Source organism: Pan paniscus, chromosome 14 (genome assembly GCF_029289425.2).
Source record: "Pan paniscus chromosome 14, NHGRI_mPanPan1-v2.0_pri, whole genome shotgun sequence".
Lineage (NCBI taxonomy): Eukaryota > Metazoa > Chordata > Mammalia > Primates > Hominidae > Pan > Pan paniscus.
The window spans coordinates 87,327,718-88,481,150 of NC_073263.2; the positions used below are offsets into that span (position 1 = coordinate 87,327,718).

At 34.3% G+C, this 1,153,433-nt stretch overlaps 1 protein-coding gene, 2 long non-coding RNA genes and 1 pseudogene across 4 annotated transcripts; 2 read left to right on the forward strand and 2 right to left on the reverse strand.

Moving 5' to 3' along the window:
• Window positions 1-14,878: 14,878 nt before the first annotated feature.
• On the reverse strand, window positions 14,879-25,863 carry SLITRK6 (SLIT and NTRK like family member 6). The gene is made up of 2 exons (XM_003832015.5): window positions 24,315-25,863; window positions 14,879-21,928 (listed from the first exon to the last, which is right to left on the reverse strand). The coding sequence occupies exon 2, from the start codon at window positions 21,902-21,904 to the stop codon at window positions 19,379-19,381; it is 2,526 nt and encodes an 841-aa protein (XP_003832063.1). The 5' UTR covers window positions 21,905-21,928; window positions 24,315-25,863; the 3' UTR covers window positions 14,879-19,378.
• Window positions 25,864-187,744: 161,881 nt separating this feature from the next.
• On the reverse strand, window positions 187,745-886,221 carry LOC117975628 (uncharacterized). 2 transcript variants are annotated; one of them, XR_010109635.1, is made up of 5 exons: window positions 883,465-886,221; window positions 634,433-634,550; window positions 397,712-397,805; window positions 344,839-344,967; window positions 187,745-190,475 (listed from the first exon to the last, which is right to left on the reverse strand). It is a non-coding gene; the product is annotated as an uncharacterized LOC117975628 (long non-coding RNA). The 2 variants fall into 2 exon arrangements; XR_010109636.1 differs by lacking the exons at window positions 634,433-634,550; window positions 883,465-886,221 and adding an exon at window positions 409,214-409,905.
• Window positions 447,630-452,457, forward strand: LOC100970775 (probable ATP-dependent RNA helicase DDX6; annotated as a pseudogene).
• Window positions 886,222-1,078,288: 192,067 nt separating the features above from the next.
• On the forward strand, window positions 1,078,289-1,105,505 carry LOC130540724 (uncharacterized). The gene is made up of 3 exons (XR_008954717.1): window positions 1,078,289-1,078,298; window positions 1,080,588-1,080,649; window positions 1,105,274-1,105,505. It is a non-coding gene; the product is annotated as an uncharacterized LOC130540724 (long non-coding RNA).
• Window positions 1,105,506-1,153,433: the final 47,928 nt, after the last annotated feature.

Sequence of the window (1,153,433 nt, forward strand, 5' to 3'; positions counted from 1 at the left end):
AAATTTCATTTGTTCATTCATTATGAACATATTCACTTAGCATCTAATATATATTATACTTTGTGTGAAAATAAAATGGTAAGCAAAGAAAATAAATGGCCTGACTTTATGCAGCTCATACTCTGCTGTGGAACTGAGGTTTTAATGCACAAAGAAGTATAAATTTGCAAGTGTTATAAATGCCTGAAAAATGATATGCAGTGGTGCTTGGTTTGGCTGTGTCTCCACCGAAATCTCACCTTGAATTGTAATAATCCCCATGTGTCAAGGGCAGGGCCAGGTGGGGATAACTGAATCATGGGGGCAGTTTCCCCATACTGTTCTCGTGATAGTGAATAAGTCCCATGAGATCTGATGGTTTTATAAAAGGGAGTTCCCCTGCACCCACCCTCTTGCCTGCCACCATGTAAGACATGCCTTTGCTTCTGCTTTGCCTTCCACCATGATTGTGAGGTTTCCCCAGCCATGTGGAACTGTGAGTCTACTAAACCTCTTTCCTTTTTAAATTACCCAGTCTTGGGTATGCATTTATTGCAGCATGAGAACAGACAATTACAGTATATGAGTATCTATATCCAAGAATTTGGTCCAGAATAGGGCATCAGGCAAGGCTGAGTTTAGGACTAATGAATGTAAAGCATTATCCACTCAAAGTGAAGAGAAGAATCATCCCTGGAAGAGAGAACATCATGTGCAAAATACCTGAGGGTTATAGATCAAGATATCTGGTCATAAGGGAGGGGGCTTGGTTTATTTTAACCCATTATACATTGCAAAAAATAATAACTATTAATAACTTTTGGAACTATAGTTGCCAAAGGAAATTTTACAAAAAGTTCATTGTAAATGCTGTATAGACACAATAGTGATACGGATAAAACAATCAGAAGGCTAATGTCATAGTACAGATAAATATCTGAGAGCAAACAATAGAAATCAAGTTTTTTTGAAAAAAATCTAACTGCAGAAAATTCTCCTTGAGATTATTTACCACTACGTATGATAATATTGCAAAGAGACTTCTTCCATTAGTTTAAAGAAAGATTTTAGAGTTTTAAACTGAGAAATTAAAAATAACACTGATTCTGTACCAGAGATTGAAAATAATTCAGATATGTCTTACATATTATTTAATAAATGTATAAACTGCTGCCAAGAAAAAAGGCATATTTTAATCATAAGCAATCATTGATAAATACTGCCTGTTTATGGCACTGTTAGGGGCAGACAGGAATTATCAGTTCAGTTAGCAAGAACATTACAAACCAGGAAAAGCCAAAAAGAAGAAATGCAAATCAACTTGGAGTTAAGTCAAAAAATCTCAAAAATACACCTCCTAAGAGAACACAATTCACAGACAAGAAGCTGCTGCTAAAAAATTTAATTTCCAAAGTTATCCCTGCTTCCCTTCACAGAGTGGTAATGGTATCCCAAGGTCCATGTCAGCACTGTCAGTTTATGATATAATTAATGCAAGTAGCATTTTATTTATAATACCAAGAATGCTCAGTATATATGGTATTTCTATTATGAAATACTTAAGGAAACCAAACAATTCTAAAGGGCAACAGTACTCACCTGGAGAAAAACAACCTGCTAAGGGAGGATAAAATAATGACCATCATATGTATTCAGTACAATTCTTAGCATCTTTCTATATTCACTGACTGGCATTTTTCTAAAGCTCAGTGTTCCAGATACACTTTTTAATCCAGATGATTTTATCAATGGTTTGTATTTTCTTTCTGACAGAGAACATTTGTTGATGATACTTTTCCAAATTAAAAATGAAATGATTACTTAGAAACTGGAAAACAACAATCGAAACAAATAAAAAGAAACTAAATTGTATTCTGCAAAGCAAAATTTGTTAACTAAAAATATATCTTAGGTGCACATTATAATTTATCACTCAGAAATATGAACGTTTGGTCCTAGGTAGAAAATTAAAACATCCTGTATTTTTGTAAAAGCAGATTCAAAACAGGATAAAGTTAGGACGTAATACACCAAGACAAAAAATTATAACCAAATTAACAAAGCTGTTACATAAATATGTTCATATCATGGGTTTTAGAAATTTAATTACCTTTAAATACAGAATATATAAGAAAATGAAAGTAAATAAATACCTAATAATTCGTTTATATTTTGTCATGGTTTTATAATTAAATAGCAAGACAATTCAATGAAAAAAGTATTAATACAATTTTTCTAACATATTAAGTTAGAACAAATTGGTTATATTTTATCTGAAGGCTTAACTCCTTGTAGCTAAAAAATATTTATCATTGTTTCTATTTATTGCTTAGAAATAATTTGAAAAGATATTTTCCCCTTATTTACCTTATTCTCTTCCAACTCTTTGTTATTGCTCTGCTTTTGTCTTCAAATTGTTAAATCTAATCTAATCTAATAATCTGTGCACTCCCACTAATGTGAATCTGAACATGTCGTTAAGTAGCAGTGTAGCAGTGTAAACAATTTCTGGAAATATCTTCCTTTTTTTTTTTTTTTTAAAGACAGAGTTTCGCCCTCGTTGCCCAGGCTGGACTGCAATGAGCAATTCAGCTCACTGCAACCTCCGCCTCCTGGGTTCAAGCGATTCTCCTGCCTCAGCCTCCAGAGTGGCTGGGATTACAGGCAGGTGCCACCATGCCTGGCTAATTTTGTATGTTTAGTAGAGGTGGGGTTTCTCCATGTTGGTCAGGCTGGTCTCGAACTCCCGACCTCAGGGGATCTGCCCGCCTCGGCCTCTCAAAGTGCTGGGATTACAGGCATGAGCCACCGCGCCCAGCTGATTTTTCTTATATTTACTGTTTCTCCACAGAGGGCAGATGTGTCTACCACAGTTGCAGAACACTGAATTAAAGTATGAAACTACTTAATCTGCATTTGTTTATTAACATCTGTGTTAAATTTGTCATATCTGACCAAAGACTTTCAATTATATCACAGTTGTAAAAATTTACTCACACAAGTTTTTGTTTCCCCTTGAGCTATGTCTTTAGATTATGTTTTAATCTTTCCAAAAATAGTTTATAAATAAAACACAATTGTGAATATGTCAAGCACCTGTAAAAACAGTTGAGTGAGGGAGAGATCAAAATAGCAATATAAGGCAATCAATATATACTAGTATATAATTCATATGATTTGGATAATTTTCCCTCCAAATCTCATGTTGAAATGTGACCCCCAATGTTGGAGATGAGGACTGGGGGGAGGTGTTTGAATCCTGGGGTGGATGCCTCATGAATGGCTTGATGCCGTCTCCGTGGTAAGGGATGAATTCTTAGTCTATTAATTCACGTGAGATTTGTTTGTTAAAAAAAATCAGGGACCTATCCCTTTTCTCCTTCCCTACCTCTCTCTCCATGTGACATATCTGCTCTTCCCTCTTGTCTTCTGCCATGAGTAAAAAAGCTTCCCCAGGCCTCAGCAGAAGCTGAAATGGGTGCTGGAACAACGCTTGTACAGCCTGGGTCTACGGGCGCCAGCCACAACGCCCGGCTAATTTTTTTGTATTTTTAGTGGAGATGGGGTTTCACCGTGTTAGCCAGGATGGTCTCGATCTCCTGACCTCGAGATCCTCCTGTCTCGGCCTCCCAAAGTGCTGGGATTACAGGCGTGAGCCACCGTGCCCGGCCGATTTCAGAATTTTAAGAAATGAAGTGAGAGACATATTAAACTGTGTTTATAATAGCAGTTGTTATGGTCAAAATTTCAGTTATTTATAAACTCCCTCCAACTAAGAGGTATTATAGCCTTTAATCTTTTAAAAATATTAAATGATAATGCCTTTTGTTGTTATAAAATATTGTAACAATTTAAAATTTAAGAGAGTTTATTTTGGATTTTATAGAGGTGTAACATACCTCTTATTACAAGTATTTATTCTCCTTGGATTCTGTATACACTTCCCTTTTTTATCACTCAGTATTTCTACCTATTTTTTTCTTAAACTAGCCAGATATCTTAACAAAACTATTTAGAAAAAGGATGATTCATTTGAAAATGTTCACAAACTAATTATCTCTATGTTTATACTTTCTTCTTGCCAACCTCCTTTTATCTTTATAGCACTTTCAATTCTGGATAAGAAATGAAAAGAGAAAAAACACAAAAGTCAATGGCAGTTTTTATTAGCAGCTAAGATTTTTGTCTGTTTATAAAATTGATGCTATGAACTAAAATTAGGTTTGAGAGAACAGTTCACTTAATTTATGTTATTTCTTGTCAAAATAATGAAAGATTGGAAGTTCTTTTATTTCATAGGTCACTTATGATCAATTTATGAGTCTTCTCATACATACTACTTAAATATTCAATAAATTAACCTGGCTCACAATGATAATTTTTGAATATATAATTGAAAAATCTCTAAAATACCATGGATTTGAGTTGTACTGACACTCATCTGCATTTTTTTCTGAGCCCTTTTGTATGATTGAAGGAAGATACACTTGCTTATTCTTTTAGATTTTAGAATCTCCCATCTCTGATTATCATAATCAAAATGAATGAGGAATAAGTATCCACAAGAAGCTGTAACCTCTGAGAATTACATAATATTGCATTTCCCAGGTAAGACACTACACTATATACCTAAATTTTTCTAGCAAATAATTGTTCTCCAAATGAAGTCTACAAATAAGACCCTACCTATCTTCACATAATCAGTTAGTAATTTCTTTCTTATTACTGAGTCACAAAAGTTTGAGTCCTATGTACTTTTATTTTTATTCTTCTGACTTTTTTTTGCTATAAGTATATGTGACTCATGCACTAGAGAGATGGGTAAGGAAAAAAAATGCTTTTGAAAGACCGAATACTCTGTGATGAAACGCTAGCCCCAGATCTATTCTTGCTTCCTTTGAATTTACTACTAATTACACAATTATGTGTCACTGCATTATTTTACTAAATTCCAAAGTTAAAAGACTGATTATCAGAGAAGTTAATTTTGACCTTTCACTTGAAAGGTCAAGGTCATTTGTAATTATTTTCTGTTAGAATTCTCTTCCTCTAGAGGAAAGAAAAAAATGTATTGCAGAGGGGAAAATTCAGCTAAGAAATTGAAATAGGCTATGTTCCTTTATTCTGGAACTTTGCAAAGAAGGGTATTAGGAATACAGAAGAGGCAGTATTAACTTTAACAAAGGCAACAGGAAATTGTTTGCTGAACTATGACCCTGTAGTAAAACTGAAGTCTGATCACGTCCAGATATATGGTAAGATATGGATTTGGACATTACCTCATCCTGAATCTTCTTGGCATCAATAGTAATGTGTTTTGAGACCTATAAACTCATAAATCTAATTTTGGAACTTTATTTTGAGATTATTTTACATGGGATTATACATTAACACATATATGCATGAGCGCTATCGACAGATACTTCATTTTTAATAGGTTGTCCCTAGAAGTGCCGAGACTGACATTTTATCAAATCCTGGTATGACAATTTATTACATTTTTTGTTTTGATAGATGGTGTATTCCATGATTATATAACTCAATACCAGACCTAGGGAGAAAATAATTTTCTTTGATTTAGAAATCAGTTACTTCCAGGTGTTTTTTGTTTGTTTGTTTGTTATTATATGCAGCAACGGCATCTTTTGACACCTTTAGTGTAGGTTTACCTTTTTATTAGGGAGCAAACACATTCCTAACTCACTAAGTGCAGCATTCCTGAAGAGTAATCATTTTTTTTCTCATATTACTCTCATATTCTTCTCATATATTTCTTATATTCCTTGAAAATTTTGTGAATGTTTTATCTGGGTTCCACCTGAATATATACAAAAAAGAGATGGATTATAAAGAAATGTGTTTGCAATATGAACCCAGCTGACACTAAAAAGATGCACATTTTATTTTTTAAAAATTATATAAAAAGCATATACAGTAATTTAAAATCAAGTGATAAATTAAGACATTATATTGCTGCTTTCTTTTGGATAGAAAAAGAAGAACAACATATTTTATTTCAATTTTCTTCCTAGACTTTATACTTACTTTGTATTTTCCTATCTTAATATACAAAAACTATATGCTTCACAAAGAAAAGTTTTATTGACGCTAAACTCAGCTGATGCATAGTGATTTTATTTAAAGATTGCATTACTTAAAAGTGTACATGCTAACTTAAAATCAGATATTATACTAAGAAGTGTTATAGCTTTTAAAATATCATTTGAAAATTCAAAACTAGTCCCTTCGATGATCCTTCAGTATTCTATTTTTTAAAAATTTTTATGTTAGGTTTGAGTGTACACGTGAAGGTTTGTTATGGAGGTAAACATGTGTCACAGGGGTTTGTTGTACATATGATTTAATTACCCAAGTATTAGCCACAGTACCCAATAGTTATCTTTTCTGCTTCAAAGAAATTAGAAGGAAAAATTTACCTTCTGCAAGATTCTTTTTCATTTTCTACATTCAGCTGCTTTATGTTTTCTGTATAAATACATGTAAATCTAGAACTCAATCTACAATAGGAAGGTGATTTTACAGGCAAGATCTTTGAAACTGATGGTTTGAAATATATTAGGAAAAAAACAAAACTGTAAAGCAGTTATATAACCGTTTTAATGAAGGGCAAAGGTAATACTTTATTCTTGTTATTGAAGTGAATAGACCTTATGGTACTTTATTTCTTGTTTCTGAAATGTCTAAGGTTTTGATACATTTAGACATTTATTGAGGTAAATATTATTTATCTATGGAGTGAAGGTATCAGTTATAAAGTCCTCAATTATTTTATTCATGTCACCTGCCTATTCATATAGATAGTACTCATTTATTTAGGGTCTTTATAGAACTTCATTTCTTTCATATCCCCCAACTGATAATTATTAACATCATTTCTGAGCTTTATCACAAAGACTCCCCTGAATATTCCAAACTCTATTCATTTGACCGTACTCTTACTCAATTTTTATTTATTTTTTTTGAAAAAAATACTTAGCTTTTGGTCACTTACTGTCCTATACTAACACTTATTGTTAAATATTTCCATATTTAAACATCTTGTAAGAGAATAGGACCAATATATTGTGGGCCTCCGAGCTAATCTTACTAGATACATTAAAAAGTACTGGTTAATTAATCAATTACGTGATTTATTATGAATTTCTCTGCTTCAAGTATTTTAGAAAACCTAAAGGCAGGAATTGGGGTGATGCAGCTAAAACCCAAGGAACTAAGAATTGACAAAAAGTAATAGAAGCTAGAAGAAGCAAGGAAAGCATTATTTCCTAAAATCTTCAGAGGGAGCATGACCCTGCTAACACCTTGGTTTCCAACTTCTAGCCTCCAGATGTGTGAAAGAAGGAATTACTTTTGTGGTAAGTCACCCAGCTTGCAGCACTTGACTCCAAAAGTACCAGGAAATTAATATAGATTTTGCTGCTGAGCGGTGGAGTGCTGCTATAATAAATACCTGGAAATGTTTTCACTGACATGATTCTTCATGTCCGCGACTTTACCAGAATTAACTAACATTCATATTTCTAGCAACATTCTGTATATGAAGACATGTGTATTACCTTAGATGATATTACTTTTAACGGCAAAAACCGTGGTTACTTTTGCACCAACCTAGTAGAAACATTCTCTACCAACCTCTTCACTTCCTACTAAGCCCTCATCAAAATCACATTTAACATCTATATTTCTACCAACAATCACTTCAAAGGAATCTATGCTTTATCTATCATATGCTTCAAAATCCTTCCAGCCGCTACCCATGACTTACCATGATTTTTGCTATTTGTTACTGCAGCACCCCACTTCTTAGTCAGCAGGACCATGCTCTCTCCGAAGGTTCTAGAAAAGTATTTTTCCTTGCCTCTTTCAGCATCTGGTGTTGCTGGTAATCCTTGAAGCTTCTTGGCTTGTAATCCGTCACTCCAAGTTCTGCCTTTCATATGGTATTTTCCATATGAAAATTCCATATGAAATTTCACATGGTATTTTCCCTACATGTCTTTGTAGGTCTTCTTATAAGAAAATAAGTCGATGGATTTAGGACCTTTTATAATTCAGTGTAAACTCAACTAATTACATCTGCAAGGCCACTACCTCCTTATGGATGTGGAAGTAAAATGTCTGTAAATAAAATACATTTTCATTTGTTCCATATTGTTTATATTCTTCTATATGTTTCGGGGATGGAAATTAGTAGAGCTGAAGTAAATCTGTTTTCTGATTCACCATGCATAAGAAAAAAAAAACTGGCATTTTTACTAGGTAAAAGTTACCGCAAGAGCAAATAAAAAGAGACAAAATGGTCTTCCTTAAGATCTATAATGAGCTATCATAAAGAAGATAAATAATTATGTAATTACAGTACTTTGGGAAAATGAGGTAGCAGGATTGCATGAGCCTATGAATTTAAGGCTGCAGTGAACTATGTTCGAGCCACTGCTCTCCAGCCAGAGTCACAGAATGAGGCCCTTTCTAAAAAAAAAAAAAAAAGAAAAGAAAAATATTAAGGGTAAATTATGTTAGGAAGGAATGTTGGAGTTGAAAACAGAATAGAACTTTCTAACAATTAGTTCTAGTGAGTCCTGAATAGAAGTTAAATTTTGCTGAGTTATTTATAAAATTCATTCACATAGAGTGCCTTGGTGAGTCTTTAATATCATTAAAATATTATTATTATCATTTTACCAACAGCATCCTAAATAAAATTCAGATAATTTAACTACTATTACTAAATGTATTTCTCTTCTCTTTTACAGTAGCACAACTATTTCAAAACTTTCCTAAAAATGCACAAGTAGAGATTATTTTATATATGATAATATACCATAAAATCAACTCTACAAATGTAAGTTATTTCCTTTGTGAAAAAAAACATGACTCATACAGATTTAATAAGCTGATAAGGTCACAATATGGATGAATATATTGATAAGGTCACAATATGGATTTATTTCCTCTCAGTTACCTCCTGCCTCTGAAGCTAATGTTGTGTCCATATAATCCCAGTATCATATAAAATAGTTTTGTAGGGAGAAATGGTTGACTTAAATTGACACTAGACTTGATGATCTTAGAGTACTCATTCACTTAAAGATATTATTTTATGATTACATTACAATTTAGAAATACAGTTACTAGATTGATGAATCATCAGTGATCCAGATACATCTTAAATAAGGTAACTTTTTAGTCTGTTGATGCAAGCAAGAAATAGTACATTGGCTAAAAATTGGTGAAACACTAAAGTACAAGAACAGGATTCAGAAAGCTTTTAAAATTGATGATCCAGTGATCCAAGGTTGGCTCTACTAGGCACATGTTTCCTAACTGAATTATTCTTATCAAAATTATCTCTTGTAGAATTATGTCAAGTAAGATTTGGAGATTGAGTTTATGATATGAGTATAAACAGCCTATGGCTGACTCTTGCCTATGTATTTTCTTTATATTCTGGAAATGGCTTCTTTATTACTTTATCTGAAATGCTACCTATTGAAGCTTCTGATTTTCACTTTTTCAATTACTCAATCTTCTAAAACAGGGGTGTCCAATCTTTTGGCTTCCCTGTGCCATGTTGGAAGAAGAAGGATTGTCTTGGGCCACACATAAAGCACACTAACACTAACATAGCTGATGAGCTAAAAAAATTGCAAAAAATTTTCACAATGTTTTAAGAATTTTACAAATTTGTGTTGGACCTGAGCCTCAAAGCTGTCATGAGCCTCATGTGGCCGGGGGCCACAGGTTGGACAACCTTGTTCTAAAACATTCAGCTTAGTGTGGCTGAAACCAAGATAAAACCAACTTTTGTTCTGTGTTATTATATTTTGTTTGTTTGTTTGGAGATGACCACAACAAGGCTAAGAGTAAGAGTGATTCACTTAAGAGAATAAAGGGTAAGTGCATGGCCCAAGGGACTAGAGAGGTTGATTTCTTGTGGTGCTCTGGCCAGCATTGGCTGTAGAAGGTGAACATGATGCCCAGGGGGAAATAAACACCAAAGAAGCAAAAGGGCCATGAATGCAAGGAAGCAAGAACCAAAAGACCATCTTTATCTCCTCTTAACTGCCAGCTTACCATTCTTTAATTATAACTTCTTACAAGTTGATCTCTACAAATTCTTCCTACTTCATTTTCCTGTGTTTTAATGCCACTTAGAAAATTTTCCATGAGGATTGCTGAGTCTGCCATGGACAAGTAGGTAGATAAGTTTTAGCATTCCTGCCCCTTCAAAGGCAGACAGTAAGTGAAAGATTTCAGCTTACACGAGCGGCAGCATCTACTTTCACACTGTGTGGGAGAGTAATATAAAGGTGGAACCTGCATACCCTTGTGACCAGCAAGTGTATTATGCATGCCATTGGCTGTCACTACACAGCAGCGAAGACAGAGCAGAGCTGTGAGTATTTGTACAGAGTAATGTTAGGGCACACTGAGAAAATGTGACCTCTTTCTTAATGAAAGTATAAGAGCATTGCCTAGAGTAGGCTTTACAGATGTGTCTGTATCAAAAGAAAACAGGCAGCTGATTTAAAATTCCAAAGCATTGGCCGGGCGTGGTGGCTCGTGCCTGTAATCCCAGCACTTTGGGATGCCAAGGCTGGCAGATCTTGAGATCAGGAGTTTGAGACCAGCCTGAACAACATGGTGAAATCCCATCTCTACTAAAAATACAAAAATTAGCCAGGCGTGGAGGCATGCACCTGTAATCCAGCTACCCAGGAGGCTGAGGCAGGAGAATCACTTGAACCCGAGAAGCGTAGGCTGCAGTGAGCTGAGATCGCACCACTGCACTCTAGCCTGGGCAACAGAGTAAGACTCCATCTCAAAAAAAAAAAAAAAAAGTCCAAAGCATTAGGAATTATATGTTGCAAATTAAAGCAAACTTTATGAAGCATACATTATATTGTTAATTTTCAATTGCTTAAATTGATTAATTCAAAATTAGTCAAATGTATTCCTTACTTTGTTTTCATAACTATCGTTAATATGATGTTCCAAGTCTGTGTTTGGATAAAGAGTCATTATTAAAGCACCTCAGTGGTGTCTAAAATGCAAAAGTTTCTCACTAAATATTTATTTCAAATTAAATAAAATCTAAAACATGGATAATTCAGACATGCAAAATATCAAAGATTACTTTTTATAGTGATCATAGGTTTAATACATAATTAGAAGCTAAAATAAACATATCCAAAATTAAAATAATATGATAACTGTGAGGTAAGTGTCCAATGTTTGAAAATGAGAACGTGGTATTTGCTTCGATCAAATAAGTAATATTCAAGTTTTAAAACACTTTCCTAAAATCATTGTGACGTGAAGGCTGATAAGCCAATAGAAGCAAGAATTTTCCAAGTCAGGAAATCTGAGCTTGTCCATTACTATGTGTGTGATTCTGGGCAGTTTAAATTTCTGAGCCTCATTATCTTTATTGGGAATAGCAGTATTACCTGCAGCTTTTATATCAGGATGAAACTAACTATATGCAAACCATCTACTACTGGGTATAGGTGCTTGGTAGGCAAACACTAAGTTTTAGCTTTCTATAAATATCATTAATGGAAACTAGTATATAATGCAGGCCTTAAAAAAAGACCACAGCTAAGAAGGCTCCTACTAGGCTCATTGTTTTACGTTCATACTCCATAGTCTTATAGATAATTCAGGCCCAATGATAGTAATCTTTATCATTTGGCAAAATTCTATCTTACATGTTATGGTCCCTCAAACATGCAGTAATGTGTAGCATTAATGGACATCAAGTATTAAATGTAAAGGCTAAAATGAAATATATTGTAAATAAATACATTATTTTTAAATTGTAGGTGATTTTTAAAAATCTTTCATATATTGTCTTTTCAAGAAACAGTGATGGAACAAGTGGGCATTTACGTGCAAATAAATGATCTAGATACAGACCTTACAACCTTCACAAAAATTAAATCAAAATGGATCATATACCTCAATGTAAAATGCAAAACAAAAATTCTGAGAAGATAACATAGAAAATCTAGATGATCTTGGGCATGGAGATGACTTTATACAGGTACCACCAAAGGCACTATTTTAAAAAAACATTATACACTAGACTTAATTAAAATTAAAAACTTCTGCTCTGTAAATGACACTGTCAAGCAAATGGGAAAACAAGCCATAGACTGGCGTAGAATAAGTACAAAACAAAACAAATCTAATAAAAGATTTTTACCTAAATTATACAAAGAACTCTTAAAATTCAACAAAAAGAAAATGAACATTTGGATAAAAAAGAGGGAAAGACCTAAACAGATAACCTCAGCAAAGAAGGTATATGTATGGCCATAAATATATGGAAAGATGCTCCACATTACATGTCATCAGGGAAATGTAAATTAAGACAACAATGAGATAAAATTAGAATGGTCAAAAGTCAGACAACTGACAACACCAAGAGCTGATGAGGATGTGGAACAACAATTCTTCATTCATTGTTGGTGGGAATGCAAAATTGTACAGTCACTTTGGTAGACGGTTAGTTGCTTAGAAAGCAAAACATAGATTTATTATGATATGCAATCCAGCAATCACATTCCTTGGTATTATTTACCCAAATGTGTTGAAAATGCATATCCATGCAAAAATCTCCACACAAATGCTTATAGCAGCTTTATTTATATTTGTCAAATCTTGGAAGAAACCAAGAATTTCTTTAGTAAGTAAATGGGTAAATAAGTTGTGGTACGTCATGGAATATTATTCAGTGCCCAGGAAGAAATGAGCTGTCAAGAAATGAAAGAACATTGCGGAAACTTTAATGTGTATTACTGAGTGAAAGAAGCCAGTTTGAAAAGGATATATATTATGATTCCAACTCTATGACATTCTAGAAAACACAAAACTATCACAGCAGTAAAAAGATCAATAACTAGACAAAGCTCAGGCAATTTTTAGGACAGTGACACCATTCTACAGAATACTACAATTGTGGGGACGTTGGTCAAAACCCACAGAATATAGAAAAATGAACACTAATGTAAACAGTTCACTTTGGGTGATAATAATGTGTAAAAGTAGGTTCATTAATTATAACAAATGCACCATCTTGTTGCCAGATATTGATAGCTGGGGAGGCTGTGCTTGTGTGGGAACAAGGGATATATGGCAACTCTGTACTTTTTAGTCAACTTTGCTGTGAACCCAAAACTGCTCTAAAAAATAAAGTCCATTTAAAAGGGAACAAAATTCCTCACTATATGGGTGTCTCTTTAGGATTCAAAGGACACATTCATTGAGATAGTAATCTTTAACTTACAAGCTGCACCATGAAAAACAAAGGTTACTGCAGTCAGATATCTTAAAACATTAAAACATGAAAATATCTGTCACCATAATCTTTGCGTATATGATAATTCTAATAACACTTAAATCACATAGTTTATAGAAGTTTTAAATTAATGTGTTATCATTAGAACTGTCTGTATTTTAATGACTTTGTCAATATTTTATTCTATGAAATAAAACATAAATTCCTAAAAGTTGGTATTGATAAATAGTAATTAAGTATTCAGAATTAGAAAAAAGAAACCAAACAATGAGTTTCTGGTTGCCAGATGTACATGTTGTTCAGTCTGATAAATCAGTCAGCATTTGTAAAGCTGTATCTAAAATCTGCTAATATATCATTCTGAATAATCTAGAATTAGGTACTCCATGACTAAAGTTAGTGAAATGTCTCCACTTTTTTCAATAAGATGTTAAAAACTCACAGTGTCCTACCTAAACATAGAAGCAACGTGTGCACAATGGCAAAACGTACGTTTTCTGTGATTTCACATGCCCTGTAAATATGTTTGATTATAACAAGAGTCTGATGAGGACCACTGCCCTGAGAATAAAGCAAAACAATGTAAATTAACAGCATCAATCAAACGGTTCCAATTCTGGCTTGTTACTCTCACTACTTATATAGTGCTAGGCAAACCCCTTAGCTCCTTCATTTTCTAAATGAGAAAGTTAGAATAGATAAAGTTTATGACGTGCTTATATCTAGGAATTGTGTTTGCTGTATCACAGTGCATTGTTTTCTTCAAATATATATTCATTAAACCAAAGTACTTCAGAATGCTAGGAACAGGCCCAAATTGTGTCCATGGAAAACTTACTGGATGAAACCATATGTAGCATTTAAACTGATCTGATTTTTGAGGATCAGAACTCCTTTGAACCCTAATGTTACCTTTCTTCTACTATGTATTGCTATATTAACATATGGCATTATTTATTATGCAAAGACAATAACAGGGGCTTATAAGTCTTTTGATTACTTACAACACCAAGGAAATGGATGAAAATACACTTAACATACATTCGCTAATGGTGATTTCATCACTGATAACAATATGAATTTAAAATAAATCAAGTTCATTTTGGCAAGAATGATTATTTTTGTGTGTAGTGTCTCTTCAAGACTTCTATAAAACCAAATACAATGAAATGCCATTTCAATGCCCAGAAATTTTCTACAAGACAAGCAATTCAAAATACCTTACTCATTATATAATCCATTTTCTCACTGGTAGAACCTAAGAGATGTGAAGAGGCAAATAATTACTTGTGGAAGGTCAGGTCTTCCTGCTCTTCCTGTTTCAAAATTCTAAACCAAAAGTACTCTTTTTAGAAAGTGTACAATTTTAAATAATTTAAATTGGAAATACATGAACCTGTGTGTGTGTAATTTGTTGTTTTGAATTGTTTCCTTTCTTCATTCACTAATTGCTGAAAGACATTTACTAACAGAAGAGTATTTGTCTATTTGATTTTGCTTTCAAAGCAGCTAGAAGAGGATTTTACATCTGGCAGTCTTCTTTATGTTACCTATACATAAGAATTAATGCAAATATAATAAATAAAATTTGCCTTTTAAAAAAAGCTAGTTGTAGGACAGATAATGTCTTTTCCAAAAAATATTTGGTTGTTAAATAATATAATTATCAATGTGATCATTCTTGATGTGGCTGCCAGATATAAGACCACTCCTCCTGAGAAAGTCTTTTAATTGTGTCTTATTTTACAATAAAAGCTTGTCCTTTTATGATACCCCAACTTCTTCTTAGAAGTGCTCTACAGGGAAAAGAAATAGAGAAGAACCCTCAAATTCACTGTAAAACCATTACTTAACTACCAGGAGATTCAGCCTTCCCTTCCCAAATAGTTACCACTTGTATACACATGGGCAATTTTCTTTTTATGTAGAAAACAATCTCCTAAAATAATCTTGCAGAAACTCATATATGGGGAACCTTGGTGAGCTGTCTTTGGATATTTGTGTTGATTTTTATTAAAAAATAAACCGTTTATGGCAAAACAATTATTCAAGTTGGTAGTATTCCTCTTCTTAAAAAGTGCTGTTGATTACATAGTTATTAGCTGTCATAAAATAATGAAAAATGCAAAATAAATTACAGATATATTGAGATGACTTACCACATCTTTATTAGGTCTCTCTCTCTCTCTCTCACCTGTTTTTGTATGTGTGTGTGTGTGTTTGTACATACATATACATATAATATATGGAAGGGCATAAAGGAAGAGAATAAACCATTATTTTTAAAAGTGTCATTTTAATGACAAAGGGATGCTCGTGTCACATTCTTTAATCCTGAATCAAGGATTAAGCATTTTTAATTAATTGGGCAAAGGCATTCAGGCAGCTTAAGGCAGCTTAGATGGTGCTGCAGTTTATTTAATATTATAGCAGCAAGGAAGGCTTTCTCTCCTCCATGATATAAGAGATTCTTTCAAAGAGGGTAACATCACTGATATAATTCTTTCTTATAGAGAGGAAAATTTCCATCCCATTGATGGAGATAAATGAAAGATATCAGAAGAACACTTTTATAAATTTACAGTAAGTAATTTCATGTAATTTAGTAAAAAATGGTTTGTTAAATAAGTATTAATACAACCAATATCAAATAAATTGACTTATATTAAAAAGATTTATCCAGGATGATTATACACTACTACCACTATATTACAAAATTTCATTTTTTGGACATGAGTCATAAATTGCATTGATGTGCAGTGGGCAAAATGTAACTTCTGTTTAAATCAAGAAGCAAAGCTAAGATAATTAAACGTCTACTTTTTTTTTTTTTTTTTTTTTTTTTTTTTTTTTTTATGGCCAGGTTCAGGTGAATAATGCTGAGCATACTGAAAGAGGAATTGGAATTCTGAATCTGTCAATTAGCTGCTGAAAGAGATCAAATTGGTTGCTTAAGTGAACAATCAAACAAGGAGTATAATAAAAGTTATTCTTTAGTGGGAAGGAGAAGAAATTGGAAATTCAGGTCAAATAATCAAAGTTCTGAGAAAGTCTCATAGATCCCAAAGAATTAGAGACCATCATTACCTTTCTCAACTCTCAACAACCAGTAGGAAAACAAATTCCACAAAGAGTCGTGAATGAAACATTTAAACCGTTAAAATCTCTTGTTTTTGGAAACGATTGTAATTTCCATGTCAGTTTTAAGTTATATTCAGAATAAGGATTGTACTTTGATTTTGGGGATATACTTACAAGGCTTCTTAAACAACTTTGTTCTTCTTCGTTATAAGTTAAAGAGTGAACATTATTACTTTAGGCAATTAACGACAAATAAAGATTAAAGAAATATTTCCCCCATCCCAAAGAAAAGAATGTTCTTGAGGGCATGTCTCCGTCTGCATTCATGGATCCATTCCAAGCGTTCTCCAGGCATGGGAATATCTTAAGTCTTCCTAATACCTCTATGTACCTGATCAGAATTAGAAAATATTGGCAGATACTGGACTGAGTAAAAGAAGTGCAATAACATGAATTCTGGCCTTTATTTGTTCTTCTCTTGAGAATGTAATTTTTAAAATAATGTTTTGGAGATTTTACTATTTACCATGCTGAATATTTTTTAGTAGATAAACATCCAGCATTTCATATGCACACACATTTTCCCTTAGAAATTGTTACTTAAAGAATTTCCACCTTTGTGCTTCCAAACTTTGGAAGCTAATGAAGAAATTTTGGTTTTCAATAAACCTTTTAATACATAACTCTTGATTGATTTTCATTAATATATACAATAACTTAAAAAAGCTCATGATATGATTTTACATTACTTATAGTCTTCATACTATGCAGCATAGCCCATATTGTTTTTATCAACAAGAAGGCTTCTTATTAAAAATAAAATAAATAATGTATATTCTGCCATTAGTGCAAAGTTGGATATTAAAAGCCAAAATATTTAATAGATCATTTAGGCATCGCTGAAATATTGTGGAGTAAATTGAAGGCAGTACTTCCTTATGGAAAATGTGTTCCTTCATAGCCCAGTACATGAGTCTGTGTGGTGTTCAGAAAACATTCCCAGATTACCTTGATTAATTTCACTTTGCCTTGTGAAAGTGTGCAGGTATGATTGATTCTATAATTAGAAAGGATAGAAATAAAACATTTCCTTTTACGTTGCATTAGAAAATGATTTGCTTAAAAGGGAAAACTGCTAGACATACTTTAAATTTGGCTCCCTGTTAAGCATACCAAAAATCAAATAGTCTTTTTCACAACATGAACAAGATACTTCTGTGTGTAAACAACAAATAGAAACCTCCTGTAGTGTGTGTGTGTGTCTGTATGTTTGTGTGTATGTGTGTTAATCCTTACTTGATTGCATGACAAGTAAAGCTTGTCGTGCATTTAGCACACGTATGTTTATTGCGGCGTTATTCACAATAGCAAAGACTTGGAACCAACCCAAATGTCCAACAATGATAGACTGGATTAAGAAAATGTGGCACATATACACCATGGAATACTATGCAGCCATAAAAAATGATGAGTTCATGTCCTTTGTAGGGACATGGATGAAATTGGAAACCATCATTCTCAGTAAACTATCGCAAGAACAAAAAAACAAACACCGCATATTCTCACTCATAGGTGGGAATTGAACAATGAGATCACATGGACACAGGAAGGGGAATATCACACTCTGGGGACTGTGGTGGGGAGGGGGGAGGGGGAGGGATAGCATTGGGAGATATACCTAATGCTAGATGACGAGTTAGTGGGTGCAGCAAACCAGCATGGCACATGTATACATATGTATCTAACCTGCACAATGTGCACATGTACCCTAAAACTTAAAGTACAATTAAAAAAAAAAAAGAGTTTTCATTTTAGTTTTATTATAGTGAGTAGTATTTTTAATTTTCTTGAAAGGCACCCAAGAATAATTACTTTTGTGAACCAAAAATATATAAAACTGTACAGAATAAATATTTCATAGAAATCTAACTATGCCTTCTTGTAAAATAAAGCTACATTGTCCCTCTCTTGAGGCAACTTAAACCACTTACCTTTAGAAGTGCCTTTTGCTACTGATTTATGGCATCTATCAATGTACATCAATAAAAATAAAATAATTTTTCCTATTTACAACGGTGAATTACTTGCCACAAGAAATGTATTTCTATTATGGTCATTCAGATTTACAAAGAATTAAGCCTATGAAATAAAGCAAACCCAATAGACTCTTTAGTCATATTTACAGCAGAATCTCAGTAGCATTTTTAAAATATCCCAAGAAGAAGAATTAAACTTTGAGCATAAATGACATACTTTAGTTCACAGCAGCACTGACATTAAAATTATCTACACAAAATGTGTAGAAAACCCAAAAAGTATGCTTATTTATTCCACCTGAACTATTAATCATTTTAACTTTTTATTCTTAGAATGCATGAGAGTGGCATTTGTTTAAGCTCAAATGTTCAAAGTTTTGAGCCACCCATGGCCTATATAATTGCAACCTTTCTATTTTTTCTTCACTATTACTATTTATAATTGTCAAGTTCCAGTTTCTTTTGCATTTATTGCAAGAAAGTTAGGTATGTTTGACAATACACATTTTTGAAGTACATCCTGGTTATAAACAATGTATTCCTTACATATTATAACTACATATACAAGTATGGTTTTTAAATGATGAAATTCAATTGTAATTAATCTATAGGGAAAGCAATTCAAGAAAATTCGGGATACTTAAATGTTCAACCTTTTTAGATGTGCAAGAGGACTCCTATGAGACACTTTTCAGTATATGGAGAAATATTACTATAACCCTTGAATGATTCACATGCAAGGATTTATTTTATTTGGGACAGACTAAATTGCCTGAAGATAATGCCATGGCTTCTCCCAGTGATCCCTGAGTTTCTTTTTCTTCTTCTTTTTTTTCCCCATAGTTTACTGCTGTGCTTAGGTTCTGATTGATGACACACTCACGTAAGGCACTTATTTACAAGGTATGGACTTAAAACAGAATCACAGCATTTCTGCGAAAGCCCTCAAACTCTCCATCTATGTTTGCTGCTCTAGGACTTCTAAATAGTCAGGTTCAGCATGTAAATTAGCTTTAAGTTCAAAATACTCATTTTTCGTCTGTTCCACTAATACCTTCCTTGGACGTGAGTACATTAATGTTTCCATTAATTTCAGCTCTTCGTGGGCTCCAGGATAATGTGCCTCCATATCAGGCTGGAGCTGAGCAATGTTTTTCCTTAGGTATTCTGTGATTCCCAGTTGCTGAAGTTCCCTTTCTTTTTCTAAAATGTTTCTGTACAATGAGCTGGCATCTTGGAAGGATAAAAATTCTGTTGATTGGTTCGTGGTTTTGTATTTCATATTTGACCCTGTGAGTGGTGAATTATTTTCCCGTTCCAAGAGACTTCTTTGGAGATGTTTTGCATCACTTCCTTCTTTCTCATTCCTCTCTTCTTCCTCTTCCAGATGCTTTGGACCAAAGGATGGACTTCTATAGACATGAACCATGGGGCTCACCATGTGCTGTTCATAGAGTGAGGCAGAGGGTCTTTCAGTAGTGTGATGAGTGGTTTTATGGCCATACATGCTGTACTGAAGATGCACAGGACTGTTGTCTCTCATTTGCTCATCTACTTGTTTCTTTTTGTATCTTCTCCTGCGGTGAAGAACAAGAACCACTATCCCTGCAGCACAGAAAACAATAGTGATGAACACAATCAGAAGTCCCAGTATTAGAACAGACAGTGGCACAGCGTCCGTAAGAGATTGTAAAATAGTATCAGCCGTATTTGTTGTTGTTGCAGGAGTGGTGACAATAATGTAACTAGTCTGTGTTGGCATGGATGGGTTATTTACTAAACCTGGACAGAGAATTTCACTATTTAGGGCTTTTAATTCCTTTTTGTCGAGATGCCCGGGGGAAGTGCAGAGGATGTCATCTGTCACTGTGTTCTTGCTTAACTTTTGTATCCATTGCTGCAGTCCAACCAGGTCACAGGAGCAGTCCCAGGGGTTATCCTCAAGGTCAATCTGGGTTAGTAAATCAAGATCATCCAAAATATTACTTACAGGTAGATGGGTAAACTGGTTTGTTTTAAGATTTACCTTCGTTAGAGGAACCCCTGAAAAAATATGTGGTGGTAAAACTTGGAGGAGGTTGTTATTTAAATACAGGACTTTAAGTTTAGGCATTGGATTAAAGGTTCCTGGCAGTATTTCCTTAATGGCATTGTATTCAAGATATAAGTATTCAAGATTATGGAGACCAAGGAACATGCCTTTACTTAATTTGGTCAGGTGGTTACCATTTAGGTAGAGTTTTTGTAATCTCGTTAGGTTCATAAACGATCCTTCTTCAAGAACTTCAATACGATTGTTTCCCAAATGAAGCATTTCCAAAGTGAAATATTCCACTAGATCAGACTTCATTAAACTATGAATAATATTTCCCGCTAGAATGAGCTTTCTAGGATTTTGCGGAGGAGGTCTCAGATCTGATAAGCTTTCAATGTTGCGCTCCTGACAATGTATTAGAAGTCCTGATGGGGATAGGACTTTGCAGTTACAAGGAATAGGGCAGTAAGGTCCTGGAAGTTGAGTGGATGGCTTTGTAATAGAAGGTATCAAACCTGGTGCTTTGGTGGGTAGTTTTAGAATGGACGTGGTCTTAGTTGACATGCGACTATCATTTATTGAAGATGTTGCTGCCAGATGTAATGATCCTGAAGGATCCTCATGTTCTTCATACACTGGTGGAGTAGGGCAAATAGATTCCTTCTTTAGTCTACTGAGTATACTTCCTTTAAAAAATGGAGGGCTGTTGCAGACAACATCACCAACTATAGACTGCGGAGGCATGTTTTCCAACCAAGTTTTTAACTGCAATAAGTCACAATTGCAGGCCCATTTGTTGTCCTCCAACTGAAGATCCAATATTCGGCCAATGTGTTCGAGAAAACCAACATAAGGCAATGTTTGTAATTGATTTCCACGAAGATCTAGATGGGTTAAAGGAACAAATCGGAAGATGTTTGGAGGAAGACTCTCAATAGCATTGTCATTTAAAATTAACACTTTGAGTCTGTTGAGCTTGCTAAAGGCACTTGGTTCAATCACTGTGATAAAATTGTTATCTGCTTGCAGGAATTCCAGGTTTTCCAGTCCATGGAAAGTATCCTCTTTAAGAATTTCTAAAGAATTGTGATTGATATGAAGTTGTTTCAGGAGGCCAAGGCCATTAAATGCACCTATCTCAATATCTGCAATATTGTTAAATCCAAGGTGTATTGAAATAGCATTGGTAAGCCCAGAAAAGTCATTTGTGTGAAGCATCGTCAAGCCATTATTTAATAAGCTTAGCTGGAAAGGTCGTGATGGTGGCACACTTATTTCAGATACCATCTTGATACCTTTTGCTTCACAATTTATTAGCATTGTGCCATCTTTTTCCTCACAATTGCAAAGAGAATCACAAGAGCCTCTGGATGAGAACACTGGAGTTTGGGAGTGTAAAGATATACAGGCAAGGAGAGATGAATAAAAGAGATGAATCCACAGCTTCATGTTGTCATGTGATGAAATCCGATTCTGTAAAATAAAACGCAATAGCAAGGGATTTTAGTGGGCAGAACTGGGGAGGAGATGAAGCTGATATTTTCAAAATGATAGGTTTTTCTCCAAAAAGCAAATGACGGATTACCATGAAAATATGGGTACCTTGCTGCATTTACATCATTTGTTTCTTTTTTTTTTTTTTTTTTTTCCTAATACTCAGACAGGCAAGTCTGGCTGACTTTTAACTTGCATTGTGTTCAAAATATAAAATTTAGGTCAAAGGGAATTTAAAATATTATATCATAAAATTTGTGCTCACATCTGATGAATAACCTGCATTTTAACAGATGAGAGAAATGCTGCCTTAGAGCACTGATACTTCACTGTGATGCAAAGTTATATATTTGAAAATATTTTTTAACCTTATGGTCATACATTTAAGGCTGGAGGATTATAGTAAAAGACAATTACATAGTTATTAGCTGTAAGCATAGAGAACTGTAGGGAATGTAAAAAAAGATAAAAGAATGTATGTGTGCATATGTGTACGTGTGTATGCATGTACGCATGTAGCATGCATTGTCTTTATATTGTTGAACTGGGTGTCACACAATAACATCTAATAACTGTGTCTGTGTTTTAACTTGCTTCGGTTTTGGCTATATATATATATACTAATTTTATTGTTTATTTTGAAAACCTTGAGGAAAATATGACTTTGATCATGTTATAAAGTACAGTACTATAAGAACTCTTTTAACTATTCAATCTAGGGTAGTTTGTATACGTGTAATAGTATCAGATACATACACTTAAGTGTGACCATTCAAATTTCACTTAAATCATTATATTTAATATTGAATTTCTAGAAGCAGTATATTGCTTACTGCTTTTTAATTACGTTATAGATGAGGTGGAAATGATAAAAACTAAAGAGGCAAGATTAATCTTTAACACACATTTCAGTCTGTTGTAAAAGAATAAACAATGCTTCATATAAACTTCTAGCAAATGACTTCCTAATGAGGTCTTGAAACAGTCTTTAGGGCACGGAATGTCATCACATAATTAAGCAGCTTTAAGCCTTTATTATAAGGCTTAAAGTCGCAAACAATGAAATCTGAAACAAACTGTACCATATTAAACTTTTTGATGATATTTCAAATTCGGTAAAAGAAAAAAAAGGATGGTTCAGAATAACATCACATATTCTAATCCTGAAACACATAAGAAATGCATCTGAAACAGCAATTCTTAAAAAGGTTTTGCCCTTTAAATGACAGTTATGCAAGGTAAATATTTATAGCTCTAATGAGATCTAATTTTATTTCCTTCCTTTAAATATTATACTTTAAACTTATATAAATTAAACTGAAATATAAACACATCTTATGACTATTCAACTTTTCAAAATAGTAATCAGTTTTCATTTTTGTTGTTTGAAATATGAACAGTAACTGAATCAAATTAAAATTCACAATCAGGTAAAACATACCAGAACCCAATCAACAATCCTGAAAGTAAACCTGCATTCCCTGAAAACATAGTGTTTTATTGAAAACACATATAGTACAAAGTTCCTGAAAGGCAAAAGGCAACTGAAGAAACAAAACAACATACTGCATCTGTGTAAAGGGAAAGTTAGAAGATTTTATTTTTCTATAGGTAAATAATTTGATTTTAAACAGCTTTGTGTGCTGAGTTTATAAACAAGCAGCTTGTAGTTGGAGTCTTCAACTTGTGGATTAGCTTCCACAATCACTAAAAGTACTTATTCATAAATTACCGAGAAAGAATAAGATTTATTTCACCAGGTATAGCAACAAAGAAAATAGTAAATAATTTTTCAGTGATAAACTCTTGTTATTTTTTAAATCCTATATGAATTTTATGCTCTTCAAAACGTGCTAGGAAACAGTTTCTAATCTTTTCAGAAACACACACAGATGTGAAAAGTGGTTCTCTACTGACAATATCTGATACAGTGGTAAGGAGGTCAAAAGATACTCATTGACATGTTTTCTGAGAATACATATTTTCAAGTCAGAAAATAAGTAGCATACAAAATGCAAAGAATTATTCAATATTCTGCTTATATTTGCAATTCAACATTCGCATTTGGAAGTGATCCTTCCTTCAGAAAGCACACATATTTAGTTTCTAACAACAAACTGCATGTTGCAAAAGAAATAGTGGAATATTATATTTGTTCTTCTCTGTAGCCAGCTGTTAGACTAAATGTCTGCTTCTCAGAGAATACAGGCATCTGCTCCAGTGTTAGTTGTGCCAGTAAGCAAGAATGAAATTGAGTATCCTTTAATGCAAAGTTGTTTATTTAAAGGAAGCGAACATACAAATTCAATCACTTTACTATAATGCAAAAATAAGTATAAGAAAAGCCTGGAAACATTCATCTTACCTGTAAAGCAGAGACTCTTCCTGACGTTATCTGTAATGCACAACTGGAAGAGGTGTTCAAAGTAATTCAATTCCTTTATTAAAAAAAGAAAACACCAACCACTGCGTACTTTCTTCTCAAATATCACTTTTTGTCAAGTCCCATAGCTTCATAAAGTTAAAACCTCTGGTCAAAGATAGAATACTGAACATTTCATTGAAAATATTTCAAGCAGAGTGCATACTAGAGCATCCTGAAGCAATTGTCCCTTTTTCCCTCAATTAAAATTCACAGCATACTTCACAGCTATGCTGACTTTTTTGCATATAGTTAACCATTTGCAAGCTGCTGAATGCAGTAAGTAAACAAGATGTTTAACAGAGCTGGGATTGATCACTCTTGCTTTCTTAGGTTGTAGATCCAAGCTGCAGCAATGTTCTCCTTCCTCCTTTTCTAGTATTTCTTGTTAGCTCAGTTTGTTATTAGTCAGATTGCCAAGGGCTGGGTGGTAGGCGTAAATAAAGAGACTTCTTGGCTTTTGACTCAGCCTTTAAGCCCTTCCCCATCAGAGCGTTTTAATCTGCCAGTGTCATATAACACAAGAGACAGCTCCACCTTGGGACTGCTCAACTCCTCCTCTTTCTGCAAATGGTCTTTCCACTCCTTTCAATACCAAATATAGTGCAAGTGAATTTTGATGGAAATAATAACACGTCGTTTTAAATGCTTAATAGTACATTGTGTTATAGCAAGCTAAATAATACGTTATGTTAAATTCTCAACTAACACTGTTCTGTAGTGTTTGCACACATGTGTGCAGGAAACACAAGAATGCTGCCTATAGAGTAGTTGCCTCTTTTTTTTCTTTTTTTTTTTTAAATCTGGTATTTATAGTTGAAATTGTGCACTAACTAGATTGTAAAATGTTAACACGAACTGCTTCCCTGCAATATTTGTATTTTTGTATTCACCATTTAACTTTTTTAAAGCCTTATGTTAGGGACTCTAAGTTTTTACTTCATTATTTCTTTCCCTAGAGCTAATATTCAATAATTAAACTTAGAAATGAAGATCTTTCGGTTATTTTAATATATTTATTTAGAAGAAAAGCATAATTATTTTAAAATATATTTAAAAATCTTGAAACACAAAATAATTATCATTGATCAAGTTCTGTTTATCACTTTCAAAAATATAACATTATATCTTTACAGATAAAATTAAACAAGTGAAATATGTAGATATTACAATAACCTGATTTGTATAGTGCTAGCTCAGAGAGAATTTATTCTTAATAGGTTATATCTTAAAAGTTGCGTGTTTCTTCAGCTCTTAAAAGTTTCTGAATCATCACCATTATTACTCTTGTGAGATTCCTTATTTCTCAAAAAGCCTGTGGTTTAAAAAGTTATTCTTCTTACCTACCTTCCTGAACTTTTTCACATCCAAAGTGCATATACTAGATGCTGTCTTTTATTTGTTTATTCTGTTTAGAATAAATACAGATTCTAGAGGCCTTCTATGTAATAGTAGGTGTCATTTCAGAAAGTGCTGTTTTTAAAAAGGAGAGTTGATATAGTTTAAATCATCAAAATAGAAGACTATCACATTATTATTTAATGACATACACTCAGATTGATATAGTTTTATTGTCTCAGGGTGGTATATTGGCTCTAAACATATAAGGGCTCTGTGGGAATTTTCAGTATTCTCACTTTACTTTATATTTCCCAGTAATTAAGTTTCTCGTTTATTTTAATGACATTTTGTGCTTTAACATGGAAAAGAGATGATGATACAGAGGAGGGGGTTGGAAAATACAATAAAAATAAAAAAATAAGAGAATGAAGAGTATAAGTGAAGTTAAATATAAATAATTAGTGTTTGGCACAATTTCCTGCTAGCTGCTAGCCAGATTAACTAAATCAAGGTAATTACTTCGATAGATAGTTAGAAATTAGAATTTTAATCAATAAAAAAAGAAGGGGCAAGAATAATTTCCCTCCCAACCCTGTAGTCCTAATTTTTCACATGCATTCCTTTAGGTTTTGCAGTCAAGTGCATAGGAGAAATATTCTAGTAGCATAGTATGTGGAGCAAAATTTTTCAAACCTACATATGGACAAATGAAAGTAATTTCTTTGTAGATTGACACATGTTTCTCTCATGTCCTTCAATTTGATCATGTATCTATTTTATCAGTCATATACACATAGCAGAAATTTGAAGATTTTTATCATGAATTCCTTTCCTACATAATGAATCTTGTCTTTTTAGTGCATAAATTACTGGGCAATTGCAGTAATTACTGGTCAATTCCCCACGATGGTAAGGGAGAGAAATATTGACTAAACACACTTTTTTTAAAAAAAATTTTTCACTTGTTCTATAAGCTTTCATTGGGAATAGAAAACTAAAAAAAAATTATTTGAGGAGCAATCTATAACTTTTAATTTAAAGTGGTAATGTTGATAATGAATTACTCAGCATTATCTCAAACTTAGTTAAAATATACACTAGCACATCTGAAAAGATCGTAGACAAGTCTGCTGTTCTCTAGGTTTTTTTCACTGTAATTCTTCAGTCATTATATCAAATCAGTACTGTAGCCATTTTTTCCAAAATGTTTATTATGGCAGGATATGTGCTAATGATTATTGAACAACATTTATTTTAACAATATTTTTAATTTCCAAGTAATCAATGGGAAAGTACTTTCTTAGTGTAGTTTTAATAATAAATTCATCACATGATTATAATAAACAATGAATTTTATTTATCTTCCCACCTAATCTATGCCTGCTCCCCCGTAACTTCAAATTATTATTATGTATTATTATTATTGTTATTATATAGAGAGACAGGGTCTCACTCTGTTATCCAGGCTGGAGTACAGTGGTGCAATCGTAGCTCACAGTAACCTCCAACTCCTAGGCTCAAGAGATCCTCCCATCTCAGCCTCATAATAAGTACCTGGGACTTGGGGCATGCACTACCATGCCCAGTTGATTCTTTTATTTTTTATAGAGATGGGGGTCTTACCAGGTTTCCCAGGCTGTTCTCAAACTCCTGGCCTCAAGTGACCCTCCCATCTTGGCCTCCCAAAGTGCTAGGATTACACGCTAATTATTAATAATAATAATATTTTTTGAGATGGAGTCTCACTCTGTTGCCCAGGCTGGAGTGTTGGCTCACTGCAACCTCAGTCTCCTGGCTTCAAGCAATTCTCCTGCCTCAGCCTCCCGAGTAGCTGGGATAACAGGTGCCCACCACCATGCCTGGCTAAATTTTTTTTATTAATTATTTTTAATCACAACCTGTAAATTATGTGTTATTGTGACATTTAACAATATCTCTGCTTTCAGAGTGTATATTTCTAAAGGGCCAACATAAAAGTATTATAATTGCATTGAATTATACCAAGCAGTCAGAAGAAATAAACCCATCTCTGTTATTAATTTTAGAGCAGCAGCCTACAATCAGCATATTTTATTGTGCATGAGGACATAGGAAGTGAAGTCCTTCCCTCCCTGCTTTCATGGATGTGGGGAGATCATCTTAATAGCCGATGACCTCAAAGACTATGTGGTAGAATGTTTTATGAAATTTGTTGAACCGATAGTGTGTACGGTACAAATAGAATGAAAAGACCAAGAATGAGCACTGGAAAAAGAAAAGAAAAAAGTAAAACAATGAGATTTATTCATTCTAAATAGGACCAGTTCCACCTTAGAGTGGCTTTCCCCCTTTTTTAGTGTCACATTTAAGAGGTAAAGTGAAGATGTGTGAGATTGAGTTTAATTAAAAAATCTGAAAGCCTTGCAGGGAGAGAACTCTGTACCATCTGTGGTGTAGACAAAGGCATATTTAAATACTCTGAAGTTAGAAAGTATGAAACTTGGTGATTTGGGGGAGATGATAATACTCTAGGGAATTTTAAATATTAGCTAGTCATTTCACTCTTTGAAAAAAAATTAAATAATCTTACTCAGTTTCACTTTTTACATACTTATTTGATTGTTTTAAAAGGAATATTAAACACATTATTGGGAAACATAGTATTGTGGGCTCTGCTTTCTTTGTACTGTCAGGAAATTACACTGAAACTCATGATAATGCTACTAAAATAAAATATTACAAATACTTATAAATAATGCATAAATACACAGTCTCTAGAGACCCTGATACACTAATTTTATAAATATTTAAAAAATTATTTTATTTTGCACCAAAAGTTTTCTTTAAGTTTGAATATACCTTTTGAAAAGTGTCTTTGTTTCACTAAGAAACTTTAAAAATGCAAAATAAATAAGAAAAAATAAAATTCACTAGCAATTCCATAGCTTAAATTTAACTCAAATGTTTATTTTATATTTTCATTCTCTTTATTGTATACACAAGTAATAACTTTTATAAAATGAGAAAATAATATTTAAAAAGAACAATAAGTAAAGTCTACTTAAATACACAATTGACTTATTTACATAAATCCAATTCATAGAATATAATAATAGAAGAATGTTGCCTTTCATCTTTTGAAATTGTATGCTATACAATTTTCAGATTGTGAGCCCAGGGTTTTCTTTCATGTTTCACTGGAAGAGGACAAAAACACTTTCTAAACATTACTTTTTCTGTTGCCTAAGAATAAGAGTTTAATTATTATGGATATCTTGACTTCCGATAACAACATACAATTAAACTAAGAGACTAACTTTTAGATGATGAAGAATAGAAAATGTTCCTAACTTTTGCAATATACACACATCTGTAGATAAGTAGGTCATTGGCACAATGTTCATCATGTATGACTTATCTCAATGAAAGGTCATGTGTCTTAGAGGACATGTATAAGATAGATATAATATTTTATGGATATATAATGGATAAAAAGACTAGAAAAAACACTATGGAAATACAGAGGAAGAAGCGATTAAGTAAGTCACTTTGGGGAATTGGAGGAAGGCCTCACCATGAAGATAACATTGAACTGGATGTATGTTTAGGAAACTTGCCTTTTGCATTGTACCTTTAACTAAAAGTTTAATTTGTTATGTAAGTCTTATGTTTCCTCCATACTTAATTTGATCTGATAGCAAAGGTATAAAACTGATAGAGGGAGTGCTTTATTCTAAGAGAAGTTTTGTAATAAAAACTTCCTCTTGGTGGTTTTAATTCAGTGAACACAAAGGAATTCTCTAATACCCTTGTTTAACCTGGCAAAATCTAAAAGAAAACGAAACAATAACTTTCCTCTGAAAGCTTAAGCTATGACCAGTCTGTCTTCATATAAATCCTATTGAAAAATTTCATAAAAATTCCTACTTCAAATGGAGGACCAAGCAAACTTTAAAAATACCTGAAAAATGAACCAAAAAAATTGTGAATAAATGTTTACACGATGCATAATGAACAACGTGCAAGAGAACAAGATGCATTGGAATAATTCTAGATTGTGAGTTATTTTGACTGTAGGGAGACACTCTAAGGAAGGGCTTATGTCTACTTCATATTTTTTCTCCATAGCACTATAGTATGTGTTGCACATGGAAAACAGTCAAATAAGTTGTGTTTTTGGATGTTCTCACCGTTGTGTAATCTTAGGATAGTTACTTCCTTGTTCTTCAAGAATATATAAAGACAGATTTTTGGCACCCATATAACTAAATGCTATGGATCAAGATTAAAAATTTAAAATAAATAAATTGATCCCCTGTATATTTCCAAATGTTGTTTGGTAATTGTACTAACACAATCTATGCAACTAAATTATTTTATATTCAGATGCTTAATAATAAGAGTAGGCAAATGCCACATAATTAAATATATGTGATAGATCAGATGCTTGGTGAACACCCTGCAGGACATATTAAAATTCCCGGATGTCTTCTATTGTCAATCAAAAATCATACATCACTGCCTCTGCTTATCACCGATTGCTGTGTCATTGAGGGATGCAAACTTATTTTAATAGCTATAATCTTAAAAAATTATAATATACAACCATTTTACAAAAAGTCAATTGCATTTATTTCAACTTACAATAAAGCTGTCAAAACCAAGATTATCCGTATCAAGCATAGCTATACATTTTTTTAAACTATTATTTGAGATCATCTCTCTGGAGATCATCTCCACATAGTTGAGTAAAAGTAATAACTTTTTAATTTTATATGCACAAATAATACTCAAGAAGATGCTGTTCAAAAACTAATTGCTTATTCCACATATTTAATATGAATGTTATTTTTAGACATCAAAAGAGACTTATCTAAAATGATAAAGAATTTAAATAATGCCAATGACAACGTAAGGTTGATTAGTTGTCATGCAAACTTAAATGCCAAACTTTACATTTGTCTGGACAGAAATAAAATACTTTGTTACAACTGCATCTATAGGCTATAAAGAAAGTAATTGGTAAGGTACACATTTGTTGAGAAATAGAAGTGCATAGTTCAACAGATAAATTGGTACATTTTTAAGTTTGTACATTTTGACTTCATAACAATGAAATTAACATAAAAAGACATTTACTGAACTATTACTGCCATCAGTGGGTATTATATTAACCTACATAGTGAATAAATCATTACTGACAGGTTTTACTGAATGATATTGGCTTTTTTGTTAGCAGAAATTTTACTGAAAAATTCCAAAATAATATAAGATATAATACATCTTGGTAAATAACATTTTTAGTGTTACATAACTTAGAAACTAAATATTTGTGCTATAAAGAATTCACTTAGATACCAAGAGAAAGTTATTCGTTTGGAATCAGTCTATAGTCAACACATAGAAATACATTTCACTTCCTACATATACACCTATGTGAAAAATTTAGGCTATAAGGTGAAAAATTTAGGCTACAAGGATAAACAGGGGGATATTTTTGTAAATGTAATTATCTTTTTGACTATTTTACTGTATACATCTTACCTCTGTTAATCTCCACTATCCCTTCTAGAACAATTTTTCTTTAGAACATTTTTCAAAAGTTTGAGTATCCTATAAAATAATACCATGTATATTTTATGTTTAAGAAAATAAGAATAGCATTAGCTATAATTTTCATGTTTCCATATACTGAAATAGGATATAGCTATTATGATATAATAATAATATACAAATACTAATAAAATTATAATAAAACCCAATAAAATCTATTAATCAAATAGCTATATGAAGTTATGCCTGTTTAAATGGACAGATTCTCCTTGATTCTTCATAAGGTAGAGAGGAGAAGTGACCTAGTAATAGTCTGTAGGAGGAAATATCAGATAAAATGTGGATATCTTCTATCAGATTTCCCTGGGCAATATAAATCCAAATTCTATCCTCATAAAATATTCATTTGCACTAAGTAGGATCTCAAATTTCTTTATGCAAAAATACTTTTAAGTTTGACGTCACCTGACTACAGAAAAAAATACTCTTTTTGTGTCATTTTTTGGGGGGGACTAATAAAAATCAGAGAGGTATTTCTAACTAGCAGTCCCTCATTTTTTCTGTAGCTCCCACGTACTGAATTTAAGGAGTTCCACAGTTTCAAACAATTATTTGATGGCAAAATTATATTTAAAACCTAGCATGTCTTTCTTAAGAAATTAATTGATTCAAAATAGCACTTACCTGCTCTTCTTTCCTTTATCTAGAGACACGTCTTCCACAAAATATGACTAATCTTTGATGTTAGTAGAAATTACTTTTTAAGAATCCTAGATTTGGGGGAAGAAGGAAGGAATGAAAACAGGGTTTTCAACCTAAAACCAACCTTGAAAATTTGTATAATATTAATAAGAGTTAAGAGAATCATTCCTAACACCGTCCTTGGTTCAAGGCATTTTTACTCTTCTAGCACCCCCTGGTGGATTTTTAAAGAAATTCTTACCTACTGAAAGAGTTGGATAGTATGCCGCTACTGTTCAAGTTTTACTCTAAATATATAGATTATATGTGTAGTTGTTCTACTGCCGGATCATAATTATTATTCTGGTGTTTTAAAAGTAGATTTTTAAGAAACAATGAACAACCAAATATTAACATGATTAGAAGCAAGGTATTACAGACTGCATTTTTAGGAATCAGTGACCATTTCTTAGCATGTTCTTACAAAGAATTAAAAGTTTATCTAAAAAAATAAGAGAGGGAGATAACATGCTGCAGTTAATAAGCAGAATCAAACTATCCTACATTTTTTTAACCTTAGGTATTTAATTAATAACATTGATAAAAATAAGGCATATGTATGTATGCCTGTGAGCACTCCACATGAATGTAACTACTATAGCTAATCTACACGTAATAACAGTTTTATCCTTAAAAGATACCTATGGGACAACTACTATTACAATGGGAAAATTGGAGCATATAGAGGTAAGGGAATAAATCTATTGGCACAAAATTAAGAGGCAGAATCTATATTCACTGATTCACTTCCCTCTGGCTTCTAAATTTGTTTATTCTGCAGATGACTGATACTCAGAACAATGGTTTTAATAAGTGGATACAATTTATAGAAATATCAGGTTTTGGTTCTATATATAATAGGAACAATTTTTTTTAAACACTTGTGATCATCTTTTTCAATAAAAATACTTTTTGAAAACATATCCCATTCAATATGTAAGCATTAATGTCAATTGTGGGCAAACCATTGCATCAGTTGAAAACACAAAGATGAATCATTTATATTTTTACACACATATTTAGGATTCATATATAGATGGTCTCCAGCTTAGGATGATTCTTATTATTTTTCAACTTTATGGTAATGTGAAAGCCATACACATTCAGTGGAAAGCAGTAGGATACCCTCTTTCTATGCTGAGCAGAGCCAGTGAACAACACCTCCCAGCCAACCACCGTGATCTTGAGGGTAAACAACTGATACACTATAGCAGGGGACCCAAACCCCCGGCCACAGACTCGATCTGTAGCCTATTAGAAACTGGGCTGCACAGCCGGGTGCGGTGGCTTACGCCTGTAATCCCAGCACTTTGGGAGGCTGAGGGGAGCAGATCACGAGGTCAGGAGGTAGGACCAGCCTGGCCAACATAGTGAAATCCTGTCTCTATTAAAAATACAAAAAAATTAGCCAGGCCTGGTGGCAGGCACCTGTAATTCCAGCCACTCGGGAGGCTGAGGCAGGAGAATCACTTGAACCTGGGAGGTGGAGGTTGCAGTGAGCTGAGGTTGCACCAGTGCACTCCACCTGGACGACAGTGTGAGACTCCGTCTCAAAAATAAATAAATAAATAAATAAATAAATAAATAAATAAATAAATAAATAAATAAAATAAAATAAAATAAAAAAGAAACTGGGCTGCACAGCAGGAGGTGAGTGGTGGGTGAGCCAGGGAAGCTTCATCTGTATTTACATCTGCTCCCCACCACTTGCTTTACCACCTGAGCTCCGTCTCCTGTCAGATCAGCTGCAGCATTAGATGTTCATAGGAGCGTGAGCCCTATCATGAACTGTGCATGTGAGGAGTCTAGGTTGCACACTCCTTATGAGAATCTAATGCCTGACGACCTGTCACTGTCTCCCATCACCATCAAATGAGACCATCTAGTTGCAGGAAAACAATCTCAGGACTCTCACTGATTATACATTATGGTGAGTTGTACAATTATTTAATTATATATTACAAGGTAATAACAGAGATAAAGTGCACAATAAATGTAACTTGCTTGAATCATCCAGAAAACGTCACCACTCCCCCACTGGTCCATGGAAAAATTGTCTTCCACAATTTGTCCCTGATGCCAAAAATGTTGAGGACCGCTGCTGTATAGCGGACTATGTTGCCAGATGATTTTGCCCAACTGTAGGCTAATTTAAGTGTTCTGAGTATGCATAAAGTAGGCTATGCTGCATGTTCAGTAGATTAAACTTATTAAATGCATTTCTGACTTGATATTTTCAGCTTATGTAGGTTTATCAGGATGTAACTCCATCTTAAATCAAGGAACACATGTATATTTAAATATAATGAAAGATAATGATAATTTATTGACTGATAAGGTATGCATATAAATGTCAGTTTCCGCATCAGACTACATTATATTAGTCATCTATACTTCTTGTCCTTCTATCTCTGTAGATGAGAATCAAGCTACTGTAAGGACTGACAATAAGAGGAAGTCACTTTATGTAAGCTCCCACTCTGTTTACTTCAGATATGCCTGAGGAAAGATCCTCTAGTGCAATACATAGACGAAAAGCCTTAAGAATCAGATTCATGTTCCATGCTCTGCATCTCAGGAGCTCCTTACTCTTCCTTATCTAGGGTAGGCCTAGATATTTTATAAGATTTTCCAAGTAGATATGTAATCTTTCCTTTATAATAAAAATAACTCCTTCCATCTGTGCCATCTCCTTCCTACTCCACAATAGATACAGGTATGTTTCAGTAACTGAAGGGATGGGCGTGCATTAGTAATGTGGGTGGGTGTGCACCAGACCCCTGCGATATCTGAAGAACAAACAAGGGCAGGATTGAAATAGGAGAGCCTGTGTTCACCAAACATGACAAAGGGCTGTGATGATATCACTTCTTCTTGATCACCCTGCTCTCCCTTCTCACAACACACGTAACAACTTAATACTTCTTATGCTCTCAAGGATTTAATTTTGCTGTCTTTTGTTAAACTCTTAATATATTAAATTTTGTATTTTTCTTGGTATTATGATGAATACTAGTTATTTTACGCTACCCTAATACGGTAGTTAGACCACCTGAATTCCTCACTGGTGATCATGTTGTTATTCTTTCGCTAAATAAACTTAAACTATAGTGTCTCCTCTCCCACGCTGTCAATTTCTATTCTTATTGCTTTCAAAAAACCCACTTATATAATAACTCTTTAAAACAAATGTACAAGTTTGTTAGACATATGTACAGATTGAGAAAATATGTTCTCAACAATATATGCATAATCATTAGGTTATGAAAATTGTGATTTCTAGTTAGTCTTATACTGAAGTCTTTTTAAAAAATTTGATTTTTTTGTACCTCTTCTAGATGGGTAAAGTAGCTTTGTAGCTAAGAAATATATGTAGATTTATGATAACATGAAAATTATTAAAACAATACTATAAATTCAGAATCCTTATGTTAACATCGATAAGTGCAAAAGTACCTGTATATAGACAAATTTGAGGATTCTTTTAAATTGTTATTTGCAATTATTATGGTATATAATAAACAATTTTATAGGGTACATGTGATATTCTTGATACAAGCGTATGATGTATAATGATCAAATCAGTGTAATTGTGGTGTCCATCACCTCAAGAATTTATTATTTCTTTGTGCTGGAAACATTCCAATTCCACTCTTTAGTTATTTTGAAATGCACAACAAATTATTGTTTACTGTAATCACACTATGCACTGATACATACCTAGAAGTGTTTTAGATGTTATTTATCTTACACCACTATTATACATAAAGAAATTAAAATTCAGGAAAAGTGAGTTGTTTGTAATTATCTCATAGCTGAAAAGAGAGTCAGTTTTAACGTGAGCCTTTGATTTTAGGATTCTTTTTATGTGTTGCACTAAACAAAAATGTAAAGAACATTTGGGAACCATAAAATAAGCAATAATATCATTTTCTAACATATAAAATGCTTCATTCTTTTTTGAATATGTTTATATACATTCAAGAATATGTATATCTAGTATATGTATGTGTGTGTATCTATATACACAGACACTCATAATCAGGTATTTTTGTCTCTGTACTCATAATCAGGTAAATTACTATTAGTTTCTCTTTTTGGGGATCATAAAATTCACAGTATTGTCACCACTTTTTTCATGAATATAATTATATGTCATTTGGAAAAGTTCATGGCTAATTTTCACAGCAGTTCTTGCAGGTTGATGTTTCATGACTGATATTGACAGTCTTGTGCATACTGGTATATACAAATAGCATAAGAATAACTATGATAAGTGTAAACATTAAATAACATAGTCAGTTCTTACTATTCACAGATTGTGTATTTGTGAATTTGCCTAATCACTGAAATGTATTTGTTACACCCAAATGAATATTCTCACCCTTTGTAAATTTCTGAAAGTACAGAACAATAAAAAGTTTGAGTCACCTGATGTGCAAGTACTCAGCTGAGGTCAAAGAAGGAAGCAACACTGCCTTCTTGTTTCAGTTCTTATATTATAAACACATATCAATTTCACAATATAGTTAGTGCTACCTTTTTCACATTTTTCCTGCTTATTGGTGATTTCACTGATTAAAATGTAACACAAGCATAGTGCTAAAGTTCTTTCAAATATTCCTAAGCAAAAAAACAAACGAACAAACAAACAAACAGACAAAAATACAAGGATGTGCCTTAAGGAGAAAAACATACGTACTAGAAAAGCTTCATTGAGGCATAAATTGTAGTGCTGTTGGCTATGAGTTCAATGTTAATGAATCAAAAATATACATAAACAAGATGTTTTTAAAAAGAAACACACGTAAAACAAGGTTATGGATTTTAAGGATTGATCAGTTGATGAAAGTACTGTGACCAGAGGCTGGCAGGAACCTAGTCCTCTGTTTCCTCTAGGAGCAATGGCTCAGTATTCACTAATTCAGTGTTCGTGAATGACATTATAAAACATAACTACTGCAAATAATGAGAATCAATTACATGTTGTAATAAACATATATTGGTGTAACAAATTTTAGTAGAATGCCACAAATACCAATCACTCTTGGGCCTTTTCTTCTAGCATGATTAATTTAATAGAGGAATATTGAATATCAAAAATCTTAGAAAATATTTGGAGGCTGGAATTAATTTTCGTGATAATGGTTAGTTGAGTAAGAGTTGTGATACAATTTAAACATCATAAAAATATTAGTTTTATAAGAAATTATTTATTGGGGCTCAAAATTATTAATACATGTGGTCCATCAGTATCCCCGGAGGCAGCATATGCGATCTACAAGTTGTTTAAGTGCTTCTGCAAATGGCCTTGAAAAATCCAAGCAGCTATGTGAGTATATGGAACTACCAAACACTGCCCAGAGCAACCAAGTAAGGGATGTGTTGGAGCAAGTGATGAGAAATTTGACTACTTTGATCAACTCAGCAGCACAAGTTGTCTGAGTTCAGATCATGTATTAGGCACGGACTGTTGAAACTCTAGGACAGTAGACTCACCTGCCCCTTGGCTCTACTAAAAGGCCTCATACCAGGATGAATGAGTGCCACATTAATAGATAATTTGTTGGAAGGGTTTGATTTGGTTCATCATTTTGAATGTTGATTCAGATAAAGCTATAATTTTATTAAAGATCATTGTGTTCTAAACAAATTTTTAAAAATATCCTAAATTATTGGAATATATAATGAACTTTTGTCAGGTGATGTGTTTATTTGGCTCTGTGATGAAAGGCCTTGGCTTCTGCAGGGCACCTTCATTATTCAGGTCAGAGTCAACAAGAACGAACATGGATTTCAGTGTGTCCTTATGGGGTTCAAGCTCATAATGATTTCCAGCTTTCTTGTGATCTTCTTTTCTGACTGCCTGGTCTGTGGACTTCAAACTCCAGCATTAGACACAGAGATAATAGCTTTACAGGACTGCTTCACCAGCTGTCACAATTCTGTAATAACAACTCTATCTTTCTCACAAATCCATCTGTCAATCTCTCTATGCCTCCTAGAGGTTCTGCTTCTCTGGTTGAAACCAGACTGATAGCTTGGTATAACATTTGATGGTGCACAAATTTTAGTTTATCTAGAGATTGAGGAGAATATATTTTATTTATATATTGATTCATATTTTAATTTTATTACCATACATGCATGGCAACTTATCTCACTTAGAAAGCATTTTATATAGGTGGATTTGAGTTTATTTAGGTACGTATTTTATATTAATGTACATTCCCATAACTTCCATAAATATTAAAATACAGTATCCAAATAGACGGTAAACAGTGAATTCCTATTTCTGTCTTAACCTAATATGTATGAACAAAGTAAACAACAAATAGCTTTTTGTATCATTTAAACACGTCTGGGTTTTATAAACATGTATATATTTGATTTTAAATAAACAGTAGATGATTTCATTATAATATGAGCCACAGATGATAAGAGCTGCAGATGATAAGATCAACATAATACATTCACTATAAATGCCCTAGATTTTTAGTTAGTCTAATTTCTTTTAACTAGGAATAATACAAATATCTAACATATTTCAAGTAAATAAATTTGAAAATATATCTTTCTTTTGCTAACTATAATCAGATGTTATAAATTGATAATATTTTAATATATGGGACACTTGAAATAAAAATAGACAAGTCAAACACTACCATTAGGTTTGTAAATAAAATATTGATCCTTACATATGACAATGCATATTATCAGAAACAAATCTGTATCTTCTTCCAGAAGACCAATGTTAAAGAAAACATAGGAAATAAATTTATTAATACTGCTTATGGGGTCATGGGTTATTTGTTATATCCTTATGTATTTGTTTGTTTTTATGTTGCTGATAAAGACATACCCAAGACTGCGAAGAAAAAGAGTTTTAACTGTACTTACAGTTCTACATGGCCGGGGAGGCCTCAAAATCATGGCGGGAGGTGAAAGGCACTTCTTACATGGCAGCAGCAAGAAAAATGATGAAGATGCAAAAGTGGAAACCCCTAATAAAACCATCAAATCTCATGAGACTTGTTCACTACCACAAGAACAGTATGGGGGGAAACTGCCCCCATGATTCAAATTATTTCCCACAACACGTGGGAAATAGGGAATTATGGGGGTACAATTCAAGATGAGATTTGGGTGGGGACACAGCCAAACCATATTCGACTAAAGAACATCTGCTTTACGTTTGGACCAAGGTTTTATATGTATATATATACACACACACACATATAACCTTGGTCCAAACCTATCTATCTGTCTGTCTATTTTTCTATCTATTTATCTATCTGTCTATCTATCTATCTATCTATCTATCTATTTTTTTTGAGGTGGAGTCTCGCCCTGTCACCCATGCTGGAGTGCAATGGCACAGTCTTGGCTCACTGCAACCTCTGCCTCTCAGGTTCAAGCGGTTCTCCTGCCTCAGCCTCCCAAGTAGCTGGGACTACAGGCGCGTGTCATCAGCACACCTGCCTAGTGGCCATATTTTTATAAATTGCAAAATATAATAAGATGTTCCAAAATGTTTTGATTTAAGCCTATCTTCTCTAGCTGTTAATGAAAATTCTCTATATGTGATTCTAAAATGATGAACCTTGGCTTCTGGGTATGATCATTTGACATAAGAAAATTCTTATAGACTAAACTTTATCGGTGCATATTTTCATAAGATAACCTTATCATTTTACCATGGCGTTCAAAGATCTATAGAAAATGTATTAATTCCCTTCACCTCCCCTTTCAGAACATCATTCTCATGGTACTTTGTCTCAGATAATCTCTACATCTTTCTCAAGTGCTCAGGTTTCTCCTGAAAGACTGACTCTCCACTTTTGAACTGTCCTTATCAAGCTCAGAATCATCTGCTAATATTTGGCCAATAAATTCATGACTAGGCTGTTTTACTGATTCAGATTTTTCTTTTTTCTTTTTTTTTTTACTAGTTTGATTCAGTCCAAAATCCAAAAGTCTCCATAAATTGACTCTCAGTTAAATTCTTTTTTTAAAAAATTTTACTTTCAGTCTAAAATACATGTGCTGAATGTGCAGGTTTCCTAGGTATACGTGTGCCATGGTAGTTTGCTGCACCTATCAACCGTCATCTAGGTTTTAAGCCCCGCATGCATTAGGTATTTGTCCTAAAGCTCTCCCTCCTCTTTCCTCCCACCCCAACAGGCCCTGGTGTGTGATGTTCACTTCCGTGTGTCCATGTGTTCTCATTATTCAGCTTACACTTATGAGTGAGAACATGTGGTGTTTGGTTTTCTGTTCCTGTGTTAGTTTGCTGAGGATGATAGTTTCCAGCTTCATCCATGTACCTGCAAAGGACATGAACTCATCCTTTTTATGGCTGCATAGTATTCCATGGTGTATATGTGACACATTTTCTTTATCCAGTCTATCATTGATGAGCATTTGGGTGGGTTCCAAGTCTTTGCTATTGTAAATAGTGCTGCAATAAACATGTGTGTGCATGTGTCTTTATAGTAGAATGATTTACAGTTCTTTGGGTATATATCCAGTAATGAGATTGCTCTGTCAAATGGTATTTCTGGTTCTATATCCTTGAGGAATTGTTAAATTATTATATATTCCTTGTATAGAGATGATATCCTTTCTATTCCTCCATTACTCAAACTGCCTTTGTTTAAACTGTTCCTTTTGCCTGAAATTTATATTATTTGTTGCATATCTTACCTGTTGAAGTGTTATCTGTACTTATAGATCAATTTCAAATCTAGCATCTACCAGGAACAATGATTGATTCTTATGTAACTCCAAAAGTTAAATTAAATGGTAGAAACCTCAGCTGTAGGACCTGCTAAGTGGAAAACAGTTTCACATAATAAAGCTTAGTGGAAACATACCTTACATTATACAGCAGTATAAAATGAATCAGAAAATGAGGTGACATAATTTAACAAGAGCTAAATTTAATTATCCTGCATAGAATAATGTTGGATTGAAATGGAAGATATAGCAATCATCGAATGCTATGAACCCCAAAGAAATCCACAGTTTCTCCTAATTTCAATACAATTAAATTCAATCTTATACTTTCATTCGAAGTTATTAAATAACAGTCTTCCAAGATTATACCTACTTTGTATCAATGTTGTCTTATTCCCCACATTTTATTTCTTTAATCTCATTTAAAAAATATTATATAATTGAGATGGCCTGTGTTCTGATGACATTAACATTTTAAAATAAATAATCAGTTCTTATAATAAAATCAAAAACACGAAAAGGACATTTTATATTACAAGTAAGATTAGGATGATTATCATGTACCAGACAAAATTTAATTGCATGTTTAATGTTATAAATTATGTCATGTATTTTACTCTAGAACACAAAGTATTATAAAGTATGTGTATATCAATATTATTTTATATAATTTAGTTGTATATGATTTATAATTGAAGATTTATATATTTTTATGCATTCACTATTTCTTGAATTCTAAAAATAGTTATCATATCAAGAATATTAATAAATGTATATTGACCATCTTTAATGGAAAATTACTTTGGTAAACACTACATATATATATATATAGAGAGAGAGAGAGAGTCTTTACAACAACCCTTTAAATGATATATTATTATGATCCTTACTTTACAGGTAAAAAGAGTGAAAATTAGAAAAGAAAAATAACTTGCTGAGGGCCACACAACTAGTAAATAACAGAACAGAGGCATCCATTCAGGTCTGGCTGAGTGTAAAAGATCATGCTTTACTGCCCTAGTCAGTTTTAATGAAACATAAAATGCATTAGTTTTGAGTTACTTGACATTTAAAAGTTAGACGTTAAGTAAAATATCAAGTGATATATTAGCATAATGTAAATCCATTAATTTTCAAATTTAAAAACACTATTGGTTGTGGGTTGTTAAACATATCTCAAGAGAAAAATATCTTCATAAAATATGTGTAAGAAAGGTGTTTTTTTCCAAGAAAAGCAAGTTCAAAATCAAATGTCTAACTGGCTATAAATCATTCTGCAAAAGATGTGCATGGTAAAATTGTAATTTATAGTTCAATATCTCCCTCTGCTGTTGGCAAATACTAGTGAAAATCATTTAAGCATGTGCCTATATAAATGATATAATACTTTCATTCTTTTAAAACACTAAACCTCATTAAAATGTTTATAATCTTTTTCTCTGTCTTTGAAAATTGTGAATCCTAGATTATATTTAAGAAAACATTTTATTATTTTGAAATGTATACAAAACTGTTCAAAGTTAATTTATGGTGAATAATTTATGTAATAAATTTACCCTTCCAAAATCAGTCTATTTCATAAAGCTGTTTCAGGTCAACACATGGCCTATTAATTGTCACTGGAATGCTAACACTTTTTTCTGTTATATGATTGAAAATTATTTAAAAATTACTTTAAATTTCGTAGGTTTTCAGGATAGGATAAACTATGACTAAATATATCTTTTTTCAATATCTTTATTAGTAAATTTACAGCTCTAAATTTAGTATTGAATACTATTTCATAATAACAAATAATACAAACCACAAATACAAAAAGTCACATCATAAATGATTTAAATAAAATATTATATTAGCAACATTTTGTTCCCAAGGTAAAAGCAGAGCATAGACACTCAAAGGAATATATCATTATTTTGTATTTGCAAAGAATCTTTTGTGTTTTTAATAAGGTATTTACTAAAATTATATTTATTGTAGTAACATTATGTAGGTATCAATTAATCTTCTCTACTGTTTATGATAATTAAGAGAAAATAGAAACTTAATGAATAAAATATTTGGAAAATTATGTGTTTTAATCACAGGAAACAAAGAAAATTAAGGTTAAATTAATATGTGGAAATCCAGGAAAAGTCATAAAGTGCTTTGCAATCCAGTAAAGTTAATTTAGCAATGGAATTAACTTATTATTTATATGAATATCAAGTTTAATGATTTACACAATGAAAGCTTAAACTTTTATTGTTGGCTCCCCGTTTTTATTTCTACTTTTTTAAAACCTCATATGGATTGCAATGAATTTTTATAATTCAGTTTATCTTAGCTTCATACAATAAAAATGAATCTCTGGCTTGCACATACTCCAATGCGGTTGTTTCTGGCCACTAATCTCTTGTGTGACTTTGCTCCAAGCAGTAATTAGAGTCGTGCCTCTTTACATTTGTGGTGCTCACAGCTTCTAGGGCTGTTAAGTTATTCTAGTTATGGAGACAGAGAAAACGAGAGAGAGAGCCTGAAGAATTGACAAACCGTTCTAGGGCTAGACCTAGAAGTGATCTATGTCATGTCCACTTCATTATATTGGAGCTCTGAATTAACTGGATATTGGTACAAACTAGAAGTCACCACTAGTATCATTTCTTCACTGTATTTGTCTCTGTCTACAATTTGTTTTTAAATTACAGTGGCGTTAGTATTTTATATTTTTCTTAATTTATGAGCAAGATGTAGGTTTTCTTTTGATAAAATGTGAAATGTTCCCATTTCACCTAAAACTGAAAAAGAATATGATTAAATAGAAGCCCCTTCCAGAAAAGAAAAGCTTATGGAAAGCCTCACCTTTGATGTGAAGAAGTAAGAGAAAGAGGAAGAAAAGGATAAAACAAATATGTTAGAAAGATCACAGACTTCTGCTCCCTTCTCAACCCATTTCTTAAACTTGAAGAGGATGATAGTAAATTCCAAATAAGTCCAAATAAAGTAATAATACAGAAAGTACCAGAAACACTGTTCTCCTGATGTGATCTGGTAGAGGTCATAAGTCTTCAAGAGAACTCTTTCATGTAACTATGTCCCACATGTGTTCCACATGAAGTGGACGCCTAAATAAATATTTGTCCGTGCATGTTGCTTGTGGCTTTCAAGAGATACTGAAGTTGTCAGGTGCCCTTTTGAGTTGATTAATACATGTTTGAAGATAAGTTTCAATTTGTCAGTGCCAAAGTTTACATTCTTGCACATGTGTTTTTGTTATTTGAAAAAAACAACTTCCTGTTTTAGTTGTCCTTAAATGTAGCTAGGCACATGCACTTTTCTTGTCTCGAGAGACATTTTCATCAAATTGTCAGCTAATATTTGTGATGGTAATAAATTTAGTATTATAAATTCATTGGAGAATATAAGCATTCTTATAGCCTTTCTTCCCACACTGGGATATGGCATGTGTTTCTATTTATTCATGTCATTGAAAAATTATTCTTTTTCTCTTTTTGAGACAAAGTCTTGCTCTGTCACCAGGCTGGAGTGCAGTGGCATGATCTCAGCTCACTGGGCAACATCCGCTTCCTGGGTTCAAGTGATTCTCCCGCCTCCGCCTCCCAAGTAGCTGGGATTACAGGCACGTGCCTCCATGCCTGGCTAATTTTTATATTTTAGTAGAGACAGAGTTTCACCATGTTGGCCAAGATGGTCTCGATCTCCTGACCTCATGATCCGCCCGCCTCAGCCTCCCAAAGTGCTGGGATTACAGGCATAAGCCACTGTGCCTGGCCCATTAAAACTTTATAATTACATTCATAGATAATCACATATATTCTAGTTTTTTTTAAACATAATTTTTGTAATCATAGAAGGCATTTGGTTTTTAACAGTTTTCTGTTTAATTTAGTGCACTCTTTTTGTGGCTCTTGTTTTTGAAACATTTTTCAGTTTCTTTCTGTATCTTTAATTTCAAAATGTTCCTTTGTATAAAAATAAGCTCAAACTGGAGTTGCTTTGTAGATCATTTTAATCATGTACAAGGTTGCACAAAACATGTAATCATATTCCTTTGGGGTTAAACATGCACTAAAGTATACTATTATAATTGTATCAAAATTAATTATTTAATTGTATGAGTAACTTCTGACCAACTAAATGTTGACTAACTTTCTCATTTATAACCTTTAACATGTCTAGAAATCATTATCAAAGCAACAAAATGGTTGGATAAATGTCAACTGTTTTTATATGTCCTTTAAAAGGCATCTGTGTAACAGACATGCATTATTTGCAGTAATCACAAAGATCAAAGAGATACTTAGTACTCTGCCCCACGCATATGCAAAACAGTCAATTTAGTTTATATAATGAAAAACAGGTTGCCAAAAATATAACACTTGTCCATCTGTTCCTTCACTTTATGTGGAGCTTTATCCCAAAACCTCACGTAGATAAATCTGAGTAATTCTAAGTAATGCTGTCCTAGAGGCTTATTTCTTCACTTGAATGAATTTGCCCATAAGGCAACAATGTTTAAAGCCTTCTCTGTTTAAAAAACATGTACTTCTTGGTAAGCTAAGTGATCTATAATTGAACATTATCTTTGATCTATGTTGCTATTGCAAATAGGAATGACAAATAAACCTAAATAAATATCTTATTTAAGAATTAGTAACACAACAAAAATTTGTAGTTTTGTTTCAAAGTCAGTTTGAAAATCATTCATTGTGAAACGACTCACTGCTGCCCCACCATTAAATGACTACACACACACCTACACACACACACACACACACACTCCTGCCTATATATCTATCCATCTCTATCCCTTTACCTTTGGCATCATTTTGAATTTTGATTTTTGATTTTTTGAAAGCCAGATTTTGATATTCACTACTCTTCTCCTTTCATAGTTTATTTAAATGACAACCATAAATTCATTCATCACTTTATTTAAAAATCTGAGAACTTAATCATTGTCAGAACACTGGATGCTGTATACAGTCAACAAGAAAAAAGAATCCAGAACTTCTAGATTGTACTGTAATCAGAATAGCAATAGGAAAGATATGTACATATATAATATAGTTGGTTAATAACAATTATGAATGATGATAATCTTTTTTTTTGTAATATGGGGACCTAACTGAATTTGAAAATTTAAGCAAGACTCCAAATAGAAGTGACATTTATGCTGAAGCTTCCAGAAAAATTAGTCATAAAAGGGCTCATTGATTGTGTGTGTATTTGCAGGAGAGAGAGTGTTTGTTGAAAAAAGAGACAATATATGTGGGATTCTGGCAGTTTCAGTCCTCATTAGTCAACATTTGGGTGGGAAACTATGAGCTGTACACATTGAAGATTAAAGATTTTCATATACTCTGCTTCCTCTGAACAGCAAGGCCAAATGTGTAACTGCGGATGCCTCTTTATTTTTTTCCCCAGAGCTAAAATAAATAAAAACACACATAATGTATCATGCCATGAAATGTGCATGGTAAACTTTGAAAAATAAATATAAGTGAAAGGAATTTTAATGATGGAAGGCTTTCTGCTCCCAAGTCAACTCTTAAGAAGCCATGAAATAAGGCATAAGTATGGATCTTATAAATCTTATAAACTAATACAAAATTCTGACAATGCCTGGGCAAACAAAGCTTCCATAATATGATATATGTCCAGGCGAAGACAGCTTGTAATAGAAAATATCTGGGTATAGCAGACTAAGTTAAGCAAAAGTTTTTAAATGGCACTCTTGCTTCATTCCATTTTTACTTAGGAGAACTATTCTGTTTTGTTTTGTTTTGTTTTGTTTGAGATGGAGTCTTGCTCTGTGGCTCAGGCTGGAGTACAGTAGGCATGATCTCAGCTCACTGCAACCTCCACCTCCTGGGTTCAAGTGATTCTCCTGTCTCAGCCTCCTGAGCAGCTGAGATTACTGGTGCGTGCCACCATGCCTGGCTAAATTTTGCATTTTTAATAGAGACAGGGTTTTGCCATGTTGGCCAGGCTGGTCCCGAACTCCTGATCTCAGGTGAACTGCCCGCCTTGGCCTCCCAAAGTGCTGGGATTACAGGCGTGAGCCACCACGCCCATCCAGGACACCTATTTCGTACCCATTTTTCCGCAATAGAGAAATTAGCAGCTATAGCCAAGGGTGAGAGGTGTGTGTGGAGGACACAATTCAATAGAAAAGCCATGAAGAGCTACAGAGCTGATGAAAGTACAGGTTGCCTGGCCAGCTGCTATCAGCCCCTTCATATTTTCTGCTTGATTCTTTCAGATGATAGAGAATATTCTCTTTCCAGAATAATCAACTGGTAGATTGGCCATGCATGAGGATTATTGATATGGATCACACAACATGGTTGTGTGGCTACTTCAGGTGCTATCACTTAACAATTCCTAACAGGTCACTTCTAGTCTTATGCCTGCAGGAAGGTTTTGGGGAAAAACAAACAAGCAAGTAAGCAAAAAAACTTCCTATAATGGGTCCGGACCTGCCATTTCCCTCTTGGCATACATCTTGTTCATGACCAACAATTGGTCATCCTTTGCCCAAAAAATTTACAGGAGTTAGTCATTCTTCACAAAGTCTAGTTCCTTAGACTAGACTATCATCAGATACCTAGCCTACAGTCTTTAATTTGTAGCTTTCCTGGTTTGGGTCTAGCCTAAGTGCATCACTCAGAATCAAGAGGCACAGGTTAAGTTCTGAGTGGTCTCCTGGAAGCCCTTCTCACTATAAATGAGAATAAATAACATATTTGTCATCTCCATGTAGATTTAAGAAAATGCCATCAAATCCTAAAATTTTCCAAAGAGATCATCTCTTCTTTCCCAATAACCCCAAACTTATTTATACTCTGAAGGCTTATGGTGACTCTGCCTCTCTAAACAGGTTTATACATATCTTCCTACAAGTCTTGCATACATTAATTACCATCTCATTTTGGATATGGAGATACTTAACCAAATACTGATATATTTTGGTCTTCTGATGCCTCAATCTAAAGCAGTTAGAACAATTTCCATTTTAACAGAGTCTTACAATATTAAACTGAAATGAGAATATGATATCATCTAAGGACTTTCACTCAATTTCCTGCACTTGAGCTCCAATAAAGAAATATCAATTTAATTTGATTTTCATGTTTTTGTAAATATTCTTTTGTAATATCCATTGTGCCATTTAACTCCTGGAAATGGGGTGAAGAAAATTCTACGTCAAAAACAGGGAAGATATAATACATGGCAAAAAAGAGTGGACCAAAAAGATGGACAACCAAAAAAAAAAAAAAATCTGGAAAGGAAGTAGATGCCTAGACAAATGTGCCCTGACTTGCTTCTGTGTCCCCAGGTCATGTAGAAGAATGTACTAAGGAGACTGAATGGAATTCTAAGGGCAAGGGTGTTTTTCTACCATCTCTATTTTGAACTCTGGAAGAAGCCCCTTTCTCATAGTTTTTCCTGTTCAAAAATGTGTGGAGCATTGTGTCTGGAATGTTGACTCAGTGGTGACAGGAGAGGCAGATATTTTGATAAATCTAATATGCCATCCTCCTTTTCACTGGAGAACTTGAATGATCTTGGATGTGAGAAGAGAGCTGGTAGGCTGGTATCAGGACAAAGAAGTCAGGGTATAAAAGAAATTTGTATTACTGCAGCAGCAGATTCCTGCATGGTGTTCCCTATTAGGCCAAATAGAATCTGTATATCTCATTAAAAGCCAGTCTGGAAATAGAATAGATGAGATAATCCGTAGCAAAGACTAATGGGAATCTGAGATTCCATTGACTGGAAAGTTTAACATGTGGTTCTTGGTGTGCCCCTCTCGACCCACACACACAAACATTCACCAATATAGGGACACCCAAAGGGGAGGAAGACTCAAGGAAGAGGAATTAAGTTATAAATTACTTATTGTTTGCCTAACTGAAGTGTAATGGTCGAATGGTTGAATTGTAACCTGTCACATTAGACCAGAATAATAAAACATTTGACAGACTATCATTCAGATTATTAAAAAAATTTATCTAATTTATCATAAATATCCTAAAGAAAATATCTTTATTATTTCTGAATGATTAAAATGACCACGTTAGATAATATGAGAGAAAGTGAATAAAAGATGATTATTTTATTTTCCTGAACACCAAATTGAAAGCCAATAATTAGTTATAATTGTAATGTTCATAGCGCACATTGACTTTCCACAGTACTTGCGTCGGAGACATTTGGACAAGAGCAAATCCATCCTGAACAGGTGCTCGGTAAAATGAGGCTGAGACCTACTGGGCTGTATTCCTAGGAGGATGGGCATTCTTAGTCAACAGGATATTCACAGTTAAGGAAATAGGTTAATAATGTTTACTGAACAGACCCGGGACTTAATAGAGCCAGGGAATGTCCTGATGATATCTTAAGAGCAAAATATTCTTAGTCTAAGAATAAGCTTTGCTTTAAAGATAATAATATAGATTCTTGCAGAAGACAGAATCAGAAGACTCTGCTGATAAAACAGGATGCAGTAAAGAAGCCAGACAAAATGTGCCAAAATTAGAAGGGCAATGAAAGTGGCCTCTGGTCGTCCTCACTGCTCATTATACGCTGATTATAATACATTAACATGCTAAAACACGCTCTCACCAGCGCCATGATAGTTCACAAACGCCATTGCAATGTCTGGGAGTTACCCTATATGGTCTGAAAAGAGGAGGAATCATCAGTTCTGAGAAATCTGCATCCCTTTCCTGGAAAACTCATGAATAATCCACCCCTTGTTTAGCATATAATCAATAAATAACCATATGTATATTCAGTCAAGCAGCCTATGCTGCTACTCTGCCTATGAAGTAGCCACCATTTTATTATTTTATTTTCTTAATAAACTTGCTTTTACTTTCTTCTGTGGCCTCATCCCAATTTATTTCTTGCATGGGATCTAAGAATTCTCTCTTGGGGTCCGAATCAGGACCCCTTTCTGGTAACACGTGCATTCTTTGATAGTAAGTGCCAAAACTCCAGCTTTGTAGAGATGTGATATAATTAAAAGGAATACAGAATTATCTAACATTGAAACTTTAAGTTACCTTGAGTTAATATTTTGTATAATATATGACAGATGTTGAGTATTTCTGTGTTTCATTTGAAAATATAAAATGTCTTATTGCACCCCTAAAAGTTCACTGTGGTACACTCAACACACAGTTTGGGAACCACAGATACAGGATGTATTCAGAGTAAGAAGTAGAATTAAGTAATGTTGATGGAATGGGTTTACTAAATGTATTTAATTTATGTAATGAAAATTCAACTGAAATTTACAAATTGAGGTGAAGCTACCTGATTTTAAAATAGTAATGGTGAAACATTTTTGGTCAATTCTGACTACTTAAATAAAGGTAATTTTACTTATTTCTTTTTAGTAAAACTGAGACAAATGATCTGTATAATAAAGTTTACTTTAATAATTTAGCAGAGCACTTCATTCTAATATGAGTAACACAGTGTAAGTCCAATTTAGGAAAATGTCAAACATTAATAATCACTCTTTTAATATGAAAATTATAAACTCACATATATCTGTTTTAAAACATTTGAGGCCAAGCTGTCAAAAAGTCAATATTGTATTTTTAAAAATCCCGGAACATCCTTATTATTTTCTGCTTACCATTTACTTCATCTATCACAAATGTGAATGCATTAATAAGGGTACAAATTGCACACTTACCCAAAATAGCACATAATGACAAGTATGCTAGATTGTCAGAAAATATGGCCACCAACAAATCTTTCCATCCTTACACACCATCAAGAGGTAGAATTAATGTCCCCATGCTTTGAATCTGAACTAGACTTTAAATGCATTTTCATCATTGGAATTTTGGAAGTTAGTTACAGACTTAGGTTTTAAGAAGCTTGCAGCTTTCACATTTGTTCCACAGGGCTTGGATACTATATAAGCCATTTCATTCTCCTGCTAGAGACCAAGGCCTAACAAGCTGAGATGTTAGACATATAAGCAAAACCGCCTTGAATCTTCCAAGGACAGGAGAGTTTTTGCTAGATTCAGCTGCATGAACAATTCCAGCCAGCAGCATATGTAACAGAATTGCCTAGGTCAGCCCAAACAATCCACAGAACCATGAGCAATAATAAACATTTTTTTTGAAAAATCTCCCTCTTTTAGGATTATTTGTTATGGGCAACACTCAAAGAAAACAAAGTGATACAAAAAATGGGGGTAATTTCATATTATTTTAAAGAAATGATTGACATCCATGTGTCTCTAATGTATATACATGTCTAGACATTAACGATGGATGTCTTCCAGACTATCTTTTCAAGACTGTTCTGACAAATGGATAGCCTTGGAAGATAGAGATGACTCATTGACCTGGAACAGATTTGCTTACATTCTAGGACAGTAAAAATAGAAATATCTCCTTCCCTGTAGCAGATTTGAATGACATTCCAAGGTAATAAAGATAATGTCTTTTCACTGAATGGGAGGATAGGCAAGTTGGCCAAGAGAGCTCAAAGAAGATTGGGCCTTCCATCATGGGTGTTTTATAACAATTCACATTGTGTGCAGGAAATACCTGGTCCTCATTTCATTACCCTGCATGAATTTTGTTTCGGGAAAGGGCAAAATATTTAATCCCGAGTACCGCTCTAGCTATGAGTAGTAAACTGCATTGTTTCTGACCCAGGAGCTTCATAGTTTCTGCTAATATCTGTACGACTATCACAGTCTAATTCATTAGCAAAAAAACAACATACATTCTCAGATGCTTCCTAGTACCTGACAGTGACTTTCTCCCTAGTGGTACTGTTTCAAAGAGTTAGAGAGTGAGAAAACCCCTGCTACTCATACTAATTGTATGGATTTTTATGTACCTGTAATTAAGTAATGATTGATGTGGCAATTTAGGGTAATCAAGAGGAAATATAAACTGACCTATCAACAAAGTGTTCATCTTACATAGAATGAAAATAATTATATTAGCTACTGTGAAATTATACTAACTAGTTTTATGGAGTTATGAAAAAGATTGACTAGGGTCAAGAGATCTTTTAGAGGTCAGCGCTAAATGTGTAAGTTTGTAGGTAGAGTTTTACATAAAGGAATTTAGAATCTTTTGGTTATATCTGTTGAAGCATGACAATTGGAGAACATTTTCAGTTTTGTTTCATGGTAGAGAAAACTTTATGCCCAAGTCAGGATGTATACTGTAACTGATGAGAAAAAGTGATGAAGACAATTGAGTCGTTACGGCACACGGAATGAACCCAAACTCATGTTGCCTTTAGGTTTAATTTTGTGTGTCGGGGGGGTGGGGTGTTAATTGTTGATCTGTGGATAGAGAGATTATAAGCAAATTGTCAAGAAGCTGTCTTCAAGGAGAGCTCGATGATACAAAGTTTTGGGTGGGAAGTTCACAGGTTATACTGATTTGTTTGCTTGTTAATATGTGACAAAGTCTGGAACAAAAGGGAGAAATGTCCATTTTTAAACAGGATACTGAACTCCTCTGGGGCTTAAACAGCAAAGACATAGGCAGCCTCTGGCAATAATGAGATAATCTCAACGTAATAGAGAGGACATTGGCAATCAGAAGCTACAAAAGGAGAGGAGAAGGAGATTGTTTGAGTAACATTAATTGACTGTTTTATAAGCATCAGTGAAACACTAGAAATTAACAGGTACTTGGAGGATGCAGTGGCTTGGGATATGAATAAGACAAAGTGGGTAACTTGTCTTAATTCACATATTAGTTAAGTTTAAGAATATTTAAATTCCAGTATGTATTGTTAGATTTTAGAAGTTTTTAGTCATTGCTCTTTCTTTTGTTTGTTGGTATATATCACTAATATGAAACTTGCAGATACTGGGATGAAATCCTTTTTAGTCAAAGCCAGGAGAAAAAAAGGGGAGGGTTCATGCTTGTATGTTGGAGACAAAGACTGTCTCAAAGACTTTCTAAACTAACCCCAGATTGAAAGAACACCTACCCAATAATGGCATCTCCACCAATGAACTGGTACTAACTCTGTCACTGACTCTGTGAAACCAATGAACTCTGTTTCCAAGCAGTTTATGTGAACTTCACTTTTTGCCAATGAAAGTTTCCCTTTACTCTCCCCTCTTCAGATGCGTTTGTGGCGTGACATAGCTGTGCATCTTATGTTTTAATTCTCACTTCTAAATCCCAGATAAATTCCACATATTTGGAAGAATTTCTGATTTTTTGAGTGACACTAAGAATGCCAAAATAAAGATACTTGCTTCACCCATCTAATTTTCAATATCACATATTTCTAACCAATTGAAATGCTTTTCCTGCAAGCGTATATTAATTTGGAGAGAAGGATACATATATTGAAAAGTCTTATTTTTAGAATTAATAAAATAGAGAAAAATTTTATAGGCATGGGTTCTTAGTTTGATGTTTTCTATTATGTGAAATTTAACATATGTGAAACTATTTCTAAAGGAAATTAGAAGGTTTTACTCAATTGTGGTTAAGTAATATGTACTGATGAATAAATCATTTTATTTAAAATAATTGAAGACATCTAGTTTTAAAATGTCATTCACCAAGCAAATAGTTTTAGTGAGATTTGGAGGTAATCTAAGCTTAATATGCATACCAAGTGATAGGTTCTTTGAAAGTACTACACAAATAAACAATAGGTTATTTTTATTTTAAATACAAAAATATTCTAAACTTGGTGAGCATAACTGGATTTCCTTACTTTCTGTGACTTTATTAGTGCAGATTTTATATTTCTGTCAGTATTTTTTGTCATGGATAATGTGTCTTAAATATTTCAGTAAGTTGCGTTTGCTATATGTTATTTTTATAGGGTTAATAAAATAAACTGTATAAACACATAAGTATTTGTAAATTTATAAATATTGATAGAAATTAAATATGTATTGTTCAAATGAGTTTAATTTTTTCTTAATGTCATAATATTGCAAGTGCTGCCATCTGCTGGATAAGAGCTATCATAGACATGGCAAAGCAAGGCAATATATGGTTCTATGTTCGATAAAAGAGAATGCCTTATAAAACTTCCAAGTTACCCCTAGTGTCTATAAAATCAGGGAATAGACCATTAAGAGATTGGCTAATATTTTTTAAATGTTTCATATATTTGGTTTTTAAATTATATCAATTCATCAATAGTTATTGATTGTGAAACCAATATCACTTCCTTGCAACCTTCAATAAATTGCACTGTGTCTTCTAAAGCATTACAGCAGGCTCAGTTTTGGACATCAAGAGATCAAGGAGTAGATGTTTTATGCATATGCCTGATACCACCAATTTTGCTTGGTTCACAGTCTGCAGGCAATTGAAAATATTATTTTGATTTCATGTTCTCAATTGAAAATACTATTTTAAATTTGTGTTCTCAGTTGAAAAATATTGTTTATCTACATATTCAAATTCATGTAAACATATACATACATACTGCATATATATGTATGTGTGTATTATATATATACATATACTCTTATATATGTGTGTATATGTATGTACACATACCCTCTACAAATTTGATATATGTATGTATCTATCATATAAAAATATAGGTTGCTAATGATTTATGTATGTATGTGATTATTCTCAAATTTTAAAGTCATTATAAAATTTTAAAAATATCCAAATATGAGGCATTTTTCTACTTTGATATTTTAAAATATCATATATATGAAATGATACTTTTACAAAGATTGTAATTAAAAGCTCTACAATAAGCCAGGCACAGCATGATCTCACTTATTGGTGGAATCTAACAAAGTTGGACTCATAGAAATAGAGAGTCGAACAGTGTTTACCAGGAGCTGGGGCAGTGAGGCTGGGGAGATGTTGGTCAAAGGATAGAAAATTTCTTTTAGATAGGAGGAATAAATTCAAGAGATCTATTTTACAACAAGATGACTATAGTTAGTAACAATGAATTGTATTCTTGAAAATTGCTAAGAGAGTAGATTTCAAGTCTTACCAAAAAAATGATAAAGAGGTGAGGTAACGCATGTGCTATTTAGCTCAACTTATCCATTCCACATAGTTCAAAACTTATTGTACATGACAAATATATGTAATTTTTATTTATCAACTGAAAAAAATACATCAGCAACCATAACAAAACAAAAAAAACCCCACTTCTCCACCAGATGGCAATGTTGAGAATCTTAAAAAGAGATTTAAAAATATATTTAAATGGTTATGACAGAAATTAGAAAGTAAATGAAGTTATTTAATAATAACTAGCAAAAATAATAAATTAGTATACATTTTTCTTTAGTTATTAAAAAATCAGTGTGACAATTTTTAATTCTAGGAGTTTTAGCCAATAGGTTTTCATTAAGCACAGACTATAAATCCTATAGCTAAAAGTTGAATAGAGGATTTATTTAATAATGATGCACTTTCTGATGTTTACATATTACACTGAAACCACCTATAAGAAACAGTAGAAACTGAATAGCAACTAAAAGAAAGAAGAAAACTCATCTCTTAAAATTACTAAAATATAGGAAAATAAAACATAATATAAAAGCCACAACAGATCTATAATAAATCATCCAAAAAGGAATTTTAAAATATTGGTATGGAGAGCAATACTGTAATATCATGTAGAAGCAAATGACATAATTTCTTAGTAGATAGCTGGGACTCAGAAAAACTATGTAAAATAATTTGGGCCATTGAAACTAGAAAGTCAATGCAAAATTGTGAATTGCATGAATAATACAATATTCTATAGACAGACATAAGCACTTCGGAAAACAAAAATCAATATTATTTGTTTATCTACTGAGAAATCTTAGCATTTAATGTAACAGTGGCAAAGTTATATAAAATAAATGTTAGAAGAAATTAACTGCCAATAAATTTCAGAGGGAATTTAAAATTATGCAGAGGTGACATGGAAGTCTTCATGGTCCATATAAGCCTAAGGAATATGTAGAAAATTGGTCGGGTGAAGTGGCTCACGCCTGTAATCCCAGCACTTTGGGAGGCCAAGGCGGGTGGATCACGACGTCAGGAGATTGAGACCATCCTGGCCAACATGTGAAACCCCATCTCTACTAAAAATACAAAAATTAGCTGGATGTGGTGGCATGCCCCTGTAATCCCAGCCACTCAGGAGCCTGAGGCAGGAGAATCACTTGAACCCGGGAGGTGGAGGTTGCAGTGAGCCCAGATTGCACCACTGCACTCCAGCCTGGTGACAGAGTGAGACTCTGTCTCAAAAAAAAAAAAAAAAAAGAAAATCAGTAATCAAATATGAGATAAAGAAATCTCTCTCCTCAAAGATGTAGCTCCAGCAAATATGGATAATTAATGTCTCAAACAATTTTAAATATTGGTCACTATGTTTATTTTATGGATCACTTTTTAAATGTAAAAGTATACAAGTTTACTTTCTTGTGGGATATTGGAAACCATAGCGTGGACATGGGGAAATAAAGTTGTATATGATTACTTGGGGTAAAGAGAGATTACAAGAGGTATTACTGGTAATATGAGTTGGTTCCTACTATGAAGGACCTTGAATATGTTTGGATTAATTTAAGCAAATGCTTAGCATTTGAATTTTTATCAGATTTGTGCTGTAACATGGAGATTTTAGCAATTTTGGAAGAGAGAGATTGAAGGCAAGGAGAAGGGTTACAGATTAAGACACTACTTAAGCCTGAAGATAATAAAATTTTAATCATATTGATAGCAATAAAGTAGACTAGAAAAACAGATAAGAGGGATAGCTACCCATGTAGGTATGCATTTCTTTAGAAACCTGTGGAAAAGTAAGCAGAGGGACCATATAAACCATTACATCCATAATCCCTCATGGCTTTAAATCTATGACATATTCTCTTCTTGAAGGTTTTTATTCTATTGGCATGATTCAAAAGATACTCATAATTGAAAAAAAGCATGTGGAAGAAGATACATGTGGATCATGAAGTGTAGAGTTGCACTGACCTCTTCACAGCTCTTAAAATTAGAGAAGGGAGAAGACAGAAGAATTGGGTGAATGTTAAACGTTTTCTGTGTTCTAGGAAAGTATTACAGGGAACCAAATTGGTGAGGAAAAAGGCAGTGCAAGTTTGAATGGAAAATGACCCACTGAAAAAACATGGCCAATAAGAAGGGGAGATATTGGGCACACATCGTCAATGGTTCATGCTGTTTCAGAAAGCCTGAAGGAGATTGATGGGGAAAGACTGAAAGCATCAGTCTGAATTTTGTACAGAAAACAAAAGTCATTAGACATTTAAAGTGGAAAGGGTTTCAATACAGGCAACGAGAGGCTTAAAAATGATTTCAATGACTAAAAGAATGAAAAGCAGGGGCTATCGCCGAAGAGTTGAGTGAAAGTCAAAGTACCACAGTTGTGTCCCTGATTCTGTTATTCTGCAGTAGGAAAGCCTGTGATCAGGCACAGAAATGCTGAGACTGGGTACCACAATTGCTTTTCATTCACCAATGTCTCCACCTCATTTGAGACCAAAACAGCAGTGAGAATATAGCCTCTGTTTTACTTCATCTTCCAAATCTCCTGCCAGTGCATTTCACTGCAAAGGACTTTATATCCAGAATTCTAGTTTCAAAGGAATATAGTTTAGTTTATTATTTTCTGTTGTAGAAACGACACAGAGAAGGAGATACTAGATGACTATTAGCCAAGCCCAAAAATGTGAGTGAGGAAGATGAACTACATGATTTTAACAGTTGAGATAAACATGTCAATGAGGATTTAGGTCCTACATAGTTACAATGCTAGTGTCTCCACCTACTCTTTTGTCTCAAGCAACGCTAATAGTAAATATTATCTCAATACTAAGACAAGAAATAATTGCACATGAGGACAGTTTGAAATTGCTCACGAGCTGCAACTTTTCTTAATACCAAAGGCATACTTTTCAACATTTTATAAATAATAATGATTAGGACATTTCTAATAACCTCAAATATGCTAACTCTGGCCCAAGGAAAAAAATTATTTTTATGAATGTTGGTAATATAGTTCATAAAACAAAAGGAATAATTTTCTTTTCAAAACATTTTTGGCAAAAAGAAAATGTGCCTGGGAAGATTAAACCTTTTCAAGACTTGAAAATCTGAAAATATCCACAAATTATTTCTAAAGCGTTGCTGTTGAGTTAAAGTGATTTCAGAATTCTCTGATAAAAAATTTTATTTTTCAAAAATTAAATCATTATCTGTATAATTGTTGATGTCACTTAATATATGTGAGCCTTGTTTTTTTGAATATGCCCATGATGATAATATTAACTTAAACTTACTGGGTGACAGGCACTATGAAAAGAATTTTGCATGCATTTATTTCATTATTTTCCTGAAATATCTCTAGGTTATATAGAATTTTCTATGATAATTTTACAGAAGAAAACTAAGGCTTAGAAAATTTTTTTCCAAATGTCACAAAAATTAATTTGAAGTCTGGAAGCAAGTCCAGGTCAGTGTGATTTAAGAATTTGCACTGTTTTAATTTCCATGTTACTCTGCCCTCTGTGGAATGACCAACTTGTTTGCCCACGATCATGATGGGTGCTGGCATGTGGGTCTCAGGCAAACCCTGAACAATATAGTTTATAGACATCTGAATAATCAAGGGTGCATAGTACTCTACAGATACAAGATGGCATTGCGCAGTGGTTAAAAGTGGAACTATAAAGTAGTAGTTAAGAGCTACAAATAACTTCATAATTTTTATTCTGAGGTATAACTTAATGTAACTTTGAAATATTAATCACTCTGGCAACTAATCCTGCTTTCTTAGTTATAAATGGAAATAGTATAGTACCTACTTTTTGAATCATTGTGGTGTTCAGTTGGATTTAATTTTAAATGGAGTAACTTTAATCATAATACAGAGCCTGGCATAAGCTCACAATAGATTTTAACTGTTGGTATAAAATACTTATTTTCTGTTAGCATAGAGATATGTCTGTATTAGAAAATAAAATGGACTGGGTAAAACATTATCTCCTACCCACCCCTCACTTTGCCCACCTCAAAAGATTTTGAATTTATCATTTTATTTATCACCAATGGTAAAACCTTGAAATATTCTAATGAAGGCTTTAAATTTTCAGTCATGTGTTCCTGCCAAAGAGAATGTCCAGCTGAGTGAGAGAGCATGTTACGATTAAAATCACACACATATGAACATGACTATGTTTAAATATTAAGGTTGATGTACCTTAATTACATCTAGCATTCTCAGATTTTTCTTCTCTAAAACACACATATTTACTGACCAGAATATTTAATGGGATCATCCATCATGGATTTAAAAAATGCAAAATTTAAAAATTATCTTTTTTCAGGATATCTAATCTAGACATGTTTTTTATAAGTAAACGTCTCAAAGTTACAGCATAGATTTCTGATGGACTCACTCTGAATACTACAAATTCTGATAATCAAAACTTTTTTAACCTTCAGCCTAATGAGGTTCTTCAGGAAGAACCTCAGCTCAGATCACTGGCCCCTTGTGCTACTCTCCACCAAGCTGGAGCTGCTGAAATTCTGATCATTTTCCTGGCTTAGTTATGCCCTGATAGTCCTCCCTTGACAGTAACATCAGCTTTATAAGTTCTTACCAGATACCTTTTTTTTTTTTTAACTTTCTTAGAACTATGATTTTACAGAAGCTTAGAAGTTTGAATTCTTCACTTCAGTGGCAACAGATTATATGACCACATCACAGAGACCATGAGGCATATAGCTTATCTAGTAAGAGGTACTGGAGGCTGAGTGAACAAAGAGATCAGTCTAAAAACAAACTAACAAAGAAACACCAGAATGTTTATCCAGTTGCTAAAAAGACAGTGGATATTCATACACATAATAAAATGCTTTCTTTGACCTATCCAGCTGTGGTTGGGAGGGAGGGGTTGGCGGAAAAAAGTGCCTTGTGGGAGATTAAGTTACAGAGGACCATCAGCGCAAATATTTGTGATCCTGGTATGCCTATGACACTACATTCTTTTAGCTTTTCTTCTAATTATATGGTGCTTTCTCAATTTGCTGATAAGTCCTTAAGTATAGAGTTTACTCAGGATTTTGTGTTCAGATATTTTGAAACACTGGACAATATTTTTTCCTTCTTAAAAGTTTGAAAACATTAGCGTACATCCAATATATTACATTTCAGTCCTTTTCCTTGACATGATGCAAGCAGAAAATGTCTTTATAAACTTAATTAATTGAAGCATCAGAAAAATCTAGTACTGATTTCTAGTTTATATGAAGTAGAAAAAAGGAATAGCTACTTTCATACAGGCATTCACAATTCATTGCCTATTATGAGATTTGGTCTGAAAGAGATTTATCTACTGGATTTTAATCATGACAACTTCTATAGCGTGCCTTTGCTATAAACACACTACGTAGAAAATCTATTAAAGAAAGGGGTGACAGTTTCAACTTGTATTTTTCAGAAGAAATGCAAAACACAAAGTCACATCTGGTCTTTATAGGCCACCATCCGGCAGTTTTAAGGCATTAACCTTAAATATTTTAAAAAGCAGGTTAATAGATAGTTAACGTGTAGAGGAATATTTTAAAATGAAAACATAAAACACAGTCTCATTGGGTAAGGTACTATTTGTGGTTTTAGGCAGCCACTGGGGGCTTGGAACAGATTCCCTGTTGATGAGAGTGCACTACTGTGGTTAGTAAGGAAAAGTTAAAAAAAAAAAAAAAAAAAGGCTGTCTATTTCCTGTGTGTTTGGGTACAGGAGAATAAGCTAAAATGGTACATTTGCTGTCTTCTTAGAACTTGGAGTGTGAAGATACAGTAAAGTTAAAAAAACAAACATGGCCGGGCACCATGGCTCACACCTGTAATCCTAGCACTTTGGGAGGCTTAGGTGGGTGGATCACGAGGTCAGGAGATCGAGACCATCCTGGCTAACATGGTGAAACTGTGTCTCTACTAAAAATACAAAAAAATTAGCTGGGTGTGGTGATGCACGCCTATAGTCCCAGTTACTTGGGAGGCTGAGGCAGGAGAATCGAACCTGGAAGGCAGAGGTTGCAGTGAGCTGAGATCGCGCCACCGCGCTCCAGTGTGGGTGACAGAGTGAGAATCCGTTTCCAAAAACAAAACAAAAAAACAAACATGGCTTCAAAATCCATAGCCCAAAGACTTTTGAAAAAACATTTTCTATGTTTTTTTAATAATTTCTAGCTCTTCTGATTTAGGAAGATGATGCAATATGCCATTAAAGGGCTGTGGTATGATCTCAGGATTATCTATTGTCAGAAATATATGAAGTAAATATTCAAGGGAAAAAAAGAAAAAGAAAAACACTAATTACTATCAAGCTTTGATTTATAACACTGAATAATCAAACATGAATTTGAAGTAATTAACATTTATTTAAATGCAAAAGAATTAAAATTTCCCTACTTTAATGCATAATTTGTTAAATAATAATTATTGATTAAATGTACTAATCTTTCCCAGATACATATGCATTGATAATGCAATTATTTAGCAAAGTCTTGTATCTCTTTAAAATTTCAAACCAAATGACTCTGATTCTAATTATTATACACATTTTAAAAAGCTAATAAAATCAAACATATGCACAGTATTACTGTAAATATAAAACTAAAAGCAAATCTAAAACAAAAATGGTTATTGTAATAAATGTAAATGTATTTTTATATTTCTCATTCTTTTTACACCTTCCATGGGCTTCCATTTCTATATTTTTATAGTTTTGATAATTCTACAAGAATCTAGTTTTGTAGTTTCCCAGCACTTTACTAACCTGAAAGTATTTAAAAGAGAAAAAAGATCTAATGAAACAACTGAAGTTGCACGGTTTGTGATGATCGGCAACTAATTCCTAATTCATATGAATGGGTTTCCCTTTTACAGTAAACTTTGTTATTTTGATCAAACATATGCAACTTTCACATAGGTATAGGTTTATGTAATTTTGGGCCTTCTTCTGAAATTGCTTAAGTTCGTTTATTTCACTAGTACAGTTTTTCTCTGGAGCTGCAACACCATGTCTGTGCAGGTCCAGGTTCCCCAAGGGAGCACATTCGAGTCCAGTTGCTGTATCATGTGTAGACATATGTGAGTATTATATTGCTTTTAGAATGACTATAAAGCACTGATAATTATTTCTCTTTCTTTGTAAGTAGGAAAAGATAGAAATGGGAAATCATAAATAAATTGAAAAAAGTGGGGAAAAAGTAGGCATTGTACTAGGAAGAGGGAGAAATTATGAGCATAATTGAAACCTCACCTGAAGTCCAAGTGTATGTCACAACATAATGAATCATTAAAGCACTCAGAGAAAAGAATATGCTATACATAGATCTAAAATATTAATTTGGAAACCTCTACATCTAAAGAGAAGGCATAATACATTTTAAATGTTAGATATGCAAAAATATTATGGTTCTAATAAGGCTGGTATAATTGGGTAGAGAATGTTATGGAAAATTATTCAAACTGAAAAGAAAATTATTGAATACCTAACACTAAACATAATAAAATAATTGTGTGGGAGGCTCATATATTGCTGGTGGGCGTGTAAAATGATGCAGTATCATTGAAGAACAGTTTGGAAGTTCTTTAAAACTCATTTCCTGTTTAGAAGAAAGTGCAGCTCACTTCCAGTGTTCATTTAAGTTTATATAAACACACGTTTTGAGGCTGAAGCAAATTTGACTGAATTTTAATGTGAAAATAAAAGAGAAAAACTGTTCTTGGAGTTATTTATAAACATAACTTGTCTCTAATCCTTTTGTAACAGAAATGTAGATGATGACTGGTATTTAATTTTTTTTTACACGTGGTAAGTTTCAAAGCGAGGAACAACACAAAGCAGAACATCACATGCTGCACAAAAATATTGCATTTCTCTCCGATCTTCTTGCCACTCTTGTCATTGTGTGGGCAGAAAACTTTGCGGGGACCAGTTGGATTCCGTTTCCCTGAATTTGGTGTTGTGCTCTCAGAGAAATGTCTTCCAGAGAGGCGAAGAGCTGTGACATCATCAGAGCATGGACGACCTCGAAGGCATTGATGTCCTGGCTTGTGATGCTTTTCCAGCATACTTTCAATCAACATCAGTCTGAATTTTACTTGGCTCACTGTGTGCTCAGGATTGTCCTTTTTGAACAGGATGTAGGAGTTCAGCACTGTAATATTTAGAAGGTGGCAAAAGAATTTCTTATATCAAATCTTGTGTGTTATCTCAGGGTAAACGCTGCCTCTGCAAGCGCTACTGGTGACTGTTCTCTAGGCAAATGAAAATGGGTTGAAAACTTAACAGAGTTTAACTTAGACCCATTCCTAGATACATACCCAGGAGAAATGAAGAAGAACACACAAGATTTTGTGCACGAATGCTCATAGCAGCATTATTCCTTATAACCAAAGCATGGAAGCAACTCAAATGCCCACCAACAGATGAATACATTAAAAAAAATATGGTATAGCTGTACAATGGGATATTATTCAGTCACACACACATGAATAAAATATTGGTATATGCTACAATATGGATGAACTTTCAAAATATTATGGTAAGTGGAAAAAATCGACACAACAGGAAAAATATTGTATGATCCAATTTATATAAAGTGTCCAGAGTAGGCAAATTCCTGGAGAAGGTAGTAGACAGAAATAGATAGGAGTTGTAGCCAGGGGCTGGAAGTTGAGAGAATGGGGAATGATTCCTAAAAGATATAGATTTTCTTTTGGGACTGATGAAAATGTCCCGGAACTACGTAATGGTGATGGCTGCACAAATTTGTGAATTACCCAAAGCTGCTGAATTTTATACAATAGAAAGTTGAATTTTATAGCATGTGAATTATATCATAAGAATGATTAAAATGCAATAAAAATGAAATAAAATAATTGTGTAATTATTTATTGAAACCAACCTAGGTATAGGCTTATATAATTTTGTGCCTTCTTCTGAAATTGTTTAAGTTCATTTATTTCGCTAGTACAGTTTTTCTCTGGAGCTGCAACACAATGTTTGTGCAGGTCCAGATTCCCCAAGGCAGCACAGTGGAGCCCAGTTAATAAAGCTACTTAAAGAACAGGGAAGAATGTCTGGAATGATTTAGAACATTTCATGTTTCTGGATTATTGAAACCAATATTACATATTGTCAATTCTTTTGAAATTAATATATGATTTCCATGTAAATATGAATAGGGGAATTGATCATGACATTTAACTAGAGGTGTAAACATGCTAGATTGGCAAATAAATTTGCCAAAAAAAAAAAAAAAAGAAGGAAAAGGAGAAGGGGAAGGGCTAAGCTTACAGATATAAAAATTAAGTGAACACATGAAAAAAACAGAACTAAAAGGTGGGAATAAATAAATTTATGTGAATCTAGAAATAAAAATACCTAATTATTTAATTTAACCTACCAGAGACTATCCTATATATTTTTATATATTAACTAAATTATATAAATAGCACTGACAAGAGTTATTTCTTATACTTTTAATATTTTGATGAGGAAAGAGAAGCACACAAAAGCTAAATAACCAACCAAATTGACTTAGCATATATGTACCAAGGTTTGAGCCTAGGGAACCTGGCTTCAGAATTTGAGCCTATAACCATTGCACTCTATCATTTAGATATAGTGTGTGTGTGTATATATATATATTTATATATGTATATATATATATAGTGTGTGTTAATATATGTTTATGTATATATGTACAATGAAGATTACATTTTTTATTGTTAGGAAAATAACAGAATACTTAACAAATGGTTTGGAAGTACTGTTTAGTCAGTTTTACTAAACTGGAAATAAAAATTGTTAACAAAATGAAATAAAAAGGCTACATTTCTGCTTCAATCATTACCTAATAAAATTTATATGAACTAAAAAGATCAATGTAAAAGCCATTAGAAATTTATCCAGCAAAATAATTTCGTAACTTTATAATCTTAAAATTTTAAGTTGGGTAAGGAATGTTCTATGTAAGGCATAACATTTAAAGCTTTAAGTGACTTAAATTCCTAGGACATAGTAGGTACTTAATGCTAAGTCGTTCAATGACAGTAGAATGAATGAATGAATGAAATAGGATGCTTGCTATGTGACTTTCTACGTATGTTCTTATGGCAGGATGTATTATGTTTTTCTTCATATATGTTCTAATCCTTCTCTAAATGAGGTCGCTAGTAACTAAATCTTTTTCTGCACATAATCCCGGTGACAAAATATGAGAGAGATATTATTTGTTCACAGGATTAGACATTATATTTTGGCTAAGCAAGATAGAGCCAGGTGATAGTCTTAAGTCATAATGGGAGTATATTAGAAGGGCATTCTACATGTTCAACATGGCTGGGAAAAACAAGATCTTGATAGGGAGAGTAGATTTTCTTCTCAGAATGATTGCAAGTATAAGGGAGACTCTGAGACTCTTCATAGGGCTTATAAGTATGGTGGCATCCATTTAGGTTATAATTTTCATGGTAACTAAATTGTAAGTTGTTGTGAGGAGAATTATAGTTTAAACTGATGCCATCTATTGACCTACAGTGTATACAAAGGCTGTCAAGGCAGATGCATTAAGGAGAATATGTGAGGAACTGTTTATTCTGAAGGAATTGTTTAGAATACTCTGAAGATTAGGGGCTGCCAATTAACTTTACATAAATTCTTCACCTATTACAAGTACCTATAAGTACATTCCAGTGAATCCTTTAAGTGTATTGCATAGGCCAAATGACAAAATACTATGCACAGATCTTTGCAATAATAAAAAAAATCTTTGACTTAGTTGTAATTTTTCACACACACACACACACACACACACACCAACACACACACACACCCCTCTAAACTCTGAGACATAGATGGATTGTTTTATCTCAATTGATCATATTTTAACATTGTACAAGAAAAATACTATAATGAACATGGGAAAATTAAAGCAGGATCAATAGAATTAGTCCAATTGAAATAATTTCCTTTATATCATAACATTATATAACCTAAAAAGTCTACAAAATAATCTTTAAAATAAATCTCCAATGACATTCTTATTTTGTTTTTTCTTATTGTAAAAACTAAAAATAGAATATTTTTCTAATATAGTCATCTAGTTTTTCAGCAAATGCTAATGTTGAAACACCCATCAATTATACAATGAGTGAGATTTTACAATTAGTTATTATTTTGGAAGAACAGATACTCAGAATCCTTTACCTTCCTTTTCTTCTCTTCACCTTGTGCTAGTTATCAAGAGAGGAGCATTATTTTATGATTCTACATTGCTTTTTTACTAATTGTTCACCAGCAGCTTTTATAAACCCAGTTTGTTAGGTATATAATTTACTGTCATGTGTTTAATTAAGAATATACTACTATCTTTCCCCATGGCACTTATGTCTAGATGATTTAAAGTATTGTCTTCAGGATTTTTTAACCCAAATCATATTAAGCATTATAAAACACGCTCCTAATCTTTACTTCACATCTTTTTCTGTGTTCAACGTTACGATCTCTAAAACAAAAAGCCTTTCAGCTATTCTTGCCTTAAGGAGACTCTTTAGATGGAACACCTGTGAAATAGAGGAAATTATAGATATCATAAAAAAGGCAAAAAGCAAAATTAAAGTGTGAATAGAATTCAGTTTTACTTTATCTGGCATATTTCTTTTTATAACCACTAGAAATTTTGGATATCCATAATGTGTAATATAGAAATCCATAAAGAAAAGTGGTAGATATATTCCCCATTAAGACTGCTACCTCAAAGGATTGCTAAAACTGTTTGTTTTTGGCAGAAAAACAAAAATAATTAAATGTTACCATTGACTTTAAGAAGCTTTCTTTCTCTTTTCAGTCTAACTTTCTTGCTGTTGGTTCTTGAAATTTCAGTGAAAGCAGCAATGAGGCTATAAGCAAGTATTGTTATAAACAATGACATAAACATATTGACTAAAAAAATTTGCTAAATTATTTCAATGAATATTTCAATGGAAATATTTTTAAATTACTAAGTTAAAATGAAGACAGTCTGTATAAGATATAAAATTAGAAGTATTAGCTTGGATGCTTTTTTCTGCAATTTATCTGCAGACTAGTGAAATAGATTACTCCTCTTTCATAAATCTAAAACTAAAAGCAAATAGTTATCTAAGGTGTTCTCAAAAATAAAATACACAAATATGTCCTTAGCACCTTAGTATCCTCACAGTATCTCTGACCCTCTCTGTTAAGCTTCAGTTTCTTAGAGACATACTTTAGATGAAATACTGCAGTCATTACTGTCTTTCAAAAACCCATAATATCACTACACTTTTATTGTGCAGAAGACATTGACATTTTCTTTCACAATGACACTAGAATTACTGACTAATACCACTCCAGGGCTGTCTGAAACTACACTTCAAAGCAGGTGCTTACCCTTTTCTTATTTTATATCCTTTACAGACTGTCTTCAGTTTAAGAGTTAGTAATTCAAAAATAATTCCGTTGAAATCTTCATTGGAATAATTCAGCAGTATTTTCAGGATCTAGGACATCAAGAGTAACATAAGAAAAGTTGTTGGAAGTTTTTGGGTTTTTTTTAAGATGTTACTAAAAGTGACTTTAATTTTTTTTAAGGCTAAGTACAGAGGAAACTCTATTAGATTAAATATATACCATCAAGTCATATGTGAATCTTAGTACACATATATTTAAAATAATTACAATAAGTATGCATCAAATCTTATCTTCAGCAATTTTATAACATTCTGATATTTTCTCATAGGGAAATTTATCCAAGAAGAGAAAAAATACAACAAATTTGGAAAACACACAGATCTGATATATGACATATTTCTAGAGTTGAGACTGGCTACATGGAATGTCTGTAAATCTAGAAAACTGTGATATGATTTGAAACATACTTGAAAGAGTTATTAGGATTCAGTTAAGCTCTATTTCTACAGAATTCAAATAATCTAATTATTCTTGCTCTGGTGAAGGACAGTATAAAAAGACACTTTCAAATACTTTTTGCCAAAGTCATTTTTTCATTTATTTGGTGAATATTTGTCATTTGTCCATAGGCTACAGATAAAATGCGCCTCAAAATAAATAAAGTTCTCTTCTCAAAGCTCATAGTACAATGGAGATAACATTTTTAAAAAAATCCATAAGGTACAAGAAAAACATCCATTTTTTTTCAGATTAGCAAAAAGAGAATAAGCTCCGTATGTAGAAATAAACAGTGCACTGATACTGTGAAATAACCTATTCCAATAGCAAACAATTTCAGCTTCTTGTTTATTTTAAATGAATATAAATTACGTTGTTCATAAATACCTTTTGCAGTATTATTGTTGGCAAATAATGTGAAGCTTATAGTATAGTGCACTTACTTTACACATAGGCCCATCAGATCCCAAGGTCCAAGATTTCAGTTACAATAAACTGATGCAGGTTTGCTAAATTTTAAATCCAACTTACAAGGGATGTGAAGGACCTCTTCAAGGAGAACTACGAACCATTGCTCAACGAAATAAAAGAGGACACAAACAAATGGAAGAACATTCCATGCTCGTGGGTAGGAAGAATCAATAGCATGAAAATGGCCATACTGCCCAAGGTAATTTATAGATTCAATGCCATCCCCATCAAGCTACCAATGACTTTCTTCACAGAATTGGAAAAAACTACTTTAAAGTTCATATGGAACCAAAAAAGAGACCGCATTGCCAAGTCAATCCTAAGCCGAAAGAACAAAGCTGGAGGCATCATGCTACCTGACTTCAAACTATACTACAAGGCTACAGTAACCAAAACAGCATGGTACTGGTACCAAAACAGAGCTATAGACCAATGGAACAGAACAGAGCCCTCAGAAATAATGCTGCATATCTACAACCATCTGATCTTTGACAAACCTGACAAAAAGAAGAAATGGGGAAAGGATTCCCTATTTAATAAATGGTGCTGGGAAAACTGGCTAGCCATATGTAGAAAGCTGAAACTGAATCCCTTCCTTACACCTTATAGAAAAATTAATTCAAGATAGATTAAAGACTTAAATGTTAGACCTAAAACCATAAAAACCCTGGAAGAAAACCTAGGCAATACCATTCAGGACATAGGCATGGGCAAGGACTTCATGTCTAAAACACCAAAAGCAATGGCAACAAAAGCCAAAATGGACAAATGGGATCTAACTAAACTAAAGAGCTTTGCACAGCAAAAGAAACTACCATCAGAGTGAACAGGCAGCCTACAGAGTGGGAGAAAATTTCTGCAATCTACTCATCTGACAAAGGGCTAATATCCAGAATCTACAAAGAACTCAAACAAATTTACAAGAAAAAAACAAACAACCCCATCAAAAAGTGGGCGAAGGATATGAACAGACACTTCTCAAAAGAAGATATTTATGCAGCCAACAGACACATGAAAAAATGCTCATCATCACTGGCCATCAGAGACATGGCAAATCAAAACCACAATGAGATACCATCTCACACCAGTTAGAATGGCGATCATTAAAAAGTCAGGAAACAACAGGTGCTGGAGAGGATGTGGAGAAACAGGAACACTTTTACACTGTTGGTGGGACTGTAAACTAGTTCAACCATTGTGGAAGTCAGTGTGGCGATTCCTCAGGGATCTAGAACTAGAAATATCATTTGACCCAGCCATCCCATTACTGGGTATATACCCAAAGGATTATAAATCATGCTGCTATAAAGACACATGCATACATATGTTTATTGTGGCACTATTCACAATAGCAAAGACTTGGAACCAACCCAAATGTCCAACAATGATAGACTGGATTAAGAAAATGTGGCACATATACGCCATGGAATATTATGCAGTCAGAAAAAATGATGAATTCATGTCTTTGTAGGCACATGAATGAAGCTGGAAACCATCATTGCCAGCAAACTATCACAAGGACAAAAAACCAAACAGCACATGTTCTCACTCATAGATGGGAACTGAACAATGAGAACACTTGGACACAGGAAGGGGAACATCATATACCGGGGCCTGCTGTGGGGTGGGGGGAGCGGGGAGGGATAGCATTAAGAGATATACCTAACGTAAATGATGAGTTAATGGGTGCAGCACACCAACATGGCACATGTATACATATGTAACCTGCACGTTGTGCACATGTACCCTAGAATTTAAAGTATAATAATAAAAAAAATAATAATAAAAAGTGGAACCTGAGGTCATTATGTCCCTTCTGGAGGACCCCAGAAGTGTTCTTACTTGTTCATTGCTGACTGATGCTCTTCCCTTTGTTCTGGTTATTGCTGTAAATAGAGCAGAGTCACTTAAAATATGCATAAAAAATCAAACTCAACCAATATTTATGAAGTTCCTTATAAATACCAGATATTGTATCAACAATGCTCAATAGATTTTCCACAAGAAAGGTTAATGCTAATTATAGGCTCAGACACAGGCAGTGGACAACTATGTTTTGTATAAGACAATCGTCAACTTTTTTATTCCCTACTCTAATTTGACTTTCAATTTGTTCTAATCATCTGATTAGGCAGCATTTCCTGGAATAGGTTTTTGAAAGTATCAGAAAGGCAGTCATAGACACATAAAATTTAGATGGAAGGGATTATTTCAAAGTCACCTGTTTTTAGTACTCTTTTGCTTATCAAAAGACAGCATTTGCTTTGAATAAATATAATTTCAAAAGAATAAAAAGAATGAATTATACCAGTATTCAGAAAATAAATCATTTATTAACTCATCAAAGTGTCAGCAAGGCAGATATCTAAATATATTACCATGGCATGTCTGGGAAACAGTAGAAATATTAATAGATAAACTGTGTCTCTCTTATCCATATTTCTTTTTTTTTTTTTGAGACGGAGTCTCGATCTGTCACCCAGGCTGGAGTGCAGTGGCACGATCTTGGCTCACTGCAAGCTCCGCTTCCCTGGTTCACGCCATTCTCCTGCCTCAGCCTCCCGAGTAGCTGGGACTACAGGAGCCCGCCACCACGCCCAGCTAATTTTTTGTGTTTAGTAGAGACGGGGTTTCAACGTGTTAGCCAGGGTGGTCTCGATTTCCTGACCTCGTGATCCGCCTGCCTCGGCCTCCCAAAGTGCTAGGATTACAGGCATGAGCCACTGTGCCCGGCACTTATCCACGTTTCTCTTTAACTTCCTCTCCTTTATAGAGTTTCTTTATAGATGTTTCTTTACCTGGCATTGACTCATTACCACCAAGTGATTTTATCACATAGTTCAACCTCTATACTTTTCACTGTTACCCCAATTTTTTCTAAATGTTATTTCCTTCAGTAAAAATTAAATTATGTGAATCTAATTTCCTTTGAACTTAACTATATTATAGGAATTAAGAAATTTTACCATACTAAGTGGAATAAGAATATTAATGGGTTTATAAATTATCCTACCTTTACTCTTTCTCACTCTTATATTAGAAATTAAGTGACTTCATTTAAACACTTTATTTAAAATAAACTGTACTAATCTAAATTGTTCAGGTGATGAGTTTTGGCAAATGTCTGCATCTGGGTATCTACCTGTATTTGCAGAGAATGTGTTTGCATCTATCCTGCTTGGGGTTTCCCGAGCTCTCAATTTTGTAGTGGAAGTCCTTCATCAATTTTTGAAGGCATTCAGCAATTATCTCTTTATTTCTCCTGTCTAATTTTCTCTCTCTTCTCTTTTATTGCCACACAATAACATAGGAGCTAAGTCATTCAATTTGTTTCTTTCTTTTTTCTTTTCTTTCTTTTTTTTTTTTTTTTGAGTTGAGGTCTCACTCTGTTGTCCAGGTTGGAGTGCAGTGGGTAATTATGCCTCTTCAGGCACAATTGTAGTGTGCCAAAGCCTCAAACATTTGTGCTCAAGTGATTCGCCTGCCTCAGCCTCCAGAGTAGCTGAGAATGCAAGTGCACCCAGAGTAGATGAGACTGCAGGTGCCCGGCTTAGGCCATTTCATTTTTTTAAAATGTTTTGTTTTTTTGGTCTTATTTCACTGTTTTCCAGTATAAATATTTTCTATTGACATAAAGTTCATTGTCTTTTTTTTCATTGTTGAGTCCAATCTAATTTTTTTATCAATGAATTCTTTATATATGATCTTATGTTTTTAACGTTTTGTTCTATTTTATTTTTTAAAAATTGGTTTCTATGTCTCTAGTGGAACTCCTCATATTTTCATACATATTGTTCACAATTTTCAGTAGATATTTACATAGCATTTTTATTGTACTTGAAATTCACTTTCTGATAATTTTAGTATCAGAGACATCTTTGCTTCTACTGATGGTTCTTCTTATGATCATGTGTTATATTTTCTTGCTTATTTATGTGTCTTTTAAAATGGAAGTAATATTGTTAAACTTTTTAAAGAACATGCTCTGTCTTGTGCCAGGTTACTTGAGTGGGAAGCTGAATCAATCTTACCTGTATTTGAGTAGAATCTGGGCATTTTCGAAAGTTTAATTTGATTGGGTTTACCATTGGGTTCAAATGTTTTTACAAATAAGATAAAAAAATTCTCTTCTGTGGGACTTTGATTCTGAAGAAAGCTGACACTCCAAAGATCTTTCTATTCTTTACAGCTGAGCCTCCCCTTTCCAGACTGTAGATCTCTCTGTGCTCTATATCCCACCATTAGCTTTGTCTTCAGTGGGGAAATATTTTATTTCTCTTTAGTCTTGACCTATGCTTTCTATGCCTATAGAGAGTTCTTTGATGGAATATGTAAGAAGAATTTCTCTCAGCACTTCTGTCATCTCTCTTTATCTCCTTCTGTGGTGGGTTTGCCTCCTCTCAACAATGCCAATAATGAGAACAAAATTATCTACTCTCGTCTGAAAAGCTGATCACTTTCTGTATATGAGTCCACTTCTGTGTCTTTGCATATTGGTTCTCTGATAGTTTCAGAGAAACTATATTTTAGTGGGTCTGTCTTGTTATGTGGTTAGTATGAAAGTAACATATTGCAACGATCTCCAACACAACAGGAACAGAAGTCTCTCTATCTGTCTCATGAGCAATATATTTTTGCTGGCTTTTTGTTGTTGTTGTTAACTTAAGAAGTTAATTTAATAGCAAGACCTTCCATCCAGTTAACTGAGATGCTTTGAAGCGTGATGGCTGGCTGACTGTGTATATATAGCTCTTACTGCTTCTTTTTAGGCCTGATTGTTTTGAAATAACCTAGTTTTAATATTTTCAGAAGAAATCCATGTTATGATACAGTTATTCAATATTGAATTATTATTGAAATCTGGGCATTTCTCCTTATGTGACCTTTGTTCAGTTAAAGTGTGTTTATTTGTACTTAACTTTTTTCCATATCCTCAAATACCTTTATAGAATTCTCTTAATCATATCCTATTTAAAATATGCTCAAGAGAAAATTTATAATGGTATTTACATTTCATGTGATTTACTATTCTTTTTAGGTACTTTATATAAAATATTTCTAATTTTTATCCATCACATTTTAAACTTGATAGAATTTTTCAGGGTTGCAATGAAACCCATTTTCTGTTTGCTATCCAACAAGAAAGGAAAACGGGAAGAAAAAGTAAGCTATCAAGGTTCAGAAAAATCTGATGTTAAGCCTGGTTATCCGTTATTTTTCTTTTGAGAGTTTCTGTTTTTAAATTATAGAAACAATAATCATTGTGCTTTAAATGCCTGTCAGGTGTAAAATCTAGAATCCATTAACAAACAGAACAGGTTTGAACATGTGCACTTATGAGAATAATTTTAAAAATGTTATATAATTTACAATCATCTCCTCTAAAACTGCCAAAATAACCAAAAATTATTTTACCTATTTATGAAAAATATTATAATCATTTTATCCGTCATCATTCACACAATTGTATTATAATAACTCTTCATTAAGGAAAGCACTTGCTGCTGATTCGCATCAGTTTAGAAAATCTTATACTTGCTACTTTTTTCCTTGACATGGTTTAAATAGCACTTAGCTTGGTGTACTCTGCAATATACTCAGGAGGAATTGCTAAAGTACTAAAATATTCATGTTTTGATGCATTGAACTTATTCCTCAGTGCCTTCTCAGTTTTGTAAGAACAAACCTAAAAGTAGCTATAGAAGTATCAGCAGTATCAGGTCTGTCAAAATAAACTTAATAAATGGAGTGTTTGGGAACATTCTGATGAGTTTGCCAAAAAATACCCTACTGAAACTAACAAACTTGGTAAATATCTTAGACTTATAGAACACATAGAAAAATAAAAGGTTATGATTTTCATAGTTGTAGCCACGTAATAATATATATATTGGGGTACAATGTTTGGAAAATTATTTCTACTTATAAGGTTATTGAAATGTAAGTTATTATACTGTATTCAAGCACCATGTCCATATGACTCTGAAAAACAAAATAAATTAACATGAAAATTAATGGGATTTGGATTACATTTTTCTTTCTTCAATTAGTATACATGTTGATAAAACTTCTTAGATGTTTGGTAATTAAATGTATTTTGTATCAATATGTTAAAAATTTACAGCCAAAAACATACAGAAATCATTTAAGTGGTGAGGATATAAATACACTAGTTCTCTATAACTATAAGGGTTTAGATAATATTAACCATAAGCTACTATATCTAAATTTCATCTAGTCATAGAAAACCTCAAATAGCAGTGTCTTGGAAACTTTTCCAACACTATACTTACAGAAGGGTGATGTTTAAAATTGTTCTAGGAAATTCTGCTTTAATTCACCTTTTGTAACATAATTGTCAAAAACTTTCAGTATTTTTGCTACTTTGAGTGTAGTTATATTTTTAATTAAATACAACACATTCACCCCCACCACAAATACAAACACGATTACTCACTGAGCATATTTTAAGTAGATATAATTTTTCTTTTACCTCATGGTCAGTCACTGAATCTTATAAATATGTGTATTAGTCTGTTCTCATGCTGCTAATAAAAAAACATTCCTGAGACTGTATAATTTATAAAAGAAAGCAGTTTAATTGACTCACAGTTCCACATGGCTGGGGAGACCATGCAATCATGGCAGAAGGCAAATGAAGAGCAAAGTCACATCTTACATGAAGGCAGGCGAGAGAGTGTGCAGGGGAACTCCCCTTATAAAACCATCAGATCCCAGGAGACTTATTCATTTTCACAAGAACAGCCCCTGTGGATCATTACCTCCTACACAGTCCTTCCCATGACATGTGGGAATTATGGGAGCTACAAATCAAAATGAGATTTGTGTGGGGACACAGCCAAACCACATCATTCTTTCCATGGCCCCTCCCAAGTCTCATGTCCTAACACTTCAAAACAAATCATGTCTTCCCAACAGTCCCCCAAAGTCTTAAGTAATTTCAGCATTAATTCAAAAGTCCACAGTCCAAAGTCTCATCTGAGAAAAGGCAAATCCCTTCAACCTATGAGCCTATAAAATCAGAAGCAAGTTTGTTACTTCCTAGATACAATGGAGGTACAGGCATTGGGTAAATAAACCTGTTCCAAGTGGGAGAAATTGGCCAAAATGAAGGGACTACAGGACCCATGCAAATCCAAAATCCAGTGGGGCAGTCAAATCTTAAAGCTCCAAAATGATCTCCTTTGACTCCATGTCTCTCATCCAGGTCATGCTGATGCGAAAGATAGATTCCCATGGTCTTGGACTGCTCCTCCCCTGTGGCTTCGCAGGGTACAGCCCCACTCCTGTCTACTTTCACAGGCTGGTGTTGAGTGTCTGTGGCTTTTCCAGGTGCACAGTTCAATCTGTCAGTGGATCTGCCATTCTGGGTTCTGGAGGATGGTGGCCCTCTTCTCACAGCTCCACTAGGCAGTACCCCAGTGAGGACCTTGTGAGGGGGTCCCACCCACATTTCCCTTCCACACTGCCCTAGCAGAGGTTCTCCATGAGGGCTCCATCCCTTCAGCACACCTCTACCTGGATATCCAGACATTTCTATGCATCCTGTGAAATCTAAGCAGAGGTTCCCAAACCTCAATTCTTGACTTCTGTGTACTCACAGGCTCAACACCACGTGGAAGCTTTCAAGGCTTGGGGCTTGCACCCTCTGAAGCCATGGCCTGAGCTGTACATTGTCTCCTTTTAGCTATGGCTGGGATGCAGGGCACCAAGTCTTGAGACTGCACAAAGCAGCAAGGTCCTGGGTCTGGCCCACAAAACCATTTTTCTCCCCCTAGGCCTCTGGGCCTATGATGGTGGGGCTGCTGTGAAGATCTCTGACATGCCCTGGAGACATTTTCCCCATTGGCTTGGCAATTAACATTTGGCTCCTTGTTACTTATGCAGATTTCTGCAGCAGGCTTGAATTCCTCTTCAGAAAATGAGTTTTTCTTTTCTATTGCATCACCAGACTGCAAATTATCTGAACTTTTATGTTCCACTCCCTTTTTAAACATAAGTGTCTGTTTCAAACCATATCTTTGTGATTATGTAAAACTGAATGCTTTCAACAGCACCCAAATCAACTCTTAAATGCTTTGCTGCTTAGAAATTTCTTCCAGCAGAAACCCTGCATATTCTTTCTCAAGTTCAAAGTTCCAAAGATCTCTAGACAGAGGTAAAGTGCCACCAGTCTCTTTGCTAAAACATAGCAAGAATCACCATTATTCAAGTTCCCAAGAAGTTCCTCATCTCCACCTGAGATGAGTAGCATTTGGTCAAAGTCATCCAATAAGTATCTAGGAAGTTCCAAACTTTATCCCACTTTTCTGTTTTCTTCTGAGCCATCCAAACTCTTCCAATCTCTGTCTGTTACATAGTTCCAAAGTTGCTTCCACATTTTCAGGTATCTTTACAGCAGCGCCCCACTCCTGGCACCAATTGACTGTGTTAGTCTGTACTCACACTGCTAATAAAGATTTACCTGAGGCTACGTAATCTATAAAGGAAAGAGGTTTAATTGACTCACAGTTCCATATGGCAGGGGAGGCCTCACAATCATGGTGGAAGGCAAATGAGGAGCAAAGTCACATCTTATCTGGCAGGAAGCAAGAGAGTGTGTAGGTGAACTCCCCTTTATAAAACCATCAGATCTCATGAGACTTATTCATTATCATAAAAACAGCACAGGAAAGACCTACCCCATGATTCAGTTACCTCCCACATGACATGTGGGAATTATGGGAGCTAAAATCAAGAGGATATTTGGATGGGGACACAGGCAAACCACATCAACATAATTCCTTAATATTGATTTCATCCATTATTTATTCATGTATTAAACTGTTCTTAATTTTTTCTTTTGATATCTTTAGTGAATACTTTGAGCTGATAATTTAAAATATCTTTTAAAAAATTTCACCAATTAGCTTCACAAATTTTATGAATAAATGTTATTACCTCACAAGTTAAAAGGCAATCACTGAGTATAAAGGATGTTTGCATTATATAAGTAGTAAATATTTATATAGTATAACTACTATATATGCATTTATTTATCATCTATTTAGCTACATCAATGTATCTAATGATGTAGTACATCACTGCTATCTTTTTAGATACTTCAGTGACTTTGACGTTTTTATATCCCCAGCAAATTTTTGGCTTTTCTCTTGAACAGTGTTTGTTATTGCCTGTCGTTTGTTACAAGCCATTTTAACTGGGATGAGATGATATATTATTAAAGTTTTGATTTGCATTTATCTGATGTATTAGTCCATTTTCACACTGCTGATAAAGACATATCCTAGACTAGGTAATTTATAAAGGAAAGAGATTTAATTGGCTAACAGTTCCACATGGCTGGGGAGGCCTCACAATCATGGTGGAAGGCAAGAAGGAGCAAAGTTACATCTTACATGGCATCAGGCAAAGAGAGAATGAGAGTCAAGTGAAAGGGAAACCCCTTTTCAAACCGTCAAATCTCATGAGACTTATTGACTACCACAAGAACAGTATGGGGGAAAAACCTCATGATTCAATTATCTCCCACTGGGTAACTCTCACAACACATGGGAATTATGGAAACTATAATTCAAGATGAGATTTGGGTGGGGACACAGAGCCAAACAATATCATCTGATAATCAATGATGTTGAGCACCTTTCATATGCCTGTTTGCCATTTGTATGTCTTCTTTTGAGAAAAATCTTTTCAAATTTTTTGCCCTTTTTAAAAGTCATGTGATTAGATTTTTTCCTATACAGTTGTTTGAGCTCTTTATATATTCTGGTTATTATTCTGTTCTGCAGGAATGTAAAATTAGCTGGGGACTGCTCAAAGATTATTTTTTAAGGATTGCTGAAAAACTATACATGTGGCTCTTGTGAATATTTTATGCGTATTTACAAGTGCAGCATATAAAAATATTACTTGACAAGGTGTTACATTACTGACAAAGGACTCCTGTAATTCAAAGACAATCACCTATAATAAGCTGCTGATATCTAGATTCACCAGTAGTTGAAAATGAGGTAAAGGATCTTTGTTGACTGCAAAAAGGAACAGCATCTATTGTTGATGATAAATCATTGTGTCTGTATGCTTGTGCAAAATATAGTATGTATATATCTTTCATTAAATTTTTGGGACTCCATCATTATTTTCTAAGTTTAGATAGCACTTTTAGAACTTTACTATCATGTGCTTTTTGTTTCTGGTTTTTCTTCTCTCCTCAATACTGTAATATTATGCATTTTTCTTCTCTCTTTTTCCACAATATCAACTGAGTGAAAAAAGTGGGTTAAAGTAAAATCACAGTTGGTAGAAAATAAAGTAAAAATAGAAAATAGAACTGAAATATACAAGCACATATACTCATACAATGGGATATTTTATTTGTATTGGACTGATTACCTTACTGGAAGGGACTGTATTTTGTGGAAGGTTTGATAAACTTGGTGATTGTTTGTACTCTTGCTACAAATCATTGTTGGCAATGTAAGCCCTTCTGAAGCAGCTGCTGGGGAGTCGTCTGCTGCAGCAAGGGGGTGGGGGTGAGTCTGAAGCCATGCGCTACATGGGTCTGGCAGGAGCAGGATACAGGTGACAGCCCCACCCCCTATGAGTTGGCAGGACTCCCCTGTCTCCCAGGTGCAGCTGCAGCAGCCCAGGCATAGATCCAGACCTGGGCGCCCCTGTGCTCTAAGAGGTTTGGGAGGTCCCTGGTCCTGAAGGTTCTGAAGTGCCTACTCCCACTCTCTGGCCTCTCCCCAACCCCAAGTGCCCACTCCTGTGCTGAGCAAAGTTTTGGCCTAGCCCGGGCACTGTCTTGACCTGGTTGGGTGTGTGTGTACTTGGGTCAGTGCTGACACCCCAGCCCCCTACTGCCTCAGCCACCTTCAGACTTTGGACACTAACGAACATGGGAGGGATGCTGGGTAAGGGCTGAGGGCAGCTTGGTGTGGGCCAGCAGGCACCCCTCGGCCTGAACTGCCTGGGCACCTGGACAACATGTTGATGGCAGGAGGCAGACAGGTTCCTGGGTGGAAAGGGGTGGGTCCCTCATGAAATCCAACCTTCAAGACAGGGATGGCCTGAAGCCCGGGGGCCAGGCTGCCAGCTCTGGGTGGAGACCGCAGCTGGGAGTGAGAACTTATGGTGCTTTTTAGGGGCCCACCCATGGGCCAATCAGCATGCACTTCCTCCCTCTGAGCCCATAGAATTGATTCAGCCAGACTCAGAAAGATGTCAGGACTACCAGCTGAGGGTGGAACTACCCACTTCTAGTCTCCTTGACAGTGGGAGACCACTGGTCTCCTCTCCACTGAGAGCTGTACACTCATTGGGATGACCTGCCTGCAGAAAGGAGCTACCTAAAAAGGAGCTACCCACTTTGGGTCTCCTGAGAGCTGTTCTGTCGCTCAATGAAAGCTCCTCTCCACCTTACTCACCTTCCAGTCATCTGCATACCTCATTCTTCCTGGACATGGGACAAGAACTGGGAGACCACTGAATGGCAGGACTGAAAGAGGCGTAACACAAACAGAGCTGAAACACTTCCCCCACTTGTCATGTTGTGGGTGATAAGGAGAGAAGGGCTGTGGCCCTTAGAGAAGCCCAGACCTAGGGAACCTCCAAGCCAGGGCTGTGACACCCTCTTTATGGCTCTGCAGTTCCTGGCCTCTCCAAGCTTCTGGGCACCACCAGGTTTCCTCGTACCCTGTGGAAGACACTTGCGTTACACCTGGTCCAGCTGCAGCCTCGCACAGGGCCAGCATCTGTATTGGTGCTTGGAGCTCCCTGCCCTGTGGCAGACGGCACTCCTGGCTGTGCACAGTGGCCAGACCCTGTGCTCATTCACACTCGCCTTACTGCTCTGTGCCGGCTTGCCCTTGGTAGACATAGGATCTCTGCAGGTAATGCAAGCTAAGTGCAGCCTGTGGGGCTGAGTGGGTGGAATGAGCCTAGCAAGCCCCAACAAAAGCACCCTTGGCCACAGAGTTTTCCAGCCAGAAAAGTGACACCCTAAGGATCCTGTGACATCATTGTGAGAGAAAAGTCCTTAAAATATAGTAATTTTGTGTTTTTTTTTCTCATAAAACAAACCACCACAATAAAAACAGGGCCCCAAATTCAAGAGGAAACTCAAAAACATATTAGTAAACACACACGTAACTCATGCTGCTGCAGCAGTGGATGAAGAAGGAGATTTGCTTCTCTAGGGACTATATAGATGAGATTTTAACACCTGTGCAATGTCAGGAGATGCAGCTCTCTCCTTATGTATGTCCTAGAGCTGGAAAATACTTCCCTGTATAAAAGCAGGGCCACCTTCAAGCTGAGTATACAAACAACAAAAATAGTAAAAGAATATACTGGAAAAAATTAATAATGTCCATGACAGTTGAGAAAAAGAATTTTAAATTTGTCTGAAAGGGATTTTTAAGAAAAGAGAATATAGAATACACAGAGGTACTGTTTTTCAACGCTTTCCAAAAGTTGATCATGACTTTTTAGTTAATTGGAATGCCGTCTTCTCATTGTTGAAGTGAAGAATTTGTAGTCATTTTTAACTTCTCCCTTCCACTCAAATACCTCATCCAATAAGTCAGCAAATCCAGTATGTCAGTATATAGATTTTACTTTTAAAATATATCCAAGATCTCACCACATTTTACTGCTTCCAACTCTAACACCCCAGAATTAGCTCATATCATTTGTCACCAGAAAAATGACCTTCATGCTTCTATCCAATCTCCCTGCACTGTCTCCTCAACAGGGTAGTCAAAATCTCCTCTGTTTAAAATACAGTCATATGTCAATTAACAAAGGGACACTTCCTAAGAAATGCATATTTAAGTAATCACCTGAATTCTATAATCATTGTTTGTGTGAATATCATAGAGTGTACTGACAGAAACCTAGATGGGCTAGCCTACTCCATGCCTAGGCTACATGGTATAGCCTATTGCTTCTAGGCTGCAAACCTGTACAGAATCTTACTGTACAGAATACAGCAGGGAATTATAACACAATGATAAGTATTTGTGTATTTAAGCACACATTAGCATAGAATAGGTATACTAAAAATCTGTTTAAAAAGATTTAAAAATGGTACACTTACCATGAATAAAGCTTGCAGAAAATGGAAGTTGCTCTGTATGAGTTGGTGAGTGAGTGTCTACGAATGTGAAGGCTTAGGATATTACTGTACACTACTGTAGAGTTTATAAACCCTATACCATTCGCTACCCTGAATTTATTTAAAAAGACATTTTTTTCTCCTTCAATAATCAATTAGCCTTAGCTTATTATAACTTTTTTACTTTATAAATTTGAAATAAAAAAAAATTTGACTCTTTGGTAATAATGCAAAACACAAACACATTGTACAGCTGTACAAAATATTTCTTTCTGCATGCCTGTATTCTATAAACATTTTCCTCTTTAGTACAAATTATTTTAATTAAAAACAAAGACATGAACACAGACATTAGCCTAGGCCTACAAGATCATTAATACATTTGTCTACGCTTCCACATCTTGTCTCACTTAAAGGTCTTCAGGGGCAATAACATACATGGTGCTGTCATCTCCATGATAACAATGCCTTCTCCTGGAATATATCCTGAAGGACCTGCCTGTGGCCGTTTTACAGTTAACATTTTTTTAATAAGTAGAAGGAATACAATCTAAAATAATGATAAATGGTATAATATAGTAAGTGCATAAACTAGTGACAGTCATTTATTATCATTACCAAGCATTATGTACTATACAGAATTGTATGTACTATACTTTTCTATGATTGGCAGTGTGGTATATTTGTTTATACCAGTATCACCACAGACATGTGAGTAATGCATTGGGCTACAATGTTAAGACAGCTACGACATCAATAGGCCCTAGGAATTTTTCAGCTTCATGTTAATCTTAAGGGACCACCATCATATGTGCAGTCTGCCCTTTACCAAAACATTGTATGCAGCACGTTGCTGTAAATGCAAAGGATCCCCATGGGTTCTCTAAAATTATTTACAATTGCCAGGAAAAGTCTTTAAAATGGCCAAGGCCTTACCTGACTTGGCTGTTTGTTATTCTCTCTGCATCCTCAATTGTCCTCCTCTCATTCAACTCACTTCCTCTGCAATAGATTCTTTTCTTTTTCTATAACACACAGATATCCTTCTGCCTCAGGGCCTTTGCACCCATTGATACACTAGCATGAGAAAGCCTTACCTCCAGATATCCATCTTGCTTTCTCTTTCATGGTTTAATCAACTTTCTCAAATTTGGCCTTTTCAGGCTACCTGAATGAAAACTTTATTATCTCAACTCCAGGACTCATTATTCTAATTCTCTTTCTCATCTTTTAGCATCTAAATATTCCATGTGAATATGTAAAGTATTTAATTATTTTCTTTATTTCTTGTTTTCCCTCACTATTAAATTTTTGTGGGAAAGAATTTTTGATTTTTCACTTATTTGTGTGCATATGTATATTTTAAAAACTGCTTGGAGCTCAGACCAGAGCCTGACACAGAGTAGATACTCAATGAATTCTTGTTAAAAATTAGTAATCAGACATTTTAGAAGTATTTTTACTCTTCTGTAAAAAAAATTCGGAACCTGGTCAAAAGTAACAGGATAAAATATAGAACAAAATTTCAAAATTTACAGATCTTCTATTCCTAAACTGAAAGCAAAATTTAGAAATTATCAATAAAATGTCTTCCACTTCACAGTTAGTTTTAAAAATTGCTAAATTGATATAACTAGATAAATTGGTAAAATATTATAAAACTTTTTCTTTTACTATATAAAAAATTTAATTTTCAAATAAATAATTGGTATACTTCCCCAAACACTTTAATACTAAAATGCAGCTTAAAACATCGAATCCTGTTGAAAAATAGATCTCATTGCATTTTTATAAACCATGAAAATTTGCTTCAGTGCCTGAGTACAATCTACATACATCACCTATTTTGAAATTAATGAATGTATTAATCACATATAAGAGCGTAGTACTAGAGAAATATATAATCTCATTTTCTTTCATCTATGGGCAAAACGGTTGCCTTATATATTATGAAGTGGGCACTCAATAAAGTGTCTATATGGATAAATCTTTGTAAACAGAAGTTCAGATGACTCCATTTACACGTTCCCAAAGTACCATGTTAGCAAAGACTAGCAGCATTTGGAGACTTTATTTTTAAAGAGACTCCTTGTGCATATCCAAGTGTGTTTGACTCTTGGCATGGCAGACAGGGGTCCTCTCTCTGCAGGAAATGAAAACTTTCTGAAATCTTTGTGCTGAATTGGAATCCTTCTGAGGAGTAATTCAACGCATCTTAGAAAATGAGTTAGGTGAACAGTCATGATCCCCAAACATATGAGTCACAAAAAACAATATGAAATATTTAGAAAATATTTTTAAAATATTTGAATCCAAAAAATTTCTAACTTTCAGAAATCAGTGAAAAGAACATTTGGAGCCTTCAAATTTGTTGTTAGTATAATATTAATTACAATTGGGAGAAATACATCTAATATAGTAGGATAAAATAATTTAAAATTTGACCAATAGAATGAGAAGTAAAATACAGAATGTTACGGCAAGCTTACCAATAATTTCTATTCTTTAAATCTAGTGTATTTTAATAACATTAAAAATTTGGCATATATTCATTCCATTGCACCAAAATAATATATTTTGTAGCAGCCATATTATTATTTTTTATAAAGGATATATTTTAACCCGTAATTTGAAAGTTTACAATTTTGATTCAAGGCCTATGCTCCCTCCCACCCCACAAATGGAGGAAAACAAAAATAGTAATATATATTAAAATTTTTTAAAGTTTTGAGATAATTATATATTTTCATAAGTATAATTTAAGTTAACAAGATATGTTGCAATGATTATTTTTATTCTTTCAACAAATATTGATTGCATACCTACCATTGGAAATAGAATAATGAGAACAATATTTGCTCGAACATAAGATACAGTCTAATAGGGAGAGAGACTGCTCAAATGTGATACATGCCTATGTAGCCTTATAACCTATAATACATATATGTTATAAAAGATAGAAATATGATGCTATGAGAGAATACTGTATAACAGAGAAACTTACCTATAGGATGAAATACAAACTTTCATGACTATATTACAACGGGAATCAGATTTGTAGGTTTATACATGAATTTGGATAGGAAAAGGCCAATAGAATAAATAATCTTTCCTGAGATATAATGTGAGGCATTGTTTGTTACAGGGAACTGAAATTCAGCCAGTATGGCTGGAAATCAGAGGTTAAGGGAGAGCATACAAAGACTCTGAAGGAGTTAGAAAACTAAACAGGAACTTCTGGGTCATATTTAAGAATGTAGTCTTCTCCTTAATTAAAAAGGAAGAGTCATTAAATCTATAAATTATAATGACAAGGCTACATTAGCATTTTAAAGTGACCATTCATGATGTGGTTTGGGAAACATATTGGAGTAGATGGAGTAGATGAGAGTGAACACAATAAGTTAGGATGCTTTTCTGGCTTTGGGTTGATAGTTAATGTTACTTTAGATGACAAGAGTGGCAATAAATATGTAGATATGTGGTCATATATCAAAATATGTAAGATGTAAATTAATGACATAGTAATCAATTGTATATGGGTTGTGAGAAGCAAGATTGTATCATTAATTTATTCAATTAGCAAATACTAAATCTATACTATTTGCTACTTCAGTTATTGCTAATGAGAATAAGTGAATAAGACAAAGTCCATTTCCTCCTTCAAGTTACATTATTTAATGATAATTTTTCTGACCTTTGTAACTATAAGCATAAAGATGCCATTCACCCAAATAGTAATATAGATCTTCTAGGTAAATCTAGGTAAATGTAAATATTTAGTTGAGTTTAGTAGGGAAAATCATGGATCAATGGTGAATTAGAATTGGAGTTGCCTTTACAATATTCAAATACATGGGAAGTTTGATACTTCAGGCTATAATGCATAGAAGGCACATTTGCAAGGAGAAACACAATTTTTGGTCAGTGTTATGTAGAAGGCAATTAAAACTGAGGTTGTAAATGACATTTTCTAGAAAGAGTTATAAAAGACGAGAAATATGACAAGGATGTAATCATGAAGTCCCTGAATATTTCATTGTCAAATAAATAAAGATACTTCTCTGAAAGGAACTGGGATATTTCAGATTAGATAAAAGCTCAATGACTGAGACCTCAGGGATGCTTAGTTTGGTGAATATTATTAAGAAAGAGAAAGCGGTCTAGTGGAATGTTAGGCAAGATGAAGACTGAAAATAAAAATTCTTCACTGGATTTTTGAACATGGAGATCATTGGATTCATTGGTAACTACTGTTTTGTTGAACTAATGAACATAAAAGTCAGATTGGAATAAGATAAGAATAGTGGGAGTTGAGAAATGGAGGTTTGTATGAATAGACCTAAGGCACACAGCTCCATACATAGGGTATTCACATTTCACCGGTGAGGAAGTTGAACCCCAGAGTTGTTAGATACCTTACACATGACGCAAAGAATTGACAACAATCAGATTGGAGTCTTATGTGCTTTATAATACATAATGAAAGAAGACATGTACATAATTTCAATTATTTCCAAATCATGACATCTACTTACTAATTTCTAAAAAATATCTGGCTGATTTATTTCATATTCTATCTCTGGGATAAGTAGTAAAACATAATTATATATATATATATGCATATGCATATTACATGTGTGTGTATATGTGTAGGGGTGTGTATGTGGGTGCAAGGGTATGTGTGTATGGTAAATGTTTAGAGATGGTAAATCCAAAATAAATCATTTCAGCTTGCATGAGGGATTGTCAATATTGCTAGCAGCAGATGCGAGGGAACTTTGCTGTGTTCTCTTTCCCAACAAGGTAACTACTGTATTCTATTTCCTCGGGCAGAGTATGTCCCCTTTGTCCCATTGATAGAAGTCTTGACCATGTGACTTATATCCATCACTGATGCATAAAACATTGATAGTGGTGTGGAAAGAGACACATTGGGCAAAAGGGAAACAGACCTTCATATTTATTTCCTTTCTTTTCCCCTCCTACCATGTGTTTCTTCCGTTCTTCCTCACTTTCATCTAATTTCTATTGTATCAAAATTCTTTCCCATATCATGTAACTGCACTATACTAGCACCTTAGAAGAAAACATTGAATAGGATTTATTCTGACCCTTTATTGACTTATCCTATGTGAAGAGAAGGAGAAAGTAGCTTTGGAGATAAATAAGAGAAAGCTTCTAATGAATGCATTACCTTCTAATGTAAAGGACAGAGATGAACAAAAGATCATTCAAAATAAAACATTTACTTTCATTTTGAGCAACTAAGAAAAGTGGTGATATTCTAGGAGATTTTTATTATCATCTTCCCCAGGTTTATCATAATTTCAATAACGTTAGTATTAGGAAATGCACATATATTGATTTTATTTTTATGCTTCAAATAATTATTCACATTAACTATACATTTTATACCAGATACAAATATCCAACCTACCACAGTAGAATAGAAAATTGAAAGAAAGGCCACTAAGATTTTTATCTCACCCATTGTGCTAGTCCCATTTATTCTCTCATCATGTAGGACTGTCTATAAATATGTTCATGGTTGTTAATTCTATTATCCTTGAAGGTAACTTTAGAGTATGAAGGGGAAATTAATTACTTGTAATGTTTATAAGGATGACAGTGAAGTATTCAGTTTATAACAGTTCTTTTGATCCATTAGCTACTTACAAAAAAGGTTTTCTAATTTACTAGTGTCATAATGAACAATTTCTTTCTAATTTGCAAAAACTAAACAAATAATAACTGATATTTACTGGCACAATTACTTAATAAAAACAAAACAAGTGCAGATAGATTAAAAACTTTAAAGGAATTAGATATTTTATCAGTTTAACTGGTTACTTTATCAGTTTAAGTTTTATGAGAAATTCACTCATCATGTTGAAAGCTTACCTGGCTACTTTAGAAACATGTTAATCCCATTATTTGCTCTCTAAAGGGCAGCAGGTACAATCCAGTGAATTACTGGGAGTCTGGTAACATCTTCTGACCTTTCAATATACGTCTAATAAAGATACAAACTGGTGCAATCAAGTACACTCTTTCATGTTTAATGGGAGAGCATTGACTTATACTTCATGGTATTTCTTTTCAATGGTTCTTGATGTAATTGTGCCCATTTTACGTCATATTATGGAGAAAAATACCTTTTTTAAAAGCTTTATGTTTAATCTTTTAAATTTCTCTGTATTTTAAAATTATTAAAAATTTGAAAAGTAAATTTTTATTTGGCTAAAGCATTTTACTAAGGATTTTAAAATATTTTTTCGATTGCTCTTAAATTGTATTTCCTCTGGTTACATGGCTTTGCAAATATAAATCTGAACTTCACAAAATTAATTGATCTCTTGAAAAGAATTAATTTTTCTTTTGAGTAAAAACAAATCTTTGTTGTTTCCATAACCCCTACCACATTCAATCTAATCCCAAAGTCAATTTTGTCTATTGCCAAAGTATATTCCAAATCCATCTTCACTATCCTCTATCAACAGCCACCACCTTAGTCCAAATCTTCTAAACTATAAGAGCCTTCATTTGGTCTTCTTGCTTCCAAGTCCAAGCTTCAAAAACACCATTCTCCAAAGCAGCAGCCAAGGTGATCTTTCAAAAAATGTGTTGTACTAACCCTCTCCTGCACAACATTTCCCAATAACTTTTTACTGTAATTAGGATAATAAGAAAGCATTTCATGGCCTTCAAGACCATTTAGCTTTTGCAATTTTTCTCTACTACTACTACATTATACTCTTTTCCTTCTTTCTCTCTACACTCTAGACCTTGTAGCTTCTACTTTGTCCTTGCATGTTTTAAGATTAGTTGTATTTTGACGACTTTGATTTGGAATTTTCTCCCATTGTGTATTTACATGCCTATATTATACTCATTCTGTTGCCAACTTGAATTTCTCTAAAGAGCCTTCCTCTGACATTCCTGACTATAATAACGATCTCATAACTCTTCTTAGCTCATTGATTTCATAACAGTTATCGCAATTTATCTTATTAATGTATTTGCTAGCTTTAAAATTCTCTCTATTCAAGAGATAAGATCTTTTATATAGTGTTAAGGGCTAAAATCTCAGTTACTAGGACAATTCATGGTGTATATTGGGCATTCAAATGATTTTTGACTTTTGATCTTTTAATTTTAGGGTATTAAATCATATGGTGTTAAGTTATTAAGCTATTAAATTGTGTAGTATTATTGCAATGTGTGTTGTTTTGTATAGCATCTGTGGAAGTTAGGGTTTATTTTACTGACATAATTAAATTCTAAGACTGTGACCCCCACACTCCAGCTCCCAAATGGCCCATGCCATTGGATAATCAACTACCCAAGAGAAAGGGCAGGACCTGTGTTTATGACAGGATATGACATCCTTGATTAGGTTATGTGGTATGATATGGTAGTGATATGGGGATATTGCAGATGTAAATAAAACTCTAATCTGCTGACTTTTAGTTAATAAAAAGAGCAGACTACATTGCTGGACCAAACCCAGATGAATTTTTTTTTTATTATTATACTTTAAGTTTTAGGGTACATGTGCACAACGTGCAGGTTAGTTACATATGTATACATGTGCCATGTTGGTGTGCTGTACCCATTAACTTGTCATTTAACATTAGGTATATCTCCTAATGCTATCCCTCTCCCCTCCCCCCACCCCACAACAGGCCCTGGGGTGTGATGTTCCCCTTCCTGTGTCCATGTGTTCTCATTGTTCAATTCCCACCTATAAGTGAGAACATGCAGTGTTTGGTTTTTTGTCCTTGCGATAGTTTGCTCAGAATGATGGTTTCCAGATTCATCCATGTCCCTACAAAGGACATGAACTCATCCTTTTTTATGGCTGCATAGTATTCCATGGTGTATATGTGCCACATTTTCTTAATCCAGTCTATCATTGTTGGACATTTGGGTTGGTTCCAAGTCTTTGCTATTGTGAATAGTGCCACGATAAACACGTGTGCATGTGTCTTTATAGCAGCATGATTTATAATCCTTTGGGTATATACCCAGTAATGGGATGGCTGGGTCAAATGATATTTCTAGTTCTAGATCCCTGAGGAATCGCCACACTGACTTCCACAATGGTTGAACTAGTTTACAGTCCCACCAATAGTGTAAAAGTGTTCCTATTTCTCCACATCCTCTCCAGCACCTGTCATTTCCTGACTTGTTAATGATCGCCATTCTAACTGGTGTGAGATGGTATCTCATTGTGGTTTTGATTTGCCATGTCTCTGATGGCCATTGATGATGAGCATTTTTTCATGTGTCTGTTGGCTGCATAAATGTCTTCTTTTGAGAAGTGTCTGTTCATATCCGTCACCCACTTGTTGATGAGGTTGTTTTTTTCCTGTAAATTTGTTTGAGTTCTTTGTAGATTCTGGATATTAGCCCTTTGTCAGATGAGTAGATTGCAAAAATTTTCTCCCACTCTGTAGGCTGCCTGTTTACTCTGATGGTAGTTTCTTTTGCTGTGCAGGAGCTCTTTAGTTTAATTAGATCCCATTTGTCAATTTTGGCTTTTGTTGCCATTGCTTTTGGTGTTTTAGACATGAAGTCCTTGCCCATGCCTATGTCCTGAACGGTACTGCCTAGGTTTTCTTCCAGGGTGTTTATGGTTTCAGGTCTAACATTTAAGTCTTTAATCTATCTTGAATTAATTTTTGTATAAGGTGTAAGGAAGGGATCCAGTTTCAGCTTTCTACATATGGCTAGCCAGTTTTCCAGCACCATTTATTAAATAGGGAATCCTTTCCCCATTTCTTCTTTTTGTCAGGTTTGTCAAAGATCAGATGGTTGTAGATATGCAGCATTATTTCTGAGGGCTCTGTTCTGTTCCAATGGTCTATAGCTCTGTTTTGGTACCAGTACCATGCTATTTTGGTTACTGTAGCCTTGTAGTATAGTTTGAAGTCAGGTAGCGTGATGCCTTCAGCTTTGTTCTTTTGGCTTAGGATTGACTTGGCAATGCGGGCTCTTTTTTGGTTCCATATGAACTTTAAAGTAGATTTTCCAATTCTGTGAAGAAAGTCATTGGTAGCTTGATGGGGATGGCATTGAATCTATAAATTACCTTGGGCAGTATGGCCATTTTCATGCTATTGATTCTTCCTACCCATGAGCATGGAATGTTCTTCCATTCGTTTGTATCCTCTTTTATTTCACTGAGCAGTGGTTTGTAGTTCTCCTTGAAGAGGTCCTTCACGTCCCTTGTAAGTTGGATTCCTAGGTATTTTATTCTCTTTGAAGCAATTGTGAATGGGAGTTCACTCATGATTTGTCTCTCTGTTTGTCTGTTATTGGTGGATAAGAATGCTTGTGATTTTTGCACATTGATTTTGTATCTTTAAAGAAGACTGAAAGCTGTAGCCGAAGAAACTCTCCTGTTGACCTCATAGAAGCCAGCTGCCCTCTTGTGGAGAGAACTATGTTGCAGGAAAGAGCTTGTATTCAAGGATGTGGACAACTCTGAACCCTCATATGCAGCTGATGGGAATATAAAATGGTTTTGGTCACTTTGAAAGACAGGCTGGCACTTCTTCATTAGGTTAAGCATTGAGTTACTGTATGACCCAGAACTTCCATTCTGAGTTATATACTGAAGATAATTGAAAACACAAATCCACACAAAAACTTGCACAGAAATGTTCATGGTAGGGTTACTCATAATTTTAAAAAGTGAAAACAACTCAAATGTGTGTGAACTTATAAATGGATAAATAAAACATGTCTTATCCTACAATGGAATATTATTTGAAAATTAAAGGAAATGAAGTAGTGACAAATGCTACAATGTGGAAGAAACTTAAAAACATAAGTGAATGGGAGGGGTCCTTTCCCCATTGTTTGTTTTTATGGCTTTTGTTGAAGATCAGATGTTGTAGGGGTGCAGCATTATTGCTGGGCTCTCTATTCTGTTCCATTGGATCTATGTGTCTGTTTTTGTACCACTACTATGCTTTTTTGTTGTTGTTGTTACTGTACCCCTGCAGTATAGTTTGAAGTCGGGTAATGTGATGTTTCTCCAGTTTTGTTCTTTCTGCTTAGGAATGTCTTGACTATTTGAGCTCTATTTTGGTTCTATATGAATAAAAACTACCTATTGGGTAATATGCTCATTACCTGATGATTAAATAAGTTGTACATCAAACACCTGCGTCAAACAATTTACCTGTACCGCAAACCTGCACATATACCCCTGATCCTAAACATTAAAAAAAAAAAAGTGAAAGGATCTAATCACAAAATGCCACAAATTTTAAGATTCTATTTATACGATATAGACAGAATAGGCTACTCTGTAGAGACAAAGGGTAGAATAGTGTTTTCCTATGACTAGAGGTGGGGGAAATGTGTGGTGACTGCTAGCAGGTATGAGGTTTCTTTCTGATATGATGAAAATATTTTAAATTTATTGTGATGGTTGCATGAATCTGTGAATATTCTAAAATCATTGAAATATACACTTTAAAGGGATGAATTGTATGGTATACCAATTATCACAATCCATTAAAATAATAAGCCACCAATCAAAATATAGTGGTTTAAAGTGTATAATACCCTATTTCTCTCATGTGCAGTACACGTCTGAGTTTGTGGGGCGGGTCTGCTCCACATAGACCTGCTCTGCTGTTCCTTCCAGGAGACAGGTTTCTTCTACCTTGTTATTTTACCATCCTCAGTGAAATTGTTGTCTTATAAGTGTTCAAACTTCATTTATTGCTACAAGAAGGCACTGGTTAAAGTAAATGACATCTTTTAATATGAAGATGATACAGAAAAAGAGCAAATAGTAGAAATTATCACATAATCGAGCACCTTTTTATACTCAATTAATAAGCTTTAAATGGGATAACAAAGTTAATTTCATATAAAGAAATTTCATTCTCTAAGCTGTGTATCACTGTAAATAGCTGTGAATGCAGAGTATGCATTTAACAAATAAAGCCATATGTTTTTTGCAAGATGGGAATTTGAGATGAATAAAAAGGCTTACATTTGGGTATAACAACTTTTATTATATTAAACTGTTTAGGTATTTGAGTGAAAATCATCTTATTTTAAAGTACTACTTCTTCAATTCAATATTGAATTTAATATTATTTTTTCTAGACAATGAGTACCAAGGATGTTAAATGTCAGTTATATTACTTAGGATTTTTACTGCACTTTTAATTGTGACATTTTTCAGAGTTTATACAGAGCAGAAATCTTTTTAACCTTAGAAAATTTGAGCAATCACCTAATTAAAGATTACCAAACATGTCTTATAATTTTGCAACCCAACTTCTATTTCAGGAATGTTTAAAAGTTCATCTTTCTTACAAGCTTTAACCCAGAGAATAAAAACATTATACTTACCCATAAAATATTTAATTTCTAATACAATAAAAGCTCTTTTCATTTTTCTCTCTTTGGGGAAGCAATATTCTTCCTGATCAGTAGAAGTAAGGATAAAACAGTATAAAATTTGTGTCTGAGTCTTTGGAATAGCAGATTTTTTCCATTCTTATGTTTTTTGGTGGAATGAGTCTATATGAAATTGTATCTCAATTAATACCAGATTATAAAAATAACAGATTATAAAATACCAGGTTATAAATTAATACCAGATTATAAAAACAATATATTTTTAAGTTAAAAATGCATTAGAGCAGAATCTAGACAATAAAAATGGAAGTAGGAGTTAAAGTAAAGTTGGCATTGGATACAATGTAACTTAACCTTTTCCCTGGATTTTCAGAAGTTTTGCTTTATAATTGGGAAAAATGTGAAAATTTGAGACAATATATTTTGTTGTTTTTCTATTTATACTTTAAGAATGTAGTTTTAAAGTACATAAACATTAAGAATATTATTCTAAAGCATTGCATGATTTTAGCAATGTTTGGCCCACACAATATACCTCTGTCTACACCCTACATCACCTAAGAATTGGTCATTTGAAGGACTTTTCAGATTATGTTTCTTACCAACCCATTGGACTGAGATTTAAATGCTAAATATAAATTATAAATATAATTGCCTCCTACTCAAACATACTAGGGTTTATATCACAAACTTTAGTTTTGTAGTTTGGGGCCCTTTCTAGATAGCTGAGTAAGAAGCTGATTATTATAAAAAGAATACATTTTAGATAAATCTCACAATATGAATAAGCTTTTTAATTCCTTTACTGTATTATAGTTATCACGTAAAACTTAGGGGATTCAGCATTATTTTTTCATCGCTAAGTTAAATAGTAGAAAAGTAAACCCCAAAGGTATTATTTACAGTTGCTCATAGCCTTATACCAAGCAAGTAGCAGAATTTTAATTCAAACTCAAATTTTCTGTTACCAAGTTCTATTTGAATAATGGGACTGATATAACTACTGCTCATTATACAACCACAGAAACCTCTTGTAAGAAAGAGTAGAGGAACACAGGCAATATATCTTCCAAAACATTTGCAGATAGGTAGGCTGTGCCAAAAAGGCTTTACAATAAGAAGAATAACTAAAATATTCTGCCTACCTTTACAAGGACAGAGAATAAAGATTCTTCACAAGGAATATTAGCTTCAGAAACTTGGCCTTTCAAATCTCTTAAAAAGCAGTTGCTTAGGGAGAGGATCTTTAAAAATATGTGGATTGTGCTTGACGTAGCCAATTTCTTCTATCTGCAAAAGCCCTTTTCTCACTACCTCATATATCCCCCTTTGATATGGCACCATGTTTGAAATTGGAGCGTACACACATAGTCATTGGATTTACTGGGATTCTCTTTGTGACAAGTAGGAGCCAAGGGGTCATGCAGGGAAGCGAACGTGCCCGATAAGGATTTCCTTGTTGCCAGAGTGTTTAGCAGCTGAGAAGTATGAAGCTGTTTGATGAAAGCTGCATGTGACTAAGGGAACTCAGAGTTTCTGGTCATAAGAGCTTTATGAAAGTTAGAGAGGACTGATGTAGACACAAAGTCACTTTTGGAGCCTGAGGTTTTAAGAGGAACCTCACTTGCATCTGGGTGATCTGGGGCTGAGTATTAGCTCTGGGTGTGTCCACTGCGAATTCATGAGAAACAGCTGTGTCTCTCAATACAGCTAGAAATCACAAACACCTGGTGCTACTGAGGGTCTACCCAGGCATATCACTGGATCTCATGCACCATCAATAAGAATTTCACATAACACCATGCCATTAACTCTCTCTCTCTGTCTCTCTCTCTCTCGGACTCTCGCTCTGTCCCCGAGGCCGAAGTGCAGTGGCGCGATCTTGGCTCACTGCAAGCTCTGCCTCCCGGGTTCACGCCATTCTCCTGCCTCAGCCTCCCGAGGAGCTGAGACTACAGGCGCCCGCCCCAAGCCCGGCTAATTTTTTCTTTTCGTATTTCTAGTAGAGACGGGGTCTCACAATGTTAGCCAGGATGGTCTGTATCTCCTCACCTTGTGATACCCCCACCTCGGCCTCCCCAGGTGTTGGGATTACAAGCGTGAGCCACTACGCCCGGCCACCATGCCATTAACTTTCATACATATCCTAAAATAATTTTCATAAGAATAATCATAGAACTTTTAAAAAGATGATAAAACCATTCTGAGATACATGGATAAATCGAAGTTTTTTTGTTTTTGTTTTTTTTTGAGATAGGATTCTACTCTGTCACCCAGACTGGACTGCAGAGGCATAGTCACCGGTCACTGCAGCCTCAACCGCTCCAGGATCAAGTAATCCTCACACCTCAGCTTCCCAAGTAGCCGGGACTACAGGTGTGCGCCACTACACCTGGCTAATTTTGTAAAGATGGAGTTTCACTATGTTGCCCAGGCTGATCTGTAATGCCTGGGCTCAAGTGATCATCCCGGATCAGCCTCCCAAAGTGCTGGGGTTATAGGAATGGGCCGCTGCCCCTGGCTTCAAGTTCTGAAATACAGAAATTCAGTTTTGTAAACTGTCAATTTAGAAATTAATTTATAATATTAAATTTCATTAAAAAATCCATTATGTTGGGAAGATAATTACATAGTTAATTACAAAATGTTAAAATTCAGCATAGCATCAAAGTTTCGAAAATAAATACAATGCCTGGATAAGTATACTACTACACACACACACACACACACACACATATTTATACACACATAAACACACACATATACACACATACGTATGCACACAAAGGGCTAAAAAAGCATTACAAGCCTAAATGCCACTAAACTTTTTGTGGGGCTGGTCATTTGAAACATAACTAAAGTCAGTCTGGAAAGCTTAATATGAAAACAAAATAATGAAAAACTTACAAAATATGAAGCAGTAGTGGGGAGATTACATTACTAGCAGCCATGACATATTTTAAAGCGGCCAGAATAGAATTTCTACTTGTAGGAATCATGATGTAGTCTGTTTCAGACAACAATCCCTGCTGTTTGAGACTAGCTGCACTATCATCTCTCTATCATCTATCTATATATCTATCTTTCTTTCTATCATCTATCCACCCATCCTTCTGTCTTTCAATCTATTTATCCAAATCTTTATTTCCTCTTTCCCTTTAAGGAATTGCTGACAAAGAAAGGGGTGCTTAAAGAGAAGATGGAAATCTCTGAGATATAAATTTTAGATGAGATTTCAATAATATTGAAATTGCATATTGGGGAAATTGCAATATGAGGGGAAATTGCAATTGGAGTTCAGAGCTAGTAAGAAAGATAAACCTTGGTAAAAACAACCAGTTTCCAGTGAAGTCTGTAGGATAGCAAAATGGTAGAAGTCCCAGTTACTTAGAATACTCTAACAAAATGCTAAAATGAAGCCTCAAAGTAGATCACTACCTGACTGGATTGAAGTTAGCTGCTCCTAATTACATTGCATGCTGGAAAGCAAATGTAAATATTTTCTAGAGACTCAATTTATTTCCTAAATTACTCACATTTAAATTTTAGTATGAAAACAAAAATATCTGTGCACACCAGGAGAAGAAGAAATGTTCAAAGGGAAAAAAAAGAGATAATAGACTTTAGACACAGACCCAAATGTGACCCAGGTACAGAAATTATGGAATGAATGTTTTTGTATATTTTAGAAAGTCAATGACAACAGGAGAAAGTGGAAATACTAGAGCTAAAAAATATTAAAAATAATTTAATAAATTAGTAGATAGGCTATTAGCATATTAGTCTCTTGAGAAGATGAGGGGATTGAGCTGAAGTATTGGTCAATATTAAAATATAGAAAATATACTACTAATGCAAGTGAAATAAGTATTGAAATACATAAAAATGGAGTTACAGAAAGAGAGAATGGAGCAAATATTTGAAGACATAATGTCAGAGTTTTGAAATTGGTAATGATCATGATGTCAATGACTTAAGATGTTCTATGATCACCAATCTTGTTTCAACCCTTTATATATGAATATTTGCTCTCTTCCATGGATCATGGAATCTCAGTCCCTATGTATTGGCAGCCCAGGAGTTGGCAAAATATTCAAGAGGAAATTCCACATAGACTTCTAGGCTTCTGCCACCAATTTCATAGCCTCTTTGTAAGTTCTAAACACTGATCTGCTTCCTTCTTTCAGATAGATCTCCTCATGCTTGGGCTTAGCCTCGCTGTGCTGAAATTATATCCTACAAAACTAAGCCCGAATGGAAGTGGGACAGTCCTCACGTATCTCCCTTTCTAAAAAATTTCAATCCTGCAGTGGTTCCATCTGCAATTACCATTTTATAAATTTTCTTCAGATTTTATATTGTTCTTACCAAGTTCTCCATCATGAATGGAATTAGAAAATTAATGCACGTTAAAAAATATTGCTATAGATGTTGTGTATGGTATTCCCTGTTTTGGGGAAGACTGAAAGCAGAGAAGACAGCTGGTTCATGTATTTTTTTCATGCTTTAGATTTAAGTGTCCACAGACAAGATATTACTGTTCATGAACAGTATTTTTCTATGAAGTTTCTTTTCACAGGTTTTCTCTTGTGACTCACCTACTAAACTCCATCTGGCTCTTACCAATGCCCTTTCCTGACCATTCTTATACTCTTAACCAACTGCTGAATCTCATTTATTTAGAAAAAAAGTTTATTTCTCAAACTTTTCCCTTCATTTTCTTTCTGTAACCAAAGTTTAAATATCTCCTAAAGGCATTCTCCCTGCATATTTTTCCAATACGGGATGCTCTTCTAGTCTGCCCCTCTTGTTAGTGGCTGAAATGTGGCAGAGCAAACCTCCATGTTCCTCACTGCTGCTCTTAAATAAATCTCCATTTCTCCTCTCTAAAAATCCCTATCTTTGAAACTCACATCCTTAGACTCTTCTATCCACTAAATTTTTGTTGGAATTATCAGCTGAAAATCATATTAAGACTCATTTTTGAAGACATTCTTTCTTACTGATTGTTATTTGTCTCCAACACTGCTCCTCTTGTCATCACCGGTGGTTTCGGTATCTACTAATTGACCCTTTCAATAGCCTGGCCTAAATTCCACGATCTCCTTTCTTTAATGATTTCATCTTTCACCTTACTTCAACTTTGTATTTATGTGTCCTTAAAAAAAGAAGGTATCACCACAATAGTCTCAATTTTATGTATCTTACTCTCCATCTACAAACACTTAACATTTACAGTTTGTTTCCCCCAGTGATACTGAAAATTCTCACACCCCACCAGGACTGGTATATCATACATCCTACTACTCTAGTCCACCCCTCACATATACACTAACTTATAATCATCATCATTTGTATACGTCTTTAACTTATTAAACTCACTCTCTTTTCTATATTCATTTTGCATTACTACAAATCTAGCTAATGAGCTCTCCACCGTGGCACCTATGAGTAGTGTCTACTCCTGTGTAGTTGAAGGGAGTTGGAGGAAAAACATGCTGACCGATCTCAATCTTCATTTATTAACTAACTTTAAATGAGATTCTTATGGTGTCTAGCAAGCATATTATTCTGTTCTTATCTATTCATTTTCTCACTGCCCTCTATGATTCTTTCAAACATTTTCATCTCTCTTTAAAGTTTCAAAACCTTCCTCTATTTTCATTCTTGGCTGTAGACATTGACTTGACTTTTTTTTTCCCACATTGTGGTTAAAATATTTTACCGTCCTAAACATTTTGAAATGCACAGTTCATTAGTGTTAAGTATGTTTACATTGTTGTGTAACAGGTCTGAAGAGCTTTTGACATAGACTTTTATATTATCCAGGCAAGAGAAGTAAGTCGAAGTGAACGCTCACTAGCACCACAGTACAACCAGCAAATATTCTCAGATATCTGCATCTTGACCATATACTTAGTTTGTTCACTATGCATGGGCTACTCAAACTCATACAACTAGCTAACACTCTCACTTGTATATTATTGTTCCCTACTCTCTTATTCAAGAGCATTAGATCAGCAGTTGTCCTCTCTTGCTCCCTCCACACTTGATCTTTCGCATCAACATATAGACTTTTTTTTTCTCGTGTTAAACATGACTTTCTTGATCATACTTTCTCTCTCTAACTACTATATTACTCTTCTCCTAGAAGGACTGTACATTTTCTTCCTCTAGTCTTTTCCTTCCTACTCTCTCATGGATTACTAGCAGCGTTTCATGCTAACACTATGCAGGAACTATTTTTGCAATATCACCAATGTTGCTGAATTTAAAACGTGTGTCTCAGTACTTACTTCTGTTAACCTTTCTGGAGCATTTGCTACAGCCCATGAATCTCTCCTCCTAGACGTATGTCTTTTATTGGTTTCCAGAACCCTATGCCTTCTAAAGTTCTTTCTTATTGATTTCCCTTGTCAGTCTATATTGCTAGTTACTTCTAATCTTCCAAATTACTTCAAACTGGGTGCCTTTGGACTCAGTTCTGATATCACCTGTGAACTCCAGACATTATTTATCTACCTAATTGATCTTTATATTTTTGGATATCTAATAGGTATTTTAAAATGTATATGACCAAAGACAAATTTATAACCTAATGCTCTATCCTCAATCTGTTCCTCTATTGTCTTCCCAATTTCAGTTTATAGCAACTCCATTCTCCCTTTACCTTAAGCCAAAACTTTGAGTTTTGCTTGACACCAATCTCGTCTCATGCTTATAAACAATGCATCACATATTCTGTATTCAGATTATATTTTGAATCTAATCACTAGCTCACTTCACCATTGTCCCCTTGGTCTCCCTAATAGCACTAGCTAATAAGAGTTACCTCAGTCATAAAAATGTCCTGTATTTGTATTGCCTGTAGCATAGCCTCTAGGCACATATGGCTATTGAACACTTGAAATGTGCTAATGTCATTGAGAAAACTAATTAATTGTATTTAATTTAAATAGTAACATGACTAAAGGGCACTATATTGTACAAGGCAGGTCTATTCCTCTATGCTAGATAATCCTCAGGCTTTTTATTTTATTTTTTTTTGAGATGGAGTTTCACTCTTGTCACCCAGGCTGGTGTGCAGTGGTGAGATCTCTGCTCACTGCAACCTCCTCCTCCCAGGTTCAAGTGATTCTCCTGCCTCAGCCTTCCTAGTAGCTGGGATTACAGGCATGTGCCACCACGTCCAGCTAATTTTTGTATTTTTAATAGAGACGAGGTTTCACCATGTTGGCCAGGCTGGTCTTGAACTCCTGACCTCAGGTGATCTGCCTGTCTCGGCCTCCCAAAGTGCTGGGATTACAGGCGTGAGCCACCGCACCCGGCCCTCAGGCTTTTTTCAAACACAACTTTCCTGATATACTTTATATATAATGAAATTCATTTGTTTCAAGTGTGCAGTTCACTTTTTATAAATGGTAAATTTATCATCGTAAATGACTTTTAGAACATTTTCATTTTCCAATAAGATAACCTGCAATGAGTATCCCTCATTCCCATTGAGAATTACTCCCTATTCCCAACCCAGCCCCAGGAAACCACTAATCTACTTTCTATATCTGTAAATTTGCCTTTTCTGGGCATTTCATGTAAAATAAGATTGCACCATACCGACTGTTGTGCCTTACTTTTTTCACTTTGCATACGATTTTTGAGGTTCTTCCATGAAATATTATTCATCGGTAGCTCATCCCTTTTCCTAAACAGTACTCCATTGTATGCATATATCACACTTTTTCTGTTAATTCAACAATTGGTGAACAGTAAGGTTCTTTCCACATTTTGGCTACTATAAATACTACTCCTATGAACATCCATGTACACATTGTGTGGACATATGCTTTTTTTTCCTCTTAGGTTCCTACCTAGAATTGGAGCTGCTGGGTTGTATGGTAGTTTCACGTTTAACTCTTTAAGAAACTGAATGTTACAGAAAGTGGCTGCATTGTTTTACATTCCTATCAGCAATGGATGAGGATTCCTTTTTCTTTATATCCATACAACATTTTTTCTGTGTGTCTTATAGACATTCTAGAGCATGTAAAATGGCATCTTACTGTTGTTTTGATTTCTAGTTCCCTGTTGACTAATGATATTGGGTATCTTTTCATGTCATTATTATTTGTTTAAGTTCATTTGTGAGATGTCCCTTTATGTCATTTGCCTATATTTGATTGTACTGTTTATCTTCGTATTGAGGTGTAAGAGGTTTCTGTAAAATATGTTTTATAAATATTTTCTTGTGATCTGCTTTTTTTGTTTGCGTGTTTGATTTTCATTTTATCTTCTAAGTGAGGCTTTGTTTGGCTGTGTTATTTAAAATTGCAGTCACCCTTGTACTGGCTGTTACCATCTGCTTTTACAATTTTCATTCATACTTTATGTCATCATCTAACAAAATACAGGTCTTAATTAGTTTAATGTTTTTGTCTCCCCACCGGCATGCAAAGTCTATGAGAAAACAGTTTTCATGTGTGTGTGTGTGTGTGTTTTTACCTCTCTTATTTACATTCTAGACCTTATAGACAAACATAATTATTTGTCATTTGAATAAAGGGATACTTTAATATATTCATGTGAACTAAATCTCATTATTGTCACTAGCTATTCACTATTATCTATTGTGAAATAATAATATTATCAGTTCTTCATTATTCATTGGAGGTTTTTGAAACTACACTGAGTATTCTAATTAAAATATATAATGTCAAATTTTAAATAAGCATGATGGATTTATAGAAATTTGAAATTTAAAACAATCCATAAGGTCATATTGTTTATCTGTAAAATGATTCCAGTAGTCCGAGTAATGTTATTACATTGCTGCTTTTTAAATTGTCTTTTCACAAATAGATAAAAATTGATCAGTATTCAGGAATGTACAAAAGTCCTATGACCTTTTTCTAAGCTTTACAAAAATTAGTATTATTTTCTTGTTTTTATCTTTCAGTTAATTCTACAGCTGAATCAATCTTGCGTCTGTTTTTAGCTTTCTGCCTGCTTCAATTTAGAGCCAATCTATTATGAGCTGTCTGAGGTTCTTTTTTTTTGATCTTAAAGTAATCTCATCCCTAACACTTTCATACCGTACCTCCTTATTCTTCATAGATTGGAAAGAATAACCGTACTTTACTATTCTAATAATGTTTCTTAGATAAGGATTTTAATGAAGACAGAAATTGGACTATATCATTCAGGCATACCAGAAGTACAACTAAAGAGTTTGGCTTGTATAAAAATTAAATATTTTTTGAATTGCTGATTTTATTTAATGGATAAAAAACATATTCTAAAATATGCTTGTAACAAAAATATGAGAGAAATAACTCATTATTTTCTCTGGGGAGAAGTTAAAGAAAGTCAATGGGATTTTCTTTTCTAGATATATATTTTTAACATCTGATAAATGTTAACACGTCACTGAGACTTGTTGTGTATTAGTCTTTGCACCTAAAAAAATGAGGATATTGGGAAACATATTATTGGGGAAATAAAATGAGTAATGTATGCTTGGTTTGTTATAAGTTATAAAGTGTTGAGCAAATGTATGTTGTATATTGATCTATATTTTATACAAATGTACATTACAGCATATATTTTGCATAATACACACAGGCTAAAACGTATGCTGTCATATGTATTTAGGCATACTAAATCATATTAAATTAGTAAAATATTCAATATATATATTTATAATAGATCAGTGAAATTGTCTAAATGTATTAAGTATTTTGTTGACCTATTATTATAAATATTCATTTAAAATGATGGTTTTATGTTGTAAATATTTTTGGAACACAAATATCTATTTCAATTCTGAAAAGCATAATTTAAAAAATATCTAATCTTTTTTTCTCTGTTTTTGTTCGTGTTTATTTATTTCTAGAAAAGAATAGCTAGCATGATGTATTTCAAGTTTCTGGCATGTCGTTTTCACTGAGACGTCTGAAGACCAGAAAGACTTTGCAGAATTTCAAAACACTTATTAGATGGTTATGAGACTAGCAGATTAATACACATTTGGTTTTTCAATGTACAGCCATAAATGGACATGGAATGACCAAAAAGCTGCATTAAGCTTCATGGAGACCATTCAGTTTTTCACAGTAGTGTTTGGTGTATACAGTAAAGAAGATAGAGAGGAGAGGAAGCTAGTGAGAGGGAGGGGGAGAAAAGAAGGACTTTACTGGGTTGCATAATGATAGTCAAAATAGTTAAAGGAAAGCAACATTTTATAATAAATTAATACATTTAGCCTTTTTTATTTCTCTTAAAATTTTTGTTTAGACCCAGAATAAATTTTTATTTAACTTATATTTCTCAGTGTTGACATAAGGTACAAATTCATTAAATTTTTACCTTTGCCAGAATTACTCTTTTTACCTTTATACACCAATAAAAGGATGATAAAATTTAAGTTTAAAGAGATTACATTTAGGCCAGGCACGGTGGCTCGTGCTTGTAATCCCAGCACTTTGGGAGGCTGAGGCGGGCAGATTACTTGAGGACAAGAGTTCAAGATCAGCCTGGCCAACATGGCGAAACCTGTCTCTACTAAAAATTAGCTGGTGTTGGTGCACTTGCCTCTCGTCCCAGCTACTCGGGAGGCTGAGGCACGAGAATGGTTTGAATTCAGGAGCCAGAGGTTACTGTGTGCTGAGATTGTGCCACTGCATTCCAGCCTGGGCAACAAAGTGACACTGTCTGATAAAACAAACAAACAAAAAGTTTACATTTAAATTTGTATATATTTATAACTCTTTCTCTTTATTTTACCAAGTTCTAAATATAATTTCTCTAATTTATTTGGGTAGATAAGATTAATAATTCAAGACTCGGTTCTAGAAAACATAATCAAATTTGTTAAGTAACCTGAATGTGGATTTTGGTCACTCAAATCTCTTTTCCTTAATGTGTGTCATAAATGCATAACATGACATTATTACTAACAACTGTAAAATACTCCACACATCATAAAGTTGAATGTACAATTCATTGAATTAGTAAAAAATCCATGTTAATTTCATAAATGTTCCTATAGAGAACACACATTTCACTATAGATCTGCAAGTACATTATCTTATATTGTTTGCTTGCTAACTAATTAAAATTATTTTTTCTATAATATTATAGAAGAGGTTTATGGCAATAATCAACCGGTCTCCTAAATCTATGGTTTCCTTGTTATATATTTTGTGGATAAAATTTATTGAATAAATGATATTTCTCATAATCAGTTAAAGGATGGTAAAATGCTTTTTCACAATATTTATTCAAAAGTTGCAAAATGATCAAATTAATTTTCTTGAAATTAAAACTATATATTAACATTAAAAAGTTATCTTAATCAAAATGATACAAAATTAAACCTAGACCTTAAGAGTAATTTATAACCGAATTAAATATGCTACTATATAATTAAATTAAGTATTGTTCTATAAGTTGGCGTTTTAAAAGGCATAAAATGAAATTATTTACCCTTAAATAATTCATAGCTTACTGGAATAAAATCCTTTTGTGAAATTAGCTCATTTGGTTTTTACTCAATACTATGTCCCTCAATTAAACCTTTTGACCAATATATGTTCATTTTAAACAATGAACATATATTTACTCTGATGCCAAAAGTATTTAAATAATTTTATATATTTTCCAAAAACTTTGTCAGAAAATATATCAAGGTATAATTTTAATAATTTACATACATCACATATCTAGCTTCTATAATACAAACTCCATATTAATTTCTATATATCACACTATTAATGATTCACTCAATTCATTCTGATTTTTTCTCAAAAGAGACCTTTGTTTAATGTCTTATATTAAATAAAAGAAAATATTTTAGTTTGCTAACAACAAAATCATTAGAAAAACATTTAAATTAATAAATTGATTTGTATTCATATAGAATTTAAAAAAATTAAAGTTCTATTTATAATTATGAGACTATGTTCAAAGCAGAAAATAATCTGTTGTATATAGAAACACAAACATGTTTTTTAAAACTGATTTCTAGTGAAAATGATTTGAGATCATCTTTAGAGGGCAGCATCTAACTAGGGAAAGAGGTATTTCAGGCTAATATGTTTGAGCCATTACAATGGTTATATCTGGTTGTTGGAAGTTGATAGCCTATTAAAACATCACCGATTTCATAATTCCAATATCAGAAGACACTAAATAACAGCATCTGACATTAGTCTCCATGAATAATCCAGTTGAACGTGCACCTCATTAAATGTCACCTGTTCTTAAAGGCATGTGTATTTTTACAGTAGATATTACAGTATCTCAGAACACATTTATTTTTACTCAAAGCATGGTAATACATAGCAATAGCAATCTAGGCTTTAACCAATATGTATTATAAAAATAAGAGTGGGAGAATGAATTTCCAATATATTTTTTAATCATATCATAGCACAATTTTTTTTTAGTGCTGCAAAGGAAGAAGTAAAATAAATGAGGCTATATATTTTTGTAATCAAATGAGACTAGGACTTTAAAACATGGGTCTAAAGAGTATTTTATTCCATATCCTTTGCCTTAAAATTAGAAAACATAAATGTTAGTTAAAAATTACTGTGAAATATATGAACTAATTAGCTTATTAAACATACATTAATGAAATAACTGTTCATTGTTCTATGATTTTATATGGGAAAATTCTATATGTGCACACAATCACTACTTCTGGAAATCCTTGATATAACAATGCTTTTTAACCCTTCTATAGCTAATGACAATCATTTTGTAGAATAAAGCTTTGCAAACTATTAAGGACCAATTAATGTATTTCAGCAATAGCATAAATTGAACTCAAATTACTTAACATAAGAAACTAAGTATGCTATCACTTGTTTCTTTGAAAATGAATAATTTACACATATAATTAATCAGTTAAACACCTCAGCAGTGCATTATCAAAACCACCATTCAGAGCAAGCCCTTCAGTCATTTATTCACTCAACAAATATTTATTGAACATATCTTTGTGCTAAGCATTCCGAGGAGCTAGGGAGTACATTTATACCAGAAACTATGCAATGCAGCGTTCTTCCCTCATGTAACTTTAATTACCCTTATTATTTGACTTTTACCTTGGATGTGTGTGAATGTATGTTGAGGGCTGGTGATAAATGGGTACAAAAAGCAGTGGATCTGAAGGATTTTTAACCCCATCAAAACATAAAATTAATGTTTCTTTATAACAATCTGATCAACTATACTCACATAGTCTCCTCTAATCTCTAATATTTTAATTAATTTGGGGTAGGCAGGAAAAAAGTTGCTTCTACTTTTTATTCCCCATGATATTATCCATAGAACCATCTAAAAGAACTTAGTGTTAAAAAATTCGAGTGGATTTAAAAGCTATAAATATGTTGATATGATTTGGCTCTGTGTCCCTACCCAAATCTCATCTCAAATTGTAATCCCCATGTGTCAAGGGAGGGACCTAGTGGGAAGTGATTGGATCATGGGGGTAGTTTTCTCCACGCTCTTCTTGTGATAGTGAGTCATTTCTCATGCGATCTGATGGTTTAAAGGTGTGGCACTTCCCTTTCCTCTCTCTGTCTCTCTCTCTCCTGCTGCCATGTAAGATGTGCCTTGCTTTCTCTTTGCCTTCCACCATGATTGTAAGTTTCTTGAGGTCTCCCAAGCCATGTGCAACTGTGAGTCAATGAAACCTCTTTTCTTCATAAATTACCCAGTCTCAGGTAGAATCTTTATAGCAGTGTGAAAACAGACTAATACATAAGTCGGCATGATTCTAAACACAAATCTAACTGCAGGTAACCTTTGAGCAATGCAGGATTTGGGGTGCCAAACCCCCACATAGTAGAAAATTTATGTATAGCTTCAGACACCCTCAAAACTTAACTACTAATGGCCTGTTGTTAATCATAAGCCTTACTGATAACATAGTTGATAACATATTTTGTATGTTATCTCTATTATATGCTGTGTTCTTTCAGTAAATGAAGCTAGAGAAAAGAAAATATTATTGGGAAAATCATGAAGGAGAGAAAATACATTTACTGAACTGTATGGTATTTATCAATACTGTAGGTTTATTTCATCTATTTATAAAATATATGTTCTATCTGAAATGGTGGGCAAAAGCAGCTGCAGACCTCAGTCTACAGTACACATCAAGCAATTCAACTTTTTTTGTGCTTTTTGAGAGCACTTCCAGAATCATTAATGGCATTTTGTCCCATGGTGTTATTCAAGGTTCATGGTATTATACTAAAAATAGTGAAAAATACTTGAAACTGTGAGAGATTGCATTTTACTGCCATACCCAATTTACGGAGGACATGAACTGCTCACGTGGAGATGGTGAGAGTCACACAGCATTTTAAGCAGATACTTGAAACGCTTGAGTTCACCACCGTAGCAACAGGAAGTAGCTATAAAATTATTACAGCAGCACAATACATACTAGAGTTACTTTTATGCAGTTATAATTTAATGCAGAGTTTTTACCTCTGTTTAAATTTCTCTTGTCTGAGAATGGTGCCAAGTACAGTCGGTAAGTGTTTGTGTGCATAAGTTTTGATGAATTTTAACTTTTAATGATAGATTTGTATATGTTTCATTGTAGTAAATCATGAAATAGACTGGAATCTACATATATTTTATGGATTAATAACTACCTTTTATTGTTTTAATATTTTACGTTACATTGTTCAACTGTGAGTTTTTTCCAATTTTTGCAAATCTTCAAAAACTTTTCAAATATATTTATTGAAAAAACTCCATGTGTAAATGGACCCATACAGTTCAAACTCATGTTGTTCAAAGTCAACTGTATTATATACTTTACTCTTACAATAAAGTAAGCTAATAAGAGAAAATGTTATTAAGAAAATCATAAGGAAGAAAAAATATATTTACTAGTCATTAAATAGAAATGTACCATCATAAAGATCTCCATCCTTATCATCCTCACATTTAGAAGGCTGATAAGGAGAAGGAAGAGAAGGGGTTGGTCTTGCTTTGTCAGGGGTGGCAAAGACAGAAGAAAATTTATGTGTAATTGGAACCATGCAGTTCAATCCTGTATTTTTCCAGGGTCAATTATTTATTTTATTTGGGTGTTACAGCTTATTAATAAACTGAAGACATACAATTAGCACAATGAGTTTAAAGACATCTGCATGTAATTCACTATTAATTTTGTTTAGTTCTTTAATTTAATTTTTAAATATATAGTTTCTAGAGCATTATCTAATTATTACTAGTTACAGCAATTAGCAGAGTATCACGAATTAGAAAATCAGACTTTATAGATGCAGTTAAATAATGCAGTTTATATAATGCAGAACTTTGCATTCAAACGGAGTATCAGGCATACATGTAAAATTAAGATGAAGGTGAAAGGGAGTTTTATTAAGACATTTATCTCCCTAAGAAAGGCAAAATCTTGGCCTTGGCAGGTTCTCAAATTTTTATTAAGAGACTATAAAATGTGGACAAGATTTTATGTTGTCAAAATATCAATTTTAATGCTTTGCATGGAAGTTCCACTGTAAAGCTTAAATTTGAATTGCATGATCTACTATCAAATTATGTAAAAAGAGCTAGATATCCTTCAGGTGTATCTGACCCTTACGTTTGATAAATATCTCCCCAAATTTTAATGTAGTTATTTATTTTGGAGGACATACAATAAAATTTCAATCATTTTTGTGTCCTTATGCTTGTCTGCAAAGACAATTTATTTATTGCTATCATATTATTAAATTATAGCAATTACTTTGATTTATTTTGTTATTAAATTTTGAATTGCAACCATTTATACTTTTAGAATCATTTTCTAAAAATGGGTAAATCTTGTTGTAAAATAGCATTTACATAGGGCGAAAAACAAACAAGCTTTTATTTGTTGAAATTAAAATATAAAAGCTATAAATTTACCATGTGACTGTATATTTGTCTTATTTTAAATTTATTCCCATTAGTTTGTTAGTTTTGTGAAGTGCTGGTTTTGTTCCATACTCTGTGTGTGTTATGCCCAGGTAATCAATTCTATCTTAAAGAATATATGTTCAAGGAAGGGTAGAGTCATGAATAATGGAGATAATATTGAAAATATTAAACCCTAGGATTTTGATTTTCATCTTTCTCCCATATCTTATTTATTTCTTTTTCTTTTTAGCAACAATTTTATCATTTGAGGTGTAGAAAAAGTAGAAGAGTAGATGTTAACTCCTGAAAAAGAAAGATAAGGGACAACCTTTACGGAAGGGATAGTGAAAGAAGCCATTTTCTTGAGCAGTAGGGGTAAAAAGGAACAGAGGAGGTCAAGGGTTACAGAAGCAACCAGTGAGATAGATACATATCCTTCCACTCCTGTAATCTACAAAGCACATTTTTAAAAAATTTAAAAAACAGAAACAAAACAACAGCACAAAACAAATCCCTTCAGCTGGTTAGCTATGCACCCTTAACCATTAGCATTCTGATGAAATTGGCAAAAAAGCTTGCAATGTTGGTTGGATAAGCCTCGGTATGTTCCTTTTCTTTCCTAGTCTTCCCTGAATGTTATTTTTATTTTACAAATATTAAAACAAAAACCAAAGATAACTCTTAGGCTTTCTCTTTATTTTTAATCACTTGCTTCTTAGCTTCTCCCCATTCACCTTGGGATAACTCCTGTTCTAATAACTGAAGAAATTTCTCCCAGTCTCCTAAATCCTCTCTCTGGTTTTGAAGTCCCTAAGTTGGGTAGGAAGGTGTTTTGGTCTATCTACCAAATAGTGCCATTAGTATTGATTATAATTCAATCTCTTGTTCCTTCTTAATCCGGAATGAAATATTGGAACTTTGTTTGAATGAGAGAGTTAAGTACAGGGATTTTTAAAGAAGAGGTTGTGGGTTCAAGTACAGACTCACGGGATATGAATATATGTTATCACAGTTAGCACTCCCTAGCCCAAAGTAAATGTATATTTATCCTTTCTCAAATATTTGGTTACACTTTCTGAAAAGTTTATATAGTTATACCTATAAAAAATCAGGGTAACTTACTTGAGAGTAACTAAAATGATTTCTAATTATATTCCTGTTTAGCTTGAATGTTAAAATGTCACAGTCAATTCTATTCAAGATAAAAGAAAATTGAGAGAGTCATTACCATTTTGAAAAAAGACCAGGACATAGATTTATAGCAGAAAAGAAAACCATTAAGTAGATGAGATCAATAGATGTCAAGCGCATGAGGGATTCTTGTGACACCTTAAGAAAAGAAGAGCCTTTAACTATAGACATAAGGATTTATAAATGTAATCTAAAAGGCTTCTCATTTAATTGACAAAATCTAAAAGCCTGGAAAGAGATAAGTATTAGATCATGAATTGCAAAATGCCATATTCTATCTTAAAAAGTGTCTAATTCATAAGTATATTCTTGATTAAACTGAAATTGAATGTCTCTCCAAAAATAGATTATGGTTGTCTTGAAAACTTTCTTCAATTACTTATTCCCTATATAATGTCAGAAAACAATTGCATATTCAATTCCATTTGGGACTATGTATAAGTTTATATAATATATCCTCATAATTAAATTCTTGAAGTAATCTTTAAATATTGACTTAATATTTCTTCCTGATTTTCAGCCGATTTAAATTTGCCTACATGATGCCAGTCCTTTCACCTTTGACTTTGTTTTAAAGTCATTAATTTCTAGTGTGATAAGTTTTAAGAAAACTTAATAATATGATACATTGAATATTAACTAATGTATTCACCCTCTCTAACTTCAATGTCCTAATTAATAAAATGAGGGAGGTGATCTAGATTATACTTAAAATTCCTTCTGTTCCTAAGATTATTAAAGTTCATGAAATGTGCTTGTTTTGAAAAGTTATAAATCAGCAAGGAATTGATTAGATCCTTTTTTCCAGCTCTCTCAATATTCATTGAAAATTAGACCTTAAAAATTATAAAATTTTTAAAACATGAGACGTGTTTTGAAATAATTTTCAGTTTATATTTTACAGAGGTAATAAAGAGTACTTTAATAGAATAATAATAATTTATAAAATGAACTGATACAAAGAAGGATGTTCTCAAATGCTGGTTTATTAAATATGATACAAAATAAATAGTAAGCAAAGAGGCAAATTCCCTATTCCACTCTAATATTGCTGTTAGAGTGAGCTTGTATAGGGAAAAGGAAATTGATCAATGAAGATTGCTCTTGTGGTACTGTGAACTGTACAAAGACAGATTCTCAGGCATATAGATTGAAAGATTTCAGATAGTATGTATCTCATAATTGGATATGTTCATACGTGCGTGTTTACATTGATGAGTTTCACTTGTGACTCATACACCAGTAAATGATAGAAGGGTAATTGTGTAAATTGGATCTTGACTCAATTTATTTCTCTCACTCTACTGATTTCTTTTTTTAAAAAAATTTGGGGCCAGGCGCGGTGGCTCACGCCTGTAATCCTAGCACTTTGGGAGGCCAAGATGGGTGGATCACATGGTCAGGAGATTGAGTCCATCCTGGCTAACACGGAGAAACCCCATCTCTACTTAAAAAAATACAAAAATTAGCCTGGCGTGGTGGCAGGCGCCTGTAGTCCCAGCTACTCGGGAGGCTGAGGCAGGAGAATGGCGTGAACCCGGGAGGCGGAGCTTGTAGTGAGCCGAGATTGCGCCACTGCACTACAGCCTGGGTGACAGAGCAAGACTCCGTCTCAAAAAAAAAAATTAGTTTGTATTTTCTCCCATCCCCTCACCTTTACTGATGCATAATTGACAAATATTATATCTATTTAAGGTGTATTTCATAATAATTTCATGTATGTGTTTGTTGTGAAGTGATTATCACAATCAAATTAATTAACACTTCAACAACTCACATAGTTACCATTTTTTTCTTGTGTTGTAGAGACAGTAAATACCTACTCTCAGCAAATTTCAGGTTACAATAGAGTTTCATTAACTATAGTCAACATGTTGTACATTAAATCCTCAGAACTTATTCATCATGTAACAGAAAGTTGCATCCTTTGACAAACATCTATCCATTTTCTCCATCCCACAATCTTTGATCACCACCATTCTATTCTCTGCTTCTATGAGTCTGACATTTTTAGATTCCACATATAACTGAGATAATGTGGTATTTGTCTTTCTGTGCTTGGTTTATTTCACTTAGCATAAAGTCCTCCTGTTCATTGATGTTGTTGCAAATGACATGATTCTCTTCTTTTTTATGGCTGAGTGATATACTATTGTGTGTGTGTGTGTGTGTGTGTGTGTGTGTAACATTTTCTTTATCCATTCATCCATTGATGGACACTTAGATTAATGCCGTATCTTGGCTACTGTGAATAATGTTACAGTAAATATGGGAGTGCAATTATCTCTTTGAGATTCTGTTTTCAATTCATTTGGATAAATATCCAGAAGTAGGATTGCTAGATCATTTAGCAGTTCTATTTCTAAATTTTGAGAAAGTCCTATATTGTTTTTCATAGTGTCTAGTTATTTTTCACATTAAGTATGCATTTTACAATTCTTATTTATTTCATATTTTTCTACCACAATTTTAGTTATATGTATAGTTTGAAAATCTTCCAGTTTTATGTCTCTTGTCATTTCAGTGATAACACACTTTATTTCACAGGTCATGCAAAGGATGACTGTCTGATTGAGTAGCAATTGCTGCTAGATAATTTTAAGTTGTTTTTTTATCTATGTGTACCTTTAATTTTTTAAAATATATTATCCCACTTGCTTCTATGTGGTTTAATTTTAAAGACACATTTATTTCTCAAATAAAAATCTACTTTGTAGTCCATTTCTTAATTTCAGAAATTCTAAATTTTTTAAAATGGTGTATTAAATGATTTTTAAGCCACTAAGTGATTAAGTAAAATACTAAACAATCTGAGCCAAAACAAGTGTAGAATACTTTTATTTATAACTTCAGGCAGAAATTGATCTATTGACAAGTACATTCTCCAAATAGTACTTGAGTTCGTAATGGCCATATATAAGAACTTTATAATATAAAGAGAAATGTCTCTGTTTTTGATGAAATATTTTTAAGAGACTGATCATGGCTCAGACCTCTCCTTCCAATGGGTAATTCTGATCAGAGTAAGATTTAATTTATAGGCATGTATTTTGAAGAGCTGATATTCATTATTGATGTATCCTGCATTTGTAAACTTTCCTACTTGCTAAAAGTGAATTCTAACCCTAATATTAATAATTAGGACGCTTCAAAATCATTCACAGACATTCACAGAGCTGCCAAAAATTTGAGTTACTTAACATGAATCTTCATAGTTCAGGTAGAACAATGTGGCATTCTGACTTCTGGTTCAAGTCCCATGCTGTATACAAGTGGTTCTTTATGGTTCATTTAGTTTCCCACTATGCACATTGTTCTTTTGTTGGTTATTTCACTCTTCACGATGACCATCCAGCATGGTGTTGAAGAGATGTCTAATGTTTCTAAGATATCTCACAAGAATGCTGTGAGATGTCTTATGGAAAATAAAAGTTTGCTAGATAACATCTGTTCAGGCATGACTTATGCTGTGTTTCAGTTCAGTATTATGAACCAACAATAGAAAACATTCATGAAAGGGAAAAGTTGTCAATCTGTATGTAAGGCTGTTCTGTAAAGTCTGAAGTCACATGTATAATATGTTTTGAAGCTATGTAAAAACTGAAGAAATGGCTACATTTGTGGATTCATGAGAATGATAACCTTTTTTTTTTTTTTTTTTTTAAGTATAGTAAGACCAAAATCCAAAGACATTTGTAGTAATGAGACCTGGAGTCACGAAAAAATGTTGAACACTTTTGAAAGCTGGCTGGCTCACACATCTAGAAAGGGAATAGGGCACAAAAAAAGAGTTAAACTTGCAGGTGCAGATAAGTAGGCTGGGGAGGAATTTTAAAATACCTGCTAAGTGCTATACAGGAAAAATGTATGGAACAGCAGGATTTCCACACTGATGAGACTGGCTTGTTTTAAAAACATATTGGCAATCAAACATATCCTAATGCAAATAACATTTTGTTTGACAAAATGTGACCAGAGGCTTGCAGGGGCCTAATCTTGTATTTTCTCAAGATGCAACAGCTCAGTATTCACAAATCCAGTGTTTGTAGCGATTTTATAAAACATAACTCCTGCAAATAATGAGAATTAGCTACACGTAGCATTACTTTATTCCATAGTAATGAGTAGTAGCCTTTCAATATAAATATCTACTATTGCTCTTGGATAAGTATTTTCTTGTATTTATTAATATATCAGAGACATAATAAGGATATAAATGCACTAGACTTTGAATGACATATATAAAAATTTAAAATATAATAATACATGTATCTTAGATTGCCATAAAATCAAGATTGTACATGTCTTCCCAAAGCAGACATCTTTTATTACTATTTCAGGTAGAATTTCTATAAAAAATTAATGTAGCAATTGATTTTGGAAAGTATATTTGTTATATATATATATTGAAAGTATATATATATATGTTATCGCATCTTTGAATCATTAATTGGATAAAGATTGTGGGAATTTACTTAACATTATTTAACCAGATTTTCAAACATACGACCAAGAAAACTGTTTTGAAACAACATCTACCAAAGAGCAGTAGAAGTCATGTATGTAAAAAAGGAGCAAATCAAAACAATTTTGGGAAAAACAGATTCAATTTTCTTTAACATATAAATTGAGGCATTTGAAACCCTCTTGTTAAATTATCCGTTGCATAATGATTTCTTCATAATGATTATCAATGTATTCTAATTAGTTTTAAGTAAATATTTTTCTCTTATAAGTTACCAAAGCAAACATTTTGTTTATTTTGGGTTTTTAACTTCTGTGTAGAATTTTTAAATTTTTATTTTAATTTTCTCTATGCATAATTATTTTTCAAGTCTTCAGATCGTATAACATTTGTATTTGTATTCTAAAATTATTTCCAGTTATTAGCTATTTAGTTATTAAAGAAATCAGCACTCTAGTTATTAAAGAAATCAGCACAGTAGTACTGTGGGTAGAAGCCTTATTCAGTTATATATTATAATGCTTGCTGTACAATTACAATAAAGAAACCAATAATAAAATTTCAAATTCTTAATCTAGTGGATATTTTATGCTGTTTTCTATTCTAATGCTAAACGTGGCTCTGCTGAATAGATATATAATATATTCCCTAAGAGGTTAAGCATTTGGCTAATCCAGCTATCTGTTTCAGTTTTATGTTTTAAATTGATGCATTGTCCTTTTGACATGAGTGAATTAAAATATGCCATTCAAATGCTTGTCTAGAGTTCAAGCTATAATTATGATCAGCAGTAAGTGTTTCATACATGTGATGACTTTACATTTGAAATATGCTTTATTTTCCATATTTGTTGGCTATGATATCTATAGGATTTTTTGGAGATGTATTTATGATTATCTCAATTTGGGCAATGAAATAAAGCAATCAAATGACAGCATGAAAGTAATGTCAAATGATGAAAATTCAACAGATGAATGCTAATTTCTTTTTTAAAGTATTCGTAAACTTTATTTTCATAGAGCAGTTTTATTGAAAACAAACATTGAAAGGTAAAGAGATAGCCCATTTACCCTGTGCTTCTCATGAGCACATTCCCTCATTAATAACACACCCCACATAGTGGCACATTTGTTGTAACTGAAGAACCTACATTGACAAATCATTATCACCCAAAGTTCATAGTTTACATTACGGTTGATTCTTGGTGTTGCACACTCTATGGGTTTGGAGAAATGAATAATGATATGTATCATCCATGATAATATCACATAGAATGTTTTACATATCATAAAAATAGTCTGTGCTCTGCCTACTCCCCCTTGCCACAATTCCTGGCAAACATTGATTTTTTTTTTTAACCATCTTTGAAGTTTTGTCTTTTCCAGAATGTCATATAGTTTAAATAATACAGCATTCAGCCTTTTCCAGATTAGCTACTTTCATTTAGTACTATGTATTTAAGGTTTCTCCATGTCTTTTCATGGTTTGATAGCTTATTTATTTTTAGCACTGAATGATATTCCATTGTCTAGATGTACTAGAGTTTATTCATTCACCTACTAAAAGAGATCTTGTTTGCTTCCAAGTTTTAGCAGTTATGAATAAGGCTGCATAACAATCTGTGAGAATAATTTTTATGTAAAAATTTTCAACTTCTTTGGGTAAATATTGTGGGGTATAATTGATGTATTGTATGGTAAGAATATGTTTGGTTTTGTAAGAAATTGCAAAACTGTGTTTCTAAAGTGGCTGTATCATTTTACAACCCCAACAGCAGTAAGTGAGAATTCCTGGTGCTCCACATCCTTGCCAGCATCTGGAGTTCTCAGTGTTTTAAATTTTGCCCATTCTAACTGGTGTGTAAATGGTATCTCATTCTTGGTTAGATTCTCATTTCCTTGATGACATATGATCTGAAGCAACTTTTTGTATGCTTATTCAATATTTGTAGATCTTTGGTGAACTGTCTGTTAGTGTTCTGGGCCCATTTTTTTAATCAGGTTTTTTTTGTTGTTGTTTTCTTTTTGTTTAGTATTAAGAGTTCTTTGTATATTTCGAATAAGAGCCCTTCATGTGTCTTTTGCAAATACATTCTCCAAGTTTGTGGCTTTTTTTCCTCATTCTAGTTATTAATTTTTGCAGAGAAGTTTTTAATTTCAATAAAGTCCTGCTTATCAATTATTTCTTTCATTGATCAAACTTTTGTTGTATTTTAAATGGTCTTTGTTGTACCCAAGGTCAACACATTTTTCTCCTTTATAATATTCTAAGAGTTTTGAAGTTTTATATTTTACATTTAGATCTATGATTCATTTTGAGTAAATCCTGGGTAGGCAAAAATAACAGATGTCCACTTCACCTAGACTAAGGAATATGGCCCAAGTTACTCAATAATTAAATCATCTAAAATTTTAAATGCTAAGCAGAGTAATTCAGAATCAAGAGGAAAACTGTTCAATAAAAAAACTATAAAAAATACTAGAGAACAATACATTTTGCCTGAAACAGAAGCTACGCTAGTTTCTGAACTATTTCTAAAATTTATTAACCTGTTCCCAGAAAATGTTGTGTGCAGCCGCTGGGTAACTCTCACAATACATTGTTTTTTGCTTAACTATACATAGTTTATTTTGGTGTCTATAACTCAATAACTAATGAATTATTTTGTGATATGCTGCCTGATATGGTTAGGCTTTTTGCCCCCATTCAAATCTCATCTTGAAATGTAATTCCCAGGTGTTTATGGAGAGAGCTGGTGGGAAGTGACTGGATTATCGGGGCAGTTTTCCCCCACGCTGTTCTCATGATAGTGAATGAATTCTCAGGAGATTTGATGGTTTCATAAATAGTAGTTTTTCCTGCTCTCTCTCACCCCCACCATGTAAGACATGCCTCTTCCCCTTCTGCCATAATTCTAAGTTTCCTGAGGCCTCCCCAGCCTTGTAGAACTGTGAGTCAATTAAACCTCTTTTCTTCATAAACTACTCAGTCTTGGGCAGTTTTTTATAGCAGTGTGAAAACTGACTAATACAGTAAATTGGTACCACAGAGAGTGGGGCACTGCTAAGATACTTGAAAATATTGAAGCAACTTTGGAATTGGGTAATGGGCAGAGGTTAGAACAGTTTAGAGGGCTCAGGATAAGATAGGAAGATGGGAAAGCTTGGAACTTTCTAGAGACATATTAAATAGTTTTGACCAAAATGCTGAGAGTGATGTGAACAATGCAGTCCAGGCTGAGGTGGTCTCAGATGGAGATGAGGAACTTATTGGGAATTGGAGTAAAGGTCACTCATGCTATTCTTTAACAAAGAGACTGGTGGCATTTTTGCCCTTGCCCTAGAAATATGTGGAACGTCGACCTTGAGAGAGGTGATTTAGGGTATCTGGTGAAAGAAATTTCTAAGCAGCAAAGGATTTACCAGGTGACCTGGTTGATTTTCAAAGTCTTCAGTCTTATGCATTCACAAAGAGATGGGTTGAAACTGGAACTTATGTTTAAAAGGGAAACAGAGCATATAAGTTAGGAAAATTTGCAGCCTGACCATGTAGTAGAAAAGAAAAATGCATTTTCTGGGGAGGAATGCAAGCTAGCTGCAGAAATGTTTTTGAGTAATGTGGAGCAGAATGTTAACAGCCAAGACAATGGGAAAAATGTCTCCAGGGCATGTTAAAGACCTTCATGACAGCACCTCCCATCACAAGGCCAAAAGTCTAGGAGGCAAAAATGGTTTCTTGGGCCAGGCCCAGAGCCTCACTACTGCTCTGTGCAGCCTTGGGACTTGGCACCCTGCATCCCAGCCCTGGCTAAAAGGGGCCAGCATAGAACTCAGGCTGTTGCTTCAGAGGGTGTGAGCCCCAATCCCTGGTGGCTTCCATGTGGTGTTGTGCCTGTGGGTGCACAGAAGTCAAGAACTGAGGTTTGGGAACCTCTGCCTGGATTTCAGAGAATGTATGAAAATGCCTAGATATCCAGGCAGAAATTTGCTGCAGGACAGAGCCCTCATGGAGAATCTCTGCTAGGACAGTGCAGAAGGAAAATGCAGGGTCAGTGTTCCCACACAGAGTCCCCACTGGGGCACTGCCTAGTGGAGCTATGAGAAGAGGACCAGCATCCTCCAGACCCCAGAATGGTAGATTCAATAACAGCATGCACTGTGCTCCCAGAAAAGCCACAGACACTCAATGCCAGACTGTGAAAGCAGCTGAGAGGGAGACTGTACCCTGCAAAGCCATAGGAGTGCAGCTGTCCAAGGCTGTGGGAGCCTACCCTTTGCATCAGCATGACCTGCATATAAGACATGGAATCAAAGGTGATTATTTTGGAACTTTCAGATTTTAATGTAACCCCTTTTCTTTGACAGACTAATTTTATTTGGAATGGGAGCATTTATCCAATTCCTGTACCATCATTGTATCTTGGAAGTAACTAACTTGTTTTTGATTTTACAGGCTCATAGGCAAAAGGGACTTGTCTTGTCTCAGATGAGACATTGGACTTTGAAATTAATGCTGAAGCTAGTTGACATGGGAGGAATTTTGGGAAGGCATGATTGATTTTGAAATGTGAGGACATGAGGTTTGGAGGGGCCAGGAGTGGAATGATATGGTTATGCTTTTTTTCCCCACCCAAAACTCAACTTGAATTGTAATGCCCAAGGGTTTAGGAAGAGACCTGGTGGGAAGAGACTGGATTATGGGGGCAGTTTCCCCCATCCCGTTCTCATGATAGTAAGTGAATTCTCACAAGATGTAATGGTTTTATAAATCATAGTTTTTCCTGTGTTTGCACTTGCTCTCGCTTGCCTGCTGCCATGAAAAACATGACTCTTCCTCTTCTGCCATGATTGTATGTTTCCTTAGGCATCCCCAACCATGCAGAACTGTGATTCAATTAAACCTCTTTTCCTTATAAATTACCCACTCTTGGGTAGTTCTTTATAACTATATGAGAATGAACTAATACACTCCCTTATCCTTTACTTGTTAATTTATAATACTTACTTTGATCTTGCTTTATGCTAGATTTTTCTAAGATGTTTGGGCTATGATGTGGACAAATCATTTTAAACAAAGATAAATATTTATTTCCATGAGAAATCTCAGAGTCTTAGAAAAGGTTGTTTGTATGTACATCTTTAAAATATACCTATCTCATATTACACAAAATGAGTAATTTTACTTTTTGGCTGTGGAAAATCTATTCATCTTTTAGAATTCCAGAACACACCAGAATAAATCTTGGACAAAGATGTCTAAACAAAAATATGCTAATGTGTAGATGAGATCTGATGCATTCAGGGTGGAATAGCCATAGACAGAGGTGCTAATGTTTCAAATGAGATCTTAATTATTATTTTAGTGTTGTGTTTTAAAATGACTATAGAGACAGATTTCTTACTATTGATTCACATCCAGATGCAAGTAATAATTCTATACTGGCATATTCTTTCAAAGGAAGAAATACATCCTTTTTGGAAACAAAAAATCTGATGAAGCCTGACAGATCTACAGTTTGGTTGAACAAAAACCTTGATTTTTGGTTTTTCTACTAAAGAAACTTTATAATGTAAAATAAGACAACAAAGAAAATGACAGGTCTTCCTATGCTGTACCACTCCTTTGTTCATGCATTTTATTTTCATAGATAAAGACAGCCTTAAAGAGTGTAGATAACAATTTAAAATGTGGAGAATTAAAATTTACCCAATAGCTTTTTGTTGTATATAAATCTTTAATATTTTAAAAATTATTCTAAATAAACTTGTAGAGAACATCTGTATACTTATGTTAATGTACAGTGGTCAAAATTGGAATCTATAATAACGTGCCATTTTCTATAATTCTTTTAAGTGTTTTTTAATTAGTTTATACATAATACGTTCTATGTACACAATTCTCCTTTTAAGTTTGTTAGTGTTTATAATACCTGATTTTAAATGTGACATTTAAAGCCTTTGAGTATTTGTGTTCTCTCCTAAATTGGCAACATCTTCCGGAATTGTTTTGTTTATGAGAGCACAGCATATGTTTAATTTTCTCCCAGTGTGTTATGTAAACCAGAAGCAAACGTCTATGAGTACCGCTATTTAATTATTGTAATATTTATACTAACTTTTTGCTTTTGAATGCACTGGATGACTTAAAATATTTTTCTAATAAAACTTTATAATAATAAAATAATTTAATAACTTTTGCTCCATACTATTCAAGTAAAAAAATTGAGAAAAGTAAGATAAAACCTTGGATTACTATTTTACTGCTCTCCTTAGTTAACATAATGCCTTAGTTGTAATTACAAGGACCAAAATTTTATTATATAAAAGATATTCCCTTAAAACAAGCTGAGAATGAAACTATTTATTAACAAAATAAAATATTAAAATATTAATTTTTTTCAAGATGGCAGATTAGATGCTTTCCATGTGCCTCAGCCTCTTGGAAATAACAAGATAGCACATAAAAATCCTCTCTGTGAAGTTTAATTTGAGAAGGAAAATGGGAATCAACCAGAATTGTGAAGGATTCCCCAGATCCCGGAGAGAATGTTAACAAACAGCCCCAGTAATGGCATCTGGCTGATAAAAGTGAATAAAGCTTTAGTATGTGAGCAAGGCTAAAAGCCTCCCTCTGTGACTATGATGGTTAATATTGAGTGTCAACTTGATTGGATTGAAGGATGCAAAGTATTATTCCTGGTTGCATCTGTGAGGGTGTTGCCAAAGGAGACTAACATTTGAGTCAGTGGACTGAGAGAGGCAGACCCACCCTCAATCTCGATGGGTACCATCTAATCAGCTGCCAATATGGCTAGGATAAAAGCAGGCAGAGGAATGTGGAAAGAGTAGACTGGCTGATTCTTTTGGCCTTCATCTTTCTTCTGTGCTGGGTTCTTCCTGCCTTTGAACATCAGAGTTCAAGTTCTTCAGCTTTTGAACTCTTAAAATTATACCAGTGGTTTGCCAGGGGCTCTCAGGCCTTTGGCCGAAGACTGAAAGCTGCACTGTTGGCTTCCCTATTTTTGAGGTTTTGGGACTAGGGTTGGCCTCCTTGTTCTTCAGCTTGCAGATGGCCTATTGTAGGACTTCACCTTTGTGATTGTGTGAGTCAATACTCCTTAATAAACTCCCTTTCATATATACATCTATCCTATTAGTCTTGTCCCTCTAGAGAACCTGACTAATAAAAGAACTCACCTTTTCACTGAGCATCTGAGCAACCCAGGCCGGGGGAGAGCGGTTTGTTTATCCCAAGTCCAGGAACTAAGCAGAGAAGAAGCTTTGAGACACTGTGATGAAAATAAACCTGCAGCAAATTCAAACATTTTGCTAGACCCAGGACTGAGAGCAGGATACCATTTTAATTCCAAAGGCATGTAAGTTCAGTCATTCCTTTGCAATCCAGAGTTTGGAGTGCTTGCTCTGGAGAGGGTTATAGGACTCTGCAGGCAGAACTGTGGAAACCACCTCAGCAACAGGGGCTGGAATTGCGCTTTCCCCCTTCACAAGCGTAGGGCAGAAGAAGAGCTCCTACAAGTATAGTTTCTCCTGTGGTGAGATGTGCAGCCATGGCCAGCTTGGTAACCTGGAACTGATCTGTATGTGACTTTCCTGGGTGCCAAATTCTGCTCCCTTGAAATCATGATGCAGTGAGGCCTTCTCTGTTCCACCCCGAGGCAGACATCCAGGCACTCAGAGCAACCATTTACCTGATTCAGCAGCCTGAGCTGCCCAACCTTTCCTGGACATAGACTGATACAGCCAGACTGTCTCTGTTCCACACCCAGGCAGATCTCCAGGCATTTGGAGCACCTGTTTGCCCGGTACAACAACTTGAGTCACTCCAGCCCTCCTTTGCAGAGACCTTGTTGGGGGAGCCCTCTCTGCTCTATGCTCAGGCAGATCTCCAGCATTTGGAGCACTGCTTACCTGGATCAGAAGCCTGAGTCATTCCACTCTTCCTGTGCTGAGATCCTGGTGCAGAAGGGCCCTCTCTGCTACATGTCCAAGCAGATCTCCAGGCATTCGGAGAACCTGCTTGCCTGGTTCAGCAGTCTCAGTTACCCCACTTTCCCTTTGCGGATATCTTGGTGCAGGAGGATCCTCTCTACTAAATGCCCAGGCAGATCTCCAGGCTTCTGGAGAGCCCATTCTCTTAAATTAGAAGTTTAGGTCACCTCTATCCCTGTGCAGAGAACTTAGAGCTGAGGTTTCCCAGCTCCACACCTAGGCAAGTATCTGGGGGCTTGGTGGTGCATACTGGATTCTCCCTTGCTGCTGGTGCCTGTGCCTGCCATCCTGGACATGTAGGTGGAGCTGCCCAATTAGGCACCGCCCTTCATGGCCCCACATAGCCTGGGACTTAGCAGGGAGCTCAGACCACTGTGTGTTCCATGAAGAAGCCCATTACCTGAGGCAACTGAGAGGTTTTGCTGGTTAAAAAGGATGAAGTTTATAACCAGCCACATTGGCTGGAACAGTCCCCTACCAATTAAATGCCATCTACTGGCTTGTAGGTCAAACTGCAGTCAAATATAAAACCTGCCAAAAGAAGTGCATAGGACTATAGAGGAAAAGCCAAGGCTTTACCCAATATTTGCTGCAGTTGCACCCACTAGGGAAGATAAAAGGGATAAATGAAGAAAATAATAATAACATTATACGGAAGGAAGTAGAAACAAAAAAACCTACTCAAATTAAAATAATTTTAAAAAAATTCCAAATGCCAGCATCTCCAGATGAGAAGCAACCAGTACAAATATTCTGAGACCATGAAAAATCTGAATGTAGTGACACCATCAAAAGATCACACTAGCCCTCCAACAATAGTCCCTAACCAAAATGGAAATTTAGAAATGACATTAAAAAATCAAACATGAATTGCAAGGAAGCTTAATAAGATCCCAAACAAGGTTGAAAATCAAGAGGAAGAAACTTCTAAAGCAATCCAGAAAATAAAGGAAGAGATAAATATCTTAAATCATAGTCAATCAGAGCTTCTGGAGTTGAAAAATTCACTTAAGGAATTTCAAAATACAATTAAATGGCTCATCAATAGACTGGACCAAGCAAAACAAACAAGTTCAGACTTTGTAAACTAGTGTTTTGAATCAACACACTCAGACAGAAACAATAAAAATAGAATTTAAAAAAATAAAGTTTTTTCAAAAAATATGGGATAGTGTACAGTGACCAAACCTACAAATTATTGGCATTCCTGATCAGAAAAAGAAAAAGTGAAAAACCTGAAAAATATATTTGAGAGAATTATTCAAAAAGCTTCTCTAATCTTGCTAGGGAGGTAGACATCTAGATACAAGAAATCCAAAGAACACTTGTGAGATACAATAAAAAATGAACATCACCAAGGAGTATAGTCACCAGACCGACCAAGGTCAACACTATTTAAAAAAAAAAATTAAAGTCGGCCAGAGAAAAAGAACAGGTTACACACAAAGGGAACCTCTTCAGGCTAACAGTAGACTTCTCAATAGAAGCCTTACAATCCAGATGAGATTCAGGGCCTATTTTCAGCATTATTAAAAAAAATAAATTCCAACCAAGAATTTCATGTCCAGCCAAACTAGGCTTTATAATCAAGGGGAAAATAAAATATTTTCCAGACAAGTAAGTACTAAAAAAATTTGTTACCACTAGACCAGCCTTACAAGAGCACCTTAAGGGAGTTCTAAACATGGAAACAAAAGAATGATACCTGCTACCACAAAACACAGTTAAATACATAGTCTGGAGATTCTATGAAGCAACCACACAATAGAAATGACAGAGAAACCATCTAATAACTCCATGATAGAACCAAAACTTCACATATCAATATTGACATTGAATGTAAATGGTCTAAATGCCCGCTTAAAAGGTTCACAGTGGCATGTAGAATAAGAAAAAAAAAATACTCATCCATCTGCTATCCTTAAGAAATCCAGCTTACACATAACAACACCCATCGGCTCAAAGTAAACGGTTGAAGAAATATCTATCATGAAAACAGAAAAACAAAAAAGGGCAGGAGTCACTATTTTTATATCAGATAAAACAAACTTTAACCCAACAACAGTAAAAAAGGATAAAGAAGATCATTTCATAATGATAAAGGATTCAATTCAACAAGAGGACATCGCTATCCTAAATATATATGCCCTCAATGTTGGAGTACCCAGATTCATAAAACAAGTACTTCTAGACCTACGAAAAGACATAGACAGCCACACAATTAGAGTGGGAGGCTTCAAAACCCCATTTACAACAATTGACAGATCGTCAAGACAGAAAACTAACAAATAAATTCTGGACTTAAACTCAACACTTCACAAATTGGACCTAGGAGACATCGATGGAATACTCCATCCACCAACCACAGAATATACATTCTTCTCATCTGTACATGGAACATACTCCAAGATTGACCACAGACTTGATCATAAAGCAAGTCTCAATAAATTCTAATACATTGAAATTATACCAACCACACTTTCAAACCATAGTGGAATAAAAATAGAAATCAATACCAAAAAGATCTCTCAAAACAACACAATTACATGGAAATTAAACAACGTATTACTGAAAGACTTTTGGATAAAGAAATTAAAGGCAGAAAACAAACAATTCTTTGAAATAGACGAAAACAGTTACACAATTTTCAAAAATCTCTCGGATGAAGCAAAAGCAATGTTAAGAGGAAAGTTTATAGCACTAAATGCCTACCTCAAAAAGTTACATGATCTCAAATTAACATCACACCTAGAGGAATTAGAAAGACAAATACAAACTAAGCACAAACCTAGCAGAAGAAAATAAATACTAAAATCAGAAAGGAACTGAATAAAATTGAGACCCCAAAATTCATCCAATCAATGAAAAAACAGTTAGTTTTTGAAAGGATACATAAGATTAATAGATCAGTAACCAGATTAACCGGTAAAAAAAAAAAGAGTGAAGATCTAAATAAGCACAATCAGAAATGATGAAAGTGACATTACAACCAATCCCACAGAAATACAAAATATTTTCAGAGACCATTATGGACACCTTTATGCAAACAAAGTAGAAAATCTAGAGGAAATGAATAATTTCCTGGAAACACACAATCTCCCAAGATTGAATCAGGAAGAAATTGAAACATTGAATAGACCCATAATAAGTTTCAAAGGTGAATTAATAAAAAAAAACCTACCACAACCACCACCACCAAAAGGATCCAGACCAGTTGGAGTCTACCAGACATACAAAGAAAAACTGGTACCAATGCTAATGAAACTATTCCAAATACATTGAGAAGCACAGACTTCTCCATGTTAGGGATGAGTTTTTGCTCCTCAATTTTTTGAAATAGTTTCTCCCTGTATTCTGTAAAACAAAAGTAACCCTGATACACAAACTTGGCAAAGATACAATTAAAATATAAGTTACAAACCAATATCTCTGATGAACACAGACACAGAAATCATCAACCAAATACTAGTAAACTGAATTCAAAATGTTAATATTGCTAGCACATCAAAATGTTTATTTGTTATGATCAAATAGGCCTCATTCCTGGGAAGCAAGTTTGGTTAAACATATACTAATAGATAAATGTGGTTCAGCACATAAACATAATTAAAACCAAAAGCCGTATGATGATCTCAATAGATGGTGGAAAAAAAATTTATTTTAGACTTTATGTCATCGATTGAAAAAAATGTATGCCTGATGCATCATTAAAAAGAATAACCCCTGAAAATTAGACTGTGTTTTTCATGAATTGCAAAATGCATTAAGATTTTAGAAGTGTTAAAATGTGAGGTAATTTAGATATTATATCCATGAGATAAGGTATTTCACTTATTTTGTTATACGTATTATCTTTCACAATGGCCTTCGTCCTAACAAATTCAATCTCTCAAAATTCTGTAAGTGGACTTTTAACTGTGACTCTTAACACAGTGCCTCTGGTACATTTTGTACTCGCATACGAGGTAATATTAGCGTAAGTCCTAAAGTCACACACTACCTTGGCAGAGATCCCCACTCACCACTTCTCAGTTATATGGCCTTGGCAAATTACCTAATATCCATAAGCTATTGTTTCTTTATCTATGAATATGGACATAATATTATCTATTTACAGAACTGTTCTGAGGATGAAAAAATGATTGCTAGCTTCAAAATGAGACATATTTGCTCCTCTGATACATGAAAAACTTTTAAATAAGTTTTTGAGTATAGGAAGTATTATTAAATAAATTTCTACAACTTCAAATTCCATATACTCATTCCTAATAGTTATCTGCCAGAGATGCTCCTGTGGGTTCTCCTTTCAAAACTCAGTTGTTGTAAATTGCAGCCTCTACCTGACTTTACTCTCATAGAATTTCTCTCATCTCAATATGCTGACCTGCTCTGTGGAATTAAACTAAAAGAGCTATCAAAATTATTATGTAGATACAGAGAAAAAAACACACTCATGATTGGGTAACAGATTATCTCATAAAAGTTGGGTGGTTTCATTTATTGTTTGTTTCAACACAATTGAATGCATCCTTATTTTGAGTTTTTAATTAATAGGTCAAGAGGCATACACTCTAATAATAAATTACTATATCATTTTTGGCATGTAACTTTGGAGTTCAAAGATTGAATGAGATGGCTATACTCAAACTTCTTCTGTTTCTATTCACTGATATAAATAAGTTTTGCCAGTACTTACACTTAGATAAATGCAAACTAAGAAGAGTATTAATGCTAAACCATGTTTAAATTTAGAGATAGGTAATATCCATCTTAATATTCACAAACTAACCAAAAAAGTTCCATTGTTATTATTTTTAATACAACTTTACTTTTTATGAATAATATTTATAAAATTTATAATGTATGTAGTTTTGAGCTACTTTCACTTATAAGGAATATAGTGATAACTCATATTTAAAAATATTTTTATAGTTTCAAAATCCTTTCTGGAGTCGGACGTGCTATCGTTGCGCCACGAAGCCCTTCAAAATCCTTTCTAACTGTTGCAATAAATTATGTGGGTGTTTACTTGAGCACAAAACGCATAATACATTAGGAATAAACTTTTTGAGGCTAGTGAACTTGAAATATTATATTAAGGGAATAAAGTGATGGGAAATATTTAAGAAAGTTAAAGAAGAGCTTGTTTATTGTTTTAATGATAATGGAGAGTATCAAATTGCTTGGCATTTCATTGACATTACATACCCTTAGTCTCCATTTTTAAAATTTGTAATGCTACCATTTCTAATATGCCAGAAGTTTAAATTTTTTTCTCTATTCACATATATGATAAAAATTTAGATGCCGATTTAAAAAACTAACAAAAAGGAAATATTTTAATAATTTTTTTGGAGTGTATATCAACAAAAATGTGAAGACCACTGATGTAGATAATACCTAACATCTGTTGCATGTTTTTTTTTTCAGTTATTAATTTCAAAAATGTAAACGTTTAGGCCAGGTGAGGTGGCTCGCACCTATAATCCCAGCACTTTGGGAGACTGAGGCAGGAGGATCACCTGAGGTCAGGAGCTCGAGACCAGCCTGAACAACATGGCAAAACCCCGTCTCTACTAAAAATGCAAACATTAGCCAGATATGGTGGTGGGCGCCTGTAATCCCAGCTGCTTGGGAGGTTGAGGCAGGAGAATCGCTTGAATCGGGGAGGCGGAGGTTGCAGTGAGCTGAGACTGTGCCATTGCACTCCAGCCTGGGCAACAAGAGTGAAACTCCATCTTAAAAAAAAAAAAAAAAAAAAAAAAAAAAAAAAAAAACAGAAAGAAAAAAATGTAAATGTTTTATCTCATTTATTTCTTGAAAGAATTTTGTCATTCTCATTTAATAGATGACAAAAGACAGGGGTGAGAAGTGATTTGCCCAAGCCTGTACAGCTAATAAAATGCGTGTATGAATCCAGTACTGGGATTGACTTCAGAGTACTCAGCCTTTGTGATGCTCAACCCTTATGATCTTCAACATTTATGAGGCACTTCCTTCCAGAGGATTTAATTCAGTAAGTACTAAGTAAAAGGCATTCACTATTTCAGTTATCACTAATAGTAATGATAGTTATGAGTGGAAGTGTGATCAATAAAAACTGTTAATTGTAAGATTAATCCTGGCCCAGTGCAGTGTCTCCTGTCTGTTATCTCAACACTTTGAGGGGCCAAGGAGGAAGAATAACTTGAGCCCAGGAGTTCGAGGTCAGCCTGGGCAACATAGTGACATGTCAATTCTACCAAAAAAAAAAAAAAAAAAAGCCAGGCATGTTGGTGCAGGTCTGTTGTCCCAGAACTTTGGGAGACAAGGCAGGTAAATCACTTGAGCACAGGAGTATGAGACCAGTCTGGGCAACATGGTAAAACCCATCTCTACAAAAAATACGAAAAACTAACCAGGCATTGTGGCACATGCCTGTAGTCCCAGCTGCTTGGGAGGCTGTCAGAGAATCACTGAGCCCAGGAGGTTCAGGGGCTGCAGTTAGTTGTGATCGTGCCACTACACTCCAGCCATGGTGAACAAACCTTTCTGGTGTTTAATTTTATATCTATATCTATATCTATATCTATAGATATGTATATATAGGTATGTATATATCTCTCACATATATCATTGTAGATGTTATATATAATAATTACATATATGTATATATAATTGCAGAAGTCTGGGCAATAACAGATAACCCAAATTTATTAGATAAATAATTGAATGGATGAATGCCTTAATAAATAACTCTTAATATGCGTTTTCATTATTATATATCATTTTCCTTCGTATCGTCACAATATGTGCCTTGTGTTCAGGTTACCTTTTTTCACTATCACTTAGATATATGCAAGGGCTGAATGATACAATTTATCCTGCCATCTTCGAAAGTGAGACATGATACAATATATTAATGTGCTTTTTAGGAAAAAATAACCTCGGATTTATTTTTTGTCATTATACTGATGCATTTTTTTTCTACTGGTTCTTTATATTGGCCCATATTCCTTCTGGTATCTAGATACTGAATGAATATCTGGCTTGGCTTTGCATAGTATCTGTGGCTGTAGCTTTGGCAAAGTTAAGGCACAGAGGACAATTCTCTTAACAGTGCTTTATATCTTTTTCCCAGTACTTATTAAAATATTTTCTAAAATTACAAAACTAATGCATATTGTTTTATTAAGATGTTAATTTTTTTCATTAAGACAACAAAGGAAGTTTTGTTTTAATCCAAACCTCCAGTGTGTTTGGAAATTGCATGACCCTGTGTGAATAACAATATATGTGTGTTGGCAATTGAAGAGCTCAGACAATTCCTGTAATAAAGATATGTATTTAAATGTTCTTAAACTGTGTTTCTCAAATTTACTTGATTATACATCACCACTTAGAATTAATCTAATGGGCCGGGCACGGTGGCTCACGCCTGTAATCCCAGCACTTTGGGAGGCCGAGGCGGGCAGGATCACAAGGTCAGGAGATTGAGACCATCCTGGCTAACACGGTGAAACCCCGTCTCTACTAAAAATACAAAAAAATTAGCTGGGCGTGGTGGCGGGTGCCTGTAGTCCCAGCTACTTGGGAGGCTGAGGCAGAATAATGGCATGAACCCAGGAGGCGGAGCTTGCAGTGAGCTGAGATAGCACCACCGCACTCCAGCCTGGGTGACAAAGTGAGACTCTGCCTCAAAAAAAAAAAAAAAAAAAAAAAAAAAAAAAAAAAAAAAGAATCTAATGGACAGAAATTGAGACAAAAATTTTATATTGCTACCAACAATATAAGAGTTTGGAAACTAATTAGAGCTAGCAACCCCATTACTAGGTTTATTTCCAAAGGAATATAAATTGTTCTATCATAAAGTCACATACATCCATATGTTACTCACATCACTGTTCACAATAGAAAAGACATAGAGTCAACTTCTATGCCCATTAATTGTATAATGGATAAAGAAAATGTACACATACACTGTGGAGTACAACACAGCCATAACAAAGAATGGGATTGTGTCTTTTGCATCATCATGGATGGAGCTGGAGGCCATGATTGCAAGTGAACTAATGCAGGAAAAGAAAACCAAATACCACATGTTCTCACTTAGTGGGTGCTAAACAAACATTCAGAACACATGGACACAAAGAAGGGCACAAAAGACACCAGAGCATAATTCAAGGTGGAGAGTAGGAAGAGGGAGAGGATTGAAAAAAACTACCTATCAATATTATGCTTATTATCTGGGTGATGAAATAATGTGTACAGCAAACTCCTGTTATATGCAATTTACCTGTATAACGAGCCTGCACAGGTACCACTTAACCTTAAATAAAAGTTAGAAAAACAGAAATAAAAATAAATAAACATTCCTAAAAATCACTAAATAAAGCTTTTTGGTAAATAGGAAAAAAATGTAATTTGTCTTTATATATAAATCATTCAAATAGCGAATACCTACTGATCATTTGCTATTTGCCAGAGGACTTTTCTAGTTTTTGGAGGTCCAGCAATCAACAAACAAGAATTACTATCTAAAAAACGTTTTAAAAAGGTAAACATTCCGGGCCCGGTGGCTCACACCTGTAATCCCAGCACTTTGTGAGGCTGAGGCGGGCAGATCACTTGAGGTCAGGAGTTTGAGACTAGCATGGCCAACATGGTGAAACCCCATCTCTACTAAAAATACAAAAATTAGCCGGGCATGGTGGTGTGCACCTGTAGTCCCAGCTACTCACGAGGCTGAGGCAGGAGAATCGCTTGAACCTGAGAGGTGGAGGTTGTAGTGAGCCAAGATTGCCCCACTGTACTCCAGCCTGGGCAATGGAGGGAGGCTCTGTCTCAAAAAACAAAACAAAACCAAAACAAAACAAAATGTTAAGCAATCCAGCCAGGGAGCTTCAAAGATGTAAATCATGAATGATGTTCTTTTTCACAAGGAAATAAAATGATATTTTATTACAAATCACATATGTGTTGTTCTGTGACCTTTAGCAGCTTCATTAACATCTCTGGCCTTTGCTTCTACCCCGAAGAGTTGTGCAGCAGAGTAAATGCCAGAATACATAAAAAGAACAGAGAAATGTGTCCTGCACATTGTGAGCCTAAGGAAGTTTTACTATGATCATGATGATTACTGAATTCTGAAATATAATAATCTCTTTTATGTTCCCTTGGAAGCTTGAAAGCACAAAGAACTTATTTAATCCCATGACAATTTATATTTTAAAACATATTCTCTTTTTTATGGAATGTGGCTTCAGCAACAGTGTTTGATATATGTGGAGTAGATGAATTAATATTTTTATAAAGTTTAAAAATGCATCTTCATAACACTGTGCCTGCATGGATATATATGACTTAGCATCTATCTGTCTATCTATCTACCATCTATCTATTTATACATAGATATATCTGTGTATATATCTATCTACCTATCATTAATCTATCCCTATCTATTTGTATGATATAGCTGAGTAAGCCAACTTAAGAATATAGTTCAATATGCTTGTTGAAACACTTTTTGAAGATTCAAGAGAACTATGTGAATTCCCTTTTCTTTGTGTCTGTTCATATTTTAAAATCTGTGAGCTTTTACTTGTTTTTCTGTCATGGAGCTAAATAATAAGCTAGAGACTGCTGTTGTGGGAAACATAATGTCTGCTAAGCCATTTAGCACGGTGAGGAAATCACCTGTGGGTAGTCTGAAGTTTGTTCCTGAAATAGATTGGGATCTGTCATCACCTGCCTGATGTGATAGAGGCCCAACAAATCCTTTTATCTCATCTGTGCTAGTGAGCAAGCCTTTGTTTAACCATGATGAAAAATGGTCCCATGGTAAAAGGGAAATGGGTTTCCTGCAGAATCGAAACATCCAAATGACCATAAAAAGTGTATGCAGGTAAACATCATTTTTACAATATTGCTTTATAGCAGATTATAGGACTCACCTTGTGTGCCATAGACTACATGAGGGAATTAGAAAGAAACAGAGTTTCGGCTTCCAAGGAAGTCCGTCGGAATAACACAGTTAAAACTGTTGCTAGAAGTAATCCCTGAACAGAGCTTGAAATCGCATTGCTTTAAAGAACAACAACAAATATAAACCAGTAAAAAAAAATAGGCACAATTTTCTACAATGTATTTATTTTAGATAATAAAAAATACCTATTTTATATTCCAAGTATGTCTGTATTATAACGCTGTGTTTCTTCAAGGGAATGATAAATCAATTTACTTTTAACAATAGCATATATTAAGGTAACATCTTAAGAAGAAAAATAGAGATGCTAGGTATTTGAGTAACAGTTTTAAACAATCATATTTTACTTATTATGAGATTTATTTTTCATGATTTAACATCACTCTATGTTATTAGAGTATTGATAAATAAAATTTCCGTGTGTGCATATGTGTGTATTTCTAGACTTACAGAGAGTAAAGCCAATAGATGACAGTCAAAATCAAAATTAACAAAAGGGCTTAAATTATGTAGATAAGAAAAAAAGTTGCAATATTATGATAACAGAATAAGAAAGTTAGCACAAGTCATTACATTACCACGTTAGTGTAATTCTAATTAATGAAAATATGCTTTCTTAGACTTTTTTATGCCTTGTATTACTTATTGTTTCCTCCACAATTATTATTATGCAAATAAAGTAATCATTTGATAATATCATCATAGTCACATGTAGACTGAAAAATTAGGCCAGGCATGGTGGCTGGCACCTGTAATCCCAGCACTTTGGGAGCCGAGTTAGGTGGATCACTTGAACCCAGGAGTTTGAGACCAGTCTGGGCAACATGGCAAGACTCTATCTCTTCAAAAAACACAAAATTAGCAAGCTATGGTGATGTAGACCTGTAGTCCCAGCTACTTGAGAGGCTGAGGTGGGAGGATCGCTTGATCCCAGGAGATTAGGCTGCAGTGAGCTATGATCATACCATTGCACTCCAGCCTGGGCTACAGAGTGAGATCCTATCTCAAAATGAAAAAAAAAAAAAAGAAAAGAAAAGAAAAAATTAACATCAAAGAGTCTCCAAAAGAAAGGATATTGTAACAGTTTTTTAATGTATAATTTTTAGCAGCTCATACAGTAATTAGGATTAAATGTTTTACAATATTTGATTTTATAGAAATAGAATTATATTTGCTATCTATAATGCAAAATATAAATTTATAGAAAAAACAATCTTATTTGGAAAATGAGATATAATTCAATTGTAAAGACGATTTTCTTTGCAATAAAACAAATATGATCAGTAATTAAAATGTATTATCAATAAAATTGAATGAAATGAAAACATGCTTTTCTGAAAGTCAAAACATAAGACTGACCTTCTCTATAGTTGTCCTAAGCCAACCTATAGTTGTCCTAAAGTTGACTTAGGTCAACTACAGAGAAATAATGATTCAATTAATATGCAATTAATAAATTATGAACATGTTATTATTTTTATTTATCTTATTTGTTTTCTCAAAGGTCTGTTTCTTAAAATTAAAGGCTGTGTTGGAGCATATGTTCATGAATGGGTCTTGACAAGTGACACATCTTCTTTAGGGCATGAGGCATGGAAACAGCTATTTGTGATACAATATTCATGCACAAAATTAAAGATTTGTTTTGTTCTATTGAACCAATACCCATACAAAAAGGTGTCATTTTCAATATTTCTCTTCTTTTTGCAAAACTAGGGTTAAGAAATAGATCCTGCTAGTTGTGCTGATGTTATCAATTAGGGTTTAACTAGAGAAGCAGAATTTATTTATACATAAAATATTCATAAAATGTATATTCTAAAATATGCTCTTACATTGATTCTATATATATTAGTTAAAAACAAGTTATAGATTATGCCTACATTGAAGGGGAGGAAACTGTTGAAGTGGGTTCCTAGAGTGTATCCACAATATCTGATTACAATATTTGAAAGATGAAGTAACAATTGAAAAATCGTCAGGCATAATTTCTCCTACATCTTAATAGCTACATCTTCAATGAATGATTCATCTCTTCCAAGGTTCTCACTACCACACTACATAATTCAGACCTCCCAACTTACAATCTCCCATGAGTTTTTAATCGATGATTATTTCCACATTAATGACATTCTTCTTGTTTTTCATCCATTTTGTTCCAATATCTAGGTTTTGTGAACTTACTATTCTATTCTCTTTTTTTTGATTTTTAATCTGTATATTTTATTACATACCGTTTATAACTTTTAGATGGGCCCCCTTTGTGGAATTCACATTTACCAGAAATATGGTACTCATTGAAAATGGTGTATAAAATCAGAAAAGATACATCTAATGCATTATTGTCTCTTTCTTATTCTTCCTCTCTTCTATTTCCCCTTTCTCTCCCCCTTCTCTCCCCATCTCTGTCACTTTTACTTTTCTCTTTTTACTCCCTCTTTCACTCTCTTTAAAATCAGAAGCATCCAGGCACAGTCGCTCACGCATGTAATCCCAGCACTTTGAGAGGCTGAGGTGGTGGAAAACCTGAGGTCTGGCATTTGAGACTGGCCTGGCAACCCTGTCTCTACTAAAAATACACAAATTAGGCAGGTGCGGTGGTGAGCGCCTGTAATCCCAGCTATTCTGGAGGCTGAGGTAAGAGAATCGCTTGAACCTGGGAGGCAGAGTTTGCAGTGAGCCCAGATCGTGCCACTGCACTCAGCCTGGGTGACAGAGCAAAACTCCATCTCAAAAATAAATAAATAAATAATATACAAAAAAAATCAAAAGCAACATTTTAAACAAGGAAATCTGCAAAGTAAATCTTGGATATTTGTATTATATATATATAAACTTTAAATAAATAAATACATATATTATATATATATGAAAAGATAGCCATCGATCTACAAACCAAATTATGAATTAATGTTGAAATAATCAATTCTGAGCATTATATCTGAATAGCTATTTAGTTATTTCAGGTAAAATATTAATAATCCTAAGTTTCAATATAAAAAGTTTCTTTTGCCAAAAACTTTTCCACCTCAAACAGAATTACCTATCTTGATAAATGTTACACAGTTTGTTGCTGAAACACTGGGAATTTGGACTAGTTCCCATTGCTCATAGCACAGAAAGTCAATCAATGCGACAGAAAGATGGTCAGGGAAGAAGGCTTTATTTGGATGCCACAGTCAAAGAGAACAGATTCGGTTCAAATTTGTCTCATCAACTGACTAAAATTTGGGGTTTACATGTAATAGCAAAGAAGAAATGTAACTCTGTGTGAGAAAACAGGAATTAGGGAGGAGTAGGGAAGAGAAGTTGGTCCGTAGGAAGCAGGTGATCAGTTAGGCAGTCATAACAGGTGAGGGATCTGGCATCTCATTGTACAGATGAAGTGGTCTGTTAAGTTTCACTTCCTTGATACTATCTGAGAGGCCTGATGATTGATTTCCAGAGAAAGGAACTCGGATAACACAAATGTAAGTTGCTCAAGTTTTAAGACTGGGAAGGTCAATTTCTATCTTCATTTAACAAACTGTACACATTAGTTCTGTGGAACAATTGGCCCAGTTTCAAATTGACAGACTAATCTTCCTATAACACAAATATAAGCATTCCAGCATCTTGTGTAAATTTGTTTAATAGCTCCCATTGCCATTGACATGAAGTTCAAGTGTCTTAAGGAGCACCATAACACCCTTTTTGATCCAACTCCTACCTTCATTTATGTAGCTGAAGCTCCCTTCCTTTCCAAGGTACACAAGATATTACATCCTTTGTTGCTTTCTCTTGCCTCTGGGTTCATAGGCTTGTGATGCTTTTTAACAGGAACAGGCTGACTCTCCATATATCCTTGAAAATATTCATGACCCCAACCCATATAGCTTTTAGAACTCTGCCATAGAACAATTGATAATAATTTTACACTAAACCTTTATAAATACATGTTGAAGGTAAGAGAAAATTATAGTCCCTAATTATTCTGCCCTGCAGAACAAATTATTTCACTATGATAAAATACTATAGAGCAAAAGTTGTATACAATGGCATTAGGATATTTTGTGTGTGTTTGTAAAAAAACAAAAACAGACATCATGCAGGTCGTGTTCCTATAATATATATTTTATCTTTGTTTTATTATAGTATTGAGAGATTCAATATTAAACATTAAAGGGTGTTAGTTGATTTTGAGAAAAGTTATAAGCAGATACAGACTCAGCATGCCCACTTCATTTTTACTGTCTTTTCCCTCCTCTTATTTAGTTTGTAATATTCACTTTTGCCTGACAAAGATAGTTGTTTAGAACACATGGTCAATAACAGGAAGTTCCAGATAAACTGTACCATAACTGTAAGCTTGTCATATTTTCTCATAATTACGTGACCATCCTGCTGAGAAAAGCACTTGCTGGGGAATGCTCGTTACATTTCTTTTCACCAAGGCTACTATTAGACCCTTCCCATCATTGTTGTGCAGGATACCATAAGAGAATCTGATTTCTTACTGCAGATGCTGTTACTAGCTTGAGGGGAAAATATATTTTTTAAGTGTTGCAAATGGTTTGTTTCTAAAGGAATCTAAGAAAAGACATTTGTTTTTCCTAAGCACTCCATATACTTTGTGTATCAGATTTATGGCTGCTAAACATACTTGTTTATTAAGAGTATATGGTTATAGGTATTCACATTAATAAGTTGAGAAATACAATTTATTGAACGATTGTTTTGAACAAAGCATGATTCTGGGCATTAAGGGAATAAAATTCTGCATAATACATAATGTCTTTTATTTAAGAGACCACAATCTATTAAGGATTTGTGTAAACACATCCTCTAAATCGTGAGAACCTCAATGTAAATTGTTAATTGTCTGAGACAAAAATTATTAGAAAAAAATGAATAAAATTAGACAGTATTAACTAAATTTATTATGGTATCAATAGTATTACTACCCCCTTAAGGTCTTTAATATTTTACCGTTCGTACTTTTGTTTATTATGTAATTATAACAGCATATAAATATAATTTTTCTTTTTTATTTTCTTATTATTATACTTTAAGTTTTAGGGTACATGTGCACAACATGCAGGTTAGTTACATATGTATACATGTGCCATGTTAGTGTGCTGCACCCATTAACACATCATTTAGCATTAGGTATGTCTCCTAATGCTATCCCTCCCCCCTTCCCCCACCCCACCACAGTCCCTGGTGTGTGATGTTCCCCTTCCTGTGTCCATGTGTTCTTATTGTTCAATTCCCACCTATGAGTGAGAACATCTGGTGTTTGGTTTTTTGTCCTTGCAATAGTTTGCTGAGAATGATGGTATCCAGCTTCATCCATGTCCCTACAAAGGACATGAACTCATCATTTTTCATGGCTGCATAGTATTCCATGGTGTATATGTGCCACATTTTCTTAATCCAGTCTATCATTGTTGGACATTTGGGTTGGTTCCAAGTTTTTGCTATTGTGAATAGTGCTGCAATAAACATATGTGTGCATGTGTCTTTATAGCAGCATGATTTGTAATCCTTTGGGTATATACCCAGTAACGGGATGGCTGGGTCAAATGGTATTTCTAGTTCTAGATCCCTGAGGAATCGCCACACTGACTTCCACAATGGTTGAACTAGTTTACAGTCCCACCAACAGTGTAAAAGTGTTCCTATTTCTCCACATCCTCTCCAGCACCTGTCATTTCCTGACTTGTTAATGATCGCCATTCTAACTGGTGTGAGATGGTATCTCATTGTGGTTTTGATTTGCATTTCTCTGATGGCCAGTGATGATGAGCATTTTTTCATGTGTCTGTTGGCTGCATAAATATCTTCTTTTGAGAAGTGTCTGTTCATATCCGTCGCCCACTTGTTGATGGGGTTGTTTTTTTTTTTTCTTGTAAATTTGTTTGAGTTCATTGTAGATTCTGGATATTAGCCCTTTGTCAGATGAGTAGCTTGCAAAAATTTTCTCCCATTCTGTAGGTTGCCTGTTCACTCTGATGGTAATTTCTTTTGCTGTGCAGAACCTCTTTAGTTTAATTAGATCCCTTTTGGCTTTTGTTGCCATTGCTTTTGGTGTTTTAGACATGAAGTCCTTGCCCATGCCTATGTCCTGAATGGTATTGCCTAGGTTTTCTTCTAGGGTTTTTATGGTTTTAGGTCTAACATTTAAGTCTTTAATCCATCTTGAATTACTTTTTGTATAAGGTGTAAGGAAGGGATCCAGTTTCAGCTTTCTACATATGGCTAGCCAGTTTTCCCAGCACCATTTATTAAATAGGGAATCCTTTCCCCATTTCTTCTTTTTGTCAGGTTTGTCAAAGACCAGATAGTTGTAGATATGTGGCATTATTTCTCAGTGCTCTGTTCTGTTCCATTGGTGTATAGCTCTGTTTTGGTACCAGTACCATGCTGTTTTGGTTACCGTAGCCTTGTAGTATAGTTTGAAGTCAGGTAGCATGATGCCTTCAGCTTTGTTCTTTTGGCTTAGGATTGACTTGGCAATGCGGGCTCTTTTTTGGTTCCATATGAAATTTAAAGTAGTATTTTCCAATTCTGTAAAGAAAGTCATTGGTAGCTTGATGGGGATGGCATTGAATCTATGAATTACTTTGGGTAGTATGGCCATTTTCACAATATTGATTCTTCCTACCCATGAGCATGGAATGTTCTTCCATTTGTTTGTATCCTCTTTTATTTCCTTGAGCAGTGGTTTGTAGCTCTCCTTGAAGAGGTCCTTCACATCCCTTGTAAGTTGGATTCCTAAGTATTTTATTCTCTTTGAAGCAATTGTGAATGGGAGTTCACTTGTGATTTGGCTCTCTGTTTGTCTGTTAATGGTGTATAAGAATGCTTGTGATTTTTGCACATTGATTTTGTATCCTGAGATTTTGCTGAAGTTGCTTATCAGCTTAAGGAGATTTTGGGCTGAGACGATGGGGTTTTCTAGATATACAATCATGTCTCTGCAAACAGGGACAATTTGACTTCCTCTTTTCCTAATTGAATGCCCTTTATTTCCTTCTCCTGCCTAATTGCCCTGGTCAGAACTTCCAACACTATGTTGAATAGGAGTGGTGAAAGAGGGCATCCCTGTCTTGTGCCAGTTTTCAAAGGGAATGCTTCCAGTTTTTGTCCATTCGGTATGATATTGGCTGTGGGTTTGTCATAGATAGCTCTTATTATATTGAGATACATCCCATCAATACCTATTTTATTGAGAGTTTTTAGCATGAAGGGTTGTTGAATTTTGTCAAAGGCCTTTTCTGCATCTATTGAGATAATCATGTGGTTTTTGTCTTTGATTCTGTTTATATGCTGGATTACGTTTATTGATTTGTGTATGTTGAACCAGCCTTGCATCCCAGGGATGAAGCCCACTTGATCATGGTGGATAAGCTTTTTGATGTGCTGCTGGATTTGGTTTGCCAGTATTTTATTGAGGATTTTTGCATCAATGTTCATCAAGGATATTGGTCTAAAATTCTCTTTTTTTTTGTTGTGTTTCTGCCAGGCTTTGGTATCAGGATGATGCTGGCCTCATAAAATGAGTTAGGGAGGATTCCCTCTTTTTCTATTGATTGCAATAGTTTCAGAAGGAATGGTACCAGCTCCTCCTTGTACCTCTGGTAGAATTCGGCTGTGAATCCATCTGGTCCTGGACTTTTTTTGCTTGGTAAGCTGTTAATTATTGCCTCAATTTCGGAGCCTGTTATTGGTCTATTCAGAGATTCAACTTCTTCCTGGTTTAGTCTTGGGAGGGCATATGTGTCGAGGAATTTATCCATTTCTTCTAGATTTTCTAGTTTATTTGCATAGAGGTGTTTATAGTATTCTCTGATGGTAGTTTGTATTTCTGTGGGATCAGTGGTGATATCCCCTTTGTTATTTTTTATTGCGTCTATTTGATTCTTCTCTCTTTTCTTCTTTATTAGTCTTGCTAGTGGTCTATCAATTTCAATTTTATTGATCTTTTCAAAAAACCAGCTCCTGGATTCATTGATTTTTTGAAGGGTTTTTGTGTCTCTATTTCCTTCAGTTCTGCTCTGATCTTAGTTATTTCTTGCCTTCTGCTAGCTTTTGAATGTGTCTGCTCTTGCTTCTCTAGTTCTTTTAATTGTGATGTTAGGGTGCCAATTTTAGATCTCTCCTGCATTCTCTTGTGGGCATTTAGTGCTATAAATTTCCCTCTACACACTGCTTTGAATGTGTCCCAGAGATTCTGGTATGTTGTGTCTTTGTTCTCATTGGTTTCAAAGAACATCTTTATTTCTGCCTTCATTTCATTATGTACCCAGTAGTCATTCAGGAGCAGGTTGTTCAGTTTCCATGTAGTAGAGCGGTTTTGAGTGAGTTTCTTAATCCTGAGTTCTAGTTTGATTGCACTGTGGTCTGAGAGACAGTTTGTTATAATTTCTGTTCTTTTACATTTGCTGAGGAGTGCTGTACTTCCAACTATGTGGTCAATTTTGGAATAGGTGTGGTGTGGTGCTGAAAAGAATGTATATTCTGTTGATTAGGGGTGGAGAGTTCTGTAGATGTCTATTAGGTCCTCTTGGTGCAGAGCTGAATTCAATTCCTGGATATCCTTGTTAACTTTCTGTCTTGTTGATCTGTCCAATGTTGACAGTGGGGTATTAAAGTCTCCCATTATTATTGTGTGGGAGTCTAAGTCTCTTTGTAGGTCACTAAGGACTTGCTTTATGAATCTGGGTGCTCCTGTATTGGGTGCATATATATTTAGGATAGTTAGCTCTTCTTGTTGAATTGCTCCCTTTACCATTATGTAATGGCCTTCTTTGTCTCTTTTGATCTTTGTTGGTTTAAAATCTGTTTTATCAGAGACTAGGATTGCAACCCCTGCCTTTTTTTGTTTTCCATTTGCTTGGTAGATCTTCCTCCATCCCTTTATTTTGAGCCTATGTGTGTCTCTGCATGTGAGATGGGTTTCCTGAGTACAGCACACTGATGGGTCTTGACTCTTTATCCAATTTTCCAGTCTGTGTCTTTTAATTGGAGCATTTAGCCCATTTACATTTAAGGTTTATATTGTTATGCGTGAATTTGATCCTGTCATTATGATGTTAGCTGGTTATTTTGCTGGTTAGTTGATGCAGTTTTTTCCTAGCCTTGATGGTCTTTACAATTTGGCATGTTTTTGCAGTGGCTGCTACTGGTTGTTCCTTTCCATGTTTAGTGCTTCCTTCAGGAGCTCTTTTAGGGCAGGCCTGGTGGTGACAAAATCTCTCAGCATTTGCTTGTCTGTAAAGTATTTTATTTCTCCTTCACTTATGAAGCTTAGTTTGACTGGGTATGAAATTCTGGGTTGAAAATTCTTTCCTTTAAGAATGTTGACTATTGGCCCCCACTCTCTTCTGGCTTGTAGAGTTTCTGCCAAGAGATCAGCTGTTAGTCTGATGGGCTTCCCTTTGTGGGTAACCCGACCTTTCTCTCTGGCTGCCCTTAACATTTTTTCCTTCATTTCAACTTTGGTGAATCTGACAATTATGTGTCTTGGAGTTGCTCTTCTTGAGGAGTATCTTTGTGGCGTTCTCTGTATTTCCTGAATTTGAATGTTGGCCTGCCTTGCTAGATTGGGGAAGTTCTCCTGGATGATATGCTGCAGATTGTTTTCCAACTTGGTTCCATTCTCCCCGTCACTTTCAGGTACACCAATCAGACATAGATTTGGTCCTTTCACATAGTCCCATATTTCTTGGAGGCTTTGTTAATTTCTTTTTATTCTTTTTTCTCTAAACGTCTCTTCTCTCTTCATTTCATTCATTTTGTCTTCCATCGCTGATACCCTTTCTTCCAGTTGATCACATCGGCTATTGAGGCTTGTGCATTCGTCACGTAGTTCTCGTGCTGTGTTTTTCAGCTCCATCAGGTCCTTTAAGGACTTCTCTGCATTGGTTATTCTAGTTAGCTATTTGTCTAATTATTTTTCAAGGTTTTTAACTTCTTTGCCATGGGTTCGAACTTCCTCCTTTAGCTCAGAGTAGTTTGATCTTTTGAAGCCTCCTTCTCTCAACTCATCAAAGTCATTCTCCATCCAGCTTTGTTCCATTGCTGGTGAGGAGCTGCATTCCTTTGGAGGAGGAGAGGCACTCTGATTTTTAGAGTTTCTGATTTTTCTGCTCTGTTTTTTCCCCATCTTTGTGGTTTTATCTACCTTTGGTCTTTGATGATGGTGACATACAGATGGGTTTTTGGTGTGGATGTCCTTGCTGTTTGTTAGTTTTCCTTCTAACAGTCAGGACCCTCAGCTGCAGGTCTGTTGGAGTTTGCTGGAGGTCCACTCCAGACACTGTTTGCCTGGGTATCAGCAGCGGTGGCTGCAGAACAGCGGATATTGGTGAACCACAAATGCTGCTGCCTGATCCTTCCTCTGGAAGTTTTGTCTCAGAGGAGTACCCGGCTGTGTGAGGTGTCAGTCCGCCCCTACTGGGGGGTGCCTCCCAGTTAGGCTACTCAGGGGTCAGGGACCCCCTTGAGGAGGCAGTCTGCCCATTCTCAGATCTCAGGCTGTGTGCTGGGAGAACCACTATCTTCAATGCTGTCAGATAGGGACATTTAAGTCTGCAGAGGTTACTGCTGCCTTTTGTTTGTCTGTGCCCTGCCCCCAGAGGTGGAGCCTACAGAGGCAGGCTGGCCTCTTTGAGCTGTGGTGGGCTCCACCCAGTTTGAGCTTCCCAGCCACTTTGTTTACCTACTCAAGCCTCAGCAATGGTGGGCACCCCTCCCCCACCCTCGCTGCCACCTTGCAGTTTGATCTCAGACTCCTGTGCTGGCAATGAGCGAGGCTCCGTGGATGTAGGACCCTCTGAGCCAGGTGTGGGATATAATCTCCTGGTGTGCCGTTTGTTAAGCCTGTTGGAAAAGTGCAGTATCAGGGTGGGAGTGACCCGAATTTCCAGGCGCTGTCTGTCACCCCTTTCTTTGACTAGGAAAGGGAATTCCCTGACCCCTTGCACTTCCCGGGTGAGACGATGCCTCGCCCTGCTTCGGCTCACGCACGGTACACTGCACCCACTGTCTGGCACTCCCCAGTGAGATGAACCCAGTACCTCAGTTGGAAATGCAGAAATCACCTGTCTTCTGCATCGCTCACGCTGGGAGCTGTAGACTGGAGCTGTTGCTATTTGGCTATCTTGGCTCCACCCCCTAAACTTCTCTTAAGTGTTAGGCTTGGAGTATGCAAATGCTAGTGGCTCTGAATGTTGGTGCTTTCATCCTGAAAGGATTCAACTGTCTCTTCATGAGAAGATGGATTACAGGCATATCACCTTAATTCAGATGAAACTAGTCTATTGCAAGGATTTCTCTAGCCACAAACTATAACCCTTTTAGAGACTTAACTGAATGCCTGGCATACTTACTAAGTTTTCTCTTTCTTGGCCCCTGAATTCAAGCTTTTTGGTTTTGCAGCATTCCTATGAAAGTGTCAAATACTCTGCTTAACTTTTCAGCTTCTTAAATAGTTGCTTCCTCTTCATTCCCCTTTCTTTCTCTGTCGCTCAAAAATTCAAGGCATGTAACAGAAGCCCCAGGCTTTATTGTGTACAAAATATTGAGCTACTTTTCACTGTTTCTTTTTCTCCAAGATTATAGTAGCCTGGGACTCCAATGTTAGCCTGCTCAGCACAACTAGATCCAGATGATTGTTGTACCCTGTAAGTTATCAGAAAATAGCAGAAGCAAATGCAATGTTCATTTCAATGTCTCCCTTCCCTCCAGATCCTTACCGCTCATGGTCTGTGTTTGTTGCTAGCCATACTAATAAGAGTAGTACATATGAGACATTTAGGGGAGGGATATATGTTTATTTATCTTTATGAGACATTTGTGGTGCTTGGATGTTTAACATAGTATTTAACATTTACATACAGGATGAGGCCTATAGGTGTTCTAATAGTCAAATCAACCAATTTCAATAAGAGGTGATGCAAAAGGATTATACAGTTTATGTATTTAGAATCATTTCTAAAACTAAGAAATAATAAATGTAACTATGGCCATTTATTTTGAGGCTCTGAATCTCTTGTATTTTCACAAGATAATTTTATAACAGAAGTGATATTATTTCCATGGTTACTCAGTATGTTAATGCTTGTGCTGGTTAAAGCTTGTATGTCAGATATCGACTAGATTTTCTATTTATAGAAACAGACACTAGCACAAAATTATTTATGAACTTCCCAAATTTAGCACAAATCATGTAGTTAAATGTAAAATGCAGATTATTTTTTGAGTTCTCATTATCTTTCTGAGGCATCTTTAATTGCTTTCAGTTAAGTGTTCTGAATCTCTATGTTTCATCTATCAGTCTTGGCAACTGATGATATGGCTAGGTTTGCTGTATAGCCTCCATTAAAAAAATGAAGAGACCCAACTGATGCTTTACAGTTTTAGAAAAATGAATGACATTAACTAGAAATGGCCCTAATTATTGCAAATCACATAAGAAAATTATGCTATGACAACCTGTTATGACCTTCATGTTAGATCTTGAACATTTGGTCTTCAAACTATTTTTCTAATATTTGCTGGCTTTTCTCTATTTGTTTTTAGACAGTTTGATAGGCCCTCAGGATATTTAAAGTGCTTAAATATAAAAAATATTTTTTACTTTCCTTTCTTCAGACCTACTGTGCATTATTTTTATATTATTCTAATTAAGTAAGATGTTGTGTTATCTGACTTTAAAAAACAAATTGGTCTTTATTGTAGATCATTTATTTATGAAGATAGAAGAGATTATTATATCAACTTGATGCTTAATTTTGCTTTATTTAACAAAATTTATTTTTTATTTTGCAACTGAAAGACTAATGAGCTCTTGTTCTTGTCTATGTGAAAATGTGAACTAAAAAGTACTATTTTCTGAAAGAAAAGGATCCAGTCATAAATTGTGAATGAGAGACAACAGTGACTATTTTTAACTTATAACATATAAATATTAGCTTAAGCCCACACTGATTTCTCAGTATAAAAAGTATCATATGTGGGAGTGGAGGCAGTTAAATATGAAATACGAGGCTTATATTTTCAAGGAAATATGAAATTTACTCTCAAAGTTATTCTTCTGCAATCTGGGGTCACTGTTAATTCTATATATTGTCAGGAAATAAATACTAAACAGTATTTTTACACACAGTAGAATATAGTAAACAAAATGTATGTCTTGTTGCTACTTGTTAAATATCCATGTCTCTAAATTAGTTTATAATCTTAGTAGGATGTTCCTTTTGCAACTAATTTTTAATAATGGAGATTTTTACATGAGATACACTTATTATCTATTTTAGCAAAAAATAGCTTATTGAACAAATATATTTTAATAAATTGAGTAATTCTTTTGTATATGGAGAGATAGTATAACTAATGATTAAGAGTTCTGTAGAAATTGACTCAAATCCAGAATTGTGTTTATATTTTTGTTTTGCCATTGACCATATTTATAACTTTGAGCAAAAGTCTCGGTATATCTCTGTCCGATATACATCAGTTTAATAATATTACCTATAACACAGGTTCTTTGTGAAGATAAATAAGCCAGTTTTTCTCAACCTTTTCTATCCTTTATTGTCCTACCAAGGAGCTTCTCTAGGCATTTTTCCCAATCCCTCAGCATTAAATTTTATGCCTCATGCACACTATATATCTGTTTATCATCTGTGGTCCTATGGAGGGTCACAAACTATTGTTATAGCTAACACTTTTTTCTTTCTTCCTGCCCCAGAACTAATTTCTGCCCCTTGGGTTCATATTGTCCATGTTGAAAAGATTTGAAATAAACTAAATTCTCATGGAGTGCTTAAACTCTTACCACTCAATATATCAGTACATGTTAGATATTATTACTGTTATTATAATTAATATAGACAGTAGATGCACCTTCATAATACTTGAATATATATTTATATATTGGCATATATAGTTATGAATATATTTTTATTAGTATTTTTTATTGAAGAGGCATATTCCATGTGTATGAAATTAAAATTTCACTGAATTTTTACTGACTCTAATATGGATTTATAGTTTTTTTATTTTAGACGCAATGAGAATATTTTAATCCACATATAGTAACAAATTTATTCGCTATGGAGACATGTAATGGTGCTGTAAATAGAAATATAATATAATTTTAGGGTAACTAAAAGGTTTGGTAGGGAATGAATAAATTCTATGCATTCAGACCAATTCTACTATGGTAATATTTAGGAGCAATCATATCATAGAAACATAAAATCGTAATTCAGAAAAATGTAAAAAGTGAGTAATACAATTATACTTTTCTTAAGTACAGTAAGGGCTGTCAGTCAGCATGGACTGATATGATGCACACCATTTATCAATGTGTCCTGTTACATGGCTGAGTGAGACCCTTTACAAATGAGACTCTAAAAATAACTCTTACAAGTGGAGTAAACTCTGCATTAATCATAATCCAAAAGATAATTCATAAATTTGGATTTAGTATTAAGGATTCTCCTCTCCTTCAGTTGAAGGCAACACAGTGAGATAAAGAATAGGAAATCATAAAAGATAAATAAATAAAGATAAAGAGGCGACATTGAAAGATGTCAATAAAAATGTCATAGGTTATCCTGGATAATAAAATAGCGTGGCAGAGAAACAATATTCAAAATGATGATGACTGAGAATTCTTTAGAAATGAAGTCATAACTCTTCTAAGAAAATGAGATCATGGAGGCTTGGGCAATACAACTGAAGAAATATATGCATATAAATAAAATTACATTTTCATTAAACTGCCAAACATTAAGAATAGTGAGAAAATTGCATATGTACTAGAGAGAATAATAGTATACTTTGAAATAAATTTTAGACCATAATGACACAACTCATTAACAATAAAATAACAACAAAAAGTAGTGAGAAAATTGAGTAGCATGTTTAAACTATCAGAAGAGATGAGAGGGAATTGATCTACAATACTAGAATTTTATGTGCAGACAAATCCACATCTGGAAATCACAGTAAGATATTTTCGGGAGACCAAAACATAAAAATTGCTAGAATAAATTTGCCACGAATGAGTAACTAGACATTAGAAATTGACTACATAGATATAGTAATACTAAAAGTGCTGAAAACAAGCAAACACAACACACACATATTCTCGATTCTTTTTTTTTCTATCAAATATCTTCAACTTTTTAAAAAATTCCACTGGTTGGTATTTCTCAATAAGTTACTGTGGTTGGCATACCATATAGGTGGATTTTAAAGTACCAAAGTAATTAAAACAAAAAGAAAAGCTGTAAGTAATGCTTATGACTTATATTTAAAATGATGAAAAAAAAAAAAAAAAACAGGCCAGGCGTGGTGGTTCACACCTGTAATCCCAGCACTTTGGGAGGCTGAGGCGGGCAGATCACGAGGTCAAGAGTTCAAGACCAGCCTGGCCAATAGGGTGAAATCCTGCCTCTACTAAAAATACAAAATTTGCTTGGCGTGGTGGTGCCCACCTGTAGTCTCAGCTACTCGGGAGGCTGAGGCAGAAGAATCGCTTGAACCCGGGAGGCAGAGGTTGCAGTGAGCTGAGATCATGCCACTGCACTTTAGCCTGGAGACAGAGTGAGACTCCGTCTCAAAAAAAAGAAGAAAAAAAAGATAAAAAACAAAAGTTGTAATGATATTGGAATAAATTTACTTGCATAGCTGTTAGTTTCAGATGGTTAGTCGTATTTCTTCTAACTAATAAGAGCAGAGCATGTGAGTATAGAAGGAAGCACAGCGAATTCATGTTTTTTTATTTTATTAACTAGTGACTCTCACATTGCAGACGTCATTAGTTAATAGAGTAACGATATTATAATTAGAAAACGAATCTTCAGACTTGGGCCTCATATTTCATACCTATAGATTTAGCTGCATCAAAATATCCATGAGTTATCTTTGATAAATAACTACATCATAGTCCTAGCATGATTTTCTGACTATTTTTGTTTCCCTTTATTTAAATAATATAAATTGACTTTCAATATAAACATCTCTACATTGGCATTTCTTGTTTCTTGTGATTTAATTTTCATTAATTCTTAGTCTGGTTTCACTGGTATTTCCTCTTTTATTGCCGAGAGAATACTGATATACAGGTATAACTTGGAGAAATCACGGGTTAGGTTATAAACCACCACAATAAAACAAATATTGAGGCCAGGTGCAGTGGCTCACACTTATAATCCTAGTACTTTGGGAGGCTGAAGCAGGTGGATTGCTTTAGCCCAGGAGTTTGAGACCCCTTATGAACATAGCAAAAATCTGTCTCTATAAAAAATAAATAAACATTTTCTAAAAAGAAATTACTCCTTTATCCATGGGCTGCAGAATGGATATTATGTTAGCAGGCATGAAAACCACATTAGTCTCCTTGTACATCTCTGTCCGAGCTTTTGGATGACAGGTGCTTTGTCTGTGAGCAGTAATATTTTGAAAAGGAATCTTTCTTTCTAAGTCGTAGTTCTCAAGAATGAACTTAAGATATTCAGTAAACCTTACTGGAAACAGATATGTGGTCATCTAAGCTCTGTGCTTATAGAGCACAGACAGGGTAGGTTTTGCATAATTCTTAAGGTCTCTAGAATTTTCAGAATGGTAAATGAGCATTGGCTTCAACTTAAAGTCGCCAGCGGCATTAGCTTTTAACAAGAGAGCAAGGCTGTCATTTGAAGCTTTGAAGCCAGGCACTGACTTCTCTGTCTATGAGAGTCTTGGATATCACCTTCTTCCAATAAAAGGCTCTTCAGTCTACAACAAAAATCTGCTATTTAACGTAGCCATCTTCATCAATTGTCTTAGCGAGATTTTCTGGACAGTTGCTGTGGTTTCTCCATCAGTACTTGCTGCTTCATCTTGCACTTTTATGCTGTGGACATGACTTCTTTTCTTAAACCTCATGAAGCAACCTCCACTAGCCTCAGACTTTTCTTCAGTAGCTTCCTAACCTCTCTCAGCCTTCATAGAATTGGAGAGTTAGGGCCTCACAATGAATTAGGATTCAGTGTAAGGAAATGTTGTGGCTAGTTTGATCTTCTATCCAGACTACTCAAACTTTCTTATATCAGCAACAAGGCTGTCTCTTTTTTATCATTCATGAATTTGTAACTGGCTCAAGTCTGGCTGCTCGCTCCTCAGAGGCTGAAAACACGAGAAGCTAGGTGTGGTGAAACCAAAGCAGCTTTATTGGTCAAATGCTAAAGACGGGAGGATGGACTGGCTCAAGCCTTAAAGAAACCATCTCGACTTTTTGAACTCAGTGAACGGGTTTAAGGAAAACGTGGGAAATATGCAAAGGTGGTGCAGGAGGGTGCAGGTCTGTGTGTCTTATTCCCATGGATATCTTGAGTAATCGCTTGTCCAGAGGTGGGGTTTGTGTCATCCTGAATTCAACCCAGCAATGGTAGGGTACTGTTCATAACTCACCCTAAGCCAGAAGATTCCTCAGCTGGGTCTCTCTGCCTGGTTTGTTCCATCACTGGCCCCTGGCATTTCTAAGAAAACAAGTAATTAGGTAAGCGAGCACTGTTCGTGGAAGTGCCTGGTGAGAAAGGGAGAAACAAAGACTTTCAAAGTGTGTTTCAAAGCTGAAAGCAGGAAAAAAAAAAAAAGATGCAAAATGCATTTTGAGGCTGGCATATTCGGTTACATGTTCACTGGAGAAACACTTTTCATTTCTTTCAAGAACTTTTCCTTTTCATTCACAACTTGGCTAACTGACCCAAGAGGCTTAGTTTGTGACCTCTCTCAGCTTTCAACTTGCCCCCTTCATTAAGTTAAATCATTTGCAGGTTTTGATTTAAAGTATGAGATGTGAATCTTCCTTTCACTTACACTTAGAGGCCATTATGGGGTTACTAACTGGCCTACTTTCAGTATGGTTGTGTCTCAGGAAATAGGCCTGAGGAGAGGGAAAAAAACCAGGAACAGCCTGTTGGTGGAACAGTCAGAGCAAACACAAGGCCGGGCACAGTGGCTCACGCCTGTAATCCCAGCACTTTGGCAGGCAGAGGCAGGAGGATTTTGTGAGCCCTGAAGTTTGAGACCATCCCGGACAACATAAGAAGACCCTGTCTCTACAAAATTATTAAAAATTAGCTGGCCATGGTGGCACGTGCCTGTAGTCCCAGCTACCCAGGAGGCTGAGGTGGGAGAATTGCTTGGGCCCAGGAGGTCGATGCTTCAGTCAGCAGTGATCGTGCCACCACATTCCAGCCTCGGCGACAGGGTGAGATCCTCTCAAAAAAAAAAAAAAAAAAAAAGAACACCCACAAAATTTATAGATTAAGTTTACTATCCCGTTTAGGCAAGGTTTGTGGCACCCCCAAACAATTACAAAAGTAGCATCAAAGATCAATAACAAATCATCATAACAGATATGGTAATAATGACAAAGTTTGAAAAAAATGTGACACAGAGACATTAAGTGAGCACATATTGTTGAAACAATGGCTCCAATAGACTTGCTGGAAGTAGGCTTGCCACACACCATCAACTAGCAAAAAACAAAAATGCAACATCTGCAAAGTACAATGAAGTGAAGTACAATAAAACAAAGTATGCCACTACTAATGTAAATTCTTTTTCATAATGGAATATAAACCTATTTATTTGGGTATCAGTCCTTGGTTTGTTGTCTTATTGTGACTTTTATGATCTATCTCATCTATTTAACAGTTATGGTGAGATATGTACCTTCTGTGGAAATATTCTGCCTGCCATATCTTAAGCTGTATAATATTCCCGAGTATATTTATAGCAAATTTAATTGTGTGGTGATGTTCAGGTGCCTCATTTTAAAAAGAGCTCTCTGCTGTTTGTACCCCACTTTCAGGGATACCTTTTATTTAATCAAGAGAAATTTTATTTTAATTAATAATATATTAATATAATAATATCAGTGTTGCACATAACTTACACACTGTATATAATTTATATTATTTCCATAGTTTTATTATAGGGATGAAGCATATTCCCTCATATACTCAACTAATGAAGCTGGAACTGTAATTCTACAAAAAGTGTTCTTACATGCCATAAAAAACCATTTAAAATTATTGACGGGAGAGAGACATTTACATTTCTAACAGTGAATCTAAAACAGTTTTAAATATGCACAAAAATAAATGTAAAATTGTTTTTAATGCTAAAACCAAGATGCCTGAGGAAATTCACCTGCAGTACCTGGTGAGTTCTCCTCAACCTGGCCTCAGGAACAGATCAGGGTGATAGGCAAGGAGAAGAGGCAATAAACATTTGGCATCCAGGTATGACATCTCACAAAAGACCCAGCTTCATCAGAGATATTCAGAGAGCTGTTTTCTTACAGCCACTGAAATGCTTGAGAGGTCCCAGAGACAAACACGCATTGCATGTCCTAAGATTTATCTCAAAAATAGCTTTTACAGAATGCAATTAATAGGAGAGTGAGTGCCACTGATATTCAGGAAAGGTTAGTAAAAGACATGTTCTCTACACAAGAAGCAGAACTAATGCTAATACCAAGGATGGCATTCTTCCCACTTTCCTTTATGTTAAAAACATTAGGTTAATGTAAATTTTCTAAATCTTTTTGATATCCAGTACTGGCTAATAAAATCAAATGAAAGCTTATAATGTAGTGAATTTTGTTTACAAAAGACATTCCTTTGTCCCCCAACAGATATAAATGTTTTATGGGCTACTTGACTATATTTAAATTAAAAAGCCTAATACATTCTTATATTTGCTGTAAAGTTAAGTAATGTAAGTTAAATTTTCATATAATATTCTACCTAAGAAACACCTAAAAAAACCCTCTAAAGGTAAGAGAAGGCTAATACCTGCAAACACATTTAAAAGAACAAGGGAAAAACTAACATTGCTAACTATTTAAATGTTTAAGAGACATACACACATTATTTATATTGGAAACATATTTCAAATGACGGTATGAGTATACTTTGTATATTTAGGGAGTACAGAATATCTCCCTAATAAAAAATAATTATAGTTGCTTTTTGGGGGCATATTACCTAGTAAATGTTTGGAATATATGCCTTATATACTTTGCTATAATATTCTCATGCATTCTGTTCAAATTAGCAAACAGCCTATTCTAAAGACCATTTCTCTAAATTTGGCTAAAACATAAATTTACCATATTCAAAATATCACCAATCCCACATATTAAATGTGTTCTGTTATGTCTAATAGTGGGACAGAATATGTTTTTATTTGCATTCAACCAAAACAAAGTGTTGCTTTTATGAGAAGTTCATACTGCTGTGTAAATGTGTTTCTGTAATAAAGTGCAGAAAAAGTCATACCATAGAAATATAAAATTTAGAGGTTGAAGTAATACATGCCCAAATGCTATTTATTCATCTACTTCCAAAACCATTGAATAATGTGATTTCATTTTCATAAGTTTAGGAATGTCACATACTCAAAAGACAATTTTGATAAAACACTGATTTCTGTATTCCCTACTTAATTAATTCGGAGTGCCCGATTGTTTTCTAATGAAGTATCTTATTGCACAAGTATTAATTTAGTCACAGTAATTTCCCATATGAAAAAGGCATTTATTTAATATGATATATTCATTTCATTCCAAAGGAAGAGATGCAATGTCATATTAAAATTAATGTATCATTTCATATTATGTTTTCCTATCTTTAATAGAAATAGACACACTTCTGTTATTTAATATTAAAAATTAAATCTGAAAAAATTCACAAAAATAGTGCATTGTAGTAACATTGTCTTCATAACCTTTTTCTATTACATTACTACACAGTACATTAATTATTTTTGACCAACATAAACATTCAATATATTTTTATTTCCTGACAAGAGTAGAGCTAGCGTTCACTTTGAATTATTTTTCTTATGATTTCTAATATTACACATCTCTAAATGTAAGGTAACTTTAAAACGTTTATATATATAATATTTGAATCCATACATGCACATACCCACACACGTATCTATACATGCTGTAGAGTATAACATAATTTTTTCTGAAAATTTTATATTGACATCTAAGATTACTTTTTGTAATATTTCTATCTGTAATAAATGTATTAGTAATTTATATCCATAAACAATTATATTTAACTACATTTGCATCTGGCCAAAAACATGCACCCCAACTTTATTTTTCTGAGAAACACAAGTACATTAATTTAATCAGGCATCTTCTACCAATAAAAGGAAAATTGATTAGGTGAATAAAACAATTATGCATATTGAATGAGTGTATTTTTCAATTGATTTGCCATCCGAGAGTAATTAAAAGAGTTGCTAGCATGTAGCAAACACTACATAAATAATAAAAATCCTTTTTCATGTATTTTTAACTAGAAGAATGGAAATTCTGTTCCAAATTTGGCTGAGCTGTTGTGGGAAGGACAAAGAAAGGCTTATGACATCTATATGTACGTTTTCTCATGTAGGAAAAAACTGTCAATGTTTTAGGCTTAAAGACATATTTCCATGACTTGATTCTGGTTTGTGTTTTATGTTTTCTTTTTTTTTTTTTGTAATATTGTTGTTAACTCGAGCAAATCAGTCACAGGGGATTAAAGTCCACAGAAACTTGCTTGTCAGTGTTTACTGTCTCTTTCACAACTACCAACATACAGGTGTCTCTTCTGCTATTTAAGAAACCCTTCCAGTATTTCTCAAGCTCTGTCTCCTAAGACACACTTGAAATGCTACATCTTCCATAAAACTTCACTATTGCTACTTCCTGTATAAGTTTTCCTCTTTTTCACCTTTTAGGGTATTCATATATTTAACTAAACTCTCTTTTTTGTTTTCTGTAGACTGGCTCTTCTACGTAATAGTTGCCATTCATTTTTTAAAAAAGCAAAAGCGTTTAATGTCAGTCAAATCCTACCTCACTATCAATGTTCATCCACTCACCAGAAATGCACCTTTACTTAAATATTCATATTTGTAGATATTATAGTCACTTCATTATTTTGTTTGTATATATATTTGATCATTTAACTCTTTTACGGTATAGTATGTTGTCTCTTGCTTATAAAAAAGTTGTAGTTTTATTAAATAATTTCACCTGAGTGTTCATCACATAAAAGGAAAAAATTGAGAACTGAGATAGAATTTCTTGTTGTTATATGAATTTATTTGCATTATATTCTCAAATTTTACTTCTTGTTTTACTTCAGACCGATCTTTTTATACCTTACTGCAAAAATTAGTCTTGTATCACAAACCCACCCTTTTCTTCATCTTCCTTACCTCTTCTTTCAAGGTATAAAATGTTTGCATTGTATCCTGAAGTAAAATTGTGTTTTAAATTTTAAAAAGTTGTTTTAAAATTAGAAACTATTTAAAGAACTTTCATTTACTGTAACTATGCAACTAATATTAATTCCAGAAAATTAATTCGCTGCTAGAATTTTATTTTAATTTCTAATTGTCAATTCCATATAGCAAAAGGCTTAAAGAATCAGGATTGAACCAATTGCATCTTTGGCTGGAAATGTTCTGTATTTTATTTTACTTCACCTTGGGACCCCACTTTTATATTTGTTATAAAGATTCTCTAGTTGTCTTTTTTGTTCTAATATACTATGCCTTCCTACATCCTCAGGACAAAAGTAAAGCACAGTCTTCCTGAGAACATTCAGTTTCTTTCCCCCCACTCACTCTAAGCCTCTGTCTCCTTTCTCCAGTCCAGACCAGTAGAATTAAACATACTTCCTAGTAGTCATCTAGGCACTTCCCATCACTGCATTTGAAAAAGTAAATGCAGTGTTTCTATAATCTTATATCCTCCCCAATTTTGGTGGTTATGTCAGTTATGTTGAGGTAAAAGGAGTGGTATATATAAACTGTCTGAGCCCATTAATATAAGAAAAAATGTCTTTATTTTTCCCTTTAATGCATTGATTACTTAACTGAATACAGAGCTCCAGCTCCCAAATCATTTTCACTAAGCACTATGGACACTTTTCTCATGATTTCTAGAAACCGTATTTTCCGTTGAAAGGTTTTATGCCAAGCCTTGGTCACATTTCTTTTCACATTTCTTTTCAAGTCAGTTTCTTTACAACTTCCAATTTTTGAATTTTCCCCTGGCTGTAACTTCATATGGGTGTTCTTACACTAATCATGCTTATCCTTAGAGACTGCTGCACATTTGAAGAAAATCGTGCCTTCCCTGGGTAGAAAATTCGCTTTTATATTTATTTTTTAGTTATCCTCTCCTTAATTTTTTTTCTGATCTCTCTTTCTGGAACTCACATTTGTCTACTGGCTGATGGATTTAACTTCATTATCTCTGACTTCTTCTATCGCATTTTTAGTCTCTGTCTTCTAACTGTAAGGATGTGGAAATTTCACTAACTACAATTTTTCAGCCAAAATTATTTCTGGGGTTTTATGAATAGGCTATTAAATCCACTGAATCCTTTCCCATATGCATCTGTGCTCTGGATTTCATCCACAAATACACTCCAAAATCCTGTGTGCACCTAACATCTGAGAAAGTTTCATCTTTGAGTAGGAAATTCTCCTTGTGCTTTTGTATGTGTTTGGTGGATAAATCTCGTTTGTGGACTTATCTTCACTGGCTTATCTTTTATATATGTGTTGGTTTCTGTTTAGTTCGGCTTTCTCCTCACTTTATATTCTTCTTCATGTTGACTTACATAGTCTCATGTTACTAATAAATGTTTAAATGTTGATGCCAGTTAAACTCTCTCTTTCTCTTTTTTTTTACTTTTAAGTTCACAGATACATGTGCAGGTTTGTTATATAGGTTAACTTGTGTCATGGAGGTTAGTTGTACAGATTTCATCACCAATGTATGAAACCTAGTGCCCATTAGTTACTTTTCCTGATCTCCCTCCTCCCACCCTTCACATTCTGGTAGGCCCCAGTGTCTGTTGTTCACCTCTACGTGTGCATGCGTTCTCATCATTTAGCTCTCACTTGTAAGTTAGAACATGCGGCATTTGGTTTTCTGTTCCTGCCTTAGTTTGCTAAGGATGATGGCCTCCAGCTCCATCCATGTTCCTGCAAAAAACATAGTCTCATTCTCTTTTATGGTTACATAATATTTCATGGTGTACATGTACTACATTTTCTTTATCCAGTCTACCATTGATGGACATTTAGATTGATTCCATGTATTTGATATTGTGAACAGTATGGCAATGAATATACACACGCATGTGTCTTTATATTAAAACATTTAATATTTCTTTGGGTGTATACCCAGTAGTAGGATTGCTGGGTCAAATGATAGTTCTGTTTTTAGGTCTTTGAGGAATCACCACACTGCTTTCCACAATGTTTGAACTAATTTACACCCCCAAGAACATTGTATAGGTATTCCTTTTTTTGTCTCTGCAACCTTGCCAGCACCTGTTACTTTGTGACTTTTTAATTATAGCCATTCAAACTAGTGTGAGATGATATCTCATTGCGGTTTTGATTTGCATTTCTCTAATGATCAGTGAAACTGAGCTTTTTTCATATGCTTGTTTGCTGCATGTATGTCTTCTTTTGTGAAGTGTCTATTCATGTCCCTTGCCAACTTGTTAATGGTTTTTTTTTTTTGTAAATTTAAGTTCTTTATAGATGCTGGATATTAGACCTTTATCAGATGCATAGTTTGCAAACATTTTCTTCCATTCCATAGGTTGTTTGTTTATTCCATTGATAGTTTGTTTTGCTGTGCAGGAGCTCTTTAGTTTAATTATATCCCGTTTGTCAATTTTTGCTTTTGTTGCAATTGCTTTTGTCATCTTTCTCATGAAATCTTTGCCCATTCCTATCAAAAACAATATTGCCTAGGCTGTCTTCCAGGGCGTTCATAGTTTTGAGTTTTACATTTAAGTTTTTAATCCATCTTGAAATGATTCTTGTATATGGTAAAAGGAAAGGATTCAGTTTCAACCTTCTGCATATGACTAACCAGTTATCTCAGCACCATTTATTAAATAGGGAGTCCTTTCCTCATCATTTGCTTTTGTCATTTTTTTTGAAGATCTGGTGGTTGTAGGTATATGGCCTTATTTCTGGGTTCTCTATTTTGTTCCCTTGATCTGTGTGTCTGTTTTTGTACCAGTACCATGTTGTTTTGGTTACTGTAGTCTTGTAGTATAGTTTAAGACCAGGTAGCATGAGGCCTCCAGCTTTGTTCTTTTTGCTTAGGATTGTCTTGGCTATTTGGCATTTTTTTTGGTTCCATATGATTTAATTATTTTTCTAGTTCTGAGGAAATGTCAATGGTATTTTAATAGTAATAACATTGAATCTATAAATTGCTTTTGGCAATATGGCCACTTTAATCATATTGATTTGTTCTATCTATGAGCATGGAATGTTTTTTCATTTGTTTGTATCCCCTCTGATTTCTTTCAGCAGTGGTTTGTGGTTCTCATTGTAGAGACCTTTCACCTCCTTGGTTAGCTGTATTGCTGGGTATTTTATGCTTTTTGTGGCAATTGTGAATGGGATTGCATTCCTAATTTGGCTCTCAGCTTGATAGTTGTTGTATAGGAAAGTGAGTGATTTTTGTATGTCAGTTTCGTATCCTGAGACTTTGCTCAAGTTGCTTATCAGCTTAAGGAGCTTTTGGACTGAGATTGTGAAGTATTCTAGATATAGAATCGTGTCATCTGCTAACAGAAATAGTTTTACTTCCTCTCTTCTTATTTGAGTACCTTTGTTTCCTTCTCTTGCCTGATTGCTCTGGCCAGGATTTTCAGTGAATAGGAGAGGTAAGAGAGAGTATCTTTGTCTTATGCTGGTTTTTAAGGGAAATAACTCCACCTTTTGCCCATACAGTATGATGTTGCTGTGGGTTTGTCATAGATGGCTCTTATTATTTTGTGGTATGCTCCTTCAATACCTATTTTATTGCGAGTTTTTAACATGTAGGAATATTGAATTTTACCAAAAGCTTTTTCTGCATCTATTGAAATAATCATTTTTTTCCCCTTCAATTCTGTTTATGTAATGAAATTCATTTATTGATTCGTGTACATTGAGCCAAATTTGGATCTCAGGGAAAAAGGCTATTTGATTGTGGTGGATGAGCTTATTGATGTTCTGCTGAATTTGGTTTACCAGTATTTTGTTGGGAATTTTTGCATTGATTTCCATCCAGTATATTGGCCTGAAGTTTTCTTTTGGCTGAGTCTCTGCCAGGTTTTTGTATCAGGATGATGCTGGCCTCATAGAATGAGTTAGGGAGGAGTCCCTCCTCCTCAATATTTTGGAGTAGCTTCAGTAGAAATGGTACCAACTCTTCTTAGTACATCTGGTAGAATTCAGCTCTGAATCCATCTGTTCCTGGGCTTTTTTTTTTTTTTTGGTTGGTAGGTCATTTATTACTAATTCAATTTTGGAGCTTGTTTCTGGTTCAGTCTTGGGAGGATGTATGTGTACAGGAATTTATACATTTCTTCTAGGTTTTCTAGTTGAAGTGTATATATGTGTTTATAATATTATCTGATGGTCATTTGTATTTCTGTCAGGTCAGTGGTAACATCCCCTTTGTCATTTCTAATAGTGTTTATTTAAATATTTTCTCCTTTATTCTTTATTAGTCTAGTTGGTGGTCTATCTATTTTATTAATTATTTCAAAAAGCCACTTCTGTATTTGTTGATCTTTTGATAAGGCTCAGAATTGCCTGCCACCACTGCCTGGCTTCTCACTGCTGTCAGCACTGGCCCTGATCTTGGACTAAAGTTGAGCCTAGCCCAGGAGCTATAAACAGTGGGAGGCAGAGACCCAAGTGGAAGGGAGTGGGTAAGGTCCCCCCTTCAAGCCAGGGAGGGCCTGAACGCTGGGGGCTAGGCTGACAGTTCCACCAACCAGAGTTGGAACTGCTGCCTTTTCCAGGCCACCCATGGGCCAATCAGCATGTACTTTCTCTCCTCTGAGGCCCATAAAAAGCCTGGAGATTTTTATGCTCAGCCAGAGTTGAGCAGATAATGAGACAACCAGCATCAGAGAGGAGCTACCCTCTCTGCTAAGAGCTTCAGAGACTGGCAGAGATCTGCAGAGACCACCAAGACCTTTAGAGTCCTGCAGAGATGGCCGAATGTCCTCTGCAGAGAGGAGCTAACCACTCCAGGGCCTCCTCTCTGCTGAGAGCAGTAGACCTTGAGATGACCAGCGAGCATAAAGGAGTTACCCTCTGCAGGGACTCCTCTCTCCTGAGAGCTGAACACTCAATGGACAACTTGCCTGCCCACAGAGGAGAGCTACCCACTGTGGGTCTCCTTCTGAGCTGTTCTGACACTAAAATAAAGCTCCTCTTCATGTTCTTTACCCTTCACTGATCTGCATACCTCATTTTTCCTGGATGCAGGACAAGAACTCAGCACCACCTGAAACAGAGGTTTCGGGGAAAGAAAACTGATACCCCAAAGATCCCATAACATTTTGGGGGCTCATTCAGGATCTGCAGAAGGGTGAATGAAAGTGAATCTGCTCTCTGTCCTTTTTTTTCAGAGTCTCTAAACTCCATAATAGTCAAGATGAAGGAAAAATACTGGGCCTTTGTCAACCAGTTTAAAGTGACTAGTGTGGTTGCCAGACTTAAGACACAGAGGATAGGCTTGCTGGAGAGGGCAATGTCAATCATTCATCACATTCAAGCATTGGGAATGTTGGCTTTGTTCCAACCCAGTTTCCCTTCACAGAGGTCTAGCAATTGCATGAGACTGAAAGGAGGTCCTGGGGCAACTGAGGGTATCTGGCCCAGCCTACACATCGGTGTTATTGAAAGGCTAATACCCTGGATTAACTCCAATCCCTGACCACCCATTAGAGTCTTATCACTAGAACCTCCAGTCATTCTCTCTTTCCTTCCTTCCTTCCTCTCCTCCTTTTCTTTTCCTTCCTTTCCTTTTATTTTCTTTCCTTTCTTTCTTTCTTTCTCCCTTCCTTTCTTTCTTTCATTCTTTCTTTTATTTCTTTATTTCTTCTCTTCTTTTGCAACTCTCATGGTTCTTATTTCTTTATATACAATGTTAAATGTTAAAGATGTTGTTGCAAACCACAGATATTACTAGGTAGAATGAGCATTTGACTTAATTATCAGGAGTAGGAGTGTAAATGAGAACAGTATGGTGTCTATTCTTACAAGCAAGGAGGATACAACAGTTGAGAGTTTTCTTTCCCCCTGTTGAAAGAACCCACATGCAAAGGGCAAGAGGTATTTTCCTCAGGCACTTTCCCCTCCCTTGCACTTAAGTTGTTGTTTTGGGAGGCATCATGTTAAGCCAGGTTCCCAATGTCCAGGACTCTCTTTCTCTCACTTGGTTGAGAAGAACCTGGTCTCACAGCTTCACTTGCTTATGATAGGAAAGCAATGGAGAGGCTGTCCTGTCAGTTGCTGGATGCAATCTGCCAACAGCCACCTGGGACTAATAGAATGGGTCTATACACTCTCCTGAGGCACCTTTTTTTCTGAAGCTTCAGTTTGAGGCCTCAGGGGAAAAAAAAAACACCTAAAAAACTAAATCTGAGGGGTCCAGAGGCAAGACAGTGGAGGTCTAGGGGCACAGCGCAGGTGAGCATGACTAATTCCTGCTGATTTGGCCCTCCCACTTCATGGATGGAGGTCATGCTCACATCCATGGCATAGATAAGGTCTAGGGAACTCAAAGATTACTGACAGTGAAAAGCCTGGGATCTTCTCAGGTGAGTGTGAATATTCCTGCCAGCTATTCCTCCTGCTTCATAAATGACAGTTGCATCTGCACCCATGGTTGGCACTTGCACAGGTCACCAGGACTCAGGGATATAAGGTCAGAAGAAGAGAGATACCTTTTCTTCTTCCATCACATATCCTGGGTATTCACTGGAAAGTAAGAGGAAGAAAGGGACACCTTTTCTTCTCTCCGTCACATTCTCTGGGTATTTGCTGGGAAGAGAGAGGAATAAAGGGACACCTCTTTCCCCTTTTTCAGATGGGTATCCAACCATTTTCAGCCTGCACTTCTCTTAAGTGCATCCTAAATCACTGGGACCCCTTTGACCCTCAGATACTAGAGAGAGAGGGAAAAAGGCTCCTTTCTTTCCTCTGTCCTCTCTTCCAGATGGATCACCAACGATCTTAAGCCTACACTCCTCTGAAGTGCATCCTAAATCACTGGGACTACTTTGACTCTCAGAATCTGGAGAAAAAGTGCCTCACATTCCTTTGCACAAAGGTGTGGCTGAATTATGTTCTGCAGGGAGGAGAAGCTTGGCCTCAGGAAGGAAGAATTAATTTCAGTGCCATCCTGCAACTGGATCTTTTCTGTAAACATGAGGGCAAATATGCAAGCTTTCCTTGCCTAGTGGGGTAACCCACACCTTTGCTGATATTGTAGGATTGATTCAGCTCTCTTAGCAGCCATCTTAGGAGAGGCTGCAAGGGGCAGTCCCAGGGAACTTGGGAAGCAAACCTCACAGGTACCTCCAGTGGGGGAATCAACTCCCTCTGCTCCTCCCTATCCAGGCTCTCCTCCAAGCTTGTCCCATCCTAGAAATCCTCATATTACTCAGGTCCCAGTCTCATTCCTGCCCCATTAAAGTTCCATTAAGGGTGAATATGGCCACATTAAAGTCCATGTCCCCTGTTCTCTACAGGACTTAAAGCAAATTGAGGGAGAACTTGGCAAGTTTTCAGATAACCCTGACAGGTATATAGAGCTTTCCAGAACTTAACCCAAATATTTTAACTCTCCTGGAAAGATGTCATATTACTTTTAAATCAACCCTGACTACTGCTGAAAAGCAAGGCATCCTGAAAGTGGCAGATAATTTTTGGGGATGAGCTTTGTATCTCATATAGGGCCAGGGAAGGGGATGACACCTTCCCAATTGGAAGAATAGCAGTACCATGGGAGAATCCTAAATGGGACCCCAATGATGAAATGGCAGAATGGAGGAGGAAACACTTTCAGGTGTGCATGCTGGAGGGCTTATGAAAAACTAGGACTTAAGCCTCTCTATTACTCCAAGCTATCCATGATAGAGTAGGATTATGAGAACCCCATTGCTTTCCTGGAAAGGCTAAGAGGGACCTTGATAAAACATACCTTTCTATTTCCTGATTCAGTCAAGGGACAACTAATCCAAAAGGATATGTTTATCACACAGACAGCCCCTGACATCAAGAGGAAGCTACAGAAATAGGATATAGGACCAGATAGTACTTTACAGAACCTCCTGAAAGTGGCCACCTTGGTCTTTTACAACAGGGACCAGGAAGAAGTCCAAAAAATGGAAAGAACATAAAGAAAAAAGGCAGAGGCCCTAATAGCTGCCTTTCAGGCTCACAAAACCACACAGTTCTCAAGATGCAACTGCTAACTGCTACAAATGTGGCAAGCCAGGGCACATTAGGAAGGACTGTCCAGATAGCAGGAGAAAACCACCTCAACCCTGTCCAATTTGCAGTGGGGACCCATGGAGGGCAAATTGTCCACAGAGACACCGGTCACTGGGTCCAGAACTAGTCTCCAAATTGTCCAGCAGGACTGATGGGTGCCAGAGCTCCTCCCCGCAGCTCCAGTGGTCCAGACTGCCATTACCATTCAGGAGCCCTGAGTGATTCTGGAAGTTCAAGGGAGGAAGGCGGACTTCCTCCTGGATGCAAGAGCAGGCTTTTCAGTTCTCCTTTCCAATACAGAACCCCTCCTCTCTTAGCATGACTGTGAGGGGCATCTCAGGAAAACATTTACCCTGATATTTTCCCCAAATCCTTAGTTTTCCCAAACCCTTAGTTGTATTTGGGGAGACCTCTTGTTTAATCCTGACTTTTTAAACATGGCTGAAAGCCCTACTCTTCAGCTAGGCAGGAATATCTTGGCTCATATGGGAACCATCATCTTTATGGCTATAGGACAGCCTCTTTGTCTCCCCTTCATGGAGACCGATATTAACCCAGAAGTCTGGGCAACTCAGGGGAAAATTGGCCAAGCCACAACTGCCATACCAGTTGTGATCCACCTTAAGGATCCTACCTCCTTTCCTAACCAGAGACAATATCTCCCCAAACCAGAAGTTAGGAAAGGACTAGGAGCCATCATTGATAACTTAAGGATACAGGGCCTCTTCAAACCCTGCAACAGCCCTTGTAATACTCTGCTACCAGGGGTACCAAAACCCTATGGGGAATGGAGACTGGTCCCGGACCTCAACCTCATTAATCATGAGGCCAAAATCAGAGGCTATTACTACCTGTGCTATTAAGAATAGTACTGATAAGTTTAAATGTGTTTTATGGTCCCTGGATTGTTGAGATAAAGATTAAAAAATTTTTAAATGTGGATGATAAAATTTAAAATAAATCCACTTAAGGATTATAAGTAAAGCTTATGAATTTCAACCTTAGAGAGGAAAAATTTGGTTGAATTTTTTCTCATTATTTTCTTATATCTTTGCATGTCTGGTAAAATTTTATTAAATGCTCAGCATTTTGAATTTTACCTTGCTAGGCATTTGATGTTTTAAAATTCTTATAAATACTTTATCCACTATTCTAGGGTATATTCAGATAACTTGAGAAAATTTTGATTATCTGGAATCATGTTTTTAAGATATGTTAGATGAGACTGGAATAGTGCTCAGTGTACCATCACTAAACAGAAATGAATACTGAGTAATATCTACCATTACCACACTTACCATTAATAAAACAACCCCCTCTGTGTACCCTACCCCGCAAAATTATGAAGCCACTGCAGCTTGTGTGAAAAGGCATTATTCCTGACTTGTTTTAAGAGCTGGAAGTCTTATCTTTTCCTTTTCTGTAGTACTTCCCCTAGTTCCATTAGTAGGTAGCTTCCTCACACATACGCACTTACCTGTGCTCAGCAGAGTGCTTCAAATGGACCATCTTGAATTACCTCTCTCTCTCTCTCTCTTTCTCTCTCTCTCTCTAGCAGCCTGTTCTTCTTCAGTACTCTGTCCTGCATATTCTAGAACCATTTTTTTCTCCTTAGATTCTCAGCCCCCATCTCCTCAGTTTAGGCAGACTTCCTGGCTCTGCCTTGATTTCTCTCCCTGCTTGGAAACTCTTAAAACAGTTAGCTGGTTGTTCAGAGGATTTGATTCCTAAATGCCAGGAGTCACTATCTATTTTTATCTCATGTCTGGGTGTCTTGCTATTTATTGTTTGTATATTTTTACTATTGTTTGTATATTTTTACTATGTTTACGTTGTTTCCAGCAGAAGGGTTAGTTCTAGTCCCTGTCATTAATCCATCTTGGTTGAATATGTGAATCCTTAAGGATTTTAAAATTAATATCATTTATTGTAGGTTGAGTATATACCCAAATACCATTGAAAATAGAGAAAATTTTAATTATTAAATAGATGTAATGGACAAACTCAGAAATCTAGTATCAAATATTAGAGAGTATTCATCTTTTCTATAACACAGGAAATATTTAAAATATTGACTATATATTCCCATAAGGGGAGTCAAAATTAAAATTAAAAATATATATAATTATAACACATTTTTAGAAATAAGTTTTAAAAGTTTAATAAAACTCCATTTATAAATAACATTCATTCCTCTAAATTATTCACAGATCAAACTAGAAATTGTAGTAAAAATGTAAAACCTTTTATAACAATAACAATGACAATAATACCTATTGACACACATATGGAATACAACAACATTCAAATATGTTATAATGTACAATTTAAATTATTATATTAGAAAAATTAAGAAATTCTGAGAATTATTTATTATGTAAAGTATAAGAACCACTAAGTAGACTCAATGTGTGCAGAAGTATTGTGATATTAAATCAGGGATCATAAATCAATAAAGTAGAAAAATGAGACACATGAAAATTACCAATTTAGCCAAAGGAAAATTTTTATAAAATTACAATTCCACAGTAATATTGTGTGTCTGTGTGTGTGTGCATGTCTGTGTGTGTGTGCGAGAGAGAGAGGAGAGAGAGAGAGAGAACATAAAACTGAGAAACAGTGGCTACAATTGTCTACAAGAACAATCTAAAAATAGAATAAGAGGATATTGCTAAATCTATACCAATAAAATTTAAAACTACAACGAATGGATAAATAATTTTAAAAGTACAATGCTCCAAGTCCTTGTCAAAAAGCAATAGCATGGATATGGAATTCTATAGCTATTACAAATATTGAATCATTGGCTAAATCTGTTCCCGCAAGTAACTCCTCAGGCCATGTGATGAATTACCGGCAATTCTAACCAAACTTGCAAGAAAATGCGTATTCCAATTGTACACAAATTTTTACAAGAGCGGAATCAGAGGTCACATTTCTCCACTCATTCTAGGAGGCCAATATGACTTTGATACAAAAATGGAATTTGAGCAGTTCAGGAAAGAAAAACATCATCAGGTTAATAGAAATCATGAGCAGTAGTTCAAATATCTTAAATAAAACAATTGTAACCTCACTCCAGTAGTATTAAAAAAAAATCTCAACGAAGCTGAGTTTATTCTGGTAAAGATGGAGTACCTAATTTTAGGTAAATTGTATAAATAAACTCTATTAAATCCTTAATTAAAGAAAAAATGTTATTTTAATTGATGTAAAATAGAGCCATTTTCTGAATTTCAAAATCTTTTTATTATAAAAAATAAATTAGAGGAAACTAAAATTAAAATGTAAATGTAGTTATGTACAATAAATTGTACTAGGCCCCATTCTTCATTGTGAAATGATAGAAGTTTCCCTGTAAACTTGGGTAGAATACAGTAATATCAGTAATTGCTAATTTTATTCAGCATTATACTGAAAATAATGGTTGACAAATGAAAATACCTATAGTTTTAAGGCAAAAGGATTGTTAAAAATAATCTTGTTAAAATTCAAAAGAGATAGAATTGTCTACATAAAAAAATTTCAAATATACATATAAAACAAGAAAGAATATGAGGGATTGGAGCATTTTCTAATTCAGAAGGTAATTACATATCTGCCAAAGAACAACAAATAGTTGATAATTTAATAAGTTGATTCCACTTTGAAAAGCAGTGACATTTGTAAGAAACAAAGATAAAAGTTCAGTATAAAAAGCATCAAAGAGTGTAAAAAAAAAAACTACCTTACATGGAAGTCTCTAAAAAAGGCTTCAGTGAATTCAGATATTCGATGACCATTACTACAAAATTTCCAAAACCAAAAGTCGACCATTATCCCCTACATGAATATAGATTCACTGAAGCTTTTAAGTCAAGAACTACATTCTTCATGAGGCTGTGCAAGAATGAGAATTGACTGCAATAACTCTCTGTCTTTGGTAGATTACATTTTCAGTTTGATGCAGACACTCTGAACCTGTGAATGCTCCTGAATGGGTTGCACAGGCATGGTAGTTTCCTCCTCCAATGTTACCGAAGTCCTTGTTATAGGCTGTGACTACTGAACACCTACTGGGGCCAGCTAAATTCTAAGTGAGCTCGTTGGCATTACAGAGTTAATATCTTGTATTACAACTGGTGCTGGTGAATTCTAAATTTGTCTAGCATGAGTTGAATCCACTGATCTCAATTTCATGATCTTTATGTGGGCTGCGAGTTGTTGAGATTATTCTGACACCAATCCATAAATGAAATGATTTAATGTCATTTGTTTATTACTATATCTCTGGTCATTGTACAATTATACAAAGAGTATATTATCAAATATTTGTTTAAAGAGTGAATAGGTAAAATTATGCCTAAGTTCCCTCAGTCAAGGTGACTCGAAATGGTTGTCTGACAACATAATATTCTTTAGGCATTTTTACTTTTAGCTAATTAAGTTAGGAGGCTTTGTCTAAATACACAAAACTAGAATTCACATTCAGTTACATTCCCATAACAGGAATAAAGGTCATAATAATGAACAATTTTTTCTACCATATTTTATATACAATGTAAAATTTAATATTTTTGTTCTTAAGTGTACAGTGCTAATATTTGTAGTATGAACAGCAATAAACAAGACCAGAATAAATGGTGAGGGTGGAATAAACAAAGTTTCTTCTGATGAGGTTTTCAACCCTCCATAATAGACATGGATTTTTATAGACAGAGTTTTAGAGGATGTACTTGGGGAATTGCTGTGATTTCTAAACTCATATAACCTTTGCAAAACCTTCTTTCTATGTTAGACTTTATCAAGCATCGCTTAGCCTCACACTGCGGTATTCATGTGGCCAAAAAATCTGTCTAAAAACAGATTTATGACAATTTTATTGTACTGCTGTTACTGCTTTCTACGTCTGCTAACTGCCTTTCCTGAGCACTTAATCAGCGAAGCTCTGTCTGTGATAAGCATTCACATATATTCTGTCATTTAAATTTTAACATTGCATGAGGGACAGACGATGTTATCCCCATCTTACAAATTAGAACGCCAAAGCTAAAATGGTTTAAAAACTTAGTCCAAGGTGACACAGCTAGCAGAGGTGATTTGAATTATTTGAATGGAGATCTATTTGATTGCAAGGCCTATGTCATTAATCATTGTGCTGCATTGACGATTATATGTCCTTCTATATATATAGGGCATCTCTGTTTAACTGTTTCAATTCCCAACTCTATTTTTATAGTAATACTTTTAAATGTTTACATACTGGTTTTGCATTATCTACTACTCAGATGCACACTTCAATACATGTATTTCAGAACAGTACATGAATGGGATATATTCTGAGCCTTTGTTTATCTTAGAATTTACTTTTATTCACTCATACATAAAAATGTTAGTGTTTTTTTTATCAACACTATGATCTCATGAATTTTAGGTTTGCAAAAGAAGATACTGATATGGTCCATTAAAAGTAACAGTAACTACTACAACATACTGTCTACTAGTATTACATAATGAGAATGTTATTTTTGTATGACCACTATTCTTCAATGCTTGTTTTCCTTTCTGGTTGAGATTTTGTTTTGTTGATATTTCTTAACCCTCAAATGACCGTTCAAAGTATTGTTAGGTTATTTCCAAGAGTCAGACTATATTGTTTTTATTTCCTAAAAAATGCAAGTTATTACAATTTGAATGTACATTTCTATCTAAAGCTCAAGAGAAAGCATTTAGTTTTCATATCACTTTGAATCTGCGTTTTTGCTATATTTGTTCTCTTCTCTGCGTCAGGAACACCTACTATTCATTTGCTGAATCATCTAGTATACCTGTAGCTTAAAACTGTTGAATTATTTTACCCCCATTGCAAGTTTATTTGACATTCTGTGTTGATCTATAGAATTTATAACCTATTCTAATTGCCTCTGACTAGATTAGCAGTCATTGTTTAAAAGAGTTTTATTCATATATAATGAAGTCACTTGATCTATCCTCAATCTCATCAAGAGTTATTTTAGTTCCTGTAAATGTATAAATTCCATAATAATCTAGACATGGACTTTTAGATAAACATTCAAAAGATAGAACTAAATAGTAAGATTCAAAGGGAGAATTCTATTTGGAATGTAGTTATTGAAGTCCATATTAAATTCTTAATTTTTATACCACAAGGGGGATGACAGAGTGGAAGAATTGAAAATAAATTAATTAGGCCCTTCCACAATTCTGTCAAACCAACTACGTCAGGATGGTTGGAAACATGGTAAAACTAGTAAATTTCATAAGGATGGGCCTTTTGCCATTCTTCATTTGCTGTGAAGTGGGCTACTTGATCAGGAGCAATGTTGCATGGAATACCATGATAGTGAATAAGGCATTTTTATGAATCCACAAATGGTACTTTTGTCACAAGCATTGCATCAAGGGAAGGCCTATCTATATCCAAAGTGTTTCTCTTCCAGTAAGAATAAAACTCTGCCTCTTCCATGATGGTAAGAGTGCAATGTAGTCAAACTGCCAAAAAGTAGTTAATAATCATGGTAGAGAATATCATTCAGGGCTGGTCTCTGCTACTGGCAGATTTGGCACTCAGCAGTGGCTATAGCCAGATCAGCCTCAATGAGTGGAAGCTCATATTGCTGAGCCTGTGCGTAACCTGTATCCCTGCCACCATCACCGGCCACTTTGTCTATGAGCCCATTGTCCAATGGCAGGTTTGAGTAGGAAAGAGACTGGTATCTAAAGAATGGGTCATTTTATCCACTTGACTGCTATATCTTCTACTGTTGGGGTCACCCCTGTTGAATATTCACATAGAACACAAATGTCTTCATGTTCTTTGCCCATTCAGAAGTCTATCCAGATATCTCTTCCCCAGAACACCTTGTCACCAATTTTTTAATCATGTTCCTTCAAATTCCCTTATCATAGAGCTAAACCATTGGTCATAGCTCATACATCAATATATACTAATATCTCTGGCCATCTTTCTTTCCAGCCAAAATAAGCAACCGAATACATTGCTCAAAACTCTGCCCACTGGAAAGATTTCCCTTTGGCATTCCCCTTTAGGGATATCCTAGGAAGGGGCTGTAGTGCTCAAGTTTTTCACTTCTGGGTGATGCTAGTTTAGTGTTCAGAACTCTCTATAAAGCAGATCTGAGTTTTCTCTTTCTCAGTCTAATAATTGTAAGAAATTGCCCATGAGGCTATAAATATAGTCTGGGGAAGCAAAGGTAATGTAGCAGGCATAGGGACCATTGGTATTGAGGTTATATTTTCATGTATTGTTCCATCAAGGTCTGCTCAAACCTGATCTTGTATATACCACTTCCATTTGATAACAGAGTGCTGTAGTACACACACCACTTTATGACTTGGGAGATCAAACAATTTCTGGCTCATACTGGAAAGCTCAGTTGCATAAAAGCTTCATGGCCCATGGTTAAGTATTCTGTGTCTAATAAGGCCCAGTAGTAGCAAGCCAAAACTCTTTCTTAAAAGCAAATAATTATCCACAGAAGGTGGCATGACTTTGTCAAAATCCTAAGGATATGTACTGTGATTCAAATATCGGAACATGCCAAAGGTTTTAAATAGCATAACTTTCTGTCACTGACACATCAAGCACCATCAGATCTGCTGTATCCTGTGGCCGAAGTGTTACAGCAGCTTGCATGGCAGCCTGGAATTTTGCATACCCTTCTCTTCTGAGGATTACTCAAAATTAGCTGCTTTTTACATCCCTTGTTATATGAGCCAGGATAGCACATCCTAATGAAAAACATGTTGCTCTGGAATTAAAATTAGATGGCTGGATGCTGTACCATTTTTTTTTCGGTTGTAGGAGGTACCAGATGCAATAACTAATATTTCACCTTAGAAGAGCTATCTCAACATACCCTGCATCACTTTACTTCTAAAAATTTCTCTAAGGAAGTCTCATGAATTTTTGTCAGATTGATATTACATCCTCTGACATAGATTTCTTCCCAATACATCTATAAAAATTGCTACTTATTGCTTACTCAGTCCAATAGGCATAACATCAATATTATAGACTAAAGGATTGTCTTATAGAAGGGAGTTTGATTGAGGTCTCTGCAGATGAAATTGTAGTAATCAGGGGAAGAATAGATATAATCTCAAGCTTGGACAGTAAAGGTGTATTGCTGACATTGCCAGCAAAATGCATACAGCTTATGGTAGTCTTTTTCTGACGGGTATTATGAAAAAAAAATCTCCTAGTTCAATAGTTGCATAACAGGTGCCAGATGTTGTGCAAATTTGTTCAAACAATGGAACCACTCCTGAAAAGCAGCTGCAGTTGGTTGAGTTTAAAATAACCTACTGTCATTCCCTGAAACTCATCTTTTTTTTTCACAGACCAAATAGCTGAGTTGAAGGAGACATGGGGGCAGTCACCATCTCTGTATCTTTTTAGTTCTTGATGGTAACACTAATCTCTGCAGTCCTCCAGGAGTGCAGTATTGCTTTCAGTTTACTCTTCTCTTAGGGAGAAGTAATTCTAGTGGCTTTCATTTGGCCATTCAAAACTCATGCTTGAGCCACTGCATAACTAGATTTTTAAAAAAATATTTTGATTATAAATTAACATCATACATAAATATTAACTGAAAATTTATTTTGGGCCTAGAAATAATAGTTGAAATTATAAAAGGCCTAAAAGGAAATAATAAAAATATTTGATAGAAGTTTGGCAAGAACTTATTAGATAGGACACAAAAAATATGAATAGTAAAATAAAAATAGTTCGTTAATATGTGCTTCATGCTAATTTTTAAATTCTCTTCAAAATACACCAATTACAGAAGATAGCAGGCAAGAAGACAAAGACTAGGAGGAAATATTTCAATAAATATACTTAATAAAATTGTTGTAATCAGAAACTTTAAAATTCTCTTAAATTTCAGAGAGAAGACAAGTAGACAATTAAAATTTTGGAGCAAATATTTGAATGTACAATTCCCAGATGTTACAGAAATGATAAATGACCACACTGAAAAATGATTAAAACCTTAGTCACAATAGAAATACGAATTAAGCCATAATGAGTTAGCCATTTCATAAAGGAAAAAAAAAAAAGGACTAATGATAGCAACTGTCGGTAAGAATACATAACACTCAAAATTTTCGAGTGGATTTGTGAAACAGTAAAAACATTTGGACATAGTTTGGCTGTTTCTTATAAAGCTAACTATTCACTTACAATATGGGCTAGCAATTTATTTCTTAAATATTTGACCAAAGGAAGTGGAAACATACATCTACAAAAAGAATCGTACAGAAATATTAAAAAACTCTTTTATTGATAATAAACCCTAATTGTATACATTTCATCAAGAATCAAATGAAGACACACAATTAGACATTGTGGTGTATCTATGTGGTGGATTTCTTTTCGGTATTAAAATGAATGGGCTCTGATAAAATCAATAAGGATGGTTAAAACATTATGCTGAGTAAAGGAAGACAGTTATCAAAGATTCCCACAGACTCTATGGCATATGATACCATTTGTGTATGTCTTGGAAAAGCCAAATCTAACCTATAGAGATAAAGTGTATCATTTGTCACTTGTTATCACCATGTCGGGTGGAGAATGACTGGTAAGAGGCACACAGAAACTTTTGGGGTTACGGAAATATTCTATGCTGTGATTTTGACTGTCGTTTCACGATTGTCCATATATGTTGCAAGAATAAAATTATTTCAGGCCAGGTGCGGTGGCTCACGCCTGTAATCCCAGCACTTTGGGAGTCTGAGGTGGGCAGATCAGGAGGTCAAGAGTTCAAGACCATCTGGGCCAACATGGTGAAACCCCATCTTTACTAAAAATACAAAAATTAGCTGGGTGTGGTGGTGCGTGCCTATAGTCTCAGCTACTCGGGAATCTGAGGCAGGAGAATCACTTGAACCAGGGAGGTGGAAGTTGCAGTGAGCTGAGATTGCGCCACTGCACTCCAGCCTGGCGACAGAGCGAGAGTCAGTCTCAAATACATATATATCGATATATATAATTTCATTAAGTGTAAATTATATCTTATTAAAATTAAAGCAAAGCAACATCAACAACAAAAATGCATCAGAACCTAAAGCAAGGAAATAAAATGATTTATATATAAAAATAATTAAGACCACTTAAATAGATAAGCTAATCCTGCATCCAAACTACAGGAACAGTCTTATATAGCTGTTTTGTCTCTTGAACAAAAAGTGAGAAGAAATAGTAAATGATGATATCTCCACAGTGTGAACAATGTGGACTGAGGTTGGATGGAAGTTAAAGACCCTTACAAAAACCATATTTAGTCTTTGTGAATAAAGAAATTTTCTACCAATAGTATCATTGTGATTCAGGATATCTATATCTATATCTATATCTAGATATAGATATAGATATGTATATATACAGAGAGAGTGAGAAAGAAGGTGAATGTGAAATAAATTTCACCAGCGTTCTGCTGCTGAAGCCTGAGGCCCCTGGCAGAAGTAAGAAAGAAATGTGTGGCACAAAAGGCAGTTCCTGGCCAACGGAGAAAGGACTGCTAAAGGCAGAAAGCCTCCTCAAGAAGCAAGTAGATTTTTTTTTCCAAAAATACTGAAGCAATTTTTATTTTATTTGCATTAGTTTGCTTATTACTTTTTAAATATATAGCAATGAACAGTTAAAACACTCCAAGCCTGATAAAGTACTACTAAGGATACTTGATATAGTGCAGCCCCACCCCATCTTGTTATCACATGTGACAGCATTTCCTCTGAAATCTTCATTTCCAACTTCAATTTTGTGACTGCCCACCCTTATGACTTAGTTAGTATTATAGAACACTCACCTCAATAGATATTACCCACCTGGAACTGCAGAGTCAATGATTATAGTCACTTTCCTCAAAGCACAGTTATACTCTCTTAGTTCTTTTCTGTTCATCTTATAAAACATTAGCTGTCATTATGCCCAATTTTTTTCCCCGTTTGTTTGTTTTCTGAACTCTCATCTTGGCTATTGACCAGTGGTAGAGAAAAGTTACAGAATTTGACAAACTATTTAAATAATAAGATATCAACCACAAATTTTACATGTTTTAAAAATACTCAGAAATGTCACCATATTTTCATTTCTAACTCTCTAGGAGGACAATCTCTGCCTCATCTTGCCCCTGCAGCCTCCTTATTTTACTCAACCACAATTGGTGATTTTTAAAATTATACTTCACTAGGTAAATATAACTTAATGAAATGAAAAATATCTCATCTTCCACCAGAAACACTCATAAACTCATTTATACCCAGCCTGACAGTCGCTATCTTTCCTTCTGTTACAACGGGAGATGTGACCTAATTTTCTGGGTTATGTGATTTCCATTCATCTCAAAAGCCCTTGTTTCTTTCTTTACGCTCAATTCCTTCTGCATCTTTCTTGCCTTTTGATAATTTCCATTAACATATAATCATGGTTTAAATTCCCCCATCTTATAAATAACTAGAAATAATGAAAGTTTTTGTTTCTCAGTATGTAAAATAAATGTTCGAAGAACAAGTTACCTAGTAGGGGTTTGCTAACAACTGCCTGGCAAGTCTCCCAGCTTCATTCTTCCCCTCCTTCAGTCCGTTCTTCACACAAACGGGAGTGATTCTCTTCTATCAAAGCTATTGGCAAGTAAGATACAGAAAGGCAATGATTCTTCTCTGTTTCCTCTCTCATGAGCCCTGGTTCCTAGTAGAAAGCTTAGCATATAGTAGGCAGTTAAAATATATTTATTGAATAACTGAATGTATGGACAGTCAATGTCTAAACCACGTGGCTGCTGGGTGTCACACCCACTCGAAATTCCCCTAGTGTTCTGCTCTCTCACCACGCACAGATCCGTCTCCCTTCCTACTCTGCTCAGTTATGCCAATGGCTTTACAGTCTAGAGACCCTGTGTTTAAGCTTACAGAAGAATATACACCAAGAGAGTTATAGAGGCAAAGCAAGAGGAAAAATGAAAAAAAGGTATTTGGGTTAGGATGAAAAAGATAAAAAGGAATATCCCACTCATTTTAATATTTTTAAACATTAATTTTTCCATTTTATTTTAACATCGACAAACAAAGAATACTCATGACGAAGGTAGGGAAATGAGGTAACTGCATGTTACAAGAGTGAAGCATTTTTATTTTCCCTTAGTCATCTCAAATATAATTACTTAATAAATAACATAGTATATGGAATTCCTTTAAGTGCTCCAAGCAGCTCGTGATATAATATTGTAATTTATTTTAATATGTGAATTTCCTTTGTGATTCTTGGATAATCCATATCACAGAAGTACTATAAATATAGGACACGTATAAAAGATCTCTGAAATTTAGGTGTTTGTGCTTTTTCTTTCTTTTTTTTTTTTTTATAAACAATAGAAATTTATTTCTCACAATTGTGGAGACCGACATGTCCAAGATTAAGGCACTGGCAGATTTGATGTCTGATGAGGGCCTGTTGCCTGGCGCACAGATTGTCGTCTTTCACTGTAACCTCACCATGACTGAACGGGCAAGGGAACTCTCTGTGGCCTCTTGTATAAGGATACTAATCCTATTCATGAAGGCTGCACCTTCATTACCTAATTACCTCCCAAAGGCTCACCTCCAGATACCATCACATTGGGTGTTAAGATTTAACATACAAATTTTGGGGGGACGTGGCCGGGCGCGGTGGCTCATGCCTGTAATCTCAGCACTTTGGAAGGCCGAAGTGGGCGGATCACGAGGTCAGGAGATCGAGACCATCCTGCCTAACATGGTGAAACCCCGTCTCTACTAAAAATACAAAAAATTAGCGGGCGCCTGTAGTACCGGCTACTCGGGAGGCTGAGGGAGGAGAATGGCGTGAACCCGGGAGGCGGAGCTTGCAGTGAGCCGAGATTGTGCCACTGCACTCCAGCCTGGGCGACAAAGTGAGACTCTGCCTAAAAAAAAAAAAAAAAAAAAAATTGAGGGGGACATAAGCATTCAGTCTCTAGCAGGTAATTTTTTAATAATGTGATTTTTCTAGGTATTGTAACTATTAATACTTGGTGGGTTTTTTTGTGGTCACTGCTTTTTTTTATTATTATACTTTAAGTTCTAGGGTACATGTGCACAACGTGCAGGTTTGTTACATATGTATACATGTGCCATGTTGGTGTGCTGCACCCATTAACTCGTCATTTACATTAGGTATATCTCCTAATGCTATCCCTCCCCGCTCCACCCACCCCAGGACAGGCCCCGGTGTGTGATATTCTCCTTCCTGTGTCCAAGTGTTCTCATTGTTCAATAAAATTATTCCACTTTTTGCCCCAATGTTTTTGCTAAGTTTAAAATATTTTTGCAGGCTATCTTATTTATTTGTTTGTTTTCTGTTTTTTCATTTATTGAATAATTCTAAGTGTATTAATATAGCAGTAAGGACTCAAGGTCAGATATTGTTTAGTGGAACTAACTCATAGATAAAAGTTACATACTGTACTTCACTTTTTAGAGTTTATTTGAGATAAAATATACTGTGACAATTGACTGAGTAAAAACAGAAAACTGCATTTTATCAGTTCATTTTTAGTAGAGTGATGGAGAAACTTAAAAAAAATTGATTCTGAAGAGCCAGTTATATTTTATTGGTTTACTATCAAATAAAATTTGTTCCAAATATTTATTTTTTCCAAATTAGACGCTGTCATATATCCCCTCTACTATAAAACAGCACTATTTTTCCTCCTAAATCTCAGACAAAAATGTTAAATTATATAAGCATGTAAGCTTACTGACAGAGTAGTTGAAAAAACAAAATACTTTGAAAAGGATTTTCATCAGTACTGGCAGTAATAACATTTCCTTTCTATTCCTGCACTTTTTGGATTAAAATGATGCCTAGCATTTTCTACCTGACAGTGGTGACAATGCCAAATTCTCAAATACCCTCATATAATACATGTTTGCAATGACGGTTGCTACTATTGTTAATTGCTGAAAAATTTTCATTAATTAACAGTGCAATTTAATTATTTGATTACCTAATTCTACAATAATGTGAATGAATTGTTTTTATTTTATTAAAACATTTGATGATTATAATTTTAAATGTATTTACATCTAAGTCATTTTTTTCATTTGTGTGCCTTTTTCTCTATACAATCTGGTTTCATTTTATGGGAAATGACTTTTATGAGGGTGACATTAATGTTAATTGAGTTGTTTCATCTACTTTATTGTGTATCATGCTGAAAGTGTCACGTTAATGACAAAAGCCATCAAAACAACAAAGTTATTGTGTTGTTAATTAACTCAGATTATTAGTTTTGTTTTCTTAATTTTCAAATATTTGAATGCAACAGTGTTACATGCAAAAAATAGACGGAACATAGAGACCTGTTCCTCACCACTGGGTAAAGTATAATCACTTCAGAAATGAAGTCTGACAGATGCTATTTCTGGTTAGCATCTGGAAATGGCATGTCAATCTCTGAAAGCTTATTACTCAATATCAAAGAGGATTTAGCATTTAAAGGGAAATAATCTAAGTCAGTCAATGAGATCAAATAAATAAATAAATAATTTCATCTAAAAATTTTCCATCTCGTTTGTCTTCTTTCACATTTCTTTCAAATCTGTTAGGATAGGAAGAAAAAACCCTCAGGCATACTTTCTATTCTTCCTTACATACTTTCAAGCATGTATGATGTCTCGTGTGAAATTTTGTAATTGCATATTTAGATGTTAAGATACTGACTATTTGCATTTTGGCATAATACATTTTTGGAAATAAGTGTGTGTTGTGTGGGGTAGAACTCAGTTAAGTAATTAAGCTATGGAAATAAATTTATAAATCAGTTAAGAAGATAATCAAACATTTATAAACACCTGTGTGCATTGTATGATATTCAACACACATAGTGGTTTGTGACTGCTTCAGAATTTTTTTATTAATATGCTGACCAAATAGAGGTAAAAGAACATTTAATTTCTCCAATGGCCTATACTTCAAGGACCCAAGTGTTAGAGACAATATCTATCACTCATATTCATTCGTATATATCTGCTCTGAGAGTTCCAACTTTCTTTTGAATTGCTGCAGAGGACAAGTATGTGTTGCATTTTTTCTGTATTTAGATTATACTCCTAAAGTAAGAGATGGAATCATGAGACAGACACAGATGAGGCTGAAGTATTTTAATCCTCAAAATCCTTGACTCAAACTTGTCCGCACTTCCCAGCAAATTGAAAGAACCAGTCTTTACCTGCTTAGCAGTTGCCTATTGTTGTGTAACAGATTATCCCAAATTTCAAAGCAACAAACATTTTCTTTTTTATCTCACACAGGTTCTGAAGGTCCAAAAACAAATTATGGGTTAACTACGTGGCTCTAGCTAAGCATCTCTTGTGTTTACAGTTGCTTGTGAGTTGAGGTGAAGACATCTGAAGGCTTAACTAGGACTGAAAGATCTGTTTTCACAGAAGTTTACTCACATACCTGTCAGCTGAAGGCCCTAGTCATTGCCATGTCTAAGATAATAAATAGTTGTTGTTTTAAACAACCAAATATCAGCATAATTCCTTATGCCGCAGTAGATAATGAAAACCAATTTCGTTGGTACCAGAATTAAGATATGATCATCACGTATCCCAAAATATAGGAGTGATTCTGTAAATCATCAGTGGGCAGTAGCTAGAACAAAATTTGTGGTGATAGTAGTGAAAGTCAAAATTGCCTTGAACTGACTCTTGGGAGAATTCTGTACGTTGAATAGCCTGCCAGTGAGGGCTTACTGAAAGAGAAAGATGTTATGAGAAACTGGAGGAAAGAAAGGCTTGTTATGTGTCAGAAAGCTTAGCAATTCTTCATATAGAAAGTAGAAATGGTGCCTAATGACTGCATCCCATGGGTAAGATTTCCAGTCTCAACTCTCTTACTCTGTGTCATAACATAATTTGGAGGAACACTGATTATTCCACAGAATATGATATTGATCTATCTGGATGGCACCATGGTATTTATTGGGCCTGATGAGAAATGAGTAACAATAATTGCATATGACATTGTAATATATAAATGTCCTTGGAAATTCAGGTGCTTCAACCTCAGTCAAGTTTTTTTGGATCCACTTGTCATGCACATGTTGGCATATTTCTTGGAAATTTCCTTGCTATTAAACAAGAGGGAAGGTGATACATTTTGGAACTCAAGGTGAAGATCTCATTACAAATAAAGGCTCAAAATGCTTCTTTGTGCTTTCTGATTTGGTTAAGACTTATTTAGACCTATTCCTTCCACACATTAACCAGGTAATTAATGACTGTCAGTTTTGAATTGTAATTAGAAAAAAAGAAAGGTTTTCTAATAGGTATAGGTTGTGATATAAACTACCTTGACATTTTGACCTTATGTCTCAGCAGATCTAATACTACTTACTAGAAATGCCCAGAGGCAGATAAAGATGTATATGGAGACTGCCTCAAGCTTTATAGGAATATCACAGAAAAGACTTCTAGAGGTTTACAAAAAGACTATGTTTCTCTTCTTTCACCGAATATTTTACAATTTAAAAGTTTCATCCACTTTGTTACTAAGCCTTCCTAGGTTAAAATCATGACCATGGGGACACCAGGTGAAAATATTTCTAGAAATGCTTGTCATGAATCTAGTTCACCAAACCATAGTATCAGGCATGAACAATAATTATTCACTGTAGAATGTTACCCCTTTTAAAACTATAGTTGGGCCTTAAACAACATGGGTGATAGAGCACTGACCGCCACACACTCAAAAAGCAACATAACTTTTGACTCTCCAAAACATAACTACTGATAGCCTACTGTTGACCAGAAGCCTTACTCATAACATAAACAACACTTTGCACTTTGTACGTTCTATGTGTTATATACTCTATTCATGCAATAAAGTAAGTCAGATAACAGAAAGTGCTATTATAAAAATCATAAGGAAAAGAAAATATGTTTACTATTCATAAAGTAAAAGTGGACCATAAAGATGTTTATTCTTGTCTATGCATTGGGAAGGCTGAGAAGTAGGAAAAGGAGGGGTAGGTCTTTTTGTCTCAGGATTGGTAGAGGAAGAAGAGGTAAAGGATGTGGAAGAGGAAACAAAAGAGGCAAGCACCCTCAGTGTAAGTTTTATTGAAAAAAAAATCACTAAGTGGACTCACACAGTTCCAACTCATATTGTTCAGGAATCCACTGTAGTCTTTTTTTATTAAACATTTTTTATATTGTTTAGTTTGAATGTGTCATATATTTCTTCTGGGACCCTGATTAATACTCTTCGTAGTGATCAAAGTTATAAATTGTTAGAAAGACCTACTTATTGTATGTGTAATGCAGCAAAAAATAATATTCCAAATTTGTAAATCCTATATTAAAAATTATAAACATAAAGTAGCAGATCTATCATGAGAGGAGCATTTTTTAACACATCTATATGTAATTGATTGTTAATAGAAATGCAGCATATTTTTACAGTGTAATTAATAAACAATACATCTTGGGTTCAAATGTCCTAGTAGGAGAAACACAATAATTTCTCACACTCATAGAAAAAAAATGACAAACTCTCAATGTATCAAGATGCAAATCAAACAATAACAATTACCAAAAATCATAGGACCCTAACTTTTTATTTGCAATTAAATAAATTGTAAATCCAAAAGTATCTTTTATCTACTTGGGTATTTCTTAGTGATTTTGTTTTAAATTTCACCTGTCCATAATTCTTTACTTTGAACTATATATGAGCCTTGGAAATTATTTTAACTAGATAAGATTTCTCTATTCTTTGAACTTCTAAAAAAAAAGTCTTTTCAATCATTCTTCTATGATGTTGTGATTATATAATACTAATAGTTCTGCACATAAATATATGGTTAAATTAATGGATAAATCCTTAATTTTAAATCTCATATGAAATCATTTAATTCATGTGTGCCACCACTATACATTTTACATTTTTCTAAAAATAAATATTGGTGGGTTTCTAATTGTATTTAATTCAAGAATCAACCTGATTTATTTCTTCAGGCATTGGAACAAACAAAATAACATTTCTATTTCCTGCAGCAAATACTGTCACCTCATAGTATATTTTGAAGTTCAGTAATGTGATGCATCCAAGTTTTTTCTTTTTGCTTAGGATTCCTTTGGCTATTCCAGGTCTTTTTTCTTTTTATATGAATTCTAGAATGTTATTTGTGTATAGAAATGCTACTGATTTTTATATGGTGATTTTGTATCCCTAAACTTCAATAAAAATAATTTGATACATTTAAACAATATGTGGTGGGCTACAAGTTGCAACATAAAGTAGTAGTTTAGTGGAGAACAAATCTTAAATGAGGTTTTTACATCCTTGCTTCTTTCTTTGCTCTTGGTACATACAATTAGAATGGTTCAGTGTTAGACATCACTCTTAGGACCATGAACTTTCATACATTGGAAGGGAAAGCTGAAAAGACTCACCTCCTTGCACAACACTGAAGCATTATAAGAATGAAATGGCAAACCAAGGTTTATTGTCCTTACATAGTGTCACTAACTAATAATTTTTAAATGTGCTATCGAACTACCTTCTCTTTCTGTCCTGGCCTTTCCCATATTTTAACCAATTTGAAGCCAGCTGTCATCAAAACTGAGGAGTGATTGATAATTCTACCCATGAAGTTCCAGATATTGTTTCAGACTCTGGTAAAGAGTATAAAAATACATTTAGTTATGTATCAATTTTAAAATATTATTTTCTTATCTAGATCTAGCATAATTAAGCATTCTTTTTGTTTAGTAGTTGATATGGCTTGGCTGTGTCCCCACTCATATCTCTTCTTGAATTCCCATGTGTTGTGGGAGGGACCCAGTGGGAGGTAATTGAATCATGGGAGCAGTTCTTTCCCATGCTGTTTTCATGATAGTGAGTAAGTCTCATGAGATCTGATGGTTTTATGAGGGGGAGCTTCCCTTCAGAAGTTCTTTTTCTGCCTGCTGCCATCCATGTAAGATGTGACTTGCTTCTCCTTGTTTTCCATAATTGTGAGATATTTAAATATAGACATTGATTAGAGTTTAGAAATTTTCTATTATCCCTTTCATTTATTAAGGTAAGATATCTGAGACCCAGAAAGCTCATAGTGTCCTAGATTGAAAAGTAAATTTGCATAAGGGTTTTTGTATATTTACTTTTGTCTAATACATTATTTTAAGCTATCATTCTTTTTTTAAAGGGTGATAAAGATTAAATTGATTTTTTTGATATGCAATAATTAATGTGCATTTCATTAGGTGATAGAAATGTCAAGAAGAATAAAACAAAGTCTCTGACTTTAAAGAAATCATGTTTTAATGACAGAGACAGACATCTCCTAAACAATTACAAGCTGAAAGATCAAGTGTAACCAGTGGCAATAATTTCTGTGAGAGAAGAGGACAAAGTGATTCCACCAAAATATAAGCAGTACCATTCATTGTAATCATTAATACTGTCTCCATTTGTAATTCTTTGCCAAGAGGTATACCTACGTCTACTCTAACTCACAGCAGGAGTTCCCTAACAAAGTGCGCAAAGCAGCTTTCTCTTGGGCAAAATATTATTTAATAAGTTCTTCAGTTCCAAGAAAGCATGTCTCCACCACATTGATGCTGTATATCTATTGTTTCTTGACTTTTTAATAATTGCCATTCTCACTGGTGTGAGGTAGTATCTCCTTGTGATTTTGATTTTCATTTCTCTAATAATCAGTGATGTTGAGCTTTTTATCATATTTGTTGGCTCATGAATATCTTCTCTTGAGAAGTGTCTGTTCATGTCCTTTCACTTTTAAATTGATTTTTTTTTTGTAAATTTGTTTAAGTTTCTTGTAGATTCTGGATATTAGACTTTTTTCAAGTTGATAGATTGCAAGGATTTTCCCCCACTCTGTAGGTTGCCTGTTCGTTCTGTTGATAGTTTCTTTTGCTGTGCAGAAGCTCTTTAGTTTAATTAGGCTCCATTTATCAATAAAAAAGTGATATTTATTTTTTAAGGAATAAGAAGACAAGTCAATAATCAGTTCAATCACCCACTTTTACAAAATTCCATTCTTAATGTGGCACATGCCAATATACATGGGGCATTTTAATATTGGATTTCTGCAAGTGATAGCATGAAACATTATAGAAACATTCTGCATCAAACTTGACTCCTGTTGGACTTCTTGTGCAGATATCATCTAGCTATGTCATTCTACAAGCAGAATGGGTGCGACAGCAATCTCACTTCTTAACCAGGGACATTTTTTTCTTGTAGCTTTAATTTTGTCCACCATTTTTCTCATTAGGGACAGTTTCTGCTTCTTAACTACTCCATTTGCTTAAAAATTGTTATTTCAAAAGCAATAAATAAATAAATAAATAAAAAGGGATTTCGTTTTTCTGACCTTGAGGAAATAAAAATCAACAAGAGGTATGAAACTGTTCTTGGTTTTAACAGGATTCATCATCTAAGTATAAAAGTGACAAACCATAAAAATAAAATAAAATGTGTATTTCCCTTACAAATTAAAGTCTCTTTCAATTGGTTTCAAAAGACTTGTTCCTTGCCTCATAAAATACATATTTTCAACCTTGAAATATAAAAATCATTTTTTCTTCTTTCTGACGGATAAAGCCATTTTACTTTGCTACAAAGGATATAGACTACAATAACTGACAATCATAAATATATACGGCAAATGTCCTTTCTCTATTATACATATATTAAACCTACTTAAAGATAAGGAAAGTAAAACTTCAGTAAATCGTGGTCTGATTTGGGTATGCAGACGATAAAATACTTGAGGCGCAGAGTTTACAGAAATATGTTGTTATAGAATTTGTAATGGCATAAATTCACTTATCTTACTTGAGTCACAGAAGCTTTTTGAGAATCTCATAATAGATATAAGTTCTAACCTAGTAGCTCACTAAATTATAGAGAATGTGATAAAAGACATAAGAACATTAATTATTTAATTTATTAAAATTATTTCAATTTGAAAAATTTCAGCCATAAGCTATTAGTTAGCAGTGATGTCACAGTAAATCAATTTTGTAATATCTTTTTGTTATATTTTATTGTAAAGATTTTTAAAGTAATGCTTAACAGATACTCAAATTGTTAAAGCATTTTATAAATTCAATTCAGTTATCTATATTTAATTTATATTCAGAATTTTAAACTGTACTTTAAACTGTCCTCTAATGTTGGAAGTTTTTAATAATATATAAGTTTAAAGCATCACTAGATCTATTTCTACCTGCTTATGTTTTTCATATTTTGTGATTACTATTATAAGAACATGTATAAATTAGAAAATTAGGAACATCTTTGCCTTCTGCCATTGCCAGGCATTGTCATTGACCCATAATTTTCTATAATAGACTATAATATATCTGCATAGCCCTCACTGTTGTTAATAAAACAGTAGGATTGTTTGTAAGTGATGTGAAGGCTCATGACAAATGATTACCCATATGGTAAGGATAATTTAAATCTACAATTATGAGGCTTATGTTTCAAAGACTATATTACACAGGATCTCTGTTCTTTCATATATCTCTTTATCCACTATTCAATAATTTTAGTGTCTTTTTTGGATAATAATAATTCTAACTTTCAAATTTGACATTTAAACTTTACAAATTTAACAGGTTAATATAACAAAACTATATTTTTAGTAATATTTTATTCCCAGGTTTACTGTTGAAATGTGTCACAGCAACCTCTAGAAATTTATAAAGCATATTCAAAAATCTCCCTAGCCTAATGATTCTTTCAAATAAATATACAAGGTCCTGGACTTAACAATAGTTTGACTAAGAATTTTTTGGTTTTATTATGTGTGTGCTAAAGCAATATGCATTCAGCAGAACTCATACTTTGACCACTCATACAAACATTTGTTTTTCACTTTCAGTAGAGTATTCAATTAATTATATGAGATATTTAACATTATTATAAAATAGCCTTTGTGTGAGGTGATTTTGTCCAACTATAGACTAATGTAAATGTTCTGAGCATGTTTAAGGTAGACCTGGCAACGCTATGATATTCAGTGGGTTACGTGCATTAAGTCATTTCAACTTAAAATATTTTCAGCGTATGATGGTTTACAGGACTTAACCCCATTGCAAGTCAAGGAGCGTCTGTAGTGATTTTTGTAATGCCTGAGACCCTAGGAATACAGGAGAAACCTGCTACCTTAAACATTTTAAAGTTTCTACTGTATTATTTATCTATACATCATCTAGTAATATTTCTTCATTCTCTGCCTCAGTCATTTTTTGGCACATGTGCAATGAGTACCAAAATGTCAGGTGCTCTGTGAGAACATAGCATTCTAATGATGAAAACAAACTTAAGATAACAAACTGATGATATTTCCTACTAAGGTTCATACATAAAGGTCCATAGAAAAGCATATATTTTAAAACATATTCCAAGATTGAATGTGTTGATGTGACATCATGGAATTATAAGATTAATTAGTTTACTTCACTTTAGAATTTTAATATATACCCTAAATAGATATTAAAAATTGAAAGGAAGTAAAAAAGGTATAGGAACTTGATTGAAAGGTAGGTGCTATGGTTTGAATTGTGTCCCCTCCAAATTTCAGGTGTTGTCAATGTGAAAGTATTAATTTGTGAGAAACTTAAGATACGATTATGTGAAAGGACATTTCTTTCATGAATGGGATCCGGTGCCCTTATAAAAGAGCTTGATAGAGGGAGTTTGTCCTTTTTGCCCTTCTACTTTTGTTTATCTGGAGAATCCTGACTAATACACCATTGTTATACACTTGTTAGACTGCATATAAGACAATATTTTAAAATATTTTCAAGGCATTATGAAAAGTATTCTGCAATTTATGCTTTAGAAAGTAAATTTATACCGAAATAAAAAGATTTGATAGCATGAAACCAATTACTGCAAATCGTTTTCTTAACTACATCTTGTTTTTGTTTCCATTTCTACATTTAAAAATATATAAATTAAGAACTCTTGAGAGTTTCAAATATACTCTTTAGAAAGTGAATGCCATACACCTTGTCCAAGTAAGATCAGATGTAATATACATAAGATGTGCTTTCTGAAGGTCTGCCCGTGTACTGAACTTTTGAAAAATGAGATCTAACCAACTATTATAATAAACGAGGCAATTTATAATGATGCAGCTAATTATAATTTCCTCAGCTCTTTTTTCTGTGTTTTCTGCTGTCCTTCAGGACATGATAATTTTCTAAAACATCTCTACTAGATACTTAGTAAGAGAACAAACAATGTATTACTTGTTATTTCATGTAAGGTACTTTCCCAAGAAAAAATAAATACCTAGAGTTAAGAAATCTTATTATTTATAATTCAACATTTCACTCTTTGTTTATGTTAAATGTTAATTTCACAAAGAAAAAAACTTATTTTTTAATATGATGAATAAAATTTCAGATAGGCTTTAATGCAAATGTTGACAGTTTAGTCATCATTAGTAGGGAGACAATTTGTGGGACAATGATGATGATTTACTATAATACCTATTTTGGTTCATAATAGAAAACTTCTATAGGTTTAAAGTTTGTGATAGACTTAGAATAGTAAAGAATCTTGCCCTAAATTTGAATATTTCAATTGTTTCACAGCTTGGGACTTTTCTTCAGGCTGGACCTAAAAGAAATGGAAATATTTGTCCAAATTTATAATATGCATTTATATTTCTTTTAAACATAATTTCCAGAGAGATGCAATTTCTGAACATTAATGTTGATAACTATATATAAAGGTAATAGTTTTCTTTTTTTTTATGTAACAAGCTTTTCATAGAATGGTGCTGAGACCAGCTCGGTCAGGGAAACCCTAATCCAGTGGCGCTAGAGGAATTAAAGACACACACACAGAAATATAGAGGTGTGAAGTGGGAAATCAGGAGTCTCACAGCCTCCAGAGCTGAGAGCCCCGAACAGAGATTTACTCACATATTTATTAATAGCCAACCAGTCATTAGCATTGTTTCTATAGATATTAAATTAACTAAAATATCCCTTATGGGAAACAAACAGATGGGCTGAATTAAAGGAATAGGTTGGGCTAGTTAACTGCAGCAGGAACATGCCTTTAAGGCATAGATTGCTCTTGCTATTGTTTGTGGCTTAAGAATGCCTTTCAGCAGTTTTCCGCCCTGGGCGGGCCAGGTGTTCCTTGCCCTCATTCCCGTAAAGCCACAAACTTCCAGCTTGGGCATTAGGGCCATTATGAACACGTTACAGTGCTGCAGAGATTTTGTTTATGGCCAGTTTTGGGGCCAGTTTATGGCCAGATTTTGGGGGGCCTGCTCCCAACAGAATGGCAATACTACTCCTCCAGGGGCATAAGAAAACAGAGTGTTGGGGTTACTCTTGCAATGAACAATTTAGATATTACAAACATTATAGAGAATTGTAATATTTAATTTATCCTACCTTTTGATTATAGCCTAAAATGAAGAATGTCATTAACTCATTTATAATTTATAATAAAGTGTATTATAATTGGTCATGTCATTGTATATGAGTTCCACAAAAATTAATAATGGTTATTTTATCATATAGCTCTCTACAACATGTTATAATTTGGAATGTTTGCATTTGAGGAAGAGCTAATATAAATAATTAATGCACCTCTTTTGAAATGGAATAGTTTCCTAAACTCACTATTCCACTGTTTCCAGTCATATTGTTGGACACATTTATAGCTCTAATTATATTTATTACAGTGTAATGTGATGAAAACTAATGAGCTAACCATCCACCTCAAGAATCTAGGTAGAATTAAAAAACACGTATTAAACTTAAATAATAAGTTAATAGAATAGAAATTAAAATTAGTAAATTATAAAATAATTCAATGTGAAGAAAAACAAAATGTAATTAGTTCTTTGAAAAGATCAGTGAAATTGATATTCCCTTTGGATTATTAAATTCTTAAAAAGGCATAAATGACTTAGGTAAGAAAAAAGAAGAAATTCCCAAAGATTCTAAAGACATTAAAGATGTGATAAGAGAATACGAATAACTTTATTATAAGTCATTTTATTAACTCAGTTGAAATGGACAAATTCCTAGGGGGAAAAAAGAAAATGATAAAGCATATAAATTATGAATAATCCTACATATATTTATTAGAAATTGAATGTATAATTTTAAGAATTCATCGAGAAACTCCCAGGCCCAGATAACTTTATCATTGGTTTACTTCAAATATTTTAAGAATAGATTACATATATTTAACCTTCTTCCAGAGAAAAAAGAGACATTTCACAGCTCCTTTGGTGGCGTCTGCATAATTCTCACATCAAAACTTGATAAAAATGTTACATGAAAGAAAAATTGCAGGTCATCACTTTTTTGAACATAGACAAAATAATTTTAAATTATTATTGGTAGCTGATTTCTGGAATAAAGTAGTCCCTCCTCATTATTCAACAGTTTTGCTTTTCATGGTTTTTAGTCACCTGTGGTCAATTGTGGTCTGAAAATATTAAACAAAACTTCCAGAAATTAATAGTCTTAAATTTTAAACCATGCACCATTCTGAGTAGCGTGATAAAAACTTCTGCTGTCCCCCTCCTTCTGCTTGGATGGAAATGATCCTTTTGTCCAGTGTTTTCATGTCGTATTCACTGCCTGCCTCTTAGTCACTTAGGAGCTGTCTCAGTTATCAGACCAAAATTCAATATCATCTATAGGGTTTGGTACCATCCACAGTTTTGGGCATCCACTGGGGACCTGGATCTGTATTCCCTGTGGATAAGGGAGGAGTACTTGGCCTATACAGGATAATTCATCACAACTAATGTGTGTTTATTTCAAGTATGGAATACTGCTTTTTACTTAAAAAATGTCTATTCATGAAAACTGGACTCTACTCAGTGGCTTACACCTGTAATCCCAGCACTTTGTGGGGCCGAGGTGGGCGGATTGCCTGAGTTCAGGAGTTGGCCACCAGCCTGGGCAACACGGTGAAACCCTGTCTCTACTAAAATGCAAAAAATTAGCCTGGCATGGTGGCATGCGCCTGTAGTCCTAGCTACTCGGGAGGCTGAGGCAGGGGAACTGTTTGAACCCAGGAGGTGGAAGTTGCAGTGAGCTGAGATCGTGCCACTGCACTCCAGCATGGAGACAGAGTGAGACTCTGTCTCAAAAAAACAAAAAACAAACAAAAAAGTCAATGTCATGAAAATGTGGAGGGATGGAAATGCTCAATGTAAGTTTCAGCAAAGAAAATGTATTAGCAGACACACAGAGAGAAACAGAGACAGAGAGATAGAGACAGAACAAATGTGGCAAAGTCTTCATCTTTGGTGAAAATGAGTAGAAGTTACATAGTTGTTTATTGTACTAGTTTTCTGGATTGATTATTTTCTCAATGAATAATTTGGGGAAAGGGCAATGTGATTTGCCACATCAATAGAAAAAAAGAGAAAATTTTATTTCAATGAATGCAGATAACATTTAATGAAATACAGTCAATATTTACGGCAATTGATAACAATTTTAAATTGTCATAACAAACTACTTGTAGGGGATCACTGTCTTAATCTAGTAATGGGTAATATATGCTGCTATGGGTATAAAATGTAGTAAAACCATTTTGGAAAGATGATTGTATCTCCTAAAATTAAATATACCCACATTATATGACCCTGTAATTATGACCCTGTAATTTTACAAACCCAACATAATTGAATACCACATATCCCAGGATATATGCATTCTTTTCTTAACCTGTGGAATAAAAGAAACATCACAAAAATACTGTGTTCTATTTTTATAGCTTTCAAATGAGGGAAAATGTAAACTAAGCCATATGGGCTTGTTTTAGGAAGTAGGAAAGGGTAGGAATGGATAAAGAAGATGCAGGGGACTTTTGGAATGCTGATAGTGTTGTGGTTTTTAAATGTTGTGTTGGTTACATTTATATTTGCTAAATCTCATCAAGCTGTTCTCATATAATTTGTGCATTTTCTTTTATGCATGCTATGATTTAAAAAAAAGGTTATAGAAGACAAAATGTCATAAAAAGAAGTGATGAAATACAGAATTGATCAAGAAAAATTACCTCAAACCTAATCAGGAGTATAAAAATGAAAACACTTTATAATTTAAAGTGGCAACATTGATGTTGAACATGCAGATATCTTATGCATTGTAAGTTGTGATAGAAACTGATACAACTTTTTACAAATACAATTCATGTTGGATTAAATTTAGTTCATATGGTGACACAGTATTCTCTTGGTGCCACTTTGCCAGCTGGAAATCTCCATGGCTGGAGGTGCTTCTTCTCAGTCTTCACTTGGGCCACTGGGCTTGCTGTGCCCACTCAACCCCATGCAGGCTTCACTTGGCTCACAGTACTGCCCCAGACCCTGCGACCATCACAGCTCTGTGCTCAGCCTGTGGCTGGTCTGGGCACGCCTCAACCAGCTTCTCCACTGGGCACTGGTGTCTGGATGAGGGGGATGCAGTGGCAGTGCCTGAAAACTTGAATATGCCAGCAGCCACCTAGCCCCAAGGGGTGCTACAGCTTCTGCCTGAGCCCCCAGGAAGTGTTACAGCTCTCATTCATCTCCTCCACCTGCAGCTTTGGTGAATGGGGTCGTGTCACAGCTCATTCGGTCCCTCCATCCATGGCTTGGCGAATGGGGTATATGGTGCCCAGCAATTTTTTTCACTCTTGTACCTGGGCGAGCAAGAGCATGTGTTACAGCTCTTTTCACATCCACCATTTGAGAGTTCTGGGTTCTTGTCCTGCAACCAAGAAGAATGACTTACACAGACAATGGAGAGTGAGCAAGGCAGAAAAGAATTTTCCTTAGTGACAGAAACGCTCTGGACAATGAGAGGTGACCTGAAGTGGGTAGCACTCTGTGTCAGAAGGGGCCCAAAAGCAGGTAGCTGTCTTTGAAGCTGAGTCTGGGGGTTTTATGGGCTCAGAATGGGGGTGTGTGTGCTGAGTCGACCATGCACAGGTCTGGAAAAAGCATCATTCCATTGGCTAAAAGGAATTGAGGAAATTTTCACTCCAGTTGTGGACTGCACCCTTAAGTGGCAGCTCACTTTCCAGGCTTCAGGCTGTCTGGGAGTTGAAGGCTGGGTTTCACTGGGACCTGTCCCTGTCTGCCTAGGAATTTGTCTGTTTCCTATTGCTATCAATAGCAGGATATCTGTAAGATAATTTGCAAGGCAACATTATTTGTAGTAAAATAAATAAATGCATTAATTAAATAAAAATAAAACAGGAAATATGTTATTGAGAAAGTCATACAGTTTGGCATTATATATTAATTTTAAATGAACTATGCAAAGATGACTACACATGAACTACAGCATAACATATTACATATTTATAAAGATGAGTTTCCAAAAGTTATTATTATTATTCAATGTTAGTTATTTCATATTCTTATATGTGCATAAAGGTAGAATTGTAAAACCACAATAAATATAATGAAAATATACTGCGTGTGGTGGCTCAACCTGTAATCCCAGTGACTCCAGAGGACCCCTTGAGCCCAGGAGTTTAGAGAAAGAGTGAGCTATGATCACACCACTGCACTCCAGCCTGGGTGATATAGAGACTTGTATCTTAAAAAAAAGAAAAAATGAAAGAAAGTAATTTCTGAAAAATCAAACTCATAGGTTGTATTATTTTCTTTATGAGCATACAAGTAAGATCATAAATTGTAGCTGGGTCTATGTTTGTAGTTGGTGAGGTGAGGGGGCAGCCACTGCACTGTAAACCAGTTGGACCCCAGCTTAGATAAGTGGCCATGTTCCTGTACCAAACTGAGGGTTGGGCTGCTATTTCTTGCGGCCTAATAACGAGATGCAGATGAAATGGGGGAGGAAGAGAGTTTTTATTTCTGTAACCAGTTACAGTGAGAAGGCCTGGAAATTATCTCCAGACCAGCTCAACATTACAGTTTTCCAGAGTTTATATACCTCCTAAGCTATATGTCTACATGTAAGTGTGCATTCATCTAAAAACATAAATGATTAACTTCTTTTAATCTCTAAGTAAGGTCTGAATCTTGAAGACTTTCCTCTGCAGCCTCAATACATTTACTTAATCTAAATGGGTCCAGGTGCTTGGGTGATTACGCTTATCTTGTCTCCTGCTAAATCATGGGAATTCGGGGATTTCCTTCAGGCCTCCAGTAAACTTGTTTGTGGAGGCCTAGGGAGTTTCTTCAGATCCCCAATAAAACTTATTTATTCATAAATGGATCCTGTTAAGAATTCCTTCATTATTTTCTCATGCTTTAAGGCTCAGGAAAGGCCTAGTCAAAACTCTTGGTGGGCTTTTGTTTAATTCCAGCCTTTGTATAAGGGCACTGGCTTTTAATATTTAACTTAACCACTCAGTCAGCACTGAAACAGTTGTTATGGAGGCCTTTGGTGAGACCTGGCCTGCCACAGCCATGTGGGCTTCTGTGGTGCTCTGAGAACAGTCTGCCCCTCCTCTCTCTCCTGAAGAGAGAAGATGAGCTTCCTCTTCAACAGCAGCTCATTTAAAACTTTTAAGAAGAGAAGAATATCCCTGAAATGTTTCCTCACTATAAATTCTTAAAAAATGCAAAGACAACACCAGGAAGTGGAATTTGAGACAAGTTGTTATATTGCCAGAGGGAGAGGGCTTCAGTGAGTGGATCACATGCAACAATGTGGATTTTTCTACCAGAATATTAAGGAATTATCTCCTGGAGCAAGCCGTCCAGTCGTGTCTGCATATCCAAAATATAAATATTATTTGGCAGGTGATATTAACATTAAAAAGCTAATCAAATATACTCTTCTAAAATGCATGCGTTATTTTGATGACTTTGGTTCTAAATCAGCTTGATGATACTCATTTTCCTTCTAAGATTACAATCCCATTTCCCAAAATCTTTGTAACAAAGCCTATTTATTCTCAAGTGTTTGTTTAGGGTTTATACCTGTATTTATCAGCAGCACATTGATTCTGTGATGCAAAAGCAGAGGAAGCCCACTTCAACACTTTCTTAAGTACTTAATTTTCTTTGTTTAAGAGCTCAATCTGACTGATAAGGATGAGTTGACACCTCTTCAGGAATTAATTGAGAAGCTTGGAACAAAGATAAGCATTTCTACTAGGAAAGAGTTTTCCTCTAGCTTCATCTATGGCTGGAGCTATCTCATTACTATCTGCTAAACTAGTGACACAAACTGAGAAAACAGGATAAAAAGACACCCAATATCTATATCTATTGATAAAATTGTCCCAATGGTGGGTAAGCTTAATAGCTTCAGAGTAAGAACTTTAGAGCAAACCAATCTGACTTATTATTATGTGTTATTGCTCCTGTGATTGTGGAATTACACTTTATTGTAGTATGCGATGGCTAATCTGTAGTTTATTAGTTTTGTTATTTTCCTTTTTCTGAAAAAACATGTTTGGCTGTTTCAGGTGACAGCAAAAGGGTAGTAAGAATTATTATAAATAATTTGTTAACATGTTTCCAAAACAAATTTCCTAACAACATAATTAGTCATGTCTTCTTTCACTTCTATTTGGTCAATAGAAAATATACTTTAAAGTTTCTTTAACATTAGAACAACTGTATCACTTTGGATACCTTTATTTGCAGGTTTATATGCCAATGTTTTTATAGAATAAGAATACGTGTGTATAATTTTATAAGATATATGATTTTGATTCAGGTCATCACATGGTAATTATGACAGCAACAAAAGTTGTTTCTGATAAGAATTTTTAAAATATTTTAACAGATTTTGGATTTTATTACCCCATAAATCTTTCAAAATTGTTAGGAAAGTCTATGATTATATATCAAAAATATGTTTTCTTAAGGCTTCTGAGGATGATTTTGCAGATTTTTATTTTAAATGCTCTGTTCATTATTTTTAATACATGCAGTTTTGGGTTAAAGAAGTAAAAATTTTAAAACATGAAAAAGGTAGATCTGAAAGCCATGTTTTTATATATGCTATATTTGAGAGGTCTTGAAATTTTGCATAGGGAAATGAAAAAAAAGTTCTTAGTATTTTGATTATTTTGTATTTAAGTTTACTTTAAAAATTACTTCTATATTTATTTTTATTGTGACTTAATGGGTGAGCTTTTTCTGAATAAACATAACAAAAATACACACTGAAAACCATGAAGGTGAACGAAATTCAAAGTGCACACATACGAAATTAGATATAAAAATAAATATGTACTATTTATTAGTATATATTCCTAATTATTAGTAAATCTTATTTTAATTGCTCACTTAAACTTTTAAGATTACAATAAAGAGTAAAATTATAATTAATGAGCAAAAAATATTAAATGAATAAAATCTATATTGCATAGAATTTGAAAGCTCTGATGAGCAATTACTATATATAAAACCTATTGATAAGCTTTCAAATATATATCTATATGGTGAACTGAAATTGTTAAGCTTTTTAAATAAAATCTTTTGATTCCTGAATTTAATACAAATTCCAGAAGAGGGAGATGTTTACTCTCAAATGAAAAATGTGTTGCTCAGTGTGAATAAACTGGTTTCTATAAAACAAAGAATAAGATTTATATATCATCCTAAAATGTATGGAAATCATAGATTCTAACACTATATTGTGGTTAAAATTTCATCTTTATGATGTATTATAGGTACTTTTCCTATTTGTAGGCAAGTTTTATGTCAATTGATTTTCTTAATTAAAATGTTTCCTGAAAATTTCTTAATTATTCAAAAATATAAAGATTTTTGTTTTCACAGTCATTTTAAATAGAAATTAATATTTAACATTTGAGAAAATATATTTATCACGATACGTTTTTCAGCAATTGTCAATAACTGTTTTGTTAAAATTCTTTAAGAATAATATAGAGGCAATATATCATAATCTGGAAATACTTTTAAATTAACATGTATTATTTCTAAATATGCATTTATGTACTGATATAGAGATAGCTAGCTTTTCAATCAGCTCTTTTGTATTTTAAAGAAAAAATTATTTAATAAGTAAAGGCAAAATATTTTGTTTTTTTTTTATGAGAAAGAAGGAATGACAATAAATATAATGAAATATAGTGGTATTCTTAATTGTGAAGATAATATCACAGCACGGCACATTTTTTATTTACCCAGCTGACTAGCCTATGAGGCTCAGTGTTGGCAGTCTAGATCTTGCAGGGAGGACAAATATACATAAAACCCTATGTTTGGCTTCTCCTTCTAAAGCTATCTTGATAAGAAATGTCTACTTCTGTACTCCTCCTATTTAATTTCTTGTCTCTGATATTAAGTAGAAAGATGTGAAAAGCCAGTGTTAATTTACATGTCATTGGCATTAGCTTAGTCTTTTGCCAAATCTGTGTATTTTCCTGAAGCAATGTGAACATGTACGCTATGTTTTTCACCAGGTCTATTTGAGATTCTCAACATTACTATGAGTAGTAAGTGGGTGCCTAGTTGAAGTGATTTTTATATTGTTTGTATTACCTTTTCCCTCAGCTTCTTATTTAAATAGCTTAGAACTGTCCCCGGTGTGTGATGTTCCCCTTCCTGTGTCCATGTGTTCTCATCGTTCAATTCCCACCTATGAGGGAGAACATGCGGTGTTTGGTGTTTTGTCCTTGCGATAGTTTGCTCAGAATGATGGTTTCCAGCTTCATCCATGTCCCTACAAAGGACATGAACTCATCACTTTTTATGGCTGCATGGTATTCCATGGTGTATATGTGCCACATTTTCTTAATCCAGTCTATCATTGTTGGACATTTGGGTTGGTCCCAAGTCTTTGCTATTGTGAATAGTGCCACAATAAACATACGTGTGCATGTGTCTTTATAGCAGCATGATTTATAATCCTTTGAGTATATACCCAATAATGGGATGGCTGGGTCAAATGATATTTCTAGTTCTAGATCCCTGAGGAATTGCCACACCGACTTCCACAAGGGTTGAACTAGTTTACAGTCCCACCAACAGTGTAAAAGTGTTCCTATTTCTCCACATCCTCTCCCAGCACCTGTTGTTTCCTGACTTTTTAATGATCGTCATTCTAACTGGTGTGAGATGGTATCTCACTGTGGTTTTGATTTGTATTTCTCTGATGGCCAGTGATGGGGGGAGGGGGGAGGGATAGCATTAGGAGATATACCTAATGCTAAATGATGAGTTAATGGGTGCAGCACCCCAACATGGCACATGTATACATATGTAACAAACCTGCACGTTGTGCACATGTCCCCTAAAACTTAAAGTATAATAATAATAAAAAAAATTCACACTGGCCATTTTTCAAAGCTAAGGTTTATTTTCTATGGCTCACATGAAAATATATTTCCAAGTGTAGTGTAGCTAGCCTGCCTGTTTACCAGATTACTATCTATCCAAACATAGGGAAACCTTTAATTCAGAATAAGGAAAAGAATAAAGTGGTTAACAAGAAAATATGGGAGCTGAGAGAAGTAAACGGCAGTATTCTAAATAAAAAACAAACACATCTATTAATTAATACTATTTTCTACTCATTTGACAATGATAAATAAATATTTTTTACATTTCTAAAAAAATAGCTTAGAACTTCAGAAAAATTATGGGCTGAAATATCAATGTCAGAATTGTTGAAAAACATATAAAATATTTTTGTGGAAATATCAAAACTATACTGACAATAAACCTAAACTTACTGTATAAAAAGTGTTTAAGCTCTGTGAATCATCGTCAACAGCACAAAAACTCTGGCACCTGCACCACGTTAAGTGCAAATTATTTGCTAGAATAACGTTTTTGTTAAAGGAAACACAATATTATTTTAGATATGCTTGCTGTTTTTGTAAGAAAGTTTTCACTCACAGTAAAAAATAATTATATGAATAAATTTGCTAATGAACTTAAGCTTGAACTTCTGAGTTGGGCAGTCTCTACAAAATTCATGAAGAAATTGCTATTATAAGTGTTTGTCTTCACCTTCTTTTTTTTATCATCTTTACACTTTTATTTCACAATCTACAAAGAAGTCTCTTTATCCTATCTTAAACATTCTTCAGTGCTGTATGCATATCATGTATATCTTCTAATTGGTTGTTAGCTTTCCAAAGAAGACGTTAAGATTCCTCTTTCCTACTCATTTTGTACACTGACGGTGTCCACAGTCATAATGGAAGAATAATTTAACAATGCTAATTCGATATCCATAATTCCTTGAGATAATGCATAAAAAGAGTATAGGAAAAGAATATTTGGAATACAGAAGCAAAAAAAAAAGAATTATTCATCTTCAAAATGAAAATATCATTCCTCTTATAAAAATCCTTCAAGGACTCTCAAGTGTATTAAAAATAAAATCGAAATGCTTTACAATGACATTAAATGATTTTATCACCTGCTCACTAGCTCTTACCCTTTACTGCGTATTCCATTCCCACAACACCCTTAATGCTCTGAGATCCAATTTTGCCTTCCTGATGACCTTCATCTCTCACACACTGGCATAGCATTCTACCTTTGTAATTGTGTTTACTGCATGAAACTGACACCAATAATTTTGAGATAACATATAGTCATCCAGTAAATCATCTTTTTTTTTATATTACTGGAAGATTTTCTTTTCTTCCTTACTCTGTGTTAGTTCCTGTATGTTGTGTTTTATAGTCCATTTTACTTACTGAACTTTAATGCTTTCATGACCACACTAAAATATTTTTCCTGTATGTTCTCGGTACACAGGGCCTGTACCTCTCCCTTGTATTGTGTCTTGGAGCTTGTACATACTATTTATGCAATAAATAGTTAATTATTATTTGAATTTATGCTAATCACCTTGCCTTTAATGTTCCCCCAACCTAAAATGTCAACCCATGGGACGCATTCATTTTTAAATTATAACCATTTTTCAAGTTCATGCTCACATTTCCTTCTATCACTGACCTTTTCAACTTAACTATTCCAGGTTTTATTGCTTTTTCTCTGCTGTGTTCTTAGATATATTTATTTTAATCATTCTAATGCTTAGTACTCATGTTCTATTGCTTGGTGACCCATGTTGTCCTTGAGATGAAAGTTAGGTTTTGAAAATCAAGGACATGGTATTATGTTTCTAATGAGTCTCTAAAGATTTCTAGGTTAGAACTAGGCTGATAATGTCTGCTCAATAAATATTGATGGGTTTATTAAAATGGCCATGGAGAAGGAAAAGATAATAATACATGACAACTCATTTTTTAAGATGTTTTTACACACTTGGGAACAAAATTTCAGCTGTCTTTTAAAAGTTTCAAATGTTAGGAGATAAAAATAGTGTCCCTGAACATAAGTGACAGACAGCTGGCTGATAATGTGATGATGAATCATTTGACATTCTTTTATATTTCTTCCTTCAGAACTCTTAATAAGAATGTGTGCCGTTAGTCAGCAACAAGGAATCCTGCATAGTTTGTGGGTGGATCACAAAAGAAGTAGCAAAACAATATTTATTGTCAGAATAATCAAATGGTAATATTGTCAATTTATTAAAGGTATAACTCAGTGTAGATGTCTAGGATCCAGAGATGGAACAAAGGAAGGACAATGCACTATAGCTTTCTAGGTTGTCTCTATAAAATGTACTTGTGTGAAGGTAAGACATTCCCTACTCACTACCTGGAATCTTTTCTCCTAGTGCATTTTCACAAAATTGGCTTCTATTTGCCAGTGGGGTTGAAGCTTCAAGACCCCTACATTTTTTTTTTTCTTCCCAGCACTAGCTTTTCAACACTAGCAGAGCTATCAGCCATGTGAGCTGACATAACCACTCCATGCTGAAAGGCTTCTGCATTGCTGGAACAGCTCTCAGGATATGGATTTTTTTAACTTTGTCAAAGCAAGGCTAATGTCTATAGTGATTTTTACAATAATGGACATTCCTACAAAAATAGATGTGCTCGTATTTGCGAATTTCCTTTATCAATTTATGCAAATATATTTATGAGGGATGTAATTTCCTAAATTTTACAACTTGAAAATGAAAATATACCTTACGTTACAGGTTACCTCCATATTGTTTCATGTTTGTAAACTTAGTTTTAATACTAATGACTTACCCCTTCTTTACCATTCCTCTGATCCTCTGCTTCCTTATTCAAATGTTCAAACATCACATGTTTTTTATCATGATTTTTGACCCTATGCTTTTTTATCCTTGTTAATATCATTTTATCCATGTTTAACATAATATTTAATTTTATATTTGAAATTTGATGAGTGTTTTTAAATTCATAATGCCTAAAATTTAAAGGTCTTTTATTATCAGGATGCCACATGGAAGACACACAGTTTGGAACTATCACAGTAATAGCTATCATAGTAATACAACAACTGACTACAGTGTTTACAGTGATATATTCCTACTATTAAATGGAGGGACATTTGTTAGAATGGGTGCCCATGAGGACTTGCCCTGTTACACATCTAGAACACCCTAATTGAAATTGCTCTGACCATAAGCAGAAATGAGATACTTACCAAAATGATGAAAATCCTTAATAATGCTCAGGAGTCCTGCTTACAAACGAATAGATTGCATGTCATTAGAAACAAATGGTTGATGCAGATTAGATAGCTAGGAAAATAGAACACAAAGTTCACGTTTGGAAGATTATAACTAGCATAAAACTTTTTATATTTTTTCTTGCTTTAAGTTAAAACAGACTATATCCTGTGAAAGATTTTACACTTTTCAAAAATACATTAAATACATGGTCCCATTTAATCTTTTAAAAAATGTTACGCTTAGCAAGCAGCAATTTCACGATGGTCAAATTCCTAATATGAGAGAAGTAGAAATAGGAAAAATAGGTCACCCTGATACTTATGTTTTCATTTTGCTTAATATACGTTTGTGTATTTCAATATAACATTAATAGATATCGTGTCCCTTCACAGTTCTAAAGTAGTAAGCAAAATAAATTAATTTAACCTATGCAATTAAAACCAATTTGGTAGAATATTGAGGTAGCACACTGTTACGGGGATTAGTATGACTCAGTAATGCAGTTGAAAGTTAGTGGCTCCTAATCCAGTATGAATCATGGAGATGAGAGAAATTGTTAGATAAAGAGATATTTAAAAGTAGAATATCCCAAAATGATTAAAAAATAAGAAAAAAATCGAGTCTCCTTTGGAATCTGTTGTAGAGATATCAACTTGGCAACTTGGCAGCATAAAGACAGTAAAATGAAAGTCGTGGGTTTTAAGCATATTCACCAAGGGGAGTGTTTAGAATGAGAAGAGAAGATAAACAAGGAAAGTACATTAAGACTTTTTAAGATGCGGAGAAGAGAAATTAAGTACATAGTAAGGATAATTCACACTTTCAGAGGAAAAGAATAAATGTATTTACATAGAAATTTGGTAGAAAGTATTTCAGTGAAGAAAGATCAATGATCAATATAACAAGTACCTACAAATTAGATGCAGAGACTAAAAAAATTATCCACTAGATTGTATTTCCAGACGCTAATTGCAAATTTAGCAATTACGTGTGGAAGGTTGAATAAAACAGAAACCCATAGAATTAGAGAGCATGTGTGCAAGTAGTGATTTCTGAAAATTTTTGAGGAAAAGGAAAGATAACAGGCACTAGAGGGAGACTAATATCAAAATAAGATGTATAATTCGCAGAAAGAAATAAGCTATCTCATTGAAATTATGGTTGTGAAGGATATTAGTGAGAAAAAATAAATTAAGGTCAGGTCTAACAAGCTGGAATGACAAGTAATGCCAAGTGCAGGAGAAAAGATTAAGCAGTAACACTTGTGTTGTTATAGGACCGAGAAAGAGAAGAATCAGTATGTTAGAAGTTGAGATATATTTTTAATTTCACATAAAGTAAGATGTAATGCTAATTATTAAGAGTTTTTGGGGTGATGAGAGAAATCTTGGTTTTGAAGATAATGGAAAGGATTTGAAGTGCTAATTATTTATAAATAGAGAAAATTGACTGTAAGAATTATGGAAGTTGAGGTATAATTTTGATTAATATTTACTGTACGACCAGTATGCCAAACATTGCTCAAACTCCTGACCTGATACAATGATACACAGCATAGAGAAAAGTGTCTCTGAACTTCATAACTACATAAGTCGTGTCCAAGAATATACATAAAGAAATATATATGCTGTGATCTAGGGATTTAAATGACATTTGGTAGAAAAGAAAGTGGCTTTGTGTTTGCATCCGAAAGTCTGCTTTAGTGGTAGAAGATAAGGAGAATTTAACTAGGTGAATCTAGAATATTAGAAAAAGATAGTAGGAGAGTAAAAAGGGGATGGTTAATAAGGACAAAAATACAGTTAGATAGAATAAATAAGGTCTCATATTTGGTAGCACGATGGTGTGATTGTAATGATTTACCGTATGTTTTTAAAATAACTAGAAGAGTGAAATTAGAATGTTCTGAGCACAAAAAAATGATAAATGCTTAAGGTGATGGATAACCCAATTACCCTGATTTTGTCATTACACCTTCTATGCCTATATCAAAACATCACGTGTGCCATACATATGTACAACTATTATATATACCCATAATAGCTATTAATAAAAATACAAAAATAAAAAAGAAGGAACATCATATATGACAACCCAGAGGTGACTGGCATATGTGATGGCCCAGAAGTTCAGCATGATATAAGAATAAAGAGAAAGGGAGGGAGGAAACAAAAGTATTTTGGGACACTGTTGTGATGCATGGCAGAACATGCAAGAAAATACAAGTTTTTACAAATTGTTTCAACTTATGGTTAACTGTATGGATCAATATAAAATCAGTTAGAAACTAGTATTATGGTTTACTATAATAAGTGAAGTTATTGGACTTGATTAAATGCCACCAGAATTGCTTTGGTAAAATGATTAAAATGGAACAAGCCAAAAAGTGAAGAGACTGATCGTGGCATTCTATGGTATTCAAGGTGAGTGATGATGATAGCCTAAATTTTAGAAATGTAGTTATAGAAAAAAAGAGATCTTAACATTTTTGAGATATCTTCAAGAAAACTTTGTGATTTATTGACTTGGGAGTATATAGTAAGATAGCATCAAGGATGAGTCTAACAAATTGTTAGTTACTAGTCAAAAGCTGTTGCCATTCTAACTCAGAGAAACAAGAGCATATTTTGGAAGGCAGTTATGAGTTAAGTTTTTGATCCACTGAGATTGATATTCCATTTGAATATCCAAAAAATTATGGTAAATAATTTTTGGTTGAAACTTTTATTTCATTGTGATGTGTTTTTGCTTTTGTTTGTTTTGTTTTTACCCACTTTTTAAAAATGGAAACAGTTTATTGATATTGTTGAAATATTTTATATTTTCCAATTATTATTATTATTAATATTTTTGAGATGGAGTCTGGCTCTATTGCCCAGGCTGTAGTGCAGTGGCACAATCTCAGCTCACTGCAACCTCCACCTCCCAAGTTCAGGTGATTCTCCTGACTCAGCCTCCTGGGTAGCTGGGACTAAAGGTGCTTGCCTCCATGCCTGGCTAACTTTTTGTATTTTTAGTAGAGACAGGGTTTCACAGTGTTAGCCAGGATGGTCCAATTAAATTTTTAATGTTTCCTGGTATTCTATTTTTTTTAAAAAAATTATTCCTTTTCTCTGTTTTACCATTTATTTTTGCTATAGAGATATATGTCAATAATTAATGCTGTTATATATAAATAGATTATCTAATGTTTCATCTGAAAAGAAAACAACTTTTAACATTTTCAAAATTGTTAATATAATAGGTTATTTCACTGACAGTATCAAATAACTTTCCCTTTGAAAGGTAAAGGCATACTTAAAATTCATATTTATTCCTCTATTTTATCATTATCATTCTCTGGGATTTTACATACCAGCTATTAATAAATTTTACATTTGCTATTTGCTATTTAAAACTAGAATTTCTATTTACATTAAATATCTAACTTATATTACAAATAATATCTACCCAATGCAGCGTTTAAGTTTTTATACTTGAGATTTTTAAAGTCATAGTTACTTCTTCCAATTTATTATTTTAAGATGAAAATAACTCACCACTGAAAATTAAGAAATGTTAACACTAATCATATTTGTATATATGAACCTTGAACAAATGACATTAAGTTAAAAAAGTGAGAAATGAAAGAGATGTATTTTGTGATGCCACTTACATAAAATATCGAGAATTGGTAAATATGATAATTTAGTGGTTGCTTTCAATGACAACATTGGTGTTTGCTGGGTGCTAGAAATCAGAAACGTTTGAAGTGTATATTTATAAAATAAAATGTTTTTATTTCAACAGCATAATTCTCTTTATTTTACATTTCTATTTTTTTTCAAACTTCTTCACTTGGCCACTTTTGCTGTTTACTACTTCAAATACTGTTTTAATTTTCTATTTTAGTTTTCATGAACTCTTGACCTTTTCCTGAATTATAAGTATTTTGTCATTATGTCATTATATCATAGATTTTATATAATGAATTATATATTTTTAATTTTATTGAGAAACAAAAGCTGATGTGGAAGCAGCTTGGAGATTTACCAAAGAACTTAAAACAGAACTATTATCAACATAGCAATCTTATTATGATCACATATATATCCCAAAAATCTAAGTTATTCTACCATAAAGACATACATATGCGTAGGTACATTCATTGCAGCACTATTCACAATAGCAAAGACATGGAATCAACCTAGATGTCCATCAATGGTGGACTGGATAAAGAAAATGTGGTACATATACACCATGGAACACTATGCAGGCATAAAAAAGAACAAAATCATGTCCTTTGCAGAAATATGGATGCTGGAGGACATCATTCTTAGAGAATTAATGCAGGAACAGAAAACCAAACACCACGTGTTCTCATTTATAAGTGGGTGCTAAACATTGAGTACTCATGGACACAGACAAGGAAACAATATACACCAGGTACTTCTTAAGGGTGGAGGATGAGAGGAGCATGATGATTGAAAAGCTGCCTATCAGGTACTGTGACCATTACCTGGGTGATGAAATATCTATATACCAAACCCCTGTGAAATGCAATTTACCCATGTGACAAACCTGCATGGGAACCCCCTGGACCAAAAATAAAGATTGGAGGAGAAAACAAAAAAAGCAGATGTATCATGAGATTGTATTTACTTTTGTTAAGTGTAAACACTTCCTTTTTTTTTTTTTTTACTTTTTTACTTTTGTTAAGTGTAAACACTTCACGAAAGTGTTATGTTTACTTTTGTTAAGTGTAAACACTTCTTTTGTAATATTCTTTTGTAGTATTTTTCAACTACACCAAAAATACTGCTTTCTTTCCTTTTTACTAAGACCACTCATCCCTTTTGTACAAAATAGATATTCCCAGATCTGCTTCGTACCCGATAACATCTTTTAGCATATAACTTATCTTTATATATTACTGCTCTCAGATCTTGATGTAAGGGGCTCATTAGTGTTTACAGACTTATCTGATATGTTTTTATTGTAATGGTGCATGAAATATTCCAAACTTCAGACTATATGATTTACACAATGTTGGAAGATGGGAAACTTTCCTGCTTGGTGATTTCACATTCTAAATATAACATTCTACATCATCTATTACCAAATATCAAAATTATACTTATTGAAAATATAATTCCAGAATGGATGCATAGAAGGATGTAAATGAGAGTAGTGGATCAGAGTGGTAAAAGGGATTGAGACAATTCTGAATTTTTAAAGTAATCAAAACCTCCCTTTAAAGGTAAAACCTCAATACAGATTTAGTTGGCTATTCATAGCGGAGGGAGAACAGAAATATTGTATTTTCTTGTATTACAACTAATCTTCTGTAACAAGACCTTTTCACTTGAATTTGTGTTTATTATTATCAATAAGTCCTTTTGACAAACAGATTACCAAGTAAAATCACTTATTTCAAAAGTTTTGAATAGATTGCCATTGTCTTTAACTCCTAAATATTTAGATGTTGGCAGATGGTGAATTGTGATTTGGTTTGCCTAAAAATGTGAACTCAATACTCGTATGAGTTTTTTATTATAATTTGATTATATATGTCTTCTTATTCTAACAGATGTAATTTTGTCATACTTTTGTTATTGACTTTTAGTAGAAATATCATTTATAACATGCTTCTTAAGACTCATATTGCTTATTCTGTTTCTAGGTTTTACGATGAGAGCTGCAAAAGTGTGCTTTAGAAAATGAGATTTTGATATATTTGCAAATTACATTAAATGTGCTCCTGTCAAGGATAGCTAAGAATTCCTGAAAAGATTATTACTTTGGTCACTTGAGTCTTCTAAACAAACAAAGAGCTTTTAATGTGCCCACTGAAGATAGATTATTTCCTCTGAAGAATTGTTTTTACAATTGCAATGACTTTTAGTTCTTAAACCTGAAAATTAAAACTACCTAGCTGAACAAAATTAAGACATTAAAAAAATAAGCATTATGTCTTACATTATTACAAATAAGCACTAAAATAGTATTGAATAACATAGTATTTAAATACACAAATAAGAAATCTCATGGTCTGCTAAATCTATCTGTATATTTATTTATAATAAAGTATATAATTCCACTTAAAGTAAAATTCCACTGGATATTTCTTAGAATATAGTAATTACAAAGGAGACCATAGAAACCTTGAGAAAATGATGCAGGTATACCTTAGAAATTTATCTATAGAAGCGTGTGAAAACCCACTATATCTTTTTTCAAAGACTTAAGCTTCTGTTCAAGAGTTATTTTCTATTTAAAGACTATAGTCACCAAGGGAAACCAAAACCTGGTATTAAAAGAAAGCTGTTCTATGTTGTGTTTACTGCCAGACTGTTGTTCGGAAACATTTTTGTCTACCAAAATGAGTAACTTCCTTTCAATAAACCACATCAACTCTAACGTAGCTCTTTCCATAAGCATTAGCTATATTGTTTTCAATATTTTAAAGAAGCATACCACTTGATTCACTGTTTTCTCTTTATTTATTACTTGGGTCCCCTTCTTTCCTTCAGTACTCCACCGGCATCCATCACCCAAGCCCCTATTAACACATAAACTACAAGCCTGCCTCAAAAATACTGTGGCTCAGTTTTAAACCACCTCAAAAAAGTGAGTCACATACATTTTTTTTTGGTTTCCCAGTACATATAAAAGTTGTTTACACTATACTGTGTCTATTAAGTGTGCCACAATATTATATCTAAAATGAACAAGGTATATATCTTAATTTTTAAAATACTTCATTACTAAAATAATGCTAACAATTATCAGAGTCTTTAGCAAGTCAGAATCTTTTTGCTGGTGGAGGGTCTTGCCTTGATGTCGATGACTGCTGACTGATGAGGGTAGTGGTTTCTGAGGGCTGGGATGTCTGTGGCAATTTCTTGAAGACAAAAGTGAACTGTGCTATATCAATTGACTCTCATTTTATAAAAGATTTCTCTTAGCATGTAATGCTCTTTGATGCCACTTTCTCCACAGAACTTTTAAAATTATAGTCAGTCCCCTCAATCCCTGTTGCTGCTTTTTCAAGTAAGTTTATATATCATTCTCAATACTTGATTGTCATTATCACAATGTTAACTGCATCTTCATAAGGAGTAAATTTCAAGAATCACTTTATCATCCATAAGAAGCAAATATTCATTGATTCTTCAAATATTATCAAGAGAGTGCAGCAAGGCAGTCACAACTTCAGGATCCATTTTTAATTCCAATTCTCTGGTTATTTTCATTACATCTGCAGTTACTTCCTCCACTGAAGTTCTGAACCATTCAAATTCATCCTTAAGGGTTGAAATTAACTTCATTCAAGCTCCTGTTCATGTTGATATTTTGACCGTCTTCTTTGAACAACAACTGTTCTTAATGGCATCTAGAATGGTGAATACTTTCCAGAAAACTTTCAATTTACTTTGGCCAGATCCATCAGAGGAAGAAGTATTTCTGGTAGCTATGGGCTTAAAAATATATTTCTTAAAAAATGAGACTTGAAAGTTGAAATTACCTCTCATTTCATGGGCTGTAGAATGGATATTATGGTAGCAGATATGAAAAGAAGCTTCTTGTATATCTATTATTAGAGCTCTTGAGTGGTCATGTGCATTGTCAATGATCAGTATATTTTGAGAATACTTCTTTCTGAGCAGTAGGTCTCAATAGCAGGCTTAAAATATTCAGTGAACCATGCTATAAACAGATATGCTGTCATCCAGGCTGTATTGTTCCATTTATAGAACATACGCCAAGTAGATTTAGCATAATTCTTTAGGGCTCTAGAATTTTCAGAATGGTAAATGAGTATTGGCTTTAACTTAAACTCACCAACTGGGTATTTACCCACAGGAAAAAAAAAACAATAACACTATATCAAAGGGATACCAACACTCACAAGTTTACTTTAGCACTATTCACAACAGCAAAGATATGGAATCAACTTAAGCATTCATCAACAGATTAATGGATAAAGAATATATGGAAGATCTAGTCAATGGAATAATATCTAGTCACAAAAAAGAATAAAATCATGTCATTTGCAGCAACATGGAAGGAAATGGAGGTTATTATCTTAAGTGACCTAAGCCAGCCACAAGAAGGCAACTATCTCATGTTCTCTCTTTTACATGGGAGCTCAAGAATGGAATCACATGAAGGTAGAGAGGGGAAACATAGACAACAAAGACTGAGAAGAATGAGTGAGTGGGAGGGGAGAGAATGAACAGAACTGGGTTAAACAGTACAAACATACAGTAAGATAAAATGAATATATTCAATGTTTGATAGCAGACTAGGGTGACTATATGTAACAAAAATGCAATGTACTCCAGTGACAGACATCCTAAATACTCTGACTTGATAACTACACATTATATACATGTGACAGAATTTTTCAAGTATCCCATACATTTGTACAAAAAAATTAAATAATTAAGTCACCAGCTACATTAGCCCTTAACAAGGGAGTCATCCAGTCATTTAAAGAATAGAAGCCAGACATTGATTTCTCCTTTTTAGCTATGAAAGCCCTAAATGACATCTTCTTCCAATAGAAGGCTGTTTTCTCTACATTGAAACCTATTGTATAGTGTAGCCACCTTCATCAATTATCTCAGCTAGATACTCTGGATAATTTGCTGCATCTTCCACATCAACACTTGCTACTTCGCCTTTCATGTTTATGTTATGAAGATGGCCTCTTTCCATAAAACTGATGAGCCAAGTCGGCTAGCTTTGAACTTTTCTTCTGTAGGTTCCTCACCTCTTTCAGGCTTCCAGAATTAAAGAGAATTAGGGCTTTGCTCTCCATTAGGTTTTGACTTAAAGGAATGTTGCAGCTGTTTTGATCTTCTATCCAGACTACTAAAACTTTCTCTATATCAGCAATAAAGCTGTTTTGCTTTCTTACTTTTCTAGAGAAACTTTTCTAATTTTCTAGAAAAACTTTTCTTTCACAATCACAACTTGGCTAACTGGTGCAAGAGACCTAGCTTCCAACTTGTCTTGGCTGTCAATGTGCCTTCACTAAGCTTAATCATTTCTAGCTCTTGATAGGAAGCGAGAGACATATGAATCTTCTTTCCATTTGAACACTTAGATGCCATTGTAGGGTTATTAATTGGCCTAATTTTAATATTTGTGTCTCAGAGAATACGAAGACCTGAGAAGAAGAAGATCAATGTAGGAATGATTGGTTGGTGGAGCCATCAGAACACGCAATATTTATCTATTAAATTTGCCATCTTGTATGAATGCAGTTTGTGCTGACCTAAAATAATTACAATAGGAACATCAAAAACCACTGATCACAGGTCACTGTAAAAGTTAGAATAATGATGAAAAGCTTTGAAATATTGTGAGCATGACCAAAATGTGACACAGAGAAATAAATTGTGCACTCGCTGTTAGAAAAACGGTGCTGATAGATTTGCTGGGTGGAGGGTTTCCTCAAGACTTCAATTTGAAAAAAATACATTATCTGTGAAATGCAACAACATGAAGCAGAATAAAATACTGTATGCCCCCAGGTAGATTTTTGGTTTTTTATTCTTTCACACTTTGGCTTGTGGTCATCTATTATATATATGGAAATGTGTGTCATTACTCATCTCATCAAAAATGTGACAGTTATTATGCACACATTTCTGAATTTATCACTCAATGCTAGGTGTCATTGCTTTAATACATTGGTAATGGTCCAATATATGCTTTGAAATTGTTTTATAAAAGCATTGACCAATTGATATTTTATTATTTGTAGTCCTCTTTTTGTGATTGCAAAGTATGTGAAAATAAACATCTTTGAACTTCTCTTCTCATAAACAAGTGTGTTTTTTACTCTTAGGGATGGGTTCCCAGAAATGGAATTGTTGGAACAAAGTGTACACGCAATTTTAATTTTTGTAGATGTTGCCAGATGGCTTTGTAAGGTTTTTTTTTAAATAATTCACATCTCTTCTAGCATTGTAGGAGAGTACTTTAAGCCTGCATTCCTGTTGACAATAGATGTTATTACTCATTTCAATTTTGTCAGACTGATATGTGTAATGTGATATCTCATTCTTACTTTAACTTGCATTTCCCTGACTAGCAGTACATTTCAGCATATTTTCATATGTATGCTGGTCATTTGAATTTGCTATTATATGACTTGCATTTTCATATTCCTGCCTTTTTTTCTATTATTTTGGGGGGTTAGTCCTTTGTATGTAACACACGTTGTGTTTATATTACAAGTATTTTTAATTTAAATTCAATTGCTTTTCTGTTAATCTTCTCAGTATTTTTCTAAATAAATACAGTCTGCCTTTTAAATTACAGGGGTTTTTTTAGTTCAGAATATACTAAACTCCCCTAAGATTGTAAATGCACATTCAGGAATATTTTTGTAGGGCTTTTATTTTTTAAAGCATCTATTTTTCTATTCTAAGATATATGCCCAGGTTTATACTATCAAACTTTATTTTACAAATTTACTTATCTTGCACCTCTTGCAATCGGCGTTACTATCTTTTAAAATATTTGGTCAGATTGTCTGGTCCTGGAGATAACATTTTTGGAGAGAATTTTAGTTACAGATTCAATTTCCTTAGTAAGAGTGCTTTATAGTTTTATGTTTCATACTGAATAAGTTAATATAGAATATACTTCTCTAGGAAATAATGCCTTTTTACTAAGTTGTCTTATCTATATGTGTAAAGTTTTTTTGTAGTATTCCTTTTTAAATATTTACAATTCATAATTCTCTATTTTATTCTTAGTTAGTATTAGTAATTTGTGTCTTGTCTCTTTTACCTTTGTTAGTCTTCTTAAAGGCTTGTTTTACTGAGTTTTTCAAAGAAGCGGCTTTCTGTTTAATTTTTATTTTCTGATTTTTTTCTATTTTCATTTTTATGATTTTCTTAATTTTACTTGATCTGGGTTTAGTTTGCCCTTTTTTCTAGTTTCTTAAGTTGGAAACTTAATTATTTACTGTAGATTTTTCTAATATAAACATAATGGAGTAAATGTTTTTCTCAGCAATACCATAGTTATAAACCAAAAATCTGTCAACTTAAATATTTATTTTCATTCACTGTTCTTTTTAAATATATTCAAAACTTCCTCTTGGACCAACAGTTTATTAAGAAGTGTGGATTGTTTGGTCTGCCATTAATTTTGACTTGGTAATTATCAATCAAGCATCAATAAACATTTGTGTGGAGCTTTTTGTGTGGCTATAAATTTTCAACTCATTTAGGTAAATATGAGGAGCACAATTCCTTGATCATATGATATGACTATGTTAAGCTTTGTAAGAAACTTTCAAAATGTCTTCCAAAGTGGTTGTTCCATTTTGCATTCCTACCAGTAATTAAAGAGTTCCTGTTGATCAATGTCTTCATAAGCATTTGAAATTGCTAGTGTTTTGGGGTTTAAGTGTAGATAGAGTAAAATTTGTTTTAATTTTTTTAACAACTTCAGAATGATGTGATGTTGAGCATCTTTTCATACACTTATGTCTATTTGTATATCTTTGGTGAAATGAAAGTTCAGAATTGTTGTGCCCCTTTTAAAATTATGTGTTTTGTTTTCTCATTGTTATTGAATTTAAAAGGCTCTTTGCTTATTTTGAGCACACTTTCTTTATCAGATATGTGTCTTGCAAATATTTTCTCCAAGTCAGTGGCTTCTTGTTTTCTTCTATAAATAATGTATTTTGCAAAACAGAATTTTAAAATTTTAATGAAATCTAACTGAAGTTTTTGTTCTTTCATGAGTTATGCTTTTGGTGTTTTTGTTTTATCTAAAAAGTCATCATCATATCCAAGATAATCTATATTTTTTCTTATGCAATCTTCTAAGACATTCTATAGTATTATGGTTTACAAACTCTGTGGTAAATTACTTAAACATATAAAATCTTGCCGGGCATGGTGGCTTACGCCTGTAATCCCAGCACTTTGGGAGACCTAGGTGGGTGGATCATGAGGTCAGGAGTTCGAGACCAGCCTGGCCAATATGGTGAAACCCTGTCTCTACTAAAAATACAAAAAAAAAAAAAATTCGCTGGGAGTGGTGGTGTGTGCCTGTAGTCCCAGCTACTGGGGAGGCTGAGGCAGGAGAATGGTGTGAACCCAGGAGGTGGAGGTTGCAGTGAGCCAAGATCGCACCACTGCACTCCAGCCTGGGCAACAGAGCAAGACTTGCCCCAAATTAAAAAAAAAAAAGGTATAAAATCTGTGCCTAGATTATTTTTTAAAATGTGCCCAATTATTAAAGCAGTTTTTTATGAAAAGATTATATTTTTCTCCATTGGATTGCTCTTTTTTTTGTCAAATATCAGTTTATTCTATTTGTTTATATCTATTGCTGGGCTCTGTTTTCTGTTTTCATTGTTCTGATTGTTTACTATTTCTGCCCATATCACATTTTATAGATTACTGTAGCTATACAGTAAGTCTGGATATCAGGTACTGTCAGCATTCCAATTTGGATTTCTTAAATAGTGTGTTAGTTATTTTGGGTCATTTGGCTTTTCATATACATTTTAGAATCTTTTCTGTTTGTCTGTGTTAAATTTTTTATATCCACAATATAAGTACTTGGGATTTTGATTGGAATTGTTTTAAATCTACTTGTCAATTGAGGAAAATGAACAGCCTTAAGTCTTTCTATGCATGAGTTCGAAAAATCTCTCCAATGATTTAAAACAAATTTGATTTCTTTCCTGAGAGTTTTGTAGTTTTTATCATTTAGATATTGCCCATATTTTTGTTAGATTTATACCCAAATCACCCTCTTGTTTCTTCTTTTTATTTTTTTGGGGAAAGAGTGGGGAAGGTGATGCTAATGTAAATAGTGCTTATTTTTAATTTCAAATTTAAGTTGCTCCTTGCTGGTATAGAAGAAATCACTTGACTTATCTATATTAAACTTGTATCTGCAGTCTTGCTACAGTTGCTTACTTTTAATTAATTTATTTATTTTAATTGCTAAATAAGGTTGAATATATTTATCATATAAAACATTATGTTTTGAAATATATGTACACTGTGGAATGGCTAAATAGATTTATTAACATATGAATTACCTCACATTCTTTCATTTTTTGTGGTGAGAACACTTAAAATCTACTCTCAGTGACTTTTAAGAATACAATACATTGTTTTTAATTACAGTCATCACATTGCACAATAGACCTCTTGAACTTATTTCTCTAATCCGAATGAAATTTTGTATTCTTTGGCCAACATCTCCTCAACCATACTCCCTCCCACAACCGCAGCCTCTGGTGGCCACCATTCAATTCTGTGGTACTGTGAGTTAATATTTTTAGGTTCCACATAAAAGTGAGGTCATGCAGTATTTGTCTTTCTGTGTCTGGCTTATTTCACTTAACATTATGTCCGTAATGTCCTACGGATTCATCTATGTTGTCATAAATGACAGGATTTTTTTCTTTTTAGAAGTTGAATAGTATTTCATTATGTGTGTGTGTGTGCGAGTGATACATATAAATCCAGTGTGATGTAGGATTTTTCTTCTCAGCCACTTTGCAAGCTGGGACTTCTGGCCAGCAACTCCCTGCCCAGGCCTTGCTTAGCTACAGTGGCATGCCCAAACTCAACTGTGTTATAGCTTGTACACATGTTCGACGGTTTCTGAGGTCTTATACCATGCCCAAGAAGAATGAGGATACACTGGACATTAAGTGGTGAGAAGGGCAGAGAATATAAATCCCAAGTTCATTTTCTTTATTCATTTATCCATTGATAACACAGTTTGATTCTATAGCTTAACTATTGTGAATAATACTTCAATGAACATTGGTATGCAGTTCATTCTCTGACATGCTGATTTCATTTCCTTTGGATATATATCCGGGGTGAGATTACTGGATCATAGGGTGACACTATTTTTATTTTTTTGAGAAACATTTTTGCTGTTTTCCATAATGGCAGTATTAATTCATATTCCCGCCAACAGTGTATACAAGGCTTCCCTTTTCTTTATGTGCTCACCAACACTTATCTTTTATCATTTTGATAATAACCCTTTCTAACAGGTTTGAGGTGATATCTCATTCTGGTTTTATATTTCCCTGAGGATTAGTGATGTTGAGTATTTTTTCTCATATACCTGTTGGCTATTTGTGATTCTTATTTTTAGAAATGTTTAATTAGGTACTTTGCTCACTTTTAAATTAGGTTGTTTTCATACTACTGAGTTGTTTAATTTTTTATATGGTTTGGTTATTAGACACATCATATGCATGGTTTGCAAATATATTATCCCATTTCATAGCTGTCTCTTCACTCTGTTTTGTTTTGTTTTGTTTTTTTTTTTTTTTTTTTTGGCTGTGATGTAGGATTTTTCTTCTCAGTCACTTTGCAAGCTGGGGACTTCTGGCCAGCAACCCCTTGCTCAGGCCCCGCTCAGCCACATTGGTGTGCCCAAGCTCACCTGTGTTATAGCTTGTACCCAGATTTTGTGGTTTCTGAGCTCTTATACCATGCCCAAAAAGAATGAGGATATGCTGGACATTGAGTGGTGAGGAGTGCAGAGAAGAATTATATTGAGTAATGAACAAGCTTTCGGTGAAGAGAGAACACAGGGATGGTCCCTGTACTCAAAGGTGGGAAATTCCCAGCATGTGGCTGAGTCTGAGGCCTTTTATGGACTCAGAATGGGGAGTATGTGCTGATTGGTTTGTGAGTATGCAAAAAAGTTAAAGGGAAGACACCACTCCAAGGTGGCCACAACAGTGTAGAAAACCAATTAGGAAAGGATAGGTATATTTAAACTAGGTGAAGTGTGGGGATCAATCAAGGGAAGCATGCCAAACAGGAAGACAAGTTCTCACTCTGGTCCGAGGATTTAACTTTTAGCTTGGCTTTAAGGTTTTAAGCTGTCTTTCGCTCAGAGGTGAGGTTTCATCGGGATCCATCCCTATCTGTCCAGGCATTTGGCTACCTCCTGTAACTATCAGCTGTACAAAAGCTTTTTCACTTGATGTATTCCTATTTGTCTGCTTTTTGCCTTTGTTGCCTAGACTTTTAGGATCATATCCAAAAAATTATTGTCCAGAAAAACGACATGGGGCCCTTCTCCTAATTTTGCTCTTAGTAGTTTTAAAGTTTTGGAACTTACATGTAAGTCTTTAATTCATTTTGAGTTGATTTTTATATGTGGTGTGAGTCGAAGGTCTAATTTTATTCTTCTGTATGTCAATATTGAGTTTCCCATTACCATTTATTAAAGAGACTGTAATTTCCTCATTGTGTATTCTTGATTTATGTAAAAAATTAATTGACCACAAATGCACAGATTTTCTTGTGGGCTGTCTATTTTGTTCCATTGGTCTATGTGTCTGTATGCCAGTACCATACTTTTTTAATTACTAAAACTTTGTGTTATGTTTCAAAATCAGGTAGTCTGATGTCTCCATCCTTTTTCTTTTTGCTTAAGAATGCTTTGGATTTGGGGGTCTTTTATGGATCCATACAAATTTTAGGATTGTTCTTATTTCTGTGAAAAATTTCATTGGAATTTTAGTAAGGATTGCATTGAATATCTGAATCATTTTGGATAGTATGGACATTATAACAATAATGTAGGTAATTCCTCCAATCCATGAACATGTGCTTTCACATTGTTTGTGTCTTCTCCAATTTTTTTCACCAATCTTTTAAAGTTTTCAGGGTACAGAACTTTTGCCTCATTGGTTAAATATTTTCCTATGTATTTTTTGTAGTTATTGTAAATAGAATTTTTAAAATTTATTTCTTTTTGACATAGTTCAGTGTTAGCATGTGGAAACACTAATAATTTTTAATTGTTTATTTTGTATCCTGATACTTTACTGAATTAGTTTATTAGTTATAGTAGTTTTGCGGGAATCTTTAGGGCCTTCTGTACATAAGATCATACTGTCTCCAAACAAGGACATTTTAACTTTCTCCTTTTAAATTTGGATATCTTTTTTTTTCTTTCTCTTGCTAAATTATTCTGGCAAAAACTTTTAGTAGAATGTTAAACAGAAGTGGTAAGAGTCAGCACTTTGTCTTGTTCCTAAACATACAGAAAAAGGTTTTGACTTTTCACTATTTACTATAATGTTAGTTGTGATTTTTGTCACATATGGCCTTTATTGTGTTGATATAACTTCCTTTATACATAAATTATTGAAAGTTTTTATTATAAAAGAATGTTGAATTTTGTCAAATGCCTTTTCTGCAAATATTGACATGCTTATATAGTTTTTGTTCTTAATGCTGTTAATGTTGTCTGTCACATTTATATATTTGAGTGTGTTGAAACATTTTTGTATCCCTGGAACAAATCTCACTTTATCATGGTGAATGTTCCTTCTGATTCATTTTAATTAGCTAGTGTTGTTTTGAAGATTTCTGCATGGGTTTTCATCAGGAAAATTCTGTTCTGGTAGTGCCCTTGTCTATCTTTAGTATCTAGGTAAAACTGGCCTGGTAAAACGAGATGGAAGCATCCCTACTTCTTTATATATTTGAATGTGGTGATAATGATTGGTATTAATTCTTAAATGTTTGGTAGAAATCAGCAGTGAAGCCATTAGGCCCCGGGCATTTTTTTGACAGCAGACTTTTTATTACTGATTCAATTTCCTTAGTTGTTAATGGTCTGTTCAGGTTTCCTATTTCTTCATAATTCAGTCTTAGAAGGTTGTATATATTTAGAAATTTATCCATTTCTTCAAGGTTATGCATTTTGTTGGGGTTTAATTATTCATCCTAGTTTCATGACCCTTTATATTTCTGTAGTATCAATTGTAATGTACCTTCTTTTTTTCTGATTTTAATTACCTGAATTTTCTCTTTTTTTCTCAGTCTACCTACAATTTGTGTATTTTATCGTTTCAGAAAACCAACTCCCTTTTTAAAACTGTTTTCTAGTGTCTGTTTTATTTCTGATCTGATATTTAATGTTTTATTCTTTTTATTTTCTTCGGTCTTAGTTTGTTCTTTTTCTAATTCCTTGAGGTATAACAGTTTGTTTATTTGAAATTTTTATTCCTTATTCATATAGGCATATATTGTTATAAATTTCTCTTCTGGATCTGCTTTTGTTGTGTTTTTAAAATTTTGGTATATGTTCATGTTTATTATAATATTTTTAAATTTTATTTTTAAATTTCCTCTTTGCCCCGTTGGTTGTTTAGAAGCATGATGTTTAATTTACATGTATTTTTAGATTTTCCAAAATTCTTCCTGATACTGATTTCTAGATTCATACCATTATGGTCCAAAAAGATACTTGATTTGGTTTCTATATTCTTAAATATGTTAAGAGCTGTTTTGTGGACTAATATATGATCTATTGTGGAGAATGCTCTCTCTGTGCTTGAGAAGAATGTATATTCTGCTGCTGTTGGATGGAATGTCCTGTATGTCTTTTAGGTCTATTTTGTATCAAGTGTAGTTTATATCCAATGTTTTTGTATTGATTTTCTGTCTCAATACTCTGTTCATTGCTAAAAGTGGGTTATTGAAGTCCCTTAATATTGTCGTATTATAGTGTATGTCTCCCTTCCAATCTACTAGTATTTTACATATTTCAGTGTTTCAATATTGGATGCACGTATATTTACCATTTCTTCCTGGTTAATTGATTTATCATTATATAATGACCTTCTTTGTCCTATTTTATAGTTTTTGAATTAAAGTCTTTTTTTTTTCTGATATAAGTACTGCTCATTTTTTGTTTCCCTTGGTACCTGGCATATCTTTTTCTATTCTTTCACTTTCACTCTATATGTATCCATAGAAGTGAAGTGAGTCTCTTGCAAGAAGTATGTAGTTGGGTCTGGTGTCTTTATCCATTCAGCCATTCTATGCCTTTTGATTAAAGGATATAAGTCATTTAGATTTAAAGTTATTGTTTACTTACTTCTGCTATTTTTAAATTGTTTTCTGTTGTTTTATAAGTCCTTTGTTCTTCTCTTCCTTTTGCTGTTTGCCTTAGTGATTAGATTACTTTCTTTAGTAATGTACTTTTATCCTTTACTTTTTCTCTATTGTGTATCTTACTGAGGCTTACAAAATATCTCATAATTATGACATACATTTTTAAGCTCATAAATTCTTGTCTTTTGGATAAAATACACTACATTTTTACAACAACCCCTGCCCACATTTTAAATTAATGTCACAGTTACATCTTTTTATACCGTGTGTCCCTTGTAAAATTATTGTAGGTATTATTATTGTAATAGTGTTGTCTTTTAAACTTTATTCTAAATTTACAAGTGATTTACACATTATCATTACAGTGTTAGAGTTTTCAAATTTGACTATATACTCACTTTTACCATCTAACTTTTTCTTTTTTAAATGTAGGTCGATGTTTCTGACTCATTTCATTCTCCATGTTTCTGAAGAAGTTATTTAAACTTTTCTTTCAAGGCCGGTGTCCTGGTGACAAATTCATTCAATTTTTGTTCGTCAAGAAAGTCTTTATTTTTTTTTCAATTTTGAAGAACAATTTTACTGAATAAAGAAATATAAGCTGGCGTTTCATTTTGTTTTTCTTTCAACACTTTAAAATGTCACTCTACACTTTTGCTAAAAATGTTTTTGGAGAAGTGCAATGTAATTCTTATCATTGTTTCTCTGGAGGTAAAGTGTTCTTCGTTTCAGGCTTTTTTAAAGATTTTATGTTTGTCTCTGGTTTCGTATACTTTAAATATAATATATCTAGGTGTAGATTTTTTAGTATTTATCTTGGTTGCTGTTCTCTGAGCTTCCATAATCTGTAATTTAGTGTCTGTCCTTAATATTTTTAAAAATCTCAGCCATTATTACTTCAAATTATTCTTCTGTTACTTTTGATCTTTCTTCTCTTTTATTATAATTATGCATATGTTACATATTTTATAATTATCTTACAGTTTTTGACAATCCTGTTTTATAGTTTTGAGAGTTTTCTCCTTGTATCTTAGTTTCAAATCTATGGTTTATCTTCAAGCTTATTGATTTTTTCACTGGCTGTGTACACTCTCTGATAAGCCCATATAGGAGATCCTTCATTTTTGTTACTAGGTTTTTTTTTATTTTTAGCATCTCCTTTTGATTTTTCTTTGTTTCCACATCTCTGCTTATACTATGCATATGTTTGTACATGTTGTCAACCTTTTTCATTATAGCACTTAAAATATTTATCATAGTTATTTTAAATTTCCTTTGTGATAACTTCAAAATCTTTGTCTTACCCTGTTTCTGACGCTTGCTTCCCCTCTTCAGACAGGGCTGGTGTGTTACCTTTAGCATATTTTTTGGTAGAAAGCCAGACAAAATTATTACATAATAGGAACTAAGGTAGATAGGTTTTTAGTGTGATGTTTTATGTTGTTTTGGCAAGAAATTAGGCTGTGTTTACTGCTTTCTGTAGCTATCATGTCAGTGGCTAAAGTTTTTTCTAGTGATCTTGTTTTGTCTCCCTGCTTATGTTTGGATTTTTCAAGAGATATCTTAAATGGATTGAGGCTTGCAGTTCTTTTAGCTGTAATCTGTTACTGTACAGGAACCCTGTCGATGTGGTTGTAAACTGTGTGACAAGGGGAGGTGTACTGTAGACCTAGGTATTAGGTCTTTTGGTAATTAGGTATTAGTCTCGTAGTAATCTTTAGTTGGCTATTCCTCTTCCCCAACATCAGCGGTTAAAGGGGGCTACAGTTGGGAATATCCCTTCTCTCAGATAGGTAAGTCTTTGGTAATCCCCCAATCCGCTTTGATATACAGTTTTACCTAAAAATGAGCCTTGTTAAGGACAACAGGGAGCTCTGAGACTACTTCCAAGTGGTTACTTTTCCCTCCCCCAGCCAGAAACAGGAAAATATTTTCTTCAACAGTTACCCTGAGAACTGGGTAGGTTTCTGCAAGTAAAACTCACAACGGTGTGTCTTCTTGCCCCTTCAGAGCTTTTAACTGTCAAGGTAGGTTACACTGAGCCTTTTGCAATTAATACATTACATTTTCAAGTGCTCTTACCAATACTGGTTCCAGCTGCGGGCTTCTGCTCCAGGGCTGCTGCTGTGAATAACCTATTAATTTCTGTATCTGTCTGTCTGACTAAACAGGTTTTAGGACAGCAGTTTGCCCTGCAACTTTATCTGATGGATCTAAAGATAATCGATTTTTATTTTGCTTTGCTTTTATTTTCCTTATTGTGAAAGTGGGAGTAATGGTTTCCAATGCTCTTATGTGTTAGACTAGAAACTGAAAGGCCCTGGCTGTGTTTGTTTGTTGAAAAAGAAGGTTTTCTTTCTGTTTCAACATTCTCTGCAATTATAATTTTGAATTAATCAAGTTTATGGCAGAAAAAAATACTTTTTAAATTAATAACTTCTCTGTTTATTTTTCTCAAATTATTTTTAGTATAGTTTTATTCCCTTGGAAAAAATGTCCAGCTACACTAATCAATACATTTATTTAACCATTTGTAGTGCATTCCTGAATTATTTTTGTAGAAATATTAAATGGAAACATCCTTAGTATGGAATGTTTCTAAAAGAAGGATCATAAATCACTTCTGAAACTCACCTACTGGTTGTATAACAATAAAATATATGACATGATCGAAATCAGGGGTTGGCAAACTATGACCCATAAACCGAATCTTGCACATCAGTTGTTTTTATAAAGAAAATGTTCTTGTAATACAGCCAACTTATTTGTTTACATATTGCCTATTGCTGCTTCCGCGTTATGGTTTTAGAATTGAATATTTGTGACAGAAATTGAATGTTCCCAAAAGCCTAAATTATTTACTGTTTTCATGTTGAAAGACAGAATCTGTTTGTCCCTTAAATAAATAATAATCATCACTAAGCACATAAAGGTTTCTAAAAGAATTAAACTGAAATTAAAAGTATGTTGTCTTAAGCTTGAGTTGTCACTTCAAACTTTGTTATATCAGTATTTTCAACATTCCTTAGAATATATATTGTGCACATTTAAAAAGCTATAGTAGAGCAAACTGGTTATAAAAAAACTTAAAAATATTACCAATTCAAAATAAAATAAATGTTATATAACATGAAGAATTTTATAAATGTTGACATTCTCAAAGTGTAAATATTTTGTGTGTAATTGTCAGAAATTTAACTACAGTTTCTTCTCTCATTTACATCTGCCAAATTTGCTAAAAATGACTAATCTATTGGTTTATAGTTTATATCACAGCTGCTGAAATTTATTTTTTATAGAATGACTATTTTTCTAGCTTTTGGCACCATTAGTTTTGTAAAACTAACTGAGCTTTAGTGTGACAGCACTTGAAACTTGTCATAGGAAGGTTAAAATCTTAGTTACCATGGCATACAGCATTTCTCACGTGTTTAACATATTCCTATTTTTGATGTTAGATACAAGAAAAACAAGGAAACCAACTAAAACTAGAGCTCTCAAAAAGAAATAGAAAATTACATATTGACTCCACATTTTGAAAATATTCCAAATAGACATTCATTTAAACTCTTGCACCCAAATATTTAACAATACACCAATATTTACTTTAAAATGTCATGAAAAGATAATTCTTTTTTTTTTTTGGGTGCATAGCCTTCATTTATTTTGTAAAGGCTCAAACGATGGTGGCAGGGCTACCTTTATAAACCGGAGAGAAGTTTCCATCGCCCATGGAGGACCCCAGTGTTGGTTCCCATGCTGCATCTTTCTGAAGATATCCGAATGGTTGATAACTTTGTTTTGCAAACAACATTCAGGAAAGAGTAAGTTGCTAGGACTGCACTATGAATCACTAGTGAAGATGCTGGATGTAGAAATCTTTGCTGCCGGTTGAATGCACTACTCATCTGACAATACTTTCTTTCAAATAAAGTCTTCTCCCATGTTTAAAAATTGCACAACTATTAGAGGTAAATAAAATTTAGTACTTTTGCTTCTAGCTTAAAGTGAGAAATGTAGAATTGTGCCAAAAGCTCATAATCTCTTCTTGGCTGGTTCAGTGGGAGTGGTTTAGAAGTAAGGTCTCCAGTCTTTCATAACTAGTTTCTCTTTTATGATTTTCCTGGGAATTTCCAGATCCAGATATTTTTATTTTATTTTATTTTATTATTATTATTTTACTTTAAGTTTTAGGGTACATGTGCACAATGTGCAGGTTAGTTACATATGTATACATGTGCCATGCTGGTGCACTGCACCCATTAACTCGTCATTTAGCATTAGGTATATCTCCTAAAGCTATCCCTCCCCCCTCCCCCCACCCCACAACAGTCCCCAGAGTGTGATGTTCCCCTTCCTGTGTTCATGTGTTCTCATTGTTCAATTCTCACCTATGAGTGAGAATATGTGGTGTTTGGTTTTTTGTTCTTGCGATAGTTTACTGAGAATGATGATTTCTAATTTCATCCATGTCCCTACAAAGGACATGAACTCATCATTTTTTATGGCTGCATAGTATTCCATGGTGTATATGTGCCACAGTTTCTTAATCCAGTCTATCATTGTTGGACATTTGGCTTGGTTCCAAGTCTTTGCTATTGTGAATAGTGCCGCAATAAACATACGTGTGCATGTGTCTTTATAGCAGCATGATTTATAGTCCTTTGGGCATATACCCAGTAATGGGATGGCTGGGTCAAATGGTATTTCTAGTTCTAGATCCCTGAGGAATCACCACACTGACTTCCACAATGGTTGAACTAGCTTACAGTCCCACCAACAGTGTAAAAGTATTCCTATTTCTCCACAGCCTCTCCAGCACCTGTTGCTGTTGTTTCCTGACTTTTTTATGATTGCCATTCTAACTGGTGTGAGATGGTATCTCATTGTGGTTTTGATTTGCATTTCTCTGATAGCCAGTGATGGTGAGCATTTTTTCATGTGTCTTGGCTGCATAAATGTCTTCTTTTGAGAAGTGTCTGTTCATGTCCTTCGCCCACTTTTTGATGGGGTTGTTTGTTTTTTTCTTGTAAATTTGTTTGAGTTCATTGTAGATTCTGGATATTAGCCCTTTGTCAGATGAGTAGGTTGCGAAAATTTTTTCCCATTTTGTAGGTTGCCTGTTCACTCTGATGGCAGTTTCTTTTGCTGTGCAGAAGCTCTTTAGTTTAATTAGATCCCATTTGTCAATTTTGGCTTTTGTTGCCATTGCTTTTGGTGTTTTAGATGTGAAGTCCTTGCCCATGCCTATATCCTGAATGGTAATGCCTAGTTTTTCTTCTAGGGTTTTTATGGTTTTAGGTCTAACGTTTAAGTGTTTAATCCATCTTGAATTAATTTTTGTGTAAGGTGTAAGGAAGGGATCCAGTTTCAGCTTTCTACATATGGCTAGCCAGTTTTCCCAGCATCATTTATTAAATAGGGAATCCTTTCCCCATTGCTTGTTTTTCTTAGGTTTGTCAAAGATCAGATAGATAGTTTATTCATTCAGTATTTGCCAAACATTTTCTAAAGGCTGAGATTATCTAAGATGACAGTAGGTCACAAATTGTTAAAAAATGTATACGTGGTATAGAAATACTTACAAAGTCAGTATAACTAAAAGTAAAATAAATCACTGTAGATTTCAAAATATAACAATACAAAAAATAAATATATTGCTTGGGATAATTTTTAAAAAGTGTTGGAAAGAACCCATTTGATTTATGCATTGAAGAAAAATTCTGGGGTAATATGACCAACATTAGAAAAGTATTGCCTTTTATTCCCCATTATATTTTAGTTATTAATTTTAGTAATGTATGGGATATTGGGGGAGTGTATCATAAACATGTACAATACTTAAAATTGAAACTCTTTAAAATTAAATATATTTGATTCTTAAAATTAAGATAAATTAGAAATAAATTCATTAAAAAATTAGTCTGAAATATGAAAATAATATAAAATCTATCTTCTGTATGCTTTGTAATAAAATTCAAATATATTATTATCCACAGATAACTTTAAAGGTGGTATTTAATTTAGAATTTTTGAGATTATTGGAGCATCTAAATTACTAAATTTTAGTGTTCAAATACCTGCTTTTTAAATGTATTGTTTCCTCAAAACATATTTAAATTTATTGAATATTTATTTGCACACTTATCAAAACAAAAATATTGAATGCACTAATAAATTTTAAATATAATTGTCCCTTTTATCTTTTAATTTATTATTTTACCTATTGGCTATTTGGAACTGTATTAAAATGTTTTCTAGTGAGCTATTTTTAATTGACTTCCAGGTAAATTCTATTGTAAAATACCCAAAACACAGCTACAAAAATGTTTATAGTTGCATTATTTAGAATAGTCTCAAAGTATAATCAATCCAAATATTTAACAATAAAATGGATCAATCAACTGTGATATAATCATGAATGTATTTCTATAAAGAAGCATTTCTTAACAGTTGATCTTTTTGGCTGAATAATTTTTGTTGTAGGAGGCTGTCCAGTATATTGTAGGATTTTTCTACCTACTAGATGACAGTAGCATTACCTTCCCAGTTATTACAACCTGAAATATGTCCAAACATTGTCAAATATTTTATAGGAATCAAAATCCCCTTCAGTTAAGAGCCACTGCTATATGACAACAAAGTAAAGTAATTAAATATATGAAAAACAATGGAGATAATTTTTATAAGTAAGTAAAATATTGAGCAAAAGAAACGGGGCACAGTCAATAACATAGTATGTAATTCCACTTATGGTAACCCTAAAAGCAGTGACATTAATCTATCAACTACAGTCAAGGTCTTGTGTATTACCCTTGTGTTGAGGGCATGCTGCAACTTGAAGGGACATGAGTGGACTCTTATGGAATAGGTAATACTGTGCCTGTTTTTCCCCCCCCAGTTCCTGATTTCATGAGTGTGTTCAATTCCAGAAAATTTAGGTATAATCTGTACTTGTTATTTGTGTGTTTTTCCTTTATATATTTTCTTTAAAAATATTTCCTTCAAAAATATAAAAATTAAAATTAAATTAAATTAAAATGTCTCTGAACTAATTATGGAAAACAGTTTAAGCTGCCTTCTAACCAGTTTTCATCATTTTTCTTAATAGCATATTCGAGTAACTTTGCTTCATGATCAAACATTGCAAAGAATGCTACTCACTGGATTTGGAAAAGTAGTTTTTGGATCTACTTGTTGTACTCTTTGTAGGTTTGAGAATTGAAATCTCAGGTGTTTTCCATTGCTTATCTTAAACACAAGTGTGTGTGTGTGTATATATACATATATATACACAAATGTGTGTGTGTATATATACATATATTCATATATACACGTTACACATGTATAATACATATACATATACATATATAATTATATATTATATATAATTATAAATATATATAATATATACATATATTATATATGTATACATGTATAAATATATATTTATATATGTATATATAATATATAATATATATTATACAGAATTATATATACATTATAATATATGTATTATATACACATACATATATGTATATAATATATACATATAGTATATGTATACAAATATACAAATATATACATATATACATATATCATACACATATTATATAGGTATATAATACAGTGTGTGTATATATATACTGTAAATTGAATAGTATCTGGGATATTCAATTAAAACCACATAAAGTCACATAAATGGATACGATGTTGAATGGCTACCATTTACAGACAAATCGAGGTACTTGGCTATTTTGTAAAGGCAGAAAAAATAATTGATATGAGAAGCATGTTTTAATATGCAGAGCCTCATCAGCTAACCATGACAATGTATGACAGATCACCAAATTTACCAGTGATTCCATGTGTAAGCATCTGCATGTTGGAAAACATCAATAATAATACAGAACTTGCTCCATGCTTATTTTAGAGCACAGTTCTATTAAATCTTTCCACATAATTTTATTAAAAATGTTTTGCAAATGTCATAGTAAATTTGTCAATAAAAAAAGAAACATTTTTTATCATACAGAAATATATATCATGACTTTTTAAATTAATTTTATAACATTCAGTTTGATTTCAATGATATTTAATTATTACAGCTTTTTAGTTTCGTCATAGGAGAGGAGTACTTGGATCTTTATGCAGATTTCCTTGAAGTAAAAGGTTTTATTTATTTTCATTTTTTAAAAATCTCACGAGGTATGTGTGTTTGGTGGTTGGTTTTAGTTTTAAAGAGTAGGATAAATTATTTTCAGTGACTTTTTCAAACCACGTCAAATAATAGATTTTATATTGTTTATTTGTGTTTCCATATTTTCTGCTTTCAAAATCTGTTTTATTTTTATTATGTTCATAAATGTTAACACTCAATTAGAATAAGATAACTTTCAATGTTTGTTTTTACTTTCTCTCTTTTGTTTCTACTAACAAGAACTGCTAGCTAGCTTCCTGAAATTTAAATATCATTTCTGGCTATTACCTATAAGGTCTTTGGCTATTTGCTGTTAGCATTATGAACAGTTTGAGTTCATCTGTGCGTTTTTGACAAATTCTTTTTCTTTTTAAATCTTCTATTAAAATCTAAGCTTAAAACAAACTACTGAATTTAAAGTATCATGTGTATGTATAATTATATATATTATGTATGTATATATTAGTTTCCGATTGCTGTTGAAACAAATTTACGCAAACTTACTCTGCTTGAAGCAACATAAATGTATTATTTTACAGAGCTGCAGGTCCAAACTTTCATTGGGCTTAAAGAAGTAAGGTGTCAGCAGAGTTGCTTTCCTTCTGGAGATTCTAGAAAAGAATCTCTTTCCTTGCATTTTCGAGCCTCTACAGGCTACTTGGCATTCAATGGCTAGTGGCACCTTTCTTTATCTTCAAAGCAAGCAGCATAGCATATTCAAATCTTTCTCTTTGATGTATTCTGACTTATAAGGCCTTTGTTTATTATATTGGGCTCACCCAGATAATATAAGATAATATGCCAATTTAAAAATTCTTCGGTTAGTCACATCTGAAAAGTATCTTTTGCCATGTAAACGAATACATTCACAAATTTCAGGGATTAAAACTTGGTCATTATGAGGTTAATTTTATGTGTCAGCTTAACTGAGCCATGGGATGCCTGGACAGCTGGTTAAACATTATTTCTGAGTGTGTCTATGATGCTGTTTTCAGAAGAGATTAGTGTTCAAATTGGTGGACCAAATAAAGCAGATTGTCCTCCCCAGTGTGGGTGGAGACCATTCAATCCATTGAGAGCCTAAATAGAACAAAAAGGTAGAAAAGGGCTGGATTAATTCTGCCTGACTGATTGGGCAGGGTTATCAATCTTCTCCTGCCACTCCTATTTCTCAGGCCTTCGACACAGACTGGAATCTCTACTATTGTCTTTCCAGGTCTCAGGCTTTGAACGATATGTCACCAGCTCTTCTGGCTTTCCAACTTGCAAAGAGCAAACATGGAACTTTTCAGTCTCCATAATCACAAGAGACAATCTCTTACAATAAGTCTCTCTTTTACTGGAGAGTTCTGAAAAAATACAGATATCTTCTGGGGACAACTATTTTGTCTATCACAATACATATATATTTTAAACATCTCAACCCTGAGAAAAGCATAGAGAAAAATGATTTTATACTCTATAAATATCATCATGTAGGAGATATCAAATCTTTGAAGTAAACCTTGTTTGAAATAATATTAAAAATATTAAAACTGTCAGCTTCTTTCCATTCTATACAATTTTGAAAATACCTACTCTAGGTATAATCCTTTTTCTGAAGCTGATGTGCATATCTCCCATCCAGGCTGCATGTGTTTACTATATATGCACGTACCAATATGAATATTTCTTGGTGTGCTCCAATTCCTGTCCTTTTGCAATTTGTTAAACATTATCTATATAATGATTCTAAAACTTACCAGTGCCATTATTCATAGGTCTAGTTCCTTTAGTATTTAAAAATGTATTATTTTCTAGTTCAACAATATTTCACAGGTTAGTCTATTTCAATTTTGAGGAACATTTTTTTTTCTGAAATTCTTGTCTTTATTAACAACCTTCTACAGAATATCCCTATATAGGCCTTACTTTCATGAGGGCAAAAGTTTTATCTAGGAATTGTAGGTATAAATAAAGTTTCTGCATCATATGTCTATATGATCAAACACAATGTACTTCATCAACGTTGCAAAATATTGCAACATATGTATTTATTGTAGAAATTCATTTTGATTTAAGTAGTTACTATTATCATTTAAAGGGGAGAAGGAAACCTTGGCCTGACTAAAGGGAACGATTGCATGATTGATAGAATCTCAATTATTACTTGAGTGTGTTCTTTTGAAAACACCTCCCAGGTAGGTGTGTGCCAAAAAAAATGTTCACTAACTTGTCTTTAATCTCACTTTTGGTGGGCTCAATAAGGCACAATTTTAAAAAGGTGAAGGAGAATTAATCAAATCAACATCAATTTCACATTAAGATGAAATGTTAAATAATTTATGTGCAGGGTAATCTTTGAAATGTTGGAACTTTATGAAAATATTTTTTCTTCTTATCTGATATATTTTTAAACATGCACTATAAGACTCAATGCCTAAAATAATTACAGATTACCACACACAGATTAATTTAATTTGGGAGCACAATATTAAGAAATAATATGTTAAATATAAATATATGTTCTACAGTTTCTAAAATGCTCCATAAAATAGATCTCTGGCTAGGAGCTTCCTGTATTTATGTAATAACTTATTCATGAAAGTATTTGAGTGTGTGACTGTTGATAATGCAAGTGGGTTCAGAAATCCCTATTGATTATAACATTTAGTCTCTTAGTATGCCACAGAAACTGACTTCCATTCAAAGAATGAATTTCCAGAAAAATAAGGGCAGTGAACTGATATTCATGGGAATCATAAACTAAACTTATATCCCTCCTCACTGAGATGCAGCTGGTCTTTGAGTTTGGAGTGATGTTTTCTTTGTAACTCACTTGTATACCGGTTGGGGACCAACAATATGTGAGATTGGGATCCTGTCCTAAACAATATGTAATATACTCTGTATTGCTAATCAATACATAATATTCTTGGAATAGACAGTAATCTTGTCTGTTGAAGCAAGATGTGGAAAGGCTAGTAAAACCTCTTACTGTGACACCTAATGCCACATTTGCAAAAATCAGCTTTTATGATTTGTCTCTGTTTAGAGTTCTTAGTATTTATAAGTAGAAGGCTTTCTCATAGACAGCATAATACTTTTCTGTCATTCTTTTTTCTGCTACCTGGGTGTTTCAGGCTTCTCATGAGACTAAAGAAATGGGTAGTTAAGTTGTTATTTTTCTTGATTATCTACATAAAAAATAGTACTTCTGTAGCTGGAGAGCTGGAAGCCTATTATATAGCACCTCTTAGTAAAATGTTAATAGAAGACACAAAAGCTTCGTCAAACAGAAGAATACATTTATACCAATTTGTGATGTATGTTAAAATAATCTTGTATTTCCTTGATGTTGTCCTTATTTTCAGAAATACTTAAAGTATGCAATTGAAATATATGTTGCATATGTAGGCAAATAAGATATGAAATTTTTATTTAATAATATATTCTAGGCCGGGCGTGGTGGCTCACGCATGTAATCCCAGCACTTTGGGAGGCCGAGGCGGGCAGATCATGAGGTCAGGAGATCGAGACCATCCTGGTTAATATGGTGAAACCCCGTCTCTACTAAAAAAATACAAAAAAATTAGCGGGGTGGTGGCGGGCACCTGTAGTCCCAGCTACTCGGGAGGCTGAGGCAGGAGAATGGCGTGAGTCCGGGAGGCGGAGCTTGCAGTGAGCCGAGATCGCGCCACTGCACTCCAGCCTGGGGACAGAGCGAGACTCCATCTCAAAAAAAAAAAAAAAAAAAAAATTCTAAATGGAAACACTGTATATCAGTAAGTTCAGTTAATTGAGAGGAACAAAACTGCCACATAAACTGTCAAATCTTTACAAACCATAATGATTCATTTATAATTACATAATAGATCAATATCTGTGAATACATCATTAGGCTTTTCATGGAGATGCTGCAGTTCTGACTTAATATTGCCCCTCTCCGCATTATTTATTCTCCATGGCGTCTTGAGGATTTTGGTAGTAAAAGAACTCTATAGTTTTCTGTTTCACTTGAATCATCAACTCCAAGCAAGCCACTAACGATAGTCATCTCAAATATTCAAAGTTAATGAAAAGTTGTACTTCACACCATTTAATAAACTCTAATTATTAAATCAAAGATTAGGCACAGACTATTTTAAAGTACTAAAAGATGGATGAAATTAAACATAAGAAAAACGTGACACAAATCTAATTGAATTGTCACTTTGGCAATGAGATGTGACCAGCAATACATAGAGAAAGTGGCACGTTTTCAATTTCAGTATAGTTATAATGAAAAAATAGCACAGAAATGAGGAGCTAAAAATATTAGACAAATAGGCTTCCTGGGAATAAACATCTACAAGAGATGACATTGTGTTTACTCATTCTAGAGTATCACTGATAAGCAACCTTTGAGTTTCCTGAGTATGTTGTTTCTTTAAACACATTTAGAACTTAGGAGTAAAATGAAAGATTGCATATAGGCTAATAAAATATTAACTAAATGTTATGTGACTAAATTGAGAATAAATACAATTCCAAATAAATTGGTTATACTGACAAAAGACAAACAGGATATTACTAATACAGAGACATGCATACTTTATGGAAGTTTGTCTTAGAATTTAAGTTTCTTGAAAAAGAAAAATTTAAATAATATTTTGAAAATATGTGGTTGAGAGTCAAACACTACAAGTATATGATAGGAAAGATAAAATGTGCTTAAGTAATGACATATTATTTGAGATAGAATTAGCGATATGGCCTTTGACAAATAGGAATGTGAATACTTTAAAGAACTGGACAAAACCATTTTTATCTTTGATTAGAAGTTGTAATCTTATGACAGAGGCAATTAAGGACCATAGGAGAGTTGAGAGAAGCAGACGCCTTGACATAATCAAACTACCACTTCAGGAAAATTATTCTTGATATTTATAGTACATTTGAGAGGGAGAAACTGGTAAAGATATGACAATTATGCTTCAGGTAACTAAAACATCAGGATAAAAATTTAAATACTGTTAGGATATCCACTATAATATAATATAATGTAATGTAATATAATATAACCATGATTATTAATTTAAATCAATGAGGTTAATAGATAAGATACATAGATGTTTTGTGGGAAACATAATATAAATAGGGTAAAAGGTAGCAGAATGCAGAGATGCAAATACTTACCCAGAGTACTATGTCTCATATTCATTAAAGAAATAGGTATACTTCTCTTGTATTCAGAGACATCACCATGATGGATTAGAAACCTTGTGCCAATTTCAAAAGCTGAAATTTCAGTTGTCTTTAAATGGTTATATTTGTTAATATATGGCAGCTATATTAAGGGAAAAGAAAGAAGAAATTATATTATTCCAAAATAAAGTTAATTAAAAGATGAGATAAATGAATAGTTGCATTCTCCTAGTCCTTTATGAATCATGGAAATCTCCAGTTTCTGTGGAAAATCCTAGTCTTGTCTTCTCTTCCAGTTACTCAGCAGTCATAGGAACACTATTGAGATGACACCTGCCCATTTACAGTTGCCTCAGAAGCTGGTAGGGAATCTGTGCTTCTGTGATCTATCTTGTAGCACCGTGCAGATGATCATAAACATTTTCTTTCAGAGAAAGATGCAGAAACTAAGGGAGAAATATTTTCTGTGAAGCATTTCATATGATCTTCTCTTCTTGAAAATGACTATGTCCCCTTGTACATTGCAAAGCCTTGTAGATAACAATTCACCTACAAATTAGTAGAGCTTTAGAGCTTCTCCACTGCACTCAAGAAGAAGAAAGACTCTTGGTATATTCTTTATAATATAAATGATAGACAAATCCTCCATCAAGTTCCTACTTCAGTAAAATAAATAGAGTAAATGTAATTCTGTAAAGGCCTAAACCATGTCACCCCCAAAGGCTGTTTACATAGATGTTTAAACCAAATATTGGAATGAAAAAATAATTTTTACATACTTTCTTCATATAGATGTTGAAAAATGTAGCATTAATAAGTAGTAAGTTGACAAATTTTGAGGCTTACTAGTCTCTTCATCTATTTCTATCAAAAACCCAACAAATAAAAATTTGACTTGGGGGTGAATAATTATATAAAATGATAATAATATATTTATTATATAGATCAAATTATAAAATTTAAACTGAATGAAAAAAGGCAAAAATTTTTTTAAATTAAAATATATATTTTAAATTATATAAGGGTTACTGAAAGTAGCTTTATTTTTAAACCTGATAAGTATGTAAAATGAATGCATCCTTTGCATTTTTTAGAATGAAAATGTAATTTATCAGAAATAGTGCATAGACATTTCTGAAATAAAATATAAAGAGGAAATATGGTTTTGTTGCAATAGCCTCTTCTACTTGGTTTAGCTGTTTTAAAATACATTGGATTTTAGAACTTGTTTATTATTTAGGCTGAGTAAAGTTTAATTTACATTAGCTTTATGTTCTTGTAGAAGAGTGGGTTATTTGTGACCAAGGAATCCATTCATTACTGATTATACCATTGATTTACCGTGTGTCCCTGAGCAAGGCAATTAACTTCTTTCTGACTCTGTTTCTTAATTTATATGCTACAGGTGACACTATTTTGCAGAAATGGTGAAATAAATTTTAAATTTCCAATGAAGAAGAAACTAAGGGGGACAGAGGGTACAATGTGATAAAAATCTGGTCATCTGTTTTTAAATGTAACTTTTAAAGTCTGTGGTAGCTGCATAACCTAGCCAGATGCTTCAGTCTCTACAATGGTTAATAGCAAGCACTAGATAATTTAAATTGAGTAATATATCTAATTCTTCTTTTCTAACAAGGAAGAAATTCCATTTACTTGTGATGACAGTCATGTCTCATGAACATTAGCTGGCTTCCACAGAGTAGTAAGGATACAATATAAGGCCAATCAGAGCAGAAAATAGGTTAGAAATAATTTGTTCTCTTTGTACCATAGAAAGCTATGAAAAAAGCAATGCTTACTGGTCTTCAGCTTTATAGGGTTCACATTAGATGTGATTTGATATATATTTTGAATAAACGTATCTTCTTCAGAACCGTTCAGATGCCTGAAATTATAATATTAGAAAATTAATTTTGGTATACATTTTATCTAATTTAGCTTAACTTGTGGAACATATTTACAGACTGTCTAAATAAAACATCTATTTATGATTAGATGGAATTAAATCCTAATTAATTTAAAATTGATGTGCTTATTTAAAATATATATTTAAAATCATATTATTTTATACCTAACCATAAAAGGTGTCTATTCTTAATCTGAACTATTTATCTATTCAAAAATACAATGTGGTAGGTACTATTCTACATAGGTGAGAAAAAGAACCACAAGGTCCTTGATTAAATGAATTTATTTTCTAGTAGATTATACACATCATAATAAGTTAAATATTAATATGCATATTTATAAAACAAATGTATGTAATCATTAAAATGTGTTGGGTATATAAAGAAAAAGAGCAGGATGCAAGGGCAGAGAATGTCTGCCCAAGTGGAGAGAGAATCCGAAATAGAAGACATGTTTGTCTTCATGAATGAAGGATCAGGAGTCAGTGAGGGGAACATGGACAAGAGAGTCGTGTTAAAAAGAAGACAATGTGCAAAGGCCTGAGATGAACAAAAGTTGACTGAGTACAATGAACTTAAAGGAGATCACAATGTTAAAAAGAAAGATGCTTAAATAAATGTAGAGAGGTAGAAGGGATGATACCCTAGAAGACTCTGTAGGTTTGAAATAGGGATAACAAAAGGTAGTTGCAGGAGGATAAACAATTCCAGGCTAATTTCACATGACTAGCAAAAAGGAAACGTTGAAATAGCTACATAAGCTAGGGGCCAATAAGACCCTGAAAAACACGACGTGAGCCACGCTGGCTAACACCAATGGACCCAACATGGCACTGCATTTGACCTAGGTTTCACCTAGTACCTCATTATAAACTCAGTAAAATATTAAGCCACATATCTCACAATGCCATGACAGTTCCAGGAACACCCATATTTAGTATAAAAATGGGTAGTACCTGCTGGGCACGGTGGCTTACGCCTGTAATCCTAGCACTTTGGGAGGCCAAGGAAGGCAGATTGCCAGAGCTCAGGAGTTTGCGACCAGCCTAGGCAACATGGTGAAACCTTGTCTCTACCAAAAGAAAAAAATAAAAACCAAAAAAACAAAATTAGGCAGCAAAATGATATGTGCCTGTGGTGCCAGCTCTTTGGGAGGCTGAAGTGGGAGGATCATTGGAGCCTAGGAAGTGGAGGCTGTAGTGAGCCATGATTGCACCATTGCACTCCAGCAGTCTGGTTGACAGAGTTAGACTCTGTCTGAAAAAAAAAAAAAAAAAAAAAAGAAGAAGAAGGAGTGAAGCCTGCTGACTCAATCCCTCATTCATCTCATTTCCTTCTCAACATAGATACTGAAACTCTGTGTAGACTAAATATATTTTTGATCAGAAAAGTTTATATTTATAAAATATTCTTAACAGGATGTTTCTACTTAGGAATACTTAAGATTGCTTTAATAAAAGAATTCAGAATCTGTAGGTATATGGTGAGGTTTCCTGGAAAGTGTCACATAAACTATGGTTAATAACAACAAATAGGCCAGGCATGGTGGTGGCTCACATCTATAAACCCAGCACTTTGGGAGGCCAAGGTGAGTGGATCACCTGAGGACAGGAGTTTCAGATCAGCCTGGCCAACATGGTGAAACCCTGGCTCAACTAAAAAAAAAAAAAATACAAAAATAAGCTGGGCATGGTGGTGCACACCTGTAATCACAGCTACTTGGGAGGCTGAGGCAGGAAAATCGCTTGAACCTGGGAGATGGAGGTTGCAGTGCGCCGAGATTGCACCATAGCACTCCAGCCTGGGCAACAAGAGTGAAACTCCATCTCAAAAAATGAAATAAAATAACCACAAATAAAATGTTTTATAGATGAAATATTTCTATACCACATGGGGCAGCAAATGTCTGAATAAATGTCTGAGAAGAAAAGATGTAGAAAGCTGTCCTTGAGGTTCCAACCAGGCTTTTTTTTTTTTTTTTTTTGTCTCTCCATTGCCTGTATCCTTGAAATTATTAGTGAAGCAAGATCTCTATTTTGTAAAAGTCTTATCAGATAATCCAGTCCTGTGTGTTGATCTTACTAGCATATTTTTTTTCTTTTCATAATGGATTATAACAAGCACTTTTTCACACAAACTGGGGAAAATAGAATGTTTTGTAATTTTTGTTAATCTTCTTATAAAAATATGGGTATATTTGAAATAAAAAGGTGGATGTATAATTCTAAGATATTTCAATATGATTGGTAATTAGCTGGCATCCTGGAGTACAAATTTGTGGGGTCTACATTCAAGGAACCTTAGCATTTTCTGTACGAAATTGATTTGATCAGTTAAATAGGTCATTTTTGATGTGTGAGATTAGCATATTAATCTTCCATTTGGCCATTATTCCCTCCACTTAAAGGATCAAGAGAGCAAACTAAAAAGCAACTAAAATGTTCTTAAAAGAACAAGTACAGATTCTATTGTTCTTTGGGCACACACTCACTGAAGTCAAATCCACTTTAATTGTGATTTCCTTTGACATAATTCTATTATTTCTTTAGATTACTTAGGTAATCTAAACTGATTTTTAAAGACATATTCCAATATTCAGTCAAATTAGTAGCACTTAAAGTATTAGTAACATTAATAATTCCTCAATATATTGTAAATAGTTATAAGTTAAATCCAGATGTTCGATTTTTTTTTGAAACTGATTTATATTGCAACTAATTATAAACAAGACCAGTTATGCAATACATTTATAGAATGAGTTTGGACCTCCATTTCCTGACGTTTAGGAAGTGCGTCTCTGTCAAATAGTCAGAATTACTTTTGACTCATATCTGAAAAGAGTTGCACAAATAATTGAGCCACATACACACAAAAATAATGTGTAGATCTAAATTCTTGTAACATGTTCTATAGCTTGTTTAATTATGAAACCATAGCTCAGTGACAGCTATTTGGAATCCTATTAGCCAGGGGTGTAATTCTCCAACCATGTTAAAAGAAAATAATATAAATTCATCCACAAATCAGCATGCATTGTCTTTACTACTACGTCTGCTCCGATGTGACCGTGACATTTAATGAATGTCCTTCATCTCTGCCTTTGAGGGAGAGAACTTCCACATACTCCTGCCACAGTCTCAAAAAGATGCATCTATTTCTATTTATTGTGAGACACAGTTATTTGTCCAGAGTGTCATTTTGGAATATGAGATAATCTTTGTTTGTTCTATAAAAGGGTTTGGAATTTATGGTAATTTCTGAGTTTCTTGATATGCATAATTAACTCATTTGAAACCTGGATGATGGTTTGCTCAGGTTTAATTAGGCAGACTGACTCATTATGAGACCTAGTTTTAGGATTTCAGTGACAAAATCATTTGAGACAGATTTGAGACTTTCTGTAGCTCATGTTGGCTCTTGTTGATTTCTTCAGGGGCAGACACTCAGGCAGGTTACACTGCAACAGAGCAGAAGTCGCAATCCCAACCTCAAGACAGAAAGGGAATTTTGTTCTGTGTTGTGGCATACACCTATAAACCTGTTGGGAATACCCTGTACAATCATGTATAAAATTCCTGCCAGAGCTAAATTTAGATTTAAAAAAACAAGACAAGAAGAGAGAAAAAAATAAACCCAAAAGTGTGAATTGGAGTTTTAAGGTTGAGATAATAGAACAATCATACTTGAAATTACTTGATAATTGACTTTTTCTTACATGGGACTTTTCTAGTTACAATTACTATTAAGCTGATAATATGACCTAGATAAAAGTTTATTTCTGTGGCATACTAGAAGTACAATCTTCATTTCTTCTTATGTCTATTCATATTACTTAAAAAAGAGCAAAAATAGTACACCTCATTTCAGCTTTAAAACAGAAATAATAATAAAATAATAATAATAATAAAATACTTCTTATCTGATAATAAGAATTATAAGAATGCAGAATGTAAATATCATTGTTTTATTATGTTTTCTTTAATCGACTTAACACCTACAAGGAGATTTGGACTATCTGTATGCCTGAGATTACTCCCCTACAATTTACCTTGTCCAAAATCTAAAATGGTGGCAATGTATTATTTTATGTGAGACAATTTTAAAGTGACTACTGGCCCCAGCACTGGATTTGGGGTTTACATTTTACTCCCACACAGAGACAAGTCTGTTCCAGAGTCTGGGTGATGCCTGTGGTTCCATTAGGAAAATTAAATGTCAGTTCTTCACAGTACTTTATAGATGTATTACACAAAACAATTTTCCACTGCCCCATGAAGATGAAAAATTATTTTTACAATATGTAAGTCATTCTTCAAATAAAATGAGAAGTCCAAAACCAGATTTTAAAATGTACAAAATACCTGTTTTAAAAACTAAAATTGAATATGCATGTGTGTGTTTGTAAGTAACTGTGGGGAATCTTAATGAACTTATGACATTAAGCCTGGGAAACAGACCAACACTCCTTATCAAAAAATATATATGTATATTTGAAGGAATATGAAAATATACAGCATCCAACATAGTAAAATTTGCAATATCTGGCATCTGAGAAATAATAACCAGGTACGTAAATAAGAAGGAAAACATGACTTACAAGATGAAGAAAAAAATAATAAACTCAACTATCCCAAATATAGCCTAGATCATATAAGTAGAAAATACATAAAAATGGTTTTATAACTATGTTCCATATGCTGTAGAAGCTAGAGAAAAGATTGGGCATGTTAAATATAGACAAAATATTTTTAGAAGATTCAGATTCAACTTCTAATGTGAAAACTACAATTTCTGTTATAAGAAAATACAGTGGCTGGGATTAATAACAGATGAGACATTGCAGAAGAAATGATTGTTTGAAGATATAGCAATAGAAAGCAGTAGCAATGGAAAGACGGAGGTGGATTTGGTGCAGAAAACAACTTGAAGGTGTGAGCCCCCAAAATCTGAGACAGGCCTTAGTTAATTTACAAAGTTTATATTGCCAAGATTGAAGGTGAGTGCCCATGACACAGCCTCAGGATGTCCTGACAACATGTGCCCAAGGTGGTAGGGGCACGGCTCGGTTTTATATATTTTAGGGAGACATGAGACATCAATCAATATAAATGTAAGATGTACATTGGTTCAATCCGGAAACGTGGGTCAACTCGAGGCAAAGGCGGGACAACTCGAAGCAGGGAGGGGGCTTCCAGGTCACAGGTAGATAAGAGAAAAATGGTTGCATTCTTTTGAGCTTCTGCTTATCCTCTCCTAAGGAGGCAATCAGATATCCATTTATTTCAGTGAGCAGAGGGGTGACTAAACAGAATGGCAGGCAGTTTTGCCATAACCAGTTCCCAACTTGAGTGATTTTTGGGGCCCCAAGATTTATTTTCCTTTCACAAAGGAATAATGGTAAAACTATTTCAAATTTGATAAAATTCATAGAAACAAAGAGACAGTAAGAAGTTCTATGAACCTAATGCACACAAAGTATGAAGGTGAAGAATCATTGCACTGTTTAAAATGAAAGGTAAATAGAAAATCTAAAATGTAGGCAGAGAAAAAAAGACACATTAAGTGTACAGTAATAAAGAGAAAATATCAGGCAAGATTCTCCTTGGGAACAATGCAAGCAAGAAGACAGTGGACCAAGATCACTGAGTAACTGACACACACACATGCACACAAAAATCATCTCAACATAGAATTTTATAACCAGCAAAAATAGGTTTCAAAACCAAAGGCCAAATGAATACATAGCTACAAAAATTGAAATATTTTCCACTGGTAATTATGCAAAAATAATTCCTTAGGTAGGAGGAAAATGATGTTAATTGGAAATGTGGAGCTTCACAAGTGAATGAAGAGCTCTGGAGGTAGTAACTACATAGATAAATATAATTTTATTACGTAAATATCTCCAGAAGATGATTAATTTTTAAAAGCAAACGTAATAACAATGTCTTATGTGGTTATAAAGACTTAGTCGTAAAATACATGACAAAACTTAAGTAAACCCTTATCTGGAATAAAGGATTATACTGCCGTATGCACAGTATAATGAGAATTTTGTACTGTGTTAATGTTTTTATGTTATATGTGAAGTCGTATAAAACCACTTGAAGGTAGACTGTGATGAGATTAAGGATGTATATTATAAAAGCCAAAGTGGGTTTCTCAACCTTGACACTATTGACATTTTGGGATGGAAATTTCTATGTTGTGGAGGACTGTCCTTGGCATGGTAGGATCTTTAGCAGGATTCCTTGAGTTCACCCACAGTCACACGCCTCAGTGGATCTCAGTCATTGCCAAAAGACCCCTGGGGTCTGGGGAGAAGTTGAACAAGTGAGAGAATTACAGGCCTAAATCAATTAATGCTATATCACAATAAAAAGTCAGAATACCTAATGTCAACAAAGGAGATAAAATAGAATTATAAAAATACAAAATTAATCCACAACTAGACAGAAACATAGGGGAAAGGGAGAACATATAGAGTCAGCATGAATAACAAACAAATAGCTTCATGGTGGATTTAAAGACAACCATATCCATAGTCATAAAATATAATTAAACAAAACTAAAATATAATTAAATAACTGAATTTAAATGCAGGGATTGTCAGATCTGGATATAGAAAGGAATACCAATTATATGCTTCTTGCAAGTGATGTCCTTTAAATAAAAGATGCAAATACCTAAAATTTTAAATGATGGAAATATTTTATTATGTTAATAGTAATAAAAACATTGAATAGTCCATATTTATATCAAAGGAGATTTTTGAGCACAGATTGTTACAAAGTATAAAAATGAGCATTTTCTAATAGTGAAGGAATTTATTAATGAGGACATACAAATCTAAATATTTATGTACCCAATAACACTTCTTCAAAGCACATGCAGCAAAAGCAGAACTTAAGTGACAAAAAGACAAATCAACAATTATTGATGGAGACATCAACAACTTTTTCAATAATCATTAGTAAAAGAGAAAAGAAAACCAGTAAGAATGTAGAAGACTTGAACTACACTTTCAAAAATTTGACCTAATTTTTATTTATAGAATGCATCATTGAACTAGAACAGAACACATATTCTTTCCAATGGAAAAGGAAGAAAGCATGATTGATCACACAGGCCGATTTATGTCCACGTAGAGAAGTAGTAAAATTTGCCACTATCCAAATTCTATTTATTAGAGCCTCAGAATCACGAGGTTATCTGCAACTTTTCCAATTATTTGCAGGGAAGATGATTGAAAATGATAAAATAGGTGGACAAACTTATGAAACTATTGAATAAATTGCATAGTAAAATGAGTTATTTGCACATAAGGGCCATATGCTAACCAACTGTGCCACTGAAGCTCCAAAATAAGTTCTATCACAGGATAGATAACTTGGAATACCTTAAGTATCATAAGTTTTATCTCTTTATCTCTTGGTCACTGTATGTGCTGTCACTTTTCTTTTCTTTTTTCTTTTTTTTTGAGACGAAATCTCGCTCTGCCCACCAGGCTGGAGTGCAGTGGCGCAATCTCGGCTTACTGCAAGCTCCGCCTCCCGGGTTCACGCCATTTTCCTGGCTCAGCCTCCGGAGTAGCTGGGACTACAGGTGCCCGCCACCACGACCGGCTAATTTTTTTGTATTTTTTAGTAGAGACGGGGTTTCACCGTGTTAGCCAGGATGGTCTCGATCTCCTGACCTCGTGATCCACCCGCCTCGGCCTCCCAAAGTGCTGGGATTACAAGCGTGAGCCACCGCGCCCGGCCCATATTTGATTTTTAGAAAGCGTACTGTAAGAGTAGATGAGCAGTCTAATGATAATGGTTCTATGGCAACAGTTAGACTTTGAGAGATGGGAATGTATTTAAGAATTGCTAGAAATTTCTACTACTAGGTCCTTCATTATTTCAAGGAATTAGCTGTTCAATGCTAAAAGGTTTGATACAGATATAGGAAGATATTTTAATGTTTACCTAAACCTGTACACTACAACTTTTGTGTGTTTAGGGTGAGACAAGAAATCTTTGTGTATTAGTTATTTTTACAGCAGCATGGATTTGATGTATTTTTAATAGTGACCCTCTTGTTTCTTAGTAAATATAGGCTGGTAATTCTAGTGGCTCTTCTGCTTGCATATTATAAGGAATGTCTGTTCATAAGTTCACAATCCAGAGATAATAGAGGACCTCTTTTTTAAAATTTGGAAGCCAGTTATTTTATTTGATGAGTCATACTTTCATTATGACTCCCAGGTTGTTTAATTTCTAATGCTCTTTTGAAAATATTCGGCCATGTGTTTGAAATGTCAATTCCCATTCTACATGTTTTCCGTGTCAAGGGCCTATTTCAGGTCAGAGCTCCCTTTCCAAAATGAGGAGAAGCTTTATTTTCTTTCAAGCACTGAGTTTCACTCAGAATTGTTTTTAAAATTTTTCTAAAATCTATTTTTAAAGTCATTTATTAATTCTTCTTTATTACATTTGCAAGTCGGAATTGTTCCTCTGTGTATTCTTAATGGAAGGAATTCTGAAATAGTTTTATACAGCACATACCATACTGTTCAATATATTTATTTGAATTATGAATAACTATGCGTAATTAAAATTTTCTTTCTTTCTTTTTTTGCACTCTACTGCTTTTAAACACATTCCTCTCTAAGGTGCTAACAATTAAGTGAAGTATTTGATTAAATAAGCATTTAACAAAATCCTTAATTCAAAAACAAATTTCTGTCTGTCTTCCTGGAGTTTAAAATAATCTTTAATTATTGACCTCGACTTGGCTGTAGACCAGGGTTTAAATTCAACATGTATAGATCTAACATTTGGTTCAGCAATCTTAGTGGAATATGTGCCTTAAGACTGCTCTTTTCTTTGGGGGCTAGGGGAAGGACTAATGGAAGGATAGCTTATTTACAGAGATCAGAAAAAGGGGTAGAAAAAAAAACAGGAGAGATTGAAGTGAGAGGTAGAAATGAAATGACAGAGGGAGAAAGGCACAGTTTAAGAAATATGGTTTTCATATGGTTTGAGCAAGTGTGATTTTTTTTTTTACTTTTGTTAGAAAGTCTTTAAAATAACACTAGAGTGTATTGAACAGAGGAAATCTTCACTTTATATACTAAGGATGTAAATCAAAGAAAGCTGACCATAGCTCATTTGTATTTATTTCCCTTCTTTTTTAGAGGTTTTAAGAAATGTTTTTATGACATGCAAATCTGTCAAAATTGTTATTCTATGTATTTTTATATGAATAAAATTTTTACATTTATATCAAGGTATGTGAAGAATTTCGACTTTTTTAAAGAGCTTTTATAAAGGATGGGATTTTTTTTTCCCCTGGGAGACGATGATAACATCCCTGTAGATGAAGCCGTAACACACAGGGAGAAAGCCACTAATGTCCAAACTTGTATACTTGTAAAAGGAATCTCCATTTTCTAACTAAGCAGAGGCAAATTGTGATATTAGAATTAAAATCTCAACTGACATTCATCTAACAATACAAACTAACAAAAGTGACTTTTTTGTGGTTAGAGTGTTCTAAAGGTTTGGTGGGGGACCCAAGGCCAAGTTCCACGAATTCCCTTTGTATTAATTAGTCATCAGATTAATAGATTTAAAATATTAGTCTTTTGGGCCAACATAAGAGACTCATCAGATCTATGTCTTTACACACTCTTCATGTAATACACCCTCACAAATTCAACGAAAAAAATTAAATGTTGATCCAAACATTTAAGATTTTTATACAACCAGACAAACAACAAATAGGCATTGGTTGTCCCAGCCACAAATAACCTAGGAATATGTGATGACTAAATTGATTCCTTAGATGAGATTCTGTAACAGAAAATGAAGATTATGTAAAAGCTAAGAAAATTTGAGTAAAGTCTAAATTAGTAATATATCATTATAGGTTCTCTAATTATAACGAATTTACCATATTAGAGTTGCTAATATGTTAATAATAGGGAAAATTGAGTAGGGTGTACATGAAAAGCCTTTGTACTATGTTTTCTGGTGCATTTTCTCTATGAATCAAAAACTATTCTAAAGTAAAAAGTTTATATGACAAAAAGGAAGAATAAAAGTATTAATGAAAATATAAGCAGATGAGTAAAAATATTTACAAATAGTGCTCTTCTGAGCCTAAGATCTAAATAATTTATACAAAAGATTTGCTTATGAATTCTAAGATAACAAAATAAGTTAAGAAAGATAATATTAATGAAAGAAGTCAGTGCTGAAATTGTGTTAGAGAAATTCATCTGAAAGCAGATCTGAAGGATGACTGGGAAACTAAGGAGTTCATGGACACTTTTTCTCCCTGAGACTCCCATGGATAAAATCAAAGTGATGGCCGTTAAAAACATAGTGAAAGCCTCTATTTTTAATGCTCTACTATCTAAAGCAAAAAGCAAAATTTGTTGCTTCTTGTGAAAGGAGAGATGGGCTTGTAAGACAGTCTCTATGAGCAACGCAGAAAGTGCTGATCTTATTTAGGGTTTGAAGAAATATGAAGTTCAGGGATTGGCAGACTTTCAAAAATGAAAGCGTTTAGGAATGGTTGACCTTGAACTGTGGAAGTATGTTTAATGGAGTGTTGCTGTTGCTTATTGGCTGACTTCCAGAAGCCTGGTTACTGAAGTGAATTGTCATTGATTTGTGAAATAAGTGTAAAATCAGTTCCAGTGGTTATGTTTTACCTTGGCAATGAAAAAATCATTCTTTCCTAGAAGACTGGAATCTTGTATTATCACACCAAATAGGATACAGACATTTCATTATTTTACATTTTTATTTGGAAACAAATCTGCTGGCTTGTATAATGCTATCTGAGGCATGTTACATCCTGCAAATTTTCTGTTTGTGCCAAAGCTCTTTCAGAGTTATTCAATCACAGGATGTAAAAAGAAATATATAATAGCTAATAGTGTTTCCTACTAATGTTTATTGCATTTTCTCCTATTTTAATGAAAGGTAGCAATCTTCCAAGAGTGTCTCAGATAATTATGATCCAAAACTGCATTCATGTTGCATTTACTTCCATTCTGTTATAACTATGGATTTCAACAAAGCAATCAATGGAGTCTGCAAACAAATTCTATACTTGGTAAATGATTCTCATTATATTTAAAGACACTGTGAAGTGATAACAATACTATAAAATTTTATGTGTTATTGCCATTTCTTGAGTTTATACTGTGTTTTAAATTTTATGGGAACTATATATCACAATTAATCATGAAAATAATCCTATGAGATAAATAGGAAATGGAATACTGTAACTAGAGGTCTTTTCTTAAAGAGTATAACTACCAAATTAGAAACATGAGGCTAGGATCAGTGACTCATGCTTATAATCCCAACACTTTGGGAGGCAGAGATGGGAGGATTGCTTGAGGCCAGGAGTTCGAGAACAGCCTGAGCCAAACAGTGAGATGCTGTCTATATAACAAATTCTTAAAAAATTACAAGGTGCATGCCTATAGTACCTACTACTTGAGAGGGTGAGGTGGAAGGATCACTTGAGCCCAGAAGTTCAAGATTACAGTGACCTGATTGTGCCACTGCACTCCAACCTGGGTGGCAGAGGGAGACTCTGTCTCTAAAAAGAATATATATATATATATATACATATATATATATATATATGAGTTTTCTTTTAAGAGTTTTAACTAATGTGAAATTGTGAAACATCACTTTATACTTAAATGTGCTCTAATACTGTATTATAAATAACTTCCTCATAGTTTAAAATAAGATGAAAAATAAAGATCATTTAAAATTCAAGTCATTAAGCTGATAGTCAATAGTTGCTAATCTGGATGATGATAGGTTACAGATAATATTAAATCCAAAGAAATTTTGCATTTGGAGATGAATGGGTAATTTTTTTCAGGCCAAGATTTTCACAGAGAACAATTAGGAAAGCTGGACAAAATGCAAACATATTATTTGTTTTAAGCTTTCAGAGATATGAAAGGCAGTGAGAAATTGTGGGGCCAGTATCTGGAAGAAGAAGAAAGTCAAAGAGCTTAATTTGGTCTGTAAGGCTATTTTTCCCCTAAGGCTAAAAAGCCAAGAAGAAAAAGTAACCACTGAGGATGAGAAGGTGATTAGAATTTTCATGTCTCTCACTTATTTGGAGTAAAACAACAGATTTATTTAAAAAAATCAAAGAAATGATATAGAAACAATAACAAATAAATAACATTTAAAAATTATAAATTGAAAGAAATCAACAAAGTCCAGCTCTAGGCTTTTGGACTTGATCTTAATAGCCATTCTCTGTGAGTAATAGAGATGTGGAAATATACACCCCCACAAAAATCAAAACCCAGTATCAAATTATCTTAATACTTATGAGTTCATTATAAAAATCTGTCTTTACTTCATCTGCCTTTCAGCAGTGAAAGTCAATCAACTCAGGAAAATTAACATAATCTAGAGCTATATGTTTCTTTGAATTTTTCATTCACATTATCTGGAATGCTGTATTTTATAAGAGAACATACAAGACAATAAGAATTAATTTTTGTTCAAATATGACCAATAATATAATAGTCAAATATGACCAATAATATTCCAAAATGAGAAATCACAATAAATTACAGTTTCAACAACTATTAAAAAGCTCGAGAGTTTTTTTTCAAAGTGAAGAAAAGTGTGACTAAGTGCAATGTAGAAAATCTGCTAAAAAGTAAAAACAAAAATAAACTCTAATTGGTATCCAAAAGGAAAAAAATGAGAGAGAAACATATTGCTTTCCAATTACTTTCCCTATTTAGACCGGCAACTCAGTTTACAATAGAATAAAATGAAATCTGGATGATAATGAAGACATATCTTCAAAGTTTATTTTGAAACCAACTAACCTAGATTTTTTTAAAATCTGGGTTTTTGACATCTGCATATACCGATGGAAAAAAATAAAATAAAACACCTCAACCAAGGTGCAGTGCTTTCATCGGCTGCAAAATATTTCTATGGCTCTTTGAGGTCTACCCCTCTGTTCCTGACTAACCCCAAGTGACTACTAATCTGCTTCTTTGAATCTCTATATTAGTTTGCTCTTTATGTAAATGGATTCACACAGCATATAGTTGTGTCTGACTTATTTTATTCAGCACAAAAATGCTGTATGTCCTTCATTTTGTTGAACGTATCAAGGCATCTTTTTTTTCTTATTACTGAACATTATTCTAGTGTATGGCTAGACTCCATTTTGTTTGTTCATTCACTTCTTAATGGACATTTGATTGGTTTCCAATTTTGGAATTTTGAGACTAAAACTACTAAGTGCCTTAATATAAAAGTGCTTGCGTGAACATAATATTTTCTTTGTTCAGGTAAATATCTAGAAGTGAATTGTATGTATCTTGACAACTCAGCAGTGTCAAATCTAATTAACGATCACATTATATTTGTTTATTTAGGGTATTTTAATTTATTTAAACATATTTGTAGTTTTCACTGTAGAGGTCTTGAGTGTCTTTTGCTAAATTTATTTCTGGTTTTTTTTTTTGGTATTTTTTTAAAAAGGCTGCTTTCCAAATATGATGTTTTCCTAGATAGCTTTATGTTACTGATTTTTTCAATTAATTCTTTCATGGGTATAGGGCATATTTTATATAATACTCATAAAATTTACTGAATCATACTTGCTGAACTTACCAAATCCAAAAATGTGAAATCTGAAATGCTCCAAAATTCCAAAACTGAAGCCCCTTCCATTCTGTGACAAAAACTGAAAACTTTTTGAATACCAACATAACACTCAAAGGAAGTGCTTATTAGAGCATTTTGGATAATCAGATTAGGGACATTCGACTAGTTAGTATAAATGCAAATATGCCCCAATTTGAAAAATATTCAAAACCTGAAACACTTCTGATTCTAAGCATTTTAGATAAGTGATATTAAATCTGTATTTTATTTTTTGGCATATGGTTTATCTTGGTTATCATTAAGAAGTGATTTGAAACTACAGGAATTTTGTAGCTATGTGTAATGCTCTATAATTTTTTTAAAAATCTCCCACGTATTTAGACAATAACCAGGACAGCTGCAAATGATTTGAGTCAAGATTACTAGTGATAATGAAGTGTTGAAATATTTTAAGTGAATAAGAATAAACATACTACATATCAAATCTTATGCAAAGCGATTAAATCAGTAATTAGTAAAAGTTTATGGCCATAAATTCCCTTAGAAGATAAGAAATACTAAAAATAGTATATCTAATATCCCACTCAAAAAATTAGAACAACACATTTTATTTTAAAAAGTACAAGAAAGTAAATTGATAACAAATACATATTTTAAAATTATAAATTAGAACAAATCAACAAAGTCCAATATTGATGGATTGTTTTTCCAAAACTTAATAAAATTGGTAAGTTCTAAAAGTATCATCATAACTAAAAGGAAGAGGACAAAAGTCATCACTATCAAGAATAAAAACGTTTATCTATATATAGAGAGAGAGACAGAAAAAGATACAGGCATATCTTGGTGATACTGCAGGTACAGTTCCAAAACACTGCAATAAAGCAAACAAAGCAATAAAGCATGTCACAAAAATGTTTGGATTTCCCAGTGCATATAAAATAATTTTCTTTTTTTGTTTTTGCATTTTTTTTTAATTATACTTTAAGTTTTAGGGTACATGTGCACAACGTGCAGGTTAGTTACATATGTATACATGTGCCATGTTGGTGTGCTGCACCCATTAACTGGTCATTTAACATTAGGTATATCTCCTAACGCTATCCCTCCCCCCTCCCCCCACCCCACAACAGGCCCCGGTGTGTGATGTTCCCCTTCCTGTGTCCATGTGTTCTCATTGTTCAATTCCCACCTATGAGTGAGAACATGCGGTGTTTGGTTTTTTGTCCTTGCGATTGTTTGCTGAGAATGATGGTTTCCAGCTTCATCCATGTCCCTACAAAGGACATGAACTCATCATTTTTTATGGCTGCATAGTATTTCATGGTGTATATGCGCCTCATTTTCTTAATCCAGTCTATCATTGTTGGACATTTGACCCAGCAATCCCATTACTAGGTATATACCCAAAGGATTATAAATCATGCTGCTGTAAAGACACATGCACACGTATGTTTATTGCAGCACTATTCACAATAGCACATAAAATAATTTTCACACAATATTGTAGTCTGCCAAATGTGCAATAGCATTATGTCTAAAAGAATATACATAATTAAAAATGCTTATTGCTATAAAATGCTAACAATCATCTGAGACTTCATGAGTCAATGATTTCGCTGGTGGAGGGTCCTGCCTAGATTTGATGGCTGCTGACTCACCAGGTGGGGTGGCTGTGGCAATTTCTTAAAACAACAGTGACATTTACCACATCAACTGAGTCTTCCTTTCATGGAAGCTTTCTATGTGACATGTAATGCTGTTTGATAGGATTTTGCACACTGTAAAACTTATTTTAAAATGAATAATGTAGTTGATTAATTCATTTTAACCAAAACACCTTGTTTAATGGAAACATCATTCCCACTTCCAGGGTTACTTATTTCAGAAAATTCTTGAAACTTTTTTGAAATTTTGACTTTTAAAACATCTTAGATTTTGGCCATCCTCAGAACGAATTAGGATTTAAGATTTTCAAGTTTGTTCCATTATAGGTTAGTCCTTTTTTTCCACATAGTAAGTATAAGTTTTATTAAAATATATGTGCTAAAAATCGAGCTGGTAATATTATTTTTTCCATGGTAGATTGAATTTATTTATACACATATACAAACTCATATACATGCACATATGTACAATATCAATGCAACAGAACATATTATTCAGATCAATTATATTCTTATTTTCTTTGGTCTGTTTTATCCATGAAAATTTAAGAGAAGTGGATGAGCTGTATAAATACATCTGGTTTTCTGCCTTAATGTTCAACATAAATGCTGCTCAGATATAAATACTCACAAACATTCATTTTTTGTTATTAATTTTATGATTATTTTCAATTTTTTACATCCATTAAGGAAATAGACATCAATCTTAAAAATGTACATAATTGTTACATAATTTTATATAAAATAATTTTCAAATATTTAAGTTAATTTGTTTTATTGGTAATTAGCTCATAGTTTAAAAATTTTTTTTTTAATTCCATAGGTTTTTGGAGAATAGTTGGTATTTGCTCACATGAATAAGTTTTTTAGTGGTGCGGTGTTAGATTTTGGTGCACCCATCACCGGAGCAGTATACACTGAAACCAATTTGTAGTCTTTTATCCCTCTCACTGCTCTTACCCTTTCCCCCGAATCCCCGAAGTACGTTTTATCATTCTCATGCCTTTTCATCCTCATAGCTTAGCTCCCACTTATGAGTGAGAACATATGATGTTTGATTATTTTCCATTCCTGCATTACTTCACTCAGAATAATAGTCTCCAGTTCCATCCAGGTTGCTGTGAATGCCGTAGTTCATTCCTTTTTAATGGCTGAGTAGTATTCCATCATATATATATATGATGTTTTAAAAGTCAAAATTTCAAAAAAGTTTCAAGAATTTTCTCAAATAAGTAACCCTGGAAGTGGGAATGATGTCTCTATTAAACAAGGCGTTTTGGTTAAAATGAATGAATCAACTACATTATTCATTTTAAAATAAGTTTTACAATATGCAAAATGCTATCAAACAGCATTACATGCTGCATAGAAAGCTTCCATGAAAGGAAGACTCAGTTGATGCAGTAAATGTCACTGTTGTTTTAAGAAATTGCCACAGCCACCCCAGTCTTTAATAACCACCACCCTGGTCAGTCAGCAGCCATCAAATCTAGGCAGGACCCTCCACCAGCGAAGGGTATATACATATACCACAATTTCTTTATCCACATGTTGACTGATGGGCATTTGGGCTGATTCCCTATATTTGCAATTGTGAATTGTGCTGCTTCTTTTCCTCTGGGTAGATACCCAGTAGTGGGATTGCTGGATCAAATGGTAGTTCTACTTTTAGTTCCCTAAGGAATCTTCATACTGTTTTCCATAATGGCTATGCTAGTTCACATTTTCACCAGCGGTATAGAAGTGTTCCCTTTTTACCGCATCCATGCCAAATATCTATTTTTTTTTTAATTTTTTGATTATGGCCATTCTTGCAGGAGTAAGTTGGTATTGCATTGTGGTTTTGATTTGCATTTCCCTGATCATTAGTGATGTTGAGCATTTTTTTCATATGTTTGTTGACCATTTATATATCTTTTTTGGAGAGTTTTCTATTCATGTAATTAGCCCACTTTTTGAGGGAATTTTTTTCTTGCTAATTTGTTTTGAGTTTCTTGTAGATTCTGGATATTAGTCCTATATCTGGTGGATTGGAAAGATTTTCTCCCACTCTGTGGGTTGTCTGTTTACTCTGCTGATGGTTCCTTTTGCGGTGCAGAAGCTCTTTAGTTTTGCTGTGCAGAAGCTCTTTGGTTTAACTAAGTCCCACCTATTTATCTTTGTTTTTGTTGCATTTGCTTTTGGGTTCTAGGTCATGAAGTCTTTGCCTAAGCCAATGTCTAGAAGGGTTTTTCTGATGTTAACTTCTTTAATTTTTATAGTTTCAAGTCTTAGATTTAAGTCCTTGATCCATCTTGAGTTGAGTTTTGAATAAGGTGAGATATGAGGATCCAGTGCCTTTTAACTTCTACAATTTTATTACTGTGTTTCCTCTCTTGATATTCTAATATTAATGATGTGTGCCCATAAAGCTCATTCTGCATAAGTGGGAATTTAGTAAGGGACAAAATAAGTCTATATTTTTTGTGATTTTTCTTACTGAAATAGAACCCACAGTCTAGATATATATGTGGTGTTTTTTATTGAAATTGCATTAATTTTATAATTATATAACAGAAAATAGCAAATTCATTAAAATGTTAAAACTTATGTTCTAGAAATTTTCCTCACTCAGCATTTGCTCTAGATCTCTACCTCTGTATTATAAAATAGACAGTAGCAAACATTCACAGACAACCAAAATATATAAAAATAATTAAAAATTAAGTACTGGAACATCTGTAACTTCAGTAGGCTTTAATATTATGTTGTTAAACACTTAGGACATGAAGAAAAAGACTGCTTTGTCATTTAAGTACAGACAAATTTTTGTGAGAATAAAGCCAAAAATACAGTGGAGTTAATAGAGATGTGTAAGGATAGAAAGGCATTTCTCAGAGATAGAAGAAAACCACAACTGAAAACAACACACAAATGGAGTACGCTAAAGGATAAATCTCAGTTTTTTGAGAGTATCATTCATATTGTTGACCCAGAATCTGGTTAAAATGGGAAGACAGGCCGGGCGCGGTGGCTCACGCCTGTAATCCCAGCACTTTGGGAGGCCGAGGCGGGCAGATCACGAGGTCACTCCATCCTGGCAAACACGGTGAAACCCCGTCTCTACTAAACATACAAAAAATTAGCCGGGCGTGGTGGCCGGCGCCTGTAGTCCCAGCTACTCGGGAGGCTGAGGCAGGAGAATGGCGTGAACCCGGAAGGCGGAGCTTGCAGTGAGCCGAGATCGCGCCACTGCACTCCAGCCTGGGGACAGAGCGAGACTCCGTTTCAACAACAAAAAAAGGGAAGACAAGGCGTCAGGATCAAAATTCATGGCCTTCATAATGTGGCCTTCATAATGCAGAGGTATTGGAGAGTGATCTTGTAAAGCATGTCTCTAGCTGGTGCTTAATCAAAACGCAGCAATAAACCTGGCCATTTCAAAACATCAGAGCTAACAAAATAAAAATTACCCATAATGCCAGCGCCTTTAAATAACCGCTTTCGCATTTTGTTTTAGTACTTGTTCATCTTTTTTTTAAGCTATGTATTTGTCCCACGATGGGTATCGCTAAGTTTAATCATTTGTTTAAGGTGCTGTCTCTCAGACCTCTTCATTGTTAAACACTTTAAATGTATAATTGATTTTCATACGGCATTCAAACATTGAAATACAAATTTGGGTTTGTATATATTGAACATAAAGTGTTATATTTTCTCAGGAAAATGAATTTGAAAGCATCATGCTTTTTACTATTTTATAGGTTTACTATGGGCTGCTTTCTCATAATTGAAGCAATTTTTCAACAAGTAATGTGTTTTTATTTGTAGGATAAAAACATGTGCACCTGGCCAGGTGCGGTGGCTCACGCTTATAATCCCAGCACTTTGGGAGGCCGAGGCAGGTGGATCACCTGAGGTCAGGATTTCGAGACCAGCCTGGCTAACATGCTGAAACCCCGTCTCTACTAAAATTACAAAAAATTAGCCGGCCTGGCAGCGCACGCCTCTAATCCCAGCTACTCCAGAAGCTGAGGCAGGAGAATCGCTTGAACCCTGGAGATAGAGGTTGCAGTGAGCCAAGACTGCGCCACTGCTCTCCAGCCTGGGTGACAGAGCGAGACTCTGTCTCAAAAAAAAAAAAAAAAAGTACAGTAGAAATGTATTTGTCTTTTTTTATAACATTCCGTGTGTCATCTGTGTGACTTCATCGGCAGGTTACCTCCTATGGGATTGTAATAACTGAGGCGCCTTACTCTGAAATCCCTCCCTACATTTGTGCCCAGGCTTTTCTTCCTATGGATTGCTCCCAGTTAATGACTATACATGAGACTTATTAATTCAGGCCTATATCAGAAACACAGTGGACTCCTGTGAAGGCTTAATTTGCCTAAAGATTCCCTGAAAATCTTGCTGAAACATCTGAAGTTTTATTCTAGATGCTTTCATCCAACTTTTCCTCCCTCTCTCCTTTACTCATGGTAGGATTTATATTGTGTTCTGATGGCTACCCAGCCATATCGTCACCTCATCATTTTCCCTTAAACAGGCATTTTCCGTAATAAAATACGTTTAAGACTTAATACTTTCTTAGAGTGTGCTTCCCAGAGGCAGTGCAGTGATGAATTGGTGACTCTGCCCTCCTCACTTGGATTCCAATCTAGATCCATGTTTCCTACTCCTGCTTTTACCATAATATCTGTGTCCACTCAGGAATCAAAATGAAAGAGTGAAATATATTCCTTTTAAAGCCTTTTAAAGCCACAACATGGAAGTGTCCCACTTCACTTCTGCTCACATACCTTTGCCCCCCCCCCCTTTTTTTTAACTTTTCTTTGTCTTATTGATAATAGATAAAAACAAAGTCAGGGAAAATTTCAAATTATCGGAGAAACAGAGCTCATATTAGTCTCAAACGGGAGAATAGCTAAGGTGGAAAGGACATGTAAACAAAAAGGAAGGAAAAAGAAAACTTCCATCTGAAATAACAATTAAACAAGGAGACAATAAAAGATAAGCCAGGTGCTGTAGCTCACGCCTGTAACCCCAGCACTTTGAGAGGCCGAGGTGGGGAGATCACGAGGTCAAGAGATAGAGACCATCCTGGTCAACATGGTGAAACCCCGTCTCTACTAAAATACAAAAAATTAGCCGGGCCTGGTGGCGCACATCTGTAGTCCCAGCTACTCGGGAGGCTAAGGTAGGGGAATTGCTTGAACCCGGGAGGGGGAGCTTGCAGTGAGCCAAGATCGCGCCACCGCACTCAAGCCTGGCAACAGAGCGAGACTCTGTCTCAAAAAATAAAATAAAACAGGTTTCTCTTTTTAAGTACATCAGGCGAATTGAATAATATGACATTACATATGTGTGATTTATGTACTCTATAGATATTTATTAAAACTAATATATGACTTATAAAATTATTGACATTGGTCCTTAATGAATTGATGGAGGAAATCTCTAAAGCACAATGGGATGTGTTAGAAACCTATAGTGTATAGAAAAAAAGATGTCTTTCTCAATCTTGTTCTAACAGGCACTAACAATTGGGGATATATCTACCTGAGACTATTAGGGGAACCAGTGTATTCTCATAAGCAAGTAAGTCTGACAAAACAATGAATGTAAGCTGAAATATTTAATACTCACATATGTGTGTGAAAGAAAAGGGATAGGCTGCCTATTAGGGGCTATCTAAAAGTCATTAGGCCCTTAGAATGGTTGATTTTGGAAACTGAGTCCTGGAGCGTGAGCTTTTAATTACTGATATTTTGTTATAGATCAACTGCTGTTTAAATTTATTGTTCCTGGCTCAGACCAAATGGCGCCTGAAATAAAAGACCCCTTGACTGAGATATAAGAACCCTTGATTATTACATCCTTAATGTGGAATATTAAATACCCTTACTAAGTGAAACACTGCCTAACCAATCAAATTGCTCTAATCTTGTGTGGGAAATGTTGAACTCCTGTTAAACTTCCCCAGACCTTGCCTATATAAACGACCCTAAAACCAGCCTGATATGCAGCACTGACCTCATCTTTTTGGACTCTGCATATACAGACTCGTGCATATGTATGTATGTATGTATATATAACTATACTATAGAACATTAGCAAATAAAATTTTCTATAATCTGTTTGATGTATTTGTATGATGTAGTTTTTAATTATAAAAAAAGTAGTGCAGAAGTAACAATGCTAGTAGAATCTGTAAAATAAGTCAAACTTACATTCATCTGCTATAAATTATTTTTGTTACAACCATAGTAAAGCTAACAAATAATTAGAAACATAAAATAAATTGATAATGTTGCTTTTATTGACTTAATATGGGTATAATAAAATTTGAAATCCATGTATAATACTCAAACCCAAATTTATATCATTATATAACAGAATACCTAAGAGGATTGAGAGTATTTCAAGTAATACTTGTTTTGGTAATGTATTTTCTTTTTATGTTTGGAAAACTCGAGAATAATAAAGAAAAAAGTCAGAAAATCCAATTTTTTGAATAACGATACCTGGAGTATCAACCACAATAAAATTATGAACAAAACCTCTTAACACATATACATATATAACATTAATAATAAATATGTGGCTATAACTTAACTTATGCATTTTTAGAGATTTATGGATAATGAGTGTATATTTAATTAATGAAATAAGTAATAATATTAACAATTAACAATAGTAATGTGTAATAAAATATAATACTAATTTATTTGTATGTTGATTTTGACAATTATTATTAATTTAACAGATTAAATATAATAATTAATAAATCCCTACAAAGTGATTTCAAATTAATTTATAAAATTGTTGCAATAATTACAGTATCACATATTAACTAAAATTGATTTTCAAAACTTACATAAAGTGGAAGTAGCCAGTTGATTTTTTAAATTCTAATTAAAATAAAAAATTCTAATGATATATATATTTATACAATTGAAAATATTTCTTCTCATTTTTCCTATGCTGTTTCTTTCTTTTCTTAGTTTCTTATGATAGACTGGTGCTGGGTTCAGTCCTTGGTTTCCTTCTATACCTTCACTCTTTTCCTTGGTAGATCATGTGGGTTTTATGGAATTAAATATCACTTATAGGCACAAAAATGTCATATTTAAATGTCTGGTCCAATTATCTTTCATTTACTCCATTTTTAAAATTTAGCTTCATATTCCACATCTCTGTTTTGATTACATAAACTAGACATTTCAAACCTAAAATGTCAAATAAAGCAAATAAAGTTTCTGAACTTTTGACCATTTTCTATTTACAATCTCAGTTGAAAAAAGTCATATTCCTATAATTTTTACTCTTCCTCTCACAGCCCATGTGTTAGCTTCCTTTTGCTACCATACCAACTTACAGCTTAAAACAGCACAAGTCTATGACTTAACACTTCTGGAGGTCAAAAGTTCAAAAGATCAACAAAATTGATAGACCGCTAGCAAGACTAATAAAGAAAAGAGAGAAGAATCAAATAGACACAATAAAAAATGATAAAGGGGATATCACCACCGATCCCACAGAAATACAAACTACCATCAGAGAATACTACAAACACCTCTACGCAAATAAACTAGAAAATCTAGAAGAAATGGATAAATTCCTCGACACATACACTCTCCCAAGACTAAACCAGGAAGAAGTTGAATCTCTGAATAGACCAATAACAGGAGCTGAAATTATGGCAATAATCAATAGTTTACCAACCAAAAAGAGTCCAGGACCAGATGGATTCACAATCGAATTCTACCAGAGGTACAAGGAGGAACTGGTACCATTCCTTCTGAAACTATTCCAATCAATAGAAAAAGAGGGAATCCTCCCTAACTCATTTTATGAGGCCAGCATCATTCTGATACCAAAGCCGGGCAGAGACACAACCAAAAAAGAGAATTTTAGACCAATATCCTTGATGAACATTGATGCAAAAATCCTCAATAAAATACTGGCAAACCGAATCCAGCAGCACATCAAAAAGCTTATCCACCATAATCAAGTGGGCTTCATCCCTGGGATGCAAGGCTGGTTCAATATATGCAAATCAATAAATGTAATCCAGCATATAAACAGAGCCAAAGACAAAAACCACATGATTATCTCAATAGATGCAGAAAAAGCCTTTGACAAAATTCAACAACCCTTCATGCTAAAAACTCTCAATAAATTAGGTATTGATGGGACGTATTTCAAAATAATAAGAGCTATCTATGACAAACCCACAGCCAATATCATACTGAATGGGCAAAAACTGGAAGCATTCCCTTTGAAAACTGGCACAAGACAGGGATGCCCTCTCTCACCACTCCTATTCAACATAGTGTTGGAAGTTCTGGCCAGGGCAATTAGGCAGGAGAAGGAAATAAAGGGTATTCAATTAGGAAAAGAGGAAGTCAAATTGTCCCTGTTTGCAGATGACATGATTGTATATCTAGAAAACCCCATTGTCTCAGCCCAAAATCTCCTTAAGCTGATAAGCAACTTCAGCAAAGTCTCAGGATACAAAATCAATGTACAAAAATCACAAGCATTCTTATACACCAACAACAGACAAACAGAGAGCCAAATCATGAGTGAACTCCCATTCACAATTTCTTCAAAGAGAATAAAATACCTAGGAATCCAACTTACAAGGGATGTGAAGGACCTCTTCAAGGAGAACTACAAACCACTGCTCAAGGAAATAAAAGAGGATACAAACAAATGGAAGAACATTCCATGCTCATGGGTAGGAAGAATCAATATCGTGAAAATGGCCATACTGCCCAAGGTAATTTACAGATTCAATGCCATCCCCATCAAGCTACCAATGACTTTCTTCACAGAATTGGAAAAAACTACTTTAAAGTACATATGGAACCAAAAAAGAGCCCGCATTGCCAAGTCAATCCTAAGCCAAAAGAACAAAGCTGGAGGCATCACACTACCTGAATTCAAACTATACTACAAGGCTACAGTAACTAAAACAGCATGGTACTGGTACCAAAACAGAGATATAGATCAATGGAACAGAACAGAGCCGTCAGAAATAACGCCGCATACCTACAACTATCTGATCTTTGACAAACCTGAGACAAACAAGCAATGGGGAAAGGATTCCCTATTTAATAAATGGTGCTGGGAAAACTGGCTAGCCATATGCAGAAAGCTGAAACTGGATCCCTTCCTTACACCTTATACAAAAATCAATTCAAGATGGATTAAAGATTTAAACGTTAGACCTAAAACCATAAAAAACCTAGAAGAAAACCTAGGCATTACCATTCAGGACATAGGCATGGGCAAGGACTTCATGTCCAAAACACCAAAAGCAATGGCAACAAAAGCCAAAATTGACAAATGGGATCTAATTAAACTAAAGAGCTTCTGCACAGCAAAAGAAACTACCATCAGAGTGAACAGGCAACCTACAAAATGGGAGAAAATTTTCACAACCTACTCATCTGACAAAGGGCTAATATCCAGAATCTACAATGAACTCAAACAAATTTACAAGAAAAAAACAAACAACCCCATCAAAAAGTGGGCGAAGGACATGAACAGACACTTCTCAAAAGAAGACATTTATGCAGCCAAAAAACACATGAAAAAATGCTCATCATCACTGGCCATCAGAGAAATGCAAATCAAAACCACAGTGAGATACCATCTCACACCAGTTAGAATGGCGATCATTAAAAAGTCAGGAAATGACAGGTGCTGGAGAGGATGTGGAGAAATAGGAACACTCTTACACTGTTGGTGGGACTGTAAACTAGTTCAACCATTGTGGAAGTCAGTGTGGTGATTCCTCAGGGATCTAGAACTGGAAATACCATTTGACCCAGCCATCCCATTACTGGGTATATACCCAAATGACTATAAATCATGCTGCTATAAAGACACATGCACACGTATGTTTATTGCGGCATTATTCACAATAGCAAAGACTTGGAACCAACCAAAATGTCCAACAATGATAGACTGGATTAAGAAAATGTGGCACATATACACCATGGAATACTATGCAGCCATAAAAAATGATGAGTTCATGTCCTTTGTAGGGACATGGATGAAATTGGAAATCATCATTCTCAGTAAACTATCGCCAGAACAAAAAACCAAACACCGCATATTCTCACTCATAGGTGGGAATTGAACAATGAGATCACATGGACACAGGAAGGGGAATATCACACTCTGGGGACTGTGGTGGGGTGGGGGGAGGGGGGAGGGATAGCATTGGGAGATATACCTAATGCTAGATGACGAGTTAGTGGGTGCAGTGTACCAGCATGGCACATGTATACATATGTAACTAACCTGCACAATGTGCACATGTATCCTAAAACTTAAAGTATAATAAAAAAAAATAGTTTAAAAAAAAAAAGTTCAAAAGTGAGCCTTATTGGGCAAAATTAACATATCAGCCGACTGCATTCCATCTGGAGGCAGTTGGGAAAGGCTGTTTTCTTTGCCTTTCCCAGCTTCTAGAGGCTGCCTACATTCCTTAGCTTGTGGCCCCTTCCACCATCACCATCTTTCAACCCATCATTGTAATATCTTCAAATCTCTTGTTCTTTTCCTTCATCATATCTCCCTCTCTCACGTTGACCTTTCTACCTCCTTATTATAAGACTTGCTGTGATACATTGTTTTTACCCAAATCATCCAGAAGTAAGTCCCCATCTCAAAATAATTTGGTCACATCTACCAGTCTCTTTTGTCTTGTAAGGTAACAGTCACAGGTTCTGAGGATTAGGAAGTGGACAACTTCGGATGGAGGGACATGATTTCACTTACTACAGCCTGTACTCACTATCTCAGTAAATTCTGTTGGTTCTACCTTAAAAATATGTCCAGATTCTAGAATTAATTTCTCACTGTTTTTTTTACTGCTATTTTTCTGGTGTGAACCACCATGATTTCTCACCTGGATTATTGCAATAGCTTCATAATTAATCTCCTTTGCTCAATTCCACTGCAGTCTAATCTGAACAAAACAGCAAAATCAATTATTTTACAATATATATCAGATTACATTGTTTCTGCGCCCAACAGTTGAAATGGCTTTTAGCAAAAGCTGTATCCTTAAAAAGGCTTACAGACCTGACACAATCTAGCTCTCTTCTGATGCTACCCCACTGTATACTTCACTGTTCTTGTTTCACATTAGCATTAACTTTCTTACCATGCTCAGCGAGGTTAGGTATGCTCACATTTTAATGCCCTTGCTTGGTTACACACTCTGCCTGGCATTCTTTTCCCCAGATATTCCAATGCTAACTCTTGTCACGTTATTCCATGTTTTTGCTCCTAAATTCCCTGATTGATGCTGACTTCATTATCCTTTTAAAATTGCAATTTACCACTCCTATTCTTGCTCTTCCTATCTTGTTCAATATTTAACTTTTTTATAGCTCTTTTTATGATCGAATATGTCACATATTTTATCAATTTGTTATATTTATTTGCTTTCAAATTAATTTTTTGTCTTCCCTAAAGAATATATGATCTACAAATCTAGAGACGTCTGTGTAATGTAATTAAAATAGTGTATGACATTTGGTTGTTTAATAGTAAATAATTGTTCAGTAAGCAATTAAAAAGATGATTAACAGTAGATTAACATACAAAATGTCATATATATTCTTATATATAGTACAATATATAATATTAAATGTGTATGAATATATACTTAACAAACAATTATAAATGGTAAATTATACAAAATGCCAAAAGTAATTAATTGTAACAGGTCTTTTGTTTGGAGTGTAAGTAACTCAAAGCTTGTCTTCTCTAATTGCATTAATTGGCTCATCCTATGCTCCCTAAAGAAAGGAGAAACACAAAATGTTTGTTCTGAATTGAGAGTTCATCGCTCTCAAAAATGTTTCTTTTCAATCAACTATTTTATGTCTTACATCTCTCACACTCCGACAATAATAATAAATAAAATGAGTAAGATTAAAACTTGCTCATTTTTACCAGTGTGTCAAAACCAACAAAGAAAAAATGGAATCTGGATTTCATTTGGATAAATCTATTGCATGGATTGCACACATACTAAAAATTTATATGCCCACCTTTTGATGTAATTCACACCCATCCAGCCTACTACAGTGAAAAAGCACTGTATCTTTGCTTTTGAGAAGTACTATATATTTTGTAGGTTTCAGATTTTGTTACAAAGTCTATACTTACGCTTTCAAAGTTGTATTATGCTTCTGAGTCGCTAGGGGACCTTGTTAAAATGCATATTTGGCTGTAGTAGGTCTGATATGGGGCTTAAATTCTGAATTTCTAAATGCTCCCAAGGTATGCTTATACTGGTGGTCCATGGGCCACAGTTTGAGTATCAAGGTTATATAGTTAATGCCAATTAAGCAAAAAAAAGGAGATATCAAATTGATTTCTAGTTTAGTGTTTTTATTTACATACGCTAATACTGGATTATATATATTAGATGTTTACTTATGTCAGCTCTGGAATTCTGAGGATTCACTGTAACCTACATGAGATAAAAAGGCATTTAAATATTTTAGTAAACTACATAGAAATGTATTAATACAAAAATACGTTTCTTATCCTAATATGACTGTGAATTTATTCAGGAACATTCCAGAATTTATAAGAGAATGATGATGACCCATGTCATATTTTATTCTAAAAGTTTTTAAAGATTAATTCACATTATTGGTTATTCAATTTTTAATCATATACTCACAGCAGGAGGCCAATTTTTGCTTTTCTATTTTCAGAAAGAAATGCATCAGGTTTTTTATGGGGATTTTTTTGTAGTATGCTCAGCATTTCAAAGCAGATTCAACTAATAGACTGATATATAAACTATATTTCAAAGTTACAGGCTGGATATTAGGATAATCAAACTATAGAAGGAAGGTTTCTCTAATGTAAAATTTGAAGAAAGATTGTTTTGCCTATATTGATTTTCTGACATGCAATTTTTTTGTTAGTGTTTACATTGTTTCTTCTAGTCTATTCTATTTAGAGGAAAGACATGAGCTTACTGTGTGTAGATTAAGTGTTGCCAACTCTATTAAAATCAGTAATATTTTCTACCTTATGACAAATGAACTCAAGGTATCATTTTAGTGATATTCTTTCATTATCTGAAAATTAGTAACATACTTAGTCAGAATTTAATAAAAGTAATTTTTCATTTGTGTTTTGAAACTTACAAAGTTCCTTTTTCTATGCTAAAATAACTGTTTTCCAAACTCAAGAAATGGCTTTATTGATTATCATGTGTGTGCAGGTGTTGAAAGACTTTGCCTCAAGCCATGTTAATATTTCTATTAAACAGTTAATTTATAATTTATATTGATTTTTCCAGTTTCTAATTTATAATTAAAAATTGTAAGTGTATAAAAATACAGTGATCTGGATATGATTGAAAGATAAAAATTATTCTTAATATGTATTTTTTCAAAGCTTTCATTTATGTTCATATTTCTTAAATGTTTTTGAAGTTATCAACTTGACTGTCTATGTTCTTATATTTGATTATTTGCAGCTTTATTACTAGTATTTAGCTAAAAATCCATACTTCCTATCTTGATAAACAAAAATATAATCGATATTAGATTTTTTAAATCCCGTTTTTCTTCAATTACTTATACAGCAGTTTGGAAATGCTGTTGCTTATCCCTAGAGTTTCTGCTTAAAACTGTTTTACTTTCCAAATTCAGGTAACTGCAGCTGTTTCTCATGCAGGTGTTTGCCTATGGAAAATTACTGCCAATCAATGTAAGGCACAGCAGTTCTTCTAGCAACAAAAAGTAACCCAAAGGGTTTTTTTCAGGAAAATGAAACTATAGGATATCCACACAAAAAATGCAAATTAAATACCAAGCTTTCAAATTGGAAACAAGGGATGCCAGGAGATTCCCTTGTGTGTACAAATCAAATATACTGGTTTGGGAAAAGTTGAGCAAAAAGTAATAACTGCTGAAGTAATAGTATGGGGATCTATGAGAAGAATGCTTTTTGATAAAGATGAGGAGAAAATAAAATACCGTGGGACGATTTTAAACAATGCACCATTTGGTCACACGTGCCTACTTACTGTGATAAAGCTGAAATGCTGGCCTACATTTCTTTCTATATTTTTAAATAAAAAATGGTAGCATTCCTTTTGTTTTTTAAATACAAAAGCTCACATCAGGGTAATGTATGCATTTTAGTCATGGCGCTACCTCAATATTCACTGAAACTTTGTTTAATGGGGTAGAAATTGTGTTACTAGGATTGGGGAAGGGGAAGAAAAGATAGACTGCATAGAGACATAAAATATTTGGGAAAATACCTATACATTGTGGTGAGCATTTGGAATTAATAGGTTAATTCTCTAATATTTAGGTGATCTGTATGAATAATTTTCAAGGAAGTAACTTCCAAGACGATGCCCTCTACCACATCACATTTCCAGATTACAGTGATCATCTACCTGTTGCAGACACGAAATTATATCTGGTAGAACACAAACGGAAAAGCCTTTGCAAGACATGTTAGTTAAATTCTCATTTGAAGAAAAAAGCTTATATTTCTCGGCATACATACAACTGAGCTGGTGTTAAGTGAACAAAATTGAGATCTCATGTCCTGGCAATAAACCAACTCTTGTTAGCTAAGGATGTGCTGCTTAGTCTTTGCATTTCAATGTCTGTTAAAAAGTGACCATGTGGGCCGGGCGCGGTGCTCACGCCTGTAATCCCAGCACTTTGGGAGGCCGAGGCGGGCAGATCACGAGGTCAGGAGATGGAGACCATCCTGGATAACACGGCGAAACTCCGTCTCTACTAAAAATACAAAAATCATCCTGGCGTGGTGGTGGGCGCCTGTAGTCCCAGCTACTCGGGACGCTGAGGCAGGAGAATGGCATGAACCCGAGAGGTGGAGGTTGCAGTGAGCCGAGACTGCGCCACTGCACTCCAGCCTGGGCAACAGAGCGAGACTCTGTCTCAAAAAATATATAAAAATAAAAAAGTGACCACGTGGCCAGTCATGGTGGCTTGTGCTTGTAACTCAATGGCTCGTGCTTGTAATCCAAGCACCACTAGACAGATAGGTTGCTTTAGCTCAGGACTTAGAGACCAGCCTGGGCAACTGTGAAACCCTGTCTCTACAAAAATTATACAAAAGCCAAGAATGAGAGAAAAGACTTAATATTTAATAGTGATTATTAGATGTAAAATTATTTTACCTCATTTAATATATATTAAATCACTTGCAAGCATAGTAAACATATATTTAAATGGTTTATTTAATGTTCGACTTCATCAAACCTAAATATTTTTATTATTTTTGAGTTTAGATGTAAATAAGTATTTTGGCAATCATTGAGACCATGAAGTGCAATGCAGCAGGCAATGGGTAAATTAGTTCAAATCTACTTATGGATTTATTTCCAAACCTTTGATCTGCTCTCCTGCGGAAATTTTTTTCTATTCAAAAGACTCTAGATTGAATCCATGAATAAGAATTCTTATCTTTTAAAACTTCACATAATTTTATTTAGAAAAGTTATATATGTATATATATGTATATATATGTGTGTATGTATGTATGTAAATGCTGAATATTTACAGATTGTTGGGTCCAATTTGTTAGCAGTCCGTCTAAAACTATCATTCTATTCTTTGGGATTAGAATTTGAAGATCATTTCTTCAGCAGTGATTTACACTTGTTATTTACTTCCCTTTGGATGCCAGAGTGAAAAATAAAACACACAGACAAAAATACAGGCACACCTATTTTGGGCACCAAGCTATGTGAGAGTAGATTAATGGTTAGAAATTTACAAGAAAAAAGGAAAACACAAAAACCAAAAGACAGCAACAAACAATACTCCTGTTCAGTGCAAAGGCCAAAACAGGTGTTTGTCCACATTTTGTAATTGAAAATAGCATTCTATTGTCTAGTGTTGCCAGTGATCCATATTTATAGTTACTTTTTTTAGGTGTCTAGTCTAATTTGAATGTTGAAAATATATATTCTTTTATTTTCAATATAATTTAAATTTACAGAAAAGTTGCAAAAGTAGCACAGAGTTTCTATATACCCTTCTTCAGTTTTACTTATTGCTCATTGTTAAAAACTTACATTATTATATGCTTTTGTTAAAATAATTAAACTGATATCCTACATTACTGTTAAATAAAATTCAGACATTATGTGGATGTCATTAGTTTTTCCATCAAGGTCTTCTTTCTATTCCAGCATTCTATCCAGGCAACCATACTATATTTTGTTACCATTTTTTTTTCTAGTCCTAACTGGTCTATAACAGTTTCTCATTCTTTTCTTTTTTTTTATCATAACCTTGGTAGGCTGGTAGTCGTGGAAAGTACTGGTCAGGTATTCTGTGGAATGATTGCTCATCTCGTGACTAGATTGCACTTATATAAAATAAGTGAAGTGATCTTCTTGTCACATCATATCAGGAGACACATGATGTTATTGGTGATATTAAGTGTTATCATTCAGTGACGGTAGTGTTTTTCACTTTTGTCTTCTGTAAATTTACTTTGTTTTCTTTCCCTATTCTATTTTTGGAAAGAAAATCACTAAAACTATCTCATTGTCAAGGGCATGGGGGACAAGATTTAAGCTCCATCTCCCCATGTCATTTGGAATTCTTCTGGAAAAAAGGTTTGTTTCATGTTCTTTACTTAATTGACTTATTCAATTATTTATTTATAGTGTTATTGACTCATATGTATGTATTTTATACCTTTCATTACAATTCAATACTATTTTGTTGATCAAGCTGTTCTAGCTTTGGCTTGGTTTCTATGTCCTTTTGGTATGCCTGTCTGCCTGCTTGCCTGCCTGCCTGCCTTCCTTCCTTCCTTCCTTCGTTCCTTCCTTCCTTCCTTTCCTCCTTCCTCTGTATTACTTCCTGATGCTTCAAGATATTCCAGGCCCACTTGTCTGTTTCCTTAACCTAGTCATTGAATCAGGCATTGGGCCAAAAAACTCTTATTAAAGAATAGTCTTTTATTAAACAATAGTGTTTAGAAACCAAGATCTGCATGATAGGTATGTTTATTGCTCCTAGGGTTTTATTATTTTGGGCACTCTCAGTGGAGAAAACTAGGAAATATGTGTGCATACGAACCCACATGTACCAGTAGTTTGTTTTTATATTGTCATGTTTATATATTGTAACGGTAATTTTATGTGGCAACTTGAGTGGGCCACAGAGTGCAAGATTAAACACTCTTTTTGTCAGGGTATTTCCAGATGAAATTAGCATTTAAATCAGTGGACTCAGTAAAGTAGATTGCCCTCTTCAATGGTTGAGCATCATCCAATCCACTGAGGGCCTGACCAGAACAAATGGCAAAGCAAGGTGAAATATGTACTTTTTTATCTTTTTCCTGCCTTACTGCAGGGATACCTCATCTCATTTTCTTGTGCATTCAGACTGTGATTTACATCATTGATTTTCCTGGTTGAGGTCTTTGGACTAGGACTGAATTACACCAGTGGCTTTTCTGAATCTCCAGCTTGCAGATTGCAGATCATGAGAATTCTCAGCCTCCATAATTGCGTGAGCCAATTCTCATGATCAGTCTCTTCTTATGTGGATATCCTATTGGTTTTGTTCCTCTTGAGAAACCTGACTAATACATATATATTATGTTAGACATGTTATTTTATTGTGTCTAACTCTAATTCAGTACTAGATGATTCATTCTAGCCTTCCTTTATTAAAACAGCCTTCTCTGACAATAAGAAACCTGAATCCTATCCTCTGACTTTTAAGTTGTTTATTTGCTTTTACACACACATATATGTAAAGCAGGTTCAGAATAGTTAACCAGCACTACTGTGAGGAAAAAATATTACCAACTGGAGTACAGTGTCAACATACAATTTTTTTGGTCTGTAAATATTCGACAAAATATAAGTGAAAATTATGTTTTCTTTATCCTGCTCTACACTTGAAACAAGTGTGCTTACTTTTAATGTGAGGCTTTAGTTTATTCTTTGGTGCTGCAAATTTTTTATTGCTAATTCATCTAATATTGCTTCCCTAGTATGCTCACGTTTTCCTTTCACTCGAACTCTCATTAGATGTAGGCAATAAACTCACAATATATGCTCCATTAGTCTTTGATTTCATTTTTAATACTATTTATCTGTGTAGGAGGTTCTTGGATAATTATTCAACATATGTTTAATCTCACTCATTTTATTTTTTTCTGCAGGTTTATCCAATATTGAAAACTTTTCATGTTCAAAATTTATGATGGATATTTTTCCATAAAGATATTTTATTTAATTAGAGTGAAATTGTTCAATGCCACTACTCTTTATATTTGTTTCATTCCTATTATAATTTCTGTAACTTTGCTTTTCTTTACATTTTACAACTGATTTATAGTAATATTGTTTTGCTTTGTTTTTCATCTTATCATACTCTGGCTTTCGGTAAATTTTCAGCTGCTAGCAACTTTTTACCAGAGCTCTTATAATATTATGGTTTTAATTTTGTTTTCATTTTAAAGAATCTATTGAAAAAAGAGATAGAGATATCAATAAACTATATTTATCTAATACATTTAACATTTTATACTTCTGAACATACGTATTCATAACAGATATCACAGACACAAATACCTACAAAATCAGCCAACTTAACAAAATCAGTGAAAGATGCTTATTGTGGACTATGGCATCTAAAAGCAGGTCTTTCCATATCATTTCCAGGGTCTAGGTCAAGATTAGAAGTTAAATTCCACAAAACATATGTTTGATTATTTACAATTGTAAAATAAATTAAAAATGAAAATAATTTAAGGCTTTAAAATTTAAGAAATACATTGTATTTTTTCTACTTTGCAAATAAACCTTTATAAAAACTCAGAAAGTCTTAGATGTATTAAGCTTTTGGGGTTTCAGATTTTACCTGATCGTGTAATCAATGAGGCTAAGTATTGGAAACTAGCATTCAACCTGCTGCTTAAGCTCTTTACTCTTTCAACAATGATTATTTTTTACCTACACATTTATGAACCTTCTGGGTCTGCTTACATTACACACTGGTCCATGTACACACTAGCTGACTCTATTCTTGGGTCAAGGGATGCTCACATTGGTGGTATAGTGCATTCTCTGGAACATGAAAAATAGGCTTGGGATAATTTGTGCATGGAAATATGAGGTTTTGACTTTTCTGTGAGGTCTACAAGAAAGAAGTATGGAATCTAGGAGAACACACTTGTCTCCTAAGACATCTAGGAGAACCCAGATGTCTCTGGAATTTCTCACCTTGCTTGTAGAGTTATGACTGTATGAAAGAAAGCCAAGTCAGAGGAGAAGAGGTACCTTAAAAATAAGATCCATGAACAACAAACTATTTGAAAAGGAAATTAAGGCAACAATTCATTTAAAAGACTATTAAAAAGATTTAAGAGTAAATTTAACCATGGAACTGAAAAATTTGTATATTAACAACTATAAAACACTGACGAAAGACATGGTAGAAGATACAAATAAATGGAAAGCTATCCCATGCTCATTGATTAGAATAATTAATATTGTTAAAATGTCCATAATACCCAAAGTAATCTACAGATTCAATACAGTCAATATGATATAGTTTGGATCTATGTCCCCACTAAATCTCATGTTGAATTATAATCCCTAGTGTTGAAGATGGGGCCTGGTGGGAGGCTATTGTATAATGAGGACAGAGTTCTCATGAATGGCTTTGCACCTTCCCCTTCTTGCTGTTCTTGTGATGTGAGTGAGTGAGTTATTGTGAGATCTGGTTGTTTAAAAGTGTGTGGCACTCTCCACACTCTCCCACCATGTGAGATGCCTCACTCCCGCTTTGCTTTCCACCATGATTGTAAGTAAGTTTCTTGAGGCCTCCCCAGAAGCTGAGCAGACACCAGCATTATGCTTCCTGTACAGCCTGCAGATCCATGAGCCAATTACATGTCTGTCTTTTCTTTATAAATTATCCAGTATCAGGTATTTCTTTATAGCAGTGCAAGAATGGACTAATATACCATATTCGAATTCTAATGTCATTCTTCACAGAAAATAGAAAAAAAATCTAAAATTTGTATGGATCCAAAAAAGACCTCAAAAAGCCAAAGCCATCTTGAGCAAAAAGAACAAAATGGAAACATCATGCTACCAGATTTCAAAATACCTTACAAAGCATTAGTATTCAAAACAGCACGGTCCTGGCATACAGACAGATACATTGACCAACGGAGTACGATAAGAAGCCTAGAAATAAACCCTTCCATTTATGGTCAATTGATTTTTAACAAGGGTGCTAAGGACATCCAATGAGAAAAGGTGAGTCTGTTCAATAAATGGTCTTTTGAAAACTGGATATCCACTTGTAGAAGAATGAAAATGTAAGGAAGACCCTTATATAAAAGAGAAAGTGTAGAGAAGACCCTTACATAAGAGTCAAGGCCAGGCACGGTGGCTCACGCCCATAATCCTAGCACTTTGGGAGGCTGAGGGGGATGGATCACTTGAGGTCAGGAGTTCAAGACCAGCCTGGCCAACATGGTGAAACCCTGTCTCTACCAAAAATACAAAAATTAGCTGGGCGTGGAGACATGTACCTGTAATCCCAGCCACTTGGGAGGCTGAGGCAGGAGAATTGCTTGAACCCGGGGGGCAGAGGTTGCAGTGAACTGAGATTGTGCCACTTCACTCCAGCCTGGGCAAAAGAGCAAGACTCCATCTCAAAAAATAAATAAATAAATAACCCAAAAGGACTTAAAAACTTAAATTAAGACCTGAAACTGTAAAACTACAAGAAGAAAACGTAGGGGGGAAAGCTCCATAATGTTGGTTTGGGCTGTGATTTCTTGGATATGACCTCAAAAACAAAAGCAAAAATGCACAAATGGGATTTCAGCAAATAAACAGGTTTTTCAAAGCCAAGGAAACAATCAACAGAGGGAAGAGATCACTTAGATATTGGAAGAAAATATTTGCATATTATATATCAGATAAAAGGCTAATATAGAAAATACAAAAGAAAACTACTAGAAAACAAAAAAAGAGACAACCTTATTAAAAAAACAGGCAATGTCACATCAGACTTGTTAGACAGGTTACTATCAACCAGGTGGAAGACAAGAAGTGTTGTCGAGAATGTGGAAAACAGGGAACCCTTGTACATTACAGATGGTGTCTTAAATTAATACACACATTTTGGAAAACATTATGGAGGTTCCTTAGAAAAACAAAATAGAATTACCATATGATCCAGGAATCTCTTTTTTGGATATATATACGACGTAACTGAAATCAATAAGCCAAAGAGATGCCTGCACTCCCACGTTCACTGCAGCATTATTCACAATAGCCAAGATACGGAAACAAGCAAAGTGCCCATCAGTCACTGAATGGATTTTTAAAATGTGGTATATAAACAGAATTCAGCCTTTAAAAAGCAGAACATTCTGTGATTTATTTTGACATAGATGAACCTAAAGGGCATTATACTGAGAGAAATAAGCCAAATATAGACAGACAAATACTATACGATCTCATCTATATGGGGAAACTAAAGCCAAACCTATAGAAATAGAGAGCAGAATAGTGATTACCAGACACTGAGGGCAGGGGTAGATGGGGAAAGGGGAGACATTCATTAAATGGCACAAAGTTTCAAGTCGACAGGAGGTATACATTTTGGTGATTTATTGCACAACATGGTAACTATAGAAACGATGTATTATATATTTAAAAGTAGCTTAAAAAGGGTTTAAAATGTTTTAAACTCAAACAAATGATAAGTATTTAAGGTGCTAGATATGTTAATTAGCCTGATTTGATTATTCCACAATGTACACATATAATCATATTGTACCACATAAATGTACACAACTATTGTTCTGTCAATTAAAATGAAATAAAATAAGAAAAAATTGATCTATTGTAAGGACTCTTTCTGCCTGGAAACAAGGACAGTGACCAATAATGATGCAATTCAATCCAGTTTTTGCATTTCATGAATACAGGCTGAATGCTGATGTTTGCACTTAGGTCAGTTTATTTATATATTAATTTTAATTGCATATATTTTAAATCAGTATAATAATATGTCTACTCTTGAACTTTTTTTTATTATTATACTTGAAGTTCTAGGGTACATGTGCACAACGTGCAGGTTTGTTACATATGTATACATGCTCCATGTTGGTGTGCTGCACCCATTAATGAGAACAACTGGACACAGGAACGGGAACATCACACACTGGGGCCTGTCATGGGCTAGGGGGAGAGGGGAGGGATAGCATTAGGAGATATACCTAATGTAAATGATGAGTTAATGGGTACTTTTGAACTTTATCATCTTCTTCGATAACCTGAAAAAGAAACAGAAGCAAAGTAAAAATGTGGGCTAGGCGTGATGGCTCATGCTTGTAATCCCAGCACTTTGGGAGGCCAAGGCAGGTGGATCACCTGAGGTCAGGAGTTCAAGACAAGCCTGGCCAACATGGTGAAAACCCGTCTCTACTAAAAATAAAAAAATAAGCCAGGTGTGGTGTCATGCGCTTGTAATCCCAGCTACTCGGGAGGCTGAGGCAGGAGAATCGCTTGAACCCGGGAGGAGGAGGTTGCAGTGAGCTGAGATCGCCCCACTGCACTCCAGCCTGGGCAACAAGAGCGAAACTCTGTCTCAAAAAAAAAAAAAAAAAAAGTGGATGAGGCAAACCAACTCCTCTCTCTATGAGCTAATGTTAGACACATTAGTTTGGGTATGAAGATCAAGAAGGCACTAAAGTCAGAGGATCTATGGTAAATGTCATACACTAGACATGTAAATTACTTTGTTGCTATAAATAAATGCTGGATACTGCTAATATTTCTAATAATATGTTTTAGTGTTATTTAATATTTAGACATGACTAATTATAGCGAATAAATCAGAATATGGTTTGTCATCTATTTTTTCCTGTCTTGACCTACTCACTGCAAAAATTGCTTTGCCAGTAGAAAAGACAATGATTCCAAAAACATGTGTTTTATACCACACATAGAAAACACATTATTTGATAGTCTAAATGATATTCCTTTAATTATTAAAAAAAATGACCCTAGGAGTTAAATGGTCCTTTAAATGTGTTCCCAAAGTATATTATGCATCCATAACATATTTGTATTACATAATATAACACTTTATATGTTTTTACATGGAATTTTCATTTTAGGATAATTTATTCTGTTTAATAGACAACTGTATAAGAGAACAGAAAAGTAAAATGTTTTGTTTTTATAGACTATAAAACATTTAGGATACTTCTTAAATATGATATCAATAAAGGCTGCTAATATAAATTATTGTGTATACTTCATTTGAACCCTAAGAATATTACTGATGACACTTTAATTGCCTTTCTAGGGCCATAGAAGTTTTTGGCATAAATCCAGGATAATTAAATGGTGAATTTAATATGGTGTTAAAATACAATAAGATATTTAGCATTTTCCTAATGTTCATTAAAAAAACAAGTTTTTATTGTCAAAGTTAGTTTAGTTATTGTTATTCACTCTGTTGTCTCCAGCAATAGCATGGAGTTTGACTCAATACTCTAAAGCAATTATCATTTAGCTGAAATATTATGACTGGATTAAAAAAATAGTTAACCTACTGTATTTCTTGATTAATGAAAATGTTACTTCCAAATTTTTTTGCATGTAATTTTACTTCATGTCCTTTAGACCTAAAATATATAAAATCTAAATAAGTACCTTTTTACTTGATTATATTTTATTACTTAATATTGAAATATATGTCAAAAGATATATACAATGTCCAGAATAAAAATTAATACATATAAGGCCAGGTGTGATGGCTCACGCCTGTAATCCCAGCACTTTGGGAGGCCAAGGCGAATGGATCACTTGAGGCCAGGAGTTTGAGACCAGCCTGGCCAACATGTTGAAACCCCGTCTCTACTAAAAATACAAAAAAATTAGACAGGCATGGTGGTGAACTCCTGTAGTCCCAGCTACTCAGGAGGCTGAGGCAGAAGAATCACTTCAACCTAGGAGGCAGAGATTGTAGTAAGCCAAGATCACACCACTGCACTCCCGCCTGGTCAACAGAGTGATACTCCGTCTCAAAAAAAAAAAAAAAAATTAATACATATGACTAACATGTATTACCAGTTCATTATTCCTCTTCTAAGATAAAGTTAATGCCCTGAATTTTATGGTAATGGTTCTCTTTCTTTCTTTTAGAATTTTATGTCATGTAGCTATTTCCCAAAATAATGTTCTTCAGCTTTTCTTGTTTTGATCTTTAAAAAACTGCATTCAGAATTCAGGCATTCTGTTCCATGGGTGTATATATACTAACAGTGGCATTTAGACAGAGTTGAATTTCAAAAGAAAACTCACAGGGCCCAAAATGAAAATGCTTAGAAATGTGTAGTTCTTGTCAGAAAAAGAATTCAAAATAGCAACATCATTAAAGGAAGGATATCCATTAGAGACTGCCTCACAGAGAATCTGAGGAAACCAGTCACAAGCTTCAATCAATCATTCTTTCCCTGGAAGCATCATACTGCAGATGCTTTTTCTTGGGAATCATGAACCATGGGTGTCTAAATAGAATACCTGAGAAACAAGGAGAGAAAGTGGAGTCTCTTCCAGTGTTGTTCATATACTGCTTGTCACATAGAGATATTTCTGCTGTGAGTCCTAACAGCAAAGCCCTTCTATTTTTTCATACTACACGCAAATCATCAGTTTTGTTGTTATCAACAAACAATCCTGAAAATGTGGTACAAACTGCCACAATACTCTTTAACCCATGGTTACAAAGCATCATTATTGATCAGAATGTTTTATGCCTTGACCAGAGGTCAGTTCTTTCCTTATGTAAGTAAAACAGCTTAAACTAATTTCAGGCCTGGCAGAATTAACCATTACAGCACATTGCATTTTTCCTTTCCTGTACAAGTGGCAATCTCTGTTTATCTTTTTTATAATCACAATATTTAAGACAACACCAAAAGGTTTTTTTTAGCAGTGAGCTGGTTAGTCTTGATATCTTATCCTTCTATAATCAATTTTAAAATCAGCTTATTAAGTTATATTGCTTCAAAAAGAAAAATAAGCAAAAAGCCAAACAATACTGTTCAGATGTTAGATGAATTGCACTGAAACTATAGGTTAACTTTGGAAAGTTAGCATTTCTACAATCTGGAGTCTTTCTATCAACATTTGTTTAGGTCTTCCTTAATTTTTTCCTTAAAGTCTAAAATTTTTTTCCTACAAGGCAAGAGATATTTTATTGGTTTACAGTTACTTCATATTTCTGTTCCATTAGAATATTTTATATAACACTTAAAATATTGTTATTAAAATATAAAAAATTAATATATATCTATATTGGAAGTCTATTATAAAAACTTGCTAAAACTGCTATTCATTCTAACATTCTACTCTGGGGTTTCTACATAAACAAATAATAATCAAAGCATAATTTTTTTATCTTTTAAAATAATTATTTTAAATTCTTCTTCCCTTACATAACTATATGACATTAAATACTTGCTAGAAGTTTCAGCACAATATTGAAATGAAAATATAAATTAATGATAATGAATATACTCGTTATGTATTAAAGAAAATGCCGTAAGTACTGCATAAGAGTTTAAGTTTTCTCTATTTTTCATATTTAGTTTGGTGCAAAAGTAATTGAGGTTTCTGAAAAAACTAGTTTGTTTAAATAGCCCTGTAAAATTTTAATTATAATAATCTGCACATATTTGAAGTGCAGAATTTGATTAGCTGTGCCATATATGTGTGTGTGTGAAAAACAATACCATATCAACATGATAAATATATCCATCACCCAAAAGAGACTTTACCTGGACCCCTTTGAAATTCTTTTTCCTCTTGCCTCTTACCATTCTACTACATGTCCAGGTAGTCTATTTTATACTAGCTCTAGAGATCAGTAAATCAGTGTGTGACATTTAACTATTTTTTAAATTAGATAACCTATTCTAACACAACACTCTAAGACTAGAAACATTACATACATTATATACTTAGGATAAGACTGTTGGAACAACAATGAGGCAGCTAGTGGCCTGGGCTCCATTTACAAAATTCCACCTCTGAATAAGGGTCTATAATTATGTTGTGTCTTTGGAGATCAATCTCACTTTAGAGCCAGTATTAGTTTTCTTCTGGAAGATATTCATAGATATTCATATACCAACTCTCCAGTTTACATTCACCTTTTTTAGAGAATATGGTGTATTAGTTAGGGTTCTCTTAGAAGGACAGAACTAATAGGAGCCATATATCTATATCTATCTATCTATCTATCTATCTATCTATCTATCTATCTATCATCTATCTATCTATCTATATCTATCTATATCTATCTATCTATCTATCTATCTATCTATCTATCTATCTATCTATCTATCTTTCTATCTATCTGGGGGGAGTTCATTAAGTATTAACTATTAGCTTACATGATCACAATGTCACACGATAGGCTTTCTACAAGCTGAAGAGCAAGGAGAGCCAGTCCAAGCCCTAAAACTGAAGAACTTGGAGTCCGATGTTCAAAGGCAGGAAACATCCAGCAGGGGAGAAAGATGTAGACTGGGAGCTAGGCCCATCTCTCATTTTTCATGTTTTTTTCCTGCCTGCTTGATATTCGCTGGAAGCTAATTAGATTGTGCCCACCAGATTAACGGTGGATCTGCCTCCCCCAGCCCACTGACTCAAATGGTAATCTCTTTTGGCAACACCCACACAGACACACCCAGGATGAATACTTTGTATCCCTCATTCCAATTAAGTTGACACTCAGTATTTACCATCACATATGGCAACATATCTTTCTGGAAAGGACCTAGAGAAACTTTCAAATAATGACTTGTAACTTCTCTACACTGAAGGAATATATACACAATTTGTAATTTAATTTTGAGTGTATATTTGACAAAACTACATGTACTACATATTACCCTTTAATTCAAATTGCCAAACCTCCCTCCAAAAAAAAAAAAAAGGTAACATACTCAAACTTGACCATTGTATGTGTTTAATAAATAAGTTATTTTCTCAAAGATATAAACAAGGCCAGGACACCAATATGGAATAGTAAATCATTTTAGGCGTACTGAAAGCAAGAAGCCATTACTACTCTCTTTAAGGAATAAACAGTTTTTGCAGCTGAATAGCTACTGGAATTCGGTAAGAGCTGGAGCTAAAGGAAAGAGTGTCTGGCAGCAGCTGTGGCCTCCTATAATAGGAGCCAATGCCTCATCATGGATCCGTATGGAAGAGCCCCTAGGATAAGTTGCCTTTTCTTCTACTGGCAACTCTTCTGGAAATAATACAACTTTAAACTAATGTACAGGGGAATCTAAAGTTCCTAAAGTTCAAGCAGTCATTAGAGGTTTTCCTTCAGAAACACAGAGTATGATGGGAAGAATGAATATTAGGGCTTAAGGTACACCAAGTATATTCATCCTAGGAGCATACAAACAAAAAATAAGGTGCATAAATTCAAATTTTTCTTTTATGATAGAAAATAAGATGTTTTGCTAAGTTGTATAATAGCATTAATTATTTAGAAAAAGCTACACGAGGCTGGGCACAGTGACTCACGCCTGTAATCCCAGCACTTTGGGAGGCTGAGACGGGTGGATCACAAGGTCAGGAGATCGAGACCATCCTGGCTAACACGGTGAAACCCCGTCTCTACTAAAAATACAAAAAAGTAGCCGGGCATGGCGGTGGGCGCCTGTAGTCCCAGCTACTCAGGAGGCTGAGGCAGGAGAATGGCGTGAACCCAGGAGGCAGAGCTTGCAGAGAGCTGAGATTGTGCCACTGAACCTGGGCAACAGAGAGAGACTCTGCCTCAAAAAAAAAAAAAAGAAAAGAAAAAGCTACACGAACATTAATGGTATCTATTGTTCATCTTCTATATATATATTTCTCTTATTGCTTAAAATTATATTTTGAAACTGTTTTATTTCCTCGACTGTCCCACTAAATGACCTCAAGAGAAAAGAAAATCTATATGAGTTTTGTTATTTGATACCCCAGGGGATAATTGGATGCATATTTGAAAAAATGAATGTTTTAAAGTAAACTATAACAATTGTTTTCTAAATTTTTTCATTAATAAGATTAATTCTCTATATTTTATTAATCTAAAAATAATAAATATGCAAATATATTCATAGGAAAACATTAATAAGTATTAAGGATTGCAAAACATGCTACTTATAAATTACTCTTAACTATTTTTATTTATTAAGTACAATTTTCCACATTTAATTTACATATGAAATATACAAATTACTAGTTTTCATTAATGTATGCTTCACAATTCACTAATTTGTCACTTCATTTACCTTACTTTGTATCAGTATATTTAAATTTAGAGGGAAAAAATGCCAAATAAGAAGCAAGACTAACTTGCAGCTCCCACTCAGACAGAACAGTGTGTGAAGCCTCATCTTGTGAACTTTTGCTCCAAGAACTACCACAGAAACGTTTGAGAAAAACTGAAAGAATTCACAGACCCTTTGAAAAAAGCTGCTTACTGCTGCAGACTCTGATAGACAACCAAAAAGCAAACAAAGTGTGAGAGGTGGAAAGTCTGCCTCTGAACACACATCCTCACGAGGGAGCCTGAAAAATCCAGATCACATGGGAGGGATTTAACCTTACCTGGAGCTGAAATGAATTTAGAGAGTTGAGCAAAATATAAAAGTAGAAAAATCAGTGGAAAGAGCCCTGGAGGCACTCCCGGTCCCCAGGGAAGCCATTTCTGACTTTATCTTACAGGGGTTTTTGGGGAGAACTGCCAGTAGAATTGGAGAAAGACCACAGGGAAAAGGAAACTTCCAACTGAACTTTGTAATAATTTTGACCAAGCGTGAATTTTCCAGGGCAGAATCTAGGAGTGGGAGGACAAACAGTAAGCATAGATAAAAGCAAAGAAGTCACAGCAGAAAGCAGGTGAAGGCTTGAAAGTCCTCCTTCCTTTCTCAGTGGGGAGGCTTCTAGCCTGGGACAAGTTCCCAGACCTGCTCACCAGCTGCCTGGATATAAACTCTGCTGCTGGGGGAGCACAGCCGAAGTGAGACTGGCCTTTCCAGCTTTGTGGGAGCTGGGTGAGGCCTGTCTCTGCCAGCTTTTCTCCACTTCCTTGGTGACCTGTAGGACATAAAAGAGGCATCCATATTCCCCTGGGAAAAACTCCATCGTCCTGAAAAAGACACCTCCATCCCCCACAGTGGCTGCAACAAGCCCCGCCCAATGAGAGTCTGAGCCCAGACACACCTAAACCTCTCCCACCTGATGGTCTTTCTCTACCTGTGCTGGTAGCCAGAGACAAAAGATAGACTCTCTTGGGAGCTCTAGGGCCCTGCCCAACACCTAATTCTCCTTATACTACTGCAGCTGATGCTCTCTTGAAGGTTCCACCTTTTGGCTAGTGGCCAGCCAACACAAATGATTACAGTGACTCATAATAGAACAACCTGCCCCAAAGAAAGGAGTAAACAACAGCTAACTCCACCGCTTGTAACATTCTGGCTAACAAGAGGTCCTCAGTCTGTCCACATGACAACTTTACTGCCAGCACAACCAGCATTTGAGAAAAACAGCACACTAAGCAAAACTAGAACCAAGGTCCCACACAGAGTTCGCCTCACTCCTCTGCTACCTTCACCAGAGCAGGTGTGCTGGTGTCCATGGCTGAGAGACCTGAAGACAGATCACATCACATGACTCTTTCTAGACACTCCCCAGTACCAGTCCTAAGCCCAGTAGCTCCGTGGGGTGGCTGGACCTGGAAGAGAAATAACAATCACTGCAGTCTGGCTCTCAAAAAGCCCCAGCTTGAAGGGAAGGGGGACAGCATCACATCAAGGTAGCACCCTGAGAGACAAAATAATCTGAACAGCAGCCCTTGAGCCCCAAATCTTTCCTCTGACATAGTCTACCCAAATGAAAAGGAACCAGAAAAACAATTATGGTAGTATGACAAAACAGAGTTCTTTAACACCCCCACAATATCGCACTAGCTTACCAACAATGAATCCAAACCAAGAAGAAATATTTGAAATGCCAGAAAAGGAATTCAGAAGGTTGATTATTAAGCTACTCAAAGAGGCACCAGAGAAAGGTGAATACCAACTGAAAGATATTTTTAAAAATATTACACGATATGGATGGAAAAATCTTCAGCATATATAAAAATAGCATATATGTAAAAAAAATCACAACTTCTGGAAATGAAGGACACACTTAGAGAAATGCAAAACATACTGAAAAGTCTCATCAATAAAATGACACAAGTAGAAGAAAGAATCTCAGAGTTCGAAGACAAGGCTTTTGAATTAACCAAATCCAACAAAGACAGAGACACACACACACACACACAGACACACACAAAGAATTAAAAAAAAGAGCAAAACTTCAAAGGAATTAGGGATTATGTTAAACTATGAAACCTAAGAATAATTGGTGTTTCCGAGGAAGAAGAGACGTCTAAAAGTTTGAAAAATACATTGAGGGAGTAGTTGAAGAAATCTTCCCTGGCCTTGCGAGAGATCTAGGCATCCACATACAAGAAGGTCAAAGAACACCCAAGAAATTCATGTCAAAATGATCATTGCCAAGGCACATAGTCATCAGGTTATCTGAAGTCAAGAAGAAGGAAAGAATCTTAAGAGCTGTGAGGCAAAAGCAGCACAAAACCTATAAAGGAAAATCCATCAGAGTAACAACAGATTTCTCAGCAGAAACACTACAAGCTAGAAGGAGTTGGGGTTTAATCTTTAGCCTCCTTAAACAAAACAATTATCAGCCAATAATTTTTTTTTTTTTTTAGATGGAGTTTCACTCTTGTTGCCCAGTCTGGAATGCAATGGTGTAATCTCAGCTCACCGCAACCTCTACCTCCCAAGTTCAAGTAATTCTCCTGCCTCAGCTTCCCGAGTAGCTGTGATTACAGGCATGCAGCACCAGACCCTGCTAATTATTGTATTTTCAGTAGAGATGGGGTTTCTCCATGTTGGTCAGGCTGGTCTTGAGCTTCCATCCTCAGGTGATCCACCCGCCTTGGCCTCTCAAAGTGCTGGGATTACAGGCGTGAGCCATTTCACTCAGCCTCAGACAATACTTTTTATCCAGTGAAAATCAACTTAATAAAAGAGAAAAGAAGTCTTTTTCAGACAAACAAATACTGAATTTACCACTACCAAGCCAGCTCTACAAGAACTGCTAAAAATAGTTTTAAATCCTGTAACAGAACCTCGAAGTGCACCAAAATGGAACCTTCTTAAAGCATAAATCTCACAAGACCTATAAAACAATAAGACAATGAAAATGACAAAACAAAACAAGATATTCAGGCAACAACTAGTGTGATGAATAGAATAGTACTTTACATGTCAATACTAATGCTGAATGTAAATGGTCTAAATGCTCCATTTAACAGATACAGAATGGCAGAATGGATAAGAATTCACCAATCAAGTATCTACTATCTTCAAGAAACCTACATAACACATAAGGACTCACATAAACTTAAGGTAAAGGGGTGGAAAAATATATTTCATAGAAATGGACACCAAAAGCAAGCAAGAGTAGCTATTATATTAGACAAAATACTTTAAAGCAAAAACAGTTAAAAAACACAAAGGACATTATGTAACCATAAAAGGACTATTCCAACAGGAAAATATCACAATTCTAAATATATATTCACCTAACACTGGACATCCCAAATTTATGAAACAATTAGTACTAGACCTAAAAAATTAGATAAATGGCCACACAATAGTAGTGGAGGACTTCAATACTCCGCTGAAAGCACTAGACAGGTCATTAAGACAGAAAGTCAACAAAGAAACAATGGACTCAAACTATAGCCTAGACAAATGCCCTTAGATATTTAAAGAACATTCTACCCAACAGCACACAGAACATCCTCCAATATAGACAATATGATAGGCCACAAAACAAGTCTCAATAAATATTAAGAAATTGAAATTATATCAAGTACTTTCAGATAACAGTGGAAAAAAATTGGAAATAAACTTCTAAAGGAACCCTCAAAGCTGTTGAAATACATAAGAATTAAATAACCTGCTCCTGAATGATCATTTGGGTTAACAATGAAGTCAAGATGAAAGTTATAAAATTCTTTGAACTGAATGATAATAGTGACACAACCTATCAAAATCTCTGGGATAAAGCAAAGGTGGTGCTAAAAGGAAAGTTCATAGCCTTAAATGCCTACATCAAAAATTCTGAAAGAGCAGAAATAGACAATCTAAGGTCACAACTCAAGGAACTAGAGAAATAGGAGCAAACCAAACCCAAATCCAGCAGAAGAAAAGAAATTACAAAGATCAGAGCACAACTAAATAAAATTGAAAGAAACAAATTAAAAAATACAAAAGATAAATGAAACAAAAACCGGGTTCTTTGAAAAGAGAAACAAAATTGGTAGCAAAATTAACCAATAAAATAAGAGAGAAGATCCAAATAAGCCAATTAGAAACAAAACAGGAGGCATTAGAACTGATACCACAGAAACACAAAAGATTATTCAAGGCTACTATGAATACCTTTATGCACACAAACTAGAAAATCTAGAGGAGTTGGATTAATTCCTGGAATATACAACCCTCCTAGATTAAACCAGAAAGAAAAAGAAACTCTGAAGAGACCAATAACAAGCATCAAGACTGAAATGATAATTAAAGAATTGCCAACAACAAAAAAAAGTTCAGGACCAGATTGATTCACACCTGGATTCTATCAGACATTCAAAGAAGAATTGGTACCAATCTTGTTGACGCTATTCCAAAAGATAGAGAAAGAGGGAATCCTTCCTAAATCATTTTATGAAGCCAGTATCATCCTACTATCAAAATCAGGAAAGGACATTAAAAAAAGAAAACTACAGTCCAATATCCCTGATGAACATAGATGCAAAAAAATCTCAACAAAATACGAGCTAACTGATTCTAACAGCATATCAAAAAAAAAAAATCCAACATGATCAAGTTGGTTTTACACCAGGGATGCAGGGATGGTTTAACCTATGCAAGTCAATAAATGTGATACACAACATAAACAGAATTAACAAAAATCATATGATCATCTCAGTAGATGCAGAAAAAGCATTTTGGAACATCCAGCATCACTTTATGATTAAAACCCTCAGCAAAATCGGCATGGAAGGAACATACCTTAAGGTAATAAAAACCATTTTTGGCAAACCCATAGCCAACATTATACAGAATGGGGAACAGTTGAAAGCATTCCTCTTGAGACCTAGAACAGGACAAGGATACCCACTTTCACTACATCTGTTGACCATAGTACTGGAAGTAATAGCCAGAGCAATCGGACAAGAGAAAGAAATAAAAAGCATTTAAATCAGTAAAAAAGAAGTCAAACTGTCGCTATTCAATGACAATATGAGTGTATACCTAGAAAACCCTAAAGACTAATCCAAAAAGCTCCTAGAACTGATAAATGAACTGACTAAAGTTTCTGTATAAAAAGTAAATGTACACAATCAGTATCACTGGTATATACCAACAGTGACCCTGCTGAGAATCAAATGAAGAAGTTAACTTTTTTTATAATAACTGTAAATGTGAATGTATGTAAATACACACACACGTATACATACACACACACACGCACACTCACATACATACTTAGGGATATATGTAGTGAAGGAAGTATGCCTAATGAAGGAAGTGAAAGACCACTACAAGGAAAACTGCAAAACACTGCTGAAAGAAATCATAGATGATGCAAACAAATGGCAACCCATTCTATGCTCATGAATGGGTAGAATCAATATTGTGAAAATGACCATACTGCCCAAAGCAATCTATAAATTCAATGCAATTCCCATTACAAGTTTCCTGAGGTCTCCCAGGCATGTGGAGCTGTGAGTCAATTAAATCTCTTTTCTTGATAAATTACCCAGTCTTGGATATTTATTCATAACAGCATGAGAATGCACTAATACACCCAGATTTTGCTTCCCATTTTACCTAATAAGTAAGTACAATTCTGAGTTCTAATTCAGTAGAAGACTTAGATTTACTTTCAGGAATTATTATCAGAGATAGTAAGTATACAACTCTGGAAGAAAACAATAAAACAAAACTAAACATCTCAAATATCAGTAACCATCTACCCACTCCCTAATAGATGACAGTTTTTTCCATTCTTTGGGGATTGTTCCTTCCTGACATCAAAGATCATAACCTACAGATACTAAAGCTGTGAATATCCCAGCGCAATCACTCATTTAGATATTTCACAATAGAGAAAATCTTAAAACTTCCAAATAAGAGTAGAAAACTTCTTTATGTATAAAGTTTCAAAAATCAATAGTATTTCAGTCTTTTCAAAAGCAATACTAGAATCTGGACAATATTGGATAAAGTTTGAAGGAGATGATTTCACATTTGTAAGTCTATTCACACCAAAGATATTTATGACATGAGAAAGTAGAGTAAAAATACGGTCACACATAATGGCTTCAAAATAATACATCTAGATGTCCTTTCTCTGTAGCCAATTAACAGATACATTCAACAAAAATGTGGGAATAAAAAAAGAAAAAGAAAGATGTGAAATAAACATATAAGAATTAATAAAAAATTGAAGAGAATTCCAAAAGAATGTGTAAAAGATAAGCAAAGACATTGCTCTGCACTTGCCTTAGAATTCAGTAAGCAGAGACTGAACTAGAAGAATACAAATATCAAGGAAGCAAGGTCATATAATTCAAATAAAAATGATATATTAACTAAAATATTTTGCTAAAGTATTTTGACTGTACTGCAAGATTTATACTGGGGAGACTTTGGCAATGTGTTTTTAACACCTGCTTTGATATCAAAGCAAATGGAAGAGAGAGAAATACAGAAGGGGAAGTAAGGACAGCAGAATAATGCTAGAATAACACAAAATACTTGAATATCAGAAAGAAAGTCCTGGTACTACATGTCTTATACTTGACTACTATTACACAGATTTAATAATATAAACATATCATACCTTTATGATAAAATACTATGTATTATTATTGGTAAATATAAGAAGTGGAGAAGTGTGTAGGTGATTGTTTATGGGCAAGTTGGATGTTTAGGAGTGAAGGGAAAGATGAAATAGAGACTGAAACCTTGTCTTTCTTTGTGGAATTCCAATATATAATGGCTAAAATTCATCAATAAAAGAAAACTAGTATTTATGTGTTCTAAAAAACACGGAGGTATGTAAAAAAGAAATTACTGGAGTAATTGAAAATGATTGTCTATGGAAGAGTAAGCATTGGCAGTTGGCAAAGTAAATGAAACTATTATTTTACTTTAGAGTCTTTTAGAACAACTTTACTTCAAAGGAAATAAAACAATGTATGCAGTAGGTCATATAACTCTTAACAAAATAAATTTTTATCCACTCACCCACGTACCTGATTGTAAAATGATTTTTCCAAAAGAAACCTCTGATTTGATTTTTCCCATTTACTATAAAAATTACATATATCTATATATGAGAATAATTGTACACAGTATTCTACACTCATTTTTCTTTCATTAAAATATTTTAAGATCCTGTTACTTCATTATGTTTGTGCTATTCTTTTAATATTTTATATTATTCTGTGGTCTTTCATTGTGTGTCACATTTCACTAATTTCAAGCAGACTTTTAAAAACATCTCTGAAACTAAATTGTGTCTTATAATTGATAGTGTCTTTCTGATATAATTGGTAGTTTTATGTTTTGTTTTCATTTGTAAGTATATAAAATACTAATGTAATTAACAATAGTATTATACATTAAATAAAATGTTAAATCAGTCTCTAAGACATGTAGGTAATTCTCTGTACTTCAAAGTTAAAAACAATATTGGAATGTTGTGATAGATATATGAAAACCTTTTGGCACAAGTGAAAAATGTCATTAGCATTAAAAATATAGAATGAAATTTCTAGGTCAATGTAAACGCACTTTTAATTTTGATAAAATAAGAGAATTGACTTGTAAGGAGGATATAATTTCTCTATTCTTTTTGAAGCATTGATGATTTTAGGACTACAAAACACCTTTTTAATTTTAGTCATTATTATTGTTGCCAGGCAGATTGGTTGAAATGGTAACACCTTGTATTGTGGTTTTATTCATTTTTTTTTAATTACAAGAAAGTGAGACATACTTAAATGGTTTGTATCACTTATAATTTTATTTAATGTGAAGTACTTCTTCATATAGTTTTCACATTTTCTATTGAGTCATTGGTATCAAAATATTTATGGAAACTCTTCAAATATTAAGCAGCATAATTGTTCCATGATAATTTGTAAATATTATTTAATAAATATTTAGAATTTCTAATAATATAAATAGACAATATATTCTATTTAAGGATAATAATTCACCAGAAAATTATAATTATGTTACTTGTGCTTAATTAATTGGACCAAATGCATGTTTTATTTTTGAGAATTACATTATTCCATTCAAGGATTTATTAAGAGAGAAAGAGAAATAATTATGTGCATTAAAATATTATATTTTTGATAATCACTATTTTCCATATTTGAATCCTGCTTTATCAAAACTATATATGCCTTTGAATAAGTAAAATAAAACCATATATGACTTTCAAAAAGTCAGAATTTTAAATGCAAAACCATTTTAAAATGTTTTGCAAATTATATACATTCTAAGCATTGCCACATAAATATCATATACATTAAGATAACTCTACACTTACCTCCTTTTACCCCATTGGTAAAACATACTTCTAATTATTGCGAATGATATAAATTTGTAATCAGACTGGAAATACACTGGAAAATATTGAAATTGTTCAAACTTGCATCTGAATGACCAGTGTAACCTCACCTAGACAGTGAACATAACTTTATTATATTGTAAACTTTTTTTCTTAGAGATAATATCACTGTGCCACGCAAATATAAAAATAGGAAATTAAACTAGATAAGAGAGTAGCAATGACAGGCAAAGACAGTGTAAGAGAGATACGCTGTATCTACATCTACCAGAATCAGCTGGAGCTCTGTGGCAGCAGGGAGAACTAGCATTCCCAAACCACCTCTGATATCACAGCGATGGTATTCAGGAACTGTCAAAATGAAGCCTTAACTGATCCTAATTTCCAGGATGATATATAGCAGCAGACAGTGCCTCAATGAAACCTTTGTTTACTTACAACTTTAATAACCTAGGCAATAGAAATGGGAAAATTCTATAAACTGCTTTTAAAAGACATTTTATTAACCTTTAGGACAACCTCATTTCAATGTTTAGCATATGCATTCTAATTTGAGACCATGTGGCAAAATGTTCCTAACCTAGACTTGTTGTTTCTTTATCAGCTGTCAGAAGAAAATTCATTTTGACATTAAAGCCATTTATGTTTCACCTCTGTGATAACATATTTTATTCTACAACTTATTGAACATATAATGTAAACAAAGCAACAGTGTCCTCACTATTGGTATTATTTAAAAATAAACTAATAAAGCAGATACTTTACAAGTTTCAAAGTATAATTTGGAATCAAACATTTTACTAACAATTTTACTTGCTATATTTATATTGGAAGGTCCATACTTTTTCTCCATCTAGCATGTTAGCACATTATAGATTTTAATCAAGTATACTTTTCCTAATTACTTCCCTTATTAGATTTAGATGGCATTGAAATACTTTCATGGCTGGATAAGTCAGGCAACATAATCATAAGATTGTCCTGTGTAGGCAAGACCTTCAGCAGCTAGAACTTTTAAATTGTACACTGCACAGAGGACATATTGAATATAAGCAAAGTTTTTGAATTTGTTTCTACCCCCACAGGTCTATACACCTGTGTCTTTCTCAAATTTCTTTGTTCCTGATATTCCAATCTTTCTCTTTCTAACCCCCTAACAAGGCCAACTGTATGTTTGCCAATGCTCAGTAGCCTCTCTCTCACTATATATATTTTTTCACATTATATATATATGTATTCACATATTATATATATGTGTGTGTATATATATATACATACCCAATATATTCACATATTTCATATATATATATATATATATATATATATACCCAATATATTCACGTATTCCTTGATTCTGAACATTCTTTCTGTACAAATGAAATGACCAGGAGCACTTCCCAAAGCACTTCCCACTGGGAGGATTAACCCCCACTGCTGACTTTTAGAGACACCTTTATGTGAGGTTGTAGTGAAGCAGTTCATTTTTAGCTTGCACCTACACTCTGAGCTGACAATGAATGAGCCAAGCTTGTTACTTTTCTCCTTTGTCGGTTGTAAATGATCTCTCCATAGGGCCACAGTTGTCAGCTGAGACAGAGGTGCTGTTGGAATTTTTGGTGGATGACATGACACTCTGCATGTACTAAACATGAATCTTGGTTTTGTCCTTAGACTTTGCACATGCTTGATGCTGAATGCACTACTTTTATCTTTTGATGGATTGCTGCTGAAGACATCAGATCTTTCGATTTCGTGAGTATGACAGGATTCAGCTCCTGAGGAGGTGCTCTAGTATTATGGTCACTTGATGTATTGTGCTCCGAGACAAATAACACATCAGGAACTTTTTAAAAAATGGTGTAACATTCTCTGTTGCGGGTGGCATGGCTTTGATCTAATACCCTTATAGCCTATTTGATGATTCTCCTCTTAGGACTTGTCATAAACGCCCCAAGACATCTTATGCCATCGTAGATTCATATAATATCATAGAGTTGGGCTAATAGATTGCCACCAGCACCAGATCTGTTTACACCATAGCCTGGACTCCCTAAAGAGTCTTTTTCTCCTACAGGTCACGTTCAAATCAAATAGCCCTTTTCCACCTTCATAAATTTATGGAGGCAGGTTTGTCAAAGTGAAGTGTGCTAAGCCCCAAACTTGTGCGTTGTGCATCTTTTTTTATGTTAGGAAGGTAAAGAATGTATAATTCTTTACTTTGGAAGGCATATTTGATTTTACCACTGGCACAAGAAAATTTCACTGATGAGGCAGGTTTGTAACATTTCTTTCCCTTTGCTTCCTACAGTCTGTATCCTCTGTAGATCATTTGTCTTATAAAAGTCTCCTATGTTTTCACACTCTTTGGACATCCACTTTGATAATATAATGTCATTAATATAATGGAATACCATGATAGTATGTAACAAGTCAAGATTTTCCAGGGTTTTTGAACTATCTTATGATGGGGTTAGTGGTAGGGTATAGCTAATTTAGTCCTTAGTGTATGCTTGACTTTCTCACATGAACACACACTGCTCCTCTTGCTTGATAGGAATAGAAAATGTATTTACCATGCACAACATACTAGAGACTGTGTCAATATGCCTAGTATCACAACTGCAAATGGGTCTAGAACTCTTTGAATGTGTGGAATCTCACTGTTCCCCTCTGAATCTGTTAGGTTTATGTGGTTCCAAAGTGATGACCTAAGTGGAGATATGAAGGGGATCACTGCCCTTGTATAAGGTAATTTATGGAGGCTGTGATCATCACCTTCTTCCAAAAATGAAATTATTTTTTATGTTTGTAACCATTGCAAGGGAAGTCCATTTCAGTAATTTCACTAGATCTTTTCTACTCACCCAAAATACCAAAAAAACAAGGTGGCGATTCTGTCGGTCCCAAGTATGCCCATTCCAATTATAAATTTAGGCACTGGAAAAATTATCAAGTGTGCCCATGTATCTGGTGAATTCATCATGCACAAAGACTCAGAATTATATTGCATTTAGTGCTTGGACCTCTGCTATGGTTTGGATATTTGTCCCAACTAAAACTCACATTGATATTTAATCCCTGATGTGCCAAAAATATTTTTGTTTCTTGTAAATTATTCCATTTCAAGTGCTGTGTTTTAAGCAACAGAAAACAGAGTAAGACAGAAAACTGGTATGGAGAGTGGGGTGTTGCTGATAACAAATATATGAAAATGTAGAAGCAGCTTTGAAATTGGGTAATAGAGGCTGAAATAATTTGGAGGAGCAAGCTAGATTCTATTGAGGACATAGGAGACAAGAAGACAAGAGAAAGTTAGGAACTCCTTAGAGATATGTTAATTGGTTATGACCAGAATACTGATAGAAATGTAGACAGGAAAGGCCATTCTGTCAAGGTTTGAAATGGGAATGAGAAAAACATATTTGAAACTGGAGTAAAGGCTATTCTTGTCATAAACTGGCAAATAACCTGGCTGAATTGTGTTCATGCCTGAGGGCATTGTGGAAGATAACTAAAGAGTGATGATCTAGGGAACTGGACAGAAGAAATATGATTCAGGAGCAAATAATTTAAAGACATAATTTATAGTTCAAAGGGAAGCATAGTGGTAAGACTTGGACAACTCTTAACTTGGCCATATTAAGAGTAAAAAAAGCATGCTCAGGTGAGAAAACCAAAGGTGTGGCCCAGCACCTGTTTTCTAGGGAAATTATTAGCAGTTCCAGAAGGGAACTAGGTACTATTCCCAAAGACAATGGTAGAAAGACTCAGAAGGTATTTTAGAAATCTTAGAGGCTACCTCTTCCAATACAGCCCAGAGGCCTAGGAGGGCACAATGGTTTCAGGCCCAGGGCACTCTTCACAGGCCAGCCACCTGAGACTGCCTCAGGACTCTGATCCTTTCACTCTAGCACAGTGCTCAGATGCCACCCTAGCTCAAACATCCCTAGGTGAAGGTACAAGTTGTCAATCTTGGTGGCACCCAAAGCAAGAGCTGTGAAGGCTTGGAAACCTCCTCCCAGATTTTAAAGGATATCATAGAAAACCTAAGGAACCAGGCAAAGATATTTTTTGTGGGTGGAGACAGAGAAGAAAGACCCCATTAGAGCAATACCAAGAAGAAATGTGAGGTTGGGAATGTCACAGCTAATTCCCATTAGGCCCATGCTTAGTGGAACTATGGGAGTAGAACCACCACCAGTACATCAAAACTAAAAAGTCATTGGCATCATGCATCACCTGTCTGAGAAAGCTTCAGGCACTGAACTCTAACCCTATGAGCAGCCACATGCATTGTACCCAGGAAACCTTAGGGGCAAGGCCACCTGTGACCTTGGGAGCCTTACTCCTGGAGGTGCCACATGGATGGAGTCAAGAGAGATTATTCTCTGATTTTAACATTTAATGTTTTCGCTGCTGGGTTCAACTTACTTAGACCCTGTTACTCCTTTCTTTTTGCCTAATGTTCCCTTTTGGAATGGGAAAGTCTGTCTTATGCTTATACCATCATTGAATCTTAGAAGTAGATAACTTATTTTGGTTTTAGGGTCTCACAAGTGAAACTCTGGGCTTTGGACTTTTAAGTTGGTGCTGGAAGGAGTTAACTGATTTGTAAAGAAAAGAGGTTTAATTGGTTTATAGTTCCGCAGGCTATACAAGCATGGCTCTAGCATCTTCCGTTGAGGGCCTCAGGAAGTTTTAATCATGGCAGAAGGCAAAGAGGAGCAGGTGTGCCACATGGCAAGAGCAAGCGCAACAGAGCAAGGCTGGGAAGATCCCAGGCTTTTAAACAACCAGATTTCATGTGAACTGACTGAGGACTAACTCACTTATCACCAAGGGGATGATGCCAAAACATGCATAAGGGATCCTCCTTATGAATCCCTAGTGAGATCCATTACCTCCCACTAGGCCCCACCTCCAACATTGAGAATCACATTTCAACATGAGATTTGGAGGAGACAAACATCCACGTTATATCACAGGGGTCAATGGGTTAATGGATTAATGGGTTATCACGGGGGTGGGACTGATGGCTTTGTAAAAGAGGAAGAGAGGACTGAGCTAGCACACTCAGCCCCCTCATGATGGGATGCCCTGATCTTGGGATTCTGAAGAGTCCCCACCAGCAAGAAGGCTCTCAACAGATATGCCCCCTTTACCTTGGACTTCCCAGACTCCAGAAATGTCAAAAATAGGTTTTATTTCTTATAAATTACCCACTTTCAGGTATTCTGTTATAAGCAATAGAAAACAGATTAAGAGAGCACTCTCCATTTTCACTCTGACATGGGAGCCATGATATTGCTTTGTGTCTTCAGTTATCATTGTCCAGGTGGACACAGTGTACAACAGGTTTTTGTACATTTTTGTATGTTTTAGTACTGCAATTTTCCTGGTATATGTTTACCTGAGTAGAAGTTTATAGATCACTTTGTAGAAAGAATAGCAGAATTATCATTGTGTATATTTGCATCGTGTTCCAGTATCTCTCCTCAGGGCCAGACTTCTCTTTGGTCTATGGGCTTCTGGGCTGAGAACTGGTTCAAATCTGAAAACCAGGTGAGGGGGTTAATTGGGAAGGCTGCTACTGCTTCCTAATCATTCATCCTGGATTTACTGTGGCTGCTACATAAAACAATATCTCTTTTGAGTGACCGTGTCTCTTACCTCTGGGAACTCCATGTTCCATTTAATATCTCCATAGTTCTCTGTGGGTCAAGCCTTTCTAACTGCCAGTTTTAGAGCTCTACTCATTATGATAATTAGATTCACCTGTTTTCATTTGAGTAACCACCACCACCACCTGGTCACTATTAATTCTCTGAATCTTATCTTGTCTATTACTGTTAAGGTAGCCAGTTCTAAAGCAGCATTTCTTCTCATCAGCTTTTGCTTACTAAAGATAGCCACCACTGAGCTCCTTAATAATACTGGTTATTCTCTCACCAGTGTATTCCTGTGTCTTTACCTGTCTGTTCTACGTAAGATCCAGATGAGTCAAGGCAGATGACGGGGGTTATCGTAAACACAGTGATTTTCCCTGACTATTCTACTCTGCTGGATGGGGTGACTTCACTGGAGCAAATCAATGCATATGATAGGCAGCTATTGATTTTATGAGTGTGTTCTTTTAGATACTCAGCAGGGAGAATCAAAAGCAGTTTGTCTTTCATCAAAAGAAAAGGAATTAAAGGGGCAGTGGCTTATCACTATCTAGCTTCAAGATTATTTTAACTATCCTTCTATGACATACAGCAACTTTGATTGTCATGACATTCCACATAGCAACATATAGGTCCTCTAATTTGATGGCATTTCAAATAGTTCTAGTGAAAAAAAATCTGTTGTTACTCAGATGTCCATTAGATATCCTGGACACTCTATAAAGACACATTCCAAGCCAGAGAGTGGAAATAAATCCCTGAACACTCTGTAAAGATATATTCAACACGGGGAGTGAAAATAAACCCCATAACTATTCAGAGAAGTTTTAATACATTGACTTGTTATGGGTCTGTTGTCTTGAGTATTCAAGGGGATTGCTTCTAAGTAAAATTATGAATGGCCTTACCAACCCAGTTTGTATTAGACAGCTACATTACTTTTCAAAAGTTTCATGGTTAGAAAGATTTCCTACTTCTATGCAAAAATGTCAAATTCTTGAAAGCTGCTGCCACTCCCACACAAGAATTAAAATATCATACTAGAAAATCACAAGGCAATCATGGTTTTGTTATTCTAATCTTAAAAGACCTCATTCATAAGCTAATATTGAGCCATGTCAGGGAAACTCAAACCCTCAAAGATGCCTCAGTGTGAAAGCTGCTTCTTTTTGTCAGAAGATTCCATCAACAAAATTATCAGACTCATACACTTGAAGTTCAAAGGAGTCATTAGGGATACACTTCTGTACGTGAAGCCCTTCCTGATCAATATAATTTCTTCCGATACTTATGGGATGGGGAATTACAAGCATATAGCTTATCAATTACTACCACATATTCTCAGGTAGAAGGAATAGCAGATTTTAAATTGGCTCAAAAGGTCCTAGATGCAAGATCATTTTTATCTGTGTTGCTCTGTATGTAATGAGCCTTTTTACTCAGGCTACTTTTAAGATTTTCTCTTTATTACTGGTTTCGAGCAATTTGATTTTAATGTATTGTGGTGTCGTTTTCTTCATATTTCCTAACCTTGGATTTTGTTGAGCTTTTTGGATGTATGAGTCATGAAGTTTTGCTGTCTAGCTGATGGGAATAAGCATTATACCTAGCCCTCTGTGAATGTCTAAAAATATTATCTCTAATCCACTAGAGTGGTTCTAATCAGAGCTTCCAGTAGTTTTTTTCACATGTTCTGATCAGTACTTAATAAATAACAAAAGTAGTGCCTCTGAATATTTGAGTATCTCTCTGTGCACCTCTCTCCTCTCCAATTACAATGTTCTGTGAATTTTAGCTGCCTTGTCCTATCCAGATTCTCTGCTCCATTTTCTCTACTAAAGGTGTCCCGTGGGCTTTTCCTGTTATTCCTTCCAGATAACATCCAGGAAATTCTCTCAAGGTAGCATGTTTGGGTGATTATAGGCCTCACCTCATTGGTTTCCCATGTCTTTAGGATCACTGATCTTCAGGGACTCTGTTACATTTGGTTGTTTCAGGAAGCGAAGTAAATCTGGATCCAGCTATTCCACCTTGGCAAGAAGTAGAAGCAGAGTAAATCTGGGTCTGGCTATTCCATCTTGGCAAGAAGTAGAAGTGTAACAGGATTTCACAGTTGAAATCCTGTTATATTTTAAGTTCCTGACAATTAACTATATTTTATACCCAAGATTGCTGAAACCTTTGTTAATCTTTTGATTTTTTTTTCAATGCATTCTATGGTTAATTCCAACAAGCCTGAAATTAGCCTGAGCTCCTTCATTAAAACGTAATTTGTATCTGAATTCCACTGACCCTTGGTAAAGACATAAAATATGCTGATTAACAGTGTACGTAGTAACCATGGGTCTTAGAAAATTTGGGGTGATATTTACCAGCTTATCTGTATTGTCTGTAGACTACAGTGAGATTGATCGTTTACATCTGTTCTCAGTGAGAACACCCCAGCATTCTGCATTGAAGAGCCATTATACAGTAAGAAGATTCCTTCTAAATAAGCCAGGTATTAGAAATTCTGGATGAGTCTCCATTTTGGGCTCCCTGGTTCTGAGTTGTGCCAGGAATATCAATAGTTCTCCATTCTGGAGGGAAAACTCAGTATGGTCCTTACAAGGAGAGAACAACTGGAATTGTACCTAGCCTCTTCTTATTGCTTAATTTGAAGCAAACTGTGGCTGTTTTGCATACCCTTAATTTAATGTTGTTGTTTATTGTACTGCTTTTGGCAATAAACTGGATATTTGTAAGGACTTTCGTCATATGTCTTACGACTCTTTTTTAGCATTAATCAGTTGCTTTCTGGGAGGCTCACATTGCTGATACTCTGCTTGAGATTAGGCAAAAGCTTTGAGAGGAAATAATATGCAGTGTTTCAGGGTACCTTTCCGAATATGTTTTCTCCTCTTTAAATCCCAGCCTCCATGGAAATCCTGAACCCCTTATTTTGCATCCCCAGCTACTAGAGAGTACTTCAAACTTACTATTTTTTCAGCATCTTATATGTTTTCTTTACCCACGAATCAACAAATGAGCCAAAATTAAACAACAACAACAACAACAACAACAAAACAGAAGGTAAGTGTGAAGTTCTCATTTGTTTGCTACTTTTTTTTCAGGTATTTTTGACTTTCCACCTGCCTGTCCCAGTTGTTCCTCAATGACTTAACACTTTCTGCATGTATTTTCAACTTTGTAGTTTTTGTTTTGTTTTGTTTTTTTGAGACGGAGTCTAGCTCTGTCGCCAGGCTGGAGTGGCTCAATCTCGGCTCACTGTAACCTCCGCCTCCCGGGTTCAAGCAATTCTTCTGCCTCAGCTTCCCACGTAGCTGGGATTACAGGCACACATCACGACGCCCAGATAATTTTTGTATTTTTAGTAGTGACGTGGTTTTGCCATGTTAGCCAGGATCGTCTCGATCGCCTGACCTTGTGATCCGCCCTCCTGAGCCTCCCAAAGTGCGGGGATTACAGGCGTGAGCCACTGCGCCCAGCCAGCTTTGCAGTTTTTATAGTGTAAATGTTAGTATGATATGGTGTATGTTCTAATTACTGATATTGAAATACCTGAGGTACATTTTAACATCTTATATAGTGGACTGAAATTACAAAGCATTCTTACCACTATATTCAAATGTAAGTTTCAATATTTACACTGTCTAATGTGGTGGCTGCTAGACAATGTGGGTATGTATATTTAAATTCATTAAAATTAAAGTACAAATTTTATTACTCAGTTGCATTTGCCGCATCTGGCTAATGGCTACTTTTTGCATAGTGAAAACATAAAAGGTTATTTTGGACAGTTTCAGACAGTTCATACAAGACTTGCCAGAATAATGGCACCAAACTTTTCTTCCAATTTTGGTAATCACACTCAAAGCTAACAAATCATTCAGAGGTAAAATACTGGTAGAAAGAGAATCTTAAGACAAAGGAAGTCATCAGAATGCTGCGAGTACATTATTCCAGCCCTACCACCTATAAGCCAAATGAGATGTGCTTAAAATTATTTGCAGAACTTCTACTAGCTATTTGGATCCCCTGTTGATAACTAAATAACATAATGTTTTTGTGGCTTTACCACAAATCTGTTTGAGTTCTCTTGAAGCCTGCAGCTTTCCATAAGCTAGAAACCCAAATCCTAGGATCAGGGGTAGGTTAAAGTAGCATGTAACCTCCAATTAATGAATTACTCTTGTTCCTCTTCTCACATGGTATACATTTATCTGCTTTTTATATATCTGTTCCATTTATCATTCATAGTAACATATACATTAGAATTTCAGTCCTCCATATTTTTAAATTATTTTTGTTTACTTCATATTTCACTGCTTTTGGCCTGGAGCAAAGTTATTTTTCAGAGCACACACCGATAAGGCGATGTTAATCAAGTGTCTTGTTTACTGCGTAGCTTTGCTATTCTTAGCATGATGATTTTGAACCACAACACAAAAAACTTCAACTCTTTTGTCTTTCTTTTAAGTATATTCCCAATTACCATAACTACTACAGTTTTCAAGAGTTTACCTAATTCTAAAAAGTTTTGATACATATTATTTAAGTTCCTACTGGTTTTTCATATGTTATAGATTCAGCCAGTTTTGCATTTCTGTAATCTCTCTTCATGCTTAACTTAATATGTTACCAAAACACCAGGAGTTTGGCCTAGGTCCTGCTGCTTGCCGCACAGAAGCCAATGACTGAGACAATGAGTATTGCCAAGGAAGAAGGGTTTAATTGGGTGTTGCATGAGGGGATTGGAACTCAGTCTCAAATCAAGAACCCACCAATTCCGGACACATTTGGTTGGCAAGAAGTACTTAATTGAAAAAAAAAGTTTTATGAGTTTGAGTTCTATTATAATAGCAGTTCCCTTATACTTTTAAGTTTTTCAACGTCCATTATTTACATTTAAATACATGTCATTTATAGTTTAGAAGTATGAATATTTTTAAAACACTAATAATTTGCCTTATATAATTTAATTGCTTTATAAGGATGGTTTAAAAAATTGTTAGATTAAATTTTTAAATCTGTATGTGTTACCACAGAATAGCTCACATTGCAAAATGAATCTGATTGATCTGTTGGTAAGCACATTTATTATTGGTTTCTGCACAAAATATTTGGGTGATTGTAAATAATATGCTTTACATATGCCAAAAATTATCTTGGAAGCCATAATTTCTACCCTCTTCTGACTTTTTTAACTTGTGAAATAAGGAAAAGTAGATTTATCTTTCATGAATGCCAAAATTGTGCTCAAGAATGTAAGAATTCTGCTTCAGAGGGTGTGTTACTCACAAATGCTGAACTTTTTTTTTGACCTCAATTAGTATAGAATTCTTCAAATTAAACATTACTACATAATTCTAAAGGCTGTGGATTGAATAAAGACCAAATTAAATTTCTCTTTTAGGTCAATACTGAGTATATGACATCAGTGTATATGTTGTAAAAGGCTCCATGTTATTTTTAAACTCAAAAGATTCCTTTACAATATAATATATGATTTGGGGATCTTAGTACTAAGAAATATTTTCAATAACAAATGCTCAGCTCTAGGTCTGTTTCACAAAATTCCTGTTAATTTTATCCACATTATTCACAATATCATTAGTTAGTTAAAATAACAAAAATTGCATTAGAAGTAAACATTTGTAATACATATTTTCACAGTAATATTGTACTCAAAGTAAAATAATAAAAGAATGAACTGAAAGTAATTACACAATTGGGAATAATTAGAATATAAAGAAACCATTATGTGATTGCTAATAATCCCTTCAAATATTAATGAATCTATTTGCATATGTGCCAAGTTAAATGTAAAAATTAATTTCGCTGACCTATTAATCTTTGCCTTTCATTTGACATTTATTAGTTAAGATTCTCTATGTATGCTGAGAAGTAGAAAAAAGAACTCTTACTTTTTCCAAACTTGCTAACTGAAGTTTCAGTACTCTACAGCTTATTCTATTTCTAAATAGCTTACACATGAACTAACTGATGCTTAAAAATAAAGTTACCCAAATTTACAACATTAAGTTTTTTATTAAAGTGGTAAATGATCAGAAAGATGATTGCAGAATACTACATCTAAACCTAAATGTAAACTCAAAGCTGACATTATCTCCCTGTAATATATTCTTAGGATGAAGTTGTGAGATTTTTCAACCTAAACTATGCTTTGTATTTACAAACAGTGTGGTACTGGTACCAAAAGAGATACATACACCAATGGAACAGAACAGAATCCTCAGAAATAACACCACACATTTACAATCATCTGATCTTTGACAAACCTGACACAAACAAGTAATAGGGAAAGGGTTCCCTATTTAATTTAATAACTGGTGCTAGGAAAACTGGCTAGCCATATGCAGAAAACAGAAACTGGACCCCTTCCTTACACCTTATACAAAAATCAACTCAAGATGGGTTAAAGACTTGAATGTAAAACTTACAGCCATAAAAACCCTAGAAGAAAACCTAGGCAATACCATTCAGGACCTAGGAATGGGCAAAGACATCATGACTAAAACATCAAAAGCAATTGCAACAAAAGCCAAAATTGACAAATGGCATCTAATTAAACTAAAGAACTTCTGCTCATCAAAAGAAACTACATCAAAAGAAACTATCATTAGAGTGAACAGGCAACCTACAGAATGGGAGAAAATTTTTGCAATTTATCTATCTGTAAAGGGCTAATATCCAGAATCTACAAAGAACTTGAACAAATTTACAAGAAAAAAAAACCACATCAAAAAGTAGGTGAAGGATATGAACAGACACTTCTCAAAAGAAGACATTTATGCAGCCAACAAACATGAATAAAAGCTCATCATCATTGGTCATTAGAGAAACGCAAACCAAAACCACAATGAGATACCATCTCACACCAGTTAGAATGGCAATCATTTAAAAGTCAGGAAACAATAGATGCTGGCAAGGATGTGGAGAAATAGGAATGCTTTTACACTGTTGGTGGAAGTTTAAATTAGTTCAACCATTGTGGAAGACAGTGTGGCAATTCCTCGAGGATCCAGAATCAGACATACCATTTGACCCAGCAATCCCATTACTGGGTATATACCCAAAGGACGATAATCATTCTACTATAAAGACACATGTACATGTATGTTTATTGCAGCACTGTTTACAATAGCAAAGACTTGGATCCAACCCAAAAACCCATCAATGATAGACTGGGTAAAGAAAATGTGGCACATGTACACCATGGAATACTATGCAGCAGAATGAGTTCATGTCCTTTGCAGGAACAAGGATGAAGCTAAAGCCATCGTTCTCAGCAAACTAACACGGGAACAGAAAACCAAACGATGCATGTTCTCACTCATAAGTGGGAGTCGAACTATGAGAATACATGGACAGAGGGAGGGGAACATCACACACTGGGGCCTGTCGGGGGTTGGGGGCAAGAGGAGGGAGAGCATTAGGACAAATACCTAACGCATACGGGGCTTAAAACCTAGATGATGGGTTGATAGTTGCAGCAGACCACCATGGCACATGTATACCTGTATAACAAACCTGTGCGTTCAGAACATGCATCTCATAACTTAAAGTAAAATAAATAAATAAATAAATAAATAAAGTAAAATAAAATATTCTGGATGTGTAAATGAACTCTTGACTTGGGGCAAAAATTTTTTTTCATAAATAGGAATGGAAGTTTTCATGCAAGGTGAGTAAAAATGAGTTTAATAAGTTATTTGTAATTTATATTTGGTTAATGCTAAGATAGCTTTCTTTGCAATGATAATATAAATCATCCATTTTTCTGTAAGAGATTAAAAATAGGAAGAGGAGAGTTGAAAGGAAAACTTCTAATTTCAGATTTAGCTCATAGCATATACCATACTGTCTGTGGCATTTGTAAAAATCATGGCAAATTCTTATGCAGCATGTTTGTCTTTTTTTCTCTTATTAATTCCTAAATATTTATTAGCTCCTAAACATTCGCAGGTTATATTTTATATTCCCTACATATTTCATTTGAGGAAGTCTTATTCTTTGATTTTCATTCTGTAAAATATTTCACAGAATGTAAGACTAGGTGCAGCTATCAATAACACAACAAATAACTATGTACTCAACACCCAGTTGAAGAAATAAAATCATGACAACAGAGCTGGCACTTCCTGTGAGTATTACTCTCTAATCACATCCTCCACCTTTGCTACCTACACCCCAGAGAGTATTATATCCTACATTTTATTTTGGCAATAACATGAGCATTTCTTTTACTTTTTATATATGTATATCTTCAAGTGTTAGATTTTGGTTACATATTACATTTTTAATTCTTAAATTCTTCTTTTATTAGCAGAAGTATATAAATGTTTTTATACCTGTATTCTTACATGCATGTGAGAGAGTTCCTTGTAGACTTAGGAGAAAAATCAATGCCCTATGATGTACACAGACCTTCATTAATAGATATTACCAAACTGTTCTTCACACTAGCTGTGACAGTTTACACTTCCTTCAAAAGTACAAAAGAGTTATCATTGTTTTACACCCTCATTATCACTTAAACTAATGACAGGATGTTAAAAATTTCCTAGCCTGGTAAGTATAAAATGTTATCCCTTTGATTTTAATTTGCATGTATCTAATGGCTAGTAAATGTAGTGGCTTGTAATAAATTAATTACCAAACATTTTTCAATTTTAGTTTTTTGTTGCTATTCTTCATAATGTTTAATTTATGTTATGTTTTATTAACCTCATCCCATGAATTTTAAGTAGTATTTAATTAGTATTTTATTGTTCTTCTATTCCAGTTATGTTCTATATTCATCATTATTGATTATTTAATCCAGGTTATTTAAAAATACATGTGATATTTATGTATTTCTTGTGTGTCAGTCTTTTTAATAAGAGCTAACAACCGCTGGGTGTGCATTCAGTGCTAAGCACCGTTCCTGCTAGCAGTGTTAAATTTTATATATTGTATTGCAAAATATATAGCCTCTGTAAGATAAATAGTATTCATATATCCATTTTAAAGCCAAAGAAATTGCATTAGAAAAAAATTAAGCAACAAGCCCTGGCTAATGTGTCAATGAATAAGTAATTTGTTCCTAAGAAGTCTGATTTGAAAATGTACCCTTTATAAAACTTTATGGTATATTATGATTCATAACAAATTTATACAATTAGTCATAAAATTTATTCCAGGCAAACTGTATTGTCAAATAAAATATATACATATGGGGCCATAATCAAGCCAGAACAAACACAAAAGGCATGAAAAATGTTACAGATTTAAGAGACTCACGTTCTTCGGTGCCTAATGTTAAACACTGCTCAACCTTCAACCCACACTTCAAGCAATGGGAAGTTCTTAACAAGGAATTAATCAAGCATAAAGAAAAGCAGATCTTTCCTTACGGAAGCCTGCACGTGATAAGGTGGCAAAACCTGGTGCTATAAGACAGGCACACTCAGGGATCACCTTGAAAGACAGTTAAAGTGAGACGTGCACAACCTAACAGCTTGAGATGTAGGCCTTATTTCCATTTCCAGGAAATAAAGTGTTTCAAGGTCATAATCAACACAATTTATGATCAATTAGAAATTGAATGTTTGGCTGACCATCACAGCCTGAAGACTGACGCTGGATAACTTTCTCTGTTTATCTCCTGTTGGATATATGAGAGGCATGTGTGTTTTCAACTCAACAATTACCAACTTCTTTTGATCAAATCCAATCTGTGTGATACAACCTGAGTACTCAATTAAACTGTAGCAATAAAACATGTTAACACTCAATTATTACACACTTTCAAGGAAACCTAGCCTTTTCCATGTGACAAAAATCATTGTGGATTTGGATGTGCTTTTGCTGTCCTTCCTCTGTCAGACTTCAACAATATGTTATGGCCTTACTCATTGGTGCCTGCATAAAATTGCCTCAGACAAATCATGAATTCTTCACCTAGAAGGCTCTAGCCATATAAAACATAAGAATCACCTACTGCAAAATAATAGGGATTGCCACCTGAAAATCTTCTTGATGTTGGTCTGCTCATCTATTAGATGGGCTCTCTCAAACCAGTATACATGGTCAAAAGAAGAAAAAGGTTTAATAGGAATATATAAATAAATTATATAATTTATTTCAAATTTTTACCTCTTCCTACAAATTTGAGTTCTGCTATTTTAGAGATTTTAGCCCTTGTGCCGGTTCCCCTTCTTCAGTAAGCAGATACTGTGGTAGAATCATGAGAGCAAGAGGCTTTGCAGGAGAGATGCATGTGAAAGAAAGAGAAAGAAGCATAATTGAGCAGGGAGGAACTCACATACAATGCAGATCTGGCACAGTCTTAGACAGTCATATGGGATCTCCAAAGCATAAATGAGGCACTTAGAGGAGTCCCATGTTGGACAGAAATGGTGATGCCTTAGTACCTTTGTGGTGTTCAGTTTACAGCTAGGAGACACTTGGTAAGAAAATGGCCTCAACTCAAACATTGTATGCACATCCCCAGATGCTATTGCTGAGGGCCATCAGATAGATGCACTATTTGCAGCTGAGTGGCACGTTATTTCTTTTTTTTTTTTTTCTTTTTGAGACGGAGTCTCACTTTGTTGCCCTGGCTGGAGTGCAGTGGCGCGATCTCGGCTCACTGCAAGCTCCACCTCCCGGGTTCACGCCATTCTTCTGCCTCAGCCTCCCGAGTAGCTGGGACTACAGGCACCCACCACCACGCCTGGCTAATTTTTTGTATTTTTAGTAGAGATGGGGTTTCACCATGTTAGCTAGGATGGTCTCGATCTCTTGACCTCATGATCTGCCCGCATTGGCCTCCCAAAGTGCTGGGATTATTTCTCAAGAAGAATCTAAGCATAGAACCTCCATGACTGCCACTGACACAAAGATGTAATAAACATTAACTTAGATATATAATTGTGATTGTCATCTTGCCATATTTAGCTTATTCCATTTGTAAAAAGTCATAAATGAGGTTAGAGGATAATTAACATTTATGATACAATATAAATAAAGAACTGCTTTAATAAATGAGGATGGAGAAGGGTGAGCAATTTCTGGAAGCTATCATATCCAGATATGATTAATGGAGACTCTTAAACCCACTAAAAAGAGAGATTCAAAGACTGAGATGCCATCAGAGTGTAAATGTTAGGGTCACTTATCTTGTCAAAAAGCCTTGACCAGCTAAAATAGTAGTTGAATTAGATAGGAGCATAGACATAATTTTGGGGATTGAAGTCATATATATGGTCTATGACTTGAAAAAAAATCCCTCTACATAAACACACACACACATAGACACACACATACATGTTTGCATAAATATTAGCGTTCTTCTACACATGGGTATCTGATGCCTAATTTTTCCAAAAAATGTTTTTAGTATCTTTACTATGTAACAGACTGTGTGAAACAACAAAACTAGAGTGGGGGAAAAGACAAATATGGTCCTTATTCTCATCGTGCTTACAGTTCAAGGGAGAAAAGAGAACTTTGGTGGTATCTCAGCTTATTTGTTTAATAACCATGAGCTCCAACTATGTCTTGAGTAATTAAATCCTAGGCATGAAAACTAAACTTTAGGACAATGAATCTAACGTCACCTTTTCTTGGTTAGTACTTACAGGATGGGTAAACATTTTCAGGGACCCATGGAGTGTCATGATCTTTAAGGGATGCTTGTTGTATGCATTTATAATTTCTTTTTACATTCACTGTTTTCCAAACTGTTTCTTCCTTTGAATTTTCTTTGTCATCCACTCTGTAATAGGTCCTCATTTTGTTAACCTTAGGCAGTTTTAAATCAAACTGCCTAGAGATCAAGTCTACTCTCACTAACTGTGTGATTTTAGTCAAATTACTTACTTTACGTGATCTCTTATCTGTAAAATGAGAATAGTACTATACTGTAATTACTAACAATACTCTCCTAAAAATTAAAGTGGTTAATGTATGGATGTACAAAAACAATACTTGTCACTTAGTAATTCAACATTACCTTTTTTTATTATTAGCTATCACTTAAATTTTGTAATACCTTTTGAAATTCCAACATCTATCATCCATCACAGATTTTTTTTATTTTCTAGAACATGTTGACTTTTTCCATTTCTTTGCTCGAAAACTAAAATAGATCCCCATTACTTGTATGAAATGGCATCTTGTCTCCTAATATTAAAGGTTTTGAACAATGTGACCTCAATCCCTTTCCTTATTGTAGCATCCATAACCTCTATCCCCATCCAGTATAAAAGGAATATAATTGGATATTCCCATCTCTAATCCTTTAGTTATTCTCTCATTTTTTCCAGAAATCCTTTAACTATATATATGCCTATAGAAATCTGAGGCAGTTTTTATCTTTAACTAAAACCCCTCCCCCTTGTGAAATATAATTAGGTTTTTCCTAAAGAAATAAATATAAAATTCATCTGTCTAAGAGACCATGTTTCATAATAGTTTTATGTAAATGTCTTGCTACCCTACTAGATTGTAAATGGCATATTGGGAGGAGCTCTAGGACCTTTGTAATAATGCATTACTAATGAATGATTAAATGGGAGATTTCAACTTGTTATTTCTACTCTCAAGTTTCAATAGAATGCTGTACAACAGATCTCTTCAACTTATCCCTTCTATCTAACTAAAATTTTATAGGCTTTGATCAACATCTCCCCAAGCTCCCCCTCCCACAATTGTCCCAGCCCCTGGTAACTATCATTCTACTCTCTACTTCTATGAGATCAATATTTTTTAGATTTTACATATAAATGAAATTATATAGTATTTATTTTTTGTGTCTGTCTTATTTAACTTAATGTAATGTCTTCCAGGTTCATCTATGTTGTCACAAATGACAGAATTTCTTTCTTATTTTTGAATAGTATTCCAGTATGTATATGTACCACATTTTCTTTACATGTCTTGAATTTAAAATTTTAAAATGTTGGGTTCAGTAATCTCTGCACTATGAATTAGCTGAATCTTCATAACTGGTCAGAAGCATGATCTTATAACTGCTTCCTTCAGCTCCTCATGCTATCAAATTTATCTGTCAACTATGTTTAATGTCTGATAAACAGAAAATTTTCTATGAAAGGTATAAAAGTGGCTTTTTAAAAGAAATCGGTCAAATCATCACCAATATCATATGAATTTTATTAAGGATTAAAAAGCACCTCGTGTTTAGTGTTGTTTAACTTTTGAAACTAATTGTTTATGATTCTTTTTAAGTCACAAAGACACATTTAAAATTCTTAATTGGTAAACAAATTGGATATTATGGAAAGTTGAACAATCAGCAAAAACAACTCATAATAAAATAGTTTTTGTTATGTATGCACATATATGTGTATGTGTATATATATACATATATATACATATATACATATATACATATATATACACATGTATATATATACATATATATACATATATATATACACATGTATATATATACACACACAGTTTTCTACTAACAGGAATACTTTGAAAGTAAGCAATGATGACTAGAATGGGGTAGCGAGAAATAAATAGATGATTTTATAAACCAATGAAACGACCAATAATTGTCTATGAATCTAATTCTATTCCGTATATTAAAAAAACTCTAACATGATAAGAATTTAATTACATGCATTAAATAATATAGAGTTACATTTTCTTGTTTCTTTGAATGTTAATAAAGGAGATGACATATAATAGCATGAGATTTTCTTCTCTTGTTATTTAATGTGCTGAGCTAATGTGTAAAGCCAACATTTCCTGTTTTGTCACATTAGCTATTTGTGTTTCATGATGCAAAATTGAATCAGGTTTTATTACTTTGAAAATATTTTAAAAATATATATCATTTTCTTACTACATTAGTTATTTGTTTCCCTTCATACATAGAATGTCATAGTCTTCTGCCTGTAACACAGTAGCTGCTACAAAGGCCATAGTGATTTTACAGGGAAGCTTTAAAAAAATAAAATCTGAAAAAAGAGAAGTTATGAGACAGATGATATTATAGATAAACCAGAAGGGAAAAAATAAACAAAATCTGGAAGCTTTGCTTTGTTTATGACGTGAAAAAATAACCGTAAATCAGAATGATACTTGACAAAAACACTGCAGTTCAGTTTGTTAATAGTTCTTAAACTGAATTTCAAATTAGATGAACTAAAGTAACAATGTTTGAGGTATGAATTGAAATTATATTCAAAGTGAAGATTGCATGTACTTGACTATTGATGGGCAAATATATAAGGAACATTGTATAAACTACAACAATAAACATATTTTATTTGAAGGTAGAAGCTGAATAAAAATTCATGACAAGAGATTTATTTAGAATTTCAAATTGAATAATATGCCCAATAAGTATGGCAATGTAAATGTAGGAATGTACTTTATGATTAAACAAATTAAAATTGGTCAATAGTCATATAAATTTTTTATAAGTATTCATAGTTACAATTGCAAGTTGCTAGGAACTTGTAAATTCTTCATTTTGTCAAAACAATTTTTTAGGAAATAATTCCTATTAAATACAAATATACTTATAATAAAAATTTCAAAAATCATGAAATATAACAAAATGTGTAGTTTTTGCGTAATTTTTTCCAACAAATGCTGTGTTAAGTGGGTTTAATTTTTGAAACTGGATAGTTAATAAAGTTGGTTTGAAATCTTTGTGTGCACATTTAACATTTGTGCTATACTTTGTTTTGTTTTTGTAAATTATAGCTTTAAAAACATTAATTCATATATTACATGTGTATCTACTTTCATGTCAACCGTCTCCATTCTTTTATTTTTATTTTTATTATTTTTAGATGGAATCTCACTCTGTCACCCAGACTGGAGTGCAGTGGCACAATCTCAGCTCACTGCAACCTCTGCCTCCCCAGTTCAAGCAATTCTCCTGCCTCAGCCTCCTGAGTAGCCTTAATTACAAGTGTGCATCACCACATCTGGCTAATTTTTGTATTTTTAGTAGACACGGGGTTTCACCATGTTGGTCAGGCTGGTCTTGAATTCCTGACCTCGTGATCTGCCTGCCTCAGCCTCCCAAAGTGTTGGGATTACAGGAATGAGACACCATGCCCAGCCAACAGTCTCCACTCTTAATTATGACATAATTACTTATTTGTTTCCTCAGCCATACATGTATTTTCATTATCTGAATATTAACAACAATTGTAGCAACAAAAATATATTTACTTCAGTTTAATATTATTTTTACTGTTTATTTTTTCCACAAGACTTATTTAATTAGGTATATAAGATCAAATTACAATGTTTTAGAGTAACTTGAAATAGTTCCTCTGTCTGTGTTATATAACCAATTAGATATAAAGGTAGGGTAACTTATTTTGCATTCAAATTTAGTTATTTTATTTTAAATTTAATTAAGTTTTATACTTGTATAAAATTTTAATGTGGACCCAAAGTCAATTTTTTTAAAAAGCTATAATTAAAGAAGTCTAGTATCTATTATAGTACCCTCTACCTTACCTTCTCCCATTTTATTTCATGATTCATCTTGCTATATTCTTGTACATAATTGAATTTCTATTTCTAGCCTTCCTTTTGTAAATTAATGTTAGTGAACAATAAAATATTCTTTATTTACACTTTTATTTATTTCACTTAATGAAATATCCTAATGATATTTCATAATAGTATATATAAATACTCCTCCTTGTTTTTGTGGCTGTACTCTGTTGTGAGGGAAGCATCAAAGGCTGTTTGACTCATCTTCTAGTGGTGTGCATTTGGGTTATTGCCACTCTGCAGTCTTTAAAAATACAGTTAATGTCAAAATTAATGTCAATAAAATTAAAATGTTAATGCATTTTACAATTTTGTCACTGTATCTTTGGGATATATTTTTTAGAAGTGAGCTTGCTGAGTAAAAGTGTTTAAGAATAAGTAGTATTTCTAGATGTTGGCAGATTTTATTTCAGGACGATGGAACCATTTAGCCATCCCAGAAATGATGTATATTTACTTTTTTACAGTCCACCAAGAAAGTATGTTGTTGAACTTGGATTTTTGCCATGCAAATAGGCAAGGAACAGTATCTCATATAGTTTTAATTTTTATTCGTTTATTATAAGAGAAGGCATATTATTTTGTTTAGATCCATTTTTTGAACTGTTTAGAAACTTCAATTTTTTGTTGTTAGTAATAAAATGTTACCTTCTAAGGGCATTATTTTTTATGATAAAAGATGGTTAAAAAAGGTTTCTACATGTAGAAATTGTCAGAGTTCAAAAGAGTGGTTTTAACTTATTCTGAAAACAATTATTAGGTTGGTGCCAAAGTGATTAAAAAAAATGGCAAAAACCACAATTACTTTTGCACCAACCTAGTATCATTGATCTTCCATGTGCAAGTCACTCGTCTAGGTACTAGTAACAATGTGATAAGCAAGATATAGTTCTTGCTCTCATGAGCCATGGAATGAGCCATGGTTTGGTGAAAGAAACAGGCAGTCAATAAGTAAAGAAGTGATCAAACAGAAAAAGAAGTGATCAAACAGAAAAATTTCAAATATTGTTAACTACTAGCTTATTAAAAGCAGAGATTGTTGGGGATGGGATAGTGTTTAATAAAGAGCTTTCACTGACGATCTCTTTGAGGAAGTGACTTTGGGATTCAGACAAAAAAGAGAGAGAGAGCTATTTGATGTTCTTAAAGAAAAGCAGAAAGATACAGCAAATGTGAAGACCTGAAATCAGTAAGGCAATGGCCAGTTTGGTGCACACAAAGATGTCCCATTGGCTTTAAATGTCACATGCATTAGAGTGGCATGGATCAAATAAAAAAGGAGAGAGTTGGCCGGGCGCGGTGGCTCACGCCTGTAATCCCAGCACTTTGGGAGGCCGAGGCGGGTGGATCACGAGGTCAGGAGATCGAGACCATCCTGGCTAACATGGTGAAACCCCATCTCTACTAAAAATACAAAAAATTAGCCAGGCATGGTGGCAGGCGCCTATAGTCCCAGCTACTTGGGAGGCTGAGGCAGGAGAATGGCATGAACCCAGGAGGCAGAGCTTGCAGTGAGCCGAGATTGCGCCACTGCACTCCAGACTGGGTGACAGAGCAAGACTCCATCTCAAAGAAAAAAAAAAAAAAAAAAAGAGGGAGGTGCCAGATCATTTACCATTCTGAGATTCTGAGACATATAATTAAGGTGCTCAATTCAATTCTAGGTTTATAGGAAGCTATCAGAGGCTTTTATAAGAGGGGAATTATAATTAATGCCCTTATAAAGATAACTCTGGCAATGATGTAGGGAACACACTGGAACTGCACGGCAATAATGTACACAGAGATGCCAGTAAAAGGCTATTGCAAGAGTTCAGGTAAGAGGTGATGGCTGCATCAGTATTCTTTCAGAAATTCCTGCATTGGTTCTCCAAAATCTCAATAAAATACAGTCCTGCTCCTCAAATTCTTCATGTTTTAAAACTGTTTATCAATAATACTGAGAGCTTATTATATGCTAGGCACAGTTCCAAGATTTTACATGAGTCAATGCATTTAAACCTTCCAGTTTTATGAAGTAGATAATCATATTACAGAAGTAATTGAACTCCAGAAAGGTTAGCTAAATTGTCCAGGTCATACATCTGGAAGCAATGAGCATTTGAATCCAGATTGTCTTCACTCTGGCCTGGAATTTTTGTCGATGTTGCGTAGAAAAACTCTTGCAGTTAAAAAAGTAGGTAGTGTTAAAATATATAATCACATTTAAAAATCACTCTAAGAATATATTTAAGATTGTAAATATATTAGCTCATTTCATTACTGATTTTACCTCTATTATTAGCCAGTTAAATTTAGAAAATATTTTATTATAAAAGTCATATGTCTTGGGAATTGTTAAATGAAAGTTTTTACTTACACTATAATTTATAAATACAGATGCAAAAGAATCAAATATAGACATTTCTGTCTTCAGTGAAAATATAAACATTAGACTATTTTGTTACATTTAAAATAATGTTCACAAAACGTGTTTAAACTAGATTTTTAAAAAGGTTTGGGGAAATGATTAGAATGATGATAAAGTTACAAGCACATTATACTACTTGTAACTATAAAAGATGTAACAAATGATCTAAGTACATCATTTGTAGTTACAGGTAGTATAAGGGGGCAGCCACATTTTCTGCAGCTGGTTAGTTCATGCTAAAGATAAGCATGCTAAACATTTGACTATGAGAGCACGCTGGCTTTAAAGGGAATTGAGACATGCAGGACTTCATGTGCATTTCCTTTTGAGTACAACAGTATCACTCTCCAACACAGACACACATTCACCTTTAAAAAACTGTAAGTTGAAATGGCTAAAATTTTTACTGCTATCATGAAATAATTAGTATATAAACCAATTTTTAGAGCAAACAAATTGTACATATATGAAAAATTATATTTAGTAATAAGTAATAGTCAACATAAGATAAAGTTACTTTCTCTCATTTTCTGATGATTCATCTTTGGAAGCATGTTTGTTTATTTCCCACTTTGGGATTGTTTTTACTCTGAATATTCATTAAGCAGGGTAGTTTTTATTGCAGGACCATCACTGTTTTTCAGAGGACTCTGTTGTTGAAAAATAAATATTGGGTTAAAACCACAATGAGATACCACCTAACACCCACTGGAAGGGCTACCATCAAAACGATGGTAAATAATAAGTGTTGGTGAGAGTGTGGAGAATGTAGGACCCTCCTACATTTCTGGTGGTAATGTAAAATGATATAGCTGCTACAGGAAGCAGTTTGGTAGGTCCTCAAAAAATTAAACACAGAATTGCCATATGGCCCAGAAATTTCACTTCCAGTTATATACCAAAAAGACTTGAAAAACAGGTACTCAATATTTATTCATATTGAATATTCAAATATTTATTCATATTCATATGAATACTTCATGCCAACAGTATTCATAAGAGCCAAAAGTCAAAAAACTTAAACATCCATCAACTGATGAATGAGGAAGCAAAGTGTGGTCTATATGTACAATGGAACATTAGTCAACCATACACAGTGTACAATGTACAATGGAACATTAGCCAACCATAAAAAGTACTACATCAAAACTACTATGTGCTAAAAGTAGGTGAAACTTGAAAACATGCTAAGCAAAAGAAGACTGAAACTAATTATCTTATATTGTGTTATTTCCTTTATATGAAATATTTAGAATTGGCAAGTCCATAGAGATGGAAAACAGATGGGTGGTTGTCAGTGCTGGAGGAAGGAGGGTATAGAGAATGATTGTTGAATGATATGGGGTTTTCTTCTAGGGTAATGGAAATGTTTTAGAACCTCATAGAGATAATGTTCGCACAGTATTGTAAATGTACTAAATGGCAATGAATTATACGCTTTGAAATCATCAATTTTATGTTACATGACTTTCATCTCAAAACCAAAGAAAATATAAAATATATAAAATTTTGTCAATAAATAAATAAGAAAAAATGACAGAGAAAGAAAATAAATACATAAACATTTGGCATACAAATGAAATGTCGTTTCTTAGGCACTAAAGTGTCGTAATTAGAGAGTGTATGAATGGCTCATACCTTCACTTCTAGTAAAGAAACCGTAAACATTTTAATGGGACTCAAAACACTACAATGTGCTGAGACATGATAAAAATAATAAGATGTGATATAAATCAATACTGAAATGGCAGACTGAAGCCATTTTGATCACAGAATTGTGTTTGTGTGAATAAAATCTCTGGATGAAATGTAGCAACAGAAAGTACTACAATCATTTAAAAATAAAAGATAATAATGAAGATGCCTGTGTGTACTAAACGAACAATCGCCATCCTTTTTGGCACCAGGGACTGGTTTCATGGAAGACAATTTTTCCCCAGTTTGGTGGAGAAAATGGTTTCAGGACGAAACTGTTCTACCTCAGATCATCAGGCATTATATTCTCGTAAAGACCTCACAAACTAGATCCCTGGAGTTCGCAGTTCACAGTAGGGATCACAATCCTATGAGAGTCTAATGCCTGCAGATCTGACAGGAGGTGGAACTCAGGCAGTAATGCTCGCTGGCCTGCTGCACACGTCCAGCTGTGTGGACTGTTTCCTAACAGCCCACCAACCCACTAATTCTAGTCCTTCCCATCTGAGTCACATTATTTTTGGTGATAAAGAGTTTTGTTGTGGTGGTGGTTGTTGTTTGAGACAGGGTATCCCTTTGTCACCCAGCCTGAAGCTGGCTACTAATTTTTAAATTTTGTGTAGACATGGAGTCTAGCCATCTTGACCTGGCTAGTCTTGAACTCCTGGCCTCAAGCAATTTTCCTGCTGCAGACTCCCAAAGTGCTGGGATTACAGGCATGAGCCACCATGCCCGACCACAAATGTGTTTCAATTGACTAAAGAGTGCTGGGGTTACAGGTGTGAACCACTGCACCCACTAAGAATTTTTTTGGGAAAACTTTTATTATTTTGAATAAGTCTTTATGCTGCTTTAATTCTTTCAAGTCACTTGTTTATTCCTTAAGTTCCCAGCTAGCATCAATTTTCAAGTATGTCTTAAAGTCCCACAAGTGAATTCAGTGCTGTGATGTGCTGTATTCTCTAGATTTTTTTAAAAAGAAAAAACAAAAATCTAAGCAACTACATCTCTTCTTACAAAACCTAAAGAATTCATGTGCATTATAATTCTTAATCTTAATGATTAAATAAAAAGAAAAAAGATACTGGTATGTACCAAACTGGAGAATATTGAATCAATTTTTTAAAGATAAAGAACAGATAAAATTATTCAGAAAATAAAATTATTAGTATACCATAAAATATTTAATTAAAAAATATCAATGCTTAACATTCACCTTTAAGGTAGGTACCATTATCATCCTAGCTGATAAAATAAAGAAACTCAGGTACAAAAGATACGATATTTTTCAAAAACATATTAGCAAAATAAAGAAATTAATTTGAATCCATGTAATATAGTTCCAGAATAAATAGTGAATCTAGTTGCCTTTTACGAGTATTATAACAGTATATGTATGTGGTAAATCTTATATTTTGCCCAAATTTAAGAAAACAAAGCTTATTACAGATCTATGTAGATATAGATGGTTTTACATGTATGTATATATTTGAAATATTCTGATAAAATTCACCATGCAAGACTCAAAGCAATTCCATTGAAGTGACATAAAAAATAATTTTGGAATATTCTTTTCTGAAATAAATTGTAGACATTGCAATTGATTCAGTGACAGCATGAGGGCATCCTAAGATCATGGATATAGTCATTTAATCATGTATACTGGGCTTCAAATGTATCATGCAGGCATATTTCTTTTATTAATACAAAATCACTTTTAAAACAGTCTGTCATCCTGCAATATCTGACAGATGAAAATGGAAACCTTTACAACAAAATATATATTTGTTAAATTTCATGGAATACCTTATCATAACATTTTTGACTTTTATTTATTTTCATACATTTCCTTATTTTACATTAACATTAATGTCATAGACGCTATTGGAACATTTGTTCCGTCCTTTTGTGAGGATTCCTGATCAAAGTAAAGAGATACTTGCCTGGCACCTATGCTTCCTCTCCATCCCCTATTTTCCCAGCTGATAAAAGTAGAGCAACACTTTATCTATACTTGGGAGTCAGAATCTCTGCACTGATAACTTAATCCAGAAGGTATAGAGACTGGAACCTGCAGACATAGGTGCATTAAAATCTCCTGAGTTCTGCATTACTGAAATAGAAGTAGTTCCTGTAATCTATTTAATACCCTAGAAAACGTCCAACATATTACTTTTTATTTTTTAAACTTTGGTTGTATAACATGTTTTTATTAAAGTGAAAATAAAAATTGACTTAATGGAATGAAACTGATGTTTAAAAAGTAATTGATACTCATTATCAAATAAAATATAACATATTGAAGCAATTACTTTATTGATAGAGAATATTTCACATGTACTGAAAAATATGAATTTTTAAAATAAAATTGATATCTATAAAAGAGCATTTCAGCATACATTTTAAAGTTAGACAAAATTGTACTTGATAAATCATGAAATTTGTGTGTTAGTGTACTAATTTTTAAAGTAAGGTAGTAAAAGCTTATTATGGCATTTTAGTAAAGAATCAAAATATGGAAATTACATACTTTAGTATATGGAACATTAAAAGTTATCAATCAATTTAGTTGTTATTAGTATTTTCAACATGTTTTCCATTTTTACAAGGAATTTATCATTACTTATCCTACATTCTTACTTATGAAGGCAATAATAAATTATTTTAACAGCATAGTTTAGCTTTTCATTTCTAAACAATTATCAGAGCTATATTTCAAACTTTTATATTTGCTTGAAGTAAGAAGCCACTTTATTTTGAAATCTAAGGCAAAATAAAAATGTAAGCTTAGTGTGAAATCTCACATCCTTAAAATTCAGATATCTGACAACTGGAAAATGTTAAAACTATAAAATAATAGCAGGCAAACACTCTAGTAAGCAATAATAAAAGATACAAAGAAATACTGATAGATCACATCTGCTCAGTGAGTAATCTGCTGTGTGTGTGTATCTGTGACACAGAGAGACAGAGAGAGAAAGAAAGAGAGTGATATGATTCATTCTGAAGTAATAGTCATCATGGTAATATCTTGTGCCAAACTGACATATATATATATATATGTTTTGCTCACTTTTCTATTTTCTCACCATCACTAGCTAGGCTTATAGTAAGAACCTAATATAACTAGCTTACATTTTCATCCTTACAACAAGACACCCAGGCTAAGGGTGTATATGAAATGTGTATATGAAAACACATTTAAAAATGAATATGTACAGGGTAATTTCATGCTAACATACACATATTTATACCTCAATACATTTTTGACAAGTCATTTAATTGTGCTCTATAACATGTATATTAACATTGGAATAATAAGTTGAGAGCTAATTCTCTCTAAGTCTCTCATGTTTCTGCATCTCATTTGAGCCTTTGTTACTGCATGACATGCAAGTCTTGGATCCAAACTCTCTTTTCAAGAACAGTTTCATAGCAGTGTACCTTGGAAAACTGACATAGTGTCCCTTTGTGGTGCAAAGGGCAGGCAGGCATGCTTACTGTCCAGTAAAAGAAAAATGTCTCTCTCCTGAACTAAGGTTTGGCATGTTCACTGCCATTATAAAATTTTCAGGTTTTCTAAGCTCAGAGCCCCTGTCCTGTAAAGCAATCTACTCCATATGCAAGCATGCTTTCAGGCCCATATGCAGCAGTCTTATGGGACTATGGGGTGCAAGAAAAATCAATACATTATATTGTTTTTTCAAAAACAGACAAATATATTGATACTTATGTGTGATAAAGTCCTCTGTCTCTGACCCAGGAGTTGTGGGACTTCTGCCAGTATTTATTAAACTGTGCTAGGATAACTTGTTATGTTGTACACAGGATAAAAATCTCAGATCTTTTATATTTCTTGATAGTTTTGATACATGATTCTATAATTAAAGGACATGACTTTCTGGAAGATGAAGGATGGGGGCCTTTTGAGGCAATTAATAGGAACCCAGAGAAGTCCATGGGAATAGATAGTTGAGATGTTAACAAATCATATGGTACACAGGGCAGTAAATGATGCTTCCTATTTTATGCTGTTAATGAGAATAAATTGAGAAGTGGTTCCAAGCCAATTGTTAGAAACAACAGACAATGACAGCGGCCTGAAAAGTACCCTGTTTGTTACTTTCTATTCTTTGAGAGGTGGGGATTAGCAGAATTTAAGAAAAATAGAAGATGGGATGAGGATAGCTTGATGCTGACCTCCAGATTGGTCAGCATCAAGCTATCCTCATCCCATCTTCTATTGCTAATATTCCAGCCCCTTTCAGGAAACAGTTACAAAGATGTGCACAGCATTAGTCCATTCTCACACTGCTAATAAAGACATACCCAAGACTGGGTAATTTATAAAGGAAAGAGGTTTAATTTACTGACACTTCAGCATAGCTGGGGAGGCCTCAGGAAACTTACATTCGTGGTGGAAGGAGAAGCAAACATCCTTCTTCACATGGCGGCAGCAAAGAGAAGCACAGAACAAAGGGAGGGAAAAACCCCTTGTAAAACCATCAGATCTCATGAGAACTCTATTACAAGAACACCATGGAGCTAACCAACCTCATGATTTGATTACCTCCCACTGGATCCCTCCCATGACATGTGGGGATTATGGCAACTACAATTCAAGATGAGATTTGGGTGGAGACTCAGCTAAACCATACCATCCACCTACATTGAATGTGAAAGGAAGAGAATTTCCTCTCTAGGGAAAACACAGGCAAAAACTTGTTACTTTTGATTGTTGGCCTGAGATATTGGGGAAAGGGCAGATCATATGTGTAAAAAAGCAAAGCAAAACAAAACAAAACCAGAAAACAGCAGGGCCATTTTATGGCTCCAAGTCTTCTATGGTCCAACCTTCCAAATTTGGATCTATGGAGATGACAATGAAAGTTATTGGAGTGATGTTTTGTTTTTGTTTTTGTTTTTAAGGTGTGCTTGGTCCTATGAAGTGAGGTCTGGCCTTTGCAAAGACAGTTTTCAGTGACAGAAAAACGCTTGTGTCAAACCATAGATAAAGCAATGAGTCTAGACTACCATTTTAAAAAGGTGATCCACAGTAGAATGAAAAGCTGGCCCAGTGAAATCTAAATAATTCTTACAGTCAGTCTACCACTGTGAAAAATTCCACTACCTCTCATGTTAAAACCAGATGAAAATTTAAGGAATGCCACTTTGATAATGGGGCAGCTAATGCCCCAAAATAGAGTCCTCATAGAAATTCACTGCTCTGTGAGACAGGCCCAAGTAAACCAATGGGTACAAACCCCAAAACCCCAGCCAGAAGATAGTGCATTATGGCTGTTGAGTCAAGGGATTCCCAGAACTGAAACAATCACATCAGTAATGATTACAGTGTTGTTTCACAGATAGGTGGAGTAGACAGAAATCATCAGAAATTAATTTGGATGAACGGTGAGCAGTCCATTTAGCAACAGCATTACATGAACAAATGATTATCCCTGTGGTGGCAATGTTACACTACATGAAGCAAAGCTGTGAAATCAAAGGAGCCCTTGGTTCTCAGAAGTTTCTCTAAAAATCTGGGTCTGATGCACTGTAAGTTTGGCAAAACTGCAATCTGATTGCGTTCATGATGCTGCTGTGGATATTCAACCTTAGGGCCAGTCTGTACACTGATAAATGTATATGATTACTCTCCTCAGTGGGCGAAACCCAAGGTCATTTTTACAGCCCTGGGCATTACCACTTTCATAAAACTTGTAATGTTTTTACTGACTTTTGGACTGTAGATACATTCTCAGCTATTTGTTCTGCCACTTGGGAAAACTACAGACAGCCTGACAGATTAAAGTCACTCCTCTTTGGGATCAGAATTTTATAAACAAATTGTGGCTTCTAATTTAACCATCTGTGACACTCAGATGCATTCCCAAAATAAGAGCCTACTCTCTGATGAATCTGTCTGGAACTCAGTTACAGATTGAGCCTAGAATACTCAGATGGCTACTTTGCTGCTTGGGCCCAACATTGTACAAGGCATGGAAACAGATGCACTGTTATAGACTAGGAACAAATAAAGGACTCCATGTTTCTGATGAAGTGTTTACCACCATATTCACAAGTTATAACTCCTAAGGCTGTGCATAGTGGCTTATGCCTGTAATAAGGGCACAATGGGAGGCCAAGGCAGGAGGATCTCTTGAGGCAAGGAGTTTGAGAATAACCTGGACAACATAGCAAGACCCCATCTCTAAAATAAAATTAAAAAATAATTGTAACTCCAGCTAAAAGTTACTTGTTGGACTCCACCTAATCTTGGGCATTTGCTACTACATCATCATCATAACATTTCTTAAATTTTCATCTAGTTTTAACATAAAATGTAGGAGAGTTTCCCAGAGTGGCAAGCTGAATGTAAGAATTATTAAAATTCCATTGGGTCAGTTTGTCCTTTTCCTGTGGGCCACTTCTTTTTTCCAGAAGTTCCAGAGGCCACATCACCTGGCTTGTGGTTCCTGCCTACTCTTGACAGATAAAATTCCGCAGGACTTTGGCCTCTTCTTGGGGCTTAACACCATAAACTTGTTTTTAGGTTACAGAGTTGCTGTTCTAGTCTGATCAACTAACTCCAGCCACACCATTATTGTTCTTGAAACTAATCAGTCATGTTTTCAGCAATTGGTGTCATTTTCAGTCTGATAATGGTATGCCTTTCATTGCAAAAGTCACTCAACAATGGGCTGATAGTCAAGGTTTTTGAGGAAACTATCACTCTCCTTGTTAACCAAGATCAGCTAAAAAAGATATCTGATTTGAACTCCTTGATCTCTTTCTGGTTCACATATCTAAGGAAGGAAACCATGTCATTTATTTAATTCAGCTGTTTGCATAAAGTAATTTCCTCTAGGCCCACCCCTAGGTAATGATCAAATAAAAGTGGTGGTAAGTAATCTAAATGAATTTTCAAAATTTGGCATCTCACCACGGTCAAACCAGTGGATGAGGCATCATTCTTTTCCTTAACAGCAACTCTAAAATGGCCTCATTACTACATCTCCCTGGTGTCTAAATGGCCAAAAAGGAGCACAGGGCATTAATTCTGGTTTTGCTCTTTCATCCTGTAGTAGGATTGACATGGTCTTTGGTCATGAAGATAACCTCTTGTTTTAGCACGCTGTTCACCAAGTTCCTTTGTCATGGTCATAATGCATCTATGTAACTCTCATAAAAATATCCTTCCCGAAGATTGCAACTTACCCCTCCAGACCGAAGGTCTAGAGGCAAGTTGGGGGTGATTGGAAAAAGGTAAATCTCTAGCTATCTGAGTAAGTTAAGCCAATTTTGTGATTGTGGACTGAGAACAACCACCTTGTCAGGGAAGTAGGCAATACTTCAGACCTTGAAATGTACAAGGCAGAGAAGGGCATCCATGATATTTTCCTTTCAGTATTACCTTTTCCTCATTAAAGAAAACACTCTGGTTTCATGCTTAATGCTTCCAATATGGTTCATGCACCTAAAATTTAATTGGCCACTAAGTTTTTCTTCTTCTGCCATATAGTTTTGATTATGTTTTGATCACCATTTCTCTAAACTTTCCTAAGAAGTCATTCCCAAATCAAAAGTGATGGGTTTAGTTCCTGGATCTCTACCCAGCATACCTGCCAAACCCTCTGGATGTGGTTCCATGGGCTATCATTAACACTCTTAGGTCTATATATCGTATATGGAAACTAGGCATTAAACTTCCTCTCTCCTGAAAACATGGAAACTTGCTTCTTCTTTTTAGAGTGGTCATAAAAGACCTATGTGTTTAAAGAAACATGTCAGTAGACCTTCTGATGACTGGAGATCTCTCCAAAATGTTGCTACTCTTAGTTATGCTATGATGCTTCCTGTAGGGATAACTGGCTCATTTTTATGTGTACACTGCAGGCAGTTACTCTTACCATGGGAATCATTCCTGTTAAAAAAATGTGGTAAGAAATCTGTCCCTTTCTTTGGCTCAAGTGATAAATCATCTCACCTTGGCCATGGAAACCACCGAGGTCAATCTCAATTATATGTTTCTTGTTGTTATGAGTGATAAAATTTCCCTTTGTAGTCAAAAGAAAAGTCTATGCATTGTGAATATATCCTTCTGTGCCTTGATTAATACCTGGGCCAAAGGAAAGATCAATACAAGAACTTAAAAATAAAGCCAAATGGATTTCTAATATAGACCCAGATGTTATATGATTTGTTTAGTTAGTTTGTTTCAGAGACTCTGGGGGTAAGCTCACCAGATAAAACACAGGACGTTTACGTATATTCAAATATCATATAAACAATAAAGAATGTTTTATTACAGGCATGCTGCATGCAATATTAGGAACATACTTATATTTTAAAAAGAGTTTATCTGAAATTCCAGTTAGCTGGATATTCTGTATTTTTATGTGTGAAATCTAGCAACTCTTTGTGAGAGGTATTGTTGAAATCATTATTACAGGATGGCCTTATTCTTTTTCTTGAAGTCCTGTTGATGTTTGCCTTAATTAAATGCTGCATGAGTAAAATCGAATGGGTTTGATCACAAACTCTATTGGACAGATTAATCAAGGTAGCATACTCATGGATAATTTACCTCAATCAAGACATTGTAAGAGGAAGGGATAGATGTTTTTGAAAGACAATTTTCTATTGTCACTTGCATGAAAGCACATTTTTATATATCTGTTTCAGAAAGTGCATTTTGTATATAACTATCTGTATCTAATTAACATATTTTACCCTTTATACATAATTTACAAAGGAGCCAGGAACAATTTCTTTTGTATCCAGCTTATAACGAGTGCTTGTAATACTGTGTCTTCCTAATAAATATTTTCAAATTAAGTTATAACTACATGAATTTAAAAATAAATGAATGAATTACCATAAAAGAATATAATTACTATCACATACATAGAACTTCTGTGTTTTTTCATCAGGACAATGTATTTATAACTTCTGCATATAAACAAGTTTGTCTATTATCATCTAAATATTTAAAATATGACACTGATGTATTATTAAGCATGATGGACTAGAGATGAAATTCAATATAATCTGGATTAATGTAGTGCCACATCCAAGTGGGGTTAGTTAGAAAACTCAAGAAGTAACTTCTAATCAATTGTTGTAGTGGACTTTTATTGAAGTAACATAAGGAGAGTCGATACTACCAAGTATCTGTCCCAGTGTTCTCTGAGAATTCCTGATCAAAACAGGGCTAGATTTCTGCCAACTATGCTTTCACTATATAATTCCTCTATAGGAGTTGTTAAATTATATTGTATTTCTCTCTGTCTTTGTTGTTTTTTAGCATGTGGCTGTGAAGTTAAATGTAGAGTGAGTGCCTTATTATTAAATGATTCTTTCTGAAAAACTCTACCTTGGATGACTGTACTTCATTCCAGACGAGTTTATTAATATTGTAGATGCCATTAAAATGGTTTGAATTCACAAATTAATAGTAAATCAATTTCCTGTTGCCATCTATATTGATTTCAAAAATTATTCCCAAAACCTTTAGTCAAAATTTCAAGTAAAATAATTCTGATGTGTTTATATGGTGCCTTTATTGATTCTTAACAATACAGTATGTGCATCACTGCAAATCATAGCACATTCTCATAATGAATAAAAATTAATTTGTTTGTCATCTCCAATTAGAATTAGAACCAAATTTTATTTAATGAGCATAATTTACCGAAGCAATTGAGGTTAGTCATTCAGCTCAAGTTTTAAAACTCACACAGACCACTTTCTGCTCTGCCTACTTCATAATATTTTTGAGTTCTATCCAAACAGGTCCCATGACTCTATTTCCCACACTTGCCTTAGTCACTCTAACTTCATGACTTGATTTGTACATATTACTTGGAAATTCCATGTCACTCATGATCCGGCTATCTACAAGAGAGATCCCTCAATTGTAGGCTAGTGATACTTCAAACTCTTTTTAATCTGACAATAAATTATTAAAACAAGTAGAACTGGTGTTGTTCCGTGTGAACATAAGTAGAAACACAATGTATGAGGAATGTGTTTTCTGTTTTTATTCTTTAACTAATTAATTTTTTTTTGGTGTGCTTAATCGATTGAAAGGGACTGTATATAGTAGCTTTTGGAAAACCAAAGAGAACTTTAAGTTCCTTTCACTGTATTTCATAATAGTGAGGTTTTCCTCTAGTAACTGTCTTTCATTTTACAGAGATTCCAAGAACAAGCTTTATGTCTGAAAAAGCAGGTTGAAAATCTCAAATATGCAAAAGAGTAGGAAAGGTACAATGTGGTGACCCAGAAGTGCAAATGAAGCTATAAAACCTGCATAAAATATTTAAAATTTAGAAAAATAAGTAAATTAGAAAATTAGAGGCTGGGCGCGGTGGCTCATGCCTGTAATCCCAGCACTTTGGGAGGCCAAGGCGGGTGGATCATGATGTCAGGGGATCAAGACTAGCCTGGCTAACATGGTGAAACCCCATCTCTACTAAAGATACAAAAAAAAAAAAAAAAAAAAAATTAGCCGGGCATAGTGGCACGCGCCTGTAGTCCCAGCTACTCAGGAGACTGAGGCAGGAGAATTGCTTGAACCTGGGAGGTGGAGGTTGCAGGGAGCCGAGATCGCACCACTGCATTCCAGCCTGGACGAAAGAGCGAGACTCTGTCTCAAAAAAAAAAAAAAAAAAAAGGAAGAAAGAAAATTAAGAGAAATTAGTGTCCTTGGATTTCTACCGTATTATTTGCCTCTTAATATATCCTGTGGCTTCGATAATGTGTGAGTATATAATATCTAATAATATAAATTATAAAGTATTAGGAGGATTTTTGTGGGGATCTACAAAAGTGACATTATTTTAGCATGTTTATTTTCAAACATTCAGCTCATAATGGGGAATTCCTTCAACATTGCAGGAAAATGACTGACAGAAGCATTGTTTCATACTCTCTTTGATGCAGTTGGCGTGAGACTTGGAGTTTAAAAAAGGCCTTTGTAAGTAAAAGGTTGAATTGTATGAAAGGCAAGTTTATACGGTCTATAAGTATCCCTAAGGGAGTTTGTTTCTGCTCTTTATAATCTGCCCTTTTGACAAACTAAAATGATTTTAAAAGAAAATGATTACTAACATAGTACATTTCACTATGGAAGAACAGTGAGCTATACGTTGAGATAAAGGTCAACTATGGCTATTGGTTAAATCTGCAGGAGCCAGCAAATGAAAGAGCTGTCACTGCTGAAGGAAAGAAATGTGAAATGAATGTCTCACCAAATCCTTCACAGACCTCTAACGGGAGAGCTCACAACTATCAGGTTGAATGGAAAGTACTAATAATACTCCATTAGTCGCCATTATATGGAAATAGTGGAAAAATTAGGGTAGCATGGTCCTTCAACAACAGGGAGTTCTTTTATAGTCTTTTCTAAAGAGTGTCATAGTGAGTTTTAGAAGTAATTCAGAACTAAAGCTTAGTGATGTCATTTTATGTAGGCCTGTCTTTTGACATTTTTGTTTAAAGAGAATCTTATCTTACAAATTGGGTAAATATATCCCAACTCATTCCAGCATTTTGAACTAGGTAGAGCTTCCATTTTTTTCAATATTTATTTGACTTTACCTCTCTCCAGTTCTTTATGAAGATAAGTTTTTTATTTGTATTCCTAGAGTTGGTTATGGCTCTCACATTAAATCAGTGATTAAAATATCAGTGTCTTGGAAAATTTAGAAATTAGACACATTCTTATAGTATTGTTGGAAGTACACATTGATAATTCTTTCTTGGAAATGCTTTTATAAGATATATATGAAGATCCATAAGAAATTGGCCCATTGATTCTATGTCTAGTTAGGAACTGAAAAAAGGAAACAGACAGAAAGTTAGCCATTTATAGCACAGTGTCTGAGAAGACAACTTTGAACAAAGCCAACAATAAAAGAATGATTAAATAAAATTTGAATACCCCTAAGACAACCATCTCAGGATCACTTTTTCAGAAAGGTTTACCCTTACTACCCTGTCTAAAATTTCTCTCCGCCCTTTTTCTACATCATCTGTTCTTGATATTTCTGTTTGCCCTATGTCTTGTTCCTAAGAAACTGACCTGTCCTTCTCCTGCTGTGCACTATTTCCCAAGATGAATAGTTTTCTCCCATGGTAAACCCAGCTGACTTCTGCCTGAATTTGGTCAATGGGATGCCAACATGGGAAACTGAAGGATATAAGAAGGGAGGAGCCCATGGATTTCTCCCTCTCTCTTTGCCTTTGGTTGCATGTCAAGCTGTAGCTGGGTAAATTCCTGACAAAGGCCTATCACGATTCCAGCTTCTGCAAGTTGTCCTGGCTTCTGGGTTTCTGCAATACTGTATCTTCAATTTGTTCCTCCAAGAGTGGAAGAAGCATTCCACTACTAGGGTCGGTGTTGCTTTATAGACATTGGTTCAGCTTCTTGACCTACCACATCAATAACCAATCCTCTGCATTAAAGTCCCTCTCTTTTGAGTACACAGAGAAATTTATTTCCTGGTTGGACACTTACTGATAAATTAAATTTTTCTATCTAAAATTATCTTAGTAATATATTTTTATAATTTGTTGTATGGGGAGCACTACCATTATTCAATGGGAGTAGTACCATTAGACCCTGTGGTTGCTCTAAGTTTCACTTCCAATGTTCAAAGAGCTTTTTGGAAGTTTCTACCATGTCCTAATTTCAAGATCTTCACTAATGTTAACTAAATCTAGTTGTAATAGCAATATAATAACAGTAAGATAACTTTAAGTACTTTGAAGAAACTACATTAGCCACTGTATGAGAAAATATTGTTTCAATAAGACAGCTTCTTTTCCTTAATAAGAAAATCTTTGTGCATTTTGTTTAAATTATATCTATTTTATTTCATACTACTCAGATAAATCTCAAGTTATGTCTTTATCCAAGGCACATTAATTGAATGGCAAGAATTGTATTTTCATTTTTTCAACATGCAACTGGGCCATGTATATAACTCATTATGAATGAAGCTAAGCAAATGGCATGCCAAACAATCTACCTGTACTTATGAAATTTTAACTATTTCTTTACCTTTTATTTTGAATTTTTCTTAGACCTCTGATTTTTTTTCTGATAACATTCTCATTTATAATCTTTTATTTTACATGTTATTTATTTTACATGTTATTTATTTTACATGTTATTTTTATTTTTCACAATGTGCTTGGTTTATCTTTGGTAAGCGTTCCAAAATTAGATCTGCAAATGAACTGTAATTATTTTTGCATTTATTTAGCATGCTTGTTATGATGGCAGAACTAAATGAAAATCACCTTTTTACAATTGGATCTTCCAGTTTTTTGTTTGTCTGCCAGTACATCAAATTATTTGTTTTTATATTTTAGAATATGTGTACTTACTTTTATCCTCTAATTCAAATTTATATATAAGGCAAAACTAGGGATAATCAGCAGAGAGATAATGTGGTTGACATTTATAATTTTGTTTAATTTAAAGTAGGAGACTGACCTAAATATTTGTCTAAAATAATCTCTCTCAAAAATTTTTATAATTATAGAATTATATTTTTAAAAATCAACTTAGTAACATTGAAATAATTATCTCCAAATAACTTGACATTATTCAAAAATCTCATTTTCTATGTTGTATCTTTCTAGTCAACTAAATTATGAAGATGCAATTCAGGGGTTTTAATGCTGTAAAGAAGAACCAACAAAATAGTTTTCAAGTACTTCTATATTTTGAGCCACAGACCACACTTAGGCAATTAACTGATTATATATTTTAAATTTTTCCTCACTAAAATCATAAATAACAGCCATAATAAAGTTAAATTACTAATGCTATTTAGATATGCACTGAAATGTTTAGATATGTATAACAGGGAGTAACTAATGAACGCAATTTACTAATAATTATTTTAAATCCATTCAAAGATAAACCAAAGTGACTTGTAATACCCACCATTAGATTTAATTTATAATATTTCATGTTTACTTAGAAATCTTTGTTAAAGTTGGTATCTCCCATATCGTGAAGGCATTCTACTGTCACATGTTAAAAGCATGATGCTGAATCTGTATTTTGCTTTATATATACACCATTTTGTTTTGCTTGAAAAGAATTGTAGGTCATTATGATAAGTAGTCGATTTAGGTTTGAAGCATCCAGAAACAATGGTTTCACAAATCAAGCTTAAGCAGTCTTGGCTCAGACTGCTACTCTCTGCAACCCATTCCAATTGATGAACACCACCTGTGGCAACTCCTAATTCACAGCAGCAGGCAATAATTTCCCTTGGATACCCATTACCAGTAATTATTCCCAAGACAGACTATTAGCTATGGCTTGTGAACATCTCTGCTGTAAACTTGAAAAAAATTTATTCTAATATTTCCTTTGAGAGTCATTTGTACCTTGGTGACAACGTAAATTTAAAAAATTCTCTTTAAGAAAAAAAAAGGCATAAGCATAGTTTTGGAAAAGTTACAAAATTATTTTAAATAATATTTTCACATGTTTTGCAGGGTTCTTACAGAAACAGTCGTAAATCCTGTTGACAAGGTAATGTGAAGCAGTTGATATTTAGACTGTTGATTTTTTTCCCTTCATATGAAGTCATTTTCAAAAATTTAACTCTTAGCATAAACATCACTGCTTAAGAAGAAAAGAAAAGAGAAAAGGGAAGCACTGAGTGTAGGAAAAACTCAAACTTTTTCTCTGTTCTCACATCACAACAATCAACATAGAAGACTTCTGTGACCAAATGCATGAGGATTTCTCCCCACCCACAAGCAAGCAATGAATTATGCAGTGAACACCAACTAGATGTCCTCCAATCTAATTCAGTGCTGAAGCTGTGAACCTGGTGATGGCGTCAGACCCCACAGGTTGAGGACTCAGTCCCACAAGGACCCCACTTTAGACATCAGTCACAAGTCCTAACTTAACCTCTGGGACTTCTGACAGACCTGTTTCAAGTTGGAGTTCTCACGACCCTTTCTCTAGGCTCAGTTAATTTGCTAGAATGGCTTACAAAAATCAGAAAAACACTTACTTACATTTACTGATTCATTAAAAAGGGTATTTTAATAAATAAAAATAAACAGCCAGATGAAGAGATACATAAGGGGAGTTCTAGGTGTTTCCCAAGCACAGAAGCTTTTGTTCCCATGGAGTTGAGGTGTACCACTTTCCCGGAACATGGATGAATTCTTGTTCACCTTCCCATAAGCCTTCACGATTTCAGCTGTCCTGAAGCTCTCCATGCCCCATTCTTTTAGGAATTTTACAGAGATTCCTTACATAGGCATCATCTATCTAATCGTGAACAACTGTGTGGAAATGTGATTGGACAACAAGAGTACTGTATAATACTAACAGACTGAGGGTGGAAGTCAGCAAGGCCTGTTTATTCAGATTCTTTTTGGCCTCTATGTGCAGCATTTCTTCCCCCAGGTTAGGACCCCTTCTGAAAATGGGAGTCTTAGGACCCACGCTTATGCAAAATAGGTCAAAGGATTTATTTATGGCCAGCCTTAAGACAGAAAGGTGAGGGAGGGTCATGCCTTTGGGAGAAGAAGGAGCCGATGAAAGAATAGTAGAAGGTCAGAGAAAGATTCTGCTTTCTAAGGCCTGCTTCTTAGGCTTCAGGTGCCCCAACACTATTTAACCTGTGGTGTGTGTGCATGTGTGTGTATACACGTGTATATGTGTATATGTATATATCCTATATATAATATCACAAGCATTAAAACATTTTACATGCAAACTACACTTGGAAACTTGCTTTTACTAAATTTCACAGGAATTTAAAGTGGTTGATTTCAATATTATTTCATAAAAGTATAAACTCATTTGTAAAAATGCAACCTATACTTGCATGCAAGTTTACGATTTCTAAACTTTGTGATATTAAAAATGTTATGGACTTTTCATCTCTTATTTTTATAGAGCACATATATTTGAGTTTTTTCATGCCCTTGTTCATTTTTGCCATTTAGAGGAGTTGTAAAAAATCGACATGTATGTCTATAAAACTTCCAGAGATGTATATTCATAACCTCTGTTAGCCTGCTGCAAAATGCTGGTGTTTGACAGTTCACAATTATCCATTTTTTAGTTTTCTCTGTGAAGGCGAAACTATAGTGGCTAAACATCACAGCCAATATATGTATGTGAATAGGAAGATTAGAAGCAGAGAGAAACGTTACCATGCAAAATATACATAGTGCATTTTTGTTAAGAAAAAAGACAGCAGTATTGCTGTAATGTAAAATGACTGGTTGTTCCATAATCAGAGAAATGTGTAGGTCAAAGCCTGAGTGGATATAGATGCTTAAACAAGATTTCATAGTTGAAGATAGGAACTGAAGTGTTTGGAGACTCTTGGAAAGAAAATTTTATTTTTATTGGTCAAAGCTAGCTAAGATTTAGTGAATTTATTTATAAGATTTTCAGAACAGAACATTAGCATCAAGTATATCCTAGTACAAAATTGGAATTTGATTTTTGTTCTGTTAAAATTTTTTAAATGCTTCTTGGATTATTGTTCTTCTGTGAATAAGAGTTTGAAAAGATTTTTCACTACCTTCTGAGTAATCTGAATAAAAGGCAAAGATTCTACGTCTTATCAGTATAATTTACTATGTTTTATATTGACTTTAATATGTTCTTGATTGTTTAAGAGAGCAGACTTATCGCTTCTAAAAAAGTAGGTTTCTTTTTTATTATGTCACTTCTTATAGTATTTACTTGTACTGTACTTTGTTTCACTTTAGTAGTCAAGTATTGTTTCTTAATAAGCTGGGTCTTATTTAACAAGTTTCAGATCTTTTGACAAATTTTAGTATTTTGCCATTTCAAACTGCATTCTAAGTAATATCTTTAAAACAAAAAACTGTTTTAAAGATTTTCCAGAGGGCTCCTAGATAATCACACATACACAATTTTTTTTAACCTTTTAAAAAGAGTTGCTAGAAATAATTAGGTCTCTAGTGTTACTATTGTTAAGTAGGTTGGTAAGCATCCTCAATTCAGATATGTTATTCACTCTTTCCTGGGTTAAATGTGCATGAGTAAAATGTTACTCATATAAGTATTTCTTAATTTTATGCTATATGAAAAGTTCCTAAAGATATGTCAATGTCCTTATTGTCAATTATGTGTTTTACGTATCAGAGACCTGATGCTGCTTTAACTTATATTAAACAATAATAGCATAGTGTTACCAATTATAAATCCAGTTATTTAAAAAATGTTAACTTAATCACAGCTTTATTATTTAATTTTAATAAAGTATGTTCTAGGCCAGATATTTTCTCTTTTTTACGTAGTAATGATGCATTGTTTATTTCAAAACTGCTTAAAGAGTAGATTTTAAGTGTTTTCGCCACCAAAAAAGGATAAGTATGTGAGGTGATGGAATTGTTAATTAGCCTGATTTAGTCATTCCACATTGTAAACGTATATCAAAACATCACATTGTACCTCAAAACTATATACAAATATTGTCAATTAAAATAAAATTCGAAAAAGAAATAAGATATTGCCTATACATTTAGTCTTCTGTGTGCCTCCTTTTTTTTTCTTTATTTCTTCTAAAAAACAATGAGATACATGTGCAGAACATGCAGGTTTGTTACATAGGTATATGTGTGCCATGGTGGTTTGCTGCACTTATTGACCCATCCTCTAAGTTCCCTCCCCAAACCCCTGACCCTCGAACAGGCCTTGGTGTGTGCTGTTCCCCTCTCTGTTTCCATGTGTTCTCAATGTTTAATTCCCACTTATGAGTGAGAACAGGCGGAGTTTGGTTTTCTCTTCCTGTGTTAGTTTGCCGAGGATGATGGCTTCCAGCTTCATCCATGTTCCTGCAAAGGACATGATTTCATTTATTTTTATGGTTGCATAGTATTCCATGGTGTATATGTATCACATTTTCTTTATCCCGTCTGTCATTGATGTGTATTTGGATTGGTTCCATGTCTTTGTTATTGTAACTAGTGCTGCAATAAACATACATGTGCACATATCTTTATAGTAGAATGATTTATATTCCTTTGGGTATTTAGCCAGTAATGGGATTGTTGGGTCAAATGGTATTTCTGGTTCTAGATCCTTGAGGAATTGCCACACTGTCTTCCAAAATGGTAGAGTTCAATGGGAATGGGAATGAATTTACATTCCCACCAACCATGTAAAAGTGTTTCTATTTCTCCATGGCCTCACCAGCATCTATTGTTTCCTGACTTTTTAATAATCCCCATTTTGACTGCTGTGAGATGGTATCATATTGTGGTTTTGATTTGCATTTCTCTGATGATCAGTGATGTTGAGCTTTTTTTCATGATTTTGGCCACATAAATGTCTTCTTTTGAGAAATGTCTGTTCATATCCTTTGCCGACTTTTTGATGGGGTTGTTTTTTTCTTGTAGATATGTTTAAGTTCCTTGTAAATTCTGGATATTAGACCTTTGTCAGATGGGTACATTGCAAATTTTTTTTTCCATTCTTTAGGCTACCTGTTCACTATGATGATAGTTTCTTTTGCTATGCAGACACTCTTTAGTTTAATTAGATCCCATTTGTCAATTTTCACTTTTGTTGCAATTGCTTTTGGCATTTTTGTCATGAAATCTTTGCCCATGCCTATGCCCTGAATGGTATTGCCCAGGTTTTCTTCTAGGGTTTCTAGAGTTTTGGGTTTTACATTTAAGTCTTTAATCCATCTTGAGTTAATTTTTGTATAAGGTGTAAGTAAGGGGTCCAGTTTCAGTTTTCTGCATATGGCTAGCCAGTTTTCTCAGCACGATTTACTGAATAGGTGATCCTTTCCCCATTCCTTGTTTTTGTCAGGTTTGTCGAAGATCAGATGGTTGTAGATGTGTGGTGTTATTTCTGAGGTCTCTGTTCTGCTCCAATTGGTCTCCATGTCTGTTTTGGTACAAGTACCATGCTGTTTTGGTTACTGTAGCCTTGTAGTACAGTTTGAAGTCAGGTAGCATGATATCTCCAGCTTTGTTCTTTTTTGCTTAGGATTGGCTTCTTTGATTCCATATGAAATTTAAAATATTTTTTTCTAATTCTGTGAAAAATGTCAATAGTAGTTTGATGGAAATAGCATTGAATCTATAAATTACACTGGGCAGTAGAGCCATTTTCACAATACCGTTTCTTCCTATCCATGAAAATGGAATGTTTTTTCATTTGTTTTCTGTCCTCTCTTATTTCCTTTAACAGTGGTTTGTAGTTCTACTTGAAGAGGTCTTTCACATCTCTTGTTAGCTGTATTACTAGGTATTTCATTCTCTATGTAGCGATTGTGAATGGGAATTCATTCATTATTTGGCTCTCTGCCTGCTACTTGTTGGTGTAAAGGAATGCTTGTGATTTTTGCACATTTATTTTACATCCTGATAATTTGCTGAAGTTTCTTATTTGTTCAAGAAGTTTTTGGGTGAGATGATTGTGTTTTCTAAATATAAAATCATGTCATCTGCAAACAGAGACAACTTGACTTCCTACTTGAATACCCATTATTTATTTATCTTACCTGATTGCCCTGGCAAGAAATTTTAATACTATGTTGAATAGGAGTGGTGAGAGAGGGCATCCTTGTCTTGTCCTAGTTATCAAAGGGAATGCTTCTAGATTTGCTCATTCAATGTGATATTGGCTATGGCTTTGTCAAAAATAGCTCTTAATATTTTGAGATATGTTCCATCAATACCTAGTTTATTGAGAGTTTTTTTAACATGAAGGGATGTTGAATTTTATCAAAGGCCTTTTCTGTATCTATTGAGATAATCATGTGTTTTTTGTCTTTGGTTCTGTTTTTGTGATGGATTATGTTTATTGATTTGCATATGTTGAACCAGCCTTGCATCCCAGGGATGAAGCCGATTTGGTCATGTTGGATAAGTTTTTTTATGTACTGCTGGATTTCCTTTGCCAGTATTTTATTGAGAGTTTTTGTATTGATGTTCATCAGGCATATTGGCCTAAAGTTTTCTTTTTTGTTTGAGTCACTTCCCAGTTTTCATATCAGGATGATGCTGGCTTCATAAAATGAGTTAGGGAGTAGTCCCTCCTTTTCAATTGTTTGGAACGGTTTCTGAAGAAATGGTATCAGCTCCTTTTGTATTTCTAGTAGAATTCAGCTGTGACTCTGTCTGGTACTGGGCTTTCTTTGGTTGGTAGGCTAATTACAGCCTCAATTTCAGAGCTTCTTATTGGTCTATTCAGGGATTTCACTTCTTCCTGGTTTAGTCTTTGTAGGGTGTATGCATTCAGGAATTTATCAATTTCCTCTAGATTTTCTAGTTTATTTGTGTAGAGGTGTTTATATTCTCTGATGTACTTTGTATTGCGGGATCAGTGGTGATATTCCCTTTATCATTTTTCATTTTCTGTATTTGATTCTTCTCTCCCTTCTTCATTATTAGTCTAGCTAGCAGTCTATCTCTTTTAATTTTTTCCAAAAAAAAAAAAAAAACAACTCCTGGATTTGTTGATTTTTTGGAGGGTTTTTCGTGTCTCTGTCTCCTTTAATTCTTGTCTGATCTTAGTTATTTCCTGTCTTCTGCTAGCTTTTGGATTAGTTTGCTCTTGCCTCTGTAGCTCTTTTAATTGTGATGTTAGGCTGTCTATTTTAGATCTTTCCCACTTTCTCCTGTGGGCATTTAGTGCTATATATTTCCCTCTTAGCACTGCTTTAGCTGTGTCCCAGAGATTCTGGTTCATTGTCTCTTTGTTCTCTTTGGTTTCAAATAACTTCTTGATTTCTGCCTTAATTTCATTATTTATCCAGGAGTCATTCAGTAGCAAGTTGTTCAATTTCCATGTAATTGTGTGGTTTTGAGTGAGTTTCTTAACTCTGAGTTCTAATTTGATTGCACTATGGTCTGACAGTCTGTTTGTTATGATTTCCATTCTTTTGCATTTGCTGAGGAGTGTTTTACTTCCAATTATGTGGTAGATTTTAGAATAAGTGCCACATGGCACTGAGAAGAAGGCATATTCTGCTGATTTGAAGTAGAGAGTTCTGCAGATGTCTACTAGGTCTACTTGATCCAGACCTAAGTTTAAGTCCTGAATATCCTTGTTAATTTTCTGTCTCATTGATCTGTCTAATACTGACAGTGGAGTGTTAAAGTCTCCCACTGTTATTATGTGGGAGTCTCAGTCTCTTTGTAGTTCTCTAAGAACTCATTTTATGAATGTGGGTGCTCCTGTATTGGATGCATTTATATTTAGACTAGTTAGCTCTTGTTGGTGAATTGTTCCCTTTACCGTTATGTAATGCCCTTCTTTGTCTTTTTTGATCTTGGTTGTTTTAAAGTCTGTTTTATCAGAGACTGGAATTGCAACCCCTGCTTCTTTCTGTTTTCCATGTGTTTGATAAATTTTCCTCCATCCCTTTATTTTGAGCCTATATATGTCTCTCCACATGAGATTGGTCTCTTGAATAGAGATCACCGATGGGTCTTGACTCTTTATACAATTTGCCAGTCTATGTCTTTTAATTGGGGCATTTAGCCCATTTACATTTAAGGTAAATATTGTTATGTGTGAATTTGATCCTGTCATCATGATGCTAGCTTGTTATTTTGCACACTAGTTGATGCAGTTTCTTCATAATGTCATTGCTGTTTACATTTTGGTATGTTTTTCCAGTGGCTGGTACTGGTTTTTCCTTTCCATATTTAGTCCTTCTTTCAGGAGCTCTTGCAGGCAGGCCAGGTGGTAACAAAATCCCTCAGCATTTGCTTGTCTGTAAAAGATTTTATTTCTCATTCGCTTATGAAGCTTAGTTTGGCCGAATATAAAATTCTGGGTTGAAAATTCTTTTCTTTAAGATTGTTGAATATTGGTCCCCACTTTCTTCTGGCTTGTGGGGTTTCTGCTGAGACATCTGCTCTTAGTCTGATGGGCTTCCCTTTGTAGGTGACCAGGACAGATATTTTCAACTGTGGATTCAATTTTTAAACAATTTAAAAACTTAATTTTTAAACATTTCTTAATATACAAATTTTTATAAAAATTATAATTGACAAACAAGTATACATACATTTTTGTGTACAACATGATGTTTGGATATAGGTATACATTGTGAAATGATTAAATTAAGCTATTTGACATATGCATAAACTCACATAAATATTGTGTGTGTGCATTTGTGTGTGGTAAAGCACTTAAAATCTCTCCAAGCAATTTTCAAGGATAAAATATATTTTTATTAACTGTAGTCACCATGATATACAATAGATCTCTTGAACTTATTCCTCCTGCTGGACTAACATTTTGTGTCTTCTGACCAGCATATCCTCCACCCGACCTTCATCTCCCAGCCTTTGGTAACCACTATTTTACTATCTTTTTCCATGAATTTTAGTTTTTCACAATTCACATCTAAGTGAGTACATATATGATGTCTTTCTGTGCCTGGCTTGCTTAACATAATGTCTTCCAGATTCATCCATGTTGTGGCAAAGGAAAGGATTTCCTTCATTTTAGAGGCTAAATATAATTCTATTATGTGTATATATATAACATTTGCATTATCCATTCATCCCTTGATAAATATTTAGGTTGATTCCATACATTGAATGCTGGTGATAATGCTGAAATAAACTTTGGTGTGCAGATATCTCTTTGAGATACCGATTTCATATCCTTTGAATATATACCCAATAGTGAGAACCTGGACAATATGGCATTTCTGTTTTTAATTTTTTGAGTAATATCCATCACTTATCTATCTATCTATCCATCTATCTATCTATCTATCTATCTACCTCTGTCTCTCCCTCTCTAATGTATATATTTACAAATGTTTGCTGATTTGACTCTTTTACCATTGTATGATGGTCTTTGTCTCTTCTTACAGTTCTTGACTTAAAGTTTATTCTATTTGATAGAAGTATAGTCACTCCTGCTCTTTTTTGATTTCCATTTGCTTAGGGATATCTTTTTCCATCACTTCACTTTCAGTCTATGTGTGAAGTGAGTCTCACAGGTAGCATATAGGAGTTTGTGTGTGTGTATATATATTCATATATTTTTTCAGCCATTTTATGTCTATAGATTAGAAACTTTAATACATTTACTGAAATTAAATTATAATATATAAGGATTTATGACTGCCATTTTTTTTTTACTTGTTTTCTGGTTGTTTTATAGATACCTTGTTTCTTTTTTGCTCTCTTTCTGTCTTCATTCCTGATTAAGGGATATGTTTTTTCTAATGGTGTGTTTTGATTCCTATTTTTTTATATTTATTGTCTATCTCCTATAAATTTTGGCTTTGTTGTTACCATAAGACCTAAAAAAAAATCTTGTCATTATAACAGGCTATTTTAAGCTGATAATAATTTAAGTTTTATAGCATAAACTAACTCTACTCATTTATTCCATCCTTGCCAAGATATTATGTTTTGGATGTCACGTTTACATTTTTTTATATTCCATATCCTTTAAAATTATTGTAGCTATTATTTTCAATATTTTTTCTTTTCACCTTTATAATATATATTTTATGAGCACTATTACATTATTAGAATGTTATACATTATATATTTGACTGCTTATATTTTTGTCATGAGTTTTATGCTTTTAGTTTAATTAGCATCTTTTTCTGTCAGTTTAATAAACTCTCCTTAGCATTACTTATGAAACATATCCGGTGGTAATGAATTCCCTCAGATGTGGTTTGTGTGAAAATATCTTTATATCTCTTTTATCTCCAAAGGATGGCTTTCCCAGGTATAGTGGTTTTGGCTGGCAATTTTATTTTTTTCCCCTCTGCATTCTGAATATATCATCCCACTCTCTCCTGGCTTAAAACGTCTCTCTTAAGAAATCTTCTATAACTTTATCAGAACTCCCTTGTATGTGATTTGCTTTCTTTTTTTCTTGCTGCTTTTAGAATTCTCTTTATTTATCTTTGATTTCTGAGAGTTTGATTATAATATGTCTGAGAGTATTTTTTGTCTAGATTAAATCTTTTTGCAGACTTTACCAGTGAGCTTCACTGTAGAAAGACCTTCTCCTATGAGGAAGTGAGAGGTGTGCTTGCTGAGTCGGGTGGATCTGTTCTGAAACCATAATGATGCCAGCTGTGTAGTCTCTGCGATGCTTTGTCAGCTGAGGTCAGTGTTGATGAAGATTGCAGTTTGATGTTTCTGTCCTTGGATATTTACAGCTTTCTCAAAATTTGGCATGTTTTCTGCTACTATTTCTTTAAGTTTTCTGCTTCTTTCTCTATTCTTCTTGAACACCTGTAATTTGAATATTTGATCTTTTGATGCTGTTCTATAAATCCCATATGCTTTCTTCAACCTTTATATTCTTTTTTTTTTTAATCTGGCTGTATGTTTTCAAATAACCTGTCATAGAGTTTACAGATACCCTCTTCTTTTTGATTAATTCTGCTGTTGATGATCTTTATAATATTTTTATTTTACTCATTGTATCTTTCAGCCCATAATTTATTTTTGACTTAAAAAATAATGTTGATCTCTCTGTGAGACTTCCAATTTGAGTCACTGATTATATTCCTGATATCATTGAATTTTTTCTCAGATTTTTTTCTTATTTTGCTGAGCTTTCTAGAAACGATTATTTTGAATTATCAGGCAGTTTCTCTATTTCCATTTCTTTGTGTGATTAGAGTATTCTTTTGATAATATTACCTCCTTGACTTTTTATGTTTCTTGTTGCTTTGCACTGATGTTTGTGCATTTTGTGGAGCAGTCACTTTTTGCAGACTTTACCAGCAAGTTTCACTTTAGAAAGACCTTCTCCTATGAGAAAGTGAGATGTGTGCTTTCTGAGTTGGGTGGATCTGTTCTGAAACCATAATGATGCCAGTTGCATAGTCTCTGTGATGCTTTGTCAACTGAGGTCAGCATTGATGAAGATTACAGAGCTCCTTAGTGGCTAATGAACTGTGGATTTCTGCAATGGTGGTGAGGGTTGATGGAGTTTTCTCAGTTTATGACTGCTAAGGTCCTCCTGATCTCTCTCTCCCACCAGGAAAGTTGAGGCTATCAGGATCCATCTTGTCACTGGGTATGACTTGTAGGCTCACTTGCAGTAGCAATGGTACCAGTGTCTGATGACTGTCCCTTGTGAAATGAGTACTTAATGAGTGCAAAGCTGAGGCTTAATACATAGGCACAGGGGAAAGATTATGGCTCTGGGATTATGGACGGTAATGTTACTGGTGCAGGCATCCCTGCTGCAACATTGGTAATAATACAAAAGGCATGGATGCTAGTGAAGCAGCTGGGGGAGCTGAGAACAAGGACACAGAGCTGCGTGGAGCTAAAGGTTCTGGAGACTGCGTCTAGCTCCCTTCGGTGGCTGAACTAGTGCTCAGAAATTTGGCACACATAGTGAGGGCTTGGTTCTGGGGTCTAAAGTGCAACCTAGCTTCCGATGGTAATGGCTATGGTGTCTGAAATGTGGGCAGGCCCAGTGCTGCTGCAGAGCCTGTATCTGGGCTGTGGCTCACAGAGCGGCAACAGCTCCAGGGTTGGTGCATTTACGGGGTTGGGAAAGGTGGTAGCTCCTTTCCCAAAGTAAATGTGACCAATTCTTGGGGATGGTTGATGTGCAGCTGCATTGTCCTCCCTGTAGATTTACAACAGGAATAGCTGTTCGTTACTTCAGTGGAAGAGATGCCCATGTCCTTTGCAGTGCAGGCCAGTGGACACCACACTGGTTCTCACCATGTGTTTGATATCTATTACCTACATTTTTTTTTTCTCTGTTCCTAGGCATCTCTTTGTGTCTCATGTATGCTGATCTCTCTGGTGATTCTTTCTATTTGTATATTTTCTATTTTCCTGCTCCACTGTGTTATTCCAAATGCTTTAAGGAGTTCTTGAGCCCTCTAAGGGCTATTCTGGTTAGTGAATGCTGCCTGTATTTGGTTTTTGTTTGATTGTTTTTTGGGGGAATTGCTATTTGTTTCCTCCAAAAATCATGTTGAAATATGACTGCCATTGTGGTGGTGTTGGGAAATGGCACCTAATGTAATATGTTTGAGTTATGGCGGTAGATCCCTCATTAGTAGATTAATGCCAGTCATGGGACTGGATTAGTTACTGGGAGAGTAAATTGCGACAAAGTGAGATTCCTCCTCATGTTTGCCTTGTTGCACATGCCACTCACCTTTCTACTTCTCAGCCATGTGTGACACAGCATGTGGCTCCTACCAGAAGTCTAGCAGATGCTGGTGCCATGCTCTTACAGTTTTCAGCCACCAGAATTGAGATCAAAATATGTTTTTTTCTTTATAAATTTTCTAGCCTCAGGTATCCTGTTGTAGCCATATCAAGTGGACTAAGATAGAAATAAAGGCTGATTTCTCCTACACTGCCATCTTAGTATGCATATTTTGATACCTACTTCCAGAAAACTAGGTTTAAAAAATCTCCTTACTTGAAAATATTACTAGATTCTTGGTATATTCTAAGGCACATCCATAGTATATTATAATTCAGGATTATTATATTTTATATCAGAATTTTTTTCTCTGTAAGGCTTACATTTATTCCTTTTAATAAATTGGATACATTATCTACTCTTCTTTAGATACATGGTCAATCATTATATATATAAAATATATAATATACTATATTTTTTGTCTAAAACATTTTGTATTGACTTTTTAAAAATGCCACAGAAATAACCAAATTTTCTTGTCAGTAGCATTATTCTTATACTGAGCTTTCATCAGATCTTTCACTTTTAAAATCATCAGGCATAATTTCATCACAGACATTTTAAGTCCTTTGTTATCCTCCTCTAGATATTTTTTTTAAATTAATGCTCACCTGAATGTGCTTGTAAATCAGGTAGGGGCCAGACTTTTATTTTTAACAAAGAACTATCATAGAGCCTTGTGTAAAAGGAGTATGTCAAGCAATTTTGGGTACAGCCTCTAGTGTCATCACTTAAATAATTTCGAAGCTATACTAGTACACTGAGTCAGGGTTTCCAAGACTTTACGTGAGGAACAGATGGGACTGTAAAATTGATAACCCAAGATTGAATTGAAAAAAATATTAATTACAAAGAAATGAGTGAGCTGATGAGGGAATAACTTTAGCTTTTTTCAGAATATTATTGATGTGATAATATTTTTGTTTTCTGGAGGTAAGAGACGTCTTTCTCTTTTCCCTTAAAGTATTCATAACTCATCATTGTATTAGACTGTGCTTTTATAAATAGAAATAAAACATTCATCTTTTTCTGCCTTACCCATTTCTGTAATTCAAAACCTCTTGTTGAGTATGCTTATTTCCATGGCAACATGGTTGTTTGCATAAGTTCAGTAAAAACCTATCCTCCTTTTTAGTAGTTTATAATTAAAATCATTTATTATACAAGCAGAGCCTTGCCTGGAATGTCATATTTGAACATGATACTCATATAATCAGATACACCCAGCCACTTCTAAGAAGGTTAAGGCATACAAATGCTGTCATTTGAGGCTGAAAGTTATTGGAAAAAAGGCTGATATTTTATCTATTAAGATGGCCTTTTTAAATTATACTTTAAGTTCTAGGATACATCTGCAGAATGTGCAGATTTGTTACATAGGTAAGATGGTCTTTTAAGATATCCAAACAGCTGCTAGGATTCTTGATTTCTTGCCAAAATATAGTCTATGGCTTCCAGATGATTATAAATTCTGGCAAAATTGCAAAGGTCTACTGCACGTTTCAGCCCTCATGTTAAGTAGTTCATCTCAACTTGTCCCATCTGCCAGAAACAAATCCTGGTAAAAATATAAAGGTAGGGCACAGAAAAGTACCAGATCTTCTGGTCCCTTTCTCCATTTGCAAATATATTTCAGTCATTTTCTAAGTATAAGGCAGTATAAAAATGTTCTGACCAAGATGGTCTTCATATTCTCCTTAGCTTTTCTAAACTGTAACCAGGCTTTCTCCTGACTATTGGCCACTGACATCCCTTTCTTTTAAGAGCATTTACTTACAAAAACTTGCAAGTGTAAATTATTTCTCTGCCTCCTTTGATATATTATTTTTCCCCCAGTCCCTTGGCATTTTTGCAACTCAGAAATGCATGTCACAAGGAAGTGGGATACACACCTTGGAAATGTGATGATCAAGAAAGACAGCACTCCTGTCTCCCAGTTTCTGTAGGGGGTAGCAGCCTAACTTTTATAAGCACCAATTAGCAAACACATATTGCCCAATCACGTTGACTAACCTCTCTCCCTCAATATTTCCACTACTTTTTCACTGCCTCACACAGTGCTTAAAACTCTCATGATTTGTTTCAATGGAGATGAGTTTCATATCTCTTTAATATGGTAAAGGTTTTCAATAAAGTATTTCTTGCCTGTTTAACTCTTATGGAAATTTTTGACAGTTCTAACCTTAATGTGCATGTTTTCAGATGGTTGGAAGCTCATCTTCATAAATAGACTCCTATCACTTTAGCTTAACTTAAGCTTCTATTAAAATACTTTTCTCTATTTGAAGGATCTCATCGTTTCTCTTTAGCAATAAAGGAACTTACTTCATTGGTAAGGATATTCAGAACATATAATGGGATTTATACTCTTGTAAAAGCTACACTGCCCTTATCACCTGCAATTATCTGAATAATAAAACAGGCTAATATCATTCTTAAGTGCAAACTCACCAAACTATGAGGAACTCAACTAGTTTTGGCTATAGTCTCACCTTTGGCTTTACCTGATTATACTTGGATCCTCTTTTTCTAGACATAATCAACTATCTTTTTATACAATTGCCAGCAGGCCAATAGGGATCCCACATACCTACTGGACTTTAAAAGACTCTAATCTCACTGTCTCTAATATATCTTGAATACTTCCAAATTCCTATTAAATGCACACATACTTAACACCAATGAGTTCAATCTCTATTTCTCCCATTGCAGCCCTACATGATCTTTAGATAGGGTGCCTAGTTTTCTGAGAACTACAAAACTGCAAAGGCCAATCTTGAACTCAGGTAGAATGGATCTTACACTGTCCTCCTAACCACCAACACCACTGAAAAACTGCAGAGAGCACAATCTTGAACACATGTTTTACAATTAAAAAAAATACAGTCTTTACTCTGAATGAAAATCCACCTGATCTGTGAGTCCCAGGAAGAGATAATAGGAATAAGGAGATGGATATTTTTTCCCCAAGAAGTTTGGAATAAGCAGATGACATTATAAGGGGTCAGTTTCTACCTAAGATGCTGAAAAAACATCATCTAGAATATATATAGTAAGTCTCTACTAAATTTCATCTTTGTCTACACTTTGTCATATTGCTTCTTTTCCAGTGATCTCTCATCCAACTCTCCTACGATAAGGTGACCAAAAGCCTTGCCTTAGGTGCAAAAATTAAAAGTGTACCAAAAGTCATAGCAACCAAAATAAATACTATTCTGATGCAAATGGTTAAAAATCAAAATTAATGTCAAAGTCAATGATGAACAAAATGCCAAGGGTATAAATAAAGACACGGTCATTATTATTGTTTTTACATTTTGGAGAGTGTTCAATGTGTATTAAGGTGGCACACTTCCTGATCCAGTCTCATTGTTATAGTTTCATTACCATTAAGTTTTTGTATTCTGTCTTTTGTATTATTTTTAACCAATTAACTACTCAAATTTATTCAAATTTTAAAGATAATTTTCAAATATGGCTTTCATTTGAGTTTACATAGTTTATGACTTCTAACCTCTAAGTGTGTATTTTCACATTGTTCGTGTTTGTGTAAGTCAAAATCATTAAATTGATTATTATTTTTTTTTTAGACAAAGTGTCACTCTGTCATCCAGGCTGGAGTGCAGTGGTACATTCATGGCTCCCTGTAGCCTTGATCTCCCAAGCTCAAGCAATTCTCTCACCACAGCCTCCAGAGTAGCTAGAACCACAGGCATGCACCACCATGCCCAGCGAATTTGTGAAAAATTTTTGTAGAAATGGATTATCTCTATGTTGCCCAGGGTGGTTTTGAACTCCTGGGCTCAAGCAGTCCTCCCACCTCAGCCTCCCAAAGCGCCAGGATTACAGGTATGAGCCACCACACCCAGCTGATTAAAATATTTTTATTTATATTTATGTTTGCCTACTGGATAATTTATTTTCTCATTTAATTAGAAGAGGTGTGTTGAAATTAATAAGTTGTTAAGATTCTATTCTGTTGAGTATTAAGACGTCAAACCCCACATACAATTGTATAACTTTATAGGTTAAGACTTATTAGGTGAATATATTTAAAGCCACTATAAATGCTTAAATAGTTAAATTATTTCTTATTGTGTGGTAAAATGTATTATCCCAAATAATGTCTAATGGCTTAAAGATTCTTTCCTAATTCAAATTTCTTTTTATTTTTAAATGTGTAGTAAGTATGTTTCCATCTTTCATTATTTTTTTAAAATCCTTTCCCCATTCTGTGTCTCTCAAAAAATATGTATATATACACATACACACACACACACACATATACATGTATACATATATATACGTATATATGTACATATATGTATGTATATACATATATGTATATATATATACGTATATATGTGTGTGTGTATATATGTACTGTTTACCTTTTTCTGATAAGCCCAAATACATATATATAAAGATATATATATATATCTTTTAAAAGTTCAATGATGTCATCTAAGTTTTGAATTCTTTTACCCATATTAACATGTCTCCTCTTTTTTCTTCCTTCTAGTTTCAATGGAGTATTTTGTATGATTATCTGCTATGCATCCTCCTAGCATAGCAAGTTTACTTCCTTTCTTTTAGTTTTATATTTTTTAGGGGTTTCCCTAGAATTTGTAATATACATGTTATACTTTTCAAGTAAATATTCAAATAACACTATACTACTTCATGTGTAGTGCAGGCTCCTTAGAATAGATTATTCCCTATTCCTCCCTTTTATCTCGTATGACATTTCTATCATTTATTTAATATCCTCAATATTCCAGTGCTGATATCATTTAAAATGCTATCTTTTAGATTTAAAAAATACGACAAATGAAATATTTTATTTGGCTTTGTCTCCCTTTTTCAAGTTTCTTACTTTCTTTATCGACATCCCAGTTTATGATCGACATCATTTTACTTCTTTCTGATGAACTTTTAACAGTTCTTGCTAGAATGGTTTGTTAAGGGATAATTTTCTCAGTTTGTTTGTATGGGTATCTTTCCTTACATTTGAATAATATTTGCTGAATACAGAATCCTAGGTTTATGGGTTCTGTTTTTGGTTTTGTTTTAAATGTAATACAACATTTTGCTCCACTCTTTCCTGCCTTGCATGATGCATACTCTAAGTCACATCTTTGTTACTCTATAGATAAAGATGTTCCCATAACCTTGTCTTCTTTTACTTTTTTTAATTTTTAGTTTACACATAATAATTGTACATTATTTACAGAAAACAGAGTGATATTACTATATGCACATACACTGTGTCATCATAAAGTAAGGATAATTAGCATACTCATCACTTCATTTATATATGTTTGTGTTGTGAACATTGAAAATTCTTTCTTCTACCTTGCTGAACATATGCAATAAATAGTTAAACATATTTACTCTATAGTGATGCAGGACAACAGAATTCATTCCTCTTATCTAGCTGTAATTTTGTATCCATTATTCAATTTCTCCCTATATTCCCCTTTTCTTCCCCTTCCCAGCCCCTAATACCCACAATTCTATTCTCCACTGCCATGAGCTGAAACTTTTTTTGCTTACCTCTCACACAGGAGTGACAGCATCCAGTACTTAGTGTTCTGTGCCTGACTTATTTCACATATCATAATGTCCTCCAGGCTCATCCATGTTGTCATTAATGACACTATTTCATTCTTTTTTATTGCATATATATACTACATTCTTTTAATCAGTTTATCTGTGGATGGACATTTGGGGTGATTCTATATCTTAGCTATTGTGAATAGTGTTGCCATAAACATTGGGGTACAGGTATCCCTTTGACATACTGATTTATTTTCCTTTGCATAAATACTCAAGAGTGGGATTGCTGAATCATATGGTAGTTCTATTTTGAGTTTCTGAGAAGCCTCCACACTGTTTTCCCCAATGGCTATATTAATCTACATTCCCACCAACAAGGTATAAGGGGCCCCTTTTCTCCACGTCTTTGCCAGCATTTTTTTTTTTTTTTTGGTCTTTTGTGTAATCACTTTCTCTTTGGTTATTTCTTTTACCTCTGGCCGAGCAAAGATGAGATCTCACTTAGCATTTCATCATGAGAACTTTACTGGGTTCCTGGAAGTAAAAGACATTAAGACTGTGGCTGTCATAAGTTTCTCACTCTTATCTGAGTAGCTTCCAAGGATTCATCAAAACTGTTATTTAAATGTTTGTACCTGTTTATAGCGCCAGTGATTTCTGTTTCAGGTAAGCAGATCTCAACTGTGACTCTCTGGATTTATCTGTCTCACTAGATTAGGAGGTGGCTGTTTACCTTATTTTTCTGATAAGCCCAAATAAAATCATTGATGTTCAGTTTTTTGAGCATTTTCTCATTAAAATGATAGAAGTTGACCATTTCTTAGCACTTCATATGTCACAGCTGAAACTAGAAGATCCCATAGGCTTTTTTGTTTTTTTATTCTTCACTATACTTTCTTTTTTCATTTAATTGACTTTGATAACAGAGGCTTTGGTCTTGACATTTCATATTCACTATTTACATTCTATATGTTTATAATTTATATAATTTATCATTATTTCTTTAAATTTTTACTTTTGAAGTGCCTTCATGCTTATTTAATATTACAAAATATAAATGAAAATATTATCTTAATGTTGTTTCTAAACAACACAAAGATGTTGTAATATTTTAGTGCTCATTTTTACACTCAAAATTTATATGCTAACATGGTTCAATGTTATAATTATTTTCTTTATACCTGCATATGCTAAAATTTATAATCATAACTGCTTTAAGTAGACAGTGACGTTTTTATTTTTAAATATTTTTCTCATTATTTTTTCTTACATCTCAGATCATCTTGTTACAGTAGGTAGTCAGGCAAACAAGAGCTGGGCAGGAAAGGGCTCCCTCAACCCCCACCAGGAATGTCAGGTGACCATCAGGTGATGGTCAAGGGGTTGTTAACTGTCTCTCTAAAAGAATAATTAGTTGCAGCCAGTGCCAGGGAAAAGCAGTCTCCCAATAAATAAAAACATCTTAAACTGGTGATCAGCAGCTTTCTGATATGATCTCAGGAGTTGGGCAAGTGGGCTTGAGCATGCACGCTAAGAGGCAAAATATTAGAGCTTAACTGGTATATGACCTTCCTCTAGAAACAGTCTACTGGTGAGGGAAAAAAATCCCTCAGATGAGCATGTGCACAATTTCAGTAAACACATTGCGCATGCAGCCCCTCCCAAGTGTTGTGCATGCAGACAGCCCACTGCAAGGGACAAATCAGGGGAGAAGTGACACAATGCCCCAGGAGCATGCCAACATATAAAACCCCAAGTCAAAGATTAAATCATGTACGTGAATCTCTCAAGTCATCCACTTGACCCTCTTCCAAGTATATTTTACTTCCTTCTATCGCTACTCTAATACTATTTAATAAACTTTCACTCCTGCTCTAAAACTTGCCTGGGTCTCTCATTCTGTCTTAAACCCATTGGTCAAATTCTTTCATCTGAGGAGGCAAGAATTGAGGTTGCTTCAGATCCGTAAAGATTTGCTGCTACTAACAATCTTACTAGACAAATTTTTTATTCCCCTTAAGTTAGAAACAAGAAATACCTGTAATAAAATTTGATAAAAATGTATTCCTTCATTTTGATTATCTAAACACCTTTACTTCATATATAGGCTTAAAAGGAGAGTCAGAGGACTCATCCCAGAAGGGCAGAAATCTTTAGATGGCTACTAAAAATTAAATAAATAAAATGAAAATCAATGTGGTTATAACACTATTGAAGACTGAGTGGACCAAAGGGAGCCCCTGCTCATTCACCAACAAGGACAGGCCCCAGAGTTTTCTGCTTTTACCCTAGATTGAACACATCTAAGAAATTTAAGAAAAATCAAAAAGCAAAGATTACAATGAAAAAGCTGACATTGGTTGAGGCAACACTGAGGCAAGTTAGGATATTGATTGACAAAAGGGTCTGAGTCCCTAGGCTCAACCCTCCTCTGAGAGCCCAAATACTTTCTCACCAGAGGGTAAAATGGTCAAATGGTCTGGGGGTAGAGAAGAAAAATCTCTCAGACCAGAACACAAAAATGCAAGGGTTGATAGAATTATGAAGTTGGGATGTTTAAAGAAGTTTTATGTAAAGTAGTTATGACTCCTGGTTCCAGTTTCTCTCTCCAGGGGTCTATTACCTCCAAGAGAGCTCAAAACCATGAGTAATCAGTACTTATATGCCTTTCCTGGATGAGCCCTTTTAATTTGTTGGGGAGTTGCCTGTAGAGCCACTGCATATCACATGGGGTCAACTCCCCAGGCACTCCCAGTTGGGCCTCCATCACCCAAGGGCTTTCCTTCTGGAAGAAGCAAAATGCCCTTCTTTTTGAAGCTGAGAATCTCACTCTCTCATTTATCTATGAAAATGACAGTTCCCCATGCAAATGTGCAGACAAGCCAATAGAGATTAATTTTGGGAGATAAAGGTAAAGGAGAAGCCTTTTAGAATGCACCTTCAAACCAAACTTAGGCTCCTAAACTACTTCTTAGGAGCTAAAACAAAACAACACACACAAAACACACCAAAACAAACCAAACCAAACCAAAACAAACCAAAAACCAGCTCAGAATAAACCAAGGACCATCAGGCAAACAGGAGGTGCAGGGCTCAAGAGAACTTACCAGTTCCACGCATAAAGAAGCTGGAAGTCGAAGGGTTTTCAATGGGCCTATGACGGCACCTTACCTCCAGGTTCCAGTGACTCCTTGGCTGGGGGCCAGTACCAGGAGGTTCTAAGTCTTCTCTGAGGCCTAAATGTAAGCATAGGGAATCAATTATTGTTGATGAAAAAGAGTCAAACTCTGTTAAACATTTGAAGGGATTTATTCTGAGCCAAATATGAGTGACCAAGGTCAAAGGCACAGTCTCAAGAGTTTCTGAGAACGTGTGTCCAAGGTGGTTGAATTAAACTTGTTTTTATACATGTTAGAGAGACATAAGACATCAAGGAATACATGAAATGTATGCATTGATTTGGTCCAGAAAGGTGGGACAACTCAAAGTGGGGGCTTAGAGGTCACAGGTAGACTCAAAGATTTTTGATAGGCAATTTATTGAAAAAATTTAAGTTATTAAGTATTATCTGAAATCAAGAGATAGGAGTATCTGGGTATCTGGGTTGAAATAAGGGATTGTGGAGACCAAGATTCTGATCTTGTAGAATAGATGGTAAGTGTCTCTTACTAGTCTTTAAAAGGTGCCAGACTCTTAGTTAAATCTCTCCTGGATCAGGCAAATAGCTGGAAAAGGGAGAGCATTCTCTACAGAATGATTTTCCCCACAAGAGACAGCTTTGCAGGGCCATTTAAAAATATGTCAAAGGAATATATTTCGAGAGAAACTAATTTCTTTCAGGACCTGCCATCTGTCATGTGATGGTAAACTAGAGTCAGGTTGAAATTTGTCATCTCCACTGCTACAGAGTCTGTTTTGTCAGTCTTAAGATCTCTGTTTTAATGTTAATGCTGATCAATTATGCCTGAATTTTGAAGGGATGTGGGTATAATGAGGCATGTTCAACCCCATCTTCCCACTGTGGTCTGAACTAGTTTTTCAGATTTACTTTGGAATGCCCTCAGTCTAGAGAAAGACTATTCAGTGGGTTAGGGGGATTAGAATTTTATTTTTGGTTTACATTACAGAGAGAAGTGAACTTGCTTCCATAATGCCACCTTAGAACCAGCAGTCTTCCCAATTTAGTATTTTTTATCTATTCTGTTCATCATGAACCATTGTATTGTCATTGGCTACCTTCCTCTATGGCTAGAGTTACATTTGATTGGCTCCTCTTTCTTGGCTCTACCACTTGATAAGCTTTGATAAAGTGGATCTTTCCTGCAAATCTAGTTATGGTAATAACTTAAAGCTACTGCTATTTCCTAAGAGCTTTACTTTCCATTTTAGTTTCACTAAATTATGAAATGATGTCTGTAAATATTCAGTTTATTAAATTATCTTTAAATACACCTTTTGATGGTATCATCTGTTTCCTATCAGACCTGCAGGATTAATAAATAGGCTGACTACATTTTCATCAGGATTAAGTCAGACTAACTTAATATTTTATTAATTATATGATGCTGAGTGATTGAAAGAATTTGGGTAAATAGTTGCTGGGATTCTTTTTTTCTACTTGGAATATTAGCAGGAAATATGACAATAAGAGCTGTTCCAGTCACATTCCTCCTTTCTCTTCTTTAGCATTTCAACATGTAATAGGTAAAATTTAAGAGAAGGTAAAATAGTTTGAGTCCTAGAAACAGGTATGAACTGCTGCAGTTGGTTTTACATTAATCACCTTACCATAGAGTTAGAAACAAATAAATTCCTTACACACTGTCCTAATGAAGATATGTGGGTTCTGTACAGCTAAGATATAGTCCAAAAGAGGCTCTTAATGAACATCGTTTTATTATAAATCACATCTATACTGTGCCGGGGGATTGCAGACTTATGAGAATCTTCCACTCTAAGGTCATATGTCAATAAATGGAACACAAGGCACTTATTTCCAGTAGCTGTTAGTTTCCTTTGCACACATAAATACTACAATCCTTTTAAAATTTTTATTACAAAGTCCTAAATTCCATTGTTCAATGAAGTTACTTAGCAAGTGCTTCTGAAGCCCATTGGATAAGACAATGCTAATGATTCATTTCCATTCTACATTTTCAGGAGGAGATATTTGAAGTACATTTTATCTTTAATATGTTGAACACTTAAGACCACAGAAACAGAATTAAGAATAAAGCATTCCCAGTGCTTTATTTTACCAAAACACATTAAAAGTATAGCACTTAGTCTCTGACATAAATCATTATAGGCAAATTACTCATTGTCTCTACCTGGTAATGCATGGTTCTAATGGAATGTAACATAATTTGGTGAATCAGAGAAGTTACAGTGAAATGAAAGCTTAAAGAATTGATTACCAAGATAATGCATTTGTAAAATACATGTGTTTATACTATATACTAAAAGGTGACTAAATTACCATTAAAATAAAATATAATTTCCTCGGGGCCTCAATATTTATAGAGTTATAATACATTAATATTTTCAAATATTCTCAATATAACCTAAGCCAGTCATCTCTTGATTCTTAGGTTGGTGATGGCATTGGTTAATATGCTCTTTTACTTTCATTGTTACTGGGTTAAATGTCATAGTCACAGATGTGTGTTGTCACTTTCTCTAAATAAAATTCAGTAGCAGTAGCAATTATTTCCAAATAATATTGACCACATGCTAGAAATTCAGGAAAGAGGAGAAAAAAGGATGTAGAAAAAAACATGTAGGACAAGGAGAATTAATACAGGAGGCTGTGACACGTATCTCATATTTTTTGACATATACAGCAGTCACATTGGATCTCTGTCCACCGAAACATTGTTTTTCTTATTTTTTTAAAAAGTATTTCAATTTCTCTTTTTTTTAATTAGAGTGGCCTTTTTTGCATATTTCTCTCTCTCTCTGTCTCTGTGTCTCTCTCTCTTATTTTACTTGCATGAAATGTCTTCAAAGCCTTAAGCCCTCTCTCTCAAGCATCTTTGGAGTCTACTAGGCACTGTTCTGACACCTATGCCCAATTTTCTCCTTGATGTTCTTATTTTACAGAGAACGTGGTAGGTGCTCCTGCTCAGATTCACAATTTCCATATTTTAACCCCTTTCCACTTGTTGGTAAAAGCTCTCAAAAATTTGTTCCCACCATAGCCTCCTTTCTGAGAACTTCGTCCTTCTCCAACTTTCTGGGACTCCATCATTATGTCCTTTCTCTCAGATTTCTTCTCTGTGATATCTTAAATAACTGTACCTTTTTTAAAATAAAGTAAAACAACTTTTTTAAAAAAAGTCATCTCTGTTTTTTCGAAACTTGCAATGAGAGCTAGAATAAATTAGGTGTACATACCAGAGACTTTAAAAATGAACAATTGGAAAGTTCCACATATGTGTTCACTGTTCAACATACCAATTATAATTAATTGGTGTATGTAGTAAATCATACTCTTTCCTTTGGGTAGCCAAGACATTTATATAATGCTAGACCAATGGGTCTGAAATAGGAGACTTCAAGGTAGTCAAAGTATCTGATAATTGATTGAATTCTTTAGTAACTACTAAAGACTCATATAGTTTTGTTTTAATGTGCAAATACATCTTCTCTAAAAGGAGAACACTAAATGTATTTTAAAAGACCAGCTATGTTATGAAAGCTAATTTCTGCTTAAGCTTTCATAAATGTGAATACAATTACATATAACCAGGAAGTTCTACAAATTCTTGCATGTCCTCGATTAGTAATTAACATCTTATAATTAGTAATACTAAGTAATGATTTTCCATGATGAAAAACTTCAGAACCTGATATTTTTATCATGTTGGTAAAGGCAAAAAATTTTAAAGACAAGGTACAAGATTTTAATAGTTTAATTATTCGATTTGGCAGAATTTCTTTTTGTTTAGAAAACATTCATTTGACAAAAACATAGGCCATTGGTCATACACATATGCCTCTGCTTTGTTGTTAGAAAATACCTGGCTGTACCATACTGTTCTTGGCATCTTGGCCATTGATCAGAGTGAAGTGGGGTGACAAGGTCTGACTGTGTTAGGATTTAGTTGTATATGAGATGACAGTCATGTTTTCAAATAATAGAGTCTAAAACTGTGAAAGGAGAGAAAGAGTGTGGTGAGATCAAGAAGAGTAATGGCAAATCCATTCTGTGTTCATTATTGAACCTGGTCTTGATGGGGCAGATCTTCTGAGTAACCAGTTGACCGCAAAAGAGTCAAACACAAGTCATGTCCACATAACTGGGGATTAATTCAGGGTGTGTAGCTACCTTCTTGGATTTATCTTAATTCCAGCCCTAACAGGAATTCAGGAGTTAGCATGAAGTTAAAGATATATCTGTTTCTTTATTATCATCAATTTTGTTGATATCCATGACCCCTTGAGAAATGTTCTACATTTAATGATTAATGTGATTTCATGTAATTATTTATATACTTATAAATTATAAATGTACTAAATTGTACATTTCACACCTATAAATGTACTAAATTGTACATTTAACACATTTATAAATATGTTAAAATAAATTTATAGTAAAAGTATTATAAATTTACAAAATTAAATGTTTATTTATATTACTTTTTATTCCCAAATTCAGTGACCATTAAGAACAAGATATTTATTTTTGTTTTAAATCAATGAATTTATTTTTTAATAAGAAGTACAGGATTATAAAAGCATCAGGCTATAAGTAAACTGTTTTAAAAAAAAGAAGTAGCAAATTAATTCAAACTAGCCCCCTAGAAGTCATCGGTAAAATCATTTGACAAGTAGGATTCAAGACACTCATATAGATAAATGGAGAGAAAGAGAGAGAAATTGGCAGATGGCAGAAAAGTTATAATTAATGAGAACAAAATAAATGTATTTAAAAGTTTACATATTAATTTTCTTGATTATCAGAGTAGATAAATAAACAGAAAGAATTCCCAAAATGTATGTAAACATTGCTTCACCAGATAGTCTATCTGGTTCTTAAAATATATTCCACCACCATAATAAAAATTATTAAAAGCATAGATTTTATAATTTTAATATATTTTTTCCATGTTTCTATATTAAATATTTAAAATAGTTCTAAACTCTACTTTTAGAGAGCAATACTTAATTCCAAGGTTGAATGTTTTTATATTATTTTCTTCTTTGATATGGATTAGAAAAAGTGTATTCAAATTCTGCAATAACAAAATCCCATTTTTCAAAACTAGTTTTTGTTGAGATAAATTTTGTGCTCACCAGCAATATAATCATGGTCTCTATATAACTGTTTTGTTTTTATTTAACTTTTCTTCTTATCTATACTACTTTTGATTCATATTTTTCCATAAGGGGCTAGTTGTCAAATGCTCCATGATAGAAGTATTGCCTGTAAAACTGGAAACAGATGGTTTTTATTGCATTTCTTGGTTTTTAAAAGTTGAGTGAAAGTCCAAAGCCAACTAACAGTCTGCTATGGAAGACTAGATATAGACATTTATCTCTTCTATCATAGAAACTTACCGCTATAAACAATAGAAACAATAGAAATATAAAAAATAGAAATAAAAGATCAAGAACCCAAGTAAGTGGAAGATTGCTGAAGAGGTGTCATGAGAATTTTAGAAGCTAGAAAGTGGATATGCAATGTTATCTGATACCAGAGAAAGATATGATCGAAGCTGGCAAGAAGTAAAGAGCCTAGAAAGTGAGGCACTTTAAGCAACAAACAGAGATAATCTCCCCAACCCTCGAGTGTTCTGAACTAACAAGTATCAAGTTCTTATTTATAAAGCTTTGCCTTTGGAGTTGCAATGAAACTAGACAGAATTTTTTTTCACAAGTTTCATTATTAAAACATCATGTTGTACAGCTTAAATACACCTAATAGAAAATAAATTTAAAAGGCTATCTGGGGATAAAATACTTTAATGAAATACTTTAATGAAAGTTGTTACAGTTTTTGAACATTGAAGTTAACATAAAAATACTGCATGTTCATGGATAAATACTATAGCAAAATTGCCATCATTAAATACAATACCAAAGTGATATTAATTCTATCTGGAAGCAATTTACAAATTCAATTTAATTATAATTAATATTCTCATAGGGATTTTTATATGAAAATTATCATAAGGTTTTCTTTTTTCATTTTTGCCTTTCTTCATTTGATTGAAAAATTGAATGAAAATGCAAAGGAAACAAGTTCATCTATGCTTTCCTATTGACCATACATCTTTTTCCCCATGTTTCAGATTCTAAAGCAAATTGTGCAAATTTTCATTTTTTAAATAAATTGTTTAAAAAAAGTTTTAAAAAAGATTGGTTAGATTTCTAATCACTATCCTCTAAACCACTTATCCAAGTGAAAATAAATCTAGCATAATTTAGTGGCTTGTTTTACATAGATTTATGTATACTTGGGGAAGGAATTTATTTGGAGAAATATTAAACAGAAGACACCAGTTGGCAGCCAGGTGTTACGTACTAGACTAGTATTTAGGATTCACTTCTTGAAAAACTGAATTCTTCATGTAAAAAGATATTGGCCAAAATGGGTTTGAGGGCAATTAAAATGCTGTGTAACAATGCCTCTGACAGCATATAAATGCACTATTAATTTTTATAGTGTTTCTGTTGTATTGTATATATAGATGGAGAATCAGAGATGAGTAACTTTGAGATAATAATATCCAACATTAAAGACAGAAAATAATTTTGTTTATGCCTATGATTTAGCAGTTTGATGTAAGGCAATAAAAGAATCAAACAAAATGGAAAACAAACAAAATTTTCATGAAATTTACTGCAGAGAATTTTTAAAAATTTGAGAAAAAGCATTTTGGAAATTGTTTTCCTGAGGCATCTGCAATTTCATAAGGTGCCTGTGTCAGGGTCCAAGAGCTCAGAGGTTTTTATAGTGACGTGAAGCTATGAAACCATTGTTGTTGAGCTACCAGAGAGTAGCCAGTACAGTAAAGCTCAGAGGTGGTCACATTTAGAATGAAGTTCATTAAATAAGAGAAATCTGCTGCCATTTTTAGATTAAGTACTTTAATAACAAAATATAAATCTAAAAAATGCACAAAGAGAAAACCTGCAATAATATAATGTGTTATTAAAATGCCAGAATATCTTAAGATCAAGATCTGTCATTGACTTCAAAAACAATATTTTGATACTTATAGAATAAACTTTTCCTCCAAATTATCCTTTGTGAGAAATGTCATGGTCACACTGTAGAAATGATGTGAGCTGGGAAATATTAGTGTGGCCATCTTCGGAAAATACAGCGTGCCACACAGAACAAAGCCACACTAACAGGCAATATTTCTTGAGAAACACCTCTTGGAAACTAGTGAAAATTAAAACTTGGCCATAAGTTGACAGATGGCAATTGGTTGAATTTGAATTTAGTGAACAAAATAGATTCTTAGCAATCAATCATAAAATCAAGTTTGTGAATAGAACATTATTAAGTAGAATTGATATATTTAGAATCAAGGTCTGAGTAAGTCCCAAAGGCCTGAGTCGTTTGCATTAACAGAGGGCCCACACCTTGTTATGGTATTATGTGTCAATTAAACTAGGCTATAGTACCTACACTTATTCAATCACTACACCAATCTAGGGTTTTGTCATCAAGGTATTTTGTCAAGGTGGTTAACTTCTATAAGCAGTTGACTTTAAGATTATCTTCAATAATGTAGATGAGCTTCATCCAATTAGGTAAGGTCTTACAAGCAAAAAAAAAACAAATGAAGTTTCTGTAGAATAAATTTATTTTAAAGAATGAGCCCATGGAATCATGGGACTAACAAGCTGGAAATTCTTAAGGGAGTCCAGCAGTCCGGGAACTCGGGAATAATTATACATTCTTGAGGTAAAATTCCCTGAGGCTTTTCAACTGATTGGATTGCTTGTGCTTCTCTGCAGAACTCACTGATATACATTTACAGTGTCTCAACTTTTGCAGAAGTATTATACAATGGGAAAGAAATGGTTGAACAGCCATCTAGACTCTCCCCCTTTACGGTGAGACCTCGCCTTGAATAAAAAGCAGGTAGCTTAATAAATCTTGATACAAATAGTTGATACAATTCCTTTCAGAATTCCTAAAGGAAGTTCCTAATCAATAGGGTAAATGTTTTCAGCGGAGTGTGCCTAGGATTACCTTTGCCTAGAATTACATCTGCTAAACAAACATAGAATCTGGTAATTGAAGGGGCAAGAATTATTGGGGAATTTTATGGCCGCAATAAAATAATCTAAGAAAAAATTGAGATAAACAACAAAAATGTGACTTTTTATTCCAACTTGGAAAAGCCAATCTTAATCTAGTTCATGGTGCATCCTAAAACAAGAATAGATTTGGGGAGCATAATTTGCGCTATTTCTCTGTCTCACCTGTGGCTTACAGTTTTTTGTACTCCTAAATAACTGTCAAGAAAGGTTAATATTGCTAAATTATCTGATCCATGTAAGTCTAATTTGACAATCCAGCTCTTTAGACATTAAAAAAATCCAATTATTTAATTCAGAAATTTTGAAATATATGGATATATATGAGAAAATTAAAATTCCCTGTAATTCTATTTTTATGATGCAATTCTGTATTATAATTAATGTTACCTTATTTCTCTTGTTCTTTCAAATACTATACCAATAGCATTATGCAACGGTCAGTATTCTGATAATCAGACATAATCGTTGGAGACAATATGAGACAAGTCTATTACTAAATGCCTTCTAAATTTCAGATTTAAGAAGCAAAATAATTTATAATTTATGATGATTCATCCATTTAAATCCAACATTTTGATGGAGTTATACAATAGTCTCTTCATCTTCTCATGCTTGTTCTATATTCTTTTTTTTGAGACAGAGTTTCGCTCTTTTGCCCAGGTTGGAGTGCAGTGGCCTGATCTCGCCTCACTGCAACCTCCGCCTTCGAGTTTCAAGCGATTCTCCTGCCTCAGACTCCCAAGTAGCTGGGATTACAGGCACCCGCTACCATGCGCAGCTATTTTTATTTTTATTTTTTTCTATTTTTTGTAGACACGGAGTTTCACCCTGCTGGCCTAGGCTGGCCCAAAAATCCTGACCTCAGGCAAGTGCTGGGATTACAGGCGTGAGCCACCCCACCTGGCCCTATATTCTTAAAATGTATGCTAATATTCAGGTCCTCTCTACCCTTGCAACTCATTAATATGTTTAAAATTAATCTAGGTATCAATTAAAATTCATTATTTTTATAAATAATTTTAAGATTAAATACATAATGTGAATTAATTATTTCATTATCCAAGTTTTTCTCATTTATAAACATTATGTATGCCTTTCTGAAATACTCATCGGGCTTTTTTTCTTTTTATTTTCCTTTTGTGGGGCTTGCTTAATAATTAGAAATTAAGAGTAGATACATTTATTTTTCAAAGTTAAACTCATACTAGACATAACAAATACTTTAAAAATGTTTAGTATTTTATAAAATATATTTATGTGTATTTAATGAGAATATATCAAAAATGAATATATATTTAGTCAAAAGCAGGGATGAGAAACAAACTATCACTTGCTGAATATTTTTTCATTTCTATAGAAATTATAAATATAATACCCAATTTTTTGTTGTCCATAAGTAATGTTAGCTGCCTTCGTTATTTGCTTATAGGTCTGCAGACACTTATTAATAGTATATTTAACTAGATATAGATAAAACTGCCAAATAATTATATAAGAAGTAAAAACCAAAATTGAGAAAGAATACTACTTTTTGTTGAACAGCATTTTTCTGAATTCAATGTGGTGACTATATTTTTTATTGCTGTTCATAATTAAGGAAACTATATTGTTTGATATTTTTGCATAAATAATGAGAAAAGCAATGTAGTTTTCTATTCTTAAGCATATGCTCCACATTTTTTCTCTAAACTGATTTCTGAATAGAAGATCCCACTTATACACATGTTATATGTAGCATGTCAGTTTTATTTAAAAAATACATATGGCTCTCATAGCATTGTGAAATGTATATTTTGGATTAGTGAATATTTTAATAAGCCTTGCTATTATTCTACTCACAAAGCAGAATTACTTTTTAAATAAAATTATGTGCAAAATAAGATCTTGAAAACAGGATAGGGCAGTGATATTGATGTTGGAGGTAACTGATCCACTCTACAGTTTACAAAGGTAAAGCAGTCTAAGTGGCAGGACATTTTCATAATAATGCATCATTCTAGGAACACATATTTAGATAATTACTTTACCCAATTTCAGTAATTCACTTTGAAAAAAACAAAGACCAAACAACAAAAAAACTATGTTACTTTTACTTCAAATCAAAAATTGAGGCAGAATCTTTTACATTTGGTCTTGCAAAATAAAGATTTTATCTACCTATGAATGTAACTATTTCTATTTGAATAGTAGTGATTGCATTGTGTACCTTTATGGGACACAGTATATGCATTAACATACGAATTGAAGATCTGCAAATCAACAATACAAATTAGAGAAGATTGCCCAGGATGATTTTGAGGAGAATGTTGTGAATAGTTTAACCCATCTTTTCTTTTATATATAGCCAAAATTTTACATTTTTGCGGCCAGTAATTTGATAGATACAGACCTATAAAAATGACAAGCTCACATGTACCAGTGAGTTGCTTTCCAACAACAGTTTGTCATCTCTTTAAAAAGGAACAAGAAAATAACTCTTCTGAAAAAACATTAAAAATGTAGATTTTGTTACAAGGCAAAAACATTTTTTGCATATATGGAATAACAATTTTAGTTATCTCAAAATCTATTCATGGTTTATAAAAATGTTATGCTTTTTGTGCTTGCTAAGCTATTTGCTGCATATATTCAGTATATGTCATTGCTCTTCAGCTAAAATTAATTATTAATAATTTTATCACTTTGCTCAGTGACATGGGTTGGCTGTGCTCCCACCCAAATATCATCTTGAATTGTAGCTCCCATAATTCCCATGTGTCCTGGGAGGAAGCCAGTTGTCAGTAATTGAATCATGGGGTTGGGTTTTTCCCCTGCTGTTTATGTGGTAGTAAGTCTCACTAGATCTGATGCTTTTATAAAGCTTCCCTGCACATGCTCCCTTTTGCCTGCCACCATCTAAGATGTAATTTTGCTCCTCCTTTGCTTTCCGCCATGATTGTGAGGGCTCCCCAGTCATGTGGAACTATGAGTCAATTCATTCTCTTTCCTTTATAAATTATGCAGTCTTGGGTATGTCTTTATTAGTAGCATGAAAACAAACTAATACACTCAGGTTGTCAAAATATAAAAGTATATTTATAGTTATACCTATTGAGATGATTAAGACATCAGTTAAATACAGGTATGTGTCCATTTAGGTATATTTACCTAAAAAAACTTTTAAAGACAATGTTAACTATTTGCATAAATTATATTCTCATATTGTACTGAGTAATAATGGCTTTTGTCATCTTTTAATGAATACAACAGAAATCATATGTTCGGCTATGTTTTTGCATTGGGAATCACAAATGCCTAAACATTGGCCCTGATCTCTTGTTCCTTCAGGATTTGGCTGCCTTGATTCTTCTCTTTTGCCTAGAGATATCATTTTATTTTCAGTTTTATTCAAGTTTATTTGTGATTCTGAAATGCTATATAATAATGGAATAGAATAGATCCTTTGAAAATGGTCTACACATATATTCATATTTAAGTTACATAGTATATTCCAAACCAGATTTAAAAGATTGGAAATTAAAAAAGATATTCCATGAGATATTACACATCATGTGCTAGACACTATTCTAAGTATTTTTCCTCAAGTAAATCACTTAATCACTGCAACATGTTATTAATTATTATGATTCCAAATTTTTTACAAAAAATTTTTAAATTTTCTTAAATTTTTTTCTTTCCAACTTTTATTTAGGTTTAAGGGGTATATGTGCAGGTTCATTACATGGGTAAATTGCATGTCTCAGGGGTTTGGTGTAGAGATTATTTCATCACGTGGGTAATGAGCACAGTACCCGATAGGTAGTTTTTCAACATTCACCTTCCTCCCATCCTCCACCCTCAAGTAGTCCCAGGTGTCTATTTTGCCCTTCTTTGTGTCCATGTGTATACAACGTTTAGCTCCCACTTGTAAGTGAGAAATTGCAGTATTTGGCTTTCTGTTTCTGTGTTAATCCGCTTAGGATGATGGCTTCCAGCTCCAACCATGTTGCTGCAAAGAATATTATTTTATTCATTTTTTATGGTTTCATAGCATCCCGTTGTGCATTTGAACCCCATTTTGTTTATTCAGTCCACCACTGATGGGCATCTAGGTTGATTCCATGTTTTTGCTATTGTGAATATTGCTGTGATAAACACACAAGTGCAGATATCTATCCAACAAAATGATTTATTTTTCTTTGGGTATATACCCTGTAATGGCATTACTGGATCACATGGTAGTTCTATTTTCAGTTCTTTGAGAAATCTCTATCCTGTTTTCCATAGAGATTATACTAATTTGCACTCCCAACAGCAGTGTATAAGGGTTCCTTTTTCTCTGCATCCTCTCCAACATCTGTTATTTTTTTTACTTTCTAACCATAGGCATTCTGACTGGTGTGAGATAATATCTCATTGTAGTTTTAATTTGCATTTCTGTAATGATTAGAGATTTTGAACATTTTTTCATATGCTTGTTGGCCATGGATGTGTCTTCTTTTGAGAAGTGTCTGTTCATGCTCTTTGCCCATTTTTTTTTTTTTGACGGAGTCTTGCTCTGTTGCCCAGGCTGGAGTGCAGTGGTGTGATCTCTGCTCATTGCAGCCTCCGCCTCCTGGGTTTGAACTATTCTTCTGCCTCAGCCTCCCAAGTAGCTAGGACTACAGTTATGCACCACCACACCTGGCTAATTTTTGTTTTTTTTTTTTTTTTTTTTTTTTTTAGTAGAGACAGTGTTCTGCCATGTTGGCCAGGCTGGTCTCGAACTCCTGACCTCAGGTGATCCACCCACTTTGGCCTCCCAAAGTGAAGGGATTACAGGTGTGAGCCACTGTGCCTGACCTCTTTGCCTATTTAAAAAAACAGGGTTGTTTTTGTGTTTTGCGTGTTTTTTTTTTAAGTTCCTTATAGATTCCAGATATTAGACCTTTATTGAATGCCTAGTTTGCAAATGGTTTCTCCCATTCTGTAGGTTGTCTGTTTACTCTGTTAATAATATATTTTGCTGTGAGGAAGCTCTTTAGTTTAATTAGGTGTAACTTTTCAATTTTTTTTTGTTGCAATTGTTTTTAAAGTCTTTGTCATGAAATCTTTGCCAGGTCCTTTGTACAGAATGGTATTTTCAATTTGTATATTAGAAAACAGAAGCAGAGAGATTTTGTTTTTTCTTCAGTCTCACAAAACTATATAAATCACATATTATGTTAGCAAAGGCAGTCTATCTCTGAAGTATATACATTATAAAGTTAAAAAGAATTCAAATAAAATTAGCATGCGATATTTGTGACTAGGCAAGAGAAAATTTAAACAAGACATAAAAAGCAAAAGAAATAAACTTTGCTAAACTTAGTTACATCAAATTTAATTTTCTAACTCACTATAAACATTGTTAAAAGACAGGCAACAGACTGAGAGAAAACATTTGCCACATGTTTAACATGCAGAGAATTGATATCCTCTGGATATATATATCCAACAATGCAAATGTTGGATATAAATATATCCAACAATGCAAATTAGGAAAATAAAAAGCAACCCAATTACATAATTGGGAAACAATTATGAATGGAAGCCAATTAAATAGGAACAAAAATTGCCAATAAAAAGGTGTATCATCTCATTAATAGAAAGAAATGCAGATTAAAACGTTATTAGCATATTCTAGCCATCATCTTTTAATAATGCCAAATGTTGTGGAGAGTGGAAATTGAGATCACTCCACAGAAAGTACTTTGAAAAAAACTAATACATCGAAATATGCATTTTTAAAATACCTTAGCACTTATTTTCTTTTATTTATTTTCTAATAATTCTTCCTAATGTTCATGATAAAGTATGTACACTAATGCCCAAGGAAACATTTTTTTTCTAATAGTGAAAAAACTAAGAAAGCATAAGTGTACATTATTAGAAAATTATTAAACAAACTTAGGGTATAACCATATTGTGAAATGCAATGCAGAAAGGTCTTCACACATATATAACATATATAATATATATGCAATGTATAGATATATATTTGAAATATTGAATATATTCCAAAAAATATAGACTAAATTTAAAATATAACACCAATTTTGCAAAACAAAGCACACACTTGCACCAGTAGCATGGATTTCTACTCTTAAATATGTGCACATACACACATAAGGTTAAAACATGTGTATATGCATATAAGCAGATAACAGTAATACCTACCTGGAGGAGAAGAGAAAGGCTGTAATTAGAGCTGTCAAAAGAGACTTCAGCTTAAGTGTACCATTTTAATTTCATAATAAATAATCACATTAATGTTATATTCAATATTAACATTGGAGAGAAAATCACTAAAATAAAAACATTCTCCCTCACAATAATATAATTTAATGATTTGAGAAGAAATTGATTTATGAAGTTAAGTAAAAACATCTGTACTGCACAGTTAGATAGTATGACATTCAAACCCATGCCATGTGTTCAAGTTTATGACTCTGACTCTTGAATGCACGTAATATTTCTGGTTTCACAGAGATTCCCAATGAGCTCCTGCATCTCATAAATTATATAATTGTATCATCTCTTAATTCTTCAAAATATTTGACAATACAGTCCATATCTCATCAATTAAGCCAGATAGTCATATAAATAATTGATCCTAATTCCTTCAATGTCTTTCTCAAAGAACAGGATTGATTTTTTTAGGAAAATACTTGCTGGTTGGATGAAAGTATAACATAGTGGCAGTGTCTCCTAAATATATACATAACTAGTAAACAACAAAAATTATATATAATGTTCTTACAGAATATGTGCTCAATTCTCAAGCCATTGAAAAATAGAAGAGTTCAAACTGAAGTCATTTTGCCACATATAGTTTCCTTGCATGATTTCCCTTCCCCTTCCAGTGTTTAGACATAGCCTTCATCACTGTACAAATATAAGAATCACTGGCATTAATTTATCATTTTTTAATCAGTACATATTTTATCCTAAGCTATTAAATTTGTATAATTTATATATTCTTAGTTTTCTTTTTATCTTAAGTAACACTTTAAAGTCAGTTGATCATTTTTGCTTTAAAATAATTCAAGTAAATCTTACATAACTAAAACATACAACAAAAAGAATCCAATTTTTCTACAGAAATCCTTTGTTAGGTCATTCTCTATTAACTTGAGGTGAATACGAATGAAAGAGAACAGGTTGCATTATTAAAAATCAATCCCATTATGGACTACGGCACCATATTTTTTGTAATGCCATCTTGATATTATGACTGAGAAAAAGAAAACTCTAAACAAACCTAAACACATTTTAAGCAGTTGTAGAGTAGTTCGCTGTTGAGTTTACAGGAGAAATAAGTCAAAAATATTATTTAATGCATCATAGTTAGTGTCAATGTATTTACTATTTATTTAAACATGTTGACATTTGTATTTTCTCTAAAATTAAATGTAGTAGGTATTTAGGATGCAATGAATTTAAAACTTGGTGACTCAGAGAAGAGATTACAAAACATGAATATAAAATGTCCATATGTGCCAATGTTTTAATATAAAAGTTGATTAAAATTAAAACAAATACTATAGATCGAGGGCTTTATTCTTTAAAGGAAAGTCTATTTAGAGAATTGCAAGATATTGGTATTAGTTGTTGAGGAAATTGGAACACAGTGTAATATATATAACTGATAAAAAATTTATGATGAAATAAAAGCAGCACAGCCGTTGACATTTTATAAGTGAATGCAAATATTTAGAAAAATGAATACTTTTATATATATCACTTTCTATCTTTTAATATCCAAAACACAACATTCGCTACTCCAACTTTTGGTAAAGAGCACTATTATAATTGATATGATATAGATTAACAATACCAAAAGTACTATCAAACATGTACTTCAGTCGACTTTATAGTATCACATTGATTGTTGGCAATAATAACTACTTATCTACCTACCTAAATTATTTTATTTCTATAAGGATTTTTTTCAATTTGGTACCAATTATTATCATTGGCTAATGTTATTGTCATAGACTTGTAATCAATTTAAACATCCAGATCCCAATTGTTCAGTTTAAATTAATACATTTTGTGAAAAATGACTAAAAACTTCATCTCTTGTTCTTAACCAATTAATTGATCACTTGGGCCCCTACTTAGTATTTTATTAGTAGCTAAATATTCATAAATATATTTTCAAATGACTTAGTACTTAAATTTTAAAGCATTTCTACAACTCTTGTCTTCTAAACAACACTGTGTAATTATTATTATCAGTCCTTTACAAATCATAGTAGACACAATTATTGTTCAGCAAGTAACATTCCTTTCCTCCATCTTCATCTCTGTGGGAGGAGCTCTCTTCCTTCACTGAAGCTGGATTCAGTCATTAATTTGCTTTGACCAAAGAAGGGCCACGGATGTGGTGCAAGCACAGACTTGAAATGCACTCACAGGTTTGGACTTTTCCTTCATTTCTGCTTCCACTGTCATGAGACAAATCTACTTCAAATAGCTTCTGGAGGAAGAATGCTAGACCTCTGGAGCAGACTTGGATCCACCTTCTCTTGGGAACCAAGTCTGGCTGAATGCAGCCTAGATGGACTTAACACAAGCCAACACAGCAATGTAAGTTAAAAATAAATAATGATTGTTTTATGTCACTGAAATGTTGTTGCTTGTACACAACAAAAGCTGACCCAAACAGGTTATACAAATTACTTAAAGGAAGTAACTTTCTTTATATTATACATGTTATTAGAGAGCCAACTCCTTTTTGCTTTTTAAATTAAACTAGAGGCTGTTTTTTGGCATTAGCATTATAAATTACAAGCAAGACTTAAGCATATATTTATCACTGAATATAATACATGAAAATTATAAAGACAAATTTAACTGTTAATACTGTGGATTGGAGTAGACACGTATAGATATATAAAGGGTATCAAATAGAATGAGCATGTAAAACCATGTTTTGGTATTTACGTTTCAATAATTGATACTCTTCACTAACAAATAACTGCGTGCTCACTATTTGCATTTCCCTTGAAGACTATCAGCATAGCTATTTATCTACCAACGTAGATTTCTCTGATCTCATAGCCCATGTACTCAACGACTATGCAATATCACTAATCATATTTTGTAGGAAAGAATATTAGAGAGAACTCACAATTTTCAAAATTTTGCTTCTTCCATATAAATATGCACCTGTAATTTCTTCCATGTCTAATAATTTTGCTTCTATTAGAATCAAAATATCTTGAAATAAGGATTAGATAATAGAGTACTCTCTCTAATAGCCTCTCATTAGTGCCTATTGAATCAACTGCTGAGTTAGTCCTGTGTAATCATATTAAAAGTGCCTAACAGTAACCTGTAATTATCTAAAAGCTGTAGTGAACAAAAAGAAATTAACAATAGTCAGAGATACTTCTGACTGTAAAGAAATACATGACTAAAGGACATTTAGGATATTCAGATGTAATATACATATTGAAGTCAACTCAAAGCAAGTTTTGGCTACTCAGCTTGCAAGGACATCACACATGTAGTTACTTTGAATAGTTTTAATGACCCATGGCTAAAGTCCTTATTCCTAGAAATTAAACAAAAGGTACAACATACTGTTGGCAAAATAAAAAAGGAACAGCAACTAAAAGTGATGAAAATGGTAATTTCCATTTATAATTTAAACAATTTCCTGATTGCATTTTTATGTTTAGGTAAGTGATGACAGTTTCTTTCAGCAAAAGCAACACGGAATATTTTAAACCATGGCACATGCTCTAATTTTCAGAGCATGAGAGAGAATGACTGGGTTTTGTATTTTATACAAATTAATTATTAATAGTCGAGTAACATTTATTATTTTTATGCTCAATAATTAATGTCAAAACTGTTGTTGAAAAAGTATTTCTCAGATTTTTTCCAGTTCATAGGAGGTCACTATCAACACGGATAAGTCTGCCCATTCTTAATGCAAATACTTTGTAAGAATTCCCAAATACCTATCTCCATGAGTAAACTAAGAAGCATTCAAATCAACTTTTTGTGTTTCATGGAAATAGGAATTAAAAATGCTTACATTTTTGCATGCCCTTTACTAAATAATAATTTGAAAATAAAGTTTAAATTAGTAGTGTTTTATATTGTGTTTGCCATTTAGTAAGCCACTTGATAAACTTTGTTTTCTCTTGTTATATCTTCAGGAGCAAACAGCTTCATTGATAAGTATATATTTTAAATGTGAATCGTAGAAATGGAAAGTAATAAAAAAGAGATCACACATAGATAGCTTTAGTCTCTTTTTATTAAATTATCTAAGAAATATGATATTACTCAGAGGACTAAATGTATAAACACGAATGGCTTACCACATCAGCTAGAAGGCAGTTAGACTCATTATGGCCAGAACTATGCTAAACGACTTGCACACATTACACATATGATACTTAAAACAAAGAAGGTTATATTGTAATTACCATGTTAGAAATGAGATGATCTCATGCTGTGAAATTTCACTAAATTTAAATTACTCAACCTCCCCAATTTAAAAATGGCAGCATTTAAATGCAAATATACATTTGTCTAATCCCAAAGCCCATGCATTTAATTACTATGCAATATCAGTAATCATGTTTGGTAGGAAAGAATATTAAAGGAAAACTATTAACTTTGTCAGATTTTATTAGTATAGAATTAAGGGAAAACAAAATGAGTTTTAAATGGTGTGAATTAATGTACCAGTGAAGGGTAGTCAACATTACAGGAGTATGAAAAGCGCATTATAGTTGTGATCAATAAACTAGCAGAGCATTATGTTTACAGGAGCAGTTACATTAGAAAAAGAATAATTCGAAAGTTGTTTATGAAATTTCAGCCTCTCTTCCAGAACAGATGTGATTGCTAAAGGAAATAATATAATCTAATTATATTATTAAGTAATGAATATAGAAGAGTAATCAATAATCACTCTGAATTTACCCAGTTTATCTATGAAATAGATATGATTAAGATACTCATGACAAATACAAATTAATGTTTATACTCTTATAAGTATCTTAAAGAAGGCAAAAACAAAATTCAAGTTATTGAATATGCAATTTTCACACTGAACTAACTATAACTGCTTAGTCCAAGAATGTTCTGTTGGCCCAAGAGAGAGACTTCAGCCTAAACCACTGAATTGAGGAAAATTATCGAACTGAATGTTCTCAGCAAATATTTTCTTCAGGTTTCAACATGCTGGATCTCATTTAATACCTAAATTGTCATTGTTTTCTTTCTATTAGATGTTAAATCATGCAGAAATTTTATTTCATCTTTTTGACACATTTTCCTGCTCCTGCAAGCATAGAAGATTGTTTTCTTTGCCAAAACTTGCCTAACACATGAAAAAATTTTTCAAAGTAGCTAGAGGCATTAAGGCTTATTTGGTTGTTGTGGATTTTTTTTAGTAATCTGATAAGGAATGTAGATATGATTAAATAAAAATTAGTGTATTTTGAGCATAAGAAATTATATCTCATTTTTAAAAATAACAGGGAGACTTAGCTAGGACTCACTGAGCAGATGGAAGCATTGATGATCAAAAATGTAATTTATGTACATAAAACTGCATAATATCCCAGAATAATATCAAATATACATAAAGTTATTTGATGCTTTTATTGAAATGTATTAAAAACAAATGGAGTAGGAAATAAGAAATTGGGTATTTGGGACATCTTCATTGTGTTTTGTCATGTATTTGCCAGTGTTAATTTCCTGTTAATCGATAGTAGAAATTACAACCTTCTATTGCTAGAGGTCTAATTGACCAGATTGATCAATTTATGCACTAAAAATATGTGCTTACTCTTTTACTTTGCAGGTCATACTACATAATACAAATTAGCCATTACTAGTTTCCATGAGAAAGGCTGAATATGTCTATCTTTTTTTTATTAAGATACACTACGCATACTGTAATCATTCCAGTGAACAGTGTGGGTTTTTCTCAGAGACTGATGGGCTTTTTAGCCTTAGCTCTTCCCTGTTTTATAACAGAGGCAGGCAATTTCAAAGGTAAGAAACTTCCATCTCCAAAAATGTAAAAGTGTCCTGTGTCCCCCCAAAATACCAGTTGGATCTTAATCTCTAAAATCAGCATTCAAACAAATACCAGCTCATAACATGATCTCCACATTTACCAAATGAGTCTCTTTGCTGAAGAATTCTTATGAAATAATAATATAATTTTAGAGTATAAAAATGTATTCCATGTATCAAAACAAAAATCAATACAGAACAATAACAATATGGATAAGTGGCATAGATCATGGGGATCTGCTTGGACTGTCTCTGCTAACTGTGCTTTTGAATTACAGGCAATACTGATGTGGCAGCATTGATGTGTTTAATTGCATCGGCAGATTTTCTGGTGTCACACTCTTTTTCTGTTCCTAGCATAATTCTTATTTAATGATAATTGCTTTATATTGTGAGCAAATAATTATTTATAATTAGTGAATATTTATCTTAAATATTTATTTTTATCAACTTCCATAAGTAACATTGATTTACATTATTAAATTCTTCAATAGTCATTATTCAGTTTGGTACCAAGTGTGCATTAAATGAAGGGAACATTATCCAAATTTAAATTTTTCTGGAACAAAATGAACATTTAACATGTTTTAAACAGTAAAAACATACAAATGGAACACATGTTAATGTTTTTGGAGGAGATGCATTGGTGGGTTATTGATGTCATTTTAATTTCTTTGCTGACTATTGATACTCAAGTTTCCTATTTCTTCTTGATCTGTGTTTACATTTTACATGTGCTTTCTTGATAGTGATCCACTGCATCAGAATTTTCAAAATAATTGACATAAATTTGTGCATGATGTATTTGTAAATAAGAATGATTTGTAATATTGTGAGGATTGTCAGTTGTTAAAATATTAAAATACCCCTGTACCTATTCATACATAACTGCTGCCTCAACACTAGAAGAATCCCTTCATTCTGACCCACATCAAGAATGCCTTTTAAAATTCACTGGGTACTACCATTGAACTACCATTTACTTGAAGAAAGGCAGGTTCATACCTGTCAGCCTCCCTTCTCAAATTTAGGTAACATGAGTTGCAGTATGTGAGCATGTAAAGGACCACCTGGCATCCCCAGCCCTCCAGGTGAAACCAGCCAGCTATGGAACATCTCCCATTTTCTCTTACTCTCTGGCCAGAGTGTTTTCTGCTCATGACAGCAGAGTCTGTTCCAATTTGGCCCACTAAAGATGTAGCCACTTGCCTAACTTATCCTCACGTTTCCCTGTGAGAAACATGGTATCTACAGCTCTAGCTTAGAATGAGCTGTTAACAGGAGGAAAAGGCAGACCAGTGGAGAATATTGCTTGCAACAAATATGCAAGCCATGTATTGTGTTCTTGTAGGGCTGCCACACCCATGACATAAGGGAAGCCCCGGGATAAATAGGAAACAGGTGCACGGACAGAACCAGGTATTCCTTGCATCAGACCCCATACTTTACTCTATAGAGGTGAATTGAACCTCTATTTTGTGGGAAGAGTTAGTTAAAATCTATTTAAATAAATAGATGAAATAAATAATTTTATCTGAAAATTAATGTTTAATCCACATATTTCATGTATAAATCTATAGCAGTTGGCTTATTTTTCAGATGACATAGTTACTCATATATCTTCTCTTTTATTCTTAATAAATTTAGGCAGAATTTTGAAACTGATAGTGTTTACATAAAGCACACTGAGTTTATTAATACACCCTACAGTATTTGATTTAGAGTCCATTAAGTCCACTTTGTTATTTATTTTGTTGTATTTATATGGTTTTATTCTTGTCTTTTTCTTTAATGACTACAGTTTATTAATTTTTCTGATGAACTTATTTAAATCTGTATACTTCTGTCTTTGCATTGTACCACATTTTGATTATCCAAATTATTCAGTTCATCGTATCATTCCCTCCTATTTTCTGTTTTTATTCTTGGTATTTTTAATGTTTTATTATTAAATTAATATTTATAGGACACAAATACTTAAATGATAGCAAGGTATTAATTATATTTTAATTTTTCCCAATTTAAAAATTTTAAGCTGGTTACATAATTATCATAATTATCAATATAGTACATTAGAGTTATAAACTCTTCATGTCCCTTGTTTAGCTTTAATGATACTTCTTTTTAGTCCAGTACATGATAGAGTTTAGTATGACATCTATGTTTGTTCAAAATAGAAGTTACATTCTTCCAATTTTGCCTGAAAAGTTTTGTAAGTAGATTGAGTTTACTAATAATTTGTCAATATATTGTTAATAATTCTGCTAGAACAAGAAATGTAGGAATATCTATTTCTTTTTTCTATAATTGCAGAATGACCTTCTGTATATCCATTTTTATTTCATATATTTTAAAATTGTATTATTAGTTAATATCAGTTATCAATTTATACCTTCTAAAGTTTGGTCATTTGAAAATTTTGAATTATTTTACTTTCTTGCTTTTGATGTACATGTGCTCTTACAATTTATTTTGATTAGTATGTATTTCCCTTCTCTTTAGCTTTAGTTGGTTGGTTTCCTTTGTTGATATTTCAGATTTTTGTCAAAAAAATGCTGACTTTCATTTTCAGGAATATGTTGCGTTATATTAGATTAATTTGAAGTACATGTATTTTAACGTGTGTAGTGTTAAGGAAATTGTGAAAGGACAGAGAAAAATAGCAACTCTGTATTATGTAAGGCAAGAGAACACTAAAGCTGATATATTCACTATATGACTTTGTCCAGCCCTTGTAGCGTAGTGACTGCATTTTTATGAGAAGAATACATGCAAAAGAAAAGGCCTATTTTGTGGTTTAAGTGAGATAAAACCCCAAGGACAGTGCTGTTATTAACTGAAGAAATTAAAAGATTGGAGATAATTGACTATTTCAGCCTTAGATCTGATTAAGCATGAATACAATACAATACAATAAAGCTACTGTAATAGCTTTAATACTATAATAATATCAGAAAAAACTAGACTATAAGACGAAGTATGAGAAATAAAGGTGGACATTTTATAATTATAAAGTATAAATTATGTATATAATTATAAAATGTTTTCATTATTCAGGAAAAAGTAATCTCAAACTTGTTTGCAGCTGATATCATAGGTCCAAACATAAAATTAGGAAAAAATAAAAGGGAAAATAAAAAAAATCTATAGACATAATGCAGGATTTTAAGACATACTTATCAGCAGATAGAAGAAAAAATATTTGTTTTTAAGTGTATAGAAGATTCAAACAACAATACTGACGCAATGGATGCAATTGAGTTATATAGAAGGTACCAACAAATACCAAATATTTATTCTATTTTAGTTTATTCTTAAATTTTTTAAAATTTGTTCATATAATAGGACATATGGCAAATCTAAAAAAATTCAAAAAATTGGAAGTATGTAGAGTATGCTCTTTGACCACAATAAAGTCAATTTAAAATTAATAATATTAGATTTGTTTCACAAAACCTTACTGCTAAATGAATAAATGACATTAGGAATTAGAAAATGACTTGCAATGACATATTGAACTTTATGGCAATAAAATAATGCATATTAATAATACATATATGTAGACATTGATCAAGAAAATGTGAAGATACAGATAATTATATGTAAAATCTTTAAAAACATATTTTAGAAGTCACTGCAGAAGACCTAAAGTAATTAATATTAGAAACAGAAAATGTGCTATGACTATGTAAAGGATGCAGACATAAAACATACAGAAGTCCCTTTTTATCTAGGGTTTCGCTTTCCCTGGTTTCAGTTACCAAGGGTCAATTGTCATCCAAAAATGTTACAGACAACAAAATATTTTGGGAGAGAGAAGGTACATTCACATAACTTTATTACTATATGTTTTATAATTGTTTTATTTGATTATGAGTTGTTAATCTCTTCCTGTGTCCAGTCCCCCTATAAATGAAACATTAACATAGGTATGCATGTATAGGAAAAAAACATAGTGTATATAGGGTTTGCTATTATCTGAGGTTTTAGGCATCTACTGGAGGTCTTGGAACATATATCTCATGAATAAAGAGGGCTACTCTAATAAAAAGACTTTAGGAACATATATGGGTTGACCAACCTGGCCAGGGTAATCAGGCAAAAGAAAGAAATAAGGGGTATTCAAATAGGAAGAGAGGAAGTCAAATTGTCTCTGTTTGCAGATGACATGATTATATATTTAGAAGACCCCATCATCTCAGCCCAAAATCTACATAAGCTGATAAGCAACTTCAGCAAAGTCTCATGATTCAAAATCAATGTGCAAAAATCACAAGCATTCCTATACACCAATAATAGACAGAGGGACGAATCATGAGTGAACTCCCATTCCAAATGGTTACAAAGGGAATAAAATATGTAGGAATAAAACTTACAAGGGATGTGAAGGACCTCTTCAAGGAGAACTACAAACCACTGCTCGAGGAAATAAGAGAGGACACAAACAAATGGAAAAATATTCCATGCTCCTGAATAGGAAGAATCAATATTGTGAAAATGGCCATACTGCCCAAATTAATTTATAGATTCAATGCTATCCCTATCAAGCTGCAATTGACTTTATTAACATGATGAGAAAAAACTATTTTAAATTTCATATGGAACCAAAAAGGAGCCCACATAGCCAAGACAATCCTAAGCAAAAAGAACAAAGCTGGAGGCATCATGCTACCTGACTTCAAACACTACTACAAGGCTACAGTAACCAAAACAGCATGGTATTGGTACCAAAACAAATATATAGGCCAATGGAACAGAACAGAGGCCTCAGAAATAACACCACACATCTACAACCATCATATCATTTACAAATCTGACAAAAACGAGCAATGGGGAAATGATTCCCTATTTAATAAATGTTGTAGAGAAAACTGGCTAGCCATATGCAGAAAACTGAAACAGGACCACTTCCTTACACCTTATACAAAAATTAACTCAAGATGGATTAAAGACTTAAACATAAGACCAAAAACCATAAAAACTCTAGAAGAAAAAACAGGCAATACCATTCAGGACACACACATGGCCAAAGACTTCATGACTAAAACACCAAAAGCAATGGCAACAAAGCCAAAATTGACAAATGAGATCTAATTAAACTAAAGAGCCTTCTACATAGCAAAAGAAACTATCATCAGAGTGAACAGGCAACCTACAGAGTGGGAGAAAATTTTTGCAATCTATCCATTTGTCAATGGGCTAATAACCAGAATCTACAAATAACTTAAACAAATTTAAAAGATAAAAACAAACAACCCCATCACAAAGGGGGCAAAGGGTATGAACAGACACTTCTCAAAAGAAGACATTTATGCAGCCAACAAACATATGAAGAAAAGCTCATCATCACTGGTAATTAGAGAAATGCAAATCAAAACCACAGTGAGGTACCATCTCACACCAGTTAGAATGGCGATCATTAAAAAGTCAGGAAACAACAGATGCTGGAGAGGATGTGGAGAAATAGGAACGCTTTTACGTTGTTAGTGGGAGTGTAAATTATTGAACCATTGTAGAAAACAGTGTGGTGATTCCTCAGGGATCTAGAACCAGAAATACCATTTGACCCAGCAATCCCATTACTGGTTATATACCCAAAGGATTAGAAATCATTCTACTATAAAGACACATGCACACATATGTTTATTGCGGCACTGTTCACAATAGCAAAGAATTGGAACCAACCCAAATGCCCATCAGTGATAGACTGGATAAAGAAAAATGTGGCACATGTGCACAATGGAATACGATGCAGCCATAAAAATGATGAGTTCATGTGCTTTGCAGGGAAGTGGATGAAGCTGGAAACCATCACTCTCAGCAAACTAACACAGGAACAGAAAAGCAAACACCTCGTGTTCTCATTCATAAGTGGGAGTTGAACAATGAGAACACGTGGAAACAGGGAGGGGAACATCATACACTGGGGCCTCTTGAGGGATGGGAGATTAGGCAAGGGACAGCATTAGGAGAAATACTTAATGTAGATGATGGGTTCATGGGTGCAGCAAGCCACCATGGCACGTGTATACATATGTAACAAAACTGCATGTTCCACACGTGTATTTCAGAACTTAAAGAATAATAAAAAATTAAACAATTTTTAAACACAATAGATAGCTCCTATTAAGATACAACATGCTAAAACTGACACAGAATAAAATAGAATCTTAGAAATACTGAAGAAACTGTATCTATAGATAGAAACATTCCCACAGCACAGAGAGAGGACCACTACAAATAAACAAACAAAAAGCTGAGACCAGATGGCTATGATGGTGAATTTTCCCTAACCCTTACAATTCCCTAACCTTTAAAAAAATTTTTATACAAATATTGTAAATAATAGAATAAGGAAGAAAATGTTCCACCTGTTTCAAAAAGAAGTCTAACATAATCTATCACTAGGCACAAATATTATGAGAATGAAAGCTGCTACCAGTTAATCTTACTAATGAACTAAATGCAAAGTTTATTTTTTAAATTAGCAAAAAAAATTACAAGGAAATTGAAGCACAGCCAAGTTGAGTCATTCTAGAAATGAAAAATTTGATTTATCACATAAAATTCAGTGTAATCTACCATATTTTTAAAAAATGGATAAAATTACATGATTATTTTAGTAAGTGAAGAGAATTATTTGATAAAATTCAATATAAAATTTTAGTAAATTATAAAAAGAAGAAAGTTTTTTCTTCTGATAAAGATAATCTTCAAAAAAATTATATATATTATATATATATATATAAATTACACACACACACATCTACAGCAAACATCATACCTAATGGTGAATGTCTTTTCTGAGCTGAGGGAAGCATTATGGTTAACAATTTCTATTCAAAATTCTAGCAGAATCCTGTCAAATGCCAAGAGCAAGGAAAATATGTAAATAAAGAAGAAATTCTACCCACATTTACAGGCAATCTGATAATATATGTAGAAAAGAATATACAGAAAATTTATTGGAATTGCTAACTAAAATTTGTAAATTGGCTGGAACAAATTATTTATTTTCAATTATATTTTATATCTCCCTCACAAAACAAAGATTAAATTTTGAAAAATGACCACTTACGTTATAATCAGATAATCAAAAATACCTTAAATTAATTGATAAATTCACCTGTGAGATCCTAACATAGAAAATCATAAAATGTTCTTGAGAGTTTCAGGATACAAAATTAACATACAAAAATCAATAGCATTTCTATATACTAACAACAAATTAGGTGAAAAATAAATTATGAACGGAATTCTATTTATAATAGCTACAAAAAATTACCTAGGATTAGGAATAAATTTAACCAAGGAGGTTAAAGACCTGTACAAGTAAAAGAAGGAAATGCTGATGATAGAAACAAGAGGATACAAACAAATGAAAAGACAGCTCATACTCATGGATAAGAAGTAATATTGTCATAATACTACAGTACTGTACAAAACAATCTACACATTCAACACAATCACTATCAAAATACCAATGCCATTCTTCACATCAATCGAAAACAAATTCTAAAATTTATATGGAACTGTAAAAGACCTCAAATAGCTTTATTGTTCAGGAAAGCAATTCTGAGAAATAAGAACAGAACTGGAGATATCACACTGCCAGACCTCATAATATACTACAAATCTGCAGTAACCAATACAGCATGATACTGGCAATAACAGCAGACAAATAGACCAATGGAACAAAATAGAGAACCTAGAAATTAATCCACATATCTACAGATAATTTTTCACAAAAGTGTCATAAACACTCATTAGGAAAAGGACAATCTCTTTAGTAAATGGGGCTAGGAAACTGGATATCCATGAGCAGAATAAGGGAAGTAGGCCCCCACCTCTCATTCTGTTAAAAAAAAAAAAAATACACAAAGTGAATCAAAGACCTAAAAATGTACGATATAAAGTAATAAAACTGCTAGAAGAAAAGATAGAAGAAATGCTTCAGGATATTGACCTGGGAAAAGATTTTATAAATAAAACCTCAAAAGCACAGGCAACATGAGCAAAAATAAAAAAAGGTGATTATACTAAAATGAAAATCTTCTGCACAGCAAAGAAAACTCAACAACAGAGTGAAAAGACAGCCTACAGAATGGAAGGCTATATTTGCAAACTACTCAACCAACAGTGGATCAACGTCCAGAATATATAAGAAATTCAAACATATCAACAGAAAAAATCATGATGATAAAAAGCAAATGATCTGAAAAGACATTTCTCAAAAGAAATATTTTTTTCTTAAAAAATGTTCATCACCATTAATTATCAGGAAAATATAAATCAAAACCACAATGAGATATCATCTTACCACAGTTAGAATGGTTATCCTCAAATACCCCCACACACACACCCACACACACACACTGCTAGTGAAAATGCAAAGAAAACTCTACTGTTTGTGGGAATGTAAACTAGTAGAACCACTATGGAGAACAGTATGGAGGTTTCTCAAAAAACTACAAACAGAGCTATCCATGTGATCCAGCAATGTCACTACTGGGAATTTATCCAAAGAAATGGAAATTATTATATCAAAGACACATCTGTACTCCCATGTTTACTGCAGCACTATTTACAATTGTAAAGATATGGAATCAACCTAGATGAATTGATTAAAAATGTGGTACATATACACAATGGAGTACTATTTAGCCTTAAAAATAGTAAATATCTGTCATTTGTGGCAAACATGGATGGAACTGGAGGACATTATGTTAAGCAAAATAAGAAACAGAAAATTAAACATCACATTTTCTCACACCTAGGTAGAAGCTAAAAGTATTTATCTAAGAGAAGTAAACAGTAAAACAGAGGATACCAGAGGCTGGGAAGAATAGAGGGAAGGAAAGGAGAGGGAGAGATTTGTTTTGGGAAACAAACTTACAGCTAGATAGGAGGAATAAGTTCTAGTGCTCTAATCACTGTAAGATGACTAAGTTAACAGTAATATACAACTTCGAGTAGCTAGAAAGAGGATGTTGAGCATTGCTAACACAGATAATAAATGATAAATATTTGAGATAAGGGATATGCCAATTAACCTGATCTGATCACTATATGTTGTATGTATTGAAACACCACTACGTTCTCCATGAATACGTACAATTATTGTTTGTCAATTTAAAAAAATTTTAAAGAGAAAGATGATAAGAAATGGAGGAAAAGATTGTATACACAAATTGAATACCTTGGTACCATAAAGATTTTAATTCTTTGGCGTATAGATTCAAAGTAATTTTAACAATACTCTATCATGTAGTATGGGGTAAGTGTATGTGTGTTTGTGTGTGTGTGTGTAAATTATCAACCTGGTTCTTAATAAAATTACATGTCAAACAATAGGTAACAAACATTGGCATGATATTTGATGTTTAAGATCATAATGAAAGGAACTACTCTGTCAAATATCACAATTTCTTATAAAACAACAAAAGTAAGATGATAGCAAGATACTGGACAGAAAAACAGACTGGGCAATAGATTAGGACATAAGGTCTAGAATTACACCTACGAAGATAAAGGCATTTCACATAACACAGAGGTTATACTCCAGACTACGGAAAAATCAACAGTTTTAATAAATGATTTGTAATCAACTAAATATTCATAAAATAGAAAAACATAAATTTTTACCAAAACATACCTAACCTCAAACTGAAACATTTAATAAATTATTTTGTGTACATTAACACTGACAATTTCAAAACAGTTTATAGAGAGAGTAAAAAAAGTCCACAATGAGAGAATTTATATTTGTCTCATATACGACAGATAAAGGTCTTGTATCGAAAGCATCTAGTGAATTCTGGTATGTATAGTTAAGTCAATAAGACAGTAGCATAAATGACATATATAAGCATACCAATTTAAAATGTAAAATAATTGATTAGGCAAGTCACAAAAGGGGATAAGTATGTAAATGTGTGGCCAAACCCTTTAGTTATCAAAATTTTAATTTAAATGCCTAATACAAATTGAAATCAAATGTTGAGGAACATTTTAAGCAAAAGGAAATCTTAAACAATGGTATTGGGAAAACAATCAGGAGCAACTATTTTGCAAGGCCATTTGCAATTACTTCTACTTCAGGTACAAAGATGAAATAAGGACATTTGCAGACATTAAAAAGCTGAATAAATTTATCACAGACAAAACTGAAGTGCAAGAAGTGTTTAAAAATATTATACAGGCACCAAAGAAATCTGGATCTACACAAAGACATAAACACCATGACAGATGGTAAATCTATCAGTATGTATAAAATTCCTTTTAAAAATAACATAATTAAATGTAATTTAATATTTAATGCAAAAATAATAAAATATAGTGTGAGGTTTTTAACTAATAAAGAAGTAAAATATAACAAAATACCATTAAGACTGAGAGAGGAGAAATGAAAGTATAATATGATTTTACTTGAAGGATAATGTAATAAATGAAAGATATACAACATAAACTCTAAAGGAACTGTTATCGTTTTCTTACTCCTTAGTTCATCTAGGTCTGAGTTCTTGTCCCATGACCAAGAAGAATAAGGCATGCAAACATCGGAGAGTGAGTAAGGCAGAGTAGGATTTATTTAGTGACAGAAAAGCTCTCTGTAGTGAGAGGGGACCCAAAGAGGATTGCCAGAAATGGGGCTGAGTTCTGGGTCTTTTATGTGGCAGAGGCAAGGAAGCCTTCTGTGGGTTCCACCCAAGTGGGAGGGGTAAAATTCCCTGCTGGGGGTGTTGCATCTGTGCATGCCTGGGATTGGCCATAGCTACTACATCCTATTATACTACTACTTACCTATTACTCATGAGTGACTAAGCAAATCCCACCAGGGAGGCCAAAACCACAATACTAATAATATTACAATTAGCTCTGGATCAAGGTTAATTTATTGTACTTGGGTATAAGTTGGGACGGTCCCTTCTGAGTAAACATCCTGGCATAAGAGGATGTCCTTAACCGTATTTCTTCCCCCTAGCTACAGGGTGTTACAGGTGTGGTCCCTCTCTATCTGCCAAGCTGGCCTCTAACTGCCTTCTCTCCTAGAACCACTAAGACCAAATAAACAAACAACATATCAAATAAACCAACAAATAACAAAATTTTGGAAAATCCTCAATTAATTCAAAATAAGCCAAAAATGAGTAAAAGTAACAGAACAAAAAGAAAATAAATAACAAAGTATTGGATTTAACACCAACTATGTTGACATTTATATTGGATGTAAATTATGTAAACAATTCAATTATGAAGTTGAGATGGTAAAATTTCAAGTAAAAATAAGTCATATATGCTGCCTAAGGAAATTAATTGATCATTAAAGTAGAGATAAATTAGAAATTAAAAACGGAAAAGAAGACAAACTAGGTTAATACCAAATAACTAGAGCAACTATATTAATATTAGACCAATACATCCCAAAAAATATATTATTAGAAATAGAAGATAATTTAATAATGATAAAGTGGTAAATTTATCAAGGGCATAACAATTCTAAACATTTTTGCCTCTAATAACTTAGTTTTATAGTTTTTTTGCATTTAATAACTTAGTTTTACAGTTTTTAAAACATAAATTGGTTTTTAAAAAGGCAAAAATAGATAAGTCAGCAATTAAAGTAAAATATTTCTACATTTCTCAATAATCAATTTAATAAACAGAAAGACAAAAAGGATATAGAAGACAAATAACACTATTGAAAAATGTGTCCTAAATAGAATTTATAGTACCCTGCACCACATAACAGCACAATATACATGCTATTTGAGTATATTTATAGCATTTATTAAAACAGGTCATGTCCTTGAACATAAAAAAGCCAATAAACTAAAAGTAATTAAAGAATACAAGGTATGCTATTTGACCACAATGAAATTAAATAACAAATTAATAGTAGAAACTTCCTCACAAACTTTTAACGTATTTAACACTTAAAAGAAAAAAAAAAACACTTATAGAAACTATTTGTCAAAAAAAGGGGTCATAAGAAAATATTTGGAACAGTACAAAAATCTCAAAATCTGTGGGATTCAGCTGAAGTTGTGCTGAAAAGAAATTTATGAGACTTAACACCAGTATTAGAAAAGAAAAAAAATCTAAATTGAATGTCTTAAATTTTCACATTATTTTTTAAGTAAACCCAAATTTAAGGAAAAATACAGATAAAAGCAGAAACAACTAAAATAGAAGACATTAAAAAACACCAAAATCTGTATCTTTGAGATAAACATAATTGTTTAATTTCTAGTACACTGATTAGAAAAAAGCCAGATACAAATTACTATTATCACAAATGAGAGAAAGAACACCACTAGCTATCATACAGACATTAAAAAGAAAGTAAGTTGATATTATGTATACTTCTTTCCAAAAATTTGACAACATGAAATGAGTAATTTTTTTTAGCACAACAAGACTCTCATAGCTTTTTCAAGAAAAAAAAAAAATAGATAACCAGAATGTACTCATGCTTTGCTTCACAATAAGGATATGGTCTGAGAAATGTGTTGTTAAACAATTTGTCTGTTGTGCAAACATCACAGACTGTACTTACATAAAGCTATGTGTTAAAGCCTATTACACACCTAGGCTATATGGTACAGCCTATTGCTCCAAGATTACAATCCTGTACAGAATCCTACTCTACTGAACAACGTAGGCAATCAGAACACAATGGTGAGTATTCGTGTATGTTAACACAGAAAAGGTACAGTACAAAATGGTACAAAAGATTAAAAATAGTACACCTGTATAGGGCACTTATGGTGAATGGAACTTGTGAGACTGGAAGTTGCTCTGAGTGAGTCAGTGAGTGAGGGGTGAGTGAATGTGAAGGCCTAGGACATTTCCGTAGACTACTATACACTTTATAAACACTGTAAACTTAGACTGTACTAAATTTACTTAAATTTTTTTTCTTCGAGAAATTAGCTTTAGCTTAATACACCTCTTTTGCTTTATAAACTTTTACTTTATATTTTATTTTACCTTTTTTTGAGACAGGGTCTCTCTCTGTTGCCCAGACTGCAGTGTAGTGGTGTGATCTCGGTTCACTGCAACCTCCACCTCCTGGGTTCAAGTGATTTTACTGTCTCAGCTTCCTAAGTAGCTCGGATTACAGGCACCTGCCACCATCCCTGGCTAATATTTTTATTTTTAATAGATAGGTGGTTTCACCATGCTGGCCAAGTTGTTCTCAAACTCCTGACCTCAAGCAATCCACCCGCCTCAGCCTCCCAAAGTGCTGGGATTACAGGTGTGAGTCACCATGCCCAGCCAACTTTTACTTTTTAAAACATTTTTTACTTTTTTGTAATAACACTCAGCTTAAAACACGTATACATTATACAGCTGTACAAAAGTATTTTCTCTCCGTATCTTTATTATGTAAGGTTTTTCTATTTTAAAATTTGTTTTACATTTTTATACTATTTAAACCTTTTGGTTAAAAACTAACACACATACCCATTAGTTTAGGCCTACACAGGGTCAGGAATATCAATATTACTATTTTCCAGCAGCACATCTTGTCCCACTGGTAGGTTGTCAGGGGCAAGAGCACACATGAGACTGTCATATCCTATGATGACAATGCCTACTTCTGAAATATGGTTTGAAGGACTTGCCTGAGGCTGTTTTAACAGTTAACTGGTTTTTTTTTTAAATAAAGTAGTACATTAGAAAATATTGATAAAAATTATAGTATGGTAAATACATAAACCAGTAACAAAAATAAGTATGATGCATTGTATATAATTCTATGTGCTATGCTTTTATAGGATTGGCAGCACAGTAGGTTTGTTAAACCAGCATCACCACAAACATGTGAGTAATGCATTGCACTGCCACATTATCATGGCCACAGTGTATGTAGGCAATAGAAATTTTTCAGCTCCATTATAATCTTATGGGGCCACCATGTATATGCAATCTATCATTTACCAAACTGTCATTTTGCTGTGCAAGACTGTACTACTAGAGCTGCTAAAGAAAGTATGTAGTTAAAACTTTCTAGCAGGAAAATCTCAAACTGAGATAGTTTCACGGGTGAAATCTGAGAAACACTTAGAAAAGAAAATCTGCAAATTCTATGCAAACATTTTCAGAAAATTGAAGAAGTTTGGATACTTCCCAAATTATTATTTGAAACCAGCATTACCATGATATTACAACCTCTGTAAAGTCATACAAAATAGTAAAATAATGTATCCAAATAGTGCATCAAGACAAGTAAGAATTAACCTGGAGTGAAAAGCTGGTTTAACATTTGAAAATCAAATAAAGTGATTCACAATGTTAACAGAAAAAAACAATAATAATCTCAATAAATGCAATTTATGTGACAAAATCTTACATAAAATTATATTGAAAACTCTTAACATACCAAATAGAAGAAAACTTTTGAACCAGAGAGAGCACCTCAAGAGAATGTAAAACTAATAAAGTATTTTATATGAAAATGAAATGTTTTACCTTAGGATCAGGAACAAAACAGGAACATCTGCTCTTACTACTTGTATTCAAAATCTAACTTTAGGTATTAGTCAAAGCAGTAAGTCAAGAAAAATACCTTTTAAAAAAATTTTGTTTAGAAGGAAAAAGTAAGCCTATGTTTATTCACAAAAAAATTATCTCTGTAGAAAATCTTAAACATCCTACAAAAATTTGTTATAAAATCTAATAAGTGACTATAATAATGTTGCATGACATATGTACGATCAATATAAATAAAATGATTGTATTACTACTAAGTAGAAATAAAATCTCCATGCACTGAAATAAAAAAGCCTTTTAATAAAAATGTAAAGTATTTAATATGCAGAAATATATTTATAAAAGATGTGGGTAATTGGAAAATAAAAATTATAAAATATTACTCAGAAAATAAACTCAATTGGTAGATATAACATATTTATGAATTAAAATGTGTTTTATGGTTAAGATACCAATACTCCACTGATTGTTCACTATACTGAATTCGCATCATAGTTCTCAAGGCTTCCATGAAAAAGTTTTCAAGAATTATAAAATTTATAATTAAATAAATTACAACATTTATAATTATATAAATTATAAGATTTACATGCAAATGCAAAGAATCTAGAAAAAAATGAAAAATAAGAACAAAGAACAAGGACTTATACTGCCCGACATACTATACCTTTTTTTTTTGAGACTGAGTCTCACTCTTTGGCCCAGGCCGGACTGCAGTGGCGCTATCTCTGCTCACTGCAAGCTCTGCCTTCCGGGTTCACACCATTCTCCTGCCTCAGCCTCCTGAGTAGCTGGGACTACAGGCGCCTGCCACTGCACCCGGCTAATTTTTGTATTTTTAGTAGAGACGGGGTTTCACCGTGTTAGCCAAGATGGTCTCGATCCCCTGACATCGTCATCCGCCCGCCTCAGCCTCCTAAAGGGCTGGGATTACAGGCGTGAGCCACCGCGCCCGGCCGACATACTATACATTTACACGAATCAAACAGTTCAGTATTGACAGGAAGATAAGCAAATGAACACAATGTCAAAGAAGAGTTCAGAAATAGATACACATGTATATATGGTCAATTGATTTCTGACAAAAGTGTCAAAGCAATTTATTGGGGAAAAGATGGTCTTGTTAACAAATGACATTAAAACATGCAAAATAATATTGACTCAAATTATGCACTATATAAAAATAGAATGTCAAAATTCTCACGCCTGTAATCCCAGCACTTTGGGTGGCCAAGGCGGGCGGATCACGAGGTCAGGAGATCCAGATCATCCTGGCTAACACGGTGAAACTTCGTCTCTACTAAAAAAAAAAAAAAAAAAAAAAAATTAGCCGGGCGTCATGGCGGGCGCCTGTAGTCCCAGCTACTCGGGAGGCTGAGGCAGGAGAATGGCGTGAACCCGGGAGGCGGAGCTTGCAGTGAGCCGAGATTGCGCCACTGCACTCCAGCCTGGGCGGCAGAGCGAGACTCCATCTCAAAAAGAAAAAGAAAACTTTTAGAATATGACATAGGAAAAATTCTCAGTGACCATGGGTTTGGCAATGATTTCTTAAACACAATGCAAATAGTATAAATAATACGCCAGGTGTGGTTGCTCATGCCTGTAATCCCAGCACTTTGGGAGGTCAAGGCAGTACCTTTAAACACTTTAGGCAAGGAGTTTGAGACCACCCAGTCTCTACTAAAAACACAAAATTAGCTCAGCATGGTGGCCTGCACCTATTGTCCCAGCTATGCAGGAAGCTGAGGCACAAGAATCATTTGAACCTGGGAGGTGGAGGTTGCAGTGAGCTGAGATGACGCCAGTACACTCCAGCTTGGGAGACAGATCAAGACTGTCTCAATAAATAAATAAATAATAGAAAGAAATGTAAATTGTATTTTATCAAAACAGTAAAAATTAAAAATAAACTTTTGCTTTTCAAAGTTAAAAAAAAACAAATTAAACATCACGTTTATTTGTAAAACATGTATCTCACAAAGGACTTCTACCTAAAATACATAAAAACCTCTTCCAATGAATAATAAAATAACCTCATACATAGTGTGCAAAATATTTAAACAGAATCTTCCCAAAATACCATATACAAATGGCAAAGAACTACATAAAATATTGCTCAAAATCATTAGTGATTTGAGAAATGAAGAACTGAACTAGATTGCCATACTACTAGTCTATTAATCATATATTTTCTGTATTTTATAATACTTTGATACTGTAGTCTTGTGGAGCAGAGGAGAACATTCCCCTGCCAAGATTACCTGATTCCTAGAAATAGCAAACAGCTTGCCTGTGATCATACCTTTGATATACGAGCCAACCAATCCCAAATCTATAATCACATCTGCCTCCCTTTATCAAGCTTCTGCCATCTGCCATCTGGAATACTATCCTCCTTCCTTAAAGCACCCAGAGGCCAGAGCCAGGTGCTGGACAACTACAGACCACCGCTATACCCCTATCCAAGCCACATACATTTAGATCACCCATCCTTTCATAGAAACCAGAATAATGCTTTTAATTTTAAAACAACTACCCACAAAACAGAATGGCAAAGTTGAAAAGACTATATAAAGTGTTAGCAAGGATGTGAAGCAACTAGACCTCTTTTATACCACAGGCATTATTATAAAATAGTACAACTACTTTTAAAGTATTTTGACAGTTTCACAAACATGAAAAATAAACTTACTATATTTGCTTCTAAATGTGTATCTAAGAGAAATGAAAGCATATGACCACAATGAGACTCGAACACAAGTGTTCATTTGTAATAGCCAAATGCGGAAACTACCCAAATGTTTCTCAACAAGGGAAACACATAGGGAAATTTAGGTATATCCATACAAAGAAACACTATTCAGTAATATAAATATGTAAACAATTGATTTATATGACTGATGTTTTGCAAAATAGTTCTGCAGAACAAAGAAGCCATGCAAAACTAAAACAAACTGATATAATCTATATACAATTTACAACGTGCAAATTGTTCATAATGTAAGTAATAGATCAGTGGTTGTTGAGTTTTGGGACAGAGAGGAATGTGAGGATCGTCTGCAGAAAGTAATCACAAAGGGGCATGAGACACCTTTTCGGTGTAACGGTCATGTTTATTATCTTGATATTACAAATCAATAGAGGTCTTACATGAAGAAGAAAGAAGAAAGAAAACAGATTTGAATTCTTCATATGTTCCCCAAAGTACCACAGATGTCACTTTTATATTTCATCTGTAATGTTGACTCATGTTGAAGATCAATATTATCAGCTATTACTATAGTTAATATTAATGCAGAAATATTTTTATTTTCATAGAAATAATTTTAAACTAAAGTGCTTTAGCTATTCTTCACATTCAAGGCAAGTCCGCACATGTTTATTTACTAATACAACACTTTATTAGCATTAATTGAAGATAATGTTATGTCAGTCACATTGAGATTTTCTCCCATAGATTTTATTGAATGAACAACAATTAAAATATTATTAAGTAGAACAATCAATATTACATTTAACATTCTCTTCATTCTATTTTTTTATCTGGTAATCTATGGAACTGTTCTATTATCTCTGTTTTTGTAATATTTTTATGTTGATAGCTCATTTTGAAACAGCAGTAAAACAAAGTATCCAAATGTCTAATTAATTTATTAGATTTTATTTTAAGCAACTAATTGCTTTTAAAGAAATGTACTTAATTATATGAACAGCCATTTGAAAGCTTGTATATTTTGGAACTAAAATAACTTTATATTTATTTCAATCTTTTATTCTTTTAACAGTGTATTAGAAATATAATAAATAGGAAAAAATGTTCACACTTAACTGGAAGTTTATATTTAATTAGAATAATTACTCCCCAAAATACAACCTAATTTAACATAAAAATATTTTAAAGGTGGTTTTCAGTCCCAATATCTGTTTTCTTTTTTGAGGATCTAGTTAAATGGTAGAATGCAAGATAACATCACTCTTAAATACTGCTATACTGATTAACTAAATAGTTACTACCATTATACTGTTACTAGCATACTTTCGATTTTTATGAAATATATTTAGTAGCCAATCAGTCATTTAACGAAGCAATCTTCCACTATCATACTAACCATGGAAAATATTAAATTTTTTGGAGTTTTTTCTATTACACAGAATGGTTTTTAAATAATGTGGAACATATAGCAATATTCCCATTAAGGGTGTTTATCTGTGTATTTTTAATAAAGATTTCTAAAACATACATTGTTAAACTAAGTTTGGCCTTAGTATGCTGGTGTACTTTGAATCATAACTTCATGAATTATAACGTAACTAAATATCCAAGCTAACTGAAAGTTAAGAGTATACTTTTGTTACAAATATCTGAGTCTCAGTCATTCACAGCACCTAAGCTTCAATCACAAGTGACCAACTCATCCGACCATGTTCAAATAAGGCAAATGCAAAACCGTGACCATTCAAGCTGTTTCTGTACTTCATTTCCATTTTCTGTTCATAAATGCTGACTGCCCATGTTGCACAGCAAAGTTCTCTGAATTTCTTCTGTCTCTGAGGGCTGCCTGATTTGTTGTTCAATTAAACTCTTTCACATGAAAAGCAAAACATGTCAGAAAAATTAAATTTAACAGAGTTTAATTGAATAACAAATTTAACATTTTAAATATTAAATTTTATATGTTTATATTTTAATAAGTTTATAATATATTTTATATATTTAATATTTAAATCATAAATATTTAAGTATGTATAAAATATTTATGAAGTATAAATATAAATATACTTATGAGTATATAAAGCATATATAGATATTTGTAGGTATAGAAATTATATCTCATTATTGTTTTGACTTGTATTTCCCTGATGATTGTGAAACTGAACATTTTTTCATTTTTTGGTAGTCATTTGTATGTCTGCTTTTGATAAATTTCTATTCAGGTCATTTGCCCATTTATTCATTAGATTGTTTCTATTGATGGGATTTATTTTTGCAGTTGAATTGTTTGAGTTTCTTGTAGATTCTAGATATTAATCGCTTATACAATGAATAGGTTGCAAATATTTTCTTCCATTTTACAATTTGTCTCTTCTTTCTATTGATTGTTTCATAGCTTTTGCTGTGCAGAAGCTTTTAAGTCACAATAGCCAAGATATGAAATAAATCTAAGCTTTCATCAACACATGAATGAATTTTTAAAATGTGGTATATATACATATTAGAATACTCTTCAGCCATAAAAAGTAATAAAATGTTGTCACTGTAGAAACATGGATGAGCCTAGAAAACAGTATGTTAAGTGAAAGAAGCCAGAAACAGAAAAATAAATGCTACATGTTTTCACTCACATGTGAAAGCAAAAAAAAAAGAAAAAAGAAAAAAGTTGATTTAATAGAAGCAAAGAGTAAAAATAGTGGTTATTAGAGGCTAGGGAATATAGGAGACAGGAGAGATATGGAAAGGTTGGTTAATGAATACAAAATTACAGCTAGACAGGAGAAATCTGTCTATATAGTATATAGACTGGTGTTCTATATACTATGGGGTCTGTAGGGTGACTAGAGTTAACAACACTTTATTAAATATTTTCAAATAGCCAGATTTTTAAATGTTTTCAGCATGAAGAAATAATAAGTGTTTGAAAAAAACTGACATGGTAATTACCCTAAATGGATAATTATACATTATACACATTTATCATAATATCACATTGTAGCCCATAAACATGTACAATTACTATGTGTCAACTTAAAACAATTTTTAAAAACCACATTGTACACCATAATTTTATACAATATATACAATTATTATTTTCCAATTAAAATGAAATAAACAAGATACCAAAATAAAGAGAATACCTATAATTATTTGATAGGATTTCTTGGTTTCAAAACAGTTTATAGCATTAGAAAAATGAATCTATGCTACATTATTGTAAAGTAAAAACAAAAAGTACAGTAATAACTTTAAATAATTTTTGAAAATAAGTAAATTTTAAGTATAAAAGTTTTTATTTTACATTCTCTTACTTATAGTAGTGGCTTACCTTTTTGAATAAAAAGATGAAGAAGAAAAAGAAGAAGGAAAAATCCTAATTAAAGAAAACATAAGATTATGGAAGTTTAGAGCTGAATGGGTTTTTCTGGTCTAATTCTACTCTTAGACACCAAGTAACTAAGATAAACTATATCTGTGGATGTTCAACAAGCTGATAGAGAAGTGGACCTAAAGCTAGCTAGAGCATCCTTAGTTTTATCCCAATTAATATGTGTTCATAAGCCTCAGCCCTCATGATAGCATTGTTAACTCTGAGAAGGCAGCAGCTATGTTCAATATATATTTTCCCTGTTTTTTACTTTCTACTTTCTGAAAGTGAATGACAATGCTTTCTTAGTTAATAAAAATGGGTAGTTGTGCAAATATTTTTGATAATGTTGTATTATTTTAAGCCTTTCCTCAATCCCTCACTTAAAGATATTTTTTAAAAATATTATTTTATGTATTAAAATCCAATAGAATATGATGATTTAGCAATAACCACTTTCATATAGTCTTTAATTTCTATCCATTTTTTCTGAGTTTTTAAAAAAAACTTGTTTTGATCTCCTGTGTCTTGTCCTTTCCCCCCTCCCCCCGCCCTCTGGTACACACCTCTGTTTCTATCTTTATGGCTTGCCACTTCTTTAATTTTTTTTTCATATAATGGGTTGGAATGAAAAAACTCAAAGTACTTAATTTTAAAAACTATATAAGGCATGGAAAGGGAAATAAGCAAAAAAAAAAAAGTTTAGTAGCTATTTTTGTAATAAGATTGCTTGTAATATATTCCGTCTCATAATTATTAGTTTCTTTCATTGAAAAATATTTTCCCTTTAAATATATTTCATTTGAGACAGGTGACTTACAAGCCTATGAGATACTTTATTTGTATAATATATACATTCTCTCTATATATATAAAATAAAATCTTCCCATTAAATATATATTCTTTAGTTTACAAAAATGATGAGAAAGACTGAGAGGTGTAGAACAGGTTTAAAATACTGACCTTACCTAAATTATCTCTATTCTGGAAATGAGCCAGCGTCAGAAGGAATAACAACATTCATCAAGTATAAGCATACATTTTTTTCTTCCTGCCTCACAATTCCATTCTTTGCTCCTGTATTTCACTCCTTTTCTTTCATTGTATTCACATGTGAATAAAAACGACTGTTTTGTTTCCTTGGCCTTATACTATGAGCTATTCAATATGTTGATTAGTTAGTCTGACAAAGTAAACACTGTTGAAATATAGATCAGAGAAGAAAATGAATATTCTCCTCATTTTGTAAACTTGAATTTCAATGCTAGACTTTAAGGGCTTTTATCATTAAGATTTAATTACTTGGGAAAGAAAAAAGACACATGAATCAGTTAATGTTACCAAAGCACCAGGGGTTCTATCTAGATCCTGCTGCTCCCCACACAGAAAGCCAATCACTGAGACAACAAGTATTGCCAAGAGAAAAGGCTTTAATCAGGTGCTGCCACTGAAGAGATGGAAGATGAGTCTCAAATCCATCTCATTGACCAACTAAAATTAGAAGCTTACATATCAGGGAAAAAATTATAACTATGTATGGGAAAACAGGAACTGAGGATGGGTAAGGAAGCATTTATGATGAATGAGATGCCTGGTGTCTCATTGTCTGGATGTGATTATATGGTTAAGTTTCAGTTCTTAGAGGCCTCGTGTCTCACTGGCTGGATCTGGTGAGTTTTAGTTATCTGATACTTTTCGAGAAGCCGAGGGGTTCTTTCCTGAGGAAAGAACTCAGATAAAACAAATGGAAGTTTCAACCTTTACGTCCAGAAGGGAACAACAACAACAAAACAGTCTATGGGGCTATTGTATCAGTTTTATTAATTCTTTATCTTTGACTCATTCACTCCTTGCCTGAACATTTAATCAACTGCTATTTAAGCCAGTTTATGGGTTCATAATTGTGTAGAGGACATAAGAATCTATTTACGAAAAAAATTAGAAGCAAGTATTGCAAACATATGACATAATTTCTCAATAAAATTATATATAGGGAACTCAAAGTTCTTGAAGATTTTGACCATTATTTTTAAATGTTAGGAGTTGAAATTTATCCGAGAATCTGAAGTCAAAGCTGTTAACTAAGGGAAACTTTCCTGTATTTATGTAAAACAAAATGAGTTACAAATGTTGTGGTAGAAGAGCCAGGGTGTGGAGTAGACACAGTTGATATCATGGTACATTAGGATGAACCAGAAAATAGTGTGAAATATAAAATTAAAAAAACAAAACATTTTGGCCATAAAGTTGTTGTATGCCACAATAATTACATTAAAATTTACTTCAAGAACAAGGAAACATTATTGAAATGTTCACGCATGGGAGTCTTATAAAAATGCTTCTTTGGAAATGTATCTCTAGTAGAATGCCCTAGGATTTCAGGATACCAGTGGCACAGCGAACTAAGATAAGTAATAAAATTTGGTGAATTTAACAGACAAAGTAAAAGATACAAAGTAAACAGAATAGATTAAGTCAAGTGATTGTTCACAGGAGAGGATAAGGGGAATGGGATGAAATAAGGCTATCAAAGTCTTCTAGTTGATAAAAAATTGTCAAGGTATTCTGTATATTTTACCAAAGAAAGAAAACAAAAAAGGATCTGATGTCACCAGAAGTAAGTTTAAGGGTGGTTTGGACCTTTTCAAAGTCACTATATTGAGGACAATCTCTTTTTTTAAACTTGATTCAAGAAGAAAATAAATTAGAAAAAATGTCATTGCTGTTGTTTTAGTTATTTAACCCAGCCTGATTTGTAACCAAGTTTTTATATTTGTTATTTTATAAAATGCCAGGAATGTAAAAGAGTAGATTAAATAGTAAATATATGTATGTATAAGAAACTATTCAATAACCAAGCCTTTTTATAATTAATTAAAATTATTGTCACTTCTGATATTTGACATTTTCATAAGAAAAATACTGTCTTAATCTTTGTAAAACATTACTTCTATTAATAAATGTGATATTGTATTGGTCAAATTTGCAGCTGTAGATTTATTTCATATTTTACATTGAGATAAAAAAGAAACAGCCAACTTAAAATAGCAAAGACTTCTAATGTCATAGTTGAAATTAAAATAAAAATGATCACCCCTTTATAGCATTATGTGAACTTCAACATCTGATTAAAATCATTATTGTGGTTTCCATGAAGGATTGTAAAGTTTTAGTAGTAATTAAATAATACAGAAACAAAATTATTTTTAAAAACTGCATTCATTTTAATTTTCAAAAGTAATCAATGATTAATTTCAATATTAAAAAACTTACATGTTTGTGTGTATATACACATACATATGTATTACAAATAAGTCTATTCATGAAGATACTTTTATATACAGGCACTGAGGAGATCAAGATATGCATTAAAGGTCTATGACAGAAGAATGGCCTTCAGTGTGCACAGCCTATCTTAATAGAAAAAAAGAATATTTTTTAAAAATATGTATGAAGCTGTAAGCAGACAATTTTCCATAATTTATCTTCCTAAATGCAAGCTATCATTATGTCTTTCTGAATAAAGAGATCAGAACGAATTATGTAAATGCTTGATTGTGTTATCAAGCACTCTTGTACCTTGGTAATCACTGCTTGATTCTTTGCAATTTGGAAATAATGACTTCTAGAATGCTGACAACCCATTTGTAATCTGTTCAAGGAATCAATACAAAGACTGCTTTATATGATTAAAGAGTATTCGCTAATTAAAGAATGACAACAAGATGTTGAGAAGCAGAAATAATTAATTGTGCTTTATATGATTCTTTGAGAAAATAGACATTATTTGAATCAAATTTGAACATAAACTCCCTAGCATTATGTAAAATAGCCATAGTATTATTTTTATTGACCTTGGTAAGATTTATGCATTCTTTTAATTCTTTTTATGTAATATGAAATCATAGAATGTTCCAATTTTTATTAAGTGAAAATCAATTTATATAGAACATATTACATCAGAGCATTACAGGTGAAAAACTTCATAAATCACATAAACTTGCTGAAAGTATGAACTTTCTTATGTTTATTTTTTATATTACAATTAGACTTTAACATTTGTGACTTATCCTATACATTTTTTGTAATAAATGCATCACAAAATCCATTAATGTGCTGTCCACATACTCTTAGAGACTACATTCTGGAGAACCTGTAAAGTTTCTACTAAGTGCTATCTCCACAATGAACTTATATTAACACTCTTAGTATATACCCACTGTAAAATAACAAAGCAAGTCCCAAATGAAACAAAAGCTCTATTGTCTCATAAGGATCAAATTTATCACCTGTCATTTTAAACAAGTAATATAACAGTATTGTCTAATAACAATTCTTGAACTTGAACATCCTAGGGCAGTTTTTCCACATGAGCAAATCTATGCAAATACAGTATTGCAAAGCTTACACAAAATGTATCCATAGTAAATCCCTGTAATTAAAATTCTTGAACTGTTATATACATACATATGTATGGGTATATGTGTGTGCATATGTGTGTATATATATACATATATATAAGGTATTTGTATATATATAAAATAAAGTGCATATATATAATAAAGGTATACATATATATTAAAGGTTGATGTGAAAAGTAGATGCAAACAAATTAAAAAGTAAAACAATAAATATAACTTTTTAATTTAGAAGTCATTTGAACTATATAAGAAAAGGTTAGAAAACTCCCTCAGAGTTAAAACTTTTAAAATCTTTTGTAATAAAGGTTCAAAAAATTCACTCGTTCATTCATTTGAACTTGATCTTAACTGAGATCTCTTTTATTTTAAAAGTCACAAAATAAGATTGATAATAGGAAGAACAGATAAAACAGAAAAATCAGAGACGTGGAGAAAGAAGGAGAGAAGAGAGGGTGACTGGGAGGGAGAAGACACAGAGATAGAGAAAAATAAATCAGATGAGGGTAAACACTAGCATAGCAATAGTGATCTAGTTTCTAAATAAGAAAACATTGTATAATTTAAAATTTAAACTAGGTATCTTAGTCTTTTTGTGTTGCTGTAAATATCTGAGACTGAGTAAGTTATAAAGAAATGAGGTTTATTTGGCTCATTGTTCTGCAGGCTGTACAAGAAGCATGTTGCCAGCATCTGTGTTTGGCGAGAGCTTCAGGCTACTTCCACTCAAGGCAGATGGTGAAGGGGAGCCAGTGTGTTAAACTCACATGAGGAGAGAGGGAGTGAGAGAGCAGAGGAGGTGCCAGGTGCATTTCAACAGCCGGTGTTTTTGGGGAACTAACAGTGAGGACTCACTCATATCCAGAAGACTGGCACCAAACCATTTATGAGGGATCTGCCTCCATGATCCATACACCTCCCACTAGGCCCAACCTCCAGCACTGGAGACTAAATTTCATCATGAGACTTGGAGGGGCCAAACAAACCATATGCAAACCATACATAGCACTGAGGTATGGCTGGAATAACAAACAATGCAAAAGTATTTCTATCACATTTGTTAAACTTACAAGTGCTAGCAGTTTTTCTGTAGATGCAGTACACTTTTGTTCACAGAAAATAAAAACACTTTTAATTTTTTCTGGATGGCTTATCTTCCTCGCCCTCTCCCTCTCCTTCTTCTTCTTTTTTTGCCTTATCACACTGGCTAGAACAACCATAAAAATAATGAGAATCAACACCCTTGGCATGTTACCTATCCTAGAGGAAAAGTCGTCCTTCACCACTGAATATAATGGTAGCCTCAAGATCAAGATTCCTTTTTATGAGATTGAGAAATTCATCTTTTATTCATAAGTTGCTAAGAGCTTTTATCAAAAACAAATTTTCTTTTTTCTGATAGATGTATACAAAGGCATATAATGTATTATTTATTTACGTATAATCATTTTTTCTTAATGAATGTCAGTTATTTTATTTTCTTTTTGTAAACCTGGTTTTGCATTTTTTTTATTATACTTTAAGTTTTAGGGTACATGTGCACAACGTGCAGGCTTGTTACATATGTATACATGTGCCATGTTGGTGTGCTGCACCCAGTAACTTGTCATTTAACATTAGGTATATCTCCTAATGCTATCCCTCCCCCCTCCCCCCACCCCACAACAGGCCTTGGTGTGTGATGTTCCCCTTCCTGTGTCCATGTGTTTTCATTTTTCAATTCCCACCATGAGTGAGAACATGCGGTGTTTGGTTTTTTGTCCTTGCGATAGTTTGCTGAGAATGATGGTTTCCAGCTTCATCCATGTCCCTACAAAGGACATGAACTCATCACTTTTTATGGCTGCATAGTATTCCTTGGTGTATATGTGCCACATTTTCTTAATCCAGTCTATCATTGTTGGACATCTGGGTTGGTTCTAAGTCTTTGCTATTGTGAATAGTGCCACAATAAACATAAGTGTGCATGTGTCTTTATAGCAGCATGATTTATAATCCTTTGGGTATATACCCAGTAATGGGATGGCTGGGTCAAATGGTATTTCTAGTTCTAGATCCCTGAGGAATCACCACACTGACTTCCACAATGGTTGAACTAGTTTACAGTCCCACCAACAGTGTAAAAGTGTTCCTATTTCTCCACAACCTCTCCAGCACCTGTTGTTTCCTGACTTTTTAATGATCGCCATTCTAACTGGTGTGAGATGGTATCTCATTGTGGTTTTGATTTGCATTTCTCTGATGGCCAGTGATGATGAGCATTTTTTCATGTGTCTTTTGGCTGCATAAATGTCTTCTTTTGAGAAGTGTCTGTTCCTATCCTTCACCCATTTGTTGATGGGGTTGTTTGTTTTTTTCTTGTAAATTTGTTTGTGTTCATTGTAGATTCTGGATACTAGCCCTTTGTCGGATGAGTAGATTGCAAAAATTTTCTCCCATTCTGTAGGTTCCCTGTTCACTCTCATGGTAGTTTCTTTTGCTGTGCAGAAGCTCTTTAGTTTAATCAGATCCCATTTGTCCATTTTGGCTTTTGTTGCCATTGCTTTTGGTGTTTTAGACATGAAGTCCTTGCCCATGCCTATGTCCTGAATGGTATTGCCTAGATTTTCTTCTAGGGTTTTTATGGTTTTAGGTCTAACATTTAAGTCTTTAATCCATCTAGAATTAATTTTTGTATAAGGTGTAAGGAAAGGATCCAGTTTCAGCTTTCTACATATGGCTAGCCAGTTTTCCCAGCACCATTTATTAAATAGGGAATCCTTTCCCCATTTCTTGTTTTTGTCAGGTTTTTCAAAGATCGGATAGCTGTATATATGCGGCATTATTTCTGAGGGCTCTGTTCTGTTCCATTGCTCTATATCTCTGTTTTGGTACAAGTACCATGCTGTTTTGGTTACTGTAGACTTGTAGTATAGTTTGAAGTCAGGTAGCGTGATGCCTCCAGCTTTGTTCTTTTGGCTTAGGATTGACTTGGCAATGTGGGCTCTTTTTTGGTTCCATATGAAATTTAAAGTAGTTTTTTCCAATTCTGTGAAGAAAGTCATTGGTAGCTTGATGGGGATGGCATTGAATCTATAAATTACCTTGGGCAGTATGGCCATTTTCATGATATTGATTCTTCCTACTCATGAGCATGGAATGTTCTTCCATTTGTTTGTATCCTCTTTTATTTCATTGAGCAGTGGTTTGTAGTTTTCCTTGAAGAGGTCCTTCACATCCCTTGTAAGTTGGATTCCTAGGTATTTTATTCTCTTTGAAGCAATTGTGAATGGGAGTTCACTCATGATTTGGCTCTCTGTTTGTCTGTTATTGGTATATAAGAATGCTTGTGATTTTTGCACATTGATTTTGTATCCTGAGACTTTGCTGAAGTTGCTTATCAGCTTAAGGAGATTTTGGGCTGAGACGATGGGGTTTTCTAGATATACAATCATATCGTCTGCAAACAGGGACAATTTGACTTCCTCTTTTCCTAATTGAATACCCTTTATTTCTTTCTCCTGCCTGATTGCCCTGGCCAGAACTTCCAACACTATGTTGAATAGGAGTGGTGAGAGAGGGCATCCCTGTCTTGTGCCAGTTTTCAAAGGGAATGCTTCCAGTTTTTGGCCATTCAGTATGATATTGGCTGTGGGTTTGTCATAGATAGCTCTTATTATTTTGAGATATGTCCCATCAATACCTAATTTATTGAGAGTTTTTAGCATGAAGAGTTGTTGAATTTTGTCAAAGGCCTTTTCTGCACCTATTGAGATAATCATGTGGTTAGACCTTTTCTGCATCTATTGAGATCATCATGTGGTTTTTGTCATTGGTTCTGTTTATGTGCTGGATTATGTTTATTGATTTGCATATGTTGAACCAGCCTTGCATCCCAGGGATGAAGCCCACTTGGTCATTTCAATATTGTCAAATGCTTTTTCTGCATTATGATCACCTTTCATTTATATTATTATGAATTACTGATATCAATATTGAAATGTTAAACTTTGTGATAAATGATTATTATTTTTTGAGATGGAGCCTCGCTCTGTTGCCCACGCTGGAGTGCAGTGGCGTGATCTCAGTTCACTGCAACCTCTGCCTCCCTGGTTCAAGCAATATCCCTACCTCAGCCTCTCGAGTAGCTGGAATTACTGGTGACTGCCACCATGCCCAGCTATTTTTTTTTTTTTTTGTATTTTTAGTAGAGATGAGGTTTCACCATGTTGAGAAAGCTGGTCCTGAACTCCTGACCTGAGGCAATCTGCCCCCCTACGCCCCCCAAAGTGCTGGGATTACAGGAGTCAGCCACCACGCCTGGCCAATAAATTATTTTTAAAATATATTGTTGGATTTGATTTGCACCTTTTAAAAGTTAACAACGTCTTTTTTTTTTTTTTTTTTTAATAGAGTCTCGCTTTGTTGCCCAGGCTGGTGTGCAGTGGCACAACCTCGGCTCACTGCAACCTCCACCTCCTGGGTTCAAGTGATTCTCCTGCCTCAGCCTTCCAAGTAGCTGGGATTACAGGCATCTGCCACCATGCTTGGCTAATTTTTGCATTTTTAGTAGAGATAGTATTTCATCATGTTGGCCAGGCTGGTCTCAAACTCCTGACATCAGGTGATCTGCCCGCCTCGGCCTCCAAAAGTGCTGAGATTACAGATGTGAGCCACCATACAAGGCCCCAACAAGATCTTGTTAAAGAATAATTTTAGATTTACAGAAAAGTTGCAGAGTACAAAGAGTTTCTATATACCCCTCACTCAGTTTTTCCTTCTGTCACCTCAATTAAATACTCTAGTAATCAGGAGATTGTACACATCCTTTCTGCTAACAACTGTTAGGCCAGAGCTAGTCACATAGTACTACCTCACCAGAATATGGCAAGTAAGAGAATCTAAACATCCACTGGAATACAGAGAGCCAGAAATTACCTCAGAATTCTAATTCACCAGGGCTGCAAATGGGGAGCCATAAGAGGCTGAGTTTCTCCAAAAACATTTTATTTCAATAGCACTATGTCATAAAACTTTTAGAAGACAGAGCAGGGTTTGCACTTTTGCATATGGTAATATTATAATCATTAGCTACTGCTGTACAGCAGTTCTCCTCTACAACAGTTTGCTCTTTCTTAGAGGAAAAATTTAACTTCAAGCCTTTGAGCTGTTACATCCAAGTCTCATTAAAGGGAAGAATGAGGATTTAAGAGAGAAGGATAATAATTTTCTCGTATTTGTATACACTTTATATTTTCAAAGTATCATACAAATATTGGCCTTTCTCAGACTAAACTGATATTGAATAGCTGATAGAGAAGGCAGTGTAATAGATTTCCTGCATCTATCACTTCCATCTGTATGTTTCATACATTCTGAAAGTCTTTTATCTAATTATGTCTCTGTACTTTCATTTCTTAGCTTTCAAGTTATGTCTTTGTGTCCATCCTGCTTCCAAATTACATTGGTAAGTAGAAATCCTTTTTTAGCTCATTGCTTATAATATAAAATAAATTTGATTTTAAAAGGCATCATTAAAATATTCTGTATTAAGTTGAAGCCACATTTTCAGGAGAAAATACTCGATTTCATTTCTTTGAACTATCATTTTAAATGTTTGTATTTTACATTAATCTGTCAAATATGTATATTCATATATGTTTATATATTTTATGATATAAAAACTTATACCATAAAATATCAAATACCAAAAACTTACCTGTAGAAATGGATGATTACCACACTTCTTAATATTTTACATTCACTTTGAGCAACAGAAGGTTTGTAAAGTAGGGTTACATTTCCCTCTTAATGTTTTATTGACTCTATATGATTTCTTCGGTCAATAATATTAAACAGTCCAACATGTAAGAGTGATTTATTGTACTGTATATTAACAAGTCATAAAATTAAGATAATTATGGAGAATAAATAAGGAAATGTGATTAAAATATATCAATTGGCTCTCACCCCAAATTTTCATTGTTTTTCATTTTTTCAAAGGCTTTTATTCACGATGGAACAATACTTTTTAAGTCAGAAATAACAAAAAATGAAATAAAATTTTTAACTCTGTATTCTAAAATAGGTTTTTGAAAGCCAACACTTCGGAAAAGCTAGAACTATTTTAAAAATGTAAAATGCTATTTTCCATAAGAATAAGCAAGGTTATTCCATAAATAGACTGGGAAGATAAATATAGCACCTTTACAATGATATACATTTTTCTGGTGAAGGAAAAAATTTAGAAGCATAAATGAAACCTAAAGAGAGGTATATTACTCTGGCTTAAGTCTCAGCTAAGTATTAAAGTGGGATAATAAAATTATGATAACATTTGGAAACTCCAGGACAGATCAGTGTGCACTTTGGTTTGTGGGTGAAGCTCAGAGGTGACAAGCCTCACTGAGGAATCTTTCAGTTAACAGCATGGTGTTCAGCCTTTGAGTAGAAAGGGTAGCATGCTGCATTTATATACAGAGGTCCAGAGCAAATGGGGTGACTTATACACATAGAGAATGTAGAATGTGTAGTAGGAGGTTAGAACAGGTGACATGCCTGCTGTGTTTACACACAGAGATATAGAGTCAACTTATTCTGAAATGTAAACCTGCAGGAAACACCAAAAAAGCACACATGAGCGAGAAGGTACAAAGAAGGACGTGGATAAAGTTTGGTTCTGCAGAAGACCTTTAAAGTAGATAGATGACAAGAAGCAGAGGGTTTGCCTTTTTTTTCCGGGATAAAACTGAAGCCCTCTCCCACCCTGCATTCCACCAGTATAAAATTAAATCAGTATTTGAGAAGATATGAAAGGAAGCAGTCTGAAAAACATGACAAAAACACTAAATGATCTAAAACAAAATGACAGAACTTCCCTTAATTTTGTAAAACATAATAGTGAATAGTCAGTATAAGGGTTTCATATATGTTTAAAAATATATCCAATGATTGTGAAGGAGACCAGAGGAATTACTGTATGCCTTTTCAGTGTCATGGTAAGCCTTATGTGGCAACACACACTCTCCATCCCTACTCAGCATTTTCTGGTCCAGGGGTTTCAGTGTACTGTTTTGTATTTTTATACCTTATTATTGATTAGGGTATTTTACATTTTGGTAATTAAGCCTGTTAACTAGTAAAAGTATGATGGAGATGCACATGAACTATGTAAGCTAGAATTGCAGTTAAGCTTTGTCTCTAAGAAAATCCCCAAATTTAAAGTTTTCCTGTCCTACTGAACATTAATTTTGTATCTAAGTCATTGTATTCAAGCATTCTTTCTTTCAATCACTATAAATGCTTCATACTCTCACTTTTTCACTGAATCAGTCTTATTATCATGATAGTGCCTCCATTAATGAGCTAAGGTGTGTTTTTTTCTCTCTCTCATTATGGTTTCAGAATTTTAAAAATCAAATTATTGAAAACTATTTGTAGTTGCTATAAAATTTCCAGGGGAAAATTTAATACCACATAAAGTGCACAGCTAAATTAATACAGTATGTTTAGTTGGTGATTTGCTCTTGTTTTTACAACCTATTTCAGAAAAGAGATAATATGGTGCTTTTGAGTGGGAGAAGTTGAGGGACTTTGGAAATTAGTCCATAAATTATCAAAACTACAAAAACAAAACAAACGAAATATTTAATTCAACTCACGCCAAATGTTGTTGCCTTGAACACAAGCTTCAGCTCTTGCCCAACTGCTTTTGTATAATCCCCTGTCATCTCGGCCTAAATTCCAGCATATTTCCTGGAAATGGACAATATGTCAAATGATTAAGTTCATGCCAGAAGCCACATGGTGCCAGAACTTTCATGTAATTTGAGATTGCATTTTAAATATGTCCATTATCTCATATATATTATAGATCTATTCTTGAAAAGCATGCAGGCTTTGTGTTTAAGTAATTTGAAAATCTATGAAAATGGCGGGATGCTAAATGAGTATATGCAAAGGCAGAATAGTTTATAATTCTGCCTGTTAAGCTGCAGCAGGTATGCTGGACCAGGAAAAAATGTTGTAAAAGACAGTGAAGAAAAAACAAATCAAGATTTTTTTTAGCATGCAGCAGTAATATCTGTTCTTAAATAATTCCACATGGGAGTTCTTATCACCCCCCCCCTTGCACAATCCTTGCTGATATTAATATAAGCAAGGACTGATACACCATTAAAATAGTTGTCCTTCATTTGTTTTCATTATTCACATATACATACACAATCTACCCTAACTCTAACTCTAACCCTTACAGCTACATGTGCAATACACCACGAAATTGAAGGATACTAGGACATCTGCATATCCGTGGAACCGTTATCATTTATCAAAATCATTGGACAAACTTTTTACTTTATATATTTATGTCAAACAAAAATAGAAACTAGCTTTAGCACAGTTTAAACATTAGCAGTCAGAAGTAACATAAATATGACGTAGCAGATTGTATTCATAATTATGAAAGAATAAAACTATAAGAGTGAAGATTAGTTATCTACTTATCACAGTTATGAATATTGACTATTTTCAAGTATATATGCCAGATAAAGCACAGCACACTGTTAAACACATAGTATGCATTCAGTAACTACCTTGTAAAAGACATGTATACACTGTAAAATTTTTTAAAAAGTGATTCCAGGTATTTTTGTGTATCTTTGTCTAGCTGTCATGTAGTGATGATGTTATTTAAAATAAAATCAAGATTCCTTAAAATCTGTTACATTACTAATGGAAGACAATTTGGAACAAGACATATAATAATATAAAAGTGAAAAAACCCTACAATTTTATAAAATTGCATAGTGTGAATCTAATCTGTAACATAGGAATTTTTTTATACTGGAAGAGATAAATGTTGGTTAAGATACAATCTAAAATCTATTTTACCTATATGGGAAAAAATATCTGTGCATGCATAACACTCAATGACTCAATAATTTGAGAAATTATTATTAAAATATTGCTTTAATAAAGATTAATGTCCATTCACATCACATTAGCAGGTTTTTAAGTAATCTGACATTCATAATAATCTCCAGTTGAGAGAGAAATCACCACAAAGTTACACACTCTGATTCTCATTTCAGGACATACTGGTGTATGACATGGTGTGTACATTAACAGATATATATGGCTAACTCAAATTAGCAATAAGAAATAGGTGTGAAGATTAAGAAAGCTTCTTGCAGCTACATCAAGGGGAAAGCCACAGAAAATGTTATTGATAGGCAACTAACATAGCATGAGGAAATGCTAAAATGTACAAACACCCAGAGGCTAAAGTGTGGTGGAAGATTCTGCAAGAAGGAGAATACAAACCTCTTGATGTGTGAACATCTTGCCATTCATGAAACTGACCATAGGATAACCAGTGGTGAGAGATGCTGTTTTGCTCCTGAGTGAGGCAGCAAACACCAAGAAGTCACTTTTCTTAAATCAAAATCAATCAAGAAGATAATTCTCTAGGCATACTATGGAGCTCTTTACTGGGCTGCTGAGGATCATCAAATAAACAGTGAATTGGAGGATAACATAGAATAAGGCACTTAATCCTTCTGCATATTTTGATAATGATTAAAGTGTCAAGGGCTGTACATTTTTCACTTCACTACAATACAAAGGAAATTTGAAGTGGAAAATATAAAACAAATTGAAAAAAGAGGAAAGTGGGAGAGAAAATAAATAACAACTTCATTCCATGAATACTACCTGTCCTTACAGTGCTTTTTGGTAAATGCCACAGCCAAATGAAAAAGAGGCAGCACCAGTGTCTAGGGATGTAGTGCCAAGTAACACGTCAAGAATTTTACTTAGGGCAAAATAATGGATCCTATAGGTCATGGATTTCAGGTTCTCTTTGGATATCACTGAAATGGGCTTTGATTCTGCCTCTTCTGGAGTTAGAAAGGCTTTTGGTGGAATGACCCTAATTTACTACATTACCTAGGATGTTCTCTATTTCAATATCATATTACAAAACAATTTCTAATTGTGCCCACTTTAACTCTTGCAAGTGTCTCAATTTGGAAGACAAATTATAGGGTTAGCCAAGCTGTGGGGCTTGTAGTGGTTTCATATGTGCCCAATGTCTTGAAAGAACAGGTGCGGTAAAATGACAGGCCAATGAATTAAGGCATTTTGTTATAGGAGCAAGATTATAGTAAGACATAGCCAATGTCAAAAATGAGAAATATGACATTACTACTAATACTATAGACATTACTGAATTATAAGAAAACATCATGAAACTTTATATCAATGGATTCGAATTCAATAAAATAAAGCCAAGTGTAGTGGCACATGCCTGTAATTTCAGCCATTTGGAATGCTGAGATGGGAGTATTGCTTGAGCCCAAGAGTTCAAGCCAACCTGGGCAACATAAATAATAATGTTTATGATATAATAATGTCCAAATAAAGAAATAAATGAGTAAATAAATTCAATGAAATTAAATGTAATAAATTACTAAAAAGGTATAAATTACTAAGAAGGGGAAAATTAAGCAATCTAAATAGCCTTATATCTCACCAAAAGATTGACTTGTAATTAAAAACCTTTCAAGAAGAAAACTACAGGCACAGATGGTTTCAATAATAAATTTTATAAAACACTCTGGATTAAAAAATCAAGTCTAGGCTGGGTGCGGTGGCTCACACCTGTAATCCCAGCACTTTGGGAGGCCGAGGTGGGTGGCTTATGAGGTCAGGAGATCAAGACCATCCTGGCCAAGATGGTGAAAACCCATCTCTACTAAAAGTATAAAAATTAGCAGGGCGTGGTGGTGCACATCTGTAGTCCCAGCTACTCAGGAGGCTGAGGCAGGAGAATCACTTGAACCCAGAAGGCGGAGGCTGCAGTGAGCAGAGATCACACTACTGCACTCCAGCCTGGGTGACAGAGCGAGACTCTATCTCAATAAATAAATAAATAAATAAATAAATAAATAAAGTCTATAAATATTATCCCAGAAAATAGAATTAAAATAAATTCTTTTCAATGCATTTCCTGAGGACAGATGTTACTGAGAGTAAAACTTAACAATGACATGACACAAGAAAATAAAATATCAATGGGCTGCAGGTCGTTGGAAAACAAATTAAAAAAAAAAAGAAAAAATATAGACAAATACCTCTCTTTCCTATTCTTGCAAAGCAACATTTTAGCACATTGTCTTACATTATATTACACAAATAATATATTTTAAAAAGTGTGCTTTATCCCACTAATGCAAAGTTAGCTTAATATTCAAAATTAACCAACACTGAATTAGCTTTAAAACAATTATTTTTATGCTATATAAATTTTAGCTTAAGAAAGAAATTTAATGAATCTTATCATATAAACTAAGAATAACAGTTACAATGACATATATCTAATGTAGGGAAAACATTTCAAAACTTCAACATTCATTTCTGATAAAAATTCTCAGCAAGAAAAGAACAGAAAAGAACATTCTCACCCCAATAAAGAGATTCTATGAAGTTCCTTCACATAATAACTTATTTATATAGTTATATAATATAGTTACTTGTGAAAAATTGAATGTTTTTGCCTAGCTTAGAGAACAAGCATTGTAGACATGGCTTTTCAATACTGTACTTGAGGTCCTACAACCATATGATATGACAAAAGTTAAATAAAAAGATTCAAGTTAGAACCAGAAAAGTAAAAGATACATTATTTGCAAATTGCATCATCATCTATATAGAAAAATATAGGTGTAAATATAAATAAAAATTCAGCCAAATATATAAGGTTGGCAAGATTAGAGAATAAAAGGTAAATAAATCCTCATACCGTCTTCCTTCAGTATCTGTGAAGAATTTTTTTCAGGATCCCCCACAGACACCAAAATTTATGAATGCTTAAGTCCCTCACCTAAAATGGTGTAATATTTGCATATAACCTACACCTCTCTTCCTATATACTCTAAATTATCTCTAGATTACTTATACCGCCTAAAAAATGTAAATGCTATGGAAATAGTTATTATATGTTTTACAATATTTTATTTGTATTATTTTCACTGCTGTTACTTTTATTGGATTTTTTGAATGTATTTTTTATCTGTGGTTGGTTGTAGCTGCATATGTGGAAGCTGTGGATATGGAGGGCCACTGGATTTCTTTGTTCTTGCCACAAAAACTATCATAAATTAAAACTTAGAAAACAGTGAAAGTAACAGTAGAATGTATGAAATAAACAATGAAATATGCTCAAGAATTGTACTTTGAAGACTAAAAATATCAGTGAGAAAAATTAAAGAAGACCTGAATAAATAAGATATAAATTATGTGCATTTAGTGGGGAGACTAAAAATTGGTAAAATATTAATTCCCCCTAATTGAAAAGCACTTGGAATCAAATTCTCAGCAGGCAGTTCTATAAAACTTTTCAAGGTGATTGCAAAATGAATATAGAAATTTCTATCACCTAGAATAGCCAACACAAGCTTGAAAATAAAGAAAAAATATTCCATTGATTTTATTATCTGATATTAAGGCTTATTATAAAGTTGCTGTAAGCACCAACACAAAATAGATTTCATAAATAGGCTCCATATATAATTAACTATTATTAAATGAAGATTACAAGGTAATTCAATGGAAAAAGGATACTCTTTTCAAGAAATGGTATTGGGCCAATGGCATAACCATGTGCGAAAACAGGTACCTTTGCCTCTTCACTCCACACATTAAAATTAGCATACAATGAATCAGAGGATTTCATCCCTAGTTACTATTCTCACTTGAGGTAGATTTTTCCACTCCTCTCCCTATTCCCAGGGGACATTTGACCATGTCTGGAAACATATTTTGGTTGTCAAAATTGGGAGGGTGTATTAGTCCATTTTTGCATTGTCATAAACAAATATCTGAGACTGAGTAATTTCTAAAGAGGTTTAATTGGCTCATGGTTCTACAGGCTGCACAGGAAGCATGATGCTGGCACCTGCTCAGCTCCTGGGGAGGCAGCAAAAAAACTTACAATCACTGTGGAAGGTAAATGGGAGCAGGCACGTCACATGGCCAGAGCAGGAGCAAGAGGTACCACATACTTTTAAAGGACCAGATCTCAGGAGAACTCACTAAGGCAACTCACTAAGGCAAGGACAGCACCGAAGAGATTGTATTAAACCCTTCATGAGAAATCTGCCCCCATGATCCAATCACCTCCCACCAGGCCCCACCTCCAACATTGAGGATTACATTCCAACATGATATTTAGATGGGGACACACATCCAAACTATATCAGAGTGGTTGCTACTAGCATTTAGTGGTTAAAGTTAGAGCTATGAAACAAACAATGAATAGGAAAGATTCCATTACAAAGAATTATCCAGCAAAATATCAATTGTGCTGAGATTGAGAACCTCTGACCTAGAGGAAAGAAAGGCAACTATTAAACTTCTAGGAAATAAGATTATAAGACAAAATCTTGGCTACCCTGTGTTAGGCAATGGTATCCTAAAAGAATGATAGACATAAACAATTTAAGAGAAAAAGCCTTGGACTTTATAAAATATGAAAATGTTTGATATTCAATATTCATTGCTAAGAAAATGAAAAGGGGCATCATGAGTTTATAGACAAAATTTTAAAGTGGCTACCTGGCCAAGAAATTGCATGGAAAATATATAAAGAACACTTACAGCACACAAATATGGAGAAAAACTACACAATTAAAATCAAAGCAAATGATTTAAATAGCTCAACCAAAGAGATATATGCTCAATGTTAGTATCAGAGAAATGAAAATTAACAATAGAATATTACTGTGGGTAACTCAAAGATTGAACGTACCTAGTGTCAGTAAGGAAGTGAGTTAACTAGGACTCTTATGCACTGCTGCTGGAAATTTAAATAGGCACAAACGTTTTGTATAAAATCTGGCAGTTTCTTGAAAGGTTAAACATATACCTGCCATGTAACCCATTCATTGCAGTACTAGTTGTGTAATAGAATAGTCAAAACACATTGCTACACAAAGACATAAACATAAATGTTCATGGAGCTATATTTTTATAGCCATAAACTGGAAACAACTGAAGCATTCATCCATAGGTGATTCTGTACTGCCATGGAGTACTACTCATTACCCAAAAGAAAAAAATGTTGTTACATTTAACAACATAAATAAGTTTCAAAATAATTGCAATGAGTGAAAAGAGACTGGCAACACTAGTGCATAGTTTTAAATTCAATTCTTATTAAATATTGAAACTAAATAAAGATAAGTCCATTTCTACTAAAGTGAGAGAAATCAGACCAGTGGTCACCCAGGGATCTTGCAGCTAAAGGCATTTATAAACTGAAGAATATACTTTGAAGAATGGTAACATCTTCACAATATGTTATCCTGCAATGCCAGTCACATAAAAGTAGAGCACTTACAATGATGTACAGTACATAATACCTGGTAATGTTAATAAATGACTATATTACTGGTTTATGTACTTTTTATGGTATATATTTCATTGTTATTTCAGAATGTATTCCTCTTTATATGTAAAAAAATTACTGTAAAACTTCCCTGGGCAGGTGTTTCAAACTGTATTTCAGAAGTAGGTATTGTTACCATAGGAGATGTCACCCTCATGGGTGTTATGGCTCTTGAATATCTCCCAGTAGGGTAAGATGTGGAGGGGGAAGACAGTGATATTGATGATCCTGACACCATGTAGGACTAAGTTAACATGTGTGCTCATGTCTGAAGTTTTTAAGAAAAAGGTTTAAAAAGTTAAAAACTAAAAATATAGAATAGTACATATTTGAATAACAAAATCGCTTAGTGATGCATTTCTCAGAATGTATTCCCAACATTGAGCAATGCAGGGCTCTGTGTGTGTGTGTGTGTGTATAATTACCTTTTTCCGTCTTATAAATAGGCAAGTTTACCATATCACTACATTCTAGGGAAATGTATACTTATGTGCCCTAGAATATATGAGTGTGTATATGTGTGTGTGTGTGTGTATACATATACATATATTATATGTCCTAAAACATATATATAAATTCTAGGGAGTTCTAGGGAATACCTATATATTTTATATATAATCATATACCATAAAATACCATTTTTTTATGGTACAAAACGCAACGTGTCCTTTGTCTTTTTTCATGTTGGGAAAATGTCTTCATTGTGGAAGCTTTTTTTTCCTCATCCCTCCTGAAGATCCAAATTAACTTACATGCTTCTTGTAGCCAGTACAAGTTTAAATTTCTATGTATCACAAATTCATTTTACATTACCATGTGAAAACTTTACAAATGGAACTAACCTTAGACACAGTAACGTTAATAGGGTCAAATGTTTCTAGATTTGTTATAGAGCTGTTATTATTTACAGCGTTCGTCATTGCCTTTTTTTTTTTTAATCAGAGACCTCTTTACTTGTGATAGGTTGGTGATACTCAAAAAATATACAAATATAACTTCCATGTGTATTACATGGAAGTCCTGAGTCCTTGCACATTTTGAAACTTATTTCATTATTTACTTAGAATTAATCCATGGTTTGGTTGGGTATAGAGTTGTAGGTTCAATATACTTTTTTAAAAAGTATTTACCTAGTTTGTGTATTTGTTTTGTTTTGTTTTCTGTGAACATTTTAGAATATTGTTTTTTTCTTTTTAAAATTTGAGTTTTCTCCAGTATGGATTATTATAGGTGCCATAAATACTTTGCATTTTTTGACATTTTGATAGTATTTCTTTATCTGAACATAAGCAACTTTCAGTACCTTTTCTTTAAAAAGAAGAAAGATCTCAAACAAATAGCCTGACATTACACTTCAAGGAGTTAAAAAAAAACTCAATCTAAATTTAGCAGGAAAAGAAGAATAAAAACCAGAGCAGAAATAAATCAAATAGAGAATAGAAAACACAGAAAGAAAATCAATGGAACTAAGGTAGTTTTTTTAAAAGAATAAAGAAATTACAAAGAATTTACAAACCCTCAGCTAGACTAAGAAAAAAAGAGAGAAGACCTAAATATATAAAATCAAAAATGAGAATGGAGACATTACAACAGATGCTTCAGTAATTAAAACAGGGGATTGTAATGGACTATTATAAACAATTATATGCCAATAATTGGATTAACTTAGAGGGAATGGATAAATTCCTAGACTACTACAAGCTACCAAGGTTGAATAAAAAAGAAATAAAAAGTCTGAACAGACCAAAACCTAACAGAGATATTGAAGTAATAATTGGAAACCTTCCAGGAGAAGGCAGAGCAAGATGGCTAAATAGAAGCCTCCACAGACCATCCTTCCCCACAGGAACACCAAACTTAACAACTATTTACACATCAAAAGCACTTTATAAAAACCAAAAATCAGGTAGATGACAACAGTATCTGGTTGTAACTTTATATTGCTGAAAAAGGCACTGAATAGGGTAGAAAAAAACAGACTTCAATTGCCTATGTCACTTCTCTCCCTTGAACCTTCCGAATGACATGGAGAGTCTGTGTATTGGGGGAGAAAGACTGCAGCAATTGTGAGACTTTGCATTGAACTTAGTGCTGAAAACACTGGGCAGAACTCAGCTAAGGCTCACAAAATGAGCATTTATGTGACCCTAGCCATAGGGGAATCGCCCATCCCAGTGGTCAGAATTTGAGTTTCCGCAAGCCTCAGTACTGTGAGCTAAAGTGCTCTGGGGTCCTAAATAAACTTAAAAAACAGTCTAGGACACAAGAACTGCAACTTTTTGGCAAGTCCTAATGCTATGCTGGGCTCAGAGCTAGTGGACTTTGGGAATATGCAATTGAGTGAAACAGCAGCCAGGGCAGCTAAGGGAGTGTTTGTTCTACCCCTCCTCTAACCGTAGGCAGCACAGCTTGCAGCTGCAAAAGAGACTCCTTCCTTCTGCTTAATAAGAAGAGAGGGAAGAGCAAAAAGGACTTTGTCTTGCAACTTAGATACCAGCTCAGACACTCAGTAAGACAGAGCATGAGTGATAATTTTGAGGCCCCCATTCCAGGCTCTAGCTTCTGGATGATACTTCTGACACATCCTAGGCCAGAAGGCAACCTGCTGCTTAGAAGGAAAGGACCCACCCCTGGTAGGGATCATCATTTGCTGACTAAAGGGCCTTTTGACCCTCAATAATCAGCAGTGGTAACCAGGTAGTAAACGCCATGGGCCTTGAGTGAGACTCTGAGATATGCTGGCTTCAAGTGTAACTTAGCACATTCACAATGGATGGCTATAAGGAGAGACTCCTTCTGCTTGAAAAAAGTAGAGGAAGTGAAGGGGACTTTGAATTACAGCTTAGCTACCACCTTGGCCACAGTGGGGTAGAGCACCAAGAAGGCTCTTGGGGTCCCCATTTCCAGGCCTTGGCCCTTGGACAACATGTCTGGACCTTACTGGAGCCAGAGGGGAGTCCACTGCCCTGCAGGGTGAGTCCCAGGCCTGGCAGCATTCACCAGAATCTGACTGAAGAGCCCTCAGGCCTTAGGTGAACATCAATTATAGCCTGACAGTATTATCTGTGGGCCTGTGGAAGTGGGGAGAGACTCGTCTGCCTGGGGTAAGAGGAGGGAAGAGTGGGAAGGAATTTGTCTTACGGTTTGGGTGCCAGCTCAGCTGCAGTAGAATAGAGCACCAGATAGATCTTAAGTTTTCTGACTCTAGGCCCTGGCTCCCAGACAGCATCTCTGGACTCACTCAGGGGCCAGGGGCACTTGTCACAGTAAAGGCAGGACACAAGTCTGGTTGGTTTTGCCACTGGTTGATTATAGAGCCAAAGGTCCTTGAGTAAACATAGGTGGTAGCACAGTAGTGGTTTACAATGGGTCTAGGGTGAGACCCAGTGTTGTATTGGCTTCGGATCGGACCAAGCACGATCTCGGTGGTGGTGGCCACAGGGGTGCTTTTGCCACATCGCAGCCAGCTGCAGGCAGCTCAGCACAGAGAGAAACTGTATGTTTGAGAGATAGTAAGGGAAAAGGACAAGTTTCTGCCTGTTAATCCATAGAATTCTTGCAGAGTTTATCCAAGACAATCAAAATGGTAGCTCTATGAGTCTCCAAGAACCACAGCATCATTGGGCTTGGGGTGTCCACTAATGCAGATAAAGCTGCAATGCCCACAAATTTATATCACAACACCCAAGTCTCTTTGAATACTTGGAAAGCCTTCCTAAGAAGATAGGTACAAACAAGCCTAGACTGTGAAGATTCCAATAAATACCTCGTGCTTCAATGCCCAAACACTGAGAACATCCACAAGGATCAAGGTCATCCAGGAAAACTTGACCTTAGCAAATGAACTAAAGGCACCAAGGACCAATCACAGAGAGACAGAGTTATACGAACTTTCTGACAGATAATTCAAAATAGCTGACTTGAGGAAACTCAAAGAAATTTAAGATAACAAAGAGAGAGAATTCAGAGTTCTATCAGATAAATTTAATAAAGAGATTTAAATAATTAAAAATAAATTCTAAAGATGAAAAGTGCAATTGACATGCTGGAGAGTGCCTGAGAGTCTCTTAATAGCAGAACTGATCAAACAGAAGAAAGAATTTGGGAGCTTGAAGACAGGTTATTTGAAAATACATAGTCACAAAGACAAAATATGTAAGAATAAAGCACGTCTATAAAATTTAGTTTAACTCAAATAAGACTACCTCAAAAAATTTTATAAACTTCCAAAAGTCAAGGATAAATAAATGATTCTACAAGCAGCAAGAGAAAAGAAACAAATAACATACAATGAAGCTACACTGTCTGGCTAAAAAATTTTCAGTGGAAACCTTACAGCCAGGAGAGACTGACATAACATACTTAAAGTGCTGTAGGAAAAAAAAAAGACTTAGAATAATATATTCAGTGAAAAGATCCTTCAAACATGAAAGATAAATGAAATCTTTTCCAGACAAACAAAAGCTGATGGTGTTCATCAACGTCAGAAACAACAAAAAGTTACAAGGCAGAGGCATGACATTAAAATGAGTTTTTATTAGTTTTCTTTTACTTGTTTCTGAGTTTGTTTATGCAATCATTGGGAAGTTGTCATCAGTTTAAAATAATGAATTATAAGATAGTATTAAATATTTGCATGCCTCATGGTAACCTCAAGTCTAAAAACATACAATGAACACACACAAAAAATAAAAAAGAAGAGACTAAAACATACCACTGATATAGGAGTGCTGGAAAGAGAAGAGCTTGGTCCCTTTAAATGATACAGAAGGGGAGAAGAGAAGTGCTGGGGAGAGGACGGCGTGGTCTCTTGCTAGGGCTCCACCCCTGCAGCCCTGGGTGAAGACAGTCACTCCTGCCTTCACACCCAAATGTTGCATTTTCCAAGACCACCTTGGCTCGCCATGCTCCCAACCTGGGCCTATAAAAACCCGAGACTCTAGCAGGCAGACATACAGAAGCAGCTGGACATCATGAGGAATACATTGGCAGAAGAAGACACAAGGAGCTGGTCATCAACACACCAGTGGAAGAGCAAGGCTGATAAGCACTGGCAAGCTGGCAGGCCATCAACTGGCAAAACAACGCAGAGTTTAACTGAGAGGCTCAACTCCAGGGGAAAACCATCTCCCTTCTGGCTCCCCCATCTGCTGACACCTACTCCTACTCAAGAAAACCTTGCACTGATTCTCCAAGCCCACGTGTGATCCGATTCTCCCAGTACACCAAGGCAAGAGACTCCAGGATACATCCTTTGATTTAGGATCCTATCCCTATGATAAGGAGGCAGGTATAATTGAGTTGGTTGACACAAGCTGCCTATAGACCCTGTAACACATGCCCACTGGGGCTTCAGCTGAAACACCCCTAGACACTGCCATGGGGTCCGAGCCCCACAGCCTGCCTATCTGTGTGCTCCCTTAGAGGTGTGAGCAGCAGAGCACTGAAGAAGCCAGCCACACTCCTGTGAGGGGGACAAGGGAACCTGTCCTGTTTCAACTGGGGGCTCATCTGGGATTGCAGAAGATGAGTGTGAGTGAATTTGAAACTGTTGGGTCTGCCTCTCTTCCAAAACCCTGCCATCTCTCTCTCTTTTCTGAGAGCAAGAGGCTCTGTTTCCCCTCACAGAGTTTTCAACCGCCCTAACCTGCCAGTCAAAACCCCTAGACTTTGTCTCTTTTTCTCTCTCACATGGTTTAAAATGGCTCTTATCTCTTTCTTTATAACGTTAAGTTTTGCTACAGGCTGAGGCAATGTTACTAAGCAAAGAGAGCATTAGGCTCAGCCACCAAAGGTGCACATCAGACCAATTGTTCATAGAGGTGCCATGTATGCCTCCATCTTGACAGCCGCAGGCATGCAGGGCTCAGGACATCTCCTGCTACCCCTTCCCCTCCTAGCTTGGGTGCCTGGGTGGGCCCTCAGGACAAAGGCAGAGCCCAACAGCCATGAGGAGGGGGTGGGAGAAAGCTGTGGTGGTAGTCACGACCCCACAGGGCCAACAGATAAGCACTTCTTGCCTGCCAGTCCAGTGGAACATTTCCTCCTCTGGTCAAGGAATTCAACCCGGTCTGAACTGGGGAAAGATGTAAGGATTAGGGGGCCCCTTAAAGTGTTTTCTCCTTTTTCCTTTGCTCTGTGAGAGGCCTCCCCGCTGCTCTGTTTCTGATAGGGAAGTTAACAGAGGAATGGCCCCTGTTGGCTGAGAACTGCAAATTCAGCAGGGTGCATTTGAGATACTCTCTACGGATACAAACAGTCTTGAAAATACCTTTTCAGTCCCAAACTTGATTCCAAGCTTCAGGCTGGGGCCCTAGAAAAACAAAACAAAACAAAACACAACAAAAACAAGTCTGAGGGATCCAAAGCCAGGCAACAGGCACAATGTAAATGGGCTGGACCAATTCTCGCTAACTGAACCCCCCACCCCACGGAAGGAGGCCACGCCTCATGGCATAAACAGGCCCAGGGAACTCAAAGTTTGCTAACAGCAGGGAGAAACGGAGGTGTAGGTGAGGGCGGTTAATTCCTACCTTCCAGGTTTTCCCTGCTTCATGGGTACATACCATATTTGTACCTATGACTGACACCTGCCAAGATCACCAGGGCTCAGTCATAAGGGGTGGAGAGTGAAATGAGGACGTTCACTTTCTCTCTCCATCACAACGGGAGTTTTTGCTGAATGAATGAAGGAAGGGAATGAGGGACGCCTTTATTCCCTGTCTTTCAGAATGGGCAACCAGTTCTCCTCACCACTGCCAGCTTATACTCCTCTGGAGTGTATCCTGAACCACTGGGACTTCTTTGACACTCAGAATCTGGAAGAAAAGTGCTTCATAGCCCACTGCACCAAGGTTTGGCCAAATTATAATTTACAGGAAGGACTAGCTTGGCCTCAGGAAGGAACCAATCTGATATCAGATTGTATCAACCATTTTGATACAATCTGGCAGTTGGAAGTTTTCTGTAGACCTGAGGACAGATGGTCTGAGGTGGCGTATGTACAGGCTTTCTATACCTTGCAAGGCAATACAGACCTTTACTGACAATGTAGGATTGATTCAGCCCTCCTGTTGCTGTCTCAGGGAAGGCTGCAAGGGGCAAGCACAGGGAAGTAAAGATAAGAGTCCCAAAGGCACCCCCAGGAGAGGAGCCAGCTCCCTCCAGCCCTGCTCCTCCAGGTACACCCAGACCTCCCTATCCAGCTTGAGCCTCTCACTTGCCCCCTCCTAGAAATCCTTGCTCTAAACAAGCCCCAGTCTCACTCCTGCCCCTCCAGCAGATGCCCAGTGAATTTTGGCCCAGTAAGGTCCAGGTCCCCTTCTCCCTACAGTACTTAAAGCAAATTAAGGGAGATCTTCGAAAGTTTTCAGATGACCCTGATATATATAGAGAGGCTTCCAATAATTTGACCCAAATATTTGAACTCTCCTGGAGAGACATTATGTTACTTTTGAGTCAGACCCTGATGGACACTGAGAAACAGGCTGCTCCACAAGCAGCAGAGAGAATTGGGGATGACCGTTGCATCACATATAGTGTCAGGGAAGGGTGCAAATATTATCCAACTGGAAGAGAAGCAGTACCAGTGAATGACCCTAAATGGGATCCCAGTGATGAGGTGGAAGATTAGAAGAGGAGTCACTTTCAGGCATGCATAATGGAAGGCCTACATAGAACTAGGACCAAGCATCTCAATTATACTAAGCTGCCCATGATTGACCAGGAAGTTGATGAAAATCCCACTGCCTTCCTGGAAAGGCTGAGAGGGGCCTTGTTAAAGCACCTCTCTATCTCCTGATTCAGTCGAGGGACAACTAATCCTAGAGGATACATTTATTACTCAGGCACTCCCTGATATCAGGAGGAAGTTACAAAGATGGGCCCTGGGACCAAATAGTACATTAAAGGACCTCCTGAAAGTGGCTATGTCAATCTTTTCTAATAGAGACAGGGAGGCCCGGGAAAGAGAGCAAACACAGGAAAGAGATGGAAGTTTTAATGGCCACCAGGCAAGCCCACAAATCCAGGAATTCCCATGTTGCGCCAATTAGCTGCTAAAAGAGAGGGCAAGAATAGTTATCTCTCTTCGAAAGTTGAACCGCTCCCATACAAAGTTTAATTTCTTTCACCAGGGTGAAACAGCTAAGGGTACAATGCTGTTGTTAGTATATTGTACTTCATGTCAATGTAATCTTTGGCATTAAATTATTTCCTTGTATAATACATATGTTTAACCCATGCATACTTAACCTTATAAAACTTGCTTTTTTCTCTCGCACCTAGAAGCCGTCGAACTCCAAATGATCAGGCGACCAGACCGTTGGACAATGGTTCTCCTTTGCTAGGAACCCTTAGGCAGACTCTGGAAGGAATCTGGCTGCTATTTTCCCCAAAACAATGCCCTTGTCAGCAGGAAGCAGCTAAGACTTGCCATTCTACATATTCTAATGTCAGTTTGATGCACCTCTTCAGAGGGGGGAAATGATACGGGAGTGCTGGGAAGGGAAGACAATGGTCCCTTTAAGTGATATGGAAAAGGGGGAAGGGAAGTGCATGGAGGGCATGGTCCCTGGCTAGGGCCCCACCCCCACAGACCTAGGTGAGGACAGACACTCCTGCTTCCGAGCCCAAATGTTGCATTTTCCAAGACCACCCTGGCATGCCATGTCCCCATCCTGGGCCTATAAAAACCTGAGACCCTAGCGGGTACACACACTATCTGCTGGACATCATGAGAAACACATCGGCGGAAGAAGACACAAGGAGCTGGTCATCAAGAACACACTGCTGGAAGAGCATGTCGAAAGGCACAGGCAGTCTAGCAGTCCATCAATTGCAGAAGGATGCGGAGTTTGTCTGGAGTGGTCGAAAAAGTGTTGGGCCGCTGAGCAGCCCAACTCCAGAGGAAAACCATCTCCCTTCTGGCTCCCCCATTGGCTGAGAGCTACTTCCACTCAATAAAACCTTGCACTCATTCTCCAAGCCCATGTGTGATCCAATTCTTCTGGTACACCAAGACAAGAAACCCCAGGATACAGAAATTTCTCCTTCTGAAAAGGAAAGGGGTCTAACTGAGCTATTGAGCTGGTTAACACAAACCGCCTATAGACAGCAAACTAAAAAAACACCCTGTAATACACGCCCACTGGGGCTTCAGCTGTAAACACTCACCCCTAGACACTGCCGGAGGTTAGGGGCAGGTCAGAGCCCCCCAGCAAGGAATGAAGAAGACAAAACCATGAAACAACAACAAAACAAAGAACAAAATGACAGCTATTTTTTGTATTTTTAGTAGAGATGGGATTTCTCTATATTGCGCAGGCTGGTCATGAACTCCTGACCTCAGGTGATCAGCCTGCCTCAGTCTCCCAAAATGCTGGGATTATAGGCATGAGCCACCGCGCCTGGCCTGCTTTTTAACTTTTTGTTGTTTCTATTGTATCTTATTGTACTATTTTTTGAAAAGTTTTGTAGCTATTATTTTTTATCAGTTCGTCTTTTTGTCTTTCTACTTAAGATGTGAGTAGTTGGCTGGGTGCAGTGGCTCATCCCTGTAATCCTAGCACTTTGAGATGCTGAGGCGTGCAGATTGCCTGAGCTCAGGAGGTCAAGAACAGCCTGGGCAACATGGTAGTCTCTACTAAAACACACACACACAAAAAAAAAAATTAGCTGAGCATAGTGGTGGCTGCCTGTAGTCCCAGCTACTCAGGAGGCTGAGGCAGGAGAATTGCTTGAACCTGGGAGGCGGAAGTTGTAGTGAGCAGAGACTGAGCCACTGCACTCCTGCCTGGATCCATATATTAAAAATAAATAAATAAATAAAAGTCAGTAGTTTACATGTGACTAACAGTATTATAATATTTCGTGTTTGTCTGTGTATTTACAATTACTCATTAACATCCTTTTCTTTCTGCTTGAAAAACTCCCTTTAGCTTTTCTGTAGGAGAGGTCTGACGCCGATGAACTCCCTCAGCTTTTGTTTGTCTGGGAAGGTTTTTATTTCTCTTTCATGTTTGAAGGATCTTTTCACCGGACATACTATTCCAGGGTAAAAAAAATAATTTAAGCACTTTAAATATGTCATGCCAGTCTCTCCTACCCTGTACGATTTCCACTGAAAAGCCTGTGGCCAGAAATATTGGAGCTTTATTGTATGTTAATTATTTTTAAATGTCTCGAGGTAGTCTCATTTGAGTTAGATCTGCTTGGTGTTCTATAACCTTGTACTTGAATACTGATATTTTTCTGTAAGTTTAGAAAGTTATTTGTTATTATTCCTTTGAATAAACTTTCTACCTCTATCTCTCCCTTGAGTGATACCCTACAAGAACAAGCAACCAAAGCAAAAATAAACAAATGGAATCATATCAAGGTGAAAAGCTTCTGCACAGCAAAGGCAACAATTAACAAAGTGAAGAGACAACCCACAGAATGGGAGAAATATTTGCAAACTGCCTATCTAACCAGAGATCAATAACCAGAATATTTAAAGAGCTCAAACAACTATATAGGAAAGAATCTACTAATCTTATTTATAAATGGGCAAACAGCTGAACAGACATTTCTCAAAACAAGACATACAAATGGCAAACAGGCGTATGAAAAGGTGCTCAACATCATTGCTCATCAGAGAAATGCAAATCAAAACTACAATTCAGTATTATCTCAGCCTAGTTAAAATGGCTTTTATCCAAAAGACAGGCAATAACAAGTGCTGACAAGGATGTGAAGAAAAGCAAACCCTCGTACACTGTTGGTGGGAATGTAAATTAGCAAAACCACTATGGAGAACAATTTGGCCATTCCCCAAAAAGCTAAGAACAGAGCTACCATATGACCCAGCAATCCTACTGCTAGGCATATATCCCAAATAAAGGAAATCAGTATATTGAAGAGATATCTGCACTCATGTTTTTTGCAGCAACATTCACAAAAGCCAAAATTTGGAAATAATTTGAATGTCCATCAACAGACAAATGGATAGAAAACATTTGTTATGTATACCTAATGGAGTACTAGTCAGCCAGTATAAACAATGAAATTCTGTCATTTGCAACAACATGAATGAGACTGGAGGTCATTATGTTAAGTAAAATAAACCAGTCACAGAAAGGCAAACTTCACATGTTTCACTTATTTGTGGGAGACAAAGATGGAAACAATTGAACTCATGAAGATAGAGAGCAGAAGGATGGTTATCAGAGGCTGGGAAAGGTAGTGGAGGTTGGGGGAAATGGGAATGTTTAATGTGTACAAAAACTAGGATGAATAAGATCTAGCATTTGATCACACAACAGGGTGACTGTAGTCAATAATAATTTAATTGTACATCTCAAAAGAACTAAAAAGGTATAATTGAATTGTTTATAACACAAAGGTTAAATTATTGAGGTCATAGATACCCCATTTACCTTGATGTGATTATTACACATTGTATGTTTGTTTCAAAATATCTCATATGTAAATATATACACTTACCATGCACCCACACAAAAAAGTAAAAAGGAAAAACAAACAAGCTAAGAACAAAGAAACTTTCCAACAAAGAGAAGTCCAAGACCGGATGGCTTCATGGCTAAATTCTAGCAAACTTTGAAAGACAAATGTCAATACTTCTTAAACTCTTCAAAAAACAAAGGGGGAGGGATTACCTTGTGACATATTTTATGAGGCTAGCCTCAGCTTTCTACCTAAGCCAGAAAAACATATCACAAGAAAAGAAAACTACAGGCTAGTATCTCTAGTAAAACTTGATACAAAAATTCCTTTTTTTTTTTTTTTTGAGACGGAGTCTCCCTCTGTCGCCCAGGCTGGAGTGCAGTGGCGCGATCTCGGCTCACTGCAAGCTCCGCCTCCCGGGTTCACGCCATTCTCCTGCCTCAGCCTCCCGAGTAGCTGGGACTACAGGCGCCCGCTACCACGCCCGGCTAATTTTTTTTTTGTATTTTTAGTAGAGACGGGGTTTCACCGTGTTAGCCAGATATTAGTAAATAAAATTTAAAACACAACAAAATGATTATACATCAAGATCAAGTGGAATTTATCTGTGGAATTCAAGGCTGCTTTAACATATATCAGTTAAGCAATATGATGCATACATTGACAGACTGAAGGACAAAAAAAAATAATGTGATCATCTAAATTGACACTGAAAAGTATTCTACAAAGTTCATCCTTTTTTGATAAAAACGCTCAACAATTTAGATGTAGAAGAAAAATATCTCATCATAATGAAAGTCATTTATTAAAAACTCACGCATCACTACATCATAATCAATGGAAGGAAACTGAAAACTTTTCCTCTAAAATGTGGTTTAAGGCAAGGACACACACTCTTCCCACTTCTATTGTACTAGAAGTATCAGCAAGAAAAATCAGACAAGAAAAAGTAATACAAGGAATTCAAATAGAAAAGAAAGATAGAAAATTATCTCTATTTGACAATTTCATCATTTTAACATTTTCTTTCTTGTTTATTCCTACTCTCACCTCATTCTTAATTTATGTTTTTGTTTTTCTGGAAATCAATAAAATTAATGTAGGACATACAGTTTCTCACATTTTTGTACTTTATATTTTTTATCAAGTATAAAAATCAATTTATCTTTTATTTATATTATTTCTGTTCTTCAGCAATTTTTAAGTATAAAATATCTTTTAAAAAATGTTTAGTAATACATTTTTTAACTTTTCCTTTGCAGAAGTGACTTTTGTGTTTGATCATGCAAAATTACTCTGAAAAATTTTGGAGGTTCATAATTTCTGAAGTTCTCTTTTTGTATCTCAGATTTTATTTTTTTAATTGAATTATATTTTTTTCTGTTTTAAAACTTTTTTATTTACCACTGATGATAAATTATACATTATATTAGAGATATAGATGAATAAAATTCTTAAGTTTTTTGTAAAGATTGATCAGCAGGAAAGGCAGTTCTCATAAACATCACCACATTTGCCAGTATTTTTAGGAGACATCATGAAAATTAGTGGGTTTGCAAGTATTTTATATATTGCATAATTAAATATTCAAAAGTATGTATAAAATCATTACTCTTCTATACATTAAATGAAATTATCAGGAGAATTTGACAAGAAAAGGCAGGTAGCTAATAAAATTTTTTTAAAAAGCAGCAGTCTAAGTGCATAAATAAGAGAGTTTTGCCCTGGATTTTTTTGGTCTGTTTAAAAATAGTTTGATTTCAGAAGAACTGACTGAAATATGGTATCCATAACAAAGTCTAGACATGCACTGCTCCAATATTGACCCCAGTCTAGCCTTCACTAAAGTATTTGATTTTGCCACCAAATCTTATTACTAACAATTAAAGTGCACAAAGTTTCCATTACCTCATTTATCTGTTCCAGTCTGCCTTTCCTTAAGCACTAGCTATTTTGTTTGCAATGTTTTCCAAAAATCAAAAAATCAAAATGCTACATAATTTTTAGAGAAGCAAAATTATTTTAAAATTATGTAATATTTGAGTCAAAGTTTTGGTATTTCTTCAAAAATCACTTTACTTTTGCATACTATTACATTTTCCTTCTTTATATAGATAAATAAAGGCCTTAAGGCAGACTCAGCCATAATACTTGCAAGAAGGTTGGGTACAAATGGCAGCCCACATACCATATGTCTAGAGACTTAAAAGTTACCAGATTGTGAAATAAAGTATAATCTATGCTTCTACTTTGTCGAATGTACCTTTATAAACTCTTGAAAATCCAAGTTTGAATTTGAAAATATTGAACTCCCTTTATTGCCAGGGTGAAATATAGCACCATGGACAGTGCCAGTCCTGGCCTCCCTCTCACAATTGCCTCCCTCCCTGACTCTGCACTACAGGGATCTGGAGAGCATGCAGGTGAACACAGCTGCCCACATGGTCAAGTTTTGTTTATCCATATTGTAAAAAAGTCATCTTGGCCTCTATCTACAGGGACAGAACTAGAGTAAGAGCCCATGCAGACACTGATATTGGTCTCAGAACAATTGTGACTCAGAATTTCATTCTCAGGCACCCACAGCCTGATCTACAAAGTGGAGGCATGAACTCTAAGTGGGAGCATTTTCTTGGCCCATGGGGAGAGGTATATATGAAAATGGGATCCAGTAAAGCTTCAGAAAAAAGTGGCCCAATATATTTGACCCTTTTGCCAGGTTTTAAGGGCATCAGTGCCTGATCATGTGGGGAATTAGCTTAATGAAGTGGTAACCTCCAAGTACAATACCAGGTGAACTATATCTCAGATGTCATGGAACCGAATCACTCACAAACCAATTTAAGGTGGTTGAAACACACAGCTTAACAAATTAAATTGAAATGCATTAAGAGAAGCAGGAGAAAGATGCTATAGAGGGAAATATACTTATGATAAGGCACACATTTATGGAAGGATCACACCACTTGAATCCCGAGTTATGCAACACTCATATGTAATTTCTCTATTTCCTATCTATCTATCTGTTTCTTCCCTCCCCTTTACCCTCACTGTACCATTCTCCACAGATGGCTTGGTTATAAGGACCAGAGTCAAGGTTTGATCACAGGAACTCCAACAGATGGAAAATGTGTAGGCCAATGATACACACACATCTTATATTAGAATGATACATTAAAATATGCTTTGCCAATAGCTGTAGCTTGCCAATTATCCTGCTGAACAGCTACAAGTTTTATCTGTATTTTTTGGGCTGAGCACATATGGGCAGAGTGGGACCATACTGAGCGTCATCAATGGGTGGCCAATTTAGGAGAAATATAGCTGTCAGCCCAGAAATGCCATAATCATAATGTTTTCATGTATTTCTATCTAAAAGTGATACTCTTGTTTATTTCATCAAATTATCTATATACTGTTACTATCTTTATTGTTTCCTACATCTAACTTACTTTACATTTAGCCTATCTTAGGGTATCTAAATCTTTCATGTTATTTACTCATCCTTTATGTATACCTAATGTATCCTATTAATGTATCAATAGTCTATGAACAAATAGGTTATTTATTATCTGTGTTTAACTTGTCTTATGAATTTTATCTTTCCTATTTTTTCTTATTCTTTATAACAAAATTAAATATTTCCAAAAGGTACAGCAAACTCACATTATGTCTTAAAGTTTCCATCTCCTTTTCTGTTTCATCTCCTTTGCTGTTACTGGTCTAAATGAAAAAATCATTCATTTTGTCATATGAGTAAATTAATAAGCTATTTTCTTTTGAAAACACCCCATAGCAGATATCACAAGTTAACGTGAAACAGAATCTAAAAGTGCTTTAAAAGTAGGGATTAAATATTTTCTTCTTCCTCATTCTACTTCTGCCAATCCTTTGACTTTTCCATATATTCTGAAATGTTCCACTGAGAAAATATAAATTTAAAAAAGGAAGAACAAGGCCGGGCACAGTGGCTCATGCCTGTAATCCCAGCACTTTGGGAGGCCGAGGTGGGCAGATCATGAGGTCAGGAGATCAAGACCATCCTGGCTAACATGGTGAAACCCCGTCTCTACTAAAAATACAAAAAATTAGCTGGGCATGGTGGCGGGCACCTGTAGTCCCAGCTGCTCAGGAGGCTGAGGGAGGAGAATCACTTGAACCTGGGACCACAGGTTTCAGTGAGCTGAGATCGCGCCACTGCACTCCAGCCTGGGCTACAGAGCGAGACTCTGTCTCAAAAAAAAAAGAAAAAGAAAAAAGAAAAAAATATATATCAAGCTTAGATCTGTTGCTATGTGTTAGCAAAGGTCAAATTTCAGCAGATAAGAAAGGTTTCCAATCAATGAGTCAAGGTAGATTTTATATGAAATGTGTTTACTGTTCCCTTTGTCCATCAATTGGGATAAGGAGAATTTTATGTTCAATTTATCAGTGGTTAGCGTTTCCATGGTTGTAATATAATTTGTGACATGCTTTTATTCTAAATACTTGTCAGAGTCTATTAAACATCGTTCCTTTCAGCTTTACCTTTCAACTAGATGTGAACAAATATCTTTTGAATATTTAGCAGCTTCTGTTTTCCAAAAGATCCTTATTATTCCATATTTAGCTAAAGCTGTTCACGCAATGAATGTCTGCAATTTAGAGCTAGACACCCAGCAACAAAATGCTACATGAACTTCCTCCATTTTTTGCTGCAAGAAATTAATTTTAAGAAGAGTTTTGCAATTATTCTTATACAGTTTTATACAATTAATTGGTCTGAATAATTTACATACAGGTGACTCTTCATTAGATTCTGATTTGCATTAATTTACACCCATATATGTTCACATGCAAATAAGCTATTGTATAATTATTCATGTGGTAGGAAATGGCAATATCAAGTTTCATTAGTATAATTAGAATCAATTCAATAGCAGATGTTAGTGCCTTCCTTCCTTATTTAGTTTATTTCTTTTCTATGTATTTCTAGGGTAGAGAATTACTAAACTAATTCTACTCCACATTTTATAGCCCATCATCAGCTTTGGGTCTTTAAAGCCTAATCTTTTGTTTTGTTGGAAAAGTATATGTTATGGGTCCTGGAAATACAGCAGTGACAAAACCACCATATTCCTTGTGGTGATTTTAGTGAACACGAGAGAATCACGTACGTGAATTTTAACCTATGCCAGTCATCAATAAGCACTACAGAGGAAACCAAACAGGGTAAGGGGATCCAAAATGCTGGGGCAGGGAAAAAGTGAATTGTGGTCAGGAAATGACTCATGATAAGCTAAGATATGTAGAATAGAGAGTGCCAAAAACATGAGGATATGTGGAAAGAGTGAGAATTAAAATAACAGTAATAACGTTAAAGGAGAGAACCTGATTGGTATCCAGCAAAGAGGCTAGTGTGGTTGACATATCAACTATCAAGGTAGAGTGTTAGAAGATGAATCCATAAAAATGAGGGTAAGGATCATGGAGAAACATTAGCCCCTTTAACTACTGTGGATTTTATTTCCATTCAAAGGGGGAAATATTGTAGGAATTCAAACAGAGAGAAGACATGATCTGACCTGAGGTTTTCAGTGGATCATTTGGCTGCATTGTGATGAAAAGACCATAGGTAAGGCAGGACAGCAGCAAATATACTAGTTGGGCACATTGACAAAAATCTAGGTGAGGTGCTGCAGTATTTGGAGCAGCATTACAGCAGTAGAGAAGCAGTTTGGGACTTACTATGTACATGGAATATGGCCTCAGATGACCTGGCTTCTAAATCTGGTTCATGAGCACAGTGATATGATATTGAAAAATTTATGTAATCTCTCTTAGGCTCAGTAACTTCATCCATAAGTGAGGCCTATATATGTAAACATGAGGTAATCACAGTAAAGTGCAAGACACAATACTGAGTGTAGAATAAAATTTGAATAATGTATTAAGTTTATTTAATGTCAGATAGAGAAAATAGATTAAAATGGTGAGAAAGGAAATATAATAAATGTACTAAAAATGCTGGATTGCAAATTTTTAAGAGGGCACGTTTTGTGGTATAAAAATTGTTCAATAATAAAAGGAAACAAAAATGAACCACAGTAATTTTCTGAATATACATTTTTGTATACATCTTTTGGAGTTATATTAATGTTTTACATACTTATGTAAATCATAAAAGCAAAAGAAAACTCTAAATGGAATATAAACAGAAACAAATTACCATATTTTAAATAAATAACATAACTACACCACCCAGAACTAGGGAAAAGGAATTAATTTAGAAATTTTGGAATATAGCATTTTGGCCATCCAAACTCAGGCTAATGCCAAAAGGAATATAAACAAATGTAGTTCAATTAGTACATTTGTTACTCAGAGTGTGTTATCTAATAATTTTGAAACTATTTGTATATTCTAGGATTGAATGAATAATTAAATATACCAGGGCTAAGTAAATATTAAATATGTTGGAGGTATCATTATGCAATCTTGTTAAGACAAGCAAAATAGATTTAAATGTATAAACGTGTATTAAGAGGATATCAGAATTAAGCAATAGATTATTTTAACTATTAGTCTTATGTTTTCAGTTATATTTTATTTTTCATGACCTATATCTGTCCCATTCCTCTTAAAATTCAGCTGTAATTTTTATAACATAAAATCACATAACAATAACATGTTTGATGACTATTCTGCCACAAGTCTCTTTGTTATATAACTCAATTTTTCATTTCTATTCACTCCAAAACATAAGCAATCTTGATAATATATAACAAGATAGCAAATATGAAGTAGATTTCAGCTTTAAATTTTGTACTGTGAATCACGTGAAGAAATACTGATCCAATCATAATAATCCACACAAGTTTTCAAAAATTAACTTTTATGAAATTATAGTTTTATGGGTTTTATTCATTGTGTAAATAATAAATCATACACAAAGAATATATTATGATCTGTGATTTAAGGGACTATATCATGAAGTCAAAATAATTAAAGACATATAAAAAATTAAATATCCAAATTATAAAAACAAACATCAACGTTCAAGAGCTATAGAAACTGCTACCTCATAGAACTTTCTGTCTTCTTCCTGGGTCTCAGTATAAATAGTGCTTTGACATAAAATATTTCCTGATCTGTCTATATGACATAGGCATTCTTAAACAAGTCACTCTCTACTTTTAATATTTAAATTAATGACATTTACCATGGTATTTTGGGAAAAATAGGAGGGGACAGTAAAATATACTGGTATTTGCATATTATTGCAAAAATAAATCACATAGGATAAAGTATAGCCTAACAAGCTTGGTTATCTAGAGAAAATGGAAAGAAATGGGGTGAAAATGATAAAAGTAATGGGAAGAAACGTCACTTTTCTGACTGACCCTTTTTATATAATTCTGAACTAACTTTGACTTGGTTACCTGTCAAATACAAGCAATTGGGTATTTGTGTCCCCCCAAAATTTGTATGTTGAATTTGTCATTTCAATATGATGGTATTTGGTGGTGGGGCTTTTGAGTGTAATTAAGTCATGAGGGTGGAGCCCTTAGGATTGGGATTTGTACCCTTATAAGAATAAGCTATATGAAGTCCTAGCTACTCAGAAGGCCGAGGCGGGAGAATTCTTGAGTCTAGGAGTTTGGCTGGACAACATAGCAAGTCCCTTCTCAAAGAAAAAGGAAAATAAATAAAAGGCCACAGAACTAGGTAGCTCTCTTTTTACCATTATAAGACACAACTGGAAATCAGCATTCTGCAGTTCAGAAAAGGGTCCTCATCAGAACCTTACAGTGCTGCCACCTTAATCTCGGACTTCCAGCTTCCAGAACTTTGATAAATAATGCTGCTTATAAGCCACCCAATCCATGGTACATTGTGTGGCACCTGAACTAAGACAGTAACATTTCAAATACTCAAATAAAGAAAATAACTGTAATAAACAAGAATGGGGAAACAATCCTTAAAATCATATTGTAAGTGAGTTACATAACATCAATTATGGACAGATGAAATAAAGCATAATATTGAATTATTAACTATATATATAGTTAAATAAACACATAACATAACTACACCACACAAAAGTGGGGAAAACGAATTAACTTAGAAATTTGGGAATATAGCATTTTGGCCATCCAAATATATATTGGCCATATTGATATATATTATATATAATATTCCTGAGGATATCAGCACTCTAATTGATAGGCTTTTGTTAAGTTTTCACAGACTCATCATTTATAGAATTTAAAACTATGATATGTATATTCAAGGACAGACAAGTAAATATATATTGGATAATTTTTTTATTAACAAAGAAAATAAATATAGATATGGAAAAGAAGAAAGGATGAATTCTGCCATTTTGTCTGAAATAAGATCATAGTGAAATCATGATTTTAAATGTAGAAATCTCTACTCTGTGTGTTTGCATATGTGCATATGTGTATGAGTGTGAGTGTGCACACATACATACACGTGCACGTAGGTATGAATGGCTGTGAATGCATGCCTCTGTTTCCTATCTCTGTCCATTAAGATGCCCAAGAAGTAATGCCACCCCGAAAGCAATGAGCACAATTAGCACACAGCCTTGGGTTTAAATATTATTCTTTTTTTTTTACCCCCAAGACAGAGTCTTGCTCTCTCACCCAGGCTGGAGTGCAGTGGTGCGATCTGGGCTCACTCCAACCTCCGCCTCCCGGGTTCAAGCAATTCTCCTGCCTCAGCCTCCTGAGTAGCTGGGATTACAGGCACCTGCCACCATACCCGGCTAATTTTTGTATTTTTAGAAGAAGTTGGGTTTCACCATACTGGCCAGGCCGGTCTCAAACTCCTGACCTCGTGATCCGCCCACCTCAGCCTCCCAAAGTGCTGAGATTAAAGGTGATAGCCACCGTGCCAGGCCTAATTATCATTCTTTACAAAGAGAAACCAGTGTCCTTGGAGAAACAATTGCTTCCATTGCTGGGAAATATATGTACAAAATGAACCTGAAACATCTTGTGGTGGTAGACAACAGAGATGTACTCAAAGAACAATGGAGACATGTATAAAAGAAAATGAGCCGTCTTAAAGGGACTACCAATAATAGAAAAAGGTTATGACCTAGTGAATGAAATAAGAAACTATTAAACACACTGATATAAAAAAAGAAATGCATACATAGATATATTAATACTGAAATAAATGGTGCAACAGGAATAGTACTCTCTTATGACAGAAAAGCTCTCTAATCCATGTAGAAGTAATATGGGATTAGAAAGAAAGTGTCAAAGAATAGTTACACAAATTATTGCATCTAAAATCATTAATAAGTTCTAAAACTTTACACATTCTTTGTGGTTTCTCCTTTATCATATGTCAATTTAATATACACATATAAATAAATAACATTTATATATACACATGCTAAATATGTGTTTAAGCTATCCTTGCTTATAAAATCTTTTGGTCATGAACCACAGACTATTTTTTATTACTTCTGCTTTGGTTACATTAATATCTGTAAGGATGAGTACACTTTTTTAATCCTTTCATTTATTTCTCTTTATCTCTTCCTCTCTCATTTTTTTCTTTCTCAAATTATCTTCAAATTTCTTTCTGATTTTTTAAGCACATGTATGATATATAAAATTTCTAAGAACTTATTTACTTACAGTATTTTTATAGAATTCTATTCTTTTCTTGCACATGCCCAATATTTGTGGATATTAAGTATACAGTGAATTAAGTTTTTAAAGTTTTCACCTCATTTCTGAATTTGCTTTGCTTTCTTTATTCTTTCATGTTTTTTATTCTTTTGTTTTTTGAGTGTATATTTTTTCCAGCTTTCTTATGTTAAATAATTAATTTTGATGATTCATTGCATGAATAAGAAATAATAGTTTATTTATACAATCAGACTATCTTCCCAAAATGTAATTATTAATTCAAAATAATAATTACTGTACAATGAGGAAACCCAGTGGGTCATCATATTATCCAGGTAATCAAAATAAACATGATGGAGCAAATCAGTAACTTTTGCCTGAGAAGACCACACATTTCTGCAGTAAACCTGCCAACTTGAATAGCCTGATTTTAGTTATGATAAAATATCAAATTGAGGAGTGTTCTGTGAAATGTCTTCAGAGAAAAATAATATAAGATGGAAGAGTGAACTTGTAGACAATATCTAAAAAGCATAAATAATAAAAAAATGAGTGAACTATTGTGAAATTAAACTATTCTGATTGACAAAAAACTCTATAGACAAAATTAACCAATTTAGGATAGTTTAAAGATTATATCTAGATAATCTTATACTGGGAGTTAATATTTGAAATATTCAGCAAATTACTGACTGTAAGAATGAATATACGGAAGCCTGTTAGAAAAATTATCTAAGCATAACAATAAGTAGATTATAGACAAAATAGGCTGGTCCCTGAAAGGTATATACAAATGTATTTGAACTGACATTGTAGGACTGACTTCCTAGTGTAATTCTAACACATTTCATTAGTAGATAGCCACTTTTCATACTCAATAGTTGAGGTCCTCTAAATACCTATCATTAGATGATTGCAGGTGCAAAATGTAGTTTGTATATACTGTGGACAAACAATGCAACAGTCAGAAACAACCCATTAGATGTAGTTACAGGTACACAGAGAGTTCTTATAAACAAATGGTTGGCTGGAAATATATATCTATATATTTATATATAGATATATAGATATATATTTATATATTTATATGTAGATATATATTTATATATTTATATATAGATATATATTTATATGTAGATATATAGATATATATTGATATATAGATATATAGATATATATTGATATATAGATATATAGATATATAGATATATAGATATATAGATATATATTTATATTTATATATAGATATATATTTATATTTATATACAGATATAGATTTATATTTATATACAGATATAGATTTATATTTATATATAGATATAGATTTATATTTATATACAGACATATATTTATATTTATATATAGATATATATTTATATTTATATATAGATATATATTTATATTTATATATAGATATATATTTATATTTATATATAGATATATATTTATATTTATATATAGATATATATTTATATTTATTTATATATTCATATATAGATATATATTTATATATTATATATTCATATATAGACATATATTTATATATTACATATTCATATATAGATATATATTTATATATTATATATTCATATATATCTAGATATATTTATATATTATATATATTCATACATATTTATATATTTATATATTAGATATATTTATATATCTATATATTTATATATAGATATATTTATATATCTATATATTTATATATTATATATTTATATGTACATATATTTATATATATTATATATTTATATATCTATATATTTATATATTACATATATCTATATATCTATGTATATATAATATATATTATATATCTATATATTTATATATTATATATTTATATCTATATATTTATCTATAGATATAAATATATACCTATATATTTATATATTATATATATTTATATATCTATATATTTATATATATTTATATATATTATATATTTATATTTATATATATTTATATATTTTTTTATATATCAACATATATTTATATATTTATATATCTATATTTATATATATTTATATATCTATATATTTATTTTATATATATCTATATATTTATATATCTATATATTTATTTTATATATATCTATATATGTATATATTTATATATCTATATATCTATATATTTATATATTTATATATCTATATATCTATATATTTATATATTTATATATCTATATATTTATATATCTACATATATTTATATATTTATATATCTACATATATTTATATATTTATATATCTACATATATTTATATATTTATATATCTACATATATTTGTATATTTATATATCTACATATATTTATATATTTATATATCTACATATATTTATATATTTATATATCTATATATATTTATATATTTATATATCTATATATTTATATATATCTTTATATATTTATATATTTATATATTTATATATCTATATATCTATATATATTTATATATTTATATATATTTATCTATTTATATATTTATATATCTATCTATATATCTATATATTTATATATCTATCTATATATCTATGTATCTATATATATTTATATATATCTATCTATCTTTATATCTATCTATCTATATTTATATATATCTATCTATATTTATATATCTATCTATATTTAGATATTTATATATCTTTATATATCTCTATATACATTTATATATATTTGTATACATCTATATATTGATATATATCTATATATTTATATATATTTGTATATATATCTATATATTGATATATATCTCTATATATTTATATATCTATATATTTATATATATATTTATATATATATTTATATATATCTATATATTTATATATCTATATATCTATTTATATATCTATATATTTATATATCTATATATTTATATATGTATATATCTATATATATCTATATATTTATATATCTATATATCTATATATTTATATATATCTATATATTTATATATCTATGTATTTATACATCTATATGTTTATATATATCTATATATTTATATATCTATACATTTATATATCTATATATATCTATATATTTATATATATCTATATATATCCATATATTTATATATATCTATATATCTATATATTTATATATATCTATATATCTATATATTTATATATATCTATCTATATCTATATATTTATATATATCTATATATTTATATATCTATATATGTATATATCTATATATATTTATATATCTATATATGTATATATCTATATATTTATATATCTATATATGTATATATCTATATATATTTATATATCTATATATGTATATATATCTATATATTTATATATCGATATATTTTATATATCTATATATTTATATATCTATATATTTATATATACATATATGCATATATATATATATATATATATAAAAAACAAAGTGTCATTTATGTAAAACAGAGTCATGGGTCTATGAAAACACAAAGTCCCTATAAGGGAAGGCAATAAGAATTGGAAAAGAGAGTAAAGCTTGTAAGAAAAAAAGAGTAGATCCCTCTCACTGCTTGCTGCTAATAATCCTTGTGGAGCTGAGGATTATGATAAATTAACATTGTACACTTGATATCTATTTAAAACTTATCCACCACCAAAAGAAACTAGCATCAATAATTTCGTGTTTTAACAAAATTATTACACCAATTTTTTCTTATTGTTACAACAGGATTGCATTTGATAATTGTATGTACTCGATGGTGTCTAATAGTATTTATTGCCTAATGATTATTAGAGAGGAGCCACTTAAAGTATTTTGTGTTTTAAAGAAAAAAACACCTCTTTAAAGCATTTGTGGCATGAGACACAATTGTGATAAGAAAAATACTTCCTAGCACTGCACATTTTAAACTTCATTTTTTTCCAAAATAAATAGTATTAAATGATATCTTTTATGCCTGATGTGTGTTTACTAGTGATTAAAAACAGAGGCATCTTATGTAGATTTGATAACTTTAAATGAATTAAAATATTTCTCTCAGACTCCTAAAGCTTCATGGAAAGTATGGTCAAAATTTCAAGCTTTAATTTTATCAACCAATTAGGTTTACATAAAGTAAAATTTCCCAAAATGTGAAAACAAGGAGCAGAGATGCTCTCTGAAAATAAGTATTCCATCGATATCCAAATACTCTGGGGAAAATTAAATAGTACAGCAAGTTTTAAATATTTAAAATTATTATAAAATATGTTAAATATTATATTAAAAACCTATTTACATTTTGTAATGCATCATTTTCCAGATGCATTTGATCTGGAATCAAATGCAACCAGTTGCATTTGGTTGCATTTATGTTTATTCACGCCGATTACTATTTTGTATTATCCCAGTATTTTGTGTATTACATCTACGAAATGTTTTGAAATATACAAAAGTAATAACTAGAATTTTAAATATTAATGACAGTAGCCCATAGATACACTGAGTAAAAAATATCATACCTAGATAATGTAAAACACAACTGTCTGTTTTGCAGAAATAACTCAGTGCTTTAATTCAAGGTATGTCAGGAATGTCACCTTCATATACAATGGTTAGCATATTTTATTTGCAGTGGTTCTCCCCAATGTAATTTTGACTTCCTAGTTTCAAAGAAGAATTCATATGTGCTGTAAATCAGAGTTTTAGTAAATGACTAAATTTCATCTGCAGATTTATGAGATAAATATATGATCATTAGTCATATACACTCAAGATATAGATTTTTTCATCTAGGTATCTCAACCAAATTACCTTCGAAGTTTAAATAAATCACTTTGAAAAATTTGCTGCATTTTATTTAAAAAAAAACTTTGTGTTAAAACCTTAAGAATGATATCGTATTTTAACTGATCCAAAATTTGAACAAACTACAGTGTACTTACTATATATTACAACTTGATTAAAGGCAATATTTAATAATTAAGAATACAGTCAAGTGAAACTTTAAGATAGTTTTCTATTTTTACAAAAATGTTTAGATTACAAATGTCATGCAAAGAGTGTATACTTTTACCACTCAAATACATTGTTTTAAAATATTTTCTGACATTGATTAGTTTTTAATCAAAGCATGGATTCCCATGTTATGATTATTGAAAATTAATATTATATACATATATAAAGGTCTCAATTGTACTCTATAATCTTAACTTATTAAATTAGTAGTTATACAATATCTCATATAATAAATGAAAGAAAATTTCTTTAATCAATGCAATAATGAAGCTACTGAGAAGTCACAGACAAGTTTAAAATATATCAATTAGGCATTTTATAATTATTTCCTTCTTATAAAGAATATTCAGTAAATATTCTAAAGTTTATTGATAAATCACTTACTCCTGAAATAATAAAAAACTGTCTCATATTACATCCAAAACAACAGTAGGTATTTTAGCTGATAGTCCTGGCTATATTACTTACCTATTTTTTCCATGTTAGAAATCTTACAAAAAGAAATATTCGAAATTTAATGTGAGTTTCAGTATAACATTTTCTCATCTTGAGGACATTTTGCCAAGCTGGTTTAGCTGTGCTTTCTCTTTGTACATGCTGTTGGTAATACTTGACGAGATTTGATGGTTTTATAAGAGGCTTCCACTTTTGCTTGGCACTCATTCGGTCCTGCTGTCCTGTGAAGAAGGTGCCTGCTTCTCCTTTGTCTTCCACCATGATTGTAAGTTTCCTGAGGCATCTCCAGCAATGTGGAATGGTGAGTCAATTAAACTTTTTTCCTTAAAAAATTACCCATTCTCGGGTATTTCTTCAAAGCAGTGTGTGAACACATTAATACACCCACATTATGTGTTTACCTTTGTCAGAATGAAACACTGGCTCAATTCATTGGAGTCTAATATAATCAGTTATTATTTCTTTAAAGAAAGATGCCTTCTCAGGGACTCAGTATTGGTCTCCATTGCTGGCTAGTCATTCAGCAGTGGTTGTAGCTAAATCAGCCTTGGGACTTTCACCTCCGCCATCATGGCCTCTTTGCTCATGTGCCTATCATATTAGCACGGGATTGACTGAGGACAGAGGCTGACTGATGTCAACTAGCTGAGCAATTGTGCATATTTTTTTGTTTAGGTCATCTTCTTTGTTGTATACTATATAATGGATGTTCATATTTGATAGTAATCTTCACCCTTCATATCCATTTCCATAGATCAATCTATACATCTCTAGCATAGAATTTCTTGTTCTAAATCCTTCAATCTTTTTCCTTCCAGACCCCTGACTCATCCAAGACATCTGTCACTGCCCATGTGTCACTTTATTTTCTAATGATGAATGACTTCTCTTTCTACAGATTATAGATGGCTAATTGCTCAAGCAAAACACTACAGTGTTTTGTACAGAAAAACTTTACATCATTACTCTCTTTCAAGGCCACACTAAAATAACTTCAGGTTTTTTCCCCTGCTTGTAAAGATTCTACTCACAGCCATAGGTATAATGATGGATGAGGCACTGGTACAGCAGTAGTGCATGATGACCTGAACTTCTGGGATTATTTCTCATGCAACTTGCTTGTGACCTGTGTTCCCACTTCTGCTATATCCTGGATGAGCCCACATTATCATGTAGACAGGGCGCCTCTAAAATACTCAACCCATGATGGACAATTGTGATGGGGTCATCTCATAAACAGGTATTTTCTATCAGGACCAAGTAGCTAATAAACAGGTATTTTCTATCAGGACCAAGTAGCTTTCCAGCAGTCCAGTAGACTTTTCTGCGGTTTTTTGTTTGTTTGTTTGTTTTTCCTCAAAAGGTATATCATCTTCCATGGCAAAGACTATGACCTTGCTCCAAATACCAGAGTGGGGTGCTATCTTGTAATTCTCCCACTGGGACTTTCTATAAACACTACAGTCATCATATGTTCTCTTTTTCAGCTCTAGCAATGATAACACATACGGAAAATGATTGCAAGTGGGTCTACTATTGTTTTTTTTAATTTGCAGTAGTCTACAAAGATTTTTGAGGATGCATCTGGTTTTGGCAAGTCCCAGACTTGTGAATTAGATGGTGATATTTCAGGCCACACTATCCCTGTTTGTTTGTTCGTTTTTGAGATGGAATTTCAGTCCTGTCGTCCAGTCTGGAGTGCAATAGTGCAATCTTGGCTTACCGCAACCTCCGCCTCTCAGGTTCAAGCGATTCTCCTGCCTCAGCCTCCCAAGTAGCTGGAATTACAGGCGACTGCCACCATGCCCGACCAATTTTTTGTATTTTTAATAGAGACAGGGTTTCACTATGTTGGCCAGGCTGGTCTTGAACTCCTGACCTTGTCATCCGCCCACCTCAGCATTGCAAAGTGCTGGGATTACAGGCATGAGCCATCGTGCCCAGCCAAATCCTTCAGTTTTAAAAATGGCACCAGTTTCTGCTAAACTCCCTAAAATATCTTGTTTTTAAACAATATGAATATAAATGTAAATATAAATATAATATAAAATGTACTGTTTTTGATATGCTATCTCAGCCAAAGTATGAGGACAGTTTCAGAGTAGTCCACTTGGCCTTGTGCACTAGGCCTATTAGAAAAGGGCTTATATCAACAACTGTGTATGTTTACTGCAATATAACCAGTAAAAAATAACCAGAGTGAATCTTCAAATGTAGAGGACACTCTGAGAGTTGGATTTTGGCCAGATCTGCATTTATTACCCAATACGCCCGAGCTCCAATTTACCACAAGACCCTGATAATGGCCTGGGTTCCTGGGATCAATGTAGACTTGAAACTTCAGTTCAATTTTTCTCACAGTGTTCAAATCTATTTTCCTAGTTGAAAGGCCCCTGAAAAATGTCTATAGGTCCCTCTGTGGACTGGCTAGGGGAATCAATATGATTAAATTGACAGAATAGAGAACACAGAAGTAAGGTCACATATCTATATCCAACAGATCTTTGACAAACCTGACAAAAGCATACACCGGAGAAATGATATCCTTTTCAATAAATGGTGCCAGGAAAATTGGATTGCCATGTGCAGAAGAATGAAACTGGACCCCTATCTCTCATCATATGCAAAAAATCAACTCAAGATTAATTAAAGATTTAAATATAAGACCTGAAACTATACAAATGCTAAAATAATACCTAGAGGAAACTCTTCTGGACGTTGGTATAGGCAAAGAATTTGTGAGTAAGACTTCAGAAGCACAAACAAACAAAGAAATGGCACTTAGCTTTTGCATAGCAAAAACAAACAAACAAACACCAGAGTGAACAGACAATCTGCAGAATGGGAGAAAATATCTGCAAATTATGCATCCAACAGGGGACTAATACCCAGAATTTACAAGAAATTCGAACAATTCAGTAACAACAGCAACAAAAATAAAAACAAATAACCCCTTTAAAAAGTGAGCAAAGGACATGAATAGACATTTTTCAAAAGAAGACGTGCAAATAGTCAAATAGCAAGTGGGAAAATGCTCAGCATCACTAATCAAAAAAGAAATGCAAATTAAAACCATAATGAGGTGTCATCTTACACCAGTCAGAATGACTATTATTAAAAATACAAAAAGTAGATGGTGAGAATACAGGGAAAAGGGAACACTTATACACTGTTAGTGGGAATGTAAATTGGTACAATTTCTATGGAAAACAGTACAGAGATTTCCCAAAGTACTAAAAATAGAGCTACCACCATATGATCTAGCAATGCCACTACTGGGTATCTACCAATGGAAATATTAAAAAGAAAATCTGCTCTCTTGCATTTATCACAGCACTATGTAATACAATACAATAGCCAAGATATGGAATCAACCTGCGTGTCCATAAACTCAATAAAGAAAATGGTATCTATACAATGGAATACTATTTAGCAATAAAAAAGAATGAAATCAAATATTTTGCAGCAACATGGATGGAACTGAAGCCCATTATCTTAAGTGAAATAACTCAGAAATAGAAAGTTAAACAACATGTTCTCACTTGTAAGTGGGAGCTAAACAATTTGTACACATACATGGACATAGAAAGTTAAATAACAGACGGAGACCTGGAAAGGTTGGAGAGTGGAAGGGAGGTGAGAGATTTAAAAAATACTTAATGGGTACAATGTGCAATATTCAGGTGATAAATACACTAAAAGCCCCGACTTAGGCATTATGTAATATGTTCATGTGAAACAACTTCCTTTGTGCTCCTTAAACTGATACCAAACGAAGCTTAAAAAATACATTTACATTTACTGTCACATTACAAGGTCCTTCATCTGGGAGACCTGGATTTTAATTCAGTCAGTATTTTTGAGCCCAAAAACTGGATCAGGTCCAAAATTTTGATAGTATGCAAATCAATTAACAACTTTGTTGACTGCCCATATATACTATCTGTTTAACTAAATATATGCAGTATATATAGTTACATATAAATTATATATAACTACATATAATATATGTTATATATAATTTATATGTAACTATATAAAATATATATTGTTATATATAATATCTATGATATATAATATATAAATATATATAATATATAATATAATCTATAAATATATATAATATATAATATATAAATCTATAATATATAATATATAGTTATATACAATATATATTATATATGGTTATATATAATATATAACCATATATAATTATATATACTTATTATATATAATACATAACTATATATAATTATATATAGTTATATATAATTATAATATACATAATATGTATTATATATATTAAAATATGTAATAGCTATATACAACTATATGTTATTTATGTTTATATATACAACTATATACAACTATATATGTATATGTATATATACAACTATATATAATTATATATATTATATATATAATTATATATATAATATATATAGTTATATATATTATAGATAGTTATATATAATATAGCTATATATGTAACTATATATTATATATTATATATAGCTATATATATTATATTATATATAACTATATATAATTATATATTATATATAACTATATAAAATATAATTATATAACTATATATAACATAATTATATATTATATATAGCTATATATAATTATATATTATATATAGCTATATATAATTATATATTATATATAGCTATATATTATATATAGCTATATATAATATTATATATAGCTATATATAATTATATATAATATATTATTATATATAACTATATATAATATATATGTTATATATAGCTATATATAATATATAATATATAGCTATATATAATATATATGTTATATATAGCTATATATAATATATAATATATAGCTATATATAATATATATTTTATATATAGCTATATATAATATATAATATTATATTATATATAGCTATTTTTATATATATGTATTTATATATGTATTTATATATATATAAAACTATATATATATATTCCTTGTTTCTCTTTTCTTGACTTACTGTGGGATGCTTGAACATGATTTACGATTTCTCCTTGATTTATGTATAGTGCATTTTTAAGTTATTGCTTTGTATGGTTTTCTTCATTGTTCTAAGTATTAAAATATACATAAGCATTTTAACACAGTCTACTAATATTGCTGCTTTCTCTCCAAGTAGAATTAATGTAAAAATCTTCTAATTATATCCATTTACCCTCCCCAATTTGTGTCATAATTAAGAATTCGCTTGTCATGTACTGTACACAATGTATTTTATAATTTTTACTTCAACAAACTGATGTAATTCAATAAATTTATAAGAACAGTATATTACATTTACCTTTATTTCTATTAATTTCAATGTTCTTTCTTTTCTGAAGTTCCAAAACTTCATTTAGCTGTTTTTTTAAGGTTAGTGAAAATTTGTCTTAGTTTTCCTTCATCTGGTGATGTTTTATTTTGTCTTTATTTCTGACGGATAGTTTTGTCACATATAGAACTTGCACTTGATGATTCTTTTAGTGCTTGAAACATGTGATACTATTTCTTTTTTACCTACATTGTTTCAGAGGAAAAATCTACTGTTTTAGAAATTTTTTTCTCTATAATTTGTTATTTCTCTATGAATGCTTCCAAGATTTTTCTTTATAATTAGTTTTTTGAGAGTTAATTATCATTTGTCTTAGCTTTTTTTTTTTAGGTTTATCTTATTTGAGATTCAGATTCTTAAATCTGTAGATTTATGTCTTTCACTAGACTTGGGGAGTTTTCATCCACATTTCCTTTGAATATTTTCTCAGACCCACATTCTTTCTCTGAGATTCTGTACTTTTTTTTTAGTCTATTTACTTCCGTATTACTCAGATTTGATAAATTAAATTGATCTGACCTCTAGTTCACAGAGTCTGTACTGTTATCTCCACTCTACTATTAAGTCCATCCAGATGTTTTGTTTTGTTTTTTTGTCATTGCATTGTTTAGCTCTATAATTTGCATATAGTTATTTTCTGTAACTTTTATATCTTTATCACATTTTTTTAATTTGATTCAACAGATTCATCATCTTGCTAAAGCAATTTTGTGATGACTGATTCCAAATCTTAGTTAGATAAATCTAACCTCTGAATCATTAATTGGATGTAGGCAAGGTGGAGTGAATGCTCAACTCCCCATTCATCACTGCTGAAATTATGGGGGCATGAAGAGAATGGTTTTCTGAGGTTGTTTGACTGGAGTATAGTTTGTGTTATGAAAAATGTTTCCTGTTTTTTTAGGCCAATTTTTTTCTCAGTCCTATGGCTACAGAGTCAGGTTTTGTGTGTGTGTACTTTTATTTGTCATTGCCTGTTGGTGTTTCTGGCTTGTAGACTTCTGCAACGTCTTGTCTGAGATATATGAAAGCCAGTAAGGAAACCAAGGACCCATTGCTGAGTCATTCCTCAAAGCACAAGGTCTTTTAGTAGTCTGCCAACTTCTTTCCAACTTTTCCAGTTTTTCCTATGCTTGTTTTTTGTTTTGGCTCAGTATATTTTAGTAGCAAGAGGAAAGACCTAGGAGGAATGAGGCTATCCATCTTGGCCAGCTCTTAACTGTTGTTATAAATCTCTGAGGATCAGGTCTCCCTGTGATAGTCTGACCTTGCTACTTGCCACTTATTACAGTAATTGCATCCACCTGGACTCTATTATTTTGGAGCCCTGCCATGCACACTGATTATTTAGATAGAGTCCAGCATGGGTCCCTTGCACTCCTACACATACTGTTGGATTTGTCAAGATTGCAAGACTGTAACTACTCATTCATTCTGGACTTTTCTCAGGATTGTTTATGCAGCTACTAGTTCTGAAAAATCAGGTCATATTTTCTTCCAGACAAAAAGCCACCTTGCTTCTGCTTGCCAGTAACTTTAATATTACTCTGACTATGGCTATTGCTCTAAGTACAAATTTGTCTCTGATCCAGGAGAATCTTGTCCTTTGCTAGTATCCATGAAATTTTGGCAGACCAAAGTATTACCTTCCATTAAGAGTAAAATCAATACCTTCATAGCCATCATCAAGCTTATGTCCTTAATAATTTCCTATATTATCATTCCTTATCTATGGAAGACAGATACCATGTTTTCTTTCCAGTGCATTCCTTTTTGTCTTAGTGAGACACGTATCCCGTTTCTTCTAATAGAGCATAATTATTTGTTGTATATGTCAGTTTTACATAATTATTTGTTGTATATGTATATGTCAGAATAGATAACATATCTATTCTATCTTGTTTATTTATCTGGGCATTTTAAATACTTCTTCTATGGTCTGTCACAATAATTCTGATGTACTAACTATATTTAGTATTAGATATAACTTTTACAATACATCTAGGAGCCATTGTAGTGGCAACTTTGCACAGTCTCATGTGGCCCTTTACAGAATTTTAAGTCATGTATCCAGAAATGTGTTCCTAATTTGATTGTATTCTGACTCCTGCTGGTACATACCAGCTAAACCTTACAGCTGCCTTAGAGATTTAGTCATTTTTTCTTATCAGAGCCAGAACATCACTGATGAGGTTATACTGTTGCTTAATTTTAGCAATAGACATCCTTCCAAGAAGAAGGTCTAAGAGCAGAATTGGGGTAGGAAAACATGGTATATTTTAGGAGAGAAGAAACTTCTGCATCAGCTCCAAGCAAGGAGAAAACACTAGATCTCAAAAAGGAGGACAAGGCCACTTTTCCATGCTCATCAGGTTCAAGAAAACATGCTGATTCACAGTCTGATTATTATCAACCCAGACGCTGTTTGCCTCATATTATGTGTCAATGTTTTATGCTTTTGTAACTGGTTTATGAACTTGGCCAAACAGATCTGCCCTGTTTGGGAATTTAATACTCTTTGGAGCTTGGCTATTCTTTTGATTAAATCCCAGATCTGGTCCCCAGATTTTTTTTTCTCCCTTTTATTTTAGGAAAACAGTGTAAACTACCCAGAGGACATCTAGTTACACATTTAGCATTCAGTTAGCAATTCATCTGGCTCAGACTTACATTATATTCTTCCAGAGCTCTGTTGCTCTTATCGATAGCCATCAAGTACATTATTTTATGTCCCCCATATATCTAAAATGCTTGATGTATCCCAAGTTAATGAATTATTTCCATCAGTATATGTCATTATATATGCCACTAGTGTAAGTGCTAGTAGTTGTACTGCCCCTTTTGCAAGACGTGCTGCCATAGATGGGACCCTCATTGTTAGGCTGACAGTGAGGTATTCCATATTACAGCTTTCTTTTTAAGATTGTCACATATTGGTTTCTGTAAAAAGCCATTTCCTAGGTGAATTTTTACATGCAGGTTTCTATTCTTTATTGTGCAGATGTTTTTTGGATAAACACTTCTGGAAGAAGAGGGAGGGAAACAGGAGTGGAAAGAGGAAGAAATCAGCCTGCATTGAAGGCCCAACAAGTCTCAGTCTTTTTTTTTTTTTTCTTTTGAGACAGTCTCACTCTGTCGCTCAGGCTGGAGTACAATGGCACGATCTTCGTTCACCGTAACCTCTGCCTCCTGGGTTCAAGCGATTCTCTTGCCTCAGCCTCCCGAGTAGCTGGGATTACAGGCGTGTGCCATGATGCCTGGCTAAGTTTTGTATTTTTAGTAGAGACGGGGTTTCACCAGGTTGGCCAGGCTGTTCTTGAACCCCTGACCTCAGGTGATCTGCCTGCCTCAGCCTCCCAAAGTGTTGGGATTACAGGTGTGAGCCACCCCACCCAGCCTAGACAGAGTTTTACTTCAGACCTGTCTCAAAGTGAGTGGGTCCAGTTGGTCCCTAAACTCATCTTGTGGTTATTTTTTCAATTCCAGAATGCATAATCGAAATAGATATACTTAGCAGCGTGGAGAATTTCCATATTGGTTTCCTGATATGTGGTATGAGGGCTCTTATGATGGGAAAGCCTAACTGGAAGCCATTAGAGCTGCCTCTACCTAAGAAAATAGCAAATAACGACCAATATTGCATACTTACATGGCTGGCAGAGATCAGTATCACCATCAAAAACTTTAAAGATGTAAGTATGTTGATTACCACCACATTCTCATTCAACTTGCCTACTTAAGCCTTGTGCAGAAAACAGATGAACCTCTGAAAGAATTGTGGATTATTGTAAACCTGACCAAGTGGAAACTCAAGTTGCAGCTGCTGTAGCAGATGTGGTTTCATTTCATAAAAGTAAAACACATCCTGATACCTGTATGCAGCTATTGATCTGGCAAATGGCTTTTTCCCATCCTTATTCATAAGAAATAATAGAGACAGTTTGCTTTCATCTGATAAGGCCAGCAATACACCTTTACTGTCTTACCTCACAGGTTCATCAGCTTTTCAGCTTGATGTCATCATTTAGTTTACAGAGATCTTGATGTCTTTTTCCTTTCACAGATGAATTACATTGGCCCATTACATTGATTAAATTATTCTGATTGAACACTTGTGTGCAAGAAGCAGCCACTATTTATTACTTATTAGTAAAACTTTTGTGTGTCAAAGGGTAGAAAATACATCTGATAAAAATTCAGGGGGCATCGGGGGGTCCTACTTCAGTGGAAATTCTAGGAGTTCAGTGGTGTGGGGCATGTTGAAATATCCCTTCTAAGGTGAGGGAAAAGTTGTTGCATCTGGCACCTCCTACAACCAAAAAAGAAACACACAATAGGCCTAGTGAGCCTATTTGGATTTTTAAGACAATATGTTCCTTATTTGGCTCTGTTACTCCAGCCCACTTACCCTGTGACTGCAAAACTACTCGTTTTGTATGAGGCCCAGAGGAAGAGAAGGCTCTGCAACCAGGCTAAGCTGTTGTGCAAGCAATCCAGCAGACCTGCTTAAAGATTAGATTACTGCATATTGGAAAAGATGAGAACAGTTTCAAAAAATATTGTATTTGGGAAAAATACAAAACGTGAGGTGTATTTTGACATGCACAGAATACATTTCTAGAGGTGGAAAAACACAAAAATAGTAAATTAAGAAAATTTTGATATATTTAGAGAAGACTAGTAGACTAATGTGAGAAAAAATACACTAATAGTTCAAAACAAAAATTAAAAAATATATAATTTGAGACTAAGGTATGTGTAAGGTACATGGGTGTACTTTGGTCAACAATAGGCTGACGCAGACATCTGAGCCAGAGTGACTCAGCGAGTTTGGAGTGCAGGTGTATAACTCCACTTGTTATATAACCTGTTTGTGTAAGCTCATACATGGCTTGGAGCCACTATTGTTTGAAAAAGATATAACTGCCCTGCTGACACTGTACAGGCACTCTTGCAGCCAGAGAAAGAGAGAGTGCTAAAGCTGTCCATCTTGTAGACGGACAGGGGGAAGCTAGGGCATGGCACAGCTCGTCTCACACACACCCAGAGAGAGAATATTGCTACTGACCCCTGTAAAGGAGAGCCAGTCACCTTGAAGGCCAGCAGGGGGGATCCAGGAACCAGCTTGTGCCCAGAGGGAAAGAGTTAAGCTGCTGACTCTGACAGAGCTGGCCTTGCAGGCCAGGGAGTACAGCTTCAGGCATGGGGGTGGCAGGAGCCACAGAGCTGGCTGCTGATATGAGACACAGCTGGAGCAGAAAGCTGAGTTAAAGGCGGACAGCATGAGACAGCTAGCGTGAGTAAGCTGCTAATGAGAGAGCTGCTGAATAAAACTACATCTCACCTGCCTACCCCTGAAATGGGGTAAAATTATATGAATTATTAAATTAAGTTTAGCCTAAAGCTGTGTCCTTACATATTTTAAGTTCAGTAAAGGTTTTTCTGTGCATAGTGAACAGTATCTTAACTGGATGTGTAAACAGACTGCAACCTACTCTTGTACTAATCACCAAGTTTCAGCCAATTAAAGGTGGCCAACTGTTCAAACCATACTCAAATAAGGCAAACGCTGAGCTGGAACCAATCCAGCAGTTTCTATACCTCACTTCTGTTTTCTGCATGTCACTTTCCTTTTCCTGTTCATAGACGCTCTATGACCATGGGACAGTGCTGGAGTATCTCTGAATCTAATCTTGTTTGAAGGCTGCCTGGTTTGTGAATTGTCCTTTGCTCAATTAAACTCTGTAAAATTTAACTGTAGAAAGGTTTTTTTCTCTTAACATTATTAATCTGAAACAGGATGGCAGGGTTTAAAGATGGTGGTGGTGATGGTGGCAATGAGGATGATGACTGCTATTATATTGATTGTAATTGCTTACATGTGTGTGAGTATGTGTGCATGCCTATGTCTGTGTAGTTGTGTGCAGGTAGGAAGAGAGAAAGAATGGGGAAAGGAAAAGGAAAGAGGAGAGACATAATTTAACAAATGTCTTGTTTTCCAACTGAAGAAAGAAAAACAAGCATTGCTGAGAATGCTAGCAATGATGGGATTTCTCCTTCCTATTTGCTTGGTGTCTCTGCCTCATATTTCTCAATCTTCCCTTTTCAGGGGAATACAAACAGCCAAGATCTGTGGAATTTACATATGTAGTTACACTCTTCTCTCATTTCTAGTCCTACAATTACAACACTAATTCATATTCTTAGTTTTATCTCACCGGGACGGTTGCAATAGTGTCTTAAATAGTCTCATGTTCAGTCTGTTTTCTCAAAAGCAACACATATGCTGTGTTTTTATTTACTTTGGCTGCTTAAAAGTTTCCCATTCTTCAATGACAGGTGCTTAGGCATTTGAGGAACTCCATTGACTAGCTTATGTGGTTCCAATTGTCATTTATTGCTATTTTACACATACTTTGTGTCACTGATTATTTTTGCCACTGACACTGGAATTTTCAGACTATTACTTTTCTTAAATTTCTCATTTCGGCCCATAAAATCTCTTCCTTTACCACTATCTAGTAAAAATTATTACAATCACTTATATTTTCAAACACTGTTTCTCCATCTAGTCTGTGTGAATCTGAACTTATAATTGTTTCTTCAGATCATAGTTTTATGCAACTAATAATAAGGTAACCTACATAATAACTATATGTGTGCTTATTACCTGCCTTAGTCTGATAAGTTACAGTTTAAGAGTAGATAAATTTAAAGCCTTTTAAAATTATTTTATTAGCCTTTAATGTTGGTAAGGAATAATTGTAAATGTCAGTTTGATCAACTTTTGCAGATTCATTAAATTTTTAAAAATCTTGTGGATTTTAAAGCAAGTGCTAATTTATGCAACTCTCAAGTAATTGTTTTATTTGAGGGGACATGACATATTCTTCATTTCTTAAATTTTATATACACATTTTGATAACTTTGGAACCTATAAAAAGCAAAATATCAAGTAAGTCCTGAAACTACAGCATATTATTACTGTAGAATATAGTTTTACTGTGAAAAATGAACAGAAAGTACTAAAAACACAGAGTAACTTAAAAGAATGCTAATATAAATGTATTTACAACCTACAAGTTGTAATCCCTTTTGATTACATTTGAATATGGTTTGAACACAGCAACTTAAAAGAATGGTAATATAAATTTATTTACAACCTATAGACTAATCCAATAAAACAGGTAAAAATATTTAAACATAGCCTTATCTAGTTTTGTTTTTTTGTAAATGCCAAAGGCTTAGTGTTTCAAATGATCTGCATTTTCAAAGATCAATATTGCTATTTTCAATTTTTTATATTTATCTAAGTTCTAACTATAGTATATAACATTTACATGTGTGGCAAACACTATTTTAGAAGTTGGAACTTTAAATATTAACTCTGTTATTTTATATATTAGCAGCAACTAATTCTAGAAGTCCCAAAACTTTTGGAAACTTATTTAGAGATGCATTTATATTTGAAAAAAAAATTAGAAAGTTTTAATAAAAGCAAAGATTAGTCTTTTATCTTTTAAAGGATTCACAATATATAAATTTTATACCCCTTCAATATTATCTTCATTCTCATAAGAACCCAGGAAATAAAGTATATCATTTGTGAATATATTGACATAATCATAATGATAAAAAACTAATATTAATTCATAATTTAATATATACCAGCAATTTTACTATGCTTATGACATGAATAACTTATTTAAAACACTCCCATTTTACAGTTGAAACCATGAATGGTTCAGAAACATGCCTGACTTAAGAGAGTGGAACTTGGCTGGAATTCCAGGTTTGACCTTCTCCACTGCCAGGGTTTTAAGACCTACTGGTGCTTCACAGACCTGCAATTACTTTTTATTAAATTGCTAAGTCCATGCCTATGTCTTTGCATTTTGATCTGCATTTTATTATTATTTATCATTTATTTTCGGGGAGTTCAAAGTGTAAAGCGCTTATTTTAGGCCCTGCAGTGGGAAGGAGACATGCAGGTTAATTTTTCCTGCCACATTTATCCTACACATTTCTGAGAGACAGAGCAAAAACTGTGAAGGGGGATCCAAAGTGTCAGGAAACAAAAGCTTACATCAACACTAAAGACAAAGAACAATAAACTATGAATGTAGGTTTATTCAATACATTCGCCTGACAGATTTAATTTCTGCTCGTTAGAATTGTATTTATGATGGTAAAATACGACTTTGCAATATATTTTTTATAAGGTAAAATGCACAAAAATTTTATAGTAGATATTTTTGTTCTCTTCTAGGACTCATGCTGTTTATGAATTTATAAACTATTAAAAATATTAAAACATGTTTAGTAATTCATATTCTATGTTATTGTAATTTTAAGTATTTTGGATAAGAATTAAAAACATTCATTTGTTAAGCAATGACTTATTTCTGTTTGCAAAGTTTTAATAAAATGCAAAACTGTATTCAGGAAAGATGGTTTAAAATTTTGCAGACACTTATCACGTGATGGTGCAGAGATGCTATTACTGTAACTGTGATTGCATCCTCTACACAATTTCACCAAATTCTGATTGTTAAGTCTATTTGTGTCTTTTTTATTTCTTCCTTACAACAGGTAAGCTAATCATGCCATCTCTTTGTCCTTTGCCTACGAGAATGTTTGGAGTCTCTCAAATTGAATCCAGTTACTTCGTAGCAGGTCCAGCCTTGTCAATGCCAATAAACATGGTCCAACAAAAAGGAAATAAGTAATACAGTCAGTCTAAAAAAGAAAACTGGCAGGATTGCCATGCATTTTATGCTGACCACTGCGCTTCTACTCATTTAGACTAAAGTCACATGAACTACTTCGGCATTTACGTCAAAATGTTAAGTCATTGATGTTTGTGTCAACTGAAGTCCATAAGAATTTTTGTTTTAATATAATCTGCTGTTATGGCCATTTGGTTCTTTGAAATTAATTTCATGGCTTTCACTTGCAGTTATTAGAGGTCACTTGTCAGATGTGGTCTATTTTTCTAGTCTGTCAAAATCATCTTTGTGTCACAATTTTCTTCTCTAATGTTGCATGTTAACAAAAATATAATATCTATATGCTATCTATATGCTAAAATTAAGCCAATGATAAATATATTCAATAAACAAAGGTCAAGTTTAAAATACAATTTATTATTATTTTGAATACCCTTATTCAAAAATTATATCCACAGTTTAAAGATATTTTATTACTGCAGAGCAAGCACCATGTTAAGCATGATTTCCCCTTGAAATTAAATAGCCTTATTCAGAAAACATATATATATATATACACATATTCATTTATAGTGTATGTATAGTTCTTGTTCTATCATATATTTAGATAGTTTCAGTATTTCCCAAATAGGCTTACAAAATATTAGGTTTATTCCTTCATTTTTGTCATAAAATCCTTTTAAAATATTTAAGAATGTATCAATTTTAACACTGTCTGATAATGAAACCATTATTAGTTACACAAAAACTTCATGAAGATAGCTAAACAGACAAACTCTCCCTAACTGAAGTAAAAACTAACATACAAATTGATGCTAAAGTCATGAAAGAAAAAGAGATGACCTATGCAAAGGAAATTGATGCTCAAGATTTCTGTAAGTCTGTCAGGTCAGAAAATAGAACATGCAGCAAACACGAAAATGAACCCCTCTTTTACCTTTTATAGAATATGTTAGTTCACTGATGTTGAAAGAACAATATATTTAAATTAGTAACATCAATACTAAATAAAAAATTCTGTTGATTATTTTATTTTTTAAATTAAAATGTTGATTAAAAGCATCAATTATTTAAAATAATAGTAAAATTAGTAGACAACCCATACAACATATTTTACAATTGTTACATATCTTATTTAATAGATAGGCATGGGCAAGGACTTCATGTCTAAAACACCAAAAGCAATGGCAACAAAAGCCAAAATTGACAAATGGGATCTGATTAAACTAAAGAGCTTCTGCACAGCAAAAGAAACTACCATCAGAGTGAACAGGCAACCTACAGAGTGGGAGAAAATTGTTGCAACCTACTCATCTGACAAAGGGCTAATATCCAGAATCTACAATTAACTCAAACAAATTTACAAGAAAAAAACAAACAACCCCATCAAAAAGTGGGTGAAGGATATGAACAGACACTTCTCAAAAGAAGACATTTATGCAGTCAAAAGACACATGAAAAAATGCTCGTCATCACTGGCCATCAGAGAAATGCAAATCAAAACCACAATGAGATACCATCTCACACCAGTTAGAATGGCAATCATTAAAAAGTCGGGAAACAACTGGTGCTGGAGAGGATGTGGAGAAATAGGAACACTTTTACACTGTTGGTGGGACTGTAAACTAGTTCAACCATTGTGGAAGTCAGTGTGGCGATTCCTCAGGGATCTAGAACTAGAAATACCATTTGACCCAGCCATCCCTTTACTGGGTATATACCCAAAGGATTATAAATCATGCTGCTATAAAGACACATGCACACATATGTTTATTGCAGCACTATTCACAGTAGCAAAGACTTGGAACCAACCCAAATGTCCAACAATGATAGAATGGATTAAGAAAATGGGGCACATATACACCATGGAATACTATACAGCTACATAAAAGGATGAGTTCATGTCCTTTGTAGGGACATGGATGAAACTGGAAACCATCATTCCCAGCAAACTATCGCAAGGACAAAAAACCAGACACCACACCTTCTCACTCATAGGTGGGAATTGAACAATGAGAACACATGGACACAGCAAGGGGAACATCACACACCGGGGACTGTTGTGGGGTGGGGGGAGGGGGAGGGACAGCATTAGGAGATATACCTAATGCTAAATGACGAGTTAATGGGTGCAGCACACCAACATGGCACATGTATACATATGTAACAAACCTGCACATTGTGCACATGTACCCTAAAACTTAAAGTATAATAATAATAAACTTTAAAAAAAATAAATAAATTTATACGTAATTTACCATACTAAAGAATGCAGCGCTAAGTGAGAAGCAACTGAAAGAACTAAGATCAAATGTGATAGTTAAGACTAAATATAGATTTGGGGAGGTTCAAGTCAACAATAAAGGACCAAGGGTTCCGAGCTGCCTCGTTAATTGACGTGAGCGAATTCAGATGTAACTCAAGCTTCATAGAGGGCTTTTCAAAAATAAAAAGCTGATTCCGTGCAAGAGAGCAAAGTTGCTGCTTACTGTTCAGAGACTTACAGGTGCTTGCCTGCATTGCAACAGGGACTCATTTATTCAGCAAGACTTATATTTTTCTCTTCGTTTTGGAGAGCCTAATAAACTGTTATTAGAATTTCTCGACTGACTTTCAAAATTTTGATGTTTGAAAGACAGCTTTGCAACTAAAACAGCATGAGCACGGCCAGAACAGAGAACCTTGTTATAATGGGCCTGTCCAGTCAAAATGGTCAGCGGAGGGGCCCTGTGAAACCCAGTGGTGGCCCTGGAGGAGGGGGCACACAGACACAGCAACAGATGAACCAGCTGAAAAACACTAGCACAATCAATAATGGCACCCAGTAGCAAGCACAGTGTATGACCACCACTATTAGGCCTGGTGACGACTGGAAAAAGACTTTAAAACTCCCTCCGAAGGATCTAAGAATCAAAACTTCGGAAGTGCCCTCCACACTCCAAACAAGAAAATGAGTTTGAAGATTATTGTTTGAAACGGGAGTTACTGAAGGGAATTTTTGAAATGGGCTGGGAAAAGCCACCTCCTATTCAGGAGGAGAGCATTCCCATTGCTTTATCTGGTAGGCATATCTTAGCTAGAGCAAAACATGGAACAGGCAAGAGCAGAACCTACCTCATTCCCTTACTTGAACGGCGAGATCTGAAGAAGCACAATATACAAGCAGTGGTGCTTGTTCCGACTAGAGAGCTTGCTCTACAGGTCAGTCAAATTTGCATCCAGGTCAGGAAACACATGGGAGGGGCCAAAGTGATGGCAACCACAGGAGGAACCAATTTACGAGATGACATAATTAGGCTTGATGATACAATGCACGTAGTGATTGCTGCCCCTAGGAGAATCCTGGATGTTACTAAGAAAAGAGTAGCCCGGGCGTGGTGGCTCACACCTGTAATCCTAGCACTTTGGGAGGCTCAGGTGGGCAGATCACGAAGTCAAGAGATCCAGACCATCTTGGCCCATGTGGCGAAACCCTGTCTCTACTAAAAATACAAAAATTAGCTAGGCTTGGTGGCGTGCGACTGTAGTCCCATTTGCTTAGGAGGCTGAGGCAGCAGAATCGCTTGAACCTGGGGAGGCGGAGGTTGCAGTGAGCTGAGATCATACCATTGCACTCCAGCTTGAGCAGCAGAGGGAGACTCCATCTCAAAACAAGAAGAAGAAGAAAAAAGAGTAGCAAAGGTTGATCATGTCCAGATGATAGTATTGCATGAGCAGACAGATAAGTTGCTGTCACAGGATTTTGTGCAGATAATGGAGGATATTATTATCATGCTACCTAAAAACAGTAAGATTTTACTACATTCTGCTACTTTCCCTCTTAGTGTACAGAAGTTCATGAATTCCCACTTGCAGAAACCCTGTGAGATTAACCTGATGGAGGAACTAACTCTAAAGGGAGTAACCCAGTACTATGCATGTGTAACTGAGCTTCAAAAAGTACACTGCCTCAACGCACTTTTCTCCAGGCTTCAGATAAACCAGTCGATCATTTTCTGTAACTCCTCTCAGCAAGTTGAATTGCTAGCCAAGACTTCTCAACTAGGTTATTCTTGCTTCTATATTCATGCTAAAAAGAGGCAGGAACATCAAAATCGTGTATTTCATGATTTCTGAAATGGCTTATGATGCAATCTTGTTTACACTGATCTGTTTACCCGAGGTATTGATATACAAGGTGTGAATGTGTTAATAAACTTTGATTTCCCAAAGCTGGCAGAGACCTATCTCCATCGTATTGGAAGATCAGGTCGCTTTGGTCATCCTGGCTTAGCCATCAACTTGATCACATATGATGATCGCTTCAACCTGAAAAGTATTGAGGAGCAGCTGGGAACAGAAATTAAACCTATTCCAAGCAACATTGACAAGAGCCTGTGTGTGGCAGAATACCACAGCGAGCCTGTAGAAGATGAGAAGCCTTAACAAGCATGCTTTGACAAACTACAGACGGCTCGTTTGGATCTGTGACACATCGTTTTGAGGGGAATGCTCTTCTCTTTGTGGGTTTTTCATCTTTTATTTTGGAACTATGAAGACTTAAAAGAGCTGAGACATTTTTTCTTTTTTAACTGGTGATGAGAAAAAGGCTGAGAAGAAGGAATATACCTTTTTGGTTCCACTTGTTTGCACTATGTGCTGACTGAACATTAGTTGCACTAACTACTGGTTTTTAAAAAATGTTTTCTGGGGAAATGGGACAAGGAAGGAAAAGGAAGGAAAAGAAAGGAGAGAAGGAGAGAAACCCTAAAAAGAGAAGAATCTTAATAAGCACACAAGTTTGTCTATGATTTCAAAATTCTCCAACAGCTGACTCTCGAGTGCATTTCAACTTCTCCTGATTACTCATCCATTTTGTAAACCTGAAGAGCTTATTACTTATTTGTGCGAAGTGCCTTATGCTGTGAGACCATTCAGAATATCATCTTTCAGACATAGCCCAAGGAATCAACAATAGTAACTCTTTCCTTTTTTCTTTCTTTTTCTTTGAAAATATTTTGTCTTTTCATTTTAGTTTCAAGTTGAAGCCTCTTCCCTTTCTACCCAATACTCAAGCCCAGGGCTGGAAGATAAAACTCATTAGTAATTTTAGACACCATTTTTTTTTCTTTATGTGGAGGAGCTGATATACAACTGCAGTTCATCCACACTGTAAATACATGTATTTTAAAAAAACAATCCTGGCTGGGCGCGGTGGCTCACGCCTGTAATCCCAGCATTTTGGGAGGCCAAGGCCGGTGGATTGCCTGACCTTCGGAGTTCACAGCCAGCCTGGCCAACATGGTGAAACCCTATCTCTACTAAAATACAAAAAATTAGCCAGGCGTGGCAGCATGCACCTGTAGTCCCAGCTACTTGGGAGGCTGAGGCAGGAGAATTGCTTGAACCTGGGAGGCGGAGGTTGCAGTGAGTGGAGATTGCACCACTGTACTCCAGCCTGGGCAACAGACCGAGACTCCATCTCAAAAAAAAAAAAAAAAAAAAAAAAATCCCAAGTACAAAGTTCTTCTGGGCTGAGTAGATAAAACATCATCACTCCCAAAGCAAAGAGCAATCTATCATTGCAGGAGCCATATGACAAGACTTTGTGCTCTACAGCAGACACTAAAGACTGGTGTACACACGCCTCCCATAGCAGTATGGCGCTTGATGTGTAGACATGTCAGAGCCTTGACCCCCTTTCCTCTGTGGCAAAGCGTGTCCTGTAGAAAATTCGGTGTGTATACTTGTATAGACTTCGTAAATAAGTTTTTTTCTTCTGGGTTTAGATAGATAGATAGATAGATAGATAGATAGATAGATAGATAGATAGATATTTTGGATGAAGGTTGCTGGGATTAAGGAGATTAGAGTGATTATAGGAACAGCTAAAGATGAGAGGGGCTCAGTGTTATGCAACACAAATTCTAGAAAGTACTTTGGCCTCTTGCTGTAGAGAGCAGATTTCTATGGTACCCTGTGTTAGTAAAGGGCCCCAGAAATCTGGGATGTACTCTTTGCTGCCACACTGTCTCATCTAGTACCTTTGGAGTAGATTTACCAGAGAGAGCAAGGAAGCTTCAAAACAATGATAATTCAAGATTTTTTTTTTTTTGAGAAGCTCTGATTTTGCTTCTTCCCACTTTCTAAAAGTTTGAGGAATATGTGAAGCTCTGCAAACGGGGGCAAAGATTAATCTGCCTTGCAGTATGGGAATTCTGTTGAATGGCAGTGTCATTGAGCAATATATATATAAACCGCAGATTTGCATTTCAGAATATTAGCCAGTACCAGCTTTGGTAACGTTAGCAGTTCTGGAGCGTAATTTTCTGTAGATCATTTCCTCTAGTGTGTAAATGTGTTGCCCTCTGCCCACCTTGATACATACTCTTTTGCAGGAATGGGCAACCTGAGAGCTGTTAACTTGTTAACTTTCATGCTACAGAAAGCTGCTTGTCATTCTCTTGCATTGTAATAAGAATTGTCTGTCATTTTGTACTGTAAATTGCTGGTAAATGCTTTACAATCAACAGTGTTGCTTTAAATTGTGCCCCTCCCAACATGCTTGATGTTTGGCCTGATCTCCAGGCAAAAGGAGTGAGATGAATGAAAACCAGTAAACTGTTTTGTTTTTTTTTTTTAATGTTTTAGTTCCTTTTAACCCAGTGTACTAGGTCAATCAGGAGGCATTGGGAAAGGGGTAATAGTAACAATGCTCCCTATTATGAGGGACCAAAAAAGAAAAAAAAATAAGAGTCCAGGCTTTCACCTAGTCCTTAGAGCATCTTTCCATTTAACAATTCCTATTAAAGAGTCAAGCACCAAAACTAGACTGCTGCCTCTACAGGACCGTGTCCAGTAGTGGTATCCCAGATAGTTCAGATGCCACTCCTCATTAGAGGTTTTACTTCAGTAATACTTTCAATTTTGGTACTTGGTTTAATTTTTTAATTTTTTGGTTTTTCTGGGTTTTCTTTAGTAGATGTGGGAGAGAGGGTGCTTTGCCCCAAAAGGGAGGGTGTCTGCACTAAGAATTTAGAAACACCTTGGAAGCTCAAAACCTCATCAGAAACTGCCTTTAGCCACACTCCTGACCTTCTAGATAAGAAACAAACAATGAAATAAGTTATTAGGAATTAAGCCATGTTATTTTAATTTGCTATTTTTTCAACATTCTAGGTATCTGTAAATTTGTTATTGTGGAATCATTTTCTTACCAAATACCTTTATCAAAATTATTGGCCTCATGACAGCTGAAGTAAGTCAGCTTTTTGGTGAACTTTAGCAGACTTCTGTGGAATTGTAGTTGTACTTTATATCTCTAAAGATAGTTTTTTAAAACTCCTAAAGAAAATTTACTCTACTTTCTGATCTAAAAACTCATCTTTCAGGTAAAGAGTTAAGTGTCCAAAGGTTGTCACAATTCATGGGGTCAGAGGGAGCTAGACTGGCACCTGGACTCTGCCCCTCCACAGCTGATAGATTACAAGAGAAGTGCATTTAAATTCTCCAGTAGACAATACTGGGCAAGGGAGGGAGTAGGGCTGGGTTATTAAGACACAGGCTGCTGTATTTTAACCATTGGTTGTGGGGGATGGGGTGCCTGGAGAAAACAGTCACTGTTCCCTTTTTGGAAATAAAGGAAAAAAATTATTTTTTGTTCAGTAAAAATGGTAGAGAATTCCAGTGTCTCTAGCCACAAGGGACCAGTTCTACTAAGAAGTGAACAGTGGGAACTCAAAATTTCAGAAACATTGGGGAAGGGAAAATTGGCTTTTTGTTAATTGGCAGATGTTCCATTGGCGCTCAGTTTTTGTTGGGATGTGTTATGTTGTATGTACACATATATGGACCAGAGTCTGCTGAATTTATAAGGTTTAAAAATTATGGTAACATCTTGATTTTTGTTAATTTATCTCAATAAAAGCCCACTGGAACTCCAAAAAGAGAGAATAAATATAAATAACATTACATAATAAACCGACAATAAATGGCACAGCTTTTTTTAGAGTGAAAATATAAAATATTGTATTTTTATTGGTGAAAAAAATAAACCAGTAATTTCAATGTTAGTATGAACCTGATTCAGTAAGGCCAGAATATTAAAAAAAAAAAAAACACAAAACAATATCAATGTTATTTTGAACAGAAAGATGTATTAGGGAAGTGAATTTAAATGGAATAATGAAGTTTACAGTAAAGGGCATAATTTATAATGAATTTATGAGTTCTGATTTTTTATAAATTTGAACAGATGGATCAAAAAATTTTCAACAAACATACTATAAATTATTGGAATAAACAAATATAACAACAAACTGTATTAGGTCCATTGAATAATAGAGAACATGATAAAATTTAACCAATTTAGTTTAAAACATTGGTTTTATGTACATGTCTAGTTATATATTTACACATGAACTATATACATATATACATATGACATTTGGCATGTAAAATTATTTTGTATTTGGTTCAACAAGTACCAATATTATGACTGCATTATCTGTTCATATTGAAATATGAATGTTTAATAATAAAATGTTAACATCATCTCCTTAAAAAAATGCAACCATGTGAAGATAAAGGCAATATCCAAAATAATTATTGCATTAATCAAGGGCTTATATATCCAAAAAGCAAACAGAAAGATAGCAAAGCAGTACTTAGAGGAAATTTATATTATTTTTTAATAAAATTAAGTTAAAAACAATAAGCGCTGAAATACTAAAGCTAAAACATAATAAATAAATATTAGTTCCATAGAAAGAAGGAGATAATACAAATAAAGAGGGACAAATTAGCTAAAAACTCAGAAGAGAAAAACAGATTTTTAAATCCAGGGAAATAATATTTTAAAATATTTCAATGGGAAAAATTTCAATAAGAATGATCAAAGAAAACTAAGAAATGATAAGTGTTGACATTAGAAAGGAAAAATGAATACAGTCAGAAATATATAGTGTATTTAAACATTTAGAAAATATTGTCAATATCAGTATGCTAATAATTGTAGTGCCTTTATAATTAAACATATTTTAGAAAAATAGAAATATAGATATGTACCTCCCAAAAATATGAATAACTAAATGTATTCAAGACAGTTTCAAGAAATTCAAACCTCTCGAAATGTCACACTCTTTTCTGTTATTGTCTCCCAAATACCAAGTTCTGTGTGTGAGAGTTAATATATCTATTAGAATTTTTATTTGCCTTTGGCTTTTTTTACTCTTTCTCTTTCTGTCATTTAATATTATAACCTATATGAATGCTAGGCTTCTTCTTTTTTGTTATTACTCATCTGAAAATCATGGATATTTTTCCTAAATGTATTATCATCTATTCAATGCATTTTGCCTATTTCTGTAATGTCCCACATTAGTATACATACTAAAAGCATTTTATGTTAACTTATATTTTGAAATCTGCTGGAATATGAATTTTCTATACCAGGATATCTTATAAATTTCATCTATCTTGTATATTTTTCTCCTTCTACAGTATAATTACACATTCTCAAATATTAAATGTACACAACACTAATGCAGATCAGGAAGAGACGTGATGAATAAGAATAGAAAGCCTGATGCAAAAAGGTATAAATGTAGGTAACCTTTTAAAATTTGTTAAATAAAACATGTGATAGTCCTTATGAATAAAAATCACTATGGTCATCCCTGGAGAGTATCATGTAAGCTAAATAATTCTCTAAGATATAAAAAAGATATGTTTCATAACTTAAATGCTCTGAACAGAGTGATACGAAATAAACCACAAATGCCCACTTACAGGACTTATCTATTATTCTGGTCCAGAAAGCATGACTTTGATGTGGCGAGAAAGGATGTAGGCAGTCATGCAGCATGTCCCAGACCTCAGGAAGTTTTACTCACTTGTGTACTTTTTGTTTTACTGGTAAAGTTTGACTCTGGGAAATTAAAACAAAACAAAACAAAACTACTATTCATCCTATTCAAACCCAGTGGCTTACTATAGGCTTTTCTGGGGGAAGAAAGCCATTTCTAATGAGTATTTCACACAAAAATACTTTCCCCATGTATTCATTCAAATTCTAAGACTGAATTTATGATTAAAATTAAAAAAAAACAAAACGCCAAACCCTGTATGACTTTGGTTCCATATACTTGTGGCAGGAAAAATTAAAATTACTAAAATCATTTTATCTTTTTATTTAGAAAACATTTTATTAAGAAATGTTGTTCACGTGTTAAATAAAATTTTGGATTTAGTTTAAAAAAGCTAGATACCCAGGATTTTGAAAATGCTTCACTGATGCGAATTGTAAAATAAGACCTCAGCTAGAGTCAGTCATCCGATTGAGACATTTTTCACAAATATATACATACTATTTTATGGTCATTACATAAGCAGGTTGTTTTATCTTCTATTGCAGCTTCATTTTGCCCTAGGGAACGCAGCTGCCAGAAAATGTGTTATGATTACATGCATGTCAAAAAAGATAGTACACACTTCACTAAAATGTACTCATTCAAAACATTCATTTGGCAACCTCCAGCTGCTCCATATTTAATACAACCTTGAAATTACCTGCTGTATTGGAAATTGAGAGCAAGATTTATTTCAGTGGAAATATACAACTAATTGGATAATACAATTTTCTGTTTATTATTTTAAATTTTAATAACAAACCACTTTTAGATAGGTTATTTCCTCTAAAAAGGAATTTACTACAGTCAATTAGAATACTGTGATGTAGCCATAGTGATTTAAAACCATGAATACTTACATTTGGAAAAAACAAGACATATATTGATTCTTTCAGTAATACTTTACGCATGACTAAAAAAAATTGTTATGAAAGTATAATGAATTTCCTTTTTATTCATTTTTGTTATTTTGACCAATCATTTGTTCATGAGTAAGCTCTAGAAAGCTTTTCTTTTTGTCAAGATGCATTCAAATAATTCCAGAAATCATCATCTAGCCATTAAAAATTTATATAATACATCAACAATAAAATATATCTATTCATTTCAAATCTCTTCTTGACGGTTATGCTAAAAAAGTAAAATATACGGCCGGGCGTGTTGGCTCACACTTGTAATCCCAGCACTTTAGGAGGCCGAGGAGGGCAGATCACCTGAGGTCGGGAGTTTGAGACCAGCCTGACCAACATGGAGAAACCCCGTCTCTATTACAAAAAAAAAAAAAAAAAAATTGGCCGGGCACGACGGTGGGCGCCTGTAGTCCCAGCTACTAGGGAGGCTGAGGCAAGAGAATCGCTTGAATCCGAGAGGCGGAGTTAGCAGTGAGCCAAGATCACAAACTTATTTGCACACTGATTAAGCAATTTATGGTTGCAAATTCTCCCAGAACTTTTAGGTAATTTTTCTACATATTTTTAAATGATCACTCCACAGTGGTTTTATATCAATATTTGCTATCACTATTGGAGAGATCATTTGTCCTTATTCTGCAAAGCTGAATCCTGTATGCCAAATGCCAGCATCCTACACATTAATTTAGGCAATTTTAATACACATTTTAAAAAAGAAAATTATATTTACATCAACATTATACATCTTCCACTATTTCATAAAAATATCACATATAAGTAGAAAACTGTCCAATATTCTTCTCTCTAGAAAAAACAGTGAAAGATCTGGACTAAAAATTCAATATCTAGCCTCCTCATAAGTTAATACATTAGCTGAGGAAAGATACTACATTGATTTAGCTTGAACTTTCCTTCCTCTGTCAGGCACTTTAGGGATTAACTATTTTATCATTCGGTCTGGGTTTTCCAATTTTTTCTTTCAATATCATCACACTTCATGGCGCTTTGTTGACAGTGGTTTATTCTGAACCACTTTTTGAATTCCCTTTGATTCAACATTTGACTCCCAAGGTTTCTAATACTATTCACCTATCACATACCACTTTGCCCTGATCTGTTCTAATAGGTCCATAAGATAATTTTCAAAGAAATCAGATGCTATTCTTGAAATGGACTTCTGCCTTTCCTATTTGTGAACAGTTAACATGATTCCACATATAAATTCAAAAGCACATTTGGAAATAATATTCTTTTAATTAGATGTTCTGCTTACATGTATGCACCTTCATGAGCTATTAAAACGTAGAAAATCCAAATCTGAGACAATAGCATGCAAATAAATGGTAGCAGAATACAAGTGACATAATATAGTCAAGCAATGGTCATAGTATAATTTAGCCTAGGTATAGCTTGACATCATTTATTTGAATTTTCTAAGCAATTAAAATATTTATTTATTGCTGGATTATTTCATTAAGGGCCCATATTACCACAAATAACATTTGTTTAAAGCATACTCTATGTAAATCCTTGATTAAAGATTTAGAGAAAATAGGATGGCTTTTGTATTTCACAAAAGATCTGATCTAAAGTGATCATAACACATATTCAGAAACAAGTACAAAATATTACCATTGCCAAAATAAAAGGTTTGCTGAATTATAGCATGGATTTCTGAGATGTCATTCCATGGAGAAATATCTTTGAAGATATAAGTAGAAGCAGGCTCTTTATCTGGGCCATGAAAAATGGATGACATAGAAAATCATATTATGTTATTGTTTTGGTGGGATTTAAAGGTCAGTATGGTTCAAAAGTTCATTTGTTTCCTGACTCTATCCTTTAACATGTCCACCGTTGTCCCTTCCATCAATTTCTTTGAAGATATTTATTTGAATGAATCACAACTTCATACCTACTAAGTCAGCCAACTTTAGCTGTAGAGATTTTGTAATAGAATAGTTTCTGTGGAATCTATCTCTTTGTACACTATATATGTTATTATAAATTTTAATCATGTAATACATACAGAAGGTTTTGAAATGAATGTTTAAATTCTCCAAAGATATACGTTCATGAGGAGAAAAGAGTTATACACATATACATAAACTTACAAACCAATTTACACACATGTACAATGTAGATGTGTTGCTGAAATGACATATATACTCCCATAGTATTCAGATCATAATTCTTCAGGAACTGTATTACTCACATATTTATAGAGCAAATAAATCCAATCCTTTCATATTTATTTTTAAAATAGATATACAAAATAATAGACTCTATTCTGAATGTTGTCAGATTTCAAGATTTTAATATATTCTGAGCCTAGAAGAAAACTGCATATGAGACTATCCATGCATTATTGTTATTTATAATAGTTGTGATGTCCATATACTTGACATTTAAGTAGATTTATTGCTTATACTTTTTCCCTAAATATTTTAAACAGGAGTATTTAATAATTTGCTAAAACATCATTACTAAGAGTCCCTTAGATTCTATTGAAACTCAAGTCAGTGATTTACTCAGGAGCTCTAACTGGCTCTGATTTTATGAAAGAATCATATTTCTTGAAAAATTCTTCTTCATAGATAAAACTGATGATATATTTACACTATTGGTTTATTTACAGAAAACTGAATTTTCACATGAAAATTTATGTAAGAGAATATTACATTTAAAATTTATTTTATCTGATTATTTATTTATTTATTTTTTAGACGGAGTCTTACTCAGTCACCCTGGCAGGAGTCCAGTGGTGCGATCTCGGCTCACTGCAACCTCCATCTCCCAGGTTCAAGCAATTATCCTGCCTCAGCCTCCAGAGTAGCTGGGATTACGGCACCCAACAACATGCCCAGCTAATTTTTGTATTTGTAGTAGAGACGGGGTTTCACCATGTTGGCCAGGCTGGTCTCGAACTCCTGACCTCAAGCGATCCGCCCACCTAGGCCTCCCAAAGTGCTAGGATTACAGCTGTGGGCCACTGTGCCTGGCCTCATCTGATTTTCAGTACAATATCTGAAAGATAGACAAGTACATTCATTTTTAACAAAACACGGCAAGTCCTCATGCATGTCTTTGATTGGTTCTTGGAAACTGTGACTTTAAGCAAACAACGTGTAATGAAATCAGTTTTACCACGAGCTAATTGATTTAAACAAAAGGTAAGTTCCTATGGCACATTTCTGATCACAAAACATCAACTATTTTCTAAATGAAGACCAAGATAATTATAATATTAAAATTAAAATACATGTGATTCATATATGCACTTAAGAAAGATTAATAAAAACAAGTAAGACAATTATTAACTCCATTATTTCAGTAAGGATCATGGGTGACCAGAGGCTATCCTGGGAATTCAGGGCACAGGTGGGAACCAACAGTGGACAGGATGCCATCTCATTGCAGGGCACGCACACACACACACACACACACACACACACACACACACACACTCATTCAGAATGGGACAATGTAGAAATGCCAATGAACCTAATGTGCACAGCTTTGGGATACTGAAGGAAACTTCAGTACCCAGGAAAAACCCCACAGACATGGGGAGGACATGCAAACTTCACACTGACAGTGGCCCCCGCCAGGAACCATTTTTTTTTCCTCATCAGGTTTATAACAAAAGATGGTGAACAAAATGTTATTTGAAGACCTGCTATATTTATTACTTACCTACTCAATAAATAGTATTCTGCTGAACTGGGCTATAAAAATGATTAAACCACAGTCTCTATCTGGGAAGAGTTCAATATAATTGAAAGTATTTAAAGTGATTGGGATATAGTACAGACTACATAAATTTAGTCTGTATAGTTTGTAAAGTTGAAGAGGCTGAATTTAATATATATTTTGTCTTAAAAAATGTTTTAGGAAATTACAGTCACACTTGGCTTAAATAACAAGAGAGAGAATTTCCTAGAAGAATGTCACGAATCAATTGCTTATTGAAATTCAGTAGATTTTTAACAGCTAGAGATGAAGACTATTTTAAACCCCTATTCTTCTTCACCCTAGATTTAGGAAACATGAGTATAGTAAGCATTTGGCAAAGTCCCCTGATGAAAGTAGGAGCTCAATATTCATTTGCGTTATGAATAAATGAATTGCACCTGTTTAGGATACTTGGATCTGTTCACCTAGAAGCAAACAAATAAAAAGTAATTGAGAAAAACATAGTCAGAAATGTTTATATTTCTGAAAAAAATTACTGTGCATACATTTCTAAATGAAAGTCTTTAATTAATTTAATATTACCTATAAAGGTTAATAAATAAGTCTCTTTCCCAATAGCTATAAGTAATTTAATTTTAACAATTTTCTGTGAGATTTTTTATTGTCTTTAGTAAGCCACATCCATGAAAAGCATATGATTATATTAAGGAAACTGAAATACTACCCCTTTCACCGCATGATAGCCACATTACACCCATGCTGCAAAACACTTAGAGGACGCAAACACGCTTTGGAAACTTGGTTTGGAAAACTAAACCAAAGAGTGAAAATGTAGGCTACATATTCAATTAATGCTTACAATAATGACAGCCTTCAAAATAAGTGTTACTTAAGTATTATTTAAATATTTTATTCTGGCTGGGGGTGGTGGCTCACACCTGTAATCCCAGCACTTTGGGAGGCTGAGGCAGGCAGATCATTAGATGTCAGGAGTTCAAGACCAGCCTGGCCAACATGGTGAAACCCTATCTGTACTAAAAATACAAAAATCAGCTGGGCATGGTGGCGCACACCTATAATCTCAGCTACTCGGGAGGCTGAGGCAGAAGAATCACTTGAACCTGGAAGGTGGAGGTTGCAGTGAGCTGAGATCGTGCCACTGCACTCCGGCCTGATTGTGCCACTGCACTCCAGCCTGGGCAACAGAGCGAGACTTCATCTCAAAACAAACAAACAAACAAAATATATATATATATTTGATGATATAACTATGATATCAAAAAAGAATGCTAGTGCAAACATAGGTGTCATATATATATGTATGTATATATTTGTTTGTTTCTTTTCCAGAGGTAAACAAAAAAAGACAACATTTGGAAACTTTATTAGGAAGAATAACGACTGATAACTACTTAACGTGATGAAATAATGCTGTTCTCAGATGAAAACTTAGGTGTACTTTGCAATTTAGTTGCGCTTTGCAAGTTTATATTGGTTATCTCATGAAAAATATTAAATAAGTATTGAGGAGGCAGGTTATGATGATACTGAAATGCAGGGAAGAGTTCAGGAACACCTGGGCACTGACTGATCAGCATACGATGTTGTCAGGGTTAAACACCTAATCGACAAGAAGATATCGATGTTTGAAGCAGTTCCGTTAAAGGGACTACACAAATTGTTGGTCGAATTTATCCAGATTGATGATATAACTATGACATCAAAAAAGAATGCTAGTGCAAACATAGATGTCCTAACTTACTGAAGAACTTGATACATTGATTGCCCAATTACTCTACTTGTAATTCCTAACATATGATACTTTATTCTTTTGTAATGTTCCCTCTTTTTAATTTTTATTTCTATAGATTAATGAGGTATATTTGCAGGTTTGTTACATGGCTATATTGCACAGTGGTGAGGTCTGAGCTTTTAGTATACCTATCATCTGAATAGTGAACATTGTATTGAATAGGTAACTCTTCAACCCTCACCTCTCTCATCCTCTCCTCTTTTAAAGTTCCCAGTGTTGATCACTCCACTCTGTATGTCCATGTCTGCCCATTATTTAGCTCCCACTTATAAGTGAGAACATAAAGTATTTCATTTCCTGGTTCTAAGTTATTACACTTAAGATAATCGCCTCCGGCTCCATCCTTGTTTTGGCAAAGGACATGATTTAATTCATTTTTATGGCTGCATAGTGTTCCATGGTGTATATATACCATATTTTCTTTATCCAGTCATCTGTTGATGAGCACTTAGGTTGATTCCATGACTTTGCTATCTTGAATAGTGCTGCAATAAACATATCAGTGCAGTGTCTTTTGATATAACAATTTATTTTCCTTTGGGTAGATACCCAGTAGTGGGATTGCTGGGTGATACTTCATTCTTGATTTACTGCTGGCCAGGCACCCAAACCTTCCATAAAACAATCAAACACTCTGCTCTTTCCCACCTTAGAACTTTGCATAAACTGTGTCATTTTCTTTTTTTCCTTTGATTTTCTTTCTTTCTATACATATATATATATATATATATATATATATATAATACTTTAAGTTCTAGGGTACATGTGCACAACGTGCAGGTTTATTACATATATATATACATGTGCCATGTTGGTGTGCTGCTCCCATTAACTCGTCATTTACATTAGGTATATCTCCTAATGCCATCCCTCCCCCTACCCCCCACCCCACAACAGGCCCTGGTGTGTGATGTTCCCCACCCTGTGTCCAAGTGTTCTCATTGTTCAATTCCCAACTATGAGTAAGAACATGCGGTGTCTGGTTTTTTGTCCTTGTGATAGTTTGCTGAGAATGATGGTTTCCAGCTTCATTCATGTCCCTACAAAGGACATGAACTCATCATTTTTTATGGTTGCATAGTATTCCATGGTGTATATGTGCCACATTTTCTTAATTCAGTCTATCATTGTTGGACATTTGGGTTGGTTCCAAGTCTTTGCTATTGTGATTAGTGCTGCAATAAACATACGTGTGCATGTGTCTTTATAACAGCATGATTTATATTCTTTTGGCTATATACCCAAAAATGGGATGGCTAGGTCAAATGGTATTTCTAGTTCTAGATCCCTGAGGAATTTCCACACTGTCTTCCGCAATGGTTGAACTAGTTTACAGTCCCACCAACAGTGTAAAAGCGTTCCTATTTCTCCACATCCTCTCCAGCACCTGTTCTTTTCCTGACTTTTTAATGATCACCATTCTAACTGGTGTGAGATGGTATCTCACTGTGGTTTTGATTTGCATTTCTCTGATGGCCAGTGATGATGAGTATTTTTTCATGTGTCTTTGGCTGCATAAATGTCTTCTTCTGAGAAGTGTCTGTTCATATCCTTTGGCTACTTTTTGATGGGGTTGTTTGTTTTTTTCTTGTAAATTTGTTTGAGTTCTTTGTAGATTCTGGATATTAGCCCTTTGTCAGATGAGTAGATGCAAAAATTTTCTCCCATTCCGTAGGTTGCCTGTTCACTCTGATTGTAGTTTCTTTTGCTGTGCAGAAGCTCTTTAGTTTAATTAGATCCCATTTGTCAAATAAGCACTCCTCCTTTCACTATTGATTTGGTGATTGTTCCAATAATAGGCTATATTTTAAATGTTTTATCCTCAAAGGGTTCTTGCTTGAAAACCGTGTTTAAATAGATCATTATATGATTCTATTGCAACATCTGATTAATGTATATTAAATGCTAACATACCATCTTGATACAGTATAGATCTGTGTTCCCACCCAAATCTCATGTCAATTGTAATCCCCAGTGTTGGAAGTGGGGCCTGGTCAAAGGTGATTGGATGATGGGGGTGGATTTCCCCCTTGGTGCTGTGCTCATGTTAGTGAGTGAGTTTTCATGAGATCTGGTCATTTAAAAGTGTGTGGCATTTTCTCCACCCTCTTACTCCTCCTACAGCCATGTAAAAAGTTCCTGCTTCCCTTTCCATCTTACGCCATGATTGTAAGTTTCTCGAGACTTCCCCAGAAGCCAAGCAGAAGCCTTGATGCTTCCTGTACTGCCTGCAGAACCGTGAGCCAATTAAACCTCTTTTGTTTATAAATGACCCCATCTCAAGTATTTGTTTATAGCAGCGTGAGAACAGACTAATACACATATATTACACAGTAAATTATCATTGTCATCGCTAAGGTCTATAAAGTTATCACAAATACAGAATTTGTCAACTAACTTACTTTGCACGTTTGTATGCCCTCTAGAAACTCTGACTGAGTTCAAATAAAGACAAACCCTAATAATGAAGGTTTTAGAGCTTCCAGACAGTAAATTGGTGACACTTTTATGGCCAGAAAGCTTTGGGAGAGATTCAAACTCATTCTTCCCATTTCAGTGGTTTCAAAGCTGCTTATTTCTCAGCTACTATTACGGTAAAGTTGTTGGTTTTCAAGACTATTTTGGATTTGAGAAGAATGATTGGTAATCCGATAAGTGTAAATATCAAAAAATCACTGCTGTTTCAGAGGTTAAGACTCTTTTTTCTTGGTTAAACACCCCTGGATTCTTGCAAGACTTTGCTAATTGTCAGAAATGTGAAAAAGTTGATTCCGATAATTTTTGCCGATATTCTCATCACTTACAGAGTAATGCAGATTTTTATGATCCTTGCATTTCTATACATAAAGTATTTTCTTGCTTTCAAAATAAGAAAATCTAATGTACACTTCTAAAAGATTTTATTTAACTTGTATATTAAGAATGGAATCTTGATATGGTAAGTTGGTTCCAAGAACATTGAAGAAAGTTATACTGTTTATCAGAAAAGTATTCAGGTATATTTGTATACACTTTTTTAATATACAGGAATATTTGAATAAGATTTCTAGGTTAGATACAAATCTTGTTAATCTCCTAAAAGGCAATTAAAAAAAAAAAAAAACAGAGTAACTGACTTTTGGGTAATCTTTTCCTTGGAAGAATTTTACCTTGCAACAAATTAAGTTTGTAACTTGTAACTTAACTGTACTGCACTGTAAAAAAATAATAAATAGAGGCAAACACATACATGGTCTACTGGAAAATTAAAAATAATTCTTAAATTAGCCTCTTAAACCTCTATATTTTTAGCCTACTATTTGGTCCCTTTTTCTATTTCTTTCCCTCTGTTTTCTGATTCTGAACAAGAGTTAATTTTCCAGTCTCACTAATAATCTTTAGTAGATTCACACTTACATTATGCAACCTAAATTCATTTGGAAGAAGCAATATGCATAAAAAATATTGGCATTCATACAATAAGATTATATCCTTACTTAATTAAAATCATTTTTAATATATTGTAATAAGTAAAATTTATGACACCATAATGTATGATAAGATTTCCTTATTTATAGTTCACTTATAATGTCATTATTATATGAACATTTTTTTAAGTGACAAGAGAAATTTGTATTTTTTTCTTTCTTCTGAGACGGAGTTTCCTCTTGTTGCCCAGGCTGTAGTGCAGTGGTGCAGTTTTGGCTCACTGCAACTTCTGCCTCCTGGGTTTAAGCGATTCTCCTGACTCAGCCTCCTTAGTAGCTTGGATTACAGGCACCCACCACCACGCCCGGCTAAGTTTTGTATTTTTAGTAGAGACAGGGTTTCACCATGTTGGCCAGGCTGGTCTTGAACTCCTGACCTCAAGTGATCCACCCACCTTGGCCTCCCAAAGTGCTGGGATTACAGGCATAAGCCACCACGCCCGGCCTACAAGAGTAATTTTTAATATATGTCACTAAGTGTTTTAAGTGTGGTGATAATGAATTAAATCACTAGTCATTCTATGCATTTCTATTTTACTTGAAATCTACAGTATAAAAAAGATCTCTGTGATTTTAAAGTGTATCTTAAATGAAATGTAAGCAACTCAATACTTGAAATAATTGTATTAAATCCAGTTTTAAACTCTGATTTGTAGCATAATAAGGTACTAACTAGAAAGTAATCATTTTTGTTTTAAAAATTCTTCAAGTTGTAAAAGGTTTTGCACTAAAACATAAAATATATAACTAACATTACATGGAAATAATAATTGTAAGATGAATTACCACTAACTGACACATTCAAGTACATTTTATTTTATTTTTTCAAAAGGGTTAATTCTGCTCTTCTCTCTCTGTCCAGATCTAACTGCATCCCCAGGCAGGTATGTTCCTGTATACTGATTAGTTGCCCCAAGGTCTCTATTAAACTTTGACTATATCTCCAGAGCTGTCAGATGAATTAACAACTAGGACTGCATTTTACATATAAAGGAATGTAACCTACTTTTCAAAACTTATTCATTCTGATATTAGTGCTGATGGACCACTTTAAAAAAAAAACTTATGTAAATTTCTTCAAATGAAGAAACATTTAGCTATCTACTGTTTCAAGGTGTAAACAACAAGCACACTAACGTACATTTACTTGTCATAAATACCATGTGAACTTGTTGAATCTATAAATTTATTTTCCTGTCTAACCTTTTAAAAATAGATCTGAGATTAAATATCATATCTTACATTGTTTGGCATATTAGCAGATATAGACATTTTGAAAAATCAGTATCCCAGACACTACTAGGAAGTAGTATGCTCTTATGCATGGAATCTCATGTCTTATGGCTCTTTCCCTGTTTCAGGTATTATTAATCCAAACTCGAAAAAGTATTCAAGATTTTACCGGTAACATTACATGATCCCAGGAGTGGCATTATAATATACCCTTATTGTGGGTTTATAATACTTTCGGCAACATATGACTGAAACTTCTAAAAAAATTAACGCTTCAGGATGTTCTTACATTTAAAACTGTACACTAGATAATTTAATAGGCATAAATTGTTGAGAGGAAAAGATTGATAGATCTTTGGGAAAATAAATAGAGTGAAAATAAAAGTACTATGGAAGAAAAGCCATGTTTCAATTGTGTATTAGGAACTATAACTCTATCCAATAAAAACTTACAGCAATGAAAAGAAGAGTGTTGAAGAGAAAAAAGTAGAGCAATAAGAATTAATTGAAAATAAACCATATGGCACTAGATTAAAGTTGGAGACATTACTATAAACTCATGTTTAGATATATGTTTAGATATATAGGCTATATGTATGTGTGTGTGTGTATACACATATGGCAACACACACACACACACACACACACATAGGCCTAGTGACACACCAATAAGAGCAATCACATCCTGTGCTCAAACCTCGTGTCTAAATGCCATTTTCTGATAAAAATGCCATTCTCTGATCTTCAGGGATACCTAGAGAAACAGTTTATTCTAGAGCTACAGCTCTAGCAAAATGCAAGGAAAAATACAAATTAAGTTTGGAACATCTTAGAGTGCCAGAAAGTAATGAAGTGCTCAAAAAATAAATGTTAGAATCATATGAAACAAACAAATAACACCACCAGCAACAAAAGGAGGCAAACTGAAAGAATTCCCAATGGGAAAAACTGGAACAATTTAAAAAACAAAAATTAATATCTTAATATTAGCTTATAACCCAAAGAATAAAATAAATATCCATGAGCCATACTGATATAAATAAAATATTGTATAATAAATAAATGCTGAAGAAGGGAGAAATCTTTCAAGGAAATGCCAACAAATTTATAATTTACTCAGAGACTCCCTTGCTGGGAGTCCACTCTCGAGTGTACACTGATCTAACTGATTAGGTTTCAAAGAGAAATGGATAAAAAGAGAAATGTAACTCGACAATAGAGAACTTTAGCAGACACTACCTTATTGAAGTAATTAAGGTTAATAGCTGTATCACCTGACCTGATATAAAGAAAAAATTACTTAATCTCTGTGACATTCATTTGAAAATCTCATACCCTATAATCATTAGGAAAATATCAGCCAAATTCATGTATAGAGACATCCAGCAAAATACCTGGCAGGTATTCCCCAAAATCTTCAAGGTCATGAAAGGCAATGAGCAATGGTCACAGGACACAGCAGACTAAGGAGGCACAGTGATTAAACACAATTTTGTATACTAAATTAGATCCTGAGATGGAAGAATGGAATTACTGGAAAAACTGAAGAAATCTGAATAAAATTTAGAATTTAGTTAATAGTGATGTGTTTTTATTGAACCACAACAATAAGATTTTGTTTTTAAAAAAGGCTTTGTAACCTTGTAGATGGGTATTCATGAAAGCTATGAAAAAGTTGTTGGATGTTGGAAAGAATGGAACTCTAGGGACAAAGACGAATGGTTGAGGTTGAACTTGATAAGGCATATGCACAAAAATTGAAAACCAAAACTCCAAAGTTACAACTCAGGAAGCTTGAAGAAATTACAATAATGTCAACAGCATGAATCTGAAAAGCTTACAACATCTTTGTAAACAGAGAAGGGCAGGTTCAGAATAGGAATAGGTGACAAGAGCAACATTTTGTTTGGGACAGGGATAGAAGTATGAGTGAGCAATATTTTGTTTGGTTTTCTTGTGTTTTAAGACATCGTATCTAGTCATGGTTTTTAAAGTACGAAAATACTTCTTCCATTTGAAGTACAATCTCTAAAATGTGAAAGAAAAACAAATGGAGAGATGATGGCATCCTTGACTAAAACTAAAAATAAGGCAGTTTAACCAGTAATAATTTAATATTCTGGTTGGAGAGATTAAGAATAAAATATAGGAAAATTCAGGAAGGTACTTCTTGCCAAGCTGAGGAATTTCTATATTGTGCTAAAGCAAATCAAGAACACTGTAATTCCATACCTTCTGATCAATAATTAGAATCGTATTTTAAAGACTAAAGCAGGAAAGTGTAAAAGACTGATAAAATACAGAATGAATTTATGGATGTGAACTAACAGGGATAATAGAAACGCAGAGAAGCAAATCCATTTGAGAGTAATCGAATAAATAAAACCAAGCCAATGTTTTCTATAATTATATGTTTATATACAGAAAAGGGATAACTCAAGATTTTCTCTGATTTCAAAGCCAACGAGAAGAGTGAATAATCTCAAGAGGTGAGAAGGGGTCTAGTATTTAGGGAAAAAGATGTTTTGGGTAGGTCCTTGGGTAGACAGTGTAAAGACACACCCAGTCAAATTATTTCCCAAACAACTTCTTCTTTGCCTTTTACTTCAGGGAATCTAAAACCTGAAGAGGCAGTTGTGGTAGTGTTACAGTCAGTGACATGCAGGTTGAATTTTCATGGAGAGCTTCTCTTCACAATTAAGGAGGAAAATTTTCACTGAAGAATGCATGCATGTCTCTTTTCCTTTTTCCATGTGAAATACTGACAGATGGCTGCACTGGCTCAGCCATTTTATGAAAATGAGGTGGGAAGCATGAGGAAAATTACAAGATACCTTGTCAGACTACGCAACCAATGCAGCAGCTGCCTAGCTCCAAAATTATTGTAATATTTAAGCAATGGTATATTGGAAAATCTTTATCATGCAGTCAAAATGTATTCTATTTTAGAAGAGATACCAAACACAGAAAAAAATAAATGACCATCAAATCATTTGCAAGTAGATAAAGATATACACAAATTCATAAGATGGAAAAATATTACAGGAAAGAAAAAGTACTTTCTGGTGGCAAATGAGGAACTCTCATACAATTGAGTTATTTTTGTCTTGGTGCCATTTCAGAATCAAGATATTATTCTGAGTATTAAATATACACAGTGAAACTGGCTAAGTCATATATGATCTTTATTAAATTGCTTTAGGTTGTATTTTCTCCAAATCTCCACAAATTGGATATCATTTTCAAATTGTATAAAAGTTACTTTGTTTGCCAAATCACATAGACAAAATGAAAGTATAACAAAAGCTAAAACAGGAAAAGGTTTAAAATATGGTTCTTTAATAAATATGTTTCTATGAAGAGATACAGTAAGAATACTGAAACTTCAAGTGCTTCAAGGTTTCTATAGAAAATAGTTTAAAAACCTAAATTCCAGCCTAGGTTTTCTACAGATAAATGAGACACTTCATCACAACATCATTAGTGGCAATAAACATAAATTAAAAATAGAAAAATAAGATAGCCAGTAACTCAGAGAGGAGAGGCAAGTTGAAATTTCATAAAGTTCCTATAACTATAAATTTTAATTGTTGCTCTAGTAAAATGTAATGTACATTTTCATCATTATAACATTATTCTTACTTTTCATGATTTAATAAAAGCACCTCCATGCATTTGAGCACTTGAAGAATAGCGATGATAGCCACCCCCGGCCCCAAATTTTCTGTTTCTTTAAGTCAGGTGAAAGGAAAACATTTAAAGTTTTCATATGTCCTGCAAACATTACCTCCTTGTTATAAAAATGACAAAAACATTTGTACAGGGGGATGGAAACTTTAAACCCCTTTCTCCACCAGGGATGAACTCACACTACTCCTTGCTAGTGTTACATACTAGGTATAAAGCAGGATGTTTATCTGATAGATACAAAATAAGTAATTGGCCCACAGTGACTACTGGGCATTGCTTCATTTACCTTAACAGAAGTGAAGTAGAAAGTAGCTTTGAAAAATGTTCTGAACCCCATTTATAGCAGAACCCTGTAATTTTAAACTTCATACTTTGTTTTTCTTAGTACTTAACACTAGTCTACAAACATTGTGAAAGCTCCCAGAAAAATAATTGGGGATAAATGCAATATGTTGAAGAATATATGTTATAGGATAACAATTTTCCACATAAAGATATGCTATTATTTTCCTATTATATTAATATCGCTTTAATTATAAGTATCTTTTTTTCTGTGTAGAAATCATGCATATGGTCTTAATATCGCATGTAATTTTAATGTTGTTATATCCACATATTCTGTAGAGAATTTGAAGTTACTTTGAGGTGGATATTTAAAGCTGCATTATCAAAATAGAGAGCAGTGGAGAATAATTTTTACAATTAGTCTATGCTTCTATTGTTAAATGTTTAAGCACTTCATTCAATTCTAAGCTTCCTGCAAGCCAAAGACAAAATGAAAATATGACACAGTAAATGTGTCTCATTTTATGAAAAATATAACATTATTAAATCAAGAGCTAACATTGTTCAACTGAGAAATGTATGTGTGTGTGTGTTTTGTGCATTCAAACAAAATATTAAATACAATGGACTGAGTCTTCAAAAGGCATATTACGAATATATAAAATCATTCAACTTGAGAGTATTCCTTGGACCCTCAAGAAACAGGTAAAACATTATTAAAAAAAAGATAGTCATTACTCCTTAGGTATCTGTACTGGTATTTGTGAATATTATCTTCATATACTAATTGTAAAAGAAATTAGAGATGAATATTTTGTGGCATGGCTATGTCTAGTGTTATAAGATTTGATTTTAAGCACTACACATTTATTTTTATGATGACAGAATTAAATGTGAGCAGCAGAATATTTGAGCCTACTTTTCATTCCACTTGAACACTGATCTGTGAAAAAGCTGTAGCAGCAATGTTAATCAATGCACAAAGCTAGCACTACCATTCCATAATTCACCCAGATAGAGACAAGAAATGGTGGACCCAGCGTTAATATGTGGCTGCACTCATCTGGATTGCAGTCAGTTTAATTTAAGCAGAAGCTGAGTAGATCATTTATCAGGATTGAATGTATTACTGTAATTCATTGCAGTGATTGTAGGGAAACAGCAGTAGTATAGATGCGTGGCTGTAACTCATGATGACACAACCTGGCTGGCTGCTCTGTATAGTGCTGTTTTCAGCTACAGCAGCCTTTCTCTCAGAAATTTTAGCACGCCGTTGACTTATTCAAAAAATAAGTTCAGATAAACAAAGCATCATCTCCCAGAACATATTGAGAAAGATCAAAAGTCTGTCAATTTATTTCAAAATAAAAGAAGTACTTGTAAGATAAATACTTTATGGTGATTACTGATCCTCCCAGTTTTTCCAAAACCATTATGTTCTCCAGTCCAGGATGAAAAACTCTGGCCTCATATGCTTCTTGGTATTTTTACAGCTTCTTGGAGAATTTAAACTTTTTGATCCGGGTGTGCCCATGCTAGTTACATTTAAATCCTGAACACTCCTAGTTAATTTCCTTTTCCTACATCACACTGAGTGTCTCCTATCAGTTAAAATGCAAATGATTCAGTTATACAATATGTTTCTTCTTAATCTTAGTTGCTTAAAATAAAATTATAAATTACGTAAACCTATTGCAAAACCTTGTAAGTATGCCCAAGCATGCCCTGAAAGTTATTATTTTTTTATACTTTGGTAATAAAACAAAAAAACAAATACAGACACTTTAGTAGGTTTAACTTAATATGTGTTTTTAAATCATTTTCGTTTTACTGACTCACACTTTTTTAATAAAAAAACTTATTTAGAAGTTACCTCATGCAAGTATGTTTTTTTAATTGCAGTACAATAGACACAACATAAAATTTATCATTTTAACCAGTTTTACGTGCAAAGTTCAACTTTATTAAGTACATTCATATTGTTGGGCCACTTTAAGTGCATTTGAAATAGTAATCAATTTCCAATCTATTTATCTTTTTCTGATCTTTTAAAAATTTTCTTTGTTATGAATCTACAGCCTTCTCCTCATTTTACTACTCCAGACCCCTAGCAGCCTAATGTTTGCAACACGTTTCTTTTCCTATGACTACAGCTTTGCTATAGACACTCTACCAATAAATGTTGTTTTTTAAAAAAGCAAATTACATTACAATTCTATTTTAAATTTTTCATCAACACATTCATTCTCAGAAACCTAAAACTTAAGTTCTACATTTAAGTGGCCATCAGTGATTTTTCTGTTTCATCTTTCATCTCTCTCGCACTCAAATCTCACTTCTCATCCTGACCGATCCCCACTTGTTATTGTACCTCAGTGTTTTAGAACTCCCTAAATTTGCAAAGGCTGTTAGTTTTGTGGAAAGAACCATCTACCCTTTTTAAACCTTGATTCATCTTTAAATTCTTCCCCTATTGTCTTTATTGTGAGTATTTCTCTGAAATAAACCCTCTTACCTCTCAAGTACAATTCTAGAGTATACATATACATAGCAGTGGATCTCTCTTGCAGTATATTTGTAATTACATATTTCCATGTCTATCCCACTAAACTCAATTTATTTAATTTACCTATTTATATATGATCTCACAATCCCTTCATATATGGCAATTTTAAAAGACAAGTTTTAAGGGTAGTGTTATAATAACAAAGATAGAAAGCATATCCTTTTCCTTTCAGGAGTTTCAAGTTTATTACTATGTGCATGCATGTCTAACACATGATATAGTTTAGTTTTAGGTCAATATAAGTTGAATGAGTACATGGGTTAATAATTTTAATCTTCTATATATTGGATATCAATAATGTCAGCAAACTTCTATCTTAGCTGTGTCTTAATCATCACATAATTATATATATATATATATCTATTTCCTGATTGCTTATTCTTTTTATACATATATATTTTTTAATTATTTTTCCAACTGGACAAAATAATTTAGCATAACAAGGGAACTTGCATTTGAAAGAATGACTAAGATAATAATTTGAAGATTTTATCTATATAATATAGGTTGAAAATATATAATTTATAAATTCAAACTGTAAATTATGATATAAATAGAATAATTTTAGACTCAGAATCAAATAAAGATTTGTGGGCAGTAATAGTTTTTTGGAAGATATATAACATGCTTTTCTTTTATTTATGAATATAGCGAAAAAGATAACGGTATAAGTTAGATATTTGATAAGCTGCTTATAAAACAGGATAAAATAAGAGTACATTTTAGTACTAAAGTATATAGTTCAAGAAATGTCTCAAATGGAGTAAACAATTGTTTCCTTTTATTTATCTATTTTTTGTATTTTCATTGTTCGTATTTCTGCATCAATACATACGGCTTAGAGAAATTGTAAGAATAAGCATTCTATTGAATTAAAAACAAGTTAAAAGAGAAAAAATTATATTGAATCTAAACTTTTCATGAAAATATGGGATTAAACTTTTTTTATTTTTTCAAATTAAAAAATATATTTCTTATACATTAAATATGACCCTAAGAATTTTGCCAGTAATGTAGCTGCTCTAGTATATTTTAAAAATATATAATGTGAATTATTACATAAGCTAAATATAATATTAGAGATTTCTGGAATATTGATAAAAATAATACATTAGATATGTTAATAATTGCTCTATGGCATATCCTATCGAATTGCTTTTTTAAGTTTTTATTTCTTAATTTGGGAATTATTAAGTCTCCATGGTGTCTCTGTAAAATAACTATAAGGCAATGATATCAACAAGGGGTTATTAAATGTCCAATATGATTCCATCTCCGACTAGGACCTATTCATATATATGCGTGTGTGTGTGCAGGTGTGTGTGTGTGTGTATTCTATTTTATTTAATTCTTACAAGCATACAAGCATACAAATTTTCTTAATTTGCAGGTAAGGATAGCATGTCTCATAACGGTTATAATGTTTACTAAGGGTCACACCCAAAGGGGATAGAATGGAGCCAAACTTTATATCTATATTAATATATTTAGTATGCTGTAGTTAATTCATTATGTCAATCTTAATTCCTATTTTAAATTCTCTAGGCTCTGGTTCCTCGTTTTTAGTCACCCATCCTTTTTCCTAAAAATGTACTCTGTGCATTTGCAGAGTAGTTTTTATCAGACTGCCTGATGCCAGTAATATTTGGGGTTCCAACAACTCCCTTCTATTTTGTATTGTAACTGTTTATTCAAAGCTAAACAGTGTTTCTGCTGATACAATTTTCTCAAGAAATTCGCACATCTTTCCTGGATTTCATAAGTATTCACTCCCATAGTTTGTTGAACAGTTTGTTCAAGACAATGAAGATTTTGATAAACATATTCTACATTTTTATCAAAAATTGTTTACCCTCTACCACTGCCCTATTCAAAAACCTTTCCTATATTTTAGCTATTTCTTTCAAAAGCACTCCACTTCCAAGTGGCAAAATCTGTATTTATTTTCTATTGCTGTGCAGCATTATTATGACAAATTTGACAGATTAATACAACACTATTAGGTTACAATTTCCACGTATAAGCATTCTAGCATAGCATGGCCTGGTTCCCTGCTCCGTTTCTCATAAGGCTGAAATCAAGGCTGTTAGCTGGATTACATTTCTACCTGGAGGCTCTGGTGAAGAATCAGATTCCAAGCTCCTTCAGTTGGTTGGTCATACTCAGTTACTTGCAGTTGTAGCACTGAGGTCCTCATTTCTTTGCTAGCTATCAGATAGGGGCTGCTGTCAACCCTAAATAACTCCAGCATTCCTTTTTATGCCACCCCTTCCATTTTAAAAGCTAGAAAGAGAATTTTCTTCTCATTGAATTTTTTTCACACTTTGAAATTCTGACTTCTGACTATGACCTCTACAGTCAATTTAAAGATTCAGAGTTGTTAGCTTAGGATCACTCAAATAATTTTATATTTTAAAATCAGATCTGATACTTTAATTACATTTGCACAGTTCCTTCCAAACTATACCAAGATTAGCTTTTAAAAAATTAAGAGAAGATGTGTATATATCATGACCCAGGAATCTTGGCAACCCATCTTAGAATTCCACCTATTACAACTGCTGTCAATATTTTAAACCTGATTATAGCCCTGATTTTGCAATAGAGTAAATTAATTTTTAAGTCTCTTCTAATAAAATCTTGGAAAGTAATTAATAAAATAATGTAGGTTTGCCAAGAAATTTTTAAAATCCTAAAGGACATTTGTTTTGAAGATGACAGACTATTGTTTTAACATAATACATTATTAATTATACCTTATAACATATATTTACTAGGAAATTTTTAATTATTAATATATGTATCCTACATAACATGCACATTTCAGTATGTAAATAAGAACACCACTCTGTTTCTGTATTATACTAAATAGATTATACTAATAGATTACACATGACTACATTAATATTTTCTTTACAAAATAGTGTGGAAGCTTTTATATCAGAATAATGCTGAAGGTTACATTCCTCAAAAAGAAGTCGCAAACTCAGTATATAATTTTTCAATTTCACATAAACAATATTGGTATGATAGCTTTCTCTTGGAATGAAATATCTAACTGCCATTGTGTCATTATTATGAAGACAATCTGTTATTTGATGAGGCTTTACTGTTAAGGAGCCTTTCTTTATTTCTATACAATGTGACAAGCTCCCATCCATTAACAACATGCATGAAGGACACTAATTTTATGAGGTGAGCATCGGCAATTTGATATGTGTATTTTCTAGTTTAATTTATACTTTCATTAATTACCATACTCTAGAATCTACACCCCATAGGTGGTTAAATTGCATTCTAATCTGAAACGCAGATCTCCAAATGCAGATGCTAAGAAGTCTTTATTTTGCTTATTGAATGTTAGAATTGTCAGAATAATCTTGTTTGTAAAGTTAGTGGCTGTTGATTGGAATTATGGATCGTAGAAGCACCTTTTTAATGAAAAAGTTAGTGGCATGTTAGGTAGATTTTATATATTATATTATATTATATATTATATTATATTATATTATATTATATTATATTATATTATTATATTATTAATTTAAGACAGAGTCTCAGTCTGTTGCCCAGGCTGGAATGCAATGGTGCAATCACAGCTCAGTATAACCTCAAACTCCTAGATACAAGCAATCCCAGCTCGGACTACAATATTTCACCATCACACCCAGCTAAATTTTTTTGTATTTTTTGTTTTTGTAGAGATGGAAGTCTTGCTGTGTTGCCCAGGCTAGTCTGGAACTCCTGACCTCAAGGAATCCTCTCATCTTGGCCTCCCAATAAATATACCTCAAATTGTGGGGTGCATTGTTCTCATGCTGAAATTACAGGCATTGGCTCATAATGCCTGTAGTTGGCCTGTAATTCCAGCATGAGACAATGTGCCCACAATTTTAAGTATATTTATTGAGTAACATATTTTAGAGACATTCTCTGCCCTCAGAAAACAAGGTGAAAGAATCCATTCAACTCTTGTTTTCTATTTCCTTAAAAGTGGCTCCTTACTCAGAGATTAAAGGCTTTGGTAGGTGGAAATAAATTTAGAATACTCACTATCTGATCCAGTCTGTAAGTTTAACTGGGTTATATCCCTGATATAATGATGCCTTTATTCTGAAAGAACTTTTCATACAAAATGTAATAGGGAGAGATAGCTCAATCATTGGCCTTTAAAGAAATGTGTGCATGACTTTATGTCACTACTTGCTAATTAATTTTAGCACACTTTCTATCGTAGATGTTGTATTATTTTAAGTTTTGGTAAAGTTAAGAAAGAATTGTTATATTTAACTTATCAATAATCATTGTCATTGACTTATCAAATACTTCTTCATGACTAAATCAGCATGCCTTTTACCAACACTCATACTGTTATACTAGACAGTTGTTTTCTTATTTTATGATTTTTCTAAGAAAAACATTCATTTTCTGAAATAGAATTAATAGTTAACATATACAGATTACATTCAATACAAATAATTTGTTTAATTAATTCATTTCATTGTGCTTCCAAAATCTGTATAACGTTAATTGTATAGAAAGAGTAGTTCTGAGTTTAGAGAAATAAAAAAAAAAATACTAATTTGTGATTTTGGGTGCATAGTTATTTCTTTCATTTATTTATTGGAAAGACACTTATTGGTTACCAGGTACTGAGGATGCAAAAGTGTTCACACCATAATCAGGCAGAAAATTATTAAAAGAAAAATGATGAGGCAATGTGCTAAGCATTCTGACAGAGGTTTAAGAAGAGTTCTGTGCCAAGAGAGGTAGCTCATGCCTGTAATTTCAGCACTTTGGGAGGCTGAAGTGGGCAGATTGCTTGAGCACACAAGTTGGAAACCATCCTGGTCAACATGGCAAAACTCTGTCTCTACCAAAAAATACAAAAGTTATCCTGGTGTGGTGGCACACATTTGTAGTCTCAGCTACTTGGGAGGCTGAGGTGGGAGAATCGCTTGAACCTGCTGAGGTCAAGGTTGTAGTGAGCTATGATGGCACCACTGCACTCCAGCCTGAGTGACAGAGCAAAACCCTCTCTAAAAAAAAAAAAAAAAAAAAAGAGTTCTGAAATAGTAATGTGGAGAGAGGAATTAGGTCTGTTTGAGAGATCACAGACAAATTCATAGGAAAGGAAACATATGAGTTAGGCTTCAAAAAAGTAGTGGTTGTGTTGCTAGAGAGAAAGAGTCAAAGGGAAAAAATACAGGAGTAAATTTATAGAAGTTAACCACACAGGTACATTTGAGCATGTTTAGAAATCCATATAATCCTGGTGAATTGGTGTTCTACTGTGCAATGTGGATTTTGTCATTTCCCTTCGAATCCAGAGAAAGCTAAGAGTACAAGAATCATGTGACTGCCCAGGCTTTTTCAGTTCAGGCTTCTTTTTTTTTGAGACTTATTATTATCTCAAAACTTTAGTAGGATTCTTTTATTTAATTTGATTGCTGTCAACTCTTCATGACAGTAATCACAACCATACTTTGTCTTGACACATTTCCCCGGTCAGCTACTTTTTTGCATCTTTGCCCTTTTCAAAGTGTATTTGGGGACTGAAATGGCTTGTTGGTAGATATTCACTCTTTATCTGTTATTTGCTATGTGGCCCTCTGGTTAATTGAGAGGTGTTAACAATAGCTGTGAAAGACATGCTCTTAATCTGATCATTGTTGCAGACTAAATTGAAATTAAAATTTGCACTTTAAGATTTTTTTTTCAACTTTAAAAGCTGTCAGCTTTTTAAATATAGCAAGAACATGAATTTCTGGAACTTTTCTATTACCATTCTCTTCTTTTTCCCAAACCAGTTTGTTATTTTTTGAGAACATGTCTTTTTCATTATATCTTGTGAAGTATAGTCAATAACAACCAATATATATCACAAAATATTCTATATTTGAATTTATTCCCTTGGGCCCCCAAGTTAGGTGTGTGATTAACCTACAATTACACCTCTTAAATTATATTACTGATTAAAATGTAGCTTATATTTACTTGAAATTGTGATTAATATAAAACTTTTTTTGTTTTTTTTCTTTAAATTTTGGGATACATGTGCAGAACGTGTAGGTTTGTTACATAGGTATACATACGTCATGGTGGTTTGCTGCACCTATCAACCTGTCATCTAGGTGTTAAGCCCCACATGCATTAGGTATTTGTCCTAATGCTTTCCCTCCCCTTATCCCCCACCCCCTGACAGGCCCCGGTATGTGTTGTTCCCTTCCCTGTGTCCATGTGTTCTCATTGTTCACTCCCACTTATGAGTGAGAACATGTGGTGTTTGTTTTTCTGTTCCTGTGTTAGTTTGCTGAGAATGGCTTCCAGCTTCATCCATGTACCTGCAAAGGACATGAACTCATTCTTTTTTATGGCTCCATAGTATTCCATGGTGTATATGTGCCACATTTTCTTTATCCAGTCTATCATTGATGGGCATTTGGGTTGGTTCCAAGTCTCTGCTATTGTAAATAGTGCTGCAATAAACATATGTGTGCATGTGTCTTTATAGTAGAATGATTTATAAGCCTTTGGGTATATACCCAGTAATGGGATTGCTGGGTCAAATGGTATTTCTGATTCTGGATCCTTCAGGAATCGCCACATGGTCCTTCCAAAATGGTTGAACTAATTTACACTCCCAGCAACAGTGTAAAAGTGTTCCTATTTCTCCACAGCCTTGCCAGCATGTTGTTTCCTGACTTTTTAAATAATCATCATTATAACTGGCGTGAGATGGTATCTCATTGTGGTTTTGATTTGCATTTAAAAATATATAATTTAAATGTCAAATTTTTCAGCTTAAATAATTCATCAGTTTTTTCCACATAGATGAATTCTGCTGGCTTCCATGGCAAGAGAACTGTAACATAACATTCCTAGTTATTGAAGCAGAAATTCTTACATCTAGAGAGTCTCTGATGAAATGTTCAATTAAGGGCTTGAGTGTTAATAAATGTGTGTATTTAGTGGGTCAGGGTCAGAGACTATAAAATCAAAATGTCTAACAACATGATAAAGGGGTCCAATCTGTGGATGAGACTTTAGACTCTAGATGAATTTGGAAAAGGCCTATCAAAAAGCCCTGCTAGGGATATAAGAATGTCAAACAGGAAAGCAATGCAGGATTACCTGAATGGGATCTTAGAGACTTTGATGGGAGGACCTTGCTTTTCTTCTGAAATTGATACTATGAGAGTGTAGATACATTTAAAACAAGATCCAGAGTTGTAATGATAATTTTAAGAAATATATGACATGACGGTTTCAAAACTAAACTGCTCAACAGATGCATGGAGGAATCACCAAAGATAATGACAAGGACTTGTGGTTGTTTATTTTATGTGTGAATTTGGCAACCCATGGTACCCAGCTGGTCAAACAGTAGTCTATATGTTACTATGAAGATATGTTTAAATGCAGTTAATATTGAACTCAACTGACTTTGCATAAAGCAGATTACCCTTCATAATGTGGGTGGGCCTCATCCAATCAACTGAAGTTCTGAAGAGCAAAGACAGATTTCCTGAAGAACGACTTTGGTCTCAAGACTGAACCACGAAAGCCATACTTGAATTTACAGCTGGCCTGCCCCTGCACTGTGGATTGTGGATCAGGACGTGACATCCACTCTTACCTGAATTTCCAGCCTGCCAACTTGCCATAAAGATTTTGGATTTGACAGCCCCCTCAATTTTGTGGGCCAGTTCCTTAAAAGCAATGTTTCTCTGGATAATCCTGAGTAATACAGAGTTCATTTACAAAATAAATAAATGACAATCTTTCACAAGACCTACTTCTTGAAGAAAACACACCATTTTCAAATTATGTACCCTTACATAATTTGACATGTAATGGCCAATTTTCATATAGATTCAAAATCTGTAACAAATTACATAAATTGAAATTTCCAGAAGTGCCCCATTATATAGTTCCTAGTCAGTTTGCCTGCCTCTTGTTTTTTTTTTTTTTTTTTTTTTTTCCTTAAAAAAAAAAAAAACTGTGGCTGGGCTCAGTGGCTCATACCTGTAATCCCAGCATTTTGGGAGACTGAGGGGGGTGGATCACCTGAGGTCAGGAGTTTAAGAAAAACCTGTCCAACATAGTGAAACCTCGTCTCTATTAAAAATACAAAAATTAGCTGGGTGTGGTGGTGCATGCCTGTGATCCCAGCTACTGGGGAGGCTGAGGCAGGAGAATGGCTTGAATCCAGGAGGTGGAGGTTGCAGTGAGCCAAGATGGTGACACTGCACTTAAGCCTGGGCGGCAGAGTGATACTCTGTCTGAAAAAAAAAAAAAAGAAAACAGAAAAAAAAAAAACAAGCTGTGGATAGCAAATATTTTATAAAATGCATTAATTTCTTACTTGAGTTTAGAGTGCTTTTAGCTTAATTTTTATAATTAACTCTTCAGTAAAAGGTTACAAAGATCATAGATCAAGGCTAAAATAAATCAGTTTCAGCCTAGACCTTGAGCCCACTTCCTCCTTCTTGAATTCTGCTTCAAATGGGTGTGAACAAATAAAGGGCTCAAGCTGTGAAGTTAGTATTATTTTGAAAGGAGGTAATGGCCATTAGACCGAAATTTAATTCATTTTATTAATGTAACATTTTAGGAACCATTAGATAACTATATTTTGTTAAGTGCAATAAATATGTAATAAATAATACTGAAATTTCAGTTAATGCAATGAAATTATAAATATAAATGTAGGCCGGGTGCGGTGGCTCATGCCTGTAATCCCAGCACTTTGGGAGGCCGAGGCGGGAGGATCACGAGTTCAGGAGATCAAGACCATCCTGGCTAACACGGTGAAACGCCGTCTCTACTAAAAATACAAAAAATTAGCTGGATGTGGTGGTGGGCGCCTTTAGGCTCAGCTACTCAGGAGGTTGAGGCAGGAGAATGGCGTGAACCTGGGAGGCAGAGCTTGCAGTGAGCCGAGATCATGCCACTGCACTCCAGCCTGGGCGACAGAGCCAGAAAAAAAAAAAAAAAATTAAAAATAAATAAATAAATAAATATAAAGGTATAGTTAATTTAAACAGGGGATAAAATAATGTGGTGAGATTGGAGAGAATATAAAAGGATTAGGAAGTGACACTGAATAGAAATGAAGATAAATAAACCAAGTACAACAAAAAGTAAAAGATATCAATGATACAGTGAAATATAAAGAAATATTAATGCTAAAATTTACTGACAGAAATGGAGTGAACTGTATAGATTTTTAAAATTGACTCCCCGTTAATTCTTCCATCAGAAATTAATTCACGTCAATAGACAGAAATAATTTGAATTTATGTTTATGTAAAAATAAACTACATAAAATAAACCTATTTTGTATATTTTGAAAAAGCACAACCACAAAAGGAAAAAAAGGGAAGGTGATGTCAATTTAGTGTCTATTAGAGGACTAAAATGTATTACTTGAAAGCAAATATTACAGTGCGTTTATGTGAATCTAGAAAATAAATCTCTATCTTAAAGAAAATACTGAATATTTCCATAAGTATTATTTATAGTAGTAGGCCTCTAAATGAAATCATGCATAGAACAAAAATGAAAGATGCTCTAAATCTGCCATCTTTTGATTTATCACTCTGAAATCTGATCATATACAAATTAATGCTTTTAATTGCTTCCCTACCCAGTTGAACTTGAAATATGCTGTGGCAGATATATTAATCTTGTGAGACTAACTACAGCTCTTTATTGCCTTTACTTCTTAGACAAATTTATCTCTTTGATGTGAAATTAACAAATAGTCTACAGCAAAAAGGAGAGTTTTACACTGATGTAGTTATGACATACATTGGTAACAATGAATCATCACATCCTAACATCTTTTTTTTTTTTTTCACACCTGAACCTGAATTGTTAGTGAGTGGAGCAGAACTGGTAAACTTGAGGGAAGAAAGGGTCTTAATTATAGTCTGTCTCAGCAGGTATATATGGCTGCAGATAGACTACTTTTAGATCATCAGGAATACAGCTGGTGGCAAAAAGGAATCCTAATGTTTATTATATTTTCTTATTGGGGTAAAAGTAAATGCAAAAAAAAAAGATGAAATGTTCTAAATAAAAGTTTCTAGAAATGTATCCTGAGATAACACTCTAGGCAGAAATGGAAGAGAAAGAATCTAGTTATCCATAAACTGAAATTCTTAAGATGTCAATGTTCACATTGTTAAATATGTCAAAATGTCCCATAACAAATCTAGAACTGAACTTTGAAATAAGACAGAAGATATGCATTTAAGCTTCTTACAGTAAAGATAATGTGTAAAGCTGGTATAGCAAAAATAAATCTCCTTTTAGAAAGGGCATACCTCATGGTTTTCCAAAGTTACAACTCTAATTGCAATATTAACATTTCTGGGCTATGGCAAAGAAATCTTCCGTGCCAAAATTAATGTATTAACTCACCAAATTTATCTTATCCCATCCGTTAACATTCTTTGTCAAATATAAGTTATTAAGCAACACTTTCTCTTTTGAGTTGAAACTGTTGTGAACAACCAAATAAATCAGATTATGAAAATCCCTAAATAAATATACTACCTTCTAAATTCATACAAATGCCAGCTTTAATGCCTGTTGGGTTTATTTAAAGGTGGCCATTTTATAACATCTCTCCAGCAACCCTATTGTTCCCCTGTCATTTATATGAAATAGATAATCTAAGGGATAGATATCTGACTACCATCGAGTAAGTTGCTTAACTGCCACAGCAGGTATTTGTAAAGTTGTGTTTATGAAGGAAAAAGGACTTTGAGAACCATATACCGTCTGTCTTTTACATAGAAACAAGTGGCATTTCATTAGAGAAATTTGGGAAATCTGTCAGCCCTCAGAAGCTTTAATGCTGCTGGAATGTAAGTAAACAAATAAATAAAAAGGCAACCAAGTGATTGCAACCTGTTTTCTTACCTGATGACCTGTCATGCATAGAAAAATAAATGTATTGGAATGTAGTAAGAATAAGAAGCCTTGCTATTATATCCTCTTTCCCAGAAGTCTTCATGTTCAGCAAAAGATAGAGAGTGCTTCTGGCAGAAGAGGATTGGACCTGGACAAGGTAGAGTAAGAGCACATTACAGAAATGAACAATGGGATGGTCCAACAGAGTGTTAAAATGTATGTTCTACGCACCCCACAGAGAGGCAGCCTTTGGGTTTCCTACAAGTCAGGTCATTGCACTACTGTATCATTAGTCAGAGATACAGTCTCAACTCAGACTGCAACCTCTTCTAGCCTTGTAAAAAGGACTTTTATATTTTCCCATCTCCTCCCCTAACCCTATCACTTTATAAAAGGCCATTTTTTTTTTGAGAGCCAGACCATAGCTGCATCTTTTTCTTAGACTCCTATTTGTACCTCTAGTCTTCACTAAGAAGGGGAACAAGAGTTGAATCAGATATAAATCTTGAAATTTTAAAACCCAAATAACAGTATGTGAATTGCATAAAGCAATAGAAAAAATACGGAATCTAGAATAAAGGTAGTTAATAGACTCTCTATTCAGGGCCAGACTAAATATATGCATCATAACATGGCAATTTTTGAAAAATAAATAAAGATTTTTTTCTTGTTTATAGTCTCAAACTTGAGGTATCTCAATTAAATATGTAGACATATATGGTACATATATTTATTTTTATAGTAGACATCTTCTTGTTTATACTCTGAAAGTTGAGATATCTCAGTTACACACACACACATGCACACACACTACTAGTCTTCCATTCATTTTGTTGTACTAGAAGCTAATTAGCTTAAGGGGCTACTTGGCTTAATTTTTATTCTACACTGAAGAGAATGTAAATAAAATATAACTATAAATTTAGACTACATTATTTCTGTGGCAAACATAAAAAGGTTTTATTCTTGAAACTTCTAATTATTCAGATAAATAATACAAATCAATAAAACTTTTACTAATTTGTAGCACTATTCTTGAAGCATAGAGATAATATGGCTGGAGTGGGGGAGATTTACTCTTTGTTCATTGTTTTGTCCTTTTGAAATTCATAGTAACTTCTCACAGTTTTTCATTTTGAGTTATCTGCCAAATGTTTCTGTACCTCCCTTGTGATTGAATGATTCAGAAAATTCTCATGGATCTCAGCATGATTCACTACTCTACTTTTAACCTTCTAGATTTAAATAAGAAAGTTAAGATATTTTCTTTCTATATTTATTAGCACAATTATCAGGTAATAGGCAATTACATGCTTTATCATTCACTCTCCACAAAGAGCGGTTTTCATAACTTACAAAAAGATGAAAATGGTTTCCTTCATTATAACGTATTTATACTAAAATGCCTTGTTTGACAAAAGAGAGGAGCCAGGATTAATCATAAGCTATATCTCTCTTAATCTTTTTCAGGATTCTTGATTATACAGAGTTTAGAGAGGTTTACAAAAGATATTTTAGCCCCATTTGAAAGTGAGAAATTATGGAGGCTAAAAAAATGTAATCTCTAAAATAACAATGATCATTTGAATGAAATGTTTTGATTTAATTTCTCTCCTTCAAGATCCTAGGACTAAACACACTGTGGGTTTGCATCAGAGAGCATAATGCCTACATATTTTACTTTGCCCTTCCCAGATAACTTGTCATCACCATTTTTATTTATATCAAAGAATATATGCAAGGATCTTGAAGTTCTGTTAACAATATTCTTTAAAACCTGTCATTGTTCTCAACAGCTATTTAAAGAAATCACAAACATTTTTCACACTTAGATGAGGAGCACTTTTATAATATGAGAGCACTAACTATTATTTGTTTATCACTAGGAAATTTTAACAGTTCCATGTCAGTCTGAAAAATGAAGATTGAATAGATATAACTCAACTTAGCATGATTGCATATTTATCATTTCATTTTTACAATTCCTATCAATAATTGAATTCATGTGACAACAGTGAATATTGGTGAGCCTAATTTGGGCAGGTTATTGTATTTGAATGATTGCCGAGTAAAGAAATTGTCCTTACTGCTTTCAACCTATGGTAATAGAAGACATAATTAGACACCATTCATTATTGCAAATGTGCTGCCTATAGATTAGACTTGCAAAACCATATAGTCTTATTCTTTTGGGTCTATCTTTTGACACATTCACGCTCTTTAGACACCAGTGACAACCAGAAAGCACACAGTTTAAATCCAAGATCTGAACTACAGTGACATCTGCTACATAGCTCTTCTTACAGAAATATAACCTAAATATATTCTGAAACAGATTGAACATAGCTATTCTCAAGATAGGCATATGACTAATTAAATGAAAATACATCATGCTATCTCTCCCCCTTGAAAACTTACATTAAACTAGGAAAGAACTGCAAGATATTAAAGGGAGAGCTCAAAATTCATTCAAAATGAAGAAAAGCAGCTCTTTTAGTATGAAAGCTTAAAATTTATTACATAATTTTATTGAATTAAAATCAATAATGATAATGTGGGTTTCTCTCCAAACTGGAGGCATTTTCTTAGGAGCAACATTTATTACATGAGCTAAAAAAGTAAAGTCAAAGGAAAACAAATATTTTTCAGTGATGCAGGATTTACAACTAATGTTATAATGTTTTACTTTAGAAAATGCTAGTTTAGAGTAGATTAAAGACTGTTAATATACATTTCCCAACCCAGCAAATCAAATTAGTTCATGTTTATAAACATATATATTAATTTATATTTCTCTTCTTTCCTGAGTGATGCTTCTTTTTATGATTCTACTGTTTAAGTTTTAGCAATTTTGTCAGGTTTTCATGGTAAATAAATCAAAACTCAACAATTTTAGGTATTTGTAATTATAGTAAATATATAATACATTTCTAAATTTTAAAGTAAATTTAATGTTGTCACTGGTATTGTGTTTATTATAAGAAAAATTGGAGTAACATTAGGATCTAATAAATTATTAAGAAAAATGATGATTTAATGTTTTATTTTTACATAAAACTTCCGAATACTTCAAGTATGTGTATTAAATAACAACTTTTCTGAAATATTGATTTCTGTGCACTGTCAAAAATAATTCTCTGAAATATATATATTTTAATAATTTAATAATTCTGTGAAAAATAAATATATATATATATATATATTTTTGAGATGGAATCTTGCTCTTTCACCCAGGCTGAAGTACAGTAGCACAGTCTCAGCTCATTGCAACTTCTACCTTCCGGGTTTTAAGTGATTCTCCTGCCTCAGCCTCCCCAGTAGCTGGGATTACAGGCAGGCGCCACCATGCCCTGCTAAGTTTTGTATTTTTAGTAGAGACGAGATCTCACCTTGGTGGCCAGGCTGGTCTTGAGCTCCTGACCTCAAGTGATCTACCCGCCTTGGCCTCCCAAAGTGCTGAGATTATAGGCATGAGCCACTGCTCCCAGCCAGAAAAATATTCTTAAAACAGATTGAAATACTACAAAAATTTGAAATGAAATTACTTTGTATAGTCAATGGTTTTTCCTCTTTGGAATTTCTTAGCCTTGTAATTAATAGTTGTTTGTCCTCAGATATGCTAAACTAGATCTACAGAATCAATCTTTCATTTAACAGCTATTAATTGGACACCTATTGTATTAATTTTCTGTAGTTGCTATAAAAAATAACTGGAAAATTAATGGCTGAAAGCAACACAGATATATGCTATTAAAACAAAATCTTGGACATCAAATGCTCAGAATGGGTTTTACCAGGCTAAAATCAAGGAGTGGAGAGGGCTATGTTTCTTTCCGGAGTCTGTTAGAGGGAATCCACTCTTTGCCTCTTCCAGTTTTTAGAGAGTGGTCTCCTTACTGCATTAGCAAATGACCACTGTTTCCATTTTCAAATTTTCTTCTCTGATTCTGATTTCATAACTTTCTCTTTTTGAAAATTACCCTTCTGATTACGTTGGGCCCATCCACATAATCCAGGATAATAACTACATTCAAAATTCTGCATAATTCCTTGGCCATGTAAGATAATATTGACAGATTTTGGAGATTAGGATGTGGACATGTTTGGAGAGGCATTATATTGTCTACCACATCTACTATAAAAGATGCATGGTATGTAACCAAAAGTTAAAGTGATGTCAACCATGTTGTTTTGGAATTTGAAGGGCAGAGAAAAAGAAAAATATTGAAAATGTGTTTACAACTAAAAACAGAGTAACAAAATATAAACAGAGAGTAAAACAGATAAAGCAAGGAAGACATATCTTCTTTCTTTCTTTCTTTCTTTTTTTTTTTTTTGAGACAGAGTTTCACTCTTGTTGCCCAGGCTGGAGTGCAATGACTCCATCTCTGCTCACTGCAACCTCCGCCTCCAGGGTTCAAGCGATTCTCCTGCCTCAGTCTCCCAAGTAGCTGGGATTACAGGCATGTGCCACCATGCCCAGCTGACTTTGTATTTTTAGTAGAGACAGGGTTTCACCATGTTGTTTAGGCTGGTCTCGAACTCCTGACCTCAGGTGATCCACCTGCCTCGGCCTCCCAAAGTCCTGGGATTACAGGCGTGAGCCACCATGCCCAGACAACATATCTTTGATAATTATATTTCAATTGGGATATTAGAAATGGAGATAATATATATGGCATACATGTCCAGATGCAGAAAAACTTCGGATCTTGAATGGTTATTTAAATCATTTAGTTTTAAAAATTATTTTATCTCCAGGGCAATTTATGAACTTTGGAGTGGATATTTAAGTTCTATGAAGAGTAGCAACATAACAGAGCTAATATTGTTACACCAGTTAGGGAAAAGATTGTTACATTTGTATATGCAAGCTTTGACTATAGTATGGCCAAACTTGCTTGCAGTGAGATGATCAAGAAAAATAAAATTCAAGGAATTTTAGGAGTGGAAGCTGCTTGAAATACTCGTTTTTGGATGTAAGATTGCAAACAAACACACATATTACAAAAGAGCTATCAGATATTATTAAGGATCAGATATGGAGTAACCTGACTTTATGGTAGCACATATTACTAGGCTTTCTTCAGTAGTACTGTTACACTAGGTACCTAGTCAGACAGGAGGCAGGTGAGCAGGGTGGGAGAACCAACCTCCCCCCAGGAATGTCAGGCCATCACCAGGTGATGATCAGGCAGTGATTAAACTGTCTCTCTAAAATAATAATTTGTCACAGCCAGTTCCAAGGAAAGGCAGAGTCCAATAGAAAGAGAACACCTGAAACTGGTAATCAACACGTTCCCGATAAGGTCTCAGGAGGTGGGCAAGTGGGCTGCAGCATATGCAGGAGTTTAACTGGTATATGACCTTCTAGGAACATTCGACTAGTAAGGGAAAAACGCAAATGAGTATGTGTACAACTTCAGTGTACACACTGCGCATACAGCCCCTGCAAAGTGTTGGCAGGCCACCTGCATGGTGGAAAGCCCACCCCAAGGGAACAACTGGGAGAAGTAATGCAAGAGCCTGGAAGCATGCCAACATCTAAAACCTTAAGTCAAAGCTCAAACCGTGCACTTGAATCTCTCGTCGACTGCCTGGCACTCTTCCAAATGTACTTCCTTTTGTTCCTAATCTAAAACTTTTTAACAAATTTTCACTCCTGCTCTAAAACTTACCTCAGTTTCTCACTCTATTTTATGCCCCTCAGTCAAATTCTTTCTATTGAGGAGACAAGAATTGAGGTTTCTGCAGACCCATACAGACTTGCCATTGCTAAAACACTTTGGTGCTGCATGCCTTGGATACTTTCCCTAGTGGTAACATTACCTATCAGCTTAGGTTTCAGCACAGCATCAGGTATTTCCAGGCAGATATGACAAAAACAATAATTTTGCAAAGAAAAATAAAATGTGTGCATAAAAGTGGTTGAAGTAAATAGCCTGTGAGGGCTTAGCTGAGTTCAAGGAAGGGAGGGCAGAAGTTTTTAAGGAGACAAAAAAAAGTAGCAAGAGCAGTACTTGAGTTCCAGCGAAACTCATGGACATTTGCATTAGACGTAACTCACCAAATAATTGGAAACAGTAAGAGGCTGTCCTTAAAGAAGACAAGTCTTCAACTTATATCAAAGGTGGAACATTGTCAAGTTAAACATTCTATTTTGTGATCAAGGAATGGGATTGAAATGAGTGTCCCTAGAGACAAAACAAACCAACCAACAAACAAACCAAACCAAAACAAACAAAGCAAAAACATGAAAATAAAAAGTCAGATGGATAAATGTTCAATGTCTGGCATGAAATATGTTGCCATCTATATCCCTCTTACTGGTTCTAAAATACAATTCAATCTAAACAGTTGTTTTTTATTATATCATGTTTTCTGAATTATCTTTCCTTCATTCTCATTATGAATGTTCATTCAAAATCTTTCCCTGGCTCCACTGAAAAATGTATTTTATATAGTGAAATACGTGCATTTAAATATCTAAGATAACAAGACACTTTTTATCTTGCTTGGATTCCTCTTTTGCCCCTAGTAGCTAATTTAAAATATTGTTATTAAAGCATATTCACAGAGGAATCTGACCTATTAGTAAGAAGTACAGGACATAATTTGGACTACAGGCCCCTCTTGCTATTTTCCAATCTTTTAACCATAAAATTTCTGACATATTCCCTTTCATTAGAAAATTAAAGATAAAAATAAGATGTAGATAAGAAGAAACTGTACAAAAAGTGTCAGCAAGTATCTAGCTTTTTAAAAAATTGACCAGGGGCCAGGAGCAGTGGCTCACGCCTGTAATCCCAGCACTTTGGGAGGCCCAGTGGGGTGGATTGCCTGAGCTCAAGAGTTTGAGACCAGCCTGGGCAACACAGTGAAACCCTGTCTTTACTAAAATACAAAAAATTAGCTGGGCATGGTGGTGTGCGCCTGTAGTCCCAGCTACTCAGGAGGCTGAGGCAGGAGAATTGCTTGAACCTCCACCAGGAGGTGGAGGTTGCAGTGAGCAACAAAGTGAGACTTCGTTTCAAAAAAACAAAACAAAACAAAACAAAAAAACCTGACCAGGTTAGCAGATAAGGGAAAACATTGTAATCTAAAGGACAGGATTATTGAAAAAGAAAAAGGAGCTATGGAGGTCAGTAAGAATGGGTAGTAAATCCCGGCAAACAGGATTGAGGAGCTTTCATCGATCACTGTGAATAAAGTAAATGGCAAATGATTTGTTAGCACAATAAAGACAAAAGGTTGTCAGAGGAAGATTTATTATAGTCACAAAAATGTCACAGAGAAAATAGGACCTAAGTACTGTATGGAAGGATGATTACATTGAATGGAATTTAAGTGTGGAAAATAATGTATGTGTCATGATTATGCCTTGGTATTTCAGGCTTATTTTTTGGAATTTCCACTAATTAGCACATTATGGGGCAGCTGGCATAACCCTGTCTCATTATAGGAGGTGAAAAACCGAAAGGTTTCTACATCATAATATATGACTAGATTCTAAATTTTTCCATATCTTTCAAATTTTTCTGGTTATTACTCTTTCAAATTACCTTACGTCTTGTCTTTTACATAAATTTGCTTAGCTTGTATCAGAATTGGTCTTCTTAGCCATGAGGAGTTATTTTAAAAATTTGTACATTTGAAGATTTTCAGTTAATTTATTTGTATGCTCATAACTCCACCTTATAGATGAGAAAAATAATGTGTGCTATAACCAAATAAGGGGATTGAGAAAGTATGATGATAATGAGCTTGTCCAATGTTACCTAGCTAGTAGAGCAAGAGCAAGTACTGAAATCCCAGATTCTTTGAAATTAATGAGAATGCCTCTGGAATGAAAATAATTTTTTTCTATATGTAATAAAAATAATGTTTTTTGAAGCATTATATTCTCACTATTGGAAGTAAAACTTTTTTATTTTATATTTTTGTATTTTTAGTAGAGACAGCGTTATGCCATGTTGGCCAGGCTGGTCTCTAACTCCTGGCCTCGTGTGATCTGCCCACCTCAGCCTCCCAAAGTGCTAGAATTACAGGCATGAGCTACTGTGCCCAGCTGCCCCAAAGACTTTAGTTCAAGCTCTAGAACTGTCGGTTAGTAGTTTCATAAGCTTAGGTTAGTCATTTATGTTCTCAAAGGCCCAGGTTTTTTTCCATTTATATGAAGTCAATAGCAATATGTGACTTCTCAATATTTTTAAAATAAGTAATATAATTTCAATGGAGGTTATAGATGCATATCTACCAACCAACCATGGTTTCTCTGGAGGCAAATAACTGGATAAATTATATTATGATCATAAGATTTCTTGGTAAGCAAAACATAAGAAAAAAGTTGGTTATAGAATGCTGTCAGTCTAGTACATTTATCTAAAACAAATGAATAGATTTACCATTTTGACCTGACTTTAATTATTGGCCTTTGATAGATAATTTCTAGAAAATCTTCTGTTTGGATGGACATAACTATATATTTTCACACTTTTTCTCATTTCTATAATTACTTTAAAACTTATAGGATCTACTGAAAAATACTTGGCACCTTCATATTAAAAATAATGTTTCTGACAGGGCGTGGTGGCTCACCCCTGTAATCCCAGCACTTTGGGAGGCCGAGGTGGGTGGGATCACTTGAGGTCAGGAGTTTTAGGCCAGCCTGGCCAACATGGTGAAACCCCCATCTCTACTAAAAACACAAAAATTAGCTGTGCATGGTGGTGCATGCCTGTAGTCCCAGCTACTTGGGAGGCTGAGGCAGAAGAATGGCCTGAACCCAAGCGGAAGTGGTTGCAGTGAGCCGAGATCATGCCACTACACTCCAGTCTGGGTGACAGAGCGAGACTCCATCTCTAAAAATAAATAAATAAATAATTACGTTTCTTTGGATAGTAAACTCCTAACCAAATAAATGGACAGCCATAAAAACTAACAGAACATCCTTGAAAAACAAGTCCAAACATGAAGTGCTAAACTAGGTAGCAGAAAAGGTACAAAAAATGAGATGCTTCAATATAACAATTTAAACATAAGAGCACATTTAGTAGTCAGATTTAGAAAAGAGCTGGTCTGTAAATTCTCATCACAGACCATGGGGTAATAACTTCTGAAGATAGACCTGAGTAATACATTTTAATCTATGAAGTAAAAGGGAAATCTGAAGAAAGTAGTCTTCAGTTGTGAATAAAACAAGAAAACCTATTCATAGTTGTAGGAGTGAACACCCGACAGTTACGAAATCTGGGTCTTCTGAAAAATATACTTAGGATATGATCTTTGCCTTATCGAGCTGGTATTGCAGCACTCAGCTAATGTTTATAAGTAGCTGGTACTGATGAGTACACTGAACATAGCTAGTATATCCAAAACTGTCAGAAAGAAGGAATTCCAAGCAGAAATAAAAAAGCTGTTCATGAAATTTGAAGGGAGCTCCCACTTGGCAAAATTGTTACTCTGGTAGAGATCTATGAGGAACTTGAGCAAACCAAGAAATTCATAGGTCTGTATATAAAATTATCATCATGAAAATCTTATTCGTCCTGAGAAAATTGAATTTGGAAGTTGAATTCTTTCAACTGCATCTATTGGCATCTATCAAACTCCTGTTGTAATAAGCATGAATATCATATTAACAATTACAAATGAAATAAATCTTATAAACTTATAATCAAATAGATTTAGGAAGATGTATAAAATTTAGGAGAAATAATACTACTACTACTAGAGTATGAGAAGATAGGCAAACTTTGTTGTGCTTTCAAAATTGTGTGCCTGCTAATGTAAGATGAATTCTTTACTGGAACACTTTTCTCTGGGTTATAGTCACTGGTTGTTTCTGGGATACATGACACAATGTGAATTCGGCAAACTTTACTTCTCTGGTAAATTTTATTGGTTCTATCTATAATGACAAAGACAATTGAGGCTTTCCAGAAGGAGAAAAACAGGAAAATAACGTATCATATTATTTCAAAAGATTGATCTTCAGAACATGTTATATTTGAACTATTTGGGTAAAAAATTATTATAAACATGCTATGCATACATTTTATTCTAATTATTGGCCTAATTCATTGACTATTGAAAAGTTGAACCATTGGAATCCTGTGGTATGTGAATACTAGAATTTGCCTAAAGATTTTTTTAGTAATTGGACTTTCACACTAAAGTTGTTTTTGATAAAATGTATAAAATAGCAATCACATTTATGTGAATTAACAGTGAGTCTTTACGGCAGTGTTCAAAGCTCGTGCCTGTATTGTCCTTTTCTTGTTATTTTGTCATAGCTGAAATATTAGATGCTGAAGGTATGTGTATTCCTGAAGATTCTATGATGGGAAAGTCAATGTTATTTCATATATTTTATTTATATATTTTTAAAGGAATTAAAAAATATTTTGCATTACAAAGCCATGTACAAGGTTATTTGTTTGTTGTGAGGTTTTTGGTTTTATTTTTTGTATTTTTAGGGAGAAAAATGTAGATATTTGAGTTCTTTGTAGGTTCTGGATATTAGCCCTTTGTCAGATAAGTAGCTTGCAAAAATTTTTTCTCCCATTCTGTAGGTTCCCTGTTCACTCTGATGGTAGTTTCTTTTGCTATGCAGAAGCTCTTTAGTTCAATTAGATCCCATTTGTCCATTCTGGCTTTTGTTGCCATTGCTTTTGGTGTTTTAGACATGAAGTCCTTGCCCATGCCTATGTCCCGAATGGTATTGCCTAGGTTTTCTTCCAGGGTTTTTATGGTTTTATGTCTAACATTTAAGTCTTTAATCCATCTTGAATTAATTGTTGTATAAGGTGTAAGGAAGGGATCCAGTTTCAGCTTTCTTCATATGGCTAGGCAGTTTTCCCAGCACCATGTATTAAATAGGGAATCCTTTCCTCATTTCTTGTTTTTGTCAGGTTTGTCAAAGATCAGATAGTTGTAGATGTGTGGCATTATTTCTGAGGGCTCTGTTCTGTTCCATTGGTCTATATGTCTGTTTTGGTACCAGTACCATGTTGTTTTGGTTACTGTAGCCTTGTAGTACAGTTTGAAGTCACGTAGCATGACGCCTCCAGCTTTGTTCTTTTGGCTTAGGATTGGCTCGGCAATGTGGGCTCTTTTTTGGCTCCATATGATCTTTAAAGTAGTTTTTTCCAATTCTGTGAAGAAAGTCATTGGTAGCTTGATGAGGATGGCATTGAATCTATAAATTACCTTGGGCAGTATGGCCATTTTGACGATATTGATTCTTGCTATCCATGAGCACAAGAAAAAATAAACAACCCCATCAACAAGTGGGCAAAGGACATGAATAGACACTTCTCAAAAGAAGACATTTATGCAGCCAAAAGTCACATGAAAAAATGCTCATCATCGCTGGCCATCAGAGAAATGCAAATCAAAACCACAATAAGATACCATCTCACACCAGTTAGAATGGCGATCATTAAAAAGTCAGGAAACAACAGGTGCTGGAGAGGATGTGGAGAAATAGGAACACTTTTACTCTGTTGGTGGGACTGTAAACTAGTTCAACCCTTGTGGAAGTCACTATAGCGACTCCTCAGGGATCTAGAACTAGAAATACCATTTGACCCAGCCATCCCATTACTCTGTATGTACCCAAAGGATTATAAATCATGCTGCTATAAAGACACATGCACACGTATGTTTATTGCAGCATTATTCACAATAGCGAAGACTTGGAACCAACCCAAATGTCCAACAATGATAGACTGGATTAAGAAAATGTGGCACATACACACCATGGAATACTATGCAGCCATAAAAAATGATGAGTTCATGTCCTTTGCAGGGACATGGATGAAGCTGGAAACCATCATTCTCAGCAAACTATCGCAAGGACAAAAAAAACAAACACCGCATGTTCTCACTCATAGGTGGGAATTGAATGATGAGAACACTTGGACACAGGAAGGGGAACATCACACCCCGGGGCCTGTTGTGGGGTCGGGGGAGGGGGGAGGGATAGCATTAGGAGATATACCTAATGTAAATGACAATGTAATAGATGCAGCACGCCAACATGGCACATGTATGTATACATATGTAACTAACCTGCACGTTATGCACATGTACCCTAAAACTTAAAGTATAATAAGAAAAAAAAGAAAAGAAAAATGTGGAAATTTGATTTTGGAGTAACACCATTACTTGAGCATGTTTCTGTTATTTCACTTCATAGCAATAACAATACAATATTTAAAAAAAATTTGGCATATACTTTATTTGGGAGACTTTGAGAAATTAGTAAGTTTTCCTGAGTTAGAATATTTTTAAAACAATCTGTTAGGTTTAAGCTAAATACATAATTAGATTATCGATCAATTGGAAGCTTTATTATTTCAGGAAGGAAATTATTTTGTCCTGTTACTTATATATTTGGCCCCAAAGTTTTTCCACATGTCTTTGTCATAGCAGCTCTCCATTTACACTAACATTTTATCTGACATTTCTAGATTTGTAGTGTAGCTGGGAGAGATGGTTTCAGTAAATCTTGTTTTTCATATTTCTAAAAATAGAGGTCTTCAAATATTAATATAGTAAATTATTTCATTCCTTAAATTACAAGTGTTTTCCATTCTGTTATTAAGAACTCAGAATGATAAGTCAATTAACAGTTAATCATGTTCAAGCCTCTCCAGTAATAATAAAACAAAATATATACACTTGCCTTACCTTATATGTCAAGCCTCTCCAATTTTCTCATTTGCATTTTGTTCATTCAACAAATATTTATTGTTTCCCTCCTATGTTGCAGACAATGTGCTATCTCTAAGGGTAACCATTAGAAATATAGTATTTACCATCCTAATGTTGACTAGATGTCAGAGAAGACATTAATCCAGTCATAATGCACATGGAATATAACATTGCACTTCTGGTAGGTGCTGAAAGGAGAAACATGATGATCTAAGAGAAAAATATAACAATTAACCTTAAAGGATTTGGATGACTGCATTTGAATTCTTAAAGTTAGCAAAACAATTTGCAACCACGCACAGCATTCTTTGCAGAAATGGATCACGAGGAGGTCAGGCATTAACTTAAAACTTGGATCAAGTCCTTTTCTGTTAATAATCAAAACACTTCAAGTTTCTCACTAACAAATATAACATATCATATAGTGGGAGGTTACAATCATTCTGAAACCCGAAGAATGTTATCTGATTAAATATCAAATAGTAACTAATTTAGACAAATAATATTTTTAACTTTTATTTTAAGTTCAGGGTACATGTGCAAGATGTGTCAGTTTTCTGCACAGATAAATGTGTGTCATGGGGGTTTGTTGTACAGGTTATGTTAATATCCAGGTATTAAGCCTAGTATCCATTAATTATTTTTCCTGATCCTCTCCCTTCTTCTACCCTCTGCCCTCTGGTAGGCTTGTGTGTGTTGTTCCCCTCCATGTGTCCATGTGTTCTCATCATTTAGCTCCCATTTATAGATAAGAACATGCTGTATTTGTTTCTCTCTTCCTGTATTAGTTTGTTAAGGATAATGGCCTCCAGCTCCATCCATGTCCCTGCAAAGGACAGGATCTCATTATTTTTTATGGCTGCATAGTATTCTGTGGTGTATATGTACCACATTTTCTTGATCCAGTCTATCGTTGTTGGGCATTTAGGTTGATTCCATGTCTTTGGTTTTGTGACTCATGCTGCAATGAACATAGGGGTGCATGTGTCTTTATAATAGAATGATTTATATTTCTTGGAAATATACCCAGCAATAGGATTGCTGGATCAAATAGTATTTCTGTCTTCAGGTCTTTGAGGAATCACCACACTGTCTTCCACAATGGTTGAACTAATTTACATTTCCACCAACTGTGTATAAACGTTCTTTTTTCTCCACAACTTTGCCAGCATCTGTTACTTTTTGGACATTTAATAATAACCATTCTGCCTGGTGTGAGATGGTACCTCATTGTGGCTTTAATTTGTACTTCTCTAATGAACAGTTATGTTGAGTTTTTTTCATATGCTCGTTGGCTGCATGTAAGTCTTCTTCTGAGAAGTGTCTGCTCATGTCTTTTGTGCACTTTTTAATGGAGTTGTTTGTTATTTTCTTAAATTCATTTAAGTTTCTTATAGATGCTGGATATTAGACCTTTCTCAGATGCATAGATTGCAATAATTTTCTCCCATTCTGTAGGTTGTCTGTTAACTCTGTTGATAGTTTCTTTAGCTATGTGGAAACTTTTTAGTTTAATTAGATTTAATCTGTCAAAGTCAATGCACAGAAATTGCTAGGGTTCCTGTACACCAATGATACTCAAGCTGAGAGCAAAATCATGAATGAATTCCCATTCACGATTGCCATGAAAAGAATAACATACCTAGGAATAGAGCTAATAGGGAAAGTGAAGGATCTCTACAAGGAGAACTAAAAACCCCTGATCAAACAAATCAGAGATGACAGAAACAAATGGACAAACATTCCATGCTTATGAATAGGAAGAATCAATATCATTAAAATGGCCATTTGGCCCAAAGCAATTTATAGATTCAATGCTATTTTAATTAAACTACCATTGACATTCTTCAAAGAACTAGAAAAAACTATTTTAAAATTCATATGAAACCAAAAAAAGAGCCCAAATAGCCAAGGCAATCCTAGGCAAAAAACAAAAACAAAAACAAAAAAAAAAAAACAAAGCTGGAGGCATCATGCTACCTGGCTTTAAACTATACTACAGGGCTACAGTAACCGAAACAGTATGGTACTGGCACAAGAACAGACCCGGAGACCAGTGGAACAGAATAGACAACCCAGAAATAAGACTGCACACCTCCAATTATCTGATCTTCAACAAACCTGACAAAAACAAGCAATGAGGAAAAGATTTCCTATTTAATAAATGTTGCTGGGATAGCTGGAGACTCTTATGCAGAAAATTAAAACAACCCCTTTCTTACACTATATATAAAAATCAACTTAAGATAGATTAAGTACTAAGTGTAAAACCCCAAACTGTGAAAACCACAGAAGAAAACCTAGGCAAGGTTATTCATAACATAAGCACAGGCAAAGATTTCATGATGAAGATGTTGAAAGCAATTAATTGAATCATTAATTAAAAATTTTTTATTCAATTTGTTTTTGATATCAGTTTGGTTAGAAATTGGGGAAAAATATATATACGTGTATGTATATATATGCATATATATTCTAAAAAATACACAAAAATCACAATGTTTGCAGTAATAGTAATTGCTATTTACAATAATATTCACAATCATTCCTATTATCTTTATAATTAAAAGTAACATTATAGTAGTATTATCAACAAAGGACAAAAATCATATTTATATTGTGCATGTTTTTATATCACTTTCTGTTTTGATAGAATTGTTTCTGCTGTAGGATCATTGAACAAAACTTTTTACATTTGTTAAAGAGAAATACTGACATAAAACCAAAAGAATAGGCATTATTTTTGTATTAAAGATTTGTTATCCTGACATCCCATTCTGTGGAGCTGATTGTTGTAACTTTCAAAGGTCTTAACTACTGCCTGAGTTTTTCTTTTTCTCTCTCTCTCTCGATTTTAATGTGCTTGTTCTTGATCTAAAAGAGTGAACCAACTATTTTAACTGATCAAAGCACATATTCCTTTTAGAGCAGCTAGAACAGCACATGTCAATTATGTGTGGGCAATGGAGACAGGCTTTCTATTTCATCTGAAAGGTCTCTATGTTAATTGCAGCAGAATTTGCAAATTGCTAAAAAACCATTGTGATGAGATGGAAAGTTTTTTTGGAATTTATCTATCTCAAAAATTCATCAGAATTCTCATAATCATAGGAAAGCTCAAGTTTCCACTGTCTTTAGCCAGTAAGTACCTTCTATTTGAGAAAAAGTTTTTTTATAGAGCACTTACTGTATATGGTGTCATGCTGGTGCCTCCTATCATATAGCTTACATTGTAGGTCCTTCTGCAATTTTAGCCAAGGGCTTTGCCACAGAGCCAAGTCAAACCCTGGTCCCAGAGCCATTTATTGTAATTATCACAAGGATGTAAAAGTGAATCTGGAATTATAGTCTTTATGCATATTAAATGATTTTGCCTAGGTAAATACTTACTGAAATTGATTTTCCTGGAAACATGCAATTATTACTGGTATAGTTATTGCATTGAAAGCTTTTCTGAAGTAGAAGTACCTTACTAGATATGAGAAAATTCTTACTATGATAGGTCAATAGGTAGGAAAAGGAGTCTAAAAGACTTCTGTCTCAACCATAATGCCCTATTCAAATATACCAATTGACATAAGGTTAAATACAACAGGATTGTCTTTCCACAAACCTGAAGTAATGTTTCACGTCCAGCACAGGACTTTAACCTTAGTATTAGCTGTCTACTTGTTATTGGTGACACTGAACTTTTTTCAGGTGCAAGTTGTTTAATCTAAAACAAAATTCAAATTTAAGTGTAATAATTAAGTAATGTTAAACATAATCAATTTAGAGCAGAAGACTGTTTTGTAAATTTGAAAAAGTCTTCATTATTATATACTTTCTCACATTCTACTTAACAGCATTTGGAGGATCTCATCAAAATGAAAAGGAATAAAGCAGAATGAGGCTAAAACTCAGGGCTTTATGAACTCTGAAAATCTAATGTATACACATTTTTAAGGGAATATTCAAAATTTGTATGAGGCTAGCTTACTCACGGCAAATCAGAGGTCTCATAGAGTATTTGAGAAAGAAAACTGAAATCAGGACAATAGCAGTTGTGTAGGAACTTCTACATTGAGAGAGAACATGCTAACTAATAAGAAAGGGTAAGAAGAAAATAGAAACACATGTGCAAGTAATATATATATATATATACACACACACAAAACTATGTATATATTCTATACATGCATAAATGTATATATGTATTTGTATAAATATGTATATAAATGCATATTTAACTTGGGTGTGTATTATTTCATGTAATAAAAACATTTGTTTTACTCTGGAGTTTTCAGTGTCTATAAGACTTTCTTAAATAGAAAGTAATTACAAAATTGGCTGGGCATGGTGGCTTACACCTGTAATCCCAGTACCTTGGGAGGCTGAGGCAGGCGGATCATGAAATCAAGAGACAGAGACCATCCTGGCCAACATGGTGAAACCCTGTCTCTACTAAAAATACAAAAAAATTAGCTGGGCATGGTGGTGCCTGCCTATAGTCCCAGCTACTTGGGAGGGTGAGGCAGGAGAATCACCTGAACCTGGGAGATGGAGGTTGCAGTGAGCAGAGATCACACCACTGCACTACAGCCTGGTGACAGAGTGAGACTCCGTGTCAAAAAAAAAAAGTAATTACAAAATTATCATTTGGTTGTTTATTATTTTATTTCTAATCTCTTTTTCATTCATTCTTCTTACATTATTGCAAAGGTTTTAAGTTAAAACTTGGTTTGCCTGTTGATATAATTTGTTACATACTTTATTGAGTTTTAACATAGACTTCAAAAATATTTACAAATATTGAAGATCATCTTTAAATTCACCCTTGAATAGATGGACCTACTCAAACACCGGCTATTTTTTTTTACCATGTTTACATTTATATGTTTGCCTCATGACCAGACAAAATTGATTAGTACTTTGAGTCATTGTTTGGTTCAGGAAACTTTATGTAGTATCACATCTTTTCTTAGAGTCTAAGGTCTTGGGATTCTGCTGTAATGTAGATGGTCAGGAGAACCCAGTAGGGTCCTCACAATATCAAGAAAAATGTCTTGATCTAGAGAACAGTCACTCTGAACAAAGCAACTACAAATATCTAATGACAAAGGTTGTTTTTTGTGTCTGAGAATGGTTTACATACTGAATTATAAGAGCTTAGCTCATAGGGGCTTAACTCATAAAGGGACAACTCACATCTCCTTGTTCATAGTATTTTGCAATAGCGGGAAACATTGCTGTTAGTAAAAGGCATTGCTAATGATTCGGCTTGATAGATTGCAAGAGACTAATCTCTTGCTGCTTTCCATCACAAATTTGAATGTGCACTGGAAATTTATCGGTTTGTTTATTTCTGTTTGAGACCATTGCGGAATCAGTAGAGTAAAATAATTTTTTAAAGCCACTTAAGATTTGTCGTGATGTATTTTGGTTGACTCGTTTTTAGAACCCGTCTTCTCTTTCTATTACTCCAGCACTCTGGTAAAGATGAAAACAGTGTAAGTGATAACAATCTGGAAGACCTATAATATATATTTATAGTTTTCTTAATGAAATAATGAGACTATGATTTGATACAAGGAGGGATATGCACATTTTAAAAAAAATTATGAGCTACTCTTTCAAATGGGAGGGAAATGTTACAGACTTGGTGTCAAATGATGGTAAAGGCCGTAACCACAAAATATCATAACCAAGGCTATCAACTGGCCAAAAGGACTCAAAAAACTGTTGATAAAACCCTGTCTCTACAAAAGTAAACATTAAAAATATTAGCTTGGCATGGTGGCATGCACCAGTACAGTCCCAGCTACTCCGAGGCTGAAATGGGAGGATCTCTTGAACCCAGGGATTTGAGCTATAATCAATCATGCTGCTGCACTCCAGCCTGCACCACAGAGGAAAGAAATGTCAGAGATCTCTTCTTTCTTCTTATTCACCATAGATTTACTTGACACAGTAACTATCAAAAGCTGAATTTTGTGACCTGCCCTGGACAAAAAGGAATCATTTGGATTGGGAGATATAAGCACAACTAAAGATAAATTTGATTCCTGTGGGCTTTCCTACAAGCTCATTGATGGATTTTCAGAAAGGTCCTTTTTTAGGATTTTGAAATGCTAAATTGTCCAGGATCCTTCTTGCTACAATTAATGGCATTTTGAAAGGATCTGAAAATTTGTTGTACTTTCATTCATTTGATTTGTTTTATTTCTTTTTTGAATAATTTCTCTCTTGTCCTTAGGTATACCTTGCCATTCTCTCTCTTCTATTTCTGTAGGTTATTTTGCACAGCATTCAGTTATGTTTTTAGGCTTTTGGGGTCCTTACTTCCCAGGTAAGGAAACAGTTTTAAAATATTTTGAAAGTTGAGGATAAACAGCTGGGTGTGGTGGCTCACGCCTGTAATACCCACACTTTGGGAGGCCGAGGTGGGTGAATCACGAGGCCAGGAGTTCAAGACCCACCTAGCCAAGATGGTGAAACCCCATCTCTACAAAAAACAGAAAAAAATTAGTTGGGCGTGATGGTGGGCGCCTGTGATCCCAGCTTCTTGGGAGGCTGAGACAGAGAATTGCTTGAACCCGGGAGGCAAAGGTTGTAGTGAGCCAACATCGTGCCACTGCACTCCAGCCTGGTGACAGAGCAAGACTCTGTCTGAAAAAAATTGAAACCAGTTTAGAACAAAGCTTTGCAATTTATTAATATTTGCCTTGCTCAATAACCCCTTAGAATTATTTTGTGGTAAATAGTGCAATAATTAACCTTTGATTTTCAATGCTATAATGAAGACAGGAAAAATCATATTCAGGAGATGGCACAAAACATTCCTTTGCGAAGCTATGGACATCGTAACACACTGAAAAGCTGAAGTTTTCTTTCAAAGTTAAGCTCACTGACATTATTTCTTTTTTAAAAACCTAAACATTATTTAATCATTAAGTTTAAAAGGCCTTTAAATAGTATTTAGTCCTATCTAAATATTGAGTTAACTAAATATCTTAAAACATTGAGAAATACATCCATTAACTCAATTCCATTTTAAGTACTTTAGTTTCTTAACTTAATAAAGCCTCCTCGATAGTAAACATTGCTTATAAATCCAACCAAATAGACTTACAAGCGCAGTAAGCAGTAAGTCCCTTCATATATTTCAATATTGAACATAAATGTTATAAGATTTCAACTTAGAATAAGTCTATATCAATTACTATATTACAAATTTCAAATTACTCAAATGCTTTCACTCCAAATAGAACAATTTAATGTACATGTTATAAGTACATGAATTATAAAATATACACAGGTACATTTTTCAACCAAAGTTATTCATACTTTTATTACTTTAAAAAACTTTCATATCTTTAAATTTTTCAAATATTCTGTTAAAGAATATTTTACTACCAAATTTTTAAATAAATTGAATTGTTTCTCAAGTTCCTTTTCAGATTATCAGTTGTTTGTGTATAGACATAAAATTTATTTTGGTACATCGATTTTTTTAACCTGAAAATTTGTTTAACATTTTTACTTCTAATAGTTTTTTGGTTTTTTTTTTTTTGGTTTTTTTTTTTTTTGAGATGAAGTTTTTCTCTTGTTGCCTAGGCTGTAGTGCAATGGCGAGATCTCAGCTCACTGCAACCTGCACCTTGCTGCTTCTAAGGATTCTCCTGTCTCAGCCTCCTGTAGCTGGGACTGCAGGTGCCCACCACCATGCCCAGCTAATTTTTGTTCCATTTGCTAGATTATGTTTATTAGTATTTTATTAAGATTTTATATCTATATTCATAAGGAACATTGGTCATTAGTTCTTTTTCTTTCTTTCTTTTTATTATTTCCTTTTAGTATGAATTTTGTATCAGGGTAATAGGGGCCTCATAAAACATGTTGAGTGAGAAGTGTTCCCCACTTTTCTATTATTTGGAAGCGTTTACCATGAAAATTTTCTTTAAATATTTGGTAGAATTCACCAGTGACTATCTGGGCCTATTTTTTTTTTCCTTTCTAGGATTTTTTTTAATCACTAGTTAATCCCTTTACTTATTATAAATCTGCTCATAATTTTGATTTTACTTGAGTCAGTTTTTTTTCTTTGTGTGGTTTGTTTGTGTATTTCTTGGGACTTTTTCATTTCATCTAGGATGTCTGATTTTTTGGATATCTGGTTGTCCATGGTATTCTCTTTTTTTTAAATTTATTTTTTATTTTTTTTTGAGACAGAGTTTTGCTTTTGTCGCCCAGGCTGGAGTGCAGTGGCATGATCTTAGCTCACTGCAACCTCCACCTCCCAGTTCAAGTTATTCTCCCACCTCAGCCTCCCAAGTAGCTGGGATTACAGGTGCCCACCACCATGTCCAGCTAATTTTTGTTTTTTTTAAAATAGAGACAGGGTTTCACCACATTGGCCAGGCTGGTCTCGAACTCCTGAACTCAGGTGATCCACCAGCCTCAGCCTCTCAAAGTGCTGGGATTACAGGCATGAGAATTCTTTCTATTTGTAAGCTAAGAAGTAATGTTCCCGCTTTCATTACTGATTCTGGTTATTTGAGTCTCTGTTCTTTTTTCTTTGTCAATCAAAATAAAATATTGACATTCTGTTTTGGCTTGATTAATTTTCATTATTGTTTATCTATGATGTTTTTCATTTACTTCTATTTTAATTTATATTAATTTTTTCCATCTGCTTGCGTTGGTTTATGGAAAGTTTTCTGTTTTTTTTTTTTTTTTTTTCCAGTTTCTTAAGGTAGAAGGCTTGGTCACTGACTTAAGACCTTTACTCTTTTTTTTTGTTTAAATATGGCACTTACAGCTATAAATTTCCCTCTGAGCCCTGATTTGGCTACATCTCATAAGTTTTTGTATGTGATGTTTTTTGTGTTTATTTATCATCAGTTAGTTTTTCATCTCCCTCATGATTCATTAATAAATTTGTGTATAAGTTGAATCTGTGATTAATATTGTTGCAGTTATAGAAAAGCCCATTTACAGTTTGATGCATACAATCACAGTATTAACACCAGCTGTCAATCATTTTATTTCATGTTTTCTCTCATTCTCTAGCGACATTATTCTCAGAGAACAAAATAAAAAAAATTAAATTTTAAAGTGATATTCCATTTCATTAGACTCATTGATTCCTTCATGTACAGTAGTTCTTTGACTTCAACTGTTATGATTTTTTTGTCTTGTTCATCAAGATGCATATAATCATTAGAATCAAATAAAAAATCTAAAGGTAAAACACTTTAAAATAACAATAGTTATATGATTCTTTGGCCATGGGTTTTTCTGTTTATGAAAAATTGTTTAACAGAATTCAAATCGATTACATTTTTCAATCTGCATTTATTAACCTATCAAAATACTTAAGTGGCATATTTCACTGAACTTTTACATTTTTTCTACATACAAGTTTTGAAATAAATAGCTTCCAGTTTTAATATTTAGATGTATCCTGTGTTTGTACCTTATAATAAGAAAAGCACTTCCAGAAATGCCTCCAGAGAAAACCTGAAAAAATTTAACCATGATCGTAGACTATAGTGTATTATTTAAGCTTTGATTCAATTAGGCTCTCAATTTAATTTTGAATGGGTGATTGAATTCTATTCAATTATCCTATGTTTAGTAAAGTTTTACAGTTTTATTTCTATTTGGCTTTTTTCCTGCATTATACGAATAATCCCTTAGAGAGCAAGATCTAATTAATCAGAACTTTCAGGGAGTAATGTGAAAATTTCATTAAAATTCTGATTATTTAAAGACTAATTAGAAATTCCTTTTTGTGTCAATGCTCTGGGGGAAGAAAACAACTAAAACAGAGAACATTTTAATGACTAAGAAGAGTATAATTTATTAATTATTTATGATAATTGATTGTTATATTTTCTTTCCATGATCATTCAGAACATTATTTTTGTAGACTAAAGGAGTTTAAACTTTGCAAATACTAAAGCATATAATGAGTTTATTAATAATTAACAAATGCCTTTGGGTTGTAATAGCAGAGGTTTTTGTTTTTTACCTTAAAATAATCTTTGAATAAATAGCCTAGTTAATTAATATTTTCACTTACGTAAATATTTAATTGGAATTTTCACCTTTTTAAATAATTGTTTTAATACCTATTATAATTTCAGGTACATAATTGTACTCAATGAAAGACAAGCCTACAAACTTTAATTTTAAAATATCTGTTGATCTCCTGATATCATTTTAAATGTCTGTACATAAAAATGCCAAAAAGCATCTACTACATTGCAATGTATCTGGAAATTTTATTGAAAGTAACTATAGAACCTCCTATGTAAATGAAAGTTAGTTATAAAATGTTTGACTTCTGTTCAGATTATGCAATAGTCATCTATCAGAGGTTTTAATGTTTTTAATTTTTATTGTATATATAATTTTTATTCACGGTATAAAATGTAAATTGCATATATGGTATTAAATACTAACCGCTTTGACTTAAATTTCCCTTTTTGGGTACTGTATTAGTCTGTCTAGTCTGTCATAAGAAAATACAATAGAGTGGGTGGCCTAAACAACAGAAATTTACTTCTCACTGTTCTAGAGGCTGGGCAGTTCAAGACCAAGGTACCAGCTGGGTTGGTTTCTGGTGAGGGAACTCTTCCTGGCTTATAGATGGCCTCCTTTTTCCTCTGCTCCCACATGGCGGCAAAGACAAGCTCTGGTGTCTCTTCTTATAAGGCCACAAGCCCTATTAAACTAGATCTTCTCCCATATGACTTCATTTCACCTTTAATATCTCTTCACAGGCCCTATTTCCAAATACAGTCACATTGGTGACTAAAGTCTCAGCATATGAATGGGGCGGGGGCACAATTCAGTCCATAGCATGTACCAAAACTAATCTAGGCTCTAGACAAATAAAAATAAATATATCCCTGGTTATTCTTTATTTTCTAGTTTTGTAATTTCCCTTTTCATTAGGTTTGTCTTGTGTATACATTCAATTCAAGTGTTTTTTAAAAAAGGTTACAATTCACTTGAGATATGCACATCGTACAGGATTCTACAAAACTAGAATCACTGTTACATAATTCTGTAGACTTAAAATCTATTATATCTTTCTTAAATAATAGCAAATAAAAATGGTCCATATTATCCTCCAATCTAGTGGTATTTTGCCAGTTATTTTAAATTACTTGATATTAGAGAACTGATCTCATGATGATGCCACTAATTATATGAAGATAATTAAAATAACAACAAATATGTAATAAGAATTTTACTCAGAAGTTAAATGCAAAAAAATCCATATGAATTAACTAATCCAATCTGTACAAAAAATCTGTAATTTGTTTATTATTATATCAATTTTAGAAAATTGATAAGGTTAATAAACTAGTCAAAAGTCACATACCAAGAAAAATAGAAAAGTTTTTTTTTTTTTTTTAACATTACTCTCTACCAAAGATTATGTTCTTAACCGCTTATACTGAATGCTCAACAAGTTTTCTGGGTTAAAATTGATACCATGGATTACATTATGCTTATGGATATTGTGTATTTTTTCTCCAGGAGTGTTTGGTGAGAACCGCATATTTGAAGATAAGTGTGCAATGATAAGTTTGCTGTTAAAATTTATAGGTTTCATCTAAATAAAATATTTATGCATTATATTTAGAAGACAAAGGCAAGATAATTCTATAAATCCCTGAAAAAATGTACATGATTCTTGAAAATTCCAGAAAATTGAACTGGTATGTTAGGATCCAAATCAAGAAGAGAGTCGCTTTTCCCCTAGAATGTAGGAAGCTGAGAACAAAATTGGTCCTGTTTTACAGCAAGAAAAAGTCAGATACAATTTTTGAACTCATCAGATAATTGAAATCACACTGCAACCAAGCAGTCTGAATACTATGGAACATCAAGTACTCCCAAAGAAACATGGAACTGGGGCATAGGATCATCTGTGCCATGGCATGAGATAAATGGATGCTGGGAACCAACCAAAGAAGCAGGTGGGAAGAATGCAGCTAAACATTCTAACAAATTGCTGATAGTGGAATGTAAGCTAGCATAGAAAACCTTGGAAGCCACTGAGAAGAAATAGTTGAACCCACTGGCAATCTACTGACACATGAACTGCCACGAGGCACTAAAAAGAAAGACTGGAAGCAAGGAGGAAAATCAAAAACAGCCTTTCTCATTGGTGCAGGCTTGAAGGAGGAAAGTGGCTCCATTGCATGAAAGATTGAGGATCTTCTTAATCCACATGCCCAGACTATTTTTCCCTACAGCATAAAAGCATAAAGCCACTAGGAAAGTATGTGGGTGAGAAGTGATTGTCTACAAAGTGTCCAGAGAAAATTTTGAAGTAGGATGAAACTCTTCTATTTTCATACTGGTTATCTTGACATTGGTGATAGTTACATAATTATTTTCATTTTTCAAAATTAATAGAACTCTACACTAGAAAGAAAGAATTCACTGTACATAAATGGTACATAAATAAGCCTATACTAATTTCCAAAATTCAAAGCAAGGTGTTATTCTAGTCAATTTGGATTTATGGTTAAAAGCAGATGAACTGCTTTTAACACTTTGCTTTGTTCACATGTATGTGAAATCTAAAAATTAAAAAAAAAGCCAATGCACAGAAACAGAGGGTAAAACAGTGGTTACCAGGGTAAGAGGGAGAGAGAATGGCAGGAAATGGGCAGCTACAGGTTGAAGTATACAAAGTTGCAGTTATGTAGGATAAAATAGTCAAGAGATCTAATGTATAAAGTGACTACAACTAATATTATTGTATTGCATACTGGTAATTTGCCAAGAGAGTACATTTTAGGTACTCTTCCCACACACACACATGAATAAGGTAAACTATATGAGATTGATGGGTATGTTGCCTGTGCTTTGGGGTCACAACCAAAAAATTATTGCCCAGACCAATGTTATGGAAGTTGACATAATTCAGATGTTGTCCCCTCTAAATCTCATGTTGAATTGTAATCCACAATGTTGGAAGTGGGGCCTAGTAGGAGGTGATTGGATCATGGGGGTGTATTTCTCATAAATGGTTTAGTGCTATCCCCTGAGTACTGTCTTTGTGATAGTAAGTTATCATGAGATCTGGCTGTTTAAAAGTATGCAGCATCTTCCCCTCCACTCTCTCTTAACTCCCATTCTCACATGAGACGCCTATTCCCTCTTTGTCTTCCACCATGATTGTAAGTTTTTAGGCCCACACCAGAAGCAGATGCTGATGCCACACTTTAAAGTCTGCACAACCCAGAACAAATTAAACCACTTTTCTTTACAAATTACCCAGTCCCTGATATTTCTTTCTATTTTTTTAGAGATGGAGTCTCGCTCTTTCACCCAGGCTGAAGTGCAGTGGCATGATCTTGGCTCACGGCAGCCTCAACTTTTTTGGGTCTGGTATTTCTTTATAGCAATACAAGAATAAAAACGGCCTAATGCAGAAGGTTTCCTCTGTATTTTCCTCTAACACTTACACAATTCCATGTCTTACATTTAAGCACTCTATTGTATTTTGTTATAGCAACCAGAGCTATTAACCAATATTAATAATATTTTATTATCTATTATTATCTAAATAATAATATTTAAATATCTAGTTTATTACTAGATATTTTATGTTATTTGTAGCTATTGTTAATGGAATTACTTTCTTAGGTTTTTTTTTTTAGATTATTAACTGTTGGCATATAGAAATGCTACTAATTTTTGTATGCTGATTTTGTGACCTGCAACTTTACAGGATTAGTTGATCCATTCTAACAGTTTTTTTGGTGGAGCCTTTGTTTCCAAACATAAGATCATATCATCTGCAAACAGGGATAATTTGTCTTCTTCCTTTCCAATCTGGTTGCCCTTTATAGCTTTCTCTTGTCTGCTCTAGCTAGGACTTCTCATATGGTGTTGAGTAAGTGATGAAAGTGGGCATATTTGTATTATTCTTGATTTTACAGAAAAGTCTTTCAGTTTTTTCTCATTCAGCATGATACTAGCTGTGGGTCCCTCATATATGGTGTTTATTGTATTGAGGTATATTCCTTCTATAACCAGGTTTTGGAGGGTTTTCATCATGAAAGGATACTGAATTTTATCAAATGCATTTTCAGCATAAGTTGAAGTGATTGCATTTTTGTCTTTTATTCTGTTGATATAATGTGTCACATTGATTGATTTGCATATTTTGAACCATCTTTTCATTTCTGGGATAAATACAATTTGGTCGTGATGAATGATCTTAATGTGTTGTTGAATTTTTTCATTGGTATTTTGTTGAGGATTTTTGCCTCAATGTTCCTCAAGAATACTGGCCTGTATTTTCTTTTTCTGAGGCGTCTTTGTCTGGTTTTAGTATCCGAGTTATACTGGACTTGTAGAAGGAGATTAAAAGTATCTCCTCCCCTCTATTTTATGGAATATTTTGACTAGGATTAGTATTCATCGTTCTTTAAATTTTTGGTAAAATTCGGCAGTGAATCCAGGCTTTTCTTTGCTGGAAGACTTTTTATCATAGCTTTGATTTTATTATATATTATTGGTCTGCATAGGTTTTGGATTTTTTGTGATTCAAACTTGATAGATTGTATGTGTCTAGAAATTTATATTTTTATTGTAAGTTTTCCAATTAATTGGCATTCAGTTGCTCATACTAATAGCTTCTAATGACTCTTTGAAATTCTGAAGTATCGGTTGTAATTTTTTTTGTTCATCTCTGACTTTATTTGGATCTTCTCTCTATTTTTTCTTAATCTGGCTAAAGGTTTATCAATTTAGTTTATCTTCTCAAGAAAGCAGCTTTTAATTCCATTGATCTTGGAATTGTTTTTTCAATTTATCCCTGCTCTAATCTTTATTATTTATTTTTTCTACTAATTTTGGGTTTAGTTTTCTTTTACTTATCTAATTCTTTAAGAAGAATTTTTAGGTTGTTTATTTGAAGTTTGTCTACTCTTTTGATGTAAGCACTTATTGCTATAAACTTTCTTCTTAGTATTGTTTTCACTGTATCCCCATAGGTTTTGGTGTGCTGTGTTTCCATTTTCATTTGTATTAAGAAATTTAAAATTTTTTCTTCTTAATTTCCTCATTGATCCAGTGGTCATTCAGAAGCATATTGTTTAATTTCCATGTGCTTTATAGTTCCCAAAATTTCTCTTGTTGTTGTTTTCTAGTTTTGTTCAATATGATCAGAGAAGATACTTGATAAAGTTCCAATTTCTTTGAATTTTTTAAGACTTGTTTTGTGGCCTAACATATAGTTTATCGTTGAGACTGATACACGTGTTGAGCAGAATAATGTATATTCTGCAGCTGTTGAATAAAATGTTCTGTAAATATCAATCAAGTCCATTTAGTCTATGGTGCAGATAAGTTTGAAGTTTCTTTGTTTATTTTCTCTCTGGATGACTTATCCAATGCTGAAAGTTGTGTGTATCTAGCTAAAGTATCTAGCTATTATGGTATTGGGGTCTATCTTCCTTTTAAACTCTAATAATATGTGCTTTATATATCTGGGTGCTCTAGTGTTGGGTACATATATATTTATAATTGTTATATCTTCTTGCTGAATTGTCCCCTTTATCATTATACAATGACCATCATCTGATTTTATAATTTTTGTTATGAAATCTATTTGGTCTTATATAAAACTACAGTAACTTCTGCTCTTTTTGGTTTTCATTTTGCATGGGATATCTTTTTCTATCTCTTTATTTTCAGTATCTGTGTGTCTTTATAGATGAAATTTTTTTTTCTAAGCAATAGTTGTTCAGGTCTTTTTTAAAAAATCCATTTAGCCACTCTGTGTCTTTTGATTGGAGAGTTTATCCATTTACATTCAAGGTTATTATTGATAAGTAAGGACTTACTCCTGCCATTTGTTTTTTGTTTTCTTATTTTTGTGTGTGTGATCCTTTCTTCCTTCTTTTCTTCCTTCCTGTCTTTCTTTTAGTGAAGATTTTTTCGGGTGGTATGTTTTAATTTCCTGTTATTTATTTTTTGCTTATCTGTTGTATAATTTTGATTTAAGGTTACCATAAGGCTTGCAAATAATATCTTACAACCTGTTATTATAAACTGATAACAACGATTGCATAAACAAACCTCACAAGCAAAAAGAAATCTAATAAAAATGCTACACTTTAACTTTATCCTTTTCCACTTTTTAACTTTTTGTTGTTTTTATTTACTTGTTTATCCTATGTCTTGAAAAGTTTTTGTAGTTATTATTTTCATTAGGTTCATCTTTTATTTTTTCTGCTCCAGATATAAGTAGTTTACAACCTATAATTAGAGTACTATAATATTCTGTGTTTTTCTCTGAACTTACCATTACCAGCGAGTTTTGTACCTTCAGGTGATTTTTTATTGCTCCTTAATGTACCTTTCTTCCAGATTGAAGAACTCCCTTTAGCATTTTTAGTAGAACAGGTCTGATGTTGATGAGATTCCTCAGCTTTTGTTTGTCTGAGTAGGTTTTTATTTCTCTTTCATGTTTGAAGGATAGCTTTTGCTGGGTATACCATTGTAGGATAAAAGTTTTTATTCTTTAGCACTTTAAGTATGTTATACCACTCTCTCCTGGCCCATAAAATTTCCACTGAGAAGTCTTCTTCCAGACATATTGGAGCTCCTTTATGTGTTACTTATTTCTTTTCTCTTACTGCTTTTAGAATCATTTCTTTATCTTTGACATTTGGGAGTTTAATTATTATATGTTTTGAAGTACTCTTATTTGGGTTAAATCTTTTTGGTGCTCTATAATTTACTTGTACTTGCATATTGATATCTTTCTTAGGTTTTGCAAGTTCTCTGTTATTATCCCTTTGAATAAACTCTCTACCCCTATGTCTCTCTCTACCTCCTTTTGAAGGCTAATAATTCAGATTTGCCCTTTTTAGGGTATTTTCTAGATCTTGTTTTGGGGCTTGTTTTGTTTTTCAGACAGGGTTTCACTTTGTCACCCAGGCTGGAGTACAGTGGCATGATCATGGCTCATGACAGCCTTGCATTACCACCACCCACCACCCCACTGGGCTCAAGCAGTGCTCCCACCTTAGCTTCTTGAGTAGCTGGGACTGCAGGCATGCACCATCATGCCAAGCTAATTTTTTGTACTTATTTGTGGATACGTGGTTTCAACATGTTGCACAGGCTGTTCTTAAACTCCTAGGCTGGGCTCAAGATATCCACTTGCCTTGGCCTCCCAAAGTGCTGGGGTAAGGCGTGAGCCACCACACGCTACCCTATTTTCTAGGTCTTGTAGGCATGCTTCATTCTTTTTTATTGTTTTCTTTTTGTCTCCTCTGACTGTGTATTGTCAAGTAGGCTGTCTTCAAGTTCACTAATCCTTTCTTCTGTTCGATCAGTTTTACTGTTAAGAGACTCTAATGCATTCTTTAGTATGTTATTTGCATTTTTTCAGCTCCAGAATTTCTGCTTGTTTCTTTTTAATTATTTTAAACTTTTTGTGAAATGTATCTGAGGATTCTGAATTCCTTCTCTGTGTTATCTTTAATTTCATTGAACTTTCTGTAAGCAGCTATTTTGAATTCTCTGTCTGAAAGGTCACAGATCTCTGTCACTCTGGGGTTGATCACTGGTGACTTATTTGGTTTGATTGGTCCAGAAATGCCATTCAGGAACCAAGGCCTGGGATTGATGACCCTAGGAAACTGTTTGGTTCTCTATGCCACTGTGGTTCTCTACACCAAGCTGGTACCAAAGCTTCAAGACAAAAGTCTCATTTCCTCTTCCTTCTCCTTTCCTTAACTAAAAGATATGTCTCCCCATGGCCACTGCATCAGGGAATGTGCTGGGTCACCCTTGATTCCAGCATGGCTCTGAGTCTTACCCAAGGCCTGCTGAGAGTACTGCCTGGCTTCCAATGTTGATTGTTCAGGGCCCAAATACTCTTTAGTTAGCAGGTGATGAATCCAGTCAGGACTTTGTTCTTCCTTTCAAGGCAGTGGGTTCCTTCTGGCCCAGGTTGTGTTTATAAATGTGTGAAATCTAAGTCCTGAAATGGTAGCCTTAGCACTAAGCCTGGTGTCCTATTCCAATGTGACTGAGCTGGTATCTATGTTGCAAGACAAAGTCCCCTTAACTCTCCCTTCTCCTCTCCTCAAGTAGAGTGAAGGAGTCTCTTTTGGAGCTACAAGCTGTGCTTCCTGGGGTTGGCAGAGGGGTGACACAAACACTCCCTTGGCCATGCCAGCTGGTGTCTCACTAGTCATATATAGACACTAGGCACTGCAAGTCCACTAGCCCTGAGTCAAGCGGAGCACCAGGACTTGCCAAGGAATTGCAGTCCTTGTGGCCTAGACTGTTTCAAGATTATTTAGAACCCAAAGCCATTTAGCCCACCATGCTGGGACTTGCCAGAACTCAGGCTCTGACTGCTGGAATGAGAGATTCACCTCTAATTAGGGCTGGTCTAGATGCTTCCTTTATGGGCACCAACTGATTTCTGCCTCATGTTGCTTTCCAGTGTCACAGGGCAGTCCTGAATTCCAATGAAAAATCTCACAATTACTGCTCTGTCCCTCAACCAAGGGCACAGATTCTCGCACTATGCAGCCACTGCGGGTGGATGGGGCAGGGTCGTCTTGGCAATTTGAGACTATTTTCTATACTTTTCAGTGCCTCCTTCCTTAATATGATATTAAAAACCAGGTACTGTGATTGCTCAACTGATTTTTGGTTCTTATAAAGTTGCTTTCATTGTGTGCATCATTGTTCAATTTGGTGTTCCTGCAGGGGGAATGGTCACTGGAGGCTTCTATTCAGCTATCTTCCTTGGAATATGTGTTTATGTTTTTGTGTAGCTGACATAAGTGTCTGTTGAATTTCCCTCCAAAGTTAAGATTATAGATAAATGTCTTTTGATATTGCATCTCGTTCAGGTTCCTCATTTGTGACACCTTGACATTGGATTAGACTTCCACTAAGTTAATTGTGTAATTTATTATATAACTACTGATGCTCTGTTGTCATTTATTTAAAAATATATTTAGGCATGTAAATATATAAGTTACTCTTTTAAATTTGCCAATATTTTATAAATTTGTTATGATTAGTTTTTAATAAAATGATAAGGTAAGTGGATTTTTAAACTGTCAGTTTTCCACAGGTGAAAATGAAAAGCAACAAAACAAGAGATATTTCTTGAATGCTCAATTTCCATTTTTGTGTTGGATGATTAGCATGAGCATAATTTCATACTGTGGTGTCACTCACCTGTATTTAAATAGATTTATGTATGTCTCTGTTTATGTATGTATACATCTATCTATTGATCTATCATCTATCTATCTATCTACCTTAATTGAAGTTGTGTGCTGATTAATATTGAGTGTGAACTTGATTGGACTGAAGGATGCAAAGTATTGTTCCTGGGTGTGTCTGTGAGGGAGTTGCCAAAAAAGATTAACATTTGAGTCAGTGGCCTGGGAGAGTCTGCCAGCAAGGCTCAAATAAAGCAGGCAGGAGAAGAAGGAAGAGCGACTTATTGAGTCTTCTGGCCTTCATCTTTTTCTCATGCTGGATGCTTCCTGCCCTCAAACAGTGGACTCCAAGTGCTTCAGCTTTTGGACTCTTGGACTTACACCAGCAGTTTGCCAGGAACTCTCTGGCCTTCAGCTACAGACTGAAGGCTGCACTTTTGGCTTTTCTACTTTTGAGGTCTGGGGACTCTGACTGACTTTTTTGCTCCTCAGCTTACAGAAGGCCTATTGTGGGACTTCACCTTGTGATAAAGTGAGTCAATACTCCTTAATAAATTCCCTTTTATATGTACATTTATTCTATTAGTTCTGTCCTTCTAGAGAACCCTGACTAATATAGGCTGCTGTAACAAAATATAAACTGCTTAAACTTGTTTTCATACTGTAAAACTATTAGAGAAAACACATAAGGCAAAAGTGCCAAACATTGACCTGGGTACTTTTTTTTTTTTAGTAGATATGACCCAAAAAGCACAGACAAGAGCAAAAATGACAAATGGAAACCCATCAAACTGAAATGTTTCTGCACAGCAAAGGAGAGACAATCTATGGAATGGGAGAATATATTTGCAAAACATACATATGATAAGTAGTTAATATCTAAAATGTGTAAGAAAATTAAACACCTGAACAGCAAGAAAACAAATAACCCTAATAAAAAATAGGCAATGAGGTGAATACAGTTCTTAGAAGAAATACAAATAGCTAATAGGTATATGAAAAAATTCTCAACATCATTAATCATCAGAGAAATGCAAATTAATACCACAATGAGATATCACCTCACACCTGTTAGAATGATAATTTCAAAAAGACAAAAGATGACAAGTGTTGGCAAGGATGTGGAGAAAAGGGATCTCTAGCACACTAGTAGTGGGAATATAAATTATGTGAGCCATAAAGGAAAATAATATGAATGTTATTTTAAAAAGTAAAAATAGAACAACATAATTTAATAATCTCACTATTGGGTACACATCACAAAGAAAGAAAGTTAGTACATCAAAGAGATAACGGCACTCCCATGTTCATTGCATCATTAGTCACAGTTGCCAAGCTCAGTTGGAATTGACTTATGTGTCATTAATATTCATTCTTTCATAGCACGAATGAATACAGAAAATGTGGTAAATACACACAATACAGTACCATTCAGTCTTTAAAATAAAGGAAATTCTGTCATCTGCAATAAGATAGATGAATCTGAAGGACATTATGCTAAGTGAAATAAGCAAGGCACAATACTACATGATCTCATTTATATGTGGAATCTAAAAAAAGGCAAATTCATAGAAACAGAGTAGAATGGTAGTTACCAAGGGGTTGAGAAAGAAGAGTGGGAGATGGTTGAAGTATACAAAATTTCACTTAGAAACAATAAGCTCAAGAGATTGATTGTATAAACATAGTAATTATAGTTAATAACGATGTATTTTATACTTGAAAATTGCCAAGAAAGTAGATTTTGTCTAACCACAAATAAATTAAAATTATGTGTAGACAATATGACACAGACTAGATGTCTTAAACAAAAGAAATTTATGTTCTCACAGATCTGAAGGCTTAGAAGTACAAGATTAAGGTGCCAGACAATTCTGTTTTCTGGTGAAAGCCCACTACTAGGTTTGAAGACCACTCTCTTCTCACTATGTCTACACATGGCAGCTCAAAGGGAAAGAGATAGCTGTTGTCTCTCTTCCTTTTCTTTATAAGAGCACTAACTAATTCCATCATTGGACCGCACCTGTGTAACCTAATTTAAACCTAAATGACTTCCTACAGGCCTCCTCTCTAAATACATTTCATTTAGTGTTAGGCCTTCAACAGAAGAATGTATCTATCTATCTATCTATCTATCTATCTATCTATCTATCTATCTATCTATCTGTCTGTCTATCTGTCTATCTATATCTATCTGTCTATCGATCTATCCTATCTATCAACAATCTAATATTCCTTGAACTTGTACTTCTGTCAATCATGTTCTTTATCTAAATTTACAGCAAATATTCTCAACAAAAACCATATGCATCCTTGCTTTTATTTTCTACCTTAATTAACTTATGAATAAAATCAGAATTCTGTCTGTATACCATTTGCATGTGTATTTTATACTTAATGTTCAGGGTTTTAGTTATACTCAGTGGAGAAATAGAAAATGTTTGCCTATTACATAATCCCCAAAAGGAAAGTCCAATCCTTTTTTGAAAAAAAATAGTCTTTACTTTTCAGAGCAATTTTAGTTTGCAGCAGAGCTGAGTCGAAAAACAGAGTTTTTATACGCTTATGCCTTGTTGCAAATATGCAATCTCCCCACTATAGAGATCTCACAGAAGAGTGGTACATTTGTTACAATTGATAAACCTAGTTTAATAAATTATTATTATCCAAATTTTATGGTTTACATTAGGGCTCACTCTTGGTGCTATACAACGTATGGGTTTCAACAAATGTGTAACGACATGCACGTAACATTATACTAGCTACTGTCCACCATTATAGTAACTATGGAATCATTTCACTGCCCTGAAATTCCTCTGTGCTCCACCTATTTATCCTTTCCTTCCCCTCAACCTCTGGAAACCACTGATCTTCTTGCTGTCTCCATAGTTTTGCCTTTTCCGGAATATCATATAGTCAAAATAATAGAGTATGCAGTATTTTTTATTGTCATCTTTCACTAAGCAACATGCATTTAAGTTTTCTTCACGGCCTTTCATGGTTTCTAGCTCATTTCTTTTTAGCACTGATCAATATGCAATTGTCTGGATGTGATAAAGTTTGTTTATTCATTCATCTATTGGAAGACATCTTAGTTGCTTCCAAGTTTTTGAAGTTTTGAATAAAGTTGCTATAAACATCTGTGTGCAGATTTTTATATTAACATAAGCTCTCAACTGATTTGAGTAATTACCAAAAAGTGCTGGATTATATGGTAAGAGTATCTCCAGTTTTCTAAGAAACTGCCAAACTGTCTTTGAAAGTGGTTGTACCACTTTGCATTCCCAAAAACAATGAATAATAATTCCTTTTGTTCCACATCCTCATCGGCATTTGGCCATTTGGCATTGTCACAATTCTCTTGTTTTTGTTATGTATTTTTATCACATAGATATTTAATCCAATTATTAGTGTTTCATAAAGAATGTAAACTTATTTTTCTAAAAACCACATCTAACATGGAATTAGTTATCTATTTCTGCATACCAAACCATCACACTCCATAGAAGTTTTATTTTTTCTCTTATAACAAAATGCATTGAATATGTTCCTGATTCTCTGAGTGAAATATTTTCACTTGTCTAAGTTGGGTGGTTCTCCTGAAGGTCTTGCCTGAGATAATGTATGCAGTTTTGGTTACTGGTGTTTTGTAATTGGGCATGTGATGAGCATTCAGTTTGGAATGCTCATCTCTCCACATCTTTATCCTCCAGTAGTATACAGCCTTCATTTGGTCAGATGATAGACTCGTTGAAGAAAGTGATAATAAGCTCCTTTGCTCAGAAACTTTCCAAATCTCTGTTTGCATCATGTTTATCAATGTCCACTTGAATAAAGCAATTCACATTGTAATGACAGAGTCAATGTGGGAGGAGGCTATAATGAATCAAGTAGGCCTAATTTATAGGACAACTATGATAATATACTACACAACAAACTTATTTTCAGAGTCCAACTAGGCATACAACATTTTAAATTACATATCCAATAAAAATTTCAAAATTGCCATCATAAAAACTGACTTCCTGGCCTCATGTCCCTGAATGTATTTATTTCCCAGTGTTTCTCATCTTGGTAAGTGGCACACTATGAACCCATCGCTCAAGCACAATTAAAGGAGTTCAGTCTATCTACCCTATTATTTTTCCACCTACACTGTAGCCTTATTGTTCGAAATCATCATTTACTATTGTCTATTAAATTGTTTCTTTTTTATCCTTTCTCTGAATATCCATAGGCTACTCCTTTTTATAGCATACTTTATTTTTAAGAACAGTTTTTTATTTATAGCAAACTTGAGGACCCCTGACAAGTTATAGGTGCTCTCTAAATATAGGTGAAATTAATTAGTGTGTAATGCACATATGCTCTGATGTTCAATTTTATGCGTCAACTTGACTAGGCAATAGTACCCAATTATTCAATCAAGCACTAATGTAGGTGTTCTGTAAAGGCATTTTTTAAGATATGATTAACATCTACACCATTTGACTATAAAGGACAGGAGATTATACTGGATGATCTGAATAGATGGACCAGTTTCAATCGTTTAAATTCCTCAGGATCAGTAGAGTTTTCTAAAGAAGAGGAGAAATTCCACCAGCCTAAAAGTTTCTAACCTGCCTGTATTGGTGGTCTTCTCTATGTGGTTCAGATTTGCCTGGCCATCCCCCACGATCATCAATCAGGTAAGCCAATTTCTTGCAGTAAATATCTTCTCTCTCTCTCTCTCTCTCTCTTTCACAGTTTGAATCCAAAGACTTTCAGCTTGCAGAATTTGCTCTTCTTCCAGCGAGGCTCACCTTTTCATATTAAGGCCTTCAACTAATTAGATGAGACCTACCCACACTATGGAAGGTAATCTGTTTTCTTCAAAGTCTACTGATTTAAATGTTAATCTCATCTAACAAATACTTTTGCAGATGCATCTAGAATAACGTTGGACTAAATATCTGGATCTTAATGGCCTAATCATATTAACAAATAAAATTAACTGTCAAAAGACTACTCCTTGTCAACTTGACACCCATATGCATCTCCTTTAATTATTCTAAATCTCAAAATAAAGACAATTACAGGCCATATTTCTGCCTGAAATAGTACAATTATCCAATATATAACCAAAAACACATTAACCATTTCCCCTGAAAAGGATGCAGTCTTTGGGAGATGTTCACTCTTCTCCTTAATATTTTGTTTATAGCTTAAATACTATTAAATAGTATGGTGTAAAATTGCTAAATACCACAATTTAAATACTGTGTATATATGTGTATTAAACAAGGTTCTTCAGATATAAGTGCATATTGATACGTGAGCGGGGATTTATTAGGGGAATTGGCTCATACAATTATGGAGGCTGAAAATTCCCATGATAGTTTGCTAGCTGGAGAAACAGATAAAGCCATGCTTGAAGGCCTGAGAACCATGGCAGATAATAGTGAGACTCTCCCTCCAAGGCCAAAGGCTTGAGAACCTGGGGCTCAGGATGCTGTTGCAAGTTCTGGAGTCTGAAGGCTAGAGAACCTGGAGCTCTGGTGTCCAAGGGCAGGAGAAGGAGGGTGTTCCAACTCCAGAAAAGAGAGAAAGATAATTCACCTATCTTCTGCCTTTTGGCTCTATCTTGACCATCAGCTCATTAGATAGTGACCCCTCACATTGGATGAGAGTAGAGCTTTATTACTCAGTTCACTGATTCAAATGCTAATCTCTTTTGGAAACACTCTCACAGACAAACTCAAAAATAATGCTTTATTAGCTATCTGGGTATCCCTGAATCCAGTCAAGTAGACATAAAATTAACCATCACAGTATGTTCAACACTGTGATATAAAGTTTACATCCTGAAACAAATTCAATGCATCTTTTGTTACATGATTAGGCAATAAAAGAGGAAAGAAAACAAAAGAATTTGCTACACACACAAAAATACACATATTCATAATAAAATAAGGAAGACATACTCATGAGGATTATAGTCCTTGTTTCAGCAATTGGTCATCTGGTATTTACAGCTACCTCCTTCTGCTTACCATTTCATATTCCCTTTGCCCTTGGCAATCAACTAAACTAGTCATGGTCCTTTACTTGTTGGGGTGATCCAGTCTTTCATTCCTGGAAGTTCTATGCTGTTCATAGTTTTACCTGAATTGGGCTTTTGTAATTTTCCATTAACTTCATTCGTAGGGTATGGTTATACTAAGAGATACACTAAGGGATCTCCAACATTCTAGACATTCTCTTTCTTGCCTCCCTTGTAGAGTAGTAGTCCAATTTCCACTGGGTAGTCAGAAAGCCCCAGGTAGCAAAAAACACCTTTTTTTGCCTGTGATTCAGAGGCATAAAGAATCAGAAGCTGCCAGGTAACAGGCTTAAGTTCCAGTTTAATGGCATTGTTGCTGTATCTCCTGTTGTAAACATTTATCCCTTTGGAACTAAGACTTCAGAGCCAGCAAAGCGTAAGCTCATGGGTACAGCAAGCAAACATTTTGCTAGTAGTTTACTTGGGGTAACAGTGGTGTCACTCCCAATTTCATTACTTCACAGTACAGACTGTGTGTAGAATACATTTCTCTGCATTATTTTTTCTTATCCATTTAAACATATGAAAATATAATAAATTGGTGGATTCTTAGTTAAAACTACAGGGTTCACTCTGACTGGTTTAATAAAAAGCATTTATTTAAATCTACTAGATTTGATGTAGAATTATTGGGCACACCAAAGGCAAATACCTAACATACCACTGCCAGCATCAAGGTGACTTCCTCATGAGATATCAATATTGCACCCATTAGTAAATTGCTTCTATTTCCTTAACCACTGAAACAGAGACACTTCCATCACCACTGGAAACAGTAAAATGCACCTATATGCTGAATCCTTATCTTAGTATTTTCATTTCTAGACCAAATCTGGGGGTTGTGTTAAGTCTGGAACTGTATCTGCCTGTCTTTGTTCTGACCTCTAAGTTAGAATTGTGCATAAATTTCCCCAAGTGTAGCAGTATGTTTCAGTTTATTTCAGAAAGTCATAAATGTGACAGATTTCTACTTAGGCCCAGCCCATACCATGGGTGCCCAACATCAATATACACCACAGTTTTGTATTTACACATTCAATTCATCAATGTTAGATTCTAGCATCAAATAACAGCCTTTTAGAGGAAAAAAAAAAAGCTATTCTCAGCTTATACTCAGAAGGAGAAAATTCAAAATATCTTCTGTTATTGAACCCATTTATAAGTCCATGTTTGCTTGATGTCTATTTTTTCATGAGGTTTGTCATAACCCTAATTTGACATTCTCTCACATTCAGTTGTAATATTAACAACCAACAACACACTAAGATAAAATAGTAGGAAGAACTATATTGAAAAATTAGGGTAAATGTTAAAATATTTATGTAACCGATCATGAGACTCTAGTTGTTACTTTTCTCAGCTACACTGCATCATCCATTCCATGCTTTCTTGACCTTCTCTCAGATCTTATCTGATTTTTTTATTTCCTCTCTATTCCAATTAATTATCTAAATGGTCATGATCCTGGAAAAGTATTGTTCTAACAAGAATTTGGCCATTTAAATTAATTCAATTTTAAAATAGTATTGGAAAAATAATATAAGTATTTTCATATGGCTGTTATACATAATTTAAACCAATATTTTATATATAACAAGATTTCATTTTGTGGAATTTATTATTAAAAAGCCATATGAACAGGTTGATAGCCATAGAATTTACTAAATCATAGGGCAAACATTCTAATGTAGAATATTCCCATGTTTTTATTAATTCATTTATTTTTTAGACAGACAATTTTACTTTTATTATTGAAACAGAATTCAAATAGCATTTGAAAGTTTTTATTGCCTGAGGTAACTTAAAGGTTATAATAGTGATAACACTGTGTTGAGAACAAATTATTAAATTCTACATGGCAGAGTGTAAAGAAATATTAGTAAGCTATCCAGAGTACAGGACTATTTCAGGCAACACAAATATCTTCTCCTAGAGTGATATGAATTTTGTGCAGTAGAAATTATCTTATCCCTTCATTCTTTCTATTAAGAATAGCTTCATTTATTTAGTTTCCTACATTCTCAGTTGTATATGATGTAGTGTACCAAACAGCCCTACAACTAAGCAAGGTCTTGGTGATAATCACTGATCAGCATGCTGAAGTATGGAAAAATATGCAGGACAGAGGAACTGAACTAAGAAAGTTGTCAAGAAGCTGTCTACATTGTCTACATTGTGAATGTTTGATGGGCGAGAGTGACTTTCTTTTTTTTTTTTTCTTCCTGACAGTAGTCATGGACACTAGTGTAGGTCATTGGATTTTCAATGGTCTTGCCTGAAGCTTCAGTCATGTCTCTAGACACTGAGAAGGAAGCACACTGAACTAAGGAGATCCCAATGCCAAAGGCAATGAAAATGACCACACATGTCAGTAAGAAGCCAAGCCCTGGACACATCTCCTACACAAGCACCTGTGCATAGAGAACTTCCTCAGGCCCTCCAGAAATTAGGAGTGCATCCTCATGAGAGGGCCAGACTTTGTAAGCCTGTCATACAGAGAAAAATAATTCTTGACAAATGTTATACATATGTCTCATTTCATTTATGTTGATATAACAAAATATCTGGGACTGGGTAATTTATAAAGGAAAAAAAATTTATTTCTCCTAGTTCTGGAGGTTTAGAAGGTCAAGGCACCAGATGTTTCAACTGCCTTCTACAGACAGGAACAAAGCTGTGTGTGAGAAAGGCGGAAGAGCAGGAGAACAAAAGTTACATGAAGCCTTTTCTTTAGCAACTGTAATCCCATTTAAGAGGAAGGAGCCCTCCTGACCTGATCACCTCTTAGAGGCCACACCTCCTCAATCTATCACTTTGGCAATACCTGAATTTCGGAGCAGACACACTCAAACCATAGCAACGCAGAATCAGCAAATCAACAGATGACCGTGTATTCTTACGTTAAGAAAACAAACAAACCAAAACATTTTTCTTTTCAGAGCAACAGGGGAACAGAAGACAAAGACGGTGATGACAACGCATACTATGTTTCTTTTAGTTCATCCATAGCTTTTCGGACCAGAATTCTGCTCTTCCCATAAAGGAAGAGTGAAAAAAGTTAAAGTCATGGGTTTACATTTTACATAGATAATATTAACCCTTATTACCATAAACTAAAATCTCTTACTAATCAAAATTATATAAACAATTATTGGAATCAGACTAAGACAGCAATAAAAAAGACTCATTTTTTAATCAGAAAAAGAGTGATTTAAGGGAGCATAATTCATATCTGTTACTGCAAATATAAGACCAAATCATATTCATATCAAGTTGATTTTTTGGAACAAATTTATTTTTTGATTTATTGGCTTTATGGATATGTATGTACATATGTGTGTGTGAGTTAACCTTTTTTCTTTTCTTTTCTTTCTTTTTTTTTTTCTTTTTGAAACAGTCTCACTCTTTTGCCCAGGCTGGAGTGCAATGGCGTGATCTCAGCTCACTGCAACCTCTGCCTCCTGGGCTCAAGCGATTCTCCTGACTCAGCCTCCAGAGTAGCTGAGATTACAGGCTCCTGCAATCACACCCAGCTAATTTTTGTATTTTTAGCAGAGATGGGGTTTCATCATGTTGGCCAGGCTGGTCTTGAACTCCTGACTTCAAGTGATCCGCCCACCTCAGCCTTCCAAAGTTCTGGGATTACAGGCATGAGCCCCCGCACCTGGCCAGTTAACCTTTTTTCTATTGGTCTGCTCTATAAAAGTTTGCAACTGATATAAGGATATATAATAATAGAAATTCTAATTGATTTAATATATTAAATTTTAATACACACATAATTTTACTGTCTAGAAATCTGAATTTAGTATTTTATATTAATTATGAATTTACTATGTTAAAATGTCTGTGAAAATACAGTCACAAATATTGTTGATTATTCTACTACTATTTCATTGTTACTTGGATGACAATAGTCATGGCATCATTCTGTAATGTAGGATGTGTTTAATCTTCATTAGCACCACATGCAAATTTGCCATGGAAATGCCTAATCAGACAAGAGTACAAGACTCTAAAAGTTTTAAATCCCCATAGATTTTAACAGTTTTCTCCTCTCCTGCAAGGTCATACCTATTCTGAAAATTAAGAAATATATTACCTAAGGAATTGATAGATATCATATAGTCTAGTCACTTTAATACTAAAAGGTTTAATTTCTTATGAAATTAGAAACTCTCACGAAGACTAAAACCAACAGAAGAGATATATTCAAGCTAAGTTAATAAAAATGCCCTACAGCTGTAATCTGTAAGATGGGGTCTGATGGGAATGAAATATGTCACTTTACACTCTATTGCAGTACTCATATCCTTTGAATTTTTAAAGTTAAAACAAAACCTAGCCTAAAACTTCACATTTGAATGTCAGTAGGAGACATTTTAAATCTTTTATAAACAATACATAATTTCTTATTTCTGTATAGAGTCAAAGCTTTTAAATACAATAACTTTCAGCTAATTTATTATTAAGCTGTTGTTTTCATCAGAGTTACCAAGAAACATAAACCACTGATACGGCTCTGATGAGTGTAGGAACACCAGGGTTCTTAGTCCTCATGCAGGTTTAAATAAAACGACACAGGCACATGTGGAATGGTTTTAAGGAGCAGAGAGTTTAACAGGCAAGAAGGGGCAAGATGGAAGGGAGAAGGAAGAAGCTCCCCTGTACAGAGACAGAGGGAGGGGCGCTCCAAAGCCGAGAGAGGGAACCCCAAGTAGGGTGGAAACCAGCCAGGTGTATATATAGAGGCTGGAGGAACCAGTGTCTGATTTGCATAGGGCTCAGGGGATTGGTTTGACCAGGCATGTCATTCATATTGCCCTCGAAAAAGCTGGCCTTCTCACCCTAGCCTTTTAATAGGCAAATGTAGGGCACCATGATGTTCTACACACGTGGGGATATGTGAGGGCCGTCATGTTACCAGGCCCATGTTGGACAAGGGCAAGAAGGCTGCGGGGATCCCCATGTTGGGTAGACCCAGTTTCTAATGGCCTGCATTTGCATATCAAAGAATGCCTGCCTGACTCTTAAGAGCAGAGGCTTTACAAGAAACTTTTCCAGAGATGGTTTAAAAAACGAAAACTTCCCAAGGACCCCTTTTCCTCTCTATCTGCCTAAAATAATTTCTTAATAACTCCTACATCACCATTACATTTAACATTAAATTGCCATTACTACTTAAAACTAATATCTTTCTATCATGAACTTTTCCAGTAATGACGTTGTAGGGAGCCTTGAAAATGCAAACACATAATTTAGAAGGAATTTTTAAAAAAATGTTGTTCTATTATCCAATCTACAAGTATATTCTGATTGTTCATTAAATATAGACAGGACTCTGACCAATGTGGTCATGTCACTAGTTGGGGAAAAATTGTATTTGGGAAAAAACACCTATAGTTGTATATATCCAATGAGATAACTTTCAAATCACTGAAGTAATTACTTCTAAAGAGTCTGTTTGATTTTAAGGAGTTTTCATCATTTTATTTAGATAGTTAATGTTGCATATAGAAGTTTACAAAATGTCTAAAAATTTATTTATATAGATTGTCATTCAAATTTGAGATGTGTTATTGGCAATAATTATCCACAGTAAATATCTTCGAAAGCTGCTTTACATAAATAACAAGGTCATCCTTGGTTTATTGTTCTACTTTCACTGCTGCCTAGTTATTTTGGTCTGCTGCAACAATATTTTATAAACTAAAATACTTATAAACAACAGAAATTTGTTTCTCACAGTTCTGGAGGCTAGGAAGTCCAAGATCAGTGTGCCAGCAGATTCAGTGTCAAATGAGGAGCAGCTCTCTGATTCATAGAGGGTACTTTCTAGTTGTATCCTTTCATGTTGAAAGGGACAACCGAGCTCCCTTGGTTCTCTTTTATACAGACACCAATTGCATTCCTGAGGGACTTGCCCTCATGATCTAATCCCTCCCCAAAATCCATCTCCTAATAACGTCACATTGGTGATTAAGTTTCAACAAATTTTGTGGGAAAATAAACATTCATATTCAGTCCATTGCACACTGTCTTAATATTACTTGTTTTGGGGGATTTTTTTTTTTCTTTGAAATAGGATCTCACTCTGTCACCCAGGCTGGAGTGCAGTGGTACAATCACGGCTCACTGCAGCCTCAATCTCTTGGGCCATCTTCCCACCTCAGACTCCTAAACTGCTGAGATTACAGGCATGAGTCACCATCCAGCATAACTTGTTCTGTTATTTGTTTGTTTGTTGGTTGTTTTTTGGGTTTTTTTTTTTTTACAGGAATATAAATGTTTATTTATCATTTATTTTAAACTTTTAAGTTCAAGGACACGTGCGGGATTATTACATAGGTAAACATGTGTCATGGAGGTTTGTTGTACAGATTATCTCATCCAGGTATTAAGCCTAGTACCCATTAGTTATTTTTCCTGACCCTGTCCCTCCTCCAAACCTCTACCCTCTGATAGGCTACAGTGTGTGTTGTTCCCCTCTGTGTGTCCATGTGTTCTCATCATTTAACTTCCACTTACAAGTGAGAACATGTGGTATTCAGTTTTCTGTTCCTGTGTTAGTTTTCTAAGGATAATGGCCTCCAGCTCCATCCATGTCCCTGCAAAGGACATGATCTTGTTCTTTTTTATGGCTGCATAGTATTCCATGATGTATATGTACCATATTTTCTTTATCCAGCCTATCATTGATGGGTATTTAGGTTGATTCCATGCCTTTGTCATTGGGAATAGTGCTGCAGTGAACGTATGTGTGCATGTGTCTTCATAAAAGAATGATTTATATTCCTGTAGGTATATACTCAGTAATGGGATTGCTGGGTTGAATGGTATTTCCCTCTTTAGGTCTTTCAGGAATCTTTACATTGTCTTCCAAAGTGATTGAACTAATTTACACTCCCACCAACAGTGTAAAAGCATTCCTTTTTCTCCACAACCTGGCCAGCATCTGCTGTTTTTTGACTTTTTTAAGCCAAAGGTCATGTGTTTTTTTTTGTATTTTTTGTTGGAACCTAAAAATTATATAGCCAGTGATGGGTGTGACTATTTTAGACACTGTGACTCAGGGAAAGCACAAAGCGGTATCTTCCTCAGCACGTACAGGAAGAACACTGTGGAGGAAATAACAAGTGAAATACCCAGTAAAAATTAGAGGAAGAATAGGAAGGTTAGTATTTATGAAGGAGAGAGAGCAAAGTGGTAGCATATTAGAAGCAGGGAGTAGGGGCAGATCATGTAAGGCTTTCTAGTTCAATACAAAGACTTGCTATTACACTCTAAGTAAGATAGAAGTCTTTGGAAGCTTTTGAGGAGAGTAATATGATGTGACATTTTTATAAGTATTTGTTTAGATGTATATCGAGATTATTTCACTAATCAATAAAAAGTTGATATTTAAAGTATAATGGGATAAAGATGAAAATAGGAAGAGAAGCAACTGCAGCAGTCTAAGGAAGATAAAATGGTAGAATAGAAAACAAGTTGAAACTCAGTTTCTGCAATCATGCTATTAGTAAGTGTAGAACTGTCCAGGACACATCTGGTGGGAGAATGCTTGTGAATGTTTTTGTTGTATTTGAGGTAGAGTGGAGTGATAGATAACAGTAGGTATAACCCATGAAAGATCTCACAAACTGTCCTTAGGATGCTGGATAAGAGAGTTCCCTTTCTACACCACCACCAGTTGAGAATCCACATGCTATTTTTTGCCACCCTTTTCTAATATTACCCACCAAAAAGTATTGCTTTAACTAAGCTTCAGTGTATAGGCACCCACATAAATATTTCTTATCGGTATCCACAGGGAAGTAAAAGAAAAATTGATTTAGGAAGCCTGACTTGGACTTACGTATACAGAATCCTTAAGGGCTAGACTGCAGGAACTTGTATATTTATATAGAGCATTTCCAGTGTTGCTTTTCTTCATGGAATTACTTCAAAGACTTTTTGAACTTCAACAAATTACATAAGTGAGGGCCTACTTTTGGATGCTATAGTCTGTTCCACTGGCATGTCATGTAAACAGTAGTAACCTCTTATTTATCACCTAATCACAATAGCTTAGTGTGCTGCTAAATTAAACTCATTAGAAAAAAAATCAGTTGATCCTATAAGAAGTTAGTCCCAATTTCTATTGAGATAAGTGATCAAAAAGACTAGGTTCCTGTTCATAAAGATGCACTTTGGAGAGATAATTTAGTGACTAGGGAAAACAAAAGAGTAGGACCTTTCATAAAAGGAGGGAAAACAAAGAACAATGAAAATAACTGAAAAACAGCAACAACAACTGAACACCTGTCTCATGTTCTAGCTGCCATGCTTGTTCACAGGATGAACTTATACTTTACTAGTTAACATTGATCAATACAAGATTTTTTTCTAGTTACCTAGCAAGAGCCAAACAGTAGATCTGAAGGAGTGAATACCACCATATCTATGGCTTGTTACCAAGGAAGCAAACATTTGAATATTCTACTTTGAAAATCCTGCGTCGTACATGAGGACTCACTTGGCTGTTTATGTCTGTCCACTGAAGCCCTGGATGTACCATTCCCATTTTTAAAAAAGCATAAATTCTAAGAATTCTAATTTGGGGTTGCAAATATGATTGCATAACAAAGGCTGCTGAAAATTTCTTTTTTTAACCAGAAAATTAGTTATCACAAGAGGTCACTTAGCAATAGAAAATCACATTAAGTATGTTTAAGTTATGATGTATTTAATCCAACCAACAAAAAAGGGCAATGTTGCAACCCTAAGAACACTGAAACTGAAACATTTAGACTTAAGATTTTATGCTGGACTGTCAGGCCTCTGAACCCAAGCCAAGCCATCGCATCCCCTGTGACTTGCACGTATACGCCCAGATGGCCTGAAGTAACTGAAGAATCACAAAAGAAGTGAATACGCCCTTTCCCACCTTAACTGATGACATTCCACCACAAAAGAAATGTAAATGGCCGGTCCTTGCCTTAAGTGATGACATTACCTTGTGAAAGTCCTTTTCCTGGCTCATCCTGGCTCAAAAACACCCCCACTGAGCACCTTGCGACCCCTACTCCTGCCCGCCAGAGAACAAACCCCCTGGTCCAGCTTACAGTTTCCTTCCGTGACTAGCCCTCCCCGTCCTGACCAGCAATTTACTCTTAAAAAGGTGGCTGGAGCTAAAGGCATAGTCAAGGTTAATGCTCCTTTTTCTTTATCCCAAATCAGATAGCGTTTAGGCTCTTTTTCATCAAATATAAAAATCCAGCCCAGTTCATGACTTGTTTGGCAGCAACCCTGAGACACTTTACAGCCCTAGACCCTAAAAGGTCAAAAGGCCGTCTTATTCTCAATATACATTTTATTACCCAATCTGCTCCCGACATTAAATAAAACTCAAAAAATTAAATTCCGGCCCTCAAACCCCACAACAGGATTTAACTAACCTCGCCTTCAAGGTGTACAATAATAGAAAAAAGTTGCAATTCCTTGCCTCCACTGTGAGACAAACCCCAGCCACATCTCCAGCACACAAGAACTTCCAAACGCCTGAACCGCAGCGGCCAGGCGTTCCTCCAGAACCTCCTCCCCCAGGAGCTTGCTACACGTGCTGGAAATCTGGCCACTGGGCCAAGCAATGCCCACAGCCCGGGATTCCTCCTAAGCCGCGTCCCATCTGTGTGGGACCCCGCTGAAAATCGGACTGTTCGACTCACCTGGCAGCCACTCCCAGAGCCCCTGGAACTCTGGCCCAAGGCTCTCCGACTGACTCCTTCCCAGATCTTCTCGGCTTAGCAGCTGAAGACTGACACTGCCCGATCGCCTCGGAAGCCCCCTAGACCATCACAGACGCCGAGCTTCGGGTAACTCTCACAGTGGAAGGTAAGCCCGTCCCCTTCTTAATCAATGTGGAGGCTACCCACTCCACATTACCTTCTTTTCAAGGGCCTGTTTCCCTTGCCTCCATAACTGTTGTGGGTATTGACAGCCAGGCTTCTAAACCTCTTAAAACTCCCCAACTCTGGTGCCAACTTAGACAATACTCTTTTAAGCACTCCTTTTTAGTTATCCCCACCTGCCCAGTTCCCTTATTAGGCTGAGACACTTTAACTAAATTATCTGCTTCCCTGACTATTCCTGGACTACAGCTATATCTCATTGCCTCCCTTCTTCCCAATCCAAAGCCTCCTTTGCGTCCTCCTCTTCTATCCCCCCACCTTAACCCACCAGTATAAGATACCTCTACTCTCTCCTTGGTGACTGATCATGCACCCCTTACCATCTCATTAAAACCTAATCACCCTTACCCCACTCAACGCCAATATCCCATCCCACAGCACGCTTTAAAAAGATTAAAGCCTGTTATCACTCGCCTGCTACAGCATGGCCTTTGAAAGCCTATAAACTCTCCTTACAATTCCCCCATTTTACCTGTCCTAAAACCAGACAAGCCTTACAAGTTAGTTCAGGATCTGCGCCTTATCAACCAAATTGTTTTGCCTATCCGCCCCACGGTGCCAAACCCATATACCCCATATACTCTCCTATCCTCAATACCTGCCTCTACAACCCATTATTCTGTTCTGGATCTCAAACATGCTTTCTTTACTATTCCTTTGCACTCTTAATCCCAGCCTCTCTTCGCTTTCACTTGGACTGACCCTGACACCCATCAAGCTCAGCAAATTACCTAGGCTGTACTGCCGCAAAGCTTCACAGACAGCCCCCATTACTTCAATCAAGCCCAAATTTCTTCCTCATCTGTTACCTATCTCGGCATAATTCTCATAAAAACACACGTGCTCTCCCTGCCAATCGTGTCCGACTGATCTCTTAAACCCAAGCACTTTCTACAAAACAACAACTCTTTTCCTTCCTAGGCATGGTTAGCGCGGTCAGAATTCTTACACAAGAGCCAGGACCACACCCTGTAGCCTTTCTGTCCAAACAACTTGACCTTACTGTTTTAGCCTAGTCCTCATGTCTGCGTGCAGCGGCTGCCGCTGCTTTAATACTTTTAGAGGCCCTCAAAATCACAAACTATGCTCAACTCATTCTCTACAGTTCTCATAACTTCCAAAATCTATTTTCTTCCTCATACCTGACGCATATACTTTCTGCTCCCCGGCTCCTTCAGCTGTACTCACTCTTTTTTGAGTCTCCCACAATTACCGTTGTTCCTGGCCCAGACTTCAATCCGGCCTCCCACATTATTCCTGATACCACACCTGACCCCCATGACTGTATCTCTCCGATCCACCTGACATTCACCCCATTTCCCCAAATTTCCTTCTTTCCTGTTCCTCACCCTGATCACGCTTGATTTATTGATGGCGGTTCCACCAGGCCTAATCGCCACACACCAGCAAAGGCAGGTTATACTATGGTACAAGCCACTAGCCCGCCTCTTAGAACCTCTCATTTCCTTTGCATCATGGAAATCTATCCTCAAGGAAATAACTTCTCAGTGTTCCATCTGCTGTTCTACTACTCCTCAGGGATTATTCAGGCCCCCTCCCTTCCCTACACATCAAGCTTGAGGATTTGCCCCACCCAGGACTGGCAAATTAGCTTTACTCAACATGCCCTGAGTCAGATAACTAAAATAGCTCTTAGTCTAGGTAGATACTTTCACTGGATAGGTAGAGGCCTTTCCTACAGGGTCTGAGAAGGCCACCGCAGTCATTTCTTCCGTTCTGTCAGATATAATTCCTCAGTTTAGCCTTCCCACCTCAATACAGTCTGATAACAGATGAGCCTTTATTAGTCAAATCAGCCAAGCAGTTTTTCAGGCTCTTAGTATTCAGTGAAACCTTTATATCCCTTATGGTCCTCCGTCTTCAAGAAAAGTAGAATGCACTAAAGGTCTTTTAAAAACACACCTCACCAAGCTCAGCCACCAAAAAAGGACTGGACAATACTTTTACCACTTTCCCTTCTCAGAATTCAGGGCCTGTCCTCGGAATGCTACAGGCTACAGCCCATTTAAGCTCCTGTATAGACGCTCCTTTTTATTAGGCCCCAGTCTCATTCCAGACCAACTTAGACTGTGCCCCAAAAAACTTGTCATCCCTACTATCTTCTGTCTAGTCACAATCCTATTCACTGTTCTCAACTACTCATACATGCCCTGCTCTTGTTTACACTGTTTTTCCAAGCCACCACAGCTGATATCTCCTGGTGCTAGCCCCAAACTGCCACTCTTAACTCTTGAAGTAAATAAATAATCTTTGCTGGCAGGACTATGCTGAATCTCCTTAGGCACTCTCTAATCAGATATCCTGAGTCGTCCCAATTCTTAGACCTTTTATACCTGTTTTTCTCCTTCTGTTATTCCATTTAGTTTTTCAATTCATACAAAACCGTATCCAGGCCATCACCAATCATTCTATACAACAAATGTTTCTTCTAACAACCCCACAATATCACCCCTTACCACAAGATCTCCCTTCAGCTTAATCTTTCCCACTCTAGGTTCCCACGCCGCCCCTAATCCCGCTTGAAGCAGCCCTGAGAAACATCGCCCATTCTCTCTCCATACCAACCCCCCAAAAATTTTCGCCGCCCCAACACTTAAACACTATTTTGTTTTATTTTTCTTATTAATATAAGAAGGCAGGAATGTCAGGCCTCTGAACCCAAGCCAAGCCATTGCATCCCCTGTGACTTGCATGTATATGCCCAGATGGCCTGAAGTAACTGAAGAATCACAAAAGAAGTGAATACGCCCTGCCCCACCTTAACTGATGACATTCCACCACAAAAGAAGTGTAAATGGCTGGCCGGTCCTTGCCTTAAGTGATGACATTACTTTGTGAAAGTCCTTTTCCTGGCTCATCCTGGCTCAAAAAGCACCCCCAGTGAGCACCTTGGGATCCCCACTCCTGCCCGCCAGAGAACAAACCCCCTTTGACTGTAATTTTCCTTTACCTACCCAAATCCTATAAAATGGCCCCACCCTTATCTCCCTTCACTGACTCTCTTTTGGGACTCAGCCCGCCTGCACCCAGGTGAAATAAACAGCCATGTTGCTCACACAAAGCCTGTTTGGTGGTCTCTTCACACGGACGCGCATGAAAGTCTGACTAAATATTGGGTAAGAGGGACAATACACTTCTAGATTATCCTGTGTAGTTGACCTCTTTCTAACCGTACCATCTGAAATTTTACCAATAGTTTATTGCCACCTTTCTTCTGAACTTCAGCTGACCCATACAGTTCTGTAGGCAACATTATGATTAACTGACCAAGGAGATTCACAACTGCAAAAGTTCACAGTTTTGTGCAGGCCTTTATGCTCTCCTGAGGTGAAAAAGGCTTTGGAAGAGAGAGTGCTAAGAAGATATTTCAATCATGCTAAGAGAAGCTGTGAATAGATGTTTATATTTTAGACTGTGAAAAGCACAGAATTATTTATCATTATTTGTGTGTTGTGCTTACGCTTTGATATTATTCCCATTTGTTGATTAATTTAATGCTGAAAGTGTATAATGTATCAGAAATTACACTAGAATGTTAATGAAATTTACTTTACTGTTTAATGAGCTGATTAGAAACTCAGTATGTTCATCCTGAAAGTCTTTTTAAATATTAGTAAGACTGTAATGTGGTATGCATTTAAAAAAAACAAAAACACCTATAGTTGTATATATCCAATGAGATAACTTTCAAATCATTGAAATAATTACTTCTAAAGAGTCTGTTTTAAGAAGTTTCCATCATTTTATTTAGATAGCTAATGTCACATATAGAAGTTTACAAAATGTCTAAAAATTTATTTATATAGATTGTCATTCAAATTTTAGATGTGTTATCGGCAATAATTATCCATAGTAAATTTCTTGGAAAGCTCTTTTACATAAATAACAGCTAGACTTTACTGCTTTATAAACCTAAACAAAGAAGCTGACTATAATGTATTCAATCTGGCTAATATAATTAGTATTTTCAATGGAGGAGTATTGTGTTGTTACATTTGTAGTGTGTAAAATATGTATTTATTTATTTTATTTTATTTATTTGTTTGTTTAATTTTGAGACAGGGTCTTGCTCTGTAGCCCAGGCTGGAGTGCAGTGGCACAATCTCGACTCACCACAACCTCTGCCTCCCGTGTTCAAGCGATTCTCCTGCCTCAGCCTCCCGAGTAGCTGGGAGTGGGCTCTTAATAAAAAGATGAAGTTTGGCCTCTTTCTCTCTCTGTTGCTTCCATTTTCTGCCATGACTTAAAGTTGGAACTTACATTAAAAGAGAAGCAGAGCATAAAAGTTTGGAAAATTCACAACCTGGCCATGTGATAGAGCAGGAAAAAAGCATTTCAGGATAGAAAGAATCCAAGTAGACTGTGGAGCAACCACTTGTTAGAGAGATTAACATGACTGTAAAAGGACCAAGTGCTAAAATCCAAGATAATTGGAAAAAGACTCAAAGGCATTTCAGAGATCTTTCTAAGAAACCCCCACCCCATCAAAGGCACAAAGGCATAGGAGGAAAGAATGCGTTCAAGTGCCAGGCCCAGAGTGCCACCCTTCTGCTTAGCCTCAGGACACCATTCTCTGCATCCTTGCCACTCCAGCCTCAGCCTCAGCTCAAAGGGGTGCAGGCACAACCTAGGCCACAGCTCAGGAGAGCAAAAGCCGTAAGGCTTGGTGGTTTCCACAAGGTGTTCAGTTTTTAGATGCTCAGAATGTAAGAGTAGAGGAGGCTTGGTGGCTTCCACCTGTATTTCAGAGGATATATGGAAAAACCTAAGTGTCCACGCAAAATCCTGTTTTAGGGATAGAGCCTCCACAGAGAAACTCTACTAGGGCAATGCTGAAGGGAAGTGTGAGATTGGAATACCACATAGAGTCCCTACCAGGGTACTTCTTAGTGGAGTGGCGGGAAAGGGGAATCACCTTCCAGAACCCAGAATGGTAGATTCACTCACAACTTGCATCCTTTGCCTAGAAAAGCCACAAGTACTCAACTCTAAACCATGAGCGCAACCACTTGGTCTACAACTTACAAAGCCACAAGGGCAGACCTTGTGAGCCGACCCTTTATACCAGTGTGCCCAGGATCAAGAAAGATTATGCTGGAGCTTTAAGTTTAATGTCTGCCCTTCTCCTTTTCTAACTAGCATGAGACTTGTTACTCCTTTCCTTTGGCTGATTTCTCCCATTTGGAATGGGAATGTTTATCAAAATGCCTGTGCCACCAATTTATCTTACAAGCAAATAACTTGTTTTTGATCGTAAGGGCTCATAGGTGGAAGAAAATCGACTTGAATCTCAGATAAGTCTTTTGACTTTGGGACTTTTGAGTTGGGTCAGGAATGAATTAAGAAACTGGGGGACTACTGAGAAGGGATGATTGCATTTTGCGATGTGTATTAGTCAGGCTTCTCTAAAGGGACATAACTAATAGGATAGATGAATACATGGAGGGGAGTTTATTAGGAGAATTGATTCACAGGATCAGAAGGTGAAGTCCAGCAATAGGTTGTCTGCAAGCTGAGGAGCCAGGAAGCTAATCCAAGTCCCCAGATTTCAAAAGTAGGGAAGCCAATAGTGCAGCTTTCATTCTGTGGCTGAAGGCCTGAGAGGCCCTTGCAAATCACTGGTGTAAGTCCAAGAGCCCAAAAGCTGAAGAACTTGGAGTCTGACCTTTGAGGGCAGGAAGCATCCAGCATGAGAGAACGATGGAGGCCAGAAGACTTAGCCAGTCTAGTCTTTCCACGTTCCTCTGCCTGCTTTTATCTTGCCATGTTGGCAGCTGATTAGATGGTATCCATCCAGATTGAGGGTGGATTTGCCTCTCCTAGTCCATTGACTCAAATGTTAATGTCCTTTGACAAACACCCTCATAGACACACTCAGGAACAATACTTTGCGTCCTTCAATCCAATCAAGGTGACACTCAATATTAACTATCACACAATATAAGAAGTATATGAGGTTAGTGGGGCCAGAGACAGAATGACATAGTGTTGATATTTGTCCCCTCTAAATCTCATTTTGAATGTAATCCCCAATGTTACAGGTAAGGTCTGATGAGAGGTGTTTGGGTCATGGGGGTGGATCCGTGGTGAATGGCTTGGTACCATCCTTACAGTAATGGGTGAAGTCTCACTCTATGAGTTCACATAAGATCTGGTTGTTTAAAAGAGTGTTGGACCTCCCCCATCTCTCTCTTGCTTCCTCTCATATCATGTGATATGTCTGTTTCTCCTTTGCCTTCTGCCTTGATTATACGCTATCTGAAGTCCTCACCAGAAGGAGATGCTGTCACCTCGTTTCCTGTACAGCCTCTAGAACTGTGAGCCAATTAAACTTCTTTTCTTTATCAATTAACCAGTGTCAGTTATTATTTTATAGTGACACAAAAACTGACTAATACTAGTATCTTCATTATGAAGTCACAAAGAAATTGGCTGAATTACTTCTATGCCCTAGGGTTTTATGCAATGCAGAATTTAAGAGCAATGAACTAGCATATCTGCCAGGAGAAACATCTGAGCAGCAAAGCATTCAGGCTACTGTGTGGCTACATTTAACTGCATATTGTAAAATGCCAGAGGAAAATAATTACTCGAAGGCAAAATTTACAATTAAAATAGACGTAAAATGGAAACATTTGAAAAACTTATAACTGGCAATGTAAAATCTTAAAAGGGCTAAACTCAATGTCTCATAACTCTAATCCCAACCCTTTGGGAGGCCAAGGTAGGAAGATTGTTTGAGCCCAAGAAGTTGAGGCTGCAGTGCGCAATGATTGCATTCCAGCATCAGTGACAGAGGGTGACCCTGTCTCAAAATTAGAAACAAATAAGACTTCAAGTGCATGTTTGCATGTTTGGGAAAAAAAAAAATAAGAATGTAGCTAACTGGCATTCTATTAAGGAGTTTAGTATATTGAGAAGGAATCATCAAAACAATGCCAGAATGACCCCAAAGGGATTTTGAAGATCTTAGAGGCTGGTCCTTTCATTACAGGTCTAGACCTCTAGGAGGGCAGAATGATTTTGAGGAATGAGCCTGGGGAACCCTCCATTAGCTTGATGCCCAAGGATACCCCAAGATCCCCACATTCCAGCCCAGTGCCCCTCTGCTGGTCTCTGTGTCTATTTATTATGCTAATACCATGCTGCTTTGGCTATAGTACCTCTGTAGTATAATTTGAAGTCAGGTAATGTGATTCCTCAAGTTTTATCCTTTTTGCTCAGGATAGCTTTGGTTATTCTGGGCCTTTTGTGGTTCCATGTAAATTTTAGAATTATTTTTGCTTTTGCTTTGAGGAATGTCATTGGTATTTTGATAAGGATTGAATTAAATCTATGCATTACTTTGAGTAGTGTGAACATTATAACAATATTGATTCTTCCAATCCATAAACATGGGGTATCTTTCTACTTTTTCTGCTTCCCCTTCAGTTTTTTACATCATGTTTTATAGTTTCTTTGCACATATTTTTCAATTCTTTGGTTAAGTTTATTCCTAGGTATTTTATTTTATTTGTAGCTATTGTAAAGGGGATTATTTTCTTAATTTCTTTTACAATTGGAATATAGAAATGATGCTGATTTTTTGTGTTAATTTTATATCATGTAATTTTATGGAATTTGTTTATCAGTTCTAATAGTCTTTTGGTGGAGTCTTTAGGTTTTTTCAAATATAAGATGATAATTTAATTTCCTTTCCAACTTAGATGCCCTTTATTTCTTTCTCTTGTATCATCGTTCTAGCTAGGACTTCCAGTGGGATATTTAATAACAGTGGGGTAAGTGGGAATCATTGCCTTGTTCCCGATTTTACAAAAAAAGTTTTTTTTTGTTTTTGTTTTTGTTTTTTAAGACGGAGTCTCACTCTGTCGCCAGGCTGGAGTGCAGTGACGCGATCTCTGCTCACTGCAGCCTCCGCCTCCCAGGTTCAAGCTATTGTCCTGCCTCAGCCTCCTAAGTAGCTAGGACCACAGGCACGTGCCAACATGCCCAGCTAATTTTTGTATTTTTAGGGGAGACGGGGTCTCACCATATTGGCCAGGATGGTCTCGAGATCTTGACCTCGTGATCTGGCCACCTCGGCCTCCCACAGTGCTGGAATTACAGGCGTGAGCCACTGCGCCCAGTCAAAGGTTTTTATTTTTTCTTCATTGATTATAATACTAGCTGTTGGACTGCCATATATGACTTCTACTGTGTTGCGGTATGTTCCTTCTATTCCCAGTCTTTTTATGTTTTTTATCATGATGGGATGTTGACTTTTTCCATCTGCCTTTGCAGCATCAATTGGAATGTTCATACATTTTTGTCCTTCATTCTGTTGATATGCAGTATCAAATTAATGATCGGCATATTTGAATTATCTTTGTATCCCAGGGATAAATCAACTCGGTGATGATGAATGATCTTTTTAATGTGTTGTTGAATTTGTTTTCTAGCATTTTGTTGAGGATTTTTGCATCGGTATTCCTCGGAAATACCATCATGCAGTTTTAACTGATTTTGTTTTTTTGTTTTGTTTTGTTTATGGATGTGAGTTGTCTTTGTCTGGTTTTGGTATCACAGTAATAATGGCTTCATATAATGAGTTTGCAAGTGCTCCATCCTCCTTTATTTTTTGGAATGATTTTAGTAGTGTTAATACTAGTTCATCTTATGTATTTGGTAACTTTCAGCAGTGAAGCCATTGGGTTCTGGACTTTTCTTTCCTGTGAGACTTTTTATTACAGCTTGGATCTCAGTGCTTGTTATTGTTCTATTCGGGTTTTTAATTTCTTCAGAGTTTAATTATAGCAGGTTCTTTTGTCTAGGAATTTATCCATTTCTTTTACATTTTCTAATTTATTGGCACATAGTTGCTCATGCTAGTCTAATGACTCTTTGACTTTATGTGGTATCAATTGGAATGTTTCATTTTTTGTCTCTGATTTTATTTGCTTGGGTCTTCTCTCTTTTTCTTAGTCTGAAAAGTTTTTTTGACTTTATCTTTTTAAAAAACTAACTACATTTTAATTTTTTCATTTCAATTTCATTTATTTCTTCTCTGATATTTATTGTTTCTTTTCTTTTACAATTTTTGTTTTTGGTTTACTCTTGCTTTTCTAGTTCTTCTAGATGCATCATCAGGCTTTTTTGTTTTTGTTTGTTTTTTTGAGACAGAGTCTCCCTCTGTCACCCAGACTGGAGTGCAGTGGCAGGATCTTGGCTCACTGCAAACTCCACCTCCTGTGTTCAAGCAATTGTTGTGCCTCAGCGTCCCAAGTAGCTGGGATTACAAACATGTGCCACCACACCTGGCTAATTTTTGTAATTTTAGTAGAGATGGGGGTTTCACCATGTTGCCCAGGCTGGTCTCGAACTCCTGGCCTTAAATGATCCGCCCACCTCAGCCTCTCAAAGTGCTGGGATTACAAGTGTAAGCCACTGCACCTGGCCAGGTTTTTTATTTGAAATTTTTCTACTTTTTTGATGTAGGTGCTTATTGCTATTAACTTTCCTCTTACTGGGGCTTTTGCTGTGTCCCATAGATTTTGATATGTTGTGTGTTCATTTTCATTTGTTTCAAATCATTTTTCAATTTCCTTCTTAATTTATTCTTTGACCCATTCATCACTAACATGTTTAATTTTCATGTGTTTGTCAAGCTTCTAAAGTTCTTGCTGTTGATTTAGAGATTTACTCTATTGTGGCCAGAGAACTTACTTGATATGTTTTCAATTTTTTTTGTGTATATTTTAAGACTTGTTTTGTTACCTAAAATATGGTCTATCCCTGATAATAATCCATGTGCTAAGGAGAAGAATGCATATTTTCGGTGGTGGTATGTCTTAATTTCTTGCTTTTTATTGTTTATCTGTATATCTGTTCTACTTGTTTTGATTTGAGGTTATCATGAGGCTTGCAAAGAACATCTTGTAACCCATTACATTTAACTGATGACAGCTTAACACTGATTGCAAAAACTGACAAAACTAAAAACTGACAAACTAAAAATAAGCAAAGAGGAAAATAAAAACTTCATCTCTTTACTTCTTAACTTTTTAAAATTTCAGTTTGTATCTTATACTATTTCTTGAAAAGTTGTTGCAGTTATTGCTGATAGGTTTATTTTCTACTCTTTCTACTCAATATATGAGTAATTTACACACTACAATTACACTGTTATAATATTTTGTTTGTCTGTGTACTTACTATTACCAGTAAGTTTTACACCTTGTGATGATTTCTTATTGGTCATTAATATCCTTTCCTTGGGACTGAAAAACTCCCTTTAGCATTTCTTGTATGACAGGCCTGGTGTTGATAACATCCCTCAGCTTTTGTTTGTCTGGGAAAATATTTCTTCATGTTTGAAGAACATTTTCACTGGATATAACATAGTAGAATAAAAATTTTATTCTTCAGCACTTGAAGTATGTCATGACACTTTCTCCTGGCCTGCAACATTTCTACTGAGAAGTCTGCTGCCACACATATTGGAACTTCTTTTTATGTTCTTTCTTTTATCTTTATGCTTTAAGATCCTTTCTTTATCCTTAACCTTTGGGAGTTTATTAAGTATCTTGAGGTAGTGTTGTTTGGGTTAAATATTCTTGGTATTCTGTAGCCTTTTCCTTGAATATTAATATCTTTCTCTAGATTTGGAAAGTTCTCTGTTATTATTTCTCTGAATAAACTTTCTACCCTGATCTATCTCTCTATCTCTTTTTTAAAGCCAATAACCCTTAGATTTGCCCTTTTGAGGCTATTTTCTGGATCTCTTTAGCCTGTTTCATTCTTTTTTATTCTTTTTTTTCCTGATCTGAATGTGTATTTTCAAGTGCCTGTCTTCAAGCTCACTAATTCTTTTTTCTGCTTGATCAGTTCTGCTATTGAGAAACTCTGATGCATTGTTCAGTGTGTCAATTCATTTTTCAGCTCCTGAATTTTTTTTTTTAATTATACATTAAGTTCTGGGATACATGTGCAGAATGTGCAGGTTTGTTAATAGGTATACATGTGCCATGGTGGTTAGCTGCACCCATCAACCTGTCATCTACATTAGGTATTTCTCCTAATGCTATCCCTCCCCTAGCCCCCCAGCCCCTAATAAGCCCTGGTGTGTGATGTTCCCCTCCGTGTGTCCATATGTTCTCACTGTTCAACTCCCACTTATAAGTGAGAACATGAGGTGTTTGGTTTTCTGTTCCTCTATTCGTTTGCTGAGAATGATGGTTTCCAGCTTCATCCATGTCACTGCAAAGGAAATGAACTCATCCTTCTTTATGGCTGCATGGTATTCCATGGTGTATATGTGCCTCATTTTCTTTGTCCAGTCTATCATTGATGGACATTTGGGTGGTTTCCAAGTCTATTGTGAATAGTGCTGCAATAAACATACTGGTGCATGTGTCTTTATAGTAGAATGATTTATAATGCTTTGGGTATATACCCAGTAATGGGATTGCTGGGTCAAATGGTATTTCTGGTTCTAGATCCTTGAGGAATTGCCCCACTGTTTCCACAATGGTCGAACTAAATTACACTCCCCCCAACAGTGTAAAAGTGTTCCTATTTCTCCACATTTTCTCCAGCCTCTGTTGTTTCCTGACTTTTTAATGATTGTCATTCTTACTGGCATGAGATGGTATCTCAATTTGGTTTTGATTTGCATTTCTCTGATGACCATTGATGATGAGCTCTTTTTCATACGTTTGTTGGCCACATAAATGTCTTCTTTTGAGAAGTGTCTGTTCATATCCTTCTCCCACTTTTTGATGGAGTTATTTGTTTTTTTTCTTGTAAATTTGTTGAAGTTCCTTGTATATTCCAGATATTAGCCCTTTGTCAGATGGATAGATTGCAAAAATTTTCTCCTATTCTGTATGTTGCCTGTTCACTCTGATGATGGTTTCTTTTGCTGTGCAAAATCAGCTCCCGAATTTCTGCTTGACTTTTTCAAAAATTATTTTAATCTTTTTGTAAAATGTATCTGATAGAATTCTGAATTTCTTCTCTATCTTGAATTTTGTTATCTTCCTCAAATTAGCTATTTGTAATTCTCTGTCTGAAAGGTTGCATATCTCTATCACTCTGGGATTGGTTACATGTGCTTTATTTAGTTCTTTTGGTGGGATCATGTTTTCCTGGACAGTCTTGATGATTTTGGGTATTTATTGATATCTGGGCTTTGCAGAGTAAAGAATTTATTATAGACTTTGCAGTCTGGGCTTGTTTTACTCATCCTTCTTGGGAAGGCTTTCAATGTATCCAAAGGGAATGTTGTATTGTGATTTAAATCTTTGGTCACTGCAGCTGTCTCTGCATAAGGGGGGCACCCTAAGCTAAGTAACACTGTTACTCTTCTAGACTAAAACATGTACCACCTTGGTGGTCTTGGGTAAGATCTGAGGGAATTCCCTGAATTACCAGGCAGAGACTCTTGTTCTCTTTCTTTACTTGTGCCCAAACAAATGGAGTTTTTCTCTCCATGCTGAGCTGTCTGGAGCTGGGGGATATGTGATACAGCGTCCCTGTGGCCACCTCCACTGGGACTGCACTTGGTCAGAACTGAAGCCCAGCACCGCACTCTATCTCACCCAAAGCCCTTGGAAACCACTACCTGGTTACCAACGGTGTTTACTCAAGGCCCAAGGGCTCTTCAGTCAGTATGTGTCCAATTGTGCCAGTGTTTTGTCCTTCCTTTCAGGGCAGAAAATTTCCCCCAGTGGAGATGCTGGTTCAAAAATGCCATCTGGGAGCCAGGGCCTGGAGTCACAAACCTTAAGAATTTACTTGGTTCTCTATTTTACTATGGCTTAGTTGGCACCCAAACCACAAGACAAAGTCCTTCCCACTTTTCCATATCCTCTCCTCAAGCAGAAGGATTCTTTATTTGTGGCCATCACTGTCCCAGGCCTGCAGCAAGTACTCCCTGGTTACTGTCAATGTTCACTCATAGCCCATGGGTTCTTCAGCCAGCTGTGGTAAATGCAACCAGGCCTGGGTCTTTCCCTTCAGGGGAGTAGGCTCCCCCTTTGGTCCAGGATAAGTTTATAAATGCCACCTAGGAATCAAGACCTGGAATCTAGGACTACAGGTACCCACTTGTTGCTCTACCCCACAGCGGCTGAGCTGGTACGCAAGCTAAATTTTGATTTGCATGAAGCTGTTTTCTCCTGTGCATAGTTGTTCTATTTGGTGTTCTTGTATGGGTTGGGGGTTATAGCTGGATAGTTCTATCTGGCCATCTTACTCCACCTCATCTTGCCTTTTTTTTTTTTTTTCTAGACAGATTCTGGTTTTGTTACCCAGGCTGGAGTATAGTGGCCTGATCAAATATTAGTGTAGCCTCTAACTCCTAGGCTCAAGTAATCCTCCTGCTTTAGACTCCCAAGTAGTTGGACTATAAGTACAAGCCACTGCACTGGCTTAATTGTCATTTTAGCAGTGTTGAAAGATGGAACCTTTAAGAGGTGATTAGATCATGAACACTCTGCCTTTTAAAATGGATTAATGTTATTGTTATGGCAATGGCTTATTTATCATGACAGTGAATTCTTGTTCAAAAGTTAAGTTTATAATATATAATTTTTGACCGAAGATTCTAAAGCATATTTCTCATTGTGACATATTGAAATACATTCCTGGTTAATTGCTACTGAAGTATTCTATAATTTCATCTAAATCAAGGATGCAGAAATATGTTTTATATGGTGAACTAAATAATAGCTTTGGTTGGATTATAACTTAAAACAGGTTCTATGCCTGCTGAAAACTGAACAGTAATGTGTAGTTTAAGCCAAAATGGCTACATTTGTAGAAAGTCCTACAATAAAACACTCAAGAAATCAGAGAAATAAAGTGCTTTAAAGCAATGGTAATAATATTAAAATTTTATTTCACATTTTTGTGTTTATTGTCTGTATGGTAATTTACACGTTTATTTCATTTTAGATTAAGTTTGACAATTTTAGGTACGGATAGCAAATCATATATGTCAGGCAAGTTATCCATTGATATAAATATACAATCTTTATGTTTAACTAAAATGAAACAAAATTAGATATTTCTATGTCTAATTTCTATTTGCTTTTGGTTTCAATTATAAACTTTAAATAACTTTGCAAAACGTTGCCCACCTAAGTAAATCACGAGGTCAGGAGATCGAGACCATCCTGGCTAACACGGTGGCACTCCGTCTCTACTAAAAACAAAAAATTAGCCTGGCGTTGTGGTGGGCTCCTATAGTCCCAGCTACTTCGGAGGCAGAGGCAGGAGAATGGCGTGAAACCGGGAGGCGGAGCTTGCCGTGAGCCAAGATCACGGCACTGCACTCCAGTCTAGGCGACAGAGTGAGATTCCATCAAAAAAAAAAAAAAAAAAAAAAAAATTTTTGCCCACCTAAAATGTGACATATCTTCTTTTGAAGGATGAATTTGCCTTCAAACAATGGGACCAGCTCATCTTTGTCTTCTATTATTTGCCTCTAATGTTAATGTCATCTTAAATCTTGAAATATAAAATCGATATTTGCCATGTTTATGAGTTACATAGCTGAAAATTGACTAAGTCTAAAACAAGTTTCCTGAATATTGCTTCAACATTTTTAAACAATATGCAAATAATATCAAATTACTAAAAAGTAAATGATCAGACACTTAACTTTATAATTATTTAAGAAAATAAAGTTTTGGTATCTTGTAAAAATTAAATATACAATTGTTCATTAAATTTTTGAAAAGTAACGAAATTATGAGACATAAAAATTAGATGTTAATTAGAAATTATCTGTAATTTGAAATCCATTTATAAATGGATTTCAAAGTAACCTATCAATTACTGGTAGAAAGCTAAACCCCTTTTATATAAATTTTGGTTGAATTATAAAAACAGTATATATCATAAGTATGGCATTATATTCTGTAAACAGCATTCAATTTTTATAAATATTTATGTTTAATTCTATAGGCTTTTCATAAATAAATACAAAGCAGCAGCTGGCTTCTGTCATTTGAACAGGTTTCCTTCGATTTGTATGATTGTTCTGCTCTCAATTGCTGTTTTGCCCTATTTTGTTCAACATGAAATAAATAACCACATTGTACAATGATGATTTTTAAAGCAAGATTACATCATAGAAATCAAATAGGTGTAATGATTATGGCTATCAAATTAATCAAATGGCTTCTCTTTTGAAAAGATATGATAGACATTTCTCAAAAGAAGACATACAAATGGTCAACAAGTATAAAAAAATGCTCAGCATCAGTAATTCTCAGATAGATGCAAACCAAAACTACAATGAGACGTCATCTCACCCCAGTTAAAATGGCTTTTATCAAAAAGATAAAAAAATAACAGAACACAGAGAAAGCAGAATGCTGATACACTGTTGATGAGAATGTAAATTAGTGTAGCCACTCTGGAGAACAGTATGCAGGTTTTTGAAAAAAACTAAAAATAGAGCTACCATATGATCCAGCAATCCCACTGCTGGATATATATATCCAAAAAAAGAAAATCAGCACATTGAAGAGATACCTACATTCCCACGTTTATTGAGGCACTATTTACACTAGCCAAGATACGGAATCAACCCATGTTTCCATTAACAGATGAATAAATAAAAGTAATACATATACACAATGAAATATTATTCAGTCACAAAAATAATGAAATCCTGTATCTGCAACAACGTGGATACAACTGGAGAATATTATGTTAAGTGAAATAAGCCAGACACAGAAAGACAGATATCAAATGTTCTCACTAATATGTGGGGGCTAAAAAAAAATAAACCCATAAAGATAGAGAGTAGAATGATGCTTAACGGAAGCTGTTTTAGTGGGGAGGAGTGGAAAAGGGGATTGGTTAATGAGTACAAAATATAATTAGATAGAAGAAATAATGTCTAGTGTTTGGTAGCACAATAGGATGACTACAGTTAACAATAGTTTTTGTATATTTCAAAATAACTAGAGGAGTAAATTTGAAATAGTCCACAAAGATTGGATGCATGTTTGAGGTGATGGATGTCCTAATTACCTTGCTTTAATCATTACACATTGTATGCTTGTATCAAAATAGCACATGTACAACTATTATGTATCCAAAGGAATTCAAAGTAAAAAATACAGGGTAAAAAAAATGCAACATGTTTTTCTTGCTAAATTTATCAAAGATTGTTGTGCTTATATTTGGAATAGAGAGTTTTTATATTCCTTGTAAATTTAATCTGAGCAATCATTTACAAATTTTTCAGAATTTACAATCACTTTTCTCATTTTATGTCTGGTGAAAACAACTAAGATGCTGGCTTTTAGTCTTTTCTTCTGTTTAATGAGTATTTCCAACTATTTCTAAAAATATATCTCAATCATACCTTGAAAATTCAAGTTGACTTTAAATAAAATTAAATAAGCCATGCAAAATTCAGAAAAATAAATTTGTGAGCATAATTTAAAAGTGTATGCATAGGTACATGGATACAGGGGGAAAAAAAACCTGATACAATTGAATTGGCTGACATATAGGCATAAAGTCTGCTGAAAAGATTCTTGCTCTGATTAAATTTGCTTGGACTCCAGATGACCTGATGCTTGATTGATCTAACAGAACAATTCAATTTTCATTCTTCTGAAAGATACTATAAAATCATGCCAAACGGAATTAATCTGTTGCAATTATGTACATCATAGATAGCAACAGACAGTAGCATAGGTAGTAATGAAACAGTATTCTTCTTCTTGCTAGAAATTTTGTACAATGAATATCAGACACTGAAAGTAAGGATGGGGATTAAATAAATGATCGTGAACATAAAAATGTATTATATCTTAACAGAGCTAAGTAAACATGTCTAACTCCGAATATTTAACCCTGAAATGAGAAAATGCCATGCATAAGGGTGTAGAGAGTACTTGATCTATGCTAACAAGATTAGAATTGAGAAATAATTTTAATTTTACAATACATATATAATTTAATTTTTATATTTTGTAAACAGAATTTTAGTAACTTCAGCAGCACACACATACATTTTATGTGTACATGAGATACATGTATGAAGCATTACTCAATTTACTACTTATTCAAAATTGGATACAAAGTTCTCTGGAAGCATTTGAAGGGATTTGCATTATGCACAAGGAGAAGATAGATGGTCTAAAGCCAGTCTAACCACATTCTTCTTTGAACAGAAAAGTGCCACAGTAATTTATATAATCAAGCGTCATACTACTTATTGTGATCAAATTATTCTGCTGCTTAAAAATTTTAAAAACCAATTCATAGTATGGAAAACAATGTAAATTTTCTCAAATTACCTTCCTGGGGCTCCCATTTATTACTCATAAGTCTTAGAGAAAAACAGGCTCAATAATCTGTTCATTGCTAAAGGTTATCTTGAAAGATCAAATCTGTAGTCATAATTATTCTTACATTCTCCTTATCTTTCATTTACCTTGTTCAACTGGTTGCCAAGTTGGCCATCCTTCTCGAATGTCTTTTGCATCAATTGTTTTTTTTCTATGCTCTGTGCCACACATTAATTAAGGGAATTATGATTTTGCAAAATTATTCTAACAGCCTTTGACAAGTCTTCATAAATCTTCCACAGTGTTAAAATATCCAGTATTTGAATCTGTTAATATGAATCTCCGACTTAAAATCCTCTAAGACATTTCATTGACTATACATAATAATTTTTGGTGTGGCATATGAAATATGAAACCTTTCATCATTTGCTCCCTGAATATTCAACTTCAACTCTGCCAGTATACATTATGGACTCTATGTTATACAAACATTTTAAACCACTGCTTACCCTTTAAAGTCTCCTCAACAAACATTTCCACTTTCAACACCTTTGTTTCTCGTTGACTGTCAATAAGCTGTCCTACTTACTTATGAAGACACATAAGACATGTAACTTGTTCATGAATTTCCTCCAAATTTTCTACCCTATGATACTATTCCTACAAAATCTTATTCAAATCCTAGTGGCATCTTTTTTTACACTGAATATTTTTATGTATCAAATTTATATTGTCAACACTTTTTTTTTTTCTTTTTTTTTAGACAGTCTCACTCTGTCACCCAGGCTGGGGTGCAGTGGCACGAGCTCAGCTCTCTGCAACCTCCGTGACTTCCGGGTTCAAGTGATTCTCCTGCCTCAGCCTCCTGAGTAGCTGAGATTACAGGCGCGTGCCACCATGCCCGGCTAATTTTTCTATTTTTTAGTAGAGACGGGGTTTCACTATGCTGGTCAGGCTGGTCTCAAACTCCTGACTTCGTGATCTGCCCGCCTCAGCCCCGAAAAGTGCTGGGATTACAGGCGTGAACCACCGTGCCTGGCCTGTCAATATTTTTTAAATGTGACATTATCAGTATTCACTTATAATAGCCATCTCTTTCTGCATGAAAACTTGGTCTTATTCATCTTTGAATCCTCAGAAGAGGACAACATTCTTTGTAAATCATCTGTTGAAACTGTTTGTGTTACATTTTAGAAGAGAGAGAGAGAAAGATAAAATTGATTGTTGTAGATAGATATGCCCTGCTCTGTAGGAAAATTTATTACATTTATCCATTTAGTAGTATAAGTTTGTGCATGTGCTTGCAAATATATTTAAGGCAACATGCTTTTATTATACACTTCAAGATGACTTTCTCTAATTTTATTTTTAGTTTTTAATAATTAAATATTTTCTCTCAGATAACTTTCAAGTTTCCCATGATATCTAAGCTGCAGCAGTTCTATTTTTCTGTCAGTGGTCTCAGATATTAAAATGTTAATACCCATTACGTCTTCAGAGAGTGTTTTTAATTTCTCTATTACACTTAGCAAGACATTTACTTTTCTTATGGTATACTCCATTGAGTAGTTGTCACTTGCTTTCCAGTATTATACTCATTATCATTTGCTTTCCAGAAGATCTCTGAAATATTTCAAAAATATTATCGCGTTGTTGGTAATTTTCACATTATAGATCTTTCCATGATCATATAAAATAATGTTACATTAAACTAAATTGACTCTTTTCTGACATAAAATAACCACAGGTTATATTTCTGACTGGTAGCAATTTAAAGCAGAAATACATGTGATGTCTTTTTATATATTATAAAAAATTATTATGAAAAAATAAGAAAAATCCTATTTGCATTGAAACTGGCATTGGAGACCTACATTTTTGTAGAAAGGGATTTGTAATGAGGTTTCAAAAATGACAGAAAATTTTATCAGCCTATGAACAGCAAAAATATTTTTCTTATTTTGTAAATTTTTATTAGTGTTTTATATGTATATGGCCAATCTTTATTTTATGAATACATATATATATATATATCTCCTCTCTATATATATCCACTATAAAAAAGACATTTAGAGGACTAAACATACAAAGCAAAATGAGACTATTTCCTTAAGAGAAACTACAATAGCTAAGCAATATGCACTGTAATTTATTATTATAGTTGAAAGTTTGTTTGACATACTTTGTAAATAAATTAAATTGTTTCATAATATTAAATAAATTGATTGTATATTGAAAATTATCACTTGAGTGCACTTACCATTAAAGTGTTATATTAAGTGAAATATGTGCCCTTTTGTGCTCTATTTATTCATGGCATATTAATGATTAGGATTCACTGAAGGCTTAATGTATACAATATAAATATTACAGTGTACACTAGAAGACATGTTTACAAAACAGCTCTCAAATAACCTTCTGAAAATATATGTTGTTACTGTCAGGACTCTTGTTAATTATGTACATGAAGAGTCCATGCATGACATTATCAACTAGAGCATGTGGCAGTATTTATTGTTACATCATTCTGCATTTATTAATGGCTACCATGGGTCCTCTATGGCAAAAGGAAAATTAATTATCAGAATTATGTTTGAAGTGATTATACTGTTGTGGAGTAAATATTATCTATGAATAATACCAATCTGATAGTTTATATCCTTATTTTTCAATGACTTGATGATAGCGTGTGATGGTAAATTGTATGTATCAACCTGGCTAAAAGGTGCCAAGATAGATGTAAAACATTATTTCTGAGTGTTTCTGGGATGGTGGTTCTGGAAAATATTAGTATTTGAATCAGTAGACTTACTGAAGGAAAACCACATTCACTTTCCCCACCTGACCTCACCCTCATTCTGGCGTTCAGGCCTTTGAGCTGTGACTTGATTACACCACATGCTTTTTTAGCTCTCCAGCTTGCAGACAGCAGATTGTGGGACTTACTGGCTTCTATAATTGTTTGAGCCAGTTCCTATAATGAATCTTACCTATATCTACATCTCTACATATCTCTGATTGGTTCTGTGTCTCTGAAGAACCCTGACTAATACAGATTCTGGTACAGAGAGTGGATCTGGAGAAAGAAAATTTAAGGTTTGGTTTTCTGAATTGATTCTGGGGTGTCTGGTATTGGCTCTTAAATTTGATTAGATTTAAGACATTAATGACTGTTTTCAATAGTAAATCGAGCACTGACAGTCAGTGATGCAAACTGTTTATAGTTATGTAAAACCTTTGCATTGGATACTCCCAATCAACCACTTATAATAAGAAAGGAGCTAAGTGAATCTGTATTTAACATTTTGAACAGTTTTTGAAAACTAAGAAATATAATGATGTTCATTGGTTTTTCTTATTGTCACAGGAAAAAGTAATGAAGAGAAATGATTGAAACCATTGAAACCATCATTGCAAAATTATAACTGAGACAGTTACAGAGATCTGACCTAACCAACTCCATCTTGCTTCTACCCTCCAAGCTGTCCTTCTTCATTCCCGGGCATAGGCCAAACTAACTTTGGGAGGAACTTAGTTTATAGTTTATAGTTTAAAATAAAGATGATAACAGCCCTTTCCCAAAACAAACTTCTTCTTGCCTAAGGACTAGACTGCCTTTATAGGACTAACAAGTTAGCTAAAATATTGGAAGTTATGCTTTAGGAGTCATGCAGCGTGGGGCTACAAGATTCTGACCCTCCCCAAATTGCTCCTGGGGATAACATCACTATTGTAAAACCTACAATAAGTTCTTGAGATATTTTGTAGACCCTGTACTTGATGGATCAACTGGCATAACCCAGACTAATAAACTGGCTCATCTGATCTTGTGGTCCCCATCCAGGAACTGACTTAGCATTAGAGGACAGCTTCAACTCCCAATGATTTCATCATCCACCAAACCAATCAGCATTTCCGACTCACTGTCCACCACTCCTCCCACACCAAATTATTACTATTATTATTACTTTTTGAGATGGAGTCTCTCTCTGTCGTCCAGGCTGGAGTGCAGTAGTGCAATCTCCGCTCACTGCAAGCTCCGCCTCCCAGGTTCACGCCATTCTCCTGCCTCAGCCTCTGGAGTAGCTGGGACCACATGCCCCCGCCACGACGCCCGGCTAATTTTTTTTTTTTTTTTTTTTTTTGGTATTTTTAGTAGAGACGGGGTTTCACCGTGTTAGCCAGGATGGTCTTGATCTCCTGACCTCTTGATCCGCCCGCCTCAGCCTCCCAAAGTGCTGGATTACAGGCGTGAGCCACCGCGCCTGGCCCAAATTACTTGATTATTAAAAACTCTCATCCCCAAATGCTTGGGGAGAATGATTTGCCCATAACAAGCCCAGACTCAGACGTCAGGACTACCAGCTGTGGGAAGGAGCTACCCACTTCCAGTCTCCTCGACTCTTTGGAACAACTTGTCTAAGGAAAGGAGCTACTCACCACAGGTCTCCTCTCCACTGACAGCTGGACACTCATGGGGACGACCTGCCTGCAAAAAGGAGCTACCCACTTTGAGTCTCCTGAGAGCTGTTCTGTTGCTCATTGAAGCTCTTGCTCACCCTCCAATTGTCCATGTACCTCATTCTTTCTTGATGTGCAACAAGAACTCAGGACCTGTAGAATGGAGGGCCTTCAAGAGCTGTGACACAAACAGGGCTGAAACACTCCCCATGCTCGCCACATTGCGGGTGATGAGGAGAGAAGAGCTGTGGCCCTTCTGGGATCCCAGACCTTGGGGATCCCTGAGCCAGGGATGTGACATGCTATAACCCCCTCTTTGGGGCTTTGCAATTCCTTCTATCTCCAAGCTTTGGGGTGCCACCATGTTCTCTATGTCCAGACCCTGGTTCCCACAGTGGAGGCTACTTGCGGTATGTCTGGTCCAGCCACAGCCTTTCACAGAGCTGGTGCCTGTGCCAGCACTTGGAGCTGCCCATCCTGCTGCAGCTGGCATGCCTGGCTGTGCACAGTGGCGGAACCCTGCACTTGCTCACTCACACACCCCTCACTGCGTTGTTCCTGGCCCACCCTTGGCAGGCATGGGATCTGGGCTGGTAATACAAGCTGAGTGTAGCTTGCTGGGCCGAGTGGACAGAATGAGCCCAGCAGGTGCAAGCAAAACCCAAGCAGAGGCATTAAGGACCAGCTGGTGAAGAGACAACCTGAAGATCCTGTGACAATATTGTTTATTCACTAAATGTTTCAAACTCTTAAACAGAGAAATGTACATGCAATGTTACAATGAATACAAAGCTATAAATGTGCAAGATCATTAATGAATGTAACTGTGGTGGATTTTAATTGAACCACTAAGTTTGCTTTACTCTTAAATGTACTTTGTTATGTAATTTTATTATTTATTTGAATGCCTAGTCCTCGATTTTTACAAATCAAAAGTAAACAAAGCAAACCAAACCAAACAAAAAAAGCCTACAGCAATGCAGAATTTGGTTTATTCCTGCTCCAGTCACAGGTACTTGTTCTCATTGTAAGGAGAGAGAGCTGTGTCTCTTGTCACAGAATTTTACTTGTTACATAATGGGACACTGTATTTTGTCTTAAATATTAATTTTAATTTAGAGTTTCTTATTTGTCTCCAATAAGAAAAGGTTTGTATGTTTTTTAAGTTTACATGGCTGGGTAACTAAATTAGTCATATTTTGAAATAAACATATTGTATTATATTACAAAATATATTTTACCTAATATTTAACTTTATTTTTAAATGTACATATTTCTTATTCATATTTTATTGCAGTTAGTAGAGCCACCTTCAATTTTCTTCTTTGATAAAATGAGGGAATGAATTTTCATACTTGCTTTTTTAAGAATATTTTGGTAATTCATCATTAGGGAATACATTATTGGAATCATCCTTTAATTACCTGTTGTATATGATGCATCACTTTCTGTATATTTATCATACATGAACTCTAATGTTGATTCACCTGGCTTGTTATTGTGAATCCTACTCTTCAAAACTAACTGGCTCACTCACAAATTCTATTTAACTATTTTCTGCTTAAACAATAGAAACAAGAAATTTATAAACCTTCCCTTTTACAAAGGAAGCAAAAATATAAACAAAAACAATGTCCTACTTATTAAAATCAACAAAAAAAATTTATAAAATAAATATAATCAACTTTTTGTATAATTGTCTGTCTATGTTTTTATTGGAATTTGTAGAATATCATTATGAATTAATGAGGTTTTACAATGTTACTTTGTTTTGATTGATTTCATTATTCTTATTATTTAAAGTTCCATGTATTACAACTTAACACAAAAAAAACCCTTTAGTAGCCTACTTGATCTTACCATTGCTTTGTGCTTTTCTTCAGAGCATTTCTAGTTCTGGTGATAATGGCATATTTCAGACTCATTTTGACTTTTCTTGGTCCAACCTGTGGGACCAAATACCCTCCAAGGATTCCTTGTTTTCTTAGTAGCAATTAGTTTAAGGACAAAAATCTGAAAACTAATGGTGCTCCTGCGTTTGATGGTGTGCAGAAATGCGTTTGCAGTTACTATTTATTCATCTTAACATTGACAAAGCCAGAAAGTACATCTTTTAAAGTCATGAATTCACAATGAATTTTTCACAACTTGATAAGCTAAAGCTTCTTCTTTCTTGCACTACATGGTTATACTTGCCTTTAAGATTTTTTTCTGATGTTGACACTAAGAGCTTCTGGGGTCAATTTAAGATGAGGTATGCATAGTAATGAGTAAAATAATAATAAAAAAGAATTTCAATTAGCAAAAATAGTATTTTTGGGGCTCACTCCTGTAATCTCAGCACTTTGGGAGGCCAAGGTGGGCAGATCACAAGGTCAGGAGTTCGAGACAAGCCTGGCCAACATAGTGAAACCCCATCTCTACTAAAAATACAAAAATTAGCCGGGTGTGGTGGCGCATGCCTGTAGTCCCAGCTACTCGGGAGGCTAAGGCAGGAGAATGGCTTGAACCCGGGAGGTGGAGGTTGCAGTGAGCAGAGATCGTGCCACTGCACTCCAGCTTGATTGACAGAGTAAGACTTCGTCTCAAAAATAATAATAATAATAATAATATTTTTTAAATGTAAAGAAAAGGAGTATATTACCATTGTAGGGAAAAATTACATGAGATGAGGCTCATGAAATATGCAGGGGGATAACATATGGACTTTTTGTTTATTTCAAAAATATTTGGATTTCTTTGTTAGTTTTGAATATTTAAATTTTTTAGTTTTGTTTTTGTTCTTGTACTTTTTCAAGTCAAATGGTAACTGATTGATGGCTAATATATTATTATTTTTAAATTACATTTTATTTGCTGAGACAGATTGGAGGGTAAGTAGGTAAGTATGAATGGTCACTACATTAATAAAGTTAAGGGAATGTATTGACTTGCACTGCAGTGGTGGCAATGTGAGTAAAAGCAATAGTTTCAAGAGGTATTTAGAAGGGAGACACAAAGTGATTTTGCATTTAATTGGACCTGTGGTCAGAAGAGGGGAAAAGAACAAATGTTAAGGCTAAATACAACCTTTAAACCGTGAACTGGGAAGGTTCTGATACATTTACTGAGATAGAAAACACTGGAAGAGGGTCAAGATGACAGACAAGGTTGTAAGTACAGTTCTAGACATGAGTTAAAGTGCCTGTGAGATATGCGCTTGAGGGTACCAAGAGGCTCTTGATTTTTTATGTCTGAATCATAGCCAACGGAGGGGTGGTCCTCAAAAGCGAAGGAATAATTCTTAGTATTCAATGCTGCTGCAAATGATAGTAGATACGAACTAAATTAGATCAATTATGATGTGAAGCTTTCTGGAGTTGATGGCAAAATTACCTTTTATAAATTATTGTAGACAGAGTTGAGTTTCACTGGATTGAGAAATAACAGTATTTTAAAGTTAGATATAATATGTGTAGAAGTTACTTATGCTTGAAAAGAGATGTGGCAGAATAGCTGTTAAAACTAGGATTAAAGGAAGCTTTTGTGCCTTTGTATTATTACGTTTAGTAACCTTGAGATATGCTTAAATTAGAAGTGTCATGTTTGGATATTTACATCAAGATATATTATAACTTAATTAGTGAGGAGTTCTTGAAGAAACTAATTCCTTGAGAATAGGAAGGAACATAGGAAGGATATACATTATCAGAAGTGTGCAAAATTTTAAGTGAAAGGAATATGTCAGGTAAAGACTGTATATTATAGCGTTTATAAGAATTACTATTATCTTGTGTGTATTTGTATATATTTTATAATTATAATATTATAAGAAATGTCCTCATGATTTACTTGGAAGTATATAAATAGGTTTAGAGTTTAAAAAATAAGCTGATTAATTCTATGTTTTAGATTATATTATTTCAATTTATATTGTTTATTTGTAAATACAGTATATTCAACTCTGTGTGAGCAACTTAAAAATAAAGATTTTCTTCAGTATATTTTCATTCACTTTCATAAATATAGTGTTGAAATGGCTATATATTTTAACAAGCGATATTCAGTATCTTTAGCTGAAATCAGTTTTATTTCTTTTGCCAAAAGAAAGGGTGATAAAAGGATGAATTGCAGAAAAGGCGATGTCAGAAAAAAGACAGATAATCATCACCCACCAAACAAGTGGACGTTTTCTTGTCAACTTTTGTCTCTTCTGTCATAGAAATTCCTCTGAGGTTTCAGGTTTTCAAAAGATTTGACACAATATTTTAGAAGTGGCAAACACTGTTGCAGAACACCTTATAAAAAAAAGATTTTCTCTGTTTTTTTTTTCTTTTTTTGCTTTTTGTTTCCAATTTCTATATCTCATTAAGTTTGCTTCATTTGAAATGCAAAGATTATGGCTTGAGTTTTCTTTAGAAGAGTAGCTTTCTTTAAAAGTAAAATTTGTCCTTTTTATCTAATTCTTTGAATATATCAGAGTTCTTGATTTATTGCAAAATATATTTTATTTCTTTTCCTCTTGTATAAATTATTTTGGATTTCTTAAGTTTACGTAATGGTTACTCAATTTATCACATAAAATGAAAATGTGATAGGGAATTGGATGGGTGCCTAAAGAAAGGCCATTAGTACACTTTTTGTTAAAATAATTTGATGCTATTTAAAATATTTATTTTATGCTCTCCATCAAAGATATCTTGTTAAACATGTATTTCTTCTATAATTATTTTGGAATTAAATCTTCACCTATTAGTTTCCATTGTAAAAAAAACCCAAACATTTAGTATTATACATGTAGGAAAAAATTTATATTTTAATCAGATCAATTAAAACAAAAAATATTTATATTAGAGTACATGATAATTTACTTAATAGGCTGTTATTGAAAAACTTAAATAAATGTAATCTTTGTGACTGCCAAATCTTAAAACATTACTATTATATAATCCGTATTTTATCATTTTGTAATTGGTAAAAGCTTTATCTTTCTTACCAAATTGTGAGCTTCTAAATTTTAGTTGGTAGAATAGGGAGTTTGATTAAAGGAAGACATATTTGACACAGGTAAAGTAATTTCTGCACTAAATTAATATGAAAATGCCTGCAAAATACGTATGTCATGTGTGAAGTATTTGAATAAGAGTAGAAACTACAATAAAATATTTTAATATGGTATCTTGAAATCACGAGGAGTGTAGAATTTGAGTAAAAATGCGAGTTTTGCAAGACAAAGATGGTGTTTATGGCTTAGGAAATTTAGTTCTAAATTTCTAAAGTTCTAAAATTCTACTCTATTCAAAGCATCAAACCATCAACAAAATTCTAGCCTTATCAGAGATGAAAATATACAATCCATTGCATAGAGTTAGCGAGGATAGGTGGAGAAATTAAAATAAATTTAATTCCATGTCGTGGAGTGGGGAGAGGGGGGAGGGATAGCATTAGAAGGCATACCTAATGTAAATGACAAGTTAATGGGTGCAGCACACCAACATGGCACGTGTATGCATATGTAACAAACCTGCACGTTGTGCACATGTACCCTAGAACTTAAAGTATAGTAATAATAATAAAATAAAATAAAATTAATTATTCAGTAAAGATTGATCAAGAACCTACTACATGGCAAGCTCTTGACAAAGTCCTGAGTATTATTAAATTCATTCATTCTACAAGATGTAGAGTAAGGGATATGAACAAAGGGAGAAAGGGTAAGTAGAGGAGGCACAAGGGCTGCATTATACTAGGTAACCAAAGACTCTAAAGCATAGCATAACAATTAGGCAGATAGAGTTATCAACATTTGCTTGCAGAAGTAAGCTACTTTATTCATTCAAAAATATTTATATCTTCATTTACTATTTATCAGGCATTGTACTAGAATAATATTTAATTTTATATTGGTTTCTGACTAGTGTTTTCAATGCAGTAGTTGAGCCACGCTTTGAACAAATAATCAAAATAAACAGTATGATTTCAATTGACACAAGTACTATAAAAGAAAAATAAAAGTAATGAGAGTTTACATTTGTGATGATTAATTTTATGCATTAATTTGACTGTGTCAAGGGGCATGCAGATATTTGGCTACACATTATTTCTGGATGTGTTTTGAGGCTAATTCTAGATTAACACTTTGGATCAGCACATTTAGTAAAGTCCATTGCCCTCCCCAATGTGGTTTGGCCTCATCCAATCCATTGAGGACTGGAATTTACACCATTGACTCCTCCACTTACCAGGCCTTTGGACTTAGACTGAAATATGCCTTTGGTCCTCATGGGCCTGCAGCTCGCAAACAGTAGATAATGGGAATTCTCAGCCTCTGTAATTGTGTGAACCAAATTCTCATAAATCTCTTCATATAAGTATATATATATATATGTATGTGTATATATATATGTGTGTATATATGTATATGTGTATATATATATGCATGTATGAGTGTATCTCCTATTGTTTCTGTTTCTCTGGACGTTCCTGACTTCTCTTAAGTTAGAAAAAGGTAAAATAAGGGGAGGTCATGAAATCCTCTTGGAAGAGGTGGTATTTATGTATGGATCTAAAGAAAAGTAAAAGTATGTCATGAGCCACGTGCAGTGGCTCACACCTGTAATCCCAGCACTTTGAGAGGTCAAGGTTGGGAGGATCACCTGAGGTCAGAAGTTCGAGACCAGCCTGGCCAACATGGCGAAACCTCATCTCTATTAAAAATACAAAAAATAGCTGGGCGTGGTGGCACACACCTGTAACCCAGGTACTTGGGAGGCTGAGGAAGGAGAGTTGCTTGAACAGGGAAGGAGGAGGTTTCAGTGAGCCGAGATCACACCATTGCACGCCAGCCTGGGAGATAAGACTGAAACTCTATCTCAAACAGACAAACAAACAAATGTATGTCATGAAAAAATAAAAGAGGAGTACGAATGACAGGAGTCAAGGCCAATGGCGTTCTTGAGCCAGAGGAACAGGTGTTTTTGGAAATTCTACCCATAGTAATACACATAAATCAGGAATTTAAACAACGTATGCAATAATCTAATTTATAGTTTAGAAAGAATAGATGTAATATTCCAGATCAGAGACTGACAAACTTTTCTTTAGTGGACCAAATAATACACATTTTCATTTGCTGACATTGCTCATAACTCCTCATCTCTGCTCTTGTGGAAAGAAATTAGTACAGTTAATATATCCATTAATTAGTAAAGGTGACTCTATTTCATTAAACTTTATTTGCTGAACTTCTGGCTGTATGATAATGAGCAGATGGGCCTCAGTTTGCTGATTCCTGGCCTAAATAATTCATCTAGACCACAAGTGAGGGCAGAGAAAAGGGTTAATAAACTATTAGAGAAGAGAGTTTCTCTAACAAGTAGTTGTATACAACTAGTTGGAAAAGTAAGTCAGTTTTTAAAGATAACTGTCTACTATTTTTACTAGGCTATCTTTAAACTACTTTTTACTACGTTATGTTCATTACGTAGTTATGTTCATTTACTACGTTCTGTACTTGATTGAGAAGGTAGAAATTGGCAGGACCTGTCATCAGTTTGGATGTAAAGGAAGTAAGGTAGAAAAAGAAAGCAAGAAAAACACTAAGGATTTTTGGAAAACATTAGATAACAATCAAGTGTTAAATGATAATATTTGTGAGCTCCTAGGATATATTATGATAAATAAAAATGAGGAGAAAGAATATCAATAAGAAATACAATAGTGAGTCTGAAGGTTTTACGAGTTTTTATTGGTCCTTAAAGGACAGTGGAATTTTATCTTGTGGTAACAGAGAAAGGCACTTTAGGTAAAGATAATTACATAAAAAAACACGTCCACGTGGGAGAACATATGAGTGTAGGTGTGCATTTGTATGTGTGTGTGTGTCTGTGTGTGTGACAGAGAAAGAGAGAGACTAAGAAGCTTTTTCTGTCGTTGCACTTCTTTTCATATTTGCAACCGTTTTATTATAATAAGGACATTGACTTGCTGAATGGCTAAGTAGAAATGGTGTTTATATTGAATATCACGACCAAATATAGTTGAGTAAATTATTAAGCGATTACAATATATTTAAGTATTCTAATAAATATTTATGGAAGCCTTCTTTTAAATTAGGCTTTCTTCTCATTATCAAAATGCAGATAAAAATAAAGCACATAGTATTGGTCTCAGAAAGTTCACAATACTATTTATTAGAAGCTTGAAAACCTTAAAGTAAAATGTGGCAGCTCCTAAACTAGGGATATGAATAAAATGTAATGTAGGCAATAAAAAGAGACAGAGTAATCCTGCTTTGTATTTGGATAGAAGGAGGTAACCAGGTAGGTTAATGATCAAGTTTGTGGTTGTGATTTAAAATTAAAAAGTAAATCTACAAATATCAGTAAAGTAAACTAAATGTATGCTGATAATGTGTACGTAACTTTAAAATGACATTTCTGCCTAGAATCAAATGTAACATTTTGGGATTGAAGATGTTTAATCATGTGTTTCCTTCATTCAAATACAGAGTATTTTATTAGATTTTATTAAAAATTGGCACACAGATTGAACTTTCTATATATCTCCTTTTGAAGCTGTGATAGATCTGAGTTGTTTTGCAGCTTCTGCTCTTTGTAGATAAATTTTCCCAGTCCAGATCATACCTTTTATTACATTTTTCAGTTCTTTTTACACAATTCCAAATACTTTTACACTGGATCATTTGCATGGTTGTATATGTACATTTAGCCCTTAGATGACTTTGTTCCAGTAATATTTGAATGTAAATTTACATGTTCATGTATTGGTAATTGTGTCTTGATATATACTTGACAAAACAGAATGAGAAATTATTAATAAAAACAAACAAAGATCCAGCTCTCTCTTTCTCCTCCTCCTCTCTCTAAAATAAGAACAAGAGGTAGCTCACCAAAAGCATAATTTTCCAGAGTTATACCCCTTTAGCTGTGCTCTGTAATTATGTTCGCTAGCTATAGTAGAGAGTCACTTCACATTTATGTCAATTAAATGGCATTAAAATCTTAACTTGATACCTCTGCTTGCACGTTATTAGATGATTTTCTCCTGATTCTTTAACCCCTAAGGAATTATTTTGCTGGAGAAATACCATTGCCTTTGAGCCAACTCTATCTAGTTCTTTCTTTTCATCAAATAGGAGAAAAATGTGATGGTCCACATAATTATGTCAGTACATACTTCAAAGCTTACACTATATTTCAATTCTATAGCTTGTGTAATTGCTTTCAATCCTAAATTGCTTAAAGCCAGTTAAATGGACAATTTTTATAAATTTATTTTTTCAATTAACCTTTTGTAAACTTTCAAATATCTAGATTTTCTTTTAGCATGCCTGATGATAGTAGGTCAATGTAAGCTAATTATAAGTTATGTTTCAGACCAAATGTGTAAAAAATGTATTTGAAAAAATACCCATGTACTTCAATGATAAGTGGTATTAAATTGCTATCATGTTATATTTCATACATGTATGCATTGCCTCATTTATTAAAATACAAATCTTTAATTATTACAGTAATAGATGGAGGCACTATAGCAGCCTAAGCAAGAACACGCGTTTGCAGTTTGACAAAGTAATTTTCACCCAAATTCCATTGCGATCAAAGTAGTTATGTGACTTGGGTAAGCTATTAACCTTTTAAGTTTCAGGTTCTCACCAGTCACATTTTTTGTGTGTGGTACTGCCTCCCAGGTGAGTGTCAAGACTGGAATTGATAATTGTACCAAATCATAACCATTTACTTCTTTTAGCAATTTAAGGCATGATATTTTCTTCTCTTCCTGTGCATTTGCCTAAGAAAACAAATGCTATATTTTCCCAAGCTTTATAATCCCTTCTACCATCTAACATGCTTATGAAATTTTAACCAAATCTGTAATGAGTATATATCTTCCGCTAAAAGAAACATAATTTAAATTAACATTTTATAAGTTCTGAAACATTTTAGTTTTTTTAAACAATTCTCAAGCTGAATGATTTAGCATTTTGATTTTGCCATTTTATATTTGCTTTCTCTCATTCACCTCAAATTGTAACCCTACAAAACTTTTGACAGCCTCAGCTCTTCTATTTCAAAATAAAAATTTTAATAACAAACAAAATATGGAAACTTACAAAAATGAAGTTCCTAATGATTAAAGAATTTTTTAATTTATGTGAAAAATATAACCCTATATTTGCACTTTTTTCATAGCAATTTTATCTTTACAACTAAAAGTTTAGTACACTATTTTCAAACTGATAAATTAGTTGTCAGAAATGTTGATGAGACTCAGACACTGAACTGAGTTCCCTGTTCACAATCAAAGTCTGAGCATAAAAAATATGATGATAAAAAGCATAGTTTGGAACAAAATTTTGAATAAAATTGATCTTTTGTGTGATAGTTCAGTAGGATAACTTTACTTAACAATAATCTATTGTATATTTCAAAATAACTAGAAGAGATTAATTTAATTGTTCCCACCATAAAGAAAAAAGAAAAATTTTACGTGATAAATTATTTTGATTTGATCATTACACATTATTTGAATGTATCTAAATATTATATGTAGCCTCAAAATATGTGTTCATATTATAAATCAATACAAATTAAAAAATTATAGTATAAAAACTTTTATAAAATATATGAGCAATAAACATATTAGAATATACAAACATTTAATATTAAATGTATGGCACTTACATAAAGGCATCACAATGGAAACATCTATGTGTCCTCTTGGTTAAGATAACAGAGTAAATCTAGAGCTAAAGAACTCCTTCTCAGAAAACTTAATCAGATCAACAATAAAAAAGGGTCGAGAAGGAATAAAAAATATTACAGCTGAGGCCAGGCGTGGTGGCTCATGCCTATAATCCCAGCACTTTGGGAGGCCGAGGAGGGTGGAACACAAGGTCAAGAGATTGAGACCATCCTGGCCAAGGTAAGTTGAAAATATTGTAAACTGACGTGATATTTTCAACTTGTGATGAGTTTATCTGCACATATCTGCATGTAAGTCTCAGAACATGTGTACTAAAAGGGAAGATATTTTGCAGGGCATGTGCCACAAAAGGTGGAAAGTTGGAAGCCATCAGAATTTTGCCTATCACAATGTCTTTGGATTTTTACAGTCAACCTTCAAGTAATACACTATTTCACTTCTAAAATAAGAAATTTATGCCAGCAAGTGAATTGTGTTATTAGTGATATGCATTTTAATACTCCATATACTATAAGCCCATAGTATAATATTTTGGTTTGAAACTGTCAGTTGTATTTTAAAGATATTTAAACAATAAGAAAAATAGGTATATTATATATTCCCACATATTTTTCACTTCTCTTTTACTTGATTTCTTTGGGTAGATCAGATTCCATCTGGGCACATTGTCTTTCCTAACCTTGCTTGTAGTGTAGGTCTTCTCTTGAAGATTTGATGTCAAGATTTGTATGTTAAGGAAACTTTACATTTGTATTTGAGAAAATTACCTCTGGATATAGAATGTGAGTGTGCCCTTGATTTTGTATTGTTTTGTTTTCCTGTCAATGTGTTAATATGTTGCTCCACTATTTTCAGGCTTTCATTGTTTCTGAGAATTCTTCTTTGATTCTTATCGTTGTTCTTTATTCTCTTTTTTCATAAAGGCAATAGTTATGTTACTATGTCTTTTACTGTATATGTGATATGTCCTTATTACCTGGCTACTTTTAAGATATTATGTTTTTCATTCAAGCAATTAGATTATAATATGCTTGATAAAGTTTTGTTCATTTTATTTCTGTGTGTTTGGGTTTTATTAAAATTCTTGGATCTATAGTTTTGTAGTTTTTACCAATTTAGAAAATTATCACACACTACTACATTAACCATTTTTATGTCTCCCTTCATTACTATCCTTCAAAGATTCCGATTATACTTAGGGTTTTTAAGTACATCTAGTATTTTGGTCTGTTTAAAAGTGGCCCTGAGTACACTTATACTTTATTCACTACCTTTAAATTATTATTTTTTCTCTCCGTGTTCCAATTTATTACTTTCTCCTTCTGTGTCTTTAAGTTCAGTAATTGTTTTCTGCAGTGTCTAATCTGCTACCAATCCATTTTAGTCTGTCCTCTCAAACATTCTATTTTTAATCTGCAGAATTTGAATTTGTGTATTAAAAATATCTTTTTTCCTTACTTAACTTCCTAAACCTATGTTTTCTTTGTCATTTAGAACATATTTAATATGATTATGGTGACTGTTTTAATGTCTGTTTGTTAATTTTAGTACTTGTTTTGGGGTTCATTTTCATTTATTATTTTTTAAAATTCTTTTTGTGGATTGCACTTTCAAGCTTCTTAGCATGTAGGCAATATTTTATTGGATACTAAACATTGTGAATTTTACCTTGCTGGGTTATGTATATTTTTGTATCCTTATACATTTTCTTGAGTTTGTTCTGGGACTCAGTTAGGCTACTTGGAAATAGTCTGAAAAGCTTGAAGTTTGCTTTTATGATTTGTTAGGCATGACCAGAATAGACTTTAATTCAGAGCATACAGTGACCAGGAACATGAAACTTAGATGTGCCTATTTATCCACTGGACCCATTTGAAACAGGGTATTACTTGTCTCCTAGACTCTGTAAGAAACTCATATGTGGGATGTCTGTGGAGGTGGGGGAGTGTGTAATGGCATTTCCAATCCTCTGGTGCCTGTGATAAAACAAAACTTGTAATCAACACCCTTCATATATGTGAGAATTTCCTATTCCTCACATAAATGGCTTTAAGTGCTCTGGGAAAGGATTGGGGAAGTCTGTATTTATCTATTTGCTATCAGATTGCAGGACCTTTATTCAAGTATACTCAGCTACTCCATCAGTCAAGGAAATCTGAGTCTGAGAATTGACTTAAATCTGGACCTAGTTAAAGAGATGGTGATTTCCCACTCTGGTGACTAATATTACTCTTTTCTTGTCTGCTTGTGATTGTCTTTATTGTATAGAAAAAAAGTGATATTAAGCTACCTCAAGTTCAATTGTTTTAAATTTCCTGTGTCTAGAGATATAAACAAATAATAAAATAAATTTAAAAATTTAAAATAGTATTTTCCATTTTAACTTTTTAGACAGTAGATATCTCAAAACATCCTCAGTATAAGGCCTTAGTACAAAGAAGACTGAGACAAAAGATGTTTAATAATTATTTGTATTATTACTGAAATACTCATATAATAGAGATTAGTGTTTTTTATCATATAATTAGGTGAGCATGTTTCAATATTGTCATTTATTTTTTAGTCAGTGGAAATATAATGCATAAAATAAAAATTTAAAGCTACTTTATTTAAAAAGGCATAACTTTTAGTGCGTATATTAAATTAAATATAGTGTAGTTTGTCTATCAATATTTGTATTTTTTAATGTTTCAACCAAATTTTTCTTTCTTCATTGGCAACTATGTTAATTCAGTGTAATTATAAAGCTTTTACATATTAGCTTGATCTTTAATAACCAAGAAAATTAAAGAAATTTAATTTTCAACCTTTAATAAGATAAAGAGTTAACCAATCTTACTGATTTTAGGTAAAAACATACTATTAGCTATAATTTAAAACACAATCTCCTGGTTGTGTTTACATTGATAAATCTCACAATCAAGAGATAATTGTGTTTTATATTAGTGTGAGATTTATCAATGTAATCAATGTAATAATCAGTAATTATTAATCACTTAGGAAAAATTCTACCCTTTTGTAAAAAGCTAAATTTTAGCTTAGATTGTGTGAAGAGATTGTGTAAGACACGAGATTGTGTTTTAAATTAGTGTGATATTTATCACTGTAAACAATGTAATAATCAATAATTAACACTTAGGAAAAATACAAAACTTTTTTAGAAAGCTAAATTTTAGGTCCTTTTCTTGAAAATATATTCATATTTGTAAGCACTTTTTTTCTTTTTATGCCGTTATTGACTATTTAAATTTCAAAGAATGAGAAGATGTACAATGAGTAATTAATAATTCAATTTTCATAGAAAATATTCTGACTATTTTTTGTAGAAACAGAAAGACTATATTTAACATTTATTTTTCTTAATGAAAAAAAGAGTGTAGTGGTGGCAAGCATTTTAAGGCATGACATAATGCCTGCTTTTTTTTTTTAAATAAGATTGATGATGGATTATGCAAAGGTCCTTGTAGGTTTCCACATTCAATATCTGTCGAAAATGTCTGGATTACAAAGCACTGGATTTTACATATTAAGGAGGATAGTCACACATCTGCAAATATTCAAAATGGCAAATAACTGACAAATGTATTTCTGTTTACTAGGCAAATTATTTCTTCCACGGAGTTGATAGTTTTCACACTAAGGAGATAATTGTCTTTTACTTCATCATTTTTCATGTCTTTTGACGTTGTCACAGTGGTACTTGGGTCATACATAAGAGCTTTGTATTTTGTTCATGCTTTTTGCTCCAAGTCAAATGTTATCAATGTTAAATAAGGCATCGTGCAGGTGATCCAAAAACATGTATTTTAGTTGCTTAAATGTTGTTATAATCAAGAGAATACTTTGATAGTAGGTTTTTAATACTGTAATATTCCCACATTAAAAAAATATACGATAGTACATTTATTACTTATATCTCTTTATTGAATTTTTCTGAATGAGTAGAATTTTGATTTCATTATTTTTTGTGACATCAAAGCCATTTCAATTTCTAATTGAAATCAAGCTTACCCCCCTGCCTAGAGTTTGATTGTCTTCATTTCTTAAGGCCCTTAAAATCTTGTTATTGAAAATGAGAGAAATGGTGCTATATATTACATGGTAATAATCACTTTCCTTTTACAAACCCATGCGTGTGAGATACACTGACTAAAAATGTCTTTGATCCTATTGCAGCTAATTAGAAAATGTTTTTGAAGGAATCCACTTATTTTTTTCCTTACCATTTGCCTAAGGACAGAAGAAATTTCTGCATAAATCAAATGAATGATTGTAGCTGTTTCACATGTCTGTGAGTTATGACAGTCTTTACAAGCAGTTGGCATAAACACATTGAAATTTTAGACAGTTGATATCAGCAAATGTTTCATATGCTAGGCCTTAAGTGATTTTTAAGTTAATTTTAAGCTATACTTTATGTTATATAAGTAGTTATCATGGAATTTCTAATAATGTAGCTCACTTAATACATACTGTCTTATGATATAAAGGCATATTTTATTTTCTTTTTATCAATATATCCTATTTTAAAAACATATAAAATATTTATATCATGCTTAATATTGGAAATTCTATGGTGTTATATTCTAACATTTAAATTTACTCAAATGGTGATTTCAAAGACAAAGTGTTACTATCATTGAAATAATTCAGTGGTAAATCCCAAGCATCTGATATCCTAAATACTTGTTTGAATAACATATTTATAATTATATTCTTACATGTACATCTTTATTGCTAAAATTTAAAATTATGAATTCAGAGAAATATAATTTTTATTAATCATATTTCTTTCTCTTGTATGACTCATGATATGTAGTATCTTAGAACTATACTTTCTCAATTATTTATATAGTCAACATTATTTTATAAATGTTTATTTTTATAGCATAACCAAATTAAATATAGTGAAAATCAGTGCACACACACATCAAAATGTATGTTGCTATCATATTTATTTTAATTTATTAAGTAGTTACATTTCATAGCCATTAGCCACATGAATTTCTTACATGGGCATAATTATGTGAAAGAGTTTCTCATGTCATTTTAAAATTGTAAACCTGCAGGAAATATTACTGTTTGTAATAAGTGCATTGTGATACATCAATTGTTTAGTGAGAAGTATGGTATATCATAAACATTTGAAAGAAAGCTGTCTTGTAGAAACATGAAGCAATATTTATAAACCCCTCTTACCAAATTTAATATTTTATCTGAGTGAAATTGCTTGATAAGGTATCTATGACACATTTGGTGGATTTTTGCTTTGTGTAATTCAAAGTACACCATATACAAGACTATCTAATTACTTCTGCTGTGATGTTCACCCTTGTTTGCCTTCTCTGCAAAGCAGACCCTCTGGCTACTGTTTCACTTTTAAACTTAGAAAGAATTTGCATTGGGAGAAAAACAAAACAAAACAGAATACTAGGATAAAGAGTAAAACAGTGAGTATCTTAATAGCCACAGGCTAGCTTGCACTTACAGTTTTCTACTCCTCACCCCAGCAAGATTTTGTGTTGCCTTGCTATTTATCCAGTAACACAACCTACTGCAGTATCAGTGGTCATGACTGTCACAACACACTTTATAATAGAAGTTACTCAAAGACAGTAAATAAATGAGGAAAAAAGCATAATCTCAAAATTTTTTTTCATCTGAAGCTCTTAATCTCTTTTTGCCATATGTACCTTAGCCACTGCCCTAACTCAAGCACAAAAAGACACTGGTCTTTGCAGTCTTTGTTCTCCCTAGGCTGTTCTCAAGTATTATTGTGTTTTTGCTGTTTTTATTGATTGGTCACTTGATTGGTTCTTTCTGAAATTCGTGTTTTTCTCTTACTTTCATGGCTTATCATGGGTTGATTAGAAATAGGAATCCACAAGATTAGGTTTACACATTTCAATAATTATTTTAGTGGGGTTTTAGAACATTCAATCTGTCCTCTTTAATCAGATGTTAGCAGTACATTTTATGTATAGTGGGGAGACAACTCTTTTTCAGGGGCATTTGTAATGGCTAGTTTTATGTGTCAACTTGACTGAGCCACAAAGTGCCCAGACATTTGGTCAAACATTATTCTGGGTGTGTCTATGAAGATGTTAATATCAACATTTTAATTTGTAGAGTGAGTAAAGGAAATTGCCCTTTATAATGTAGATGGACCTCATCCTATCAGTTGAAGATCAGAACAGAACAAAAAGGCTAAGGAAGAAGGGACTCCCTGTGACTGCCTGACTGCCTGACTGAGCTGGCTCGTTGGTCTTCTGCAGCCTGCAGACTTGGACTGAAACATTGGCACTTTTTTAGTCTCAAGTTGGCCAGCTCTCAGATTAGAACTCACACCAATAGCTCTCCTGATTCTCACGCCTTTGGACCCATATTAAAACGACATGTCAGTTCTCCTTGGTTTTGGACTAGAACTCCACAGCAGCACTCCTCTGAAGTGCATATTGGGACTCCTCAGCCTCCTTATTCATGTGAGTGATTACATATATATATACATATATATATAAACACATCCTCTGGGTTCTGTTTCTTTGGAGAACCCTCCTATAGTATAATAAGAAAACATTAACTTTCCCTTTGAAATGTGTGCTAATGTATATCTTAATGGCAGAAACAGAAAACCAACATGCAATAAACATTTTCAAATTGAAGGAAACAAAAAGGTTTAAAAATATTATACTTACTGAGATAAGTGTGAGTTTCATATTCAACTGAATGTTACATGCTTAATATTTTTATCATAAATATTATTTATCACTAAAGTTGATTTCTCACTCAAGCAGCTGAGTACACGATGGGCATTTATAATATAAGCTGTAAGAAAAGATGACTGCAGCATTCATTTAAGGTAGTCCCAGGGATTGTCAATCTTTGTGTAAATTCATAGGAGGAAAGTTGTTTACCACTTATTCCAATGATTTCTTATATTAAATTATATAATTATTACAGACCTGTAACCCCAGTTTTGCCTGATAATATACTTAAACTACATTAAAGTTGATACATTTACCAACACAAGTTTTTGCTTATGTAAAAGGAAGAAAAAGGGAATAATTTCATTGACATAATCTTTTAGACAAATGTATAACTGTTTCAAGGATCACTTTTCTAAACAACAAGAAAATGCAATTAAGACATGTTCATAAATAATTTATAATCATAAAGTTTCCTATATATCCTTAATTTTTTCTAAAACGGTTAAAATATGTATGCATAGTTATTTGTGATTATTACGTTCCTTTGCCTTTTTCCCCTTAAATTAGAGCAATGGATGTAAGGAATAAAGACTTCCATGCCCAACATAAAAATGCAATTATAATGAGGTCAAATGGAAAGTTAGTTGGAGATGACCCAGTTTCTTGACTAAATAAATTGATTCTTTATACAATAGCACAATTTTCCTTAGAGAGTTCATCAACCAAGAAAGATAGCTCTCTTTGCAGGGATTTTCTGTTTAACATTTGTAAGGTCATATTTCCTGTCAACCAGCAAGAGATTCCAATAGTAATTGTTTTGTCACTCAAAAACATAAAATTTCTAAAACTTTTTGGCAATGTATTGCCAGAGGGTTGTCATAGCAAATGAAAGCCATTTCTGTTCAAGTCCAAGTATATCTCATCATTCAATGACAAACATGTTTTGCATTCAGATGGGAATACTGTTTTTAAAAAGTTTGTTACATCTTATGTTTTTTGTTTTCATTAAAGTATCTGGAACATTTTTTTCCACTGTTAATTTTATCTTTAGTAATAATTCATGAAAGCTTATATTCAGACAAATTAAGGTTAAACATTATTGTATTTAAGAACAATGCAAATAACATTTAAATAATTTCTTTAACTAAAATATTAATTAATTTAAATGAGTACAATTATAAAAATTGAATTCTTCATAAAAGAGTGCACATTTTATTCATGTTATTAAATTCAATCTAATTTAAGTCCAGCATTGAGACTCAAAACTCTCTGGGTTTATCTGACAGTAGATTCCTTTATTTTTCTTAATACTAGACTACAAATCTGAGGGACAAAGGAGCCCATCAGGAAGATGGGTAAATTTTAGCTTAAATAAAATTTGGCCTGGCATTGTGTCATCATTATATGAGGGCAGACATTTCTCTTGACTCAATTTACATTTTTATAACACTAGGAAGTCAGAAAAGAAATTAAATAATAATGTATGTGTGTTTATTACATGACAGTAAGAGTGTCATGGCACAAACTGAAGAAGATGTATCTTCCTCACTTCACAAAAATATATCAGATGCATCTCTAGCAGAATATGATACCTATGAGAAATAATAATAATTTGTAGTAACAAAGGAAGTAATAGTGGTGAAAAATTAGCACATACAAATCTGTCCCTAGAGTTTACCAGAAATTTTTATGAAAGTAAAAGTTACCCAATATGAAAAGGAAGTTGCGAAAGAGAATATTTAGAGGCAATAGATGCAAAGGAGTGTAAATAGGGTAAGAACTAGTTAAATACACATCTCAATAACATTATTTTATTTTAAACTCTACTCTGGGATGGTTACTTAGAGCATATATCTATATCATCTGGTGATCTTGAATTCGGCAATGTTGTCTGGCCTATATCTATTAAAGATAAAGAAATTAAAGTAAACAAAATGTTACTTGTTTAAGTGTTCATAATTATTAATTTTTCAGTCTAGAGTTAGAATGGACTGTTTCTGATCTGATTCTAAAACCAACACTTTCTCTTTGAAGAACCTTAATATTTCCTCAGTGAGGCTTCTGGTGCTACTGGTGATAAAGGAGTTTTAAAGAAGTGATTAACTTTGTTGGGCTTCAGGAAATTGTGTAGATTAAATTATTTTCTTAAAAATATTAAATCTCATACATTCCTACATCAAGATGGGGAGGGCACTTTTCCACTACATTGATGGTAAACTTTTCCATATGATCAGCCACTGTACTACAGTTGGCACATTGATGCTTTACAGTCATAAAGTGATTTATACACCATAAATTGTTGCTTTTAAAGCAGGGTGTGCCTTAGTAGTGACAAAACAGCCATAGAAAACGTGTAGATGCATGGGAATGGCTCCAAGAAAACTTGTTTTAGAACTGGGGCAAAGGTCTGAATTGGACCAGCGTGCCATGGTTTGCTATCATCTTCTTAGGTTGTAAGTACTTGGATGTGATTCTGTTCATATGAAAATGAAAGGGAAACCAATAACACTTAAACCCCCCAAACCTTGTTCCTGTGAGACTTGCTCCTTTTTTAGAACTGTAACGGCAAATTGTGCTTATTAAGGAAAAAAATAAGAAACATAATACAGGAGAAAGCAAAATCATACAATATAGCATAGCTGAATATAATATTTGAGTCATTTCATCTTTTAATATATGAAGTCAAAACAGTCTTGTTTTCATTTGATGTATGTGAAAAGGAGACAACAAAATGAAGGTTCATTTTGAAAGAAAGTGGTAGTTATACAAACAACGAATCATTTCCACAGACTGTACCTTTGAGCATATACAATTATTTTGTCAGTATGTTTGCTGGACTAAGTAGTTGATAAAAGTGAAAAGATTATAACAAATCTTTTGCTAATCTTGGATTTAAAACATACGGTAACTCCAAAAAATAATAACAGGACACTAACACTGCTTTTACTTATAGAAGAGATCACATTCAGTTTCCTTATTGGAGAGAAATTTATGACTTCTGGTATATTTGGCTAGCAGAGGGGAATTGAACAGCATGGGTCTGGTAGACAGAATTAAATACATCAGTATACTTATTATGCCAAGCAAATGGAACAGTTTACAGATTGGGAGCAGTGCAAAGCATTTTCATTCTGGGCAAGAGCAACATCTATCATTTCACACAGAAATAGAACACTCTGTTCAGTGTGTTCCAGCCTTGGCTCTCAATTCCCAAAATAAATCTTAACCCAGAAAAAGTCAGTGATAGGATACAGCAGAGAGCATTATAGAGACTTGACAATGCAGTGATTAGCTAATTAATCTGGGTACTCAGAGACTAGTTCATATGAAAGTACAAAAACCAAGCTGACTTTGCAGCATTTTCTATATTTGTAATGTTTCTCATTCTGAATATAATAAACAACTTGAAATTTGCATAAAGAAAAATAATACATTTATACATTCCCTAAATATGGCATTTTAATTGTCTTAATACTGTGGATCACAGTGTTAGAAATAGTCAGATGCTTCAATTTGTGAAAAAAAAAAAAAAAGTTCACTTGACCAAATAACTTGTGTAAAACCAAGTGACTGATTCCCCTAGGCTTTGATAAAACTTTGTAAACACAATTAAAAAAGACACTCTAGGATTCTTTTATAATTAATTGCTAACATGTCTATGTTCCCTGGTAGCTATTGAACTTAAAGACATAAATTATATTACTTGGTATTTTTATATCTAATATCCTAGTTGGCATACATCTAGTATTAAATAAGTAATTTGAAATTATTTCAGTTGAATATGATTGGCTTTTGTTGTTGGGCCAGTGGAATGATAAACACCGGAAACACTATTTTCCTTCTTCTTATTTCAGCTTAGTTTTGAAATTTTATCAGTCTTGGGATTTTCAGTTTAAAATGATAGGGGAGAAATACTGCCAAATGTAGCTTGGCCTGTGAAATTAACAAACAGAAAAAGATAAAAACTCAAGCATCCTAGATATTTGTATGGATAGATTATGAAATTGCAAAAACAAGAAAAAATTCCCACTAGCCATGTTATAAACAAAACTAAATCAAAATATTCCTATCTAGGCTTTCACTCAAGGCACAATAGTGTTTCATTTTACAAGATTAAATGCATCGAAAGAAGGTGCCAGTTCTAGGCTCAGAGATCCTGTGTTGTAGATTGGGGCAAATGGTTCACTGATAAATAGATGCATAAACCATAAAGTGCACAGAGCACCTGACATATTAATGTCATATATTGGAAATACATTTTACTGAGTTAATGTAAACTCTAAAAAACAAAGTATTCCAGTGTTTCTTGCTAATTCCATAAGCATCACCACTGATTTGTGTTAAGTTTAAGCATGTATGAGATATAGAAGAAAAGTGACTTTTCACCCACTGGATGGGTCATCAGATAATCAGATTTGGTGGAGTCATCTGTTGTGATCATTATCTCCCTGTGAACAACAAAAAGCTAGTAAAACTGCTCTAATAATTTTTTAAAATGATTTCTGGATTGCTATTCTATGTTATCTTATTAAAATATCTGAATCTTTACCCTAAAGTTTTGATTATTGATTATATTGCTATTAATGTGATTTTTAAAAATGTCTGTTTTCATATAATTTTACACTTAAAGAAAAATTTAAAAATAATACAAAGAAATGTTATATTCTATTACTAAGATTTATCAGTTGTTGATATACTACTTTTGCTATAACACACATACATACACACATACACATACAAACATATATATACATATTATTTTTTAATATTCCATGTCATATCTTCAGCTTGCATAGGTTCTTTCAAGATGTCTAAAATTAGCAAGTGACATTCACAGAATAGAATAAATATTAAGTATTTATTATTATTAATAATAAATAAATGATTGTGTAAATGTACAAATGAATAAAAAGTAGAATTCTGACTGATAATGTGGAAAGCATAAAAGATTTATCAAATCACAATTTTTCAATGATAATGATAATAATTTTGTTAATACTAATTTTGTACTAACAAAATTATTAATGGATGCTAAAACTAACTTTGAGGAGGTATTGTAACTTTACGTAGTATCAAAGTATTTTCTCACAAAATACCCATTTAAAATAAAGAAAATATAATACTATTACTGTAGATTAACCTAGAGAATTCAAACCTAAATATAAGTAACTCTTTTAACATCACTAAAGATAAAACAAAGTCACATTTTGATATTATGCAATGAGAATAATATTGAATCACATTTGTAAAAATAATTGATTCATAATATATTAGGCAAAACAAAATGGAGGAGAGTGTTAAAAGAGAATGGACTGTTATTTTAAAAAATCAAAATTTTGAAAGACAAACATTAAGTAACTGTTTTAGATGAAAGGTGTATGATGACTAAATGTAATACCAGATACTAGATTGGATATTATACCAGGACAGAAAATAGCTTTATAAGATAGTTATATATATATAAGATAATTATATATAATATAATATAATAAATATATATAATATATAATAAATATATATATAATTCCATCATCATAAAATATTATAATAGTATAGTTATTCCTTTTGATACATATATGTATACTTTGGTTACATGAGAGTGTTCTTAATCTAACAAACTACATACTAAATTATTTATAAATAGTGTGATATGATGTCTGTAAATTACAAGATTCAGTATAAACACATATATTTCCATACATGAATGTATATATGAGATATATTGATCTAATTAATAAATCAAAATTCTATTAAAAATAATTAAGAGAGACTAAGCACCATTTGGAGGTTTTGACATTCCTCTCTCAGTAACTAATAGAAAAGTAAATGCAAATGGAGTTTCACTCTTGTCACCCAGGCTGGAGTGCAATGGCGTGATCTTGGTTCACTGCAACCTCTGCCTCCTGGGTTAAATCCATTCTCCTGTCTCAGCTTTCTGAGCAACTGGGATTACAGGCGTGCACTACCATCCCTGGCTAATTTTTATACTTTTAGTAGAGACAAGGTTTCACCATGTTGGGTAGGCTGGTTTTGAACTCCTGACCTCAGGTGATCTGTGTCCCTCGGCCTCCCAAACTGCTGGGATTACAGGCATGAGCCACTTCTCCCAGCCAATATATTTTACCAAACTGATATTAGTAAAATTTCCTACCACTTACCACACCACTAGAGTACACATATTTTTCAAGTACACATAAGCCATACCAAAATATATCAGATTCTTTCCAATAAAATGGATCTCAACAAATCAAATAAGTATTAGAATTATAGAAATACTCTTACCAAAACTAAGTTACAGTAGGAATCAATATTAGGAAGATAGCTGAAAAATCCCCAATTATCTGATATAGCTTTAATTAATCTATCAGTGAAATAGAAAGTTAAAAGGAACTTAGAAAATATTTTTTACTTAGTGAAACATTAATTTTATCACAAGGTCTTTGAATGTCAGAATATCAGTAGTGGATTGCCCTGATGATTTTAACTGAGTCTCTCATCAAACCGTTGAGTGGTTGGCTGGGGCTGCAGTTGTCTGAAGGTATAACTGAACTGGAGGATCTGCTTCCAAGTGTGTCAGTTGGCTTTTACCTGGAAGTCTCAATTTCTTACCACATAGAATTCTCCACAGGGCTGGTCACACTATGCAATTTAATTTTCCCCAGAGCAAACGATCCAAGAAAAAGCAAGAGAGCAACCAGCACAGAAGCTGTAGTGTTTGCCTTTCATGACCTCATGTCAGAAGTGAGGTACCATCACTTTTGCTGTATTTTATTTATTATAAGCCAATTATGACACCATGTGGGAGGAGAACTACATAAGTGTGTGAATTTCAAGAGCAGAATCTTCAGAGACCATCGTAGAGTCAGGCCAACAAAAACATTTTCAACCAACTTGATTTAATTGATTTATAGAACATTCTTCCCTCAAGGAACAAACTACGTATACTTTTCAAGTACACATGAAATATTTCAAATGCTCATATTTTTAATTTTAAAACTTCACTATATTCAGGAGGGTTGACTTCAAGCAGAGTATATTATTTGACTATCAGATAATGAGAGTAGAAATAAATAGCAGAGATACCTGGATAATCATAAAATATTTAGAAATTAAACAACATATTTTTAAATAACTTAGGGGTCAAATAAGCAAATACAAGACAGGTTAGAATCCATTTTGAATCAAATGCACAAATTAAAATAATAACTAGAGGAAAATTTATTGCACTCATTGTTGATATTAAAAAAATTAAAGTATCAAATTCATGATTTAAGATTTCTCTTTAAAAACTAGCAAAATACTAGCAAATTAAAACCAAATATGCAGCACAGGAAAGAGAGAGATCTTCAGAAAGGGCCAATAAAAAATATGAATCTCAAGTAGAAACTTAAATCAAAATTTTGTTTTCAACTACAGGAAGCAAAACTAATAAATTTAACTATTTCATGACCTTGTCTAAAAAAGTTTTTAAGGGCAGTATAAAGATGTGGACGGACAAAGGGTCACAGTGTGATTCTCCTCTTCACCACAGACTATCTGTTAAAATTGGACATGTTTTTTATCCCTGAGTTTCAGGTCCCTAATATGTGAAAAACAGGAGAAAAAAAAAGGATGCATAATTTCTTCACTTGCTAGAATACATTATTTAGGGAATATATCAAAGGACATGTAGAAGGCTCATTAAAATGATAGGAACTATTACCTTAAAAATTTTTACTGATATTATTCATAACCAAAAAGAGAACACAGATATCATCAAATCACACAGGTTGATGTTACAGCGCAGTGTCTGACTAAAAATACCTTAAAAACACTTCAGTGCTAGAGGAAAAAATGTTCATTTGGGCAGAAAAATATAAGAAATGTGAGATAAGCTAAGCTGTTCAAATAATAGTGAATATCAGACGTGGATACCTAAACAATAAGGAAAAGAGAGAGTGGAGTGCAGAAATTTTGTGAATCTGGGTAAAGGAGTAGTAGATGGGAATATGCACTCAAATCTAATTAACGGCTACAACAATGAGGGGGAAATGATGATATCAATGCATAGATGGATTTCAGAATTGTGTTTGTGTAGAATGAATTTGTTGGGATCAAGAAATGTTAAAGAGAATATTCCCGGTATAAAGAGCTCCTTCAGAAAGAGATCTTATTAAGAAATATAGTAAGATATATAAAAACATAAGCAAGTAAGTAAGCTTTGAGGTGGGTACGTCGAGTATTGGGCCAAATCATGTATGAGAAGAAAACTGTTGATACATTTCAATGCTGAGTTAAAGCTATTTGGTACAAAGAAACAGTTGAAAACAAAATTAAGCACATTGTGTGTCATCTCAACCACACAGTTTTATGCATTGGTTTTCACAAAATAGTAAAACAATTTTAATTAAAAGTGATTTATCCTTTTGTTGGTATCAACTATAAGAAGACATATTTTTGTCTTGATCAATGTAGATAGGTTAAAAATACAAATATGATAGTTATACTTTTTCAAAATATGAAAAACAGCCTTTTGTTGTTGTTGTTTCTATTGGTCCACATAAAGGAGAAAATAATAGCTACTGGCATGTTGTGTCTGTACCATGGTTCCAAATAGCCATTGAACAGCCACTATCATTTAATTTATTCTCATTGCTTCTGGCCCAGTTCTGTCATCGACTTGAAAGACTTTTCATATAAATGACACCAATGCTCTTTCACACTGAGTGCTGGCAGCTTACATAAGAATATCGTATGAAAAGATTTTTATCAAGTTTTCATTTGGTTTATATGAGAATTGCAAGTGAGTTCACTATGCTATCTTTAACATCTGAGAGGAATGAATCAAATTAATCTCAGTTGGAATAAAAATTAATAGAAGAAATAAAAATAGGAATCATTCCTATATTTTCTCACTGTATATCTTTATATTTTAATTTAAAATTATAAAATAGATACTTTTTAAAAATTAACAATATTTACCTACCTTGTGCTTTGAGTGAATAAAACATGAGCACACATACGAATACAGTCAAACACACACACAATTAAGTATCAAGTAGGGGGTAGGGCCAAGATGGCCAACTAGTAGCAGCCGTAATTGGGGGCTCCAACGCAAAACATGCAAAACAGCATGTGATCCTGCATCGGCAACCGAAGTATCCAGGTACTGTCATTAGGACTGATTAGGCGGTTGGCGTGACCCACGGAAAGGAAGAAAGAGCAGTGTGGTGCAGTGGCACACCTCAGAGCCACATGGGGCAGGGGATTCCCTACCCCCAGCCAAGGGAGGTGGTGAAGTGAGCATGCTACCTAACCTGGGAAAAGGTGCTTTTTCCATGGAACTGTTCAACCCACGGATTCGAAGATCCCACTCGGGGGGAGCCCATGTCACGGGGGTCTTGGGTCCCAACCGCAGAGCCGCACAGACTCTCACTTGGGTAGAATTGTCTTAAGCCCTACAAGTTCCCCAGGTTGGGAGTGGGGGGCAAGGGGAGTGGCCATCACCACTGCTGCAGCTACCTGCTAAGTCGTCTGAGATCCTTGTGGGAGGGGCAGCAGCCAACAATGGGGCTGCAGGGCCTCCCAGGGAAACTCCAACTCCAGCCAGGGGCTGAGGGACAGAACTCTGATCTCCCTAGGCCTGAGCCCCTAGGGGAAGGGGTGGCCATAGTCTCTGCAGACCAGCAGACTTAGTCTTTCCTCCTGCTAGCTCTGAGACATCCGCCCAGCCAAGATGAGTGGGCAGCACTGCACACCTCCTCTAACAAGGGACAGCCAAAGTGCATCATAAAACGAGTCATGCTCCCTGTGCCACCCAACTGTGTGAGAACCCCCATCAGGGATTGTCAGACACCCTACACAGGAGTGTCCCTATGGCATCAGGTCGGTGCCCCTTGAGGTCAGAGATCCCAGAGGAAAGAGTAGGCACCCATCTTTGATGTCCTCCAGCGTCTTTGAATGACATCTCCAGGAGCAGGAGCAAACCAGATGAATAGGGCCTGAAGTGAGCCCCCAGAAAACTGCAGCAGCCCTGCAGAAGAGGGACTTGACTATTGAAAGAAAAGCAAACAAAAAGAAAGCAACAACAACAGCATCAACAATAAAAGTCCCCACAAAACCTCATCCAAGGGACAGCAGCCTCAAAGATCAAAACTAGGCAAACTCATGAAGGTGAGAAAGAGTCAACTAAAAAATGATGAAAACCCAAAATGAGAGAGTGCCTCTTCTCCTCCAAATGATCGCAAAACCTCTCCAGCAAGGGCACAGAACTGGACAGAGGATGAGATGGATGAATTGACAGAAGTAGGCTTTAGAAGGTGGGAAATAACGAACTTTGCTGAGGTAAAGGAGCATGTTCGAACCCAATGCAAAGAAGTTAGGAACCTTGATAAAATGTTAGAAAAGCTGCTAACTAGAATAACCCATTTAGAGAGGAACATAAATGACCCGATGGAGCTGAAAAACATAGCACGAGAACTTTTTGAAGCATTCACAAGTATCAATAGCCAAATCGATTAAGCAGAAGAAAGAATATAGGAATGTGAAGACTATCTTGCTGAAATAAGGCATGCAAACAAGATTACAGAAAAAAGAATGAAAGGAATGAACAAAACCTCTGAGAAATATGGGATTATGTAAAAAGACTGAACCTACAACAGATAAGTGTACCTGAAAGAGAAGGGGAGAATGGAACCAAGCTGGAAAACACACTTCAGGGTATTATCCAACAGAACTCCCCCAACCTAGTGAGACAGGCCAACATTCAAATTCAGGAAATACAAAGAACTCCACTAAGATACTCCACGAGAAGATCAACCCCAAGGCACATAATTGTCAGATTCACCAAGGTCGAAATGAAAAAAAAAATGTTAATGGCAGCCAGAGAGAAAGGCTGGGTCACCTACAAAAGGAAGCCTATCAGACTAACGCAGATGTCTCAGCAGAAACTCTACAGGCCAGAAGAGAGTGGGGACCAATATTCAACATTCTTATAGAAATGGATTTTCAATCCAGAATTTCATATCCGGCCAAACTAAGCTTCATAAGTGAGGGAGAAATAAAATCCTTTTCAGACAAGCAAATGCTGAGGGAATTCATCACCACCAGGCCTGCCTTGCAAGTGCTCCTGAAGGAAGAACTAAATATGGAAAGGAAAAACCAATACCAGCCACTGCAAAAACACACAGAAATATAAAGACCAATGACACTATGAAGAAACTGCATCAACTAGTGTGCAAAATAACCAGCTAGCATCATGATGACAGGATCAATTTCACACGTAACAATATTAACCTTAAATGTAAGTAGGCTAAATGCCCCAATTAAAAGACACAGACTGGCAAATTGGATAGTCAAAACCCATTGGTGTTCTCTATTCAAGAGACCCATCTCATGCAAAGAGGCATATGTAGGCTCAAAATAAAGAGATTGAGGAAAATTTATCAAGCAAATGGAAAACAGAAAAAAACAGGGGTTGCAATTCCAGTCTCTGACAAAACAGACTTTAAAACAACAAAGATCAAAAAAGACAAAGAAGAGCATTACATAATGGTAAAAGGAACAATTCAACAAGAAGAGCTAACTATCCTAAATATATATGCACTCAATACAAGAGCACCCAGATTCATAAAACAAGTTCTTAGAGACCTAAAAAGACACTTAGACTCCCACATAATAATAGTGGGAGACTTTAACAACAAATTGTCAATATTAAACAGAACAACGAGACAGAAAATTAACAGGGATATTCAGGACTTGAACTCAGCTCTGGATCAAGCAGACCTAATAGACATCTATAGTACTCTCCACCCCAAACAACAGAATATGCATTCTTCTCAGTGCCACATGGCACTTACTCTAAAATTGACCACGTAATTGGAAGTAAAACACTCCTCAGCAAATGCAAAATAACTGAAAACACAACAGTCTCACAAGCCAAAGTGCAACCAAATTAGAACTCAGGATTAAGAAACTCATTCAAAACGACACATCTACATGGAAGTTGAACAACCTGCTCCTGAATGATTCCTGGGTAAATAATGAAATTAAGGCAAAAATCAAGAAGTTCTTTGAAATCAATGAGAACAAAGAGACAATGTACCAGAATCTCTGAGACACAGCTAAAGCAGTGTTTAGAGGGAAATTTACAGCACTAAATGCCTACATCACAAAGCTAGAAATATCTCAAATCAACACTCTAATATCACAATTAAAAGAACAAGAGAAGCAAGATGAGCCGCTCAGTGTGATTTAAGCATTGGGGTATTGCTTACAATTCAAACATGGTTTAAGCATCTTTTTTCTTCTTCTGTGAAACTGGAAAAATAGAATGTAACTAAAAGGGAATTTAGAAATCTTGGGAAAGAAGTCCAACCAAGCCTTAGTTAAATCCCAAATATTAATTCTATCATAGGGTACTATTCTCTAGAATCTGAAGACGAAGCAGATTACTTTAACATGCTTATGAGCCACCTCCACCATTACACAGACCATGATTTGGTAATCGATAGCTTGTTTGTTTTTTTATCTGCCACTCCCAGAAAAAAAAAAAAAAAGCCTTGAAAATTGTACCTGGAGGACTAGTTTTTCATTATTATCTCAATAAATTCCACCATACAATTCATATGGGTTACCTCAACTTCTGTAAAAGTGTCAACTACCTTGGCTGTTTACAATCATTTCCACTCTGTAAAATGCACTCAATAATTGGTTATTTCTACTCTAGGCTCAACCACGTGTATTAATTGTCTGTACTTTTGCTTGTTACCCTCTTACTATGTTTTCTCCTCATTTTATAGTTTCTGTCAAATTAACATTGTAAATTTTATCATCAGAAAACTCAAACTGTCTCTAACAATACACCTAAAAATATCTTTATTTTTATTTCTTTTAAGTCACCTTATCAGCTCACTGGCAGAGAGCACTCCTATAGGCTGCCCTACCAAATTTCATCATTGGATCTCAAAGGCCATGACTTATCTTTTTATTCCAACACATTTTTTTCACTACCATTAACATGGTTCTGTTTTGTTTTGTTTTTCTCCATAGTTAGACTAAATTTCATGATCTATAAAAATAGTTATATGGTACCAATTATCTGAACTTCTTTGTCCCTTTTTCCTCACTCACCAATAAAACTAAACCTCTACATAAACCCTACAATCTATTTATTTCAGGAGATAATTGAAATAAAATCACAGAAAGAAATCAAATATCATTTAAATTCTTAATTACACACCCATTCTTAGACGTGTCTTTTTTTGAAATATGAGTTTTCCATAAAATTTGGTAGGAGACAATTCTCCATGAATATTTTCATGTATGTTCATGATCTGGGATTTCTGTCAAAGAGCACTGGGCAAGAACACAAAAAATTCAGTTAGGACGAACAAGTTCAAGAAATCTATTGACCTCATGCTGACTACAGTTAATAACAATATATTATAGATATATTTCTAAAAGGGTGTATTTCAAGTGTTCTCACCAGAAAAAATTATGTGAGGTAATGCATATATTGGATGTGTTAAATAGTTTAATTTAGCCATTTCACAAGGTATGCGTATATCAAAACATCATGTACACCATAAACATAGAGAGTTTATACTTGTCAATTCAAAATAAAGAAAAAAATAATTGATTGTATGTGCCCTGTAAGCTAGAGATTGTGTATTACTTCGTAATGATTTATAGATTTATGTCCCAGGAAATGGTTATTATAATCCATTGCAGTGAAACTATATAGACCCTCTTACCTTCTCAGAGGAGATGGTTAGTTTACATTCCAAAGAAAAGGCACTAATGTTAGAAACTTCTACTTCCTTTGTCTACTGTGAGCTAATGGTACCCCATTGCCTACAGGTGAAAACAAAACAAAGCATGACAAAAACACTCCACCTAACATGGGGAGATAAATTAAAACCAAATTTCTAACTTTTGGTTCTGTTTCCTGGTACCAAATACAGCTACTAAATACAGTGTCGTTGGTGTTCTAGCTAGAAACACACTTTGTTTGACATATTTTAATCAGTAAGGGAATTAGAAAATCTTATTTGTTATTGGACGGGCTAATGAGTGAAAGGTAGACAACCGTATGTTCAGAATGTGTCAAAATTGCTGGAAACCATTATTCAGTGTCTAAACTACTAGCTGCAATGAAAAGATGATGCCCTGAAACTCAAGCAGAAACGGCCACAATATTTACCTTGCTTAGTGCCTATGTGTCTTCTCACAAGTGCAGTGGAAAAATCATGTCTTCTCTTCTGTCTTCCAAATTGTGCCCAACGTTTCTCAATCTAACCTGAAACTTTTACCAAGGGACAATGGAAAATGTAGTTCCCAGGCATCTCTTCTTTGGTGCAAGAGAGTGTACAAGAGTAGTGGAGACAAGCAATACGACACATTAATTTTCTGATGAACAACTTTTTCCAACATTGCTTACCTGTGAGGTTTCTTATATTTCAGCCTCCTCTCCTTCCCTCTCTCCCCTCCCCTCTCCTCTGGTTTCCTGCTCTCCCGTCCCCTCCTCACTTCTCTCCTCTCCTCCTCCCCTTGCTCTCTCTCTTTTCCGCCTCTCCTCTCTCTTTATCTTTTCCTCCTCTCCCTTGCTCTTCCCTTCCTTCTCCTCTCGTCCTCCTCCCCTCCCTCCTCATGCTCTCCCCTGCCCTTCCATTCTTACCCCTCCTCCTGTTTTCTCTCCTCCTCCCCAGTCCTCTCCCCTTCTCTCACCTCTCCTTTCGCTCTTTGCCAAAGAGATTACAGAAGAGTCAATACATAAAATACCCAATGTTGTACATAAATTATGGTTGTTTAAATCTCAGGCTATGCCATGTCCCTGAAGAACTGAGGACTGTTTGCCTTTTTCCATGAAATAAAACAATTGGACATTATCTCTCTACTTCTTTAACATGGTGTGTAGCGGCCAGTGCCTCTAACAGCCTTTCTTTATATCTTGTGATTGGCAGATTAAGATGATATCTGTTATTTTCATCAAAAATGCAGCCTATATCTTTGTATTTTATTCTCAAAATTTTTATGGAAGGGATGTTATTTCTAAGGAAAAAAATGGGGAAATGAAAAATTTTAGTGAGCCTTGTAGAAATCTGCCCTTTCTCCTTTGTTCAATGATAATATTGAAGTTCTTCTGAGTACTACTTTAGACCAAATACAGAAAATCCCTTGGGATTTTGCTTGTGCCCTTATCTTCCTTTTCCTGAATATTCTATTTATGCCTTCTTAATACTTCTATTTTATCTGAAATATTATTGTTTTATTGTTATTGTTTTCATGAACTTTCTATTTGTAACTTTTTGTGCCCGTGGTTCTCACTGCAAACATTAAATTTCATTTGGCCCTTATTAAATCCCTCCAAGTGGGGTAGGAGACGTAGATTTTAGCTTCCACTAAAGATAATTTTTTTCTTTCTGTATTACTTTGTGAAACTTCAGTCTTTTTTTTAAAATCTCATCTCATTCAAAATATATAAATTAGCAATTCATAAAATTATTTAAATTGGAAAGTTAACAATCTTCCAGAATAGTCATTTAAGATTTTTCTTAATTTAAATTAGTTTTCATCATTTCCAAACTGTTGGAGGAGTTGTTAAGTGTTGTTCAAATATTGTTCAACTTGATTATATTAAATCACTGTTACATATTTAAATTCCATCTCTTTTATTTCTCTTGCCTCATTATCTCTAATTCTTGTGTTTCTATTGCTGTAATTCTGAGATATTATCAGTATATCCAGGCAATATAACTCCTTCCTCTTCAGTCAATATCACTTCACTAAATATTTTTACATAGCTATTGTCTTACAATATCTTTTTTGCAAAGTTTTATGCAAAGTCATCACGTAGGATGACCACTAGGATTTGAACAATGTGATGGAGCATGGGAATTCCTTCCTCAGAGCATGTTAATCACAACCATATCCCTTTAAAGACCTTTGGATATTCTTTCACCTGCTCAATTACTATTTTTCCTCCATTATCCTATGTTAAGGGGAGAGGGGTTAATTAAATGTATAGTTTTTCTAAAGATAAATTTACTTTCTGCTTTCAAACATTCCCATAGGCATTGCATCAGTCAGGGGCTTCACATCAGCTTCTACGGTCTCATCACAGAGATCACTGTCTATATAAATCTGTTTTTAATTTCATTTAATGAGTAAATTTAGGAACTCTATTACAACAGAAAGCTGTGGTAGGAAAATTAAAAGAAGGCTTGATAAACCATGTAACAGTAAAAATTACTGCATCATTCTTTATTCCTTCTAAAAAGAAAACATTTTTCTAGATACCCAACATTTCCTATGACCAAGGAGTGTGACTAGAAGTCATTGCTCAGTAAATTCTAGATCCCATCCAATTTTTGTATGTAACTGTGTATCACATGGAACAGTAGGACTCCTTAATGTACTGGCTTCCAGATATCATTATATAATACTGTTCTTCTATGTTCCCCAAATTGGTGCCACCTATTTTTCTTTCCAACTGCAAACAGTTGCACTAAGAGAAAAATATAAATTTTCTTTCAGTCTGTAGTACTGTTATACCTGGAAGGTTAAAGACCAATGATACAGTCCACAATCTCCAGTGTCCATTCCTTAATTAGCTAGATCCACCATAAATTTCCTACAAAATTTCTCATTTTGCCTAAGTCTCAAACATTTCTAACCCCTACCCCATGATCAATGACTTCTAAAAACATCAAATTACATATATCTTACAAATTACAAAGTTCTTTGTAGGTGATGAAACTGTTATGTTACAGCTTGCTGATGAATATGATATTCCTTTAGAGTCATTATTTGATGTGTGCATTTCAATAGTGTTTGCATTCTTCTCAAGCTGATTTTGTACCTAGGGAGACTCCTGGAACACAGGTATTTCTCTCTCTCTATATGACCAGAGTTGTTGTTGTTTGGTTTTTTTTTTTTTTTTTTACCATGATGATGACCTTCCAGGGTTGTTATTTCAGCCTTACCTAGTAGAGCAAGGCTAACTCTTAACATCCCCACAGTACATTTGAAACGCATGGATCAGGACTGATGTTACCATCGTATATATTGTTGGTATTAAATATTGATGGCATTTGTACAATTTAGGAATAAGGTCTTAACCAAAAGATATTGTGCATGCCATGAGTCTTAATTGTATATAATCTACTCTCAAACATTTACCTGCTTAAAGATGCCATTCCACTGCTTTTCCATAGATGTCCTTTGTGTTAACTTTGGAGATAATTATGTATGTCATGATTTGTTTCCCTAGAAGCTATCAAAGTACTGCTTTCACTTTCTTTGAATATATTCTAACCAAAGTCCCATTAGAAGTATTCAAAGGAGGACACCAAACTGTGACCTCTAGTGATAGCTACAATCTACTTTCTTCATTCTTAGGCTGTCTTAACAATGTACTATCTTCACTGTTGGCCAGATGGAATTCAGGAACTCTTCTATTTAGTATCTAAAACAACATTCAATTCCTTGATAGTACTTCTTTCTAGAGGTCTGAAAAACATAAACAACTTTGCTACATATAGCCTACACACTGCACATTAATAACTATAGTCAACAGCTCATAAATGGCGACAGAAGATGCTGTGTCATTACTTTTATCCAGTTCATTCAGATAGAATCAGGAGTTTATGTATATCTGCAGGAATTCAATATTTTTCTACAGAAAGTAAGCTGGTGCATTTCTCACTATTTATATCCTTAGTAAGTGTTGATCTAAAAGAGATAGTTAGCAGTGCTGTAGACTTTCATTATCCACAGTTCCATTTTCCAAGGTTTAAGTTACTGATGGTCCAAAAATATTAAATGGAAAATTTCAGAAAGAAACAATTCCTAAGTTTTAAATTTTTCAGCATTCAGAGTAGCATCATGATATCTTGTATTGTCCTACTCCATCCATTCAGGACTTGAATCATTTCTTTGTCCAGAGTCTCCACATTCTCTGCATTCTGCCCATAAGTCATTTAGCAGCCATCTCAGCTATCAGCTTCACTGTCATGGCACTGCAGTGCTTGGGTTCATAAGGGCCCCAAACACAAGAGTAGTTATGCTAGCAATTTGGATATGCCAGAGAAGCCATGAAGTTATTGCTTTAAGTGAAAAGATAGAAGTTCTAAACTTAACAGAGAAAGAAAAAAAAAAGTATGCTGAGGTGGCTAAGATCTACAGTAAGCATGAATCTTCTATCCCTAAAATTGCGAAGAAGAAAAAAACGTGTGCTAGCTTTGCTGTCACAACTAAAGATGCAACCATTACAGGCAAACTACATGATAAGTTATTAGTTAAGATTTACAAGCATTAAATTTGTGGGTAGAAGACATGAACAGAAACGTGTTCTGATTGAAAGCAATGTGTTACTCCAGAAAGCATTGAGTCTATGTCAAGAGTTCAAAGGGATCCCCTGAAATGAGTGACACCAAGCCACCTACTGCAAGTGAAGGATGGAATAAGTTTAGACTGAAAAATATAAAAATAGGAGAGGCTGCTTCTGCCAATGAAGAAGTTGCTGCCCCATTTCCAGAAGTTGAAGAAGTTGATTAGGAGAAAGTATTCAACGCGTGTCTTCAATTATGATAAAGCTAGGCTTTTCTGGAAGGATCTGCCCAATAGAACTTACATTCACAAAGGTGCCAAGGAGGCACCGGGGGATGAGACGTGAAAGGACAGGTTAACTCTGGTACCATGTGGCAACATGCATATAGGGTTAAATGCTATCCTTGGACTCAGGCTTCCAATGGGAGTGTTGGAATTTATCCTCACAGTTAAAGGGAAATTACTGTATTATCAATCATTGTGCCCTGATGAACTCAGTAGAAATAATATATTTCTACAACCCACCCTCAAATCGATCACCACTTATGAGCACTTTTGCTATTGACTGTAATCTCCCCTGTTTCCATTTATTACCTGTTTTGACTATGGAGTGACTTGTTAGTTTTTCTCATGTTTCTTGTGCTTGGAGATCTGAGTTTCTTACACATGCGGGTTTATACTATCTTTTCCAAATTTGGAATATATTCTGCCATCATTTCTTCAATTTTTTTTTCCTTTCCATACCTCCTCTTCTTTGGAAGTGCTAATCATTCATATACAAGGCCTCTTAAATTTGTTCCACATTTCAGCCTCTTTTTGAGTTTTATTTGGGAGCGTTTCTTTTGTTTCAAGTTCATTAAACTTTTTCTTCCATTAGTGTCATGTAGTGCATTTTTTATGTCAGATTTTTATGATGGTCATTTCTAGAAGTTTGAATTACTTTTTTAAAAATCTCTTCTTTTGCTATGTAACGTAATCAATCATTCTTCCAGCTTATTGAAAGTAAAGAATACACTTAGAACACCTATTTTAATATCCTTGTCAGATGATTCCAACATCTGTGTCAGTTCTGGGTCAGTTTTGATAAACTGATTTTTCTCCTCATTATGGGTTGTATTTCCTGCTTTTTTGCATACCTTCTAGTTTTGTGTTGGATCCCAAGTACTGCGAATTTTACCTTATTGAGTGCTAGATATTTCTTTTTATTATTATTATTATTATTATTATTATACTTTAGGTTTTAGGGTACATGTGCACAACGTGCAGGTTTGTTGCATATGTATACATGTGCCATTTTGGTGTGCTGCACCCATGAACTCGTCATTTAGCATTAGGTATATCTCCCAGTGCTATCCCTCCCCCCTCCCCCCACCCCACCACAGTCCCCGGTGTGTGATGTTCCCCCTCCTGTGTCCATATGTTCTCATTGTTCAATTCCCACCTATGAGTGAGAACATGTGGTGTTTGGTTTTTTTTGTCCTTGCAATAGTTTGCTGAGAATGATGGTTTCCAGCTTCATCCATGTCCCTACAAAGGACATGAACTCATCATTTTTTATGGCTGCATAGTATTCCATGGTGTATATGTGCCACATTGTCTTAATCCAGTCTATTATTGTTGCACATTTGGGTTGGTTCTAAGTCTTTGCTATATATTTCTAAGAATCGTAACTTTTTTTTTCTTTATTTCTTTTTTTTTTTTTTGAGACGGAGTCATTCTTGTCACCCAGGCTGGAATGCAGTGGCACGATCTCGGCTCACTGCAACCTCCTTCTTCTGGGTTCAAGTGATTCTCCTGCCTCAGCCTCCCGAGTAGCTGGGATTAAAGGTGCACACTATCATGTTCAGCTAATTTTTTTTGTATTTTTAGTAGAGACGGGGGTTTCATCATGTTGGCCAGGTTGGTATCAAACTCCTGACCTCAGATGATACACTCACCTTGGCCTCCCAAAGTGCTGGGATTACAGGCGTGAGCCACTGCGCCTGGCCAGGATTCTTCATCTTTGTTCTGGAATGCAGTTAAGTTACAGCAAAATAGTATTTTCCCTTGGGGCTTGTTATTAAGCATTGTTAGTCACAGAGTAGGATTTATTCTAGGCCAGGTCAGTCTATTTCGTCTTCCCAATCGCTCTTGAATTACATGGTGTTCTAATTTGGCTGGCAGTCTTTCACTAGTGTCAGGTGCTTTAACTGATTATTTTAGGTGTTCCATTATTTTAATTGTTTTTATCCTGTTCTTGGGTGGTTTGCTCACATGTCTGTGCTGGTAAATACTCTCCCAAATTCCCGAGAGGGACCATATATGGATCACCACAGTTCCTCTCTTTGTGCAAAAGCTATTCTTCATTACTCTACACTCTGACTTTTAGCCACCTTGATCATTGCAGATTCCTCTGTCTCACTTCTGAAAGTCTTCTGGGATCTACCTGGTTTCTCTCTTTCTGGACTGTGACTGTAGGTTATTTTAGGCTTTCAGATTATTTCCCATCTCTAGGAGGTTACTACCTTTCATTAACTAGAGTCTAATGTCATAAAAATTGTGCCAACATATATTTTGTCTGGGTTTTTACTTGTTTCGTGCAGAAAGTTAAATCCAGTCTCTCTTATTACATCTTGGCCTGTAGTGGTACTTTGCATTCTTTAAAGCTGTTGTGTTGGGGATCCAACACGTAACCATTGTGTTTTCATATCTTGCATGTGGTTTAAATGCTCCATATTCCTTACTGAATTTTAAACATAACTAGTAATTTACATGTTCTAATCAATAGCTTATTCATACGCACTGCCTAGAAATAATCTCAACCTCAGCATTTATCCTGCTTCTAGAATCTAAACTAAATTATTCATAAAAGCATAAAAGGAAAAAGCATTATACAAGTTAAGATATTAAAGAAAATGGTTTCATTAGCATGATTTAAAATGTGCAGGAAATTATCATTGATGTAATATTTGGAATTAAGTAGAGCTCTGCAAGACTTGATAAATAATGAGTTCATTTCCATTTCAAAAGAAACAACTCTTAATACAGCCAAAATTGGAAAAAGACAGTCTCATGCTGACAGAGATGTTTTACACAGTATATCACTTTTTATCATGGGCAATCAGATGATCACACTTGGTATGTGGCACTGTTATTCTTTAATTTCTCAGTTTTTCAATATGAATAACATGAAGCAAAGGAAATGTTCATGTAACATTTTCCTATAAATAATGGAATAAATTGAATATATCTTAAAATATGCAAATGTGTCATGTGATATCTACTAAATCAGTATATTAATCGACCTACCTCCATAAGCTATTACTTGGCACAGCACTATTTATTGGGTACATACATATCAAACGTTATGTAATACTGAATTGAGTAATAGCTCCAACTTAGGGAATTTTTGTAGACGCAGACACATAAATAACTAAGACACACCACAATAACTGCCATAATAGGCAGATGTGTAAAGGGTAATGGGAGATAATGAATGAATAAAAAATTCATCCTAATAGTAATATGTTTGATTAGAATACCTTAAACTTTTAGTCAATTTCAATTCTTAATATGCAGGTTGGATGAGCCAAGTTTGCTTTGGCTAATATTTATTTAACTGTACAATTTAACTATACAATGAACAAAATTAACTTGGACATTTTTTCTAAATTTCACCTTTCTGTGTCAATCAGAGTAGGCTAATATAATACAGAAATTCAATAAATACATGAAAATAAAGTAGTATAAACTTGCTTATTAAATTGCTTTTTAGTAAGGTTTAAACATATGTGATTAAAGTAATAAATTGTGTAAGAAATACTATTGCTGTTGTGAATATATTTGCTGTATTTCTTTTGTTTTTTCTATTTTTGCTATTGTAAAAAGAGAAAAGAGAAATAAATTTGTCATTTGAATGAGAATGTCTTATGTCATTTAAAAAGAGAAATATAATTAAAATATGTTAATACTAGGCCTTTCATTTGACACTATACATTTATTTTATATATATCACTCTAATATAATCCACCACGTAATCCAAGAGGATACACATTTTTACACAAACGTACACAACACACTGTGCTCCAAGCTTATGATGTTCATCTATGTGACTTGAAACACTGAAGACCACAGTACTAATATGAGAATCAAAGTACTCCTACTTAAAAATGGGCAAGTTGCCTGTATTTGAACAACTTTATACTTTTGACAAAAGACCAAATTATTTCAGAAAAAATTAATTTAGCTAAAGAACAGTAAGCAAGAAAGAGAAGCAGGGTGCAGGGCACACAGCATAGAATTTATGATACAGCAGCCACATAACTGGGAAAGGCAGACTTGTCTGCGTCATGCTGCTGAGGTGGGTCCAGCGCTGTCCCTTCCCCACCTGCCTTTGCTCCCTTCCAGGTCAATCCACATTCTGAAACAGTCCCTCTGTAATTTCTTTCCTATCTCTACTATGCTATGTATGCAAAACGCAGAAGCCATGGACTGTCTGCGAAAGTGATTCCCTCATTACCGTCCTTTCACTCTTTTCATGAGAGTAATCAAACTTTTCACCTGGGGCAATCACATGTATCGGCTGGAGGTCTCACTAGGCCATGAAAGCAAAGAGTTCAAATCGTTTATTCCTTATATAACCTGCAGGATCGATTTTGTTTTTCTGATTTAAAAGAAAATGAGAGAGGAGGAAAAAACAAGAAGAACAAATAAAATACAATCAAACAAAGAGCAAAAACAAAAATACAAAATGAAACTAACTTCCATCATCTTCTCTATATGCTTAAATATAAACTAAGCCTCTATATTTTTATACTTGTTATTATCTGTGTTCTTACTTTCGCAAAAGATAGACTGCTTCCTCTCTGCTTATTGTAAAATGAATGAAAATTTCTCAGCATACAATGATAAAAGCCAATAGTTACTGAGAATTTAACTGTACCTTGGAAAAGACACTTTATAAGTATTACCTGATGGAAATCTTGAAACAAATCACTGAAGGGGTAGAGATTATATCATCAGTGAGGAAATTGGAGATCAAAAAAGTTATATAAATAGGCAAATCTAAAAACTAATGCAAAGTGTAAACTAAAGCCACTTCTACTGAATCCAACTTTTAAAATAACTATATATACATGTACCTATATACACACATACATATATAGTTAATTGCAAACCATGTAGATTGCATGCATGTATATTATATACATACACATGTATATATGCACGTATACAATCACTATATATACATGTATATATATGTGACTGTGCATGCATGCATTCTTCATGGTTTGGAATGAAATGTTGTACCTCAGAGTTCATAATTTTCACTCATATTTGTTAGAGAATAGTTATGGATGCCTAACAATATGAAGCACTATTGTAGCTTGATGAAGTTAAAAGAGAACAAAGCAGACAAGAATTTTGCTCTTGAGGAGCATACTGATAGCAAGGAAACAAGCAGAAAATTACAAATCTGCCAAGAGTCAGAAGAGTAATGCAAGTTTCTATGCATAGCTATCCGAAGTACAGGTTTAGTCTAGCAGAAGAGTTTAGTGAAGTGATTCCTGAAGTAGTAAAATTTCAAGTGAAATTAAAGTGAAAGTTTAAGTAAGTTGCTGAATAAGGAAAGGAAAAGCATTTCAGACAGTGGGAAAATATGTCAGGTTGGAAAGAGCTTAATATATGAGGAATCAGAGAGCTAATATACATGAAGGTAATAAATTGTACTGCAAGGTGATACTAAATACACATTTTGTTAAAGGGGACTGATTTAGGGTTTAGCACATGACATGCTAAAGTATCTTTGATTAAAAAACAATAAACATGTTTTGAAAGGTTTTATTTGGAAAGCAGAATATTTCACCTTTATTTAACAGGTTCTTAACTGAATTGCATAGAAAGAAATTTATAGGTAAAATGCGAAAATTGTACCTAGGTGAAATTTTAAAAAATGTTTATTTTTTTCAAGAAACTTCTGTGGCCAGAGGAGAAATCAAAGAATAAATAGAAATGTTCACAGGTACAACAAGCAAACAGATTCAGATAAACATAATTTTGTCATCAATGCTATCGCCCTGTTATAAAATGTTCTGATATAGCGAAGGATTAAAATGGTTTTGCCTGGGGAGGAGCATTGTATTTTAATTTCACACCCATGGTTTCCTTTCATGAATGATTTTGGAGACTTCTTATAAATATATTTTGGTTTTGAATATCAAGCTTTCTTGCAGAATGTTGTACGTCTTGATCTCCATGAGACTGTGAAACCCTAGCCAGAAATAGTAAGAGAGAGAGAGAGAGAGAGAGAGAGAGAGGTTTCTTTATAACCATAAGGGCTTGTTTTTAAACTGGGAAGACATGAATTAACACAAGACATATGAAGAAAGTGGTTTTAAACAAGTTACTTAATGTCTATAAGTATTAGTTACCACATCTTTGAAAGCAGGATACCAACAATACCCTTACCATACCCATTTATTTAAGAGTAAAATGATAAATTTTAGGTAAAAACACCTCAGCATTGCTGAATCATATCATCAGACAAACAAATACAAATCTGAATCTAAAACTTTTTCTTTTTAAAATAGCGTGCAAAAATATTTGAGAAATATATTTGAAAATGCACAAACCTAACTTTCAGAATGATTTTTAAAATTACTTTAGTGGAATAGCCATTGTCTTCATATCTATTTTTTGTCTTTCACGCAGTGAAAGAATGGGCTCTGATTCTAGTGAGCAACAGCCAGAGAGACTCAGACGTAGTGTCCTCTTTGACAGGGTGAAAGTGACTGTAGCCACTCCTCTTTTCCCAGGAGATAGCAATAGAATATGTGAGAATAGCCTGAGGAGTAATGTCAGCATTTCCAGTTCAATACTGAAATAGGACTCTGTATACTCTTATTCTTCAAACCCTTAACACCATTTCACTCACAACTCTTCTCAAATGCTAAAGCTGTATTTAAAAAAAAAAATCTATGGGATGATTAAATAAATTTTGCACATATCCTAGAAAAGAGTGATTATTTTCTGTGATAGTCTCTCCTTGTTTTTCCAGCCAAAAAAGAAAAAAAAAAATCCAAGTGAGCTTGCATTGCCTAATTTGCTTCTTGTTTACAAAAGGCTTCCTTTTTCGGCATGTGGTGTAATATATAAATCTAGAGCTCAGCTACCCCATGATGTTATTGTGTTCAATTCTGCCACACAAATTAAAGATCTTCATCAAAATATCCTAATGTTCTTTCCATATCCCTAGTGCATGAAAAGATGAACTGATGACATTCAGGCATGTTTTTAGAGAGGAAAGATTACCAATTGACCTGCAATGTGACCAATATCATCTCTTCTCCAAAATAGATATATTAGGGAAAAATGTTTGACACCAGTTAACAGAAAGTACAAATACAATTTATAAAAGTTAGAATGATTGTCTATAAACTAGGAATAACTGAAAACATTTTCTTTTTATACATGAACTCTTAAAATTTACAGGTCACCTATATGCATACATTTTCCAAAAATTTGTATTTACTTAACCTTATAATTCTATGATTTAACCGTCTCTGATACTTTTTGAGAAAATCTGGTGAAATTTCATGTCCTTTCTAAACTCAAAAGTGTGGTTGGAGGTTATTTACAAAATGTTGATTTGCTGTAAATTAGCAAATATACACAACACCCAAATTGAACTTAAATGGTACTTCATATTGTTTGTTATTGGGGAAGTTTGAAATCACTCAGGCAAAGAGCAATTGCACCATTTAATGCCATAAAATTAGCAATAATATTTTAATAGTAAAATTATATGCAGGCAAATGTTATTCAACCACTGAAGTTTAGATCACTTATCAAAATTTACAAATCAAAGGGATGTATTAGAATAAAAGGCCCTCCAAATATGTCCACATCCTCATCCTTAGAATCTATTAATATGTTACCTTACATGGAAAAGGGACTTTGGAGATGTGAATAATTAAGAATCTTGAGATGCAAGGGATATTGTGGATTATCCAGAGGGCTGAATGTTATTGATCAAGTCCTTAAAAGTGAAAGAGAAAGGTAAGAGAGTCAGAGTCAGAGAAGAGGAAGCAGAATCAGAATGAGATTTGAAGCTGCTATACTGTTGACTTTAAACATGAAGTATAGGGCTAAGGAATGAAGTTGCTTCTAGAAGCTAAAAAAGAGAAAGAAAAAATACGCTTCGTTAGATTCTCCAGAACAGGGGTGCCCAATTTTTTGGCTTCCCTGGGCCACATTGGAAGAAGAATAATTGTCTTGCGAGATGCATAAGATACACAAACACTAACAATAGATGATGAGCTTAAAAAATGCAAAAAACAACTCATATTTTTTAAAGTTCCAGGGTACATGTGCAGCAGGTGCAGATTTGTTACGCAGGTAACCGTGTGTCATGGTAGTTTGCTGCACCTATCAACCCATCACCTAGGTATTAAGCCTACTATGCATTAGTTATTTTTCCCGATTCTCTCTTTCTCCTTGTCCCCTCCTGACAGGCCCCAGTGTGTGTTGTTCCCCTACTTGTGTCTATGTGTTCAGACTGTTCAGCTCACACTTATAAGTGAGAACATGTGGTGTTTGGTTTTCTGTTCCTGCATTAGTTTGTTGAGGATAATGGTTTCCAGTTTCATTCATATCCCTGCAAAGACATGATCTCATTCCTTTTTCCTTTTTATAGCTGCATAGTATTCCATGGGGTGCATGTACCACATTTTCTTTATCCAGTCTGTCATTGATGGGCATTTGGGTTGATTCCATGTTGTTGCTATTGTGAATAGAGCTGCAATGAACATACATGTGCATGTATCTTTACAATAGAATGATTCATATTACTTTGGATATACCCAGTAATGGGATTGCTAGGTCAAATGGTATTTATATTTCTGGTTCTAGGTCTTTGAGGAATTGCCACACTGTCTTCCACAATGGTTGAACTAATTTACATTACAGCCAATAGTGTAAAAGTGTTCCTATTTCACTTCAGTCTTGCCAGTATCTATTGTTTCTTGACTTTTTAATAATTGCCATTCTGACGGGCATAAGATGGCATCTCATTGTGGTTTTTATTTGCATTTCTCTAATAATCAATGATGTTGAGCTATTTTTCATATGTTCATTGTCCTCATAAATGTCTTCTTTAGAGAAGTGTCATGTCTTTTGCCCACTTTTTAATGGGGTTGTTGTTTTTTTCTTGTAAATTTGTTTAAGTTTCTTGTAGATTATGGATATTAGACCTTTGTCAAATGGGTAGATTGCAAAGATTTTCTCCCATCCTCTAGGCTGCCTGTTCACTTTGATGATAGTTTCTTTTGCTGTGCAGAAGCTCCTTAGTTTAAATAGATCCCATTTGTCAATTTTTGCTTTTGTTGCAATTGATGTTGACATTTTCATTATTAAATCTTTGCCTGTGTCTATGCCCTGGATGGTATTGCCTAGATTTTCTTCTAGGGTTTTATAATTTTGGGTTTTACCTTTAAGTCTTTGAGTTTTTTTTTAATAAAGTGTAAGGAAGGCATTCAGTTTCAATTTTCTGCATATGGCTAGCCAGTTCTCCCGCCACCATTTGTTAAATAGGGAATCCTTTCTGCATTGCTTGTTTTTACCTGGTTTGTCGAAGATCAGATGGTTGTAGGTGTATAGTCTTATTTCTGTTCCATCATTTTGGTGTCTTTTTTTGTACCAGTGCCATGCTCTTTTGGTTACTGTAGCCTTGTAATATAGTTTGAAGTCAAGGAGCATGATGCCTCCAGTTGTTTTTTTTTTTTTTTTTTTTTCCTTAGGATTGTCTTGGCTATAAGGGCTCCTTTTGTTTCACATGAAATTTAAAATAGTTTTTTTCTAAATCTGTGAAGAATGTCAATGGTAGTTTAATGGGAATAGCATTGAATCTATAAATTACTTTGGGCAGTATGGCCATTTTCACCATACTGATTCTTCTTATTCATGAGCATCGAATGTTTTTCCATTTGTTTGTGTTCTCTCTGATTTCCTTGAGCAGTGGTTTGTACTTCTCCTTGAAGGGGTCTTTCACTTCCCTTGTTAGCTGTATTCTTAGGTATTTTATTCTCTTTGCAGCAATTGCGAATGGATGGGAGTACATTCATGGTTTGGCTGTCTGCTTGCCTGTTGCTGGTATATAGGACTGCTCGTGATTTTTTTCACATTGATTTTATATCCTGAGCTGAAGCTGCTTATCATTTCAAGGAGTTTTTGGGCTGAGACGATGGGGTTTTCTAAATATAGGATCATGTCATCTGCAAAGAGAGACAATTTGACCTCCTCTCTTCCTATTTGTATACCTTTATTTCTTTCTCTTGCTTGATTGCCCTGTCCAGAACTCCCAATACTATGTTGAATAGGAGTGCTGAGAGAGGGAATCCTTGTCTTGTGCCAGTTTTCAAGGGGAATGCATTCAGTTTTTGCCCATTCAGTATGATATTGGCTGTGGTTTGTCATAAATGGCTCTTATTATTATGAGGTATGTTTCTTCAATACCTAGTTCACTGAGAGTTTTTAACATGAAAGGATGTTGAATTTTATCAAAGGCCTTTTCTGCAGCTATTGAGATAATCGTGTGGTTTTTCTCTTTAGTTCTGTTTATGTGGTGTATTATGTTTATTGGTTTGTGTGTGTTGAACCAGCCCAGAGATAAAGCCGACTTGATCGTGGATAAGCTTTTTGATGTGCTGCTGGATTAGGTTTGTTAGTATTTTAATGAGGATTTTTGCATCAATGTTCACAGATATTGGCCATAAGTTTTCTTTTTTTGTTTAGTTCTGCCAGATTTTGGTATGAGGATGATGCTGGCCTCATAAAATGAGTAAGAAAGGAGCCCCTCCTTTTCAATTCTTGGGAAGAGTTTCAGAAGAAATGGTACCAGCTCTTCTTTGTACCCTGGTGGAATTCTCCTTACTACTAAAGTCTTTCTTTTTTAAACAACTTCAGTTTAGGAACATAATCTGGATCTCATTATTACTTGCAATTAAAGATAAATTTGCAAGGGATCATGGTCCATCAGCTATTCCTTTTATAGATTTATTTATCATCTGTTTACAGGTGTTTTCTCAAAATTTAGTGTTTCCCACATTAAAAAAATAGAACTTTTCAAACATTAACATGCTTTAGAATCACTTGGAGGACACAGATTATAAGCAAAAGTACACGTACACTGCATTCTGACAATTTCAATCTAGGTGGGTTTACCTTAGAGGAACCCAAGTGTAGAGATGTAGATAACAGTACTACATTAATCCCTTCATGGTAGAAACAATCTACATGTTCCTCAGTGGGAGATAAATTGTGGTTTATACATGCAATGCAGTATTAAACAAGTAAAATTAATGTTTAAATCATAGAGGTCTAAGTAGGGATGATTAACACAGATTATAGGGCCCCAAATCCAGAGATATTAATTTAGAATGTACAGCAAAATGTCTCCAGAAGATTTTCTGTCTCTGCATCCACACTCTACATCAGCTTCTCAATGCACAATGTGCTAGCAGTCTTGCCTAACATGGTTCTGAAGAGATTCTTGCTAGCATCACTAATTGCCTGCACATTGTTAAATCTAATCATACTTCTCAGTTCTCAAATACTTGAAATCTTATTACTTATAAATAGAGGTAATGACATCCACATCTGCAAATAATCTTTTCCATTGGCATCAGTAACAGTCTTCTTCTCTTCTCCATTCCAATTTCAATCTTTTTAGTCTCACTTGGAAGCTCTTCTATTTCACATGACTGTTAATTATAAAATTTCTTTGAGTCTCTCATTTGTGTACTTCTCTTCTAATGCTTTAATTACTCTTTAGGGGAAATACTTTAGTTATGTATTCAATATTCTTAAGTAAGATAAAGATTATAGAAGAAGGATAGGAAAATTCTCATCAAATATGAAAGTATATTATGTGCCCCTGAGATTATAAATTTCCAAGTAAGCATACCATTGAAATTGTGCATCTTTTAATATAGGTACATATTTTGCTGTATTCACATGTTTAAAATTAAAATAAAATTATCATTAAAGCATACCCTCAAAACACCCTAACACTTATCCATCTGTCTCTCCTTAATGTAACCACTAGTCTGAAGTTGGAATCACAAATATGCAATTTTAATTTTTATAAAAATGTTTATTAAAATATAAAATATTGTTTTCTGTAATTGCAATATTTCAACTGATATAAAATTCTACAGATTATGAAGCAAATTACTTCTTTTACTAAAACTATTGGTGAATTTCATCCCTACTTAGACCTCTATGATTTAAACATTAATTTTACTTGTTTAATACTGCATTGCATGTATAAACCACAATTTATCTCCCACTGAGGAACATGTAGATTGTTTCTACCATGAAGGGATTAATGTAGTACTGTTATCTACATCTCTACACTTGGGTTCCTCTAAGGTAAACCCACCTAGATTGAAATTGTCAGAATGCAGTGTACGTGTACTTTTGCTTATCCATAATATTACTAAATTGCACCTTAAAATGGAATTAACCTTGTTAAAAGAATATAGTCAATCTATTTGGTATCAAATTTTACCTCAGGGATGTTTTCATTTCTTGATTAATAATGAAACTGAACATAATTATTTGTTTATATATTTAGTTGACAATCAAGTCTCCTTTTTCATGAATGCTTTTTCATTTCCTTTGTTTTTTCACCTAGAATTGTGTACCTTTTCAGTTTTTGAATATTGGTAGTTTTTATATATCTTCCAGATATTAAAACTTTCCTAATTACGTATGTTGCATATGTCTATTTCCATCCTGTGGGGCTTTTACATATTCTATATATCCATCCATTTTTTATATCCAAAATTTTATTTATCTATACATATATACACACATACATATATATGCATATTCATGAATATATGTATATGTATATAAAATATATACATATAATATGGATAAATATGACATCTATGTATGCATCTATAAATATGTACATATATGATACATATACACAATATAATATATGATGTATATATTATATACAAATAATATATGATGTATATATTGTGTGTATATATACTATATATTATATAAATATATTTATGTACATACATATATGTGTGTATTTATCCCTACGCTTATATACACAGATATCCACATACATATACACTTACAATCCTCTCTCTTATTCCCCATCTATAATATATAGAAATATATACACATATATGTGTACATAATATATAGGGATATATAAACATATGTGTGTGTATACATATAATGTGTATATATTTAATGTGTAGATATCCCTATATATGTATGTGTGTATATATCCCTATGTTTTATATATATATATATGGGGGAGGAGAGAGAGTTTTAATTCTAGTAATGCTAGTACACTACTTACTACTTTTTAGTTTATGATTTCTCATATCTTTAGGAAATATTACTTTTTCTTAATTAAGAAAAAACTGTGCAAGATTTTATTCAAGACTATTGCAATAGAGGAGGGAGTCCAGAACTCAGTCTGTACTCAATTCCACCAAAACAAAGGGAGTTAGACTTTTTAAGACCAAGGGTAGAAAAATGATGAGTATGTGAGGTAATGCACATGATAATTAGCTCAAACGAGGCATTCCACAGTGTATGCATATTTCAAAACATCATCCTCTATGTTGCCAATATGTCCAACTTTTTGTCAATTTTAGAATAAAAAATGAAATAAAGCTGAAGTGAAGGGGAGATCATAGGCTACCTGTATTTTGTTAATTGGCCTTACCCAAATGGCAAAGTAAACTTTCTCATATCTTCATGACACAAAGTAGTTTTACAACTTGCCATAAGGCTTGCAAGGAAGCCTTGCACTCCAATAAAGACTTGAAGATGGGGCACTATCTTCCTTGATGAGTATATGTCAAACAAATGGCTCCCAGGTTCTTGAAAAACACATTCTTGAATATATAACTGGAAAGAGACTTTTAAAATGTTTTAAAAGATGTCAAAGGAGTGAGAAAAAAATTAGAATTATAGCCATTCTAAAGAAAGTGCTCTAAATAAAAAAGGTCAGGGCCTGGGGTCACAAAGGAGCCTAACCAAACTCTACCAAAATTGAGAGAAATCATAAGGCCCTCCTGGCAGGCAGTAATGACCTGTATTTTCTTCTAAATGATTTGAACACTTACACATCAAATTTGACTGTAACATTTATCTGGAATTTATTTTTGTGCATAGTATAACATAGGGATATACTTTTATTTTGAATCATATAGTAAAGTAAAACCGTACTGTAATGAATGCTATAATTTTATAGGGAATATCTATCTTTCCTAAGCTTCTTCATAAATACTTAACAATTTTATTTTTGTATATATATATATATATATATATATAAAATCAAATTATCTAAAAATATAAAATTTTGATTAGAATCATATTTATTTGCAGCAATGACAAATTTATGACTCTGAGAATTTCCACATCTAAATTTAAAAATATTTATTGTAGTACATCTGTAATAAAAATAATTTTCTTAAAAATATTTTATGTATTTATGTATTTCTTAGGTAAAGTCATGGGGCTATAATAATGTTCCCTGTACAAACACCCTTGCCTGCCCCTGTGTAAGATGTGCCTTTGCTCCTCCTCTGCCTTCTGCCATGATTGTGAGGTCACCCCAGCCCTGTGGAACTGTAAGTCAATTAAATATAATAATGTATTATTATATTGTATTTTCTTATACTTTTATATATGAATAATTTTTGATTTTATAATGTTTTATAATATTACAGCATAAACACATTTTCTCTTCACTAGTGTACATTGCTTGAACATACACTGCCACAATGTTGCAAATAAGCAATGTGATAAGGCATCCTTGTAAAAAGAATACTTGTGTTTTAAACATAAGGAAGATCTTTGTAGTACTTTGATAGTAATACTAGTTATCAAGTTAAGAAAATTCTCTTATCTTCCATGTTTAAACAGTACTTTTCAAAACAGCATTCTGGATTATTGGGATCCTTCTATGATTAGTATTTAGCCCATGATTTTCATAAATTTCATTAACAGATTATGGTGTGGCCGTGTCCCTACCCAAATTGCACCTTGATTTATATTAATCCCCACATGTCAAGAATAGGGCCAGATGGAGATAACTGAATCATAGGGGTGGTTTCCATCATACTGTTCTAGCAGTGAATAAGTCACATGAGATCTGATAGTTTTATAAATGGGAGTTTCCCTGCCCAAACTTCCTTGCCTGCCTCCGTGTAAGATTTGCCTTTGCTCCTCCCTTGCCTTCTGCCATGACTGCGAGGTCACCCCAGCCCTGTGGAATTGTGAGTCAATTAAATATCTTTTTCTTTATAAATTATAAAGTCTCAGGTTATGTCTTTATTAGCAGGATGAGAACAGACTAATATAGTAAATCAGTACTGGTAGAGAGAGGTGCTGCTCTAAAGATACCCAGAAATGTGGAAGTGACTTTGGAACAGGGTCACAGGCAAATAATGGAACAGTTTGGAGGGCTCAGAAGCAGCTAGAAAAATCTGGAAAAGTTTGGAACTTCCTAGAGACTTGGAAGGCTCAGAAGACAGGAGGATGTGGGAAAGTTTGGAACTTCCTAGAGACTTCTTGAATGCCATTGACCAAAATGCTGATAATGATATGGAGAATAAAGTCCAGGCTGAAGTGGTTTTAGATGGAGATGAGGAACTTGTTGGGAACTGGAGTAAAAGTCACTTTTGCTATGGAAAGACACTGGTGGCATTTTACCCCTGCCCTAGAGAGCTGCAGAACTTGGAACTTGAGAGAGATGATTTGAGGTATCTTGCAGAAGACATTTATAACCAGCAAAGGATTCAAGAGGAAGCAGAGCATAAACATTTGGAAAATCTGCAGGCTGACAATGTGATAGAAAAAAAAACAAACCCCATTTTCTGGGGAGAAATTCAAGCCAGCTGCACAAATTTGCATAAGTAACAAGGAGCTGAATGTTAATTGCCAAGACAATGGGGAAAATGTCTTCCAGACATTTCAGAGACCCTCCCATCAGAGGCTTGGAAGCCCAGGAGGGAAACATGGTTTCCTGGGCCTGGCCCAGGGTCTCCCAGCTGTGTGCAGCCTAGTGACTTGGTGCCCTGTGTCCCAGCTGCTTCAGCCATGGCTAAGGCTCAGGCTGTGGCTTCAGAGGGTGCAAGTGCCAAGACTTGTCACCTTCCAGGTGGTGTTGAGCCTGCGGGTACACAAAGTGAAGAATTGAGGTTTAGAAACCTCTGCCTGGATCTTAGAGGATGTACGGAAACACCTGAATGTCTAGGCAGAAGTTTGCTGCAGGAGTGGAGCCCTCATGGAGAACCTCTGCTAGGGCAGCACAGAAGGAAAATGTGGGGTCACAGACCCCACACACAGTCCCCACTGGGGCACTGCCTGGTAGAGCTGTGAGAAGAGGGCCACTGTCCTCCAGACCCTACAGTGGTAGATCCACTGACAGCTTTCACCTGTGCTCCTGGAAAAGCTGCAGAAACTCAATGCCAGCCTGCAAAAGCAGCCTGGAGGGGGCTGTATGATGCAAAGCCACAGGGATGGAGCTGCTCAAGACCATGGGACCCCACCTCTTGCATCAGAGTGACTTGGATGTGAGACATGGAGTCAATGTAGATCATTTTGGAACTTCAATGTTTAATGACTGCCCTATTGGATTTTGGACTTGCATGGGGCCTGTGGCCCCTTTGTTTTGGCCAATTTCTCCCATTTAGAATGAGTGTATTTGTTAAATGCCTTTACCCACAGTGTAACTAGGAAGTAACTAACTTGTTTTTGATTTTACAGGCTCATAGGCAGAAGGGACTTGCCTTGTCTCAGATGAGACTTTGGACTATGGACTTTTGAGTTAATGCTGAAATGAGTCAAGACTTTGGGGGGTGCTGTTGGGAAGGCACAATTGGTTTTTAAATGTGAGTTCATGAGATTTTGGAGGGACCAGGGTGGAATGATATGGTTTGGCTGTGTCCTCACCCAAATTTCACCTTTAATTGTAATAATCACCACATGTCAGGGGTGGGTCCAGATCGAGATAATTGAATCATGGGGGCAATTTCCCCCATACTGTTCTCATGGTAGTGAATATGTCTCATGAGATACGATGGTTTTACAAGTGGGAGCTCCCCTGCAGAAACTCTCTTGCTTGCCTTCATGTAAGAAGTACTTTTGCTCCTCCTTTGCCATCTGCCATGACTGTGAGGCCTCCTCAGCCATGTGGAACTGTGAGCCCATTAAAGCTCTTTTGGTTTATAAATTACCCAGTCTCAGATATGTCTTTATTAGCAACATGAGAACAGAATAATACAACAGGTTTTTGTAACATTAAAACATTATTGCAGTCTGTAAATTTTCCCTACCTAGCCATTACTTTTTAGTGGGTTTACATTGATATATTTTATTTAGTTAACTGGCATATCATTGGAATTTTTCTAATCAATTCCCGGAAATCTTACACCAGCAATTTTCTTAATTCATTCATCCTATTCTTTGATATATTGTATGTATTTTGGTATTGTAGTCATACTAGACTTACAAATTATCCAGGTTTTTCTATTTTCTAGAATAATAAAAAATATTGGTATTAGAAAATTTTAGAGACGTTGCCTATAAAACAATCTGGGAGTTATACATATTGTTTTATTACTATTTTTTCATTTTTTTAAGAGAGTACAGTTTTAACTAACTGGTTTAATTGATTTAATAAATGTTGGCCTCTTCAGGTTTTGTACTTCTTCTGTAGTCCGTTATACAAACTTGCAATGTTGTAAGATATTTTTCAATTTGTCTAGTTTTTAAATTCATTGTTAGACATTTTTTCTAACATTTTCAAAATAACTCCTCAGAAAAAAATCCTTCTCTACATTTACATCTGCATAGATAGACAGACTGATAGATATACATTTATAACTGACAATATTCATAGATTATGTTTTTATGATTTTGGTTCTTATACATTTGTTGAGGATTATTTTAATGTTGTTAGGTAGCACATTACTTTATTTGAGAAATACCTTTCAACTTCTTGAACAATATCAATTGCCTGCAAGGCAGAGAAGCCTACTAGTTTCTTTCAGTTTCCCCACTTGTTTGAAAGTGATAATGATGCTTATCTCTGTGATCCATACATGACCATCTGACTGCATTTATTGGAAGATTTTTTAGAAATAATTAATATCCAACGAGTGCTAGTATTTGCTGTGATTGTAATTTTATTCTCTTTGACTCTAAATTATCTATGATAAAGAGTAATACAGAGAATTACAAAAACAAACTTAGATAATATTACTAATTTTTCTCTTTCCAGGACATCTGGTTGACAATATTATAAATGGTTATCCATCTTTGTTAATAATAAGCATCCACAAATGTTAATTTTGAATATTTCAAACACATTTTAAATGCACTAATTTGGGCTAGGCGCAGTGGCTCATGCCTCTAATACCAATACTTTGGGAGGCCAAGGCAGGAGGATTGCTTCAGTCCAGGAGTTCGAGACCAGCCTGGGAAACTTGGTGAATTTCCATCTCTACCATATATATTTATAAATATAATATTTATAGGTGCCAGGTATGCACCATTATGTCCAGCTAATTATATATAATTATATATTATATAAATATAATATATAATACACATTTACATATTTTATATAAATATGTAAATTTTATATAAAAGTTTACAAATTTATATAAATAAAACTTACATATTTTATATAAATACATAAAATATTTACATATTTTATATAAATACATAAAGTATTTACATATTTTATATAAATACATAAAGTATTTACATATTTTATATAAATACATAAAGTATTTACATATTTTATATAAAGACATAAAGTATTTACATATTTTATATAAATACATAAAATATTTACATATTTTATATAAATACATAAAATATTTACATATTTTATATAAATACATAAAATATTTACATATTTTATATAAATACATAAAATATTTACATATTTTATATAAATACATAAAATATTTACATATTTTATATAAATACATAAAATATTTACATATTTTATATAAATTTGTGTATTTTATATAAATTACATAGTATATATATTTTATATAAATATATAACATATTTATATAAAATATGTAAATGTGTATTATATATAATAGCTAATTTTATGTATAATATAAAATATATAATATATAATTATATATAATATATAATATATGTGAATAATATATAATATATAATTATATATAATATATAATATATGTGAATAATATATATGTAAATTATGTATAATTATTTATATAATATATATATTGTGTGTGTATATATATATATATATATAAAATTAGCTGGACATAGTGGTACATACCTGTAGTCCCAGCTATTTGCTAGGCTAAAATGGGATGATTGCTTGAGCCTGGGTGGTGGAGGTTGCAGTGAACTGAGACCACATCACTGTACTCCAGCGTTGGTGACACAGAGAAAGGCTCTCTCAAAAAATAAAAATAAAAATAAAAAAAGCACTAATTTCAAACTGTATAAATTTATATAAAATTATGAATTTTAAATACTTTTAGTATATATATAATTCTATGGTATTCAATATGCAATAATTTTTTAGATATAGTTTCTCCTCTTTGATAAACTGAAAAAAATGGCTATAAAAACATTGTGAAGTATAGATACCTCTTGGATGAGTGTTAATCATGATGTTTCCTGAACATTGACTCTATATTCTGAGCAGGACATGTACTCAGTGTAGAAGGTATTTGAAAATTGCTGGTTGATTAAATAGTGTCTTATTCATGTACTTTATTAATTTATTAAAGTTAAGAAATCCTGGTCCCAAACCAGGGCTGCTTTACTAAGCTAGTTTACGGAGACAACATACTAAATTAAGAAGACTTGCTAGGATAAGATGGAATTCAACTCAAATTTTTTTTACGGACTTGTCTTCTCTGCTAAGTGGAAGTCATAGAGCTTTATTAGAAGGATAGGGCTGTGCTGGAAAGGATTGGCCTAGAACTCCATGAGTCTGTGAAAATAAGTAATTCAAAATTGAAACTGTTGAAACTAAATCATTTTGAGCCTTAAGGGAACGTAATTATGGAATGTGAGTCACCAAAACAGGCAGCTGCAACCTGGGCAGTTGTAACCTTTGTTTCTCTGATTATAGATTAGTCTTTTCCTTACCAGCATTGTTTTATAGAATGTTGTAAATGATGAGAGGGCACTAGGGAATACCCTTTCCTCTTTAACTGTTCATCTTCATTATGGAGTAGCTTCTCTTTTTCCTCTCTCACACAGAGTTTATGACCTCACATTGTCTAAGATGTAATTTTAAATACACTCTTTGCAATTGGAAAAAATAAAAATCAAGCTGAAAAAATAACTGTATGGGAAAAGCAAACAAACTGTATCTAATTAAGTTGTTTTAACTAATAAACCAGACTTGTATAGTAAATGCTATTAATTTTCTAAATTTCTTTGTTCTCTGCCTATTTAAGTAAAACCTTAACTTTTAACCTTGGAGCACTGACTGCATTCCTTTAGTGTCCATTTTGCCCAAATGGCTATTTGAAGGTTTTCACTTGAATAAACTCTTTTAAACTGAATCCTGATTCTGTTGATTATTTCAGGTCGACAAGTAAGAAAAAAAAGGCCAAACATTTGTTAGAAAAGCTGTTCTGCATTTCTAACAAGCTCACAGATGATGTGAATTATTTTTTGTACTATTGACCACACTTAATAAGGCTGTAGAGAACTTCTGAAGTACTATGTGAGAATGAGTACATACATACTCACTTTTTTATATTGGTGGGGGATTGGGGTGGGTCGCTGGATTTCTTATGTGTTTTACCATGTGTTATGCTAGAAATACAGAAGGAGCTGTTAATACTTATGCATTGGTTCAAATTGTTATTTTTACGGAATATAAGTGTATTTTCCTTCTGATCAAACAAGTAAATTAAAGACTTCCAGTTTTAGCTCCATCATGTAAAAAGCTAGAAGGTTGTCACTTTCATACTTAGATTAGAAAGAAAGATAAATGAATGGCAAATCAATGATTTTTAATGCTCTGATCAGAAAGTTGAGAACACAGGGCAAACAGTTATTTATGTATCTTTGCCAGGGCATTTGTTTGCAATTGGTAATGCTGTATCTTAGAAAATTAGAATTTTTAAATTTACTTGACATTTCTAAATGGTTATTCTTGAGACTCAGGAAACAATACTCCAAAAGAAACCCTCAGAAGCAGTCTCAGAATCAAAAGCTTTTCTCTGATCTTCTGCCCTCCTGTCTTTCAGTCTCATTCTCCCGTGAGGCAGGTCATAGAAACTAGAATTCCTCTTTCCCAAGGCAGGGCATAGAAACCAGAACCACTTTTCCCCGAAGCCAGCCATAAAACTTAAACATATTACTGTAACTGATTTTTACATTTCTTTATGATAATTGACCATAAAGAAATTATCTGACCTACACGGTTTGACTGTAGGTCGTAAGACTCCATTCCAGAAAGAATTCTGTCCCATACCCAGAAATGCATGGTTAGAGAGGCCAAGAAGAATCTAGAAAGACAGGTCTTGCTGGGTTTCCCCACTCAGTCTCATAACATTGGTTTATACCCTTTTTGTCTATCATATTTCTACATGGCCATCTATAGTTTGATAAATCCAAGCACAAAAATGGACAATTTCCTCTGTATGTTTGGGTCTTCATACTGAAGGTTCCCACGTACATGTTAATAGGACATTTTGTGTCTCTCTCCTCCAATTAATGTGGACGACTTTTCAGCAAACCTTCAGAAGGCAAAGGGAAAACTTCCCCTCCACCTCTACATTATCCTACCTTCAAATATAATTTCTCCCAGTTATCTTCAAGATTTAGTATTAGCAAACATTTAAATTTTGCCAATAAATGTTATATATCATAACTCATTTTAAAAATCTGAACTCTTTGCCTCATTATGCCATTGAAAGCTATAATGCTTTCCTTGGCCACTTGTTTGCCTTTTCTGTCTGTTATATGTAAAATATCTTGCCCATTTCTCGTCATACTCTCATTTCTTATACATTTTTAGAAGATGAAAAAATCCAAAACATTGTGAATACTACTTTTCTGTCATTTACATATGTTTTAAATTGTCTCTCTAATGATTGTCTGACTTTTCTTACTTTATTTTAGAGTGTTTATTTGTATAAATAAGTTTTCATTTCAATATTTTAAAATGAATAAATATGTACTTTATGCTTTGTATTTTGGGTACATTTTCTGAGAAATACTCCTTTCTCCTGATACTAATAAAATTAAGATTTCTTTTTAAATTTCTAATCCACCTGGATTCAATATTTACAGAGAGTATTTTTCCACATTAATACTTATTGTCAGTGCGCTTTTCCATGAAATCCATCTTTCATACAGTAATTTTCAGCCACCCCTTTGGTATGATTCTTTTCAATAGAAGAGAAGGCTGGTTTCTGAAACACCCGCACTGATCCATGTCCTGTTAGTATATTTCTATATAATTTATATAATGACTACACATGGCTTAAATATCTTTATAACTAACAGGACAAATTGACTCATATTTACTTTTCTTTTTCAAGTTATCTTCTTATATTTATCTAAGCTAATACCTTCCCTCTACTATACTTAGTATCTTTTCCCAACATCCACTCAGAAACATATGTACACACACACACACCTACACACACACAAACTTACTGTATTAGGATTCTCTAGAGGGATAGAACTAATGGATTATATAGATATATATTCCATTTATATATAAATATATATATTCTATATATATAAATATATATGTATATATGTGTGAATATGTATATATATATATTTGAGAGCAGTTAGCATCCAGCACAGGAGAAAGATGTAGGCTGGGAGGCTAGGCCAGTCTCTCTTTTCACATTTTTCTGCCTGCTTATATTCTAGCCATGATGGCAGCTGATTAGATTGTACCCACCCAAATTAAGGGTAGGTCTGCCTTTCCCAGCCCACTGACTCAAAAGCTAATCGCCTTTGGCAACACTCTCACGGACACACCCAGGATCAATACTTTGTATCCTTCAAGCCAATCAGTATTAACCATCACACTTACATTATATCTTTTCTCAATGATTGCTACACTCTCTAACTTTTGAGATTTAAAGAAAGCTTTACTCTCTTTGTTCTCTAAGATGATCAGAAATGTACTTATTTTCCCAATTTTGTGTTACTCTACAGGATTTTTCTCAGAGTCACCTCTTCTGAGAAGCCACTCCTGATTCTTACCATATTTAATAATAATTTTATTTTGCTGATCTCTGTCTCTCTAGGTAGTTGAAGTCAAAGGACATACTAAAGTTGTCACAATATTTCCAAATGATATCACGGTGCCAGCTATATGAAAGACATTAAATACAAATTTAGAATAATGTGGATTCATGGGACAAAGATTTTAAAGATGGAAACAATGAAACATTGCTTCATTTGGCACTATATTTTAGGAAATGTGCTCATATTCAATCCCTACATTGAAGATAGTAAAACATTAAATAAAAAACAGTGAAAGTATCACTGTAATCTTTTCCCCCATAAATTATTAAAGTTATTTATTTTCAAATAAGAATCATTCAGAAAATAAGGTATATTTTAAAAATAATGCACACCTGTATATTCACACACTCACACATGTAACTTTTGCTTTTGGGGAAATTGTTTGGAATGCGTCATAGACAAGGTGAGTGAAGTTGTCTTAAGAACTCATTCCATCTAATTTTATCATGCACACGGTCTACAGTTAGCTGTGTTAAATGTTTGCATGAGCTACAGGAAGTTATGAAAATTAAATTTTGTCAATTTTTTATGTAAAAGCTGTGGCTCAGGGTGAATTTACATAGTATGTTAGAAGGTACAAAGCTAGTCAGAGGAAAACCATGATTAAACTCAGTTAAATCTCATCCCTTATCCTATGAATGTACTACTTCTCTAAACTGCCTCACATAAATTAATTTGGAAAGAAAGATTCTCTTCATACAGTTAAACTAAAAACAAAAAAACTCATTTAGGTTACTAATGTGACCTCCTTTATATTAAAAAAGGAAGAGAGGTCAATACTGTAATTTTTTTATTTTATTTTATTTAACTTTTTTAAATGGAGTCTCACTCTGTTGCCCAGAATGGAGTAGAGTGGCACGATCTCGGCTCACTGCAGCCTCTGCCTCCCAGGTTCAAGCAATTCTTGTGTCTCAGCCTCCCAAGTAGCTGTGATTACAGGTGCATGCCACCACACCTGGCTAGTTTTTGTATTTTTTAGTAGAGACGGGATTTCACCATGTTGGCCAGGCTGGTCTCGAACCCCTGACCTCAGGTAATCCACCCACCTCGGCCTCCCAAAGTGCTGGGATTATAGGCGTGAGCTACTGCGCCTGGATTAAATACTAAAATTTGCATAATGCTTTTTTTATTGAACATTTATAGTATTGGCAATGTGTTTAATCGAATCTATTGAAAATCATATGCTCCTGCTTCATGTCATTTATGTAATCTTCATCTTGGGTAAAATCAAAACAATAAATGAATTTGTTTGTGCTCAATATAATATTTGTACACTAAAATAAAAGTTTTAAATACTCTAAATTTGTTACTTTAAAATCCTACATGAATGATTTAAATAAAAAAACTAAAAGCTTTGTAATTTCTCAAGGGGTGAATGGCTCAAAATAGCAATGTTGGTCTACTTAGTTTACCATTAACTTCAAAGTAGCTACTCTCTTAAAAACCTTTAAGCTCTTGAATCTCAAAAAAGTGTATTAGTTTGATAGAAATGTTTAATTAACTTTATTTTGCAAAAGCAACAAGTCTTATTTCATTTTTAAGTATTCTACAAAGCTTCTGATTTATAGATATAAAATAAAAAATCTTCCCAACCTCATACACATGAATCTGTTTTGATTTTAAACTTTTTATTTCTTCTTAAGAGATTACTTAAAATTACCAGATGTAGCATGACCAGACTTCCAGTTGAATTTAAAATAGTAAGATTAATACATAATTAAAAGGTATGCAATTCTTCAGGCTGAAATTACCAGGGAGTAAATACTTTGTATAACTATTATTAAAAAATTATATAGTTTAATGTTAATAGGTATTTTGATAATTTAATTTTAATTCTCACAATTAGGTTTCAGGATCATCGATATTTAAATCAACCTTATTTGGGCAATATTTTTATGACAATGGCAGATAATTCACAAGTTTCATAAAGTTAACAGCCAAATAGGGATATAGTCAAAGTGTACTCAAAAATACAAGCCACTCTTTTATTTCTATATTTGAAATGACATTATATATTTGTTACTACTATTTTTATGAAAAATATAAAAGTTCATATTTTACTTTTTTGTTTAAAATAGCAAACAGTGTTTATGTCTATTTTAATTTAAATAGATTATATTTCTATGTGTATCTATTTAGAGAGATAGTAGTGTACAGTGAAGAAGGTCTTGATGTTCATAAAGCTTATATTCCAAGTAGGTAAGTTAATACACAAGCAGAAAAAGGCATGGACCATATTATAACTAAGTAGAATTTGACTGGCCTTTAGGTCACTTTAGGTAGTTCTCAATTGAAAGGCACATCTTCTCTAAGGATTCAACATAGGGCAGATAGTTGAATAATATTCAGTCATTACAAATGCATAACAACAAAAAAAAAGAAAATAGATATTATCCCCACACTCTCCGCTCCCTACACATAAAATTATCCGTCTTCTGCAAAATAGGCAGAAAAGCTGAAACATTGTCTTCAAGGAAAAAGCCATTAGATGTGACAGACACGTGGACTGATGTCAGATCTTACCAGGCCTTGGAAGTCATGGTCATGGATAATTCTATGATCAATGAGAAGATATTGGAATGTTTTAAGGAAGGTAACACTAGAGTCTGAATTTCATTTACTAATCTCACTTATTGGGAAGTGTGGTTGACGGGGAAAATCGAAGGCATAAAATCAATGACTTCATAGAATTCTAGGAGAGTCTTACGGTCATTTGAAGCAGTGTGATTAAGTTGGCTTTGGTAAAAATTGCTTCCTATCTGGAGCCAGAACCAAGAGGAGTCACTGATGACCGAAAATGCAGAGTAAAACATGCTTCTATTTAATTAAACAATGGAGTTTTGAAAGGCAAGAGAGACATGATAAGACTGAAGTTTTCGGGTTTCTATGGATAACAACTGTGATATAAAAATTGAATATTATCAAGTCATCATTTAAAAAAGAGTGTGAAATGCAGGTAATGACAAACATACCTTGTTTTAGAAAGTTAGCAACATAACAACCAATTTTTAAAAAATATTTGTATAAAGAGTACTTAAGTAAAAAGATAAATACTGGAAGAAACTGATATTTCTAAAAGATGACTCAAATTTACTTATATTCTAAAAGCAGTCTAAAATGAGAAAATTATACACAGTAGATGTCATACACACATGCACACACACATACATACATAACTAAATGCATGTACATAAATACATGTAATTAAATTTTTCATATAGAAGAAATAAAAGCAGATGAAGTTTGGGTGTTTGAGTGAAATTATGGATGGAAATATTGAAGAAAATAAATACTTCAAATAGTTAACAATAAGTTAATTGCCAATTAGAAGAATAAAAATAGAACGTTCCCAACTCTAGCAAAAACCTAATAAATGAAAAAAAAATTGAAAAAGAACAAAGCAAACAAAAATACACAAAAATGAGATGCCAGAAAAATATTCTAAAATTATGCCAGTGAATGATTGTGTGAGTGTATTTAATCTACATACTCAAATTCACCTTGGTTAGATGATGTATTTTTTAAAGGCAGGCAATTTGATGCGGTTAGTAGTGAATACGTAGACAGAAGTATAACAGTACTACTAGAAAATTGAGATATTATTAATGGCATGTGAATGACCATGACCAAAGGTTCTGTATTTTTAGAGCAAACATTTAGGAATGAGTTACTCAATCTTTCTTTTTTAAAATTTTATACAGGGTCTGGCTCTGTCACCCAGGCTGGAGTTGTGCAGTGGCACAATCTTGGCTTACTCCAACCTTTCTTCAGGCTCAAACTATCCTCCCACCTCAGCCTCCAGAGTAGCTGAGACTACAGGCATGCACCACCATAGCCAGCTAGTTTTTGTATTTTTAGTAGAGATAGGTTTTGCCATGTTGCACAGGCTGGTCTTGAACTCCTGGGCTCAAAGTGATTTACCCGGCTCAGCCTCCCAAAGTGCTGGAATTACAGGCATGAACCACTGCGTCTGGCCTGAGTTATTCAATTCTTCATTCCACAAGTACCATTATGTCATCAGGGGAAGATATGGATATTGCTGTAAGCATATTACAATTGTCCTGGAATAATATAATGAACAAAGTATTTGGGATGGAGGCAAAATATTTTATACTGGGGATAATCTAAGAAAAAAATCAACATCATGGGATTGTTTAAATTTTAGCAGTAAAATTGTGGATATTTATAAATCATTCATGTGTTTCTTGTTTAGATTACATGACATAACATTACATTTTTTAGTGATTCCAGAAAGACTATGGTGAAAATGGGTGAGAGAGGCTGCAAGGGGAAATCAGAAGCATATACTTGCCCAGACTGTACAGCAAACAGATATATAAATATCTATTATCTAATGTAATTGTTAGTTTTGACTCAGAATAGAAATCATGGGTAGTGATTCAAATGTGAGAATTGTGGAATTCACCATTCTTTGTTTGCCCAGAGGTATTTGTTCCAACATTGTTCATAATAAAACGTTAGGGTGGGAAACATTAATCCCTAAAGACACAGACCCACAGCTACACTTCTTACATCATATGACACAATCCAGACTAATATAATAATCTCTGTTGGAACTTGGGGCACAAAGGTGGTAAATCATTCCCTTCGCTTCTTAGAAAAACAAAATGAAGTTTCTGTTGCTGCAATACGAGATCTTCTATTTCCACAAAATATGTAAAATTCTTGTGACTAAGCTCTTCCTTTAATTCTGTAAACTATTTTCTTTTCTTTTTGCTAGTTATTTTTGCTTTCTTCAGCTGGGAAATAGAAAACTCAATAAATTATTGAAATTGGTTTCAAAGTGCAGGCAGTAGGTGTTATTCTCTCTGGAATATATGATGCATTTGGAATTAAATATTGAGTTGCATTTCAGTGAATGGCAATGAACCATGGTTTAAGGAAGCCGATCTGACATTATTAAATAAAACTTATTGAGAAATATACAAGCTCAAATATCAAGTGAGGAATCTGGCTCCAGGTTAAAAGTATATTTGTGATTTTTGAGGCCCGAACACAGGCAATAACAAAGGCTTTAACTGGCAGGCCTCACAGGGAGAGCTGGCCTCCTCACACCAGGGGAGCTGACATGCAGCCAGCTTATTGCAGTCTCTGATGGGAGTTGCAGCCAAAGACTCAGCCACTCCCTCGCCTCCTCCCCTCTGCAAGTTATGGTCTTCCCATATTTGCATTGCTAGCTTGATGCCTCATTCCTCGGACTAGATTCCTTCATATTTGAGGTCTTAGGTAGACATCTTCCCAATGAAAGAAGAATGTATTCTTTGAACTTCATGGATGGCTATAGATGAATTGTGTTTTGTAAGTGTATATGTACATGTCCTAAACATACACACTGTACATGTCCTAAACATACACACTCTACTTACAATGGGATTACATCTTGATAAGTTGAAAGTATTGTAAGTTGAAAATGCATTTAATACACCTAACCTACTGAACATCATAGCTTAGCTTACCTTGCCTTAAGCATGCTCAGAATACTTTCCTTAGCCCTGAGTTGGGCAAAATCATCTAATACAAAACCTATTTCATAATAAAATGTTGACTCTCTCATGAAATTTATTAAATACTGTACTGAACGTGAGAAACAAACTGGTAGTTTGGGTATTCAAAGCACAGTTTCCACTGAATGCACATCACTTTCACTCCATTGTAAAGTTAAAAAATAGGAAATAGAACCATTGTATCTCAAGGACCATCTGTATACACCCCCCCACACACGCACACACCACAAATAAAATTATGCACAAAAAAAAAAAACAGGAAGAAAACCTCTTACTTGGGACCAATATGAAATTGTAAAATAGTTCTGGAAGTTAAAATTACTTGTACATAATTACTATATACTTCTGCTGCATGACCTTTCACACTTTCAGGGATGAGACACTCATTCACAAAAGTTCTGGAGTTATGGTGAATATGCTCTCAGCTTAGTCTGAGAGTCAAAAAGAGAGAGAGCTGCTTCACGTGATGTCATCCTTCTCCAGGGCTGCCAACAGGTAATAATGGGTCAATACAGGTTTATACAGGCCCAGCCTAACTGCCTCAAGGCAGGACTGCTGCAACTGCATTGTAGTTTTCTCACTCTGTCCAATTCTACTCCCAGCAATGACTATAATTTTCTAATATCAAGGAACTACCCAATAAACTTTCTGGAGGCAAATCATCTCGGAGACTCAGATCCAAGACAATTGTTGCCAGGAGTGGTTTGAGGAAGCAGTCTAAAGAATGGAGTTTGGGAACTAGGACACCTACTGGCTGGCTGTATCAATGGTAGATAGATCTTGAAAAGTTCAAGGCATGTTGTCATGGTACAATTTTTTTATTGGGACATCAGAGGAAGGGAATACATTGACAGTTACAATAATCCAAGCATTTGATTGGAAAAAACAAATTTTTGCAAAGTAGTAGTTGTAAGGATTATGCAATTGTACAATTGCTGCTGGGGTAAATTTACATACTGGAGAAAAACAATGAGATCTTATTCAACAATAATTGAAAGTGAAGTGTGAAAGAGCTACAGATTCCTTGACTGTCATCCCCTGCAATCAGAGGGCAGAAGATCAGGTCCAGAATCTATTTTAATGATAAATTACTTAATAGGTAAAATGTACATTATTCAAGTGACGGCTACACTAAAAGCCCAGACTCAAAAAAATAAAAAATAAAAAAAGTTAGGAAAGCTCTAAATAGATTGAAATTTCAACATTGGAAACTCTGCTGTTGTAGTTAGAGATCTGATTGGATGGGTTAAGTAATATCTGTCTATGTCTCTCTCTCTCTCTCTCTCTCTCTCTGTCTCTCTTCTCTCCCCCTCTATCTCCTCCTCAGACAGAGAGGTGTTAGCATAGATGTGTGGCCATGTCATTTAAATTAAACAACCATGCTTTAGTCACAACTGCATGTACTCTTTCATATTTATCACTTCATCAGTTTTTGAGCATTTGGAAGGCTGCATGCCATGGCACATTGAAACACAGCTACTTCTGAGTACTCGTGTGTTCTCTAAATTATATAGTATGGCTTCTATCTACGTACTCTCCAAATTAGGGAGTAAACGATAGATACATGCTAATTTTTATCAGATAAATATTTCTCTAGAACAATGGACAAAAAAATGTGTGCTGAGGACAGAGCCCAGAAAGCTCAGAGGCAGTGGTTCCCCAAATCATGAAAACTATTTCTGAAAATAGCTTCTGTGGTTGTCACTTTCATTTTTCCTGCCTTATTTCCTTAATTTCATTGCTATTAATACAAGTCTAGGTGAAACAAGTTTGAAAGCATGCCATGCCCTCAAATTAAATCCACCTGTCTCCATCCATTTTAGGTATAACTTTTATAACCAGACTTTTTCTATGTTTCAATACCAAATATTTCTATTTGTAATAAGAGAATTAAATTTTCATAACTATTTTACTTACTAATATTGATTCACTCTTTGAAAAGAATATTTTTAAACACTATGTGTCTGAGTTTTACTATTTTCTGTCTTTTCTTAGTCTGGTTGGAGCTTGAGCTCTGGAGTCAGACTGCATGAATTCAAAAGATAGCTCGACTGCTTTTAATAATTGTGTGGGGAAGAGATACCTATGCTCTCTGCATTTCATTTTCCCTATGCATAAAGTGGGGATAATAAAATGCATCTGTGGAAACTCTATAATTCATAGTGGAAGTACAGCAAACTTTTTCATATACTTCTGTGAATTTAAGAAGCAATATAAGGAAATTACAGATTTTCATTTTTATTTTGCTATGGGAAAACCATAAATAAATGTTTATATTTGTTATATGGAAACATAATCCAACAAATAGAACATTATTCTCATTTAAAAAGCCATTATTTTGTTTACCTTTTCTTCGGAGGTAGTAGATACTTAAATGTTTTCTAATAGCATATGTTTAGTATCGTTTTCAAATTTCCAGTTATGAGAACAACTTGTAGTCCTTTTAAAGACATTCTGCCTACAACTAACAATGGCTGTAAAAGCTGTGTTTATATTCAGTTAGGATAGGATTGAAATACCAGATTCATCAATTCCAAAGTAAGATGCTTTGGGCAAAGTTTCATAAACATTTTAAGCATCGGTATTTTTTCTTTCCTTTGAATTTTCTTTATTCATTGATATTTTGTCTTTTTTTTCTATTTTCACATTTAAAATAGACAAAAAGACACAACTCATTGAGCTACTTATAGGAGTAGTAAAAATTTTACAAATATCAGTTATAGTGCTTGACATGTAGTAAATAGTCAAAATATTGGATGCTAATATCCTAGATAACTATTTTCATGGATAAAATTAGTAGGTCAGTTGTGTTCTGTCAAAATTTCTAACATAGCTCTATTTTTTCTATGTGTTTAATTTTGAAAACCAGGTTTTGATGACAGTCCATTTTTGTATTATTATCTTTGATATTTTCCTTTCCAAATCTGAATGTCTTATTCATCTTTATTTTTTTCTGTATCAATTGTCAATATATTTCTTTTTATCATTTTTCTGATGATCAGTCAGTCCTTTCCATGATACATTCATCTTTATAGATTATGATAAGTACATATCGGAAAGGGAATTTGATATGTTATTTAAAGGAAAAATCAAACTATTTTTCCTCTATATTCACATTCAACACAGAACACTTCTGACAACAGATATGCAAGTTTTTCCCACACTAACCAATTCTCCAACACCAGCTTGGTGTCCCACACATCACTTCAATTCCAACACTATATACATGGAGTTAGCAGCAGATCCCAGAACTTAAGGATTCAGTCTTAACAAGACTTTCCCCACTTCAGATGACTATTGGAAGTCCAGGCCTTCTGTAGTTCTGACCAGGGGCTCCCACAACTCTCTTGTAAGCTTTTATAATTTGCTAGAATGGCTCGCAGAACTGAAGAAAACACTTTACTTATCATTTACCAGTTGATTAAAAAGGATATGATAAAAGATGCAGATACACAACCAGATGTGGAGGTGCATATGATGAGGTCAGTAGGGTCCTGAGCACAACAGCTTCTGTTGCTGTAGAGCTGGGGTGCACCCCCTCCCGGCACATGGAGCAACAGCTTCTGTTGCTGTAGAGCTGGGGTGCACCCCCTCCCGGCACATGGAGCAACAGCTTCTGTTGCTGTAGAGCTGGGGTGCACCCCCTCCCGGCACATGGAGCAACAGCTTCTGTTGCTGTAGAGCTGGGGTGCACCCACTCCCCGCACATGGAGCAACAGCTTCTGTTGCTGTAGAGGTGGGGTGCACCCACTCCCGGCACATGGAGCAACAGCTTCTGTTGCTGTAGAGGTGGGGTGCACCACCCTCCCAGCATATGGATGTACTCAGTGACCTGGAAGCTCAGCAAGTATCATAGTTCAAAAATTTGTATAGGGCTTTCCTATTTTGCACACCACCCTTTTCCTGGAGGTCAGTAAGTGAGGCTGAAAGTTCCAACACTCTCACCACTTGGTCTTTCTGGTGAGCAGTCCCATCCTGAGGCTATCATGGGGCCCTAACCTAATTCATTTCATTAGCATAAACTTAGGTGTGATTAAAAGGTGCTAGTTAAGAATAACCACAGACACTCCTATTACTCAGGAAATTCCAAGGGCTTTAGGAAGTTTGTTCCAGGAACCTAGGGACAAAAGATAAATCATTTCTTAATATACCACAGACTAACTTGTAGGAGAGTTTCCTACAGATTTAAGACTCTTTGAAGTTTAAAAGTGTTTGAAGAGTTATTTAAAGAGTTATCAATCATATGATGCCAGTTTGCATTAAAAAGCAGTGTATATAAACACTTTTCATCAAGCATGTATTCTTGATGAAATCAATTCCTCCCCCAAAGATTTGTACATTTATTATATTTATATTCCAGAAGATGTAATGTTAGGTTCAGTGTCCCCTTCCCTTTATTTGTTGTCATTTATACATTTTTACAGGAAAAGCAAGTATATTTTGGAATATATACTATTTTCCAATCACTGCACTATGTGCTATTATTTTCTTTCAGTTGTAGGAACAGAATCAATAACAAATAGAAGATGCTGAGATGAGTAAACTCTGTATGATTGCATCCCAGCACCACAGCAACAGGTAAACAGGTTTTTAATTTTCCATTTGATTCAGATGTTACGTTTCTGTTCTAGAAAAGTGTTTCCAGTTCTATAATTTTGATTATTATAGATAAAAGCCAATGTGCACAATTTATTCATTTACATATGGCATCTTTTAAGAAAGCTAATGGTCACATATATGTCTACGCATGTTATAGACTGTTTACTTTTAGAGATTGTAAATTGTAAGTTAAAATTAGAAAAGAAAAATAGAATATAAATTATATTGCCTAAAATTACCTTATAATTTTATTCATTTAATGTATATATTGCTGAAAATAAGGCAAATATATTAAAGTATTATTTTTCTTTTTCTCTCTTTCTTTCTTGCTGTCCTTCTTTTCTTGGTTTTCTGAGATGGTCAAGTTCTAGAATAATTTTTAAAATGTATTCATTTAGGTTATATATATATACACACACACACATATCAAATATTATATATATGTGTATATGTATATAACCTAAGTGTATACATATATATAAACTAAATATACATATATATAACTTGATTATCACATCATTGACTTTAGCTTTTTGACTGTAGTCTGTCAAATGCAATCATAACAGCAAATTCCTCTATATCTGATCTGTGTTTACTAGGTTTCTTTTGGCACTAGCATTATATGGTGCTTCTATAACTCTTGATTAGTATTGACTTGTCCCTGAGTTGTGTGTTAAATTCTGTGAGCTTCCAGGGCTGTACACTTCATTTTAATCATGGCCTGGCATTAATCTTTATGAGTGATAAAAATGTGTGCTCTTGGAAAGTAAATTGATTTGAATGCATGCCAACTATTAGGTACTACACAAAATACTTAAAATCTCCAGCTAGTGTTTTTGAGATTTGATGTTATTTTTAAACATATATACCGATATGGTTTAGCTCTGTCCCCACCTACATCTCATCTTGAATTGTAGTTCTCATCATCCCCACATGTGATGGAGGGACCCGGTAGGAGGTAATTGAATCATGGGGGCGATTACCTCCATGCTGTTCTCGTGATAGTGAGTGTTCTCACAAAATCTAATGGTTTTATAAGGAGCTCTTCTCCCCCTTCACACTGTACTTCTTGCTGCTGCCATGTGAAGAAGGACATATTTGCTTCCCCTTCCACCGTGACTGTAAGTTTCCTGCGGTCTACCCAGCCACACTGAACTGAGTCAGTTAAACCACTTTCCTTTATAAATTACCAAATCTCATGCATGTATTTTATTAGGAACATGAGAACATACTAATACACATAAGTTGCTGTTTTAAGACATTTTTAACACTAATAAAAGTGATGTTAAATGAGTTTAAATTAACTTTTTAGGTTGAGAAGTGACATATTTTTTATATGAGAGGACACATTGTCATGCATAAGTAAGTGTTTAAATAAGGCTTGGGTTGACATTTTATATTTTGGGCAGACTTTACTTTCCATAACACTGAGACACTCTATAGAGAAGGTTATATAATTAATAGTAAGTACTTTTTTAATATCCAGGTAAACATTGAAGAAGAAATATAATTGTAATTTGCCGAAATGAAAGTTTCTTTTAACTCTTAGTTCTTTAGCATTTCTAGTTCTTTTTTTTTTTTAAAAAAAAACTTTTTAGTTCATTAGCTTTTTTAGTTCTCTTTTAAAAACAAACTTAAAGAAGAGGGAATAGGTGATTTAAAAAACTGCGTTTTTTTGTAAAAACCCCAAACCACAAAACTAAGGATGAATAATATGATGGCTTATGAATAAAACAATTTCTCCTCTAACAAGAAATTCATAGTATGGTAGTCTGGAGCAGATTTAGCATTTTTGATGGTATTAGATTTAGAGATCCAGTGTCACATTCTTTTTCTCAGACATCCTTTGTGAAGCTAGTGGCCTTGGCTTCACAAAATACTGACTAACAAGCACCAGGCCAAGGTTGCAAGCAAAAATTAGGGAAGGCTAAAGGGCAAAAAAAACCCTTACACCAGTGAGCCCACTTACATAAAGCTTCATCATAAACACCAAGGAGCCTGCAATATTGCAGCAACCTTAATAAGAAGAGGTCCCAGTCGGGTAGTCTGAGCTCTAACTTTAAAGTATGTTTAAATTGAGGAGCATGAGAAGTTATTATTTTTTAAATGTGTAAATTTACATTACACAAATATCCCTATCATTTAAGTGTCAAGAATAATTACACATTTAGTTATTTAATATAAAAGGATTATTATCAGTAATTCTAATGTCAGTTTTTGTGTGTGTATTCATATATATAGGTCCTGCAAATTTTATAGACCTATATGATTTCATGAATTTGCTTACATTGCTTAACAGTGCAACAATAACTTTTAAAGGTAGGGTTACAGGCCAAGTGTAGGATTGAACACAAAAACAAGTACAATCAATAAAGATTCACTAATAGGTATAATAATGTCTGTGCAGTATGTGAAAAATTTTTTCCCTCATACTCTCTCTTCTGTAAAATCTCACTTGCTCTCATAATAAAACTCTATCAGCATTGTTATCTTGATTTCACAGAAGTTTTATTATTAGCAACCAGCAAATAACCTCAGTTAATTCAAGGCCTTCATAGACATATTTTTATAAAGTAATAATTGTTAAAGAGTATTTTAATAGTAATTTCAAATAGTAATTCATAAAGAGAGAAAGTAAGGAAAGAAAAAAGAAAGGGAGAAAGACAGCCAAGCAGGCTGGAGGGGCTGAATAGAGGGAGGAAGAAGACAAGAAGATAGATTCATTAATACTTCTTTGTGCAAAATATTTTTGAGCTCTAATATTAGCCAGGTGCATATCTATGTAATATGGTTCTGGCTGTAAGAATTATTTTTAAGTATTAGAATTAATGAAGTTAGCATTCAAATGAATTGAGAAAATGAACAAAGAAGCCAATAAATGCATGAGATATCAGAAGTTGATAGTACAATAAGGAAAAAGCTCAAGGTAAGGAAACAGTGGTAGAATTTTTCTTTCCTTTTTTTCAAAGGGAGCATGTGATACATTTTCTGATAATCTGAAAATTAGTGTAGAAGAGAAAATAGTGCTGGAGTAAAACAGTAGGTATTTGGGGGAGGAGCAGCTGCAAAGTCTCTGTGATGAAAATATATTCCCAGAACAGTACAGCGGGAGGGTTGGTGGAGCTAATGGAGGAAGACAGATGGGTAGGGAGAAGGAGAGAGAGTGAAGGCCAGAGGAGGGAGCAGAGTTCACACAGGCCACAGTCACATTTCTGGATTTTAATGTGGGTCAAATATGGAGTAAATCATGGTATTTGAGCTGCCATGACCTGTCTCTCTTTCTGACAGCTCTACGGAGAAGAAAGTGAAGAGGAGAATTCTACATTTATATTTATTTTTTTACCATTTTTCTGTGTGCTATTTATCACCATTTTAAGTTTCTTGCTTATGTCTATATCTTGTGTCTATTAACATGTAATAAATATTAAAGCAGTTTATTTACACATATGTGTACCAATGCACACACATCCACATTGATATTAACAATTTCTTCTTGTCTGTTTCTGGGATTTAAAAGTTTAAAAAAACTTATTATTTTTATTCACAAATGTTTCCTTCTAGTTTGTCTTATATATTGTCATTACATGCTAATTCAATTTTGGATAGATAATTTAAGACTGTACGTTAAGCATATTTCTCTCTTTAAAATAATTCAATTTTAGAATCATATTAAACTACACAGATATATCATTAATGATAATATACTATAACTTACAAATTTTGGTGTCAAAGTTACAAGCTTTCTTTTATTCTATATATTTTCTTGTACAGTTTTATTTTCTGTTTCTATAGTATATATTTTATTACTTTTCAGTATACATAATTAGCATGCTTTGCATCTTTGCTTACTTTTAAAAGACAATTATCATTAAGCGATAATCATTAATGCTTCTCAGATTAATTATGTAGTCCTGCTGACTCTTCTCCTTCCAAACAGATAGCTCTTTCTAGTATATTTTTGTTTGGAAGGCCCATATGATAAGTTCTATTCAATAAAATGTGAGCAGAAATTTCACATCGCTTCGTATCAATACCAATACGAATGCCGGTATTATGTTATCCAGAAGTCTCTATTTTCTTCTGTCATGGCAACCAGCAATGTTTATGATAGTTCCTATGATACTGATGTGAACTGTGAAGTTCTACAGTGAATATTTCCCCATCCTCTCAGTCAGCCCTATAGGGTCATAACTATGAGTTGTAAATTATCCATTGTTGTTTTAAACCATCAAATATTTGAGTATGTAGCATCATCAATTTCCTTGTGAATAATATAAAAATTGCTACCTAGAGTCAGGATGCATCTATAAGAATAATCATAAAATATGAGTCACTTTCAGATGAGAAATTTGTTGGAAAAAAGAAAATTATTATAAGAGGACACATGATTTCCACTATAAGGAAGCAAAATATGTAGTACTCAGATAAGATATTTAAAAAACTGAATTTTACTGTTATGGGTTGGCTCCACTTGTCTGTGTTTGAAAAGGTATTATAAGAAAGATAAGATTGTGAAATGGTTAGCTAATTTGCAATTAGAAATGGAAAGAAATAGAAGTACTTCACAAATTTAGTAATTTGTATGGCATGAATAAATTATTGCTTCTCAATCCCAAACAGTCATCCAATTAGCAAAGTCTTTCATCAACAAGGCAGATTAAAACTCAGCTTGCAGCTAAGGTAAAATAGTGGGGTATGGCTGTCACATCCATAACTAGCAACCAAGAAAAGAGATTCAATCATTACCAAGCAAAGCCCTTTAATTGAACTGAAGACTCAAAGCAAATTTGCTAAGTGTTTTGTGATTCCACAGAAGCCTGCTAGGCTTAAATCACTTCCCTTTAAGGAGAGACAGAAGGGGTAGAAAATAGTAGTGGCAGGCGCCTGTAGTCCCAGCTACTCGGAAGGCTGAGGCAGGAGAATGGCGTGAACCCGGGAGGCGGAGCTTGCAGTGAGCCGAGATGGCGCCACTGCACTCCAGCCTGGGCGACAGAGCAAGACTCCGTCTCAAAAAAATAAATATATAAATAAATAAATAATTCCTTTTTGAGTTTTTTAAAATTAGAAAGTGGCTGATCTTGTTTTGTTTTATCTCCTTACTATAAATCAAATTTTATAGCAAATAGAATAAGTGACTGCCATAGATTTCTTCAATAATGTGCACATTTTTGTGTGTACAAATAATTTTCTTAAAGTAGGGTTTAAATTATGGGGCAAATAATTTTGCCGGATTGGCTTTTATCTAAATAAAATGAACAATTAGGAGGTAGGTAATACACAAAACTATAGGTATAAACCTGAAAGTTTAAGAATATTTTCAATTATTTTAAATTTCTGGTTGAAACATCCATTACTTTCAGGATTTAAAAAAATATGTCTTTGTACTGTATTCCACAGTTACTCTCACTATGATTTCTGCCTAACTTTAATATTTTATTAAAGTCTTATTTTCCTGGGCACATCATTATTTTGCTTAGAGAATGTTTAATCGTTAACTTTAACTCAAAGAACCTAACAAGGTCTTTAATTAACATTTTGAGCAAGGTCACTATGTATAGCCCAAATGAACTGAAGCTTTTGCTTTAAATAATTACTTCAAGGACTGGCCTGTTTCTCAACCATGTTTCCTATAATTATTGATTCTTTGCAGTAAGGCACTCTGGGGTCTCATGGTGAAGACTGATCTTATCTTTGCAACAGCTCTGTGATTTGCCAGTCCTCGGTTATTACATATTCTATTATGATTGCTCTATTCTGCACTTCACAGGGTTTCAAAATTTTATACAATTTTTATTTATTTATGTTTGAGACAGAGTCTTGCTCTGTCCCCCAGGCTGGAGTGTAAAGGCACGATCACGGCTCACCCAATTATTTTTTAAAGTGTTGCCGTTTTCTGTTTTTCAGAGCTCTTCTAGATTTCTCCTGTTTGTTTCTCACCGTGTCTATTATTTTGATTGAGGAAAAGCAATGTAAGTGCTCACCAACTGGATCTATTCTGCTATAGAATTTTAACGACTTTGGATATTGATGTTAACAATATTGAAATGAGTTGAAAGACCCTTTAGTGTAATTGGGCTATATTTTCCTTCACCTACCACCCAAGATAACTCACCTTCAGTTAGCTGTCTTTAGAATCTTAAAATCAAAGCTATGTGCAAGGACCTAGTGTTAGAACCTCCACATAGTGGGATAATCAAAGCAGGAAAGTTCAATTTCAAGAGATAGGACTTAAGTCTTATTAATGTAATGGAGGTTTAAGGTGCGATGTTTTATCCTTCCTCAGATAAATCAGAATTACAATTAAAATTTTTCATTTTTTCCATCTATTTCATTTCTGGAGGATCTTAAACACTTAGTAGAGACCATATTCACTAAATCCAGATGTATAACCTCCTGAAAACTCTAAAAGTTTGAAAGATTCCCTTTTTCCCTGCATTCATGCCAGTCCCCATGTGAGTGCTCTATTTCCTCCATTGTTCCCATCCCTTAATAAAACCCTGTATGTGCACGAACATTATGTTTGGCCAGTCTCTATTAACTGCCAATAACTGGGTGAATAGGGCAAGACTTATACTGACAGATTTTTCAGAAGGACTTTATGTGTGGAGGTCTAGTTCTCCAGAAAACTTCAATTAAAAAATATGCAGACAACTATAGAAATGGCAGATATCACCATAAAGATGAAAGGCACATACGTATGTTCACCAGGGAAATAATTATAATGAAACCTCAGAATTAAATGGACAGGGAAAATAATAAGCTGAAGTTAGAGTAGTGGTGATAGGACCAAAGAATGAAATAGCAAATAAAGGAATGACCCCAGATGGTTATTCTTACAAGTCAAGATTATAAGTCAGAGAGTTAGTACTAAGGTTGAAACAAAATTGGAATATGAAAGCCTAGTTTTGTTAACTATCTGGACTATGAGTAAATTACTAAATGTCTCTGAATTTGTTTAAACTACAATTACAAATATTTCTAATTCAATGTTCTTTGATAAAAATCAGTAAAGTTTAAGAACAAGTATGTCTTGGTACTATGAAGGTAAAACATTTGTGAAATCCCTTGCAAAAAAATTGTTGCATAAGAGATATGACCAATTGTTTGGATTATTTCAGTATAACTAAATCAGAATTTTGGAAATCTTACAATTCCAAAAAGATACTTCTATGCATCTAATCTATTTTCTTTTCTTTTCTTTTCTTTTTTTTTTTTTTTTTTTTTTTAGACGGAGTCTCACTCTGTCACCCAGGCTGGAGTGCAGTGGCATGATCTCGGCTCACTGCAAGCTCTGCCTCCCGGGTTCACGCCATTCTCATGCTTCAGCCTCCCGAGTAGCTGGGACTACAGGTGCCCGCCACCGTACTTGGCTAATTTTTTGTATTTTTAGTAGAAACGGGGTTTCACCATGTTAGCCAAGATGGTCTCGATCTCCTGACCTCGTGATCCACCCTTCTCGGCCTCCCAAAGTGCTGGGATTACAGGCGTGAACCACCGCGCCCGGCGCATCTAAGTTATTTTCAGCCATGACACTTGTCAATATAAAATTGTTACTGACAACCAGATTTTTATTTGATCTCTAATGTCTTAGGGTTAATAAAACATCTTTACTATGTCATTCAAAACAATTGCATACACCATGCAGAATAAACTCTAAATGAAATGGCAGGACCCGCTAGCCTTATCAAAAATCGGATAACTTTGACATTAGTAGCAGTCACCATTTAACTAGGTCAGGTTCTAAAAGAAAAATAAAGTGGAAACAAAAATTGCTCAATTTTTTATGTCAGTTGAAATATTAAATTTGATTGACAGAGGCAGCAAATTCAGAGTAGTTCAATAAATGGAATTGTCTGACATGACCCAGAGTGCTCACTGTAAGTTGCCTGGAAAATAAGCTATCAGTAGTAAGGGAATGCCCCCTCCTCCCAGCAGGAGCTGCACCTAAGATAATCTTGCATGGGATTTTTGGTTAACCCCCATCATTTATGCCACTCACCGTCAGTGGAGCTCTAAGATCACAATGTTGCTCCCGGTCTCCAGGGACAGATCAGTTGGTGTTTTCAGACAACTTTTAAATAAATTGGCATCTTATAGTTAGAGTTCTAGGTGTCAGGCAGTTTAGTTTTTACACCTCTTAGCAAAATTGTTTCCTAGTTTGTGCCAAAAACAATATGGAATACATGGGACAATATGGGTGGAGAGTGGTCCCTTCACTCAAATCAAGATCCAAACCATAAATCTACCTCTACTCTGGCTCCAAGGTATGGAATGATAAGAGAATAGGAAGACTTTTGTCCTGACTCCTTTCTTTACTGACCATCAATTTGTGAGTTTTCTTGCCTCAGTAAAGCCCCTTCATTAACCAATGCCATGTCTCAGTTGAAGTCTATCCCAGACCTTAGTGCATGGCATATGAAGACTCATAGGGATAATAACAACACTCAGTGCATACATACAGACACACAGACACACACACCCACACACAAACACACAATTTAGCTGATTATATTTTGATGCATGCATGAGAACTTCGGGATATTTTCTTGAACTCAACATAATAGTAGATAAAAATTTTGAATTTTCCTTTTTGCCATGACATGTGCAGAAAAGAAAGGAGTCAGATATATGAACCAATAAATTATGAAAATTCTTTACCTTCCCCACAGAAACACATAAATGAAAAAATAGAAGCTTGTTATTTGGACCTTTTCAAATATCCATGATTCAGATTTTGAAGATTAAAATAACACATCAGTACCTTTATATCTATCCATATACTCACCTACTATATGTATATACCCTTATAGTAAATAAATACTATATAAATAGTAAGTGAATATACACACATGTACATATACACACATATATACACAAATATAAAGGTTTACGTATAATCATTCAGTGACATATGTATTTTTAAATATTTTTGAATTTGTATATAAATTTATACGAGATATATTTCTGCTAGTTTCATATTATGTTGCATTTCAATATTAATATTGTTAATTTATTTATTTTAGCGATTGTCTATTGTATAAGGTTATGCTAACACAGTTGTATTGAATAATATTGGACTCAAATTAAGCTGATTTTAGATCTATTTATTACTTTTTTCCAAACAGAATTTTCACTACACAACTGTGGCTATTCCTCATATGATTTCTGAAGTAATTTGAACATTCTTTTATATAAATACTAATAAGTGCATAAAATATATTTTTATAAGGTCATAAAAAGAGAGTATTAGTCAAAAAGTACAAGGTTTCAGTTAGACTGGAAGAAAAAGTTTTAATGATTTTTTCCTCTGCATGTTGAACACAGTTAGTAATAATGTATTATGTATTTTTAAGTTACTAAAATGATATATTTCTAAGGGTCTCACCACAAAAAATAAGTTATTGAGATGATGGATATGTAATTAGCTTGACTGAATCTTTCTACAATGTGTACATAGATCAAAACACCACATTTTACCCTGTAAATATACACACGATTATTTTTCAATTAAAAATAAATAAGTAAACAAATAATTAAAAAAGAGCATTTGTGTTAATAACAATATTTATTCTTGTTGAATCTGGGCTTAAAATTTTGACTTAAAGACATTCAAATATAGGTTTTAAACATCTGAGATTTACATATTATAGTAAACTAAACAAATTACTGACAAAAAAAGTCCTGGGCTATATTCCTGACAATATAGGAAACTTAAAATTATTTTCTTAATTTACTTATTATTGAAACATGCGGTAAACTTTTAGATATGCTGAATGCAAGATTTTCAACAGTGTACTGTTTCTCAGAAACACACATTCTATAAGTGAAATTGGTATCTTATTGAGTCTAGGGTTTTATTATATGGCTGCTTCATGAGTCTCCATGCCTTATAGTAAGGGTTTATTAATTCATATGAGTAAGAATTCAAGAATTCATATTACATGTTTATTTCTAAGTACATGCTTCTAGCAAATCCTCTTAAATGAAATGTTTGAAGTTGGAAAGCTGAAGTGTTGCTTAAATAACTTAGTTAAAATAAGTACAATTACATCTTTAAATTAATAGAATTTGGCAGTCCAAGTGTTTATTTTGTATTATGTTAAATATAAACTGAAACCCAGAAAGTTTATGTGATTTGTGATGTTAGACAAAAACTTAAATCCAGAGTTTTCACTTCTCAGAGTTCTTTTAAAATGTTAATAAAGTGATATTTCAAAATGTAAATGCCCCAGTAATAGAATAAACCTGACTACATGTATAAATTAATTGTGTCTTATGTTGTCTTTTGATAGGTTCTTGAAAATGTATAATTTTGTACATTATCTGGATTATTATGCATACTGTGGGAAAAAGCTCCTCTTCTACATCCAAGTCAAAGCTTAAGGTTCATAAATTCTTGGCAGACAAAAATAACAATGGATATATTCTCAGTTAGAAAGTGAGATAATTTGTCTTATTTCAAGACAGAAAAACATTCATGACAATATCCCATATCCATGCTCTCCACAAGGTGAGGAATTGTCGAGTCTAAGAATATTCTACAACTCTAATATAAATAATCGAAGCTCAAATCTTTCATGTCAAAGTTATTGTGCATTCCTTTGGGTGAGTATTTTTGAAATTCTATATTTTACTTGGTAAGTATACTGGACCAGATGGTGATGTCAGTGAAAATGGTGAAGTAAGAAGCTCTAGAATTCTGTGATCAATAAAATCAATGTGAAAACCAGCAAAATTGTCAGAAACAATGTTTTCAGAGCTATTAAATTTAATCAAAGATTTTTTATAATAGAGGGAGAATTTCCTCAAGAGAAATTGCAGAATCTTGGTAAGAACTGTGAGATTTATGGTATTTTAGCTTGCCCTATTTTCATTCCACTTACTGTTTCTGTAGTAGGCTTGAAAATCAGCAATCTGCAAACATGGTGAAAATCCTTGTGCTGGCAACCATGGGAGGTGTCAAAACAAGGTTCAATTACATACAATAGGACTGCTATTATGTTGCTTGTCTGTTAGGTCCCTGGAAGATCTCATTTGTAAAACTGTCATTATTTGGTTTAATTTGGAAGTAACCCAGTACAAAAAGCTGTTTCTTCCAGGGGCATTTGTAAAAAAAAGTTTATATGTATGTGTGTGTGTGTGCACACACACATGCATATATATGTATATATGTATATATATATATAGAGAGAGAGAGAGAGAGGAAATTGTTTAACTTTGCAGCTTGCTGATGATATCGATAACAGTTGGAGCAAACAGTAGACTAACTAAAAGGCTAAAAAGTAAAATCTGGAGGATGAGATGTCTATATAAACTTTGAAAAACTCTGATGTATTCCTGGGAATCTATATGGCCACATGCATGCACAGGACTGAGTACATGCCCAAGGCTCTCTGTCCATGCTTATAACAGACCTAGGAAAACAGTAAGCTCTCACCTCTGGCTTACCTTGAGTCTTCATATAAGCAGGAAATGAGGGCTAAGGCAGAATTGTCAAACATTTAATTGAGTGTTGAAGACAAGCTTGAAGACACACACAAAGCACCTCAGCAAAGATTACGAGAATATTGGTTCTACACATTTAACCAAATTTCTGTCCAATAATTTACAATCCACTAAGCTACTGAGCATAGATGTAAATGATCACATGTAAAAAATAATGCAGTCTTTGCAGAATTATTCAGTAATTAAAAAAAAAAAGCAAAAACAAAAACAAAAAAACCCCAACAACAACCACCACCAACATTGTTAAGGGCATATGAAGAAGACCTAAATAGGTCAGGCACAGTGATTCATGCCTGTAATTCCAGCACTTTGGGAGGCCAAGGCAGGAGGATTTCTTGAGGCCAGGAGTTTTAAACAATCCTGTGCAACATAGTGAGACCCAGTCTTCATAAAAAAATAAAATAAAATAAAAAGATAATTAGTCAGGGCTCATGGCACGTACCTGTAGTCCTAGTTATGAGGGGGACTGAGGGAGGAAGATCACTTGAGCTCAGAAGTTCGAGGCTACGGTGAGCTGGAGAAGCACCACTGCACTCCAGCCGGAGTGACAGAGCAAGATCCTGTCTCAAGCAAACAAACAAATAAAAAGCCTAAATCAATGGAAAGGATTACAATTTTATGAATTGGAAGTCTTAATATTTTTAAGATAGTTAAATTTCTTTGATCTATAGATTTCTTGCAGTTCTATTAACAACCCTGATGTATTTCTATAGGAATTGAGAAGCAGATTTTTAAATTTATATGGAGATGCAAAGGACTTAAGCAGCCAAAACAATCTTTATTATTATTATTATTTTTTAGAATAGAGTTGGAGAACTCATATTTCCTGATTTCAAAATTTACTACAGACCTACAATAACCAATATACTGTAGTACTGGTAGAAAGATAAACAAATAAATCAATTGAACAGAATTAAGAGTCCAGAATATTCTCTAAATATTTACTGAAAATTAATTTTTGACAGGGTGTCAAAACAATTCAATAAAGAAAGAATAGTTCTTTAAAATGGTTTGGTATGACTGGGTGTCTGCATATAAAAAAGTAAAACTGGACTTTTATTTCACACTATATATGGAAATTAATTTTAAAAAGACCAGTGCCCTAAATATGTGCTAGAACCAGAAAGTCTTGGAAGAATACATAAAGAACAATCCTTATGATCTTGGATATAACAATAGATGCTCAGATATGATACATAAAGCAAGATTAACAACAAAAACAGATAAACTGAATTTCATCTTACAGTATTTTAAGATTATGACGTCTTCATTTAATTCCAATAAATAAGAGTGGGATTACTAGGTTATATGGTAAACATATGATGAAACACATTTTTGTATTGTAAGTATATGACTGTGTGTTAAGTATATAATTATATGTAAACCCATTTGTTTTCTTAAGTGGTTGCACAATTTTGTGTGTCCACCAGTATTATATAAAAATCCCAGATGCTCTGAATCCAGACCAGCACTGTGTATTTTTACTTCTTAGCTGTCGTTTTTGTTGAATCCCCAACTGAGAAGTGTGTGAAGTTTCACTGTACTTGTAAATGCACAAAACACCATCACATATAACTCAAAGTTTTATCCTCCTTCGAAATGTAAACTCATAGGGAGATGAGTCTCTACTTCCCTCCGGAGGTCAGAAATTTAACTTTTATCAATGTATCCCATAACTTTCATAACAATTGTCCCTAATGCACTATGTAAGCACCTGTTTCTGAAGGAAAAAAGTTTTGTTATCCTTTGGACAAAAGTAAATGTTCTAAAAGGAGGCAATTAGTTGTAAGCCTAAAAATGATGACATGTGAGTAAAGAAATGTTTCTGGGAAAACAAATGCAAATATCGTCTATCTTTATAAGATTTACATTTCATCACTAAAGAGGCCAGAATTTTCTAAGAACAGTATGACTTCCAGCAAAAGTGTGTTGTCCTAGTTTTTTTACAGAAGGTTCTCATCAGTTTGCAGAAGTTCCCTTCTATTACTAGTTTTCAGGCAGCATTCATCATGAATATATATTGAGTTTCAGCCAAAGCTTCTACTATGTACAGTGTGATGGCATGATTTTGGTTTTGTTTTGTTTTATAACATGCTCTTATGGTAACATTGGTTACTTTTCAATATTGAAACCTGAAATAAACCACAATTGATCACACTGGAAGTTTGTCAATATGTATTTCTGGATTTGATTTAAAAGTATTTTGTAAAGAAATATTTTGTGACTGTATTCATCAAAGTTATTGTTCTACAGTTTTTAAAATATATAGACAGGTATTGTCTTTATCTGGTTTTGGTATCATAATAATATTGGATTTATAAAATGAGATGGGAATATTTTGCTTTTCTTTTACTTTTGGAAGAGTTTATATAAAACTGGTATAATTTGTTCCCATATGATTCGTATATATTGCTAGTGAAGTCATTTGTACCTGGGATTTTTATCATTCTAGAATATTATATTTTTCTTCTCTAATAGAAACATGTATGTTGTAAATATCTCTTTAAGCATTGCTTTATCTGTATCCCCAAAATATTACATCATATGTTTATTTTCATTTAATTCCAAGTGTTTTTTATTTTATTTCTCTCAAGATTTTTTCTGGGGTTTATGATATATTTAGAAGTATACTGATAATATCCAATTAATAATTTTATAAGCACATGATATGATTGATTTTTAATTCAATCATGATCCAAAAACATAGCTTGTAGATTTCTATTATAATAAATTCTTTGAGATTTTATATACCAGAATATAAATTATATTGATAAGTATTCCACATGAACTTGAAAGAGAGTTGTATTCTGATATTTGCTAGGGTATGCTGCCTATATCAACTAGGACAAATTTTTAACACTGTTTTTCAAACACTGTTTACCAATTCCCAGTCTATATATTGCAGTAATTACTGAGAGAGGTTTGTTGAGTTTCCTAAATATAAAGGTGGATTCTTATATTTCACATTTTACTCTTATTAGTTTTTATCTTATAGTATTTTAAGATTGTGATAGCTTCTCTTTTTGGTGATACTTTATGTACCAAATTCTACTTTGATAGTAATATAGCCAATTAATTTTTCTACAAATTTGTCTTAGAATGGCATAGGTATTTTAATTATTTTGCTTTAAACTTATCACATCTTTATATAAAAATAGGTTTACGGGTAAAAAATTAAAGTTATACAAAGTGACTAAGTTCTAGAGATGTGTTGTATAACATTGTTCCTATAGTTAATAAGTTATTGTATACTTAAAATTCTGTAAAAAAAAATGGGTCTCATCTTAAATGTTCTTACCACAAACAAATCAACAAAACAAAATAGAAAACACAGTTGTTCAGGGAGGCCAGTCTTTTTGTTCTAGTCCGGCCTTTTACTGATTAGAAGAGGTTCTCCCACATGAAAGGCAGTCTGCTTATTCAAATGTCACCAATTTAAATGTCAATCTCATCAAAAGAAACCCTCCATGTTGACACAAAATTAACCACCATATCTGCTTTCTCATCCACCAGAGATCACTGAGTTTCTTTTACTTTTCCCCAAACTTTATTATTTATTTGTTTTTACTTAAAATAATTTCTTTTCATTTATTCTCAACTATACTAACCTTTTATTCTGCTATATGTAATGTACCGTTTAGTTTAGCCAGTGAAATTAGATTTTCCATAATCAAATTTCTAAGAGTAGAGCCTCTAAATTGATAGAAAAAAAAGAACTTTGATAACTTAGATTATATTCTAAATTGCAAGTAAATTATATTGTAGGTATGTAAGAATAGAAAGGAAACAATATGTTTAAATGAATGTGAAATATATTGTTTTTCAGCCACCTGCTGCACCACTTACCTTTTTCCCAAAGTAATCATGACTGTTCTTGCATAGAAATGATTAAATCAAATGGTAAAATTTAAACACTATAATTTTGAAATTATATTTACCTACAAGAGATTTAAAATACTCACTATTCCTTAAAATACTCACTACTCTTCCAATAATTATTCCTTCATGATTGTGTTTTTCCAACTCAACATTGTGTTAATCTATATCAAATAACTAAGTTATTGGTTTTGATTTAGAATGTCTATATGGCTTTATCCCAAAAAAGCACTCTGTGATTTTTTTTCTTTTTTCTTTACTCAATACATTCTGATGAATTTATATAAAAGCATTGCTATTTATCCTGAGAATCAGAAAGAGATTGTCTATGTTAATTATGCCCTTGAATGACTAATGCATAATATCAAATAGGTGAAGAACAAAAAATGAGGAACAATAAATAAAGAAGTCATGTGAGTTTTAAAAGACTTCATTAAACTACTAAAAGTAATTTGCCACTCACCACAAAATAGCCTGATGAACACTTCTAAAATTAATAGTGAGCAAAAATGTTTTTAAAAGTGCTAAGTGTTCTCTACAGGAACTACATAATAGAATAAAAATTACCCCAAAGACTTATAACAGTAAAGCATAAAAGAGTAATTTAATTTGGATTTTCTTTCTGATATCAATTAGAATGATATTTGATTATAATTAAAAACTTAAAAAATACTTTTTAGGGGAATCAGAATTATAATATATTTAGTGGTTTGCCATTTCTCAGACTATGGGAATGCACAACAATCAGATTAAGTCAATGATAAATATGCTAACATGAGAAATCAGCTAAAAACTTATCAAGTAAATGATCTATGGAGAAATATGACAAATTTGCCAAGAAAACTTTCTCACAAATCCTTGTAATTTTTAAAGAAGACAACCATATTTTAAATTAATAGTTAATGAGTATCAATTTCTTTTGAACATCAGTCAAAAGCTTATTGAGAATTATAATAGTACATTACTGCTGTACGGTTAGGGAGAAAATAGTGTATCAAAATCACTGAGAGGCATTTATTTATTTATCTATTTATGCAGGCATGCTTACTCAGGTCCAGTTTATATGTAGTCTGCTAAAATTTGTGAAGAAGATTTCCATTAAGTCAAAGAGGAGTGTAATTCTCTCAACTCTTTCTACAAGACCAGCATTACCCTAATATCAAAACCAGATAAGGGCACACACAGACACACAAACACAGACACAAACACACACACACACACACACACACACACACAAATAAAACTAGATGCCAATATCCCTGACAAACATAGACATAAAAATCCTCAACAAAATACTAATATACTGAATTCAGCAGGACATCAAAATGATAATTCACTATGATCAAGTGAGTTTTATTCCAGGGATGCAAGCATAGTTCAACACATGCAAGTCAATAAACATAATATATAAACTAATAAAATGAAAGATGAAAACCAAATGATCATCTCAATAGAAGTAGGCAAATACCATTTGATAAAATACATTTATTCATGATAAAAACTCTAAACAAACTAGGCATAGTTGAACCATCGCTCTACATAATAAAAGCCATATAAAACAAACCCACAGCCAACATCATGCTAAAGGGGGTTAAAGCTAGAAGCCTTTCCCTTAAGAACTAGAATAAAATAAAGATGTCCACTTTCACCACTCCTATTCGACATAGTACTGGAAATCCTAGCCAGAGCAATCAGGCAAGAAAAATATATAAAAGTCATCAACATGGGAAAAGAAGTTAAATTTTTCCTCTTTGCAGATGATATAATCTTATATCTAGAAAATCCTAAAGACTCCATCAGAATACTCTTAGACCTGATAAGTAAATTCAGATCTGGTAAATTCAGCAAATACTTCATATACAAATTATTGTGTTTTTCAAGATACAAAAGTAACATAAAAGAGCTGCAGCATTTCTAAACACTGACAATGAAATAAGCAAGAAAAAAAATCAAGAAGGCAATTCCACTTACAACTGCTACAAAAAAAACAAAAAATACCTAATAATAAATTTAACCAAGAAGGTAAAATACTTCTACAAGGAAAACTACAAAAAAGTTGAATAGGACACAAACAAATAGATAGGCATTCCATGCTCATGAATTAGAAGAATTAATATCATTAAAATGACCACTCTATCTAAAGAAATCTGCAGATTCAATGTAATCCCTATAAAAGCACTAACATCAATTTTCACAGAAATAGAAGAAATAATCCTAAAATTCTCATGGAAAAACAACAACCAAAAGCCAGATACCCAAAGCAATCCTGAGCCAAAGAAATAAAGCTGAAAACGTCGCACTATCTGATTTCAAATTGTACTACAAGGCTACATTAACTAAAACAGCATAGTATTGGTTTAAAAACAGACACATAGACCAATGGAATAAAATAGAGAACTCAGAAATAAAAACACATACTTACGGCCAATTGACTTTTGACAAAGGAGTTAAAACATACAACAAGGAAATGACACCTTCTTAAACAAATGGTAGTCTGGTGTGGTAAAACCAATGGAGTTTTCTGGTAGTGAGTTGAATGATATTATTTGACACAGAATTTTAAAGAACCTATTTGTTGCTATATAGAAAAACAATCTATGTGAAATTGGGCAGGGATGAAGTCAAGAAGAGTACTTCTGTAGTAGTCCAAAATGAGAATTAGGGGTAAAATAGTAGAAGTGGTGGGAGATAATGAGTTCAAAATATATATTTTAGGTACCTTGAAATGTTTTGTAATTGATTGCATAAAGTATATACGAGAAAGGAGGAGTCACGAACGGCTGTAGTTTATTTAATTTGAGCAACAACAAAGTAAATTGTGGGGTCAATTATTAAGATGATTGACAAATATAGAAGTAGCATTTTATGAGGTATATTCAAAGGTTGTTTTAGACAATTATATTTTGCATTGTTGATTTGGGAAGAGTAATTAACAAATTGTCAGAAAAGCAAAATATCTGAAAATCTGTACCAAGACATGTCAATATCACAATTCTGTTTATTTGGTATTTTTACAGTGATGATCTTAAAAAAAATAATTTCCACAAAAAGGATTTTATTTGTTGTGACTGACTTCTTCATCTCATAAACCCTTAATAATTTTAATTTGCTATTTTCAGGTTTATTTTTCTATCAAAATATTTGTGTGAAGGTCATATAAATACCAGAAATTATCAACCCAGAAATAAGAAGCATAATTTTGCATGTAGCTTATATAGGCTACTTTGAAAATAAAAATGCTCAAATATTAATTTTATAGCCTATTATCTCTTCTTGTTAACGTAATTTAATATCACCACATTATTAGTATATTGGAAAAGTGGAAACATTAGTTGTGAACTCCATAGACCAAGCACTCAATATTTCACTTCTTTTAGACGACAATGACAGTTGTTCAACATCCCCATCTACATCGATTGTAAAGGATCCATGGGCTTTGCTCAGGCAGCAACCTAGCCAGTCCCAGGGGAAGAATCATGATTTGTCTAATTCATTTAAATTTATCCAGCAATTCTTGTAATTGGGAGGAGAGAAGGGAAACGAGATTAGCAACAGAACCCAATAATGCCTAACAAGATATTGTGCCAAGGTTACTGCTTTCTTGCTCTTTGCTAGCTTGAGATTCCCCAGGGAAGTTTCTCTGGCTCTTTTTTTTTTTTTTTTTTTTTTCTCTGTAAGATACTTAGAAGTAATCTGGGCCTGGAACAGAGGAAATTATTCTCCAAGTTTTTGTCACACCTGTGCTTTGTGTCCTGCAGTGCCTACAAATGTGGGAATTTTCTCCAGTTTGAAAGTAAAAATTATCAAGCTCCTGCTTGTCATTTCCTATGGGCAAGCACTTACATTCAGCAATGCTTATTGACTAATTCTTCATCCACTTTTTATATTTCCAAAGTTGTTGGCATTCTTTGTCTATTGTTAGCTCCCATCTAGTGTAATTTTCCCATATGTTTTTACAACATTGATTATATATTTGCATTTTGATACAGTTTTGGGAGAAGAAAGATTTTAAAATATTTGATTTCAAACTAAATATTTAATTAGAAGTACCTATTGAATATTATTTATGAAATATTCAGGGAGTTGGCAAAAAAAGCTAATAAACTAATAACACAAAACACTGTTACTGTACATGGAAAGCTGTTTCTTAAAGTTAGACATTCTCAAAATAGTAATGTTCAGACTATCTTAATGGTATAATTTAATCACGTATTACAGGTAACAAACCATGGAATATCATGTAATAAATCATTAATGGGATGTTATCTGTTTCACTGATTTCAATTTCTAGAACTCATTGTGCATTTTTTTTCCATGATTTCTTTTTAAAGCAATAGGAAATACAAGTGTTTGCCAGAAAAGGATATGAAATGTTGGATGGCACTGTTGGTCTCATTTCAATTTTGAACACTCTATTGTATTTATGTGATTTGTGAACTGCATCTATATTGGAAATTAAAATGGAAGCATTTTGGCAAAAAGGTTTGATTCTTTTATAAAAGTCTGCATGTATAACTTAAATTAGAATTTGGTGACCAGGCCAAGACAGAATACAAAATGGGATTACTTATGAACTTTAAGTGAACCAAGAATGCTGATGTAAAAGGTCAATTAAAATAATGCATGTTATGGAATCTGTTGCTGTGAAAATGCAAGTGTCACATAGATTCATTCTAGGTGAAATAGCAGTGGATTTTTATTGCTTCTAGAGGAAAAACAGGCAAATTTTCTAGTAACATCGCATGCCAAACATCACAAGTTTGAGTGGCACAATCTATACCTGTGATGCAGGATTTTTCTCGGCCCCATCCTTAAACTCACAGCAGGGGTGCCCCCTCTACTCAGCCTGCTGCACTCATCCCCTTGCAGGAGGGAGCACATGAGTGAGTTAAGTGCAGGACCTGGCTGGCCTCTCCAGGTGCCAACACAGGAGCAAGCTCCATGCGGGGCCCGTGGCCAGACCAGGTGTGTCACCTCGAGGGGAATGCAGTGGCACCCAGACGAGGATGCTCGGCACCCAGAAGCCCTAGAGGGGGTACTACAGTGCTCTTTTAGTTCTGCCGTTCACGGTCTGATGGACGGCAGTGTTTTAGCAGCTCAGTTGGTCCCTTGCCTCGTTGCGTGGGGTGGCGGCCCTCTGCCTGCAAGGGCAAAGGGCCAGTGTGAAAGCCTTTTCTAGGTAGCTGTACTTCGTGGGTCACGAGCTCTTGTCCAGCATCCAAGAAGAATAGAAGTCACTTGGATAATTGAAGGCTGGTGAAGGCAGATAATTTTATTGAGTGATGAAACGGCTCTCAGCAGAGAGGGGAGCTAGAGAGGGGAGCTAGAGAGGAGAGCTGGAGAGAGCACAGGAGGGGCAGTTCATCTTTCCCGAAGTCAAGTTGTTTCTTTCCCGAGTCAGGCCGTCTCCCCCTCTACCGACTGAGTCTGGGATCTTTATAGGCACAGGAAGAGCAGTGTGTACTGATTGGCTTGTGAGTATGCAAAAAAAGGTTAAAGCAAAGCCACCACTCAAAGGTGGGCATGACAATGTAGAAAACCAATTAGGAAAGGGTAGATATATGTAAAATATGTGAAGGGTGGGGATCTATCAGAGGAATGTGTGCCAAACAGGAGGACACGTTCTCAATCCAGTCTAAGGATTTACTTCTAGTTTGGCTTTCAGGCTTTAAACTGTCTTCGGCTTAGAGGTGGGGTTTCACTGGGCACCTGCCCCTTACCTGCCTAGGCATTTGGCTGCCTTCTGTCACTACCAGCTGCACTGTTTTTTCTAAAAAAAACAAAAACAACAACAAAAAAACAAGCACACAAAAATCTTAAAATTCTTTAGTAAGAACTAGTACTAGACACATAATTATTATTAATAAAGAGGATACATATGTTGTTACTAATAAATACTTATAGGAATAGTTAATAATGGCTGGGCACGGTGGCTCACACCTATAATCCCAGAGCTTTGGGAGGCCTAGGCAGGAAGATCACGAGGTCAGAAGATCGAGACCATCCTGGCTAACATGGTGAAACCCCATCTCTACTAAAAATAAAAAAAATTAGCCGGACGTGGTGCCGGGTGCCTGTAGTCCCAGCTGCTCAGGAGGCTGAGGCAGGAGAATGGCCTGAACCCAGAAGGCGGAGCTTACAGTGAGCCGAGATGGCGTCACTGCACTCCAGCCTGGGTGACAGAGTGAGACTCAGTCTCAAAAAAAAGAAAAAGAAAAAAGGAATAGTTAGTAATATTAATGATAAAAATATTTAAAATAATCTGGTATTGCTGATATCACTACCCCATATATTACTTGTGCCTGAGTCAGTTTTGTAGGCTCTGTTTAAATTACAGGGGAGAAAACAACATAAAATGATCTTCTTCCTCTAAATCCATCAGATAAAGACCCCACAGAGGTCAGAAGTTGAGAAGTGTCACTTTGCACACTTGTCTCTCTTTCTCTTCTTGGTTATTTTCTCCTCTCTATAATAATTCAAGATAATACATTGCTAATGGGTGCCCAGTCCTTCAATTTGTGTGCTTTTAAGAACCTTACACCTAACAGTCCCCAGACAGGGGATAATTCTTCAGATGCTAATAAAATCAAATATTTTCCATTAAATTGAAGGGGAAATGTCACTTAGTTATCTAAAGAACATAGAAATAATTAATGGGATAGATTTTTATGGACCATGACTTTGAAATACCTTGAAAACTTTAATGGAAATTCTTGTCTTCAAAATTTTAGTCAAATAGGTAATCAAATGATGTGCAGCCTCAGAGGAATCAAAAAACAATATACACAAGAAGCACACACAAACAAGAAAGTCTGATGTTTGTAAAGATCTGAAAGACTACCATGCAAACCTCTGTGTACAGTCTGGATACTGGTTATGATCCAGAGCTGGTGCAGATCAAGAATGATCTGGTTTATTTACTTGCATGTTTTCATGTCTCTGCTGACATATTCTATATTTTCAATCATTATTTTTTCTTCATTTTTTTCTAAACATACTTATAGTAGCTGCCTTAAATTCAATGTTAGCTACATGCTGGGTTCTGTAGACTGCATATGGGATATGTGTCATGTTCCTGTTTCTCTTCAAGTCTGGCGTTTTATATTGCTTGCCTACTCTTTATTGCATAAAAAGTTTTAGACCTTTGCATTTTGTTATATTTATATGAATAGGTTTGAGTTTTTGTTGTAGATTTCAACTTAGTTACTTGCTGTTCATTCTGAGCTTGTGCATTCGTGATTGGATGATGATTGGAAAGCCTCATATTTGACCCCCCAGGCAATTCCAAATGGGTGGGATCCTACATATAAATTCTGTTTCCTTCTCAGTTCTTTATGTGGTAAAATTTTGTACTTTGTCAGGGTGGACATAGTTTAAAACTTACTACAGGTCATGTACCTTATCCAAAGTTAAGGCCTTTCTAGTGTCTAAGCTGAAGGCTTTGAGTATTAACAAAGTATGAGAATGGAATAATTTCTGCTGATCTTCAACACCCTATAGAACTTTTCAGTCACTAGTATCCTTGTTCTTCTCTCAAATCCACAGAACCCATGCTCTGTAAGCTATAGATAGGCTCTTCTGAAGCCCTTATTTAGAGACTCAGAGTGGGTCCTGGTTTTCCCTGCTGCATAAGTTATTTTCCCAATCTAAAAATCTCAGGGATTACAGTTGCTTCACCTATCCTGAAAATGTTCCTTGCTTTCTCACCTCACTGGAAAGATCACGTTCTGCTTGAACTCCAGCTTGCTTTGCCACAGTTGTGGAATTATCCCAGTCAGATGGGAGGATCTAAAGAATGTGGCTCACCTTTTTGCATTACTGTATTCAGGATCAGGGATTAAATCAAATACCTAATCACAGTTGCCTGTGTTTATATATTTTGCCCAATTTTACATAGATTTATAATGTGCAGGCTTCTTCTTTACCAAGTGTATTGCATAAATAAGAGCATGCTTTCTTCAAAAAAACCATTACATTTCAGAAATAATTTGTAAATTATCATATTTTTCTCTTGCTGGAAAGAATTCACTTTTGTTCCTGGCAGATCACCTTGACCAATTGAGAATACACCATTTTTCCATTTGAATTTCTCTTATTATGTAAGGTATTCTATGTTTGGACAACTATGCTGTTTGTGTGCTGACTTTCATGGTTGCCAGCTGAATTCTGAATTATCATGATGATTAAACACGGAAGCCATTCCTTGACTTGTTTGTCATGGACTTCTAACTTGTCAGGATCTAAACTGATTTTTTGGCTTCATCGGTTCATAAGAACATAAGAAATTCTTTTCAAGTACTCTAACCCTTGACTGACATTAAGTAGGGGCACATCACAAAAAATCCAATTGGGAATTGAGCTGATTCAAAGCAGAGATTCACTCTAGGTGAAGGCTAGTGTATTTTTGTGTAAATTTGCACCTCAGCTGTATCCCTTTAGAGACTGCATGCACAAACCTTGGATGTTTACTGGCTTCCTTCCATCTTACAAAAACCTGATGTCTGTTTTAGCTTATGCTAATACATATAAAACTGTGAAAATGTCTGCTCAGCATCTCCACATTTTCTCTGGCTGCCTTCAAATCACTGTGTACAGTAATGCCAAATGCCTTAAGAATCAATGTGGCACAGAGGCTTTATGCCCAGATATTGGCCCCTCAATTTTTGTTGGACTTGGTAACTGTTCAGCGCCCTCAAACAGATTTTTTATGTATATTCTACTTGGTTTTCTGGTTGTCCTCAGTAGGTTGGTTGGTTTGCTTTAAATTAACAAAATATGTACAGACTGTGTAAACACACCTTCTGTGTCAGTCTGTTCTCGTTACTAATGAAGACATACGCAAGACTGGGTAGTTTATAAAAGAAAATGGTTTAATGGACTCAGATTCCACGTGGCTGAGGAGGCCTCACAATCATGGTGGAAGGCAAAGGAGAAGCAAAGGCACATCTTACATGGTGGTAGGCAAGAAAGCATTTGCAGGGGAACTCCCCTTTTATAAAATCATCAGATCTCATGAGACTTATTTGCTATCAGGAGAACAGCATAGGAAAGACCCACCCCCATGATTCAATTACCTCCCACTGGGTCCCTCCCAGGACATGAGGGAATTATGGGAGCTACAATTCAAGATGAGATTTGGCTGGGGACACAGCCAAACCATATCATCTCCTTAAGCCCTAAGAATTTAAAGTGCTTTCTCTTCATTGACCTAAGTAAAATTCTAAGTAAACAAGGATTTTTAAAAATTTCCTCCTCAATGTTTCAAATGCCTTCTGAAATTAAACTAATATTTCAAAATTAATTAGAATATTCTTGACCTTGTTGGTGTGCTAGTCTCGTGGGTATAAACAGTGCAGCATGGGAAAGTCAATACAGGATCTGGACACTGTTTTAAGATTGTCAGGATTGGCTATTAACAGATCTCTTTCACCCAACTTCTTTAGTTTTTAGAGTATCAGGCAAATGAGCCAAGTAACAGTTGCAGGTCTTGATATAAAAATCTTACAGTAATGAAAATAACTCTAAATTAAGCACATAATTATGATAAAAAACATATATCAGGGACAATAACATCAAAAGTTCTGACAATGCACATATAGCATAAAAATATAATCTGATAGAAATGGAAGAAAACTAGCAAATATCTATCTTGTAGAAATAAGCTATATGCCCTGTATGAACTGTAGAATCATACTAGCTAATAGTAAAAAAGAAATCTATTTTGATTATAACTTAAAGTTTTTCTCTTGAGTTATATTTTTTCTGAAAAAATTGGTTATTTCTCCAGAATTAAAAAAAAAAATTACTCTGAACTAGTGGCCTTAAATATTATTCTCTAAAATGCAAAGGTAACCATGAATTTCAAATATGGCAACACTAATTTGTGTTTTCCTACTGCAACACTAAATGAAAAATGCATTGTTATGTATTAAATGACAGATATAATTTACAACCAGTATTACATTTGAGACAGTTCATAGACTTTTAGGAATACACATACGTACTTTAAGGCAGGGGTTCCCAAACCACAAGCTCGTTACCGGTCCATGGCCTGGTAAGAAGCAGACCACACAACAGGATGTGAGTGGAGGGCAAGCAAAGCTTCATCTGTATTTACAGCTGCTTCCCATCGCTAGCGTTACTGTCTGAACTCTGCCTCCTGTCAGATAAGGGGCGGCAAGAGATTATCATAGGAACACGAACCCTGTTGTGAACTGCGCATGTGAGGGATCTAGGTTTTGCCCTGCTTATAAGAATCTAATGTTTGATGATCTGTCACTGTCTCTCATCACTCCCACATAAGGCAGTCTAATTGCAGGAGAACAAGCTCAGAGCTCCAACTGAGTCTACATTATGGTGAGTTGTATAATCATTTCATTATATCTTACAATATAATAATAATAGAAATAAAGTGCACAAAAGAGGTAATGCACTTGAATCATCCCGAAACCATCCCCTACCACCCAGGTCCGTTAAAAAATTGTCTTCCATGAACCCGTTCCCGGTGCCAAAAAGGTTGGGGATTGTTTCCTTAAGGGATTCATTACAAACATGAATTCCAAGAATAGTATTGAGGCTGAACTATGATTATATGATTACATCTATATCTATCTGATAAATTATTTTAAGTATGAGCATATTCATCTATAAACATGTAGATTTATGTTATCATATCATAGCTATACTTATGATAATCCTTTCTTCAGTGTAACAAGGATTTCTATATCAGAAAGACAGAGATAACTCGGTTTAGGACATGGAATGGAACAGCCATCATCACATTAATTAGGAAAAAATTTTTAGGGTTTTTTTTTGTTTTAGAATTTTTAAAAATATACCATTCAAAGTCTAAGAAGAGGAAAGAGGAAAATAGCTAATCCGAACTCTTAGGTCTTTTAACATTAACTTGGATTTAAGATATTTGAAACAAGGAATAGTTAACAAGTAGATTTCAGAAAATATAACTAGTCATTTCAAAAGAACAAGCAGTTTTCAATTCTAAAAATGTTGAACATTTTCACCTAGGCTCTAGGAAAACTACATAAGAGGTTCTTATTTATGCAAATATAAAACAATAGCTAGATTTAAAAAGGAGATTTTTTTTTTAAACCAACACACATATCAACTGTACGACAAGGTAACGTGTGAAAGGTTGGCAAAAAATACAGAGAGTGCCAAATCTCTCAAAACAATGTTTCCCTGCAAGATCCCCTTTTTCTAAATATTTCTGTAGATTATATTGAATCTGCATGATATTTTATTTTCTGTGGGTATTGTGTTTGAGTAATTTCAGCAGTTCTTTACAACATATGAAAAGCCACTCTTCTAATATTTGGAATAGAAATGAGGATATTTCCTTTATCTCATTATGAAAAAAAGAATTTAAAGAAGTAGAGACAAGTCTCTGCTTGTCTTAGCTCAATATGGATAGTACAGTTAATGTTTCACATTAATAATTAATTGCATAAGTTTGAATAATTTAGACTTTGAGGAATAAAATTGAAGTCAGACTCTGCTGAGGCTATTTTGGGGTTTTGGCAAGAACAACCTGAGTCTTGGTGGGAGGGGTAGTAATCCCCACTGTTGATTATCTTGAGAGATGAGAGATTGCAGGAATATACATAAAAACATCTGTCCAAAAATAAATTATAGTAAGAATGAGAAAAGATACTGTTTTATTACAAATTAAGACATTCAAATAGTTCTTGTCAAAATGTATGGAATAATTTATGAGCAAAGAAGGAGGTGATTAGATCTAAATATAGCCATAGAACAAGAAGTTTGAGAATTATTATTTCAGATAATTTCAGGTACTATTTGCAGAGAGAATCTTTAAGGTTTAGTGGGGTAAAGAAAAAGAAAAAAAAATAGCCACCATTTTATTCCCAACGTTGAGACAAGTAGCAAGATATGGATCAGTAGTCAGAATGTTGGGAGGAAAATATGTAAGCTTATTACTACTAAATCTGATCAAAGAGTGGAACTTCAGATGTACTGTTAATGGAATTAATAATAAATAATACAGAATTTTGATTGGAACAGACTTATTTACCTAGTCATTTGCACAGCTATGTTACTCTGAGATGAGATGAGTCAGAATGCAACCCTGTTTTGAGAGGCAGATACAAAAAGAAAGTTAACTCCAGAGGGGTTTCACATTGGATTCTGAATTAATTGTAGTGGCAGACAGAAGATCAAATTGTGCTAGTAAGACTCTAAATAGAGCCAAAAGAGAAAAGTGATAATACTTTTCCCCGCAGCAAAAACACATCAGTGGAGGAGGAGGAAGTGAAGGAAGTTTGATCATAGTTGAATGTGTTGAAATATCATTGTGTGTATAAAATACTGTTAATGGAAATAAAGAAATATGGAAAAGAATGTTAAAGTTGAAAAGATAACACATGCAGTGGAATCCTATATTTTGTGCCATCAATATAGGTCAGTTTCTAGGAAAAGTATGGTCTATTTCATTCTGATTCCTTTGCATTTATGCTCTCCAATTTGTAATATATTAACTAGAGAACACTGGAAGACAATTGAATTGTTTAATTTCCCCTGAAGTATACACATCAATACTGGAATTTCAATCCATGTTTATCTGTGTCCACATACAGTGCTTCTTTCAGTTTACCACACACACCATTGATAAGCAATTCCTGCCAGACTTTTTGTTTGGATTATTCAGTGCCTCTAATTAACTAGAGAATATTTGGGGCATTTGATATTTAACTCAAATTATATTATACATCAAAACTTATAAAAACAAGTCTCCATTCATTTATAAGTATTCACTCTTCAACAGTGCATAGGTTACTCTTTATGAAGAAGTGAACAAGACATTAATTCTACACATTTAGAAAAACTGTAATCAGGCCAGGTGCGGTGGCTCCCGCTTGTAATCCCAGCACTTTGGGAGGTCAAGGCGGGCGGATCACTTGAGGTCAGGAGTTCGAGACCAGCCTGGCCAAAATGGTAAAATGCTGTCTCTACTAAAAATACAAAAATTAGCTGGGCATGGCATGATGCGTGCCTGTAATCCCAGCTACTCAGGAGGCTGAGGCAGAAGAATGGCTTGAACCCAGGAGGCAGAGGTTGCAGTGAGCCAAGATCGCACCATTGCACTCCAGCCAGGGGACAAGAGCAAAACTCCATCTCAGAAAAAAGAAAGAAAGAAAGAAGGAAAGAAAGAAAGAAAAACTGTAATCACATAGTTTTGGGTATCTCTCTATATATTTTTCTCTCTCCTCTTCAAGTATGTTTTTAGGAGAAACAAAAAAGAACACACAACGCATAGATCCTGAGGTGACACTGTGGTGTTTTTCAGGTACAATAAGTATGCAAGCATGTACAGCACAATCAGCAACAGGAGGCTGTGTGGTTTGATAGGGCACCATCCAAATCTCATGTCGAACTGGAGGGGCCTGGTGGGAGGTGACTGGATCATAGGGGCGGATTTCCCCCTTGCTGCTCTTGTGATAGTAAATTATCAGGAGATCTGATGGTTTAAAAATGTGTGGCACTTCCACCTTCGCACTCTTTCTCTCCTGCTACCAGGTGAAGAAGGTGCCTGCTTCCCCTTTGCCTTCCACCATGATTGTAAGTTTCCTGAGGTTTCCCAGTCATGCTTCCTGTTAGGCCTGCTGAACTGTTAGTTAATTAAGCCTCTTTTCTTCATACATTACCCAGTCTCAGGTAGTTCTTTATAGCAGTGTGAGAATGGACTGATGCAGTAGGGGTGGAGAAAAGGGTATGGAAAATTGGATAAGATGTTATTGCCAGGCCAGGTGCGCTGGCTCACGCCTGTAATCCCAGCACTTTGGGAGGCTGAGGTGGGCGGATCACGAGGTCAGGAGTTCAAAACTAGCCTGGCCAATATGGTGAAATCCCATCTCTACTTAAAAAAAAAAAAAAAAAAAAATTAGCTGGGTGTGGTGGCGTGCACCTGTAATCCCAGCTACTCAGAGGCTGAGGCAGGAGAATCGCTTGAACATGGGAGGTGGAGATTGCAGTGAGCCGGCATTGCATCACTGCACTCCAGCCTGGAGACATAGCGAAACTCTGTCTCAAAAACAAACAAACAAACAAACAAAACAAAACAAAACAAAACAAAACAAAAAAAACAGATGTTATTGCCACTGGTTTGCTAATAATTATGCCATAGTTTGAACTTACCATCTTGCACTTAACATACATCTCTTAAATTGAGCTCCAGCAATTTGGGCAATGCTATATGATCACCTCAATTCAAAAATTGTCCAGGTATAATTCTGGTAAATGTTTTATGCATTTAGAGATACTCATTGGTGGTTTTGTTCCGTATGAACTCTTATAGTTCTATGTTGAAAGGGAATGTATATTAATTTTATATTGCTGAAATAAAGTAAAAAATTAAACGTTTTCATCTCTTTTCCTGATATATGATTCAATCTGAATCATTTATTATTTTTAGCTCATTTTTAATAATCTTCAGTTCTTAAAAGTTTTCCATGTGTTTTAAAATCCCAGGACAGGTGAAATATTTAATTTGTTACAATAATAATTTAGCAAGTTAGGTGTTATAGTAAATTACATTTTTTTAAGAAGCCAAGAGCATTATGAAACAGCATTGGTAGTAACCATAGTACTTGTTAGAAACGATGTGAAATAATATGTAGCACTTGTTATGTTGCTTGACATTTTTAAATATAGGTAATTAATAAAAATAAATGAGAACTCTGAAATGGTATTGACTGTGATAGAAAAATTCAATAAATATATAACAGAAAGTTTACAGGCTCCTATGAGAACAAATATATTATTTTACATGCCAAATAATTATAAATTCTTTATAATAGTTAATATTGAATTTAATATTTAAAAAATCTGAGTAGCATAGTTTTGCGTCAAAACAGTTTTAATTCCTGTTTCATTTAGAAGCTTTATAATTTGGAGAAATTGTCATGAAAATTTTTTAAATGGTAATACCTTCTATTAAATTCAAATACTTAGTATTCATCATAAACTTTATAGTCATTAATTAATAGACACTACAGAGTAGGTGATAATCAAGTATTGTTATCAGTTTACAAAGAAGGTACTATACCAACCCGTGAACACAAAATAGGTTAGTAACACGTTAATATTCTATGCACTAACTGCTTTTATTTCCTCTTCAATTACCTCTTAAAATGAATCACATGGAAACAAAAGGAGATTTTTTTTTGCATAGTGAGATCAAATTTTAGGATAAATAGCAACTAGGTGATAATTAATTAAGGATAATAATAATAATTAAATTAAAGACATCTCATCACAGATCTTATCTCTGAAAACACCTCAAATCAACAAGGAGGGAGAAAAGAAAACAGAAAAGAAACTATCTCCTATGAAACCAGAAGTCATCCATAACTCTCAACTTCAGTTCTAAGTGTTATAGGCAGAATGAATAGTACACTAGGCAACAATGAGCAAGTCAGGAGCACTTGTAGGCCTGTCATGGCAAAGCTCAATAGTCATGTAGAAATATCAGAGAAAAGCAGGAATTGCAAATGAGGTCAGGGTTAATTTAGAAATGTGGATGTGTCTTACTTGCCACCAAAGCAAGCCAAACCAAACTGAGCCAACCTCCCTACCAACCCATACAAAAAGACAAGCAAATCAAAACAAAAACAAAAAACAAACCCAAACATTTAAGGGCATTTGTCTGTCTCTGTGACACATTGCAGAGAAATTAGGAGGTGTTAATCAGCTTGCCAGTTAAATTTTCTGATGAAAGGAATTATAATAATGGTTACAAAAGGATAATGAAAATCTATAACATGTTGGCCTTTTCTCTGACCCAAACAAATATCTTCGAGGAGAGGAAGGAGACATAACCACAAAGCAGAGAATCTGTGAGATGGTGTTCAGTGTTAACTTAAAACAATGTAAATGATTTGCATTTTCAGTTCACTTCCTGGGATGTTTTTACTATGCCTTTATAAACAGATGACCAAGAATAAATGTTACATATTCAAGGAAGGTTAGCATTTAAAAAAACTTAATCATGAGACGTACTCAGTTGCACTAATAAAACAGGCCAAGAAGCAAAGTGATGATGGAAAATAAAACAAAATTTTATATCATAAAACAACTTAAAGTTATAAACAAATCTTTATTTTTGAAAGCTTGGAACTTCAAGATTGTAGGTGTTCAAGAATAGATACTGAGACAACAGAAGGCAATAAAAATTGAACTGGCAGTGTTCTGGATACAAACAAATAGCAGAAAGCAAATAATTAGATAAACTAATTATAAGAAAACATAAGAATTAATATTTCAAATGGCAAATATACAAAATACATAATACTAAATATTATGAACTGAATATGTTCCCCAAAATTCCTATGTTGAAATTAAAATTAAATCCCCAAGGTCATGGTATTAAGCAGAAGGACCTTTTGAACATGATTCTGTCATGAGGGCACAGCTCTCATAAACAGGATTACTGGCATTACAAAGCCAACTCCAGAAACCCCCTCTCCTTTGTGCCCTGTGAGGACAAAGTTTGAGAAGACAATGTCATGAATGAGTAAATGAGCCCTCAACAGACACCAGATTTTCCTGATCAGGAACTATCTAGCATCCAAAACTATGAGAAATAAATTTCTGTTGTTTATAAGCCACCCATTTATGATATTTTGTCCAAACAGACTAAGATACTAATTTAGAAGGATTAGATAAAAATAAGACAAATACAAATTACTTATAACCCTTTTGAAATAACACAAGGCCCTTAATTCATCCCCACTCACTTTCTATGAATTTGTGTAATACTCTCATATATTTCACCTCCGCATGTTGTACATCCACAAGCCATTGCTGTTGTTCTTCTTATTGTTTTCCAACACCAGTGTAAATTTTGCTATACTTACATTGCTTTTTATTCCTCCTTGAATTTCTGTGTTTCTATCGGAAATGATCTTCATTGTGACTGAAAAAATTCTCTTTTGTATTTTTTTATAGTGTAGTTCTAACAATATCAAATTCTGCAAGCTTGTTTGTTTAAAAATATCTTCACTTTATGTGTACAGAATTCTACATCAACAAGATTTTTATGTCCTTTTAAAGTATTATGGATACATACTAGTTATGCATATTTATGGACTACGTGTGATGTTTTGAAATAAAAATACAATATGTCACACTTAAATCAAGGTAATTAGGTTATCTGTCACCTCAAACATTTATTATTTCTTTGTGTTAGAAACATTTCAATTCTACTCTTTCAGTTATTTTGAAATATACAATAAATTATTGCATATTTAATTGTATGTACAATAAATTGTATATTTAATATATTTATTTTACATTTTAAAATATACAATAAACTGTTTACAATATACAATAAATTATTGTATATTTACAATAGACAATAAATTATTGTATTTTTACAATATACAATAGTTGCCCTATTGTGCCACCGAACACTAGATTTTATTCTTTCTACCTCTATTTTTGTACCCATTAACTATGTCCTCTTTGCTGTCCCCTCTCCACTACCCTTCCCACCCTCTGATAAGCATCATTCTACTCTCCTTTCCTTGAGTTCAATATTTTTAGCTTCCACATATTTAATGAGAACATGCAAAATTATATCTTTATGTGCCTGATTTATTTTACTTAATGTAATATCTTCCAGTTCTATCCATCATCTTACCCTGGTTCAAATAGTTTTTATTTTTAATCAAAAAGACAGGCAATAACAACTGCTGACAAAGATGTACAATAAGGGGAACCCTTGCACACTGTTGGTGAGAATGTAAATTACTAGAGCCATTATAGAACAGTGGGAAGGTTTCTCAGAAAAACTAAAAATAGGACTATCGTATGATCCAGCAATCCTACTGCTGTTAATATATTTAAAGTAAAGGAAATCAATATACCTAAACAGATATCTGCACTCCCATGTTTATTGCAGCACTATTCACAATAGCCAAGATATGGAACCAATCTACATGTCTATCAATAGATGAATATATTAAAAAATACACAATACAATATTATTCAGCCATAAAGGGATGGAAATATTGTAAACACAGATTTTATTTTTGATTGTTTTATTTTCTTTTAGTGATTGCCAGCTTTTAACAATATATTATTCCATTATATTCTGTTTTTCATAGTTTTAATTCAGAAGTCCACCATCCGCCTCAACTTCTTTGAAAGCAATATATCTTTTTGGTCTGTCTGCTTTTAATCTTTCTTTCTAGCAGTTTATTGCTTGTGAATGACCTTCTTTGCATTTCCCTGTGACACTAAAATTGCACTAAGTATATTTCCTCGTTCTATAGTTTATTTTACTCTTTTTTAATCAATTAGGGTTACTATTGTTTTAGATCTTTCAAACTTTGATAAATATTTTCATTACTACTTGATCATAAAAAACTGTGCATTAAACTTAAAAATTCATGAATACATGCACAAGGGATGGTCTTATAGTGCAGTTAAATTATAGCTGGCAAAGAAAAAAATATATACCTAATTAGTTCTGTTTTGAATGTCAGCCATTTTTTCCCCAGTTATCCAATCTACATCTTCAATGTTACTTTCTCAAATGTATTTGTAAGAAATCAAAAGAGAGTATAAATCATGAATTGTTAAGTTTTAGTATTCATATTATGTGAATATTAATACAACATTTTGTAACTGACACATTTGTAGTTTATCATTTTCTAGCATTTTATTTACTATTTTTTATGTACCAAAGACTGCATTTGCAACAATTTCCAGAGTATACATTCTTTCTAATTTGAAGAGAAATAAATGGAAATGTATTACCGTAAACCATCTCCAGATACATAAACTAAGATATGACATTCCCACCTAATCATGATTCTTACAGAAATTACAATAATGAATATCTATCTATATATACTAATAATGTATATGTGTGTATATAGACATATATATGAAGAAACATAAGCCAATAAAAGTAAAAGACTATATATATATTGGCTTATGTTTCTTCAAGGCGCACTAAAAGTATGCATGTAATCATCATACAGCTATTATGGAAATCAGTATGTAGGGTCCTCAAAAAACTACAAATAGAACTACCATATGAACCACAATTCCACTTCTAGGTTTATATCCAAAGGAATGAAAATCAATATGTCAAAGAGATATCTGTAGTTTAACGTTAATAGTGGCATTACTTAAAATATCCAAAATATGTAATCAATCTAAGTGTATCAATAAATATCTTGATAAAGAAAATGAGGTATATGTACACAATGGCATACTGTTCAGCCTTAAAAATAAGGAAATCTTTTTATGAGTGACAAAGTAGCTGAATTTGGAGGAGCTTATGCTAAGTAAAATAAATTAAGCACAGAAAAACATATACCACATTATCTCACTTACACATGAAATGTAAAATGGTCAAACTGATACAAGCAGAGAATAGAACGGTGGTTAGCAGAGGCTGGGAGTCGATGGTGGGGTATGGGGGTAGGAAAGGGGGAGAAGTTAGTCTTGAACTTATTAAGTCTTAGTATAAGTGTGTCCATTTAACACTGCCTGTACAAATTAGGAGCAGCATGCATTATATCTCAGATCAGAATTTATCTTTTTTAATGTTATGTACCATTTTTGATTTTAGTTAAAAGAATGTTTAAGAGAAGCTGACCTTCAATAAGTTGCCATGTTTCAGTGAAAATTAAATTATATACTAATAAGTCATTTTTAAGTTAACATAATGTCTACCTTAAAAAAAACTCATAAAATCCGAGTAACCATTTTAATAAGCATATTTCAGAAATACTTTCCATTGTAGGCATATTCCAGAAGTTTTAACAGCATGCTAATGATACTCCCACTCAAATTTAAATACATATATGCAGGAGAAAAAATCCCATCATCGTGGAAGGTAATTAAAGGTAGAAATAAAATCAAGACAATTCTTAAAATATATTTTAAATCTTTCTCATTAATCAGTCGTTTTTCAAATGTAAATTGTCTAAGAAACATTTGATTGACTACTGTGTTCAAGACTCTTAACATTATCCTGGTGCATTGCTTCAGGTTCTTCTGAAAGCCATGTCTGAGACAAGATCTTGGAGCAGGTAGTTGATTTAGAGATGATCACAGGAAGCAGGGGTATGCGTGTGGTGAGAATGAGATGGGACAAGATTAAAAGCCACAACAAGGCTGCCCTATTAAATTCACTGTTGTAGGCTGTGGGAGTTGCTTCTTTCTGAATCTGAGAAAATTAGAGACGAAATTTGGAAGCATCCACCTGAAATATTGGTGGCTTAGATTTTTCATTACTGGCTCCTGAGCCCCTTTATTTGAAGGTCACCACTAGATATGTTATCTTCTTCAGGGGGTTTAAGTGTAGTGTACTTTGAACATGCAGGGAGCTTGCTCCGGGTATGAGAAAAAGTCCCAGAGCAAAGGCAGAAGATGAGCAATAGGCACTCGTGGGGGCAAATACTGGCAATGTGAAATGAGCCTGAGGTCACATAGAATTTTTTAGCCATTCTAGCTGAGATCAGCTGAGGACTAAGGAAATATAATGCAGACAGTAGAAGTATTTACCACACCTGGAAATATAAAAATGAGTAAGCATAAGTAACTGAAGGAACTATTTAGAAGTCTGGAAGAAGATATTGGCTTTTAAATGAAAACTTAAAAAAAAAAGGAATCATGTAAAACAGAGTTATGTAATAAAAAAAAATGCTCCAAGTGTTAAAGACTACATTTACTAAGTAAGGAGTTATTGGTTACTGATTGCCAAGTATATTAGCTTCCTATTGCTGCTGAAATGAATGACCACAAATATCATGACTTAAAACAACACAAAGTTATTTCCTTACAATTCTGGGAGCCATAAGTTCAAAATCAGTTATATTGAGCTAAAGTGATTATGTCCACAGGACTGGTTCCTTCAGGAGGCTATAGGAGAATATCTGTTTCTTTGCCTTTTCCATCTTCTAATTCTGCCCTACATTCCATGTCTCATGCCCCACCCCATACCCCATCTTTAAAGCCAGTCAATGTAGCATCTCTCCTCTTTGAGCTCTGCTTCCATCCTTACAACTTTTCTCTCCCTGACTCTAAGTCTACTGCTTCTCTCTTACAAAGATCCTTGTGATGATATTGAACCTACCTGGATAATTCAGTGTCATCTCTCCATTTCAAGATTATTAACTTAATCACATCTGAAAGTCCATTTTTCTGTATAAGCTAATTCATTTACAAGTTCCTGGATTAAGATAAGGATATCACTGAGAGGCCATTACTCAGCCTACCACACCAGATAATTTGAAGTAAAAATAAAATTTGAGAATTTTACCAGAGAACAAATGAATAAAATCTAGCTATTCTTTGATACTCTGGTGTTTTGTAAAACTCACAGGTAGTTCTACCTACTTCTCCAATGGTGTCAAAGTTTTGATTTAAGACAAACTTTCCATGAAATTTAAACATCTCCAAAATGCAAATGAAAAAAAAATGTGGATGAATTACTCCAGATCAATTTCATAATTTTCTCTGGGCAAAATAGTTTTTTTGTGCCATTCAAATCTATGTTTGGACATAAAGAGTTGGGTTGAATATTCTCCAACAACTACCTAAAAAATTCACTCTTCTTTTCCTGTTATTCAGAAAATATTTAGGGTCACTTATTCATTTCCCCAAAACATGTAATACATTCCATGTTTATTGTGAGGACTACTTATTTCACTTATTTACTACTGTTTTATCCCCTTTAAGTAATAAGAACATAAGTGCTGGCAAATATCCATAAACAGGACATTTTGGAAAAGCTGTTTCTCTAAGTCAGGGTATAAAGCTGCCTTTGATGCCAGAAATATATTTCAGTTCTATATCTGATTGTCATAGCAAACGTCAGGAAAGAGCAGTTTTAAGTACGTTTTCATAAAAAGCCTATAGTGTGCAGTGGATTTCATTATGTTGACTAACGGGTGCATTTTGTAGTATAGTTTCAGTGACTCAAAGTCCAGATATTCTCCAGTGATTTATAATTCTGATTATTAGGATCTTCTGCATGAGGAACCAGCCATTTCATCAGAGTTCTCACTTGTGCAATTCTCTATCTTGAATCAAACCTGTTTGTGGAATGAAAGATTTAAGAAAGCTTTCTAAATTTTTCAAAAACATAACACTAAATCTACATTTTCAACCTACCCTCTCAGCAGATTTAAAAGTTACAATTAGAATTTGCTAAATAAGTGTTTGTATTCTGTCATTCATTGGATACACAGACCACACACACATACACATAATCAAGTACAAACCCACAAGCACAGTTACTCTGCCAATTAAAAGATGCTTTATTATTAAATATTATCTGGAAAATTCCCATAAAATTATTACCAAAAGTACCATGAAAAGCAGTTGTAAATAAAAAATTATACCTTGGAATACTCCAACATGAATTTTGAAAAATAATTATTCATACCTTTATAATTTCATTATTAATACAGAAAAGAACATACATTGTAAGAATACGTTATTACTGTACCCAGATCATGAAGCAAAACATTGCCAAACCTCAGAATTCTCTCAGTGCACCTTTTTGATTTCTAACAGCATGAATTATTTGCCACTTTTTGTCTTTTATTTAAGTGCAATTCTGTAACAGTCAGAGTTGTGACTCACTTCATAAGGCTTTGATTATGCACTGATGATTTGGAAGGTCCTGTCTTCTGTCTCTGGGAAGATGTTAGTATCTGATTTAAGGAATGCTAATTTTGTGATATTGAAGACAACTATGCAATATAAGTCTTTTTATAATATATTTTTAAAACCTCCAAAGTAATCAAATGATACACAATTTTATACATGCAAGTTGATTTTTAAGATACAATCAGTGTCATCCAGAACATTGGGCATATCACGTGGATTACAAAGTTACAACCTCTGCAAATACATCTTGTAATCAAGAAGATGCACATTTGTTTTTAGTGGCTTCAATATATTCAAGACAGCTGGGGTTTTAGAGAACTATTCATTTTAGTTTAAAGACATTTTTTAAAGATTTAAAGGAATATGCTAAAGTCACCCCAAGTTACCCTATGCATTAAAAAAATGCCATTCTGGAAACCCCCCAAACACTTTTTTTAAGTGGTGACCATCATAATTTAAAATCATTTTTTTCAAGAATGCCAAATAATAGGCCGGCAGCAGTGGCTCAAGCCTGTAATCCCAGCACTTTGGGAGGCTGAGATGGGCGGATCACTTGAGGCCAGGAGTTTGAGACTAGCCTGGGGAACTTGGCAAACCCCATCTCTACTAAAAATACAAAAATTAGTAGGGCGTGGTGGTGTGTGCCTGTGATCCCAGCTACTCGCAAGGCTGAGGTGGGAGAATCTCTTGAACCCAGGAGGTGGAGGCTGTAGTGGGCTGAGATTGCACCACTGCACTCAGCCCGGGCTACAGAGCAAGACTCTGTCTCAGGAAAAAAAAAAAAAAAAAAAAAAAAAGCCAAATAAGCCAATATTAAAGATATTGTTGACATGTTTTAATTAAAAATATTTTAGGGGAAAACCATTAATTTATAAGGGTTCTCTTAAAATATTATGTCAGTATTAACAAATGGAATTTTTCTGTCCTTGCCTATATACTATGCGTTGGACAAAGCAGTGTGCCGGACCCTTTTTATGCCAGAACACATTCTAAAAATGGATACACTTTATGTAACTGGAAGAAATCAGGCTGGGTCTGGCTGTCTCCAGGGTTACCCAGACACACTGACAGCAAATGGGATCACTAGGTGAGGATCTATTAGAGGCATCCCAGAGTGCTCTTTCATACCCATTGGGACCCTTTTGATAAAGCCTTCCTACTCAGTGCATTCTGGAGAAAAGCCTGTTTTGAAATTACCTGGGAATTTGTTAGAAATTGGGACACACAGGCTCCACACCATCCCTGCAAAACTTGGTTACACTTTAATAAGATTTTGCATGACAATTGGTATGTTATAATTTTAGAAGTATCACTTTAAAAAAGTAAGAACACTGATTCTAAGTTTGGTTTGAAATGGGATAACTAGGATATTTCATTGGTGGAATGGAATAGTTACAATCAGCATATGTGGATATTTTACTTGCATTTTAATACAAATATTTTAAACATGAAATAGAGTAATCTCTTTATTAAAACTTGCCATTTCTTATAAATGGTTTCTCGTTTAATGTGTATACCTTTTTCTTTCCTCATTCTGATTTATCTGTGGAATAGTCAAGTACAACTTTATTAATTTAGCAACTGGGAAAGTAATTTGTCTATGTTTCTATTTAAAAACATATTAAAATGTGAGATTAGGTTTTAAGGACATATTAGTTATCCTATAACTTTCTGTTGTCTTAGATAAAAGTATTTTTTTATATCTTTAGCTGTTCATTTATTTCCAATTCTTTGTCATGTTTCACAGTGCACTGAAGAGGAAACTCTATTATAATCTTTTGTTTTTGGAGAGATTCTTCAAAAGGGGTTATGAAAAGGAAAGGTGCATTTGCCCATTTTAAGAAAGTAAATAGAGGTTATTTCTTATTCAAAATACTTGGGATCAGAAGTGTTTCAGGTTTTGGACTTCCTTGGATTTTGGAATATTTGCATTATACTTAACAGTTGAGCATCTCTAATCCAATACTCTTACATTGGAAATGCTCCGATAAGTACTTCTTTCATGTTTTATGTTGGTGCTCAGAAAGTTTTAAGTTTGGGAGCACTTTGGATTTCAAATTTTTGGATTAGTGATGCTTGCCCTGCATTTCAGACATTATTTGCAATACACTCTGGGACACTGTTGCCAAAGCTGCAGTTTGTCTCCTGGAAGTTTTGCTCCCCACTGCTTCCAATGAATCAGAAAAATCTGATGCTATCTGAAAGTTATGAGGTTTCTGTATTAAGATTCTATTCTGCTGCTCCACGGAAGTACTTAAATGTTTCTTTTAATTTTTTAGCCAATCATTATTAAAAATATAATTTCAGGCATGTTTATAAGGTCTTGAACTTTAATCTAAACTCCTTATGAGTCTGAAAATATGGAGATTTCTGCTCAAAAGATTCATTTTCATACCGTATCAATCCAGAAATAATGTTTATGTTTACCCTAAGTTACTCACGGTTGTTAAAAGCTTCTGTCATTTTCTTCACTACTGACATTATTCTTGAAATTATATACATTTCTGTGTTCAAAGCACATATAATAAAAAGGTAATATGTTTTAAGTAAATACTTTATTTAAAATCTCTCCAACAATTTTGTTATCAGCAAAATTTATCTGAAAGGTTAACAGCAATTATCTTTACATATATCTGTATTTATTTATTTAATGTCAGATATTTGGTGAAATGTTTCCTTAAAGCAAATAAACAACCAAACAAAGAAGCAAACAAAACAAGGGTATAAGGCACTTTCTTTGTACTATGGGGGAGGAGATTTTCATGCTACATATTTTTCATTTAGGTGCTGGAATTCTTCAATATTTTAATCTGTGTATGCGGATTGTGAAATGGAATAGTTAACAATCAGAATATGTGGATATTTTATCTGCATTTGATACAATTATTTTAAACATGAAATAAGATAATCTCCAAATCTCTTAAATTTACATATAAATTGTGCAGTTTATGCCCAAAGAAGACACACAACAAATCTTGACATGGGAAATATAGCTACACACTAAGCTAAATACACACACACGCACACACACACATTTTAGATTTAGATATAGTGTTTAAAACAGTACAAATACTAAATTAAGTAGTATGCTTTTGGTTTTCTTTGAAAAATGAAAATCTGTCTAAAATACATAGTATGATGTTATCATTTGTAAAATCCTTGGGATTAGCAATGTCAGAGAGCAAAGTCTTCATCCCTAAATTTGGCATTCCCTATCTGATACTCTCTCAGTTATACTATTTATTAGCTGAATAACTTTGAAAATTACACATTGCATCTATAATTCATAATACTATAAATTCTATGCTGCTATACATCAGCTTATCAGAAACTTTTTGTTTACATATCATATCATATAATTTCACAATTTGTTGTTGCATTTTTATGTTATAACTTCATCTTTCTACAGTAGTCATTATATAAAGTCATTAAAATATTTTACAAATATTTCTGAGTCTTACAAATATTCCAACTAAATATTCACCTGAGAACTTTCTCTTGAAATACTGTGCAAAACAGTGTTGCTTTTTCTGTGGAAATAAATGATTCTTTCTGTCGAAGTAAATGAATTTTTTGAAGGAGGGGTTATATTTCCCTTTGGAAGCTAAGAAACACACATGTAATACACTGAATGTTTTTGTCCCTCCCAAATTTATGTGTTGAAACCCTAACCCCTAACGTGATAGCATTAGGAGATGGAGTTCAGGGAGGTGATCAGGTTTTGAAGGTAGAGCCCTCATGAATGGGAGAAGTACTCTCATAAGACAGACCTGAAGAGATTCCTTGCCTCTTCCATCATGTGAGGACATAAGGAAAAGACCAGTCTATGAACCAAGAAGTAGGCCCTCACCATACACCATGCACTAAATCTGCAGCACTTTGGTCTTAGACTTCCCAGCTCCCAGAAATATGAGAAATAAATGTTTGTTATTTATAAGCCATACTATCTATTGTATTTCGTTATAGCAACCCATACAAACTATGAGAACATCTTTAAGAATTACATTTTTCTAACTTACTTTTTGATATTATACTTTTCCCTTTTCCTAAATCTGATTTTATAATTTGATTTTATTTTCTTCATTTTATCATGCAAAATAGTATAAACCACTTTAAATAAGTTTATGTAGAGAGACAGAAATTAATGGACCAACCAATAAATTAATTAATAAGGTAAACCCATGAAAAGTATTTTTAATCTGATAAGATATGAAAGCAGATCACCAATCCTCATTTGAAAAAAATCACTGTAACTGAGACCTTTCATTAATTTTTTTATGAGTTTAAAGAACACACACTCAAATGTATTCATTTGGCATTCCATCATTTTGAATAGTTATATTCAATATAGTAATAGTATAGTAGATTGTATCTGAATGTATTCTATGAAAACTCCAATAGAGAATAACAATAATTTAATTTAAAAAAATTGAAAAAGAGATTGAGTTAAAGGACAGGATGATATAGTTTGCAAATAATGTTTAGGAGGGATTTGTTGAGAATTAATAAAAATATTAATATATTTATTAATTGTTCACACAAAGAAAAATAAAGATGAGTAAAAATTCAGTTTAAACTTCATTGTAGTGAATCCTTTTAATCTTAAATGCAATAATAGTTTATATTTACATAATTATGTTCCTCATTAGTTTCAGGTATGGTTAAAAGTCAGAGAAAATAATATGAAGTCTCATTAACCATGACAAGGGACTTGTACATATCAAAACAGGCCTTTAACATTTTTCTCGAGTATATGCCAATTGACTCAGTGAAAATAATTTATGACCTCTTAATTTAACACAATGATTTTCCAGAGATTTCTAATAGACAAGCTACCTATCCCTTTAATTATTTGAACACATTATCAGGACTGTAAATAAATATCTTTACTAAATTTTAGTGACATTCAATAGGTTTTTTTTTTAACACTACAGTGACATTTAATATCTGAAAATAATAATGGTTTTTTTTAGGTTGATGTTTAATCAACTATTTATTCTTTCCTTTACCCATTCATGCATAAATGTTTAATGTACACCTACTATGTGCCAGAAACTCTACTAGACATTGGAGATTTAGCCAAATAAGAAAAGAAAAAGACAAACAAAAAAACAAGACACACAGGATACTTTTACTGTTGAGAGAGAAAGAGGCCATAAATAAGCCAAGAGCTAAATACATAATTAGAACTTCGGATCAGATAATTATCTTGAGGAAAAAAGCCACATGCAAGTATAAATGATAGGATTTGGTCATCAGGGAAATTCTCCTGCAGATGTGACAGTGCCTCAGAGCCCTGCACCAAGTGAGGGAGAATACCTTGAGAAATAAATTGTGAGTCCCGAGATAAACAGCAACTAGAAATTTTTAAGGAAAAGACAGGAAAATGGGCTTGACCATAGTTGAGAAGGGAGGAGTGTATACAAGACAATCATAGTGACAGAAGTCAGAACAGATAAAGTCTTGAGGCAAGGGTAAGAATTTTAAAATAATTTCCCCAGTAAGTTGGAAGCCATTGTAGAAACTGAGCATTGTTAGTATGTAATCTGAACTGCATTTTTAAGTGATTACTCTGATGTTTCTGAAAATGTAAGTCCTATGAAAGACTCGATGATGTGATTTATGTGAATTTGCAGACATGTGCACTGTCACTTTTGAAGCCAGTGTGCAGGGGCAAGATCCATTCAGCATCCACTGCTTTTCCCTATACAAGCAGCCAGATGCAGAAGTGGCAGCCCCCGATAGCTAGGTGTGCAGTAAGAGTCTCTGCAAGAAATATACTCCATGTGACCCATTGGATGATTTTCTAAAATGCACTCAACACTCTCAATTTCTTTAGGTGGAAGGTTTCTATCCTTTTATCTAACCTGCTTGAAAAGGGGCTTCTGAACCCATGTCAGCTCTGACCAGTCCCACTGAGTCTCTGTCTCTGTCCAACACTATTAGAATCAGATTACCTATTTGCCTTGCTCCTGGACATCTCCATAGTCTCTCAAAAGGGTAGGGTTACAACACAGCGATGCTGAGGAACTAATGCTGTTTGTGGTGAATTTTTACTAAAAAGGAAAATAAAAGGAATCTGTGCATATATTACTTTCTGTTACTTTGCCATCTTTTCCTCTAATAGACAAGAAACAGTAACTCTGCATGATCTGCTCAATGAGAGCAATCAGCGAGTGAGAAATCCCATTTTTCTGGTCATTTACAATTTTCATTTGGGCTATGGCCAGGAACTTTGAAATTTCCTTCTCTTCTACCTGATCTAAATTTATTTTTCCCCTCCTGCTTGCTTCCCTTGGTTTGTATCATCAAATAAATTGTTAACACATAAGATAACACATAAATTGTTAACACATAATATAAAGATAATTAATTGTGGTGATGACCACAGGAAAAATAAAGTCTTATGACACAAGTTTGAAGTTGAAGAGTTTCCCCACCTGGGAGAACAGGGGAATTGGGACCTTCTTTCTCATGGTTTGTGAGATTGTGCTTTCATAGATGCCTGTTTGGGAGGATATGAAGGCAGCAATCACTGGAACAATGATAATGATAATGATAGACTGTGGTGTGATGTAGCTGTTTTCAACAGAATTCACAAGCTTGTTAAAAATAAAAAAAGCTCAGACAGCTATAAGACAACTTACACTGTAAAGGCTAGAAAGCCAGAAAAATCTATATGGCCACTTTAATAAAGTTGTAGGAAAAACTACTGAAGGCTGGCTTTAAATGGGAATGTTAGAGGGAGGGAAACAGCAAAGAATACTAATTGCAGCCAAATCAAGTATCCTGATGGCCATTTGTATGTCTTTTTTTGCAAAAATTTATATTCAAATCATTTGCTCATTTTTCAATTTGTAAGTTTTTTGTTTGTTGTTGTTTTGTTATTGAGTTGTTTGAGCCTCTTATATATATATTCTGGTTATTAACTCTTTTTCAGATGGATAGTTTGCAAACATTTTCTCTTATTCTGTGGGTTGTTTCTTCACTTTGTTGATTGTTTCCTTTGCTGTGCAAAAGCTTTTTAGCTTGATGTAATCTCATTTGTCCATTTTTGCTTTGGTAGCCTGTGCTTTTGAGGTCTTACACAAAATCCTTTGTCCAAACCAATGTCCTGGAGCATTTTCCCGAAGTTTTATTCTAGTAGTTTCATAGTTTGATGGCTTAAATTTAAACCTTTAATCCATTTTGATTTGATTTTTATGTATGGTGAGAGATAGGGCTCTAGTTTCATTCTTCAGTATATACTTCTCTAGCTCTCCCAGCACAATTTATTGAAGAGACTATGCTTTGCTTTTTGTACATTATTGGCACCTTTGTCAAATATGAGTTGGCTGTAAGTGGGAGGATTTGAATCTGTGTTCTCTCTTCTGTTCGGAGGTTCTGTGTGTCTGTTTTTATGCCAGTAGCATGCTGATTTGGCTACTATATCTTGGAAGAAGATTTTGAAGTCAGGTAGTGCCATGCCTCCAGCTTTGTTCTTTTTTATCTCAGGATTGTTTTGATTACACAGAGTCTTTTGTGGTCCATACAAATTTTAGATTGTTTTTCTGTATGTATGTGAAGAATGTAATTGGATTTTGACAGGGATTGCACTGAATCTGTAAATTGCTTTGAGTAGTATTGCCATTTTAACCACATTAATCCTTCTAGTACATAAGCATGGGATATTTTTATCATTTTTTGTGTCCTCTTCAATTTTTTTAATCAGTATTTTGTAGTTTCCCTGTAGACTATTTGCTTCTTTAGTTAAATTGATTCCTAGGTATTTTATAATCTTTATAGTTATTGTAAATGAAATTATTTTCTTGATTTCCTTTTCAGATACCTGTAGATATATAGAAATGTGACTTGTTTTTGTAAGGTGATTTTGTATCCTGAAACTTTACTGAAATTACTTATTAGTTCTCACAGTATTCTTTTTTTTTGGTGGACCTTTTAGGTTTTTCTAAGTAAAAAATCATGTCGTCTCTAAACAAGGCTAATTTGACTTCTTCCTTTATAATTCCAATGCGCTTTATTTCTTTCTCTTGCTTTATTGCTTTGGCCAGGACTTTTAGACATTCAAAGAGCCAACAATGTAGAAAAAATGCTAAACATCACTAATCATTAGGGAAATACACATCAAAACCACAATGAGATATAATCTCGCTCCAGTTAAAATGGCTTTAATAAAAAAGATGGGCAATAACGGATGATGATGAGGCGGTGTATAAAGGATAACTTTTTAAAATTGTTGGTGGGAATGTAAATTAGTACATGAAGTTTCATGTACTAATACATAGAGCTACCATATGACACAAATAAAGGATAAATTCTTTACATTGTTGGTGGGAATGTAAATTAGTATGAAGGTTCATGTACTAATACATAGAGCTACCACATGACACAGCACTTCCATTACTGAATATATATAAATATATATACTAAATATACATATTTCTGTATATTCACAGCAATTCCACTACTGAATATATATATATATTCCACTACTGAATATATATATACACTAAATATGTATATTTAGCGTGTGTGTATATATACACTAAATATGTATATTTAGCCTGTGTATATATACTAAATATATATTTATATATTTATATAGACTAAATACATATACATAAATATATATGTAACTATATATGACATGATTCATATATATAAATATATATAATAAATATAAATATATTATAAATATATTTATATTTATTATATATATTTATATATACTATAGAGCTACCATATGACACAGCAATTCCATTACTGAATATATATAAATATATGTACTAAATATACATATTTCTATATATTTAGTATATAGAAATATATATTTATATATAATTTATATAATGTATATTATATATAATGTATATATAATTTATTTATTTATATATAAATTTATATTTATATAAATTATTTATATAAATATATTAAATATAAAATATATATAAAATATATATATTAAATATAAAATATATATAAAATATATATTAAATATATAATATATATTTATTTTATTGAATAAATATATAAATAATATATATCAATAAATTTATAAATATATGTATAAATAAATATATAAATAAAAAATATATTTTATTTATTAAATGTAAATAATATATAATATATGAAAAAAATAAATATATATAAATATGTAAATAATTTATATAAATATATAAATATGTAAATGATTTATACAAATAAATATAAATATGTAAATAATTATATAAATATATATAAATATGTAAATAATTTATATAAATATATAAATATGTAAATAATTTATATAAATATATAAATATGTAAATAATTTATATAAATATATATAAATATGTAAATGATTTATATAAATATATAAATATGTAAATAATTTATATAAATATATAAATAATTTATATAAATATATGTAAATATATAAATAATTTATATAAATATATGTAAATATATAAATAATTTATATAAATATATGTAAATATATAAATAATTTATATAAATATATGTAAATATATAAATAATTTATATAAATATATGTAAATATATAAATAATTTATATAAATATATGTAAATATGTAAATAATTCATATAAATATATATAAATATATTTATATTTAGTATATATATTTATATATATTCAGTAGTGGAATTGCTCTGTCATATGGTAGCTCTATGTATTAGTACACGAACCTTCATGTACTAATTTACATTTCTACCAACAATGTAAAAAGATATATATATTTAGTGTGTGTATATATACACTAAATATATATCTATATCTATACACAGATATAAATATCTTCAAAGAAAGGAAAAAAATATAAGGGATCTTTGCACTCCCATATTTATCATAGCACTATTCACAATAGTTAAAATCTGGAAACAACCTAAATGTTCCTCAAGAATGAATGGATAAACAGCAACAACAACAAAAATAATGGAATATTATTCTGTCATAAAAAATTATGAAATCCCATCAACAGAGTTTTTTATTGTTTAATTGTGCTTTGGTTATTTAAAAAAAATATATTACCCTGTTGCATTCTGTTTTTCATAGTTTTAATTCACAAGTCCATCATCAGTCTCAGCTTCTTTGAAGGCATTTATCTTTTTAGTTTGGCTGCTTTATCCACCAATGTATAAATGAATAAATAGATATGATATCTATCTCTATATATATACACATACAATGGAATATTAGACATAAAAATAATAAAATTTGGTTATTTGCAGGAGCATGAATGGAAATTGAGATCATTATGTAAATTGAAATATGCCAAGCAAAGAAGAAGAGCTATTGCAAGGTCTCATCCATGTGTGGGATCCCAGAGGCTGGAAAGGGCATGTGGGAGAGGAAATGGAGAGGAGTTGATTAATGGCTACAAACATACAGTTGGAAGAAGAAATAAGATCAACTGTTTGATAGATAAGTAAGGTGACTATAGTTTATAACGATTGTAGATTTCAACATAGCAGGAAGATAACAAATGATTGTAGCAAAAAGACAAATATTTAAGGCGATGAATATTCCAGGCACACTGATTTGATCTTACAAATTATATAAACACATTAAATCATTACATATATTCAGAAACTATAGACATCTATTATGTATCAATAAAAATTATTTCAAAAATTCGGATATTCTGAGTCAATCTGAGTTCTAATGGAACAGAAAATGTGGTCATGAGACCAAGAATGGCAGTATTAGTGTGGATGAGACTCAATATCTTGAATTCCCAAATTTTCTTGGGGCAACCTGGCCAACCAAATTGGTGTGTTTCTCATGATGAGAGAAAAATCACCAAATTGATGTGTTTCTTAACATGAAAGAAAAATCACTTAACGTTTGTTAGGAATTTATAATACCTTACCTGAGGCTGGTTTGAAACAACACGCTTTTATTCAAGATTGTTTAAACATCTCTCATTGACTCCAAGGCAAAAAAGAGTTAGTTGTCTTCAGAGGATGAGCATACAAACAAGGTCTGCTTTCACATTTACACACACACACACACACACACACACACACACAAAGCTCTATGACAAGGAGATCGCAGAATTATTTAATGTGTATTTTTACCACATGTATGAAAATGTATCTTGGGGGTTTTAGAATAACAAGGAAAAGAATCGTATAAGGTTAAAAAGAAAGTATTTTTTGACATGGGGGCAATCACTTATGATTTAGAAGTCAATGTTCTGGCAAGGACACTCACAGCCCTTCTTCTGTGGTTGCAGGGATGGCTCCTTGAAGACTGAAAACAATGATTGCTGATAGTGTGCTGAAACTTCTTTGACACTGACTTAAGGAAGGAATCAAAGGGTCAGGTAAGTGGGAATGTTCTAATAAATCTGAGAAACCACCACCTGGTTAGATTACCTGAGAGGGCCCAGAAGATATTCCCTTCATTAGTCCATGGTGAATACATGTGTAAATGTGGCACCGATATCTTTGCAAACCTCAATGATGGCTGGGCTAGCATGAAAATGCTTCCTGTTACTGACATATCTTTCTTATATAACCGAGGTTAATGGGATTGTAAAGTGAGAGAGCACAATTAAAGAATTTAATAATCAAAGACTAGCTGAAGTTAGTTTATGTGAGGTGCATCAACACTAGGGTTGCAGTAAGAGTCCCTTCATCCAAAGGAATATATATGTGAGTGGATTAAAACTTATTATAGGCCTAGGGAAAATTAGATGTGCAGTTAAGTAATGTTGCTTACTTTGTATATTTAAAACATTTAAAAGGTGGCAGGAAGATGACTAACTTTAACCACCACAATGAAAAAATTAATTTCCTTGCTCAGAGTATTAATTTCCTATTGCTGCCATCACAAATCACTACAAATACAACTACCTAAACACTTGTTTATTACCTCACAATTCTGTTGGTGAGAAATCCAGGAGGACTCAGCCAAGTTCTCTTCTTTGGATATTACAAGACCAAAGTTTAAGGCATTGGCCATATTGAGCTCTTCTCTCAGGAAACTTAGAAGGAATCTCTTCCTAAACTCCTTCAGTTGGTTTGAAGAACTCAATTCTTTGTGATTGTACATCTGTGGTTCCCATTTACTTGCTGGTGTTAATGATAGGTTGCTTTTCTCTTAAAGGTTGCCCAAATTTCTATTCATTTGCCCCTTTTATCTCAAAGCCAGGAAGAGTTTATTGAATTCTTCTCACCCTTCCATTTTCTCCATTTTCTCAGGCTTTCCTTTCTGCCGACAGCCAGAGAAATCTCTCTGTATTTAAGATCTCATGTAACTATACCCAGCTCACCTGGATAGTTGCCCTATCTAAAGGCCTATTGTTCTGTACAACATAAAATAATTGTGGAGGTGATGTCTTTTTATATTTACAAGGTTTGAGGATAAGGACAGATATGTGGAGAGTGGAGGAGGCATTTACAAAAATGTTGTTTACCTCAGTGAGTTTCTAAAACTAAATCAATTCTCAAACCCAAAGCCCACTCATAAAAGGTAAGGCTGGATGCACTTGAGAAAAAAACCTAGCACTATTAATACACGTGTATACAATACCTTCCAGTCCTACACCAGATGGACCAGCAGCCACATTTAGGAGGCAATAGATTCTGATGTGCTGCCCAGATGTCCCTTTCAGAACTCACAGCCTCATTTCTCCAGATGCCAGGAGAGTTGGCGTCTTCTTTTTTTTTTTTCAAGACAGAGCCTTGCTCTGTCACCCAGGCTGAAGTACAGTGGCACGATCTCAGCTCACTGCAGCCTCCTCCTCCCGAGTTCAAGTGATTCTCCTGCCTCAGCCTCCCTAGTAGCTGGGATTACAGGCGCCTGCCACCATGCCCAGCTAATTGTTATATTTTTAGTAGGGTCGAGGGTTTTGCCATATGGGCCAGGCTGGTCTCAAACTCCTGACCTTGTGATCCACCTGCCTCGGCACGCCAAAGTGTCAGGATTACAGGCTTGAGCCACCGCGCCTGGCCAGGAGAGTTGGTTTCTAATGCCTCGCAGCTGAGTACCTCTCTGGAACTTCTTAATTGTCTTTGGTCAAGGAAGCTGATTGTTTAAAGTTATGTTCCTTCTCTGGTAGAAGCCCACGCCCAGGGACTGATCAATGTGTTGTACTTGGCCCTTTGTTTATATTTAAATTAACTCTGAAGAGTCATCCTCATGTCAGAGCTACCTTACTTACAGCTGAGCCTTTTAGGGCAATTGAATTATATTTCTTCTTATTCTTCTGACCAGTTATATTCCTGTTTTCCTCACCATGTTTTATATATTTCTAAAAGGCAAAAACACATCCTTCATACAAATCTTTGCCTCAGAGTCTGTTTTCCAGGAAGTCAGTAAAGTACAAAAGTACACTGAGGAAAGAAAAGTACCTAGACTTTTTGAGGACAATTAAGATAAAGACTCTGTGCTAACTGATAACTGTTGATCCAAATGCTGAATAATTTTAATTCTTACTTAAGCACTAAAAGGGAATACAACACATCCTATACATTACACTGGCTCTCTCATTTCTGGATCTCACAGGTAGAGAAGTGAGACAGATACGTCTTTTTTTTTTTTAATGGAGCATCAGAGACCTATATAATAAACTTCTATTGTGATAGACTTAGTGACTTTGGCAAGTCTCATAACTGACTCATACAAGCTTACTGTATTCACTAGACTGTATCATATTTTTCTTATTAACCAGTATTAATCAAAAAAGCAAAGTGCCAAAGCAGAATAAAAACTATATGTATTGACATTCATAAGAAATGTATTTATGTATGTCATAATATAAATCCATGCAAAACGACATTTTCACCATAAAGGTCACAGTAAAAAGAAAAATAAAATGTTGGGCCAAGCACAGTGACTCATGCCTGTAATGTAAGCCCTTTGGGAGGCTGAGGTTGGTGGATTGCTTGAGCCCAGGAGTTTGAGACCAGCCTGTGCAGCATAGTGAAACCCCATCTCTACAAAACTACAAAAAATTAGCCTGGCATGGTGGCATGCACCTGTAGTCCAGCAATCCAAGAGTCTGAGCTCCAGAGGTCAAAGCTGCAGTGAGCTGTGACTGCACCATTGCACTGCAGCCTGTGTGACAGAATGAGATCTTGTCTAAAAAAAGAAAAAAAAAGTCTTACATTATATATTATCTTCCTAATGCTATGTAACATATTACTACATATTTAGTAAAATAATATTCACTTATCAGTTCACATTTCCTTAGGTCAGAAGTCCAGATGGGCTTGACTAGGTTCTCTGCAGAGGATTTCACAATTCCAATAACCCAGGCCAGCCAGATGGGCTCTGTGGGAACTCGAGGGAAGAATCCACTTCTAGTTGTATTCAAGTTAATGGCCAAGTTCTGTTCCTTGAAGTGTTAAGACTAAGGTCCCCATTTCTTTGTTATTGTCAGCTATGGACCATTCTTATCTTCTAGAAGAAGTCTGAATTCCGTTGTGGGTGACCACCCCCCGCTGCCGCAACATTCAAAATCAGCCATTCAAAACTATCAATAGCATGGCCAATCCTTATACTTCAAACCTTCCTTACTTCCTTTTCTGCGACTCAACAGAAAATATTGTTTCTTTTAAAGGGCTTGTTTTATTTGATTAGGCCAACCTAGATGCACTCTTGCATGCCATGCAAAGTGGCAGAAATCATTAAGTGACATTTTAAACTGATATGATATGCATAGATTCTACACAAACTCAAATATGACAGGGTTATACAAGGGCAAGGAACAATGGTGGCCATTCTTAGGATCCTGCCTACCATACATCCTATGTATAAAAATGTGTATATCATGCCATATATCTTTAATAAATACAATACTCAAATTGTTTTCTGCAAAATTTCAAGAGCCATACTACCTCGTATATCTGATTGTTCAAAATTATGGGATGAGTAATTAAGTTAATGCTTGCAATATCCACTTGAATATCACTTTCTGAAAACACATCAAAACAAATAAATGATTAAAGTTCAAATTTGTTTTTCTCCTTTCCATGATAATAGCTCCTAAAATCCCCAAATCTCCTTTAAAAATATGGGAGGAAGAATAAAATTACACCTGCAATAGACAATGTTTATAGCCTACCAAAATCTCTTTGTTGAAATATTAAATCCCAAGTTGATGGTATTAGGAGGCAGAGCCTTTGGGAGGTCATTAGGTCATGAGGGCAGTGCCCTCACAAAGGCAATTAGTGTCTTTACAAAAGAGGCCTGAGGAAACTTATTTGTCTCTTCCACTATGTAAGGACATAGGAAGAAGGTGTGGTTTTTAAGGAACTGGCCCTCACAAGACATTGAATCTGCTCACACCTTGTTCTTGAACTTCTGAGCCTCCAGAACTGTGGGAAATACATTTTTGTTGTTTATAAGCTACTCAGTTTATGGTATTTTGTTACAGCAGCTTGGACAGACTAAAACAACAGCCTAAGTTATTTATTTTGATATTTGTTATATTAAAGGCATCTGGTATATAAATAATATGAATAAGATGCTGCCCATTATTCTAATATAATAATTTAATTATATTTTTAAAAAAAGACAAGATATAATGTTGAGTAAGTATACCCTTTATTTTATTATCCACTAGTCATAATAGACTGAAATAATATATATATAACACGCTTGCTAGAAAAATGCCTTATGTTATCTGCCATCTTATACTACTGTGGATAAGACTGTTGTTTGCATTTAGTTTGCTTTCTAGTAGCATACCAGTTTCTATAGAATGTTTCTGCTTCCTCTTCTTTTCCATCAGGAAGTGCTGTTGAAGCCCCTGAATCTATTGGGTTACACCTGAGTCTAATTGAATAATAACTAAGAATATCTTTCCTAAGCCATTTGTATATGTTGTATTTTATAAATCTCAAGTTCAAGAAAACTGGAAGAATATTCTACCCTACAGAACATAACATTTTATTAGTCCCTTATAGTACTTAAAAAAATTCCAATGCATTATCAAGTTTGCATTAATCTTTATTATGTTTTCTTATTATAAAATAGTACATATTTACTTAAAGATCACTGAATGTTATAATACTTAGAGTTATAGTATAATACAATTCTTTTTTAGGTGGTATATTCACAATTAACTCCAGTGAGTTCATTCACTTTTATTCATGTATTATTTGTTTAGTCACTAGGCATTTACTAAATCATATTAGTGAACCATAAAAGAAGAAATATTACTGTATTTTAAAACATTTTCAATATAATTTTATATCATACTGATGGCATACAGGGATTATGCAATTCCTTAGAAATGAATTGCAAATTTTGATGCTTTAGAATAATGGTTGTATATCATGCTGTTTTAAAATTCCAAATGTCAATGACATGTAGCAGTCAAACCCTGAGTTTAAATTCCTCTGTTCTAACTCCAGATTTTCTTCTTGGTAGCTAATTGATACTAAGCAAGTAACCTAGTCTCCGAAAAAGTTACGTTATGAATTTTAAAATGTAATAAACTTATAAAATACTACACAGATGTAAGCTACGATGAAGATAGTGATTATGCAGCAATAATAATACTTTCCATTTTGTAATATTTGTATAATCTGAAGTTGATCCCTTCCATTCTTAAGTTAGCTTTCCGTAAAAAAATATGAAATTTATTTTTCTGAAGAAATATATGTTGACAAAGTCTCAGAGAATACAGTTATGTGTATTCCCAAATTCTAAATATCTGAGTCAGTTTCATTCTATCTTGTTCTGAAAGCCTAGTCATGTGAAAAAATATTGATGGCAGTAAGATTCTAAGGCAACATATGTATAAGTAACTGAAGAAAACTAATAGTACAACAAATGGTCAGAAGAAATCCTTCATGAATGTGTTGAAGCAAAATTCAAATCAATATGATTGAATTGTTAATATCAATGAAACCCAAATAGATGCACCTGTGTAAAAAAGTTGAGTATCTCAGAACAAACTAGTCATAGGCAAGAAAACAACTATAAAAAACAAATTGTGCAAGTTGCAGCAAATCATTAAGGCTGAGATGGGTTACACATTTAATCCATGTTGTGAAAACTTGTTTCCTTTTCTTTAGGGTATTTGACTCAAAAGCCCATGTTTTTCCATTAGGTGCAATTTGGCTCTATTAGAGGACATGTGTATCCTTCATTCACTATTTAATTAACAGAGAAATGTTAAAGTAATTGAACCTGTAGTGCTTTAAATGCAGGAGGAATATTGTATTTGTATTGTTTTAATATTCAAAGTATGTAAAAGCCATGTTATTATATTAGTTAAAATACCAATAGAAAACATTTCAAATTATGTATTCATGCAACAATGTTTTCTGAGCAGTTATATGTGCTAGACTATAAAGAATTAAGTAATAAACAATACAGATATGGTATTTGCTCTATTATACTACTAATGATGGCAGAAAAAGAGAAAGGAAATTACTATGATGTATGATTAATGCTATATCAAACAAAGTAATGTACAATTTGTGACAAATTCCAGGAATATCTAATTTATTCTACACAGTGCATAAAGTTTTCCCAGAAAATACCTTTTTTCTTAGCTAAAAGTCTTCTGAACTAGCTTTATATTTTTTTCAGTAGTTCTCAAACTGTAGCCTCATTTAAAATGAAGATAAAAATTATTTCATGGAAACTGAGTATTAAATTATTTTTCTTATTTTAACATACCCAATAATAAAACTAAGAACATAATTTTTGAGGTTTTAATTCTGTGCGACTTTAAAATTAAAATATATTTCACAATGAACTATAAAGCAAAATTTATCTCAAATTAGTGAAACTGATAATGTTTACCTGATGATAAATTGATTCTACCAATATTAATATGGAGTGTATTGCTATGAGGTGAATTTTTGAGTATGGCCTGATTTACTGCTAAAGGATTTCTCAAGCAAATTTTGTAGGTTTTATCCAGTGCAAAAATTCAGTCAATTGTTATTAGGCCCTCATTCTGTGGGAACACACCTCTTTTGTTTTATCTCTTTGTTCTTTCATTAGTGACTCATAATAATTAAAGTGAGACTATTGTTTCTTTTTTAATTTAATTTAATTTTATTATTATTATACTTTAAGTTTTAGGGTACATGTGCACAATGTGCAGGTTAGTTACATATGTATACATGTGCCATGCTGGTGTGATGCACCCATTAACTCGTCATTTAGCATTAGGTATATCTCCTAATGCTATCCCTCCCCCCTCCCCCCACCCCACAACAGTCCCCAGAGTGTGATGTTCCCTTTCCTGTGTCCATGTGTTCTTATTGTTCAATTCCCACCTATGAGTGAGAACATGCGGTGTTTGGTTTTTTGTCCTTCTGATAGTTTACTGATAATGATTTCCAATTTCATCCATGTCCCTACAAAGGACATGAACTCATCATTTTTTATGGCTGCATAGTATTCCATGGTGTATATGTGCCACATTTTCTTAATCCAGTCTATTATTGTTGGACATTTGGGTTGGTTCCAAGTCTTTGCTATTGTGAATAGTGCCGCAATAAACATTCGTGTGCATGTGTCTTTATAGCAGCATGATTTGTAGTCCTTTGGGTACATACCCAGTAATGGGATGGCTGGGTCAAATGGTATTTCTAGTTCTAGATCCCTGAGGAATCACCACACTGACTTCCACAATGGTTGAACTAGTTTACAGTCCCACCAACAGTGTAAAAGTGTTCCTATTTCTCCACATCCTCTCCAGCACCTGTTGTTTCCTGACTTTTTAATGATTGCCATTCTAACTGGTGTGAGATGGTATCTCATTGTGGTTTTGATTTGCATTTCTCTGATGGCCAGTGACAGTGAGCATTTTTTCATGTGTTTTTTGGCTGCATAAATGTCTTCTTTTGAGAAGTGTCTGTTCATGTCCTTAGCCCACTTTTTGATGGGGTTGTTTGGTTTTTTCTTGTAAATTTGTTGGAGTTCATTGTAGATTCTGGATATTAGCCCTTTGTCAGATGAGTAGGTTGTGAAAATTTTCTCCCATTTTGTAGGTTGCCTGTTCACTGTGATGGTAGTTTCTTTTGCTGTGCAGAAGCTCTTTAGTTTAATTAGATCCCATTTGTCAATTTTGGCTTTTGTTGACATTGCTTTTGGTGTTTTAGACATGAAGTCCCTGCCCATGCCTATGTCCTGAATAGTAATGCCTAGATTTTCTTCTAGGGTTTTTATGGTTTTAGGTCTAACGTTTAAGTCTTTAATCCATCTTGAATTCATTTTTTTATAAGGTGTAAGGAAGGGATCCAGTTTCAGCTTTCTACATATGGCTAGCCAGTTTTCCCAGCACCATTTGTTAAATAGGGAATCCTTTCCCCATTTCTTGTTTTTGTCAGGTTTGTCAAAGATCAGATAGTTGTAGATATGTGGCGTTATTTCTGAGGGCTCTGTTCTGTTCCATTGATCTATATCTCTGTTTTGGTACCAGTGCCATGCTGTTTTGGTTACTGTAGCCTTGTAGTATAGTTTGAAGTCAGATAGCATGATGCCTCCAGCTTTGTTCTTTTGGCTTAGGATTGACTTGGCGATGCGGGCTCTTTTTTGGTTCCATATGAACTTTAAAGTAGTTTTTTCCAATTCTGTGAAGAAAGTCATTGGTAGCTTGATGGGGATGGCAAAATAATAAGAGCTATCTATGACAAACCCACAGCCAATATCATACTGAATGGGCAAAAACAGGAAGCGTTCCCTTCGAAAACCGGCACAAAACAGGGATGCCCTCTCTCACCACTCCTATTCAACATAGTGTTGGAAGTTCTGGCCAGGGCAATTAGGCAGGAGAAGGAAATAAAGGGTATTCAATTAGGAAAAGAGGAAGTCAAATTGTCCCTGTTTGCAGATGACATGATTGTATATCTAGAAAACCCCATTGTCTCAGCCCAAAATCTCCTTAAGCTGATAAGCAACTTCAGCAAAGTCTCAGGACACAAAATCAATGTACAAAAATCACAAGCATTCTTATACACCAATAACAGACAAACGGAGAGCCAAATCATAAGTGAACTCCCATTCACAATTGCTTCAAAGAGAATAAAATACCTAGGAATCCAACTTACAAGGGACGTGAAGGACCTCTTCAAGGAGAACTAAAAACCACTGCTCAATGAAATAAAAGAGGATACAAAGAAATAGAAGAACATTCCATGCTCATGGGTAGGAAGAATCAATATCATGAAAATGGCCATACTGCCCAAGAGACTATTGTTTCTAAGACAGTCAGAAGTATCTACTAAAATATGGGCATTTAAATCACATAGCACTATTTTCCTTTTGCAGTCCCACTAATTTCCTTTTGCAGAGTAGACTCACTTTATAACTCTCTTTGAAAAATGTCCCTTTATCAAGGGTCTGACTCAGAGAATTGTGTTGGAAAGTCTACGCACACTCAAAAATCAACAAACATGTTATTAAGATTACTAATTTAAATGTATTTTATAATGTATTAGGAATACAACAAGAAAACTGAATTACCTGAAAAAGAACAAGGAATAAGAGTATAATTAGAACTTTAAACTAAGCATATCATTTTTATTTCTCAGAGATACTTTGAAAGAACTGCATCCAATAAGCTGAGATTCTCACACAATAATATGTTTTTGGAGATTTTGGCATTTGAAACTTGTCTTGTTTTGTGCTGTTGTAACAAATTATCTGAAGCTAAGTAATTTATACAGAATGAAATTTATTTTCTTATAGTTTTGGAGGCTGGGAGTCCAAGATAAGGGTAGGTTCACGGTCTGGAGAGAGCCCAGTATCCACTTCCAAGATGGCGCCTTGTTGCTGCATCTTCTTGAGGAGAGAAACACTGTGTCCTGCTATAGTGAAGGAACCCAAGGGATGAGAAAGGAGCAAACTTCCTCTGTCAAGATCTTTTATAATAGCATTAATTCCATTCACAAAGGTGGAGCACTCATGATTCAATCATTTCTCAATATCAATACCTCTCAATGCTATTGCTTTGGGGTTTAAAGTCTAACACGAATTCGGGGAGTGTGGTGAGGGGGACACAAGCATTCGAACAATAGCAAACATGGAATTGTTGAAATGAAAAATGAAAATAACGACAAAGTTTGAAAATAGAATTAATTCACGACTAAATAATACTAAACGGCAAGTTACTATGATGGATGCTGAATTTAAAAATTATCAGAGAACATAGGACCGAAAGACAGCACTAGGTCTATCTACGTTTTATCCTTATACCTAAAAATATGCACATACTGTGCAGGATTGTGTAAGGGCAGAGAATTTTTCCTCCCCCTCTGAAGGTTTGAGTCTGTGAAAATGAACTGACAACAGGCAGATTAACAGGAGAAAAGGCATAAAATTTACTGATGGGTAGAAGCACAGGAGCCATACTAAATAAAAGACTCCAAGAGGGCCCAGGTGACCGAAGTTTTCAAACTGTCCTGAGGCTACAGGTTATGGGAGGTGAGAGGAGGTGAGCATGTCCTTAGAAATAGTAGATAATAGTCTGTGGTAAAAGCCTCTGTCAGACCACTAAAAGAATCAGACCTTTAGTTTCTTTTTCCTGTGACTTAAGTATCTCCTACATCAAGATAAACAGATAAGGAGTCCTCAGAGGAAGCCTGTTTGCATCCCCACAAATGCAAATCTGCTGCACAAGAGGCAGCTTTTCAGGGCTATTCCTCTCTCTGCATCCTCTCTAAATAGTTATATCAAAAGATCCCCAAAAAGTATATTTTAGGGTGGCATATTTTGTTATTCCTAAAATTGTTAAAGTTCTAAAGTGAAATCCAACAGATTTTTAATAGTGTCTAGGAAAAGGGGTGGAATAGGAGGCTGTAGAAACCTGAATGCAATATTTTTATTATTAAAGAAATGTGAATTTCTGTATAAATAATGTAACTAAATGTAATTTTAAATAATATTAATCGATAGACTTATTTTCAAATAAAGTAATATGAAGTAATATAAAATTATTACGTTATGTATCTCAAGCTTAAACTTAATTGGAAGTCAAATTTATATATATATATTCTATCTCAATATAAATTTATATATATATAAATATAGGTATGGTCAGTTATTCCCATCTAGTCTAACCAAAAAGAGAAAAGTGAAAAGAAAAATAAAACAGAAAAGAAAGGCAGAATAACACTTTTTCTATTTAAGCTACTCTAACAGGTTACTTACAACTTTTAAGCTTCCTTAGTTCAGAGACTCCCCAAAGCATTATTGCATATAAATACATTTCATTAATGACAACAACAACAAAAATCACATAGGGAACCAATTTCTGAGATGATTAATTGTTACCAGTTAAAATAAAGTTTTCTTCTTGGTAAATACAACTGCATATTAATTATAAATGTCTACTAATAGCTTAACAAATGCACTTAGAGAGCCAAACAGCATTTATCATAAAACCTAAACTCGGTATTAGAGTATAAAAATTCCATGTGCCATGCTTTCCTTTTTGTGTGGATTAATACTTACCATTTACACAAATGAATTATGTGGAAAGTGTCATATCATAGTAAATCATCAACAAAGTGCTTTATTAATAATATAAAAACCTAAAATCATTAATAATTGTAATATATGTGATACTTTACCACGTGAATAAAATAAATCCACACTGCATTTTGTTTTGTGTGTTTTCTTGAATTTGAAATCATAATCAAAAAGAAAATGATAGAGAGAAACTACTGATTGGCTTACTTGTGCAAAGGCAATATTGTTTAGCTTCACATTGCTTTTTCCCAAAATAGGACTAAGAAAATAGAGCTCCTATATCCAGAAATCTGTTTCCTTCACTGAGCAAATAATCAAAATTTAAATATAAAACCAGATTTGTTGAAATGGGAATATTTTTAAAAGTTTTATTTTCCAAATTCTATTACCCTGATTTATGTTTAATGAAAAATTCATTTTCTTAGACATGTAAGGTTTATATAAATAGCATTATACAAAAATATAATTGGATTTTCATACATATATATACACACACAATTTAGATTGCTCTTTGATTATATAGTAATATAACATTTTATTTTTTTTTACTTTTTGAAATCTAGTACTTATTCAATATTATGATTATCTTTCCAATGAAGTATGAGAGGAAATGTAGGAGCCAAAGGAGAGCTTTCCCCTAGGCCCTCTGAAGATTCACTGAAAAATCAATTCACTAAGGCAGATTAACTAGAGTAAACGAATACAAATTTATTTAGTGCGGGTATAAAGGAGCATTCAGAATGAAGACCAAAAGATACAGAGGAAATGCTTAGATTCAACACAGTATGTATGGACAGCCAAGTAGAAATATGATTGGACAAAAAGTATATGATCTCATGCTAATGGATAGAATGAGGAAACCAAGCAAGGTCTCTGTGTCCAGATTCTTCTTGGCTTTTCCTGAGTAGGTTTCCTTCTGTGTATGGGGCAAGACTCTCTCTAGAATGGGGGATTTTATGACCTACAGTCAACAAGATAAGTCAGATAATTTCTAGATGACCAGTTTTTACACAAAAATGTGCAGGCAAAGTTAGTGTAATATTTTTAGATTTTATGGTTGGTTTTAGGGACAAGAGGTACTGGTTTCTATGAGACACTTTGGGTAAGATGAGTTCGAGTTTCTATGGCTAGCCATGGGAGAGCATGGGACTGATGGTGCAGGAGATGGTCACAGAAAAACTTTTGCTTCTGAGGCCTTCATTTTTGTGTATAGTTTTCTGATCCCCAACAGACACTAGACAGTAACTCAAAGCCACATGAAAAAATAAAGTTCTCAAAAAAGGCAAATGAATGGGCAGTCACAAAAGCTAGTAGTATTTTAAAAACGGTTATTAACTCCACTTTTGTTTTCTGTATGATTTAAGAGAACAATGCATAAAAATACTGTTAGCCTAAATGTTAATACAATTGTAACTTTGTTTTATAACCTCACCTTTTATTTTCTATATAATTTAAGAGCCTAATGTATTTAAAAGAGTTATTTATTTTGGGGGGCACACAATACATAAAGATGTAATTTTGTGACATATACAAACAACCTAAAGAGTTGGGGACAGAGCTACAAAAAAAGCAAAGTTTTTTGTTTGTTTGTTTGTTTGTTTTGTTTGAGACAGAGTCTCACTCTTGTTGCCCAGACTGGAGTGCAGTGGCATGATCTCGGCTCACTGCAACTTCCGCCTCCAGGGTTCCAGCAATTCCTCTGCTTCAGCCTCCCAAGTAGCTGGAATTACAGGCGCCCACCACCATGCCCATTTAATTTTTGTATTTTTAGTAGAGATGGGATTCACCATGTTGGCCAGGCTGGTCTCAAACTCCTGACCTCAGGCAATCCGCCCTCCTTGGCCTCCCAAAGTGCTGGGATGACAGGTGTGAGCCACTGCACCCAGCTGCAAAGTTTTTATATGTTATCAAAATTAAGCTGGTATAAATTCAAATAAGAGTGCTATAAGTTTAGAATATTAAATATAATTCCTACGGTAAAGATAAAAATAAAAATACCTATAGAATATGTAAACAAAAGAAGTTTTTTAAGTAAATATCTTACTACAAAAAATCAACTAAACACCAAAGAAAACAGTAACGTATAAAATGAAGAACAAAAAAGCTATAAGGCATCCCTAAAACAAATTACAAAGTGAAAGAATTAAGTCTTTCCTTATCTGTAATTACCTTAAATGTAAAAGTATTATGCTCTCTAATCAAAACACAGAGATTAGCAGAATGAAGAAGATAATATGGTCCAACTATGTGCTGTCTACAGGAGACTCACTTTAGATCCAAAGACACAAATTGATTTTAAATTACAGAATGGAAAAACCTATTCCAAGCAAATGGGAACCGAAAGAGATCAGAGGTGGCTATACTAAACTATTACAAAAAATAGACTTTACATTGTAGGAACCAAGGGAAAACTTCCCTTTCACTCTCAGAAGATTTGCTGAAAAATCAGCTCACAAAAGGCAGATTAATAAGAGAAAAGGTTTATAATTTTTTAAAACAGGTACACAAGGAGAATCACAGAGTGAGTACCTACTCCCTCAGTGGGATTCAGAAAGTGTATGTACCATCTTGAGGTTACAGAAAAGAATGGGGTATTGGATCCTTGCCAAAACAGGTTATAACGGTAAAACAAATTATAGTGGAAAGACAGTTTACGGGAAGGAGAGAAGAGGAGGCTTGGCTAGGAAAGCTGGTTTTGTTATGTAGAAGAAATCTCACAGATAGGAGCCCTCAAAAAAATTAATAATAAATGTTTGTTTCAGAGCTTTAAAGTTGTCAGACTCAGTTAATCTTTCCTAGATCTGGACAGTGGAAGGCCTGGCTTCACAGATTCTTTACAGAAGTAAATCTCCCCCACAAAAGAAAGCTTTAGAGGGCTACTCCTCTTTGCTGACTCTCTGAACTGCCATTTCAAAATATATCAAAGAAATATATTTTGGGGTAAAATATTTTGATTTCTTTGAAAATCAAAACAGGTTCCCAGGAACAAAAGAATAACATTATGTATTAATAAAAATTTTAATACAGCAAGAAGATGTAACAATTATAAACATTTACTCACCTACTTGCAGACTATCAAAATATATAAGAAAAAAAAACCTGACAGATTGAAGGGAAGAAAAGAAAGTTCTACAATAATAGTTTCAGAATTTAATACCTTATTTGCAACATTGGATAAAACAAACTGACAGAAGATGAGTGAGAAAATAGAGGATTTAAACAACACAGTAAACTAGCTACATTTAACAGATATATATATACAGAACACTCTGCCCAAACACAACAGCATAGACATTTTTCTCATGTACACATGGGACATTTTCCAGGACAGATCATATATTGGGCCAAAATTCCATCTCAAAAAATGTAAAAAGATAGATGTAATACAAAGTACCTTATTCAAGCACAAAGAGATAAAGTTAGAAATTAATAACAAAAGTACAATTGGAAAATTCACAAATTTGTGAAAATTAAACAAAACTCTAGTAAACAACCAATAGATCAAAAAAGAAATCACAAGGAAAATTAGAAAATAATTTAGAGATGAATAAAAATTCAAACACAAAAGTGATGCTAAGAAGGAATTTATTCTTATAAACACTTATATTAAAAATTTAAGCAAAAATCAAATTGAAAACATAAATTTACAACATAGGAAACGAAAAAAGGAAAAATAAACTCAACACTATCAGAAGAAAGGAAATAATGATTAGAATACACATAAATGAAACAGAGAACATAAAAGCAGCAATCAATGAACCCTAAAGTTGTTTTTTCTTTGGGCAGAACAAAAAGAAATTCACAAACCTTTAGCTAGATGAACCAAGAAGAGATAATTATCAAATTACTAAAATTACAACTAAATATGTGGACATTACTCCTGATTTTACAGAAATAAAGAGGATTTTAAAAGACTACTATGAAAAATTATATGACAACAAATGGAATAAATCCATATAAAAAGGACAGTTTTCTAGAAACATAAGATCTACCAAGACTAAATTGAAATACATAATTTGAATAGAACTATAACTAGTAGGAAAATTGGATTAATAACCAAAAATATCCTAACAGAGAAAACCTCTGAACCTGATGATTTCACTGGTGAATTCTACCAGACATTTAAAGACCAATAATCCTTCTCAAACTTTTCAAAAAAAGTACTTTCTAACTCACTGACATGAGACAGTGTTACACTGATACCAAAGCAAAAGACACTATAAATTTTAAAAAGTACAGATCAATATCTCTTGCAAACTCATGCAAAATTCTCAACCAAACACTAGCGAACTGAATTCAGCAGGGTATAAAACATATTAAACACTGTATCAATCCATTTTCCTGCTACTGATAAAGACATACCTGACTGAGAAGAAAAAGAGGTTCAATTGAACTTACAGTTCCACATGGCTGGGGAGGCCTCAGAATCCTGGCTGAAGGTGAAAGCACTTCTTACATGGCAGCGGCAAAAGAAAATGAGGAAGATGCAAAACCAGAAACCTCTGATAAAATCAACAGATCTCTTGAGACTTACTCATTATCAAACTGAGCCCATGATTCAAATTATCTCCCACTGAGTCCCTCCCACAACATGTGGGAATTATGGGAGTACAATTCAAGATAAGATTTGGGTGGAGACACAGAGCCAAACCATATCTTTCTGCCCTTGGCCCCTCCAAATCTCATCTCCTCACATTTCCAAACCAATCATGCCTTCTCAACAGTTCCCCAACATTTTAACCCATTTCAGCATTAACCTAAAAGTCCACAGTTCAGTCACATTGAGAGAAGGGAAACCCCTTTCACCATTGAGCTTGTAAAATCAAAAGCAAGCTAGTTACTTCCTAGATACAATGGGGGTACTGATATTGGGTAAATACAGCCATTCTAAATGGGAGAAATTGGCCCATGCAAGTCTGAAATTCAGTGGGGCAGTCAAATTCTAAAGTTCCAAAATGGTCTCCTTTGACTACATGTCTCACATCCAAGTCATGCTGATGCAAGAGGTAGGTTCCCATAGTCTTGGGAAGTTCCACCCCTGTGGCTTTGCAGGCTATAGCCCACTACTAGCTGTTATCACAGGCTGGCATTGAATGTCTGTGGCTTTTCCAGGTTCATGGTGCAAGTTTTTGGTCGATTAGCCATTCTGGGGTCTGGAGGACGGTAGCCCTCTTCCCGGAGCTCCACTAGGCAGTGCCCTAGTAGGGACTCTATGTGGGGGCCCCAACCCCATAGTTCCCTTCTGCACTGCCCTAGCAGAGGTTCTCCATGAGGGCCCTGCCCCTGCAGTAAACATCTGCCTGGGCCTCCAGGCGTTTCCATACATCTTCTGAAATCTAGAAGGAGGTTCCCAAACCTCAATTTCTGACTTCTTTCCACCCGTAGGCTCAACATCACGTGGAAGCTGCCAAGGTTTGGAGCTTGCACCCTCTGAAACCATGGGCTGAACTATACCTTGTCCCCTTTTAGCAATGGCTAGAGAGGCTGGGATGCAGGGCCTCAAGTCCCTAGGCTGGACAGAAGGGCACGCTGGGCCCAGCCCACAAAATCATTTTTTTCTACTAGGCTTCAGGGTCTGTGACAGAAGGGGCTGCCAGGAAGACCTATGACATGCCTTGAAAACATTTTCCCCATTGTTTTGGGAATTAATATTTGGCTTCTTTTTATGTATGAAAATTTCTGCAGCCTGCAAGAATTTCTTTTCAAAAAATGGATTTTTCTTTCCTACTACATCGTCAGGCTACAAATTTTCTGAACTTCTATGCTGTTTTTCTTTTAAAACAGAATGCTTTTAACAGCACCCAAGTCATCTTTTGAATGGTTTCCTGCCTAGAAATTTCTTCTGCCAGATACCCTAAATAATCTCTCTGAAGTTCAAAGTTCCACAAATCTTTAGGGCAGGGGCAAAATGCCACCATTATCTTTGCTAAAACATAACAAGAGTCACTTTTGCCTTAGTTCCCAACAAGTTCCTCATCTCCATCTGAGACCACCTCAGCCTGGACCTTATTGTTCATAGCACCACCAGCATTTTTGTCAAAGCCATTCAATAGGTCTCTAGGAGGTTCCAAACTTTCCCACATTTTCCTGTCTTCTTCTGAGCCCTCCAACTGTTAGAACCTCTGCCTGATACCCAGTTCCAAAGCGCTTCTACATTTTCAGGTATCTTTTCAGCAACACCCCACACTACTGGTACCAGTTTACTGTATTATTCTGTTTTTATGCTGCTGACAAAGACATGCCTGAGACTGGGGAGAAAAAGAGGTTTAATTAGACATACACTTCCACATGGCTAGGGAGGCCTCACAATCATGGCAGAAGGCAAAAGGCACTTCTTACATGGCAGCAGCAAGAGAAAAATGAGGAACATGCAAAAGCAGAAATCTCTGATAAAACCATCAGATCTCATGAGACGTGTTCCCTATCATGAGAAGAGTATGGGAGAAACCACCCCCATGATCCAAACTACCTCCCATTGGGTCCCTCCCACAACACGTGGGAATTATGGGAGTACAATTTAAGATGAGATTTGAGTGAGGACACAGAGCTGAACCATATGAAACATTATAACCAAGAGAAATTTCTTCCTGTAATGCAAGGATGATTCAACGTATGGAAATTGATCTATGTAATACACTACATTAACAGAAGGAGGGACAAAAATATATTTATCTCAACTGAAACAGAAAAAGTATTTGACCAAATTCAACACTTTTTCATTACAAAAAACTCAAACTAGTGATAGAAGGAAACTACCTCAACATAAATAGAGCCACATATGAAAAACCTACAACAGACATTATACTCAATGAGAAAGATTGATGGCTTTTCCTCAAAGATCAAGGCAAGAATGGTCATTTTTATCACTTTTTAAATTCAACATATTAGTGAAAGTTCTAGCCTGAACAATTGACCTAAAAGAAAGAAAGAAATGAGAAGGAATCCAAATTAGAAAGGAAGAAGTAAAATTATTTCTGTCTGCAGACGATAGGATCTTTTATATGTAGAAAACCTTAAAGACACACACACACACACACATCCACACATGCAGAAACACAGATACATACATAAACTGTTAGAACTAATAAACAATTTTACCAAGGAGCAGTATACAAAGTCAACACACAAAAAGCAGTTGCAGTCCTACACATTAACAATGAATAATCTGTAAAACAAATGATGAAAACAATTCCATTGACAATAGTTTTTAAAAGAAATAAAAATGCTTAGGAATTAATCTAAGCAGTAAAAGTTTATACAATGAAAACTATAAAACATTGCTGAAAGAAATTATAGGAGACATAAGAAAATAGAAACACATCCATGTTCATGAATTAAAAGACCATATTTTTAAATGTCAGTACTTACCAAAGTTATCTATAGACTCAAAGCAACCCCTATAAAAATCCTGAAAACATTTTTTTTGGCTGAAATGGAGAAACCCATCATAAACTTCATTGAAATGGCATCTCACAGAACACATAATTTTTTTTTTAAATATGAGATGGCTCTTACTATTTTGAGGTATGTTCCTTCAATACCTAGTTTATTGAGAGTTTTTAATATGAAGAGGTGTTGAATATTATCGAAAGCCTTTTCTGCATCTATTGAGATAATCATGAGGTTTTTGTCTTTAGCTCTGTTTATGTGATGAATCACATTTATTGATTTTCATATGTAAAACCAACCTTGCATCCCAGGGGTAAAGCCTACTGGATTCTGGTGGATAAGCTTTTTGATATGCTGCTACATTGGGTTTGCCAGTGTGTTGTTAAGGATTTTTGTATAATGTTCATCAATGATATTGGTGTGAAATTTTGCTGTTGCTGTTTGGTCTCTGCTAGGCTTTAGTATTAGGATGACACTGGCCTCACAGAATGGGTTAGGGAAGAGTCCCTTCTTCTCAGTTTTCTGGAATAACTTCAGTAGAAATGGTATCAACTGTTTTTTGTACATCTGGTAGAATATGGCTGTGCCTCCATCTGGCCCTGGGCACTTTTTGTTTGGTAGGTGACTTATTACTGATTCCATTTTGGAGCTTTTTTTTTTTTTTTTTTTTTTTCCTGTTCAGGGAGTCCGTTCTGCCTGGTTCAGTCTTCAGACGGTGTATGTAACAAGGAACTGGTCCACCTCTTTTAGATTTTCTAGTTTGTATGCATAGAGGTGTCCATACTAGTTTCCAATAGTTGTTATTATTTCTGTGGGGTAAGTAGTAACATTTCCTTCATCATTTCTAATGGTGTTTATTTGGATTTTCTCCCTTTTTAAAAATTAGTCTAGTGTCCTATCTCTTATAAATTTTTTTCAAAAAACAATCTCCTGGATTCGTCCATCTTTTGATTGTTTTTTTTTGTGTCTCAATTTTGTTTAGTTAGACTCTGATTTTCCCTATATATTGTCTTCTGCTAGCTTTGGGGTTGGTTTGCTCTTGTCTCTCTAGTTCTTTTAGTTGTGATATTTGGTTGTTAAATTGAGATCTTTCTTACTTTTTGACATGGGCATTTAGTGCTATAAATTTCCCTCTTAATACTGACTTAGCTGTGTCCCAGAGATTCTGGTATGTTGTATCTTTGTTCTCATTAATTTCAAAGAAGTTCTTGATTTACACTTTAATTTCGTGATTTACCCATATGTCATTCTTGCTGAAGTAGTAGAATGCTAGTAATTTTCTGTAGATTTCTATCAGGTCCATTTGATTCAGCACTGAGTTTAAGTCCTGACTATCTTTGTTAATTTTCTGCCTTGATGGTCTGTCTAATACTGTCAGTGAGATGTTGAAGTCTCCCACAAACCCACAGCCAATATACTAAATAGGCAAAAGCTGGAAGCATTTTCCTTAAAAACTGGCACAAGACAAGAATGCTGTCTCTCACCACCCATTTTCAACACAGCATTGAAAATCCTGGCCAGAGCAATCAGGCAAGAGAAATAAATAAAGGGCATCCAAATAGGAAGAGAGGAAGTCAAATGATTCCTGTTTGCAGATGACATGATTCCATATCTAGAAAACCCTATTGTTGCAACCCAAAAGCTCCTTAAGCTGATAAACAACTTCAGTGAAGCTTCAGTATACACAATCAAAGTACAAAAATTACTAGCGTTCTACTACTTCAACAAGAGTCAAGCTGAAAACCAAATTAGGAATGCAATCTCACTCACTCCTGTCACAAAAAGAATAAAATACCTAAGAGTACAGTTAATGAGGGAGTTGAAAGATCTCTACAAGAAGAACTACAGAACACCCCTCAAAAAAAAAAAAAAAAAAAAATCAGAGATGACACAAAACAAATGGAAAAAATTTCATGTTCATAGGTAGAATCCATACCACCAACTTGCTATACGGCCCAAAGCAATTTACATATTCAGTGCTATTCCTATCAAACTGCCAAATGATATTCTTCACAAACTAGAAAAAAATGATTAAAAAATGCATATGGAAACAAAAAAGAGCTCAAATAGTCAAGGAAATCCTAAGCAAAAAGAACAGAGCTGGAAGTGTCACGCTACCTGACTTCAAACTATACTGCAGCGCTACAGTAACCAAAACAGCATGGTACTGAACACACAGACTGATGGAAGAGAATAGAGAGCCCAGAAATGAGGCCACACACCTACAACCATCTGTTCTTTGATAAAGCTAACAAAAACAAGCAACAGAGAAATGACTCCCTGTTCAGTAAGTGATGGTGGGATAACTGGCTGGCCATGTGCAGAAAACTGAAACTGGACCCCTTCCTTACAACATATACAAAAAATCATATAAAAAAAAAATCAACTCAATATAGATTAAAGACTTAAATGTAAAATTCCAAAATGTAGAAACGCTGGAAGACAACGTATGCAATACCATAATGAACATAGGACCTGGCAAAGATTTCATAACAGTTGGCAAAAGCAATCACAATAAAAGCAAAAATTGACAAATGTGATCTAATTAAAGAGCTCTGTACAGCAAAAGCAACTATCAACAGAGTAAATAGACAACCTACAGAATAGGAGAAAATATTTGCAAATTATGCACCTGACAAAGGTCTAATATTCAACATCTGTAAGAAACTTAAACAAATTCACAAGAAAAAAATGAATTACCTCATTAAAAAGTAGGCACAAGACACGAACTTTTCAACAGAAAACATACATGTGACCAATAAGCATATTGAAAAAATGCTCAACATCACTGATCATAGATAAATGCAAATCAAAACCACAATGAGATACCATCTCACACCAGTCAGAACAGCTGGATATTAAAAAGTCAAATAATAACAGGTGTTGGTGAGATTGTGCAGCAAAATTAATGCTGATGTATAGTTGGCAGGATTATAAATTAGTACAACCATTTGGAAAACACTGTGGCAATTCCTCAAAGATCTAAAAACAGAAATACCATTAAACCCAGCAATCTCATTACTGGGTATATACCCAAACAAATATGTCATTCTACCATAAAGACACATACATGCTATGTTCATTGTAGCACCATTCCCAATAGCAAATACATGGAATCAACTTAAATGCCCATAAATGGTAGACCAGATAAAGAAAATTTGGTACATTATACACCATGGAATGCTATGCAGCCATAAAAATGAATCAGATTATATTATTTGCAGAAACATGAATGGAACATTATCTATATTATTATTATAAAGTCATTAGCCTTAGCAAACTAACACAGGAACAGAAAACCATATACACATATTCTCACTTACAAGTAGGAGCTAAATGATGAGGACACATGGACATACAGAGGGGAACAAGCACTGGGGCCTACTGGAGGGTGAAGGATAGGAGGAGGGAGAGGATAAGGAAAAATAATTAATGGGTACTGGGCTTAATATCTGGGTGACAAAATAATCTGTACAACAAATCCCCTGACATGAATTTACCTATATAACAAACCTGCACCTGTACCCTTAAACATAAAAGTTTTTTGAAAATCTTAAATAAAAGAAGAAAGCTAGAAAACTCATACTTTCTGATTTGAAAACTTGCTACAAAGCAACAATAATTAAAACAGTGTATTACTGGCATCAGGGAAGGCATATATAGTCCAACAGAATGAATTTAGAGCCCAGAAATAAGTCCTCATATATACGATCAAATTATTTTTCAATTTGTAAAAGATGGTCTTTCCAGCAAATGATAATGGGAAAACTGGATATCCACCTATAAAAGAAAGAAGTTGAACCTTTACCTAATCTTATATACAAAAATTAATTCAAAATACAAGACTAAAATGTAAGACTTCAATATATAAAACTCTTAGAAGTAAGCGTAACACAAATGCTTTATGATATTAGATTTGGAAGTGATTTCTTGGATATGACAGTATTAGCAGCAAAAGAAAAAATAGACAAATTGCACCTTATGAAATTATGAAATTTCAGAACACAATGCAGATGTGAAACTCATTGAACATAAGATGGAAGGAAGCCAGAAAAGAAGGTAAAGCCTGAGACCGCTATCCAGACCTGACAAATTCTTGGCCACCATGATGAAGATCTCTGAAATAAGCATTGCCCAGTAGAGGAGTCCTGCATTGGACAAAAATGACCAGCCTTGGTAATACTGCTAAGTTTAGTCATTGTCTGGGGCCTTCTCAGGTAATGTGTGGTTTCTGCTTAAATGTTGGGACAGAAAGTAAAGATGCTGTAATTAGGGGCTGTTAGCTACCTGCCATATTCACAGCTGAATAACAAGCTCCTTTTCAAAGGGAAATCCAAGCAGTGCAAGTAAAGGATAATCATGGCAGAACTAGATGATGAAAGCTTGAAGTAATAATCACATATTTTCATAGAGATATGGAGATACATGAAAAAATAATTTGATTTTACTTTAATTTGACTTTAGCTTTTGATAATATTTAACAACTTTACAGATGCTTATAAATAAGAATAAAATAATGCCTATATAAAAGATATAGTACATTATATAAAATTATGTGATAGTGAAATGAAAATACTAGTTCAATTCAATAAAAAATGTTAAAATGATGAATGTGAAATTAATTTACATATGGTGATGGCTATTTTTTGGGATTTGCCATGTAGATTTAAATAAGTAATGTAATCATTTTTTGAAAAAATCCCAAATATGCTGAAAATCCTATTATTTGCAAATATTTAATGTTATACTAAAAAATTGATAAAAAGTGTGTAAAGTTTCCTTTTATTCCTTAAGATCCATTTGTGGGTTGCAGGACCAAGAATGTTTGATGACTTCTGTTAAGTAGTTTGGTAGTTGAATTGGGGAAAATACTGATAATGAATCAAAATACAGTGTCTCTGGACAAATTAGCATATTTTGTTCCTTAAATCCTTGATATCTTGTGACTATCAACAAATATGTGTATTTGGTTAAAGTTCACACTTTTACTGAAATAAATAGAAAGATGCCTCAAATGCAATTCTTTCAACATTACCCGTATGGCCACAGATTCCATGCATTATATCCATTTTATTCATTAGGGTAAGGTTGTATCCCGCAAGTGTTAGGAACAAGAAAACAATTATAAAGTTCTTAGACTTTTCATTTTTGAAGTGCTCAGGATATATATAATATAAATATACATATATACATATATACTTTATATTTAATATATATTTAAATATATATTTAATATATATTTAATATATATAAATAAATTTATATATGTATATATAAATACACATGTATAAAATATATATTTTCAGCAGAAGACTGCATGTATTTTTTTTCTAATATGAGAAATATCTAGGTCTAACTAGCAGAATAAATTTTGGAGATTAAAATTTTACCTATTCAAATATGCACTACTGTAAAAATCAATATATGTGCTTATGTAGAGAGATAAATCACTTTCTTGTCTTCAAATGCTTGTAATTTTACTTATATCATTTGATTGAATAGAATATATTAAATTAGTGCCAGATTCATCTGAAAAAAACCTCAGTGCCAATAGAATACACACACAAATTGCAAGAGATCAATAAGGATTTTTCTGAATGAATGACTAAATAGATGGATGAAGTTACTGCCACTGGAGGCTACTGGAGATAGTTCTAAATATTCCCAATTTCTATTTTTAATACCCTGTTCATCACATTGTAAAAGGGAGTAAATAAAATAGATTTTATCCTGAATTAATAATGAAATGGTATTGAACTTAAAAATGTGTAATATACAAATATTGAATATAGTAAATAGCTTAAACGTGCTTGTGGCTAGCTTGGACTGCTCATGTGATAAACAATAAAATATATATGTGTGTGTGTGTCATATATATATATATGGCGTCACTATCTTTTAGTCACATTATAAGGTAAAAATGAAAATCATGACTTTATCCTGAGCTCCAAAACATAGAATCAATTAATGTATGCTTAAGGTTTTCCTCATTGAACTAAAGAAGCCAGACAGGAAAGAATACATACTATATGACCATATAGGTGGTATTTACTGTATATACAGTAAAACTAATCTGTGTGATTAAGCGTCAGATAGTGGTTACCCTTTTGTGTTTCAGCTGTGATTGGAGAGGGCATTCAGGATTCAGCCATTGTCTGCATCTTGATTTGGGTACTGGTTACATGAGTGGGTTGAACTGATGAAAACTCATTGAACTCACAATTTATACACCTTATACTTATTGAGGTATTTTGTATTTCAGTAAGAGTTAAAAACTGAATTCTTTAATTGAAAAATTCCTCATTGGATTTTAGAATAAAAACGTAAAATATTCTGGATTGAAAATTCAGCATTCATGATTTATCTGTTAAATTGTCATGAGCATCTAAATTTAACAATACTTTTTTTGGAAAACAGAAATAAGTATTCTAAATGAATGCTATCAAATACACCAAACTGGTGAGGTTCACTTAACAGCAAGTAAAGCTGTGAATGATAATAATGATAAAGAAGAGGAAGTATAATTGGATGTCTGGGGCTTATAATATATGACAAACCATAAGAAACCTGGTGGCACATAAAAAAAGAAAGATGTCAAATGAGACTACCTGATGAAAATAATGTTTACTTCCTGCTCCACCAATTGGTACATAGCTTATTTCTCAAACTTATTTAATACATCAAGTTTAGAAGATAAAATTTCAGTTCTGCTTGTATTTTGAGTGATAGAAACATTGGACTCTGTAATGTTAAAGTGGTATAATATGAAATTGAATGAGGATTGAGTTATATAGTGAAAAATTGAATTAAACAAATTAGCTAAAATAAGAAATTCAAACATTTGAAATAATCTTATTGATAAGATGAATGTGCTTGCTATTTGAAATTAACAATGTATTTGAATGAATTGATATTTCTCCTTGGAATTGCTGTCTAAGATTTTAATACAATAGGTTGTGATTTTATTTTCAAGGAACACAAAGCTTAGATTTTATATCTGATATATTTATGTATCATTTTATTTTTAGGAAATAACATAAAATGTATTACAGTCATTTAAGGTAATTTAGTGCAGTCTTATCTCTGCATTAAAAATAAGCATATTTTGTTTTATTTCTAAGTAGTATCAACTACAGAGGTACCATTTTATCACACAACATTTTGAGGTCTTTGATAGCATAATATTGTGTTATTATTTTTGTATTCCTGATCATTAGCCAGGGATTGAGCATATTATAAAACTCAAAATCATTTGAGGAATAGACAAGTGAATGTACAGAAATAACTTGGAAAATTAATAGATTTTTTTCTCACTTATTTATTATAGTTGATAGGAAGAACACAGGATTTAGCCAAATAGCAATATACTTCAAACATGAATTGCTTTGATCTCTTTTCTGGGATGTTGGATACCTAAAAAAATTATAAACAAGTGAGTACATGTGATTAAATTTTCATCTTTTTATTCTTTATGTGTTGAAACCTAATACTTGAAATTTGAATGATTGCCCTTGTAACAGGCTTGAGGATTCAAGTCAGAAGGAACAAATGATCTCCTTCCCATCTGGAAATTTTGTGGATAGAGCAGTTTTCAGATTATCTTACACCTATATTAGATTGTCACTGTAGAAGATTAAAAAGGTATGGGCCACGTGCGGTGGCTCACGCCTGTAATCCTAGCACTTGGGGAGGCAGAGGCAGACAGATCACGAGGTCAGGAGATCGAGACCATCCTGGCTGACACGGTGAAACCCCGTCTCTACTAAAAATACAAAAAATTAGCCGGTCGTGGCGGCGGGCGCCTGTAGTCCCAGCTACTTGGGAGGCTGAGGCAGGAGAATGGCGTGAACCTGGGAGGCGGAGCTTGCCTTGAGCCGAGATGGCGCCACTGCACTCCAGCCTGAGCGACAGAGTGAGACTCCGTCTCAAAAAAAAAAAAAAAAAAAAAAAGAGGAATGAAGGTGTACTGAGGAAGAAGTAAGTCCTAAGTTATTACATCCATAGTTTTACTTTGCTCTTGTTGAGCAGATGCTGAAGAAGCAGTGATAAGTGGTGAATGTTAACAGGGCTAGGGAGGGAACAAAGCTGGAAGAGAATGCTTGTAGATTATTTTTTTCTGGGACCATGAAAATAGCAGTAAATGTTAGCATACACCGGAAGGATATGGGAGTGGTCAAACCAACAGATGATAGCACTCCACAGGGAACAACACCCAAAGACTAATTTGAATGAAGTATCTTCCTGGTGGAATTAGCAAAACAAATAGTGTTATATTACTTTCCTTCTTTTTATACATTCCCCTGGGAAGAAAGAATGGGATGAAATCGCCTTGTAAAGGAGATTAACTTTGAATAGACTGAATCTTCGAAGTAATTGCTAAATCACATAAAAGAGACTATGTTTGAAATAGAAAGACAGTGTCTTAACTTGAACAAAATGGTTAAACCTTCCCTCACCTCTCTTTACCAGATAAGAATAGAAATGAGTTTTCATGAACTAGTAGAGATTATTGAAGACTAACAGAAAAAAATTACATGTCTATAATTACATGTCTATGACATGTCTATAATTCTGAATAAATGTTTTAAAATCTGTAATATGAGAGTGAACACTAATTGAGATCATATTCTGGGTCATGCATTACTTAACAAATTTATATACGTTATTCATTTAATCCTTAACAATTCTAGAAAAGATAAATTATTATTGTTACCATTTTATCAATAAGCCCAAAAAGGCAAAGTAAATGTACAACAGTTATACTGGTATGAAACTGAAGATTTAAACCAGATATACTAAATTATGAACTGTGCTATTTAAATTTTATGGTAAAAGTAATTTTCTGTATTTATTTGCAAATAAAACATATGTAGATTCCTAAATATCCTGTTAGGTATGTTTTCGTAATGTTTACACAAGTTTTAATTCAGCAGCATTTTCTTCCACAATTATTCTAATAAATTAACATACACTAAGGACAATGTAAAAATTTCAAGTTGCCAAATGACATACAGGATGCCAAGTTACGTTTGAATTTCAGATAGATAATAAATATTTTTTAGCATTAGTATGTTCCCAATATTGTATATGTCATCCTGATACTAAAAGTTTCATCTTAAATTTATTTGCTAAATGATTTTTTTAAATTTTCTAAATCTGGCAATGTTAATTCAATTGATCTCAAGTAATACATAGATCTAACCATTTTACTTATATAAAAGATAATAACACTATAGACTCACAAATAATAAACAACCAACTGGTATTGCTGCAAGAAGATCATAAATGGGAACTGTCTAGGTGCTAATAGCTTGCTGGGTGACATGGTTTGCCTGTGTGTTTCCACCCAAATCTCATCTTGAAATGTAATTCCCCAAATCCCCAAGTGTCAAGGGAGGGAGGTGATTGGATCATGGGGGTGGTTTCCCCCATGCTTTTCTTGTGATAGTGAGTGAATGCTCAAAGGAACTGATGGTTTTATAAGGTAGTTTTCCCTGCTCTTGCATGCTGTCTCTTGCCTGCTGCCATGTAAGACATGCCTCTTCCCCTTCTGCCACGATTGTAAGTTTCCTGATGCCTCCTTAGTCATGTGGAACTGTGAGTCAGTTAAAGCTCTTTTCTTTATAAATTGCCCACTCTTGGGTATGTCTTTATAACAGTGTGAAAATGGACTAATACACTGTGGTAGGACCTGGTCTGGCACTCATAGTTAAGTAATGTTGTTTATCTGTTAAACATAAACAGTTTCTTACATCACTGACATCAGATAAGGCCATTGCTTTTCTGACCAGAGACAAAAACAAGGCCACTGGGTACACCAAAAATATCATTGAAGGTTAGTTCCCTTGCCAGCCAACCTGAGCAACTGCTGCTTCTTTACCCATTGTATTTAGCCTTATTCCATTTCTTCTGGCTCTTATGTAATATTCATGAAGCTACTAAACCATTAAATTAACCCCACTACCTAACAGCACCCAGTCTGGAAAAAGATTTCTGAAAACAGTCATTTCAGAGCAAAACCTCTCTTATTTGAATCCATCTAAAAATCAGCTTTTACTGAGATACCCTAGAATTCACAATGATATGTCTTTTCATTGAGTATGATGAGTCAATAAACCAAACTTTACTCAGGATGAATTTGGCCTCATGGTCTTGGATAAATGAGTATCAACATTTGGTATGGTCTGTCTTTTTTTCATTTTGGATCTACAGGGTGAATATGCAGTAAAATTCAGATGATTTGAATTTGCATTTTCCCTGTGACTCCATACACTATTGTAAGTACACTAGTACATGCACTAAATACACAATGACTAAACACATTACAGTCACTGTGATTAAATATTCTAAGACTAGTGCATTTTCCTATGGCCATACATTTCTTGGCTATTTTCATTTGTTTACTTCCCTTTTCACTGTTTTGCCCATTTTTCTATTGGAATAATTGTGTTTTTTCTTAGTTATTTGCATGTTTTTAATATATTTTATATTGAGTCCTTTCTCACATGTGTGTACTGCAAATATTGTCTTCTAAGTTGTAACTCTGTTTTTATTCTCTCCTATCTAAATAAGATAGGAGAGAATAAAATTTCATGTTTTTGCTACAGATGTAACAAGATATGATTTGCAAGATATTCAACCATCTGATAGATGGTAGAATCAAGCTTTAACCTTTCATGTAGCTCTAGATCCATCTTGAATTTATTTGTTTATAACATTAGGAAAGAGTCCATATTTTTTCCATGTGAATATCAAGTTAGCTAAGCAGATTTTACTAAAAGTACTTACTTTCCCTCACTAAAGGATATCATGAACAAATAACTATGTATTTGTGGACATAATTTCTATACTTTATATTCTGTTCCATTGGCCTATTTTTCCATCAATATGCTAATAGCACAATATATTACTTTAATATAGCTTTATAATATAGCCTAGTGACTTTTAATATAAGTCCATCATAATTGTTTTCTTACAGACTGCCTTTTCTACTCTCGGTCTTTCGTATTCTTACATACCTTTCAGAAACAACATATACATTTCAAAAAATGCCTGTTGGAATTTTGATTTGGATTGCATTAATTTGTGGATAAATCTGATGACTTAAAATATTGAATCTTCCAAAAAAAAAACATGGCATATCTCATCATTTATTTAGATTTAGTTTTAGTTTTCTCTATAACGTTTTGCACATTTAGGGTAGAGGCCTTAACACTTCTATCCTCTTAATTGATTTCAATGTGTTCGTTGATTGCTGCTATTGTAAATTGCACATTTAATTAAAGGTTACTTTTTGTTTCCATATTGTTGGTTAAAGAAATATATTGTGCTGTTCTTTGTTTATCTTGTATAAAATAATTTTTATAAGTTCACACTTTAATAGTGTATTCATTGATTATTTTGTATTTAATTTATATACAATTTTGTCATCTGCAAGTAAGGATTTTTAGTTTGCTTATCCTTATTCTTATAATTTTTATCTTTCTTTGTAATTTTATTTTGCTTTGGCTAGGAACTTTATTAAATTATTATATAGAAGTGTTATGCCCAGATGAATGGATAGAGAAAATGTGATATGTATACTCAGTGAAATATTGTTCAGCCTTAAAAAGGAAGGGAATTTTGTCATTTGCAACAACATGGATGAAATTGAAGAACATTATGCTGAGTAAAATGGGCTAAGCGCAGAGGAGCAAATCCCACCTATTCTCACTTATTTGTGGCATCTAAAACAATCTAACTCAAAGAAACTGAGACTAGAATGATGGCCAGTAGATGCTGGAGAGTAGGAGGAATGAGGAGATAATGGTACAAAATCTTAATTAGGCAGGAACTTTATTTTTCCTTTGTGATATATTGCACAGCATGGTGAATGTACTAAATAATAATGTGTATTTCAAAATCACTAAGAGTGAATTTCAAATATTTTAACTACAAAAAGTAATTACTATTTGAGATAATGGATATGTTCATTGGATTGATGTGATTATTTGGCACTGTATTCATAAATCATAACATCACTCGTACCCCATAAATATATATAACTATAATTTATTGATTTACCATTAAAACTAAAAATTAAAGAGAATTATAAAAGGAAATTTTATGCATAGGAATTTTTTGTCATTCCCAGTATGAGGAAAAAAGCTTTTTATATTTCACCTTTGAGCATTGTATATGCTATATTTTTTATAAATGTTATTTTTCAGATTAAGAGAGTTCCATTCTATTTCCACTTTACTGAAAAGAAGTGGGCTTTTTGTTGTTGCTGTCTACTTGATTTTTAGAAACAAGGTCTTGCTCTGCCACCCAGGCTGGAGTGCAGTGGTGCAATCATAGCTCACTGCAGTCCCAAACTCCTGGGCTCAAGTGATCTCCCTTTCTCAGTCTCCAAAGTTGCTGGGACTACACATGTATGTCACCACCCCTGGCTAGTTACTCAAAAGGGTTTTTACATTAATGGTTACTCAGTTTTACCAAAGCCACATCAAATAAAATAATCATATTATTATTTTTTAATTCTGTTAGTTTGTGAATTATACTGATTTAAATATTAAAGCATGTTACATTACTTGAATAATTACGCTTTGGTTATTAAATTCTATCTTAATTCATATATTTTCTGATTTGTGTGTTTACTGATTGTTTTAAGATTTTAGTTCTTGATGTATGAGACAATTTGCCATCAGCTTGTGCTATTCTTAATGAACTATTTACCTGTCTTAACCGGTCATTTGAATATCTAACTTGGGTATAGGTCTGATGGATGAGAAAGAGTGCAACAGGCTCTAAGTTTACAGTAGAAGAATGATGAATATCAATTTCAAGATTAGAATAACCTTCAGCACCTACGTGCAGATGGTTTGCTAATTAATCTGTATCACCGTGGTGCTGCTGGGTCCATGGTCCTGATGGTAAAGGAGCTTGCTCTGCAGCTTGCTCCCACTGCAGATAACTCTTCTTCCAGGCTGCATTCAGAACCAGCCAGGTTTCTAGTCACTTGTTAAATAGGATGATAGTCTTATGTGTAGTATATACTACCTTGTAAACACAAAGAGGTGCATAAACTATTTATTGGTAGAATAAGTCAGTTTCTTGGGAGTAGAATGAGTTTTACCCAAAATGGGATGTCCTAGATTATCCAAAATTACTGCATCCATAAAAACATCACCAATTGTCAATCCTCTTGAACTTCTTAGAGATCATTTTGACATTCTGAAAAGCATGCTAGTTACTAGAAAATTTAGGGTTCCTACCACTTCCTACTCCAGAGACCTAAAACAGTATAATGTCACCAATGCAGAAGACAAGCATGAATGTCAGCAGAATATCAGTGTGATCAAGGACTCTACAGAATATATTATGTCTAAGACAGAAGAGTAAATGCAGTCCCGTAGCAAAAGACTGAGGATGCCCTACTGAAATATGACTTCTACTGATGAGATGCTTTTGATCCTCCTTGCTAAGGAGCAATAAGAAAAACAAACACTCACCAAATGTGAGCTGCATACAAAATGTAAGAAACTATATTGATCTGTTTCAATAAAAATATAACATTTGGCATACCAAGATTTTGGTCTATCCAATGATTAAGAATGGAGCATTTTTCTACTTTCCACAGAGGTTCAGAAAGTAAATTAAAAAGAGCAATGATGAAGACAAGACCTTCTGCATCTTTAACGTTTCTGATGTTAGTGATTTCTTTGTAAATCTTTCTAGAATGCGGTTTTGCTTTTGGTAATACTAGCAAGGATTGGTAGTTTCAAGGTCTTTCTTTTACAACTTTTTAGCACAAAGGTCCAATGCAGAAACCAATATGTGAACATACTTCCACATGCTAAGTATATCCATCCCAAATAGATACCCACAGACTGGAAAATATAAGAGTGCCCATGGACACATTTGATACCCTATGGGATCAACTTAAGTCAAAACCATTATTATTTAGTATTATGTTTGTCAATCCAGAATATTATTTTAGCACTTTAGGAAACTTGGTTCCAGTGTCAACTCAGTCATTATCCTAAATGTAATCAATAAAGTACACAGTTGCCCTGGCAAATGACAAAAGCTTCTATTGGAAAAGGATCAGAGGTGTATACACTGGCACTGATAAATCTTTACTAAAGAAGATTTGTCCCTACTTCAATCACTTAAATATATCTTAGGTTGACAAGCCTTATTCAGTAATGTTTTTTATCACCTTGATGTCTCAGATGAGCTTTCTGCTCATGAGTTTTTCTCTTTTTCCATCTCACTTCTTAGAGTACCAAGAAATTTTTTTAATACCCTCATGACAAATATGCAGATTGCCATGCCTGCCTTGATGACCATTATGGAAATAATATTCATTTTTCTTTGAAAGTTATGTATTGCCATCTGGCCTCTGACATTCCAGAATTTCATCACTTTCATTGATATTAGGGATACCAGTTCCATGCAGTATTTCTTAGTGTTATTTGAAACTTACAGTAGACAACAAGCATATGTCTTCTCAAAGATGGTGCATTATACCAACTTTCCTTTACAGTGCATTCCATATTGCCTTTATGAATATACTATCTTCTTGGCTCTCCCAGGAAGTACAGATTAAAAATGACCACCTGTTATATGATAAATTATGCCCCCCCCACTCAAAACTCATGTGTTGAAGTCTTAACTTTTAATGCCTCAGAATGTGATGATATTTTCAATTACAGCCTATCTTTAGATAATATTATGCCATGGGGTGTTTAAAGAGGCAGTCAAGTTTTAAATGAAATGATTAGGGTTGGTCATAATTTAATATTATGATTGATGTCTCTATAAAAAGAGGAAATGTGAAGTTAGACACAGAGGGTAGACTATATAAATACAGGGAAAATATAGTTATCTATATAGGCCAAGGAGAGTGCTCAGAAGAAATCAACTCCTCCAAAACCTTCATGTTAGACTTCTAGCCTCCAAAAGAGTGACAAAATAAATTTCTTTTGTTCAAATGACTTAGTCTGTGTTCCTTTGTTATGGCAGCCCTAGGAAATGAATATAACGCCCATGTTTTACTTAGAGATCTATTCTTAGGGACTCATGTACGTTGCACATGTGACCACAAATATCTCTTCATTTAATTTCACAATTATATACCCAATTGCAAACTTAGTATGCTTTTGGAGGTTTAATAACTTCTGAAGTTTAACAGATGAGTAACTGAATCCTTATAATTCATGAAACTGACATCATTGTCATTGCCCGGTCTAAGTTGTTGACACACCAACCCTTCCAATTGCTCTGGCAAAACTCTCCTGTCAAACTTGACCACTTTGGTTGTAGTAAAATGAATAACAGGAAGTAAAATAGAAGATAAAGTTGTAGGTCACTGGAAAGAGTATAGCTTGACATGAGATAGGAAGACAGCAGAAAATTACAAGTACGTGAGTGATGTATTTGACTTTTAGTCAATACATTTTAAGTGGTAAATTCATAATTTCTTGCAATCACTATCTCTCATTTCAATTTTTGTATCACACCCCCAAAATTCCATATATATTGTGTTAATCTCCATTTTTCCTTCCCTCTATTTTCAGCAATTTTTTTTTTTTTTTTTGAGAGGGGTTCTCGCTCTGTCGTCCAGGCTGAAGTACAGTGGCGCCAGCTCGGCTCACTGCAACCTCCACCTCCCAGGTCCAAGTGATTCTCCTGACTCAGCCTCCCGAGTTGCTGGGATTACAGGGGTATGGTCAGCTAATTTATGCATTTTTAGTAGAGATAGGGTTTCATCATGTTGGCCAGGCTGATCTCGAACTCCTGACCTCAGGTGATCCACTCGCCTTGGCCTCCCAAGTACTGGGATTACAGGCATGAGCCATGGTGCCTGGCCAGCAAAAATTAATCTTCTTTCTGTCTCTATGTATTTTCCTATTCTTGATATTTCAAGTAAAAGAAAACATATGATATTTGACCTTTTGTTTTAGGCTTCTTTTGCTTAGCATATTTTTTAAAGTTTATCCTGTTTTAGGATGTTTAACTGCTTCATTCATTTTCCTGACTGAATAATATACCATTGTATATATACACAAAAATGTCTTTATCCATTTACCCATTGATGGGCATTTTTTCTCACTTTTTAGTTATTTTGACTATTGCTGCTAACATCATTTGTGAACAGGTATATGATTTCAATTTTTTTTTTTTTTTTTTGCAGAATATGAGGAAACTTTATTGATCTCTTTATCCTTCCAGCATTGTGACAGCAGGCAATACAATGTTTTAACCCAACCAAGCTCAAAGGAGTAAACCTTTTTCCCAAACCATAAATGGGCTGGATGTTTCCTCCACATTATAGTACCCTCTCCTAAATCAACCTTTATTCACCTCCATGACAATAATATCCCACAACTCAGTGCTGGAGTTATATGATAATTTTACATTTAACTTTTTGAGGAAACACCAAAGTGTGTTCCAGTGGCCACACTGTTTGACGTGTCCACTGGCAATGTACAAGAGTTCCTATTTCTCCACATTGTCACCAACACTTGTAATTTTCTTTTTAATTTCATTATTGTGTCCAACCTAGTGGGTATAAATTAAAACTTCATTGTAGTTTGATTTGTATTTCCTTCTTTATTTGTATTTGCTTCTTTATCTATTCTGAATATTAAAGAATAATCAGATATATTATTTGTAAATATTTTTCCCATTCCAAAGCTTTTTTCACTTTCTTGATAAAGTCTTGTGATGGCAAAACTATTTGATCTTGATGAAGTTCAATTTTTTAATTTTTCTTTTTTACTTTTTGTTGCTCACTTTTTTTTTTTTTTTGGTCAAATCTTTTATTTATTTATTTTTGAGATGGAGTCTTGCTCTGTCGCCCAGGCTGAAGTGTCGTGGCCTGATCTTGGCTTACTGCAACAACTGCCTCCCGGGTTCAAGCAATTCTCCTCCCTCAGCCTCCTGAGTAGCCGGAATTACAGGCATGTGCCACCCTGCCCAGCTGATTTTTGTATTTTTAGTAGAGACAGGGTTTCACCATGTTGGCCAGGCTTGTCTCAAACTCCTGATCTCGTGATCCACCTGCCTCTGCCTCCCAAAGTGCTGGGATTACAGGCATGAGCCTCCACGCTCAGCCTTTTCTTGTCAATTCCAAGACCAACTTTAAGTTCATGAAGATTTGTCCCTATTTTTCTTTTAATAGTTTTATAGTTTTAGGTATCATATTTAGGTTATTGATCTCTTTTGAATTAGTTTTATTTGTGGAGTGAGTTAGTGATCCAACTTTCTTCTTTTTCATGTGGCTATCCAGTTGTAACAGAAGCAAAATATTGCTCAGTTCTAACAATTACTCTTACTGAAATTTTGCTTAGTTATTTTATTAATTCCTGAGATATTAAAGTTGATACTTGCAACTATAATTTTGGATTTTTCTGCAATCTTTTTATATTTTTGTAGTTTTAGCTACTATTAATGATGCATGTTTAGAGTTACTAAGCCTTCTCGGTTAATTGAACCTTTTTGTTTTATAAGGTATTTTCTTTTGTCCTTGGTAAGAGTCTTTGTTCTGATTTCTATTTTGTTTCATATTATAGAATTACTTTAGATTTCTTTTAATTAATGTTGGCAGGGTATATCTTCTGTCATACATTATTAATGTGTGTCTTTTTATATTTCAAGCTATTTTCTGGTAGAAAGCATATATCTAGGTATTGCTTTGTTTCTAATTTGGTAATTTTTAAAAGATTATAATATTTAGCCCATTTAAATATAATTATTGATAAGGTTAGATTTCAGTATACTATCTTGCTTGCTGCTATTTGTTTTATATGTTCATGAAGTGTAAAGTTCAAAACTTAGATGGCATTTTTTACAAGCTGTATATTCCCAATTCCTGGGAAGATATTTAATTTCATAAACCTGTTATCATTTGAGATATAGTAATAACAAGAAATTTTTATTATATAATTTTTGTGAAAAATTTAATACAAATTAAATTTCACACATTATGTGTAAAATACAGCATGTTGTCTTGGTAAATATATATATAGACAATAGTTATTATATAATTATTGTATACTTCTGCTATGGTTTTCACAGAGCTTATCTATTACTTAAATGATTTCCTCAAATATGTTTTATATCTGAAGTTTTTGGGGCCTAGCAAGTTTGGGTTTTGCTAACTCATGTATGATGGCTGGTATATTAGACTTTTTTCTACTTCAGATAGCGTATCATTAGGTTAAAAAACTTTGATACAATTTCCTAAAAATAGTCTTGTGTTTGCTTGTTCACACTGAAGAAGAAAGAAATATAATCCCAGTTTGATTATGTTTTCATTGGTATTTACCTGCACTTGAAATATAAAATATTATTTGCCTTGTGGGTTTTTTATTGGTGTTCAGAAAAATAATTTATATACACTTAGGTATGTATTTTTAATTATATTTTATTTAATGTTTCTGTTTTAACTGCTACTTTTCCATATGTTTCATCAGTGACTCCTTTATTTTAGTATTAATTCTCTGGATTCACATACTTCCTTGCATTTTTGTCATGCTAAGAGTTACTTGTTTAATTTGATCTTTTATACTATTAAGAATTTATTTTTGCAGTATGGAGATTTCTTAAAGAGCTAAAGGTAGATCTACCATTCAATCCACCATGCAATCCAGCACTCCCACTACTGGGTATGCCCAAAGGAAAGGAAGACTTCATATCAAAATGACACTTGCACACATATGTATATTGCAGCAAAATTCATAATTGCAAAGATTTGGAACCCACCTAAGTGTCCATTAACCAATGAGTGGATTAAAAAATGTGATATATATATATATGTGTATATATATATATACACATATATATGTACATATATACACATATATATACACATATATATATGATGAAATACTACTCAGTCATAAAAATAGAATAAAACAATGTCTTTTGCAGCAATTTGGACTGAGCTGGAGGCCATTATTCTAAGTGAAGTAATTCAGCAACGGAAAACCATATATCGTATGTTCTCACTTATAAGTGGAAGCTAAGCTCTGAGTACACAAAGGCATACAGAGTGATATAATGGACTATGGAGACTCAGAAGCGGGAGAATGGGGGAGATGAGGGACAAAAAACTACACATTGAGTACAATGTACACTACTCAGTGATGGGTGCACTAAAGTCGCAGACTTCACCATTATACAATTCATTCGTGTAACGAAAAACCATTTGTACCCAAATAAATAAAAAATAAAAAGATAAATGCTTAGTTGAATATAAATTTTTTTAAATATTTTAATTCTCACCTTTATAATAGCTTAAACAGATCTTCTTTTAAGTTGCTATGTATCAAAATATAACAAAATTCACTATTTCTGTTCTCATTGACATATACGTTGAGAACCTTGATCAGCAAGTAAGCATTCAATTTTCTATAAGTTACGACACATATTTTTATCTGAGATATAAATCCTATTATTTTTATGAAATCACTATGGCATCATGGTGATAGGTAGATAGACACATACATATACACATATACATACATATATACACACTCACACATATATAAAATCACCACTTATATGTTCAAATGCCTAAATTTTTGGATAACTACTGAGTATTCTGTTGACTGAAAATCCTAAAATGTGTTCTTAATTTTCTATTTTTTTCCAGTTTTACTCTTGACTATTTGATGATAGGAATCATTGTTTCTATGTATCTTATATATCTTCGATTCACTTGCATTTTATCAGTACCAGAAACATGAGAAATATTAAATGTATATATAGGTACATACCTATGTGTTATCTATATATCTACAGCTACTTCTTAACACACTATGGTATTGCATCTCTATTAACCCATCATAAGTTGAAAATATTTTAAGTAAAAAATGCAATTAATAAACCTAACCCATTGAACATCATAACTTAGCTTAGCCTACCTTAATCACACTCAGAAAGCTCACATTAGCCTACAGTTAGGCAAAATCTTCTAACATAATGCCTACTTTATAATAAAGTATTAAATATCTCATGTAATTTATCGAAGTCTGTACATTAGGTTGAAATCTCAAAAGTTTTATTCCATTATAGAGTTGAGAAATTGTAAGTTAAACCATTGTAAGTCAAGGACTCTGTGTGTGTGTGTGTGTGTGTGTGTGTGTGTGTGTGTGTGTATGTGTGTGTCTGTGTATGTGTATATTTACATACATGTCTATACAAATAAACTATCTATCATCTATGTATGTATCTATCTATCCTAAAGAAGAGATAAAGTAGAGAGTAATAAATATTTTATTACTTTGTTGATCTAAAATGACCACAGCATAATATTGGTTGTTTGAAACACATTCTATCAATTTACTTCCTGAGGTTTTAACAAACGTTGATTGCGAGATAAAATAAGAATACAAATGACATATTTTCAAATGACCTGATTAGATTTTGAGATACATTTTTTTCCAGTAATCCAGTAGCTAAAGGAATAGGGAATGGTGCTATGTGAAACAGCATGATATTATCCAGAACACAGCTGCATGTTCTAATATTTTATTTATGTTATCATTACACATATATAATGTTAAATGTTGCATTATGTCAATGAAATGTTTTCAAAAATACTTTTGAAAAGGAAGTGTTCTTCATAGAATCACTGTTTCTCTTTTAGTTTATTTTATTCCATGGCATTTATCATCATATTTTGTAATTTAATTAAATGATGCCAAATTAGACGGCAGACAGGTAAAAAATGAAATTTAGCAGCTGGTAGTGCATGACAGTTTTTCTATTAAAACTAATATGTTTTATGAGTGATGGGACGATTAAATGGCTATGTTAAAATTTATATGAATAATCAATTCATTGGGTGCAGGTCATGCAGTATATATTTTAATGATTTGAAGTGACAATGTTAATGGAGTAATTCTACTAACAAGCCCATCTTGATCTATTCATTCTATAAATAGTTGACTAGCCCTATTAATCAAGCTTCGTGCTAGATAAAGCCTTATGTATTGGAAATCACAGCCCTCAATAATTGAAAACCTAGATGAATATTGAATGATAGTGGGTTAAAGTTGAAGAAAATAAGAAAAGGGAAGGAGATGTGAGCATGGCTATAATGTGTATTTGGAAGATGAGAGTATTTGCTCAAAACATCTTTTACAATACTTAGCTAAGTCTTAAGCTAAATCACTCTTTAAACTAGGAGGGAATAAACACAGGTTTTATGTATGCATGCATTTATATTGTTGTGGTTTTTATTGTCACTGTTGTCACTTAACCAAAAACCTGTGCTTCAGTTTGGTTGTTATGTTTAACATTAACTTTTTATTTCCAACTATTCTCAGATCTGTTTAAATATTCTAACTGATTCATAAATTTTTCATGGTATATATATATATATTTTTTTTTTTTGCCAAATATACAAGGTTAGTAAACTCAGAATAATAATATTATCAATTGTAATTGTCATATACACTTTGATTTTCCATCTATAAAAAATACCTTCCTATCTGAGATCATGCATTTCCTTATTTTTTCTTTTATGCATTATGGATAATATATTTACTAGCTTCATTATACTCAATAAGCAATTACGTTTATTAAGCTTGTCTTTGAGCCTATCGCTCCTATTGTAGCACTAAAACAATTCTTTGCATATGATTTTTAAAATTTAATAATTTTTTGAAGAAAAATGAAAAAGAATAGAATTGTAAATTATAATAGAGTGAAATATGTAATAGGTGAACAATATTGCATTAGCTTCCCAGAAGTCACACAAAAGATACTGGCTACTCATGATTATCAAGAGGTTTTAAATATAATTGAAAATTCAAATGTTTTATGGAATATTCAAAATAAAACCAAGAAAAATTACAGGAAATGGAATTTTATATGTGATTGCATGTGTGTGTGTGTGTTGTGTGTAATTTTAGCCTTGCTTTTAACTTAGTGGTAAGAGAAAAAGATTTTGCCATATTTGCACCATTTTTGCCAACACTTCTGCTTTTTTCCTTTTAACTATTATTAAATATTTAGGATTTTAAAAATTCCAGAATTATTTACGCAGATAAAATATGTTAAGCAATGGATCATGATGCTATTGAAGTAGGACACAAAATGACGTTTTTGAGTAATCAGGCTGTTCCACTTAATCAAAGCATGCTTAATTAGGGAGCCCTCTTAATTGGGACTTTCCCATCTTATCAAATCCAGCCTAATAACACTCAACTGTAAAGACAGGTGCTTAATTGGGATAGTAATTCTAGATAATTGGGGGTGCCTGCGGGTGACCAAGTGTAGCTTACATCAATCTGATTTGAAGATATTATGCCTTTGTAGGTGTCTCCTACTGTGCTTATTTGCTTTCCAGGAATGACCTCTCCACTGTTAAATGAACAAATGTCCTTTTAGCATTGACTGCTGGAATTTTCTGTTTCTATCTCGGTTTTCAATCACACTATAATTCTTAAGTTTTCTTTTATTATAAAATAACTACATATTATTTTACATAGGATAAATTTATTATTAGCACTTTCAATTGAATTTTAAAGCAAATAATTAGCAAAAGCTAGGAAATCAAATACCACAGATTAAATATGCTATAAGACACTAAATTATAAAGAATAATAATTAACACCTTTGTTCTCTGAAATACAATAAGTCATCATGTGTAAATAGATTACTTAGCTTCATTTCTTTTTACTTCCATACCATTTAGAAAGTTCAGTTCCTGGCCGGGTGCAGTGGCTCACGCCTGTAATCCCAGCACTTTGGGAGGCCGAGGAGGGCGGATCACGAGGTCAGGATATCGAGACCATCCTGGCTAACACGGTGAAACCCCGTCTCTACTAAAAATACAAAAACAAAATTAGCCGGGCGTGGTGGCGGGCGCCTGTAGTCCCAGCTACCCGGGAGGCTGAGGCGGGAGAATGGCGTGAACCCGGGAGGCGGAGCTTGCTGTAAGCCGAGATCGCGCCACTGCACTCCAGCCTGGGCGACAGAGTGAGACTCCGTCTCAAAAAAAAAAAAAAAAAAAAAAAAAGTCAGTTCCTACTATAGTATGTGTTATGTTGGGCATATTCACAGATATCAGATTATTTGACTAGCATCAAAATGCTGGTCCCATTCCCCCCAAATAGCAGATACTCAAATTAGCTGACTGAATTTGGAAACGTAAACTTTTTTCTATTTAATTATCTATTTTTAATTAAATTAGATTATTATAACAATGCACGTAATAAAATTTCATTTTATTCTGTTTCACTTACGAAGCCTGTAAGCTCATTGGATGAGGTAGAATTTTCTATAAATATACTTCCAATTAGAACAAATTTCTTTCTTTAATTCTTTTTAATACAATTTTTAGTAAGAGTGGTGTTAATATTGATGTTTCTCCCTTTAAGCCAAGACACATAATATTTTACAGCTGAATGTGGATGTCTTTAAGAGCCATAGAAAAGTTATATTAATTTATTGTAAATAAAAATTCTGTACAATTAAAATCCCTGAAAATTAAAAACAATCTTTATGAGGTTGTTTTTAAGTTAGCAATTTTAATAACTTTACAAAGGAACATTTTAGATATAGCCCACCTTTTTAAGTATGAACTGTAACTTGAACTTACATACACTACATATTGTTAAAAATCATTTCAGTAAAACATTCTAGAAGAGAACAATTCACTAATAAACTTAACCTAATTTTAAATTTAAATATTATTCTAGTTTGTTGTTTCTGGGGCTTTCTTTTTATTTTAAATTTCAAAAGTGAAGGTATGTTTCCAGTGAAAATAAAATTGGCAATGATTTCAAATTTTGGCAAGGTTATAGAATCACAGAAACCCTCACTGGTTGCTGATAGAAATCCAGAATGCTACAGAGCACTTTCAAGGACAGTTTGGTATTTTCTTAGGAAGCTAAACATAGACTTACCAGAAGATCCACCAATCACACTTATATGTATATACTTCAATTAAGTTAAAAATTTACCTTTACACAAAAACCTGCATATCAATGTTGATAGCAACGGTATTTCTAATTGCAAAGAAAGAAAAAAAAAGAAGCAGTCAATATGTCCTGAAATAGTTGAACGGGCAAACTCTTTATATTCATACAATGAGATTTTATTTAGTGATTTAAAAAGAGCTATCAAACCATGAAAAAACATTAAGTAACTCTAAATGCACAGACTTAAGCAAATGAAGCCAATTTGCAAAAGATCATGCCATCTTATTCCAACTATATGACATTCTGGAAAAGGAAAATGATAGAGATGGTATAGATAAAGATCTTTGGTTGTCCAGATTTTGAAGAAAGGGAGGAATGAACAGGCAGAGCACAGGGATTTTGTGGGTAGTAAACCATTCTACTTTACATTCTAATGGTGCATTAATGACATTCTGCATTTTCCAAAACCAGTATAACTTACATAGCAAAAATAATGAACCTTATTGTAAACTATAGACTTTAGTTAATATATTAATACAGGTTCACAAACTAACAAATTTGCCACACAAACGCAGAATGTTAAAAATAGAGGAAATGGGGTTGAGGGTTACATGGGAGCTCTCTGCACTAAATGCTCAATTTTTCTGCAAACTAAGCTATTCTAAGAAGAAAGTATTAATTAAATAAAAGTTAACAGACCTATTCAAATGAAGAAGAGAAAACAACAGATTCAGGAGAAGCTGAGGAGAAAAGTGAATGCTTATACACTGTTGATGAGAATTTAAATTAGTTCAGCCACTGTGAAAAGTATTTGGGAGATTTCTCCAAGAATTTGAAACAGAACTACAATTTGACCCAGCAATCCCATTACAGAGTATAAATCCAAAAGAAAATAAAATAAAAAGAAACATGCCCTCAGATGTTTATGGCAGCACTATTCACAATAGCAAAGACACGGAATCAACTTAGTCTTGAACTCCTGAACTCAGGTGGTCCGCCCACCTCAGCCTCCCAAAGTGCTGGGATTACAGGCATGAGCCACCACTCCCAGCTGACTCAATATTCTTATAGAGAGAACAATAGCACTGTAAAAAGAACATTTAGAGGGAAAGGTGAAGATACAACTTAAACAATGATATCAATCATCAAAATCAGAAGAGGTTCAGAAAATACCACCCAGAAATATGGGCAGGCAGTATTTATAGACAGAAAAAGGAAGTGATATACAGAAAGAGCTTGACTGGTGGCTGGTCATTTGCCCTATTTGGAAGTGGTGTGATAAGGCATGTGCCTTATATGGACATGATTTTCTTACTTGGCAATCTGTGATTGGCTAAACTCAGTGTCATGATTTGACAAAACTCACCTATTTGCTATAAGAATATTCAAAGTTATGTTTCTGGTGACTTACCTACTAAGTTAGGTTGCAGTTCTCTACATAAAAACTTAAAGTATTGAGGCAGCCTTAAGCCAAACTTAGTTTAATTTAACAATCTCCCTTAATTTCAGCCTCTCAATTTTGAGAAATTGACAAAAATTTGGACATTGACCCTATTCTTTGACACCATCACAATGAACTGGCTTGGTTTCAGTATGGAATTTACAATTAATTACATCAACTGAATGATTATATTCTCTTTATGTTTTCACTATTCAAATGTAGTGAGACCATTTGATGTACAATGGATGGCTACATCAGTGAATTAGGACTATTTAGAGAATACAGCACACCAGGAAGAAAAATATGATGTCTGTCAGAAGTATAATATGAAAAGACTAAAGTATACTCTTTTACTCGAGCCACCAGAAATCGGGACAATTAAAATAAAATATATTGAAAATGAGCCAGAAGAATTATATATTTGTTTTTATCAATTAGCTTCTTTGTTGATTTCTTGTAACTGAGTTTTTATCACAGTAGATACATGGCCTTATCCACGTGCAGCAGAAACTGTTAGTTATTGTATACACACTCCCCTGTTTACCAATAAAATGTCCAAGGCAAATCATGCTAACTAAAGCAATTTAAGCAAGACAATTTAAGGTTTTCTGAAAAATCATAGTCTTTGCAGTAGTCAGTTAAAGTAGACAATGTTTGAAGCAAAAGTCTAATAATCTATTTTACATTTAGGTCAAACCAGAAAAGGCTACTAGGAGATGACCACTTAGATTCTACCAAAAAATGTCCATTCAGAGAAATGTATGCCTGCTGACAAATTCTTCTTTATTCCATTGTTCAGATAAAGAAGTATTCAATTTTCAATTTGTCTTGGAGTGAGACTGGTACATTTAAGATAAAAATCCCTCAAGGCATTTTCTTGGTATTCAGTTAATTCTGGTTCTATTGGGTTAGCAGTTTTATGCAACCAATCAGTTTTATTAGAGTTCTGGGTATTCTTACTCAGTCCAGTAACATAATCTTAAATTTAACAAAAACTGTTAAGAGTTATTTTCATGAATGTCCTTGAATACAAAACACTTTAGGCTTAAATTGACTTAAGGTTGTCCTGGTTAAAGGTTTCATGAGAATTCATTATAATAATAATGTAATTGACAAGAAAATTTGGTTATTTCTCTGGAACACATTTTATGATAATAACTAGAATTCTGGTCAATGATATTATAGCGAACTATCACTTTACTAGGAATTTCACAAAATTGCTAGAAAACATTGTAATAACACAGTCATACAAAAATGACTGAAAGAAGGTTTAGTATCACTTATTATTTCACAGTGTTCTCATATAATTTATTATATTAAATTAGTCCAAATAGTTTAATATCTCTTTTTTTATAAGGTGATATTTCTTTTTGAAATGTTCCAAGGGCCCATCTAGAAAACCCCAAAGTTAATTTTATGCATAAAAAATTATGGTTTAGAATTTCATTTTTGGAAGATTTTCAAAATTATCAATGGTTCATAAACATTGGATCAGAATAAGATAACAGGTCACTGTGAAAATAATAGTCGTTTAATTAACCAATGGGATAAATTTAAAAATTCAAAGGCAAATACAGTAAGTTACATAATACAAAAATACTTTAGTTTTTTAATATAGAGAACTCCATTTTCTTAGGTAATCAAAATTTAATAAAGACAACATACAACAACAAAAAATTATTTTGACAAAACAAGATCTTTTTTTCCTAGGCTAATTATTTAAAAAGATAAGAAAAAGTTTTTACAAACTTTTATTAACTCCAAAACAATACTCCAAGAAAACCTTGCTGTTTTAACAGAAAGGACCAGTTTTACTTTTGCAATGGTGTACTTTTGATATTAATGCTTAATTGTTAGAAAAAGTTATAAATAATTACTCTTTAATTTCAGTCATCTTCATCACATATAAAATTCCTCTCACAGGATTCATCTTCTACAAAACTTCTACAACTTTCTTATATCCTTCTAGTTATTTGTCCTATGCTTTTCCCATTCTCATTTGAAACAGCCAGTCACTTTATGTTAGGACAAAGTAAGAGTCTTTTCCTCATTATTTTTAGTTTTATATGCCATATATTAATTATAATTTTATTTATTTATTTATTTTTAGATGGAGTATTGCTCTGCCACCCAGGCTGGAGTGGAGTGGCATGATCTTGGCTCACGGCAACCTCTGTCTCCTGGGTTAAAGTGATTCTCGTGCCACAGCCTCCCAAGTAGCTGGAATTACAGGCACCTGCCACCAAGCCCAGCTAATTCTGGTATTTTTAGTAGAGACATGGTTTCGTCATGTTTGGCCAGTCTTGTCTTGAACTCCTGACCTCAAGTGATCCTCCTGCCTTGGCCTCCGAAAGTGCTGGGATTACAAGTGTGAGCCATCACACCCAGCCTATTAATTATCATTTTAATCTTTAGCAACTGATTATTAATTAGCATTCTATAGATTAACACTATTTCATAATTTATAAAAATAGATGCTTTCTGAAGGTATTTTTAAAATTTATTAACAGACTCAAACATATTTAGATTTCCTATATCATATTAAAATCTAGATGTCAAAACCATATAAACATAAACTTATGTTCAACAATTAATGTTTTAACATTTTATCTTATTTGAAATAATATAAATATATTTATAAATAATATTATTTATAATATCAAATAATAAATAATGAATATTCATCATTTAACTTAGCAAAACTCCAAACGTGTAAGTTACCAGTGAGATTGGAAAGCTATTTTTAAGTAGTTACATTGTAACACAAAACAAGCTAGCTGCCATCAAGTTATTTTCCTGGTTACTACTTGTAACTATGCACATGTTAGATGTCATCACAGAAGCAAGAATCTAAGGAGTTAAATACATGACTTGTTTTTTCTTGTTTGAAAACTGTACTTGATATGCATGATATAATGAACACTGCATTTTCACTTACATCTTTGTTCTTAGGTTAAGTTTATAGTTTGATGAGCCTTAAAAATATTTAATAGAAATAAAAGTTGTGGGTCTGTACTACATTTAATATTGAGAACTCTAAATACATGCCTGTTTTTATTATACCAATAATATTCTTATTAAGAATTGTTTATTCTATAAAGATTACCCATCATAAACATTGAGAAAATAATTAATGTATACAAGCACTTATTTGAAAAAAATCAAAAACAGTGTTTTTTTAATTTAGCAATATCAAAAGAAGAAAAAAATTATTATGCATATAAACATGTGTAAATATATAAACAAAAAGTAATCTTATAGCTTTTATTTTAAAAATTTAACCTGTTCCAGGTACAAAAATAAAAAACTCACTAATGTATTAAACAATAACTGGATCTCAATTGTTTTTGTGCCCAAGTCAACAAGATGTCCTGTCAATATGGTTAAAGCTTTTGACTAGTATTTCTGAAAAAGACTTCTAGGATTTTTAAATTTGCCTTCTGTAGAATATCTTTTGATTCATGTTATCTTTTAAATGACTCTGCATAGCAACAAAAGTATGCATTCCATTGCTTTTGTTCCATTTTGGATCCTTTCTTTTCTAATGCACTTCACCAGTAAAAAGTTTATCTCGGTTAAAACTTCCCCACTGTGGCCACTGTAGTTCCAAGTTGTTCTTGGTAAGGTTAACCTATTTTTTAAAAGATGAATAGGATCTGGGCCCACAGTATTTGCACACAATTTTAGCAGGTATCCCAGGGGTTGTAGTCCTGAAGTTCTGGTGTCCCTGACTGCTGATAGTTGCAGGAAATCACTTGTATAAGGTATGTTTCTGAGGCTTCTAACTGATCCAATCCAGTAAGTTATCAGATACAATCTGATCCTGCATCTGGTCCAGTAATAATTGTTCAACTAAAGTCAGAGAGCTCAAAACACAAATTCATGGAGTTCTAATCTGAGAGAGAATTCAGCCAAGAACCCAGTTGCTATAAGAGGTCAGTGAACACAATGGGCCTGGCTAGGTACCTTTGCTTTTCCACTCAGTGCTCCTGAGTATCAGTGAAGGTCTACTTCATTCAACTTCTGATGCCAAATTATTAAATAAAAAACTTTAGACAAATTAAATTTAGTAGAGTTTATTTGAGAAAAGAACAATTTATGAATTGGGCAGCACTTAAAAACCAAGAGAGGTTCAAGGAGCTCCAAGTAGCAACAAAGGAAGACCATATATGTATAGATAGAAAAAGACAGAAAAAGGGTGTCTGTATTTATAGATGTAGGGGAACAGCTTGATTGGTAATAGCTTGGCATTTTCTTTGTTTAGATATGGTGAGATGAGTCACTCACTTTAGATGGACATGATCTTCTTGGTTGGCATTCTGTGATTGGCTAAAGCTTGGCTGCTAAGATTACTTGAGAGTTGGCTACTTATTTTAGAATATAGTCTTAATTTGTGTTGCAGTTTGCTTACCTACTACGTTAGGTTGCAGTTCTGCACATAGAAACTCAAAATAAAGAGGCAGCCTTATGACAAATTAATTCAATTTAATGGTATAAGAAATCCCTGAATTAATGTTAAAATTGGATTAATAATAATGAGTAAGAAAGAAATAACTCCCAAAGAGATCAAGCAGAAATATAACTTTTAGATATGAATATATAATAATTGAAACTTGAATCTTATTGGACATTTAACAGAATATGTTAGATATAATTGCAGATACTTAGTAAACTAAAGTTCTCAAAAATTATAAAAGCTACAGCAAACACTGCTATTTAAAGTTTTGAAATATAAAGAATACATTTTTACAACACAACATTTATCTTAAAATTATTGCAAATGGAGAGAGTAGACAGAATGAGGAAAATAAGTATATTATGCAGAATTTATGCATATAACTCTCAATATCAAGTTCCAGAAATGATTATACGCACGCACATACACACACACACACACACACACACACACACACCTCTAGGCATATCATAAAGGGATTTCAAATATAAAAGACAACAACGACAAAACAAAAGCAAAGCAAAGCAAAAATTACAAAAGTTAGATTGTTAGCTGATATCTTAATAGCAAGACTAAAATCAAATACAATATAACTGTTTATTTGAAGTGCTGGGAAAAATAAAGCATGCTATTTACTTGTGGTTTTATACGAAGGTAAATAGAGTTCAAAAATGAATGCTATTCTTTGTTGGATGAATGACATTCTACTTCCAGTATGTTTTTAAGCATATTATACTCATCCCGTGCAACAATGAAGAATTATAAAGTCTTTTTCAAATGAATGAGGCTTTGTTCATGTTCAAAAACAATATGAAGAAAATATTTAAGAGTCTTATTCGGAACGGGAAGTATCAAATATAAGGCATTTCCTGCCAGCCTAAGGTGTTACTTTGAGAAAAATTATGTTACTTCTAATTTTATTTGAACATAGCTTTTCTATGTTTATGTGAATAAACATTGGTTTTCCCTGTGATTACAGAGTGTGGAATAACTATCTATGCATATCTATAGATATATGTTTCATGTGCAAGATGATGTGTGTGTATATATATGCTTTGTAATGTGTATATATATATACACTATAATATATACATACTGTTATATGTATATAAAACACACATATTTATATAAATATATGTATTTATTTAAATTAAGGTAGTAAGACTCCATATTAAGACATGCGTCATTGTTGTTTCTAAAATTACTGCCTTCTAAAGCCTTTCTATATTCATACATATTGTCTATTGATACATGTGTCATCCTGTTAGGAGTGCTTACTTGAAGCCTAGCCAATATTTAAATAATTTATAAGTGTAATTGTTAATGGTTATTTTTCCATTCTTGTACATCTTGCTATAAGAGGTCAGTGAATGCAGTGGGCCTGGCTAGGTACCTTTGCTTTTTCACTCAGTGCTCCTGAGTATCAGTGAAGGTCTACTTCATTCAACTTCTGATGCCAAATTGTTAAATAAAAAACTTTAGACAAATTAAATTTAGTAGAGTTTATTTGAGAAAAGAACAATTTATGAATTGGGCAGCACTTAAAACCAAGAGAGGTTCAAGGAGCTTCAACTAGCAACTAGCTTATGCAGTTGCAATTTGGTAATGTTTCAAAAGGAAGACAGAAAGAAAGAAGAAGGAAAGTACAAAAGACATAGAGATGAAAATAAAGGTAGGAACGTAAGAAACAAATCATGTTTCTGTGTTTGAAGTGGTGAGATATTATAAATTATTTGATAATTTGACATATAAAGAAGAATTTGTCGATAGGCTATTTTGAAATACTGAATATTTATGTTACATTGAAAACAATATTTTTAAGGCTACAATTTATATATATATAAAGATATTTCAAATAAAAAATAATAAATACATAACAAAGAAAGGAAGGAAGATAGGAAATAAAAGAAAGTATAGAAGAAAAAAGATGGAAGAATAAATTGATATATGTGACATGAATTATATATTACAATTTCATTTTAATATAGCTCTGTATAAAAAACATATGTAGTGTTTAAAAGGCATATGCTTAGAGTAGATGATGTCTTCCATGATGTCTACCAATCATAAGCCAGATGACAGTCAAGAATAGCTGTTAGTACTTGTTTATTTATCAACATCAAAAAATGCCAGCAAAACAAACAACATTCAGAATGGATACGAGCAGCTGTGGATGCTGTGTGGAGTTGGTGGGAGTGGGGTGAAGAGGAGAAAAAGAGAGAGAAAGAAATTAGTTTCTAGTTGGCTGCATCTGTTACAACCTTTCCAGCCCATGCAGCAGACATGTGAATGAGCAAGACATCTTGCACATCAGGCTCAATTCTGACTCCAGGAGACTTGAGCTCCAGATGCCTTTAGCCTGCGAGCCTTTGAGAAACCCCAGGAGAGAACTGTCCAGCTGTGAATAGTCAATTATTAAAGATACTATGTTCTGTGACAATTTGTTACATGGCATTAGACATTGAGAACAATCTGAAGGCATGCCTGAGGTTAGAAAACTGTAATTAATAGTGGAATCAGTCAGAATAATTTTATGCTTTTCTTGGTAGTGATGATCAACATGGGACAAAGAAAACAGAAAGTAAGATATACCCTACATGTACAAATTTGCAAAAAAAAAAAAAAAAACACAAAATAACAGTACTAAGGAAAAATGGCTCCGAAAGAAATTTTAAAGGAGGCTAATGTACTTAGGTTTTTTCAATGAAACTCATTCGTTTTATTATTCAAGGTAACAGGCAATTAAAAAGTATGTAGATTATCTAAAGTATTTGAAATATATAATAATTATGAATTGAAAACAAAGCTAGAAAATTTTAAAATAACTGTTCTCTACATATATATGTGTGTGTGTGTGCGTGTGTGCACATATTGTGTGTGTGTGTGTGTGTGTGTATATATATATATGTAACCATGAAGATATTTATTGAACTCTTACCCTGGAGCAGCCATAAGTTGTTCCCTGGGCCAGCAAAACTTGAAATTTTGAAACCTAGTCCACAAATATCTATCTATTTAAATAGTAAGTTAAAATGAAATTTTTCTAAGTGCATCCTTAGACGCTTCTTTCTTTCATATTGTGGGTCAAAACAAAGTTGTCACAACTGAGGATGTACATTATTTCCTTTATCCATGTCCTTCTAATGTACATAGATATAAACACACACACGCACACATTTTTAAGGACAGTGTCTTTATAATTCCCTGTGTATTTTATTAATCACAGTAAAATTATTTACTTTTTAACAAAACATGATTTTTTTCCAAAAATTATATTTCTATTTTTATTTTCCTGCTTCAAAATGATAGTTGCCATTATTAGTTTCCTAGTCTTGCCAAAACAAATAACAAACGTGGTGGCTTGACAAACAAAAACACTTGCTTTTTCACAGTTCTGGAGCCTAGAAGCCCCAAATCAGTCAAGAGAGTCATGTTCCTTCTGAAGGCTCTAGAGGATACTCTATCTTTGCCTGTTGCTAGCTTCTGATGGTTGCCAGCAATCCTTGTCATTGTTTGAGCTGTAGCTTTATCTCTTCAGTATCTGTTTGTGTCTTCAGATGAGCTTCTTTCCTGTGTTTCAATGAATCTCCACATTTCCTTCTCCTTTTATAATCACTAGTCATTGGATTTAGGACTTAACTCTATTATTCCCTCTTAATGTAAATACATCTGCAAAGACCATCTTTCCAAATAAGGTCATATTCACAGGAACCAGAGATTAAGACTTCAACATATACTGCTGGGGGATAGTTTTCAACACACTGAAATTGATGACAGTGATATAAATACATGTAAAAAAAGAGTTGTCACAAATATTTTAAGTCATGTAAAAAACCCCAAAATATCTAAAAATTTTAAATAGCATGGTAGTCTTATATATGATGGCATATAAATAATGTTGAATAAACAAAAAATAACATTCAAACAGTTATTCCAGATATCTTTAAAAAACATCAAACAGAAGAAAGTACTTATATGGATTTATATGTAAAATATAATCAGATATTTAAAAAATCTATTTGGTAATTGAATTGAATTCTATTCTGTATATGAGAGTAATACTCGACTTTCCAAAAGCCACCATGGAAATGCAGCAATTATTTAAAAAACATAATTTCCTGATTATAAAACATAAAATAAATGGAGCAGCATCATGGCCCATTTTTGGTGTCACAGTTTATCCTACATGAAAGCTGTTACCAGAAACCTAGAGGAAAAGTTTAGAAACAGTGAGTGCATAAAATCACAGTTTTTACAGACAGTGATTTTAAAGAAGAGATAGTTTTGTGTCTTGACTGAGCATTTTGTTGTGCAAACTGAGCTGTTTACAAAAGGAAAGGAATCGAAACCATGATTCAACTGAGTCATCCAACCTTGCCCATTGTAGCATCATTAAGAAAAAAAGACACTCTTTTTTTTTTCTGGAAGTTTAAACATTATTATAAAGTAAAATAATAGATAAGTAGGTGTAGTTTCATCATCAAGTCTCCAGTGTATGAAGAGGAAAGGCACAACCTCTTTGTTGTCACATTAGCAGGATCCACAAATCTATCACAGGAAGGTTTTCAAAGAAATCATTTTCTTTCTAAATGTATTAAAATACTGGTAAAGCAACGGGCAGGCTTGCTTCTGTAAGATAAGGCATTTTATTTTTAACATATTTATTTTTCAATCTTTTTTTTTAATTCAGTGATAACTTTTCCTGCCCCCACCCTCGTTGTTGCACCATCTTCACTCTTTATTACTCTCTCCACATAATACATGCAACCATTTATGCTGCCGAAGCACTTAGAGATAATGTGGGATATTATATTGCATATGGATAGCAATTCCCCTAGATTTAAAACATTTTATTTTGGAAAAAATACATGCTGGACACATTTCCCCACCTTTTATCCTCTGTTGAGTGTCTACTGTTGACTCTGCCCAGCAATTTTCTGTTACTCTGAAAGCAGAAGTATCTCTTTTAAGAACATCAACTTCCCTTTCCAACCCACCTCCCTATTACACCTCTAATGTTCTGCCAGTGGCTTCACAATGTATGACTATGGATCTCTGTCTACAGTTGATTGTTCCAGGAGTAGATAATAAAGGCATTGCTTTCTAACAACTACTCATGCCTGTGTTCAGAAATAGATAAAAAGAGCTTGTCTAAATTGAAAGCAAACAAACAAACAAGCCAAAAAAAAAAAAAAAAAACCGCTCACATAGACAAGGATGCAGGATTGAAAAGGAGATGACTGGCAACATTGCTGGTCTCATTGGTTTCAGAAGTCTAAGCACACCTTCTTTACTCATAATTAAATGAACCTTATTTTATTCTTTGCCTAAGGTCTTTCGTGATGATTTTCTGTCTGTGTGTCTTTCTATCACTTTCTCATCTCTATTTTTATTACAAAAAAGACAGGAAAATTTATCTGGAAAATAATAAAAAAAGGCAAACTAAATCATTATTAATATTTTTCCTTATTGGGGCAAGGGATTAAGGCATTTCTAAACTATCGTTAAACTTAATATGCATCAGGCACAAGAAATAATAAGAAGGATTTACGAGTAATTAATTTTATTAGAATTTGTTTCCTATTATCATCTGTTTCCAAAAGCAAGTCAATGATAAGTCATTACACCTTATTTCATAGTATACACATTATTTTGGTGGATTGATGATGGCTTTTAACATTATAAAACAGGAAAATAAATAATAAATCATAAATTGTTGATTATTTATTTGGTTTTATAAGTATATATTCTGTATTTTCTAACCAAGAAACTTGTAGAAAATATCCCTAATTTTAGATAATTTTATAATTTGTTTATATTTTATTTGCTTCATTCATTAGCACATAATTATTTAATGCTTATTTTAGAAGAAAGCCAGATAAATCAATACTTTGATTTTTCTCTCCTCCTCTTTTCTGATGTCCATCTGTGAGTATCAAATGGCTAATCCCAATTTGAAGTCAAAAGGCATGAGAACACATTGATACAGTTCATACTATCAGTCTTTCAGGGAAGAGAGCAGGATCAAGGAGAGTGCAGAGTGGACATGGTAAGTCAGATAGCACATATATACATGTGTAACAAACCTGCACGTTGTGCACATGTACCCTAGAACTTAAAGTATAATTAAAAAAAAAAGAAAGAAAATACCTGACACAATTCTTGTCTTGTTTCTTATCATCTACTCTATCTTTATTTCAGATTAAATATAGTGTTTTCCTAATGAGAAGGATTCACAAAGATCTGTTATTATCCATTTTATTTTATCATTGATAGGTGGCTTACAATCAAGTCTTGCTCCAAACTAAAACCTAACATAGTACTCATTACCAGTGTTCTTCAGATCACATTTCAGAAAGAGAGGTAGTGGTGGTGAGGATAATTAATTTATGTAAATCATAGATGTTACAGCCCCCAGACTAAATCTTGTCACAACCTTACGTTGGTAATCACAACATACTCCTTCTACCACCTTTTCACAGTCTCCTGCCCTCTGGTAGCACACTAGCTACAAGGGGTGAAACCCAGTCATTTATTGCTTCAGGTAGGCAGACCTTTATTACGTTATCCTATTTTTTATTGCTCTGCATTATTGCAGAACTTAAGAGAAAGCCCAAAGAAAATTTTTGTTTCCAAATATATTCCTCCCTGTTCCAATTGTATTTAAGCATAACAACATGATTAAAGGGAATTAATCACTCCATATGCCTCCTTATCTGCTTGGTATCTCAACTTCATGAGAAACTCAAAATACTCATAGAGTAGTCTTGGCTTCTACATATAATGACATATAAATAATGGCATTTAAATATCCCATTATATATATATACACACATATATATATATGTATACACATATATATGTATTTAGTTCATCAGAACTATAATAACCTTTCTTGGTAGAAGCATTTCTCCTAAAATATCCAAATTCATTGAACCAAAAATATTGAGTAAGGGGGGTGAAAAATAGCACATATGGGTATTACCACGGCAATTAATAAGGAGTTTTGTTAGCCAAGAAAGGGACATGCTGACAAGGACTGTGCTCAGAGAAGGCAAATCTGAGGGAATCAATCCACCACTAGCAAGATAATTTATTACCCTGGAAGAATGGTGTCTTATCAAGAGCTCATGTTTGTCTCTGTAGTTGATGGACTGGATATTAGCTGTGTTTAAAGTGTAATTGTATTTGTTTAGATAAAATATTTATGAACTCATTCCAGTCACTGTGGCTATTTTGTGCCTGGGCCCAATGACTAAGCGCTGGGTTGGTTAGGAAGTCTCAAATATATCCATAGGGGAGGTAATTTTTTAGGGCCTATTCTGACATAGATAACACATTTTGCAAATATGCTTTGGGTACTTTATGAATATGTATATTTTTACACTAACATGCACAAATTACCCCATGTTGTTATTCAATATAATAATTTTGTTAAATAATTTTATAAAGTATTTAATATACATTTCCTTTCAACATACTGATGGATGATTAATTAATATTTTGATGTTGAACTTTGTATCTAGAAATTTATCCTTCTGCTTCATAGAATTGCACCTTGTTAAAGCATTGTTAGATTTGTATTGTGTTCAGGCTAATATTAGTTTATAACATTTTTGCTTTTTTCTCCTATATTTTAATTTCAATATTAGATTATTCTTTTCTTAAAATATGTAGAGTGAGCTTTTTTGTCTCCTATTTTCTGAGGTTTTCAAATCACTGTACCATCCAATATTGACACCTTAATTTTTGTCAATTCTTATAATTTTGTCTTTTCTTTTTTTACATTTATTCTTTCATTCACTTGTGTACATATCACTGGTAATTTTTCCCAGGAAAATATAATCTCTGTAATTTTACTCAATAATTTGGTATACAATTTTTTTCTACTTTATTCTTGTAATTGTTTGTCAATCTTTTCCTATTTATGCTTATAATATTCTTGTTAGCACAATTGAGATTGAAATGCATGCTCCTAAAAGTTTGAAGTTTAGTTCAGAAAATATATTTTAATAAGAATTTTCACACCATAAATTTATTAAAATATAGTTCAGAATATGTATATTTTCCATCTGAGGAAAAGAGAATGGATATGGTCATTGGAGAAATATTAGAGCTAAGTAGGCAAGTGTCTGTGCTGTGCTGTGCTGCACTAAGCTGTCCATGTCCTTAAGATTTCGGATCAAAATCCATTTTGTAAATTGTTGCTTATTTTATAGTAATAATACTAAACAGAAGAGTAAAAAAGTATAACCTTTGTTCTTATACAACAAAGAAAATCACAATAACAACAAATATCTTTCCTCTGAGTATGAGAGATATCTTTATTTTTTATTTTTATTTATTTTTTTTGATATTTAATTTCCTTTTTCTTGGACCAAATGTTATGGTAAATCACTCCAGGAAAACGGCTGAGCAAATGTGAGGCTAACACCACAACCAGCCCCAGAAGTAAACAAAAGCACAACACTGGCAAAAGCATTCACTTTGAAAATTCTAACCCTGGCACAGCAGTCTTGAGGTTCATGTTTCCCCACTGCGATGCGTTTAACTTGAACAGTGTGGCTGAGCTTTCCCATTCTAACTAGGGTTTCTTGAACCAGAAACAAAGGCAAGTCAGTTCTGAGGCTGAGATTCAAATAATCAGATCACGGGACAGCTGCAAACTGGAAAGCAAATGAGACAGCTACTGGAGTGATCCCATTAATAAAGGCCTTCCTCCCAACACGTGGCCCTTTCCCCAACACACTAGAGGCCAACAGAAAGGACACTTCTTCCTCTTTGGAAGGAAGGAAGCTAACAACTGGAATGAGTCTGATTAACCTGGTTAACAACTGGAAGGAGGAAGGTCTGTTATGAGTCTCTTTAAATTCCTGCTTTTTCCTTAGTAGTCCTAATGAAGAAGGAGAGGATTTAAAAAAAAAAAAAGCTAAAAGAATTTTGCTGTTGCTTTTGATAATGCTGTCACACACAATGATGATTTTTTAAAACGAACACTGGGATTTGGCCAGGCGTGGTGGCTCACGCCTATAATCCCTGACTTAAAACTATACTACAAGGCTACAGTAACCAAAACAGCATGGTACTGGTACCAAAACAGAGATATAGATCAATGGAACAGAACAGAGCCCTCAGAAATAACGCCGCATATCTACAACTATCTGATCTTTGACAGACCTGAGAAAAGCAAGCAATGGGGAAAGGATTCCCTATTTAATAAATGGTGCTGGGAAAACTGGCTAGCCATATGTAGAAAGCTGACAGAGAGATATCTTTAAGGTACAATGAAAACCATTGTTAAAATATATTCATATGCCACATTTCTCTATTCACCCTACCAGTTATATTTTCTAAAGATATTTTCCTTCTAATGTGTTCATTCACATGAAAATTTCTTAATACAGATATTTCCAATTTTAGTCAAATATATTTTCAACTTTATAAAATACATCTAGCAAGTAATTCATTTTTAAATGAGAGAGCACACAGTATATAATGTATAATGCATGTAGAATGCTTTTCTGTATATATATGTGTATATATGTGAAGATAAAAGAGATATAGTGTTTCTTTCAAATTATTGCTCAAAATTAGTAGACTGTGTATGAATTAAGAAATACAGTTATTTGCTGCATAATGATATTTCAATCAATAATAGACCACACATATGATGGTGATTCCCCAAAGATGATATCATATTTTTGCTGTACTTTTTCTATGTTTAAACGTATTTAGATACACAGATACTCAACATTGTATTACAATTGCCTACAGCATTCTGTTCAGTAAGATGTTGTACAGGCTTGTAGCCAAGGGGCAATAGGCTATACAATATAGTCCAAGTGTGTAGTTGGTTAAACAATCTAGGTTTCTATAATTACATTCTATGACTCCATGATGTTCACACAGTGAAATCACCTAAGGATGCATTGCTCAGAATGTATCCCTGTCATTAAGCCATGCATGACTGTAAATGCAATTGTTTTATTCATTTTCACACAACCCATTTGCTAATGTTCTCTTTTTGAATGTGCTCATTTCCTATTTTATCTCCTACTTTTATTTCCATTTCTAGCTATGTTTTTGTTCTTAATGCAAATGAATAATCATATAAGTAATAATGAGAAGAAATTAGAAATCACACAGCAGTTGTAGGAAATGCTATTGAGAAGAATTAATATGTTTTTTCACATTATGTGGGTTTTAGTGTTATACTAGGAATAGATATTGGTTCAGATGGTTTTATTCTTAGTATTATATTTTTATACTCAGTTTTATATTCTATAACTATTTCTGGGAGAAAGATATCAACTATCTTCTTTCCATAAGACCTGTAAAATTTTATCAGTAACCATATAAATTATGTCAGAATTTTCCAAATCCTTCACCATGGGACATTAGTTCTGTTAAAGAACTCTGTGGCCAAATACTTATATTAAATTAATTAAAAATCCTACCTGTAATAATTATTTGCTTTTTTAAAGCAAATAACTACTTGCTCTTTCAATTTTATTAACTCAATACATGTTAGACAGTAATCAAAACAGCCTTAATATTCCCCTGAGATTGATTAAATTTTAGAATTTTTCCTCATTACAGGTCCCTGACCTCCCTTTTTAAAAGAGCATTCATTTTTAGAAAAGTTGAATTGTAAATTTGTCTTTGTTCCATTGACATATAAATTTTTTTCACAGCCTTCTGCTGGTTTTACAAGCAAGCAATGCCTTTCTTAAGGACCTGGGAGCCATCTGTTTGAAATGCAATCAATAAAGGTAGCAACTCTTTCTCTGTGAGAGAGCAAGAGCTAAAAATTGAAAACTGCCAATTAGCAAAGACAGAATGACTCATCACATTACCAGCCTCTCTCATTATGTCCTCCAGTACTTTTCACTAGCTCATCCCAGTGCTTAAAAACTCTCCCTCTTTTTGTTTCAACTTGAGTTCAGTTCAATATCTCCTCCCTATTGCAGTAGTCCTAAATCCTATTGCAATAGTCTTAAAGTCCTTCTTGTCTGTTTGTTTTGCCTGGTGCACAATTTTCTTTGCCAAGTATATCATGTTTGGGAAGAACTTTAAGAAATAACATCTGTTTAATATCATAGTTCTCAAAACATGAACACTTTGATAAACCTGAGCTTTATAAAATATAATTTCTGAAATGCAAATAAATGTAAATATTATTTATATGTAATATGTAATGACATCAATAGATATTGAGCACTCACTATGAGCACAATCACATCTTTAGTATTAGAAAAATGCAAAAATATGACATTGTCTCTATCATGTATTATTTTATATGTTAAAAATGGAGGCTGGGCGCTGTAGCTTACGCCAGTAATCCCAGCACTTTGGGAGGCCGAGGAGGGAGGATCACCTGAGGTCAGGAGTTCAAGACCAGCCTGGCCAACATGGCAAAACCCTGTCTTTACTAAAAATACAAAATTAGCCGGGAGTGGTGGCACACACCTGTAATCCCAGCTATTCAGGAGGCTGAGGCAGGAGAATCGCTTGAACCTGGGAGGCAGAGGTTGCAGTGAGCCGAGATTGTGCCATTGCCCTCCAGCCTGGGCGAAAGAGCAAGACTCCATCTCAAAAAAAAAAAAAAAAAAAGGAAGAAAGAGAGTTAAAAATACATTCAAAATTATGAAGCAAAGCATACAAATTTGCTTTACAAAAATTATAAAACAGAAATGAAATATTCTTACAATGCTCTAGGAAAAAAAAAATAAACAGTCATGTTCTGGCAACACCATTCACTCCCTTTATCCCTTCAAGCCTGAATGTGTTTACTAATCTCCTGCTGTTATTTCTCCTGGTGCTTCACCATCCATTTTACCTGTGTGTCAATGCATATCTCTGGCTATGGTGTCTGAATGGATTAGTGAGGCTTTTGACAAGGTCCAGTGTCTCAGATCCCACTCTCCTGCACAAAAATTGTTGTAGTTAAAAATAATTTATTTTGCAAGAAATAAAATGTAATAAAATAAAAAGCAAAGCAGTGTATGGTAATGTCATAAGGAGATATTTGTTTTCTTAATTTATTCAATTACTGAGTAATGTGATTTTGTACAAATTATTCTACTTGGTGGGCCTATCATTTATATAAGTTAAAGACAAATTGTTAGATGGTGTGGTGTCTCAATTTTCTCTTTTTTGACATTATATGTTTTATGATTGCATCTGTTTTTGCTTGGTTTGTTGGTGTTTCCTTTTAATAATGACTACTGACCAGTAAACTTCACTCCTGTCAGCTCAACTATATTTTCCATTAGGTGAACTTTACATTCTATATTTGGGATGCAACTCAATCAGCCAGACATGTATTTTGACATTGAACAAATATATTGCATGTCACTCAATTTACTCGATCTTTTCTAAACTGTATTTGAGGAAGCATTAAATATGTCACTTCTAGAAACTGAAATAATTAAGAAGTATATCTGTAAATCAATCTTTTATAAAACTACCTTTTTCTTGAAATTTATTTTAAGAAAATGTTTCTCAATAACTTCTGGAAGGATTAGTAACAAAAGCGTATATGTTTGGTAGTGAAACATCTTATTAAGTTATAATGTAAAATTACATATAAAAAGTGTTATTTAAAGAACATGGAGTCATACATTGTCATAACTCCAACTTATTTTACTTTCACAAATTATTCTATTTCAATCTAATCCTAATAGATTCATGACTTTTTTCTATAATGGTGAACAATTTATTTTAAAAAATATTTTACTCTGAATTTACTCAAAGGCAAACATATCTTTGAGATGGAAAAGTAAGAACAAATTCTCCTCCACTGCATCCCCAAGTACTATCAAAAGAATAGGGTAGAAATGTAATATTTAATTTAAAATGAAAGAATCAAAGTCAAATTATACATTTTCCTAAATTTTCAAAAAATTACAAAACTGATGAGATTTTAGTGACTGATGACAAAAATTATTAGATGTAAGGCCTAGAATACTGGGAGAATAAATATGTAGTGAAAGAGGGAGTCCCTTTTTCCAGCCAAACTTCAGAAGGTATTACAATCAGATCTGGCAATAACACACACCAGGAACTAGCTTTGGGAAAGAAGAGTTGAATTGAATTGAATTGAATTGAATTGAATTGAATTGAATTGAACTGAATTAACTTGAATTAAATGGTTGTCAGTGGAAAGACTATGGAATCTCTTTCGACTTTTTTGTGCACACTATATTAGTGATCAGAGTAACTGAAAACCTGGGGCCAGGTGCGGTGGCTCACGCCTGTAATCCCAGCACTTTGGGAGGCCGAGGCGGGCGGATCACGAGGTCAGGAGATCGAGACCATCCTGGCTAACACGGTGAAACCCCGTCTCTACTAAAAATACAAAAAATTAGCCGGGCGTGGTAGCGGGCGCCTGTAGTCCCAGCTACTCGGGAGGCTGAGGCAGGAGAATGGCGTGAACCCGGGAGGCGGAGCTTGCAGTGAGCCGAGATCGCGCCACTGCACTCCAGCCTGGGCGACAGAGCTAGACTCCGTCTCAAAAAAAAAAAAAAAGACTATTATAAATGAGTTTAGTATAACTGACCTCAATAACGCAATGACACAAAATTAGAATATTAATCAACTATGTTAACTATACAGATTATTAGCAATAAAAGTTTATTAAGGTGAAAAGCTACGTAAATCACAAAATTATTTACATTTCTGAATATGTAAAAGTAATAATCATAAACAAGTAATGTTGATAATGCTTTATTCATCTTGTCCATGGTTAAGCAATTAGGTACCAGTAAATAATCTTAAAATATTGAATATCATTGAATATTTAAATAAAATTTGAATGTCATGTAATTATAAAAATCACATTTAAAGTACACTGTGTAACTGGTACATGTAGATTCATTAAAAATAACTAACATTTTTCTCTGAGGAATAAAATGCTCTTAAAGAATCAGAGAAATACACCAAAAGCTTTATCAGAAGATTTGATTTTGTGATGCTGCTATTGTATGAAAATTAATATATGAATTAAAAGGACTCCTAATTATCATGTAAATAATACTCTTCATGGAACTTGATAACGTGGTAAGAATATTATGAATCAATGAATTTGTGAGAGCCCTGAAGCTAAATTTTTTGAAAGAATCTAAATAAAATGTCTCTGTGTCAGATTTTAAAGGTTTTCTTTCTGTCTGTCTTTTTGTCTTTTTTTTTTTTTTTTTTTGAAACAGTCTGGAGTGCTATGTCGCCCAGACTGGAGTGCAGATTCCAGATCATGGGTCACTGCAAACTCCACCTTCTGGGCTCAAGCTGTCCTCCCACTTCAGCCTCTTGAGTAGCTGGGAGAAATTAGTGTGCCCACCACTCCCACTAATTTTTGTGTGTTTTGTAGAGACAGCATTTTGCCATGTTTTCCAGACTGGTCTAGAATTCCTGGGCTGAGGTGGTCTGCTCGCCTTGGCCTCCCAAAGTGCTAGGATTAGAGGCATGAGCCACCAGACCCAGCTGCAAAGATTTTAATCATCTATAACTATAAAAATGTGTGTAGGAATAGGCAGAAATAGGTAAGTAGATAAAAACAAAAGAAATACACAATAGGGTCCAGAAACACTTCTGTTTATATACATATATTTGGGAACAATATTTGCTCTTTGTGTGATATGAAGTTTTCTCATGCTGCTTCCTTCTAGAGCAAGTTTGGGGTCTGGTATTTGTTTCATTCATATAGACATATTTTAAAATAAATGAATCCAGATTGGTTACCCATCAAACTTTTGTCTATACTTCAAATTATTCTTCACCTGTCTTGGAGTCAACAGTAGCAGCATACCCCCCATGACAAAAGCTTGGAACCAAATATATTCTTATTTATGTATCCTATGCCTCATATAAACTTAATCACTAATTTTCTATTTCTTCTACCTCTCAGAATACTCTTTACTCATCCTCTATCTTCTTTCCTCTGACAAAGGAGTCTGTTCACTTTATCATTGCTCTCCTGAACTTTGACAATAAATAAATATTGTTTCCTCTTCTTCCACACATAAATTTGAAATTATTTTCTTTACTAAAAATTCCAATATATGATTCAAAGTTGTCTTATTACATTTTATAAAACTTTATATTTTACTAGTGTTCTTCTTGAAACTCAGCCTTTTTACACAGTATTGTATGCCATGTATAAGACTTAAGTTAATTTATGCTTCCCATGTGAGGCATCATGCATTTAATTGAAATAAATACATTGGACAACTTGTTTCCTAGAGCAAAGGACTTCTTTTTCGGGGCCAAATTAGAATACAATGGAATAAAATGAAAAAAAATACACACACAAACACAGACACATACACATATTTCTTTAACTCTATGAAATATAAACTATTAAAATTAAATAAATATAATTAATATATAATGTTAGACTCAAATTTATGAGATGCTATTAAATTTACAATTAGATGATTTTTGCTGAGTTAGGAAAGAATATTCTTAAAATATCTTTCAGTTGTAACCACACATAAAATATTTTTATAAAAAAATTTTAATGCCAATTTTATATTATTGTAATGTGAACAAATTTTAGTAATAATTTATGATATGCTCATTCTCTTCTAAAAAAAGAAAATTCACATTTTATACTTTATTCAGTATAGCCTTAGCTGCCCTTGGCTACTTAATTTAAGGGAATTCTTATCAAAACTCAATAGAAATGAGTAACTGAGAAGACATTCTCTGGAATTAATTTCTAAATTAAATTAATATTTTCAATATATAAAGCCTGCTGGCCTCAAAAGTATAAAGATAAGAAGCAGGGTGACTCCCCAGTTATTTAGTGACTTCTATAAAGTTCTCAGACTTTTTCAACACATATAGCAGTCAACTTGATATATATATATAAACAGCTTTGAGGCTTCTTTATGGTTTTGAATGTGTCCGCTCCAAAATTTATATTAAAACTTAACCCCAAATGCATCAGTATAAAGAGATGGTGCCTTTAAGAGGTGATGAGACCATGAGGGCTCTGCCTTCATTGATGGGATTAGCACCTTGTAAAAGCATTAGAGGAAATAGCTAGGTCCTCTGTCCCTTTTTGCCTTTCTGTTACATGAGGCACCTACACTTTGCTTTCTGACGATGCCGCAACAAGGTGCCATCTTTGAAGCAGAGTGTACTTTCATAAGACACTGAATATGCTGGAGTCTTGGTCTTGAAGTTCCCTGTTTCAGAACTGTGAGAAATTTCTATTATTTAAACATTATTCAATCTAAGGCATTTCAATATGGCAGCAGGAAGGGACTAAGACACTAATTTTCATATAGGCACCAATTTTCATATAGACACCTCTGCATTCTTTTCATTAGGGTTAATATGATATATCTTTTTCTATACTCTTAATTTTAACCTATTTGCATGTTTATATTTAAATTGGGCTCTATGAGGTGCCATATAGTTTGTACAGTATATAATAAAAGAAGACATTGCACAATTAGAAAACCAAGTAGTTTATCTGTTCTTTTATTTATAGAATTCAGACAATTTTTTTCTTAATGGGATTACTATTGATTCACTTAGATTTAACTCTACAAATTTGACATTTATTTCTTATGCGTCCAATTAAGTGTCTCCTTTTACCTCGTTTTCTGCTTGCTTTTGTATGAATTGGATATATTTAGAATTCCATGTTAGCTATTGCTTTTCAATACTATTCCATTGTTGCTTCAGAATATATAATTTATATATTTAACTTATCATCTACCTTCAAGTGATATTATACTACTTCACCTATAGCATGTCAACCTCATATTTTCCTTTCTCCCTTTCTGAACTTCGTGCTGTTGCTGCCTTGTAGTTTATTTATGTTTGTTTTAAACCCAGCAAAATATTTGATTATTTTTCTTTAATCAATCATCTTTATTCATATCACATTTTACAGAAATTTATACAATAAGAACAATATTTACATTTATCCATAGTTATGTATCTAGCTCTGTTTAATTCCTTACGTAGATACAGATTTCCATCTGGTATTATTTTACTTCTATTTGAAGGATTTCCTTTTACATTTTTTGCAGTGCTGCATTGCTGGTGATAAGGCAGAGAGGGGGAGCAAGATGACAGGGTAGGACCCTCTAGTAACTGTCCATGCCACCCTCACCCCACAGAAATATCAATTTGGAAAACTATCCACATACACAAATATCTTCACAGGAGCTAAAGAAACCAGGTGAGAGATCACAGTACCTGGTTGTGGAAAAATAAGAAGAAAAGAATCATTGAAGAAGGAAGGAAGGGCAGTTTTACATGGCCTGTCCCCAGCCCCAGGCAGCAAGCCCAGAGAAAAATACTGACTGCCTGGGGAAAGCAGGGGGAAGTGAACACAGGACTTTGCTTGGTCCCAGACACTGGGCCCACCACAGTAAAACTCAGTACCAAGCTGACCCCATGGCCCGATATTCCAGACCAGTACCTGTGGACTAAGCCTCCAGAACCGCCAGGTGGAGCCATACAGCCCCTGGCTTCCGGCTTGCATGACAGACTCAATCAATCTCTCACGTTTTATGTGTCTGAAAATGTCTTTATTTAAACTTTGTCTTTCAAATATATTTTCTGCTGTATAAGGATTTTAGTATGATTTTCTTTTTATATTTTAAAGATATTAATCAATGGTTTCCTATTTTGTGTTATTTCTAACCAGAAATCTGCTCTTATATTTAACTTTTTTCATCTTCCTTGAATGTGCTTTTCTTTCTGCATTTTTGACAGACATTCTATTTTTACTAGTTTTAAGCAATTTGGTTAAGACGTGTTTTGTTACAGTTCCCTTTATGATTCTCATACATGGGATTGGTCGTGCTTCTTAAATTTTTGTATCTACAGTTTTAATGAAATTTGGAAAATTTTGGATGACTATAGCTTCAGATATTTTTTTGTACACCTCCACCTTTATGGAAACATTATTATTAGGCTGCTTGAAGTTCTCTCTTTGTCACTGATTTCTATTTTTAGTATTTTCCCCCTTTTGTTTCACTTTGGATAGTTTCCATTGCTGCATCTTCAAGTCCTCTATTCTTTTCCTCTGCAATGTCTTTTCTACCATCATTTGTTCCTGCATATTTTCCATCTGATTGTCCTATTATAGTTTTCATCTCTAGAAGTTGAGTTTGAGTGGAACTCCATCTCCTCTACTCTGGGAAACTGCCAGGATTTTTCTAGATTTTATCTTCGGGCTTTGGTTATTGATTTGCAGAATTTTTGTATATTCTTTATGTAAATTGTTCGTCAGGTAAGCACATTAAAAATATTTTTCCCAGATTGTATCTTACCCTTAAATTTTAATATATTTTAAGAAATCATGATAAAACAATAAATATACCATATGAACCTCTTTTAAGTGTACATTTCAGAGTTGTTATCAATAAGCATATTCATGTAGTTGTGCAATAGACTTCTAGAAATGAAACTGTATACCGATTAAATACTAATACTCAATCCACCCTCTCCCCCTCCCTTGGTAACCACCTTTCCACTTTCTGTCTTTATGGTTTTGCTTCTTTAGAAACTTCATATTAGTGGAATCTTAGAAGATTTGTCTTTTTCTTTGACTGGGATGACTTAAGCTTTTGTCAAATTATTTGAAATACCTAGTGAAAACATACTACATGTAGGTACACTTAGATCACCTTACACATTTTTCATTATGTTTACTCTCTGGCTTTGAAATCTAATGCAGTGACAAATATACATTACATATTGCTATAATTTATATGTATTTCCTGCTTATAGTTTAAGACATTTTCATGCGTCTTCCTTGTTTAAACTTTTATTAATATTTTAAATAAAGCAAAACTTGCTATGTGTTTTATAATCAAGGAAACTGGCTTGTCTACACATTTATTCATCTCTTGTTTTATATGCAATATCAAAGTAGTATTAATTTCTTCATGTAATGGAATATGTCTTGGTTATTATTCCTATGTAATTATGTTTATCTTTCCTTCAATAGAAACAGAGAATAATATAAATACAGTCATGCACTGCATAACAACATGTCAGTCAACAACAAACTTCATATATGACAGTCACCCCAGAAGATCATAATGACGCTCAACAATTCCTACTGCCTAGTGACATCTTGATAATTCTGACCTGGTATAGGCCTAGGATAATGTATATACTTGTGTCTAGGTTTTTAACAGAAAAGATTAAAGAGTAAAAAATAATTAAAATATTAAAAATAAAAGCATTTTTAGAAGTAAGAATATAAAAAATATTTTGTACAGATGTAAATACGTGTGTTTTTTAAGCTAAGTATTATTACAAAATGTCAAAAAGTTAAAAATTTTATAAAATAAAAAAGTTACAGTAAGCTAAGTTCAACATATTATTAAAGACATTTTTAAAAGTAAGTTTGTGTAGCTTAAGTGTGCAGGGTTTACATAGTTGACAGTAGTGTACAGTCATGCTTTTGGCCTGCACACTTACCACTCATTCATTGGGTCACCCAGAGCAATTTTCATTCCTGCAAATTTAATTCATGTTAAGTGATCTATACAGGTGTACCATTTTTTATCTCTCATATTATATTTTTACTGTACTTTTTTTGTTTAGATATATATAAATATACAATTCTTACCATGGTGCTACCATTACCTACAGTATTCAGTGTAATAACACTTTGTATAGGTTTTTATTCTAGGAGCAATAGCCTATACCATACAGTAGGCCACACCATCATGGTTTATGTAAGTATTCTCTATGATGTTTGCACAATCATGAAATTGCATAAAGACACTTAATAATTATTAAATAAAAATGAATCAAGATGGTGGGGTTTTTGTTTTGTTTTGTTTTGAGACAGGGTCTCACTCTGTCAGAGAGACTGGAATGCAGTGGCATGACTGTGGCTCACTGCATCCTTGACCTCCCGGGTTCAAGTGATTCTCCCACCTCTGCCTCCCAAGTAGATAGGACCACACATGCACGCCAACACACCTGGCTAATTTTTTAAAAAATTATTTTTTGATTTTGGTTAAAATATCTACTATTTTTTAAAGATGTGTAATTTCTGACTACCATATGTTTTATGATTTGTAGAACTTAAAGATATTGTCACATTTCAAATACATATTTTTTGTACTATTCATGTAATCAGAAATTTTATTTTAAATTTAACTTATTCAAAAATAAACCACATCATTTAATAATGTTAAACTACACAGGCAATCAGATAAAACAAACAGTATAAATCAGTACATTAGAGATCTGATTACATATTTTTGTTTGTTAAACATATGACTCCAGGGATCTAAGCATCACCATTATTTGACACATTAGTCATCTGGAGTTGTCATGAGTTAGCAAACCAAAAATTCCCAGAGTTAATTTTACAAGCCTCAGTAGTTTGGGAAGTCTTGTCTTGTCATTTTTTTTCATAGTTCTAACATTTATCACAGAATACAATTATAATTGTTTATTCACTCAGGCAAAATACAACCTTAGGAGAAATACAAGAGTTATGACCTGTATAATTAAGAAAAGAATGATGTTCCGAATAAATAGACAGGAGAATTTGACTTATCCCAAAACCCACAGTTTCTTCTTTAATCAATAACTAAGTAACAATGAGAATAGTCTATATTTTCAACAATTGCTACTTTAAAGAATATCAAAAATTCAGAATCCACCAAGTTAATAAAACTCTAAAATAAATGAGTACATCTAAACCTGAATATTTTTATAATACAGTAAAATAGTCAGTAAAATAATACAGTAAAATGACTATTTTACTGTATTATAATATAAAAATATTCAGGTTTAGATGTACCCATTTATTTTAGAGTTTATAATATAATACAATATTATTATGCAAGTCGAAGATGTTATTGATGAAAATTCATGTCATATGCCTATGGTATGCTAAAATAAAGAGGCAATACTTTCAGTTAATATCTCTCTGTATCTTACTATCTCTTTCTGCTTCTCCTTTCCACACTGTCGGTTTTATAATTTTAGCAAGGCATGTAGTTGAGGTGAATTTTTTATATTTAAGTAAACTCTTGCATTTGTTTGGTGGAAAAATCTGATAAGCAGATAGGAAAGGAGGGTAAATTTTATAAAGGTATGATCAAACCAATAAGAATGATTAGCAATATTAGAAAAGGCAACAAACTAACAAAAACGAATAAACACCAGCAAGAAACAAGAAGACAAATTGGATATCTTCTACAAGGGGGATGAAGTAGAAAGAGAGAGAATTGAAAAAAAAAAAGTGAAATAATAGAAGTCAGAACCATGGAGAAATCCCACATTTGGTGGTCTGCCTCTGCTAATGTTGCTAATAACAAAAATGAATTTTAGTACCGAATGAATATTTGGTAAACTGCATAAGAGTGTGTGACAGTTTATGTGGGTGTGTGTTTGGTGCTATGTCCTTTTTAAATACTTACTAGAATTTACCAGTAAAGATACCCAGATCTGGTGCTTTCCTCATTAGAGGAAGTTAACTACAAATTTAACTAAAACAGCAACAACTAGGGCTATTCACATTCCTATGTCTCATTGGGAGAACTTGAGCACTGTCCTTTAACATGGTCAAGTTATTGGAAAATCTTTGATTGTGGCAGGATTGTATCACAGGTTTGCTAGGCAGGATTCCAACAACACAACGGCCTTCAGTTTACTAATAATTTTGTTCCACTGTTGAGGTAATACTCTTCTGATTATTTACTTGAAGTTCCTTGTATTATGTATTTATTTTCACTTGGCATGGTAAAAATATTGCATTCCTGTGAGAGCGTCAGGAGTTGATTCACCTACTTCATTTGGGTGGCTCCTTTCCCGGCCTTGGCAATGTTCCTTATATCCATGTGCTAATTACTACTCAGATAGAGATTCATGGGGCATCCTCTGAAAGTCTCTACAGAACTTTCTCTTACAGCTCTGTTATGTGTTCTTTGTCTGTAATCTCTAGACACCTTTGCCTCTCGAAACACCGAACTCTGTCTCTGTAAGTCACTGAGCTGAACCTGCTTTCTTCTTCCCTGTCCTGAAACGTATTAATCACCTCTAGGTTGTGAGCCTGGTGAACAGGAGGGCTCATCTTGTTTATTTTCACTTTTACCAGGAATTACTTTTCTATGATGTCTGCTATCCAGTGTCTGAAAACTGCTGTTATATATACATATTTTTCACTTCAGTCTTATCCTGCTGAATTCAGGTTCTAGTCCTAAGAAGTTCTCCTCAAATGTATAGCTTTCAAATGGAAGTGACCTTCAGAAAGTTTGAGAGTTCACAGGATCCAGAAGTTTCACATATTTCCCACTGTAATTGTGCCTTGTCCTTGAAGATGAAGCCTCTCTTTATTGGAGCAGCTATTCTCAGCTTGGCTTTCCATGCTTACTAGAAGGAGCAATGGTCTCTCAAACTACATGGTAACTCTTTGTTGTAGATTTGTGAGGCTATCATGAGTCACTTTGCCTTCCTTCCTGTTTCTGCTGAACAGTTGATAATAACCTAGGGTTCTGATTGCTTTTAGTGGTTTGACCCACATGTTTGCATCATTTGGAGTGCATTGGGGATACTTACTTGCTTAATTTTGTTATAAATGTATGTTTTACAATTTTTTTTACTATAGTTGTTCAACTTGTTTTCATTTGGAGAGGAGTTGAAGAAACTTGAGGAAATTTCAAAAACTGTGTTACAGAAGCTATCTTCAGAAGATAACATTTCTCTTTTTCCTTCTCTTCTTGTTTTTCTCCAAATGTTCTTTTTATTTTTTTCTGAGTGTTCGAAAATAAGTTGCAGATATTTTGACACTTCAACCATGAATACATCTGCATAGATATCATAAAATAATACTATTAACATTATTATAACTGAAAATCAAGTATAGTTCTATAATGATAATGTTGTGTAATTAATATACAATCCATACACAAAGGTTCATAATAGTTCCAAAAATGCAACACACACAGAGAAATACAACAATTATGTTTCCCTATTCAAGAAATAATGGAAGTTGCCATTGTGTTTCCTATATCTCTTTGATCCCCTTTGACCCATGGGAATTTGTTTGTCTGTCTTTATACCATTGATTCATTGGCATTATTTTTTATAGAATGTCCCACATTTTAGAATTATCTGAATGTTTTCTTATGATTCGAGTCTTTTTATACACCTTTAATAGCAGTGACTAATAATGAAGTTGTATGATTCTTACTACCTCATATCAGCAGACACATGATGACAGTTTGTATTCAGATGGTGTCTAATTTTCTATATGTTGCATAAACTGTGTCTTAGCTCCTTATTTTTGTATGTATATTTTTTCTCTGTTATTGGAAAATAATTAATGGAGTGATACTTTTAAACACTGTGAATAAGCTATGCCTCAGTATCTTTCCATTTATGCCATTAGCTTCCATTTATAATTAATATGCTAATTAGTTATTGCATTGTAATTTGCAAAATGGTGGGTTTTCAGTCTTTCATTCAACATTAATTAATTGGCTCTTCTGAAAAAATAGTTTTCTGCCATGTTTCATTCTCTCTTCATTCTTTCTATCCCTCTTTTTCTTTCTTCTCTTCTTCCATCCTTCACTCATTGCTTTCCTCTTATCTTTTCCTTGAGTATTTCTATGAGCTTATGAGTAGATATGTGAAAAATAACTAGATCATTTCCTGCTAAGTTTAAGAAAAATAATTCAATGCCCTTTATCTCTATCATTGCAATGAGAATATTGCAGTGAAACTATTAGGCCATGCAAATAGAAAACCAAACTCCATAAGGAATTCCTTTTTATCTAACAGTTAAAATCAATTTTTATAAAATTTAATAGATGTCCCTTTTAGTCTCAACTTGTTTTTAATCATATCCTTTGGCTTCTCATTATTCATATCTCTACTATTTATCTAATTATTTCTACAGATATTAAAATGAAGTAAAATAAGAAGCATACAGTCAGATTATAGAAGTTAATTAGGTATTAAAGCATAAAACATTTATGGATGCCACAAACAATTATGGATGTCATTAATAGAAAAGAAAGAACAAGGTTGATCATGTTATGTATAAGTATCATAGTGAAGATAACAGGGGATGTCAGATATCTAACTTTTATATGAAGGGTAAAATAGCCTTATAAAATAACATAAATAGTATATAGCAATTAAATAACTCTGTGTTGTTAGGATGATGGAATGTACCTGTTAACAGTGACATGTATTATTACTGAAGTGGTTTTTGGTAAGAATAAAATGAAAACAGAGAATATTTTCACAAGAAAACAATGTTATGTTTTCACTCTTCTACAACTGGAGACTGAATTCAGAAGTATTCATACAATACAAGTTAACGCTCATAGTAATCTATGGCCATCAAAACTAACAATTGCCAGACAATGTATAGGACAATTAAGAACTATATAAAGTTTAAAACAGTACAAAGCTGAACACATTCTACTAAATATTTGCCAATAATGTAGAAAGAATATATTTGAAAATAGCAATATCAAACAATGAAAATGCATATTTTACATATAAAAATATTACACACATATTAATTTTTCTCACTGTACCTTATGTGCTCATAGAAAATATATAAAACTTCAAAATTTGTAGAAAAGGGAAATATCTGTTTTTCCTTAAATTGCATATTTTAATTGCCTTGTGATGTCTTTAACTTTTCTACCATCTCATTATTGTCCTAATTTAATGATAAAAAGTCCTTGGGCTTATTGTAAAACTTTTGCACCAGTATTTAGAAAAATAAATTTAAATATTATATAATAAAACTGCCCATTTCTAGAAAAACGGGACATATTACAGTTAAAATTACTTTTAAAATCTCCTTAGATTAAAAATTGTGGTAAAATACACATAACATAAAATTTACCATCTTAACCATGTTTAAGTTAGTACATGTAGAGTTTAATAGTGTTAAGTACATTCATATTGTCATGCAACAAATTTCCAGAACTCTTTTTATTTTACAAAACTGAAACTCTATACCCATTAAACAACAACTACCTATTCTCCCTTCGCATAGACCCTGGCAACTATTCTTCTACTTTTGGTCCTTGTGAATTTGCTTACTCTGAGTCCCTCATAAAATTGGAATCATACATGTTTGTCTTTTTGTGACACTGACTTACTTCATTTAGCATAGTATCCTCAAGGTTCATCCATGTTGTTGCATATGTAGGAATTTCCTTCCATTTCCAGGCTGAATGATACTCCTTTGTATGTATACTGTATACCACAACTTATTGATTCATTTAACATGGTAGACTCTTTAGTTGCTTTTATCTTTTGGCTATTGTCAATAGTGCTGCCATGAATATAGGTATACAAATATCTATTCAAATATCACAGTCACCCTGTTTTCAATTATTTTGTGAAAATAACCAGAAATAACAATTTTTATTAAACTGCATCCATGCTATAAATACTAATAAAAATATTTCTGCAAAGATAAATTTTTACATTAACTGGCTAAATTTATAAAGTTTAATAAACTCACTTTAGGCATTTGTATCTCTTGCCTATGCACATTCTTCAACTGTTTTTAATAGCTTTTATTTATTTTTCTAATGGGTACCTCAGATTTCAGAAACCCCTCACCACAGGAAACCTTTTTCATACACACATTTGAATTTATTCTTATTGTTCTTTCTTCTCCATCTAAAGTATTATATTTTCCTCTCAAACACATCTAGTTACCTATAAAATGAGTGTTAAATTATATATTCAATTTGTTCTTTAAACATAACACAGTTGGATCTTATAAACGTTTCTTGAAAATTATTGTATAATGAAAATTTAAATAAAAATGTAACCACTTCCACAATGTCAGTCTTCTTATATTTTCAAGTGCCAAGCTGTGTTTAAAGATGTTTTGTGTTCAGTTTTATTTCTTGAGAAAGAAATTGTACTGTACCCACAAATGAGCTCCAGTTAAGACAGGAGGAAATTTGTTTATTAAAGTTGGCACTAAACTAGCATAAATTATTTAGAAGTTAATGTTCTCACCTTTAATCAAGATAAAGACCCATGTGCTTTTAAAGTTATTTTACTAAGGAGTTATATTTCTTCAAAAATATATTTATTAAAAGGAAAACTTTATTATGTTTTCTAGATACAAAGCTATCCTAGACTGCTTTTATTTTATGTATTTGTTGTTTCAAGTATTTCCACCTCCTGTATAATTTGTATGAAAAAGTAATCATCCAATTTGCAATATCTCACCTAGGTCTTGGCAAAATACAATCTGTGAGGTTTCAAATTTAATTCAGTTTAACACTGTGGAAGTTTGAAGCACAATATCTAGTTTAGAAGCAATCTGGGGAGGTAGGATGAAACAGGCTATGGGAAGCACCTGTCAGTTTTGGCATGTCTCGTGAGCATAAACCATACCAACCACTTATAAGCACTATGATGATATGCCATGAACAGCATTACATTGCATTAATCAGGAATTTTTCTAAATGGTGTTTTTCAGATTCACCAAAACTATAAGGGTGGTCACTCCGATGATACTTTTTAACTTTGAAAACATACTTACACATTTATGTTTGAAAGGTGCATGTTCATAAATTATTTATATGCATTTAAAATAATGTTTGATATGTTGCTCATAAAAAAGAAGAAAAGCAAACAAAAACAAAAAAAAACCCATGCAAATCCAGTTATACTCACTGAGATAAAAAATATCTGGCTACTTCGGAAGCTGAGGAAGAAGGATCCCTTGAGCCCTGGAATTTCAGGCTGCAGTGAGCTATGAGAAGGACACTACTGCACACCTTCCTGGGCAATTGAATGAGACCATGTGTAAAGAAAAAATCTATTTATCTGTCTATCATCTTATATCTATCTAACAAGTGGGAAACAAAGGTCCTCCAATATCCTAGCAGACCTACAAATGTTTGTAATTATTTAATTGTTTGGGACTGTGGGTATCCAGGTTTCTTGTCAATCATGGCTGTTGGCACAATTCAGTATTACCCAAGCAGACTATGAAGGAATTCTACTGTGCCTCCTGGCCCCTGGGCTTTCTGCAGGTTGACATCCCATTCTCTGGATGACAGGTGCTCTAGAACTTACTGGGTAGTCTTCTGCAAGACTCAAACCTGTAGCTATCATATCATTCACATAATGCTCCCAGTGAATGCTGTATATATCACTCAAAACAGCCAGGTCCCCCAGCCACCAACTATGGCAGATAGTGGGACGATGTAAGTACATCTGAAGGAGTGCCTGATTCATTGTTGACCCTCCAAGGTGAGGGCAAACATGTCCTGGAAGTTTGGGTCTAAGGGTATGCTAAAGAAAGCATTTGCTGAATCGGGACAGTATGCGAACTACCTAACCAAGTAGTCGGCCTTTCTAATATTTGAGTCACATTTGGGACAGCAGCATGTATGGCGAAGGTCATCTCGTTTAGTTGCTGGAAATCAACTATCGTCCTCCAGGTGCCATCAGGCTTTGTTACCAACCATGCAGTGATGCTGTATGGGCTCTGTGCAGGATGCACAATACCCACCTTCTCCAGTTTCTGAATAGTAGCCTCTATCTCAGTGCCCTCCTGGAAGACGTTATATATACACCACTAGTCCAGAGGAGGGTAACACCACTGGCTTCCATTTAACTTCCCTTTGGAGCAAGCCTTCTGTCATTCTAACCCAGAGATGGAATTTGCCTACTGCAAATTGTTTCAAAGGAAGCTCCCAGGAAAGTATCTATCTCCTACATGTTTCCTGGGATTGGGGAGATGTTGGCCCATGGTAGGGTGGGTGGAGCATGCCTAATTTGCAACAATAAATGTGTTCATTTCACAGGACTGGCTGAATCTCTGTATCCATCTATATAAACTAGATGTCCAGAAAATTTGTGAGGATTACCATGTATTGGAGTATATGCAGCTAAGTATCTACCAGAGCCTAAACTCTTTGTTTCAAGGGGACCAATGAATCACTATTTCCACATGGGGCCTTTGGTCTCCCTGAATGACCCTATCTTGAGGGGAGCTTTGCCCTTCCTGTCACAGTAGGGGCCACGGTGCTCACCTCCCCTCATCTTCAGCTTCTTGCAGAGACAGTCTGGAGGTTTAGGATTAACCCTAGTGGTGTACTCTGCTGTCCTGGCATGAAGAATTTCCAGTCTAAGGAGAGATACATGGGGTTGTCTATTTTCCTTTTCTCCATAACTACCTTCAGAAGATGTTGCCACATTTAATTCCTCAATACCCATTTTGCTATATCTCTTTATTTTCCCTCCCGCCCTCCTCCCTCCCTTCCCCTCCTCCCTTCCTCCCTCCCTCCCTTCCTTCCTTCCTTCCTCCATTTTTTCTTCCTTCTTTCCTTCCCTCCTTTTTTTTTCTGTTTCTCCACTGCCAGCAGGTAGGTGTGGAGTTAGGTTTCAACATTTGAATTTTGGGGGGACACAAACAATAGCATCAAACACAAACAATACTAATTATTTATAATTCTTATTAAAGAGCTGCTTGTAATTTTTAATTTGTAAAGGCAAGTAAATTTTCCTTGTTTTTGTTAATTATCCAAGGATATGATTTAATATTATTTCCCTTATTATGTAGCTTGCTTCTTGCTTCATGAACCTTGTTACAAATCACAAATATTCCTAACATTTTATTATGCTCTTACTCAAAATATATGCTGTAAGAACCAAAACTATATGTAATTTATAGAAACACACACACACACACATATATATATATATATATATTACATGTGTTTTGTTCCAATACATTAAAAAAAATCTTATGGATTTGACATTGGGAAATATTCTAGATGGCCTGCTGTAGGATTTTTCTTGCTATGCCGAAATCAGTGTCAAAGACACTGAATGCTATGACTTGTGTTCCAGATATATGTAGAAATGAGAGTCCATTTTGAAAAGCCATCTGATAAAACATGTTGCTCATAATTTACCTTGTAAATTACAATGTAGTACCTTCCCAGCATTAGTAAATTAGAACCTTAATCACAACCTGACAATACTGCCTGTTTAAATTTGCATATCAAATGAATCTTCAACAAAAGAGATTAACCATCTTTCTTTTTCCAAAATAGAATCAAATACAGGGTTAGCTTAACAATATTATTTTTAAATGCCTTTGAATTACAAAATATAACATTTAAAAACAAATAGTTTGTCAGAGTGAATAGTCATATATACCTTAAGTGAAACAAAATAAAAATGAGCAAAATATAGACCATTTATTTGTAGTAAGGCTTCTAGTTTTTTTCATCTTATTTTAACTTACACATTTAAAAACAAGGTCTAGTATTCATTTTCACAACATTATTATTGAGACCAATTAATTTTTTTTTCCTTCCTTTACTTCCAACCATGTATTTATGCCTATTCTTTTTCTGACTATTACAAATAATATTGCATTTTATGTTTTGAATTTTTTCATCAATACCTTTTCAAACAAATTTTAAATATATATTGATTGTTCAGAAATAGCCACTAGATATTAAGAATTTTTCTACATGCACTGTTTGCTTCCATCCTATAATCACCCACTTACATAATCCTTGAACATTTTTTATTTTAATTCTGGGCGATTCCATAGTGCAAGAAGCATTTATTTTTTCCATTTTTAATAGAATATTTTGTACGTTGATTTTATTCTTCTTGTAGTTGTTTTCAGGTTCATTAAAAGGTTCTATAATAAATCAGTATTGCTTTTACTTTATTAATTGGTACTCTAAAAAATGATTACAAAATGAACAATTGTTTAGATTCTTGGAACACAATCCAACCTTTGCACTCTAAAATTTAAACACCATAAACTTCCAAATAATAGTCTAGTACAGATAATCGCTAGAAACATTACACACTGACTAGCTCTAAAAATAGCAGTATTTTTCAAGTTTTCATCCAAAATGTTGGAAAATATTGGTTACTTGACTACACACTGCTATATTTTACCCTATTAAATTTTCATGAGCTCATATAATACAAAGTGCTGACTACGTGCATGGCCACACACTTCCTCTTCTCATAGAACCAAATGTATATGGCATTTACTAAACAGATTCAAAAGTGGCATGGTATGTTTCAACAACACCAGCTTCTTCAAGAGTGCTAAATGAAGAAAGTGCTACCACATGACAATTTAGAGAAGTAATAGACTTTCAAATTATCTAGTGTACAGATTGCATGACATTTTAAAGACAAGAGCTTTATTCTATCCTTATTGGATTAAGCGCTTATTAGTGAAAATACCTCTTGAGATGCTTCAGAGGCAATAGAGAATTTGAAAGCACTGTAGCATCACAGTTGGGAAATTGGGCATTGGATTTCAACCAGTAGTTTTATCTGGCTCTACTTTTTATAAGATTTTCACTGTGAAAAAGTTATTTAATCATTACCTGGCCTTATTTTTTCTCATCTGTATAATATAAGAGATAATTTTGAATCCCTTAGAGTTTGGTTGTGGGGATTAATTAAAATATTTTAAGAAGTAAATATTTTTAAAAATGCTTAGAGTTCCTGAACTGCAGTTTGAGATTCTACATATAAAGAGCTGGATCTTTTAATATTTTTGCTTATTGTAAGCAAGAGCTGAACAAATAAATATCCTTCCTCAACAATACCTCCAAACTTTTACCAGAGTAACTGTGCATTGCAAAAAGAGGAATAATCAGACTTTTGGGGAATGAATGGACACTGGCTCAGAGGTGATATTGACTCCAGGGAACCCCAAACATCACTGTGGTCCTCCAGTTAAAGTAGGGGCTTATGGAAGTCAGGTAATTAATGGAGTGTTCGCTCAGGTGTGATTTACAGTGGGTCCATCCTGTGGTCATTTCCCCAGTTCCAGAATGCATAATTGGCATAGACATACTTAGTAGTTGGCAGAATTCCCACATTAGCTGCCGGATTGGTAGGGGAGTGGTATTACAGTGGGAAAGGCCAAATGGAAGCCTCTACCTAGAAAAATAGTAAATCATAAACAATATTGCATCCCTGGAGGGATTGCAGAGATTTGTGCCATCATCAAGGACTTGAAAGATTCAGGGGTGGTGATTCCCACCAGATCCCCATTCAACTCTCCCAATGGGCCTGTGCAGAAGACAGATGAATCCTGAAGAATGAGAGTGGATTATCATAAGCTTAACCAAGTTGTGACTTTAATTGCAGCTACTGTACCGGATGTGGTTACATTGCTTGAGCAAATAAACAAATCTCCTGGTTTTTAGTATGCAGCCATTGATTTGGCAAATTGCCTTTTTCTCCATTTCTGTGCATAAGGCCCACCAGAAGCAATTTGCCTTTAGGCAAATTGGACCTTTACTGTCCTACCTCAGGGGTATATCAACTCTCCAGCTTTGTGTCATAATCTTGTTCAAAGAGACTTTGATTGCTTTTCGCTTCCACAAGATAGCACGCAGGTCCATTACACTGATGACAGTATGCTAATTGATTGGATCCACTAAGCAAGAAGTAGCATTGGTGAGACATTTGCATGCCAGGGGATGGGAAACAAATTCAACTAAAATTCAGAGAACTTCTACCTGAGTAAAATTCCTAGGGGTCCAGTGGTATGGGGCCTGTTGAGATATTCCGTCTAAGGTGAAAGATAAATTGCTTCATTTGGCCCCTCCTGCCCCAAGAAAGAGACACAATGCCTAGTGTGCCTATTTTGATTTTGGAAGCAACATATTCTTTATTTGGGTGTGTCACTCCAGCCCATTTAATGAGTGACCCAAAAGGCTGCCAGTTTTGAGTGGGGTCCAGAACAGGAGAAGGCTCTGCAACAGTTCCAGACTACTGTGCAAGATGCTCTGCCACTTGGGCCATATAACCAGCAGATCCAATGGTGCTTGAGGTGTCAGTGGCAGATAGGCATGCTGTTTGGAACCTTTGGCAGAGCCCATAGGTGCATCACAGTGGAGGCCTCCAGAATATTGGAGCAAGGCCCTGCCATCTTCTGCAGATAACTACTCTCCTTTTGAGAGAGCTCTTGGCCTGTTACTGGGCTTTGGTAGAAACTGAACGTTTGACTATGAGTCACCAAATAACCATGCTACTTGAACTGCCTATCATAAACAGGGTGCTTTCTGACTCATCTAGCCATAAAGCGGGTCATGCACAGCAGCATTCCGTCATCAAATGGAAGTGATATATACGGCACTGGGCTTGAAAAGGTCCTGAAGGTACGAGTAAGTTACATGAGGAAGTGGCTCAAATGCCCATGGTCCCCACTCTTGCCACCCTGCCTTCTTTCCCCCAGCCTGCATCAATGGCATCATGGGGAGTTCCCTATGATCAGTTGACAGAGGAAGAGAAGACTAGGGCCTGGTTCACAGATGGTTCTGCATGATATGCAGGCACCACCCGAAAGTGGACAGCTGCAGCACTACAGCCCCTTTCTAGGACATCCTTGAAGGACAGTGGCAAACGGAAATTTTCCCAGTGGGCAGAACTTCAAAAAGTGCACCTGGTTGTTCATTTTCCTTGGAAAAAGAAATCGCCAGATGTGCAATTATATACTGATTCATGGGCTGTAGCCACTAGATTGGCTGGATGGTCAGGGACTTGGATGAAGCATGATTGGAAAATTTGAGACAAAAATTTGGGGAAGAGGTGTGTGGATGAATTTCTTACAGTGGTCAAAACTGTGAAGATATTTGTATCTCATATGAGTGCTCACCAAAGGGTGATCTCAGCATAGGAGGATCTTACTAATCAAGTAGATAGGATGACTCATTCTGTGGACACCACTCAGCCTCCTTCCCCAGCCATTCCTGTCATTGCCCAATGGGACCATGAACAAAGTGGCCATGGTGGCAGGGATGGAGGTTACGCATGGGCTCAGCAACATGGACTTCCACCAACCAAGGTTGACCTGGCTACGGCCACCACTGAGTGCCCAATTTGCCAGCAGCAGATACCAACACTGAGCCCTTGATATGGCACCATTCCTCGGGGTAATCAACTGGCTACTTGGTGGCAGGTTAATTATATTGGACCTCTTTCATCATGGAAAGGGCAGTGGTTTGTCCTGACTGAAATGGACACTTAATCCAGATAGAGGTTGTTTATCCTTCACACAATGCTTCTGCCAAGACTACCATCAGTGGACTCACAAAATGCCTTATCCACCTTCATGGTGTTCCACATAGCATTGCCTCTGACCAAGGCACTCACTTTAGCTAAAGAATTGTGTCAGTGGGCTCATGCTGTTGGAATTTACTGGTCTTCCCATGTTCTCCATTCATTCTGAAGCACCTGGATTGATAGAATGTGGAATGGCCTTTTGAAATCACAATTATAACACTAACTAGGTGACAATACTTTGCATGGTTGGGAAAAAAAGTTATCCATAAGGCTGTGTATGCTCTGAATCAGTATCCAATATATGGTACTGTTTCTCCCATAGTCAGGATTCACAGGTCGAGGAATCAAGGTGTGGTAGTGGAGCCAGCATCACTCACCATCACCCCTAGTGACCCACTAGCAAAATTTTTGCTTCCTATTTTCACATTACATTCTGCTGGCCTAGAGGTCTTAGTTCCAGAGAGAGTAGTGCTGCCACCAGGAGACACAACAATGATTACATTAAACTGAAAGTTAAGATTTCCACCCAGCCATTTTGGGCTCCTCCTGCTTCGAAGTCAACAGGCTAAGAAGGGAGTTACAGTGTTGCCTGTGGTGATTGAACCAGACTATCAGGAGACAATCAGTATACTACTTCACAAGGGAGGCAAGGAGGAGTATGCATGGAATACAGGAGATCTTTTAGGGCATCTTTTAGTATTGCCATGCCCTATGATTAAGGTCAATGGGAAACTACAATAGCCCAATCCAGGCAGTACCACAAATGGCCCAGACCCTTCAGGCATGAAGGCTTGGGTCACTTCGCCAGGTAAAAAAACCACTACCTGCTGAAGTGCTTGCTGAAGGCAAGGGGACTACAGAATGAGGAGTAGAAGAAGGTAGACATCAATACCAGCTATGACCACATGACCAGTTGCAGAAATGAGTACTAAAATTGTCATATTTCCTCCTCCTTTTGTTAAGAACATGTTTGTGCATGTATAAACTTTTACTAAAAATGTATCTTCATTTTTATTTCCTTTCTTTTTCCTTTATTGTGTGATATAAGATTTATTGACTTCGTATCAGTATTTAAATGTTTTTAAATGTATGTAATGGCATTTGTGTTGGGAATTGGTGCACTTCCGGGTTGTACAAAGGATAGCTGTATTATGTTAGGCATACTTGTGACTTATTATTGTCTTTATTTGAAGATTATGTATAATTTCAGGAGATGTGTATGGGTTCAAGTTTACAAGCCATGGACTTGTGATGGTTAATACTGAGTGTCAGCCTGATTGGATTAAAGGATGCAAGGTATTGTTCCTGGGCGTGTTTGTGAGGGTATTGACAAAGCACACTAATGTTCGAGTCAGTGGACTGGGAAAGGCAAACCCAGCCTCAATCTGGGTGGGCACCATCTAGTAAGCTGCCAGCATGGCTAGGATAAAAGCAAGCAGAGGAACATGGAAGGACTAAACTGGCTGAGTCTTTCAGCCTTCATTTTTCGCCCATGCTGGATGCTTCCTGACCGTGAACATCAGACTCCAAGTTCTTCAGCTTTTGGACTCTTGGACTTATACCAGTGGTTTTTCAAGGGCTCTCGAGCCTTTGGCCACAGAATGAAAGCTGCACTGTTGACTTCCCTACTTTTGAGGTTTCGGAACTCGGACTGGCTTCCTTGCTCCTCCGATTGTAGCCAGCCTATTGTGGGACTTCACCTTGTGATCATGTGAGTCAGTACTCCTTAATAAACTCCCCTTTACATATACATCTATCCTATTAGTCCTGTCCCTGACTAATACATGGGGATTAATTAAAATATTTTAAGAAGGAAATCTTGTTAAAAACGCTTGGAGTTTCTGGACTCCAGTTTCAGGACCCACATATAAAGGGCTGAACAGAACTTTTTTTACGCCTGCTTATTGTAAGTAAAATCTGAACATACTGAATATCAATGATGTTCTTCTACCAAGGAGAAAATTAAGGACACAGGCACAAACTACCATCCAAAAATCTGGAGACACATACAAATCTAAAAAGTCGCAGCTAAGATCCGTTTTCATGGGACAGAATTTCCAGACTCATAACCGAGAACACTTAAATGGTAATTTTGATCAAATGCTGAAGGGTAATTGTGAAGGACAGTCAGAGTGAGAAGCTCCTTAGGCATGGAGTCCTAGAAGGTCTCCACACAGTTGTGTGTTCTACCTCTGATCCCCCACCAGTTTGTGGCATTGAAGAACTAATAAAAATCGCATCTTGACTACTGAGTTTGGGAAGTGGCAGACTTGTCACTGTGAAATATTATGAGAGCATTGTTCATTTAAAGGTGTGCTCTACAGGGGAAAATACATTACCTGAGTCTTATCTGACTTGAGGGTAGGGTATTCTCCTACAGGTATCCTATAGTTTTCCAGTATCACATAAGGGGGAGAAAATTTTTAAAACGTATATAATTGATATGATTTGGCTCTGTGTTCCCCCCCAAATCTCATGTTGAATTGTAATCTCCAGTTTTGGAGGCAGAGCCTGGTGGGTGGTGATTAGATCATGGGGGTGGTTTCTAACGATTTAGCACTATCCCCCTAGTTCTGTCTCATGATAGAGCTATAATGAGATCGGGTTGTTTGAAGGTATGAAGCATCTCCCTTTTTCCTTCTCTTCCTCCTGCTCCAGTCACGTAAGACATGCCAGCTTCTCCTTCCACCATGATTATGAGTTTCCTGAGGACATACCAGCCATGCTTCTTATACAGCCTGTGGAACTGTGAGTCAATTAAAACTCTTTTCTTTATAAAAACCCAGAGTTAGGTAGTTCTTTATAGCAATATAAAAATGAACTAATATAGAAAATTTGTACCAGGAAAATGGGGCATTACTATAAAGACATCTACAAATGTGGAATTGACTTTGGACAAAGGTTGGAACAGTTTTGAGGGCTCAGTAAAAGACAAGGAGATGAGGGAAAGTTTGTAACTTTCTAAAGACTTGTTAAATTGTTGTGACCAAAATGCTAATAGTTATATGTACAATGAAGTCCAGGCTGAAGTGCTCCCAGATGGAGATGAGAAACATATTGGGAACTGGAGTAAAGGTCAGTCTTGCTGGGCTTCAGAAAAGAGACTCTTGGCACTGTGCCCCTGCTCCAGAGATCTGCATAACTTTAAACGTGCAACATATGATTTAGGGTATCTGGCAGGAGAAACTTCTTGTAGCAAAGCATTCAAGATATTCCCTGGCTGCTTCTGACATTATATACTCATATGTGTTGTGCAAAGATATTATTTGAAACAGAACTTATATTTAAAAGGGAAGCAGAGCATGAAAATTTAAAAAATGCATCCTGACCATGTGGTAGAAAAGAAAAACCCATTTTCTGGGGAGGAATTCAAGCCTACTACAGAAATTTGCATAAATAAAGATAAGCTGAATATCCAAGACAATGAGGAAAATACAGCCAAGGTATTTCAGAGACCTTTGTGACAGCTCCTACCATCACAAGTCCAGTGACCTAGAAGGAAAAAATGGTTTCCTGGGCCAGGCCCAGGGCTCCACCGCTCTGTGCAGCCTCAGGACATGGCATTCTACATCCCAGCCACTCCAGCTCCAGCCATGGCTAAAAGGGCCCTGGATACATCTCAGACCACTGCTCCAGAGAGTACAAGCCACAAGCCTTGGTGGCTTCCACGTGGTGTTAAACCTGTGATTACACAAACGGCAAGAGTTAAAGCTAGGAAGCCTCTGCCTAGATTTCAGAGGATGAAAACACCTGGATGTCCAGGCAGGAGTCTGCTGCAGGGGTAGAGCCCTCATGGAGAACTACTACTGGGGCAGTGCACAGGAGAAATGTGGAGACCCCACACAGAGTCCCCCTGGGACACTGCCTATGGGAGCTGTGAGAAGTGGGCCACCATCCTCCAGACCCCAGAATAATAGATCCACCAACAGCTTTCATTGTGCACCTGGAAAAGCTGTAGGTACTCAACACCAGCCTGCGAAAGCAGCCATGGGGCCTGAACCATGCAGAGCTACAGGCGCAAAGGTGCCCAAGTCCTTGGGAAATTACCTCTTGTATCGATGTGGTCAGAGGATGTGAGACACAGCGTCAAAAGAGATTATTTTGGAGCTTTGAGATTTAGTGATGGTCCTGCTGGGTTTTGGACTTGCATAGGGACTGTAGCCCCTTCATTTTGGCCAATTTCTCTCTTTTGGAATGGAAGTATTTGTGCAATGCTTCTATTTCCATTGTCTCGTGTAGGTAACTCACTTGTTCATGATTTTACAGGCTCATAGGTGGAAGGGACTTGCCTTGTCTCAGATGAGACTTTAGACTTGGATTTTTGAGTTAATGCTAGAATGAATTAAGATTTGGGGGTCTATTGGGAAGGCGTGATTGTGTTTTGCAATGTGAGAAGACATGAGATTTGGGAGAGGCCAGGGGCAGAATGACATGGTTTGGCTCTGTGTCCCCACCCAAATCCCATGTTGAATTGTAATATTCATTGTTAAAGGTGGAGCCTGGTGGGAGGTGATTGGATGATAGGGGTGGTTTTTAATGGTTTAGTACTATTCTCCTAGTATTAACTCATGATAGAGATATCATGAGATCTGGTTGTTTGAAAGTGTGTAGGATCTTCCCTTTTGCTCTCTCTTCCTCCTTCTCCAGCTATGAAGGACATGCTGGCTTCCCCTTTACCTTCTGCCATAATTGTAAGTTTCCTATGGTCTTGCTAGCCATGCTTCCTGTACAGTCTGTGGAATTGTGAGTCAATTAAACCTTTTTTCTTTATAAATTACCCAGTCTTAATTAGTTATTTATAGCAATGAGAGAAAGGACTAATCCAATAATACACTCCCTTGATACCTTACCACCACAGCAATAGGGCTCCAGTAAAATAATAGTAAATTACCATGAAAGAGCTGTAAGATGCAGATACAGGGGTGCTTTGAAAAGCTCTAAGTCAATAAGGAAAAGAAAATCATAGCATAAAAATATGAAGCCTCTGGAATCTATGTATAGCAAACATTAAATGCAGTCCAACTTTTAGCCAAATAAACATAAAACCTCTGTCCAAAAGGCTATTTACCTCAATTCCTATTTTCCAATATATTATTTCTAGCTTTCAACAACAAAAAAATTATAGGTTATGGTAAAATGGAGTGCAAAACATAGTTTGAAGAGACAAAGCAAGCATCAGAATCAGACTCAGATATGACACAGATGTAGAAATTAAGGAAGAAAATTTAAAATAACTATAATAAATAACAAATGGAAAATGCAGAAAACATGAAAGAACAAATGGCTAGTTAAAGAAAAGAGATAGAAACCTGTTAGAAAGCACATAAGGAAATGCTAGAAATCATAAACCACTCTGACAGCATGAAGAATGCCTTTGCTGGGGTCACCAGTAGACTTGAGCTGCCCATGGAAAAAATAAGTCAGCTTGGCGATTGGTCCATAGAAACTTGCCAAATTTAAGTGAAAAAAATGATATAATAATAATAACAACAGTAATTTTAATCAGAATAGAATATCCATAAACTGTAGGAAAGTTTTAAAATGTGCAACTTACGCAAAATGGTAACGACAAAAGAGAAAAAGAGACAAAGGGCAGAATAACTATTTGAATTAATAATTGTTTAAAATTTGCCCAAACTAATGACAAGCACAAAACAACAGATCACAGGCCCATAGAACCCTTAGAATACATACAAAGCAAACTGCACCTAAGGCATATCATATTCAAAATGCATAAAATTAAATATAAAGAGAAAATCTGGATCAAAGCCAGAGTTAACAAACAAAAATACCTTATCTATAGGGGTACGTGCAGAGGAATTACAGTGAAAATTTCATTGGAAACAATGCAAGAAAGAAAAATGTGGACAGAAATCTTTAGGTTTTATATCCTATTTCCAGTGAACTTTTATTCTTAGAAGTAAAGGAAAAGTTAAGAAGTTCAGTCAAACAAAAGCCTAGGGAAGTCAGTACCATTTGATGGGGGCAGTTGGAAATAGTATAGCCACTTTGATGGGACAGAGTTTGCCAGTTTTTTATAAATCTAAGTTTTGATTACTAGGTTTAAAGTTATGCTCTGATTAAGAAAACATCAAAGAAAAAAAATCAACCTAACTATATCTTAGGTTTTAACACTGTTCTCCCTTAAGCCAACTGGAAGAGCCAATAAAAGCCTGGGACAATTTGAGCATCCAAACAAAAAACCTGAGCTGGGCGTGGTGGCTCACGCTTGTAATCCCAGCCCTTTAGAAGGCCGAGACAGGCGGATTGCCCGAGCTATGGAGTTCAAGACCAGCCTGGGTAACATGGTGAAACCCCGTCTCCACTAAAATACAAAAAAAAAAAAAAAAAAAAAATTAACCAGGCATGGCGGCATGCTCCTGTAATCCCAGCTACTCAAGAGGCTCAGACAGGAGAATCACTTGAACCAGGGAGGCAAAGATTGCAGTGAGCCAAGATCGCACCACTGCACTCCGGCCTGGCAACAGAGTGAGACTCCATCTCAAAACAAAGCAAAACAAAACAAAACAAAACAAAGCAACACAAAACAAAGCAACAACAACAAAAAACTGTTGGATTTTATCCCAAAGTTTAAAATGAATACCATGATATTATAGATACTAAAATTTCAGATGCATGTCTCAGATTCAATTAGAGATATTTTCTTTCTTTCAAATAAATGTGTGTTCTTGAGTAAACAAGTGTAATTTAATTCAATTAAAATTAACAGATTACAAATATACATAGCACTATCAAGAATGGGAAAGCACGAGAATTAGTTTAAATAGCATCATGTTTTCTGAATAATTAATAAGATCATCTTATAAAATAAAATGCCACTGATAAGCTTTTGAAATAACTTATTCTCACAATTTTCTCCAGATTACACGTAGTATACCTGCTAAATGGAGTTCTCAAAGCTGCCATAAACAACTTATATTAATTTTTAAGAAAACAGGTTCCATCAGGTATCATATAAAGCATTAAATATTTACTTTTAAATAAAAAATTACAAAGTAATTATTAGAGAAGTTTGATTACTGAAAAACTGGACAACGGAAAGAAAATACAAGGTAATTTTATATTACTTCAACTTCGTCATTTAGGCATTTATCTGTCAATATTTAAAAAGTTTTTTAATAAAATGCATATATAAATTCAACTTTGCTTTTCAAAACTATGGCGTACTTACTTGATGGAATTAAATATTGAAAGAAAAAATACTTGCCACAATATAATATTCTTGAAGAAAAATAAGAAACTACTGTGCTTTGAAAAAACTACTGATGAACATCTATTCAACTACAACGCCTAAATCATGCTGAAAATTGTAAGAAATGTTGAAGATTCACAACCTTGCGTTTCAGGCAACAGGATGTGAAAAGGAGAATAGAATTTGCACTTGTCTTGGATTCAATATCTCAAGTAGTACAGAAAATCTATTGCTAAGAAAACAAGACAGTGAGACTAAAAATGATACCTGTAAATATTTTAGAGAATAAAAATTGTAGAATCCAGTAAATCTCAACTCCTTCCACCTGGGTAAAGGTCTTATTTTTCTTAAGGATATTTTGAAATATTAGACAGTATTCAATTTTTCAATTTACCTTAATCTTTTTCAAGTTCAAATATAGTAAAGGAAGAGATTAAGCACCATGAAATGAGACCAGTAAAAAGAAAAATAGTTTCATGCTAAATTTACGGCATTTACTATGGCTTTTGCACAACATAAATTCCAGAATCTGAGGGAAATTGGGGTATATTTAGAACTACAAAAAATAAATAAACAAAATAGATTTAGAATGCTGTATGTTTTACAATTTGTGATCAGAGTAGCTTTTATTAACTAAAAGATATATACATTGCACTATTATTCAATAACATTCAAAGTGGTGAAACTAGCTCAAATTCACGAAAAATTCAGTGTGAAATGTTTAAAAATTATTTCAATAACTTCTTGCAAGTTTATTCTACTTTCTTATTGCCTAATGTAATATATTAATACTTTAAACATTCATGTAAGATTATGCTGTTAAATATATCAGTAAGCACACTTTCTATGATATATTTCAGTGCAGCTAAATATGAGGCTTCTTTGATGATAATATGTATATGTTGCACATAATTTTCAAGGCATTCTCAGGAATCATTAATACAAAATTTTGTTTTACTGTGTCTCTTTCTATTGCATATATTATATAAACATCAAAAACATGACAAGAAGACAGGAGAAAGAACTGTAGTGAATATTTGGAATTATAAGCTATAATTATTACCAAAATGTAATGAGTAAGTAGAAAATAGCAAAAGTAAAATTAAGAGCAGCATAGAATACAGGATTAAGATGGCAGAAAGTAAACACTTCTCCCTGAGATCTAACCTAAAATTTAAAGGAATATCAGGCAGCAATTTACAAACTAATAAATTCATCAACATAGGAATAAAACCATTTAAACAAGAATGTCAGAAAGGCTAAAATGTTAGAAATTCATAGAAATATTTTAAGTATTTACATTAGCAAAATAATGACAATTTTTGAGAAAACAATATTTCAGAAGAATTATAAGTGGAAAGCCAAATTAAGTCACTTATAGACCCAAATCAGGGTGATCTGAGTAGGAAAATACATTTTGACATCTAAATCATGTTGTTCATGATATTGTATTACCTCAGATTTTTTCCCCATCAAGTGAATTGTTTTAAAATTATCTAGTTAACTTAATTGAAGCTACAGAGCAATAAGTACAATAAACATGCTGCAATTTCATGCAAGAAAGATTAATCTTCCTATATTTTATTCAAAGAAATAAATCCTATAGAAGAGATTACATCTCATATAATTTCATCTATATTTTAAAATGTACATGCAATGCATGCAAAATATTCATAGGAGAATTATACCTATACCCTCAAGCACTAAACGGGGCAATGATTTCCAGGTTGATTTTTAGATTTGATATTAATCCAGTAGATTTTTCAAGAGAAATTTTTGTGGAATCTGGTAAGGCCAATCTAATATTTATACGAAAATGCAAAGAAACCCTGATACCCAGAAACACTATCAAGGAGAGCAACAATTAGAATGTCTTACAGCAACCAAAAACTTAGAGGAAAAAGAACTCTAGTATGAAGAAACAGAAATTATGTCATTGTGATATTGTGCAAGGATTTGAAACTTAGCCAATGGAAATGATACATGCATATAGGAACCTGTTATTTTTGACAAGCTGGGGCTGGAAATTAGTGAAAAGATGAAAAAATTCTGTAGTGAATTGTGTAGAGTTGATTAAGTGATCAAAGTAGGATAAAAGTTGTTGACTGAAATTAAAATTATTGAGGCAGAAATAATTTGATAGGGGTTTATTGAAAGCCAAGTTTGAAGATTGACTCTGGAACATACATCATCAAAGCTAGGTATGTTATAACCTCTGTTATAAGCTGAAATATTTTTATGAAAAAGTTTAGGAGAAGGGTGAAGGACTGCTCATATCAATGTTGTCCTTTTTTATTGGAGGTTATAATATAGAGGTTAAGGGCAAGGAAATACATTCACACAACATCTATTTACTGTAGAAGACAACAGGTAAGCTAAAATGTTTTGTGCACAAGACAATTAGTATAACTTTATAATTTGGAAATAAATTAGTCCCATTTTAAATGTTGGTAGATATGTATTAATTAGTATGTGTATTAGTCCATTTTCATGCTGCTATAAAGATACTATCTGAGACTGGTTAGTTTATAAAGAAAAAAGAAGGTTTAATTAACTCAGTTCTGCATGGATAGGAGGCCTCAAGAAACTTAGAGTCATGGCAGAAGGTAAAGGGGAAGCAGGCATCTCCTTCACAAGGCGACAGGAGAGAAAGTGTGTGAAAGGGAAACTGCCACTTTTAAAAACCATCAGATCTCATGAGAACTTCTTCACTATCATGATAACAGCATGGGGCAAACACCCCCATAAGCCAATTACCTCCCACCAGGTCCCTCCCCTGACATGTGGGGATTATAATTTGAGATAAAATTTGGATGGGGACACACGGCCAAACCATATCAGTATATCAATAGTTTGAGAAACTCATGATAAAATTGTGAAGATTCATTAAGAATTTGTATTTAAGCACAGGATGTAAGCCATGATATATGACCACTTCTAGGCAGTCAAAATATAGTTTTTTTTCTTTACATGTAGGGATGCATGCCTTAACATTTGTCTGACATAGACTCAGATATTGTTTATTATTCAGTATCTGATTGTCACAATGAGTCTTTTTCTTCTGCCTTATGATCTCTCTTTTGGCATTACTGCTGGTCAGTTGTGTCTAAACTGTGAAAGGGAGGGATATAATGAGTCACGTCTGACCTCTGGTCCTGTTATGGCTGGGATCTCTGTTTTTAAGGCTTCTCTGGGGTCCCCTTGGCCAAGAGGTGATCTGTTCAGTGGTAGGGGTCTTAGAAGCTTATTTTTAGTTTACAAAGGACAACATGACCAATTCCTCATCCCATAAACAAAATTCATTCCTGGTATATAAAAATGTAAAAGATGAAACAATAAAGACAGTAGAAGTTCATACAGAAAAATCTTCATTATTTTGCGATTTGGCCACATTTTCTGAATAGGTCAAATAAAACAACAGCTATCAAATATGAAGAATTATTTTTTTTATTAACAGAAACCATTAAAATAGTGACAATATAACATGTAATGTCTGTGAATGACTGGAAATGTTAAAGGGTTGAAGTTTAAAAAATATAAAATAATCAAAAAATAGGAAAAATAAAAAGAGAGGACTTAAAGTGGTACTAAAATTTTAAAATATAAAATGACAAACAAGCATAAGAATTTTAAAAATCCAAAATTTATGTCATGAAAGAAATAAGTTATGTTATAGGTAGCAAAAATGTCATAGTATTGTGATACTTAATTTAATGTGTCCCCTTGTCTAGGCTATGATGCCTACTTCTTTGATCAAATCCTACTCGTAGTAAATAGATTATTGACTTTAAGTAAATATATTAAATGACATTTTTTGGATAGACCTCATCCAATCAGTTAAAAGTCTTCAGAGCAAAATTGAGGTTTCCCAGAGAAGGGAGCAATCTGCCACAAGACTGTAAAATAGACATTTGAATTTCCAACCTGTTGTTCTCCCCCACAGATTATGGATTTTCCCGCCACATAGTCATGTATGCCAAATCCTTAAAATCTCTTTCCCTCTATATAATTTTATTTTAGAAATTTAATGTGGAAAATTTTATTTCCACATGGTCACATGTCAAAGAAGACAGAAACAAATGGAAAAGCATTCCAACCTCATGAATATGAAAAATCAATTTCATTAAAATGGACATACTGCTGAAAGCAACATACAGATTCAATGCTATTCTTACCAATGACATTCTTCACGAAACTATAAAAGAACTATTTTAAGGTTCATATGAAACAAACAAACAAACAAACAAACAAACAAAAAAAGCCTGAATAGCCAAGGCAATCCTAAGCAAAAATAGCAAAGCTGGAGGCATTGTGTTACCTGACTTCAAACTATACTATAGGGCTACAGAAACCAAAACAGTATGGTACTGGTACAATAACAGACACATAGACCAATGGAACAGAATAGAGAGCCCAGAAATAAGGCCACACACCTATGACCATCTGACCTTTGACAAAACTGACACAAAAAAGCAATGGGAAAAAGAATTCCTATTCAGTAAATGGTGCTGGGATAACTGGTTAGCCATATGCAGAATACTGAAATTGGATCCCTTTATTACACCATGTACAAAAATCAACTTAGGATGGATTAAAGACTTAAATGTAAAACCCAAAACTATAAAAACCCTGGAAGAAAATCTAGGCAATACCACTGAGGACATAGACATGGGCAAAGATTTCATGACAAAGACACTAAAAACATGTCAACAAAAACAAAAATTGACAAATGAAATCCAATTAAACTTTAGAGTTTTTGCACAGCAAAAGAAACTATCAACAGTGTGAACAGACAACCTACAGAATGGAGGAAAATATTTATAAACTATGCATCTAAAAAAGGTCTAATATCCAATATCCATAAAGAACTTAAATTTACAAGAGAGAAACACACAATCCCATTAAAAAGTATGCAAAGGACGTGAATATACACTCTTCAAAAGAAGACACACATGTAGCCAACAAGCATATGAAGAAAAGCTCAATACCATTGATCATCAGACAAATGCGAATCAAAACCACAATGAGATACCATCTCACACCAGTCAGAATGGTTAGTGTTAAAAAGTCAAAAAATATGCTGGAGAGGTTGTGGAGAATAGGGAACACTTGTACACTGTTAGTGGGAGTGTATTTTAGTTCAACCATTGTGGAAGGCAGTATGGAAATTCCTCAAAGAGTTAAAAGCAGAACTAGCATTCATCCAGCAATCCCATTACTGGGTATATACCCAGAGGAATAGAAATCATTCTACCATAAAAACACATGCATGTGAATGTTCATTCCAGCACTATTATTCACAATAGCAAAGACATGGAATCAGCCTAAATGCTCATCAATGACAGACTGGATAAACAAAATGTGGTACATGTACACCGTGGAATATTATGAAGTCATAAAAAGAGTGAGATCATGTTCTTTGCAGGGACTGATGGAGCTGGAGGCCATTATCCTTTGCAAAATAACACAAGAACAGAAAACCAAATAGCACATGTTCTCACTTATAAGTGGGAGCTAAATGATGAGAAAACATGAATGCAAAGAAGGGAAAAACAGACACTAGGGCCTAATTGAGGGTGGAGGGTGAGAGAAGAGAGAGGAGCAGAAAAGATAACTATTGGATACTGGGCTCAGTACCTGGCAGATGAAATAATTTGTACAACAAATCCCCATGATGTGAGTTCACCTATGTACCAAACCCTCACATGTATGTTTGAACCTAAAATAAATGTGTAGAAAATTTATAAAAGGGCATTTTTAGCACATCATTCATAATAGTAACTGAAATAGAAAGCCAAATACCAATTAAGAATAAAATTTTAACTGAAATAAGCCAGGGAAATAAAGACAAATGTCTCATTATCTCACTCATTTAAAATCTGGAATTTAAAAAGGTGGATGCCAGGGGCTAGAGAGGTTTGATGGGGAGACGGTTGGGGAGTTGTTAGTTAAGGGATACCAAATTTCAGTTAGACAGGCACAATAACTTTAAGAGATCTGTTGCACTAGTTGATGACTTTAGTAATAGCAACATATTGCATTCTTGACAAAAATGCAAGAAAGTGGAGGCCAAGTGTTCTCATGACAAAATTATTGAGGTAATGCATATGTTCATTCGCTGGATTTAGTCATTCCACAATGTATACATATCTTTAAAGCATTATGTTGTACATGGTAAGTCCATTATATTATCTGTCAATTTTTAAAAATTGAGGAAAAAAGTTTAAAAAAATCACTAACTCAAATTCATTTACAAGTCAATGTTGCCATTTTATCTCATGCTACATGCAGTATATAATATGAAAATACAATAGGTTTACAATGTGAAAAGAAAGAATAAAATGTATGTGAATTGTTATATCTTTGTGTATTTCTGTAGGACAGATAATAAAATCAAATGTACTTCAGTTTTATGTTACAACCTGAACATTTCTATTAAAAGGACAGATAAGAAAGAATTCATCCTGTATGATTCTATTTGCATGAAATTCAAATTATAAAAAGCGAATAATTTGGGTTAAAATCAGAATGCTAGTAAAGTGGGAGAAGTAATAATAGAGAGAAGCCATAAGGCAGCTTTAACATGCTAACTTAATTGTATTTGTTGCACATTTTGAAGGTACATGGCTATAATTACTTTTGAGAATTTACTGAGCTTTATATTTAAGATTTGTACATGCTCACATGTATATGTGTGATATGGTTTGGCTGTGTCCCCATGCAAATCTCATCTCGAATTGTAATCCTAATTGTAATTCCAACGTGTCAAGGAAGGGACCTGGTGGGAGGTGACTGGATCATGCGGGCTGCTCCCCTATGCTGTTCTCACAAGATCTGATGGTTTTGTAAGTGGCAGTTTCCCCTGCACTCTCTCTCTTGCCTGCCACCATGAAAGATGTGCCTTGCTTCGCCTTTGCCTTCCACTATGATTTTAAGTTTCCTGAGGCCTCCCCAGCCATGCATAACTATGAGTCCAATAAACCTCTTTTCTTTATATATTGTCTAATCTCACTTATTCTTTATAAAATGTGAAAATGGACTAATACAATGTGTATGAAAAATATACAGTATATGAAAAGAATATGGTATAAGTCAGTAAAAAGTTTAAAATGGAAAGGTCATCATAGAGGATTAATATTGACTATATCAATGACTAACTTCAAGTCAAATAAGGTGAAGGTGCTAATTAAAGGAAAAACAAAATTTTGTGTATCCTTGTGTATCATTGGGTACCACAGGATCCTAGTGGTAATTTGCAATTGTATCATATTGTATAATTATAAACATATAAATAGAAATAACTTTCTTAAACTCAAGTTCTTATGGCAATAAAACATACTGCTTGTTTACAAAAATATATATTAAAAAATAAAATTCAAATTAACATTACTTTAGTATGACAGGTGTTGTTTTGCTCAAATTAATCACATCCCAGAAGTAAAGTATTTTTCTATTGATGACTTTTTATTGCAAATTATCACTCCAAAGAAGGGTTCAGTCTTCTTAAATGGTAAAATAATTCAACCTGACAACAATAGCAGATGCTGTTAATAACAGTAATCAGTTTTTGTCTCAATAAAATTAAGACATTCCAACTTAATTTTGCTGAATATATATATTTCCAAATATGAACACCATATTTTATACTCTTTTTTTGCTCATTAACTAACAGTTAAACCATAAATACATTTAATGATGCACTGAAAGCCAAAACTTGAATATGTTTGTCATTTAATTGTTATTGTATAGGTTTAGTTTATCACCAAAATAAAAAAAAAAGGGAAGATGAACTACAAATGTGAAACTTGGAAACTTACAAATATTCAGTGGTTATTGAGAAATAGCCAAGACTATTCAACATGGATTTAAAGAGCAAATTTAGTCTAATAATAAATACTAAACTGACTAGACAATTGGACTTCATGAGTACCTAAAGTTCCAAATCTTAGAATGTGATGCAGAAAAATACTTGTTTCTCAGATAGGAAGTTCCAGCCTACTCTATGACAATGTCTTCATTCTGGAAGTTGGCTGTGTAACCCCTTCACTCCTGTGTAAAATGGTCATCTTTGCTGAGGAATTGCTCTCTGAAGATATGTCACAACCAATCTTTACTTGTTATAGATACAATTAGATATACAATAATTATGGATAAACATAATGGATACAATTATGCTGTGCCATTACTTACTCTTTCTCAGTCTCTTGCAGGGTACCAGTTGACTTATCAGATTGTTGTTTCTACTTGCAATTCCTCTTGAGTAATTAATAAATTTAATACCAAATGTGTTTTGAATTTGTGTTTGTATTTCTGTTTTCAGCTGGGACTTCATTTAAAACTTAGGGAGTGTAATTTTAAAATAGCCTGCTGTGAGTACTTTATCGACAAGAATTTAATATACAAACTGCTAAGCATGAAAATAATAAAATTTAAACCGGGCAACTGGGAATTTCTTTAGGATGTTTTCTCCTCTTATAATGACATTTAAGCCACTTCTCAAATCTACCAATTGATCTCAACAGTTCTTTACTGATTTCTCTTACTGAGCTGTTATTTCTGAAAACTTTACTGCATTTATCACTAAGCACAGTGTTATAATCATGTGAAAAATGGTTCTTTTTCTTAATTTTTTTCAGGATTGCTACTCCTTGTTTAAATGTTCATATCTTTCCTCTTCAATGACCATTTTTCTCGTACATTTCTTCTTTCCTTTGCATATCAGGTAGGCGAATTAAACTTTTCTTTCTTTTTTTTCTCATTTTTTATATACACTCTCTTTTGCTCTCACAGTAAGACAAAAAATATATTTTGCCAGAGAATATTGTAATTTTTGAAGAAAAATACTACTTAATTGAGTGTCAGCAAGTAAACAAATGAGTAATAGAATAAATACATTTCAAATGCCTCCACAAAAATTATGCTTCTCTAGCAGTGGTAGGTTTGTGGAAATTGAAAATACTGCATATTTTTAAACCTCTCTCTATTTCCAAAATGTAAAGGTTCCTGTTTGTCAACAATTTGTGGCCATGCCAGTGTTTTAGTTTGCTAAGATGTCCATAACACAATACCACAGACTGAGTGGCTTAACCATCATAAATGTATTTTCTGATGGTTTTGGGGGCTAGCAGTCCAAGCACTGTTCGTATGTTTTGTTTCCTCTGAGGTCTCTCTCCCTGTCTTGCAGACGGTCACCTTCTTGCTCTGTATTTGTGTAGTATTTACATATAACCAACACACATCTTCCCAGATACATACAACATTATCTCTAGATTACTTATAATACCTAATACAATGTAAGTGCTTTGTAAATAGTTGTTACACGGTATTCTTAAATTTGTATTATTTTTTATTATTGTAGTCTTATTTTCATTGAGTTTTTTCCTGATTATTTTCATTTCACAGTTGGTTGAATCTATGAGTGCAGAAGCCATGAATAGAGAACCAAGTATTCATACATTAAAACATTTGATTTTAAATATATTCTTCCTTGGAAAGACCTCATTTAAAAACACCTTCTAGCAAAGTGAAAATGGAACCTCAAAAAGATTAAATCATGATTTCAAGGGCTGTCCTTGAAACATAAACAGGGCCCTTAAATAAACAGGGCAATGCGAGGCATCTCAGAATGAGTATCCTCTGTGTTAAACAAAATAAATCAGAATATATTACATAATTTGATAGTATTAATAAAAGGTTGGGATTTATAAATGATATATTTACAAAGGTTTAAAGATGATGATGCTGAAGCAAACCGTGTTGAGGGGAATACACAAGAAATTAATAGTTCAGGTATGAAAAGACATTCAGAATATTTGAGAAATTTTGGTAAGAAAAGAGAAAGTATTTAATATATATACTTCATTTTTTTCTTTGAAAGTTATATGCTATGATATCACTTTATTCATGAGTCCAGTAAAACCATATAATTGTGCTTTCATAAATAACATATCTACAATTGATAATGTTTTTTCAATTTTTATAATTAACCTAATGTAAAGCATAAAAATCCAATTTTAAAGAATGAATATATAATAAATATTATAAAAAATAATGTTATAGCTTATAATATTTGGAAGCATGGGAGATACAAATAAAATAATAAGACAGGAGTGAAGGGTAAACTTTTTCTGATACATATCAGGAGGTACTTCTTAAAATTTATGTTCTGTAATATTAATTAGTTGAAAAGGTAAATGTAAGTCATGATAACATGTATCTTCTTACAAATAGCCTATCACTTCATACCAGAATATATTGAGTTATCATTTCTAAATGCAAGGATTTTTACAATATCAATACTCCTTCTGAATTTTTTTGTACTATTTTGCTTTTACAACCTAGCATCACAACAATCCATCTGAATTAAAAGACAGCCAGAATCGTTCAAGGAGTAGGGGGAATTTTGGAGTGACATTTAATTTACATTAACATCCTATCTTTGAGAGCTTGTAATAGCTAATTATATAAAAAAGTGTCATTAAATCTGCATGTATGATATCTAAGATTACTTTTATTAAAATGATGCCTTCCTCTAACCTACCTTTTATTTTCAAACACTTGCTATGCTGACATACATTGTTGTTTTTAATGTTCACTTTGGTTTCCATTATTATCCCCATTTTTCAGGTGAGAAAAAAATACATCTTGGTGTTTGCCTTAGTAGCCATCACAAAAGTTATGTCCTGGTTACAGTAGTTAGAATTTGCACTTAATTAAACAATTTCAGAGACCACACTAACAACAAATATGCCAAGACCTATTATGTTGTCTGTATAATAAAATCAAGAGAAATATAGACTTCTCCAAAATAATATTTTCCAAGATGAACTGTTTTTGAACAAAAAATAATAATAATAAAGTCAACATTTTTAATCAAATTAAAATCCTGGCTATATTTATTCTAGGCATTGGCGGTAATTCAACATAATTTAAGAAAGTGAAACTGTTTTTGAGAAGGAAGTATGTAGTATGCTTTCAATTTACATAGAAGATTCTGAGGACCCTAACTCAGAAATCAAGTTTACTCATTAGAAGGTGGCATTTCAGCATGTGGTCTGAGATTCTCTGTGAGTCATCTGCTTCAGTGGTGATGCACACACTGTTTTATTAACAGCATCAAGACATGAAAAGCAATTGTGTTTTTTAGAGGCTCTTTCTATTAACACAGTGTAAAAGACTCCAGTTTTACTTAAAATGAACAAAACAAAAATGCGATCGAAAAACGAAATGTTCCCACTCAAATGTATGCTTCTGTTTCATCATGTTTGTTTCTTACTTTGATGCTTAGACTGAACAGTTTCACAAGGAAATACAACTGGTTGGCTCATATATATTCATGAAGAGAGAAAAAATTTCCTTCTGAGTAGCTCCACACAGAAAAGTTTCCCTAGACGTTTTGAATCCTGAAAGCTAGACTTCAATACGGCGCAGAATGACCCACGTGAAGAGATGGAGGAATGCTCTGGGTTTTTGTTTTTGTTTTTTTTCATTTACACTCTATATAAGCCACAACTGACCATGATGTTTCTATCTTAAACCAATGTCTTTAGTCATGCTGTTGTATTGTTTCCTAATTCTCTCTAACTATGTGATGAAATTTAGCTACCACTCGACCTCTCTTACTTCCAAGTACAAATACGTTGGGGGTCAGCAGGAGATGTTAGAATGGCTTGGGTGAGATGTTCTCATCCAAAAGACGAATCTTTACTGTTTACACCTGTTGGATACCACATAGAAGAGGGATGAGAGTTAAGCACTTCAAAATTCAGTGTGGCTGAGTGGTCATAGTCTTGCATTAAATAAAGTATTCTGAGGATTTTCTGACAGCTATAGAACACACAAAGTGAGGCTAATGAGTAAATATTGTTTATTTCATTATTTGTATTTCCCAGTGTTTTACATTTCTCCTTCATTTAGTTTATTTGCATTTTTCTGTCCATTCATTTATACCATTGTTTATGTCATCCATTATTTATGTATTTTTAATTTTCTATTTCCCAAATTTTATCCTATTTGTGCAACCCTCTGACCCCAACACTGTGTGGTTCACTTCCTACTTAGGTATAGTTTAATCTGCATTTTTAAATAAAAACATCTAACATTAAATACAAATATGCCTTTTCCAATCAAAACATTTTAATATGCCAATAAAATATTATGATCTAAACCCTGCCTTAATTGAGATAAAATATTTAGAATATATTTTATTACTGGCAAGCTCAACTCTCATCTACTTGCTTAACCCACAAGCAGTCAGAAATAATGTAAAATTCAAAGGTGCTCTTATTATTTTCTTTATGAGACCATTTTCACGTAAAGGACCATTTTTAGAAGTTATATTGCAGTGCAGTTTCATTATTGTAATATTGGAGTTTATTTTTTACATTTAGCCCACAATATTAGACATATCATTCCTCTTTTTATGTGTTTTATCATCAATTTACCTCTTTTTTGGATATGATTTTTATTCAGTTATGGTACATCAAGTAATTGTGTAGTGATCTAATACTTGCATATATAGAAATGCCTTACCTCTGGCTCTGGCTGGTAAATAATACCTTGGCTGAGTGTATTTCTTAAAAATATTTCTTTTAATAATTTTAATATTAGAATATTACCTCCCTCCCTCTTCTTCTCTCCATACCTTCCCTCCTTCCTTCCTTTATTTTTTTATTCCGTCCTTCTTCCTTTCCTTTTTCTATACAGAAGAGTATCTTGGACAAGTACCAAAATTTAAATAAGATCTGTAAAATAGAATGTATAATGGATCCTTCATAAAAAAATACACATTAAAAAATTAGTGTGTGATGCAGGCAGTGGTGGAGGTTTGATGTCAGTAGTGTATTTTCCAATTTCTCAGAAAAAGAATTCTTTGAAACATTATTGCCGTCTTTCTGTACATTAATAATTTTGTTAAAATAAATGCAAAAATGTTAGATTAAATTTGACCTTTTATTTTTTAGATATATAATTCTGTGTGAATTTGATTGCACTTCTTTTGAAACTAAACCACAATCTATGCATGTAATTATCATGAATCCTTATAATTTTATGTTGTTTTGTCATCCACTTTGAATATAGATTAACTTTTTTGTACCACAAGTAGAGATCAGTCAACCTTGACATAGTTTCCAGTTTTTTGTCTCCTCCCAATTCCTCAAGGTGGTTGACCTATATATTTACCTGTACAACTGCCTCCTGGTGACCCCTCCCTATGTAAGAGCTAGATACAACCTACTTAACTCACCCCACTGACCTTGATATCCCACATAAATTACGTAGACATATGGCAATGGCCACTAGTCAGAGCATGACCCCATGGAACCTGCCCCTGCCTGCTCTAAAGCCACCAAGTAGAGCTCCCCCAGGAAACCTGCTTGGGTAACATGCTGGACCCCAAGAAAGGCCTTGATCCACAGGCCTCTTGCTCAAACTTGCTCTTCTCTCTCTCACACACTTCTTACCTGCTGGTTGAGCACACCTGTCCTGTCTGACTTTCCTGTTTCCATCGACTCCGTGAGGTGTGCTGCCCTCTTCCCTCTGATCTGTAAGAAATACACTGTTCCTGTTATTTCATGTGTTTTGTTGAGTTGCTCCTCTGTGTCTCACCTGACCAACTCACCCAAACCTAACTTTGTTCTGAGCTCTCCTAGAGAGTGGCGATCTTGGCGGAGATAAACTAAGCACAAATCAAACAAGAACCACAAGGTAATCTGCCAGCATAAAAAGTGTCTTGTGAAAAAAAACACTGGGTTACAGGCATTGGATTATCTGTCAGGATAAAGATGTATCCGTGGAAGGCACACCGTAAATATCAAGCACCAATTCCCTTGGAATTCTATCACGGTAGGGAGAGAGTTCATCTCCAGAAAGAGACCCCAAGACCAAATTTGAGGGAAACATAACAGTCATGCTGTAAGAATTCTTCCTTACACATGGAATTCAGAAGTCCCCTCGAAATAGTTCCAAAGCTGTGTCTTTTTTGCAGTAATTTTACCCTGGTCACTGTGCAGCACTGTCAACAAGGAAAACTCAGGCCTCTATGTAAGTTTTCTTGTATTTTCTGGTTTAATTCTCTCTCACAGAAATTATAATATGTGTGTATTCTGTATCTTGTGTCATTTTTCACACTTCTGCTAATATTAGTGTTTATAATTTTTCTTTAACCTGTCCCTCTAAATATATGACTCTTCTATATTTTATGTGCTAACACAAATTCACTATATGCAGCATCAAATGCATAACAAAGCAATATTTTAAAAAGAGTGATGTATTCCACTTGACAAAAAATATTTTGCAGACATTCAGCTTTTCCTTGCTGTCATTTATGTGTCTTTCTCACAAAAGCCTTTGGTTAGAAAATGAATAAAATAAAAACTGTAATTTTTCAGCATCAAAGCTTTTAAAAAATATAGCTCTGAAATTTTCTTTTAATTATTTCTCTCTGCTCACATTTACAGAGCTTTAAAGTATTGTCTTTCTCATTAGCCTTTGGTGATGATAGGAGCCATATACTGAATTATCTTCTAAATGGTTTGCACAGATTGTCAATAACAACACAGTAATTCAAAATGCTATTATAATGCACCATGTATCATAGAAACATTATGCAAGCTATCAAAATATAATGGCTGTCTTCTCTTTCAAGTTGTTATTATTATTATTATTTCCTTTCTGAAATTTTTACTCTTAATGATCTTTGGTCTACCATTGTAGATTAAAAACAGTTATAGGAATAGAATTATTACTAAATGAGAAATAGTAATACTGTTAATGCTAGTAGTAAAGGTCCAGGCAAAATATAATTATTTTATATGCTTTTGTTCATTCATTTATTAATTCATTCAATAGGTATTTGCTTATTATAAGCACTGTTGTGATGATATAACAGGACATAAAACAGAAAATAACCCTGCTTTTTTAACTTACATAATAATAATAAAGAAGTTATAGCATTAAAAATTTAGGCTTTTTAAAATGTATGCTTCTAATTCAGTGATACAGAGATTACTCTTAAAATAAGTATGAATGTTCAAAACATAATTAGAATGCTGAGCAAAGCTATAATAAAATTTGTTGCATTTTTAGAAATTATAGTATGATTTATAAAATTTCATAAAAATATGCCATATATACATATAGTAAGTTCTGAGTTAAGATCATCTGCAGTTTGTGGGAAATTGACTTTAAGTGAAATGATGTATAACAAAGCAATTGTTTTTCTCAACAACGTTATAAAAAATGGCATTGAAAGAAACAAATTTAATCTAGAACCTTCTGTATATAATTTCATGTAAGGTCATAGTTTTCAAAAACTATCCACAAGGTTAAGTGAGGACTTACATACCATTTCATATAAAAATAATTAGTATATAAATTTACCGCATTCTACTTTAGCAGGACTTTCTTTCTTCTCAAAATGTAACATTAAAGTAGATTTATGTAGGTTAGATACATGATTCAGAAACACATTTTTCCTTTTCTGAATTGCACTGATACACACACACATACAGTACACATAAGTGTTCAATAGTGTCCTATAATATTTTACCCATTCCTCAGTAAAGAGTCTTGAATGTCTAAGTCAGTCTTGACTTAAACTTTCACTTTCCTTTAATCCCTTGCTTTTAGGCAAGCCATCACATTCTAATCAGTTCATGAAAGAGCTTTGAAGAAGTTTTGGTTGCATTAGAAAATGGATAGATTTCAGCAGAATATATGTTCTTGCTACAATCACCCCCTTCCTGTTTTTGGTATACATATGACACCTAGAGCACAGGAAGACATCTTGTGACCATAAACCTATGCAAAAAAAGACAGTGTTCAAAGAATGAAAAATGAGAAAGAATACAGACTTCATTTAAAGACATGATAAATGTACTTTTGATAAGGTTACTTTTACCAGATTTTTCTGATTCACACTATTATGCATCAGATATGTCCATATGATTCTTGTTCAAAATTTTTAATGCACATATTTATCATATGTACATTCCTCCCACCTCTAGCTCTCATTATATTTTATGCTAAAAAAATGGCAATGCCTGTTTTTTCAGAGATGCAATTGAGTAGCCTGCCACAGAGCAATATAAATTTGGTCATAGTGAGAATACATGAATTCTACTAAGTATGTTTTCCATGTGGGATCTCCTCATTCTACACCAGAAGTTTAAATATACTTTGTAGAATGTAGAATATACTCGTTGAAAAGAACAAATAATCACTTGGGCCATTTGTTTTTCCAAATAAATTATGTTTATCTAGCAAAGTGTATGATTAATTGCATATGCATGTGCTTGAAATAGTTAAACAAATCTAAAAATATTTGAAATAAATAATGGAGTATATTTCATCTTTGTCCATAGAGTTGTGTGTCAACTTATCTTTCATTTCTGTACTCAATTACATGATTGTTAAATTTATTTTATGAAATTAAATGTTAGATTAATCAAAATGAGGAAATAAAGGGCAATAAAAGATGAAATTGATTTCTAAATATTTGAGTGCAGAAAATTGATTACTAAATATTTGGCTTACAAATCCTTTCAGATGTCTCATGAAAGACCAGAGAAGAAAAAATACCATTTTTTTCTTACCACATGTATATCATAGTAACATACTTTTAAGTAGTATTCTTTATTAATATAATTGTAAATATTTTTCTATAAGCAAATACAATTTACACTATGGAGGGGCTGGGTATAATTTCATAGTATCATATTTACTTATTTCTCTCGTATTTTTAGATGTAGAATTTATTTCCAATTTTGGTATTATGAAAACTGAAATATGTTAATTGTATGGTAGTTTTCAATAAATGTTATACTACCAGTATTATTAATTGAATAAGGTAATTATTATGAATTTTCAAGACCATAGACATTTCTTACTTCTCATTTTAATAATTGTTTTTCATCACTTCTTCCTTGTACTATGGGTATTATGGGATTTTTGTTTGATTTTTGTAATGTAGATACTTTCATTTTATGGCATATGGAAAAAAATCAGGCATGACCATTATCCATATCAATTATGATACTGGGAAATCAGTATTAGCAAAGGAAAATGTGCATGGTATGTGTGTGTGTTTATGTTTGTGTGTGTGTATGTGTGTGCATACTTAACAGTATAGTATGTGTCCTTTTATATATATGTTCTAATTATACAATAGGCCTGAAAGTTCTGATGTCTGTTTTGAATGGTATTGAAACCCTAAAGTGAGGTCTGATACGCAGTAAAAACCAAAGAGCTTGTAGATGAGAAGCAATAACTACAAATGAAAAGAGACATACTGATGTTCATTAACTCAGAAAACTGTGCGACCTAAGATATTGGTCAATAGAAATGTTCACGGCAAGTTTTGCAACAGATGGACTCTCCGTCTAACCGTGATTGTCATCATTCCACAACCACACACGTACATAATTTAGAAAGACCATCTGAGGAGATTATGGACAGCTTTCTACTTGGTGGTTAAAACCACAGCTGTTGTTATTTGTGAAATTCTTAGCATGTAGCTACTACCCTATCATCAATAACATTATGTCACCTATCTCAGGGAAAACATTCAGAGCTTGTCTTTGTTGTGCACAGAACATCCGAGAAATAAGTAAAAATAACAATATCAGAAATAGCTCTCTTGCTTTCTTTCTCAACATACGACATGCCTGCTCCTCTCTTTACCTTCTGCCATGATTGTAAGCTACCTGAGGCCTCACCAGAAGCAGATGCTGGCACTATCCTTCTTGTATAGCCTGCAGAACTGTGAGCCAAATAAACTTCTTTCTTTAAAAATTTTTTTAAAAAGAAATAACAACAATAATATTTGCAACACAAGTGTTTCTGTTGTAGATGTGAGCTTTCTCTAAGGATGTGTGTTTTCTTTTTTCCAGAAATGGCAGAAATCATTAATTGATGGGGTAACATTGGGTTTCATACAGTCTCAAAAATGAGTTGATATTGTGGTTTGCCTCAGAAATACCTATTATTTATTCTGAAGGTGTTTATCAAGACATCTGAACAACAATAAGTTCTTTGGAGGATCAAAGATACCTGCGGATATTCATGGAAAAAAAATGACACAAAATCATTTTTTATTTTATGAATCTATTTTAAAATAATTCCATGCAGCAAAACCTAAAATTGGTGTTCTTAATTTGTTTTCAATTAGAAAATGACAATCTGAATAATCTTATACTAACAAATTATTTTATTCATTATACCTAGGCAAAAATTAATCAGTGAATATCAAATACAGTATAGTTTATGTGAAAAGCTCATTTTCACATATTTCATGCTCAGTTCCTATTAGGAGGAATAGTGAGATTTTGAACATCTGTTTTTAAAAATAAGTGTTTTAATTAGCAGGATACAGAGTGTCTTCAAATAACACCATCATTCCCAAGGGAACTCCACCCTGAGGGAGTTAAAAGAACTCCATGAAACATGCTGGTAACCTTCTGCTTGTAACAGAAGGACCATGACACTCTCTGTGGCCTATTTGGCTCATGCACACAGAACAGTTTATTGAATGAACTAAATTACATAGGGGGCAGCATAAAGCCACTTTATTCTTTCCCAAAATTGTCCTGTCATTGATTTAGTCTCTCAGCTTGCTTTTCTTACACAGGATAAAAGATCTGGTTTGTCAGTCAGTAGAAAACCATATTCTATTGCGTTAATAATAAAATAAAGAGATATGAAAATTCCAAACTTTTTGTAAGTTAAGTGAAATTCACGGCTATCCAAAGCCAGAAAAAATCACAATGGGGAGGAAGGACTTGGTGCTTCCTTTTTCTTTTTCTTGCTTAATCTCATCCTCTATCTTAGCCGTTGTTTGTGGCGTTACTATATTTGTGACAAGAGGACAGAGAGGCAGGAGAGGTAGGAGACATAACTGCGCTATGCAGTTTTTTTTTTTTTTTTTTGAGACGGAGTCTCACTCTGTCACCTAGGCTGAAGTGCAGTGGTGCGATCTCGGCTCACTGTAACCTCTGCCTCCTCCCGGGTTCACGCCATTCTCCTGCCTCAGCCTCCTGAGTAGCTGGGACTACAGGCACGTGCCACTACACCCGGCTAATTTGTTGTATTTTTAGTACAGATGGGGTTTCACCATGTTGGCCAGGGTGGTCTTGATCTCCTGACCTTGTGATCCGCCACCTTGGCCTCCCAAGCCTGGCTCCCCCGAAGATGTAGTTTAATGTGCACTGGTGGTTTCTAGCTATGGCATATTCCAAACACTAATGTTTTTTCTTTTGTGATGTGTTTTCTATAGGTTCTTCAGAGAACTCCCACCAGTGTGACCTCTCACAATTTTATTGATCTAGACAATACCTCTCACAAATGGGATGACTTTTTAAGGGGCACCTACTTCAGATTCCTGCCTTAGTCCTCATGGGGCCACAGTCAACACACATCTTTGCTCTGACAAAATCTGGTACTGCCTTTCTCAAAAACAGTCACCTGCCCTCTCTAGCCTAAGTAAGAAGCAAGTGATCCACTCTTATTTTAATATCATCCATTTCTTCCCTATAAACAAATTGCACAAAGTAAATAAAATGTATCCTTTAAAGAAAAGATGTATAGATTTACATTTAAAAAATTATATTCAACAAAGATATCATGGATAAAGCCAAAAGACAAGAAATAATTGAGAGATAAAAACTGCAACTCATATAAACAGCACAACATAGGTATCCAGAATAAAACATCTATCTATGTATCTATCCATCCACCATCTATCTGTTTATAAAGTGAAAATAAGTTATTAGAATGATTGAACATAAGTTATGTCTTAACAAGGTATAGAAGATAAAATAAATAAGCAAAATAGAAAATAAATACAATCTACTTCACTTTTCTGAGAAATGAAAAATTCTACTAATAAAATGTGACTTTTGAATACACCAAACTTTAAGGTAAGTGTCAAAATCAAGTGATGTATTGGAAAACGAGCATTGTACTTGCTGGTGGGAGTGTAAATGATACAAACTCTTTGAAGAACACTTTTCCTACGTCTATTAAATCTTAAGACATGCATGTCATCTGGTTTGTAATTTCACTCCTTTTATTACACTTAGAGATACTTTTCCATATGTGACAAAAGAGGAAATCCAATTGTGTGACAGTTTATTGGAGTATTGTTTGCAATAACCCAAACAACTGAGAAAATCTAAATGTTCATCAGTAGAAGATGGCATAATCATACTAATAAATCAACACAAATGGAAGCATATCTACTAATGTGTATACCATCATACAATGTAATATTGAAGAAAGAAAGTTTTGCTAAAACTCAATAAATTCCAATTTGTAATGATATAGGTATCCACATTCAGGATAGTAATACCTGCAGGGGAATAAGGGAAAAGACTTAGACTAAGGGCTTCAAATATATTTAGAACATTCTCTTACTGAAAATGTCATGAATAACATGTTATAATATTTAAAATCTAGTAAAGCAGGATGGTAGATAACATCATCACTCATACTATTTACTAATGTTTGGTATGCTTAAGAATATCTCAGAATGAAATAAATAAATCTATAATCATTGCCTAATAAAAATGTAGATAGCATTTTTATAATTTTTCAAAGAAATGATTATCCAGGCCCTAAAGCCTAACCACCAAATCATTTTATTATAAATCTAGAACCAGAAATACCTTTTGGCCCAGCAATCCCATTACTGGGTATATACCCAAAGGATTATAAACCATTCTACTATAAAGACACATGCACATGTATGTTTATTGCAGCACTGTTCACAATAGCAAAGACTTGGAACCAACCCAAATGGCCATCAATGATAGACTGGATAAAGAAAATGTGGCACATATACACCATGGAATACTATGCATCCATAAAAAAGGATGAGCTCATGTCCTTTGCAGTGACATGGGTGAAGCTGGAAACCATCATTCTCAGCAAACTAAGGCAGGAACAGAACCAAATACCACATGTTCTCACTCATAAGTGGGAGTTGAACAATGAGAACACATGGACACAGGGATGGGAACATCACACACTGGGGCCTATTGGGCAGTGAGGGGCTAGGGGAGGAATAGCATTAGGAGAAATACCTAATGTAGATGATGGGTTGATGGGTGCAGCAAACTACCATGGTAACAAACCTGCATGTTCTGCACACGTATACCAGAATTTAAAGTATAATAAAAAAAGGGAAACAATTGATAGATATTAGTACATGAACATTTAAAACACTTATATGTAAAAATATAGTATAAGTACATAAATACACGTTATATTTTGGTAACATTACTTTCAAGAATTTTGGTACAACATTTTACGTGTGTTATCAAGGAGAAATTAAGTAACTGAAGAGACTAAGAGAATTCCTTAATTCTAACTTATGTACATATAAAAGGGTACATGGTAAGTATTATTAATTTTCTGAAACTTTATTTTTTCATATGTTTTAATTATTCATTTTTAAAAATACTTCAACTTTTACTTTAGATTTAGGGTGTACATGTGCAGGTTTGTTACTTGGGTATATTGTATCATGCTGAGGTTTTAGTACAAGTGCTCCCATCACAGAGGTAGTGAGCATAGTACCCAGTAGGTTTTCAACCCCTTCTCCCACCTTCCCTTTCCCCTCTAGTAGTCTCCATTGTCTATTGTTGACATCTCTATGTGCTTGAATACCCAACTTTTAACTCCCTCTTAAGTGAGAACACTTGGTATTTGAATTTCTGTTCCTGCATTAATTCGCTTAAGATAACGGCCTCCAGATACATCCATGTTGCTACATAGGACATGATTTCATTCCTTTTATGGCTGCTTGTATTCCATGGTGTATATATCCCATTTTCTTTATCCAATCCATTGTTGATAAGCACCCAGGTTGATTCTATGTTTTTGCTACTGCGAATAGGGTTGCGATGAACCTACAAGTGCATGTGTCTTTTTGGTAGAATGATTTATTTCTTTTGGATGTATACCCAGTAATGAGATTGCTGGTCGAGTGGTAGTTCTATTTCAAGTTCTTTCAAAAATCTCCAAACTTCTTTCCACAGTGGCTAAACTAATTTAAATCCCCAACAACAGTGTATAAGCATTCCCATTAGTCTGCAGCCTCGCCAGCATCTGTTGTTTTGTGACTTTTTAATCATAGCCAATCTGATTGGTGTGAGGTGTTACCTCATTGTGGTTTTGATTTGCATTTCTCTTATGATTAGTGATGCTGAAAGTATTTTTTAATGATTGTTGGCCATTTTTATGTCTTCTTTTGATAAATGTCTGTTCATGTCCTTTGCCCATTTTTTAATGAGGTTATTTTTTGCTTGTTGAATTCTTTCAGTTCCTTATGCATTCTGCATATTAAACCTTTGTCAGATGCATAGTTTGGGAATATTTTCTCCAATTTCTATAGGCTGTTTACTCTGTAAATCATTTTTGTTTGTTTTTGGATTTTTAAATTTTTTTATTTTTTTCTGTGCAGAAGCTCTTTGGTTTAATTAGGTCCCACCTGTCAATTTCTGTTTTTGTTGTAATTGCTTTTGAGGACTTGGTCATAAATTCTTTCCTAAGAATGATAGGCAGAATGATGTTTCCCAGAAGCTCTTTAGCTTAATTAGGTCCCACTTGTCATTTTTTGTTTTTGTTGCAATTGCTTTTGAGAATTTAGTAATAAATCATTTTCCAAGGATAATAGGCAGAATGGTGTTTCCTAGGTGTTCTAGGATACTTACAGTTCAATGTCTTACATTTAAATCTTTAATATATCTTGAGTCAATTTGATATATGGTGAAAGGCATGGTGAAAGTTTCATTTTTTTCCTGAAGTTTTCCTGATATTGTCAAATTTGATTATTTGTCTGAATTTTAATATCTAGTTTCTGAGACAGTTTTATTCAGAATTTTAAAATAATTGTTCCAATTTTTTCCTACTGCCTGTTCTTGCTAATGTACATTGGATACAAACACATTTTTTTCCCTCCTTCTTGATCTCTGGCATTAGGCCCTTTTCATTGTCTTCAGTATTATAAAATTTCATTTTTTGTTGGTGTAGGGAACGTTTTATTAAAAGATTTTCGAATACTTCAGTTGTTCTCTATTATGTTCCCATTTTTCTTTATTGAGGCCAAGAGAATGTCCCTTGCACACCTCCAACTGCAGGGAGGACAACTGATCAAGGATCCCAGCAGCTGTGCTCTGAAAACCATCAATACCTTTGCCCCTTTCCTGGGAGCCATGTGAATCCTGACACCCAAATTGGACTTGTAGACTTCCTGAAGGCCTTGCCAACCCTTCCTCAGTGCAAGATGATTTCACCAAACATTCTCTCCCTCTGTCCTTTACTCGGGATCAGCTTTGCATCATGTTCTGACTGCATTTGCATTTCAGCCTCCCTTGACTCCTCCTATTTTCTTTCTTACAGGTGTTTTTTGTTTTTTTTTTTCTCTCTCTTCATTCCATCTTGGCATTTCCTTCTTAGTGAATGTGGACTAACAAACCTTTATATTGCACATCTAATCTAGCATATTGCACTTCATTGCTTTAGCTTTCTCTTATTAAACTCTAATAATACACACACACACACACACATACACACACACTCACTGCTTTACATATTTGTCCCAAGTACTTATCTTGTCTGATTTTTCTTGCTCCCAAAAAGCCAGTATTTATTTAATGAATGAAATGCTTTCCTAAAATATTTTTCTTAAGTATTTTCTTACTTGAAGAGTACCAGCACATTTTATTATTAAATATCTTGCATATTTTATCACATTTTACTTTTTCGGTGGGTATATGCATTATTCTTCCATGGCTACCATAAAAATTACCACCAACTTAGTGGTTTATAACAGCACAAATTTATTATATCTAGATAAAAAGTCTGAGCAGGGTGACAGTGGGCTAATGTAATCAAGGTGTTGGTGGTCTCCTTCCCGGAGTTTCTAAGGAAGACTCCATTTCCTTGTTAATTAATATTGCTGGCATATTTCAATTCCCATGGTTATAGGACATTTTCCCTGTTGGCTGTCATCTGAAGGTTGTTCTCACCACCCAGAAGCCACTGCATTTTTTGGTTCAGGGCCTGCAACCCCCACCTTCAAAACCCACAACAAGGAGTAGAGTTTCTTTCATACTTGCCTGTGTTCCTGTCTGAACAAGGTTTTCTATCTGTCAGAATAGCCATTCAAAAATGTGTGGTGTGTTGAACACTCTTATCTTTCTGTTGTGGGGCATATAATTGTCCCTTCCACCTTCTAACTCCCATGTTCAAGCACAATCCCCAGTATGATGGCATTTGGAGTTGGGACTTTGGCAGGTAATTAGATATATATGAGGTCATGACAGTGGGGTCTGTATGAGAGACTTAGTGCCATTCTAAGCAGAGGAAGAGACCAGAGTGCTTGTATACTGGCTCATTCGATCTCAGTCCCCACCGCCACCTGCCTCCCGCTCTCTCTCTCTTTACCAAGTGAGGGCACAACAAGAAGGAAGTCCCCTACAAGTTAGAAAGCCCTCACCAGGAACAAAATCTACCAAAACCTTGACGTTGGACTCCCCAGTCTCCAAAATTGTAAGAAATAAATGTTTGTTGTTTAAGTTATTCAGTCTATGGTATTTTGTTATAGCAGCCTGAGGAGGCTGCAGCAGTTTTCATTTCTGCCTTATCACCAAATTCACTGGTTCCATGTTTTCATGTAATTTTTACATTTATATAGCGGTTTCCCTCATTTTCCAAAAGACAGTATGGGTTGTTGCAGCTGCCTAACCATTCAGTTGTATGTTTTTATGACATTTTATTAAGTATTGAATTTGTTCACTATTCTGTTGTTGTTTACTCTCATATTTTGACTGGATTTATGAAAGCTGAAATCCTGTCTCACATTGAAGACTTTCTAAAGTTTCCTGTTTATAATTCAGAAAGAAGTTATATCTTAAATCTCATCCTTTCTATAAGACACCCTGGGTCAACCGAGTCTGTCATTTTACATTTGTGATATTGTAGTATATTATCAATGTAAAATAAAAGATTTATTTATTTTTGGTTTTTTATTGAGAAAGGGTCTTGCTCCGTTACCCAGGCTGGAGTGTAGTGTTGCTTTCATAGCTCACAGCAGCCACAACCTCCTGGCCTCAAGCAATCCTTCTGCCTCAGCCTCCTGCATAGCTGTGACTACAGGTACATGCCACCACACCAGGCTAATTTTTAAATTTTTGGTAGAGATGAGTTCTGCCAATGTTGTCCTGGCTGATTTCTAACTCCTGGCCTCAAGCAATCCTACTGACTTGGCCTCCCAAAGTGCTGGTATTACAGATGTGAGCCACTGCACCTGGCACAAAATGAATTTTTTGTATTTTCATTTATAAAGTTATCAAAGTTTTGGCTCAAATACTATGCCCAATATTCTTTATTCAAAATGCATAGTTTTATTCTTTCTTATTTTATGCTATAAGGAATTTTACAAATGATTATCTAATTAACAATAAACTCAAAACTAAAACCACAGAGGACATTTGATATATTATTTAAAATTGATATCATTATGAAATAAGTTCTGCTCCTAACACAGATCTCCTACTTTTCAAATAAATTATATTTTGGAAGAAAATTATTAGGTCATTTCAATCAACACATTACAAATGTATGAGATTACGGTAAATAAAAACTTGTATATAATTGGTGAATATTTATGTTGAATTTTAATTATTTCCTAAAAAGTGCTGATTATATCAGTTTTAAGTCTTGCATTTCATTTTTCAATTTTAAAATCTATTTTCTTTTTTCTGTTTTCTAAATTGACAATATTTGAGTGGCAATTAAATTGCATCCTCTGCCAATCAATCATATAAGCATTTTATATGCAGACTGAAAATATATTGCACATGTGACATGGGAAATCAAATTTGGGGTTGTTGGAATGAGGGATGATAACAAATTGTATGAAATAGGATGAATGTGATTGTAATTATTTGTATCCATCTGTTCTCACACTGCTATAAAGATACCATCTGAGACTGGGTCATTCATAAACAAAGGAGGTTTAATTGACTTACAGTTCCACATGGCTGGGGAGGCCTCAGGAAAATTACAATCGTGGCAGAAGGGGAAGCAGGCACCTTCTTCCCAAGGTGGCAGAAGAGAGTGTGAGCTTTTGAAGAAGGAACTGTCAAACCCTTATGAAACCATCAGATCTCATGAGACGTCACTATCATGAGAACAGTGTGGAGGAAACTGCCCCCGTGATCTAATGACTTCCCATCAGGTTCCTCCCTTCACATGTGGAGATTGTGGGATTACAATTCAAGATGACAGATTTGGGTGGGGACACAGCCAGAACATATCATTGTTATTTTGTGAATGGCCATAATAAAATAATAATTACAATCACATTCATCAGTAACTTTTCTTAAGAAAGTAACTATGTTATCATGCATTCATTTGATTAACAAAATGAAGCCATTTTTGTAAAAAAGAAAATATTAGAATTCTGGAAAAAATGTTATTAGTAAGATAGTTGTAAAAAGCTTATATATTAATAGATATTACTTACACAAATAAGTTCTAAAAACTATGCTATAGAAATAGTATACTTAAAACTAATCATATAATTCAAATTATATAGTTATTAATTAAATAAGTTGGGGAACAGCAGGTTTCTTAATCTATTGAATCTGATATCTCTGCAAAAAGACAAATTAATTTAAAAGCTTCCTCAAGTATGACAGTTAATGATTACAGTAGATTTATTAATGTTTCTAGAAAGTGAACTAAATATTAAATTCATCTTAAAGATAATAAACAAAAAGCAAAACTTAAGTAATATACCCTTTAAAAAGAAAGTTAATAATCTGCAGTGTTGCAGGAAGCCCAGAAGCTGTGTTTATCCGTAGATACCACAGAATATGTCTATACTATGAATGAATTAACATAACATTTTTACAGTGTATTATTTCTCCCTATAAAATGAAAAAATATATGAAATGACATTATAAAATGAATTCTTTACATAATAGTTTGCATATCATTATATTTAACACAATGTCATTACATTTTACTCAAAATATTATGCGTGTATTGAGTTAGGTTTAGAAGATAATGATTTTGACACCACTCATGCCTTAAAAACAAACAAAATAAGCAGAGGCACAAAAATCCAAGTAGTTAATTTGATTTCGAGGTAAAAAATTCCATACTATATAGTAGTTTTAGATATTCAGTTAAAGAATGCAGTCAGTGGGTAATTCTTCCAAATATAGTGGCTAACATTTTTAAAAGTTAATTTTGAACCATTTTTATTGATTCCATTTTGAGACCTAACTTTTTAAAATGTATAAAATAACTTGGGAATTTTGAAAATACCATACCAAATAAAATAAAAATCTATCTCAAGGGCAATGCTAAGAGAGGTTTTTCTTTCCATATGTCATCGAAGAAGATTGCTAATTGACTTTTCAACCTATCCTCCTGATCTAGGGTAGGCAAACTGTGTCCCACTGACCAAATCTGATGACCTTTCACCTGTTTTGTGAGTTAAGAATTTTTGTTGTTTATGTTTTTTAACATTTTTAAATGGTTCATTTTAAGTAGTTATATAAGCACCTAGATAATGTCCTCAATTTTGCCCCTTGGGCTGCAAGCTTGATATATTTTCATTGTAGCTTTTTATAGAAAATGTTTCTCAACCCTTGTGACTTGAAGCAAAACTGCATAAGGATTTAAATCCACCTATTGACATGTTTACTATACATCTTCCCTGATTTTTTTTTAGTTTCTACAAAACAAGTAAAACAAATGGAAACATGTATTTGCATCTCTTTCTCTTTTACTGTTTACTATTATCATTACCTGGAAGCAACATTTACTTTCATCTATTAGGTATAAAGCTGTTAGAAGAATATACAGCTAAAATATCCTTTATAAAGTTAACTAATACGAATACACAGGATCATTGTATTAGTGCATTTCTTTTTAAGGAATAACATATTAGTGGTATAAGAGAAAAAAAATGCTTAACCAGTGGATCAAAATGCATCAAAACAATACAATGCAATGAGGCAAAACAATGCATAATAAAATAATGGACTGATAAAGTCAGTGATAGCATGTCACACACAAGAAATTAATCAAGATATAATAGGTTATGTTATGTCAGTACATACCTGAAGATCTTGGGAAAAGTTTTGCACGTTATAAAATTGGATTAACCCTTTCAAGTTCTACAGGTGCATCTAAATTTGCCACAAAGTTATGAAAATATAATGCACTGTTTCAATATATTGAATGTCCTATTGATATGGTTTGGATCTGTGTCCCACCAAATCTTGTGTCAAATTATAGTCCCCAGGGTTGGAGGTGGAGCCTGGTGGGAGGTGGTTGGATAATGGGGGTGGATTTCTCATGAATGGTTTAGCACCATTCCCTTGGGTGCTATTCTCCTGATAGTGAGTTTTCATGAGATCGGGTTGTTTAAAACCATGTAGCACCTCCCGTTGCTCTCTTTTGCTCTTGTTCCTGCCATGTAAGATGGGCCTACTCTCTACTCCCACCAGTTCACCATGATTGTAAGTTCACTGAGGCCTCTCTAGAAGCTAAGCGGATGCCAGCATCATGCTTCCTGTACAGCCTGTGGAACCATGAGCCAATTACATTTCTTTTCTTTATAAATTACCCAGTCTCAGGTATTTCTTCATAGCAATGTTGAGAATGGCCTAATACACCTATGTATAGTGGTGGAGGTCGAGTGGGACAAAACTTTTTTATTGTTGTTCTTTAAGTTATTTTCAAACATTAACATTTTACATGGTTTGTAGGATCATGAAAATATGAATAAGATTAATATTATTTTAATGATTACTGTAGGATAATGTAAATGAAAATATTTTGCTATTTTTAGCTTCCATGCAGAACTTAGTTATTTTTCTTCTACTACATATAAGAAATCCCGTTTATTTGCCTCTATGCCATTTTGTACATTGATACACTTGTGTAAAATTTAAGTTATTGGCATTACGTAATAGTAAAAACTGAGGTATTTTGAGAATGTATTTTTGGATTCAAATGCAGGATCCTAAATTTCCTATCTATATGAGCTTGTAGAAGTTATTTACACTCTTAGTGCCTCAGTTTTCTCATCTGTAAAATAGGATATTTAGCAATATATACCTGATATAGTTGGTGTACTGATTGAATAATTGATACACATTAATCACTTACAACAGGGTCCTACTCAGAACAAAATGTATTTCAATGAACAAGGGTGTATGCACATATGTAATCATTGCAGATGTTTATAAATCAGGTGTAATTCCTTTTAAACAGTAGTAATCATATTTCTAATAACATAAAGCCTTTTAATTTATCATCATCTTGATAAAAATAAAACTACTTTTGAAAACCAATGAAAAAAATTATTTGAATTAAATGTAATATGTATTACAAATATTGGTTTTTAGCAAATAAAGGCTTAGCAATGTGAAAAGATTACTTTTAATGGCAAAGGCCTCCATTACTTTTGCACCAAACTAAAAAAGTTTATGCCTATAAAATTAACATTTTTTCACAGCACTTTTGTCTTCTGCCAATAAATTCAAAATCATTATTTTCTTTTCACATAATAATACCATGGTGAAGTTTTAAAACAAGTTATTAGGAATTTTCAGACATTCTGCTTCAGCAATGACAATATATTTTTAATATATGGGACATGATAAATTAGATTGTTGTAAATACATAAGTAAAAATCATGTTTATATTTTCATTCTAATTTTTCATGTTGACTTTTATTTTCCATAGCTCATCTCAGGTTCCAATATTTGTTACGGGGAAGATTCAATGAACAAAATCATAAATGTATTATGCTGTTTGGAATTTGATTTTCTGTAGCAAGTTATATGCTCCCGTGTCATACTTTTCCATTTTTAAAATGTGTTTGCAATTTATTTTTGAGATCAAATCAAAGGTATGAATTTACAGCTACCATATTTGCTTTTTTTCATCTACACTTTAAGGGGAACCCCATCAAAAAGTGGGCAAAGGATATGAACAGACACTTCTCAAAAGAAGACATTTACGTGGCCAACAAATACATGAAGAAAGCTCAACATCATTGATCATGAGAGAAATGCAAATCAAAACCACCATGAAATACCATCTCATGCCAATCAGAATGGTGATTATTAAAAAGTCAGGAAACAATAATGCTGGCGAGGCTGTGGTGAAAAAATAGGAACACTTTTACACTGTTGCTGGGAATGTAAATTAGTTCAACCATTGTGGAAGAGAGTGTGGTGATTCCTCAAGGATCTAGAACCAGAAATACCATTTGACCCAGCAATCTCATTACTGGGTATATACCCAAAGGATTATAAATTATTCTCTATAAAGACACATGCACACGTATATTTATTGCAGCACTATTTACAACAGCAAAGACATAGAATCAACCTAAGTGCCCATCAATGATAGACTGAATAAAGAAAATGTGGTACATATACACCAAGGAATACTATGCAGCCACAAAAAAGAATGAGATCATGTCTTTTGCAGGGACATGGATGAATCTGGAAACCACCATCCTGAGCAAAGTAACACAGGAACAGAAAACCAAACCCCTCATGTTCTCACCCATAAGTGGGAGTCGAACATTGAGAGCACATGGACACAGAGAGGGGAACAACACACACCACAGCCTGCTGTGGGGTGAGGGGTGAGGGGAAGGAACCTAGAGGATGGGTCAATAGGTGCAGGAAACCATCATGGCACACGTATACCTATGTAACAAACCTGGACTTTCTACACACGTATCCCATTTTTTTGTTTGTTTTTAAGAAATAAGGAAAAATAAAAAATAAAAAAATAAGCTTTCAAACAACCAATGGTTACTTGGGAAACTACAATTTTAGTTTTCCAAAAAAACAATAACAATCTTTATCAACATAAAAAGATGCAAAATAAAATTGCATGAACATTAATGCATTAATGAAACATGCTATTTATTTATTTAAATTTTAGAGTGTGGTTAAAGTATCTTCAGATACTGTCTTTTCCATTTCTGTAAAACACTTATTTCTGAATATTTCCATTCTTCGTTCTCTTCATAATCAAACCTCTAATAGATGTATGTCTATTCCAAGCCACATCCCCGTCTCCTTAAACTGTGCATTTCTATGTATGTCATGCCTGCCATCACCTGCTTTTAAATCGATTCCTTTCAGTTCTTTGTCAGTGTCATCATGTCTGTTTTCATTATTTTTCCTTTCGGGGGCCTTCTTGTTGCAATGGTTAAAACTTTGCTATTTTTCTTCTTTTCTACAGTCTTCACCTAATCTCTGAGGTCAGATGTGAGAAAAAGAGTTGGTTCTTCTGGTTTCAGATATTTACTTTCCTGGTTATATACAAATAATCTCTTCCATATTACCTTTTTTCCCTAACAGTAATGCAATCATAGCAATGAATATTTTTCTCCCTCCTGTAAATTTGTATGTTTTGAAGCATCTGTAAAAAGATTCAGACTAGACAGCCACTGTTATACCATGCAGTGAGTAGGTAGGTTGCCCTGATGTCAGCTCCACCAAGACTGTCCATGATGGGTGAGAAAATAAAAACCAGTCTGTGTTGCTAAAACAGAAAGATGATTTTTGTCAAAAACTATATTATTTCATTATTATCCAGCACTGACTAAAATACAGATATAACCTGATTATTTAAACTCAGGACTCTGCCATTTGACTTCCATTTTTTCTTATTTTCTGATATATTTCACTGACTTCACTGGATTCTAAGTATTAAAATCTGTCCACACCTAATGAGCATTCTCCATTCCTAGTAGGATGCTAGCTAGTAAGATTGAATTACTGGCTCAATCAATAGCCATCCTTATGAATTTCAAGTCATATTAGCATTCATTTGCTTTATTGTCCAGTATTTTTTATTATTCTCTCAGGCCTTGATTAAAATAGTTCCAGAAAACTGCATGATAAACTTGCTAAAACTCACTTTTTACTTTCAAGATTTAGAAAATCATAATCATGAATCACTTCTCACTTATTCTATATAGTGCAAATAAATCTGATAGCTGGAATGAATTCATTCCCCAGCTGCTACTCAACTATTTAAAGGCAAATACTACTTCTCATTCATCCTTTATATATATATTCTACAAAAATTCACTTTAAATATATTTGTCAGATTTAGAATAAAGTTAAGTATGAAACGGCTTTTCTGAAATTTTTTATGCAGAATGAAAAAACAAGACACCATGGGGCTCTGTGTGCCTTAACTGAAGCATTTCTGAAAGCCAGGATATTACCATAAACCATTTTTTCCAATTTGGCATTTCTTCTTGTTGAAACTATTTTATCTACCTCTACTATTCCTCATAATTTTTTTTTCAGAATCTTTGATCAGGTGCCTAATATGCCCCAAGATTAATGGAGTAATTTTGTATTACCTGCTGTTTTCCTTTTCTAACAATTTCATGCTACTATCCATTGTACTCATGAAATAAAAGGCATGAATTCAAAGAGTAAGACTAGAGTTAGCTTTGGAGAGAATTTAGAAGACAGAAGATTCTGAACATGGAAAAAAGTGAGAATACAATCCTGAATATCAGAAAGTTAATCACAATAAAGAAGATACACGTAAAACACTTCTCAGTGGCTGCTCTGAGAACAAGGATGAGGAGGAGAACAACAGATGCAAATCAGGATTCACAGAAAGGCTTGGGGGATTTTGTGTGTGCCAGAGGACAAAACAATAAAGAAAGAATAGGCAGGAGCTATGAATTTTGAACACAAACGTGCTCCTTCAGTATATGAACTAAATTTTGGAAACAGTAAAAGAAATTCAGCTGGCTTTAAGGCATTTGTTTTTTTGTTTTCAGCAAACAATAAATCGATCAATGGCAAATTGAAGGTAAGATTTACAACCCTATTTGAAATGACTGAAGACTGCCCCTCTCCAGTATTAGTTTCATTTTGACTTTATTTCCATCCAGGAATCTGTCATTTTCTTCTTTTTATAGCCAGAATGCTTTTTACCTGTATCTCCAATACAGGTTCTAAAATCATTCAAATTCATGGGTCATCAGTGACCCTCAAACATGGAGAGATTACACTTGGGAAGAAAAGTAAAATTATTGATTTCTGCTTTTAAAAAAAGCCAAATATGAAGCAGCAATGCACAGAGTTATAAAGATGCATGTTAATCTTCATCATACCTGGTCTTGATTATTTGTGTTACAGCGCTACTTGGACAATGGATTTATTTCACATCAGTATATTTTCGATAATTAAAAAAGAGAAGACTATTCATTCATTCATTCACTAATTCCAACACACAAATATATATATATTTTTCCTGGAACATAAATGAAAATAGTCACTTATGTACTACCATTCATCAGTTCACAATACAAATAATAGTAACAATCCACCTCACTGCCGGGAATATTACTAATTTTTAATAAGATAACATATACAAAAATATGCTTCTAAACTCCAAAGGACTATGTGGAATACTGGGGATTCTTATATTTTAAGAGCTGTCTTTTCCTAAAATAAATGTAAGACTACCAGTGCCAGCTACGTGATGTGCAGGACTTAGCACAAAATGAAAATATAGGTGCCTTCATTCAAAAATAAGGCAAACATTGTCATTAAAAATACTAAAATATAAAACATTTTTATTTTTTCGCTCATCTCTTGACTTGTCACTTTGGTTTTTTATTTGTTATTTAATGGTATTTTTCTTCGAATACAATGATACTTGTAGAGCGAGTATAGACCCTCACAGGTGCACAGGGGCCCCACGTTGTGACTCCTTGTTGGTATACACTTAATACCTGGGTCAGAGTGAGCAAGCATGAGCAAGAGACGTACACCATTGAGTTCTCCGCCTAGAGTCTTCGGCACTGGCAGCCCGGGGTTAGGATGGACGCTGCTAGAGTGTCCTACCCCAACATGTTGCTGGCTCTGTGCACCATTTCCCCATCTTCCGTGGGCCTGCACTCATGTCCTAGAGATGAAAGAAAGTGGGCCTACCTAACCACTATCCCCCTTGCTACTGTGCCTCTTCCTCCTTCAAGGAGGATGCCCAAGGATGGGTGGGCAGAGGAATGCGGGAGGCCAGGAGAGCCCTGTGCCACCAAGACTCTGGAAGCAGCCAGAACCTATCCTGCACAGATAGGGAGAGACAGGAGGCTGGATCATGTATGAGCAAAGCCACCCACACAGGCAACCTCGTTCTATCAGATTTTATTCACAACATACAAATTCAGAGATAAATTAGAAAGAACTACTAAACAGCAACCATTGAATATTCAATTCTTATCTTTGGAATAGAGTTCTGTGCCAATGCACTGATCCCACACCTATGAAGCCATCCCTGATGGCTATCTCAAATGCATCATGTGAAAGCAACAGGAATGCTCTTTGCAATGAAAGTCAGCTGGACTCTATGTATTGATCAATATAGTCAATTTCTCAAAAGTACATTTAAGATTCTAGGCCGGGTGCAGTGGCTCACGCCTGTAATCCCAGCACTTTGAGAGGCAGAGGCGGTGGATCACCTGAGGTCAAGAGTTCGAGACCAGCCTGGCCAACACGGTGAAAGCCCGTCTCTACTGAAAATATCAAAATTAGCCAGACGTGCTGGCAGGTGCCTGTAATCTCAGCTACTGGGGAGGCTGAGGCAGGAGAATCGCTTGAACCTGGGAGGTTGCAGTGAGCCAAGATCTGGCCATTACACTCTAGCTTAGGTGACAACAGCAAGACTCCATCACACACACACACACAAAAAAAAAAAAAAAAAAAAAAAAAAGGAAAGGGTTCTAGAGTAGTTACGTTTACTTCAGTTTTAAAAAATAACTAAAAGAACTTGGACAAGTCCATTATTTTTATATTGTTCTTTCTTAATGGATATCACCACTTCTGTCCCTAATAGGAATCTCTTGTAGTTAGTGTAAAATGATAGAAATTGCAGCATTAAGGAAACTGTACTATAATGAAGTGAATTTTTTTAGCTATGGAAATGTTTGTAATTAAAAATAAATATACTAACTAATAAACTATTAGAAGGAATATAATAAACTCTGTCACCGAGTTTTCTATCGACTTAAAAGGGAATTTCTTATATTACAATAAAACTTTGATTAACATTTTTAGTAATGACTATGCTCCAAGGTTATTTATTGCCTCCTCAAAATATTTTAATCATGTTTAATAGCATTTTAGCTTTTAAAATTATTTTGCTATGCATTGTAATTGCTTATGTAGCTTTCAAAAATGGATAATAGTTATATGGCATAACAATTACAAAATCTAGAATGTATCAAACTATTATTATTGAATATTTGTCAAATGTGAAGTGAGTTTTGAAATACATTAACCACATAAATCTAATAAAAATAAGTTAGCAAAATCTAATATGTGGTACAGTGACTGCTTTGTAAAATACATTCCAAAAATATTTGATGTATATAAAAGGAAACAGAAAAATGTTAATCTGTAAAGACATTAAAATCAGGTAAATAAAAAAATATATAGATGGAGACCACTTAACAACTTTAAAAATGTTATTTTTTCTAAACATTTAATAACACTAACTACAAGAATATTTTTCTATTACGAATTTAAAATTCCATCCAATTCCCCAGAAAAGTTTAGAATAAAGTTATTGTTATTATTACTCTTATAATTATTTTAATTATGAAATATAATTGAATAGTGGAAAGAATATGAGATTCAGAATCTGACAAGTTAGCTCTGATTCCCTACTCTGTCATGTATTTTTATGTGATATTGAACAAGCCACCTAATTTCTGAGATGTAAATTCTTCATTAATCCAAAATATTAATCCATTTAACTTTTGAGCTAGTTTTGAAATTCATATATGTTTATAGGTTTTAGATAAATATCATTAAATTTTTGTGCAACTTTCCACAATCATAGGAAATGCCTATAAAAATAATGCCCATAAAAATAAAAATCAGTCCCTGGGAGGTGGAGGTTGCAGTGGGCCAAGATTGCACCACTGCACCCCAGCTTGGGCAACAAGAGTAGAACTCCGTCTCAAAAAAAAAAAAAAAAAAAAGAATAAAAAATAAAAAAAAATAAATAAAAATTAGTCTTCACATATGCTTAAAAGAAAATAATATTGTGATTTTTCATTTCTCATATTTTCTCCCATAACACAATTTTGATACATATCTCAAACATGAATGTCTTGGTATAAATACATATTTTCATGAGACGTGAGAAAAGGTAGTCAAAAAATGTTTTGGTTTGTGTTTTTCACATAATTTCATGCCCTATGCTACAATGAATTGTGGATAAAAATCATTAAAGTCTACTTCAAACTCATTGTACATGGCTCATAAAAAGTACTTACTGTTTGGATCTAATTCTCAGAATGATCATTCTGGTAATCCTAAATCTAACAGAAACTCAATAGCCAGCCCTAGTAAATAAGGCAATTAACAGTTGATAAATGAAGATCAGGCATTATTCTACTTTGAATTTTCAATCCATTGCTATAACCATACTCTAAAATTTATTATTTTATAAATCACAATAAACTAGGTAGTCATTTGCCCCATGTGAATCAAGATTAATCTAAAGTATTATATGTTATCAAATAATATTCTTGTATATGTTTAAACATTTTATTAATGTAATATTTACTAGAGGGATGTTACCACAAATTTTCCTCATCTTTCTGATCCCCATGTAAATTTCTTAACATGTCCAAAATAATAGTGTTTATTTCCTCTAAATTCTTCCTCCATTGTTTCAAAATCAATTTAAAAACACCTCCATACACTCAGTTGATCATACTATACACGAGTAGTCATTTTTTGCTGGTGCTTTACTTTCACAAAATTAACAGACAGCAATTCTAACTCAAAACATTTATTGATTCAGCCAATCTCCTGCTATTTCTTTTACTAACTACTTTATCAGAGAATCCAACATATCTCCTAAACTACTGCAAAATAAACTCACTTAGCCATCGTGTTTTCAATTCTTCCTTTGAGCCACTCTAATGCACTTTCCAAAAGCAGTTGGAGTAACTTCACAAAAATAAATACATAACTTTACTGCTTAAAGTCTGTCCATAAATTTCCATTGCTGTTTGAATGCTTCCCAAACATTGTAACTTGATCCATAAAGTGAATAGGATCTGCCATTCCAGTTTTTCCCTTGCCTAGTTCTCAATTGATTAATAGCTTTCATCGTTACTAGCCTACTTTTATTTCATTCTATAAACCATTTTCTATAAATCTTTTTTTTTTCCTTCTCTCCTCTTTCTTTCTCTCCTCCACTCAATGCTCGGTATAGTCTATTTTTGCTTTCTGGAATCTAATACACTACTCCAGCATTCCCCAACCTTTTTGGCACCAGGGACTGGTTTTATGGAAGACAATTTTTCCATGGATGGTGAGTGGGTGGGATGATTTCTGGATGAAGCTGTTTCCACCTCAGATATCAGGCAAGCAGAGTTCACAATAGGGTTTGTGCTCCTATGAAAATCTAATGCCACCACTGACCTGACAGGAGGCGGAGCTCAGGCAGTAATGCTGGTTCCTGCCGCTCACCTCCTGCTGTGCAGCCCAGTTCATAACAGGGCACGGACTGGTACCAGTCCCAGCCTACCAGCCTAGGTAGCCCCTTCCAGCACTTATCTCAATTTGAATTTATATGTCAAACAAAGTGGCCATATCTTAAAATAGGTACTCTTTCCACAATGGCAACTAAAGATTCTATTTAGGTCAACATTTACCTTCACTGCCCATCATATAATCTGTTTGTTAAATATTTTTAAATAATTAAATGAAGCCTAACAGTGGGAGGACCATATATTCATGGGGAACAATTTGAAATTATTGTGCCCAATTTCATTTTATTGAAGTTGAACAAATAAAAACTCAGGTTTAAGTGAGTCACCTGGGTCGTGAAATTAATGTTATTGGGATATGTAACAATTAAACATTACTTTGCTTGAATTGAAACTGGTATAAATCACGATATTTTCATATTTTAACTCATAAAGTTCTTTAATTATTGTTTGTAATCAAGTCCCCACTAAATTACTAAATTTAACACACATTCGATATCACACAATTTCAAGCATAATATCCAACAATAAAATAACAACTTAAACATTAGTCGAATGAATACTTGAGTCTCAAAACACATATCGTAAAGAGTACTTTTCCCAAAATAACAATTTAGTAATCTTATATTGTTTCCAAATAATATTTTTCATTCCAGTAAAGCAAATTATATTATTCCATATAGTTCCAGATTTTGAAAACATCCTCACCACAAAGATTCCTTGTGTTACTTTTTATAGCTATGTCCATTTACCTCCTGCTCCCATTCCTCCTTTAGCCCTGGTAACAACGAATATTTTACCCCTTTATATAGTATTGTCCTTTGAAAAACGTTACAGAAATGGAATTAAAAATTGCAGGATTGACTTCTTCTCCCTACTCAGGAGACGGCTCATTCAGATTATTGTACGTATCAACAGTGTGTTCCATGTGAATGCCAAGTTATAGTACATAACATGGATGTACCAATGTATTTATCTGTTGAAGAACATCTGGATTAATTTCAGTTTTGACTACTATAAATAAATCTGCTATAAATATTCGTATATAGGTTACTACGTGAACATAAGTCAGTCTTTCTCTAGGGTAAACACCCAGAAATGATGTGATGTGGTCGTTGCATGTTTAACGTCATGAAGATCTGCTGTGCTGTGCTCCAGAGGGGATGTACCATTGCATATCTCCACTAGCAATGTATGAATAATCCAGTTTCCCCCTCTTCTCACCATCATTATGTGTAGTTACTATTGTTCATTTTAGTTACTCTGTCATGATCTCTTATTTTACATTTTATTTATATTTCCTTAATTGGTAATCATGTTGAACATCTTTTCACAGGTTTATTTGTCATTTACATATATTTTTTGGTGAAATGTCTGCAACTCATTACTTTCTCATTTTCTATCTTCCTAACAGAATTTTTCACAGTAAAAGTTAATCTTGATAGACTTCAATTTATGAAAATTTCCTTTTATAGAAAGTTTTTGGGTGTCAAGTCTAAGACCTTTTTGCCTAGCTTTAAATCCATTTTTAAATTTCATTTTAGTTTTAAGTTATCATTTATATGTGATTCATTTTTGATTTATTTTATTCATAAGGTGCAAGACTTAGATTGAGCTTTATTCTGTCCCCTTCTGAATGTTCAATTGCTTGAGAGCCATTTATCGGAAAAGTTAACTTTTCTCTGTTGAATTGCCATGGAAAAGTTGATCTGAAGATAGAAATGATAGATCTTTCTCTCAAAAATTTGGGGAGAGAGGTAAGGAACAAAAACACCAAACTTCACCTACTGGTACCTGCACAATTGAACGTTTCTCTGAACTTCAGCTACTGGTCTGTACAGAATTGAACCTTTATCTGTACACTTGAATGTCTTTGACTCTACTCTGCACAGGAAGGTAAAGGGCACCCCTACATCAGTAGATAGCTGGACTGTTTATTGCGGTTGACTGTGCAGTTGATAGGGAACAACTGAAAACTGTAAATAAGTTCATAGTGAGAGGCTCAGTCTTGGTGTCAACTTAGAAAAATGTGTAGCAAGAAATAACAAATTAGAGTAAAACTGCATAAAATATTCTATCCTTCATCAAAACTAATTATTCTACCATAGGGGTTACACTTTTAGTGCATGTTTTCAAAGCAAACTTAGAACGTGTGTGTGTGTGTGTGTGTGTCTTCTTTAGGACAAATAAATATAAACAAGGGATATAGCAGCATAGTTAAATCACTCCCTGTCATTACACCATAAGCACTATGAAAGTAAAATATGAGACTGATTTCCATTGAGTTCCTACTACCTGAGATAATGGCATATACTTGACGCATAAGGAATACATATTGGTATTTTTAAATTATATTTATTTATTTTTTTAATGTGCAATGATCGGTACTCTGAAGTCTGAATATGTATTGTTGAAAGAATGAAAGTAAATTATATATTTGGGAAAAAAGTGTTTCTTTTTTTGCTTTTCTTACAATATAATTTATGACAATACAAATAAAACCCTTGGTTGACTATTAAACATAGATTAGTTCTTAAAAGACCTTTCAGATTCCTGCTTGGAATATTTCTGCTGCTTCTTATTTTGACACAGTTCATATTGCATAAACTCCCAAAGCAGAATTATATTTTTTAAACTTTCAAGATTGAATGCATAAAAAATTATCATAATAAAGCTCTATTTTAGATGACTATAACTAATGATATTCAGTAGAAGAATATATATATTTTTCTTGATTTCAAAGCACCTTCAAAAATGTTATTTAGGTGTTTTTAAAAATTATAATTTCTTGAATATCTGATGATTAGATGGGGAAAAATTTGTCAGTTAACTCCCTGTTTTCTATTTTCTCATTTTGTTTCTATTTTCTTGCACTACGAAGCAACTGCAAAGCACCACTTAATACCTTTGAACACATGCTATTATTTTGAGTCACAAAAATATTAGGTTGTTGCAAACGTAATTGCAGTTTTTGCCATTTTTAGTTATATTGTTTTCTTTTTCTTTTTTTTTTTTCTTTTTTTTTTTTGAGACTGTGTCTCGCTCTGTCGCCCAGGCTAGAGTTCAGGGGCATGAACTTGGCTCACTTCAACCTCCACAGGTTCAATCACTTGAACCTCCTGGGTTCAAGCGATTCTCTTGTCTTAGCGCCACAAGTAGCTGGGAGTACAGGCGTGCACCACCACACCCGGCTAGTTTTTGTATTTTTTAATAGAGGCGGGGTTTTGCCATGGTGGCCAGGCTGGTCTCAAACTCCTGACCTCAGGTTATCCACCTGCCTCGGCCTCCCAAAGTGCTGGGATTACAAGCGTAAGCCACCACACCCAACCTATATTGTGTTTTAATAGAATAATATTTCATTAGCATTAGATATGTTCCAAACAAAAAAAAATTCAACTACAATAAATTGGGGTTGAAAATTAGCTAAATTTCAAGTATTTGAAGTAGTATAGCTTTAATACAAACTGAGTAATTTTGAATACTTTTACTTAGTAGTGAAGTGATCAATCAAGGAAAATATCAGAAAAATATAGTCTTCCAAATATTGAATATAAACTTTCGGTTTAAAGTATCATAGTGCACTGGGTTTAGGGCAGCTGCTTCCAACAGTTCTAAAATATACCCCAAGAAGTGCTAAAAAGTAGTGGATCTGAGTTTTTCCCTAATGAAAATAATATGGAATTTTTTCCCTCAAGGGATGTTAACACACAAAGACATGCACATAGATAGATGATAGATAGATTAGATAGATAGATAGATAGATAGATAGATAGATAGATAGATAGATAGATAGACAAAAGACGAGGCAAGCAATTAAACTTGGTGACAATGGTAAAGTCTATTAACATCCCTAGGGTTATACTAATTTAGCAGGGGCTATACAACATTCATATCACTGGGAATGTCCTTTGGTTTTTAGTCTCAGTGGAATCTAAGACATCATGGTTCCCAAACATGGGCTTCTCCACTTTTCCCTCCTGAAACCAACGCAATAGGTGGGCTTCAGTCTGAGCTAAGATCCCAAAGGTATAGAATCCACTATGAATTTTCCTTTGTTTTCTGAGCTCCTTCCACACCCTCCAATCAATACCCAGCACTTTAGCCAATGTTTGCCTAATTCAAAATTCTTGTGACTGAATGCACTATTTCCCATTACATTTTCTGTTATTTATTTTTTGGCATAAAAAGAAAGTTGTTTCTCTTGCATTTACCAATTATTTTGCCAAATTTTGGTAATTATTACTAATTTTATTTTTGTTGTAGTTGATTTCCCTGGACATTTTAGAAGTTCAAACTATAAACATTGTGAGATTATAATTTTTATGCTGATATCTTTTTAGTGATTTAATGTTAATGAAGAGTACCGCCAAAGGAAGTTGAGTATTACCTGTGATTGCAAGCATTCTTGTCTTTTTTTCTAACTTTAATTACATTCTTAGTATTTAAGCTCCATCACACGTGCAGTGGGTATCTAGTCCACTTAGACAAATGTGTAATTTAATTTAATTTTTAATTTTTATACCTGGATACATGAAAATAGTTATCTATTGCTTTGAGGTAACTATTAGGAAACTAATATATCTTTGCTTATTTTTTCCTTTGTCTCTTTAAATCAAGGAAATATGTTACAATCTATACAACTAAACCATCATTGCATTTCTGGAATATACCCTACTTTATCAATGTATTTATTAGAAATCTTAATAGCAGGCAACTCTGACAATTAATTTGAGCCATAATGAACTTAACATAATCTATTATGCATTTATTGGAATTTCTGGTAGGGCTAGAGAATGAAACTGTTTGTTTTTCATTCAGTAACGGGGCAGCTAGGGGAAACACCTAACTAGACTAATGTACTCTGTGGTAGGAAAGCATTCCTATTGTTAATGGTTTCTTTCTGACACAATGCTAGGGACTGGATAGTAGTTCCTTTGCCACACGTGATCCAAGATCAGGAAATACCACTAAGGCATAAAACAATGCCCCATTTGTGCCCACTAATTCACAGTGCTTACTTTCATCCTTCTTGTCTTTCTCTTTTATTTCTGCTTGGCAAAACCTATGTCATGTGAATTCAAGCTGCAAGGGACTTACTAAATATAGTTATATGGAATTAGTACTAAGTGAGCCAATCTGCAGTAATCAGCAATAGGCCAAACATTTGTTTCTGAAACCCCCATAGACAGCCTTCTTCTAACTTACAATTTGCAACTACAGACATATCAACCAACAGCATGCTTCCATGTAGCATAATATTTCTTTCTTTCAAATAATTATAATCACATTAGCCACTTAAGACTGAAAATCCAAGTATCATCAGTCACTAAATCCATCTTTAGGCAATGTTCACATCCCATCTATTAAAAATCACAACCTAGCCTGTAATCACTGAGCTAAATTACAATCTTCACCCACAAGCCCTATCATGAAGAGCTGGTGAAATGGAGCAGGGAAAATGCTAAATATATGATGGCATACTAAAACAAAGGAGTCTATTAAGGAAAACATGGGCAAATATTATAATTCTTGATTATGAAACTAGCCGCAAAGATATAGTTACTAATTACAATTTCTCTTGTCATTCAACATCTTCATCAGGGATATTTTTTACTTCATGAATGACTCTTTTTTTATTATTGAAAATCATTTCTTTTGGGGTTTGACCTAATTTTAGTTTTATCCTATGATGGAGTAGTAAAAAAAAAAAGCTTATATTCTTTCATACAATACAGTATTATTTTTGTTTTTAATCACCTTCAGTTCATGCAACTCAAAAATAGTTTCCTCTCTTTCTCTCTTCTATTTATTTCTATCATCCTTCCTGCTCTTTTGTTCTTCTGTTCCAACAGCAAAACATTCTTTCTCTTTTACTTATGCTCCATTTGGCCAGTGGCATGAGGATTACAAATAATGTTCAAATTGCAATCCAAATATTCCATTAAACAGATCCATTTGTGTATCCCTTGGAAAATTCAATTCCTCACTGGGTAGAAGTCACAAACTGAATGCAGTTATGTTACCAACAAAGTTAAGAGACCATCAAGTACTTTCTTAGTCTTTGTAACATAAGATATCTATATTTGACTTTTACTTTTTGAGAAGACATCCTGATACAGTCTAGAAAATCAGACAAAAGTTAGATTATGGGGGTGGCATGACATTAAATATAATGAAGTGTACATCTTAACTTCTAGGGAAAGGTATTTTAGAAAGGCACCCTATGTACTTGTACTTTGCCTCATATTTCCTCTCTAGCAAGTTCTACAAAACCATTTCATTACTTAGTGGATCAGCATGATTTCCTCAAAAATCCCTATGAATAAGTTATAGAACATATCCAGAAAGGCATAGCATTAACACAAAACCATTGAGCTATACTTTCTGAACTGTTAGGAAAAATTAAATTTTATTTTCATCTGAAAAGGCGTTTGATAGGCAATAGCTAGAAGACAGGGTCCAAGTGACCGTTTTGCTTTTCTCCAGCAAAGAGAACATAACTAGAACAGCAACAGTGCAGTTGGATACACCATCTGATTCAGATTACAATAATGCCTTGCCAGAACCTAAGAACCATCTGATATCAGAACAGGCCAATTTGGGCAAAGTAATTAAGTAAGAGATTAAAAACTGCCACTCCTGAATCCTTTAAGTTTTTAATGGTGATTCTTACTTTTATTGGCAGTTTCCCCAGGAATATGGTGCTACTTTCATGGCAGCAAAGATTTGGATGCAATCCTATTGGAGCTAATGTCGTGTAAACAGTGTCTGGTAAGTATACACCTATTCATAAATTGTCAATAGCCTATATCTATTTACCTGATTTAGTTTTGTGAGTGGAAAAGTTGAAAAAATTGAAGATTTTAGAGTATAAGACTTGAAGTTTTGTTTTACTTGGTCATTAGTTCTCTATGTTAGGCTGAGATTACACATATTAGGAATATATGTATTCAAATACAGCTATTGTGATTCAGCAACTCTCAACAATAGAGTAAACAGAATTAGATTCTTAATTACAAAAACTCAATGAGTTTAAGTGATTAAAGATATTGTGGAGTAGTCATTGAATATGCTGTTATATAGCCAGCCCTTGAGTAGAAAATTTAAGCCTAGAGAATATAGTTCTTTTCCTTTACTCTGCAGCAGAGTTAGAAGCTGTTAGTTCATTCTGCAGTAGTTGTATTCCTCATGCTCTGCTGTTAATTTAGCCTATTTCAGGACCAACTCAGTCATCCACCTAAAGTAAATCAAGAGCACATTTTTTTCTCTCAACTTTTATTTTAGATTCACAGTGTACACTTGCAGGTTTGTTACAAAGGTATAGTGTGTGATGCTGAGGTTTGTGGTATAATTGAACTCATGATGCGGGAGATGAGCAGAGTGCCAAATAGGTAGTTTTTCTACCCTTTCCCCATCTTTCTCACCCCTCTTGTAGTCTCCAGTGTCTATTGTTGCCATCTCTATGTCCATGTGTACCTAGTGTTTAACTCCCACTTGTAAGTGAGAACATGCAGTATTTGGTTTTATGTTCCTGAGTTAATTTGCTCTGAATAGTGGCCTCCAGTGCATCCATGTTGCTGTAAAGGATGTGATTTCATTCTTTTTTATGGCTGCATAGTATTCTATGGTGTGTATATACCACATTTTATTTATCCAATCCTCCACTGATGCACACCTAGGTGGATTCCACGTCTGCCATTGTGAATAGTGCTGCGATCTTTTGCATGGGTCTTTTGCAAGTGCATGGGTCTTTTTGGTCTTTTGGTTCAAAATAAATTGATTTTGAACAATTTATTTATTTGGGTATATACCCTGTAATGGGATTGCTGGGTAGGATGGTCATTCTCTTTTTAGTTCTTAGAGATATCTCCAAATTGCTTTCCAAAGTGGCTGAACCAGTTTATATTCCTACCAACAGTATAAAAGCATCCCCTTTACTTGCAGGCTCACCAACATCTGTTATTGTTTGACTTTTTTATAATGGCCCTTCTGACTGGTGTGAGCTGGTATTTCATTTTGATTTTAATTTGCATTTCTCTGATGATGATTAGTGATTATGAGAATTTTTCTTATATTCGTTCACTGCTCTTTGTGTTGCATGTCTTCTTTGAGAAGTGCTTGTTCATGTCCTTTGCCAAACTTTTTTTTTTTTTTTTTTTTTTTTTTGAGATGGAGTCTTTCTCTGTTGTCCTGGCTGGGGTGCAGTGGCACAATCTCAGCTCACTGCAACCTCCACCTCCCTGGTTAAAGCAATTCCCCTGCCTCAGCCTCCTCAGTACCTAGGAATACAGGTGCATGCCACCATGTCCGACTAATTTTTTTTTTATTTTTAGTAGAGAAAGGGTTTCACCATATTGGCCAGACTGGTCTAGAATGCCTGACCTCAGGCAATCTGCCCGACTGGGCCTTCCAAAGTGCTGGGATTACAGGCATGAGACACCATGCCCCGCCTTGCCAACTTTTTAATAGGATTATTTGTTTTTTGCTTGTTGACTTCTTTAGGTTCCTTATAAATTCTGGATTAGATCTTTGCTGGATGCATATGTTTTCTTCCATTTCTCTGGGTTGTCTGTTTACACTATTAATAGTTTCTTTTGCTGTGCAGAAGCTCTTTAGTTTAACTAGATTCCACTTGTCAATTTTTGTTTTCATTGCTATTTCTTTTGATGACTTAGCGATAAATTCTTTGCTATGACAGGAGCACTTATTTTCTTACTACTATGCACCACAATATCTCCCTATTCTAATTGTAACTATATTATTAATATTGTTTTCTCTCAAGATGTGCAGCTGATAGGTTCTAGGACCCCCCAGGGATATCAAAACCTGCATTCTCAAGTCCTGAAGTCAGTCCTGCTGAACCTTCAGATAAGAAAAGTTGACCCACTGTACAGGTCTTTTCCTCCACATTGGGTGCTATGGCCAGGCATATTTCTTGGGCTAACCCTTGTTCACATTCTTTTACCCTACTACCAGAAAATATGCACATACCTGACTTTTCTTTGGCATGCAAAGAATGTGGAAGGACCCACATTCCTATATACCTCCCATAAAATAAGTGTGTTCAGATGCTAAGCAGAGCAAAAGGAGCAGTGAGTCATTAACATCAACCATCTTCATCAGCCTGACACCTACATTCCTCCTATTCAATTGTTATTTGAGAGTCCTACTTCTTAAAAGGTAGAAGCTACAAAAAAATCCTCCTAAATTAATCTGGAAAATATGTACTAAATCTCAACTTTTCTCGACTGCGTCTGAGAAACAAAACAGCCAGGAGAGCCAAATTACAAGAGGGACAAGCACCCTCACAGAGGGACAAAAATATAAAAACTTACTTTCAAAAGAGGATGGAAATAAAAGATGGCTACTGTACAAATGCATAAGAAAAGCCAATTACGGGTTATCATACAAGTTCACCATAATTTGAGGTACCAGATGTAATGAGCATTGGCAATTACTACTTTTAAGAGTTAGGAAAATCTAAATATTTGAATGGGTAGAACCAGTTAGTAGCTCACTTATTACACGGTGTATATCATAGTCTTGATCCAGTCATGATTTTTTCTAATTTCTGAACGTTCATTCATATTAACAAATACATTGTGAAAACTAAAATTGTTTATGATTCTCAATTGTAAGACAAAATATTTCTGAGAGAAAAAGTTTTTAGGTATAAATACTATTTTATCTTCATTTACAAATATGAATAAGTTCAGATGAACAAGTTAAATTTGTAGTAAATTATATAAATTAAAATATGCAAATTATGTTTATTGTCAAATTATCATTCAAGATAATTATTCAAGTAATTATTTCCAATAAACATTTTTGTCTCTTTAAGGATTTATTTGTTCCATGGGAAATGATTAACTAATAGCCTCAGTGAAGGTAATATTTCTTAAGGTAATATATGTGTCTTCTCTTCTCATCCAAGCTATACCTTCTTGTACAATTGCATGTTTGTCCAGGGACATTTAGTCTAGAGAAACAATAGAGGGCAAGGAACTTCCCCAATGTTGGAAAAGATAAAATTGATGATTTTACAAATTTATAATCTAATTTTAAGTTATGCTATCAAGTTTGGAAAATAATTAGCTAGTTATATTAAATGTAAAAATACATTGAAGTTTTAGAAAAACTTGTTGTCCTTGAAGTTGCCTTTTGGGGGAATAATCCCAGACCTTTTCTAGAAAAAAATAAAATAGTTTCCCCAGGAACCCAGTGTTTATCTTAACTCAACTACTTATTCTCCAAACTTAGGGATAGGTAAAGATTCAAGTCTAATGGAAATGTTACCAGATGCACATTTTTAAATTTACTTATGTAGAACTAAAATGAAATAAATATTTTGCTTTATTCCTAGGAAGTATTTAGCCTTTATCCTGGTATATTTTTCAATGAATAAGATAACATTGTTATTCTAAATGAAATAACCTTATTGCTTAAATTCAAGAGAGTTTAACCATTGAGAAGTTCTAACTTATTGTGCATTATTAAATAACTTATATATACTTATATACATATGCATACACATATATCCATACATGTGTGTCTGAATAAAATATCTGTTTATATGTCTATGCACACATATATATGTATTTACAAACATGCATATGTATTATTATAGCCAAAGAAAAGGAAATGTAACAATTTGTAGAAGATAATTTTAATCATTTATTACTGCTATAAAAATAACTTTTCTCTCTAGTAATACATTTCTTAAATGGGTGCTCTAAATATTCTATTTAAAATTTGTAGATATATGTGTCAATAAAATTTTAAGTAAAAATGTACATAAGTTCACACTCAAAGTTTCAAATACTTCATAATTAGTTTTAACAATTTGTATGTAAAAAGCATTATGACATTATGGTAGCTTACTTAGAATAATATAAGTGACTGAGTTTTTTGTTTGTCTGTTCTGTTTTGTTTTGTTTCTGCAGAAGTTCAGCTCTCTCTTTGGTAAGGAACATTTATAAGAAGCAAACTTTGAAATGTACGAGGAGAGGGAAGTGATTTTTGAGATGCCTGTAAGTGATGCAGCCATACTATCTTTGGGGGAAAAGTGTTAGGTGCTTCCATATGGATAAAATATTTAATGCTTTAAACATTTATCTTAGCTCATATATGCTGCGTGAGAAATATGCTTGTTGAGTAAACTCCTTTCTATTTTTGTCAGTCGCTTTTAAGCAAATTTATAGAAAGAGCTTGACTGTCAACTTTAATATTTCATTTTTCCAAGATAGGCTTCCATAGTATGAAATGTTGTTAAGATACATAGCTCTAAGTTTTCTTTCTGGGATCAAATAGGGATAAAGATAAAGAACTTAACATAAGTGTATCTGCTGTAAACTGCTGATTCCCTTTTAACAGCGACTTGACAGGACATGCTAAGATCAAGTGAAGGACTGAACTGGGACAAGGAAATAAAGGAAACAGGAACATTTCAACAAATGCTTAAGAAATTAATAGAAACATTGAAAGTTGTCGAGAATACATAGAGTACAAATAGATTTATTATGCATAAACTACATATACCTTATTTTATTTTATTTTAGTCTCTCAAATTCATAAATTTGGAGTTACCCTAATCAATATATTATTAAAGATAATGTTTCTGTCCTACTTCATGTTATATTCTATTTGCATCATATGCTTTCTACTATTCTTTGCAATTCACACCTTCATCATCTGAAAAGCTGTCTTCATTTTACCAAACTATGATTAGCAATTACATTAAATCCATAGTTGTTTCATAAAAAATGGCTTGACGTTCCCATTTTTGTCATTGCCTTTTTTGTTTGTTGTACTTTATAGTTAATATGTTGGAATTGAAGAAATGTATCTGTGTTCAATTCATTCCTGCAATATATCTGAAAGTTACCACTTTCTCCTCTGGGATTTTCATTGTGTCAAATATTCTACAACACTGATATTTTATGAGAAAATAATAACTCTAGCTAGATACATGACAAAGAGTCTCCAAATCTAGACCCCTACATATAAATTATTGACTCAGATAATATATAATTCCTGTCACTCTGAAAGAAAAAGATAATATGTGAATGCATATGCATACATATAATATGTATAATATAATATGTATGCATATGCATTCACATATTATCTTTTTATATTGGCTATCATAGATATTATTTTTAAGCTTTCTCAAGAGGAATTATTTTAATAGTGTCCAACTAAAACCCCAGAATATGGAGTGATCATGTTTACAAGGCAATTGGAGAAGATGACCTCTGTGCTTGATGTCTGAGACATAATGACTATACAAGGTTTACCCAGGAAACTCAACTGCTTTGGTTCCAAGCTCTCATCTTGAGACCTGTTAACATCTCCAGTAAGCCTGGACTGTTGGCTGGCCATGAAAAACTTGTCTCACATTAGCCACTTAAAATGCCCCCTCTTTTCAACTGCATCCCTTGGTTTCTGCTTTTTTCAGGTAGAAACTGCTTCCCTCAGTCAATTTTCTCCTCTACATGTACTAAGAAGGAAACATTACATAAACATGTTTCTTACAGAATTTAACAAAAGCATGCAGTGTGCTTGAACATTTGCATAGAATTTGTCCATTATATAACCTTAATATACAATCGATTCTTATCCCCCCAACCTTTTGTGGCTCCTTGGTTCATATTCGGATCAAGCAGAAGCTTCCATAAATATTATTAATAAAGCAACTAGTTCTTTTTTATTTTTGTATTACCTTGCAGTGTGTAAATTATTTTCATGCAAAATGACTTATTTCTCTGGAAAACTATATAAATTGTTTAGAGCAGGAATTACTGGTATTTACTATTACATATTAGGCCACGTTAAGACTTAGATGTTTACTGGATTACCCAAGTTTCCCAGTATAGAAATAAAAGGAATTCATAATTCTATTTTCTAATTACATTTTCTACCATGAGTAGAATTAATAATCATGTGCATGATTTGGGATTAGTATGGCTCCTAACACATGTAATTGTTTTTATGACTGTGATTATATTCACCAGCATTACTGTTACTGTTATTGTGATTCTTGTAAAATGCAAAGTTTGCTTGAATAATGATTGTATATGACAGTAGACTATACATCGTCTTTTCTTTCTTACCTCATAGTATCAACTGCTTATGGATTATCATATGCACATTTCCAATATATTATATATTACATCACATTATCTGTACATCACAAGTAACAAAAAATAATTATTGTCAACTACTTACTAGGTTCCAAGGATTCTAATTGTTATTATTCCCTAACTAAACTTTTAAAAAATGCTAAATTACAAAACTTCAGGAGGAGTTACCAGGCAGCGGGTAGCAAGTATATGTTTTTCAGTTTTCTTGGAGGTACAATTGAAAAAGAGATAGAAAAGTTGAATTTCTTTAGTTTATTTTTCTTTGGCCTTGTGCATGAATGTTATAGGTAAAAAGGGTGCAATATTTTTAATAACTATCTCAGGTCAAAGCACAGTAAACACAATCTTTTATGTTAACTATATATTCAATTATTGGAGGTTTTTAGAAATCACATTAAAAGTATATTTTTTCTCTTTTTCTTTCTTAACCGTACATGTATTCCTAACCAGTTTGAACATTAAATCCTGTTAGATAGAAACTCCTACACTAATGAATGTTTTGTTTTTAGAATAACAGGTCAAGAATTTTGCACCATAGTAGTAAAGCTATGGGTGTTCATTAAAAAAAGGGCAGACAGTGTCACAGACATGAGTACAGATTGGATTTATCTTGAGCCTCTGGCAAATCATGAAAAGCCATGAAATGCTCTTAGATCCTTAGATGAAAGGCAATATGAAGTGAAAATAGATGCTTTGAAAATGAATGTTAGTTTGCATTATACTTGTCCAGTTTTAAAAACATTTCTGAAAAAAAGCAAAAACGATTAAATACATATTTTACAAGTATATTTTTATCTTTTTTTACTAATGAAATCATAAAACATAAAAATGTAAATTGATTACTTTCATTTTTCCCTTCCCAGCTATATAAGTGGCTTTGTTCCAACTATCTCCAAGATTTTCCTACTTATTAAAATATAGTAAAAATCTTTACATTGTGATAGCAATTTGGAGGTTAGTCAGTCAGGATACTGTCTCAATAACACATGAAGTTAGTGAAACACATCTAATGCCTAAGTAATATTCCTTTTTTATCCACCTTCTACCTAGAAAGATGACTAAGAATACTGTCAAGAACAATTAAGTTTCTAAGACACATTCAGACATGGAAGCAACAATCAAATTATATTCAATTAGCCCAAATGAACCAACCCACAATTCACATTAATCTCTCTTTCCAATTTTAAATCTTATTATTGAACTTGAGTACTTTTAACATTAGAGTGTAGAATCACTTATGCTAAATTCTGATCCACCAAGTAGTAGCAAAAGAGAGGGGATACTACGAAGTATAATGGAGATATTGCCAAGTACATGCAAATTGATCTTCATTCTCTGTTACTGGCAAAGAAAATGTTGGCAGTATCTTTTTTAAAAGTATCTTAAATTTGTATAATGGTTCAGTTATAGTCACAATGTCTGAAACCACCAGAATTATAAGAGAAAAGATGAATTCAGTAGAAGATAATGCACTCTGAATCCCCAATTTTTAATATCCTTTATGACTAGGTGTAGATGGCTGTTATTGACATATTATACCTCTTTTACCCCTGCATATTTAAGTCCTTAGTTGAGGCTATGATTTTCCTTTCTCCTTCTGGCATCCTGAGCTAATTTTGTTAAAACACTTAGACAGGCCGACAATTGGGAAGCAATTCACGTGTACTACTAGCATTTCTCGACATATGACTCTTCCAATCAGAAGGCTTCCTTCCAGCAATTATGAGACTGGGAAGTTCACACATATAACGTATCAATTTAATTATACGTCAAGATGCAGAACACACACACACACACACACACACACACACACACGCACACACAAATAGTAAAAAAACAGTATGTGGAATTAGCCCAGATGACCTCAACCTCAAGTTCTCCTTAACTGCACTTCCCTACTGTGAGCCCTGCACAAATGCTATTAGCTTAGTTTAGTTGCCTCTTTTTTCCATAGTCCTGATTTGTGTGCTTATATCCAGTGGTGTCATATGTTTGAGTCTGCCTCTCCTTGAAATTACTCAGCATACTTAGATAAGTTTTTATGACTTTCTGTCTTCCTCAGGCGGAGGGAAACCTCAGCCAAAGACCTTATAACTGCCGTTGTCCTTCAAGAGGCTGAAATGAAGATAGAGGGAGAAGAAGGGTGTATTTGTCCACTTTCACACTACTATAAAGATACTACCCGAGACTGGTAATGTATAAAGAAGAGAAGTTTAATTGACTCACAGTTCCACATGGCTGGAGAGGCCTCAGGAAACTTACAGTCATGGCAGAAGGTGAAGGAAGCAAGGACCTTCTTCACATGGAGGCAGGAGAGAGAACTGTGAGCAGAGGAAATGCCAGGTGCTTATAAAATCATCATCTCTCATTAGAACTCACTATCACGAGAACAGTATGGGGGAAACCGCCATCATGATTCAATCACCTCCCATCTGGTTTCTCCTTCAACACCTGGGAATTACAACTCAAGATGAGATTTGAGTGGGGACACAAGCCCAACCATATCAGAGGGATTGGTAGGAGTATGGAGGAAGAGACTAGCTCCAAAATCCTCAACAATCATTTAGATGTGCTTTTGGTAGCAACTGGTATAGTAGAGGCTCATGATTCAACCAAAGAAACTTTCAATTATTTTTGACCTGCCATTCACTTTTTATCAGGTGTGAGGTATTCATGGCAGTCACTCTATTTCAGCATTGGGAATTTTGTGAAACTTTTGTAAACAGTTATAGCTACATTACTTTCCGGCTGGAACCACAAGTTTGTGCTCTGTAATTTATATAAACTTGGCTCACACTGCAGAAACTTTACCAATGACTGCAAATTGGGGGCATTTGCAGCCCCATTAACATGAAAGTATTTCTTTACTTCTTGCCTAGTGACAACATAATGACTTGGGAACATTTTCACGGCTGAAGGTCATCAAGATTTTACCTAGATGTCTTTGCATCAGTTTCTCATTATTTAGTGTGCCAATTTAATCAGCATAGTAAACCTAGTCTGGGGCAACAAGATCTCAGTTACTAGTCCATACCACCATCTATATTTTCCTACAAAAATTTGTTTGTCTCAGGAAATCTTCCTGAGAAGATGTAGCAGCTAGGTCCCACTGGGATGAACAAACAAACAATCTCTGAGATGTTTACTATTGTCTTCTAGTGCTTAGTTTAGCACTAGATGGACTGTAGGTGTGATAAACTGTAGGAAGGATTACTTAATGAGACTTCTCAGCTGTTGCAATTTTCATTAACACGCATTACACATTATGCTTCCTCATTTACAAAACAAATTATCCAAAGTTCTAATAATTTGCCTGGTTTCTTCCCAGAGCAGTCATGCAGTTTCATCTTGTTACAAGCAGTGTACATGGATGTATGTAATTTTGTCTGAAAAAGGATCAGAAACTACTTCCAGCTTAGGACACATTTTAGAACTCTGTGGCCGAAATACTTGGACCTGAGATTGAACACCAAATTATCAAGAAAGGCTTCCAATCCTGCATAGGTTTAAAACAACCAGAGCACCATTTTGGCAACATCTGCTATCGAATCTGCTTTCCAGTAATTTGCCAGCACCCACCTCCTCAATTCTTCCTCATTAGAATACAATAAATTAGAGGACAACTTATTACCTGATTGAGTATACGATTTAACAAACATGTTCTTTACCTGTTTCCCTGGCCTTCCCTCAAATCCCATTACTTGGCCTGTGTATCCTCAAACTTCCTCTTCTGGAAGCCATATTTCTTTCAGGATCTCATCATTGTCACCAAAACTGGCAAGGACTGTGAAGGGTCTGAGGTTTTATTTATTTATTTATTTATTTATTTTCAAAATTCTCTGTTTTATTACTTTTCTCAGATACCTGTTGTTACTGCATGCCTGCCTATTCTTTTTTTTTTAATTATTATACTTTAAGTTTTAGGGTACATGTGCACAATGTGCAGGTTACTTACATATGTATACATGTGCCATGCTGGTGTGCTGCACCCATTAACTCGTCATTTAGAATTAGGTGTATCTCCTAAAGCTATCCCTCCCCACTCCCCCCACCCCACAACAGTCCCCAGAGTGTGATGTTCCGCTTCCTGTGCCCATGTGTTCTCATTGTTCAATTCCCACCTATGAGTGAGAATATGTGGTGTTTGGTTTTTTTGTTCTTGCGATAGTTTACTGAGAATGATGATTTCCAATTTCATCCATGTTCCTACAAAGGACATGAACTCATCCTTTTTCATGGCTGCATAGTATTCCATGGTGTATATGTGCCACATTTTCTTAATCCAGTCTATCATTGTTGGACATTTGGGTTGGTTCCAAGTCTTTGCTATTGTGAATAGTGCCACAATAAACATATGTGTGCATGAGTCTTTATAGCAGCATGATTTATAGTCCTTTGGGTATATACCCAGTAACGGGATGGCTGGGTCAAATGATATTTCTAGTTCTAGATCCCTGAGGAATTGCCACACTGACTTCCACAAGGGTCGAACTAGTTTACAGTTCCACCAACAGTGTAAAAGTGTTCCTATTTCTCCACATCCTCTCCAGCACCTGTTGTTTCCTGACCTTTTAATGATTGACATTCTAACTGGTGTGAGATGGTATCTCACTGTGGTTTTGATTTGCATTTCTCTGATGGCCAGTGATGGTGACCATTTTTTCATGTGTTTTTTGGCTGCATAAATGTCTTCTTTTGAGAAGTGTCTGTTCATGTCCTTCGCCCACTTTTTGATGGGGTTGCTTTTTTCTTGTAAATTTGTTTCAGTTCATTGTAGATTCTGGATATTAGCCCTTTGTCAGATGGGTAGGTTGCGAACATTTTCTCCCATTTTGTAGGTTGCCTGTTCACTCTGATGGTAGTTTCTTTTGCTGTGTAGAAGCTCTTTAGTTTAATTAGATCTCATTTGTCAATTTTGGCTTTGGTTGCCATTGCTTTTGGTGTTTTAGACATGAAGTCCTTGCCCATGCCTATGTCCTGAATGGTAATGCCTAGGTTTTCTTCTAGGGTTTTTATGGTTTTAGGTCTAATGTTTAAGTCTTTAATCCATCTTGAATTAATTTTTTATAAGGTGTAAGGAAGGGATCCAGTTTCAGCTTTCTACATATGGCTAGCCAGTTTTCCCAGCACCATTTATTAAATAGGGAATCCTTTCCCCATTGTTTGTTTTTCTCAGGTTTGTCAAAGATCAGATAGTTGTAGATATGCGGCATTATTTCTGAGGGCTCTGTTCTGTTCCATTGATCTATATCTCTGTTTTGGTACTAGTATCATGCTGTTTTGGTTACTGTAGCCTTGTAGTATAGTTTGAAGTCAGGTAGCATGATGCCTTCAGCTTTGTTCTTTTGGCTTAGGATTGACTTGGTGATGCGGGCTCTTTTTTGGTTCCATATGAACTTTAAAGTAGTTTTTTCCAATTCTGTGAAGAAAGTCATTGGCAGCTTGATGGGGATGGCATTGAATCTAATAAATTACCTTGGGCAGTATGGCCATTTTCACTATATTGATTCTTCCTACCCATGAGCATTGAATGTTCTTCCATTTGTTTGTGTCCTCTTTTATTTCATTGAGCAGTGGTTTGTAGTTCTCCTTGAAGAGGTCCTTCACGTCCCTTGTAAGGTGGATTCCTAGGTATTTTATTCTCTTTGAAGCAATTGTGAATGGGATTTCACTCATGATTTGGCTCTCTGTTTGTCTGTTATTGGTGTATAAGAATGCTTGTGATTTTTGTACAATGATTTTGTATCCTGAGACTTTGCTGAAGTTGCTTATCAGCTTAGGGAGATTTTGGGCTGAGACAATGGGGTTTTCTAGATATATAATCATGTCATCTGCAACCAGGGACAATTTGACTTCCTCTTTTCCTAATTGAATACCCTTTATTTCCTTCTCCTGCCTAATTGCCCTGGCCAGAACTTCCAACACTATGTTGAATAGGAGTGGTGAGAGAGGGCATCCCTGTCTTGTGCCAGTTTTCAAAGGGAATGCTTCCAGTTTTTGCCCATTCAGTATGATATCGGTTGAGGGTTTGTCATAGATAGCTCTTATTATTTTGAGATACGTCCCATCAATACCTAATTTATTGAGAGTTTTTAGCATGAAGGGTTGTTGAATTTTGTCAAAGGCCTTTTCTGCATCTATTGAGATAATCATGTGGTTTTTGTCTTTGGTTCTGTTTATATGCTGGATTACACTTATTGATTTGCATATATTGAACCAGCCTTGCATCCCAGGGATAAAGCCCACTTGATCATGGTGGATAAGCTTTTTGATGTGCTGCTGGATTCGGTTTGCCAGTATTTTATTGAGGATTTTTGCATCAATGTTCATCAAGGATATTGGTCTAAAATTCTCCTTTTTGGTTGTGTCTCTGCCTGGCTTTGGTATCAGGATGATGCTGGCCTCATAAAATGAGTTAGGGAGGATTCCCTCTTTTTCTATTGATTGGAATAGTTTCAGAAGGAATGGTACCAGTTCCTCCTTGTGCCTCTGGTAGAATTCGGCTGTGAATCCATCTGGTCCTGGACTCTTTTTGGTTGGTAAGCTATTGATTATTGCCACAATTTCAGAGCCTGTTATTGGTCTATTCAGAGATTCAACTTCTTCCTGGTTTAGTCTTGGGAGGGTGTATGTGTCGACGAATTTATCCATTACTTCTAGATTTTCTAGTTTATTTGCGTAGAGGTGTTTGTAGTATTCTCTGATGGTAGTTTGTATTTCTGTGGGATTGGTGGTGATATCCCCTTTATCATTTTTTATTGCGTCTATTTGATTCTTCTCTCTTTTCTTCTTTATTAGTCTTGCTAGTAGTCTATCAATTTTATTGATCCTTTCAAAAAACCAGCTCCTGGATTCATTAATTTTTTGAAGGGTTTTTTGTGTCTCTATTTCCTTCAGTTCTGCTCTGATTTTAGTTATTTCTTGCCTTCTGCTAGCTTTTGCATGTGTTTGCTCTTGCTTTTCTAGTTCTTTTAATTGTGATGTTAGGGTGTCAATTTTGGATCTTTCCTGCTTTCTCTTGTGGGCATTTAGTGCTATAAATTTCCCTCTACACACTGCTTTGAATGCGTCCCAGAGATTCTGGTATGTTGTGTCTTTGTTCTCGTTGGTTTCAAACAACATCTTTATTTCTGCCTTATTTCATTATGCACCCAGTAGTCATTCAGGAGCAGGCTGTTCAGTTTCCATGCAGTTGAGCGGTTTTGAGTGAGTTTCTTAATACTGAGTTCTAGTTTGATTGCACTGTGGTCTGAGAGACAGTTTGTGTAATTTCTGATCTTTTACATTTGCTGAGGAGAGCTTTACTTCCAACTATGTGGTCAATTTTGGAAGAGGTGTGGTGTGGTGCTGAAAAAAATGTATATTCTGTTGATTTGGGGTGGAGATTTCTGTAGATGTCTATTAGGTCCGCTTGGTGCAGAGCTGAGTTCAATTCCTGGGTATCCTTGTTAACTTTGTCTCGTTGATCTGTCTAATGTTGACAGTGGGGTGTTAAAGTCTCTCATTATTATTGTGTGGGAGTCTAAGTCTCTTTGTAGGTCTCTCCTGACTTGCTTTATGAATTTGGGTGCTCCCGTATTGGGTGCATATATATTTAGGATAGTTAGCTCTTCTTGTTGAATTGATCCCTTTACCATTATGTAATGGCCTTCTTTGTCTCTTTTGATCTTTGTTGGTTTAAAGTCTGTTTTATCAGAGACTAGGATTGCAACCCCTGCCTTTTTTTGTTCTCCATTTGCTTGGTAGATCTTCCTCCATCCTTTCATTTTGAGCCTATGTGTGTCTCTGCACCTGAGATGGGTTTCCTGAATACAGCACATTGATGGGTCTTGACTTTTTATCCAATTTGCCAGTCTGTGTCTTTTAATTGGAGCATTTAGTCCATTTACATTTAAAGTTAATATTGTTATGTGTGAATTTGATCCTGTCATTATGATGTTAGCTGGTTATTTTGCTAGTTAGTTGATGCAGTTTCTTCCTAGCCTCGATGGTCTTTACAATTTGGCATGATTTTGCAGCGGCTGGTACCGGTTGTTCCTTTCCATGTTTACTGCTTCCTTCAGGAGCTGTTTTAGGGCAGGCCTGGTGGTGACAAAATCTCTCAGCATTTGCTTGTCTGTAAAGGATTCTATTTCTCCTTCACTTATGAAGCTTAGTTTGGCTGGATATGAAATTCTGGGTTGAAAATTCTTTCCTTTAAGAATGTTGAATATTGGCCCCCACTCTCTTCTGGCTTGTAGAGTTTCTGCCAAGAGATCCACTGTTAGTCTGATGGGCTTCCCTTTGTGGGTAACCCGATCTTTCTCTCTGACTGCCCTTAACATTTTTTCCTTCATTTCAACTTTGGTGAATCTGACAATTATGTGTCTTGGAGTTGCTCTTCTCGAGGAGTATCTTTGTGGCGTTCTCTGTATTTCCTGAATCTGAACGTTGGCCTGCCTTGCTAGATTGGGGAAGTTCTCCTGGATAATATCCTGCAGAGTGTTTTCCAACTTGGTTCCATTCTCCCCGTCACTTTCAGGTACACCAATCAGACGTAGATTTGGTCTTTTCACATAGTCCCATATTTCTTGGAGGCTTTGTTCGTTTCTTTTTATTCTTTTTTTTCTAAACTTCCCTTCTCGCTTCATTTCATTCATTTCATCTTCCATCACTGATACCCTTTCTTCCAGTTGATCGCATCGGCTCCTGAGGCTTCTGCATTCTTCACGTAGTTCTCGAGCCTTGGCTTTCAGCTCCATCAGCTCCTTTAAGCACTTCTCTGTATTGGTTATTCTAGTTATACATTCTTCTAAATTTTTTTCAAAATTTTCAACTTCTTTGCCTTTGGTTTGAATTTCCTCCTGTAGCTTGGAGTAGTTTGATCGTCTGAAGCCTTCTTCTCTCAACTCGTCAAAGTCATTCTCCGTCCAGCTTTGTTCCGTTGCTGGTGAGGAGCTGCGTTCCTTTGGAGGAGGAGAGGCACTCTGCTTTTTAGAGTTTCCAGTTTTTCTGCTCTGTTTTTTCCCCATCTTTGTGGTTTTATCTACTTTTGGTCTTTGATGATGGTGATGTACAGACAGGTTTTTGGTGTGGATGTCCTTTCTGTTTGTTAGTTTTCCTTCTAACAGACAGGACCCTCAGCTGCAGGTCTGTTGGAGTTTGCTAGAGGCCCACTCCAGCCCGTTTGCCTGGGTACCAGCAGCAGTGGCTGCAGAACAGTGGATTTTCGTGAACCGCAAATGCTGCTGTCTGATCGTTCCTCTGGAAGTTTTGTCTCAGAGGAGTACCTGGCCGTGTGAGGTGTCAGTCTGCCCCTACTGGGGGGTGCCTCCCAGTTAGGCTGCTCGGGGGTCAGGGGTCACGGACCCACTTGAGGCAGTCTGTTCGTTCTCAGATCTCCAGCTGCGTGCTGGGAGAACCACTGCTCTCTTCAAAGCTGTCAGACAGGGACATTTAAGTCTGCAGAGGTTACTGCTGTCTTTTTGTTTGTCTGTGCCCTGCCCCCAGAGCTGGAGCCTACAGAGGCAGGCAGGCCTCCTTGAGCTGTGGTGGGCTCCATCCAGTTAGAGCTTCCAGGCTGCTTTGTTTACCTAAGCAAGCCTGGGCAATGGCGGGTGCCCCTCCCCCCAGCCTTGCTGCTGCCTTGCAGTTTGATCTCAGACTGCTGTGCTAGCAATCAGCGAGACTGTGCCGAGCCAAAGCAGGGCAAGGCATTGCCTCACTCGGGAAGCACAAGGGGTCAGGGAGTTCCCTTTCCTAGTCAAAGAAAGGGGTGACAGACGGCACCTGGGTCTGAGGTTTTATATACTTGCCAGCTAATAATTTAGCCAGCTGCTGTTTCACGAATACTCATAAAGCAGATAAACTCTAAAGGATCCTGGCTAACATGGTGAAACTCTGTCTCTACTAAAAATACAAAAAATTAGCCCAGCGTGGTGGTGGGCACCTGTAGTCCCAGCTACTCGGGAGGCTGAAGCAGGAGAATGGCGTGAACCCGGGAGGCGGAGCTTGCCAGTGAGCCGAGATCACGCCACTGCACTCCAGCCTGGGCGACAGAGTGAGACTCTGCCTAAAAAAAAAAAAAAAAAAAAAAAAAAAAGGGAAATCTCTAAAGGACAAATTTTAATTCATTATTCACCGAAATAAAATAGCAGTTGACAGAGTATTAGCATTTTAGCCTGAAGTTTCCTGAGCCAGTTCCCACATGGCTTGGAGAGGAGGGTTAGATGACACCTGCACACACTCAGCTGTGTTACAGTGGGGGACTCTGAGCTTAGGGAATTTGAATCTTTAAAAATAAGCAATACATATGCCTGTCCTTTTTTTTGGTGGAAGACATTAACTTTATCGTAAATGATAGCAAATATGCCTGCCATTTAATCTTAGGGAAGGTTCTCTCTTTCCTGTAAATCCATTTGTTGTAAAAAATAACCTTAAAAGTCGATCTGGAATAAAGGTAAGTCAGTGTCTCACTCTTATTATATGAAGAAATTCAATAGTCCCATGGAGCATACTCTCCCATGAACTCACACATAAAATCATAGGAGAGAAGGAGGCCTCACTGCTGATGAATATTTGAATACCTTGAATGCGGTAGTAGAAACCTGAGTATGCACACTTGTCAAAAAACAGTGCTCTTGAAATAGATGCATTTTATTATATGCAAATTCTATCTTAGGAATCATGTTGAAAAAGGATATAATAGGTGAGCTTAGGGATTTTATTTAATAAAAAAGCTTTCAAATTGGCAACTTAGAACAACAGAGTCCACGTTATCATCCTAACCCACATTGTGTTGACCTAAGTGATAATTAATAAAAGTGTGCAAAGAATACCCTCAAAGTTAGAAGACTCCAATAATTTATTTATTGAATTTAAATCTAGGGTATCTTGTAGTTCCAATACTTCTTCAATTTATTAGATGTTGCTTCATAATTTTCACACGACACCACCCAATTCATTCCTCATTTCCACTTACATAATTTATATTCATCATCCAGAATTTATATTCATACATTTCAATGGATGGTTTCCCTGACAACTTTGCTGCATCTCCCCTGCAGCCACTTTGGAAGAACACATCACTTCTCCTTTGGATCTCTTTTTCTATTAAAAAACATATTGACTTAAAAAACAACAACAACAAAAAAAACTTCTGCACCTGAAATCATGCCTGGAGCATGCAAGGAACTCAACAAATAGATTAAAAATAATAAATTTGTATATTGCAATATTTGAACACTCTTGAAGCCATTCTTGATGGATATGTTTGCCCTTATAATTGCTTTCTCTTGGGAAAGTGTTGGACTCTTATTGTGCTTCTAAGGGTGTCTATAGCCCTTACTTTGTCAGAGTACTCATGAATGATCTGTTAAAAGTTCATGTTTCAGTAGGAAGTGCCATTTATATCAGAGCACAGAAACTTGAAGACATTTATGAGGTCATTTTCTAAAAGGGAAACAAAAATGCTCTGTCAGTGATGATCTTATTCAATGAAGAATTCTAAATGACACATTTATGGTGTGACATTTCCTTGTCAAAAGAACATTATAGTCATTATCATTGTCTGCATAATCTGCCAGATTCCTCAGGGAAAATTACCATGACCTAATGTATGAGCACCTTACACTTGAAGGTGGATGCTAATAAAACTTGGTATCTCTAGAAACAAGATATTGCCCATACCTAAGAATACTACCATAACATATAAAATATAATGTATAAACTTCTTCAAGACAACCCTTATAAGCACAATCAATTATACAGCATTAAAATGTAGGCTGAGTATTTTCTTCCCTTTCAAAATATTTAGAACACATTTTTACTCCACTCTCATGACACTGGCAGACAACATTTTACTTAACCAGTCAAATGAGACATATATGATAGTTCTATGTTTTAAACAATTAACTGTATCATTTTCCATTTTCATCATTCTCTTGGTGATAAATCACCTGAGGTTAGTACAGAATTTCTACTAATTGTTCCTTAAATAACAAGAAAGGCTTTATATTAACAAGACTGATAATTTTCATTATAAATTAATGCTGCATAGTTATTTGACTATTACACCAACAGATAACAAACATGTATATTTTACAGGCATTTTTATGGGCTAATCTTAAAAATATATGTTATTGTATTGTCACAATTGAAAATGTTTTCAGATTGCATTTTTTTAATTAAAAAAATGAGAGTTGAAGAAAAATGATTACAACTTTTACATTTCTAGTTTTAGTTTACTGAATTCATTTTTTTCATTTAATATTTGAAAAACTCATTCATCAAATATCTACGTGTCTGATCTTGATCATATAGTGAAGAAATACGATATAACCTCTGCTCTAAAGGTACTTATAACTTTGCAGAGATAAACTGTCAACTAAGCAGAGCTAAGGATAATTAAAATAGGTATATTTTACTTCTGTCAATTCCTAATGTTTCACTCAACACAGTTATTTCAAAACATATATGGCACACAATGCGTTAGGCACTGCATATGTATCAGCAGGAAAAATGAATGTAGAAACTGTTTTGACACATACAGCTTACTATAAAGTGCAGACAGTACAAAATTAGTCAGATAAAGATGTAAATATAATCCATCATATATGCAACAAAAGGACCAAAGAAACAAGGATAACTGATCAAAATAGCAGATATTTTCTCATCTATTTGTGGGAAAGGAGACCAAAATGAAGAGGTGATGTCAGTGATTTCAAATAAGTGAAATCATGTCTATTATTAGAGTGTTGCAGGTATGGGAAGAAGAGATGAAAATAATATATTCAAATGGGTTGAGACAAGGCATTGAACATTGTTAAAGCATAAATTAAGATGATAATTTATTAAGATGATAAATTAAGATGATAAAAAAATACTTTTCTTAATATGGAGAAGAGTTTGGAGAGTGGCATGTAAAAAGAGAGGCTTTTAAGTATAATATGCATAAACTGTTAACAAATACATTTTGATTGTACAGTTTGATTAGTTGAAAATATGTATTCACCCATGTAACCAGAACCATAATCAAGATACAGAGTATATCCTCCATCACATCAAAATATTTCATTGTGCTCTTTTGCAATCGCCCCCCACATCCATCCTCATCTCAGAGAATCATCAATCTGCTGTCATTAGAGGTAAATGTTACCCCTTCTATAGTAGAATTTCATACAAATGGACTCAGATACTACTTGCTATTTTGTTTCTGGCTTCTGTCACTCAGTTTATGTTGGTGATACTCATCTTCCCTGAATATTATTTCATTTAACAGGTATTTCTGTTAAGGACATTTTATTTATTTCTGTTTTATTTCATTCCATTTGATATATTTTAAGGTTATTATTCTTTAACTCTTACTGGTTTAAAGCAACACCAATTCAGTTTTGTTTGTCAGAAGTCAAGTTTGACCTGACTAGTGTCTGTGCTCAATATTTATTAAGGCAAAAATTGAGGTAGCTTTCAGGTGGCTGGGCAGTTAGGAGAGGCTCTGGGAAAAACTCTGCTTTTTTTTTTTTTGTTTTTTTTGTTTTTTTTAGATAGAATCTCACTCTGTCTCCAGGCTGGAGTGCAGTGGCACGATCTCAGCTTATTGCAACCTCCACCTTCTGGATTCAAGCGATTCTCCTGCCTCAGCCTCCCAAGTAGCTGGGACTACAGATGCGCACCACCATGCCCAGCTAATTTTTGTATTTTTAGTAGAGATGGGATTTCACCATGTTGGCCCGGATGGTCTCGATCTCTTGACCTCATGATCCGCACGCCTTAGCCTCTCACAGTGCTGGGATTACAGGAGTGAGCCACAGCACCCAGTCCAAAAATCACTTTTTGAATTTAATTAGATTATCTTTTTTCTTTTCTTTTCTTTCTTTCTTTTTTTTTTTTTTTTTTTTGAAGCTATATAACGGAAATTACTGCTTCCTTTCTGCCTGTTAGCTGGTGGCTTCTCTTAGTTTCTAGAAACCAAGAGAAGCCGTGGAATCGCTGACTTGACTTTCTGGCTCATGCCTGAGGCCACCAGACTGAGAAAGTTCTCTGTCTCTCAGGGCTTATGTGATTAGATTTAGGCTGATCTGAATGGATAATCTAGGATTATCTCCATATTTAAAGGTCCATATCTTCAATTACATTTGCAAAATTCCTCTTTTTGTTTAACAACCATATTCATAAGTACCAGGGATTAGGGCATGGACATCTTTGGGTCCATAATTTGGTCTACCATACTTAGTTTTCTCAAGTTTCCATTTGACAATGGGGTTTATCAGGTCTCTTCTGAAGCATACAAGCACATCATTTTCTACATTAGACGCAACATAAAGGAATTAGAGTGGCCATCTTTAATTTGGTCCAAATTTCATGTAACAATTGCCAGACTTCCTTTATTTGGAGACTCAGACTCTGAAATTGTGACTATTTTATTTTTCTTTTTAATTGAATACAAATTTATCTTTATGTGATTTTACATATGTATTTTAAAATAAATGATAATATTTCTATCAATTTGTAAATGTCAGTGCAAAATTTTATGACTCACTCTTCTTTTACTCACAGTATTTAGAACACTGTTTTGACTAAAACAGCAAGTATTCAATTAATTAATATATTTGACAAAGTACTTTAATTAAGTGATTAATAATTATTATGTATTACCAGAGTAGAAAATAAAACGATTTTAAAAATTTTTTAAATAAGAAAGCCACTATTTATATTCATTTAATAATCATAGAAATAATATAAGTTTTCTGATTTACACTTTTTTTATACTTCAGTTCTAGGATACATGTGCAGAATGTGCAGGTTTGTTACATAGGTATAGACGTGCCATGGTGGTTTGTTGCACCCATCAACCCATCATCTACATTAGGTATATCTCCTAATGCTATCCCTCCCCTAGCCCCCCACCCCCCGACATGTCACAGTGTGTGATGTTCCCCTCCCTGTGTCCATGTATTCTCATTGTTCAATGCCCACTTATGAGTGAGAACATGCAGTGTTTGGTTTTCTGTTCTTGTGTTAGTTTGCAGAGAATGATGATTTTCAGCTTCATCCATGTCCGTGCAAAGGACATGAATTCATCCTTTTTTAGGGCTGCATAGCATTCCATCGTGTATATGTGCCACATTTTCAAAAAAAAGTTTTATATAAGGATAGTGTTGATATTTGAGCTGGGTGTCTAAATACATGTAAGACATTTTTAAGGATTTAGAGATTTCATTCTTTGCTAAAATAAGCCCTGCACTCTGTCCTTACTTTTCTCTCACTTAACTAAATCTTCATTTTAAAATTATTTTTTGTTTCTACTGTTTTTCCATAAAATAATAATATATGCCTTTTACTCACCCAAAATAATTATAATAGGCAGAATAATGCCATCCTCCTCTCCAACAAAAGATGTCCATATACTACAAGTTATACTTGCCAGAACCTGTATCTCACATTGTGAAGGAGAATTAAGATTATAGACAGAATTAAAATGGGAAATCCTTAAAATAGGAAGATCATCCTGGATTATTATGGTAGGCCCAAGGTAAACACAAGAGTTCCTAAATGTGGAAGAGTGCCTCAGAGGAGCCACTGTCAGAGAGATGCTGTGTGACGAAGTCTCAACCTGCCATTGTGGCTCTGAACATGAGAGGATGCTTTGCAATCAGCCTTTTGAAGCTGGAAGAGGCAAGACAATGAATTCTTACCTAGAACTGTCAGAAAGGATCACATAACTGCTGATGCCTTAATTTCAGCCCAGAGAAACCCCGTTTGGACATTTACACTCCAGAACTATAAAATAATACATTTATATTATTTTACAACACTAAATTTATGGTAATTTGTCACAGCAGCAATAAGAGACTAATACAATGACCTCCCTATTCCCTCATCCACATTAAGGTCATGTTGTTCTCTCCTTTTACTGGCAAATTTATTGCAAATCAGTCTATTCTTTCCTCAGTTTTAATGTTCTCCCTCCCTTTTCTGTCTTTATTGGTTGGTACTTATAAAATCCATATTATAATGTGTAAGTTTCTTCATCAGATGCAGAGCACAATGGGGTGAACGCAGGTGATAATTAGCTTTGCGGTTTTTACTGGTGTTTTCTCATCAAGGTCTCTTATTTTAAGCCCACGTCTGTGCATGTTTTGTTAGTTTGCACATAGGTTTCATCGTTTCCTTAAAATTATTGGTTTTATTGTTTGCCTTATAAATTCATTTTGTTATCTTTTCTCTTGATGTCTTTAAGTGCAGATTGTATTTTAATGCTCATTAAAATATGTGGATTGTGTTTAATATTGTTCAGGTTTTTTCTTTAAAGAACAAATTCACGTTTAATGCGTAATGTAGCCTCCATTTTTACTCTTAGCTGTTCATCACAACAAATTTTGACATATTGACTAAATGAAAATGCCTTTTTTATGTCAATTACTTTCCTTTTAAGATACCCATAGTTATTGTGGATGTTCATAATTTTTTGCCTACTGAGATAGCCTCCTATTTTGCACTCTTCCATTCCAAGCATTAGTATACACAGAGTGAGATTTTAGGGAAAGAAGGTCATGTTATATGCCATTGCTCCTAAAATAAATTTCAACTCTTTACAGGGCAAATTTTTTTCCCAACCTCACTTTGTGCCATTCTCATGCTAACTTAATACTCTTTTTCTTCTCACAATCCTTTAACAAGCTAAGTACTCTTTAATGCAGAACCTTTGTCCTTGCTAGGTCCTAGGTGTGAAATGCACATTCTCATCCTTTTTCATGGCTCATAGTTTCTCATTTTTTGGAACTCATGCCTCAGTTTACATATCATTTTTCCACAAGGAATTTATCAAATAACTCATGAAAAATATCCTTATTGCTGCTTTTGTTTTCCCATTATAATATTCTTCAGAATTTCTTTCTTAGAACATACAATTTGATCTTTGTTGTTATTTTGTAATTACTTCCACATATCTTTCATAGTAAGATGTAAGTTCTATGAAGCCTGGTGCTATGTTATTTCTTTCCTGAACCCAGCTCCTTTCACAGTGCCTAGTACATTTTTGTTTGTGATAAACTGATATCTATCCAATGATTGTGTTAATGAAATCACTTATCACCCTCTTCAAGCATTTAACTTATACAGTAAAGGCCCTTCTCTATTTTCTATATAAAAAGAAACAGTAGAGTCTATATCCCAGCATCAAAAAGAAATGGTGTCCATTGAGAATGGATTCCATAAGATTTCCTGTATTTTAATCTACCTGAAAAAAGAAAAAACCCTCTAGATTAGGACATATCAGAAAAAAAAATATATATATGATTTTTATATATATAAATAAATCTTGAAATAAGTAATAAATTGTCAATTTATGAGTTTAATAACAATAACAAAATATGTGTTTGCATACACATAAAAGAGTGTGAATATATATATATGTACACAGATATATATAGAGAGAGAGAGAGAAAGAAAGAGATGGAGTCTCGCTCTGTTGCCCAGGCTGGAGTCCAGTGGCACGATCTCGGCTCACTGCAACCTCCACCTCCCGGGTTCAATTGATTCTCCTGCCTCAGCCTCCCTAGTAGCTGGGAATCCAGGCACATGCCATCATGCCCAGCTAATTTTTGTATTTTTAGTAGAGACAGGGTTTCACCATGTTGGCCAGGCTGGTCTTGAACTCCTGACCTTGTGATCCGCCTGCCTTGGCCTCCCAACATGCTGGGGTTACAGGCGTGAGCCACCATGCCCGGCCAGAAGTATATTTTTGTAGGCTTAGGTTCTTCATATTTTCTAAATTTTATAAAACAGAAAACTGAAAAATTTAAGAACCTATTAATATTTATAAAATGAACCATTATTTCTCAGGGTATAAATCTAACCTTTATAAATATTATACTCACATTGAAAAACATACCTAATACCTGATGTGTCTGTGTGTGTGTGTGTGTGTGTGTGCGCGCACGCGAGCATCCATCCTGGTGTCTCGGAGGTGTAAACTTCTACCTACCGCCCCAAATATTCATCTTTGAGTAAATGCTCAAACGTGATATTATGAAACATTTTCCCTGTGGTGACTGGATTTACCCGACTTGAATGATGGATGGATATATATGTTCTGCCTTGATTGACCAGTGATTTTCCCAAATTGAAATGAAATGACCTTGGCTTCTTCCCCTGATGTCGACCATCAGTGTCATTAGGAAGGTGAATAATTGTGTGTTTTATGATTTGCATCTGATGTTTCTTATTTTATGGCTCAGCATTCTACAACTGTAATTTATTGTTTGAGCTTAAATTTCACCAAGCTTTTAGATAACTTTTATAAATTCTAAGTGAGTTCATTTCCCAGCAGTTATTCCTTGAGGAATCTCTGGCTCTTCATTTGATTGCCACATAAGCACTCCAGACTGAAAGACCTATTTCTGCTTTTGAAAGGTTAAAGGGAAAAAAATTCTTCTTACACTGCATTTTTCCTGACAGTTCAGGGTCTCCTCAGATGATAGCCAATCTATCCTCTAGTAGATGAAATAGATTAGTATAGGACTCACTTATGCTTCAATGTACAATAGGATAATGTGACACTTCATCTTCTCACTGTCTTCTCTATTGCATCTCACTTATTCAAAAATCACATTTCACTCCAATATGAAACATTCTTCACAGCTTGCTTCTTTCTGGCTCATATTTCTTTCAGTTTTTCCCATCAATAAATAAAATTGCTTGAAGATCCCTTATCTATTTCCTATACAAAAACTTGTTTTTGTACATTATTATAATATAGAACTATCTTTGTCTATCTAATAAGATGTCATTTTTTTCACTAACCTTAAATTTTTGGACTTGTGACTATCTAAAAATATTTTGTACTTTGAATTTAAATTAAAATATTTAAAATCAGTTGCTGTTGCTTTAAAAATATCAGTATTGCATTATTTTCTAATAACTGTATAAATTTTAAATATAGTTCCATGTTTACTAAATTATACTTTTGAAGGCTCACTAATACATCTTAATTATTGTTTTCAATTTCCCTTTTAAAATCAAATCTAAATATTTATTTAAAAATTAAATAATCTCAGTACATTTATATATTATAACCATATATCGGATTTTCCCTAAATTGAGGTTTTTGTAGTTTAACAAAAGAAAACAGAGTAACCTCAAAATATCTGGACAAGCAAAACAATTTTTAAAAATTACTGACAAATCTCGCATGGAGAACAGTATACTAAAAGCTAATCTTAGAGGTTATATTTGAATCTTTTTGGTGTTGTATTATTAGCTCCAGTCTCAAATTATTGTTGTAGTTTCTCATATCAAAATTTGGAGTGGATTTGTAGGATATGATATAATATGTGAGATGCTCTATCATAAACACAGAGGTGTAGTAAATAAATAATCTTGAAATAAGTAATAAATTGTCAATTTATGAGTTTAATAACAATAACAAAATATGTGTGTTTGCATACACATAAAAGAGTGTGAATCACATTTCTCTTTAAAGAGAGTCTGTAAGGCTCATTTCAGGGATGTGGTAGACATTGATTACTATATAATAATTACTATTAATACTCTGGTTCTAAAAGGTTCTGTGTGAAACGAAAACACGCTACTATCATCTCTTATGGTCTCCTTTACCAAAAGTCCTCAGAGTGTGGGAATAAAGTATACTCAGTCTTAACGTTCCTCTGTGCGTACAAGTAGAGCCTAACAAAATTTATAATGCATGTTTGTGTAAAGAACAGGTATATATTTCTGTAAAAAGGTTAGGGTATTTAAAGTTGCTTTTTTTTTTTTTCTTTTAGATGGAGTTCCACTCTTGTTGCCCAGGCTGGAGTGCAATGGTGCGATCTCAGCTCACTGCAGCCTCTGCCTCCCCAGCTCAAGCAGTTCTCCAGTCTCGACCTCCAAAGTAGCTGAGATTAGATGCTCACCACCATGCCCAACTAATTTTTTGTATTTTTAGTAGTGACGGGGTTTCATCATGTTGGCCAGGCTGGTCTCGAACTCCTGGCCTCAGGTGATCTGCCCACCTCGTCCTCCCAAAGTGTTGGGATTGCAGGCGTGAGCCACAGTGCCTGGCCAGGTATAATTTTTTGAACTAAAAAGGGCTTTTTAAATTTGATCTTTGTATGTGCTTGAACAGAATATAAAAATAGGGTTATCCTTCATTATTATGTGTCGAGTACAAAACAGAGAAATCCACATAAGGTTGAATGATGAAATATGATAAAATATGTAATAACGCCAGGCATGGTGGCTCATATCTGTAACTCCAGCGCTGTGAGAGGTCAAGGTAGGTGGATCACTTGAGGCCAGGAATTTGAGACCAGCCTGGCCAATACTGAGAAACCTCGTCTCTACTAAAAATGTGATAATTAACTGGGCATGGTGGTGTAAATCTGTAATCCCAGCTACTTGGGGGACTGAAGCTTGAGAATTGCTTGAACCCAGGAGTCAGAGTTTGCAGTGAGCAGACTGCACTCCGGTCTGGGCAACAGAGCAAGACTCTGTCTCAAAAAAACAAACAAACAAAAAACTTAACAAAGTAAAATTTCAAAAGACAATATATAACAAAGCAAACAATATAATCAAAAGATGCCAGTGCAATAAAATCAAATTATTTAATCCTATGAAGATTTTAGTAACTCAGAAACTGAGTAATATTGTGAAACCCAGCTATTTGTTTCTGTCTGTTGTTAAAAAATTTGGATCCAGTATTAAGAAAACCACATAAATATGTTTTAAACATAAGAACTCAGTATAATTAATTTTTACAGTATAATTAATCATCAAGAATATATATTAAAATATAATTTTTATATTATAATAAATTCAAATAAAATAGAACATAACATTTTAAGCCAGTTATTTTTGTATGATGTATAGACCTAATTATCTAACACAATTATTAATATAATTCCAAAACATTTTTTATTCTTTTTATGACTAATGTCAAATGTTGACTCTGAAGCCTTCTTAAGACATGCCATTTAGGTTTTCAATGACGTCTATAAAAGGATTTATGTAACATACAATCCACCAGATAAAATGAAGATAATTTTTACGTTATTATTTTGTTCAAGCTCTAAAAGCAAAAACAAAATGACCATGTGCTATGCATAGTATATGTATTAGTTCATTCTTACAGTCCTATAAATAACTACCTGGGACTGGGAAATTTATAAAGAAAAGAGGTTTAATTGATTCACAGTTCCACAAGCTGTCTAGAAAGCATAGCTAGGGAGGCCTCAGGAAACTTACAATCATGACAGACAGTGAAGGAGAAGCCCACACGTGTTGGGAGCAGGAGGAAGAGAAGAGAGGGCAAAAGAGAAAGTGCCACACACTTTCAAACAAACAGATATTATGAGAACTCACTCACTATCATGGGAACAGCAAAGGGGAAATACACCCCCACGATCTAATCACATTCCACCTGGCCCCTCCTTCAACACTGGAAATTATAATTTGATATTAGGCTTGAGTGGAGACACAAAACCAAACCATATCATTCTGCCCCAGACTCCTCCAAAATCCCATGTTTCTGTCACATTTCAAAACACAATCATGCCTTCCCCAAAATCCCTCAAAGTCTTAACTCATTTCAGAATTAACTCAAAAGTCCAAGTCTAAAGTCTCATCTGAGAAAAGGCAAGTGTCCCTTCCACCTACTGTAAAATCAAAAACAAGTTAGTTACTTCGAAGATTTAATGGGGGTACAGGCATTGGGTAAATGCTCCTTTTCCAAATGGGTTAAATTGGCCAAAACAAAGGGGCTACAGACCCTCTGCAAGCCCAAAATCCAGCAGACAGTCATTACATCTTAAACCTTCTACATAACTTTATTTGACTCCATATCTTAAATCTAGGCCACACTGATGCAAGGGGTGGGCTCCCAAAGGGAGCTTGGGCAGCTCCACCCCTGTGGCTCTGCAGGGTACAGCCCCTGTGGCTGCTTCATGAGCTGGCATTGAGTGCCTGCAGCTTTCTCAGGTGCACGGTGCAAGCTGTCAGCAGATCTACCATTCTGGGGTCTAGAGGATATTGGTCCTCTTCTCACAGCTTCAAAAGGCAGTGTCCAATTGGAGATTCTGTGTGAAGGCTCCAACCTCACGTTTCCTCTCTGCACTCACTTAGTAGAGGTTCTTCATGAAGGCTCCAACCCTGCAGCAGACTACTGCCTGGACTTCCAGATGTTTCCATACATCCTCTGAAATCTAGGTAGAGGCTCCTAAGCCTCAACTCTTACTCTCTGCTCACCTGCAGGCTTAACACCACATGGATGCTGCCAAGGCTTGGGGCTTGCACTCTCTAAAGCAATGGCCATAGCTGTATTTTGGTGCTTTTTAGTGATGGCTAGAGCTGGAGCAGCCATGATGTAGGGCACCATGTCCTGAGGCTGCACTTAGCAGCATGGCCCTGGGCTTGGCCCATGAAACCACTTTTTCCTCCTAGGCCTCCAAGCCTGTGTTGGGAGGGGCTGTCATGAAGGTCTCTAAAATGTCTTGGAAGCATTTTTTCCCATTGTCACGGCTACTGATATTTACCTCCCCTCTATGCAAATTTCTTCAGTTGGCTTGAATTCCTCCCCAGAAAATGGGTTTTTCTTATGGTCAGGCTGCAAATTTTCTAAACTTTTATGTTCTGCTTCCCTTTTATATATAGGTTCAATTTCAGACCATTTCTTTGCAAATGCATATGATATTTTGCTGTTAGAAGCATCCTGGTTACATCTTGAATGCTTTGCTGCTTAGAAATCTCTTCTGCCAGATACCCAGAATAAATTCACTCAAATTCAAAGTTCCACAGATCTCTAGGGAAGGGGTACAATACTGCCAGTCTCTTTGCTAAAGTGTAGCAAGAGTGACCCATACTCCAGTTCCTAATAAGTTTCTCATCTCCATCTGAGACCACCTCAGCCTGGACTTCACTGTCCATATCACTGTCAGCATTTTGGTCAAAACCATTCAACCAGTCTCTAGGAAGTTCTGAAGTTTCTCTCATCATCCTATCTTCCGAGCCCTTCCAACTGTTCCAAACTCTGTTACTCAGTTCCAAAGTCACTTTCACACTTTCAGTTATCTTTATAGCAATGCACCACTCTCCTGGTCTCAATTTTCTGTATTAGTCTGTTCTCATACTGCTATAAAGAACTACCTGAGACTGGGTAATTTATTAAAAAAAGAAGGTTTAATTGAGGTACAGTTCCACAGACTGTACAGGAAGTATGGCTTGGGGAGGCCTCAGGAAACTTACAATCATGGTGGAAGGCAAAGGGGAAGCCAGTATGTCTTACATGGCAGGAGCAGAAGGAACAGAAGAGATGGCAAAGGGAGACGAGCAACACACTTTCAACCAACCAGATTTCATGAGAACTTACTCAGTATTATGAGAACAGTAAGGGGGATATCTGCCCTCATAATCTAATTTCCTCCCAGCAGGCCCCTCCTTCAACACTGGAAATTAGAATTTGACATGAGATTGGGTGGGGACACAGACCTAAACCATGTCAGTATATATACATATATATGTGTGTGTATGTGTATATATATATATATATGTATATATATACACATATATATGTATATATATATACTTTTGAGTCTACAAAGTACTATATTTCCAAGTACAAGTAATATATTTTATCTTTGATCATTACTGTTAGGTGGTGGGTATTTAGACTGTTATTTATAATATAGAGCCAAATAATTTTTTAGAGGAACCTACTGTTTGATGTTACTAAATTTTGGAATTCTGAAACTAAAAATTGCTATATTTCTGGGATAATCTCTGACATATTTTGAAACATTTTCAGGTTTAACATTTTTGTTTTAAAAATATGTTTATGTAATCTATGTAATGGGACAGCTGAATATTTATTTTTGCCTAAGTTAGCCATGATTAAACATGTTTGAAAGCCAGTGCACTAAAGGTTTGCTGATCTGGCTGGGTACAATTGTAGTCCAATCCAGTTTCTCTTTTATGTGTGCCATACCGAGATGGCTTCTTTGTATGCCTCCTGCATTCATTCCTATTCTTCTATTATCATCATCATCGCCAAGTTACGAATTAATGGTCATCATCACCAAGTTATGAATTAATCACTCTCTTCTGAGCTTTGTTTCACTTCTTTCAACCCCCTCTGCTTGTGCCCTTCCAAAATATTCTCATAATGCCCTCTGGAAAAAGCATGTATAACCTCAATATTTTCTCTGAGTATTATCTTCCTCTTTCTGTTGAAACTCGATATGATCCTTGCATGTGCATACTTTTTCCATAGTGAATGCAATCACTATGAGAGTTGCATTTCTCAAGTGAATGCAGTCTTTCAGCTCTTTATTCACTTCAATGCTGAAAATTTTGCCCACGTCATCATTTCCCCACTGTTATGCCCAGATCAATATGCTTCTATCTTCCTTATAATGAACACTTCCCTTAGGTAATGGATGGCATTTATCTGTTACTGTATTGTCTGAAATGTTTCAATGGAGCCAAACTATGATACAAACATTGGCAACTACTTACTTCCCTAGTTGTTTATAGCTAATCATCTTTTTGCAGATGATATTTAGTCCCGAAAGAGTATTTCTGATACCCTTCAGTTTTTAGATGAGAGGCAAGTGACTATACTTGTAATGTTGATAGTAGTAATAACAGTGACAGATATTATTATTCTGCATATATATAATATGCATATACATAAGTGCATATATAATTAGCACTTATTATATGCCAGTTATAACTCTAAGCATTTGGCATGAATTGGCATATAAAGTCTTCACAAAATCTCTTTCAGATACAATTCCATCCTTATTTTAGAAGTGAGGAAACTGAGGTATATAACTTAGGTAATTTGTCAGATCAGACAGTGAGGAAGTGTCATAACCTTATTCACACACAGGCAACCTTAATCTACTAGAGGTCTTTCATGTGTCTTAGCAAAACTATATCTTTCAGGACTTTCTTGGAATGTATGGCTGGCCTTTGGAGAGGGGGTGAATAAGTAATATATATTCATATACATATAGAGAGAAATATATATATATATATATATAAACTTCAATAGTTTTGGGATAACAGAACAGGTAGTGTCTGGTTATATGGATAAGTTCTTTAGCGGTGATTTCTGAGATTTTGGTGCACCCAAGCAGTGGACACTGTACCCAGTGTATAGTCTCTTATTCCTCATCCCCTTCCCACCCCTTCTTCAGAGTCCCCAAAGTCCACTGCATTATTTTCATGCCTTTGTATCCTCATAGCTTAGCTCCTACTTATGAGTGAAAACATACAATGTTTGGTTTTCCATTCCTGAGTTACTTCACTTAGAATAATGGCCTCCAGTTCCATCCAGATTGCTGCAAATGCCATTATTATATTTCTTTTTATGGCTGAGTAGTATTCCACAGTTACTTTATCCACTGATTGATAGATGGGGATTTGAGTTGGTTCTATATTTTTGCAATTTTGAATTGGGCCGCCAAAAATGTGCATGTGCAAGTATCTTTTTTGCATAATGAGTACTTTTCCCTTGGGTAGATAAAGAGGTGAATAATTCTTTATAGCAATCTTGCATACTCCTAGAAGCTAAGATATCTAATATTTGAATGTTATTATTTCAATTTTTAACATTAACAGTACCTCTTCACTGAGATAGTCTCAAGTCAGCTACACTAGAATACAATAAAGCGCTAAAATATAATTTACCTTTAAAGATAAGAAAGTCTTGTCTGGTAATTCAGCACGAATTCCAGGGCCTAAATACATTCAGCTAACTCTAATTATGGAAAAGTGTGAAATGAAGCCTGGAAACCATATTGATTCAATGAAAGTTCAGTTTCTACTTTTAGAAGATAGTTTAACTTGTGAATGTCAATTACAGAGTTTTACTGTTGGACTTTTAAATACGGAGTATATTTTACTGAGTTTGTCATTAATTAAGCAGAGTCTTCCTTCCTTAAGAACTACTGTGATTTATGCAGGAATGTTTAATGAGAATAAGACCAAAATAGAGCTTATAAGAATATGATAGATGATCTCAGGCTAGGCTTCTTCTAATGCACCAACACAATAATTATGGTACCTCTAAAATAGTGTCTCTTTTAGAATAATTAGAGCCTCTGCTTCTCTTCCCATAAAACATTTGAATTCAGAATGGATCTCACTGGAATAAGTAGGCATCTGGAATCCAGAGAACACTGCTTATTCATAATGAGCATATAACACAAGTGAGCAATAAACGTTTTGTCTTTTTAATCCACTGATATTTTAGTCTACAACTTATTAGGATTAAACATCTAGATCAATTTACTTTGCTGGAGCCACAGCCATCTCAAATTCGCTACATCTGAAATTAAACCTGCTTCTCCCACTTTGACCTGTTTCATTTAATTTTACCACCATTCAAATAGCCAACCATTTCAGAAACCAGCATGCTATTTTTGAGTCTTCTTTTACCTACGCCAATATCTAACCACTCACTAAATTCTACTGATTTTTAAATGTTTGAACTTCTCCCTATTCCCACTGACATTACACCCTTTTATTCTGCCCGTGTTTCTTTTGTATTTTTAACACAAGACTCAACTGTTTTCTTCATATCACAGAAAGAATAATTTGTACTAGTCCATTCTTGTTAATTTCCTGATAAAAAATTTCAATGACTACATTGTTTTTATGAAATAGTTATTTATTTATTCATTTATTTATATTTATTTGTTTATTTATTTTTGAGATGGAATCTCACTTTGTGGCCCAGGCTGGAGTGCAGTGGTGCGATCTCAGCTCACTGAAAGCTCTGCCTCCTGGGTTCACGTCATTCTCCTGCCTCAGCCTCCTGAGTAGCTGGGACTACAGGCGCCCGCCACCACGCCCAGCTAATTTTTTGTATTTTTAGTAGAGACGGGGTTTCATCGTGTTAACCAGGATGGTCTCGATCTCCGGACCTCGTGATCTGCCTGCCTTGGCCTCCCAAAGTGCTGGGATTACAAGCATGAGCCACCATGCCCGGCCAGTTAAATTTATTTTTAACAGAGCATGAAAATCACTTCACAGCATGCCCTTCCTTTTCAATATCACCTTTGACTTTTTCCCATGGCTTGTACCCCATGTTTAGCTATGTAGAACAGCTTTGTCTCCCAGAAATCCACCCCACATATGCTCTTTCTGCATCATAAAATTTTCTCTCTAAAGTAGAATAGACCTCCACTAAGGTCTCTTAAAGTCTATGGTAATATCTTCTGTTCTTTGTTGTTATTTTTCTTAATTGTAACTCTGTCTATTACACAAACATACCTCAGAAATACTGTGTGATTCCAGACCACTGAAATAAAGCAAATATTGCAATAAAGCAACTCACACAAAGTTTCTGGTTTCTCAGAACATAAAAAGTTATGTTTATACTGTACTATAATTCACTAAGTGTGCAGTAGCATTATGTCTAAACAATGTACACAATTTTAAAATAATTTTTACTATAAAATGCTAACAATCACCTAAGCTTTCAGTGAATCCCATTTTGCTGGTGGAGAGTTTTGGCCTGACATTGTTGGCTCCTAACTGATCAGAGTAGTGACTACTAAAGGCTGTGGTGGCTATGGCAATTTCTTACAATAAAATAACGACGAAGCTTGCCACATCCATTGACTCTTCCTTTCATGAATGTTTTGTCTATAGCATGATTCTGCCTGATGGCATTTTAGCCTCAGTAAAACTTTCTTCAAAATTGAAGTCAATTCTCTCAATCCCTGCTGCTGCTTTATTAACTATGTTTATAGAATATTCTAAAGCCTTTATTGTCATTTCAACATTGATCACAGAATCTTCACCAGGAACAGTTTCCATCTCAAGAAACCACTTTCTTTACTCATCCACAGAAGCAATTTCTCATTCATTCAAGTATTATCACAAAATTGCCCCAATTCAGTCACATCTTCAGATTCTACTTCTAATTGTAGTTACCTTGCTAGCCTTACAAAATGTATTTCCTAAATAAGACTTGAAAGTCAAAATGACTCCTTGATTGGTGGGTTGAAGAATGGATGTTGTGTTAGCAGTCATGAAAACGACATTAGTCTACTTATAAATCTCCAGAGCTATTGGTTGACGAGGTGCATTTTCGATCAACAGCAATTATTTTGAAAAGACTTTTTCTGAGCAGTAAGTCTCAAAAGTAGACTTAAAATATACAGTAAACCATAGCACAAACAGATATGCTGTCATGCAGGCTTTGTTAATCTGTGTAGAGAGCATAGGAATAGTAGATTTAGTATAATTCTTAAAGGACCTGCAATTTTTGAAATGGTAAATGAGCATTTGCTTCAACTTAAAAGTCACCACCGGCATTAACCACTAAAAAGAGAGTCAGCCTGTCCTTTGAAGCTTTGAACCCAGACATTGACTTCTCTTTAGTTATAAAATTCCTAAATGGCACCTTCTTCCAGTAGAAGGCTGTTTTGTCTACACTGAAAATCTGTTGTTTAATGTAGCCACCTTCATCATTTACCTTAGCTAGATCTTCTGGATAACTTGATGCAGCTTTTACATTAGTACTTTCTGCTTCTCCTTGCACTTTTATGTGATCGAGATAGATGAGTTTCTTCAACCTCATGAACCAACCTCTGCTAGCTTCCGATTTTTCTTCTGAAGCCTCCTCATCTCTCTCTGCCTTCATAGAATTGTAGAGACTTACGGCCTTGTTCTGGATTAAGCATTGGTTTAAGGGAGTGTTATAACTGGTTTGATCTATCTAGATCATTAAAACTTTTTCCATATCAGCAATAAGGCTGTTTTGCTTTCTTATCATTTCTGTGTTCAACTGGCATAATACTTTCAACTTCCTTCAAAAATTTTCCTTTGCATTCACAGCTTGGCTAACTGCTTTGTGCAAGAGGCCTAGCTTTTGGCCTATCTTGGCTTTCAACATGCCTTCCTTACTAAGCATTATCACTTTTAGTTTTTGATTTCAAGAGATATGCAACTCTTTCTTTCACTTTAACACTTAGAGGCCACTGTAGGGTTATTGTACTAATTTCAGTATCATTGTGCCTCAGAAAATAAGGAGGTCTGAGAAGAGCGAATGAATGAAAAGGGTTAATAGCGGCTTGGTGGGACAGTCAGAACACACACATTTTTTGATGAAGCTTGTCCTCTTATATGGGCATGGTTCGTGGCACCCCTAAACAGTTACAATAGCAACAGCAAAGGTCATTGATCACAGATCACCACAACACATATAATAATAATGAAAAATTTAAAATAGTTTGCAAAAAGTGCCAAAAATCGTAACACAGAGATAAGGAGTAAACCTGTGTTGTTAGATAGATTTGCTCAATGCAGAATTGCCACAAATCTTCAATTTGTAGAAAATGCAATATCTGTGAAGCACAATCAAGTGAAGCATAGGGAAAATGGTATTAATCTAAGTATTTCCAGGTTATCAGTTTTATCTGGTTGTTGAATCCAATTCAACATTGTGGTCATAACACCAAACACGGAAATAATGTTTAGACAGTAGTATGTTTTATGGTAAATGAAAGGGCCAATTCTAATTGCTGAGTCAAATCTACTGATGTCTACAGAAGGCTTTATTTTTTCTCCTTTTTATTGTGCAAAATGCCTTTTATTTGTTTTACCTCTAAGAGCCATCACTGCATCATTCTGGTTCTATACTGTGATCTTTCTTGCCTATGTTCTTTCTTCAATGCCTGGGTTGGCTAAATAGCATCAGCGTTATTTCTGCTGTTACAACAATGAGAGAGGGACTTTAAGATCCTCTGAAAGAAGTTGGCACTTTTTAAGAAGAGTATATAACAAAATTATATTCCCTGATTTTGAATTGTCATGATATTTATATTGTGCCCGTCCTAGAAACAGCAGTTAATAACCATTACTCTTTAAAAACTCAAAGCTTTGTATTGCATGAGCTTTACTTGAATTTAACTAAAATACATGTATTATTATTAAAAGACACAACCTGCTTTTTTCAAATAGATAGCATTTTATTGTAAAGCTCAGAAGGTTTAGATAGAACCTTCTGATCACCACTTCAATATAAACACTCACTACTTTGATTTTGATTAGTACTGTATCTTACACTAAATCCTAGATTCAAGCTTATTCTCAAAAGGAAAATCTGTTTTCTACAAAATATATTATGTGAAAGAGAAAAACACTGATTTATGTTTAGAAGGTATGACATCTACTTTCAAAGATAGGACAGATATTTAGCTTTGTTTTTAGCATTCTTAACAAGCCTACAGAGATTATGAAAAATGGAAAGGCAAAATAAATGTGCTCTCTTACTATAATTTAGTTTTAAAGGGGTTAAAATTCTAAATTTTAACTTTATTGCTTTTAGAAATTATTTTCAGAATATTAAAAAAAATTCCCAAAATTAAAGTACCCAAAAAGATTTGTTCCCTCTGACTTGCTGAGCTCATCTCTTTCATGTTTTAATTCCACTGTTGGCACTCTTTGAATACTATGATTTCTACTAAGCCAGTGCTCACTTCAGCTAGCCCTGCTTCCACAGTGGGCAGAGAGCTCTTGATCCATGCTGCCCTCCTATTAGTAGGATCATCTTGCAGAAAAAATTTGCTAAGTCTCATTTCAAATCATGTTTTAATATGCTTGTCATGTAACCCCAGCTCTACCTCTTGCTGCATCAAGTTTGGCTTAGGTACACAGCCATTTCTTCTGCGCTTTGTTTTGTTCTATTATAAAGAGATTGTAAAATCATTGCTATATTTCTTATGCTGTTGGACAAAGAAACTATTGGTAAAGTCAGTTATAGTAAAATAAAAGAAAAACAAAATAAAAACTTCAATCTTTTATTTTACTTGTCTCCATAATTTTTGGGTCATCTGGTGGTATTGTGTTATATGCTCCAAAAGGCAACAGATATAAGAAACACAGGTGCAGTGGCCACAGGAAATTATGTCATTGAAAAAACAAAATTCAAAAACATCAATTTAAAAATATAAATTTAAGGCTGCATTGGTAATAAAAATAACATGTGAAGAATAGGAGTACAGAAAGGAAAAAGATATGTAGCACAGGAGTACAGGAAGGTAATTAACAGTAGTGCTTTCTAAATACAAAAATTAAAAAGAGAACAGTGACTTGTATACAGAATTGTTAAATCATTTTTTGTAAACATAAAGATATTTAAACTATGCTCTGCAGAGTAGCATATGTAGGTCTGAAAGACAAAAATAGCTATTATATGCAAGGGAAATGATTGTGTCATTTTAATTGACTAAAAGACTGACAATATTAAGCAATTTGCTGTTTAAAGATTATTTTTTCAATGCCTAATTTTGTATAGTGTTTTGATAAAGGATACAGATAATATATCATACATATATGTATACACACACATATGTTCATTGCCAGGTAAAACACAAGATACTCAGTCAAATTGAAATTTCAAGTAAACAACAAATAAGGTTTTTTTCCTTATTGAGATGAAATTTACAGAGCATGAAATTAACCATTTTAAAAGGTACATTTCAGTGGCATTTACTACATCCACAGTGTTCTGCAACCACCAACTAAATCAATTTCTAAAACATTTCCATCACCCTAAAATAAGTCTCATACCTATTAAACAGTCACTCTCTACTGTTCTTTTAGTTAGAATTCTTTTAGTTAGAATAATGCTTTAGAGCAGGGGTGTCCAATCTTTTGGCTTCTCTGGGCCACACTGGAAGAAGAATAATTATCTTGGGTCATATATAAAATACACTAAGAGCAATGGTAGCTGATGAGCTAAAAAAAAAAAAAAAAAAAAAAAAGAAAAGAAAAAAAAACACAGAGAGTGAGAGAAAGTTACATCCATGACGTAACATATGTAAATAGTTCATTCTTTATAATGGCTGAAAAATACTATATTGTATGCATTTATCAGAGTTTGTTAATTCATTATTCCATTGATGGACACTTAGACTGTTTCCATCTTTTGTCTTTTGTAAGTACTATTGCTATGAACATCTATATACATATATTACTTGGGTACCTGTTTTTTATTCTTTCTTGGTATATATGTAGGAATGGAATTGCATGGTTATATGGTAATTCTACATTTAATTTTTAAATAAATGCAAAACTCTTTTCAACAATAATGTTACCATTTTATATTGCTACCAACAATATATAAAGGTTGCAGTATTTCCAAAATTTTGCCAATGCTCGTTATTTTTATTTTTAAAATTGTTTAATATAGTCAACCTAATGGGTGTAAACTGGTATCTCCTTGTGATTGAGATCTGCATTTCTCTGATGACTAACGATGTTGAACCTCATTTTATGTGCTTGTTCTCAGTTTATTTTCTTTGAAGAAATATCTATTTCAATCTTTGCTTATTTTTAAGAAGATTGTCTTTCTGTGGTTAAGTTGTTCTATATGAATTCTGGAGACTAGACCCTTACTAGACATATTGGCTTCAAATATTTTCTCTAGTTCTGTAAGTTGTTTTTCATTATCTTGACAATGTCATTTGATGCTCATAGTTTTCAATTTTAATGAAATCTAATTTATTATTTGTTACTCATATTTTTGGTGTCATTTCCAAGAAGCATTGCTAAATCCATCATCAGGCAGATCTACTCCTATGTTTTTCTCTGAGAAGTTTACACTTTTAGGTCATGTTTAGGTCACTGATCCATTTTGAGTCAATTTTTGCATACCATGTGAGTTAGGGATGGTTCCAGCCTCACTCTTTGACAATGGATATCCAGTTGTGCCTATACCAATTGTTGAAGAGATTATTCTTTTCCACATTGACACCTTTGTCAAAAGTCAATTGACTGTCTACATTTGGCATAAATTCTGGGCTCTAAGTTTTATTCTATTGGTTTGTATGCCTATTGTATTCCACTGTTACACTACTTTGATTACTGTAGCTTCGAGTAAGTTTTGAAATCAAGAGAAATTATTTGTCCAATATTGATTTCTTTTCAATATTGTTTTGGCTACTCACAATTTCTTACTTTCCACATGAATTTGGAGATCGTCTTTTATATTTCTTTTTTAAAAAGGAAGGCAGTTGGGTGCGGTGGCTCACGCTTGTAATCCCAGCATTTTGGGACGCTGTGGCAGGTGGATCACCTGAGCTCAGGAGTTCAAGACCAGCCTGGCCAACTTGGTGAAACCCCGTCTCTACTAAAAATACAAAAAATAGCCGGGAGTGGTGGTACACGCCTGTAATCCCAGCTACTCAGAAGGCTGAGGCAGGAGAATCATTTGAACCTGGGAGGCAGAGGTTGCAGTAGCCAAGATCGCACCACTGCACTCCAGCTTGGGCAACAAGAGCAAAACTCCAACTCAAAAAAAAGAAACAAACAAACAAACAAACAAAAACAGATAGGCAAAGCTGAAGGCTGTTTAAATTTTAAGAGGCATTGCATTGGATCTGTAGATTGCTTGCGCGAGTAAGTAAATCTTAACATTATTGTCATCCAAACCATGAACATGAGCTATCCTTTCATTTATTTGGATCCTCTTTAAGTTATTTCAGCAATGTTTTGTAGCTTTTTTGTTGTGTGAGTTTTCAGTTCCTTATTTGAATTTATTACCAGGCTTTTTTAGGATGTTATTGTAAAGGGAATTGATTTCTCAATTTTCATTTCAGATTGGTCGTTGTTTTTATATATAAATACAACTGATTTTTGCAGGTAAATCTTTTACCCTGCAACTTTTCTGAATTTACTTTTTGAACCTAATAAATAGTTGTATGTTTGTGTGTGCATTCTGTATGTAAAAGCATGTCTTTCATTAATAGCAATGGTTTTCTTTTTTTAGTTTCCTGCTGTAACAAATTATAACAAACTGCATGTCTTAAAACAACATAAATGTATTATCTTACGTTTCTGGAGAACAGCAGTCCTAAATCAAAGTGTAGGCAGGGATGGTTCTTTCTGGCAACCCTGAAAGAGCAGCTGTTCTATGCCTCTTCCCAGTTTCTGGTGGTTCCAACAATCCTTGCCTTTCCTTGGTTTCTACACACTTCATTCCCATTGCTACTGCTGTCTACCATTGTGTCTCTCTGTTCAAATTTCCTTCTTATTATAAAGACACAAGTCACTGAATTAGAGCCCACCCTACTCCATTATGACCTTAACTTGTTTCTATCTACAAACATCTTATTTCTAAGTAAGATTATATTTACAGGTACTACAGATTAGAACTTGAACATTTAATTTTGGAGATACAATGTAACCAATAACAATCTGCGACATGCACAATATTTTCATCCCATCCGAGAATCCACAGAAGGTTTAAATCATTCCAACATCAACTCTAGCCCAACAACTCATTTAAATATCAATTCAAAAACACTCAAATATTATTTAAATCAGGTACAGGTAAGATGCTGGGTATGATTCATCTGGGGCTAAAATTCTTCTTTGTCTGAAGACCTGTAAAACTTAAAAACAAGTTATGAGATACTCTTCCCCAGGCCTCCTTTAGCTTTTTGTCCATGGCTTTATCTCTTTGACCACATTTAAGACTATATTTCAAATATTTGTCTAGAAGACCAATATGTTGCTTCCTTGGGGTCACTTTTTTTAACTTCTCCTGCAAAAGGCCATTCTTTTTATATAATTTATAATCTTTTCTAAAATCTGAATATTTTTAGTATCACAATGTGGCAGCATAATATTAGATATTTTCTTCTCTTCCAGGTTTGTTACATATAATTTGCTGTATATTGTAATTTTATTTTTATTTGACTTTTCTAAACTTTCTTTATAAAGTCTGTATTCTTTGTTGTGTTTAGTTTATCAGTGGTTTCTGAAGTCTCCAAGTTTTTTAGATAGTGGTCAGCTAGTGTTTGGCAGAGATTTCCTTAAAATGTTGGATATGAAAGTGAGAGAGAGAAAAAAGAAAGAAAGATAAAAGAGAGAGAAAGAAAAGAAAGTAAGAAAATAAAAAGAAAGAAAGAAAATAAAGGACACATAAAGAAAAATTGAAAGGCAGAAGAAAAAAAAAAAAGAAAACCTGACTCAGTAGTCACAGATTATCTGTCATTGGGCACACCTTCAATGACCTAGCAAGACCATGTGAAACTACGCAATAGTCTTACTTTTTGCTTGTTCTGAACCTAGAGATGAGTAAAGGTAAAAGCTGAATTCCGTAGTGTTTCCTAAGTATGTGTTCTACTTTAAGCATGTGTGTGGCTTCTTGAAACCCTCATACACGTGGAAACTTTTCCATTTCCTTATTTCTCAAAGAGATTATCAACTTTTCCTCTCAGGTTTTTAGCTTGCTTACTTGTTTGCCATAAGTGGCAGTGAGTTATTCATTCTCTGTACAGTCATTTAAAGGAATTCCCTCTGTACAGCCACTTTTCTGCCTGAGAGTTCTAAGTTACATGAAACAAAGGCAAGCAAATTGCCTGACTCCCTTAAGGAACTCCCAGAATGTCACAATGGACAAACACTACTATTTGAAATAAGATCTAATTTACTTCTGGAACAAAGGACCATCAAACCACTCAGGGAACATGGGCTGCCATGTCCAAGACCATCACTGAGCTAGGGAGGTGGAGGAACAGCAAGAACAAGTAAAAACACTACAAAACTTTTCTATCATTTTTAAGTGCTATTTAAAATTTTTGTTTGGTTGGCTGCTGCTAACCTTTAACTACTTTCCAGAGTTCTGACAATATTGATTCTGACAGTTTTTTTTTTTTTTTTTGGGTGCTGTGGAGGGATGAGTACCTATGCTATACATTTTGCTAATACCATCACAATTTGTCTTTGTTGTTTAGAGTAAGTATGTGCAGTGTAATAATTAGTGAATATTTATATTAAAAATGTGTTATTTATGCAAATCTTAAGCTTATTTCGGTGTCCTATATTTTTATCTGGCAACCTATTTTGAATATACACAGAGACATATATACATATAGGTACACATGCAGATATTGGCATATAAAGATATATGGATACATATATATAATAAATATACATATTTTTTCTGAGAATGTATAGTGTATAAATTGATGAAAGACTAAAACATTAAACAAATGTAAAAACAGAAAAATTAATATTTTATTCAAGTTAAACAGCAGTAAGATAGGGTTATAAAATAATGATGATACTTTAAGGATGAGAAAGTATTAGAGACAGTCTTCATCAATGATGAATGAAGTTCAATACAAAGCTAGCTATTGCATATTTCCTTGATTCTAGGGAAATTTCCTTTTTCCCGTTTTAATATATTCATCACATCATTTGCCTTGTATATATGGACAATATCACGTTATTAAACTTTAATTCAAGTTTTGATTTTAAATTTTTATTAAAGTGTCTCTTAACATGTTATTTCACATTTCAGTCATAAAATGTAAAGTTACTGTATAATCAAAATAATTATTTTTTATCACTTTAGGAAATTCAATTAGTCAATGCTCCCAGTGGAGTTGATCTCAAACTTACCAAAACCAAAGCAAAAACTTTAGGTTTTTCAGATTTGGGGGATTTGAAAATCGTGGATTTGTGGGCAAGGAGTCACTATATATATATATATATATATATATATATATATATATATATATATATGACTATATATATTTGTGTGTGTGTATACAAACATCATGTTTTTGCTTGGTAAAAAATAAGATTACTCTTTTTAATGTGCTGTGAAATCAAGAGATAATTCTTAATGCATTAGTTTCCTCAGACTGCCATAAAAAATTACCATTAACTTGGTGGTTTAAAACAATAGAAATGTAATCTCTCATGATTTTGCAGGCAGATGTCTGAAATTAAGGTGCTGGCAATGACACCCTTTCTCTAAAGGCTCTGGAAGTGCCTCTCCCAGCTTAAAATTAGCTCCTAGAGTTTCTTGGCTTGTGAAAGCATATCTATAATCTCTGCCTCTCTCATCACTTAATCTTCTCTCCTGTCTCCTCTGTCTCTGTGGGTCCTCATTTATTATAGTTCTTATGAGAAATCTAGTCATTGGATTTAGGATCTCTCAAAATGTAAATGATCCCTCATCTTGTAATTCTTATCCTAATTACATCTGCAAAGACAATTACTCCAAATAAGGTCACATTCTGAGGTTCTGAGTGGCCACATATTTGGGAACCACTCTCCAACCCACTACACTTAAAAATGCATTATATATTCATATTTCTACTACTAATCTTTGCCTTCAACATAATTATTAATAATTTTATTTCATTATTTTCTGTTTGAACAATGTCTTAAAATCATAAAATTCTCAGACACGAGTTTGAACTTAAGAATTATTAAAGAAGAAACCCTTTTACCATTACATATTAGATAACTAGCGCCCAAATACTCTCTTTTTTTTTTTTGCGATGGAGTCTCGCTCTGTCGCCGAGGCTGGAGTGCGGTAGAGTGATCTCAGCTCACTGAAAGCTCCGCCTCCCGGGTTCACGCCATTCTCCTGCCTCAGCCTCCTCAGTAGCTGGGATTACAGGCACCCGCCACCACGCCCGGCTAATTTTTTGTATTTTTTAGTAGAGACGGGGTTTCACCATGTTAGCCAGGATGGTCTCGATCTCCGGACCTCGTGATCTGCCTGCCTCGGGCTCCCAAAGTGCTGGGATTACAGGCGTGAGCCACCGCGCCCGGCCCAAATACTTTCGACTATTATGTTTAATGTATTAAACTGCTCAATGGATGTTAATTTTGTAATTGCCTAAACTCTTGCTAGACTATCAAAAATCTGCAGGTTCAGATAGAACTCAAATTAGAAAAAATGTAAGTAATTATTGTGTTCTGACCTCAATTTTTTCATGAAATCATCAATTTCATTTGGTAAATTATGTGACTTTATTTTTCTAACAAAAACTAATATATGGCAGTTAAAATGCTCTACCAAAGAAATATAATATTAATATTTACTGAGACTTGTGAGTGATCAAAAAACTTTCATAGGCAAGTTAAAAAATAGAATTGAATAGAATGACTTTTAAAAATAATTTATTATTCATGTGATTGTTCTCCTTGCAATGTATGCATTTTAGAGCACTATATAAACACATTTAAAATCTAAAATGATTTTATAGTCTTAGAGGAGCAATATTTTAAACTTACTACTTCCACAAAAATGATGGAAACTTGTTGATTACTGAAAGCAAAAAGATAAATTACATGATAATTTCTACAAATTATCAGTTTCAGAGAGTACTACATTATTACTAAGACATTAGATTTTTCATTAAAGGTTAAAAAATTGAATGTTTCAGAAAGTATCTGTGTTAAGTAAATTATGTAAATTGTAACTAAATTATCCTGCATTGAAGAAATATGTTAATTTTTAACCTGCTGACTTACTCTTAGAAAATTGCTAAATGCTAAAAGTGTCTAAACATTTCAATTTGAATGCATTATTAAAAACATAATGACAGAGTTCCTTACACAATTTTTATTTAACAACTAAAAGGGTGATTGTATGTTACTGTAATTAAGCTCCTCAAAGCCTTCATTTATAAAGATCCTTCCAGAGTTACCACTTTGTTAAAGCCAAAGAAAAATTACATTGATACTTGAAGCATTTTCATATGTAAATGTTTCTATATATTAACCATGAAAGTTGCAGCACTCCACTTCCTCTTCTACTTTTCTCTCATTTTGATTGCTTTTTATCTGTAGGAATTATATTCTTAAAAAAATTAGCTATATTTTAATTTATCAGATGATGTATTATGCCCATTAAGTTGTTTCATTTTAACTTGTCCATGGCCTAGAAGCCCAAAGAAATGGTATTAGTAGGAATGACATTGAATTTCAGGAGCATATTGACTGGTGCATTAATATGGGACTATGTTCTAAATTGTTAATTACGCCAACATGATAAAATATATTTAATCAAGTATATTATTTCATTTTTTGGTGAGGGCATTTATTTGTGAATAAGCTAAGTTTTTAAACAAATTTCTCAGAACAATTAAATCATGTTTGATTTTATATTTTATGTAGCATAATTTATGAAAACATTTACATTCTCAATATAATCAATAAGAATTTTTATGATTTTCTGAAGAAAATAATTAAAATGTGTACATGTACTCTGCGTATTTGCAACTCTGAAATGAAGTTATTATTTTCCCAGGTAGAAAAAAATCATCTAAATGAATTAAATAAAAACACATTATAGTATTCAAATTTGCACATACAATAAAAATAAAATAAAAAGACAAATTCTGATTTTTTTAAATACTAATTCATGTGCAGATACATTTTTATCCTCATCAGGGAGCCATTACTGAATATAATGGAAAATTTCTTTTTTTGTTGTTTGGTTTTACTATTTATATTCAGTTCGTGATGTGGCTGATAATTGCTGCAAGGCAAAACTCTAGTTCCCAGAGTTAATTTATTCAAATAGTACAGACTTTCCAATTTAAAATGGAAGACTCCTTTTTAACCTGAAAATATATTAGAATAAAAATGTGAGGTCATAAAATAGGACAAGTTAGTAATAATAAAATGGGTAGAGGTAGAGAGGAAAGTGTACAATAATTCTTTCTGTTGTAGAATACAGATAAACCTTCGTGGCCAATGATACTGGTTGCCTACATATTACTGTTACTTGCTAAGAGAAATCCAGTTTTACTAAGGAGGTTTGCACCTAGGAAAGGAAACTATGGTAAGTGTAAATCAATGATGGTATCCCTTTCTACTTTGCCCATGATCAATTTATGCACACACATATTATCTGGCCTCTGCTGGCAACACTAGGATTTGTTTCTACCCTCAGAATAGAGAAGGAGAAGGGAAGGCGAAGGTGGGGGGCGGGGAGAGAGAGAGAAAGCGAAAGAGAAAGAGAGAGGAAGGAGAGAGAGAGAGGCCTCACTGGTTCCTATGAATATGGTTGAGTAAATGTGATGCATGTACCTGTGGCAGCTCTCTTGTGATCATGTGAGGAAGCATCACCTACACTCAGATGATGGCAGACTAGAAAATGAAGGTATCACATCGTGCACAGACAAGTTGTCCCACATTTACACATTCTGTTACATAAATAATGGTCATTGTAAATGCTAAGTCAGAGTTACTTAGAACCTCTATTACCAAGAGTCAAATGCATTCTATAAACATGCTTTTAAACTATGTTGATTGAAAGAGGCTGCAAACCACTGCTCAATGAAATAAAAGAGGATACAAACAAATGGAAGAACATTCCATGCTCATGGGTAGGAAGAATCAATATTGTGAAAATGGCCATACTGCCCAAGGTAATTTATACATTCAATGCCATCCCCGTCAAGCTACTAATGACTTTCTTCACAGAATTGGAAAAAACTAAAGTTCATATGGAACCAAAAAAGAGCCCGCATTGCCAAGTCAATCCTAAGCCAAAAGAACAAAGCTGGAGGCATCACGCTACCTGACTTCAAACTATACTAAAAGGCTACAGTAACCAAAATAGCATGGTACTGGTACCAAAACAGAGATATAGACCAATGGAATAGAACAGAGCCCTCAGAAATAATGCTGCATATCTACAACCATCTGATCTTTGACAAACCTGACAAAAACAACAAATGGGGAAACAATTCCCTATTTAATAAATGGTGCTGGGAAAACTGGCTAGCCATATATAGAAAGCTGAAACTGGATCCCTTCCTTACACCTTATACAAAAATTAATTCAAGATGGATTAAAGACTTAAACGTTAGACCTAAAACCATAAAATCCCTAGAAGAAAACCTAGGCAATACCATTCAGGACATAGGCATGGGTAAGGACTTCATGTCTAAAACACCAAAAGCAATGGCAACAAAAGCCAAAATTGACAAATGGGATCTAATTAAACTAAAGAGCTTCTGCACAGCAAAAGAAACTACCATCAGAGTGAACAGGCAACCTACAGAATGGGAGAAAATTTTTGCAATCTGCTCATCTGACAAAGGGCTAATATCCAGAATCTACAATGAACTCAAACAAATTTACAAGAAAAAAACAAACAACCCCATCAAAAAGTGGGCGAGGGATATGAATAGACACTTCTCAAAAGAAGACATTTATGCAGCCAAAAGACACATGAAAAAATGCTCATCATCACTGGCCATCAGAGAAATGCAAATCAAAACCACAATGAGATACCATCACAAACCAGTTAGAATGGTGATCATTAAAAAGTCAGGAAACAACAGGTGCTGGAGAGGATGTGGAGAAATAGGAACACTTTTACACTGTTGGTGGGACTGCAAACTAGTTCAACCATTGTGGAATCAGTGTAGCGATTCCTCAGGGATCTAGAACTAGAAATACCATTTGACCCAGCCATCCCGTTACTGGGTGTATACCCAAAGGATTATAAATCATGCTGCTATAAAGACACATGCACACATATGTTTATTGTGGCACTATTCACAATAGCAAAGACTTGGAACCAACCCAAATGTCCAACAATGATAGATTGGATTAAGAAAATGTGGCACATATACACCATGGAATACTATGCAGCCATAAAAAATGATGAGTTCATGTCCTTTGTAGGGACACGGATGAAGCTGGAAACCATCATTCTCAGCAAACTACTGCAAGGACAAAAACCAAACACCGCATGTTCTCACTCATACGTGGTAATTGAACAGTGACAACACGTGGACACAGGAAGGGGAATATCACACACTGGGGCCTGTTGTGGAGTGGGGGGAGGGGGGAGGGATAGCATTAGGAGATATATCTAATGTTAAATGAGGAGTTATTGGGTGCAGCACACCAACATGGCACATGTATACACATGTAACTAACCTGCACGTTGTGCACATGTACCCTAGAACTTAAAGTAATGCTCACCATCACTGGCCATCAGAGAAATGCAAATCAAAACCACAGTGAGATACCATCTCACACCAGTTAGAATGGCAATCATTAAAAAGTCAGGAAACAACAGGTGCTGGAGAGGATGTGGAGAAATAGGAACACTTTTACACTGTTGGTGGGACTGTAAACTAGCTCAACCCTTGTGGAAGTCAGTGTGGCGATTCCTCAGGGATCTAGAACTAGAAATACCATTTGACCCAGCCATCCCATTACTGGGTATATACCCAAAGGACTGTAAATCATGCTGCTATAAAGACACATGCACACGTATTTTTATTGCAGCACTATTCACAATAGCAAAGACTTGGAACCAACCCAAATGTCCAACAATGATAGACTGGATTAAGAAAATGTGGCACATATACACCATAGAATACTATGCAGCCATAAAAAATGATGAGTTCATGTCCTTTGTAGGGACATGGATGAAATTGGAAATCATCATTCTCAGTAAACTATCGCAAGAACAGAAAAACAAAGACCGCATATTCTCACTCATAGGTGGGAACTGAACAATGATTACACATGGACACAGGAAGGTGAATATCACACTCTGGGGACTGTTGTGGGGTGGGGGGAGTGGGGAGGGATAGCTTTAGGAGATATACCTAATGCTAAATGACCAGTTAATGGGTGCAGCACACCAGCATGGCACATGTATACATATGTAAGTAACCTGCACATTGTGCACATGTACCCTAAAACTTAAAGTATAATAATAATAAAATAAAAAAAAGAAAGAGGCTGCAATAAAGTATTATCACATAAGGACTCTTCATAAAGGTGAAAGTCATTTGTCTCAAGAGAATCATAAAGATCTTCCTATCAAAGTTAACCTCTAAGATCTCTGAAGCAAAAAGTATTGGGAATTTACTTGAAAGGCAGTCAACAGTAGAGCATTCCAGTCACTTGTTATAATATTCATGTCCATTTCAACTTACAGAGTTGCTAGCAGAAGTAATTAAACTCTTGGTTAGAATTAAACCACAAAAAGCAAGGCAGGAAAAGTCAGCATTTGTTTCTCCAGGTACAGTACTTGCTTATTGTAATATCCACATAAGATAGACAATAATACTCCTAAACTGCACTCTAAAGAGCTCTCAATCACAATCTCAGAAAAAAAAGGAGCTCCAACTTCCCGTTCATGAGAGGAGTCCATTCAGGAAGCAGACCTACTTACATAGCAGCCAGGGAAAACCACAGCAGCTAGTCAAATAAACCAAGTCTTTTTTCCTTCAATCTGACTCAAAAAACAAACAAGAAAAAGCTAATAGAATAAAGTAGAGAGATCAATTTAAACAGTTAGACTAAAACAAAAATAATCAAGGAGAATAAAAATGAATTGTTAAAGGAAGAAAATATGCATTCATAAAAAGCATGAAAAAGGATACGATAATAAGGAAGAGTCAGATAAGATAACTGCCAATGAAAAACAAAAGACTTCTAAAGATAAAAACTGACATAAGCCTTCACAATAAAATGCTTTGTATTATTAGTATATGAATTTGAAAAAGACACCCTAAAATACAGTGTGACAAAATTAAAGAATATTAAAGCTTCTAGAGAAACACACATCTTCACTCATAAATTTTAACACCCAAATAAAAGCTTGTGTCTGGCTCCAGAACTAGAGCAGGAAATATACACAAAATGATGCTACAGCATCTTCTAGTGCTAGTAAGTAAAAAGGGTACAAAAAAAAAAAAAAAAAAAAAGATTGGAGTGTTTCAAAGGTACAAAAGGGTTAACTGACAGAATTCCCAAAGGCCAAAGCTGAAATAAGTTGAGCAACAAACTAGTATTGATTGCAACTCAAAATAGAAAACAAACATTCATAAGTTTATACTGATATAATGTTATATACAAATGATTGAATAAACAAATAAATAAAGGGGAACACAAAGATATTCTAAGCAGAAACATTCCAAATCATTTATGTGGATATTTGGCCTTCAAAAAAGGTGGAACACAACTACCGACTTCTTAAGTGTGGGCTGCACATCTTGACTTCTTAATAAAAATTACAGTAGGGAAATAAGAAAATAATAATTTTACAGTTGAGAAACTTGACAATCCTCAACCACGGTTCAACCTCAGCAGTCACAAATCATGTTGATAGTATGGACCCTTGATATAAATGAAAGATAATGGCACTTTATCTTTGTGGTCTTCCTCTCAAAATTCCACAACCCTAGTCCAGTCGTAAGAAAAACACCTGAAAAATCCTAATTGAGGGACATTCTGTAAATCCCTAACCAACACTCCTCAACACTCTCTATGTTATCAAAAACAATGAAAGTATGAAAAAACTATCATAGCCAAGAGAGGCCTAAGGAGACATGACAACCAAACAAAATGTGATATCTTGTATTGGATCTTGGAACAGAATAAGGACATTAGCTATAACTAATGAAATTAATAACTATGTATCACTGTGGGTACATGAAATATCACAAATACATCATACTAATGTAATAGGTTAATGATAGGAGAAACTGAGTGTGTGGTATGTGGGAACTCTATAGTAGCTTCACAATTTTTTGTAAATCTAAAATTGAATGAGCAATAAGTTTAATATTTAAAAAATTAATTATAAAACAGTTGAGTTACCTAAGTGCAACTATCAACCTGACAAGAGATTTTCTGTCAGGCACACCAAGTGTTAGAGGAAATAATTCAGAGGGAAATTATTTTTAATATATAAATGAATGTACCAATAAATTTCCTACTATTATGTGTTTTTGATATTCCATTCTTCCTTTAAATGAATTTATATGGGGATATATTCTAGCCAAATAATAGAGAAAAATTGAGGGAAAAAAACCCAGAATACCGAGGAGTGTAGTTCTAACCAAGAAAAATAATGAAAAGAAGTCCCAGAATGATGCTTTGGCAGAAAGCCTTTAAATGAGACTTTAGTGATTGAAGAAGAGGGCAGGAGGCTTCTTGGAAGGGTGATCACCAATGAAGAGATTTCCATGCAATAGAGAAGATAACTCAATATGGATATACCCAAAGATGGGAGACTGCATATTGTTACTTTTAATAATATAAATTTATGAATTTAAAATTAAGGAAAATCAAAACCAGGAAATAAGAAATTGCTACCAAATATATAGGGTCATTATGTATGCCATTGGGCTTTGGGAGAAGGAATTGTGACACTAATATTCTTCTTTCCATAGCAAAAATTATTTGCAAAGTAGCATAAATCACATGAATTTTTATATTTTAGAATCAACCTTTTTTCCAAAACAGGAATAAGTACTGTGACAAAACTATATAAATCATGGCAAAAATTATAAAACCCCAACAATATAAATGTTTACACATTCAGATTACTGCATTTTTATAGTTATGAATTTGATTACCCACATAGCACATATTGTTGAGAATTTATGAAACAATTTTCTTTTCAAAAAATCTCTTATTTTTAAATTCATAGGTGAGAATATACATTCCTAAGTCTATAGAGAAAATATTAAAATTCATTATGAATTATCATTTTATTACAAAGAAATTTATATGTCAAATTCTATGAAATTTGTTTTTCTGTACTGCCTTCTCAGCATACATTTTAGCAGCTAAACTTACCTGATTACAAAGAAAAAGGATGCTATGCTTTTAAAAATGATGCCATCTATGAACAAAAACATAACGCTGAAAACAAACTTTGCTATGTATCAGCAATATCTCAATATAAACAGGATTTGGCAGGGGCAAAAAGTTGGCAGTGAATTTATGAAGAGAATCATAGTAAAAAACGAAAACTTGTTATGAGTCTACGGTCACATCATTTTTCCTGAGTTTGACACTGAATAGATTAAATTCAAAACACATATTTGTGGGTGAACACCTGCACCAGATTCTATGTTAGTTATTAATGATATAGGTATAAAAAGGTTCTCAGCTCTTTCTTCAAAACCAAGTAGTTTAATAGAAGAGGCAGACACCTAAAACATTCTTATGGTCCTTTTGGTAGATGTAAACGTAATCCAGATTTAAGCTGAGGTTTCTCTGACAATTGAAATCTAAATATAATTTAAAGCAACCCTATTCATGTTTTGTCCACTATTTCTCCAAATACTGGAAGGTTTAGGTTATATCATGGTCTCTCTAGCTCTTTTTTTCCCCTCCTGTCTGAATGTATATTCTCCAACCCACAGCTTTGCCTTTATTTCTGATCTGGCATAGAGTAGAAGTTGGATCTTGGCCCCTTTTCATAATTAATATAGACAAATCCAACAAAATAAACAAACCAAAAAAGACAAAAATCAACTACCTGTCCCTGCGTATTGCACAAACCCATAAGTTCATTTTTGAGGTGAGTCACAGGGGATTTGAATAGCAACAAAACAAATAATTTAATTTTCAGTTGCAGACATTCCATTTCTCAAAAGTACTGCAGTCAGTTTGTCATGGTTCTCAGCCAATTCACCACTCTCCTCTTTACTCTAAGCTGCTTCTAAATTCCTTTTCTTTTTTAAGGCAGAGGGCATTAGCTATCTTGTATTGCCTGTCTCCTCAGGAAATTAGTTTCTCTCATGAACTCTCTTTTTATTTCAATTGATTTATAAAAGTGCTTTACTAAATGACGTGTTCTCTCCCTGTAAGTTTCTCTTAAAAGATCACAGAATTATTTTTTCTTGTAGCTGCAAGTTAATATAAGTTAATACATGAAAATAAACATGAATAATGAAATAAGAATAGGTAACATATATTGAACTCTTAAAAATATGCCAGTCAAATTTAAAATTACATCACATAAATTATACATACCCAATGATGTAGATATTGTGCTGATATTTTCATCGGTACATTATTTTTTAATTCACTGAAATTAAAATTGCAAAAGCAATTATGGTTCAGCAAAACTGTATGAACTTTGGGAAATGATATTTTTCTAAAAGGGGCACATCTAACTTTAAGTGTGAAATATATTGGAAGTATCCAAAGCATACAGAGTGTAGGTGGGAATTTGTGAAGAAGGGAGAAGAATTTTAAGTACAAAGACATAAAAACAGCATGGTTGATATGGAGAGGCATAAGGATCTCAAAATTGATAGCGTATTACTTGCCATAATAAATGGGTATGAGGTTGTGAAGAGTATAGTTTGAAGAAGCAGTCATAAGCTAGAGCATAATAGAATTCCTTAGGAGAAAACACTAAGGATATTGATATCTATTTTAAACTCTTTAGAAGCTGATGAGATTTATGCTATGTACAAAGTCGTAGATTATTTTCATAAATCTACTTTTAAAGTGTGGAAAAACTTAGAAGAAAAGCAAGGTGACACTACAAAATACCATCAAAGATGATGGTATCAAAGAAGAATATGCAAAACTATTATAATAGGTTAGCAAATGCACAAAACCCAGAATATATATTTGTACTTAGTACCAGTTATTTTATATCAATGTTCCTGAATTACATAAATATTAACATTATTCTTGAAGTTAAAGGCAATCTACCACTAAATCAGGACATACAAAGCCATTTACACCATTTTATACTTTATTACTGGATTTTGCAGGTGGTAATTTGGATTTTCAAAAGTTGAAAATGTTGAGTAGATATTTTATGTTTTATTTCTGTGAAATGCAGTAAGAAATATTACTTTACTTTGCAGATAATACCAACAGAAATGATGAGTTCGTTTTAAATCACAAAAATGTTAGAATATTTGCTTGTAATTTCAGAAGAGAAGTCACTGACAAAATATGAATGTGAAAATCATGTTTTCAACATTTTTTCTGCAAGGTATATACTAATCTTCAAGTTCTGCTCATATGGAATTGTTGCTTTTTAAATAAGAGTTTGAATCAAACACACTTATATATAATCAATAATTATATTTTCATAATCAAATTTCAAAAATATTTAGTCTATATTCTGTATATTTTCTTAGGGATTTAAAAAGTTATTTAAAAAGTATTATTTTTCACAGCTTCTTTTATAAGAGCATGTCATGTAACTTTTAAGTTTCAAAAATGAAGTATACTTAATAAAACTGAAATGAAACTAATAAAAAATACAAATATAACAACTTTCACAATTTATATATATATATATATATGACATTTTGATTATGAACATGATTGCTTTGCCATGGAATTGTTTATATTCTAGAGGAGTGATTCTTATCTGGCATATCATGGCACCCCTCAGAGACACAGCTGCCACTTGACACATCATAAACTTGTATGGGATCTAAATAAAATTTAAAATCATGCAAACAAATGTTATGAACTAGACAAATTAGTAGAGGAAACTTTCAAATTCCATTTGGGCATAAAACAAACTTCACATAATATTATTCAACATAGTAACTCAACAGGCAAGTGCTAGCACTACTAGTGATGCTATGTACATTTTACAATATTAGCATAGCTATATTGCTTTAGGAGAAAATGAACTTGAAAGACTGACAAAATTATTTTAAAATTTATAAACTATTCATTTTGTGTAATGATTCCCTCAGTTCAGTAGCCTCTTTTAGCGACAATCTGACTCTTTTTTTCCTTAATTGTTTCAATGAGTTCAAAGAAGTAGTAAATATTGATGAAAGTTGAGAATACAGAAGGGCAGAGATTTAAGTGGCAATGTTTCAGAAACTGATTTGAGGTGAACAGATTGTCCAGCCTGGGCTCAAGCAGAGAGCACATCTGAATGCCACAGTTTCTCATGGCGAGTTTTGATTAATTAATCTTAATTTAGTGCTTAGAGGTCTTTGAATATTTAATGCTGGTCCTGATTCAGGAGTGTTGAAACCTTATAAACAATCATCCATCAGGATGTGACGTGATAGTTATTTTGTGGCCTGATATTCATTTTCAACTTCTACTCATCTATATGCAACAGAGATAATGTCAAGAACGGATATTTATTCCAAAACAGCATCAAGAAAAACATTCATCAAAATAGAGTTGAGCTAGTACTCTGCTGTTGAAAGGGTTAATGAAAAACAATCTTGAATTAAACAAATTAAACACACTCCTGACTTGTTTATTTATTTTACTTTATTATTAATTAATCCTTGGTGTTCTTTTGGACCCAGCCTAATGTAGTACTTACAAGCATCATTTATTATTCTAAGTGTGATACATACATATATATTTACCTTAGTTGTATAACAGGTACTATAATTATCCTCAGTTTAGACACGAAGTGGGAAAATGTATGTAAATAGCCTGATGCATTAACAATCCAAAAGGGTGAGGCTGAAGTTTAAACCTAAACATTCTGGTACTAAAGCACCATATTGTGTTTATGTGTATATATGCACACAACGACACACACACACACACACACATACACATATAAAGTACACTACACACACATATAAATATTTACACTATATGTGTAAAATAGTCTGTGTATATGTCTACATGTATATATCTGAGCATAACACTAGGTTGGGTTAATTTCCTCCCCCTTTTTAACCTATGACTGTTAGTTAAATATTAATCTCTCCTACAGAGATAGATTGTAATACCCATTACAATTTAAAACACTCCAAAATATTTAGCATATATATGTTCTCTTGTAGTTTTATGATTTATTTGAATATCATGTGTATTAGTATGCACAATAAGGTTTCAACCACTGCTTTATACCTACAGAAGACTAAAATCATAAAAATTTTTTCTAAAACATTTAAAATATACTCTGTAAAGCCAATGATTGTATTATCTAAATGGGCTATCATCATATAGAAGAATTTTAATGACTTATGTGTAGCTATATGAATATATTTTAGAGCTTTATCGATTACGCTTGGTATGTTGCTTGCATTTTGCCTACTTTATTAAAACCAATATTACTGTTAAGACAGAGTTTCCTAGACTTACTGCATTATGACCCTTTGAAAATTACAATCTTTTGCAGGAAATTGATTGCAGCTAAAAATTAAATATGTGCTTAAATAGCAGGAATATTATAAACAAATTTATTATTAGAACTGATTAATACATTTAATGTGTATGCTTTAAAAATTTTCTAATCATTAAGATATTGAAATCAAATGTTCTTTATGTATTAAAGTAACGAAATCACAATAAATTCAATACTTTAAGCTTAATACTTTTGTTATAAAATATGACATACACACCAACATTTTTAATGAAAGCAGTTTTTACTCTTTAGTATGAATCTACTTATTATATTGTATAAGTATGAGAAATTGTAGTATATCATATCACTTGTAGCAACAATTATTTTCCAATGTTCAGCTTTCATCTCAGCATAAAATGAAAAAAAAACAATTTTGAACATGCAACTTGAAGCCATTTCTTCTTTTACAGAATTTGAGTATTTTCACTTTTTATGTTTAATGAAATTTTATCATGTGAAGTTTATCAATAACATTGTCTTATAAGTAAAAAATGTGCATTTTTCTTATAAATTTACACTTTTTAATGTATAAATTAAATAATTAAAGCTCTTTTTCTTCAGCTATATGTTATGCATTGATCCATGGAAAGAAACTGAGAAATAAGTGAATGTGGGATAATCTAGAAAGAGTTTTTATTTAAGTGGAAAAGATATATATTCCTGATTTAAAAGTAGGGATAGTCTTATGAGATTTTAATTTGGATAAATTTTGTAGATGACCAGAAAATTATTTAAAACAAAGGTAGAACTGTGCCATATTTTACATTCGTCTATTATATTGATGTAACCTGGAGCAAAGGCCTAATTAGTATTGACTTTAGGTCACATCCATAGCACTGCAGGTTGCCGTGGCAATAGTAATCTACCTGACATTACTGACATTATAATGAGCATAAAAATGATGTAAATCATAATTAAAGTGAACATTAATTACTTATCTTGATCTTGGGGGACAGTCTGGGAATGCATTTTAAAGCGTTTATAATGAAAAATAGCTATAAAGTCATGCTGTAGGAAATGCAGGGAGTTTACAAGGTTTAATCTCTGACTGTATGCTCAAGACAGATTGAGCTTCTATTATGGACGTGAATTTGTTTTGACATCTAACTTTGTTTGAAGGCACTGTAGGTAATAAAATGTGTTGTTGTTTAATCTATTCTTCTGTCACTCATTTCTCCACGGAAGGGCCATCAGTCAGGAAAATAGTTAACTTGTCAACCTGTGGACATATTCCTGAGATAGGACTGGTTGTACCAGCCAACTTCATGAATTGTGCATTTCACACTAAGAGTATGGTTTGAGTCTGACCACATGAGATATATATCATTTATTAAATTGGTTCATGTTTTATGATGACACAAAATAAAATATATGTAAAGCTGTTTCTCTGAGGGGTGTCATGATACAGCAGATATAAACCATTGTTTATGAACCTTTTTTACAGTTTAATTATATCTGGTTTTTATGCCTTTGGAACTTTTAAATATTAAAATCACAGTTCTTTTCATGTTTACCTTTATATTAGTAGTGAAAACTAAGGATTTAAAAATTATTTAAAAGCATAATGACTCAAATAATCAAGCATTGTAACAACATATGAATTCATGTGATACAGATTTTTATTTTGAGAAGAATGCATTTAAATAATAGCAGCCATGGAATTACAGTTTTCTTTAATTGTTTTGTGTCATATGACATTCAATAATGTAGTATGATGTATTATCATATAAATTATGCAAAGCTCAGTAGCCAAGAGAAACCATTTAATTTTGCTCTGGAATTTGTGGAACAGTGTTTCAGGAGTTGAGTTGGGCCCTTCATCTGCAAACATGATTCACTTGCTGCCATTTAGCTGGTCACTCACCTTGACTGGGAAATTCAAGACAGCTTAACTTATTAGCCTCTCACTTGTGCTAGGAATGACTGAGACAATGGAGGTTGGACAAAATCTCTCTTTCCCTTTACATGTTCTTTCTGTATGACAAATTTTGGCTTCCTCACGGAATAGGCTTTCTCAGGGTATTCACACTTCTTATATGGCAGTTTAAAATGTTCCAAGAGATCTACATGAAATCTGCAACAGTTCATGTAGCCTAAATTCAGGCTGCATTCTTCCATTTTTACGACATTCCTTTGGCAAAATAAGGATAGTCTAAGTGAATATGAAAAGATGTGGTTCATTGGGGACCATTATAGACTGTCTATCTCAGTCGGCCTTCTCAGCCCCAGAGATTTTTATCCCTTCCATGTGCAAAGTACACTCATCCCTTACAGAAACCCCCAAAAGTCTCATTTCATTATAATAGCATCTCAAATGTTATGGAGCTCCTGGTCTTGTTAATGTGCACATAAGTTTCCTTGGATATAATTTCTTAATCAGAATTTCTACAAATCTCAAATTTTGCAAACTTAACAACAGCTTATCTTTGACTGAAAGATTCAATATACAATGTTGAGATAGAGACAATATATAACACCATACTAGTCTGTTTTCATGCTGCTGATAAAGACATACCTGAGATTGGGCAATTTACAAAAGAAAGGGGTTTACTGGACTTACAGTTCCACATGGCTAGGGAGACCTCACAATCATGGCAGAAGGCAAGGAGGAGCAAGTCACATCTTACGTGGATGGTGGCAGGCAAAGAGAGAGAGCTTGTGCAGGGAAACTCCCTTATATTACCATCAGATCTCATGAGACTTATTCACTCTCACAAGAAGAGCCTGGGAAAGACCTGCCCCCATGATTCAATTACCTCTCACTGTGTGCTTCCCATAACACATGGGAAGTCCAGATGAGATTTGGGTGGGGACACAGTCAAACCATATCATTCCTCCCCTGGCCCGTTCCAAATCTCATATCTTCACATCTCAAAACCAGTCATGCCTTCCCAACAGTCCCCCAAAGTCCCAACTCATTTCTGAATTAACTCAAAAGTTCACAGTCCAAAGTCTCATCCGAGACAAAGCAAGTCCCTTCCACTTATGAGCCTGTAAAATCAAAAGCAAGTTAGTTACTTTCTAGATACAATGGGGGTACAGGCATTGGGTAAATACAGCCATTCCAAAAGAGAGACATTAGCCAAAACAAAGGGGCTACAGGCCCCATGCCAGTCTGAAATCCAGCAGGGCAGTCAAGTCTTAAAGCTCCAAAATGATCTCCTTCGACGCCATGTCTCACATCCAGGTCATGCTGATGCAAGAGGTGGCTTCGCATAGCCTTGGGCAGCTCCTCCCTCTGCTTTTTCAGGGTACGGTCTCCCTCCTGGCTGCCTTCATGGGCTGATATTGAGAGTCTGTGGCTTTTCCAGGTGAACGGTGCAAGCTGTTAGTGGATGTACCATTCTGGATTCTGGAGGCTAGTGGCCCTCTTCTCACAGCTCCACCAGGTAGTTCCCCAATAGGGACCCTGTGTGGGGTCTTCCACTCCATGTTTCCCTTCAGCACTGACCTAGCAGAGGTTTTCCATGAGGACCCCACCCCTGAAGAAAACTTCTGCATAGGCATCCAGGTGTTTCCATACATCCTCTGAAATCTAGGCGGAGGTACCCAAACCTCAGTCCTTGATGTCTGTGCACTCGTAGGCTCAACACCATGTGGAAGCTGCCAAGGTTTGGGGGCTTGCACTCTCTGAAGCCACAGCCTGAGCTCTACATTGGCCCTTTTCAGGCATGGCTGGAGATGCTGGGACACAGGGCACCAAACCCCTAAGCTGCACACAGCACAGAGACCCTGGGCCCAGCTCACGAAACCACATTTTCCTCCTAGACCTCCAGGCCTAGTGATGGGAGAGGCTACCTTGAGGACTTCTGATGTGTCCTGAAGACATTTTCTACATTGTCGTGGGGATTAACATCTGGCTTCTCATTACTTATGCAAATTTCTGCATTCTGCTTGAATTCCTTCTCAGAAAATAAGATTTTCTTTTCTATCGCATTGTCAGGCAGCAAATTCCTGAACTTTTATGCTTTGTTTCCCCTTTAAAGCTGAATGCCTTTAACAGCACCCAAGTCATCTCATGAATGCTTTGCTGCTTAGAAATTTCTTCTGCCAGATACTCTAAATCATGTCTCTCAAGTCCAGAGTTCCACAAATCTCTAGGGCAGTGGCAAATGCCTCCCAGTCTCTTTGCTAAAACATAACAAGAGCCATCTTTGCCCCAGTTCCCAGAAAGTTCCTCATTTCCATCTGAGACCACCTCAACCTGGACTTTAGTGTTCATATCACTATCAGCAGTTTGGGTAAAGCCATTCAACAAGTCTCTAGGAAGTTCTAAACTTTCCCACATTTTCCTATCTTCTTTTGAGCCCTCCAAAGTATTTCAACAGCTGCCTATTACCCAATTCCAAAGTCACTTCCACATTTTCAGGTATATTTCTTAGCAGTGTGCCACTCTACTGGTACCAATTTATTGTAGTAGTTAATTTTCAGGCTGCTAATAAACACCTACCCAAGACTGGGCAATTTACAAAAGAAAGAGGTTTATTGGACTCACAGTTCCACGTGGCTAAGGAGACCTCACAGTCATGGCGGAAGGTAAGGAGGAGCAAGTCACATCTTATGTGGATGGCAGCAGGCAAATAGAGAGCTTGCGCAGGGAAACTCCCCCTTATATTACCAACAGATCTCATGAGACTTATTCATTCTCACAAGAACAGCACAGGAAAGACCTGCCACTATGACTTGATTACCTCCCACTGGGTTCCTCCCACAATATGTGGCAATTGAAGATGAGATTTGTGTGGGGACACAGCCAAACCATATCAAACAATAAACACTCTCAGTCAAAAAGTGGAACTGAGGTTGTGAAGGAAGGTACATAGAAGTGAATCCAGCTGAGAATATGATCAGTGACTAGCGCCCAGTCATGCTTCCTTGGTATAAATTGTGTGGCTTATTGGACCTACTGTCTGCTGTATTTCAATAGAGTACTATTCTAGTATTCTAACTTTTTAATAAAAAATGTTTTCAAGTAACTTCTTCAGTTTGTTATTCCCTACAGAAATTTGGATATCCAAAGGCCTCTTTTCATTTCATATTTTGAGTTGAACAAGTATACCTACTTTAAAAATATTTTGGATTTTCTATGTACTCAATTATAATTCATTTTGTTATTAATTTTTACATTACTTACCAAGACCAATTATCTTTACATGAAGCTGAGAGTCAGGGTGCTATTTTACAATGCCCTTAAGAGATTTAAAAGCCATATTGGATAGGCCCATGAATTCTTCTGGGGTCTGCACAAAGGCTCTTACAGCCACACAGCTGACATTTTAGCCCTGAGGCTATGTTTACTGGTGTCCCCTTGGACTTGATCTCCACCTTTATTCCATTTCTTAGTTTAAAAGTCTTTTGCAACAAAAAAATGGATATGAGAACCAGTCGCATTTGTAAAACCAGCAAGTCTTGCTGGTGTATTTTCTCTAATATTTTTTCAAAAACTAAACCAATACTTATTTAATTCATTCTTTCTCATATTTTATCATTAGAAGCTAGAAGACTAGGGGACTTCTTTGATAATGCCTCAAATATCCCCTGTGAGATACAAACATTTATGAGATCATTTTTTCTATTTTCCATATTATACAGCAAACAGCAAATAGTTTTGACAAACTTCTGCTAGTACATTAGAATGTTTCTGTTTTCTTCAGACTCCAAGGCCATTTTTCTCACTCTCCTTCAAGCCTTCAACAACAGCCTTACTGAGGCCCCTACAACTGTTGTGAACATTCTCTTTCAGGACCTTTCAGTTTCCACCTGCCACCATTATAAAAAGTGTTATATCTTTTTGGCATTTTTATAACACTCCAGTTCTGTTACCAATTTCTGCTCCTTATTTATTGTGGTATAACAAACTGATCTGAAATTTAGTAGTTTAAAAATATTATGTCAGGAATTTTAGTAAAGCTCAGTTGAGCAATTACTTGGATCCATATCACATTAAATTAGGTGATATTCAGCCAATAAGTGTGCTGGTATAGAGGAGCCAAGGCAGCTCAGTTTCCATGCCTGGCATCTGAATTGGGATGATTAGTAAAACCAGCAGTAGGCTAGCATTGGTGTATCTCAATGTAGCTTTTCCATATAATAAGCTTCGGCTTCTAAAATGGAGTGGCCATCCAGTGTGGAATGTAGCCACATTACAGCTTAAGATGTAGCAAAACAACACGAGACAAAACAAAAATAACACACACACACACACACACACACACACACACAAAAGGAAAAACAGAAAGAGGGAAAAATATAAATAACTGACTTTTCTCTTCATTTTTATTTTCTTCTGGTGTTTGCCCTTGGTTCAATCTAAGTAAAAGCAAAAGTAAGTAAAAGTCACAGAGCAAGCATGCCTAGTTAATGCAGTCTATATGGATCAAAAGGGTAGTTTATCTAGAGTGTTATGTAGAAGATAAACAGAACAATTCATTAGCTTTTTTGTTCAACAATTAGTCTCTTCCATCAGTTGAAGAAAGTTTTATTCCCATTACCATGAATATAAAAAATTACTACTAGCTTCTGTATCATTGGACAGGTGAAAATTCAATTGTCATCTCTAGTACTAGAGTTTATGGTGTTGGGAAAAATGTTTTCAGCAGTGAAGGTACATGTTTATCCACATAATGTAAGTACCTGCTAGAAGACACATTGCTGCCCCTTCCATGAAAGCATGATACAATGTGATTCTTCTCATAGGGCTCCACAATGGCCTCTGCTGTGAACAAGCTGGGCTCTAAAAATGGAGGTGGAACCAATAAATAATAACCTTCCAAATCAGAAAGCACCGGGCTCAGATGGGTTTATTGGTAATGCTACCATACACTTAAAGAAGAAATGATACCACTTTTTTTCAGTCTCTTTCAGAAGACAGAAGCAGAGAGATACTGCCTAGCTTATTTTATGTGGCCAGTGACACTCTAATATCCAAACCAGACAGACATTATAAGAAAATAAAACGATTGATCAAAATAACTCATGAAGATAGATACAAAACTTATTAACAAAATATTAGCAAATTGAATTCAACTAATATAAAAAGAATTAGATATCATGACCAAGTGAGATTTGTTTATGCAGAGCTGGTTCAACATTTGAAAATTAAACACATCAACAGGCCAGACAAGACAAATCACATGATTATAATTGATAGAGTTCAATAACAATTCATGATAAAATCTCTCAGTAAACTAGGAATAGAGGGGAACTTCCTCAACATTGTAAATAATATTTATAAAACCCTACATATAATATACTTAATGGTTAGACATGCAAAACATTTCCAGTAAGTTCAATAACTTCTTTATAACCTTGTACTGGCAGTCTTAGCTAATCCAATAAGGCAAGAAAATAAAATAAAAGGTGTAAAGATTGGGAAAGAAGAAACAAGACTGCCTTTGTTCATAGGTGACATGATTGTTTATACAGAAAACTAAAATGAATGAACAAAATACTTCTAGAATAGATAAGTCATCATTGTATGGTTGCAGGATATATTAAGACACAAAAGTCAATATATGTCCTATATGCCAGCAATGAACAAGGGAAAACTGAAAGTAAAGACACTATAACATTGATATTAACAACCTAAAATATGAAATGCTTACACACAAATCTAATAAAATATGTACAAGATTTATATGAGGAAAATACAAAACTCTCATGAAAGACATAAAAGTGGAATTAAATGGAGAAAACTCCATATTCATGGATGAGAAGACATGATATTTTCAAAATGTCATTTTTTCCCCAAACTGATCTATAGGCTCAATGCAATGCCAATAAAAATTCAAGTATGCATATTTTGGATTTCAACAGATTGATTCTAAAATTTTTATGGAGATGAAAAATTCCTATGATAACCAAAACAGTATTGAAGAAGAACAAGGTTAGAGGACTAAAACTCTCTGACTTCAAGATTGACTATAAAGCTATAGTAATTAAGAAAGTGAGGTATAGGTGTAAAATAGGCAAATAGATCACTGGAAGAAGATAAAGAGTGCAGAAATAGACCCACATAAATATAGTCATCTTATCTTTGACAAAGGAGAAAAGACAATATAATGGAGAAAAGATAGTCTTTTTAAAATTTGTGGTAGAAATTCCATTACTGTGTATATACCCAAAGGAATATACATCATTCTATTATGAAGATACATGCATGCATATGTTCTTTTCAGCCCTATACACAATAGCAAAGACTTGGAATCAACCCAAATGCCCATCAGTGATAGACTGGATAAAGAAAATGTGGTACATATACACCATGAAATACTATGCACCCATAAAAAGGAACTAGATAATATCCTTTGCAGGGACATGGATGGAGCTTCAAGCCGTTATCCTCAGCAAATTAACGCAGGAACAGAGACCCAAAAACAGCATGTTCTCACTTATAAGTGGGAGTTGAAGGATGAGAATACATGGACACATGGTGGGGAACAACACACACTGTGGTCTGTAGGTGGGAGCTGGGGGAGGAAGAGCCTCAGGAAGAATAGCTAATGGATGCCGAACTTAATACCTAGGTGATGGGCTGATCTGTGCAGCAAAAACCACCATGGCACATGTTTACCTATGTAACAAACCTACACATGTACCCCAGAACTTAAAATAAAAGTTGAAGAAAGAGAGAGAGAAAAAAAGAAAAATTCATGCTAGAACAACTGGACATCCAGTTGTAAACAAATGAATCTAGACACAGACCTTACATGTTTCATGCAATTAACTCAAAATTTCTCACAGACCTGCATGTAAAACATAAAATTATATAATACTTAGAGGACAACATAGGAGAAAATCTAGTTAACTTGCGTTTTTCAATGACTTCTTAGGTGCAACACCAAAGTGCGATCCATGAAGTAACAAATTGATGAGTTAAACATTTAAGCAACAAATAAAAATGTCTACATTGTGAAAGACATTGTCCAGAAAATAAAAAGACACACCATACACTGGGAGAAATATTTGTGAAAGATACGGTAGAGAAAGAGTTGTTATCCAAAATATAAAAAGAACCCTTAAAACTCAGTAATAAAAATATGAAAAAAACATGACCAAATGTAGACCAAATACCTTAACAGATTTCTCACCAAAGGAGATATACAGATGGGAAGTAAGCATGTGAAAAGATTCTGTACATCATGTATCATCAGGAAAATGCAGATTAAAATGAGATACCACTACCTACCAGTTAGAGTGGCCAAAATCTAGGACAAGCAAAACACCACCAAACGTCAAGCTGACAACAATAGATGCTGGTGACAATGTGGAGCAACAGGAACTCATTCATTGCTGGAGGGAATACAAAATGGCACAGCTACTTTGGAATATAGCTTTGCGGTTTCTTACAAAATTGAACGTACTCTTACTGTATTATCTAGTAATCAACTTTCTTAAAATTACCCGAAGAAACTGAAAACACCAAAGCCTACACACAGATATTCATAGCAGCTTTTTTTTTTCATAACTGCCAAAATTTAGAAGTTACCAAGATTTCCTTCAGTAAGTGAATGGGCTAATAAACTGTGATACATATAGATGACAGAATATTATCCAACATTAAAAATAAATGAGCTATCATGCCATGAAAATAAATGAAGGAAACTTAAATGCATGTTATTAAATAAAAGAAGTCAATCTGAAAAGGCTACAAACTGTAGAATTTCAAGTAATTTTATAGAACACTCTAGAAAAGAAAAAAACATGGAGACAATAAAATGATTGGTGGTTGCTAGGAGTTGGGTTGAGGGAGGAATGACTAGGCAGAGCACGGAGGATTTTTAGGACATGGAAAATACACTGAAATGACACTATAATGGCAGATATATGAATAAACATTTATTCAAACCCACAGAACATACAACCCCAAGGGTGAACCATAATATAAACTAGGGACTCCAGGTGATACTGATGTGTCAATGTAGGTTCATCAGTTGTAGTAAATGTATTACTCTGGTGGAGCATATTGATAATGGGAGAGGCTATGCATGGGTGGAGGCAGAAAGTATATGGGAAATCTTTGTACCTTCCACTCATTTTGCTGAGAACCTGAAACTTCTCTGAAAAATAGTGTATTTTTTAAAAAGTAGAGGAGGTAAACTTATCGATGACCAGCATTAAGCCATGTTGTTTGAGAATTTTTACTTCCCATTACCATACTTTTTGATTCAACATGTATGCAAACTCTGGCATCCAAAAAGGTATACTTAACTCAGTGAACACAGCTATGGTTTTCTTAAAGTGACCTGGCCCTAGGAAAATTTGGGTTACTCAGGTTGGTGAACTGAAGGCTTAAAGAGGAGGTTATTACTAGCTGGGGTCAGTGTTTCTTATATATGGCATAAATTTGGGTTTTCTTGCTATGCTGTGGTGGCATACAAGACTATATCTATTACATTTTTAAGTTAATGAAGCCTTTTTAGTTGTACATCTATGAATATATTGTATTTGTGCCTGTTAGATAAACTTGAATAAATGAAGAAAGATGACATTTACAGCAAGATGTGTCTTATCAACCTGTTTGTTGGGATACATTTGTGTAAAGAATGTCTTCTAATAAGCATATCTATAAGAATATATTTTCTGTTTATTTCAAGAGATATATCCATAAAATCTTCTCTGGATATCCTAGTCACCAGTCCTTTAATCTTGAATTCCCAAACCTCAACCAGCCAGTGAATCCATTAGCACTGTCCAGAAGTCACTACCCAAGACTTGTGCCTCCAGTCACAAATTCTTCCTAACCATGGAAATCATATATTTTGCTCAAAGTTCTGCCCACTGTGAAGTTCACTGTATGACATTGGTTTTCAAAACAAACCCTGTATAAGGCTGTTTTTCAGCAGCCATTTAATTCTGGATGATGCCAGTTTAACATACAGACTCAGCTGCAAACCAGGGCCATATGTTTTTTTTTTTCTTCTGTTGACAGTCATAGTGGACACCCCATGAAGTCATATCAGTGTTGTGAAGGAAATGTGATAGAACAGTATGAGTAGGTATTATGGTAGACTGAGCCACCTGTTCATGTAATTTATTTGCGTCTTCTCAGGCTTGTTTGGATCTAGTTTGTATATGCCATTTCTATTTAAAGATGGAATGCCGCTGTGCATGCATCAGATAATACTCTATCTATGATTAGTAGCTAAGTTCAGAGACATTTTTTCCATGGCCAGACATTCATGGTTCTTCAAATAGTCACTATGTATCTTGAAATAATTCTATTCAACATCATGAGACATGACCAATTACTAAGTCATAAGAAAATTACCTGCATATATCATTTTCACATCCAAACTCTGTCTACTGCAATCACAGCTACAGGGTGGACTTCTCTAAACCCACAGTTATGTTCCCATGTAGATTTCACTACAATCAAGTTCCTGTAAATTTAATTTAAGAAAAAAAGAAGACAAAGCCAATATTATCCCTGCTTTATAAATGACTTTTTCTAATATGCCAGCTCCAGTTTAAAGTCAATCTCTTAAAGGCCTCTCTGGTGATCTTTTTTTTAAATTTTTTGTTATTTAGCCCTATGTAATGTAGACTCCAAAGTAAGGGCTAAGAAAAGAAATAAATAAATAAAAACCATCATAGTTGATAGAACATTGACCAATCATAAAGGCAGATAGATAATAATAGATTACAGACAGATCAATCTGTACTTTATCACTCTTCCCAAATATTACATTTTTTACAAATTGAAGATTTGTGGAAACCCTGAATTGAACAGTCTATTGGTGTCATTTTTCCAACAGCAGGTACTCATTTTATTTTTCTGTGTCATATTTTGCTAATTCTCACAAAATAACTCTTTGATTGTATTATGTCTGTTATGATGTTCTCACTTGTAGGTGGGTGCTAAACCACTAGAACACATGGACACAAACTGGGGAGCAACAGACAGCAGGGCCTACTTGAAGGTGAAAAACGGGAGAAGGGAGAGGATTAAAAAAAACTACCTATTGGATATGATGCTTATTAGCCAGGTGATGAAATAATCTGTATACCAAATCCCCATGATAGGCAATTTACCTATATAATAGACCTTCATATGTACCCCTGAAACTAAAATAAAAGTTAAAAAAAGTCCATGTCCCCCTATTCATTGAAATGTTGACTTATTTTTTTGGCAAAATATATTGTCCTGCTGAGCTACTGAACAAAGGAAAGCATCATATATAATATTATATGGTGTTTGGTGATGTATGAATATCTGCTACAACAAAAACTGTTTTGTCATATACATATAATGAACATTATTTGTTTATCTTTTATTAAAGATTACATTTATTTTTTCATTAATTATCATTTTAGTACTTTTTTCATTCTCTTTATTTAGCCTTTTATAAATTTTCCCTGAATCAAATTTATTATAGCACTCTAAAGAAAGTTTTTCCAAATTATTTTTGGTGGATTTTCTATTTCCTCATTTTTCTGAGTCACCTAGATCATTTTCATAAGTTTTTACTTTTTGTGTTGTGTTTTGCTTTATTTCTTTTGGCTTCACTTAATGAGACAACATGCCCATTACAATAAAAGGCCTCTGAGGGAGGGAAAATGTGAATTATCACAAAATTCTGCTTTTCTTATTTGGCACATATTTATAATTAGATTTAAATGGCTAGCCAGGAATAAGAGTTGAGGTGGGACTGAGTTTTACTTAACAGAAAAAAAAAAAAAAATTAGATTTCTTCTTTCACCAACAAAAACATAGTTGTGGGCTCTCAATTCCATAGTGTCTGTGGCAGAATCTAGAGTTCTGCCTATTATTATGGTGTAGTTTTCATAACATTTTAAAATATAATGCAGAATAAACACTCGATATTATAGTAATATATAGCCATTTCTTATGTTTTTTTTTTTTTTTTTGCTTTTCTAGAACACTTTTGGATATTTCAGTTATATTATTAAACAACATAAGGGGAAAAGTTCTGACCCACTGTGGTGCTATTTTTTATTAATACAATAAATATTTATTGAGTAACTTCAGTGTGTCACACACAATGCGCTGAGTAGAGTATATGATGAAAACAGAAACATATGCATTTCTTGCCTTTATAGGATATATTGCCCTAATTTTCAAATGAGTTAAATAATATTGCCCAGCATATATGATTTTTCATTCTTCCAAAAATTCTAATGTTGTTTTTATATTTTTATGCTTTTCTTAAATATTTGGATTACTAGTAATTACACTTACAATAATCTTCCAATTTAACATTGCTATGTGCTAAGAGCTAAATAAATAATTTTGTAGTATAATTCTTATAAATATATTTCTTAGTATATATTTTCAGTCTTTACAGTATATACTCATAGATTTCATACCAGGGTTGCAAGAATGTTTTAATACCATACATAGAATAGGATATTATTCATTTCTGGAACAGTTTATGATAAACATGTAATCCCCTTGTATTCTGAATTAATCAGTGCAATTATATCTAGTTGGTTTAAAATGCAATCCTCAAATTCCTTCAATTTAACAGATAAAGTGTTTTTTTTTTTTTTCTCATTTGAAGACTGATGTGGATGTTCTTAACTGAGCTCTTGTGTTTGGTGGCCATCCTTATAGTTCTGCCTGCCTGCCATCCATAGGTAGAAAAAAAAATATGAAAACCTTAGGGAACTGTTTATGCCCCAGAGGTCCACTTCACTTCTGTTCCCATTTCACTGATACATTAGAACTGAATGGGACCATATTGAGGCTCAAGTCAATAAATGTGATACACCACACAAAAAATTTAAAACAAAAATCAGACGATTATCTCAATAGCTGCAGAAAAAGCATTTGAAAACATCCAGTATCCCTTTGTGATTAAAACCCTCAGCAAAACTGGCATACAAAGCACATACCATAAGGTAATAAAAACCATCTATGACAAACCCACAGTCAACATAATACTGAATGGGAAAACGTTGAAAGCATTCCTGCTGAGAACTGTAACAAGATGAGGATGCCCACTCTCATCACTTCTACTCAACATAGTATTGGAAGTCCTAGCAGAAGCAACCAGACCAGAAAAAGAGATAAAGGGCATCCGAATTGGTAAAGAGGATGTCAGGTTGTCACTGTTTGTTGATGATATGATGGTACACCTGGAAAACCCTAAAGACTCCTCCAAAAAACTCCTAGAACTGATAAATGAATTCAGCAATTTCAGGATACAAAATTTATGTACACAAATCAGTAGAGCTTTTATACATCAACAGCGACCAAGCTGAGGATCAAATAAAAAACTTAACCTCTTTTACAATAGCTGCAAAAAATAAAATAAAATACTTAGGGATATACCTAACCAAGAAGGTAAAAGACTTCTACAAGGTAAACTACAAAACACTGCTGAAAGAAATCATAAATGACAAAAACAAATGAAAATACATCCCATGCTCATGGATAGGTAGAATCAACATTGTGAAAAAGACCATACTGTCAAAATCAATCTACAAATTCAATGCAATTCCCATCAAAATACCATCATTATTCTTAACAGAACTAGGAAAAAAAATCCTTAAATTTATATGGAATGAAGAAAGAACCTGCATAGCCAAAGCAAGAATAAGCAAAAATAACCAATTTAGAGGCATCCATCACATTACCTGACTTCAAACTATACTATAAGACCATAATCACTAAAACAACATGGTACTGGTATAAACAAAAAAGAGAACATAATTTTAACACATACATGTGGCAACCAGAAAGTCAGCAGTTGTCAGAGACTGAAGAATATGCAAAATAGCCTTATGATGTGCACTTGAACACCACAAATTATATTTCACGGTAAACAGAACTACATGCTAATTTTTTTCTAATTATCTGATTGAAACTACTTTTTTATTTTGCTCTGGCCAAAGACAGGATAAATCCTGAAGAAAGCTGGGAGATGTGCTGATATTTTGATAATTAAGTATGTGGATAGAGTGGGATAATAGTGTAATACTATCAGATATTTATGTTACGAATTACTGTATGTCATTCTATGTCTCTTGCATTTGTGGAAGACAGTGTGGCAATTCCTCAGGGATCTAGAACTAGAAATACCATTTGACCCAGCCATCCCGTTACTGGGTATATACTCAAAGGAATATAAATCATGCTGCTATAAAGACACATGCACATGTATGTTTATTGTGGCACTACTCACAATAGCAAATACTTGGAACCAACCCAAATGTCCAACAATGATAGACTGGATTAAGAAAATGTGGCACATATACATCATGCATGTCCTTTGTAGGGACATGGATGAAGCTGGAAACCATCATTCTCAGCAAACTATTGCAAGGACAAAAATCAAACACTGCATGTTCTCACTCATAGGTGGGAATTGAACAATGAGAACACTTGGACACAGGGTGGGGAACATCACACACCAGGGCCTGTTGTGGGGTGGGGGGAGGGGGGAGGGATAGCATTAGGAGATATACCTAATGTAAATGACGAGTTAATGGGTGCAGCACACCAACATGGCACATGTATACATATGTAACAAACCTGCATGTTGTGCACATGTACCCTAGAACTTAAAGTATAATAAAAAATATATATTTTTTAAAAAGAAAATTATTTTTTGAAGTGTAGGAAAAAAAAGTTTGTGTCTTCCTTCTTGACCTTGTGATACTATTAATATACATTTTACTTTTCAATGTTATAAACCCTATTGTACTTTTTAATTTTACTCTGAGCATTCAGTTATTTTTTAAAATATCTAAACTAATAGAAAATAATCATTCATATTTACTCTTGTATGTATCATACGCAGTGCTTTTTATTGATTTGGATAGATCCACATTTTACTCTGCTATCACTTTTTTTGACTTTCTGAAGAACTTCTTTTAACATTTTTTTCATGTGTTTCTCTTTGTGATGAATTATTTTAGCTCTTGTTGTTCTGCAGATATTTATTTTGACTTCATTTTGAAAAATACATATAAAGTCCCAGGTTGATTTTTTTCTTCCAGTATGTTAAAGGTATACACTCTTGTCTTTTCATTTACGTTGTTTCCAACAAATAAATGTGCTGTCAATCTTATATCTGTTTCACTGCATGAAACAGGTGTTTGTTACTCTGCTATCAATAGCTTTTCTTTATTACTAATTTGGAGCAAGTTAATTGGAATGTTCCTTGCTGTAGATTTCTTCATGTTTCTAGTATTTAAGTTTTATTATACATCTTGAATACATAGTTTACTACTTCCCATCAAATTTAGAAAAATATGGCTCCTGATAATTTCACATACTTTTACTTTAACCTATCATCATTTCTCTCCCTCGGGAGCTCAAATTATAATTTAATTACCTTGTATTTCCTACAGTTGTCCCATGGTTCAGCAGTGTTTCATTTGTTTTTTTCACTTTTCTCTTTGTCTTTCAGTTATGATAGGTTTCATTTTTTTTACTTCAAATTCACTAATTTTTCCTTCTGTGATATCTAATTAGCTGCTGCTCTCACCCAGTGTATTTTTTATCTCACATATTGTGATTTTCATTGGTTTATGTGTAATTATCTTTTTAAAAATTATGTATTTTCCATGTCTCTACTTAACTTTTTAAACATATAGAATGCAGTTAAAATAACTGTTTTCATGTCATTTTCTGCTCATTCAAATATCTGTGTCTGGTCTTTCAATTTCCATTAGCTAATTTTTTTTCTCATTATAGTTTATATTTGCCTTCTTTTGTCACACCTGATAATTTTTGTACTTTTAAAAATATTTTTTGGCTATTTTGTGTGATACAGTTTAGTTACTTGCAAGAAGCTGTATCTTTTGGGGGTCTTGCTTTTATAATTTATTAGGCAGGCATTGAGCCATATTTATTGTAGGACTAATTATTCCTCACTATTGGATCAAGATTTTTCACACACTCTCCCCAAAATCCCATGAATCTTTAGGCTCTCTAGTGGCTGGTGAGAATATTCCTGGCCAGCCTCAAGCACTGGGCATTTTTAGTCATAGTCTTTTCAGATGATTCTTTCAGAGGCTTCTGCTAGTTTCCTCACATATATGTATTACTATTTTTAGTACACTGCTCAATGCTCAACAAGAACCCATTAAACAACTCCAAAGTTTTATCTGTAGTTCTTTCATCTGAATGTATCTTTTTAATGAACTCTAGTCTCAGTATCCTGTCGTCTTAGATCTTTCTTCAAGACTCAGTAAGTCAGTTTATTTTCTTCTAGGCTCTTTCTTCATTCACCATTGTCTGCAAATCTTATCAGGTCACTGATCTGGTGTAATCATAGGAATAATTTTTTATCATTTTTTTTCCTTTTCTCTGATGTATTACTTTTCTTTGTTGTTTAAAGTTGAATGTACTGAAAACTGATTTTTACATATTTTGTTCATTGTATGATGGTCTGTTTTTGATGCACTATCTGTTTTTGTTTGTTTTTGAGATGGAATTTCACTCTTGTTGCCCAGGCTAGAGTGCAATGGCGCAATCTCAGCTCACTGCAACCTCTGCCTCCCGGGTTCAAGTGATTCTCCTGCCTCAGCGTCCCGATTAGCTGGGATTACAGGCAGCCGCCACTATGCCCAGCTAATTTTTGTATATTTAGTAGAGATGCGGTTTCACCATATTGGCCAGGGTGGTCTCTAACTCCTCACCTCAGGTGATCCACCTGCCTCGGCCTCTCAAAGTGCTGGGTAATATATATATATAAGATTTCTATTTTATTTCATTTTAATATTTGTAATGACTTTGTATCGCATCTTATTTTATGCTCTATGGATTTTAAAAGTAGTATAACATGGTTCCTATTCCTTATTACTTTTTAAGAAAATACACTGAGCAATTTTAATATTCTTTTGTGCATTCTCATAGAGGTATGTACCTAATGAAATAAGAAAGTATAACTGGGATTCAGTGCTGGTTTAATTGAGTACTTGGCAGATATTTAGCCAATGCTGCCTAGAAGAGTCGATTATGGAATTACATTTGAATTGATGATTTCGAGTTCTCAATGGATTAAGACACAGCATGAAAACATTTGACTCATAGGTACTATGAACAAATGTGCAAAGGTGTGAATAATGTGTTTGCAGAACCACAAATAGATTGCTGTTTCTGGATTATAGAGTCATGAAATGTTAATTCAGTATTGAAATGTGAGGCTGAGGTAGCAGACCATTGCCAGATCAAAAACGAGCCTGCATAATAGCCAACATACCTGACCACGATCCAATGATTACATTATGACTTAAGTAAAAAGATAAAGAAAAGTATAATCTTTAAGAGACTATATTGAGCCTCCAACAGAAATTAGAAAACATAGTTTGAAGACTCTACTATTTGTATGGTTGTGAGATTTGGGGTAAACCATTAAGTCATGATGGAAATAGCATCACAAAAGAGACAACAGGTTGACTTTCAGGATGTGGGCTTTTAAGGATTTACAAAGATAGGGCAGTGTCAAAGGTTTTGAGGATGATTCTAAAAAAACTATGAAATGATTAGCCATAAATTTCAGGGTAAACAAAAAATAAAAATAATGCTAGATCATAATAAACTGCAGTACAACTAGGAAAATACAAAATTATTTTCTGTAAGTGGGATAGAAAAACTCAAGGTTTTGGAAGCAAGGCACTTCCGATACAGTTTGAATTACATTGTGAAAACCACAAGATTAAAAAAAACAAAAACAAAAAAAGATGTCCACCAGTTTCCGTACTTATAACTTTCTGTCCTGGAAAACAGTTTAATCACCTAGCATGCAATATTTATTTGTGGGGAGTAACAATGGATTAAAACTAATTTTTATAAAGCTTTAATGCCTAAAATAAACCTTTATGTTCTGGCCTTTTTCAATCCTCTGGTTCTACATATGATCAGCCTACAAATGCAGAAATGCTTAAAACTTTCATTTCCTCTTTCACGCCACACACTGTGTGATCTCTGATTCTTACAGCACATAATCACACATATTGGGACATTTTCCTCAACTGTTTTTTCTTTTTATGGCTAACTCTGGCTCATCCTTCATGTTTCAGTTTTAATTATACATTTTACAAAAAGTCTTTGCACCTTCCTCTGCCAGTCTCTCAGTGACATTAGTGTGCTCTCTGCATCACCAGAAAATACCTTAACTTACATTATTAGTTTGATATCACTAAAGTACTATTTCTATATTAAAAGTGAATATTCAGAGCAACCTTTAGCATACCTTCTGAGAATCACCAATATATGTATTAATAAACTGTTCATAGATCCTAGGTGAACAGTAATTGCTTACGACCTCATAAAAGAAATTTTTGTTCAAGGAGGAGCTCTTTCATTGAATGCCTTTATTTTTGTTTTCCAATATCTCTTAAAATGCACAGAATATCAACAGAGATTAGATATTATGCACCTTTAACTCCTTGAAAATAGCCTTCTCCAAATATGTCTCTGTAACGTGTGTTTACTCTGCTATCAGTTGCCTAGGAAAAACTTATTATATATGTTTACTGGCACAGTAGCAAATTATATATATATATATATTTTTTTAATGCCTGGAATTGGGGACTTATATGGCTCCTCAAACACCACTCTCCAACACTGCTGCCTGGGAGCATCTCTTATGTGCTCTCCATTACCATGGTCAGCACCAACATTCTGGATCCACTATTTTTCTATTCTTATTTTTCCTTTCGGTTCTGGCTCCCATCCCCTGTGGTTATATTTACTGTGGAGCATACATCTTTACTGCTGGCAGCTGCTGCATCACGTTGTTATGTTAATGCCTACAGAACTGCAGACAGTGCCAATGCAGAAATGTGCAGAAGCTGCTCCCCTGTTGCCTCTGTTTCTTTATGGTGTGCGACCATCCACAGTAGTTTAATTCTTCTCCAGCAGCGACCCCAGGATTCTAATGATTCACAGAGATTTTCAGTGCAACATATCTTTCAGGTTTTCATTCACTGTTATCTCTCCCAAAAATTCAAATTCATGTCTATAAGAGTTAGAATGAATAATTAAATGTATCCATTTGCATAGCCATTTGCTCATTCAGTTGACGTACTTTTATTAAGTTCCTGTTAGGTGCCAGGTGCACACCCAGGCAGTGAGAACACGATGAAGTTATCACTCTCTGCCAAATCAAGTGAACAGTCCAGTTCAGCAGAAGAGACAAATATTCAAAAAAAAAATAAACATAGACCCAAATATTTACAGAAAACTTATTATCTGCCAGGCATTTAGAATGGAATAATAAATAAAATTGACTAAACCCCTGCCTTCTTGATTTAGAAGCCCATGTCCTTTACAGAGGCAGTTAATATACTCAAATAGTAGTAGCACCATATTATATGTTGAATCACGGCTAGAGTGTAACTTAAATAGAACATTCTTTCTAAAAATACAGCATTTCAACAGAGATCTAAATAACGATAGAAAAGGTATTCCACGCAGAAGACCATCAGGCAATTAAAATAAAATATGCAAATCCATTATAATTATTACATTTTAAGTAGCTCCTCTGAAAGTTTTTTTAATCAGTGTCATGATTTATTAAGGTATTATATTCTGCTTCCATGTTTGACATTTTTGTTAAAATTGTTATCCTACATTTTTGCCTCTTCCTTTCCCTGTTAAAGTTAAAACTACATTCTGGATTAACCTGGACAGCAGAAAGCAAGTAATTTTAATTTATCAATTTTCTCAATTTAAAATACGAAGTTAGTTACTAGTTACCAAATGTTGGTTCAAATGCTTTCAGTCTATTCTTTTCAAAAATCATTAATTCTTTGGTTGAAGTCAATAGGCATAGGCAAACTAAACATTCACATTGATTAATCATCAACTATTTAAGCGATTCAATCAAGGAAGTAAAGGATAATCATTCTGGGCATTTGTAACAGTTAATTAGATTCTTTTAAGGCCAAGACATTCCAGTTTAACTCTTTATGAATGGTTTACTTTGAAAAACTGATAATGATTGCATGTGATTATTACAGTAAAGAGATATGACACAAGAGGCAAACTGACACAAATGTGTTACGGTTTATATATATCATACGAATAAGATGAACTTCCTAGTTTACACAGAACCAAGTAAACTATTCTTGTTTTCTTTTCAATGCAATATATAGGACCCTTCGGTGTACAAATTAATAATGAATATTTTTTATTAATAAGTATTTTGAATATATATATATACCTACTACATTTTATTTATCTTTGGAAGTTTAATATTATATATAAATTAATGCCAATGAAAAGTTTTTTTAATTTAAGCGTTAGGTAATTGAGTTGTTCATTAAAATTAAGTAGTAAATATTTCTATGCATTTTGAGCTGCCTATGTTTTTAGTGAGCAAGTTGAACACTACTTTAGGCTATGGCTTGTGACATCCCCTTTGTTTTTTTATATTTAATAATAATGTGGGTTTTGAGTGGGTTTCCAAAACCCACTCAAACATTGTATATCCTGAAGTTTGAAATGCTATTCCTTGGGCACTGAATTCTAGGCATATTTAGGGTCATTTTAGGCAGATGGCAAATGCATGAAGTTAGCTCCAACTCTGACTCAGGAATTTTGTTGAACAAAAATAAAATCAGTGAGTAAGTCCTCACAGAATTTCAAGTAACATAATCTCATACATAATTTCCAATGTTGGCATTATTTCAAAATCATAGATTGCATTTGTTATCTATTACTATGCTGCAAATCATCCCAAAATACAACAGCATAAAACAAAAACATTTATCCTTCCATTTCTGTCATCAGAAACCTGAAATCTCCTCTTGGTCCTGTGGCACAGGATTTCTCTCAATGCGGCAAAATCATGTTGATGAGTGAAGCTATATTATCTCAAGATTGATCAGCTGTTGCAACAGAAAGGGATAACCCTTGTTACTTTCTTTCTCTTTGTCTTCTTTCTGCATAATGCCTAACATGGCGATATAGTGAAAGTGAGTGGCTTTTGCCCAGAGGACTAAAAGACGGAATGTTTGGAAACCGAAAAATTTCTGAAAAATCACAGAGAGGAAAGAGACTTATGAAGCAGGTGAAAGGCTTTGAACTCCTGTGCACAACTTCATACTGTGTATGCATGCATCTGATTCGAGTTAGCAAATGTAAGACTTCGTAAACTGAAAAAAAAAATGTGTAGATATCCACCAACATCTCAGATGGACCACCGTGTGTTGTTAGCACCAAACAAAACTAAATAGCTCTTTCGCATCTTTAAAAAATTAACCTTGGAAGCATAGACTACAAAAGGTAGGTTATAAAGTGCAGCCCCAAATTGATTGCCTATTAAGGTAAAATATCAGTATTATATATCACGTTTAGTAAAATAACTAAAGTCTTCACCTCTGGGTGAAGGATACAATCCAAAATAGAAGAACATAAAAGGAATCATGACAATTTCAACTTGAATTTGAAAAGAAAATCAGTGAATATCAATATGATGAATTAAAAAATGGAAATAATTCCTTAAAGAATATAAAGCAGCTTACAAAAATGCTCAAATATACAAATATGAACACTCAACATAAATAGAAAAATATGAATTCTCTATAAATAAAATAATATAATAAAAATCAAAAGCTGTAGTATTAAAAAGATATAAAAACTAAAATATATATCTAAAAACACTTACCAGATGGACTCAATAGCAGAAACAAGGGGAAGCTATGTCAGCAAGATGACAGAATAAAAAGTCCCAGCCCAGGTTCCTTCACAGACAAAGTAAATTAACAAAAATGTACAGACCAAAAAAATCTTTATGGGAATTCTAGGAACCAGTTAAGAATTTGCAGTATGCCAGGCAAATACAAAGCTCAGAATAGCTGCATTGAAATAGGTGAGAAGAGTTGTTTAATTTTATCTACAATATTACCCCTTCCACAAGCCCACACAGCTCAGCTCAGTTTGTACCTTCTGGACTAGTGGGTGGAGAATAGTGAAATATGCATTCAATGTTGTCGCTTTTATACAGGGCTACCCTGAGGAACAGGGTTCTGTTTGCCTGACTCAAAGCACTAATGGAACCAACATAGTTTGAATGTCTCCAGGCTGCTGAAAGCAAAGGTGGGCAAGGGTGGCTTGTTGCGGCATCAGACGGTCTACAGATACAGTGCTACGGATCAGAAGGTCTACAGATACATGTCTACATATACAGTGTTACAGATACAGTATAGCTCAGCACAACCTAAAGGAGTCGTGGCCTCTCTCACAGAATGGAGGGAGGAGAATGAAGCATGCATCTAGAATTTTGGGTTTTCGGATAGCTTCTCAAGGAACTGAAATGTGTGTTGCCTGATTTAGGAAAATGATGGAGAACTTGCATAATTTATAAGCCTCAGAGTCACTGAGAAGAAAGGAGAGAGGTATGCCTTACACTGTAGCACCAGAGAGCCTGACGTACCACCGACAGCCACCAGAGGGTGAAAAAAATTTGTGAGTTCCTGAAAAAGAAACCAGCAAACCTCTCTAACTGAGAAATTACACATTAAATCCCAGAGAATTTGTATCCCCCCAAAAGGTTGTACTGCCTCCCCAAATATTATTCAAGCTGATTAATGAAGGTCTTCCCTGCATAAAGCCCTTAGTCTATAAAGACTGGCAGAGGTGGCAGTTGTTTTCAAACACATAAAACTCAGCAAATAAATAAGTAAAGATTCAGAAGACACACAGGAGAAAAGAGAAACATAGCCCAATCAAAGAAATAAAATAAATCTCCAACAATGAACCCCAACAAAACAGAGAACAATTGATTGTGTTACATAGAATTCAAAATAATAATCTTAAAGAAGGTCCATGATCTACAAAAGAACAGATAGAAAATTAAATAAAATGAGGAAAATAATACATAAATAAAAAGAGCATAGAAAAGAAAAAAGAGATAAAAGAAAGAAAATATATAAAAAAGGAATTTATCTAGCTAAATAATAGAAGTTCACTACATGGCTACAAATGTAGACTTGAGTAAGCAGAAGAAATAGTTTTCTAGTTTCAGTAAACTAGAAAACAGGTCATTAGACATTACCAAATCAGAAGAGAAAAAATAAAGTGAAGCATGCCTAAAACATATACGACACCACCAAGCTGACCAATATATGCATTATGGGACACCCAGTAGAAGAAAAGAGAAAGGGGCAGAGAGCTTATTTGAAGAAATAATGACCAAAAACTCCCCCTAACTGAGGAAGAAAATGAACATCCAAATTCAGGAAACTCAAATTACTCCAATTAGGATGAGCATAAAAAGGACCACATTGAGACATGTTATAATCAACCTATTAAAATAAAAGACAAACGATCTTGAAAGCAGCAAAGAAAAACAACTTGTCATGTACAAGGGAACTCCTCTTATATTATCAGTGGACTTTTAGAAGAAACCTTACATGTCAAAAGAGAGTGGAATGATTTATTTAAAATGATGAAAATATACATTGCCAATTATCCTGTCAGTCAAAACAAAAGAATGCTATATAGCAAACAAAACATACAACAATATAAAGTTTGCTGGTAAAGGTAAACGTATAGATACGTAGGCAATATTGAAATGGTGATGTATAAAGCACTTTTAATTCTAGAACAGAATGTAAAAGAAAATAGTATACAAATAACTATAACTATAAAATGATGTTAATGGATACATAATACACCAAGATGTAATTTGTGACATCAATAACACAAAGTGAGGGTGGGGAGATGTAAAAAAGTAGAGTTACTGTATACAATAAAAGCTAATGTGTTATTAGCTGAAAATAGATCATCATAACTATGAATGTTTGATATAAGCAACCTGTTAATCATAAAGAAAATACCGACGTGAGATACACAAAATAAAATGAGAAAAAAAATAACTAAGATAGATGGAGGCCGGGCTCAGGGGCTCACTCCTGTAATCCCCACTTTGGGAGGCCGAGGCAGGGGGATCATGAGGTCAAGAGATTGAGACCATCCTGGCCAACATGGTGAAACCCCATTTCTACTATTAATACAAAAAATTAGCTGGGTGTGGTGGTGCACACCTATAATCTCAGCTACTCAGGAAGCTGAGGCAGAAGAATCTCTTGAATCCAGGAGGCAGAGGTTGCAGTGAGCTGAGATCGTGCCATTGTACTCCAGCTTGGGCAACAAGAGTGAAACTCCATCTCAAAAAAAAAAAAATAATAATAAAGTAACTTATTATTAAGTATTATTTAATTCTACAACATTTTATTTTTTAAATAATTTAAGAATTTTGCTAAAGTAACTACTTTAATTTTAAATATCTTAAGCTTCCTAATCAAGAGACATAAAGTGGCTGTATGGATTTAAAGATATATAGAACCAAATGCTTTTTACAAAAGACTTGCCTTAGTTGCCAAGGCACACAGAAACCTAAAGTAAAAGAATGAGAAACATTTTCCACAAGAGAGCAGCAGTGGCTATAGGTACAGATAAAATAGACTTTAAGACAAAAACTGTCAGAAGAGGCAATGAAGAATATTATATAATGATAAAAAGGTCAATTTACAGGAAGATACAATAATTTTAAGACAAAAAACTGTCACGAGATGCAATGAAGAATATTATATAATGATAAAAAGGTCAATTTACAGGAAGATACAATAATTTTAAGTATATATGCATTTAATATCAGAGCACCAAATATATGAAATGAACATAGAATTAAAGGGGAAAATAAACAGTAACAAAATAATAGTAGAAAAGTTCAATGCTTTACTTCCAAAAAAAAGATAAAATAATGAGACAGAGGATCAGTAAGAAATATAGGACTTCAGGCCAGGCACGGTGGCTCATGCCTATAATCCCAGCCCGTTGGGAGGCCGAGGCAGGCGGATCACCTGAGGTCAGGAGTTCAAGACCAGCCTGGCCAACACAGTGAAACTCTGTCTCTACTAATAATACAAAAATTAGCCAGGCATGGTGGTGGGCGCCTGTAATCCCAGCTACTCGGGAGGCTGAGGCAGGCGAATCGCTTGAACCCAGGAGGCGGAGGTTGCATTGAGCCAAGATTGCACCACTGCACTCCAGCCTGGGTGACAGAGCGAGACTCCATCTTAAAAGAAATAGAGGACTTGAATAACACTACAGAACATTTTAAAGTAATACACACACAGAATAATCTATGCAATAGCATCAGAATACACATTATTCTTAAGCACACAAAGAACATTCCCCAGAACAGATCACATTTTAGGCCACTAAAACTGGTATGACAAATTTAAGAAAACTAAAATAATACAAATATCTTTTTCAATCACAAGAGAAAAAAACTAGAAGTCAATAGCAGTAGGAAAATTAGAAAATTTATGTGAATATTATATAACCCACTTTTGAAAAACAAATGAATAATGGATGAAATTAGAAAATATCTTGAAACAAATGAAAATGGAATCACAGCACACCAAAACTCATGCAATGACGCAAAATCAGAACTATAAGGGAAATACACAATACCAGTCACCTTCCTTTAAAAAAGAAGAAATATCTCATATCATAGAAAAGATCAACAAGGCTCAGTCCAGTGGCTCACGTCTATAATCCCAGCACTTTGAGAGGCTGAGTCGGGTGGATCATTTGAGGTTAGGAGTTCGAGACTATCCTAGCGAACATAGTGAACCCTATCTCTAATAAAAATACACACACGCACACAAAAATAGCCTGGTGTGGTGTCCTGTATACCCAGCTACTCTGGAGGCTGTAGGCAGGAGAATCACTTGAACCTGGGAGACGGATGTTGCAGTGAGATGAGATTGTGCCACTGCACTCCAGCCTGGATGACAGAGTGAGAGTCCACCTCAAAAAAAAAAAAAAATCAAAATTTTTAGTGAAAAGATCAAAATGGATGATCTTAAGCAAGATTACCTACAGAAATAAGCGGGAGAAGCTCAAATAAACAAAATCAGAAATGAAAGAAGAGGCTGTAGCCACAGATGTAAACATGATTATAAGAGAATACTGCAAACAATTATACGTCAACAAAATGAATAACTTAGAATACATGGATAAATTCTTAAAAGCATACAAGGTACCAAAACTGAATCAAGAATGAAAATACAAAGACTGAAGAAACAGAAAATCTGAACAGACTTACAAGACATAAGGGAATTAAATCAGCAATGAAAAACTTTCCAATGCATTAAAAAAACGTCATCAGGACAAGATGACTTCATAGATAAATTTTACCAGACATTTAAAGAAGAGTTAATGACAATCCTTTAAGAATTATTTCAAAAAATTGAAGGAAAGAGAATACTTCCAAACTCATATTATGAAGCCAACATTATCTCTGGTACCAAAGCCAGACAAAGACACTACAAGGAAAGAAAATTAAAGGCCAACATTACCCGATAAACAAATACACGTGATTTCTCGACAAAAGTCTAGCAAATAGAAGTCAGTAGCATATTGAAAGGATCGTATGTTATGACCAAGAAAAATTTATCATTGGGATGCAGGGATAGTTCAACATATGAAAATCAATGAATATAATATACCACAATAAGAGAATAAAGGATAAAAATCACATGATCTTGTCCCCTCCAAACCTCATGTTAAAATGTGATCCCCAGTGTTGGAGGTGGGGCCTACTGGGTGGTGTTGGGGTCATGGGGGCTGATCCCTCATAAATGGCTTGGTGCCCTTTCTGCAGTAATGAGTGAATTCTTGCAGTTTTCACTCTACTAGTTTATATGAGAACTGTTTTTTTAAAAAAAGAGCATGGCATCCCTACCATTCTCTTGCCCCTCTTCTGGCCATGTGACATGCCAGCTCCCCTTACCTTTTGCCATATGTAAAAGCTTCCTGAGGCCCTCACCAGAAGCCAAGCAGATGCCAGTGCAATGCTTCTTGTACGGCCTACATAACCGTGAGCCAAATAAACCTGTTTTCTTTATAAATTACTCAGTCTCACGTATTCCTTTATAGCAACACAAAACAAACTAATATGCATGATAATTGCAGACAAAATAAGCACCCCTTAATGACTAAAAAATACACTCTACAATTTAGCACTAGAAGGAAACTTTCTCAACATAATAAAGGTCATATACATTAGAACCCACAGATAACACTGTATTAATGGGGAAAAACAAAAGCTGTCCCTCTAAGATCAGGAGGAAGGCAAGGTTGCTAATATTCACTGCTTCTATTTAATACAGTACTGGAAGTCCTAATCAGAGCATAGGCAAGAAAAAGAAATAAAGGAATCCAACTGGAAAGAAAGAACTAAAATTTTCTATGTTTATAGATTATTTGATCTTATATGTAGAAAGCCCCAAAAACTCCACAAAAGAACTGTTAAATCTAATAAACAAATTTGCCAAAGTTGCAAGATGAAAAATCACACTCAAGGTAGGAATTGGTGGCTCATGCCTGTAATCCTAGCACTTTGGTAAGCCAAGGGAGACAGATCACTTGAGGTCAGGAGTTCAAGACCAGCCTGCCCAACATGGTGAAACCTCGTCTCTCTGAAAATACAAAAAAAAAATTAGCCAAGTGCGGTGGTGCACACCTGTAATCCCAGCTACTCAGGAGGCAGAGGGAGATTGTTTGAACCCTGGAGGCAGAGGTTGCAGTGAGCCAAAATTGGGCCACTGTACTCCAGCCTGGGTGACAGAGTGAGACTCTGTCTAAAAAAAAAAAAAAGAAGAAAATCATATTCAAAAGTCAGTCATGTTTCTATACTAACAATGAACAATACAAAAAGCTATGTAATTAAGCAATTCCATTTACATTAGCCTCAAAATGAATGAAATACTTAAGAATAAATGTAAGGGGTGAAAGACTTGTACACTGAAAACTATAAGAACTCAGTATTGTTAAACTGTCCATACTACTCCAAATAATCTATATTCAATCCAATCCCAATCAAAATTCTAGTTGCATTTTTGGAAAATACAGGAAAAACATCCTATGGACTCTCAAAGGACCTCAAATACCCAACACCATCTTGAGAAAGACAAAGGTCTAGAAGCCTCACACCTCACATTCTGATTTTACAGTATATTACAAAGCTATATATTAGAAATCAAAACTGTATGGCATTGGCATAAAGACAGACACAAAGACAAATGGAATATAAATAAATCTAGAAATAGAAATAGGAAGTCCAGAAATAAGCCTTCACATGCCTGGCCATATGATCTCCGACAAGACTGTCAAGACTATGCAATGATGAAATGATGCTTCAACAAATGGTGTTTGGACAGTTAGAATGGCTATTTGTAAAAAGTCAAAAAACAACAGATGCTGGCAAGACTGCAGAGAAAAGGAAATGCTTATACACTGTTGGTGGGATGTAAATTAGTTCATCAGTTGTGGAAAACAGTTCGATTTCTCAAATACCTTAACATAGAGCTACCATTCAATCCAGTAATCCCTTACTGTGTATATACCCAAAGAAAAATAAATTATTCTACCAAAAAGACACATGCACACGCATGTTTATTGCAGTGCTATTCACAATAGCAAAGACATTGGAATCAAGCTGGGTTCCCATCCATAGTGGATTGGATAAAGAAAATGTGGTACATATACACCATGGAATACTACACAGCCATAAAAAAGAACAAAAAATCATGTCCTTTGTGCAACACGGAAGCAGCTGGAGGCCATTATTTTAAGTGAATTAACAGAGGAACAGAAAACCAAATCCCACCTATTCTCACTTAAAATAGGGAACTAAGCATTGGACACACATAAACCTTGGAGTCTCCTAGAGGGTATAGGGAAGGAGTGGGTCAAGGGCTGAAAAACTACTCACTGGGTACTATGCTCACTATTTGGGTGAAGGGATCATTTGTACCCCAAACCTCAGCATTATGCAATATATCTGTGTAACAAACCTGCACATGTGCTTCCTGAATCTAAAATAAAAGTTGAAATTTAACATAAATAAATTAGTTAAAAATTGCAAAGAAGAAAATCAATAAGTATCTAGTCTTATCATCCATTTGTTAAATATTTTAATTTACCTTTTTTCTTTCACAGAGTGATTGTGGCAAGGTTCTGAAGTCTGGTCTGTTTTAGGGTAATTTTGAACAGAATCCCAGGGCTTAACTTTGAGAATGCTACCCAGGAAAAGAAATAGGAAACATATCTTTCTCATTACAGCTGCAGAAAAATGAATACATTCCCATTAGAAAGTGTGGTAGATAAACTGGTAAGTTGCAAACATTCATAAAAATATGCTTTTCTTTTTTTTCAGATTGGAGAATTTATGACAGTGGAAAATCTGTTCTGTATTTTGTCATCTGAATGTCAGAGTTTAATGCTAAATTTTATGTCATGAGATTTGGTAACTCCTAGAAGTGTTCAGACATAATTGTTTACTAAATGATTTGTTACACTGGAAATAAGAATTGAATTACATGTCTTAAGTAAATAGATACTTATTTTTTTTCCTGTTGAGGTAAGAAATGGAAGTGTTCTACAATTTCCTTCCCTCTTAGTAAACATAAAAACTGAATTTGGGTGGTTTTACTTGATTCTTCAGACCCTGGATATTTTCTCATTTAAAACTAAGTGGGTAACTTTGACCAGTTATCAGAGACATCAGCCCAATGACTCCCAGCTGAAGCCAATCTTGAGCTTGCAAAAGATCACTGAAGGCCCAGTTAATTCTTCCTGGGGATGTTTTCTGCAGGTTTGCTAGCCGGCTCACACCAGCCATGGCAGAGCCTTTGTACTGAGAGAAGCTATGGAGCCCTGGAAAGTTAGGGACCAACAGGCAGATATGGTTGGGGTTAGTGTAATTGTGAAGGTGTGATGCCAGTATTGAGAGTGTAATTGTTATCATCCTGGGGTTGTTTGTAAACATTGTCAAATAAAATGAATTTGATTTTAGATAAGAATTGACTTTATCTAAAGGGGTATTGCAATAGATGGGAAGCACCAAGCAAAATATCTGCAAGTATTTGAAAGGTTAAGAAGATAAGGGGTTCCTTTTATAGGGAGGAGCAAAAAAGGTTTGAAAAAAGATGAAAGCTGGAGGGCAGTATGGAGTGTGGCAAAATTAGATCCTAGATCAGAGGATATTTCACCCTGAAGTTAGCCTATTCTTAGGAGGAGGCATAAAGAGAAGTTGTATGTAAGCTCAGACTGAGGGTGAATCAAAGTTCAAGGCCTGTGGGAAGGAGAGAATCTTAAGCAAAATTTGTTTAGCAAGTGTTTTGTTCTGACCACTGAAGATAAAATTGTTCATTTGATTGTGGAAGAAAAAGGGGAATTTGCAGAGTCTGTGCCTGGCTTTGTGATAGTTACAAAGTGAGCATCATATAAGTCATATAAGTCATAATGGTAAGGATGTCTCTTTGCAGTAAGCTGCTCTTGGAGAGCACAAGTGAAGGGGGATTTTCTCAATCATGGCTATTTAGCAGGGTTACCTACTCGCTCCATCTTTCCTTGCCATTTACATCTCTTCCTATTGGCTGTTCCTGAATTGTATCCTTTATACTAAACTGGTGAAAGTAAAGTTAAACATAAAACAACAACAAGAAGTGGTGTTTGGGAAACTGAATATCCACATGCCAAATATGGAGATGGGTCTTATTTTACAACATATATATACATTAACTCACATATTTATGCATAAGGCCTAAAACCATAAAACTCCTAGAAGAAAACATAAGAGAAAAGCTTCAGGGCATTAGAAGGTCCAATGAAACCAAAAGCACAGGTGAAAAAGACTAAAATAAATTATACTACATTAAACTTAAAATCTTTTGTGCAGCAAAGGAAACAATAAAGTGAAAAGGCAACCAACATAATCTGAGAAAATATTTGCAAAGCATATATTAGATAAAGGGTTAATATCCACAATATATAAAGGACTTCTACAACCTAATAATAATTTTTAAAAACTCAATTAAGAAATGGGCAAAATACTTGAGATTTTTCTCTAAAGAAGCTATACAAATGGCCAAAGATGTATGAAAAGATGTTCAAAATCATATTCAAATAATTGCAAATTTAGTCCACAGTGAGATATCAGCTTACATCTGTTAGGATAGCTGCTATCAAATGACAACAATGACAAACAGAAAATAACAAGTGATGAGAATGTGGAGAAACTGGGACTCTTGCACACTGCTGGTGAGATTGTTAAACAATATAGCCACTATGAATAACAGCATGAACGTTCCTCAAAAAATAAAAATAGAACTACCATATGCCTCAGCAGTTCTACCACTTTTTTCTTTTTTATAAGATGGAGTCTCGCTCTGTCACCCAGGCTGGAGTGCAGCGACTCACTGCAACCTCCGCCTCCAGGGTTTAAGCAATTCTCCTATCTCAGCCTCCCGAGTAGCTGGGACTACAGGCACACACCACCACGCCCAGCTAATTTTTGTATTTTTAGTAGAGAAGGTGTTTCACCATACTGGTCAGGCTGGTCTCGAACTCCTGACCTCAGGTGATCCACCTGCCTCGGCCTCCCAAAGTGCTGGGATTACAGGCATGAGCCACTGAACCCGGCCCAGTAGTTCCATTTCTGATTATATATCCAATAAATTAAAAATAGGGTCTCAAAGAGATGTTTGCACATCAATGTTTATTGCAGCATTATTCACAATAGTCAAGAGATGGATCCAAAATAAATGTCCATCTATGAATGAATGCATAAAGCAAATGTGGTGCATACATACAATGGAATATAATTAGCCTTACAAAAGAAAGATATCTTGGCATATGCTACAACACGGAAGAACCTTGAGATCACAAAAAACCTAATACTGAATGATTCCATTTATATGATGTATGTAAGGTAATCAAACTCAGAAAAACAGAAAATAGAATAGAGGTTGCTAGGAGATGGGGTTGGAGGAAACAGGGATTTGTTCAATGGGTACATATTTTCGGTAATGCAAGATAAAAAAGTTATTGAGATCTGCTATACAACAATTTACATATAATTAAAAATGATGTAATATACACTTTAAATTGTTAACAGGTTAAATTTATGTTATTTATATAATTTTAACATAAATAATTTAGAAAAATAACAGATAGGAAATGGAGAACACAATAATCAGTAAACCTGAAAATAGATTAAAAGGAATTATTCATCCAAACAACACAGAGAAAAGAGATCAAAAGAAAAGAAATGAATATGGTCAAATGGAGTTGTAGAACAATAACATATGGTCTAACATTTGTGTCTTGGGGTCCCAGATGAGGTAGAAAAACGTGTATTGTTGAAATATGTTTCAACTAGTAATATTTAAAAACCCCTCAAGTTTGGCAAAAGACATAAAATTACAGATTCAGGAATCGTGGTAAATTTCAAAAAAAGTACAACCCCCCAAAAAAATACCCAGACACATTATAATCAAATAAACACAAAGCAAAAATCCTGAGGAAGAAAAACAATGTGAGGAAAAATAAACCTTTGCTTATAGGAGAGCAATAATTTGGGTGACTGAAATTCTCGTCAGAAATCATGGAGAATAAAAGGAAGTGCCACAATATTTTTAAAGTTGCTAAAATGAACTCTGGTATTTATATATACAGAAAACATCCTTAAGGAACTAAGATGAAACAAAGACATTCTCAGACAAAAAAAAAAAAAAAAAAAAAACCTCTTTGAAGTAAACGAACTTGCGCTAAAAGAATTGCTAGAGAAAGTTTTTTAGCCAGAAGGAAAATGATACCAGAATCTTAGAATTTAACAAGTGAATAAATAGCAAGAGAAATGTTTTGATCTTTCATATTATTTCCCCCCAAAAAAGCTTTCTCCTAAATTCCTATGTTACCACTATTCAAAATTATAGGACATAAAATTCATATTCATGTTCCTGTGGTTGTACAAGCTGGCAAGAGAAACAAAAGTAAGAGTAAGTCGAATGGTGGATAGAAATTTCAAGAGCTAAGAGAAACAATCGTAACTATAAAAAGAGGTAAAGGAATGTAGAAGGCACCGCAGAAATGATGCTTGATTGTGCAAATGTGGTGGTCCTGCCCACCCTTGTGGTGGCTACTGGGTATCTCACTCTGTCCGTCACCCCTTAAACGGTATGACATGAAACTGAGAGCCAGTGAAGACACCATGGCCACCCTCTCTCCTGACTTTGCCATGGACTCCCTGGGCCTTTGGTCTGTTTTTCCTGAGACTTGATTACTTTCAGTCACAAAGATGGTGGCATAATGAACGAATTTGCCAAGTTCTGGGAGGAGCTCACGAGTTTAGGTTGTTGGTTCATCATTATCAAATTCCCCGTGAGAACATGCTAACCTTGTTTAAGAATTATTTCAGCATTAAGTTCCACAAGGCATAATTTTCCACAGGCAGTCTACCTAGAAATGGATGTGAATCAGTGCCATGGAGCAACTTCCACCAACTAAATACTAGCACCCATATATCTGTGATTATTTTTCCAAAAGAAAATGAGAGTCAAACTGTATCAAAGAGCAGATGCTATGGAATTACAATAGAAAATTAACTAGCAATTAGAAAATACCAATGAAAGCAGTGAGAAAACTAATTTTCAGTGAGAAAAGAATATATAAACATAATATATTTTCCCCAAAAAAGCTGGCTGTGAGATTCTAAATCAAAGTAATGGGAGGATATTTGTCAACAGTTACAAAGAGGAATGATCTTGAAATCTGTGATGAACAGCTGCTTATTATTATGACATTAAAACAACCAGAAAACTTTAGTTCCTGAGAAGTCACAGTAATAGTCAAGGTCACAAATTTGTAAACACTTCTATTAACACAGATCTCGTTTTTGTTTTTGTTTTTTTTTTTCTCATTTGGTGTTTAGTTTGTTTAACTTTGTATCTGACGGTACTGGTGGTTCATATGCAGATATATCACTCCAGCTTTTACCTAGTTTATTACAATGGAAACGTCTTGCGGAATTATAGTGCAATATCACAACCAGGATACCAACATTAATACAGTCAAGTTATAGGACATTTACATCACTACAAAGATCCCACTTGTTGCCCTTTTGTAGACACAAACAATCTCCATATGCTCCCATTTTCAAGCCCCTGGAAACCATTAATCTGTTTTTCATTTGCGTAAGTTTTTCATTCTAAAGATCTAATATAAGCAATATGTAATATTTTTTAGAATTAGGTTTCTTATCTCTGAATAATCCCCTGAAAATTCTTCCAAGTTGATGTGTATGTCAATACTTCATTACTCTTTACTGCTGAGTATTATTCCATATTAAGGATGTATCATAGCTTGTTTCACCAATCCATCCATTGAATAAAAGATGGTTGTTTCTAGTTTAGGTGTATTATAAATAAAACTGATAGGTACATTCATGTACAGCTTTTTGGTTTGTATTGCTTTTGTTTTTGCATAAACATAATTTTTATTTTTGTGGAATAAATACTTAGGAGTACAATAGTTTGGTCATGTGAAACGTGCATGCTTAGTTTTGTAAGGAACTGCCAAATTATTTTCTAGAGTGGCTGTGTCATTTTACATTCCCACCAGCTATTTATGAGTGATTCAACTTCTCCACATCCTCATAAACATTTGGCTTTTTTTTTTTAATTTTAAGCCATTCAGATAAGTGATTAGTGATATCTCTTTGTGGTTTTAATTTGCATCTGCCTAATGATTAATGATGGACATTTGATGCATTACTTGACAGCCATATATCCTTCTGATTGAAGAGACTGAAGGTTAATATGTCTCTTCAAGTCCTTTGCCCATTTTAAATGGACTTACTAGCCTTTTTTATTATTGAGTTGTAAGTATTCTCTATATCTTCTGGATACAATTTTTTATCAGATCTATAATTTGCGAATATTTTCTCCCATTCTGTGAATTGTCTTTTCACTTTCATGATGGTGTTCTTTGAAGTACAACGGTTTTAAATTTTTGAAACCACTCTAATTTATCTATTGTTTTTCTTCCACATTTGTTCTTTTGGTGTTATATCTAAGAAAACATTACCTAACCTAAGTTCATGAAGATTTACTCCTGTATTTTATTTTAAGAGTTGCATAGTTGAGCTCTAACATTTATAATTTCTTTTGAGTTAATTTTATATATAATTAGAAGTAGGGGTTCATCTTCATTCATTCTTTTACATGTGCATGTGCAGTTGTTCTAGTATCATTTGCTGAAAAGACTATTCTTTCCCCATTCAATTGTTTTGGTGCCTTTGTAAAAAACAAGACCATAAATGCAAAGGTTCTATTTTGTTGATTTATCAGTTTATCTTTATGCCAGTACCACACTTTTTTTGTTACTGTGGCATCGTAGTAAGTTTTCAAATAGGGAATTATGTGTCCTATAACTGTTCTTTTTCAAGATTTTGTTGGCAATGCATATTGTTTTAAAATATTCTAAAATAAATTAAAAAGTAAAGTAATCAAAACCAAAATTTAAAATAAAATGAAAACAGTTTTTAAAGCATAAGTCAGCTTGGCCACATATATAAGTAACTAACATGTATTCTTACAGTATATTCTTCATCTTGAATTCTAAGAATAATATTCTGTGAAAAAATAAGAAAATTTCTTCATTTTTCTCTTTTAGTAATCAATATTGCTATGTTAACTATTTTATAAATGTTTAGGGTAGGAAATAGAAAGTATATAAATGAAATTAGGAATAAAAATATTCAGAATAAAACTATGACATAAAGGTTTACATTTGAAAAAATCTGTATTGGACTTGGAAAATTAAATTTTTATAATCAACTTTAAAAATATATTTTCTAATCTTTACCACAGAGAGAACCTAGAAAATATGACACTCAGAAGCAATAAACTACATTCCACCCAGGTATTAATGTGAATAAAGAAACAGACTTTGGAGATTTGGTAAATACTCTATGATTGCACGGGATTTTATTGTGCCAAAGAGCAAGGACATCTACAATAAACAATAGGGTTTTCCATCGTACACCAGATACAGCTTTAAGCATGCCACAGTACTTCATTTTAGAAAATATAAACATAAAACTAAATATTGATTGTCCATTGGATTAAGAGAGAAAAAATATTTCCATTATTGGAAACACCATGACAAAAACTACTTTCTATGAAAAAAACAAGCAGTAGATGAAATAAAGATTTAATACAACTTTCTAAAAAAACCTGTTGTTCACATTTAGTGAATTCTTAATACAAATTTGTCAAGTAATTCACTTTTTAAAATATGGAGAGTACTAAGAAAATCATCATCTTGCTACTAGTGTTGAAATGATAGATTCAGGCAGAATCATCAATATAGGCTACAATCATTGGTTGAAAGAGAATGCTTTACTATTATAAATATTACTAATTGAAAAAGGGAATTATTTTTATGAGCAAGAGAGCTGACCATCATTACTTTAACAAAGTAATTAAAATTAGTATCACTGAAATTTAGACTTCCTAATAGTGTGTGCTGCCTAATGAGATGCAATATTGAGCACCCAGAATCACTGTAAAGAATTCTTGCCCAAATTTTTAAACCTGAGTTGAATTAAAGTTAAGAAGTTATCATCCACTTTGGATACAGAATTAAATAATATCACAGGGAAATAGGAAAATCCATAATATTTGATGCCTAAAAGGAAACTTGCCTGTTTGCTTTAAAAATATAAAGTCACTGAAAAGAAAAACAAACGTGTTAATATTATATTTTAAAAGAAATAAAGAGACATAACAACAATAGCCAATGAACTATTCTGGATTCTAAATCCTAGTTTGAAAAAAAAAAAAACTGTCATGTGTAAAAGCCAGATGCATGCATTTGATTATAATAAATGATATTAGAAAATTGTTCTTTTCCTTTGGTATGAAAATGATAAAGTGGTTATTGATGTAAGGCAGCATTCCACAAACTGTGGCCTGGAGCAAGGGAAAGCATGCTCACTACCAGTTATAAAATTTCAGGTCTCTTAAAGTAATTTCTCCTGTGATGCAACCCACTCATGTGCAGGTGTCATCTGGGCACCTCTCTGTTGCTCCCATGAGATCTGTGGACAAGGGGAAGTAACTTGTATGTGCTGATGTCCATGCTGCTTTCTGTGCCGTGAGCAATACTTCTGTGACTCAGAAGTATTGTGTCTTCTGTTAGGTTCCACAAAGCTGCAGCAAGCTAAGAGGTTAACTTGTAGTCTGGTAAAATCTCAGAACCTTCACAAACTTGACAATCTAATGATCATATGTTATTTAAAAATTACTGTATGTTTGCAGTTTCTAGTAGAAAGCTTCAAAACATTTCTATAATTTTTTCTCTTGCTACTCTGAAAAATAAAAAGTTGGGGAAATCACATGACTAATTTAGCATTCCATTCAATCACATTTGATTATGCTGATTATATGGAAAATAAAAAGACTCTCACAGGCAATAATAAGAATGCAACTGGGAAAGAAGGGGCGAGGGCAGTAACTGTAATCTATAGACATATAGAGGGGAAAAGGCAGAATAAATGACCAGCAACGATTTTTGAGTTTAAGTACATAAAATATTTATTTTTGTTGCCTTTTAATATTTTTCTGTAAAATTAAGGTGTTTGTATGTTTATTTCAAATAGAGAAAGAGAAGAAATAGATTAATAATGTTTATTTTCCTGACCATTCACTCTTAGTAGAATTTTAAAGACAATGGTACTCAGTAACAATGAAAGTTACCAATTTTTATTGTTTCTGACTTTAATTTGAATAAATGTAATATGTCAGCTTTTTAGGATAGATGTTAGCTATGAAACTTAGAGACAGTGTTTTTTACATGTAAAGAAGTTTCAATTCTTCCTTCTCTTATTAGTTTCATTAATGAATGAATCACAGATTTTACTTAAATGATTGTTAGTTTTTAAAATGCAAGGTTTTTCCTTGTGCTTCTCCAATAAAAAAATTATGTAAGATATATAATATTGGATTATTTTTAGTGAAAAAAATACAATTTTATTATTGTGGTATAGTAATCTTTAAATATATTGCTAAATTTGTCTCCTAATGTCTAACTTAGAATTATTGCATCTTATTAAAATGATGCATTTTCATTGTTTTTTTTCACTCTGTCACCTAGGCTGGAGTGCAGTGGCATGATTTCGGTTCACTGCAACCTCCGCCTCCCAGTCTCAAGTGAGTCTCCTGCCTCAGTTTCCCGAGTAGTTGAGATTACCGGCACGTGCCACCACACTCTAATTTTTGTATTTTTAGTAGAGTTGGGGTTTCACCATGATAGCCAGGCTGGTCTCAGGTGATTTGCCTGCCTTGTCCTCCCACAGTGCTGGGATTACAGGTGTGAGCCCCCATGCCCAGTCTCAACTTTATAATGTTTTTACTAGTTTTAATTTCAAGATTGAATTAGGTTTTAAAAATACGTTGGTGACAGGAGGGGCTTTGAGATGGCAGATAAGACATTTTGTACTCACTCCCTCCACTAAGAAGAAACAAAATAGTGAGTAGATAATCACACTTCAAATAGATCATCCAAGAAAGAACACTGGAATTCAAGAGAAAAGTATCAGGAAATACTTAAAGCAAGGATGGAGAATGAAGCAGGGCAGCCTGCTTGGCCAGGGTTGGCTCGAAGCCGAGATAGACTCCTTAATATGGTAAAAGTATAAGTGACATTATACTTAGTGTTCCGCATTCTTTCCACGGACTCCTGTAATCCTAGCCATGGAAGAACCCTTTGACCCTCCTGGGCTCTGAAACTAACATAGGAAACTGCCAGGAGATGGTTTGATGGCACTACTCCAGGAAGGAAGGTCTCTGTGGGTCCCACAGGCTCCCTGGACTTAGGCAGGTACAGCAAATTTCCACTTTAGAGCCCTTATAACCAGAAGATTGCTCACTGTTCTGGAGCTCACGGGTGCTGTGGCTGAGGTGCAAGAGAAATGTGGACTGTTGCCACTTGGGCTGAGGTGAGAGTGGCTACAGGCTACCACAATGAGGGCTGAGGCATGACCAAAGCATAGGCTCCCGTACCAGGGGCTGAGGCATGACCAAGGCATGGTCTATCACCATTGCAGGTGGGGCAAGAGCACCACTGGGAACAATGTGCGAGTGGTGCATGTATTCCCCAACTGTCAGCCTAGACTGCCACCACAAAAGGTGGCACCATCCTCACCAGTGGCAAGGTAGTGGCATGACTGCTGCCAATTCACATCTGAGCATTCTACAGTAGCCTGAGGTCTTTGCCTACCATGGCTGATGATGGTAGAGACTATTTAGGGGCCTGGAGACAAGCCTGCCCAGCCCAACTTTGTCTGTCCCAGCACTGCTCCATAGAACACAATCCAGGGGACAGAGGATTACCCAGCCAAGTATAAAATTAGTGTCACCTGAATATTCCTCTGCAGGAGCTGAGTTTGGGACTAGCCAGCAGGCTGCTACCATTTAGCTGACACTTGCCTGCATATGACACCTGCAGGCCTGAAGACTGGCCTTAACTGCCCATTGCAGCCATAACCAAAGCCAGTATGCATTGCTCAGGTCCCAAAGGGTGGTCCTAGCACTGCCATTTCCATTGTCTGTCCCATGCTGTCTGACAATAAGCCCAAGAACCTGCCCGCACACCTAGCCCACTGCTGCCACTACTACCATTTGACAAAGCCACCTGGAAACTCAATAATTCACCTTATTGTATCTGCTAACACCAGTGCCCACAAATGCTGCCCTTTGGCCCAAAGACATGCCTGCTCAGCCCATTGCTGCCACTATGGGCCCCAAGGCCTGGCCTACATGGTGTCCTAACCTCCAGAAAAACTTGACCACAGCATCCATTAATAACTGCACCCTTAGCCCCTGAAGTGAGTAGATACCACAAAAACCACTAAGGCTGTTTATAGCTGAAGAAATCATACAGAGGCTACAACACTGCATGCACCCAGAATCAAAGCCGAAGTGCCCTACCGAACCAAGACCACAGAAAAATCTTTGGGGAAATGCTCGCCCCATGGAAGAAAATTCAGAAATTGAAAGAAGCAACTCTTATACAAGCTGCAAAGGTATCAACATAAGGGCACAGGAAACACAAACAAGCAAGAACATATGATACCTCCAAAGGAACATACTAATCCTCTAGAAACAAATCTCAATTAAAAATAAATTCATGAAACTCTTAAAAAGTATTCAAGTTATTGATTCTACAGAAGCTCAGTAAAATACATGAGATTTCTGACAAACAATACAAAGAAATCAGAAAAACTATTCAAGATATGAATGAGATATTTAGCAAAGATATAAAATAATATGAAGGAAATATTATTTTAAAAATCAAACAGAAATTTTGGAAATTAAAACCTCATGAATAAAATACAAAATACATTAAAAATCTTCAATAATAGAGTAGATTAAGCAGAAGAAATAATTCCAAAACTTGAAGAAAAGTCTTTTGAAATAACCCAATCAAACAAAAATAAATTTAAAAAAATAAAAATAAATGAACAAAGTCTTCATGATATATGGCACACTATGAAGCAACCAAATATACAAATTATGTGTCCCAGAAGGCAAAGAGAGAACTAAAGTTTCAAAAATCTAATAATAATTAAAAACTTCCCAAGTTTAGCAGGAGATTTAGACATCTAAATACAGGAGGCTCTGAGATTCTCATCTAATTACAGGAGGCTCTGACATTAAACACCATGAAAAAATACAAAAGTATACAATTCACTTGTAAAGCAAACATACAAATAAGAAAAAGAAAACCTCAGTGATACCAGAACAGAAAACCACCAAACCACAACGACGAATAATAAGAGAGAAGAAAAGAATAAAGAATACACAAAACAACCAGAAAACAATTAACAATAAAACACAAATAGGCTGGGTGCAGCGGCTCACACCTGTAATCCTAGTACTTTGGGAGGCCAAGGTGGGCGGATAACCTGAGGTCAGGAGTTTGAGACCAACCTGGCCAAAATGGTGAAACCCAATCTCTACTAAAAAATACAAACATTAGCTGACCGTGGTGGCACGTGCCTTGTAATCTCAGCTACCCGTGAGGCTGAAGCTGGAGAACTGCTGGAACCTGGGAGGCAGAGGCTGTAGTGAGCTGAGATCCCACCACTGCAGTCCAGCCTGGGTGACAGAACAAGACTTCTGTCTCAAAAAAAAAAAAAAAAATACACACACACAAATAAAACCTTACTTATCAATAGTAATCTTAAATGTAAATTAATTAAAATATATATTTAAAAGATATAGACTGGCCGAATAGATAAAACAAAACAAACCAAAGACAAAACAAGACTCAATTATATGTTGCCTAAAAGAAACATCCTTTACCTGTAAAGAGGCAAATAGATTGAAAGTAAAGGGATAGAAAAAGATATTCCACACAAATAGAAACTAAGCAAGCAAGAATAGCTATATTTATATCACATATAAGAAACTTTACTTCAAAAGCCATTTTAAAAAGACAAAGAAATTCATTATATAATGATAAAGGCATCAATGCAGCAATGGAATATAACAATTATAAATATATATGCACTCAACACTAGAGCACCCAGATTCACAAAGCAAACATTACTAGATCTAAAGAAAGATATAGACTTCAATAAAATATTAGTGGGGAACTGTAACACCATACTTTCAGCATTAGGCAGATCACCAATACAGAAAATCAAGAAAGAATATTGCATTTAAATAGAACTCTAGACTAAATAGACCCAATAGACATTTACAGAACATTTTATCCACATTCTTGAGAATACACATTCTTCGCATTAGCATATAGAGCCTTCTCTGGGACAGAGCTTATGTTAGGTCACACACACACAAAAAAACTCAGCACTTTAAAAAAAATAGAAATCATATCAAGTATCTACTCAGGCCACAATGGAGTAAAACTAGAAACTTATACCAGGAGGAAATTTGAAAATTATACAAATATATAAAAATTAATAAAGGCCTGGTGCGGTGGCTCACGCCTGTAATTCCAACACGTTGGGAGGCCGAGAAAGGCAGATCACCTAAGGTCGGGGGTTCGAGACCGGCCTGACCACTGTGGAGAAACTCCATCTCTACTAAAAATACAAAAAAAAAAAAAAAAAAAAAACTGAGCAGGGCATTGTCTCACATGCCTGTAATCCCAGCTACTCAGGAGGCTGAGGCAGGAGAATTGCTTGAACTCAGGAGGCAGAGGTTGCGTTGAGCCGAGATCACACCATTGCACTCCAGCCTGGGCAACAAGAGTGAAACTCCATCTCAAAAAAATAAAAATAAAAAACAAAAATTCTGCTGTACCCAATTGTGTCAATGAAGAAACTAGGACGGAAATTAAAAACAAAATTCTTGAAACTAATGAAAATGAAAGGAAAATAAAACAAAACTTTTTTGAGACAAAAAGCAGTACTAAAATAGAAGTGTATAGCAATAGCCACCACATCAAAAAAGTAGGAAGATTTCAAATATAAAAATCTAATGATATAACTCAAGGAATTAGAAAAGCAAAGATAAACCAAACCCAAAATTAGCAGACGAAGATAAATATTAAAGGTCAGAATAGAGATAAACAAAAAGCAGGCCAAAATAATAATAATAATAATAATAATAATACAAAAGAACAAGGACATGAAAAGTTGCTTCTTAAAAAAGACAAATAAAATTAATAAATGGCTAGACAAACTAATCAATAAAGAGGAGCAACAACCCAAAATAAGCCAAATCAGAAATGAAAAAGGAAATACTACAACTGATACCACAAAAATACAAAGGATTAACTGAGACTACTATGAACAACTATACCCTAACAAACTTGAAAACCTAGAGGAAAGAGATAAATTCTTGGAAGCATATAACCCACCAAAAGTGAGTCAGGAAGAAATAGAAAAAAACAAACAAACAAAACAAACAAAAAACAAAAAGAGACTAATAATGAGTAGTGACATTGAATCAGAAATTAAAAATACATCTTCCAACAACAATTAAAAAAACCCAGGCCCAGATGGATTCACTGCCAAATTCTACCAAATGTAGAAAGATGAACTAATATCAACCCTCCTAAAAATTATTTCCAAAAATTTCACTCTAACTCATTCTGTGAGTGACAAACAACAAGATAATTTACTATCAGCATTACGTGGAGAGCAAAACCAGACAAGGACACACCACAAAAAGAAAACTACAGACTGATATCCTTGATCAACATACATACAAAACTCCTCAGCAAAACACTAGCAAACTAAATATATCACATTGAAAAGAACACACCATGATCAAGTGGGATTTTTCCCCAAGGATGCAAGGATGGTTCAACACACACACATGAATAATAGTGACACTCACATCAACAGAATGAAGGACAAAAATCTATATTATTTCCCCAACAGATGAAGAAAAAGCATTGACAAAATCCAACCATCCTTTTATGATAAAAGCTCTCTAAGACTAGGAATAGTAGAATCATATATGCAAATCATAATGGTCATTTATGACAAACCAACAGCTAACATCATATTAAATGGACAAAATGGAAAGCCTTTCCTCTAAAAACTTGAACAAGACACGGATGCTCACTTTAAACACATCCATTCAGCATAGTACTGGAAGTTCTAGCTAGACCAACTAAGTGAGAGAAAGAAATGAACGGCATCTAAATTGGAAAAGAGAACGTCAAATTGTCCCTCTCTGCCAATGACATGTTCTTATGTTTAGAAACATCAAAATACTCCACCAGAAAATTATTAGAACTGATAAATATTTAATAACATTGCAGGATACCAAATCAGCATAGAAAAATCAGTAGCATTTCTATAAACCAGTAATAAAATAGCTGAAAAATATCAAGAAGATAATTCTGTTTACAATAGCTACACCTAGGAATACATTTAATCAAAGAGTGAAAGATCTCCATAAGGAAAACTGCAAAGCACTGATAAATTGAAGAGGACACAATCAAATGGAAAGAAATCCCATATTCATGAATCTAAAAAATCAGTATTGTCAAGATGACCATACTATCTAAAGCAATATACAGATTCAATGCGTTCCCTATAAATATATGTACATCATTTTTCACAGAAATAGGGTAAAAAATCTTAAAGTTAATATGGAACATAAAAGTGCCTAGAAAATGCAATCCTGAGAGGGAAAGAAATAAAGCTGGAGACATCACACTATCTGACTTCAAAACATATTAAAAGGCTGCAGCAAATGAAGTATGGTATTGTTATAAAAATAGATATTTAGACCAATGGAATAGAATAGAGAACCCATAAATAGATCCTTACATCTACAGTGAACTAATTTTCTACTAAGATGCCAAGAACATACACTGGGGAAAGGGCAATCCCTTCAGTAAACGGTGCTGAGAAAACTGGATACCTATATGCAGAAGAGTCAAAGTGGACTACATTACTCATTATGTACAAAAGTCAAAGCAAGATGGATTAAACATAAGACCCCAAATATAAAAATATTAGAAAAAAACAGAAGCAAAACTCTTCAGGACATTGGGCTTGGCAAACAATTCATGGCTTAGACTCCAAAAGTACAGGCAATAACAACAAAAATAGACAAACGTAATGTTATTAAAGCAGAAAACTTCTGCACAGGAATAGAAACTATTGACAGAGTGAGAAGACAACCTCTTAAATAGGAGAAAATACTTGAAGTCTATTCATCCAAGAGGAAACTAATATCCAGAATATACCAGGAACACAAACATCTCAAAAAAACAACAAAATCAATCCCACTGAAAATGGGCAAAAGACATGAATAGACAGTTCTCAAAAGAAGATACATGAATGGCCAACAGGTATATGAAAAAATGCCCAACATCATCTATCAGGAAATGTAATTCAAAACCACAATGAGATAACATCTCATCCCATTTAGAATGGTCATTATTTTTTTAAAAAAATAAGTAAAATAACAGACGCTAGCAAGGATGTGGAGAAAAGGGAACTCTTATACACTGTTGGTGGGAATGTAAATTAGTACAACCACTATGGAAACAGCATGGAGACTTCTCAAAAAATGAAAAATGGAACTATTACATGATCCTGCAATCTATTTGGTATCTATTAAAAAAATCATGATATGCCCAGTCTGTCCTGCAGACCCTGGTCAACAGATGAAATGAGCACTCAGACACAGGTATGCAGTGTAAGAGCAGCTAGGTGACTGCCTGGCTGTAGTGGCCAGAGAGCAGCTCCAAGAAGGTGGAGCTGCTTGCTTTTATTCAGTGCAGGCACAATGCCAAAAACCTGGAGCCAACACAACCTGTAGGTAATTAACATTTATTGTTCCCCTTTCAGGGAATGTCACACACAGATGATCAAAGTCAGTTCCTGGTCAACATAAGTAAACAAGCTTGTTTAAGATAAATTCCCCCACACTCCCTTGTATCTACTACTTGCCCTCTGCCTCAGGGTTATAGAACAGCTGCCTTCAGCTATTCTTTCTCAGGGTTCTGCAGAACCTTCCGACCTTTCAGAAGGTATGTGTCCTTTCCCTACAGTTTTTCCCACCACTCTGACTGATCCCCCACAAGGATATCAAAGGGATATCTGCATTTCCATGTTTATCACAGCACTATTCATAATAGCAAAGATAAGGAGTCAATCTGAGTGTTCATCAATAGATGAATGGATAAAGAAAGCATGCTATACACACACACATACAATTTAATAGTATTTCACCATAAACAAAGTAAGAAATTCTGTCATTTGTAGCAACATAGATGAAATCGAAGGTTATTACATTAAGCAAAACAAGCAAGGCACAGAAAGACAAATATTGCATGTTTTCACTTATATGTGGGAGCTAAAAAATTTGATCTCATTATAGTAGAGTAAAATGATAAATACTAGATGTTGGGAAAAGATGCAGGGAAGTAGGGATAAAGAGAGGTTGGTTAATGGGTACAAACACAGATAAAAGGTTTAAGTTCTATTGTTTGAAAGCAGAGTAGAGTGAATATAATTGACAACAATGTACTGTATATATCAAAGCAACTAGAAGAGGGGACATGTATTGCTTCCAACACATAGAAATGATAAATACTCAAAGTTATAAATATCTCAAATACCTCGAACTGATTGTTCTATGCATGTAACAAAATATCATATGTATTCCATAAATATATAAAACATTATGTGCCATTAATAAATAATGAAAACAAATACATTGGTGTATGTTGTCTCTATTCTCTGCTTTTAGCAGATTAAATTACAGAATAATTATTTTATATGCATAAGACAAAAAATTATTATTTTCTGTTAAATTTTTGTCTGATTTCTTTTGTGTCCTTAATATAATCAGGTTCATAGAGGTTGCATAATTTTGGTATAAAACTGTACATAGAATCCACAATTCACGCATAATATTAGTAGAAAATAAAATATTGGCGTAAATAATTCATCTGTAGAGTAGATGAACTCTGCAGAAAATCACCACTTCACTTAACCATATTAATAATGTATTAGGAAATAAAATTAATTACTGACTTTTGAAATTATGATTACTTTGTGGAATAAACAAACAAAAACAGGATTTATAGAATACTAAAAAAAATCAAAATAAGATTCAAACATGTATCAAGATATTTAAAAATTTTTATGTAGGAATATTTCCCTTTTGATATTTTACACTGCCTTATATAAACTAAACTTCTGCATCAATAATTTAGAGCATTTTTTTCTAATTTAAATGTTTTAAAAGCAACATTTCAATTTTTAGACATATTTATCTAAGCTATGCAAGATAACTGGCCGATTTCTTCCCTAAAAGTAAAAAATCATGATTTTTAAATTTTTATCCATTTTCAAATATTAAGTCTGGAAAGTATTTTTAGACTTCATATTTATTTTAAATATTTCTTACATGTATAATATCATGCCTAGATCTACAGAAAATATTTAATAATTATATTTATGAGGGGCTACTTAATAATAAAACATAATGGTTCTAATAAATTTGTATTATATATTTTTGAACATTCTGAAAGTGTATTTATATTTTTAGCAAAAAATATTTTCTTTCCAAATTTTTATTATCTAGTAATATTTATTTGCCAATTAAATTCATCAGAACCTTCACACAAAAATATTAGATAGTAGTGAGAAATAGATATTCTTTTATTTCTTCAGTTTATTCAAGTGAGTCTTCTCAAGACATCCATGAATTACATGCACACATTATTGATAACTGCATGTATTTTGTGTGAAGGGATTAGCTAATATTTATATAGCAGTTTAAAATATTTTATTCAAACATTCCATATATAATACATCATATAAATATTTCATCATAAGTTGTTTTATGAAATAATGGTATCTCTATTTTAGATGTGTTAAAATCAAGATATAGAGAATTTATGTAACTAACTTGCCATTGTACCACATACTTTGTATGTGTATATGTATTTATGTGTATTTGTATATATGTATACTTACATACACATAAGTTTTTTATATATGTGTATAAACTCATATGTGTATCTTTATATATATGAAGAATTATGTGGTCTCTATGTCTTCGTTGAAGTTAATGAACAATTTTCTAAGTAGCAATGAAAATAGAGCATAATTGGAATAGTTTCAACATTTAATGGGAGATGCGACATGAAGACAAGTAGTTCAAATCACTTGTGGATTATGAAAAGGAAGAGAGCAGAAAACAAAACATAACATTTTTTAATTTATAAAATAACACTTCCTTAGTAAAATCTTATCAAAATATTTTCAGCAATATTGTTATTTTTTCAGTGTATATCAGGAATAATATATTTTGGTTAACTGTATTTTATTCTAGGAATTCCACAGTGGTCTTCTTTACGATTGACTTAAGAATATACACGTATATATTAATTCATTAAAATTATTAAAATAATTTTTATAATTTTCATTTAAAAATTTTATTTTTTAAATTTAAAATTAAAATAATTAAAATTAAAATTAAAATTATTTTAATAATTTTAATGAATTAATCTGATTAAATACTTTTTTGAATCTCCTCTAATTTGCTTGTGTAAACATACCCAAAATTCTATCTCAAATTTTCTCCTATCTACTGAATTCAAGAGATAACCCTCTATTCAGAAACAAGACAAATATACCTGCTTTTATATCATGACTTGAACATTGTTTGGGAAATTTACTTACGACAATAAAAAAATATTAAAAGGAGGGTATATGAACACTTTTTCTATGTATTACTACTATTAGCTAACAACAGCACAAAAAATAAAAAATATAACACTTTGAAGAAATACTAGAAGTATAGATTGGTACAAAGGTTATGCAGAGCCATTAAGCAATTGCTATCAGAATTTTAAATAAAGGTTACTTTTAACTGAACATTTCTAATTTTAGTGTATAAATGTATATTTGTGTCTGTATTAGTTTGGAAGCTGAAAAAAAGAAGCAATGAAAATTTTTATTTTTCTGATATGAAATAATGAAAACCATAACTAAAGAAATATACTAAGTATGGAAGAAATTTAATGTATTTATAAAATATTTAGGAGGTAGAATCAAAAATATTTCTTGACTGTTTTAATGTGAATAGTGCATAGAAGATGCACCTTTACATTTCTTTGGGGTTCCTTTTTATGGTGACTGGCAATAGGAAATGTTTATGGTAAAATATGGAATGTATACAGTAGAATATATTTTTCAAGGATTATAATGAGTTTAGATTTGGATTAGTTTTATGTGTAATGCTCAGGGCACACCTATTTGCAGATATGTAAGGCACAATCAAGGAAAAATATTGTAAACCAAGCAAACAAATAAATAAACTATTAAAATATGTTTCAAGCTAGAGGTCAGGATAAAGATTTATCCTAAGGTTATAGATTTGGGCATCAGCATCATATAGATGGTTATTGAAGTCATGACTACAAATGAGGGCACCAATCTGCATAACTTTGTAATTTTCTGCAGTAAGCTGAAAAGTCAAGGTGTAGGAGTAAAGAAGTCAAATATTTATGTGTGATTTATAGCTACATCTTGACTGCACACAATACCTGAATCTTAAGAGCAGTCTTTCTTTGGACATCAAACATACATTTCACTAAACTAGGTTAATGAGTTTTCAGTTTATTAGTTACATCCTGCCTAAATTAAAACTCACATTCACTCACATAGATTCACACACAGAATGTGCTTTCATTTTTTAATAGAATAAAATTATATTGGAAATGACTCTAATATATTATTATTTGTTAAGCAATGCCACTTTTAGCAGTGTAAATCTCTTTTGTATTTAAGAATGATAATCATTTGTGGTTAAGGATTATGTTTTACACAGACAAAGCAGAATAGCAGGCTCTTATAGTCCATCAAATCCTTGCTGAGTCACATGAACATTTAGAAGAATTTTGTGAATTTAGACATTGCTGAATAGATAATATTTTATTGCCCTCCGTGGATTCCAATTTTCTCTAATATATCAAAAGCAGGTGAAAACTATGCGAAGCATTATGAAGAATCCTATATGCCAGGAATAATTCAAATGTCAGGGACCAGACTGGTAATTTAAAATTTGTAGTGGCAAATATAATACTAATGTGAGCTTTGGGCATTCTGTCAGAAAAGAAGAACTCCACCTAGAGGTGGTAAAATGGATTTTATTTGAGAAAGGGTGCGGGGGATGTTGGGGGGAGAGGAGAGGAGGGAGGGGAAGAAAGAGGGGATGAGGAGAAGAGTTATTTCTGTCCAAAACAGCTTGCTCTCAATTGAATCTTGCTGACTCTTTTCTAATAAAAATAAAATAAAAAAGATATAAAGAGATGGATATTGAATTGTGATAATTTTTCTTTGAGAAATGTATTTCTAAAAGTTTTGGTCAAGTAGAATCAGAACAAATTGAATAAATTTAAATTTTTTAATTCAACAGTGGTGCTATTATATGCACTGCATTTTACAAAGACTGAGATCCAATCACAAACATTTCTGACACGATGTAACTGGAAAGCCAAACTGTAATGGGATATGAAAATTCAAGATATAAGTGGTTTGAAGGGGAAAATACAGTGTGCCATAGGAACTTATAGAAAAATCAAAACATCTATTTCAGCCAAAGATGCTCAAGGAAAGCTTTCCAAATTAAGTAATATTTCATTTCTGATCTGGTAAATAAAGAAAATCAAGCTAGGCAAATCCAGTAGACAAGGAAAATTAAGAAAAGGAAAACAGTATGGGTATTGCCTATATTCAGAAGACTATACCATATTCTGGAAAATTAAAGGAGTTTCAAATAATTAGAACGTAATGTTTGGAATTTGGAGCAGTATTGGCAAAGTATAGACTGGAGAGGTGATCAGGACCTGTTGATGAAGGACTCTGGAAGCCTGGAAAAGGCATTTGGGCTCTACCCTGAAGTCAAAGGATTATCTTTTAAGAAGGCTGAGCATAAATTGATTTGCATGCTAGAAATATTATTATGGTGACTTTATAAATAATAATTTGGTGGGGTGCAGGTATACTTGCAAGGTATATAATAGCTATACGTTCAAGCAACAATGAGAAGCAGGCTGTTGCAAGAAGTCACGTGGTGGATAATGGTGGCCAGAACTTGAGTAATAACAGTGAGGATGGAGTGAAAAACAAGGATAAATTTGAGAGGTATATTTTGAAAGCCAAATTCATGGTATATAGAGGTTGATTGTGACCAAGACATCCTTAATATTCCCCTAAGCTTCACTAAATTTTATAAATGTTTCTTCCTGACTATAAGCACTAGACCTCCCTTATCTTAGAGCATTCACTTTAAAAACTTAACATTGCGAATTCTTACCCTGACCCCTTCGTGAAATGTATACATATCGTCTTGAAAGCCTCTTGCCAGTTTTACAACCCACAGTCTTTTTCAAGGACTTGGAAGCCATCCTTTGAAATGTACTCATCAGGAAAGCTAGCATCCAAATCTCCCAGCTTCTGTGGGAGGGTAAGGGCCTAACATCCATAAGCTCTAATTAGCAAACACAAATGACCTAATTACAGAGAGAAACAGGAATGAAAATGCAGGAATAGGCCGGGTATGGTGGCTCATGCCTGTAATCCCAGCATTTTGGGAGGCCGAGGCGGGCGGATGGCCTGAGCTCAGGAGTTCACCACCAGCCTGGACAACATGGTGAAACCCTGTCTCTACTAAAATACAAAAAATTAGCTGAGCGTGGTGGCAGGCGCCTGTAGTCCTAGCTGCTTGGGAGGCCGAGGCAGGAGAATTGCTTGAACCCGGGAGGCGGAAGTTGTAGTGAGCCGAGATCGCGCCACTGCACTCCAGCCTTGGCGACAGAGCGAGATCCGTCTCAAAAAAAAAAAAAAAAAAAAAAAAAAGCAGGAATAAATGCTTGCTTGATGCACCCAACACATTCCATTGACCAACCCACCCCTGAAGTCCTCCAGTTATTTCACAACTCACCTCACAACTTCAAAACCCTTCAGCCTTTTGTTTCAGAGAAGTTGAGTTCAATTTCTCCCCACTTACTGCAACCGTGTTGAATAAAGTCTTCTTTACCTGTTTAACTCTGTCAGGTGTACGTTTTCTTTGACATTTCAATAGTAAGAATAGTTGTGGTATGATAAATACTCAGGAGACAAGAATGATCTCCAGGTTCCTGATATTTACTGCCAGGAGAACAACAGTTTATTCATTACAATTGCAGGAAAATAAATTAGAAAAGCTTTGAAGGAGTAACAAAGTGTTAGTAGGAGAAAAAAAAATCAAACCCAAACCAAAGTTGCAAAAAGATAGGAAGGTAACATTTCCAAGGTAAATCCCTCCTTCAGCATGCGAAATATAAAACACCTGTCTCTTTCCTCAAGGAAAATAAAGTTTAAAATTAATAATACCCAACAAAACATACATTTAATATTTCAAGATACATTCTTTGAAATGTATTGAAAATGTTTCCTTGGAGTTAGAAGAAATTGTATTTTTTCATGAATTGCAATAAACATATATTTGGAATTCATCGCCATAAATAAAGTTTACATCGGCATTTTTACTTTTTAAGTCATTTAGTTTTTAAGGACACTATTAGGGGTTACATTGATTTTTCAAGTTTTTATAAAAATGCAATAATCAAATTGTTTATTTGGAAAGAAATGAATATTCAAATTTAATAATGTTTATATTTTTAAACATTAGAATGTTTTAAAAAGGGTCAATATAATTAAACTTTGCTTATAAAATTCAAAATATTTCTGATATCTAGTCTTAATTACACAGACTAATCTATTTTTTCTAAATTTGTATTTGACTTCTTTTAGGTATATTGAGGAATACAAATGAGTTTCTGAAACATATACTAAAATGGCAAGAACAGAAGAAGGAACAATATAATTTGTTGATCTATTTTTTGTTTTTGTTTTGATGATTTTATAGGTAATAAATTAGGAAATAATTCAGTGGCAAAATGTGTATTTTAGATTATAAACATGATAAAATCTACTGAAGAATATATTTTAAAATAACAATATTGACAAGTATAACTAATTTATATATTCATTGAATTATTTGGGCTTGAAGTCAAAGAATACTTTATCTGAGCTACGTTAAATAATAAGAATATTTATTAGATCACCAAAGATCAATCTGGAGCTTTAATGTGATTATCGAAATTCAAAAATGTTATCAAGGACCAATTATTCTTTTTGCTGCAATTTTTACAGATATGCAAAACTTGAGGTTGATTACTGTCAAAGTTTTAGTTTTAGAATTCCAGAGAGTAGAAGTTGTGGCTAAATATTTCCTATACACAATGAACATGAAAAAGCCCATCTTGTTTTCCATTAATATCTTTAAAGAACATGAATATTGTCCTTCCATCCTTCTATTCCTCTGTTCATTTCTTTTACTGTTTTTCATTCTTCTGTATTAAAATAAATTTTTTTACAGTTTTGATTTTTATGGGAGGATGGACTTTCTTTTCAGACGATTAAACTCTGTTTTTTATGAGCTGATTATTTGCATGGATACATCTGTCCATGAGACTGAAGAATCCCAGATTTCCAGATCAACAAAGATATTTGTTCTTGGTGAGGGAGGGGTGAATAAGTGTATTTTTTACATTTTACTTTAAGTTCTGAGATACATGTGCAGAACGTGCAGGTTTGTTACACAGGTATACATGTGTCATGGTAGTTTGCTGCACCTATCAACCCGTCATCTAGGTTTTAAGCCCCACATGCATTAGGTATTTGTCCTAAGGATCTCCCCCACTCTCCCTCCACCCATCGACAGGCCCCGGTGTATAATGTTCCCCTCCCTGTGTCCATGTGTTCTCACTGTTGAACTTCCACTTAGGAGTAAGAACATGAAGTGTTTGGTTTTCTGTTCCTGTGTTAGTTTGCTAAGAATGATGGCTTCCAGTTTCATCCATGTCCGTGCAAAGACGTTAACTAATCCTTTTTTTAATGACTGCATATTACTCCATTGTGTATACGTGCCACATATTCTTTATCCAATTTATCACTGATGGGCATTTGGGTTGGTTCCAAATCTTTGCTATTGGAAATAGTGCTGCAATAAACATTCGTGTGCTTGTGTCTTTGTAATAGAATGATTTGTAATCCTTCCCGTACATACCCAGTAATGAGATTGCTGGGTTAAATGGTATTTCTGCTTCTAGATATTTGGGGAATCACCACACAGTCTTCCACAATGGTTGAACTAATTTACACTCCCACCAACAATGTAAAAGCATTTCTATTTATCTACAGACTTAAATGTAAAACCTCAAACCGTAAAAAACCCTAGAAGAAAACCTAGGCAATACCATTCATGACATAGGTATGGGCAAAGACCTCATGACTAAAACACCAAAAGCAATGGCAACAAAAGCCAAAGTTGATGAATGAGACCTCATCAAACTAAAGAGCTTCTGCACAGCAAAAGAAACTATCATCAGAGTGAAAAGACAACCAACAGAATAGGAGAAAATGTTTCCAAGATACCCATCTGACAAAGTTCTAATATCCAGAATCCACAAGGAACTTAACAAATTTACAAGAAAAAAAGCAAACAATTCCATGAAAAAGTGGGCAAAGATTATGAACAGACACTTCTCAAAAGAAGACATTTATGTGGCCAATAAACATATGAACAAAAGCTCATCATCACTGGTCATTAGAGAAATGCAAATCAAAACCACAATGAGACACAATCTCACGCCAGTTAGAATGGTGATTATCAAAATGTCGGGAGACAACAGATGCTGGTGAAGTGTATTTTTTATACTTCATATTTTCTATAGAAATCTGAATATGACAGAAATATTAACTCAAAGAAGTTTTTGTCACACTAATTTAGAATTGTATGATTCAACTTTCTTAGCATACGATACATAAGATAGATTTGAAAATTTATCCAGTGATCAATTCTTCAAAGTTTGGGATACAGAGGAATTGAAGGTGTTGCTGAATATCAGACAAATCTCATATAAATGACTTAGATTTTTTCAGTCTTGAATTTCTTCCAACTCTCACTATTTGTTCTGCACCAGCCAATACAACAAAGATTTTTGTGTAAGCTTGAGCAGTCCCACCATCTAGAGTTAAAGCCTGGCTCCTTCAACTCTTCTAGACTTGAAGAAAGTATGAAGGGATAGGATATCACTGCTAGCTTCTTGTGTGGCCATTAAAAGTTTCAAATGACCACCACTGGAACTGCAAACGAGTTAATTTTTTATATGATAAATTTTGATCACTGTAGGACAGGAGATAAAAGTTCTGCAAAAAAAAAATGCCTCTCTATACCTTCTTTTGATAGACTATTTCTGTACAACCTACCCAGATATGACCTCCATGCTGATGAATTGGCTATATCTTTTTTTAAGCAGTAGACAATTTGGTAATGCACTGCTTTGTATCTGCTTCCATTCTTCTCCCTTTAACCTCCTGCCCATTTTCCTCACTCTTTTTGTGCTAGCTATGTGCTTCCCAATAAAGCATTAGCCTTAGCCTTCACTGCAATGTCTATTTTTTAGCGAACACCAGATTACGAAATGCTAACTAAAAGTAGAAATCAGATAATCAACCAGAGGACTAGAGATGTGTGTAGTAAAAAATGAAAATGTGAGGGATTGATAGTCAGTGTGGCGATCCCTCAGGGATCTAGAACTGGAAATACCATTTGACCCAGCCATCCCATTACTGGGTATATACCCAAAGGACTATAAATCATGCTGCTATAAAGACACATGCACACGTATGTTTATTGCAGCATTATTCACAATAGCAAAGACTTGGAACCAACCCAAATGTCCAACAATGATAGACTGGATTAAGAAAATGTGGCACATATACACCACGGAATACTATGCAGCCATAAAAAATGATGAGTTCATGTCCTTTGTAGGGACATGGATGAAATTGGAAATCATCATTCTCAGTAAACTATCGCAAGAACAAAAAACCAAACACCGCATATTCTCACTTATAGGTGGGAATTGAACAATGAGATCACATGGACACAGGAAGGGGAATATCACACTCTGGGGACTGTTGTGGGGTGGGGGGAGGGGGGAGGGATAGCATTGGGAGATATACCTAATGCTAGATGACGAGTTAGTGGGTGCAGCGCACCAGCATGGCATATGTATACATATGTAACTAACCTGCACAATGTGCACATGTACCCTAAAACTTAAAGTATAATAATAAAAAAAAGACAAATCCAAAAAAAAAAAAAAGGAAAATGTAAGGGACTTGATAGAATTGGAAAAAACCGGGGCATAAAGAAATTAAAGGTCTCTTCAAAGTCAAAACACAGGTATACTTATTATTGCATGTGAGGGATTTTGGAATTATGTTGAATAGTTGAAGTATTTAAAAAAAACGATATAGCAGCATTGAGTATGTAGAATAAAGTCTGTAGTCTATCTATTCTTTACCCATGGGTCTCATAATAGATGGGGTCTATTAGAATAAGCTGTTTTATTTTATTTGCTTAATAATCTACATTGCTATAAGAGAAGCAAAGTCTCAATTATGTACCAGGAGCCAATTAATCCTAGGTGTAGAAAATAATATTCAGTGGAATTTTAAATAATCAGGTCAGTTTATTTACAATAGGTAGAAGGTTTCCAAAAAGCGGAGTGAGAATTGTGTATAAGTACGAAGTATAAAAAATTAGAAAAATGATTATGGCTTCTGCTATAGTACCCAAGCTGATAGGAAAGAGTGGCATGAATGGAAGGAAATTACCAAAATTACTAACTTTCAAAATATTTTTGTTTCTGTTGTTTATTTAGGATTTAGTGATCCCAAGCAGGACGACATGATCTCAAAGATGTGGGCTGCCTGAGACGGTAAGAGGGTAATGATTGGTGTGGGCTGAATAAGGCTGAACCCTGTATTCTGCTTTGCAGTTAATGTCTTAAGAATGGGTCCTCCAAAATATTTTTCTAGATGAGAATTTAAAAGAGGGGCAACTGGTCAGAATAACCTAAGGTAAGTATGTAAGCTGATTACTGAAATTATGCTATCATATTCATAGTTATACAATTTTGCCTTAAGTACAGGCTAGTATATAACACTTTGATTATAAGAAATTCATGGTGGATGATTGTAGGGGTCGTTTCCTTAGGAATGATTCTGTAGAGGTTGTTACTCTAAAACTTTAATAACCTCTTTCAGAATTTGCTTTACAATATGCAGCATCTACAAATATGTGATAATGTTTCTTTCACTTTTTATCTAATTTAGCTCATATTCACTTTGAGCAAACAGAACATTCATTATTTCTTCATTTCTCTTTAAGATAAGCCTCTCAGCATTACCTAAATCACCATCATTGTGTCCATTATTATTTTTACTTTTTTCATTTGTTTGCCTTTCAGGAACACTCTCCTTAGTCTTATTGTTATCGGTCCCAAAGTTTTCAGCTTTACTATCTGCTACACTATCTGATTCATCATTCAGCTTGCTCCTGTATTATCAGGAAACACATTATTAATTTTATTGTTCTGTTTCTCCCAGCTGACATATTTAACAGGATCTGATAAAATTTTCTTTTCTTCATTCCAGATGAAGCCTCACAATGTTCTTTGCTAGTAATAGCTTACTTGTTAAATCAATTCATTCATTACGATTGAGTTTGCTGGACTCGGGGTGGGAATTTGATTATCAAAAGACAGAGTTTTGTTTCTAATCCCCTATATGACTATAATTAAAATTTATGGCATCATCCCCAGGTAATTAAATATATGCTTAATGTTAAAGCTCAATACATTATCTTTTCATTATCTTACTTTTCTAATTTATATAGTATTTGGTGTGTGTTGTGGCTTTGTTTAGATTGGTTATCAGTGGTTGTCACAAGGCTAGTCTGATGTTTACAATTGATGCAACAATTTAACATAGTATTGGAGGGACTAAAATATTGTAGTCACTTTTTTAGTGTATTTGTTATACATACATTCAGTTGCAAAAGTCATAGTCCAGGAAGATGTTAAAATCAAATTAATTTATTTATTAAATATATTTAATAACTGATTTCTATGTGTCATGCACTGTATAATGCATAAAAATGTGAACACTGAAAAACAATCTATTTTCTCTTTGGAAGGCGATGGTTGTTCAGGTAAATGAGGATGAAGTGCTCTAATAGGTTTTTCATTGAAAGTAAGAAAAAGTAATATTTGGAGTTGTCAACTCTGCTGTGCTTGTGGGACATGCATGTAGGGAGTTTCCAGAAAGAGTTGCATATATTCTTTTGAAAATCTACATAGATGTCTGAGCCAGACCTAAAAACCTGAAATTTATTATCCTCATTCTGACAGTTATTGTTAGGAGAGAGAATGCAGTCCCTTGGGTAGCGTATGTTATTTGAGATAACAGTAGGAGAGAATAGTAGGACTATTGAACTCTGGAAAACACACGGTTTTACATTTATTTCAATGTTGTCTTAATTTTATTTAAACTAATGAACAGAGTAAAAGGAGACCTTGAAGCACACATAAAAAAGTTTACAGAGAATATAGAACCTTCTATTGGTAATATTTTCTGTGATGAAAATCAAAGATGTATTTTAGTAGAGTGTTTTTTTTAAGATGGAGAGTTCTAAATTGATTTCATTGACGATTGCAGACAGTCTGTAATGAAGAAGGCGATGAGGTTCAATGTACAAAAGATGGACAAAGAGTGAGTTTAGTGTTAAATTAGCATGAGATTTACCTCTTATTTGTATTAATTGAGTCTAGAAATGTTATGTGATGATAGGTCTAATAAATCATTACACAAACTAAACAACATACTGATGCATTAAGAGGAGTTTAATAATAGAGCCACTATAAATACAACTCTCTTATTCTTTATTTCTTTGAGAGAATGTAACCTAATTAATGCTGAAAGGAACACTTTGTTTAACTTTATTTCCTCCATTATTTCCATATTATTTTGACCTTTATGGTTGAACAAAATTTGTTAATTGTTATGAACTACTAGCTGATAAGTAACAATTGCCCATTTCTTATCTAATTTTAAGTTAAATATTAAAAGAGTTTTTGTTGTATATGTGGTGCATATGTGTGCATGAGCACCTATTAAGTGTTAAAGCACACCAATCTCTAGGAGATAAAGAGATGCTATTTCATACACTCTACCAACAAAACACACTTCTTTCTTTTTTTTTATTTTAATTTTAGTTTAAGTTCTGGGATACATGTGCAGAACGTGCATGTTTGTTACCTAGGTATAAATGTGCACAGTGATTAGCTGCACCTATTGACCCGTCCTCTAAGTTCCCTGCCCTCGCCCACCACCCTGCAACAGGCCCTGGTGTGTGCTGTTCCCCTCTCTATGTCCATGCGTTCTCATTGTTCAATGCCCAATTATGAATGAGAACATGTGGTATTTGGTTTTCTGTTCCTGTGTTAGTTTGCTGAGGAGGATGGCTTCCAGCTTCATCCATGTCCCTGAAAATGACATGATTGCATTCCTTTTTATGACTGTGTTGTATTCCATGGTGTATATGCACCACATTTTCTTTAGTCAGTCTATGATTGTGGGCACTTGGGTTGGTTCTATGACTTTGCTATTGTAAACAGTGCTGCAATAAACATATGTGTGCATGTGTCTTTATAGTAGAATGATTTATAGTCCTTTGGGTATACACCAAGTAATGGGATTGCTGGGTCAAATGGTATTTCTGGTTCTAGATCATTGAGAAATCACCATACTGTCTTCCACAATGGTTGAACTAATTTACATTCCCACCAACAATGTAAGAGCATTCCTACTTCTCCATAGCCCTGCCAGCATCTATTGTTTCTTGACATTTTAATAATCGCCATACTGACTGGCATGAGATGGTATTTCATTGTGATTTTGATTTGTATTTCTCTAATGATCAGTAATATTGAGCTTTTTTCATATGATTGTTGGCCACATAAATGTCTTCTTTTGAGAAGACATATCCTTCACCCACTTTTCATTGGGTTGTTTTTTTTCTTGTAAATTTGTTTAAGTTCCTTGTAAATTCTGTATGTTAGAGCTTTGCCAGATGGGTAGACTGCAAAAATTTTCTCCCATTCTGTGGGTTGCCTGTTCACTCTGATGATAGTTTCTTTCTGCTTTGCATAAACTCTTTAGTTTAATTAGATCCCATTTGTCAATGTTGGCTTTTTTTGCAATTGCTTTTGGCATTTTTGTCATGAAATCTTTGCCCATGCCTATGTACTGAATAGTATTGCCTAGGTTTCCTTCTAGGAGTTTTCATAGTTTTGGGCTTTACATGTAAGTCTTTAATTCATCTTGAGTAAATTTTTGTATAAGGTGTAAGAAAGGCGCCCAATTTCAGTTTTCTGCGTATGGCTATCCAGTTTTTCCAGCACCATTTATTGAACAGCAGATCCTTTCTCCATTGCTTGTTTTTGTCAGGGTTGTTGAATGTCAGATGGTTGTAAATATGTGTTGTTATTTCTGAGGTCTCTATTCTGTTGCATTGAGAAAGGTATATGGTCTCTAATATCTCCCCAGATATACTGTGGTTCCTCTGTATTTGTTTTGTCATATCTTTTATATATAATAAAAATGTAACCCTACTGTTTATATAAATTCTTGCATATAGGTCAGTAATCTGTCTCAACAGATAAGGAGACATCCACAAATATTGGATGGCATATCTACTGAATTTCACAGGAGACATAATGAAACATTTGAAGACTGCTAAACTTGTGTTCATTGTTCTTTTTGTTTTTAGGCTAAATTGACAAATTAGAATGCATTACTAAATTATTCAAGCAATCAATTTTTGAGTGGGTAATCCATTTTATTTAGAAATGTGCAATAAAAAGCAATGTGGTGGGTTACTGAAATTCAGTGTAAGCTTAAGGCTCTTATGCCAGATGAAGCACATTCCTTTGTCTTCTGTACCTCCCAAGACACTAATTAAATAAGGATATAGAAATAGATAAAGGAGTAAACACATAATGAACAAGAAGAGTCCATAAACAAATGAAGGATTTTACAGTATTTCAGAGAGAAAGAGGGAGAGAGAGAAGAGAGGGACTAGCACTAGAGAAGAATTGAAACAGATACTAGCAACAAAATTACAAAGAATATGGTTCAATGACGCTCACTAAGAGAAAAATGAAGTCTGCCCAAGGGGACTCAGAGAGAATCTGGGTTCAATGTCAGGAGGTCAGGAGAAGGCTGTAATAAAATACATGTTAAAACCAAAGGAAGCAACTTAGAATATATATTTTAAAACCGTCTTTAATCTTTGTTGCTATCTCCACCAGGAGCATACATAGATTATGGAGCCTGCATTATCCTCAATCTAGCTATGATGTGAACGACTGTAAATAAGGCCTCCCTATTCTAGCATTTGTGGTGTCATTATGGGATGCCCATAACTCAACAGGATTTAAACACTCTAATCATAAAGTGAATTTTTCCTGTTCCTTTCCAAAAATGATAGCTAGAAAGCCCACAGTTGTTAGCATTCTCATTCAGAGAAATTATCTAACCTGTAACAGATCTACTTACAGAAAAGAAAAGAAAAAACATTCTTGGGCTTTACGTATGAAGTAAGAAGAAGGAAATATTCTCATGCTTACTGAATAATCCTATGCAGTAAAAACTAACCAAATAAAAAGGAAAAACTAAAGCAAAGCTAAAAGTGAAAGTAAAAGCCAAGCCAAAAATAAACAAAGATGATTTAAGAAAATAAAAAGTTTAAAATACCCTAAATTTAAATCTAATCAACACACTCAGATACTGGCAAAACATACATTTCTTAAACAATAAGACACCATGAAAAATAAAAATTAAGTAAAGCAAGTTTAAAAATTCTCAGAAACTAAAAATGTAATTTCTACTTTGGAAAGAAATAAAAGCTGTAGGCAATATGCATACTTTAAAAAGTTCCATAAAACGTAGATAATGATGTTAACGGAAAGCCTATGAAGTAAAATAATAGATATAAATCTAGAAGTTGAACAATCTTAAGTGTCAGTTTGGATGCTTTCTACTGCTTATAGAGCAAATCTGAGGAACCCGTTTGAAGTGAACAAAATAATTAAAAACAAATTGTATCCATACATGTTTGTAAAAATTTAAAACGCAAAATACAAAGAGAAAATCCTTGAAACTGAAAGAGAGAGGAGAAAAAATACATTTTGATCATGAGAATCAAACTAACCTCAGAGAACAATGGATAGTACAGATACCAATATCTTGCTATCAAAGTTCTGATAGAAAAGATGCTTTGGAGGCCATTGTCTAGAATTCTATTCTCACCCAAATTGTCAGTCAACTGTGAGGCCATAGAGGATGTTTTCACATTTAAAGGACAAATCAAACTTATGTCCCACAGAATGCAAACTAGTACAGCCACTATCGAAAACTATGGGGATTCCTTAAAGAACTAAAAGTAGAACTACTATTTTGTCCAGCAATCCCACTACTGGGTATCTACCCTGACAAAAAGAAATCATTATTTGAAAAAGATACTTGCACATGCATACTTATAGCAGCACAATTCACAACTGCAAAATCCTGGAACCAACCCAAATGCCCATCAATCAACAAGTCAACGAATGGATAAAGAAACTGTGATATATATATATACATATATATATATATATATTCCGCTATATATATATATATTCTGCTATATATATATATTCCGCTATATATATATATTCCGCTATATATATATATTCCGCTATATATATATATTCCGCTATATATATATATTCCGCTATATATATATATTCTGCTATATATATATATTCCGCTATATATATATATTCCGCTATATATATATATATTCAGCTATATATATATATATATATATATGATGGAATCCTATGCAGCCATAAAAAGCAATGAATTAACAGCATTTGCAGTGACCTGGATGAGATTGGAGACTATTATTCTAAGTGAAGTAACTCAGGAATGGAAAACCAAACATCATATGTTCTCATTGATATATGGGAGCTAAGCTATGAGGACACAAAGGCATAAGAATAATGCAATGGACTTTGGGGACTTGTGGGGAAAAGTAGGAGAGAGGGCAAGGGATACAAGACTACGAGTATGGTCCAGTGTATACTGCACAGTTGATGACTACACTAAAATCTCACAAATCACCACTAAAGAACTTACTCATGTAACCAAATACCACCTGTACCCTAATAACTTATGGAAATAAAAACAAAGACTAGATAAACAAAACTTACCTCCCACAAGCTTGTTTTTGCTCTATCAAAACTGGGGGGGGGGGCAGGGAAACAAAATAAAAGGCATGTGGCATGGGAATCACTGACTCTGACATACAGAGTGGGACAAATTATTTTAATAGCCTAGTGGGCATCATCTCCACATCACACAGGATGCTTTGATAGGGAAATTTCTAAGATATAAGAAATCTAGATAAAACACTAAGTGTGATTAAGAGCTGAGGGAAAAAAGATACTGATGAAGGCACAAAAATAAAAACATAAGAAGAAAAGCAATCACAAACTCCAGTAAATATACCTATGTATAAAAGTCACAGTTCAAACGAAGCAGCATAAAAGATGTGGTGGGGAGATAAAATTGGAAGTGGTACAATTAAACAAAAATATTTGTCTTTGAAGCTAGGAATATTCACATATGAGTATCAAGGCATTGATAATAATTACCATATACAAATAAAACTAGAAAATTTATAGTACTTGGATATAAACATAATTATGTAGTAAAATTAATGCAAAATTATATTGCTTCATAATTTTAGTCACCTTAAAGACACAGAATAGGAAAAATGATTTTCAAGGTCGAATAGAATGTAAATTAAAACCTTCGGCACTGCTAAAGTAAAATTTTTGTTGGTAGAGATTGGGGAGATTGAGATAAAAAAAATTGCCTCAGTAAAGGCTTGAGATTCTGTTGGCAGGTGATTGAGATAGACATAAAATTCTATGTGCTAATTTCAAAGTTGAAACCATAATCAATAGAAAAAAATAATGCATTAATAAAAATATCAGTCAAGAGGAAAGAAGAATAAGATAAAGTAAGCCTTATAACTCTTATGTTTCATCGGAAGGAGTCAATGCAAAGTTTCCCACGTTGATAAATGAAGGAATGGAGAAAGCATACCAAATAAATATAGAACAATTTTAAGTAAGAGTTTGAGGATTTGGAATTAGAATGAGAAAAGGGCATTTTGCAGAGATAAACTTTTGTCCTCCTGGTTTATTTATTTTCATTTTGTTCATGGAAAAAATACAATTTTCAAATCCTCAAGCCTCAACATAGTACCATTCAGTTCTAATATATCAATGAAATGGCAACAGAAGTGAAGTGGACCTCTGGCCCATAAACAGTTCCCTAAGGTTTTCATAATTTTTTCTACCCATGTATGGCAGGCAGAACTATAAGGATGGCCACCAACCACAGGAGCTCAGTTAAGAACATCCACATCAGTCTTCAAATGAGAAAAACAACAACAACAACAACAACAAAAACACTTTATCTGTTAAACTGAAGGAATTTGAGGATTGTATTTTAAACCAACTGGACATAACTGCACTGATTAATTCAGAATACAAGGGGATTACATGTTTATCATAAACCCTTCCAAGAATGAATAATATCCTTTTTTATGTATCTCTCTGACATTTTTTTCCACAATGTCCATGAAAGCAAAAAGAAACCTTTGCTCTTATTTATTTAAAGGTTAAACTTGCAAGCAATGCAATTTTCTGAATATCATTACATGCATCATGTCAGGTCTCAGAATTGTATGATATTGAAAGCCTATAACATCAACTTCTTTGACAATCATACTGTCTATATTTTATAATAAACTAGGATATGTATGTATGTGTCTACATACTTAAACATAACCAAAATTTTCTAAAACCATGAACTCAATAATATTGTGTACTTACAAGTGAGGGCTTTCTTTCACAAGCTCTAAGATAAGGCCATGTATTTAGCAAAAAATAGATTGAATTAAAGAGGCCCCCCCCAAAATATGTATCTCAAATAATATTATTTCAAACACAAAGAACACCATATGGATACATTGAAGATCACACAAAAATTCATTTAAAAAACAAGTTAAACTGGATGAACTATAATGATACCGCAAAACTGTTCTATTAATGAAGAATGTGAAAGTCATGTTTTTAAATACATATTTTCAAAACCATAGTTATTAATTATTCTGCAATGCACTCTGGCTTATTACTAAGCCTACTTCAATATCCATACAACATATTATCTTTTCACTAACCCATCCAAATTTAACCTAACTAAAAAGAAGTAATACTTGCTACTATTTTGTTTACAACATGTAAAAAAAATGAGTCTGCATTGGTTATGTTTTTCTGCATACTAAACTCACACAAAACAGTGGCTTAAAGTAACAATCATTTTATTTAGCCCATAATTCTGTGGCTCAGCCATGTGATCCTGCTGAGAAAGTTCGGCTGACCTCTGCTGGGTTTTCTCATGCGTCTATTGCCAGACTGTAAGGTTAGCCAAGAGAAAGGACTAGTAGACCCAAGGCAAGCAAGTTTTGTTGTCCTGCCAGGCTGCTTGACAGGCAGAGGAGGCAGCCTGGCTTACAGACTACAGCAGGGCTTTATAGGCCGAGGAACTGGGTCAGAATGTGGGGACTGAGTCAGGGCTACAGGTGTCCTAACCGCATCCTGGAGATGTTTGTTGCCAGCTTTGTTATGCAAGGTGGGTAGGTGTTCTGACCGCATCCTGGAACCGTCTGCCAGCTCAGCTGAAGTCTTTTGAACAGTTACTGGAAGGGTCAGTGGGAGAGGGGTAGGGGGCACAGGGTCTACTTCTAACCTTGGGGGAGCTGTTGGGGGGTGGTCACCAAGGACTGTACTGGAAGACTTATGGGAAAGGAGGAGAATAGTCTAGTTGGGTTGACCCTAACATTCCAGCCTTCTAACAGATAATAGAAAAGCGGTGTTGTTCTCATCAGTCTGCTTTAAGCTGAGAAGGGGCAGTGGTTAGTGGGAGAGGCTGTAAGGTAGGCGTTGGTTTTGGTTCTGGTTTAAAAATTGTCGGTCTTCTTGGAGTAACATCATGTCCTGTATGGTTCTCTGGGTGAAGGCTCGGATGCGATTTTGTAAAAACTGAGTGAATAGGCGCAAGAGGCAGAGCCCAAAGGCCAGGAGAAGGAGGATAGTTATAGCAGGGCCAAGGAGGGGAAGTAGCCAGGTGGCCCAAGAACTGAGACACCAAGGGGACCAAGGGGGCCAAGAGGGCCAGGCAGAGGAGCTGTTTTATTTTCTGAGCTTGGTCTTAGAGCTTCTTGACTGCATCTTGTACCAAACCTGATTGGTTGAGATAAAAACAGCACTGCTCATCTAAGAAAATGCAGAGACCTCCTTTTTCAGGGGTAAGTCAAGACCTCTGCAGCTTTGGAGGACTACTGCTGCTAATGATTCCAATTGTGATTGGAGGTTTGAGACGGCATTAGCTATGCCCTCTATATGTCCGTAAGGTCTTTTGAGAGTGAGCGATAGTAGGTGAGGGAAGTGGATAGGCCTGCTATTCCAGTTCCTGTGGCAGTGGCAATTCCTAGTCTGGCAAGTAGGGATATGAGTTGTATGGCTTGACAATGTTGAACCAAGGCCTGAATTGGGGTAGGCAGGAATTGGTTTCCTGGGGCAATGTCAATTTTGGGACTAGGAAACACCAGAGTGCAGGTGACAGTCCAATTGGTGGGGATGCAGAGATAAGTTGAGGTGCCACATAGGAAGAATATGCCTGGGCTAGCTAAGCAGAATTGGTTATGTATGTTAAAAAGATTTGTAAGTTTGTTGTCTTTGTACATCCATGCCCCTAGGGTGCTAGCTAAGGCGGCTGCGGTGAGTGGTTGTAAGGGAGTGTTTGGGGGTTTTTTTGGTAGTTTTTGCCTTTACTTTCCCAGTGAAAGGGGAAGCATTTTGTGTCTATTAAGAGCTGGTTAGAGGGGTTGTCTTTAAATGATGGGATGAGGAGGCATTCGTCTGTAGTAGCGGGGATGAGCTTCACAGGGGGATGGAGTCCAGGGTTGGAGGAACAAGCAGAGTAGTGTTTTTCATTACAGTATCCAGAGTTTATGTTCTGTAGGAGGGTGATGTTAACTTTGTGGGGGTGGGGGGAGCTGAAAAGCATAAGGTAACACTGAAGATCTGGAGATTGGTATGGTCAACTGGGCCCTGGAGTCTTAGGGTAAAATTACAGTGGCTTGAAGGTAGGTGTCATAGGAGGTGTCCAGAGGGTGGGTGGCATTGAATACATAAAGGGGCTTGAAGAGTTAGAAAGGTGTTGGTGGTTATGGGACCTAGGATGGGCTTGATGTGGTTAGCATAGGGAGCCAGATAATCGAAATAGGGATATAATAATAGAGCTGCTTGTCCTATTGCAGTGAGAGGCTTGTCTGAGCTAGAAAAGGAGTTAGAAAGGTCTATTAAGGCCTTTAAGTCTGGAAATTGGAGAGGGCCACCTAGTTCATAATGGGGGTGGAAGGTTACTTGGGTTAAAACCCAGTCCTGAGCTGAGGAAGGAATTGCGCTGTAAGCTGTAGTAGATAGGTAAAAACAGAGTCAGCAGTTGCTTGCTAGAGTAGAGTTAACTTCTTTTAATAGGAGTGTGTAAGATTGAGGGCTTTGTGAAGGTAGTTAGGTATTGGTGGAGGAAGGAGAGCTAGAGTGTGTGGGGGGCAGGAGGGGCAGTAGGAGTAAACAGGCAAAGGGTGAGGATAAAAGTGAAGAAATGAGTTTCATCTGGGGTAAAATTACAGAAGGTACCTTGGAAGGTGAAGTCAGTTATCTAGTCAAGGAATGCTGTGAGGGTGGGTTGTTCTAGGTAAAACCATGGAATGTCTTCTGTGAGGCAGTGAAGGAAGAGGGTGAAATGGCAAGACGGGCAAAGGCAGGACATTTAAGAGGGACAGTTACTTGTTAGTGGCTGTTATTCCTGCTATAAGGAGAATTATGAGGCAAAAGGCTATAGAAAATAAGATTTTCTGTTTGAAGTTCCACCCTGGGGGTGTTACAATATATATTCCTATAGCAAAGAGCAGAGTAAGTCAGTCAATTCCTGTAAGGGCAGCACAGTAAATGATTTTCATTAATGAGGGTTCAGATATTTAACAGTGAAGGATGGTAACTTATCTGTTAGGATTCATGGGTGAGAGGAGTGTGGGGTCTTCTGGGATGGGCGTAAGGTGGAGTCAGGTTGGCCCAAGGAGAGTGCTGGAGTGTTTGCAGGGAACAGCTGGTTGATTAGTCGGTGGTGGGTCAGTTGCAGGAGTCCTTTATAATCTGGAAAGATGGTACCAAGAGTTATGTCCTGAAAGTTTGGCTGCAGTGGGGGTAGTGAGAAGAACTTGGAAAGGGCCTTCCTACTTTGGTTTAAGTCTCATTGGAGTGAGGGTTTTTAGGAAGACATACTCTCCTGGAAGGAGAGTTTGGTTGGCGGGGCCTTGGTGGGGTTTTGGGAGGGCCTGGTCAGCTTCTTTGCAGAGGAGATGACAGATGAGGGAGAGCGTTGGGAGGTATTCTCCTAATTGAGAGTTAGGAAGGGGTCTGTTTTGTAAGAGGAAATTGCATTCATACATTAACTTGAATGGACTGAGGAAGGAGGGAGCTTTTGGACTGGCTCTGATGCCAGCCAGTGCTGTGGGTAAAAGGGAGATCCGTGGTTTTTTGACTTCAAGAGTGAGTTTGGTTACTGAGTCTTGAGAATCTCATTTGCCCTTCTGACTTTCCAGATGACTGGGACTGGTCTGGGATATGGAATTACCATGCCAAGGGACTGAGAGACTTGTTGGGTGATTTGGGAGATGAAGCTAGGGCCGTTGTCTGATTGTATGGAGCGAGGCAGCCCAAATTCTAGGGATGATTTCTGTTATGAGAATTTGAGAGACTTCTGCAGCTTTTTCTGAAGGGGTAGGAAATGCTTCTACCCAACCTGAAAAGGTGTCTATGAGGAGAAGTAGATATTTATTTTTTTTGACGGGAAGGATGTGGGTGAAGTCTACTTGCCAGTCCTCCCCTGGGAGTGTTCCTCTAAGCTGATGTATAGTGATGAGGAGAGAGCAGAGGGCCCCTTGGGAGGAAGTGACAGAGCATATATGATAGTTTGAGGTTATGTCTTTGAGTGAGGTGAATAGATGGGGGGAGGAGAAATAAGGGCGAAGGAGCAGGTAAAGGGGGTGCGCACCGATATGGAAGGATTGGTGAAGAGATGTCAGAATTTCCTTGGTTTGCTCTTGGGCGAGGACAAGCTTTTGATTTTTGATTATCCAGTCTCCTTGAAGGGAGGCCCCCTGCTGTAGTAGTGAAGGCTTTTGGGTGGGAGAGTACTTGGGTTGGACTGCTGGGGGAATGAGGAGGAGGGGGGCAGGGACAGGAGGAGGGCGGCAGGGACAGAAGAAAGGGAGGCTTCTTTTGCTGCCTCATCAGCCTTTCTGTTCCCTCTTGAGATTTCATCTGATCCTGTTTGGTGTCCTCAACAGTGTATAACTCCTGCTTTAGTTGGAAGGTGTGCAGCCTGAAGGAGTTGGTAAATAAGGGGGCCGTTAGTGATGGGGGTTCCTTTGGCAGTAAGGAATCCTCTCTCTTGCCAGATGGTGGCATGGGAATGAAGAATGTGATAGGCATATTTGGAGTCTGGGTAAATGATGACTCGTTTGCCTTTGGAGAGGGTTAGGGCTCTGGAGAGAGCTAAAAGTTCTGCTTTTTGGGAGGAGGTTTGTGGGGGGAGGAGCTCAGCCTTAATTACTTGGTTTAAGGTAACTACTGCATACACAGCAATTTTGGGACAGCCAGTGGCTCTGGAAGAGGAGCCATCTATGAATAGTTGGTCATCTGGATTAGTGAGAGGCTCGGAGGAGATGTTAGGGAAGTGTGGTTGCAGGTGGTCTACAATTTCAGTATAGGAGTGGGAGGGAAGCAAGGAAGATATTGGAATTAGAGAAGTGTGGTTAAGGGAACTTTTGGCAAGACAGAACTCAGGGTTGTTGAGAAATAGAGCATGAAGAAGCTGGATGTGAGACGGGGAGAGAACACTTAACATTTGGAAGGAAAGCAGGTCTTGTAGATTATACGGACTGTGGATGGTGGTGTCTTGACCAAATATTAGCTTTTTACTTTCTAAGGCCAGGGTGGCAGCTGCCACTAGAGCTCTGAAGCAGGTTGGCCATCCTAGGGCAGTAATGGTCTAGCTGTTTGGAAAGGTAGGCTATGGGGGCAAATGATGGAGGACTTCCTTTTGCTTGGCCAAGGACACCAAGGGCTATTCCTTGGTTTTCAGTTGTGTAGAGGGTGAAGGGCCAGGAAATATCAGGCAAAGATAGGACTGGAGCACTTATAAGGGCAGTTTTAAGTTTGTGAAAGCTAGGGCATATGTTGTGGGAGGGATTTAGGGGCTCATTTAGGGGACCTTTGGCTGCTTCATAGAGAGGGTGGGCTAAGAGAATGAAGTTGGGGATCTATATTCTGAAAAAGCCTGCTAGCCCTAGGAAGGAAAGAATTTCATTTTTTGAGGAAGGTGAAGATAGGTTGTCTATTAAGGCTACTCATGCCAGGGTCATGGCTCGGGACCCAGGGGAGAGTTGAACCCCTAGGTAGGTCATGGTAGGGGTAGAAAGCTGTGCTTTGGAGGTGGAGACCCTATAGCCTTTATCAGCAAGGAAATTGAGAAAAGTGGCAGTGTGGGTTTGGGAGTTTTTTAGGGAGGGGCTACAGAGGAGGAAGTCATCTATGTATTGAAGAAGATGGCTAGGGGAAAGGTTTAAGGAGGCAACGTCTTGGGCTAGGACTTGCCTGAAGAAATGAAGGCTATCCCTGAAGCCTTGAGGGAGACTAGTCCATGTGAGTTGTTGTGACTGGAAGGTGTCAGGGTCAGTCCAGGTGAAAGCAAAGAGGTTTTGGGAATCAGAGTGTAGGGGAATGGTGAAGAAGGCATCTTTTAGTTCAATTGCAGTGTAGTGGGTGGTGTTGGAGGAGACGAGAGAGAGAAGTGTATAGGGGTTAGGGACTATGGGATGAGTAGGGAGGACAGCCTGATTGATAACTTGGACGTCTTGAACAAGTTGTTATGAGCCGTCAGATTTTTTAACAGGGAGGATAAGGGATATAGAGGATATAGAGGATAAGGGTCTAAGAAGCCCGTGTGAGCAGAAATGGTTTATGATGGGCTGGAGGCCCTTTCGGTTGGTTAGGGAGATGGGATATTGGGGAATGTTGGGAAATTTGGAGGGGTCTTTTAATTGGATTTTGATGGGGTTATGGTGAGCAGCTATGGAAGGGGTGGCAGTATCCCACACTACTGGGTTAACAAGAGCAGCAAGAAGTGGGTACTGAGGAGAGGGGTCAGGGGCCGGACTAGCGGAAAGGAGCAGGAGGGACTCTGGTTGACGGAGGCAGGAAAAGATGATAGAAGCCTTAAATCTGGCTAAAAGATTGCAGCCTAGAATTGGGGTAGGGCAGCAAGGCATAAGGAAGGAGTGTGAAAAAATAGTATTAAACAGGGAACAAGTGAGGGATTCAGTGGCACGTGGACGTGAGATGAGTCTGTCAATCCCCATGATAGAGATCTGGAAGGGATGAGTGGGTCCTGAAAATTCAGGCAAAGCTGAGTAGGTAGCCTTAGTATGGAGATCGACTGACTTGCTCCTGGCAGAGGTACCCTGGGCTATGATGCAGTGATGACTGATGGGGCCGGGGGCCCTGGGGTCCGTCAGTCTTCAGTGGCCAGGCCAAGGAGCTGCGGGAGGGAGTGTGAGTGATTCTTCACTCTTTGCTTTGCCAGGACTTGGAGGAGCCAACCTGTTAGTCTACTTGTTAAGAGGACGATCAGACTTCCAGTGGCCAGTGTGTTGGCAGGCTAGGCAAGGAGTTTTTGGCACTTGTGGGGTACGACATGCCCATGCCCGATGGCCCTCTTTGCTGCACTTAAAACAAGGCCCGGGGCAATACTGCTATCGGGTCTTTTGTGCCCTTGGGTGCTATGGCCAGGTTGGCTGATAGTTGCTGCAAGAAGCTGGTATTTAGCACGATCTCTTTGGGCTTTATCTAATTTATTTTAGTCATCCCTGTTATTGAAGACTTTGAAAGCCAGGTTAAGGAGGTCTTGTTGTGGGGTTTGAGGGCCGTCTTCCACCTTTTTTAGTTTGCACTGTATGTCAGGAGCAGATTGAGGGATGAAATGGGTATTAAGAACAATATTTCCTTCCCAGGAGGTGGGGTCAATGCGGGTGTATTTTTGGAAGGCCTCTGTAAGGTGGGAGAGAAATTTGGCAGGGTTTTCATTGGCTGTTTAGGAAATTTATTTGAGTTTTTCAAAATTTACGGCCTTATGGGCAGCTTTGCTACAGCCTACGATGAGGCAAGTGATCATATAATTACGAGATGCCCTGCCGGGGTTCATGGGTTGGTATTCCCAGGGGGGTTCCTCCCTGGGAACTGCAGTGGCTCCTACAGGGTTAGTAGGGTCTTGCCGATGAAGATTGTCGGCATGAGCCTGAGCTATGAACCATACTCTTTCCTTATCTTCCAGGTGGAGAGTAGAAGAGAGGATAATATAAAGATCACGCCAAGTGAGTTTGTAAGATTGGGTAAGGTATTTGAACTCCTTAATATAAGTGTCGGGATCAGAGGAAAAGGACTCCAGACGTTTTTCAATTTGGAAATGGTCAGAGAGGGAGAAGGGAACATGGAAATGCGAATGATTCCTTCAGTCCCGGCCACCTCTCAAAGGGTAAGTATGGGAGCTGGTTGTTGGGCATGCTGAGTTCATGAGTGGGTATCAGGTGGGGATGGGGAGGAATCAGAATCAGAAGCTGGGTGGCTGGAGATAGTGGGAGAAAGAGATAAGGCAGGATCGGGAGCATATGGTGGAGGATCGTGACGCTCTGGCAGAAGATTATGGTGTTGTTGGGGAGGAGGAAAGCGGGCAGAGTCAAAGGAGGAGGAATCGTCAGAAGGAGTGGTGAGGTGGGTGGCTGAGGATGGGTCAGGCTTGGAGCAGGCAAGGAGGGTCTGGAAGGCAGAACAAGACTGACAGAGAGAGGGATGGCTATGGAGGGAAAAAAAGCTTGAATATAAAGGATCTCCGACCACTTTCCATTGTGATGGCAGAAGTTGTCTAGGTCCCTGAGGATGTTAGAATCAAAAGTGTCATTTTCAGGCCACTGGGAGCCATTGTCCAGTTTATATTGAGACCAGGCCATGTTACAATATAATATGAGCCATTTTGGCCGAATTTTGGAATGGAGGCCAAAGGCGTTAAAGTTGCGGAAGAGACATCCGAGGAAGGATGTCTTTGAGGGAGTGGACTGAGAGGCTCCCATGGTGGAATGAGTGAGGGAGGGGTGGAGACAGGAGACTTGGCCGAAGACTAGGATGGTGGAAGAAGGCATCCCCCGTGCCATGGTTCAAGTTGGAGAGGAGTGATAATCACCCATCCAGACATCCCTGAAAGGGAGATATTGAGGGCCTGCAGGCAGGAAAGAGGAAACCCTTGGCCCAGTACTGGGTCTTTCGAGAAAGGAAGAGTGGACAAGGGTTCCAGACAGAAGGCAGAAGTCTCCTTTACTCATCCCTGAGGCGCCCTGGTGTTGGATGTTTGTGAGCAATGGAGTGGAGTAGGAAATACTCTGGGTCTCTGGCAGGTTCTGGAAGGGGGAGTTCGGCTGGTGCAAGAGGTGGGGAGGGAAGGAGAAAGGGAGAAAGGGAGGCTGAACTCTACCACCTTCCCAGGTTTTGGCACCAAAATTTAAGGTTAGCTGAGAGAAAGGATGAGTAGACCCTAAGTCAGGTGAGCAAGTTTTATTGTCCTGCCAGGCTGCTCCTTGAGAGGCAGAGGAGGCAGCCTGGCTTACAGACTATAGCAGGGCTTTATAGGGCGAGGAACTGGGTCAGGGTGTGGGGACTGAGTCTGGGGTACAGGTGTCCTAACCACATCCTGGAGATGTTTTTTGCCAGCTTCGTTATGCAAGGTGGGCAGGTGTTCTGACAGCATCCTTGAAGCATCTGCCAGTTCAGCTGAAATCTTTTGAACAAACAGTTACTGGAAGGGTCATTGGAAGGGGGGTCTTCTTCTAGCCTCGGGAGAGCTGTGTGGGGGTCACAAATGACTGTATTGGAAGACTTATGGGAAAGGAGGGGAACAGTCTAGTTGGCTTGACCCTAACAGAGACGATGGGTCATCCGCTGCTAAATGTTATAGGATGGTCTCACTCAAATTTCCATCAGTTAATAGCCTGATAGAATAAGAGCATATGCTGAGCCAAAGTGTTTCTGCTCTTCATGATTCCTTCTAATTAAGTAGGTTAATATGAGCTTCTTCCTGTAGTATTCCATGGCAGGCTCAAGATTCCAAAGGGCAGTGAAAAAGCATGTGTTAATGTACAAATATTTTCAAGTCTATGTTTGCATCACATTTATAATGCCTCATGGCCAAAACAAGCCTCATCACCCACCTAGAGTCAAGGATAGACAACACCTCTACTTGAGAGAATACACAATATGCAGTGGCATAGTCAAGCAAGGTTGTTTTTTTTAATTTGCTGTCATTTTACAATCTACCACAAATTGCATCTTGCAAAAAACTAAGTGCTAGATGTTTATATACACCATGTATATGTATGTATTTAGGTACATCTTGTAAATATATGTCCTTGTATACAAATGTATGTATTTATATATATATATACATATTCATAAGCTATAAGTTTTTTACATTAATTCATAACACTATAGAGTCCTCTCTTTCAGATTGCTCTCATGGATCTTCAGCCAAGGCTAGAAATCAAACCATTCTAGGATTCACCTGGAAGTGCTGGGAAAATTGTACTGAATTTGCTATTCCAGGGATAGCTCTGTCTTAGTCTGTTCTCACGCTGCTACTAAAGACATACTTTCCTTATAAAGGAAAGAGGTTTAATTAACTCACAGTTCCACATGGCTGTGAGGCCTCACAACCATGGCAGAAAGCAAAGAAGGAACAAAGTCATGGCGGCAGGCAAGAGAGCTTGTGCAGGGGAACTTCCCTTTATAAAACTATAAGATCTCCTGAGACTTATTCACTACCATGAGAACAGTATGGGGGAAACTGTCCCCATGATTCAATTATCTCTACCTGTCTGCACCCTTGACACATGGGGATTACTACAATTCAAGGTGAGATTTGGGTGGGGACACAGTAAAACCATATCAGCTCTTTACTCATTCCATGACTATCTATTATAGTTATCATTTGTAAGCAGTATCAGAGACACTAGGTATTCAGTGACAACAGAAAAGAAATCTTTGTGACCTCATGGAGATAATCTTTTTAACATGGAAAAGAATGTAAAGTTGCAAACAATTGAATTGCAAAGGAATTTTTCAGATTTTGCTGGGAAGATTTTTGGCTTAGTATATCTGAAAATACCCACATTTTCAATTTATTTTAAGATATAAAATTTGTAGGTACTACTTTTGTGATATTTGACGCCAGATACTTCCTTATGGCAAGATCTTTTCCTCTGTACCCCTAGTCCTTTGCTAAAGAGGGGAATACAAGTTTCTGTATTACCAGCCTATAGTACTTGCGGGCCAATGAGAAGTAAAATGCATTAAGTAGTTTATAATCCTGCAGTACCCCTTAAGGTTTCTTTCTTCTATTATAATATTATGACACAAATGTCTGGTAGTAAATAGATGTGCAAATATAGTGAAATTATTCTTGTTCTCTAAACTATCTTATAATAATTATGTTTACATATCTTGTTCTTTCTGTGTTGGTCAGATAGTTGAAATGCATAGTTGTTCTGAAAAAGGGCCTATAAATTAGGGAACTTTGAACAAAGATGACATCAGTATTTTTTTTATATGATAGCAATTTTAGTGGTTCATTTCTGAAGAACTTAATTTGTTTAGCTTAAAAACACAAGATACTTCACTTAAAATATTTGTGAAAATTAAGAGCATCATTAAAATAAGCATACTCTGTTGTTTTTGTAAATATCAAACATAAATATGAAACATGGCAGCTCTATTTATAATTACAAAACTTGGAAGCAACCATATTGTTTTTCAATAGGTGAGTGGATAAACAAACTTTGATAAATCATACAATATAATATTATTTAGTGATAAAAAGAAATGAACTAATAAACCACAAAAAGACATGGAAGAAAATTAAATGTATATTACAAGGTGAAAGAAATTAGTCTAAAAAGGCTAAGTACAGTATGATTCTCAAATATATGACATTATGGTAAATGCAAAAGATAGTAAAAAGATCAGACGTTTCCAGGGGCTTTGTGAAGAGGGTATGAAAGGTGAGAGATGGAACCCTGAGCATTTTCAGGGCAATAAAACTATTCTATATGATGCTGTACAGATGGATTTATAACATTATACATTTGTCACAGCTGTAGAATGTACAACTTAAGAGTGAACACTAATATAAACTATGGATTTTCCTTGATAAACTTGTAATAATACTGGCTCCTGAAGTGCAAAAAATGTACCATACTAATGCAAGGTCTTGATAATAGGGGAAACTCTGTATATGTGTGCATATGTATGTGCATTGGGAGGGAGAACGTATATGGAAACTGTAACCTTTGCTCAGTTTTTTTTGAAACTTAAAACTAGTTTAAAAGAATAAAGTGTACTTTATTATTTATTTATTTATCTATTTATTTATTTATTTATTTATTTATTTATTTTGAGATGGAGTCTTGCTCTTTCACCCAGGCTGCAGTGCAGTGGTGCTATCTCAGCTCACTGCAAGCTCCACCTCCTGGGTTCACGCCATTCTCCTGCCTCAGCCTCCCAAGTAGCTGGGACTACAGGCGCCTGCCACCATGCCCGGCTAATTTTTTGTATTTTCAGTAGAGGCGGAGTTTCACTGTTTTAACCAGGATGGTCTCGATCTCCTGAACTTGTGATCCGCCCGCCTCGGCCTCCCAAAGTGCTGGGCTTACAGGCGTGAGCCACCGTGCCCGGCCAAGAATAAAGTATATTTGTAAAAATAAAAATTTATGTAACAATCAACTGGCAAAGTAAAATTAACATGCAAAGAAACTAATACAAAAGAAAAGTGTAATCAGAGGTTAGAAACTCTTATGTTACATGGGAAATGCAATGGTTTCTGTTTTTCTTCATATTGTGCAGGTTCATATTTATTTTGCACCTCTATTAGAAAAGTACCATTCTTAATAACAGGATTAAAACATAATTCTTTCACCTTGGAGCACAAAATATTACATCACAGGGATTAATTCAAAGTGTTAGATACTCAAAACTGCTGTTACCATAGTATTTCTAATAGTTACTCAGCTGGTACTACTATCAACAAGGATGATGATGACAGTGATAATGATAACATTAATATTGATTTAGCTGTTAGGGAGAAGTTAGTTTATTGGTCCGTTTTCATGACTAATCTTATTTTATTCTAACAATTCTGTGGTGCCAATCTTTAAGAAGGAGAAAAAAAAGAGAAAAGAATGGAGTCTTTAAAATATACGGCAGTTTGCTCAAAGGATTTGGTGGATGGCCTCTCCAATTACAAAATTCAATTTCACATACTTTGAGACAAGAAACATCTTTTTGTTGATATAATTTATTTAAGAGATTATGCCATTTAAAAGTTTGTGTTTATATATATGAACAGACATTGAAAAACGTACCCTGAGATTAGAATGAGAAATTTTAATTGATGAGATAATAATATAATATCCTCATTAAACATAGATAAAAATATCAGCGGAACACGAAAAGATGTCTTAAAAATCTGCAAATGTCTTGGCCATATTAGATTAAGAATTTTAATACATCCTTTGTAAGGAAGTATTTTTTAGCTTACATTATATTCTATAGATCTCATTATATCACTTAAAATATTGGTTTATAGTTCCTTTGCTTTTAAGGGAATATAAATACATATCTATATTTTATGAAATTATTAATTTAAATATATACATATATCATGATGAATGTGTGATATGGTAATAGTACATATTGTTTTGTATAATGTTGCTTTATACATGAGATGTTAACACTTCTCTTTTCACAATTATCTACCTCCCATATTTGCAAAAATGGCTGCCCAATATTGCAACTAAAGCATGAAAAATATTATTGTCACTTTTTTAAAAAAATAGGGATCCTGCCTTGTACAATTTCAACCCATCCTCCTTCAATTATATTTTTAATCTCTAGAAAGTTTCAAGAGAGATAGTATTAGCTCACAGGGAAGCGAAATATACTAATAATGTTAGAATTGTCAAATTTTTTAAACATTGTACATTCTGTAGCTGTGTCTGCTTCAAAATTATAGCTGCATGTGGTAAATGTAAAGGAAAATACAATATTAGAGCATTTCCCAGTACTGTCTAAGATATATCATTTAAATGGGGTTTTTGTTCTGTAAATTGAATCAAAGCATTTACAAAATAGTGTTTTCATACTCGTATTGATGGATGTGAATGAATTCTCTATCATTGTTGCTACTGTACCACAGTAGAGAAATCCAAACAGATAGGTACAATTTTCTCTAAGAACAAGATCAATTTCACTTTTTGGCAGTTTCTAAATTGTGTTTGTCAATTGTTAGTTGAAATTATGGAGATGGATGATCACTGTTCTTGACCTTTCATTATTCTAAGGCCATAGTGTGAAGGAGCAGGTTTCTGCTGTATAGTTCTCTTGCTTTGTTTCAATTTACAGGATATAAGAGTTATTTTTCAAAGAGCACAGTGAAATAACTGTCTATGAAGGCTTCTGGAACTCCCACACTTACAATTGAGATATTATTTCTAACTTCTAGATTTTTACGAGTCTTTTCATACTATTATTTTTATTTAGATACAACTTCATTTTAATTAAATTATATAGACAGATTGCTTGATATAATTCCACCTGGTCATTTCACTTATGACACTTATATTGAATTTGTTTAATTAAATAAGATTTTCTTTGTACTCAATATCCTACAAAGTATTTCAATCTTAGATTTTTAGCAGCAATAATACTTCCAAATAACTTAAATCTAAAAATTATTAATTGTTATACAGATTTTTTTACATCAGAAATTATTGCAAAAATTAGTTAATGGTGATCCTGAAACAATGCTGTACACGTTCATAAACAAGTTTAATTTGGGCTGACCTTGCAGCCGTGGAACATATTTGTATTGTAATCTATATTGCTGAAATAAGTTCAATATGAATGCGCTGGTATCACCCAGTCGCCTATAGCCATAAAATATAAATAAACCACTAGTTATTCAAACATTTCAGACTCATGAACTTACATTTAATTTTTGAGGGACACATATCACCATTCCTTCTGCCCTTGCGCAGCCCAAACACACACACACATACACACTGAAAGGATACTTTGAAGAGAAGCATTCTATACCCTTTGGTGAACAATTCATACTCATAACTCAGTTCCTACAGAAACTGATATATTCACAATGCCAGAAGTTCCCATTTACATTGCAAAGGCAGACAAGCTGACCTATTATTTTAAGGTTTGAGGGTTGTTGCAGAATGACTCTATTTTCTTAAAAGTATTTTCCTTTTATATTGAAATCATTCAGTTATTTCTTGGATTAGTTATGCTTTTTCTAAGAACGTCTATAAATTTAAGATACCCCCAGGTAGTGTTCTTATTTGTTTCCATCCATTTTTATTTAGGGTACAGAATTATTATCATACACTTCAAAAATTATCCAGAAATAAGAGTTCCATGTCCTGAAGCATCTAGCGTTAAGACAATTTTTGGATATAAGAAAGTACCATCTAGTCATCACCTCATAACACCCACTAATGACAATAGAGACCATTACAAACTTTGCAAAAACTTTTCTAATAGAAAGTGGTGCTGTTAGTTGAGATTTAAACTTTCTTAGCTAAAGGTCTGTTTTTTATAACATCATTATTTTTAAATGTCTACATTTATGTTGTAGTTTTGTATCACTACATCGTTGACCATACCTTAAGTCTTAAATGGTATTTATCGTGGTTCTCAGTGTTAGCAAATAGACAAGGATGAAAAACTTCCTCCAAAATAATAGAAGAGAAAACAATGATTTTATCTAGATAGATTCCAAACTCAGAGCACCTGTGTTCTTCTTACCCGTTCAGTTCATTACAGCTCCTCTTTTTTTATGTGCTGTGAAAAGCTAATAAAATTTAGTTAGTTTTTGGCTCTGGTTATTTATAGATCATCATTTCAAGCAATTTTTCTGCAACAACAATCATTATCATTCTCACCATAAACTTTTTAAAAGATCATGTGATTTGTGCTGCTTTGCCCTCTACAGAGTAGATTATGGGAGGACAGGATCTGGTTTGCTTTGTTATCATCTCTGTTTCTTTTTTAATAATCAGCAATGCTACCCCAGTTATCTCTCACATAATAAGAATTTAATTAATACGTCCAAGAAATGGGAGCACTCTTGAAAAGTTTCATTCCGCATTTGTTTTCAATAGACCTACATCTCAACTGTTACAGAGGCTGTTTTCTAATTGTCAAAATCACTCCCCAATAAATTTCTAAGAAACAAAAGCATTTTACTTCTAATTCAGTAAAGAACTGACTGAAGAAAATTATGTTAATTCAATTTATTTGTTATTATATTTTTACAAATCTAATATATGCTAAAAATGAATCTATTATGTTTTAGTCTTTTCAATTTATGCTTCTAGTTTTTACTTATGTGCAAGCTTTTCTATTTACATTTGTGTTCTTATTTATGTATGTGCATAATAGAAAGCAAAATGTATTGTACGCTTTCAATGATATTTATGTTACCTTTACACAACTAGCTATTGAAAAAATGAAGAAAGAAATGCCTTAAAATGTAGCAAAGGGAAATGGAGAAAATGTGAAAAAGGATAAACAAAGTGGAAAGCTATGTACTTTGCTTGGGAGGCTCATATAGACGTATAATATATAACCTCACAGTACCTGAGAAGCATAGTTGACCATTGTTACCGAAATGTCTCTAATTATTAACAAACCGGTTTTTCAGTTAGAAAAGAATGCTTACCATCAAAACCAAAACTATATATGTATTAAGTAGTAGAATACTCTATAATGAACAAAAGATTATATTTAGTATTCTTCCACAAGTTTATTTCTTCTTTTATACAAGTAATATTAGAAACTTTAAACAAGTTTTGTTTGGGCATTTATATTTACTTTAGACATACTAAGGTAAAAGGAAAAACAATTATAAATTATATCTTAATATATTTCTTTCATTTAAAAAAATCTTAAATGAAGTTTTTGAGCATGGAGATAATTTTGTTCTAAATTGTACACAAATGCTTTAGGGTAGGGTCCCCTCTACCTTGTTGGCATTCTCAGGAGAATGCAATGCTGTGGGAATCTGTAGGAACAAAACAAGCTTCCTGAGGACTATACCATTCAATAGGACTTTCCCAGTAGAGTAAAACAATATCATTCTATGCTTGCAAACTAGCTCACCACATCAAGGAAAATAAAATATGAAAAGAATACCATGTCTTAAATGTAACTGGAAAACACCTACAACTGTCTGCCAAAAGTTATAAAGGGCCACCAGGTGCAATGAATGTTAGTGTTGGTTGAGGAAGGAAGTTAGGCTCTCATGACTACCAAAAGTCTGTCATGCTCATCCAAAAGAGCCAAACCAAATCCTCCTGAAATTGAAGAGTTAAGGTCTGGGTTAAAGGAGAAACAGAGATAATTTTTTAATGTATTTCTTGAAGTAAACTGATATAAAATGATGAAGGAAAATAAGTCCAATTAGCCATGACCATTAAAGCTGGTGGTTCTGACGAGTGAAAGATATTCTATAAATCAATGCACAAAAGAACCTAATTGGCAATATTTTCCAATTAAAGCAAATGATATGCTTTTGTTGACTGGAGACACAGGGAATAATATATAAAGATGATGTATAAGAAACATGAAGGTAGGCCAGGCACGGTGGCTCATGCCTGTGATCCCAGCACTTTCGGAGGCTGAGGCGGGTGGAACGCAAGGTCAGGAGATTGAGACCAACCTGGCTAACACAGTGAAACCCCGTCTCTACTAAAAATACAAAAAATTAGCTGGGCGTCGTGGCGGGAGCCTGTAGTCCCAGCTACTCCGAAGGCTGAGACAGGAGAATGGCGTGAACCCGGAAGGCGGAGCTTGCAGTGAGCCCAGATCTTGCCACTGCACTCCAGCCTGGGAGACAGAGCGAGACTCCATCTTAAAAAAAAAAAAAAAGAAACATGAAGGTAAAGCTAACAGAAATAAAAACTATTTCCTGGTTAAAGTGAGTACATCCCTAATTCCCACTTAGGGAGAAAATGTCAGAACAAAGTAAAATTAAAAAAAAAAAAAAGGGGGAATACAGAAAATGTTCAAACAGGCAGAATAAAAAGGATGGAGGGATGGAGGTGGGACAGACAAAGATTATTCTGTGGCTCATGCCAGTAATCCCAGCACTCTGGGAGACCAAGGTGGGAGGATCACTTGAGGTCAGGAGTTCGAGACCAGCCTGGCCAACATGTTGAAACTATGTCTCTACTAAAAATACAAAAATTAGACTGGTATGGTGGAATGTGACTGTAATCCCAGGTACTCAGGAAGCTGAGGCAAGAGAACCGCTTAAACCCAGGAGCTGGAAGTTGTAGTGAGCCAAGATCACCCCACTGAACTCCACCCTGGGCAACAGAGCAAGACTCCCTCTCAAGAACGAACAAACAAACAAAATTGTAATACAATTGAGTCCATCTTTTTCCTTTAGGTAAAAGAGACAGCAGATAAAAAGAGTATAGTATCTGGAGGTTGTTGAGGAAACAACTGGCAATCTAGAGTTTGATGCTCAAGCAAGATATCATTCAAGATTGATTCAAAATAAAGTTATTTTCAGACTTACAACAAACATTTAATTCTTTATATTTATATTATATAAAATGGACTTCCTAAAGTATAAACTTGAGTTCACAATGATGTTGTGTTTGGAAGCAACACTATGGGTAAAAGAAAAACCTGTTGATACGTTTCAATAATATTGATCCTGAAAAACACTAACAGTAGCATTTAGCTTATTTAAAGTCAAACAGAAACAGAAGAACCATAAATTCACAACAGAAAGGTTTCAGCTATTAAAGAAAAATTTACAACAAATGCACTTAGAATCACTATCTAAGGAGTCAGTAAAGGAAGAGAGACAGAGACAGAAGACACACACAGATTTAGAAAGAGGCAGAAAAAGAGAGATAGTAATTTTACTCTCCAAAAGCTATAATTAAAAAGTATTCAATTGTCAAGACAATCCTCCCTCTCTTCATCAGTTAAGAAGATTTAACAAGTACATTTCAAAAATTACTTTGAACAGACAAACCCTATCCCATACAAGCTATTAACAATCATAAGAAGAAAGCAGCACAAAACAATTTTAACTTTATATTGAACTTTAACATACATACAGAAACATTTACATGTCACAATTAATAAATAGCATAAGCTGAGTAGAATTTATATTTACCTGTGACCACCTCTCTTATTTGCCTTAAATGTGAATGATTTCTCTCCATAAATAAAATACCGGGGAAAAAATAAATAAATAAAAATGTGCACACCACAGGGGGAATGAAAAAGCACCAAGAGACCTCTGCCATCCAAATCCCATAAGAGGCAGTGAACTTGCTCACACACCAAACACATTGGTGCTACAACCAGCATCTGAGAAAGCCATCGTATGAAGACTCTATATCCAAGGAATTCATACAGTCTTCATCCCTGAAAGCACCAAGAGCCAAATTAGGCTACAATAAACTATCAATATTAAAGTTATATTCTTAAGGGGGAAAATAAAAAAAAAACACAGTCATATCAAAAATAAATTCAGGAATAATTAGAAAAAAAATAGTCTACTCAAATGAGAAGAAACCAGAAAAATAATTCTGGTAATATGAGAGAGTTCTATAACACCTCTAAAAGATCATCCTAACCCTCCAGCAGTGGATTCAAACCAAGATAAAATCTTTGAAATACCAGATAAAGAACTTAAAAAGGTGGATTATTAAGCTACTCAAGGAGACACCAGAGAAAGGTGAAAAAACATACAGAATTTAAAAACAATTCAGAATGTAAAAAATTTCTAAAGAGAGACATTTTAAAGAAAATCCAATCAGAACTTCTAGAAATACAATAGACACTTAGGGAATAACAATATGCAGTGGATTTTTTTTATTTAACATTAATTTTAAGTTCTGGGGTACATGTGCAGGATGTGCAGGTTTGTTACATAGGCAAACGTGCGCCATGGTGATTTGCTGCGCAGATCAACCTATCACCCAGGTATTAAGTCCATCATCAATTAGTTATTCTTCCTGATACTCTCCCTTGTCCCACCCCCTCCAACAGGCCCCAAAGTGTTTTGTTCCCCTTACATGTGTCCATGTGTTCTCAACCTTCAGTTCCCACTTATAAGTGAGAACATGCATTATTTTATTTTCTGTCCCTGTTAGTTTGCTGAAGAAAATGGCTTCTAGCTCCATCCATGTCCCTGCAAAAGACATAATTTATTCCTTTTTATGGCTGCATAGTAGTCCATGGTGTATATGTACCACATTTTCTTTATCCAGTCTATCATTGAGGGGCATTTGAGCTGATTCCATGTCTTTGATGTTTGTGAATAGTGCTGCAGCAAACATATGTGTGCCTATATCTTTATAAAAATTATATTTATTTGGGTATACACCCAGTAATTAGATTGCTGGATCAAATGGTATTTCTGATTCTAGATCTTTGAGAAATTGCCACATTGTCTTCCACAATTGTTGAACTAATTTATATTCCCACCAACAGTGTAAAAGCATTCCTTTTTCCTCTGCAATCTCACCAGCATCTGTTCTTTCTTTACTTTTAAAAATTGCATTCTGACTAGCCTGTGATGCTATCTCATTGTGGTTTAGATTTGCATTTCTCTAATGATAGTGATGTTAAGCTGTTTTTCATGTTTCTTGGCTGCATAAATGTCTTCTTTTGAGAAGTATCTGTTCATGTCTTTTGCCCACATTTAATGGAGTTGTCTTATTCTTGTAAATTTGTCTCTTATGGGATTGGGATGGCAGAGGTCTCTTGAAGGTTTTTCATTCCCTTGCAGTGTGCACATTTTTATTTATTTATTTTTCCACAGTATTTTATTTACTGAGATAAATCCTTCACACTTCAGGCAAATAAGGGAGGTGGCCACAGGTACAAACTGGCTGTGGCTAAAGCACGTTGTTAAATGCAGTACTCAAATTCTTGTAAATATCCTTGTATAATCTGGATATTAGAACTTTGTTAGATAGATTGCAAAAATTTTCTCTCATTCTGTAGGTTGTGTGTTCATGCTGATGACAGTTTCATTTGCTGTGCAGAAACTCTTTAATTTGATTAGATTCTATTTGTTAATTTTTGCTTGTGTTGTTACTGCTTTTGGTGTTTTCATCATGAAATCTTTGCTGATGCCTATGTCCTGAATAGGATTGCCTAGATTTGCTTCTAGGGTTTTTATAGTTTTGGGTTTTACATTTAAGTTTTTAATCCACCTTGAGTTAATTTTTGTATAAGGTGTAAGGATGGGGCTCAGTTTCAATTTTCTCCATATGGCTAGCCAGTTCTCCTAGCATCATTTATTAAACAGGGAATCCTTTCCCCGTTGCTTTTCTCAGGTTTGTCAAAGATCAGATGGTTTTACACATGAGGTTTTACATGTGAGGTCTAATTTCTGAGTTCTCTATTCTGTTCCATTGGTCTGTGTGTCTGTTTTTGTATCAGTACCATGCTGTTTTGGTTACTGTCACCTTGTAGTGTAGTTTGAGTAGCATGATGCCTCCAGCCTTAATCATTTTACTTAGGTTTGTCTTCACTATACAGGCTCTTTCATGAATTTTAAATTAGTTTCTTCTAATTATGTGAGGAACGTTAATGGTAGTTTTTAGGAATAGCATTGAATCTATAAATTATTTTGGGCAGTATGGCCATTTTAACTTTATTGATTTTTCTTATCCATGAGCATGAAATGTTCTTCCATTTGTTTCCTCTGTGACTTCCTTGAGCAGCGGTTTGTAGTTCTCCTTGAAGAGGTCCTTCACTTCTCTTGTTAGCTGCATTCACAGGTATTTTATTCTCTTAGTAGCAACTGTGAATGAGAGTTTGTTTATAATTTGGCTCTCTGCATGCCTGTTGTTGGTGTATAGGAATGCTAGTTATTTCTTCACATTGATTTTGAATCCTGAGACTTTTCTGAAGTTGCTTATCAGCTTAAGAAGCTTTTGGGCTGAGACTATGGGGTTTCTAGACATAGGATTATGTCATCTGCAAACAAAGATAATTTGACGTTTAATTTTATTGAAGGCCTTTTCTGTGCCTATTGAGATAATCATGCAGTTTTTGTCTTTATTTCTGTTTATGTGACTAATTACATTTATTGATTTGCAGATGTTGAACCAACTTTGCATCCCAGGGATGAAGCCAACTTGATTATGGTGGATAAGCTTTTCATTATGCTGCTGGATTCGGTTTGCCAATATTTTATTGAGGATGTTTGCATTGATGTTCAGCAGGGATATTGGCCTTAAGTTTTATTTTCACGTTGTATCTCTGCCAGGTTTTTGTATCAGGATGATGCTGGCCTCACAAAGTGAGATAGAGAGGAGTCCCTCCATTTTAATTGTTTGGAATAGTTTTAGTAGAAATGATACCAGCTCCTTTTTGTTCTTCTGGTAGAATTGTGCTGTAAATTCATCTGGCCCTGGGCTTTTTTTAGTTGGTAGGCTATTTATTAGTGCCTCAATTTCAGAACTCATTATTGGTCTATATGAGGATTCAATTTCTTCCTGGTTCAGTCTTGGGAGGGTGTATGAGTTTGGGAATTTATCTATTTATTCTAGGTTTTCAAGTTTATGTGCATAGAGGTGTTTACTGTATTCTTTGATGGTTTTTGTCTTTTTGTGGGGTCATTGGTGAAATACCACTTATCATTTCTTACTGTGTCTATTTGATTTTTTTTCTCTTTTCTTATTTATTAGTCTAGCTAGTGGTCTATTTAATTTATTATATCTAAAAAAAACAAGCTCCTGGATTCATTAATGTTAAAGGGTTTTTCGTGTCTCTCTCTCCTTCAGTTCCACTTTGATCTTGGTTATTTCTTGTCCTCTGCTAGTTTTGGGGGAGGTTTGCTCTTGATTGTCTGGTTTAGTTATGATTTTAGGTTGTCAATTTGTGACCCTTCTAGTTTTTGATGTGAGCACTTAGTGCTATAAATTTTCCTCTTAACACTGTTTTAGCTCTGTCCCAGATATTTTGTTATGTTGTCTCTTTGTTCTTATTAGTTTCAAATAACTTCTTGATTTCTGCCTTAATTTTATTATTTACTTAGGAGTCATTCAGGAGCAGGTTGTTCCATTTCCATGTAATTGTGTGGTTTTGAGTTAGTTTTTTAATCTTGAGTTCTAATTTGATTGTGCTGTGATCTGACAGACTGTTTATTATTATTTCAGTTCTTTTGAATTTGCTGAGAAGTGTTTTACTTCCCATTTGTGATCAATTTTAGAGTAAGTGCCATGTGATAATGACAAGAATGCACACTCTGTTGTTCTTGAGTGGAGAGTTTTATAGGTATCTCTCAGGTCCCCTTGAGCCAGAGCTGAGTTCAGGTGCTGAATATCTTTATTTTCTGTCTCTGTGATCTGTCTAACATTGTCAGTGGAGTGTTAATACATCTGATTATTATTGTGTGGGAGTCTATATATATATATATACACACATATATATATACATATACATATATATACACACACACATATATATATATACACCCAGTAAAGGAACACCCAGACTCATGAAGCAAGTTCTTAGAGATGTACAAAGAGATTTATATATATATTTATATATATATTTATACATATATTTATATATTTTTATATTTATATATTTTTTATATTTATATATATAATATATATTGATATATATTATATATTTATATATATAAATAAAATAGCTCTTCTTGTTTAATTGGTCCTTTTACCATTATGCAATACTCTCTTCGTCTTTTTTGATCTTTGATCTTTGCTTCCTTAAATCTGTTTTGTCAGAAACTAAAATTGCCACTTCCGCTTTTTCCTGTGCTCTAATTGCTTGGTAAATTTTCCTCCATCCCTGTATTTTGAGTTTATGTGTGTCTTTGCACATGAGCGGTGTCTCTTGAAGACAGCACACCAATAGGGCTTTATTCTCTATTCAGCTTGCCATTCTGTGTCTTTTAATTGGGTCATTTAGCCCATTTACATTTAAGGTTAATATTGTTATGTGTGATGTTGACCATATATCATCATGATGTTAGCTGATTATTTTGCAGACTTGTTTATGTAGTTGCTTTAGAGTGTCACTGGTCTGAGTATTTTAGTGTGTATTTGTAGTGGCTGGTAATGGTTTTCCAAGACAGACCTGGTGGTGACAATGTCCCTCAGCATCTGCTTGTCTGAAAAAGATCTTATTTTGCCTTCTCCTATGAAGCTTAGTTTGGCCGGATATGAAATTCTGAGTTGGAAATTATTTTCTTTAAGAATGTTGAATTTTGGCCCCCTATCTCTTCTTGCTTATAGGGTTTCTCCTGAGAGGTCAGCTGTTAGTCTGATAGGCTTCCCTTTGTAGATGACCTGGCCTTTCTCTCTGGCTGCCCTTAACATTTTTTCTTTCATTTCAACCTTGGAGAATCTGATGATTATGTGTCTTCGGGTTGATCTTCTTGTGGAGTATCTTACTGATGTTCTCTGGATTTACTGAATTTGAATATTGACCTGTCTTTCTAGGTTGGGGAAGTTCTCCCAGATGATATCCTGAAGTATATTTTCCAACTTGGTAAAAGATTAAAAGATTCACCCAATCTTTTTCAGGTACCCCAATTAATCACAGGGTCCATCTTTTTTCATAATCCCATATTTCTTGAAGGTTTGGTTCCTTTTCATTCTTTTTTCTCTATTCTTGTCTTTCTGTCTTATTTCAGAAAGATAATCTTGAAGCTCTGAAATTCTTTCCTCTGCTTGGTTTATTCGGCTATTGGTACTTGTGACTGCACTATGAAGTTCTCGTGTTGTGTTTTTCAGCTCCATCAGGTGATTTACGTTCCTCTGTAAACTGGCTATTTTGATTACCAGCTTCTGTAATGTTTTACAATGATTCTTAGTTTCTTTGCACTGGGTGAGAACATGCTCCTTGAAATCAGTGAAGTTTGTTATTGTCACCTTCTGAAGCCTATTTCTGTCAATTTATCCATATCAGCCTCTGCCCAGTTCTGTGCCCTTGCTGGAGAGGTGTTGCAATCATTTGGAGAAGAGGCATTCTGACGTTTAGAGTTTTCGGCATTGTTGTGTTGATTGTTTCTCATCTTTGTGGGCTTATCTCCCTTGGATCTTTGAGGTTGCTGACCCTTGAATGGGGTTTTGGTGCGGTCTTTTTTGTTGAAGCTGTTGCTGTTGCTTTGTGTTTGTTTGTTTTTCTTTAAACAGTCAAGCCCCTCTTCCATAGAGCTGCTGTGGTTTGCTGGGGGTCCACTCCAGACCCTAATCACCCCAGATCCTCCCACACCTGGCTGTATCACCACTGAAGCCTGCAAAACAGCAAATATGGCAGCCTGCTTCTTCCTCAGGGGGCTGTGTCTCAGTGGAGCACTGACTTGATGCTGGCCCAGATGCTCCTGTAGGATGTGTCTGGAGAGCCCTGTTGGGATGTCTCACCTAGTCAGGAAAAACTGAATCAGGAACCATCTTAAAGAAGCAATCTGGCTGTCCCTTGGCAGAGCAGGTGCACTGTGCATGGGGAATCCTCCTTATTCAGACCACTAAGACTTTCCAGAGCAAGTAGGCAGGAAAGGCTGTCAGTTTCACTGCAGATATGGTGGCAGGTCTCTCCTTAGTGGCTCCGTCCCAGGGAGATATCAGCATTCTGTCCATAAAATTCTGGCTGGAGTTGCTGAAATTCTCGCAGAGAGGCCCCACCTGGTGAGTAGGAATGGATCAAGGTCCCACTTAAAGAATCAGTCTGGCCATGATCTGCCACAGTAGCTGTATACTGTGGTGTGGGGAATTCTGGTGTGGACTGTCCAGACTCCCCACGGCTGGCAGGCCAAAACAACCACCTTGAGCCACAGAGATGGCAGCTGCCCCTCCCCCTGGAAACTAGTTCATCTCAGGCAGTCTCCAGTCTGCTGCCACTGGCTGGCTTGTATTGCAAGTCAGTGGGTCTTAACTTGGGATGTGCCATGTGAATGGGTCCCGCAGAAGAATGCTGCTTGGCTCCCTTGCTTCAGCCCCCTTTCTAGTGTTACTGTTGGTGTGTCTTGACTATGAGCCATCCAGGTTTTTGGTGTTTTGAACAAAGAGTTGAACAAAACACACAAAGCAATGGAAGAATAAAGCAACAAAAAGCAATGAAAGAATAAAGCAGATTTATTGAAACAAAAGTACACTCCACAGAGTGCGAGTGGGCTTGAGTAAGTTGCTCAAGAGCACTGGTTACAGAATTTTCTGGGATGTAAATACCCTCTAGAGGTTTTCCATTGGTTACTTGGTTACAGCCTATGTAAGTGAAGGAGTGGCCCACAACCAGTCTTATTGGTGGTGGAAGGCAACCAATAAGAGGCTGAAGTGAAAATACAAAATATCTTAAACTAAAAAAAAATGACTCACAAGAAAATTGTTAGTAACTTCTATGCTTAGCTTCTAGATAAATTCCTTGATATACCTGATATATTATATGTCAACTAACAGTACTGTTCTCAAGGCATACATCAGACATTTTACATTAAAAAATAATGTATTTTAATTAATTTTACAGGTTTCACATGATATTGAATTTGGTCATTGTCAAATAAATGTAAACTAAAATAACAAGGTGATATTTTAAGTGTTAGTATTTTAAATCCAAATAACTTATAATACATATTTACAGGTAGAGTATGAACAAACCTGCATTTCCATATGTTTTTTGATACTTCAAATTTTTTCTATAGTTTTTTTTTTGGGGGGGGGAATGTAAGAAGAGCTGGGCAATACCTGGTAATTTTAAAAATATACATATGCTGTGACTCCTCAACTACATCTCTAGGAATTGACCTAATACATATATTGATATGCATATATTGATATGCAAGTGCAGAGAATAAATGGTAATATGTTCTTTTTAGCATTATTTGTTATTGTACATACACTTATCTCAGCAAATGACTGCAAATAACTTGTTGACATTAAAGCTGCTATACATCATCATGACATAATGCATTACATACACAGTAAAACCCAGTGAAAATAATAAGTATGTGTAATTTACTTATTTTCAGCAAGTTTCTAATGATTCTATCAATATCAAGTTCTCCCTTCTGCCAATCCATTAGTTCATCTGCATTTATCCATTAGTAGATTAATAAATGTTAATAACTAACCAATGATTCATTAGAGAAAACCTAAACTTCATTACTATTCCCATGTAAGTAAAAAGACAATGCTGAAAATGGCCATAGATTGTAAAATCCTCAGTTATACTGAACCATGTAAGCTTGTTTCCTCAGGTCACACTTACATGATTATGTCTTATGACACTGATCAAAAATACTTGATCAACTGCCTAGACAAACATAGGATAAGCTCTGTTAAATGGATGAAGGGAAAATTAACCTAATTGCACTTAATGTATTTAAATAAATCTATTTAGATGATTTAATTTGCAAACAAACTGGATTGTTTACTCTTTCATGAAAGCTGCAAATTATAAACCATATGGCTTGTCTTAACATGCCTTGAGAAAATGTGAGCTGAACCATTTTTACTAAAATGTGTGTCAATAACCTATTAAACTTTTAGAGTTTTAATTGCTGAGTAAAAAGTAATATGTAAGCTTATTTATTCAGCATAAATTTAAAATATTAATATGTTTTTTGCTTTACAATGCTTATAATTATCTTCAGATATGACATTTATAGAAATATATGTTTTCTTACTATTATTATTTCACAGTTGAAAATCTCCATTCGAGAAAATGTAAGGGAGTTGTTTATTTAAATCTTTAATCATCTTTTGGATATACCTATTAATATATTATTTCACTCTAATTTTCAACAACTGAAAGAGTACTAAATGACTATATTTACATTGTGGTAATTTTTAAAAATATTCTTAATCAAAACAGGAGTATATATATGCAAACTCCATTTTTAAATAATTGTCCTGTCTTCTTATTTTCAAGAGATCTATTTGATATTGCCAATAATTATCATCCTATCTCCTGTAGAGTAACGATTATTCAACTGCCTTGATAATTATTGAATTATTGCTGTTTAAATACTGAGCTTATGCTTCTTGGTTTAAGAATGTATGCTATCACAATAGAATATATACATTAAAATTAAAATTTATTGTAAATGTTTCCACTGATTATCTCTAAGTGTCTACCTATCTACTTATCTAGGTATAAATAATTTAATATTTGGAAAGTAATATAAAATATTTAATTTTCTATAAGTATTTGATCTAATTTTTATGCACATTTGGCTCTTCATTAAAATTGGTTCAAAGTAATTATATACTTTGGTCATTTAGAGTTAGGCAGATTAAATACACTAAAGCTAGAGAGTGGATAGATAAATATTTAATAGCAGAATAAGTAGTTCTTTACCTATGTAATTTATTTACCTTAAACATGCTCTTTGATGAAGTCAGTTTGCAATGACTCATCTAAGATACAACACCTACAAATGAATTTATTATAAATAACTTATTTCTTGTCTCTGGTAGCTTTTCAGAAGGCTAACCCAAATAGTGACAATGGAAATTTCCAGAAATGGTCCCACCACTATGTGTGCAACAGCAATCTAAAACACCATTTTAAATTATTAAAACACTGTCTCTCATCCTATCAGAAACTGGTATCACATGATGCATATTTATTTTCCTAGTATTATAACCATGACCCATACAACCAAATCCTGATTGTTGTTGCACCTTTCATTTAGTAAATTGTTGCAACACATAAAGGTTGTCGGGTATTGACAAATAATTTGAATACCTCACTCAACTAAATACTCATAATTCTATATTTTTCTTGGTATTATATTCAAAAGAATAATCAAATATTTATAACCTACATATCTTTCTTTCTTCCTATGCAAATATTAGTTCTTAAGACATCTACCATTTTCCTTAATGTCAGCCCATTTTCTGAAGCTATAACAGAATAACGAGACTGGATAATTTATAAAGGAGGGTGGTTTAAGTTCATTATTCTGGAGGCTAGGAAGTCCAAGATCAGGCCACAGCATCTGGTCAGCTTTTGATGAGGCTCTCATGCTGCATCATAATACAGAAGAGAAGAAGAAGGAGAAGCAAGTGTATGCAAAAAGTGACCAAACACAAGAGGCGGTCTTGCTCATCGCAATTCGTTCTTGTGGTAGTAACTAATCCAGTCCTAGGAAAGCAGATCTCACTCTCTGGAGAATGGCATTAATGCCTCCTAATGGACTAATCACTTCTTAAAAACACCACCTTCCAACACTGCCACACTGGGGATCAAGACTCAACATATGTTTTGGTGGGGACAAACCACATTTAAGCCATAACACTTAAGATTACCATTGTTTTATAAATAGATAAAGTGAGTTGAGTTGTATTTGACAGATTCTACTCAAGCCCTGAATAAAGACAAAGAATTTATTGGGTACATTTAACATAAAAACCTAAATTACGTAACACTTTGTAGTTTTTTCTTCATAAAATGCTGCATCTAATTTCTTTCTTTAGCTGAAATCTTGTCATCAAGCAAACAAAAATCCCTTTGTAGCATCATAAGTGAAATTTTCTCACCCATCCCTGCATAATTTGCAAATTCTGTTGTAAACCTGCAGGAACACTTTCAGAAATCTCTGTGGGCCTCATGTAAAGCACCATTCTGCTTTAAAGCCCGAGTAATCAGCATGCAATCTGCTGCAATCCTTTTTCTGGAAGGTCTCTCTGTTATTACTATATCTCTGTAGACATTTAATACCTAAATCACAGTTGATATTTGTCTTTGACCATTTTGTGATGCTATAACTAACAGAATACCACAGACTGGGTAACTTATAAAGAACAGACATGTATTTACTTGCAGTTCTAGAGGCTGGGAAGCTCAAAATTAAGGTGCTGGCCTTTTTGCTGTAACATCTCATGGTGAAAGGTGGAAGGGCAAGAGTGTGTGAGAGAGCAAAAGGGGTCTGAACCTCATCATTTTAAAAGAAACCCACTTCAGAGAAAAAAGCATTAATTCACTCGTGAGAGAAGAGCCCTTATGGCTTAATCACCTCTTAAAGATCTTACCTCTTTATACTATTACAATTATGATTAAGTTTCTACCACCTGCTTTTTGGAGGACACATACAAAATATAGCATTTCCTTTATTCCAAACCTATAATAAATTCAGAAAGAAACAATAGTATTTATCATCTATCCAATTCTCCAGAATTTGTCCCTCAACTTCCTTATCTGTAATGACTTACATTTACACTCCTTTATTTCAGTAATTCTGTGGTAGACCCATTCGGATTGGGCTGTGTGTCAACCTTGCCTCCACTACTTGCCAAATGTGCAAATTTCTAAAGTACACTGTAAATCAGTTTCCTTAGCTATAATGCTGAGGATGATAAAATAATAGCATTAAGTTTATGTTCATATAATGAACTTCTATTCAACCATTTCATATAAATGATCCCTAGAATTTTATTCTTATTTCATCCACTGGTTCTACACAATTTAAATGACTTCACATTGCCCAAAGAATAACATAGGAACTTGTTGATTTGGGTATGTGAAATAATTCTTACTTTGTCCTTGCTTACCTTTCTTAACTCTTACTATGTCACACTTTTTCATTTATCGTATACAGTGGCTACACTAAAAAACTTTACGAAGTTCTTCTACATCTGGACTCAATATACAACTAAAATGTTCATTTATCCTAAGAAACTCATTTTTTACATACAAGCTAAAGTGTAATTTAGGCAAAATGTTAGTAAATGTGAGAACTTCCACACTAAAGATCTACCATACATTTAGTTTTTTTTTTATTATTTTGAAACATTTATTCTTACAGAAAACTAGATAAATTACAAATGCCCGGCTTGCTGAATTATCACAAACATCTGCGTAACCACGAATCCAGCCAAAATGTGGACTCATCCATACTTGGACATATTAAATACCCATTTTTCTGCTCTTACCTCAAGTCTATTATACTAACCCAAGTTAATTAGCTTTTGAAATAGCTGATATATTTATATATAGTTTTTTTCACCTCTAAAATTTGCAGTTCAGTTATGATCCCCATTCATTTTTAAAATTCCTATTATATTTACAAATAACTTTCCCAGATATTTTCCCAAATGCTTTTTCACGCTTTGGAGGGAAGTATTATCACATAATATAGATAAAAATTAAAAGCAAACAAAAAAAATGTTGTTATATTTGCTCAGTCACCTCGATTTGCATCTTTGTGATTAGTTTTAAATCCCTTTAGCACAGACAATCAGGAGTGCTTAGTTGGCTTTTGAAAAAATCAGGAATTTTTTCCCCTGTCAATGGCAACAAAGATGTTGGCATACCACATCCTAGCTATATATTTTGGTGTGTGACTGAACTAGGAGGTAAACTGAACGCAACTAGTTTTACTGCACAAGTCCTGTTAGATCTGCCAAAAGGTCAGAGACCTAGTTTTCATCAAGCTTATAAATCAAGTTCTGTAGTTATTTCCTTAATTGTTCACTAATTAATATTCCTATGTGTGGCAGAATTCAGCCTGAAGTTCATTTTCATTGTATCATATTGTGTTATAGTGTGCTTATGGGAATGAAGCTGAGATTATGAATTTAAAATATACATTATACGTGAGTAACTCAACTGTCCTAGGTCATTTCATAGCAGCCTATAAGGCAAATCTTTATTTTCTTTAATATTGCATATTTCTACTCCTCCTCTCCTATCCTGCCTTGATTTACCCCTTTTACCAGGAATTTCTTTCATTTTAAAGATCTCGCCTAATTGACCAACATCCAGGACTTTTTTGATACCCAATTAAATTTCATCCTGCTTCCAAATACTCAGAAGAGAGAAAACTTGGGATCTAATCAATTTGGTACCGCTGCTACTTCCCAGGGACTTCAGTTAGCAAGTTTGCCGGCTGCCCCTGACTTTTGTGATGACTATTCATCCCCTACTGATGAGTGACTTCTGCTTGGTCCAAATCACTTCTGAGTACATTGGCTTGTATGAGCACAGCAGCTCATACACATTCAACGATTATTCTTACATTTCTCCAAAACTCTACGATCACCCTTAGCCACATGATTTGCTGAAGCCAGCCTTCCTCCATTAAATGTAGTTTATTATATCGATCATGAATGAGAGTCCAGAAGCTTTTATACTGCTTGATGTTTTCATGATGTGTTCTTGTTATGTGTGTACTTTCCTCCACCACCTTATTCCTTTGGAGGAGTCTTGAAAATGTGAACAATAGAGTGGAAGGAGTGAAAGTATCACGCCCTTTCCTCCCAGGAGGCTACTTGGTCAGCATGCAGACTTTCCCTCTCTTTTCTTTGTGACAGCTCTGCAGCAAGAAGGTTTTGTAAGAAGCTGCCTTTGTCAAGACACAATAGGTCCTTTTTTTACCCTGACCCTGTATAAATGTGCTTCCTGGCATAATATTTGCATGAATAAAAGGGAATAATCATATGACTTCTTAGCAGAACAAAGATGATGTGCTCCAAGGTGACTTTCTGTTTCTAGACACAGAAGACAAAGAAAAGCCCAGCATAAAATTTTGTCTTCTGACACTTCATAGTTCATGTCTATTCTTTCCCATCTAAAATCATCTTGCATGTTTGAATGGTTCATTTTCCTTCAAATTACTATTTAAATAAATAGATATAAATACTAAAACACAAATGTCAGTGATCTATTTTTATCACAGTTCTTACCTAAATGCTACAATAATGACGTACTGAACTTTTTTCTATGTATCAAGTTTTACATATATATAATAACATATATATACATATATACACAATATATATATAGCAAAATTAAGAATTTTGAAGGACAGCAATTAACTAGGTAACACTGAAAAGAACATTGATTATGTATTATAAGTTTCAAACATTTACAGTATTCAGTATTTCCATTCATATTAATATGCACATAGACACCCACATATACCTGCATAAACAGATTATCCAGCTGAAAAATTTTAACACTTTTTACAGGAAGATTTGACTGTGCATTCATTTTCCTGCTTACATTGAAATGCCATTATTCAGCAGCCTTTTTATTGTCTTATTACTTACGGAGAGAAAACAAATTAGGGACCCATTGTCTGTCATGCTTCAAAACTCTGAATATTCTGAGTTTTCAATCGTTAGTTAACTCTACAGACTAATATTTTCATTCCTGAGCAATCTCTGCATTTTTCGTTGTCCACTTTCAAAAGCAGAGCCTGATGCATTCTAGGATTGCTCCTGGATATGTCTGTCACTTTCCTGGCTGAAATTTAGTTTCTATCTATTTTTTCTCTCTGGCTACAGTTCTTTCCAAAGAAACTTTCCTGGAGCTAATTTTCGCTTTCTGTTGCATCCCATACACATCAATGTATCTGGGTGAATATCATCCATAGAACAAATAGATACCTTGTTTCTGATTGTCTCAGGGTTATAGAGGCATTTCTAATTGTCACAATTCAGGTGCTTTACAATGTGTTATTTCTGGATTCCAATAATGAACATAAGTCATGGCTTGCCTATAATGTCTTTAGTTTACTTGTGTTATTCCTAGGTTTTTCCTGGTTCAGAATTCATATCAAAATGTTAGCTGTCTAATTGTGAAATGTTATTCAAAGTTACAGTAATGTAAGCCATGGTGGTTTTGCATTGTATTTCCAATTTTTCCTATGCCCTTGTCTAGTAAGGTGTAAGATGCATGTTCAGTGAACACATGGCTAAATTTTAAAACCATCAGTAATTCTTCCCTCTTTTCTTGGATAGATTCTGGCTCAAGGTAACTCTTTTGGTCAGCTCGGTGTGCTACAAAAAATGCCATAGATTGGAAGCTTAGAAAAGCAGAAATTTGGCCGGGCGCGGTGGCTCACGCCTGTAATCCTAGCACTTTGGGAGGCCGAGACGGGCGGATCACGAGGTCAGGAGATCGAGACCATCTTGGCTAACACGGTGAAACCCCGTTTCTACTAAAATTACAAAAAAAATTAGCCGGGCGTGTTGGCGGGCGCCTGTAGTCCCAGCTACTTGGGAGGCTGAGGCAGGAGAATGGCGTGAACCCGGGAGGCGGAGCTTGCAGTGAGCCGAGATCGCGCCACTGCACTCCAACCTGGGAGACACAGCAAGACTCCGTCTCAAAAAAAAAAAAAAAAAAAAAAAAGAAAAGCAGAAATTTATCTATCATACTTCTGGAGGCCGGGAAGTCCAAGACTAAGTAACTGGTAGATTAAATGTCTGATGAGGACCAACTCCCTAGATGGCCATCTCTTCTCTGTATCTTCACACGTTGGAAGGTGCAAGGGAGCTGTTTGGAGTCTCTTTTCTAAGGGCACTAATTCTATTCATTAAGTCTCAACCCCCATGACTTTATCTAAACTTGATTACCTTCAAAATCCCACTTCTTAATATCATCACATTGAGCAATAACGTTTCAACATAAGAATTTCGGTAGGACACAAGCACTCAGTCCATAAGAGTAATTAAAAATTACATTTCAAGGGTCCTTGTTCACTGATAAGATGAAGCATTCTTTTGTAAAAATAGTGAAATTCAGTAACACCATCCAGCATAATGGGAGAAGTATTAAAATATTGTGGTCATTAAAGGTCCCTTGTTAAACTAACCAGAAGTCAGGCTTAAAATCCGTGAAACCAGTAAAAAATGTAGAAACTTATACTTTAAATGTAAGTAAATATAATGATCAATAAAAATGTCTTTCATCATTTGTAAAGGAAAAAGATAACATGTCCCTACTTAATACCCACCTAAGTGTGACTAAACATTAAGCAGGTTTGTTCCTGACTCTAGGCCCCTGACCACTTTTTCTTACAGCATTTAATTTAGAAAATTCTCAATGGTAAATTATTTCTCTTCCTTTTGAGATATAATCTTTTTCCAGCCTTTTGCCAGTTATGTAACTCAAGAATGTGTTTCTCAAGGACCTGGGAAAAATTTCTTTGCAATGCAATTATCAAGAAATTAGTACCCCATCTTCTTAGTCTCTGTGAGACAGTATAAGTCTAACTTCTATAAGTACCAATAAGCAAACACACTTGGCCTAATTACATTGACCAATCTCTCCTCTAATATCCTCCAGTAATTTTCCACTACCTCACCTCAGCACTCAATAACTCTTCCACCTTTTGTTTTGTGGCATTGAATTCAATCTCTTCCCCCAAACCTTATTGCAATAGTCTTGATCTCTATTGCAATAGTCCTACATAAAGTTTTTCTTGCCTGTTTAATACAATCAGGTACTTTTTTTAATCCACTTCCCTCTTTAAAAAAAGTGTTTCCTTGAAGACATACTAAGTTAGAGTCCTTACTATAACCTGTGAAATAGAGATAAATCTCGCCAAGGATTAAGCTAGATATTCCAGGTTTTACAATGAAGCAATAGCTCCAAGTCGGCAGACTCAAAACCTCCAGCTATGTGAAAATGTATCACTAAAAGTGGCCCAGTGATATCTCACAACATGTAAAGGAAATTGTTAGGAGGTCTAATTCTTTAAGTTATTCTTTCTTCTGTTTGCTGTATAAAATGTGTAAGATTTTATCCTTAGTGTTACCTTTTGTGATCAATTACATTCATATAAATCTATTAAAGTTTACCGTGGTCAAAGGATAATGGAATTTCCTTAAAGTCCAAGCCCTAATACCCTGAACCTGTAAATATGTGCGTAGTAAAAAGGAATTTGCAGATGCATTTAAGTCAAGAATTTTAGGATGGGGAGTGTTTTAGTCCCTCTGCATTGCTATTAAGGAATACCTGAGAATAGGTAATTTATATAAAAAAAAAGAGGCTTATTTTGGCTTACGGTTCTGCAGGCTCTACAGGAGGTGTGGTGCGGGCATCTATTCCTCGTTAGGGTCCTCAGGAATCCTACAATCATGGCGGAAGATGAAGGAGGACCAGGTGTATGACATGGTAATGAGAGGTGACAGCCTGCCGGCAGCCCTCACAGCCCTCGCTCACTCTCAGCGCTTCCTTCGCCTCTGCGCCCACTCTGGCAGCGCTTGCGGCGCCCTTCAGCCCGCCGCTGCGCTGTGGGGCCCCTCTCTGGGGGCTGGCTGAGGCCAGAGCTGGCTCCCTCTGCTGGCGGGAGGTGTGGAGGGAGAGGCGCCGGCGGTAACCAGGGTTGCGTGCGGTAACCAGGGTTGCGTGCGGTAACCAGGGTTGCGTGCGGTAACCAGGGTTGCGTGCGGTAACCAGGGTTGCGTGCGGTAACCAGGGTTGCGTGCGGTAACCAGGGTTGCGTGCGGTAACCAGGGCTGCGTGCGGCGCTCGCGGTCCAGCGCGAGTTCCGGTTGGGGGTGGGCTCGTCGGGCCCCACACTCCGAGCGGCCTGCCGGTGCCCGGGCAGCGAGGGGCTTAGCACCTGGGCGAGCAGCTGCAGAGGGGGCGCCGGGTCCCCCAGCACTGCCGGCCCGCCGTAGCCACGCTCGAATTCTTGCCGGCCTCAGCCGCCTCCTCGCGGGGCAGGTCTCAGGACCTGCAGCCCGCCAAGCCCGAGCCCCGCTGAGGTGGCCTCCTCCACGCGGCGCCCGGTCCCATCTACCGCCCAAGGGTGAGGAGGGCACGCGGGGAAGGGTGGGGCGGGGGGGGGCGGGACTGGCGGGCAGCTCCACCCACGGCCCTGGCAAGGATCCGCTAGGCGAAGCCAGCTGGGCTCCTGAGTCCGGTGGGGACTTGGAGAACTTTTATGTCTAGCTTAAGGTTTGTAAACACACCAATCAGCACTCCATGTGTCTAGCTCAAGGTTTGTAAACACACCCATCATCACCCTGTGTCTAGCTCAAGGTTTGTAAATGCACCAATCACTGCTTTGTGTCTAGCTAATCTAGTGGGGACTTGGGGAACTTTTGTGTCTAGCTCGGGGATTGCAAATGCACCAATCAGCACCCTGCCAAAATGGGCCAATCAGCTCTCTGTAAAACAGACCAATCAGTTCTCTGTAAAATGGACCAATCAGCAGGATGTGGGTGGGGCCAGATAAGGGAATAAAAGGTGCCCAAGCTAGCAGTGGCAACCTGCTAGGGTCCACTTCCACAGTATGGAAGTTTTGTTCTTTCACTCTTTGTGATAAATCTTGCTGCTGCTGACTTTTTGGGTCCCCATTGCCTTTATGAGCTGTAACACTCACAGCGAAGGTCTGCGGCTTCACTCCCGAGGCCAGCGAGATCACGAACCCACTGGGAGGAATGAACAACTCCCAACGGGAAGAATGAACGACTCCAGAAACGCCGCTTTAAGAGCTATAACACTCACCACGAGAGTCTGCGGCTTCATTCTTGAAGTCAGTGAGACAAAGAACCCACTAATTTCAGACACAGTAAGACAGGAAGCAGGAGAGAAAGAGGTGAGGAAGTTCTAGGCGCTTGTAAACAAGCAGATCTCATGTGAACCCATGGAGTGAGGCTCATTTGTTACTGCGAGGATGGTAGGAAGCCATTCATGAGGGACCTGACCCCATACCCAAACACTTTCCACTAGGCCTCACCTCCAACAGTGGAGATCATATGTCAACATGAGATTTGAAGAGGACAAACATTTAAACTGTATGAGGGAGAGTATGCTGAATCATCCAGGTGAGCCTAATGTAATCACAAACATCCTTCTAAGGAGAAGAGAGGCAAGATATTTAGAGTTGAAGGAATTAGTGACAAAAGCTGAGGTCTAGGTCTGTCAGTTCAGGAATGCGAACTCCTTTTGGAGATGGAAGAAAAACAATAAAGCAGATATTTCCAAAAACTGTACAGAAGGTACACAGCCCTGCCAACATCTTGGTTTTAGGACTTCCAATATCCAAATCATTAAGTAAATTTATACAGTTTAAACCTCAGTTTGGGCCGGGCGCGGTGGCTCACGCCTGTAATCCCAGCACTTTGGGAGGTCGAGGCGGGCGGATCACGAGGTGAGGAGATAGAGACCATCCTGGCTAACACGGTGAAACCCCGTCTCTACTAAAAACACAAAAAATTAGCCAGGCGTGGTGGTGGGCGCCTGTAGTCCGAGCTACTCAGGAGGCTGAGGCAGGAGAATGGCGTGAACCCGGGAGGAGGAGCTTGCAGTGAGCCAAGATCGCGCCATGGCACTCCAGCTTGGGTGACAGAGTGAAACTTCGTCTCAAAAAAAAAAAAAAAAAAAAAAAAACCCACAGTTTGGAGTAATTTCTTACAGGAATAGGAAACTAACATAATTATCCAATAATAAATTGTGTTCTTTTTCTCTTCTGTATTGATACAAAGGATTCTTTCTATTGGTAGCACTATTTTATTTTTATAACAGTACAGAAAATAGAAGCTGGATAATTATATGATGAATATAAAGAATAGCCAGGGCTCACATCTGTAATTCCCAGTACTTTGGGAGGATGAGGCGGGCAGATCTCTTGAGCTACGGAGTTTGACACCAGCCTGGGCAACATGGCGAAACCCCGTCTCTACAAAAAACTTAGCTGGGCATGGTGGCACACGCCTGTATTTCTAGCTACTCAGGAGGCTAAAGTGGGAGGCTCACCTGAGCCCAGGAGACAGAGGTTTCTGTGAACTGAGATCACACCATTGCACACCAGCCTTGGCAATAGAGTAAGACCCTGTCTCAGGGAAAAAAAGAGAAATAGACTGAAAGCTCCTGTGAGGGTGATTCATCACTTCTTCAGTAAATCAAATCTGAAGTTTCTAGTGTATTTTCTTAGTTGATGCATTTTTTAAAATTCTGTAGTAAATCCAGTTGCTAGACGAAGAGCTAACAAAAGATAGTGCTTTTTAAATGAAATGTGTGCACTATTTTAATAAGAATGTTCATGATGAGCATGTCACTCCATAAAATATTTTTTGACAACAGCTATCTACCATGGCAGATGGAGGTGGTGAAGATATCACTGAACTCATGAAACCATAGGAATCAAGTCTTCTGAAGTAGCACCATTATCAACTTCCACAGTGAGTATATACTCTAAAAACACAGTGATATTACATGTGCAGCTGCAGAAAACCATTCATATATTATCTTGATGATTATTTTGATCAAATGACTTTTCATCTAAATTAATTATAATAATTTTTATCAAAGTTTTCATGTGCACATAGAAGAGTGAATTGATATTTGTTAATGCATGAGTTGAACTGGCAGAAGAAAATATTTGCAAACAGTTAAAAGCTGAAAATTGTATACCAATATCATCTAATGCATTAAGTAGAAAATCAGCTAACTGCAAAAAATGATTCAAGTGTTTTCATTCAATTTAGGAACTCAAAGTAATGTTTTGAAAGTACATTTCAATAAGGTAGATTATATGACATTTTAAAGTATGTTATGATAAATCCAGTGAAAATTATATCAGTAATATTATATTTTTTCTTGATAAAATGCATTGTGAATTTGGTAAAGCAAATGTCATTGTGGAAACAACATTTTCATAAGGCCAGAATTACCGTGCAATAAGTTGTAATAATTTAATCCAAACAAACTTTAATAGACTACCAGTTAAGAAGAAGCTGAAGTTATTAAATTTACACACACATACATGTCACATCACAACTTTTTTAAAATATGAGACTGATGCCAATGCTAAATATACAAAATTACTCCAGTATGACAATATTTACTTTCTATTTCTGCTGCCCATTTTAAATTTGAGTTGAAGAATGTATAAACTTTTGAAGAAATGATTATCTATAATGCTATTCAACACTTCTATTAATAGAGCTGATAAAATTGTGTTTATTTACTTGCATTTTGTCCCAAATTGACAAATAAATCTCCAGAATATTCAACTCTTGGAAGCTTTCTAGTGAATTGCAGTTATTCAAAACAAACATGCAAACAAGAAGCGATTGTAGTTTATCCCACAAAAGCAAGACAAATCTAAACAAATTTAGTGATGGGAAATTATTTAATTTGAAAATTATCTAATTGAACTTTAGAATATATGGACATGTGGGGAAAATCCATTTATTTCCTTAGGTCTTTAAGTGGATAAATTGATAATCCTTTACTGAATAAATTGAAAATGATAAAGTCAGCAATTTTGAATCATCTACATTTTGCAATATACTCGAAAATTTATAAATAATGATAATTTACTTGATAAATTTTGTCATATAAAAACTATTTGCCAAAGAAAGATTCTCGGAATCAGGGAGGGAAAACCCCCCAAAAAACTTGTATTTGTGAAAGTATTTGCACTGCAGTATTTACAGATCTCAATTAAAAATGGAATTGAGTAATTCTTGTTTTTAATCGAATTTATTCTGAGCTTATAAAGTACCACTCTTTATTTAGAAAAATATTTTTTTCAAAAAAATATTATTTTCTACAAAAAAGGTTAATTAAACTTTTAACTCTTTCAAAAATTTTAACCATAAAAATAAATGATATAGAAACCTTTCGGCAATTATTTAAAAATTAATCAGAATTAGATCAGTTTGAAATGTAATTTGCTTTTAAAGAAAATGCTCTGAATATTAGAAACAGCTAGGCTCATTAACTCATTAGAGAATGGAAATGTATAGTAATAAATTACTCTTTAGGTTATCTTTTAATATTCAGATGGACAACATACTTTAGTCAGTCAGTAAAACTTATCAAATGTGTTCATTTTATTACACCTTTTCAATCTAAAACAATTTCTGGTTTTGAAATTAAATATATTATCACTTCAATCACATCTTTGTCTTATTTGCATGAAGTAGGAGAGTGCAAGAGGTCTTGGCTCATATTACAAAATAGATGATTTTCCAGAAAGGGGTACAATTTATCACCTAGGACCACTCCCTTCCTTGACCCTTAGAATCTACCCTACTCTGTTTTTCCTGACTTCACAGATGATCTCCTGATCTCCCTTCATATTTACTTATTTCTGATAAAGATTATGTGAATCTGTGCATATACTTTTTTATATATTTCCCCCCATGCAATATGTTTAATTTCTCTATTTTTTTAATGTGTGCACGTGCATATGTTTATGAATCTTTTGGTCGAATGGAGGTGGAGATTGTGGGCATGGCTTACAAATAAACAGTCATGTTGAATGGTCATTGTTGTGCTGTATTTTAAAAATTAGTAGAGAATCCATATCATAGTGAAAGTGAGTTTTTCCTTCATATATTTATCTTGGTCTTTTTCGCAAGCATACTTCCTTTACTTCTAGCGTCTGGTTTCTCCATTCATTTCTATCCCTTCTGCAATGCTTCAAATACCTCCAGATGTTTCATTAGAGGTATAAACACAGTATGCAGAATATAGGAGATAAATTCTCATGAATTATAACTAGCCCTTTTTATTTCGTATATAAAGAAATTTCATTTTAATTTAAATGTATTAAATGCAATTCTAAAAAAAAAGTGCTTAGTGACGATAGAGTAAAAAATACAGCCTCGAAGTTAGTCAAAAAGATTTTACAAGTATGTAGTATAATTTAAAAATTAAGTTGAATTAAATGATATCTCAGCAACTTGAAGCATTGCAAAGAATGGTTATAATATTTGATGTATTAACACATAATTATGAAAGGATTATGATTGTTACAATTCATAATTATTTTTGATGAGAATTATTGTATTTTATATCTACTATGGCTTTTAGTGTTGTAATCTTGAGAAAAAAATTTAGACTAAATTACATTTTGCAAGAAAATATAAAATATACTCACAAACCTATACCACAGAAAAATAATTTAGACAGAATATTGACTAACATTTAAAAATCTTATACTACTCTTAAAAATGTGCATAGATCTCATAATGGCTTGTTCTTGAATTTTGCCAAATAATAATGTAAGTAAAATCGAACTTTAGTAAATTATTTCTTATAAAATATATTTCAATATAGTAGTCATGTATTTGTGCTAATATGGAATTTCAAAAGAGTGAAAAGCTTTTAAAAAAAACCTAAAAGCTATTTTTTATACTTCCATTCTTCCCTAATTTGTTTTTAATGCCAAAAATGATTTTAGATAGCCTAAGCTAAATGTTATCAGCGTTTATGTACAGAGCAATCTTCTTTCCCATTTATATGAGTTTGAAATGCAGTAGAGAAAGAAGGAGGAAGCAGTACTTCGAGTACATAGGGCCACAAAAAAAAATCACAATCATGCAGGAAACAAAAAATAATCAAAGTAATGATGCCGTCCAGTCTCTATCTTTCAAGTCTCTGGTTTCTCTCTGAATTTCAGACTGTGAGACCATTCTGTCTTTCAGCTGAGCAATTACTCTGTCCAGGGGGTATGTTCACCTAAGGTCAAGCCCTGCTGTGTGCATAGAGAAAAATCCCTGTAGAGATTCTTCTTTCAAAAAGTTTTACTCTACTTTTTGAATAAAAAAAAAAAAACTGACAGTTATCTCAAGAGGATTTTCAGAGGAAAATATTTGACCTATATTGCTTGAAAAATGTCACTTGAGGAAAAGAAATTAAAAAGTTATACTTCTCCAGGGTCTTTTTGAGCCCAAATATCTCACATTTTTGTGGATTGTTAGAGTCACCTAGAATTCCTTTGAGGTTGTATGGACATTTGTCTTCCAGATTAAGACAGAGAAAATTCATGCAATATTTGTTGTTCTGTAACTGGTTTATTTTACCTAGCATAATGTCCTCCAGGTCTATTCATGTTGTCACATACTGCAGAATTTCTTTCTGTTTTATTGCTGAGTAGTATTTCATTGTATGTGTAGACCACATTTTCTTTCCCTCTTTATGAATGAATATTTAGGTTATTTCCACATCTTGGCTAGTGTGAATAACTCTGCAATGGACATGGGAGTGTAGCTATCTCTTCAAGATCCTTACTTCAGTTCTTTTGGATAAATACCCAGACATGAAATTACTGGATCATATGGTATATCTATTTTTAACTTTTTGAGGAATGTGCATGCTGCTATTAGTGGCTGCATCATTTTGCATTGTTGGGCAAGCTTTTCAATTGGTCTGAAATGTATTGTTTCTTATGTATGAAATAAAATTAACAGACTCACCTACAGGATTATAGTAAGAATTAGATGAAACAATGCAATTTCCTAAACTTCTAGATATTAAAATAGTTAATGACGTAGACTCAGAATAGAATGGTGGTTGCCAGGAATGGGAAAGAGGGGAAATGAGTAGTTACTAATCAAGGAGCACAGTTATGAATCAAGGAGCAAAATGAATATAATCTGGAGTTCTGCTGCACAATATTGTACCCATATTCAACAATAATGCTTTACACACTTAAAATTTGTTAAGAAGGTATATTTCATGTTATGTGTTTTTATGACAATAAATTTTAAAAGTTAACTTACATTTAATAAAATGCACACATTTTAAACTTAACAAAAGAAGATTTAAAAAATCCTGAAGAATTTGACTTAAAAAGTTTTAACTTTGAACAACAACAAAAATACCTATGAGGTACTCAGAAATCTAGCATCAAAAATTAATGATTTTTTAAAAATAAAAGCACATTCTATGATATGGTTTGGCTGTGTCCCCACCCAAGTCTCATCTTGAAACGTAGCTCCCACAATTTCCATGTGTTGTGGGAGGAACTTGGTGGGAGGTGATTAAATTATGAGGGTGGTTGTTTCCCATGCTGTTCTCATGAGATTGAATAAGTCTCACCAGATCTGATGGTTTTAAAAAGGAAAGTTTCCCTGCACAAAGTCTCTTCTCTGTCTGCCACCATGTGAGACGTTCCTTTCACCTTCCACCATGATTGTGAGGCCTCTCTAGCCACAAGGAACTGTAAGTCCATTAAAATTTGTTTTCTTCCCAGTCTCGGGTACAGCTTTATCAGCAGCATGAAAATGGACTAATATAGTAAATTGTTACTAGGAGTGGTGTGTTGCTGAAAAGATACCTGAAAATATGGAAGCAACTTTGGAACTGAGTAACAGGCAAAGGGTGGAACAGTTTGGAGGGCTCAGAAGACAGGAAAATGTGGAAAAGTTTGGAACTTCCTAGAGACTTGTTGACTGGCTTTGACAAAAATGTTGATAGTGATATGAACAATAAGGTCCAGGCTGATGTGGTCTCTGAAGGAAATGAACTTGTTGGCAACTGGAGCAAAGGTGATTCTTGTTAGCTTTTAGCAAAGAGACTGGTGGCATTTTTCTTCTGACCTAGAGCTTTGTGGATACCAGATTCAGGGTATCTGGTGGAAGAAATTTCTAAGCAGCAAAGCATTCAAGAAATGACTTGGGTGCTGTTAAAAGCATTCAGTTTTAAAAGGGAAACAGAGCAAAACGTCTTGGAAAATATATAGCCTGACAATGTGATAGAAAAGAAAATCCCATTTTCTGAGTAGAAATTTAAGCCAGCTGCAGAAATTTGCATAAGTAACAAGGAGCTATATGTTAATCACCAAGACAATGGGGAAAATGTCTCCAGGGCATATTAGAGGTCTTCATGGCAGCCCCTCTTATCACAGGTCTGGAGGCCTAGGAGGATAAAGTGGTTTTATGGGCCAGGCCCCAGATCTCCATGCTATGTGCAGCCTAGAGACTTGGTGCCCTGCATCCCAGCTACTCCAGCCATGATGAAAGGGTCCAGTGTAGAGCTTGGGCATGGCTTCAGAAGGTGCAAACCCCAAGCCATGGCAGCATCCATGTGGTGGTGTTCCTGTGGTGCACAGAAGTCAAGAATTGAGGTTTGAGAACCTTCACCTAGATTTCAGAGGATGTATGGAGACACCAGGATGTCCAGGCAGAAGATTGTTGCAGGGGCGGTGCTCTCATGGAGAACCTCTGCTAGGGCAGTGCAGAAGGGTGATGTGGGTGGGAGCCCCCACACAGAGTCCTTACTGGGGCACTGCCTAGTGGAGCTGTGTGAAGAGGGTCACTTCCCTCTAGACTCCAGAATGGTAGATCCATTGACAGCTTGCACCATCTGCCTAGAAAAGCCACACGCTCAACTCCAGCCTGTGAAAGCTGCCAGGAGGGAGGCTGTACTCTGCAGAGCCACAGGGGCAGAGCTCCCCAAGACCATGGGAACTCACCTCTTGCATCACTGTGGCCCAGATGTGAGGCATGTGGTCAAAGGAGATCATTTTGGAACTTTAAGATGTGACTGCCATGCTGGATTTCAGACTTGCATGGGGCCTATAGCCCCTTTGTTTTGGCCCATTTCTCCCATTTGGAACAGCTATATTTACCCAATACTTGTACCCCCATTGTATCTAGAAAGTGACTAACTTTCTTTTGAGTTTATAGGCTCATAGTTGGAAGGGACTCGTCTTGTCCCAGATGAGACTTTGGACTCTGGACTTTTTAGTTAATGGTGAAATAAGTTAAGACTTTAGAGGACTGTTGGAAAAGCATGATTGGTTTTGAAATGTGAAGACATGAGATTTGGGAGAAGTTAGGGGTGGAATGATGTTGTTTGGCTGTGTCCCCACCAAAATGTCATTTTGATTGTAACTCCTATAATTCCCAAGTGTCATGGGAGGAACCTAGTGGGAGGTGCTTGAATTATGGGAGCAGGTCTTTCCTGTGCTGTGCTCATGAGAGTAAATAAGTCTCACCAGATATGATGGCCTTGTTTTGTTTTGTTTTGTTCTGAGACAGAGTCTCACTCTGTCACCCAGGCTGGAATGCAGGGGCATGATCTTGGCTCACTGCAACCTCTGCCTCCTGGGTTCAAGTAATTCCCTTGCCTCAGCCTCCTGAGTAGCTGGGATTGGAGGCATGCACCACCACACCTGGCTAATTTTAGTATTTTTAGCAGAGATGGGGTTTCACCATGTTGGTCAGGTTGGTCTCGATCTCCTGACCTCATGATCCACCCACCTTGGCCTCCCAAAGTGCTGGGATTACAGGTGTGAGCCAATGCACCTGGCCCAGATCTGATGGTTTTAAAAAGGGAGAGTTTCCCTGCACAAGCTCTCTTCTCTTCTCTGCTACTGTGTGAGATGTGCCTTTCACCTTCCGCCATGATTGTGAGGCCTCCACATCCACAAGGAACTGTGAGTCCATTAAAGCTTGTTTTCTTCCCACTCTTGGGTATGTCTTTATCAGCAGCAAGAAAACAGACTAATACACTATATAATTGCATGCTACTTTTTTTATTTACAAATCTTTTGGCAATACAAATTTGTACAGGCCCTGTATTAGTCTGTTCTCACACTGCTATAAAGACATACCTGAGACTGGTTAATTTAAAGACAAGAGATTTAATTGACTCGCAGACTCATAGTTCTGCACAGCTGGGGATACCTCAGGAAACTTACAATCATGGCAGAAGGTGAAAGGGAAGCAGGCACATCTTTCCATGGTCAAATAAGGGTGAGGGGTGCTACACACTTTCAAACAATCAAATCTCATAAGAACTCTATCATGAGAATAGGAAGGGAGAAGTCTTCCCCTATGATTCAGTCACCTCCCACCTGGCCCCTCTTTCAACACTGAAGATTATAATTCAAAAAGAGATTTGTGTGGGAACACAGAGCCAAACCATATCATTCTGCCCCATCCCCTCCCAGATTGCATGTTTTTCTTATATCTCAAAACACACTCATGTTTTCCCAACAGTCCCTCAAAGTCTTAACTCATTTCTGCATTAACTCAAAAGTTCACAATCCAAAGTCTCATCTTGAACAACACAAGGCCCTTCTGCCTAAAAGCCTGTAAAAAAAAAATAAAAAAAGTTAGTTACTTTCAAGTTACAATGAGGGTACAGGCATTTGGTATATGCTTGTATTCCAAAAGGGAGACATTGGCCAAAATAAGGGGCTACAGGCCCCATGCAAGTACGAAATCCAGCAGGTCTGTCATTAAATTCTAAAGCTCCAACACATAATCTCGTTTGACTTGATATCTCACATTCAGGCCACACTGATGCAAGAGGTGTGCTTTCACAGCCTTGGGCAGCTTTGCCCCTATTACTCTTCAGGACTCATCTCTCATGGCTGCTCACAAGAACTGGCACTGAGTACCTGTGGTTTTTTCAGGTACATGGTGGAGCCAGTCAGTGGAGCTACCATTCTGGGGTCTTGAGGACAGTGGCTGTCTCCTCAAAGGCCCACTAGACAATACCTCAGTGGGGACTCTGTGTGGGGGCTCCAACCCCGTATTTCCCCTTTACACTGCCCTAGCAGAGGTTCTCCATGCAGGCTCTGCCCCTGCAGCAGACTTCTGACTGGATATCCCTGCATTTCCATACATCCTCTGAAATCTAGGTGAAGTCTCCCAAGCCTAACTCTTGCCCTCTGCACAACTGCAGGCTTAACACCATGGGGAAGCCATCAAGGCTTGGGGCTTGCACCCTCTGAAGTAATGGCTCAAGCTGTATCTTGTCCCCTTTTAGGCATAGCTGGAGCTGAAGCAGCTGAGATGTCGGGCACCATGTCCCAAGGCAGCAAAGAACAGCAGGGCCCTGGGACTGGTCCACACAACCATTTTTCCCTCCTAGGCCTCTAGGACTGTGATGGGAGGGGATGCTGCAAAGGTCTCTGAAATGCCTTGGAAGCATTTTCTCCATTGTCTTGGATATTAACATTTGGCTTCTCTTTATGCAAATTTCTGAAGTTGGCTTGAATTTCTCCTGATTTTTTTTTCTACCACATGGCAAGGCTGCAGATTTTCTAAATTTTATGCTCTGTTTCTCTTTTAAAGGTAAGTACTATTTGCTTATGCAAATGAGTGTAGCTTTTAGAAGCAGCCAGCTCACATCCTGAATGTTTTCCTGCTTAGAAATTTCTTCCGTCACATATCTTAAATCATCTCTCTCAAGTTCAAAGTTCAACAGGTTTCTATAGCAGGGGAACATTGCCACAAGTCTTGTTGCTAGAGCACAGCAAAAGTGACCCCTTCTCCATTCCCCAGTAAGTTCCTCATTTCCATTTAAGACATCCTTGGCCTCCACTTCACTGTCCATATAGCTATCAACATTTTGGTCATAATCATTCAACCAGTCTCTAGGAAGTTCCAAACTTTCCCTCATCTTCCTGTCTTCTTCTGAGCCCTCAAAACTATTTCACCTCTGGCCATTACTCAGTTCCAAAGCTGCTTCCACATTTTCAGGTATCTTTACAGCAATACCCTTCTGCTCTGGTACCAATCTTCGTATTGGTCTGTTCTTACACTGCTGTAAAGACATACCTGTGACTGGGTAATTTATAAAGATAAGAGGTTGAATCAGCTCCTGTTCTGTGGGCTGTTCAGACTTCTGCTTTTGGGGTGGCCTCAGGAAACTTACAATCATGGTCAAAGTTGAAGAGGAAGAAGGTACATCATCACATGACCTGAGAAGGGGAGACAGAGAGAGAGAAGGAGGAGGTGGTACACAATTTCAAACAACCAGATCTTGTTAAAAACTCTATCATGAGAACAGCAAGGGGGAAATCCAATCCCATGATTCAATTACCTCCCACGAAGACCCTCCTCCAATTCTGAGAATGAAAACTTGACATGATATTTGGGTGGGATAACAGAGCAAAACCATATCAGGCCCATTATAAATTTAAACAAGTAGTAGTATATATATATACACACACACTTTTTGACATGTTTTAGTACTGTCATCTTAAATAACAAGCAGTGGCTTATAAAGTTGATATATTTTTATAAATAAAAGTTTTAACTGATACGTTTTCATCATGTCAACAAAAGATCCAAAGGCTTTAAATTTATTAGTGGAGAAAATTGGAGATTACTTATTCTGGTCAGATTTGTTACTAGGAAAATCATCCTCCAGAAACACTGAGATATACTAGATAAAATAAAAACTTAACATACAGTAGGCTATACCATAGTCATGAATGTATAGGGATATTATTAATATCATTTCACTAAATTGTTCTATGTAATAAATGTGACACCAAAATCTAAACAATTTTTGTAACAAACTGTCTAAAAAGTGTATATGAATAAAAAAGTCCTAATAGAACCAAGATATTTAAAGAGTTGTTTAAAAGCATGGCTTTCACAGTAAGACATTTACATTAATTATAAAACTATAATAATTAAAGCCATGTGTCATTGGCACAGGAAGAAATGCAGAAATGTATCTATATATAATTGGAAATTGGTATATCAATTCTTAGGTATGCTCCAAGTAATTTTATGTCACAATACTAGTGTTATTGCAGTAATTAAATCATAATTATGTAAACTCAACATGTAATTTAACAGAAGTCTTCTTTCTCACACTCAGCACTGCTCCACATTGAAAGCCTATAGTGAGAAAAAAATAAAAGGATATACTAGGCCATGTGCTTCTCCTTGTCTTCTCTTTGTCTAGGCCATTGAAAGCCTATAGTGAGAAAAATAGAAAGGATATACTAGGCTATGTGCTTCTCTTTGTCTTAACTACATAATCCCATTGTCCCTCTAGCCTAGGTTCAATATCATCCAACTAGGTAACAGTTGCAGGGAAGTAGGAAGTTTTATTGGTGAGTAGATTTGTAATCCCACAGTGAAACCTTTTTGGATGTATAGACTGACAACTGCTGACTTTTTGCTTTTGGTCACTTTTTGTGACTTGAGAATTTTTGGATGATGCAGGTAGTCTGAATTTGAAACACAAATGCATTTGTAGGCTAGTCTATGGTAACATATTCCTAGCCAAGAATTTGTTCCCTTCACTCAGCACTAGTTTTCCAGGAGACAGATTCTCTGTATAAGCCATATTGCAAGATGAATTCATATCTAATTCATCCTAATATGATTGTGTAGACTTTTGTGATCCATGTTTCCATGTGAAAGTTTTTATTTGACACTGAACTTTGGGCGAGATCTAGAATTGACTCTTTCTTCCATAATTTCTAGTGGTCTTCAAAAGAGAAACATATTCTTTAGTGTAAAGCAAATGTTTCAAAGGTAAAATGAAGGTTAGAACTACGTGTCCTCTCAGCATTCACAATCACATTTTTATTTTGGCTTCTGAGAATCTTTACTTTTGGGCTCTAAGAATTTTTATATATCTATTTGCCAGGTGTTTTCTCTCTCTCTCTGTCTTTCACTTTTCTTCCATCCCTCCCTTCTTCTCTTTTCCTGTCTTCATCGCTACATCTGTCATCAACCTACTACATTTTAATTATATTTAGTGACGATGTTTGTGATAAAATTAACAGGGTGATTCTAAATGATATGGAATTCTTTTGCTCTGTTGCCATAATACATTTTGGAATCAATCTAGATTCTAACAATAGATTCAGATAATAATTCATATTTGAACTTATTATTTATGAATATTCTAAAAGATATATGTGATAGGATAAATCAATGCTGGCTAAACACTATTTTAAATTCAACTCTTTTCTCTTTTTCTGTATAATTTCATCCACTCTTGAAGTAAGAAAATAACATGTTCATTTTTCATTGTCATGAAATTTGAGTAAAATTACATAGAGACAGATTTGAATAAGAGTACATGTTCAATGTTTTGAGAAGTGCCATGTTTAAGTTAGCAAATGTTGGGAAAGGTAATTCTGAAAATCACAGTACTCTTACACACTTTGTTAGACTGTTATAAAAGACTAGAACTCTCCTCCCACAAAATTATACTCAGATTTTCTTTGTTCATGGCCTTAAAAACAACCGTGTAATCAGTGCCAGATTTTTCAAATCAGCCTATTTGTTACAAACTAGGCAAAGGGCAATTATTTATACTAGTAAATGGTTAAAAATGACTGTTTCTATACTTAGTAATACTGATATCAAGTTCTACAACATCCCTAAATTTTAGTAATGTAGCCAACCTATAAGACTATCCTTAATCCCATGATACAAAGAGGTCTTGGAGAATGAATAACAGTTTCTTTGTGAAAATTAAAATATGCTTCATTTTGGTTTATTCAGGACAATAGGATGTGTGACGGATTAAATGATCTATATAGCCCCAAAACACTAAATTAGCTTGCAGCAGTGTAGCGTGATTGCTCAGCATTGCTCAGATCCTTGACTCTGCTTTAGAGCTTAAAAACAAATTTCATTATCTACTCAATTATGGTGCAAACATTGCTGATCTGATGCCATGATAAACTAAACCTTGTTCATTAATATCTCATGGCTTGTCAAACATCACATTATAGTGTATAAGCACAATGAATTTTATGTCAACTCATTGCTGTCTTCGTAGAAGGATTAAGAATGTGGACTAACTATATGAAAAGATAGCATTGTTGTCACAGATTTGGTGTGTTTTCTTATTCTTATGCTTTTGGGTTAGAAAGTAGAGAATGGTTAGATTTGGAGAATCAGAGAAAATGTCATCAACCAAGCTGCTTTGACTTTCTCCTGCTTTTGACTTTTTACCTCCCAACCTTTATCACGTAGGACTGTTTTTAATAATTTTATGTTGTTATTAGATTAATATTTTAATTTTATATTTCAAGCAAATTAAAAGAAACTCGAGTTATTCAATTGGAATGAAAAGGCAAATTAAATGAGAAATTGATCATTCTTTTCATGATAGCAGAAGAAAGCAAAACTATGAAGATGGTGATCTATGATATTATAAGGTTTTTCTCTCTCTTTTTCCTTTAGGTAAGAATCCAGGCACAAAGTTCATGACTCATTTATCATTTTTTTCTTATATGTGGCTATTAATTCACTCTGGTGCTATATTAACAAATGATAGTATCTAATGTTTATTTGTATTCTAAAAGTTTAAGAATTGAAAATTTTGATTCAATATAAAAATGAAGGAGAGCTTTTGAAACAACAGGCCCAATCAATAGTATTAAGTACACCCTCCCCATATATAACAAGGTAAAAGTTTGTGAATCAAAACATGAGTGGGTTTACACAGACTGAGAGAAAATCTTCACAATCTATACATCAGACAAAAAACAAATATCCAGAATCTATAAAAAACTCAAACAAATCAGCAAGGGAAAAAAAAAAAAAAACCAATTCCATCAAAAAGTGGGCTAAGGACCTGAATAGACCATTCTCAAAAGAAGATATACAAATGGCCAACAAGCATATGGAAAAATGCTCAAATTCACTAATTATCAGGGAAATTCAAACCCAAACCACAATGTGATACCACTTTATTCCTGCAAGAATGGCCATAATCAAAAAATCAAAAAACAATAGATGTTGGTTTGGATGCATTGAAATGGGAACACTTTTACACTGTTGGTGGGAATATAAACTAGGACAAACACTATGGAAAACAGTCTGGAGACTCCTTAAAGAACTAAAAGTAGACCTACAGTTTGATCCAGCAATCCCTCTACTAGGTCTCTACCCAGAGGAAAAGAAGTCATTATACATAAAAGATACTTCCACACACATATTTATAGCAATACAATTTGCAATTGCAAAAATATGGAACCAGCCCAAATGCCCATTAATCAACAAGTAGATAAGAAAATGTGATAGATAGATAGATAGATAGATAGATAGATAGATAGATAGAATGTGAATGCCATTATTTTGTTCCTTTTCATGGCTGAGTAGTGTGTGTGTATATACATATATATAAAATATATAATATTTTATGTATAATGTATAATATATATTTTATAATAAAAATAAAATTATATATCTTATAATAAATATTTATATAATATAAAAATATAAATATATTGTATATATTATATATAAATATTATATAGATATACACTGAGTAGTGCATTTATATCCATATCTATCTATACCTATATCTATCTGTCTAGCAACTTGGATGGAATTGGAGATTATTCTAAGTGAAGTAACTCAAGAATGGAAAACCAAACATTGCATGTTCTCACTCATATGTGGGAGCTAGGCTATGAGGATGCAAAAGAACAAGAATGATACATTGGAATTTGGGGGCTTGAGGGAAAGGGTAGGGGGTAGTATGGGATAAAACACTACACACTAAGTGCAGTGTACACTGCTCGGGTGATGGGTGCACCAAAACCTCAGAAATCCCCACTAAAGAACTTATTCATGTAACCAAAAACCAACTGTTCCCCAAAAACCTATGAAAATAAATAAAAAAATTGAATAACAACACAAAACAAAACATGAGTGAGTTTAATTTTTAAAGCACCATGAACATCCTGCATATGGAAAGAGATTCCATTAGATGATTTCAATTATATTAACTTTTTAAATTTGTTCTATGTCACTCTTCTTTTATTTATGTGAATTAAATTTTCTGGCTGAATCATTTTCCTTCTACCTAAATAACTGTTTTAACTTTTTTTTTTCTTTTTTGCAGAGCAAATTTTCTAGTGATGAATTACCCCAGTTTTTGTTTATATGAGAAAGCATTTATTTCTCCTTTATTTTTAAAAGAATATTATACTAGGTATAGTAGTGTAGCATGGCATTTTGTTTTGTTTTCCTTGAACATTAAATATTTTGTTCTACTTCCTTCTTGCTTCCATGGTATCTGAACACAAGTCTACTGTAATACATATTTTTGTTTCTTTATAAATTTGTACATTCTTTCTTTCCTCTGGCTTCTTTCAGTATTTTCTCTTCATCTTTAATTTTCTGCAGTTTGAACATGCAATTTCCAAATGTGGGGTGTTAAGATGTTTATTCTGCTTGGTATTCTCTGAGATTCTTGTATCTGGTTTGGTGTCTATTATTAATATTGTAAAGTTCTCAGTCATTATTACTTCAAATATTTGTTTCTTGTCTATTCTCTTTTCCTTCTTGTATTCCAATTACATATGTGTTATGGATTTAGATATTGTTCAACAATATCTATTGATATTATGTTATATTCTGAATATTCTGTTCTTTTTTTTGTATTTTTTTCTTTTTGCATTTCAGTTGTAATATTTCAATTGACTTATTTTCAGAGTCGATGATTCTTTCCTAGGTAGTGTCCAGTATACTGATCACCCCATGAATGCTAATTTGTATTTCCATTGTAAGATTTTTTATTTCTAGAGTTTCATTTTAATACTTTCATACCTTATTCCTCTTTCTGAGTACATTCCCCATCTCTTCTTGCACGATATCTGCTTTTCACATCCATCACATTTATTTTAAATTTTTTGTCTAACATGACTAATAGCTATGCCTTTTGACATGCCTTGCAATTTTTTTATTGAAAGCTAGATATGTCATATCAGGTAATAGAAACTGAGATAAAGAGACTTCCAGTGTGAGGACTTATGTTAATCTAAGTAGGAATGGAGCTGTTTTTGATGTTTGTTGTTCCTACAGGTATCAGATGCTACAATTCTTTCAGTGCCTTTATTTTTGTCTTTCCTCTTGTTTGGGGACTTTCCTGAGTAATTCTTCTTAGAGAGAGTCCACACTTCGCAAGACTTTCAGCTCTAATTCACTTTTATTGTAATGGAGCCCTACTGATGCGACAGTAGCATGTGCACAAGGAGGATTATTCCATAATCTTCTGAATACATTTAATCCTTTGGCCAATCTATATCTTAAGACTATGGCTTGGGAAGTGCTTTTGTTCAGTGGTAAAGCACTTTCTTCTTTTTCTTTTTCCCCCACTGCTTCTTAGTTTGACTTCAGTTTCCAAATATATTTTCTTGAACTCCTGTTCCAAACTGAATATATTCTCCCTTTCTCCTCCAAGTGAGACAGAAAAGCTGAGGAACTGGAGACAAAAGATATTTCTTTCACAGTTGTGTTCTGGTGAAGTCATTTCCCCGGAGAATAACATTTCATTATAGAGACAACTCTTTGAATGTTTCACAATAATACTCTTCTCTTCCTTTTTCCGGAGTGACAAAGGGATCTTTCTGGGCCCTTCACCATTAAAACCTGGTGGAGATTCTGGGGGTAAAGCTCATGAAAGTATGCAAACTCTCTAAGATTAAGCTTTCAGGAGTTTCTCACTCTCAACTCAGTGTACACCCAAACTTTTGTAGGTTGAAACTCAAACTCCATAAAATTTGTGAAATTATAATATAAATGCTTCTACCATTTTATGGCTTTAGTGACTTTTGCTACAGAGCTCCTGTTTATCTCCAGATGTGCTTGTCTCTTCAGACTTGGGGATGATGGTTTACTCTGTGACTTCAGTTCTGTCATGGACCAGAAAAGTCATTGATTTTTCACATTGTCTATTTTTTTCTTGTTGTAAGGACAAGAGTGAGTGCTTCCAAACTCCTTACATGTCAGAAGTGAAACAGAAACATTGTTTTGTCTACTATGATTACTAAACAAAACAAAAAACAGGAGCAGATAATTTGAATGCATTTGCTGCTAAATAAAAGCATGTATTTATCTTCTTGTGTCCTTACTCTCACTTGATTTTACAGATACTTTATAGATAAAATTAAGATAAATTTTATTATTAAAATACATAGATCTGAATATTACAGGGAAAGTCTGAGTAGACCAGCACAGCTGCAACCCATACTTCTGTTTATATTAATTTTATGTGGAACAAACCAATTTTTATTACATTTTGAAACCCCAGAATAGCACTATGTTTATCAACTACAGCAACTGATTGACTCATTGGAGATTACTATACATATATATATATATTTCTATGGAAACTAGTACCTAGGAAGTAAAGAAAATTAGCTAAAATATGCCTGTATTGTTTTGCTATTGAAGTAGAAATTTGAGTTGGAATAAATATGTTAAAAATGTGCCCTGATGAAGAATTATTTTAAAAAGATAGAATAAAAGTAAAGAGTGGTTTTTGGGAAATGACAAAAATTAATAAAAATATATTACCGACTGTAATTATTTTCAGATTATTATGACAGAAAAATATATGAGCCACTGCACCCGGCCATACCATTCTATATTTTTTTAAAAATCCATGTAAGATAATTAGTGATATTTTTCCAAAGTTTTAAAAAATCTTTACTATTTATTTTTTCTGAATTTGGGGGGACATACTAGGTATAAATATTTATGGGGTACATGAAATATTTTGATTCAGGCAAACAATGTGAAATAAGCACATCATGGAGAATGGAATATGCATCCCCCCCAGCAATTATCCATTGAGTTGCAAACAACTCTATTACACTCTTTAAGTTATTTTAAAATGTACAGTTAAATTATTATTGAATATAGTCACTCTGTTGTGCTATCAAATAGTAGGTCTTGTTTATTTATTTATTTATTTTTTGGTATCCATTAACCCTCCCCACCTTCCCACAACTCCCCATTACACTTTCCAGCATCTAGTAACCACCCTTCTACTATGTCCATGAATTCAATCGTTTTGATTTTTAGATCCCACAAATAAGTGAGAACATGCAATATTTGTCTTTCTGTGCCTGGTTTATTTCACTTAAGCTAATGATCTCCAGTTCCACCCATGTTGGTGCCAATGAGTGAATCCCATTCTTTCTTATGGCTGAATAGTACACCATTGTGTATCTGTACCACATTGTCTTTATCCATTCATCTGTTGATGGACACTGATGTTGCTTCCAAATCTTGGCGATTGTGAATGGTGCTGCAACAAACATGGTAGTTCAGATATCTCTTTGATATACTGATTTCCTTTATTTGGATATATACCAAGGGGTGGGATTGATGGATCATATGGTAGCTCAATTTTTAGTTATTTGAGGAACCACCATACTGTTCTTCATAGTGGCTTTACTAATTAATTTACATTCCCACCAACAGCTTACAAGTGTTCTCGATTTTCCACATCCTCACCAGCATTTGTTATTGCCTGTCTTTTGAATAGGAGCTGTTTCAGCTGGTGTGAGATGATATCTCATTGTAGTTTTGATTGGCATTTCTCTTATGATCAGTGACATTAAGGACCTTTTCATATGCTTGTTTTCCATTTGTATGTCTTCTTTTGAGAAATGTCTATTTTAATATTTTACTCATCTTTTGATTGCATCATTAAATTTTTTCCTATAGAGTTTTTTGAGATCTTTATATATTTGGTTATTAAGCAATAATTAATGATACTTTTACAATATTATTGTCCTTATAAAAAATAATTTGTGTTAGGCTTTTTATATACAAATTTTCCATGCTTAAACTAGATACAAACTTTGTAGACCCAAGTGAAAAGAATCTGATTGTATAAGTGCTAATAATTATAAACAAAACTCACAAAATTTCTGACTTCACAGAACAAACAGAACTTTTAAATTTTAATTATTTTCATCTACTATTGTTTGTATCTTAAATCAATTTCTCTCTTCTTTCTTTACAGAAGCTTAAAGTATATAGTGTTATCTAAATATTTCGCACAATTACCCAGATGTAGACTAACCCAATCAGACAAATCATCTTTTTACTTTAGGGGCATGTTAATTGAAAAGGCATTAATAATTAAGTTAGATAATCCAAAGAAACTTTTGCTTGAAATGCTGCTTCAAATATGCTTTTCAAGGTCATGGTGAAATATCTGAGTATCTCATGGTGTTCACTTCTATCTTGAGACCATAAAACTTGGTGCTGTGATTTGAGCATTTGTTTTCCAAATGTCAAGTTGAAATTTGATCCTCAGTGTTGTGGTGTAGGGAGGTGGGGCTGAGCAGGTGGAGTCTGGCTCATGGGGAATAATCCCTTGGTGTCATCCTCACAGTAATGAGAGAGTTTTCACTATTAGTTCCCAGGATAACTGACTGTTAAAAAGAGCCTGGCTACCTCCCACCCATCTCCCTCTTGCTATGTGATCTCTGCACATGTCACCTCTCCTTCATGTTCTACCATGAGTGGAAATGGCCTTAGGTCCCCACTGGAAGCAGATGCTGGTGCCCTGCTGCATGTACAGCTTACAGAACTGTGAGCCAAATAAACCTCTTTTTTAAATGAATTACCCAGCCTTGGGTATTCTTTTATAGCAACACAAAATATTAAAGTATTAAAATTATCTTTAACTCATTATTAATAGAGGAATGGATTAGGTGTTTACAGCATATTTAAAGGGGAATGCAAAGAGCAAACACATTTATATATCAAGTATATTAAAATCAATTACAAATGCCTGCCACACTGGCTTTTTTCTAAGTTTGGGAGATGGAAAGTAAGACTCTTTACAGGACAAAAATGTTTGCATATGACTTGCCATTGTTTTCTTCAGTATAACTTGCTTTAAAATATCCCAAAGTCAATGAAAGGATAGAAATGGCTAAGCCAGGAGGGTATTCTTGCTCCAAACAATGATCAGTTTTCCACTGAGACATTGTACATGGAAATAAAAATTATTTTAACAATTTATAAAGGTATAAGGGACCATTTTCCCTTTGTTCTTCATTTTTTTGTAGTGTTTCCTTGGAGACAGTGAATCTGACTCTAACATTTGACGTGAAGATAAATCTCTTTAGGAATTATTCCCAGGCCCTGGTTTTTACAAAGTTGATTTATTGCCAAGTTTGCAGGTCAAATAACCTCTGAATATATAAACATGTTCTACCAGAATTAGCTCAGATGTCTCTTAGTACAAAAGACTATCAGGAGGTGCAGACTGTCTGTATCTTGAAGACATAAGAGAAGTTTTAATTGTTCTTTATTCTGCTTTACTACTTAAATTTGTGTGATACTCTATACATTTTTGTATTTGCTTTCATGCTCTCATACATGAATGTAAATCAGTTAACCTTTATGCAGTAATAAATTGTTTTTCTGTCTCTTTTCTATGCTGCTATAGAGGGGTTCTTTGTTGGCAGGTGCGTTTTATTTTCCTGATAAAACTCAGTAATCATTTTTGCATACTTTACACTTTCTTATATTTCTCAGTTGACACATATGCTCTAGGTATTATCATTATTTTTTTTTCAATTTTTATTTGTTCATTTATTTTGTGACAGGATCTCACTCTGTCACCCTGGCTGGAGTGCAGTGGTGTGATCATGATTCACTGCGACCTCCATCTGCTGGGCTTAAGTGATCCTCCCTCCACAACCTCCCCAGCAGCTAGGACTACAGTTGTGCATTATCACACCCAGCTAATTTGTGTTTAATTATTTGTAGAGATGGAGTCTCCCTATGTTGCTCAGGCTGGTCTAGAACTCTGGGCTCAAGGGATCCTCCCTCTTAGGCCTTCCAAAGTGCTGGGATTACAGGTGTGAGCCACTCCACCTGGGTAGCATTATAATTCTTTAAGTGTCTTTAAAAACAAGATAAAGATTGGGAGAAGTATACATGGATCCACTTTAGCTAAATTCTTATTGTGAAATAGTTCTTTAAAAGTTAATTTACCCTCAGCTTATTTTTTATTAATAATATTCTTATTTATACATAATTTTCTTGTTAGGTAGCTTAAAGCTATTCCCTCTAATTAAGATATTTAAATATATTTATCCAGAAATATACATACTAAACTCCTATATCTTACATCTTTTTCCTAGTCCCTAATGATTTGTTTACAAAAATTACCAAACATTTTATTTGACTTTCACTAACTTCTTTATATCATTTATACTTTAAAATAAAGTACCTACCTATCCTTACTTGGAAATTTTCACTTTTAAATTTTTTTCTGAATAATTACTTTATACTCATCCCTTTCAAATTTATTAAGTTGGATGTTCAGTTGCCTATTATTAATGTTAAATGGAAAGCATATTTAAATATTTTTTCTAGGAAACTTTTTTTTTCAAAAATTAAAATAATTTTTTTGGAGAGAAAACGGGGTGAGCTGGCTAAATAGAACTCTCCAGTGAACATCACCCCTGTAGGAACACCAAATCGAACAACTCTCCCGACAAGAAAGCACCTTCATATGAACCAAAAATTGCTTGAATGACAACAATGTCTGGTTTTAACATTATATCAAGAAAAGAGGCAATGAAGATGGTAGGAAAGACAGTCTTGAATTGCTGACACCACCTTTCCCCCATCCTCCAACACACAGTGTGGTGAGGAGAGAGAATCTTGTGCTTGGGAAGGGAGAGTGCTGTGATTGTGGGACCTTGCATTGGAACTCAGCACTGCCCTGTCACAGTGGAAAGCAACACAAGGCAGAAGTTGCCTGGGACTCATAGAGGAAGCATTTAGATCAGCCCTATATGGAAATCATTGATCTCAGGGCTCAGAACATGAGTTTTTGCAAGCCTTGCCACCATAGGCTATAGTACTCTGGGGTTTTAAGTAAATATGAAGGGCAGTCTAGGACACAAGTTAAAATAGCTTATATCCAAAAGACAGGCAATAACAATGCTACTAAGGATGTGGAGAAAGGGGAAACCCCGTACACTTTGGTGGCAATATAAATTAGTAAAGCCACTACGGAGAACAGTATGGAGGTTCCTCTAAAAACTAAAAATAGAACTACCATATGATCCGGCAATCCCACTACTAGGTATATACCCCAAAGAAAGAAAATCAGTATATCAAAGATAGTATATGCACCCTCTTGTTTATTGCAGCACTGTTCACAATAGACAAGAGTTGGAAGCAACCTCTGTGACCATCAGCAGAGGAATAAATAAAGAAAATGGGATTCTTCTACACAAAGAGTACTAATCAGCCATAAACAAGAATAGGATCCTGTCATTTGTAACAACATGTATGGAGTCGGAGCATATTGTGTTAAGTGAAATAAGCCAGGCACAGAAAGACACTCTTCTTCCCATGTTCTCATTCATTTTGGGGGGCTAAAAAATAAAAAAATTGAACTCATGGAGATAGAGAGTAGAATGGTGGTTGTCACAGGCTGAGTGAGTAGTACAGAGAGCAGGACAACAGGGATAGTTAATGGGTACAAAATATGGCTAGAATGAATAAGATCTAATATTTTATAGCACAACAGGATGACTACAGTCAGCAATAATTTGTTGTACATTTTGAATAACTAAAGAAGTACAGTTAGATTGTAACACTAAGAAATTAGAAATTATGAATGCTTGGGGTGTCAAATAGCTCATTTACTCTGATGTGATTATTACACATTGTATACTTGTATCAAAATATCTCATGTGCCGCATAAATATATAAACCTACTATGTACCTGTAAGTTTTTTTAAGCCAATTTAAAAAATGCTTTAAAAGTGTACCAACAAATTTTATAAGCAATATTATTCAATAGTCATCTGGTAAAACAACCTGTAATTATTATTTGGTGTTCATGCACAACTACGTAAAAGTTCTTCTTTCTTTAATTAAAAAAAACTCTAATATGTGCATATTTTCAGTTCAAATGTTTTATTACATTCTGGGACAATTGCCTTGACATGATAAAACATGGCCTCAGATATTTTATATTTTTTACATTTGTTGATATTTTGGGGAAGGAAATGTGTACTTCATTTGTTAATTAATTTTTTAAAAATTATTAGTCTGTATTTGTTGGAAACCATATCCTATATGTAACTTGAAATCAAAATAAATAATGACATTAGTTCTAATCAGTACTTCTGAATTTGTTTTAATTTTAAAATGTCATTTATAGCAAGTGTTTTGGGTTAAAATATCTTATTGATATGGTGAGTCTGTCAAATGTCCTTCATATTCATTTTTAAAAATTTAAATTTTTATATATAAATGTATATATATCCAATATAACCTGAAAATTAAACATTAATGAGAGCTATAGCTGATAGGTATATTAAGGAAGCTTTGATAACATAAATTGCTTGCCTGCCATTTAACAATTTTTGAAATGAATTATTGTCTAAATAGTTTCGATATATGTTTTATTTCATGAATTTAACAAAATTCTTTTTTTCTTGATTTAGCTAATTTTAATAGAGTGTTTTCTTATCAGACATTTACTTATCTTCTAAAACTCCATTCTTGCAAACTGTTTGGAGGGATTTGTTTTTATTTTTATTTTGTAGTATAGCTCATGTATCTAGAATAACTTGTTATGTTTATTATTTCATCATCATAAATTGGCTTATATTTCATATGCTTGCAGACATATAGAATAATCGAAAACAACAAAATTATATGTATATACATATGCATACACATATATGTAAAATGTGTATTTTTTTATGTTTTGCCTTTTATTACACGTTCTGCCTTTTATTACATGTTTTGCCTTTTATTAAGTCTCACTTTGCTCTTCCTCATTCTTTTCAGGGAGACATACTTTTTCTTTTAAATTCTACTACTGGCTCCTTACAAAATTAACTATCCTTTAAAGTTTATTTATTAAATTTATAGAGTCAAGTTTGAAAAATTGTTTTATTTCATCCTTTATGCAACAAGGTATTTATTATACTTTTATTTTTCATCATCTGTGAATATTTAGAGCCAAATTTTTATGGTCTTTGTGGTTTTATTCTTGCTATATTATCTCTGTCTGGAATATTTATTTATGTATATATTTATTAAATAAGATTTACATAAAAGGTTGAGCCATTTATTTTAGAATTAATTCAAAGCTCTTTGGATGTAATTTTATTCTAAGGCTTTGTTATTCTTAAGTTCTTAATTTTAATTCCTATCACTGTGATTTAGAATAAAGTGATATTTCTTCAAGAATTGAAAACTCTGTCAGGCATGGTTTCTTTTTATTGAAATTTGCCCAGAATATAGTATACCCTATGAATCTTCATAAATAGATATTTCAACCTAAGATATTTATTTATTTTTATTAACATTATAATATACATACCTTTAGGATAAAATATTACCAGGAAGCTTTAAAATAAAATACAGCAGCCATTTGTTGTACTCTTCTATTTTTGCTATGCAGATAATACAGTATTTGATATTTTTACATTCCTTGTAACTTTTACTTCTATATTTCAAATAATATATTTGATAATTGTTCCTTGTGCTTTGAATTCTTAACCATATTGACTGCAAACAGTAAGTAACAGGCAGTATCTCTGAAACCATCCAATGTTGTTTCTCACCTATAAAAAAAACTTTCCTTATATTTAATTATTTATTTACTGTAGCAATCACTAAATCATCACCAAAATGCTTAATATACAGTGTCTTTAGCATAGTGTAAATTATCTATAAACCTCATGATTTTTTGAAAAGATGTTTACTGTACCTCTTTAGCCTCTTGTTTCATTTGAGACTGTTATTATTAGCACAGCTGAGGTTTGCCAACCTAAAGCAAGCTCAAACCCCAGAAGTGCGGCCGTAAACTCACCAGGAGGGGCAAAAACTACGACTTGAGTTTCACTCCTAACCAGATATCTTAACAACCACAATTCTTTTTATCTCAGAAGAAATATAAGTTCAAACAAATAAATTATTTGTCATGTAATTAAAAGCAAGCACAGTGAACATCTCAAGGTAATCCAACCTGATATTGAAATAATGAAGCAAGAATAATTTTATAAAGAACTAATCAGAGATTCAAAAAATAGACAAATAGGAATTGGTATAAAAAACTCAGTGGATGATTTGAGAACAGAAGGGTTGCCAAAAATAAATTAATAATCTCGAAGATAGTTGGAGAATCTTATCTGGATGATATCAATAAGGAAAAAAGATGGAAGAACTTAACTAAAAAACAAATTTAGGAGAAGTATATATCACAAAAATAGGTATGAAATAGGTCAACTGCATTCCAAAACTTTTGCCTATTAAAAATCATCTCTCATCTGCGGTGGACATGTCTTCACATATCTCCCTCACCCAGGAACGGCCACTGTCGCCCTGCTTCAATAAAGGCGCTGCCATATCTTCCAGCCCCCTGGGTGCCTAATCCTGGAGCCATGGCAAGCTCTACAGTGCTCAAACTCCAAACACAGGCTCTGTGGCCACACTAGGCTTACCCACATCTTAGGTATTGCAACAATCATCACAGTGAGCTAATTTGCACTCCGAGCTCTGGAACCAAGCTCTTGCTACAAGTGACTGTGCTCCAGACATTGGCTCAGCTGCCATAGAGAGCTAGGCCCCACCCTTCCCAATATTGGAGCCACTGTAAACATGTGTACACCTATGTTCCCATACTCAGCTTCCTGGCTACTTCACAGGCAACTGTGCTTCACAAACGGTTACCAAAGTGACAGCAGGATGCCTGCACCCAATTACCAGCACAGCTGCCCTAGACAGCTTGGCTCTGTCTCCAATCCCATAGCCACTCTTAACTCTGTGAATGCCCACACTCTCAATGCCCTGATTACTTCACAAGCATTTATACCTTGCATTCTATTACCAACAGAGCAGCATGGGTGTCTATATCCCAAGCACCAATGCCATTACTACTGCAAATCCCAGAGCCATAGGCTTTCCATGCATACCCATGCTTCAGGTCTTAACTGTGTGGCTGCTCTATAAGCACCATTCATTCATCAGACACTAATGCTGCCTCCACAATGATCAGGCCCACAAGCCAGATCAGTGTTAAGAGAAATGACCCCTCTTAGACACAACTTTGCTAGTGAAAGGAAAAGAGACCAAAGGTACCTTAGCAGTCATCACCACCAAAGACTCTAACAACTCTCACAGTCACTGTGAATATCCATAGCATTTGTGATTGAAGATTCCTACAAACTCCGTTTATACCACCTCAGTTCACAGAGCTGCAGAGACACCATAAAGGGACTCCCTTACTGGTGCCAGAACTGCTGCATCCCACCTTGAAAATGTCTTCACACCTCCAATAGGGAAAAATCTTCCTTAACAAAACTGGTCCATCATGTCTGCAAAAGGTGACAGCTCCACCAAATATGCAGACATCAACATAAGGCAACAAAAACATGAAAAAACCAAGGAGACATAAAACTACCAAAAGAACCCAATCTCCAAAAGAACCCAATAATCTCCCAGTACCTAACTCAAAGAAATGAATATAAACTACCCACCAGGAATTCAAACTAAATGTTTTAGGAAAGCTCGGGGCCATCAAGACAACACAGTGAAAAAATTAATTGGTATCAAAGAAACAATAAATGACCAAAACTAGAAACTTAAGAGAGATTGAAATTATATTAGAAAATCAAAAATTCTGGAACTGAAAAATACAGTGAATAAAATGAAAAAATGCAATACAGGGTCTCAATAGCAGAATTGGTAATTGGAAGAAAGAATCTGTAAAGTCAAAGACAAGTTCTTAGACAGTATACAGCCAGAGGAGAGAAGAGAAAAAATATAAGAAGAAATAAGGAAGGCTTACAGAAAGCTTACAGAATTCATGAGACATCATCAAAAGAGCAAATAGGAGTTCACATAGGAAAAGAGAAAAAATGGTGGAAAGATTAAGAAAAAGTAGCAAAAAACTTTCTAAATCTTGGAAATCCTAGAAATATTTAGGAATTGGAAGCTCAAAGGTCTCCAGTAAGACTAAATTTAAACAAGATTAGTACGAATTGTAATCAAACTGTCAGAAATCAGAGACAAAGAGAGGATTGTGAAATTGCCAATAGAAAAGAAGCAAATCACATATAAGAAATTTTCAATAGGGCTAGTAGCAGATTTTCAGCAGAAACTTTACAGACCAGGAGAGGGTGGTATGTCATATTACAGTGCTGAAAACAAAAACAAAAACAAAGACAGTTTACCTGGCAGAGCTGCCCTTTAGAAATGAAGAAGAAATAAAGTCGGTTCCAGACAAACAAAAACTGAGGGAGCTTTTCAATCTCAGACCTGTTTTATAAGATATGCTTGAGGTAATTATTTAAGCTAAAAAGAAATAAAAGGGAAGAATGATAATTAGTAACGTATATATATATGAAAGTATAAAACTCACTGGTAAAGGTAAGTATATAGTCAAATTCAGAATACTCTAATACTGTAATTGTAGTGTGTAAAAGTCAATTATATTTAGTATAAAGGTTAAAAGACAAAATAAAAATAATAGCTACAGTAATTTTTAAGGGTTATACAATATAAAAAGTTGTAAATTGTGACATCAAAAACATAAAATGTGTGTGTGGGAAGAGTAAAGTAATGGAGTTATTTTATGAGATTAAAGTTTAGTTGTTATCAGCTTAAATAGCCTATTAAAATTACATTTCCTGAAAGCCTCATGGTAACTATACAGCAAAACCTAAAATAGATACAAAAAAGTCAAAAAGTAAGGAATCAAAGCATACCACCAGAGAAAATCACATCACAAATGAAAGCAGGGAGAGAGAAAAACAGGAACAAAGGATCTACAACACTACCAGAAAAAAATTAACAAAATGACACTAAGTCTTTAGCTATCAATAATTACCTTGAATGTAAATAGATCGCATTTCCCAATCAAAAGGCATAGGCTGAATAGATTTGAAAAATACACATAGAAGCAATAACCACTATAAACAACAACAAGACCCAAACAGGACCCCTTTATATACTGTCCATAAGAAACTCACTTCCTCTGTAAGGGCAAACGTAGAATGAAAGTAGAACAATGGAAACATATTTTCCATGCATGTGGAAACCAGAGCAGAGCAGGAGTAGCTATACTCATGTCAAATAAAATAGACTTCCAGTCAAACACTATAAAATGAGATAAAGAGGTTATTATAGAATGCTTATGAGATGAATTCATCAAGAATATATAACATATAAATCTATATGTATCCAACATCAGAGCACCTTAACATTAAAACCAAATATTAATAGATATGAAGAGAGAGATATACTGCAATACAATATTAGTAGAGAACCAACACTCAATTTCTGAAATAAAAAGATCATCCAGACAGAAAATCAATAAGGAAACACTAGACTTGGACAACACTTTAGATCAAATGGACCTAATGAACCTATACTAATCATTCTGCCAGCAGCAGCATAATAAAAATTCTTCTCAAGCACACATAGAATATTCTCCAGGATAGATCATATGTTAAGCCACAAAATAAGTCTTAACAAATTTCTAAAAAATGAAATCATATTGTTTCCTTTTTAACCACAATGGAGTAAAACTAGAAATCAATCATAGGAAAAATTTTGAAAAATGTACCTGTATCTGAAAATTAAACAACATGCTTCTGTACAACCAATGGATTAAACAAGAAACCCAACAGGAAATTTTTAAATGTCTTGAGACAAATGAAAATGGTAATGCAACATGTTAAAATGTATGGGATGCAGTAAAATTTGTTCTGAGGGAACTAATGGATATTTATGCCAATAAATGTCTACATCAAAAAAGAAAATGTTCCCAAATAAACAATCTAGCATTACAGCTCAAGGGACTAAAGAAAAGAAAATTAATAATAAGGAAGAATATAATAAAAATCAAAGCAGAAATAAATGAAATAGAGGCTAGAAAAACAATAGAAAAGGTCAACAAAACGGAATTGGTTTTTGAAAAGATTAAACAAACTGACAATTTTTAGTTACACTAAGAGAGAAGACTCAAAAGCAAACATCAGAAATGAAAGGGGAGATATTACAGCTAATATGGGTGAGTAGCACATAAATACAAAGGATTGTGCAACAACTTTGAGCAATTTTATGCCAACAAATTTGATAACCTGAAAGAAATTGTGAGACACACACAATTTACCAAAACTGAATTACGAAGACGTAGAAAATTTGAACAGACCATGAATGAGCAGGAAGATTAAAACAATAATTAAAAAATCTTTCATCAAGGAGAAGCCCTGGACCTCATGGCTTCAATGGTAAATTCTACCAAACATTTAAGGGAGAACTAATGCCAATCTGTCTCAAACTCTTCCAAAAAATAGAAGAGAGAATACTCATAAACTCTCTTTGTGAGACCAGCATTCCATGATAACAAACCATTCCATGATAAGAAAGCCAGATGAGGACACTATAAGAAATGAAAATTACAGGCCAGTATTCTTGATAAGCATAGATTCAAATATTTTTGACAAAATACAAGCAAATTGAATTCAAGAATACATTGAATGAATAATTCACCATATTAAGAGAAATGTATCTGTAGGAAGTAAAGATGGTTCAGCATCATGGATCTATAAATATGAAACACCACACTAACTGAATGAAGAATAAAAACCATATGGTCACTTCAATAGATGCAGAAAAGCAGCTGGGCAAAATTCAACATTTTTCCATGATAAAGCCTCAACAAATTAGTTTTAGAAGGCGTGTACTTCAATACAATAAAGAACTTATCTGACAATCCCATAGCTAACATCATACTCAGTGTTAAAAACGTTTTCTCTAAAATCAAGAATAAGACAAGAATGCCCACTTTTACTGCTTCTAGCCAATATAGTCCTAGACACAGCAATTACGCAAGAGAAAGAAGTAAATGACATCATTCAAATCAGAAAAAGAAATGTTAAATTGTTTCTGCAGACACCATGATCTTATCTATAAAGATTTTTATAATTCCACCAGAAAAATGGTTAGAACTAATAAATTCCAGTGGGTTGTAGGATATAAAATCAACATATCAAAAACAATTGAGATTTTTTCACTAACAAACTATCTGAAAAAGAAATTTTAAAAAATTCCATTCACAATAGCTACAAAAAAATGAAATATTTAGACATCAATTTAACCAGATTTAAAAGGTCTGTATACTGAAAACTATAAAACATTGATGAAGGAAATTGAAGATGACCCAAACAAATGGAAAGATATCCTTGGTTCATGGATTGAAAGCATTAATGTTGTTGAAATGTTCACACAACCCTATAATAAATAATAAACTAACTTTAGCTTACTGTAACATTTTTACTTTATAACTTTTTAATTTTTAAAAACCTTTTCGATTCTTTTATAACATTAGCTTAAAGCCAAACACATTGTTCAACCATCCGGAAATATTTTCTTTCTTTTGATCTTTATTTTACAAGCTTTTTCTATTTTTCAAAATTTCTACTTTATTTTTACTTTTAAAGCATTTTTGTTAAAAACTGAGACACAAACACAAACATTAGCCTAGACCTACACAGGGTCAGGATCATCAGTATCACTGTCTTTCACTTCCAGCTTTTGTCTCACTGGAAGGTCTTCCGAGGCAGTAACATACATGGACCTGTTATCTCCTATGTTAACAATGTATTCTTGTGGAATACCCCCTGAAGGAACAGACAGGGGTCATTTTATACACTCTTAACGTAATGATGAAAATTATAGTATAATAACTCCTAGGTGATATGAATTTTTCAGTTCAATTATAATCTTATGACATCACTGTAGTATATATAATCTATCTCATTGAAATATTGTTTTGGGGTGCATGACAGTGCTCAAATATCCTTATTGCTCTTAATCTCCCAATAATAAAACATTTCCAACTATCAACTGTACTTTAATTATTTTTAAGAGTTAAACCACTTGGTGTTTTTATAGTTTACTTAAACAGCCTCACATATTGAAATTAATTCTAAAATTGTTTATTACTTTTTTTTTTTTTGAGTTGGAGTCTTGCTCTGTCACCCAGGCTGGAGTGCAGTGGTGCGATCTCGGCTCACCACAACTTCCACCTCCCACGATCAAGTGATTCTCCTGCTTCAGCCTCCTGAGTAGCTGGGATTACAGGCATGTGCCACCACCCCCAGCTAATTTTTGCATTTTTAGTAGAGACAGGGTTTCGCCATGCTGGTCAGGGTGGTCTCGAACTACTGACCTCAGGTGATCTGCCCACTTCGGCCTCCCAAAGTGCTGGGATTACAGGTGTGAGCCACTGCATCCAGCCTATTTTTTTTATATCATACAGTTTTTTAAATCTCCATTCTTAGTAAATATTAGAATATCCTAATAAAAATATATTTATTTTGCTTTCATTTCAGATAAATGCAATTTACCATTCTAAGCAGTGTTTTAAAGTGAATGTGGGCAAACGCAATAACTACAACTGATTCAATAATCAATTTGTCACAATTTTCCACTTTTATATTTGCTTGGTCCACAGGTACACTTGAGCTGTGCCCTGGAAAAACAAATATTTGTAGTGTTGCTGTGAAGGACCTTTCCAGAAGTAGCAAATACTGTGTCTTGTCCAAATGCCTGAAACTTACTATTTTTTCCTGTACATCAGTCAGACTTCTAAATGCAAATCTTTGTCTGAGATCTGTCTCTGACCACTTGAGTGATTACTTGCAGGGAAGTCTGAAAGTGCCATGGGTTTAACTAATGATTAATATAATTTGCTGGATAATCTATCAAGTTCCCTCTTTCTCAGATAACATCACAAATGGTAGACGGCAAACCGGTAGAAGAAAATACACTGGACAAAGCAATATGTTTTGCCTTTGAGAATTTTCAGGGATAGAGAATTCTAAGAGTAGTGAAGTCAGTACTTTTTTTTTTTTTTTAAGCTATCATTATCATGCTGAGGAGTGGGGCCTTGGAGAGTCAAGTAAGCCAAATAACAACTAAAGGGACAGTGTGAAAGTCAGATGGGCTTTATATGAGCATTGAAAGATCTCTCCTTGAATAGCCAGAGAGCCAATTGTGATAGAAAATCAGGCTGAGGATATAATGGAAAAATAGCTAAATTTCTAAACTGGCTGAATTCACTGCCTATATGAGTCCCAATGCTAGAGTCAGTTTCTTAAAGGGAAGGAGTGAGTTGCAGTCACATAAAATGAGAATACATGAGTGGATGTGCCAGAGAAACTTTAATCTCCAGATTCCCTTGAAACCTCGGGTAAGCACAAATTTATTCCTTTTCCTTGCTATAGAACAGTTTTCTTTTGTTTGTCTGGAGACTTTGCAGAGGATTACCTGAGTTAGATACATTGCTAGAGGATGTTTGTTATATTAGGAATTGTGAAGTGTCTGACATTTTTTCTATTTGCCAGCTACTATGTTAGTATGCCACGGTTTTATGGATTCAAATAAAAAACATAAGACTCCTATTTCAGAAAAAAAGATAGTATTACTCACACCATGACAAACATCAGCATATTTGCCTTTTTCCCTTAGTATCACAAGATCCCACACACTTTCCCAGCATTCGCATACATCAACTACTGTTCAACAGACAAAATCGCGGAACGTATCCTTCCCCTCTGAGCTAAGAAAAATGACAGCTTGCGTGTTTAATCTGAAAATATGCACATGTATGTTATTGATGTAAAAAACAGTGGAAAATACGTCAACTACGCATGGTGTCCAGCACTGTGATATGTGTGACTATCATTTACCTCCATGGTCTGTATTAGTTAAGATTAGGCTACACTGTTGATGATAAAGAAAAAAATACCCAAAATAAGTGCAGCTTAAAATGATAGAAATTTATTTAAATCTAGAATAAAAGCGCAGAGGAATGAGATTATGAGAAAAAGGCAAACTGCTACATTAGGTACTAAGAGAATCAGTATCACGGTTTTTTCACCACTCCACCTTCTATAATGTGGCTTTTGTCTTCATTGTCCACAACTCTGACAACATCCCAGCGAGAAAAGGAATAAAGACAAGGAATGAAGCAAAATAAACAAAGACGATTCACAAACTACTTTTTAAAGAAAGGTTCTGGAAACCGGTACACAATACACCTACTTATTCCAAACTGGTCAGGATTCAGCCATATGTACTCATGTAGCTACAAAATAAGGTGGGGAGTGGAGATTTCATTTTAGAACACCATTTGCAAAGCTGAATATTTTGCAAAGAAGAACAATGAAAAGCATCGACTTCAGAAACAGTGATCTATCAGTTGCAATTCAGATAGCTGATTTCCACTCCAACACCTCATCGCTTCCTTCATCTAACCCACAGAGCACATTCAGCCCCACAACAAGCATCCCAACAAATCACTGTATTTGGCTCAAAGCCTATTATATACAGCTTATATAGGGTCTTTTCAATAAAGTCTGGAAGTGGCTCCTGTTTGTCTGAGAAACTGCCATAAACAAGAGAACCCTAAGGAAAGATAACAACTAAATGTTATGTATAATAGGAGCCTGGGACAGAAAAAGAAAATCACATGAAAGCGAAGGAAATCTGAATAAATTATGGATTGTAAGAAAATAGAGTATTAATAATTTTTAATCATTGTAAAAGCTGTAACATACCATTATTATATGTGAATATTAGAGAGAACCAGGTGAGGCATGTATGCCAACTCTGCACTATCTTGTTGTTTTCTATAAATTGAAAATTATTCAAAGAAATAAGGTCTATTTAAAATTATAGAAATTAGTAGAGTAGGTGATCAATAAGGACCTGCTAAGATACATATGGATTTGGAATATATTTTGATGGTAAACGAAGAATGTATTCCAGTTGATCAGAACTGTAGGAAAAAGGAATAAGGATAAATTATATGTGCATACTGTGAAAACTGGGAGGAATGTACCATTTACCAAAGTAGGGAGCACTAGGAAAGTATCTCATTATAGGGACTGTTACTTGGAGTTCTAGAAATTGTATTATGAGATACCCATTAGACATCCTAGTGGAGATGTTGTTTGTGTAGTTTGGTATCTAAGTTTGAAGCTCAAAGAGAAAGTCAAGATTGGAGTCATCAGTTTGAAAGTCATCACCCCATAGACAATGGATTAAAGCCATAGAACTATGGAACTATGTGGATTTACAATATCTATCAAATTTGAATGTGTCTATGTTTCTTTTTTTTATTGCCTTTGGCGCGTCTTTTAACTTTTTGTTGAAAGTCAAACATGATGTATGATGTAGTAGGAACTGAGGACTTTACTGTGAGTTTTTAATGTTAATGTGGCTAGAAATTAAGCTATAATTTTGTTTGCTCTAGCTGTATGTGCCAGAGGCTTAAATTCTTCTAATGTCTCTGCCCTTGTCTCCTCATGAAGATTTCCCTAATAACTTTTTCTTAAATAGAGTTGGTACCTTCCAGCTCTTTTTGCTAGAATCCATTGTTTTTTTCATCTTTATTAAGGTATACTTGATAAATAAAAACTTACATACAGTACATTCGAGGTGTACAATGTTATGTTTTTGATATATGGACACATATAATGTTAAATAATTACCACAATCAAACTAATTAACATATGCATTACCCCAAGCTGTTATATTTTGTGCGTGTGTGGTAAAAATACTTGAGATCAATGCTCTTAACAACTTTAAAGTATACAATGCAGTGTTATTAACTACAGTCATGATGCTGTAAATGAGAACTCTAGAACTTATTTATCTCTCAAAACTGATCCTTTGTATTCTTGACCAACATCTCCACATTTCTCCTGACTCCCAAGTCCCTGGTAACCACCATTCTATTATTTACTTTTATGAGTTTGATATTTTTAGGTTCTGCATATAAGTTAGATTATGCATTATTGGTCTTTCTCTGTCTGGTTTGTTCATTTAGCATGATGTCTCCAGATTCATCCAAGTTGTTGCAAATGGCAGGATTTTCTTCCTTATTAATGCAAAATGAAATTTCAGTGTGTGTCTGGATTTGTTTGTGTGTGTATCTCCAGTCATCTGTGAATGAACACTTTGGTTATTTCTATATCTTGGCTATTGTGAATAATGCTGCAATTAATGAGGGTGTACAGATCACCTCAAGATAGTGATTTTATTTCTTTTAGATTTATACCCAGATGTAGGATAGCTGGATCATAAGGCAGTTCTATTTTTAATTTTATGTGTAACCTTTACACTGCTTTGCATTATGGCTACGCTAATTTACGTTCCCACCAACAATGTAGAATTTTCTTTACACTTTCATCAACATTTATTATCTATTGTCTTTTTTTATAACAGCCAAATGTGTGATGTGATATTTTACTGTGGTTTGATTTTCATTTCCATGATAATTAGTGATGTTGTGCATAATTTCATTTATCTGTTGCCGATTTGTTTGTTTTCTTTAGAAAAATGTCTATTCAGGTTTGTCCATCCATTTTTAGTAGGGTCATTTGTTTTTGTTTTGGTTTTGGTTTTGGTTTTTGTTGTTTTGCTATTAAATTATTTGACTTCCTTATATAGAGGACTTTCAAAAATTTCATGGGAAAAATTTGTATTATAAAAATAATTATGCATGAATTTAAAAAAAATTTACCAAAATAAACTTGTACAAGTTACAATAAACTTGTTGTAACATATATAACAGGATCTAGTTTGAGCTACTAAGAAAAGTTGAAAAGATTCCCTATCATTGCAACATGAATTCTGCTAAAATTGAAGCAAGAACAAACATCAAATTTATGATGATGCTTGAGTAGAAGAAAGTAAACTTATTTGCTCTTTACAAAAGTTACTAGGGACAGTGTTCCAAATAAGTCAGAAGTTTACAAATGGATAACTCATTGTATGAAAGAGACAATACTAAAGATGATGCCTGTGGAGCAAACCACCCACATCAATTTGTGAGAAAAAAATTTTCTTGTTTATGTCCTAATTGAAGAGGACTAACAGTTAACAGCAGAAACAATAGCTGATGACACAGACATCTCAATTTGTTTAGGTTATGCAATTCTGACTGAAAAATTAAAGTTGAGCAAACTTTCTACCCCATTGGTGCCAAAACCCTTGCACCCAGATCAGCTGCAGAATAGAGCAGAGCTTGCAACGGAAATTTTAAACAAGTGGGATTAAGTTCTTGAAGCATTTCTTTGAAAAACTGTAACAGGAGATGTAAACATGCCTTCACCAGTGTGATCCTGAATACTAAGTGCAATCCAAGCAATCATTACCGAGAGGTGGCAGTGGTCCAGTCAAAGCAAAAGTGGACTGGTCAAGAGCAAACGTCATTGCAACAGATTTTTGAGATGCTCAAGGCATATTCCTTGGTAACTTTATGGAAGGACAATGAATAATTACGTATTTTGTTATGAAAGTGTTTTGAGAAATTTGCCAAAGACTTAGAAAAACACCAAGGAAAGCCTCAGTAGAGAGAGTCCTTCTCTACTATGATAATGCTCCTGCTCATCCTTCTCATCAAACAAGGGCAATTTTGTGAGAGTTTTGATGGAAAATTATTGGCATCCTCCTTGCAGTCCTCATTTGGCTCCTTCTGCCTTCTTTTTATATCCTTATTTAAAAAAAATTAAAGGCCACTCATTTTTTATTTCATTTAGTAAGATAAAAAATACTTTATTGAAATGGTTACATTTCCAGGGACCTCAGTTCTTTAGGAATCAAAAAAAAATGACTGGTATCATCACTTACAAAAGTGTCATGATTTTGATAGAACTTATGTTGGAAAATAAAGTTTATATTTTAATTTTTATCTTTTAATTCTATTTTTTTCACAACGGTTTGAAGTCCCCTCATCCTTTGGATATAGCTCCTTATTGGGTATATGGGTTGCAAAATTGTCTCATTTTGTGGTTTACCTATTTGTTTTGTTAATTTCATTCACTGTTATTATAATGAACTCTAGTTGGCATGGTGGTAAGCTGTGGAGAAAGGGAAGCATTCTATATCCAGAATATATATTGATTTAAGTATGAAGGTACAACACGAAAACATTTATATGAGCAAGGTGTCAAAAAGCTTACCCTCCCAATAAATATTTTAGAAAAAGCTACTGAAAAATGGGCTTGACAAATACAAGAGATTAAACTAAAAAAGAGGAAGAGACAGGATCTAAAGATAAGGAGATATATGTAAGATAAAGGCAATGGAATTGTCAGGTTAATGATGATGGAAAACCCCAAGATGACTAGTGTGAAACAGAGACCACATTTCAAATTAGAATAGAGCAGCAAGTTGTGAAAAGATTTCTTCAAGAAGATGAAGCTGATAAGCTGCCTGATGTGTCTGTGTATACTGAGAAAAGGTTTGTGATAACAGGAAGAGTTTGTTGATGAGTTTATAAGTTCATAGAAAACTAAGCAAACTGAATACATTTTTTAACTCTAGGGAAACAAAAATAATAGATAGTACAAGTAATTTTAGCATGCAAACATACACACATAACTAAAATTTCTAAAATTTCTAAAATGTGGAATACAATTGCCAGTTTTCAGAGCTGTTAGGCTCAAATTCAATAAGCATAACATTAGGCACGTAGAACTCACACAAGGTATTCTGTAATTATAATAAAGTGAGTTCACTGGATGCAGATTAAAGACTGGAATTAACATACACTGATTAAGTAAGTTATTGAACAAATAAAAGTAATTGTTACACCTCATGAACTGGGCATTATCGTTAGATTATTGTGGGAATATGCAACCCTGGAAAAATAAAATAATTCAACGTAAACATAAAAATGGAAAATTATTCCATTTCTAGTTTACTTAATATGTGTAAATGTAACACATTTCCTATAACACATAGAATGCTGCATATTGTGACTTCTGTAATTTTTTTAACAGAAAATGTATTAGATTGAAAATTAATTTTTAAAAGTTTCAGTTTTCTATTTCTTGGGTGAAAGAATGTATCAATGTATATTTGTTGAGTGTTGGCATGACTGGGTGCATGAATAATAATTTTGCATATAATATTTTTAAACAGATGCCAAGTTAGCATTTTTTAATGCATTCAAAGATTGTTTGGAATATTAAAAATTCAGGTGAATTATCTTTTTCTTACAATCTGTCAATACCTGACACACATATGTTATGTACTCTTCATAAAATAGTCCAGAAGATATTGATTTGAAGCACAATTATAAACTTTATGTGAATTTTTACTTGTATGTATAAACAACACCTGGGATAGTTTATTGATAATCTTTTTTGATTACATAAAGTTACACATATGGCATTGGATGGCACTTAACTATTTAATCAAATATAATGCCTTTAAAATTCCATCTGTGCTGTCTGAAGTTATGACAGTAGGCTCATGTTTCCCTGGTTCTGTATTTACTACTTTGAACACGTTGATTTAGCCTTCAGTGTTTGGTTCCTTATCTTTTTCGTGTATATTATTTATTTTTAGGAATTAGTATTACTTAACGACTCAGGAGAATTGTATGCTTACACCAAGAAAACATTATTTATTTGGCTCTAAGAGTTATATTTTGTTAACACATATCAAATAAGCAAATAGTTTGTTTTAGCAAAATGGAATAATTTTATGAATGGTAAAAGGTGATATTTTGACAGCCAACTGAATTTTTCCCATGTGTTAATGGAATACATACACATTTATTTATTTTTTGGCTTAGCTAGCGATTATGCTCTAATCTTTTAGGGTTGTGATACTAATTAGTTTTTTATTTATGAGAAGGTAGTCAACAAAATAAACTATGTAATTAAAAAGTCCTGGCACTGCAAAAATTAATGTTGTTAAACTGTCCATAGCAGTCAAAGAAATCTACAGCTTTGATACAATCTCTATTAAAATCTCAATAATATTCTCTACCAAAATAGAAAAAAAAGTCCTAAAATGATTAGGAAACTACAAAAAACCTCAAATAGCCAACACAATCTTGGTCAAAAAGGACAAAATTCTTTGTCCTTTAGGCATCAAATTACCTGGCTCCAAAAGATGCTACAAAGCTATGTGTGGTAATCAAACCAGTATGGTACCAGTATAAAAACAGACATATAAACGAATGGACAATAGGACATCCAAAATAAGTCCACACATCTATAGTTAAGTAATTTTCCATGAGGGTACCAAGAATGCACAATGGAGAAAGGCTAACCTTTTCTACAAATGGTGTTGGGGAAACTGAGTATCTATTATAATAAAAGTAGAAAAATAACATTAGTACCTTATCTCACATCATATACAAAAAATCAACTCAAAACTGATTAGACTTAAGTATAAGGCTTGAAACTGTAACACTACTGAAAGAAAACACAGGAGAAAAGATCTGAAATATTGATCTGATCAATGATTTTATGGAACTCAAAAGCACAGGCAACCAAAGCAAAAATTGCCAAATGAACCATGTAAACGAGAGGAGGTTAATATGCAAAATGCATAATTAACTACGAGAAATAATTGGCAAAAAAAAACCTGACTAAAAAATGGGCTAAGGACCTTAATACACATTTCTCAAAAGAAGTCATACAAATAGTCAATAGGTATATGAAGAAATGCTTAACATCATTAAGCTTCAGAGAAATGCAAATTGAAATCAAAATGAGATATCACATCATGTCTGTTGTTATCAAAAAGACGAAAGGTAACAAATGTTCATGAGGATGTGGAGAAAAGAAAACTTCTCTTGTGCATTGTTGGTGAGAGTTAAAATTGATACAACCATTTTGAAAAACTGTATGAAGTCTACTCAAAAAATTAGAATTACTGTATAATGCAGCAATTTCACTTCTGGGTATATATATAAATAAAATCACTATCGTGAAGAGATATTTGCACTTCCATTTTAATTGCAGCATTATTCACAATAGTCAAGATATGGAAACAACCTAAGTGTCTACCCTCAGATGCATGGATAAAGAAAATGTGGATATATGTATATACACAATAAAATATTATCCAGCTTTAATTAAGGAATAAATTCTGCCACTTGTGACAACTTGAACCTGGAGGACATTATGCTAAGTGAAATAAGCTAGAGACAGAAAGTGGTCTCCAACGCTCATGGACATGATCTTACTTCTATGTGGAATCTACAAATGTCAAACTCAGAAAAGTAAAAAGTAGAATGGTAGTTACCAGGATTTGAAGAGCAGAAGAAATATAAAGTTGTTGCTCATGGATACAAAGGTTCAGTTATGAGAAATTGATAAGTTCTGGAGACCTAATGCACAGCATGCTTACTCTATTTAATAATACTGTATTGTATACTTGAAATTCACTAAAACAATTGATATTATCCTTACCATAAAAAATGTAACCAGATGAGGTTATTGATATGTTAATTAGCTTGTTTTTGGTAATTATTACATAATGTATATGTATATCAAAAGACCATATTGTACATTTGAATATAAAAAAATTTTTATTTGTCCAATATATTTCAACATAGCTGAAAAATATAAAATCATAGCATGTAGGAAAAACACATCTTTTTATTTGAATTGACTTACATTTATTCAACTTAATAATACAACCATATTTTATGAAATGATCACTCTGAGGCAGGTAGCATAACAAGTATCTATTGGTTGCAGTTGGCAGCAAGGCATTTCTTGCCAAAATGGAATTCAATATTTCATGGGAAGTTAGCAAAAATATAAAGTAATAAGCTCCAGAATAGAGATGTATGCAAGTAACTGTTGGATCACAGAAAATGGCATATCTAATTCTGCCTAAGAATAAAATGCACAAAGGGAACAGATGTTACCCAGAGTAGAATGTTCAAGAAATAGTAATAATTTGGCATGGCAAGAGCCATTTATACATAGCTGTAAATTTTTTATGCATAGGTGTGAGCTTTCTTGAAAGAGAGCCCTCAGTTAGATCTCACATGGAATTTTCACCACCCTATGTATTAGGTTTTTTTTCCAAAATTCCTTAGTTATATATAGGTAAAAGGTAACAAAGTATTTTAGCTCTTTGTCCAAAATTAAATACAATTTATTTTCATTGTCCATTTTATGTGCAATTAGGTCATTATATAGATTTTCTCTATCTTTTTAATGAACAGCATGCATGGGCGATAATGTAAACCTTTTTAGCATTCCAGTCCATCTACTTTTGGGGTTATGCTTAATTCTAATATGGCTCCTCAAAATCCTCATTTTCTAGCACACACACACTTTCTCCAGGCTATCCAATCAAACAATAATCTAGGTGCTTCAGTAAAAAGATTTTGCTAATATGTTAAATGTCCCAAATCAGTTGGTGTTAAAATGGAGATATTATCCCGAGTGCATTTAATCTAATTAAGGGAATACTTGAAAGGGACCAAGCTTTTCCTTATGAAAGAGATCCAAAGCTTGAAGAGAAGTTAATGAGTGCAATATTCCTCATTGCTGGTTTTCAATATGGGATCATGTGTTGTATTAGTTTTCATGCTGCTTATAAAGACATACCTGAGTGTGGGCAATTTACAAAAGAAAGAGGTTTAATGGACTTACAGTTCCACATGGCTGTGGAGGCCTCACAAGCATGGTGGAAGGCAAGGGGGAGCAAGTCACATCATATGTGGATGGTGGCAGGCAAAAAGAGAGAGCTTGTGCAGAAAAACTCCTCTTAATAAAACCATCAGATCTCCTAAGACTTATTCACTATCATGAGAACAACACCGGAAAGAATTGCCCCCATGCTCAGTTACATCCCAATGGCTCCCTCCCACAACATGTGAGAATTCAAGATGAGATTTGGATAGGGACACAGCTAAACCATATCATTCTGCCTTGGCCCCTCTCAAATCTCATATCCTCATATTTCAACGTCAATCATGCCTTCCCAATAGTCCCCCAAAGTCTTAACTCATTTCAGCATTAACTCAAAAGTCCACAATCCAAAATCTCATCAGCGACAAGTAAGTCCCTTCCACCTATGAGCCCATAAAATCAAAATCAAGCTAGTTACTTCCTACAAACAATGGGGGTAAAGGTACTGGGAAAATACAGCTGTTCCAACTGGGAGAAATTGGCCAAAACAAAGGGGCTACAGGCCCCATGCAAGTTCAAAATCCAGTGGGGCAGACAAATCTTAAAGCTGCAAAATGATCCCCTTTGACTCCATGTCTCACATGCAGGTCATGCTCTAGACAAAAAGGTGGGTTCCCACGGTCTTGAGCAGCATATAGCCCCCCTCCTGGCTGCTTTCAAAGGGTGATGTTGAGTGTCTGTGGCTTCTCCAGGCATATGGTATAAGCTTTCAGTGGATTTACCATTCTGGGGTCTGGAGGATGGTGGCTGTCTTCTCACAGGTCCACTAGGCAGTGCTCTGGTAGGGACTCTGTGTGGGGGCTCTGACCCCACATTTCCCTTCTGCACTGGCCTAGCAGAGGTTCTCCATGAGGGCTCAACCCCTGAAGCAAACTTCTGCCTGGGCATCCAGGTGTTTCTATACATCCTCTGAAATCCAGGCAGAGGTTCCCAAACCACAATTCTTGACTTCTGTGCACCTGCAGGTTCAACACCATGTGAAGTTGGCAAGGCTTGAGGCTTCCAATCTCTGAAGCAACAGCCTGAGCTGTACCTTGGCCTCTTTTAGACATGGCTGGAGTGGCTGGGACACAGGACACCAAGTCCCTATAATGCACACAGCAGAGGGATCCTGTGCACAGCCTGTGAAACCATTTTTTTCTCCTGAACCTCTTGGCCTGTGATGGGAGAGGTTTCTGTGAAGGTCTCTGATGTGCCCTGGAGACATTTTCCCCATAGTCTTGGCATTTAACATTCTGCTTCACATTATTTATGCAAATTTCTGCAGCCAGCTTGAGTTTCTCCTGAGAAAATGGAATTTTCTCTTCTATCACATTGTCAGGCTGCAAATTTTACAAAGTATTTATGCTCCGTTTCCCTTTTAAGACTGGATGCCTTTAACAGCACCCAAGTCGCATCTTGAATGCTTTGCTGCTCAGAAATTTCTTCTGCCAGATACCCTCAATCATGTCTCTCAAGTTCAAAGTTCCACAAATCTCTACAGCTGGGGCAAAATGCCACCAGTCTTGTTGCTAAAGCATAACGAGAGTCACCATTGCTCCAGTTCCCAACAAGTTCCTCATCTCCATCTGAGACCACCTCAGCCTGGATTTCATTGTCCTTATTATCAGCATTTTGGTCAAAGCAATTCAACAAGTCTCTAGGAAGGAAGTTCCAAACTTTCCCACATTTTTCTGTCTTCTTCTGAGCCCTCCAAACTGTTCTAAACTCTGCTGGTTATCCAGTTCCAAAGTTGCGTCCACATTTACAGGTATCTTTTCAACAGTGCCCCACTCTACTGGTACCAATTTACTGTATTAGTCTGTTTTCACGTGGCTGATAAAGATATACCCAAGACTGGACAATTTACAAGAAAAAAAGGTTTAATGGACTTACAGTTCCACATGGCTAGGGAGGCCTCACAATCATGGTGGAAGGTGAAAGCACATCTCACATAGTGGCAGATAAAAGAAAAGCTTGTGCAGGGAAACCCCTCTTTATAAAACTGTCAGATCTCATGAGACATATTCACTATCACAAGAACAGCACAGGACACACTTGCCCCCATGATTCAATTACCTCCCACTAAGTTCTTCCCATGACACATGGGAATTCAAAATGAGATTTGCATGGGGACACAGCCAAACCATATCATGTGTCAAGGAATGTGGGTGGGCGCTAAGACTTGAGAGTAAAACCAAACTGACAATCAACAAATAATCAAGGGATCTGTCTTACAACTGCCAGAAAAAAACCTTTGACAATTTGAGTGTACTTGAAATTGATTCTTTCTCAATGCCTTAAAAAATACAGTCCAGATTATTATACTTTGATGTTACCCTGTGAGTCTCTGATCAGAGAAACCTGTTAAACTGTGACTAGACTTTAACCTACAGAAACTGTGAGATAATACATGGGTACTGTTTACTTCTCTACGTAGATGTTTACTTGCTACGGAGTAAAAGAAAACTAACACATTTGTCTCCATAATTTTTCTCAATATTCAATGTTAGGAGTGATATTGTCATAGTGCCTGGGAAATCAAATTTCTGATTTCATATCCTTAATAAGTAAACTTAAGTAATAATGATTGGTAATGAGTTAATTATTAAGTAACTTAAAAATATTAGAGAGATGTTTTAAGAAGTTAATAATAAGAGGAATTTAACTGCATGCACTATGCTGTTTGTTTCTACATATTCTGGAGTTCTACATAATTAAACACTTAGTAGTTAGGAGCCGCATTACTTAGTATGTGAATCACTCTATGCATTAAAGTGTTGCATTAATGTTACGGAATCCTTGGGGTGTCCCTTCACCGATCAGAAACCTCTGTGTCCACTGGCACCTTTGCCTGAGATTTGCTCTGGCCTGCAGGGCTCATTCTGCCCACTCAGCCTGGCAGACTGCACTCAGCTCCTGCTACCGGCCTGGATCCCATTCCTGCCAAGGTCAAGACAGGCACGAAGCAGCAAGGAGTGCGTGAATGAGGATGGGGAATGGCCAGTGAGCACAGCCGGGCACACTCGCTGTGATGGGACATGCAGTCCCAGGCATTGACACGGGTGCTGGCTCCCTACAAGGCTGTGGCTACACCAGGCATACCATAAGCAACTTCCACAGCTGACACCAGGAAATGCAGTGGCTCCAAGAAGCTTGGAGATGCCAGAAACTGCAGAACCCCAAAGAGGATATCGTAGCCCTGGCTCAGGAAGCTTCTAGGTCTGGGCTCTCCAAAGGGCTGCAGCTCTTCTGTCTTTCTCTCTTCTTGTTGCCTGCAATGTGGTAAGCAAGGAACGTGTTTCAGCCCTGTTTGTGTTACAGCTCCTTTAGCCCTGCCATTGAACGGGTCCTGGTGAGAGGAGGGGCCAGCTGGGCTTCCTGGATGGAGTAAGGGCTCCGAAAGCTGTGAAACTCACTCATTTCCTGCATCAGGACTTACTTTGGTCCTGGAAGAATAATATTGAAGATATATGCTTAAACTATTCCTAACACCAGGATTTGTGCGTTTGTTTTCTTCCCCAAGAAAAATATAAACAGCGAAAATGTTGCTGTAAGTTTCCCTGTGTCCTCTCTCCCTCTCTCCATTCCCCCTCCCTCAAAACTAAAGTAAAAGGAATGTTAACTGCCCATTTTTCTGTGGCCAGCAGACCTTATCTCTACTCCCAATTCCAATTCCTTGTAAATATACTTTGTAAAGTCCTGTGAGATCCTGTCTCCTTTGCCATGCCGCTGCAAGGTCATAAAGTAAATAAAACCTAAGTTGCAGTTCTGGTTTTCCTCAAAATCTAAGACATGTCACAAAATAATTTACTTCCTTTTTTTCTCGCTCTAGTAACATCTTCCTGCCGCACGTATTTCCTGCCTTAAAGAGTTTAAAAGGCAATCACCCAAAACCAGCAGTGGCTACCCATTCGGGACCCCTTCCACACTGTGGAAGCTTTGTATTTTCACTCTGCTCAATAAAGCCTACAGCTTTTTCTCTCTATCGGTCTGTGTCTCTATCACTTGCTGTGATCAGCTGCCACACCAATTCTTTGGCGTGGCGAAGCAAGAACCTTGCCGTTACACTGGGTTCTTTTTGTGTGTCCTGGAAGAATGACGTACACAGACAAGTGGAGGGTGAACAAGATGAAAGGAGCTATACTGAGTGATAGAACAGCTTAGAGGAGACCAGCAGTGGGTAGCTCCTCTTTGTAGGCAGGGTGTCCCAACAAGTGTTCAGCTCTCAGCAGAGAGGGTAGCTCCTCTCTGCAGCTGGTCATTTCATCTTCTCTTTAGTCAGCAGAGAGGGTAGCTCCTCTCTGAGGGCAGGTCATCCGATCAATTCTTCAGCTCTCAGCAGAGAGGGTAGCTCCTCTCTGCAGCTGGTCATTTCATCTTCTCTTCAGTGAGCAGAGAGGGTAGCTCCTCTCTGAGGGCAGGTCATCCCACCAACTCTTCAGCTCTCAGTAGAGAGGGTAGCTCCTCTCTACAGCTGGTCATCATGTCATCTCCATCCTCTCCTTGAGTCTGGCTGAGTCTGGGGTTTTTTATGAGCCTCAGAGGAGAGGAAGCATGTGCTGACTGATCCATGTAGCGGGGGCATTGGCAGCACCAGAAAAAAGTAATGCAAGATCCCTCTCCAGACTGCAGGACTGGCAGCCCAGCCCCAGGCTTCAGGCCCAACCTGGCTTGAAAGTGGGGCTTCACTGGGACCACTCCCTTCCATTCAGGAGCCTGTCTGCCTCATGCCTGTTCATGGTGCCTAGGCTTTTCATATCAAGGAGTGGCTGCATGCTAGTACTGGGCTGTCCTCAGCACCTCCTCACCCTCCCTCCCATGCTTGTCAATGCCCAAAGTCCACAGGGGCCTGAGGTGGCAGGGGGCTGGTGTGTTAACACTGCCCTGAGCATGTGCACATCCAGCCTGGCTCAGACAGTGCCTGGGCTTGCCCCAACTTTGCCCTGAGATCAGAGTGGGTGCTGATAGCAGGGAGAAGCCAGACACTGGGAGCAGGCACTTTCAAACCTGCGGGGTAAAGTTGGGGGGCCTTCCTGGGCCTCAAAGAATGCAGAGATGCCTGGGTCTGCAACCATGGGAGGGTGGCTACGGCTGCACCCAGGGAACTCCCATCCCGTCAGCTCAGAAGGAACGGGTTCCTGCTTGTCCCCAGCTCCTGTCAGCTCTGAGGAGCATGCAGCCCCAGCTGGGCCTCACCACAGCTTGGGGCGGGGGCTTCGTGTCCTCACTCTCTGGGCCTGGGCTGTCATCCTAGGTGGGGTGACGTTGCTGTGAGTTCTTTCTGTGGCCCCAGTGCTTAGGGGTGGCCTGGGTCTCCCCCTCTCCCAGCTGATGGCCCTGCTTGAGGGGTGCCTCCAGGAGCAGATCATGGCCCTGGGCCCGGCCATGGGGAGCGTCAGACTCAGTGGTCACCTCCATGTGGGGCAGATCCTAGGGACGCAGCCCTGGGCAGCCCTGCACAAAGTCTCTTGTTGAGGTGCAGGAACTTGGTGCTGTCGATGGGTTGGGCGTAGTGCTTGCATCCTGGCTGGGTTCTTGAAGCCTGGCATGCTCCCACTTGCTACACAGGCCTCTGATGCACAGCTCCAGTTCCAAGTCTCAGGGCTGACCCAGGAGTTGCTGCTTCCAGCCCAGCTCCTGATAACCACCATTCTGCTTTCTATGAATTCAGCTTTCTTAGGTTTCACATATGAGTGAGATCATGTGGTATTTGCCTTTTGGTGCCTGGCTTATTTCACTTATCTCAATGTCCTCCAAGTGAATCCATGTGCAAAAGCAGCACCTCCCTGGGCCCAGCCCAGCCTTGGGGCCTCTCTCTGTCCACTCCTCCATGGCCAGCCACACTGCTTTCACATCAGGGGGTGGCTGGGCCTGGCCCCACCAAAGTGGCTTCCAGAGGTGTGTTCCCAGGGCAGCAGGCCCTAGGGAGAAGCTCTGGGGACTACCTGCCTTGGTGTCTGAATCTGAGGACTTACATCCTGGGCCTGTACCCCACTGCAGCTGGCATCATGGCAGCAGCTGCTTCAGAGGGGCTGCCACTGCCATCATTAACACTAATTGTTACCAATTGCTAATAAAAGTAATATCTTGGTAATTAACTGAAAAACTAAGTGAAAGAGACAAAACAAAATTGATTAGTATTTAATTACACAAAAAATTAAATTTTAACCTATCAGTTCAAAATACTTCATGATAAATCTATTACTTGGCTCCACATGGGAAACTTGGCTATTTTGCAGGAGATATAGGTGCAATAACCAAAAGTAATGGTTGCAATATACAGTTAAATATTCAAGTTATATCTGGATACGATCCCTTTATCTTTCTTTACTCATATTCAACTCTCTTAACGACTCTTCAAATAAAAAATATTTTTTAATGCTTACTAGGTACCAAACACTGAGATGTATTAGCTTTGTTTCAGAATTTAGAAACTAATCAGCTTGTTTACTATGTGTATGTTTCTGTGTGTTGGAGATGGGAGGGTGGTTGGAGGTGGGGGATGTGGTGGATAAGTCTCACAGTATATTTTAAAGTTAACATCTATAATTGTCCTTGTTATACAATGTAAATAAATAGAGCCTTTTACTTTTACTCATTGACCTGGGCTGCATGTTGTAATCTTGTTGCAGCAGTTAAATTCTTACCTCTTTGCTGTGTGAATCCATGTTGTTTGCAGGTCTGATACCCTGATTCTCCAGAATATTAATTCACTTTTGCTCTACTCATATCTTCCTTGATAAGTCCATCTTTTCCAATAAAAGTAGTTTCTAGATGTACTCCGCTTGAAGATTTAAAAATTTTAACAGATAAAAGTATGTATTTAGTGCACAATATGATGTTTTGACATATATCTACATTGTGAAATAAGTGAATCTAGCTAATTAACATATACATTATCTCACAGTTTTCAGTTTTTTGATGAGAACATTTTACATCTCTCAGCATTTTCAAGAATGCAATATATTAAATATGATGGATTGCTTAAAGTAATTCCTCTTATCTAAATAAACCTATTCATATGTAAAATTTTGTTATCTTTTAACCAACATCTTCTAAACCTTCCCCTGCTACCCTACCTTCCACCCCAGCTCCTGATAACCACCATTCTACTGTCTAATTCTACGAGTTCAGTTTTCTTTGGTTTCACATATGAGTGAGATCACGTGGTATTTACCTTTTTGTGCCTGGCTTATTTCACTTACTCAATGTCCTCCAAGTCAATCCATGTTGCAAATGACAGAATTCCCTGTCTTTTAATAATTAAACAGTATTCCATTGTAGTTTTACAGTTTTATAATAGTATTTCATATATATACATGTCACATTTTTTATCCATTCTTCTACTAGTGCGCACTTAGGTGGATTCCATACCGTGATTATTGTGAATAATTCTGCTTGCAAATTCAAACAGTTAAAATTTCGTGATTCATGTGGCCAAACTACTGCTAAAATCCAATTTTTGTAACATTCATTTTTATTTTAAAATGTCCACTTTCCACTGCATGTTTGTATGCTGAATTACATAATCTGTAACAAATAATTTGAGCATCTGTTGCACCTTGCTCTACCCACTGAATACTTGGCCTCCTTGTATCAATTTTCTCTAGTAATTGGCCTCAAATAATTATTTCTTTTGGACTCTTAAATACTAGGGGAAAATGTCTGTCTTTTTTGTGTGTGTGTGTTTGATAAAAATAAGTCTAAGCAAAGCTCAAGTTAAAATAGTGAAGTTTTTGTCTGATATGGTCTTTGAATGTGTTACCGTTTCAAATAATCCTAGTTTCTGACTCCAAGTTATTGGATAAGTGGACAAAACAATAGTATTAAGTGGGTTGAATCAGAAATTTATATCTTTTTTCAATTTAATGTAAAAAAAGTAAATTTTCACACTTTTAAATCCTATTTGATATGCTGTGAGTTATGTTTACACAATGCAAATACAAACAAAGGTAATACAAAATTTTGGTCATTAAAGCTATCTACTGTCAAAATGATTCCGAATATATTTTGAAAAATAAACATAAAGGTAACCAAATACATTCTTCATAGCTACTTGTTTTATGGTCTTGGAGTCTGTTAAAACTGATTTAGATAAAATTATTTATTAGAGATTTAAACTCATTCCACTACCAAATAGCCAGTTTTAATTATATTTTTCAATTCATTGTATATAAGCTTTAAAATTTATTCAAAATAAAGTGACTTTTGATATTTTTAAGATATTCAACACAGATGCCACTTTTAATTATTGACTTATCCTGTTATGGCTAATTAAATATGCAATACAATGTTATGAAAATAAGTTAATACCTACTCTAAGACAATAATATATATTGCGTGCTGGCATTAGACATAACAAAATAGATAAATGATTTAAAATTTTATCTAAGTGTTGAACATTTCAAAAAATTTCAAAAGACTATTAAGGTGATTTTTCTGTCACAAAAAAAAGTGAATCTAAAATAATCTTAATCTCAACGAAGCTCTCAATTTGTGTAAGGCTTTTTTCTCCCTCTGAAAGAAAAATACCTTTCTATTTTCTCGACTTAACAATTTGATTTCCAACTGAAAATTTATTATGTTCCTATGTCCTTCTGATTTTTTATTTTCATTAGAGATCATTATACTACTGGGAAATTATCATGTCTCAGAGACAATGTAAGCAGGGTCTTCTCAACCTTGATTACATTTCATTGTGTTTTGAAATTAATGTCTGTACACTGAGATCAATTAATATTTTTTAAGAAAATACTTTCTGCACAACAAATTACATTTAAATTGTCTTGTGTGCAGTTCATTGTCATAAAGTGTAATTTAGGAAAATTTTTATCACTTCTTGGTTGTGATGAAAGGAAAAGTCTGATAAATATTAGCCCCTACAAATGATAAGAACATAAGAAATGAAAGTTCTCTTTAAGGTGTTTACATGTTTTAGAATGGATTTTATTTCCTGAGGATTTATGTGATAACATAAACTAAGGCAAGATGCTTAAATAATAATGGGGAAAATAATAGTGTGCATGGGTGAGTTGAGTATCTGGAACATTTTGCATGATGACTAGCATAACTTTCTCTCAAGCAGTAATATCTCTAACACAAAATTCAGAGGTTTTTTTTCAGATGGATAAAATCAAGTCTGAACATATATTTTTCATACATTGAATTAGAGAATGAAACACTGTTGAAATGAAATCATTTTCCTTAGTTATGCCTGAGTTTAAACTGGGAAACAATCTTTGTCCCTTTTATCCAATGAGCAGGTGTTTCAAACAAATTTGGAGAGTTATAAACAACGTGAAGAAAATAACACTTTAGCTTTTCACACACCAGTCATCTTCATCATTGAATCCCAAGTTAAAGTTCTGAAAACAGTTTTGAAAAATGCTTTTTCCTTTGGCCACAGGAATAGCTACTGAGAACAATCCTGAGGATGATACTGGATGACAGTCTTCGTAAAATCACTTGAAATATTAGTTCAGTTCAGCCTTGGGTTGGCTTCCACTTAAAACTCCATGTTAAGGAAAAATAGCACCTCTTTCTAATATTAAAACACACACACACACACACACACACAAATGTACATAAAACTGCAACATACTTTCTGCAACTGACATAGGACACTCCATGTTATCACTGGCACCATAGTTTATAAAGGGAAAATATTGTCTGGGTCATTGGAGACATTTAAAATTTCAGTCTTTTGGGGAGAGCTTTTTAAAATCCTGCTTCTACATTCAGTATTTGTTAGTTATGTTTTTATTCAGAACTAGGTTCTCTGGTAGTTTGCACATTTTGTAGCTTCCCAGCACAAACACAAAAACGTTGTAAGTTCTTTATGACTAATCTAATATATAGTCTAGACACATATTGCTGTGTTTAATAAGGACATGATGTAGAAAACATAAGTATATGAGTACTGAATTTGGCTAAACTGTATCGTTACATCAGATGTCAATGGTATTAATGGATAAATGTCAACATGTTATTAAGTGGAAATATTGGGTATATATACATTTATTAAGGGATTGATCTCAAATCTCTGTATGATGATGTTTAATACTGCACTCGAAAAAATTGAAATTTTAGAAAAAATTATAAGAATTTAGGAGACATAACCATGTAAAATGTTATGTTATGCTGAGGGAACATGGCCGACAAGAAGCAGTTAGTGTGAGTCATTCTCATGGCAAGAAAGAAAAGTGATGAGTGAATATACCCTCAGCTGAAACATTCAGGTGCACTCATTTGGATTAGTCAAGGAAATAGCAGAGAATGGATAGGAGCAAAACAGGATGACCGTCCACCTGAGAGCAACAAGGAACCAGGGGAGGCTCCTCAACCCAGGGAAATGGTGAGTGAGTGGGAGACCCTGGGGTCCCACACTTCTTCCATGGATCTTTGTCACCTTGGGGTCAGGAGATCCCCTGTGAACCCATTTCACCAGAGCCTTCAGTCTGACGTGCAGAGATACATGGTATCTTAGCAGAGCTGCTTCTCAGACACATGCAGAATCCTAGAAGCAGTGGATCCCTGGGCATCCAGGCAATAAGTAGCTGGAGCTCTGGCAAAGGAGGATATTAGCCTTCCTTATCTTACCCCAAAAAGGGGCTGAGTGCAGGGGGCTAGGCAGCAATGGTATGCAGGCTTCACTTGCATGACATCTTACAAAGACCAAGACCCACTGACCTGGGATTCTAGCGGCCCCCCACAGTGTTCTCAAGCCTTCACCCACTCTGCACTTCCCTGAGATGGAGCTCACAGAGGGAGGGGTGGGCGGTAATCTTTTCCATTTCACAGCCTTTGTCTTTGCTGTCTCCAGGCTCTGGAGAGTCTCAAGGGGAAGGGGGGCTGGTGTGGACCCCTAGCACAGTACAGCTGCCACACACAAAAAAGCGATGGGAATGTCCTCCACAGAGGTCCCAGACTTTACTTCTCCTTACTGGGCAGAGCCTCTTGACCTGGGACTCCAGCATAACCACCACACCCCCTACCTGATCACCTAAATCAGAAGTAGCTCAACATTTCTCTGAGGAGGAAATCCCAGAGTCAACCCACAGCCTCTCCATTATTGCAGCTGCAGTGGTAACTCCCTAACCACCCTCCAGCTGAGGAAGGAACAAAGGCTTAGTCACTACACAGGCATCTTCAGCACAGAGCACACAACGTACTGTGGGGAGCCCAGTCCTTCTATCCTGGGAAACCCCACCCAAAACATTCAACTAGGCAGGACCCCCAGCTCAGGACTGCAGAACAGAAGCCCCACAGACTGAGCATACCCACTGGTAGTGACTCTGAGTTTCACTGGGGAGAGGCTCCCAGAGGAAACAACAGCCCCTCTGCCACTGCCACTGAGAGGTGAAGCCAGCTGGACTTCCTGGGTCAGGTGGGGACTTGGAGAACTTTCTGTGTCTAGCTAAAGGATTGTAAATGCACCAATCAGCACTCTGTAAAATGGACCAATCAGCATTCTGTAAAATGGACCAATCAGTGCTCTGTAAAATGGACCAATCAGCAGCACATGGTTGGGGCCAAATAAGGGAATAAAAACTGGCCATCCCAGCCAGCTGCCGCAACCCACTGGGGTCTCCTTCCACGCTGTGGAAGCTTTGTTCTTTCGCTCTTCACAATAAATCTTGCTGCTGCTCACTTTTTGGGTCTGCACCACCTTTAAGAGCTGTAACGCTCACCGCAAAGGTCTGCAGCTTCACTCCTGAAGTCAGCGAGACTACGAACCCACCGGAAGGAAGAAACTTCAGACACATCTGAACATATGAAGGAACAAACTCCAGACACACCATCTTTAAGAGCTGTAACACTCACTGCAAAGGTCTATGGTTTCATTATTGAAGTCAGCGAGACCAAGAATGCATCAGAAGGAATAAATTCTGGACACACCACAACAGTGGTTCCACTCCTGTTGCCCTTGGTCTGGGGAAGAAACAAAATTTGAGGGCTACACCAGAGCTTACAGTATGCCATCATCACTGTAAGAGAGATCAGTCTGTCCTATCTGTGAGCTCTTCATCCATGCTCCATAACAAGTGGAACCCCCAGCTCAGGCTAGCAGTGCAGCTGCCTCACCCCCTGGCTGAACACTCCCTGTAGCAGTATCTTTGTGTCTGTCAGAGGTGGAGCTCCCAGGGCAACCAAAAGCCCCTCCATCACTGCCTCTGCTTTTCTTAGACTGGAGAAGGAACAAAGACCCTAAGTTATTTATCCAGACCTCCAGCAAGCTGCAGTAACCCTAAGGAGAGTAGGCCAGTCTGTCTTCCACAGGTCCCAACCACTCCCCCTGCTTGGCACCAGGCAAGGTGCCCTCGCTAAGCCCCCACAGCTTGGGCCCAGAGTGCAGCCCCTTATACTGGGCCAATGGGGCTGTTTGGTGACAGCTCTGCATGTCTCTGGGGTGGAGCCCCAGGAGAAAAGTGAAAGACCCTTGCCCACAAGCACTGCTAAGTTCCCTTTCTCTGGTACTTGCAAGTTGGGAAGAGAACATAAACCTCGAGATTGCCCCAGGGCTGTGGTGGGCAGACTGGGAGTGCCAAGCCATGAAATGCAGTTAACACTCAAATGTTAAAGGAGCACATACTTTCAGTGCATTGAGAGGGAGCATGGCTGCAACTGTAAGGAAACACAGAGGAGCCATGCGGTTGAGCAAGAGTCTACCTACTCTACATTATGGTTAAGTGCTATTTACTGGATCATATTCCAAAATTTAAATGTCAAAAATACTTTACTACCATACCACACTGTGAAACCAAATACAAGGAGTCAGCTACACATAAAGACTTTTCACAGAGCTTCAGCCCTCTGGAAACATCCAAAAAAAAGAATTCGACTGACTGTACTCAACCTACACCACAGCTAAAGGAACACCCACAGAGATGAGAAAGAACCAGCATGAGAACTCTGGCAACTTAAATGGTCAGAGTGTCTTCTGTCCTCCTAATGACCAAACTAGCCATCTCAGCCTAGTTAAGGATTCTTATTCTCCACCAAATGTCCTTAACTAGGCTGAAATGCCAGATATAAAATCAGAATATGGAAAGAAACAAAGATAATGGAGATACAGGAGAATGTCAAACCCCAATTTAAGGAAGCTAAGAATCACAATAAAATGACAGAAGAGCTGACAGATGAAATAGATAGTATAAAGAAGAACCTAACTGACCTGGTAGAGTTGAAAAACACACTATAAGATTTTTATACTGTAATCACAAGTATTAACATTAGAATTGACCAAGCTGAGGAAAGAATCTCAGAGCTTGATGACTGGATCTTTAAAATAAGACAATCAAACAAAAAATAAGAAAAAAATAAAAGGAATGAACAAAATGACATCATTATGTAAAGAAACTTGTGATTATATAAAGAGACCCAATCCATGAATCACTGATGTCCCTGAAAGAGAAAAAGAGAAAGCAAGCAACATGGAAAACATATTTCAGGACATCATTAATGAAAACCTCCCTAACCTCACTAGAGAGGCCAATATTCACATTCTGGAAATCCAGACAACCCTTGCAAAATACTACGCAAGATGATCATCCCAAAGACACATAATCATCGATTTTCTAAGATCAAAATGAAAGAAAAAATATTAAAGACAGAGAGAAATGGGAAGTCACCTACAAAGGGAACCCCAAAAAGCTAACAGCAGACCTTCAGCAGAACTCCATAAGCCATAAGAAATTGGGGACCCATATTCAATATTTTCAAGGAAAAAAAACCTCTAACCAAGAATTTCATATCCAACCAATTCAAGCTTCATTAGTGAAGGAGAAATCAGATCTTTTTCAGACAAACAAGTGCTTAGGGACTTTGTTACCACCAGACCTGCCTTACAAGAGCTTCTGAAAAGACCACTAAATACGAAAAGGAAAAATGGTTACCAGCCAACACAAAAACACTCTTAAGTACACAGATCAACGACAATATAAACAACCACACAAACAAGCCTGCATAACAAACAGTGAATAACATGATGACAGGATCAAAGTTACACATATCAATACTAACTTTGAATTTAAATGGACTAAACATGCCAATTAAAAGGCACAGAGTGGCAAGCTGGAAAAAGAAGCAGGACACAGTGGTATGCTGTTTCAAGAGACCCATCTCACATGGAATGACATCCAGAGGCTCCAAATAAGGGGATGGAGAAAAATCTACCAATCAAAAGGAAATCAGATAAAACTGGGGTTGCAATCCTAATTTCAGACAAAACAGACTTTAAACCAACAAAGATCAAAAAAGACAAAGAAGGGCATTACATAATGGTAAAGGGTTTAATTCAACAAGAAGCCCTAACTATCCTAAATATATATGCATTCAACACAGAAGCACCCAGATTCATGAAGCAAGTTCTCAGGGACATATGAAGAAACTTAGACTCCCTAACAATAACAGTGGGAGAATTCAACACCTCATTGACAGTATTAGACAGATCATCAAGACAGAAAATTAACAAAGATATTCAGGACTTGAACTGAAATTTGATCAAATGGACCTAATAGACATCTATAGAACTCTTTATCCCAAAGCAACAGAATATATATTCTTCTCATCACCAAATGGCACATACTCTAATATCGACCACACAATCTAACATAAAATAATCCTCAGCAAATTCATAAGAATCAAAATTATACCACCACACTCTTAGACCACAGCACAATAAAAATATAATTCAATACAAAGAAAATCACTCAAACCATGCATTTACTTGGAAATTAAACACCCTGTTCTTGAGTGACTTTTGGGCAAATAATGAAATTAAGGCAGAAATCAAGAAGTCCTTTGAAACTACTGAGAACAAACATACAATACACCGGAATCTCTCGCACTGATAAGGAAGTCTTAAGAGGAAAATTAAACCTAAACCTCTACCTCAAAATGTTAGAAAGATCTCAAATTAACCATCTAAAATCACAACTAGAACTAGAGAAGCAACAGCAAACCAACCCAAAAACTAGCAGAAGATAAGAAATAACCAAAATCAGAGCTGAACTGAAGGCGATTGAGACACACATGCAGAAAAAAGTAAACATTCAAAACATCAGCAAATCCAGGCGTTTGTTATTTAAAAAAATTAATAAGAAGACAGATTACTAGCTGGACTAATAAAGAAAAAAAGAGAGACAATTCAAACAAACACAATTAGAAATGACAAGGGGGATATTACCACTGACCCCACAGAAATACAAATAACCATCAAAGACTGTAATGAACATCTCTAGGCACACAAATTAGAAAAAATGAATAAATTCCTGGACACGTACACTCTCCCAAGACTTAACCCAGGAAGAAACTGAATCCCTAAACAGACCAATAATGAACTCCAAGGTGAATCAGCAATAAATAGCCTACCAATCAAAAAAAGCCCAGGACCAGACTGATTCCTAGCTGAATACTACCAGATATAAAAAGGAGAGCTGGTATCATTCCTACTGAAACTGTTCCAAAAAATCTGAGGAGGAGGAGCTCCTCCCCAACTCATTCTGTGAGGCCAGCATCATCCTTATACTAAAACTTGGCAAAGAGAAACAACAAAAAAGAGCAAACTTCAGGCCAGTATTCTTGATGAACACGATGCAAAAATTCTCAAAAAATCCTAGCAAATCGAATCCAACAGCACATCAAAAAGCTAATTCACCACGGTAAATTAATTAGGCTTTATCCCTGGGATAACAGGTTGATTCAACTAATGTAAATCAATAAACGTGATTCATCACATAAACAAAATTAAAGAGAAGAAACACATGATTATCTCAATACATGCAGAAAACACTTCTGATAAAATACAATATCCTTTCATGTTAAAAATCCTCAATAAACTAGGCATAGAAGGAAAGTACTTCAAAACAATAAGAGCCATCTATGACAAACCCACAGCCAAAATCATACTGAATGGGCAAAACTGGAAGCATTCCCCTTGAAAACCAGCACAAAATCCAGACAACACTATTCAATATAGTATTGGAAGTCCTCACCACTTCTATTCAATATAGTATAGGAAGTCCTGGCTGGGGCAATCAGGCAAGAGAAAAAAATGAAAGGCATCCAGATAGGAATAGAGGAAGTTAAACTATCCCTGATTGCAGAAGACATGATTCTGTATCTAGAAAACCCCATAGTCTCTGCCCAGAAGCTCCTTAATCTTATACATAACTTCAGCAAAATTTCAGTATACAAAATTAATTTACAAAAATCAGTAGCATTTCTATATGCCAACAACATCCAAGCTGAGAGCCAAATCAGGAACACAATCCCATTCACAAGTGCCACAAAAGGAATAAAATATCTAAAAATACAGCTAACCAAGGGTGAAAGATCTCGACAATTAAAATTACAAAACACTGCTGAAATAAATCAGAGATGACACAAACAAATGAAAACACATTCCATGCTTATGGATAGGAAGAATCAATATTGCTAAAATGGTCTTGCTGCCCAAAGCAATTTACAGATTCAATGTTATTCCTATCAAGCTACCTATGACATTCTTCACATAACTAGAAAAAACTATTTTAAAATTCGTATGGAACCAAAAAGAGCCTGAATAGCCAAGGCAATCCTAAGCAAAAAGAACAAAGCTGGAAGCATCACATTACTCAATTTCAAACTATAATACAGGGCTTCAGTAACCAAAACAGCATGAAAATGGTACCAAAACAGACACATAGACCAATACAAATGAATAGAGACCCCAGAAATAAGGCCACACATCTGATCTTTGGCAAACCTGACAAAAACAAGCAATGAGGCAAGGACTCTGCCATATTCAATAAATGGTGTTGAGATAACTGGCTAGCCATCTGCAGAAGATTGAAACTGAACCCCTTCCTTACACAATATACAAAAATCAACTCAAAATAAACACTAAAATGTAAAACCTAAAACTATAAAAACCCTGAAAGGAATAATCATTCTGGACATAAAAACTGGCAAAGATTTCATGACAAAGACACCAAAGGCAATTGCAACAAAAGTAAAAATTGACAAATGAGATCTAATTAAACTAAAGTGCTTCTGCATAGCAAAACAAACTATCAAGAGAGTAAACACATAATCTTCAGAATGAGAGAAAATATTTGCAAACTATGCATCTGACAAAGGTCTCATATCCAAAATATGTAAAGAACTTAAATTTATAAGCAAATAACAACTCTCCATTAAAAAGTAGGCAAAGGATAAGAACAGACACTTTTCACAAGGAGATATAAATGTAGCAAACAAGCATATAAAAATGCTCAATATCACTAATCATTAGAGAAATACAAATCAAAATCACAATGAGATACCATCTCATACCAGTCAGAATAGCTATTTTTAAAAAAGTCAAAAAAATAACAGTTTCTGTCAAGGTTATAGAGAAAAGGGAACACTTACACACTGCTGGTGGGAGTGTAAATTAGTTCAACTATTGTGGAAAGCAGGGTGGTTATTTCTCAAATAACTAAAAATAAAGTTACCATTTGACCTAGAAATCTCATTACTGGGTATCTACCCAAAAGAATATAAAACATTATACAATAGCCAGGTACAGTGGCTCACACCTGTAATTCCAGCGCTTTGGGAGGACGAGGCAGGCAAATCACAAGTTCAGGAGTTTGAGATCAACCTGGCCAATATGGTGAAACCTCGTTTCTAATAAAATTTAAAAAATTAGCCGAGCATGGTGGTGGGCACCTGTAATCCCAGCTACCTGGGAGGCTGAGGCAGGAGAATCACTTGAACTCAGGAAGCAGAGGTTGCAGTGAGCCAAGATTGAGCCACTGCACTCCAGCCTGGGCGACAGAGTGAGAGTCTATCTCAAAAAAAAAAAAATTGCACCATAAAGACACATGTGCACATATGTTCATAGTAGCACTATTCACAACGGCAAAGACATGGACTCAACCTAAATGTCCATTGAAGGTAGACTGGATAAGGAATATGTGGTACATATACCTCATGAAATACTATGCAGCCATAAAAAAGAATGAGATCATGTCCTTTGCAAGAACATGGATGGAGTTGGAGGTCATTATTGTTAGTAAACTAATGGAGGAACAGAAAAAAAAATATGTATGTTCTAACTTACAAGTGGGAGCTAAATAATGAGAACCAATGGGCTTGAAAAAGGAAACAGCCAACACTGAGACGTATTTGAGGGAGGGGATTGGGAGCAGGGAGAGGATCAGGAAACTTACTATTGGGTACTATGCTTAGTACCTTGGGGACAAAATGGTCTGTATAACAAACCGCCATAACATGAGTTTGCTTGTATTAATAAACCTGCACATGTACCTCTGAACCTAAAATAAAAGCTGAAAAAAAAATTGAGTCACAGATCCTAGGATAAGAAAAACAAAAAAATAGTTATGTTAAAAATACAAAAATAAAAACAATATTGCTTTTTGTAGATATAAATACTGAAAAAACAAATATTTTAAATGCAGCATTTTTTTTTTTTTTGGTTAGATGGTTACTAAGGCAAAAAGTACAAAATGCAGATAAAAAGACCTTAGCATGAATCACAGATCTGCACTAAAACATTCATATAAAACTTAGCAATTTAATTAACTCCCGTGTACTTCAACATTATTATTTTAAATGGTAATGAGAATTCAGACTTCAAACATTTGTTGTGAGAAGTTTATGAGTTAATGCAAGAGAAGAATTTCTGGTGGCTAATGAACATGCAAAAGCAAGTGTTTTTCACCTTACAAATATATAATGTTGCCTTAACAGTACTTTTTATAAAAAAATTTAATAAGTATATGTAAAAATCATAAAATTAAATTAAATTGAAGAGATTTAAAATAAGTGTATGTATGAATAATTAAGAGTAGATTATTAAAATGCAAACCAGAAAAAATAGTTGCTTTATTTTTACTCAATTTTTATGTAACTTCTTCCCATATCATTTTGTATGTAGGTGTTAAAAAAAGACTAGTACAATTATATAATTCTCCCAACATTAATTTTCAAATATTACCTGTAACATAAATTATTTACTATAAAATATTGTATCTACAACTTCAGTGTTTAAGTTTTTTATTTGTAGTTTCCCTCTTGAAAAGAAATCTGTATATATTCGGTGCAGTTTTAGAAATACATATCAAATCTTGAAATGAATTAGATAACATTTGGCTTTTTCACTATTCCAACTCTTTCTCATAGACATTATTATATTGGTTATATTATGTATATGACAATTTGAATAAAAATAACAAAGTGGGAAAAATGTTCTATTAGAAACAAATCATTAATATAAATTTATATTAAGAAGGTATGGTACTAACATTAGCATAGATTAAAAAGAATATAAAAATATACTCTCACGTCTGTGCTGTTGTATGAACGTTCGTATCTACCTCAAATTTTCAGTGTTGAAATCTAATCCCAAGGTAATAGTATTAAGATGTAAAGGCATTGGGGAGTGACTAGGTCATGGGATTAGGACTCTTATAATGGGAATAGTGCACTTATAGACACCAGAGAGCTAATTCACCCCTTTGCATTGTGAAGACACAGCTACCAAATACTGTCTATGAATCAGAAATTCCCATCGGACATTGAATCTGGTGATGCTTTTATCTTGGCATTCCTGGCCTCCAGAACTGTATGGAATAAAGTTCTGTTGTTTAAAAGTCACCCCGTTTATGGTATTTTGTTATAGTGGCCCAAAAGGACTAAGCCATCTGGTCATGTAAAGAAAAGGGTGGTTTTCAAAAAGAGTAGTGTATATTATAGAAGTTTCACTAATGGTGTTTATTGAATCGGGAATCCATATGAAAATAAATGAACTACACTTTCACTTTTACAGTAAAATAATTTCAGTAGATTAAAGATCTAAGTGTTAAAAGTGAAATAATCTTTTAAATAAATAAAACACAATTGACATGACTTAAAGGGGGACAGGGAACAGGTCTTTTTTTTTTTTTTTTTTTTTTTTGAGACAGAGTCTCGCTCTGTCACCCAGGCTGGAGTGCAGTGGCGTGATCTCGGCTCACTGCAAGCTCCGCCTCCTGGGTTCATGCCATTCTTCCTCCTCAGCCTCCTGAGTAGCTGGGACTACAGGCACCCGCCACCACGCCCGGCTAAATTTTTGTATTTTTAATAGAGACGGGGTTTCACTGTGTGTTAGCCAGGATGGTCTCGATCTCCTGACCTTATGATCCATCCACCTCGGCCTCCCAAAGTGCTGGGATTACAGGCGTGAACCACCGTGCCTGGCCAGGGACAGGTCTTTTTTCTGTTTTTCAACAAACACAAAATCACTATGGAGAAAAATATTTGAAATTTGACTATATTACCTTAAAAGTTAGAAAAAAAAATCTTTTTCAACGAAAATATAAGTAGAATAGTAAACCTAAATTACCAGCTAGGGATAATGCATGCCATACATGTAAGCAGTTAAATTTTTGATAGATAATACATAAAAGGCTCACATCTCTCAATACAGAGAAACATAGAGAATTGTGTAAATGAATGGGCAAAAGACTTAAATAGGCAGTTCTCAAATATAAATATAAAATGAGAAACATAATGCTTAATATCATTAAAAACAGAGAAAATAGAAAGTAACAATCAAGGATATGCCAAGAAATACCCATAACATTTAAGTTGACAAGACAAGAAATTCTGCAAAGCCAAAGGTTGTGGGGGCATGTAGAGTAGTGAGAACTTTTATGCATCACTAGTTGAGTTATAATTGGATTAACAACCTTGGAGTACTATTTGCATATTTGATGAGTGTGAATATGTATATATTCTGAGACGCAAGTATTCCACTCCCAGGTATCACCTATAAAAGTGGTTACACATATGTGAAAATATTCATAGTAGCATTGTATAAAACCATCAAAAATTATTAATTCATGCATTTGCCCATTATGAAAAATTACTTTGCTTTCTAAAGGTAGGATAGACCCCTGTGAGTCATTACAGTAACTTGTACTCAATATAGACCAATGTGTTCTTGAAACAGTTTATACTAATGTGTCTGACTCACTACTACAGTGAAAAAGAAATCTGGGGCTGTGCGCAGTGACTCATGCCTGTAATCCCAGCACTTTGGGAGGAAAAGGCGGGTGGATCACCTGAGGTTAGGAGCTCAAGACCAGCCTGACCAACAAGGAGAAACCCCATCTCTACTAAAAATACAAAATTAGCCAGGCATGGTGGCACATGCCTGTAATCCCAGCCACTTGGGAGGCTGAGGCAGGAGAATCGCTTGAACCCTGGAGGTGGAGGTTGTGGTAAGCTGATATCATACCATTGCACTCCAGCCTGGGCAACAAGATCGAAACTCCATCAAAAAAAAAAAAAAAAAAAAAGAATGAAAGAAATCTGGATAATTCAACCCATTAAACTAGTCAGGAATTACAAAGCTGAAGTTGTGTCCTAGAAGTAGTCCCTTGATATAATAGGAAAATAAATCAAAATTTATTTAAAATATATATATATATATAAGTCATGGCTAATAGCTTATCTTGAATAAATTATACCTTTCTAATAAATACTTTAAAAGCAGTAACGATTTTTGTGATAGGCCAAACTGTAACATGACTCCAGTGTTTCTCTTAAATGAACAGGTCCTGTATTTTTCTGAGTTGGAGTCTCACTGTGTCACCAGGCTGGAGTGCAGTGCTCACTCCAAACTCCGCCTCCTGGATTCAAGGGATTCTCGTCTCTCAGCCTCCTGAGTAGCTCGGATTACAGATACGCGCCATCACACCCAGTTAATTTTTGTGTTTTTAGTAGAGACAGGGTTTCACCAAGTTGGCCAGGATAGTCTTGATCTCCTGACCTTGTGATCTGCCCGTCTCAGCCTCCCAAAGTGCTGGGATTATAGGCTTGAGCCACTGTGTGCAGTCTAACTTGGTTTTAACCAATAGAATATGACAAAAGTGAAGGAATAGCACTCCTGTGACCATGTTTTGTTGGAGTATAGCCAAGGTAAAAGGATTTTAAAAATTTAATAAAGGCCCCTAATAAGTTGACTTTAAGTTAATAGAAAGTAAATTATCCTCCTTAGGCTTGACCTAATCAGGCTAGCCCTTTAAAAGACAGTCTGAAAATCAGAGATTTTTTTCTGCTGTCTTTGAAGAAGCAAAACTCTTCTCTGATATATAAGGCTTTGAGGAAATTCATTCTACCAATACTGTGTAAGCTTGGAGCTTGGAGATGACCTAGAACCTCAGATGAGTCCCCAGCCCTGACACCTTATTGCAGTGATGAATGCCCCAGTAGTAGACCCAGTTTTGCCATGCCCATACACTTCAACTATGGAAACTATGTGATAACTAATGTCCATTATTTATTTCCATTAAATTTGTGAGAGCGTATAGAGCATATATAGAAAAGTGAGTTACTCAAAATTAAAATTAAAATAATGATTACATATCTTCTCAAATAATTTAACAAATATTTCTCATTTCTGGGCTGGTAAATTAAATTTTTATAACTCTATGGAATACTAGTTTTGTATCTTTCTCTTTTCTTTATGTTCCCCATCTGAGCCTGGCTGGTCAGAATCTATATTTTAAAAAAGCAGCAGTAATATGTCTAATCTTTACTCCTGATCAATAACCTTGGAGAAAGCTTTGAAATTCCTTTGGCCTCAGTTGGTTTTCTGGCAATATGGTGGTCTCCAAAGGGACTATGTGAATGTTAAGTAGGTGCACAAGCTGCTCCATTGTTGGTTGAAGAGATACTGTGAGGGCATTTATTTCATTTATTTGTCATTGCAAACTATTAAAAGTCCAGTTTTCAGATTGTTATTATTTAAATGATACATTTCTATGATTATGTGCACATTAATCTTAATGATGTCATTCAAAAACAAAACTACCTACCCAAACACTCAGCCTAGACACTGACAACATAAACCATGCTTTACTGTCTATATTAACATAATTCTACTATTCCATGGTCTTCATTAGCATTATTTTAATTTTCCTAAATGATCCTTCCCAAGAAGAATGGTTTGCATATTCATTATAGAAAGTTTCTGAAAGACTTATGACTCCTCAACAGAAAGTATCAACAATTTGGGGGCTAAGTTGCTATAAATTCCTCCTCTTAAAATCCTTTTCATACATTCCCAACAATCCTATGTTGGTTTTATTAGCTTTACCAAACCCAATCAAGTCCTCTCCTTGAACCACCCTCCTTTAATTGAACTTCCAAATCTCACTAGATTCAGAGTTTACCTTCTCAGAGATACTGACAGAGCTTTGAAACGTGGTGTTTTCCCTTATCAATGGAGACAATAAATTCAACTTGTCTATTAACTTGTTATTTGTTTGTATTAGGAGACAAATGACTTAAGGACAATATAATATTTATGAAACATTCTAACTCTAAAGTTCTGCACTGATTAAAATGATTTCATCCTTTAGATTTTTGCATTCCTAAAAATGGTATTTTCTTTTGTATTTTGAACCATTTATCTTTCTCTTGCTTGCATTGAATGAGCCATGAAGCAATGTTAGTATGGTAGATTTTGAAATATTTTAAAATGTCTTAAAGTCCTATTCTTGTACATTTAAATAAACAATTTTAGAAAAAAATGAACAGCAATATTTTCGAAAGTTCTAATAATTATTTTGTTACTTAATAACATTTACATTTTCAATTCAAATTTACAAAATTATTTGGAGAATGTATCCTAGGGATACCACACATTAAGGACCTGATCTCCCACAATAAACTCTGGACTTGGCTTTTATTTGTCTTTATCATTTCAGTAGTGCATGACACATGACTTTATATGAGATATTCTTAATATGACCATTTTGAATTACAGTTTTAAAAGAATGATGATTATATGGCAATTGCCCTGTTTTAATTCTTTATATACAGATATTTAAAAAATATTAATATATATATAGCTTGTAGCAAAATCAGAGATAAGAAATAAAAACACGAGCAAGTGTATCATAATTGTTTTTTGGTCCATAACATCTTCAGGAAATAACTGAACGTTTCAGGGACATGTATGGGTCCTTGGTTTTAGATAGGAGGTCTAAGGTCCCCGTGTAGTTTTTGCAGTGAATCATGTAACATGTTAAAACATGGTATGTTATGTAAAATATTAAAGCACTGTGATAATATTTCCCAAAATTATCTGCATGCTACAGACTAATATTCCCTATTACATTATATTAATTATTTATAATATTATTAAATAAGTAAATTACTAACTTGTTAAGATTATAAGGAATGACTTAAAATTATAAAGGTTCTTTTCAGGTTAATAAAGATGTATATTATATTGTTATATATCCAAGTAATATGTCAACATAATACTTTAAAAATAATTAATATGTTGCTATAGGGAATTATTTCTTTAAAATTCAGTTAAATTAGATTGTTCAATATTTTATTTAACTTCTCACAGACACAAGTAGCTAAGAACTGGAAGGAGTAATTTGCAGAGTAAAGTCGAGACTGCTGCAAATCCCCACACCTGCTAAAACTCACTCCTCTGCTAGCCACAGCTGGAGGAAGAAAATGACTCCTGATTTCTATTTTACCTTCCAAATTTCAAGCACATGCTTTTCTTTGGCAGAATTTAAACTTGGATAGTGGTGTCAAACGCTTCTGGGAAATGCAATTCCAAGTCATCCATTCTCTGTGTAACTGGGGATATTATAGGTGTAGGGAAAAATAGTGTTGTATACCAACGGACATTCTTGAGGAGTTCACCAATGCTCCTCATAAACTTGATCTTGAATTACTCAGTGTCATACCTCATTTTATCATTTAAATGTTGAGGTATAAAAAAGAATTTCATCATTTAAATCAATATTGTATTTATATTTATCACCACTATTTAGACATACTTCTTTATTATTAAAAATTTAGTACTTTAGTCCTTTTGTTTCATGCAATGTTTTATTGACCAAATATGATTTTGGAAAATGCCCAAGCTCCAAATTAGCTCCACTGGATTTCCAAACTGCATGTATAACAACTTATCTGACATTTCCCAAAAAATGTCTAATAGACATCTTAAACTGAACAGACCAAAGAGACCAAAGAGGTACATTCAACTTCCTTCTGTACTTTTCTTCCTTATCCAGGAAAGGACATAATTTTATCCACTTAGTTATCATGTCATGCATCACCTAATTCAGGAAACTCTTGAAAGTAAACGGGGATGCTACTATTAATTAGGTTGAGATAATAGTCATAAAGCAGCAAAATATCTGCTTGATATCTCTGTCTATTTGCAATGGCTATCCTGTCTGCTCTATCACCAAAAGACGTCTTTGTAGGCTACACTGACATCAACATGACATTTCATTTATTTATGTAGAATATATCATGAAATGCTTTTTATACTATCCACAGAGTTATGTAGCCAGCATTGAAATATATTTTTCTGCATATCTTACTTCCTGAAAGCAACTCTGTACCCATAACAGTCACTCCCCAGCTCCTCACTCCCTTCTATTCCCTACCAACCACTAATCTCCTCTTTAGCCTATATACTTGCATGTTCTGGACATTTAATGTAAATGAAATCAGTCAATATCTCATCTTTCGTGACTGAGTTCTTTCACTTAGCATAATATTATCAAATTTTCTCCATGCATCAATACTTCATTTTTTTCAATGCCAAATAATATTCAGTTGTTTGGATATACATTATACAAGTGCCTTGATATATGCAGGGAATGGTTCCAGGACTCCCATGTGTAGCACAATTTATACATACTCAAGTCCTGCTGTAGGCACTGTAAAACCCATATATTCAAAAGTAGGCCCTCCATGTAGGCAGGTTTCTCATTCAGTGAATACTGTATTTTAGAATCACATTGGTTGAAAAAAAAAATGGGCATGTAAGGGAACCTCATATGATTTGGCTGTGTCGCCACCCAAATCTCATCTTGAATTGTAGTTCCTATAATCCCCACATGTCATGGGAGGGACCCAGAGGGAAGTAATTGAATCATGGGAGCAGTTTCCCCTATGCTAGTCTCATGATAGTGAATAAGTTCTCATGAGATCTGATGGCTTTATGAGAGGCCTCTGCCTTCACTCAGTTCTCATTTTTCCTTCTGCCACCACGTGAAGGACGTTTGCTTTCCCTTTTGCCAGGATTATAAGTTTCCTGAGGCCTCCCCAACCATGCTGAACTGTGAGTCAATTAAACCTCTTTCTTTTATAAATTACCCAGTCTCATATATGTCTTTATGGCAGCATGAGAACAAACTAATGCAGTAAATTGGTACCAGGAGGAGTGGGGCACTGCTATAAGGATACTCAAAAATGTGAAAGCAAGTTTGGAACTGGGTAACAGGAAAAGGTTGGAACATTTTTAGAGCTCAGAAGAAGACAGGAAAATGTGGGAAAATTAGGAACTTCCTAGAGACTTGTTAAATCGCATTGACCAAAATGCTGATAGTAATATGGTCAATGAAGTCTAGGCTGAGGTGGTCTCAGATGGAGATGAGGACCTTGTTGGGAACTGAAGCAAAGTTGTCTCTTTTTATGCTTTAGCAAAGAGACTGGTGGCATTTTGTCCTTGTACAAGAGATCTGTAGAATTTTGAACTTGAGACATATGATTTAGGATATCTGGCAGAAGAAATTTCTAAGTGGCAAAGGGTTCAAGAGGAAGCAGAGTATAAAAGTTTGTAAGATTTGCAGCCTAATGATGAAATATAACAGAAAAACCCATTTTCTGGGGAGAAGTTCAAGCCTGCTGCAGATAATTGCATAAGAAACAATGAGGAGCAGAATGTTAATCACCACAACAATGGGGAGCATGTCTCCAGGGCATGTAAGACACCTTCATGACAAGCCCTCTTACCATAGGCCCAGAGTCTTAGGATGGAATAATGGTTTTGTGGAACAGGGCCAGGCCCCCCCTGCTCTGTGCAGCCTCAGGACATGGGTGCCCTGCATCCCAGCTCTTTAGCTGAAGCCATGGCTAAAAGGGGCCAACATACAGCTCAGGCCATTGCTTCAGAGGGTGCAAGCCCTAAGCCATGGCAGCTTTCATGTGGTGTTGGGCCTGTGGGTGCACAGAAGTCAATAATTGAGGTTTGGGAACCTCTTCCTAGATTTCAGAGCATGTATGAAAACACCTGGATATCCTAGCAGAAGTCTGTTACAGGGGTGGAGCGCTCATGGAGAACCTCTCCTAGGGCAGTGTGAAAGGGAGATGTGAGGTTGGAGCCATCACACAGAGTCCCCACTGGAAACTGCCTAATAGAGCTGTGAGAGGACGGCCACCATCCTACAGACCCCAGAATGGTAGCTCCACTGACAGTTTGCATCATGTGGCTAAAAAAGCTGCAGACACTCAATGCCAGCCTGTGAAAGCAGCCAGGAGGGGGGCTGCACCCTGCAAAGCCACAGGGGCAGAGCTGCCCAAGGCAATGGGAGCCCAACTCTTACATCAGTATGACATGGGTGTGAGACATGGAGTTAAAGGACATCATTTTGGAATTTTAAGGCTCACAGATGGAAGGGACTTGGGTTGTCTCTGATGAGACTTTGGACTTGGACTTTTGGGTTAATGCTGGAATGAGTTAAGACGTTGAGAGATTGTTGGAAAGACATAATTGTGTTTTGAATTGTGAGAACATGATATTTGGGAGGGGCCGAAGCAGAATGACATGGTTTGGCTGTGTCCCCACTCAAACCTCATCTTGAATTGTAGCTCCCATAAACTCCACGTGTGGAAGCTAATTGAGTCATGTGGGCAGTTCCCCCGTGCTATTCTGCAGATAGTAATTTCTCACGAGATTTGATGGTTTTATAAGGGGCTTGCCCCTTTGCTCTGTTCTCATTCTCTCTTGCCACTATGTGAAGAAGCCCATGTTTGCTTCCCCTTCTGCCATGATTGTAAGTTTCCTGAGGCCTCCCCAGGCATGCTGAACTGTGAGTCAATTAAAATTCTTTCTTTTATAAATGAGTCAGTCTTTGGTATGTCATTACAGCAGGATGAGAACAGACTGATATAAAACCCCTGCAGTAACCTCTGTTTTTCAAGGGTTAATTATATCTTGTTTATGCACTATTTGATATGCTGTTGAGGTGTTTCCCCCTTTCCATTGTTATAGATGCTAGTATAAAGGTTCCTGTACAGTTATTTACTAGAAAAATATTTTCATTTGTTTTCGGTATATAAAACATTTCCTATAAAAGGAAATGTTGGGCTCTATTAACTCTATGTTTAACTTGTTGAGAAACTGTCAAATGATTTTCAAAGTGGCTGCACTATCTCACATTGTAAATCACAGTATAAGAGAGTGCTCATTTCTTCATATCAACACAAACACTTGTTATCATCAGTCACTTTTATTTAGCCATCCTAGTGGATTTAAAATGGTATTTCATTTGCATCTTAACCTCTCTAATGACTAATGATGCCTAGTATTATTTTCATGTGTTTATTAATCATTTGTATCTTTGACTTGGAGAAATGTCTATTCAAATTCATTGACCATTTGAATTTGGTTATTGAGATTAATTGGATTATTGGCCTGTTAATTAAATAACATGTACATTTAATGTACCTAAAAGAGAATGGACAAGGGTTTACAAATGAAATAATGGGACGAAGATTTTAATAAAACCTATGCATATCTTTCTTGACTAATTGGGTGTTTGTCTAATATTTCATGGTAGGAACTGAGCTGCTGAGCCTGGTGAAACTAGTAGTTCCAGTTATGAATTCGCATGCTTTATGATGCATTTTTCGCTACACACATCACTCACCTGAAAAAAATGCATAAATTGTCATATGTTATTTTAAACCAAGTTCTGCTGGCTACAATAGTGCTGTAAGTTGTACTAATTGATTTACATGGTTTGCCATGAAATACCTTATTTATAAATTATAACATTGAAATAATTTAAATCAAGTTTACTTACTACAATTTAGAACTAAACTTTTATCACTAAGATTTAAGTTCAATTGTTAAGACAAAGAGGGGAAGGGGTAGCATTTTTTAGTTTCAGTGACCTGTAGAATTCTTTCCAAAACATCTTTACCACATAAAAATGTTGTTAATATTATGGGGGCTGAGGTTTTATCATTTACAATTATAGCTTTAAACTGAATGTCTTCTATATTTACTATTAAATATATATGTCACATCTTCCAGAAATAAAACTAATAATATGGTGTTTACCTGTCTTCTTGTTGAGAAGCAAAACAGGCATGGGATTCTGGACAAGTTGATTAAAGTCATTGGGCTGCCTCTTCCAAATCTTTAAAATTAAGATAATAAATGTAATTATCTCATAGGGTTATTATGCATATAAAATGGTCAATATTTGTGAAATGGTAAAAAGTGTATCTAACAAATTTTAACCATTAAAAATACTAAAACAAAGAAATAGGTCACTTGAAGATACATTTTTGTTTCAGGCATTCACTTTAACAAACCAACAACACTCTTTTTTGCTTTACCAAGATAAAAAACAGCCATATTATCTATTTTATAAAATAATTATAATGTCAGCCGGGAGCGATGGCTCATGCGTGTAATTCCAGCACTTTGGGAGGCTGAGGCAGGCAGATCACAAGATCAGGAGATTGAGACCATCCTGGCTAACACAGTGAAACCCCATCTCTACTTAAAATAAAAAAAATTAGCCGGGCATGGTGGCGGGCACCTACAGTCCCAGCTACTCAGGCGGCTGAGGCGGGAGAATGGCGTGAACCTGGGAGGGAGAGCTTGCAGTGAGCGGAGATCATGCCACTCCACACCAGCCTGGGCGACAGAGCAGACTCTGTCTCAATAATAATAATAATTATTATTATTATAGTGTCAATATACATATAACTATTATGATGTACATATTTTATTATACCAAATATGAAAATACATTGCAATGCTAACAAACAGGAATTTAACATCTTACTTTTCTAAATGTAACTTCTATAACATAGTATTAATTTAGGATAAAATCAAGACATAGTAAAACTAAGTAATTGAGAATGTTTTCCTTTAATTAGAAATTTTAAGCTCAATTAATTTCCCTTCATGGGGGAAACCAGAATTGATAAAAAATGAGACTACTTTTTATTAATTTGAGAGGGAAGAGAAAACTTTTTGTTTACTATATGCTTAGTTATTTACATTTTCATCCAGGATACATAATAGGACCTAATGTTGAATGCTAGCTATATACGATACATTTTTAATCACTATTCTACAATAAAACATTTTAAAATTATATAATATTATCTCCTAATCTAGGACATTAGTATAAGATATCTACTAACTATGCATGACAGGATATTAGCCTCTTTTTCTTTTCACTTAACTACATTTTTATCACAAAATGTAGGATATTTATTGTATGCATACGTGTTTTATAAGGAAGACCTATGTAATCAGATTTCTAGGGATCTATTTGAATGAAGGATCAAAGTGCCTCTGGGAAATATCTTTTCAATGAAACAGCATTTTTTTGTTTCAAGGCACGACATATTTCACTATGAAAAAAACATAGCCAAAACATGGGATTTATAACCAACAATACACTGGAGAAAAACGCATAAAACACAAAGCTAATTTCGTATTAAACTAGTTGGGAGAATAAGGCCTAGAAATGTTGACTGAATGTATCCTTCATTGTCTCCTCTGTAGAAAATCCTTCAAATTCACTTGTATCTTTTTCTTAGCACATTGAACCCTTAAATATTTAATAATGAAATAAATTTTATTTTTATTTCAGTTAAATTTGATGGGATAGACTGCCTTTTAAATGTTATGTGACCATCCTGTAATATATTAATGGACCAATTCACTTAACAAAATGAAGTTTCTTGGGAATATTTTACAGGACCAGGAGACCAAGAGTCACAAATTTTTCTGAGAACGATGAACCAGTATGAAAAGATATATAGGAAGGGAGATTGCTTTTCAAATCTTTTGATTTGCTACAACTTTAAACTTACATGGTCATTGCAAGAATAATACAATTAATTTTCTTAGAACATTTACCCAGTTTTATAGTTGTTAACATTTTATCTCATTCTCTCTATTCATAAGTTTACATGTATACATATGTTCGTTTTTCAGAACCTCTTGAGAGCACCTTGGATGTGCTGGACCCCTTTACCCCTAAATACTTCAGTTTGTATGTTTAAAGAAAAAGGGAATTTTCTTACATAACAACAGAAATGTAAAATGCTAGAAAATTTAACATTGAAACACCACCAATGTAACCTGTAGTCCATATTTAAATATCAATTGTTCCAATAATGACCTTTATAGTTTACAGTTGCTGCTTCCAGGATTATGTGCAGAATCACATATGGTATTTAGCTGTCATATCTTTTAAGCATCTATTAATCTGGAACATTTCCACAGATTTAATTTCTGTTTCTTAACCTTGACATTGTTAAAAAGTACAGGCCAGTTATCTTTTGCAATTTCTCTAAATTGACCTTTTCTGATATTTCCTAAAGATTAGATTCATGTTATGCAGTTTGTCAGGCATACCACACCTTTGGTGCTGTGTCCTTCTCAGCACATCATAGCTGAAGACATATGTATAATGTGCTTTTCATCCAGTATTGGTAACATTAGCTTTTATCACTTAATTAAGAAGGTGACCACAGTTTTTTCCTGTAACGTTAATAAGTGCAATTAATGAATAAGCTTGCTGTAGGTATCTAAGTTGAGATTATAAAAAAATTATGTTGTTTATCAAATTTGAAATATTTGAGGATTTTTTTGGTATACACACACACACACTTATATACAATTTTAACTTCTGCTATAAGAGAGATCTTTCCTTTATTTCCTTTTTATCTGCCCTCCCCCCCTTTTCCCCCTTCCTTCTTTTCTTCCTTTTTTCCTTCCTTGTTTCCTTATCTTTCTATTTAATGGGTTATTGTTTTGTTTAATGAGTGGTATTACACAATGTGGCATTATTTATTTTGATGCTCAATTTGTAAGGAAAATTATTGAGTAGAAATTCACATATACTCTCTCAAATTCTATTCTTGCCTATTTTCCGTGGATAATATTTGAGTCTAGGTACAAGACGTTGCAAATAAAAGCTGAAAGGGTTGAATGAAATCTGAAAGAAAAACATATTTTTACAATTTATGTAACAGAATATTTTTTAAAGACTGAAGGTAAGAGATTTGACTTCCAGAAAAAAATACACGATGTAAATACACATAGTTGATCTAGTGTTTTGTATACCAAAGGAAACCAGGCTAATATCTTGGGCAGCAATACAAAAATAAACCATTAGCCAAACCAGTAGCTCCTTTGACATCAAGCTCTGATTGCCCTGGTACAAACATGGAGGAACATTTACTATGCATAACACTCTTGCAATTCAAATGAAATCTCGTAATAGTGACACCTTTAGCAATCATTGCCAGTCATGATCATTCTGGGGCTTTCAGAGTCATGACCATTAAGGCCGTGAACACAATGACCGAAAGCAAGAGAGAAGAAAGTTAGTGACAGCTATATAGGAGTGATATGAGTAGTGCCTTCAAAGTCTCAAATTCTAAACTGATACAGATATAATATAAACAAACAAGAAAGGCCACATTAAAATATAAAAAAAAACACAGCAATTTGGTTGGTTACTATTATGTGAAATAATATATATTTATTATTTTTAAATACATTTATTTAAAAGTAATTTGCCATGTCTTTCTCATCTTCAATTGAAATGTTCATTTCTAAAGTAACACATATTAAAAACAAACTAACAAAGACACAAACTAAAACACTTTGGGCCATTGTTGTGTAGATTTGTCTAAATATTTCTCCTTCTATAACTAATTTTTTTTTTTTTTGAGACAGAGTTTCGCTCTTGTTGCCCAGGCTGGAGTGCAATGGCACGATTTTGGCTGACTGCAACCTCCGCCTACGGGTTCAAGCAATTCTCCTGCCTCAGCCTCCTGAGCAGCTGGGATTACAGGCATACACCACCACGCCTGGCTAATTTTGTATTTTTAGTACAGACGGGGTTTCTCCATGTTGGTCAGGCTTGTCTCGACCTCCCACCTCAGGTGATCCGCCCGCCTTGGCCTCCCAAAGTGCTGGGATTACAGGTGTGGCCCACCGCACCAGGCCTCCTTCTGTAACTCTTGAATGATAGTCAGATGCTCACATATCGTCTCTATATGATACCATACATCTGTCTGAGTAACTGAAATGTGCAGTTCCCTTTTTTAAGGTTTTATGACTTATAAATAAAATTTAAATTATGTAATAAATATTGAATATTGAGTTACCTGTCACTTCTTTTATATACCTCTTTGGAAGCTCTTGAACTTATCATTGTCTTGTTCAAGCTGCTGCTAAAGTGATCAAATCACTATGTGTTCCAACTAATTAATGCAAGTGCAACTGAAAGGACCTCACCTCATATCCATACCATGTGAATCTCAGCTACTGCCTTGAGGTATCTATGAATACACAACTCAGAAGTGCCTGACATGTAACATCTTGGGAGTAAAACACCTACAAATCAGACACTAGAGCTGAAGAATGAAGTCTTTCCCATCAGTTTCCTGGGAGTTTCAGGGATTCTTAGAGGACATTCCTACCACATCTTCCATCAGTCGCCACGGAGCCAGCCCTCTCCATAACCTATTTGCACATTGGCTTTCTATTCCTTGCTCACTCCTCATGTTCCCGTTTGTTTTCTTGGATTACTTTCCTTGACAAAGTGCTAGCTAAAATGACATTGTTTCAGGCCGCACATTATGTGAAACTATTTGAAGAAAATATGACTGTCTTTTTGCATTTTACAGATGTCAATTTAGTCAGCAACATAATTTTAATTTGAATTAAAGACTGAAAAATGAGGCATAAACTATACTGAAGAATTTGTTTTAATTCCCTGAAATTTTTATTTTTTTTTTTTTGCCTTTTTCTAAGACAGTCTCTTGCTATAATAAAGAAAAAATGTGTGACTAAGAAGCAGTCTTTTAAAGTGTCTTTTGCCTTTAATCAGTATTGTACCAATTATGTTTCTGAGTATATAATTGTCTTTGCTCTCCTGAAAAGGAAAAATAATCAGTTTTCATGAGACAAAAATTGTGTCCCCAATGTGAAAAAAACAATTTCTTTAAATTTCTCAAATTATAATCATGTAGGTTTCCTTGCAAACCGTAATTACAAAGTCTCCCTATAATTTCTTTCAGTACAGATTTAGCTCAAGTCTTCTGTATGATCATTGTATAGCAGTGATACAATAGCATCTCCTCACATGGCTCTGCTGTGGCTAAGATTTCCTGGCTCCCCTTATTTGCACAAAAGGCATGGGAAGCCAAGAAGCTGGAAAAACCAGAGATACATAAGAATTCATTTAAAAAAAAGTAACAGTTTTGAAAGCCACATTTGAATTCATTACTTGCAGTTCCTATAAAAATACCTTGCTACTGTGCATACTTTTCTTAGTTCTTGGTGAAAAAATCTTTTATTTATACATCAACTCCTCAAAGCAGCTATGAAAAAAAGAAAATTATTAACATAACACTTGCTAACATTCCATATTTTCCTTCACTGAGTATATTAATATAATGTTTTAAAGAGGCATATATTCTAAGAAAAACACTAACTTTGCTGAAAAACATTAGTTACTATACTAGAGCAATTTGAAACAATTGTATGTTTCCTGTAAAATTCATATTAAAATATTTTTGCCATTTCTTTTCAGTTCTATGTAACACCAGCAGGTGGCAGGATTAAGGCACAAAAACGGCAAAATCTTTGAGAAATGTGAAAGAAATACATTATGCTTTTTTCAATGTCTTAGGATGGCAGTCATTTTTCTTTTTGTGCATACAGGTTACTAAAATCATTCATGGCTACTAGTCCTTAGCAGACACATCGTTTTCCTTAAACCAGCAGAAGCTGTGCCCTTTTAAGACTCTTCTGATCACAAATCACCATTGTGCTGCAGTAATTTTCAGCTTTTACCATAAAGTGAGTCCAAAGCATATGGTGTGCATAAATTTGGATTATCTTCATACGGACAAAGATTCTTTGCTTGACCAAACTTTAGTCAGCCTCCGGAAACTTTTCCTAAGCCTGCCTGTGCACTTCCTTGCAAAATCCAGCTTTAGCAAAGAACCCTGCTAAATCAGGTTAGCTAGAATCAATCTCCCTCTCCCTGATGTCTAATCGCCCAAAATATTTAATCGGGTTCTTCATTCGCTGTCCTCCAGGAGATGTTTGATCACCCTGGCCTGCCTTCAGCAGGAATCCTGCTAGGTCAGTGTAGCCAGAATACCTCTAATTCCTGATGTGTCCTATTAGTAACTTTTCATCCACTGACTTCCACCCTGCTCTGTGGCTATAAAGTCCCACCTGCCCACGCTATATTCAGAGTGGAGTCCAATCTCTCTCCCCTACTGCAAAATCCCATTGCTGTGGTTCATATGTACCAATTGTGATGGTTTTGAATAAAGTCTGCCTTACAATACCTTAACAAGTATTGTTGAAAAATTATTCTCTCTTTAACAATACTAGGTTACAACAAGTATTGGGAAAATTGTTTGGGAAAATTGTTTATATGATGAGGACAAGACTAAAATTAAACTACTTTGCTTTTTAATACTCCAAGATTTTATAGTGAATCTCTGATAGGACACTTTGCCACAGTTTTGGGGCAAGCCAGATAATGAGGTTATGGATTACAGGCCTTTTAAAAACTGGCTAAAAGGGGCCAGACACAGTGGCTCACGCCTGTAATTCCAGCACTTTGGGAGGCCGAGGCAGGTGGATCACCTGAGGTCAGGAGTTTGAGACCAGACTGGCCAACATGGTGAAACCCCATCTGTAATAAAAATTTAAAAAATTAGCCCGGTGTGGTGGCGGGCACCTGTAATCCCAGCTACTCAGGAGGCTGAGGCAGGAGAATTGCTTGAACCTGGAAGGCAGAGGTTGCAGTGAGCCAAGATCATGCCACTGTACTCCAGCCTGGGCAACAGATCGAGACTCAGTCTCAGGCAGAGGCACTTCTTTTTCCCAGAAATTCTCTCAGATATTCCTACTTCTATTTTCCTTGTCAGCAAACGCACACATGCCTTGGTGGTAGAAATGGTTCTTTACAGTTTACTTATAGTCAGTGAACTGAGTAATGTCCACATTTTTAAAAATAATTATATTCCCTGAGTTCCCTAATCAGGTCACTTTTCTTAAAGGAATAACTCTTCCTATATTCTTTCCTTAATATCCTTCCGCTTTGTGTATAATCTAGTTAGAATACAATACCACATGCTAAACTAATAAAAAATTGCTTCTACAAAATTGTGTTTAATAACTACTTGTTAATTAGAGGAACTGAAACAATTACATTTTGGTATTACCAAGTTCAGGAAACTTTGCAAATACTTGTTTAAGAATTAAGATGAGATGATAACTTTAAAATGTCTGGACACATTATCTTTAACATACTCCTTCTATAATAAGAGAATTTGCAAATTCTTGTTTTACTGAAGTAAAAATATCTTCTCAAATAAAGTACTAAGGAAAAATTTAAACATATATTTTCTATGTTATGAAATAAAAGGAAATCATTTTATGCTAATTATAGAGGTTTGCACAATATTATCAATTGAGATATTAGATAAATATATGCAATAAGAAAAACAGTCTGAAGATTTACCCATTGAGTATCTTGAGACTGGAGTGATAATGCATAAGATGTAAGAGGCCACTATACAAGAAAACAGCAATGTATTATGATAAGAATGTTACAATAATATTATGCATGGAGTGCTTATCATGTGTTACAATATAGAAGGTAAGTGATATTTTCCTTAGTTTAAATTGATGCTCTGTATAATAATGCAACAAATTTAAAATCAACCCAGCCACAAAAGGAGGAAATGACATTGAAACTGAAGAGGATAGGATTAAAAGCTGTTGCCTTGTCCTGTGCCCATGTTACTGTTCATGATAATGTGTGGTTCTGCATTCATGCATTTATTTTGTATTCCATTTTTCATCCCCACAATTTCAGCTCAAAACATAGAATTTGACACTATTTTAATATCAGTATGATTTCTTTCCCTATGATTTTTTTCAAAATAACAATGGAATTGGTGTTATTCAAATATACTATTACTTATATTGTATTATAGTAAAATGTCATGCAATTATTGGTGAATCAGTGACATGATTCGTATGTAAGAGTTGTAGTTCTAGTTTTATGAGAACTATTAGTTTTAGTTTTATGCACAATACCTGATTTAATTCTTGCAATAACACTATAAGGTAAGCACTGTTTTTATCCTCAATTTTTAGCGCCAACAATTGTGAAGAACAGAGAATTTCAAGAACTTGACCAAGATCACACAGCCACTGTGGAACAAAAATTTAAACCTAGGCAATCTGAGTCCAAACCCCATTTTTTTTTTTTTGGTCTGACAAAGAAAAACTCAGTAGTGCAGATACTGTGTTTGTAGGAGTTATTGGCAAGGCATCTTTCTTTTGAGACCTGATACTTGGAAACAGTTTCTAAGTGTTAGGCAATCATCACAACAGAATACATAGGTGGTGAGGGCAAGAGTAACCTAGAAGTCAGCAGGAAGGACAGTAATGGAGGCGATGCTTACCTAGTGGGAAGAGAGGTGCAACAAAAGCATAAGGAAGATGGCTGCCAAGACAGTGAACTTCATTTTCACACTCTTCTGACCTTGGGAAATGGCCAGGCCATTTGATTAGGAAGAAAGAAAACAATCATTGCCAGCCTTAAGCATATGGTGATCTGACAAGGGAAGCTGTGAAATGTGATTTCTGAATCAGCATGTAATTGGTTTTATAGACAATATGAAAAGACTTACAGCGGTATAAACTCTATTAGAATGGCCAAACTATATATAGCCCATGTCACATTCTGCTCAAAAGGCACATTACATATTATTTTTCTACCTTAAAGTCTTTTAAGTATGATTATTGTTTTTCTGCATCAGAAGTTGTGGTATCTAACAAAAAAATTAACACACCTTATTATTTACTTATTAAATTTTGTTAAGCTTTCTTTAATCTAATGTGAGACTCAAATAATATATCCCTCTATGAATGAAGATCAAAGAAAGTCTTGCTGGAATTTAAAAATATCCATATGCCACAAGGGTATAAGAATAATACCTCGTGTTGGTATTTGCAAAAATAAAATGATTTTTTAAATTTATGTTTGAGCTTGTTTGCAAAAGTTTCATGAATTTCAAATCTAAGTTTCTATGGGGACTTGCTTGTAGTAGTTTCAAACTTAATAGATTTCAGATTAAATATTTTGAGTTCACTTATCTAAATTTTTTGCATTAGTAAATTAGTAAATTATATAAATATATCAAAGTAACAAAGGTTTCCAAAGTAACCATATGTCACGGTAAATGCACTTCTTATTATGATCTTTTCTCATGATAAAGCAGTATGAGTGTGCTAAAAATTTTATAGTGAAATGCAAATTGAGGTTAAAATACTTGAATCTATTGAGCTTTTTGTTCTGAGACTCTTGAGTCTATTACATTTTTTGCTCTGAGACTGTGTGATGCCCCAATCAAGTATTTCTATCAGATTAAAAAAATATTTTATATATAGCAGCAAACTTTCCAGAAGAAAATGAACTATCAAATAGATGGACTTATGTATGTAATCTGTATTTTAATTATCTTTTTATTTGGGCTCTTGCAGAATAACAGAAAATCTGAAAGTAGCATAGGTCATAACCACATAAATAGAGCATATAGATATTATTATAATCTTTATGAATACACCTTTAACGGTAAAATATTGACATATTCTGATGCTATAGATGGCACTTAAGAAGTATAGAAAAATATGACTCTTATAATAAAATAAAATGATCAAAAATATTTTGTTTCCTGATGTGACTAAACCTGTATATAAATAGAGCATTTAGGACACCAATAGAACTATATCGAATTTCTGCTGTAGGAAACTGAATTGTCAAAGAAGTTTTTTTTTTAATCTCACATAAAAACAATGCCCCAATATTGAACAGGCCAAGATTGACACTGTTCTTTACCTTAATGATATCATCAATGTATTTGCACTGTTTATCTTTTTAGTCTACCTACCTTCACATGGATTTTACAGTCTCATGTCCACAAAATGGGCTGAAAACTCCAGCATTGCAACCACACTCTAAGCAAGAAGAGTAGAACAGACAAATGAAAGTAAAGGAGGTTACAAAAAAAAAAAAAAAGCAAAATGAGTACACGAGCTAATTATTTAACATTGTCAGGAGAACAATCAGGTTGTCTGAAAATCCCACCAGTGGACTTCCACTTACATCTCATTTGTTGCAAGTATGTTTGATTTCTATCCATTACTTCATGGGAGGCTGGGAAAGTAACCATTACTCTGGACACTGGACCGTTTGCTTCCCCAAAGAAACTTGGGAATATAATAATAAGGTATAAGAGACTGATCAGTTTTACAAAGGCAGCTAGCTGGGTTTGACACAAAATATCTCACAGATGTAAGAAAAAAATATAAACAGAATGAGATAACAACAAATGAAGTCCTAAATGCTTATATGTGATTAAGATTTGTATATCTTCTTATGTCAATTTATCTCTTTATGTTGATCTCATACTGTTTTAACAGATCTTTTCTTCTTAATTTTCAAAGAGGTTAATACTGACTCAGGTGAAGACTTTTGTTCCAGAGGCAACATAGGAAAGCACCTACTCCATTTAAAATGTTTTTCATAAAGTATATTAGTTATTCAATTTTATATTTTTGAATACAAGACAGAAAGCTGCTTGAATTATGAGTAAATTTCTGAGATTTCTTTTTGCGTTTGCTCACAGTGAGAATGCAATTTTGAAACATGTTGCAATTTTAGTTACTTAGCTTAATGGAAAATTGGTTTCCCATAGTCAAATTAGTTAAATTAAATTCTGGATTATATTGCATAAACTCAATAGAACCGTTGACATATTTCAGTCTGTCTCTAAAATTTCATGATTAATTATTATCTCATAAATAAACTAACACTTTAATCATGTACTCAACCACTATATACTTCTCTTGGGGACATTGTGGCACTCTACAAGAAAACTCAGTAAGGTATTTCTCCATGACTTTGAAGGAAGATTTTTTAAAATTAAAATTTTACACCAATATAGAATATTATTAAAGCTCATATTCATTCACCTGAAAAATAGGAATAATACTATTCTACCTACTGAATTGTGGTGGGACATATAATAAGAAAAATATTTTGAAAATGTTAAGTTTTAAAGAAAAACAATAAAGACAAGGGTAAGAAAAGACAGAAATGTAAACATGGGAGAGTAGTAGACAAAGAAAAGAAGAAAATTGTTTCAGGAGATGCAATTTTTTCTCAATTTTAAAAAGTTTTATTTGACAGATAATTGTATACATCTATGGAGTACAATGTGATGTTGTCATATTTGTATACAATATGAAATGATGAAATCAAGCTTACTAACATATCCATCGCCTCACATACATAACATAATTTGTAGTGAGATATTTAACATTTACTCTCTTAGCACTTTTGAAATTTATAATACATTATCATTAACTATGGTCACCATGCTATGCAAGAGATCTCAAAAAATTATTCCTCCTGTATAACTGAAACTTTACACTCATCTCCCCATTTCTTCTCTCACCTTCCCTCACCCCTGGTAACCAGCATTTTACTCTCTACTTCTATAAATTTGACTTTTAAGTAAGTCACATTTTGCAGTATTTGTCTTTCTGTGCTAGAAGCATAATGACTTCTAGTTTCATCCACGTTGGTGCAAATAGGAAGAGATGACTTTTAAAAACAAGATATGCTTCAATGGTATTACTAATATTTAATCTTCAGATTTATAACTCATGAGATCTTAAAGGCTATCTTTTGTTTTCCTTTTGAATGGGAGCTCTCCATCTTGCAAACAACAAATTCAGGGTCTTGCGGTATTGTCCAGGCTGGAGTGCAGTGGCATGATCACAGGGCACTGTCACTTTGAACTCGCGGGCTCACGCAATCCTCCCACTTCAGCATTCTTAGTATCTAGGACTACATGTATGAACCGCCATGCCAGGCTACTTTTTTATTATTCATTGTAGCGACAGGGTCTTGCTACTTTACCCAGGCTGATCTTGAACTCTTAGGCTCAAGTGATCCTCCTGCTTTGGCCTCCAGAAGTGCTGGGATTACAGGCATGAGTAACAGCATCTACAGCACCTGGCTTACTTTTTTTTTTTTTTTTTTTTGAGACAGGGTCTCATTCCCTCTCTCAGGCTGGAGTGCAGTGGCATACTCATGACTTACTGCCGCCTCAACTTCTCGGGGCTCAGGTGACTCTCCCAACTCAGCCTCCCCAGTAGCTGGGACCACAGGCCTGTGCCACCACACCTGCTAATTTGCTTTTTTTTTTTTTTTTTTGGTAGAGACAAGGTTTTACCATGTTGCCCAGACTGATCTCAAACTCCTGGGCTCAAGCAATTCGCTTGTCTCAGCCTCCCAACATGAGATTACAGGTGTGTGCCACCATGCACAGCACTTGCCTGCATTTTTAATGTGTACCTTTAAGCTTTTAAACACTGACACTTTCACAAAAAGCAGGGAAGCATTCATATTTTAATGAGATTTTAAAATATTTATGTGAATTTAATACCTTATGAGTTATGCCACATTTTTGCATGTTTTGTATAACTTGCTTTTATGAAGTTCTCATTTATTTATTCCACATCACAGTTGCTACAGCAACCGATTACTGTAACATTTATTTTTATGGCTTTTTTGATAAGACTATCTTCAAATTACAGCATGTCTAGAACTTGTTGGATCATAATTTAACTTTCACTGTGAAGAGACAACATATTAGTCCTATCTTGGCAGATTTATATTGGCTTCCTGTTTCAACTAGAATTATCTCCAAGCTATTAATTCTGGAGGATTTTGTTTTTCTTTTGGTGATTAAATGGACTAGAATCACCATATCTTTCAGGGTGTCCAGAGAAAAATACCATTTCTGCAACCTTGTTCTTCTGATCAATGCTTTTGTGAATTATGTTGCTTTCAGCTAGAAAATGTATGCCTCAAAGGCTTTTGTTATTGTTCTTGTTGTTACTTTTTCTGTTGACTTCAAGGGTGTCGTCTTCATTACCAAAAGTAAGAATTATTGGTCATTTAGAATATTTTAAAAGTTTTTCCACTACTTTGAGATATACTTGCTTTACATATAGATAGATAGATAGATAGATAGATAGATAGATAGATAGATAGATAGATAGTTGAATGATTATTTTGGTTTAGATGGGTTTAGTTACATACATATAACTCTCCCTCTCTCTCTTTATATATATATATGTATATACACACGTACGCATAACTCTCTCTGTTGCTCTCTGTATATGTGTGTATATATATATATATATAAAATATCTCTATGTCTAGATATCTACTTAATATCTCTATATATGGAGAGAAAGCTGTATCTATGTAATATATATATATATATATATATGCTAACATAGACTTAGATTTTATGAAAATGCTAATCACTTTTTTTTTTTTTTTTGAGACGGATTCTCACTCTGTTGCCCAGGCTGGAGTGCAGTGGCAAGATCTCGGCTCACTGCAAGCTCCACCTCCCGAGTTCATGTCATTCTCCTGCCTCAGCCTCCCAAGTAGGTGGGACTACAGGCGCCCGCCACCACGCCTGGCTAATTTTTTGTATTTTTAGTGAAGACGGGTTTCACCGTGTCAGCCAGGATGGTCTCGATCTCCTGATCTCGTGATCCACCCATCTTGGCCTCCCAAAATGCTGAGATTACAGGCGTGAGCCACCGCGCCTGGCCCACATTTTTCTACTTTGGCTATTTCACAGTATTTATTAGCCTCACCTTCCTTTGAACCTATTTGAATATATATTTTAAAAACATGATAGAAAAGTATGACTCTATGATAGATTAATGATTTACTCCAAACTACAAACAATTCTGGATAACCCTTGCGTGATGTGAAACTCAGAACAGTCTTTTACTTTCATTCCACTCCTTTTTTTAGTATTTACCTACTTACATTGAATAATGAGAAAGAACAAGAAAGTAGTTGTCAAAGGAAGATAGCAAGCTAAAAAAAAAAACAAAAAAGAGGGGGGTGGGAACATGACTTACAAAGAAGCTTATCAGGAGAGTCCAGACTTCAGTACTGGCTGGATAAAAAAAAAAAAAATACTGAGTTTACTGCCAATTTGTAATTTATTTGTCAATTCACAGTGGAAATTTATTTGTCAATTCACAGTGGAAAAATTCATAATTTTCTTCTATTATTATGATATTTGTAAAGGTTGTAACACATCCACAAACATCAGCAGTGCAAATGCATTTAATATTTTGTTAGCAAATTTGTTTAAGGTTCTACTAGTTTGAATACCAGTCCTATACAGTTTGGCAACATATTTGTTATTAACTATTTTTCAGTTATTTTTAATTGACATAAAATTGTATGTACTTATTATGTACAACATGTTTTGAAGTATATATGCATTGTGGAATGACGGACTCTGGATAATTAACATGCGCATTATCTCACAGAGTTATTATTTTTGTTGTGAGAAGACTGGATGTTATTGTTAATTAATATGAATTAGTAAAGTGTTGCTTTTTTCCTTCCTATCTAGGAGATGTATTATATATGCTTATTCAAAATGGAGAGAGAGCTAGGTGTTGGTTTTGTGTCATCATTTGTCATTCTGTCACCTTCTCCGTATTTTTTTTTTTTACTGCTGTCCCCACTTTGACATGGATAGCAGCTCACTTACTCTGTGGCTATTCATCTTCTCAATTTATTGGACAAAGTGCCTTTGAGAAAATGCTGATCCTTCTCAATGGATGTTAAGGGGGAAATTAATGTTGGGTAGGGTATATATTCCTTTGCTATTCCCTCTCATTATTTCCCATCATCCACAAAGAAAGACTACATGTTTCAGATTTACTGAAGTTTGAGGAAAATATAAAAATACATTATAAATAGTAAAAATTCTATTATATGTTAGATACCACTTCTTTTATAAAAATAAATAGATTACATCTTCAAAGTCAAACTATCAGTCTCATAAATGCCTCCTTTACAAACTTAGCATTTTTTCTTCAAGTTTGACTGAGGAGTGTACAAAATCACCTCCTTCTTCTAATCTCATCTGGCCCCACCAACAGAGACCACTTTTCTCTCAACTTGCCTACTCGTTTTGATTTTCCACCCCATAGTACATTTCCCTTAGGTATTTGTTGTAGAATTTTCCACAGGGGCTTACAGAAGGATTCTCAAAGGTTGATAAAGCAGTTATAGATTGGTGCATACTAGTTATGCCCACCAGTTAAACATTTAGATTTGTATTCAGGTCAGTTTATTCTTCTAATAGTCCTGAGGGTAATTAGTATAAAATATACCCATACAAAAATAAAGCCAAATACACACACCAACCCCAGTCCCAACATACATACACACATGAAACACACACACAAACACACACACACACAAACACACACACACACACACACACCAGTCTCGAAGAAATATTTTTTAATATAGTAGAGTTCTCAAGTAGGATTTAACATTCAATTGCAGGGACCCCTAACATAATGGAATTACGTCCTGTCATGGATAAATAGTCTTTGTCAAAAGTCCCTCCAATATAAAGAAGGAATGTAACCTACCAATGTTTTACCAATCAGACCCACAGGCATTTTAGATAATGTGGGAGCTATTTAAGAAAAAGGACTCTTCATAAGTCATTTATGTAATGAAAAGAGATGTTTTAGAGAAGCCTGGCAACCAAAAGCATCGATAGAAATTGTACATGATCAAGTGTACTGGTAGATGTAGAGGTTTTATTACAATCGCATTATTGTATTGCAGGTAGTAATGACAGTGTTGTCTTTCAAATCAATTTGTGGAGTGATTCTGATTGTCTTTATTAAAATTTTCTATGAGCCCTTTTCTCTAGCTCTATTAATGATTCTATAAGCTTTCTAATATATATTAATCAATACATTTTTCCATGTAGCAAATCAGAATAGCCTGCTTTGACTGCAAGTTAGAATCTTAATTGACACTATAATCAGTAAATGCAATTACTTTATGAAACAGATCATCATAAAAATGAGAATAGGTATTGGTAAACTAAGCTGGTTGAGCTTAAAAATAATTTATATGAATATATGTAACCATGGTGTTCCATGAAATCTTCTACAATGACCTGCACTTATTGAAAGTGAAGTCCATCTTGAAGCTAAAACCTTAGTTACTAAATAGCTGTTGTCATGGAACATTGTGAACCACAAGATAAATATAAGAACCGTGGGTTGAGTGGTGCTTGTGATTGCACTGAGAGCTTGAAAAAAGTACATTAGATGCCAAAAGTTTTAAATTCTCAGTTCGAGGAAAATCAACATTTAAATAAGTGTCCCAAATGAATCACTTTTGTCTAATTATCATGGAGTTAAGGTAGTGAAAAAAATTATAATCTGACCATGTACATTATTAAATTATTATACTAATCAAATTTACCAATTTACCAGTTCTTTTATATGAAAAATAGAACAATGATCATAAACCAATAAGGAATGGGAATTAAAATAGGGACTCTGGAGGGGATATGGGATACTCAGAGCATCCCAATTTTCAAACCAAATTGAGCTGTCCTTATTAGCCAAAGGAGCCTTTTCATTCCTGTTGAGGCAGAGGCCTCTATCTTGTTTGGGGACTTGGAAGAATATTGCCCAAGGCAATGACTTTTCAAGGCGAAGCTAGTAGCCCTCATTTTGTAACAGTGAAACAAGGAAAGGACTAGCCTAACTCCATTTCTATTCAAAGGGCCTTTGCTGGTCCCTGCTAGTAGGTTAGGATAATTTTAGACTACTGAGATAACAGGCAGTAATGGCAATCATGTAGTTTTTAAAAAATAACTCTGGAATTAAAGGAGACATATGAAAACAACTAACTATCTTTTATTAAAGATTTAGAGGTGAATTGTGACCTGACTAAGGGCAAAGAAGTTCCCAGTTTCCTCAGACCCTCGCTGTCACCCAGATATCTGTAGTCATCAGTTGCCTCTTGATGTCAACCCCTGCCTCTTCTCTCTGTCCTTAATGTAGAAAGAGCCTAAAATTTGTACTGACTTAAGATCGTACTTCTGAATTTTAGTTCATGATCTTTTTGATTTTGCTGGTTTTTCTCGGTAAACCTGCTTTTCCTCCCACTGATACAGGAGTTATTAAGAAATAATTCTTTAGGCAGATAGTAAGAGTAAATGTTCTCGGTGGAAATTTTCCTGTAATAAGAAACAAACCTTAAACCATCTCTTTTCTAACAGAAAAGGCTGCTTGAAGGGCCAGGCTGGCAAGCTTTGATATGCAAATGCCAGCCATTAGAAACTGGGTTCACTCAATGTGGCAATTCCTGCTGTCCTTTCCTTCTTACTAGGTGTACCAGGTGTCATGGCCACCTCCAGATAACACCATGTGTTTGAAACATCATGGTGACCTGCATTTGCATATGAAAGGACTAAGGTGGGAGGGCCACATTTTTCACGGGCTACGTAAATGACACACTTGGTCAAACCAATACCCTGAGCCCTATGCAAAGCAGACACAGCCTCCTCCAGCATCCCAGTATAAGCAGCCACTTTTCCGCCTCTGCACGTGGGGTTTTCTCTTTGTTCGAGTCCCACCTCCCTCTGTCTCTGTATGGGGGACCTGTTTTCTTCCTTCCTTCTTTCTTGCCTATTAAACTTTTTGCTCCTAAAAACCACTCCACGTGTGTCTGTGTCATTTTATCCAAACCGGCGTGAGACCAAGGACCCTGGTGTTCCTCCAATCATCGGAGCCATATCAATACCGACCCTTGTCTTTCAAGTGTGGTTTTTGAGCAGCAAATGGCTGAATCTGGTTTTGATTACAATTTCTCAGCTCTCTCAACTTTTTTTTAGTTCTAAACATCCAGAGAAGCCTAGTTGTGAAGTAAAGTTTAACATCTAAGTCCAATACTAAGTGATGCTTTAACATCTGTTGAAATCAGAAGGGTCTCAAATGGCGTAGCCACAACTTCCTCTCCTCCGCTCATGTGGGTAAAGTCTCCTAACCAAACAACTCTCCTTATCAACAGGACCAGGTGAAGTTCCTGCTTATCCCTGAGCACAGAAGATTTCAGTTTTCTGTCAGACCATAGATCAAATGAGGCAATCACATTTTTCCCAGGGAATGAAAAAGGACAAGCACCCTCTTGAAACTACAAAGCCTGCTTTCCACAGCTGCTGCTTATCCACTCTGTTTCAAGGACACCCCCATGTAACCCTGCATGACATGCTGTGCCCTTCTCCCTGGGACTGTGAGTCTACGTGACTAAAACACTGCTGTCCATCTCATCTGTCCAATTGTAGGTCTCATGTGTTGAGTCATTCTCATACCCTGGAGTGGGAATCCCTTCCTCATGAACAAGAAGAGAAAATGATTGAAACACTATTGAATAAGACTAAGCCAATAGGAGAAAGACAACAAAAGAATTTGGTTATTTAAATAAAATACATGGAAATTTGTTTAACTTTTTTTTTTTTTTTTTTTTTTTACAAAAAACAAGAAGGACTTGTTTTGCGAAATATTTTTAGGGAATTACATTTTAAGTTTATGTTTAGGGCACTAAACATAAGTTTAGATTGTAATGAATTCATTAACATGCCTGCACTATCCAGAGATTCTGATTTTTGAAACCTGTACTTGATGGTGGCCAATGGAAAATGAAGGTGAAATGCTAGATATGTGTTTGGTTTTATTTTGCAATACATAAGAATTTATCCTAAGTACTGCGAAAGTGGAAATTACAAAGTTATTCACACATTCCCTCATTATGGCCCTGAAGGAGAACCACAAAAGCCTTGTTTCACCAAAACACAAAGAAGGACATTGGTGAGGAAAAGGTCAGTTTATTTGAAAAGTACTCTGTTGGCTATTCATCTGTAGGCCAGAGATGATTCTGCGATGGAAGTGGGTTCCCAGTTTCAATAGGGAAGATAAGATATGTGGGTAGTACAATCCAAGTAGCTTTAATTGACCTTCAAAGGTAAGGTAGGAATAGTAGCAGTAATTGACTGTCAAGGTGGGAATTAGAATAGTTTAAGCTGCAGAGATTTTTGATTGCCGATAATTATTTATGGCATCCTCATGACTAAAATATAAAGAAAGTTTATGAAAGTCTCACGAGATCTATGAAATCAAACTAATTTGATTCTGTTAAACAGAGATTTGGCTTAGGTCAATGCAGTATATAAAAATCTAGACCTAAACCAGTAACAAAGAACCTTGAAATAAATGAAGGCCAGATACTAGTAAGAAAGAACTCTGCAACAAATGCACAAGTATATACGGTATATCTTTCTTCTACTATTTCTGAATCATCTAAATGTACACTGAATAAAGGGAAGTGGAGAGAAATTTTAGATATAATTGATATTGAACTGGGTTGATGTCAATACCTTGATTAAAAACAGTACTATTATGTGATACTGGTCAGAGCTGCAGCTTTGTAGAGGATCACAAGATAAATACATTCTGGCCATAGTTTTTCTTGTGGTAGAAACATTCCCCCACACTTCTATTGCATAGCATTGCATAAAATGGATGTTTGCCATATGTATATGAATTTTAATGTGAGCAAACAATTTAGAATTTATGAAAAAAAATCTTCATTGTGTTCACTTTTATATGATTTATGGTTCCCTTGACTTCTCACGTGGAATAGAAGTTGATTAGGGAGATAAGCAATAGATTTTATTTCCTGTACTATCTCTTTCTCTACATTAGCTCAAAGATAAATTTATAGTAGGCTCTTTAGCATTAATCATTTGCTGATTACAGAAGAGGTAAATAAATATTCAGAAATAGCATATTTGATCCAAATATTATTGTTAATTCAACTTGAATAAAAGTGATTAGGAGAAATTCCTATAGAAAAAAATTAATATTCAATAAATTAAGATCATGGCTGCCTATTAACAATTCAACTTTGATTACATAAGTATAACTTATATCTATGAAGTAAACCAAGTGATTATGTTAATAAAATGTCAAAATCAAATTCATCATGAAATCAAAATAGAAAATTGTAGCCTATTGATTTCTAAATACCATTTATCTACAAAATATAAGTTAATGTCATTTATTTAAGGGAAATGAATATTTAGTTTATAAGTAGCTGTCTCCACAACTTGTAATTTACAAATTATTACCGGAAAGAAACACTTTTCCTGTCAGCCACACACTCAGATCAAATGTTTTAATCCTGCCCTTTTCTGCCTTGTTCTGTGCCCTGAGAAATTTCCCTCTGTGGACTGCTCAATGTGGTCTTTCCTCCCTTTTACATTCAAGTTGAGTATATTTGATAAGAATAAAAGATTATCAGAAGAAATAGATCATATGTAAGTTGAGAATATTTTTTATTTATTACTCATTACAAGCGATCAGTTTTAGCATGATAGATATATGCTAGTCTTAAGTTCACTAGCAAAGGGGAATAGACTGCATAAATGAAATGAGCATGGTCAAAATAAATTTAATAGTTGGTGCAGTGTAATGGAAAGTAATTAAAGGAGATCAAAAAAAGAAGATGCAATTTCAGTGTCCCTATAAACTTATCTCACACTTACTGAGAGTTTACAATAGTGGGTAGGAAGTGATTAATTTTATCATCTTAAAGCAACACTCTTTCTATTGTTAATCTAAAGACCTTCTGAGACAGTGACTAGCTAAGGGCAGTAACAGTAAAGATCTGTTTCAAATAGTTAGAAAAGAAAATAGAGGTGAACACACACACACACACACAAATAGAAGCAAGGAAACGATGACAAGAAATTAATGAAACAAAAAATGCATATGGAGTAGCAAAAACGTCAAAATTTAGTTTTTAACAAGACTAATACATTGATAAATCCTAGGAAGGGGGTAAAAAGGAAAAAACAGAAAGGGAAAAAAAGACAAAATAAAATCAGAATTAAAGAATTCTGCAGGATCTATTCTGCTGCCATAGATTCTGCAGAAATCTAAGAATGATAATTTAATGACAAAATTTACCAACTAAAGATGTGTTTTATAAAAAAAAAAAGTGCCTGAAAAACACAGCACAACTGACAGGAGAAGATACATAAAAATTCTGAAAAGTACTGCATCTATAAAATTATTTTAATCTGCTATTAAAAGCCTTTCCAGAAGAAAACTTCATGCCCAAATGATCTCACCATGAAAAAACTACCAAATAATTAAGTAAAAAAATAGCAAATCTTTAAATGATATTTGCCAGAGTTAAATAAGGACAAAAATGCTTCCATACTCAGTATGAACAATATAATCCTGACAGAAAAGGAATAGAAAAATACTAAAAGAAAAAAATATTGGTTGGTTGGGGGCAAGTGCAAATTGTTAATGGGTACTAAAATACACTTAGAATGAATAAGATCCAGTATCTGATACTACAACAGGGTGAAGATAGTCAACAAGAATTTATTGTGTATTTTAAAATAACTTGGCCGGGCACGGTGGCTCATGCCTGTAATCCCAACACTTTGGGAGGGCAAGTCTGGTGGATCACCAGAGGTCAGGAGTTCGAGACCAGCCTGGCCAACATGGTGAAAACCCGTCTCCACTAAAAATACTAAAAATTAACCAGGCGTGATGGCCAGCACCTGTAATCCTAGCTACTCAGGAGGTTGAGGCAGGAGAATTGCTTGAACCCAGGAGGCGGAGGTTGCAGTGAGCCAAGCCAAGATTGTGCCATTGCACTCCAGCCTGGGCGACAAGAGCAAAACTCCGTATCAAAATAAATAGATAAATAACTTAAAGAATAGAATTAAAATGTTCCTAACAAAATGAAATGATAAATGCTTGAGATTATGGATACCCCAATTACCCTGATTTTATTATAATACATTGTACGCCTGTATCAGAACATCACGTGTACCCCATGAGTATATACACTCATTATGTACCCATAATAGTTAAAAGTTACATTTTTAAAAGTTAAAACACAGTGCAGCTAAATGAAATTCTAAAAATATGTTTTACAATATCCATCAATAGATTAAAAACAAAAAATAATGCATCACATAGAGTTAGGATATCCTTCAGGAATGTAAATAGCTTAATATTTTTAAAAATTTTTGGCAATTCTGAAAATTCCTTCTAGAACAAGGAAGATAAAGCTATTACCTAATATTACGTTAAAAACCATTGAATAAAGCTTATTCATTACACAAAACTGCTAGAAAGTTGAATACTAAAGAGATTTCTTACACTAGAAAAGGCAAACTATGGCCCACAGGACAAATGTAACCCATTCTTGTTTTCTAAATAAAGTTACATAGGAACATGGCCACAGTTATTCATTTGATTATTATTTCTGATAGCTTTTGTCCTGAACTGACAGAGTTTCATAGTAATGACAGAGATTATGCTCTGCAGGTCTAAAGATACATACACCTGACTCTTCATAGAAAACATTTGTTACTCCCTCACCTACAGTAAAATGTCTAAAATTTCTCAGCGAGATTGGAATAATAAAGTTAGCTGCTACTCTCTTCCCTATTTTATTAGAAGATGTAGCCAGTACATTAAGATAAGAAAATACAATCATGGGTATAAAGATTGGAAAGGAATAAATAAAAACGCCATTATTCATAGATGGCATTGTATACATAGAAATAGTATAACTATTGCATACACTAGTGTATTTAATAAGTAAATGTATCAAGGCCATTGGATAAAGATCAGTATAAAAAATAAACTTTATTTCTAAACTCCAGTAAGAAAATATTAGATGTGAAGGTTTAAAAACTCTATAGTGTTCATTATATTAAAGAAATTTAATCACATAGAAATAGTTCTACTAAAATATATACCAGATATTTACACATAGAAACATAATATTATTGAGATACAATATAATAGATTTCAATAAATTGAAGTGTATACCATGTTTGTGTATTTGAATGCTCAATATAAAAATTCCTGTCTCCCAAATTGATCTATAGATTCAATGGAATCTCAACAAATGGAATATTTTAAGGGAGGTTATATGGTAGCAGTTTGACAAAGTTGCACTAAAATGCACCTGAAAATGCTAAGAAACCAAGATACTGAAGAAAATCTTGTAAAAAATCTTTTTAAAAAGGGTGGATGGCTATACCACCATATTCATTATATATCTAATGAGATATATAAATCATTTTATGAAGAAGTTTATTTAACTTGTTGAAAGCCTTTGAAGAAAATCTAAATTAATTAGAACATCTCAATATTTTTACCAGAGTAAGTCTCTATATCATGCACATGTCTATTTTTTCCCAACAGGAAGTTTCATACAACTCAAAGTCAATTCTAAAACATACATCGAAAAGCAAATCCCCCCAAACAACCAAGACACTTTAAAATAAAAGGAAGTAGAGCAAATGTCTGGCTGGTATCTATCTGTATCACGAAACAATTTAATTAAGATAGAGTGGCGATGAGGTTCAGGACCTCCTACCCCATACAGCACATTGGCATTTGAGAAAACAACAGAATCAGAAAGGCTGCCCTTTGACTTTCTCTGGCCTTTTTCTCTTAAAGCAGAACATAAAACCTAGGAAAGATTTTCCAGCTTTCCCTAGAAGCAGGTCATAAGACCCTCATTGGAGGGGTATCCTCTATACCAAGAGGAAAGGAGCACCCTTATCTCTGAGGACACAGGAATACAAAGTAGAATCTGAACAAACAGATCTTGTTAAGTTCCCCCCAGTTTATTGCCATTAAATCATACACTTTGTCAATCATATTTCTCTGATGTCCACTCTTTGTAAAACCTGTAAAAAATCTACAGGTTTACCCATTTCTTTGGGCCTTCATTTCCTTATGAAGACTCTCAAGTCATGTAAATTTTCTATGAAATATATCCATATGCTTTTTCTTATTAATTGTCTTCTGTTATAGGGGCTTCTGTGAACTTAGGACGGGTGAGGTAAAGATATTTTTTCAACCCTTCAGAAAGATATTTTTTTTCTTGTCCTTCGTGTTAGGGCAAGGTTAGAGCGGTAGATCAATGGTACTGAATAGAAAAGCCAGATACATAAATGGATATAAAGATAGATAAATAGACATAAAGATTATAACAAAGAGAAAAATCTAACATCATGAGGAAAGAGTAGTCTTCTTAATTCCTCTGATTCAATTGGATATCCATGTAGAAAGAAAAATATAAAAATTGACCCTACTCATACCATAAAATATTAAATTGAGTTGAATTGCAGACACAAATGGAAAAAGTTAAAAGAGAAAAAATAAAATAATACATTTGAGAACATTCTCATGAACTTGTGGGAAAAGATTTTAAGGTGTTTACCCAAACCTCTAAGCATAAAATAAATTACTCATTTATTCATTTAGATACATTAAATTAGGGACTTCTGTTTCTCAGTAGGAAATATTAAGAAAATAAACTGTGTAACAGAGGGAGAAAAATATTTACAAAAATTATACATAATATAAATTTTACATTTACAATGAATAAAAGACTTTCATATAAATAAGAACAAGATAGATAACCCAATAAAATTAAAAGTACAAAAAACATGAACAGGCACATCACAAATGAAGGTATCCAAGAGGCCAACATTTGAAAACATGCTGATTTCCATTATTCATCAAGGAAGTGTAAAATAAAAATTGGGGAATATCACTACTCACCTACAATCATAGTTAAATTTCAAGATTTTCTACTGGTAGAAGTGTAAATATTTTCAAAACCTGTGAAAAACATTTTGACCACAGCTACTAAATTTGACCCTATTCTTTACCTGTTACTCAACAAATCCCTGCTGGAATAATAAAACATATATACAAGAATGTTCATAGAAGAACCATCTATAATAGTGAAAAACCAAAAAAATCACCTAGATGGCCAACAGTATATTAGTAAATATATTTACTACTGAATAGTGGATGGTTTATACAGCAATAAAAGTGATTTAACTACCGTTGCACAAATAACAGGGATGAATCTCAAAAGTATAATGTTGCAAGAAAAATGCCAGAATATACAGTTTGTACCAAATGACTCCATTTTTATAAATTTCAATAACAAACATACTGATTTATAATTTTAGAATTTGGGGTCATGGTTCCCTCTGGAGAAGGGGTAGCAATTGAGGGAGTTTCTGAGAGGTTCTGCTAAAACCATGTGGTAGTTTATGTTAATTCATCCAGCTGTATACTATCATATTACTGTGCTTTTCCAAGAAAACAAGAAGAAAATTCACCATTATCGATATAAAATAAACTTGCAGTTAAGGATGCAGATTCCGGATGCACAATGTTTTGATTTGCATCAAGGATCTGCCACTTACTACCTGGATAATCATAAACAATTTACTTCCTTCTCCATTCTTCAACTCCCGTTCATCATTTGTAAAATAAAGGTAATATAATTCCCACCGGTTTTGAAAGTTGTATGAGTAAGTGCGTATGGTATTTTCTCAATGTTTATATTCTTCCAAAATTCATATGTTGAAATATAACAGCTGGTGGTGGTGGTTCATGCCTGTAATTCTGGTACTTTGGGAGGCCGAGGCAGGCAGATCACCTGAGGTCAGGAGTTTGAGACCAGCCTGGCTAACGTAATGAAACCCCGTGTCTACTATAAAAATACACAAATTAGCCGGGCGTGGTGGCGGAGCCTGTACTCCCAACTACTGGAGAGGCTGAGGTGGGAGAATCCCTTGAATCCAGGAAGCGGAGGTTGCAGTGAGCCTAGATAGCGACACTGCACTCCAGCCTAGGCGACACAGTGAGACTCCGTCTCAAAAAAAAAAAAAAAAAAAAAAAGAAAAAGGAAAAGAAAAGCAAAAAGAAACTTAACCACCAATGTGACAGTATTAAGATGTAGGGTCATTAGGAGGCAATTAAGTCATGAGGATCCAGCCCTCATGGATGGGATTAGTGCTTTCATAAAGGAGACCCTAGAGATATGATTTGTCTCTTTCACACTGTGAGGACGGAAAGAAGATTCCATTTATGAACCAGGAAGAAGGTCCTTACCAGATTGTGAAGTTGGGGGTGCCTTGATCTTGAGCATCAAGACTCCAGACCTGCAAGAAGAAATTTTTGCTCTTTATAAGCCACCCAGTTAATAGTATTTTGTTACAGCAGCCCAAATAGACTAAGACAACACGTAAAGCCTCAGAACAGTGCCTACCACATATAAAGCTCTAAAGAACTGTCAAATATTGCTGTTTATTAAGACTCAACTCTAATCATGGAATAATTGTTTTGAGCAAGGCTTTGTAGGAAAGCTGATTGGTTTAGATTTCTTCTCCACATGGATTCGTGGAAGTTGAACAATGGAAGATGTAGGCAGGGGTGTTGTTTACGGTATTAACAGCATTAGGAAAAAGGGGCCAGTGAAACGCTGTTCCTGTTCTTACGGGCAGAAGGGGGAAAATATGAGATAATCTTTGAAAGATTGGAAGCATTTGATTCATCCAATCCAACATAGCTCCTCAGAACCTCCTAAAACAGGGCTGCTGCCTTCCCAGACATGTAACTTACACGGCGTCACAGGGCTCCACACACGGCTTAATGTTGTGCTATTGCCGTCTTGAAATTCTTAAACATTTTTCAACATGAGGCTCTTTATTTTCTTCTTTCCTTTTTTATTATTTATTTATTTATTTATTTATTTATTTATTTTATTTATTTTGAGACGGAGTCTCACTCTCTCACCCAGGCTGGAGTTCAGTGGCGCGATCTCGGCTCACTGCAAGCTCCGCCTCCCGGGTTCACGCCATTCTCCGGCCTCAGCCTTCCAAGTGGCTGGGACTACAGGCGCCCGCCATCATGGCCGGCAATTTTTTGTATTTTTTTAGTAGAGACGTGGTTTCACAGTGTTAGCCAGGTTGGTCTCGAACTCCTGCCCTCAGGTGATCCGCCTGCCTCGGCCTCCCAAAGTGCTGGGATAAGAAGTGTGACCCACCGTGCCTGGCTAAGGCTCTTTTTTTTCATTTAGCATTTAACACTCCAACTTATGTGTAAATCCTGCGTGTAATTGTTTTGTCAAATGCATAATCTGTATCATGTTTATTTATTTGTTTAAAGCTAGCTGTACGAAGTGTGGAGCTGTGTATAGTTAGGGAAGAAAAAAAAGAGGTCAGATTTTTGCCTATTTCGCCAATGACTCACCATTCTTATCTCCAGCCACCTGCAGAGTCCTAGAGCTCCTGAGAAAGTATGAATGCTCGTGAATACCCTCTCTCTTAATGGGAGATGATTCTAGTCTTGAAGAAAAAGTTGTGGGAGCTCTTTAATAGGAGCTGGCTATTAAAAAACTATACTCTGAATACAAATCTCAGGTTTTACAAGAAAGGGGTAGAAGACATATCTAAATGTATTTGATTGATAAGTTTACTTTTGTGAAACATTACTGACAATATGAGAAATTCAGTAAGAAACTGAATATTTCTTTCATAGTAAGTTCTGGATGATAATTGAATCCGAATCTGTATCAAGTGTTGATTTATTTTAAATGAATATTTCACCAATTATTTTAACATGATAAAAACACAATTTAAATCTATGTTAACAAAGTTAAAGTGTAAAATATTACTGATCTATTGAAATAAGAACGAAGGACTTAAGATTTAAAGGGTGACTTCTTATGTCTCCTCAAGAAACTTTAAAATCTGCTCGTATTGTACAGAGAAACTACATTATTACTTGACTTTTTGCTATCTGTATTGGAAACCATAGAAAGCCTAAATGTAAAATTCATTAATTAGTAAAAATAACCTTTATATTGAATTTTAATTACCACTTTACTAAAGTACATTTTCCATTTTATACATTTATTATGGTTAGAGTTTGAGAACAAATTATAAATTGATCGACTTCTTTAAATAATGGGTATTTTGTTACAAATGTAGAAAAACAATATTTAATCTAAGTTGTCACATAACACATGACACTCACTTTACCCATATAATAGAGATTCTTATGATTGTTGAGGATGTCTTTTGTAGATGGGATCAACACTGTATGCACGTGTGTGTGTGTGTGTTTCTACGTATGATTGGTGGAATTTATGTTACATGTTGTATCTATAGAGCATGTTGGATGGAATGCTTTTGCAAAAAATGTTTTAAGTTCCTTAAACAGCACAAATTTAACATAGAATGAAATAGAGGATGGAAATAAGCATGAAATTATACATACTTATTTTGTTGCTCTATGGATGCCTATGCCTACTATATCTAGTTTCAACTAAAGCTAAAAGACAAAAAAAAAAAAAAAACTCACTGAAACTGACAAATAGAATGAGTCAGGTACCTATGGAAATTCCAACACAGTGATGGAAAAAAATCGATATGACTAAGATTTGAGTTTTAACAAAACCCCAAGTCAAAGTACTTTATTAGTTCAGTAGAATCAGTGATCACTTCCATTATCTAAATAACATTTTTTTCTAATTTCTAGACATCTTTATACAAATATTTATATTACTTCTTCCAGTTTATTTGAATGAAAATCTCTAACCTGATGAAAGGATGGAAATTCACGATAAACTAAAAGGGACAACTTTTGACATATAATAAGATCTGATACACATATATGTGTATGTATAATTATTCAAAATTTAGATTTTTTTAACAATACTCATAGAATACTATGGTAATGATAAAAATCCTGAAGAGGTTATGAGTGGAATTTGAAAATAGTTCTCTAATTTGCTGCAGAATTACCTGCCACCACATCACTTTTATCCTAGGCAAAAATCTACTCCTATTCCTAAGATTAGCTGTCCTGTCTAAGATCAAAGGCTTTTGTGAACTAAAAAATTTATTGATAAATAAGTGATTTCTGAGATCTAGATCAGTAGCACGTGATGATGCAATTCCAAGTTATAGCATTTGACAGTATTTTGCAAAGCTAGAATAAATAGCTCTAATATATTTCACAGTCTTATTGGATTCATCCTTGTTACTAAATCCCTGCATTTAACTTTTCTGATTAGCACACAACTATTCCATTTCCTTTTGTTAGATGTCTGTCTGAATGGTTCACAATATGGCTGCCCTCACTTGAAAGCTGACTATCTCATTTATTTTCTTGGTTGTCATCTCTCTACATTTACGTTTTTGTCCTGCTCCCCAAGCAGACTGGTACATGGAGTGAGTTCACTAATGTTAACCATTGAAATGTAACTGCATATATGGCTATAATTTTAGTATACTGTGTATGAGTTTCTTAATGCTGTCAGAACAATGTACAAGAATTTGGGTGGCTTAAAACAATTCATTTATTATATATGGTTCTGAATGCTGGAAGGGTGAAATCAAGGCAGGATGGCCTCTTTCAGAAAGTAGTGAAGAAGAACCTACTTGTTCCATGTTTTTCTCCTAGCTTCTGGAAGCTTCCAGCAATCCATGTTGTTACTTGGCTCTAGATGCATCAACCTGTTCTTTGCCTCCATCATCACATGACATTCCCTTCCTCTGTTTCTTAGTGTCGCCTCTCTTCTGATATAGACACCAGTCATATTGAATTAAGGCCTACCTTAATTCAGTATGACCTCATTTTAACCTGATTATACATGCAAAGACTCTATTTGCAAACAAGGTTACAATTGCAAGTACTAGTGATTAGGACTTCAACATATTTTTGGGGGATATACATAATTCCAGCCAGAACACTATGATTCAAAAACCTAACAAAAACATGGCCAGCCACTGTGGCTCATGCCTCATGCCTGTAATTCAAGCACTTTGGGAGGCTGAGGCGGGTGGATAACCCGAGGTCAGAAGTTCAAGACCAGCCTGACCAACACGGTAAAACCCTGTCTCTACTAAAAATACAAAAAATTACCTGGGCATGGTGGCATGCACCTATAATCCCAGCTACGTGGGAGACTAGGCAGAAGAATTGCTTGAACTTGGGAAACAGAGGTTGCAGTGAGCTGAGATTGCATGACTGCACTTCAGCCTGCACAACAAAGTGAGACTCTCTCTCAAAAAAAAAAAAAAAGAGAGAAGAAAAGAAACATAATAAGAGCTAATATATGAGCATTTATTATCTGTCAGAAATCCTGACATGACATATAATGCATCCCTTACAACAAATATGGAAAATAGTATTATTACTATAATTCCTATCTTACAGGTGAATAAAGTGATGTATTAGTATATTTATTGCCTAACATCACAAACATGATAGAGTAAGTTACAAATGGCTGTGACTTTAATATTCACATCATTCAAATACCAAAATTTACACATACATCTGAGCTTATGCCAAAATCTAGCTGAGTACTTTTCTAACATAAAGCATGTCTAAAATTCAAATGTTTAAATCTAATATTAAATTTTATATTATTTAGGTTTAATTATTTGTAGTCACCCCCTTTAAATAACATTGCTTCTGACAATTCCTAATATAAAAAGCCTATTTTCTATATTGACTATATAGACTGCAGAGAAAGATGTTTTCTCTGGACAGGTAATTTAAAACTGTTAGGGACTGTAAGTAAAAATTGGTGAATCTTGGAGCAAAGAAAATATATATAGTTATGTGTGCAATGTGTGCATGATATACAAAAGTGTAGAAAAAGATCTCAAATCCAATTAAGAAAACATACAATGTAAAGCACAAAGTGAATACAAGGGTAATATATAGCAATTTATGTACAAGAATATAAATTGCCAGAAATTCAATCTATCACATGTATCAAAAATGAAGCTCCTTCCAGAATATGTAAAACATGTGAATGCATCTAATGCAAGAGGTTACTTTCTTAAAATCTACAGGCAACGGGGTGTTAAAGTCTCCCATTATTATTGTGTGGGAGTCTAAGTCTCTTTATAGGTCTCTAAGGACTTGCTTTATGAATCTGGGTGCTCCTGTATTGGGTGCAGATATATTTAGGATGGTGCTTGCCTATCTTGCTCACCACTGTATCCCTCAGTTCTTGGCATAGTGTCTGGACCAAGGGAGAACTTAAATTGTGTTTCTGAATGAACAATTGAAAGACAGGCACTGGCCAAGCCCTTGCAGAGCTTACCGGCTAATGAGAGAGAAAGGTAGGGAACAATCATCACCTCACAGTACCATTAGACAGATCAATGAGACAGAAAGTTAGCAAGGATATCCATGACCTGAACTCAGCTCTGCACCAAGTGCACCTAATAGACATCTACAGAACTCTCCACCCCAAATCAACAGAATATACATTCTTCTCAGTACCGCATCATGCTTATTCCAAAATTGACGACATAGTTGGAAGTAAAGCTCTCCTCAGCAAGTGTAAAAGAACAGAAGTTATGACAAACTGTCTCTCATACCACAGTGCAATCAAATTAGAACTCAGAATTGAGAAACTCACTTAAAACCGCACAACTACATGGAAACTGAACAACATGCTCCTGAATGACTACTGGGTAAATAACAAAATGAAGGCAGAAATAAAGATGTTCTTTGAAACCAATGAGAATGAAGACACAACATACCAGAATCTCTGGGACACATTTAAAGCAGTGTGTAGAGGGAAATTTATAGCACTAAAAGCCCACAAGAGAAAGCAGGAAAGATTTAAAATCGACACCCTAACATCACAATTAAAAGAACTAGAGAAGCAAGAGCAAACACATTCAAAAGCTAGCTGAAGGCAAGAAATAACTAAGATCGGAGCAGAACTGAAGGAGATAGAGACAAAAAAAAAAACCTTCAAAAAATCAGTGAATCCAGGAGCTGGTTTTTTGAAAAGATCAACGAAACTGATAGGCCACTAGCAAAGCTAATAAAGAAGAAAAGAAAGAAGAATCAAATAGACACAATAAAAAATGATAAAGGGGATATCACCACCAATCCCACAGAAATACAAACAACCATCAGAGAATACTGTGAACACAGCTATGCAAATAAACTAGAAAATCTAGAAGAAATGGATAAATTCCTGGACACATACACCCTCCCAAGACTAAACTAGGAAGAAGTTGAATCCCTGAATAGACCAATAACAGGCTCTGAAATTGAGGCAATAGTTAATAGCCTACCAACCAAAAAAAAGGCCAGGACCAGACGGATTCACAGCCGAATTCTACCGGAGGTAAAAAGAGGAGCTGGTACTATTCCTTCTGAAACTATTCCAATCAATAGAAAAAGAGGGAATCCTCCCTAACTCATTTATGAGGCCAGCATCATCCTGATACCAAAGCCTGGCAGAGACACAACAAAAAAAGAGAATTTTAGACCAATATCCCTGATGAACATCGATGCAAAATTCCTCAATAAAATACTGGCAAACCGAATCCAGCAGCACATCAAAAAGCTTATCCACTCTGATCAAGTGGGCTTCATCCCTGGGATGCAAGGCGGGTTCAACATACGCAAATCAATAAACGTAATCCAGCATATAAACACAAACAAAGACAAAAACCACATGATTATCTCAATAGATGCAGAAAAGGCCTTCGAAAAAATTTAACAGCCCTTCATGCTAAAATCTATCAATAAACTAGGTATTGATGGGACGTATCTCAAAATAATAAGAGCTATTTATGACAAACCCACAGCCAATATCATACTGAATGGGCAAAAACTGGAAGCATTCCATTTGAAAACTGGCACAAGACAGGGATGCCCTCTCTCACCACTCCTATTCAACATAGTGTTGGAAGTTCTGGCCAGGGCAATCAGGCAGGAGAAAGAAATAAAGAGTATTCAATTAGGAAAAGAGGAAGTCAAATTGTCCATGTTTGCAGATGACATGATTGTATATTTAGAAAACCCCGTTGTCTCAGCCCAAAATCTCAAGCTGATAAGCAACTTCAGCAAAGTCTCTGGATACAAAATCAATGTACAAAAATCACAAGCATTCTTATACACCAATAATAGACAAACAGAGAGCCAAATCATGAATGAACTCCCATTCACAATTGCTTCAAAGAGAATAAAATACCTAGGAATCCAACTTACAAGGGATGTGAAGGACCTCTTCAAGGAGAACTACAAACCACTGCTCAGCGAAATAAAGGAGGACACAAACAAATGGAAGAACATTCCATGTTCATGGATAGGAAGAATCAATATTGTGAAAATGGCCATACTGCCCAAGGTAATTTATAGATTCACTGCCATCCCCATCAAGCTACCAATGACTTTCTTCACAGAATTGGAAACAACTACTTTAAAGTTCATGTGGAACCAAAAAAGAGCCTGCATTGCCAAGACAATCCTAAGCCAAAAGAACAAAGCTGGAGGCATCATGCTACCTGACTTCAAACTATACAACAAGGATACAGTAACCAAAACAGCATGGTATTGGTACCAAAACAGAGATATAGACCAATGGAACAGAACAGAGCCCTCAGAAACAATACCACACATCTACAACCACCTGATCTTTGACAAACCTGACAAAAACAAGAAATGGGAAAAGGATTCCTTATTTAATAAATGGTGCTGGGAAAACTGGCTAGCCATATGTAGAAAGCTGAAACAATCCTTTCCTTACACCTTATACAAAAATTAATTCAACATGGATTAAAGACTTAAATGTTAGACCTAAAACCATAAAAACCCTAGAAAAAAACCTAGGCAATGCCATGCAGGACATGGGCATGGGCGAGGACTTCATGACTAAAACACCAAAAGCAATGTCAACAAAACCAAAATACACAAATGGGATCTAATTAAACTAAAGAGCTTCTGCACAGCAAAAGAAACTACCATCAGAGTGAACAGGCAACCTACAGAATGGGAGAAAATTTTTGCAATCTACCCATCTGACAAAGGGCTAATATCCAGAATCTACAAAGAATTTAAACAAATTTAAAAGAAAAAATCAAACAACCCCATCAAAAAGTGGGCGAAGTATATGAACAGACACTTCTCAAAAGAAGACATTTATGCAGCCAACAGACACATGCAAAAATGCTCATCATCACTGGCCATCAGAGAAATGCACATCAAAACCACAATGAGATACCATCTCACACCAGTTAGAATGGCGATCATTAAAAAGTCAGGAAACAACAGGTGCCGGAGAGAATATGGAGAGATAGGAACACTTTTACACTGTTGGTAGGACTGTAAACTAGTTCAACCATTGTGGAAGACAGTGTGGCAATTCCTCAAGAATCTAGAACTAGAAATACCAGTTGACCCAGCGATCCCATTACTGGGTATATACTGAAAGGATTATAAATCATGTTGCTATAAAGACATGCATACATATGTTTATTGCAGTACTATTCACATTAGCAAAGACTTGGAACCAACCTAAATGTCCATCAATGATAGACTGGATTAAGAAAATGTGGCACATATACACCATAGAATAGTATGCAGCCATAAAAAATGATGAGTTCATATCCTTTGTAGGGACACGGATGAGGCTGGAAACCATCATTCTAAGCAAAGTGTCACAAGGACAGAAAACCAAACACCGCATGTTCTCACTCATAGGTGGGAATTGAACAATGAGAACACTTGGACACAGGGTGGGGAACATCACACACTGGGGCCTGTCGTGGGGTTGGGGGAAGGGGGAGGGATTAGGAAAAATATCTAATGTAAATGATGAGTTAATGGGTGCTGCAAACCACCATGGCTTATGTATACATATGTAACAAACCTGAACTTTGTGCACATGTACCCTAGAACTTAAAGTATAATAATAATAAAAAAAATCTACAGACAACACAGGAAATGCTTAAAATTCTGTGTTACATGGATTGAAAATGAAACTGAATTTGTTCAGGAATTAACCAAGTTACCATTAAATCCGAATCAGCAAAAAATACCTTATGCACTTCAAAAGAAGGGGCCTCTCAACTAATGAATAAAAATGTCACATTTTAGCCACAATACAAGAAGTTGACTTTTTCCTCCTTTCTGGTAAGCCTCATTTTTGGTGATGGCCAATTTATTTGCCATCTTTTAAAGGATCAGAATGAGTAGAGACTACCAATGATAATATTGTAGTGAAGTTACCCACACACAAATTAATTTTATTGTTTCTTCTCATATAACCAATGCAAAATGCGAATATAGCTTTCTAATTCTTAGTGTAAAACTTTGAATTTATAATCTTTATCCATGTCTTAGGTTAGACTCCAAATTTTCTTATTTTCCCCCCAAAAAGATTCAGCTTATAAAACAAGATCATGAGGTGTCCTAATTTAGACTTTGAACTAAAGTAAACTAGGTAATGATTTTAGATTTTTTCTCCCTGGAAAAGGGGGAGTTGTTTTTGTTTATTCTTGCCATTATATGTAAAAGGTACTTGGTTTTAGAAACAAATATTTAAAAAACAGTAATAATTTGATACATTTTCTGCCACAACTAATGTATTTTGTCCCTTTTTAAAACATTCTTAGCTTTTTTTCTTCTGCAACGCTTTCCTCAAGGTCCGTTTTGAAGTTATTTTTACATAGACAAGCCAGTCAAGTATCCCAGAAAGCCATGGAGATGCCCATGGTTCTCAATCCCTGAATACATAAACTTTTTTAGTTTTGTGAAATTAACGATAGATATATCCTGAGTAATGAGGACAGAAGATAAAGCTGGGGGACAGTCTTGTGGCTGCACTGGGACCTATTTGTGTTTTTATCAAATAATTAGACACCTGGCATGTATGAATGATGGTTTTACAAATTAAATGCAACTTGAGGTCAAAGCAAGTGTATTGTGTATACATGATGATCATTTGTTAGAACAAGTAAAATTTGTTTTTAAAGCTGCCTAGCCTTGATGAGTCATAAACAAAATTATGTGGAATGTGAAAATAATTGAACTACTTAGAACTAACACCCACTCAGTGATAGGTGATTAATCCTGCTTTAAAAGAAAAAAAAAAACAGTCTCAAAACCGAAGGTCACCTCCAGGCATAGCTATGCTTATCTACTTGGAGCAGATTTTTTAAAATCCTATATTTAAAGATACCTGTGAAAAGTATGATTGATATCTCATACTATTCACTAGAAACATAACCCTCTCTTTAGTCAAGCGTCTAATCAGTGGCATCTCTTTAGGTCTAAGGGTCTCCAAGTTTATTACACGTAAGAGTTGCTTGAGAAGCTTGTTAGTGATGCAGATTGCCAAGACCCACTCCAAGAATTTTGCTTCATTTAATGGGTTTGGAGGGTGCAGTAAGAGATATTATAACAACTTCCAAAGTGACTTTTTTGTGGACTATGCTTTTGGAAACACTGTCATTAGGTTAACCCAAACCCCTTTAATATCCTTTGCAATGACCTTTCAATTAAAATTATCTTGTCCATAACCATTTTGTAAATAGACAAATAGTGGAATAAAGAAGGAAATAAGAGGCAAATATCTGACCTCTAGACTGAGTCTACAGATTCCTAGGTGGACTTCAGGTCATTTTACTTTTTAATACGATTTAATTTGTTTTATTAGATTTCATTTCTTTTTCAAATAAAGTAGAAAAGTCGAATGTTATGCTCTCAAGATTATATAAAGAATTACAGCTTTATGCTTCTGTATTTATTTTTAAATATAACCCTTTTAAATTAGCTATATACCAGTTACTAACTATACTTTTAACCATATATTTATTATTTATAATATTATGTTATTATTTATATTAAATATATTATATTTATTATTATTTATTATCTGTGTTGTTTTTTTCTAAGACAGTTATCTCCAACTTCCTTAAGATGCAGCTCCTTCTGGTACCCTTGGGTATATTATATAATCACCCCATCTTATTGGGCATTCTGGTTTTCAGTTACAATACCTTTTAAAATGGTTTATTTTGCTGGCAGCTGTTTACTCATTCTTAAACACTTTGAGGACTTCTCATTCATATTCTCTCTGTATACTGAGATTAATGCTAGCTGACTGTTGCCCTACTTATTAATAGTCACATGATTGTACTAGTTAATATCACACATTTGTCTATTGTTCTTAAGGCTATGCAGTCTCATCCCATTGAGATATTCTGGGACATCTTATTTTACTAATTTATCTATTTAAACTTACCCATTTCCTTAGGAAAAAAAACTTGGAAAAGTAATATTCTACTAACAATTCTTCAATAAATGGCTTTAGTGATAGTTCATTTAGGAGATAAAGAACTACTCTTAAGTTATTAAAACAGTGAGAATTTGACATAGATAACTTGTTTCATAGATAATAAATAGCTGAGAAAAAGAAAGAGTATCACCAGAGCCCAGAAGACAGGACCAACATACAAAAGGTAGAATCACAGAGATCTGCTTGGGCATCTCTTAGGCACCCAGAAAAAAAGGCAGCAATGACAAGAAGAGGCTAAAAGCAAGGAAAGGAAGTACCAGCCTCTCTGACCCTCTCATTTTGTAATATCTTACCAGCACCCCTCATTGGAGAAAATCAGCCAGAAATGAGTTGGCATGAACTTTCACAGGACACAGCTCATGAGGTTCACTCACCCTGTGATGCTTAGCAGAACAAGTAATAGAGCAGAGAAAGTGTATGAGGGCAAAATGTTCACACTTGGCACACAGAGTAAGTATACTGCCACACTACCATATGCATTCTAAAATAATGTTAATGGCAATTATTATTAGATAAAAATTAATTGATATAATTAATTTTAGAATTTAAAAAGGTATATTTCTCTTATATTGATGATAAGCATTTGGACATAGTAGTTTTACTTATGGGGACACTCAAATAATATAAAGTATTGAGAAGAAATAGGAAAATCTGAATTAAATGTTCACATGCAACGGCAGACAAATTGTGTAGATTTGTTAACCAATAGCTGATGGCAATGGTAAACTAAGAAATAAAAATAAAATTAGAAAATTAGGCTTCAATTCTGATTCATATGGCAGGCCAAGATAACATAGATTTCTCTCCAGGCAAAATAGCACAGAATTTATGGCTAACAAAATACGTAGTACTATATAATGAAAATACAAAGTTGAGTTTGAAAAAGAAAAATCCTGTTGTAGCAACAATCATAAGAGGGAAAAGAACGTAAAACCATTATTATAAAAATATTAAATACATTCAAAATGGAGATGAATATATTAACTGGGAACGTGAAAGTTATAGTAAAAGATCCTCCGCATTTCTAGAGATGGAAAATCAAATGTCTGAGATGAAAAATAGACTCTATGGAGTGATGAGCAGTTGGTCCACAAATTATATGTCTATGTTTTAATCCCCAGAGCCTCTGAATGTTACATTATTTGGAAAAGGAAATTTTGTAGATGTCGTTTAGTTAAAAATCTTGAGATGAAGATTTCATCCTGGATTATCTGGGTAAAGATGCAGAGTTAAAAAGAGCTACACAGAGGGGAAGTCGATGTGAAGAAGGAATCAAGAGTGCAATAAACCGAGGGATGCTGAAGACTGCCAGAACCTGGCAGGGGCAAGAAATGAACCTCCCTGAAATCCTCCAGAGAACGTGTGGGCATAATGACACTTCAGTTTTGAACCCCTAGCCTCCAAAACTGTGACAGAGTAGTTTTTTAAAGCCATTCAGTTCGTGGTAATTTATTACAGAACCTTAGGAATTTAATACAGGTATTAGCAGAAGATTAGATAGTGGAGAAAAAAATCTTATTTACAGCTATAGAAACTATCAAAAATGAAACAAATACGAAATATAAACAGACAAAATAAAAAATAGCATCAGTGAGTTGAATAAAAAAACTTTAAGATACAATAAAGATGTCCTCAGGGAAAGGGAATGACAGAAAAAAATCTGAGGAAATAGATATCAAAATATTTCCTAATTTGATAAAAACAATAAATCCATTTATCAATTGAGTAACACCTCAATGCACTTTACAAATCAGAAACAGAATAATACATGAACTCAAAACATAACCAATTTCCTTAATACCAATAATGAAAAAATATCTTTAAAACAGAGAAAATAGAAACATTGTGTACAGAGGAACAAAGAACAACAGAAGAGTTCTCACTGAAAGTAATTCAAAACAGAAAACATTACATAAATTTTAGTAATAAAATCTATTGGGAATTAATGTTAGTAAATGGTCAGATAAGTTTTAAACAAATTGTATTGTATAAAATCTGATCATAATTTGGTGATACGCTTATAGATTTAAAATCTGATTATAATATGCTATTTTCTTTACATTTTTAACATATAGTTATAATGTAGCATTATGTTTATATTTGTACAGTTTAAATGAAGGGCTGATGATATTACATTTCCCATTTTTTATTCTGTTTATAACAAAATTTAATTTTATTTTATAAATTAAAATTAGTTTTCTTTTGGAGACTGCACATTGTTCTACTGAAGGATGTAATACGGGCTTTTTGTATTAATCATGAATTCTTCCATATCGCCTATGTCCACGTGCATATATTAAATTGATAACATGATATATAAGAACTCTGAAGTTAAATGTACACATGACTAACATGGCATTATCACTAATTTTCACATATGCAAAATTTCTTTTGTAAGTGAACAGCATTACTCTGATACGAAAACCCAAAAAATACAGCACCAAAAAAACCCACTACAGATAGATACCCCTAACTATATAGATTAAAAACTTATCAAAAACAATTAGAAAATGAATACAGAAGAATATTTTTTAAATACAACTTCCATACGTAAAAGGAATGCATTATCATCCCATTTTGTAACACCAAATATTTAAAAAATGATGTATACGGCTGGGTGCAGTGGCTCACTCCTGTAATCCTAGCACTTTGGGAGACCAGGGCAGGTGGTTGAGGTCAGGAGTTTGAGACCAGCCTGGTCAACATGGTGAAACCCTGTCTCTACTAAAAATACAAAAATTAGCTGGGCATAGTGGCACATGTCTGTAATCCTAGCTACTCGGGAGGCTGAGGCCAGAGAATTGGTTGAACTTGGGAGGCGGAGACTGCAGTGAGCCAAGACTGTGTTCCACTGCATTCCAGCCTGGGAGACAGAGGGAGACTTCATCTCAAAAATAAATAAATAAAATAAAATAATAAAAAATAAAAAGATGTATACTCCAAGGTCCAGAATTTATAAAATTATTAATTTTACTGATATATCAAAGACATTCTTAAAGAAATCACACACCCCATACCCACTACAAATGTGTGTAATATGAATGCTAATACAATTTGATGTGTCACTGCCCTGATTTTTGATAAGGTGCCAGTAGTTTTAACCACCATCCACTTTGACACCGCCAGTATAAATGTCAACAGAGTAGAAAGGGCAAGTAATGTGTTGGTATTATTATTAAAATAGTTTGCCCTCACTATTTTTTAAAGAAATTAATATTTCCTTTATATGAAAATACTTATCTGAATCTCAGCAATTTGATCAGATTGAATTTAGATCAGATTGAATTTAGTGTTTTTATTTATTCCCTACATTCTGATGAAAATATCTGTAATTTAAAAATAGCAGCTTTAATGTGTCTTCACATTTAATATATTTGTCTATCTAGGCAAATCTGCACATATGCATGGGGGGGTACATGGCATACTCTTCAAAATGTTAATGCTTTTTATATCTGAATGGTAAAAAGTGTGCATTTTTTTGTTATTGCTAACATTAGCAATGAGTATTTTTCCTGCTGCATGTATTAAAAAAGAATACCTTTCAATTTTACAAAAATAATATCATTGCACAATAAAGTGGAAAAGACCCTGGAAGAAAACAGCAGCAACAGTTCGTAATGTGTAACAGCTACTTTGGGTCAGAAGCGTTGTGGGAACTTGTCAGCCCAGCATGATTGTTTTAGTTCCCTGATGTACTGAAGAGTATCACAGCTCAATTCAAAGCTAGTTGTGTCAAGCCCTTCAGACTTGTTTCTCATTTAACAACTGAAGTTATCTAAATTGGTCTATTCCCACATGCCATACTATTTACTAGGCACTTAGTTAGGAACTAGGGATGAAGAAGTCAAATAAGATTTTGTCCCTGACTGCAAAGAGCTTGTAACCTAATTTACAAGTCTAAATGTAACTTCTAAGCCTTATGGTGCCTTTCAGTGTAAAAAGGGGTTGACAACCTTCTAACACCTAATGCAAATTGATATGCATAGTAACATTGCTTTCGGAAAACGAGGCAATCTTGAGATCTAGTGATCTATAATTAGTTACCATATATTGTACATTTTCTGCATATCAGGCATTATGATAAGTACTATGTAACAATAAAAAACAATTATTTTAAATTTGTAAATAGCGTCTGAGATACATTTGAACTTCTCAGTTTTACGTTGGTGAAAACTGAGGCTTAGAGAGAAAAAGTAATTTTCCCAAGGTCTCCTATACATGCATGGCAGATTCAGATCAAGTGACTCACTCCACAGTCCAGCCTCTTCTCCATTCTATTATCCTGCCTTTCTGCTTAGCTAGCTCCTCAGAGGCAAATCCACTTATGATGATGAGAGTTAAGCTATCTCTCAAATGTTCCCAGAAATAGTGCAGATTTGTTTTAATCCTCAACTCAATACATACTGGGAACGCAGACTAGACATAGTCTGCAAAAGCAGGTTTATTATTTTGATTGATGCCAGGTGAGTATCAGGGGTTCTAAGACCCTTATCTGAATTGTATGGAGTATAGCTCACATTATAATGAAGGTTGCTTGACAATTGTCCTTTATCAACATATTTCCAATAATCCCCACGGTAGTTATATTTTTGAGAAACTGAGAAATAGCAATGCTGTCAGACATAATATGTTTAGAAATGATGTAAAACTAAAGATAACATTGAAACTAGGAAAATCACAGTTTTGTTCTTACTTAGACCTGATTTTCTTCAATTGGATTTGGAAGCATATGCGATTAACATAGAGTTTGTTGTTTATTTGCTTATTTTTGGTTGGTATCCATTTTTAAAAAATCATCATTGCTTTTTCATTCAGAAACCATTGCAGAAACTGTGCTTGACATGAATGAAATTTATTCCTAGATCTTGCAAATTGTGGTCTATGGAAACTTTATGACTAATTCAAGCTTGGTTTTCACTCCTCTTTGGTTACAGCTGGTTTCTTTTCCTTGTTGATCATGAAATAGGCCTTGATTTTTTTTTCCTTCTGACTTATTTATAAGGTTCTGCCATTTGTGCAAAATATGTTTTCTACAAACTATTTAATGGCCAGCACAAGATGAACCTGCCTGCTGATGTCTTCTCTGATTTATCATGACTGAGACTGAGTTTGTCCTTACTTTAAGCCTATTACCACATTCTCAAAACATTGACATTAGCTTTGAAGTCTAAAGTTATTTCACATGTGTTTATTTGATCTATTCTAATACATAAATTCTTTTTGATATCTATCTGCTATCTTATACTGCTTTATGCAGTCAGGGAAAATTCAATAGATTCTTAGGAAGTGTTGTATGTGAGATTTATTAAAAAACAAAACCAAAGAACACATCCACTTTTACAATCATCCAAATTTATGCTAAATGTTCTATTATTTTTATTATAATCCAATTCTGTTTAGTAAAATCACACTTTTACTTACCTCACATTATAGTTTACAAACTAAAGCATATATTATTTCAATTTGCCTTAGCTAAATTTCTGGAAAATAACAAAGGTGGATGTCACTTTTTCCTAATTTCATGGTTGAAAGAAACGAACTTAAAATGTTAATAGATTTGCCCCAAATTATATAAAATTCAGATTAAGAGTCTGGTTCTAGAAATCAAATCTTTCAATGTCAAACCTAGTGTTATAATTTACCTTGATGTTTTCTACTTCTTAAGGCATATGATCATATTATTTTAGTTTACTTATCACTCAGCTTATAAAATACTGAAAAACATAGTAATACTTCGTGTTGTCTTAAATCTTGAAACTGTATATTATACACATTATGCATCTGAGTCAGTAAAAATCACAGTGATGAAGTAAATGTTATTTAAACTTCCATCATGGGTTGTAGCCTACTTCATTACAGGCCATCTATTCCCAAATCCTACAAAATAATTTCCTCCAAATGTTAAACCTCTTGTCAGTCTTTTAGCATTCAATTAGTTCCATTTGCAGTAGATGTAACCCAGAAGCCAGCCTTTATTTTGCACTTCTAATGGTGAGAGTGAGATATGAGAAAACTGTTATTCTGCAAAAGTGGCCCTGGATAAGTATGATCAAAAAGAACTGAAAATATTTGATCTTGGAACAATGCAAATCATTTCCAAAACAAAGTTTCCTGCATTGACAAGTACATTTACAGGTTCTCACCTTCAGTGTTTCAATATGTATTTATAAGGCATAATACATGAGATAGCCCAGATTAAGAAATGATATGAAAGAAAGGTTTTTATCTGAAAACTTTTTTTTCAAAAATTTCCAAAATGCTGGGAGCTTGCAATTTTAATTTTTATGGAAGCCAGTTATTCTGTAGGACAGTAGGGTGTTTGTTAAGATTGACAGTGTTATTATATATTAGAAAGATGTCAGCACTTGGAGGCAGGAAAATGATTTTGCCATCAAGTAACTGAGATATACAAGTGTTCTAGGTCACCTGGAGAACCCTAAAAAGCCAAACAGTGTCCACTCTCAAGAAGCTCTGCCTAATACAGGAATTCATGACAAATGCAGACACAGAATCTACATGTTAGAATGATGCAGATTCAGTATTAGGAATGTTCAACTGAAAAAGAGCTTCACTTCAATATTAAGGTATGCGGAAAATAATTTTGAACAAGAAGATAGCTGTTTAGAGGGTTTAAGTATACATTGATATTTAACTTGTACAGAGAAAAAAAATTCTGAATGAAGAAAACTGAATAAGCAGAGAAATAGATATAAGAAGTTATAAGGCATATTTGGCAGGAAATAAATACGTCAATTTATCTGGTACAAAGTGTTACCGGAATGTGAGTCTGCAGTTATCCTGAGAAACTCCAGAGGGGAGACTTTGCAGATCTCAGTCCTTTGTCTTCTGGAAGGAAATAATTCAAATGAGATACACAGGCAAGCTTTAAAGCAGGAGGGAAAGTTTATTTCAAGAGAAGTGAGAGTTTCTTGGAGAAAGTAGATTACACCTGGAAGATAGCCAAGCAGGCAACTTGAAAAATCAGGTGCCTTGGCTGCATCTTTGTTCTGAGTTTTTATAACCCTTATCTTTTCCTGGGCTCTTTGCCTCCACCCTTCGTTCTTCCTCTGGGCAGTCTGTCGCTCAATTACGGTGTATTACATGGTTCTGCCAGCACTTTGTTGGGGCCGCATGCGCAGTGTGCTTACTGAAGTCATTCGCAGGCCCATTAGAGGCAATTCGTCCTTAAAGGTCAAGGGCCCACAAAGGAAGGTCAGGTACTCGTTAAATTTGACTTTTTTGCACTTTTACTGCACATGCTGGAAACCTTGTCAGGCTTACTAACTTCAGGTGTCTTCTGTCTGTTGTAAGACCCCTGTTATTCCCAGGGCCAGTCATGGGCCATTTACAACCTTAGAGGCCTAGTTTTATGCCCACTACTCTTCCCCTCGATGAGAATCAGACAACTCTGGGGTCCCTACCTTGTCCTGCTCACCATTTCAGAGTACACATTTATAACTGCCTGACCCTGGCTTGACAAATGCCCAACATTTCTGGGCCCTTCTCCTGCCCTGCTCACATCTATCTACCTACTGTAACAAAAATTACCGTGAAAAGGAAGCTCAGAAGTCAGGTAGAGGCAACTGTTTGGGACAATTCAATAGAACAGATCATCATGAATGCAAAACGAAAGAATTAGGTCTTCCTGTAGAAAATAAGGAGGCATTGAATGTTTTAAACAGAATTAGAATTACTCTTGGGCAAGTTTTATCTGCCATTGGCATATATTTGTTAAATGAATTAGAAACTGAAAGTAAGGAACTTAGCTGTGAGCCACTGCAACTTAAATTACCCAGATCGGAGATGAAGGATGCTAGAAGCAGGGAAGAGGGTTGGTCTCAGGAATTTTCTAGAAGGAACCTTGACAAAGTATGGTAACAGATGGAATTATCACAACACTCCTAAATTTTTTTTCAGGTTTGATTCATTTCAAATGTGATAGAACCTGACTGAGACAGTTTAATACCACAAAAAGAAACCCATAAAACTCCCCCACTATTAATACAAATGGTAGCCACTATTTGTTTTCTATATGCTATATATTTTGTTAAGTATTGTACATATATTATCTTACATCGTATTCTAAAAATTTTATAAAGTGAGTATTAGACATATTTTGCAGTGAGGAATAAGGACTCAAAAACAGCTAACAATTTGCCCATATATCCGAGAAAGCACATGACAGATGCAAGGTTCGATTTTCAATTCTTTATTCACAGAAGAATGAAATAATTTTCATGTTGCTCCTTGCAAATAATTCATCCATTATTTCTTTCCATCCATCTTGCTAACCACAAACTGTCGAGTGAATGTCTGCTAATCTGCAACCAATTTTGATGCTTTTTGTCCTGTGATTAATATTTACTATACTTTCTAAGAATCTGAAGAAGGAATGCTTAGGAGAAAAAAACTCCACCTGACATTTCTTAACCTTCCTTATAAAATTTTAAATCTTCTTGTGTCCCACCAAAAACCCATTTTTAAGATGTTCTCACTTCAAAATATTTTTTAAAGATTTAGGGTAAAAGCTTTCATTGATTTTTCCTCTTCCATGTATCTCTTAGAAGAAAAAAAATTAGAAAATACAGTAATCTTGGTGAAGGGCAGAAAGGGAACTGGTTTGGGAGAAGGAGGGTGAGGAAACACAAGGGAATCTGACTGGAGAGTTTTTCTCTAAGAATTGTGAAGTTCACTTTTAATATTCAAATAAATGCTAGCAATTTTAGGCTTGCATTTGAAAGGATTGATAAATGAGACTAAGAATGCTGTAAGATTTGAAACCTATTAGGTTTTACAAGGCAAAAGAATATTATGGGTTGGGCATGTGAGAGTATTATGGTCAGAGGTCATCATTCTATCAAGAGCAAGAAACTTGAGAACCAAAGGGCATATTGCCAAGTTCAAATGATCCTCATGTTTTATTTGTATGACTGTTTTTAATGTCTCTTTATTTTCTCCTATCTAGTATAGGTCAAAATAATCACTAGCCTTTGAGCTATATTATTTAAATTTTGTTTTTTTGTCATGTTTGCAAAAAGCATACACTCTGCTATATTAACTGTGAGCATTACAGCAATTTATTTTTCATAATTTCAAACATACTTTGTCATAAATGAACATTCAAGTTGGTTAGAAGATTTAAAAAAATTTTCAAGGCAGCAATATGATTCCATTTTTCTGTGAAGGTATTATGATGTTTTATTTTAGCTTTAATGACTTGGACTTCAAGTGGTTTAATGAATGTGTAAGCGGGACATCTTCTATAGATATTCATTCTTTGATTTATTTGGCCAGTATAGACCTTATCATAAGGGTGAATTTCATTCATAATAAACATTGTAACTTTATCCAATTTGAAAATAGTGGCACAATATAAATATTAGGAAATTCATTTATACTGTAGGCTATTAATTGAAAGTATAGTTGGCATTATTCAAATACTTCCATAATTAATCCAAATAAGCTATAGATAAATAATAATTATGATCACTTATCTTTTAGGTCTTCCTTGTTCAGCAGTTGATTTTAATTTGCTTAATGAAAACTTCATCCACAGAGCAGAGGTAAGGAAATTCGACTTAAGTGTTTTTCTTCTCATAACACTACTCTAATCTTATTTAATCAGTAAAACGACTTTGAGAAACAAATCACAACTTTATTGGATAAAGCAAATAGAATAAAGTCAATTATGACTTGTTAAATTAAAATCCTACACTCAAAATGTATATTGTCCAAATAGAGAGGATTTCGCATTAAAATTTTGTTTTTCCGTAAGATCCTAGAAAATTATGTTATTTACAATAAATATATTGATTGAAATATTTTTATCCTTTACAATAGAGAAAAATAATGGCCTGTTATTATTTATAATATATTGTCTATTATAAATAAGACATAATAAATATCAAATTTTATAATGTTTTTATCAACATACCAACAATTGTGTGTCTTAGTGAGAGCAGAGCAAATATTCGAGGATTCAAATTCAAACTGTAATTCATTTATTTGTTGTATCTCATACCCATATCTTTATTAAGTATATCTTTATTAAGTATATCTTTATTAATCTTTACTAAGTATATCTTTATTAAGAATTTCTAGGTATTTTCAATTAAAGCAAAAGTAGCAGAGTAACTATCCTCACCTAGCTGCCACTGTGGAGGGAGAGAATACTTAATGGTTAAACCAAAGCTTAGTACTCAGTTATGACAATTGCTATTTCTCACAACTAAAACCAAAAATTATCAGTCTGAATTAGTGATTAAGATTTAGCTATTACCTCTGTAGTTTAAAAGCATGGACACAAAATATTGAAATTATTTAATATAAATGATAAAGAATGTATACCAAGCAAATACTAATGCAAAGAAGGCTTATGCACTGATATGGTTTGGCTGTGTGCCCACTCAAATCTCACCTTGAATCATAGCTCCCATAGTTCCCACATTTGTGGGAGAGACCCAGTGGGAGATAACTGAGTCATGGGGCTCCCATACTGTTCCCCCATAGTGTTCTTGTGGTAGTGAATAAATCTCATGAGATCTGATGGCTTTATAAGGGGAACTCCTTTCACTTGGATCTCATTCTCCACATCCACCATCCATAAAGGGAATGACATGCTCCTGCTTGTCTTCTGCCATGATTGTATGGACTCCCCAGCCATGTGGAACTGTGAGTCTATTAAACCTCTTTCCTTTATAAATTACCCAGTTTTGGGTATGTCTTTATTAACAGCATGAGAACAGACTAATACAGTAAATTGGTGCCAGTAGAGTGGGGTGCTTTGTAAAGATAATCAAAAATGTGGAAGCAACTTTGGAACTGAGTAATAGGCAGAGTTTGGAACAGTTTGGAGGACTCAGAAGAAGACAGGAAAATGTGGGAAAGTTTGGAACTTTCTAGAGACTTAAATGGCTTTGACCAAAAGGCTGATAATGATATAGACAATGAAGTCCAGGCTGAGATGGTCTCAGATGAAGATGAGCAACTTGTTGGGAACTGGAGTAAAGGTGACTCTTGCTAAGTTTCAGCAAAGAGACCGGTGGCATTTTGTCCCTACCTTAGAGATTTGTGGAATTTTAACTTGAGGGAGATGATTTAGGGTATCTGGTGGAAGGAATTTCTAAGCAGCAAAGCATTCAAGAGGTGACCTGGTGCTGTTAAAAGCATTCAGTTTTAAAAGGGAAATAGAGCATAAAAGTTTGGAAAATTTGCACCCTGACGATCACATAGAAAAGAAAAATCCATTTTCTGAGGAGAAATTCAAGCCAGCTGCAGAAATTTGCAGAAGTAACGAGGAGCCAAATGTTAATAGCCAAGACAATGGGGAAAATGTCTCCAGGACGGACATGTTGAGGTCTTCACAGCAGGCCCTCCCATCACAGGCCTGAAAACCTAGGAGGAAAACATGGTTTCATGGACCAGGCACAGGGCCTCCCTGCTCTGTGCAGCCTAGGGACTCTGTGCCCTGCATCCCAGCCCCTCCAGCCATGGCTAAAAGTGGCAAAGGTACAGCTTTGGTGTTGCTTCAGAAGGTGCAAACCCCAAGCCTTGGCAACTTCCATGTGGTGTTGAGCCTGAGGAGGTAGGAAAGTTAACAATTGAAGTTTGGGAACCTCCAGGTAGATTTCAGAGGATGTATAGAAATGCCTAGATGCCCAGGCAGTAGTTTACTACAGGGTTGGGGCCCTCATGAAGAACCTCTGCTAGGGCAGTGTGGAAGGAAAATGTGGGGGCAAAGTCCCCACACAGAGCTCCTACTGGGGCATTGCCTAGTGGAGCTGTGAGAAGAGGGCGACGTTCCTCCAGAGCCCAGAATAGTAGATCCACTGACACCTTGCACCGTGCACCTGGAAAAGCCACAGACATTCAATGCCAGCCCCTGAAAGTAGTTAGGAAGAGGGGTATTTCCTGGAAAGCCAAAGGAGGCAGAGCTGCCCAAGGCCATTGGAGCTTACCTCTTGCATCAGCATGACCTGGATGTGAGAGATGGAGTCAAAGGAGATAATCATGAAGTTTTAAGACTTGACTGCCCCACTGGATTTCAGATTTGCATGGGTCCTTTAGCCCCTTGATTTTGGCCAATTTATCTCATTTGGAATGGGTGTATTTATCCAATGCCTGTTCCTCCATCATGTCTAAGAAGTAACTAACTTGCTTTGTTTTTACAGGTTCTTAGGTGTAAGGGACTTGCCTTGTCTCAGATGAGACTTTTGGATTGTGGACTTTTGAGATAATGATGAAATGAGTTAAGATTTTGGGAGACTGTTGGGAAGGTATGATTAGTTTTGAAATGTGAGAACATGAGATTTAAGAGGGGCCATGGGCAGAATGGTATGGTTTATCTGTGTACCCACCCAAATCTTATCTTGAATTGTAGCTCCCACAATTCCCGAGTGTAGTGGGAGGGACAAGTGATAGGTAATCGAATCATGGGGTTGGCCTTTCTCATGCTGTTCTCGTGATAGTGAATAAGTCTCATGAGATTATGTCTCATCTCATCTCATGATGGTTTTGTAAAGGCGAGTTGCCCTGTACTTTCTGTCTTTTCTGCTGCCATGTAAGATGTGCCTTTGCTTCTCCTTCACCTCCACTGTGATTGTAAGGCCTCCCCAGCTGTGTGCAACTGTAAGCCCATTAAACCTCTTTCCCGTATAAATTACCCAGTCTCAGGTATATCTTTATTAGCAATGTGAGAACAGGCTAAAACATGCACCTAATAGATAAAATAGATTACAGTGGTACAGTTACTGATAGTGATAAATACTGTTGTTACATGAGAAAAAAATTTTCACCAAAAGACATAATTTCATAATGCTAAGCTTTCAAAAATACACCTTCAGCTATATAAAGCCCAGATAAAAGTAAATTGATCACTTTTTAAATCATCTATATATAGTTCTACTTTAGAGCTTCTCCATAGATCAAGGAGAGAAAATGCTCTATAAGGACAGAGAGGGTTTGAAAACCTCTATCAACTTTACTGGCCTAATGGATATGTTGAACCATGTAATAAGCAAATGGAGATACTTTTTGCATAAAACTGTAGCTAACTGAGACATTTTATTAGGTGTTTGGAACACAAGAACTATATGTTATCAATTACCTGTACTGTTTCTCATTTTCCTTTAAAAGTTGAAAGAGTTTTCCACATAGAACACATCCATTATTTTCTAGTACATGTAGCTGATGACCAATATGATTCCAAAGACCCAATAGAGTATTCACAAAGTGTCTCAAATACCAGGATAAACTACATCTCACATTAATAGAAAGTTACAATAAACAAATTCAATCTTTAATTATAAAAAATAAGACAATTATTAATGACTTGTTTTTATGTGCCTGAAATAAATTCAGATTGCCTAGGTACCTTGTGAATAATGTAACTTTATGCATCTTAGTAGCTATATATAATAAATTATTTATTTCTCCTGAATTAAATTCTTGGCTCTTCAAATGATTAATTAGGTGACACAAATATTCTTAATATTTTTAAAAATAATTTATTAGATTGGTAGATCTATTTAATCTCATCTATTTAATACAAATAACAAATATTTGCTATTGACTGAAGTGTATCAGATACTGGACCTTGAATCCTGGGGTACAGATAGGACTATGGCAAGAAACAACATTTAAATATGTACTGCTTTCAACATTCAAATTAGGGAAGTGTGGGAGAGAAAATAGGTTTTTAATATGTTAAATTGTGCTGGTTATAATACAAATATGCTAAAGTGGGACAGAGATTAATGGGATTATGCATTTCATAATATGGTTATGGAAGACAATGATGAGGTGGACCTGCAGGAACTGTGATTGCATGCTTCCGGGGAAAATTAATAGCATGTTTGGTGTGTCTTAATGTCAAAGAATATATGAGGAAAACTGGAGGAAAATTAAGAATGGGGAGTAATAAGCCAATACCAGAGAAGACTGAAAGAGTAGGGAAGAGACTTTGTCTTTCACTCACATAAATAGAAATGAAGTGGTGAATTTTGAGCAAAAATATGATATGCAGTAAACAATGTTATGAGTATCACTATACCTGCTGTGAAGATTATTGAATGTAAGGGGGGAAATATGGATGTAGAACTATTATATACATTTTTTTCATTATTTATGAGGAATAATGTAGACTTAGGAAAAAATGTTAGAAGAACCTGATTTAAAGCTGTCTAATCTGGATATGTTTTGATAATAGAGCCCACAGGATTTGCTCATGAATAGATATGGTGTGCAAGAGCAAGAAGCAGAAAACTTTTGATGTGAGCACATTAAAAAAGGGGGTCACGGATTTTTAAAAATGGAAAGCTAAAGAGAAGCAGATACTAAAGGCCAATACAGTACACTTCTGTTGTTTAACAAGATGAGGTGACAGAAAAATTTTACACGTACCATCACTTGACAGGAATAAAAGCAGACAAATAAAAACTACAGTTTTCAAACATTGGAAGTCATGTCATGAAACACAGTTATCCTAGGGAGATATGAAAGAAACCAGATGAGGCCTATAATTGGCAGTAGCCTTGACAGAGTTTCCAAACTGTGGCAAAAGGAGAGGTAATCCACCGAACTCTGAGATGAATAAACATAGTGAGAATTCAAGGAGAATAAGGTAGACAGGAACTGGAGAAAAGAGCAGTAGAAAGAAGATAAAAGCACAAAGAGAAAAACCATGGATACCTACAAACAAGTTCAGCTTGAGTTCTGCTGAACTCAAGCATTCAGCAGAACACTGATTAGTGCATGAATGTGAAAAAAAAAATGTTCAAGGCTAGAGAAAAAGTAACCAAAAAGAAATACTGCGATTCGTATCTGGAGGCAACATAAGACTTGAGATAATGCTCATTTTCACAAACCCGTTAGAAAGCCTTGAAAGTCATGGAATGTAAAATAGAGCAGAGAGAAGAAGAATTGGAGACAGTACTGCAGAATCATTATGGCTAGAATAAATTATGCTCTTGTCTCACCTAACAAATCTTAAAGTAGGGACCCACAATATCGGAATGTTTTTACATTTCAAAGAATATAAGGCTGGGTGCAGTGGCTCATGTGTGTATCCCAGCACTTTGGGAAGCTAAGGTGGTGGATCACTTGAGGTCAGAAGTTCAAGAGCAGTCTGGCCAACATGGTGAAACCCTGTCTCTACTAAAAACACAAAAATTAGCCAGGAATGGTGGCACACACCTGTAGTCCCAGCTACTCAGGAGACTGAGGCAGGAGAATCGCTTGAACCCAGGAAAAGAAGGTTGCAGTGAAACCGTATTGCGCCACCACGTGCGCGCACACACACACCCACACACGCGCATATATACATACATTTATAAACTTAGTTAAAACTTCAAAATGTAAAATTCACCAGCATCCAAGTGAAAACTGGCATCCAAGAAGAAATTATCTGACATACAAGAAATAATTATCAATCAGACAATGAGCAAAGCAGAAAAATATGACACATATGGAGGAGAGAAATCAATCAATAAAAACTGCACTCAAACCGATAAAGAGTCTAGATTGCAGATAGGGACTTCACATAAATAATTATATATCTTATTGATAAACTTAAAAATTAGAGAAAAGATTGAACATATTAAAACATATGTGGATTCTACAAAATATGTGAATCAAATTTCTAGAAATAAAAGGAATTAATGGCAGAATGAACTTTTTTCAGAAAAATAGAATAATGGACTGGAAGTCAAGAAGAGAAAATACACAAAAGGATACAAAAAGTAGAAAAAATCCAATAATAAAATAAAAGCAATATCAATTTAAGCTTGGAGTAATTTCTAAAGCCTAACATATTGTGTAATTGGTATGGACAAAGAGAAAAAAAGGAGAATAGAAAATCTGTTTTAAGAAATTATAACACAAAATGCTCTGACACCAAAAACAGACACAAACATTCCAAGAAAAGAAAACTATATATTAATATCAATCAAGAACTTAGATGCAAAAATGTTTAACAACATTTTAACAAAACAAATCTAACATTATTTAAAATGCATATGCACCATGATCAAGTAAAGTTTGGACTAAGATTGTAAAGTTGGCCTCCTATTTGAAAATCAATCAATGCAAGTCATCATAGTTATAAACCAAAATGAAAAAAATAATAATTATTCTAGAACATTTAAAATGATGTATTTGTCAAATCCTGGATCAATTCCTGATAGAAAACATTCTTCAAACTAGGAATACCCTCAACCTGATAAAAGTCACCTAAATAAACTATTGAAGCAGCGTCATTGTCTGGGGTAAATACAGGAGGTTCGTGGTCTCACACTAAGGAAATCCAGTATGCTGACACACAAGAAGTGGGTTTAGGAGCAGAGGTTTGATAGGCAGAGGAAAGAGAAAGGAGAATAACTCTCTATCCTGAGAGAGGGTGCCCAAGTGGGACTTCCAGCCCATGTAAGAGTGTGTAGGGTTTTATAGACAGGCTTGAGGAGGTGGTGCCTGATTTACTTAGGGCCCCAAAACTGGTTGGACTAGGTGTGAAGTTAACATAGCAGACAAAGAAGCTGGCTGCCCGTCCCTAATCTTTTTAATATGCAAATGAGTTTTTACTTGGCCTGCACCATGTTGTCCTCTTCCTACTGCACACATGATTGGCAAGAAGGGAAGATGGAGCTGTGATGTTGCACATGCCTAGTCCCCAGGTAGCCTTTTCCTATTGACACGGCTGCTGGCCTTCACGCGTGCAGGCTTCCATCTTGCTTGTCTCTGTCTGCAGCTCTATTATACAGGCTACTCTTTGTTAGACAAGAAAATGATTTGAGGGCTGCTTTTCATTAAATGGAAAACCTTATCGAGGACTCCCATACCCTCAGTAACTGCCTAAGTAATTTCTTTTTAACTCCTATATCACTATGTCTAACATAATACTTAGCATTTCAATTTCTAATGCTTTTCCCCTAAAGTCAAGATTAAGGCAAGTATTTCCAATCACATCACACCGCATCAACATTGTATTTTAGGTTGCAACCATTGCAGAAGCCAAAAAAGAAAATGTAATAAAAGGAGTGTTTATTGAAAGGTTCAGGTAAACTCTTTTATTCACAGACAATATTGTTACTTATAAAACCTGATGAAACCCAAAAAAAAGCTACCAAATCTAAAAGGTGATCTTGGCAAGATAATAGAATGATAATAATATTATCATTAATAATAATAATTAATTGCATTTCTTTATATCAATATAAGTAATCAGAAATTAAACTAAAAACAGGCTGGGCACTGTGGCTCATGCCTGTAATCCCAACGCTTTGGGATGTCGAGGCGGGCAGATCACCTGAGATCTGGAGTTCGAGACAATCCTGGCCAACACGGCAAAACCCCATCGCTACTAAAAATACAAAAATTAGCCAGGCCTGGTTGTGTGTTCCTGTAGTCCCAGCTACTCGGGAGGCCGAGGCAGGAGAATCATTTGAACCCAAGAGGTGGAGGTTGAAGTGAGCCAAGATCATGCCACTGAATTCCAGCTCGGGCGACAGAGCCAGACTCCCTCTCAAAAAAAAAAAAAAAAAAAAAAAAAAAATTAAATAGAAACATTGCCATTTATAAGAGGACACACAATATTATATATTAAACAAAAATGCAATATGAGAACTTGAAAATATTAGAAAATATTTCTAATATAAATAAATTGGCTAATACCTAAATAAATTGAATTGAAAATTTTAACATATTAATGGTTCCTCTGAAGACTCAGTTTGTTAAAGTATCAATATTCTCCAAAATGTGGTCACGGTAGAAAGTGTTAAAGAGCTTACTGTTATCAGTTTCTCCTTTGGTAGAGAGGTAGAGATAATAAGCTAAAGAGAATAAGGCACACTCCTAAGTTGTTAGCAGTTTTATTTCCTCAATGAGAATGATATTTGGAAGAGGAAGGGCAATAAGAATTATATTTCCTCTGAAACTTGGGTATGTGTTTCTTTTCCAGGGAGCTGCATTTCTGGGTATTAATAGAGGAGAATGTTACATCTGTCTATTAAAAAATCATTATTTAAAAAAATTTTTTAATTCAATTTTAATTGATTTTGATTTGGGCAAAAAATGTTTTTGAAATAAAGTTATCTAATATGCATATGAATTTCCCTTTTTTAAAAAGCACCAATAGGTGCAGGGGTATTTTATTACACAAGTAATTATCCGTACAGATAACCAGAGATGATGTCCGTTTTCTAATGTTATTTACATTTATAGCAAGATCACAGAATATTTGACCTGAAAACAAACTTAGATAGCATCTAGTTGAAACACTTCCTTGAGGAAGAGAGACACCAAAGAAGAAGTTAGGCAATTAGTGGTAATGTTGAAACTTCAGTATTCACTTTATTTTCTTCTAAAATTCTAAACAAAATGATTTGCTTGTATATTTATTTCTATTTGTCTTAAAGTACTCTAGCTTTTGTTAAAAATACTTGTTGCATGATTTCTGCTCTAAATTCCCCAGAACAATGACAGGTTATTTAGTTTAAGAAATTTAAAAATTTGTCATTGCATTTTACATTTTTATTGTTCACTTCTATTCATTTTTTAGTCTCACTGAAATTGCCTTAAATAAACTAGCAAAACTAGAGGCAAGAAGCAAGTACTATCACATGAATATATGATTTGAAGAGCAATCTTGTTTGTAAATTAGATACTTGACAAGTTTAGTAAAAACTAAAATAGTTTTAGACATTTTTTTAGATCCTTGGATCAAAGCTTCTACAGATGAAACATTTGCAAAATTATTTTCTCCATAAATGCTGACCATACAAATCTGATTTCTTTATTCACACTTTATGCTTCATTTTATGGAAGACTCAGTAACCCATAACAAATTTCAATCCTGAACAATAAGAAAAACTTTTTAAGTTTTCTTATTATGCTTTTTAATGTATAGTTTGAGCTTCTTTTTTGGTTTATTCGTTGGCTTGGGAATTTTTATTTTAAAAATATATCTTACAGCAGAATTCTTAGACAGTTTGCTTCATATTTTCAGTAATATTTCAGCTTTAAAAATATAGTTTAAACTATTAAATGTTTAAAAAATACTCACTGAGGTTCATTTACTTATTTATACCAAAATATTTGAATTTAATTAAAAATTATAAATTTCATGGTATAATTCTATTAAGTAAAGATTTTTTTACAGTAATGAGTAAGCTCTTAGAGAGTGTGGGTTAAGAATATGGATTCTGGAATTACATTTTGCCCTTTTAGCCTCATGGAGGGTATGCAAATGATGAAATGGTTGATTGACCCTATAAAGCTGTTTTTTTGGTTTGATGCTATATATTCAAGTCAGTATGCTAAGTCTCATGCCCACAACACAGGACATGTTTATTGAATGACAGTATAAATGATTTAATATTATCTTTTTTCAGAGGTCAGTTAAATGATTCTTTGCAGTTTTTTAAAAAATTAACAGTTGTTATGGAAATTTTTAGCATACAATAGTAAAAAATAATTTGTTATAAACTACCAGCTTCAAATTTACTCATTACTCAGGTTCAACAATTATCAATATTCTGCCATCTGCCATACCTACATCAGCTCCTCACTCCTCTCTAGATAATAGTGATGATTATTATTTTATAGGTTTTTAAAATTCCAAATTGCATACATTGAAATATCGAATTTTTAGCTGTATATTTTTTTAAAATGAGTATAGCTATATGAATCTCACTCCAATCATAAAAGTCTATTTCCAATTATTCAAACATTTTTTCTTGTACTTTGCTAATTTCTCTTGCCCACATCCCACTCTCCACAGACAACTGATTTTTTATTTACCATATACTTTTTCCAGTTATAAAATTTCATGTAGATTGAGTCATACCATAATGTTCGTGTGTGTGTGTGTATGTGTGTGTGTGTATCTTCTACTTCATATAATGTATGAATTCCTCAATCAGGTTACATGTATCAGCAGCCCTCTTTTTATTGCTAAATAACATTTCACTGTAAGACTACACAATGATTTGTTTATTCAACATTCACTTGATGGACTTGCTTGTTTTTAGTCTTGGCTGTTATGGCCTAGAAAACTGAAATGACAAAAATTTTTCTTTATATATTTTAAATATGCTTTTTGGTTGTCTTCTCACTTCTTATGCAAATTAGCCATCGTGGCTATTTGTTTTTTCTCTGTATATAATGTGTGGTTCCACATATACTTTTATGTTTTCAAGATTGTGTGTGTGTGTGTGTGTGTGTTTCATATTTAGATTTTAGCAATATGACTTGTGCATAGGGGTGATATTCTTTGTGTTTGTCCTGCTTGGGTTTTATTACGGTTTTGAGATATATAAATTATGTTTCACTATATTTAAGTAAATTTTGGCCATTGTATCTTCAAATATATTTCTGCTCCATCCTATGACTCAAATATATTTCTGCCCCATCCTATGACTCCTCTTTGGGAAATCAAATTCCATCTAAGCTCTGAGGCTCCAGCTTTTTATATTTAATATTTGTTTCTTCTTCAGATGGGTAATTTTAATTGTTCTATCTTCAAAATCACTGACTCCGGGCTGGCCCACCTGCAGTCTGCTCTAATCCATCAACAGGATATTTATTTTAGTGCTAATATATGTCGTGGTCACTGTCTGAGGCTGGTGCGTGGGTGGTAAAGGAATTTACCAAGACAGTAATAAGTTTAGAAAGGCAGATTTATTTAGAGGAAAGGGGGAGATATGTTGCAAGGGAACAAAGGGCAAGACAGCAGGAACAATACGGTCTGGAAACAGGCAGGGCCTCGAGTTTTGTAAGGTCATGCTGTTTAGGCTCAGTGCTTGCAGACAGGATGCCTGGGTTCAGGTAGGCAGTGACCTGGGTGCTTGTAACAGGATGCTTGGGTGCTAGTGAGCTGTTGAACCCATTTCTTGAAACATTTTATCTCCCCTCTACCTCTGTTTCTATTTCTTCCAGCTAAGCCCATTTTTCAATTATCATTTAACTCCTTAGGTGTTAAATTCAGGTGTATTTTGTTGTTGTTTTTTCTGTAATTTATAGTTTCTATTTCTCTACTGAAAGTTTACATCTGGTCATTCATTGCTTTCCCCCCGACCCCAAACCTGGAACATAGGTATAATATCTCTTTATAAGTTTTCATCTTATAATTGCAACATTGAGGTTTCCTTAGGGCCATTTTTTATTGACTGACTGTTTCTTGAACATGGGTTGCACTTTCTGTCTTGTCTTATATCTGTTTTTTGTTGAAATAAGGCCCATATGATTAATATCCTGTAGATACACTGGATTATGTTATGTTCTATTAATAGGAAATTGTATAGTAGCAGGGAGTTTTCTTGACTGGATGTATGGTACAGATTCTAGTCTCCTAGTAGTAGAGAAAAATCTAACATCTAGTATCAGTTTTTTTTTTTGGTTTGTTTTTTTTTTTTCCAGCTTTCAGTTACTTTCACTAGGGCTATGGTGATTTCCAGACAGGCATTGTTTAGTGTTCAGGCAAGCTATTTGTTGAATGTTATATGCAAATTTTGGTCATGCCATTTATGCAGCTTGCCTTCTTTCATGATACCCCACTAAATTCCTGATTGCTTTTTTAGCCCCAAACCTGTCTATATTAAGACTTTAAAGCAAATATAACTAAAATATCATGGCAAGATCTTGATGCTTTTGAGAGTCTTACATTTATGATCCTTTATTGTTTTTATTTCTGCTACACCCATTTTAATTCTCATTTACTGACGTGATTTCCTTGTACTAATGAAATGGAAAGTGTTCTCTTGTCCCCCTTGCAGGGCATGCGATGCACGTATGGTCCGCTTTTTTGGTGCCGCGCTGCTCCAACCTCTAGCGGGAGAATGCAGACGGGACAGATTGTGGGGCTCTGATCCCACAGCAGTGTCTAGGGGTGAATGTTTACAGCTGAAGCCCCAGTGGGCGTGTGTTACAGGTGCTCTTTCAGTTTAGCTGTCCATAGGCAGCTTGTGTTAGTCAGCTCAATTAGACCCCCCAGCTTATCACAAGGACAGAAGGCTTTCTATATCCCGGGCTTTCTTGCCTTGGGGTACTGAAAGAATCAGGTCACACATGGGCTTGGAGAATGAGTGCAAGGTTTTATTGAGTGGAAGTAGCTCTCAGCAGATGGGGGAGCCAGAAGGGAAATGGAGTGGAAAGGTGGTTATCCCCTGGAGTCAGGCCACTTAGTGGCCAGGCTCTCCCCTGGCCAAACTACTCATCATTCCACTAGTCAATGGCCTGTCCACGTCTGTTGGTGTGCTCCTACGTAGGTGCATTCCTCTCAATGTCCAGCTGCTTGTGTCTTCGACTGGTGTGTTCCTTTGGATGTCCAGCTGCTTGTGTGTGTGCCCACTAAAGTCTCGGGGTTTTTATAGGCACAGGATGGGGGTGTGATGGGCCAGGATGGTCTTGGGGAATGGAACATGTGGGCAGGAAAACAGAAATGCCTGTCTTCACCTAGGTCCCTGGGCACAGGCCTGGGGGTGGAGCCCTAGCCAGGGACCATGCCTTTCCCTTCCCAGCCCTTCCCTGATCCCCTCCCATATCACTAATTGTGTATTTTGTATCCATAAACTTGGAATAATCATTTTTTACTTCTCCCATCCAACCTCTCCTTTTCTGTTGTTTCTGTTTTTGATGTTTGTGTTTTGTTTAGTTCAGTTCTCCTACTATCTTAACCAAAGCTTGTTCTTCCAAACATTGCCATCACAGGGATTTAAAAGAGAAATGTTTACAATTTTAGCCTTGGTCATCAGACCAATTCTGAGCATAAACATTTTTTTTTAATCAGTTGATCACACTTTTTAAATCTCAAATATGAAAAGACGTAAACTTAGCTGAAATCACTATACTGTACATTATTTTTACTGTAACTAATTCCAAAGTGGTTTAGAAAGTTGTATTTTGCTTCCATTGACAAACCTTAAATCCAAAACTTCAAGTACATTCCTATTCTAATTTGGAAGTTGCCTGAAATTGGTGGGTTAAGACCTGAAATTAAAGAAATTTTTCTCTACCTTTGATATATCCTCAAAAATTCAGACATCATATGCCCCTTATAATATTCCTCCTACATAAAAGGTTTAAATTACTGAAAGTTTCCTATGTAGTCTTTTACACTCTTAAGCCAATTATTCACCAAATATTTGTCTAATGTCTCTTGAAATCATTTACTTCTTATCTGATATGCTTTTTTTGAAAAAAAAATAGCTTATTGTGATCTCTTTCCTAAATAATTGAAATCGCCTATTAATAACTCTCCCAGACTATAGCCGCACTTTTCTCCATACAATTTTAATTGATTATTCTAAAATACATAATTTAATATTTCAGTTCTCACTTCACTTTTTTTTAAAAAATCTGTCAGTGCCTTCTCATCTTTAACATAAATGCACTTTTTACAAAGAACATGCCATTGAAGGCAACACTCCTAGTTATCATAAATTATATGATCCAGTCATAATTAATTACTTGTAGCTTTTTTGTTGTTTTTTTGTTTTGTTTTGTTTTGTTTTTTGAGATGGAGTTTTGCTCTTGTTGCCCAGGCAGGAGAGCAATGATATGATTTCGGCTCACTGCAACCTCTGTCTGCCCAATTCAAGCGATTCTCCTGCCTCAGCCTCCTGAGTAGCTGGGATTACAGATAGGCAAGCACCACCATGCCTGGCTAATTGTGTATTTTTAGTAGAGACGGGGTTTCTCCATGTTGGTCAGGCTGGTCTTGAACTCCCGACCTCAGGTGATCCACCCGTCTCGGCTTCCCAAAGTGCTGGGATTACAGGCATGAGGCTTTTTTTTTTTTTTTTTAATGTTCTCCTTGTCTGCAACACTCTCCCTTCTAATTGCCTAGCTATCACTATTTCATTTTGCTGTAATCAGTATAAACTGTTACAGGTGTTGAATCAGTATAGGTCTGTAGCAACCTCAATTCTTGCTTCCTCAGAAGAAAAACTTTGACTGAGGAACATAAGGCAGAAGAAGAGACCAAGGCAAGTTTCAGAGCAGGAGTGGAAGTTTATTTAAAAAGCTTTAGAACAGAAATGAAAGGAAGGAAAGAAAGTACATTTGGAAGAGGCCCAAGCAGGCAACTTGAAGGACACGGGCAGGTTTTGACCTTTTGACTTAAGGTTTTATATGTTGGCATACTTCTGGGGTCTTGCACTCATTCTCCCCCAAGAGGGTGGGTTGTCTGCATGAGCAATTACCTGCTAGCATTCTGGAGGGGAGCATGCACATCGTATTTACTGGAGTTGAACGCATGCTCACCTGAGGCGTTCTTCCCTTTCCCTTTTCCAGTGGAATGTCCCAGGAAGGTCATATACCAGTTAAACTCTACCATTTTGCCTCTTAATGCACATGTGGGAGCTCAATCACCCAGTTTCTGAGATCTTATTGAGAAGCGGCCAATAACCATTGTCAGGTATTTTTATCTGTCAGGAAACTGCCTTTCCCTGGTGCTGGTTGTGACCAATTATTATTTTAGAGAAACAACAACCTGACCCTCACCTTATGGTCACCTGACTTTCCTGGTGGTGTAGGAGGAGCCCTTTCCAGCCCTGCTGTATTAGTCCATTTTTCACACTGCTGATAAAGACATACCAGAGACTGGGCAATTTATAAAAGAAAGAGGTTTAATGGACTTACAGTTCCACATGGCTGGGGAGGCCTCACAATCATGGTAGAATGTAAGGAGAAGCAAGTCACATCTTACATGGATGGCAGCAGACAAACAGAGAGAATTTGTGCAGGGAAATTACTCTCTATAAAACCATCAGATATTGTGAGACTTATTCACTATCATGGAAACAGCATTGGAAAGGCTTCCGCCATCATTCAATTACCTCCCACTGGGTCCCTCCCACAACACGTGGCAATTCAAGATGTGATATGGGTAGGGACACAGCCAAACCATATCACCTGCTCATACCTGACTAGCTACCTACTGTAATATAAACCACATTTTCAGATGACTTCTGAAACTGATGAAACAATTCTCTTCTATAATTATGAATCTTTTTGGCTTTTATTAATATCAAAATTGATTATAATTGATTAAATTTCCTGTTGATTTCTCTTCCTCCCATATGAGTTTGAAAGCATCCTGAAAGGAGAGACTGTGTCTTATTCATTAACAGGCGTGTGGAAAATAGAAAGTATCAAATAATTTGCATAATAATGATGCATGAATGAGTACCTGCCATAGTAATAAACTATCAAAACAATCCAAATTATTGTGAATCTGTGAAATTAAGTGGTATGTTTTTCAGGTAGGGTTACAATGTAAATTTTGATGTAAAACAAATCTGGTTGAAGAATAATAATAGTTATTACCATTTCGACATAACTAAATATACAACCATCATTTTCATATAGTAAATAAATGGAGTTGTAGATTACTATCTTTACTTATTAAATGAGAAAATAGAACTTCAGAAATGAATGACAAGTAACTCACTGAAGATTATTGTTGCATTTGGGATTCAAATTCAGCACTTAGGGAGGCAGAGGAGGGAGGATAGCTTGAGCCCAGGAGTTCAAGACCAGCCAAGGCAACAAAGCAAGACATTGTTCTCCACAAAAAGCAAAAAAGAAAAGATTCAAATCCAGCTGTCTCAATTCAAAGTGTGTGGATTTCACCAATTGTTTTTGTAGCTCTTATATGAAATGCATGACCCTTTGGTGAGACAAATCCAAATAATAATGAGCAAAACATATTTCTGCCATTTTTAAAGATATCGTAAATGTTATCTTCTCTGCTTTCAGAAATGTTATGCCTCTGCCAGATCTTTATTCGTTAAAAATAATTATAACAAATTATTTTTACAGTACAGTGTTATGTTACTATATTATATATGTTCAAATATGTATTTGTTTTATGTGTGTCAGTATATATGCATGTATATTATATATACATGCATATGCATAAGGATATATGTATAGGTATGTGCATGTTTACATGTGTGTTTGTAGGTATATATTTATAAGCAGATATTTCACCATCTGTTGAGAAGGTGAAAAATATATAAAAACTTATAAAATAATATATAATTGATCTTAACTTTTACCAGCTATTTATCAACATTTTTTCTGGACTTTTTGCTGAATAAATGAAGTAGAATAATATTGACTTTGGGATATTTATAACATATTCTTAATCATTTTTTATTTGCTATATGTTTTTAATTTGTGTGATCTTAGCAAATCATTAACTGGAAAAGTTACTTTGTAGAGGTCTGCTCTCTTTCTCTGATAATATTTATAATTACTACATTAGTATTGTTAATAATATATAACATTTATCAAGTAAGTATATGATATGAAATATTTTTATAACACTTGTTGAACTATAAATATACTAGATACTAAATATTAAAATACACTGTTCATCACAAAAATATTTAGTCATCACAGAAATACTATGAAGTTAGTTGTTATTTTGATCCATATTTTATTGATCAGGAGCCTCAGTCATAAAGAATTTAAATAAAGTTAAGTTCACATAGCTGGTCAGTTCTGTAGCTGAGTTTCCGCCAGGCAATTTGACTTTAGAGCCTGATACTACAATAGGATGTTCCTGCCCAGTAGGGCAATGATTTGCTTAGTCACTTTTAGGATGTGTAGCATGATTATTATTTAATCGAATTCAGTTTCTCACAATACTAATTATTCAGGGAACTGAAATGTTTTCATCTAGCTTGGAATACACCTCGGGTTAAATCTCTCTCATTCAGGTTACAGAAAGGAAAGTCATTATAGAAAATATGTTGCTTCAGATCAAAGTTTTTGAGCCTGAAGGCAGTGTATTACTTTTTCCATACTGTTACCTATTGCATTAGAAAATCATCTGCCTTGTACTTCTTCTAATTGCATACATTTGTCAGCTCAAAGTTGTGCTTGCATTTGCCTTCTTTTAGTATTTCAAAATATAGTAATAACAGATGTGTGGGTATATCTATATTATATACATATTTATGTATCAATACATTTATATGAGAACTCATATGTGTTTGTAAACATATACATGACACATATAAGCCCAATAGATTAGTTTCCAAAAAACCTTTGCAGATATCTAGTTCAAGTTCTGGATAAAATATTGTAGTTGATTCCATTTTTAACAACATTAAATTATCTTAGATTTCATTAACATTTTAAAATCAACTTGCAAATAACTTGAATATTAAAAAGTACATCAGTATATATGTATATATCTGTTTATATATATACACACAAACACACATGTGCGTACACAGTCACAATGTCTAAAGTATCTGCAATTAGATATATATAATGAAATAAGGTTTAAAACTTTGATTTTCAGTGTTTTCTGATTAAGAAAAACTTATTGATGGATTTCAAAAAGTATGTTAATCAATATTTTTCTTAAATCTGTTTGCCAACATTTCACTGTTAGGAGAGATGCAATTGGGGTTAGTAAACAATAATGTATTCACCAAAAGAAACAAAGCACTTTCTATGCACCAACAGAGTACTGTACATTCCATATTGTACATATTTATTCTTATAACCTTGGTAACATATGTATATCTATTTCTATATATATAATTACTTATATAATTATATATCTCATCTATAAATATCTATTATGTATAATATATAACATACATAACGCATATATCTATTATAACCATTATATTATGACATTTGACTTGTTTTCAATGTTAACTGCTAGTATTCATGTCTTTAAGAACATTGTTGTAAATGTCTTTTTTCCACTTAGGTATAACTTTGCATGTACATTTATGGAACGGAATTGCTGGGTCACAGGGCATGTCTATTTTCAAATACAAAATATTTCTAAACTGGTTGGATTTGCGAAACATAAATACTTTAAATGGCACTAAATATGTAACTACTATATTTGTATTAATTTAGTAATACATATATTATGTAATTAATGCAGTAATAATTTGTGGACTACTTACTACCTGCCGAATGCAAATATTCTAAAACTGAATAAAACATGGTCCCTTTAGGGATGTCGGTAACAAATTTGTTGCAATTAATGAAATTACAATAATGTATTCAAATTGACTGTGTCTTTGGCATGTGATATATATTACTAAAATACTCTTTATTGAAAAGTTTCAGTCAAACAGCAGATGGTTGTGTCTACTAAAATTAGTAATATCAGAATGAATAAAAACTATTTTTTCATTTGAACCAGATACCTGCTTTGTACAAACAACATTGAATCATAATTTTCCATTTAGATTTACATTCTGACATCTTATTCAATTCCAGGTTTTATGAAAATCAGCAACAACAATAAAAAAAGCTAGCTATGATTTCACAGATGGGTATAGCTGAATAGACAGATAAACCACACATAGAGCAAATAAAAAGCACCAATATTCCATTTGAAATTCAAACACATATATTCTTTACCATCAACGGTGCATATATTTACACACTGTTATACTGTTAAATCTTGGACGCTATTTATCTAAGCCTTGAAAATAATTTAGATTATTTAGATCCACAAAATATCATTACCTTATTTTTAAATAGTCTTTAATGGACACATGACCAGTCTCAAGCACTGCCAAAAACATGCATGTATTTAGACAAAATATATTACATGAAGAAATGTAGCCTCATATGTTCTCACACCTATATGAGACAGCTTAATTTTACTCAAATATTGCGTCTAATTGGTCCAAGAATTTTATGTATTTTTGCTGATTATCATAAAGGAAATTCATCAAAATCATTTACTCTTTATGGCATTAGCTCAGGCCTCTCTTCTAGTTTGTTTGTACGATTACAATGAATTCCTGATTCATCTGCTGTCAGTCTTTTCTTTTTCAACTTCATTTTTTCATATCTTCTTCTCCATTTATTCTGAAATGTGGGTATCATCAAGTTATTAGCTGGTAAAACACTTGAAGAGCTCTCAATCCATATAAATGTAATTCACACACCCACAGTATTGCACAGTTTCAAACACTAAGCATGGATAAAAATATTTGCTAGGGTAGTGAATGCAAAATAGAAAAGGCAATCATTAAAAACTGTTATAAATTAAATATTTCATTAATAGATTCCAATTTCTTTCATACAACATGGAGAATTTAAATTCTCATTAAATTTATGTTTCCATCTTATAGAAAATTATTTCAGTTACTGCCCAATTCCCAGGCAAGTTTTTTTTTCCCACTTTATGCCAAAAATTTTATACTACCTCAACACCAAACTTTGTAATTTTTGGACAACTCTGAGTTAGACTCCAATTAGGATTAGTGTGTATATTTCTAAAGAGATGTTTATAATAACTGCAATTAGGTTTAAAGTTATGATTTATCCTAAAGCCACATATTTTTTATTTTGGATATACTTATAATGCTATATGATAATTACTATAGCGATTAGCATGAATCATTATAAGTCATGCTGATTGCACTGACTAGGATACAATAGTAGGTCAAGCATATTTAGCATAACTTACTCATCAAGGACTCATTTTATAGATATTGAGTACTTATCCTGTGTCAGGCATCATTCATGTCAAAATTTGTATTAGGCTGCCCAGTTATTTGTGTTACTATAAACATCATTGCATCTCCAATCAGAATCAAAAGAAACATGTAAATACAAATGTTCTTTTGTCATGTGCTGTATTAATATGGAACATTTTTAAAGTAATTTTTATGTCTTTACATTTCTATCACTATCTTTTATGCTTTAAGTGTTGTAAAGAGATCAAACCAACAAAAAATATTTATTATAAGCCAATATTTTGTTTCAGAAACTACTAATTTTTGCTGGTTTGTTTCCTTCTTATTCCCACTTGATGCTTAGAATGTGGCAGTATGATTTGATATCTGACCATAAGTTTAAAAAAGTAAAGAACAATCTAATCATAGCACAAATTCATGGGGATAATTCATTTAGTAGAAATTTAGACAATTGTAATAAAATTGCAAGTTTCAGCGTTAAAAATGATTTTTAGTTTTTGCGGATTCGTAAATAGAAGTTGAAAATTTCTGTGTCAGATTCTTAGAGCTGTACATTGTATAACACTCTCTTGATTCACCTGTACAACATTTTATCCCAGTTTTTTGGATTACATTGAGTTAGAAAAATATCCCTTTGGGAAACTTGATTTTACATTGGAATTGAACATATTGTATTTATAGTTTTTCTATGTATTTTAATATTAACAGTTGAAGGAATGCTAAATGTTATTAAGTCTAAAATGCAAAAGAACGTACTACATTTTTTACTGAATTATGTTTAATTTTCAACATGCTTATAGTATTGTTGAATGTACATAGCTTTGAAAAAAACTGTACAATCTTTCTTCAGTTGCTTTAATACAAAGTTTATTTTAAATATTACCAAGTAAAAGGATTAATTTTAGCTGAAATTGAAGTCACTTAAGAAACTTAGAAGGGAATTAATATGATACATATGCTTATCTCTTGCCATTCTCAGTAAAATTATTGTTATTATTATTATTATTATTGGATCAATTTTTATTTGGGCTTCTCACAGTGGTTAGAGCCACTCTGTTTTCAGAACAATCACAGCACAGGAAATGTGTCACTGAGACTGCCCAGAGCAGTCTGACCAGCTGTATCTTATCACTTAAAATGCATATATTCACAATCACTGACAAAGGGTAAAGTGCCTCACACAGGAATGTGTTTATATTTGCAAATCTTCCGACCGACTGTAGCATCAAACCCTCCACCAACCTCATTCACCTGGAAAACTAGTCTCAGTCACATCTCCCTGGCCCCCTAAGGACTCCTTCAGCTCCCTGTTAAATCTCTCCCTGAGTAGGGCAGCCTCCTGCAGTGGGGGCCAGACTGAGACTCTGGAATCAATCCCAGCTCTGCAGGTTGCATTTCAGTCTTCCGGTGCCTTTAGGGTAAGATGCTTCAATGAATCCCACAGTTAACAGTCACCCAGTTCCCCACTCTAACTGGGGAAAGGAACTCGAGAGGGTCAGAATTCATCCATTTGATCAATTCACTGAAAAGGGATTAATTTTGGTAAAACTTGTTTGCCTTTGAGACACTTCAGTCAGATATCTAAAACATAAGACACATACTAACCTATAATTGTTATATTTTTCTGTTGGTATTAAATAGAAATAAAGATATACATAAGTACTTGTAAACAGATCATAAACAATTATATTTGTGCTATAGCCCCATTGACTTTTTTATTATTTCTAGAAATAATGCTGATCCTTTGTAACATTGTGATTTGCATACAAATTGTGGTTGGTTGATATTTATCTATTAAGTTTGAAATAAATAAGATCACATATATGTTATAAGTGCATGTGATTTATTATTAAACATGTCTAATCATGGCAGCAAAGACTTAACATGTTTCTATAGGTTGCTATGTTCCCTGCAAAACTCACACTAAAATTTGATTCCCAATGTGGTAATGTTGGGAGGTGTGGGGCCCAGTGGAAGGTGTTTGAGTCATGGGGGTTGATCTCTCATGAAGAGATTAACACCCTCCCACAGGGGTGAGGAAATTCTTGCTCTCTCAAGGTTGAGATGATAAAAAGAGTCTGGCTTCTGTAGTTTTTCTCTTTTGCTTCCGCTCTGACCTTGTGATCCTTTTCCGCTTTGTGCCTTGGGGTGTACCAGCCTGAGGCCCTCACCAGATATGGACATCCAATCTTGAGCTTTCCAGCCACAAGAAGAGTCAGCCAAATAGTCTTTTCTTTATGAACTCCATCTTTATATCTCAGTTTTTCTGTTACAGCAGCACTAAATGGACTAACATATGTGTCAAGGACTTTTATTAGGTTGGCGCAAAAGTAATCGCAGCCTTCGCAATGAAAAGTAATCGCAAAACCCACATTATTTTGCATTAACTTATACTATACAAATAATTAGAACATTTTATCTGAGAAAGTTTTTTTTGTTTGTTTGTTTTTGTTTAAGAAAGAGTCAAAGTCTAGTGCCTGTTTGTGGGAGATGGAGTAAAATATACCATTTTTTTTCTAATAGCCTCTTTAATTATTTACCACCATTACCAACATTATATGACTCTTTCATTTTGATCCCTAATTTCATAAATAAAACATTATAATTTTACTAAAATAAAATAACTTCTTCATAGGGTTGAAAAAAGAATGAAAATCAATAACTGTTGATGTGTATGAAGTATTCAATACATTTACCTTTATTAAAATTATTATCATTACTGATTTTTTCTATGTGTGTTACTCTACACCAGATAAAAATTTTAAATCTAAGTGAGGTATAATATAGGTTCTTTCATTAAATTATTATAAAACGTATTTTGGAACCAAAATATTTATAAATAGATTAGAATACACACACATACATATATATGTACATGTATACATATATATGTACCCATATTCATGTATAAATAAAAATATTTAGATAATAGCTGAATTATAGAAACTTTTATAAACTATGTGTTTTCATAAATTGTTCTAAAATTATAATTTCTAAAATCATACTTCTTGTCCAGTACATATTATCAATAGAAGAAATGTACAAAACATGTTGTAATTCCCATTGCTAAATGATTAGATCTCAAAACAGAAAGAAAAAAAAAGGGCTAAGAATGAACAAGTTTGAAAGGGGAGTTTGGCTTTCTTTGTTTTCTCTTTTCTTCTTTTTTAAATATCCACATTAGACGTGTGACTGTCTCCCTCTTACATTGGAAAAGTAAATAACTCCACCTGGGCTATTCTGCATACCCGGACAGTCAACACAGACAAATTTGAACCTCCACCGTGCATATATTTTCTGTCAGGGATTGCATTGTTATCCTCTTGTTGTTAATTTCTGGTCAGTCTTAAATCAAAAACTGAAGGGTGAGACCTTTTCATTACCTTATAACTTCCTCTATAGACAAAATGGTGAAGTTTACACAAAAATAATGGTTACTTTATTAATAATTATTATTTTTATATTGTTTATCTTCTTATAAGAGAAAAGTAATGCTTACAATTTCTCAAAGACAGAATCATTGTTGGCTGCAGTTTTTAAAAGAGAGAAGTTGGAGCAATGGTAGGACTGAAAAAAGAATAAGCTATATCACCCCCACCTGGCAAACAAAGTTGCGACTAAATTCTAGGTTCTAATTTTCAATGGTTTTGTAGAGCCTGCAGTCTCCTTCTAGGGTTTGAAACTGTAGCAACACCAGACCTATTTGGTTTAACTTTTATGTGACAAAGTGGTAAGTTGTTTTTCACTTGCTACGGCCCCTCAGATTGGTGGAACCAAGCCTGTAACCTCAGGGGGAATCTAAGTGCTAGGACTGAGGAGTGGGGACAGAATTAAGAAGTGGATTCCACATGACAGGATCCAAGATCTAACCAGATCAAGCTCTGGCTTCACCCCGTGGCAGGATCCAGTCAGATACTTTCTCTTGACATCACCTCATTGCAAGATACAATCAGATCATGCCTCATTTTCTGATGTTTCTGCTTACTTGCAAGTAATAAAATCTCCTTACTAAATCCTCCTTGGTTGTGATCATTGGGCTGATACCCACCAAGTGACCGAATTATTAGTGAGCATATAGTCTCACTCTGGAGTTTGATTAAAATTTTTGTAATAGAAATATACCCACAGATAATTCCTAAAGCTTGATTTCATTGATATTTAAAAACAAATATTATATATTTATAAACATTGTGTATTTAATTGTGAGTCAAGAACTCATTTTTAAGACTTTCTTTTCATATTATATTAGCATTCTAACCAGAAGTGTGTTTTTATTTTCAATTTTTTTTCAAAATACTATCTCAAATGTAACAATATTACCCTATGGAAATCCTTTTTAACTGCAAATATTCAGCATTGAGTCAGAATTTATCGAAAACTGCTATTTCAGTTAGCATCCCATCATAAAACCAATAGTCTGTTCCAAGTAAAGTAATTAGTAGAACAATTTAAGGGGTCATTTATGAAAGAGTGGATGAGGTATAGAAGAACACAAAGAAGAGAGCAGTTACTGTCATGGAGCTGTGACTGCTTCCTGGAGAAAGAGGATTCATGCTGGTTACTAGAATCTAGAATCCAGAAATACAGTACTGTGTCCTTGAGGAATACAGTGTTCTGGGAAGAAGTAGTAAATTACACACAAGTGCATAGCAGAAGTGGCTATTGAACAGGAGAGACTCATGAAAATAAATAATTAAATCTACACTTATTCCCTTTCTTTAGTGTTCTTCTAGGGCTCCTCATTGACCAAAGCAAACTGAAAGCCAGAGATCAAGGATGCTACTAGGTGGAGCTCATATAGGTCAGCCACTCAAAACACAGGGAAGGGTGAAGAAGAATGGATAATAGATCCTGGATGTGAAAGGAAAAAAAATTGTGACACTCCGTTTTTAATAAGAATGTATCAGTTCAATCACTATCAGTTTGCAGATGTACATTAAATAATAACAAGCAAGTTACTTGGTTTGAATTAGATATGATTACCATATAGCATACTTACTTTCAAAAACCAGAAAATACGTAAAGAAAACTTACAGTAATATGAGTGTCATAACAAGAGTGGAAATGAAAAATACTATAAGTACTGTAAATAGAGCATAGAACAACTGATGACAGAGTAAATCAATCTCTACATTTAGCAAAAATGTTTATAACAAGAAGAAAGCAAATGAAGATTATTTTCTTTTAATCTTAAGATGCATTAGGAGTTTGAAAAGAAGGTAATACTAAAAGTGAAAAATAAAATCTCTGTGTAATGGTTTGTTTCACATTGCTTGTTCAACCCCAAAACTGGGGTTCTACAAAATTCTCCTATTTAGCTTGACTGACCTGCATACCCAATCTTACGCGATGCTGGTATTGTCCTGAGTTCCACTTTCATCAGTTATCCACTCTGTAGCTGGACGGTGATTACACAGTCAAAAGTTGATTACCATTAGTTTTTATAACTTCACTGTCTTTCAACTAGATTCCTAATTATTTGTCCCTGTATATATGATTGTATAAGTGTTTGCGGTATTTTCCCCGTAAGAGTAATTCTCTTTAGAGATTTTCTCTGTTGATTCAGAGCCAGTCTTGGCAGCTACACTAGTAATTTTTCTTTAATTTCAACAAATGTTATAGAAGAAGATATGCCAAGTTGTGACTTGTTCTTTTCCAGGTCTAATTGGATATATCCAAAATATATCACATCTTCTGTCAAAGTGTCAAATGTGAACATAAAAACAATCTCAAGTTTAGATCCAAAGTGTTTGTATTTGACTTAACAGGTTGTAGGAAAATATGTAATATTTTGAAGACATAGTAGGAACTGAGCTTTAGAGAAATGATTAAGATGATAATATATTATCTTATTATCAAAAAGGTTTGGGCAATTTCAGAATGGAAGTTGGCAGGGAAACTATAAGTCAGAAAAGGTTTGAGTATGTGAAAGGAACCAGGAACACACAAACCTCAATGGATTAAAATAATTAAATTATTTTTATACTACATTTCCATCGTATTTCAGTGAAAAGTCTCTGCTCATTGTGGTCTTTGAGAAATGTAGGTGACAAAAGCTACATCTCAAAACATGCCACCGTGATTACAAAAGCGGGGGACAGAAGATAAGGTGAATAGCACTAACATGTCTGCCCAGAACGATGACACATCACTTCAACTTACGTTTTCTTGGGGTAAATAAAATAACATGGCCAAGTCTAGTTCTTATGGGAAAAGACTAAAATTATATGTACAAAAAAGCAAAATCAGGCACCCAATGAGAAGACCGCACACAACTTTAGAGTCAAATAATAAGAGTTTTCTAAAGAGAGTTGGTTGCAATGATAATGTCAAGAATAAAATTGATTAAATAGGAATTTTTAGGTACAATCTGTAGGACATGAGACAGTGTTTGCACTTTTGCTTAGATCTATTTTTAGTATGTACATGCGTTTCCTCTTTGCTTCCTAACTTCTAACTTCAGCATCTAATACAGACTTGGCTACCAATAGGGTATGAAAGACATAGAATAAAATTAACTAAAAAAAACTTTGCACCTCACAACCTGACTATCCAAATGGCTATTGGTGCAATTGTTTTAAAAGAAACAAATTCTTGCTTCTTTTACAGGGAACTCACTTTACAGAGGAGCTCACTTGAAGAAAAAAGATACACTTTTAAAAATTTTATTTCATTTCATGTATTTTACTTTATTTTATTCACATAAAATACACAGTTAACTTTATTAGACATAAAGAAAATACTTTTTTTCTACTCCCACACCCCTGCTTCAAGGAAAATACATATTAAAATCAGAATTCAATAAAGCCTATAATTTTTTGAGGCAGAAAATGACAATTTTTGGTAAGACTGTGGAGCAATTGATTTCTGTATATTGCTGGTAGGAATGTACATTGATACAATTATTTTGAGAATTCTTTGGCAGTATTTACTCAAACTGGACACACACCCACCTTAGGACCTAGCAACTGCACACATAACAACTGCAATCACGCATTTATTCTGCAAAATATATGGACAAGAATATTCTGGCCCGCGTGGTGGCTCACTCCTGTAATCCTAACACTTTGGGAGGCCAAGGCGGGAGGATCACGAGCAGGAGATCAAAACCATCCTGGCTAACACGGTGAAACTCCGTCTCTACTAAAAATACAAAAAGTTAGTCGGTTATGGTGGCACGTGCCTGTAGTCCCAACTATTAGGGAAGCTGAGGCAGGAGAATTGCTTCAACCCGGGAGGCGGAGGTTACAGTGAGCCAACATCGTGCCACTGTGCTTCAGCCTGGGCGACAGAGCAAGATTCTGTCACACACACACACACACACACACACACACACACACACAAATATTCTTAGTAGTGCTATTTATAATTGCCCAAATCTGAAAACTACCCAAATGACCATCAAGAGCAGAATGAATAAATAAATTGTGCTATTTTTTCATAGTGGAATATAAACAGTAATAAGAAACAAACTATAGCTGCACATAAGAACAAATTTCACAAACATATTGAATGAAAAAAGTCATACACAAAATAATACATTTTAGGTGATTCCATTAGTATAAAGATCAAAACCAGACAAAGCTAATCTGTGATGTAAAAAATCAGAAAAAGTGATTTTCCTCTGGGAGAATGAAGTGACTTGGAAGGTTTTCAAAAATGTTTCTGGGTATTGGTGGTGTTATGTTTTTTGGTCTTGGTGCAGGATTACATGTAGTTTCTGTAAATTTATTCATCTGTACATTTTCTATTGGTATACTTTATGTTATGCTTTAGCAGAATTTTATTAATGTTATACAGATTTAATTTGATTAAGAGTACTCTTATAAATTTAGTAATAAATAGTGTTTATTTTGAATGAAAAGTCTAAGTGTATTTTAAAATACAACAGATTTTACTTTTATTTTCTCTTAGGCAAACTAACATATTGAGAATAATACAAAGTAGTTACGGATGCAAATGCTTACATCAGACAAAACGTGTCCCCCATTTTCACTTTTTACTATATTATTGTACTGTAAATATTTGATTTTAAATAAGAAAATCACATGCTGAAGATGGAAAGATTAACTTTTTAGGTATCCAGACTGACATGGAAACTGAACAGGGAAGTGAACCTAAATATAAATATAAACATTTTAGAATCAGTAGCCCGAAAGTGATAGTTAAATTCCTGACAAACCAAAGTCTATTTACTCACTCAATTTGAAATGTTATCAACCAGTGATCTGGAAATCTAGGTAAAAATAACAATTCTTTTAATGACCTAAAATTCTGTAACTGTATTTGACTAAAAAAAGAGGGAGATTTTTCAATGTGATTTTAAACTGTAAACTCAAATTAGAATACAACAAGCAAAATTACATGAAATCACATCTTAGCCATCTGTCTGCTTCGGAGTTCAATCAAAATACTTTGCAAAGTGGAGATAAATTTAACTTTTATGTCTAATTTAAAATGGAGAGAGTTGGAATCACCTGTTTTAATGTCAAAAAAAGAGGCAAATATACCAACTGAAGTTATAATGCTCCATGATTTTTTTTCTAACTATTATCAATGAGATCCCATCTTTTGCAATGACATAAATGGAACTGGAGATCATTATGTTAAGTGAAATAAGCCAGGCTCAGAAAGACCAACATTGCATGTTCTCACTTATTTGTGGAATCTAAAAATCAAAACAATTGAACTCATGGATACAGAGAGTAGAAGTATGGTTTCCAGATGCTGGATAGGATAGGGGAGGCCTGGGGGTAGGGAAGCGGGGATGGGTAATGGGCACAAACAAACATAAAAAGAATGAATAAGACCTACTATTTGATAGTACAACAGGGTAACTGTGGTCAATAATAACTTAGTTGTACATTTTAAAATAACTTAATGAAATTGGATTGTTTGTATCTCAAAGGATAAATGTTTGAAGGATGGATACCTCATTCTCTGATATATTTATTTCACATTGCATACCTGTATCAAAACATCCCATGTACCCCAGAAATGTATACACCTACTATGTACCCATAAAAATTAATTTTTTTTAAATTATAAACTTTAGAAAAATCATAGTTTTTTCATCTAATCGATAGTAAAAAACATTGCATTATGACGGTAACAACTGAAAAAGCCATCTTGGAATCACAGATATCATTTCACTTTATATCAATTGATTCTACCGACAGCTAATTCGTTAGCACTAAAAATCAGCTTCATTTTAGGTTCTTTTTAGATCAGGTTTTAGATAACAGTAACTGACGAGAAATTGGATTTGTTAAGCTATTAGTTAGATTAACAAAGAAAAAATAATAATCTGACATGGCATTCCTCCTTTTTAAAGAAAATGATATATGAAACTTGGAAGCTATTGCTTTAATAATTATCGTAGCTTTTATTTATTTATTAAATTTATGATTGGCACATAATAATTTTACATATTTATGGGGTAAACCTATTGTTACAATACATGTATGCATTGTGTAATGATCAGTTCAGGGTAATCAACATATCTATCACCTTAAACATTTATCATTTATTTGTGATGAGGACCTAAATCACTCTTACAGGTATTTTGAAATATACAATACAATATTGCTAACTCCAGTTATTCCAGTATATAATAGAACACCAAAACTTATTTCTCCTGTCTAACAATTGCTTGGTATATATTGGTCAAGCTCTCACCATATCCCTCATTCTCATAACCTCCAAATCCTCTGGTAACCACTATTATATTTTCTACTTCTATGAGAACAACTTTTTAAATTTCACATATAAGTGAAATCATGCAATATTTGTCTTTCTGTTAGTGGTTTATTTCACTTTGGATAAACTTGGAGAACATTATGGTTCAGCTTTTCTTGGATATTTATTCTAAAACTTTTGGATGTACTAAACCAACTCAAGCACTAATTTTCTTCCCTATATGCTAAATACCTCATGAAGAATACTGTAAACATGTATAAAGCATAATTTTATGCATATATGATTTTAAGCTCAGCTAGGACAGTATTGAAAGGTACTTGAGTTGTATGTGTGCATTATGAGCCACATATTAAGTAAGCCACAAATTCACAAAAGAGGGTAATTTTGCTTAACAAGTGTCTGGAAATTGAGAAATAGAGAGGTCTTAGAAATGAGCTGTTAGTAATATCAGTAATATTTTCAGAATAAATAGAGTTTGAATTATCAGCAAACTAGAATGAATACAATTTGTTAGAAGGAAATGAGCAAAATGCAATCAAAGAAACTGAGGTTGATGTAAATAATGATGATAGAGAACTATGTACCCAAATAGAACATGGCTTTTGTATTTACAATATGATGAAAAAGTTAACCACATGGACTCTTCCTTTCAACCATAAGAGAGATCATGAAATAAAGCATGGAGAAGTGTGGCAAAGTACAACAAAACCAAAGTGTAATAATTTATTCATAGAATGTTTGAACAAAAAGAGCTCATTTCTGCTTAATGTTTTATGTAATCCCATCTTTTCCAAATGAAAACCTGAAACTCAAATCTATAATCTGATCTTACTGTTTATAATGTTTGGATAATTGGTTCCCATAGTCAAACTGTTCATTTGTAACTGATTAACTGTACTTTCTGCCTGTGAAAATGAATAATTAAATACTATTTACCACCCAATTATTTACAGCAGTAGTTAAAATGTGACCAAAAATAGTTAACAAAATTATTATAATGTACCTAATTGATAGAGAATTCTTGTTGAGTTGATGAATTTTGAATGTCTATATTAAGAATAGAAATGCTTTAAAAATGCCATGTATACATTTTATTTGTAAAGATCACATAAAACTATTATAAAATGTTCTATGAGCTTTTGTGCAAATATGTTCAAATATACACATATAGGCACTCATGAATACATATTTATAAGTTAGTTTTTTAACTTTAGGAACTGTACTGTTCATCACATGTGTGAGTCTGTTAGATAAACTGTATTCTCAAATGCAATAATGACAAGCACAAAAATAGAACATTTTAGCTTAAAATACCAATAAAATATTTATTATATATGGAAGTAATTTAGTTTTCACTTTTTACACTATATATTTTCTAATTATAATGTAGGATATTAAATGATGGTAAATTAGCATAAGTAGAAATTTCAATATCCCAGCTTTTATTGTTGAATAATACCAATATAGATGTGTGTTTTTTTATCTGCCTAAGTGAAATCAGGAAAAAAATTTTAACTCACAGTCTTCATACCAAAATATGTTAATATCTATTTAACATTTAATAATGTAAGGATTATTAAACTGTGACTAAATGTGAACTAAATTTACTTAAAAATTATTTCAAAAGCTATAGCCTACTATTTTTCTAAAGATAATATAAAAGCAAGCAGAATTGAACTGGTTTGCATACTAGCTGAATTGCATTTAACTCTAATTAATTTCCATTGGTGTATTCCATATATCTGGAAAACCAGACTATTTCATACTTCGAGAATATATAGTTCAATAATTTTCAGTGTTAAAAGTGATAAGTGTTATTTCTGATCTATACTTGTTTTTTCTATGCATTGTAAGTGCATTATTCATAACTTTTACACTGGGAGACATTGTAATTAACATAGCAAAAATTTCTTGATGATAACTTATAAATCTTGCATATAGTAGTGTATAATGTAGAAATATTCCTTATTAGCACAATATTTTAAGGCAAAATCTCCCATCTGTGTTCTTATGAAAGATTATGTGCACAAGTTATGAAAGATCTTAATAAAATATTTATGAAAAAAAGGATTTCACAAGTAAACTGGGAAACAATGCATACTATATCCCTGCTTGATAATTTGCAGTATTCTGTTATTAAAATCTATAATAAATCTGCTGACAAAAATACACTTAATAGAGCTAAGATGGTATTGCCTATATCAATTTTAGGGCAGAAGTATTTTGTCACAATGTTTATAGTTATTTTGCAGAATATTAATTTACAGTCCTGTTACTGAATTTTTACAGATGTCCACTTAAAGCCAATTAAAAAAACATTTTAAAAATACTGTATGACAGGTATTGTTTTAAGCATTTTAGAAATATTAACTGGTTTAAATCTAATAACATGGCTATGAGGGAAATTAGAAAGCTATGAGGGAATTTTTATCTCTATTTCACCAGCCAGAAAACTGAGTCAGAGACAGATAAAGTTAATTGCCCAGAATCACGCAATGAAAAAGCTGAAAGATTGAGGATATGGACTCGGAGCCTGTGGTTCCACCACTGGGCTCGATTCATTGCACTGGGTATTATTCTTATTTAATCTCTACTTAATTGCTTTTTGGCCTTTTGGCTAAGATCTGTTCTGATCAGTCTAATCTTTATTTAGTTCAATTTAGTTCAATTCATTTATCTTATTGATTGTAGCAAGTAGAATTTGTTGTACAAATTAGATTAACTCTATGTATGTACATCTACATCTGTGGTAGGAGACCATTGTGAATTGCACAATAGTGATGCATTTCATAAAGAAAGTGGTTGCAGGTGGAGCATGGGCTACATTTTTTTTTCTTTTTTTTTATTATACTTTTAAGTTTTAGGGTAAAGGTGCACATTGTGCAGGTTAGTTACATATGTATACATGTGCCATGCTGGTGCGCTGCACCCACTAACTCGTCATCTAGCATTAGGTATATCTCCCGATGCTATCCCTCCCCCCTCCCACCACCCCACAACAGTCCCCAGAGTGTGATATTCCCCTTCCTGTGTCCATATGATCTCATTGTTCAGTTCCCACCTATGAGTGAGAATATGCGGTGTTTGGTTTTTTGTTCTTGCGATAGTTTACTGAGAATGATGATTTCCAATTTCATCCATGTCCCTACAAAGGACATGAACTCATCATTTTTTATGGCTGCATAGTATTCCATGGTGTATATGTGCCACATTTTCTTAATCCAGTCTATCATTGTTGGACATTTGGGTTGGTTCCAAGTCTTTGCTATTGTGAATAATGCCGCAATAAACATACACGTGCATGTGTCTTTATAGAAGCATGATTTATAGTCTTTTGGGTATATGCCCAGTAATGGGATGGCTGGGTCAAATGGTATTTCCAGTTCTAGATCCCTGAGGAATCGCCACACTGACTTCCACAGTGGTTGAACTAGTTTACAGTCCCACCAACAGTGTAAAAGTGTTCCTATTTCTCCACATCCTCTCCAGCACCTGTTGTTTCCTGACTTTTTAATGATTGCCATTCTGACTGGTGTGAGATGGTATCTCACTGTGGTTTTGATTTGCATTTCTCTGATGGCCAGTGATGATGAGCATTTTTTCATGTGTTTTTTGGCTGCATAAATGTCTTCTTTTGAGAAGTGTCTGTTCATGTCCTTCGCCCACTTTTTGATGGGGTTGTTTGTTTTTTTCTTGTAAATTTGTTTGAGTTCATTGTAGATTCTGGATATTAGCCCTTTGTCAGATGAGTAGGTTGCAAAAATTTTCTCCCATTTTGTAGGTTGCCTGTTCACTCTGATGGTAGTTTCTTTTGCTGTGCAGAAGTTCTTTAGTTTAATTAGATCCCATTTGTCAATTTTGTCTTTTGTTGCCATTGCTTTTGGTGTTTTGGACATGAAGTCCTTGCCCATGCCTATGTCCTGAATGGTAATGCCTAGGTTTTCTTCTAGGGTTTTTATGGTTTTAGGTCTAACGTTTAAGTCTTTAATCCATCTTGAATTGATTTTTGTATAAGGTGTAAGGAAGGGATCCAGTTTCAGCTTTCTACATATGGCTGGCCAGTTTTCCCAGCACCATTTATTAAATAGGGAATCCTTTCCCCATTGCTTGTTTTTCTCAGGTTTGTCAAAGATCAGATAGTTGTAGATATGCGGCGTTATTTCTGAGGGCTCTGTTCTGTTCCATTGATCTATATCTCTGTTTTGGTACCAGTATCATGCTGTTTTGGTTACTGTAGCCTTGTAGTATAGTTTGAAGTCAGGTAGTGTGATGCCTCCAGCTTTGTTTTTTTGGCTTAGGATTGGCTTGGCGATGTGGGCTCTTTTTTGGTTCCATATGAACTTTAAAGTAGTTTTTTCCAATTATGTGAAGAAAGTCATTGGTAGCTTGATGGGGATGGCATTGAATCTGTAAATTACCTTGGGCAGTATGGCCATTTTCACGATATTGATTCTTCCTACCCATGAGCATGGATAGACCGCTAGCAAGACTAATAAAGAAAAAAAGATAGAAGAATCAAGTAGATGCAATAAAAAATGATAAAGGGGATATCACCACCGATCCCACAGAAATACAAACTACCATCAGGCAATACTACAAACACCTCTACGCAAATAAACTAGAAAATCTAGAAGAAATGGATAAATTCCTGGACACATACACTCTCCCAAGACTAAACCAGGAAGAAGTTGAATCTCTGAATAGACCAATAACAGGAGCTGAAATTGTGGCAATAATCAATAGCTTACCAATCAAAAAGAGTCCAGGACCAGATGGATTCACAGCCGAATTCTACCAGAGGTACAAGGAGGAACTGATACCATTCCTTCTGAAACTATTCTAATCAATAGAAAAAAAGGGAATCCTCCCTAACTCATTTTATGAGGCCAGCATCATTCTGATACCAAAGCCAGGCAGAGACACAACCAAAAAAGAGAATTTTAGACCAATATCCTTGATGAACATTGATGCAAAAATCCTCAATAAAATACTGGCAAACTGAATCCAGCAGCACATCAAAAAGCTTATCCACCATGATCAAGTGGGCTTCATCCCTGGGATGCAAGGCTGATTCAATATACGCAAATCAATAAATGTAATCCAGCACATAAACAGAGCCAAAGACAAAAACCACATGATTATCTCAATAGATGCAGAAAAAGCCTTTGACAAAATTCAACAACCCTTCATGCTAAAAACTCTCAATAAATTAGGTATTGATGGGACGTATTTCAAAATAATAAGAGCTATCTATGACAAACCCACAGCCAATATCATACTGAATGGGCAAAAACTGGAAGCATTCCATTTGAAAACTGGCACAAGACAGGGATGCCCTCTCTCACCACTCCTATTCAACATAGTGTTGGAAGTTCTGGCCAGGGCAATTAGGCAGGAGAAGGAAATAAAGGGTATTCAATTAGGAAAAGAGGAAGTCAAATTGTCCCTGTTTGCAGACGACATGATTGTATATCTAGAAAACCCCATTGTCTCAGCCCAAAATCTCCTTAAGCTGATAAGCAACTTCAGCAAAGTCTCAGGATACAAAATCAATGTACAAAAATCACAAGCATTCTTATACACCAACAACAGACAAACAGAGAGCCAAATCATGAGTGAACTCCCATTCACAATTTCTTCAAAGAGAATAAAATACCTAGGAATCCAACTTTCAAGGGATGTGAAGGACCTCTTCAAGGAGAACTACAAACCACTGCTCAAGGAAATAAAAGAGGATACAAACAAATGGAAGAGCATGGGCTACATTTTTAAGAAACTGATGACAGCAGGAGCATTAGCAAATCCCCATGAAATCTAACACACGTAACGAGAGCAGCTCAAACACTGAACATGACTAACTGGAGTGGAGGTATTTGTGATCCTGTAGAGAATACTCTCTGAAAACTTTTAGAGTGGGAATTGAGTAAATGCTGGAGATTCTCTATTAAGCGTAAGAAAATTGGCGAATAAAATTAGGGTGATTACTGTAGCTATCAGCACACAACTGTATTCACACACAAGGTAATTCTTGGAGAGTCTACTACCTTATACTCTTCTTAACTCTGATCAAACTGAAACATATGCAAAGCAATCACATTCATAGAAGTAGGAGGAATAAATTCTACTGTAAACTAGAAAGGTGTTAGATAAGTTGCAATAAAAAGTCTATTGCATAACTTTTAAAAAATGAAAATGATATTATTCTTATTTGACATTTGAATCAAATCTGCCCAGGTCAGCTTGTAATTATGGTACTAGAAACTGATCCAGTTGGAACAAGAATTGAGAAATTTTGACTTTATATAATCTTGTCGTTATTAAATAAATAGGTCAATAGTCTCTGAAAAAAGTTGGGGTCACCAAACCTGGACTCGAGGCTGACTTTTTATGTTTGATCTGTCAATTACTAATGAGTTGATTTTTTGATATAATACATACTTCCTTTGTTGCTTAGTTTCGCCCCCTAAGAAAATGAAACTACATAATTTCTAAAGTTTTTTTTTATAAGTTCAAAGTTCTTATTGGGCCAAATATTAAAAGACTCATTCATGTGTTTGAAATCACATGTCTTCTCTTTACATGGTCAAACACCAAAGAAAGTTAGAGACAGTTTCCTTTAAGTCTTTTGTTGAAACTCAATGGGTTTACCAAAAAAAGGTGTTGATAGTTGTGTAAGTCACCTTGGTACTCTGCCATACATCCAAAATGTATTAATCAATTTCCAATTATGTACCAGGTATTGTGCCACCCTAGAGAGACAGCGTTATGCCATACACAGTCTCAGCTTTCATTATAGTTACACAATATTTGTGAAACCTGGCACGTAAAGAGATTTACAGCCAAGAGCTATAAATGCTGTGATAGAGATAAACACAGGGAAGGGGTAAACTAGATCAACTAACAGATTTTATGAGTCATTAAGTATTCTTTTCTATGTATAATGACCTAGAAACTCAGATAGGAGGGATACATGATTATTAACCAGATGAAGAAAGAACACTACAAGATAAAGCGGAAAAATGCTAAGATCTTGAGGTGAGATGAATGGGGTGCTTGAAAATTGTAATTAAAATGTGGCTGGAATGTTGAATTTAAGAATCACGGCCAGACGCAGTGGCTCACACTTGTAATCCCAACACTTTGGGAGGCCGAGGCAGGAGGATCAATTGAGGTCAGGAGTTCCAGACCAGCCTGGCCAACATGGTGAAACCCCGTCTCTACTAAAAATACAAAAATTAGCCAGGCATGGTGGTGGATGTCTGTAATCCCATTGAACCTGAGAGGCGGAGGTTGCAGTGAGCCAAGATCAGAGATCGCGCCACTGTACTTCCAGCCAGCCTGGGTGATAGAGTGAGACTCAGTCTCAAAAAAAAAAAAAAAAAAAAAAAAAAAAAGAATCAGACGTGGTACTGTTGAGGAAGCATTTGTTGAAAGGTTGGTCTGAATTTTTGTCAGGATCCAGGCCTTACAGAAATTTCCTGAGAGATGGCATTAAAGTGGCATCGTCTATGTAAGGTATAGCACTTTATCTCTATAAAAAAGATTAATAATAAGAAAAACAGTGACAGTACTTGTTTTTGATTTCTAGTGTCCTTTCCAAACCAAGTAAAATTTAAAAATGTAAGTTCTGTCAACATAAAATATTGCTCTGATTCTCTTTCTTCCTTCCCCTCAACCTTTTGTCTCAGAGATATGGGATTTCTCATGGACATATAAAATGTCATTGATGTAAAAATAGCTGTGATATAAGTGGTCCCTCTCAGTTAATGCTAAATTGCTTGAACTGAATCTGGTGTGTTGTGAAAAAAAACTAATGCAAATGAAATTTAGTAGAGTTTACTTGAGCAAAGAACAATTTGTAAATTAGGCAGCACTCAGAACTAGAAGAGATTCCAAGAGCTCCACCTAGCAATGTGACTAATCAACTTTCATTTCACAGAAAGAACACAGATGTGAAGTAGGGAAATCACCTGATTGGCTACACACAGCTAGATGTTTGCCTAATTTGGGCATGGTGTGAAGAGTGGGCTGCCTGTGAACGGCTGAAGCCCAACTGTTTGTGATGGCCAAGATGTAGCCATTTGTTATAATCCCAAATTAGGTTTCGGTTTGTACTTAGGAACTCAAAATATGGGAGACCATCTCATGCTAGTGGCCTCCTGCTTATTTAATTTGAGAGCCACCCTAGGTTTGCCTCTCTGTTGGCACACCAAGGAATTCAATCTCAGTGGGCATCTCTGGAACACAGGATTCTCAAAAAAAGGGCATCACATGTCTTTTTTTTTTTTTTTTTTTTTTGAGACAGAGCCTTGCTCTTGTTGCCCAGGCTGGAGTGCAATGGCGTGATCTCGGCTCACTGCAACATCCACCTCTCGGGTTCAAGCAATTCTCCTGCGTCAGCCTCCTGAGTAGCTGGGATTACAGGCATGAGCCACCACGCCCAGCTAATTTTGTATTTTTAGTAGAGATGGGGATTTCTCCATGTTGGTCAGGCTGGTCTCGAACTCCCAACCTCAGGCGAAAAGTGCTGGGATTACAGGCGTGAGCCACCGCGCCCGGCCCACTTGTCTTTTTTAGTCTAGAGAATTTATTAATGTTTTTTCATTATCACAATGGTAACATTTTAAGATTTGTCAATTTAAAATATTCTCTGAAGTCTTTCTTCTACATGTATTCATTGAGGGAGAAGAGATACTTTGACCTCTACCACATTTGTTTGATATTGAATTTTTTTTTTAAACATTAACTTCTGGTAAAACTCTAGCAAGGGTAAATTTAATTTGTCAATATTTTTCCTACACTGTGTCTTCCAATTTTGCAAATAACATATTTAAAAGTTTAATTAAATATATTTTATGAAATATGAATATTTGAGAGAAGAATTAGAATGATTGCTTTATTAATAATTTATTCAATTATAATCAGACACCAATCTTAGCATAATCACAAGTTTGGGAGTAAATATATAAATTGGACTGAATTTTGGAGTACACTGGATATAAGACTTGGGGTACACTGGATATAACACAGCTGATGTTAGCTGATGTCAGTACTAACGACTAATATTTAAAACCTGATTTAGACTGGATTTTGGGGTACAGTGGATATAAGACGGGGTACACTGGATATAACACAGCTGATGTTAGCTGATGTCACTAATAATGACTAATATTTCAAACCCGATTCAGTAACATAACTGCCATTTACAGTTGACCCTTGAATAACTTGGGTTTGAACTGTGGTCAACTTACACACAAGTTTTTTTGTTTTTTTTTTTTGCCTCTGCCATCTTTAAGATAGAAACACCAACTTATCTTCCTCCTTCTTGGCCTACTCAGGGTGAAGATGACAAGGACAAAGACCTTTATAATGATCCACTTCCAGTTAATGAATAATATTTTATCTTCTTTATGATATTCTTAGTAACATCCTCTAGGTTATCTTCTGGTAAAAACTTAGTGTTTAATACATATAACATATAAGATATGTGTTAATTGACTGTTTATTTTATCAGTAAGTCTTCCAGTCAACAACAGGCTATTAAAAGTTAAGTTGTTGTGGAGTCAAAAGTTATAGATGAATTATCGACTTCATGGTGTTTAGCACTCCTAATCCTCATTTTGTTCAAGGGTCAACTGTATTAGAGTGTTATAAATAAATCGCAGTAGCTTTTGGCTATTTCAAAGAGTAAGTTTGTGCACTGATGGGAATGAAAGTCTTACACTAAACAAATACAAAAGAAAAGATTTTTCAGAGCAATTAAACGAGAGTTTGAAAACTCTTTTGAAATTCTGACCTATTTATTTGGGTCAATATGGTCTCTAACGTTTCACTTTGAAGAAGGTAGTACTCTGGAAAACTGAATTTACCAACTTTTGGTGTCAAACATTAATATCAATATTAAAATGTTAAAATGCATTTTATATAAATGCTCTTTAGAAACTTGTTCAAGCATAAAAAGCATAAAAGGAAAGTTTTTCTTTGAGATGTCAATTATAGATTCTATTGGAAATACTACATAGCTTATTAAAATATTCAAAATCTCATTTAAATTGAAATTATTATGTATAATGCCATTAAAATCACAGGCTCTCCTGGTAATCAATGTTCAATGGAAGAATGAATAAGCTCAAAGTTTAAAGAATCTTTCAATTTACTGCCAATCTTTACCATGAAGACTATTAATTACTTTTGGTACACTCCAATTTATTATTCAATAAAGAAAAGGAAATGATCTATATAGTACAATTGGTTCTAATATCATTGGATTACACATCAAGTGAGTGTTAAGTATGAGACGTAGCAATTGTTCGAAGTTTTAAAGCAGATGTTAATAAAGAATATCAAAATTTTATTTGCATTTCAGCAAGTATCTCTATGTTTCTTAATCTACAAAATGGAAATGATGATACTATTTCGGATTTTTGTGAGTCTAACAAGAGAAAAGTACGTGTAAAGGAAGTATTTATTAACTACACAAGCAAACTATATGACTTCTCAGTAATTGGTAAAATGATCATAATGATTATGGGACAGTTTTGAAGATTAAATGAGATAACGATCAAGTGAACAACAAACTGTCATATTGGAAACACTGAAGAAAAGTAGATATTTGTCATAGTTAAAAAATGATCACATACCTCTTTGAACTTTTATTTATAATATATATTTTTAGAAAGACATCATGTTAAAATATATCACATGTCATTTAATGAAAGAAGAATGTTTTGTTTGGAATGTGTTAATTGGATTTATTATATATTTTCTATGTCAAACCTAAAAATATTAAACAGTAAGAATTTTATCATGGACTACAATTTGTAGATAATTATCAGCCTTTCTCCAGTTTATTGGTCTCTGTTACAGAAACATTGACACTGACTATTTCTTTTTCAAAAGAATCAACCATCACTCCCAGGTTAATATTTAGCAGCTATCCAGTGACTCATGTATCTAAAATGGTTTAAAAGCATTGGAGTTTGTTGGGAGACAGAGGCGGGCGGATCAGGAGGTCAGGAGATCCAGATCATCCTGGCTAACATGGTGAAACCTCGTCTCTACTAAAAATACAAAATATTAGGCCGGGCATGGTGGCTCACCCCTGTAATCCCAGCACTTTGGGAGGCCGAGGCCGCCGGATCACAAGGTCAGGAGATGGAGACCATCCTGGCTAACACGGTGAAACCCTGTCTCTACTAAAAATAGAAAAAGTAGCCGGGCGTGGTGGCGGGCGCCTGTAGTCCCAGCTACTCTGGAGGCTGAGGCAAGAGAATGGCGTGAACTCGGGAGGCGGAGCTTGCAGTGAGCCAAGATCGCGCCACTGCACTCCAGCCTGGGCGACAGAGCGAGACTTCGTCTCAAAAAAAAAAAAAAAAAAAAAAAAAAAAGCATTGGAGTTTGTATCTCACTTTGTTTTATTTGTAGGCGTGAGGATATATGCTTTACTGAAGAAATAGTAAGAGAGTTGACGCATAGGGACTAAGGTTAGGGTGTGTTAGAAACAAAGCAGCTTTCCCTTTTAGAAGAAAGATCGTATGAGTTTACTAAGGAAACAGAAGTTTTGGGTCTCTGAAACCTTGAAGGAGTTGCATTTAAATTTAACAAAAAGGCGCTAATTTTCTTATTTATTTTTTCTTAAATGAAATTTGGCTGTTGTTGCCCATTCCCTAAAGCTCACAGGCTTATACAAATTTTGCGTAAAATGCACAGTCTGTTGTTTTCTCACAATTCTAAACTGATTTTCAACATGGCTTTCTATCCATTAGCTCCAAAGTCAGGTTAGATTTTAATCGGTAGTTTTTTCTCCTTCTTGGTAGAGGAGCTTTTCTAAAGCTAGATGAGGATCAGACCAAAATTGGCAATTACAATTTTAAAGAGCAACATCCAGAAATATAGGTACTGAATGAAGAATTTGATTAAAAAAAGAAGTTTTGAAATTGGTAACATTTAAAAATAAAACCACAAGGTAAAAAATGAAGACATAGAAGGACAGAAAAAAAGAAGTCTGGCTGAACTTTTCTGCTCAGGGTCAAAATGACTTTGGAGTGCAGCAAAAAACAGGAATATAAAATAAAATGTTAAAATCACAAGGAAAAAATCAGCCTTTCCGAATTTGCCCTGTCTCCTATTTATCAGACTCAGCCCAAAAGAAGATTGTTGGCAGATGTTTTGTGATATGATTTTTTTTGTGAAATATAAAAACGAAAAGGAATAAATATGAATGCATTGAAGAGAGATCAAAATGATAGAATTTGAGCAAGACATAAATCAGTCATATTAAGCTCAATGCCTTATGAAAAATTTTCAGTGGTATTATATGTTATCAGACAAAAGGGCCCATATGAATGTAACAATTTTTAAATATACATCTTTTAATATCTGAAGAAAATGATAATGCAAACAATACAATCAAATATCATGTAAGATTTTTGGTAGCATTTTTAAATAAATATTTGATGTTTTTAAAAAGATGTTAAACAGATTGGTTGCCCATTATATTACACTACTCGTTTAATGAAAAGGCATGGTACACTTACTATATGAAATTTATAGCCGAAGATTACATTTACTCTAAAAATGATTTATGGAGAGTAGCAATTGATACAGAATTTTAAAATGATGTTACAAATTTTCTGTGTGTCTGATTGTAATTCATATACATTAGTGGAAACAGCCATTATTAAATCTTCTACAGTTGAAATCATTCATTTAAGTTATTGTGGTTTAAAAATTCACCAGTATTAGGCCTGGTTTGTGGATAAATAAAGAGGAGGCCCTATTCCTGAATAGCTCAAAGTACTGTGAAAGAGAAGAATAAGTAGAAGATGAAAATGCTCTCTGAACTCGTACGCATGTACAAAGTAACAGCCCAGCACAGGAAGAAATGCTCAATTTCAATCCTCCGTGCTCGTGGCTATCAAGGTTATAAGTGAGCAGGCTTATAAGTGATCAGGTTATAAGTGATCAAGAGAGATAGCTTTTGTTTATCCTTCCAGCTTCATTATGTTACACACACTCACAGAATTCTAGCCTTTGTCATTCTATGAATTACTAGAATTACTAGGATTGTTCCCTCTACTCAAAACTTTTGCACTTGTTATTCCTTTATACTTAAAGAAATTATTTCTGGTTGTTTTTATAAGTAACTCCTTATTTCCCTCCAGGTCTCACTGTTGCTGTCAATCCTTTAGGACTGTTTTCTCCACCTCTGTTTTTGTTATTGTTTATCTAGTAATTTTTAATTCATTTGTTTCTTCACATGATTGGTGTTTGTCTTTCTTGCTAGAATAGATGCTCCATGAAGGCAAATAATGCTTTTGCATTTTTCCTATGCTATTGTAAATTCCTAGCATAGTACCTAGCTACCCTGGTTTCCTCATATGTAAAATGGGGATAGATTATAATATGACTTGGTGAGGTAAGTTTATAAATTAAATAAGAATATGCATCTAATATTTTTAAGAAAATAATAAAATCATTATTAATTATTTTAGTGCAGTTTATGTAGTGGCAGCCAAAAAAATGTTGCTTATGTATATATTTTACACCTAAATGTTTATGCTGATTATTTTCTACATGCTACAAGTGTTTGACTACAGAAGAAATAAATATTGTGTTTAAAATACATTAATATAGAGAGTATAAAGTTTAACTTTTTATATGTAATGGTTACCAATAATATAATTCATGGTAAACATACACATATACAATAATAATTATATATTATGTTGGTGCTATTGATAACAAATTATATACCCATTCAAGTATTAGATGTGTCTCTTTATGATTTAAATGAATTTTATATTAAATATGACCACATCAGCAATACAATGGGTAAAATAAGCACATAATCTCTCTGATTCTGTGTGAGTCAGTTGTGTGTGAATCTGTTTCAAATTAATATGATAATCATATGTAAGAATAAAATTGCATCTTAAAAGTAACTTAAAATGTTAAGTAAAAATATGCTATTTTTAAGTATATATAAATTTATAAAGTTATTTTTTCTTTTACTAAATTTTATATCAAATGTATAGGACGTTCAACTATATGTATATTTGAACATACACTGTCAAAATCAAATACAATTTCATCCATGTCCCTACAAAGGACATGAACTCATCATTTTTATGGCTGCATAGTATTCCATGGTGTATATGTGCTACATTTTCTTAATCCAGTCTCTCATTGTTAGACATTTGGGTTGGTTCCAAGTCTTTGCTATTGTGAATAGTGCTGCAATAAACATATGTGTGCATGTGTCTTTATAGCAGCATGATTTATAGTCCTTTGGGTATATGCCCAGTAATGGGATGGCTGGGTCAAATGGTAAGAGAAATACTAAGTTTTGTTGTGGAAGTAAGTTTCTTGGCACCAGAGAAGATTTTGGGAGCTGGCAGGCTTTGATTGGTGAGTGATACTGGCAGGTAAAACTTGTCTTAGGGTTACAGCAGATGATTTTAGCAGCTGAACTTGTAAAGTATTTAACTCTTGGAGCAGATGCTATGTGCTCTGAATGATTTTCTCCTGGCTCCTTGACCCTGATTCTCTGATTTAGTTGGATAGGACAAGAATGATTCAATTCATATAATCAATTTTCCATATATAAATATACATATATATATATATAGTACCAACCCACCCACCCACACACACCCACATCTATGTGTTATGAGTTAATATTTTCACAAAAATGTAAAAGAAATTGAGTTTGTAGTATAATTTTTTTATCTGCTTTTATCACTTCATCATCATCAGTAAGGAGTCATGCGTTTGGAAAAAAACTCTAATAATTGCTTTATAATTTCTTTAAACAAAAAAACAGTGACAAGTGGATTTTATGGCTACTACATATAAAGAAACTTATGTACTCACATTGCACTCAAATAAGATGGGGGGCTCACTGCCAATTCTTTCTATAACTATTATATTAAATTACAGCATTGACCAAGAAAAAAAGATAAAACAGTCAGTTTAGCCAACAGATCCGTTAAACTGCCTTCCCCAAACCAAAAAGTAAAACCGAATCCCAAAGTACTTCTACATGTACTTATTTCTTTTTATTACTCAGAGAAAGTGATTTTATTTCCTGTAGCTTAACACTAATCCCTTCACTTCTGATTTCTATTCCAGCTGCTTCAATTTCTTCAGGACTAGGAATTTTTTCCTCTTTCTCACATACATTCAGTCTTTGTCTACTAATTAATTTCCCATAATCTCACAGCATTTTAATCTCGCCCATCTTAATAGTCTTTGTGTTAAACTCTGAGCCTCTACACACTAAGTCTCTTTTTTCACTGCTACACAACTGTGCAAAAAAAAAAAAATGCAGCTCACGTATGTCACCATAAGGCACCATCAATTTACTCTGCCAAACCAAACTCGCTTCTGACTACATTTAAAAATATCTTTCCAAGATTGTAAATTAATTGTAAAATATAGTTCTCTCTTGCAACTTCATTTGATAACAGTTGAATGCTACTTTCTTTATGATTATTTCTATTTCAGAGGTAATACACAACAGTGATTAAAAGCATAGGTACTAGTTTTGTGAAATTGGATAAGCGGTTTAAAATGTCCGTGTCTTAATTTCCTTTTATGTTTTGTGTGTTAGATTTGTTAATACATGTAAAATACAAAGACAGTTAATAAATGCTCAACAAGGCCGGGTGCAGTGGCTCACGCCTGTAATCCCAGCACTTTGGGAGGCCGAGGCGGGCGGATCACAAGGTCAGGAGATCGAAACAATCCTGGCCAACACGGTGAAACCCCATCTACACTAAAAATACAAAAAATTAGCCAGGTGTGGCGGCGGGCACCTGTAGTCCCAGCTGCTCCCGGAGGCTGAGGCAGGAGAATGGCGTGAACTGGGGAGGCGGAGGTTGCAATGAGCCGAGATCGTGCACTCCAGCCTGTGCGACAGAGCGAGACTCCATTTAAAAAATAAATAAATAAAAAATAAATGCTCAACAAATACTAAGCATTTTTATACTGGGTATGATTATTCACTCTTCTGGTCATTGTTTCTCACACCACTATCTGTATGCTAATTTTACTTAAATTTATGCAGCAAATCAATTTTATGCATATAATAATCTCAAATTCAACCCCAACAATATTTTGCTTATACAATTGCCTTTCAATTTAGTCATCATACTTTGTTTTCTATCTCTATGAGGAAATTCATCCTTGACTGATCTAACTTTGCCAGGAGTTCAGAATGCATTTATTTTCTTTTATTTTTACTTTGCTTTGCTTTTAGTTCACATACATTTAGTAATGTTTCATCTCTACTATAATTCCTAAAAGTTTGTCATACTCTATCTCATGTCTATCATGATGTTACCACAAAGAATCCCATTTGTAAAATATCATCTTTCAACTTTTACCTATATTATTTTAATAGTTTCCAAATGGAGACTTTTATTTAATAAAAGGGAAACCAAATCAGGTCACTAAAATTACAGCAGAACAAACCCTCTGTAGCACAGTGAGCAAGGTTCTTCATAAGTTACTCGTTTAGCTCCTTGCAATTTGGGCTGCAGCCATAATAATCAACATAAAGCACGTCAAACACATCATGCTATTTTATTCTTTGGTGCTTTTTCTTACTGTAGCAGGAATATCCTTCTCATCGTTCAAAAATCCTCCTGTTAAGAAGTTTTATGGCTTTTCCATCTACCAATGGAAATGAAAACTTGTTACTTGAGTGTCCCAAGTCCCCTTTGAATACATCGAGCACAGTCCTTCAATCTTTGTGTGGCATTATATGTTTATGCAGATTTTACAAACTTAGTGAAAAGGACTATGACTCATTAGTTTTGTCTGTTTGAGTAGCTAATCATGTCTGGCTCATCTTCCTCCTCTGTATCAAATTCACATTGACAATGCCATAAATAACATTGATTAAGTGTGAGGTAATATAACTAGGTTTGTTAAATAATAATGGTATTAATTTGCTGAATTCAATTCTATAAATTAATTGAACTGCTTTATTTACAATGTGCTGTATTGATTCTTTCTGATATACAAAGTCCACAAATATGAGAGCCAAAGTATTTTCCTGCCTTCAAGGAAGTAGTGTTGTACACACACCTGGAAGACAAAGTAAGTAATACCATGTAGATATAAATAAACTATAAGACTAATTTCACCGTAGAGCATTTTGTTGGTTTTGATAAATAAAACATATTTGGTCTGAGGTTTAAAGTGCACACAGAAATATTAAAGAATGACAAATTCTTCTGCATTGCAACTTGAAAGGTCAAATAAATAAAAGCAAATACAAATAAAAAGTTCCAAGGGTTTTTGTCATTGGTTCTGTTTATGTGATGGATTACGTCTATTGATTTGCGTATGTTGAACCAGCCTTGCATCCCAGGGATGAAGCCAACTTGATTGTGGTCGATAAGCTTTTATTGTGCTGCTGGATTTGGTTTGCAAGTATTTTATTGAGGATTTTCACATGTATGTTCATCAGGGATATTGGCCTGAAATTTTCTTTTTTTGTTGTGTCTCTGCCAGGTTTTGGTATCAGGATGATGCTGGCCTCATAAAATGAGTTAGGGAGGAGTCTCTCTTTTTCTACTGTTTGGAATAGTTTCAGAAGGAATGGTACCAGCGCCTCTTTATACCTCTGTTAGAATTTGGCTGTGAATCTATCTGGTTCTGGGCTTTTTTAGTTGGTAGGCTGTTAATTAATGCCTCAATTTCAGAACTTGTTATTGGTCTATTTGAAGAAAAGGCCTTCAATAAAATTCAACACCCCTTCATGCTAAAAACTCTCAATAAACTAGGTATCGATGAAATGTATCTCAGAATAATAAGTGCTATTCATGACAAACCTACAACCAATATCATACTGAATGGGCAAGAGCTGGAAGCATTCCCTTTGAAAATCAGCACAAGACAAGGATGCCCTCTCTCACCACTCCTATTCAACATAGTATGGGAAGTTCTGGCCAGGGCAATCAGGCAAGAGAAAGAAATAAAGTGTATTCAAATAGGAAGAGAGGAATTCAAATTGTTTATGTTTGCAGATTACATGATTGTATATTTAGAAAACCCCATCGTCTCAGCCCAAAATCTCCTTATGCTAATAAGCAACTTCAGCCAAGTCTCAGGATACAAACTAGATGTGCAAAAATCGCAAGCATTCCTATACAACAATAATAGAAAAACAGAGAGCCAAATCATGAGTGGACTCCCATTCACAATTGCTACATAGAGAATCAAATACCTAGGAAATACAACTTACAAGAGATGTGAAGGACCTCTTCAAGGAGAACTACAAACCACTGCTCAAGGAAATAAGAGAGGACACAAACAAATGGAAAAAACATTCCATGCTCATGGGTAGGAAGAATCAATATAATGAAAATGGCCATACTGCCCAAAATAATTTATAGATTCAATGCTGGATAGCTACCATCAAGTTACCATTGACTTTCTTCACAGAATTAGAAAAAAAAAATACTTTAAATTTTATATGGAACCAAAAAAGAGCCCCTATAGCAAAGACAATCCTAAGCAAAAAGAACAAAGCTGGAGGGATCACGAGACCTGACTTCAAACTATACTACAAGGCTACAGTAACCAAAACAGCATGGTACTGGTACCAAAACAGCATGGTAGTGGTACCAAAACAGATATATAGACCAATGGAACAGAACAGAGGTCTCAGAAAAAATGCCACATGTCTACAACCATCTGATCTTTGACAAACCTGACAAAAACAAGCAATAGGGAAAGGATTCCCTATTTAATAAATGGTGTTCAAAAACTGGCTAGCCACATGCAGAAAACTGAAACTGGACCCCTTCATTACACAAAAATTTACTAAAGGTAGATTAAAGACTTCAATGTAAGACCTAAAACAATAAAAACCCTAGAAGAAAACCTGGGCAATACCATTCAAGACATAGGCATGGGCAAAGACTTCATGACTAAAACACCAAAAGCAATGGCAACAAAAGTCAAAATTGACAAATGGGATCTAATTAAACTAAAGAGCTTCTGCACAGCAAATGAAACTATCATCAGAGTGAACAGGCAACCTAGAGAATGGAAGAAAATTTTTGCAATCTATCCATCTGACAAAGGGCTAATATCCAGAATCTACAAGTAACTTAAATTTACAAGAAAAAACAACCGATCAAAAAAGTGGATGAGGGATATGAACAGACACTTCTCAAAAGAAGACATTTATATGGCCAACAAACATATGAAAAAAAGCTCATCATTACTGGTCATTAGAGAAATGCAAATCAAAATCACGAGATACGATCTCATGTCAGTTAGAATGGCGATCATTAAGAAGTTAGGAAACAACAGATGCTGGAGAGGATGTGGAGAAATAGGAACGCTTTTACACTGTTGGTGGGAGTATAAATTAGTTCAACTATTGTGGAAGACAGTGTGGCGATTCCTCAAGGATCTAGAACCAGAAATACCATTTGACCTAGCAATCTCATTGCTGAGTATATACCCAAAGGATTATAAATCATTCTACTATAAAGACATACACACACATATGTTTTCTGTCGCAGTGTTCACAATAGCAAAGACATGGAACCAACCCAAATGCCCATCAATGATAGACTGTATAACAAAAATGTGTCACATATACACCATGGAATACTATGCAGCTATAAAAAAGAATGAGTTCATGTCCTTTTCAGTGACATGGATGAAGGTGGAAACCATCATTCTCAGCAAACTAACACAGGAACAGAGAACCAAATGCCACATGTTCTCACTCATAAATGGGAGTCGAACAATGAGAAAACATGGACACAGGCAGGGGAACATCACACACCAGGTCTTGTCAGTGGGTGGGAGGCAATGGAAAGGATAGCATTAGGAGAAATACCTAATGTAGATGACGGGTTGATGGGTGCAGCAAACCACCATGGCATGTGTATACATATGTTACAAACCTGCATGTTCTGCACATGTATTCCAGAACTTAAAGTGTAATTTACAAACAAAGTGACAAGAAATGCAGTACACTGGGTGTAGAGAATTTGTGGAAGAATAAAAGAATAGTTGTTTGTAGAAAACAGATTTTTACTGGAATCCACAAGGAGTCAAGGGTACTAGAAATGGCATATATATGTTGGCAGATAGGAGACTATAAAACTATATATATGTTGAGATACACATGTATTTATATAAATATCTGAACTTTTTATAAAATACATATGTAAATTATAAAATACTCCTGTAAATATATAATATCTGAACTATATAAATATTTATATAAACTATAAAAGTATGTCATTTATATGAAAGTAGCTTTGCAATATTAACTCGTGTAGTGTGTCAAGCATTATATATTATATATACACATACAATAGAGAGAGCAAGAGAGAGAAAATAGGAATGGGAGATAGAGACAGGATATAATATAATATTTGTTTAACTTAAAAGGATCCAGTGCTTCTTTGTGCTGGCAGCATGTGTATATATATGCATATACATATGTGAGAGATATATAGATATACATGTATACATATATATATATCACATCCATATATCAGACATAAATTCAACTATATTAGTAGTTACATTAAACAGAAATTACAAACACAGGATGTTCAAAGGCAAAGATTGTAAGATTGGAATAAAATAAAAACAAGATTCAATGATATACTGTCTGCCCTCTACCTGTGATATATTTCAAATTAAAATACTCGAATAGTTTTAAACTAAGAAATTGGAAACCATATACCAAGTAATCAGTAACCAATAGAGAGCTGGAATGACTAAACTGATACCAAACAATGTATACTTAATGTATAGAATGTCTTCAAAGTAAAAGCAGGACTTTTTTAAGGATTAAAAAGTCAATACATTAGAAAGATGGAGAAATTTTGATGTATATCCAGATAACATGGTCTACATAAGTTGATTTTCATTTACTTCTGTTAATAAACCTACAAACTTTATTTCACCATTTACTTATGACTGAGATTAAAGAAAAAGTTTAACCCATCATACGTTACCTAGTCATACAATACAATTTTATATAGTACCCCAAATCACACATTTTTTTCATGAGCTACATGTTTTAGCAGCTTCATTTTGATATAATATTTTATATTATTGAGATACAACACCATAATATTCACTCAAATTGTACAATTCAGTGCTTACTTGGAATACTCATAGTTGTGCCATTATCACAAAACCTAAATTTAGAACATATTCATCACGTCTAATCTATCCATTAGCAACCACTCTCTATCTCTCTCCTCCTCACATATAGGCAACCACTAATCTACTTTGTTTTACTATAGATTTGGCTATTCTAGACATTTTGTACAAATGGAGTCATACAATATGTCATCATTTGAGACTGGCTATTTGCATTTAGCATGATGTTTCATAGTTCATGCATATTATAGAAGGTACAACACTTCATTCCTTTTTATTGCTGAGTAACCTTCCATTGCATGGCTAAACTACATTTTATTGATTTATTCACCAATTTATGAACATTTTGAAATTTTTCACTTTTATGTGGTTATGAGTAATGCTGATATAAACATTTATGTACAAGATATTTCCTGGATTTTTGTGGTTTTCATTTCTTTTGGGTATGTAATTAGAAGTTGAATTACTGGATCATATTATAAATCTATGTTTAAATTGTTTGAAAACTGTCGAACTATTTTCCAAATTGGTTGTAATAGTTTACATTCCACTAGCAATGGATGATTGTTCCCATGTAGTCACATTATCACCACCACTTGTTATATTCTGTCTTCTGATTTTTACTATCTGATTTTATATGTAGTAGCATTGTATTGTGGTTTTAATTTTTATTCCATGAATGACTAATGATAATGTGCATCTTCTCATGTGCTTCCTGGCCTTTGGCATATTTTCTTTGGAGAAATATTGGAATAAAATTATTTGTCCATTTTTAAAATTAGCCTGTGTTTTTATTATTGAGTCATTAGTTTCCTTTATATAGTCTAGATCTATGCCCCTTATAAGACATATGACTTGAAAATATTTATCCCAAATATTGGTGGTCATTTTACTTTTTTGATATTACTTACAGCACAAAAATTTTAATTTTGATGTAATCTATCTATTTTTTAATTTTACTCTTATCATTTTGATATGATGTAGTAGCACTGGGACTTCTAAAAGTATCCACATTCAAATCGAGTGATAGAATCACCAAGGTAGACACAGGGCCCAACATCAATGGTAATTGTGTCTTCATCAAACTCGTTCCTTGGTAAAATGACTGTAATTCTGTCAAATCACACCTGAGGGATTTTTTTTTAACAAGTTGACTGGTATTTTCAACAATAATATATGAAGTTATTTTCTGCTGAATTTCGGAGGCTATTTCTGCTGCATATATTATTATGTAAACTGCCTGCTACAGCTACCAAGATAATAAATAATTAGACAGTCAAATTTATCCGACATAATCTTTTGAAAGACTATTTGGAAGTAAAACGGTTTCAATGTTGGTGAATTGTTTTACTAGCTCTAAATATTTTTGGATAATAATTTTTAAATTTCTTTTCTGTTAAGGAAATACTTTTCACCCTATTGTGTATATCCTGGTAGAAGTTAAGTTCTATTTACTTTTATTTCTGAACATAGGAAAGAAGTATAATTAAAAACTAGGCCAATTCAATGGTGTTTTTTGGAAAGTAAACTTTGAAAATGATTGGTGTTTATTTATTATAATGAATTTTTCCTAAAATTTCTGGTTCTTAGTTCCAGTCAATATTTCAACTTTACCACAGACTTAATTAGCTATCTATTTGTTATTTTCAACAAAAGATATTTTCCCCACAAAGCACAATATTTGTAAAGTCACTTTCAAAGACTTTAAAAAATAATTTGAAAAAAAGTATAAAGTAGTTCTACAAAAATTAATAGAAAAAATAGTTTTATTCTAAACTATATAGTTAAGTTCATATCAGATTAACAAATTAAGACTCTGAGAAAGAATGTAAATAAGCTCATCACTCCAGTTCTGTAACTGCTGACATTTGTTAAAAAGTAAATCCCAGATTGACTTTTTAGGTTATCAACTGCTTCTTGTTTCCTCAAAGGCATTTTGTACTTGAAAATATTTGTCATATTAACATAATTCAATCTGCTAGAAATCTGAAGGAAGATACAAAGAAGAAAAGTTTACAGTAAATCTGTCTCTCTCTTTCATTTTTACCATGCAAATACCATCTAAACAGTTATTTCACATTTAAAGAAAATCATAATCTATAACCTTTGAACCCTCTTCATGATGGCATATTGCTCGTAGCTATAACTACTAATTGAGAAAATGGAGCATAAAATTACTAAAGAAGCATAGAGAACTAACATTTAAAATCACAGAAAAAGTTAATTAATTGAGAGAGCAATCAACAGAAATAGAGAGTGTTATTTAGAAAATGATTATGTGAACTATGATAGAGGTGAAGATGGGAGAAGATAAAACACAGAATGTCATTAATTTCATTACTTTTTATAAAGTTAGGAAAATTAAATGCCATGACTTTAATAGTATTCAAATGAAAGAATGACAGCTTGAATACATTTGAAGGCATTATATTTCAGAAACATTGTTTAGGGCCAGTTGTAGCCTAATAGCGTGTCTAGGTTTCTTTGGTGTAAAAAGCGTGTTTAAGGTGATTCCTCAAATCTTCTTCCCAACTTTTACCCATCACTAGCATTCTCTCCCTTAACAAGAATTCCTAGTTTTGCTTTGCATCTAGGTTTAATCTAGGACTGTTTTCTTATTTTAAATTTCTCGTTCATTTAGAAATGAATGATTTCTAAATAATTGCCAATTTCTAAGGTAATTATAAGGCACAGTAATGGAAAATATGCCCTTCTTAATAAAAGCACTGTAAAAACTGGGATTTTTTTTATTTTTTATTATTTTATTTTTTTATATTCTTAAAATTCCCTATTTTATTTGCAGTACTTTATTTATTTATTTCCCTGAGAAATGAGGGATAAAATATCTGTAACAGCATATATACGTGTGTGCATGTGTGTGTGTATTTTATATGTGTATGTGTATATGTGTGTGTATACATATGTGTGTGTATATATATATATTTTATCCAATACATACATCCTGGTGTCATCTTGTGCCTGTGAGTAGCAAAACATAAGTGTTACAAATGTTTATTTCCTAGTACTAATCTCAGTTTAATTTTTGTGTTTCATTTCCCCTTCTTTATTTTGCTTTATCAATGATACTTATTTTTAGTTATCCGTGTGTGTGTATACACACACACACACACACACACACACACACACGTATCTCTTTTGATTTGTTTTGTTTTGCATGGGAGAATATTTGAGTCAAAACACATGTAACTCCCAATCTCTTTTCTAAGAAACTCACTTTACTTACAATATGGCATGAGGAAGTTCAAGCTTAAGGTAATTCTCAAGAAAAGTGAAAGTTGTAATAAAAGGAAAATGGGAGGAAATATGTGAATTTAATGAAGATAAAGCATAGACTCTAGGTCAGCTAATTTACAGGAGGAAGCACCAGGAAATCATTCTCTTGAACTCGGAACAAATATCAAACATGGATTTCCAAAACTATCCCTTCAAAAGAATTACAGTTTGATACAGTAATACTGTAGAACAGTTTATGCCCTAGGGAACTGTGGAAAACACACATCAATCAGCCAGCAATTAGTGGAATTTAACAGCTGGATTTGGTCAGGGAAAGAAGAACCTGTGCCTCCTGGGGAAGAATAGAGGCTTACCAATGTCTGGGGTGAAATAATTTAGTAAAATAAGCCAGGCACTCCTATAAAATAAACAAGCCAACAACAAGAGCACCTTGCGGAAGGGACAGTGGAAGTGCCCAGAGTGTCAACAATATATTAAATGTTCAATTTTTTTTGCTGTGAATTATGAGGCATGCAAAGAAACAAGAAAGTGTGAACCATTTTCTTGAAATAAAATTTGTTAATTATGTCCAGAAGTAATTTTTAAAGTACTTTCTGTTTTGCTGGCAAAAATTCACCATTCCTATGACAATTCTGATTCACTGTATTAGGTTTATATTGATTGATATTACATTAACCTTCGAAGCTAACTGCTAACAACTACCTTCACCAGGTCTAAACAAGAATAATAATTGACTTCAGGTATAAGTCTCATTTTCTGAAATTAATTGCTTTCATTTATGGTCTTCGGAACTTATAAAGTTACTTGATTCATGCTAACAATATCAAATTTATCTAGAAAAAATTTAGGAAATCTTATCACAAGATTTTTTAAAAATTATGTACATGTATACCTTACAAAAGAAAATAATATGTATTATATGATGGCTTACATCTTTGAGAAATGACTTCTCAGGCAGAGATTTACATAAACATTAGGGAGTACACTCAAGAACAGCCTCTGTCTGTGAGTGAGTGAAATAGGATTGTGTAGAGGCTGGTGTTTAACTTTAATGCAGTTGCCTTATCTGACCTATATAATACACAGCATATGCTGTAATCAAAACAAAAAATTAAATATATATAATATTTAAATACTATAAAACAGAAAGCCAATAGTTAATAATAAGATGCTATGAATACATCTTTCTCTTTATTTACTCATTACTGATAATTAAAAGTATTTACCTTCTCAAAAATGAAAAAGAAAACCAAAAAAATTAACCAACTTAGGGAAAGAAAATATGTGTATAGCGTTCAATTGATCATTCAGCATATATATTTTGTCTACTGAATGTGAGTCAAGTATTATACATGAGACTGAGAATAAGTCAGAATTATTCATGCATAACCTGGAGCCATCATAGAAGCAGACATAAAGCCAATATTAATACAAAAATAACTATTTTTAATGTTACCCATTATTCTGAAGGAAAGCTAGAGGGTATTATAAAAGTATGTGTTAGGTTATCAAAGCTCCTTGGTGTGGGGATTAGGGAGTATTTCCATCAAGAAAGGCCCTGAAGTATGAGTTCAAGTTGATATCAGATATCAAAGGCTAATCAAAATCTCAAGACTAAAAGTAATATGGGGAAGATAGTTCAAAGAAAATAGCTAAACTTATTTAGGTTATTGGATATATATATATTATTATACCTAAAGACTTTATTATGTAGTAATAAAACCATATTATATAGTTTTGTTTTATTAGCCTACATATGTAGACACAGGCTGAACCAATAAGTTTACATTTAAATGAATTATAATAAAAGAATATATCAATTGCCAATATGTACTCAAAAGATGTTGAATGTCTAAAAGATTTATTATTCAGAAAAAACACAGTTAAAGTCCAACATGTTTGCTAATATGAGAAATAAAACAGAATTTCTAACATTATCACTCTTATGTCAGTTTATTATAAAAATTATAACCAATGAAATAATGAAGATTATAATTTAATGACAACAATAACTTTCCTAACAGAAGCAATAAAATTTCCTTCATAATCAGATTTTATATTTAACCACTTAAAACAAAAAGAAGAAACAACTGAACATTATTAAGCTTATAAAGTATTCAATAATGGTAAGTAAGTATGCAAAAATCCATTACTTTTTAAATACAATATATTGTTAGAAGAATGCCATACATATCCGCTATGAGGATTTGCTACAAATGAGAATTAATTTGACATACATTTTTAGGGGTTATTTAGAGTGTTGAAAACGTCTAAATAATCCCTTAAAGCAGTAAAGAAAAAGATAATATTACTGATTAGGAAGTCTAGAAATAGTCATTTATAAATTTTCTCTAAATAAATATGAGTGCCCTAGACATATAGTTTTTTTTTTTCTGGCAATGCAGAGTAGTCTGATCTACACATTAGGACTGTTAACTAGTACTCCTATCATAAATAACTAGGATACTAGAAAAATTAGACAAAAATGACAATTTCAAATAGTGACAACAGGTGATAAGAACTGAGAGAACAGGCACAAACGAGGTGAGGGGCATAATTGTACCACCTTTATAATTCATGAATTTCCTGAACACCAGCTTAGGAAGAGGGACCCAAGAAGGTGGTTGTACTCTCACTTAGTTGGAAAGACAGAGATCTACATTTAGAGATGCTTAGTTTCCTTGTGTATGGGGGGCGGAAATGCCAGATGGGAAGAGATGAAACAGATACATAGTTCTAGAAATCTGCATAGAGATCTCCTTGGGTCTTTTGTTGAATAGCAAGTTGTGTATGCTGAAACTGAGTGTGATGGTTACTGTTGAGTGTCATCTTGATTGGGTTGAAAGATGCAAAGTATTGTTCCTGGGTGTGTCTGTGAGGGTGTTGCCAAAGGAGGTTAACATTGGAGTTAGTGGACTGGGAGAGGCAGACCCACCCTTCATCTGGGTGGGCACAATCTAATCAGCTGCCAATTTGGCTAGAAAAAAGCAGACTTGCTGAGTCTTCCAGCCTTCAGATCTTTTTCCCTTGCTGGATGCCTTCTGCCTTCGAACATCAGACTCCAAGTTCATCAGCTTTTGGACTTTTGGACTTACACCAGTGATTTGCCAGGGGCTCTCGGGCTTTCAGCCACAGACTGAAGGCTGCATTGTCGGCTTACCTACTTTTAAGGTTGTGGGACTCGAACTGGCTTCCTTGATCCTCAGTTTGCAGAGGCCTATTGTGGGACTTCACCCTGTGGTCCTGTGAATGATACTCCTTAAAAAACTCCCCTTTATTTATACATATATGCTATTAGTTCTGTCCCTCTGAAGAACCCTGAGTAATACACTGGGTCTCTGTTAAAAGGGCAATAAACAACTTCTATTAAAAGAAAATGTACTGTAGAGCTATACACTAAGCAATGAGCAGCACAGGACATGTTCAAGTCCCAAACAACCAGAGTGGACACATGTCATTAAAAACACAGGGCATTCTAGAGAGGAAGGCCAGAAAGGCCTCACATTACAAGTTGGAGTCCACTATCTCTAGAGAACGCTACTAACAAAACTTAAATGAAGCTTAAAAATAAACTACAACAGTATAGACGAATGTGCACATAAATTAACTACATGCTCATAAAATGTCCACATTATTTGAAAGAAATAGTGCAAAAGTTGGACAAAGTTAATGTTTGCAATGCACTATATCCAGGAGAGATTTCTAGATGAGTGAAGAACCAGGAAAATGGGATCTATAACCAAAAGGATATTTAGTCATTAGAAATAGACCCAGAAATGACATAAATGATGGAATTAGCAAGTAACAACTTTAAGATATCAATTTGATAGAGGGGATGACAGATGAATAATCAGACAGGCTGATGGATGGAGGTTCTGGGATTTAAAATAAAATATAAACAGAAGAAGAGAAATAGAAATTACACAGCAGAACCCAGTAAAAATTCCAAGACAGAAGAATAAAATGTCTGGAAAAATTAACTGGATGGACTTAACAAAATATGTGACAGTGCAGAGAAAAGTTAAGTGAACTTAAAGAAAAATCATAGAAACCATCCAATTCAAGGACAGAGAGAAAAAAATTTGAAAATAAATTGAACATAGCGTCAGAGAACAAATGAGATAATATTAAGCATTGTAATCTATCTGTAGTTGCACTCCCAGAAATAAATGGAAAATTTGGATTTAGAAAAATATTTAAAGATACATTGCCACTTTTTGGAAAATTTAATGGAAATTATAAACACAGCAATCAATAAAGCAAAAGAAAAATCTGCAAATTCATTCACATACACACACATCCCTCAAAGTGGCAAATTTCTGTAAACAAGTGATGCAGAAAAAATTCATAAAAGCTGCCAGAAGAAAAAAAATTCAGACCAGGCGCGGTGGCTCACGCCTGTAACCCCAGCTCTTTGGGATGCCAAGGCTGGTGGATCAGGAAGTCAGGAGACTGAGACCACCCTGGTCAACGTGGTGAAACACGTCTCTACTAAAAATACAAAAATTAGCTGGGTGTGGTGGCATGTGCCTGTAATCCAGCTGCTGGGGAGGCTGAGGCAGGAGAATTGCTTTAACCCGGGAGGCAGAAATGACAGTGAGCCAAGATCGCAGCACCGCACTCCTGCCTGGCACAGAGCGAGACTCAGTCTCAAAAAGAAAAAAGAAAAAAAAAAAAAAACTTCAAATGCATTCAATGGAACTAAAATAAACACAATTACAGATGTCTCCTTTGAAATAATATAAGATATAACAAAATGAAGGGGTATTTGAAAATCTATAATTAAAAACCTTGAATCTAAAATTCTATACCCAACGAATATGACAAAGTAGTGTCACACATGTAGGAGCTTAAAGAAATTGTTAACAACAGACCTAAATAATAAGAAATTTTAAAGGAAACATTGAGAGTAAAGGAAAACTAGTCTCAATATAAAGTCAGATTTGTAAAATGAAATTAAGGATATCAGAAACACTCAATGTGTACTAAAGATAAAAAACAGTTCTTTTCCCCTAAATTTTGTCTGCTTTAAAATATAACACAGTTTAAAGTTAAATAATAGCACAGACTTGTAAGTTTAGAATATATGTAGAATTTAATTGTATAAAAATAATGACAAAGATGAGGTGTTACAAAATGGAATGTACTGTTTGTTTACGTTTTATTTAAGGTGGTATATTTTTAAAATAATTTCCAGGATTAAAATAATTAAAACCATTATTAAGCAATCATGACAAAAATTTTCTAATACTAGATATAAAAATTCAACATAAGGCTATTACAAGGCTTTTTTCCCAAACAAATATAAATATACGTATCAATGAAAGAGAATGTGACATAAAATATTCAGAAATATGTTAAAAGATGGAATTTTAAATTAGTGAAACAGTCACTAATTCACTGTACAATAAAATGTATATTATTTGAGAGGATTTTTACAGAAATATGATATCACAGGCAAACATCCAAGGAGCAGAAACATAAAAGCTAGCATTGGTTTACTTGAATGTAGATTATTCCTCCTGCTTGAGTATGAACTGCTTTCATTACATAAATAAAAAGCACACAATGTCTCATTTTCTATCTTCCGTTAAAAGAAAACATTTTTCCTTCTCCATCCAGCATCAATAATAATAATCAATCAAAATCCTTTTGTTGCTTTACTCTGTATCGATACATTGTAAAATATTGCTCAAGAATTATTAATCTTTGAACAACTTTAAAAGGCTTATGTATTTTGTTAAATTAAAGAAAACTCTTTACTATCTAGATTAATTTATCCCTATCAATATATATTCTTGAAATTTTTTTTGCTTTCTCAAAAATCTAATGCTAATAAACTGCTGACTATTGGGGAAAGCTTTAGAAAAACATCTTAATTAAGTGAATGCAAAATTAAATTAACTATAACATCTTAAATGTAATAAATATAAAATTAAATGCAAAATAAATTGAAGACAAAGTTTAAAACAGATGCTAAATATTGTAGTAATGTACATCATATATTTTGCATGTAAAGAGAAATAAAATTTAAATAATACAAATAAAAGTAATATTTTTAAAAATTGTATATTAGAAGCAAACAGAAAACAAAAGCCGAAAAAGTGCCAAAGGTCCACATATATTACTTTGGTCATGTATTCTGTGTATATGAAAATGCAAATATTATTTTATTTTATTAACAGTGTTTTATATTTTTATACTGTTCTTTAGTTCACCTTATTGAACATTAAAAGGATATAATAAAATTAAAATCATATTAAAAACTAGTGAAATGTTTGTAACATATCTTATTAAAAAATACACTCAATAGAAAAATGCCAAATGATAAACTTGGTTATATTTACATGAAAAATATATTCAACTTCACTAGAAATTAAATAAATGCAATATTAAACAGAAATTTGGTGCACTTTAATGGTTCAATAGAGATTATTTAGTTAAAATGCTGATGTTTAAGAATTCAGTCATAAGATTTATAATTCACACACAGATTTTACAGATTTTAATTGGCCCTCTGGTAACAGGTATCAAGAGCCTTATATGTGTTTATACCTCTTACATGGGAGTAAGGGTGAAGAACTGAATTATGGTGATATTACATATCAGTTTGTTTAATGACACTGAAAAATGATGATGCTTGTATATGTAAAATGGTAAAGCAAAATTATATAAAATTCAAACTTTTTGCTTAAGCCACAAAATGCAATTATTCCTATTTTTTTTCAATTTACTCTCTACCCAGACTCAGCCAATTTTCATCAAAGAACTATGGATCTTCAGCTGACTGTGTTGCACCTTCACCCAATAACCTCATCCCACGTCTCAGGAAATAGTGGAGTTAAAGTTTCGTGAGGGTTGATTACCTAGACAGTTCACAGAACAATTTTCATCAGCTGAATAGATCTAGGGAGGTTTTTTTGGGGGGCACAGAGTTTGTTGTGCATAATGCTTTTCTGCTGGAATATAAAGTAAAATGTTTCCTTGTTCATTGGCAAAGACAAAGTAACAAAATTCTGTCAGTATTTGGAATTGTGTTATATAATAATAGCATAGGCATGTTTAAACTAGACAACATATAGTATTAAAAACAACAAGCAATGTTTTTTGAATTCTTAATTTGTTTCAAACTTGGTGTTTAGCACTGTTTAAATTATTAGTACATCACATTTATTCCTTATAAACCTAAAGACATAAATAAAAACTAATATGTAATGTACAGTGATGGTTTACAGATTATTTATGCTCTTTCTAAGTTTCCCTGTAAATGCTAAAAATTAATGAAAGGCCTTTCTGACAATACAGTACCATTTAAAAACTTAATTCTGTAATGTTTGCACAATTAATAAGATGTTTATTATTAATGTGTTTACTTGTCACTATCTGGTATGTTTTGTGGGTCAATCCAGAGTAAATCTGATTAGAAAAATGTTCACTTAAACTAGCATACATTCCAAATGTGTGTTTTAGATGTTATTCTTAAAATAGTCTATAAATAGAATATATGTTGTCATAATTTATTGCATGCTATTAAACACATATTGTATTTAAATGAAAAAATGCATTTCAATGCCATATTACCTGTTGACTCCTTTTATGTAGTGTGCTATTTTATTGCATCACTTACATAAGATAATTGAAATGATCAGTGATGTAGGTGAGTGGTTAATAATGCTGGCTCTTGAGTCAGAAATTGTTAGGAGACTCCTGGATTCATCAACAATTAAATGTGAGGCACTGAAAAAGCTACTTTACCTTCCTTGACTTAGTTTTCTTAATGATAAAATAGGATATTATTTTCTTAATCATAGAATGGTTTCCAATATGTAAGAGTACTTACACAACACCTCCTAGGCATATAAAAATATATCAAGAAATAATCAAACATTGCATCTGAGAAAATATTTATTTTTCATTTTTTGACACTTAAGAACATGATTATATATGTATTACTTTAAGTAAACAAAAGCTATTTTCTCTAGTTTTAATGCTCTTTAATTTCCTTTTCTATTCCTAAAATGCTACCATATTTTATTTCTCCAGATAACCTCTCCTCTAAACAAAAGTCCTGAATAATCAAATTGAGCCAGTATAAGCATTTGGATTATGTATGTATAACAAAGCAGAAAAAAACTGAAATTGAAATTATTAGATCATGCATCACATGATATTGTGGAAAGACATTCTAGGTTTATGTAATACAAATTTAGAGTCTCCATGAAGCATTCTTTAATTTACCTAAAATTATTACGGAAGTATTTCATCCAAAAAATGTTCTGGGGATAAAAATTAAAAGTCTGACATTGAGCTTATGCCTTAATATATTATTCTTTTATTGAATTAGAAATCAAGAAGATAACATGTCATACTTCAATATAGTGGTAAAAATTAAACAATAGAATATTTTAAATACTCACTTTCCACTTTAATCCTTCTAAAACATTCTGTATGGTGGGTTTCTATTCAGTATACTTTGAGACATAACCCTACTTACCTTCACAAATTGTTTTACATGTATTGATTGTTGGAATGTTCATTCTTTAGAAGTTAGTTTTGTAATAACATGTTTCCAATATTAATTTATGTGGAAAGTGCAAATTACTAATTTGTTGGTGTTTATTACCAGGGGGAAGACAATTTTTCCATGGATGGAAGTGCGTGGGGGAAATGAATCTGTTCCACTTAAGATCATTGGGCATTAGATTCTTGTAAGGAGCATGCAACCTAGGTCCCTCACATGCACAGTTCACAATAGGTTTCACACTCCTATAGAATTTAGTGCAGCTGCTGATCTGTCCGGCTCAGGTGGTAATATTCAATTGACAGTGGCTCGCCTCCTGCTGTGTGGCCCAGTTCTTAACAGGCCAGTGGCTTGGGGGTTGGGGACCCCTGATACAGGGTGCATTTGACTTCTGCTTAAGAGGGCAGAGAATAAGCAGAATAACTACTGATCAAGTTTACAGCTAGAATAGTCATGCACATCATATGATTTTAATTAACCATATGCATAATTATCTGTTTTATCATATTTAACTTTTTCGTTTTCAGGTTTTATTTCCTCCTACTCTCTTGTTCTGTCTGAAACAGAGTAATTACATGATAAAAGATTCAAAATAATGAATGAATCATAGAAACTATAACAGGTAATGAATGTTGAGACAAGAAGTTACCAGGTTCGTCTTTGTTGTGGGGAAAGATGCAGTTCATTTATACTGTAGTACATTTGTGTCTGAACTCAGAATCAGAGTTCCTAGAAGACTGTTCTACTTTACAACCTGCAAGAACTTTGTGTTTTCAGAATTTTAAGCCTTAGGGCAGACTTACTCTTTCTGGTAGTGGTTTGAGATCAATTGCCTGTTGCAATGTTCTTCATCTTAGGTTTGCCTTCCCTGAAGTTTTGTGGAAGGGTAGAAACCTGAGAGAGTGCTTGCTGGGATTTGAAGTGTTTACTTTTATACTTGGCATTTATTTTGAAGTCTGGGCATTCTCTGTCTTCAGTTTATGCCAAAGGCATGATTTCCATCCAGGTATTTTTTTTCTTACAGCTTTCATTGCTTTGTGAGATAAGATTGAAAAATTTGAACCTTGTAATCTGCCATTGTCTTTAGTTAACCAGTGTCCCCACATGTCACCCTGAAATGAAAACCTTGAAATTATAAGAAAAACAAGGATTTAACAAATGGAAATCCTGGATTTTCTTGAATATTACAACAAAACTAGATTTTAAAAAGTAGTCTGAGAAGCTGAGAATGTTCATGAGCTTACGTCTGCCTCATGTTATGCAGTGAATGAATATAAGAATGTTTATTATAGTCTTAGAAGAGTATTCTTAAAACTGCATAAATGTAAGATGTAGGACTTGCAATAATTTTGAAAGCCCCTCACAATTTTTATTATGTTAATGAAGTCAAACATGTTTTCTCATTCCCCAGAATTCCACCTGTCATAGCTAACATAAGTACAAGTTAATAAAATCATGCTGTTTTTTTTTTTGGAATAGAAGCACTATTCCTAATATTGACTTATGCATGATAATTTTATGATTTAAATTTCAAGTAAAATATTATAGTATATTTTTATGAAATAATCATTATGTTAACATAAAATATTTATACCTTTTGTATATACTTATTTTTTGACAAATAATAATTGTGTATATTTATGGAGTACAATGTAAAATTAGTTGGTGAGGTGAAGGATATTTTAATTAGCTTGATTGAATCTTTCTACAAATGTATACATAAAACAAAATGTCATACTGAAGCTCAATATAAAATATTTTTAATGTGCTTTGTGAATTAATACCTTCTTTTGGATGTTATCTCTCACTGATGGTGGTGGCAGCCTGTCTGGAGCAGCCACTACGGGGATGCCAGCAGCAGCAGGAGAGGCACAGCTGGGACTGCACGCTCTGCGGACCAAATGGGGGCCAGAAACAAGGTGGAGCCCCACCCCTAATGACCTGGTAGGGTGGGAGCCCCGCACTCCCAGGCACAGCTGCAGCCACCCAGCAGCAGCTCTGGACCAGGGCATCCTGGCACTCTTGGGGGCCCAGGAAGCTCCCTGCCCCCACAGGCTTAGAAGTGCCTGCTCCCTCTCCCTGGCCTCTCCCCACTCCTTGTGCCCACTCCACTGTGGAGCAAAGTTGTGGCCAAGTCCCGGTGCTCTCGTGTGCTGGCCAGATGTGCACACACTCAGGGTGGTGCTGACATGCCAGTCTGCTGCCATCTCAGCCCCCTCCAGAATTTGAGCATCAACAAACACAGGAGGGAGGCCAGGGGGCTGAAGGCAGCTCAGCACTAGCTTGCAGATGCCCCTTGGCATGAACAGCCTGGGCTCCATGGACGGCTTCTGGCTAGATGCAGACAGGTTCCTAGGCAGGAAGGGGGAGGTCCCCAGTGAAAGCCCACATTCAGGCCAGGGACAGCCTGAAGCCTGAGGGCCGGGCTGCCTGTTACAGGTGAAGTACGTGGCCTGCAGTGAGATCTTCACTGATAATCATTTGGCTGATCTGATGGTGCTTTCCCCAGGGCTGCCTGTGACCACCCAAGGACTAACAGCATGCACTTTCTCCATTCTGAGAATGTAAAAACCCCAGACTCAGCCAGACTCCCCAACACTCCTTGGGATGACCTGCCTGTGGAAAGGAGCTACCCACTAGGGGTCTCCTCTGCTCTAAGAGCTGAACACTCATTGATGTGACCTGCCTACAGGTTTAAAAATATTAAACTATAGTTTAAAAATATTAAGCTATAATTCCCTAACAGAGACTCACAGAGAAATCGATAATCTTCACTATTAAATGACACACTTCTATGTAATTCATGAATCAAAGAAAATGTTTTAATAAAAACTAAAAAAAATTTTAAACAAAATAGAAAGAAAATACAACGTATCAAAATACAATGGATTCAGCTAATACAGTGCATACAGGAAAACTTATAGCATTAAATGCTTATATTAGAAAAACAGAGAGGTTTCAAATCAACAATGGAAACTTCCACTTTTGAAAATTAGAAAAAGCATGGAAAAATCAAGTTAAAGCAAGCAGAAAGAAGGAAACAATAAATATATAAATAAAAATCAAAAAAATAAAAATTAAGAACTTATAGAAAAACACTGTCTATTTTCACAGACGATAGGATTCTCCATACAGAAATGCAAGGAATCTATAAAAATAAACAAATAAACAAAAAACACTTAAAAATAGAAAATGATTTTTGCAAGGTCCTAGGATACAAAGTCAATCACATTTTTATGTAGTGGAAAAGAGTAAGTGGAGAGTAAAAATAAAAGTTTATAATAACTCAGAAATTATTGGGTATAAGTCTGATAAAATATGTGCAGTTGTGTGTAAAACTACAAAACTTGAATGATAGAAAAAAATGTCTTACATAAATGGGGAGATATAAAATGACCAGAATTAGCAGACTGAACATAGTAAAGATGCGAATTCTATCCAAATTGACCTATGAGTTTACTGATTTCAATAAAACTTTAACAAATTTGTAAAATTTATGTTAGACTGATTCTAAGTTTCTAACTTTTATATATGTGTAAAGCATATAAGGAGAGCAAAAAAAAAACTAGACTACGTAAAGCAATTTTGATTAAAAAGGCTTAAAGTGGGAAGATTTACTTTAATGTTAAGACTTGACTTAAAGTTACAGAAATTGAAACAATGCAGTATTAGTGAATTGGGTAGAAACATAGATCAACAGAGTAGCATGTGAAACCCAAAGATAGATTAATGCAGTCATGGCCAAATGATGATCAACACAATTCTCAAACAATTTAATGAAGAAAGAATAGTCTTTTCAAGAGGTTTTCTGGAACAATTATACACCCATGTATCCAAAAGTAACAAAACAAAAAAATTAAATACCTCAAATTCAAACTTTATATAAAAGAAGCAAATCCTGATTACAACATATATAAATGCAAAGCCTAACATATGAAACGTGCAGGAGAAAATCTTAGCGACCTGGGTTTAGACAAAGAATTCTTAGAAGAAGTGTGATTTGTAAAATAAAAAAATCAAATTATTAAAATTTTTGTTTCCACAAAAGATGGTTAAGAGAATGTAAAAGATAACTAGCAATTGAATATATTAATAACTACAACTTATAAAGAATGTAAATACACATTCATACATACACAGATATATGTAAAGAACCCTAAGCAGTAAGAAAAGAACTGATCTTATTAAAAATGGGAAAACTATTTGAACTAGCATTCCACTGAGGAGGCAACAAAGATGACAAATATGCATGTGGAAAGATGTTTGAACTGATTATCCTTTAGGGAAATGTAAATTAAAACCATAGTGAAGTATTATGATATATATTTTAGTGTTTAAAATAAAAATGCTGACAATATCAACTACAAACAATTTTGTGGAGCGGCTGGAACTTGCGTGTATTCCTGGTAAAAATGCAATATAATATAACCACTCTGGAAAACAGTTTGGAATAAAACTGATGACACACTCAGTCACCATATGACCAAACGGTCTTACTCATATGTTTCTGGGAAAAAAATATTCTATTCAGACAAAAACCTGTGAATGTTTGTGGCAGTTCTATTCAGACAATGTGCCATAATTCAGCAATCAAAACAAGCCAACTTTTGATACATCCAACCACTTGGATGTATTTTTAAAGCATTATATTGAGGGAAGCGCTGGGTTTCAGTTACATGAGGTATGATTCCATTTACAGTAAGATCTGTAGCAGGTAAAATTACAGTGTGAGAGAACAGACCAGTGGTTGACATGAGTCATGTGTCAAGTGTGTGAGTGGGTTTGTATGTTGTGGGTGTGTGATTATAAAAAGATAAAACGAAGGAGTTTTGTTGTTGTTGTTGTTGTTGTTGTTGTTGTTGTTGTTGTTGTTGTTTTTGACGGACTCTCACTGTCGCCCAGGCTGGAGTGCAGTGGTGCCATCTCGGTTCACGGCAAGCTCCGCCTCCCAGGTTCACGCCATTCCCCTGCCTTAGCCTCCGGAGTAGCTGGGACTACAGGCGCCCGCCACCACAACCGGCTAATTTTTTGTATTTTTAGTAGAGACGGGGTTTCACCATGTTAGCCAGGATGGTCTCCAAAAGTGCTGGGATTACAGGCGTAAAACGAGGGAGATTTTTTTAGATTTTTTATTCAATTGATGAATTGAATACTACTATTAATACTACTAGTGTAAATGATTGGCATGACAAAAAGGAGCATTCACTCCAGGTGCAAAGAAGAAAACATGAAACCAAAAAAGTAATTTCCAATACATAAAAAAAATCTATGTTTTCATTTGCCTCACTTCAGTCACCGTATTTATTTTGCTGTCATTTTTACTAGGAAAAATCTTGTCTCAGTATTCTTTGACTTGACAGATGATTTTAACTAAGACTTAGTTGAGATTCATTAGTATTTCCAACATGTGTGTTCTACAAAGCAATGTGTTAATTCAATGTCAATAGACATATCTTTAGTACATCTTCAAATACATTTTTCAAAGAATTAGCTATCAATAAAACAAAGAAATGGTATGCAATATTACTTTAGTGATTTTCAAGTTTGCTTTTTTGGTTTATTTTATGTTCATGTAGTGATTATTAATCCACCTAATTTTATTGAGAAAATTTAAAATAATCGGTATTTTAAATTATTATTATTATTAATAGTAGTATTCAATTCATCATCATGGTATGTATTTTAACAAAGATAAAAGTGCACAGAGTGGAGAGTGTGTGTCCCTTTCCCACATGTCTTAAGTCTATCCAACCCACAAGTTTACCACTTCTGCAGTTTTAATTATTTATGAATCCTAGGTATTGGGTCATGTATATGTCATACATTACATAAATGTTTCCTCAGTCAAAATAAGATTATAATTTCTGTCTTTTGTTTTTAGTGATTTTATTATTTTACATATATTTTAATTCATCCCAAATTTAGTCTGGCAGATAATTCAAATGGTAGTTCTAATTTTTAAAAAATCTCTATATTGAAATATATCATTAATACAAAAATAAGACAAAATTTTTGAGTGCAGTTTTCTTAATTTTTTACATAGTTTTTTCACGCATGTCAAAATATGACATGTCAAGAAAGGGAATATCACTGATAGCCCTGAACCTCTCTTTGCAACTTACTCCTTGACCTTCCTCCTCCTCAAACATAACCATTGTCCTGACTTATATCATTGTAAACTAACTTTGGTTTATTTTGAACTTTATATAAATTAATATATGTCATATACATTAATTTATTTCTATTTCATTCAGAATTAGATTTGTAAAAAATCTGTAGTATATACTATTTCTTTACATTTGTACACTAAATTATATTTAGCCATTTTACTGCTGGTGGGCATTTGAGTTATTTTCAATTTGTTTATAATTATAAATAATGAATGAATTTTTTGTTTGACATTTTTATTTACTTTTGTATTTTTGGCCATTGTGATGTGTTTGCATTTCTCCTTGGTATATTCCTCAGAGTAGAACTGCTTTGGTGTAAGTTATGGTATATATTAATTTAACCTTTAGTACATGCTACGAAATACTCTCTCAAAGTGTTTATATCTCTACGTATATCACTTTATGTCCCTAAAGGCAGTATATAATAATTCATGTTGATCTATATTCTCAACACTTGATATTGTCAGTTTTTAAGTTTAGCTATTTGGATGTATGGATTGGGCAACATTTGACAAATACTTTAAGGACTGATTAGATTAATTAACTTTTATATGTTTGTTGGTCACTTGGCTATTCTCTATTAATGAAGACCTGTTCAAGTATTTGCCCTTTTTTTTAAATAGATTTTTCTCCTTTTTTATCTTCTTGATTTGTGGGATGTTTTACATAGTTTAAATGTGAGGTTTTTTTTGTTTTTTTTTTTGTTTTTTTTGGTTAAAGGTATACAAATATCTCCCAGCCTGTGACATGCTTCATCATTTCTTAAAGAAATATTTGTTGAGAATTTATGGTCACGAATTTAATATCAACACTGTCCTATAAGGTCAGTAGTATTAGTTTATAATTAAGAGAGAGTTGTTCTCATTAAATGTATATCATGGCATGTTTATATCTCCTGTCTTCTAGAAATGTATTGTTTTTCCTTTAACATTTAAAACTATATTCCACATGGAATATTTTTGTATGATTTAATGGGGTCCAATTTTTTGCTTTTCTTTTCTCACTTCTTTTTCCTCACATTCTATCATTTCTCACACTCTCTTCTTCTTCTTTATCTCTCACCCTAACCCTCTCTCTTACCTATGTGCATTTAATTGACTTGGCAGCATTTATTTTATTTTAATTTTTAATTTTTACAGGTACATAGTAGTTGTATATATTTATCGATTGTATGAGATATTTTGATACAGAAATATGTGAAATAATCACATTGGGGTAAATGGTATATCCATCACCTCAAGCATTCATAATTTCTTTGAGTTATAAACATTCTTTTAATTCCAAAGTTATTCCAAAATGTGCAACAAATTATTGATGATGGTAGTCACCCTGTTGTGATATCAAATATTAGATCTTATTCTTTAATTTAAAATAGTTGTCTTTCCTTCACAGCCCTAGAGTATCAACTTTGATGTTCATTAAAAGTTTAATACAGTTAAACCTTTACCTGGACTCTTTATTCTCTAATTAATTTGCTACATTTATTGATTTGGTTATTTTTATGCCAATATGTGTTTTTAATTTCTGGTGCATTCTGATAAGTATTGATATTTGGTAATGTGATTTCTTAATTAAATTTGCATTCTACTAATGCAATCAATGTAGTCTTTTATTTTCATTTAATTTTTTTGAAATTTTTTTCAATAATATGATATTTAGAAGATTTGTACTTCTTTATTTAGCTTCACTCCCATGTATATAATATTTTTTGGAGCTAGTATGAATAACACCTGTTGAAAAATTTTGTTTTCTAAATATTTTTTGCTGATATAGAGAATTAAAATTAATTTATATATATTAAACTTACACAAGCAGAAATTTTAATGGTAAATTTCACCCATTAATTGCTAAACTCACTTATTAAATGAATTTATTTTTGTTTCTATTATTTTACATTTTCTAAGTGCATAATCTTATGAGCGTAATGCTGTTTTATTTCTTTCTCTCTAATCTTAATACTTTAATTAGCTTTAAATGCCTTATTACATTGTTGAATAGAAATTCTTTGAAGGGGCATGATCACTTCAATTTCAGTTTCAGAGAAGTCAGTCAATATTTGACCATTAAGTAGGGTATTAGTCTTTTTAAAAAGCTATTATTTATTTCATTAAGACAATTTCTAGTTTACTAAGCGTTGATAGATCCAACTTTATCTTCCTTTTACTGATAAGAGCTGTTATTTTTATGACCTAATAAATCCTCTTTTATATTTGATCCTTGCCCATTTGGTTTTTAATTTCTTTACTTTAAAATTTTATAAATTTATAATAGTTGTACATACTTATGAGACACATATGATATTTTGATACAAGTATGCTTGCTTTTCCATTTTCTAGTCTTAATGTTTGTCTTTTCGAAATCATTATGTCACTGTGTTTGTTACTGTATCTCATAAATGCTAAAATAGGTAGCCACCCCTCTATGTTATTTTCAGAATGTTTCTGTGTTTTCTCATTTATTTAATTTTTTAAATAAATTTTAACTCTTGTTTGATTTCAAACAAATAATTGTTATTTGATATACTCATAAGTAATTTTTAAAGTATGATTAATATTTAATTTTTATTTCAGGGCTTTTTTTTTCCAGTTTCATTATCAGTGTTGACTAATTTACAAAAATTATGGTAGATTTCTTTTATTCATGCTCTCAAAATAATATTCTATACTTTAACTTTTTTCTCTAATTTTTAATTATAATTTATCTATTAAATGTTTTTTAAATAAGAGTTTTCTGTAGGTATATGAATTCTTTTAAAAACCAATTTATTATTAATAATAATTAGTTTTCTCATATTTTCTATGTTTTGTAAAAAAACTTTGGTACTTTTTTTTCATAGAATACTAACTTCATCCAATTCCACAGAATTAAAAAAAAATTGTTACATTCTGCTTTGAACTTTATTTATAATTTCATCAGCTTATGTGTTGCCTTTGGTTATTACATTTTTCTATTTTATAAAATAACAGAAGTTTTTATATTTAAATTTTATATTTCATTTTTGACTATGTTAGCTAATGGTCTAATTGTGTAGTTTTAAAAATGTGTTTATTAAAGAACCAGCAAATACATGTATTTATAACATATTTCTTAGTTCTATGGATCAACTTGCTTTCTATTTCATCAATTTTTAATTTAATATTTACTAACTTTTCAACTTTCTTTTTTTCAGGCTTCCTTTGATATATTTTATATTTACTTTCTTTCTGAAACTCTTACAATGTATGCTTAGTCATTTACTTAATTACCCCACATCTTAAAATACATCTTCAAGAGTACAAATTTTTTGCTGATTAATGTTTCCTAGTTATCTCATTAGTTTTGATGATGTTTTTCAATTCACTCTGTTCTTTTTCAAAACTAATAATTTAATATCAGTTGGTACTTTTCTCTTTGACCCAAGAGTTAAGGTTTTGCTTTTCTCTTTTCCTAATTGATAGAGTATATTTGTTTATTGATTTTGTTTTCTTGTTTTTTTGCATTATTTTAAATGGTTAGTACTCTTTCTATAATTCAGAAATTTTTAATTAGTTTCTTAGGGCCTTTCATAACTCTGCTATCAGATTAGCTTTATATGCCACTTGGTTGAATGGACAATGGTAATTTCACCTTGTATGGAAGTCAAGCACGCTCAAGACTGTGAATAATGCACTTTCAGCAATCCTGCACTTGGGTAGACTGCTATGTGATGATTTTCACCATGGTCATACTAGTGAATATAAATCAAACTGAATTTACTGAATGTTGAGATACTTAGGAGATTCAGCTTTAGACTTGGATATTAAGCATAAGGGAAATAAAAGCATCTCAATTTTGGGATTTGGAATTATATAATAGATGATGATGCCTTCTATTGCTATGAGGCTGGATATGACCCCCGTTCTTATAATAGGGGAAGCTTTGAGAAAATTAAACAAGAATTTTAGTTTTTAACATGCTAACTTGAAAAAGCTTTTCAAAATATAGGAAAGAAACTTGATTTGGAGGTGTAACTTAGAAGAGTTCAATGTCTGAATGGCATTTAAAGGCATGGACTAGAATAGATTACCAGATTATCATTATAGGTAGATGAGAGAAGTTAGCC

What these genes read in the sequence shown, in the direction of transcription:
- SLITRK6 (XM_003832015.5), bottom strand. Translation starts at nt 21,904, where the DNA reads ATGAAGCTGTGGATTCATCTCTTTTATTCATCTCTCCTTGCCTGTATA.